Source organism: Capricornis sumatraensis, chromosome 5 (assembly GCF_032405125.1).
Source record: "Capricornis sumatraensis isolate serow.1 chromosome 5, serow.2, whole genome shotgun sequence".
NCBI classification, from domain to species: Eukaryota; Metazoa; Chordata; class Mammalia; order Artiodactyla; family Bovidae; genus Capricornis; species Capricornis sumatraensis.
The window spans coordinates 77,400,504-78,553,936 of NC_091073.1; the positions used below are offsets into that span (position 1 = coordinate 77,400,504).

A 1,153,433-nucleotide genomic window follows, 5' to 3' on the forward strand; every position below is an offset into this window, starting at 1 on the left:
TACTGTTGGTAGAATCAGTGTGGGAGAGAGATTTTATGTCTGTCCCTCATTTTAGCACCCCTTATTTCATACTGCAATCGTGACTTCTCTAACCCTGGGCCTGTTAGAGAATTTAGCTGTCATTTTGAAAGATGCTACTTGTATAGTTGGCTAGCAAGCATTATCAAGCATCTGCCATGTTCCAGACACAGTGCTGGGTGCCTTCACGAACTGTTTCAGACTTATTCATCTCATGAATGTTCTCACACAAAAAGCTGAAAAAGCTGTTTTATGAAGGTTTAAAATGGAAGTAAATGATCTTATCATGAATATAGTATGGATTATTATTCTGTTAAAGAAAGCATTTCAAGACTATATTATTAGAAATTTAAGACTCGAGCCTTATATCAACTTCTGAAACTCTGAAAAAGCTTATTAATATTCAGAGCTTTGACTTTACAAATTAATGGCCTGTTTACCAACTTAAGCAGCTAGTCATTCTTACCTGCTTTGGGAAGTCCCTACCATCTCTAGAAATGTCCTTATTTGTATATGATGGGTGTATGGGAGTGGGGATACTAATTTTGAGTGAGGAATCCGGTAAGGCACCCTTAGCATTTCATTTAAGACTTAACTGGTAGGAAGGTGCAAACTGGGAAAGTTGTGGAGCAGAGATTTCTAGGAACAGCCATTTCAAGAATCCTTAATGCAGAATGAGCTTCCTTTGTTAAAGGAAGGGAAGATAGTCAGAATCTAATGCAGGAGAACAGTGAGAGGTGAATTCTGGGGATGGTCAATGGTCAGATCTCGATATAAAGCATGTTAAACACACAGCACAGACCAAGGAAGGTGTTTCATATTAGCATGCAATAGACACAAGTGACATCACTGACTTTGAAGACTTAGGGCTGTTAATTTGTGACTGAGTTGAATGGGAAGGATCAGCCTTCATGAATGGACATGCATCCAATTGAAATAGAAAGTAGGCTTATAGAATCATGTTTCCAGTGTCATTTCACAGACTGAGTAATTCAGAATGAAATGTCTCCTATGGAATGCAGCGACTGACCTGGTTGTCAAGGAATCTCTATGCGTATGAATTGGAATGCTGGGAAATAGATGAACCCAGATGACCAAGAGAAGCTAGCATATCAACTCACAGAAGATGCAGAGCTAGGGTATCTGAACAATGCTCTAAACAGATAACAACAACAATGTGAGGAACTGTAAAGCAAAACAACAACAAACAAAAACAAATGAACAAATTGTCAGATCTCTGGAACCCCAAAGAAGCTGAATACGCTGTTTAGTCCGTAGTCTGCTTGCTGGAGGCTGGCACAGTAAACCAAAGATTTGGATCAGCATGTATAGAGGTGCCTCAGCAACAGTCTTACATTTCTATGAATGGGAGAAAAAACCAGGATTCCATGAAAGAGGTAATTTACTACTTTGATTGTTAATATTTGGAAATATACCTATGAACAGGGAATTTTCAAGGTAGTATTTTCCATGGAGGACATAGAAACCATTTTAAACACATTTATTTATGATGCTAAAGTGGGGATGACAATTATTAATGAAAATGCAGTCCCACTTGATATAGACAGAATGGAGCTCTACGGAACCTTCAAATCAGTCAACTCAGTCATCTAGGCTCTGCTTTGACATTTCTGCACAGTTTTTGATCATTGGCACAAAGATGGTATGATGTCATCATCAAATGTAATTTACTAAGCTCATTACGGGTATCAAAGTTATTAGAAATCACACAATACTATAGAGAGTATAGACTTGCTGTTATAAACATGTTTTTTGTTTATGAAGATGCAAAAATTTTATCACTATCAATGCGTGCTTGATCAGTTGCTCAATCATATCCAACTCTTTGCAACCACATGGATTATAGCCTGCCAGGCTCCTCTGTCCATGGGATTATCCCAGCAAGAATACTGGAGTGGGTTGTCATTTCCTCCTCCAGGGGATCTTCCTCACCCAAGGATCAAACCCCTATCTCTTGTGGCTAGTATATTATACAGAAAATTATTATAATTCCCAGAAAATTGTATCAAGATTAAAAAATTTTATATGGCTATTTGAGGATAGATAAGGCAACAAAAACATATTTGCTAAGAACTTTAAATATAGAACTTAAAAATTATTTAAAAGTTTTAAGCCGTTCAGAAGAACTGACTCACCAGGAAAGACCCTGATGCTGGGAAAGATTGATGGTGGGAGAAGGGGATGACAGAGGATGAGATGGTTGGATGACATCATTGACTCAATGGACATGAGTTTGAGTAAGCTCTGGGAATTTGTAATGGACAGGGAAGCCTGGAGTGCTGCAGTCCATGGGGTTGCAAAGAGTTGGATATGACTGAGCGACTGAACTGAACTGAAGTTGTTCATGAGGTCAGCTAGCTCTTTTGTATATCTGTTTCATCAAAACCATTTTGTTTCACTTGTAACCATTGAAGAAGCTTCTTGATGACTGGAGAAGAACACAAAAGTGGCGAATGAGGGTTTGCAAAGGCAGTGAATGTGGATGTATAGTGTGGGTATAGGGAGATGTGATCCATTTTCCAAACTGCATTATATCTTTTCATTCAAAGAGATCATTAGAAATAAAAAATAAGCCACTAAACTTACCTCAAGCACAAATGATGACTGTGGCTAAGGGATAAGATGTGATTTTATTGTATAAATATTATCATTCTCTTTCTAGCAAGGCTATTTTGCCTGCTTAGCTTTATAATTTCTTGTAAGTTTTAAAATAAACAAACAAATGCCTGTCAACAACCTAGTGCTTAATTCTCACCCACTTCAGTTCTTCTTCTTCTAATTAAATATCTTAAATTATATCTTTGCAGCTGACAAATCGCCAGCCTGTGCCTTCTTCCCTAGATGGTATAATTTAAGAGGACCAGTTCTCCTGGTGTTGAGGTATCGATCAGCCTTGATGTCTCCCATCAGATACACTTGCCCTTTTCAACCTAGAGAGGTAAGCACAGTTCTCATATATCTCTGAGTTTGAAAGGCAAGCCAGGAATGGAAAGTCATTTTTCTGCAGTATGGCAGTATGAAGCCTTACATGGAAATACCTACTCTTAACTTCTTTTAAAAGTGCTTATTTAACTATAAAATAACTTAGTTTTAGAAAATGATCTTTTCTTATTCATACAATTTTAGGCTCTGTCTTTTAGCAGCATGCACATAAAGTAGAAATAAAATAGAAGTAAAGTATGAAGGGTGAAGACACCACCTGCGAAATGAATTACGGCTAAAGTAACTGTTGAAGGAGAGCGAAGGTGATTTGAAGCCCACACAGTTCTAAATCTCTGCTTCCTGCTAAAGGAGAATTCTGCCAGGAGTACCATATGATATAATGGGGGAGAAGGGAGGCTTTCCACAGACCACTGAGCACTTATTTTCTGGTAACCAGTTCATGTCCTCTCCTATTCCTGTAATCTTTTTTGACAAACAAGAACAAATTTTCTTCACCTTTTGGTCATCAGAGGAATCTGATGCTCCTAATATTGACTTTTCAATGTAATTGCAATTTTATCTGATGGAATTTCAAACAGATGGGAGTAATAGTCCTGGGTGTTCAAATATATGCCATTAAAAGACTTAGTGATGGGAATACACATATACACCTACAAATACTGGTTTGGAATGGAATGAAGTGATTCTGATGGTTTTAGATTCTTCTTTAGAAAAATCATCAATTATTTAAGTTTGGAATGCAGCTCTCCAAGGGAGAATGTAACCTATAAGTGGCTGAGATTTTAAATTATATCTAATTTTTTGTCAAATGTCCACTTCACTTGGCATGAATGCTTATTGATAATTTTTATAATCTCTAGGTTACTATGTCTGACCTTTTTGATCACTTTTTCTTTTAATTTTATACCTTCAGATATAATTAGTGATTGCTCATCAATCTAAAAACTTACTTACTTACCTTTAAACGTGCATTTTCAAATGCCTTTGGCTGCTTTGAATGTCTTTGTGTGTGTGTTTGTGAAGTTTTTCCTAAATAGCCACAATACAAGAGTAAAGCATTAAAGACTGGCTTAAATATACAAACTGTTCAATTCAAACCTATGTAAATTATTTTGGGTTCAATTATGTTTATTCCATCTGTTTTTATCATCTGTTGTTACAATAATTTATCATTTCTACATGGTATTAAAATGTAAATGAATCAAGAGAGGAAACACATCTGTGGACAGTTAGTTAATAAAACTACATTTGGCAAGTGAGCTAAGTCATAATAATTAATTAAATTTCACTGCCCATATATGCTTGTAATTGTATATTTAGTGTGTATTTGCATAATCACATAATGGGATCTATATGATTCATGCTTTGTTGAGTGTAAACTAGATGCACAAATTACCAGTTCCAAACTAGAGTTGCTTATAAGCATATCACAAAGACATTTGGCTTTTTCCGGGAAATGATGTATAAGAAGTAAATAAAAAAAAATCTTGAAAATGAAAGTTATATATTCTTAAAGCAAAGTAGAAGTCTGAAAAGACAATTCAAGTCACAGACAAGTCCTGACTTTTTTCTCTGAAATCCTGCTTTTAAAATAGCTGGTATTTTATTGTATTTAGTGACTATTTTTGGGGGAAAGTTTTGCTCTTTTGAATAGGTGGTGTAGGCATGTTAGATTAGGTGTTATTCTGAGCCAGGTTGTATGTTTAAGGCCCCGCATATAATAACTTTTCATTTAGTAATATTCCAATTATCCAGATAACACAAATAATTGATTTAATTTTCAAAATAGAGCCTCAATTCAGTTCAGTCGCTCATGTCCGGCTCTTTGCCACCCCATGGACTGTGGCACACCATGCTTCCCTGTCCATTACCAACTCCTGGAGCTTGCTCAAACTCATGTCCATTGAATCAGTGATGCCATCCAACCATTTCATCCTGTCAGCCCCATCTCCTCCTGCCTTCAGTCTTTCCCAGCATCAGTGTCTTTTCCAATGAGTCAGCTCTTCACATCAGGCGGCCAAAGTACTGGAGCTTCAGCTTCAGCATCAGTCCTTCCAATGAATATTCAAGACTGATTTCCTTGAGGGTTGACTGGCTTGATCTCCTTGCAGTCCAAGGGACTCTCAAGAGTCTTCTCCAACACCACAGTTCAAAAGCATCAGTTCTTTGGCTGTCAGCTTTCTTTATGGCCTAACTCTCACATCCATACATGATTGCTGGAAAAACCATAGCTTTGACTAGATAGAGCCTACATAGTTCTTTTAGGGCCATATCCTGGGACAAAATTGTGCATACTAGCCTTACGCTTTTAAATGTATATAATTTACAGCATTCGCTGAAGGTGAGAGGGGACCCATTTCAGGAGTGACATAGTGAACACAGCAGACTCTAGACAAAATCTATTCTGAGCATGACCACCTCCACCTTCTCAAAACCCAGTCCTCTCTAGTTGCTCTGTGTTGAGCTGATCAAAATAACTCACAGCAAGCTCTGAGTGACAAAGGCTTAACTACTCAGGTTTATCTGCATATTGAAAATGAAGCTTGTAATCCAAATAGATTTCAAAGATGCTAATCTGTTCCTACCATTCCCATCCCTGCTACCATTTCCTGCCCCCCTTAATGGATCAAGTATAAGTTTAAACTTCTCCATTCATTTATTATAGCATTGCTTGTCAGGTCCTTCATCTTCTGATCATCCTGGTTTACCTCTTCTGCCTTCCTCATCTCTCACAATTATCTGTCTAAGACTTAATTCAATTACCAAGAAACCTCAGTTGAGCAAAGTTGACTATTATTATTATTTTTTAATATAACTTTATTTATTTTAATTGGAAATTAATTACTTTACAATATTGTATTGGTTTTGCCATACATCAACATGAATCTGCCACAGGTATACACTTGTTCGTCATCCTAAATCCCCCTCCCTCCTTCTTCCCCGTACCATCCCTCTGGGTCGTCCCAGTGCACCAGCCCCAAGCATCCAGTATCATGCATCGAACCTGGACTGGTGATTCATTTCACATATGATATTATACATGTTTCAATGCCATTCTCTCAAATCATCCCACCCTCTCCCTCTCCCACAGAGTCCAAAAGACTGTTCTATACATCTGTGTCTCTTTTGCTCTCTCGCATATGGGGTTATCGTTACCGTCTTTCTAAATTCCATACATATGCGTTAGTATACTGTATTGGTGTTTTTCTTTCTGGCTTACTTCACTCTGTATAATAGGCTCCAGTTTCATCCACCTCATTAGAACTGATTCAAATGTATTCTTTTTAATGGCTGAGTAATACTCCATTGTGTATATGTACCACAGATTTCTTATCCATTCATCTGCTGAAGGACATCTAGGTTGCTTCCATGTCCTAGCTATTATAAACAGTGCTGCGATGAACACTGGGGTACATGTGTCTCTTTCGGTTCTAGTTTCCTTGGTGTGTATGTCCAGCAGTGGGATTACAGGTTCATAAGGCAGTTCTATTTCCAGTTTTTTAAGGAATCTCCACACTGCAACTACTGCAGCTCAATTCCAGAAAAATAAATGACCCAGTCAAAAAATGGGCCAAAGAACTAAATAGACATTTCTCCAAAGAAGACATAAAGATGGCTAACAAACACATGAAAAGATGCTCAACATCACTCAATATCAGAGAAATGCAAATCAAAACCACAATGAAGTACCATTTCACGCCAGTCAGAATGGCTGTGATCCAAAAGTCTACAAGCAATAAATGCTGGAGAGGGTGTAGAGAAACGGGAACCCTCTTACACTGTTGGTGGGAATGCAAACTAGTACAGCCACTATGGAGAACAGTGTGGAGATTCCTTAAAAAACTGGAAATAGAACTATTATTTTTTTTAAAAATTGAGAAAATGGTTCAGACACTAGACTGTTTCAGTCTCACAACTATATTCTTCCCTCTGCTAAGGTCAGATTCAGGAGGTCAATTGGGTGGCTGTTCCAGGTACCAGTCATTTGAAGAGGCTAAAATGTGATTAGAAGAAATGAGAAATATGGAATCAGTTAACTCATGTATTTAAGTGCAATGCCTCTAATAACCAGACAAAAATTTTAAACTGTTCCTTTTTCTGCCAAAGGAGATAGTACCCTTGATTGAAAATAAAAACACAGCACATTGCAGGTACTCCACACAGGTTTAACTGGTTTATCCACTGAGCATTTTTATAATGCACAGAGCAGATTCAAGTTGAAGAGATGGGGCAGGCCACCAATCCAGCGAACAACCAGATACACAGCTGAAATTCCAAAGGAATTCAAACACTACTTAATCATTAAGATTGAACATATTTGCTTCAGTATTTAAAATTTAAAATCTTTTTGAAAGGCGGAAGGAGAAGGGGATGACAGAGGATGAGATGGTTGGATGGCATCACCAACTCAATGGACAGGGAGGCCTGGCGTGCTGCGGTCCATGGGATCACAAAGAGTCAGACATGGCTGAGAAACTGAACTGAACTGAACTTTTTGAAAAATATATGCTCCCTCCCTGCAAAAATATTCTCAAAAATTTAAGAAAAACGTGCATGTAGAACAAAATCTATTAAAAAGATGAAAATGCTTTGTTGCTCTGGAAATAAAAGACAAAAATAAAAACATTTTAAACCTATTTTGAACAGGCTTAATTGGGAAAAAAATGTAATTCATGACATTTCCAAATAAATTAAAATGCTATATCACATAAATACACTAATTACTTACTTTGAACATAAAGAAGAGATGTGATTTTGATTAAAACAACATTTCTGTCTCTGCTGAACATAATCCTTGCTAGGGTGATATGAGAAGGAAGGGCAAAGGGAACATGGAATGGGTGGTAGGAAAAGGATGTGTTAAAATATTAATAGTCACTCATGATCAGTTACTAGAAGAAAGGCCAGAAAAGATATGTATGTATGTTTTTATATATACAGGTATTCATATAGGTCACAAAAAAGAGTTCTGTGACTATTGAAAAGGAAGAAAAGAAGCCTCCAATATCTGGTAACTGGTCTGCTGCTCATCGCCAGGCCCTGTTTTCTCACGTTGGATATAAGCAGTTTCACAGAACATCAATATCAGACAAGGTCATCTGATACCAGAATGAAATGAGACAAAAGCAAAGCCATTGAGCCAGCCACAAGCAAACATTCCTATCATAGATAATAAGAATGACTGCTGCTCCCTTTTCATTTATAGATTTGTCCTCATTCTAGTTTAACACGTTATAGATAAGTTTTATTGAGTTACCAGATTATAGACTTGCCCCTGCTTTCTGACAGTACTCCGTCTAGGGGGAGCCCCCACTTCCTCAGAGCCTCCACTAATCAACCAACTAAAATCCAAACCCTATTCTGTAACAGGTTTTTTTTGTTGTTGTTGTTAAGCACCGTATTACCATGACACCTTTTAGTTCCCGTACTTTGTGTTCTGCGTGAATGCATCAGGTAATAAAACCCACCTTGTTCAATGGATCGTCTTTGGCTAAAAGACATTGACAGTATTAACCACTCATTTCTTTTTTCTGCCTTTTCCTTTCCTTGTCCTACCATTTCATAAAAGAAGCATACTCCTTAATTAACAAGTAGTTTTTAGGTTAGAGAATATCTTGGTAGAATTTTCACTGAGTTAGATGAGAAACTCACACTGATGGGACATTCTCTCCCTTTTTGAAGGAGAAGGTGAGCGTATATTAGTTTGTAACATGAAAGATATAGGCAAATGCAAGTAGTTCCTGGTGTATGAAGCTTTAATAGGCATAGAGGGTGAAGACAGACGTTGAGGAGCAGACAAGATAAACTGTGTAAACATCTGGTGGTTCGCTCACAAATAGAGTCCCCTTTTCTTCCACCACACTGATTTCAGGGAGCCTGATAACTATAACCTGCACTACCCAGGCTTCCTTTCCCATTGGCTTCTGATTGGGCTTGGCTGAAGGGGGAGAGTTGCCAGGACATTGGCCTGGAGGCATTAAGAAAAAGCTAATGGTGCTTCTAGTGATATTTAAGAGAGTAGCTACATCTCTGTGGTTCTAGATCCAGTTACACACACTACTATAGTTAAAATAAATAACTAACAAGACCTACTGTATAGCACAGGGAACTCTACTCAATATCTTATAATTATCTACAATGGAAGCGCATGTCATAAAAGAATAGATGTATAACTGAATCACTTTGCTGTATACTTGAAACTAACACAACATTGAAAATCAACTATATTTCAATAAGAATTCAGAAAAATGGTGTTAATGTCTAAGGACATTCACATCCTAAGAAAGCCACCAATGATATTGCTTAAAAAAAAGAAAAAACAGGCATTCCTTCCTAGTTGCTTCTGTCTAGTTCCAGCTCACACATGACACATGCAAGCCTTCTCAATTTGCCTCTGATAATACCATCTAATCTGTTTGCTCATTTGCCTTTAAATGGTAGCAATTTCCTGCTGTTGTTATTTTCTGGTTGCCTCAACTTTCTTTGTTTTCACCTCTTCAAACATCTCTGTACGTTGTTACCTGTACTCAATTTCCTCTACTGGGATACCTGGATTAAATTATGTTTTCCTTATCTTACACAAATTGATAGACTCCATAAGCCTAATTTGCAGATTCATTTTAAGCATGATCATAGAAAATAGATTATGAGTTTTGGAACAGGTCATTTGATAAACTTACATTTTCTAAAATGAGACAGCTTAATTCTAAGAAGCTCAAAGTGATTTCAGATAACCAAATCCTATGCAAACGCAAACCACAAAAACTAAATGCAAATTTATCTTTTTCTCCTCATTCTTCATTTTTCTTGGTTATATGCTGTTCCAGTTATACTTGTAAATATTTGAAACTACTAAGTAAAAACATTCTTAATAGTCACTTCCTGATTGTTTGAGTTTGTAAGAATAGACATAACATGACAGGGTTAGGGAGTTAAGATGAAACACGCATCTTAATGATTCTTCTGTCCCTGGAAACTGGTTGAAAGACATGATCTCTTCTTTTTGATGCAAATAAGCCTGGATTTAGTTAGAGTTAAACACAGATCTAACTGCAGAAGATTATCTTCATTTTTAAAATTTTCTCAATGGTTACTTGTCTGGATCTGCTTTCTCAAGACTAAACAATACTCCAGGGTGCTTTCAAGATCAGAATTGAGTAAGTCTCAATATCTATATAAGAGACTTCTGGGGTAGGTCATCATCTTTGCAAATTGCCTAATACCTCAGCAAGGTGAAAGAAAACCAAAGTGTAAAATAATAAAATTAACAGAACACTTGATATCTCTAAACTCTGGATACAGTTTATCATTAGAGTTAAGTTGATTCATCTTTTTTGTTGGCATGTTTGCTTGGCTGCTACAATTATAGTTATATCTGGAAGTATTTTTTTAATTAATGATTAAATTGTGAAGAAATAATTCATTTCAGAATAAGGGGGTCAGTGATTCGTGAATGTTCTTATCTTTAGTAAAAGAAAAATGCAAAGTTCTGCTTCCTCTGTGTTAATTAACACACTGTAGAGAGCTTGATGTTTCTCACTGGCTCAGGGGAGAGCCCTCACCCATCTTTGGGGCTCAGGGGATTTTTGTTTCTCTTTTGATTTGTCACCATATATCCAGTAAATGGGCCCCTTGTGGCCTGAAAGAATTAATGCACCTACTTAACTGCCCAAATTACCTCCAGAGAGTGACTTAGAAATGTGGAAAATTTGGCTCAATGTCTTTGAAGAGCTTTGAGCAAGTTGGATGAAAGCAATCTCCAAGAAGCAAGGAGAAGTATATGCTACTTATTGAAGTATTGAATATGCTTATTAGATGAGCCTATTAGCCACAAGGGATATTTTAAAATTTCAGCAAGTAAACATTCAAACCAGATTAGCTTTGTGCATCCCTCTTTCTACACATACTTGAATGCATAAGTCATTTTATAGACTTACTCTTATGTTGATTCAGGAAAGGTCCCTTCTATCCCTTTTCTGTTGTTAAATAGGCAGAAAAGTGGGTAGAATTGTAGAGTTCAGTAATGTCAAGGAATCAGCATGAAGGAATGGAGATTTCCACTGTGTATACTGTACACGCACAAGTCCAGGGCCTTGAGATATCAAACCACAAGTCATTTTAGAATTTAGACAAAATGAGATGTTATGGGGAGGGAGGGGAGGGGGGTTCATGTTTGGGAACACATGTAAGAATTAAAGATTTTAAAATTAAAAAAAAAAATAAAATTACTGATTCCATTTCAAAAAAATAAAAATAAAATATTACCTGGGAATGTATTTTGATTCATACCATTTTCCTATGTCTGAGTTATTTCTCTTTTTCTCTGCAAATCTAAATATCGTCTCTCCTCTTCCACTATCGGGAATTCTCCAACAACAGTTTAATCTATTAAGATCTCCTTCCTTTAAAATCTTCTTGTTCCTATTGCCTGTATCTCTCTGGGACAAAGTATTAGATATTCGGTCAAACTCAATCAACATTAGTGAAATGAATCAGTCAGAAATTTAATCTTTATTACTTTGCATTGTGTTGGAGAATCACATAACTTGCATGTTATTTGCATTTTCTCTGTTTTAGACTTATTTCCCTTTCTAGACTATAAACTCATTGAAGGCAAAGATTAGTTTTATATCTTTTGGGTATCATTCACAAGGCCTCCTGCAGTCCTCAGATTATATAAAAACCTATTTATTGGTTATTGATGACCCCGTGATGACTTTTTAAAACTTCGTATATCAATGAATGGTTGGCCTGGAGCGCTCTAAGATGATTTCAGTGTTCTTCTCCAGATGTGGTCCTCCATCAGATAGTAAGTGATTCAGCACCCAAAAGCCTGGGTGGTTACCTTGTTAATTTCCCATGAAAAAGGTTCACTGCTTAGCACCAATCTGATCTATATTTCTTCAGATATAATGTTGCTCCTTTGAGTTTAGTGGGTCAAAATTTGCCATTATGTTGTCACTTTGAAGGATTAGTATCTTAGACATTCCATTTTTGGTAAAAATATTTTGTTTTAATATAATTTTTTGCCTCTTAGAGCAGAGCTTCTATGTGATTTAAAGCAGGTTCACAACCTTTATCTGAGGAAGCATTTTTATTTCTCTCCTTACATCTGCCCTTAGAAATTATGAAAGTTCAGAAATGGAAATAGGTGGTATAATTTGTTCAAAGGGGCAGTAAGGCTTGCTACTGCAGGTTTTTGGAAATTTAAATAATTGAAGATAGGTCTAATTTTTCAGAAAGAGCTTCTTTGTTGAATGGCTTAGTGTTGATAAAGACTTTTTCATATAGAACAACAGAGCCTGCCGAGATCTCAGAGTTCTATTCTGACTTTGAAGGGAACAAAAGCAAGAAAACAGTATTTAAAGGTCCCCTTAATTCTAGCCAGTCAAGCACAAATAAGATTCAGTGCCTCCTGTGTGCTCCTTTGCTAGGTTCTGGAATAAATGCAAGTCAGACACAGGCTCTGTTATAAGAAGCTCATAATCTAATGCAGGAGACAGAATATACTTAATAGTATATGAACACTGCAAGAATGAATGCATGTAGAAGATATAGAGCAGGGGCTGATTATTTTTCCTCTGAAAAAAGGCAGATGACTATAAAGCCTTAAGCAAGCAGATTTTGAACTGGGTTTTGAAGTTTGAATTATACAGACAGGACATAAGAGTGTATATATGGGTTATTTGGGAGCAAGACATGAAAAGGTGGGCATTCCAGGAGAGGCCACATCCTTTATAAAGAACAGGAGTGCCAGATGACATGGAAGTATAAATGATATGGTGTGCTTGAGAGGTTGTAAACTGTTCTGAATTGCTGGAGCAAGTGTGAGAAAGTGGTAGTGGAAGATAAGTTTGGAGTGTTAGTCCACCCATCAACATCATGATTCGCTTGTGAAGCTGAGGAATTTGAAATCTGGTTTGCAAAGGATTGGAATCCATGTAAATACTAGAACAGGAAAGAGGAGACATGATCAGGTTATCATTTTAGAAATTTCTCCTGTGTGCTTAGGAAGTTTGTGAAGAGACACAAGTAAATGTAGGGAGATGGGAAAGGGACTTTACAGGTTTATGCAGGAAAGGAGCATATACCTCCATTTGTAGAAAATTTAAAATTGTTTATTGATTTTGTGACATTATTCTTCTCAGTGGGAATTCAAGCAGGGAACATTTCATGCAAAGATGGGCACAATAAAGGACAGAAATAGTATGGACCTAATAGAAGCAGACGATATTAAGATGTGGCAAGAATACACAGAAGAACTATACAAAAAAGATCTTCATGACCTAGATGACAATGGTGGTGTGATCACTCACCTAGAGCCAAACATCCTGAAATGCAAAGTCAAGTGGGCCTTGGGAAGCATCACTATGAACAAAGATAGTGGAAGTGATGGAATTCTAGTTGAGCTATTTCAAATCCTAAAAGACGATGCTGTGAAAATGCTGCACTCAATATGCCAGCAAATTTGGAAAACTCAACAGTGGCCACAGGGCTGGAAAAGGTCAGTTCTTATTCCAATCCCAAAGAAAGGCAATGCCAAAGAATGCTCAAACTACCGCATGATTACATTCATCTCATATGCTAGCAAGGCAATGCTCAAAATTCTCCAAGCCAGACTTAACAGTACGTGAGCTGTGAACTTTCAGATGTTCAAGCTGGATTTAGAAAAGGCAGAGGAACCAGAGAACAAATTGCCAACATCCACTGGATCATCAGAAAAGCAAGAGAGTTCCAGAAAAACATCTATTTCTGCTTTATTGATTATGCCAAAGCCTTTGACTGTGTGGATCACAATAAACTATGGAAAATTCTGAAAGAAATGGGCATACCAGACCACCTTATCTGCCTCCTGAGAAACATGTATGCAGCTCAGGAAGCAACAGTTAGAACTGAACATGGAACAACAGACTGGGTCCAAACTGGGAAAGGAGTACATCAAAGCTATATATTGTCACCCTGCTTATTTAACTTATATGCAAAATGCATCATGAGAAACACTTGGCTGGATGAAGCACAAGCTGGAATCAAGATTGCCGGGAGAAATATCAATCACCTCAGATATGTAGATGACACCACCCAATGGCAGAAAGTGAAGAAGAACTAAAGAGCCCTTGATGGAAGTGAAAGAGGAGAGTGAAAAAGTTGGCTTAAAGCTCAACATTCAGAAAATGAAGATCATGGCATTTGGTCTCATCACTTCATGGCAAATAGATGGAGAAACAATGGAAACAATGAGAGATCTTATTTTTTGGGGCTCCAAAATCACTGCAGATGGTGACTGAACCCAGGAAATTAAGAGACACTTGCTCCTTGGAAGAAAAGCTATGACCAACCTAGACAGCATATTAAAAAGCAGAGACATTACTTTTCCAACAAAGTTCTGTCTAATGAAGCTATGGTTTTTCCAGTAGTCATGTATGGATGTGAGAGTTGGACTCTAAAGAAAGCTGAATGCTTAAGAATTGATGTTTTTGAACTATGGTGTTGTAGAAGACCCTTGAGAGTCCCTTGGACTGCAAGGAGATGAAACCAGTCAATCCTAAAGGAAATCAGTCCTGAATATTCATTGGAAGGATTGATGCTGAAGCTGAAACTCCAATACTTTGGCCACCTGATGCAAAGAATTGGCTCACTGGAAAATACCCTGATGCTGGGAAAGATTGAAGGCAGGAGGAGAAGGGACTGACAGGGGATGAGGTGGTTGGATAGCATCACCCATTCTACGGATATGAGTCTGAGCAAGCCCCAGGAATCAGTGATGGACAGGGAAGCCTGGTGTGTTGCAGTCCATGGGGTCACAAAGAATCGGACCTGACTGAGTGACTGAACTGAACTGAACTGGACTCAGGTTTTCTGGGGAGGAAGATTAATTTTATGTTAGTGGGTATGTTTATTTATTCTCAAATATATCTTACCAGTTATTTCTTATGTATCATCCTTCAACCTGTGTGTGAAATTAAGTTTCAAGATCAGCTTTACAAATTCATATAAAGACAAGCTATGATAATTACAAAAATATTTTAGTTAATAAAGATTAACATACATTATTTTCTTGTGTTTCTGACTATGGGACTTTCTAATATCCCAGGACTATTTTATTTTCTTAGATTGAAATAGCATTTTAATATAACTATCCCTGGTTGCACAGTGATAAAGAATCCACCTGCCAGTTCTGGAGATGCAAGAGATGAGGGTTTGATCCCTGGGTCAGGAAGATCCCTGAAGTAGCAAATCGCAACCCACTCCAGTATTCTTGCTGAGAAAATCCCATGGACAGAGAAGCTGAGCGGGCTTCAGTCATGGGTTTGCAAAGTTTAGACACACCTGAGCACACACAAACACATATCAGACCTTATTTAAAAGTTTAGACTATCAAACATTCAGATCATGTTGCAAAGAAATTGTCCTCTGTCAATGGGAATATATTTAAAAATACTAAGTCTCTGTATGACATTCTAGGACTCCAGTAAATTATGAAAACTTTCATCTAGTACCCGAGATATTAAGCCCATTTAGGACATTCACAGGTGGTTCATATGTAGAGTAGTCCAGAGAAGACTTTTTTATTTCTGGTTTAAGTTATTTAAAATTTGGAAGAAACTAGACTTGTGCTCCTCTTAAACATTTTTAGCACATTTTAGAAGCATAAGTAGCCTAGGTAATGATTAAAAATCTTTTGTACTTATTTCAGTGCCCTTTATCAAATAATTTATGGAATGAAATTTTATTAAGTGGTACTGATGTATCAGAATATATATCACATTCAATTCCACTTACGACAGTGGTAAAAATATTCACCAGCATATGCAAAGTGGGACATAATTGATGGGTTTCTGTGACTTTCTATTTTAAAACACATCAAAGACTTAATTGAGCATTATAGGCAATTTTCTTCTAACCCATAATGCATGAAAATATGAATGTAGTAAATAATAGTAAACACTTTTATAGAACGTATTATGTGTCTGGCACATTTCAAGTCTTTACAGTAGTGACTAATTTCAATCAGCTGGCATATTATCCTATAAATTATGCCAACATGTATAGGATTCATGTCCCAGTAGTTGTCAAAGTCAGTAATTATTGTCAAGGAGAGTCAGTGTTATCCTGGGAGTAATACTGAAGACTCCTGATAGTTCAAATTATGTTTATGACCAATTTGGGCTCCTTCTCAAACTTAGAGAGTAAACATATAATCACCTCCTCTTATTGTCACAAATACTTTGCGGAGCCCCAAGCTTCATGGTGGCAGGTACCACACTCTGCTTTGCTGAATTATCCAAGGAAACTGGGAACCTGCTTATTCATGGTGTCACTGTTGATACTGAGTTTGTACATCCCATGGACAGTTGTCCACTACAGCCTAGGCTCATCCCTGCATGCAGCTGTTGTTCTTCTGGGGAGGAAGGTTAACCTTCACCCCTCCACCCCCACTCCCAAGTGATGAGCACTGCCAAAGGGTCTATATTCTAGGCTTCCTAGGACCCAAATTCTTTAGCTTACCCAGCAAAACTGATCCATTTTACCTCCTTGTTTCCAGTGTCCTCACCAGCCTGGCTGGACCTTTAGGTTTTCCAGCATTAGAAGTGTACTGTTCAGAAATAAGCGCTCCTCCTATACTCAGTAGGAATCCAGTGTCACCAACCTTGATGGTCATGTTACTTTAGGAGTTCCATAACCATACCCTGATACCAAACTGTTATCGGAGCTATCTAATAAATCCTGATAAAAAGTTCCCTAGTTTTAAATTTCAGAGAGCAGAAATTGGGCTTTGAAAGTGTGAAAGTCACTTAGTCGTGTTCAACTCTTTGTGACCCCATGGACTATACAGTCCATGGGATTCTCCAGGCCAGAATACTGGAGTGGGTAGCCTTAGTACTTAAGGAATTAGGCTTTAAGTACTATTTATTTATCATGTGATCTCTTTAAAAAATTGAATGGAAGTTTATCTAAATTGTATAATGCTCTACAATTTTCAAAAGGTTTCACATTCATGATTTCATATATTCTCATAATAACCCTTTTTTCTCTTCCCCTGTATTACCCCTCGCCCATTAGCTCTCCCTACTGGTAACCACTAGCTTGTTCTCTATGTCTGGAAGGCTGCTACCTTTTTGTTTTATTCACTAGTTTGTTGTATTTTTTTTAGATTCCACATATGAGGGAAACATACAGTTTTTGTATTTCTCTGGCCTATTTCACTTAGCATAGTGTCCTTCAAGTCCATCTAAGGTGCTACAAATGGCAAAAAGTGAAGTGAAAGTGAAAGTCGCTCAGTCGTGTCTGACTCTTTGCGACCCCATGGACTATACAGTCCATGGAATTCTCCAGGCCAGAATACTGGAGTGGGTAACCTTTCCCTTCTCCCGGGGATCTTCCCAACCAGGAATCGAACCCAGATCTCCCACATTGCAGGCGGATTCTTTACCAGCTGAGCCACAAGGGAAGCCCACAAACAGGAAAGTTTCATCCTTTTATATGACAGAACAGCATTCCATTGTGTATATATACCACATCTTCATATGCGGATGGACGGTTCAGTTACTTCCATACCTTGGCAATTGTAAATAATGCTGATATGAATATTGAAGGGGATGTATCTTTTCAAATTAGTGCTTTTTTTTTTTGATATATATTCAGAGTGGAATTTCTGAGTTATATGGCAGTTCTATTTTCAGTTTTTTTGAGAAACATACAAACTGTTTTCCATAGTGGTTGCATCAACTTATATTCTCATCAAAAATGTAGGAAGACTCCCTTTTTTTCTACATTCCTCCCAACATTTGTTATTTGTGTTCTTTTTGATGATAGCTATTCTGACAAGTATGAGGTAATATCTCACTATGGCTTTTGATTTGCATTTTCCTGATGCTTAAGACTTCCCTGGTGGCTCAGACGGTAAAGCGTCTGTCTACAATGTGGGAGACCCGGGTTCGAGCCCTGGGTTGGGAAGATCCCCTGGAGAAAGAAATGGCAACCCACTCCAGTACTATTGCCTGGAAAATCCCATAGACTGAGGAGCCTGGTAGGCTACAGTCCGTGGGATTGCAAAGAGTCAGACACAACTGAGCAACTTCACTAACAATACTAAACATCTTTTCATGTTCCTGTTGGCCACTGCATTTCCTCTTTGGAAATAAAGTTCTTTTGCTCATTTTAAAGTGGATTGTCTGTTTATTTAATGGTGAGATGTATCATCTGTTCAACAAATTGTCAGAAAGAGAAATTAATTCCATTTACCATTGGATCAAAAAGAATGAAATACCTACAAATAAACCTACCTAAGGAGATAAAAGACCTGGGAAAACAATGAGACACTGATAAAAGAAATTAAAGATGACACAAACAGATGGAAAGATGTATCATGTCCTTGGATTGAAATAATCAATGTTGTTAAAACTACCATACTACCCAAGGCAATCTACAGATTCAATGCAATCCCTGTCAAATTGCCAATGGTATATTTCACAGAACTAGAACAAATATTTTTAAGATTTGTATGAAAACACTCATTTGTATGAAAACACTATGACCCTGAATAGTGAAAACAAGAAGAAAAGAGCTAGAGGAACCATGCTATCTAGCTTAGACTTAGACTTAGACTATACTACAAAGCAATACTGTTCTGGCACCAAAACAGACAAAGAGATCAATGGAACAGAATATAAAGCTCAGAAATAAATCCATGCACTTATGATCAATTAGTCTATAACAAAAGAGGCAAAAATATACAGTGAAGGAAAGATAGTTTCTTCAAAAATGATGCTGGGAAAACTTCAGCTACTTATAAAAAAATGAAATTGGAACATTCTTTAACACCATATACAAAAATTAACTTAAAATGGATTAAAGCACAAAATGTAAGACTGGTTACTATAAAACTCCTAGAGGAGAACATAGACAGAACAGTCTTTGGCTTAAATCACAGCAATATATGTATATTTTTTGATCTGTCTCCTACAGCAAAGGAAATAAAAGGAAAAAATAAAAATAAACGGGACCTAATTAAGCTTAAAAGCTTTTGCACTGCAAAGAAAACCGTTGACAAAATGAAAAGACAACTTTCTGAATGGGAGAAAATTTGAAAATAATATGACCTATAAGGGACTTAAACACTTTTTAATTCTAAAATTTGGACTTCCCTCACAGTGCAGTCGATAAAGAATCTGCCTACAATGCAGGAGACCTGGATTTGACTCCTTGGTTGGGAAGATCCCCTGGAGAAGGAAATGGCAATCCACTCCAGTATCCTTGCCTGGAGGATCCCATGGACAGAGGAGCCTGGCAGGCTACAATCCATAGGGTCGCAAGAGTTGGACATGATTTAGCTGTTAAACCACCACCATCAATTCTAAAAGTTGCTTGGGTCCTACAGTTTGACTTTCTTTTGGTTTATGAATAATCTCAGAGTACAAGTGTTTCAAGTAGTGGTGTCCCTCAAAGTGAAACTGTTAGTTCCTCAGTTCTGTCCAACTCTCCATGACCCCATGAACTACAGCCTGCCAGGCTCCTAAGTCCGTGGAATTCTCTAGGCAAAAATACTGGAGTGGGTGATTCTTCCCTTCTCCAGGGAATCTTCCCAACCCAGGGATCAAACCCATATCCTGCATTGCAGGCAGATTCTATATTGTCTGAGCCAAACCACATCTAAATTCAGAAGAGTTCAGAAGAGTAGGTATATGTTTATTCTAAATTTCTAGAAATATATGAGCTCTTTAAATGATAAAAAATAAAACTTTTCTTATTAAATATAATGAAATCAAACCAAACTGTACAATGTCACACCAAATCAAACTAAAACACAGACAATAAAGAAAGCAAAATTTCCTAAACTATGTCAAACTACATACATATAAAAAGTTTAAATGTATTTCTTTGGTTCCTCATTATTTTTTTATTTAAATATATTCTCTGTCTTCATGAGCTGGACTTGAATTCAAAATCTGAATCCCAAATAGGGCATACAATATCCTTTGTAAGTGATAATTTGATTCTATACTAATTAGGAATGCAGATTAAGTGTTCATGAAAACATTTCATGCAATATCTCCACTTTCATTCCTCTTTGTATAGAGAAAGAGAATAAAAATAGAGAGAGGTAAAGGACAAGTGTGTGTGTGTATTTCTTAATTCTTAGCTCAAAGGATGCAGAAGCAACAAAATTATAGAAAAACTTTGAAGGTCAGGAGGTGATTTTCAAGGTACAAGTGTCTCACAAAGTGACCTCATTGAGTTGATTGGCAAGAGGTTTTTCTACACCTGGATATTATAATTTAAAATAAGAAATATTTACAAGATTCTGTTTTTATCCTGTTTCTGTCACAGAGCCCTTTAATCCCTTGGACTTTCTTAAGTGATAAGACTACAAAGGGCTTTTATTATGTTAATAAAGTAACTTTTCAGTTCAGTTCAGCTCAGTCACTAGTCCTGTCCAAATCTTTTTGACCCCATGAATTGCAGCACGCCAGGCTCCCTGTCCATCACCAACTCCCGGAGTTCACTCAAATTAACGTCCATCGAGTCGGTGATGCCATCCAGCCATCTAATCCTCTGTCGTCCCCTTCTCTTCCTTCCCCCAATCCCTCCCAGCATCAGAGTCTTTTCCAATGAGTCAACTCTTCGCATGAGGTGGCCAAAGTACTGGAGTTTCAGCTTCAGCATCATTCCTTCCAAAGAATACCCAGGGCTGATCTTCTTCAGAATGGACTAGTTGTATCTCCTTGCAGTCCAAGGGACTCTCAAGAGTCTTCTCCAACACACCAGTTCAAAAGCATCAATTCTTCGGCGCTCAGCCTTCTTTATAGTCCAACTCTCACATCCATACATGACCACTTGGAAAACCATAGCCTTGACTAGACGGACCTTAGTTGGCAAAGTAATGTCTCTGCTTTTTAATATGCTGTCTAGGTTGGTCATAACTTTTCTTCCAAGGTGCGGGGGACCGCCCGTGAAGGGTTAAGTCCTGGGAGCTGCTCCGCAGGTATGCAGAGCCTTAGGCGTTGTCCTAAGCTCCCTGTCCCGCCACCCTCAAGAATTCTTGTAGCCCTTAAGGCTCCAGGTCGTCTTGCTCCAGGATGTCTTGTTCCTGCAACATGTCCTAGAAGATAGATTATCTTATACACGTATCATAAAAGATAGATTATCTTATTGAATTCTGTACACAATGGTAGGGGTCTGGTGATTGTATTTGGAGATTAAAGAATAACCTTGTACATGTCTTAAGTCACGTACTTTACCCTATAAATACCGTGGCCTAATAAAGGAAGGCATCAGACATAGTGGGTCTGATCCTCTCAACCCCATCTTTTGTCTCTCTCTCTTATTTTTCCACGCGGGGACGCTCCGTTTCTCTCCCCTTGCAGGTGCGACTCTTGCTTGTGCTGGCCGTGGCAGGTGGCGCCCAACGTGGGGCCCGAGATCGACAGCTTCTCCTCGCCACTGCTCATATTAAGTCGAAAAGAGTGAGTATATAAGTATACTAGCGACTATCAAGGAAGGAGCAGTAAGGTATATCGTTGAGAGTATAAATATGGGACAGACGCATAGTCGTCAACTCTTTGTACATATGCTATCTGTAATGTTAAATCACCGGGGAATTACTATTTCTAAACCTAAATTAACCAATTTTCTTTCATTTATTGAAGAAGTTTGTCCTTGGTTCCCCAGAGAAGGCACGGTGAGCTTAGAGACGTGGAAAAAGGTAGGGGAACAAATTCGGGCTCATTATACTTTACATGGCCCTGAAAATGTTCCTGTAGAAACTTTATCTTTTTGGACACTAATTCGGGATTGCTTGGATTTTGATAATGATGAATTAAAACGTTTAGGAAATTTATTAAAACAGGAAGAAAATCCTCTTCATGTTCCTGATTCGGAGCCCACGTATGCTGTTCCCAAGGGAATTAAAGGTGACCCTCCCTTTTGTAACTTGTCGCGTCCGCCAGATAATGATGATTCACTTTCCTCCACAGATGAGGCAGAATTAGATGAAGAGGCTGCTAAATACCATCAAGAAGATTGGGGTTTTTTGGCACAAGAAAAGGGGGCGTCAACATCTAAAGATGATTTGGTTAAATGTATAAAAAATCTCACTGTTGCCTTGCAGAACTTAGGAATTAAGTTTCCTAGTAACAGTTTAAAATCCCCTTCTGCTCCCCTTCTCCCTCCTGCCTATGCTCCCTCCGTAGCTGCTGGTCTCGATCCCCCTCCGGGGCCTCCTCCTCCTCCTCCTCCATCTGAGATGGTGTCTCCGCTACAAAAGGCATTGAGACAAGCACAACGACTTGGTGAGGTTGTCTCCGATTTTTCTCTTGCTTTTCCTGTCTTTGAACATAATAACCAGCGTTTCTATAAAGCGCTGCCTTTCAAGCAATTGAAAGAGTTAAAGATTGCTTGCTCACAATACGGTCCTACCGCTCCATTCACTGTTGGTATGATAAAAAGTTTGGGTACTCAGAATCTACCCCCAAATGATTGGAAACAAATAGCTAGAGCTTGTCTTTCGGGGGGAGATTATTTATTATGAAAATCTAAATATGTTGAACAGTGTGCTCGTATAGCCGATGTTAATCGGCAGCAAGGTATACAAACCTCCTATAAAATGTTGATTGGTGAAGGCGCTTTCCAGGCTACTAATACTCAACTTGATTTCTTACCTGGTGCATATGCACAAATATCAAATGCAGCCCGACAGGCATAAAAAAAAAAAAAACTCCCTAGCTCCAGTACTAAGACAAAAGATCTTTCAAAGGTCCGACAGGGACCTGATGAGCCTTATCAGGACTTCGTGGCACGACTCTTAGATACTATAGGTAAGATAATGTCAGATGAAAAGGCTGGGATGGTATTAGCAAAACAATTGGCTTTTGAAAACGCTAACTCTGCCTGTCAAGCTGCTTTACGACCTTATAGAAAGAAGGCAGATCTGTCTGATTTTATTCGTATTTGTGCTGACATTGGACCCTCCTATATGCAAGGCATTGCTATGGCAGCGGCATTACAAGGAAAAAACATTAAAGAGGTACTTTTTCAGCAACAAGCCAATATCTCCTTTTATGGTCTTACTACGCAATATCCTATGTGCTTTTCTTATCAGTTACAGCGTCCTCACTGTATACAGGTGTCAGCTGATATATCATATCCTCGAGTGACTATTTCTGGCATCGATGAAAAAACCGGGAAAAGATCGCACCGTGACGGGGCGGGACCTCTCGACATTCCGTTTTGTGACAAACATCTAAGCATCCGCATGGGAATAGACACTCCTTGGACTTTATGTCGAGCCCGGGTTGCGTCGGTGTACAACATCAACAATGCCAATACCACTTTTTTATGGGACTGGGCACCTGGGGGAAAGCCTGATTTTCCTGAATATCGAGGACAGCATCCACCCATTCTCTCTGTAAACACTGCTCAGATATTTCAAACAGAATTGTGGAAACTTTTTGCTGCTTTTGGTCATGGTAATAGTCTATATTTACAACCCAATATCAGTGGGAGTAAATATGGTAATGTAGGAGTTACGGGATTTTTATATCCCCGAGCTTGTGTCCCTTACCCATTCATGCTGATACAAGGCCTTATGGAAATAACATTGTCATCAAATATTTATCATTTAAATTGTTCTAATTGCATACTTACCAATTGCATAAGAGGTGTTGCAAAAGGAGAACAAGTTTTAATAGTAAAACAACCTGCTTTTGTAATGTTACCTGTTGAAATAACTGAAGCTTGGTATGACGAGACTGCTTTAGAATTGCTACAACGCATTAACACGGCTCTTAGCCGCACTGAAAGAAGTGTGAGCCTGATTATTATTCTGGGTATAGTATCCTTAATCACCCTTATAGCAACTGCTGTTACTGCTTCTGTATCTTTAGCACAATCCATTCAAGCTGCTCATACTGTAGATTCCTTGTCATATAATGTTACTAAAGTAATGGGAACACAAGAAGATATAGATAGAAAAATAGAAGATAGATTATCAGCTTTATATGATGTGGTTAGAGTTCTAGGAGAACAAGTTCAGAGCATTAGCTTTCGCATGAAAATTCAATGTCATGCTAATTATAAATGGATCTGTGTTACTAAAAAGGCTTATAATGCATCTGACTTTCCTTGGGATAAGGTGAAAAAACATCTACAAGGAATTTGGTTTAATACTAATGTCTCTCTAGATCTATTGCAGTTACATAATGAAATTCTTGATATTGAAAATTCTCCTAAAGCTACTTTAAATATTGCTGATGCTGTTAACAATTTTGTGCAAAATTTATTTTCTAACTTCCCTAGCCTGCAATCACTATGGCGAAGCATAATTACAATGGGCGCGGTTTTGATTGTTGTGCTTATCGTGATTTGTCTGGCTCCTTGTCTTATTCGTAGTATTGTTAAAGAATTCTTACACATAAAAATTCTGATACATAAAAACATGTTGCAACACCGACACCTTATGGAGCTTTTAAAAAAATAATAATAATAAATAAATAAATAAATAAATAATAATAATAAAGAGAGGGGAGCTGCGGGGGACCGCCCGTGAAGGGTTAAGTTCTGGGAGCTGCTCCGCAGGTATGCAGAGCCTTAGGCGTTGTCCTAAGCTCCCTGTCCCGCCACCCTCAAGAATTCTTGTAGCCCTTAAGGCTCCAGGTCGTCTTGCTCCAGGATGTCTTGTTCCTGCAACATGTCCTAGAAGATAGATTATCTTATACACGTATCATAAAAGATAGATTATCTTATTGAATTCTGTACACAATGGTAGGGGTCTGGTGATTGTATTTGGAGATTAAAGAATAACCTTGTACATGTCTTAAGTCACGTACTTTACCCTATAAATACCGTGGCCTAATAAAGGAAGGCATCAGACATAGTGGGTCTGATCCTCTCAACCCCATCTTTTGTCTCTCTCTCTTATTTTTCCACGCGGGGACGCTCCGTTTCTCTCCCCTTGCAGGTGCGACTCTTGCTTGTGCTGGCCGCGGCACCAAGGAGTAAGCGTCTTTTAATTTCACGGCTGCAGTCACCATCTGCAGTGATTTTGGAGCCCAAAAAAATAAAGTCTGACTCTGTTTCCACTGTTTCCCCATCTATTTCCTATGAAGTGATGGGAACAGATGCCATGATCTTCGTTTTCTGAATGTTGAGCTTTAAGCCAACTTTTTCACTCTCCTCTTTCACTTTCATCAGGAGGCTTTTGAGTTCCTCTTCACTTTCTGCCATAAGAGTGGTGTCATCTGCATATCTGAAGTTATTGATATTTCTCCCGGCAATCTTGATTCCAGCTTGTGCTTCTTCTAGCCCAATGTTTCTCATGATGTACTCTGCATAAAATTTAAATAAGCAGGGTGGCAATATACAGCCTTGATGTACTCCTTTTCCTATTTGGAACCAGTCTGTTGTTCCACGTCCAGTTCTAACTTTTGCTTCCTGACCTGCATGTAGGTTTCTCAAGAGGCAGGTCAGGTGGTCTGGTATGCCCATCTCTTTCAGAATTTTCCACAGTTTATTGTGATCCACACAGTCAAAGGCTTTGGCATAGTCAATAAAGCAGAAATAGATGTTTTTCTGCAACTCTTTTGCTTTTTCGATGATCCAGCAGATGTTGACAATTTGATCTCTGGTTCTTCTGCCTTTTCTAAAACCAGCTTGAACATCTGGAAGTTCATGTTTCATGGATTGCTGAAGCCTGGCTTGGAGAATTTTGAGCATTACTTTACTAGCATGTGAGATGAGTGCAATTGTGTGGTAGTTTGAGCATTCCTTGGCATTGCCTTTCTTTGGGATTGGAATGAAAACTGATCTTTTCCAGTCCTGTGGCCACTGCTGAATTTTCCAAGTTTGATGGCATATTGAGTGCAGCACTTTCACAGCATCATCTTTCAGGATTTGAAATAGCTCCACTGGAATTCCATCACATCCACTAAGTTTGTTTGTAGTGATGCTTCCTAAAGCCCAATTGACTTCACATTCCAGGATGTCTGGCTCTAGGTGAGTGATCACACCATCGTGATTATCCGGGTCATGAAGGTCTTTTTTGTACAGTTCTTCTGTGTATTCTTGCCACCTCTTCTTAATATCTTCTCCTTCTGTTAGGTCCATACCATTTCTGTCCTTTATCGAGCCCATCTTTGCATGAAATGTTCCCTTGGTATCTCTAATTTTCTTGAAGAGATCTCTAGTCTTTCCCATTATGTTGTTTTCCTCTATTTCTTTGCATTGATCTCTGAGGAAGGCTTTCTTATCTCTTCTTGCTATTCTTTGGAACTCTGCATTCAGATGCTTATATCTTCCTTTTCTTCTTTGCTTTTCACTTCTCTTCTTTTCACAGCTATTTGTACGGCCTCCCCAGACAGCCAATTTGCTTTTTTGCATTTCTTTTCCACCGGGATGGTCTTGATCCCTGTCTCCTGTACAATGTCACGAACCTCAGTCCATAGTTCATCAGGCACTCTATCTATCAGATATATGCCCTTAAATCTATTTCTCACTTCCACTGTATAATCATAAGGGATTTGATTTATATCATATCTGAATGGTCAAGTGGTTTTCCCAACTTTCTTCAATTTTAGTCTGAATTTGGCAATCATGATTTGAGCCACAGTCAGCTCCCTATCTTGTTTTTGCTGACTGTATAGAACTTCTCCAATTTTGGCTGCAAAGAATATAATCAATCTGATTTTGGTGTTGACCATCTGGTGATGTCCATGTGTAGAGTCTTCTCTTGTGTTGTTGGAAGAGGGTGTTTGCTATGACCAGTGCGTTCTCTTGGTAAAACTACATTAGCCTTTGCCATGCTTCATTTCGTATTCCAAGGCCATATTTTCCTGTACTCCAGGTGTTTCTTGACTTCCTACTTTTGCATTCCAGTCCCCTATAATGAAAAGGACATCTTTTCTGGGTGTTAGTTCTAAAAGGTCTTGTAGATCTTCATAGAACTGTTCAACTTCAGCTTCTTCAGCATTACCGGTTGGGGCATAGACTAGGATTACTGTGATATTGAATGGTTTTCCTTGGAAATGAACAGAGATCAATCTGTCATTTTTGAGATTGCATCCAAGTACTGCATTTCAGACTCTTTTGTTGACCACAATGGCTGCTCCATTTCTTCTAAGGGATTCCTGCCAGCAGTAGTAGATATAATGGTTATCTGACCCATTCCAGTCCATTTTAGTTCACTGATTCCCAGAATGTCGACGTTCACTCTTGCCATCTCCTATTGGACCACTTCCAATTTGCCTCGATTCATGGACCTAACATCCAGGTTCCTATGCAATATTGCTCTTTACAGCATCGGACCTTGCTTCTGTCACCAGTTGCATCCACAACCGGATGTTGTTTTCACTGTGACTCCATCCCTTCAGTCTTTCTGGAGTTATTTCTCCACTGATCTCCAGTAGGATATTAGGCACCTACTGACCTGGGAAGTTCCTCTTTCAGTAACTTTTAGGAAGCACCTAAGAATGGGGGCTGGTTTCCAGGAGAACCAACCACATGACTGTGATTGCAGGGCTGGAACTTTCAGTCCCACTGTCCAGTTTCTGGGGAGGCAAGCGGTGCAACAGGTTGAGTTTAGTCACAAATGGCCAACTATTTAGTCAATCAAGCTCCATAAAACCCCAAAAGGACAAGGTTTAGAGAACATCTCGCTAGGCGAACATGTGGATATTTGGGGAGGGTGCTGTGTCTGAAGAGGTCTTGGAACCTCCAGACCTTTTCCCCTTACCTTGTGCTACACAATGCATTTCTTCCCACAGCCATTCCTGAGTTATATCTTTTTTATAATAAATTGATGATTAGTAAGTAAAGTGTTTCTCTGGGTTCTGTGAACCACTCTAGCAAATTAACCCAATTTGAGGGAAGGGGTCATGGAAACCTTTGATATATATTCAATTGCTCAGAAGCACAGATAATGACCTAGACTCATGATGATGTCTGCAGTGAGAGGGGTGGTAGTCTTGTAGGACCGAACTCTTAACCTTTGGGATCTGATGCTACCTCTGGGTAGATAGTGTCAGAATTGAGTTGAATTATAGCACACACTATGGGGTCCAGAGAATTGCTTATCAGTGTAGGGAACAACCCCCACCCCACCCCCTGCACTGGAAATTGTGTCTTAGAATACCCCAACATACCCTCAAAAGTCCATCATTTGACATATGAAATGGAAGCCAAGAGTCTAGATTTTGAGACTTAGCTGTTAGGTTTTATCCTAAATACAACAGAGTGCTAACAGAATCTTAAGGAGAGTGACATGAACAGATTTGCTTTTTATCTTATTCTGGAGAATGAATTAGGCAAAAGTAAATACCAGAATGATTGGTTAGGAAACCATTTCAATTGTGCAGATAATAGATGGTAATGGTTTTATGGTGGATAATGAAGTCTAACAGTCTGATGATATTTCTTAATTTCACCCATTCAGAAGATTAGCACATGGCACAAAATATGAAATAGCATGTGCCATTTTTAGTTCAGGGAGAAAGAACACATGGATTTTATTGCCATTCTTCAAAGGGTTGAGGAAAGACAAGTTGAGAAGAAACTTATTTGGGGAGAGGTTATACAGCTGTCACATCATTGCTGACAGGTCTCCAGACAAGTAAATGAATAAATATACTTATTTCTCTGATATGTTTCAAGTTTTAATTTACGTGATTTCTTGATGGAAGGAGTGTATGTGCTCAGTTGCTTCAGTCGTGTCTGACTCTTTGCGACCCCATGGACCATAGCCCGCCAAGCTTCTCTGTCCATGGGTTTATTCTGGCAAGAATACTGGAGTAGGTTGCCATGCCCTCCTCCAGAGGATCTTCCTGACCCAGGAGTGAACCCTCCAGTTAATTAGAAATAGATATCTATCAAAATAACATTTATGATATGGATATTATATTTTAGGCATTATCACATATTAATTATAAGCTTCCCAGGTGGCTGAATGGTGAAGAATCCACCTACCAATGCAGGGAATGTGGGTTTTATCCACAGATCAGAAAGATCCCCTGAAGGAGGCCATGGCAACCCACTCCAGTATTTTTGCAAGGATAAACCCATGGACAGAGGAGCTTGGTGGGCTATAATCCATGGGATCTCAAAGAGTCTGGCACAAAGGCCATGCACACACAACACAATGCATATATTAATTATATAGCTGGGACTCAAAAGATGACTGTTGACTAAAAGCAAATTATTATAATTTTACTGTCTCATGTATTAATGTATAGACATTAAGATCCTATAGCTCAGTCAATATGGCAAACTGGCTTGATCTATGAATTAGTAGAAATCTGGAGAGGAAATGGGCAGGTAATTTTGAAGCTCAATGCACTGATAAATGATTTTTTAATGCTTAGATTTATAGCTGAAACTTTAGAAAATCTTCTTTCCCAAAGAGCAGAGGAACATAGGTATGTTGCCATAATGAGGATGTTTTTAAAGTATCTGACTCTTGAGGGTAAGAAATTCTAAAAGTAGAATCCTGATTGGGCAATTTTCATTCATTCAAAATGAGGGGGGAAAAAAGCAAATATAGGGTATGAAACTATCAAACTAACGTGTTGTTTTTAATTTTTTAGCTTATAATGGTTATTTTCAAATACATAGAAATAGAGAAAATATATTTAGATATTTCCAGCTGACTAAATAAATATATTTTTAAAGAGTTAGCTTGTTTAAATAGCCAGACACTATATTTGGTTGTCATGTTTGTTAAGTCTCACTTAATTTCTAGCAAGCTTCTAGCCCCTGACTTCTTATATCATGTATTTGTCTCCTAGTGAGTTCCACATTGTTGACTTGACTTACTGATTCTTCATGATTTGTCTTACTTGTTCTTTTCACCCCTGTATTTCTTGTAAATACATAGTTATATCTGGAGACTTGTTGGAGTCAAACTCAATTCTTTTTGTCAAGAATATGTCATAGTTTGTGCTGTTTGCTCCTATTGCATTGCATCAAAGGCCCATACCATCTGGTTTCCCACATTTAGTGATGCTGAGGTAGATCAGGTGTCTCAGCCCACTTAGTACTCCCTTCACCCATATTTGCAATCATTTTAACATCCATTGATGAAGATGGATTAGCTCCATAACCTCATTAGGGTTTTGCAACATGTTAATTTTCAAATTCTACCTTCCCTTTTGTACTTAAGGTTCACAAAGAACCTTCCCTCATTAATAATTTGGTTACTTCAAAAGATTGTGCAAATGAAGTCTGATCCTTTCTCTTTTCTCTCTTTTCCTGATAAACAGTTGGTACCTCATATGCAAGGGTGACCAAAGAGGTGTTTTGCTTTTTAAATTTCATGATAAATGAATGCATTTTCATGCTACAGTTTTTATTCTCTTTGATAATCCAATTGCCCATCTTTTGTCAGTGGGAATACCTTTAACCTGGTTCTTGTGTCCCCTTGACATGACTTTGTTTATATTGGATGTTTCCCTTGCTTTCTGTCACAAAGAAAAATATTCCTAATTCTTGTGAATTTCTTGTCCTGGAACTGGGAGCAGCAATTTCTCTTTATTGTCCTAGTACCAGTTAGGGGAAAATCATACCAAACTTTAAAACTTTTATAAGTCATTATATTATGTTAAAACTTGTATAAATATTTCCAGTATTAAAATCTTTTGCAGACAGATTTCTTTCTTAACTTCTGACAATTTTGTAAGAATAGATTTTAAGAATCCCTCTGTCATAGAGCATCTTTATTTTATTGCTGTTGTTACATATTGCCAAACTGTCCCTGAAAAGATTATGCCAATTTGTGTTTATACCAGCAGTATTTATAAGTGAAGTTATCCTATACTCTTGCCAATTTGCTATTATCCTTAACAGAAAGCAATGGAAGGAAATTTTTTAAAATTTTTATTTGTCTTTAATTATTAGTGAGAATGAATTTTTAATTTTGGAATTCAGGGGCAATCTTTGATTTAACTGCACTCTGTGGATCATGTACATTCTTCCTATGCATGCATGCAAGACTATCTATCAATCCATGTACCACTCATCCATCTATCTCTTATCTATCTTTGAAAAGGAGTATGTCAAGGCTGTATATTGTCACTCTGCTTATTTAACTTCTATGCAGAGTACATCATGAGAAACGCTGGACTGGAAGAAACACAAGCTGGAACCAAGATTGCTGGGAGAAATATCAATAACCTCAGATATGCAGGTGACACCACCCTTATGGCAGAAAGTGAAGAGGAACTAAAAAGTCTCTCGATGAAAGTGAAAGAGCAGAGTGAAAAAGTTGGCTTAAAGCTCAGCATTCAGAAAATGAAGATCATGGCATCCGGTCCCATCACTTTATGGGAAATAGATGGGGAAACAGTGGAAATAGTGTCAGACTTTATTTTTTTGGGCTCCAAAATCACTGCAGATGGTGACTGCAGCCATGAAATTAAAAGATGCTTACTCCTTGGAAGAAAAGTTATGACCAACCTAGATAGTATATTCAAAAGCAGAGACATTACTTTGCCGACTAAGGTCTGTCTAGTCAAGGCTATGGCTTTTCCAGTAGTCATGTATGGATGTGAGAGTTGGACTGTGAAGAAGGCTGAGTGCCAAAGAAGTGATGCTTTTGAACTGTGGTGTCGGAGAAGACTCTTGAGAGTCCCTTGGACTGCAAGGAGATCCAACCAGTCCATTCTGAAGGAGATCAGCCCTGGGATTTCTTTGGAAGGAATGATGCTAAAGCTGAAACTCCAGCACTTTGGCCACCTCATGGGAAGAGTTGACTCATTGGAAAAGACTTTGATGCTGGGAGGGATTGAGGGCAGGAGGAGAAGAGGACGACAGAGGATGAGATGGCTGGATGGCATCACTGACTCGATGGACGTGGGTCTGAGTGAACTCTGGGAGTTGGTTTTGGACGGGGAGGCCTGGTGTGCTGCGATTCATGGGGTCGCGGAGAGTTGGACACGACTGAGCTACTGAACTGAACTGAACTATCAGTCTTTATCCACTTCACATCGTTTGTCTTTATCAACTTCTATATTGGTTCCTATGTTTCTGTACTTCATTCCCATTCTCCTGGTATTGCATGTAACTATTTTATTATATTTCATGTATAACTTTTGGGTCAAATATTTTCTTTCAATATGTGTATTGTTTTGGGTATAGGTATTTTAATTTATGAGGTTTCCCTGGTAACTCAGAAGGTAAAGAATCTGCCTGCAATGCAAGAGCCCTGGGTTCAATTATGTATATCATTCTTTTTCCTATTTTTTCCCATTGAATATTAATTCCTAGAATCTATCTTTGTTGCTATTTGTACAGCAAATAACCACTTTGCTCTAACCACTGCAAAATTCTTCATGGTGTGCCACATATTGCCCACTTCTTGTTCCCTGGTGGCTCAGACGGTAAAGTGTCTGTCTGCAATGCAGGAGACCTGGGTCAGGAAGATTCTCTGGAGCAGGAAATGGCAACCCACTCTAGTACTCTTGCCTAGAATATCCCATGGACCAAGAAGCTTGGTGCAGGCTATTGTCCATGGGGTCACAAATAGCTGGGCACGACTGAACAACTTCCCTTCCTTTATTTCCTATGACGGATTTCTAAGGATCCTTCAAATTTCCCACCATCATAAATATTCCAATGGATCTATGAAAATTTCCCTGGAATTTCTGAACATTGTGTATGCAGTTGTTAATCTGACTAAATAGGATCATAGGATTTATTTCTGTAAGCAGTACGATAATTTTTTCTATATATCCACATTTTCATCAACATTTAGTGTTCTAATTTTGCTGACTAAAATATGTATTATTTCATTGATTTAATTTGCATTTCTTCAAAATCAATGATTTTTGGCATCTTGTACTATGCTTGCTAAATTTATGTATGAATGTGTGCATTTTTAATTGCCTAATCATATCTATGGAGCTTTTAGGAAGATGATCATTATTTTCTCAATTATTCTCCAGCCCTATCACAATCAATGTTGGAGTGATTATTCATATATTCTCTTTTCCTGTTCTTTGATCTTTGCTTGAAAAACAGCAGTCACTTTATTAAGGTATTGCTAAGCCCTAATTTCCTAATTTCCACTTATTTTGCAACTCGCCTGGATTGTTTCTCCTTTATTTGAATATATATTTCAAAAATATTTTCACTGTTTGAAATAAAGTGAAATGGCTTTATTAAAATAAAATAAAAATAAATGGCTTTTTATTGTACATTTTTTGAGGGAATATATCTGGACTATTTTTTTTTTTTTACACTCAAATGATACTGTGCTGGATAGACAATGGTAAGTTTAAAGTTGTTATAGCATTTAAATATATTTCTCAATTGTGTTTTTGCATGCTGAAAAGTCTGATGTCAACTTTGTTGTTGTTTTATCTTTGTAAAAGATCTACTATTTCCATCTATGAACATTTAGAGTTGTATCATTGCCTTCATTAATTTTAAATTCACTGTATGTCTTTGCAGGATTTTTTTTCTTATCTCTCACTCTCTGAGCCTTTTCAGTCCACAGCCTTTTATTTAATTTTTTGTAACTCTTTGTTCAGCTTCTTAATGCATTTTAAAGCTTATTTTACATTTTGATCTAGTATTTTCAATAAATTCAGTTGACTTACTTTATCTAGTTTTTAAAAATTCCATTGAAATCCTGATGCTCCTTTTTTTGACCTGTGAACCCATTGTCACTTGGGAGATGAGCTACTCTGTTTAATAATGTGAGTTGAGAAAGGGTTGAAAACAGGCTTCCAAGTGTTCACTTGTCTCTGGAGCTTAGGAGGATGGTGGGGATGAACCCCAGCACAGAGAACCTCAGGTACAACGTAGACCAGTCTTGATCACTCCCATTTCCTCCTGTATATCATCTTTCTTCTGCCTCCTATAAAGCCTGCAGGAGAAACAGCATTAGGAAGATCCCTCCCTAGGCTGTAACTAACCAGTACTCGGGGATTGGACAGGGAGGGAAGTAGCAGCAAATGTTTGGGCACTGCTGCTTAATGAACACCTGCTTATACAGAACACACACCCCTGTGGGACTTTTGCTCCTTGGACCATCTGCACTGGCATCTAAAAGGCTGCCACTGATTTTTAAGGTGAAGACATAGGAAATGATGATCCCAAACACAGAGGAGAGGGCAAAGCAGTACTTACAAAATTATTCTAATGTATTCTCTCACTGGTCCTCCAACTGTCCTGTCGCAAGTTTTAGGCAACTACTACCGCTCAACACATCTTTAAAATCAGCTTTAGCATCTCTATGGAAAGGTTAGTTGCTGAAATACATTTTCCTTCTTACTTCTGTAGTTACTTCAGGGTTAATTTTATAGAGGGAGCCAGAAGTCCCATGTTAAGTTGCCATATGGACAGGAACCAGAAGTTCCTACTATGTTGAGTAAATATTTTTTTCACAAACTGATGTCCTATTTTACAAAGCATCTGTTCATTCTCTTGCCCACTTATTCTTTAGGGTCTTTGTTTTTTAAAATTGATTTTATGAGCTACTTATCTATTATGGATATCTTTATGTTCCCTGCAATTTTAATAGAAATGTTTTAAAGTAAATATTGAAATAAGGATATTTTCTTACTTTTTGGTTTCCTGTGTTGTTAATGAATAAAGCAAATTTTATACTTTCAGTGTAGATAGTTATATCTACCATGTCCATTGGAATGTCCCCCATTACTTTAAATCTTAGAAAGTTCTGGGGATCAGAGGAAATTAAGGGTAGGAAAAATTTACATCACTTAAATATATAGGATATATATATATGTAGTGAACATCCTGATAAACATTAAAAAAAATCATATCCATAAATGTAAAAGGCATATCCTAGTAATGGGAACTAATAATATGGGGGAAAATGCTCAGAGAAAATTGAAACATATAAATTGCTGAAAATTGCTAAAAATCTTTTAAGACATCCTTTGGAATAAGGAAAACCCAGGATCCAGGAACCAGGATTCAATAATCTTGAGTTTCAAAGGCGTTTGAAAATTTCTAAAGGATAAGCTTTTATACTATTTAGCCTTTAAAAATATGTTAAATGATGATGACAAAATTATTGAAAATGTACAGTTTTAACATTTTAAATCTAATGAAAGCTTTATATATTAACCAATGATAATAATGTTAATAATAAAAGTAACAATAAATGAAATGACCAACTGTAAGAAAGTAAGACAGAATTAGTTGTTTGTTAAATTACTTTCTGTTTACCTTTTAAGAAGGATTATATAATATCTAGAAAGAATATTTCCCACCCCCAATGATCTGACTTCACCAATGTAAAAACATGGTAGAATGATACCTAGGCGTTTTCTTTTTTTATTTTTAATTAAGTATAATTGATTTACAATGAAGTGTCAATTTCTGTTTTACAGTAAAGTTATTTAATTATACATTCTTTTTTAATATTTTTTTCCCATGATGATTTATCCTGGGATATTGAGTAGAGTTCCCTGTGCTATACAGTAGGAGCTGGTTGTTTATTCATTCTATGTATAATAATTTACATCTACCAACCCTAAACTCCCAGTTCACGCCTCCTTCTTCTCCCCCTTGGCAACCACAAGTCTGTTCTCTATGAATCTGTTTCTGTTTCATAGATAGGTTCATTTGTTATATTTTAGATTCCACATATAAGCCCTTTTTTTTATGGTGTTTCTCTTTCTCTTTCTGACTTACTTCACTTAGTTTGATAATCTCTAGTTGTATCCATGTTGCTGTAAATGGCATTATTTCATTCTTTTCTTATGGCTGAGTAGTATGCCATTGTATATATGTACCACACATTCTTAATCCATTCATCTGTCAGTGGGCATTTAGATTGTTTCCTCATCTTGGCTATTGTGAATAATGCTGCAATAAATATTGGAGTGTGGTTTTATTTTCAATATCCTGTTATCATTTATTCTTTCTATTTAAATGTCCTGCTAGAATGTTGCCATCATCTGTCCAATAGAGCTCGCCATCATGATTATGAGAGTGAGCCATATTGGATGCAAGTAAGCAAGGAAAAAGGACATGTCTCTCAATTTAAGAATACAATCTAGATATTTCACAATTTACTTTCTTTTATATCTCCGCGATGGACCTTAGTCAAAGGTCTACTTTTGCTGAAAATTATAAAGGGGAATTTGGTCTTTACTCTGAACAAATGTGGAGCTAAGCTTAATATTGTGAGTGAAGCAGAGGATGGATATCAAAAGGACTATTAGTAGCCTCTGCACATTAATTCTTTGGGCCTTGGACAGCTTTTCTATTCCAATCCAAATTTGTATTATTGTGTTGTCTTACATTCTTAACAATTACAGATTTGTAACCTGAATTTCTGGCAAGTTTCGAATAAACGTTTAGAAAAATTTAAAGTGATCAGACAGATTCTACTTCATGAACTCATCAAGAATGATCCACTGTCAATAAAACCTTTGAAATGTATGAATAGTAGGAAAAGAAGCATTGGATAGAAGGAGAAAAAGGCAATCTAATAAAATATACTAATTCCATCATGTATTTGACAAATGTATATTATTAAGTACATACTATATTTCAGTATTTATCTAGACACTGTCATTGAAATGGTAAGCCCAAGCCACTTTGGTCCCTGCCAGGAAGAAAGAGAGCAAGGAGTTACTCAGATCATCACACAATTAAGTGTGAAATTGGAGCTGAGGTAATTGTTGTGAAGAAAGTCAAACGGCATCAGGGGAACATATACTAGGGGTATTTACCCAGTGAAAGAAATCAAGGAAGTGATCATTTAATGTGAGCTGAAAGATTCGTTCTCTCTGGAAAGAGATCTAGTTCTCATAGAAGCAAGAGGTCTAAATGATCCCTTCTTTTCCCTTCTTCCTCTTCTTTCCTTTTCCTTTCCCCCCTCTCTCCTTTCTCCTCTTTTCTCCTTCTTATCCCCTTTTCTCCCTCCATTTTCTTCTTCTTCCATCTTACCATTTTGCTTCTTTCCCTTCCCTCCTTTCGTCCTTGTTTCTTCCTTCTTTCCTTTTTACAGAGGTTATACTCATCTCTGCTTATTTCACTAACTGGGTTATGCCACTGTTCTGAAGATAACTTGGTTCCAAGCCCAGGTTTTGTACACAGCCATGTACAAGTTAATGTTCCGTAGAGATTTTTAAGAAACTAAGACAGGGATACCAGTATCTGATAAGGTGAAATTTACACATGATGAATCGTTTGCCAAGTAAGTCTACTTTCTTTAATGTAGATGATTTTGACTTATGTTCTGGCTACTGTTACAGTAATAGAGAAAATGTTGATCTTGACCTTGCTGTTGGACAGCTCTGGGTCTCCTAAAATTTTAAACTTAGTCCTTCTTTGATAAATTCAATCCCTTTGGGTTAGTGATCAGTTTCCTAGCATCTCTGCACTCTTCCCTTTTTACATTTCTTCCTCTGCTTCTTGGCTGATATCTCCTCACTATCACTACCATCACCACCAAAGTCCTACCTCCTTCCAACATTCAAGACCAGGAGAAAGATTATACAATGTAATAGTGATGGGGAGTGTGGTTCACTGGCTCCTGTTGACTTCTGGTTGATGTGTAGCTCCTCTTGCCAGCTCTTTGGAAGTTGATTTATATCCTTGCTGCCTTTCCTTCTGACCTATCTTTGGCTGCTGTAACCTGTAGTCTCCTTTCTCAACATAGGCAGTCCATGTAATTTATCCTACTGTGACTCCACCAGTATTTTTAGCCCCTGCCCTCAACCTTTCACTGGTGCTGCAGATTCCCCATGATCATTCTTTTGTTTTCTGGTTTGGGAAGTTGATTCTGTATCATTCTGCTAGAAGATCACAATCTTGCATCTTTAGCTATCTTCTGAATTTACCAGGAAGACAAAAAGGAATTTCTGGATCCCCTAAATGTCAAACACAGACTGAACCAAAACAGAGAGCTATTTCAAGTCCATCCACCTGGACCCTCCCCTCAGTCATTTATATTCTTATCACTCAGACACAGTGTTCAACATGGCACCAAAAAAGCCTCAGGGCTCCTCTGAAAGGCATGTGGTCCTTGGAGGTTGTGATAAGGAATAACTCATTTATCTTGGAATTCTACCAAACTATTGGCATGTTTTACAGTCACACCTTCTCCCCAGTCTCCCTGTTTGACTCTGGGGCTGCCTTGGAGGGTTGTTTAAAAAAGCCTCCCATCTTCCCCTCAGAATTCTCTTTCCATTCTCTCTTTCTGTCAGGCAAGGATGGTCCTAAGTCATTTCTTTTTGCTTCTCAAGATGGTATTTACCCTCTACTTACTTGTAGAAATAAGTACCAAAGTCATATCTATACTAATAGGCAAAGAGCTGCAGAGAAAACTGCAAGTTACAGGCAGGGGAAAATACCAGCAGGGAATATTTCACAGTGTATCATCCCGCTGTAGAGCGGAGGGACAAATACTCCAGACAGAAGGAACAATGCATTGAGAGTCCCGGAGGTGAGAAGGAGCAAGGCCAGTATGGTTAGAATGGAGGAGGGAACAACCAGGGTCCCAGGAGATGAGGCTGAAGGAAGTGCTGACCAGTTAATGAAGAGCCTCCTAGACCATGTGAAAGGGGTCTGTTGAAAATGTTTCTATCCAGGTAAGGAACCTGGCTGTGGTTTCTTCTGAATCTTCAGAAAGCACAAACAAGAAGCAGCAAAAAAAAAAAAAAAAAAAAAAAAAAAAATCCTCCCTCTTCTGAATATCCTGTTTGCATTTTATTTTAGCCTAAGATCTGATAACTTTCATGCTTCCGTGAAGTAAGAATAGATGCTGAACCAGAAGCCCATAGATGATCATCCCAGGATGATCATGAGGTGCTTTATGGGGTGGGGGTTGTTGTGTTAAAGATGTGTTACTTTTTTTCTATTCTTATATGCTGTCATCATTACTAGTTGTGGCAAAGAGAAAGAGGAAGCAGATTCCAGGTCCAGATTGCACTAGGACGTTATAGGCGTGCTGGTCATCTTGATGACAGTTTTAGAACCTGATTTTGGTCTCTGCAGACAGCAGAAAGGAGAACAGTGAAACCATAGGGAAACATTTCAAAGCAGTATGTACAGCCTGAGTTGTGAGCCTTTCCTTCAAGTCAATGTGTGCAAAAACTACACTGCCTATTGTATTGTAGCTTACTGTTATTATCGAGCTAAGAGAGAGGACTGAGGCTTGGATAGACCTATTGTACAGGTAGGTTTGCATTACCTGTTGTTCATCTGTAAAAGATAAATATTGAAACTGTGAAGTATTTGCACTCTTTGGAATAACATACTAACTCAGCCTAAATTCAGCATTTGTTATTTTCAGTGTTAGAATCAGTTCAGTTCAGTTCAGTCACTCAGTCATGTCTAATTCTTTGTGACCCCATGGATGGCAGGACGCCAGGCTTCCCTGTCCATCACCAACTCACAGAGCTTACTCAAACTCATGTCCATTGAGTCAATGATGCCATCCAACCATCTTATCCACCGTCGTCCCCTTCTCCTCCTGCCTTCAATCTCTTCTAGCATCAGGGTCTTTTCAAATGTTCTTCACATCAGGTGGCCAAAGATTTGGAGTTTCAGCTTTAGCATCAGTCCTTCAAATGAATATTCAGGACTGATTTCTTTTAGGATGGACTGGTTGGATCTCGTTTCAGTCCAAGGGACTCTCAAGAGTCTTCTCCAACACCACAATTCAAGAGCATCGATTCTTCAGCACTCAGTTTTCTTCATGGTTCAACTTTTACATCCATCCGTGACTACTGGAAGAGCTTTGACTACACAGCTCTTTGTTGAAAAAGTAATGTCTCTGCTTTGTAATATGCTGGTCAATTTCATGGCTGCAATCACTATCTGCAGTGATTTTGGAGCCTCCAAAAATTAAGTCTGACACTGTTTCCACTGTTTCCCCATCTATTTCCCATGAAATGATGGGACCAGATTCATGATCTTAGTTTTCTGAATGTTGAGCTTTAAGTCAACTTTTTCACTCTCCCCTTTCACTTTCATCAAGAGGCTATTTAGTTCCTCTTCACTTTCTGCCATAAGGGTGGTGTCATCTGCATATGTGAGGTTATTGGTATTTCTCCCGGCAATCTTGATTACAACTTGTGCTTCATCTAGCCCAGTATTTAGCATGATGTACTCTGCATAGAAGTTAAATAAGCTGGGAGACAATATACAACCTTGACATACTCCTTTCCCAATTTGGAACCAGTTTGTTGTTCCATGTCCAGTTCTAACTGTTGCTTCTTGACTGGCATACATATTTCTCGGGAGACAGGTTAGGTGGTCTGTTATTCCCATTTCTTTCAGAATTTTCAACGGTTTGTTGTGATCCACACAGTCAAAGACTTTGGCATTGTCAATAACGCAGAAGTAGCTGCTTTTCTGGAACTTTCTCACTTTTTCAGTGATCCAGTGGATGTTGGCAATTTGATCTCTGGTTCCTCTGTCTTTTCTAAATCCAGGTTGAACATCTGGAGGTTCATGGTTCACCTACTGTTGAAGTCTGGCTTGGAAAATTTTGAATTACTTGGCTAGCATGGGAGAAGCGTGTAATTGTGCGGTAGTTTGAGCATTCTTTGGCATTGCCTTTCTTTGGGATTGGAATGAAAACTGACATTTTCAGTCCTGTGGCCACTGCTGAGTTTTCCAAATTTCCTGGCATATTGAATGCAGCACTTTCACAGAATCATCTTTTAGGATTTGAAATAGCTCAGTTGGAATTCCATCACTCCCACTAGCTCTGCTAGTAGTGATGCTTCCTAAGGCCCACTTGACTTCACATTCCAGGATATCTGGCTCTAGGTGAGTGATTACACCATTGTGTTTATCTGGGTCATGAAGATCTTTTTTGTACAGTTATTCTGTGTATTCTTGCCACCTCTTGTTAGTATCTTCTGCTTCTGTTAGGTCCATACCATTTCTGTCCTTTATTTTGCCCATCTTTGCATGAAAAATTCCTTGATATCTCAAATTTTCTTAAAGAGATCTTTAGTATTTCCCATTCTCTTGTTTTCCTTATTTCTTTGCATTGAGCACTGAAGAAGGCTTTCTTATCTTTCCTTGCTATTCTTTGGAACTCTGCATTCAAATGGGTATACCTTTCCTTTTCTCCTTTGCATTTTGCTTCTCTTTTTTTCACAGCTATTTGACCCATGCCTCTGCTGGAGACTCCTGGACATTTATGGGCAAGTCTGAGTCAGTCTCTTGTGGAGTCACTACTCCTTTCTCCTGGGTCCTCGTGAGCACAAGGTTTTGTTTGTGCCCTCAAAGTGTCTGTTTCCCCAGTCCTGCGTAAGCTCTGGGGTTAATTGTGACCTCCTCCAAGAGGGCTTATACCATACCCAGGTCTACTACCCCTCCAGAGCCCCTGCCCCTGCAAAGTCCACTGCTGACCCATATCTCCGCATGAGATGCTCAGACAGTTCTGTCACAGTCTCTGTGGGGTCTCTGTGTCCTGGTGCACACAAAGTTTGTTTGAGTCCTCTGAGCATCTCTGGCAGGTATGGCTTTTGATTCTAAATACAATTTCACCTCTCCTACTGTCTTGCTGTGGCTTCTCCTTTGCCCTTGGATGTGGAATATCTCCTCAAAGTCACTCCAGTGCCACGCAGCCACCGCTCCATTGTTAGAATACACTTTATCTTTTTTTAGTGAGAAGAGATTTTGGGGATAAGTCTAATGAGATTTCTCATCAACAGTTTTTATTTATTTTTTTCCTAAGTGTTAAAAGGTTGTCAGTGTGTGTTTGGAGAACAGATTAAAATTGTCTGAAATTGTGAGAAGAGAAAGTAGTCCTGCATTGAATGAAGACAAATCAAAACTGAAAGAGAGAGAGAGAGAGAGAGAGAGAGAGAAAAAGAAAAGGTAAAAGGCCACACTTTCAAGTTTCAAATTCACTTTTTTTGAAAAGTAGTAATTTCCACAATTATGAGATGAGCCATCTGTGATTTAATTTGAGCTTCAATACTAATGATCTTTACAACAAATGATTTGATATGCTGGTAGCTCAAATTTCAGAAATTAAGAAGAGATTTGAATAGATGAAATGCTCTCTTATTTTTCCTCCTGTATCTTACCATACTGTAATGGTTAATTTTATGTGCCAAGTTGATAGGGCCAATGAGTGACCAGCCAGGTGTCCTTTGTGTGTCTGTGAGGGTATTTTTAGACAAGATTAATATTTAGCATTAGACTGAGTAAAGCAGATTCCCCACTCTGATGGATGGTATTGTTGTTTAGTTGCTAAATTGTGTTAGACTCTTTGTAGACCTGGAGACTCTAAGCCACCAGGCTTCTCTGTCAATGCAATTGGACAAGAATACTGGAGTGAATTGCCATTTCCTTCTTCAGGGGTTCTCCCTAACCCAGGCATAAAACCAGCATCTACTGAATTGCTTCCCTGGGCTTCCCAGGTGGTGCTGTGGTAAAGAACCCACCTGCAAATTCAGGATACTCAGGGGACACAAGTGATGCAGATTTGATCCCTAGGTTGAGAAGATTCCCTGGAGGAGGAAATGGCAATCCACTCCAATATTCTTGCTTGGAAAATTCCACGGACAGTGGAGCCTGGCAGACTACATTCCGTGGAGTCTCAAAAAGTCAAACAGGACTGAGCCACTGAACACTTTACTACTGAGCCAGGTGGGAAGTCCAAGGCACTAATACTAATGTGGGTCGGTCTCATCTAATCACTTAATGGTCTGAAAAGAACAAAAAGACTGAATCTCAGGTGAATAGGAAGGAATTTCCCCCTGCCTGACTGTCTTGATTATTCCTGCCTTCTAACTCAGACTGAAATATTGGCTCTTTTTGGGTCTCAAGCCTGTAGACCTATAGATTTAGAAACTACACGATCATTTCTCCTGAGTCTCAAGACTCCTGATTGCAGATCTTGGGACTTGAAAGCCTCTGTAATTGCTTGAGCCAATTCCATATATATACATATATATCTATATCTATATCTATATCTATATCTATATCTATATCTATATATCTATATATATCTATATATATCTATATATATATATATCTAATATAACCGAACTCATAAGTCACTCAGTTGTGTCTGATTCTTTGCAACCCCATGGACTGAAACACGTCAGGCTTTCTTCCCTGTACATTACCAAGCTTGCTGAAGCTTGCTCAAATCATGTCCGTTGAGCTGGTGATGCCATCCAACCATCTCATCCTCTGTCGTCCTCTTCTCCTCCCACCTACAATATTTCCCAGCACTAGGGTCTGTTCTAATAAGTCAGTCCTTCACATCAGGTGGGCAAAGTATTGGAGTTTCAGCTTCACCATCAGTCCTTCCAGTGAATATTCAGGACTGATTTCCTTTAGGATGGACTGGTTGAATCTCCTTGCAGTCCAAGGCACTCTCAAAAGTCTTCTCCAATATTCACAGTTCAAAAGCGTCAATTATTTGGTGCTCAGTCCAGCTCTCACATCCATAGATGACTGCTGGAAAAAAACCATAGCTTTGACCATATGGACCTTTGACAGCAAAGTAATGACTCTGAAGCAACCATTTTTTAATTTCATGACTGCAGTCAGCATCTGCAGTGATTTTGGAGCCCAAGAAAAGCATGTCATGGTTTCCACTGTTCCCCATCTATCTGCCATGAAAAGATGGGACCACCATCATGAAGTGATGGGACTGTCATGACATATATCTATAGCTATATATATATCAAGATATATATATGTGTTGTGATACACACACACACATACACACACACACATACATGTTCTATTTCTCTGAATAACTCTGAATAGTACACATGCTGATGATTTTTTAGTGGCTATTTTGGAAAATGAAGGCAAACTCCTCACTGGCATCATGGGCCTGCTCTTAAAAAATCAGTTTTGGTTGCTTCTCAGAATGTTTACCTTTTCATTCTTTGAGGAAAGAATGTTAAAGAAATGTATTGCTTGCTCATTGAGTTTTCATCTCTAATTCCCTTAGACCAATTCTGAACATAAATGCAATAAACACAATCAAGGGACAAGATTTTTCATAATTAACAAGTCTTTGGTATAAAATTAGAGATCAAATATTTTGTCTTCCCTTAATCTTCCATCATTTTACTTATTTGCCATTCACTTTTACTGCCTTTAGGCTATTCCTGGTGGATACAGCCTCATCTCAGGAAGGAACCACTCATCTGGAATCTGGCCAGGTGCACAGCTTGGCTTCTAAAACCTCTTTCATCTTTCCAGGAAGCTGCCAACTCATGTCTTACTTTGCATTTCTGGAGAACATCAGTAGGAACGTGGGCCTGCTCATGTAGAAAATGTTGAGGAGCATATAATATACTTTGGTGCTAAAATTATAAGGAAACATATACCAGCACTTTATTTAGATTCAGTTTCTTATGGAAATCTTCCCAGATTTAAAATTCTGTACTGACAGCTTAACATCTAGATGATAATTGAACATTTTTCTACAAATAAATAGATGGCATTATAAAAATATAACAATAGAGAATAAACCTCTTGTTTAATTTGAAGACTTAGCTGATGTTTCCTTCCAAAATCCTAAAATTAAAGGTTTTCATGTCTACCTTTATGTCTTAAACATCTCAAAAGTAAGAGAAAATAATGAGAATTTTATCATTGACATTTCATGAAAATCATCTCTCTTAGAGATATGGGGCAGACCTATATTAGCAAATTAAAAAAATGATTTGAGGGAATTATCCAGATATTTTAAGCAAAATGTACATTTTTATTTATTACTTTAAGACTAATACTTATCCTAATTAGTATTAATACTAATACTAATTACTTCTAGTATTTATGTGCTACTCATTCCCTTGCTGTTTTTGAATTTTAGTAACTGATTTATATCTATGTGTTATTTTGTTAGTATAGACTTGAATAGAGAGGCAATTTCAGTACTAAATGAAGATATTTATAACATAATTGAAATATTGCTACAGCAGTCCCTATAACACACTGCTATTGCAAGTGAATTTGCACACTTATTTAGAAATCTACTTCACCAGGAAAATAGTATAGAAATCATTGTTAGCAAAAAACTAAAAAATAGAATTAGGATCATAATAATTAAAAGTCTGAAACTATTATAAAGGTGAAAAATTTCAAGGCTAACCTCTATTTTGCTGCAAAGATAGGTGAATTATAGACTTGTTCTTATAATTCAAATGTAAAAGCCTGAAGGTCTTTGGAAATGAACAACATCAGGAATTAACATGTTTAGAATTAGATTGTAATAAGAGAAATGGAAAGGAAATTATTGTCATCAGTATAAAAATTGTCTGTATAGAATACTGTCATTTTTCTTAATCCATATTTTAGCCATAATTATTCTTGTATAAGATCACTTTTTAACCCTTTAAAAAGTATCAAGTCTCTATGTAATATATATTTATTACATACACATATATGTCCTTTGTAAGGGGTTTAAAAGGTGATCTATATATCTATCTAGAGAAAAGTGGGGAGGAGGATGGGTGGAAGGGAGAAAGTTTGGAGAGACAGATGGAGAAAGTATCACAGAACCTGCAGTAAACATCCTCTTGTTGAGCTGAACTGTTTCCAAAAATCCTTCATGTAGACATGGGTTTCAGGTCAGAATAGGGCTATCATTCATTCTTTGTCAATTCAGTCATGATTATTTCTCCTCTTCGATGCCAATCAACTAAATTTCATTTCATTTTCAGATTATATCAGAAAATCAATACTGTTAGTAAATTAAGTCTGATAGAGTCTTAGATTAAGAATTAACTTTCACCAATGAACACATCATTGATTGTCAAATTTCTCCTGGCTGGTACATAGGGAAGACATGAACTGCACTATGAAACTGTTACTGTACTTTGCTGGTCTCATTCATTCAATCAGCTCTTTTGCTCATTACACAATTAACAATACACCACACTACTGCCAAGATTTTAATAATATTTTCCAACAATACAAAGCAAATCAGGAAGTTAACTCTTTTATTTTAATTTTTTTCACTGTATATCAGAAACAACTTAGCTTTAAGACACAGACCAAGGTGTCCTTTTCTGGGAAACCCCTTTTGTTGCCCTCAGCTGTTCCGTCATATCCTGCGTGCTTTCTTTTAACATAGCATGTATTTTATTATAATGATAATGTTATTTTTCTACTTCTCCAACTAGATTTTCAACAAGTCAACATTTATTAGTCCTTTTTCTGAATATTCAGTATCTTGTATATAAATAGGGACTCACATATTTGCTGAGTGAACAGATCACTGGGCAAATTTCTATACATTTTCATGTCTCTAAGTCCACTAGATTTCCTTCTAGGAATTCAGCAGGTAGAAAAAGGATGAGCTATTTTAGGTAAATTATACTGTATGGACAGACAGAGGATAGGTGAAGAGTATAATTGGCGGGGAGGCTTCCCTGGTGGCTCAGCAGTAAAGAATCCATCTGCAGTGCGGGAGACACAGGAGATGGGGTCCCTGGGTCAGGAAAATCCCCTGGAGAAGGGTATGGCAGCCCACTCCCGTATTTGGGCCTGAAGAATCCCATGGTCAGAGGAGCCTGGCAGGCTACAGTCCATAGGGTTGCAAGATTTGGGCACGACTGAAGAGACTGAACTCACACAAATGTGTATTTTGGGAACAGCAAAGGGTTTAATAGGAGCATAGTACTATCTGAACCAATAAAGACTAGAGAACCACTGTTTGTTAACTGGACACAGTGCTCATATATTCTCTCTTCGGAAAAGACTCATCAGAACTTTTTCCTTTTCTTTCACCCCAGTCAGAATTTACTGCTTCTTTTTGCCATTACTTTGTGCTTAATTGCTCAGTCGTGTTGCTTTGCGACCCCATGGACAGTAGTTCGCTGTCCATGGGATTCTACAGGAAAGAATATTGGAGTGGGTTGCCATTTCCTCCTCCTGCCATTACTTTACAATGTGTCTATTTCCGTCCTACTACTTTAAATATTTTATTGCAAGTGTTTACTTGCCCATCTTGCTTTAGCTCTTGACAGAATAGTGGAGAGAACTTGGAATTTGCAGTTTGACATATTTTGGTTGAAATATTGACTTTGCTACTTTACTGGGTAATTGATCATAAACAATCACTTAGTCTCCTTGAATCCTATCTAGTTTCTTGTAAGTAAAATATGGAAAATAGTACAAACTCCACAGCAGTGCCATGATCACATATATTAGGTGCATGACAGATATTGAATAAATTATATTTCCTTTTTTCTTTTACCTTCTCTGAAGACAAGAATCATGTTTTATTAACGTGTTCCTAGCAGCTACATTCATTGACACTCAGATGTTTAACAGATGCTGTCGAATGAATAAAGTATGTGTTTATTTAAATGTCTAATATCTGTGTGTATAATGTGTTTAAGGATTCCCTGGGATCTCAGCTGGTAAAGAATCCGCCTGCAATGCAGAAGATCCTGGTTGGATTCCTGGGTGGGGAAAATCAACTGAAGAAGGGAACGGATACCCAGTCCAGTATTCTTGGTCTTCCCTGGTGGCTTAGCTGGTAAAGAATCTGCCTGCAATGTGGGAGACCTGGGTTTGATCCCTGGATTGGGAAGATACCCTGGAGAAGGGAACGGCTACCCACTCCAGTATTCTGGCCTGGAGAATTCCATGGACTATAACTCCATGGGGTTGCAAAGAATTGGACATGACTGAGCGACTTTCACTTTCAATGTATTTAAGAATAGATATTCAGGAACATTTTTGGAACCTAAACTATTCCAAATTTAGTATTTCAGAATTTGTACTTCTACAGTAGTTCCCATATCTATTACTCTACTGTCTTGGCCACATTTCAAATCATCCTGAATTCATATGTGGAAGATGGGAAGAACATTCTAGGCATTCCACTTGCTCAGGCACTCCTATAGGGAAAGCTGGGGAAATAATCATACATGGCTTAACACAGCTACTACATAAATACAAATCATTTATCAGACTATCAAAGTTATAAGTTTTCCCTTCCCTGAGGAGGTGCACAGACGGTTAGATAAATTGAATTGGTGTTGTTTGTTACTGGACTATTATAAATCATCAAGTGAGTGTGTATTATTAGCTAGATTGCTTTAATGTGACATCTTTGGATTCTCAAGCATAATTGCTGATTAAAGATTGCTTCCATGGAGGCTCAGTTTTGCCTCTTGGCAGCATGTCCATATGAGCATCTTATATCATTTCTATAAATATTAGCCATCAGCAAGGTTGGATAAAGTACTAGGCAAGGTCTAAGGATGACTCAGTCTCTTTCAACTTTTCATTTTACTGTGAGTATTTGAAGTTGGTTGAGCTTGCTTTTTCTCTCCTCTTCCTTATGCTTCTCTCCTCCTACTCTTTTCCTGCCCTTCCTCTCTTCTTCTTACCTCCCACTCTCCTCCCTTTTTTAATTGGCCGGCTAGTGACAGACTGCAAGACCATGTGCCTATATCAAGGAGGTGTTGGAGGCAAATAAACTTTTCACCCTGGGAATCCCATTTTGGCTGATTTCTGCCTCTTGAGAAAGGTGGCTTCTCTTGCTACTCATTTGGAAAGCCCAATGACTTTGAAAAGTATCTGTGCTTTAGTGAAAGAAAGTGGAGAAATGAGATAATGTGATTATGAGGGGATGAATCTTCTACTAAGTGATGTATCTGTCTTGCTAATTGAGCTCTCAGTGTTCAGTTATTACGGGGGGTGGGGGGGTGGGGTGGGTGGGGGAGGGCAGTGCTTCCCTGGTGGCTCAGACAGTAAAGAATCGGCTGGCAATGCAGAAGACCAAGGTTCGATCCCTGTGTTGGGAATTTCCCCTGGAGAAGGAAATGGTGACCCACTTCAGTATTCTTGCCTGGATAATTCCATGGACAGAGGACCCTGCCAGCTACAGTCCATGGGGTCGCAAAGAGTCGAGCATGAATGAGCGACTAACACTATGCACTATACATAACATACATGAATTTTCTGTGTACACGTATATTAATAGGAGTAGGCTTTATTGCAGAAAAGTGTAAATTCCCAGCTGAGTTTTATCTTATGTCATTTGATGTTATTCTTAATTTTTTTCCAGATTAAACATAGAATTACTTTACTCACACAGGCAACTTTCTAACATTTACTTTCTCATGTTTGTTTTGTGTCAAACTCGATTTTGACATTAATAAGCAGAGATCACAGATCTCTCCTCATCCTTCAGGAAATCCCAGAATTTGTTTTTAGGTGCTCTTCAGTGTATGATACTCAAAAGAGTCAAGGTACATTTCAAAAAACTATGCATTAAAATCTTAATTTTCATTAAATAATGAGAGTCTAAAAGTTGCGTTGAAGAATTTTTTTTCCCAGTATGGGTTAAAAACATACTTCAGACTGACTTAATGCCTTGTATTTTACCAATGCCAGGCACATTTATAAGATTCATATAAGCATATTCAGATATTAAAATAATTTCTCTAGGTGTGCTGAAAAACTGATGTCTATTAAGGAAGAGTCAAGTGCTTAAAGTGTTCATGTGTTTCAGGGATGAGGTATTTTTCTGGGCTTCTTGCCCTTCCTGTTTTGGAAGGCAGGCTTTCCCTCTGCTGAGCTTGTCAAAGCCGATAGTCTGGCACTCTGCCTCTGGCACTGAACTCAGTTCAGCGTTTTAGAGAAAAATGAAAAACATCAACATTCTGTGTTTACACTTTGCCAATTGTTATACATAAAAAAGTTCTCCTTTTGATGTTTTATATTTAAGCAGTGTATTTATAATGCCTTTTTCTTTTCACTAATCAACAAGTGTAATTGAAATGCAACTGACTATGCTATGTACTTAGGAATTCATCCCAATATATTTAATATAGTTCTAAACGTGCTAATGTCATTATACCTTTTCCAAATAACACTAGGTTAAATTAAAGCATATTCTATAAAATGGATACTCCTTTACCGTAGGGAAATTATATTCAATTTCTTTATATGTTTTCTTGTATTAGAAATAATGACATTGACCAAGGGGAAACAAACGATCTACCTAACAATATTGTATACAAATTAGAAATAAAATGGTCTTATCATTAACCCTATTAGTCTTATTTCATATACAGGGAAACTAGAGTTTATCGAAAATAAATAATTGTGCCAAGGACACATATATAGGCAAGAGAGAGGTGGGATTTGAACCCAAGTCTTTCTGATACCATAGCTGATGCTCCTAAATGCAACACACTGTATTCTTTTTTATAAAATAAAAGCCCTCAGAACAGTGGAATTGTGCTTTTCACAGTTTCTATCTAAGCACCAAGCTGATGTTTTCAGATCTATAATATTTGGCACAATTCTCTTTAGTGAACATTCTTTAAGTATCTAAAGATACAAAGACACTTGCTCAAAGTAACAATTCAATAGTAGTAAAACTGATGGTGAGTGCAGTAATACAAGAATGTTGAAAGCAGAGAGGAAGAAATGACACCATTTCCTGGGTAGTTGTGGTGCTACTGATGATGACGGTAGAATGATTTGCCATTTTAGTTTCTTTTCTTTTAGTTTTATGTTCTATTTTTTAAAAATACATTGTGCCCTATCCTTGATATCATATTAATGTGCAGAAACAATACTAATTGATACAGAGTTAAAATTCCTTCAGAGGCTTTGTGCTTAAGCAGTGCATTAATATCACCATTATCTTCCTTAATTGGTTGTCTTTTTGAACAATTATTTTACTTCCTAAATATTGGGCCCTCTCTGAACTCATTCAGCAACTTGGCTATTTTAGAAATGATATTAATGTTTAGATTAAAAAATCACATGGCCAATATAGACATATATTGTCTACAGATATGATTGGCTGTCAGCGGTTTCAAAAACTTCACATGATTCTCTGCCACTGTCATTATCAGCCTATGCCTCTCTTTCCTTGAATCACCAGAGTATCATGGTCTCCTCATCTCCTTTCTAAATGGTTTCTAATCAAATTTCTGCAAAGATAATCAATGTTGGGCTTCCCATGTGGCTCAGGAGGAAAGAATCCAGCTGCCAATACAGGAATTCAGGTTTAATCCTTGAGTTGGGAAGATTCTCTGGAGAAGAGAATTCCAGTATTCTTGCCTGGGAAATCCCATCAACAGAGGAGCTATAGTGGACTATAGTCCATGGGTTCGCAAAAGAGTCAATGACTTAGCGACTAAACAACAACAATCAGATTTCTGCTCCCACAGCTGTTTTATACAGCCACATCAGAAGTCATCAGCGACTCCTATCTACCAATCACATCACATTTTCTCATCCTCCTCTTCTTTGATTGGTCTCTGCTCAACACAAGTCCTTTCTTAAAATGCTCTGTTCCTGGATTCCATAACCTGGCCTTTCTTGGTTTCCCCTGTTTGTTCACTGAAAGGCTCTCAGAATCTTTCATGAACTCCTCTTAACTTCTTTCCTTAATGACAAGACATTTTCACTTCTTCTTCCTTGAGAGTTTCATTCATGCCTGGGACTTGAGCTCTCATCTCTCTAAGGTTGACTTCCAATGTCATCTACTTTTCTAAGGTTTAAATCCCTTTATTAGACTTGACTCTTATATTTCATAATACCTCTCAACTGACCTCAAACACTTTTTGAGGACATGCCTATTTCCATTTTTTAAAAAGACACCCTTTTTCCAAATTCAAACTTTTTATCATGGCTTTAAATCTTTCTCTTTCAACAATACCGGTTTCTTGTTCTGTCTATAGACTCTATTCCATGAGACGCTATATCCATTAGATAGGAATTTAGACTTTAGAACCAGAATGCCAAGTTCGAATCCTTGATCTTTCAATGAAATTCTGTTATTTTGGCAGTAAGTATTTCTTGTGATTATATTCCTTCTTCTGTAAAATGGAGTTGCTTTCCTGGTGGTTCAAATGGTAAAGCATCTGCCTGCAATGCAGGGAACCTGGGCTCGATCCCTGGGTGAGGAAGGAAATGGCAACCCCCTCCAATATTCTTGCCTGGAGAATCCCATGGACAGAGGAGCCTGGTGGGCTAGTCCATGTGGTTGCAAATAGTCAGACATGACTGAGCAACTTCACCAGCTTTCTACTTTTCACTTTCTGTAAAATGGGATACTAATCAGGGAGTAGTGATAATGATTGAATGTTAGCATATGTAAAGTATTTCATGTAGTGCTTACTACAGACATCACTGTGTAACATGTTTGCTGTTCTTCTCATCATCACTATCATCACCATCACCATCATCTAATCTTCTGTTTTCATATCTATCCTGTTTCAGGTTCTCATAATATCTTGTTCAGTCCCAAGATAGATATCTCGAATTGTGTTTTTCCATCCTCAGTCTTTCCTTATTCTACTTCATTTCATAAGATATTTTAAAGTTACCATTCCAGAAGCAAAAGCAGATCGTTCTGGCCCCCAATTGAAAAATATTCAGTAGTTCTCCAGTTAATCATCTGTGTGATATCAGAAAATCACTAAACCTCTCTGGCTTTAGTTGTTTTTTCATCTCTACCATGAGAGTTAGGGCTGAATGCTCATAGCAAAAAGATTGATTCTGTAACTTTGATTCCCTATCGCCTGTTCTGTGCAACATGTATCCTGAATCATGACATTCAAAGAATTTTCCTGCTTTGGTTCCAAGCCGTAGCCCCAGCATTATCTCATTCTTCTCCTTTTTTTTTGTTTTTGCTACTAATCAGCAAGAATGAAATATAGTATTTGTTATTCTATGAAAACATCTGGTGCTGTCCTCCTTCCATGAATATAATTGTGACTTTCTCTTTGCCTGAAATGTCCTCTTTATTTACCTAACAAAATTCTGACCTTTTCCCCATGTTCAGTTCAATGTCCCTGCTTTCATAAATCTGCCCCACAAATAAATCCCCTCACATAATTACAGTTCCTTTCTACTTCATAATCTTATAATGAATAGATCATATTATACAATTGTTTATCTGTCTCTCCTCCCTTGATTGTGATTCCCTTGTAATTTAGGGATGCACATTTATTCATTATTGCCTTTCCTGTTTTCAAACTTGGCATATGCACTATGCTTGCCACATAGTCTCTCCATGGATATTTATAAAATGAACATGTTGGACACCTAGTGCCAGCAGCATTTTATGTGGCAGCAGAAACTTATGAAAATTCAGGGAACACAGTACTGTTGTATAAGAATCCTATGACGTAAGAAGTATTTTCACTGAAATATAGCTATAGAGAACCCCAAGTTGTTGTATCACCCCACTGAAGGCCCTAGGCCATAGAGAGACCTTTTTCTCAGTGTCAGTGATTTGTGAGTCTATTTTGCTCTTGTTGTTTCAGATGACTTCATATTCTTCTGTTGGATTAGTCTCTTCTTTCCACTTCTGAAGACAAGTACTGTGTCTTAAATAATATATAGGGAAGCAGTGAAATGGGAACTTCTTATTCACTATGGCATCCCTGTGCAAGTGTGCTAAGTTGCCTCAGCCATGTCTGACTTTTTGCAGTGCTATGGACTATAGCCCACCCACCTCCTCTGTCCATGGGATTCTCCAAGCAAGAATACTAGAATGGGTTGCCATGTTCTCCTCCAGGGGATCTTTCTGACCCAGGGATCCAGCCTGTGTCTTTTATGTCTCTTGCATCGGCAGATGGGTTCTTTAACACCAGCACCGCCCATGGCCCCCCACGGCCTGGCAAAAAGTGGGTTCTTTGTGTGTCTTTGCATGGGAAGCCATAAAATCATGCCTTTATGGGCAGTGCCTAACAGGCCCATCAGAAGCTTGCATTCCGTAGCTGAATTCATCTATGCCAAGACATGACACACAGAGACAGCAGAATCAGGGTCAACCATAAAGACAAACTGCATAGCCTCTCTCTGGATAAATAACATCAAACTGAGTGACGGTCATCTCTATTTTATTTAGAGGTTTCCTAAAATATATACATTTGAAACAAGTGTCTTTTTTTCTTTTTTTCTGGTACTTGATTTTCAGAGGCTTTTTTGAGTTATTGGGGTTAAAATAGTGCTGTCCTTTGCTCTATGCATTATTTAGAGAAGTCTGGTGTTATTTGTAATCCAATGCCATCTGTCCTTTAAAAGTTAATTGCTCTTCCCACTTCTAATGCAAAATCTCCATAAACAGAGAGAGGGTCACTGGATTATCTAGAATTAAAATTCTACTTATTAACCTAAATTCTCTCACTGACCACACAGAACTAGCTCACAGTGTAATTGCCAATTTTCTGTTTGGTGGAGAAAGAGTCACAGTAGAAGAAACCTAAGAACTTGGTTGAGTTGTACAGCAAATTCAGAATAAAGATGGGAACAGATGTTGAACAGTGATACAGTTCTTACAAACTTTTGTTTCCTTTGCTACCCTTGAACATCTCTTTAAGGCTATGAGTAACTTTACCCTTGCTATTACGTTTGCCAAAATTAGAATGATACATAAAGGTTTTGGCCTGTGAAATTATCATCTGTCACATTAAAATTTCTACTGGGTCTTATTTAGTCTCATACTATGTTGGATTACTACATTGAAATTATTAAAATGTAATGAAGTGACCCCACTATCATGTGTATGCATTTGGAAATATGGGTTTCCTAATGAAATTTAGAAACATAGTTGTTATATAAACATGAGTAATCCTCAAAGCCAAAAGCTTTGAGGGGAGTTCAAAGTTCAGCTGGCTTCAGAAGATCTTTGGTTCAATTCATTATGTAAGCAATACCTCTCACAATTTTGCCTGTGTTGTTTTTGAGTTATGCAACCAGCAAGTAAAAAAGAAAGAAAAAGCTATCAGTAGACAACCTTTTTACTGCAATACTTCAAATGCTAGTCTTCACAGAGTTGAGAACCTCTTTATGTAAAACATTTCAAATCTCTAAGACTATATGATTTGCAAATATTTATTAAAGGTGCTTTTTCATATTGCTTCTCTAAAGAAATAGTAGATATTACATAAGGTTGATTATAGAAAGTTAAATAACTCTATAGGAAAAGCTGAGTTTCAAACTGGAACCTGAAGAATTTTATGCTACAACACTGATCTTTTAACAAGTGTTAAAAGGAATCTGGAATTTTCCCAAAGACTCTGGGTTACATTTTTGCACCTAAAAAAGCCCCCATCCACAAAATTCACTTATCGTGTAAATATATAGATCAACAATCCTCTCAGGAATTTCCCAGGTAAACAACTCCCAAACCAGTAAATTTGTGAGAGAGTTCAGCAGAGAAATATATCTATTAATAGAACATACAGCAAAAGAAGGCTGGTAAAGTGCAGATGGCAGCACCCATAAATCACACAGTGTCATCAATGCCATGTTACTCAAGTAAAATGGATGGGTGTTTGTTCCAATTAGCCCAACATTCATTCAGTGTATTGATGCTACAGCTGGACGAGTCATGCGCATGCTAAGTATTATGTATTCAGGTGTCTGCTTAAGTTTGTACGCTCATGGCCACATCATCTTCCATGGTCCCTTGTTATTTTTCCTGTTAAATAATAGCCCAGTTTTCACCCTTTTAGATAGTGCTTCATTCCAGCAGTTTTTTACTTTTTCATGACTATGTTGTCTTTCTCGTTACTTATTTAAATGATTTTCTAATACTTCTCCCACATGGTTTGCTTTCAGCTTCCTCTTTGTATGTTCAAAATATCACTGAAAGATCATGTCCCTGATGGCTCAGAGGTTAAAGCATCTGCCTGCAATGCGGGAGACCCGGGTTTGATCCCTGAGTCGGGAAGATCCCCTGGAGAAGGAAATGGCAACCCACTCCAGTATTCTTGCCTGGAGAATCCCATGGACAGAGGAGCCTGGTGGGCTATAGTCCACAGGTCGCAAACAGTCGGACACGACTGAGCGACTTCACTTTCACTTTCACTTTCTTTCTAGGAAACAACCCCCAGCCCCTACCCCAAGTCACCTTGTAAAGTCAGAGCTCAGATCCAGTGAAAATCCCAAGAGATTTTCAGTATGTATAGATTATAGATTCAGCAGTATGGAGGCTTTGGAGAGATAAATTCATTCACCAGCTATGCACTGAACACATAAAATGTGCTGCAGCTTTGCTTATTTCTATGGGGAATTTAAATATTCAAAGGTCTTTGCGTTTTAAACATTGCCATAATAAGTTATGATAAATATTAGGAATGAAGAAATGTATGTTTAGCTAGAAGGATGAAAAGGGAGTGTATTAGTATAGTATTTTCTTCGGAATTTACTCTCAAAGGCCTAAATCTGGTTAGTGACAACTAGCATTACCTAGAGCAAGGCATACAATGGATTCCCTTTCCATTACATACCATTACATGAACACTGAATTTACAATTCACAAGGAATGGGGAATTCTTAAAAAAATTTTGTTGTATATTTCAAAATTTAATTATATAATAGATTTCACCCCATATGAACAAATGAAGGAAATGTGGGATGTAATTAGTGAAAACAACAAAATACGATAAATATTATAACCAAAAAAATGGAGTAGGCATAATCTTAAATTTTCAAAGATGCAAATGGTCACCAAAGCCAGAAGATAGTTGGTTCCAGCTTCTAAGATTGTAGAGAAATAAGAAATTCAAATCCGTGGAAGATGGAAAGAAACATTAGTGCATTTTTAAAAATCAAGTATTATTTTTAGAAAAGGGCAGTTGAGGTTATGTGGTCTTTAGATACATTCCTAATGTGTAAAAAATGCTTTTATTTCTTTCACTTTATTTCTACAAATTTGAGAAAGATATGGAAAATAAATTAGGCAATAATTTATATTTGCTTTCCTAAACTCATAACACTAAGAAATTTCAATGAAGAAGTTAAGCTTTCTCATTAGTATTTTAATTACATTTTTAGGGTTTATAGTAGAGTATGGGCAATAGCTTCCTTACAAGCACAATCTTCTTGCTGACAAGTACATTGAGATGAAACAACAGGAGCCAAAGAGCTTATTCAGTGTTGTTAAAATTTCAAAAGAATAAATTAATATAGTATTGTTACTTAATCTTCATGCCTGACTGCTTTAGCTGTAGAAAACCTAATAATCAGATCAGTGTCCTCGTCTGGTCAGGTGTTTGATGGGATTGTATTATAGTAGAGAAACTTCCTTTTCATTTTGTTCACATCTTGATTTTGCCAGTTTCCATTCAGAAACCTGAAGAATTTTCATGAATGTAACATTCTTTGTTTAAAGATACCACAGTGAATCCATGTTTAACCCTGAAATGATAGCCAAATACGATTTTTTCAGATAATAGTGAATTGAACCATAAGACATTGCTCATGCTTGGCCATTTTTTACTTTGAAATGGTGTGTTCCTGTGGCTCAGCCCATCAGTCAGCAGTATTTCTTGAATGCTTATTACTGCTAGGCTCTTTTCTAAGTTGTGTCACATGCATCTGTCATCTTCTTCGTAGCATCCTTTTAAGGTGGGTCCTATTACTGTTCTCCATTTCATAGATGAGAAAACTGAGGTGCAGAGAGGTTAAGCTGCTTGCCCAGTATCGCCAGTGGTTAGGAAGATAGCTATGAAATTCACCCATGTGGCATTAATATCTGTGAAGAAAAAGTGTGAACAGATTAGTGACTGTACGGATTGTTGGTAGGCTTTCAGAAAAGTCACTCTTGTTGCATGCCAGCATATGACAGTTGGACCTCTCCATACCTCAGTTTTCCTCTTTATAATGGGATTAATATTATTCCTACCTTATATATGTTAGTAGGGAACAAGTATTTTCCCACCTGGATGTTTCTTTGTGTGTCAACCCTGTTAACTGCGGCAGGCCATATTGTCGACAACACATCAAGCATTTAAGTAACAAAGGTAGTATTTTAATCTCCCATCTATCTTACCATCAGTTTGGTTTTCAGTTGATTCAAACTTAGGCATGGGAAAGGTTTTTGTTCCCCTTCAAGTCCCTGACAAATAAGGTTGATGCAAGGGCTAGATAAAAAATGCATATAGAAAGTTTACAAAATATAATCTGGTACTTATTAAGCCCTTATTATATTTACTGTTATGACTTAAATATAATCCCTATAGCAAATTCATACTATAAAATTCCTCTAAGAACTTTAAGGTGTGAATTAAGACTAGTTAAAATGAATAAAATGCATTTTTTTAAATAAAATGCATTTAAAAACCATACTCTATGATTCAAATCTTTTGCTTTTACTAATTGGAAATGTTATTTATTTTACTAAGATACAGTGAGATTTAATTATTTCATACTTCATCTAAGCCAAAATGACAGCAAAAGTAGTATATAGATTTATTTTATATGCCATTAAGAAAGACAAATGCTTCTAATTAATTGTATGATGCAATAGATTAAAGATACATCCCATGTATTACTCAGCCATTAAAAAGAATTCATTTGAATCAGTTCTGATGAGATGGATGAAACTGGAGCCGATTATACAGAGTGAAGTAAGCCAGAAAGAAAAACACCAATACAGTATACTAACACATATATATGGAATTTAAAAAGATGGCAATGACGACCCTGTATGCAAGACAGGAAAAAAGACACAGCTGTGTATAACGGACTTTTGGACTCAGAGGGAGAGGGAGAGGGTGGGATGATTTGGGAGAATGGCATTCTATCATGTATACTATCATGTAAGAATTGAATCGCCAGTCTATGTCTGACGCAGGATACAGCATGCTTGGGGCTGGTGCATGGGGATGACCCACAGAGATGTTATGGGGAGGGAGGTGGGAGGGGGGTTCATGTTTGGGAACACATGTAAGAATTAAAGATTTTAAAACTAAAATAAATAAATAAATAAATAAATAAAATAAAGATACATCCCAATCTGGGGGGGTTAAATATGCAGAAGCTATGGTTTTTCCAGTTAGAAATGTATGGATGTGAGAGTTGGACTATGAAGAAAGCTGAGCACTGAAGAATTGATGCTTTTGAACTGTGGTGTTAGAGAAGACTCTTGAGAGTCCCTTGGACAGCAAGGCGATCCAACCAGTCTATCCTAAAGAAAATCAGTCCTGAATATTCATTGGAAGGACTGGTGCTGAAGCTGAAACTCTAATACTTAGGCCACCTGATATGAAGAACTGACTCATTGGAAAAGACCCTGATGCTGGGAAAGATTGAAGGTGGGAGGAGAAGGGGACAACAGAGGATGAGATGGTTGAATGGCATCACTGACTCGATGGACACGAGTTTAAGGAAGCTCCGGGAGTTGGTGAAGACAGAGCAGCCTGGCGTGCTGTAGTCCATGGGGCTGCAAAGAGTTGGACATGACTGAGCAACTGAACTGAACTGCAGTAACAAAAATGTTTTGCTTATTGATGAAATATGGTAATAAAATCAATGAGTCAGGTTTTTCCCTTCACCCATGAGTTGTGATAGTTTGAGATTAAAACACAGAAGCAGCAGGCAAGACCATCCATACTTCTGAGCTACATTGATGATTTCCCAGATCCTCCTGGCAGTACCAATAGGCTTTTGCTTCAAATGGGCCAAATTTGGAAAAGTTGTATGTACTGTACATTCCACAAAAGTGTACCTTGATCATGGACATCAACTATGTCCTAAACTGAAAGCGGTTTTAAGTTGCTGAATTTCAATCCGTATTCAAATTATGCTGTTTTTCTACAGTACTAGCAAGTCAAAACTGAGATGTTATGGGGAGGGAGGTGGGAGGGGGTTTCATGTTTGGGAACACATGTAAGAATTAAAGATTTTAAAATTTAATAAAAAAAAAAAATAAAATACATTCAAAGCATATACTCATGGATGTGTATGCATGACAGTTTACTGAACTGGCTTAAAACAGAACATTGACAAAAACTAATTAATGCAAAGTTAAAACATTAAAATAAATTCTGCAAAACACCTCACTTATGTCAGTATTTCTTTTGATTTGAGTCAATGTTTCTAAGAATGAGAGATTTAAAGAAACCAAAATGAATGTATACACTTTATGCAAAAATATCATACAAGAATATTTACAGTTTTAGTAATGTATCATATCTTTCTGCTTTCAATTTTCAAAGCCGTTAAAAAAAGGAACAGTGAATACAAAATTCCCCCCAGGAGAGGTTTTTTCTTCAACTGCTGTTTATTTTTCTTTTAACAGTATTCTCTGCCACTTGGGCATGTTTATTCATGTGTCCCATTGATTCATATGCTTACTGTACTCATTTACATCTGGTGCACCGTTCGTAGTATAAATTATGGGTTTGTGGAGTGCGACTCTTGATCTGAAATAGCTAGCCCATAAAACTAAGCTATTAGATTAACAAGTCAGTGCATTAAAGGGAGGAATCAACACAAGGTTGATTTTCAGTCTGTTTATCTCTTTCACACCAGATGAGAGCGAAGAGTAACTTGGCATTTATGTAGTTCTTTGGTCTGTCTGGAAAGATTTCTGTGTGTTTTACTGATGTGCTGGCAACAGTTCTAACTTATAGTCTTCAGATCATTCATTCCATGTCCTTTCAGCATTTTTTTGGCTACTATATGATAAGGCTTACCCAGAACAGCAATAAGCAAATACATACTTTGTAGCAATTCACTAGTACTGTAGTTTCTTGATAATTTCCATCCTTCAAGGCCAGTGACCAAGGTACAAAATATTTTCTGTTTCTATGTGCAAAATTTATTCTGTCTGGGGGTCAGTTCAGTTCATAGGTTTTTGGAGCAATACAGGTGATGTAATATATCAGAATATTTAGGACACTACCATATTAAGGACCCATTCAAAAAACAGTGTGGCAGATTTTGAGGTTTAAAAAAATTGTTAGTGATTGAGTGCTAATAGGGAGAGCTTGGTCAGTATTATTCTACCCCATGGCTGGTGGCAGAAACCAAGTATAGATTTGGAACTTAACTCTTTTCCTTATTTCTTTTGATCTTTCAGAAGCCTTGATCCCTGAGGTACTATGCCTATTGATAGAATGGTAACAACGGTATTGATTTTTTTTTTTTTTTCCTGCTTTACCTTCTATGTCATAGACAGTGCACTGAGTATGAGCTGCAAGCGGGCTATTTGAAATGGGCTGAGACTCAAATTATACATGGGATTTGGAGGCTTAAACCCAGGTACTCATGGGTTCTGTTTGTAAGAAGCAGGACTTACAAACAACACTGATATTTCTAAAGCAAATTTCTCACCTACTCCATGTGCTATGGATTGCAGTGTTTAGGGGGAATTAAAGTGGATGGCAATCTTACTGGGCACCTGCTAAGGTTAGATTACACCACAGCTCATCCATTCTGATTCTGAAACCTCTGTTTTCATGTTCTCACTTACTACTTCATTACAGACAGGAGGCACAGGGATAGCACTAAGACAGGCCCTCTAAAGTTTACATGACGGAGTGACTGTCACTTCACTTCACTTCTCCACTTGTGCCGCTTGTTAGCTGTGTGAATTTGGGTAAATTCCTTCCTAACTCAGAGCTATGGGTTCCCCTTTTATCTGACTGACATGATAATATCACCTTACAGAGCTGTTGTGAGAGACAAGATCATATGAAATACTTACAGCTATTCCTGGAACATCCTAGATATTCTGGCGGTGCTCTTCTGCCTCGACTCCCTCAGGATGAATTCAAGATCCGGAGAATTTCTTTGCTAAGGGTGTGTTTACATGAGGCAGATATTTCTTAACTGTATTGTACAGTTAGATTCCCCAACTTTTCTCCCTATCCTCTGTCTTTCTGCTTTCGGGGGCTTCTCTTTTCTGGACAGCCTTATTCAGCTTCCTGTCCTTGCTGATCACTCTTGTGCAGAAGACCAGCAATGATCTACCTTCAGCCCTGATTTTTCTTGACAGCTCTTGGCCCATATTTCTAATAGCCTATGGATGTCTCACGTTTGATATCCTGTCAGCACTTCTAAATAGGAGCCCCAGACTGAACTGATAACTTTTCCTTTCAGACCTGTGCCATTTTTTCCTTGACTGTATGTCGATTTAACCAACCAGTCTGGGAAGTTTGGGATTATATTTGATTTCTCTGTCCTTGACAGTCCGTCAGTCACAAAGTCACAGCAAACCATTCTATCCTCTTAATTTTCCTCGATCCTCACCATGCCTCACACCTTGTCATATTCTGTCATAATCGTGGGAGTGGCCTTTTCACTGATTTCTCTGACCCTTTACTTCCCCTTTTCAATCCATTTTTCACTCAGCTATGAGAGTTGTCACAGTCTCAAGACTGTCATTTTCTTTATGGAAAACTTTGCTGACTATTTCTTTTAGATTACAGTCTAAAACATCAGTGTGGTAGGCATGTTTATGTCCCAATTTGGCCCAGAGCTACTTTTTATATTAAGTAAATATTAAAAAAATTAACATGAACTATTTCAACCATATAGGCTAAGTATAAAGATTATACAACAGAAATTAATACACCAGCTACTTATAATTAGCATTTGTTGATATTTTCCATATTTGTTTCATATTTTTATTTACATATTTTAAAGTAAAATCTAAAATGCTGTCTCCTCAACCCCTTTCCCTTTGTCCTTGGTATCTATCTACCTCATTTGCCCTTTCCTTTTTCATCCCATGTTCTTGGTGGCTGTGACATGAAAGAGGGCTGGGATTTGGGGATGGTAGAAGATCAGACATAGCTTCTCTCAGGATAAGACTTCCATGTTAACATCACTGACAGATGAGGAATAGGCAGTATGACAAAGTGATTTCTAATCATGGCTATGACACTTCTAAGCAAGGTGCTCAATTTCTATAAAACTCAGTTTTCTCATACGTAGACTGAATGTTACCATACCTACCTCAAGGATCATTGTGATGTTTACGTGAGATAATGTATGTGACATGCCCAGATCAGAGCCTGGCATCGATACATCAGTTCAGATTTGTAATTGACCGTGATGCACTAAATAACACAGGGCTCTTCTTTCCTTGCAGCTGGAATGTACAAGTGCTATAAATATGGCCCCAGGGATTTTTAGAGAGTTATCATGAAATATGGAATGTTTGAGTTTGATTTGAACTTGAAGCTGGCAAATACTAAAGTAACCAAATCCCTCTCCCTTTAGTCTACCCCTCTCCAGCAGCCTCTGTGTTAGCCCAGGTTAAAGTGCATAACCTTGTATTAAGGGGGCTTCCCTGGTGGCTCAGACAGTAAAGAATCTGCCTGCAATGCAGGAGACCCAGATTTGACCCCTGGGTCAGGAAGATCTGCTGGAGAAGGAAATGGCTACCCACTTCAGTAATCTTGCCTGTAGAATCCCATGGACAGAGGAGCCTGGCGGGCTATAGTAGGGGTCGCCCGCCAGGGGTAGCATAGAGTAGGACATGACTGAGTGACTAAGACTTTCATTTTTCACTTTGTATTAACATGGGTGTGTGCATGCTAAGTTGTTTCAGGCCTTTCTGACTCTTTGTGACCCTGAGACCTTTTGTGGTCATTGCTGATTGTCCCCAGGGAAACCACTGCTTCAGTAAAGGTATTGCCTCTTGCTGCAGGAACACTCCCCATCTCATTCCATTTATATATGTATTTAGGCCAGCAAATAGTTAAATGGGTTCCTAACATATCTTTGGTTTGAGTGATGTTTAAAGGACTTCCTGAAATAAGAAATCAATGTTATATCTGTCACAGAAGCAAAAAAGAAACCCTGTATATATGAATGATTACATTCCTTGCCCAAGGCATGAGTCCCTCAGTGCTCCAGAAAAGTCCATCAGTCCCTGCAGCATCCTTGACTACTGCATTTAACATCCAGGTCACAGAGTTACAGAAAGATATGTAGACTTGGGGACAGATAGGAGGTAGGTTGCCTGCACATCTGAGGAAGTTCTCGTGCCTTGCTTACTCTTGCTGTTCATTTTGTGCTCTTGAAGCCTGGCACTCTAACGCCCCTACCTACTGGCAGGAGTTGATTAACTTGTGTACAGATAAAACATATGTCCTGTTCAGAACCTCTCATCTTTGACGACTGGGTAAAGTCCTTCAGGGATAATATATCCCATTTAATACAGGAATTATGAACAACCCTTTCTTGTTCTGATATTGAAACTAAGTCTTATTTGAAGGGTGATAGAATTTTTAGTGCCGAGTATCAAAACACGGTTATATAAAAACCCCAACATTTTACATTTTAAAGAAAGAATGATGTAAATGTTTCTTTGTGATTTTGGAAATGTTGAAAAATATATTGACAAGGCCAATTCCCAAATAACATTGTACTAACTGAAAAGTCCAATGGCAGAGAGCTTAGGAAAGGGCAGAAATAGTGATTGGATGCTTCATATTTGCCTACCATTGAAAATAATTTAGGTTGAGGAAATACATTTTTAGGTTTACATTTTTAGGAATAATTTAGCTTGAGGAAATACATAATTCACATATATTAATGAATGAATGGATTAAATTTATATTGAATAATTTTCATCAAGGATTTGTACCCATGAAAAAGCTGGGTTGGAAAACATGGGTTGATGTTACCATTGCTTATAATGTAGGGAGGAAATATAGTTGAGTAGGTTGAATGCCAGGGGGTTGAAACAGTACTGAGTTTAAGAAGAATGAATCAACTATTAAAATTAGAAAGTGGCACAGAATTGTGGTTTAGCTGTACTTCAATAAAAAATAAATGTAAAAAATTAATAATTTATTAGTTGATTCTTTTATTAACTTCTACATCTAAATAATATGTATATAGTGCTATGTTATTACTTTAAAAATTTTAGGCTTTATCTTTTGATTTTTCCCTTAAGGATTTACCAAATTCTCCCATTTTGCCACTACTCACATACACACCTCCCTTTCCTCCAATGTCCCAGTATTATTTTTAATCATCATTTTGGTTATATTAATGTTCATATTTATCTTCCTAAATATGCAAATTAAGATGAGCCATGTAGTAAACTATAATTGCGCTATTTCTTGCTTAATTGAAGATTATATTGTTTTTGATTTATCTAAAAATATATTTATTACTAATATAATCTCACCTATTCAGTAGTATTAGTAATTCTATTGCTTTTGCTTGATTTTTGGATAAGGTATTTATCAATAATTTAATTCATCCTCTCTTCCAGATATCTAAATCTCTTTTCAAGGTGTTCATTCCTTTCAGGTATTATATCAGTAACATATGTTCTTCTCAGAGCATTCTGACCTGCTTCTACCTAGACTGCTTGCCCTCTATACATACAGTTAAACTTCTGAGACTTCATGTCTGAAAATGACATCACCTTATCCTCACATTGACTAATAATTTGGATGGACATACAGTTCTAGATTGGACAACATTTTCTCTCATGTTGTTGAAATCGTTTATTTTCAAGTATCTACAGTTGCTGTTAAGAAATCTTAGAATATAATTTTGGACATTTTATGGCCCTTTGCATCTCTTCCTGTAGGAGTGTAGTGTCTTTTCTTTATCCTTAGTGTTCTAAATGTTCTTTGCTTTCTCTTTGAGTTAATAATCTATTTACTTAGTTTGTTTCTTTTAGTATGAAAAACCACGTCTTTCAGTTATACAGAATTTTCTAAAATTATTTCTTTGATGATTTCTGCTTCCATATCTGTTCTGTTTTCTGTAACTATTACTATTTCAGATATTAGACTTCCTTGATTGCTCTTCTATTTTTTTGAATCTTTTTCCTTTTTCTATTTTTAATTACTTTGTGTTTTGTTATACTTTCAGGAAGAATTCGACAATTTCATCTTCCAACATTCTCCAATTGACTTTTCACTTTCTGCTATCATACTTTAAATTTGCAAATATTCTTCATTTTTTTCCCCAGAATGTTTCTTTTTTATAGTATTCTGTTCTTATTCATGAGTGCAAGGTCTTTTATTACCTTCTGGAAAATGTTAATATATTGCTGGTAAATTTTTGAAGTTTATCTCTATGCACAGTCTTTGCTATTTTCATGCTGCTTTTTTTGGAAAGTTGTTTTAATCCTTGTCTTTCATAGTAGAAATTCTGTACCTTTGGTACTTGGTGGTGCTTGATTACATGTTCATATAAAATTATAGAACATTTAAAAATATATTAATAGTTGCTCTAGTCTCATGGACTGAGTTAGACAATTGTGCATTTCTCCATGGGATGATTCTACGTTTCTATTTGCTTAAGAAGTTCCTGCTATCAATGTCTTTGGGTCTCTTCTCTGATCTTGTTGGATTCTCCAGGTATCTTTCTAAAATCTCATATGAAGTGTTTGGTGAGCCAAATTGGGGAAGAAAATGTGGAGCCTAATTAGGAGCCAGGGTATTAATTTTTCCTTAATTTCTTTGTTTACCCTTGTATACTATAAGTGATACAGCTTTTAAGTGAGGTTTTATGATTTATGCAAGCCCCTGATCTTCTCCCTGACCTGGAATGGGGCTGCCACCTGGTTGCATGGAATAAGCAGATGGGATCTTAAAATCCAAATGGTTCTTTAACAGATTTTTCAAACTTTAATCTTATTTTTGGTTATCACCACCTATACTATCAGATTCATTTCGTTCTGCTGTATACATCCATTTCTTCATAGTTTACCGCACTGTCAGTTTAGGATTCAGTTTTCTTTGATTTTCTAAGTCAATAAACATCTCTCCACCAGATTTTTAGTATATATATATATACTATATATATATGTGTGTGTGTGTTGTCTGTTTTTTTTGTGTGTGTGTTCTGTCATACAGTCCTTTCTGACTATTTGCGAATCTATGAACTATAGCCCACCAGGGTCCTCTATCCATGGGTTTTCCAGGCAAGAATACTGGAGTGGGTTACTATTCCCTCCTCCAGGAATTCTTCCTTAACCAGAGCCCCAACCCATGTCTCCCTACCTCCTGTGTTGGCAGGCAGATTCTTTACTGCTGAGCCACACATACATATATGTACATATATAATTAGATTACTTACAATATCAGTCCTGGTTCCATCAGAGATTAGAAGAGTTACTCAAATTAGAATATTTTGAACAGATTTAATAAAAGGTTCTCATATTCACAAATATACAAAGAATAGAGATATACCAAGAGAAATCAGGCAGCATGCTAGAGTTAGTAACAAGGAGATTTTACTAATCCTAGGCCTCACAGTGTGAAGAGAGGGCATGATTACTTGTACCTTGAGATAGAGACAGCTGCATATGGAGAGGGCTGCTCGACATAAATTGGATTCAGGTTGGATAGATGCAGCCAGACTCCAGGCAAGCCTGCAGGATAGAACTAGGGGAATAAGCACTGTGACCAATTCTATTTCCTCCTTCATCTCTTGATGGTGTTCACGTTTGGTTAAGTTCACAGAGACAATGTTAAGGCAGCTGATCCCAGTTAGGGAGTCCTCTCCCCCTCTCCCACACACACAGAACAAACTGAAAAAGAACAGACACGGATGTGTAGAGAAAAATGAACGTTAATCCTAATTGATTCTGTGATTCTGTTGTCAACATCATTTGTTTTAAGAAAAGGTAAAGTTGAAGGGATGTAAACTGGTAACAGTTGAGTGGTAAGGAATAACTAAAGAAAATTATTCAGGATATTTGGAAAAACATAGAATGAAATATTAGGTTTAATTATATACTTTACTTCTTTGTAACCTCACCATCTTGCCAACAAAGGTCCATCTAGTCAAGGCTATGGTTTTTCCAGTGGTCATGTATGATGTGAGAGTTGGACTATAAAGAAAGCTGAGCACCAAATAACTGATGCTTTTGTACTGTGGTACTGAAGACTCTTGAGAGTCCATTGGACTACAAGGAGATCCAACTAGTCCATCCTAAAGGAGATCATTCCTGACTGTTCATTGGACGGACTGATGGTGAAACTGAAACTCCAATACTTGGCCACCTGATGTGAAGAACTGACTCATTGGAAAAGACCCTGATGCTGGGAAAGATTGAAGGCAGGAGGAGAAGGGGATGACCAAGGATGAGATGGTTGGATAGCATCACCGACTCAATGGACATGAGTTTGGGTAAACTCTGGGAGTTGGTGATGGACAAAGAGGCCTGGCATGCTGCAGTCCATAGGGTTGCAAAGATCGAACATGACTGAGCAACTGAACTGAACTGAACCTTACAAAAATGATGAATTTGACTCATCAATTTATATACACATATTTAATGTGATTTGATTTTTGCAGCTTCTGCATAAAATTGCTCCTGATTGGATTTCACCTCAATATCTTTTATGCTTACATTTAACAAAGATGATTTGAAACTACTATTTCATGAATGACACCTAGAGAATAAATGCTATTCACATAATTTGCATTTCAAAATAATATGGTGGAACTTTTTCCAATCAAAAACTCCAGTGAATATAGCAGTTAATCTTGAATTTCTATTTCAAAACTAATCAGGATAGACTTTGCGATTTCAAATTCAAGTACAAAGGCAATGCAAGGATCTTTTCTAGTAATCTTGGTTTAATTGAAAGTATTTCAGAGGGATCTAATTATAAGTAGAATATTCTCAGCATTGTGTTTCTCCATTTTCTTCTAATCCTAGAAAAGGCCATACAAATGTTGAAGACAATGTTAATTATACACAAGGGAGTTCAAAAGTTTAAAAAATTGAAGGGAAAAATTCTTCTAGAGGTATTCAGTGCATTAACAAATAGACACTTTTTTTCTCGCAATATGATTGGTCATTGAAACTATTTCTAAGCATCTGGAAAAGCAGAGACACTACTTTACTGACAAAGGTCTGCCTAGTCAAAGCTGTGGTTTTTTCCAGTAGTCATGTATGAATGAGACAGTTGGACCACAAAGAAAGCTGAGAGCCAAGGGATGCTTTTGAGTTGTGGTGCTGAAGAAGACTCTCGAGAGTCTGTTGAACTGCAAGGAGATCAAACCAGTCCATCTGAAAGGAAATTAGTCCTGAATATTCATTGGAAGGACTAATGCTGAAGCTGAAACTGCAATACTTTGGCCACTTCATGTGAAAAACTGACTCGTTGGAAAAGACCCTGATGCTAGGAAATATTGAAGGCAGGAGGAGAAGGGGATGACAGAGGATGAGATGGCTGGATCGCATCACTGACTCAAGGGATATGAGCTTGAGCAAACTCTGGGAGATAGTGAAGGACAGGGAAGTCTGGCATGCTGCAGTCCATGGGATTGCAAAGAGTTGGATGGACTTGACAACTGAGCAACAACAACAAAATAGTTGATTCACAATGTTGTGTTAGTTTCATGTGTACAGCAAAGTGAATCAGTTATACAACACATACATCCACTCTTTTTCACACTCTTTCCCATATAGACCATTACAGATTATGAAGTAGACTTCCTTGTGCTATGAAATAGGTTCTTATTAGCCATCTATTTTGTATATAGTAATGTGTTTATGTCAATCTCAGACTTTCAATTTATCCCTCCCCACCCGTTTGCCTCTTGATAACCATAAGTTTATTTTCTTCATCTGTAACTCTATTTCCCCTGGAGGAGGGCATGGCAACCCACTCCAGTATTTTTGCCTAGAGAATCCCATGGATAGAGGAGCCTAATGGGCTATAGTACATGGGGTAGCAAAGAGTCAGACAGGATTGAAGCACTAACACTTTAACTTTCACTTTTCAGTTCAGTGCAGTTCAGTCACTCAGTTGTGTCTGACTCTTTGCGAACCCATGAACTGCAGCATGCCAGGCCTCCCTGTCCATCAACACCTCCTGAAGTTCACCCAAACTTGTGTCCATTGAGTCGGTGATGCCATCTAATCATCTAATCTTCCATTGTCACCTTCTCCTGCTTTCACTCTTTCCCAACAACAGGGTCTTTTCAAATGAGTTAGCTCTTCGCATGAGGTGGCCAAAATATTGGAGTTTCAGCTTCAATATCAGTCCTTAAAATGAACACCCAGGACTGATTTACTTTAGGAAGGACTGGTTGGATCTCCTTGCAGTCCAAGGGACTCTCAAGAGGCTTCTGCAACACCACAGTTCAAAACCATCAATTCTTTGGCCTCAGCTTTCTTTGCAGTCCAACTCTCACATCCATACAAGACTACTGGAAAAACCACAGCTTTGACTAGAGGGATCTTTGTTAACAAAGTGATATCTCTGCTGTCTAGGTTGGTCATAACTTTCCTCCAGGGAGTAAGCATCTTTTAATTTCATGGCTGCAGTCACCATCTGCAGTGATTTTGGAGCCCCCCAAAATAAAGTCTAGCACTGTTTCCACTGTTTCCCCATCTATTTCCCATGAAGTGATGGGACCGGATGCCATGATCTTCATTTTCTGAATGTTGAGCTTTAAGCCAACTATTTCACTCTGCTCTTTCACTTTCATCAAGAGACTTTTTAGTTCCTCTTCACTCTCTGCCATAATGGTGGTGTCATCTGCATATCTGAGGTTATTGATAGTTCTCCTGGCAATCTTAATTCCAGCTTGTGCTTCCTCCAGCCCAGTGTTTCTCATGATGTACTCTGCATAGAAGTTAAATAAGTAGGGTGACAATATACAGCCTTGACGTACTCCGTTTCCTATTTGGAACCAGTCTGTTGTTCCATGTCCAGTTCTAACTGTTGCTTCCTGACCAGCAAACATGTTTCTCAAAAGACAGGTCAGGTGGTCTGGTATTCCCATCTTTTTCAGAATTTTCCACAGTTTGTTGTGATCCACACAGTCAAAGGCTTTGGCATAGTCAATAAAGCAGAGATAGATATTTTTTCTGGAACTCTCTTCCTTTTTCCATGATCCAGCAGATGTTGGGAATTTGATCTCTGGTTCCTCTGCCTTTTCTGAAACCAGCTTGAACATCAGGAAGTTCACAGGTCACATATTGCTGAAGCCTGTCTTGGAGAATTTTGAGCTTTACTTTACTAACGTGTGAGATGAGTGCAATTGTGCAGTAGTTTGAGCATTCTTTGGCATTACCTTTTTTTGAGATTGAAATGAAAACTGACCTTTTCCAATCCTGTGGCCACTGCTGAGTTTTCCAAATTTGCTGGCATATTGAGTGCAGCACTTTCTCAACATCATCTTTTAGGATTTGAAATAGCTCCACTAGCTTTGTTCGTAGTGATACTTCCTAAGGCCCACTTAACATTACATTCCAGGATGTCTGGCTCTAGGTGAGTGATCACACCATCATGATTATCTGGGACATGAAGATCTTTTTTGTGGAGTTCTTCTGTGTATTCTTGCCACGTCTTGTTAATATCTTCTGCTTCTGTTAGGTGCATATCATTTCTGTCCTTTATTGCGTCCATCTTTGCATGAAATGTTCCCTTGGTATCTTGAAGAGATTTCTAGTCTTTTCTTTTCTATTGTTTTCCTCTATTTCTTTGCACTGATCACTGAGGAAGGCTTTCTTACCTCTCCTTACTATTGCTTGGAACTCTGCATTCAGATGGGTGTATCTTTCATTTTCTCCTTTGTCTTTCACTTCTCTTCTTTTCACAGCTATTTGTAAGTCCTCCTCAGCTAGCCATTTTTCTTTTTTCCCTTTCTTTTTGGGGGGGATGGTCTTGATCTCTCTCTCCTGTACAATGTCACAAACCTCCGTCCATAGTTCATCAGGCACTCTATAAGATCTAGTCCCTTAAATCTATTTCTCACTTCCACTGTATAATCATAAAGGATTTGATTTGGGTCATACCTGAATGATCTGTTGTTTTTCCCCACTTTCTTCAATTTAAGTCTGAATTTGACAATAAGGAGTTCATGATCTGAGCCATAGTCAGCCCCCGGTCTTTGTTTGCTAACTATATTTCTGTTTTGTAGATAAGTTTATTTGTACTTTCATTTTAGATTCCACACATAAGTGATATCATATGATATTTGTCTCTCTGATTGACTTAAGTCACTCAGTGTAACATCCTTTAGGATCATCCTTTATTTTTTGCCTGCATTTGTTTTTAAGCTAGGAAAGGCTCGAGTGTATTTGCAGGCCATGCACAAGGAGCAGGGAAAGAGGGGCATTTGAAAATATAGGAGAAATGGGATCCAGAGTGGAACAGAGTCTTTGTTCTAGAGAAAGGAGAGAGATGAGACTGAGGTCTCAGGTGCAGGGACTGGCCTGAAAGAAGACCAAAGGACATTTTCAGCTTCTGAGATTTGAAAGGAGTGAAACCAGATCCTGATATTTGTCACTCAAAAAGCAAGAAGCTGAAGGCTATTCTTGATAGCTTCAATTTCTCTCTGCAACAGAAACAAGGTCATCAGTAGGGGAAAGATGGAGAGGGGAGAGGGGTTGGGGTGCCCCTTGAGAATGAGAAGAACTCTGTGTATGGCTATTGTGAGGACAGGGGAGAGTCTGGCTAGAGAAGGACCGAAGGCTTTGCATGGGTTCCCCCTGAATGATTGTGCACTTTTCTGCAGCCCTGTTCAGCAGTCTTACATCTTCTGGTATAAATGGAAAATAGCACACTCAGATCTGTGTTCTGCCTTCTTCTGTACATTTTAACGACTGAACATGAGACATTTGAATCAGCTCATTTAAAAAGGATCATGTGTTTGCCATTTTAGCTGAAGGAGATGTAATTAGACCTTAGGTGGCTGATGTTATTTTTCTGACCTATCTGTTCTGAACATGTCTGGTGTTTAAAGTGAGTGGCCCCTTGTCTCTCCCATTATCTTATGAATGGCATAACTCCTGCTAGTCAACTGTATAGCAGAATTCTTCCTCTCATTTGTACTACTTCTCTGCTCTTTGTCTTGTTTGCCTGTCACAACTCATGTTCAAATGACTCCGCTTCCTGTGTATTATTTCACACACACACACGCACCAAATCCAGCACGTTTCAGTGACTCTCATTCAGTTTGAAATCAAATTCCTGTTCTTTTTCAAAATCTCACTATTTGTAAGGATACTACAAAAGAGGCTTAGACAGGGTACAGCAAACTATGGTCTGTGTCCCGGTTCTAAAGTGCTGCTTGAATTCTATATGTGGCCTTTGTGCTCTGCTAAATAGCTTCAGTTGTGTCTGACTCTTTGCAACCCCATGGACTGTAGCCCACCAGGCTCTACTGTCCATGGGATTCTTCAAGCAAGAATACTAGAGTGGGTTACCATTTCCTTCTTAAGGGGATCTTTCTGATCCAGGGATCAAACCCATGTCTCTTATGTCTCCTGTGCTGGCAGGAGGGTTCCTTACCATGGCACCATCTGGGAAGCCGTGAGTTGAGAATCAATTTTGAATTGTTGAATGGTTGGAAAAAATCAAAAGTAGGATAATATTTCATGATCTGTGAAAACTATGTGAAATTCAAATTTGAGTGTCCATGGATAAAGTTTTACTGTGACATACTACACTCATTAATTTATGTATATCTATGGCTGGCTTCAGAGAAGGCGATGGCACCCCTCTCCAGTACTCTTGCCTGGAAAATCCCGTGGATAGAGGAGCCTGGTAGGCTGCAGTCCATGGGGCTGCGAAGAGTCGGACACGACTGAGCGACTTCACTTTCACTTTTCATTTTCATGCATTGGAGAAGGAAATGGCAACCCACTCCAGTGTTCTTGCCTTGAGAATCCCAGGGACGGGGGAGCCTGGTGGCCTGCTGCCTATGGGGTCGCACAGAGTCGGACACAACTGAAGCGACTTAGCAGCAGCAGCAGCAGCATGGCTGGCTTCTCCTTACAGCGTCATTGAGAGGTTGCTGGAGAGAGAGCTATATTACCTGAAAAGCCTAAAATCCTCCCTGTTTAGCCTTTGGAAAAAAGTTTGTTCATCCCAGATCTAGAATTTGTCTCTGGATATATTATGTAACCACATGCTTAGCTTTTTCCCCTTGCTCTTTAATGCATTTAAATTATTTAAAGAAAAATGTTTTGATACTATACATTTTAATTTTTTTGATAGATTAACACATTTGATAAACTATTTTATTGTCCAGATTTTGCTTCTGTCACTAATACATTCAGTTGATCTTTGTCAAATCCTTATAAGACTTTTAGGTTCATGGATATTGAGAATATAGTGCTGGTAACATGAATAAGCATAGTATACTATTATATAGTATATTACTTGGCTCTGGAGTCAGACACCCTCAGTTCATATTTCGTCTCTGTTACTTCCTTACTGTGTAAACTTAGATAAGCTATTTTTGTTTCTTTGAGATATTATTCATACTCATCCCAGAACTCTCTTGTATTAAAAACTATGAAAGAAGACAAGTTAATGTAACTGAATCACTCCCTTGATTAACACAACACTGTAAATCAACTATAGTTCAATTTTTTTTTAACAAGGAAATAATTTACATGATACAAGCAAACATTACTCAACACTTCATGAAGTGAGCAATCTCTCTTCTCAGGGGTCCAGAGAACTGCAAAATGGGGCAGAAGTTGGGAAACTTTTATAGAAGAAAGTATAAGGAACAAGGAAGAGAAAGATGGGAAATGAATAAGAAGCAAGGAAATAAGTATAGAGCTCAGAACTGGCTCAGCATTTTGTGAACTGGCTGACTGGATATGCTCTGGAGCATTTGCAGGAACAGAGCATATTTGCAGGAAAGTTATCTCAGTTTCAGTTTGCTGATGTGGCATTTTGGGCGGGAGCCACTCTGCCTTGGGCCTAGAAATTTATTTCAACAGTTGTGACAGTATTTATGGTAAAACCTCAATGACAATCATATACTCATTTTTGTGGTTGGTGTAAATCCTTTAGAAGAAACATTTCTTTGCTGGTATAAATTATTACACTCACAAACCTACATTGTTAGTAAGAGCTATCCTTTTAATTTATGGTCCAACTTGTAGATGAGCTTTATAAAATGCCTTATTCTAGTAATCTGCATTCATAACCATATGATGAGGAAATAATTAGAGCTACATCAGATGTGCTCAAAAATTCCCATTCTGTTGCTATTGCAACTGACTCTGGTTTCACAGATATTAAAATTAGGAAGAAATAGGTGAGGAAAGTAGAAAGGAGGATACAACTGGAAAGTGGAAACAGTAGGCAATCCAGGTAGAATTCTGGAATCATATCCAGGATCTGAAAGCACCATGATGAGGACAGAAAGTGAAAGTCAGAATACTGGAGTGGGTAGCCTTTCCCTTCTGCAGGGGATCTTCCCAACCTAGGGATCAAACCCAGGACTCCTGCACTGCAGGCGAATTCTTTACTAACTGAGGGAAGCATCATGAGGACACTATCCTTACAAATGGAGAATCTCTGCCTTTGGGAAAATATCAAAGGAGCTGATATGAAATGGTGACCAAGTCCAAGGCTGATTTTGCTTGAACTGTGGCAGTCTCAATTATGTATAGACTTGGAAAATATTTCCATGAATTGGGAACTTTTGGTCCAAATATTTCTAGTAGCAGTATAGTCATACATTTTACGTTGAATATACAAGTCTATCCTTACCTCTTTTTGAATTGTTTGTTGTATTTTGACAACAGAATCAATACGGCAGCATGCTTAAGTGGAATTAGTTTTAGAAAGAAAACTTGTTGGAATCTTGGTATCACATAAATTGTGTAATCTTGACAGGTCTTTTTTTTCTTCATTATTGTTTTGTTTTTCTTATTATTATAAGATGGGAGAATCAGACATATCTCAAAGGATATTGTGTGGTGTATATAAGTAAATATATGTGAAGTTCCTGGCATATATTTAGCATTATGTAAATTTTGGTCATTATCATATTAGAAACAATTTCTCTTTGCCTCATACTCCAGGAAAAGATACAATCATTCTGTCAAACTCTTTTATTCAGAATCGTTTATCTTGGAATAATTTTTTCTAATATATCAATGCAATCTACCATTTAACTGTGTTTTAAAATGGATTTTCAGCAACAATATTCTTTTACAAAATTTGATTTTCACACAAAAAAGAAGCTTATATCCTCATTAAACAATCTGCAGAATGAGAAAATCCATTTAAATGAACACAAAACAGATCCTCTTGGTACTTAGCTTAAAGCTTGGTAGAAATTTAAACAGTTAATTTTTAAAGATTATAACTGGAAAAGTAACAGTGAGTTTTTAAGCAATGATTCAGTTACTTGGAGTACAACCACATCAGGTTGAAAAATGATGTTCCTGACAAGTAAAGAGCCCAAAAGGATCAATGGTGATTAATAATAAAGCATGAGGCTGTTATCATCTTTCTTCATGTACAAAAACATGTATTTCACAGGACAGGAATGGAAAGCTGGATGTAATTAAATATTTATATAGATTTATTTTTTTCCCTGACTCTGTGGATGGCCTTAGCAATATAATCTGTGGCAGAGGAAAATTGTATAGTATATCTGTGAGAATGAGAAGTTCATGGGGTCTAAGAGTACAGCTTCAGATGAAAGGCTTAATAAAAATTCATGAAGAATTCAAGGTAAAATATAAAATAGTTTATCCTCTAAATTCTAAAACACCCTTTCCCCTATAAGATTTATATAATTGAAATTCTTTGGGGGAATGGTAAAATATGTTTATCACAATTTTTTTCTGAAAATAATAATCACTAAAAATTCATATGGAAATCAGCAAGTATTAATACAGCACTTACTCTATGTCAAAAACTACTCTTGAGAACAAAATTGGTAATGAACAGAACAGGCAGGAATTTCTTCCCTTGAGAAGCTTTTGTGGTCAGAAGCAGATGGCTATTCTAATGTCTAAGTGTGTGTTTTGTAGAAGATGAAGTCAGGGTGGTCATAATTGGGAAAATTAGATCTTATAAGTTCTCATAGGTCTCTAATGACTTTCATTTTTACCCTTGGTGAGAGTGTGAATCACTGATCTCATGAGTGAAATAATCAATCATATTTTAAAAGGACGGCTCTGGTTGCTGGGTAATTCATGGACCGTAAGGAACAAGAAAGGAAGCAGTTGGGGCAGATTAAAGGGTTTTGTATATTTCAGATAAGATATGATGGTGGCTTGGACCTGGGTAGTAGTAGTGGTGGTACAGGAAAAGTTGAATTCTGGATATATTTTAAAAATAGAACCAACAGGATTTGTTAGTAGGTGGCGTATGAGATATACAGTCTTTCCTCCTGAGTATTTGAAGGGTGGAGTTGCCAATTTCTGAGGGGAAGATAATGGAAAACAAATTTTGGAGTGGGGTCAGAAGTTCAGTTTCACAGTACTAATTTGAAATAGTCCAATTGGCTATAGGAATCTAGATTTGAAGGGAGAAATACATGCTGGAGTTTTAGATATGTAGAAGTTTCAGGCACCTAGGTGTTATTGGAAGTCTGTGTTGAGATCGCTAAAGAGAAGGTCCAAGGGCCATTCCCTGGGGCAGCCCTAAAATTCAGTTAGTGTTTCTCAACTTTAGCTGCATATGGGAATTACCTGGTGACCTTTAACAATACCTAATGGGGGGGTCTCAACCTTAATGGTTTAGATTTACTTGTGCCTGTCATGGGGCAGCCCGAGTTCTGTGGCAGTTGCATCCCGTCGCCTTTGCTGTACTTATCCTGGTCATTAGAAGCAAGTCATGAGCTCCAGTCCACACTGCAGGGGAGGAGATCACACAGGTTCCAGTCCACACTGAAGGGGAGGGGATCACACAAGGGCATGAACATAGGGTGGAAAGGATCACTGGAATGATCTTTCAAAGCTGTCTACTATGGCACTTGTGTTTATCTTAGTGTATATTTGAAAAAAGACTCACTTTTTCCCAGTTAAACTATAGTGATAACATTTACTTTATAAATAAACATATTGAATAAGTATATTGAATCAAAGAAAATTCAGTAAATCATAATATAGGTAATAATAAGACAGTAGAAGAAAACACATACATTTAGGAAACGATGTATTAAAATAAATGACATTTTGCGTGTTAACATTATGAACTATTTTCTACTACTGTACTAATACTCCCTTGGCTGTTATAGAGATGAAAATCATAAGCCACTAGGCTCTGCCTTTTAGCAACTTCTAAAATGTATAATTCAAAAATATTCTCTGGGAACCATCAAAAATGACACTTGAAAACAGAGATAACAATCTCTGTATTGGATCTTCATTTTGCTGAAACTCAAAATGGTGAACCACTGTAGCAGCAATTACAGCAGTTGCAGAATTACACAGTGAAATCCTCCTTCCTTCCCAGACAGCTGCAAAGTTTGAATCTTAGTTATCATGTTACGTCTGGACAAAATAAAGGATGCAGTAATACAATGAAATTGAAGACAGACACTCATGGGATGTTTTATAGAGCAACTGAAATAGATACTCAAGGTTTTTGCCAATATTACATTATTATGAGATTTATCCTCTTAAAAGTGTCATGGAGAGCCAACCTCCTGCATATTCCTCAGTAGAACATTATCATATGAAAACAGATTTAAGATTATGAACTGAAATATGAAACATTTAGGCCAAGCTGTGTGGAAGAAAAGGAAAGCACTAGTAAGTGCCTCTCATTAGTAGAATTTTAATCTTGCTTCTTTCACTGCAGCCTGGAATGAGGCTCTTACAAATAGTGCTCTGCACCTGAGGGTGGCTGAGTCAGGCAGAGAGTGTATCTGAGAGCCAGAGTCATGTGTAATGTTCTAGTCCTGAGCCTTTGAATAGATATGACCATCCACGTAATCGAGTGTATGGGTTGAAAAGAAAGGACTGAGACACATTTTCTTTCTTATTTCATGGATTCCTCTAACCATTTACTTCAGCAGATTGTGGCACAAGTGTGTTTTCATGTGAGACTAGCTGTTTTTTTCACTGTGAAATACCAGCAACAAATGTCATATTGGATAACCTTTTTTAGCTTGAAAATGGAAAATTACCTCTGTATAAACACCCTTGCGCTTTAGCCAAATACTCTCGGCCAACTGTGAATCACACCACCTTCACCCTTTTATAAAAACTAGAAACTGAAGGGTCCTCCTCTTATTACTATTTCTCTCCTACTCTATATCCTGTATCCTAATAAGTAACTGAATTCTGCAGGCTTTATTCCCTAAATATCCTTAAAATCTCCTGAGTCCTCTCCATCTTCACTGTAACCAGTTTTGAGCTACCATCACGTATTTGCATTGATCATTGCAGTGAGGAAGTGAATGACATAATTTCTTAAGACTTTAAGGGCTTCAGAAAAGGACTTGAGATTAGACATGATAGACTTTCAGATGACTGCTGTGGAATAAGAAATATATTTTGGAAGCCATCTTGTGGAGTCTATCACTTAAAACTAAGAAAAGATTTGTCAAAGGTGTATAGTTATCTAGTGTCAAGGCCACAGACAGTGGTTTCTCAGAGTCCTAACCCCACATGCCCAGACTGGGCTTGGTGTGGGGTTAGGGCATCATATTGATTAGTATCATGGAGTTTGAAATGGGGAGTCTTGACATTGACCCTTGGTGCTGCCAGTTACTAACATATGGTCTTGAGCAATTTTTAAAATCTGTCTGGCCTATTTCTTCTTTAGTAGATCATCCTCAGGTATGCTATTTATTCTTTCCAGGATTATTTTAAGTATCCAGTGCTACACAATAGGGAAATTGCCTGGCAACGTGTTTGATGCACACTAAGCGTTTTGTATGCCAGGCAAAAAGTGAAGAGGAACTAAAGAGCCTCTTAATGAAAGTGAAAGAGGAGAGTGAAAAAGTTGGCTTAAAGCTCAACATTCAGAAAACGAAGATCATGGCATCTGGTCCCATCACTTCATGGGAAATAGATGGGGAAACAGTGGAAACAGTGTCAGACTTTATTTTTGGGGGCTCCAAAATCACTGTAGATGGTGACTGCAGCCATGAAATTAAAAGATGCTTACTCCTTGGAAGAAAAGTTATGAGCAACCTAGATAGCATATTAGAAAGCAGAGACATTACTTTGCTGACTAAGGTCCATCTAGTCAAGGCTATGGTTTTTCCAGTATTCATGTATGGATGTGAGAGTTGGACTGTGAAGAAGGCTGAGCCCGAAGAATTGATGCTTTTGAACTGTGATGTTGGAGAAGCCTCTTGAGAGTCCCTTGGACTGCAAGGAGATCCAACCAGTCCATTCTGATGGAGATCAGACCTAGGATTTCTTTGGAAGGAATGATGCTAAAGCTGAAACTCCAGTACTTTGGCCACCTCATGCGAAGAGTTGACTCATTGGAAAAGACTCTGATGCTAGGAGGGATTGGGGGCAGAAGGAGAAGGGGATGACAGAAGATGAGATGGCTGGCTGGCATCACTGACTCGATGGATGTGAATCTGAGTGAACTCCAGGAGTTGGTGATGGACAGGGAGGCCTGGCGTGCTGCGATTCATGGGGTTGCAAAGAGTCGGACATGACTGAGTAACTGAACTGAACTGAACTGAAAGTCATACTCTCCTGTTCCAAATTTTAAAGGCTTAAAATATTAAAACAAAAATATTTTTTCCAGGTGTGATCAAAATATCACATTGTTTTCTAAAGTTTCTCAACTGGAAAAAATTTTAAACCCAACATCTTAGTTCTTCAAATGAGGAAACTGAGGTATAGAGAAGTGAGGTGATGTGTCCAAGGTTACATAGTTAATTGATAATGTGATGTGAACAGGAGAGGCTTTAATTCTACTGAGATCCCTTAGGAGGATACACATCTACATTTACGTCTTCCCTGATCAGTCTTATCAATGACTTAGCATGCATAATCAGAATTTACTTTGAACTCTGCCAAGGAATCCTTTGCAGATAACATATATCTTTGTAGCAGTTTGACAAAGTTTAAATGGCTTCTAATAAACTGTTACTATGTACTATCTCAACAAACTTAGAAAGGTTATCTAGCTTTTGCAGGGTGTTAAAGGAGATTTTCTTCAGTCTATTTAATCTTTAAAGCATTGTGAGTATTTATTTCACTATCTATATAAAATAAGACATAAATACAAAGTAAACTGGGAACTAACACTTAAGAGTTGGCGGTTTCTCATTCTTTAGACAGATTTCATTTCATATTTGAAAGGACAAATGAAAATTCACACTGAACATGAAATAGATGTTTATATAATAATGTATGTGTGATAATTATGTAAAAATACCTGGGTATCTGAGCAATATGCCTAGACCAGAGATCACTTTCTGAAAGGAGAATAACAAACTTTCTATGACCTCAAAGCTTTTCCATAAACAGTCATTGTAGTTGGATTGATTCTCCAAGAAGTGGTTAGCCAGTAAGTGAATAGCAGGGCAAATAAAATGGTAGCTGCACAAAATACTTCTGGCTGCCATTTAATTACAATTACATTCAACTTAAAAAACGTTTTCTTCTCATAAGGTATACTTTTTTTCCTAATGAACATTTGTTAATATACATTATTTTTCCTTTCTAAATAGGATGACCATAAAATTTATAATCCACAGAGACAACAAACATAAACCAGGACCATCCTGGGCAAACCAGTGTGTACAATAATCCTACCTCTGTTACACATATAACCAATTAGAATAATGCATGGGGTTGACAGATTGGGAGATGGATGAAGTTTATTTTGGATGCCTTCCTCTTTTCCTTTCTTTGCACTGTTTACCTGTTGTAAACTCTTTCACTGTGCTCCAGGCTTTCTTGACACCCCCAGTCCTGCTATCTCTCAGTTCAGTTCAGTCGCTCAGTCATGTCCGACTCTTTGCAACCCCACGAATCACAGCACGCCGGGCCTCCCTGTCCATTACCAACTCCCGGAGTTCACTCAAACTCATGTCCATCTAGTTGGTGATGCCATCCAGCCATCTCATTCTCTGTCGTCCCCTTCTCTTCCTGCCCCTAATCCCTCCCAGCATCAGAGTCTTTTCCAATGAGTCAACTCTTCGCGTGAGGTGGCCAAAATACTGGAGTTTCAGCTTCAGCATCAGTCCTTCCACTGAACACCCAGTACTGATCTCCTTTAGGATGGACTGGTTGGATCTCCTTGCAGTCCAAGGGACTATCAAGAGTCTTCTCCAACACCACAGTTCAACAGCATCAACTCTTCGGCACTCAGCTTAGGTAGTACCAATGTCAGTGTTGTTCAGATGAAGCTGCCATGGTCCACCATTCTCAGTTGTTAGTTATGTGCTGGAATCTTATCCAACCAATTCACACTGTGTGTAAACCATAACTTGGTATGGAGAAAAAGCACATTAAACAAACAAACGAACAATTACAGGTTTGAACTGTGTCCCTACTCTGTCTGGCTTTGGGGCTCCTGACAAGTTCATAAGCTCTACAACTGTTCTCTAGAAATGTTTGGATGGTATCTGTTTATAGGATTAAAGCAGTTTGTTCAGTTAGAATGGAGTGGACTCTGCTATATGCCCAACTTGGAGAGCTACAAACTTCTGAATCTATTATCCACTCCAGTTTTATAAGCTTAAGCCAAGAACATGACATTAGATCTTCCCAAACAAACTGTTTTCTCAGAGAACAAGTCTCCTTTCCTATCTTTTATTTCTTTGCTTAGAGCCAGCTTCAGTTCTTCAGGATCTGAGATATAGACAGAGGATGCATGAGAGTTGGACTATAAAGAAAGATGAGCACCAAAGAATTGATGCCTTTGATTTGTGGTTTTGGAGAAGACTCTTGAGAGTCCCTTGGACTGCAAGGAGATCCAACCAGTCCATCCTAAAGGAGATCAGTCCTGGGTGTTCATTGGAAGGACTGATGCTGAAGCTGAAACTCCAATACTTTGGCCACCTGATGCGAAGAGCTGACTCATTTGAAAGGACCCTGATGCTGGGAAAGATTGAGGGCATTTGAAAGGACCCTGATGCTGGGAAAGATTGAGGGCAGGAAAAGGGGACGACAGAGGATGAGATGGTTGGATGGCATCACCGAGTCAATAGACATGGGTTTGGGTAGACTCCGGCAGTTGGTGATGGACAGGGAGGCCTGGAGTGCTGCAGTTCATGGGGTCACAAAGAGTCAGACACGGCTGAACGACTGAGCTGAACTGAATTGAACTGAGACTAACGAAAAGACAGAAAAGCATCTCCTAAGGAGCTCCCTTGCTAACGTACAGGGCTGGATTTTGATGGAAAGTAAGAAAGATCTTTTCTCCTTTTTAAAATGATTCTTCAGAATGTGTGTTCACAGTTTTTAAAACGTTTTTGATCTTGTTGCCCCAAAGATATCAAGATATTAATAAAATGTACAGTGTTGTGTGGAATACTGATTTCTAAGTTATCATAGAATTTAAGGGGCCACTGATACTAAAATCATGACCTTAGCACCTAAAATAATACCTAATTTAAAAAATTTCTCAAGAATTAAATTAGATAATGACAGTACCAAGTACATAACTAGTTGCTTAAACATAGATTTTCTTCTCTTGCAATGTGTCTGAGTTTGCATTTCAAAAGAAAGATACTGGAAAATAATCTAACAAGTCTTATGTGCATGTGTACTCAGTTGCTCAGTTGTGTCTTTGCAACCCCATGAACTGGGGTTCTCTAGGTTCCTCTGTCCATGGAATTTTCCAGGAATACTGGAGTAGGTTGCCATCTCCTACTTGAGGGAATCTTCCCAACCCAGGTCTCAAACCCACATCTCCTGTGTCTCCTGCATTGGCAGGTGAATTCTTTACCACTGTGTCACCTGGGAAGCCCTAACAAATCTTATATTATTTCATAAAGGGAATTTCTGAAGGCCTGACAGGTTTTGAGGAAGTGCTTTTGAGTATTTCGATTCAAAATAGTTGAAAATTTAAACACGGAAAACTGTCATTTTCCCACCAATACATCTATTATAAAAAAATAAATAAATTAATTAAGTATACAAAATAGTTAAAGATTGTATAGTCTTAACCTAGATTCTATAATTAATATTTTGCTATATTTTCTTAATCACATATCTATCCATCTATCCTTATCTTTATCTACCAATCAATCTTGGTTTTTGAATAAATTTCAAAGTTAGTTGCAGACATCTCTATACTTTACCCTAGACACATCAACATGCATATAATTAACAGGTTCTACACTTATGTTTCCATTATTAAGGTACGTTTTACCAACAGAGAAATGCATACATCTTAAGCGTAGCATTTGATGAGATTTAACAAATGTATAGAAATGCATAATCCAAACTCCTATCAAGATATTGAATGTTACCACGAATCCAGAAATTTTCTAATACCCACTTCTGTCCCTCATATTCAGTATATAACAATTATGATGATGTTTTTCACCACTATTTAGGTTTTTTAGTAGAACTCCATGTAAATGAATAGCATATTATATGTACTCTTTGGACTCTGAAATTTACACATGTGAATATCAGCAGTTCAGTCTTTATTGCTGTGCGTGCTTGTGTGAGTGCTCAGTAGCTTCAGTCATGTCCAACTCTTTGTGATCTGATGGACTGTAGCCTGCTAGGCTCCTCTAACTGTGGGATTCTCTAGAAAAGAATTCCTGACTGGGTTTCCCTGCTCTCCTCCAAGGCAACTTCCTGGCCCAGGGATTGAACCTATGTCTCCAGCATTGCAGATGGATTCTTTATCACTGAACCACTGGGCAAACCCAGTCTTTATTGCTAGTAGTAGATAATTGCCTTTTAGAAGCCCCTTTAATTCTTCCTCAGCAACAACATATTGCTCTGTTCAAGGATAAAGCCAGTCCATAGCATCTTTTAAACAAAATGGGAAAAAGAGTTTTAGGCAGATTCTTAATTGAGTTGCCCTATATTTGGCAGGTAAGATGGTCTGGTATTTCCATCTCTTTAAGAATTTTCCAATTTGTTGTGATCCACACAGTCAAAGGTTTTGGCATAGTCAATAGAGTAGAAGTAGATGATTTTCTGGAACTCTTTTGCTTTTTTGATGATCCAACAGATTGCTGGCAATTTGATCTCTGGTTCCTTCGATTTTTCTAAATCCAGCTTGAACACCTGAAAGTTCATGGTTCACATACAGTTGAAGCCTGGCTTGGAGAATTTTGAACATTACTTTAATAGCATGGTGCCATGAGTGCAATGTGTGGTAGTTTCCACATTCTTTGGCATTGCCTTTGTTTGGGATTGGAATGATATCTGACCTTTTTCAGTCGTGGTCAATGTTGAGTTTTCCAAATTTGCTGGTATATTGAGTGCAGCACTTTCATAGTATCATCTTTTCGGATTTAAAATAGCTCAACTGTAATTCCATCACTTCCACTAACTTTGTTTGTAGTGATGCGTTCTAAAGCCCACTTGACTTTGCATTCCAGGATGTCTGGCTCTAGGTGAGTAATCAGACCATCATGGTTATCTGGGTCATGAAGATCTTTTTCTGTATAAATCTTCTGTGTATTCTTGCCACTTCTTCTTAATATCTTCTGCTTCTGTTAGCTCCATACCATTTCTGCCCTTTATTGTGCCCATCTTTGCATGAAATGTTCCCTTTGTTTCTCTAATTTTCCTAAAGAGATCTCTAGTCTTTCCCATTTTCTTGTTTTCCTCTATTTCTTTGCACTGATCACTGGGGAAGTCTTTCTTATCTCTTCTTGTTGTTCTTTGGAACTCTGCATTCAAATGGGTAAATCTTTCCATTTGTCCTTTGCCTTTAGCTTCTCTTCTTTTCACAGCTATTTGTAAGGCCTCCTCAGACAACCATTTGCCTTTTTGCATTTCTTTTTCTTGGTGATAGTCTTGATCCCTAACTCATGTACAATGTCAGGAACCTCTGTCCATAGTTCTTCAGGCACTCTATCTATCAGATCTAATCCCTTGAATATATTTGTCACTTCCACTGTATAACTGCAAGGGATTTGATGTGGTTCATACCTGAATAGTCTAGTGGTATCCCCTACTTTCTTCAATTTAAGTCTGAATTTTGCAATGAAAAACAGACTTGTTCCAAATTGGGAAAGGAGTACGTCAAGGCTGCATATTGTCTGTCACCCTGATTATTTAACTTGTATGTAGAGTATATCATGATAAATGCCAGGCTGGATGAAGCACAAACTGGAATCAAGATTGCCGGGAGAAATAGAAAAAAACCTCGTACACAGATGACACCAACCTTATGGCAGAAAGTGAAGGAGAACTAAAGAGCCTCTTGATGAAAGTGAAAGAGGACAGTGAAAAAGTTGGCTTAAAGCTCAACATTCAGTAAACGAAGATCATGGCATTTGGTCCCATGACTTCATGGCGGATAGATGGGGAAACAATAGAAACAGTGACAGAGTTTATTTTGGGACACTTCAAAATCACTGCATATGGTGATTGCAGCCATGAAATTAAAAGACACTTGCTCCGTGGAAGAAAATCTATGACAAACCTAGGCAGCATATTAAAAAGCAGAGACATTACTTTGCTGACAAAAGTCAATGTAGGCAAAGCTATGGTTTTTTCAGTAGTCATGTATGGATGTGAGAGTTGGCCTATAAGAAAGCTGAGCACTGAAGAATTGATGCTTTTGAACTGTGATGTTGGAGAAGACTCCTGAGAGTCCATTGGACTGCAAGGAGATCCAATCAGTCTATCCTAAAGGAAATCAGTCCTGAATATTCACTGGAAGGACTAATGCTAAAGGTGAAACTTCAATACTTTGGCCACCTGATGTGAAGAACTGACTCATTGGAAAAGGCCCTAATGCTGGGAAAGATTGAAGGCAAGATGAGAAGGGGACGGCAGAGGATTAAATGGTTAGATGGCATCACCGACTGAATGGACATGAAATTGAGCAAACTTGGGGAGTTGGTGATGGACAGGGAAGCCTGGCATGCTGCAGTCCTTGGGGCTGCAAAGAGTCGGACACGACTGAGTGCATGAACTGAACTGAACTGCACTCCCCTATATCTACTGTTGTGCAGTCGCTAAGTAGAGGCTAACTCTTTGAGATCCCATGGTCTTCAGCCCACCAGGCTCCTCTGTCCATGTGTTTTCCTAGACAAGACTACTGGAGTGGATTGCCATTTCCTTCTCCAGGGAATCTTCTCCACCAAGGGACTAAACCCGTGTCTCCTGCTTGGCAGGTAGATTCTTTACCACTGAGCCATCTTGGAATCCCTCCCCTACTTTAGGATCTTCTGTTTCAGGTTGTTTTCTTAGTTGTTCCTTAGGAATCTAACTTCTACTTGTCCTTGTTTTGATAGAAATTTGTAAAGAGTTTATTATTTCCTGGGGTTATTTGTTTCTGTCATTAAGTTGCTTTGGTAGGGTTGGGAGTATAGTCTCTTGATTGCACAAATTTCCCCATTAGTTTCATCCTAAACCATAGAAAGCTTATGTAAAGAAACCTTGACAAAGACCATGTTTCAACTGACACTCATTGGGTATGGATAAATCTATGGCAGGAGTGGGAAAGGGAGATAAGCAACCAATTACCACTGTTATTCCAAAGATATGAAATTGATTCTAGTTAAGGCCTAAAGACATCATTAAAAATATGTGCATGTGTGAAAAATTAAATGAATTTATTTGAGATGATTAACAAATGAAACAAAGTGAAAAGATACTCTAAAACCTGTTTCACTAAAGCCCATGGAAGCAATATAATGTTTGACCCAGTAGCATCAAAGCTAGAGAAAATTGCCTACGTGTGTGAAAGCAAAACTGGGTTGGAAGAGAGAAATAAAATGGTTAAAAACAGAAATGCTGCAATAAATTGTTTTATGGCATAACTTTTTTCAAAACTTATCACATACAAATAAAAGAAAACAAATCACCATTTCCTTTCTTTTATGTTTTTTGTTAGGTTTTTTTTTGGGGGGCGAGGGGCATATGTTTTCTATCATTGGGTGATGTTATCTTTCTTTTTAACAATTTCACAATGTTTCAGAGAGATGCTTTTGTAAAATACAATAAAAATAAATTATGAGAAATATTAAACATAAAATTAAAAAATACAAGTCCATAGGGTTTTTTTTTAATTAAAAAATTATATCATGGTAATTTAAAAGAAAAAGTAGAAAATGAAAAACACAATAAATTGCCATGTACACATTATCCAGCTACAACAGTTATCAACATTTTGCAATGTTATTTCCTCTATCTTTCCACTTTTTTCTAAATTATTTTAAAAACAATAGCCAGGTACCATAAATTCTTCAGAACACTTTCCTTACAGGTAGTGACTTTTCATAAATACATTGCCATTTTCATTATTAGTAATACCAAACATGCTATCTAATGATCAGTCCATAGTCAATTTGCCAGTTGTCTAAAGCAGGTCTTTTTACAGTTTATTTAAATCAGAATCTAAACAAGTACCATGCATTGCATTTGCTTAATGTTTATATACATTTTTTTTCTCTCTAGTAATTTCTGCTTCCCCTTTTCCCCATTGCCATTTATTTGTTGAAAACCAAAGTAGATCTGGAAGAATTTTTCACAATCTGGATTTGGTTTTTATTAAATTAAACAGATATCAAAATCAGTATATCAAACAGCCCTAAAAGTTTACAAACACCTCCTTTCAGTTTCTCTGCTTAGCGTGTTGTGTACCAGTAGCTGACAGTCATGGGCATCAATGTGAGCAGTACTGAGTTAATAAAGGCAATCATTACTGTTTTGAAGGTTAATTTGCCAGAAGAAGGGTTTCCCTGGTTGACTCAGTGGTTAAGAATCTGTCTGCCAATACAGGAGATATGGTTCAATCCCTGGGTTGGGAAGATCCCCAGGAGAAGAATTGGCAACTCACTCCAGTATTCTTGCCTGGGAAATCCCAAGGATGGAGGAGCCAGGTGAGCTATATAGTCCACTGGGTCACAAAAGAGTAAGTCACAACTCAGTGACCAAACTACAACAAACGCCAGAATAAAGATATAGCAATAACATATCCATTTCTATTTTTTAATTCATTTGTATTGAGGTAACATTGGGTTATAACACTGTATTAGTTTCATGTGTGCAATATTATATTTGCTTTTCTGTGTAACCTACATTCTGCTAACCACCAAAACTGTAGGTTTCTCTCTTCCATTGTACAGTTGATCCCGTTATCCATATCACCCTACCCCCACAGTTCATTATTTTTTTTCCTGTTTTTTTTTTTTAATTGGAGTATAGTTGATTTACAGTGTTGTATTGGATTCAGATGCACAGCAAAGCAAACTAATCAGGACCCACAGTTCATTCTTTAGAATAATATTTACTCTTCCATTTACAATTCCTAGAGTGTTTACTGGTTTTTAGTGGCTTCTGTATCATAAGTTGATAAATTGTTTAATTTCATAGGATAAACTTCCACTTAACATTTTTAACAAGTCATTATTTTCAATAAAGCAGAGTTCTTAATACAGAGTTGTAATCTAAAGTGACTGCTGTTCATGATAGAACTTATAAAGTAACATAATCAATGCATTTGTTAATAGATATTCTCTTACAGATACGGGTAGTTTGATTTTCCTAAATATGTAGTCTATTAGGAAAAAGTTGAAGGGCATATGTTCAGGCTTTTCCTCCTTGCCCTGCCCTACTTCCCATGGCTTGATGCATTTTGTCCTGTTCCTCCTCTTTCCAGCTTCAATTGCCACAAAAATACCATGCCTTTGATGCAACACCAAAGCAGCAGTGGGCACTGATTGTATTTTCACTGTCGACTAAAATAAATTCCTTTGTTGATCAAAAGATGCTTATCAAAAGGATAAAGTGCAAATAGTTCCAAAGCAATGCTAACTTATCTCTGTTTCTGCAAAGACTCATTTTCACACCAGAAGTGTAAAACAGACAGAAACTGTTACTTCAAAAAGAGAAAATTAGAAATTTAGCTTTTGAGTTCAGAGTGCAGAGTACCCACACCCACCAAAATCATAGTGCCCAATAAAGTTTCATAACTTTCATTTTTAATAAAGTTGCTTCAAAACTACATGCTGCGTTTTTACATCTTGAATGCATGATTTATTGTACTTAGCTGGCTATATAATGAGATTTTGCATGAAGATTGATTAGTATATTGCTAGGTCAATCAGTATCATAAAAGGTTGAGAGTGAAAATTAAAACCTGCATTAGCAGTTAAAACAGTGGGGCAGTGAGATGGTGGAGGAAACAGCTGCTGTGTTTATTATATAGTTTTGTCAGCCCATGTTTATGACAGTATTGGATGACATCATAAACAGTTCATAAATAATGTACATTCCCAGCTTATTTCTTCTTGCAATATCGTAAACAATGGCTCTTTTCCAGTCATTGCACCTCTGTGTGTTTAATGGACCTTGCTGGGGGTAGTACTGTTTTTAGCAGAAACTCATTACATTGCAGACATTTCTGGAATTGGATGTGAAAGCAGAGAAAACCCTGCAGCAGAGATACCCAGCAAGAAGGAAAAGTAGCCAAGAAAATTACTGGAAACAAGATCCGAACTAGCTAGAAGTCAATGGACACCATAATCTTTGTGGCCTCAAGGGATGATGTGATTGAAATAGCCTGATACAGAGCCAAAGAGTGGCTTATCTATTTATTTTGCTTATGTCTGTCTCTCCCCACTGGAGTGTAAAAGTCCATGAGGACATGGATTTTTATCTTTTTTAATTTGTTGTCAGATCCCCAGTGTTTGGCACATAGTACTCATTCAGAATAGTAAATATTTGTTGAATGAATGAATGCCTTGTCCTTCTGAATGGGCGAGTTGGAGGGACATCCCTTCCACCTCAGAGACTACTAGAACACCATAAAGCACTGTAAAGGGACTGGGCTATGGTAAACCTTGGTCGCTTTTTACATTATATCATCTCTCCAAACAATAGCAGTTTAAACATTTTTAATTAATGTAAGAAATATTTTAGTCAAGAGGAATTACCAGTAAGTAGTTAAGTAACCAATGGATCCACTTGACCCTATTTATATCTGAGGGGGGAACTTTGAGGTTAGTAATAATGTAGTTTTGTTTCCTTGTTTTTATGAACAATTCACGCATTATTTCAAGATAAAATGGATAATGAGAGCATGCTAATGTGTTCTTCTTGAGAGAACATGAGGGCTGTGCACAACGGGGCACAGCACAGGGTTGTTTAGCTTCCCTGAATGGCTCTACATCAAACGCACAATGGATTTGGAGATTTAGCAAAAGCACTTGGGGATATTAGTGACATTGGATAGGACCTCAGGGTTTCATATTGTTACCAAAGCAAGTTCATGTGCTACATATACAGTGAGACCAAACAAACCAAAACATCAGAGTTTTGAGCAGAAAAAATTTTGTTGCAGGACCATGCAAGGAGAACGGGCGGCTCCTGCCCCCCACCCCCCACAAACCCCAAACTCCCCCAAAAGGTTTCAGCAAAGCATATTAAAAGGCATGATGATGGAGGCATGTGGTGGCTGTTGCAAATTTCTTTGTGTAGGAATCTTTTGTTCTTATAGCAAGTAGTCCATCTAGGTTAAATGTTTATGTAAACCTCCAGCAAGACAAATTTATTCTCTATTGTGCAACTTTTTATCTCTATATAAATGGAAAAGTGTTATACCCTTAGAGGTCAGAGCCTTCAGTAAGAGGTATCCATATATTTCACTCTGGAGGCAACATTCTTAACTCGAAGCAATAGTAATAGAATACAACTGCTACTGCTACTGCTAAGTCGCCTCAGTCGTGTCCGACTCGGTGCGACCCCATAGACAGCAGCCCACCAGGCTCCCCCGTCCCTGGGATTCTCCAGTCAAGAACACTGGAGTGGGTTGCCATTTCCTTCTCCAATGCATGAAAGTGAAAAGTGAAAGTGAAGTCGCTCAGTCGTGTCCGACTCCTAGCGACCCCATGGACTGCAGCCTACCAGGCTCCTCCGTCCATGGGATTTTCCAGGCAAGAGTATTGGAGTGGGGTGTCATTGCCTTCTCCAATAGAATTCAAAGGTTAAAGTTAAAAAAACATCTAATATGGAGTCAGATTTGTTCTTTCCTATTGAAATTTGGTTACACAGGGTTTTTGATATTCCAATAGTCTTTAATCATAGCATTTGCTAAAGGAGAGCTATTAAATGCAGAGAAATAATAAGCAAGTCTTGTTCTGAGCATTCACTGTATACCCCCAATTTGACTATAATTCCCTAATTATTCTAACTTTATTTTTGTTTTAATTCTCCATCCTCATTAATCTCCTTTAAAAATGAGATTTTTTTTTTCTTAAAGATAAACTGGTAACTAACATGTGAGTTTCTTCAAGTTGAGATTTAACAATCTTAGTTCCTATTTTGTCATCTACCCAAGCCTCTAATAGCAAAACAAAGCAGCAGAAAACAACTAAGAATAAATAGCTCTCTAATTTCTGAAAGGTATATGAAATCCAACCAGGATTAAGTGACTGTATTGACAGAATGGAAAATAAACTAAAAGTTAACATAGTGTCTTTATGGAATTTTAGGTTTAAAATATGAACCTAAATATGAACCTTTGGGTAGAAATATGGGTGCCATGACTCTGGCTTAAACTTAGATATTTTTTTCTGCTCAATTATTTCATATTTAATATCAACCCTGTTAGCCTATAATCTGTAATTCTATACATCTCAGTGTGTATAAATTAGTTTCAAATCATTGTCAGAATATACACATGGGTATACAGACACACACCAAATAAACACCACCTCTTGCTTTTAATAAAATAAAAAAGTTCAATCAAATAAACAAAATTTAACTCACACACTAAATTCATATTGTTCTGTATAAGTGTGGTTACATATAGTCCAAATTCATCCTGTATCAGGTAAAGTAAACAAGAGCTACCTTAAGAGTCTTTTCATTCAAAGAAATTGATGTTTTTATTTAAATTTTCTGTTACAAATCTGAATTAGTGTTTGTAGTTTTCTTTATAAGAGTCTTTATTTTGTATTGTTTGGTGATTGACATCTTTTTCATCATGTTTTCTCTTTAATTATTTTAGTATAAGGAAGACATTGATTTTTACATACAAATGTAGTTCTTAGTCACTTTTGTGGATATCTCACATGAATTCTAATTATTTTAAGATATTATAGTGGGATTTTTATATAAACAGTCATATTATGTGCCAAAAATAATAAATTTGATTAATTTCTAATGCTAAGTCATGTCCCCTGCATCACTGATGATATTTCTGATAATATTTCTATTAAAGGGACTGGGCTTTCTCCCTTCCTTAATTTATTTCCAAAGGATCCTGACTGGGGAAGTGAGGACAGGAATAGAGGATGAAGAAGCAATAAGGGCAGAATTTAGAAAATAATAATTAGATATGGAGCAGCAAATGATGTTTGAATTAGTTAAGTAGTAGGGAATGTGTTAGAATGACCAGTCAGAGAAGATTAGATAAGGCTTTAGATTGCAAATCTTAGGCTAAGAAAATAGCCTATGGGTTTTATGAGCATATGATGATTTTTCATAAGCGTGAGTTGAAAGTACTTTAAACAACCTGTAAAGATAAAACTTAGCAGTGACCAAGGCCATCACCAAGAAAAAGAAATGCAAAAATGCAAAATGGTTGTCCAAGGAGGCCTTACAAATAGTTGAGAAAAGAAAAGACACAAAAGGCAAAGGAGAAAAGAAAAGACGCAAAAGCTGGAGAAAAGGAAAAATATATCCATGAGAATGCAGAGTTCCAAAGAGCTATAAGAAAGACTTCCTTGGTTATCAATGCAAAGAAATAGAGGAAAACAAGAGAACAGGAAAGACTAGAGATCTCTTCAAGAAAATTAGAGACACCAAGGTAATAATTTCATGCAAAGATGGGTACAATAAAGGACAGAAATGGTATGGACCTAACAGAAGCAGAAGATATTAACAAGAGGTGGCAGGAATACACAGAACTGTACAATAACCACAATGATGTAATCACTCAACTAGAGTCAGACATTCTGGAATGTGAAGTCAAGTGGGCCTTAGGAAGCATCACTATGAACAAAGCTAGTGGAGCTGATGGAATTCTAGTTGAGCTATTTCAAATCCTAAAAGACGATGCTATAAAAGTGTTAGATTCAATATGCCAGCAAATTTGGAGAACTCAGCAGGGGCCACAGGACTGGAAAAGGTCAGTTTTCATTCAAATCCCAAAGAAAGGCAATGCCAAAGAATGATCAAACTACCACACACTTGCACTCATCTCAAACGCTGGTAAAGTAATGCTCAAAATTCTCCAAGCCAGGCTTCAACAGTGAGTGAGCTGTGAACTTCCAGATGTTCAAGCTGGTTTCAGAAAAGGCAGAGGAACCAGAGATCAAATTGCCAACATCCACTGGATCATCGAAAAAGCAAGAGAGTTCCAGAAAAACATCTATTTCTGCTTTATTGACTATGCCAAAGCCTTTGACTGTGTAGATCACAATAAACTGTGGAAAATTCTGAAAGAGATGGGAATACCAGACGACCTGACCTGCCTCTTGAGAAATCTGTATGCAGGTCAGGAAGCAACAGTTAGAACTGGACATGGAACAACAGACTAGTTCCAAATAGGAAAAGGAGTACTTCAAGGCTGTATATTGTCACCTTGCTTATTTAACTTATATGCAGAGTACATCATGAGAAATGCTGGGCTGGAAGAAGCACAAACTGGAATCAAGATTGCCAAGAGAAATATCAATAACCTCAGATATGCAGATGACACCACCATTATGGAAGAAAGTGAAGAAGAACTAAAAAGCCTCTTGATGAAAGTGAAAGAGGAGAGTGAAAAAGTTGGCTTAAAGCTCAACATTCAGAAAACGAAGATCATGGCACCTGGTCCCATCACTTCATGGCAAATAGATGGGGAAATAGTGGAAACTGTGGCTGACTTTATTTTTTGGGCTCCAAAATCACTGCAGATGGTGACTGCAGCCATGAAATTAAAAGATACTTGCTTCTTGGAAGGAAATTTATGACCAACCTAGATAGCATATTCAAAAGCAGAGACATTGCTTTGCCAACAAAGGTCCATCTAGTCAAGGCTATGGTTTTTCCAGCAGTCATGTATGGATGTGAGAGTTGGACTATAAAGAAAGCTGAGCACCGAAGAATTGATGCTTTTGAACTGTTGTGTTGGAGAAGACTCTTGAGAGTCCATTGGACTGCACGGAGATCCAATCGGTCCATTCTAAAGGAAACAATCCTGAATATTCATTGGAAGGACTGATGCTGAAGCTGAAACTCCAATACTTTGGCCACCTCATGAGAAGAACTGACTCATTTGAAAAGAACCTGATGCTGGGAAAGATTGAAGGCAGGAGGAGAAGGGGATGCCAGAGGATCAGATGGTTGGATGGCGGCACCAACTTGATGGACGTGAATTTGAATAAGCTTTGGGATATGGTGATGGACAGGGAAGCCTGGCATGCTGCCATCCATGGGGTCACAAAAAGTCAGACACAACTGAGAGACTGAACTTAACTGAATTGAGAATAACTGAACAGGGGTGAAATACCTACTTTGGATCCTGTAGGACTGTCTAATGCAGATCATGCTAACGTATTAGAAATATATTACTACCAGTGTTATGAGCATTCACTTCAATTTTTTAAATGTTTGGGAGTGAAGAGACTGGAGAGAAAGAGTTTCTCGGGATAGGGTTGCTGTCCATTATATTTCCACCTGTTCACTACAATGGAGAAGAGTTATGGACTGTGTTCTCAGAACTGCAGTCAGCAGGCATAGTAGTGGAACTTTGCATAACCTATGCAAGTGCCTCCCAAGTGAGAAATTAGTCAAAATGAAACAGTGCTTGCACATGCATTACATCCAGCAGGAGGAGCACCTCTAATAGCTATGTGATACTACACAGCTTATCTCTTAGTTTTCTTCTGGTCTTGGTACTTGAGGTATCAGAACAAAAGTGAATAGAGAAGTTGAAAGAGGAATAGAGAAGAAGCAAAACAGTCCCCATCCTCCCTTGCTTGCTTAAGTCTGATGCAGATTCTATCAGGGACAGGGAGATGAGGGGAGGAAGGAGAAGGCTCTTAAATTGAATTAAACCAGATTGAGACAGTCTGTGACTAAAAGAACTTTGAAATTTGAGGGGCTCTGCCTATTCCGAAAGACGCAGAGAAAGAATTAGTTCACAAACATGTTTGAAAGTGGAATGGAAGAAAGAATAAACCCGGTCTCTGCTTGTACCCTATTAAGTCAAACTGATTCAATGAAATATTTACACAATGTTAGAAGAGGAAATTTTACTATGAGGAGACATGAGAAATAAGAAAGTCAGCATATAACAAGGCTAGCCAGGAATGAGTTTTGTAAACCCTAATGCTGGAGATTGCAAAAGAAAGAACTGGACAGATATGAGAGAGATTTGAGGGACACTTTATTGTATTTGGGGGGGGGGAATGAGAGTAGGGGATGATGGCTAATTGAATTGAACAAGAAGATAGAGGATTAAAAGATTAATTTGAGATTTCAAGCTGGGAATAATGGTGGTACTATTTACTGAAAGAGAGTAACCAAAAGGGACTCATTGGGCAAATAAGGAATAAATGAGGAAAAAGAAATGTGTTTTGGAAAATGAGACTAAATAATAAAAAGGGAAATACTAAAAGGTCTTTGAAATCTGAACAATGTAGGAACAGGTCAGTCTTCCAAGAAGACTAGTGATTAAAGATAGTGATAAGGGGAAATCATTTACCGTAGAACTTGTATCATCTCTGACACTATCTACCAATACCAAATAACACCTATAATAATAATTTATATCATTGATCCTAGGGGGAATACCCGTAGAATTATCGTGGGCTTCCTATGTGCCAGGTACTATGGAAGGGCTTTAAATGCATCATCTTATTTAGTTCACATAACAGCATTATTAGGTTTGTAGCATTATTATATTAAGGAGAAGGAATGGAAGATGTATGAAGTTTAAGAAACTCACTAAAGTCTTTTATTTATCATTATTTAAATATCTTGTTGCTGCTGATATCCCAAAAAGATTATCAGCTATAGAAATGAATCATTTCCCAAATAAATCAACAGATAAGGAAATAACCTCTCATGTATAGATGTAAGTTGCAATGATGACTAGTAACTAATGGGAATTTTCTACCCTTATGCTCTGTTTGCTTTTATTGTTGGAAATTTGAACATTGCCTTTCTACTACGTGCTTTTTAAAAATAGTATATTGTGATTTTGGTCCTCATGTTCTGATTTATTATTTTTCATACCAGTGTTCTTTTCTTTAAACTTGCCCCCCATTTCCTTTTTCTCAAATATAATGTTTTTATTTTAGAAGTTTTAATTTATAGAGTTACTGTGAAGATAGTACAGAGAGCTCCAGTACTCTACTAGAGTACCTCATGCCTATTTTCCTCTACTGTTAATTTCATAGTTTGTATGTTACATTTGTTACAATTAAATAACAAATATTGATACATTATTGTCCTCAACTCATGTCCATAATTTATTCAGATTTCCTAAATTTTTCCCTAATGTCCTTTGTTTTTGTCTAAGACTGAGCCAGGATATTATTTATATTACATTTAGTTGTCATGTCTCCTTGGAGTCCTTTGACTTTGACAAATCCTCTGACTGTGACAACTTCTCATCTTGTTTTGTATGGATATGTATTTTTTTAGTGTTTCTAAATTTGCGTTTGTCTGACTAGACTGCTGTTATATTTTCTCGGGGATTAGCACACAGAACCAAAGTGCCACTCTCATATCAAGGGACTATCAGTATGACACCACTTTATGTTGTTTTTGACCCCCTGGCTGAGGTAGTGTTTTCAAATTTCTTCACTTTAAAGTTATTCTTCTATTTACTGGGATCCTTATTTATTCTTTGGAAGAATGTCTTAAGGTGCAGCCTCCATTAATATAATGGGAAGTTACACTCCTTCCTTGAGGACAGAGTATCTACATAAATTGCAATTCCTCTCCATGAAATATTTGTCCCTTCTCCCCCATTTTAAGTTAATTTGATTATTTATTTGTATCATTATGGACTGATGGATATTCATTTTTTATGATTGTAATCCAAAATCATTTTATTATTTTCTTGCTCAAATTATTCTAATTGTGGCCATTGGGAAATCTTCCAGTTGGTTCCAATAACCCTTAAATATACCTCTATCATTGTGGGTTTTTTTTTTTTTTTTTGAGCATGTTCTTACTTTTCAGACTTGAATATTATGTGTGTTCTCTGTCATAATCTTGTATTAGATATTTCTTTAAAGAGCATTTGTTCCTTTTATCGGATAAAGGTATCTGGAACCAAGATCTAGATACTAGATATATTTTTGCTCCTTGAGTATCATACTTCTATACTCTCTTAGCTACCAGAATAAGGAAAAACCTGTGTATTTACTAACCCATGTATACAGCCATTTGTTGTTGCTTCTCAGTTACTCAGTAGTGTCCGACTATTTGCAGTCCCATGGACTGCAGCAGTCAGGCTTCCCTGTCCTTCAGCATCTCCCAGAACTTGCTCAAATTCATGTCCATTGAGTCAGTGGTGCCAACCAGCCACCTTATCCTCTGTTGTCCCCTTCTCCTCCTGCCTTCAATCTTTCCCAGCATCAGAGTCCTTTCCAGTGAGTTGGCTGTTTGTATCAGATGGCCGAAATATTGGAGCTTCAGCTTCAGCATCAGTCCTTATAAAGAATATTAAGGTCTGGTTTCCTTTAGGATTGACTGGTTTGATTATCTTGCTGTCCAAGGGACTCTCAAGAGTCTTCTTCAACACTAGTTTGAAAGCATTAATTTTTCAGCATTTAGCCTTCTTTGTGGTTTCACTCTCACATCCATACATGACACTGGAAAAACCATAGATTTGACTATACAGAACTTGTTGGCAAAATAGCGTTTCTGCTTTTTAATATGCTGTCTAGGTTTGTCATATCGTTTCTGCCAAGAAGCAAGTGTCTTTTAATTTAATGGATGTAATCACCATGTACAGTGATTTTGAAGCCCAAGAAAATAAAGTCTGTCACTTTTCCATTGTTTCACCATCTATTTGCCATGAAATAATGGGACCAGATGCCATGATCTTAGTTGTTTTGAATGTTGAATTTTAAGCCAACATTCTCACTCCCCTCTTTCACCTTCATCAAGAGTCTCTTTAGTTCCTCTTTGCTTTCTGCTTAAGTGTGGTGTCATCTGTATATCTGAAGTTATTGATATTTCTCCCTGCAATCTTGATTCCAGTTTGTGTTTCATCCAGCCCAGCATTTCTAAGATGATGGACTGTGTATATAAGTTAAATAAGCAAGGTGACAATACACAACTTTGACATACCCTTTCCCAATTTTGAATTGTCTGTTGTTCCATGTCTGATTCTACCTGTTGCTTCTTGACCTGCATACAGGTTTCTCAGGAGGAATGTAAGGTGGTCTGGTATTCCCATCTCTTTTCAAATTTTCCACAAATTTTGTGATCCACAAAGTCAAAGGCTTTAACATAGTCAATGAAGGAGAAGTAGATGTTTTTTGGGAATTCTCTGGCTTTTTCTATGATCCAAAGAATGTTGGTGATTTGATCTCTGGTTTCTCTTGCTTTTCTAAATTCAGCTTGTACATCTGGAAGTTCTTGGTTCATGTACTATTGAACCTAGCTTAGAGGATTTTGAGCCTGACCTTGCTAGCATGTGAAATGAGTGCAATTGTGCAATAATTTGAACATTCTTTGGCATTGCCCTTTTTGGGGATTGGAATGAAAACTGACCTTTTCCAGTCCTGTGGCCACTGCTGAGTTTTCCAAATTTGCTGGCATATTTAGTGCACCAGAAAGTTGGCTTAAAGCTCAACATTCAGAAAACTAAGTTCATGGCATCCAGTCCCATCACTTCATGGGAAATAGATGGGGAAACAGTGGAAACAGTGTCAGACTATTTTTCTGGGCTCCAAAATCACTGCAGATGGTGATTGCAGCCATGAAACTGAAAGATGCTTACTCCTTGGAAGGAAAGTTATGACTAACCTAAACAGCATATTACAAAGCAGAGACATTACTTTGCCAACAAAGGTGCATCTAGTCAAGGCTATGGTTTTTCCAGTGGTCATATATGGATGTGAGAGTTGGACTATAAAGAAAGCTGAGCACCAAAGAATCGATGGTTTTGAACTGTGGTGTTGGAAAAGATTCTTGAGAGTCCCTTGGACTGCAAGGAGATACAACCAGTCCATCCTAATGGAGGTCAGTCCTGGGTGTTCATTGAAAGGACTGATGTTGAAGCTGAAACTCCAATACCTTGGCCACCTCATGCGAAGAGTTGACTCATTTGAAAAGACCCTGATGCTGGGAAAGATTGAGGGCAGAAGGAGAAAGGGATGACAGAGGATGAGATGGCTTGATGGCATCACCAACTCGATGGGCAGGAGTTTGGGTGGACTCCGGGAATTGGTGATAGACATGGAGGCCTGGCGTGTTGCGGTTCATGGGGCTGCAAAGAGTTGGAAACGACTGAGCAACTGAACTGAACTGGCCTGAACTTAGTGCAGCACTTTAACAGCATCATCTTTTAGGAGTTGAAATAGCTCAGTTGGAATTCCATCACCCCGACTAGCTCTGTTAGTAGTGATGCTTCCTAGGGCCCACTTGACTTCACATTCCAGGATGACTGGCTCTAGGTAAGTGATTACACCATTGTGGTTATCTAGGTCATTAAAATTTTTGGAGGGGGTGTATTTTTTCTGTATATTCTTGCCAACTCTTCTTAATATCTTCTGCTTCTGTGAGGTCTATAGCTATATATTTTTATATGCACAGCTTTCTATATCTATATTAAGCTAAGTATGAGCTCATGCTGCTGTCTCCAACTCTAATTCTCTACATAATGACCATTCTAACCTTCAAACCTTGCTTATCTATAATCTCCCACTCCCAACCATAAGAAACCAGACTCCTTCTCCTTGCCATCTGTATACTTAATTGTTTAATTCCAGTGTACACTTATACTTCCCTGTTGGCTTAGTGGTAAAGTACCTGCCTACCAATGCAGGAGCACAGGTTTGATACCTGGATCGGGAACATCCCTTGGAGAAGGAAATGGCAACTCCCTCTGATATTCTTGCCAGGGAATTCCCATGGATGAAATAATTCTGGCTGGCAGGCTAAAGTCCCTGGAGTTGCAAAAGAATCAGACAGGACCGAGTGACTAAAACAATAAACAACAAAAAATGTACATATGTGGTTATTTCAGTTAATTGTTAACCCATGCTCTAATGAGAAACAACATTGCCCAGTGCTCATGAATAGTTTACTTTACTTTCAGGACTGCAGAATTCACTCATTTCCAAAACTACTTGGGAGTTGGTGATGGACAGGGAGGCCTGGCGTGCTGTGATTCATGGGGTTGCACAGAGTCGGACATGACTGAGCAACTGAACTGAACTGATTCCATTCCCTTCAGTGAGATTTCATACACTGGTAACACAGGGTCTTTTGTAATAGTCTGCATTCCATATTGACATTTGCCAACCTCCTAAGTGATTTTTTTATAATGTACATACATTAAGGTTTCCTTTTTTTTCTGTAATGTTCTATGAGTTTTTTTAATGTCTTGTATTGACCATTATAGAATCATAAAGATACTGCTCTAAAGCATACTGCTTCACTGGCCTAAAAAATACTTCAACCTTTCAAGCATGATATTTTCTGTATCAATTATCTCTGTTTTTTGAAAAAAATCAGGATCTATAGTTTATCTTTAAATGAGTATGTGCATGTATTATACATAGACACATATGTGTGTCTATGTATACACAGTTAACATATTGGTTGAACCTTTTTATAATGTTGGAATTACTTTTACTTCACTCTGTGAACAGAAAGTGATATTCACACTTAGGAAGTTAATAAAGTGTCAAGAATATTGGTATCATTATCACATGATGAAATATATTTGTGAGCTTAACCACTGAAGGATATTGTATTACCTAACCTGTGTCACAAATCTGGTGAAAAAGTTTCTGATTAGAAAAGCGTAATGATTCTGTTCATTCTGTTCATTCCATGGGATTGATATTGAGTCATAGAAAACAAAGATCAAACACAAATGTTTTGTTCCATGTCCCCCCAAAGCCTTCATTGTCATGTCATTACTGTTTAGTAGATATTTATTAACAATTACCTGATTGTCTTCAGGTGTTATAAATGAGACCCTACTGCTAAAGATAGATAATGCAAGAACATGATCAATTTGAAACATGTAGAAAGAACTGAAGTGCAAATGGAAATAATTCAGGGCCTGCCAGTATGTAACTAAAATGATGCTCAATAATTTTGCGCAGCCAGTTTGCTAGAATTGGTCTCTGAACTTTCTACCCCGCTTCCCAGAAGACAAATTGGCTGAACTTGTTATTATTTTAAAGAGCTAAGGATAACCTTACTAATGTATTTAGTATCATTTTTCATTATCTTTAAGAAGAAACTGATGAAGCATGCTAAAGTTTCCTTGGGGAAAGTTCACAGGAGGTTTGTAAATGTACTCTGGGCTACAATTATTGGGTACCAATAAGAATACTTTGGTCATCTGATGCAAGGAACTAACTCACTGGAAAAGACCCTGATCTGGAAAAGATTGAAGGCAGGAGAAGAAGGGAATAGCAGAGGATGAATTGGTTGGATGGTATCACCGACTCGACGGATATGAGTTTGAGCAGGCTCCAAGAGCTCATGATGGACAGACAGGGAAGCCTGGTGTGCTGCAGTCCATGGGGTTGCAAAGAGTCAGACACAACTGAACAACTTAACTGAACTGAACTGAATAAGAAGCAAGTTTTTCATTGAACATTGAAATATTGTGCATTTAAATTTGGTTCTGCAACCTTCTAGCTATGTTACTTTGGGCAAGTCATTTGATGCTCCTGTTTTATCAGCAAAACTGAAATAATAATACCAAGATCATATAGCTATTTATCTGTTTATTCAGCGTCAATACATGTTTGTTGAATGCCTCTTGTGTGTCACAGGTGTTTTGATAAGTCTTGGAAATGCAGAAAGGGTTAAGAAAATCTTGAAAGATCAAGAAAATCTATCTTCATGGAGCTTTTATCCTAGTTAACAAAATAGACATTGTACAAATAATTGGTTTTGTGAAAAATGTAACATAGATATATAAAGTATTATGAGCTTTATGTCATGAGGAACACATAATTTAACATAAAAATATGTAATTTCTTGTACATGTTTGGTGCTTAAAAGGTATGAATACCATCTACCATTACCATTCAGGTGTTTATTTATTGAGTTTACAGTTATTAGCATCTTCTATTTGGCAATTGGACTTCTTTTCAGTGGTAAAGAATCCACCTGCCATGAAGGAGACGCAGGAGACCCGCGTTTAATCCCTGAGTTGGGAGGCTCCCCTGGAGGAGGAAATGGCAACCCCCTCCAGGATTGTTGCCTGGAGAATTCCATGGACTGAGGACCCTGGTGGGCTACAGTCCAAAAGGTCGCAAAGAGTGAACACAGCTGATCATGAGCACACACATACATTTGGCAGTGTAATGTGTATGAGCAGGCACCACGTGTATTTGTTACAATTGATATCCCAAACCCATAGCTTACCTTATAGTTTACTCCTGGTGTTGTAATACGATGTGAGCTTAAATAAAGGTATAATGACATGTATCCATCATTATAGTATCATGTAGCTTATTTTCACTGCTTTAAGAATCCTCCATGTTTCATTTATTCATCCTACCCTCCTACTCAACTCCTGGCAGTCTTTTTACTGTCTCCATGTTTCTGCATTTCCAGACTGTCATTTTGTTGAAATAAAACATTATATAGACTTTTCAGATTATACTTAGTAATGTGCACTTACAATTCCGCCATGACTTTTCATGGCAGGATAGTTCATTTATTTTTAGTGCTGAATGATATTTCATTTTCTGGATGTAGCACAGTTTATATTATAGTTTCCCCACAGATACTCTTGGGTTTTCTGTGCAACATTATATCTCCAGTGAAAAATGACAATTTTTGTTTATTTCTAATTTTTCTTAATTTTATTTTTATTACTTTATTGCATTGATTAAAACTTAAAAGATCACATATTATCAAATTTTGTAATCATGATGATACCAAATGTATCAAAAAGTTCAGTATAATTAGTCTAATATTACCTTAGGTTAATAGTTTTAGAGGGAGAAATATTTTTTTCAGTGCAGTTTTTAGTCTTTTTATTGTTTAATTTAATTATTCCTAAATCTGTTTCAGAATTTATATTTTTCCAATTTTTTAAATTTTATGTTTTTAATTCTTTTCTGTTTGTTTTTTGTTTTATTACTTTTATTTTTTAATATATTTTATGATTTATTTTTATTTATTCTTTTAAAATTTATTTCTTTATTTCTTTACTTCATTTTACTTTACAATACTGTATTGGTTTTGCCATACATTGACATGAATCCGCCATGGTTGTACATGAGTTCCCAATCCTGAAACCCCTCCCACCTCCCATCCCTATCATCTCTCTGGATCATCCCTGTGCACCAGCCCCAAGCATCCTGTATCCTGTATCAAACACAGACTGGCGATTCATTATTTACATGATAGTATACATGTTTCAATGCCATTCTCCCAAATCATCCCACCCTCTTCCTCTCCCTCTCCTTCTCCTTCAGAGTCCAAAAGTCCGTTCTATACATCTGTGTCTCTTTTGCTGTCTCGCATACAGGGTTATCATTACCATCTTTCTAAATTCCATATATACGTGTTAGTATACTGTATTGGTGTTTTTCTTTCTGGCTTACTTCACTCTGTATAATCGGCTCCAGTTTCATCCATCTCGTTAGAACTGATTCAAATGTATTCTTTTTAATGGCTGAGTAATACTCCATATTAGAAAGGAAAATGGGTACATAGAAATTAGAAGTAATTTCTTCAAAAATTATTATATTACTTCTAATTTCTATGTACCCATTTTCCTTTCTAATATTGTTTATTTAATGCCTTCTTTTCATGAACATTACTTTTAGAGATTTGTTACTCTTTAAAATTTTCTCCAAGAGACCTTCTTTGGTTTTGTTGATATTCTCTTTGCTTTGCTTTTCTATCATTAATAATAATCTTTTATATTTTGGTCACTTTCCTTCTATTGTATTTATGTATGCAATATCTTTTAGATTTTTTAAATTAGTTCTGTTTCCAAAATATATATCCCTGTGCTATTGCAGATCTGATGATCTTATTCACCGTTATCCCGAGGTAGAGTTCCAGCTCCTTATCCAGGTCACAAACCCAAATCTCTTCCCATCTCTAGTCTGATCCTTTGCCCTTCTAGATCGTCTTAGTCCTCCACATGTCTCATACCCTTCCTTCTACCTGCAATGCTGGTCACTTTTCCTTTCCTGACAAACCCTTCAGAACTGATCTCAGATATTCTCATTGAACCCTAGTTTGGACTAAGAGCTCCCCCTGTCCTGTGTACCTGCACCTGGAGAATCTTTCCATTAAACCATTTAGTGCTAGAATTGAGTTGGCCTCTTCATTATTGTATCTTCCCAAGTATGCTCCAATTACTGCAGGATAAGAGTCTTGTCTTATTCATTTTAAAACAGATGTTCTATTTCGAAATAATGTCAGACTTATAGAAAAATTGCAAAAATAGTGCAGAGACTCCCTGTAAAATCCCCATCTGATTTTACTTTCTCTAGTGCTATCATTTATGGCATATCTGTCAAATCTAAGAAACCAACATTGACACATTTTATTAACTAAACTGCAAACTTATTTGGATTTCACCAGTTTCTCCATTAATTTACTTCTGTTCCAGAATTCTGTCCAGGATGCTATATTGCATTCAGTTGTCATACCTCCTTAGCCTTTGGGGATCTATGACAATTTATCAGTCTTTCCTTGTTTTTCTTATTCAGTTTTATAACCCAGCAACTAAGTGATCTAAACTGATATTTTAGATATAGACAATGAATTATTCAGGCTTTGATAGTTTTGCTCTCTCATTTTGCTGTTTGCTCAGTTTTGATGTTTGTACCTGCTGCTAAAAATTTGCTGCCTTATGCAATACACAAATCTCTGGCTCTAGTGCCAGCTAGCTTTACCTTTGGGCTTTAGCTAGTTACTTCTGGCTCATAGGCCTTTCCTGATTTGAGGCCACAGGAATTTCTTGGCTGGCTAATATGTAAATTTCCATACATATGGTTAAAGTTTACAAAACTGATAAGCTCCAATATTTCATATCCACAGACTGCTCAAAATAACATCAAGGGATACGGTGAGATCTCACAATTCTTTAGAGCTCTAGCATTGTAAATTCAATAGTTCTTCCATGTTCACAAGACCAGAGGATATCAGACCCTCCTCAGTATTTGGTACCATTGGCTCCTCGCTGGCTACAGAAGGGGATGGTGTGCTAAAGAGCGTCCATTACATAAGACAAACCTCTCTTTGGAGGAAATCCCCCTGGTGTATGGACTCTGACCTTGATTGGATCCAGCAGCAGTGAGAATGTGCCCCCAGGGCTCTGTATATTGCACTGGGACCAATAATTCACTACTTGTAACAACATAAAGTGGGTAAGATGAAGAATTCTGGAAATATCTGCATACAGTGCTGTACCTTTAGGTTTAGATTATTCACTCATCTAAAAGCTCTCCTTGAGTCCTATGAATGATACCTTTGACCTAACAGATATGCTTTTAAACAAAGAATTTTTGTTTGGATACTTAACTTTTATTCCCTGGAAGTCTTCAATGATGCATAAGCTTGCTCTAAAAGCAACGAGTAAAAAAATTACTTGGTCTAACTGGATACAGAAAGTAATTTTATAAATTTACTAACAATATCCCAATAGACTTTTCACATTATCCCCTTTATAGCCCTTTGACAAAAATATAATTTAGACAAATCACAGCTTTGGAAATACCTGCAACTGAGAAATACAATAACGAAGATTATAGGGTTTTTCATGAACATCATCCCCAAAGAGTTACAGCCAAATTATTTAGAACCAGTGGTGGGAAATAAAACTCAAGGTTGCATTTATATGTAATTTTATTTGTCCTGAGGCCAGCCTGACTACCAGAGAAACAAAAGCTGATGTAGGGCACAAAGTTTTTGCTCAAGATAGATGTTGGACTTTTGTATAATACCTATCAACATAGTAACTGGTACATGTATAATTCCCTAACAATTATATAATTATGTAGGATAAAAATTTAAAGCCAAATCTGGAAACCTTAGCCATCAACATAAGACTGATGGCTCTGTTTGAAAGGCAATTGAAAAGGCAATTTAATTCTTTTGTTCATCTTGCTAAATGTATATGACAGTTGCTATCTGCTATCACCTGTTCAAGAACTTGTGAAATTTTGGTGATTAGTCTAGAGACTTGCACAAAGTAAGTAGGTGATCAAAAGATACTTCTTGATTGAATACATGATGATGCATTTAATTAATACAGTAAAGTTTATGGAGCATGCCAATGCCTTCTTTGACTCCAAGAATTATTTTAAACTTGAGACTAACTTTGAGGGAGAAAAGTGATTATGCTTCATAAAACTAGAGTGGACTTTTAGGGGCCAAATGAGTTTTCAGTTTTTGTGTAGGGGAAAGGGGAATATTCTCTTAGGTAAACCAACAGTACCGAGCTAGATAATTCCCACAGAGAATATACCAACCCAGTCTTTCATGAATTCTCACAGGACCCCTATTAAACGCATCTTCACTGAATTCCTATCCTCATATCTTTTCTTTACCTTAGAGAATACTGCCTCAGTAACTCCTCTTTAAGCATAACTCAGATCATTTCTGCCATAAGGGTGGTATCATCTGCATATCTGAGGTTATTGATATTTCTCCCAGCAGTCTTGATTCCAGCTTGTGCTTCTTCCAGCCCAGTGTTTCTCATGATGTACTCTGCATAGAAGTTAAATAAGCAGGGTGACAATATACAGCCTTGATGCACTCCTTTTCCTATTTGGAACCAGTCTGTTGATCCATGTCTAGTTCTAACTGTTGCTTCCTGACCTGCATACAGGTTTCTCAAGAGGCAGGTCAGGTGGTCTGGTATTCTCATCTCTTTCAGAATTTTCCACAGTTTATTGTGATCCACACAGTCAAAGGCTTTGGCATAGTCAGTAAAGCAGAAATAGATGGTTTTCTGGAACTCTCTTGCTTTTTTAATGATCCACTGGATGTTGGCAATTAGGGTTATTTCTTGCTGGGAGAAATATCAATAACCTCAGATATGCAGATGATACCACACTTATGGCAGAAAGTGAAGAACTAGACCCTCTTGAAAGTGAAAGAGGAGAGTGAAAAAGTTGGCTTAAAGCTCAACATTCAGAAAACGAAGATCATGGCATCTGGTCCCATCACTTCATGGGAAATAGATGGGGAAACAGTGGAAACAGTGGCTGACTATTTTTCTGGGCTCCAAAATCACTGCAGATGGTGATTGTGGCAATGAAATTAAAAGACACTCCTTGAAAGAAAGTTATGACAACCTAAACAGCATATTAAAAAGCAGAGACATTACTTTGCCAACAAAGGTCCGTCTAGTCAAGGCTTTGGTTTTTCCAGTGGTCATGTAGGGATGTGAGAGTTAGCCTATAAAGAAAGCTGAGTGCCAAAGAATTGATGCTTTTGAACTGTGGTGTTGTAGAAGACTCTTGAGAGTCCCTTGGACTGCGAGGAGATCCAACTCGTCCATCCTAAAGGAGATCAGTCCTGGCTGTTCATTGGAAGGACTGATGTTGAAGCTGAAACTCCAATACTTTGGCCACCTCATGCGAAGAGTTGACTCATTTGAAAAAAACCCTGATGCTGGGAAAGATTGAAGGTAGGAGAAGAAGGGGATGACAGGATGAGATGGTTGGATGGCATCACCAATTCAATGGACATGGGTTTGGGTGGAGTCCGGGAGTTGGTGATGGACAGGGAGGCCTGGCATGCTGTGGTGCATGGGGTTGCAGAGAGTCTGAGAGGACTGAGCGAGTGAACTCAACTCAACTCAAAAGATCATTTCAGAGATGCATGAGGAAAATGTTAACAGTTTTATTGAGGTATAATTGATACAAAGCATAATATACATATTTAAAGTATACAATTTGATGAGTTTTTATCTGTATACATCTGCAAATGCTTCACCATGGTGTGGATAATGAGCATAACCACTACCTCCATCAATTTCCTTGTCCCCTTATAATCTCTTCCTTCAACCATTCCTGCCCACCTCTTCCATATCACCTTCATTCTCAGGCAACCACTGATCTTCTTTCCAACATTGTAGATTAGTTTGCAATCCATAGAGCTGTATATAAATGGAATCATAAAGTATATACTTTTTTTTCTGATTACTTTCACTCACCATAATTACATCAAGGTGTCACAGAAAAGAACAAACATTACTTCATATTAGATCTATTTCTTCAGGGCTAACCCTTATGCTTTATTGCATGGGCTTTGTCATGCTGGCTCAGCACCTGTGTAAAGGAATGTTGCCTATACTCTGAAACATACATGATGACACATTCTCAAGGCTCTGACCTCTCAAGGTGTAACACTTCTTTGCAGAACAGAAAATAATGACTGTCTTGTTGGAAGTTTATAGGAACATTGCAACCAGAGCTACACTGACAGCTCCAAGTGCCAAGGATTCCTGCCCCAAGAGGTTTGCAACAACCAGCCACATCTCCTCACCTTTTAGCACAAAGGAAGTCTGCATTCTGACTTGAAAAAGATGGTTCTTTATCACCCTAGTCCACTGTCTTCTCAGTCTGCTGGCTTTCCAAATAAAGTCCCTATACCTTTCCCCATATGTATTGGTCTGTCCTGCAATAAGCAGTATGAGCTTGGACTCCCTAACAAAGGTTCATCCAGAAGCCTATTTCTTTTTATTGCTAATTACTATTCTGGCTTTCCTGGTAGCTCAGTTGGTAAAGAATCTGCCTGCAGTGCAGGCGCTTCAATTCCTGGGTTGGGAAAATCCACTGGAGAAGGGATAGGCTACCCACTCCAATATTCCTGGGCTTCTCTGGTGGCTCAGCTGGTAGAGAATCTGCCTGCAGTGCAAGAGACCTGCGTTTGATCCCTGGGTTGGGAAAATCCCCTGGAGAAGGGAACGGCTACCCACTTCAGTATTCTGGCCTGAAGAATTTCATGGACTATATAGTCCATGCGATCACGAAGAGTCTGACACAGCTTTCACTTCATTCTAGTCTATGAGTAAACCTCAGTCTGTTTATGGGCATACTTATTGATGGATATTTGGGATATTTTGAGTTTTGGCTTATATTAACACTATGCCAAAGCCTTTGACTGTGTGGATCACAATAAACTGTGGAAAATTCTGAAAGAGATGGGAATACCAGACCACCTGACCTGCCTCTTGAGAAACCTATATGCAGGTCAGCAAGCAACAGTTAGAACTAGACATGGAACCACATACTGGTTCCAAATAGGAAAAGAAGTATGTCAAGGCTGTATATTGTCACCCTGCTTATTTGACTTCTATGCAGAGTACATCATGAGAAATGCTTGGCTGGAAGAAGCACAAGCTGGAATCAAGACTGCTGGGAGAAATATCAATAACCTCAGATATGCAGATGACACCACCCTTATGGCAGAGAGTGAAGAGGAACTAAAAAGCCTTTTGATGAAAGTGAAAGAGGAAAGCGACAAAGTTGACTTAAAGCTTAACATTCAGAAAACTAAGATCATGGCATCTGGTCCCATCACTTCATGGGAAATAGATGGGGAAACAGTGGAAACAGTGTCAGGCTTCATTTTGCGGGGCTCCAAAATCACTGCAGATGGTGATTGCAGCCATGAAATTAAAAGACGCTTACTCCTTGGAAGGAAAGTTAAGACCAACCTAGACAGTATATTAAAAAGCAGAGACATTACTTTGCCAACAAAGATCTGTCTATTCAAGGCTATGGTTTTTCTAGTGGTCATGTATGGATGTGAGAGTTGGACTGTGAAGAATCCTGAGCGCCGAAGAATTGATGCTTCTGAACTGTGGTGTTGGAGAAGACTCTTGAGAGTCCCTTGGACTGCAAGGAGATCCAACCAGTTCATTCTGAAGGAGATCAGCCCTGGGATTTCTTTGGAAGGAATGATTATAAAGCTGAAACTCCAGTACTTTGGCCACCTGATGTGAAGACTTGACTCACTGGAAAAGACTCTGATGCTGGGAGGGATTGGGGTCAGGAGGAGAAGGGGACAACAGAGGATGAGATGGCTGGATGGCATCACTGACTCGATGGACGTGAGTCCGAGTGAACTCAGGGAGTTGGTGATGGACAGGGAGGCCTGGCATGCTGCGATTCATGGGGTCGCAAACAGTTGGACATGACTGAGCGACTGAACTGAACACATTGTTGACTGAGAGGTTTTTGCAGAAATTAATGCCTGTAGCCAGCAACTTGTTATGTAAGTGACTATTGAAACACACCAGTCTATAACAGTGAGGTAACAAAAGATGTATTAATATCTCTGTGGTAAATAAATTGTTAATAAAATTGTTCTGAATAAGATACCAGACTTTGTATGGGCACATTATTTCCTTTCTCTTAGGTAAATACAAGGACTGGGGTAACTAGGTCATGTGATATGTGTGTATTTAAATATTTTAGGAACTGCTCCTTGTTTTCAAAAGTACATGTGACATTTTATATTCTGATCAATGGCACTTGAGTGTTCTAGTTACTTCACAGTCTCATCATCACTTTGTATGATAACATTTTTTTAATTTAAGAAATTCTTGGAAAACTGGCATCTGGATCCCAGGGTAACAGTGGGAATCCCAGGCCTATAGCTTCCTTCCCATTTCCCAAGAAATGGTGTGCATTTCTTGGCCCAGGGCCAGGAGTGAAGGGATCTTAGAACCTGGGCAACTTTCTCCCTCAGGTTCCGGAGCCAGGGCTAACCACCAGGGAGGGAAAAGGTTCCTCCTCAATATGCTTCTTCACATATTATGGACCATCTGAGACACTGGAATTCACTTTGAAGTTTCACTGCCTGCTGACTTCAGCTGGCAAGCATCTTTAGAAATGTTGCCAAAAGAAAGACATCCTTCCTGTATCATTTTCTGTCAGTGGACACTGTTTGTGCATGGATGAATTTTACTTTTTTTATTTCTAGTGCCACAATAATGAAGAAACAGAGAATTATAGTAATAAAAATGCAGTAATATTGAAAAAAAGTTGATGTTTGGCAGAAACCAACACAATTCTATAAAGCAATTATCCTTCAATTAAAAGATAAATAAATTTAAAGCTAAAAGAAAAAAAAATAAAGCACTGTCTTAAATGTTTTAAAAAAGGAATTCTAATCAGTATGTTGTGGCATCTCATTGTCTTAATGACTAATGATAATGAATATATATTTATGTGCTTAAGTCATGTATTATCTGTTGTGTACTGTCCATTCAGACCTTATATTTTGTATGGTAGACTATTCAAATATTTTGTCCACTTTTCTTACCTTTTAAGAGTCATTTATACATTCAGGGTACAGATTTTATATATATATATGTATAATCTGCAAATATTTTCTCCCGGTTGGCAGCTTATCTTTTAAACACTTTAGTGATACCTTTCAAATAGCAGAAGTACAGAATTTTGCTGACATTCACAAAGATTTTCTCTTATGCTCTTCTCCAGAAATTTTATAGGTTTTTAATTTATTTATTGGAGGTAAAAATATGGCTATCATGAGATTTACTCTCTCAACAGATTTTTTTGGTTGTCAGCTACTGTCTTGGTAACTGTAGGCACAGTGTTGTACAGTAGAGCTCCCGAACTCTTCCTTCTCGCATGACTGAAACGCTATACTATTTAACAGTATTCTGTTTCCCCTTTCTGCAGACCCTATCAAGTGTTACCAAATGCCAGTTTCTATGCCCGATGCACAGTGAGGCCAATAAAGCAAAACATTGGAGTTTGGAACAGAAAAAGTTCTGTTGCGGGGTCATGGAATGAAAATGAGTGGCTCATGCTCAAAAAACATGGAACTCCCCTAACTCCTCCAAAGGGTTTCAGCAAAGCATTTTTTTCAAGGCAAGATGAGGGAGGGGCATGCCAGGGTATGTGATCACCTTGTGCACAATTCTGATTGGTTGATGTTGAGGTAACAAGGTAGTGTCACAGGTGCTAACATTATCAATCCTTAAGGGCCAGAAGATCTGGGGCTACATGCTCATGATCATCGAGTAGTTCATTTACTCCTTTGGGTGGTGGATTTTAGCATCTGAAAAACTGAGGAAATCTGCATGAAATACTATTATCCAGTACCTCAAAGAGGAGCTACAGCTGAGGATATAGGGGAAGGCAGACTATTCAAGGAAGGTCCCCTTGGGTCCTGCTGGGTCACACAACCACCATTCTGCTTTCTGCTTCTCTGAGTTGGATGAATTTAGTGATGTTTCATAGTTTTCAATGCGCAAGTCCTTTACCTTTTTGGTTAACTCTCTGAGCATTTCATTTTTTTTTTTTTTTCATGCTGTTGGAAACAGGAATGTTTTCTGTTTTTTCTCCTTCTATTTTCAGAATTAAAGCATAATTAATTTACAATGTTATGTTAGTTTCAAGTTACAGCAGATTCTTTTCCATGAAAGTTATTACAAGACACTGATTATAGTTCCCTGTGCTATATAGTAGGTCCTTGCTGTTTACCTATTTTATATATAGTAGTATGTGCATGTTAATCCCAACCTCCTAATTTTTCCTTCCCCTCGCCTTTCCCCTTTGGTTTGTTTTTTAAGTTTATTTTCTAAGTCTGGGTATGTTTCTGTTTTGTAAGTTAGTTCATTTGTGTGCTGGTTTAGGCTCCACATATAAATGATATCATATGATATTTGTCTTTCTCTGTTAAGGTTGAGAAACCTAATCAACCTACCACATACGTAGAAATACAAATAGCAATTTAGACAAAATGAGGTGACAAAGGAACATATTTCAAAGGAAAGAACGAGCCAAAAACCCAGAAGAAGAACTAAGTCACTTGGAGATAGGCAATTTACTCAGAAATGTTTTCTTAATTTCCATCTTGAGTTGTTCACTGTTGGTATATAGAAATTCAACTGATTTTTGTATATTGTTTTTGTACCCTGCAACTTTATTGAATTTATTAGTTTACAACTCTTTTTAAATTATGTAAAATGAAAGCGACCAAATAAAATCATCAAAAGGGGAAATCTCTTGCTTGTTTGGAAACTAAGGAAAAACATAAATTGGACAAATTTTATAGGATCATTGAACAATGTAATGGGGGGTGTCTTCAGCAGCAGTTTTATCCAAAGAGTTTCTTCACAGAGCCCTTTATTACATCAGCCCTCAATAAAAGCTGAGGACATAAGGCTAAACCATAGTGCTATGAAGACATTTCTATGATTGATTGATTTCCAATCATGACATGAACTGAAGGAAAACATGCAGTGTGACTTCCATGTGTCTAGGACTGATAGGCTTATTTCTGAAATGCACACCATAGCAATGGCGGTTGGGGGGGTGGGGAAGAACTTCATATTAAGTTGTGAAATTATGGTCAAATATTAAAAATGAGTATCTTTTCCATTTTCTATAGCATAAATATATTACTTCTGTATTAGACTAAAATAAGAAATGTTTTATTGGTTTTTACAAAGTTTTGAGGATCTTTGTGTAAAAGTCCATCTCAGTTAAAAGAAGCTCTTAATCTTAAAAATCTTAATTATAACCACAAAGTAGCAAAAATCTTTAAATACCTTTTGTAAACAGTTGCAACTTAAATTGTGAAACTCTCAATTTCCACTTTAAATCATTTTTAAAGGAGACCTAATTAGGAATCTTTATATAAAACACTTTAGACAAAACTGCTTAAATGAGATGTAAACAGAAAAGCAAACAGGAAGGTAAACTATCATTACAATAAGGAAAAAAAATGAAATGTGTGTAAAAGCATTAATAGGAGAGAGATGGGGCTTATATATAGTCTTTTCTTTTTAAATTAATGAACAGAGGAATAGAAGGTAGGATAATCAAGATGGCTGGAACATAGCTTCTTAGAAATAGGTTTTCAGTTTGCACAACTGAAGGAATAGTATTATTTTCTGTAAAGGCTCATGAAGAAACACAAGTAGCAAAGCGGCAGGCAAAACAAAATAGAAAATGTGAATGAAACAGAATGGTTTGCATTTGGGATACTGAAATTAACCAGCTTGACTTAATAAATTATTTTGGGGAAGCCAAACAGAAGTTAAAAACAACAGTATTATTTTTGAAAGCAATCCATTTTATAACCAAAAAAAAAAAAAAGCCAAGACTAGTGAATTCTACCTCAATTTTTATTACTGACTAAATCTGAGTGAGTAAAAGAAGAGGGAAGAGATGCTGATGCTTTGGGGGATGGAAATGAAAAATGCTAATGCTTAGTGGTGATACTTTGTCCCACTTTTCAATGACTAATGAGCATGATCATTGTGATCACATGCTCCTATGTAGCCTGCAAAATTTAGAATATTTACTACCTGGCCCTTTCTGGGAAAAGTTTTCTCACGTCTAGACTAAAAACTTTTGAATTATCTTCCACTTAGTTGTTACATCTGCAAGAGAAACAGAATAAAAACCATTAGTAGAAATGACTGTATGTACTTGACAATATTAGAATCTAATATACATTTATCATGACAATAAGCAACTTAGAAGTAGGAAAATGACTTTAAAAGGATTTGTTGCTGAAAGAGTATTAATTCCTCTTTTTTGATCATTTGATTACCAAAACTCAAAGAAGAGAAATGGTGTTTTATTGTCCTTTCTCAGTGATCTCAAAATGATTTTCAATCCTTAACTAAGCCTCCTGGCAAATATTATCCCTGTTTTACAAATATAGAATTCAGAGCAATGAGAACTTAAATTACTTCCTTAGAACCAGGTAGTAAAATGATAGAGGAATTGGGGACAAAATTATTCTCACAAGTTAGTGTTATTTTATATCTTGATTATTCTCCAGCTTCAGCATACAGTTTATTTTTTATTTTTTACTTTTATTTTTATTTTTTGCCTTACAATATTGTATTGGTTTTGCCATACTTCAACATGAATCCGCCACAGGTGTACACATGTTCCCAATCCTGAACCCCCCTCCCACCTCCCTCCCCATACCATCTCTCTGGGTCATTCCAGTGCACCAGCCCCAAGCATCCTGTATCCTGCATTGAACCCAGATTGACGATTCATTTCTTATATGATATTATATATGTTTGCTTTTAGAAATGTTTCCAATTCTTTGTTTTCTTTTTTGCCTCTTGGTTTAAAACTAGGACAAATACTTACTTGAGAAGTTGTGACTATTTTGGCCATTACAATCAAACAAACCTACAAAATAAAACTTGATCAACACTTCATTCATATTCTTAGTCATCCCTAGAATGTGAGAGTCAGGTGAGGGCCAAGCAAAACGAAATGTACCGTTTCAGAGGAAAATGAAATTATTCAAAATGGAAAAAATAATTTAATTAAAGGCTTAAAATGTGCTGAAACTGTTCTTTCATTCTTTTCTGGGTATCAGTACATTGGTTTAAGCCTAGAAAACAAAGTATACTGAGTTGTTGAACAAGGAGACATGGTTTCATATTCATTCTGCAAGAGTAGATTAACCAAATCACTAAAATGAGAAAGAAGAGCCTGAAGGATTATGCCTCTTCTTGAGACTGAAGCAATTATCTCTCAATATCTAAAATTCTGCTTCTTTGTCAAAATGCAGTTCAAAAGTTGAGTCCTCCATGAAGTATTACTTCTGCTTTGGAAGGCTTATCACATCTCCCTCTATACTCTCTTAGAATTGGGTTAAAGCATCTGCCTGGAATATGGGAAACCTGGATTCGATCCCTGGGTGAAGGAAATGGCAACCCACTCCAGTACTCTTGCCTGGAGAATCCCATGGAGGGAGGAGCCTGGTGGGCTACAACCCACGGGATCGCAAAGAGTTGGACACGACTGAGCGACTTCATTTCACTTCACTTCACTTCACTTCACTTCTGTCACAGTGGTGCTGAGCATGGCACCCAGACCAAGGACCAAGCAACATGAGTATCACCTGGAAACTTGTTAGAAATGCAAATTCTCAGAGTCTTCACAGAGGCAGAAACTCAGGGGGCGGGATCCAACAGTCTTTCGCTTCACAAGTCCTCCAGGTGTTTCCAGTCCCCACTAAAACTTGAGAACTATGGCTTTCGCAACTCCTACAACATTTCATTTCTGTTTTATTGTAGCTTGCAACGATTGCTCCACTGGCTCTCCAAGGCTGCAGGTATGTTTGTTTAGTCATTGTTTTTTTTTATCTTGAACTCCTCATATTGCTAAGACCATGGAGTTTGCAGCATTTTGCATTCAGTATTAATAGAATGAATATTTGCTGTTAAATTGATATTACGCTTGACTTTAGTATGTCAGTACATCACATTAGTTCTAAAATATATACTATTGGATATTTTTCCTAGAAAAATAGCATAGTACTTGAGAAAATAATTTTACATATTTTCTTATGATCCAGTGAGTCCTTAAAACAAAACAAAACAAAACAAAAAACTGGCACAGGTTTTCAAAGCCTGGTATTCCTTGTACCATCCTCAGAGAAGGTTCCTTAGTGATTCTGCTGTGTGCTTCTTATCATTTTGGTGAAATTGTAATGATTGACCACAAACTTTGATTCAGATCAATAGAAATTTTATCCCAGCTCTGCTACATTTTCTCTGTGCTTGTTCAATGTACTTAACCTTTATATGCTTAAGTTTCTATCTGAAAAACAGGGTATAATGCTCATTTTCCTAAGTTGTTATGAGGTTTAAAAATAAAAACTGTCACATGTAAAGTAATCAATAAACATATGCTGTTATTTAATTTTTGGTTTTATTATTATCAACTTGAGGAAAGAACAAATATACATTTTCTACTGTGAATAATTATAGTATGCTCAACTGATTATTCTAAAAGTACTGCATAATTGCTCTACTGTGAAAGAACATAGTATTTCTGCACTAGGGAAAAAAATACCTGGATAATGGTTTATTCTCTAAATTGCCCAATTGATTAAATTACTTTTTTCTAAAGTCTGAGTTGTTACAAAACCCTTAAAAAGAGACAACATGCTGTTTAGGAAAGAACTGTAGACTTGAAATCAGAAGGCCCGCATTAGAGTCCTAGTTCCCTTCTCTTCATGGTTAGGATTTGAGTATAGGTTACAAATCAAGGTGCAAGTTACTTAGCAATCTGAACTTCAGTTTTTCACCTTTGTAAAATAAAACCAACAATAATTTGTAAATTAGTTAATTTTATTGAGTTGCTAAAAGAAATAACAAAATCATAAATGTAAAAGTTGTAAAGTAGTACATAAATACAAGGTGCAAAAACACCTTGCTGTGGCTATTGTAATTATTATAAAATTGAGATTCTCCACTACTCATTATTTGCTGGATTCTTGTGTTATGTGAACATGGTTTGCTTTGGAGTCCAAGTGAGAACAAATTGAGTAATATTATTTTAAATAATTTATTTTTAATTTAATTTTTATTTTATATTTGAGTAGAGTTGATTTACAGTGTTGGGTTAGTTTCAGGTGTACAAGAAAGTGATTCACTATATATATATATATATATATATATATATATGTATACACACATATCAGAGAAGGCAATGGCAACCCACTCCAGTACTCTTGCCTGGAAAATCCCATGGATGGGGGAGCCTGGTGGGCTGCAGTCCATGGGGTCGTGACTGAGTGACTTCACCTTCACTTTTCACTTTCATGCACTGGAGAAAGAAATGGCAACCCACTCCAGTGTTCCTGCCTGGAGAATCCCAGGGATGGCAGAGCCTGGTGGGCTGCCATCTATGGGGTCGCACAGAGTCGGACACAACTGAAGTGACTTAGCAGCAGCAGCAGCATACACACATATATCCATTCTTTTCCAGATCCTTTTCCCATATAGGTTATTACAGAATTTTGTGTAGAGTTCTTTGTGCTGTAAATTAGGTACTTGTTGGTTATCTGTTTTATATATAGTAGTGTGTATATGTTAATCCCCATTCCATGTTCTTGTTGATGTACTCATACCTGCTAAGAATGGGGTTCAGAACTTTGAAACATTGTGCATGTGCTAATAAAATGCTGTTGGACACAAATGACTTCTGCTCTGACAACTGACCCTGCTTGGATTTAAATTGGTGTCCATGAGGCATGTGGCATTGCACTGTATCATGCAGGGCTATCAGATTCTCTGCCTTTGAAGGGAAAGCGTATTTTCTGGCTTACTGTCACTACAGTCCTAGTTAATCAGTTCCCTGGTGCTTCTCTTTATGACTTCAGGCTGTGCAGTAGTTCTGCAGTAAAACTACATTCTCACAGGGCTTTTGATTTTATTTGAAGTTCTCGTTCTTATGCTTGAGTTTTCTATTTCTTAATATTTATGAATGGCATACGAGCTTGATGGCAGTTTTAGAATCAGCCAAGAAGTCCCCCAGGATGTCTGATCTGGCTGTTTTTATAAAAGAACCACCACCACCAGCCCCTTTCCTTTGCTTACTCTGGAGGTTAAATCAACAAAACCATAAGATACATGCCTAAAGTTTGGAGCTTCTCTTGCTTTTTTGATTGAGGGTTAGAGATAGATTCTCTGTAACCATTAGATACTAAATATGATGCATACATCAAGGAAGGATTCTCTAGACAGGTAGACAGAAGGACAAGCTTGCCTCTCTACAGTATAAGACTTTGATAAGGAGTGATCTCAGTCATTGGGAAGTTAGCTCAGGATTGAAGTAATTTCCAAAACCCAACTGGGATGGACTATCCTGACCTGGGTACTAAGGAATGCAGAAACATAGGCTATGGTCACAGGAATAATACAGTAAGGAAATACAGAAAAGCATGAGAGGACACTGGGAGTAACATTAGTATAACTATGTAGTATATTATGTTTCTTCTGTATGCTTTTCTGTATCTTCCAAATTTCATGTAGTGAACATGTATTATTTTTCTCAACAGGACAAATGTGCAGTGAGACATCAGAGGAAATAGTGTAACTTCTTACAAGATTTCTTCCTTCTCCATTCTTGTATTTCCAGAGGTGAGTATAGTGCCTGGATCCTTGTCGACACTCAATAAATATTTGCTGAATGGAAAAATTAATTCATCTTGAAAAAAACTGCAGAGAAGTATGCCTCATATGGGGCTTCCCTGGTGGGTCAGTGGTCTTTACTACTGCCAATGCAGGAGACATGGGTTCATCCCCTGGGTCTGGAAGATCCTCTGGAGAAGGAAATGGCAACCCACTCCAGCATTCTTGCCTGGGGAATCCTGTGGACAGAGGAGCACGGTCCACGGTGTCGCAAAAGAGTCAGACATGACTTAGCGACTGAACAATAACAACAACAACAATGCCTCATAGGAGGATGAATATATTAAAAACATAACAACGTATAACATTACAGTATGTGTGAAGTCATTGGATGGTTTTAGTCATATGAGTGATATAACCTGAATATCACTTTGTATACCATGCAAAAGAAACCTTTGGGGGAAAAAACAGAAGTGCTTGACCATTAGAAAGCTATTCTAGACAAAAAAAAAAAAATGATAAGTTGAACTGATGCTGTTAGTAAGGAATGGTTGCTGTTAACTGTAATTTTGCATAACAATGCAATTATTGTTAGCAGATTGGACATAGGCTATGGGGAACAAAGAGCGGTAAAGAAATGACTGCAGGTTTTTTGAAGGGAGGTGCAGGAACAATGATGTATCATTTCCTGAGAAGAATTGTGATGGGGGAAGGAATAACTGGGGGAAAGTGGAGAGGATAAAATTCTCTTTTGGTCATAATACATGTGAACTTCTCATTGTGTATAAAAGATGCTCAGTTAATACTAATCTTATTATTTCTATAAGTCTATATAGTTCAGGAGGGAAATCAGCACTGAAGATACAATTTGTGTGTTATATTATCAATGAATATATTTACATTTAAATCAACATTTATACATTTAAACCAGGGGATTGGGTGATTCTGTGGCTAGATAGATAAATAGGTAGATTCACACACACACACATATTGAAAATGTTAGGTGAAGTCACTCAGCAAGATTGAGTGCTTTTTCTTAACAGTTCTCTGATGCTCAGGTTCAGGTGCGGATTAGGCAGACAGCTGGATTTAACCAAGGCTTACAGTGTGTAAAATGAGTATGACAGAGTGAGAATAAGAGAGTGGAGGGGATATGGAAAGGAGTGCTTTACAATTATGGCAAACACTCTATTGTATGATGTGAAAATTTCTCATGTCTATCAATATTCTAATAAGAATATATCCAAGTCAATTTATAACATATCCAAATGCATAACCATTTTTTTGATGTCTGTCAATATTGATGTTTTCATAGCAGAACCCTCTGCACCTGCTCACATGTAAAATATGGCATGAAAAAGTGGACATTGCTTTTTCCTGTGCTTATTTCAATAAAAGTTAATGAACTCTCTTCCTGGGTACCGGAAACCTTTTCTCTGCAATCAGTTTGAAAAATGGTTTCTAAAATTGCTTTGTTCTTGAGTCGGAAGGTACTACTTTCTCATCTTCCGTCCAGAACTGGCCCTGCAAAAAAAAAAAAAAAAAACAATCCAATGGCATGCACTGAGAGGAAACACATGGTGAACACCTGCTGTACCTGTCTAGGGAAGGAGGCCTCCATCCCCTCTCGCCCCACCATAGGACCCAACAGCATTCCGTTTGGGTTTGGCCCGGTGGCTAGCCCTGCCTCTCAGCCTTCCCTTTTCAGTTGCTGTGAATGCTCTTGTGAAGCCTCCAGAGGAAAACACATTTTACTAGAGAAAATCAAATCCCTGACAACAGACAAGAAGATTCACAACCCCAGCAACTGATGATAGGATAACGTGTAGCTGACTTCATAACATGGCTACAGTGAGACAAAATGTGCCAACTGTTAGGAAATGAAATGTAATAAACTTGCTATAAAAATAGATTTCGAACACCATAATGTAAGGAGAAACAGGAAGCTGCAAAGGGAAAGTGGCAGGGCCATTAGAGAACTGAGTATTCAAGCTTTCATTAGACTTGGCTGCACGTTAGTGGTATGAACTGTTTGAAGACTGCTGAAGTTGACTCAGTTTTATTTAGGGGCTTTTTTTCCTTCTTGTACCAATATGCCATTGTAAATTAGGATTCTAACATTTCAGAAGTGCCCTTTTCCCTTTATAGCCAAATTTAAAATCCTCTTCATGTCTGCCTGAAGCTTTGGGAGGTGTGCTGTTAGTCCATAAGCAAACATTTAATTAATTAGCATTGTTGAGATGGAGCCATAAATATGCGTTGACCGAAAAGGAGGGAGGGCTTAGGGTTTCGATTCACTCTTAAGTGAACAGGATGTGGACAGTTCCCATATTTATGTGACATTTGTCCTGGACAACAGAGATGGTGCTCTTGGGACAAGTCAGTCTTCTGTTTGCCTAATGCCACTGTGTGATATTTCATGACCTGAAGGTGGGAGTAAACCCTTCTGCATAAAGAAGGCAATAAACAAGCCAAGGAACTAGGGAGCTCTTCTTAATTTCCCTCTGGCAACCCAAGTAAAATGAATTGTAAAAGCCACACTGTTTGGAATGTAAAGACAAGGCCCAAATGTTCTTAATTTACTCCCAGGGAGCACTCAATCCAGCTGACTGTAACATAAGGAATTTAATAAAGTAAAAGCAAGTTATCTAGTCAAACCTCCTGCTGCTTTTTTATAATATCAAAATGAAAATAGGCTTAATTTGGTGTTATTGTAATCGAATTCATTATGATATCCAAACATGTTTTATGCTTTCCTCCCCTTGGATATGATGTTGCTGCTGATTGTATGGATGGGAAGGAGGTTAAATTGCTCACTTGTTGAATGCAGATTAACTAATTATTGATGCTGAGGAATTGCTCACCAAACTTTACAGATAATTTATAAACTGTTCATTTCTAATGGAAATATGCTGGATAAACTGAGTCATTTTATTTTATTCAATGAACAGCTTATCAGACAATTTTATATACAAGGTTGTTATTAACCCATCATGAATTGTTTTTCTGTAAACTCATTGTAAGTGTGAAAGATTAAAGTTGAAATTATCAGCAATGGCTATGCATCCTGGCCTGCTAGGTGCTCTGCAGGCTTCCTCAGATGATATGAGTGTGCTCTATGCCCATGAGGCTGTTCAACGAGACAAAGGAATCACATTAGAAACTGAGCCTTAAAGAATACAGAGGACAGCAGAAGTGTCAGTCATGAGTTCAGAGAGTGAATTCAAACTAATCCCTTGCCCACTGCAGTATGCTTGCCTGGAAAATCCCATGGACGGAGGAGCCTGGTAGGCTGCGGTCCATGGGGCTGCTAAGAGTAAGACATGACTGGGCAACTTCACTTTCACTTTCACCCCTTAAATAGAGAATTTAAGTTTTCCAACTTCCTACATGGTGGTGATTTCTCATACCTCTCATTTGCCTTTTAGAAGATTGTGACCAACTGGGTTTCATTAAGAATAGTAAAGAAACATCATTAATTCAGAATAATCAGGCTGGCTCATCAGAATGTGCCAAACGTAACAAGCTGATGCTAGTAGAAAACTAGAGTTTAACATACCGTATAGAATGGGAAGTGATATGTATATGCTGTATTCTAAACTTCCCAAATGATAGAATCGGGTGTGGGCTAAAAATGTTAAGCTTGGAAAGGATTATGATATATTGCCAGACAGAAAATTGCTTGTAATACATAATAAAATCATCAGTCAATACAGGGAAGATAGATATACCTATAGATAAATGGGTAAGGCACAGCATCTGTCTGCAGAATGACAGTGATGACTTGATTCCTGATTGGATTGGTACTTTATATATCAATCAATGACAAATTTATCTTTCCTGGTGGCTCAGACAGTAAAGAATTCACCTGTAATGCAGGAGACCTGGGTTCAATCCCTAGGTTGGGAAGATCCCCTAGAGAAGGGAATGGCTACCCACTCCAGTATTCTTGCCTAGAGAATTCCATGGACAGAGGAGCCTGGCAGCCTGCCGTGCATGGGGCTGCACAAGAGTCAGACACTACTGGAAGACTAAGCACACACACTCACAATGACCAGTTAAGGGAAGAGCAATTCCAGTGTGAAACAGAGACAGACCACAGCCAGTTCAGAATTCTTGGAGATAATTCTTAACTTTTCTGGTCACTTTCTAGGTGCCATGGGTGATGGTTGTTTGGACTTGCCATCATGTGTTTGTGTGTTGTGGGTTAGGATGAGACATTTCTCCTTTGAGTCAGTAATTAGAATAAAAAGATCACATGCCATCTTACTTTCCCTCCTCATAGCCCTCCATTTGTGATGAAGGGTTGCTATTCTCCCAGCTAATAGATTGTGATGCCTTCCTTCTAGAGGAGCCCAACTTTGCCTTTGTTCTTGGTTCTTAAGTAGGCATGGAAATAAAAGTATTAGTTATTTACTCTAGATAGGACTTTGAGAATTCAAACCCAACACAGTATTTTAGGATTTATGTTCAAGGAAAAAGAAGTGAACATAGAGTTGATCTGATGAAGAGAATAGGATATTGTCTGTCAGTCAAGATAAACTATGGCTAAGTTATCAGCAACCCTTAGGATATTTGAGTTGAAATAGGACTCTCTCCTTCTGATTCACCCTCAGTGCACTGCTCACCAACTGCAAGACCTCAGCCTACTGATGGAAGAGATTGCTAGTGGAGTAGTCTCAACAGCTAGATGGGAAAATTTTCTAAGTAAACAATAATCATTCCTTATATCTCAATGGGGGCTTCGCAGGTGGTGCTAGTGGTAAAGAACCCTCCTGCTGATGCAGGAGACGTGACAGACACAGGTTTAGTCCCTGGGTTGGGAAGATCCCCTGGAGGAAGGCGTGGCAACCCACTCCAGTATTCTTCCCTGGAGAATCCCATGGACAGAGGAGCCTGGCCAGTTTCAGTCCATAGGGTTGCAAAGAGTTGAAAATGACTGAAGCAACTTGGCACACACACACATATATCTCAATGGGACTCTAAAATTTAAAGTAAGCACCAACATATGCTATTTACTTGATTGTCAGTACAATCCCTAAACTATAAAATAAATGCAAATGGTAGAAAAAGTGCACTCATTATTTCCTGATTTACTAAAACAGCTCATGATCTGTATGAGACAACATAAGTCAATATTCTATTGTACATCAATAAATCATTCATGCCTTTCTAAATCAATACCAATATATATGACACTGTTTTATTAGGTTGGGAAGGACACATACATGCATACTATTCTAGAAACCCAGAACTGAAGATAGAAATTAAATCACACAAGATCACAAAGCAATTAGAGAATGAGCTGAAATTAGAACTCAGAATTCTTACTCTTATTCTAACACTGATAAAGAAGATGGTCTCTGCTAATTATTTAATGTAGAGGCAGTCTGAGCCTGTATACATAGGCTTAGACTATATATATGTATGTATATATGGTAGACACTAGCCACATCTTTCCAATTCAATATTTAACTACACGCTACATATGATATTAAATTTAAAACTGTCATTGACTTCCCAGGTAACATGTGGCATCCTTCTTTTCTAAATTTAAATTATTTCATTCTGAAAGTATAAAAAAGACCAGAGGCAACAGCAAGACTTAACTGGACACATTTTTAAATAAATGTTGGATTTGATTTCAACATTTTTATCTTGTAATCACAAGCCTGTACTAGCATTTTAAATGTAAGGATTATTAGATGAATAGCATAGAAAAGATAAATTGTCCTGAGGTGCCCTTGCTGGTGTTACAAAGAAGTTATTTTAGAAAGATTTTTTTTTTTTTTTTTTTTTTTTTACATCAAAGCCTTTTCAAAGAGCTGGTTCAGGGAAGAATTTGATATTTACAAAAACTAGTATTTCTAAAACTGCAAAGCCCACATTCTATTAAAAAGAATTCTCACTTCTCAAAAATTTAAAGAACCCCTGAAGTGCTAAATGCAAAGCTCTTTTAAGTAAATGAAATGGACCAGCTGTGAGAAAAAGCTGCACCATGATCCGTGAAGAGCAATGGTCATAAGCTCTGTCTCCATCACTCTCGAGGCTTGTTTCCTTGAGAAGGAAGTAACATGAGACCTCAGGTTCCTCATGGGAGACCAAATGGGGTTGGACTGTATAATATGCGAGCGTCATTTCAGTTTTAATAATCTATGGTTGTAAAGCCTATATTTTATAGCATTACATGTTTGGATTTGACTCCCTCACCAGCCTACCAAATAAGCTTGTTTTAGCATATCTACCCAGATTTCACTGAACATATTTCTTCTTTTTTGCCCATAGACCTCAGCTTTTTGAAAAATTCACCCATGTATTTCTGGAGATTCCTGTTAGCATGTGGTTGTGTATAAATCTCAGTCTTGCCAGTGGCCAGGGCTGTTCACTGAGTCTCTGTCACGGACACTCAGCTCCACCACATCTACCAAAGCATTGTTGTTGCTCTGCTGGTCAGTTGCCACGTTATCCAGACGCTGTCTCCTGGAACTCCCAAGCTGTAGACCTTTGAGATCCAAGCACTATGATGTATTTCCTACAATCTCTCTGCCTCAGAACCAGTTTAGAAATGCCTTTTCTTCTTAAGGCTTCAATCCCAGTCATGGGACTGGACTGAGGAAAAGGGTGGGAAGTATTTATATTTCTTAGTTATAGAACTCATGCAGAAATCTGCTTCTCACAGATTCCTTTTCCTCCTAAGCAAATTATCGGTGCCTAGATTCCTGAGAGGTTGTGGAGCCCACAAAAGCCATCTCAATTTCTGCCAAATCAAGGCTTCTCTTTTACTGAACATTCAAAAATATTTGCTGGTGGGAATTAATATTTTAGAATGGTACATAACACCTCCTGTAATAATTAGCTGCAGTCTTCTTAATAAAGGGACAGGCAATTAGCACAAGGACACATACCTTCAGATGAGAAGTATCTTGTTCTTGGATCACATTGATTTTTCTATTAGAGAGTCTTTCATCAAAGATTTACTCTTAGGGACTAAATTTTCTATCATTATCTGAGTGATATGGTTGCTACTATCAAGTAGATATTCATAAATGTGACTTCAGTTTTAGAAAAAGGAGGTAATACTAATATAGGCATTGATTTAGAAAGGCAATGAGTAGGTTACTAATATCAAGTATAATAGGGACTGACTGTCTCACATATATAGGCTGGTTTAGGTAAGCTGGGAATAGTATGTACAATTTTCCTACCATTTGTATTTATTTCACAGTTCAGAGGTTGTATTGAAAATCAAATAAAATAGCATATATGGGAGTTTACTTTAAATTTTAGAGTTCCACTTAGATATAAGCAGAAGATATTAAGAAGAGGTGGCAAGAATACACAGAAGAACTGTACAAAAAAGACCTTCATGACCAAGATAATCATGATGGTGTGATCACTCACCTAGAGCCAGACATTCTGGAATGCAAAGTCAAGTGGGCCTTAGGAAGCATCACTATGAACAAAGCTAGTGGAGGTGATGAAATTCCAGTGGAGCTATTTCAAATCCTAAAAGATGATGCTGTGGAAGTGCTGCACTCAATATGTCAGGAAATTTGGAGAACTCAGCAGTGGCCACAGGACTGGAAAATGTCAGTGTTCATTCCAATCCCAAAGAAAGGCAATGCCAAAGAATGCTCAAACTACTGCACAATTGCTCTCATCTCACACGCTAGTAAAGTGATGTTTAAAATTCTCTAAGCCAGGCTTCAGCAGTAGGTGAACTGGGAACTTTCAGATGTTCAAGCTTGTTTTAGAAACGACAGAGGAACCAGAGATCAAATTGCCAACATCCGCTGGATCATGGCAAAAGCAAGAGAGTTCCAGAGAAACATCTATTTCTGCTTTATTGACTATGCCAAAGCCTTTGACTGTGTGGATCACAAGAAACTGTGGAAAATTCTGAAAGAGATGGGAATACCAGACCACCTAACCTGCCTCTTGAGAAATCTGTATGCAGGTCAGAAAGCAACAGTTAGAACTGGACATAGAACAACCGACTGGTTCCAAATAGGAAAAAGTGAAGAGGAACTAAAAAGCCTCTTGATGAAAGTGAAAGAGGAGGGTGAACATTCAGAAAACTAAGATCATGGCATCTGGTCCCATCACTTCATGGGAAATAGATGGGGAAACAGTGGAAACAGTGTCAGACTTTATTTTGGGGGGCTCCAAAATCACTGTAGATGTTGACTGCAGCCATGAAATTAAAAGATGCTTACTCCTTGGAAGAAAAGTTATGACCAACCTAGATAGCATATTCAAAAGCTGAGACATTACTTTGCTGACTAAGGTCCATCTAGTCAAGGCTATGGTTTTTCCTGTGGTCATGTATGGATGTGAGAGTTGGACTGTGAAGAAGGCTGAGTGCTGAAGAATTGATGCTTTTGAACTGTGGTGTTGGAGAAGACTCTTGAGAGTCCCTTGGACTGCAAGGAGATCCAACCAGTCCATTCTGAAGGAGATCAGCCCTGGGATTTCCTTGGAGGGAATGATGCTGAAGCTGAAACTCCAGTACTTTGGCCACCTCATGTGAAGAGCTGACTCATTGGAAAAGACTCTGATGCTGGGAGCGATTGGGGGCAGAAGGAGAAGGGGACGACCCAGAATGAGATGGCTGGATGGCATCACTGACCTGATGGATGAGAGTCTGAGTGAACTCCGGGAGATGGTGATGGACAGGGAGGCCTAGCGTGCTACAATTGCTGGGGTTGCAAAGAGTTGGACATGACTGAGTGACTGAACTGAACTGAACTGAAGGCTGTATATTGTCACCCTGCTTATTTAACTTCTATGCAGTGTACATCATGAGAAACACTGGGCTGGATGAAGCACAAGCTAGAATCAAGATTGCCACAAGAAATATAAATAACCTCAGTTATGCAGATAATGCCATTCTTAAGGCAGACAGTGAAGAAGAACTAAAACGCCTCTTGATGAAAGTGAAAGAGGACAGTGAAAAAGTTGGCTTCAAGCTCAACATTCTTAAAACTAAGATCATGGCATCTGGTTCCATCACTTCATGGCAAATAGATAGGAAAACAGTGGATACAGTGGCTGACTTTATTTTTGGGGGCTCCAAAATCACTGCAGATGGTGACTGCAGGCATGAAATTAAAAGACGCTTGCTCCTTGGAAGGAAAGTTATGACCAACCTAGAGAACATATTACAAAAGAGAGACATTACTTTGCCAACAAAGATCCATTTAGTCAAGGCTATAATTTTCTAGTAGTCATGTATGGATGTGAGAGTTGGACTATAAAGAATGCTGAGTGCTGAAGAATTGATTCTTTTGAACTGTGGTGTTGGAGAAGACTCTTGAGAGTCCCTTGGACAGCAAGGAGATCCAACCAGTCCATTCTGAAGGATATCAGTCCTGGGTGTTCATTGGAAGGACTGATGTTGAAGCTGAAACTCCAATACTTTGGCCACCTCATGCGAAGAGTTGACTCATTGGAAAAGACCCTGATGCTGGGAAAGATTGAGGGCAGGAGGAGAAGGAACGACAGAGGTTGAGATAGATGGCATCACTGACTGAATGGACTTGGGTTTGGGTAAACTCCAAGAGTTGGTAATGGACTGGGATGCCTGGCATGATGCAGTCCGACTCTACAAAGATTTGAAAATGACTGAGTGACTAAACTGAACTGAACTGAGATATAAAAAATTATTATTAGTGATAGTAGTACCATTAGTATTAACCACTGATAAACTATTCCCATCTGGCTTCTGAGGCTACTCTGCTAGCAGTCCCTTTTATTTGTATGGCTTAGTGGAAAGAGTTTGAAATTTGCAGTCATACACTTGGGATCAAATTTGACTGTACCCCTCACTGTATGGCAGAGTAAGTTATTCACAGTTTGAACCAATTTTCTCATCTATTAAGTAGAGATAATAAGTCACAGCTTGTAGAGATTCTCTGAACATTAAATGAGCCCTAATATTAAAAGTTCTTGATACATTAAATCTTAACAAATGTCATATATCTGAAGGGGTTCTTTTCCCTAGGTTTCTTACAGATTATCATTACCTCTTAGGATATAGGAAGTGCAGAATGTCACTGTGTGACATTTATTGTGAAAGTAAATTTACCTCTCTGGTCTTTAGATAGCTTAATGGGAAAATATGAAGGTTGGCTTCAAATGATATCTAAAGTCCCTGGAGTTCTAAAATTAGTGATCCCAGAATTTTAAATGTTTAATTCATTAATAAAATAATGTTATTTTTTTCTCTTTGATACCTGTCAAATCACTTTAAAAACTATTATCGTACTCTATTTATTTTCTAATAAATTTTTGACAAATTAGACATTCAAGAAATCCACTGAATTTTGTTAAATTAAACCTATATAATACTGAGAGGGGTTTGAAAAAATAAACTCTTGTATTATGATTATCACATATTATTTAATGGGGGATCATACAGAGTTTCCAGATGCTACTTATTTTTAGTGAGAGATGATAATTAACTTTATTCTACCTATCAGGCAATGCACTATAGTTTGTTTCCTCATTTATCTTCATTGCTCTATGTATGCAAAAATTAACTGACTAAAATTAATCATTTTTTATTGAATATATTTGTATACATGTTATGTTAGATTCAAGTGTACAACATAATGATGTGACCTTTAATTACATCAAAAATTATCACCACAATGAGCCTAGTACCCATTTGTCCTCATACAAAATTATTACAGTGACCGTATTTCTTATGGTGTATATTACATCCCTATGACTTATTTATTTTATAGTTGGAAGATTATCTCTCAATCCCCTTTACCTATTTTGCCTGATTTCCTAACCCCGTGTGGACTTCCTCTCTGTGTGTTTTCATTTTGTCTGTTTTGCTTTTAAGATTGCACATATAAGTGAAATCATAGGTATTTGTCTTTGTCTGACATATTTCATTCAGCATGATACCCTCTAGATCCATCAGTATTGTCACAAATGACAAGATTTCATTCTTTAGGATGAAAAATATTCCATTGTGTGTGTGTTTATATCTATACATACCACTTCTATTCCCATTCATCTATCAGTGGACACCTAGGTTGCTTCCATATCTTACCTTTTATAAATAATGCTACAGTGAATAGAGGAGTGTAGATATCTTTTTGAATTAGTGCTTTTGTTTTCTTCAGAAACATAGCCAGTGGTCGAGTTGTTGGACCATATAGTAGTTCTATTTTTAATGTTTTGAGGAACATCCATACTGTTTTCTGTAGCGACTGTACCAATTTATATTCTGACCAATAGTGTATCAAGATTCCCTTTTCTCCACATCCCAACCAACCCTTGTTATTTGTCCTGTATTTGATGATAGCCATTCTGAAAGATATGAGGTTAAATTTCATGGTGGTGGCTCAGATGGTAAAGTGTCTTGCTTCCAATGCGGGAGACCTGGGTCTATTCCTGGGTCGAGGAAGATCCTCTGGAGAAGGAAATGGCCACCCACTCCAGTACTCTTGCCTGGAAAATCCCATGGCAGAGGAGCATGGTAGGCTACAGTCCACGGGGTCGCAAAGAGTCGGACATGACTGAGCAACTTCACTTTGATTTGCATTTTCCTGATAATTAATGATGTTGAGTATTTTTTCCCATATGTGTTGGCCATCTGTGTGTCTTCTTTGGAAAAATATCTTTTCAGGTCTTTTGCCCATTTTAAAATCAGATTTTCTTCTTTGGATACTGAATTGTATGAAATATTTGATATTTTGGATATTAACCTTTGAATATTTGCCTTATTAAATATATTGTTTATGAATATATTCTTCTACTCAGTTTGCTGTCTTTTTTGTTTTGCTATGCAAAATCATTTTAATTTGTTGCACTATCATTTATTTTTGCTTTTGTTTCCCTTACTTGAGGAGACATGTCCCCAAAATACTGCTAAGACTAATGTGAAAGAGCATATTGCTTATATTTGCTTCTAGAAGTTTTATGGTTTCAAGTCTTACATTTAATTCTTCAATCTATCTTGAGTTTATTTTATATATGATGGGAGGGAGTGGTCCAGATTCATTCTTTTCCATGTAGCTGTCCAGTTTCCCCATATGATTTATTAAAAGGTTGTCTTTTCCCCATTGTATATTCTTATCTCTTTTATCATAGGTTATTTCATCTTATAAATCATACGGGTTTATTTCTGGGCTCTTTGTTCTGTTGATCTATTTGTCTATATTTTTGGAGGGGAGGGTATTTAAAATCAGGAGTGTGATACATTCAGCTTTGTTCTTTTTCAAGTTTGCTTTGACTAATTAAGGTCGTTTTTGTTTTCATATAAATTTTAGAATTGTTTCTTTTAGTTCTTTAAAATTATCAATGAGATTTTGATAAGGATTGCATTAAATCTATAAATTGATTTAGTTAATATGGATATTTTAATAAAATTAATTCTTCTAGCTTATGAGCTGAGCATGATATAGCTTTCCAATTATTTGTATAATTTTAAATTATTTCATCAACATTGTATAGTTTTCAAAGTATAGGTGTTTCACCTCTTTAGTTATATTTACTCCTAGTTATTTTATTCTTTTTAATATAACTGCAAATGTCATTGTGTTTTAATTTTGGCTTCTGATAGTTTGTTATTAGTATATAGAATGGCAGCAGGTTTAATTGTGCTAATTTTTTATCTTGCTTGCTGAATTCATTGATTAGTTCTGATAGTTTTCTTTATGGAATCATTAGTGTTTTCCTATGTATAGTATTATGCAATCTTCAAAAAGTTACTTGTCAATTTGAATTCCTTTTATTTCTTTGTTTCATTGTTTAAAATATACTTTTACAAATTTTATTAAAGAATGAAATGTAATGATTTAATTGAAGAATAAGAATTATATAGTTTTCATTAAGAAAAAATTTAAAAAATCAGAAAACAAGTAAAAATAGAGGTCATTCGTCTGTTCCTTCCTATCTCTTATTTAGCCACTATTATTATTTATACTTGAGCAATGTGATTTTCTGGCTTTAAATTAGTCAGGTGTTTTCTTCTCACTTATTTTGATGATGAGTTGCTTAAATGCATTCTTTTGGCATTTGTGAATAACAGATTTTTACAGGCAGGAATTAACCTAAATTTCATGTGAATATCTGAGACTGAATACCACTCATTGAAATTTAAAATGATTGATAACAATATAACAGAATTTTATCATGTAGAATTCAAGTAAACATATTGTAGTATACAGAGCTTGAAGCAGATAAAAATGTTGTGACATTTGGAAGACATCGAAATCCCAGCTTTTATAACTCTTTCAAAGATACCTGCTGACCTATTCAGAAGAGTGAGTATCCTGATTCACAACCCAAATATCATATAAATTCCCTTTCCATGTCCTCAAGCACTAAAGAGAAGGAACACTCATGTTAATATAAATTTTCTTTGCCACTTTCCAAACTTTATGACCTTTCCCTCCTTGACCTAATTATACAAGACAAACAGTAATTATTTTGCCTGTAGGTTTGCTTATCTTCTAGAACTGCACGGAAAGAACAGGTAATCATAAATGTAAGAATAGAGAATAGAAGGCATGGGAAGGAAACAGAAAGTGGTTATTTGCTTCACAAAAGCATTCATTAAATATAATTTTTAAAAGTCTTACCTTATTTTCTTCTGAAAAGAATGGTTGGAATTAATCACAGAATTTTTTTAAACTAGTAAAATGAGGGATGTTGGATTTGGAATTATAGTGTATTTATAATCTATCTGGTGTGCTTATTCAAGAAATATTTATTGAGTTAAATTATTTCTTATTTGAGAAATATTTTTATTGCTTTATCTTTTATAAATACTTTTAAGCAAGTATGCTGTGCACTTAATTGCTCAGTCCTGTCTGACTCTTTGTAACCCCCATGGACTATAGCCTTCTAGGCTACTCTGTCCATGAGGATTCTTCAAGCAATAATACTGGATTGGGTTGTCATACCTTTCTCCAGGTGATCTTCCCAACCCAGGGATGAAACCAGGTCTCCCACATTGCATACCATCTGAGCCACCAGGGAAGCCCAAGAATACTGGAGTGGGTAGCCATCCCTTCTCCAGAGTATCTTCCTGACCCAGGAATTGAACCAGGGTCTCCTGCATTGTAGGTGGATTCTTTACCACCTGAACTATGCAAGCCCTTAAGCAAATCTAGTTACCCTATTTGTGGAGGTGTTGTTTAATACTAACCCTGGAGGCTCAGATGGTAAAGAATCTGCCTGCAGTATAGGAAACCTAAATACCATCACTGGGTCAGGAAGATCCCCTGAAGAAGGGAATGGCAACTCATTCCAGTATTCTTGCCTGGAGAATTCCATGGACAGAGGAGACAGGTGGGCTGCAGTCCATGGGGTCCCAGAGAGTTGGACATGACTAACACTTTCACTTTCACTTTTCATATCACCATTACTGACAACCAGTTGTAGTGAGTTTTGCAGTAAGACTTGTTTCAAAATTGTTCCCGATATTTTCCTTGGGGCATAGGATTAAGCACTGAGCCAAGGGATGCTGAATTGGTATTATTATTATTTTTTTAAATTATTATTCTATCCCACAGCCCAATAAATTATCTAGGAAAGTAACATTGTCTAATATATTCTGAGAAAATATTACTTTATATTTTATTTTTGAAAATTTTACTTTGGGGGGGGTTAGAAATAAAAAGTTGACAATGATCAGTTTGTGTAGGGATTTCTTATTCAAGTTTTCTCTCCTTTGGAAAATATAGAAAAGGCTGTATCAATATTTAAATAATAAACATATTTTAACTCAAAATATGTTCATGATCTGAAGGTAACTTTATGCTGGTTCAAAAGATACCAGTCAAGGAACATTCTCATTTATTAAATCTGTCTCTTGAAGTCACTGAAAAGGTTTTGAACCAACAAGTCTTAGAAGGAAATACATGAAAGAGTAATAAGCACTTTATCTGCTGCTTCTGAGGTAGTGACATTAAATTGAGAGGCTGGTCGAGAAGTTAATTTTGCTTTTATATAGAGTCTTGAGAAGTTGTAATAGAAGTCAGCTATCTATGAAAATTTTGTTGAAATTAGTTACTAAGTCATTTTATAACAGCCAGAAATTTTATAATGCAAAGTCAACTAAGACTTAGGGAAAGGTCAAATAAGAAATGTTTCTCCTTAAATAACCTAAATTCTGCAAAGTAAATAAAAAATGATGACCATGATGTCACACAGTACAAAATGTTATGACCTATCTATCCATCTATGTATTAGTTAATCATTTACCATCATCTATCTATCTATATCAACTTAGAACCGCAGATAGAATCCTACTGGGTTGATTCTTAAAAGGCTTTAGGAAGAAGGGTATACTGGTGAGGGGATAAAGATAATTAAGCTAAATAATTAAGTGAGGGGATAAAGATAATTAAGCTAAATAATTAAGTGAGGGGATAAACATAATTAAGCTAAATAAGTAAGAGGGAGAAGCATGAACTTTTCCAGAATGCCATGAGAACATGTATTTGGGATCATGAACCTTTGAAGCTACAAATATGTGACACAAGAGCTCTAAGTAAGTATGAGAGAGTGTTAGGCACTGAAACTGAGAGAGGTAGTCAGAAGACGAGATTCTGGAGGAGTGTTGGTTATAGATCCAAGAGATCCAATCCAGTGACAGACTTTATTTTTGGTGGGCTCCAAAATCACTGCAAATGGTGACTGCAGCCATGAAATTAAGATGCTTGCTCCTTGGAAGAAAAGTTATGACCAACCTAGACAACATATGAAAGCAGAGACATTACTTTGCCAACAAAGGTCCGTCTGGTCAAAGCTTTGGTTTTTCCAGTAGTCATATATGGATGTGAGAGTTGGACTATAAAGAAAGTTGAGCGCTGAAGAATTGATGCTTTTGAACTGTGGTGTTGGAAAAGACTCTTGAGAGTCCCTTGGACTGCAAGGAGATCAAATCAGTCTGTCCTAAAGGAAATCAGTCCTAAATATTCATTGGAAGGATGATGCTGAAGCTGAAACGCCAATATTTTGGCCACCTGATGTGAAGAACTGACCCCTTGGAAAAGACCGTGATGCTGGGAGAGATTGAAAGCAGGAAGAGAAGGGAATAATAGAGTATGAGATGGGTGCATGACATCACCAATTCAATGGACATGAGTTTGAGCAAGCTCTGGGGGTTGATGTTGGACAGGGAAGCCTGGTGTGCTGCAGTCCATGGGGTTGCAAAGAGGTGGACACAACTGAGAAACTGAACTGATTGGTTACAGATAAAGATTTCAAACTTTATCCTTACATCTCTAGGAGGGGCTTCCCTGGTGGCTCAGTGGTAAAGAATCTGCCTGCCATGCAGGAGATGCAAATTCAATCCCCAGTTCTGGAAGATCCTGTGGAGTAGGAAATGGCTAACCATTCCAATATTCTTGCCTGGATAATTCCATGGAAAGAGGAGTCTGGTGGGCTACAGTCCATGGAGTATTCATGAATATTTTCTGCATAGTTTTATCTGATTAAGCTGTGTCATTGACTTGCTTATTATTGATCTGCCTAGTTTATTTGGTTGAAAATAACAAAATAGCACTTCAGAAGCAAGTGCTATATATTATAATAAATTTAAATACACTCATGGCTGATTTGTGTCAACATATGGCAAAAACCACCACAATATTGTAAAATAATTAGCCTCCAATTATAATAAATAAATTAATTAAGAATAGCAAAATTTATAGACAATCTGTAACATGTATACAGATTACTGTGAATTTACACACACACACACACATATACACCCTATGAATATGTGGACATAATGTTGAATGTTTTCTTTTTTAAACACTTGTTAATTTTTTCCTAACATGTTTGTTTGAACTGTTAGTAATTTATTCAGTTGCATTTGATAAATGATTCATGAAATTATATTTTTTATCATTTAGATACAGCAATGCAGTACTGTCCTAGGTTAATTTACTATATCCAGTAATTTTTAGTAGAACAATGCCTCCTGGCTAACAAATATTTTAGGCTGATTTCCATTTCTGTATAATCTACTCTTCTTTTGAATAGTCATTATATAAGAAATATGCAATACATTAATCTCTGGAAATGGGGAACCAGCAATAAAAATATGATGTTTGCAGAGTTTTTTCAATTTGAAAAGTTGTTTTAGCCAGTATTTTATAGAGATTTTTAGTTCATCATTTTAAAATGTTTTAAATAAAAAATAGCTTCCATTTATTGAGTTCCTATGTTAAAATCCTTTTTGCACCATTTATTAGGTATATGAACTCGGAAAAATTTCATAATATCTGTATTTTTAAATTCCAGCATCTGTAAATCAAGGATGATCATACTAATGATGTCATAGGTTTTGTGAAGATTGTATAAACTAATGCATGTAAAACATTTAAAATAATCACTGACGAATAACATGCACTTAGTATTTATCATATTGTTATTTTACATGAGTAAGACTAGGTTTCTGTCTTGTAAGAGTTAGGGCAAGTTAGTTGCATCTGATTCCAACTTCATATGTGTAATAAATATTTATCTCTTTGGATTTTCTGCAAGCTGTAATGTTATAACCCTTCCCTTGCTTCACTGGTTTTAAATACCTTACTAAACTTCCAAGGATTCACATCTGTTAAGGTTAGTCTAAACATCTCCTCCTACGAAGCTCGTTCCTTGTAGGCATCTTATCTTTTTAACATATCTTCTTAACAAGAATATTTTCAAGTCAGAAAGATTTATAATTACTCCATCCCTTTCAGAGTATGTGGTTGGTTGATAATTCTATTTCTTCCTCTTCATCATCATTCCATAAATGAAACACTAGATTACCTGCATCATAGAAATACTGAGTGAATTATTATTCAAATTATCTTACTCTTTCCAATGTGTCAGCTTTGTTAGCCATAACTCACTCATTTATATTCAGTTTTAATTTTTTTTTAGGAACTTTATATACCTTAGCAGCTAAAGTTATATTGGAAGGATTACTGAAATGCATAATTTTAAAAAAGTGCTACAGATGATATGCATTAGTCTTTCCCTAAATTACCTACTTGTTCTAGAAAAATTCAAATTTGAGTGGCACAATTTTCATCTCTCAGAAAAAAAAACAGCTTTCAACTAGGAAAAGTGAAGCTTCATTCTACTGAGTATCATTACAGAACTCCTGACCAGAACTGAAGCTTCCTAAAATTCTAAGACAGCTTAATTGAATGTTCTGTCCTGCAATGATAATGAGAGAGTTGAGTCTTTCCTGATACTCAAAGTGACTTAGTTTTTTGCTTTAAACATTTTGATGAAGCAATATTTATGCATTCAGGAATTAATTTATACTTTGAGATATATATTTTGATTTAAAATCAAAATATGGAAACAAAATCCAACTTATTTCATTATAGCTATAATGTATGCTTAGTAAAATTTAAATATATCTTTTAACATTTCAAAGAGTAACCTTCCTGAATAGAATCAGTTCAGTTCAGTTCAGTCATTCAGTTATGTCTGACTCTTTGCGACTCCAAGGATTGCAGCACACCAGGCCTCCGTGTCAACTATCAACTCCTGAAGTTTACTCAAACTCGTCTCCATTGAATTGGTGATGCCATCCAACCATCTCATCCTCTGTCATCCCCTTCTCCTCCTGCCTTCAATGTTTCCCAGTATTAAGGTCTTTTCAAATGAGTCAGTTCTTCGCATCAGCTGGCCAAAGTATTGGAGTTTCAGTGTCAGAATCATCCTTCCAATGAATATTCAGGACTGATTTCCTTTAGGATGGGCTGGTTGGATCTCCTTGCCATCCAAGGGACTCTCAGGAGTCTTCTCCAAAACCACAGTTCAAAAGCATCAATTCTTCAGTGCTCAACGTTCTTAATAGATCCATACATGACTACTGGAAAGACTATAGCTTTGACTAGATGGACCTTTGTTGCCAAAGTAATGTCTCTGCTTTTTAATATGCTGTTTATGTTTGTAATAACTTTTCTTCCAAGGAGCAAGTGTCTTTTAATTTCATGGTTGCAGTCACCATCTCCAGTGATTTTGGAGCCCCCCAAAATAAAGTCTGACACTGTTTCCACTGTTTCCCATCTATTTGCCATGAAGTGATGGGATTCGATGCCATGATCTTAGTTTTCTGAATGTTGAGTTTTAAGCTAACATTTTCACTCTCCTCTATTTCACTTTTATCAAGAACCTCTTTAGTTCTTCACTTTCTGCCATAAGGGTGGTGTCATCTGCATATCTGAGGTTATTGATATTTTTCTTGGCAATCTTGATTCCAGCTTGTGCTACATCCAGCCCAGCATTTCTCATGATGTACTCTGCATAGAAGTTAAATAAGCAGGGTGACAATATACAGCATTGACGTACTCCTCTCCTGATTTGGAACCAGTCTGTTGTTCCATGTCCAGTTCTGTTGCTTCCTGACAGATGATTCTTTTATCTTTCCATTTTGGGAGTATAAAAATTTGTATTTTTCAGGATAAATGAAAGTGATAATTACAAAGCACTTTGCATTTCAGAGAATCTGCCTGCTTCTATAAATAGTTTGTGACCCTCCAAATAGTGTATACCAAAGTATCAAGAGTTTGGAGGGACCTCTCCACAAAATGTTTTGGAGGCCATGTAGAGGGAAGTTATTTTCGTTTTGACCAAAACAAACAAACAAATCAAAAAATGTCAGCTTCAGCACCTTTGCAGTCACTGGGATGGCCAGGAATCAGAAAGCTGAAAGCAAGAATCCAAGAGTTTTGGTGAATTTTACCTACTTTAATTAAAAAAAAAAAATGGTATGCCTTTTACAAAATTGTGGTGCATTAAAGATCTCTCTCTTTTTACTTCACTCTTCTCTGTACACCTTGGTATACCTTCATGGCATTTTTCCATTCTGTATCTTATTTTATAGTCTTTTCTTAAAATAAACTGCCTTTATAAAATTGAGATACCTGTGTTCTCTGACTTGTGTTCTGACTTGACACTTATACAGGGGCTATTCATGGACAATGCATCATGGATCATAGCCTTGTCATGGCAAAGGGCCTTACATAATTTGTTGAAGCTATGAGTCAGGCCATGCAGAGTCACCCAAGTTGGACAAGTCATAGTGAAGAGTTCTGACAAAACATGGTCCACTGGAGGACGAAATGATAACTCTGTATGCTTGCATGGAGAATCTAATGAGCAGTATGAAAAACAAAACATATGAAACTGGAAGATGAGCCCCCCCTATTTGGAAGGTGTCCAATATGCTACTGGGGAAGAGCAAAGGGCAATTACTAATGGTTCCAGAGAGAATGAAGTGGCTGGGCTGAAGCAGAAACATAACTGAGGTGTGGATGTGTCTGGTGGTGAAAGTGAAGTCTGATGCTGTAAAGAACAATATTGCATAGGTGGAATGTTAGGTCATGAATCAAGGCAATTGGATGTTGTCAAGCAGGAGATAGCAAGATTAAACAACATATTAGGAATCAGTGAACTAAAAAGTATGGGAGTGGGTGAATTTAATGCAGATGACTATTGATCTTCTACTGTGGACAAGAAAACTTTAGAAGAAATGGAGTAGCCCTCATAGTCAACAAAATAATTGGAAATGCAGTACTTGAGTGCAACCTCAAAAATGACAGAATGATCTCAGGTCATTTCCAAGGCAAACCATTCAACATTATGGTAATCCAAGTCTATGCCCCAACCACTAATGCCAAAGAAGCTTAAGTTGATCAGTTCTATGAAGACCTGCAACACCTTCTGGAGCTAACACCAAAAAAAAAAAAAAAAGATGTCCTTTCAGCATAGGGGATTGGAATGCAAAAATAGGAAGACAAGAGATACTCAGAATAACTGGCGGCCTTGGCCTTGGAGTACAAAATGAAGCAGAGCAAAGGCTAACAGAATTTCATCAACAGAAAATGCTAGTCACAGTATGAAAACTACAGGGAAAAACACGTGTCTTCAACAACCCAAGAGATGACTGTACACATGTACATCACCAGATGGTCAATACCAAAACCAGATTGATTATGTTTTTTGCAGCCAAAGATGGAGAAGCTCTATACAGTCAGCAAAAATATGACCTGGAGCTGACTATGTCTCAGATCATGAATTTCTTATTGAAGATTCAGACCTAAGTTGAATAAAGGAGGGAAAACTACTAGGCCATTAAGGTATGACCTAAATAAAATCCCTTATTTTTAAGCAGTGGAGGTGACAAATAGATTCAAAGCATTAATCTCATAGACAGAGTGTCTGGAGAACCATGGACAGAGCTTTGTAACACTGAACAGAGGGCAATGACCAAAATCATCCCAAAGAAAAAGAAATTCTAGAAGGCAAAATGGTTGTCTGAGGAGGCTTTACAAATAGCTGAAGAAGAAAGAGAAGAAGGAGAAAAATATACTGAATTGAAGGTACAGTTCCAGAGAATAGCAAGGAGAGAGAAGAAGGCATTCTTCAATGACCAATGCAAAGAAATAGAGGAAAACAATAGAAGGGGAAAGACTAGAGATCTTTTCAAGAAAATTGCAGATATTAAGGGAATATTCCATGAAAGCATAAACATAATAAAGGACAGAAACATTAGGAACCTAACAGAAGCAGAAAAGAATAAGAATAGGTGGCAAGAATACACAGAAGAACTAAACAGAAAAGGTCTTAATGACCTGGATAACCATGATGGTGTGGTCAATCATTTAGAGCTGGACATTCTGGAGTATAAAGTCAGGTGAGCCTTAGAAAGCAGTATTATGAGCAAAGCTAGAGCAGGTGACAAAACTCCAGCGAGGCTATTTCAAACACTAAATGATGATGCTGTTAAAGTGCTGTACCCAATATGCTGAGCAAATTTACAAAATTCAGCAGTGACCACGTGACTAGAAAAGATCAGTTTTCATTCCAATCCAAAGAAGAGCAATGCCAAGGAATGCTCAAAGTATTGTACAGTTGCACTCATTCCACATGCTGGCGAGGTACTGTTGAAAATCCTTCAAGCTGGACTTCAGCAGTATGTGAACCAGGCACTCCCATATGTTTAGGAAGGTAAGCTGGGTTTAGAAAAGGAAGAGCAACAAGAGATCAAATTGTCAACATTCGTTGGATCATAAAGAAAGCAAGCAAATGTGAGAAAAAAACATTTACTTCTGCTTCACTATGCTAAAGCCTTTGACTATGTGGATCACAACAAACTGTAGAAAATTTTTAAAGAGATAGGAAGACCAGACCACCTTGCCTGTCTCCTAAGTGCTGTAGGCAGGTCAAGAAGCAACAGTTAGAACTGGACATTGAATAACTGACCATTTCAAAATTGCAAAAGGAATACAAAAAGGCTGTATATTGTCACCCTGCTTCTTTCACTTCTATGCAGAGTACATCATGTGAAATGCTGGGCTGGATGAGACACAAGCTGGAATCAAGATTGTCTGGAGAAATATTAACAACCTCAGATATGTAGAAGATAACACTGTAATGGCAAAAGTGAAGAGGAACTAAAGAGTCTCTTGATGAGGGTGAAAGAGGAGACTGAAAAGCTGTTTCAAAATTCAACATTCAAAAAACTAAGATCATAGCACCAGGTCCCATCAATTTATGGCAAATAGAAGGGGAAAAGTGGAAACTGACAGATTTTATTTTCTTGGGCTCTAAAACCACTGTGGATGGTCATTGCAGCCATGAAAATAAAACAGGTTTACTCCTTGGAAGGAAAGCTATGACAAACCTAAACAGAGTATTAAAAAACAGAGTTATCACTTTGCTGACAAAAGTTTGCATAGCCAAAGCTATACTTTTTCTAATAGTCATGTATGGATGTGAGAGTTGGACTGTAAAGAAAGTTGAGCATTGAAAAGTTGATGCTTTTGAATTGTGGTGCTGGAGAAGACTCTTGAGAGTCCTTTGGACTGCCAGGAGATCAAACCAGTCAATCCTAAAGTAAATCAACCCTGAACATTTGTTGGAAGGACTGATGCTGAAGCTGAAGCTCTAGTGCTTTGGCTACCTGATAGGAAGAGTCGACTCATTGGAAAAGATGCTGATGCTGGGAAAGATTGAAGGCAAAAGGAAAGTTGGGCAGTAGAGGATGAAAGGTGATATAATGTCACCAACCGAATGGACATGAATTTAGTAAACTCTGGGAGTTAGTGAAGGACAGGGGAGCCTGACATACTGCAGTCCATGGGGTTGCAAAGTCAGACACAACTGAGCGACTGAATAACAACAAATTCATGGACAAGTATTTTGACCTGTTCCAGTATTCCGTTTCCTAATCTGTAGAGGAGGCTTCTGAATTAGATAGCATCAGGTGTCTTCAAACTTCCAGATTCTCTGACTTTAGCATGTTTGATCAATATTTCAACATTTCTCCTTCACTATTTCCCTTCCTTCCTTCCTTCTTTCCTTCATCTTGATGCCAGAAACTGTTCTTGGAGTAAAATATACAACACCTCTGCCTTTATAGAGTTTATAATAACCATAAGTTGAAAGAAAATAAGTCTATGGGTATATAATGGTGGTGGGAGGATAGTATCAGTGCAGTTTTCCAGAGAAGGTGCGTAGTATGGCAAAAGATATACCAATTATGGTCAATTAAATATGTGTTCTAAGGAAATAAAATTGACTGTTTCTACTTGATTTAATTAATTAAGACCTACTTAATTTGCAGGAAACTTGAAAATTTCAATCTGAAACAACCAAATGCGCATTTTATTACTGCATACTTGTTTTATTATCTAATTTTGTGAGCTGATCATCTCCTCTCTGGAACAAGAAGAAGCTTAATAAAATGATGCTATTACAACACTAAATATATGAGTTATAAATGTTTTAATCTTTGTTCCAGTTGATTGCTTAATTTAGTAAATATATAGAAAAAGATATTTAAAAAATTGGTGGAGATTATTGGATCCTGGCTCGGTGCTTACACTAATTCCTGATGTTACAGAGCACCACTGAAGTCTACTAATAAAGGGAGGCATTGAGGGTAAGATAATAAATGAAAGTTAGCTAAATATGCCTAGAGAGACAATCAATCAGGCATAAAACTCCTGAATTTCCCCAATTCCTGATTGTATAATTATGTAGGTGTGCTAAAGCCAATTTGCATTTACTTACAGAGTAGATTATATATATGTCTCTTTCCAACTCTGCAATTCAGTGACTTCACATTGGTAGCTCAAAGTTGACTATGGTAGAAATGCTTATGGAAATTAGCAAACATTGTAAATCAAGACATCTCTCCTACCAGAATACTGTTATTAACAATTTACTGTCCAAAGACAAACAGCAAATCCCTATTATGGTTCCCTTTAATTTTTAATATGAGTTATTAGGTTGGAAAGGCAGTGGGGAAATTTGGGGTATGGCTATAGGAGAGAAAATTCTGGTTAAGTTGCAGGATATAAACTAGAAATTGTGTGCTGGTGGGGAAGAGGATTTACTTGTGCATGGAAGAGTTTAGATCTTATTAGATGATGACATTTGGGGATTAAGGAAACAAAAGTGTGTGTGTGTGTGTGTGTGTGTGCGTGTGCGCACATGGGCATGCATGTGTTCCTGTCCTTATGCACATGTGTTGAGAATCAAATAAAAAATAACATAATGGATTAAAGTAGAGTGGTACTTCATGGGCTCAGTGATGCCCCAGTGATTGTTACCAAGCCTTGTTTCTGGCCATGATTGATTAATTTTAGGACAGATATCAGAGCCACATTTGAATAATCAAATTTACTATCACTGCATTTGAACGTGAACTGAGACATCTGGAAGATGGAGGTCATAAGGAAAAGTGAAAGTGAAGTCGCTCAGTCCTGTCCGACTCTTTGCGACCCCATGGACTGTAGCCTATCAGGCTTCTCTGTCCATGGGATTTTCCAGGCAAGGACACTGGAGTGGGTTGCTGTTTCCTTCTCCAGGGGAATCTTCCTGACCTAGGGATTGAACCCGGGTCTCCCGTGTTGCAGGAAGTTGCTTTACCCTCTGAGCCACCAGGGAAGCCCAAGAGATATATAATCTATGGCAAAATGACATTTTGTTTCTGGAGGGTAGTAACACAGTCTTGGCCTCACTAGGCTTGGCTTATTTCAACCCTAGTGAGATCAAGGATCACATTTTTATTCTTCCCTTATTCACTAGAATTATCAGTCTAGTAAAGCGTTTTTCCGGAGAAGGCAGTGGCACCCCACTCCAGTACTCTTGCCTGGGAAATCCCATGGACAGAGTAGCCTGGTGGGCTGCAGTCCATGGGGTCTCTAAGAGTCGAACACTACTGAGTGACTTCACTTTCACTTTTCACTTTCATGCTTTGGAGAAGGAAATGGCAACCCACTCCACTGTTCTTGCCTGGAGAATCCCAGGGATGGGGGATGCTGGTGGGCTGCCGTCTATGGGGTCACACAGAGTTGGACACGACTGAAGCTACTTAGCAGCAGCAGAACTTCCATCACCACTTTGTTCCTAATTAAAAAGTAGAGTGAATAATTGTCTGAACCCTGGCAATGAACACAGTGAGGGGATGTATGGGTGAAATGTACAAGATGTATCCAATCTAATATCACTTTTTCCTGCAGTCTTTGAATTCTTTCTTTGACATCAACTAAAGGCTTTCTGGCTTTTTAATATTACCTAGCATGAGTCACTCCAGTACTCTTGCCTGGAAAATCCCATGGACAGAAGAGCCTGGTAGGCTGCAGACCGTGGGTAGCGAAGAGTCGGACATGACTGAAGCAACTTAGCAGCAGCAGCAGCAGCAGCAGCAGCAGTAACATGGGTCACCTTTTCATACAGTTTTGCTTTCACTAAACCAGCAAATTCTTGGAATCACAGTTAGCTGCCTGTAAGCTGCTGAGTTCCAAATTGCTCTGTGTTCACCAATAGCAAAGAATTAAGCCTTATCCAAAATCACACTCTATTCTTCATGATTGAGAGCTACCAAAATACTTCTCTACAAATTTCCATTTTTAATGATATAAAATTTTAAATCCATGAAACTTTTTCTGGATTTAATTATTTTATTCTCTACTCTGATTTTGCATTTCAGTGACTGGTAAGTTGAGAGGCTATGAATGTTAGAATTAGATAAATTATTAGATCCATACAGCAAGAAAGATACAATGGGAACATTTTAGAGTGGCTTTATGGGTTGGGGTTCTCCAAATCCTAAGAATACTCCTGGATATGTTAATTTCAATGGATTCTCTAATTTTCTTATTTCAGAATTCCCTAATTTCCTATTTATATATCATATATTGCATAAAATTAGTGATGTTGTGAATTTAACTAATTTCTTAGTTAAGCATCCCCTGGAATCAGTTTCAATGACCTTTAGCAGCTTCTCTCTATGGCTTCAAGAGATAGATTTTTTTAGCATGGTAACGTATAGAAACTGAGTATCAGTCATCACCTTGAGGTAGGATTTTCAAGAATTGCTTTTTAGGGTTCTCTTATTTTAAGTTACACTTTGCTATTAGATGTAGCAAAGATCCTACCATAGCCCTGGGCTGTTTCATCCTTTGTTGTTTTTCCAGTAGCCAGAGTTACCAACTTGACTGACAAATTCACAACTCACTGCCTGGCTGGAGTATGGGCTGGCACTTTCCTAATGGGAAAGTATCCCAATGGTTTTGTTTCTTTGTTTTAAGTCAACCTGATGACAAATTCCCGAAAGATAAATTTATCTGAGGATCTGTGGCCCTTGTACTACTCCTAGTTGCCAGTTCTGTGTTTGTCCGGGTGTTTGTGGTTGTAAGCAGTGGACTCAGTTGCTTGCCGCAGACCTGCCAGCATTACATAGTATGATGCATAGAATATTAACACAAAAATATGTTTATATCTGCAGAGATGGCATTGGAGATATAATACAAAATTATATGTGAAACTTGGTTATTAGGATATACATGACCTGGCCTGCTAAATGATTTCCCAGTCACAAAATATCATCATCTTATAGTTTCAGGGCCATAAAATGGATAGCATAGGAGACCTGTAAGCCTGTAGTAAGCTCTCATATGGCTTCTCATGACTAGTTGGGATCTAGGGCCTGAGTAAAATACCATCCTTACCAACCTAAGTGTATTGTCCAAGACTACCTGGAGAGTCTTGAAAAACAACACTCACCCCAAAGCTTCTTTGCTCCTTCTTTGTACCTTCTGTGAGAAAAATATATCAGAATTCTTTCTTTCTTCTGAAAGATTAAGCCTCCAACCTAACCTTTTTAGACAATTGATACACAAACTTTGGTAAATATGAGAAAAAAAGAAATGCTTCATAGAAGGAGAATGGTATAGTTGACAGACAAAATAGCTGGATAGTTTTGAGTCTCAGGAAGGACAGAAAATTCAACTGAAACTGCCTTAAGGAATGAAAATAAATCTTTATCTATTAGGGCTACTATAAGGTCAGTTTGACCCAGCACCTCAAAACTTTCAAGAAATTAGCATCTTTATTTTCTCTTACCTGCTTTTTGTATCCTAAAGTTGACTGCTTTGTCAAGTCATGTGTGCATAGCACTCAGTCGTGTCTAACTCTTTGTGACCGCATGGACTGTAGTGCACCAGGCTCCTCTGACCATGGGGATACTCCAGGCAAGAATGCAGGAGTGGGTTACCATGCCTTCCTCCATGGGATCTTCCCAACTCAGGGACTGATCCCAGGTTTCCAGCATTGCAGGCAGATTCTTTACCATCTGAACCTCCAGGGAACCTCATTCGTAGTGTCATCCTACCACAATAATAGGCTCATAAGTCTTCATTCTTCCTTGTTTATGTCGAGAGTGAGTGAGTGATTGTGTATTTGTGTGTGTGGAAGAGAAAGAAAGAGCTTCAGAGTTTTAGAGAGATAGAAAGAAATGTCTGTTTCAGTCATTGAAAACAGAAAGTCCCAACCTTCTCTTGAACTAATTTGGCCCATATTCATTCATGGAAAATCATGTACTAACTAGCTGGTTTAGACATGGGTTTCTTGGTAAATGATGAAAAGCAGTTCTCTGAAAAAAAATGTAAGCATGTTCTATATGTACATAAGGTTATGATGAACTTTACTTGTGTAAAGGACGTTTACCCCACAATTAATAAATAATAAGGATACAATAGTTTCCAATATGAATTTCACATGATCAATTAATTTTCACATAGTACTTCTTTTTGCCAGACTCATGTCTGTAGCCCATGTATAGTTGCAATCTAGTCATGATTTGAAAATAGTCTAGCTGCTCGGAAGCCTTACTGATTCATTCATTGATTATGGTAATTATTTGTTCATTTGGACAATACTTTTCAAATACTGGAAGAATATATATTATTTGGCTATTAATGTGATGTCACTGACTACAGAGTCAGGAAAACGTATGCACTTATATGGGCTTTGCTGGTGGCTTAGTCAGTAAAGCATCTGCTGGCAATACAGGAGACACAGCTTCCGCCCCTGAGTTTGGAAGATACCCTGGAGAAGGAAATGGCAGCCCATTTCAGTATTCTTGCCTGGGAAATCCGATGGACGGAGGAGCCTGGCAGGCTATAGTCCATGGGGTTATAAGAGTTGGACACGACTTAGCAGCTAAACCACCACCACCACCATGCAGTTGCACATCATTTTATAGAATTTCCACCTTGTGCAGTAAACATGAATAATCTCAAGTACATGCATTCAAATAAAGTGTAGTAAAATCACACAAAACACTTAGAAATGGATCTGGTTTGAGTATTTATTATATTTTCATAGAATTTAAATTAGTTTATATAATTTATTTTTTAATAATGGTGGTGTTAGTTAAGGACTGCACATTTTCAAGAAATTTAGCAGCTGGCTCTTCAGAGCTGGTATGAAATAGCTCCTGTGCACCCCAGGCTGAGGTCTAGCCTACACATTCCTAATTCATAAACAGTGACATGGGGATGGATTATGCTATTGGCTTCAGCCAATTAGGATGGATCCTGAATGATGGATCAAATACCACTGAAACTACATGAATGAGGCCTTAGGGTACTGTTACCATTAGGAAAGGGAAAGTGAATGCTAGTATCGTGTGACCAGTGTGTGCATGCATGCTCAGTCATGTCCAACTCTAGGCTCCTCTGTCCATGGAATTTTCTAGGCAAGAATACTGGAGTGGGTTGCCATTTCCTTCTCTAGGGGAAATTCCCAACCCAGGGACTGAACTCACGTCTTCTGCATCTCCTGCATTGGCAGGTAGATTCTTTACCATTGTGCCACTTGGGAAGCCTTGAATGCTAGAAAGGTGACCAAAAATTTGTGCCACCAAGAGCCTGAGCTTCCTGGTATCAGCAGCAGCAGGAACATAGGGGCTTTTGCTACAGTGCTGCTCTAGTATGCTCACCTACTTCACTTTCCAGTTCTGTGTGCCTTACCCCAACCTTCTAATTCCTGGGGGGAAAAAATATGATTGTTCTCCTTAGATCATTAGGAGTCAACATTTCCTCTGAGTAAAATTGCTAGATGCAAAGGAAGTAGGCAAAATGCCTCTAATATATACTGCATAAAATGTAAAGTAATTGTCTCATTTTAATTCTCACAGTTGATAATGGATTCCAAATTTAAATAAATGAAATTTCAAATTATTATATCTTTGGAGGTTTTACAACTAAGTCATGGGTAAAAATTTCAGGGACCTTGTATAGTCCTTGCTATTAGATGTACAAAGTTCTTTAAAAAAAAATGAAAAAATAAATAATAATCTGATTGCTTATGATTATGTGATAATTGAATGTAGATTTGGTTACAGGTAACAGAAAATCCCACAGAACACTGGTTTTTATAAATGAGAAGTTTATTTCTTTCTTAAGAGTCTGAAAGTAGTCAGTTAAGAGATGCTGTGAGACTCTGGAGTCTGAAAACCTCATGACTTCCCTTTTTGCTCTGCAAAGACCTCAGTTTCCACGATAACCTCATGGAATGAGATGAATGCTTCCATTCTAACTTTTATCCTCATCCCATCCAGTAGCAAAAAGGACATGTTCTGAAAGTTTTATATTTGCCTCTCTTTATATTTCTTTATTGACAACTTGCAGGACTACTTTGTATTGCTGCAATGTATACTGAGAAATGTAACCTCTATTGTAGGACACCACGGTCCATCAAAATATTGAGGAAAGTTCAGTTCAGTTCAGTTCAGTCGCTCAGTTATGTCCGACTCTGCGACCCCATGAATCGCAGCACGCCAGGCCTCCCCGTCCATCACCATCTCCCGGAGTTCACTCAGACTCGTGTCCATCGAGTCTGTGATGCCGTCCAGCCATCTCATCCTGTGTCGTCCCCTTCTCCTCCTGCCCCCAATCCCTCCCAGCATCAGAGTCTTTTCCAATGAGTCAACTCTTCGCATGAGGTGGCCAAAGTACTGGAGCTTCAGCTTTGGCATCATTCCTTCCAAAGAAATCCCAGGGCTGATCTCCTTCAGAATGGACTGGTTGGATCTCCTTGCAGTCCAAGGGACTCTCAAGAGTCTTCTCCAACACCACAGTTCAAAAGCATCAATTCTTCGGCACTCAGCCTTCTTCACAGTCCAACTCTCACATCCATACATGACCACAGGAAAAACCATAGCCTTGACTAAACGGACCTTAGTCGGCAAAGCAATGTCTCTGCTTTTGAATATACTGTCTAGGTTGGTCACAACTTTTCTTCCAAGGAGTAAGCGTCTTTTAATTTCATGGCTTCAGTCACCATCTGCAGTGATTTTGGAGCCCAAAAAAATAAAGTCTGACACTGTTTCTACTGTTTCCCCATCTATTTCCCGTGAAGTGATGGGACCAGATGCCATGATCTTTGTTTTCTGAGAAAAACAGGTATCAAAGGCCAAGGAGATATTGAGAGAAAAATAGCCATTTTTGTTACAGAATTCTGCTAACCTCTTCTTTTTAGTAACCTGATATTTTTTTTTTTCTCCAGTGTTAACACTTCCAAGTTTATGGCTCCTAAATAATCCCTTTTGATACAATGTTTTTTTACCTAAAATATTTTTCATGTTATCTTAATTTGCTGAAATTACAGTGAGGCCCCCCAATACTATTATTTTAGAAAAATACATGTGGTTTTACATTTTTACATAAATATTATACAGACAAGAGGAAATTTTATGTTGACAGTCGTACATGGAAAATCCATCATCACTTTCCCTAACTAGAAAACAGCCACACACATACATAAAGTGTAAGTAATGTTACACTTATCCAGATGGCAGTACTCCGAAGCAGTCTAGGCAATTCCCTGTTTGTTATTTGTTTTGTTTTATGCAGCTTTAATTCCTTCAATTCTTCTATCTCCTATTCTTCATTTTCTTTCTTTTTTAATGTTACACAATGGTCTTAATTTTCTTTTAAGATATATTTAACATGTATTTAAATGTAAATTATAGATATGTGTATTAAAAGAACATGTAAAGACCTTCCTGAACCTACCATGCAATCCAAGTACTTATTGGCTAAGTACTGCAGCATCGCCAATAACTTTCACCCCCTTGCACTCTTCCCTTCCATCACTCTGCCACTTCCTTAGGGGAACCATTTACCAAACTTTGTGTTTATCCTCCCATGAATTCTTATGGTTCATCACATGTTTATGTTTCCCTGAACAGTTGCTTAATTTTTTGTTTTCAGTTTTATTAAATGTTGTACTTTTCACTCAAGTTATTGTTCATATTTATTGGCTCACCCATTGTTTTTCCGCTGTGAACTTTTAAAAAACAAATCAGTAATATACTTGTGTGTTTGTGTTGTGGAAAAAAATCATACAGAGGCTATAGTCAAAACAAAAGACAGATGTAAGAGCTGAATTTCTGTAGCAATATGCACTTTCTCAAAGATTTTTCAGAAATATCTGGCTGTGTCATATATAGATACTTAAACATAAATTTTCAATGTGAACTAGGTTTTGTGATTTTAAGCCATTATTTATATCAATGACAATAAAATGAATGAAACAAGTAGGCAATGGGTCTTAGTTTACCTTATGTCTTTTTTCATAGAATAATTTAAGAAATTAAAGCCATGTATCTTTTGACACATTAAGAGAATAATATTATCTTTATAGGTTTTATAAACTCAGCACACAATATTGAAAAGAAGGGGTATTTGGACCATCCTAAGGAAAATCCATCAATGGAAAGGACTGTTTATATTATATATAAGATGAAAAGGAAACCTGTATTTCAGTAGTAGATATGCATTCATTCATTCATTTATCCATCATGTAATTATGCATCAATGATATAAAGATACTCTAATCTGAATGTGCAAGGTAAATAAAACACACACATAGATATCTGAAATTTTAATGATAGGCCCTAAACAGATTAACCAACAAAGAAACATTTGCTTATAAATTATGACTAAGACTATGATGAAAGTAAGTAGATAGCCATATAAAGTGGAAACTTGTCAGTAAAGTCAATGGTAGAAATTAATTTCCTTAAGAAGCAAAATAAATAAATCTGGGAGAGCTTCCTAGAGAGGCTTTTGATGGGCTAATAGAATTTGTAAAGATTAATAAGCTGGCAATAAGCTTAGAAAGGGTATTTAAATATATGGATAATATAAGAAAAATGACAGATATCCGAAAATGTGGGATTTATTCAGAGTAATATAGAGTCCTGTTTGTTGAAGTTGCATGTGTGAGTAGTATTAGTTATAATCTAACACTTAAACAGCATGTTCTCTATTTTGAACAGTGTTCTGAGTTTATCTTAATTCATTTACTCTGCAAAGCCACCATTTCAGGTAGGTTTATTAGTTTTCCCATCTTCAGATGAGCAAATTGAGGCATGCAGAGGATAAGTAACTTGCTTACATTCACAGAGCTCTGATTTTAGAAGGTCTATCTCGAGACTCTACTCTTAGCCCTTGGACTATATTGCTTTAAAAAGGGATAGTTGTCTCTGTGAAGGAGGTCCCTGATGATTGTACTCAATAACTTAGACTTTATTCTGCAGACAGAGGAAGCCACTGAAGACTGAGTAGACATAAATGATATATTTGGACTTGTGTTTGGGAGATATGGGTCTTGTACTTGCGGATAGGGCAGATATTGCATAGTGCAAGAGTGAAGTATTATTTGAGGGGAGTGATAGAAATGACCTAAGAAAATCAATCTGAACTTTGACTGAATAATAATTAAAGCCTTGGAGAGGCTTTCTGAGGCTGTAGGTTTCTTATCTATTGTGCAAATTCAAAATAGAATAAAACAGAAGGAAGTGTTGACTATTTTTCAGCCATGAGGTTTACGTATTGATTATTAATCCTCTCTGCAATGGAAGGGTGAATTCAGAAGCAAGACAGAAATGTTTATTAAATATCTACATTGTGCCTGGAATCAACTTTGGTTCATATTGTTTTCAGTTCTCACAATGGAATCATATGAAATATGGCTTCTCACGGAGTTTTGCTCATCCTGCAGATGAGGATGGCAATACTAATTTTTGACTAGCTTTGTCAGCAAGTGGTAGAAATGGAATTTGGAGTCAAGTCCTTTCTGTCCCTTACACTTTATAGCATTGATGTCTGTGCTCAGCTCAGAAGGTAAGTTTGCCAGTCACACAACCTCCAAACACTTGGCTATGTGCTCATCTTGAGAAATGTTTTGAAATAGATGTTCCTTTGAAGTAGTCTTCTCTGAGATTGCCTTCATCTTATACCTAAAGAACAACAGATTGAGGCACGATTAAAGAAATCTTCATCTATTTCTGAGTTACTCACATGACTAACTTAAAGGTGAAAGTTCAAAGACCTCTTTGTTAAGAGGAAGATGTTAAATACTTCTTGAGATTCCCAAGCTTTTTTGTTTTGTTGAATCTTTAGTGTCTCAAATATGTCACCACCATGTCCTAAGGCCAAAAGAAAGACTTAAGAGTTCCACTTATTAAGCAGTGAAGTCCAAATAACTCAGTAAACATTTATGTTCTATGACTTAATAGATGTTTGAAGAAAATTACATGCACACATATATTTATTTTTAGATAAGCACAATTACTTACTAGTGGAATCTATGCATCAATTGAGGACTGCACAACTCTCAGATACTAGAACTAAACTACATATCACCAGGACCCTCATTTTACTCATTCCATATTGATTTTTGCTTGCTATTTGTTTTTCATCACAGCAGTCACTTAAAAACCAGTTACACAAATATATGCCATTAAGAAGAAGTTAGCACAATCTACTTCTGAAACTGAACTTCCTCAAGTTAGTAGTTTGCAGTGATCTGACAGATGTTGAATTTCACTGTTACCCTTAAAATTTAAAGTATCCCGTAGTGCCTGGTAAATTTGCGATGACATCGTTGGGCCCAGATGTCGTTTGGGAAACATTAGTATACATTATGTGACACGTATCGAGAATGTTAACCTGAACACATTACAATTTGCATTCAAGCATGATTAATCAAGATGTGGTTTTCACACTTGATGTTTCTATTCCAAATATAGATTATTTTACAGAAGCATCCAGTTGCTGGGGGTGGGGGGAAAGGCATGGATTTGAAGTCAATGTTTCTAATCCGTCTTTCATTATTAACAAGCAGTTTGCCTTTGATCAAGTTACCTAACAACTGTGAGTCTTTTTTTTTTAATCTTTACCATGGAAATAATAATAATAAGTACTTTTTATGGTGGTTTTCAGAATTTGAGTAAATACTGCATTTGAAATATCTGCCACAATCCTTGATGCCTCATAGGCTTCAGTGAATATGGTTTTCCTTCTACCTTCCTCTACACAGAGAGAATATCTCATAAAATTGACCATGTTTCTTTCCTACATAACACATACTTAAAATGAGAAATCCCTCTGTAAAGTCTGTGAAGGGTAATGGTTTTTTTAATTAGCATAAGGAATCTAATACAGATGAGATCAGATGTTTAATTCTGGAGAATTTTTGCTGCCAGAACCATTAACAATCTCCTTTCCAGGAACAATTATCTCAGCAGGAAAGTAAGCACTAAGTGAATAAGAAGGAAGAAGTAGTCAAGTGAAAGACAGATGAGACAAAGAAGGATGAACAGATAGGTGTTCTGTAACAAAATATGTATGTTTCATGAGCTCCTAAAACATAGTTTCTAGGGAATATTATTCTTTCTGAGTTTTTCCTTTATGTTGAGTGCCATTGATCAACATTTTCATTGGGATGAATAATTCCTAATACATATTTTTTTCTGTGTGTATGTCATGGTTGACTGTGGCTGAGAGAGACTGAACCACTCAATTTTCTTGTCCCCTCCACTAATCTTTCTTTTGGATCAGGTGGGAAAAATATTTCTACTGGAGAGAAATCTCTTACTCATTCAACATTCTTCAGAGCTACATCAGATCATTAACAAGGATTTTCTCAATTAACTACTAAATCAGCAATTAAGGCTTAAGAGATATCTACTTCAAATAAAAGGGTTATTGATTTTAATTCAGTCACAGCTTGTAATTATGGATATTAATCACAAAATATTTAACTGTAAAATATTACTCTTTCTAACAGTTAACATGATAAAGGGAGGAAAAGATAAATGATTCCAAGTGGAAACATAGCCATGATTTAGGAATGAGATTGTACAGTATGACACTAAATTAAAAATAAAAATGTGTAAGCTTTACAACATAATTTTTAAATGACTTAGAACTGATATTTAGGTTTAGTTAAAATTTATCAGGCGTATAATATATAAGCACATTCATTGAAGAACCATATGCAACTACAACATGATATATGAATAGTTAAAACTACACTCTGTGCTTGTACAGACCAGTGCATATACCGAATCATGTTTTCATTATATTACATGGAAATGTAATTTGTTAAGTACAGAGGCTTAATTAATTATTTTATGTTTGTGTTCAGTATTCAGTTGCTCAGTCGTGTCCGACTCTTTGCTACCCTATGAATCGCAGCACGCCGGGCCTCCCTGTCCATCACCATCTCCCGGAGTTCACTCAGACTCGTGTCCATCAAGTCAGTGATGCCATCCAGCCATCTCATCCTCGGTCATCCCCTTCTCCTCCTGCACCCAATTCCTCCCAGCATCAGAGTCTTTTCAATGAGTCAACACTTCGCATGAGATGGCCAAAGTCCTGGAGTTTCAGCTTTGGCATCATTCCCTCCAAAGAAATCCCAGGGCTGATCTCCTTCAGAATGGATTGTTTTGAATTTCCTTGCAGTCCAAGGGACTCTCAAGAGTCTTCTCCACAACCACAGTTCAAAAGCATCAATTCTTCAGCGCTCAGCCTTCTTCATAGTCCGACTCTCACATCAATACATGACCACAGGAAAAACCATAGCCTTGACTAGACAGACCTTAGTTGGCAAAGTAATGTCTCTGCATTTGAATATATTATCTAGGTTGGTCATAACTTTTCTGCCAAGGAGTAAGAGTCTTTTAATTTCATGGCTGCATTCACCATCTGCAGTGATTTTGGAGCCCCCAAAAATAAAGTTTGACACTGTTTCCCCTGTTTCCCCATCTATTTCCCGTGAAGTGATGGGACCAGATGCCATGATCTTCGTTTTCTGAATGTTGAGTTTTAAGCCCACTTTTTCACTCTCCTCTTTCACTTTCATCAAGAGGCTATTTAGTTCCTCTTCACTTTCTGCCATAAGGGTGGTGTCATCTGCATATCTGAGATTATTGATATTTCTCCCAGCAATCTTGATTTCAGCTTGTGTTTCTTCCAGTCCAGCGTTTCTCATGATGTACTCTGCATAGAAGTTAAATAAGCAGGGTGACAATATACAGCTTTGACGTACTCCTTTTCCTATTTGGAACCAGTCTATTGTTCCATGTCCAGTTCTAACTGTTGCTTCCTGGCCTGCATACAGATTTCTCAAGAGGCAGGTTAGGTGGTCTGGTATTCCCATCTCTTTCAGAATAATCAACAGTTTATTGTGATCCACACAGTCAAAGGATTTGGCATAGTTAATAAAGCAGAAATAGATGGTTTTCTGGAACTCTCTTGCTTTTTCCATGATCCAGCAGATGTTGGCAATTTGATCTCTGGTTCCTCTGCCTTTTCTAAAACCAGCTTGAACATCAGGAAGTTCACGGTTCACATATTGCTGAAGGGCTTGGAGAATTTTGAGCATTACTTTACTAGCAAGTGAGATGGGTGCAATTGTGTGGTAGTTTGAGCATTCTTTGGCATTGCTCTTCTTTGGAATTGGAATGAAAACTGACCTTTTCCAGTCCTGTGGCCACTGCTGAGTTTTCCAAATTTGCTGGCATATTGAGTGCAGCACTTTCACAGCATCATCTTTCAGGATTTGAAATAGCTCAACTGAAATTCCATCACCTCCACTAGCTTTGTTCATAGTGATGCTTTGTAAGGCCCACTTGATTTCACATTCCAAGATGTCTGGTTCTAGATGAGTGATCACACCATCGTGATTATCTGGGTCATGAAGATCCTTTTTGTACAGTTCTGTGTATTTTCACCATCTCTTCTTAATATCTTCTGCTTCTGTTAGGTCCATACCATTTCTGTCCTTTATCGAGCCCATTTTTGCATGAAATGTTCCCTTGATATCTCTAATTTCCTTGAAGAGATCTCTAGTCTTTACCATTCTGTTCTTTTCCTCTATTTCTTTGCATTGATCGCTGAAGAAGGCTTTCTTATCTCTTCTTGCTATTCTTTGGAACTCTGCATTCAGATGCTTATATCTTTCCTTTTCTCCTTTGCTTTTCGCTTCTCTTCTTTTCACAGCTATTTGTAAGGCCTCCTCAGACAGCCATTTTGCTTTTTTGCATTTCTTTTCCATGGGGATAGTCTTGATCCCTGTCTCCTGTACAATGTCAGGAACCTCATTCCATAGATCAGGCACTCTATCAGATCTAGGCCCTTAAATCTATTTCTCACTTCCACTGTATAATCATAAGGGATTTTCTTTAGGTCATACCTGAATGGTCTAGTGGTTTTCCCTGCTTTCTTCAATTTAAGTCTGAATTTGGTATTAAGGAGTTCATGATCTGAGCCACAGTCAGCTCCAGGTCTTGTTTTTGTTGACTGTACAGAGCTTCTCCATCTTTGGCTGCAAAGAATATAATCAATCTGATTTTGGTGTTGACCATCTGGTGATAACCATATGTAGAGTGTTCTCTTGTGTTGTTGGAAGAGGGTGTTTGCTATGACCAGTGCATTTTCTTGGCAAAACTCTATTAGTCTTTGCCCTGGTTCATTCTGTATCCCAAGGCCAAATTTGCCTGTTACTCCAGGTGTTTCTTGACTTCCTACTTTTGCATTCCAGTCCCCTATAATGAAAAGGACATCTCTTTTGGGTTTTAGTTCTAAAATGTCTTGTAGGTCTTCATAAAACCATTCAATTTCAGTTTCTTCAGGGTTACTTATTGGGGCATAGACTTGGATAACTGTGATATTGAATGGTTTGCCTTGGAAATGAACAGAGATCATTCTGTCGTTTTTGAGATTGCATCCAAGTACTGCATTTTGGACTCTTCTGTTGACCATGATGGCAACTCCATTTCTTCTGAGGGATTCCTGCCTGCAGTAGTAGATATAATGGTCATCTGAGTTAAATTCACCCATTCCAGTCCGTTTTAGTTTGCTGATTCCTAGAATGTCGACGTTCACTCTTGCCATCTCCTGTTTGACCACTTCCAATTTGCCTTGATTCATGGACCTGACATTCCAGGTTCCTATGTAATATTGCTCTTTACAGCATCAGACCTTGCTTCTATCACCAGTCACATCCACAGCTGGGTATTGTTTTTCCTTTGGCTCCTTCCCTTCATTCTTTCTGGATTTATTTCTCCATTGACCTCCAGTAGCAATTTGGGCGCCTACTGACCTCGGGAGTACCTCTTTCTGTATCCTATCATTTTGCCTTTTCATACTGTTCACGGGGTTCTCAAGGCAAGAATACTGAAGTGGTTTGCCTTCTCCAGTGGACCACATTTTATCAGACCTCTTCACCATGACCCGCCTGCCCTGGGTTGCCCCATGGGCATGGCTTAGTTTCATTGAGTTAGACAAGGCTGTGGTCCTAGTGTGACTAGATTAACTAGATTTCTGTGAGTATGGTATCAGTGTGTCTGCCCTCTGATGCCCTCTTGCAACACCTACCATTTTACTTGGGTTTCTCTTACTTTGGGCGTCGAGTATCTCTTCACGGCTGCTCCAGCAAAGCACAGTCGCTGCTCCTTACCTTGGATGAGGGATATCTCCTCCCGCCGCCCTTCCTGACCGTCAGCATGGGATGGCTCCTCTAGGCCCTCCTGCGCCTGGGCAGCCACCACTCCTTGGACAGGGGTGTGCCCTTCCCAGTCACCGCCCTGGTCTCGGGCGTGGGGTTGCTCCTTCTGGCCACCACCCCGGCCTTGGGCGCCACCCCTGGCCTCAGACATGGAGTGGCTCCTCTCGGCCGTCGCCCCTGACCTCGGACGCAGGGTGGTTCCTCCCAGCTGTCTTCCCTGGCCTTGGGTGCGGGATATCTCCTCCTGGCCATTGCCCAAATTTATTAAAATAACAGTGCAGTTTTTCTATATGGATATAATCATTTTAGTCTTTGAGAACATGTAAAGTTTCATAAAAAATAGAAAAGTCTGCAGCCCACCTCTCTTTCTCTTTTACCAGATGGCAAGAGTTTCTTTAGCATTCTTTCATATTTGTCAAAGCTCCAGCTATCAGCCATGTGTTAACTTTTGGCAACCTGGAAAACACTATTCTGATTCTAGTGGACGGTGTTACAATTATGCACAAAAATTTTCCTTGCCCAAGACCAATTCTATTTAGGCTTTGTTTAAATTAGTAATCCCAAACTTAATGCTAATTTATATAAGTGACAGCAGACTTTTCACAAAAAGATAGTTTCTGATTATATCTTGTATCAAATTCTTTTTCTTCTAATCTGCCTTTTCATGATTGCAAATTGGAAGTATATTTTTTCCTGTTCTAAAAAGTTTCACAAGTGTTAAACAGCTTCAGTGCAGTTCAGTTCAGTCGCTCAGTTGTGTCCGATTCTTTGCAACCCCATGAATCGCAGCACGCCAGGCATCCCTATTCATCACCAACTCCCAGAGTTCACTCAAAGTCATGTCCATTGAGTTGGTGATGCCATCCAGCCATCTCATCCTCTGTCATCCCCTTCTCCTCCTGCACCCAATCCCTCCCAGCATCAGAGTCTTTTCCAATGAGTCAACTCTTCCCATGAGGTGGCCAAAGTATTGGAGTTTCAGTTTCAGCATCAGTTCTTCCAACTAACACCCAGGACTGATCTCCTTTAGGATGGATGGGTTGGATCTCCTTGCAGTCCAAAGGACTCTCAAGAGTCTTCTCCAATACCACAGTTCAAAAGCATCAATTCTTCGGCACTCAGCCTTCTTCACAATCCAACTCTCACATCCATACATGACTACTGGAAAAACCATAGCCTTGACTAGACGGAACTTAGTTGGCAAAGTAATGTCTCTGCTTTTGAATACGCTATCTAGGTTGGTCATAACTTTTCTTCCAAGGAGTAAGTGTCTCCTAATTTCATGCCTGCAATCACCATCTGCAGTGATTTTGGAGCCCGAAAAAATAAAGTCAGCCTCTGTTTCCACTGTTTCCCCATGTATTTCCCATGAAGTGATGGGACCAGATGCCATGATCTTCGTTTTCTGAATGTTGAGTTTTAAGCCCACTTTTTCACTCTCCTCTTTCACTTTCATCAAGAGGCTTTTTAGTTCCTCTTCACTTTCTGCCATAAGGGTGGTGTCATCTGCATATCTGAGATTATTGATATTTCTGCCGGCAATCTTGATTTCAGCTTGTGTTTCTTCCAGTCCAGCGTTTCTCATGATGTACTCTGCATATAAGTTAAATAAGCAGGGTGACAATATACAGCTTTATTCAAGATTTTGTTTATTGCAATAGAATGGGCCAGACTAAAGTCTGAACTCAGTTCCACTGAACAAAGGGTGGGAAGACTTTTAAGCACTAAGGTGAGAGGGATAGTACAGGACATCTGCATTGACTAACTGATTTTACCTGAAAGAAAAGTAAACTTTCTTGTATCTTTGTAAAAGCAAAAAGTTTCATAAATTGGAGTAAGGCGTCCACTGCAGCTAAGCTCTTAACTTCCCACAGAGATTGGGGAATTGGACTACTGTGCCTCCCTTGATGTTGACATATCAAAGCAAGGGCTCCCAGGTCTGGAGAAAGACCTACCTGGGTTTTCAAACTGACAAGATTTTTAGAAATTTACATCACTAATGGGCAGAGCAGGAATTTACATTTTTTTTTTAAGTAAATGGTCCAAGAAAGGGATATCAAAGGCCTAGAGTCAAGAATAAGCTGTCTAAAGTTTAATCAAGTTGACAGGAACTTTAAGTCTGTCTTAATCACAGGTATTATTGGGAGTCAATTGTAAGAACTGATGTGGATGATGAAAACCTCAAAATAATGGCAAATGGTTAGATGAATTTCAAAATTTAGTAACTACTGTATTCCAGTGTTTATTCCTCGTAGAGTCAGTTATGGTTATGATGATGTACTCATTTAGCACACTTTTGAAATCACTATGAAACCCATTCAGAAGGTGATAATTTTGCTCCCATTTGTATAAGTCATACTCCTCATCCATTCTCACTCTCTTACAGAAATGTATATGATAGAAATCTAGAACCTGTCATTATTTCCCCTGAAGTCATGACCTTTCTATGTATTTAGCTGATTATGGCATTTGAAAAAGCAGGTTATAGTAAAATTCTGACATAGCCATGCATCAACCATGTGATGGGGCTTATAGTTTCAAAAGTACTTTCTTATTCTTTTTTCATTTGATACATACAAGAATGTCTTGAAGCCGAAGGGAACAGATATGATGACCGCCTTTTTAAAAGAGACAAAATAAAGATTCCCAGAAGCTAAGCAACTTATCCAAGGATATAGAAAGCAATTAGTAGAGTTACCTTTTACTTTTATATCCGGGTTAAGTCTTCCCAAATACTACTACTCTAATCCTCTACTTGTAACTCAGCCAAAGTGAGATTTTCTGAGGCACATATATTGTTTTTGTTTTGGGGGTTTTTGAACAAATCTGTCTTACTGTTAAAAAAGATAATGTCCAAATAATTGAGCAAACATTAGGCTGAATAATTTTGTCATTCCTTTGTCTTTTGAATGCTCCTCCGAATTGCTTTTTTCAAAACTTCATCAAATATTAGGATAACCAAAAACATTTAATTTCTTTATTGTAAATGGGTAGGCACCTTGTATTTCTTGTGCATCCATATGTATATATTTATGTTTATCAGCAAATCTTTAGTTTGATATGTGTCTCAAATTATTCCTTGACTTCTAATGTTTATAAAATGTTATTTCATCGTTAACACTTTCATAGTTTATGTTAGGGTTAGTTTCCTTATTTGGGGTCCAAACTGGCAATTCTCAAAGTATGTTCCATTATGTTTCCTCTTGGAATAAAGTACAGAATACAAGTATTATATGAGAATCTGTGAAAGTGGGTGCAAAGAATCTGTATTAGAGAAGGTTCCAGAGGACTCCGTGTACATTGTGGTTTAAGATACAGTGGCTCTTATTTTAATTCTTCTATCACATCTTGATCAATATATTTATTTATTTTTATGCAAATCCTCATGAAAAAGCTAGTCTATCAAGACTACTACCACTATAACTTACTATAACTTATGACATTATACCAATAATGTCAGCGATTTTATAGTAGCTTTTTCCAAAATATTTTTATCTTCTTAACACCTTATGACAACATTGTATTGCAGAAGAAAATAACTTCCTCAGAAACTTTCCAAATGAAAATAAAAGTCAAAACCAAAATTATAGACACAGAAGTGAGTTTTTGGAAAGTGGTTACTTAACCTGCACTGTGTCAATGCCCTGAAACGAGCTATATTTGTACCTCAAATCCTTCAGTTCAGTTCAGTCGCTCAGTCGTGTCTGACCCTTTGCGACCCTATGAATAGCAGAACGCCAGGCCTCCCTGTCCATCACCATCTCCCGGAGTTCACTCAGACTCATGTTCATCGATCAGTGATGCCATCCAGGCATCTCATCCTCTGTCGTCCCATTCTACTCATGCCCCCAATCCTTCCCAGCATCAGAGTCTTTTCCAAAGAGTCAACTCTTCGCATGAGGTGGCCAAAGTACTGGACTTTCAGCTTTAGCATCATTTCTTCCAAAGGTATCCCAGGGCTGATCTCCTTCAGAATGGACTGGTTGGATCTCCTTGCAGTCCAAGGGACTCTCAAGAGTCTTCTCCACAACCACAGTTCAAAAGCATCAATTCTTCAGCGCTCAGCCTTCTTCACAGTCCAACTCTCACATCCATACATGACCACGGGAAAAAACATAGACTTGACTAGACGGACCTTAGTTGGCAAAGTAATGTCTCTGCTTTTGAATATATTATCTAGGTTGGTCATAACTTTTCTGCCAAGGAGTAAGCGTCTTTTAATTTCATGGCTGTAATCACCATCTGCAGTGATTTTGGAGCCCCCAAAAATAAAGTTTGACACTGTTTCCCCTGATTCCCCATCTATTTCCCACGGAGTGATGGGACTGGGTGCCATAATCTTCGTTTTCTGAATGTTGAGCTTTAAGCCAACTTTTTTGCTTTCCTCTTTTACTTTCATCAAGAGGCTATTTAGTTCCTCTTCACTTTCTGCATATCTGAGGTTATTGCTATTTCTCCCGGCAATCTTGATTCCAGCTTGTGTTTCTTCCTGTCCAGCATTTCTCATGATGTACCCTGCATAGAAATTAAATAAGCAGGGTGATAATATACAGCCTTGACGTACACTTTTTCCTGTTTGGAACCAGTCTGTTGTTCCATGTCCAGTTCTAACTGTTGCTTCCTGGCCTGCATACAGACTTCTCAAGAGGCAGGTTAGGTGGTCTGGTATTCCCATCTCTTTCACAATTTTCCACAGTTTATTGTGATCCACACAGTCAGAGGCTTTGGCATAGTCAATAAAGCAGAAATAGATGTTTTTCTGGAACTCTCTTGCTTTTTCCATGATCCAGCGGATGTTGGCAATTTGATCTCTAGTTCCTCTGCCTTTTCTAAAACCAGCTTGAACATCAGGAAGTTCACGGTTCACATATTGCTGAAGCCTGACTTGGAGAATTTTGAGCATTACTTTACTAGCAAGTGAGATGAGTGCAATTGTGTGGTAGTTTGAGCATTCTTTGGCATTGCCCTTCTTTGGAATTGGAATGAAAACTGACCTTTTCCAGTCCTGTGGCCACTGCTGAGTTTTCCAAATTTGCTGGCATATTGAGTGCAGCATTTTGACAGCATCATTTTTCAGGATTTGAAATAGCTCCACTGGAATTCCATCACCTCCACTAGCTTTGTTCGTAGTGATGCTTTCTAAGGCCCACTTGACTTCACATTCCAGGATGTCTGGCTCTAGGTGAGTGATCACACCATCATGATTATCTGGGTCATGAAGATCTTTTTTGTACAGTTCTTCTGTGTATTCTTGCCACCTCTTCTTAATGTCTTCTGCGTCTGTTAGGTCCATACCATTTCTGTCCTTTATCGAGCCCATCTTTGCATGATATGTTCCCTTGATATCTCTCATTTTTTTGAAGAGATCTCTACTCTTTCCCATTCTGTTGTTTTCCTCTATTTCTTTGCATTGATCGCTGAAGAAGGCTTTCTTATCTCTTCTTGCTATTCTTTGGAACTCTGCATTCAGATGCTTATATCTTTCCTTTTCTCCTTTGCTTTTCACTTCTCTTCTTTTCACAGCTATTTGTAAGGCCTCCTCAGACAGCCATTTTGCTTTTTTGCATTTCTTTTCCATGGGGGTGGTCTTGATCCTTGTCTCCTGTACAATGTCACGAACCTCATTCCATATTCATGATGGACACATATGTCTTATAGTAGACTTGTAACACTCCATATTGGGCTTTGGGTTAATTATTTGAATTACTATTGATTCCTGATATAGCCAGAGTGAAAGTGAAAGGAAAGGATTAGTCTCTTAGTCGAGTAAGACTCTTTGCAAACCCATGGACTATAGCCCTCCAGGCTCCTCTGTCCATGGGATTCTCCAGGCAAAAATACTGGAGGGGGTTTCCATTCCCTTTTCCAGGGGATCTTCCCAACCCAGAGATCAAACCCAGGTCTCCTGCATTGCAGACAGATTCTTGACTCTCTGGGCCACCAGGGAAGCCCAATCCAGAATTTAAAGTAAGAAACAGAAGGAAGTAATTAGAAGTAGATTTATACCTTTTTCAAAAGACTTTTATAACATTTAGAATGTTTCAAAGATAGAATTGACTGGCATGGGAGATAGAGAAGTGAAGTGAAATGAAAGTCACTCAGTCCTGTCCGACTCTTTGTGACCCCATGGACTGTAGCCCAAAAAGCTCCTCCATCCATGGAGTTCTCCAGGCAAGAATACTGGAGTGGGTTGTCATGCCCTTCTCCAAGGGATCTTCACAATCCAGGGATCAAACCGAGGTCTCCCGCATTGCAGGCAGATCCTTTACTGTTTGAGCAACCAAATAGAGAACTCCCTGTTAACTAGTGGAAACTGAAAGGAATCACTGTACTGGATGAAAAAGCAGACTATTTGATTTATGAGGCCCTTTTAAATACTCTTCTTAATCTCAGAGTGTTTAGATTTGCCATCTGTCCAGCCAGAGCTATTATTACTATCCCATTTAATTATTATTCCTTAAATGCTAGTAGTTGTAACTGACTTCACTTTCTCATTTTTGTGGGGCTAAGTCTGTGAGATAATGTTAAATGAAGTATTATGCTGTGAACATCCTTGTCCTGAACATAGGCAAAACAAAAATTGAAATTCTTCTATTTGCCCAATTAAATATACAGTTCAATCAGGTCTCATAATTGGTAAGTCATGTAAAACCACAGTAACTTTGAAGGTCTATGGATTCTTCAAAGAAAACTTAAACCTGAAATTATCATTGGTATATTTCTATATACAAAGTTTTATTTGATAAATTTGCCAGTGATTAGTTTTTTCAATTTGTCAGGAAGTTTTAAGTTGAGTTTTTAATATTATTTTGTGAAATATTTTTTGGGTAATTTGGCTGAATTTTTTATTGATAGTAAAATACACTTCAGTTAAAAATGTCTGTTTACAGTCAATTGTCTGGTTACCTTGTCCTTGTTTTGAAAAGGACCCTGGAATTTCTAAATGTTTATGTAAGCACACCCTTTAATTTCCTATGCAACTGTATTGCATGAAAAACTCTCAAAAGACTGGAAAGGAACAGGTCTTCCTTCTTTCCTCCTTCTTGTCTTATTAAAATTGTACTTTTCTTTTACTAGCCACTTTTGACAGATAAAAAGCATTTGGTGTGTTTTTAAGATACTTTGTAGTGTTTACTCTCAGCATAGCCATTTCCCCATGGGAAGCTTTCTGAAGATGGCATTTGGCAGCTACTTAAAAATGATTGAATTATACTCTAAGTGTTTATCTGCTGCTCATCTTATATTTTTACCTAACAGAGAAGTGCATTGAAGATAGGCTAATTTACAGTTCAAAAGAAACTAATAGAAACAGTTGCTTTGGCACAAAAACTAAATTTAATTTCCTGAATTAATTGATTTTGGAATTAGCAAACTGGAACTGTAATTCTGACTTCTAAGAAATAATACAGAGGATCTTGTTCTGAACCTTGTGGCCAATGAAATAAAAAGAATGCAGTTTTGGAAAATGTGTTAAAGGTGGTATTGTTGCAAATCTTTTTTACCTTTGTGCTGAGGAGAATGTGCTTAATTTTGCAAGTGTGACTCTGATAGAACAAAATAGCCTTAGTATAGAGGTGATTGTTAAGGGCACGCAACTACTAAAGCACTGAAAAGTGAAAGCTAGTGACTCAGTCTTGTCTGACTCTTTGCATTCCCGTGAACTGTAGCCTGCCAATCTCCTCTGTGCATGGAAGTCTCCAGGCAAGAATGCTACAGTGGGTTGCCAATTCCTTCTCCAGGGAGTCTTCCCAACCCAGGGATTGAATCCGGGTTTCCCACAGTGCAAGCAGATTCGGCAGTTTGAGCCACGAGGAAGGCCCAGGGAAGCACTAACTAGTTCTAAATGCAGAGCATTTGTATCATCTATGAAGTTGTGGGATAATGTCCATAGCAGTCTAATAAATATTTTACATGACTCACCATACTTTAAAACTTATAAGTGATTTTTATTGCTAAACTATATACAGTTTATTCCTAATTTGTTGGAAAGTTTGTGGCAAGTTTTAAAGTCAGGTGTTTGGAGTTCATCCTAAAATTTTCTATAGAAATTACATTATACATGATGGTTAAATCTTTAGGCTAATTTATCATGTGTCAGAGAGATCTGTAGAATTCAACATGGTATCAAAGAAATCCAGCTATCATCTTAAGGGCAGTGATTTAGAGTTTTGACCTACAGTTCTGAGATATATTTTCTCCCTTCAGTAAGGCTCCGTATCGCCTTTGTGTTCACTTTTCCACTTAAAACTCAAGAGAATGAGATGGCAAGATGGCTGAAGAAGAATTCAAAGAAAATAATTGAGAGACAATAATAGAAGATACAAAATGGAAGAGGAAGAAAATATTTTTGGAGGTAGATTCCCAAATAACTAAATATTGTTTAGGTAATGGCAGCTTGTCTTCTATTCTGTACGTTGTTTAGGGCATGTAAAGTTTCAGACTATTGGGACAGGAAAAATTGTGGTAGCTACTAGACAAATACAGCTATTTAAATTAATTAAAATTAAATGCAATTAAAATCCATTTCCTCAGTTGTGCTGGCCATATTTCAAATACTCAATAGCTGCATGAGTTTATGACTGTCATTCTGGGACAGCAGAGATACAGAATATTTCCACCATCATAGACAGTTCCACTAGACAGAGCTGCTCTAAAGGAGGGATTGACAAACTTTTTCCAGAGGGCTGTAGAGTGAATATTCTAGGCTTAGTGGCCCTGCAAGGTCTATGTCTTATGTTTTTATAACCTTTTAAAAATATAAAAAACATTCTTTGCTCATGGATTGTGTAATAATTGGCTTCAGGCTGAACACAGCTGCTTTCTCCCACTCTAGAGCATCTCATTCCTTTCTTCTGATAAATGCAGGTTAGGAGATCAGAAATAGGTTCACAGTACAAGGTTTTGCTCTGTCTAAGATGGGCACTGATGCTTCAGGTTGAAGCTTAAGCAAGAAATTTTGCCTCTGCTAAGGAACATGATTTGGTCTGTAGTTTCTATGCTGTGCCCAGATAAGCCAGATCATATCCGTCATTTCAGTGATCCTGGATGATGGAACTTGAAAAAATGTATTACAATATCATAATCTGTTTACTCTGGAAGCATCTATCTTTGCATACTTGGCAACTTTATATCAATAAATTAATGAAAATATGTATTGATGAAATGTTTCTATGCTCTGATGCAATCTCATTATAATTAGTCTAAAACATTTTTCCTAAATGTGTAATGTAGTAAAGTAGAATCTCATAGAGTATTTAGTATCTTAAAAAAAAATCTTTATTTATACTTGTAGTAATGATTGAAGTTTGTGTAAATATTTGTATCATGAAAATGTGAACATCTATTATTTTTTATTATTAAATTTCAAAATATTTTATTTTATATTTCTTCTTTAGTCATCATCATTTGTATAAGTAACCGTAGGTTTTAAAGCTTTACTTGCTTTAAAAACAGAAAAGTAATTTTAAGAGTATTATTTAAAATATTTATGTCTGCAATTTAACAAGATTGTTGAATATCAACTATGTGCCAAGTATTATGCTAAGCACTGTGGGTAAAAATCAATTATGTAATTCCTGATCTCAAGGAACTGACATGTAGCAGGAAGGCAGGCACATAAATCTGTAAAGCAGTATATGGAGTGCAATATAAGTTATTTAAGGAAAAAATGTGGAAGACAGGAGCAAAGAACTGTACCAGAGTAATATCTATAAAATATTTAGAAGGGACGAGGCATCTCTTTTGGGCTTTTTGGATTTATGGATGAATAAGATATTTTGGAAATGAGAGAGAGAGCCAAGTCCTGCTGTATGAGACAAGTAACATGAATGCATATATGCATCACACACATATACACTTGGAATGAGTACTCAGAGAAAGGAGAGTATAATTTTGCTTGAGTAGCAATTGTGAATGTAGGCTGGTAAGATATGTGTCTAGATTTGTGGTTAATTTGTGTGACTTACTAAAATTACCGAATGCTATAATAAAATAGGAAGTGAGATGAATTTAAGCATAGCCTTTGCTTTATTCAGAAATTTGATTCTGGCGGCAGGGTATAAAAATGATTGGATAAAAAAATTAAGGTAGGATGATGCCATAGGAAGCTTTGTCTACAGATAAGGTAAATAGTATGCTGCTGCTGCTGCTAAGTTGCATCAGTCGTGTCTGACTCTGTGTGACCCCATAGACCACAGCCCACCAGGCTCCTCTGTCCCTGGGATTTTCCAGGCAAGAACACTGGAGTGGGTTGCCATTTCCTTCTCCAATGCATGAAAGTGAAAAGTGAAAAGTGAAAGTGAAGTCGCTCAGTCGTGTCCGACTCCTCGTGACCCCATGGTGTAGCTCATCAGACTCCCTCATCCATGGGATTTTCCAGGCAAGAGTACTGGAATGGGTTGCCATAAACATAAAATTAAACAAGTAATACAACACTATAACGGACCCTTAGAATTTTAAAGTATTGGGGAATAAATTTGGGCAGAATTGGATCATTTGATGTGGGGTAAGGAAGAAGTTAAAAAAATGAAACCACATTTTATAGCTTGCTATCCAAGCCAGCTTTGAAACTCTTAAAGGAGAAGGATAATCAAATCCATCAATGTGGAAAAGAATTATACAACATGACTGAGTAGATTTATCTGGGGTTGGCAAGGTTGGTTCAAAATTCCAAAATCAATGGCTATAACTTATTACGTGTCTGTGCGCTTAGTGGCTCAGTCACGCCTTGCTCTTTATGACCCCATGAACTGTAGCCTGGAGGATCCTCTATCCAGGGAATTTTCCAGGTAAGAATATTGGAGTGGGATGCCATTTGCTCCTCCAGGGGACCTTTCCAACTAAGAAATCGAACATGTGTCTGCTGCATTTCCTGCATTGGCAGGCGGATTCTTTACCACTGAGCAACCTGGGAAGCCCTTACATAGCTCATCACATTAATAGGTTAACAGAGAAAAAACATAATCAATAGATGTATAAACTGCATTCAAAAGAAGTCTAACACCTATTCATGACAAAAAAACAGCAAATGAGGAAGATAGGTTAACTTCTTCAACTTGATAGACAAAATCTGCAAAAAACCCTACACCTAACATTATATTTATGTGATGAGAAAGTAGAAACCTCCCTAACATCAGGAACATAGCAAGAATGTCCCTTCTCACTACTCCTTCAACATTGTAGTGAAAGTCCTAGTTAATACCATAAGACCAGAAAAGAAACTAAAAATTAGACAAAATGGAAGGAAACAGTAATGTTCTCTTTGTTTATAGATGACGTTTTTATATAGAAATACCAAAGAACCAAGAAAACGATTCCAGAAACTAATAAGAAAATATAGCAATGTTGCAGGATATAGCAATAATTATTTTAATATTAAAATATCAGTTGTTTTCTATATAACAGCAGTGAACAATTGTATTTTAAATTAAAAAGATAATGTTACTTGTATGGAAATAAAAACACGTCATTTGTGTTTCAAGAAATGAAATATTTAAGTATAACCTAACAAAATTCATGATAGATCTGCCTGAGAAAACCATGAAAACTCTGATAAAGGAAATGTAATAAGATATGAGTAATTGGGGAGAAGGCAATGGCACCCCACTCCAGTACTCTTGCCTGGAAAATCCCATGGAGGAGGAACCTGGTGGGCTGCAGTCCATGGGGTCGCACAGAGTTGGACATGACTGAAGTGACTTAGCAGCAGCAGCAGCAGCAGCAGCAGCATGAGTAAATGGAAAGATATTCTACGTTCATGCATAGGAAGATTTAAGTTGTTAAGACGTCAGTTCTTAACTTTATTTATAGATTCAGTGCAATGCCAATTAAAATCCCAGCAAATTATTCTGTGAATACTGTCAAACTGATTTGCAAAAGATCCAAATTAGCAAAACAGTATTGAAGAAGGGAAGCTGAAAGACTAGCACTATCTGACTTATTATATTTACTACAGAACTAAACAAGAGTGTATGGTAATGGTAAAACGGCAGACAAATAGATCAATGGAACAGAATTACAGCCTAGAAATAGACTCACAAAAATTAGTCAGCTGATATTTGACAAAGAAACTAAGACAATTAAAAAAAAAATCTACCACCAAGTCATGACAAAAACTCAATAGAGAAATGATAAACTTTTCAAGAAATGGCCCTGGAACTACTAGACATCCACATGAAAAACTTAGTAAGTTAAATAATCCTACACTTTTGGGACTTCCCTTGAAATCCAGTGGGTAAGACACCACACACCCAATGAAGGATGCTGGGTTCTATCCTTGGTCAGGGAACTAGTTCTCATATGCTGCAACTAAGAATTCTCTTGCTGCAATGGAGATTGAAGATCCTGCATGCCACACCTAAAACCCAGTGCTGTCAAATAAATAAATTAATAACATTTTAAAAATAATCTTACACTTTTGCAGAAGTTTACTAAAAGTAGCTCATAGACCTACATGTAAAACACAAAACTATAAGACTTTGAGAAGATAACAAAGGAGAAAATCTAGGTGACCTTGGATTTAGTGATGACTTCTTATATACAAACAAAAATCATAACCTAAGGAAGAAAAAATGATAAGTTCAACTCCATTAAAGTTACATGCTTTTGCTCTATGAAAGTCACTGTTAAGAGAATTAAAATACAAGGCATAGACTTGGAGAAAATCTTTGCAACACATGCATCATTTAATAATAGAGTGTTGTCTCCAAATATACAAAAAATACTTAAAACTCAATAATAAAAAATACCCAATTTAAAAATGGGCATAGGAACAGATAACTCCATGAAAAATTATGTAGATAACAAGTAAGCATATAAAATATGTTCAACATCCTATTTCATCAGTTCAGTTCAGTCACTCAGTCGTGTCCAACTCTTTGCAACCCCATGAATCACAGCACGCCAGGCCTCCCTGTCCATCACCAACTCCTGGAGTCCACCCAAACCCATGTCCATTGAGTTGATGATGCCATCCAATCATCTCATCCTCTATCATCCCCTTCTATTCCTGCACTCAATCTTTCCCAGCACCAGAGTCTTTCCAAATGAATCGGCTCTTCGCATGAGGTGGCCAACGTATTGGAATTTCAGCTTCAACATCAGTCCTTCCAATGAACACCCAGGACTGATCTCCTTCAGAATGGACTGGTTGGATCTCCTTGCAGTCCAAGGGACTCTCAAGAGTCTTCTCCACAACCACAGTTCAAAAGCATCAGTTCTTCAGCGCTCAGCTTTCTTCACAGTCCAACTCTCACATCCATACATGACCACTGGAAGAACCATAGCCTTGACTAGATGGAACTTTGTTGGCAAAGTAATGTCTCTGCTTTTCAATATGCTATCTAGGTTGGTCATAACTTTCCTTCCAAGGAGTAAGCGTCTTTTAATTTCATGGCTGCAATCACCATCTGCAGTGATTTTGGAGCCCCCCAAAATAAAGTCAGCCACTGTTTCCCCATGTATTTCCCATGAAGTGATGGGACCAGATGCCATGATCTTCGTTTTCTGAATGTTGAGCTTTAAACCAACTTTTTCACTCTTCTCTTTCAATTTCATCAAGAAGCTCTTTAGTTCTTCTTCACTTTCTGCCATAAGGGTGGTGTCATCTGCATATTTGAGGTTATTGATATTTCTTGTGGCAATCTTGTTTCCAGCTTGTGCTTCCTCCAGCCCAGTGTTTCTCATGATGTAATTTGCATGTAAGTTAAATAAGCAGGGTGACAATATACAGCCTTGATGTACTCCTTTTCCTATTTGGAACCAGTCTGTTGTTCCATGTCCAGTTCTAACTTTTGCTTCCTGACCTGCATATAGGTTTCTCAAGAGTCAGCTCAGGTGGTCTGGTATTCCCATCTCTTTCAGAATTTTCCACAGTTTATTGTGTCCCACACTGTCAAAGACTTTGGAATGGTCAATAAAGCAGAAATAGATGTTTTTCTGGAACTCGCTTGCTTCTTCGATGATCCATCGGATGTTGGCATTTTGATCTCTGGTTCCACTGCCTTTTCTAAACTGAACTGAACCACTGTACACCAATTCAAATTACTAAAATCCAGGACACTGCCAACACTAAATGCTCATGAGGATATGAAGCAACAGGAACTCTCATTTATTGCCAGTGGCAATGTAAAAATCATACAAACGTTATGCAAGACAGTTTGGTATTAAAAAAAAAAAAAAAGCCAAGCCTAGCCTTAAAATATGCTCCAGCAATTGCCCTTATTGTAGATTTATTTGCATTGCCCAAGAAAGATACATTGAAATCTTAACTCTTAGTACTTCAGGATGTGAATTTGTTTCAAAACAGAGTCTTTTAGAAAGGTTATTAAGTTAAAAATGAGCTCCTTGAATGAGCCCTAATCCAGCATGACTGGTGTCCTTATAAAATGGGGGAAAGTGAACACAGAGAGACGCATCACTGTAAACATGAAATGATGACACAGAGGAAAGCACCACATGCAGAAGGCAGAGATTGGAGTAAATCTTTCCAGGAACACCAAAGATTGCCAGCACCTCACTTAGGAGAGCAGAATGAAAGAGATTCTTCCTTACGGCTGTCAGAAGGAACCCATCCTGTTATCTTCATTTCAGACTTCTAACCTCTAGAACTGTGATAAATTTCTGTTGTTCATAGGGACCGTTTGTGGTACTTTGATTCAGCAGCCCTAGGAAACTAATACAGAACTTCTGGGTAATTGCTCAGATGATTTAAAAATTTATGTCCACACAAAAATCTGTATATGAATGTTTGAATTGAAAGTCGCTCAGTCGTGTCTGACTCCCTGCGACCCCATGGACATACAGTCCAAGGAATTCTCCAGGCCAGAATACTGGAGTTGGTAGCCTATCCCTTCTCCAGTTGATCTTCCCAACCCAGGAATCAAACCACGGGTCTCCTGCATTGTAGGCATATTTTTTCTACCAGCTGAGCTACCAGGGAAGCCCTCATATGAATGTTTATAGAAGCTTTATCCATGATCTTCAAAATTTGGGAGCATCCAAGATGTACTTCAGTAGGTGAATGAATAAATAAACTTTGATGCATCTAGGCAAAGGAGTATTTTTCAGTGATTAAAAAAATGAGCTATCAAACCATGAAGACACATGGAAGAACTTTAAATGCATAGTTGCTAAGTGAAAGAAAACAGTTTGAAAAGACTGCATTCTGTATGATTCCAATGATATGACATTCTGGGAAAGGCACAACTATAGATACAGTAAATGATCAGTGGTTGCTAGGGATCTGGCAAGAGGGAAAAAGGATGAAAATGTGGAGTACAGGTTATTTTTAGGGAAGTGAAACTATTGTCTGATACTGTTACAGAAAATATATGACTTTATCCATTTGCCCCCATGAAATGATATAACACAGTGAACCCTAATGTAAGCTATGATTTTATTAATGTAAATGTATCATTATGTAACAAATGTACCGTAATAGCAAGGTGTTAACAATAGGGAAAACTATGCAGGATGGTTGTGAGAGAGTAAGTGGGAGTTCTCTATACTTTCTGCTCAGTTTTCTGTAGACCTCAAACTACTCTAAAAATTGGTCTATTTATTAAGAAAAATGCACTTTAATCTTTAGTAGTGGTGACGTCTGTGTCTCAGTTTTCTCTTCTGCAAAAAAGGACTAATAATAGAACTACTTTATAGAGTTGTGAAAATTAAATGTGATAAGACTATTAGAAACAGTGCTGCAATGAACGCTGGGGTACAAGTGTCTCTTTCAATTCTGGTTTCCTTGGTGTGTATGCCCAGCAGTGGGATTGCTGGGTCATAAGGCAGTTCTATTTGCAATTTTTTAAGGAATCTCCATACTGTTCTCCATAGTGGCTGTACTAGTTTGCATTCCCACCAACAGTGTAAGAGGGTTCCCTTTTCTCCACACCCTCTCTAGCATTTATTGCTTGTAGACTTTTGGATCGCAGCCATTCTGACTGGTGTGAAATGGTACCTCATTGTGGTTTTGATTTGCCTTTCTCTGATAATGAGTGATGTTGAGCTTCTTTTCATGTGTTTGTTAGCCATCTGTATGCCTTTTTTGGAGAAATGTCTATTTAGTTCTTTGGCCTGTTTTTTGATTGGGTCGTTTATTTTTCTGGAATTGAGTTGCAGGAGTTGCAGTGTGGTGATTCCTTAAAAAACTGGAAATAGAACTGCCTTATGACCCAGCAATCCCACTGCTGGGCATACACACTGAGGAAACCAGAATTGAAAGAGACACATGTACCCCAATGTTCATCGCAGCACTATTTATAATAGCCAGGACATGGAAACAACCTAGATGCCCATCAGCAGATGAATGGATAAGAAAGTTGTGGTACATATACACAATGGAGTATTACTCAGCCATTAAAAAGAATACATTTGAATCAGTTCTAATGAGGTGGATGAAACTGGAGCCTATTATATAGAGTGAAGTAAGCCAGAAAGAAAAGCACCAATACAGTATACTAACACATATATATGGAATTTAGAAAGATGGTAATGATAACCCTGTATGTGAGACAGCAAAAGAGACACAGATGTTTAGAACGGACTTTTGGACTCTGTGGGAGAGGGAGAGGGTGGGATGATTTGGGAGAATGGCATTGAAACATGTATACTATCATGTAAGAAACAAATCGCCAGTCTATGTTTGATACAGGATACAGGATGCTTGGGGCTGGTGCACGGGGATGATCCAGAGAGATGGTATGGGGTAGGAGGTGGGAGGGGGGTTCAGGATTGGGAACTCATGTACACCCATGGTGGATTCATGTCAATACAGTATTGTAAAGCAAAATAAAAATTTAAAAAGAAAAGAAAAGAAAGGGCCCTGATACTGGGAGAGATTGAGGGCAGGAGGAGAAGGGAGTGACAGAGGATGGGCTGGTTGGATGGGGTCACCGACTCAATGGACATGAGTTGGAGCAGTCTCTGGGAGTTGGTGATGGACGGGTAAGCCTGACATGCTTCAGTCCATGGAGTCATAAACAGTTGGGCACGACTGAACGACTGAACTGACTGAACTGATCTGCACACACACTCATACTTTCCAATGACTATAGCTGTAATAAAGAAATGTTTTACACTAACTAAAGAGTTATTGATTAATGAATAAAATCTTGGCAGTGAAAAGTACAAAGGAAAGAGCTGATCTTTCTCAATCAGATTGGAGTATTGACTCAGATAGGCAGGTCTGACACAGGTACTCAGCCATCAGAGCTCATTTTTCATCTCTCAGGTGATTTCTCTGCATTGGTGTCTGGCTGAGCCAGGAGTCAGACTCAGTCCCAGGGAAAAGAAACAGCACCTTTTCTGGGTTGCAGCTTTATTCCTGAACTTCACTCTGATTGAATCAGTTCAGTTCAGTAGCTCGGTTGTGTCCGGCTCTTCGCAATCCCATGGACTGCAGCACACCAGGCTTTCCTGTGCATCGCTAACTCCTAGAGCTTGCTCAGACTCATGTCCATTGGGTCGGTGATGCTATCCAACCATCTCATCATCTGTCTTCCCCTTCTCCTCCTGCCCTCAATCTTTCCCAGCATCAGGGTCTTTTCCAATGAGTCAGTTCTTCACATCAGATGGCCAAAGTATTGGAGTTTCAGCTTCAGCATCAGTCCTTGCAATGAATATTTAGGACTGATTTCCTTTAGGATTGACTGGTTTGATCTCCTTGCAGTCCAAGGGACCCTCAGGAGTCTTCTTCAACACCACAGTTCAAAAGCATCAATTCTTCAGTGCTCAGCTTTCTTTATAGTCCAACTCTCACTCAGCTGGGTTTATTTGCCTACCTCCCAACCCATCACAAGTCAGGTGACTTTTTGGCTGTGACAGGTCAAACCCAGTCATGTGACCTGCCCGAGACCAGAAATGCCTGGCACAAAATCACTGGCAGAGGGAGGTCTGATGAACAAGCCTGTAGAAGGATGAAGGTTTCTGGGTGGCTGAATAATCCACTCCATCCCACTGGATTCCAGTGAAGATAAACTCATTAGCAAGAAGTGAAAAAGGAAGACATTGGGATCCTTCAGTTGCAGTGTGTAGAACACTAATTAAGGCATTGAATTGTGCTAACACAGTTCCCTGTGGAAGACACTTTGTTAAAATGAATACTTACTGATGTCAGGACAATTTTGATTAAATGTGTATATCCATGAAAAAATAAAAATAAAAAATTTAATAAGACATGTAAATCACTTAGCATAGTGCCTTGTATGTAGCAGGTAGTCAAGCATGTTCTATCTATTTAAAGAGATGTTGCAGTTTCATAAATATCACATATTTGCATTTGTTTTCAAAATGGAAAATTTTGACATAGCTGGACACTATCCTGTTAGAAATTTAATATATACATTGGCATAGAGCTTAATTTCATTTACATTTGTGATTTGTGACTGGTACATAGTGTTGAGACAATCATCTTAAATGAGAGAATCTTCTGGTATTATGTGTTTTCCAATGAGGGCTAAAGAACTTATGCAGCTTCTTGACTTTATGCAGCAGACGCAAACATTGCATGAAATTTACTAGATGGAGTTACTGTAACAGATAGCTGTAGACACATCTTAAATGCCTCATCCCTAGTGCTCTATTAAAACAATCCTTCAGACAAATAAAAAATTAGGACAATATTAGTGCACATATGAGATCCTTAGGGACATTTAATAATGGCTTATTCTTCTTATTTTATTAAAAAATTGCTTTCATTAGCAGGTGAGATTGAAAATCAGCTTTCTGTTGTCTAACTCAATTTTCAATCTCCAGCAACATAAAGCTTACAGGCTGGTAGCAGTATTTGTAAATTAAAGATTGTTTTAATCTTCAGTGGCAAAGATTTATGAAATATTGCTTTAAATTTGTGCTTCATGTAGTAAAGCAAATTGAATTTATTTTATAGACAAAAGCAACTTGAAGAAACCCATAGATTACTTTGGCCACTGAAGAGTATAAATTATGTCTAACTAAATTTTGTCAGTACTGTGTGTTGAGCTATTTAGATAAAACATGTTTTTGACATTTATTGCAAAATGATACCTTCTTCTAGACTCCTACATTCTCTGGAGTATGGAGTGAATCATTAAGGGAATTAGTTATCTTTCTGTTGACATGAATCACATTATACAAGATGTAAAAATTTAAATGTATTTTTTCTAAGTAAATTATTGTGAAAAGGTATCCAAACCTATTATGATGAATTAGAGGCATGCCAAAACATTATACAACCCACATGTGTAATTTCTAGGCAAATTCACTGCCATTATTTAGGATTTTTAATGTATATTTATTCCTACAGGGTATAATCCCACAAAGAGGTAAGGTAAGTAAATCATTGTGATGGTAGTACCTGCTTGTTTGAAGTAAAACCATTCTTACAGACTGTGAGGCTTTCTAGTGGACACCCCACCACCAATGTTGGTTAATGTTTTATTCTCTAGAAACAGCACAAAGACATCCTCTATGAACAAAGCTTTGCACTAGAAAGAAAAATATATATATATAATTTTAAGACTCCAAGGAACAAAATATTTACATAAAAGATATATGTATATGATTTATATATGTGTAAATATTAAAACATAGACTACCAACCATAGGGCTCAACAACTGAGGGGGAATGAAAACTAAAGCATGGGTAGATGGTTTGAAAAAAAAAAACAACCACTATAACTGGATCCAGAAAAACTACTATTTGGTAATATTTATAATCAAATTAGTGTTAATACTAAAATTTATCTGTATGGCAAATGCCACTGAACATCATTTCAATTCAATAATTTAATTATGAATTATATTGACTGTCATTAATTTGGAAGGCGATAACGAGTCTTTGGTTCACAGTTGTTCACCTTTTTCTTGCAAAAAATGTTTGTCTAGACAAACCTAACCCAAAACATTACAACCCATATTTGTTATTTATATCAAACTCTGGTGGCCCTGACATGCATAGCAGGTAGCCCTCTCTCCTCCCATTATGTACTGCTTCACACAAAGAAAGAACCACTTTGGTGATTCTTCAGTGGGCTTCTTTGTATATTAAAGTTGACACATTTCATATTTGGAGATGCTCTTTCAACCCTTTTACTGAGTAAACTTCAGATTTTGCAAGGAACTCTAAGACAAGGGTCTGTACCAGGTAGAGATTTCAGGATAACCTATTTTAAATCCAATAGATCCACTTGCACTTAAAGGATAGAAAGGTTGCTGCCTGGAGCCTCTGCTTCATCCCGAAGAGAAGATAAGGCAGACTCTTAGGGTTTTGGAGTAAGCTTCTCCTGTATGCTGTGTTCTGTAGCCTATTGTTGTTGTTTAGTCATTAAATTGTGTCTGATTCTTACGTGACCCCCATGGACTGTAGCTCACCAGTCTCCTCTGTCAATAGGATTTTCAAGGCAAGAATACTGGAATGGGTTGCCATTTCCTTCTCTAGTCTGTGGCCTATATGGAGCATGATAAAAAAAACTCCATACCAGAAATTGACTGTTGTATTTCTGACTCAGTCAAGAGGGTTTTATTTGGATGATAATCTGGGTATTACAGTGGAAAATAGAAAATATCCCTAAAATAGAACAATATCCCTAAAACTGGAACTATATTATGGTGTATCTACAATTGCACAGGCACTGCTTCTGCAAATCAGAGACCCCTGGCCACCCTTTTGAACTAATCATTTAATGACCTTAATCTCATAGGGAGAGGCTGTACTTTTTAAATCCCTTTTGTATTCATTTCTGGGAAGTTCTGAGCCCTCTCCTTGTAAGTATTAATTAGTTCAATTCCACATACCTTTTTGTCAATTGAAAGAAGCCCCCATCCCTACCTATCAGTACTTTATTTTGTTAATCAAATTTATTTTATTTTAAATTTAATATATTTCACATAAATTAGAATTGGGAACACCATCATCTTTTTTAGCTTTTTTAAAAAAAGTCTATAAGCTATTATACATAGCCTTATAAGAGGAAGATTCCTTAAAAGAATCTATCTAGTGACTCTGTTAGGTTACTTGGTACCCTTGGATGTTACCTGTTTTTCTGGGAGGAGGTGTAGTTACCCAAGCCATGCATTTTGGACATTTTCTATTTTCATTTCTTTTTACACAGAATAACTAGTGCCCTAGAAACACTATCCTGTCTTGGACTCATACACTTAGATTCAGAGGAAAGTGAAAGATGAAAGAATAAGAGCATCATTCCTACTGAATAGTTTAGCAAGTTATAACACTTTGCCTGCTCGTCTTCTTATTTCTGGCAAACTCTGTTAAAGACCATTAATGACAATGAAAGAATATTATCCTTGGTCTCTGGTTCATGATACAGTCAACACAGGAGATAAGTGGCAATTAGTGACCTGCAGTTTGGATCTTTGTCATTGTTGAATCTTACCACTCCCAGAAAAGTACTTTCTTTTTAATTATTTTTTTAAAAATTTAAACCTTTTATTTTGTATTGGGGTATAGCTGATTAACAATGTCGTGATAGTTTCAGTTAAACAGTAAAGAGATTCAGCCATACATGCGCATGTATCCATTTTCCCTCCAAACTCCCTTCCCATCCAGGCTGCCACGTAACATTGAGCAGAGTTCCATGTGTGATACAGTACGTCCCTGTTGGTTATCCAGTTTAAATAGAGCAATACACACATGTCTGTCCCAAACTTCCTACCTCTCCCTTCCCCCTAGCAACCATAAGTTTGTTCTCTACGTCTGTGAGCTTGTTTCTGTTTCCTAAGTAAGTCCATTTGTTTAGTTTCTTTTTAGATTTCACATATAAAGGTTATCATACATTTCTCCTTCTCTGTCTGACTTACTTCTCTCACTATGACAATCTATAGGTCCATCCATGTTGCTACAAATGACATTATTTCATTTTTTATGGCTGAGTAATATTCTTCTCTGTGTGTGTATGTGTGTGTGTGTGTGTGTACACCACATGTTCTTTATTCATCCTTCTGTTGATGCACATTTAGGTTGCTTCCATGGCTTGGTTATTGTAAATCGTGCTGCAGTGAACCAGTGGCACAGTGGTAAAGAATCTGCCTTTCAATGCAGGAGACACAAGAGACACAAGTTTGATCTCTGGGTTGGGAAAATCCCCTGGAGAAGGATATGGCTACCCACTGTAGTATTCTTGCCTGGAAAATTCCATGGACAGAGGAGCTTGGCGGGCATGGGATCACAAAGAATCAAACACAACTAAGCGATTAAGCACACACACATGCTACAATGAACATTGGGTCGCATATTTCCTTTCAGAGTATATTTTTCTCCAGATATACACAGAAGGAGTGGATTTCAGGGTCATATGGTAACTCTATTTTCAAGTTTTAAGGAACTTTCACACTGTTCTCCATAGTGGCTGTACCAATTTACATTCCCACCAATGGTACAGGAGGGTTCCCTTCTCTCCACATCCCCTCCAGCATTTTCTGTTTGTGTATTTCTTTTTATGATAGCCATTCAGGCCGGTGTAAGATGATATCTCAATGTAGTTTTGATTTGTGTTTCAGAGACACTACTTTGCCAACAAAGGTCTGTCTAGTCAAGGCTATGGTTTTTCCAGTGGTCATGTATGGATGTGAGAGTTGGACTGTGAAGAAAGCTGAGAGCCAAAGAATTGATGCTTTTAAACTGTGGTGTTGGAGAAGACTCTTGAGAGTCCCTTCGACTGCAAGGAGATCCAACCAGTCCATTCTGAAGGAGCTCAACCCTGGGATTTCTTTGGAAGGAATGATTATAAAGCTGAAACTCCAGTACTTTGGCTACCTCATGCGAAGAGTTGACTCACTGGAAAAAACTGATGCTGGGAGGGATTGGGGGCAGGAGGAGAAGGGGATGACAGAGGATGAGATGGCTGGATGGCATCACTGACTCGATGGATGTGAGTCTGAGTGAACTCCAGGAGCTGGTGATGGACAGGGAGGCCTGGTGTGCTGCGATTTGTGGGGTTGCAAAGAGTCGGACACAACTGTGACTGAACTGAACTGAACTGAATAATTAGTGATATTGAACATCTTTTCATGTGCCTCTTGGCCATCTGTATGTCTTCCTTGGAGAAATATCTGTTTAGGTATTCTACCCATTTATTGATTGGCCTTTTTTTTTTTTTTTTTTTTAATGCTGTTAAGCCTCATGTGCTGTTTGTAAATTTTGGATACTAATCCCTTGCCAGGCACATAATTTGAAAATATTTTCTCCCAATCTGTGGGTTTTTTTTTTTGTTTTGTTTTGTTTATTGTTTTCTTTGTTGTGGAAAAGCTTTTGAGTTTAAGTAGGTTCTATCGTTTATTTTTGGTTTTATTTCCATTACTCTACAGTCGTCAAAAATGTATGGTACTGGCACAAACATAGAAATATAGATCAGTGGAACAGGATAGAAGACCAAGAAACAAATCCATGCACATATGGTCAGTTAATCTGTGGCAAAGGAGGTAAGATTATACAGTGTTGGAAAGACAGTCTCTTCAACAAGTGATGATGGGAAAACTGGACAGCTCCATGTTAAAAAAAATAAAAATAAATCATTGCTTGACGCCATCCACAAAAATAAGCTGTAAGTGATTTAAAGACCTAAATGTGAGATCAGACATGGTAAAATTCCTAGAGGAAAATACAGGCAGAACACTCTCTGACATACATTGCAGCAATATTCTGTTTTCAATCCAGACTACTTTCTTAGCCTTTCATTGATATGTTTTTGATCTTTAATTACTAGGCTCCCTTTGAAGGTTATAATGGATTTGGCTCTCTGCACCAAATTGTCAAACAAGCGAGAACAATTAACCCAATAATACACACATCTGGCATGGAATGATATTTCTAAAGAGAAATTTCTAATATAGGAGAATTAATGGATTTGTAGTTTCCTCTGTATTGGTAATGGAGTAGCACATAGGAATATAAGGCATCGAGATACCATGATCTGGAGAAGGCCATGGCACCCCACTCCAGTACCCTTGCCGGGAAAACCCCATGGATGGAGGAGCCTGGTAGGCTGCAGTCCATGGGGTTGTGAAGAGTTGGACACGACTGAGCGACTTCACTTTCACTTTTCACTTTCATGCATTGAAGAAGGAAATGGCAACCCACTCCAGTGTTCTTGCCTGGAGAATCCCAGGGATGGGGGAGGCTGGTGGGCTGCCGTCTATAGGGTCACACAGAGTTGGACATAACTGAAGCGACTTAGCCGCAGCAGCAGCAGCAGATACCCTGATCAGAGATGGTCCCCTGGCTGAAGAACCATTGCATGACCTGGACCTTGGGCTGAGGATTGTAGTCACAGCTCTATTAAGTGATAGTTTTTCTCATTAGCCCTTCTCTGCCACAGTAATATTTTCCATTAGGAGGGCACAATAATCAGAGACCCCAAGATTAGAGACTGGGGCCCGTGCTTTGCAGTTGTAAATATATGCTATAACAAATCCCTAGCTTCCAACCCTAATCCACACCACCTCAGCTTTCTCACAGAATTAAATTCCTTACTGCTTGTCTGTACCTCTTTTCTATAGTGCATTTGAGTTTTCTATTAATCCTACTCTGCATTTACCCAACATGCTCAGGAAGACTAGGCTGCATGGAATCAGCCTTGGAAAAGTTAATTCTTCTTACGTCTCATTTAGAATCTCCGAAGGAAAATGCCGAGAAAAAATAAATGTGATTTGAAAGAAACAATAGAGTAAACTTTAGAGATGACGTATTCACATGTAGATGAATCCTTTGTAAAACAAAATAGCAGCATGTTGAAACACTGCAAAAGTTTGTAGTTAATGTTGCAGCAGCGATGTGGAAGGTTTACACATTACGTTCAATTTGCAAACTCTGAAACTGAAGTATTACATTTTTCTTTTCAGAGAATCTCTTATATATAAAGGTTTGCCTGGAGTTCTGAAATCCACATTAAATAATGTTGTCAAAATGATAAATCTGTTAAAATATAAGCTTCAATATTCCAATTCTATCTTCAGCTTTATTTAAAGAAATACGATCAGAACACCACACTCTACTGCTTCATATGAAATATGCTGATTATAAAAGGAAAGAAATTTGTCAAGAGTCTGTAAATTAAAAGAACTGGTATATGTATATTTGTGGGTGGTGAATGCATTGGTGTGATTATCATGGGATATGATTGAAAGAGAGTTATTGGCTTTCAGAAATGACTTACCTAATGAAAATTTTGTAACATTCAAATAAAATTACAGACAAATACAAAGATTATATATGTATACTGAAAAGTCTTGTGGATTCACAGCAAAATTCAGCTTTGGAATAATGAAGTTTGAAGTGCTTCCTAATAATATTTAATTTGGATTGGAATTTTTAAATTGTTAATCTAAAAACAATTTAGATTGTTGCTCCTGTGGAAGGAAAAAAAAGTAACATTATCAACTCTGGAATAGTGCTTGTGTACTGTCCATTTTGACTTTAGTCTTACTGCCTCTGCTCATTTGGAAAATTATTCAATACTTAGGTGAGCATACTTTTTCCTAATCCACTTCAGTGAGATTGTTTTGTACTTTTGTGATGTTGTGTGTGTGTGTTGAGTCACTTCAGTTGTGTCTGACTGTTTGTAACCCCATGGACTATAGCCCACCAGGTCTCTCTGTTCATGGAGTTCTCCAGGCAAGAATACTGGAGTGAGTTGCCATGCCCTCCTCCAGGGAATCTTCCCAATCCAGGAATTCTACCCATGTCCCTTATGTCTCCTGTATTAGCAGGCAGGTTCTTTACTACTAGCACCACTTGGGAAACCTCACACTTGTGACACACTTATATTATTTTGTCACTGTCTGTATTCTCTCTTGGGATTTTCCCAACCTCCTAAATGATTTTTTAAAGTATGTATCCATTAGGTTTCACTCTGTGCTCTATGCTGTGAAGTACTATGGGTTTTTCACAAATCCATGTGTGAAGCTACCATTACAGTACCACTCAGAAGAGTTTTACCACCTTAAAAATATCCTGTGTTCCACCTATTCATCCCTCCTCTCTTCCATTGAACCCCTGCAGTCACTGATTATTTACCATCCCAGGGATGTTTCCCCAAACATCATATAAATGGAGGCATACAGTACATAACCTTTTCAGACTGGCTGCTTTTACTAGAAATATGCAGCTAAGACTCATCCTTGTTATTTACATGGCTTGATAGCTTATTTATTTTAATTGCTGACTAATATTTTACATATTTCATTATATGTATGTACCATAATTTGCTTATTCATTCACCCATTGAAGAACATCTTGCCTGCTACTAATTTTTGACAACTATGAATAAAGCTACTATAAACATTCTAGTGCAGGATTTTGTGTGGAATTAAGAATTGAGAACAGTAGGGTAAGTAACTAGAAGCACAATTACTTGATCACATGGTAAGATTATGTTTGGTTTCGTAAAAAGCAGATAAATGATCTTTCAAAGTAGCTGCATAGCTACTTTGCATTTCAGCAGCAAGGAATGAGAGTTCTTGTTGCTCTACACCTTTGACAATTTAGCATTGTCAAATGTATTTTAGCAAGTGTTAACAGTTGTTTAGTGGTATCTTGATATTTTAGTTTTAACTTTTATGATGACAAATTATATTTTTAAATATCTTTTTTATCGAGATGTATTTTTAGATCATTTTGCTTGTTTTTTAATTTGGTTGTTTGCTTTCTTATTGTTGAGTTAAGTGTTCTTTTTATAATTTGTATATAAGTTTTTGAAATCAAATTGGTATTTTACAAATATTTACTCTCAGTCTGTGGCTTACCTTTTCATTTTCTAATCAGTATCTATTACACAACAGAAACTTTAGTTTTAACGAAGTCCAAATTACTACTGTTTTTCTTAATTGGATTGTGCTTTTGATATTTTACCTAAAAACTTATTATCAAACCCAAGGTAACAGATTCTTTCCCAAGTTTCTTCTAGAAGTTTTATAGTTTTGTTTGTTTTACATTTTGCTCTAAAATTCATTGTGAGTTAATTTTTGTGTAAGATGTAAGGGCTGTGTCAAGGGAATGTAAAAGTTTAAAAATTTTGTTTATTTATGGATGTCCAATTATTCTAGCATCATTTATTGAAAAAAAGACTATCCTTTCTCCATTGAATTACAGTTTTATTTCTGGGCTTTCTGTTCTGTTCCATTGATTTTCCTATTTGTTCTTTCTCCAATGACATGCTATCTCAATTCCTAGAACTTTATATTAAGTATTTAAATCAAGTAGCATAAGTTCCTCAACTGCATTTTTCTTCAGTAGTGTGTTGACAATTCTAGATCCTTTGCTTTTCCGTAGAAGTTTTAGAATTAGTTTATGAATATCTCAAAGTAACTAACTGGAATTCTGATTGGGATTCAATTAAATCAAGTTGGGAAAAACTCAGCTGTGTAAGTTATAGCTATGATGTGCTCCTTTAATTGATACTGAATCTGCCAATCCATGAATATAGAATATTTCTCCATCATTATAAATTTCCCTCAACTTCCTTCTTCAACATTTTTCTTTTAGTTTTCGTTACAGATGATGTGCTATTCTATCAGACTGATAACAAAGTACTTCAGTTTTTGAATGTTATGGTAAATGGTGAAAAAGTGGAAGTGTTAGATGCTCAGTCATGTCTGACTCTTTGCAACCCCATGGTAAATGGTATTGCTTATTAAACTTCAAATTCCAATTGTTACTGAAATATAGTAAAGGAATTGAATTTTGTTTGTTCACTCTGTATCATTAGGTTTTGCATTCTTGCTTATTAGTCCCAGGAATTTTTGGTAAATTCTTAGGGATTGTATACATAAACAATCATGCTGTCTATAAATAAAACTGATCTAATTTTTTAACTTTCTAAACTGTGTAACTTGTACTTCTTTTTGTTGTTTTAATGGACAAGCTAGGATTATTCAGCCTTTATCAAAATTATTAATATTTGGCTCTTCAGGCATCTGCTCTCAGTAAGCAGATCAAGTCTGTGTTTCTTGGTATGCATATCTCATCGGATATTAGGGTTTTAGTTTGTCTTATGATATGACATCATTTCTCTGATGATTCAAAACAAGTCATTGATTTTCAGTGTGCCTAGCTTTCTTGTTGTTAACAGTGGGAGTGACAACTTCCAATCACTTTGCATGTCAGAACTGATCTTGGGAGTCTCTTTATCATTATTTTAAATATTTAATATGAAAAACTTCTATTGCAATTTAAATCTACTTTGAATTATCTGAAGATTTTCTAATATTTCATGTTTCACTGAGAAAACAAGAACTATTAAAACTGAAGAATGATCACACTCGAAATACAATGATAGGAAATAAACTTATCAGAAATCATGTTACTGGAAAAAAATATTCATCAACAAAGCAGTAAAGCAATAATACACTCCTGCAATTTGCTATCATGTGTGCAAAAATTTCTCATCAGTGTTGACTGCAATAAATTTGAAGACATCATTATTAAAATACGTCAATCAGAAATTGTGTGTAGACATTCCAAGCATAAAAAAAATTATGAACATGAAAACAATCCTAAGTTTCTCCCTTAAATTTGAATTTCAGATTTTCTTTGACAGTTTTATATAAATTCAGTTTAACTTGTCTATTAATTATTTCTCATTATTTTTATTCTAATTATTTAATATAAAGAACACCTAATGAATTTTTGTACTAAGTTCCTCTTACCTATTCTACAATCCAGTAGAATTTGGTCCAGTGTGTAGTATAGGTATTATCATTTTCTCTGTGTGCCATGCAGTAAAATTGTGAAGGCTGTAAGATGAAGGCTGTAAAATGAAGAATCAGGAGCAGAAACCAATGGCCATTATTTATTGTAGTATGCATAGAATCAGAAGTTCATAATTTCTTGTCATTCTGAAAAATGTCTTTCTGTGAGACAAACTAGCATCAAGAAATAATTTTTCTGGGGTCAATAAAACAGGTCAGTTCATCAGTACTGAAACTGAACCTGAGAATGGTGTCTTTTTTTAATTGGGGTAAGAAAGTTATGGATTTTTGTGTTCCTGAGACCATCGTCTTCCTTTTCATCATTTTTATTTTGGTGGCTTGATGGAGGTGTTTATGAAGAGAAACAAAGCTTCTGTCTAATGTCAATAGGGGGGCCATTATAAGATCTTAAGTAACCTTGAGACTATTTCCTGGGTTAGAAATTTTGAGATCTCTTCATTACACAGAAAATTGGATGTCCCATCCCCTGTCCTTCAGTTCAGTTCAGTCACTCAGTTGTGTCCGACTCTTTGCGACCCCATGAACTGCAGCACGCCAGGCCTCCCTGTCCTTCACCAACTCCCAGAGCTTGCTCGAACTCATGTCCATCTAGTTATGATGCCATCCAACCATCTCATCCTCTGTCATCCCCTTGTCCTCCTGCCTTCAATCTTTCCCAGCATCAGGGTCTTTTCATGAGTCAGTTCTTCACATCAGGTGGTCAAAGTATCAGAGTTTCAGCTTCAATATCATCCTTCCAATAAATATTCAGGACTCATTTCCTTTAAGATTGACTGGTCTGATCTTTTTACAGTCCAAGGGACTCCTTGCAGTCCAAAGGATGCCCCTCTTTGGCTGTCCCATAAACATGGAAAGTAATATGGAGCTCTGTTCCCTTTCAGCAGGTCCAGCTCTGCAGCCCAAGCACACCTCTCTCTGTGGAGTAGCAGTGCAGGATCAGGGAATCCTTATGTTATGGTCTTGAGTTGTTGTTGGTGACTCTTACCAGACAGTCATGTGTGTTGTTAGTGGTGTGTATTACTGGGCATCCTCTACATTTTCTGAACCATAGGTGAGGTTAAGATTCCATTGAATGGTCTGATTTCCTATTTCTCTCTTTTCACTTGTGTTCCTGGTGTAGTAAAGTGAAAAAATAATGCTGTAATTTATTATCTGCTACATCCTTTATTTTTGTTACCTGATGGTTACCTTGATGGTTAGAACTGGACATGGAACAACAGACTGGTCCCAAATAGAAAAAGGAGTACATCAAGGCTGTATATTGTCACCCTGCTTATTTAACTTCTATGCAGAGTACATCATGAGAAACACTGGGCTGGAAGAAGCACAAGCTGGAATCAAGATTGCCCGGAGAAATATCAATAACCTCAAATATGCAGATGACACCACCCTTATGGCAGAAAGTGAAGATTTCTAAAGAGCCTCTTGATGAAAGTGAAAGAGGAGAGTGAAAAAGTTGGCTTAAAGCTCAACATTCAGAAAACGAAGATCATGGCATCCGGTCCCATCACTTCATGGCAAATAGATGGAGAAACAGTGGAAACAGTGTCAGACTTTATTTGGGGGGGGCTCCAAAATCACTGCAGATGGTGATTGCAGCCATGAAATTAAAAGACGCTTACTCCTTGGAAGGAAAGTTGTGACCAACCTAGATAGCATATTCAAAAGCAGAGACATTACTTTGCCAACAAATGTCCGTCTAGTCAAGGCTATATTTCTTCCAATGGTCATGTATGGATGTGAGAGTTGGACTGAAGGCTGAGCGCCGAAGAATTGATGCTTTTGAACTGTGGTTGTGGAGAAGACTCTTGAGAGTCCCTTGGACTGCAAGGAGATCCAACCCATCCATCCTAAAGGAGATCAGTCCTGGGTGTTCATTGGAAGGACTGATCTTGAAGCTGAAACTCCAATACGTTGGCCACCTGATGTGAAGAGCTGACTCATTTGAAAAGACCCTGATGCTGGGAGAGATTGGGGGCAGGAGGAGAAGGGGACGACAGAGGATGAGATGGCTGGATGGCATCACTGACTTGATGGACATGAGTCTGAGTGAACTCCGGGAGGTGGTGAAAGACAGGGAGGCCTGGCGTGCTGTGGTTCATGGGGTCGCAAAGAGTTGAACCTGCCTGAGCTACTGAACTGAAATAAACTGATGGTTAACACATCAGCAAAAGAACAATCATTTCAGAATCCTAGAAAGCCTTGATGAGAATACAAAAGATAACAGATATTACAATGTGAAGTATTTAAGTTTGGAATGTTCCTTGGTGAGAGATAATTTGGCATCTGCAGAAGCAGCCTTGATCATGAGTTCTTTATAGGTTGGGCATAATCAATAATTAAAATACATTTCTCCTGGGAACATAGAATTCTTGATTGCATATGGCCTGTGGACATGGTTCACATGTAAGAGCCCTATTTGAAGTTCACTCAGAGCTTTTACTATATTCTTATCTTTTAGCTGTGATGTGACTGTACTTGGAGAGAGCTATGATGTGACTATACTTGGAAAGAGCGCAGGATTAGGAGTCTCTACAAGCACAACTTTGAATGACTTTGATCTTTTTCTCCTAGCCATTGATGGCCATATCAGCAAATTCCCCAATTTTCTGTTATAGCTTGCTCTGGACCCTTTGAAAATAATGTGATACCTGGGTATCACTCTACTGTGAAAATATGTCATTATCTGATGATTAAATGTGGTAAAATGCCATGACAGTTTCTTTATTTGGTAAGGAGTTTTGAATGGCATATGTCTCTCTAAATTGATCTTTGCGACTGTATTCCTAATTAGCAAACTGGGTATTAGCATCATTTTATAAAATGCATACCTTTCTTTTAAAACCGCACATTCTCTGTGTTGCCCTAATTGGAGTCTATTTGTGTTATGAAATGATGTAGTATATACCTCAAGAAGATATAACAAATTAGTCCTTTATTGCTTCAACATTTGTTTGGACAAATCTATCACAAATCTAAATGCCACCCCCCACCAAAAAAAAAAAAAAAGTGAAACTCGGAAAAATTGCCCACTGACATACATAAATTTACCAGAAACACCGAAGACATCTTGCCACAAAAAGAAAATGAACATTAGAGTTGCTTGTTAGGTTGCATCAAAAATTGTGTAGGAGACAGGCTCTTCTTACCATAGCATATTTGACCGGGAACAATTGGCCAGAATGAACTAAAAAGATTATATGATGTGGATGCAAGAGTTGTTAACTTTATTTTTTTTTAATTTTTAAAAATTTATTTATTTATTTTAATTGGAGGCTAATTACTTTATTGCTTATGTCTCCTAGACCTAGTCTTAGCCCTGCCATGTCTTCTCCTGGCTGCCTAGAGGCATGCTGTGCCATCCTCCTGGAGGGGCCTTGAGCAGTTTACTTGCAGTCATCTTGTCTAAAACTATATGCAAGCAGTGGACAACCTATTGATTGATTCATTCATACATTCACTTATTCATTCATTTATCCATTTCTAACAACTGAAGCGCTAGAAATAAAATCTGTAATTTCATTTTGAAATGAGTTCAAGACACTGAATTTAAATTTCACTTAATTTTAAATATTCAGGTTCATTAAAGGTATAAGGGCAAGTGATCAGCAGCAGGCCTTCTACACGACTCTTTGAAAACCTCTCATCCTTTCAGCACTAATAAGAGTGTGGGCTTTAGAAACAGCAGCAGGAAAACAAGCCCAAATGGTTAGAAACAAAGATTAGAATCTCACAAATGCTTGGATTGACCCCATGACATTTCTAACTGTTCTATTTATTGTGCTATATGTTAGCCAGTTTATTTGAGCGGGCTTATTAGTAACAGACTCATGCACGATCACATTGAGTGTATGAAGCTATTAGCGTTGCCAGATAATTTACATGCAGCAAATGCAGCAGGAGGTTCTCATACACTGCTGTCTACTTTTAATTGGAATTTTGTATTGAAAGTTCCTCTACGAAGGAAATATTTAGCTTCAATTGGACAGACAAAAGAAAACCAGTCTAATGCCATTTTTATCCTTATGCTTGATTCAACTCATATTTATTTATTTACTCGACAAATATTGATATAAAACTTAAAATCTTCTGTGTGTATATATATATATATATAGTTCACATAAACTTAATATGTTTAAATTTATATGTATAAATATAAATTTAACTTTATATGTGTACATATATATACATACAAATAAACAATATGAAGGAAGGATTGTAAAAGAGTGTCTGTGGCTGCATATTTTTAAGTAAATGATATTGAGAAATTTTGTTCTAGAGAAATTCAAAATAAAATTTCACATCATACCGTACTTTAATTTCCAGATGGAGAACTAAAGAAAAATTTTAAATCATAGAATACTGCAGAAAATATAGAAGTGTAAAGTGAGTTTGACAACATACATTTTTAAAAAATTTGGTAAATTACAAATATAATACATGATAGTTATGAACAAATGATGTAACTAGAGAAATATTTTAATAAATATGTGAAGAGCTAATCTCAATATATATATCTCTTACAAATGAATAAGTAATGATGAAGGACTTAAATATATGAATTTAAAAGGAATGAAAATGGTCAGGAAATCAAGTTATTCAATATCATTTATAATCAAAGAAATATGTTGTGGGGTATTATCACTCTTCCCCCATATTTGTAAACATTTGAAATGTACACAAATAATATTGAATTTTGCTTTCTTCCCATTCTCAGCTAACATTTATACATACTAAATATTTGCTAGGCATTTTCCTAAGCACTTTGCATATATTCACTCAATGTAATTTTCATGATACACTTATGAGTTTGCTACCATTATTCTCTTCTTTTTATAACTAAAAAAGTCAAAGCATTAAGATATTATGTAAGTCTCCCAAAGTCACAAAGCTAAGTGGTGACCTGAGACTAGACTGTGGATGTTCTGGCTTTGACTTTGACCTGTCAGCCGCTCCAACTACTTTGCCTCTCAATTCCCAGTTAAGGTCAAGGTGAGATTGTGCCTGTCAAAGTGTATATTGATGGATCACTTCTAGAAACCAGTTAGTATGGAAGCACACATACATCCACGCACATATTAGTTTCCAAGAACCTTAAGTACATAACACGAAGGGAAACCTAATAATAGGCTATGAAATCAGGGCATACAATTTTCTGTATAGTATGACACACACATGGAGATGTTTTTAGCCATGGATAAATATGGCTGATTTTTTTAAAAAGCATTCTTATCTATTTTAAAAATTTCCTAAAATGATTTGCATAACCTTTTAGTTCTAAATATCAGTAAAACCCTATTCAAATGTTAAAATAAAAAATAGTAACACATAGGCTCCTTAAACCTTAGAGGGGTTACAAGTTACACTCACTGACTACAAAAAAAAAGGGTTATCTCATAAATATTTATCCTTTGTTTACTTGCCCACTGAAGTAGGCTAAAAAAAAAAAAAAAAACCTAAGCCAGTATCATTTGCATTTGACTCACTAATTCAACAAATGCTGACTGTGGGCATACTATATGCCAGGCATTCTTCTAGGGATATTGCAGCAAACAAAATATCACAAATTTCTGCACTTGTGGAATTTTTGTTCTGGCAAGGTGAGACAAAGAATAAACAACCATATACATGATAAACAAAGAAGAAAGCAATAATAAAACTAGAGATTTATGGGGGATGCTATTTTTAGAGGATAGTTAGAAAAAGACATCCACATTTAGTGACATTTATGCAAAGACAAAAAGATATACGAGAAGAAGTTATTTAAGGAAGAACAGTCCATGCAGAAAGAACAGCAAACATGAAACCCTAGGGTGGAAGTGTGCTTAGTTTGCTGGGGAATGGTAAGGAGGTGATACGGTCCACGTAAAGTTGGAATGGGGAATGGAGAGGAAGTTGGAGACAAATGTACTCTATGTAGGGCTTTATAGGGCATTGTTAGAACTTTGCATTATACTTCCAATGAGTGTAGGTTTTGACCAGTTGAGTTAAAAGTTCTGACTTAACTTCAGAAGGCTCGTTCTGAATGTTGGGTGGAAAATAGATGCTAGGACACCAAAGATGGAGGCAAGAGACCAGTGAGAAGATTGTTACCATAATCCACATGTGAGATTATTGAAACTCAAGCTAGGTTCCTATATAGCCATGGAGAATGTGAGAAAAAATCCAATTTGGTATAGGTTGAGAAGGTAGACCCATTAAGATTCTCTAATGGATTGGAAATTAGGTATAAAGAGAGAAGTTTAAAAAAATGAGTCTAGGGTGAGAGAGAAAGAACGACGTTAATGTCACTTAAATTATAACAACATTTTTTATTTTTCTACATCAGAGTCCTACACACTTTTTGTGTTGTCTAATTCTGAGGTGACATGGGAGAGTGCCTCCCCTTTGTGATTTCCTAGCACCCCAAGTTACCTTTTTGACCAATCCATGAGCCTCTTGGGGAAGGATATTGTTTAACTGTTATTTCTATCTTCAGTACCTAGTACAATATCTGGCATGCAGTAAATAGTACATGTAAGATTTGTTGAATGAATATGCTATTTGCTGAAGTAAGTAAGTAAAGTCACTCAGTCGTGTCTGACTCTTTGTGACCCTGTGGATGGTAGCCTACTAGGCTCCTTTGTCCATGGGATTTTCCAGGCAAGCGTACTGGAATGGGTTGCCATTTACTTCTCCAAGGGATCTTCCCAACCCAGGGATCGAACCCAGGTCTCCAGCACTGCAGGTAGACAGTTTACCGTCTGAGCCACTTGGTAAGTGCTTAAATGAGTGGTTAATTAGATGAATAAATGATACTTGGATTTTCCGTGTAATTCACTATGACATTTTATTCTGTTTTCCAGGGTAGGCTCAAATTAATAATTGTATTTATGTGTTTGATAAGATTTCTTTCATTCTAGGCAGTCTTGAGTTTAAGTTTGTTTACCTAAATTACAAGCCCCTTCCCTGGTGGCTTAGAGGGTAAAGTGTCTGCCTGCAATGCAGGAGACCCGGGTTCAATCCCTGGGTTGGGAAGATCCCCTGGAGAAGGAAATGGCAACCCACTCCAGTATGCTTGCCTGGAAAATCCCATGTAGCCCTTGTAGGCTACAGTCCATGGGGTCACAAATAGTCAGACACAACTGAGTGACGACACGTGACAACACAAGCAACATGTAATTATTAAACTGGTCTCCAGATCCTCTGGCAAAGATCCCAGCATCACCAGCTGAGTCCAGATCAAAATACTAATTCACTTTAGAGGGGCATGGAGCCTGTTCTGTGGGGATGACTAAGATGTTATATATCCTGGGACCTCCCTGGTGATCCAGTGGTTAAAACTCTGTGCCTCCACTGTAGGGGAAAGTGAAGTTGCTCAGTCATGTCCAACTCTTTGCCACCCCAAGGACTGTAGCCTACCAGGTTCCACCGTCCATGAGATTTTCTAGGCAAGAATACTGGAGTGGGTTGCAATTTCCTTCTCCAGGAGATCTTCTCCACCCAGGGATTGAACCCGGGTCTCCACATTGTAGGCAAACGCTTTACCGTCTGAGCCACCAGGGAAGTCCCTATAAAACCTCTCAATTCTTCCTTTATAGAAAATTTTCTATTTCTTCATTTTCATGTATTTAGGCAGTTATAACCTAAACTCACATTTCTATGTTTTATTCCTAACTGATGTTAGCTGTGATATCAGTCCTTCTTCCTAATTTTCCCTTCATATTACTTTATGATTATTTTTTCCCCCATAAACCTCAGGATTCATTACATCATTCCTCTTAGAAAGAACTTAAGATCTTCCGTCAAGGGATACTGCCCATGTTCCTCAGCCTGATTTCTAGGCGTCTTCAATTCTGGCCAGTATTTATAGCATGGTTCCCTATGCAAGACATTTCTCCATATTACCTTGCCTTTCTTCTCCAACTGTATTCCTCAAATTCTCCTGTTATAGGTAGAGTCCTCTTTGTTGTTTACCTTCTCTGCACTACAACTGTATTATATCATTTCTGTCTTTTATTTGACATCTTTTCCTGATGAGCAAACCTTTGAACTCCTTTTCATCAATCTGAAAGCTGCATAACCTTTCAGACTGTGCTCTACCAGCTATTTCAGCTTATTCCTGCCTCAGCTCTCCTAAACACATGATGTACTGCAGGCATTTCAAACCTTTAAAACTTTTATGATATTGTAAAGTTCCTACATTTTTCATATGAGTTTTTTATTTCCAATTAGATTGTAAGTGCCTTGAAGGCAGAGGATACATATCTTCTTTATTTTCTATTCACAAGTTTTTGTTGGGACCTCAGCAGCAGCACGTGGTTTAACATACTATGAACTGTTAATAAATGTATATTTCCTTGATTTAAGAAGTATAATAGTAGATGTTAAACAGCTTTTATATAAAATTCTTAGTGACACTCAGGAGCAAGTTTGTATATTATAGGGTTGGTGATTAGCAGCCATTACCCAAGCATCACCTTGTGACCACAAGATTTATTTTTATTGAGCTTCTTGTCAAAGAGTCAGTCTTAGTCTGTGACCTCCCATGTCATGAACCAAGCTTTATAAATTATATGAAAATCCAATAATGATACCCATTGTCCATTTATAAATTTTAGTATGATGATTTGCAGAGTCAGTATAGACTGGTAATGGCAGAACAGAGATTTTAGACTCAGACTGAAAGTAAAATCGAAGATACATGTTTATTTACTCTAAGAACAGGTGATATTGTTTCTCTAGTCCATTGTTATCTTCTCTGTACCATAGTACAGATGATAATACTTGCTACTTTATAGGATTGTAATGAGACATGCATTTAAGGCATGTGAAACAATGCTTGACATTTGGGAGTCATCAATAAATTTTAGGAATTATTATATATGTCACTGTTATCATCTTTAATTTTGTTATTAAGGTACAACAAGGCCTAATTTAGTCAGACTATATTATAATGATGCAAATCACATTAAAAATAATTGTCAACTCATAAGCTAAGAGAATAAGAATTGAGAATGGTGGACCTCCAAAAATGTAATTATGAAAAAGCTTTAATTTGTCCTATTCCTTTGTAGTTTAGTTCAGTTTAGTCGCTCAGTTGTGTCCGACTCTTTGTAACCCCATGAATCGCAGCACCAGGCCTCCCTGTCCATCACCAACTGCTGGAGTTCACTCAAGCTCACGTCCATGGAGTTGGTGTTGCCATCCAGCCATCTCATCCTCTGTCATCCCTTCTCCTCCTGCCCCCAATCCTTCCCAGCATCAGAGTCTTTTCCAACGAGTCAACTCTTCGAATGAGGTGGCCAAAGTATTGGAGTTTCAGCTTTAGCATCATTCCTTCAAAGAATACCCAGGGCTGATCTCCTTCAGAATGGACTGGTTGGATCTCCTTGAAGTCCAAGGGACTGTCAAGAGTCTTCTCCAACACCACAGTTCAAAAGCATCAATTTTTGGCACTCAGCTTTCTTCACAGTCACACTCTCACATCCATACATGACCACTGGAAAAACCATAGCCTTGACTAGATGGACTTTGTTGGCAAAGTAATATTTCTGCATTTGAATATGCTGTCTAGGTTGGTCATAACTTTCCTCCCAAGGAGTAAGAGTCTTTTAATTTCATGGCTGCAGTCACCATCTGCAGTGATTTTGGAGCCAACCTAATTTTTAAAGTTGTATGTAAAATAAGGTAGACTAGAAACCACAAGTTCATCCTGTTGGTAATAATATATTACAAAAATTGGTTAAAAATAAAGAATTAGAGAAGAGAAGTAAAAAACAAGAAAAATTAGAACAATTGAAGATCATTTAGTATAAGTAGCACTGCACATTATGAAATAAAATCTTGAGGACATCATTTCTTATATCAAAGCACTATAATTGATGTATTAAATTAGCATGAATTCTCAGAAAAGGTAAAATTATTTATGATAAACTCTGTTTAAGAAGATAAAGCAAATATAATAGATATTTCTGCCAAATAGAGTAAGAACATTTTATTGACTTGGAAAGCATTTAGCATATCCAGCTAAAACTGACATTGGGCACACAAATTTATATCACCTCCTCCTGAAATGCCACTAAAATAATAGTAATGGGATTTTAAAAATGGGTATAAAACAAGTGGAAAAAAGCTGGAAGAGGAGAGAAAAAAGTAACAGAATTTTATTAACTGGAAAGTACACAGACAAGTGGAAATGACCTAGCAGACCCAAGAAAGTTGACTTCTATTATCAGTTGTGGTAAAGACAACTGATTTGCAAATAAAATTTCTCTGAAGTGTCAGGTTTTCGTTATTTCTTAATATCAACTTGTTATCTCTAGTTGTAGAGGAAACCCTTTACTTATTTATTTTTATTGGAGTATAATTGCTGTACAATGTTCTGTTAGTTTCTGCTGTACAATGAAGTGAATTAGCTATATGTATACATAGGTTCTTTCCCTCTCGAACCTCCCTTCAACCCTTTCCTCTATCCTAACCCTCTAGGTCATCACAGAGCACCGAGATGAGTTCCCTGTGCTATTCAGCAGCTTCCCATTATCTATTAATATTTTACACACAGTAGTACAAAAAAGATCTTCATGACCAGATAATCATGATGGTGTGATCAGTCCCCTAGAATACAATGTGAAGTCAAGTGGGACTTAGGAAGCATCACTACGAACAAATCTAGTGGAAGTGATGGAATTCCAGTTGAGCTATTTCAAATCCAATAAGATGATGCTGTGAAAGTGCTACACTCAATATACTAGCAAATTTGGAAAACTCAGCAGTAGCCACAGGACTGGAAAAGGTCAGTTTTCATTCCAACCCCAAAGAAAGGCGATGCCAAAGAATGCTCAAACTACCCCACAGTTACACTCATCTCACACGTTAGTAAAGTAATGCTTAAAATTCACCAAGCCAGGCTTCAGCAATACATGAACCATGAACTTCCAGATGTTCAAGCTGGTTTTAGAAAAGGCAGAAGAACCAGAGATCAAATTGCCAACATCCACTAGATCATGGAAAAAGCAAGAGAGTTCCAGAAAAACATCTATTTCTGCTTTATTGAATATACCAAAGCCTTTGACTGTGTGGGTCACAACAAACTGTGGAAAATTCTGAACGAGATGGGAATATCAGACCACCTGAACTGCCTCTTGAGAAATCTGTATACAGGTCAGGAAAGAACAGTTAGAACTAGACTTGGAACCACAGACTGGTTACAAATAGGAAAAGGAGTACATTAAGGCTGTATATTGTCACCCTGCTTATTTAACTTCTATGCAGAGTACATCATGAGAAACACTGGGCTGGAAGAAGCACAAGCTGGAATCAAGATTGCTGGGAGAAATATCAATCACCTCAGAAATGCAGATGACACCACCCTTATGGCAGAAAGTGAAGAGAAACTAAAAAGCCTCTTGATGAAAGTGACAGAGGAGAGTGAAAAAGATGGCTTCAAGCTCAACATTCAGAAAACGAAGATCATGACATCCAGTCCCATTACTTCATGGCAAATATATGGGGAAACAGTGGAAACAGTGTCAGACTTTATTTTGGGGGGCTCCAAAATCACTGCAGATGATGACTGCAGCCATGAAATTAAAAGACGCTTACTCCTTGGAAGGAAAGTTATGACCAACCTAGATAGCATATTCAAAAGCAGAGACATTACTTTGCCAACAAAGTTCCATCTAGTCAAGGCTATGGTTCTTCCAGTGGTCATGTATGGATGTGAGAGTTGGACTGTGAAGAAAGCTTGGTGCTGAAGTATTGATGCTTTTGTACTGTGGTGCTGGAGAAGACTCTTGAGAGTCCCTTGGACTGCAAGGAGATCCAACCAGTCCATCCTAAAGGAGATCAGTCCTGGGTGTTCATTGGAAAGAATGATGTTTAGCTAAAACTCCAATTCTTTGGCCACCTCATGCGAAGAACTGACTCATTTGAAAAGACCCTGTTGTTGGCATAGATTGAAGGCAGAAGGGGATAACAGAGGATGAGATAGCACCACTGAGTCAATGGACTTGGGTTTGGGTGAACTCCGGGAGTTGGTGATGGAGAGGGAGGCCTGGTGTGCTCAGTTCATGGCATCGCAAAGATTTGGACACTACTGAGCAATTGAACTGCACCAAACACAGTAGTGCATATACGTCAGTCCTACTCTTCCAATTTATCTCATCCTCCCTTTCCCCCTCTGTGTCCATCTCCATATTTATGTCTCTTTTCCATTTGTTCAACGTTAGCCCTGGGAAGTTAACTCCTAAATTCTGGTCCACATTTGATTGTAGGCTAAGGTACCAAGTCAAAGGACAAAAAGACATGCAAAGAGAACATGAGATGGAATGATATCAGTGCAAGGTAAGTCAGATCAGAGGCCACATTTTATCCCACTTTAGCTGTAATCAGAGAAGTAGAGAGACTTTGAATTTAGACAGCAGTGGTGGCCGCCATAGATCCGTACGGTTCAGGGCTAGAAAGCTCTTACTTGAGACTGTCGCAAGTCATAATTCTTCAGAAGAGTTCTTCAGAAAGGCGAACTTGATAGATTATCTTGACTTTTTAACATAACTGAAGACACAACTGATGGGAGAGGGTAGGCTTAGAAAATGTACTTATAGATTAAATCTGTAAAAAAATAGAAAACAAAGGAAAAAATATTAACTCCAGAGAATACTATTACTGGGCATTAAATTGGAATTTTCCAAGCTAGAATACTGGAGTGGGTTGCCATTTCCTTCTTCAGGGGATCTTTCCGACTTAGGGATAGAACACATCTCTTGAATCTCTTGCATTGGCAGGAAGATTCTTTACCACTAGTACCATCTGGGAACCCAATGGATAACAGTCATAAGCATGCATGCACATGCATGCCTCAATAGTGAGTATTATATACATAGTAATAACAGTATAAATACTGAATACTGAACTAAAATTATGATATAACTACACTGAGAGTTGTAGGTAATGGGAATATTCATTTAGGGGGTCAAGAAAGAATGAGGTGCCAATAGTAGTAACTAAAATGTTAGAAGTTAGAAATAGCAATATAAATACAGCTTCCCTGGTGGCTCAGACAGTAAAGGATCTGCCTGCAATGCAGGAGACCCAGGTTCGATCCCTGGGTCAGGAAGATCCCCTGGAGAAGGAAATGGCAACTCATTCCAGTATTCTTGCCTGGAGAGTCCCACGGACAGAGGTTGCAAAGAGTCAGACATGACTTAATGACTAACACATTGGACATTGGACCCTTGAATATTTTAGTGGGGCAGTGGGGGGGGGGGCACTGAGGAGAGGTGTTAGAGGTACTTATCCTCCCCACAGTTAAAAGTCAATTATAACTCATAGTCAGTCCCCTGCAGCCTTGATTTCCCCACATCCATTCCAGATTTAACCAACTGTGGATCCTGTAAGCCCCCATTGTTTAAGGGTCAACTGTATATCATTTAGAAATATGGAATACATCAGGAAGTAATGTGAATATTTTCATTTGTCTGCATGGTCTGAACAGTGTAACAGAAGATAGAAAATTTTTTTTCCCAAACTGCTCTTCATACCCTTAAGGGTAGAAACCACTTGTCCTTCACCTTGGAACTCTCTGCTCCCGCCAAATGGCAATTAGGGCAATAAAACTTTTATCTCCCACAAAGAAAAGAATCTATATTTGAGGTAGATACCTTCCTCTCTTTCCTTAAGAAAGGTTCTTTGTCTTTGTTACTCTCTTTCCCTCTGTCTCTTGCTGGAGAGGAGGGGGAATATATGTGATATCTCCTATATAATCTCCCAATTTCATAATTTCTGGAATCAGATATACAGATACCTCCTGCCCCCAACACACACACGCACACACACACACACACGCAGCAAAGTGATATCTTCCATCATCTTGCCCTGTGGATGAAAATAGAATGTGGACAACTGAGCAAGGTATTCTGTAAGGAAATAATAGGTCTGCCTCTGGTACTAAAACCTAATGTTTACTGTTAGGATAAAATTAATTTGTATAAGTGAAAAATCTTATAAGAATCATCTAAAATAATTGAATTTGGTTATTTCAAAATTGGTTAATAGAATTGATATCAGTGATATCAAGGCTCTTTTTCTTATTACAAGCCTTTATATCTCTTTGACTCAAAACTGTGTGTGTAATTTTAATAGTGAACTTTGAGTTAAAATTTTAAATGATCACCTATAAACCTCATTATCACAAAAAAAGGGTAATTATTTGACATTGACCTTAAAATCAGCACTTGTACAATGTTTACATAGCAGTTTGGTTTTACTTTTACTGAATTGTTTTTTATATCTTACCAAGAATGAATTAACCTACTTTACACACTTGTGGTTCAACACATTAATTCAAGACATTTATGGTTAAAGGAGCTGAGCTCATACTGCAATTATTTAAGTATGGACACAAATAGCCTTCGAAGAGTGCCTTGGGATTTTTTCATTTTCACTGGGTCAAACCTTTCCTCTCCAGGACCTTTTGCTGCAGATGTAATTGTAGTTTATCAAGGCAGTTAGTTATACACAAAGGATTTCTGAGATGCCAGTTTGAGAAGGTCTGCACAGTATTTTTCTAGCTGCTATCAGCTATATAACTTGGTGACACAAAGATTTTATTCTTGCCCCACATTTTTTCTTCTTAACCTTGAATAGTACTTCTTTGTGAATTAGTTATCTCAACAGCTTTTGTTGAAAAATAGATGAAAATTGTCTAAGGAACTGTTAATACATTTTGATATTAACATGAAATCTGCTGCTTCAAAGATGGAGATTGTGAAGTAATGAGTAATGTGAATTTCCAAAATTTGCTGCCAATCTGAAGTTATTATATATACAGAACTTATTGCTCCTTGCATAAGTGCTATTTCTTTCTATAACTAAGATATTTGATAGATATTTGACTTTACTTGGGGGAGTCTTGAAGACTAAATTTTGGGGACGTTTCCTTCAGTGACATCCCATTTTCTCTGTAAAATTTAATATTGCTTTTTAAATTTATATTTCCATGTAGTAGTTGTGATTAAAAGTATTCAGAGAAAATTTTATTTTAAAATATTGTTTCATCGTTACCATGATTTATTTGTCAGGTGGAGAGTAGAGATAATAGCTAGAGGGGATAATAGAATAAAGCAATTGTTAATTTTTTTTTTTTCTTTTGGGGTAATTTTAGATTTACAGAAAAAAATTACATAGAGAGTAGAGACTTGTGTTGGCTGAAATAAAAATATACAACATAAGAACTATGAGTTTTAGTGTTATGCTGAGGACTACTCCATGAGTGACAGCCTCTCAGATAGCTCTGAGGAAATGCTCCAAAAAGGTAAAGGGAAAGGATTGAGATATATACATATATATATATATATATATATATATATTTGATTTTGGTGGAGTGCATGCAATCAAGCATATATCTCAGTAAAAGAATACTGTTAGTTACCAGCAACTCAGTTAATGATGTTAGTGCTTTTCTTATATGGGAAGATACAAGAATCCAGGTTCATAAAAAATTTTCTCCTGAAATAATTCTTATTAACTAAGGATTTGTTTTCCCATAGCACAGAATGCCTCATCCTAATCTTTCCCTGAATTCCTTTCAGGGTGTATTGTAGGTCAGTGACTGCTGCGGCTAATGACTTCATTCTTATGGAATCACATTCTTTGTTTTACAGTTGCTATAAACCCTGCATCCTGTTTCAGTTTCCCCTATTATTGGTAGCTTCCATTGCCATGTACCTTTTTCAAAACTAAGAAAATGGTACTGATACTTTGTCCTGTGCTTAGTCTCTCAGTCATGTCTGACTCTTGCAACCCCATGGACTGTAGCCAGCCAGGCTCCTCTGTCCACGGGGGGATTCTTCAGGGAAGAATACTGGAGGGGGTTGCCATGCGCTCCTCCAGGGTATCTTCTGAACCCAGGGATCAAACCCATGTTTCCCACATTGCAGGTGAATTCTTTACTATCTGAACCACCAGGGAAGCCCAAGAATACTGGAGTGGGTAACCTATCCCTTCTCCAGGGGATCTTCCTGACCCAGGAATCTAACAAGGGTCTCCTTCATTACAGGTGGATTATTTACCAGCTGAGCTACCAGGGAAGCCCACTAATATTTTACTATTAATGAAATACTTCATTTTATTAGGATTTTACCATTTTTTTCCATTATATGTTTTTTTCCCTCCCAGAAAGCAATCCAGTCTAACATATGCCATTTAGTAATCTTGTCTCCTTAGTTTCCTCTGGTGTTTAATGGTTTCTCAGTCTTTGCTGTATTTGGTGGCCTTGACAGTTTTAAAGAGCGCCAGTCAAGTATTTCGTAGAGTTTCCATCAGTTTGGTTTTGTCTGATATATCATTTCCCATGATTAGACGGAGTTATGTACTGTCAGAAAGAATGCTATAGAGATGATATGCATTTTTCATCCTTTTGTATTAGCGGTACATGATATCCACATGGCATCATTGGTCCTGTTTCTTAGGTAGATAGACTTTGCTAGGTTTTTGTGCTATACAGTTACTAGTCTTCCCTTTCCAGTTTCTATTATTTAGAAATGAGTCAGTAAGTGCAGCCCATACTCAATGGAAGTACAGGTATGAAAATTAAACTCCTCCTCTATTTATGACAACTTTGTCTCTTTTCTTTTTATTTATTTATTCAATAAATTTATTTATTTAATAAATACAGACTCATGTATGTTTATTTTACAATTTAGGTTATAATCCAATACTACATTTCCCCCTAACTTTGGCCATTAAGAGCTCTTTCAAGATTTGCTCAGTGTCTTCTTAATATGGCCAAATGGAGTTACTTTTTAAGCACTTTCTTACTTTGTGATACTTCTAGACATACTAGGCCCTTGTTATATTTTTACTGTTCAGCTCTACCCTCAGGCAAGAAGCCCTGGTTTCTTGAAATGGAGAATGGTACTAGAAACCAAAATCTGAGCATTGGATATAAAATGACTGTTTTAAAATAATATGGACAATAAGTACATTTAGTTAAGAGAGAAAAGTTGCAGTGGAGGAGACTAAAATAATAAAAGAAAATGGTACAACTGAAGATATAAACAATAGGTAATAGGAATTAATAGATAGCAAAAATAGTTGGGGAGACATTAAGTAAAAGGCATCCCTCATGTTTCTGATATTTAAGGGAAGAATGAGCGAGTCAGACATAGCTTGAAATGGAATTGATGGCAAGAAAGAAGACACATATGAAGTTTCCTTATATTTATTTTATTAATTCATTTCATTTCATTTTATTTTGGAAATTATGTTCTATCCAAAACCACTGATATTGAATATGGGATTGACTGCTTGACTTGATCAGAAAGGATTTTGAACAGTTGATGGAATGATTATGTTACGTAACAGGGGTTGTGTCCATTTGAAGTTAGAAAAGCTAGCAGTCAAATTAGTTTTTTGTTTCTCCAAGAATACTCTGTAGGATGCGAGAAAAAGAAGGAAAAAGGTGAATTTAATGGTGTGATTTTGGTAATGATAGATGATAAGTATTTGTAAACATAATGAAGTGTTTTTCAAAACAGAATTTTTAAACCCTCTCACTTTTACATTTTCAGGAAATTTGCATGCTGGTTTACAACCTCTTGGTAGCTTGAAATCCATCCACCCTTGTGGGAGTGTTTATATCATAGTCATTGGAAAAAAACAAATCAGGCCTTTATTCCCCCAGAGATGGTTGTTGAACACATACCACTGCTTTTTCTCCTCTCACCCTACTTTTGAAAAGGTTATCTGTATCTTTTGCTCAATTTTGCCAACCTGAAGAAACCACCAAGGAAGAGTAATGGTATTTCCATGAAACAAATAGGCAATTTGCAACTTAATATCACTCTGGGGAGAGGGGAGGTGGTAGATGGACTTGTTTATAAATCAGTTGTACTTAGAGGGTCAGATGAAATAAGCCTTTGCGGGAGAAGGGAAAACTCAAGGATCTGGGGAGATTGTACCACTTCTCTAGTCCCAGGTTCAATGATCACAGTCCTGAACTGATCTGAGGTGAAGATAAAAACTGAGGCTCAACATCCATGAAAAAGCAGAAGTTTTCCTTTAGGGTAAAATCATATCAGTAATCGACAATGAATTGAAGCGTGTTAATAATTAACTAAAAACAGGAGCTTTTGTGGTGATAGTTATGTCTTGACTGTATTGGTGGCAACATGATTTTATTGTCACTGTTCAGTCACTAAGTTGTGTCTGACTCTTTATGACCCCATGGACTGTAGCACACGAGACTTCCCTGTCCTTCCCTGTCTCTTGGTGTTTGCTCAAACACATATCCATTGAGTCCGTGATGCTAAATGACCACCTTATCCCCTGTTACCTCCTTCTCTTCCTGCCCTCAACCTTTCCCAGCATCAGGGTATTTTCCAGTGATTCAGTTTTTCACATCAGATGGCCCAAGTATTGGAACTTCAGCTTCAGCATCAGTCTTTCCAAAGAATATTCAGTGTTGATTTCCTTTAGGATTGACTGATTTGCTCTCCTTGCATTCCAGGGGACTCTTAAGAGTCTCCACCAGCACCACAATTTGAGAGCATCAATTTTTTAGTGTTCGGCCTTCTTAATGGTCCAACTCTCACATCTGTACAGGACCACTGGAAAAACCATAGCCTTGACTGTGAAGAAAGCTGAGCACCAAAGAATTGATGCTTTTGAACTGTAGTGTTGGAGAAGACACTTGAGAGTCCCTTGGACTGCACAGAGATCCAACCAGTCCATTCTAAAGGAGATCAGTCCTGACTGTTCATTGGAAGGACTGATGCTGAAGCTGAAACTCCAATACTTTGGCCACCTCATGCGAAGAGTTGACTCGTTGGAAAAGACTCTGATGCTGGGTGGGATTGAGGGCAGGAGGAGAAGGGGACGACAGAGGATGAGATGGCTGGATGGCATCATCGACTCGATGGACATGAGTTTCAGTGAACTCCAGAAGTTGGTGATGGACAGGGAGGCCTGGCGTGCTGCAATTCGTGGGGTCACAAAGAGTCGGACACGACTGAGCGAGTGAACTGAACTGAACTGAACTGAACTGACTATACAGACCTTTGTCGGCAAATTGATGTCTCTAGTTTTTAATATGCTGTCTAGGTTTGTCATAACTTTCCTTCCAAGGAGCAAGCCTCTTTTAATTTCATGGCTACAGTCACAATCCTCAGTGATTTTGGAGCTCAAGAAAATAAAATCTGTCACTGTTTCTAATTTTTTCCCATCTATTTGCTATGAAGTGATGGGACAGGATGCCATGATTTTAGTTTTTTGAATGTTGAGTTTTAAGCCAGCTTTTTCACTCTCTTCTTTCACCCTCACCAAGAGGCTCTTTACTTCCTCTTGACTTTCTGCCATCAGAGTGGTTATCATCTACATATCTGAGGCTGTTGATATTTCTCCTGGTAATCTTGACTTCAAATTGTGATTCATTCAGCCTGGCATTTTGCATGATATACTTTGCATATAAGTTATGATAAGCAAGATGATGATATACAGCCTTGTTCTATACCTTTCCCAATTTGAAGCCAGTCAATTGTTCCATGTCCAAGTCTAACTGTTGCTTCTTGACCTGCATAGAGGTTTCTCAGGAGGAAGGTAAAGTGATCCGATATTCCCATCTCCTTAAGAATTTTCCAGCTTGTTGTGATTCACAAGGTTATTCCATTATCTTGATTGTGTTTGTGGCAACATGACTACAGCTGTCCAAATTCATATAACTGTCCAGCTAACAAGGTGAATTTTACTATATGTGATTTTTATCTTGAACCTATTTGGAAATAATAAAACATGGGCAAAGGTATACTACTAGGTGATAGCAGATTGAAAGAAAGCAGAGCTCATAATCATACCTCTCAAGGCAGAAATCAGATTAAAAATCAAAGAGATAAATAAGCATATTTAACAATCTTAAAGGCTATATATCACAAACTGCTTAAGAGAGGAATACTTATGTGTAAACTAACACAGAAATAGTTCTCATAAAGCATAAAATCAAAAAATTCAAAGGAAAATACACAGGAATACAACTTACAAACAAAAGAATAATGACACCCCTCGCCCTGAAAATAAAACTCAAATAGAATATTTTACCAGAAAACAACAACAAAATGTTAAGAAATGGTTGGGTGAAAATTGAAGAGTAAAATTTTAAAATTCTTTCAAACTAATAATACAGTATGATACATAAAAAGTCTGTGGGGTAGCAGTGGAACAACCACCAAAAAAAAAAAAACAAAACTTTATATACTTATAAAAATATATAAGTAAAAGAATCTCCCTCAAGAGAATTAAACACAGTGCAATAAGCTAAGGAAAAAGTAAACCTAAAGAAAGTAGAAAGAATTAATAAAGATAAAAGTTAATGAGTTGGAAAACAAAAAAACAATAGAATCAATGAATAAACGTAAAAGCTGGTTTCTTTCAGAAAAGGTATACAAAACAGATAAACCCCTAGCTAGTTTATCAAAAGAAAAATTGCAACCAAAGTAAGGTAAGCATTAAAATTCATATTGTGGTAAAATCTTCAGGAAAAAATAACTATTTCTACAAACACACAAACAATTTCAAGGAGAAAAAACAAACAAGGGGTAGTTAGATGGTTAAGAAGAACCTTTTAACCATTTAAACCAAAGAACTTCATTTGATATCTACCTTAAGCAAGCAGCCAACCAACCAACCAACCAAACAACAAACAAAACCGGGAAAAAAATGAGAAAAGTGGGACATTTGTGCAAACACTAAATAAATAAATTATTTTTAGGTATGATGATAGCATTTAAAATTATATTTCAAGATGAGTCATTGTTTTCTGAGTTCAACACTGAAATATTTATAAGAGATGACGTGATGATCCCACATTGTGGAGAGAAGAGGGAGAGGCAAGCGAAATTGCAGATGAAACAGGAATTCCTGAGTTGATAAAATTGTTGACAGTAGGTGAGGGCTACATGTAGGTTCAATACATCAGTCTCTCTACTTTTGTATAATGTATGCTTACTGATTTCCATAATAAGTTGACAATTGTGTGGAATTTAAGACTTCACAAGTTTAAGCAAGCTACAAAGATGAGGCAGAATTAGCATGTCCACACATTTGGGAAGCAGAAAATACAGATTTGTCCATAACTAGTCTCACACTCTAAAAGGTGAGCTGACCATACTCAATAACATAGATAAATCTCATAAGCCTAATATTGAGCAAAATAAATTGTACTGTGACTCCAAATAAATTTTACTGTGACTCCATTTATATTTCAAAACAGGCAAAGTGAAGCTGTGGTTTAAAAGTTTGTTCCGTTCTGTTTAGTCACTAAGTCATGTCTGACACTACTGTGACCCCGTAGACTGTGGTCCGCCAGGCTCCTCAGTCCATGGGATTTCTCAGACAAGAATCCTGGAGTGGGTTGCCATTTCCTTTTCCAGGGGATCTTCCCCACCAGGAATTGGACCCTCATTTCCTGCATTGGCAGGTGAATTCTTTACCACTGAGCCACCCAGGAAATAGAGTGATTGTTCTTTTGGGAGCAGTGACCAGATCGTTAGTTCACAGGGGCTGCTGAGGCACTGGTGATTTTGCCTGTCTTGCTATTGTACAGGCAGGTTAAATCTGTGGCAATGCATTGAGTTATATTTTAGTGATTTGTATATGTCTCTGTATACATGTTACGCTTCAATAAAAAGAAGATGGGCAGAGGTGAGAACAGGTGTTCTAAATTTTCTCATAGCCTCCCTTGGCATTGATATTATCTAATCATAATTCTGGGGTTCCCTGGTAGCTCAGCTGGTAAAGAATCTGCCTGCAATGCAGGAGACCCTGGTTTGATTCCTGGGTTGGGAAGATCTCCTGGAGAAGGGATAGGCTACCCACTCCAATATTCTTGGGCTTCCCTGGTGGCTCAGACAGTAAAATCTGCCCACAATGCGGGAGACCTGGGTTTGATCCCTGGGTTGGGAAGATCCTGGGGAGGAGGGCATGACAACACACTCCAGTATTCTTGCCTGGAGAATCTCTATGGACAGAGGAGCCTGGCAGGCTACAATCCAAGAGGTTGCAAAAAGTCAGACACGACTGAGCAGCTAAGCACAAGCACAATCATAATTCCATTACTTCACATGAAACGGATTAAGCAGTCCCACTCTGCTCTTTAATAACACTATTTAAAAGCAACCAAGCACTGTTTTTGACAAATTGCTTCTAATTGTAATTTTGTGAACTTATTGAAATAGCTTAAATTTTATTTTTTTTCTGAGAAATGTATCCTGTCAAAATGGTACATATACTTGAGAGAATAAAAAACACAGTGAATTGGTTATTTCCATCTTCCAACTTACAGAAAAACAGTGAATGAATTTTTGGGTATAAAGGGGACTTAAAACCAAGAAAGGAAGCTGACTAATAATTGTGTTGCACCGGAGATACGATATAGAGGGGGGAAAAACAGTGTGGCACAAAATTCCTATCCTCAACAGAATATCAGTAATCAAGATATCTGTAATTAGATAATAAAGAGGAGCTTAAAATATTCTATTTAGACAGCAAAATCTTGATATCAAATAACTAAGGTCAATAGAGTTTTATAAGAGACTATTATAAAACAGAGCTTCCCTTGTGGCTCAGCTGGTAAAGAAGCCACCTACAACGTGGGAGACATGGGTTAGATCCCTGGGTTGGGAAGATACCCTGGAGAAAGGAAAGGCTACCCACTCCAGTGTTCTGGCCTAGAGAATTTCCAAACAGAAAGTCTTTTAAAAAAATAGTCCCTCTTGAAAAAACAAAAATAAAATATTCAGACCAAATTAGATTTGTACCTCCTCCAAACTCTAAGTCTTATAAAGAAAGCCCGATTTGCAACCAGGCAGATTTGCAACCACGCAGCACTATGAAAACCTACTGATTTATTATAATTAGAAACTTTCTCTCCATGAAATGATGATAGTGATTGCAAACTTGAGAAGTAAAAGATACAAGGAATATTATCAGTATTAACAGAAAAGGTCATTTACCCAGGTTCAGTCATTCAAGAAATCTGTGAGTGAATCAGACTTCCCAGAGTTTCCAGTATATTTTCAGATTCAGCACTGCTCAACTAAAATGTTATTTTCACTTGTTGATATCTAATTAATTTCTGTTATATAATGGAAAGGTTTTACAATTTATTAAAAATCAAAGCCAATTAGCTTATTAAAGCTTTCAAAAATAGATCTAAAAGACATAGATTTGTTATTATTTTTTGCCCTTTAACCTAGAAACTTGTTTGATCACCCTATGAGATGGTGATACTTTTCCTATAACTGAACACTTTCCTGTTTGTTTATATTTTTTTATAAACTCGATTTGATTCCTTTCTTTCTCCAGTAGTATGTCTGTCATTGCTATTACTTCTTCAATGAGGAGAAGCAATTTGATTGAACACTTGTTTTTCATCTTTTCCCTGATTTGGCAGCTTGCAATACCACAGGGAACTCTCTCTTAATATTTTTCCTATGTCTGTCATCTTCCGTATTTATGACTGAAGCTGAAAATCACAAGCGATTTTATGTTCTTCCATACTGCTGACTATCCACCTTTGTTCTAAACAATGACATCCCTGTTGTCCCACATTTCACTTCAAAGACTTTGCAGAACCAGGGAAGTATGAGAGAAGTGACTTCAGAAGGGTAAGGAACAATATTTGTTGAGTTTCTGTGAGTCTGAGGCTGTGATGAGCATCTTAAATCCCGTATCTCACTTCATCCTCATGGCCTCATTATTTCACAGAAGGCATCACTTTGTGTCAGAGAGATTAAGTAAGCCATCCAAGAGCAAACTCAAGCTTATCTCACTCCATAGCTCAGAGGTATAAGGATTTCGATGAGAAAATGCAAGAAAATTCTAGGCACTCTTCTAAATTATTTCTAAGCTTGGTCAACCCAGCCTTTCCTATCCTAGGGTCGTTGTCCTCTCTTGCTTTGGGGGAGGGTTGAGGGTGGCAGGCACTGTTTTTGTAGATTGATCAAATCTACTTGAGGAGTTATAAAATAATGAAGTTACTAATGACTAAGTAGTGAGGGAAGAGAGTCTTTGTGAATGCCCCTTCTTCAGAAATATGGTCTAGCCACACTGAGTTCCCCCTTCCTGACCATCTTTAGCAACTATTACCTGATCTAAAAATCTTAGCACTAGTCTAGTTTGGATGTATATTTTTGTCTTGTCCCACTGGGGGAAAAAGTCAGTTATTTAAAGGCAGTCTTCTTGATAATGTTTTTCTTTAGTATTCCCAAGTTCCCAAGAAAGAGGAATAACTGAATACAATTAAGCTTTTAAATCTAAATTGGCCCAAGTCTCAACCTCTGTCTTTTCTGATTTTCACTGGTTCCACATTCTGTGTTGTAGACTGCAGCAACATTTTATAGCGCTGTTCCTTTCTGTCTTGATGTTATTTTAGAAGCAATTGTAATGTTTGCAGGATAAGGCACCACTCTCCTGCAACTTTTGGAATAGACATACACAATTCCAAATGAAGCATTTTAAAATTAAAACGTTTGACTTGCCAGGGAAAGTGTGTGTATGTGTGTGTGTGTAATAGTGTATTTATGGACTCTGTGTATGTATACATGAAATACATATATATGACGCGAAAGTGAGGTGAAAGTGTTACTCAGTGGTATCTGACTCTTTGCCACCCCATGGACTGTAGCCTGCCAGGTTCTGTCCTTGGGATTTTCTAGGCAAGAATACTGGAGTGGGTTGCCATTCCCTTATCCAGGGAACCTTGCCAGTCCAGGATTTGGACCCACGTGTCCCACATTGCAGGCAGATTCTTTAATGTCTGAACCACCAAGGAAGCTCCTATACACACAGACACACACATAGAAATAGGAATAGGAAGTGTCTGGGTCAGGAAAAAAGAGTTCTGTATTGATGCTTACAACCAGATTCACCTTAACGTTGTGGCATTGGTTAACCAGAGCTAGTCTACCCGCTTCTAAATGAGCTCCTATGAAAACCTTCAAGGCTAATGTTGAGTTTCACTCTGTAGAGAAGAAATGGGGAACAAAGGATATATTCACCAGAAAGACAGCTGCCCCTCTCCCATTCTAAAGAGAGAGAGAAAAAAATGTGTTTTTTTGATCTTTTGCAATGGGATGGAAATGATCCTAGATTCTCACTCACTCTAACCTTTGGAATGTAAATACACCTTTTCAGGAACAATTTACCCTGGGGTCTACAGCATTTATGACCTGAAGATAAAACCAAAGTCTGGGTTTCATCCTTTTTGAATTGTAAAGTCCTAGGGAGAAGCTCTTTTTGGTAGTACCTTGATGACTTAACCTAGGGCCCTAATTCAGACTGTAACTGTTTGCTCTCTAGGAAAGATAAGAGAATTTTTATCATACTTTTGGATTAGAGCAATTAACTGTACAGATAAGTACAGATCTAATCCTTACGGGATGTGGAAATTAAAAATGTCATTAGGGAAAGCGAAAACAAGCATTTTTATATTTCCATGTCCAGGAGGGCAGGACTTTTTACAGCAGCACTGAGAAGTCTAAGGGAATTTTAATTTACTATGTGCTTTCACTATCCCCCTACTATTATTATCACTCAAGTTTCTTCTTCAAATATAGCATGTTTTGCCAATGGAACTATTCTCTGGACCTGGTATATGTCTCAGAAAATTTTCACTTCTGCAGCTTTGCTTGTGATATTCCCTTGATGGAGAATGTCCTCCTATGTGCAACTCATTTTTTTTTCCCCCACATGGAATATGGCAAATTTTCTAACTGGATAGCTTCTCTTTCTTCTTATATTCTAGTCCTCTTTCATGGCATTTAATCATGTTCTGTTTTTTTTATTATAAATCCCACTGCAGTACTCTTGCCTGGAAAATCCCATGGACGGAGGAGCCTGGTAGGCTGCAGTCCATGTGGTCGCGAAGAGTTGGGCACGACTGAGCAACTTCACTTTCACTTTTCACTTTCATGCATTGGAGAAGGAAATGGCAACCCACTCCAGTGTTCCTGCCTGAAGAATCCCAGGGACAGCGGAGCCTGGTGGGCTGCCATCTATGGGGCTGCACAGAGTCAGACATGACAAGCGACTTAGCAGCAGCAGCAGTAGATATCAGCGATTTTTTTCTAGACTGTGACTCGTTGAAGTAAAGCTTATGTTTCTGATTTAAGGTAATACTGAATGTTAACTTTTTTTTTCCAAGCTGAAGATATCTCATTTATTTATTCATTTTTCTCTGATGACCTCTTATGTTTGTCTTCAATAATATCATAGGAACCTAATATTTTTACTGAAATTTTTATTTACTTTTGATAATTTAGGTTACTAATTCCTACTCTATCACAGGCAGTCTAAGAAATAAACTTCATAGAAATAACCATTTGGAAACCACATTAGAGACTTTTCATATAATACTTACTATAATTATTTATTGTATTAATGTGCTTGTGCTTGTGCTTGTGCTAAATCACTTCAGTTGTGTCTGACTCTTTGTGACCCTATGGACTTGCTAGCCTCCTCTGTCCATAGGATTCTCTAGGTAAGAAGACTGGGGTAGATTGCCATTCCCTCCTCCAGGGAATATTCCGGACCCAGGAATTGAACCCGCATCCTTACGTCTCCTTCCTTGGCAGGCAGGTTCTTTACCTCTAGTGCTGCCTGGGAAGCCCTATTATATTATACTTAATTATGATTTTATTATATTATTATTTACTTATAGCAGGTTGTTGCAAACATAATTATGGTTTCAGACTGTGAGTTTTAAATGATTAAAGCTAGGCTCAAACAATTCTTTATTAATCAAAATAGGAACCACTGCAATCAACATGTTTTTGCCAATGAGAAATAAGTTTATTCATGTAGTATAAAAATCCGTGTTTGGGGATTTGATGAGTTCTTGGAAAGCGTTCTCTGTGTCCTCCTGGTTGTGGAAGCACTTTCCCTGCAAAAAGCTGTTGAGATGTTTGAAGAAATGGTAGTCAGTTGGCGAAAGGTCAGGTGAATATGGTAGATGAGGCAAAACTTTGTAACCCAATTCGTACAATTTTTGAAGCATTGGTTATGCATCGTGGGGTTGGGCATTGTCATAGAAAAGAATTGGGCCCTTTCTATTGACCAATGCCAGCTGCAGGCATTGCAGTTTTTGGTGCATCTATTGATTTGCTGAGCATGCCTCTCAGATGTAGTGATTTTGCTGGACTCAGAAAGCTGTAGTAGATCAGATGGGCAGCAGACAACCGAAGAGTGACCATGGTCTTTTTCTGGTGTCAGAGTGGCTTTGGGAAGTGCTTTGGAGCTTCTCGGTCCAACCACCATGCTGGCCATCACCAGTTGTTGTATATCTTTTTTTCACACTTTTTGTCGCACGTGACAGTTTGATGAAGAAATAGTTCATTACTGTTGCAAGTAGTAAGAGAAGACAGTGCTTCAAAATGATTTTTTGATTTTTGGTTAGCTCATGAGGCACCCACTTATCAAGCTTCTTCACTTTTCCAATTTGCTTCCAATGCAAAACAACTGTAGAATGATCAACATTGAGTTCTTCAGCAACTTCTCATGTAGTTATAAGAGGATCAGCTTCGATGATGACTCTTAGTTGTCATCAAATTCTGATGGCTGGTCACTATGTTTCTCATCTTCAGGGCTCTCGTCTCATTTGCAAAACTTCTTGAACCACCATTGTGCTCTATGTTTGTTAACAGTTCCTGGGCCAAGTGCATTGTTGATGCTGTGAGTTGTGTCTGCTGCTTTACGACCCATTTTGAACTCAAATAAGAAAATTTGCTTTTTGTCTAACACTATTTCCATAGCCTAAAATATATATAAAAGAAACAGCAAGTAATAAGTCATTAGCAAAAAACAAAAAGAGAGAAATGCATATTAAAATAATGTATAACATAACCACATTTATTTAAAATATATTCCATATCAAATGGCTAATTTCAACAATGCAAAAACCACAATTACTCTTTCAGTTCAGTTCAGGCTCAGTCATGTCAGACTCTTTGTGACCTCATGGACTGCAGCAGGCCAGGCTTTATTGTCCATCACTAACTCCCAGAGCTTGCTCAAATTCATGTCCATCAAGTCAATGATGCCATCCAACCACCTCATCCTTTGTCGTCCCTTTCTCCTGTCTTCAGTCTTTCCCAGCATCAGGGTCTTTTCCACTTACTTTTGCACCAACCTAATAATGCTTATTATATTATGCTTAATATATTTATATTGATTGGTGTTAGTTGGTACTTATTAATATGTGTGTGTGCTAAGTCACTTCAGTCGTGTGTGACTCTTTGTGACCTGACCACATAGACTCTAGGCCACCAGGCTCCTCTGTGCATGGAATTCTTGGGGCAAAAATACTGGAATGTGTTGTCATGCCCTCCTCCAAGGGATATTCCTGACATAGTGATAAGGTCTCTTTTTTTTGTCTCCAGGATTAGCATGCAGGTTATTTACCACTAGCACCACCTGGAAAGCCCTTGTATTAACATATTAATCTAATTCCTGGATTTGAATTATGATTTAATAAATATTAAACTAAGTACATTTTAATTTATTGCTAACATTACAACTTTTGAATTACTCTCAATCATTTTTGAAGGAATCATTTTACAGGATCAGTTCAGTTCGGTTCAGTAGCTCAGTCATGTCCGACCCTTTGTGACCCCATGAACTGCAGCACGCCAGGCCTCCCTGTCCATCATCAATTCCTGGAGTCCACCCAAACCCATGTCCATTGAGTCAATGATGCCATCCAATTATCTCATCGTCTTTCGTCCCCTTTTCCTCCTGCCCTCAATCTTTCCCTGCATCAGGGTCTTTTCCATTGAGCCAGCTTTTCACATCAGGTGGCCAAAGTATTGAAGTTTCAGCTTCAGCATCAGTCCTTCCAATGAACACCCAGGACTGATCTCCCTTAGGATGGACTGGTTGGATCTCCTTGCAATCCAAGGGACTCTCAAGAGTCTTTTCCAACACCGCAGTACAAAAGCATCAATTTTTCGGTGCTCAGCTTTCTTTATAGTCCAACTCTCACATCCATACATGACTGCTGGAAAAACTATAGGCTTGACTAGATGGACCTTTGTTGGCAAAGTAATGTCACTGCTTTTTAATGTGCTGTCTAGGCTGGTCATAGCTTTCCTTCCTGGGAGTAAGCGTCTTTTAATTTCATGGCTGTAATCACCATCTGCAGTGATTAAGGAGCCCAGAAATATAAAGTCAGCCACTGTTTCCACTGTTTCCCCATCTATTTGCCATGAAGTGATGGGACCAGATGCCATGATCTTCATTTTCTGAATGTTGAGCTTTAAGCCAACTTTTTCACTCTCCTCTTTCACTTTCATCAAGAGGCTTTTCAGTTCCTCTTCACTTTCTTCCATAAGAGTGGTGTCATCTGCATATCTGAGGTTACTGCTATTTCTCCTGGCAATCTTGATTCCAGCTTGTGCTTCTTCCAGCCCAGGGTTTCTCATGATGTTCTCTGCATAGAAGTTAAATAAGAAGGGTGACAATATACAGCCTTGATGTACTCCTTTTTCTATTTAGAACCATTCTGTTGTTCCATGTCTGGTTCTAACTGTTGCTTCCTGACCTGCATACCAGTTTTTCAAGAGGCAGGTCAGGTGCTCTGGTATGCCCGTCTCCTGAAGAATTTTCCACAGTTTATTGTGATCCACGCAGTCATAGGCTTTGGCATAGTCAATAAAGCAGAAAGAGATGTTTTTCTGGAACTCTCTTGCTTTTTTGATGATCCACCAGACGTTGGCAATTTGATATCTGGTTCCTCTGCCTTTTCTAAGACCAGCTTGAACATCTGGAAGTTCACAGTTCACATATTGCTGAAGCCTGGCTTGGTGAATTTTAAGCATTTCTTTACTAGCTTGTGAGATGAGTGCAGTTGTGTGGTAGTTTGAGCATTGTTTGGCATTGCCTTTCTTTGAGATTAGAATGAAAACTGACCTTTTCCAGTCCTGTGGCCACTGCTGAGTTTTCCAAAATTGCTGTCATATTCAGTGTAGCACTTTCACAGCATCATCTTTCAGGATTTGAAATAGCTCAAGTGGAGTTCCATCACCTCCACTATCTTTGTTCATAGTGATGCTTCCTAAGGCCCACTTGACTTCACCTTCCAGGATATCTGGCTCTAGGTGAGTGATTGTACCATCGTAATTATCTGGGTTGTGAAGATCTTTTTTGTACAGTTCTTCTGTGTATAATTTCCACCTCTTCTTTATATCTTCTGGTTAGGTCCTTACCATTTCTGTCCTTTATTGAGCCCATCTTTCCATGAAATGTTCCTTTGGTATCTCTAATTTTCTTGAGGAGATCTCTAGTCTTTCCTATTCTATTGTTTTCCTCTATTTCTTTGTGTTGATTGCTTAGTAAGGCTTTCTTATCTCTCCTTACTATTCTTTGGAACTCTGCATTCAAATGGGTATATCTTTCCTTTTCTCCTTTGCTTTTCACTTTCCATCTTTTCACAGCTATTTGTAATGTGTCCTCAGACATCCCTTTTTCTTTTTTGCATTTCTTTTCCATGGGGATGGTCTTGATTCCTGTCTCCTGTACAATGGCATGAACTTCCATCCATAGTTCATCAGGCACTCTGTCTATCAGATCTAGTCCCTCAAATCTATTTCTCACTTCCACTGTATAGTCATAAGTGCTTTGATTTAGGTCATACCTGAATGGTCTAGTGGTTTTCTCCACTTTCTTCAATTTCAGTCTGAATTTGGCAAAAGGAGTTCATGATCTGAGCCACAGTCAGCTCCCGGTCTTGTTTTTGCTGAGTGTATAGAGCTTCTCCATCTTTGGCTGCAAAGAATATAATCAATCTGATTTCGGTGTCGACCATCTGGTGAGGTCCATGTGCAGAGTCTTCTCTTGTGTTTACAGGATCAAATTAAGAGAAAAACAAGAATAAGGGTTTGGAAAAAAGAAAACTCTCTCTGAATTATTTTAATTTTTAGTTGTTTATTTTAAATATTGCTAAGAGTAGTTGACTAATACTAGTTGCAAATATTTAAACATAGACTACAGGCTGAATTTGAACTTTCCACTTCCACATCACTGTTAGTGAGTTATGATCTGGCCTAAATTTTGTGGGAGAGTTAGAAGTGTACACGATCTTGCTGATATCTACATTTTGTTGTCTGCTTTAATTGTAATCTACCTTTATTGCCATTATAACCCTTAAGTGCTGGATTGTAGAACATTCAAAAACTATGAAACTGAATTTTCAAAGTTTATATCCAAGATCATCATTCTTTGGCAAAACTGTCAGAGGGATGAAAGTGGGATTGTTTGAGTGAAGAAACTGATTATCTGGGGGATTGTAACATGATTATTTTTATATTGCTCACCTACATGTGCTGTATTAGACAACCTACTATCCTGTTAGGTCTTCCATAGAGAAAATTTCAAGATTCAACCCTAAACGGAGAGACTTTTGGGTAAAGTGTTTGTCTTCCTCTGAGTTGAAGGGAAAAAATTATGCTAGTGAAATCAATTAAAGTTTACAAATTTGAGCTAGCGTTAATTGCATCAGAAAAACATGAGTCCTTTTCTTTTGAAAAATGTGTGTTTGAAAATTATAAAATGTTTTTTTAAAAATTGATTTGCATTGTCAAACACATCAAATATTTCAAAACCATAAATCACTGTATTGTCTCCATGAATTCCAAAATACTCAAACATATCCATAATACTTATTTTTAATAAAATTAATAAAAATTATTCCTACTCTATATTTTTGATTGCTGTGAAATTTTTTTAAAATGTTGCACATAATTTCTGATCAATTTGCAAATTTTTTCTGTGCTTGTGAGAGACAAATTTCATTTATATAAGTAAAGCTTTTAACTTCATTTTCTTTCATTCTTTTTCTTTGTTGGCTTGTGCATTAGCAGTTGTGATGATAGAGCAACAATAAGAACTAAATATGTACCTGTTCAAAGAGAAATCTTTTGTGATTTGCCAATTTGAGTGGGTTGAATTGTATTATTCTCTTGTATTACGTTTAAGAGGAGTGAGTGTTTAGAAGTGTTCTGGTGTGTGTAGCAATCAGAATACTTGAAAAACAATGTTAGATAAAACTTATTTACATTGAGACTCTCAAATGCTTGCGTGTATATATCCTGTCTTACTTTTAGAATTTCCTTAGAGACAATATGACTTTTTTTGTATGAAGAATATTTTCTGTAGGTTACAATTAAACTTTCTTTTTTTCTACTTTAAAAATGTAAACAGCAACATTTTTGGTTGTTGTTATTGTTCCTATTATACTCTGCCCTTGAAATGGAATGCCTTGATGAATTCACAATAAAGTATTTTCCCCTTGGAAGTATTTTATAAAAACTCTGAGGCAACTGAACCATACCATATCTGAGGAGAATATCACAGCTGGATGGTGGTAATAAAGTTAGGCATAGTTCCCCTGTCCCATGACTTTTGTCTTGAAATACTTTTAGAATTTGTCTCATCTCAATGGCAAACCACTCCAGTACTCTTGTCTGGAAAATCCCATGGATGGAGGAGCCTGGTAGGCTACAGTCCATGGGGATGCTAAAAGTTGGGCACGACTGAGCAACCTCACTTTCACTTCTCACTTTCATGCACTGGAGAAGGAAATGACAACCCACTCCAGTATTCTTGACTGGAGAATCCCAGGGACAGAGGAGCCTGGTTGGCTGCCATCTGTAGGATAGCACAGCGTCAGACGCAACTGAAACGACTTAGCAGCAGCAGGATCCCTATTTCAACTCCATCTATTTCTAGATTGCTCCTTATTCCTTTCAGCTGGACTACAAGTCATTCTTGATTTATCTCTGAGTTCATGAACCCTTTCATTTGTTCCATATTTTCTAACTTACCACCTGAAATATTTTTCCATTTATTCTTTATTTGTTGTTTCATCATAAACGAATTTTTCAAAGATAAAAGTACTACTCAATACCTTATTCATGACACAAATTCTGTAAGAGAACTGAGATTATAATTCAGTGGCTACTTTCTTGGGGCTTAGTAATTCATTTTTCTATGTGCATGCTTCTTAGTTTTCCTAATGCACAAGATCAATCAAAATGCTTTCATTTTTCCCAAGTTATCTGCATTACAGCCCCCTTAAGTTTACCAAATCATTCAATTGTAATACATGTATTTACTAAACAACTGTGGCACTCAAAGAATTGTGCTCTCTGATATTCTTTCCTAATATGACTTAATATGTTTCCCTTTGGAAAGCCAGATAAAAAAATACAGGATGCCCCATTAGTCTTAATTTCAGATAAACAATACTTTTTTGGTATGAGTATTAATGCAATATTTGGGACATACTTATTCAAAAAGTATTCATTGTTTATATTATAAAATTTGACTGAGGAATCTATGTTTTTATTTGCTATATCTGGCAAGGGGAACTTTAGAAATTTCCTTCCCTTTGTGGAGACTGAGTGCTTCACTCTGGATTTCTTGATGATAATATAATATTCTTAGTGCTTTACACATCTTAAGTCAGGTAATCCTCAGAACTACCCAATGATGTAAGAACTAGATTATCCACCATTTAGATATGAAGGTGTTGAGAAGCAATAGTCAATAAACTTGCCCAAAGTCACCCAACTCAGCTAATAAATATAATTTTTGACTCTAAGCCAGCAACTCTGGAGCAAGAGCTTGAAATGTGTGTGTGTGTGTGTGTGTGTGTGTGTATTCTTTTTCATTATGGTGTATCACAGGATATTGAATATGGTTCCCTGTGCTATACCTATGAGGACTTTGTTTATCCATTCTATACTCTATCTTATATATACAACGGAGTCTTAATCACTACATATTACAGCTTCTGTGGAACAACAGCCTTTTATTGGTGCCTAAAGTTGCTCCAGGAAATATACTTGATAGTGACACCCGCTAAGACACCTTTATGATCATTCATTCTTAGAAGTGTTAAGTGTATTTTTCCAATGTCAGTCTATTTATTTTTCTGGGCATATCTAGATTCTGAGGGCATGGATACCACAAATATCAGTAGGCACCCTCTTCTCTGTTACCTGGTGACTCTGAAAAGAAAGTGATGCTATAAGGAGCCTAAAAGAAGGAGATTGGCTTGTTCCAATGATCATTTCTCCAGATGCTGAGGTATTAGGACATGCACTCTTTCTGAGTCATGTAGTTACACATTCTAAAACCTAATGATAAAAATTCCATTCCTCTTCAGTGATGGTCAGAGACTGTTCCCTATCTGCATCATTTTAGCTAAGAATCTTTCTGTTTCTTTTGCACTGGGTTCTTGGACTAGGCAATAATAAAACTTGTGGTACATAATCTGTCTCTGTGATTCTGTATATTTATGCAAAGGCAATATGGGCAGAATTGTGACATTCCCAGATTCATATGTTGAAGTCCTAACCCTGCATACTTCAGAATGTAACCATATATGAAGGTCTTTAAAGAGCTGATTAAATTAAGGCAAGGTCTCTAGGGTTGGCCACAATCCAATGTGACTGGAACCATTATGTGAAGAGGAAATTTGGATGTACAGATACTGGACACACGCATACACAGAAACAACCAATTAAACACATAAGGAGGCAATTATAATTAAATATGCTTACAACTTTATCTTTGAGCACTACCCTCCAGAACTGTGATAAAATACATTTCTGTATTTGATACCACTGTAGTACTTTGTTATGACAGCCCTAGAAAATAAATACAAAAGGCTGCTTCATTTAGGAGAAAAAAGAACTTGATTCTAGCTGTACTTCTGAAAATAGACATCAAACTAATATTGATTAACACTTCCATGAACATGCACTCCCATTTGACCCCATAAGGTTTAAACTACTAAAAATTTAGCTGTCCATACTACAGATGCTGCCATCATTAGCCACATTACTAGCTATTATTTATTGAGCTTGTCTGTGTGCTAGTATATGGGACTTCCCTATAGTTCAGTTGATAAAGAATCTGCCTGCATGCAGGAGACTTGGGTTCTATCCCTGGATCAGGAAGATCCCCTAGAGAAGGAAATGGAAATCCACTCCAGTATTCTTGCCTGGAGAATCCCATGGACAGAAGAGCCTGGTGGGGCTACAGTCCATGGGGTCACAAAAAGTTGGACATGACTAAGTGACTAACACAACAAAATGTGCTAGGCAATGCACTAGTGATTTTCATAAGATACCTCAACTAATCCTCACTGCTCTGGAGGTTACTATATATTCCTACAGATAAAGGACTTGAGTCCAAGGACCATTATTCATTTAAATAATGTTCATTGTTTCTTGGGCAGAATGTTGGCATTCAATTAAATTGCAAGCTCATTAAGATCAGGTTCAATATCTTGGATTACCCAGAGACCCAGTACATGATTGGTGCTTAAATACATATTGAGACTCTCCCCCTAACATGGTGGAGGAATAGGATGGGGAGACCACTTTCTCCCCACAAATTCATTGAAAGATCATTTGAATGCTAAGGAAATACCACAAAACAACTTCTGAATGCTGGCGGAGGACACGAGGCACCCAGAAAGACAGCCCATTGTTTTCAAAAGGGGATAGGACAAAATATAAAAGATAAAAAGAGAGACAAAAGAGTTAGGGATGGAGACTCATCCCAGGGAAGGAGTCGTAAAACAGGAGAAGTTTCCAAACACCAGGAAACCCTCTCACTGGCAGGTCTGTAGGGAGTTTTGGAATCTCAGAGGGCAACATAACCGGGAGGAAAAAAATAAATAAAACCCACAGATTATGCTCCTAACTGCAACTCCCTGCAGAGAAGTAGCCCAGATGCTTACATCAGGCACCAGTAAGTGGGGGCTGAACAAGGAGGCACAGGCTGCATGCTTAGGGTAAGGACCAGGCCTGAATGCCCTGATGGCAATCTGAGGGAGCTAATGTGAGATAGCAACTCAAACTGTGGGATAGCCAGAGAAAGAAAAATAAAAGAGGAAAGAGAGAGAACTTTCCCGCTAAAAACTCTAACCTAAGGCAATGCCAGGCCCGCTCACAGAACAAAGGACTGAGAGAATACCAGAGGAGAGCTAGCTGGCTGAGAACAGGCCCATCCCCCGCTGGAGGCAGGCAGGTGACAGCCAGAGCCGGAAGGCAAGGGGCAGACTCGGCCCCAGAGATGACATCCTCCATCAAACTGCAAGCAGGCTCCCAGTTGCTAACCAAGTCTTCCTGGGATCCTGGATGGTTGACATCTGCCAGGAGGGTTGCAGCCAGAGATCAGCTCCCCAGAGGCGACACACAGGACTCCTGAGACTGCATCCTGCTGCGCACCTTGGAAACCAAGCGGCTTGGGCAGGGGAGGTGATAAGACACACCGCCCCACCTGGGGAGTGTTTGCTCTCACCAAGCACCTGGTCGCCTAAGCTTCTCGGATCTGGGAAGGGTACAAAAAGCAGGCCCAACTGAGTCTGTGCCTTTGTGGAGTATCTGAGAGCCTGAACCTGAGTGGCTTAGACCTGGGAAGTGAATGCAAACCAGGGCCCACCTTAGTTCCCCTGCAGAGCAACCTGGAGCCTGAGCAGTGTAGACTGGGAAAGCACACATACTGGGAGCAGGGGCAAACCCAGTGTGGCCCAGACACTGCGAGCACTCCCCCCAGATGCCAGTGATATTTGTTTGCAATGTTCCTCCCTCCCTGCATCACAACTGAACAAGTGAGCCTAAACAAATGACCACCTTCACCCCCTTGTGTCAGGGCAAAAGTTAGATCCTGAAGAGACTTGCAAACAGAGGAAGCCAAAATAAAGAAGAGGGGACCCCTTTAGAAGTGACAGGTGCAACAGATTAAAACCCTATAGTTAGCATTGGCTACATTGGAAGGGACCTATATAGACCCTGAGATGAAGTATAAGCTGGAACAAGGAACTATCTGAAACTGAACGGACCCCACACTGCCCTCAAAAGCTCCAGAGAAATTCATAAATATATATCACTACTAACATTTTTAAATTTTTAAGTTCTTTATTACTCCTTTAATTTTCATTTTTAAAATCTACTATTACATTGCAAAAAAAAAAAAGACCCTATCTTTAAAGAAAATTTCATATATATATTTTTTATAACATTTGTGATTTTGTTTTTTTAATTTTGTAGTCTTGAAAGTCTAACCTCTACTCTAGATTTTTAATCTTTCCTTTTTGGTATTTGTTATCAACTCTGTACCTTAAAGAATCCAATCTGCAGTACCCATTTTTACTTAGGAGTGTGATTACTGGCTTGATTGCTTTCTCCCCTTTTGACTCTCCTTTTTCTCCCCTAGGTCACCTCTGTCTCCTCCCTCCCCCTTTTCTTCTCTACTTAACTCTGTGAATCTCTTTGTGTGTTCTGGGCTATGGAGAACACTTAGGGAACTGATCACAGGTTAGATTTATCTCTCTCCTTTTGACTCCCCCTCCTCTCCTCCTGGTCACCTCTATCTCCTTCCTCCCTCTTCTCTTCTCTGTGGAACTCTATGAACCTCTCTGAGTGTTCCAGATAGTGGAGAGCAAATAGGAAATTGATTACTGGCTAAATTGCTCTCTCCCTGTTTGATTCCCCCTCTTCTCCTCCTGGTCACCTCTATCCCCCTCCTCTCTCTTCTCTTCTCCATATAACTCTGTGAACCTCTCTGGGTGTCCCCCATTGTGGAGAACCTTTTCACCATTAACCTAGATGTTTTATCATTGGTTCTGTATGGATGGAGAAGTCTTGAGGCTACTGTAAGAATAAGACTGAAAGCCAGAGGCAGGAGGCTTAAATCCAAAACTTGAGAACACCAGAAAACTCCTGACTCCAGGGAACATTAATCGACAAGAGATCATCCAAAATCCTCCATACCTACACTGAAACCAAGCTCCACCCAAGAGCCAACAAGTTTCAGAGTAAGACATATCAAGCTAATTCTCCAACAACGCAGGAACATAATTCTGAGGACAAAAATACAGCTGGCCAAAAGTCACACCAAACCCACAGACACCTCAAAACTCACTACTGGACACTTCATTGCACTCCAGACAGAAGAGATACAGCTGTACCCTCCACAACACTGACACAAGCTTCCCTAACCAGGAAATCTTGACAACCCCACCCACAGGGAGGAACCTCCATAATAAAGAGGAACCACAAACTTCCAGCATACAGAAAGACCACCCCAAACACAGAAACCTAAACAAGATGAAAAGGCAGAGAAATATTCAGCAGGTAAAGGAACATGATAAAAGCCCACCAAACCAAACAAAAGAGGAGGAGATAGGGAGTCTACCTGAAAAAAAATTCAGAATAGTGATAGTAAACATAACCCAAAATCTTAAACAAAATGGAGTTACAGATAAATAGTCTGGAGACAAGGATTGAGAAGATGCAAGAAATGTTTAACAAGGACATAGAAGAAATTACAGTCAATCAATAATGAATAATGCAATAAATGAGATCAAAAATACTTTGGAGGGAACCAACAGTAGAATAACTGAGGCAGAAGACAGGATAAGTGAGGTAGAAGATATAATGGAGGAAATAAATGGGCAGAGAGGAAAAAAGAAAAAAAAGAATTAAAAGAAATGAGGAAAACCTCAGAGACCTCTGGGACAATGTCAAATGCCCCACCATTCGAATCATAGGAGTCGCAGAAGAAGATCTACAACCCCAGATTACTGTACCCAGCAAGGATCTCATTCAAATATGAAGGAGAAACCAAAAGCTTTACAGACAAACAAAAGCTGAGAGAATTCAGCACCACCAAACCAGCTCTTCAACGAATTCTAAAGGATCTTCTCTAGACAGGAAACATAGAAAAGGTTTATAAAATTGAACCCAAAACAACAGAGTAAATGGTATTGGGATCATCAGTTCAGTTCAGTCTGTTCAGTTCAGTCGCTCAGTCATGTCCGACGCTTTGCGACCCCATGAATCGCAGCATGCCAGGCCTCCCTGTCCATCACCAACTCCTGGAGTTCACTCAGACTCATGTCCATCGAGTTGGTGATGCCATCCAGCCATCTCGTCCTCTGTCATCCCCTTCTCCTCTTGCCCCCAATCCCTCAGCAGCAGAGTCTTTTCCAATGAGTCAACTCTTGGCATGAGGTGGCCACTGTACTGGAGTTTTAGCTTTAGCATCATTCCCTGAAAGAAATCCCAGGGCTGATCTCCTTCAGAATGGACTGGTTGGATCTCCTTGCAGTCCAAGGGACTCCCAAGAGTCTTCCCCAACACCACAGTTCAAAAGCATCAATTCTTCGGTGCTCAGCCTTCTTCACAGTCCAACGCTCACATCCATACATGACCACTGGAAAAACCATAGCCTTGACTAGATGGACCCTTGTTGGCAAAGTAATGTCTCTGCTTTTCAATATGCTATCTAGGTTGGTCATAACTTTCCTTCCAAGGAGCAAGCGTCTTTTAATTTCATGGCTGCAATCACCATCTGCAGTGATTTTGGAGCCCCCAAAATAAAGTCTGACACTGTTTCCACTGTTTCCCCATCTATATGCCATGAAGTGATGGGACCAGATGACATGATCTTCGTTTTCTGAATGTTGAGCTTGAAGCCAACTTTTTCACTCTTCATTTTCAGTTTCATCAAGAGGCTATTTAGTTCCTCTTCACTTTCTGCCATAAGGGTGGTGTCATCTGCATATCTGAGGTGATTGATATTTCTCCCAGCAATCTTGATTCCAGCTTGTGTTTCTTCTAGTCCAGCGTTTCTCATGATGTACTCTGCATAGAAGTTAGATAAGCAGGGTGACAATATACAGCCTTGACGTACTCCTTTTTCTATTTGGAACCAGTCTGTTCCATGTCCAATTCTAACTGTTGCTTCCTGACCTGCATATAGGTTTCTCAAGAGGCAGGTCAGGTGGTCTGGTATTTCCATCTCTTTCAGAATTTTCCACAGTTTCTTGTGATCCACACAGTCAAAGGCTTTGGCATAGTCAATAAAGCAGAAATAGATGTTTTTCTGGAACTCTCTTGCTTTTTCCATGATCCAGCAGATGTTGGCAATTTGATCTCTGGTTCCTCTGCCTTTTCTAAAACCAGCTTGAACATCTGGAAGTTCATGGTTCATGTAATGCTGAAGCCTTCTTATCAATAATTACCTTAAATGTAAATGGGTTGAATGCCATAACCAAAAGACAAAGACTGGCTGAATGGATATAAAAACAAACCCCTTATATATGCTGTCTTCAATAGACCCAGCTCAAACCTAGGGACACATACAGACTGAAAGTGAATGGCTGGAAAAAGATATTTCATGCAAACAGAGACCAAAAGAAAGCAGGAGCAATAATACTCATATCAGATAAAGTAGACTTTGAAATAAAGGCCATGAAAAGAGACAAAGAAGGACACTACATAATGATCAAAGGATCAATCCAAGAAGAAGATATAACAATTATAAATGTAAATACACCCAACATAGGAGCACTGCAATGTGTAAGACAAATGCTAACAAGCATGAAAGGGGAAATCAACAGTAACACAATAATAGTGGGAGACTTTAATACCCCACTCACACCTATGGCTAGATCAACTAAACAGAAAATTAGCAAGGAAACACAAACTTTAAATGATATAATGGACCAATTAGACCTAATTGATATCTACAGGACATTTCACCCTAAAACAATGAATTTCACCTTTTTCTCTAGTGTACACAGAACCTTCTCCAGGATAGATCACACCCTGGGCCATAAATCTAGCCTTGGTAAATTCAAAAAAATTGAAATCATCTCAAGCATTTTTTGTGATCACAATGTATTAAGATTAGATGTCAACTACAAAAAAAAAAAACTATTAAAAATACAAACGTATGGAGGCTAAAGAACACACTTCTGAATAACCATGAAATCACAGAAGAAATTAAAAAAAGAAATCAAAATATGCATGGCAACAAATGAAAATGAAAACACAACAACCCAAACCTATGGGATTTAGCAAAACCAGTGCTAAAGGGAAGGTTCATAGCAATACAAGCCTACCTCAAGAAACAGGAGAGAAATAAAATAAATAACGTAACTTTACATCTAAAGTAACTAGAAAAAGAAGAAATGAACCATCCCAGGGTTAGTATAAGGAAAGAAATAATAAAAATTAGAGCAAAAATAAATGCAAAAGAAACAAAGGAGACCATAGACAAAATCAACAAAGTTAAAAACTGGTTCTTTGAGAAGATAAATAAAATAAACCATTAGCCAGACTCATCAAGAAAAAAGGGAGAAGAATCAAATCAACAAAATTAGAAATGAAAATGGAGAAATCACAACAGACAATGCAGAAATACAAAGGATCATAAAAGACTACTATCAGCAACTATATGCCAATAAAATGGACAACTTGGAAGAAATGGAAAAATTCTTAGAAAAGTATGACTTTCCATAACTGAACCAGGAAGAAATAGAAAATCTTAACAGACCCATCACAAACACAGAAGTGAAAACTGTAATCAGAAATCTTCCAACAAACAAAAGCCCAGGACAACATGGCTTCACAGCTAAATTCTACCAAAAATTTAGAAAAGAGCTAACGCCTATCCTACTCAAACTCTTCCAGAAATTTGCAGAGGAAGGTAAACTTTCAAACTCATTCTATAAGGCCACCATCACCTTAATACCAAAACCAGACAAAGATACTACAAAAAAAGAAAACTACAGGCCAATATGATGAACACAGATGCAAAAATCCTTAACAAAATTCTAGCAAACACAATCCAACAACATAATAAAAGGATCATATATCATGACCAAGTGGGCTTTATCCCAGGGATGCAAGGATTCTTCAGTATTTACAAATCAATCAATGTGATACACCGCATTAACAAATTTAAAGATAAAAACCATATGATTATCTCAATAGATGCATAGAAAGCCTTTGACAAAATTCAGCATCCATTTATGATAAAAAACCCTCCAGAGAGCAGGCATAGAAAGAACATACCTCAACATAATAAAAGCCATATATGATAAACCCACAGCCAAAATTATCCTGCTGCTGCTGCTGCTGCTAAGTCGCATCAGTTGTGTCAGACTCTGTGTGGCCCCATAGACGGCAGCCCACCAGGCTCCCCCGTTCCTGGGATTCTCCAGGCAAGAACACTGGAGTGGGTTGCCATTTCCTTCTCCAATGCAAGAAAGTGAAGTCGCTCAGTTGTGTACGACTCTTTGCAACCCCATGGACTGCAGCCTACCAGGCTCCTCCATCCATGGGATTTTCCAGGCAAGAGTGCTGGAGTGGGTTGCCATTGCCTTCTCCTAACATTATCCTAAATGGTGAAAATTGAAACCATTTTTCCAAAAGTCAGGGACAAGACAAGGATGCCCACTCTTACCACTATTATTCAACATAGTTTTGGAAGTTTTAGCCACAGCAATCAGAGAAGAAAAAGAAATAAAAGGAATCCAGATTGTAAAAGAAGAAGTAAAACTCTCACTGTTTGCAGATGACATGATCCTCTACATAGAAAACCCTAAAGACTCCACCAGAAAATTACTAGAGCTAATCAATGAATATAGTAAATTTGCAGAATATTAAATTAACACACAGGAATCCCTTGCATTCCTATACAATAACAATGAGAAAACAGAAAGAGAAATTAAGGAAACAATTCCATTCACCATTGCAATGAAAAGAATAAAATACTTAGGAATAAATCTACCTAAAGAAACAAAAGACCTATATATAGAAAACTATAAAACACTGATAAAAGAAATCGAAGATGATGCAAATAGTTGGGGAAATATGCCATGTTCATGGATCAGAAGAATCAATATAGTGAAAATGAGTATACTACCAAAAGCCATCTATAGATTCAACGCAATCCCTATCAAGCTACCAACAGTATTTTTCAGAGAACTAGAACAAATAATTTCACAATTTGTATGGAAATACAAAAAACCTCAAATAGACAAAGCAGTCTTGAGAAAGAAGAATGGAACTGGAGGAATCAACCTGCCTGACTATAAAGCAACAGTCATCAAGACAGTATGGTACTAGCACAAAGACAGAACATAGATCAATGGAACAAAATAGAAAGCCCAGAGATAAATCCATACACCTATGGACACCTTATCTTTGACAAAGGAGGCAAGAATATACAATGGAGAAAAGACAATCTCTTCAACAAGTGGTGCTGGGAAAACTGGTCAACCACTTGTAAAAGAATGAAACTAGAACACTTTCTAGCACCATACACAAAAATAACCTCAAAATGGATTAAAGATCTAAATGTATGGCCAGAAACTATAAGACTCCTAGAGGAAAACCTAGGCAAAACACTCTCTGATGTAAATCATAGCAGGATCTTCTATGACCCACCTCCCAGAGTAATGGAAATAAAAGCAAAAATATACAAATGGGACCTAATTAAACTTAAAAGCTTTTGTACAACAAAGGAAACTATAAGCAAGGTGAAAATACAGCTTTCAGGATGGGAGAAAATAACAACAAAATAAGCAACTGACAAAGAATTAATCTCAAAAATATACAAGCAAGTCCTGCAGCTCAATTCCGGAAAAAATAAGTGACCCAATCAAAAAATGGGCCAAAGAACTAAATAGACATTTATCCAAAGAAGACATACAGATGGCTAACAAACACATGAAAAGAAGCTCAACATCACTCTTATCAGAGAAATGCAAATCAAAACCACAATGAGGTACCATCTCATGCCAGTCAAATGGTTGCTATCAAAAAATCTACAAATGATAAATGCTGGAGAGGGTGTAGAGAAAAGGGAACCCTCTTACACTGTTGGTGGGAATGCAAACTTATATAGCCACTATGGAGAACAGTGTGGCAATTCCTTAAAAAACTGGAAACAGAACTGTCATATGACCCAGCAATCAACACTGCTGGGTATACACTGAGGAAACCAGAACTGAAAGAGACACGTGTACCCCAATGTTCATCGCAGCCCTGTTTACAATAGCCATGACATGGAAGCAACCTAGATGTCCATCAGCAGACGAATGGATAAGAAAGTTGTGGTACATATACATAATGGAATATTACTCAGCCATTAAAAAGAATGCATTTGAATCAGTTTTAATGAGGTGGATGAAACTGGAGCCTATCATACAGAACAAAGTACGTCAGAAAGAAAAACACCAATACGTTATATTAACACACATATATGGAATTTAGAAAGATGGTAACAATGACCCTATATGTGAGACAGTAAAAGAGACACAGATGTAAAGAACAGACTTTTGGACTCTGTGGGAGAAGGTGAGGGTGGGATGATTTAAGAGAATAGCATTGAAACATATATATTATATCATATGTGAAATAGATCACCAGTCCAGGTTCGATGCATGAGACATGGTGCTCAGGCCTGATGCACTGGGATGACCCTGAGGGTTGGGATGGGGAGGGAGGTGGGAGGGAGGGTGAGGATGGGGAACACATGTACACCCATGGCTGATTCATGTGAATGTATGGCAAAAACCGCCACAATATTGTAAAGTAATTAGCCTCCAATTAAAATAAATTAAAATAAAATAAAAATCCCCCCTCCCCCCCAAAAAAAGAAAAGGCTGGAGGAGGTAGTAGTTCATTCTCTTTCTGGAAACACATCTTCCACATCATCCCTCTTGTGTTACTCTGTGCCATTTTGATGGGGAGACTGCCCATTGCCCTCACATCAATGATACTACATTAACCCCATAGATAATTTAACCTTGACTCAGGAATGGACTTTTTACAGCTTTGATGTAAACCCCTGTAAATATATGAGAACTTTTAATAGTAGAAAGAACATTTGACAAGAGGCTGTAGGGTTTTGTTTCTAGTACCAGTTCTGTTCCATAATGAAAGAAAACCATGAGAAGAATTTAATCTTTCCAAGTCTCAGTCTTCAGCATTCTAATGAGGACAATTATGGAAGATTTACTTGCCTCATAGGAGTGATGGAAGGACCAAATAAAGCAATATGAATATGCTTTGAAACACTTGCTTCTATCTTTCAGAACAATGTGGGTTATCTTCTTTCACGTTCATCCAAATTTTCTATCCTTCCTACTCTTTTCACATTCTTCACAGTTATTGCAGGGTAATGTGAACTAACTTGCTTATTAATGCTCTATTATATTGTACGTACAGATGATGTTTTATTTTTTGCAGATCTTTTTTTGTTTTGCTGAATTAAAATTTTTTCTTGTAAAAAATAGTGAGTAAAAGGGCTTTGCTAATATTCTAAAATCACTGTACTTTGATGGCAGGTGATATACCTTAGCATTTCTTGTCAAGATTTAACTATTTTTCTAACAGCAGGGCATAATAATATTGGCAATCATAGATGACACTTATTCAACAATTTTGAAACAGGAACTCACCTGAGATATGTTCATATAAAACCAACAACTGTATGTGTTAGATATCATTATCTTTCTTACTCCAAATATGAGAAAAATGAAGACTAGTTAAGGAAGACTTGCCCAAAGTCACATAGTAATTGTGGAGTCAAGATTTGAAAGTTGGTGGTCTGACTCTATGTTCTTAGCCACAGCTTTGGGTTTGAGGAGTAGCAGGTAAACAGAAAACCAAAATGATAAAGCATTCCAGGCAGAAGAGAGGAGGTGGACAACAAGATGTATTTCAAGGACTCATCCTTCTACTCATATACATATTCCATCCTCAGTACCTGGCATGCTGTCTGGCAAAGAGTGGGTATTTAATAAATATTAATGAATTTAATGCCTGAGACTTGGAGTTTCCAGGAACTGCAAGGAGATTGACATACTTGGAAATTAGAATATGATGGGGAAAATAGCAAAAAGTCAATATATGCAAATAAGTGAATAAAGATTTCTGGATAAAGTATTGTTTGAAGCAAGTCTAATCATTCATTCATTCATTCATTTGTTCCTTCTTTAAAAATTTATTAACCACTATTATATAAAATATTTAGAAATAAGATATATAAATAATGAAGCTAGAATCCCTGACTTGCAGAGATACACTTTATTTTTTTTATTTTTATTTTTTTTTAGAGATACACTTTAAATATTTCAAACAAGAGCTTTGAAGAAGACAGACACAGAAATTATCACTTTTATTGGCAGCATTTCTAGAAATAAAAGCTAGTAAACTGATACCTAGATAATACAATCAAGCAATTATCTCTATTATGTACAATTAGCATTCTAAATAACTTTTTTTATACCAGTCAAATCTCCAGTATTGATTATAATATTTACATGCCAGGAATCATTCTTTTAAAATAAGATAGGTAAAAGAATTTACTATCATTTGGTAATAAAGTAAAAGACATACATATGGTTAATAGATTTCATAACTGAAATGTGATTTTTGCCCAATCATTAATAACAACTTGTCATGATAAACTTACTGATGAGATTTAAGCATGTAATATAAAGGAAACACACAGCAATACAAACTAATAATATTTTCTGTATATCCAAAACACGTAATTTCAAATTTGAGGGTAAATAATAGGTAGAAAGCAGTTCATCCTTGACAAAAATGCAAAAAATAAAAGAAAAAATTAGAATAAAATGAAGAGAAAACTACACTAGTGAAAGTGAATTTTATAGACACATATATTCTCCGTTTTCCTGGCTAATTGTTCATTTGTTGTGTATAGCATTGAATAAAACATCAGTGGTACTTTTCTAGCCTTTAATCCTTGTATGTGTCAATGTAACACCTGTCCATACTAGTTGCCATAGGATGGGTTTCCTGGGAAACACACAACTTAGCATACAACTTGTTTAATACTGAGCTTTCTTGTGATTAAGCCTTGTGGAAAGGAATAAAAAGAAAGCCGAAGGAGAAGTCAAGATATGCTGGAGACCCAAGGACAGTATCAGCTGAATGTCCAGCTAGAATGGAACTAGAATGTCCTTTAAGAGTTATCTGTCCCAAGTTGGGTTGAGATGGCCCTTCCCAACTTCAGTCCATCATTAAATACAGGCTGACTGGGAAGCTACTTTGCTGCTGCTGCTGCCAAGTCACTTCAGTCATGTCCGACTCTGTGTGACCCCATAGACGGCAGCCCACCAGGCTCCCCAGTCCCTGGGATTCTCCAGGCAAGAACACTGGAGTGGGTTACCATTTTCTTCTCCAATGCATGAAAGTGAAAAGTGAAAGTGAGGTCGCTCAGTCGTGTCTGACTCCTAGCGACCCCATGGACTGCAGCCCACCAGGTCCCTCCATCCATGGGATTTCCCAGGCAAAAGTACTGGAGTGGGTTGCCATTGCCTTATCTGGGGAAGCTACTTTACTTTGGAAGAAATGGTTTTTGTCAGCTCAGACCATCTCAGAAAAGGCTGATAGTTGAAGGCAGACTGTCAGCAGCCCTGTTGGCAGCCAGTACTATCTCATTATAGATGGTTCAGAAAGTATTTCAGGAAAAGGACAGTCTCCTCCCCCACCCCCATCCTATAACCAGTATGACTCCTTCAGCCAATATTTTTTTTCTGTGATTCCTGTTTGGGTATTTTCTAGTGATTACTCTTGAGTTCTAGATTATATACTTTTATATATACTCTGTTTCTTCCCTCCCATGTATAATACTATGTCCTCAGCACCTGGCACAGTGCTTGGCAATGATTCATTTCAGTTCAGTTCAGTTCATTTCAGTCCAGTTCAGTTCATTTCAGTCGCTCAGTCATGTCTGACACTTTGCAACTCCATGAATCGCAGCACACCAGGCCTCCCTGTCCATCACTAACTAACTCCTGGAGTTCACTCAAACTCATGTCCATTGAGTCGGTGATGCCATACAGCCATCTCATCCTCTGTCATCCCCTTCTCCTCCTGCCCCCAATCCCTCCCAGCATCAGGGTCTTTTCCAATGAGTCAACTCTTCGCATCAGGTGGCCAAAGTACTGGAGTTTCAGCTTCAGAGTCAGTCCTTCCAATGAACACCCAGGACTGATCTCCTTTAGGATGGACTAGTTGAGCTCTTTGCAGTCCAAGGGACTCTAAAGAGTCTTCTTCAACACCACAGTTCAAAAGCATCAATTCCTCGGTGCTCAGCTTTCTTCACAGTCCAACTCCCACATCCATACATGACCACTGGAAAAACCATAGCCTTGACTAGATGGACCTTGTTGGCAAAATAATATCTCTGTTTTTCAATATGCTATCTAGGTTGGTCATAACTTTCCTTCCAAGGAGTAAGCGTCTTTTAATTTCATGGCTGCGATCACCATCTGCAGTGATTTTGGAGCCTACAAAAATTAAGACTGACACTGTTTCCACTGTTTCCTCATCTATTTCCCATGCAGTGATGGGACTAGATGCCATGATCTTCGTTTTCTAAATATTGAGCTTTAAGCCAACTTTTTCACTCTCGTTTTTACTTTCATCAAGAGGCTTTTTAGTTCCTCTTCACTTTCGGCCATAAGGGTGGTGTCATCTGCATATCTGAGGTTATTGAGATTTCTCCCAGCAATCTTGATTCCCAGCTTGATTCCTTGCTTTTTCCAGCCCGCGTTTCTCATGATGCATTTCTGGGTATAAGTTGAATAAGCAGGGTGACAATATACAGCCTTGATGTACTCCTTTTCCTATTTGGAACCAGTCTGTTGTTCCATGTCCAGTTCCAACCGTTGCTTCCTGACCTGTGTATAGGCTTCTTAAGACACAGTTCAGGTGGTCTGGTATTCCCATCTCTTTCAGAATTTTCCACATTATTGTGATCCACACAGTCAAAGGCTCTGGCATAGTCAATAAAGCAAAAATTGATGTTTTTCTGGAATTCTCTTGCTTTTTCCATGATCCATCAGATGTGGGCAATTTGATCTCTGGTTCCTCTGCCTTTTATAAAATCAGCTTGAACATCTGGAAGTTCACAGTTCACATACTGCTGAAGCCTGGCTTGGAGAATTTTGAGCATTACTTTACTAGCATGTGAGATGAGTGCAATTGTGCGGTAGTTTGAGCATTCTTTGGCATTGCCTTTCTTTGGGATTGGAACGAAAACTGACCTTTTCCAGTCCTGTGGCCACTGCTGAGTTTTCCAATTTTGCTGGCATATTGAGTGCAGCACTTTCACAGCATCATCTTTTGGTCAAACAGGAGATGGCAAGAGTGAACGTCAACATTCTAGGAATCAGCAAACTAAAATGGACTGGAATGGCAATGATTAGGTCTTTAGAAAACATTGTTTACTCCTTTGCTAAAAGGTGGGGGTTGGCTCACTTTTTCCTCCCCCTCCTCTCAAATGTTTAAAGTTTAATTATTTTAAGTTTTTCTGTTTATCTCCACTGAAATTCTAATGCAATGTTTAGTCTTCTTCTTCTTCTTCTTTTTTTTTAATGTACTCTCAACTATCAATACCTCTTAGCTCCCACTAATGAGAAAAGGACTCCAGTGTCCCTACCCTTTCCTTCACCTCTCCCACTTTTTGCTCCCTATTGTCAATCAACTATAGTTTACTTGTATATTGTTCAGTATGTTGACATTTTATATTCTTTTTCTGAACCACAGTCATGTTATCTAATGCTTTTTCTCCCTGGCCTGACTGCCAGAATCAAGTATAATAATAGCTACCAACTGCTCAAATAAATAAAACTTTTGAAAACCTTTGGCTGAAGACAATTTTGGAGGTTCTGTCAGCTGATGTTTTCCATATAATGGTTGTCAGCTGGTGCCTTTGGCCTGGACTTAGGCAGTGTGTGTGTTTTATTTGGTCTGTGGAGTATTTTATATATTTAGGCCAGTATTTGAAAAGTGGATGATTTTAGATTGACTCTAAAAGTGAAGAATCAGTGAACAGCATTTATATTGCATTCTGTATGAGTGTTCTCTGGGTTGGCTGCATTTAAGCACGACTCTTATTCAGAGGCTGTATCTCTTAGATTAGTCTTTTATTTTCCTCTTTTCATTCATATTTTGTATCCATATTTTATTCTCTGCACTTTAAGATATTTTATGCTGTTTAATTTGAGCAATTTTAATATAAATCTCTGAGTGCTTTAAAAAATTCTCTAGGTGACTCCTAGTTTGTCTAATTTCTCTGATCATGTCAGAGGTTTCTCTTCTAATTTCTGAGAGATTTAAAATGTTTTGTTATTTTCTTTCACAATGTTGATTCTCCTCTTATAACTAAGAATTATTGGTTGTTATTAATAGTCATCAGGTGAAGGGTTGAGTAGGTGGTATGGTGTTTCTTACTATTGTGTAAATAGGTGTGTTTTCCTTTCAGATCTTTGCTGCAGGTGGTATTCTGACTGTGAACTCTCCGGAGTGTAAGGCATAGAGCACCAATGTATGTGCAAGGCTCTTCTTTGAAGGTGAGTGGTGGGTGTGGTCTAATCACTTTCAGCACCACTTCCTTCTAATTGAGCCCCCCGCCCCTTTTTTTTCCCACTGTCTGGAAAGCTAGAGACTTTTTTTCCCTAGACTCCCCAGCAACCAGGATTCTGGGAGAGAAATAGTTCTACACATTAGAAAAAAGAGCTTCTTCCTGCTGTCTTTTGGCTGTTTTCTGCAAGTAATAAAGGCATTGGAAATGTACCCCTGCGGGAAGGTTTCAGTTTCTCATCTCCAGTTTTCTGGAGATTGTCAGGTTGTAGGCAGCAGCTCTTACCTAATCTCTGTTTTCTAATCTGTATGTTCACAACTTCAGTTGTTTCCAGAGTTCTGCTTTTTGCAGAAGTAACAACTGTTTTAGTGATCAGGATCAGTTCTATACTGTTCTGAGAGTTATGTTTAAAACCTGACTGTGTATACTACTGCTCCATAACTTCCACTGATTTTAGAATCACCTAATTCCCATTATTTGATCCTGTCTTGCTTCAAACAAACAAAAACAAAGAAGATCAGAGTGCTTTTATTCCTTTACTGACTCCAGACAGACAGAATAAATAAAGGGGGAGCTAGGGATCAGGCCATAGGTCCTGAAATGTCAGCTGAAAGATTATTCTAGGAACTTTATACTAGCTTTCTTGATAGTTTTTTTTTTTTTTTTTAAGAGAAGGACCTTTTAGGATTGAAATAAGGCTAGGGTAAATGCCATATATTTGTGCCCTGAGTTGATGTGGGGAGAAGAGCAAGAGGATATCTGCTCCTATTGTTATGTGGCTAGATACTTAGATCTTCAGGTAATTTCACCTTTTTCAGACCCTACCTCACACCATCCTCCATTACATCTGCTGCCTTTGGGATTTCAGTGGATAGACTGAGCAACTCTGGAGCTGTTATTCCCGTGTAATATACTCTCAACCTCTTGTTTTTATCAACAGCGATGTTCCAATATGTTTTCTCTCTTCCAGAAATGTTTTTGATTTCTTGACCTACTGCAGACACCCCACACCTATATTCCTAATGATTATTTCAATACTTTTTACTTCAATACAATATTTCATTAGAACCGCTGAGATAAATGAGAGATTTATGAGATAAATAAATTAGAGATGTATGAGATAAATGAGAACAAACAAACTTGTTCTCAGAGTGGATCTTTAGTTAGGTTCTCATCTGAAGTACCTGCTTCACCAGTTTCAGAAGCAGAGGTTGAAACAGAAATACTTTATATCATATAAGTGATCTATCTGGCCATTTTATATTGCTAGTGACTTTTCTACACTTTCATAACAGTTGTAAAGTTTTGTAAACCAATCTTTATTAAATGTATGATCTCTTTCCCATTAGAAGGAAAATATCTAAAACATTTGAATGTTGTATTAGTGGCAGCCAAGCAGACATCATCATATTCTATTTAAATCTACTCATCAAAAGTGAGAAAGCATAAGAATCTGAGTTAAAACTTGTATGTAAACTCTGATGTTGCCATTTATAACTTTGAAAAGTAGATCAAGTTACTTAATCTCTCTGAGCTTCAGTTTTTAAAATTTGTCAAAATGTTGGTAAGGAGATTTACTGTGAAGTATTCAAGCGGTAATTAAATAGTATGAGGTGAACCAATGAAGATGATATATATAGTGCCTATTGTATGGTATTTATTCAACTTAACAAACAAAAGAAAACTTCTTCTCTGGATAACTGGAAGAATTCCCCAATGTGAATTCCTTAACGTTACCTCATGAACATAAAGATATCAGTGAAGCATCAGGAAAATGTTATAGGAAATGTATATAGAAAATTCTGCACAAACCTGCAAAGAGAACAGGGTTCATTGTTTTGCCCCCAAAGTTATAATGACAATAGTAATACAGACAGAAGATAATATGGTTAATGTCTTTAAATTATGCTAGATAATAAAAAGAACACTGGTTATGACTTCTGAAGAATATTTTAAACCTCTAGTCTGAATTTTCCAAAAGAATACTGTTAATAAAGGAATATAATACACTGAATCTAAGATATGTCTTGTTTTTTCTTTTAACTCATTCAATTCAGTTTAGTAGCTTGTGTCTGACTTTTTGCGAACCCATGAATTGCAGCATGCCAGGCCTCTCTGTCCATCACCAACTCCCAGAGTTCACTCAAGCTCACATCCATCGATTTGGTGATGTCATCCAGCCATCTCATCCTCTGTCGTCCCCTTCTCCTCCTGCCCTCAACCCCTCCCAGCATCAGAGTCTTTTCCAATGAGTCAACTCTTCGCATGAGGTGGCCAAAGTTGGAGTTTCAGCTCCAAACTGGAGTTTCAGCTTCAGCATCATTCCTTCCAAAGAACACCCAGGACCGATCTCCTTTAGAATGGAGTGGTTGCATCTCCTTGCAGTTCAGGGGACCCTCAAGAGTCTTCTCCAACACCACAGTTCAAAAGCATCAATTCTTCGGTGCTCAGCTTTCTTCACAGTCCAACTCTCACATCCATACATGACTTCTGGAAAAACCATAGCCTTGACTAGACGGACCTTTGTTGGCAAAATAATGTCTCTGCTTTTCAATATGCTATCTAGGTTGGTCATAACTTTCCTTCCAAGGAGTAAGTATCTTTTAATTTCACGGCTGCAGTCACCATCTGCAGTGATTTTGGAGCCCCCCAAAATAAGTCTGACACTGTTTCCACTGTTTCCCCATCTATTTCCCATGCAGTGATGGGACCAGATGCCATAATCTTAATTTTCTGAATGTTGAGCATTAAGCCAGCTTTTTCACTCTCCTCTTTCACTTTCCTCAAGAGGCTTTTTAGTTTCTCTTCACTTTCGGCTATAAGGGTGGTGTCATCTGCATATCTGAGGTTATTGATATTTAGCTTATTAACTTGATCAATTCAAGTAGCTTTTGAAACCATGAATAAAATCCATAATTTTGGAGACAGAATTGAGAAAAGGATGATATGAACAAATATTCTGGGCCTTTATCTAGGTAATCATCTTTTTCATTCCTTTCTGTGTTTTCTTTTTAACTCTTTTTGAAATTTCTCATTGGGACAAAAGACACTGAAACTCATCATCAGCATATTGTGATTATAATGATTTTGCTATAGTTTTTTTATTGTTGAACATGACCTGGTCACTTAAATAAAATATCAGCTTCCAGTGTTACAAAGCTTTATATCTCCAGTCTTTTCCTCTGATTGGATTTTAAGATTAAATAAGCCAATGAAATGAAGTCCCTACTCCCACAATTACAGCCCTGTGGGAGGTCAGTCCCTGAAGAACAAGCCATGGTTTTGATGGGAGGAGAACTGGGGCACATTCTAAATGAAACCCCAGCCAGGATGTGTTGCTTTTGAGAACACTGCTTTTCTGGGGTTTATGAGTTGGGTTTTGTTGTTGTTGTCGTTATGAGATGTTTAAGACATGAATTAACTCCTTTGGTTTCTCTCTTTAAGTACACAAACATTTTGAGAAGGCTGAAAGATGTAAAGTCTTCAACTAGAGAGACACTTGATGTCCCATTTTGTTTTTGTTTCATCTGTCCAAGTGAGAACACCTGAGCCATGAGGAAGCTGTACAAATTTCCAGAGAAACTTACATTTCCCTCAAGAGATTAAGAATCAGAATAATACTGGACTTCTTAGCAGTGCTGGAAGCTCAAAGACTGTTTTAAAAATTTCCAGTGAAGATTACATCTAATCTAGAATTTTTATACTATCAATCAAATATAGGAATGAAAATAGAATATTTCAGACACACAAGATAATATATATGTTTTGATACTTCTCTGGCAATCCAGTGGTCAAGATTCCACACTCCCACTTTAGGGGGCATGGGTGCAGTCCCTGGTTGGGGAACTAAGATCCCACATATTGGATGGCAGGGCAAAAAAAAACTATTGAAGGGTATACTTTCCCTAAACCAGGGAGTAAATGAAAAAAAAAAAGAGAATATATGGAACCTAGGAAATGGGAGTCTAATACAAGTGAGAAGTGAAGGGAATCCCAGGATGATGACAAAAGAGTTTATAAAGAAAATATCTACAGAGTGATGTGACTAGACTGAGCAAGTCAGAGATGTCTAGGAAAAATTTATCTGTGAAGATAGATTGTTAGGATTTCTGATGTATTTAGATACATTGGAGCTTCCAAGGTAGCACTAGTGGTAAAGAATCCACCTGCCAATGAAGGATACTCAAGAGATGCAAGTTTGATCCCTGGGTTGGGAAGATCCCCTGGTGTAGGGAATGGCATCTCCCTCCAGTATTCTTGTTTGGAAAATTCCATGGACCAAGGAGAATGGTGGGCTACAGTCCCTGGGGTCGCAAACAGTTGGACACAACTGAGCAGACATAGATACACTGAGTGAAGATTTACATAGTTGAGGCATTGTTTGGGGATGAAAAATGATGAATATCTAGAATATTAGGCCAATAAAGATTGCCAGGAGATATATCAACAGCCTCAGATATGTGGATGATGCCACTCTAACAGTAGAAAGTGAAGAAGAACTAAAGAACCTCTTGATGAGGGTGAAGGAGGAGAGTAAAAAAGTCAGCTTAAAGCTAAATATTAAAAAAATGAAGATCATGGCATCTGGTCCCATCACGTCATGGCAAATAGAAGGGGGAAATGTGAAAGCAGTGAAAGATTTCCTCTTCTTGAGCTCTAAAATCACTGCAGATGGTGACTACAGCCTTAAAATTAGAAGATAATTGCTTCTTGGCAGGAAAGCTATGACAAACCTAAGACAGTATGTTAAAAAGCCAAGACATTACTTTGCTGACAGAGGTCCATATGGTCAAGGCTATGGTTTTTCCAGTATTCATGTATGATCATGGGAACTGGACCATAAAGAAGGCAGAGCACTGAAGAATTGATGCATTCAAATTGTGGTCCTGGAGAAGATTCATGAGAGTCCCTTGGACTCTTGATCTCAGATTGACTAAGATCAAATCAGTCAATCTTAAAGGAAATTAACCCTGAATATTCCTTGGAAGGACTAATGCTGAAACTGAACTCCAATATTTGGCCACCTGTTGTGAACAGCCAACTCAATGGAGAAGACCCTGATGCTGGGAAAGATTGAAGGCCAAAGGAGAAGAAGGCGACAGAGGATGAGATGTTTTGATGGCGTCAATGATGCAATGGACAAAAACTTGGGCAAACTCTGGGAGGTGGTGGAGGACAGGGAAGCCTAGTATGCTGCAATCCATGGGGTTGTGAAGAGTTGAATACGACTTGGCTACTGAACAACAGGACAACAAGAACAAAATTTTGTCCAAGAAGGAAAAGTAGATGCATACTTTACTACATAGATCTGTCACAAATAGGATTTATCTAATTGTTGTACATTTACTAACTAAATGACTCAAGAAATGATAACAGGCATCAATTTGTCATAATCTGGTTTCTTAATAGGTCAAACTTCACTACTAATGGTTTTCAAAATGCTGAACATATTTCCATTGTCTCTATATGTTAAATAATATTTGCATCAGTAATTGCTCATTATTTCTCAAGATATAAACATGATTTTTAGAGATATCAAATCAATGACAAATTTTTCAAGAATCTGGGTTACAAAGTGAACCTGGAAAGTTTCACTGCAAATTATAAAATATAATAAGTAATTACTAGTTATTAAAAATGTGTTTTAAATGTGTGTTTGTTCAGTCTTGTCCAACTCTTCACAGCCACATGGATTGTAGCCCGCCAGGCTTCCGTACCCATAGTATTTTCCAGGCAAGAATACTTGAGTGGGGTACCATTTCCCACTCCTGGGTCTCTTCCCTACCCAGGGGTCAGAGTCTCTTGCGTCTGCTGCATAGACAGGTGGATTCTTTACCCCTAGCGCCACCTGGAAAGCCATGTTTTAAGTGGATAGTCACAAAAATAATGCATGCTTGTATTATGCACCTTCATAAAAATGATCTCTTTTTGAAAATAGTCAGTGGGCTTCAGTTTTACACATAGATGAACATTGTCGTTTGCTACATCAGGTAGAATAAAAAATTGTAAATAATTTTCATTAAGGAACTAGTTTAAGGAGAAAGTACTATAATGTGATGTTCTACTGAATAGTGAATTAGAGAAGAGCAAGGATATACATGGCTGATGCATGGTATCAGCTAAAGGGGACAAAAATCTCATCTGTATGCCTAAAATTATCTAATCATTAAGCACAATACTGCTAACATAAAAAAGTTATTTTTTACTGCTATGTTTAACTAGGCTTCCCAGGTGGTTCAGTGGTAAAGAATCCACCTGCAATGCAGGAGACGCAGGTTTATTTCCCGGGTCAGGAAGATCCCCTAGAGAAGGAAATGGCAACTCACTCCAATATTCTTGTCTGGCAAATCCCATGGACAGAGGAGTCTGGAAGACTACAGTCCAAAATGTTGCAAAGAGTCAGATGTGACTTAGCAACTAACCAACAACATTTAACTTTATCTCCTTTGACTACCTATTTTTAAAATGTAGTAAATTAAAGCAGTATAAAAAAGTGGATTTAGAATGTCAAAGTATCATAATTAACTGGTAAATCTAACTAGTTTGACCATTTTCATTTTAAGCAAGACTGCATTGGTTGACTTCCTAAAAAAAGACACTTTCATTTTTATTTTTAATTTTTTCTTCTAGTTTTATTGAGTGAAAACTGAAATACAATGCTGTATATATTTAACATGTGTAGCATAATTATTTGCTTATGTATATCATGAAATGATTATTACAGTAAGTTTAATGAACATCCATTATTTCCTTAGATAGAAAATTATAGAAGTAGAAAATTTTTTTCCATATGTTGAAAACTCTTAGGCTATATGCTCATAACAGTTTTCATATATAATATATAGCAGTGTTAATTATATTTATCATATTGTACCTTACATCCAAGTACTTATTTATCTTATAACTGGAAGTTAGTACCTTTTTACTTCCTTCATCCAATCTTCCCCTCCCCCTGCCTAGGTAGTCACAAATCAAATATCTTTTTCTATGAATTTGTCTTTGAAGTGCAATTGACTTACAACACGATATTAGATCTTGGTATACAGCATAGTGATTTAATATTCCTATACATTTCACAATGATCAGCATAAGTCTAGTTACCATCTGTCCCCATACAAACATATTACATAATTATTGACTATATTCTCCACACTGTGCATTTCATACCTATCACTTATTTATTTCATAACTGAAAGTTTGTACCTCTTTATCTCTCTCATCTATTTCTCTTGTCATCTCACCCTCTCCCCTCTGGCAGCATCCTGATTGTTCTCTGTGTATATATATATGATTCCGTTTCTATTCACTATTTGTATTTCTCTGTCTGACTTATTTCACTTAGCATAGTGCCCTCTAGGTCCATCCAGATTAGTTGCAAATAGCAAAATTCCCTTCTTTTTATGGCTGAGTAATACTCATTTGTTCATATATACCACATCTGCATTTCTGTTAATTTACTGATAGTCATCTAGGTTATTTCCATCTTTTGGCTATTGCAAATAATGCTGCAATGAATGTAGGATTGCCCATATCCTTTGAAATAGTATTTTCATTGTCTTTGGATAAACACCCAGAAGAATTGCTGGATTTTATGGTAGTTCTATTTTTAATTTTTTAAGGGAACTGATACTGTTTTCCATAGAGGCTGCACCAATTTTCACTCCCACCAAGAGTATGACAATTCCCTCTTCTACACTTGTCAACACTTGTTCTTTGTTGTCCTTTTGATAATAGCCATTTTAACAGGTGTGAGATAATATCTCACTGTGGTTTTGATTTGTATTTCCCTAATGATCAGTGAGCAACATTGAACAACTTTTCTTGTGCCACTTAGCCATCTGTATGTCTTTTTTGAAGAAAATTGTCTATTCAGATATTCTGCCCATTTCTTAACTGAGTGTATATATATATATATATATATATATATATATATATAGAGAGAGAGAGAGAGAGAGAGAGAGAGAGAGCTGCATGAGTACTATGAATCTTGGATATTAATTCCTTATCAGATACATCATTTATAAATATCTTTACCAATTCAGTAGGGAGCCTTTTTATTTTGTTGATAGCTTATTTCAATGTGCAAATGCATTTTAGCTGATGACCTCTGATTTTTCATTTTTGCTTTTGTTTCTCTTGCCTGAGGAGACATATCAAAAAAAAAATGCTAAGACAAGTTTCAGCAAGTATACTGCCTATATTTTCATGAAAATTTTTATGGTTTTAAGTATTATTTTTACCTAATAAGTTTTTCACTCATTCTGATTGTATTTTTGTATATGGTGTGAGAAAGCAGGCCAGTTTGATTCTTTTGTATGTCACTGTCCAGTTTCCCCAACACCAATGGATATTCTTGCCCTTTTTGTCATAGATTAATTGCTCACATAAGTGTAGATTAATTTCTGGGTTCTCTATTTGTTACATTGTTCCATGTATCTGTTTTTGTATCTGTACTATACTGTTTTCATTACTGCAGTTTTGTAGTATAGTTTGAGATCGAGGAAACTGATACCTTTAGCTTTGTTTTTCTTCATCAAGATTGCTTTGGCTACTCAGGTTCTTTTTGCTTCCCATACAAATTTTAGAGTTATTTTTTCTAGTTTTGTGGAAAAGTCATTAAATTTTTGATAGGTATTTCATTGATTCTGTAGATTGCCTTGCATATTATGGTCATTTTAACAATATTCCTTATTCCAACCCGTGAACACAGTATTGTCTTTCTATCTGCATGTGTTGTCTTCAGTTACTCTCATCAGTGTCTTATACTTTTCAGAGTACAAATCTTTTACCTCATTACTTAGATTCATTCACAGGTATTTTATTCTTTCTGATGCTTTGGTAAATGGAACTGTTTTCTTAATTTCTCTTTCTGATAGTTCACTGTAAGTGTATAGAACTGCCACAGGTTTCTTTTAATATGGTATCTTGAAACTTTACCAAATTTATTGATGAGTTGTTTTTTAGTGGTGATGTTAGGATTTTCTATGTATAGTTCATGTCATCAGCAAACATTGATGGTTTTACTTCTTCCTTCCAAACTTGGATTACTTTTATTTATTTTTCTTGTCTGATTATTGTGGCTAGGACTTCCAATACTATGTTGAATAAAAGTGATGAGAGTGCATCTCCTTGTACTGTTCCTGATATTAGAGGAAATCAGGAAATTTTTTCATTATTGAATATGCTACTGGCTATGGTATATTTCTTTTTTGGTGTGATATCTTTGATTTTTGTATCAAGGTGATGTTGACCTCATACAATGAATTCAGAAGCATCCCTTCTGCAGCGTTTTTGGGAATCATTTGAGAAAGATAGGTGTTAACTTTTCTATAAATGTTTGGTAGACTTTATACCTGTGAAATTGTTTGGTTCTAGACTTTTGTATGTTGGAAGTTTTTCTTTTTGGTTATTATTATTACTGATTTATATCACTGGTAATTGATCAGTAATATTTTTTATTTTTTTCTGATTCAGTTTAAGGAGCTTATACATTTCTATGAATATGTCCATTTCTTCTAGATTGTTCATTTTATTGGTGTATGATTGTTCATAGTGATCTCTTAGGGGCCTTTATATTTTGGTGATATTGGTTGTAACTTCTCCTTTCTCGTTTCTGATTTTATTTATATGGGCCTTATCACTTTTGTTCTGGATGTGTCTGGCTAAATATTTATCAACTTTATTTGTCTTTTTAAAGATATCTTCCTTCTTTGGCCACCTCATGAGAAGAGTTGACTCATTGGAAAAGACTGATGCTGGGAGAGATTGGGGGCAGGAGGAGAAGGGGATGACCGAGGATGAGATGGCTGGATGGCATCACTGACTCGATGGACGTGAGTCTGAGTGAACTCCGGGAGTTGGTGATGGACAGGGAGGCCTGGCGTGCTGTGATTCACGGGGTCGCAAAGAGTCGGACATGACTGAGCAACTGAACTGAACTGAATCTTTGAAAAGAACTCCCAAATATTAAATACCAAAAATGCTGTATAGATTTTTAGGAAAATATTGAGAACATTTACTTGAGAATGTGCAATAACAAAGTATTTTGAGTGATTATATAACTAATACCTCTTGAAATATTATTGAAGGAAAATATGTGTATTTTCTTTCATTTAAGGATTCATCTATGGTAAGATGTATGGCTTTTTCAAAATAAAAGCAATAGGAACATGGAGAAAAGTGCAATGTTTATGCGGAAATGCACATTTTCTTAAGAAAATCCAATGACTCTAATGCTTTTAGTGGCATTCTGTTTCACAATTAAAAAAAAAAAAAGAGGCAACTCAGCATGAAGTAACTACTATACAACACTGCAGATTTATTTCAGCTATTTGAAAGCTATGTTTTCTATCTTCTGGGCTATGATTTCTGCTTCATAATTTACTTTCTGAGTGAAATTAGACAAGTCATTTAACCCTTCTTCACCTCATTCCTTTGTGCTGTAAATGGCAATTATGAAAACTCTATAGTATTTTCTCTATGAGTAAGCCATGATATCATGAGTAAGCCATAATAAAGTAGTGGAAGTAAAGTCAGACACTATAAAGAACAATACTGCATAGGAACCTGGAATGTTAAGTCCATGAATCAAGGCAAATTGGAAGTGGTCAAACAGGAGATGGCAAGAGTAAACATCAACATTTTAGGAATCAGTGAACTAAAATGGACAGAAATGGGTGAATTTAACTCAGATGACCATTATATCTACTACCGTGGGCAAGAATCCCTTAGAAGAAATGGAGTAGCCATCACAGTCAACAATAGTCTGAAATGCAGTACTTGGATGCAGTCTCAAAAATGATAGAATGATCTCTGTTTATTTCCAAAGCAAACTGTTCAATATCACCATAATCCAAATCTATGCCCCAGCCAGTAATGCTGAAGAAGCTGAAGTTGAATGGTTCTATAAAGACCTACAAGACCTTCTAGAACTAACACCCAAAAAAGATGTCCTTTTCATTAAAGGGGACTGGAATGCAAAGGTAGGAAGTCAAGAGATACCTGGAGTAACAGGAAAATTTTGCCTTGGAGTACAGAATGAAGCAGGGCAAAAGCTAATAGAATTTTGCCAAGAGAATGCACTGGTCATAGAAAACACCCTCTTCCAACAACACAAGAGAAGACTCTACACATGAACATCACCAGATGGTTAGTACTGAAATCAGATTGAGTATATTCTTTGCAGCCAAAGATGCAGAAGCCCCATATACTCAGCAAAAATAAGACCAGGAGATGACTGTGCCTCAGATCATGAACTCCTTTTGCCAAATTCAGACTGAAATCCAAGAAAGTAGGGAAAACCACCAGACCATTCAGGTATGACCTAAATCAAATCCCTTACAATTATACAGTGGAAGTAACAAATAGATTCAAGGGACTAGATCTGATAGACAGAGTGCTGGAAGAACTATAGATGGAGGTTTGTGACATTGTACAGGAGGCAGTGATCAAGACCATCCCCCCAAACAACAAATGCAAAAAGGCAAAATGGTTGTCTGATGAGGCCTTACAAATAGCTGAGAAAGGAAGAAAAGTGAAAGACAAAGAAGAAAAGAAAAGATGCACCCATTTGAATGCAGAGTTCCAAAGAATAGCAAGGAGAGATAATAAAGCCTTCCTCAGTAATCAATGCAAATAGAGGAAAACAATAGAATGGGAAAGACTAGAGATCTCTTCAAGAAAGTTAGAGATGCCAAGGAAACATTTCATGCAAAGATGGGCACAATAAAGGACAGAAATGGTATGGACCTAACAGAAGCAGAAGATATTAACAAGACGTGGCAAGAATACACAGAAGAACTATAATAAAATGATCTTCATGACGCAGATAATCATGATGGTGTGATCACTCACTTAGAGCCAGACATCCTGGGATGTGAAGTCAATTGGGCCTTAGGAAGCATCAGTATGAACAAAGTTAGTGGAAGTGATGGAATGTCAGTTGAGTTATTTCAAATCCTAAAAGATGATGCTGTGAAAGTGCTGCATTCAATATGCCAGCAAATTTGGAAAACTCAGCAGTCCCGCCACAAGACTGGAAAAGGTCAATTTTCATTCCAATCCCTAAGAAAGGCAATGCCTAAGAATGTTTAAACTAAGGCATAATAGCACTCATCTTGCATGCTAGCAAAGTAATGCTCAGAATTCTCCAAGCCAGGCTTCAACAGTATGTGATTCGTGAACTTCCAGACGTTCAATATGGATTTTAGAAAAGGCAGAGGAACCAGAGATCGAATTGCCAACATCTGTTGGATCATCGAAGAAGCAAGAGAGTTCCAGAAAAATATTTACTTCTGCTTTATTGATTATGCTAAAGCCTTTGACTGTGTGGATCATAATAAGCCATGGAAAATTCTTAAAGAGATGGGAATCCCAGACCACTTTACCTGCCTCCTGAGAAATCTGTGTGCAGGTCAAGAAGCAACAGTGAGAACCAGACATGGAACAACAGACTGGTTCCAAATCAGAAAAGGAGTACATCAAGGCTGTGTATTGTCACCCTGCTGATTTAATGTAAATGCAGAGTACATCATGAGAAATGTTGGAGTAGATGAAGCACAGGCTTAAATCAAGATTGCTGGGAGAAATATCAATAACCTCAGATATGCAGATGACACACTTATGGCAGAAAGTGAAGAAGAACTAAAGAGCCTCTTGATGAAAGTGAAAGAGGAGAGTGAACAAGTTGGCTTAAAGCTCAACATTCAGAAAACTGAGATCATGGCATGCAGTCCCATCATTTAATGGCAAATAGATGGGGAAACAGTGTAAACAGTGAGAGACTTTGGTTTTTGGGGTTTTTTTTGGACTTCGAAATCACTGCAGATGGTAACTGCAGCTGTGAAATTAAAAGACACTTACTCCTTGGAAGGAAAGTTATGACAAACTTAGACAGCATATTAAAAAGCAGAGACATTACTTTACCAACAAAGGTCTGTGTAGTAAAAGCTATGGTTTTTCCAATAGTCATGTATGGATGTGAGAGTTGGACTATAAAAGAAAGCTGAACACCAAAGAACTGATGGTTTTGAACTGTGGTGTTGGAAAAGACTCTTGAGAGTCCCTTGGACTGCAAGGAGATCCAACCTGTCCATGCTAAAGGAAATCAGTCCCAAATATTCTTTTAAAGGACTGATGCTGAAGCTGAAACCCCAATACTTTGGCCACCTGATGTGAAGAACTGACTCATTGTAAAAGACCCTGATGCTGGGAAAAATTGAAGGCAGGAGGAGAAGGGGACAATAGAGGATGAGATGGTTGGATGGCATCACCAACTCAATGAAAATGAGTTTGAGTAAACTCTGGGTGTTGGTGATCGACAGGGACACCTGGCGTGCTGTAGTCCATGGGGTCGTAGAGAGTCGGACATGACTGAGCAACTGAACTGAACTGAACTGAAGCCATGATATTGCATATGGTAATGTCCCTATTGTTGGTATTACCTGCAGTTGTCTGTGAAGTGCTCAGTGAATTACCTATAATCTAGCCCTTTGATCAGTGAATATCAGTCATACCTATGGAGTCCTTACTAACATGGTACTGATTCTGCCCCTTAGGTTGCCTGATGTTTATAATCAAACAGAGCCATTCAATTTATGGTTACTGCTTGTCAGTGTGGTCTATTCATGCCACTTTTAAGAAATTTAAAAAAAAACTTATTAATAAGATCAAGTGATTCTTTTGTAGACTTTTAAGCCCAGGCAAAAGTATAAATTTTTTTAATTGACCATATTTAGGATAATCCTATTTCATTCATCACTGAGCAGGGGAGTATCATCATATTATTGCCTGACATTAATATCACTAAGTGATTTTTTTTCCTATAGTTTTGGAACTAAATCTGAGGCAGATAATCACAATAGCTGGATTTTTTTTTATCACTGCACCACTGTATATATTAGATGGAAATCTATTAATTATTTTCAGAAATAGTTTTAAGTTACCAACATATAGGAGAAATAATAAAAGTTCTGATGACAGAGCTACATTATTTTTTGCTTATAATTACTCACTAAAGCATGTATTTTTTCACTGCATGTTAATAAACCATTAATAATAATATACTAAAATTATATATGATAGAATTATAGTTTTTACATTTAATAAATAATCCAGATTCATGAAGAATTTGGCCTAGGCTGGATTTTTACTTGGTCATAACTAGAGGCTGAGTTATTACTGAAGCTAGTATTATTTTACAATTTTGTAGCAGGTGATAGTATGCTCAGCACTTTCCCAAACATTGGAATGAAATTTGATTTATCAGAAAATCAGAATATGACAGATTGATGTATGTGTTTCTTTTTGGAGGTCTTTCAGAAGTTGCATATATGTCAGGTAATTATCTTTTCAATAGAAAATTAAAGATTGCCTTATAAAACTTAAGTTTCTAGAAACATCAGGAATATTTGGTTAACATGTAAGCCTTAGTTCTTTTCATTAATGCTGAATTTTTATTATTTTACTCAAAGAGAATATCAGAAATGACTGTGGAATGGGAATACACGTACTACCTTTTGTTGAAAGTGAAAGTGAAGTCACTCAGTTGTATCCAACTCTTTGCGACCCCATGGACTGTAGCCTACCAGACTCCTCTGTCTGGGATTCTCCAGGGGAGAGTACTGGAGTGGGTTGCCATTTCCTTCTCCAGGGGAGCTTCCTAACCCAGGGATCGAACCCAAGTCTCCTTCATTGGAGGCAGACGCTTTACCCTCTGAGCCACCAGGGAAGCTTTTTAGAAAATGTAGTTGTCATATGCACCATCCTTGAAAAGAAAGAAACATTATGAAGATGTGTTATGCTATTCTTGACTGCTATGAACATTAGACTCTACCTACTGTTTTCAGGTGGGGAGTCACCCAAGTCAGATATACAGATATATCAATAATAGGCTCAATTCTCTTTATTGGAAATTTCTTAAATGAACAAAAATAGTACTTGAGAACAAACATGTACATAGGAATTGAACCATGCATTTTTTAGTATATATTGATACATTTGAAAACACATGCAATGTTTATATAAATATTGTAAAGCACTTTCTAACATCAGTACTGAATCTTCTTAGCTTTCAAATGTAGTACTGCCAGAGCTATAGACTCTATTTTTTATAGACGGCATTTCTCCTTGAGTTAATCTGTCCTCATCCCACTTGTGTACGCCCCATGTCATTATTGTACCACAGTTTGATACTGTGATAGTCATTATTTTTGGTTAATTCCTAAAAATTCTCATTTTTGTGTTAATAAGTATTCAAAGTTGACTTCAGACATCATAGCTTAGGTAAATTCTACAGTGATTTTGCTCCCTGCCTTTATGTTCTACAGAATGTTGGCTGCATTTTGCAGGAGAGGCTTCTATCTGTCAGGTTATATAGCTTTCACTTTTTCTTAAATGTGTGTTCTTTTGTTGACTTCTGATAGACAACTGTGACCAAGAGTATCCTTTTCTTGGGAAATTTCCTTTTATCTTGAAATCTCAGTTGAGGAATAGATGCAAAGGGCCATGTAGCTTCTTAATAATACTGTGAAAGACTATGTGGATCCCTCTGCCCTAGCAATTGTTTCACCAGTGCTACTGGTGAAAAAACATTCTTTTTTTTTTTTTTTTTTTTTTTTGGCCCTGGCACAGTATCTTAGTTCTGAGATCTTAGTTCCCTAACCGGAATCAAATCCAAGCTCCTTGCCGTGAAAGCATGAAGTCCTAACCACTGGACCACCAGAGAATTCCCTAACATGTTGTTTACTATTTTAATAGCCTGAAATTCTCACCTTGATTTAGGCTCTGATTAGAATAGGGAAGAATTCTGACTTGAGAAACTTAGGTTCCACTGAGGTAACTAAAAGCCGTCCTAGGTCTTTTACTTTCATTACTGAAAGTGAATGTGTTAGATGCTCAGTTGTGTCTGACACTTTGCAATCCCATTAACTGTAGTCCACCAGGTTCCTCTATCCATGTAATTCTCCAAGGAAAAATACTGGAGTGCCATTCCCTTGTCCAGGGGATCTTGCCAACACAGGGACTGAACTCAGGTCTCCTGTATTACAAGCAGATTCTTTACCGTCTGAGCCACCAGGGAAGCCTTTCATTATTCTCACTCTTAAAATCTATTCTGATATCTGCCTTTTAATTGGCATGTTTAGCTCATTTGTTTCTCTTTGCCCTTATTTTTTTGACCCTCTGTTCTTTCCTTGACTTCTCTTGGATTATTTGAGTAATTTTTATATACTTGATTAACTCTTGATTTGTTTAAGCTATAACTTGTACATTATATTTTGTAGTTTCTCTAGAGATTCTCGCATGCATTTATGTATAAGTAATAACGTATCATTTAATATAAAATGTAGTAACTATAAAGGTCTCCTCTTTCCCTTTACCATCTACACTATGGCTGTTATGTTTTACATTTATATCAAACATATGTAATATTTATTTTAAACAACCCTATGGATTTTAATGTAGTGAAAGGGAAATACAGCCTTTTCTATTTGCTTCCTCCACATTAAAAAAAAAAGAAAAAGAAAATATTTTCTAGATTTTTCATTCCTTCCCAAAGAACTGAGTTTTCACATGGTATGATTTCCCTTCAGGCTGAGGACTCTATTTGACATTTCTTATAGTAATGAATTTCAGCTAGCAGTGAATTATCTTGTTTTTAACTAAATATTTTGTTTCATTAAATATTTTTATTAACATAAAATTTAAGGTTGGTAGCTTTTCTTTTACTACTTTAATGATGCCATTCCTCTGCTTTTTGGCCATAGTGATTTCTGATGAAGAGTTATTAGTAATTCAAACTGTTGTTTATCATTTTTCACTGGCTGCTTTCAAGATTTCTCTTTCAGAACTTTGGCTGTGATGTGCTTCAGCCTGTTTCTACATGAATATCTGTGTTGTTTGGGATTCACATAGCTGCTTGAATCTGTAAAATTTTCTTTTACTAAATTCTGAAAAATTTGAGCTATTATCTCTTTAAATTTTTTGTGCTTCATTTTTTTTAAATCATATCTTCTTATGGGACTGCAATTGCACATATATTAGATATTTTGGTTTCGTTCAAGAGTTCTCCAAGGCATGACCCATTTTTTTTTCAATCTATTTTGATTTATTTACATTAGGTAATTAGATCATATTGATCAATTTTTATATTCAATGACTTTTCTGTCTTTTCTATCCTGCTTTACAGTAAATCTAGTTTTTTTTAAAAAAAATCTCAAATATTATTCTCTTCAGTTCTAGAATCTCATTTCTTTCATCAAAGAAAAAAATTATTGTGGTAAAATGCACATAATAGAAATTTTACCATTTAAGTATTTTATTTTATTTTATTAATTTTTATTTTTACTTTATTTTGCTTTACAATACTGTATTGGTTTTGCCATACATTGACATGAATCCGCCATGTGTGTACACATGAGTTCCCAATCCTGAAGCCCCCCTCCCACCTCCTACCCCATATCATCTCTCTGGATCATCCCTGTGCACCAGCCCCAAGCATCCTGTATCCTGTATAGAACATAGACTGGTGATTCGTTTCTTACATGATAGTATACATGTTTCAATGCTATTCTCCCAAATCATCCCACCCTCTCCCTCTCCCACAGAGTCCAAAAGTCCATTCTATACATCTGTGTCTCTTTTGCTGTCTCACATACAGGGTTATCATTACCATCTTTCTAAATTCCATATATATGTGTTAGTATACTGTATTGGTGTTTTTCTTTCTGGCTTACTTCACTCTGTATAATTGGCTCCAGTTTCATCCATCTCATTAGAACTGATTCAAATGTATTCTTTTTAATGGCTGAGTAATACTCCATTGTGTATATGTACCACAGCTTTCTTATCCATTCACCTGCTGATGGACATCTAGGTTGTTTCCATATCCTGGCTATTATAAACAGTGCTGTAATGAACATTGGGGTACATGTGTCTCTTTCAATTCTGGTTTCCTCAGTGTGTATGCCCAGCAGTGGGATTGCTGGGTCATAAGGCAGTTCTCTTTGCAATTTTTTAAGGAATTTCCACACTGTTCTCCATAGTGGCTGTACTAGTTTGCATTCCTACCAACAGTGTAAGAGGGTTCCTTTTTCTCCACACCCTCTCCAGCATTTATTGCTTGTAGACTTTTGGATCACAGCCATTATGACTGGTGTGAAATGGTACCTCATTGTGGTCTTGATTTGCATTTCTCTGATGATGACTGATGTCGAGCATCTTTTCATGTGTTTGTTAGCCATCTGTATGTCTTCTTTGGAGAAATGTCTATTTAGTTCTTTGGCCCATTTTTTGATTGGGTCATTTATTTTTCTGGAATTGAGCTGCATAAGTTGCTTATATATTTTTGAGATTAGTTGTTTGTCAGTTGCTTCATTTGCTATTATTTTCTCCCATTCAGAAGGCTGTCTCTTCACCTTGCTTATAGTTTCCTTTGTTGTGCAGAAGCTTTTAATTTTAATTAGATGCCATTTGTTTATTTTTACTTTTATTTCCAGTATTCTGAAAGGTGGATCATAGAGGATCCTGCTATGATTTATGTCAGAGAGTGTTTTGTCTATGTTCTCCTCTAGGAGTTTTATAGTTTCTGGTCTTATGTTTAGATCTTTAATCCATTTTGAGTTTATTTTTGTGTGTGGTGTTGGAAAGTGATCTAGTTTCATTCTTTTACAAGTGGTTGACCAGTTTTCCCAGCACCGCTTTTTAAAGAGATTGTCTTTACTCTATTGTATATTCTTGCCTCCTTTGTAGAAGATAAGGTGTCCATTGGTGTGTGGATTTATCTCTGGGCTTTCTATTTTGTTCCATTTATCTATATTTCTGTCTTTGTGCCAGTACCATACTGTCTTGATGACTGTGGCTTTGTAGTAGAGCCTGAAGTCAGGCAAGTTGATTCCTCTATTTCCATTCTTCTTTCTCAAGATTGCTTTAGCTATTCGAGGTTTTTTTGTATTTCCATACGAATTATGAAATTATTTGTTCTAGTTCTCTGAAAAATACTGCTGGTAGTTTGATAGGGTTGCATTGAATCTGTAGATTGCTTTGGGTAGTATACTCATTTTCACTATATTGATTCTTTCGATCCATGAACGGGGTATATTTCTCCATCTATTATTGTCCTCTTTGATTTCTTTCACCAGTGTTTTATAGTTTTCTATATATAGGTCTTGAGTTTCTTTAGGTAGGTATATTCCTAAGTGTTTTATTATTTTCATTGCAATGGTGAATGGAATTGTTTCCTTAATTTCTTTTTCTATTTTCTCATTATTAGTGTATAAGAATGCAAGGGATTTCTATGTGTTGATTTTATATACTGCAACTTTACTATATTCATTGATTAGCTCTAGTAATTTTCTGGTGGAGTCTTTAGGGTTTTCTATGTAGAGGATCATGTCATCTGCAAACAGTGAGAGTTTTACTTCTTCTTGTCCAGTTTGGATTCCTTTTATTTCTTTTTCTTCTCTGATTGCTGTGGCCAAAACTTCCAGAAGTATGTTGAATAGTAGCGATGAAAGTGGGCACCCTTGTTTTATCCTGACTTTAGGGGAAATGTTTTCAATTTTTCACCATTGAGGATAATGTTTGCTGTGGGTTTGTCATATATAGCTTTTATTATGTTGAGGCATGTTCCTTCTATTCCTGCTTTCTGGAGAGTTTTTATCATAAATGGATGTTGAATTTTGTCAAAGGCCTTCTCTGCATCTATTGAGATAATCATATGGCTTTTATTTTTCAGTTTGTTAATGTGGTGAATTACATTGATTGATTTGCGGATATTGAAGAATCCTTGCATCCCTGGGGTAAAGCCCACGTGGTCATGGTGTATGATCTTTTTAATGTGTTGTTGGATTCTGATTGCTAGAATTTTGTTGAGGATTTTTGCATCTATGTTCTTCAGTGATATTGGCCTGTAGTTTTCTTTTTTTGTGGCATCTTTGTCAGGTTTTGGTATTAGGGTGATGGTGGCCATGTAAGTATTTTAAAGTGTACCCTTCAATCTAAACAATGATGCTGTTGCAGTGCTGCACTCAATATGCCAGCAAATTTGGAAAACTCAGCAGCGGCCACAGGGTGGGGAAAGGTCAGTTTTCATTCCAATCCCAAGGAAAGACAATGCCAAAGAATGTACAGACTACTGTATAATTGCACTCTTTTCACATGCTAGCAAGATTATGCTCAAAATCCTTCAAGCTAGGTTTTAGCAGTACATAAACCAAGAATGTCCAGATGTTCAATCTGGATTTAGAAAAGGCAGAGGAACCAGAGATCAAATTGCTAACATCCATTGGATCATAGAAAAAACAAGAGATTTCAAAAAAAAAAATCTATTTCATCTTCACTGACTATGCTAAAATATTTGACTGTGTGGATCACAACAAATTGCGGAAAATTCTTGAAGAGATGGGAATCCCAGACCACCTTACCTTCCTCCTGAGAAATCTGTATGCAGGTCTAGAAGCAACAGTTAGAACCGGACATGGAACATTAGACTGGTTCCAAATTGGGAAAGGAGAGCGATGTCGCTTAGTCATGTCCGACTCTTTGCGACCCCATGGACTGTAGCCTATCAGGCTCCTCGGTCCGTGGGATTTTCCAAGCAAGAATATTGGAGTGGGTTGCCATTTCCTTCTCCAGAGGATCTTTCTGACCCAGGGATTGAACCCGTGTCTCCTGCATTGTAGGCAGACGCTTTACCGTCTGAGCTACCAGGAAAGCCCAGGAAAGGAGAAAGTCAAGGCTATATGTTGTTATCTTGCTTATTTAACTTATATGCAGAATACTTCATGTGAAATGCCAGGCTGGATGAAGTACAAGCTGGGATCAAGATTGCCAGGAGAAATATCAATAACCTCAGGTATGCAGATGACACCATCCTTATGGCAGAAAGCAAAGAGAAACTAAAGAGCCTCTTGATGAAAGTGAAAGAGGAGAGTCAAAAAGCTTGCTTAAAACTCACCCTTCAAAAAATGAAGATCATGGCATCCGGGCCTATTACTTCATGGCAAATAGATTGGGAAACAGTGGAAACAGTGGGAGACTTTACTCTTTTGGGCTCCAAAATCACTGCAGATGGTGACTGCAGCCATGAAATTAAAACACTCTTGCTCCTTGGAAGAAAAGCAGTGACAAACCTAGACAGAATATTATTCCTTCTGTTATTGTCTAGCATCCTTTTACTTCCCCTTGCAGAACTCTCTCAAGCCATTTCCTGAAGGGCAGTTCTAGTGATAATGGATTCCTTCAGATTTTGTTTATCTGGAAATATCTTCATTTTACTCTCACTCTTAAATAGTTTTTCAATACATTGTATTCTTAGTTGAAAGTGTTTGTTTTTCCTTTTAGCACTTTGAATATATCAGACTTTGCTTTCTAGCCTCCAAAGTTTCTGATGAGAAATCTGTTGACAGTCTTATTGGGGATACCTAAAGCTTGCTCATCCTGTCTCCAGCAAAAAATGTGCTGGCTTATTTAGGAATATGTGCACAGCTACCTGACAGCAGGTGTAGAATGGATTTGAGTAGATGCAACTGTGCTAAGGGCTGAAATTACCTGCAACTTCCTATTCAGGCCTTTCCTTGAAGTTGCAAAACTTCTAGGCACTAGAGTTCCAAAACTGTTATATCAGATTCTTCAAGTGTAATGTCTAGTTGGAGAAACAGATTCCTAATGCTTCCTACTTTACCATCTTTCCAGGATCCTCTCTTATTTGGTTCTCTTTGGTAACTTTTTATTTCTTCTCCAATATTTGATTTTCTTTTTTCATTGTGATCATATTTTTATGGAACATAGTTATAACAGTTATTTTATATCATCTTCTTATAATTTCAGTAACTGATTCGTCTTGGGATGGATTTTAGTTGATTTTTTTCCCCAGAATCTGGGTTACACATTCCTAATACTTCATGAGTAAAGCAGTTTTTAATTGTTTCCTGTGCATCATGTATTTTATCTTATGGAGTCTCTGGACTTTGTTATATTTCTCAGAAGTGTGTTGGTGACTTGTTTTAGTTGGTCATTCCTTTGGTTGGAGTCAAATTACAAACTTTGTCTCTTGGCTGGCAACTTAGATATCAGTTCAGTTATTTTATCTTTAACTGTATATGCTTGAGTTTTCCCTGTACATGTGTAGTTCAGGGGTCAGCTAAATATATCAACAGAGTATAAAAGCATAAATTTGGATTCACAACTATGACTTTGTTATATCTTTGATTTCACCTTTACTTTTGAATATCTGTGAGTTTCCTGAACTTTTCTCTCATTTTCTAGTATAGAAAGGCTGTGGGTTTTGTATTGAAATCTCAGCCACTTTTATGGTGCTAACTCCAATCTGCCATCAGGATAAAAGCTGTAATAACCAAAAATTTATTCCAACCTAGCCCCTTCTAGTCCTGTAGAAACTTAGTTATTACAGAAGACTGGTTTTGGAGTATCTTCTAAAATTTTGTGGACATTAAAATTATTTTAATATCATAATTTAGAGTTTTATATTATCACTTCATTTTATATTCAAATGCTGAATATTTCATGGTGATTAAATTTTTCTGAACACTCCTTCAAACACTTTCCAAAACTGAATTCTCCCAAATTATATTCAGATACTGATAGAGTGATTTTACAACTATGAAAATTGAATGTTTTTCACTCTGGGCATTTAAATTAACCAACAGTATGATTAAACTCTATTGGGATGCTGAATATTGTGAAGCAAACTAAAAGTCTATGAAGCAAGTATTTCAGTATTCAGAAGGCTTCAGTGGGAATTTTGTCTCTGTAAAGTCCAAAGGTTTGTGATCTATGTTGGTAGTGACCTTAGGAAAAAAATCAAGGGAATAAATTATTGTGTCAAAATTACCTTTATAGGCAATGTTTTTGATGTCAGAGGGCAATCTCTGCTTCCTTTTCTTCTTATAATAGTATCAGTTTCTCATTGTTAAAGAATTCCTCATCCCAAGCTACTCTATTATTTCTGGAATTTATAGAAAGGTCAGTGAGTCTCAGGAGTTGTGATTACTTTTTCTAGCTGACATTTATTGATCTCATTACCTTCATGCTCATATTTCAAAAACTTTTTTTCATTCTGTTACCATTTCAAAGATGACAGAAATGCTGCAGTGCTCCCTGTATTAGAACTGTATGTAATTAAAATTGGTACTCTGTGTTTCATCACAATTTCACTGTCAGAACCACAGCATGCATTGTTTATGAATTATATTGTAATAATTAGAATATGCAATGTGCATAAAATCAAGGCTGAACACATATTATAACATATGTATTTTATTTCTTTTCATGGAAGTGAATGTTGTAAAGTCTTTGGGCATAAGCGTTTTGTTAATACTGAATAACAAATTCATGTGATTCTCACCTTTGCTTGCACTCAGTTTCAAATGACTACTTTAAAAAAATTTACACTTTTGCATAAGCAGTTATTTCCTATAAAATCCTAAAGACAATGGTAATAAAAAGATGAGAATAGAGATGACTAAATAAAATTAGGCATAAACATCTTTCAAATATCCTTACTAAGACTGAATCATAAATAGATACATTTATTAAATAAATGTATATCTATTTCTAAATAGTTAACAATTCAGCCCAATTCAATTTGTCTACATCAGAAATTATTTAAAGGGATGGTGAAAAAAATTTTTAATTTACATTTGGATAAGAAGTAATAAAAATATATATGTAAAAGTAGTCTTATCTTTTGTCTGTTCAAACCAGTTATACTTAGGGAGTCTGTCCTACCTATTTGCCAGGAGTCCATTCAACCAGAAAGATTTAAGGAGTTTCTCTATGAAAATCAAAAATAGACCCAGGGCATTCAGCTGTCATGATGAATCAGAAATCTAATATATGAATCATTTTCCACAGTTTACATTTTAGATTGATTCATTAACAAATGGCTCTGATTTACAGAAGTTAATAAATTGTACTTGATAGTTGGGACTAAAACCACTCTTGAGTAAGTATGCCATCGTTTACTATGTAATTTTAGTCTTGTGTAGACTTGATTTTTATTAAATCATTTCTGAGAATCACCAATTTCTTTATTCTTCCTCCTAACTTGAGGGATAAGTTTCAGAGAAGCGGGGTCTTCCTCTCACTGCCATGCATGATTTTGAGTGACCTATTAAGAATTTTAATTTAAAAATTTTATCCATGTTTCCTATAAACACACAGTCTCTTGCTTTACTCATATCTATATAATGATCACTGACACAGTGTATTTGTCAGGCAAATGTCGATCATAAAGTTTGCCGAAAACAAAGACATAGTAATTTTGACTTTCCCATTAGGCGCCCCCCCACCCCCCCACCACACCCCCTGACCCCCCCACCCCACCCGCCCACCCCCCGCCAACAGCAATAACAAAAGAAAATCTAGACTGAAGTCTGTACTAGCCATAATAGAATATGCTAATTTCAGGAAATAAATGTTTTGATGGACTGTTTTATAGACTAAGCTTGGCATTTTCTTGGAAAATCTGACTTTTTATTATTTTAATAACAAGTATGTTTTATAATACATGAATTATATATGTAGTGTTGAGATAGTCTCTATAATAATTGAATTCAGCTAGGTGGGCCATAAACCAGTTAAAAAACATAAATGATCTGTTTTAATTATGGGGCCTCGCTTGTGGCTCAGCTGGCAAAGAATCCGCCTGCGGTGCAGGAGACCTGGATTCGATCCCTGGGTGGGGAAGATCCCCTAGAGAAGGGAAAGGCTACCCACTCTAGTATTCTGGCCTAGAGAATTCCATGGACTGTATAGTCCACGGGGTTGCAAAGAGTCGAACACTACTGAGCCACTTTCATTTCATTTTTTTCTTCTTTTTTTTTAAATTTTACTTTACTTTACTTTACAATACTGTATTGGTTTTGCCATACATCAATAAGAATCTGCCACGGGTGTACGTGAGTTCCCAATCCTGAACCCCCCTCCCACCTCCTTCCCCATATCATCTCTCTGGGTCATCCCAGTGCACCAGCCCCAAGTATCCTGTATCCTGCATCGAACCTAGACTAGCAATTCATTTCTTACATGATATTATACATGTTTCAATGCCATTCTCCCAAATCATCCCACCCTCTCCCTCTCCCACAGAGTCCAAAAGTCTGTTCTATACATCTGTGTTCATTTTAATTATATCCATGTCTTCAAATGTTGCAGCCCACAGCTCTACTTGTCACCATTAAGAAGCTTTTTCTATGAAATTTGTTATGATTAAAGCTGATTATTTGAAATCAAATCAACATATTCATTGAATAGTACATTGGTTAGGAACCATGCTATCTTTAGTAGAAAATATGAGAAAGGTTCTGGTACCAAGTACTGAGTTAGCTAATTACAAACATTATTTTATTTATTCCCAGAAAGATAAAAAATTATATTTGCTTCATTTTATGGCTGATGAAATAGGTTCTTGGTTACTAAGTAGGATAGAAATTATTAGATTCCAGAAATACAAAAATACAAAGTTCCTTGCTCTATGGTAATGCCTTCAAACTTCTTTGCTCACATAGCCTTTGAATGAATTGTAGAAAATATGCTCCTCATGTAGGTTTAAGCTGATAGCTAAAAATCTTAGTTGAAATTTTTAATGGTCATAAAAGTACAATTTTACATATTATATTTTCACCTAAAAATTGATCTCCAGATGACTCTCTTAAAAGTGTGTCTAATTAAACCTAAGTACCACCATGATTTGGTGCTTTCAGTCTGTTTTTTAAAAGCACACAGACATTATGTTTGGTGGTGCTAGTGTTAAAGAACCACCTGCCACTCCAGGGGACATAAGAGATGCAGGTCCAATCCCTGAGTCAGGAAGAGCCTCTGGAGGAGGAAATGACAACCCACTCCAGTACTCTTGCCTGAAGAATTCCATGGACAGAAGACTTGGGTGGGCCATAGCCCATGTGGTTGCAAAGAGTCGGACATGACAGAGCATCCGAGTACTTCACATAATACCTTTTTCTCATCAATCTTTGAGTTTGAGTTTACAATCTTCAAAAAATTTTATCTTTAAGTAATAGTTTTATGCTTGATATCTTTTATTGATCATCCTATTATACTTCTTTATAATAAAAATAGGTATAATTAAAAATTAATTTTTAATTTCCTATAATCATAAGGCTCTAACAGTGTCAGACTTTAATATTTTTGGGCCCCCAAATCACTGCAGATGGTGACTGCAGCCATGAAATTAAAAGACACTTACTCCTTGGAAGAAAAGTTATGACCAACCTAGATAGCATATTCAAAAGCAGAGACATTACTTTGCCAACTAAGGTCTGTCTAGTCAAGGCTATGGTTTTTCCTGTGGTCATATATGGATGTGAGAGTTGGACTGTGAAGAAGGCTGAGTGCTGAAGAATTGATGCTTTTGAACTGTGGTGTTGGAGAAGACTCTTGAGAGTCCCTTGGACTGCAAGGAGATCCAACCAGTCCATTCTGAAGGAGATCAACCCTGGGATTTCTTTGGAAGGAATGATGCTAAAGCTGAAACTCCAGTACTTCAGCCACCTCATGCAAAGAGCTGACTCATTGGAAAAGACTTTGATGCTGGGAGGGATTGGAGGCAGGAGGAGAAGGGGACGACAGAAGATGAGATGGCTGGATGGCATCACTGACTCGATGGACATGAGTCTGAGTGAACTCCGGGAGCTGGTGATGGACAAGGAGGCCTGGCGTGCTGCGATTCATGAGGTCGCAAAGAGTTGGACACGACTGAACGACTGAAGGTACTACAAATACCTTCACAGATGATCTGTCAATACAATTTTTATTAGTTTTAATGTGATCAGAACAATATATATATTAAAAGATTGATAATTATTACATATGAAAATTAAATTTATTGGTCATATATTTCTAAATGAGAAAGATAAAACTTTTCAATTCCTCCAGCTATGGATGAATATTAAGAATCATTAGAATAAGCTGTAGTTCAATCAAGTTTGTTGGTCTTAATTTCTGCTTTTATTAATGTGATTGCTGAGAATCCATTTCACATAATTAAGTGGATGGGAGTAGAAGTATCAATGCTATTCAATTCTTTTGAAATTTTTATAGATATGCCAAAAGGCACAAAAATTGTTTTTAATAGTGTAGGTTATTGATTTGACAGGACATGCTGTCAATTTTGTTGACAGCAAACAATTTAAGTTCAACTGACTTGCAAAACAAGTTGTTAAAAACAGTCATTAGAGTCATTCACTTGGTCAACATCAACACCAATATATTAGTCAAACTGGCCTTGTTGCAGAGAGAAGTCTATTCTGACTCCATGTTGGAACTATTTCTTTGACTTGTTTTCCATTGTTTTTGCTATTATTAATTTAATCATACATAATGACCAGGCTCAGAGAATCCTACTCCTCAACCTGACAATTAAGCTAAAGTTCAGAACCCTGTCCACCTGTCAGTGCCACACTAGGAAGTATTTTCAAGATTGATGGCCTTTTTACTTTGTTTCCTTACTCCCCCCTTCCCCATCTCTGATCCACAAAAGAACCTGGCATCCAGACCCCACAAGATGTTTGTTTTGAGACATTTGTTTGTCATCTTGGTCAGTCAGCTTTCTGAATAGTTATATTCCTTGCCTCAACTTCTCTCTCAGATTCATTGGCCTGTCACGCAACAAGCAGAGTGAGCTTGGACTTGGTAACAGTCTTTCATTTAATGCCTGGGCTAGTTTTATTTGGCAGGGTGACACTTCATAGTAAGATTCTTGATGGTAAGAGAGAGTCATTTCTTGGGTAAAGTGGAAGAAAGGATTATGAAAGGGGAGTTGGGAATAAAGAATCAGCAAAACCTATATCTTCCTAAGATCATTATTGGAAGAATTCACATAGAAGCTAAGGATATGAAAAGGATCAATATTCTTTGAAAAATTTAACCCTTTGGAAAAGCTTTGCATGTCCTCTGATATATATGTATGTATATGTATATATATACATATATCCAACCTGTATGAAAACCAGTGCTCTACCCCACACTATGGAAATTGCAATCTAATTGAAAAGAATGAACAGGTATTTAATTTCAATGAAACTATTTATGCTAAGTCCCTTCCGTCATGTGTGATTGTTTGCAACCAGGACTGTAGCCCACCAGGCTCCTCTGTCTATGGGGATTCTCCAGGCAAAAATACTGGAGTGGGTTGCCATGCCCTCCTCCCAGGGATCTTCCCGACCCAAGGACTGAACCCACATCTTCTGTGGCTCATGCATTGCAGGCAGATTCTTTACCACTGAGCCACTGGGGAAGCTCCAATAAAACAATACAAATTTTAATAAAAGTAGTTGAAGTACACAATAAGCACATGTCACAAGATTTGTTTCTGATTAGTTGAAATCACACTGCATGTAATTTTTTTATCCCATATTTTGTCAATAATGGTCTTCCAAACACTGACATAACTATGCATAAGCCAAGATACAGTATAAAATTAAGTCAAAGTTATGTAGCAGATTTTTTCTTATTTGGTTAAAACACTCAACTTTTTGTTTAGCTTATCAAATAAGGGGAAAAGAGCAAGAAATTGTTATTCCTTCAGGCTGTCTCACCTCAAGGCTGCCCTAGAACTAAGGGCAGAACTGAAATGCTATTTCTCAATCTGTCCATATTGTTTCTTATCTGTTCTGGTTGCCATGGGCCCCCAAGCTTCCTTAAACATAGAAACTCTGTGAGTCCCATCTGAGCTTGACAAAGCTGTACTACCAACTCTCAGAAATCTTTCTATCAATTCTTCTTATACATCTCATGTTTGAATTTATATATTTCATGTAGCAGACACAAGTATGTGGCTGTTACAGCTATAGAGTAGATTATAGCTCTTTGGTCAATGTAAATAATCCTAGTTGCCTCTGCAGTTTTAAAATATCTACTCTGTTAATGTTGACACTTCTGCTTTTTTCTTTCTTACAGGGTCCAAGAGAACAGCATTCAGTAAATGTTAGCTATTTGTATTTCTCCTTCACAGTTACATTAAAGATATTTATCCTGTTTTAAAACCTACTAGATTTCTATTATACATTGAAACTGTATTTCTCTAATTACATATAATATCTATTTGTATGTAATATCTAATAAGTTGAGCACACATTTGTTATTATGTATGTTTTAGTTTTTATTAATATTCTATATGATGTCAGGTCTCTATGATAAACTACCAGAAAATTGGAGACAGTGAAGAAGGCTGCAGTTCTGATTTACCTAGAAAGGAGATTCATAGGCAAAGAGAATCCTGGAATGAGTGAGGGCCAGATGTATTCTAGAAAATAGAAAATATGCCACTGTGACTAGAGGTTAACAGGACGGAATGGTATGAGATGGAGTCAGAGAGAGATCTTGTTGGGCTAGATGGTGAGATGCTTACAAATCATGGCAAGGACTTAGGCTTTTTTCTAAGCATGTTGGAAAGCCATGGGAGGAGGAATATGAACTGACTTTTGTTTTAAAAAGATTGCTAAAAAAAAAAAAAGATGGCTAAAGATACTGTGTGGAGAAGAGACTGGAAGGAGATAAGATAAAGATAGTGACTTGGACCAGGGTGATAGCCATAGAGGTAATTAGTTAGTTTCCTCAGAATTGTTAAATTATAGACCAATTTCGAAGAAACATTGAGAGTATTTGGTGTCGGTTCTATGTAGTTATGAGGAAAGGAGAGAACTCAGTTATGCCTCTAATGTTTTGATCTGAACAACCTGAAAAAGTGGAATCAGCATTTTCTGAGAAGTGGAACCATGGGAGGAAATGCTATGAAGGAGGTCAATAGTGCACTTTTAAATATGTGAAGATGCCTCTTCTTTATAGAGCTGGAGAGTTTAAGTAAGCTATTTGAATACATTAATTTAGAGTTCAGGAGTGAGTTTTGGCTTTGAGATGCAAATAAGGAATTTTCAGTAGACTGTATTTAAAGACAAGAATTTGTATAAGATCATTTAGAAAGTGTACAGAAATCAAGATTAGAAAAGTACAAGGACAAAGCCCTTGGGCAGGCCCTAGAGTAAGAGCCTTACTACTGTCAAATAGTAGGAAGGCTGAGCACACAGATCTTGTTTAATAGGACTTTAACACTCAAAAGAAGAATACCTCAAGGCTTCCAAAGTCAAATGTCCAATGTGGTTTCAAGATCATCACGTACATGTCTGAAGTTGTCATCTCATACCAGGCGCCAAATGATATACTTATTAAATTAGATTAGAAATGTTTAATTTTATTAGTAAATATTGTAGATGATTATGGATAGGTCCACCCCACCCTCATTCCAAAATAAAAGAAGAGAAATAGAGTTTGTTGGAGAGGAGGTATGTGTTTGACAAATATCATACTCAAATTAGAGTGAAATTACTGACACTAAATACAAACAAATATTTATAACTGTTTCTTACTGACAAAAAAACCGAATAATTTATTGATGAGCTGTGGGAGTTTTAAAGTGTAACAAGACAGAAATATCCAAACACATTCCCCTACAGTAGCTAAATAATCAATCTTAACCAGGTGAATTTAACTGACCAAGCAGTACAATTTTGACACTCTATTGGAATATATTAAACTTTACTTGTGTGTTTTTAAGACTTCCTTTCTGGACATTCCCTCCACCTGACCTTAAATTACACATCATCATATGTCAAAGAGAATTTTCAGAGGAAAAAATAAAAAATAGTTGATAATTTATGAAATACAACTTGAAATAAAATGAGAGAATATTTGAGTTCACAAATTGGCAAAAGTTAAAAATATTGATCTTATCTCTCATGGAGAGAGCATGGAGAGAAGATACTATCATTTACTCTTGGCTGGAGTTTAAATTGTCTCAGCATTTTTGAAGCATAATGTGTTGCACGGTATGTTAAAACTGTAGTGTCATCAATTTAGTTTCTTGGAATTTATCCACACAGAACACTACCGCAAGTGTGCAAAGATGAATGTTCAAGTAAATTCAATAGAGCATTGTTTGTATCAGGGAACATTGGAAACAGCTTAAATATTTATCATGTAGGATTTATTAAATAAGTTACAACGTATCCTATAACCTCTAGACAACAGTTAAAGAATATTAGTTAGAAAGAGAAGTCCAACATATGCACTTATATTTTCCACTTAAGATACAGAAGAGGAGACTTCCCTAATGGTCCCGTGATGAAGACTTCACCATCTAATCAGGTAATGCAGGTTCAATCCTTGGTTGTGGAGCTAAGATTGTACCTGCCTCCTGGCCAAAAAAACAAAGCTTAAAACAGAAGCAATACTATAACAAATTCAGTAAAGACTGTAAAAATGGTCCACATTTTAAAAAAAAGAAAAAAAAAGATGCAGAAGATAGTGTTAAACTGGAAGGCAAGCACCGTGATAAAGGTCTGCTTGAGCGCAGGCAATATGGGCAATAAAAATGATAGAGAATTTCAGTTCAGTAATAAAACCAACTAAAAGTGGTCTGCCTTTAATTGTTACCATGAGCTGGAAATTTACACAGTATAAGTTAAAAAATAGTCTTTCCTCTGAGTTTTCTGTTTGCAGTTCAGTCGCTAAGTTGTATCTGACTCTTTGTGACCCCATGGACTTTTCAGCATGCCAGTCTCCTCTGTATCTCCCTTGGGGTCATCATTCCAATTGCACTTTTGGAACTCTGCCCTTGGTTGGCTACTGCAGAAGATGAGAAGTGTGAGTAAGAGATGGGGAGGGGGAAAAGAAAGTTAGCAAGTAGTTAATTGGGGCATGGATTCAAATGTGGAATCTTAATGTATTTGCTGTATTGTGAAGAGCTTTATATGACATGACAGGGGATTTAGCAAACATACTCTTTGTAAATAAGTTTTATTACAACACAAATACATTCTTTTATGCTTGTCTAGGTTGCTTTCCTCCTACAATGACAAGATTTAGCAATTGCAACAGAAACTGTTTAAGAACTGAAAAGCCTAAAATATTAACCATTTGATCCTTTACAGAAAAAATTTTATGGACCCTTGTTATAAGTAATGAAATATTTAAATTATATTGAAGAACAATTATTGCTTTTCAGGTTTGAATTACTTTACTCAACTATTGGCTTAGATGTTAATGGCTGTTTTGGCTACCAGCAATTTCTTTCACTTTTAATAAATGCTTCATGTCAATTCCTAGTTTATATATTTTAGCATTTTTGTGTGATTTGATGAGCAATTCATGGAAGAATTGTCAGCCTTTTAACTAAATAATTGAGACCTTTCTGTTCAGTAAGTAGTCCTTGTTTACAGAGCCTTGTTTAAATACTTGGGGTTTTATGTCTCCTGAATCTTTAGAAGTAATATAAAGATAAAATAAAAATTATATTTTCCCTGCCCCTTTCCATAAATATACGTAGAATGCATGTGACCAGGTTGCTACATAGTTTTGGTGAATATACCTTCGCTGTGCTCATTAAGTTCCAGGAACAGAACTACTGTGTTTATTCAAAACCACATGACATAATTTAAATTAGAAAATCATCCTCTGAAAAAGGTCCAAGTGATTTATACAGGCCTACATTTTTAATGTATATTCTCATTTGAAAGTCTATGTTTTTTATGAACCTCTTCCCTCAAAAATTTAAAAGTATTTTACATATCTTTCGTAACAGAATGTTTGCTGATATAGCTATTCTCTAAACCTCAGTCAATTGAATTGTGTCTTTTTCTCTGATCCCACACTGAAATGTTTATTGAATGGAGTGATAGGAAACCAAACCTCCCAGAATACAAGGCAAAAAGAGATTGTTGTTATTTGATAGCATGTTATCAGAGAAGACCAAGTTAGGGACTTGGTGGTGGTGATATATATTTTTTTCTTTTTTACCAAATCTGCCTTGAAGTTAGGCCTGTCCAATTTTGATCAACTTTATTTATTAGAGATTTATTTCATTATTTGAACTTATCAATGACACAGCATGAAGCTACTTATATATTTTATTTTAAAATTATTGCCTTTCTCTAATTTATTTACTTTATCACTAACTAGTGAGCCCTTAGCATGCATGAGGCTGTTTTCTAACCATGCAGGAATATTAGTATCTATTCTTTTCAAATTCTTTTCCTATATAGGTTATCACAGAATATTAAACAGAATTCTCTCTGATATAATTAGGTCCTTGTTGGTTATCTGTTTTAAATATAGCAGTGTGTACATGTCGATCCCAAGCTCCTAATCTTCCCCTCCCGCTAACCTTCCCCTCAGTAACCATAAATTTGTTCTCTAAGCCTATGCGTTCATTTCTGTTTTGTAAATAAGTTCATTTGTATCATTTTTTAAAGATTTCACCTATAAACAATACCATGTAATATTCATCTTTCTCTGTCTTACTTAATTTAGTATGATGATCTCCAGGTCCATCCATATTGCTGCAAATGGCATTATTTCATCCTTTTAATGGTCGAATAATATTTCATTGTGTATATGTACCATATCTTTGTTACCCATTCATCTGTCAATGGACATTTAGGTTGCTTCCATATCTTGGCTATTGTAAACAGTGCTGCAATGAACATTGGGGTGCATTATCATTTTGAATGACATTTTTCTCCAGATACATACCTAGTAGTATATTGCTATATTTTTAAGGAACTTCCATACTCTTCTCCATAGTGGCTGTACCAATTTACACTCCCATAACAGTGTAGGAGGGTTCCCATTTACCCATACCCTCTCCAGCATTTATTGTTTGTAGAATTTTTGATGACGGCCATTCTGATCGGTGTGAGGTGATATATCATTGTAGTTTTGATTTGCATTTCTCTAATCATTAGCAGTGTTGAGCATCTTTTCATGTGCCTCTCAGCCATCTGTATGTTCCTCTTTGGAGAAATATCTATTTCAGTCTTATGACCATTTTTTGATATTGAGTCCCATGAGTTGTTTTGGAGATTAGTCCCTTGTAGGTTGTATTATTTGCAAATATTTTCTGCTATTTTGTAATTTGCCTTTTCATTTTGTTTATGGTTTCCTTTGCTGTGCAAAGCTTTTGAAAATTAAATCTCTGTCCTCAAAGGAGTGTCTGTTCTACATTCAAATGTTGGTATTCTCATATATATTCTGTCTTTTCCACCCCTTCCCTTTCTTGTGTCTTCAAACTTTATTTTTACTAAACTAAACCTTTTGCGAAAGGGTTCTGAGGCGAATGGTAGCTTGAATCCTTACCAACACTCCACCTCTCAATTGTTTCTTTGTTGAAGGAGGCAGCAAAAATACTCTACCAGTCCCAAAGAGGTTCAATACTTGATGATCTGTGATATCCCTGGGGGAATGTAGTGCCCACCTGCACATAAAGAGTCCTGGGAGTGTAGCCTCTGTCCTGCTGACCCTCAGGACCTGCAGGAAAGTTAAAAGCTGAGAGAGGGCTGCCTCTTAAATGTAAGACACTAGAAAGATTCTCAGTAGCTGATATCTGGTCTGTAGTTTCATTTTGCCATCATTTTGTCTGTTGTTTCTGTTGACAAATAAGACTGCCAGATATATGTCCAACAAAGATGGGTTTATTGAGGACCAGCATAGAATTGCACTTGGGGATCTGCAAATATGGCAAGCTATGTGCAAATCCCCACATGGCAAGGGAAGAAAAAGCTTTTATAGAGAGAAAAATAAAGTTGGGAAAAGAACAAAAGGTCTGCAGCTTTTCACTGGTTGAGTCCTTGCCAGAAAGGAAGAGGAACTTTTCTCTCCCTGTTGGGCTCTGTTACTGTAGCAGGGTGTGAGAGCACCCTCTTCTGGTCTCCTGACTCTAGTTAACTGAGACCTGTTCATTCATTTTTGCATTTTAAAATTACATACCCCAGTAGATGATGTATGGAAAAAATGAGACAAGAATAGGAACATTGAGTGATAAAGTAGACGGTTTTATTAAGCAGCAAGCACATATATAAAAATATATAACTTCAAAGACTATGTGTAAAGAAGTAAACTCACAACTTCAGAGTGTTATTGGGAAAAGTTATATGTGGAATAATCAGGCAATGACTTGAGAAGACATACTGGAAAAATAATTGAATTTGAATGAGATTTGGAGATATCAGTTTAATGAGGGATTGTGTTTAGATGAATAGAAACTAAAAAGATAATTGGAGTGAAGCTAGACTAAATTTCATGAAAAATGTTCATGTGTTTTGTACATATTATTTGAACAAAATTGTGGTATTAGCATCTACCAAAATCTTTTCCACTTTAGACTGAAATTTAAAATAATTTCAACAAATTTTTTCATTCTACATATCTGATACAAATTATGCTTTTTAAAATACAAATCAACTAAAGCAGATTTTACTCATATAATTCACACATATACACATATGCATAAATATATATGTGTGTATATACACACACACACATATATATATGTAATGATGATTTTGCATACAGTCTAAAAAGTTACCTTTCCTTATATACTCACAAATTAAAGAGATTTGATGACTGTTTTGGAAATGTCGACAAAATAATAAAACCTTCTCTGGGGACATTATTAAAAGGCCAATCTGATGAAAATGAAAAGACACATTGATATGCAGAACATGTTCTTGAAAAGATTGATGTATTAAATATTTATGCAAACACATTAAATTGGCAAGTGTATGAAAACATTATTACATATTCATCACCTTCACATTTCATCTTTTTGTAAGAACTTCTTTCCTACAAAACTAAAAGGAATGACTGTAAGTTTTCCAAAGTCACATTTTTCACATTTTATAACATGGAATAGTTTGTTTTCAGAGTTTATATTAATTCACATAAATAACAAAGTGAATGTTGGAACTAGAAAAGACCAATAAATTTACTCAAAACAGGAGTCAAGCGCTATTTCATCCTGTTTTCTCCTGAATTGCTCCAACCCTGCACTGGAGCCTCCTCATATAAAAGCTGCTCCCCAAGAAGGAATATTCACTTTGAGGAAGAAATGAGCTCTTTGAGCCCATGAAGTCATTTAGCAAACACTGGTTCTGTGGCAAAAGCTAAACATCAAAAGGGAATTAATGTATTTCCAAAGTACCTAAATTCTCTTAGAGTACAGTAAGTCCAAAATTCTATGGTCTTTGGAAAGTGGTACTTAAATTAAAATTTAAATTGACTACACTTCTCCTTAAAAGCCAGAAAGTTGAAATGATTCTATATAGGCTCTAAAAATATTCAAGTTTAATATAAACTGCCATATTCTGTTGATGCAGTGTTCTGTATTCTAAACCTTCTTTCATCTCCATTTCTACCTCTTTTATTTTCCCCTGCTGAACTCTCTTTTCATCTCTTACAACTTTTCATGACTTTTCACTGTTTATTTGATTTTTACCCTACTTTTATTATTATTTCACTCCTATATCATCCTACTTTTTCATCCCTCAACCCATTTCCACAAGCTTCTCTCACTTTACTATTCCCTTCTGCTTGCAGTTTTTTCCTTTTCTACCTTTTCCCTGCTGTTTGATTTTTTTTAATTACTTATTTTAATTGGAGGCTAATTACTTTACAACATGTACACCCATGGCTGATTCATGTCAATGTATGGCAAAAACCTCTCTTTGATGTTTTAAAGATTTCCACTTTAATTCCCCCCATCCCCAGGTTGAGTCCTCATCATCTCTATTATTTGATAGTTTGTTGTTAGTAACAACCCTCGAGTTGGGTAATAAGTCATTGGTATTGGCTCTATTTAACTTGACTGTTCCTACCATACATCATAGTAAAAAATAGTCTATATTGTAACATGGAAAAGAAGGAGGAGGAAGAAAAAGAAAAAGGTCTGAGTGTGGCCTTAGTTCACTAATTTTAAAAGAAACTTGAAACAATTCTGGCTGCAATTGACTTCTTCTTGTATAAGCCAAACCTCCATTTGTCTGTGTGTGGCCATTCTGTGGCCAGTTTTTTCCTTTTTTCTCCAAATGTACTCACTGGAGCCCAATCCTATGTACTATATGAAAGGTCCCCTGCCTCCTCCAAATCCCTGAAGATTTCCAGATTTTTGTTTCTGCTGCTCACTGTTCCTGGACTATTCTCATGCTGCTGCTGAAGGCTGGATTCCTGCTCTGTTTCTCCCCTTCCTTGCACTGCTTTCTCTTCCCTGTCCTGTCTCCCCATATACATGAAGTGCACACCATGGTCACGCAGTCCCTGAAGCACCATTCTTTTAAGAAAAACAAAAAAACCATTTACTGAAGAATAAGGGGTAAAAGATAGTGATTAAGCTCAGAACATCATAGCAGCAGATCATAACGTCAAAGTAAAACAACGTTGTTTGGTTTGACAGCTGCTTGTTCATCCCTGCCTTGGTCTGGCTTGCCTTTTGTACCACATTATTTTCTGACTCAGACGGTAAAGCGTCTGCCTGCAATATGGGAGACCTGGGTTCGATTCCTGGGTTGGGAAGATACCCTGGAGAAGGAAATGGCAATCCACTCCAGCACTCTTGCCTGGAAAATCCCATGGACAGAGGAGCCTGAGGCTACAGTCCTTGGGGGTAGCAAAGAGTCAGATACGACTGAGCGACTTCACTTCACTTGTTCTCTCCCAAGAGCTTGGTTTCCCACATCCTTCCCTTCCTCCCATTCAGGGATCCCCAAACATGTTTTTCTGTGGTCAGGAAAATATTCTATATTCTTGCTATTTTATTATGCAGAGTGATTTATTTCATTTTGTATAACCACTCTGCACGTATTTCCCATGGATGCTGTATCAATTTACCCCAGACTGTGGCTTAAAACAATAGAAACTGTCTCACAGTTTTCGAGGTCAGAAGTCTGAAATCAAGGTGTCAGCAAGGCCATGCTCTCTCCCACGTTCTAGGGGAGAGTCCTTGCCTCGCCTCTTCCCAGTCTCTGGTGAGGCCAAGCATTCCTTGGTGTTCTTTGGTTTCTGGCTGCATCACTGATTTCTGCCTCTTTCTTCACATGACCTTCTCTGTCTCTTACAAGGATTCTTGTCACTGAATTTAGGGTTCACTTGAGTAATCCAAATGGTTTCATCTCAGGATCTTTAGGGCATATCTTTTGGCAAGCCATCACTCAGCCCATTACACAGTCTGTCTAAGCAGACTAATTTTCTCAACCTTCACAACAAAAGACAGATAAAATTTCTCAATTTAATTTAAAGAAGAAAAAATAATACTGTTTCTCAGAATAATTCTATAGTCCTTCTAGGGCTTTTAGAGTGAATTACTGTTAGATTTTAAGTGATGTTTGTCTTCTCATAAAAATACCCCAACCTTCAAAAAATGGTTAAAAGAACATAACATTTAAGAAGAAGGGAAAATTATTTATAATACCAGAAGCTTAAATAAAACTCTGTATATATATATTTATATAAATGCCTTTATAATTTATATTTGTATATGTGTTTGTATATACATGTATTTGTAAAAATATATACTGTAATCATGACATGTTTACAGATCTATACTGCTCTTAATCTTAACATATAATAAATCTCTTCAGTATTTTAGCATATTTAATTTACTATTTTTTATTTTTCATTTTAGTTAATGAGGAAATATTTAATAATTGTAGAAAATACAAATAGAAAAATTAAGCATTTAAAATTATACCCCCCAAAATAATCAATTTGGGGACACATACATCCTTATTTTTCTCATGCAGTTATGTCTCCATAAACCTATACCTGTAACAGGTGTATGAATCTATACCTATAATTAAATCTACATTTATTTATAGTTTTAATTCTAACAAAAATCATATCATTCTTTTCTAGACTTGATTTTTTTTTCATTTTTCCAGTTAATGTTAGGATATAATTTTATTTTAAATTGCTTTTTAATAGTATTATTATTCTATATACTATATATATGGTATATCATTTTGATGCTCTATAAATTATTTTCAAGATTATTTTCATTATTAAAATGAACACTTAATAAACATACTTTATTACAGTCTTTATAAATATGTGTAATTATTCTCTTAAAATTGTGTATAGTCTTTATAAATATATATAATTATTTCTTTAGGATTCTCATAGGTGAATTTGCTGAATCATAGAGTATGTATGTTGTGGCAGAGACTGGTAGTCAGTCATCCATCCAAATTTCTGTTCTCTGCTGTTCTCTGTTTGTTTCAGGAATTTTATTTCCCAGTTTCATGTACAGTTGCATGTGACTATGTGACTGAGTTCTAACCATGGATAGAAGAGTGTTATTTCACACCATCTGTGGGCTAGCTTCCTTACAAGCAGATGTACTTTCTCTGGGCTCTCTTTCCCCTACACTGCCTGTAAGCATCAGAGAAAGAGGTCTGAAGGACAAAAGAAAGCTGTGTCCCTTAGTCACCATGTGGAGGGAACAACCTGTTTACTGGACCAGGAATGTCTACCTCAGAGATTACTCAAAAATTAACTTCTATTGTGGTTGAGCCATTACATATTTCGCCTCTTTTAAAAATTATTGTTCCAGGCTAAGTAATACACTTGGTTTTAGAAGTTTTGATCCTTGATGTTAAGTTGCATTTCCCAAAATCTAAGCAGTGAGTCTATCCTTGCTGTTTTTCAACAAAGTTATACTCAAATGTTTATAATCAATTTTAATATTTAAAGAAAAGCCTGCCAATACTTTCTAGAGATTCTGTTACATTTATTCTTGGACATGACCATATAATCATGTTGGCAATTTTCCTAAAGAGTCTTAAGAGAGATTGTTAAGGCTGCAGCTGATGTAAGATTATTAATTCTAGGATTTTTTTTTCAGGGTTCAGTTCAGTTCAGTCGCTCAGTCGTGTCCGACTCTTTGTGACCCCCATGAATCGCAGCACGCCAGGCCTCCCTGTCCATCACCAACTCCCGGAGTTCACCCAGACTCACGTCTATTGAGTCAGTGATGCCATCCAGCCATCTCATCCTCTTTCGTCCCCTTCTCCTCCTGCCCCCAATCCCTCCCAGCATCAGAGTCTTTTCCAAGGAGTCAGCTCTTTTCAAGGTTAACCCTTATATATTCTTCTAATTATTCTTTGCCATGTTGCTATCACAGAATATTTTCTACATAGAAATTTCCAATGGTAAATTAAATGCTTGTATGAATTTCCCAGAAATGTGGAAATACAGAAAAATGGTAGGACTAAATCTGCAATTTTTTATATAGGTTGTAGTTTCAGGTACAAGTGATGATAAAAATAATCACAATAAGTCCAGTTAGCATTCATCACCACATATACTTACAACACTTTTTTTCTTGTGATGAAAACTTTCAAGATCCATTCTCTTAGCTACTTTCAAATATGCATCACAGTATTATTAACTGGCGTCACCATGGTGTGCATTATATCCTTATGAGTTATTCACTTTATAACTGGAAATTTGTACATTTTGAACCTTTTCCCACCACCCTACCTCAGGCAACCACTGATCAGTATTCTATATCCGTGAGCTTATTTTTGTTTTACTGTTTGAGAAACAGGTATTTTTGAGAACTAAAAGTATGTTATTTATTACTTAAAATGAAATTAAAATAAATAGCAGTATATGAAGGGTTCTCCTTTATTTTAAATTCAAATATATATGTACATTGCAGGGATTTTGTCTTAAAATATCACTATAACAGAAAAAAAGCTATGTCAGAAAAATTATGACATAAAAGCCCCATCAGGGCTTCTCTGGTGTCTCAATGGTAAAGAACCAGCCTGCAGGAGCTGCAGGAGACATGCGTTCAGTTCAATCCTTGGGTCGGGAAGATCCCCTGGAAGAGGGCATGGCAACCCATTCCAGTATTCTTGCCAGGGAAATTCCAGGGGCAGAGGAGCCTGGTGGGCTATAGTCCATGTGGTCTCAAAGATTTGGACACAAATGAGCTACTGAGTATGCATGCATGCATGCCCATCATCCATGATAACTGCATTGTTCTCACATTCTGCATTTCCTTTAATATGGAACTCTAGCAATCTATAAGAAGATTAGCTACAATGACTCGAACAGTAAACAATCTGCTGCAATGCAGGATACCTGGGTTCAGTCCCTGGGTTGGGAAGATTTCCTGGAGAAGGGAATGGCAACCGACTCTAGTATTATTGCCTGGAGTTTCCCATGGACAGAGGATCCGGGCGAGGTCGAAAGAGTGACACCACTGGGCAACCAACACTTTCACAGTTCAAGGGTTAAAATGAAATGTTCAATATTGAAGGAAATTAAGAAATAAAGCTCTTTGAGGGGAGAATGGAACTATATTTATATCTAGAAGCTAATTAGATTAATAGCTTATTATTATTATTAATTATATCTTATAACTAATGTAGTTTAATTCATAATGAAAGTATTTCATTTAAAAAATGTTTAAATTTTCATTAAGACTTTTGGTGTTGGCATTTTGCCTGTGTAGTTGATTTGCATGAAGTGTGATTAATGATAAGTAAAGAAACAGTCTTACAGGTAGAGGGAGATGAAAAATTACCCTAGTAAAAGAAAATTTTATAGGATAACCATTTCAACAAAAAAACCCTCAATTTATTAAAATTTTATGACAAAAAAAAACCATGTGAAATGTTAATGAGATAAACTTATTAGTCAGTATGAGTTTGATTTGTTTACCCCAGGAATGAGTTTTCTAGGAGAAAGGCTCACAGTCTCACTCTATTTTAGAAACTGCACAAAGTCACAAGGCAAATAACCAGTTCAGCACAACTTGACAGCACAAATGGAAACATTACAAAACAATTCATCTGTAAATAATTTAAAATATGAAAATAAACATAGTAAAAACTGAAGTCTTCTGGTATATTATTATTCTGTTGCTAGATTACATTCTCTGTTTCCTTTCGTTTGAAAGCAGGAATACCTTTAAGAAGACCAGATCCATTTTATAACTCATATGGGACTTTTTACATAGCTAATGGCATAACTGCTTTTATATACCTTTCATAAAATATAAGATATAAGAGCTCTGAGTCACATGATATGAATGATGAATATATAAAATTCTATTTTAAATATAATATGTGTGTGTGTATGTGTACGCTAAGTTGCTTCAGTTGTCGCCAACCTTTTGCAACCCCATGGACTATAGACTACCAGGCTCTTCTGTTCATGGGATTTTCCAGACAAGAATACTGGAGTGGCTTGCCATACCCTCCTCCATGGGATCTTCTTGATCAGGGATTGAACCCTTATTTATGTCTCCTGCATTGGCAGGTGGGTTCTTTACCACTAGTACCACGTGGCTTCCCCAAAGTCCTATATAGATTTTTATAAAACCTAGCCTCCAATGCAGAATTATGATTGGTTCTCATGCTTCTAATTTAGTAAAAACATCCACATTTGCTACTTTTCCTCCAGAGGATTTTCAGCTTGATGAAAGTAGAAGCCCATGGCTTATCCTTCTCTGATCATCCAAAGGCTGAATGATGCAGATAAAAAGACAGCATAGGTGTAAAGAGCCTAGGCTTTGAGTCAGACCCACATGAATTCTAGCTCTATCACTTAGCTCTGTGACCTTAGATAAAATCTTTAAATTCTCTGAGCTTCAGTTATGTTACCTGCATTAAAGCAATTGGTGCAGAGATGGAATGGCATGATGAATATAAAGTAACTGGCAAATGATGGCACTCCATAAATATTTCCTCAATTCCCTTTCCTTAATTTATGTTGATACTGAGATTCTGGTATTGTTTCTTTTTTTCAATATGCAGAGTTGGATTGAGAAGAAGAAAAAAGGGAAATGTTCTATATTCTTAAGGATTTATATGTGTTGTATCATCTCTAAAGTGATGAGAAGCAGTTTTATAACAGAACTGTGGTGTTGGAGAAGACTCTTGAGAGTCCCTTGGACAGCGAGGAGATCCAATCAGTCCATGCTAAGGAAATCAGTCCTGAATATTTATTGGAAGGACTGATGCTAAAGCTGAAACTCCAGTACTTTGGCCACTTGATGCAAAGAACTGACTCATTGGAAAAAACCCTGATGCTAGGAAAGAGTGACGGTAGGAAAGAGTGACGGCAGGAAGAGAAGGAGACAACAGAGGATGAGATGGTTGGATGGCATCACCGACTCAATGGACAAGAGTTTGAGTAAACTCCAGGAGTTGGAGATAGACAGGGAGGCCTGGTGTGCTGCAGTCCATGGGGTTACAAAGAGTTGGACATGACTGAGTGACTGAACTGAACTGAACTGGTACTAAAATTCATTTTAAGTTTGAAGAGTACATACAATGAGGTTGTATTTTAGAAATGTGGTCCTGGGAAATCAAGAACGGTCAAGTCTGGAAAAGGCTCTTTATGTTCAAATGAATCGTTCTTGTCTTTAAATATGAAAGGGCCATGTTCTAGGAAAAGCAGAGAGGGGTCAGAGTTATAATGAATTGCACTACCATCCATCTTTCTAGACCCTACCGGGATTCTGAGCACCAGCAGGCAGAACAGTAGCTGTTTTTCTTGGCATTTGTAGGCAGCAAGGCTCTCTTCTCCACAGTGTTGTCAGATTAGTGGCATAGTTTTGGGAAACTGTGAAATGAACAAAATGCTAGGTAAGCAGCAAGGACTCCTGTTTTGTTTGCTTGCTTGTGTGTGTGTGTGTGTGTGTGTGATTCTCTCATCTAAAGTTTTTTTCCACCTCCTGTATCCTTCAAAGACTCTTCCTTGAAGAGAGGAAAGAGTGTAGAATGAATTTGGTGCTCTGCACTTGGAGAGTTTTGGATAGGTCATATTTGATTGGTTGTGTATCTCTGAATTATTGTGGAGCTGTTGTGTCCTTCTCTTGATGACTCAGGGCAACATCAGTCAGTATCAATCATTTCTCTATGATGTAGTTTTAATTAATCCAAATGACTGAACTGATTCTTTACTTGAACGTTTGTCTCAGAAAATAATTTTAACAAATTCCATGAAATCAGTTTGCTTTCATATCCTTTGCGCTGTATTCTTATAGTTCACAGTATAGATTTAGCTGTATGACTTACTGTTGTCTTCTTGCCAAATTAAATGTTGAAGTCTGAAGGAATCTTATCCTGTTTTCTTGACTTTGATTAGTTCATCAGCACAGTCTTTATTATTTGATTTGTTAGGAGACAGTAGTCAAAATGCTATACCTTGTGTGTTAACAGAGAAAGGGCCCCTTAGTCTCTCTTAACCCAGTTTTGAACTCCTGTAGGTTCATTTCAGAGAGGAAATATCACTATCACTATCTTAAGGGTTTTAAAGTTGCTGCAGATAAAGAATGCTTTCTCGTCTTCTCTCCTCACCTTTCTTCCTTTCTTCTTTGCTCCCTCCTCTCCACCTTCCCTTTTTTTCTTTCTGACAGTCTCTCTTTCTTGGAATGGCTTAAGCATAAATGGGACTTTAGATCTGAAAATTTGTATTTAGTCATACAATCAGAATGATTAATTTTAATGAAAGAATCAAATGTATCTGTGGTCTCACATACATATACATCTGACAAAATTAAGAAATTCTTTGTTTTTTCCCCCTGGCTCTGTGGTGATTCAGGTTAGCATTGATGGGGCAGCAGGGTGCTAGACTTCTGTGCTGCTAATTCTTTTCCCCCCATGGAAGGGGGCAGCCTAATTCATTTCTGTTGAGTGAAGCCCACAGTGGAGCCCACAGAGCTAAATATCTTAGGAATCGGTGAACTAAAATGGATGGGAATGGGTGAATTTAATTCAGACTGCCATTATATCTACTACTACGGACAAGAATCCCTTAGAAGAAATGGAATAGCAGTCATAGTCAACAATAGAGTTGGAAATACAGTTCTTGGGTACAGTCTCAAAAATGACAGAATGATCTCCGTTCATTTCCAAGGCAAACCGTTCAACATTACAGGAATCCAAGTCTATGCTCCTACCACTGATGCCAAAGAAAATGAAGTTGACCAGTTCTGTGAAAACCTACAAGACCTTCTAGAAATAACACCAAAAATAGATGTCTTTTTCATCATAGGGGATTGGGATGCAAAAGTAGGAAGTCAAGAGATAACCTGATTAACAGGTGAGTTGGATCTTGGAGTACAAAATGAAGCAGAGCAAAGGCTAACAAAGTGTTTATCAAGAGAACATGCTGGTCATAGCAAACACCCCTTAGCAACAACATAAGAGATGACTCCATACCTGGACATCACCAGATGATCAATACTGAAATTAGATTGATTATGTTCTTTACAGCTGAAGATGGAGAAGCTCTGTTCCTTAGCAAAAACAAGACCTAGAGCTGACTGTGGCTCAGATCATGAACTCCTTATTTCAAAATTCAGGCTTAAATTGAAGAAAGTAGGGAAAACCACTAGGCTATTCAGATATGACCTACATCAAATCCCTTATCATTATATAGTGGAGGTGACAAATAGATTCAAGAGATTAGATCTGGTAGACAGATTGCCAAAATAACTACAGATGGAGATTTGTAACATTGTATAGGAGACAGTGACCAAAATCATCCCCAAAAAAAAGAAATGCAAGAAGGCAAAGTGGTTGTCTAAGGAGGCTTTACAAACAGCTGAGGAAAGAAGAGAAGTGAAAGGCAGTGGAGAAAGGGAAAGATATACCCAACAGAATGCAGAGTTCCAGAAAATAGCAAGAAGAGGTAAGAAGGCCTTCTTCAATGAAGAATGCAAAGAAATAGAGGAGAAAAAGAGAATGGGAAAGGCTAGAGATCTCTTCAAGAAAATTGGAGATATCAAAGGAACATTTAACGTAAGGATGGGCATGGTAAAGGGCATTAAATGGTAAGAACCTAACAAAAGCAGAAGAGGTTAAGAATACACAGAACTAATATACAGAAAGGGCATCATTAAGATGATCCAAATAACCAGGATGGTGTGGCCACTCACCTAGATTTGGGCATCCTGGAGTGTGAAGTAAAGTGGGCCTTAGGAACCATTACTATGAGCAAAGCTCCTGGAGGTGATAGAATTCCAGCTGAGCAGTTTAAAATCTTAAAAGTGATCCTGTTAAAGTGCTTCACTTTAACTTTAAATTTTCTACATGTCAACAAATTCAGAAAACTCAGCAGTGGCCACAGGACTGGAAAAGGTCAGTTTTCAATTCCACTCCAAAAGATGGGCAATGCCAAAGAGTGTTTAAAGTAGCATATAATTGCACTAATGTCACATGCTAACATGGTTATGCTCAAAATTCTTCAAGTGAGGCTTCAGCAGTATGTGAATTGAAAAATTCCAGATGTACAATCAAGTTGGGTTTAGAAAAGGCAGAGAAACCAGAGATCATTTGCCAACATCCATTGGATCATAAAGAAAGCAAGAGCATTCCAGAAAAACATCTGCTTCTGCTTCACTGACTACACTAAAGCCTTTGACTATGTGGATCACAACAAATTGTGGAAAATTCTTAGAGATTGGAGAACCAGAGATCAACTTGCCAACATCCATTGAATCATAAAGAAAGCAAGAGAATTCCAGAAAAACATCTACTTCTGCTTCACTGACTCCACTAAAGCTTTAGACTGTGTGGATCACAACAAATTGTGGAAAATTCTTAAAGAGATAGAAGTACCAGACCATCTTTGCTGTCTCCTGAGAAACCTTTATGTGGGTCAAGAAGCAACGGTTAGAACTGGAGATGGAACAACTGACTGATTCAAAATTGGGAAAGGAGTATGTCAAGGCTTTTATCGTCACCCTGTTTATTTAACTTATATGCGGAGACAGCATGCAAAAGGCCAGGTTGGATAAATCACAATTTGGAATCAAGATTGCTAGGAAAAATATCAACTACCTCAGATGTGCAGATGACAACACTTTAATGGCAGAAACTGAAGAAGAACTAAAGAGCCTCTTGATGAAGGTGAAAGAGGAGAGTGAAAAAGCTGGCCTGAAACTCAACATTCAAAAAACTAAAATCATGGCATCCTGTCCCATCACTTCATGGCAAATAGAAATGGAAAAAGTAGAAACAATGACATATTTTACTTTCTTGGACTCCAAAATCACTACTGATGCTGACTACAGCCATGAAATTAAAAGACACGTGCTCCTTGGAAGAAAAGCTGTAAAAACCTAGACAGTACATTAAAAAGCAAAGACATCACTTTGCTGACAAAGGTCCATCTAATCAAAGCTATGGTTTTTCCAGTCATGTATGGATGTAAGGGTTGGACCATAAAGAAGGCTGAGTGCAGAAGACGCGATGCTTTCAAACTGTGGTGCTGGTGAAGACTCTTGAAAGTCCTTTGGACTGCAAGGAGATCAAATCAGTCAGTCCTAAAGGAAATCAACCCTGAATATTCATTTGAAGGACTGATGCTGAAACTGAAGCTCCAATACTTGGGCCACCTGATGTGAAAAGCTGACTCACTGGAAAAGATTCTGATGCTGGAAAAGATTGAAGGCAAAGGAAAAGGGGATAGTAGAGGATGAGATGGTTAGATAGCATCACAGACTTAATGGACATGAATTTGAGCCAACTCCGAGAGATAGTGAAGGACAGGGGAGCCTGACTTGCTGAAGTCCATGGAATCACAGAGTCAGACACAACTTAGAAACTAAAGGACAACAAACCATACTGGATTAAGGCTCACCCTAATGACCTCATCTTAACTTTGTCATCTTCAACAAATTTATTTCCAAATAAGGTCACGTTTAAAAAGGAGTTAGGACTTCAACATTGGGGGGTGGGTTATGGGGGGCACAATTCCATGTAATGAAATACCATAAAACTCTTACAGCAATAAAAATGAATGTGGTATCAAGCCACTGAGACTCAGAATGGAAGTTTAAAATGCATATTGCTAAATGACAGAAGCCAATCTGAAAAAATATTATGCTATATAATTCCAAATATATGACATTCTTGAAATGACATAAAAAAGGACACAGTAAAAAGATTATTGTTTGATAGGGATTCAGAGGAATTGGAGGAGAGATGAATAGGTGGAACATAGATGATTTTTAGAACACTAAAACTATTCTGTGTGCAACTATAATGATAGATACATGTCATTATATATTTTTTCAAAACTCGTAGAGTATACAACACCGAGAAAGAATCCTAATGTAAACTATGGCCTTTAGTTAATAATATGTACTAATACTGACTCATCAATTGTAACAAATGTACCACACAAAAGCAAGACATTGATAAAGGGAAAACTGTGTGGGGAAGGGGGAGAAAAAATATGGGCCCTCAGAGGATGAGATGGCTGGATGGCATCACTGAGTCAATGGACGCGAGTCTGAGTGAACTCTGGGAGTTGGTGATGGACAGCAAGGCCTGACGTGCTGTTATTTATGGGGTCACAAAGAGTCAGACACGACTCAGTGACTGCACTGAACTGAACTGATACTTTCTGCTCAGTTTTTCTATAAACCTGATGATATGAAACAATCAGATGATTTAATAGGGATGGATTAAGATATTCTCTATGTTTTAAAAATATCACTCTGGCTGTGAGATATAAAGAATAAATTTTATATGGAGGCAACATTGAAAGCAGGAGATTAGCTAAGAAGATAATGCAATGATTCAAGCAAAAAGTAATGGTGGTTTGGGCTAAGGTGGGGGCTGTGGATATGGAGATAAGGGGATCAATTTGGGATGTGTTGATAAAGAGTGGGTTTCTTGTGATATCAATCATCTTGACACAGCCATGAACCTGGAATCATGTGAAATATCATTTGGTTATAGGCTGAAATCTATTTTGCCGTTCATATCCCCTTCCTTAGAATGAGAAGTCATCAGATCAGATATTGCTTTTTAATAAAAGGGCCTTGTAAAACTGTGCATGATGTTTGCTTTTCACACTTGTTGTGAGAGGATTTGACTTGTATCTGAAATTCATTTAATATAGCCTTGAAGTGTTTTCCTTTTTTTTTCACCTTTTCTGAAAAATTTTAATTACTGAAGTTGGAAGGAATCTCCTATGATAAGTCAACACAACTTCTCAACTTTGTATTTATAGCAACTCTGCAAATAAAAGCACACATTTCTGTTGTTTAGAATGGGCAAAACACATTTAAAATAGAGGCCAGGAGTGATAGAGTATTGTTGCAGATGATGACATCACATTAATAGATAATCAGTCACAATCTGGCAAGGAAAAGGGAACTGTTCTTTTGTTTGTTTTAAAGACTATTACTAAAATTGGCTGAGAATAACAATTGTGTCAGGTTTTTTTTGCCTAAATATTTTAAGATGGGTGGCAAAAAAAAAAAAAAAAGAAAGCCAAGAACAACCATGGTGGTGGTTGAGTCTACGCGTCTATGAGTCTATGGCCTGCAGCCCTCCAGGTTTCTTTGTCCATGAGATTTCCTAGGCAAATATACTGGAGTGTGTTGCCATTTCCTCCTCCAGGGGATCTTCATGGCTTTAGACCTGCATTGCAGGTGGATGCTTTACCACTGAGACACCAGGGAAGTCCACCCTAATTGATTTAAAAAACATGGCAAATTAACAGAATTGGTATCATTCATTTCTAACAAAGAAGGACCTCAAAAAGTAAATAATTTTTAAGAAATTAGGATTTTTAAAAGAATTTAGAAAAATGGCTCCAGTCTTTGAAACATTACTATAAACAGGGATTAGATTACTTTGTTTCCTATGGGAAAACTCAAATGCACATAATAATTAAATGAACAAGACTGTCAGGATAGCTAATGGATATTTTGAATAAAAAAATAATAATAGGATGATATATTTGAATTATATACTTTTTCATTACTTAAGTCAATCCTTTCATTTTAGAAAAGCATACCTAATTCTTCAAAATAATCAAGCTTTATTAGGAATCATATTTACTTAATGAAGAAGACAAACCATCCTTGGAATTGTTATTCACAGCATGTGACGTCATTCATTTTTCTATTCCATTCAAGAATGTTTACACTTAGGTCCTGACTGCTGTTTGCTACTTACATTTACGAAGAGTGAGACTGTAATTATAGACTGAGACACACGATCTCTTTTTAAAATCCCCTTTTTTTCTGGCAAAGATTTCACCTGATTTTGAAATTTCACTCTTTATGAACACGTTTTCTTTGAATAGAATATATCTGAAAGTATATGTATGAGCATTACTCACTTTCAGCTTTATGGAAACATTTTGCAACTCTACATCAAATTAATACATCATTATTAAGTAAACACATCTTAGTAGAAATGGAAAAGTGTTTATATTATATCTGTTGTTTCTGCAATTTTTTAAAAAATTTCAAAAGTTCTTCCCAAGAAGATAGTTACAAAATAATTAATTCCTGCAAGATTTACTTCACAATACCTCATTATCAGTAATTTTCAACTTGAAGTTTGAAAGAAATTGGTATTTTCACTTTATATGCTGTCACTTTCTAGTATGTAAACACTTTTAAAACGCTTGAAAGAATTTATTTGAAACCTTTAAAACGAGAAATACATTTGTGTGTTTCTTAATAAAACATTAAGGATATTGCAATAATGTAAACAGAAATCAAGCCTTTATTGGACAGTTACAGAGGTTATATTCATGGGATTATTTTTAAGAGTTTTATGAGTTACCAGAATAGAATTTTAATTTCCTGCTTTCTTTTTTTCTTTTTTACCGGTTTTTGTCATTTGTAAGAGGTCTTCAATGTTATCCATGATGCAGATGGGGATTATGTTAGAAGAGGAGAAAACGGGGGAGAGGCCTGGGTACATTCGCCTTAATCTTGCGATTAATTCCAGTGCTAAGGCAAAAGAGGGGAAAGGGATGACCTTTCCTTTTCGCCCAACACAGATCTGAAGAGGATGAGAGAGATCATCCAGGAAGATGAGCTAGCGAGTGGGGGGAGAGGGCGTACTGATACCTGACTCTGCAAGAGCCTCCTTCTTCCAGAGCTCATTTCGGCAGGAGTCTTTAATTCTCAGTGCAACTTCCTCCCTGGTGACTTTATTTGCCCTAAACGATACAACGTCCATTAAAAAACAAAAAACAAACAAACAAAAAAAACCTTAAGGGTGATTGTTCAAGCTTGTGAAGAAACAAACGTTCTATAAAGAGCAAAAATATCTGCCTCTTTAAGGAAACAAGAAAGACTTGTACGTGCATGTTTATAACTCTGAAGGCAAATAAATGGAGACACATGTATGTGCGTTTCGTTTCTATTCCTTATACAAGTTTTCTATCTCAAACTTACTTCCTCTTCCATCCACTACCTACTATAGCGGCTCTAATCTGTTCGCCCTATTGGGGGCTGCACAGCACATCCCTACAGCCGAGTGGGGAGCTGTTGCTTTGGCCAGCGCAGCTGTCAGCCGGAGCGCGGAAGAAATGCTGAAGGCGAGCAGGCAGGGAGAGTAAAGAAATGCTCTCCTGCCGCTCAACTCCTCCACCGTGCACAACCACCCCCCGCCCGGCAGGACCCCGCCCCCAATATAACACAAAGTTGGCCCAGAGACACAGGGCTGAGAGGGACAGGGGTTCAGGGCTGCTGATGGCGGGATGATGCAGCGGCGCCTCCCGCCCCCGGGAGAGCCTCCTGACGCCGCCGCAGCTGTCACCGCCACGCAGAACCACTGGCGAGCCCCTCGCCTCCCAGGCGGCTCCTAGCCGTCGCGTTGACAGCCCCCACTCACAAGTCTCCGCGTTCCCAACTCCCAGTTCTCAACCCGGCCCGCCCGTCCCTCCCTGCCCCCTTCTCGCCACTGCAGCGGGGGCAGCGATCTGGCGCTCCGAGGACTCCCCGCCACTCTCCGCGAAGGCTGCCGCTGCTGCTGATTCGCGGCACCGCAGACACAGCCCGGCCGCGGACGCCCGGGCCAGCCCGTGGGGACCCGCGCCTGAGCATCCCCTGAGCGCGCACAGAGTGCGAAGGTAGGGGCGGGAGGGAAAAGGAGGAGGAGTTGCTGGTCACCTAGCGGATCCAGGAAGTTGTCCTTAAAAAATATACATCGTCGATCGGCGGTTGAGCAGCCACCTGGCCAGAGCAGCATGTGGACTGGCTCGCCGGGTCCCCTAAGTGCTCTGTGGCTGCCGCTGCCGCCACCACCGCCGTCAGAGCAGCTGCTGCTGACAGCAGGAGCCCCGCGCGGGGCAAGGAGCCGGGACGCGCGGCCGCAGCGTCCCCTGCTTACTGCTGGCCGCTTCATCTCGGGAGGTGGCAATCACTGTTGCTGCTGAGAAACCAGCCCGCATTTCCGAGGCTGGTCGCCTGGTGAGGAGTTGAGACTCTACACCTCCCGCCCGGAACCCACATGGCTTGTTACCTGGTCATCAGTTCGAGACATCTCAGCAATGGGCACTACCGGGGCATTAAAGGAGTCTTCAGAGGGCCCCTCTGCAAGAATGGATCTCCCTCTCCGGTAACCTGCACACACGCGCGCGCAGACACACACGTACCACCATCAGAATTAATACAAATAGAAAGAAATGCTGTCCTGGCACAATGAGGGGGAGATGGGTATCTACCTTGCTCATAAGTGTATTGTGTCTGTTTATGCAATTTGTTGAGAGACTTGCACATGAGGCGTGTGGGTTTACATGTGTATTTTCAACACAATCATTGGTATCTATAGTGTTTAGGATGCAACTATTTACCGAATTCAGTAAAGTGCGGGCTTGTGAAAGTAGCTTTTGAGTGCTGTGTCAAGTTATGAATCTGCTGATTTGGGCAGTATAGAAAGTTTGAGTGGCACTTTATAGCCATGCTTTGTGAAGTCATCAGTTGGGATTAGTTTAATCATGCTGTACTTACTTTATAAGACAATAAACTCTTTAAAGATTTTTGCATCAGAGTTCTAGCCAAAGGAAAAGTGTTGGATGCCCATATGGTGAAATATAATGTTTCACTATGGCAGGTACTTTAAGAAAAGCCAGAGTTCTTTGTGAAAATATAAATTAGTTTTTTTGTACTATGTATAGATGGATTGATATGCAAATTTGAGTGACTGCTACTTAACTTAGTAAACTATTCAATTTAGTTTACTATTTGTTTTAGTATTTTTTGTTTTTAATCAGAATTATGGCTTTAATCTAAATCTATGGCTTTAGTTCATTCTTAGTACATACTATAGATGAATTTTTTAAGGATTCAAATGTTTTTCCAAAAAAGTCATGATTTACTTTTTAAAGTTTTGAATTATTAGTAAGAGATTAAGGGTCTAAACTTGAAGAACATTTTTTTCCAGTTTAATGTGAAAAACCAGTACCTTAATGTATAGTATAAAGAGGGAAAACTGAATTTGTCTCAATTTTATTTTTTGGTGCTTTCCATTGGTTTTTAATTCCTCATTAGCATGAATTATTCAAAAACTGCAATATATTATAAAAACCTGTGATTAAAGACTATGTGTGATTTGCATGAGAAATCTGAAATCAGAAAGTGCAGGTACCAGAGATATCACTAGGACTCCTGATTGTGACAAACTATTTCCTCACATGCTTTCATGCACTGTAAAAAGTAGGTCATTGCAATCCCCCTGCAACTGTTTAGCACTGAGTCAAAAGTGTAAGATGGAATATACTGTTCATATTGGCATTTACAATTAAGTCATAGAGTTAGAAGGGTCTTGGAGAGTTTTAGTTGAATAAAGCCCATATTCAGTGTTTCTGAGCAGTTGGTCTGAATCCTTCCTGTTTTGAAGGATTCTCAGGACTAGAGTTTCTGCAGTCTCAGCAAACCACCTTATTATTTAACAACCCATGGTATCAGAATCTTCCTTAGAGCAGACTTAAATCCTTCAAACTTTTCTTTAAGCTCATTTCATCTAGAAAACCTAGAATGTTCCATCTTCCTCACAGGTATTATTTTTTTCCACCCTTTGATAAGCTCTGTGGCTGTCTTCCCAAACTCTCTGATTGTAGGAATCCATAGTGCTTTAGGTGTATGTCCCTTAATCACTCAATGAATAAAGGGAGAATTACTTCATAGTTCTTACATTGTTTAGTTCTATTTAATTTGGTTAGAATATGGAAGTGTTAATCTTCCAAAATGTGAAAGGTTTGCAAAGAAAATTTCTGTTATATGGTCAAAAAGAGTCCTTCCTCTCCCCGTACTCCCCATCCCACTATGCTCATTCATTTCCTAGGAGCCTGAACATATGAATGTGGACATATGAATGTGGATGTAAGAAAATAGCCCATAATCCACATGGCCCTCCTGGCTGACCAGAGCTCATGTCTACAGGATGCTATTATTATTTATTACTGGGCTGGTTTTCACTAAAATACTGATTTGTTTACTTTTACCTAGGTGTCACATTTTGACTCACTGGACTGTTCTCTCCAATGTTTACAGTTTACATGTTTGACTATACTTAAATTACATTTGCGTCATTTAAAAATATCTGAATTAAACTGTGTATTTCCTAAACCTGATATATTTTGTCTTCTTTTGCATTTTACTATGGAATTTGAATGATTATTTCAAGGTTTGAAAAGTTTCTCACATGAGATGAGCAGTACGTGAAAAGTGATATTTATTCACTCTCTGTCACTGGCAGGTTGTTGAGACAAGTCAGATTTTCCTTCACTTTGCATAACATTTAGTCTTTATCCTTAAATTAAAATAGGTCACTATCTTCTGGACCCTAGACCCTTGAGAACTTAAGTAACAGTTTCCTGGTCCAGATGAGTTTATATATGCCTTCTTCATGAATGAGTTGTGAAGCATAAAGGTGAAAACTGGTTATTTATCATTACTTTTTTTTCCAGTTACTTTCAGGTTAGCAGAAGCATATTGATTTTTTTCATCAGCATAAGTATTGAGTATTTATAAGTATTTATCATCAGCAGACTCACAGATCTATGGTATATAATTATTTATTTTTCATAGCTACTCTGAAGGTATGTTTTTCAAATTTAATGCCCAGAATGGTCTCAAATTGACCTCTGAGTCAATAATTTAGTTATTTCTACTCACTGAAACTCAGCTCATCTGGGACTATGGATTGGGGTATTTAACTCATTTTCACTTAGTTCTACAGTAATTTAAATATTGGTTCTTATTTCTTAATCTGACTGTCTTTCTAATTGTAATCCATGTTTTTCTGTTTTAGTAGAGCTGTTTGAAAGTAGCACATAACAGAATCATTGAATAAGATTATTTTATAACTTTGTTTAGAGTGGAGAATACCCACAATTCCTTTTTGATGTAATGAGTTTCTTTCTTTGATAGTTCTGATATAAATATACCTGGGTAGTATGAATTTAACATTTCAATGTCTTATAATTATTCAGTTATATATTTAAAGTAGTTGTATAATTTGTCATGTTAAAATGACATGTCTGTAGAATCTGAACACATGATGTATTAAATTGATAGTAAACAGGGGATGCTTATATTTATATACATTTTTATTTGAAAGAATTTCATTTAGAAAACATTGAATCATTAAATGGAACTCTTGTAATAAATACTTAATGGGATACTTGAGAAATAAATAAAGCATTTTACCCCTAAACAGTTTTCACAGATCAGTAAACTAAAAATCCTAGAGTGAAATTCAGTTCCTATCATCAAAGTGAAAACATTAAAATGTCTTATCTGTTGCATCTCTCTTCTTTTTGGTGACTTGGCATGAAGAAATAGCTTATTGCTTTTTATCCTAATTAAGATGTGAATAATTGATTTGAGATAGTTTATGTTACTTTAAATACAGGAGATTAGAGAAAAAAATGACAGAGCATCACATAGTGCTTATTGGTAAAAGCCTCCAATTTTAGAAAATATTATAACTACCACATTTTAGTATATTTATCTCCCACCATATTCCAAATATATAATAAGATTGAATGATGACTTTAAAAATCACAGATGCACACACACACACACACGTGTCCGTGCATGCCTGCATATATTTATGCATAAATATACTGATATATGGGCTTCACAGTTGGCGCTAGCTCTAAAGAACCTGCCTGCCAATGTAGGAGACAAGAGACACAGTTTTACACCTGTGTCAGTACGATCCCTTGGAGGAGGGCGTGGCAACCCACTCCAGTATTCTTGCCTGGAGAATCCCCATCCCCATGGACAGAGGAGCCTGGAGGGCTACAGTCCATAGGGTCACACAGAGTCGGACATGAATGAAGCAACTTAGCACACGTGCATACAGATACACACTTGTTACCAGTGCTCAAGTACAGGAAGCTACCTATATATTATAACCTCTACTGTCAGAACTGTTAAAAGGTAAACTTTCTTACAACTCTGGAACTTGAAAGTTCTTCTACCACTATGTTTGAATTCAAATAAGTAATATCCTCTACGTGGTGTCAAAAATATTTGAATATATTCTTAGCTATCTTAAGTAATGTAAAATATGATATCAAATTTAAGAGTTGTGATAGTTTATTATAGTTTATTTAATCTGTGTGTGAACAATAGTATGACTGTCATTCAGTTTATCTAGTGATTAAATGTTAACAATAATCATAGTTTTATCTGTGGTACATGATCAGCTTATTATCATTCTTTGCAAGCTTAGATAAAATGATACTTCTTCAAAAGTACTTATTCCTGGGAACTGTATAGACACCCAGGATTATCTGTTGTCTTCCCCTGAAACATTTGATGTGAAGAAAATTCTTGGGATTTTCATCTCAGCAACATATCAGGATCCTTGGACGATGATATTGTTTAATTCTTATCTTGTTTTGTTTAGTGATCTTATTCTAAGTTATACGACTGACTGCATTACCTAATTGAAAGAGGTGATATATAAACAAATGAGCACTTTAAATGGACTAAAAATTTCTATAAAGTTCTCTTTAAAAAATTATCAATGCATATGTGTAAATGAATGAAGTTCTAGTACAGATTAATTACCTTGAGAATGCATTTATTCAGAGAAGCCCTTATGAGGAAATGAGTGCAATTACGACCTTGCTTTTTTTAATGACTATAATAATTGTATGTATTTCCATTATGTTTAATAAGTACATGGTTAAACATATCCAAAAATGTTCTCAAATTGTTGCATTTTTCATGTACGAAGAATAATTATGAAGATATGTTCTCCAATTGAGAAGTCACCTGCCTCTTCTTGAATTCATGAATACATATAGTACCTTTCATATTGAAACTTTCAGATTTTTTTTTAAGGAAGACACAGTTACATTTCTTACAGAGCATGTTTTCTTTGCTATGTCAAATATTGTACTAAGCAATCTCCTTTTCTCTCATAGCCTTTTCAATCCATTTCTTCTCTCCCCCAACTAAATGATTAGAGAAACTTGTAGTTGGCATTTGTGCTTTCCAGAATAACTCTCAACTTTCTAGGACTTAATTTATGTTTCTGTAACTTCAGAAAGTTTCTATGATAAGAAGCCAATGAGTATTTGAGTGCTATAACTTGTGGCTTTATTAGCTCATATTGCATTTATTTCACAATTATAATTTAATGGATCAGTTTCTTGATTTGTTTCTTTTAGATGAACAATTAATATAAACTATATTTTAGGTTTATTTCCCATATTTTGGAAACAGAATAAAACATATTTTCATTAGGTGGCGAAATGGGGATGTTATTTAACATAGAACTTAATCATTTGTACTTTTGTTAAAAAAAAGACTTAATCGTAACTATGAAATCTTTGTTGTGTAAGATTTCACTTAGAGATATAGTTTTCAGGTGTTAAATATTAATAGGGCTTGAGATGTCAATAAGATTAAAGCTGTACTGAGAGCAAAGATTGAGAAGAGTAATATGTATTTTGAATAACGTTATGAAGTGTGTTTCAGTATGAATTTGGTTTGTTAAACTACACAATGCTACAATAATTCTTTAGGATACACATACATATTGTGTAGAAAATAACTTGAATCAAAATTGAGATAAAAATGCTACTTTGCTTGAAAATATCTTTTGGTTTTAACAGAGTTTTCCAGGTAATTCTTATAAAATGACAAGCAGCAGTCTTGTAGATAGATCAGGCTTACTTAGTGAATAAGGTCTAGAGAGAGATATTAAATATTTGATATGCTCTCATAAAATGCAGAATTATGGTGATAATAGGAATATATCAGTCACCAAGTTCCAGAGTCTTTCTTGCATTGGAAATGCTTATTGGATATAAAAAGAAACTGTGGAAAGGTGAATTACATCATAAGTAGACAGCATTCTCATTTGTAACTAAGACATTATTAGCTTATTGAACCCAAGAATGCAAAGGAGTATTATATACTATTTAAAATGGAAAGGACTTTTAAAAGTATTCACTACTGATCTTGCTTTTTCTGAGATGTATCCCTAATAGCATACACTGAATTAAAAGTGAACACCGCTTTCATTTAAATTTGATACCAAAAATTTAAACATTACCTTCTAAAAAACAGATAATGTAATTTTTCTTGAGAGATTAAGAGAGCCGTATCATGATCTATATTCCCTTTCTTCTTGGACTGTTAGGAAACCTAAAGACCAATCTCTGGGTTCCCAGAGTGATGCTGACCTTCAAGGCAGCATGAGGTTCTCACTCCTACTTGCCTCCTATTCCTGGTCTAGCTTTTATTTTTCGTTTATTTTCTGTAACTCTCATTCTCTTACATTTATTGTTTTAATGTATAAAGTTTCTTTTAGATGACTTAAGTCTGTTGTGAAAGCAAGTCAGGCTATAAATAAATAATAAAATATAGACTATCCAACTATCAGGATGCTACTCAGGATTTTAGACTAGACAGCTTTGAATGTGATTCATGGATAGTACTCATTTTATTCATTGGTAGCAAGTATAATTAGAGCTGCCAATTTTTTGCTTTGACAATTGGCAAATTCCTTTTGGCAAGTTTGATTTCACTTTTCTGTGGGTGTAAGAAGCAGAATACAGTTTATTTTGAAAAGAGTACTGCCAATTAGCTTTTTTTCTAAACAGTCTTTTACCTCCCTGTTATTCTTCTTGCCATTGATCCTTATTCCTTTCATTAGCATGGTTACCAGTTTCTTCAACATCTTTTTTGGTTCATGACTAAATGTTGGCATATACTTCTTATTTCAGAGGCAGAGGTCTCTGCAAATTTTAAGAACCACCCCGTTCTGTCTGCTCCCCAACCCGAGCATGCATGTTCCTTCTCTATTCATCAATCACACATATTAATAATTTTCATCTCTAGCTGAAAATTTAGAGCCTCCCCCATATCTTCTTTCAGAACCCACATACCATTGCTATTCCCCTGCCCTTTTCCCCACAGTTATGTGCTATGCTGTGCTCAGTTACTCAGTTGTGTCCAACTCTTCGTGACCCCATGGACTGTAGCCTGCCAGCCTCCTCTGTCCAGGAGATTCTCCAGGCAGGAACACTGGCCGCTGCTGCTGCTGCTAAGTCGCTTCAGTTGTGTCTGACTCTGTGAGACCCCATAGACGGCAGTGCACCAGGCTCCCCTCTCCCTGGGATTCTCCAGGCAAGAACATTGGAGGGAATTGCCATTTCCTTCTCCAGTGCATGAAAGTGAAAAGTGAAAGTGAAGTCGCTCAGTCGTGTCCGACTCTTATTCCCTCCATGGACTGCAGCCTACCAGGCTCCTCTGTCCATGGGATTTTCCAGGCAAGAGCATTGGAGTGATTTGCCATTCCCTTCTCCAGAGGATCTTCCCAACCCAGGGATCGAACCCAAGTCTTCTGCATCTCCTGCATTGGCAGGCAGATTCTTTACCACTGAGCTATTTGGGAAGCCTTTCCCACTGTTACACAGCAGTTCATTTGTCTCATGTTACCTCCTCAATAGCAGAAGCATACTGTCAGTTTCCCCCTACATATGACATACTTTTCAGATCCCCATTTTGCTATGAATAATTTTATTCTGTAACATGTTCTTTGGCAAGCAAAGGTGATAGGCTTTTTCTCTTTGTGAATAATATGAATACCATTTTGTAAAGAGAAAGTAACTATTGAGTCCCTTATTGAATGATGGAGAGAATGGAGGTGGCTCCACTGAAATCTGACCCTTCTTGTTGATTTGCTTCACCTGAATATGAATTCAAGAGTCAAGAGGTGTCCATATTACTTACATTCATGTTATCCGAACATGTGCATAGTCCTTGGGTGGTATCTAAGAGTCTTCATGATCTAGCCCCTTTGGACATCTTCAGCTTTAACTCTCTTCTTCCGCCTAATCCTATGGTCCAGTCATACTGAACTACTCAAAATTCTTTACTATGACATGTGTTTATGGACCTTTTTGTCATTGCACATGCTATTCTGTTTGCTACAAATCCTCCTTTTTTTGCTACCATTTCTTGGGATATGTTTAAATTATTCTTTCAAACTGAAAGAGTTGTGTTCTCATGTGAATCTACACGAAGTCCCTTATCTCATGAATCAGGTGCTTCCCTTTCAGGCCACAGTCACATAATTGCTTGTAATCACTGTGTTTATTTGTCTCCATTTCTCCATGAGTTGTGAGATCCTTGAAGTCATGTTTGTCATTTTCTTTATATTGGTTTCAACAGAAAACAAAAGAATTCCAATTAAAATGTAATTGTTATATATATTCCCTTTGGTCCTTCTGGTAGCTCCAAGAAGAAAATATTTTCTTAGAGAATTGTTCTTCCCCAAGTTAGTTAGAATCTGTTAGAATGCAAACTGTTCTACTGGATTTTGTGGTCACTCTTTCCATAGTGATGCTTCTCACTTCAAATTCTACCAAGATGCTTTGGTCAATTGCCTCAAGTATAATATAGTACTTCCTATTATTCCAAATTGCAAAGTGCTTTATTCCATGTAACTGCTTCAGAACATCTTTTGTAAAGGCCACAAGAGGCTAAAGAATGGCTATATATAAATGGATGAAATTCATACCTGAATTAGTTGAGCCATATTTTTCATTGGCACATGTTTAATAGCTTCTGTGAAATGAATTAGGAAATTGACCGTTCCCTTCCCATTTAGAAGTGTGTAGTAAGAAGGAAAGATAGTTGTTTTCACACCATTTCTCTCTATCTTGTTCTCATTTTCTTTCTTTTGAAAAAGAGACAATCATTTCCTTGTCACTGGCCACTGTAGCCCTTGAGAAAGCACCATCCTGGAGCAGCTGCAAAACGGTTGTTGCATAATTGCCTGCCCTCTCCAATGGCTTAAACTTAGCAATCACACAGTTTCCAATAAGGTTTTGCTAGTACTGATAGTTTTTTTTTTTTTTTTTTTTTGTCTTGGGTAAGTCAGGATGTGGTCATTATCCTAAAAGAATCTTGGACTTTTTTCTAAATAATGAGTTTTAATTAAAATATCCAGCCATTTCAACTAGACATACAGAAAGATAGTAATACTCTCTGGAATGGAGAGAATCAGGCCTTTTGTATGGTCAGTTTTTTTTTTTTTTTTACAGTTGTTAACAAATATTTGACTTATTTGTCTTATTTAGAGGATATAAAAATTGGAATGAATTTTAACAAACTGGTTTAGCTTCCCACTATATACATTTTAAAATATCATTATGATAGCAGAATAATGACTCCTCAAAGATGCCCACATTATAATCCTTAAAACCTTTGGCTTTAACTTAACATAGCAAAAAAGACTGTACAGATGTGACTAAATTAAGGATGTTGAGAAAATTTTCCTGGATTATGCAGGTGAACTCAGTAGAATCACAAGGACCTTTATAAGAGGGAGGCAGAAGTGTCAGAGTCAGAGGGAGAGCTTTGAGTTGTTATGCTGTTGGCTTTGAAGATAGAGGAAAAGGCCACAAGTCAAGGAATGCATATGACTTCTTGAAGCAAGAAAGGTAAGGAGATAGATTCTCCTGTAAAGTCTCCAGAAAAAAAAATCACAGCCCTGCTAACACCTTGATTTTAGCCTAGTAAGACTTCTGACTTAATAGACTATAAGATAATAAATGTGTGATCTTTAAAGCCAGTAAGTTTGTGGTTATTTGTCAGAATAGCCATAGGAAATGAATACAACTACTCTTAACATGGGCACACATTTCCAGTGGTAGGGTGCCTCTGGTCACCAAAGTGACTGATCCTCTAGTGAGACTGTCTCCTTCTGCCCTCCCCCAATGTCTCTGCCTCCTATTTACTCAGTATTCCTCCTCAGTGTGCCCCTTGGAAACAAGAGGACAGATCTACTCTGTCTTCAGTATTATATCCTTTCAACTATTCAGAGACAGTTGGTGATTTTTCAGTACAGGACTGAAAAATTTGTGAGACCTAACCTTCTTCATGTATATTACTTGCATTATTTTCTTATTTATTAATTGAATTTTGTGCAACTCAAAATGTAATAGATGTTTTGAAGTATAATATGCTGATGTTTCTCTTTTAAATCATGTCTATTTTTTTAATAGTTCCCTTTCATACTGTATACATCCTTTATACAGAAGATAAACTTAAGGGCATGTTTTAGGGCCATTTTTCTTGGTTTGTTGAGTCTTTGATTTAGATATCTGCAAATTTCCTAGGTGATGAAACACACTGGCTTTAAATAAAAAGTAACGGGATGAGTCAAAATAACAATTATAATTTCATAAAATCTTCAACATTCCTATTCTAGCCATAGCAGTATCTAAATAGAAAGTTACTTTTTACATTTTGTATTAAATAATAACATAATATATAAATTGTCACAAATTGTAAATGTATAGCTTTTTAATACCCTAGATGTGGATCTATTACAATTTCCTGGAAGCACCAGGTGTGCCTCTTATCAAGCATCACCCAAACCAAAGGCGACTATTGTCCTAATTGCAGATCATAAACCACCTTATTTTAAAAAAAATGATATTAGAAAGAGTTATAGTAAGAAATTCATATCCTTGCAGTTCAGCTGACAACAAAGTCCTCTTTTTGGGTAGGTATAGGTAACTAGACAATGTTTCTGCTGCTTACTATCCTACTTCACTTTGACAGACACAGCTAACTTGTTAACTATTTGAAATGAACAAGAGAATACTGATCTGGTAAGAATGAATGGATTCGTGCTACAACACAGATCGTATCCAGGGTGACATCTGTGATATTTCATTATCTTTCCTTTAATGGTACATGTTGAAATTCAAAGATCTGACCATCATGCAGATTTCGATATCTTTGGTTAGGAACGGCTCTGTTGAATTCTCATTATTCGAGGACATGTGAATTATGTATTGAGTGGTGAGTTAGTAAATGATTAAAGGAAAGAAACCTCTATCTTGGACTTCTCATAAAAAAATGAAATTTATGTGCAAATGATATGTAAACTTTATTACAAAGTTGTTATAATCTCACACACATGCATAAGGATAAAATACAAGCCTGTGTTGCTATGGAAACAGGATTATTGCCAAGAATATTATAGATAAAACGCAAACAATGCTCATATTAATCAACCCTAAATTAAATGAATTTAAATATGTTTAAAGAACTGATCATGTATTTTCAATAAAATGCTCAGCTTCCAGTATCCATATGCTACATGCTGTGAGTTCAAGAGCTCTGCATGATATTGCTGGAGCAACCTTTAGTGGCGATCACTGATGATTTGTTTTCTTATCATTATAGAAGGAAGATTTGTGAAATTGTGTTATAAAGGAAAAGTAATAAACTGCAATAAATTTTCTTTCTGTGTTCCTACCAATAGTAAGTCACTTTGCTGTAAACTTTTTAATAATCATACTCAGTTACATCCTCTGTGATCATCAGGATAGACTCCACCCCTGAAAATTATAGAGAATCAGTTTTCTACAAGAAATAGAACAGGTGAGAAAGCATGCATGCATGTGTGCTCAATCGTTAAGTCGCGTTCAACTCTGCAACCTCATGGACTGTAGCCAACCAGGCTCCTCTGTCCATGGGCTTTTCCAAGCAAGAATGCTGGAATAGGTTGTCATTTCCTCCTTCAGGGGCTGTTCCTGACCCAGGGATCGAATCCATGTCTCCTGCATTAGCAGGGGGATTCTTTTACCACTGAGCCTCCTGGGAATCCCTGAGAAAGCATATCTGGAACAAAATTATAATTGGCATAAACATATTCATAGGGAGTATTATGTGAACTTATATAAGCATCACTGAATCTGAAGATCCTAGAATTAGATCCAATAGACAGTAACTGGAATACAACTTGGGATCTACTTGTGTGACACCAATTTGTGTACATAAAGTTTTAAATTCTTCATTAAGTTGTGAATATAAGGATAACTCTAAGGTTCAGTTTCTGGTTATGATGAGCACTGTGTTTGATGAAATATGGGAGGAACCTACAACCTCACAATTTCTTACCAGCCTGTTTGGAAACAACTCACTAATGTTTGATCAGTAGTTTTCATGTTGTAGTTGTTTTTATTTTTTCATATATTCTTAGTTCAGAGGAAATCTTTGGAGCCAGGCAAAATAGATGGATGCATGCATGTACACTCAGTCACTTCAGTTGTGTCCAACTCTGCAACCCTATGGACTGTAGCCTGCCAGACTCCTTTGTCCAGGGAATTCTCTAGGCAAGAAAACTGGAGCGGGTTGTCATGCTCTCCTCCAGGGGATCTTTCCCACCCAGAGATTGAACCCGCATCCCCTGTGTCTCCTCATTGCAGGCAGATTCTTTACTGCTGAATCACCTGGGAAGCCCCAAATAGATGGAACCTTTGGCTAAAGATGGGGGAAAGCTTTGAGTGGTGAAAACCTTCTCTTTTTCCTCTCAGCAGGGATGCTGGGCAGGGAAGATACATCTAGGCATGAGTCCTGGGACTTTATGATTTGAATACCACTTAGACGGACTATGGGAGAAGGAAATGGCAACCCACTCTGGTGTTCTTGCCTGGAGAATCCCAGGGATGGGGGAGCCTGGTGGGCTGCCGTCTATGGGGTCGCATAGAGTCGGACACGACTGAAGTGACTTAGCAGTAGCAGTAGCAGCAGTAGATGGACTATGAGGGGCAAGTATCTGCTGTTTCCAAAGCATAATTAAAATGCATATATCTTATCCAGAGTAACTTAATTAACTATTTGACACATTGCCAGTTAATTCCATTGCTAGACATTGATTATCTATTACATTCAGTCTAAATTTGAAGTTTTTATTAAAAAAAAACATTAAGGTGACTTTGGGATTTCAGGAACACCTTCATAAATAAGCTCAAGGAAGCTCAAGTTTTTTCCTAAACGGAGTCCCTGAGCAGACTTCAGAGTCAGTGGGAAATAGCCATTGTGTGGGACAGAAATCTGGATATAGGAACCTGGTCTGGGAGAAGCCTAAGGTTTCTAGAAGTGAAAACAGAAGAACATTTCAATTGGGAAGTCAATGTCATTAATTCATTTATTCATCCAGTCATGTTTAACAAGTATTGTAAGGGTCTGCTATGTGCCCAACCCTTATTAGCTATGTAGCAAAACTGAAAGATAAGTCATGCTATCAGAAACAAAGGTATATGTTCCATGCAGCAAATACACTTGAAAGTAATTCTATCTACACATTTTGGTAAGTGACCAAATTCATTTGGATAAAGCATAAGAAAGAAGTGAGGGGGGCATCTGAATTGTATGAAGAGAGATGATGGTTGGTTGGCCCATGGCACTGAACACTTAGGTCAGAGCTTAAAAGTAATTTTTACCTAGACAGTTCTAAACTTTTATCTGTAGATTTTGCCATTTTGTTCTTTTTGCTTTATTTTGGATCTTAGTAAATTGTTTTTGTTTTTTTTCTTTAGACTTTGACTGCTTATATGACATGACCAAGGGAATGACAGGAGTTGAAGGCAGAGTTTCTGTGATCCTGCTGATGTCATTGTGGGGTGAAGCCTACTAGGCCAGCCTTGAAATTATAATTGGCTGAGGGATGAAGGGATGTGGTAGAGAGAGTTCCTAGAGGAGAGGCTGCATCAGAGCACTAGTCAGGAGTTTGTGGAGGTGTGAGGATCTGAGTGCTTCCCTTTCCCTTGGGAGAAGGCATGGTTGGCCACCCCCCGCCCAGAGAAGATGCTGTTTCTATTCTATGGAGAATTTTCTGTTCTTAGTGGCTAATGCCAGACATTCCCATTTGTGTGTGTGTGTGTGTTCAGTTCAGTTCAGTCTCTCAGTCGTGTCCGACTGTTTGCGACCCCATGAATCGCAGCACGCCAGGCCTCCCTGTCCATCACCAACTCCCGGAATTCACTCAGACTCATGTCCGTTGAGTCAGTGATGCCATCCAGCCATCTCATCCTCTGTCGTTCCCTTCATGTCCAACTCTTTGTGACCCCATGGATTATATCCTGCCAGGCTCGTCTGACCATGGGATTCTCCAGGCAAGAATACTGTAATGGATTGCCATTTCTTTCTTCAGGGATCTTCCCAACACAGGGATTGAACCCAGGTCTCCTGCATTGCAGGAACCACCAGATGCAAATATATATAAGAAATATCCTTTATCCTGCTAATGATGTACTCTTTGATGTAAATGAAGGAGCTGGAAAAAATTCTTCTCTTAACCTAATAGCTCAGGTGTTAGGTGACCAAAATAAAATATAGAATAAAATGAGGAAATGAAAGCATAAGAAGGGAGCAGTAAAGATAAGTCTTAATTCAAAGTTCTGCTTTGAAAGGTCTCTAGGTGCCCCTTGAGAGTGGAGACCACTAAGAGGAAGGCCCCAAGAGAAATAAGAAGACTTAACAGGTCCTGGAAGAGCTCTTTGCTATCCTGCTTAGAAGATAAACTCACCTGTCACCCAGGTTCCCAATGAAAGATTCTTAGGGCAGTTATAACTGTCTTCAGAGCTGTAGCCATAGGGCTGGAAAAGGTCAGTTTTCATTTCAGTCCCAAAGAAATGCAATGCCAATGAATGTTCAACTACCATATGATTGTGCTTATTTCACATGCTAGTAAGGTTATGCTCCAAATCCTTTAAGCTATGCTTCAGCAGTATGTGACCTGAAAACTTCCAGATGTAGAAACAAGCTGAGTTTAGAAAAGACAGAGGAACCAGAAATCAAATTGCCAGCATACATTGGATTATGGAGAAAACAAGGGAATTCCAGAAACACACATACTTGTGCTTCATTGATTATGCTAAATTGGCTTTTAATTGTGTGGATCACAACAAACAGTGGAAAATTCTTAAAGAAATGGGGGTACCAAACCACTTTTCCTGTCTCCTGAGAAACCTGTATGCAGGTCAAGAAGCAACAGTTAGAACCAGACATGGTACAATGGACTGGTTCAAAACTGGAGAAGGTGTAGAAGAAGGCTATATATTGTGACCCTGCTTATTTCACTTATATGCAGAGTACATCACGCAAAATAACAGGTTGGATGAATCACAAGGTGGAATCAAGACTGTCAGGAGAAATATTCAGCAGCCTCAGATATTACGGATGATAACACTCAAATGGCAGAAACTAAAGAGGAACTAAAAAGTCTCGTGATGAGGATGAGAGAGGAGAGTGAAAAAGCTGGCTTAAAACTCAACAGTAAAAAAGATTTTAAAAAAATAAATAATAAATAAAATTTAAAAAATAGAATAATAAAAAAAAGATCATGGCACCTGGTACCATCACAAAGGTCTGTTTAGTCAAATCTATGGTTTTTCCAGCAGTCATGCATGGATGTGAGAGTTGTTGTTTTTGTACAGTTCCAAACAGAAGGCTGAGCACCAAAGAACTGATGCTTTCAAACTGTGGTGCTAGAGAAGACTCTTGAGAGGCCCTTGGACTGCAAGGAGATCAAACCAGTCAACCTAAAAGGAAATCAGCCCTGGATATTCATCAGAAGGACTGATGCTGAAGCTGAAACTCCAATGCATTGGCCACCTGATGCAAAGAGCTGACTCATAGGAAAAGACCCTGATGCAGGGAAAGATTGAAGGCAAAAGGAGAAAGGGGTGGCAGAGGATGAGATGGTTAAGTGGCATCACTGACTCAATGGAGATGAATTTGAGCAAACTCTCTGAGCTAGTGAAGATCAAGGAAGCCTAGCAGGTTGCAGGCCATCAAGTCACAAAGAATCAGACAAGACTGAGCAACTGAGCAACAACGACAACCTCAAAACTCATAAAGTTCAGATCCTGTTTTCACAAATCATTTGGGACCCTTGCCACATGCTGTGTGGACACTGTCCAAGATGCTGATGAGAGTGAGGTAAACACAATAGGCATGGTATCTAAGGGGCTTGGTGGTGGTTTAGTTGCTGTCATGTCCAATTCTTGTGAACCCATAGACTGTAGCCTGCCATGCTTGTCTGTTCATGGGATTCTCCAGGCAAGAATACTGGAGTGGGTTTTCATTTCTTTCTCCAGAGGATCTTCCCAACCCAGAAATTGAACCCGGGTCTCCTGTATTGCAGGCGGATTCTTTACTGACTGAGCTATGAGGGAAGCCTCATCTAAGGGGCTTAAGAGGTGCAAAATGAGGGAGGACTGGCAGGTAAGGGCCAACCACATAGGCTCCTGTAGGCCATCTGACAAGGAGATAAAGATACTAAGTTGGAAATATGGTTTTTAATCTTAGTACAAAACTAAACACTCTGTGGTCCTGACATAGGTACTCCTAATTACTTCTTGTGGGTTGTACCAAATGAGTTAGGAACCATGGCTTTTTACATTGTTACAAACAAGAATCAGAAATGATTTACAAATAAGAAAATAAGAGTATGGGAGTTGGATCATCATTAATCATTTGTGTAAATCCATTAAAAATAGGCATTATAAGGGAAGAAGAACTGAGGATTGACTTTATAGATCTATACAGAAAAATGATACTGTGATTTCAGCTTCACCCAAATATTCCTCTTTGCTGTTTTAGGGTAACCTGGGGTGATCTGGCCAAATGAATATTTTCTTGTTTTATGGATATATAGCATTTTTCTATCCAGAAAGCAAAGGAAAATAGAGGATTTTTAGAATGTTTTGAATTAATTATAGAAACTCATTTTGTCTTTTTTAGGAAAATTCAATCAGACAGTATTAGAAACAATTAAGACAATAACATTAAAGACCCAAAGTAATAATCACTGGCTTCCTTAGATGAGGTGCCTATGCATCTCTGAAATACATGTGTGGTCCCTGAAAGAGGAGTTCCTTCCAGTGTTGCTTGGTGACAAAGGTTGCATGTTTTTATATATATTTAAAAATTTAAAATAAAAACCATGATGTGTGTAGGGTTTTGTGGTGTTGTCTGTATACCTATTTTGCCTGTTTTCTCCATGTCTGTACTCTCCACCCCCTAGACTGTTAAGGTGACAGCACAGACATTTTCCCTTCCTGTATTTACTATAGAGAAGTCGTTAAACATATAGACGAGTTGGAGTGAACTAGTTTGACCGCCAACTCATGTTCTAACTTGCTGTATGACTGCTTCAGCACTAGGAGCTTCAGCTTGTTCTTTGGTGATGATAGTCACCTTGTGGGGCCACTGCAAGGTGTGAATGAGCTAATGAATGCTAAAGTCTTAGCAAAGTGTTGGGTGTATAGTTTAAGTGTGCAATGAAAGGCAGTTGATGGATACTCCTATAGCACTTGGCTTGTTCTGTTATAAACAGGTTTCCTTGACCCCTTAAACTGTTTTAAGCACAGAACTCAAACAACTTGTGGAAACTGTTGCTGTTTTGAATGGTCCTTTAAGATGGCTCTTTACTGTAGCTGTGTTTTCTTGGAAGACAAGTGCAGGCTAGTTAGCTTTCTGTTTAAAAGAACTATTGCAAGTAGAAGCCCTGTGTTTTTGCAACTTTATCATGATAATGCCCAGTATGCCCTGCTTTCCTGATACAGCTTTAATTCAAGACAATGATACATTTGAAGTGGTTTTCCATTTTTCTCGTTTTCATCAAAGTGAATTGCGTTAAACATGAATTGTTTTTATGATCTTGCTGCCATGTGTAACTTTCCTCTTCTTTTCTACAGAGATAGATATTTAATCTAAAACTACTAACTCTGTGATGATAAGCATTCATACTCTTACTGTTTCAATATCTTCGCTTCCTTTGAAAATTCTGATGGACCAACCATGTGATTTTCCCTTCCATTATTTTCTCTCCCCAGGAACAACCTGCTTTAATAGTAAACTATTTGAAGTGATGACATATTAGGTAAATAAAGGTTGTACATGTTATATCTATGTTCTATGTTGCTTTATTGGCAAATATTAAAGTCCTTGTGTAGGTATAAGCTTTTATGCACATATATTCTCCTCTTAGGGGGTAAAAAAAAACATTCTCAGCTTTTCAAACAGAGGGAATACAGTGCAAGGAATTGTTTATGAATGTGTTGAAAAGGCTGAGGGAGAGAAAAGGGAAGATGCTATTACCAAGAGGTTTGTAACTGCAGGAAATCACTGAAGCTCCTAGGGCTGGAGATACAAAGGGGAAAGTGGTGCCTAAACCCTACAAGCCTTTCTCTGGTTGTGATTCTGCTTCTGACACCATGTCACCACTGCTCTGCAGAGCTGACAGCCCCACTGGTGCTGGTGGATTTGCTGCCTGAGTGACTCGTATCTACAACTGCTGGGTGCTGGCACCACTGTGCTCCTGCCACAGAGGCTGGCAGTTGTCTGAGGCTGCTGCCACCACTACTGGAACCTTTGAGTGCTGAGTGCTAAGTGCTAAGGGAGACAGAGCCAAGGAAGAAAATCATGGCTTCCTTCCTTTTGCTAACTTCCACTCTCGTACTTCTCTGATTAGGCTTGCTCTTTCCATTGGCGGACTTAACCAGAAACCAACTGGCAAGGAGTTATGGGATACACAATTTATGTGTCCCAGTTCCTAGGGAGAGAGGAATGGTTAGGATAGAACTGACTGGCAACAGAGAAATACCCAGCATTACATCACTTACTTCAAGACTGCAGAAAGTAAGAGGGAGGGGCATTAAATAATAGAGGAAATTATGCTGAATTTTTATATAGAAATCTGAAGGATGTATATGTTCACCCCAGACTTTATGTGTATTAGTTTCCTATTGCTGCTGTAATAAATTACCACAAACTTAGTGGCTTCAAACAACACGAATTTATTATTCTTCAGTTCCATATGTCAGAATTCCCACAGAGGTCTCACTGGGATAAAATCGAGGTGCAGCTAGGGCTGCTTTTCTTTCAGGATTCTTTAAAGAAGAACCAATTTATTTGTCTCTTCCAGCTTCTAGAATTTGCCTATGTTCCCTGGATCATGGCTTCCCATCTCTATTTTCAAAGCCAGCAAGTTCTTCTCCAGCTGCCATCTCGCTGATTCTCTGCAGCTACAAAAAACTCTGTGCTTTAAAGGTTTTTTTGGGATTATATTGGGCCCACCTGGACAACCCAATCTCCTCTCCTCATCTGAAGGGTCTTAGTTTTAAAGTTTTAATCACATCTTTAAAGTCCCTTTTGACGTGAAGATAGTATTCACAGGTTAAATTAAATTATTAATTATTATTATTAAATTAAATTATGGGTATCTAAGGGACCATTATTCTTTTTACCACAACACGTAATTTTAGATTCATAGACATTTGTGGTTATTCACTAGTTATTATCTCCCATAGATATCTTAAACACATAATATCCCAAACTAAGTTAATCTTCTACCAAGTGCATGCTTTCTTGGCTGGGGACATCATTGAACAGTCTAGGCTTGAATTTTGAGAATATTTTTCTTTAATCCCTCAACAAATTAGTACATCTGCTCATTTTAGCTCCTAACTATTTCTCCACTCTATTCCTTCCATCTTTCCTACCACTCCCATTTCCTGGCATGGAAGTATTTTACATTTTCCTGAAAATAATTCTGGATTAACTGTGTCTGGCATCGTAATAGTGAAGCTATTGATATGAATGAGTCCCCATGTTATCTGCTATGGAATTTACAGTCTAGAATGGAAAGCACACATTAGACAAGTAAATTTGTAGGATATATGTTTTGGAAGTGAACTTTTCTCATCTTTGATTCATTTTTCAATAATCGGCATTAAAATATTGTGAGTATTCTAGAGAAAAACCATCAATTTGTCTGATTTAAATGCAATCAGTAATGAGAATCTTTGGTGTATGTATGTCACTTTGTCCTGATTCTGGAAGATCAAGAGGGAAAATAAATTGCATGTCATATATGGCAACTGAATTAATTGTAGTAAAAATCAAGCTTGTTGTTTTTGTTCAGTCACTAAGTCATGTCTGACTCTTTGCAACCCCATGAACTGCAGCATGCCAGGCTCCTCTGTCCTCCACTATTTCCTAGAGTTTGCTCAGATTCATGTCCATTGAGTCAGTGGTGCTATCTAACCATCTCATTCTCTGCCACACACTTCTCCTTTTGCCTTTAATCTTTCCCAGCACCAGTGCCTTTTCCAATGAGTCAGCTCTTTGCATCAGGTGGCCAAAATGTTGGAGCTTCAGCTTCAGTGACAGAATGGCCTAGCAAAATCAAGCTAGAATGGCCTTAAGAGCTCATTTTCATTGGTTATTGTCTAAAGGGGATTAAGCTGCAGATTTAAAGTATCAGTGTACCTTGGGTCAGGCCTGGATGTATAGTTTAAACAAACAGCCCATGAGTTTGTTGTATATATTAACATTTGGTAAAATTATTGAACCAATGTGAACTTGCAAATACTCCTGTGGTTTAGAACTTCAGAGGCCAGCACTGAGGACGGTTTTATGACTTGCTCATTCTCCTGTCCTCCACTGGTAACTCTTAGGGATCCTCTGTAGTGCTTGCCTGGAATTCAAAACACCTCTCTAATGCCCAGGACATAGTGATAGTAACAGATCAGGAGCACTCACTCTACATCAGACATACTTTTCCCAAATACACCTTTCACATATTGTCTTATTTAATTTTTAAAACAGTCTTAAGATGGTGTCACTATTCTATTTGCAAATGAGACGTGGCTCCATGTTTTACAGCTACTGAGGGGGAGAGAGTTGCATTAGGACCCTGTATCTTAGAATCTAATCTCAAGTGTGAAACCACTTGACTGTCATGCGACCATAACAGTTTTCACATTCCTTTATTAAAACAGAATTGTGTTTTAATTGTTGGCTCACATGCTTGTTCCTCTTTCTTTGAGTCTCCTGGCAGTAGGATATGTGTCTTCTTCATCCAGGTAAATGACAGCACTTGGATGCTGCAGGGTTTGGGGCTTAGTAGGCACTTAATAAACCTGTAACCCCTTGGTCATTTTTTTATGCATACATTCAATCTTAGTTGATTAGATTCGGTAAAAATGAAAATATTAACTTGAAGTAAATGTAAGATTTTGAGTATCTACACATACGGAAAAATTAAATTTTGACAAAACATTCATTTGAACAGCAATATATTCAGTTCTGGAGAAGGCAATGGCACCCCACTCCAGTACTCTTGCCTGGAAAATCCCATGGATGGAGGAGCCTGGAAGGCCACAGTCCATGGGGTTGCTGAGGGTCGGACACGACTGAGCGACTTCACTTTCACTTTTCACTTTCATGCATTGGAGAAGGAAATGGCAACCCACTCCGGTGTTCTTGCCTGGAGAATCCCAGGGACAGGGGAGCCTGGTGGGCTGCTGCCTATGGGGTCGCACAGAGTCAGACACGACTGAAGCGACTTAGCAGCAGCAGTAGGAGCAGTTCGGTTCAGTTCAGTCGCTCAGTCGTGTCCAACACTTTGTGACCCCATGGACTGCAGCACGCCAGACGTTCCTGTCTATCACCAACTCCTGGAGCTTACTTATGTCCACAGAGTCGGTGATGCCATCCAACCATTTCATCTTCTGTCATCCCCTTCTCCTGTCATCAATTTTTTGCAGCATCAGGGTCTTTTCAAATGAGTCAGTTCTTCACATCAGGTGGCCAAAATATTTGAGTTTCAGCGTCAGCATCAATCCTTCCAATGAATATTCAGGACTGATTTCTTTTAGGATAGACTGGTTGGATCTCCTTGCAGTCCAAGGCACTCTCAAGAGTCTTCTCCAACACCACAGTTCAAAAGTATCAATTTTTCAGTGCTCAGCTTTCTTTATAGTCTCACATCCATACATGACTACTGGAAAAACCATAGCTTTGACTAGACGAATCTTTGTTGGCAAAGTAATATCTCTGCTTTTTAATCTGCTGTCTAGATTGGTCACAACTTTTCTTCCATGGAGCAAACATCTTTTAATTTCATGGCTGCAGTCACCATCTGTGGTGATTTGGGAGCCCCCCAAAATAATGTATCTCACTGGCTCCATTTTTTCCCCTATCTATTTGCCATGAAGTGATTGAACTGGATGTCAAGGTCTTAGTTTTCTGAATGTTGAGCTTTAAGCCAACTTTTTCACTCTCCTCTTTCACTTTCATCAAGAGGCTCTCTAGTTCTTCGCTTTCTGCCATAAGTGTGTCATCTGCATATCCGAGGTGATTGATATTTGCTAGCGACAGAATGAAACACCAACACTGCAGAGTGGTTTAAATCTTTATATTTTAACACTCGCTTCTTACAGCTGCTTTATTTTATATCCCTTGCACAACAACCTACAGGGCAAGCTGCCAAGCACTATGATTCCGAGACTATACAGTGCGCAGGCGCAGGGCAAAATAACCTTTACCTTGACTGACTTACTGCAGCTAAGACTTTGTTTTGGGGAACTTCCTTATCAACTTAGAATCCGTTTTGTCCCAGGGTCTGTTCCTTTTGAGGAATCAGAGAAACATCCTTGTGTGCAAGAAATGTTCTTTTCCCACGGGAACAAACAGGATTCTTAGCTGAACATCTCGTTTGCAAGAATGTTCAGCCCTGGTTGAGAGTCTCGTTTGCAAGCACTTCTCAACCTTCCTTAAACCTAGTTCCCTACACTGGGCAGAACATCTCGTTTGCAAGAATGTTCAGCCCTGGTTGAGAGTCTCGTTTGCAAGCACTTCTCAACCTTCTTTATACCTTGTTCCCTACAGATATTTCTCTTGCCAATCTTGATTCCAGCTTGTGCTTCATCCAGCCCAACATTTCCATTATGTACTCTGCATATAAGTTAAATAGCAGGGTGACAATATACAACCTTGATGTACTCCTTTTCCTATTGGGAACCAGTCTGATGTTCCATGTCCAGTTCTAACTGTTGCTTCTTGACCTCCATACAAATTTCTTTGGAGGCAGGCCAATGTGTTAAGTGTAATTAATAAATGTTCTGACTTAAACTCTTGTTATTGTCAATTACACAAAACTATAAAGCACTTTCCAGGAACCCAAAGACACTAAGAATGCATGATAATTCAAAAGTGAAGGACTTTTCAAAAATTTTATCTCACATAAATAATTGAAAATAACATAATTTTTCAAGGTGAAACCCCCAAATTATCTGTCCATAGAAGGAAATTAAAATGTATGTATTGCTTCCACTCCTATTAGGTAGTTTTCTGATTTTGTCCTACACTAATTCTGCTCATGTAGTTGTTGTTGTTCAGTTGCCAAGTCCTGTCTGACCCCTTGCTAATAAATGGACTGCAGCACGCCAGGCCTCCCTGTCCCTCATCAGCTCTCGGAGTTTGCTCTGCCCAAGTTTACGTCCCTTGAATCAGTGCTGCCATCCTACTATCTCATCCTCTGTTGCTCTCTTCTCCTTCTGCCTTCAGTTCTGCTCATAAATGTGAATATTAACCATCAATTTTATATGTTAAGTAACAAGGCACAGTGGGGTTATTACCTTATTTCTATCAGGTACATATGATTAAATAACCAATTTCTTAGAAAGAAAATGGAAACAAACCCCCATAAAACCAACATAAGTTCATTTTCATCTTACTAGAATTTGAGCTTCTTGAAGTAATAAAAAAAATTCTTTGTACATATATTAAACCATTTAATTACAATGGTTTGTGATATTTTTAATGTTCTCATTATTAATAAAGAATATAAATTGGGTATTCAGAACACATATTAATAAAAGTTAATTAACTGATCGGGGTACACTTTTCTGAATTAGTGTTTGAGCATTTATCAAAGGGTAGCTCAGATTCTTCCCATGGATATTAAAAGCAGCAGCAAAAACTTGCTAGAGCACTTACCCTGTGGTTCACTCTGCTGGAAGGTTTTCTAACGTATGTGTAGACCACCTGATTCTTGGTATGAAAGCATTATGTAACAACAACTTGGCTAATTGGCCCAGCATTCCTGAAGTATCCCAAGGCTGTGGGTCAGAATTCAAACCATCTCATGCCCTTGTCACAAAGCTTATTGTCATAACTAGCAAATTTACTGTATGCAAATGGCAAATTTGCAGAGCACTCTCTAAAATAACATTTATTGAGCTGCTGGTTATTTTCATATGCATTTTTATCTCATTGAATATTTGGGTGTTCATTCAATTTATAGGTGACAATACAGAGGCCCAGAGAGGTTAACTAATTTTCTCAAGGTTGCAGTCAGCCAGCAGAAATTGGGAGATTTGAACATGAATCTTCTAATCTGAAACTGAGAACTCCTTGCCCTGTGTGTGAGTAGGTTGCTTTGACAAATATTTCTCAGGCTTCTAAGGAATTATTTGCTTCAAGAGGGAAACAGATATCCATTCCCCACCCCTAACCCCCAACCCACCAACACCACTTCAACTGACTTGAGCAAAAGAAAAGATTATTGGAAGGATTCAGGCATAGGAAAGGCCACCAGGTCTCAGCTAGGGCTGGAGAATGGAATCAGGAGCTGAAGTGCTTTTGTTTCTCTGCTATTCTTAGGCATCCCATCTCTGCTTCTGACTTCAGCTTCATCATTTGCTGCCATAAACATGGGGTTTCTCTGCTCCTGGTAGATAGTACTAGTCCAGCCTCTCTGCTGTGTCTACAGAAGGAGAGAGATTAGAAGAGGGGAGGATAACACAGTCCCACAGTTGTGACCCATACTCAGAATATCTGATGTGGGAGTCAGTAGAGGTGAGGAGGACATAACTGGTAGAGAAATGATCTGCATTTATACAAAACCTTTCTTGTACTATGGTATTAAACTTTGATAGTTAAATCTGATTCTCCAACTTGATTTGGAGCAATTTTATGAATATTAATTGGTTTCTGTTGTTTGGGTTTGTGTATGTGTTAAGTCGTTTCAGGTGAGTCTGAGAATCCCATGGACAGAGGAGCTTGCGAGCTACAGTCCATAGGGTTACAAAGAATTGGACAAGACTGAAGGGGCTTAATATGCATTCATGAATATATACAGTCATGTCTCTATGTCTGTGATTATTTTCTGAAAATGCACATAATCCTATTTATGCAAGCATTTTATTCCTACTAGTCAACTGAGAGTCATCTTCATTAAAGAGATAGTTTGATGTCTCTTAAAAATACAATGGGGAAAACATTGTCTTATTATCATTTGTAGACTAAGTACTTGTGCTTATACAACTATCATTTGGTTAATATTAGCAAGAACAAAGTAATGCCGAAGATGAGAAATGACACTTCTGTTAGTAGAACATGTCAACCTGAAACTGTGTGTTTCCAGCTCCCCTGATATAATAAAATACTCTGAGTAGACATCTTTAGCAACAGACATGGGTGAGTGGTCCTCCGAAGAATTATCCTCCAAAGAGGTTTTTATAGACAAGAGGACCCTTGAGGAAACCATCACAACTCTTTTCAAGTTAATGCTGTATGAAAGCCTTAAATTTTCAGTTTCTAAAAACTTGTATTTGTATTTGAAGGTCAAAAGTGAAAATGTCAATCCCATAATTACCCTCTTTTGTATGTGGTAAAAATAATACAGGAACTGCTGAAGTCATCCCTTTATAAAAATCATCTTATCTTTCTAATGAAAGTGAAAGAAAGTAAAAGTGAAAGTTGCTCAGTCATGTCCTACTCTTTGCAACCCCATAGACTTCAGTCCGTGGAATTCTTCAGGCCAGAATACTGGAGCAGGTAGCCTTTCCCTTCTCCAGGGATCTTCCCAACCCAGGGATCAAACCCAGGTCTCTCTTCTTGCTTTACCCACTGAGCCACAAGGGAAGCCCAAGAATACTGGAGTGAGTAGCCTATCCCTCTCCAGTGGATCTTCCTGACCCAGGAATCGAACCAGAGTCTCCTGCATTGCTGGCCGATTCTTTACCAACTGAGCTATTAGGGAAGCCCATCTTTCTAATAAACATAGATATTAAGTACATTCTTGGGTGACATCCTGGTTAAAAAACATCCAAAGTAAGAACCTTATTTCTTACAACTGATCACTGAGCTGTTCACGCCTCAAAATTCAACTCAATAATCATATGACTAATGTACCAAACTTTAAATACTTTACATTTTTGCATATTATTTGTGCTTTGTATGACTGTAGAAATTAATGCTTATTGTTATGTGGATTTGGAGAAATCTTGTGTTCCAAGAATAAGGCAGTAGAGCTGTAGTCTTGATTTCACCAGAGGGAGTAAGATAGGTGGGGACAATGCCTAGTTCTTGCTTTATTATCAGTCAGTTCTGGGCTTTATTAAGTCCCTACTTGTTCATTTTCCTTACTGAGAGACCTAGGCTGGGATGGACAGTATTTAATTAGCTCCTTATAACTCTAGTATTAATGTGCTTTCTTTTGAGAGGGGTTGCTTTCTTGATGTTTTTTAAAAATTGAAGTATAGTTGACGTACAATGTTGTATTAATTTCATGTGTATATCAAAATAACTCAATTATACATATATATATATTTCAGATTATTTTCCTTCATATGTAAGTACAATAATTCCCTGTGCTATACAGTAGGTTCTAATTGGTTATCTATTTTATATATAGTGGTCATGTGTTTTCTTAACCTATATTATCTTAGAGAGAGAATAGTCATGTTCTTGATAAGCAGTAGTTTTTTTTTTTTTTTCTTTTTTGCTACACTTACCTGACTTGTGGGATCTAAACTCTCAGACCAGAGATTGAATCCAGATCACAGGAGTGAAAGCCCGGAATCCTAACCACTTGACCACCAGGAAACTCCCAACAAACTATAGATTTTTAAGAGGTGTTGGTCTTTGTTTGGGCTTCCCTGGTGGCTCAGAGGTTAAAGCGTCTGCCTGGAATGCAGGAGACCTGGGTTCAATCCTTGGGTCGGGAAGATCCCCTGGAGAAGGAAATGGCAACAAGGTGGGTAATTGATATATGGGTTCATTTTACTATTTACTTTTTTGAATGATACTTTTTAGAGAGAGAAAGAGGGACATAGCTGAAAAATAGTGGCAATGATAAGGAAATGCTGCAAGGAGAAGATGAAACATCTTCATCCTAAAAATCATGGTATGTTCATTTTTATGGGGCAAAAGCATGAAAGGTAATAGAAGTGATAGGATGTACTAGAAAGCAGAAATAGAGAAACTGGAAAAGCTTGCAAGTCTCCTTGATCATTTCATTTGAAATGCTTTATCATTTTGTTGTGAATGCCATATGAGATGTACTTAGAGTCAAGTTTAATGAATATACATTACAGAGATAAATGGTTCATGAATTCACCATCATTTTGGATTATGCATTATTGCTCTTTAAAATCATTAGTTTGGAAAATTGAGATTTGATGGTAATTTGCAATTTCTTAGCATGCTCTGACTGGGCAAAAAAGGAAGCAATCTGGATAAGGGCCAGATTTCAGAGCAAAATTTACAGATGCAAAGTGCTTGATCCATAAAGTAGATAAAGTACATAATCTGCAATCAACTATAAAGTTTGACCACGGACATGGTTGGTGAACCCAAGCCCATGTGCCCAAAGCACAGTGAGGCCAAACCAATGGGAACATCAGAGTTTCGAGCAGAAAAAGGTTTATTAATCACAGAGGCACCAGCCTGGAAGATGGGAGACCCAGATTGATCTCAAATCCATCTTGCTGACTCACTAGGGTGTAAGATTGTTAAAGGCAAATGGGGAGGAGAAGGTCTCTATAATCCTGAGTTCAGATAAGATGTGGCAGACTTTCTGGCACCACTTTGTGACTTCCTTTGCCCCCAGTGATGGTGGTTAGTCTACTTGTTCCTAGTTTGGTCTAGTGATCCTTCAACTTTCCTCTAGAAGAGAGTAGAGACAGTAGTTGAGGCATTTTGTTATCTGTTTAGGGCCTATGTGATGGTTCAGGAGTTTCAGTTCTCAAGTGACCCTATTTTTAAGTCTGCTTGGGGCCAGCTGGTTGAAGCCACAGGGTGTTGCCTCATCAGTTTGGGGCCATAAATCAAGGCATTGGCTTAAGCTAATTATCACGGGAAAGATCATGTTGTACTTGCTTTCTCTTTAATTTTGAGTTCCCTCACTTCACAGTTTGGATCTGTTCTTTGGAACTGAGTGAAGTTCTAGGACTCTAAAGCCTTTTTCCTATAAACAGAAAGGCATATTTACTTGGGACTGTCTCTCAGGGTTCTGCTTGGTTTCAGTCCCCCCTTTTCTTGGAAACTCATCAATCTTGACAGGAACAGGAGTCGGACAAGAAAGGGAATAGAGATTAATCATAAACTTGGCAAGGGAACTTGATTTAAGGTGGACCTAGTTTCAGAAATACCAATAAAATAACCCAAACTTTGAGTTCTAACATCAGAGCTCATACATATTCTAAAGTCACTTTCTGTGCAGCTAGGTTTTTTCTAGAGATTAGTGCAATTCTTTGGCATCCATGACACTACTGCCCTCTTCTGCTCTTCTTTTTTCTGCTTCTGGGCAATTTAAATGATGACCTCTTAGGCTTCTTTGTGAGTCCATATTCTTCTGTCCTTTGCCTTCCTTGGGATTTTGAAGTAGGCTCCCTTCCCTTGCACTCTGTATACTTGTACCAGATGACAGTATTACTCTTGAAGCATCAGTCATTGTCTTTGTGATTTTCAAATCTCTATCTCCAAGTATGACCCATCTCCTGAGCTTCAGAACAATGTATCTACCTCTCATATTGAGAGTTTATATTGATGTTTCTCATACACCTCAAATTCAACATATTCCAAATGGAAAACTTCATCTTACTCCCTGTGAGACTACAACTTGCTTCTCTTCCAGTATTATTGTTTCAGAGCGTGGCACCACCACCTGTCAATTGCTTTTTGTCCTTGATGTTTTTCACACTTTCTTCTTTCAATCAAATATCACGATATGATTTCTTGATTTTTGCTTCCTCTTTCTATTCTTGTTGCCATTATCTTTGCATTTCCCATCATTATCTTAGATTTCCTACCATTTCTTTCCTTAAATACTGTAATGGTCTCCTAATTAGCATATCTATCCTGGCTAGTTCTCTAGTTCACTTCCAGGCTCTTCTCTCAATTCCAAGTGGTCCTTCTCTAATGCATTTCTAATCAGGGCACTTCCATGATTAAACCGTGTCTGTATCCGGTTTCACTTAAGAAGAAATCATGGTAATTATGTAACTTTGCTGCTGCTAAGTTGCTTCAGTCGTGTCTGACTCTGTGCAACCCCATAAACGGCCTCCTACCAGGCTCTTCTGTCCCTGGGATTCTCCAGGCAAGAACAGTGGAGTAGGTTGCCATTTCCTTCTCTAATGCCTGAAAGGGAAAAGTGAAAGTGAAGTCATTCAGTTGTGTCTGACTCTTGTGACCTCATGGATTGCAGCCTACCAGCCTCCTCTGTCCATGGGATTTTCCAGGCAAGAGTACTGGAGTCGGGTGACATTGCTTTATCTGTATGTAACTTTAAGAGTCTGTATAATTTGGTCCATTGCCTAAATACTAAGGGCTTCCCAGGTGGAGCTAAAAAACCCACCTGTCAATGCAGGAGACATAGGAGGCATGGGTTTGACTCCTGGGTTGGAAAGATCCCCTGGAGAAAGGCATGGCAACCCACTCCAGTGCTCTTGCCTGAAGAATCCCATGGATAGAGAAGCCTGGTGCACCATGGTCCATATATATGGTCGCAGGGTCAGACACTACTGAAGTGACTTAACATGCACACACGCATGCGTGACTAACTACTATCTAGTCTCATCTCTTGTGATTTCCCTTCATATTTCAGGTCTTCACTTATTGAAATTCTTTCCATTCTTCTAGCACACTATGACTCTTCTTGCCCATAAATATGAATGTATATCCTCTTCCAGGAACACTCCCCTCCTACTCCTTGCCTTTTATTTGGCTCACTTCTATTTAACTTTCAGAAATCCTTCTATTTTTTTCCCCCTCAGAAGCATTGCCTGATCCTTTTAACTAGGTGAAGTTAGGAAAGGAAACCATTGCAATTTGTATACCCACTATGATAACAATTATCATAGTTGTTTCATTTTCTTTTATGTGTTCGGGGTAGTGGGAAACAGAGACTGTGTACTCTCTAAGGTAGAAATGATATGTATTTGCTTGTGATTACATTGCACCCCTGAGCCCCCATGACTGACAAACTGTCTGACACAGTTTTTCAGTTCATACTTGCTGAATGACAAATGCAGAGAGAATAAAATTCATTGTATGCGAAAAGCAAGAGGCAAGTCATTTCGATATAATGGCAAAGGATACATTTTCACTTATATGTTTATTCCAAATGGAGTAAATGGTGTACCAATGAATCTGGAGGGGACTCTATGGAACGTTTTATGTTGGTGGCTTACATGGCTCCTGACACATGACTGCATCTATAGAAGGCAATCAATAATTATTGAATTAAATGTTTGCAATGACTTTTATTTGAATAAGGGAAGGAATTAAGCTCAATACGTGCTGTTTATTTTTGGATCCACTAAATATATATATATATATATATATATATGATTAAGGGGAGCTGTGGTGGTAAATATTAGAATGCAGGGTAATTTGGGGGATAATTTCTTCTTCAGCTTTTTTTTTTTAATTTACCACACTGCTTTCATTCACTTTTATTTTCTAGAAGTTACTTACTTATATCAGAAAACATACCTTACTATTTATCTATTTCAACAAAGTATCAGATTTAATATAATGCATATGTACCAAATTTAATATAATGCATATGTATCAGATTTAATATAATGCATATGTTCTAAAGTTCATCCAAAGATATTAATAATGGAACTATCAAACAAAGATTGTTCCAGTCTGATGTGGTTATATGTCATTAATAAAAAGGACAATATTTTCCTACAAACTCTATACTCCTTGTTTATTCCCTAACTCAGGAATAGTACTATCCTGTTGAAAAAACTATAAAAACTAATGTGTTTGACACTTTTCTCTCCCTCATGACCTATGTTCATTTACCTCTTGATTAGCTCTCAAATTGATCTCCTAGATCCATTTTCACTGTCGTTAATCTAGTCCAAGCTATTATCTTCTCCTGCCAGAAAATTTGTTACAACCTGCTAAGGAGTCTATCTACACCACCATGTCCCCTGTCAGCTTAGTCTCCACTCAGCAGCCAAACCAATCTGATTATGCTCTGCTTAAAATCTTCAGTGACTTCTCATCAACCTTAAATAAAAATGTCCCACTCTTCATGTATCTTCTGACTCCACAGTGCTACCACACTTAATATTTAGATGTCATAAGCTCATATATCAATTTCAGACTTTTCAAATTCCCATCCATCTTTTCACTTATGCAATAAGATAGATATTTTTTTAAATGAAGATGTTGGTATTTTACCACAAATATTCTCTGACAGGGTGAATTAGTCATTCATTCAGACATTAGATTTCAAATTTTGAATAATAACACTTAATCCTACCCTCTGACTGATTGTAAGTTAACATAGTCTTTCCTTTTGCCCACATTTTTGGATAAGTTCAAGGGCTCATGTGCTTTCTTTATGATGCTTGTAGATTCTACAGTGTAGATGAGCAGAGATCCCTGAAGGAATAAATCACTTGTTCAAGAGCACGTAATGAGAGTACATAGAAGAGATCAGTCATCTTGCTTTAATGTTCTTTTTTTTTTTTCATTTGGATTCTGATGAGAATAGGGTATGTGCTTAAGAACTGTCACTTTTTAGGACTGAAAGTGAAGAATCAAAGAATTAAAATGTTACAAGGTGTGCAGTTTTTGTCTATGGTAAAATGCACCATCTTGTTGAGTAGTCTATTATTTTTGATTTCAAAATGCAAAGTAGAATATAAACTGGGAAGAGAGGGAGAAGGAAGGTGAGACTTGAGTCAGAGAGATCCCTGAGAGGAGATCATTACATTAGTGTGGATTTTGGTAAAAATGTAAATATATTCAGTACTCAGACATTTATTTTTCCCTTCATAAATCAACACTTTACATTTAATGTCTTGTTTTAAAAAAAGTCCTTAAAAATAGCTGAGTATTATAAAAACAGATCAGAAATGCAAATTACATAGTTAAAATGGAATCAAATTTATACTTTTATAATAACCTAAGCAAATATGGATATAAATTTTAGTCTTATCAAGCATATGTCTCAAAGAACAGATAAGTATAGATACTGAAAAAAGGACTTAAAGAACATAAATAAATCACTCTTAAATATGGAATAAAGGTCATATACCTTACTAGTAGCTTATTCAGAAAGTATTTTTAATCAAGTGAATTGGGAATGAGCTCTTTTTTTCAATGGGTAGTATTATGTAAAAACAAAAATTTGACTGAATCACTCCCAGAATATATTCCTAGTATCCTTCCAAATTTGGGTGGAAGAAATTATTATGTGCTTAAAACTGAAGATTTCAGAGAAGGTATCATCATGTTTAGACTTGCTATTTTAGAGATCTTCATGAACAATGGCCAAACCCTGGTGGGTCAGATAGGAATATTTTAATTTATTGAAATTTCATAACCATTTTGATAAAAGTAGAATTAATCTTATGGAGAAATTCTTACAGATATTTTAATGACTCCTTTTAAAAATGAGGAGCTAAAGATACAAATATCTAAAAAATCTCATGATTATTATTTACAAGTTGTTGGGAAATGAATATAAAATTAAACAGCAGCAATAAGACAGAAGACTTGCCAAAATGTGGTTGAGGATCATGTATGATGAAGACAGAAAAGAGTATCTTGAATTTGCCAGACTTCACAGAAGAAATAAGATTTAATCAATAGCAGAATTTTGCTAAGAGAAGTGAGGAAGGAAGTTAAAGACAAAAAGCATGAAAATATTAGGAAATCATTAGAGAGCAAAGTGTGAGAAAGAGAATGGTGGTTACAGATGAGGGTGGGTCACTTGGTAAGCAAAGATCAGAGAATCAAGGCTTTGGAGATCATTTTGGAATTTTGTTTTTTATGTTCATGAAATGGAAGCCATTGAAGAATTTTGATCAGAGGAATAAAGTTTATTATTGCTTACTGTATGCTAGGATGTTTACACCATTATTTCATGCAGTATCCATAACCAATCTTATAATGTAGGTACTGTTTACCACACTCACTTTGTGTATGAGAAAACTGAGGTGCAAAAAGGTAAAGAAGCAAATTACGGCTCCACAAACTTCAGACCCAGCTTTCAATATATCAGTTCAATGCCATAGGTGGGTCCTCTACCTCTTCTGCCATACTGCCTTTAACTTTGATAGACATACTACACAGAGGAGAAAGACAGAGAGGAGGAAAAGATTGGAGTGAGGGCGATCCCTAAGGATGTCACAAAAACAAGGCCCGACACCGAAACACTGTGGGAAAAAATGGGTGGGGCTTGGATTGATTGCCTGTCAGTGAGATAAAAGGGAAGGGAGGAAATTAGGACAACGCTCAAGTTCTGATTTTTTTTTTTTTTTTTGGCTTCTCTGATAGCTCAGTTGGTAAATAATCCAATGAGACCCCATTTTGTTTCCTTGGTCTGGAAGATCCATTGGTGAAAGGAGAGGCTACACAAGCTGGTATTCTTGGATTTCCGTGTGGCTCAGTTGGTAAAGAATCTGCTAGCAATGCGGGAGACCTGGGTTCGATCCCTAGGTTGGGAAGATCCCGTGAAGAAGGGAAAGGCTACCCACCCTCTCTAGTATTCCGGCCTGGAGAATTCAATGGACTGGAGTCCTTGGGGTCATAAAGAGTCAGACACAACTGAGCGGCTTTCATTTTCAAGTTCTGATTTAGCAACTGTGTGGAGAGTGTCCATTTTACAGTAATGGGGAATGCAGGGAGCGGACTGAAGGAATAATAGAGACAAGGAATGATGAATTCTACCCAGAACACGTGGAGATGGAGATGTCAGTCGGATGTTTAGAAAAGGCATTATGTGAGGGCTGGAGCACAGAAGGGGTATGGCATTGTAGTGAAGAGAGCTGTGTTTGTGTTAAATCACTTCAGTGGTGTTTGACTCTTTGTGATCCTCTGGCCTGTAGCCTGCCAGACTCTTCTATCCTTGGAGTTCTCCAGGCAAGAATGCTGGAGTGGGTTGCTGTGCTCTCCTCCAGGGGATCTTCCTGATCCAGGGATAGAACACGCATCTCTTAAGCCCCTTGCATTGGCACCAGATTCTCTACCACTAGCGCCACTAGCACTTAGAGTCAAATCTAGACCACTAACCATGACTAAGTGTCTGACTACAGTTAATTATTTAAAGCAATGCAGTAGAGATAGGGGACTAGTGTTACCAACTATTGCTCTTACTGTGAACCAAACGCTTAATGTCTTTTTCTGTAAAACAGTTTAGGGTCGGAGGGGATGGGTAGAACAGACATTTGACAGATACCTTTGGGGTTTTATCTTTATATTTTCTTGAAAACTATGCACTGTGTTTATTGTATAAATCCTATCAGCAGGTAATCTGGAAATTTACATAACTGACCACAAGGGGGAGAACTCTAATTCTACATTAAGTCACTACAACTGTAAAATAGCCTTAAAGTACTTGCTATTTTCAGTTGGTGTTAAGCTGTCCCATTTCCATTTCCCCATGGAAGTTTGGGGAGTTCTCTGCTAGAGATAGGTTTCACTGAATTGAAATGTGTTGTGGTGTTAAAGTTATGATAAAGTCACTGAATGTAAGAATCTCTTTGTATTAAGCAATAATTCTCCGGGAAGGAATCCAGATGCTTCTTTAATTAAAATGAAGACAGTATGAATTTTAAAATTCACTCTGGGAGGGTTTTTCCTTCCAAATAACATTATTTCAGTTGTCCTTCAAGAAAGCTATAATCTTTCTGAAAGTCTTTGGTTGCACTGAAACAAGAAGAAAGCCAACCTGTCACTCTGTTGCAAAGTTATAGGTATCAAAGCAAATGGATTAGAATGGTGCTGGCCATATAAATGTCGTATGTTCCTTGACTATATATGAGTACATGTTACATGGTCATTGTTATATGGACAGTGAACATTGTATGTTCAGTATTTAAATGCTCACTTTCTTTTCAGTTTAACTTCTGTGCCTTGGTTTTATGTAAAGTGTAATTGTAAGGAAACTATAATTCTCATTGGGGTGAAAATTACCTTATGAGACTTTCTAATGTTTAATGAGCTACATTTTTGGACTTGATCAAATTAAATTACATTTGTAAGATATGAGTATAGTATTTCTGCATTTTATCATTATACCGAAACAGACACAGCTAAATGAGTTGTTGTCCCCTTTAAAGATATAATATTGCTGAGCTCTATAGGGCTCTCAATAATGCAGCTGTTATTGGAAACTTATTTGTGCTTCCCCTTGGAGGCAGTGTCACACCCTTTTAATATGTTCGGTGTCAGCAGATTTTCCTTTGAGAGGGAGTTCAATATTTAAAAACAAGTCTTTCTATGAATGAAGGTTGAATATTAAGTGAAAGTAGCTCAGTCGTGTCTGACTCTTTGTGACCCCATGGACTATAGCCTCCGTGGTATTCTCCAGGCCAGAATACTGGAGTAGGTAGCCATTCCCTTCTCCAGGGGATCTTCCCAATGCAGGGATTGAACCCAGGTCTCCCATGTTGCAGGCAGATTCTTCACCAGCTGAGCCACAAAGGAAGCCCACGAATACTTGAGTGGGTAGCCTATCCCTTCTCCGGCAGATCTTCCCGACCCAGGAATCAAACCGGGTTCTCCTGCATTGTAGGCAGATTCTTTTTCAATTGAACTATTAAGGAAGCAGATCACCAGTCAAATTGGAAGATACATTATTTGGGATCCAAAAAACTAGATATCACTAAGATATTTTAACTCTCTTTGATTTATAAACCTCCTTATCTGTCATAAAAGAGTCACAAAATGTTTTTAGTAATGATGCTGTCACTGAAATGAGTTTAAACTCTCCTAAAGGTAACTATTTTCATATGAATAAACTCATTCTAAAATGTTCACTTAACAAATAAGTAGTTTTATTTATACTCACTTCGCGCTTATTTTCCAGTTTTCACAAATGATGCTTCAAAAATCCTTTAAATGTAAAATAATAGTCTACTGTAAATCAGTGTTTCCATTTAGACATTTTCTATAACTTCTTTCAAAAATGACTCAGGTTTTTTATGTTTTTCTTTGACTAGATGAATTAAGTTTCTGTCAGTATGTTTCACACCAGAAAGTATTATAGATCAATAAAAGGTCTATGCTAGGAAGTCTCATGAAGTAATTTTCACCCCAATGAGGGTTATAATTTCCTTACAATTTCACACATCTTACTTCTGCTTCTATACCCAGTAACTAGCACAGTGCTTGGTCCCCTAGTAAATATTTACAAAATATTAGTCGCATACATGAATGAATAAATAAATATGTACATATATAAATAAATATATATATATATAAATACACATATATACATATATATAAAATATACATATAAAATTATTCCTGTTATATATTTGTGTTCCAGACTGCTATTATAAACATCCACTCAAAACTTGGTAGCTTGAGTCAACACAAGAATTTCTGCTGTTCCCAGATCTACAGTTTAGACAGGGCCCAGTGGGAACAGTCCATCTCTACTCCACTCCCCCACACGGTGTCAGCTGCTCTGGCTTGAAATCCAGGGTTGGCTGGGAGCCTAGAGTCTGGAATTACTTGAAGGTTCACTCAGTCACATGTCTAGTGGTGATACTGGCTGTTGGCTGGAACCTCAGCTGGGGATGTTATCAAGAAACCTGCTTGGATTGCTCACAGCATATTTTAGGTTCCATTCAAGTGGTCAAGGCAAAGTGCAAGGCATTTTTAAGACCTTGGAGGTCACATTGGATCACTTCTGTTGTAGTGTTTGTCTAGGCAGTCACAAAGGTCTACCTGATTTCAAGGAGAAGGGACTCAGAACCCACTATGAGATGAGAAGTGTTTAAGGTCATGTTGTAAGAGCATATGGGGTGAGATATATTGCAGTGGTCTTTTTATTTTTTTTTAAGGATATAATGTGCTGTACTTTTATATACTCAGATATGTAGTTTTACTTGTAAACTACTTCTGTTCACTTTAGAAAATATTGTTCCCAAACAAAATTTACCCTGTTAAATGGATTCATCTGCTCCAATGAACATTTATGGTTCATTTTCTCTTTCCTGCTTTTGCTTGTATCTCTTCTCTTAAATATGCTCATCTGCCCTTCAAAACCTCTTCCTCACATATATTCAAAGACTAAGACTGAAGCTTACTCGCTTTCTTTTTGTCCTCCCTACCTCTCTTCCTTTCTTTACTTCTATTTCTTTCTTCTTCTGTTTGTTGTGTGTGTGTGTGTGTGTGTGTGGGTGGGTGTATGTGGCCTGGAAAGCTTTTACTCTAAACTAATTTTGTCAAGTAAACAGTATCTAATAGGTGACTTCTCATAGTTCAAAGAGTAAAAAGCATGTTGTTGAATATTAGGTGTTTAATATTTACCAAACTGATAAAATGTTTGTAAATTATGTATTCTTTCTTAATTTGAAGAGTTTTTTTCTCTAAAATATAGTTTTTGTTCTTAAATTTAAATGAAAGGAACTTCAAGTTCAGCTTAAAGTGAAAAATGCCATTCTTTTTCTAAATCTATTTTACTAAATTAAAAAATAGGAATGGTCTTTCCTGAAATTTGATTCTGATATGGAACAAATTATCATATTTTCTGCATATGACAAATCTGAGGTGAGTACTGAAATGGCTTTTTTCCCAAAAGGTAACTGAAATAAAAAGTAAAAAAAGAAACTAAAATGATATAACAGTATTTCTTCTATTCAGTCCAAAGTCTGTTTCATAGGATATTGAAGCAATCTGGGGATAAATATCACTGAAGTAGTAAGACATTTATGTTGTTTAATTGCTTAAAGCAGAAAATTTTAAATAGTGCAAAAAAGCATTAACCTTAGTAAAGGAAGGGGGTGACCAACTTGAAATAAGTTGTATAGGAATTGCATATAGTTAGTTGCTATCCATGGAGAAGGAAATGGCAATCCACTCCAATATTCTTGCCTGGAAAATCCCATTGACAAAGGAGCTTGGTGGGCTACAGTACATGGGGTTGCAAAAGAGTTGGAAACAACTTAGCAACTAGAAACAAACAGAGAAAACAAACTTGAACCTGACAAAACCCCTTAACCCTTTGTTGTCTAATTTGTAGTTTGACTTGTGGTTTTGGTTCCAATTGCCAATACATATTTATTAACTTTCTGACTGTCCCATAGTTACACAAAATTTCTGTGCTGTTCATTCGAGCTATATTAAACAAGGATGTTGACCCTTCTCCAGCTACAATGAAGCTACAATCAGTGCTTTAAAACAATTGTTTTGAACTTAGTTAATGGGGACTTCCCCAGTGGCGCAGTGGTAAAGAATCTGCCTGCCAACGTAGGGGAAAAGGGTTTAATCCCTGGTCCTGGAAGATCCCACATGGCACAGGGCAACTAAGTCTGTGCACCACGACTACTGAGCGCACACTCCAGAGCCCAGGAGACACAGCTGCTGAAACTTCCGTGCCTAGAGCCTGTGCTCCGCACAAAGAGAGGCCACCACAATGAGAGGCCTGCATATTACAACTAGAGCAGCCTCCACTCAGCACAACTAGAGAAAAGCCCGAGCAGCAGTGAAGACCCAACACAGCCAGAAGGAAATAATTAATTTAAAAAGTAATTGCTATCTAGGAATGAAATGGAAAAATAACCAATTTGTTTATCTTACAAAAACTTTCCAAGGGAGGAATCATCCTAACATATCCCTGTCATAAATGTCTGTCCTGTGAATGGTGCTCAGTAAATGATTTGCATGAAAGAATTCAGTGCTTTCTGACAGTGTATTTTTTAGTCATTTCAAAAAACTATTGTGTTCTTTAGCTTTGTAATTGCCTCAGTGTTCTTGATTATGTCATCCAGAATATGAGAGTTTGAAACTATTTTGGAAGTTTAGGTTTTGCTTTCTGAGTTTAGGGATCATATATATAGAAATTACTCCCTCACTTGAGCTGTTACAGTCTTTCCTACATACTGCTACTGTAATAACAATCACATATATCATATGCCATATTTCATTTTATACATACTCACCTCCAACTTTAGGTTGCAACCAACTGAAGGGTTGTATTTTTTCCTGAAATAGTATACTCTTAGAACACATTACTATGTGGTGACAGCTTCTCACTGATGGTTGAGAGAATGAATGAGAATCTGAATCTAGTGTTTGCCCTCTTTCATCTCTATATTTCATTAAAAAATTAAGTTTTTCCATCAATATGATATAAGCCTTTGAGAAACTTATAACCTTAATAAAACCCTTCACCATTGAAAATAATGTGTTGAATTTAATATTAGACCAGATAAATGTTCAAGTTTAATTCAACATATTTTTTAAAGATTAATCTATTACCTTTGTGTAGATCTCCATGTTGTTTCTTTTTTTAAGGAGAGAACTTTAGGCATATTTTCCTTTTATTTAAGTGGCATACATTCCGTAAGAGATTTGACCACATTGACCACATCATCTCTCTTCATCCTAGAAACGGGAAGGAGCGGGCCATACCACCTCAGAATCTAGGGTGACATGTATGGGTTTATTGTACATGTTTATAAAACCTTCTGGGTCCATTAATTCTGCAGAGTTGCACAAGTACTTTATTATTTGTTCTGGGAGGAGTAATTCGGGTGCAGCTTGGTGCAAACTGTCTCCTGGGCCTTTCGGGCTCCCTTTCACAGTCTTGAACAGGTGAAGAGCTAGTTCGTGTGTCTGGATGAGGAATTCTGTCATGACCTCTTGCAGGGACTGTGTCTGTGTCACGTCATCTAGGTACATGACCAGTGCTTTTATTACTGAAACATGCCACTGCATAAAGAGCCTTGTTGGGATATTGTGGGACATGACTATAATCTTCATGCCTTGAATAAAAAATTCCATGTCATCCTTTTCATGGCTCAGGTAATCTAAAAGAATTTGGTACAAAGTACCACTGGAGGACTCCAGGATATGCAGAATGGAAGTAGGATATATGAGCAACAATCCTGTCACTGCTTCTCCTAGGTGTCGTTTCAAAATTGACTGAAACAGTTGTTCATAGTAGTCAGCAATATCTTTTTTTTCTATGTTTGCTGTTATCCTGGCCACTAGGAACATCCTATGAAGAAGGAATTTCTTTAGTTGTAGTCTTTGCTTTTCTTGCTGAAATTGCAAGTAATTGCTACGTGGAACTTGTGGCATTAGAGATTCCAGTGGCAAATTCTTTTTGTTGGTCTTTCGGGGATGGCTTCCAAAGGACATGGTGAGTCTTATTTATTCTGCCAGATGATTCCGTTTTTTAGTTACATTGCCAGGCTACTTCTTTGGTGATAAACTCATTTTTGTTTCTTGTGACCATTAAAAAAAAAAAAAAAAAAAACTTAGTTGTTCAAATGCTTCCAAGTGTTATCAATAAATAGTATCTTTGAAATAAAAGAGACTGTTGAAACAAGAATCAAATTACAGAATTTTGTTTTAAAATTTACAATGAGATAACTAGCACTCATATCACAGGAAGAAATTCTCCAACAAACTGGGTGGTAGGAAGAAGATAGAGCTTAATCTAGAATGAGTTCACTGTATCATTGTTTACATTACTATCATTTTTTTTATTTATAGAATTTTTTTCTCCCCATCTTGAACCATATATATACACACACACAAAGATGAAGGTATCCACTGATATTAACAGTGAAAGTGAAAGTGAAGTCTCTCAGTCGCGTCCGACTCTTTGCGACCCCATGGACTGTAGCCTATCACGTTGCTCCGTCCATGGGATTTTCCAGGCAAGAGTGCTGGAGTGGATTGCCATTTCCTTCTCCAGGGGATCTTCCAGACCCAGGAATTGAACCCGGGTCTCCCACCTTGCAGGCAGATGCTTTACCATCTGAGCCACCAGGGAATCCCAATACTGTAGCCTTGGCAATACATTAAAATGTCTTTTCATTTATATAATGGTAAATACAGATTCTTTTTGGTCAAATGTTTTAAAGGATAGCTTTTATGATAATTCCTCAATTTATACATTTAACTGACCAATAAATTTTTAAAAATCTGGGAATCTCGTAACTACTAATTGGCTTCTTTAACCTTTACTCAGTACAGTGAAAGTTAATAGTATTGCTTGGATAATTAGAGCGAACTTTTGAAGTAAGTAGTTTGGGTTCTTTTTTTAAACTCCTATCAATAGACCTCAGAAATGGCTTTTTTTCTTTTGTTGTTGTTGTAGGGGTGAGATAAACAATTCTGTTACTTTTGACTAGTGTTCTTACCAAACTTTCTCTCTTCCCTGCAAGTCCATTTCTTTCTTTCTTCAAGTGCCTCTCCCTTTTTCCTGTCCTTGAGGTCCCACTGGCTCCATCACTCTCGCAACTGCCAGTGTCTCGGGTGTTCTCAGGTGCCCTGTGTTCCATTCTGGTTTCCATGGTGCCCTGGGAAATCCGAATGTCAATGGTATTAAAGGGCCAAAGTACACTAGCAACTCAGCTAGATGGTGGACCTGGAAATCCCAGACATTTTCTCTTCTTTTTGTCCACAGTTTATAGAAGAGGGAACCAAAGCACAGATTAGCGCTGTACCTTGCATGCAATTAGCTGAACTTGATTTCTACATGGAATATCAGATTATAGAATTTTGCTTTAAAATTTCTTTCTAACCTTTCACTTTCAGTTCAATTCAGTTCAGTTCAGTCGTTCAGTCATATTCAACTCTTTGCGACCCCATGAATCGCAGCATGCCAGGCCTCCCTGTCCATCACCATCTCCCGGAGTTCACTCAGACTCACGTCCATCGAGTCGGTGATGCCATCCAGGCATTTCATCCTCTGTCGTCCCCTTCTCCTCCTGCCCCCAATCCCTCCCAGCATCAGAGTCTTTTCCAATGAGTCAACTCTTCTCATGAGGTGGCCAAAGTACTGGAGCTTCAGCTTTAGCATCATTCCTTCCAAAGAAATCCCAGGGCTGATCTCCCTACTTTAACACTCTAAATTACTTCTGCTATTTTTCTCAGTGCATACCTTTATGCTCTGGAGCCAAATGTTTCTGAAGAAACAATCTCCCAATGTCCTTTTGTCTTTGTAAGACAAGGAGAACAGATTAAATACCATTAATTGGTTATTACCCTGTGTCATGTAAGCATCTAGTCAAGAATATCTGTGCTGTGCTTTGTTGTTTCAGTCGTGTCTGACTCTGCAACCCCATGGACTATAGCCCCCCAGGCTCCTCTGTCTATGGGGATTCTCCAGGCAAGAATACTGGAGTGGGTTGCCATACCCCCCCTACGGATCTTCCCAATCCAGGGATCAAACTGAAGTTTCCCTCATTGCAGGTAGATTCTTTACTATCTGAGCTACTAGGGAATCCCCCCTAATAGCATACATTGAATTAAAAGTGAACACTTCTTTCATTTAAATTTGATACCTAAAATTTAAATGTTACCTTCTGAAAAACTGATAATGTAATTTCCTTGAGATATAAAGAGAGCTATATCATGAACTATATTCCCTTTCTTCTTTGACTGTTAGGAAACCTAGAGACCAATCTCTGGCTTCCCAGAGTGATAAAGATTGATGCTGACCTTCAAATCAGGATGATGTTCCCACCCCTACTTATCTGCTATTCCTGGTCTAGTTTTATTTTTATTTTATTTAACCCTCACTATTTTAAATTTATTGTTTTAATTTACAAAATTTCTTTTAGATGACTCGAGTCTGTTGTGAAAGCAAGTCAGGCTATAAAAAAATAATCAAATATAGACTATCCAACTATTGGGATGCTACTCAGGACTTTAGACAGCTTTGAATGTGATTCATGGAGAGTATTCATTTTGTTCATTGGTAGCAAGTATAATTAGAGCTGCCAATTTTTTGCTTTGACAATTGGCAAATTCCTTTTGGCAAGTTTGATTTCACTTTTGTATGGGTGTAAGAAGCAGAATATAGTTTATTTTGAAATGAGTACTGCCAATTAGCCTTTTTTTTTCCCTAAGAAATCTTTTACCTCCTCGTTATTCTTTTTGCCATTGATCTTTTATTTCTTTCATTAGCATGGTTATCATTTCTTCAACATCTCTTTTGGTTCATGACTAAAGGTTGGCATATACTTCTTATTTCAGAGGCATAGGTCTCTGCAAATTGTAAGAACCACCCCATTCTGTCTGCTCCCCAACCCAAGCATGCTTGTTCCTATTCTGTTCATCAATCACACATATTAATAATTTTCATCTCTAGCTGAAAATTTAGAGCTTTCCCCATATCTTCTTTCAGAATCCGCATACCATTGCTATTCCCCTGCCCTCTTTCCTACAGCTGTGTGACGTGCTCAGTCATTCAGTGTCCAACTTTTCGTGACCCCAGGGACGGTAGCCCGCCAGGCTCCTCTGTCTAAGAGACTCTCCAGGCAGGAATACTGGAGTTGCCATGTCCTCCTGAGGGGATCTTCTCAACCCAGGGATCCAACCCAGGTCTCCTACATTGCAGGTGGATTCTTTACCATCTGAGCCACCAGGGAAGGCCCCAAGAACATCTAATTTTGCCAGGAATTTATAGAAGAGGAAACTAAGGTATGGGGTATGCAAGTACCTTGCACACAATTTAAATATGCTCTCAATAGCCTCCGTGCTCTGTCTACCTGAGGTAAAGAGAAGATTATTCTGTCTTTTCATCATCACAGGGTCATTCTTTGCTCTTCTATGACATGAAAGTTCCACTACAAATGGAAGTTAGCATATGGTTTTAATAAAGTAAATTGAACGGAAAACTCCTACATTATACCTGTGATCCAAAAAATTGATGTACTGTCTTTAATTTCTCATTCATTTTGGATTTATCTACACCTTTGATGCACCAGATAATATGTTTCACTGTAAGAATCACAAATGTGGAAAATACCTGGTTGCTAATTTTACGGGTTTAGAGTCCATTGGGGTGGGAGATGTCTATGAAAAACATAATAAAACCAGACAAATGTTTGTGCTTTAGAACACTAAGGTAGAAAGGATGGCTGGGATTTCTTAGAAAGTTTAATGAGAGAGTTCGTATTTGGGCATGGCCTTCAGGGAAACAACTGGGGAGTGGCTTTGTGTAAGTGTTTTGAATTCACTACTTTACAATGTCAGGATTAGCTGAACTTGATTTCTATCTGGAATATCAGATCCCACTCTAACCTTTCATTTGTGCTCATGTACTTGGGAAACAGAACACTCTAAATACCTTCTACTGTTTCTCTCAATGTGTTGACCCAGCTATACATTTAGTGTAAGAGAATCAATGGTCTAAAAAAAAAAAATGGCTAACAACTTGGGTAGAACTTTTCACTAAGCATTTTGTTGTTGTTGTTTTTAATTGAAGTATAGTTAATTTGGGCTTTCCAGGTGGCACTGTGGTAAAGAATCTTCCTGCCAATGTGGGAGGCATGGGTTCAGTCCCTGGCTTGGGAAGATCCCCTAGAGTAAGAAATGGCAACCCACTCCAGTATTCTTGCCTGGAAAATTCTATGGACAGAGTAGCCTGGCAGGCTACAGTCCACTGGGGTTGCAAAGAGCTGAACAAGACTGAGCAAACACACATGTGGTACATAGTTGATTTATTTTTACAGTAGTTCAGGTATACATAAATTATTAAGTAGACAAAACATATTTGATTTAGCAGAGCAAACCAGAGTAAGCTTAGTTACCAAGAGAATACTTAGGTGTTTTAAGATTTATAAAAAATAAAAGGGAAACTAGTTTAATTCTTGAGTGTTTTTTCTCTTGGCAAAAACATTATGGAACAGTGTTTGGTAATTATTTATCAAGGAGATTCAGGCTAGAAATACTTTGTCATTTAGTATAAGCATTTAACAGATGTCTAGTCTTTGTAGAAAAATATGCCAGACAGTGTGGAGGTATTCTTGTGAGTCAGATATTGTACCCGCACATGAAAAACTCAATCCTCTTACTGGAGCTTAAAGTCTACACAATTACATTTAATACAGGGCTGGAGAGAAGAAATACTACAGTAAAGACAAACAATGAACACTGAAAACACAAATGCCAGAACAATTCAATGTTGCTGGAAGAATAAGCAAAGCCAGGCATGCAAAAAGATGTGATTTGTATGTCTGGGGGGTGGTGGAGTAGAGATGGGGGTCAGGGAGGGTTTGGAAAAGACTGTAAGCTTGAAGCATAGAGAACAGAAGACATACATTCACTTCATTAAGAAAATGAGAATAGTCTGGCTTGACTAGAGTAGTTCTCAGACCACAGAACCTGCAGGTTTGTTAAATTGTTGATTCCTGGTCCCTAGCCCTAAAAGGTGTGAGTTAGTCTGCTTAAAGTGAGGTCCACTTAAAGTGAGGTCTGCTTAAAGTAAAGTGACTTTCTGACAGGTTCTCCTAGTAGCTCTGTCTATTTCACTTTAAGGCAGAATGGTCTGGCTTGTGGTGATTTAAACCTTGGCTATTAGAGACATCTTGTGGAGAATTTTTTTTTTTTTTTTTTAAAGCTGACTCCTGTTCTTATTTAATTAGTGTAGAATGGAACTCTCTATATTTGCAAAAGGCTCTCCTGGAGGAGGTTTGCTGGCATAGACTTGAGGGTAAGCAGAAGAAGAGAGTGGAAAACAAGAAAGGAAGTTGCATCCAGTGTTTGGAGAACCCGGACACATGCTCAGAGGTAGGAGAGAATGATTAAGCACGTGTAATCCTAACTGTGTTTTAGAAAGTTGCCTGTGAAGAGCAGAGGAATTAGAGGTGTAGGATACTGGAGGCAGCCAGAGCCCTTTTCAGAATTCTGCAGTTGGCAAATTAGTGCCCTACTGTCTGCCAGTCGACAACTTTGGTTTAGCTTTTCTGGAAAGCAATTTGATGGTATAGCTCACAAGCTTAAAAACTCATAATCTTTGATTAATATGTCTTCCAGATACATGTCATAAAGAAATAAAGAAATAAAATTGACAAAGATTTTAATGTAAAGATGGTTATTATAGAATTAAAAGAAAACTTTGAAAATTGAATAGATGTATTAATTATGGATTACTATGGTGCCCTGAAACCATCTGAAGAATATTTTAAGTGGAGGGAAAAATGGCATTCTCTAAAATAAAGAATATAATATACAAAATTATATGTACTCTGTGACCCTAATTTTATTTTAAAAATATAGAAACCAGAGTAGAGAGAAATCTAGCCAAATGTTAAAATTAGTGGAATTTGGTGGTGATATTTGCATTATATATTCATAATATTCTAAGCTTGTCTACATTATTGTTCTGTTTAGAAAAAGAAATTAACACTAAAAAAAAAAAGGGCTGTGGTGATGGTTCGATGAAAGGTAATGCACGTTTTGTTCTGCTTGTGACTCTGGACTCACTTATCAGCCCACTGATGATTAGAATTCATAAAATGTTGGATCCTGAATCAGGCTCAACAAGGGTTGTTTGGGCCTAATGACTGAGTCAAGATAGGAAGACACAGAGATGAAAGACGGAGCAGTTATCAAGACACAGTGTAGGAGTCCAGAAAAGTCTTACATGAAGTGAAATGTTTGCATAACTAGCCTAAGGCATACTACTGAGAGAAAGATAGGTCTTTAAAAATTTTAGCTCATATGGACAGTTAGAATTTCAACTAAAGGAGTTGCTGAGATGGAGGAAATATGCATGTCATCACCAAGGTTTTCATGACTTAATTGGACGTGAGACTTGAGAGATGCAAGGATATAAAGATGCTCTGTGGGTTTGAATGTCAGTAATGACAAAGTCTATGCTATTTTTTTTTTTTTTTTTTTACTAGAGATGGAGGATAAAGGAGGAAACCTAGATTTTGGAAGAAAAATAGTTGGTATGTATTATGTTGAAATGGAGTTGCCATAGAAAGATGTAGGTATAAATGCAATTAGAATCTGGAGAACTGAAGTCTGGATTGTAATGCAAATTTGATAGTCTCCTACATTGAGGGAAGAGTTGAAACCATGAGAACCAAAATGATTGTGAGATAATGAAAGGAAATGAGACAGTGTAGGTGGAGAAGAGTACCATGTAAACCTAACTTTAAGAAGTGGGCAAATGGGACTCAATGAAAGAGGGGGCAGAGCATTACAGGTGCGGAACAAAGGAAATGCAGGGCCATGAAGTCACTATAAGAGAGACATATAGAAGTAGATGGTAGAGTAAAATTCTAAAGAGGTAAAAAAGCTTGAGGACTGAGATGACCTACTAATATCAGCAATTACAGGTTTCCTGGAGCCTTAAAAAAATAATAAAGTGGCTGAGAGAAACCAGTTTGCAATTGATCAGTTAGTCAATGTGGTCAAAGAGTACACCACTCTTCAAAACATTTGGTGGTAAAGAATGAAAGTATCTGATAGTAAATTATAGAGGAGGAAGATTATAGGATAATTATGCTTCAGTGATCCTAAGTTTTTTTCTAATAAAAACTAAAATGCTGTCTTTTACTAAATTGCTGTTGTGTCCAGCTGGTAAAGTGGAGTCTGAGAATAGAATCCATGTGTCATATGCTTTGAAAATATTTTAGGATCATCCCTTGTAACAGAGATGTTGGAGACTACTAATAAAACTAAACTCTGAGCTTTGTTACTTTTCCTCCCTTACAAGATTTTCTGGTTATTTGATGTTTGGAAGAACTCCAAAGATACATGGCTTGCTTAAACTTGCTGTGCGCTCTATGTCATGTGACATTAGCACAACAAACCACAATTTAGTTTTTAAAAAATCTCTGAGTAATGGATCTTTGAGTATCAAAAATATCTGAGTATCTTTATGTACACAAAGATAATTATGATTCACTTCAGTTTAGTTTCTCAGTCGTGTCCGACTCTTTGCAACCCCATTGACTTCAGCACACCAGGCTTCCCTGTCCATCACCAGCTCCTAGAGCCTACTCAAACTCATGTCCATCACGTCGGTGATGACATCCAACCATCTCTTCTGTTGTCCCCTTCTCTTGCCTTCTATCTTTCCCAGAATCAGGGTCTTCCAATGAGTTGGTTCTTTGCATCAGGTAGCCAAAATATTGGATATAATTATGATTGGAGTAATCTTTATAATTTCAATACAAATATTTACTCTGGTCTATATATTATATTTATTAGAACACAGCATCAATAAGCTAATATCTACTTTGGTTCTTGCTTTTGGTTTACCTCTGATCAATGTGCTGTGGGGAATGAACAAAATGAACTCTAAACAAAGTTCAGAGTTGAGAGGGAAGTTAGAATTGCTGGCATAACAAATTCCTCTTGCTGTTAAGGAAGACATAGGACAAAGAGGCGAACTAATAATATGACACTCCAGTTGCTTATCTTATAGGAAGGATGGCAAGAACACGTGTACATGAAATACTGAAAGAGGGAAATGATATTTCTTCCTAGAGTACTTTTGAGGAAATATGATAGATGTTTCAATGAGTAAAGTGGTGCTAGAGCTATTCAAGAAAGTTATAGGAATCTGAATTTAGTGATGCTCAGTAGAGAACCATCACATATTTTTACACAGGGAAATAATATGTGGGTGCCACATTTAATGGTATTAATAACTGTATTCAAGATGTTTGGAAAGGCACAATTTTAGAGTCAGAAATGCCTGCTAAATATTGTTGTATTCCATAAATGTAATGAAGAGTTAGGCTACAATGATACTTTTTAAAGCATTTCTTCCTTGGGAACGCATGTATACCCGTGGTGGATTCATGTCAATGTATGGCAAAACCAATACAGTATTGTAAAGTAAAATAAAGTAAAAATAATTTTTTTTTAAAAAAAGCATTTGTTTTTAAAGGGAGAGTATTATTATTCCAAGTCTAAGTAATCATATATATTTTAAGTAACCAGAGAAACAATGTAAATAGTAAAAGAAAGAATAGTGAAATATTTTTTAAAATTGGCTGTCCTAGACATGTAAATGGATTTTTGTTAATTTAGCAGCAAATCTTTGTTATTGTGCAACCTTTTCGGCCTATGCTGAATTCAAAGCTCTTTTGCTCATTCTAATTCAGGAAAATTTAATATTTCTTCAGAAACATACGAACAATAGCAGTTTTGGACATTTCAGAGCCTTGTGGGATACTAAATATCATTTGTTTTAATATATGTGATTATAAATGTCACTTTATGTGTGAACTGAGTTACAGAAAATGAAAGTTTACTAAGGTGACTACTTTGGAGGACAAATTCCCAGAGTCTTCAGTAACATGACAGTGGGGGCAGTGTAGGCACCTGGTCCTCCATCACCATTTTCCAGTGTTGGCATCTGCTGGAGACGCATAAAAGCCATTTTGGTCCATGCCTCATTTGTCATTATACTTCCCTGTTTCTACTACAGAGACCTCTCAGCTATATATATGCCACTGTTGACCTCATAGAAAAAACCATTTCAATATGGGTACTTATTCTTGGAGGGATCCTAGGCAAATCTATCCTGGACTTAGTGTGTTGTTGTATGCTGAAATATTGATCAGTAATTATATTGTGCCTCTTTCAGCCTTGAGAGGCTCTGAGGCTTACATTTTGTAAGATATTGGCTGAACTAACTAGAAGGTCTTAACTCCTAACCCAAAAGGATCTAGTTAGTAGAAATAATTAGGATTTTTGTGTGATTATTTTGTATTCTGACAAAACTTTTCAAGTGACTATGCCACTCTTGTTCAGTTGTGATATACTCAGAAAAATCCAGCTATTGTTATAAGATGCCTTAAAACATAACTATAAATAGAAAATTATCTGAATCATATTGCAAATTTTAGGATCAAATATAGAGGTCCTTTGGGTTACCTACTCCTTAGAATTATCAACTCTTTTGGCCAAACAACTTTTTGTTTGTGTTATAATTGCTGTGATTATACCTGTTTACAATGATAATTTTTATCAAATTTTATTTTAAAGTCTGCACTTTTTGGTTTTGACTCGATGAGAAGGGTAACTTTGTTTTCATCATAAACAGAGCTGAAGGTATAAGATTACTTTCATATCTGGCAGTTTTATGGAGTCTTTCACAAGGTAGAGAAATAGCCTGGCCTAGTCATTGCTTGATAAGTTAGATCTCTATTCCACAAAATATTATACCTAATTACCATGGAACCATATTCAATTACCATGGACCCATATCTCATTTGTGTGTGTGTATGTGTGATTTTCAGTAAGACAGCACTACAGTTGAAAGGAAAACATACTTTTAAGCTTCATCTCTTGACTTAAGGCTCACAGGATTGTGGGGAGTGATATTTAATGAGTTTCCAGATGTGAAGACAAGTAGTGTGATCATCCTGAGTTGTTAGACTTTGCTTTCAGTGATATATTTAAGGATCAGAATAGCCTTAGATTTTTTATAAGGTCATTCTCTAAGATCTATGTCTCATAAAAGGAGGAAAATTGTTCTAGGTCATGTTTTTATTGTATCCAAAAAAAAAAAAAATACTGGCTAGTACGTATCCCCTTTGCCTTTAACAAATTGAATTAAAGAAATTTAAAAATGTAATAGCCTTTTGGAAGGAAGACAACTTTATACTTATAAGGTAAACTTTTAAAAAGAGGATCTTTAGAATAAAAATCTTTTCAGGGATAACTAGAGCATACTCATGCTCTGCAAAATTTTAAAATTAAATGATCAGATTGTGATTGGTATTTTCTACTTGACTTATTTGTTTCGAGTGGCATACTTTCACTATCATCCTTTATAGTTAAGCCATTTTTCTATAATGAAATAGAAAGGGGGAAAAAAAAGAAGTTTATGCTATGAAAAGTTAAAGAGATTTGTATTGGTAGGGGTGATGGTAAAGTGGAAAAAAAATTCAACCACATCGTACAGGGAGCTAGATTAAATCTGGAATGCTTTGTGTTTTGTGAGCAGGAAAGAGCCATCCTCTGAATACTAGATAACATCTGAGTGGAGAGTGTTGCTACAGCAGTATCTGGGAAATACAATCAGGGTGTCTGAAGCCAGCATCTATTTATCTTAAATTAATCATTTTTCCGAGTAGGCAGATGATAATCCTGGTGCTGGGTGCCAATGTCTTTTTATTCATGACACAGATAAAATGGGAGCTCTTTTTAGATTGGTGAGAACTATATAAGGATTTGCAGCTGTAACTCTTCTGCAAGATCATGGACTGCTTTTATTTTACCTTCTGACATTCTCTTGGCATCGAGAATCAGTAAATAATTGTTTCTAGAATAACTTCTTGAGCACAACTAAGTCTACTGTACCTTTTTGCCTTTAGGAGAGTACAAACAAGGAGGAGGCAGCATTTTTTTCTCCTTCACTTTTAAATTCTGTAGTCGATGGTGTACCTATAGCTGAGATGAAAATAACTTCACTAAGGTGCTAGGTTCTGCAGGTGTTGGGACTCCGCTGTCAGCAGCAGCTATAGGGTGAGTGGTAGCGTGGTGACTCTGATGCAGCTGACCTCTTATGCCCATGTGACACCACATTGTGGGCCAAGCAACTGAGCTTGCACTTTAAATTCTTTTTTCCAAAAAAGTAGACTGGAGAAGTGTTCTGATTCTTTAGAAATAAACAATAAATTTTTAAGAAATAGAACTTCCTAAGCTTTGTCAGTTAAACATATATTATCAACTTGCGTGGGTTAGAAAATAAGATAGCAAAAAGACAGCAAAATTTCTTTGCCCCTAAGCTGACCAGTTTACCAGCAATTTGACCATCTTCTCACTCCTGCTTTCTCTACAAAATACATGTGCATACATACATGTTCATCAGGAGAAAGACTTTATGCATTATGACTGCTTGGTGTGAGAGATCTAACTTTTAATCAAATGTTATGGAATATATGCAAGTGTAGGAATTGTAGTCCTAATGGAAAGAATCTAAAAATAATTCAGAACTGAATGAAGCAGTGACTCACATTGTTGGATTCAATTAAATATCATAGTTAACAGGATGAAAGTTAATCTAACTTAAAAATTTGGGAAGGGTATAAGTAAACCTATAATATGTGCTATGCCACTTTCAAGGCTTTTGAACTCAACCCTCATTGAGGTGAGGTGAGGTGAAGTTGCTCAGTCGTGTCTGACTCTTTGTGACCCTGTGCACTGTAACTTACTAGGCTTCTCCGGATTGCCATTTCCTTCTCCAGGGGATCTTTTCGAACCAGGGATTGAACCTGGGTCTCCCGCATTGGAGGCAGACGCTTTAACCTCTGAGCCACCAGGGACAACCCTCATTAAATCCTTGTAATAGACCATGCTTCCCTTGATTGTGCCTCATTTGGTAAAGAATCCGCCTGCAATGCGGGAGACCCGGGTTCAATCCCTGGGTTGGGAAGATCCCCTGGAGAAGGGAAAGGCTACCAATCCAGTATTCTGGCCTGGAGAATTCCTGGGCTGTATAGTCCCTGGGGTCGCAAAGAGTCAGACATGACTGAGCGACTTTCACTTCACTTCACTTCAATAGACCATGAATGGGGCTCAAGGTGACCCTTAATGGCACTGACGAAAATCCAGTCAGCAGCTTGATTGAAATCTCCAACCAACATGCAGCTTCAATTGATTGAGAAGGTAACCTCAAAACTATTTTTAGCAATATCCATTCCTTCATGGATAAACAGTTTTTAACCTTGGAAGATTTATAATTTACAGTAGAAATATCTAAATAGTTAAATGTTTTAGCAGCAATATTTTTGTGTAAAGAAGAGATCTGTGTGTATGTGTTATTTTAAGAATTTCTAGTGTGTAAGAGAATTTGCCCTATCAAGTAACATCTTGAAATGGTTCTGTCTTAAAATGTGTAATAGAGTAAATGATTTAGATTTTTAGATTGATTCATTTTAAGTTGAACTCTTACCAAGTTACATGTAGTATTGGATCATTCAGGATTTTATCTTGTGTGCATGCTCATACTCAGTCACGTCCAACTCTTTGTGACCCCATGGGCTGTATCCTGCCAGGTTCCTCTGTCCATGGGATTTTTTGGCAAGAATACTGGAGTGGATTGCCATTTCATACTCCAGGGGTATCTTCCCAACCCAGGGATGGAACTCACGTCTCTTGTGTCTCCTGTATCAGCAAGCAGATTCTTTACCACTGTGCCGCCTGGGAATCCTTTAAGATTTCATATGTATCTATATCTATCCATCTGTTTATCTACCTATCTAACCTATTCAGTTTATCAGACAGACAATTTTTAAAGAGATTACTTTCAAAATAATTATTTTTAAAAATTGGACAAGTGATCAATCAAATCTTTTAAGTTACTATTAAAATATTTTACATTAATAATTTGTAAATTGATCTAAAAACTTAAAGGTGAGTTAGGCTTTTAGATTTGCACCTTGAATAGATTTAACTTTAAGCTTTAAAACAAAAGGAAACCTAGGAATGATCTTTTCTATGCATAAAGTCTCCTCTCAAGGACACAGAAACTCTCTTTATTGACAACATTGATTTGTCTTCTCCCTTATCAGATTGTGAAGAGAGAGCAATCAACACTTTCAGTTAGAGTGAATGCCTCCTGCCCAGGTGTTTTCAGCCTCTCAGCTGCACTGCTTTCTCTGCCAGCAGAAGGTTGCCATTTTCAATAATGGTGATTAGCCCAGAGTCTCAGAGACCAAGGCTAAGTAGGATGAACCAACTTGAGAAATGGCTCACATGTATTCTGGCAAGGCCTCCACTTCTTTATTCTTTTATATAACCAGGTTGTATACATTTCTTATAGAAAATGTGGAAAACAAAGAAAAGGAAAATGATATTTACCTGAACATCATCATTTAAGAAATTAGCAATTGTGTATATTCTGTGATTCTCTCTAATTGCAGTTGTGTGTAGGTATGTTTAGTTTCACATATTATGAGTTTACACAATAAAGATCCCTGATCTGACACCACACACACTTTTCATACCATGTTATTATTATATGGCTTTCTACTTTGTTTTCACCACTCAGCAATATATTATGAAGGACTTTTAGAGTTAATAAAACATAAATAAGTATAAAAGTACATAAAAATATATTTTAAAAACCTGTGTAAAAGTATATAAAAGCATACAATGTGTTAATAAAATATAAATCAATAACATTTGTTTTAATGGGTATATAGGCCCTTACTAACCAAACCTCGACTCTTGAGCATTTTGTCTATCTCTTTGTTAAAATAAGCAAAACTAAGTATACATCTTGGACTCATGCCAATGGACAGATTTCATTTTTGTTAATTCATTTCATAATTTCATTAAGATACTTACATATGTGAAATATCTGGAGAAATGATTATATATTCTTTAAGGATTTAGAATCATATTATCAAGTTCCCCTCCAAAAATAAGAACCAGTTACTACCCAGTTATTAGTCTAAAGGTCTCTAGTTTCTTTTAGTTAAGAATGATGTTTTGAAATTAATATCAGGGCATTAGGTCTACTAGTTGCTATTGAAGTGAAACTGAACCCAGGTCATTCTCAGTGAACAGGGCACATACACACACTTACATTGATATTTCTACGCATATATTGAAAACCATTGCTCATGCTGAAACCTCCAATTCTAATTCATTGCCACAGCATGGTGTTCTAATTTTCTTTCTTTCCACATTTGTAACTCTTTAACAGCAGGGCATCTGGTGCCTTCTCTCTGTGTGATTACTTAATCACCACACTTGAACTTCATCCCTCCTTAACAAGCTGCCCTCTATGTAGGCAGTTAGCACTTCTCCATCCAGTGGCTTTATGACTGAAATATCCATGAAGGGGAAGGAATGATAGGGAAAGGGTACAAAGAATATATTAGGGCCATATTTTTTCTGTTTAAAAACATTTATTCCTGATTCTATTTATAAAAATAAATATTTAGAATCGTTTTAGGCTTAGTGAAAAATTGCAAAGATAATACAGAGAGTTCTGGTTTACCCCACATCCTTCTTACCTGTTGTTAAGACCATACAGTAGTATATGTGTCACAACTAATGAACTGACATTGATATATTTTAATGAAATAAAGTCCATACATGATTAACATTTCCAGTAACATTTATAAAGGAAAAAAATGATTATATCCCTGTATCTCCAATATTCTATTTTCACTGCAATTCCCCCCCTGAACTTGACCGTTATTTAAATAGAGAACACTAAAATTGCTGGTGTGGTAGGAATTCCTAGGAGATCATCCTCCTTATTTATAGATTTTCTGGGGTTTTGCTGCAGCAACCTATTATCTGTAGCTCAGCGTGCCTTTTTTTTTTTTTTTTTTACTGGATAGATAATCTTATGAGGTAAGGTCTGCAAAGTGCCTGGCATAGTGCCCCAGGTCACTTTATTTATCAGGTACCAGACACATAGCATTAGGGGGCTACAGGTTTTTCAGTGGTCTGCAAAAAATAGGCTTGAAACCAAGAAAGAAAATTCTCTGGAGATTATGATAAAAAGGCAAAATCTAAATGAATACATGTTTTATTAAATGTCTATGAAGCATAACATTATTGTCAACTACATGAGTTGTTAAATTTAGTATTCATAAAAATGTCATATTTGAAAATAATCTATAGACTAGATTTTCTACAAAATGATTGCTGAGAAATCAGAGCTTATCCTAATTAAATGAGAGACTTGTAGCCAATAATTTCAAAAGCAAAATTATAATAGTAATTATATCATTTTTTCCCAGCTAAAATTATTTTAATGTGGGACAGGAATGAATTTTATTATGCTTGTTAGCTTGTTAGAATATCTGTGACAACCATAAAAATGTCCCACCTAGTAAATAGTGAGTCACCAGCGAATGTTATTTTTCTTTCCTGATTTTTCTCTCTTTGAATGAATAATTTATACCATAGGGAATAATGACTTGATAATGTATAAAATACATTCACTGGCAAATTTCAACAGATTTAGTGATTTTAATTCATTTTGAAGAATATAGTAAAAATAGGATACGGTGAGAAGAAACCCAGACTTGTAGGCTGAAGCTTTTGCTGAGTACTTGCTCTGTCACTTATTTGCTCTTAACTACCAATCTGGTTTCCATTGCATCATCTGAAAAGGAGGATATTAATTATACCTGTGTATCTACATGGAAGTAATGCTTGTGAAATTGCTTACTGTGAACAGTTAGGTAAGCAATTTACCTGACTTACCTGATGATCAAAATGTTAAATGAAATTACTGCTCATAATTCTTATTGTTGGCTCCTCTATGGTGGGGCTGTTAATTTAGATATGTGTTAGAGATGATAAAGTTGCCATAATCAGAGTATTTTAGGCTCTTCCCATAGTTTTAAATGACAGTTTTTACAAAGTACAGAGCTTGTAGGTAAACAGAAACAGAAAATATTAGAGTGCTTGGCTGTATTCTCTCCACTCACCATTGTAATTCCCTATGAAAGTTAATTCCTACCTTCTCTGTCTTCTTGATTTATTCTTGGCTCCAGTGAAGAGTGTGATGCCTGAGGCATTTTAGGACCATCACCCAGTGATAAGTTTCATCAACTGTATCAGATGATAAGTACTCATCTAGAATGCTTTCTCGCCCATCGACCCTGACCTCAGACGCAGGGTGGCTCCTCCCGGCCGCCACCCCTGACCTTGGACAAGGGGTATCTCCTCTAGGCCGTTCATGGCCATTGCAGCCTGGCACTCTCGGCTGCTGCCCCTGACCTCGGACGTGGGATAAATCCTTTTGGCCACTGCCCTTCTGGCATGGGGTCCTCCCGGCTTCTGCCCCTGACCTCAGACGTGGGGTAGCTCCTCTCGGCCGCACTTAGTGCGCCAGTCGCAGCCGCCTACGATTAGTGTGCCGGTTGCAAATCCCTTATGATTATACAGTGGAAGTGAGAAATAGATTTAAGGGCCTAGATCTGATAGATAGAGTGCCTGATAAACTATGGAATGAAGTTCGTGACATTGTACAGGAGACAGGGATCAAGACCATCCCCATGGAAAAGAAATGCAAGAAAGGAAAATGGCTGTCTGCGGAGGCATTACAAATAGCTGTGAAAAGAAGAGAGGCAAAAAGCAAAGGAGAAAAGGAAAGATATAAGCATCTGAATGCAGAGTTCCAAAGAATAGCAAGAAGAGATAAGAAAGCCTTCTTCAGCGATCAGTGCAAAGAAATAGAGGAAAACAACAGAATGGGAAAGACTAGAAATTACTTCAAGAAAATTAGAGATACCAAGGGAACATTTCATGCAAAGATGAGCTTGATAAAGGACAGAAATGGACCTAACAGAAGCAGAAGTTATTAAGAAGAGGTGGCAAGAATACAAAGAAGAACTGTACAAAAAAGATCGTCACGACCCAGATAATCACGATGGTGTGATCACACATCTAGAATCAGACATCCTGGAATGTGAAGTCAAGTGGGCCTTAGAAAGCATCACTATGAACAAAGCTAGTGGAGGTGATGGAATTCCAGTGGAGCTGTTTCAAATCCTGGAAGATGATGCTGTGAAAGTGCTGTACTCAATATGCCGGCAAATTTGGAAAACGCAGCAGTGGCCACAGGACTGGAAAATGTCAGTTTTCATTCCAATCCCAAAGAAAGGCAATGCCAAAGAATGCTCAAACTACCGCACAATTGCACTCATCTCACATGCTAGTAAAGTAATGCTCAAAATTCTCCAAGTCAGGCTTCAGCAATACGTGAACCATGAACTCCCTGATGTTCAAGCTGGTTTTAGAAAAGGCAGAGGAACCAGAGATCAAATTGCCAACATCTGCTGGATCATAGAAAAAGCAAGAGAGTTCCAGAAAAACATCTATTTCTGCTTTATTGACTATGCCAAAGCCTTTGACTGTGTGGATCACAATAAACTGTGGAAAATTCTGAAAGAGATGGGAATACCAGACCACCTGACCTGCCTCTTGAGAAATCTGTATGCTGGTCAGGAAGCAACAGTTAGAACTGGACATGGAACAACAGACTGGTTCCAAATATGAAAAGGAGTCTGTCAAGGCTGTATATTGTCACCCTGCTTATTTAACTTATATGCAGAGCACATCATGAGAAACGCTGGACTGGAAGAAACACAAGCTAGAATCAAGATTGCCGGGAGAAACATGAAATAACCTCAGATATGCAGATAACACCACCTTATGGCAGAAAGTGAAGAGGAACTAAAAAGCCTCTTGATGAAAGTGAAAATGAAGAGTGGAAAAGTTGGCTTAAAGCTCAACATTCAAGAAACGAAGATCATGGCCTCCGGTCCCATCACTTCATGGGAAATAGATGGGGAAACAGTGGAAACAGTGTCAGACTTTATTTATCTGGGCTCCAAAATCACTGCAGATGAAATTAAAAGACGCTTACTCCTTGGAAGAAAAGCTATGATCAACCTAGATAGCATATTGAAAAGCAGAGACATTAATTTGGCAACTAAGGTCCATCTAGTCAAGGCTATGGTTTTTCCAGTAGTCATGTATGGATGTGAGAGTTGGACTGTGAAGAAGGCTGAGCGCCGAAGAATTGATGCATTTGAACTGTGGTGTTGGAGAAGACTCTTGAGAGTCCTTTGGACTGCAAGGAGTTCCAACCAGTCCATTCTGAAGGAGATCAACCCTGGGATTTCTTTGGAAGGAATGATGCTAAAGCTGAAACTCCAGTACTTTGGCTACTTCATGCAAAGAGTTAACTCATTGGAAAAGACTCTGATGCTGGGAGGGATTGGGGGCAGGAGGAGAAGGGGATGACAGAGGATGAGATGGCTGGATGGCATCACCGACTCGATGGACGTGAGTCTGAGTGAACTCTGGGAGTTGGTGATGGACAGGGAGGCCTGGTGTGCTGCGATTCATGGGGTCGCAAAGAGTTGGACACGACTGAGCAACTGAACTGACTGAACTGAGAAGGCTTTAGCCTTTCTCATAGGTTTTAGAAATCTATAAAGATGGAAAAATATCTATTAAATTTTCCTCTATGAACAATTATAAGAAGAACCTGAATTTTTAGGTAATGAGTCATTATAAAAATCTATAAACTGAAAAAGGCCTATTCACCAATAATTTTAGCCAAAGAGTTCTAAAAGACAAAGATATAGTTCTCTTGTTTAATTGACTGGCATTTATTGAATATTTCATTCCTCAAAATGGTTGATTCTTATGTCTTGGCAAGCTCAATAAACTGATCCAAGTTTTGCTCAGAAAATATAGTTTGTCATTTTAAGCTTTTGAAAGGTAACTTTTGAAGATCCTCTAATAATTTTTCATCACTTTTCTGAACTTAGTATCATTTTAAGTCATAATGAAAGCTGTATCCCAAATGTTGTATGGAAGGACAAGCAATAACTCCTTTTTCCTATTTCCTTATATGGTACAACCATGACCTTTTCTTTTAGTTCCAAGCTAATATAAGAACTCTAAGGTGGGCATATAGATTCTTAATTGGTGATATCTTTTGTAGGATAGATACTTTATTATGGACTTGCCATCTAGGCTTATCAAGCTTTCTCCCAAGAAAAACTATGACAAACTTGCTCCTTGAAAGAAAAGCTATGAAAAACCTAGGCAGTGTTTTTAAAAGCAGAGACATCATTCTACTGACAAAGGTCCGTATAGTCAAAGCTATGGCTTTTCCCAGTAGTCATGTATGGATGTGAGAGTTGGGCCATAAAGAATGCTGAATGCTCTAAAGAAATGAGGCTTTTGAACTATGGCACTGGAAAAGACTCTTGAGAGTCCCTTGGACTGCAAGGAGATCAAACCAGTCCATTCTAAAACCTTGAATATTCATTGGAAGGACTTGACAAAAGTGAAAGAGGAGAGTGAAAAAGCTAGTTTAAAACTCAACATTCAAAAAACTAACATCACGGCATCTGATCCCATCACTTCTTCGCAGACAGTTGGGAAAACAGTGACAGACTTTATTTTCTTGGGCTCCAAAATCACTAAAGATGGTTACTGTAGCCATGAAATTAAAAGATGCTCCTTGGAAGGAAAGCTATGACCTACACAGTGTGTTAAAAAGCAGAGACTTCACTGAGCCCACAAAGGTCCATATAGTTCAAGTTATGGTTTTTCTAGTAGTCATATATGGATGTAAGAATTGGACCATAAAGAAGGCTGAGTGCCATAGAATTGATGCTTTTGAACGGTGGTGCTGAAGAAGACTTTTGAGAGTCCCTGGGACTGCATGGAGATCAAACCAGTCAATCCTAGAGGAACTCAATCCTGAGTGTTCATTGGAAGAACTGATGCTGAAGCTGAAACTCCCAATACTTTGACCACCCGATGCAAAGAGCTGACTCATTGGAAAAGACCGTAATGCTGGGAAAGATTGAGGGCAGGAGGAGAAGGGGGTGGCAGAGGATGAGATGGTTGGACAGCATCACCAACTCCATGGACAGGAGTTTGAGCAAACTCTGGGAAATAGTGAAGGACAGTGTAGCCTGGCGTGCTGCAGTCCATGGGGTTGCAAAGAGTTGGTCACGACTTAGTGACTGAACAACAACATAGTTTAGTATATAATACATGCATGACAAATATTTTTGAGAAATTGAAATCAGAGCAGAAAAAGAAATAAAAGGAATCCAAATTGGAAAAGAAGAAGTAAAACTCTCACTATTTGCAGATGACATGATCCTCTACATAGAAAACCCTAAAGACTCCACCAGAAAATTTCTAGAGCTAATCAATGAATATAGTAAAGTTGCAGGATATAAAATCAACACACAGAAATCCCTTGCATTCTTATACACTAATAATGAGAAAGTGGAAAAAGAAATTAAGGAAACAATTCCACTTACCATTGCAATGAAAAGAATAAAATACTTAGGAATATATCTACCTAAAGAAACTAAAGACCTATATATAGAAAACTATAAAACACTGGTGAAAGAAATCAAAGAGGATGCTAATAGATGGAGAAATATACCACGTTCATGGATTGGAAGAATCAAGATCGTGAAAATGAGTATACCACCCAAAGCAATATACAGATTCAATGCAATCCCTATCAAGCTACCAGTGGTATTTTTCACAGAACTAGAACAAATAATTTCATAATTTGTATGGAAATACAAAAAACCTCGAATAGCCAAAGCAATCTTGAGAAAGAATGGAACTGGAGGAATCAACCTGCCTGACTTCAGGCTCTACTACAAAGCCACAGTCATCAAGACAGTATGGTACTGGCACAAAGACAGAAATATAGATCAATGGAACAAAATAGAAAGCCCAGAGATAAATCCATACACCAATGGACACCTTATCTTCTACAAAGGAGGCAAGAATATACAATGGATTAAAGACAATCTCTTTAACAAGTGGGGCTGGGAAAATTGGTCAACCACTTGTAAAAGAATCAAACTAGAATACTTTCTAACGTGATACACAAAAATAAACTCAAAATGGATTAAAAATTTAAATGTAAGACCAGAAACTATAAAACTCCTAGAGGAGAACATAGGCAAAACACTCTCCAACATAAATCACAGAAGGATCCTCCATGACCCACCTTCCAGAATACTAGAAATAAAAGCAAAAATAAACAAATGGGATCTAATTAAAATTAAAAGCTTTTGCACAACAAAGGAAACTATAAGCAAGGTGAAGAGACAGCCTTCTGAACGGGAGAAAATAATAGCAAATGAAGTAACTGACAAACAGCTAATCTCAAAAATATACAAGCAACTTATGCAGCTCAATTCCAGAAAAATAAATGACCCAATCAAAAAATGGGCCAAAGAACTAAATAGACATTTCTCCAAAGAAGACATACGGAAGCTAACAAACACATGAAAAGATGCTCAACATCAGTCATTATCAGAGAAATGCAAATCAAAAGCACAATGAGGTACTATTTCACACCAGTCAGAATGGCTGTGATCCAAAAGTCTGCAAGCAATAAATGCTGGAGGGGGTGTGGAGAAAAGGTAACCCTCTTACACTGTTGATGGGAATGCAAACTGGTACAGCCACTATGGAGAACAGTGTGAAGATTCCTTAGAAAACTGCAAATAGAACTGCCTTATGAACCAGCAATCCCACTGCTGGGCATACACACTGAGGAAACCAGAATTGAAAGAGACACATGTATCCCAATGTTCATCGCAGCACTGTTTATAATAGCCAGGACATGGAAGCAACCTAGATGTCCATCAGCAGATGAATGGATAAGAAAGCTGTGGTACATATACACAATGGAGTATTACTCAGCCATTAAAAAGAATACATTTGAATCAGTTCTAATGAGGTGGATAAAACTGGAGCCAATTATACAGAGTGAAGTAAGCCAGAAAGAAAAACACCAATACAGTATACTAATACATATATATGGAATTTAGAAAGATGGTAACAATAACCCTGTATGCGAGACAGCAAAAGAGACACAGATGTATAGAACAGTCTTTTGGACTCTGAGGGAGAGGGAGAGTGTGGGATGATTTGGGAGAATGGCATTGAAACATGTATAATATCATGTAAGAAAAGGATTGCCAGTCTAGGTTCGATGCAGGATACAGGATGCTTGGGTCTGGTGCACTGGGATGACCCGGGGGGATGGTATGGGGTAGGAGGTGGGAGGGGGTTTCAGGATTGGGAACACATGTACACCTGTGGCAGATTCATGTTGATGTATGGCAAAACTAATACAGTATTGTAAAGTAAAATAAAGTTAAAGAAAAAAAGAAATGCAAAATCAATTTTCCATAACCTAAAACACAAGAACACTGTGGAATATGAAAAAAAAAGAAAAACAAAATAATACGTGATTTTTTTAGTGATGTGTGTGTGTAGTGTCCCATTTTTGGAAAACTAAAAATTAGCACTATTTTGTTAAGTACCATCCCTGCAGGCATTCCAGTGGGTGGGTATGAACCTTGGCAGAACAAGGGGAAGTGGCAGCAGAATGGAGTCCTGCCAGCTCCCTCCTAGAAATCAGAGACATCAATCTGTGAGTCTCCCTCACAGGTCTCCTGCCTCTGTCTGATCTCTTCCATAGAGCCTTGATCTGAATGTTGAGTGGCCTTCAGCCTTTAAATCCAGAGTGAATGTTCACAGTGTTCTGGAGCATGGCTAAGACAGAAGAAGTAGGGAGATAGCCCACACTTGTTCACAGACCCCGGGGTGAGGAGACTCTCCAGCTGCCTTCCACAGGTGCTTCTTCTTCTTATTGCCACTCTCATAGCCTAGAGTAGAATTAGGACTGAGGAAGCAGAAAGGGTTTGGAAGGAAAGGGGAGATTCAGTGAGGTAAGGGGTAATTTTAGTTGTGAATGATAAAATGAATTAACTGATAACTTAAGGTGTCCTCTAGTGCTAGGAATCTGCATAAGACCCCTCAGTATGGAAGAGGGGTGGGATAGAGAAGCCTGTACTGTCCTGTGGTGAACATGGTCAGAAAGCATTTGGATTGCTTGGTTTGGCTGGTGCTGCTACAAATAATAGTCTACAAATGCCACAGTCACATCATGAAGGCTGACCTACCTTCCCTTTCCAAATCTCCATGGGTTTCTCTAAATCACTCACAATCACTTCTAGTGGGAAATTCTGAATGTGGCCTATGAAAGGTGGTTTAGGGCATGGATTTATAATACACAAAAGTATCTATTGTGTAAATGTCAAGAACCACCTTTGTGATGTGAGTTTACAAAGAAACTACAATAAAACCATAATCCCCTGGTCATGATAAATGCCTAGCCAAGTCAAAATGTCCAGGTCCAGGGGGCAGGGCTACATGCTCATAGTGATCCCAAGACTGCAATTTGTATTTGTTGAAGTCTCGCTTCAAATGAAAGAATTATTTTTTAAAAGATGACCACATAAAAGGAATTTGTGATTTTACCCAATATTCTCAGTTGTTTTCTGTGTTTTCAACAACCATGAATGGTATTCATAACCCCTCAAAGTTTTCAACACAGATTTAGTTTAAATTTTGAAATATGTGTCTTGTATATGAACCTGGGAATGAGGAAAAGATAATAGTGACAAAGCAGTAATAGCAAGGATTGCAAAGGAGTAGCATTTTCAAATACAATGACAATTACTCAGTAGTGACTCATATCTTTATACGATATCCTTTAGTTGCATGAAAGGTTATCAGGTACTTGCAGAAATTAAAAATTACAGCCTCATAACCAGTGGAGGAAGATGAAGTTGTTATAACATGTGTAACATAATCCACCCTATTATATATACACAGCTTTTAGATCACAGGTCTATTCCTATTTTTATTCTGCCACAATTTATACTATTTGTGCTTTATTTGAGGCTCATGAGGAGGAATACTGGATCATAATTGCGTTTTGAAAACATTCTTTTATGATAATGCAATAGTTTGCTATAGATGGAAAATTTTCTCTGTGGTGTGATTATAATATGAACTGTCCAATATTTGGATATTGATAGATATCCAAAACCAGCTGCAGTGTTATTTGGAAAAATTACATGAGTATGACACCAACTAGTAATATTATATTTATTCATTTTGTTTTACCATAATGATGTTCTATTCAGAGTTCTCAAGACAATGGAACTGTGCAGAAAAATTGTTTTATTATTATTTTATTATTATGAGTTGAGACTTTTGGTTTTGTTGTTTTTATTTTTCTGATGCAGATTTTATGGATTTTTCATTTTTATATTGAAGTATATTTGATTAATGATGTGTTAGTTTCAGATATACAACAAAGTGATTTAATTATACATATGTATCTATCCTTTTTCAAATTATTTTCCCATTTAGGTTATAATAGAGTCTTGAGCAGAGTTCCCTGTGTTAAATTGTAGGTCCTTGTTGGTTATCTGTTTTAAATAGAGCAGTGTATACATGTCAGTTTTAAAATCACATTTGAGTTGAGACTTTTGAAATATCTCAAGTTTTATGAAATTTTTATACAAAAGTGAAATACCAAAACCAAGCTTTATTTTTATGGGAATAACAACAACAAAAGGACACTAAACACTGATCAGACAGCCTTGTGATTGTCTACCCACAAATTATCCTGATTTGTTTGGTCATTTTTTCTGCTTCAAGTTCATTAACATCATTGACACCCCTATTTATAGTTTTCACTAAATGCAGCCCACGGGCCAGCTGGTAATGAGGGGAAGCTGTTTTTTCCTAGAATGTTTAATTATCTCTTTCAGCCTGGGAAAGTATGGGCAAAAAGACAGTGAGCTTTAGTGTAAGAACAGTTGAACAAAGTTCTATTTAGTCTGATGCTTTTCCTCAATTGTGAAATTGATCCTCTTAATCAGTATTGTAGAGAGAAAAAGAGATAATCCCACAGAGAAGTAGGGTGGAAAATGATAAAAATTCAATGAGGCTTGTCGGTAGTACCACAATTTTGAAGTAATGTAACTTACAAGAATAACTCTGTTCATGACACTTTTAAGTACAAATAAAATAAGCAAACACAGTATAAATGATTTTCCATTTTGATTTAGCCTCATTCTTGGTTCCATTATCTTAAGTAATCTAGGACCCTCTAATCAAGCATTCGCTTGGTAGAAAGAAAAACTTATAAAAGTTCAGTAAAAACATAGTATATGTACACATAGGGCTGGCATCAGAGTACAAAGCACTCAGAATGAAAACCTCAAAGGCCGTCTCCATGATGGCTGTTACACAGTTACAGCCCACCTGGGCCAGTGGTACTCCTAGCAATGTAAGCATTCAAAGTCTATCCATATTAGAGGTTCATAGATATGCTGGTATGTTTGGCAAATTCAGTATCTCCTGACTAATGCCGCAATTATGGGACAAAGAAGTTTCTAAGAGTAAAAGGTAACCATGAGCATGTTAGGAGTTGGCAGGGGGCATCAGACTTAGGATCATGGAAGGCCGAAGTGGTGAGTGTACAAGTAGGGAGGAGAGTGATCAGGAATGTGATCAGTGTACTAGGATCAATTCCTAGTGCAGTGAGATGAATACACTTGGCCACAGCCTTTCTTAGTCCCCAGACAACATGTTGTTGTTCAGTGGCTAAGCTGTGTCTGGCTCTTTGTGACCCCATGGACTGCAGCACGCCAGGCTACCCTGTCCTTCACTATCTCCTAAAGTTTGCTCAAACTCATGTCCATTGAGTCGATGATGCCATCCAACCATATCATTCTCTGTTTGCCCACTTATCCTCCTGCCTTCAGTCTTTCCCAACATCAGGGTTTTTTTCCATTGAATCAGCTCTTTGCATCAGGTAGCCAAAGTATTGGAGCTTCAGTATCAGTCCCTCCAGTGAATATTCAAGGGCAACTTCTGGCAAACTGTAAAGTGCTAGATGGAAGGATAGCTTCTGCTATTTGGGCAGATACATTTGCTAATGGCTGGACACTAGAAGAGGAGGAGATAAACATGAGATGAAAAGATACTGATAAAGGCATTAAGTTCCCAGGGGCAGCAGAAGCCAAATGTTCCCATAGTGGTGACACCAGAAAGAATGGCCAGCAGCCTGAATGCCCAGAAGGGAAAGGGGAGTGAGACAGCTGCAGCCAAGAGACCTCTGCCCTGATTCTGACTCTGGGATTTGGTTTACATGTGATCACCTTCTCCCCAGTCCCCATGATTCTGAGAGAATTTGAACAAAGAAAGAAGCTTAAGTATCTGGTAAATGAAGACTTACAATTCAGTAGAAGACTATGGGTAGGGACCTAAATTTGTTGAGCCCTTTCAAACTAGTGTTGTTTAAACACCACTCCTTGATATATTCCTGGGCCCTTGCTAAGTCTTTTGCTGAATACTTTGCAATCTCCTATAAACCTGATGCTGAGTTTAGCTCCTTTTGCATTATCATTGGCTTTCTGGCTCTGTTCTTAATTTTTAAATTACATCTGACACATCCCAGAGCCTGCAACACTATCCCAGAATTCAAGTTAAATTTGTCCTGTCATTTCAGTGGGTGGGTTTGCCAAAATAATATGAGCCAGAGTTTTACAATCAGCAGTAATGATTAACTAGGTCTATGAAGGAAGCTTAGGGCAAATGGCTAGTAGATGATAATGCTTCTTAGTGAAGAAGGCAAGATTCATCAACTAAAGCTCTATAACTGAAGGAAAATTCAATAATCAATATTTTGACAATGGCCTTGATAAATCCCAGGCCTAAAAGGCAATGAATGAAAAATTAGAGTTTTCCTTGGTACCTTTTTGTCATCATCTAGTTCTGTGTTCAAAGGGTCACTGTTATAAAAAGACAGAAGGGTGGCTTTGGGAGAGTAGGATGAACTGAGTAGAATCCTGTGAGGAATGATCCTGGGCAGAAGCAAAGATATTGATTTCATTATTCAGAGTCACATTTCTCAGAATGTCAGGTACTTTGTGAGCAGAGTTACAAGCATTGTCATTGGTGATAGTTTTAATACCACTGTTTATGTGCTATGGAATCTCTCTCAATCATCAACAAAGGAAGAGAAGATTGCATGAGGAAGAAATGACTTATTTATGGGATCCAAAGACTACAAGGTGCTAGCCTCTGAGCATCTGGTGTGTGGAAGACTGGAGGTACCAACAAGATACTCTTGAGAACCCAGGGGCACTCTCAGATTATAGCCCAGCTTGTATCCCTGAATTCTCCACACATGTGATGATCTGCAGAAAACTGGTCTCCACAGAGTGGTAAAGTCAAGTGATATATTCTATTGTATCCCAGGAGACCTGGCCTCTCACCCTGACTTATTCCCTTGACTAGTACAAAACCCAAATAAGTGACTCTTTCCCCCTGGCGCTCAGTTTCCTCATCTTTTGAAAAAGAATATGCATCTTTCTTATTTCTCGTATTTCTTCCAGTATTGGATCTTTCACTTTATCTTTTGAGAAAATCTTGCTCAGTACCATTCTGCACCGATCTGATGATTCTTTGCACTCATCTCACACACTAGCAAAGTAATGCTCAAAATTCTCCAAGCCAGGCTTCAACAGAATGCAAACCATGAACTTCCAGATGTTCATGCTTGATTTGGAAAAGGCAGAGGGACCAGACAGCAAATTGCCAATATCTGTTGGATCTCTAAAAACCAAGAGGGTTCCAGGAAAACATCTACTTCTGCTTTATTGACTACACCAAAGCCTTTGATTATGCAGATCACAACGAGTTGTGGGAAATTCTTAAAGAGATGTGAATACCAGACCACCTGACCTGCCTCCCGAGAAATCTGTATGCAGGTCAGGAAGCAACAGTTAGAACTGGACATGGAACAACAGACTGGTTCTAAATCGGGAAAGGAGTAGGTCAAGGCTGTATATTGTCACCCTGCTTATTTAACTTCTCTGCAGAGTATATCAGTGAAATGCTGGACTGGATGAAGCACAAGCTGGAATAAAGATTGCCGGGAGAAATATCTATAACCTCAGATATGCAGATGACACCACACTTATGGCAGAAAGCAAAGAAGAACTAAAGAGCTTCTTGATGAAGGTGAAAGAGGAGAGTGAAAAAACTGGCTTAAAACTCATCATTCAGAAAACTAAGAGTATGGCATCTGGTCCTAACACTCCATGTCAAATAGATGTGGAAACAGTGAGAGACTATTTTTTTGGGCTCCAAAATCACTGCAGATGGTGACTGCATGAAGTTAAAAGATGCTGGCTCCTTGGAAGAAAAGTTATGACCAACCTAGACAGCATATTAAAATACAGAGACATTACTTTGCCAATAAAGTTCCATTTAGTCAAAGTTTTTCCAGTAGTCATGTATGGATATGAGAGTTGGACTATAAAGAAAACTGAGTGCTGAAGAATTGATGCTTTTGAACTGTGGTGTTGGAGAAAACTCTTGAGAGTTCCTTGGACTGCAAGGAGATCCAAGCTGTCCATCCTAAAGGAAATTAGTCCTGAATATTCACTGGAAGGACTGATGCTGAAGCTGAAACTCCAATACTTTGGCCACCTGATGCGAAGAACTGAGTCATTTGAAAAGACCCTGATGCTGGAAAAGATTGTTGGCAGGAGGAAAAGGGAACAACAGATGATGAGATGGTTGCATGGCATCACTGACTCCATGGACATGAGTTTATGTAACCTCTGGGAGTTGGTGATAGACAGAGAGGCCTGGCGTGCTGTAGTCCATGGGGTTACAAAAAGTCAGACATGACTGAGGGACTGAACTGAACTGAACTGATGATTCTTTTGTCTTAAGCCCTTCCTGTGTCTCAACCAAGGTCCATTAAGTTCTGTTTGACTCATCTTTCTCTTTGAATCAACAATGGTCTGGTCCATTCCTGCCTCATTTAAGACAGGGCAATATAAAGTAAGGAACACTTTCTTTATATGTGTATGTCCTTTTTGAGAATTTAATTTTGAACTACAAAGTCAGCAAATATTTTGTTGAGAATGATCAGCTAATTATTATTATTTTTAATAAATCAGGAAATGTTCTCATAACATAACTGAACATTCCTGCAAGCCTGTGTGTTAAGTCACTTTAGTCATGTCTGACTCTTGGGGACCAGTCTCTTCTTTCTATGGGATTCTCCAGGCAAGAATACTGGAGTAGGTTGCCAGTTCCTACTCTGGGGTATCTTCCTGACCCAGGGATTGAACTCACAGTTTAATGACTATTCACTTTGTTATCGTAAGTGAACTATGTGAAAAAATACTTAAAAATGAATGATACGATAGTGTCAGAAAACACTGTAATCTAGGTGTTTACACTTAAATCCAATGAGTTTAATACTCCTATTTCTTTTATTGTCTACAACTGATTTTATGTTTTTGATTAGAGGAGCTATTTTGCAACATTTCAAAACCTTTTAATTCATACAATACCCTTCAATACCGTTAACAAATTTTGATTTTGCACTTTGTTTCTAAGCAATTCACTTGACCTCACTGAACCTCCTCTTTCTCATCTGTAAATTGGAGAGGTTGAAATAGCTAATCTCAAAAGTGCCTTCCAGTTTGCAAATGTTATAATTTGATGTTGCTTCTCATTTATTGTACACAGTGAGAAAAACTATTTTAGCAGCCAGGCACAATAGGAAAACTAATGATTATGACTTCAACAGTGGTCTAATTAGGGCATTTAGATATAAATTCAACTTATGCTAAGGTCTTTCTCATGAGACTTGCTTGAATGGTGGTTTTAAGGGATATTACTAGGCTTAGGTGAATTCCAAAGTATCTTTATTTCATGGCTCCAATATTTTTGCCTTACAATAAAGTCATACTGTTGTTGTTCAGTCACTTAGTAGTGTCCTACTCATTGTGCCTCCATTGCCTGCAGCCTGCCAGGCTTCCCTGTCCTTCACCATCTTCTGGAGCTTGCTCAGACTCATGTCCATTGAGTAAGTGATGCCAGCCAACCATCTCATCCTCTGTCATCTCCTTGTTCTCCTGCCTTCAATTTCTCCCAGCATCAGGGTCTTTTCCAATGAGTCAGTTCTTCGCATCAGGTGGCCAAAGTATTGGAGCTTCAGCTTCAGCATCATTCCTTCCAGTGAATATTCAGGATTTATTTCCTTTAGGATGGACTGGTTGGATCTCTTTGCAGTCCAAAGGACTCTCAAGAATCTTCTCCAACACCACAGTTCAAAAGCATCAGTTCTTCAGTGCTCAGCTTTCTTTACAGTCCAACCCTCACATCCATACATGACTACTGGAAAAACCATGGCTTTGATTATATGACCTTTGTTGGCAAAAGTGATATCTCTGCTTTTTAAAATGCTGTCTAGGTTTGATCATAGCTCTTCTTCCAAGGAGAAAGTGTGTTTTAATTTCATGGCTGCAGTCACCATCTGCAGTGATTTTGGAGCCCAAGAAAATAAAGTCTGTCACTGTTTCCATTGTTTCCCCATCTATTTGCCATGAAGTGATGGGACCAGATGCCATGATCTTTGTTTTTTGAATGTTGAGTTTTAACCCAGGTTTTTCACTCTCCTCTTTCACCTTCATCAAGAGGATCTTTAGTTTCTCTTCGTTTTCTGCCTTAAGGGTGGTGTCATTACTATTAAAAGGTTATGGTGTAAAAAGATTCTGATAATGAGGAATTTTTTTTTTTTAAGAAGGATTCTGAGTATGTTTTGCATAGGATTATGTAATTTCCAAGACAGAAGGGATACTGGAAAATTTATGTAGACTTAACATGTGTAGGATTCCCTGGTGGCTCAGATGGTAAAGAATCTGCCTGAAACACAGGATACCTGGGTTTGGTCCCTGGGTCAAGTAGATCCCCTGGAGAACAGATTGGCAACCCACTCCAATATTCCTGTCTGGAGAATCCCATGGACAGAGGGCTACAGTCCATGAGGTCACAAAGAGTTGGACTAACACTTTCACTTTCAACTTGTATAGGAACAATGCTAAAAACAAGGCAGTAAATATATGGACCTCATTCATTGATTGGAAGATTTCCTTTAGATAATACACAGTTGTTTTAAATAACCTTTTGAATCAGGGAAACTTTAAGAATTTTGATATATATTAAAATATAGTTTAATAATTATAAAGAAAGATGTTGGTATAAAATTTAAAATTCTACTATGTGTTATGAAACATTCAGCTTAAAAATATTTGTGGTTTATGTTGCTTGTGCAAGTGTATGTGTGTGTTTATTTTTAAACTAACAATCATTTGAGCAAATATTTAAAAGAACATGCCTTTGTTCTGATCTGTCCCCCAGAGTTGCATTTTCAGGTTTTCCTCTCATCTAGCACTAGGTCTGCTTTTTAACTTCTTAATTAGTATCTGAACTTTACTATCTCACTTTGCCCATCTTCCCCTTCATGTTCCTTCTTGAAGAGGAAGATGCCTCATCTCAGTAAACACGATGCACCTTGTCTTGTATGTCAAAAATCTGGGGACCGTTCTTCCAATGAATTACTAACAAATAATTACATAATTACTAAGTCCTGTTAATTTGACCTTCTAAGAATCTCTTGAACACACCCCATTCTTTCTATCTCTGCTGCCAACAAATTTAAACTAAATTTGTTGATGCATGGGATCGCAGACTTGGAATCGACTGTGTGACTGAACAGCAATATATAACTTACTTTGATGTTCTGTGTCCAAAAAACTGCTTCAGAGAAAACCCATTATACTTCACTCAACTTGACAAGCTTTTAAAAAATGTAACTTTTCATCTCTGTTATGAATTACTGATCTCTTTCATATGTACAGGTATAATAGCCTCCTAATCATCTCCCCAGTATGCTTTTCCCAGTTCTTTTTTTTATTGTTGTATTGATAAACACTTGAAACTCAAATACCATAATACATCTCCTTCACACAATAATAAGTTAGTTTGAAGAATAGGATTTTTCTGTAATAAAATCATTGAAAAAAATGGATAACAGTTCTGCCAGCTTTTCAAAAAGACATACACACACAAAGTGAGATTGTTTTGAAGAGGATCCAGTATTCATTTTGGCAATTTCCTGAAATCAGAACTTATTTTTTCTCTAGCTTTGTTGTTATTGTTCAGTTGCTAAGACTCTTTGAGACCTCATGGACTGCAGCACGCCAGGCTTACCTGTCCATCACTATCTCCCAGAGTTTACTCAAACTCACGGCCATTGAGTTGGTGATGTAGTCAATGAGTTTCCTGAGATCATCAAAGACAGTGAAAGTGTTAGTTGCTCAGTTGCATCTGACTCTCTGCAGGCCTGTGACTGTGGCCCAATAGGCTCCTCTATCCATGGAATTCTCCAGGCAGGAATAATGAAGTGGATTGCCATTCCCTTCTCCAGGGGATCTTCCTGACCCAGGGATTGAACCTGCATCTCCTGCATTGCAGGCAGATTCTTTACCATCTGAGCTCCCAGGGAAGCACCGACCCCCACCCCCCTGCCCCAGATCAGATTTTCTAACATTAAGTACCCTGTGGTTGTAGGAGTGCCTGGTGTTCTCTTTACTGCTCCACCAAATAATTTTGTCTTCACTCCGTTACTGAACTGCTTGTTATGAGCATAGACAGAGGAGGAAGTAGATTGTTTTGCTGGGCTTTTTCATTATCCTTTATCTGTTATCACATATCTATTGTGGAGATTAGCTGTCTTTTTTTTTTTTTTAAATGATCTTTGAGGTCACTGTGAGAGCTCTGACCAGATCATAGTGCTGAATCCATTCTACCAAAGCAACTTGGACCCAAGGTCTGTTCTCTAATTAAATATCAATCATTGTTTCAGGAATGTGAGATGTGTCTTCTGGTGGTAATGAATCTTAAAGTTCAAAGAGGACAATTAAAGGAGTAACCAGTGACCCTTCATGGTCCTCTTAAAGGGAAAGTGGCTAACTCATTTTAGCCAGGATTTAAGGCTAAACATCATAATTGATAATTTAAATGATTTCCTATACTAAGAGAGCCAAGAAAATTTCATATAACAAAATGATGTAATGTCCCATAGTATGTTTTAACTAACAAAAAAGAGAAAGTTGGTAATATATTATTTTAATAGCTTATGTGACTTTTATTCATGAGTTTCCTGAACCTCTTGTAGCCTGGAAGGAAATCATGATTTGTTTGTTAAAATGTTGAGTTAAAGCATTGATTGTTTTATATAAAATTCTCTTTGAGATGAAAATAAGGTCATGTTACTTATTTAATTATAAGTTGTGCTATGTATTTTACTCTGAGTATATGCTGTTTCACTAATTTTAATAGTGTCATCAATTATGTTGTTGCTTATAATTATCTTGAATATCCTTGAATCTTTTGATTTTTGTTCACATATTAAAGGCATTTCTGAACCATATATTTTAGCGGTTTGGAGAATGTTAAGCTACTGTTCATCACTGATTTGTGATTCTGTAATCTCTCATTGGGCCCACTGACATTTTGGCACAGTGCTTCACTGGCATGATTTGCTTAATGAGTGTGCTCTAATGGGTCTAAGAGGAAAGTAAAAAATACTGCAGGTACTTCTGGAGAATTTCTTACAAACCAGCTCATGCTTGATTATTAAAAAGGAATTAGACTGAAGCTTGTATTGCCAAAGGGCATTAGGGAACAAAAATTATGTAATTAAAGTGTTTATGTTGATCAAATTAACCAGAGCACAGAGTAATCTGTAATAAGGATGAAGAGTTATATTTTTAAAAATCTTGTTACGTTGAATGATGTATGGCAGGTTTTCTCTGAAGAAGTGCTTTGGACATACAACATCAAAGTCAGTTATATGTTACTTTATATGTAAATGTAATTTCCTTCTGCAAATTCTAAAAGAAACTCTATGCTCTGATTTATCTGGAAATAATATGTGTCAGAAGTTTATTATAGATTGTAGAATATAGTCTAAAATATAGATTGTGTATTTGTAGAAAAATAAGGAAAAAAATTTGCAAAGGCCATTCCCAGCTTGTTCAGTTCTCTCAGGCAGGTAAAGATATAGCCACAGCATTTACTGGATTTTTTTTCCTATTATTAATTACAATTTCTCCACACTACAAACATGCTCAAATTAGAAATTTTAGAAAATATATAAGTACCCATCCATGTACATACACACACAAAAATATGTCACTTAAAACTCCAACTCTTAAAGATAAAATAATTTTTTATTCTATCTTTTTGGTTTGTTTGAAGTCTGTGTTGTACATGAAACAACAGACTGGTTCCAAATCGGGAAAGGAATACATCAAGGCTGTATATTGTTACCCTGCTTATTTAACTTATATGCAGAGTACACCATACGAAATACCAGGCTGGATGAAGCACCAGCTGGAATCAACACTGGCGGGAGAAATATCAGTAACCTCAGATATGCAGATATCATGCATACCCTAATGGCAGAAACCGAAGAAGAACTGAAGAGCCTCTTGATGAAAGTGAGCCAGAAGAGTGAGAAAGCTGGCTTAAAACTCAACATTGAGAACACTAATGTCATGGCATCCAGTCCCATCAGGCCAGTTCAGTCACTCAGTCATGTCTGACTCTTTGTGACCCCAGCACGCCAGGCCTTCCTGTCCATCACCAGCTCCCAGAGTTATTCAAACTTATGTCCATTGAGTTGGTGATGCCACCTAACCATCTCATCCTCTGTCATCCCATTCTACCACCCTCAATCATTCCCAGCATCAGGATCTTTTCAAATGAGTCAGTTCTTCACAGCAAATGGCCAAAAGTATGGGAGTTTCAGCTTCAACATCACTCTTTCCAATGAATATTCAGGACTGATTTCCTTTAGGATGGACTGGCTGCATCTCCTTGCAGTCCAAGAAACTCTCAAGTCTTCTCTAACACCACAGTTCAAAAGCATCAATTCTTTGGCACTCAGTTTTCTTTATAGTCCAACTCTCACATCCGTATATGACTACTGGGAAAAATATAGCTTTGACTAGATGGACCTTTGTTGGCAAAGTAATGTCTTTGCTTTTTAATATGCTGTCTAGGTTGGTCATAACTTTTCTTCCAAGCAGCAAGCGTCTTTTAATTTCATGGCTACAGTCAAAATCTTCAGTGATTTTGGAGCCTCAAAATATAAAGTCTGTCAATGTTTCCACTATTTCCCCATCTATTTGACATGCAGTGATGGGATCAGATGCCATGATCTTAGTTTCTGAATGATGAGTTTTAAGCCAACATTTTTACTCTCCTCTTTCACTTTCATCAATAGGCTCTTTAGTTCTCCTTTGCTTTCTGCCATAAATGTGGTGTTATCTGCATATCTGAGGTTATGGATATTTTTTCCAGCATTCTTGATTCCAGCTTGTGCTTCATCCAGCCCAGCATTTCTCATGATGTACTCTGCATAGAAGTTAAATAAGCATGGTGATAATATATAGCCTTGACATACATACTCCCATCCTGATTTGGAACCAGTCTGTTCCGTGTTCAGTTCTAACTGTTGCTTCTTGATCTGCATACAGATTTCTCAAAAGGCAGGTCAAGTGGTCTGGTATTCCTATCTCTTTAAGAATTTTCCACAGTTTTTTATGATCCACCTAGTCAAAGGCTTTGGCATAGTCAATAAAGCAGAAATAGATATTTTTCTGGAACTATCTTGCTTTTTTGATGATCCAGCAGATGTTGGCAATTTGATCTCTGGTTCCTCTGCCTTTTCTAAAACCATCTTGAACACCTGGAAGTTCTCGGTTCATGTATTGTTGAAGCCTGACTTGGAGAATTTTGAGCATTACTTTACTAGCATGTGAGATGAGTGCAATTGTGTGCTAGTTTGAACATTCTTCAGCATTGCCTTTCTTTAGAATTTGAATGAAAACTGGCCTTTTCCAGTCCTGTGGCCACTGCTGAGTTTTCCAAATTTGCCTGCATATTGAGTACAGCACTTTAATGGCATCAACTTTCAGGATTTGAAATAGCTCAACTGGAGTTCTATCACTCTACTAGCTTTTCTCAAAGTGATGCTTCCTAAGGCTCATTTGACTTCTCATTCCAGGATGTCTGGCTCTACTTGAGTGGTCATACCATTGTGATTATCTGTGTCAGCAAGATCTTTTTTGTATAGTCTTCTGTGTATTCTTGCCATGTTTTCTTAATATCTTCTGCTTCTGTTAGGTCTGTACCATTTTTAACCTTTCTTGTGCCCATCTTTGCATGAAATATTCTCTTGGTATCTCTAATTTTTGTGAAGAGATCTCTAGTCTTAACCATTCTAATGTTTTCTTCTATTTCTTTGCATTGATCACTAAGGAAGGCTTTCTTATCTCTCCTTGCTATTCTTTGGAACTCAGGATTCAAATGGGTGTATCTTTCCTTTTCTCCTTTGCCTTTTGCTTCTCTTCTTTTCACAGCTATTTGTAAGGCCTCCTCAGACAAGCATTTTGCCTTTACATTTCTTTTTCTTGGGGATGGTCTTGATCCCTGTCTCCGGTACAATGTCATGAACCTCTGTCCATAATTCATCAGGCACTCTGTCTATCAGATCTAGTCCCTTGAATCTATTTCTCACCTGCACTGTATAATCGTAAGGTATTTGATTTAAGTCATACCTAAATGGTCTAGCGGTTTTCCCTACCTTCTTCAATTTAAGTCTGAATTTGGCGATAAGGAGTTCATGATCTGAGCCACAGTCAGCTCCCAGTCTTGTTTTTGCTGACTGTATAGAGCTTCTCCATCTTTGGCTGTAAAGAATATAATCAATCTGATTTCAGTATTGACCATCTGGTGATGTCCATGTGTAGATTTATCTCTTGTGTTGTTGGAAGAGGGTGTTTGCTATGACCAGTTTTTTCTCTTGGCAAAACTCTATTAGCTTTTGCCCTGCTTCATTCTGTACTCAAAGGGCAAACTTACCTGTTACTCCATGTATCTCTTGACTTCCTACTTTTACATTTCAGGCCCCTATGATGAGATCTTCCCTGGTGGCTCAGAAGTTAAAACATCTGCCTGCAATGCGGGAGACCTGGGTTCAATCCCTGGGTCAGGAAGATCCCCTGGAGAAGGAAATGGCAAACCCCTTCAGTATTCTTGCCTGGAGAATCCCATGGACGGAAGAGCTTGGTGGGCTACAGTCCACGGGGTCACAAAGAGTTGGACATGACTGAAGCAACTTCACTTTCACTTCCTTTCCCCTATAATGAAAAGGATATCTCTTTGGGGTGTTAGTTCTAGAAGGTCTTGTAGGTCTTCACTGAACCATTCAACCTCAGCTTCTTCAGCATTACTGGTCAGGGCATAGACTTGGATTATTGTGATATTGAATGGTTTGCCTTGGAAATGAACAGAGATCATTCTGTTGTTTTTGAGACCATATCCAAGTACTCATTTCAGGATCTTTCATTGACTGTGATGGCTACTCCATTTCTTCTAAGGAATTCTTGGCCACAGTAGTAGATATAATGGTCATCTAAGTTAAATTCACCCATTCCAGTCCATTTTAGTTTGCTGATTCCTAAAATGTCGGTGTTCACTCTTGCCATCTCCTATTTGACCATTTCTGATTTGCCTTGATTCATAGACCTAACATTCCAGGTTCCTTTGCAATATTGCTCTTTACAGCATTGGACCTTGCTTCTATCACCAGTCACATCCACAACTGTGTGTTGTTTTTGCTTTGGCTCCGTCTTTTCATTCTTTCGGGAGTTATTTCTCCACTGATCTCCAGTAGCATATTGGGCACCAACCAACCTGGGGAGTTCATCTTTCAGTGTCCCATCTTTTTGACTTTTCATACTGTTCATGGGGTTCTCAAAGGCAAGAATACTGAAGTGGTTTGTCATTCCCTTCTCCAGTGGAAAACGTTTTGTCAGAACTCTCCCCTATGACCCATGCGTCTTGTGTGGCCCTGCAAGGCATGACTCATAGTTTCACTGAGTTAGACAAGGCTGTGGTCCATGTGATCAGATTGGTTAGTTTTATGTGACTGTGGTTTTCAGTCTGTCTACCCTCTGATGGAGAAGGATAAGAGGTTTATGGAAGCTTCTAAATGGGAGAGACTGACTGAAGAGGAAGCTGGGTCTTGTTCTGATGGACAGGGCCATGCTCAGTAAATCTTTGATGCAGTTTTCTTTGATGGGTGGAGCTGTGTTCCCTCCCTGCTATTTCAGTTCAGTGGCTCAGTCATGTCTGACTCTTTGCAACCCTATGGACTGCAGCATGGAGAAGGCAATGGCACCCCACTCCAGTACTCTTGCCTGGAAAATCCCATGGATGGAGGAACCTGGTAGGCTGCAGTCCATGGGGTCGCTAAGAGTCAGACACGACTCAGCGACTTCACTTTCACTTTTCACTTTCATGCATTGGAAAAGGACATGGCAACCCACTCCAGTGTTCTTGCCTGGAGAATCCCAGGGATGGGGGAGCCTGGTGGGCTGCCGTCTATGGGGTCGCACAGAGTCGGACATGACTGAAGTGACTTAGCAGCAGCAGCAGCAGCAGCAGGACTGCAGCACCCCATGACTCCCTGTCCATCACCAACTCAGAGTTACTCAGATTCACGTCCATTGAGTTGGTGATGCCATCCAACCATCTCATCCTCCATTGTCCCCTTCTCCTCCTGCTTCAGTCTTTCCCAGCAACAGGGTCTTTTCAAAGAAGTCAGTTCTTCACAGCAGGTGGCCAAAGTATTGGAGTTTCAGGTTAAGCATCAGTCCTTCCAATGAATATTCAGGACTGATTTCCTTTAGGACGGATTGGCTGGCTCTACTTGCTGTCCAGGGACACTCAAGAGTCTTCCCCAACACCACAGTTCAAAAGCATCAGTTCTTTGGCACTCAGCTTTCTTTGTAGTCCAACTCTCACATCCATACATGACTACTGGAAAAACAATAGCTTTGACTAATTGGACCTTTGTTGGCAAAGTAATGCCTCCATTTTTTAATATGCTGTCTAGGTTGGTCATAACTTTTTTCCCAAGCAGCAAGCATCTTTTAATTTCATGGCTGCAATCACCATCTGCAGTGATTTTGAAGCCCCCCAAAATAAAGTCTGTCACTATTTCCGCTGTTTCCCCATCTATTTGCCATGAAGTGATAGGACCAGATGACGTGATCTTAGTTTGCTGAATGTTGAGTTTTAGGCCAAATTTTCACTCTTCTCTTTCACTTTCATCAAGAGGCTCTTTAGTTCTTTGCTTTCTGCCATAAGTGTGGTGTCATCTGCATATCTTAGCTTGTTGATATTTTCCCCAGCATTCTTGTTTCCAGCTTGTGCTTCATCTAGCCCAGTGCTTCTTCTGATGTACTCTGCATATAAGTTAAATAAACAGAGTGACAATATACAGCCTTGATCTACTCCTTTTCCTATTTGGGACCTGTCTGTTATTCCATGTCCAGGTCTAACTATTGCTTCCTGACTTGCATATAGATTTCTCAGGAGGCAGGTCAGATGGTCTAGTATTCACATCTCTTTAAGAATTTTCCACAATTTGTTGTGATCCATACAAAGGCTTTGGCTTACTCAATAGAGCATAAGTTTTTCTGGAACTCTGTTGCTTTCTCAATGATCCAAGAGATGTTGGCAATTTGATCACTGGTTCCTCTACCTTTTCCAAATTGAGCTTGAAACATCTGGAAGTTCATGGTTCACATATTGTTGAAGCCTGGCTTGGAGAATTTTGAGCATCACTTTACTAACGTGTGAGATGAGTGTAACTGTGCAGTAGTTTGAGCATTCTTTCTCATTGCCTTTTGGGGTCAAACTATGGTGGAGGTAAATGGCGACCTCCTTCAAAAGGTCCCACACATACACTGCTACACTCAGTGCCCCAACTCTACAGCAGGCTACCGCAGACCCACACCTCCGCCGGAGACTCCTGGTCATACACGGACAAATCTGGGTCAGTCTCTTCTGCAGTCACTGCTCCTTTCTCCTGGGTCCTGATGTGCACAAGGTTCATTTTGTGCCCTCCAAGAGTCTATTTTCCCAGCCCTGTGTAAGTTCTGGCAGCACTATGGTGGGGTTAATGGTGACCTCCTCCAATAGGGCTTATGCCATACCCAAGTCTGCTGCACCCAGAGCCCCTGCCTCTGCGGCGGTCCACTGCTGACCCGGACCTCCCCAGGAGATGCTCAAACACAGTCTCTGTGGGGTCTCTGGGTCCTGGTGTGCACAAAGTTTGTTTGAGCCCTTTGAGTATCTCTGGTGGGTGTGGAGTTTGATTCTAAAAGTGACTTCACTCCTTCTACTGTCTTGCTGGGGCTTCTCCTTTGCCCTTGGACATGGGGTATCTCCTCACAGCCTCTCCAGTGCCGTGCAGCCAGTGCTTCAGCGCCATGCAGCCCATCACTTCATGGCAAATAGACGGGAAACAGTGGAAACAGTGGCAGACTTTATTTTCCTGGGTTCCTAAATCATTGCAGATGGTGACTGCAGCCATGAAATTAAAAGATGCTTGTTCCTTGGAAGAAAAGCTATAACCAACCTAGACAGCATATTAAAAAGCAGAGACATTACTTAGCCAACAAAAGTCCATCTAGTCAAACCTATGGTTTTACCTGTAGTCATGTACAGATGTGAGAGTTGGACCATAATGGAAACTGAGCACTGAAAAATTGATGCTTTTAAAGTGTGGTGTTGGAGAAGACTCTTGAGAGTCTCTTGGACAGCAAGGAGATCCAGCCAGTCCATCCTAAAAGAAATCAGTCCTGAATATTCATTTGAAGGACTGATGCTGAACCTGAAACTCCAATACTTTCGCCATTTGCTGTGAAGAACTGGCTCATTTGAAAAGACCCTGACACTGGGAAAGATTGAAGGTGGGAAGAAAAGGAGATGACAGAGAATGAGATGGTTGGATGGCATCACCAAGTCAATGGACATGAGTTTGAGTAAGCCCTAGGAGTTGGTGATGGACAGGGAATCCTGGTGTGCTGAAATCAATGGGGTTGCAGAAAGTTGAACACGACTGAGCAACTGAACTGAACTGACACATTCCTTTTTATCTTTCCTTTTAAATTTGATATGTTAATATTTCTTTACATCTTTACAAAAATGTTTTATTTTGTAATGGTTTTAGATTTACATTAAGTTAAAAAAATAGTAATTTTTCTCTGTGGTCTGTGCCCAGCTTCCTTTGATAACATTTTAAAAAACCACATTTATATGTTTATATAACATTTTATATAATCACAGAATACAGTGATCAAAAGCAGGAATTGACATTGGCACAATAATTTTGACTAAAGATCTCATTTAGATTTTGCTAGCTTTTATTTTTACACAAACTAACTGTGTGTATGTATATATGTTTTGTAAAATTTTATCTTCAGTGTGCTTATATTTGTGTTTCTTCTTTGGGGAATGAAATAAATATCTTTTCATAAGGTTAAACATCATTTTCACTTTTTTGTCTGTTCATGTATTTTACTCATTTTTCTGATTTTCAGATGTTGTTCATCATTAAGATGTTAAGTTTTGTCTGACTCTTTGTGACCTCATGAACTGCACCATGCCAGGATTCCCTGTTCTTCACTCTTTCCCAGAGTTTGCTCAGAGTCATGTCCACTGAGTTAGTGATGCTATCTAACCATCTCATTTTCTGCTGCCCCATTCTCCCCTTGCCCTCAGTCTTTCCCAGCATCAGGGTCTTTTCCAATGAGTTGGCTCTTTGCATGAGGTGGCCAAAGTATTGGAGCTACAGCTTCAGCATCAGTCCTTCCAATGAGTATTCAGACTTGATTTCCTTTAAGAGTTATGGGTTTGATCTCCTTGCAGTCTGAGGAACTCAGCTGTATTTATGGTCCCACTCTCATGTCTGTGCATGACTACACTGATGTGTCTGCTTTTTAATACACTGTCTAGGTCTATCATAGCTTTTCTTCCAAGGAGCAAGCATCTGTTAATTTTGTAGCTGTAGTCACCATCTGCAGCGATTTTGGAGCCCAAGAAAATACAATCTGCACTGTTTTCACTTCCCCCCCCATCTATTTGCCATGAAGTGATGGGACTGGGTGCCACGATCTTAGTTTTTTGAATGTTGAGTTTTAAGCCACCTTTTTCACATTCCTCCTGCACACTCATCCAAAAGCTCTTTAGTGCCTCTTTTCTGTTTGCCATTAGAATGGTATTATCTGCATATATGAGGTTGTTTATTTCTCCTGGCAATTTTGATTTCAGCTTGTGATTCATTCAGCCTGTTATTTTGCATGGTGTACTCTGCATAAAAGTTTTCATATGACTTACCACAAATTTCAAGGGTTATTTAAATCTTAGAGAGTAAACTCTTTATTTGGTAGCCATGCTTCAATATTTATTTAAGCCATCAATGATTATTAAATATTTAGATCATATCAAAATTTTATATTAAAAATGATACAATTAACATCCTAATGGATTCCTTGTCATGTTCTAAATATAAATATTAAAGAATCGGGTAGTTTGGTTAAAGTGTAGGCACATTTTTAAATGTTTTTGTCATGTTGTGTCCCTTAATTTTGAGAGATACTTCCAGTTTAAACTGTTTTCAACAGCATGCACCTTTACCAAAAACTAGAATCAGAGATTAAAAAAACAAAAAAAAAACTTACTTGAAAGGTGCATCTAATTCTTTGATTAACAGGGATTCTAAGCTTTTCTTCCTCAGATAATTAATTATTTGCATTTTTCTTATGTTTTTCTTTTTCTTCTTTTTCTATTAATGTTCTTTGCCCCTTTAAAATTGAAATGATTATTCCTTATTGACTTCCACAAGCTGTTCATATGTAAAATGACAAATTTTCTATCATACATGCTGCCAATTTTCTCTGCTCTAGTTGTGTCTTTTAATTTTGTTTTTGCTCTTTATGTTGTATAAATCTTAAAATATTTATAATTATTGTTATCAGTCTTTATACACCCAAAGAAATACTCTTTCTAATTAATTTATTTCTTTTACCCATCATTATATGTAGAAGTTATTGGCTTGCCATGAATATTAGGTAGAACTCTGTTTCTCCAATTAATTTATGAAGTTTGCCATGGGTTCTCTAGAAGGCAATGGTTTTGCATTTTAGCCCAAATTTACACTATTTCTACCCAGAAAACCCATCAGTAAAAATTGTTTTGTATTTTCCCATCCCATAAATACGGAAATTTATCTTACACATTCGCTATAAAGTTATTTAAATTATCAAATCACTAAAAATTCACTAATTTAGAATTTCATATGTTTTTCTTTTTCCCTTCACTCTCAGTCTGTCATTAGAACACAGACCATCTTGGTCTCACAAAAATTCAAGAGAAGTGTTCGTACTAAAAATAGTGTTGTAGTGTTGTTATTTTCTTTATCAGTCATTCTGTTTTAATTGGAGGATAATTGCTTTACAACATTGTGTAGATTTCTGCTGTGTAATAATGGAAGTCTGTCATATATGTGTGTATGTGTGTATATATATATATATATGACCAACCTAGATAGCATATTGAACAGCAGAGACATTACTTTGCCAACAAAAGTCCGTCTAGTCAAGGCTATGGTTTTTCCAGTGGTCATGTATGGATGTGAGAGTTGGACTGTGATGAAAGCTGAGTGAGCGCCGAAGAATTGATGCCTTTGAACTGTGATGTTAGAGAAAATTCTTGAGAGTCCCTTGGACTGCAAGGAGATCCAACCAGTCCATTCTGAAGGAGATCAGCCCTGGGATTTCTTTGGAAGGAATGATGCGAAAGCTGAAACTCCAATACTTTGGCCACCTCATGCGAAGAGTTGACTCATTGGAAAAGACTCTGATGCTGGGAGGGATTGGGGGCAGGAGGAGAAGGGGACGATAGAGGATGAGATGGCTACTCAATGGACGTGAGTCTGAGTGAACTCTGGGAGTTGGTGCTGGACAGGGAGGCCTGGCATGCTGCGATTTATGGGGTCGCAAAGAGTCGGACACGACTGAGCGACTGAACTGAACTGAACTGATACCCCTCCCTCTTGAGCTTTCCTTCCCCTTCCCATCCCACCCCTGTAGGCTTTCACAGAGTACCAGCCTGGACTCCCTGTGTTAAAAAGCAGCTTCATACTAGTTATCTGTCTTATACATGGTAGTGTGGGGCCTCCCAAGTGGCACTAGTGGTGAAGAACCCGCTTGCCAATGCAGGAGACATAAGAGACTAGGGTTTGACCCCGGGTCTGGAAGATCCCCTGGAGTAGGAAATGCAACCACTCTAGTATCTTGCCTGGAGAATCTCATAGATAGAGGAGTCTGTGGGCTACAGTCCATGGGGTTGCAAAGAGTTGCAACCCTTCATGACTTTATGACTTCGCTTCATGGCTGAAGTGACTTAGCACAAGGTAGTGCTACTTTCTCAATTTATCCTGTCATTTTAAGCATTATTGACTTCAGTCGTTGCTGAAATTTCTTCTAGGCTGAACTCAGCCTAACCTTCCACCTGCTTTTTCCTGTGGGGAAAGCAGAACAAAGCAATATGGACAAAAATATTAACTTTCTCCTACCATCTTGTCCCTAGGGACAGATCTCATAGTCAGATTGAAGAGGCAGAGCTGTTTTACATCTGGTCTAGCCATTTATCTTTTCCTTTAATTTTTTTTTAAATTTTATTGTAGCAAGAGCACTTAACATGAGATCTATACTCAGTGTATAGATATGAACTCTGAAGGGTTTCAGCTGGACTGTCAATTTGAAAGTATCTCAGTGTATCTTTTTAGTGCTAAACTCAATTTGTATTTGATGCTTTTATTTAACCTGTGAATTTAGACTCAAGTTATGCAAATTTTCAAATCTAAATTTCCTATCCTCCTTTCAGTCTTTCCTTTCTGCTTTCTTTGGATCAGCTGTCTTCCTCTTCTTAAGAAAACATTTTACTGATAGTGTAAAATTAAAACTTTTCAAGGATTTCAAGGAAAAAAGGATCACCTCTGTAATTAGAGTTATCCACCTTTTATTTTTTTTTTTAAACTTTAGACGATCTGACAGTGTAATCTTACTTTTGTCATGTACAGTCCTTGGGATTTCAAGGCAATTACTTAACCTTTCTGATCCTATTTTCTTAATCAATAAAATGGATTGAAAACAGCTTATCTTTTAAGGTGGCAGTGAGGATTAACTGAGGTACTTCAGTTAAATTAAAAAAAAAATTAGGTGATTACATGTGCAGGGTATGTGGCTAGGGTATTAAAATTAGGAATGTAAACATTCAGCCCCTAGGCGATTTTAGACAAATAAAGAATATGGAAAGAGTTTAAGGGTTTCAAAAAGACTGGTCTAGGAGGCCAATGTAGTTTCAATTTCATTATTTCTGCTAATAATATGAAAAAAGTATCTTGCCATTCTATTTAAATGTCTGTTTTATCATTAGTTTAATGGAGAGCTTTAATTCTATTCATCTAATGTAAGAAGGTCAAGTTTCTCAAATAGTCTCTGCTATTTGTAAAATAAGAGCCAAAAATATTTAAAAAAAGAAGTTTGAGAATAGCTGATTCTAAATTTGTGAGTTTATCTCGGTTGGGTAAGGAAACAGAACCAGAGATACTTAGAAAAGTGAGAGTGTTGGTCACTCTGTCTTAACTCTTTGTGACCCCATTGTAAGCTCCTCTGTCCATGGAATTCTGCAGGCAAGAATGCTAGAGTGGGTAGCCATTTCTTTCTCCAGGGATCTTCCCAACCCAAGGAGCAAACCCAGGCCTCCCACACTGCAGGCAGATTCTTTACCATCTGATACCAGGGAACCTCACAGTTTAGTGATTAGAGTAGGGCTAGGTCCAGGTTCCTAGTTGTTTTACATTTAAAACATTTCCACAGGTACATCAAAATTGCTGAATTTTTTTCTACCAGAAACACTATTAAGATAGTGAGGTCAGACTGTTTCAGGTAAGTAAAACAATTTTAAAAGATCAGGTCTTCTAATTTTTAAAAAAAGGTCTTCTCTATGAATGGGGCTAATTTTCAGCATCTACTTACTTTTTAACATATACCAGTGAGCTGTAGTCATTTGAAGTTTACCTTTAAATGGGAGGCTATAATCAGAAATAATTTGAGCTCCACATATTATAGATACTTATTGAAAGTGTCAGTTCTGTGCAAAAAGTCTTTAAATAAGAAAAATTATGCACAAAATTCTCTTTATAACTATCCTTTAACAAAATGCAATTCTAATAACATAAAAATTACAGAGGAATATAGCCTATATTGTGATCTAGTCTAAAGATTCATATTACCAAAGCAATATGCAAATTCAAGAATGAACATTCCTAAGTTTTATATAAAACCATGAAAGATCCTGGATAACAAGGCAATGTTTGGAAAGAAGAACAATGCTGGGTGCATCATGCTCTCTGATTTCAAACTATACTACAGAGCTATATAATTAAAACAATGTTATTGGCATAAAAACAGACACATGGATCAACAGACCACAGTAGAGAATCCAGAAGTAAATCTATGCATGTATGTTAATTAATTCACAACAAAGGAGCAAAGAATATACAGTGGGGAAATTATAGTCTCTTCAATAAATGGTATTGGGAAAACTAGACAGACACATGAAAGATAATGAAAGTAGATCACTATCTTATAACATACACAAAAATTATACCATGCACAAAAATTTAAAATAGAATTAAATACTAGAATGCAAAGCCTGAAACTATAAAACATAGAAGGAAACATAGTCTGTAAAGCCTGAAACCATAAAATATATTTTAAAAATGCATAGGCTGTAAGCACATTAACATTAGTCCTGGACATGAGTTTTTTCTTTTCTGATTTTGACACCAAAAGTAATGGCAACAAAAGCAAAAATAAAATGAATGAGACTACAACAAACCAAAATGATTCTGTATAACAAAGGAAACCATCAACAAAATGAAAAGGCAAACTATGAATGAGAAAAAATATTTGTGAATCATGTAACTGAGAAATATCTGGAATATATGAAGAACTCATAGGACTCAAAGAAGAAACCAGACAATTCAATTTAAAAATGATAAAAGATCTAACTATATATTTTTTTTGAAGAAGACTTTCACGTGGCCAACAGGCAAGTAAAAAGTTGCTCTACATCTTTACTCATCAAGGAAACACAAATTGAAACCACAATGAGATACCATCTCCTACCTATTAGAGTGGCTATTTTAAAAATTAAAGATAAAAAATACTCAAGAGAATATGGAGAAAGGGGACCCTCAAGTACTGTTGGTGGGATTCTAAATCTGTACAACCACCATGGAAAAAGTCTAGAGCTTTCTAAAAAAAAAATTACAGAACTACCATATGATACAGCAGTTCCTCTTTTGGGTATTTGCCTGAAGAAAACAAAACCACTAATTTGAAAAGCTATTTGCACCCCCATGATGTTCATTACATCATTACTTACCATAGCCAAGATATGAAAACAAAGTATCTATCATCAATGGACGAGTAGGTAAAGAAACTATAATACACATACATATATCATTATATAAATTTTAATATTATTCAGCCATAAAAATAATAAAATCTTGCCATTTGTGACAACATGAATGGACCTTGAGAGCTTTATACTAAGGGAAATAACTCAGAGAAAGACAAGTACCCTATCATCTCTCTTTTATATGGAATCTAAATAATAAAGAATAAACAAGCTTTTAGATACAGAGAATGGATTAGTGGTTGCCAGAGGCATGGTGTGAAAGGTGAGAGAAATAGGTGAGCTGTCTTCATTTTTTTCTTAGTTTGATTGAGTTTAATTAAAAATTATTAAATTGTACCACAATAAAGTAGATTTAACAAAACATTATATTGAAATTTGACCTCAGATGTTCTGTTTATCAGTTTGCTTTTCTTTATTTGGTTTCTTAGATCCTTGTACTTTGGGTTACCAGAAATGTAGCTTTGGGGAATAAATATTTTAAAAGTCTTGACAAAATATATGATGGAATGCTAACATGTAGAATGTCCTAGAACAATATATAATGAAATGTTGATATCTATGGAAGTCACCTACTTTCCATGAAGTTTCACAGCAATATTTTGTGCACAGAGCTACCTAGGTAGGGGTTCATGTAGCATTGTTCTGGGCTCCTGTCATGATTTAAGGGGAGCTTTCACAACGTCCAGTGCCCTTGGTGTCCAACGAATGAAGGAAGGGGATGTCCTCAAATTCCTTATAGTGGGACTCCTCTGAGCTGGCATGGATCTTGACTTCCATATGGAACACTACATCTACAAAAGGAAAGGTGATAATGTCTTACATCATAAATCTGCAGAAAATCTAAGGGAAGCTTCCGCTGAATGCTTATGCCATTGTTCCCATGAAAAACCTGGCTGATGTCAATGTCATTTCCTCCAGGAATACTGACCAGAGAGTGGGGCTGATGTTTGCTGCTGCCACTAGAGCTACTCATATTGCTGGCTGTTTCACTTCTGGAACCTTCACTCACCAGATCCAGACAGCCTTCTGGGAACTGCTAGCCTTCTGAGAACAGCCTTCAGGAGGTTACTGATCCCATTAGACCACCAGCCTCTCAGAGGGATGTCTTCTGCTAACCTGCCCACCTTGCTCTGTGTAACAGAGACTCTCTTCTGCACTTTGTGGACATTGCCACCCTAGGCAGCAACAAGGGAGCTCACTCAGTGGATCTGAGTGGTGGATGCTAGCCCAGGAGGTTCTGCACATGTGTGGTACCATTTCCGTGGTAGTAACATCATAGGAGGTCACACCTCATCTCTGGTTCTACAGAGAGCCTGAAGAGATTGAAAAGCAAGAATGAGCCACTGCTGAAAAGGCAGAGTGACCAAGTAAGAACTGTTTGGGGTTAATAGGCTGGTCCAACACCTGAGTTAACTGCTATTCAATCAAGATCACAGAGGTACCTAGAGGTTCAGATGTTCTGGGGCCAGTTCAGCAGTGCCTGTGGAGGGCGGGGGTGCTCAGCCCATCACTGAAGACTGGTCTGCATCCCATACTGCTCAGGTCACTGAATTGATAGGTACAAGCCTGAGTAGCCTGAAGTGATTTTAAAATATAAAATAAAATAGAAATAAGTTTGAGAGAAAGTGTTTCTTTAAAAAAAAAAAAAAAGGAATTCATGCACATAGAAAAAAACACCCCTGAACTTTCATTGTTCTGTCACTCCTGAACAAAACTACAGTGATCATTGTCTTAGTTAATTGATGTTTATTACTTTAAAATCAGATATGTTAACAGAAGCTGTTATATCTTCTCATGTGCACCTCTTTATGCCAAGATTATGATTTTTAATCTCAATCGCAAAAAAGTAAACTGGTGTCTCTTAGAGAAGATTTTATTATATTCTTGGACAGAGATAATTCATGGGCATAAAACCTTCTATCATTACCAAAAATAAGGGAAGTTTAAAAAATATATCAAGACAGTTACTAAATAGATGCATAATCTAGCTGAAGGAGTTGATCATCAGCTAAGAGAAAAAAAAAATGTAAGCTTGAAATCTTAAGTAATGGAAAAATTTCAAGCCTATTAAAGGCCATAAGTTAAAAATGAAACTCAAAAAGTGAAAATAAAATACACACTGGAGTAGTTGTAATGCCAAAAATGGAAAACCTTGATAGATGGTAGATGGTTGGTTTTTTGATTTTCAGTTCAATTCAGTTAAGTTCAGTTGCTCAGTCGTGTCTGACTCTTTGTGACCCCATGAATCGCACCTCGCCAGGCCTCCCTGTTCATCACCATCTCCCGGAGTTCACTCAGACTCATGTCCATCGAGTCCGTGATGCCATCCAGCCATCTCATCCTCTTTTGTCCCCTTCTCCTCCTGCCCCCAATCCCTCCCCAAATCAGAGTCTTTTCCAATTTGTCAACTCTTCTCATGAGTTGGCCAAAGTACTGGAGCTTCAGCCCAGCATCATTCCTTCCAAAGAAATCCCAGGGTTGATCTCCTTCAGAATGGACTGGTTGGATCTCCTTGCAGTCCAAGGGACTCTCAAGAGTCTTCTCCAACACCACAGTTCAAAAGCATCAATTCTTCGGCGCTCAGCCTTCTTCACAGTCCAACTCTCACATCCATACATGACCACAGGAAAAACCATAGCCTTGACTAGACGGACCTTTATTGGCAAAGTAATGTCTCTGCTTTTGAATATACTATCTAGGTTGCTCATAATTTTACTTCCAAGGAGTAAGCGTCTTTTAATTTCATGGCTGCAATCACCATCTGCAGTGATTTTGGAGCCCAAAAAAATAAAGTCAGCCACTGTTTCCACTGTTTCCCCATCTATTTCCCATGAAGTGATGGGACCGGATGCCATGATCTTCGTTTTCTGAATGTTGAGCTTTAAGCCAACTTTTTCGCTCTCCTCTTTCACTTTCATCAAGAGGCTTTTTAGCTCCTCTTCACTTTCTGCCATAAGGGTGGTGTCATCTGCATATCTGAGGTTATTGATATTTCTCCCAACAATCTTGATTCCAGCTTGTGCTTCTTCCAGCCCAGCGTTTCTCATGATGTACTCTGCATAGAAGTTAAATAAGCAGGGTGACAATATACAGCCTTGACGGACTCCTTTTCCTGTTTGGAACCAGTCTGTTGTTCCATGTCCAGTTCTAACTCTGGCTTCCTGACCTGCATATAGATTTGTCAAGAGGCAGGTTAGGTGGTCTGCTATTCCCATCTCTTTCAGAATTCTCCACAGTTTATTGTGATCCACACAGTCAAAGGGTTTGGCCTAGTCAATAAAGCAGAAATAGATGTTTTTCTGGAACTCTCTTACTTTTTCCACGATCCAGCGGATGTTGGCAATTTGATCTCTGGTTCCTCTGCCTTTTCTAAAACCAGCTTGAACATCAGGGAGTTCATGGTTCACGTATTGCTGAAGCCTGGCTTGGAGAATTTTGAGCATTACTTTACTAGCATGTGAGATGAGTGCAATTGTGCAGTAGTTTGAGCATTCTTTGGCTTTGCCTTTCTTTGGAATTGGAATGAAAACTGACCTTTTCCAGTCCTGTGGCCACTGCTGAGTTTTCCAAATTTGCTGGCATATTGAGTACAGCACTTTCACAGCATCATCTTTCAGGATTTGAAACAGCTCAATTGGAATTCCATCATCTCCACTAGCTTTGTTCGTAGTGATGCTTTCTAAGGCTCACTTGACTTCACATTCCAAGATGTCTGGCTCTAGATTAGTGATAACATCATCATGATTATCTGGGTCGTGAAGATCTTTTTGGTACTGTTCTTCCGTGTATTCTTGCCATCTCTTCTTAATATCTTCTGCTTCTGTTAGGTCCATCCCATTTCTGATTTTAATAATTTTAGTACATGTGTAAGTATATTTTACATACACATGTATCTTTGCAATGTTTAAGTATAATTATACATATATATGTATACATATATTGCAAAGACACACACACACGCACGCACACACACACACATATATATAATTATTGGAGAAGGAAATGGCAACCCATTCCAGGATTCTTGCCTGGAAAATCCTATGGATGGAGGATCCTGGTGGGCTACAGTCCATGGAGTTGCAAAGAGTCGGACACGACTGAGCGACCACTTCACTTTATATATAATTATTACTGATAAGCAAGATAGAAACATATGCCTAAAAGAGGAAGTCAATATAAATATTTTGAGTTTACTTTTTCCTGTGTGTACAAATTAAATATGTATATATGTGTGTGTTTGTGTATAATCAGAATCTAAAAGAAAGAATGAAGAGGGTTAATTTTTAGTAGCCACATATTCTCTAATGGTAAGGATTCTGCTGAGAAGTCTACAAAATAGGACATTGTAGCAGATGCCTATTTACCAAGTAATTTCAGCTCGTGATGGCTAGTTTGGTGAGAAGGTTATCCAGCAGTTGATCAAGTCTGGTGGTCATATGTGTTAATTATTATAACATCCTACTTCAGAATGCTAATTTAGCCAGATGTTCTAAATGGAAGAATTACTGTATCAGATTCAAACCTTCATTTTCTAGTGGATAAAATGACTGGATGAGCATTCAAGTGATCTTAAATTACAGATAAAGCCAACAGAAGCTTTTAAGCATAATAAAAAATTTGTATAGGTAATTATACTAGTATGATAACCTAGGTAACATTGACCATTTAGAAAGTAACTAACAAAAAAGTTAACAATATTTCCTGGAAATGAAGGGAAAGGATAGGATTTGCTCAGTGCAACAAATCAAGTCATTTGAGTTTTGCGAAGAATCACTTAGTCCTTAATCCAGAACCAGCAATGACATTTAACCTGTGGTAGAATTCTTGCTATTTTGAAGTGAGAAAAATATCTAGTTAAAATGCTAAGCCTCAGGAGAATATAAAAGTAGGAATAATAATAATAATAACAGGAATGAATAAATATTATAAACAGACATGTTAAAAATAAATGTATTGCTAACAGCACCCTAATGAACACTTGAGGGAGACCCTGAAAAGATTTCCAGGGCTCTCTCTTGGTGTTGTTCACTTTTCTTTCCTGTGAACACTTAGCCACTTGGGTTCTCAGTCTCCTCAACTTGGAGAGTCCATGAGCCCTTTTGCATCCTCTCTCTTTGTGCCATGACCTAGAAACTCTCTTGAAGGAATGAAATAGGGCACTTGTAGGGATGACTGCTTTTGTTTTCCCTCTGTCAAGAATCAGCGCTTTTTCGGTTGTTACCCAATATTTTTGAAAACATTTGATTCATATATTTTGTCTGTGTTTTTGCAGAGATGGGAGGAAGATCTAGTCTGTCCCTTTTAGTCCATCTTGTCCACAAGCAAGAGAGCACATGTCTGCTTAATATTTTCTTTGACAAATTGAGAAGTACACAAAAAAAGCATTTTTGACTATCATGGCTTTCTTTGGAAAGAGCACTTGTCCATTTGAGTTGAGAGTTGTAACAGTCTCCTTTTCATGGAATACAATTTTTACTTGAAAAATTAACTGACAGACAAAATATGGCTTTGAGTATTTGGCACACATTTACTTTAAAATAAAATAAGTCATCTTGTCACTTCAAAGAAGTGACAAGTGATAGTATTTGTTGGCAATGAAAAATTCATGCTTTTAAGAGAAAATTAGAATTCAAGAAAAATTGAGATAGCCACCATGAGTTTGAGAGATTCCCAATCCTTACAGAGTTTTCAGATAAAGGTGTTGGTGATATTAACAAATATATTTTTATAAAATATGTCAATATTTGAAAGAATGGCATAACTTAGTGAGCCAGTATTTTTCAAGTGATCAATGTAGAAAACTGATCCATTTTCTATAAGAAAAGACCAAAGTGCAAAATAGACCGTTCAATGTAACAGAGTATGATGTAAGAGAATGTGGCAATGTGCATAGATTCAGTTTCAGAAAGCACACTGCAATGAAGTTTTAGTAGACAATCACTCGTCAAATTTTGGGGTCAGTATCAAGAAGAATGGAATATCTGAAGTTTTCTGAAAAATATATTAAAATAGTCCTCTTATTTCCAACTACATGCCTGTGTGAGTCTGGATTTTCTTCAGCTACTTTAACCAAAAGGACATAGTATTACATATCACATTCAGAAGCAAATATGAAGTCTAATCTCTGACATCATAGACGTCAGGTGAAGACTTGTGCCAAGATGTAAAATACCACCACCACTCTTCTCATTATTTCTTGGGAGAAGATGTAGTTATTTTCTACTAAAATATACTGTTTATTTGAACATATTTTATTTTTTAAATGAATTATTTTCAATTTTAATTTCTTACATGATTATACATAACAACTTAAACAAAACATCTTGAGATTCTCAATATAGGAATTCAGAGACCAGAAATTTTTGAGAACTGCTTCTCTAATCATTGTGATATTTTCAGCTATAACTGACACTTTAACTGACTGTATGCGATGTTATCAAAGTTTTGCTGATATACTCACGACTCTCAAAAATTCTCACAATTGGATAATGAGATAAATATTGTAATCTCCTTTTTATAGATGTGAGCCATAGCCCATACTCCGACACATCATTTTATATTCCTATGCTATGTTCTGTCTAAATCTCACAGTGCTTTCAATATTATAAAGAGTTTATATTAGAAATATTTTCTTCTTATTGTTCAGTCATAAAGTATTGTCTGACTCTTTGTGATTCCATGAAGTATATCATGCCAGGCTTTCCTGTCCTTCACTATCTCCCAGAGTTTGCTCAGACTCATGTCCATTGAGTTGATGATGCTATCTAACCATGTTATCCTCTGCCACCTCCTTCTCCTCTTGCTCTCAATCTTCCTGAGCACCAGGGTCTTTTCCAGTGAGTGAGCTCTTTGCATCAGGTGGCCAAAGTATTGGAGATTCGGCTTCAACATCAGTCTTTCCAATGAATAGTCAGGGTTGTTTTCCTTTAGTTTGACTGGTTTTATCTCCTTGCTGATCAAGGAATTCTCAAGAGCCTTCTCCAGCACACCACAGTTCAAAAGCATCCGTTCTTCAGCATCCAGCCTTGTTTATGGTCCAAGTCTCAGATCCATGCATGATTACTGGAAAAATCATAACTTTGACTATATGGACCTTTGTTGACAAAGTGATTTCTCTGTTTTTTTTTTTTTTTTTTTTTAATACACTGTCTAGGTTTGTCACAGCTTTCCTTCCAAGGAGCAAATGTCTTAATTTCATGGCTGCAGTCACCATTCACAGCGATTTTAGAGGTCAGAAAAATAAAATCTGTCACCATTTCCACCTTTACCCCATCTATTTGCCATGAAGTAATGGAAGCACTCCTTGGAAGGAAAGTTATGACCAACCTAGAGAGCATATTCAAAAGCAGAGACATTACTTTGCCAACAAAGATCCGTCTAGTCAAGGCTATGGTTTTTCCAGTAGTCATGTATGGATGTGAGAGTTGGACTGTGAAGAAAGCTGAGTGCCGAAGAATTGATGCTTTTGAACTGTGGTGTTGGAGAAGACTCTTGAGAGTCCCATGGACTACAAGGAGATCCAACCAGTCCATTCTAAAGGAGATTAATCCTGGGTGTTCTTTGGAAGGAATGATGCTAAAGCTGAAGCTCCAGTACTTTGGCCACCTCATGCGAAGAGTTGACTCACTGGAAAAGACTCTCTTGCTGGGAGGGATTGGGGGCAGAAGGAGAAGAGGACGACAGAGGATGAGATGGCTGGATGGCATCATGGACTCGATGGACGTGAGTTTGAGTGAACTCCGGGAGTTGGGGATGGACAGGGAGGCCTGGCATGCTGCAATTCACATGGTCGGGAAGAGTCGGACACGACTGAGTGACTGAACTGAACTGAATGGGAGTAGATGCCATGATCTTAGATTTTTAATGCTGAGTTCCAAAGCAGCTTTTTCACTCTCTTCTTTCACCTTCATCAAGAAGCTCTTTAGTTCCTCTTTACTCTCTGCCATCAGAGTGAGATCATGTGCATATCTGAAGTTGTTGTTTCTCCTGGCAATCTTGATTCCAGCTTGTAATTTATCCCATCCAGCATTTTGCATGCTGCACTCTGCATAAACGTTAAATAAGCAAGGTGAGAATATACAGCCTTGTCATATTCTTTCCAAATTTTGAAGCAGTCTGTTGTTCCATGTCCAGTTCTAACTGTTGCTTCTTGACCTGCATACAGGTTTCTCAGGAGACTGGTAAGGTGGTCTGGTATTCCCAACTCTCTAAGAATTTTCCACAGTTTCTTTGATTCACACAATGGCTTTAGCATAGTCCATGAAGCAGAAGTAGATGTTTTTCTCAAATTCCAATATTTATAGTGTTTTATTAAGTTTACAATCAGTTTTAAATATGGGAGATAATTTACCAAATTCACAACTTTTTTATGTGTGACAGCATTGAGTTAGCATTGAGGAATATTCGTTGTTTAATGTCTAAAGAACATTCACTTTTTATTAGAGTTTTAAGACTTGTATGTTGAGTGTTAAAACAGGTAGAGCAAATAGTGAGGGCTCCTCTCCATATACAAAAGCTGAAGTTTTGGGGATGAGCACCATCTGGATCCCAGACATAATTTTAAAAATGATGACAAATCACATGAGCGCCTTGAGCTGTACATGAATTCAGCATGTAGCAACCCTGTGATTTATACATCTTTTTCATTTGAGGATGATGATAGTGCTTGACTGTGACAGGAGCATTTACTAAAGACTTACAGATACTTTCACTAGCAATTCCAGACAAAAGTCATTCATTCATATTCAGACTTTCTGAATCAGTTAAGATTTATAAGACTTGGGTATCTTTTGATTTAGTCTTACTTATAAAGCTGCATAAAGCTGAGACACAGAAAATCAAATTAAGAATATTCCCAATAAAGGACCAAATGAATACTTTGTTCTTGAGGGATTCATGAGGAAGTATTAAGAAGTGAAATACCAGGTATACAACTTAGTTTCAAAATACCAACCCACTGTGTGTGTGTGTGTGTGTGTGTGTGTGTGTGTGCGCGCGTGCGCGCGCATGTAGAGGAGCTTCCCAGATGGCACTAGTGGTAAAGAATTTACCTGCCAATTCAGGAAACACAAGAAATTCAGGTTTGACCCCTGGGTCAGGAAGATCCCCTGGAGGGAAGAATGACAGTGTACTCCAATGTTCTTGCCAGGAGAATCCCATGGACAGAGGAGCCTCTCAGGCTACAATCCATAGGTTTGCAAAGAGTCACACAGAACTGATGTGACTTAGCACACACACATGTGTTTATAAAGGAAAGACAAAGTATGTATAGCCAAATGGTACCGCTGATGGATGTAGATAGAATGTGTAGATGCTTATTGATTGTACTATCATTTCAATATACTTTTCTGTGTAAATGAAAGTTTTTACAGCAAAGTTTAGGAATGAGAGAAAGAACTCCATGTGAAAACTAGGATTGAAAACAGAATCAAATGTAGTTTTTGAAGTATGCTTCCTTGTATTGTGTTCAAGGCCACAGGGAGTCACATAGGAGCTCCTTGTTAGAGTTTTTAACGTTCCTTTTATATATCGCTTCTTGGCGTTTTGGCTAAGATCAAGTGGTGGCTCAGACGGAAAGTGTCTGTCTACAATGTGGGAGACCTGGGTTCGATCCCTGGGTCAGGAAGTCCCCTGGAGAAGGAAACGGCAACCCACTCCAGTACTCTTGCCTAGAAAATCCCATGGATAGAGGAGCCTGGTGTCCATGGGGTCGCAAAGAGTTGGACACAACTGAGCAACTTCACTTTTTTATATTTACTTGGAAGGGCATTGAAAGTAATTTTCTATAAACAAAGTGTATGCTTGTTTTTGAATCCTTAGATAGAAATCTTTTACCTATACTATCAAGTAGGTGTTAATACACTTAATGTCTCTTATTTCATAGATATCAGCCAGTTTTGACTTGGAGAGTCAACACATTGTAGTAGTAAGAAATGGGGCTCAATTCTTTGGTTCTGATCTTGTGAGTCTTTGGGCAAGTCATTTCAACTCTATGTGCCTGTTTACTAGTCTGTAGAACTGAGATAATAATAGAAGCTACCTCATAAGAAACTTGTGAGAATTCCTTGAATTAACATATGTGAACATCTTAGAACCTTTCTAGCAGCATGGTAACCCTTCAGTATATACTAACTGCTTCTGTTGTAATAAGCAGAGTGTTAGGCAGTCACTGATCAGTCACTAATATCACTTACTTAAAAAGAGCTAAAAGTCTTATACATAGAATCAGACCTTGAACTCCTTGAGTTCAGGAATTCAGTTAAATGTAACTAGAACTTGTATGATTTCAGTTCAGATGTTCAATTAACTATATCTTCCATCTTCATGTATGATCATTGGGCAGTTTTAGCTCTTGTAATTGCAACTCCCAACTTTGTTAGCCTTAAAAAAAAGATGAACAGATCAGTTACCTAGGCATGCCTTATCTTCACTCTTTATTAATAATTAATAATATATACACAGCACATGACATATAATAAGCATTCAATATATGTCATCTTGTTCTTTAGACTGGGGACTAGTTTTACTTTGATTAAAAGTAGTCATTTTCCACTAGAAAAGAGCTCTTAAAAAAAGACATTTATCCTCAAGATTTCTGTAAGTGCTGGTCATATGTTGGCCCCTTCATGGTGAATGCCAGATCATTGTAGATGATCCTTAGAGAAGTGTAATATGAATTAATATCCACATAGGAGACATCCTTTAGAGAAAAATATTCCTACAGACTAATACTAAGTTCTGGCACAGAAGCAGTATCCCTGAAGTCTTCCATGGACACAAGGGTGTTTTTCAGACCCATTCATGGCAAAGCTGTGTTCTCACTCCAACTCTGCAATCAGTTGTTCATCTAAAGTGTTTCCTTCTTCATGATCATGGCATTAGGGTAATTGATTGGCAGCGTTTTCTTTCCTATTGCTGGGTTCTCTGCTTATAGATAGTCTCTATCTGGATAAATAATATTCTAAATGGAAATTTTCATGAAAAAATTATACAATTTTATTTATACAACAAGTATTTATAAAATCAATATGCCTTATATTTAATTCAGGTCTATTTGATGGTCATTAGCTCATTTCCATCAAATTAAATTATCTTCCAAGGGATAGTTTTAAACTGAAATGAGACTGAGCTGAATAAATTAGCTGAGAAGTCCCTGAACTGGACAAAGTGTGAACCAAGAGTTAATATTGTTATAATTATGTTTAAGAAGGTAGGAGAAGGTGGCATGTGGTATGATGAAAAGCTTTCTTCCAAAAAATAACTAAGAGTAGACATGTATTTATAAAAATATTTGATGATTAAAATAAAATAATTTGAGATTAAAATGCTCTTGGCTGTCTCAATAGTGGAGAGGTTGGTTATGCATCCAACTATATAAACTAAATACTCATTGATTTCTAGGGAATAGAATATTTAAGAGCAGATGATTATATTGTCCTAGTTAAGAAAATTCATAGTGAAACCAGACATTCAGAATATACTTATCTATTGATATTACTTATTTTCTTTAACTTCACACCTAGGTGTGAAATAATCATTTAATATTCATTGTGTAGTAAAGAATTTGGCCTTGCTCAAAGAAATATCGTGCTTTTTCCCTTGGTTTCTGAGATATCTATTTAATACCTGATATGAGCATCTTCAGAGAAGGCAATGGCACCCCACTCCAGTACTCTTGCCTGGAATATCCCATGGATGGAGGAGCCTGGAAGGCTGCAGTCCATGGGGTCGCTGAGGGTCAGACGCAACTGAGCTACTTCACTTTCACTTTTCACTTTCATGCATTGGAGAAGGAAATGGCAACCCACTCCAATATTCTTACCTGGAGAATCCCAGGGACGGGGGAGCCTGGTGGGCTGCCGTCTATGGGGTCGCACAGAGTCGGACACGACTGAAGTAACTTAGCAGGAACATCTTTGTTTGAGGTGGGGGCTGGCTACATTGGATGTTGGGGTCAGGTCATCTATACCCAATGGCTTGAGGATGGGGGCTGTCCCCCCCATAAAGACCAATAGTGTGACCTAGAGTGGCAGCTTTGGCTCTTGTGCTATCAATTGACCTAGAGACTGGTTCAGCCATGTGAGCAATCAACCAACAATATCTGTGTATTAAAGCTACAGCGGAAACTATAGAGATGGAATCTTGGTTGTGCTTCCTTGTTTGGCAAAATTGCCATTGTTACATGTCCTTTCCAGTAAAGGAGAATGCAAGTTTCATGTTTGGAATCCTACTAGACTCTGCTTTATGTGTTTCTCCCTTTGACTGCTTGCAAAATTTGTATTTTGCACTTTAATAAACAATAGCCATAAATATAAGTTTTCAGGGAGTTCTATGAAAATTCTTGAACCTGAAAGTGGTTTTAGAATGCCCCTGAACTTGTTAGAAATTGGAACAGTGTTGGAAACTATGCTTTCATGCTTCACAATTTGACTATTTCTAGGCATTCTTAATAAACATTATAAGCATTGTTAAATCCTGAATTGCCTTCTGAATTTTCTCAGCCTAAATTATATTTAGTACAGTTTTATTGTTATTTTGGAAATGTTCTATTTCTTAAGAAGAGATAAACACTCACATAATAGAATATATTTGGCTACTTACTATATATTTCTGGCTGATGTATATAATTATCTTATTTTTCCAGGTATTTTACTATTAGGGATATATCATAGTTTTAGCCATGCTCTGCCTTCTGAATAGACTATTCAGTATAAATGATACATTTTCCATTTAGTGATACAACATACATATTTGGGTACAATAGTTACATTCTAGTCCACATCCATCTCAATTTTTGTGTTTTTACCATGGGTTACATCAAGCACTTTTTGATTGGCACTTTTTCCCCTGTCTAATTTTCCCTAAGGCTGTCTTAGTGACTTAAGAATAGTGACTAACTATTTTGTTGTGTCCTCATCAATTGTACAAATGAATTGAACCAGCCAAGAAAGTTGGTTTCATTTGATTAGTTCCCACTCATTCTGTTTCAGCTGTGATCAATTCTTGGGAAGTGAGCTTAGAGAGACCACCTCTCCTATGAAGTACAACACTGCCTTCTCTATTGGGGGAACATACATTCTATCACAGTTTTATCTTAAAGTGAAAGTGAAGTCGCTTAGTCGTGTCCAACTCTGCGACCCTGTGGACTGTAGCCCACCAGGCTCCTCCATCCATGGGATTCTCCAGGCAAGAATACTGGAGTGGGTTGCCGTGCCCTTCTCCAGAGGATCTTCCTGACCCAGGGATCGAACCCAGGTCTCCTGCATTGTGGGCAGATGCTTTAACCTCTGAGCCACTAGGGAAGCCTTAAATTTATTATTAACAAAACCTTTCACTGTGGGCTTCAGCGTACAGCAGACATTTATAAACAGGTAAGAAAATGAGGAATGGAAATTGAAACACAGAGCCTTTGAGGACAACTACATGAATGGTAGCACTATAGTTATCAAATTATTAAAATCCAGTTAAGGAAGGTGGTCACCTGATTTTCCTGTTCATGAACTATTTAATTATGGAGTCTGTTTCTGATATCAAATATTTCTAGACTCTGAAACCTTAACAGTGTGCTGTTTTATTTAGAAAGTATAATCCAGAGATTTCATGGGCACTGTTTCAAAGGAAGATATACATGAAATAATTTCAGAGCTCCGCACCAGTTATCCAATCTCTAATGCAAACTTACTGGGTAAATTCATCTGGTAGCTTTCAAAATGTAACAAAGTGTTTGCAAATTATTCCTGAAAACTTTTGAGTATTTTATAATTTTTATTTAAAATACTCACTGACAGAGATAATCTGAATGATTCCACAATACAGGAGAAAAATCTTTCTTTGAAACATTTCCATGCTTATGATTTTTATAATCCTTAAATCATAAGGAGAATTTAGGATTTTGGTTCTATTTTTTAAGAAATAGCTAATCTGGCATATGAAATAAAGTTTGCTGTAATTCTTCAATAGGAAAACTGCTTAAAAGGAGATGAGGAATGCTCTGAAGCAGGAAAAAAAAAAACTTTTGGAAAATAGTCTACCTTTATAATTATACTTTTAATGTCAGTGACACCACTATTTGTAAAAATGCCACCATTCACTTTGTTACCATTGAATTCTAACACCTTATACTAACTTACTTATTCCTCAAAAAATGTGTGTGTGTGTGTGTGTGTGTGTGTGTGTGTGTGTGTACTCAGTCATGTCTGATTCTTTGGGACCCCATGGGCTGTAGCCCGCCAGTCTCCTCTTTCCATGGTGTTTTCTAGGCAACAATACTGGAGCAGCTTGCAGGGGATCTTCCTGAACCAAGGGTTGGACCCACATCTTTTGTATCTCCTGTATTTGCAAGTAGATTATTCCTCATACATGATCTGCACTTCAGGCAGATTCTTTAAAACTGATCCATCAAGGAAGCCCTATATAATATGATGTATTTATTAATATCCTCATTTTATAGCTGATAAAATTTAAACTCAGATGGTTTTAGTAACTTGAGCAAGTAGGTCAATGATACATAAAAATTAAAAATTCAGTAATGTCTGGAGATTGATGAGACTATAAGTCATTTACTGAATGAGAAGAATAAATGAAGAATGAGTGAACAAGTGAAGTTAGTGTCAAACTCATTGTATCTTACATCTGAATCATAATAGCAATTATGAAAAATTTATTGGTTGTTTTAGGAATATTATATATAAAAGATTCCTACTGATGTCATTAATCCATTTAGACATAAAAAATAAAAAAAAATGTTAACACGTTAACATCAAACATATCAATTCTTAAAATCCAATTCTCAATAAAAATTTTCAATTATGTGGAAAAATGTAAAATATAAAATGACTCTCATATACTCCTATGACTCCCTTATTACATTGATTTAACAAATATCAACATTTTGCCACATTTGCTCATTCACTTTCTTGCTGCATAATTTTAAAGTAAATTACATATATATTAAGAACATCTCAAACCTAAATATTTTTGTACCAATCCTAAAATGGGACATTTTCTACCATTAAAATATCAGAAAATATCATGAAATCATTAATATGAATATTATCATTAACAAAAGTTCATCTATTACATTTTAAAACTTCACCAGTTAGTCAAAAATGTTTTATAAAGTTCATTTGTTTAAGATCCAGTTAAAGTAAAGCATTGTTTTGAGTTGCTATGTTCCCTAAATCTTGTTAGACTGTGCACCTTTCCTCTCCTACCCTCTCCCCATCTTTTTTTGACATTGACTTATTGATGAATGGGTCCCAGTTATTTATCCAGTTGCTTCTTTCCCCTCATAGTGTCATCTAACTTGTTTTTGCATTCCTCTTATTGGAGAAGGAAATGGCAACCCAATCCAGTGTTCTTGCCTAGAGAATTCCATGGACAAGAAGTTAGATTTAGCAGTCTGGTTATAATCATGTTATTGAATCTTAGGAAGAATTCCCTGTAAGTGGTGCTGTAAACTCATTCCATTCTATCTGAAGGCACACAAAGTCTACTTTTCCCAGGGTTCATTTTTTCTAAGAATGATCTACGGGTTCAGGTGGTAATATTTTGGATCTTCCGTGGTAGATTCTACTTTACCTTCCTCACCTGAATCTTGCTGTGTAAAATACAACTGGAGGCTATATGTTTTAAATTTTGAGTTTCACGCTAATTTCTCCCAGTTCTAACCATATTCATTCTATTTTACATTTTCCTTTACTTGACATATAATTCTGGGTTTTAGAGCAGGAGACAAGGGGAGTTCATCCTTGAATGTTTTTGGCCTTATTCTAATTGGATTAAACTTCAAAAAATATGGAACTTTTCTTGTGTGTGGTTTGCAAGCTGGAAATTCTCCCAGTAAAGCAGAACCATTATAGAAATCTTCTTCTATAGGTTTGTTTTTGAAGGGGCCTAGTTTCTTCCTTTTATGTAATTCCACAAGGCAAGCAAAAGCACTGTTTGCTTCTGGAAAATTTACAAGGCAAGTTGTTGATGCTGTAGTGAGGTGAGTGGCTGTTCAGTGGAAAATCATCCTAGCAAATGGTTCTTTCTTCACCTAGATCACGTCACCTCCCTCATCATCTGTTTTCTGTTGAGTTTCTGATTCTATGTAAAATTTTATTTAAGCTTTATGGTATAAAAGGAAAAATAAAAGCACTCACATATGCACATAACAAGCATTATACAAGAAAGTTCCAATTCTTATCCATGTGGATCTTAGTACATAGTGTAGAGGCCTGAGAATCACTCAGATGGCATCATCCCTGAGGAAGAAGCTGGCAACCCTGATTACTGCTACCTTCTCAAACTGAGGGGCATTAGACAGCCATGCAAAGTTTGCTAGTGGAACCCAGAGGTGTGGTCCATAAAATATTTTTATCAGTTTTCAAATGACACTGTCTATTTCAAGTCAGCTTTTGCTCAGGCTGCTTTTCTGATTTTTTTCCTCTCATGGGACTTTTCTTCCTCCTTTTTTCTGCCATGACAACTCTTAATTATCCTTTCAAAGCAGTGTACAAGTTGTCTCATCACTAAAGCCTTCCCTGAGCCTCTGTTCTAGTTTCTTAGTTGATCTGTTGGTGGAAATGTTTTCTTTCTAAACTGAGAGGGCTCAGAGTTAGGTACAATGTCCTTTTCATCTCTGCTAGTGCCTTAAATTATGTAAGAAATGAATATGTGTTTAATAAATGTATGGAAAAAATTATAAGCCTGTGTAACAACTGGAAAAGAGATAAAGAAGAGAAAGCTGTGGGGAGGGGTTGTGGGGAAGGAGGGTGGTAATCAGTATAGTGGTCTGAGGTCTGATTTAAGTCTCTGGCTTGGAATGCCAACAACTTCTAAAGCAGAAAGGCACCAATGGTCAAAGATATGCTGACTCTGGCATAACATTGTGCATTAAGCCAAACATTTAACTATAATGTTAGCTTAATGTCTATAACTCTTGATGTCCAACAACCCCCTTATTGTTTTAAATTCTCAAACAAGCGTCCTTTAGAGTATGATATACTGGAGCTGAGCCTAGTGCATTTTGTATTCATAAAATCTCCCAGGGATTGGAGCTCAGCTGTTCACAACACTTCTTTCCATAGGCACAAGGAGCAACAGGAAGGATGGAGGTTCATTTCCTCTTTAGTTTCATATTTGGTTCAATGGAATGATGAAAAAGAGCAAATAGTTTGTATGTGTGTGTGTGTATATATATATATGTATAATATATGTATGACATATAAACATATGTAGACCACACACACACATGATTATTTAAAGATATGCCACCACCAAATATTGGCCAAGAAGCTTAGAAGAAAATAGAAATTGATGGAAGAAAAAAAACTAGAAACAAGCTTTCAAATTTTGGTAAAGATTATATCAAAAGTAATGTTTTAAGTTTGAAGATGGATCTGAAATGCTTGAAGATGCATTTAGTCTAAAGTAGAGTTTATTAAATTTAGCAAAGTGACCTATATTTTAGGAAACATAATAAATGGTATATACATATGTATATGAAGTAAAAAAAGTAAAGCACAGAAAACTCGTCAACAAAATCATATGCATTGTAATATTACTCAGGCTAATTCTTGTAAGTTAATATTTTCCTCAATTATGTTACTATCCAATCAAAACATTTGTTCACATAAAAACTGTGTTTCTAATGCTGCTTTAAGAAAAAAAGTTTCTTTTCTTCAATAAAATATTTATTTTTATTAAAATGTTATATAAGTTTTGAAGTTTAATTTTTAAACTTTCTTTTTTTAGACACTGACTTTTTAAGCTTAATTTTTATTTATTTATTTTGGACATATCATTGTTGTACAATATTATTTAAATTACAGGTATGCAAAATGTGGTGGTGTGGTCACTAAGTCTTGTCTGACTCTTGCCACTCCATGGACTATATAGCCCACCAGGTTCCTCTGTCCATGGGATTTCTCAGGCAAGAATACTGGCATGGGTTGCCATTTCCTTCTCTGGGGAATCTTCCCACATCTCCTGCATTGCAGATGGTCTTCTGCATTGCAGGCAGATTCTTTAATGCTGTCCCAACAGAGATCCCTTTACAAATAGTGATTCAAAATGTTTAAATGTTATACTCCATGTATAATTATCATAAAACATTGGCTCTATTCTCTGTGTTGTATTAATGCAATATACCCTTGTACAACAAATAAAACAATTTTTAATCTACCACATTTATTAAAACCATAAAATAAATATTAAGAGCTTTTAATATAATTAGATATGTGTAGAGGTTGTTTAATCAAGATAATCATCAGAAAAATTATATTGAATGCTTTCTTGTACATTCATGCCTGGCCAGGGGCTACAGGGATTGTTTGGATTCACATTATTTTCACATTCCTTTAGTTGAGATAAATTTTAAGAAAATAAACACTGAGAAAGTATGATGAAGGCAGCAATGGGAAAATGCACACGATAGCAGCAGTAAGAAGAAAAAGATAAATTCTACCTATGGACCTGGTTATGCTTCATCAATGCAGAGATACCTAAATTATTGTGGTCATTGTGGTAGTTTTATGGTAGTTGCTTTATTTCTTTGTTGGTTTGTCTTCTAACTGTGAACACAATTCTTTAAGTTTTCACTTACAGGAATAGTATAAAGGGGAGAAAAAATCATGCTGATAGAGGCATAGACATAAATAGTGTACAGTGTTTGGGGAATTATTACTAAGCTGGTATGGGTGGAGTGGTGGTTCTTCATCAGGGATCATTTTTGCCTCTGCAAGAATGCTTGGCAATGACTGGAGATATTTTTGGCTCTGATGGGGTCAGGGGTAATGTAGCATCTAGTGCAAAGAGGACTGCAATTCTACTAAACATCTTGCAGTATGAATAGAACATGCCCCACAACAAAATTTCCTAGTCTTAAATGTTGATGATGCTAAGCTTGAGAAGACCTTGACTAAAACAGGAAAACTGAAGTGATAAGAAGAAGAAATAGAAGGAGATAAGGCAGATAGTATTTATGTTATGGGAATGGTGGGGATGACTTTGAATATCAACCTCAGGAGTAAAAGAATAGCATGAGTATTTTCATCAGTGATGACAAAATAAAAAGATAAGGAGAGATGTTGTCTAAACATAAAACTGTTCAGGTATGCATGAAACTCATATAGGAAGTGCATTATCTAGGCTATGGTGCATATAAATAAATAAAATAAAGTTAGTTTCTAAAAAATAAATAGATGGAGGGGCTAGTATGGGAAATACTAAGCCATGAGATAAAAACATATAACAATATTTTATGGAGGGCTTTTTGTTGGAAGTTTATATTTGATGCAGAGGGTTAGAGTCCTTGTTAAGTTACTGAATAGGAAGGAGTTGAATGAAAATGGCCATTGAGTGATACTGTTTTTCCAATCCTGTGTTAGACACATCATACCATGAAGAAAATGAGGCATATGACAGGGAGACTGTTGAAGTTCTGCCCTCAATTTACAAACAAAATAGCTGGCACCCATAAAATATCCTTTCATATACATGAACTGTGCTGGTAAGTTTGTTTTCAGTTTTCTTGGGTATGTACATGTACTTAATCTTTTAGCCTTTCCTCTTCAAGTACATTTCCCAACATTTCAGTGATTTATTTTCCTTTTTTCAATTGTGTTTTTTCTATAATATATCTGACTTCATTTACAATGATGATTCAGATTGAATAGTATATGCTAATATGGTTCAGATCAAAACTCATGAGAAGGAAAGTATATTCAAAAGCGATCATATATAGATAGATAGATCTGCCTATATATATATATTTAAGGAATTGAAGATATAAAAAGGGAAGGATAGATTCAATCTAATGTTTTATATTTTTTATAAATACTGAATAGGTAACAAGATGTAAATAACTGATTAACAAATGTGAGAATAAGGAAAAGTAATATGTTAAATGTTATTTCTTGCAAATATAATCTTGTCTTCAGTCTTTATTCAAAGCCATTGCATTAAAGTAACATAATTTTTTAAATAATTGCAGTTAAGGCAAGTTTATTTTAAACATATAGAGTTAAGTTCTCCTTATGCTCTTTTTTTCCTCTTTATATTCTTGATTACTGAAAAGAATCTGACATCCTCTTGTCTTCCATTATAAATAAAATAAAAATTCACCAGCGAAATAGTTGAATGTAAATCAATCTAGAAATTCTTTCCAAGCTCGACAGATTAAATGATGAAAAAGAAATTTCCACTGCAGACAATAGACTGAATTTAGCTATCTGAAACAAGTTTTTCTTTTTAAAGCAACACTGACACTAATGCCTCATAGAGTTTATAATGCATTCAGAAGTTAAGTGTTTAAAAACAAGAGTACATTTTGAAGGGGATAAATGGACAAATAGCATTTTATGGTTCTTATATGGTATGTGTAGTAGTATTAATAAAAGGTGTCTTGATGCTGTGTGTGTGTGTGTGTGTGTGCTCAGTCACTCAGTTGTGTGCAACTCTTAGAGACCCCACGGACTGTATGTAGCCCACCAGGATCCTCTGTCCATGGGTTTCTCCAGACAAGAATACTGGAACGGGTTGCCATTTCCTCCTCCAGGGGTTCTTCCTGAACCAGGGATTGATCAAACCCATGTCTCTTGTGTCTCCTGCACTGCAAATGGATTCTTTACCTACTGAGCATTAGTATAAGGTGTCTTGTTAGTAGATTGTGTTAAATTAAAAATGTATACTATAAGCTTCAAAAACCAGTAAAATATCACAACAAATAATTGTTGCTAAGGAGATAAAATAGAATTACAAAGAATTTTCAATCCAAAAGTTAGAAAATGAGGAAAAAAAGGAACAAAAAAGAGTTGGGACAAATAGAAAAAAAAAAAAAACAAGATGGTGTTTTAAAATCCAATCATATCAATGATACATTAAATACAAAGTTAAAAAATATAAGGAAGATATTGTTAGGTTGGGTAAAAAAGACTCAACTTTATGCTGCCTATAAAAAGTCCACTTTAAAAGTAATGACACACATAGGTTAGCATTTAAAGGATGGATAATAAAGGAAAAGGATGATAATAAATGGACCTTACTCACACTAATCAGTGTAAGACTCCATTTGATATGTGCTGTGGGCGGGCACTGAACTCCTATAGATTGGCTTTGTCTGCATCTCATAACTGGCTTGGATTTCTATCACAGTGCATTTTTCGACACTTTGCTAAGTACCGTAGAATAGAGAATCTGCTAGATTATGGTAAAAAGGCCAGTAGGTAATTTCTCCATACAGCTATGTCTCTGCCTACAAACTGGTTGCTGTTTAGCTGTTAAGTTGTGTCCAACTCTTGCAACCTCATGCACTGTAGGCCACCAGGCACCACTGTCCATGGGATTTCCCAGGCAAGAATACGGGAGTGGATTGCCATTTCCTTCTCCAGGGGGTCTTTCAGCCCAAGAATCAAACCCATGTCTTTTACACCCCCTGTATTGCAGGTGGATTCTTTACCACTGAGCCACCAGGGAAGACTTATAAACTGGTTTGCATTGAAAAAAAGAGCAGGGGTTAAAAAACTTGAAAAATAGCTAATTTTTCATAATTTTCAGAATATATTAGACTCTATGAAATGCAAAAGGAAGGAAGCGAGACCAATTAATATGTAAAAAATTGAGGTATTTTCCTTTTCACCTTCAAGTATTGGGGTAAGGAATGAGAAACTTTTTGTCCTTTTGACAGTACACATTTCTCTCACAGATATGCTAGGAAATGGATTATAGGAAAACATGGAAGATTGGAGAGTACAAGCAGGAAGCAGGGTCCCTAAGTGATCATGCAGTTCCTTAGAATGAGCACCATCTAATATAAAAGACCTCAGGGATGCAGATGGCTACTCTACATAAAGGAATATCTCTAGTTTTCCACTTATAGCCTCTCCAAAGTCTAATTACCCTGTGGTGATTACGGGAAGGCAGGAAATTCATTGTGCTAGATGTCATGTTTGAAATGAATCCCACAGTGAAAGAAGTTTGCAAAACTCTTTCTTAAAGAAGGGATGAAAAAGTAAAAAAAATGATTCCGCATCAGATTCTTCTTTCAGACAGGGCAAAACTGAGGCTTGGTACCCCAAGAATATGCATCATCAATGTAAAATTTGGAGATCAGTACTCGTCCAAGGTAAGGAAGAGTGGCTGTGCTTTGCTGGAGCAGCCGTGAAGAGATACCCCAGCCCAAGGTAAGAGAAACCCAAGTAAGACGGTAGGTGTTGCAAGAGGGCATCAGAGGGCAGACACACTGAAACCATACTCACAGAAAACTAGTCAATCTAATCACACTAGGACCACAGCCTTGTCTAAAACAGTGAAACCAAGCCATGCCTGTGGGGCAACCCAAAACGGGTGGGTCATGGTGGAGAGGTCTGACAGAATGTGGTCCACTGGAGAAGGGAATGGAAAGCCACTTCAGTATTCTTGCCTTGAGAACCCCATGAACAGTATGAAAAGGCAAAATGATAGGATACCAAAAGAGGAACTCCCCAGGTCATTAGGTGTCCAATATGCTACTGGAGATCAGTGGAGAAATAACTCCAGAAAGAATGAAGGGATGGAGCCAAAGAAAAAACAATACCCAGCAGTGGATGTGACTGGTGATAGAAGCAAGGTCCGATGCTGTAAAGAGCAATATTGCATAGGAACCTGGAATGTCAGGTCCATGAATCAAGGCAAATTGGAAGTGGTCAAACAAGAGATGGCAAGGGTGAACGTCGACATTCTAGGAATCAGCAAACTAAAATGGACTGGAATGGGTGAATTTAACTCAGATGGCCATCATATCTACTACTGTGGGCAGGAATCCCTCAGAAGAAATGGAGTAGCCATCATGGTCAATAAAAGAGTCCGAAATGCAGTACTTGGATGCAGTCTCAAAAATGACAGAATCATCTCTGTTTGTCTCCAAGGCAAACAATTTAATATCACAGTTATCCAAGTCTATGCCTCAACCAGTAACCCTGAAGAAACTGAAGTTGAACGGTGTTATGAAAACCTACAAGACCTTTTAGAACTAAAACCCGAAAAAGATGTCCTTTTCATTATAAGGGACTGGAATGCAAAAGTAGGATGTCAAGAAACACCTGGAGTAACAGGCAAATTTGGCCTTGGAATGTGGAATGAAGCAGGGCAAAGACTAATAGAGTTTTGCCAAGAAAATGCACTGGTCATAGCAAACACCCTCTTCCAACAACACAAGAGAAGACTCTACACATGGACATCACCAGATGGTCAACACTGAAATCAGATTGATTATATTCTTTGCAGCCAAAGATGGAGGAGCTCTATATAGTCAACAAAAACAAGACCAGGAGCTGACTGTGGCTCAGATCATGAACTCCTTATTGCCAAATTCAGACTCAAATTGAAGAAAGTAGGGAAAACCACTAGACCATACAGGTATGACCTAAATCAAATCCCTTATGATTATACAGTGGAAGTGAGAAATAGATTTAAGGGCCTAGATCCGATAGATAGAGTGCCTGATGAACTATGGAAAGAGGTTCCTGACATTGTACAGGAGACAGGGATCAAGACCATCCCCATGGAAAAGAAATGCAAAAAAGCAAAATGACTGTCTGGGGAGGCCTTACAAATAGCTGTGAAAAGAAGAGAGGTGAAAAGCAAAGGAGAAAAGGAAAGATATAAGCATCTGAATGCAGAGTTCCAAAGAATAGCAAGAAGAGATAAGAAAGCCTTCTTCAGCGATCAATGCAAAGAAATAGAGGAAAATAACAGAATGGGAAAGACTAGAGATCTCTTCAAGAAAATTACAGATACCAAGGGAACATTTCATGCAAAGATGGGCTCAATAAAGGACAGAAATGGTCTGGACCTAACAGAAGCAGAAGATATTAAGAAGAGGTGGCAAGAATACAAAGAAGAACTGTACAAAAAAGATCTTCATGACCCAGATAATCATGATGATGTTATCATTAATCTAGAGCCAGACATCCTGGAATGTGAAGTCAAATGGGCCTTAGAAAGCATCACTATGAACAAAGCTAGCGGAGGTGATGGAATTCCAGTTGAGCTGTTTCAAATCCTGAAAGATGATGCTGTGAAAGTGCTGCACTCAATACGCCAGCAAATTTGGAAAACTCAGCAGTGGCCACAGGACTGGAAAAGGTCAGTTTTCATTCCAATCCCAAAGAAAGGCAATGCCAAAGAATGCTCAAACTACCACACAATTGCACTCATCTCACTTGCTAGTAAAGTAATGCTCAAAATTCTCCAAGTCAGGCTTCAGCAATACGTGAACCGTGAACTCCCTGATGTTCAAGCTGGTTTTAGAAAAGGCAGAGGAACCAGAGATCAAATTGCCAACATCCACTGGATCATGGAAAATGTAAGAGAGTTCCAGAAAAACATCTATTTCTGCTTTATTGACTAGGCCAAAGCCTTTGACTGTGTAGATCACAATAAACTGTGGAGAATTCTGAAAGAGATGGGAATAGCAGACCACCTAACCTGCCTCTTGAGAAATCTGTATGCAGGTCAGGAAGCAACAGTTAGAAATGGACATGGAACAACAGACTGGTTCCAAACAGAAAAGGAGTACGTCAAGGCTATATATTGTCACCCTGCATATTTAACTTATATGCAGAGTACATCAAGAGAAACCCTGGACTGGAAGAAACACAAGCTGGAATCGAGATTGCCGGGAGAAATATCAATCACCTCAGATATGCAGATGACACCACCCTTATGGCAGAAAGTGAAGAGGAACTGAAAAGCCTCTTAATGAAAGTGAAAGAGGAGAATGAAAAAGCTGGCTTAGAGCTCAACATTCAGAAAACGAAGATCATGGCATCCGGTCCCATCACTTCATGGGAAATAGATAGGGAAACAGTGGAAACAGTGTCAGGCTTTATGTTTTTGGGCTCCAAAATCACTGCAGATGGTTATTGCAACCATGAAATTAAAAGATACTTACTCCTTGGAAGAAAAGTTATAAGCAACCTAGATAGTATATTCAAAAGCAGAGACATTTCTTTGGCGACTAAGGTCCATCTAGTCAAGGCTATGGTTTTTCCTGTGGTCATGTATGGATGTGAGAGTTGGACTGTGAAGAAGGCTGAGGGCCAAAGAATTGATGCTTTTGAACTGTGGTGTTGGAGAAGACTCTTGAGAGTCCCTTGGACTGCAAGGAGATCCAACCAGTCCATTCTGAAGGAGATCAACCCTGGGATTTCTATGGAAGGAATGATGCTGGGGCTGAAGCTCCAGTACTTTGGCCACCTCATGCGAAGAGTTGACTCATTGGAAAGACTCTAATGCTGGGAGGGATTGTGGGCAGGAGGAGAAGGGGATGACCGAGGATGAGATGGCTGGATAGCATCACTGACTCAATGGACGTGAGTCTGAGTGAACTCCGGGAGATGGTTATGGACAGGGAGGCCTGGCGTGCTGCGATTCATGGGGTCGCAAAGAGTCGGACATGACTGAGCGACTGAACTGAACTGAATTGAAAGTATTGTTTGGCATAATGAATGCAAAACCTTGATGGCATCCTCCTTTAGGGATTTGAACAGTTCTGCTGAAATTTCATTGCACTCACTACCTTTATTAGCAGCAGTGCTTCTTAAGACCAACTTGACATGACACTCCAGAATTGCTCTGGAAGACTAACCACACCGTCATAGTAATCTGGTTCATTAAGATCTTTTTTATATAGTTCTTCCATGTATTCTTTCCATCTCTTCTTGATCTTTTCAGCATCTACTGCTGCTGCTGCTGGGTCGCTTCTGTCGTCTCCGACTCTGTGCGACCACATGGAGTGCAGCCCACCAGCATCCTCCGTTCATGGGATTTTCCAGGCAAGAGTACTGGAGTGGGGTGCCATTGCCTTCTCTCCATAATCTACTAGGTCTCTACAACTTTTATACTTTACTGTGCTCATCTTTAGGTGGAAAGCTCCCTTGATGTTTCCAATTTTCCTGAGGAGATCTCTAGTATTTCCCAAATGATTAATTGGAAAAGTCCCTGATGCTCAGAAAGATTGGGGGCAGAAGGAGAAGAGGGTGCCAGAGGATGAGATGGCTGGATGGCATTGCCGATGCAATGAACATGAGCTTGAGCAAACTCCAGGAGATGGTGAGGGACAGGGAGGCCTGGCGTGCTGCAGTCCATGGGGTCACAAAGAGTCGGACACAGCTGAATAACTGAACAACAACAACAACAAAAACAACTAAGTATTATTTGATCTCTAACTTTCCAATTAACACATATAGCTTCAGTGCAATACAAAATTTATTGTGAATCAGGGCTAAAACAAGTTTGCAAGCGAATATTCTGAGAGGAGTTAAAGTCTTTGAACTTAGCTAAAAAGATCAGCTGGTGAAAGTTCATTGCAGTATAGCAATTTGAATTTAGGTAACTAAGCTATGTTTGAAAATACGTATGCAATTCACTTTGGGCTATATTTCAAAAATTTTAGTTACTTTATATTCTGGATAAGCATCAAATTCTCAAGCTCTAAAATTTCAAGTTTCCATGTGTGTACAATAAAAATATCCACTCTGACCTTTTTCTACTAGACTTTCACTTTCCCTTTCTAGAAGCAGCCAATAAGTAATGTTTTACGTGTTTCTTTTCAGATATATTCTACTCAGTAGCTATGAGTGTCAAAACAACTTGAGGATTTTTTTTTTTGCCTTGATTAATGAAGTCTCTGAAGAGTTGACTCCCTTGCTTTGGCTCAGGCGGCCTGACCTCTAGATACTCAATACTCACACTGAAATTTTGCTGCTCAACTCCAGTTGCCTCCCAGTAAGACTCAGATTAAATCTGGCTGACCCTATGAGAAAAAACGGGCCCACTGGCCAGTTCTTCAAGATATATATCTAACCATGCTATACTTTTTATTGAGATCCAGAGTAAGCTTCTGATAACAATGGCTGACATTCAGTGTTTACTCTGTTCCATCATGATACTGAGCAGTTTACACATACTACATCACTGATTCTCACACACACACTAAACAATCCCTATGAGGCCAGTGCTATCATTATTGTACAGATGAGGTGACTGAAGCATTTAAGTCACTGTACAGTCACACAGCTAGCAAATGATGGAGCTCAGATTCAAACCAGGCAATATCCAAGGTTATACTCTTTATTTCTGTGCTGTCCACACTATACTGCCTCTTACCTACACTGATAAAGCTGTTCTCTTTTCTTGCTAGAATAGAAGCATTGTAGCTTTTTAGAACACATGACTGCTATTAAGCAATGGTTTTCTTCTCCTCCAACCCCTTTCTGTGTCATAGGAGTAACCAAACCCTGCACTCCCCTTTAACCAAATCTCAGGAGGAATGAAAGACTACACTGCAAAACAGCTGTTTGTATGTGTGTACATGCATGCACACATGTGTTTTTAGACATATTGTATGAATTGGTATCAACTATCTGGAGAAAAGATAACCTGCTCTAGTATCTGCTAGAATTAGAAACGGCAACCCACTCCAGTTCTCTTGCCTGGAAAATCCCATGGATGGAGGAGCCTGGTAGGCTGTAGTCCATGGGGTCGTAAAGTCGGACACAACTGAGCGACTTCACTTTCACTTTTCACTTTCATGCATTGGAGAAGGAAATGGCAACCCACTCCAGTGTTCTTGCCTGGTGAATCCCAGGGACTGGGGAGCCTGGTGGGCTGCCGTCTATGGGGTCGCACAGAGTCGGACACAACTGAAGCGACTTAGCAGCAGCAGCAGCAGCAGCAGAATTAGAAAATTACTATTTCATCAGAGAGACAAACATATGCTGAAACAAGCTAAAATAGCGACTTCACTTTCACTTTGCACTTTCAGGCATTGGAGAAGGAAATGCAACCCACTCCAGTGTTCTTGCCTGGAGAATCCCAGGGACGGGGGAGCCTGGTAGGAGGCTGTCTATGGGGTTGCACAGAGTTGGACACGACTGAAGTGACTTAGCAGCAAGTCTGTTTTACACTTCCCGAGACAAGCAAATGGTGAAAAAGGAGAAACACAGTTGAAAGCAGAGCCAGCAGAGTTGGCACATGAAATGTGTGAAAGATTTATTTAGTTATATTCGGAGGGTTGTGTGATGTCAAGTCTTTGTCAAGTCATAAGTGAAAATCTGCATTGCTGTCTAAGAGTTCATGGTAAAGTGGATTTACTGTGGGGAATGCAGAGATTCCAATGTTAAAGAACTCATGACTAAGAGATATCTGGGTTATGCTATCATTAATTTTTCACATTGTTTCCAAACATTTACTGAGCTAAACAGAGTCCCTCCCTATCTATCACTAAAATGAATAATTCAAAATATAGGATAAGTGATATTATATTAAAATAAAATAACCCCCAGTATAGAGAAATTGATTCCTCTCAGTTATTTCATAAATGTGTGTGTATATATACTCACTAAACTAGCAATATGTTGTTTCTTCAAATTATAAGTTTAATTTTTGGCCAAGAATTTAACCAATGTATAGTAACCCTCAGAAAAGTGACTCGGCAAAGAATGATAGCTATTAAGATGATGTGGCCTCTTTGGATATAGACTGTTCTCATTTAATTCTAACTTTTAGAGCTTTAAACACATATGAGGACTTTGTAAATGTATGCTTAATGATAATAATAATGAAGATATTTGAATGTTTTGAAAGTTTTGTTGAAATTGTACATTTTTAAAAAATATGGAATCCCATGAAAAAATATTTAGGATATATAGTTGGTAATAATCAGTTGGGGGGTTATTCAACTGCCTTTGTTTTTAAACAAAAAGTAAGATTTAACTTTTGAATATCTTGATAAGCTTTGCAAATCCTCAGCCCCAGAACTCTACATCACCTACTATTATTTGCTCTTCTACACAGGCAGCTGAGGTTGCAAGAGGAAATTTTAAAATTGTGCAACAAATTTATGGTTTTGATAATTCATTCCAGCCTCAGAGTAATAACTTTTTTTTTTTTTTAACTTTTATTCTAAGCCAGGCAATGTGCTAGACTTTTAACAGGGGTTACCTTGTTTAAACCTCAGGTAGCTCTGATGAAGTAACTGTTTTGCCTCCATTTTATATATGCCAAACAAATGCTTAAGTGAAGTTTTCATTTATCCAAGTTCCACACATTTAGGAAATATTGGAACCCACCCTTAAAATCAGGAATTCTGATTCTAGGAGCTGTACTCCCAAGTAGTGTATGCCTTTACCTATAATTACCTATTCTTCCTGACCCACATTTTTTCTTATTCATAAATAGCAAAGGAGATTTAAATACCCCACCCCTCACATTAGAACAATTTCTGGCCTTTCCTAGATGAATATTACCCACATAAGTTCCTTTCTTCAGAGTTTTCTGTTGAGTATAAAACCTCTTGTGGCAGTAAGAGTTAAAATTGATAAATTTTTGATCCTTTCTCGCAAAAGATGGAAAGTAACTTTAGTAAAAACAAAACAAAAAAAGGAATAAAAATCAAAACTAAGAACTCACATAACTTGAAGTCAAGGAATAGAGATGGGGTTATAATTTCTTCCATGGAATAAGGCTGACCATTTTATATACAGTTGATAATAGTTAAGATGAGCTGGAGAGAATATGATATGTAACTGAATTTGATGAATATTTTATAGTAGATGAAAAATACAGAAAATATTCAATAAATGCTGCCAAATTTCATGGTCCCTGACAAGCTAGGGCACACTGAATATAAAGAAGGACTTTGAGGCAAGTACAGACCTGGTAGGAAAATCATGGACAGTAATATCATAATGAATTATATTTACATTAAAATCAGATTAACAATGTTACTATTAATGTTAATGTTTCATAAAGAGTTTTAGAAATGTTATAGAATAGAAAAATGCAGTGATATTCCAAAGAATAATGACTTTAAAAAAGAACTATTACATTATGAATTTAGGAAAACACAATCAGCAGCAACTGTAGACTTGATGATGCCAATGTTTTCCAGCTTTATCTTCTGTTTTTCTGGTCCTACAGCTTTAAGATAGAAATATTTTCAATAGTATTTTCAGGAAATAAAGAAGTTAGAGATAGATTATTAATGGAGATTCTTATAAACATTTCCTGAATGTAAAGGGATAGATATGAACAGTCTAATGAAAGCATTAAACATATAGTGCATTAAATGAAGTATATATTTTGTTTAACACTGGGCCTCTTTGTCCAGTGAGCAGGTAGATGTTGTTGGGTTGATTTTTCAGGCAACACTCTTCATCAATAAGATGAAGGAAAATGTAAGACTGTTATATCAAGAGCTTTGTGTTTTTTGGGAGATTATGTTTCTGTATAGGTTGTACAGGGGGATGTTTTACTAGTAAGTATTTACAAACCAACTCAATGGAATGACTTAACATCTATGAATTAAACACAAAAATTGGATTAGGCCATTTTTTCATGTGTTTTGCAACAGTTAATATAAGCCATATGTTAATAAAAGAGTGTAACTTTATTCTAACTGGTGATACTATCAAGCATTGCAGAATTATAGTTAATTAAGTTTGTTTTTATGAGTGGATTTGACCTAGCAAAATTTTATTTAGGTAATAAGAATAAATACACTCTTTGATGCTCTTTCCTACTAATTTGAAAACTCTCTAGGGATCACAATTTACAGAGGCATAAATAATGTATTTTGATTTAGATATTATAATTTAGATCTGATGATTTGAAAAATTGTTTGTTAATCATCAGACCCCTAAAGTAAAAATATTTTCCACAAGCTACTATGTGTAACTAAGATCCCAAGGGAATATTTGCATAAGCATCCATACACATATATATAAATAAAGTTTTCAGTTCAGTTCAGTTCAGTTCGGTTGCTCAGTAGTGTGCGACTCTTTGTGACCCCATGAACCGCAGAACACTAGGCCTCCCTGTCCATCACCAACTCCCAAAGTCCACCCAAACCCATGTCCATCAAGTCGGTGATGCCATCCAACCATCTCATCTTCTGTCGTCCCCTTCTCCTCCTGCCCTCAATCTTTCCCAGCATCAGGGTCTTTTCAAATGAGTCAGCTTTTCGCATCAGGTGGCCAAAGTATTGGTGTTTCAGCTTCAACTTTAGGATGGACTGGCTGGATCTCCATGCAGTCCAAGGGACTTGCAAGCCTCTTCTCCAACACCACAGTTCAAAAGCATCAATTCTTTGGCACTCAGCTTTCTTTATAGTCCAACTCTCACATCCATACATGACCAATGGAAAAACCGTAGCCTTGACTAGACGGACATTTGCTGGCAAAGTAATGTCTCTGCTTTTGAATATACTATCTAGGTTGGTCATAACTTTTCTTCCAAGGAGTAAGCGTCTTTTAATTTCATGCTGCAATCATCATCTGCAGTGATTTTGGAGCCCCCAAAAATAAAGTCAGCCACTGTTTCCACTGTTTTCCTATCTATTTGCCATGACATGATGGGCCTGGATGCCATGATCTTAGTTTTCTGAATGTTGAACTTTAAGCCAACTTTTTAACTCCCCTCTTTCACTTTCATCAAGAGGCTCTTTAGTTCTTCACTTTCTGCCAAAAGGGTGGTGTTATCTGCATATCTGAGTTTATTGATATTTCTCCCGGCAATCTTGATTCCAGCTGTGCTTCATCCAGCCCAGCGTTTCTCATGATGTATTCTGCATATAAGTTAAATAAGCAGGGTGACAATATACAGCTTTGACATACTCCTTTTCCTATTTGTATAGCATTAAGCTTATTATAGTTATACATTGCAATTAAACATGATATTTAAAATTTTGTTTGCTTAATGTTAGAATATATTTACTTCATACTTCCTCTGAAGTACTTCAGGTGATATATTTGTTGTTTATATTAAAAGCAAATTAAAGTATACTTTATTGAATATTTTTGTGCATACCTTGTTGGGTAGTTAAACTTTTTTTAGATAACTTTGGCTTCCATAAATTTTTAATTTTGCAAGTTCAGAACACCCGTGATGGATTCATGTCAATGTATGGCAAAACCAATACAGTATTGTAAAGTAAAATAAAGTAAAAATAAAAATTAAAAAAAAAAAGAAAGAAATAATCTTTTTAATTGGAACAAAGCAAGTTAACCCAAATTCATCTGAACTTAGTAGGATATTGAGTTATAAGAATTTAAGGTTCAAGTAAAAATAAAAATTAAAAAAGAAAAAAAGAATTTAAGGTTCATATTTATAGGCCTATGCCTGAAATAACTGGATTGCTTTTGCAAAGAATTATGTTAACGAAAGAAAAATGAAAAGGGAATGAGAAAAAAAAGAAGCTTGATTCATATAAAATTAATTCATTAACTAATATGAACTATAAAGAAATCAGAATATTTAATTTGTTTAAAACAATGGACCTGCAAGATTTTTTTCTTGTCTTTATATGGCATTTTCAAATACCAATTTAGCAGCAGAACTTTGATGATGTTATATTCTTTTGGGTAATACTTTATGTTTTTTATTTCATATTCAAAGTAAGCTATTTATTCCTGGCAAAAATAAAATTGAGCAAAGTCTATCACAGAATCAGACTAGTTTATCACAAGAAATTCCTGTCCAGGTTGCTGATTGCCTTGTTTTACAATGTGAGTCTAACTTATTTCTTTATTTTCAGTTTTATTCTTTTTTCAACAATTATATATTAATCTACCATAGAGTTGCAAACATTGTTTTAAGTGCCAGGGAACATAAAGATGAGTGAGACATAATCTGTCCTGATGGGGATCTCAGTCTACCACAGGAGAAACCCTGTCCCTTAGAAATATAGACTTTTAACATGAGTTTGCATGCATGCTCAGTTATTCAGTCGTGTCCCACTCTTTGGGATCCTATAGATGATAGCCTGCCAGGCTCCTTTGTCCATGGGATTCCCCGGGCAAGATATTGGGGTCTGTTGTCATGCCCGCCTCCAAGGGATCTTCTGACCCAGGGATCAAACCCATGTCTCCTGCATCTCCTACACTGCAGGTGGATTCTTTACCGCTGAGCCACCAGGGAAACCTTTAACATGAACAGTTATTTAAAGCACTAGTTAAATACCAGACTGCTACTAAAAGATCTGTATTAGTTCTCTTAACATTTCTATAGTGTGAGTGGATTAAGAATGCCATAGAATCAAATAAAAAATCTGGGACCAGGAGGCTTCAGAAAGGAGAGAGTAATACATTAGAGAGAGAATTTTTCTGCTAAGGAAAGATATTTAAGTCAGACGCTGCATATTAGTCGAAATCCAGAAGGCAGGAGCAGAAGCAGTGTTAAAGTTTCTGAAAGCAAAATCTGAAAAATAGTGTTATTACTTCTGATTTCTTTGTGTTAATGCCAGAACTAGGGGTATTGTGAAACACGTGTTAGTAAGTGTAACCTTGAAATGTCAGGCTGGAAGGAGTTGCTGTAGTCTGTACATAGTTCTAGGTATTAGAGAAAATGTCTGTAAATGACATTTAATTTAGTTTTCATAGCTGATGTTGGAGAAGGCAATGGCAACCCACTCCAGTACTCTGGCCTGGAAAATCCCATGGATGGAGGAGCATTGTAGGCTGCAGTCCATGGGGTCGCTAATAGTCGGACATGACTGAGTGACTTCACTTTCACTTTCACTTATGGAATAGCATAGGAGAAGGGAATGGCAAACCACTTCAGTATTCTTGCCTTGAGAACCCCATAACCAGTATGAAAAAGCAAAAAGATAGGACACTGAAAGATGAACTTCCCAGGTCGGTAGATGCCCAATATGCTACTGGAGATCAGTGGAGAAACAACTCTAGAAAGAATGAAGAGACAGAGCCAAAGCAAAAAACACCACCACCCAGTTGTGGATGTGACTGGTGATAGAAGCAAGGTCTGATACTGTAAAAAGCAATATTGCATAGGAACCTGAAGTGTTAGGTCCATGAATCAAGTCAAATTGGAAGTGATCAAACAGGAGACAACGAGTGAACATTGACAATTTAGGAATCAGCAAACTAAAATGGACTGGAATGGGTGAATTTAACTCAGATGACCATTATATCTACTACTGTGGGCAAGAATCCCTTCGAAGAAATGGAGTAGCCATCCTAGTCAACAAAGGAGTCCAAAATGCAGTACTTGGATGCAATCTCAAAAATGACAGAATCATCTCTGTTTATTTCCAAGACAAACCATTCAAAATCATGGCAATCCAAGTCTATGCCCCGACCAGTAATGCTGAAAAAGCTGAAGTGGAACGGTTCTTTGAAGACCTACAAGACCTAGAACTAACACCCAAAAGAGATGCCCTTTCCATTATAGGGGACTGGAATGCAAAAGTAGGAAGTCAAGAAACACTTGGAGTAACAGGCAAATTTGGCCTTGGAGTACAGAATGAAGCAGGGCAAAGGCTAATAAAGTTTTGCCAAGAGAACGCACTGGTCATCACAAACACCCTCTTCCAACAACATAAGAGAAGACTCTACACGTGGAGATCACCAGATGGCCAACAGTGAAATCAGATTGATTATATTCTTTGCTGCCAAAGATGGAGAAGCTATATGCAGTCAGCAAAAACAAGAACGGGAGCAGACTGTGGCTCAGATCATGAACTCCTTATTGCCAAACTCAGACTGAAACTGAAGAAAGTAGGGAAAACCACTAGACCATTCAGGTATGACCTAAATCAAATCCCTTATGATTATACAGTGGAAGTGAGAAATAGATTTAAGGGATTAGATCTGATAGACAGAGTGCCTGATGAACTACGGACAGAGGTTCGTGACATTGTACAGGAGACAGGGATCAAAACCAGTCCCAAGAAAAAGAAATGCAAAAAAGCAAAATGGCTGTCTGAGGAGGCCTTACAAATAGCTGTGAAAAGAAGAGAAGTGAAAAGCAAAGGAGAAAATGAGAGATATAAGCATCTGAATGCAGAATTCCAAAGAATAGCAAGGAGAGATAAGAAAGCCTTCCTCAGTGATCAGTGCAAAGAAATAGAGGAAAAAAATAGAATGGGAAAGACTAGAGATCTCTTCGTGAAAATTAGAGATACCAAGGGAATATTTCATGCAAAGATGGGCTCAATAAAGGACAGAAATGGTTTGGACCTAACAAAAGCAGAAGATACTGCTGATGATGAACTGATGGAAATGCATGAGGCTGGAAACTGAATGGCGCAAATCTAATTGCATGGCATTTAGTATATGATACTGAGGATTTTGGACTTTATGCTTAGCAGAAGTAGGAAGCTATTAATATTTTTCTTGGCTTGGGTATTACTGATCTCCTAGGTTTGCCTGTCAAGTTTTCTACCCTGGTCCCTAAAATCTTTGATACCCACAGTCTCTAGCCAAATGTTCACTGCATTAAGAATCCTTTTTATATTTTATATCTGTGTTCATTCTTTACATTTTCAGTATACTTTCAAATAAAAGATCTAATTTTATTCTCATCAAAATCTAGTGTATACTTTATATCCAGTTTGGAAAAGGAAGAACAACAGCAAAGTGCCCCAGTGACCACCATAATATCCTTTTGGGTATTTATCAATAGAAGATATCTAGAATCGTGTGAACAAGAAAGAGACTCAGCAGTGTGTTTTAGGGGAGAGTCATTGTGAGTAGGGAAGGAGAGAAGAGAGTAAGGGCAACTAGCAATCACTTCCTCATCTCACATAAGCCGACTTCACTCAGATACTGACAACATTGCTTCTATATCAAACTACTATCTGGCATTGTTTGGGTGTGGAATGTTTTAAAAAATCAAATATTCTATTTAATGTAACATTTAGACTGAATTATGTGCTTTCAAATAAGTGGATAAAAAGACATATATAAAATTATGCAGCCAATATTTTAAGCATTCTTTGATCATTCAAAATTTACTTTAGGGTTACCAAATCCTTTTAGATCTTAATAAATTTTTTAAAAAAGTTATTCAAAGATTTAAAGCACCATGTCTGGTATTGAGAATGCAAAGACTACAAAGATGAAAGGGCCTTAGGGAGCTCACCACTGAGTCAATAATGCAGTCTTTCCACTGATTAGAGAGCATCTAATTATTCATGACAAGGTGAACAACAGACATAAGAATAGTGGTGGAAAACACAAGAGGATAGATGGGAAAATTAAGCCCAAATACACAGAAAACAATGCTATGAATTGTAGCTATCACTATAAATATGCAGAAATGGAAAGTCATAGAATGTTCTGGGTGATAATTTGCACCATGGATCTTAAAATCATCCCTTCACAGATTATTTGTTGTATTATTTCTTATTATTCAAATTTGAAATTGAAAAATTCAGTCTATGAAATGTTGCAAAGCTCGTGTTACATTCATGAAATGCATAATCACCATGTTATGTTTGTGTGGCTTTGACTAGGATAAAAGAATAATTTCTCAATCAAAAAAATTTTTATTATGTTTATCATTTTATGATGTTTATCCTCTTATCCTGAGTTCATTTTTATAAACTGACCTCCCTCTTGTACTCAGTAAGTGCAAACTATAAAACTGGATTGTGTTGCTGTTGATTCTTGAGTATTTATATTGTGATTTCTTTTCATCCTGTCATCCCTGACTCTTACTTAGATCATTCACTCCTCTGCACCGCCTTTCCCTTTGCCCTCACCTTTGTCTCACACTGAGAATCCACCATCTCACGCCTGAATGAATGCAGTGGTCTTTCCTTTCACCCTACATTTCATTGTAGTCACAAGAAGCTTTTTGAATGACAAATCAGATTATCACTCCCCTTCATAACACCCATCATTGGCCTTTTGGGATCAAAGCCTCTAATATGCTACAAGGCCCTTCAGTGGTTTGATCCTTGCCTCTCCTTCCAGCCTCTTCTCATACTGAAGAGGAAAAATTAAAATTTTATGTAGTCTCCTTCTCCTTCTGCCTCTGTAACTCAGCTTGCCCCTTGCAAAGTCTAGGTCAAGTAGGTCATGTAGTCTCAGAAAGTGGGGACTTGCAATAGTAGGAACTGGAGTTTATCTCACTGACCCTTGTGCTGCTCTTTGCAATCACCCAGCCCCTGCAAATCTGCTTAATCATGCCTGTCCAGGCCAGGCATCCCCCTCCCCATCTTGACTGCTGTTCCTGATCACAAAACCCCTTAGTTTAAACCAGCCTATTAACAGCTATTGTTGCCCACCACAGGCTGTCCATAAAAACTCTGTAATCCCTTTGTTTGGGGCTCAGAGCTCGAGTGTTAACTCCTATGGGCCCACTGGTGAAATAAATCTGAGTTCTCCAACTCTCTGAGTGTGGTGCTTGGTTTCCCAAGTACTGGTTTCTGCAGCACTACAACCTTTTCCTTGTTCACAATGTCTCAGTGAAACTGACCAACTTTCAGGTATAGGAATACATTTTACTGCTTCCTGTCTCAGGGCTGTTCACATGTTATTCCCTCTCCCTGCAATGCTCTGTTACTCTGCCCTTCTGCTTCCCACCTTTCTTTTTTTTTTTCAATTGGAGGCTAATTACCTTATAATATTGTGGTGTTTGTTGCCATAAGTTCACCTGAATCAGCCATGGGTATATATGTGTTCCCCATCCTGAACTGCCCCCACCTCCCTCCCCATCGCATCCCTCACTCCCTTAATGCTTGCATATCCTGTTAGCAGCTCAAAAAACCCTGCCTTCAGTTCAGTTCAGTGCAGTCACTCAGTTGCCTTCGACTCTTTGCAACCCCATGAATCGCTGCACGCCAGGCCTCCCTGTCCATCACCAACTCCCGGAGTTCACTGAGACTCGTGTCCATCGAGTCAGTGATGCCATCCAGCCATCTCATCCTCTGTCATCACCTTCTTCTCCTGCCCCCAATCCCTCCCAGGATCAGAGTCTTTTCCAATGAGTCAGCTCTTCGCATAAGGTGGCCAAAGTACTGGAGCTTCAGCTTTAGCATCATTCATTCCAAAGAAATCCCAGGGCTGATCTCCTTCAGAATGGACTGGTTGGATCTCCTTGCAGTCCAAGGGACTCGCAAGAGTCTTCTCCAACACCACAGTTCAAAAGCATCAATTTTTCGGTGCTCAGCCTTCTTCACAGTCCAACTCTCACATCCATACATGACCACTGGAAAAACCATAGCCTTGACTAGAGTGACTTTAGTTGGCAAAGTAATGTCTCTGCTTTTGAATATACTATCTAGGTTGCTCCTAACTTTTCTTCCAAGGAGTAAGTATCTTTTAATTTCATGGCTGCAGTCACCGTCTGCAGTGATTTTGGAGCCCCAAAAAATAAAGTCTGACACTGTTTCCACTGTTTCCCCATCTATTTCCCATGAAGTGATGGGACCAGATGCCATGATCTTCGTTTTCTGAATGTTGAGCTTTAAGCCAACTTTTTCACTCTCGTCTTTTACTTTCATCAAGAGGCTTTTTAGCTCCTCTTCACTTTCTGCCATAAGGGTGGTGTCATCTGCATATCTGAGGTGATTGATATTTCTCCCAGCAGTCTCGATTCCAGCTTGTGTTTCTTCCAGTCCAGGGTTTCTCATGATGTACTCTGCATATAAGTTAAATAAGCAGGGTGACAATATACAGCCTTGACGGACTCCTTTTCTTATTTGGAACCAGTCTGTTGTTCCATGTCCAGTTCTAACTGTTGCTTCCTGGCCTGCATACAGGTTTCTCAAGAGGCAGGTTAGGTGGTCTGGTATTCCCATCTCTCTCAGAATTTTCCACAGTTTCTTGTGATCGACACAGTGAAAGGCTTTGGCATAGTCAATAAAGCAGAAATAGATGTTTTTATGCAACTCTCTTGCTTTAGGGAACCCTTTCCTTGTCTTTCAGAAAAGGCTGGATGTCTTTCTAGACTTTGCTGTGCCCATACATAGCTTTGATCTCAATTTGTAAATTTTTTATATTTTAAAAATAATTTGATTCATTCATTAGCAAGTATTTACAATATTTACTAAACACTGTGGAATTATATGAAGAGAAAGATGTTATATTGAAGAGAATTATATTGGAATTATGGAATTATATGGAATTATATATGGAATTATATTGAAGAGAAAAATGGATATGCTGTCTTTTACATTGGACTTATTTTAAAACAGGTTTACATAGTCCTAGTTGCTATAGATAAAATAATACCAGGTGATTTGGTAGAAAGTGATATGAGTTCAGTACAGTTCAGTTCAGTTGCTCAGTCGTGACCGACTCTTTGCAACCCCATGAACCACAGTACACCAGGCCTCCCTATCCATCACCGGCTCCTGGAGTACACCCAAACCCATATCCACTGAATGGGTGATGCCATCCAACCATCTCATCCTCTGTCGTCCCCTTCTCCTCCTGCCCTCAATCTTTTTCAGCATCAGGGTCTTTTCCAATGAGTCAGCTCTTCGTATCAGGTGGCCGTATTGTGTGTTTCAGCTTCAACATCAGTCCTTCCAGGGAACACCCAGGATTGATCTCCTTTAGAATGGACTGGTTCGATCTCCTTGCAGACTAAGGGACTCTCAAGAGTCTTCTCCAACACCACAGTTCAAAAGCATCAATTCTTTAGCGCTTAGCTTAGCTTTCTTTACTATAAAGAAGTCACATCCATACATGACTACTGGAAAAACCATAGCTTTGACTAGATGGGCTTTTGTTGGCAGAGTAATGTTTTTGCTTTTTAATATGCAGTCTAGGTTGGTCATAACTTTTCTTCCAAGGAGTAAGCCTCTTTTAATTTCATGGCTGCAATCACCATCTGCAGTGATTTTGGAGCCCAAAAAAATAAAGTCAGCCACTGTTTCCACTGTTTCCCCATCTATTTCCCATGAAGAGATGGGACCAGATGCCATGATCTTCGTTTTCTGAATGTTGAGCTTTAAGCCAACTTTTTCATTCTCCTCTTTCACTTTCATCAAGAGGCTCTTTAGTTCTTCTTCACTTTCTGCCATAAGGGTGGTGTCATCTGCATTTCTGAGGTTATTGATATTTCTCCCAGCAATCTTGATTCCAGCTTGTGCTTCTTCCAGCCCAGCGTTTCTCATGATGTACTCTACATGTAAGTCAAATAAGCAGGGTGACAATATACAGCCTTGACGTACTCCTTTTCCTATTTGGAACTAGTCTGTTGTTCCATGTCCAGTTCTAACTGTTGCTTTCTGACCTGCATATTGATTTCTCAAGAGGCAGGTCAGGTGGTCTGGTATTCCTATCTCTTTCAGAATTTTCCACAGTTTATTGTGATCCACACAGTGAAAGGCTTTGGCATAGTCAATAAAGCAGAAAGAGAAGTTTTTTCTGGAACTCTCTTGCTGTATCCATGATCCAGTGGATGTTGGCAATTTGATCTCTGGTTCCTCTGCCTTTTCTAAAACCAGCTTGAACATCTGGAAGTTCACAGTTCACATACTGTTGAAGCCTGGCTTGGAGAATTTTAAGCATCACTTTACTAGCATGTGAGATGAGTGCAATTGTGCTGTAGTTTTTGATATTAGTAGAGATATTGGGATTAGGCTACAGAATTTCCAAATAAAGGCAAAGACCAGTGGAAATGTTTGGAGGCAGAATCAGGTTTGGCAGGTGGAAAAAGAGGCAGAGTAGATTTAATTCAAATTGAACTGTCTCTTTCTCTAGACTGCAGCTGTCTGAAAGGTGGGTTCCATTTCATTTATCTCTGAGGCTTCCTGTACTGAATCACATTTTAAAACTTGGCTCAGCAGTTACCTCCTTTGTGGAAATTTTGTGTGCTTACCTCTTACCTCCTGGCCATCCCCACCAGATAGCGACACAACTACAATCACTGTAAATAGACCTGCTCACCCTTCATAACTTCCATCTACTCCATTCATATTTTGTCCTTAAATGGAAGGGTACTTTCTTGTACTCGTTTTTTTATACCTCTCTTTTTTTTCTCAGTGTCTTGAAGGTAAGGATTCTTTCTGATTCATTTAAATATTTTCAATGGCTTCAGTGCTTAGCATAATAAGTTAATTAACATTCAGTACATTTGTGTTTTGCAATGAATGAGACAATGAATGTATGCCTTATGTCTGCCATCCAATCTATTTTTACATTGGTTAAAATTTCCTGGAAAACAGAATCTGAGGTAAGACTTAAGTGGTAATGTACTTATTGAGATGAGCAATCTCAGAGCTTGGAAGTGGGCAGTGAGGCAGGCAGAATGAGAAATATGATGTTACAGTTGGATCCCAAAGAGACCAAGTAGATGTTTGGCTATGTGAGGTATCAGATGGGCTGTACAGAAAATCCACCCCTGAGGGAATATACAACGGAGGGAGCATGGGGGGGTGGGGAGGAACTTATCTGTTGGCATTGCCCTTCTTCTTGTTCCCCATTGGGCAATGTCCTGCTATTAACACCCCTGAACGACCTGGCCTCCGGTGGTCTCTGGGAAAGCTAGATCCCATGCTTGTGTTTCATCTGAGATGCAATGGGAAGAACAAGACTTCTGGCATTTGTCTCAGACAGTGGGTGCATTGTGGGTCCGTTGTTGCTGTGACAGCTGTGATGGAGCAAATGGCCAAGGGTCTGAGATACAAGTGAAGATGAGAGACTCTGAGAAGGTGCAAAAGCACTGATAATGAAATCGTCAAACCTTGCTTTCTCCTAGGCTCCGTCTTCTCAGCCCATAAGAACACGTAAGTCAGTCTAAAAAGCAACAACAAAAATGAAACAAACTGCTGGGACCCTAAATTCTTCTTCAGTTTTCTACCCTCTTTTTCTCTCTTTTTTGCCCAAACTTTTGTCTAGCTTCTCTGTGTCTTATACTTGACACACTGAAGGGCTGGGTCCCAGCGCTCTTCAAATCCCTGTGTCCCCTGTCGTCTCACATGGCTTCACGCTTTTGATCCTGTGGTCCCCTCTACCTTGAATGAACTTTTCTGCTTCTTTCTCTCTTTGTGACTCAGTCCAGATGGCATATTTGCCAGCTCAGTCTGAGTGTTGTGCCTCTCTTAGCAATTCTGGCATCCTGCCCTTACTCAAATCATATTTATTGCTTTGGTCTAATACGGTATGTTTTATGCAGACTCCTAAGATTGAATTATCTCACTTTTTTCATTCATGTTTATATATCAGTTGTTAGGTTCAATGTCTGGTCCATAATGAGCAGTTAATAAATGGTTAAAAATAGTTGTACTAGTTGGGCTACATGGTCCAAAAATCTTAGTGAACAATGTAGATCTTTTGTCCTATCTACTTTTAATCTGCGGGGACAAAGAACAGTAAATATATTTTCACCTGACCACTAATAAAGTATTTAATTCAGTCTTTAGTTGAAATGATTAAAAATAATATTCTAGAAATCTTAGAGTAATGATTATCTACCATAGTCTTTAAAATGGGCCTGATCAGTTATTTCCCTTCCTGCATTAATTGCTTTTCAAGAAGGTAGTGTTGACTTCACATTCCCTTAAATATAAGCTGAGTTGTTGACTTGTTTTGGTCAACAAAATGTGGAAGAAGTGACTTTAAGAAGATTAAAAGCTTTCATTTTCACTTTGTGGGCATTTGACTGTAATATATGTGATATATATACTGTGATACCACCATTGTCAGGACAATCAAATAGTCATGTGGAGGAAGAGAGGCCACATGAAGGAAAACAGGCCATGTGAAGGAAAACTGAGGCCCCAGATATATGAGTAAAGCCCTTCTGTACATTTTAACCCAGTCCTGCAGCTGAGTTAAACGCACCCAAGTGTGTAGTGCCAGGTACTTCCAGCTGGAACAGAATAACCACTCAACTGAATTAAACAAACCAACAAAAATAGCAAATCATTGCTTTAATTCATAAAAGTTGGGTGGCTTGTTGTACATCCATGGATTACTGAATTACCAGGTTTAACTTTGCATTCCCTTTAAAAATCTGTCTTGACATTATAAGTTTGTACTAAAAAGGTTGATTTCTAATTATGGCCCTAGCTATGAAGAAAGTCAAGCATGGTCACTCGGTTTATAAGAATCCATTGAGTGTTTCTGTGGGTGGACCATTATGGAGTGCACTATGGAATGAGCACAACCAGAAGTGTGCACCTTGCCCAGTGATGATAAACACACAGCAAACCATCATTAGTTGAATAACGAGTGCAATTGGTAAGGAGAAACTAAGGAAAGGAAAAGCATTGACATAATTAAGAGTAAACTTACTAACCTGAAATCATGCAATTCCCTAGTAATTTGTCCAATATAATGTAATAATGACAATAGCCATAAGAAAACTTTTATGGAGGTTTTCTATGTGTCCAGGGAATAGCATCTCATTTAATACTCAGAACAATCACATAAGACAGTTACTATTAGGAAATTCACTTTACAGGCAATGAAATTGAAATATAGAAAAGTTAAATAACTTATGCCAAGCCACACAGCAGGAGTTAGAGTCTGAAAAGTTCTCTGACGTGGCAGCCTTCAGGGTTAACTACTAGTTGTACTAATATGCAATTTTTGTTTGTATAATATCCTGTATTATAGATGTATACACATATAACACATACAATGTAACAATATTCATAAACCTACTATCTATGTATGTTTATATAAGTATATGTTATTTATTTATCTTAATAATGCATGCTGCTGTTCCAAGATGTGTTGGAACATTGAGGTAGTGATTTACCTTGATTAGTGGTTTATTGACAGTCTGACCACACTTGCCTCCTCCTCCTTCCTTTCCTTATCTGGACATTGTTGTAAAATTCTCCAGTCCCCTTCACTGCTCATTGGTCAGTGCATGAACCAACTTGCCATGTATATCCATTACTAAAGAGTGAGAATCTGATGGTCGAAGAGAATAAATACATTTTGAACATATCGAAATCTGTTATGTACTCATTAGTGTGCTGTGCTGTGTGTAGTCACTCAGTTATGTCTGATTCTTTGCAACCCCACAGACGGTAGGCCCCTCAGTCTATGGAGATTCTGCAGGCAATAGTACTGGAGTGGGTTGCCATGCCCTCCTCTGGGGAATTTTCCCAACCCAAGGATCAAATTCAGGTCTTCCACATTGCAGGTGGATTCTTTACTGTCTAAGCAACCAAGGAAACCCAAGAATACTGGAGTGGGTAGCCTATCCCTTCTGCAGGGGATCTTCCCAACCCAGGAATCCAACTGGGGTCTCCTGCATTGCAGTCAGATTGTTTACCAGCTGAGTTACAAGGGAAGGCCTTGCTCATTACTATTTCCCCAATTAATTATTATTCCTTAGTTTTACAAGTCAGAAAAATTCTTTTCACCTCCTCTGTGATAACTGTTATAAAATATGCAGTGACCAGAATAGGAGGGTTGGAGAAGTCGATTTTAACCATTCAGGCACATACACCCATATACACATTCTGAATGCTATTTCACCCGTCAGCTCTTTGCCACCAACAGTTTATTTGCTCACATCATGGCCAATCATTGCCAGCTGCAGTTGGCTGACAGCCTTTACTGATGTTGTCAGGACCTTTTATTCATATTTCCCATTAATCTCAGATGCTTTACAGCATATCTAAAGACAGGAAAACATATTGGGCCAAATTTAGAACTATTTTTTAACTTAGTGGTTGAATCTGCTAAGCCATATCTAGATTTCAACCAGCAAAGTAGCTTTGAAATGTTAGTTTGAAACAACTCAAAAGCTTTCTTAGATGTCAGTTCCTTGTGGGAGAAAAAAAGAAGGAAATCTCATTTTAATGATTTAAGTCTGGTTATATCACAAGTACAACATAATCATTTTTTAGTAGGGTGAGAAGAATTACCTACTGAAGATGTTTTGATATATATATATATGTATTTAGCCTGTTTTCCTTCTTTAAATACAACCCTCACACATATTAGAGAAGCAATACATTTGTAAAAATCACATATTTTCCTCTTAGAAGATATCTAGTAATAAAATAATTCTTAATCAGAATTATGAGGCAAAAGCAGATTAAGATACTCACACTAGCTTTTAAGTATTTGTAAAAACTTTTCATCATAATTTCTTGGAGAATAGTTCTGGCATCAGCCTCAGCTGTAAAATATGATTTTATTTTAAGCCACTTCCACCTCTCTCCCAGTTTCTTTTTTTCCCCATTAGGTAAAACTATCCTGGGACACACCTTTCAGTCTTTGCCCTCACAGCTATAACCCACTACTGTTAAAGTCAACAGTTTTTACTGTAGGCAAAACTAAAAATTAATTAATCATCCCTTTTTTGGTCTTTCTGACAGCTTTCAAGATTCCCCATCTCTCATCACCTCCTCTTCCTTCAGGTGTTAGAAAACCTCCTCTTTCCTTCAACAACCCATAAAGCAAGGAAAACTGATGTTGACAATCATTTTTTATTGTCTAATCATAAGCCAAAAACAAAAGTAGTATTTAAACCAAATATGTACTTTACCAAAATATGTTTTTTAAGTTCTTATTTTGGCAGTGTAAGGTTTTAGCCTCTCTTTGGCAACAAAGGTCCATCTAGACAAGGCTATTGTTTTTCCAGCAGTCATGTATGGATGTGAGAGTTGGACTGTGAAGAAAGCTGAATGCCAAAGAATTGATGCTTTTGAACTGTGGTATTGGAGAAGACTCTTGAGAGTCCCTTGGACTGCAAGGAGATCCAACCAGTCCATTATGAAGGAGATCAGTCCTGGGTGTTCTTTGGAGGGAATGATGCTGAAGCTGAAACTCCAGTACTTTGGCCACCTCATGTGAAGAGCTGACTCATTGGAAAAGACTCTGATGCTGGGAGGGATTGAGGGCAGGAGGAGAAGGGGACGACAGAGGATGAGATGGTTGGATGGCATTACCTACTCGATGGATGTGAGTCTGAGTGAACTCCGGGAGTTGGTGATGGACAGGGAGGCATGGCGTGCTGCAGTTCATGGGGTCGCAAAGAGTCAGACATGACTGAGTGACTGAACTGAACTGAAACATATTTTTTGGTATTAAAGAATGAGAGGTGAGATGTTTAAGGATAAAGGGCTTCTGAAGTGCATGTTTTATCCAAGGATAGGTCTGAAGGTATTATTGATATGGAGACTGGAGGGGTGTCATAGGGAAGGCAAACCCCCTATGACTTTCTTAGGAGAAGAGATAATTCACATGGTAACAAGTCTTTTCTTGCTAATTATTTGTCTCCAAGATTTAAGAATGCATCAAATAGAGTTTGCTCACATATAGATAATTGAAACCAATCCTAAGAGAAAATCATTTAAAAGTAGGGAAATGCACACTTATAAAGTATTTGGAAGAGCTGAATGACCAGACACTAGGTTGGGTACCATAATCTCAGTATAAAACAGTCTCTCCAATAATCCCGCTAATAGAAAGTTAGGCAGCTGGAAAACGGACACTTCATATTGGTCTTAAGATTTTTATATTGCCTTCTTTTACTGAGACTGAGATTCAGAGATAAGGAAACTGCCTTGTCATCTTTTTAGAACTATATCAGCTGAAAATGGATGCATCAGAGTCATTTCCTCCACCCCCAATCTTAATTGAAATTCAATTATGAGTGATTATGAGAACTTTCAGAGATCTAGCTGCAAGGTAGTCTTGAAAATGTATTGTTTAGTTTTCTATACACTGTAGCACTGAAAGATATTGGAAAAGAGGTCAAAAGGAGTCATTTTTTGTTGTTGTTCAGTATGTTAAAAATTTGTTCAAAACTCAAGTGGTTAAGAACCATTTTTATCTTTCCAATTTAAACAGTTACACCTAACAAAAGAAAGCATTACATATATAGGTGACACATTCCTGAATCATTTGCTGTAAAGTAGGATACTGTGAGGAGGGTTTTTACTTTGTTTATTTTTAGGACTTTTTTCTGTGTGTTTATTAATGATGTTAATTAGATATTAATATCTAACATGTTTTCTGTAAGGAAGGATATTAACTTTTAATAAGTTTCAGTAATAAGATTATAATTTAATAGTATTTGCTTCTCCTTATGTCTAATTCCATATTAATTTGAAAATATATCTTATGAAAGGACTGGTAATTCTCGATCAGTTCTACAAGGTCAGGGGAATGATATAAATGAATTTTTAAAATAAACCTGGAAATCATTGAGGGATAAACAACTTAATATGGAATTGGTTCCTGCAGTGAGGTAAAGGTACCTAGAAAATAAAACATACTATTTTTTCATTCTTACTTAGGTGATTGAAAAAGATCAAGTATGGTAATATGAACCATCTCTGTGAACTCTAATTAGCTATGCAAATACAAAGAAATCTTAACTGAAGCCTATGGCAGGTGGATGAGAAGGTGCCTTGGTCCAGTGCAACTAGAGGGAAAAGGGAATAACTTATTGTTCTTATGAAAGTGAAAGTGTTAGTCATTCAGTCATGTCCAACTCTTTGCAACCTCACGAACTGTAGTCCACCAGGCTCCTCTGCCCATGGGATTTCTCAGGCAAGAATACTACTAGAGAAGTAAAAGCACAATTTATCTTAGTAAAAGAAGGCAACATAAAAATCTTAAAGACAGTAAAGGAAACACAGTCTATCCATGGCTTTCATGTTCACAGATACAGAGGGAGGTCTGACTGTATTACACCATTATTTATAAAGGACTTGAGCATCTGTGAATTTGGGTATCCCTAGAGATTCCTGGGGGCTTCCTTGGTGGCTTAGATGATAAAGAATCTGCCTGCAATGGCAGGGACCTGGGTTCAAACCCTCAGTTGGGAAGATCCCCTGGAGAAGAGAATGGCAACCCATCAAGTATTCTTGCCTGGAGAATCCCATGGACAGAGGAGCCTGGTGGACTACAGTCCATGGGATTGTAGCTGATCCCCCACAGATCCCATGGGACAACTGTATGCTTTTTAAATTTTTTAATTCATCCATAGCAGTTAAAATGTAATATAAAATTCATGAATGATATATAAGAGAAAAATTATACCATATTGAACCTGAAGAAAATACAAATATATATTTAAACTTATTTAGACAATATGATGCTACTTGTAGGATTTTTTTTTTCAGTTACAAATTTCAAAATTACCATCTGAGAATACCCTGCCTAATTGAGAACTAAAAATGAAAGCTAAGTAAAATAAATAATAATATGTAGGAGATTTTTTTTTTGGTTTATAAAATGTACATAATAGGTTTCCATGGTGAACAATCTCCATAGTAAAATATAATTTTTTTTTAAACCAAAGCAGCATTTCTTAAGTGTTTTATGAAGACTCAACTAGGAATTTTGCATGCCATCTTTTTTTATTGAAACACTAGAAAATAGACCCCGTGGACTGTAGCCTACCAGGCTCCTCCATCCATGGGATTTTCCAGGCAAGAATACTGGAGTGGGTTGCCATTTCCTTCTCCAGGCGGTCTTCCTGACCCAGGGATCGAACCTGTGTCTCCTGCATTGGAGGCAGATGCTTTAACCTCTGAGCTACCAGGGAATAACGAGAAAATAGCTAAACACTGAATTAAGATTCGTAGAGTTTAAATAGGCAGAGTCAAATACTGGGTTATCTAGGTGACAAATAGTGGATCTAGGAGAAACTGAACTGATGTTTTAAAGTCTATGATCTCTCTACCATGCTATGTGATAATTCCTACTAGAAAGAACTGATTTGCACGTTGGCTGATGAAAATGATTTCCCTATTTTCCACAAGTCCATCTTTTTCTCTTCTTTTCCAGGTTTCCAGGACAGACAGGCTTAGCTTTGCTAACAACATCTTTAACTCAAGCCTTTCTCACTCTATCCAGTGTTTGCAGAACTTCCAGATCCCAGCTTTCTCTGAACAGGTCTCTTGACTGACTCTTTCCTGTCACATTAGATCTAAGCTTCTCTTTCCAAACCCTCTATAATATGGTTGCGTCTAATTTAGCTGAATCTTATTTCACTACTCATTCTCAATGCATTCCTGACTCCAAATGAGTCTAGGCTTCTTGAATTCAAATGAATCAGAGATTATTATTCCACTGTCTGTGCCTTTGTTAACAGTTATGATCCCCTAAGCCATCATAGGCATGTCTGTGTGTGTGGGGGTGGGAGACAATGGAGGACTTTGGGAAAATATAACATTGAAACAAAATCAAATCACTGATGAAATTCTGTGTGGATATTGACTGTTAAGAGCTAGAAAGTACTTAAAAGTGTCTAAGATTAGTGATGTAAATAATTCTCCAAATTAATCTTTTGTTTGTACATCTCCTAAATATACCACTTAATTTCCTTTCTCCATATCTTAATATATGCAACTATGCCAAAATACCTATCGTGTGTGTGTGTGTGTGTGTGTGTGTTGGTCACTTTCTTCATGTCCAACTCTTTGTGACTCCGTGGTCTGTAGTCTGCCAGACTCCTCTGTCAACGGAATTCTCCAGGCAAGCACACTGGAGTGGGTTGTCATTCCCTTTTCCAGGGGATCTTCTTGACCCAGGGATCGAATCTGTGTCTTCTGCATTGCAGGCAGAGTCTTTACCATCTGAGCCACTAGGAAAGCTACCAATCATATTCATGCTTCAAGTCATCGAGGCCAAAGGTTACCCTGTTGGCTCTATAAAGGCAAGAATCTATTAGGATGGTGGAAAGGGAGATGCAAAAACGTTGTCAAGTGACTGAGATATTCATGAAATGAATTAGAAAATACTGAGAGACGGCACGGGGGTTTAGCTCGGAGCAGGGGATTGCAAAGATGCCTTCTAAGTGCCTGGCTGTTATAGCTGATTACATGTTAGTTCCATTTACTTATATAAAAATCCTTGGTAGAATTGTGTTTGAGGTGAAACAATCACATTTGTTCTGGACATGTACCATTTAAAATTCCCATGGACTGTATTATCCATGTAGTCTCAATGAAGGTGATATCATCTCCAAAGGGGTGAAACTTATTTCTTGAATGGTGACAAATATCTCACATGTTTATGCACAAGCACTGAGAGGCACATAGTACAAATATACAGTATATAATAGTATTAATGGTAATGGCAATAATGGTATCATGGTATATAAAGTATATAATGATATTAAAATTTCATAGGTGATAAGTAGTTAAACAGTGTCTAAGACTCTTTGGGAAAGGACATATACACCCATGTAGATGAAAGGTTGTTGCTGAGCTGTCAAAGATGCTGAGATTCTTGGTCTCCAGAGGAGAGGAATTCAATCCAGGACCAATGATGAGGCTTTATCACTCAGAGCTTTTGTGTGATAAAATTTTATTAAAGTATAAAAGAGACAGAGAAAGCTTCTGACATAGACATCAGAAGGGGGCAGAAAGAATGTCCCACTGCTAGTCTTTAGCTGGATGGTATATAGCTACTCAGTTCAGTTCAGTTGCTAAGTTGTGTCCAACTCTGCGATCCCATGGACTCTAGCATGCCAGCACGCTGCTAGTTAGGGAAAGGAAATGTCTCAAAACTCAGAGACTGGCACCAGGCCCCTCACTCACAACATGCATTTTGAGATAATATTGGCACAAGGTGAGTTGTCCCAGAACAGAAAACAATTGACATGAATCTTGAAGAAAGGCTGATTTCCAAGCAAAGACATAGTCTCATTAACATAGCTTAAGAGAACAGTTGCATGAGTAAAACATACTGGTTTGTCAAGTTGGTTCTGAGTCTTAGGAGAACTGATGTGAAGACAGAGTCTAGGGTAAATACATAGTTCATTAACATAGCTTAAGAAAAACTTTGGAAATACTGAAAAATATTTCCATAAGAAAAAGCACTGGTTAGCTGGAGATTTGAGAGAAGTTTTAATTTCAGGTGGAACCAGGTGTCATCATGGCAACATAGAATTTGAAAAGAAACCTCCTTTTAAATTTGTATAGAGAAGGGGAAAAAAATTCTGACACTTGTAGTTTGTTTTCTCCTGCTGCTTAAGGGAGAGAGAGAAAATGTCTGACACTTGCAGCCTGTTTCGTCCATTTGGAGACCCCTAGCCTTCCTGCCTGTTACACTCTCATATGTATTGTCACTGTTATTTAGTCACTAAGTCAGGTCCACCTCTTTGCACCCTATGGACTGTAAGCCTCCCAGGCTCCTCTGTCCATGGGATTTCCCAGGCAATAATAATGGAGTGGGTTGCCATTTCCTTTTCCAGGGGAATCTTCCTTACCTAGTGATTGAATCTGAGTCTCCTGTGTCTCCTGCATTGGCAAGCAGGTTCTTTACCATTAAACCTCCAGGGAATCCTACACACACACACACACACACACACACACACACACACACACACATAGAGCAGAAGGAGAAGGGGGCAACAGAGGATGAGATGGTTGGATGACATTACTGACTCAATGGACATGAGTTTCAGCAAACTCCAGAAGATAGGAAAGGACTGGGAAGACTGGCATGCTGCAGTCCATGACGTTGCAGAGTCAGACATGATTTAACAACTGAACAACTATATATACAAAATTTTCTGGGCATAATACTGTGGAAATACCACTATTCATGTCTTCTGAGTTAAGCCTAAAACACAGCCAGGGTTAAACTCTACTGACTAATGAATAGGTGTATATAATGAATAAGAATTCTGTGACTAAGTCTTGTGGAGTTAGCTCCGAAAGAGGCCAATTCAGAATACCAACAAATATGATGTTTCCCTAGAAAAGGCATGAGAGACTGAATTTTATGTCTACTGATTATGCTGAGAATTTAAAGTTTTTCATAATAATGTTCATTGGATTTAATACAAGGGAGATCATTGGTTTTCTTAAAGTTGTTTTGAGGAAGCAAAGCAGAGTTGAAGACAAATTATAGTGAGTTGAGGAAATTGTTAGAAACTGGAGACAATGAATACAGGCAACTCTTGTGAATGGAGACACTCTTTGTAGCGCAATAAAATACAGGAATTTTCTAATAGAAGATTTAATATTTGCTTAGTTTGAGGCAATACCGTTAGTAAGGCTCTGTCTTTCCTCTTTTGCAGTTTCTGGTTCTACTTAAGAACATAACCTCAACCTTAAATGTACTGAGTGACACAGTTTTTTTGTGGAATAATGAAGAAAGATGCCTTTAGATAAATAAAAACCTCTTGAACATACCCATTTTGAGAAAGCTGCTTGAAAACATATCCAGAACAATAAGGAAAGAAAAAGAAAAACAAGCAAAAAAAAAAGGAAAAGGAAGACTAGAAACTAGTGAGATTCTTTTCCTTAAATGCAAAAGTATGTTGTAGACTGAAACTATATATTTGAAGATAGATTTAAACTTTTGATAGATGTTAATTGTCTCTCAAGATTATTGTACAAAGTTTCACTCCATCTGATAGTTTAAGATTACATCACATTTGCATATGCTAGACAGACCTAAATATTAGAGATATTTTAGTCTTTGAAAATATATTAGATAACTAGTTTGTTTTGTTTGAAAGTAATTTTGAGTGAGGTTAAGCATTTATTTCTTTTTTTTTTTTTTGGAAATAAGGATTTATTTCTATATTGGTTGTCTAGTTTGTATATTTTTCCTAAAAGGCCATATTTAATTATAATCCTTTGGGTTGTCATTTTTTTGTTGATATAGAAAAACCCTTGTAAATAAGGAAAACATCATTTGGTAACTGTATTTCAGAATTTTTAGAAGTTTGCTTTGTTTTTAATTGTATTTCTTATAAATTTAAAGTTTTGTTTTTGCCTTTTCAAAGTTAAAATATTATGCACCCTATTAGACCAAGTGTGGTAGAACAACCTGAGAGCAGACACTAGGTAGAAGCAGCTTTTATATGTATATAATGGGATTCCCTAATGGCTCACACAGTAAAGCATCTGCCCGCAATGTGAGAGACCTGAGTTCAATCCCTGGGTTGGGAAGATCCCCTGAGAAGGAAATGGCAACTCACTCCAATATTCTTGGCTGGAAAATCCCATGGATACAGGAGCCTAGTGGGTTACATTCCATAGGGTCTCAAAGAGTCAGATGCGACTAAGCAACAATGTGTCTGACTCTTTGCAACCCCATGGATGACACATTCCTTGGAATTCTCCAGGCCAGAATATTGCAGTGGGTAGCCTTTCCTTTCTCCAGGAGATATTCCCAACCCAGGGATGGAGCTAAGGTTTCCCACATTGCAGGTGGATTCTTAACCAGCTGATCCACAGGGAAGGCCAAGAAGACTGTAGTGGGTTGCTTATCCATTCTCCAGAGGATCTTCCCACCCCAGGAATCAAACCAGGGTCTCCTGCATTGCAGGTGGATTCTTTACCAGCTGAGCTATGAGGGATATATATATGGGGCAAATTAAAGAGTGTCTGTGGCTCAGATCATGAACTCCTTATTGCCAAAATCAGACTTAAATGGAAGAAAGTAGGGAAAACCACTAGACCATCCCATATGATTATACAGTAGAAGTGAGAAATTGATTTAAGGGACTAGATCTGATAGAGTGCCTGATAAACTCTGGATGGAGGTTCATGACATTGTACAGGAGACAGGGATCAAGACCATCCCCATGGAAAAGAAATACAAAAAAGCAAAATGGCTGTCTGAGAAGGCCTTACAAATAGCTGTGAAAAGAAGAGAAGTGAAAACAAAGGAGGAAAGGAAAGATATAAGCATCTGAATGCAGAGTTCCAAAGATAGCAAGGAGAGATAAGAAAGCCTTCCTCAGTGATCAATGCAAAGAAATAGAGGAAAAGAACAGAATGGGAAAGACTAGAGATCTCTTCAAGAAAATGAGAGATACCAAGGGAACATTTGTGCAGAACATATTATCCAATAAAGGACAGAAATGTTATGGACCTAACAGAACCAGAAGATATCAAGAAGAGATGGCAAGAATACATAGAAGAACTGTACAAAAAAGATCTTCATGATCCAGATAATCATGATGGTGTGACACTCACTTAGAGCCAGACATCCTGGAATGTGAAGTCAAGTGGGTCTCAGAAAGCATCACTATGAACAAAGATAGCGGAGGTGATGGAATTCCAGTTGAGCTACTTCAAATCCTTAAAGATGATGCTGTGAAAGTGTTGCACTGAATATGCCAGCAAATTTGGAAAATTCAGCAGTGGCCACAGGACTGGAAAAGGTCAGTGTTCATTCCAATTCCAAAGAAAGGGAATGCCAAAGAATGTTCAAACTACTACACAATTGCACTCATCTCACACGCTAGTAAAGTAATGCTCAAAATTCTCCAAGCCAGGCTTCAGCAGTACATGAACTGTGAACTCAAAATTCTCCAAGCCAGGCTTCAGCAGTACATGAACTGTGAACTTCCAGATGTTCAAGCTGGTTTTAGAAAAGGCAGAGGAACCAGAGATCAAATTGCCAACATCTGTTGGATCATTGAAAAAGCAAGAGTTCCAGAAAAACATCTGTTTTTGCTTCATTGACTGTGCCAAAGCCTTTGACTGTGTGGATTACAATAAACTGTGGAAAATTCTTCAAGAGGTGGGAATACCAGACTACCAGACCTGGCTCTTAAAAAACTAGTATGCAGGTCAGGAAGCAACAGTTAGAACTGGACATGGAACAACAAGATGGGTTCCAAATAGGAAAAGGAGTATGTCAAGGCTGTATATCACCCTGCTTATTTAACTTCTATGCAGATAACATCATGAGAAATGCTGGGCTGGAAGAAGCACAAGCTGGAATCAAGATTGCTGGGAGAAATATCAATCACCTCAGATATGCAGATGACACCACTCTTATGGCAGAAAGTGAAGAAGAACTAAAGAGCCTCTTGATGAAAGTAACTAAAGAGAGTGAAAAAATTGGCTTAAAGCTTAACATTCAGAAAACTAAGATCATGGGCTCCGGTCCCATCATTTCATGGGAAATAGATGGGGAAACAGTGGAAACAGTGAGATAATTTATATTTTTGGGCTCCAAAATCACTGCAGATGGTGATTGCAGCCATGAAATTAAAAGACGCATATTCCTTGGAAGGAAAGTTTTGACCAATCTAGACAGCATATTAAAAAGCAGGGGCATTACTTTGTCAACAAAGGCCCATCTAGTCAAGGCTGTAGTTTTCCCAGTAGTCATATATGGATGTGAGAGTTGGACTATAAAGAAAGCTGATCGCCAAAGAATTGATGCTTTTGAACTGTGGTTTTGGAGAAAAGGCTTGAGAGTCCCTTGGACTGCAAGGAGATCCAACCAGTCCATCCTAAATGGGATCAGTCCTGGATGTTCATTGGAAAGACTGATGTTGAAGCTGAAACTCCAATACTCTGGCCACCTGATGTGAAGAGCTGACTCATTGGAAAGGACCCTGATGCTGGGAAAGATTGAGGGCAGGAGGAGAAGCAGGTGACAGAGGATGAGATGGCTGGATGGCATCACCGACTCAATGGACATGAGTTTGGGTAGACTCTGGGAGTTGGTGATGCTCAGGGAGGCCTGGTGTGCTGTGGTTTGTGGGGTCACAGAATCAGACATGACTGAGAGACTGAACTGAACTGAACAAAGAGTGCCATAATTATATTTTGGTTAAATGTGATAAGGAATCTTGGATGGAAAGTTATTTATTTTTTATGATGAATAGAAATTTTGCTTCTTTTGTGATCCTTACATGTATTAATACTTGTGTTCTACTATTTCCACCATTAATTTAATGGTCAGTGAGGATTATTTTAATTGAAGTTTCCTTTAACATCAAAACATTTAGTTAAGGAGATTAGTAGAAACAGACTAACAATATTTCATTAAAGACTTGTATGACCATTATTTCACCATGGAACTAAGGGTATCTCATAAATATTTTCTTGTCGTAAAATGAGTATAAGGATCTTTCCATTTTTCAAATGGTGCTTTAAGCATAAAAGAATATCTTTATAATCACTAACGTATCATAGAATATTTTAAATTATAACAACAGTCATGGAATGATTCGTAATGGAGTATAGGCTGTTTGTAGAAAGGAATAAATGACATATAAAGAGAAATTAGAATGAGCTATTTTTCATCCAACAGCCTTTTGTCATACAAATAATATTTTTTGAACGGTGAAAAACCTATGTCTAAATGAAGATTTCATTCTGTAATTACAAATGCATCATGAGAATATATTGACTGTTTGGGCCTGTGGGAACCGCAGTTTCATATATTTTCTCTTCTAGATACCTGGCATAAGGCAGCTTCTCCATCAGTATTTGTTAGAATTTAGGTTTAGCCAATCTTCCAACTTTCATAAAGTCTAAAACATCTGAACATGTTTCAGAATACTTATTGGTTATTGACAGAACATATTAAAATGGTTTAGTTTATAAATACTTTCCTTTTTAACTCATCTTTTTGTTTGGAAAATGCAATTATAGGGCATTTCACAGCAGGAGAAAAATTTTTTTAAAAATAAGAAATCAGTAGACTTGTGCATTTCCTTTTCTAAAATTATCACAGACTTGCAGTTTCCCACTATATAATTATTCTGGTCATTTTTGAAGATATAAGTCTTGATAAGAGGTAATTGAAATTACCACATTACTGTGGGCATCTTGGGTTTCAGGGATCATGAGTGACTAGTATCTGCTTACCAAATATATCTCAAATAGCCTAGTAAACAAAAAACTATGGAGTACTTCAACCTAAAATGATTTAAAAAAATAATCCCTGAAAGAACATTAACATTTCTTTTTAAAAAAATTCTTCAATAGAAAAAAAAAAATAGCTGATGCAGAAGTTAAATTTTTATTTGTTTCAGTAAAAACCATAGCTCTTAATCCTTTCTTCCTTTAATATGGAGCAAGACTCTGTTGGAGGAAACAAGAAAAGCTTCAGTGATTAGTATCAGCTCATGAATATTTCTTTCTTCACTTGGCATAAGATTGTCTATAGGCAGATGGTCTTTGATTCAAAAATTAATACTGATACAATTCTTCATTAAAATATGTCCTCAAAATATTTTTTAAATGGCTGCTGCTTCTAGAAAATCAGGTGAAAACAATTTTTTAAATTACTCTTTAAGGAAAACATGGTAGAGAAAAAGGGAGAAAAAATATCTAGGAATCATTCTCACATTTCACTATGTCTAAGAATATCATGAGAAAGTTGTTTAAAATGATTATTTCTAGGCCACAATGCCAAGATTCTAATCTAGTCAGGGTGATGTCTAGGAAACTCCAGAGATTGCATCTACCCCACTTTGAGAAACAACGAAAAGGAATCTTTTTCCACTGCCTCCGTGGAGTTAGATTTAGTCAGAGACTTCCTGTTTCCTTTTCGTGTGCATACAACTGGATTAGATTTCCAGGACACCATTATGTAAGGTGTGGTCGTTTAACTGGATTGTAGCCAATGGAATGTGAATGCAAGGCAATTATCAGTCTTAGCTCATAAATCTTCAACACACTTGGTTAAAACTCTTTTCCCTTTCCAGGCCACCATGGTGACCTTGACAGTCAACTGAAAAATGTACAGAACTAAGCATTTTCTTCTAAATCAGTGGTTCTCCAATTCCAGTGAACTTATATATCATCTTGTGTGCTTATTACATCTGTAGATTCTCAAATCCCATCACCAAAGATTTTGATTCAGTAGGCCCTGGGAAGTACTCAGGAATTTGCATTTTAAACAATTACTGGGTTTGATATGTATGATTCTGAGTCTCAGCTTTGAGAAATACTGAATGTGTCTATGTGCGTATGTAAGGAATATTCAGTGTTCTTAATGTTTATTGTCGCTTCACCTATTGAACTATATCTGTATCTACATCAGTATATATTTACCTTAGAAAAAGTAGCATTATATATTACCAAAAAAGGAAAATGGCTTTCAGTAAGTCATCTAGTTCAATTCATATCCTAATGAAGATAGATGTCTAATCTTCCCCTTTGTTAGCCACTTTATCTCAAACTAAATAATACCAGCTATTTCAACCATTCCCTTAAGGTACTATTTTATATCCAAAATCATTTCTTTCTTTTTTTTTTTCTGAATGTTCTCCATACCCTTTACCTCTTTTGAAAAATAAAGCAAAATACAACATCCTGATGAATATTAACAATGCAGAATATTACAGAAATATAATTATTGGATTTTACATAAACATGCTTTATTTATATCATATATTTTAAATATGAAACATTATTCAGTTTCCTAAATATATGGAACGTTCAAATGTGAAGTACATGCACCTTATTTATTAACATACCTGACTGAGTTATTCTTGCACTTTAAAAAATAACCTTAAGGTTTTTTTCCTCTTTAAATTAAAAAAAAAACCTACAATACTATATACATCTTTATGGCCTTTGGCTTTGATTTCCCTCTAGTGGTTTCCTATCTGAGTGTTGAGGAATTATTATACATTCAAAACAAAGAGCTTGGCATGTTATAGAATTTTAATATTTGAAATAGCCATTTATGTTTCATTCCATATGGAAGATGAAGAAATAGGGCTTAGATGTGATAACCTACTTGCCCAATATCATTCACCTAGTAAATTGCATTGCAAATTAACATTCTTTCTTATTCTTTTGTCTACAAAATATTAAAACTTGTGAGAAAATCTTTTATAATTAACAGTTTTCTATAGATACTTCTTATTTTGTGAAATGAATTTTCATCATAACGCTTCTGCTATTGAGTGGAAGTTGCCGAACCGGCGGTCTACAATTATGCATATTAGTTTTATCCATTGAATCACGGTGCACACATTTCCTTCCGAGAAGGATACTAATAATAATTTTCTCTTAATGCTTTTCCACTTTGAGCTCCAAGTGGTCCTGAATACATTACCAAACTAAATCCTCTCATCAACCAATGGAAAAAAGAAAGCACTTTAATGCATATATAATTGTATCTCTTCTTCAAATGCAATGTTTGATTTTTAGTCACCCATATTTGATTATTCTAATTTTTTAGTGAAATCCAAAGTTTATGTATTCAGGATGCTACTGTCAAAGTGCAAATAGTTGGAGATCACATTACATTACCTGCCATCTTTCTCAGGGTGAGAATATTCTATTTTGGATAAAAATTGTCTTTTGTTTTTCTTCAGCAGGGTATTGCACTGTTCATAGTTTAGAATGCAGATCTCTAAATGAGATCACTAGCTTGTGTTCACTATGCTAATTCATCTTTTCTCTTAAAACAATGCAGGTTTTTCTCTGTGGCTGTTGCTGTTTCAGTTAGGTATTGATCTGATTTTGGCTGAACAATACAACATTGCTAAAGTCTGGTTAAAAAGACAGAGGAGCACATAAGATAATTTAGTACAACTTTATACCATTTTCTATTAGAGATTCTGATTTTCTCCTTTGAATAGTCTATCTTTCCTAAGTCAGACAATATTAAAAATGCAGAAGTGCGAGAAGCGACTATGGACAATTTTATAGCACACTAGATATAGGCAATCCATTGAAAAGAAAGTCTATTAGGAATTATATCTCTTGTGTGCCTCTTTCAGAAATTAGATTTGAAATTTTCATAACCTTCCTTTAGATTACTTACCAGAATATCTAAATTATTTTTTCACAGTTAAATCTGTAAGACATAAAGGCCTGTTTACACCTGATGAAACATTGCAATGAAATTGGAAACTAATCCCCATATGTTGTGTGCAATAAAATGATGCTTTATTCATTATATTAGCACTCAGGTCACTAAGAAAGTAAAATGTTCTTTATTGAATTTACAAGTTAACCTTTTGCTCTGAAAATTTATTACTGAAGAAAAGTTGTTCAATGGGAGTCTAAATGCAATGGTCTTGTAGCTGTATTTTTTTTTTAGGAAACTGAGGTACTTTGTTAATTGTCCATTAGCAACAAATACAGGCATATCTTAAATTTTACCACAAAGTATTTAAAAAATTTAGCGGATGAGTTAATCCAGAACAATAGAAAATCTATTATAAGCTGTTAATACAAATAAAGCAATTATAACATGCATTTATTCCAAAATGATAGCTAAAATCTGGGGGATTTTTTGGTGAAGGTAGAAGGGGTCAGGGATGGTATTTCTTTTGGTGTTTCTCTGTTAAGAGGGAAAGGAGATTTGTAAATGTAAGTAGGTGTGGGTATCAGAGGCCCTACTTGCTTACAGAGACTTGGTTCTCTGGGCTACTTGGTGAATTAACCCAGGTATTTGCTATCATCTTCCCTATGAAAAGCCAGTTATTAATGATAATTGCCCTCTCCATTGACTGCCCTGGTAGCTCAGATGGTAAAGCGTCTGCCTACAATGCAGGAGACCAGGGTTCGATCCCTGGGTTGGGAAGTTCCCCTGGAGAAGGAAATGGCAACCCACTCTAGTATTCTTGCCTGGAAAATCCCATGGACAGAGGAGCCTGGTTGGCTACTGTCCATGGGGTCGCAAAGAGTCGGACACGACTGAGCGACTTTGCTATTGATAGTTGAATGCATTTTGGCTTGAATTACACCCAATGGGGATCCCCCACTGCTTCTAATATCTCAGAGAGTTCTTAAGAATCATAAATTCCTCCCAATCTCCTCTGGCTAGAACTTAACGCCTTGTCTCTCCAAGACTCTTAATTTCTGCTTCAAGTAAATTCAGAAAAGGAACATGACTCCTTTATATGAACTGCCCCTAACCTTCTCACACAAGATGCGCATTTGCTTGGGCCTTTATTAAATAGTCTGGTTTTTACAGTTTGAGGCCACCATAGTCTTTCCATTGACATTGCTTTTAGTGTCAATTGCTCTTCTTTCCCCACTTTAATTTGTATTCTTCTTCCTCTTACCGTGCTATGCTTTCCTCACCTATCAATGTTTAGCTTTCTCTTTATGTTTCCTAAATTCTATCCGGCAAACCATAACTTTTAAACTCAGTGAAAGACAGTTTGCCCAACAAAAGTCAATTTTAGTAGAATAAGTCACTTATATTAATTGTGTTAACTGTCAGTAGTTGAGTATGGGTATGGCTTGGGTACGGCTCTGTGTTCTACTTTCATGAAATTTTAACTGATCTGTAAGATGGATATTATATCTGCTTACATAGGTTTGCAGCACAAGTCAAGAAAACATATATTCACTTGAAGCCTAGCACAGCTCTTACACAGAAGTATTGCTCAATAAGTGAGAGTTCCCTTCCCTCTCCCATATGTAGGTAATTCCTCTCCACCTTCTGCTTCTCAGTCTTCTAACTTCCCACTCCCCATTTTGCTGCTAAATCACTCTCCACATGATCTCTGACCCATGCAGGCACAGATTGTAATATATGACTATAATATGTTATACTATATGACTCTGTTTTACTTCTTTGCTTATAAATATCCATCATTTACCTGTAAATATGGAGTCCAAATTTCTTAATATAGACTTGAAAATCTCATATGCATAGATTCCACTTAGTTTACATCTTAATTTACCTTTTCTTTTCCCCGACACACAACTTAATCTGTAGCCACAGTGAAGTGTCAGTTGATTCTAGAATGTCTTATTTATTCACTGTTACATCTCTGGGCTGCTACTTCTGCCATTTCTGTCTGTTCTTGCTGTCACTGATTACCTACAAACAGCACGTCCCAACTTTAGCTTTCCTTAAGATCCAGAGCATATTAACTGCTACTTTATAGCACTTACTGTATTGGGTTTTATTTACTTAGTTGTCTCTTTCTACACAACCCTTCCTCTGCCATTTGTATTAAGCCTTGAAATATATATTTTAATCTTCCTTTTGGAGAAGGAAATGGCAACCCACTCCAATATTCTTGCCTGGAAAGTCCCATGGACTGAGAAGCCTGCTAGGCTACAGTCCATGGGGTCGCAAAGAGTCGGACACGACTGATGTGACTTAGCAGCAGTGGCAGTGTCTCTACCTCCTTTTGTTACTGCTTCCCCAAGTCAGGTAGCATTGGGAGCTCCTGCTTTTCTGAGCTCACTGAAGAATGAACTACTTTAATTATGTGTCACAAATTGGGAAGTATTGTCAAGTATAATGTAAGCCACATATCATATAATTAAGTGTACCCTATGGTTAATCAGCCTTTAAACCTATGTGTTTATCTCAAAATCATTTGTTTGTTTTATAAATGATTATTCTCACAATATATAAATATGATACCAGACAAATATTTGAACTCACCTTACAATTGCCATTTCATTACCTACTTAGACACTGAAACTAAAAAAAAAAAAAAAAAAAAAATCACATGTACCAGATTTTAAGTCTGTCTTATCCTAATATCTTCTTGTCCATAGAAGAGTGTAGTCTGTACCAGCTCCAGGTCCCACCTCTGGGTTTCTTGCAATATTATTCATTCCTTGGAATACCCTGATGTTCTCACCATTAGTAGATAGCACTATTATTATGTCACGCCTTAAGAAATTTGAGTGTTCCACAAATCTTAGCTGTGAATATTGACCATAATGTTATCACATCAAGTTTCTGTTTAAAACGTATTAAAGTAAGCTCTGTGTGTGCCTTTGCAAAAAGAAAAGCATGGATCCATATTCACCTCACTTACACCCTCTTCCCATTACATCTCACTATATAGTCTTGCCAGTGAATCATACTTTAATAATAATTTCATTCTTTGTGTTCTATATTCATATACACTGTGTCTGTAATTTAGCTCTGAAGGATGGTCAGTGCTAGAAACTAGAAGCAACTATCAGCTGAAACATTTCATTTTAGATAGAAATATTATTTAAAAATTGATTGCCAGTCATATATGTCATATGGAAAATTGACATATTTTTCTGTTGCTGATGATACTTGAACACTTTGTAATGAAAACGATTTTATTGTATTGGCCACACTGCACTATTTCTCCTTTGAATTGTAGTATCATAGAGAGATTGGCTATTGATCCTTGACCATGTCTTTAATTGAAGAGAGGAGGAGAATGCTACTTAAAATACAATGAAAATTATTCATTGGAAATTATTACTATAAACTTAAAAAAAAAACTTTACAGAGACAATAGGTTATTTTAATTAGGAGTAATTTTAGAAAATTCACAATAACACTTTCCCATGGGTGCAGAAGTACTGTTTACAAATAATTACTTTAATCTCAATTTTCCAGCATTATTTTCTTAATTTTAAATTAAAATGTTAAAATTATTGGTTTGTATGATAGTAAATAGTGTTTTCATTATCTTTATAATTGATTAAATTATGAATTTTGTAATTAATAAAATTTGCAGGTAAAATGTTAACCACATAACTGCCTTTCATTTTTTACATTATATTAACAATATAATTATATAATTATATATAATAATAATATATTAACAATAACTCTAATTAGTTGAGGAAATAAACTTTTGTATTTTGCAGGGATTCTTAATCAAGTAATAGACATTAACATAATAATATGGGAATGTGTTATATATTTCAGTTACTTAGTACAAAATTGGTGAAGTGAAGTGGAAATCGCTCAGTCGTGTCCAACTCTTTGCAACCCCATGGACTATACAGGCCAAGGAATTCTCCAGGCCAGGATACTGAAGTGAATAGCCGTCCATTCTCTAAAGGATCTTCCCAACCCAGAGTTCCAACTGAGGTTTCCCACATTGTGGGCAGATTCTTTACCAGCTGAGCCACAAGGGAAGCCCAAGAATACTGGACTGGGTAGCCTATCCCTTCTCCAGCAGGTCTTCTCACTCAACATTCAGAAAACGAAGATCATGGCATCCGGTCCCATCACTTCATGGGAAATAGATGGGGAAACAGTGGAAACAGTGTTAGACTTTATTTTTGGGGGCTCCAAAATCACTGCAGATGGTGACTGCAGCCATGAAATTAAAAGACGCTTACTCCTTGGAAGAAAAGTTATGACCAAGCTAGATAGCATATTCAAAAGCAGAGACATTACTTTGCCGACTAAGGTCTGTCTAGTCAAGGCTATGGTTTTTCCTGTGGTCATGTATGGATGTGAGAGTTGGACTGTGAAGAAGGCTAAGCGCCAAAGAATTGATGCTTTTGAACTATGGTGTTGGAGAAGACTCTTGAGAGTCCATTGGACTGCAAGGAGATCCAACCAGTCCATTCTGAAGGAGATCAGCCCTGGGATTTCTTTGAAAGGAATGATGCTAAAGCTGAAACTCCAGTACTTTGGCTACCTCATGCGAAGAGTTGACTCATTGGAAAAGACTCTGATGCTGGGAGGGATTGAGAGCAGGAGGAGAAGGGGACAAAAGAGGATGAGATGGCTGGATGGCATCACTGACTCGATGGACGTGAGTCTGAGTGAACTCCAGGAGTTGGTGATGGACAGGGAGGCCTGGCGTGCATGGGGTCACAAAGAGTAAGACACGACTGAGCGACTGAACTGAACTGAACTCCTGCATTACAAATGGATTCTTTACCAATTGAGCTATCAGGAAAGCTCAAAAAATTGGCAATTTACCATAGTTCTTTAGCTGAAATTTTCTTTGTGAGAACTACAAGTACAAAGACCCTATGGAGGTTTTTAAAGAGTCTCATTAAAACAAGTGTCTGATTTATTAAAGCCTTAAATTAGAAAGTGAAAGTAGAAGGGACCAAAAAAAAAAAAACCCTTTACACATAAAGTTACAAAAAAGTGTTATGTGATGTTTTCCCCATGCTTTTCCAGTTAAAATTGTGACATTCATGACATCAGTTTGCTAAAGGGTTTTACATATAAGTCATTTAGGTCTACAATTGAGAAATAATATTCAATCTGAAATTGTTTTTTAATATCTCTAAAAGGTCTGTTTGTAGAACAGGTGGGTTGGTAGACAGATAGTAGTTAAATAGATAAATAGATATAGATGCTTCTTATTTCAGGGACATGCTAATAGTACATTTATCCGCTTCTCTATGCTGTTTTGCTATTTTAAAGCAAAGCATGAGATTGTTCTATCCCTTGCCCACTTTAACTCCCTATAACAAAGCCTGTAATGCATGCTGATTTTGAAAATTATGATGGACACAGAGAATAAAAATTAGAAATAGCCATGTAATTACTGTTCCTGCCATTTTATAAGGCTGTTGGAAGCTATCATCTGTCAGGTTGTTGAAAGTATCTTATCACATAAAGATTCATGTGACACATGGCTTTTCAGGCTAAAGGCCAAGAAGCAGATGTGTCTGAGTATTTTTTCTTGTCATGTTTCTTTATGTCTATTATTCTTTGGTGGCCACACTTTTAAGTTGGGTTCTTTCATGTTGAACACTCTATTTTGATAGGTATTCTTTGTGTCAATTCCTAGTATGTTAATTTATATTCTACTGTATGGCTTTTGATATTTTGTATGTATTTTAATGATTGCATAGTTTATATACTGTTTTTTAAAAGCTAGAAATAGACACAAGTTGTATTTAGCAAATATATACATCTCATTTTAAAATTATTTAAAATATTATTATTTAATATTTATTATATTAAAGAGTTTCATGTAATAATGGGTTAATCATTTCAAAATTAATCCACTTCAGATAAGCATACCCCCAAGTGATAGATGACATATTTTAAATACCCTTTAAAATTCTTGGCTTAGATGGTGAGAAAGCAACTATATTCTACAGAGGACCGGAACTATAATAAAAAGTAATTCATATGGTAAGCAATCACTAGAATTGGCATTTATCCTGGAGGTATATTTCAGAACTTTTGACCTAGATTCTGAATGTAATGACCAAAGTTCTTGAGGCATATGAAGCAAAACTTGGAATGCAACAAATAGGCCAAATCTGAAACCAGCATTAAAACCCCATAGAAACTCCACAAGGGGCAACCTCCTCTGCAGATAAACTAGTTAAAAATTACTCTGAAAAGGAAAATAATCAGAGAAGTGTAAAAATGTTTTTCTAAAAATTTCTGATGAAAATTCTATATTTAAACAAGTTTAGGCCTAGAAGTGACAATACCTTTATAATAATAATAATAATAATAAAAAACTATTCTCTTTGATGTACCCCTACTAGTGTGTCTTGCCAGGGACAAAGAGACAAAGAGACAGAAGATATGAAGTTTAACAGACTTACAGGAGAAATAGATACTATTTTAGAGGGAGACTAAAGAAAAAAGTGAATACTGAAATAATTAATAACTCAGAATTTCCAGAATTAATGAATGATGATATTTTGCCTTTATGAGAAGCCCAGTGGATCCCAATGAGAATAATTTTATTTTAAGTCTGCAATAAAATAAATGGCAGTGAAACTTCAGTTCAGTTCAGTTCAGTCACTCAGTCGTGTCTGACTCTTTGCGACCCCATGAATTGCAGCATGCCAGGCCTCCCTGTCCATCACCAGCTCCTGGAGTTTAACCAAGCTCATGTCCATCCAGTCAGTGATGCCATCCAGCCATCTCATCCTCTGTCTTTCCCTTCTCCTCCTGCTCTCAATCCCTCCCAGAATCAGAGTCTTTTCCAATGAGTCAACTCTTCACATGAGGTTACCAAAATATTGGAGTTTCAGCCTCAACATCAGTCCTTCCAATGAACATCCAGGACTGATCTCCTTTAGGATGGACTGGTTGGATCTCCTTGCAGTCCGAGGGACTCTCAAGAGTCTTCTCCAACACCACAGTTCAAGAGCATCAGTTCTTTGGCACTCAGCCTTCTTCACAGTCCAACTTCCACATCCATACATGACTACTGGAAAAACCATAGCCTTGACTAGAAGGACCTTAGTCGGCAAAGTAATGTCTCTGCTTTTGAATATGCTATCTAGGTTGGTCATAACTTTTCAACCAAGGAGTAAGCATCTTTTAATTTCATGGCTGCAGTCACCATCTGCAGTGATTTTGGAGCCCCCCAAAAATAAAGTCTGACATTGTTTCCACTGTTTCCCCATCTATTTCCCATGAAGTGATGGGACCAGATGCCATGATCTTCATTTTCTGAATGTTGAGCTTTAAGCCAACTTTTTCACTCTCCTCTTTCACTTTCATCAAGAGGCTTTTTAGTTCCTCTTCACTTTCTGCCATAAGGGTAGTGTCATCTGCATATCTGAGGTGATTGATATTTCTCCCAGCAATCTTGATTCCAGCTTGTGTTTCTTCCAGCCCAGCATTTCTCATGATGTACTCTGCATAGAAGTTAAATAAGCAGGGTGACAATATACAGCCTTGACGGACTCCTTTTCCTATTTGGAACCAGTCTGTTGTTCCATGTCCAGTTCTAACTGTTGCTTCCTGACCTGCAAACAGATTTCTCAAGAGGCAGGTTAGGTGGTCTGGTATTCCCATCTCTTTCAGAATTTTCCACAGTTTCTTGTGATCCACACAGTGAAAGGCTTTGGCATAGTCAATAAAGCAGAAATAGATGTTTTTCTGGAACTCTCTTGCTTTTTTGATGATCCAGAGGATGTTGGCCATTTGATCTCTGGTTCCTCTGCCTTTTCTAAAACCAGCTTGAACATCAGGAAGTTCACGGTTCACATATTGCTGAAGCCTGGCTTGGAGAATTTTGAGCATTTCTTTACTAGCCTGTGAGATGAGCTCAGTTTGCGGTAGTTTGCAAAGCAAGTTCTTCATCAATGAAAGTGATATTAAGATCTTTGTATAGACAGAAACTGCTTATGAATATATCTTAAACTATCACTTCCTAAAGTACTTTAGGGATAATGAAAATTATCTGAGAAGGAAGGCTTAAGACACTACCAAAGGGAAAAAAAAGCTAGAAATCAAGGAAACTAGAAACAATATGTTAATCGAAATAAATACTAACTGTATCAAGCAATAATGAAATGAAAGCATTGAAGTTATTAGTAGGGTGGTTGGGTAGAACACAATATAAGGCCCTTTTGTTTTTAAGAAAGATGGTAAAAATAAAATTAACTTTACACTTAGGGCTTCCCTGGTGGCTCAGATGGTAAAGGATCTGCCTGCAATGCAGGAGACTCAAGTTTGATCCCTGAGTTGGGAAGATCACCTGGAGAAGGGAATGGCTACCTACTCCAGTATTCTTGCTTGGACAATTTCATGGACAGAGGAGCCTGGCCAGCTTCTGAGCAGCTAATAAAATACTACAATTGCATTAATTAAAGAGTATAACTAAAACATGAAAAATCAGTTCAGTTCAGTTCAGTCACTCAGTTGTGTCCAACTCTGCGACCCCATGAATTGCAGCATGCCACGCCTCCCTGTCCATCACCTACTCCCAGAGTTCACCCAAACTCATGTCCATTGGGTCGGTGATGCCATCCAGGCATCTCATCCTCTGTCGTCCCCTTCTCCTCCTGCCTCCAATCCCTCCCAGCATCAGAGTCTTTTCCAATGAGTCAACTCTTCGCATGAGGTAGCCAAAGTACTGGAGTTTCAGCTTTAGTATCACTCCTTCCAAAGAACAGCCAGGACTGATGTCCTTTAGAATGGACTGGTTGGATCTCCTTGCAGTCCAATGGACTCTCAAGAGTCTTCTCCAACACCACAGTTCAAGAGCATCAGTTCTTTGGTGCTCAGCCTTCTTCACAGTCCAACTTCCACATCCACACATGACTACTGGAAAAACCATAGCCTTGACAAGATGGACCTTTCTTGGCAAAGTAATGTCTCTGGTTTTGAATATGCTACCTAGGTTGGTCATAACTTTCCTACCAAGGAGTAAGCATCTTTTAATTTCATGGCTGCAATCACCATCTGCAGTGATTTTGGAGCCCCCCAAAATAAAGTCAGACACTGTTTCCCCTGTTTCCCCATCTATTTCCCATGAAGAGATGGGACCAGATGCCATGACCTTAGTTTTCTGAATATTGAGCTTTAAGCCCACTTTTTCACTCTCCTCTTTCACTTTCATCAAGAGGCTTTTTACTTCCTCTTCACTTTCTGCCATAAGGGTGGTGTCATCTGCATATCTGAGGTCATTGATATTTCTCCTGGAAATCTTGATTCCAGCTTGTGCTTCTTCCAGTCTAGCATTTCTCATGATGTACTCTACATAGAAGTTAAATAAGCAGGGTGACAATATACAGCCTTGACATACTCCTTTTCCTAGTTGGAAAAAGTCTGTTGTTCCATACCCAGTTCTAACTGTTGCTTCCTGACCTGCATATAGGTTTCTCAAAAGGCAGGTTAGGTGATCTGGTATTCCCACCTCTTGAAGAATTTTCCACAGTTTATTGTGATCCACACAGTCAAAGCCTTTGGCATAGTCAATAAAGCAGTAATAAATGGTTTTCTGGAAATCTCTTGCTTTCTCCATGATCCAGTGGATGTTGACAATTTGATCTCTGGTTCCTCTGCCTTTTCTAAAACCAGCTTGAACAGCTGGAAGTTCATGGTTCACGTATTGCTGAAGCCTGGCTTGGAGAATTTTGAGCATTACTTTACTAGCGTGTGAGATGAGTGCAATTGTGCGGTAGTTTGAGCATTTTTTGGCATTGCCTTTCTTTGGGATTGGAATGAAAACTGACCTTTTCCAGTCCTGTGGCCACTGCTGAGTTTTCCAAATTTGCTGGCATATTGAGTGCAGCACTTTCACAGCATCATCTTTCAGGATTTGAAACAGCTCAACTGGAATTCCATCACCTCCACTAGCTTTGTTCATAGTGATGCTTTCTAAGGCCCACTTGACTTCACATTCCAGGATGTCTGGCTCTAGGTGATTGATCACACCATCGTGATTATCTTGGTCATGAAGATCCTTTTTGTACAGTTCTTCTGTGTATTCTTGTCATCTCTTCTTAATATCTTCTGTTTCTATTAGGTCCATACCATTTCTGTCCTTTATCGAGCCCATCTTTGCATGAAATGTTCCCTTGGTATCTCTCATTTTCTCGAAGAGATTTCTAGTCTTTCCCATTCTGTTGTTTTCCTCTATTTCTTTGCATTGATCACTGAGGAAGTCTTTCTTATCTCTCCTTGCTATTCTTTGGAACTCTGCATTCAGATGCTTATATCTTTCCTTTTCTCCTTTGCTTTTCCCTTCTCTTTTCACAGCTGTTTCTAAGGCCTCCCCAGACAGTCATTTTGCTTTCTTGCATTTCTTTTCCATGGGGATGGTCTTGATCCCTGTCTCCTGTACAATGTCATGAATCTCCGTCCATAGTTCATCAGGCACTCTATCTGTCAGATCTAGTCCCTTAAATCTTCTTCTCACTTCGACTGTATAATCATAAGGAATTTAAGTCATTCTTGAATCGTCTAGTGGTTTTCCCCAGTTTCTTCAATTTGTGTCTGAATTTGGCAATAAGGAGTTCATGATCTGAGCCACCGTTAGCCCCTGGTCTTGTTTTTGCCGACTGTATAGAGCTTCTCCATCTTTGAGTGCAAATAATATAATCAATCTGATTTTTATTTCCATGTATAGAGTGTTCTCTATGAAAGTATATAACTGTATTAAAACGTGTGGAAAACAGTCTCATTGAAATGGGGGTTAAGGTTTGCTGAGCTTTGTTTTACTTTTAGTCGGTGTAATTTAGGAAACTATTGGATATTTAAGCCTTATGATAAAAGGAACTGTAGATAGATACTGTAATCTAGTTGATAAACTTGTTTCCAAAGAAGTTTAATTCTGAAGCCATTATATATAAAGATTGAACTTGTAAATGGAAGGCAGGTGGTTGGAGCCAGGTTTCTCACTGAAGTGGGAAGTTACAGATAAGAAAGAGGGAAGGCTAGAATTAACTTTGTGGTATGGATTAGAGTTGGAGGCATCCATATAACTTGGTGTTTAGCTTAATAAAGACACAGATATATACACAGACAAATATTTATAGATATGTGTTAATATATGCATGGGTTAGTGTACAGACCTAAGTTCCTAGCTCTGTCCTCTGGGAGGACTTAAAAGCTAAAGAGCATATCCAGCACCAAGATCTTGGTTTCTAATATCACTCTCTCGTAAAACCAGAGCTCCGTGAAGAAATGACTGATTCTAGGGCTGATGGGAAGTAATCAAGATGAGCCTAGAGCATCTGGTAGTGCTAGAAAATAAGGAAGTGCTTCATAAATAAAACGATGGAGTACATCAAAAGAATAAAGGAACCAGCTACAAAAGCTCCCAGTGATCAACACTGAAATGATTTGAGCAACAAAATAAACTATATTGGAGTATAATCTGAAGTATAGAATGACTGTTTAGAATCTGTGGTGATAGAAAAACAATGACTGAATAAGTAAATGGGGAGAATAGACAAATTGTAGAAGAATGCCAAATAATAAATGTAGAAATAATTCTATTAAAAGGTAGATCATAATTCCCCACTCCTTATATGTGGGCTGCACATTGTAATTTCATTCCAAAGAGTAGAATGCTTAAAGGGTAGAGGGTAGAGAGAGTTAAGTACAAGGGGGAAACTTGACAAGTACTGCCTCAGGGGATGAAGCTTAACATCATTAATGACACATCGTGTTGACAGAATGTACCCTTAACACGATGTGCTGAAATCATGCTTATCACTGTGGTCTTTCTCCTCTAACCCACTACCCTAATCTAACCATGAGAAAGACAGCTGAGGGAATCCAAATGAAGTCTGGGCTTTAGTTTATAATAATTATAAGATTGATTCATTAGTTTTGTCAAATAGATGATGCTAATCTAAGATGCTAATAATATGGAAATTTTGGTATGGGATATATGGGAACTCTATACTTTCATACACCTTTCCTGTACACTTAAATTTTTCTGAAATGAAAAGCTTATTAAAACACTACAGAAAATCCAAGAAGATTAAAAGCAAAATTCAATATAGTGTTTGTCTCAAGCAGGAAAAGTGATAGGAATGAGACACATGGGGGACTAATATTTTATTATGTAGGTGATATTTATATTTTTATTGTTCTTAATATTCATGTATACTTCACAAACTATTTTGTATGTATATTTTACAACTTTAAAAAAGTAATGATTACCTGATGATTAGTGGTACAGAGATGATGAAAGATATTCTAAGGGCTAGGCTACTCAGGTTTTTCTGGAAGGCAGTTTGTACTCAACTGGCCAATGAATTTAATTGGAATGCTGTAGCTATAATTGATTCTGATTTGAAGTTGGAGTATGAAACTGCAATTATGTGATATGCCCAGTACTTTTATAAGAGGAAAGTTAGAAAGGTCATCTTTCCAAAATGAGAAATTTATTTGGCTGGGCATTTAAAAGGCTATGCTCTGAGAATTATGCATATTAATTCTCTTTAAAAAAGTGAATAATAATGTCCAAAGTGATAATAATAGCTGCACTTTATTTATGCCTATTATGAGCTCAATCACAAGTTGAATGCTTTCCAATTTCTGTTGAAGGCTCTGCATAGAGAATTGATAATCAAGAGAGATGTTCAATAAACTTATTTTATTGCTATTTTAGTATTAATTTTATGATTACTCATGTTCTGCCAGCCACCGTACATACATTGTGGTAGGCTGTATAATGAAAGATATCTAGGTGCTAATTCTCAGAATCTTTGAATAAATGGTCTTATATGGCATAAGGAATTTTGAAGATGAAATCAAATGTAAAATCTTAAAACAAGGATATCATCTTGGATTCTGTGGGTGGTCCACTATAATCACCTGAGTCCTCATAAGAAGGGTGAAGGATGAGTCAAGAAAAAGAGATGTGGCAATGGGATCAGAGATTCCAGTGATTGTGGTTCAAAGATTGAGGAAATGTCCATAATGCAGATATGTAAGCAGCTTCTACACACTGGAAAAGACAAGATAATAGATTCTCTTCTCAAGCTTCCAGAAGGAGCACAGCCCTAATGACACTGCTGTGGGGCTTCTGCTGTCCAAAAATTTAAGGAACTTTATTTTTGCTGTTTTATAGCACTGACAATAGGGAACAAATACATTGTGTTATAAAATCCTACCAGAATTCTCTAAATTGGGACTCAGATTTTCAATTTATAGATGAAGATTTAATTTTAGCAAATTAAGGAATGTGTTCAGCTTCTCTTCACAAAGTTGAGATTTGAACGTGTGCTCTTCTTCCTCTGAACGTTATACTCTTTCAGCCCTTCCATCACCAGCGTAGTGCAGAGGCCCTGGAGCTAAGCTGCCTCAGTTGGAATTCCATTTTATTATTTCCAGGGCAGAGTTATTCAGCATCTCCAGAAAGAATCATAACTCCATTTTGCCTAGGATTCTTCATCAACAAAACAGCAGAATAACAGTACTTAATTGACAGTTTTGTCATAGGAAGTAAAGGAAGTAGTCTAGTATTTAGTATCACATCTTCATATTTATCTATATAGTCTGGAGTCCTTTATAACCAAATACATTCACCATTTAATTTATTATCCAAACTCTCAAACCTGCCCCACCTCCTATATAGTCTCTGGATTCTTATAGCTTCATCAGCTACCTTATATTTTTTACACCTGATTTTCTCTTCCAACCTCCAGCTAGAAAACTTGTCACCGATGACTTTCCCTTCTGTTGTACACACATTCTGAAAATCTAGTTGTTTACATGAAAAACGTATCACTTGGAACCCAGTTATGGGTATTGCATCTCATATATATGGTCAACTGTCTTCCCCTCTTCCCTCCCACACAGTCTAAAGCTTATTCTCCTGTGATTGTATTCTCTAAGTTCTCCCTCTTTAGGCTTTACCGTCCCTTAGAAATTGTTAAAGAATTCCAGAAACGGATTCCATTCAAAGAAAGTCACTTTTTCTTCCAAGAGCTGCTGCTGCTGCTGCTAAGTCACTTCAGTCATGTCTGACTCTGTGTGACCCCATAGACGGCAGCCCACCAGGTTCCCCCATCCCTGGGATTCTCCAGGCAAGAACACTGGAGTGGGTTGCCATTTCCTTCTCCAATGCATGAAAGTGAAAAGTGAAAGTGAAGTCTCAGTTGTATCCGACTCTTAGCGACCCCATGGACTGCAGCCCACAGGCGCCTCTGTCCATGGGATTTTCCAGGCAAGAGCACTGGAGTGGGGTGCCATTGCCCCTCTGCTTCCAAGGGCTAGATGAAGCTTTATACTGATTAAAGAGTTGCTGATAAAGAGAAGTCTGGGGGCTTTGTTTACTCTGCAGTGATGTCTCCCCCGGTTCAGGTCCCAGCACAGGGAGCAGGTACCCATGGGTTTCTGCTATATGGTTGTGACTCTCTTGGTTTATGTTATCATGTTCAGGTGCTGTTTCCTAGAAATGTACACCCAGGCCAGGTTGGTGAGTCCAGAATGCATGCATTCTTAACCATTGTCCTTTCCAGAACCAATCAAACACAACTCTTTAGTTCCAGTTCTGACACCAACTCAAGAACTCAGACACATGTCCTCACTCAACAACTCAGCAACTTATAGTAAGTTCCATTGTGGGGTCCTTTCTTTCCTTCAGACATCTTCTTGATTCATAGTGGCATATTTTCTGTTATCTGAGCAGTATGAGAAGAAAAGATTAATATTTTGTTCTTAAAGCATTAATTGTTTTAATCCAAAAAAGTCTGTGTTTTTCATGTGTGCTATTTAGGTTTTTTCCTACACTCTCAGTACACCTAGAGATATTGAAAAAGAACAGCTAAAATACGTCAAGGAAATGATCCTATCAACACTTTCTGACAATGAATACCTAGTCACCTTATGTAACCTCTCATAATAAGAAAAATCGGCTCCAACTTAAAATATGTCTCCATATTTAAACATTCAGATGACATAATTTCTTCAACTGTGTTTCACTGGTCATGGTATTTCTCTTTGTTACTGGATGGCATAGCTCTGACCTCTCTCAAAGCTGACCTCCCCTGTTCATATTCAATGCTCTAATCTTCATTCAAACCTATATCACCTTTCACCTGAGACTTCCTCAGCTTCTAATTAATCTTCTCACCGCAAGATTCTCCCCTTTCTAGTGTGCCCACTGCTTTCACTTTTCCCTTCAAACAAACATAATGGATTATTTGCTCTTTTGCATAATTAAAAAAAAAAACATTTCATTGCATATAGGATCGGCTTCAATATAATTCAACAAATTTTGATATGAAGTTAAGTAGAAATGGGCTACAACTTAACTTTCCAGGCTGAAATCCCAGCACTACTACCATCCACCCCAAATCTTCTATATACATAAAAACCATTGTTTCAAGATATGTGCATTCTATAGAAACCCATTTTTCAAAAGTAGAAAAAAACTAAGTCCTTTCTATATTGCTAGTGTACATATTTATGTGTTTTAATTGACATATAACATTCATATATAGATTTAAATGAATTTAGTTTGAAACATTGTGGTTTATATGACATAAAGTATTAAGAAACTGATGTTTTTCAAAATTTAAACTTTATAAATAAATAGTGCAATGAAATAATGAGCTTGTTTTCTAAAACTATGTTTAACATTATATGTTGAGGGTTTCAATTTCTTTTGAGATTTCAACAATATAATATTAATAAATTTTAAAAATTGGTTTTAGGGCAACAATATTAGCTGGCACACACACTCTATGTGTAATCATTTGAGTTTCTTTTGATTTATGCAATAGGGCAGCAAGATAGTCAGTGAGTAAACACAGATACACATTGAATAGATTTACTATACAATAGAAAGTAGTCTAGGAAATAACTCAAAATGCCTTCCCTGTGGAATTATTTATTCACCCAAGTAACAATATATGGATTTTAAAGAAATACTGTCTCATGATTGTCTTCAGTGAGAAGGAAATTACTCCAAATTAATACATTAAAAATAAGTTAAAATCAGATAGATTCTCAGAGTAAATGTGGCTCTAATTAATTGAGCTTTGTTCTCTTGTGAAACATTTATGTCTCACTATAAACTCTAAATATCTCAGAGAAAACTTTTCCTATAAAATATGTTACTTAAATATTACTTACTTATATAATAAAGATTTATAGTCACTCATGCTAAGATTAATGAATGTGTACTAAAAATTTTGAAAACAGTATGTTATTGTCATTCCATGTTGAGGTCTTAGTTGGGGCAATAAATGGCTAAATATAGGTATTCATATTTTCATTGTCCACAGGAATTAGACCAGAAATTGTTACTGTTAAAGTGAAAAATTCTGATAAGCCAAATTTATATTTTAAATATAAGCTTCCTGTAATTCCCTCTCCACCAGAATTTTTAAGTGAGGAACAAATAAAAGGAAAATTAAACAGCTACAAATTATAGTTTATATATCTCAGTGGCTTTCTCATCTTCAGATGATAGTATTCATCAACAGAAAAATGGCTGAATGGCTGGCTGCAGTAAGAACAAAAATTGGAAGTTGGAGAGCTAGCTGGATGTCACATGCTGAATATCAAACCTGAATTCAAATCATAATAGATAGACTAGAATGCCTAACAAAAATGCAAATAAAAATGTGAAGAATATGTAGTTTTGACACTTTTGTCTTATTTAAGGAATATATATGAAAAGCCAGGGCAGCAATGAAAAACATAATGGTATTCAGTTCGGTTCAGTGGCTCAGTCGTGTCCGACTCTTTGAAACCCCATGAATCGCAGCATGCCAGGCCTTCCTGTCCATCACCAACCCCCGGAGTTCACTCAAACTCACGTCCATTGAGTCAGTGATGCCATCCAGCCATCTCATCCTCTGTCGTCCCCTTCTCCTCCTGCCCTCAATCTTTCCCAGCATCAGGGTCTTTTCAAATGAGTCAGCTCTTCTCATGAGGTGGCCAAAGTACTGGAGTTTCAGCTTTAGCATCATTCCTTCCAAAGAACACCCAGGACTGATCTCCTTAAGAATGGACTGGTTGGACCTCCTTGCATTCCAAGGGACTCTCAAGAGTCTTCTCCAACACCACAATTCAAAAGCATCAATTCTTTGGCCCTCAGCTTTCTTCACAGTCCAACTCTCACATCCATACATGACTACTGGAAAAACTATAGCCTTGACTAGACAGACCTTTGTTGGCAAAGTAATGTCTGTGCTTTTGAATATGCTATCTAGGTTGGTCATAACTTTCCTTCCAAGGAGTAAGCATCTTTTAATTTCATGGCTGTAATCACCATCTGCAGTGATTTTGGAGCCCAGAAAAATAAAGTCTAACACTGTTTCCACTGTTTCCCCATCTATTTCCCATGAAGTGATGGGACCAGATGCCATGATCTTCGTTTTCTGAATGTTGAGCTTTAGGTCAGTTCAATAAATATGCCTGGAAAATAGGGCAAATAGTGTGGACATTGTGGAATTTTATTTTATTGGACCATTGTACACCTTTTGTGCCTCTGCCTCTCACTTTGTCTCATCACTTTGGCTTAATGTTGCTCACATATTATTAAAATAGTCGCCCTGCCTCCCACCTCACACACTCCAGTGAAGCCTTATTTGATTTTCCCTAGTGCAGTGTCTTAAGACCATGTCTTAACATATCACGTTGGCATTCTGAGCTCATGTTTATGTCCTTTTTACATAGACTGGACATTTTAGACCTTCAAGAAATGTGTTAGTATTTATTGAATGCAGACATGGATTAATATTTTTGGAGATGAACAGATAGAAAAAATCTGAGCGCTTAGTGGCACTCTGAAATGGACACGGTGAAGCTTATCAGGTATAGAAAAATTGTTTTCACTCATTGTATCATACCCTCTGGGCAGGTTGGCTACTCTCCAGGAGCGGCAGGAAGCAGGGTGAGTGACAGATTGTGGCCACAGTCACTAGCGGCACAAGCCAGCAGACAGAAAACACCTCAGGAGTAAGCCTTGCTGTCTTTAGCAGGGATTTCTTGACACGGGTGTCTGGACAAGGACAGTGCTGTCGATGTGGATCTATGAGCACCTGGTTTATTCGCTATAGTCACCACCACTTTGCAGGAAAAATGAATGCCAAGTCATGCAGAAACTCAAGGCTCAATACAGATTCTTCTCTGCAGAATCCTAATTACTGTCCTCTTCAGAAGTTCTTCCCTCTTTCTTGCAAACACCTCTGAAACGTGTCTAATTTTATTGGCTCAGTTCCGTATCTTTCTGCCAACAAAATACAAAAATAAAAGATGCTAGTAGTTAACATGGATGATCACTGATAACCTCTACCAGACACATCCTGATACATGTTAGATTAAGAATGTATTTCAGTCTTTTTATTTTTAATTTTTTAAGTCCTATAACTCTTTCTCATATGTTGGTTTAATCCACAAAATTTAAGAGTATCCATAATGTGGTGAAGGGGAAAAAGTGGAAGCAGTGACAGATTTTCTTTTCTTGGGCTCCAAAATCATTGCAGACAGTGACTGCAGGGTTGAAATTAAAGGATGCTTGCTCCTTGGAAGGAAAGCTATGACAAATCTAGCAGCAAATTAAAAAGCAGAGACATCACTTGCTGACAAAGGTCTGTATATTCAATACTATGGTTTTTCCAGTTGTCATGTATGGATGTGAGAGTTGGACAATAAATAAGTCTGAGTGCCAAAGAATTGATGCTTTCAAATTGTGGCGCTAGAGAAGACTCTTAAGAGGTTCTTTGGGCTACAAGGATCAAACCAGTCAATCCTAAAGGAAATTAGTCCTGAATATTCATTGGAAGTACCGATGCTGAAGCTGAAGCTTCAATACTTTGGCCACCCGTGAGCAGCTGACTCATTGGAAAAGACCTTGATGCTGGGAATGACTGAAGACAAAAGGAGAAGGGGGAGGCAGAGGATGAGATGGTTAGATAACATCACTTATTCAGTGGACTGAGTCAGTGGAATTTGAGCAAACTCCAGAAGATAGTGAAGGACAGAGGAGGCTGGAGTGCTGCAGTCCATGGGGTCACAAAGACTCGAACACAACTTAATGACTGAGCAATAATGTGGTGATATTTGGACAAACTACAAAAGAATCATTGAGTATAATTCCATAACAATTATATAAAATTTGCTACATATTTAGTGTACAAAATATAAAACTATCCAATTTTTTAAATCTGAGACTTCCAGTAATAAGATATTTTGTTCTTTTCTGTTATGGTTTATCACATGATATTGAATATGGTTCCTTGTGCTACACAGTAGGACTTTAATTTTTATCCATCCTATATGTACTAGTTTGCATCTGCGAATCCTAAGCTACCAATCCTTCCCTTCCCCACCCTCATCTTGGTAACAATAAGTCTGAGAAAAAGAATATATATATATATATATATATATATATATATATATATATATATATAAACAACTTTGACATACAGCAAAAATTAACATATTGCAAATCAACTGCACTTCAATAAAATTTTAAAAATACATTTTATATTTAAAATTATACATATACCTACCTACATACATATTATATATTATGTAATTAAAATTACTTCAGGTAGTGTTTAACCTAAATGTACAACAAAATAAAGTCAAATTAATATAAAACCATTTATAATAATTTAACTACAATTTGGAAAATATACCAGCTTAAATCATTAAAAATATTTCCTATGAGCCACTAAATGGATTTTGTGAACTTCTAGTACGTGATAGACTGCAATTTTAAAAAACACACAGAGTACATTATAATGCATTGTAGTAAAAATACTGCATATTGCCGTTTAGTTTTTAAAGAAACCAATTAGAAACCAGTTGATGCCTCCCTTTTAGAATATGTGTGTGTGTGTGTATGTGTTTGTGTGTATGTTTAAGAAAATTGGAAACAATCAAATGATATTTATTTTTTATTTTTATTTTTTTACTTTTTATTTTTTTTTAATTAAATTTTAAAATCTTTAATTCTTACATGTGTTCCCAAACATGAAACCCCCTCCCACCTCCCTCCCCATAACATCTCTGTGGGTGATCCCCATGCACCAGCCCCAAGCATGCTGTATCCTGCGTCAGACATAGACTGGCGATTCAATTCTTACATGATAGTATACATGATAGAATGCCATTCTCCCAAATCATCCCGCCCTCTCCCTCTCTCTCTGAGTCCAAAAGTCCGTTATACACAGCTGTGTCTTTTTTCCTGTCTTGCATACAGGGTCGTCATTGCCATCTTTCTAAATTCCATATATATGTGTTAGTATACTGTATTGGTGTTTTTCTTTCTGGCTTACTTCACTCTGTATAATCGGCTCCAGATATTTAAATTGGAAACAATCAAGTAATATTCTACCTGTTTACTATGTAAATTGGATTTTTGTCTTTCATTTACAAACAGGTTCAGTGAATACCTATATATTCAGTAAAAAAAAAAAATAGTATATGTGTTAATCGTTCTCAATTCCATTATGAAGCCATTCATTTCTGTTCAAATTGATTGATTTTGCACATTTTAATAGTTGCTATAACTTTTATATTCCCAAACTGATTTCAATTAGATTGACAGAAAGAAATTCTTTGTCATCAAGAAATCTGGTTTCGGTTGAAGAAAGTAGGGAAAACCACTAGACCATTCAGGTATGACCTAAATCAAATCCCTTACGATTTTACAGTAGAAGTTACAAATAGATTCAAGGGATTAGATCTGATAGACAGAGTGCCTGAAGAACTATGGACAGAGGTTCATGACATTGTACAGGAGGCAGGGGTCAAGACCAGTCCCAAGAAACAGAAATGCAAAAAGGCAAAATGGTTGTCTGATGAGGCCTTACAAATAGCTGAGAAAAGAAGAGAAACTAAAGGCAAGGGGAAAAGAAAGATATACCCATTTGAATGGAGAGTTCAAAAGAATAGCAAGGAGAGATATGAAAGCATTCCCCAGTGATCAATGCAAAGAAATAGAGGAAAACAATAGAATGGGAAAGACTAGATCTCTTCAAGAAAATTACAGATACCAAGGGAACATTTCATGCAAAGACTGGCACAATAAAGGGCAGAAATATTATGGACCTAACTGAAGCAGAAGATATTAAAAAGAGGTGGCAAGAACACACAGAAAAACTGTACAAAAAAGATCTTCATTATCCAGATAACCACGATGGTGTGATCACTCACCTAGAGCCAGATATCCTGGAATGCACAGTCAAGTAAGCCTTAGGAAACATCACTACGAAAAAAGCTAGTGGAGGTGATGGAATTCCAATTGAGCTGTTTCAAATCCTAAAAGATGATGGTGTGAAAGTGCTGCAATGAATATGCCAGCAAATCTGGAAAACTCAACAGTTGACACAGGACCGGAAAAGGTCAGTTTTCATTCCAATCCCAAACAAAGGCAATGCCAAAGAATGTTCAAACTACTGCACAGTTGCATTCATCTCACATGCTAGCAAAGTAATGCTCAACATTCTCCAAGCTCAGCTTCAACAGTATACGAACTGTGAATTTCCAGATGTTCAAGCTATATTTAGAAATGGCAGAGGAACCAGAGATCATATTGCCAACATCAACTAGATCATCAGAAAAGCAAGAGAGTTCCAGAAAAATATCTATTTCTGCTTTATTGACTATGCCAAAGCCTTTAACTGTGTGGATCACAACAAATTGTGGAAAATTCTGAAGGAGATGGGAATACCAGACCACATGACCTGCCTCCTGAGAAATCCATGCAGGTCAAGAATCTACAGTTAGAACTGGACATGGAACAACAGACTGGTTCCAAATAGGAACAGGAGTACGTCAAGGCTATATATTGTCACCCTGCTTATTTAACTTATATGCAGAGTATATCATGAGAAATGCTGGGCTGGATGAAGTACAAGCTGGAATCAAGATTGCCGGGAGAAATATCAATAACCTCAGATATGCAGATGACACCACCTTTGAGGCAGAAAGCAAAGAGGAACTGAAGAGCCTCTTGATGAAAGTGAAAGAGGAGAGTGAAAACTTGGCTTAAAGCTCAACATTCAGAAAACTAAGATCAGGGTATCTGGTCCCGTTATTTCATGGTAAATAGATGGGGAAACAGTGCATACAGTGACAGACTTTATTTGGGGGGACTCTAAAATCACTGCAGATGGTGACTGCAGTCATGAAATTAAAAGATGCTTGCTCCTGGGAAGAAAAGCTATGACCAATCTAGACAGCATATTAAAAAGCAGAGACATTAATTTGCTGACGAAGGTCCATCTTGTCAAAGCTATGTTTTTTCCAGTAGAAATGTATAGATGTGAGAGTTGAACTATAAAGAAAGCTGAGTGCTGAAGAATTGATGCTTTTGAACTAGGGTGTTGGAGAAGACTCTTGAGAGTCCCTTGGACAGCAGGGAGATCCAACCAGTCCATCCTAAAGGAAATCAGTCCTGAATATGCATTGAAAGGACTGATGCTGAAGCTGAAAATCCAATACTTCGGCCACTTGATGTGAAGAACCTACTCATTGGAAAAGACCCTGATGCTGGGAAAGATTGAAGGCGGGAGGAGAATGGGATGACAGATGAGGAGATGGTTGGATGGCATCACCAACATGATGGACAAGAGTTTGAGTAGACTCCGGGAGTTGGTTATGGACAAGGAAACCAGGAGTGCTGTAGTCCATTGGGTTGCAAAGAGTCAGATACTACTGAGTGAATGAACTGACTGATCAAGAAATCTGATAACTTTTCTCTTTATTTGTAGGTGCTTGCTAGCAATGATTTTTTTCCCCTCCTGTTTAGGAATTAGTATACTGTAACTGCTATGCACATCTATCTGAAAAATAAGAATTATCTTTGTTTATCAGTAAAGAATTGAAAATGTTTTTAAAAATAGCAGCAATCAAAGCAAGGCAATATACTGTCTGTGAGAATGCCAAGACATGCATGGATGTGTTCTAAGTCTCTTCAGTCTTGTCCAAATCTTTGAGACTGTATGGACTGTTGCCCACCAGGCTCCTCTGTCCATGGGATTCTCCAGGCAAGAATACTGTACAGGGTTTCCATTTCCTTCTCCAAGGGATCATCCCAACCCAGGGATTGTACCCTGCATCTCTTGTGTCTCCTGCATCAGCAAGCATGTTCTTTACCACTAGCACCACTGGGGGAAATAACAGATCAAAGGAGTGGAAAGAAAAGAAATCAGAAGAGGTCATCTGGGTTTCATGTACCTCGTAGAAATCCTTGCCTCCATTAGTAGAACCTGTTCATCTATTAAAAAGCATTTGGGTACTCTGCTTGCTGAAACCTAGACTGTCATATTCAAGTTCTTCCTTACCTGTAGAAAGAATGAGAAAGGGAAAAGAGAAATTTTGGATAAGGAAGAAAAAGGAGAGAATCATAGGAAGCTAGGAGCAGAATTCACCTCAATTCAGTCACTCAAACATGTCCAACTCTTTGCAACCCCATGGACTGCAGTATGCTAGGCTTCCCTGTCCATCACCAACTCCTGGAGCTTACTCAAACTCATGTCTGTTGAGTAGGTAATGCCATTCAACCATCTTATCCTCTGTCATCCCCTTTTCCTCCTGCCTTCAATTTTCCCAGCAACTGGGTCTTTTCCAATGAGTCAGTTCTTTGCATCAGGTGGCCAAAGTATTAGAGCTTCAGCTTCAACATCAGTCCTTCCAGTAAATATTCAGGACTGATTTCCTTTAAGGTTGACTTGTTTGATCTCCTTGCAGTCCAAGGGACTCAAGAGTCTTTTCCAGCACAACAGTTCAAAAGCTTCAGTTCTTTGGCACTAAGCTTTCTTTATGGTCCAATTCTCATATCCGTACATGACTATGGGAAAAACCATAGCTTTAACTAGACGAATCTTTGTTGGTAAGTAATGTCCTGGTTTTTAATATTCTAAATGGGTCATAGCTTTTCTTCCACAGAGCAAGCATCTGTGAATTTCATGGCTGAAGTCACCATCTGCAGTGATTTTTAGCCCAAGAAAGTAGTCTGTCACATTTTCCATCATTTCCCCAACCATTTTTCTATGAAGTGATGGGACCGGATGCTATGATCTTAGTTTTTTTAATGTTGAGTTTTAAGCCAGCTTTTTCACTCTCCTCTTTTACTTTCATCAAGAGGTTCTTTAGTTCCTCTTCTCTTTCTTCCATAGTTTAGTTCAGTTCAGTTGCTCAGTCATGTCTGACTCTTTGTGACCCCATGAACTGCAGCATGCCAGGCCTCCCTGTCCATCACCAACTCCCAGAGTTACTCAATCTCAGGTCCTTTAGTCAGTGGTAAGGGTGGTGTCATCTGCATATCGGAGGTTATTGATATTTCTCCATGCAATTTGTATTCCAGCTTGTGTTTCATCCACTCCAGCATTTTGCCTGATGTACTCTGTATATAAGTTAAATAAGCAAGGTAACAATATACAGCCTTGTACTATTCCTTTCCTCAATTTGGAACCAGGCTGTTTTTCCATTTCTGGTTCTAACTGTTTCTTCTTGACCTCCATACAGATTTTTCAGGAGGCAGTTATGGTGATAAGGTATTCCTATATCTTTACAAATTTTCCACGTTTTTTTGTGATCCACACAGTCAAATGTTTTAGCATAGTCAATGAAGCAGAAGTAGATGCTTTTCTGGAATTCTCTTTGCTTTTTCTATGATCCAGTGGATGTTGGCAATTTGATTTCTGCTTCCTCTGCCTTTTCCAAATCCAGTTGAACATCTGGAATTTCTTGATTTGTGTACTGTTGAAACCTAGGTTATAGAATTTTGGAGGATATAGATGAAAACAAAAAAGAGGCTGAAAGTTGAGACATAGAAGGACAGAAAACATAGGGCATTTGACTTAAAATTTAAAAGTTAAAAAAACTTAAAAGCAGTATCTATATAAAGTCTGTTCACAATGTGCATAGAATTCTAGAAGCTCTTGTGCAAATTGATTCCCATTGAGGTGCAGGGGAAAGTATCCAGATATTAGTGATAGACCTGGAACTAGTCTAGTTGTGTAGCCTTAAGTTAACCAGTTATGAACTACAGTGGTCTTTTATAAACAGAGATTAAAAATACTCAGCATGTACCTTTCATGCAGAGATTCTGTACAGACATAAATCACTTGGCATGTCATGGCCTCATAAATGTGAGACCCGCTTTCTTTTGAGGAGATTTTGTTTAATCTTTGTTGGCATGTTAAAATGGACTCAAATTACTGCTTTTATAATCTAAAAATGGAACTCATTCAGATATATGTGGGCATAGAGTGTTCTAGTTAAATGTTACTTAGACAACATGGCTGCCCAGAAGTTGTTTCAATAATGTACTCAACCTTGACTACTTATTTTAAGTCCAATCGAGTGTCTTTCTGAAAGTTGGTTAAAACTTCATTAAAATTTATAACTAAATGAAAGCAGACAGTACATTTTCTCTTAATTACTAATGGTTATCATTTTTAAAATTGGGAGTTAGTGAAGGACAGGGAAGCCTGGTGTGCTGCAGTCCATGGGGTTGCAAAGAGTTGGACATAGCGACTGAATAAAAACAACTGTTTTAACTCTTCCCCTCCTGAGCTGTAAAAATATATTGCTTCTATAAATGAAGTGAAAGCATCATTACAAACAAAGCTAGTGGAGGTGATGGAATTCCAGTTGAGCTATTTCAAATCCTGAAAGATGATGCTGTGAAAGTGCTGTATTCAATATGCAGGCAAATTTGGAAAACTCAGTAGTGGCCACAGGACTGGAAAAGGTCAGTTTTCATTTCCAATCCTAAAGAAAGGCAATGCCAAAGAATGCTCAAACTACCGCACAATTGCACTCATCTCACATGCTAGTAAAGTAATGCTCAAAATTCTCCACGCGAGGCTTCAGCAATACATGAACTGTGAACTTCCAGAAATTCAAGCTGGTTTTAGAAAAGGCAGAGGAACCAGAGATCAAATTGCCAACATCCGCTGGATCATGGAAAAAGCAAGAGAGTTCCAGAAAAACATCTATTTCTGCTTTATTGACTATGCCAAAGCCTTTGACTGTGTGGATCACAAGAAACTAGAAAATTCCGAAAGAGATGGGAATACCAGACCACCTGACCTGCCTCTTGAGAAACCTATATGCAGGTCAGGAAGCAACAGAACTGGACATGGAACAACAGATTGGTTCCAAATAGGAAAAGGAGTATGTCAAGGCTGTGTATTGTCACCCTGCTTATTTAACTTATATGCAGAGTACATCATGAGAAACGCTGGGCTGGAAGAAGCACAAGCTGGAACCAAGATTGCCAGGAGAAATATCAATCACCTCAGATGTGCAGATGACACCACCCTTATGGCAGAAAGTGAAGAGGAACTAAAAAGCCTCTTGATGAAAGTGAAAGAGGAGAGTGAAAAAGTTGGCTTAAAGCTCAACATTCAGAAAACGAAGATCATGGCATCTGGTCCCATCTCTTCATGGGAAATAGATGGGGAAACAGTGGAAACAGTGTCAGACTTTATTTTGGGGGGGCTTCAAAATCACTGCAGATGGTGACTGCAGCCATGAAATTAAAAGACGCTTACTCCTTGGAAGTATAGCATTATTGTATACCAATAATTAATTTTATCCTTCAATGAGTTACTGTTATTAACATCCATATTTTACATGGTCAAGTTGAGGCTCAAGCAGATTAAGAGGTCTGCAGTTACTGTGGTAATTATTTTTCTCTACTTCATTCATCTAGATATTTGTTGGTGTTCAAATGGTTATACCAATGTGTTAGAACGGAGACAGAGCAATTCTGGATTAGATTTCAGGGGATAAATTTGGAAGCTACATGCCTTAAATAAAATTGACCACTCAGCACACATTTATTGAGATGAGTTAAGCTGCAAAAATTCAGACTTTGAATTCATAAAGTTTTTCTAGTATTGATAATGTAATTATAATGAATAGTTAGAGATATTTTTTATTCTGGTAAGCTTGACTTGCCTATCTATCTAGAATAATCTTAGTTTAATATTTTACTAATGATGACAATATTGTTTTTAAGCCTATGTTCTCACTGCAATTCTAGAGAAGCTTCATAAAATGTGATCAGAACACAAAATCATTTAGTTAATGAGCCAACACATCCAAAGCAGGGGCTATTAACCAAAGGTATATGCATAGCTTATATATTTTAACACTAATCATAACTGGATGAGTATTTCTACATTCATCATTCTTTTTATTTAGATCTAAGATCTTTCTCTTGTGTTTGCAAGGTCCATACAGACTTTCATGACTAAGCCATATGCTCATACACTGTATAAAATATTCAATTTTGGTTTCTTTAAACTAGAGTAGGCTATAAAGTCTTTGAGAAGCAATCTTGAGATATAGCTGTAAGTTTTTATAATTTTCAAAGATATCATAATTAGCTAACCCACATATATTTTGACTAGTTTTGCTCAGCAATTTAACCTTTGTAGAGTCTTCTCAAAGTATTCAAATGAATACCACAGTGCTATAACTCCTTTTCTCAGTCTCCTATATGTTTTAATTTTTAAATTTAATTTTATAAATGCAATAAAAGAAGAAATGGTAAATAATTTGGAGAAAGGCTACTGATTATGGATGAAAATAATTTACATGGTTAGAGTAGAAATGAGTAGGCATTAATCAATAAAAATACCATTTGTCTTCCTTCCGTAAATTGCATTAAATAGAGGTATTTTGATTTTGGGTAGAAGTTAATGTGGTCAGTCCATTAAGGGAAATTCTATACATAATATACATAATAAAAATACATAAAAATTCTAAAGGAAAAAATGATTTCCTTTCTATTTCCTACTTTAAACATCATCAGTTCTGAAAGTAAATTTATTTAAATACTCTGTCTTGTGAATGAAAATATATTGAAGTGCATGAGAGTGTGGGTACATTCATTTTAAATACAGGTATGTATTTATTTTTGAGTTTCAGTCAAATCAACAAAAGAAAAAGCAGTAAATTCTAAAATGATGTTTACTGTCTTTTAAAAGAAATCAATGTGAATTTTCTGTTCCCAATGTGGAATACTAGTTTGTGATTGTAAGAATCATTTTTGCATATTAATAAACTAATGCTACTATAATAATAATAATAATAACAACAAAAGCTAGCACTACTACTAGCACTACTATTGGAGAAGGAAATGGCAAACCACTCCAGTGTTCTTCTCTAGAGAATCCCAGGGACAGGAGCCTGGTAGGCTACCGTCTGTGGGGTCGTACAGAGTCAGACATGACTGAAGTGACTTAGCAGCAGCAGCAGCACTAGTATAGCATTACTATATACCAAGAAATAATTTAATCCTTTAATGAGTTACTATTATTAATGTCCATATTATACGTGATGAAGTTGAGGCTCAAACAGATTAATTAATTAGCCCAGAGTTGTAAGGCCATTAACCTTGTACGTGGTGGAGACAGCATTTAAAACCAGGCACTATGGCTCCAGAGTCCATGCCTTAAATCAGTACCAGTACCACTTTCTTACAAAACCCAAAGCCAGATTCCATGTGCCTGAATTTTAGCTTTCAATTCCCCCCTGACAAAGACATGTATTCACTAAAAAGGTAAATTTTAATCACCTATCAAATCCATGTTAACTGACTTCATTCAAGAAAAATTAATCTGTTCAATTAAATAGCTAGCTTAAATTTATTTTTTTAAAAAACTGCATTGCCTATATGACTAAATTGGCTGGGAGAATATACAATAACTGTCTGACTCTGAATTAAAGTGACAGACTTTATTTTATTGGGCTCCAAAATCACTGTGGATGGTGACTTCAGCCATGAAATTAGAAGAACCTTCTCCTTGGTAGAAAAGCTATGACCAGCCTAGACAGTATATTAAAAAGCAGAGACATTACTTTGCCCACAAAGGTCCATCTAGTCAAAGCCATGGTTTTTCCAGTAGTCATGTATGGATGTGAGAGTTGAACCATAAAGAAAGCTGAGTGCCAAAGAATTGATGCTTTTGAACTGTGGTGTTTGAGAAGACTCTTGAGAATCCCTTGGACTGCAAGGAGTTCAAACCAGTCTATCCTAAAGGAAATCAGTCCTGAATATTCATTGGAAGGACTGATGCTGAAGCTCTAATACTTTGGGCACCTGATGCAAAGAACTGACTCTTTGGAAAAGATCCTGATGCTGGGAAAGATGAAGGTAGGAGGAGAAGGGATGAGAGGATGAGATGGTTTGGAGAGCATCACTGATTCAATGGACATGAGTTTGAGTAAGCTCCAGAAGTTGGTGATGGACAGGGAAACCTGGAGTGCTGCAGTCCATGAGGTCACAAAGAGTTGGATACTCCTGAGCCACTGAACTGAACTGATATGCAAAAACTGTCTGACTCTGAATTAGAAGCTTAGGAACAAACAATCTTGGTAAGATTCCTTGGTTAATAATATTTACTGAATGCACGCTTTGAGAGGGTAACAAAGATAGTGTTTGGGGTCTGGCTTTTCTTATGAATTATACTTATTTTAAGAAAAATAATTAATGCCTTTATGTTATAATTTGAAAAGGAATCACAGCTTTTCTGTCACAGATGGCTAAAAACAATCATATTAAACTTTGGCAAGCACATCTTTTATTATATAAATAAACATTGCTGAAAATGTGTTTGAAACGAATTAAAAACACTTCTACCAGTGTTCACGTAGTCATTTATCATTTTCAAAGAATATCTGTTCGAACTCAGGGCTTCCCAGGTGATGCTAGTGGTAAAGAACCCACCTGCGAATGCATGTTAGAGGTAACAGACACTGATTCAATGACTGGGTTGGGAAGAGCCCCTTGAGGAGGGCATGGTAACTCAGTCCAGTGTTCTCCAGTATGTCCTGGAGAATCCCATGGACAGAGGAGCCTGGAAGGCTGCAGTCCATAGGGTCACAGCAGTCAGACACGACTGAAGCAACTTAGCATGCATGTTAGAATTCAAGAGAATCTTTAAGGCATTTTTTAAAGAAAATCATTGGATTACAATAAATTTATAGTTTGTTAATTTCAGGTGTATAGCAAAGTAACTCAGTTTATATATATATATATGTAATTTCTCAGATTATCTTCTCTTATAGCTTATTACAGAATATTGAGTAGCGTTCCCTGTGCTAAGACTTCTTCTAATATACACGTTGAACAAATTTTTTTTTTTATGCTCACTTATATTTGCCAATCCTTCCCTCCCCCAGTTTACTTTATAGAAGATTTTTGAGAAGGGCAGCATTTCATTTACTATGACTGTCATGTGATTATTTATAAAGATGTGTTCACTGTCATTCAAGGTAGCATGATGTGATGAGCACAACACTGGTTTGGGAATGGGGAATCTGTCCCATTCTCCATCTGCCACTGTTACAGTTTGATAAACAGCATTTCTGCTTATCTCTGAACATTTAATTTTTTTATCTTAAAAATTATAAGGTTGGACCAGATAAAGCATAAAATTTTATCATTTTGAAGTATTTATTGATATATATACATATATATATACCCCTGCAGGAGAAATTCAAAGATTTAATATGACAAGTATCCTGACTGCAAAAAAATTACCTTTCAGTGAAAACAGATGAGAAAAAAGAGTTAATATTTATTGTTAAGAAGTTACAGATTTTTCATTGCGCAGGCTTGGAGTTTGCTTGATTGGCTTGCTCTTATTCCCTAGCAATCAATTTAGTTTGATTGATATTTGTTATGCAGCCTAGTAAGTTCCCTTCACTTGAATTTCATTTACAGAGCTTTTTTCCTACTTTCTAGCAATCAGTTTGACTTGATTGCTGTTTACTTCCTGACCTGTTGATATTGCAAGATTGCTTAAGTGCCCTAATTGCTGGCATGCCCACATGTGAATTTGGTTTTCTCCACATATTTTATGTTTCTATTATTAAATAACTTCATGTAAACAATTGCTACTGTCAATGTGGACAATTTTGGCATTTATAATGTGTATTTCTAACTTGGAATGTAAAATAACATATTACATTGTCATGAGATACATTATACCGATTATTTTTTTAAAGTCTCCAGTAGATTAAAAAACATAACCAGGGGAAAGACTGAGTTGGTGGATACAGATAGACTGTGGAGAATGCCTTAGGCTATCATAGAACACAGCAGGCATACCCTGCACATCAGGTCTATTTCTCACCATTGTGAATTTTTAAAAAATAAACTAGGTCACTAAAACTGGTCTCTTTCTGAAAGTAATTTCAGACAGCATTGATAAACTGAATAAATTCTTCATGTTTCAGAGAATTTGAAGCGAAGATCCCTCAATTTAAATTGCATCAAGGTGAAGTAGAAGCTTCTTTGGAATATCATATTTCTAATAGTTCACTGAGAAATTTGATTGCGTTTTCTGTATATTAAAGCAATGCTTTGCTTGGCCCCATGAACTGCCATACTCACTTTAATAAAGATTTAAACACTCAACCCTATAATCTCTTAAAAACCTTGAAAATTAATTATCCAAAGGACTTACTCAGTGGCTAGTAAATACTAGATTCTCATTCAAGGTGGAGAAACTGCTCTTGGATCTGCTTTATCATCTAAGAGATCAAGTTGTGAATCTTTATGTGTGTGTGTGTGTGTGTACTAGTCATTCAGACATGTCTGACTCTTTGCGACCCTATGGACTGTAGCACACCAGTCAGTCTCCTGTTTCCATCGAATTCTGCAGACAAGAAAACTGGCTGGGGTTGCCATTCCCTTCTCCAAGGAATCTTCCCAACCCATGGATCAAACCCAGGTCTCCTGAATTACAGGCAGATTCTTTATCATCTGAGCCCACCAAGGAAGCCCCTTATACTTGCCTTCTTTTTATTCAGCTGAGTGTATATCTCACCTGCTCTCTACCTTAAGCAAACTGTTTTATAATCCTCACATTAGCTCAATATTTGTGAAGACTAGGTCCAAAGCAAGTGTGATTGAAGAATCAAAAGGAAAGAAGTTCTGCAAACTGAGATTAGGCTCTCTCTACCTCTGGTAATCCTATCAAATCTGAAAACACACAATATCCCCTCAGAAGTTTTTTCTGCATTCTTGGGTCTTCCAGGTGTCATAAGAGTTAAGAAGTTTCAAATCTAGAAGAATAATAAATACTGTATCATAGAAATATGAATGTATGGGGAATCAGAGCAGGGGAGTTTTCAAAGAAAACCAGGTAAAAATGAGCTGTATATGTCATCCAGGATTAAGGAGAAGGAGGTTGGACTTTGAGACTTCCAAAGAAAGGAAGGCAATTCACAGGAAGATAAAAAAGAACAAATGCTTAGTAAACATTTTTTGTAGGGAAATGATGGGACACAGAAAGGAAATTTAAGAAACAGATTTTGCTACGTTCTCCGCTGTCTACCACATCCAGTTCATTTTATACTAGAGTTAACTGGCAATAGCGGCCCTTCCTGGCACAGGTCCTCTAAATTCTTTCAAGAGCTCAGGAAGGTAAAAGGTTCTTTCTGAGTCTTTGGGGTCTTGATTAATCTCAGCTTGAAATAATTTACCTGCCAAAGAAACACATATTTTGGGTGGCAGATTTTGCTGCTCTAAAACGCCTTTGACTTTTCTGACGTGGTAAGCTTTTCAGTATCTATTTCTTACCTCCTTTACCCTTTTGAAGAAGCCCTTCTGTCTATTTTATCATTCAAATTCTATTTCTTCTTTAAGGCACAATACAAATGTATCTGTGCGTGTGTGTTTGTATGTGTATGCTTAATAGTATATATACACATGCTTAATAAATACACACGTTTATAAGACTGCATCACCCAACAGTGTCTCTCTTCTGGTCCACTCACTTAACAATCTGTTAGTGCTTTGAGGTCAACTTTTGTTTTTGCTATTGTTTTTAATTGAGTACAATTTATGTACAAAAGAAAACAAAAACCTTTGTTTCATAGACTGTTCTTCTGTATTACTAAGTAATATTCTATTGTATGAATATACGAAAATTTACTAACCCATTTTTCTATTACACATTTGTGTTATTTCCAGTTAGAAAATTATTGGTCTATGTTAACAACTTTGTAAGAAACCACAAAAATAATTGTCCAGGGTGTTATACTAATTTGCCCTCCCACCAGAAATGTGTGAGACTTCCAGTTGCTCCACATACTTGTCAACATTTTGTGCTGCACGTCTTCTTGATTTTAGCCGTATTAATATTTATAAAAGAGCATTGTTTAATTGTACCTGCAATTTGTATCTCTCTAATGATTAATTATGTGTAATACTTTTACATGTGCTTTCTCTTGATTGGTATACCTTCATTGGGGAAGTGTGTGTTCAAGTCTTTAGTCTATTTTAATTGGGTTGCTTGTTTTTCCATTGTTAGTTTTTCAGAACTCTTCATACATTCTAGATATAATCTTATGTCAGACATATATATATATATTTGTATATATATATATACATATACATATATTTATATATATACCAAATATTTATTTCCCCAGCTTGTGGCATGCCTTTAAGTTTCTGAAGTTCTCAAGTTTCTTAATGCTGTTTCTTGGTGAGTGGATATTTTAAATTTTGATCAAGTACAGTGTATCAGTGTTTGTCTTTTTATGGTTGCTGCCTTGTGTGTACTGCTTAAGGGAACTTTGCTGACACAAAGGCCACACATATATTCTCTTGTGTATTCTTTTGGAGGCTTGATGGTTTTAAATTTCATGTTTTGTAATATAACCATCCCATGTTAATTTTTGTGTATGGAATGAGCTTAAAAACCAAAGTTCATTTATCTCCATTAAGCCTTGTGGGTTTTAAAACAAATTTAACAATAAATTCTTCATTCTTTGTATTAGTCAATTTCTTTTCACATGAAAGCCTAATCTTCATTTAGTTGTAAGTTTATTGAGAACCAAGAGTTTTTCAATACTTCTTTTTATCTTCATAGCATAGATTTAGGAGTTTTGCTTTTTTTAAGAATAAAAATTGTATTTGAATTGATTCTAAATGTTGTGCATGTTATTATTATAATTATTATTCTTAAAATGCTTAGTTTTTTTTAAACCTAGATTCATTTATTAAAATGAATCACAACTTGTGTAGTACTTGCAGATGGAACAGAAGAAAACTATTAAAAAGAAAAAAGAAAGATTGGTATTTTCAAGACATTTCTCTCAGAAGCTATTAGAATAAACTTTTGGAGTTAGATTGGTCTTGTTATTTTCAAAACATTAGATAAGACTGTTTGCCATAACAACAGCATAGGCAGTTTTTTTTGGTCAATGAAGGCAGCAATCCTCTTTTATTTAGACAAAATATGTGGCTTCACAGGCATGCAGCAGTATCTGATGGAGTTGCCTCAGTGCTTTAATTGAATGGATTCTTTCTTATTTAATACCATTGTGCTATATGATTCCTTGAGAAGTGAATCTAGAATGTGTTAATGAAATGTTGAAATAACAGTATACCTCTCTTTATGAAAAAGTTACAGATATAACATATTTAGGTTTCACTGGTGGCTCAGATGGTAAAGAATCTGCCTGCAATGCAGGAGACCAAGGTTTGATCTTGGGTTAGGAAGATGTGTTGGAGAAACGAATAGCTACCCACTCCACTATTCTTGCCTAGGAAATTCCATTGACAAAGGAGCTTAGCAGGCTCCACGGAGCCTCAAAGAGTCGGACAGGACTTTTCATAATGTATTTAGGAAAATGTATTAAATTGATTACTTCTGTGAGTTTCTATAAATGGCACGAGCAGTATTATTTCTAAAGAAGCTTAGAATCTAATGCATTTTCAAGTATCATCTACATTTTTAAGCACTCTCCTGTCTTTTTGTCTATATCCACACAGACTTGTTGATGAAATAATTTAGTTTACTGTCAAAATGGTAACAATTTCTAGCAAAAATAGTAAAAGAAAACCTGCTTTCCAAGAAGCCTGACTTTACTTTGTGAGTGCCTGAGGATTGCTAAGAGCCTATGGCTGCTAAAGTGGCAGGCTGTAAACAGAGCAAACTGAGCCAAGTTGCCAAGGGAAATTTGCAGGCTTTTCAAAAAGGGAAACTAAACCCAAAGCACTGATTATAGTTGAGATGTAAATTCTTGGAAAATGTCTTACTGATTCCCATTGAATATGCCTAAGGGGTTGCTAGATGCCAGGTGGGGTTGTGGACAGATGTTCTGCTTGTTTCTCTAGAACGTCACTTTTACCTCTTTAAATTTAGGACATCAACAACAAATTAAAGCTAGATTTGAAGCTGAAAATAGAGCTTCTCTTGTGCAAACTTTGGCTTCACTTTTATTCCACTAAAGGAAAAATCTAAAATCTTATAGAGGACTTCACAGGGCTTTTCGTCCTAGGAGGGTCATGTCTGGCATGTCCTCACAATTTTCCTTAGTTTTGTTTTCTCTTTCTCTTTTTAACTAATACCCCTGCTAACACTCTTCCTCTAGTTACATATGAAATAAGGGTGCCCTCAAAAGATTTTCTTTCCTGGTGCCAGATAACCAGTGCCAGACATGGAGCACCCATCTTTTGACCCTAGTTAGGACCCAATCTGTGTCTGAGATATATTAAAGAACTGCCTGCTGAATCACCAATATAGTCTTTAGAATTTTTTACACAAATAATGACCAATCAGTCAGTTCAGTTCAGTCGCTCAGTCATGTCCGACTCTCTGCGACCCCATGAATCACAGCACGCCAGGCCTCCCTGCTCATCACCATCTCCCGAAGTTCACTCAGACTCACGTCCATCGAGTCAGTGATGCCATCCAGCCATCTCATCCTCTTTTGTCCCCTTCTCCTCCTGCTCTCAATCCCTCCCAGCATCAGAGTCTTTTCCAATGAGTCAACTCTTCGCATGAGGTGGCCAAAGTAATGGAGTTTCAGCTTTAGCATCATTCCTTCCAAAGAAATCCCAGGGTTGATCTCCATAGTGACCTAAAAAAAAAAAAAAAAAAAAGCCAATTATTTTACTAGTAAAGTGAGTTTATTCAGGAATAACAGAGAATTGCAACTCAAGACAAGTCAATTATGGTGAACCACTGGCAAGTCCTAAAAATAGAGAAAAGATGGCGGCTTTTATAGAGGAAAGGGGGAAACTGTGAACGATTGTGGGGGCTCCTTATTGACTGCAGGTCGTGGGCAGATTGTTTATGAATCAGAAGGAAATCTTTTCTCCTGCTGGGGTCTGCAAGCTGCAGTTCTGTAATACTTGCTTGAGAACTCTCTCTTAAGTGCTTCATGATTCTATTTTAAGTGAGGTTTCTTTTATTCCTTTTCACAAGAGAAAGTGTTCAATTTTGTTTTCTTTGCACAGTTCAGTAATACATATTTTAATGGTTGCGTTTCATTACAAATTATATAGAAATATCTGAGAATTGTTAATAGATAAATAAAAATTATAACAGTGCACTTTGCAAATTGAATATATGGGTTTAATTTTTCAAAAGACATTGTTGACAAATGAATTATATTTTAACTTAAATATGATTTTTATTTTGGTATATATTTGTTTATTAAACAAATTAAACTGCAGAAGAAAATGTAAATCAAGAGATATATTAGCATATGCAATATTACATTCTTGTGATAAAAATGCTTTACTCTAAATTAGAATTTTAAATGTTTCCAATTGAGAACCTTCCTTCTGAATTGTATAGAGATTTAAATTTAACCCAATTCAGTTTTTAAAAACTGGACTGGCCTATAGCACATTATTTCTCTACCTTCTTTTAGCAATCTGTTATTATGTATTGATCTACTAAGACAAATTGGAGTACACATACTATATGTATATGTTCAGGTAGTTAGCACCATTTTGATAATTATAATCAAGAATTACAGGAAAATAAGTTGTTTATCTTTAATGGAAATTTCTACTACCACTGATTTTTATTTTAATAGTACAATTTCCTAACAATACAAACATTTTCCCAGATACACGTTCTTACACTAGACACTGCCAATAATTTTACCTGCTCTGACTAGCAATGTTAGTTCATGAGTCCTAAATTCCCAAAGTACACATTGTCACAAACAGAATCAATGATATATTTAAACTCTCTCTGGTTATGCATGAAATGCTATTGGACAAATATTCCCAATAGAGATTCTGTTCTACCTTATCCATAAAATTAAAAATGAGCTGAATTTAGTGACGAGATGGCCTATCCCTCATAAATAGAAGGAAGATTAGTGGAATAAAATTATATTTATGAATTATTTAATTTTTAGAAAGAGATTTTTTTGTTTCATATTTACCTTTTATGTTTTAGTCTTACATAAATTGAACCATAAAGAAGAGGTTAATGGACACTGAATTATTTTCAATAGCTAGAACTTAATATGATCCCTAAAAATCTAGAAAATACTTAAATACAGTGTTATATTGGAAACAGGAAAGAATTGTCAGGGTGTGAAAACAGTTATTAATGTTGGTAGTTGAGGTTCATTCTTCAAATTAAATAGACACTTGCTGAAACTGTAGGTTCGTCATAAAAGTAAGAGTATGTAATAACATCTATGTTGTAATATATTTAAAACTATATATGAAAAATGTTGTGAAAGAATTTGTGCCCTGTAGTACAAGAGGTTCACTTAGTTAGTGGTATCAGAAATACTTCAAATAGCTCCAATGAAAAATTTTTGGAATGTATACATTAAGATAAATAGCCATCTTATTTCCTAAAGAAAGCAAAATGTCCCTTTGGATTAAAAAAAAAATATTAGTCATTTAAAATTAAAGCTTATTTGGGAGAAGTTCTTGAGCTACACTGACTTCCAAGACCCTTTTGACTTTGGTTGGAAGAATATGTGTGGCTAAAGAGTTTATATATTTATTTATTTCCATTTATTTATTTAAAATTTGTATAACTGGATCCCACATTCTTTATGTCATAAAATTGTGTCACAACTGAGGTTAAGATATAGACAGCTCAGATTTGAACAGTTGAACTCATCTATTAAGTGTGAATGAATGACAATCACCAATTCTCATAAACACTTGAGGGTTTCTTAAATAAAATAATAAGGTATTTTATGAGTCTTGTATTTAATAATCTGTCATAATGATATTGTTAATGAGGCAATGCCAGTGGTTGCAGTTGACCATAATTGCTCCATCCACTGTATTGTGTTGCTACTGAACTACTTTGGAGATTCTATGCATCTTGGAAGCCTTAGTTTGACAAAGAAAGATTGAAGATTGGTGGCAGTTATATATTCGACTCAATAGAATAAGACATAAACATCATGTGCTGCTGACTTTTCCCCACTATTTACAAATCTAAAGGAATACCTACTTAATATATACAAGTTAGATTGTCATATCTCTCTGTGGCTTTTATTACTGTTACATTATAAAACAGAATACTCTACTTTCAGACAGATATAGTATTACAAATCACCGACATCCACTTGAAATTTAAGAAAATTATGCTCTGTGGTTTTAGAAGGAGCATAATATCACTTATACTAAGGCTATGTGTGTATTTATGAATTTCAATAATATAGTTTTTAGTGATTTTAGTGAAAGATTATTTGTTCATATAGGCAGGGCTAGGCCTTCCAACTGACAGAACTAGCTGATATGTAAAGTGCTTTAAAAATGAATATTTAAATAATCTGAATACATTGACTGAAATAGTGACATTGCTGTTATTAGAATCTGCTAAAATGTTGATATTTGTAAATGGCTGTGATTGTATGTGCTAAAACTAAAAAAGAATGTAAAGATTCTACAGGAAATACACCTAAACATTTCTGTTATCGACCTTCTACAGTTGTCTACAACATTTTGGTCTGGTATAGTGTTTGATTCAAGTGGTAATAAGAGAGACTCAACATCTTGCTCTTTTTAAGTGTATCTTGGAATCATGAGACCAAGATTCTGTTCTCAGAATAGGGTGACACCCATGTCCACAAAGGTCCGTCTAGTCAAGGCTATGGTTTTTCCGGTAGTCATGTATGGATGTGAGAGTTGGACTATAAAGAAAGCTGAGCACTGAAGAATTGATGCTTTTGAACTGTGGTGTTGGAGAAGACTCTTGAGAGTCCCTTGGATTGCAAGGAGATCCAGCCAGTCCATCCTAAAGCAGATCAGTCCCGGATGTTCATTGGAAGGACTAATGTTGAAGCTGAAACTCCAATACTTTGGCCACCTGATGCAAAGAGCAGACTCATTTGAAAAGACCCTGATGCTGGGAAAGACTGAGGGCAGGAGGAGAAGGGGATGACAGAGGGTGAGATGGTTAGATGGCATCACTGACTCAATGGACATGGGTTTGGGTGGACTCTGAGAGTTGGTGATGGACAGGGAGGCCTGGTGTGCTGCGGTTCATGGGGTTGCAAAGAGTCAGACATGACTGAGTGACTGAACTGAACTGAGCTAAATATTATACAACCGTCATATACACTCAGTCATTTATTTAGTAAAGCAATGATTGTAGGGTATTTTCTGCGAATCTTAAAAATGGCACCGAGATTCCAGGCTAAATGTGATGGCTAAGTACTAAATTTTGATGATGCAATACAAAAAGGTGTGAGGGGGTATTTTCTTGCCACATGATTTTGGAAGATTGCTCTGAAAACCTGATGCCATTTCTTTCATTTTAATTTATTTTTTAGTTAGGAGACAGTTGTGAACAAATTGAAGAAAATGCAAAGAAGCTTTGAATACTGAGCTGTTCAGAATACATAGATAAATCAGGAAATAAGAATTCAACATTAGTCAATAACTGAAAGAGACCAAAGTACCATTTAAAGAAAGAAATTATTATTTTGAGATTTATCTAGAAATAATAAAAATAAATTAAGGAATATGTATACATTATTATCAGCAAAAACCGCCGTAGTAATGAGAGTAGTAAAAGAGAATGATCTCTCATGGAAAGATAATAGAATTTCTTTTCACTTAGAGCATTTTGAAACTCAGCAAGATAAACCACCAGCAGCAGTGCTAATGTCATGCAAAAAAAAAAAAAAAGATAAGCAGCTAGTTTTAGTATCATAGATCAATAAATTCTTTTAAAGAAACATGAAAACTTATTGCCATGTGTTTTTAAGAAATTATGAAAAATATTCAAATTATTGGCAATATTTGAGTTACATAGGCTATTGAATTTGCTGGATTTGGGTTCAATTCAGTTATGATTAGGAGATTTTAGATTTCTTAGCATAAGTTAAAATTCAGGAGCATCATTGGCTGGTTCATTCAAGGGATGTCTGTTGCATTAAATTTCATAATGTTTCTTTGCATGAGTTATTAGCTTTATCTGCTAAGCAGATTTGAGATTTTTGTCTTATTTCTTTAGAATCTTACATTAACTGTAAGCATTTATAGAAAATGTATATATTATAATAAAATCATATATTAAGATTTAAAATTTCACAATGGAAAATGAATTGTAGAGTATCATTCATGCCTCTTCATGTGAAAAAAATGAATGTAATTAATTGTACCACTCGAACATTATGTAGTAGTTTCTCAAATGGGACTGGAATGGTTGTATACATTCATAAATCAAGATGAATTTTTATTTCAGTAAGATGCTCTATGGCTTCAATGCCTAAGGCCTTGTGACAAAATATAGATCCCTCTGTAGTAAAATGAGTGTTTCCCAGGGAGCTTGTATGTATGCACATCTATTTTTGTAGTGAATTCTCTGACTATATTTCTTACATACAGAGTGAAAAGCATTAGAAACACATCAAAATAATATATGAGATTCAACAAAAAGCAAACAGAAAGGATGAAAAGTTTAGTTAACTTGGTCTAGGAAAATGTTAGTTAAAGTAATGCTTTATTTGGGGAGGGAATTTATTTGCTTAGCTTTTAATCCTGAATGGTATTATTTATTATTTCTGAGTACATTTTATTTTACTTTAGAGCTTCATGTTTAAATATAACTGTGGAAGTATCATCATACACTGCATATCTCGATCCTTCTTTTTGTGCTTGGAGAGTCTTGGATAAAGCTTATTCTTATAAATTGTTGATGTTTTAAGGCAAATGAGCTCACCAGGAAGTGTAATGAAACTAATTTTTTTTAATAATTGGGATTTAGTTATTGGGTCATGTATGGATGTGAGAGTTGGACTGTGAAGAAAGCTGAGCACCGAAGAATTGATGCATTTGAACTGTGGTGTTGGAGAAGACTCTTGAGAGTCCCTTGGACTGCAAGGAGATCCAACCAGTCCATTCTGAAGGAGACCAGTCCTGGGATTTTTTTGGAGGGAATGATGCTGAAGCTGAAATTCCTGTACTTTGGCCACTTCATGGGAAGAGTTGACTCATTGGAAATCCCTCTGATGCTGGGAGGGATTGGGGGCAGGAGGAGAAGGGGATGACAGAGGATGAGATGGCTGGATGGCATCACCGATTAGAAGGACATGAATTTGAGTGAACTCCGGGAATTGGTGATGGACAGGGAGGCTTGGCGTGCTGCGATTCATGGGGTCGCAAAGAGTCAGACACGACTGAGTGACTGAACTGAACTGAGTTATTGGGTAATATGAAACGGATTCATTTACTGGACTAGAGAGGAAAAGGAACTTTAATGATGCAAGAGAAAATGGAAATCAGGCTCAATTGTTAACCAGAAAAAGGTGCTGCACTCTGGACCAACAGTACTGATAGCCTATATGTTGAGAAGGATAGTATTCTTTTTTTTTTTTTTTATCAGTTTTTTAGTTGAAGTATAGTTTATCTACAATGTTGTATTAATTTCTGCTATACAGCAAAGTGATTCTGTTTTACATATGTATGATTTTTTAATATTTTTTTTCTGTTAGAGTATATCATAGGATATTGAATATAGTTTTCTGTGCTGTACAGTAGGGCCTTATTGTTTATTCATTCTATGTATAAGAGCTTACATTAGCTAACCCTAATCTCCCAGTCCACCCTGCCCCCAAACCTTTCCCCTGGCAATTACCAGTTTGTTTTCTATATGATTCTGTGTGTTTCATAGATAGGTTCACTTGTCTCATATTTTAAATTCTACATGTAAGTGATATCATGTGGTACTTGTCTCTCTCTTTCTGACTTACTTCACTTAGTGAGATAATCTCTAGTTGCATCCATGTTGCTGCAATTGGCATTATTTCATTCTTTTAGATGGCTGAGCAGTATTCATTTACACACACACACACACCTACCCCATATTCTCTTTATGAGAAGAATAATATTATTAAAGCAAGAAATTATAAAATCCATTGGGTCCGTTTCAAAAGAACCACTCTCTAATAAAACATTTAAGATTTTGCTAAGGAAAATGAGTTCCTTTTTTTTTTTTTAAGCCTTGTTATAATTGGCTCATGAGTAGCTGTATTTTAGTAACTGTGATTCCAAAATTTTCAGATTGAATGAAAGTTTAGTCTATTTCCTGCGGTCACATAGATCTGATCCTTGAATGACTCAGAATCTATGATCCAGGTACACTTTATCATAGCTCTACTAAAACTGGAAAAATAATAGATATCCACAGTGTAATAATTCTGATTAACAGCCTGATTTCTGAAATAAGCCTGATTCTGAATGTCAGACATGATTTCCTATATCCTAATCATTACACAGATTAGTAGAGAAGAAAAATAGTTGAATTTGTATTTATGTGTTAAGTGAAGAACCCATCAGAGGAGAAGATCTATCTTTCAAAGGAGTTCAAAGAAGAAAATGGCTACAAACTCTGAGCCTACATATTATGAAGTAGGATCGACAGATGTCGAAAGAATTTTAGGTGAATACAATTCTAGTCTAGTTAAGGAAGGAATTATGTCTTATCACCGAAATATAACCAGATTAAGTACTGAAGTTAGTACAGAAGCTTTAAAATATATATATTTTTAAATTTGGAACTACTTTTAAATATCAGTGTAAGTCAGGACACCTCCTTACTAACTGTCTTATAATTTATAAAATATTGTCTATAAAAGTGTATAATCATTTAAAAGGAAACTAACCCTTGTGTTTTTATTTTTAATTGTAGATAGTTGGCATCATGGATGAGATTTTTTCTACTAATATAACATTGTTACTAACATTCATCTGGTAACTTTTAAGCTAGATATACCAAATCACTATTACCAGCTTAGAGAAGGCAATGGCATCCCACTCCAGTACTCTTGCCTGGAAAATCCCATGGATGGAGGAGCCTGGTGGGCTGCAGTCCATGGGGTCGCTAAGAGTCGGATACGACTGAGCAACTTCACTTTCACATTCCACTTTCACGCATTGGAGAAAGAAATGGCAACCCACTCCAGTGTTCTTGCCTGGAGAATCCCAGGGACGGGGGAGCCTGGTGGGCTGCCATCTATGGGGTCACACAGAGTCGGACACGACTGAAGCGACTTAGCAGCAGCAGCTTTTGGTCTGGTGAGGATGGGTAGTGTTTCATGGGGTTGGATGACAAATTTACAGGATTGCAGGTCATTGTGAAAACCGAACCAAAAGTTTATTTTCAGATATAGTATCCAATAGACTCTAGCAATAAACACATTTATGTATCTGGGATTTTATTTATCCTAGTGTGCTTGTGTGCTAAGTTGCTTCAGTCGTGTCTGATTCTTTGCAACCCTATGAACTATGGCCCACCAGGTTCCTCTGTCTATTGGATTCTCTAAGCAAGAATATTGGAGAGGGTTACCATGCCCTCCTCCAGGGGATCTTTCCAACTCAGGGATCAAACCAGCATCTCTTATGTCTCCTCATTGGCAGGCGGGTTCTTTACCACTAGCACCAACTGGGAAGCCCTTATTCATCCTTATACTGTTCTAAGTATTTAATGCAGTTTGCAAAACTGTGCCCTCTATATGAGAAAAGCAAATCCATGGAGAAATCTAGAGGAGATAGGAATGTGATTACAACATTTAAAATGAAGCTACAAGTTGTAGTTAACAAACCAAATGCATGTTGTGAAAGTGCTGTCTTGCTGGAGGTGAGACTTAAATTTGATTCCTGGGTCTCTAGGGAACAATGGGAATAAGAAACAGGATCAGTTGTCTACCTCTGCCCACAAGATAAAGAAAGAACAGTTGTCTAGAAATACTAAAATATAGGAGATATTTCACTTATGGGTCTAACAAAAAGGAAATTATAATTTTAACAATGTTTTAGTAACATTCTCTAGGAAATATGGTTTGTGTGTTCAGGTGTGCAAAAATCAAGTCACTCCTGATTTTACATATAAGAGGACACAGTAAAATAATGTAACTCCACATTTTTAGGAAAAATTGTAATCCTTTACCTCAATGAAACATAATAAAGATTTATATTGTTTCTTACCACAAATCTTAGAAAATTATATAAAGATGGTGTTTATAACATATTTTATATAGGATAGACTTATTCAAGAATTCAGTTGAAATCAACTTGGCTTATACCAATTTACCTGAAGATCTTCATTAGTAAAAAATATTTTATAAACACATCTTAGTAGAATAAACCCCATTATTAGTCAATTATTTTCCCCATAAATAGATTATATAGATCTCAAATATAGATGTAGAAGTAAGTTTATTGAATTATCTAATTCATTTGCTCTCTAACCTGGTTCATCATCAAATGATATCTGTATAATTCATATTTATAATATATATAAATAAAATAACATTTATGTACCAAATATTCCAAATCTTACAAAAATTAGTACTTAGAACTAAATGCTAATTTCAGACACATTAACTTTTTTATTTGCATCATGGATAAGTATATTGTATAGTTGATAAAGGATATACTATGTGATCTTTACAGCCATTGTTGTGACAGCATTTCATCTATTATGTAATTTTGATTTCCATGATAGTAATGGATTAGTTTAAAAGACTAAATGCTGCATTAATCTTTGGTTTTCAATTATAATTTGCTTTGGAGAAAAAATAAATTCAATTCATGGCCTTCTAATAAGTTAGACAGATACAAGTTATTCATCTTACATTTCTATAATTGGAAAGAAAAAAATTGAATATCAAAAAAGGCCATATAGCTATATGATTTTAAACTATATTCAATTCTGCTAATAGATTAAGAACTTACTGAGGACAAAATAACTCACAGGGGAGCATTTTATATCTCATATCTTTCCTGTCTGTCATCATTTTCTATTCTTAATTATAAGGCTCAGGAAATTAGAATCTCATTACCGATATCTGAAAACAAAGATCAGATAGATGCAGGCTTTCTGTTTTGGTATCATGGATGACAGGAGTTGGCTTTGATAATAAATATGTCTCAGAGTGTTCATTACTGAGTTTATCTGTACATAAGAGGCCGTATAGAATTCTATAATGCTATTTTGTAAGTCTATGCCATAGTACTGCCTCATAATAATTTCCCATCAGTGAATAGATACCACCAAGTTCCTATCCATATTACAATCTGCTTGTTGTTGAGTTTTATTTTAAAAATGAAGCTCACACTAGTCACTTCTGATCAATTGTCTCCTATCTTTTTGCTGTTGGAATAAACAAAAAATGTCTGCAATGCATACTTACCTCTTTTTAAAATTTATAAGACTAAGGTTGTATTTATCAAAGGCAAAGCAACTGATTCAACCTGTTCCACATGGTCAATTCATTGAAATGTTCAACCTAGTTAGGTGGTGCTGCAGAGACAAAAATATGGCTGAAAGCTTGACATATGTATGTATGACAAATATGTATGACAGCCTTGACATACTCAGCTATCTTGAAAGAGTATGATTTAGTGAAAATGTCACTTGAATACATGCCTTTCTCTCACTTGAAAAATAATAGTAAAAATAATAATAATTAATTCTAACATTTTCCTCATTTTCCTTCTGAAGCAATGAATATTATTAGATTCATATATATCTTTTCACAACTTACTCTGTCATATAAATGTACAGAAATAAAATGGAGATATTTTGTTTATTTTACAAAAAATAGGGCTATAGCAGTTAAGTTTGCTTTCTATGTTTAGCTATTTTTAATAGAAACAGTTTAAAAATCATTTAAAATAGGTATATAATATTTCCTAAGTATAACATATTTTGATTCATGCAACCATTCTCCTAGCTACACATATTTATATTGCTTCTAGTTGTGTTTTTTCATGGCTACTACAGATAATGTTTCAACATACCTTCCCAGATGGTACACTTTTCATTTTAGGGTAGATTTCTAAGAGCTGAATGACTGAGCCAGAAGATGTGTGTGAGTTTAAAGGTTATTGCTGGATTGTCTCCAACAATACAAATTACATCCTAAACAGTCGTTTCTGAGGTTGTCCTTATGTATATTCTTGGCATTCTAGACTGTCATTTCTAACCTTTTTTCTCATCCTCTTTAAAAAAAATCTAATCAGTGAAAGATTCATTTATTGTTTGAACTTGAAATTATCTCTCTACACAATATCTTGAACATGCTTTCATGCTTTCTTTGACCTTATTAGATTTCCATATCTGATTTTCATGTTCTTATGTCTTCATTTGTAACTTTCTCATCAATTATAGGTACTCTTAATATACATAGACATAAACATTTATTCATTGCATGTCCAGCACATATTTTTCCCTTGTAAGTTATATCAAAATAAGACACTCTTCCACATCTTGTCTTACCTCTCTACCTCTAACTCACCTGCAGCCAGCCTGATTTCCTGAGTTTTCGGCAAACAACTGAACATTTGAATCCTCTAAACCCTCCACCTGAAAAGCTCTTCCACAAGGCATCCACATGGTCCTCTCATTTTATACAGAAGTGAAATAACACTACTGTAACTCTGATTCCATGCTGCGCTTTATTTTTATTTGTAGAAGTAACATTTCTCCTTACTATGTATTACCTACCTTCCATTTTGTTCATGATCTCCTCTGTGATACAGCAGTCCCAGTGAGGATAGGAATGACTGGTTTGTTTACTCCTCTGCCCACAGCATCTAAAATGGCCCTTGTTGTTAAGTCAGTCAGTCATGTCCAGCTGTTTCTGACCCCATGGACTGTAGTAAGCCAGGCTTCCTAGTTGTTCACCATCCTCTGGAGCTTGCTCAAGCTCATGCCCGTTGAGGCAGTGATGCCATACAACATTCTAATCCTCTGTCATCCCCTTCTCCTCCTGCCTTCAGTCTTTCCCAGCATCAGGGTCTTTTCTAATGAGTCATTTCTTCACATCAGGTGGCCAAAGTATTGGAGCTTCAGCTTCAGCATCAATCCTTCCAAAGGATAGTCAGGATTGATTTCCTTTAGGATTGGCTGGTTTGATCTCCTTGCAGTCCAAGGGACTCTCAAGCGTCTTCTCCAACACCACAATTCAAAAGCATCAGTTCTTTGGTGCTCAGGCTTCTCTATGGTCCAACTCTCACATCCATGCATGACTACTGGAAAAATCATGGCTTTGACTAGACAGACCTTTGTTGGCAAAGTAATGTCTCTGCTTTTGAATATGCTGTCTAGGTTGGTCATAGCTTTTATTCCAAGAAGCAAGCATCTTTTAGCTTCATGACTGCAGTCACCATCTGCAGTCATTTTGCTGCTGCTAAGTTGCTTCAGCCGTGGCCATAGGTGGCAGCCCACCAGGCTCTGCTGTCCCTAGGATTCTCCAGGCAAGAACACTGGAATGGGTTGCCATTTCCTTCTCGGAGGCCAAGAAAATAAAGTCTGCCACTGTTTCCCCATCTATTTGCCTTGAAGTGATGGAACCAGATGCATGATCTTCATTTTTTAAAGTTGAGTTTTAAGCCAACTTTTTCAGTCTCTTTCTCTTTAATCAAAAAGCTCTTTAGTTCCTCTTCACTTTCTGCCATAAGCATGTTGTAACCTGCATATCTGAAGTTACTGATATTTCTCTTGGTAATCTTTATTCCAGCTTATACTTTATCCAGCCTGGCATTTTGCAAGCTGTACCCTGCATGTAAGTAAAATAAGCAGGGTGACAATATACAGCCTTGACATACTCCTTTCCCAATTTGGATCTAGTCCATTGTTCTGTGTCCAGTTTAGCTATTGCTTCTTGACCTGCATACTTTAGATTTTATATGTACATTTATTCATTTTAATTTTAATCTCAGTTAATGGTGACTATAATGGTAAAAAATGTTTAGAAGTCATTGAAATCTTTCAAGTAAATTGTAATAAAAAATTTTTGACCTAGGATTATGTTGTGGGTGTAAGTTTGGTTAAATGACTTCCTTTTCCAAAACTTGTGTATAGCAATATAGGCACCACTTAGTATTATTTCCTAATGATCTGCCAATGAATTATTCTTTATTTGCTGTTCCAAAGTCTCACATGAGTGAAGTTTTTGGCAATCATTATGTAGGTAAGCATATGTACCATTCTAGGGCCTATGCCACCACAAAGGAAATTGGTGCTTCCTACCTGTTATGGGCTGAGTCATGTCCTTCCTAAATCCATATGTTGAAGTTCTAACTTCCAGCATCTGAGAATGTGACCCTATTTGAAGATAAGGTTTTTGAAGAGGTGACTAAGTTAAAGTTAGGCTCTTATCCATCCTGACTTGTGTCCTTATAAGAAGAGGAAAATTTGTGTACATGGAGGGACAACAGGAATGTATGTTTCCAGAAGAAATGCCATTTGAGGACATAGTGAGAAGATGACCATCTGAAAGGCAAAGAAAAAGATCTCAGGGTGGACCAAGAGTGCTTGAACTTCTAGCCTCCAGAACAATAAGAGCATGAATTTCTATTGTTTAAATCACCTAGTCTCTGCCATTTTGTTATGGCTACTGTAACAGACTAATAAACTGCCACATCCTGCTCTTCCACTGCACACAAACCATACGCCTGGAGGTATATACAAGCCACGCTCTCAATGGCTCTGAGTTTCTTATGGTATCTATGTCCAAAGAGGTTTAGTCCTTCCTAATTATGTACTGCTGTGGGGGTAACAGTAGCCTCTGAGGACAGCATAGCCTCCACAGGGTCATGAATAAAAAGAAAAGTGAATGGTTTATTTAGACTCTAGTGATATAGTCAGGGATCTACACCTACCATCTAGTGTAATGTTTTGGTTAGTGCATGATAAACTGAAGATATCATATAATACCTAAAGTGTTATTTCTGAGGGAAAAATGACCATTGTGAAAATAACACATTTGAATACTGGATTGCCTCTATTTGATTACAATTGGTGATGGCTTCTATATGAAGAATACAAGGAATTGAAAACAACAAGGATAATAGAAAAGAGAAAAAAGTCATCTCTGGATGTCCTTCTCAAAGAAGCTGAGGAAACCAATCTGGCTGTGGCAGCTGGCCCCTGCAGGTGGAGCGTGGGCCATCAAATGCACAAAATAGAAAGGATGGGATTCATTCGTTAAGAGGAGTCCATTGTCAATGGCAAGAGTTCTGGTCCAGCAGACAAGGCAAAGCATAACAGAAGAGAGCCCTGGAAGTGAAAAAGACTGAAATCAGAGTGAGGGGACAGATTATGACTCTAGGTGAATTTTACAACTACGGCATGTTTTCTGTGAGGCACAGCCAAATTGGAGGCAAGAGATGGAAAATATGGGCTGGATGCTAAGGGACCCACCTGTAGACTGGTGTTGGGTCCCAGAAAGAAATGGATTTTCTGGGCCAAAATCTTAAAACGGAAACCTCATCCATTAGACCAGGTTACCACAGCAGGCAGAAAATAGGAAATGCTGAGACTATGTCAATATGTGACAATTTAGAAGTCATTACTTCATTCCAGACAGCAAGCTGCAGACCCGCTAAACCTAATGCAAAGATGGCTTGAGGAAAAAGTGGCGACCATCTGTGGTTTCAATGAGGAGGGTGTGGGGAAGCCGTGACACATGTATTTAATCCTGCTCTCTTTTATTTAACAGCAAAGGAATTGTCCACATCATATGATTTCTCTACAAAGCCCCAAATGGAGGTACAAGAGAGCGGAGTAATATCACTTCCCGCTGTTGTTATGTAATGTTTCCTAATCGATCTTTCCCCTCATCTGCATTGAAACATAGATAACATCAGCTACTGGGCATTTTTCTTAATTCCTACTACAGAATTACCTGTAACACTAATCTATAATAATACCAACTTGCATTCATATAGAATTTGTATATTTGCTGAATGTTTTGTGTCTCTGATCTAATTTTTTTAGCATGCTGCTTTATTCTGATGTCTTAGGTTCTGCTAAATTACAGTTCAGAGCTAGATGTTTTCCAGGAAAGAAGCAGCTGCTCTGCAGTTTGTTACACAAGTGTAGGTCTTCTCAAAGAATTAAAATGTGAGTGGCAGCTCATATATTCTGGGGATTTAGGGAAGAGGAACTAGGTCCTTCAAGATCTTGTTGGAAATGTTCCTATGTTCCCAAGAGTGCCATGATCATATAAACAGTGCAAAAATTGGCAGATTTTTTTTAAAGAATTTTTAGAACTTACAATTCAGATATGGCAAGGCAGAGGGAACTCTCAAAACTGCCCCACTGAAGAGTATCATTTGGAGCAACCGTGATTGAATATTCATTCTGTAGCATCAAAGGCAGTTAGTGACTTTGATTAAACTGGATATATTAGGAATAGAAATATAGAAGTAAAGATTTTTTAAAAAGCTTCAGAAAATGAGGTGATTTTCTGAGAAAAGCAGAGTCATCTTGGTAAAGAAACAAATGGTTAGTGTCTGTACTAGAAAACAATATTGTGATTTAAACTAAGGGTTTTATAGATGTGCGGAAGAGCATCACTTTGTGGAAGGCCAAAGACATCATGCCCACTTGGAGTCATGATTTAAACATTCAGAGAGAGATTAGTGAATTTATGATGCTATTTTCCATCTTATAGGCAGCAGAAAATTGGCCTTATCCCTTTCCTTTAAACAGGTCTTGTCTTAGGACACAAATTTGTTGATAGCAGAATTTCTCTGACTCCTTCTCTCCAGTTTCCTCTCTCTTCTCCTGGATATCTCTCTGATGTCACCAACGCAGTTTCCAGTAATTGGTTTCTAGCCTTTTCCCAAGTGACCACCACTTTACTTTCAAATATGTGTGTGTCCTGGCAACTTTTGCCCCTTTGTCAGTTTCACAACCGTATCCTCATTATCTCTTCATTTACCGTAATAGAAAGGGTACCTTGTCTGAAACTTGTCCTTGAATTAACATGCATTTAAATTTTTCTTCTACATGCTTAATTCTCATGACTGAATTATTTTGTAAATCTGTCTTCCACAAGCCTATAAGTTGTCTTCCTGAACCCCAGTTTATCCATGACTATATCCTTAATGTCACCTCCAAAGCCTCATTAGTGTGACCATTGACCATCCTTACATCTCCAAGCTGTTAGGTTCACTCTAGCTGTGATAGATCGCCCAGTCATTAGAATTCTCGTGGAAATGTAGCTGTAAGTCCATCTGCCTCCTTAATCTCATGGACTGCTCTTAAGTTTTGACAATCGTCTATCCCACACTCACACACCATTGACTTTACTCCTATGTATAGAGAATTTGAGCTTCTTGAACTAATCTTTCCATTCTGAGGCATCCTGCTTCCACCTGAGCTCTAATCATGAAAGCATATTGCAAATAGATGATACTTGGAAAAACAATCTTTGACTTATAATAAAGTAGCATTATACAGTGTATTTTTAGCTACCAGCTGTGCAAGCAATAAGTAAGAGGCTTTGAAGTTCTAAAAATATTTGGGATGTGTCAAGTGGGAGTTGGCAAATACCTTGGGGTGAGAAAAGCCCTAGATAAGATACATCTGGCATACATTTTTAGGATGTCCTATTTTTAGTCTGTTTTTTGATTTCTGCAGAGATCCAGGGGTGTTTCCCTAAAAAGGAAGCAAAATGACAGACTGTCTTTAGTAAACAAGATAATCTCTGAAGTTTTCTCTCTCCCTTCTTTTTGTCCTTCAAATTAAAATTGTTATGATGCCTGACCTTAGTCTTAAATCATTAATAATAAGAAAACTTTGGATAAAAATAATATTATGAGTGATAAAACACGTATTATAACATTAAACTATTTTGTTTTTTGGTTACAGCTATGAATGCTATCATCGCCATGATTGTTTTCCTAGTTATTTTTATTGAGTAATTATTGCAAACCTTTCAGCAAATACTTTTTGGGGGGGCTCACATCTAGCTCAGTATATTTAATTGAATTCTTATCATAAGTAGTTCAGTGGAAGTGAATGAAATCCAAGGAAAAATAAAATTTTGTGATAACGTTTATTTTATGTTCTAGCCCTAATATTACCAGTTCTCAGCATATATCCTGACTTCGATTCTCAACTTGAATATAGCATTGCTGCCATTGCTGCTGCTGCTGCTAAGTTGCTTCAGTCGTGTCCGACTCTGTGAGACCCCATAGACGGCAGCCCACCAGGCTCCCCCATCCCTGGGATTCTCCAGGCAAGAACACTGGAGTGGGTTGCCATTTCCTTCTCCAATGCATGAAAGTGAAAAGTAAAAGTGAAGTCACTCAGTCGTGTCCAACTCATAGCCACCCCATGGACTGCAGCCTACCAGGCTCCTCCATCCATGGGATTTTCCAGGCAAGAGTACTGGAGTGGAATATAGCATTGAGTCCCTAGATAATGTCCTTGTATCCTGCTCAGAAATCAGGCTCAAAATTTTCTGTGGCCATCGGTAAAAATTCAACACCCAAACCTCCTAATAGGTATGGAAATGGAGGAGGGCAAGAAGGAGGGTATGAGTATGTTCCTGTGTAGAGGTGGGATAACCATTCAAGTGCTCTTGGTGAATTCTGCTTTTTACTACATAATTAGGGTCCTGATGAGAGAGTATGGATGTGAGAGTTGGACTATAAAGAAAGCTGAGAATTGATGCTTTTGAACTGTGGTGTTGGAGAAGACTCTTGAGAGTCCCTTGGACTGCAAGGAGATCCAACCAGTCCATCCTAAAGGAGATCAGTCCTGAGTGTTCATTGGAAGAACTGATGTGGAAGCTGAAACTCCAATACTTTGGCCACCTGACACGAAGAGCTGACTCATTTGAAAAAATGACCAATACAATATTGTAAAGTAAAAAAAAAAAAAAAGACACTGACTGATCTGGGAAAGATTGAAGGTGGAAGATGGGGACAACAGAGGATGAGAAGGTTGTATGGCACCACCGACTCAATGGACATGAGTTTGTGTAAACTCCGGGAATTGGTGATGGACAGGGAGGCCTGGTGTGCTGCAGTCCATGGGGTCTCAAAGAGTTGGACACAACTGAATGACTGAACTGAACTGAACTAGAGTCCTGAAAAACAGAAAAAAATATGATTAATTTGTGGGTTAAGTGTCTCAAATTTGCACACTTACCCATAAAGTCTGCTAATTAAAGATTTTTAGCTAAAGGTGAGTGTTGGTCATCAACAGATCTTTATCCAGTTTTCACCTGTTTTCCTTTTATGCTATGGATTATGAAACCATTGCTTTCTTGTCATCTTCCTGTCAAATCTTCTACAGTTTGTAAAAAAGACATTTGATGAACAGGCTTTTCTTTAAAAATCTGCCACTTTTTCCATCTACATGAAACTTTCATTCTCTCTTTGTGATAGCTTTGGGTTGCTGTAAATATTTCCTGAGTCTATTTGTCAAGAGAGTGTATTATTTGACAAAATATAGCTCTGTTTTGGAAACGATATATTAGAAGACTTTTACTGCAATTCCCTTATAATGGTGATTTTTAAGTATTTTCAAGATACAATAATTTTTTGACTTGTCTTTTCTCAGTGACTTAAATTTACAAATTTCAATTCATAATTATCATAAATTTATCTTTAGTATATTTATGTCTCCAAAACCATTTCAACCTTCTGGTGATCCAAGATTTTATTTTTTTCCCAACTGAAGAAATGTATTTAATTTAGATTTCTCTTTATAGAAAGAAGGTTCAGAAAAATGTGTTTGGGATAATCAGTGTAGTTGTGGGGTACCTGTGTAAAAATTTATAGAAATCTTAAATTTGTCATATCTGTTAATTCTCTACAGAACTTAAAATTGTAATAAAACCAAAAGTTTAGGTTTCAGTATTCACTAGAAGTGAATACTAGAAGTGAATTCACTTATTTAGTATTCATTAGAAGATAACTTGTACACATTTAATATTACTGATATTTTTTAAAGTTTCTATTTTGCCACAGTGTCTCAAGTTTTAAATCACATTTTAAAATGCAGTGAGAAGAGAAATTAACTTGATTGTCTGCTGGGACACAGTTGTCAGCAGTATTGACATTTGGTAAGTTTCTATAACATCTTTGAGAAGAGATGGAAAGAGTTTCTGTGTCAGATTTCATCACAAATAGCCAACTAACCTTTTGACAATGTAAAAGGCAACCTGTTTGACCCTAAGACAGAGAGCTGGCAAGAAAATTATATCTTTAAAAAGTCATATTTTCTACTTGAGCAAATATCTGAATATAAATCTAAACTTATGTTCCAAAACAAGTCTCAGATTGCATTTGAAAAGTGCTTCAATTCATGTCTCTTGAATTATCTTTATGATTCATGTATTGAACTTTTATTACTATTGAAGGGAATTACTTGAGATATATATGTCTGAGTGAATTAAGACACTGTGTTTTGTGCTATTTGATTAGAAACTGAGGGAGTGTTAATGGCTTGGCATGCTGACCTTTTATGGATTGTTGAAGAGGGTATTTATTAGGAAAGGGAAAACTTTTGATGTTTCTGATATTAATAATTCATCAAATAAATTAAGGTTAAAAAATCTTCTTCTTACCACCACCCAAAATCAGAAAGATGGTCCTTTATCACTATACTTGTGAGATGATACTGCAAGTGCTGAAATAAAGTAGAGAGTTATCAAAGCCTTTTTCCTAGGAGAAAATGTCATTCCTGTCATCAGTAGAGAATACAGTCCAGCCATCACTTGGCCATTACATAGGCTTTCTTTCCTTGGTCAATAGCTTAGGAATTGAACCATAGCGTTTATAATTCAGTGGTTTCTACATACCTGTCTTACTTTATCACTGGCTCAGGGGAATTTGATGTATGAGTTTTGCCTCAGTGAGTCAGTTTTATTGATGCTCTTGTTGTAAAAGTTGCATAAATAGGACCAACTTTCCTGGGAAAGATGCTTCTTGCCATAGACTTTAAATTGTTCATAAAATTCTAATTTTACTCTAGGAGATCTAAATTTAGACATTAAGCCCATAAAATCAAATTCGTGGTTATTTCATGCATGATAATTCAGAGAAGTAAATACTTGAAAATATTATAAGAACAACATTTTTTTTTTTTATCCACAGAGGTGAATTTGACAGAATCAAATATTCCCCAAAGTCCAAAAATAAACAGAGAAATTAAATATAATTATATGCAAAAGCCCATTCTATAATGATTCACTAGAATTCTGTGATAGAAACCATAGAGACTATGGGCTAGAGGTCTAATGCCTATTTTTAGATAAATGCTTCATCTCAAACAATGGACTAGAACCTAGATCTGTGCATTTAAAAGAGTCTGAGATTGTTCTCTGCTCTTACTGAGTGAGAAAACTCTACTCACTTACCTGTTAAAACAGTAAGGAAACTGTTTAATCCAGTGGTTTGAACCACTATTGAGGAGTATCACTGGTAATCAGTCAAAACCCCAGTTTCCCTATGAATGTACATAGGGTGAAATTATATTAACTACAGAATGCAGGAATCTACAGGATAAGAAGTGCAAAAGTAGGGCCAGTATAATTGATACTGTTTAAGCACTAGACAAAGAGAAGTCTCAGACTTCCTCATAACGGCATTTTCATAATCTAGGGCACACTTCTATACATGAATAATCTAACATTTAGATTTAGATTACTATTTAGTTAGTAAGATGTCTAAAAGAAGAAAATAAAATGAATAAGAACCAAGTGTCAAAGAGAGAGTGGTCAATAATGTTTTCAGAAATGAAAAGTCAATATATATCTCCATATTGAAGAATCACAGTATTGAAGAACCAGGATGATCTAAAACCCCACCTAAATTTAACTCCAGGATGCTAAAATGAAACAATCCTAAATTTTTGAGGGAAAGAAAAAGAGAAAAAAAACACAACAAATCACACCTGGTTATCTAAAAAAGAATAATGGTTGGAGTAGAAGTCTCATCAGCAAAGCAGTGAAAAAATACAAAGTACTGAGAGAAAAAAAAAATCAACTTAGAGTTTATACTCAAGCACATTAAGAAGCAACTCAATTTTAAAATGGGCAAAAACCCTGGATACTTCAACAAAGAAAATATAGAGAGGGCAAGTAAGCATATGAAAAAGAGCTCAACATCATATATCAGTAGAAAGGTGCAAATTCAAACAGATGTCACTATACCTGTCACTATATCTTGATTCAGAGAAGGCAATGGCATCCCACTCCAGTACTCTTGCCTGGAAAATCCCATGGATGGAGGAGCCTGGTAGGCTGCAGTCCATGGGGTCGCACAGAGTCGGCCACAACTGAGCCACTTCACTTTCACTTTCACTTTTCACTTTCATGCATTGGAGGAGGAAACAGCAACCCATTCCAGTGTTCTTGCCTGGAGAATCCCAGGGACAGCAGAGACTGGTGGGCTGCTGTCTATGGGGTCGCACAGAGTTGGACACGATGGAAGCAACTTAGCAGCAGCAGCAGCAGCAGCAGCATACCTTGATTAGAATGGCCAAAATGCAGCACACTGACAAGACCAAATACTGGTGAGGAAGTGGAGCAGCAGGAACTCTGATTTATTGCTTTGGGAATGCAAAATGACTTAATGTATTCTTACCATACTAACCAGCAACCATTCTCCTTGGTATTTGTCAAAATGAATTGAAAACTTAGGTCCACATAAAAACCTGCATGCAGGCTTTTATATCCTTAGGTAGATGAATGGATAAATAAACTGGTACATCTGGACAATGAAATATTATTTAAAAGGAAATGAACTATCAAACCATAGAAACATGGAGAAATCGTCGACCTGTGTCACTAAGAAAAGCAATAGGAAAAGACCATACATGCTGTATGATTTTTAACTATATAATATTCTAGAAAAGGCAAAACTACGGAGACAGGTGAAAAAAGTCAACAGTTGCCAAGAATTGGGCAAGAGGTGAAGGGTGAATAGCTATAGCATAGAGAATATTTCAATCTGTAGAATTATTCTGGGTGATACCATAATGGTAGATACATGTCATTATACATTTGTCAAAACCCATAGACTATATTACACCAAGAAAGAGCCCTCATGTAGACATGAACTTTGAATGATAATGATATTTTAATGTAGATTCATCAGTTGTGACAAATGTACCCCTCTGGTACAGGATGTTGATAATGAGGGAGACTGTGAATGTGTGAGCGCTCAGTTCTGCTGTGAATCTGAAACAACTCTTAAAAAATCTGTTAAAAGATAGAGCATATCAACAGGCCAATAAAATAGAAAATTTGGAGGGTAAGACATGAACAAGGGCTTAAAATTTAAGTATAAAATAGGTGACATAATTATAAATTCAATAGTAGTTTTAAAACTATAGAAAGTTCTTTTGGATAAAGCAAAAATTAGATGAAATTTCTCATGAAGAAATAAAGAACTTTCTAGTTCCATAAGCATAATAAATTGCTACACAGATATAGAATACTTTTTATCACAAAAATACTATGAAAAGGAAAAGCAGATTAATAGCATTTTGAGAAAGAAGCAAAATACCATTTACAATAATAAATGTAGTTCAGTTCAGTTCAGTTGCTCAGTTGTGTTCGACTCTGCAACCGCATGCAGAAATCCTAAGTAAATATTAACTACCTATAATCAACAATTTATGTAACTATCAGTACATCTGTATGTAACAGCAAAACATTATGACCAAGCAGTTTGTTTTCTTTTTCTTCCCAAAAATGCCCTTGTAGGATGGCACTTTCAGATATTCTGCTCCCTCCCTCCCTGAAACTCTCAAGTTTGTCTCTCCTCTTATTAAATAATGCCATTGATTTCCCTTTATTTCTCAAAGACTTATTCCTGGTCTCCTATCATTCTCTCTAAAGATACTTTTTTCTGAATTCTTAGATACATGGACATGGAGATGATGTTTCCAATATCCTGGCTGTTCAGATACCCTTAATCTGCTCTCCTAAAGTGATCTTAACTTCTCTCCTGTTTCATCCATTCAATTCTAAGGTCCCATCCAGAGTTTTCATTGTCAGTAACTTAACTCCACCACGGTTTCATTTTACCTAACTCCCTTTCTGATTTGTTTTTTTTTTTCCCCCCCTTTTTTCAACATGCTTTCTCTCTTATCAGCTATGGATAGGCTGGCAACAAAATTCAGTTTTCCTTCATCTGAGAATGTATTTATTTCCCTTTCACCTTGAAGAACATTTTTGTGGAGTAAAGAACTCTGAATGACATTAGTATGTGAAAACCCTCATGACATTTCCATGGTTTCAGCTGAGAAATCCATTGCATTTGAACTGTTTTGTAAGTAATGGGCCATTTCTCTCTTGCTTCTCCTAGGACTTTTCTGGTTTTTAGTTTTCAAAGTTTGAATATGATGCATTTTGGTATTTGGCTTTTTTAGTTCATTCAGCTTATTGAGTCTTTGACTGTATTATGTCTTGGGCAAAACTGAAACGTTTTAATCCATTTTGTTCAACACTTTCTTATCCCCACCCTCATTCTCATCTCCTTCTAGAATTCTGACATAAATTTAGGTCTTTTGTTACATTCTCTTGTTTCTCATTTTTCCCCCTTTCTTCTCTCTCTCTCTTTTTTTAGGATGTTTTCTCTCTGTTGTTCAAACATGGTGATTTCTACTGTTCTGCTTTCCAGTTGAGTGGATTTTTCTTCTCTCTTCATTCTGCTGTTGAACCCCTATACTGTCTTTTAAAATTTTGGTTATTGTATTTTTTAGTTCTAAAATGTTTATTTAATTCTTTTTTTATATCTTCAGTTCCATTGCTGAAACTTTTAATTTTTTGTTTTACACATGCTCATAATTGCTTTTTGAAGTATGTTTTGGGCTTTTTTTTTTTTTTTGATGGCTGCTTTAAAATTTTGAAAATAATTCTAATATCTTGGTCATTTTAATGATGTCTTTTTAGATTACCCATTCTCATTCAGTTTGAGATCATCCTGGTTATAGTAAAACAATTGATTTTCAAATGAAACCTAGCCATTTGGAGTATTATGTTATGAGACTCTGGATTTTATTTAAACCTCATATTTTGGCTGGTTTTCCCTGCCACCACTCTGGCAGGAATGAAAGTGTCACTACCTTATTACTGCCTGGTGGGAATAGAAGCCCAGGTTCTTAAATTGGCCTCCAATGAATCCTGGGACTGGGGTTCCTCATCACTGCTGGGCAGGGATGAGAGTTCTGGCTCCACATTTGGCTTCCATTGACATCACTCCAGAGGAAGCATGAGAAATAAGGCACCTCTTTCCTCTTTATTGCTTTGTGAGGGATGAAAGTCCAGACTTCCCTCTGCATTGACACAGGTCGGGGATGGGGTGGGGTGGAGCCTGGATAAAAGTCCCAACTCTCTATATGACCATTTCTGACATTACCTTAGTGGAAAGGTTGGGGTGCCCTGTTATAGGCTGAAGAGGGTGGAAGTTTAGACTTTTCACTCTACTTTTACTAGTGTTGATATTAGTATGACCAAAGGTTTTTCCTTAGATTTGGCTGAAATAGAGCAGTTATTGTATAACATTTCTGTCTTGGTAATCTGCCCTGCCCCATTTTTCTTCTTTTGCTTGAACAAAGTTTGTGTTGTGGCTTTATATTTGTACCCATGGTCGTTTCTGAATCACCAGCTTCCTCAGCTCCAAGTCTAGAATATATAAGGCAAAATAAACAAACAAATAACCCAGGTTCTCTTCCTTATTTCATTCCTTGAGTCCTGAAGTCACTTCTCAGTGTGTTTCTTATCTCTGCTTTCAGAGTCTCCTTATGTTTATTTAATATAGAGTGTCTTAGGTGTCTACTTATAATTAACTGGAGGATGCGCTTCTGTTTTCTCAGAAGTGGAAGTCTTCATTTCCACTTCAAAAAGAAAATTGAAATAATCCAAAGAGAACCTCTAAAAACTCCCACAAAATATTTATTCATCTATAATATTTTCACTTGCACACACTTATTCCGTATCCTAATTATCTGTGCTTTTCTCTAAAAAATTCTCACCAACTCTGCATCAGATCCCTTCTAATTTTGCCTATACCAAATTACTGCTTCAACAAATCCTTATTTTTCTTTCATCATCAACATTTCACTTTCTACTTGATCTTTGATTTCCACTTCCGATTTTCTACTAGACCATTACTTTCAACATTTTCTTACCTCAAGTTCTGTTGTCAGATAAACCTTTTGCAGCAAGTGGATAGCTGAGAGTAGTAATCATAATAGACTGAAGGAGAGTAGGGTAGAGTGAAGAGAGATATTATTTGGGGATAGATATTTGCATTTTATTTTGTGTTGTTGTTGTTACTGAATTTTGCTGGGACTTTATCTTAGCCACTGGGGTATCTTTTCATCCTGGAAAAGAAGCCTAGCATAATCAAGGTACTCAGTTAAAATTTTGAATGAGTGTATGAATAAACAGAGAATTACAGGAGACAAAAGGCCAATGATATTGAGACTAAATGAAGTGCTAATATCCAGTAAAAGCATGAAGAGGTCTTTTCTAGTCTTGAGTTCTTATATGTAAATGTATATTGCTTCTTCTTGACATTTTTCTTAAACATTTCCATTTTCTTTTAAGTGTTTTTTTTCACTATCTTTTTATATTATATATGTATATCTTATTGCACTGACTATAATAGACCTCATTTTTAGGGGCAATATTGAGGTACACTGATTTGGAGTCACATAACAACATTTGGATGCAGTAAGGTTCATTCATTGATGGTATTTTTTCCCAAAGACCAGAATGATGATTGTATGCATGAGTGTGTGGATGTGACTTGTCATACATGCTGATGCATTTTACCATTGTATTTTCCAGCTGAAAACAATCATCATAGAAAATTCTCAGCAATTCTAATGGAGCAAATAATAAAGAGGAAAAAGCTTCTCTCTGCATGTTTTCACTTAGTTTTACTAAATACTGAATATCAAAGGTAATTCATCAGGATTCATAGATTTTTGTGGTTTCAGAAGGGATATTTCTCTATTTTATGTAAGTGAAGTTGGAGACAGTCTCTGCTAAAGCTCATTACCTGGCAGCCATCCCCTCCACTCTTCTCTGGGTCCAGAAAGTAAAGATGTATAAACTATGGGAGTGTAAATACCAGCATAGGTATTGAGAGAGAGAGAGAGAACATGACATTTTCTCCCCAAGACCATGCATCTTCATACTGAGTTAAGAGGATTCATGTCCATGATTTCAAAGTTAGAAAGGGTAGGGAAATGCAAAGTGTTTAACATATTTTAGGAAAGATACTAAGAATACTGTGTTCTAGAGCAGTGGTCCCCAACGTTGGCACCAAGAATTGATTTCGTAGAAAACTATTTTTCCACTGATCAGAGGTTGGGAAGGGGGTTTAGGGATGATTCAAGCACATTTACATTTATCGTGAACTTTATTTCTAATTTAAGGCCATAGTTAATCTGACAAGAGGTACCAATCCACAGCCTGGAGGTTGGGGACCCCTATTGTAGACCACGTAATCTTACACTACAACTTCATTTTTCATGGTTTAGTTTGTTTCCGTATTGATGGGACTTTTGCTGCTGCTAAGTCACTTCAGTCATGTCTGACTCTGTATGACCCCATAGACGGCAGCCCACCAGGCTCCCCCATCCCTGGGACTCTCCAGAAAAGAACACTGGAGTGGGTTGCCATTTCCTTCTCCAATGCATGAAAGTGAAAAGTGAAAGGGAAGTCGCTCAGTCGTGTCCAACTCTTCGCGACCCCATGGACCTCAGCCTACCAGGCTCCTCAGTCCATGGGATTTTTCCAGGCAAGAGTACTGGAGTGGGGTGCCATTGCCTTCTCCAGATGGGACTTTTACTCATACCCAAATCAGTCAATGTTTGATGTGCTTCACTGTATGATAAGGAACAGAAAAGAAACAGGAATATTGTCCCTGCCACTAGGAATGCTGCAAGTCCTTGCTATAAAGAATTTATATTACTGATGATTTTTTTATTTATAGGCTACTGTCTAAAATATTTTAAACAAACAAACAAAAAAAGGCTTAAAGAGTCTTGGCATTAGAAGAGAACCTTAAAGGACATTTAATTTAGCTATTATCTAGAACATGCTCTTTATGCTACATGATGTTCTTACAATTCCTTTTAGTTTTCCATGGCTCACACACTAAAGGCTCTAATAGAAGGAGGAAATATGTGTATTTGATATTGTTTAAACCAGGATTTCCCAATATTTTTGACCAGTATACTTTTTTTTTATTTTCTACAGCTATTAAAATGTAGTTTAAGAAACATACCACAATGTCCTCTGTAGGTAATGTACTATATTTGGACTGTGAACAAGTACTTTCTTATGTTGAAATATTTTTCTTTGTAATTTCTGACTACACAAAGCCATAAAACAGTGAACTGAATAAACTGAAAAGTTTTGAGCTTTAATTTCTCCTTTATAGAAAAACTAAAGCCTAGGTTTTCATTTGCTTTCTTGGTCTGGTTTATTGTCATGATACAATTTACCCTTTCTGGGGTATGTCTATGGTTTTAGCAAATGTAAACAGTGTCACCACTGCTACAATCAAGATACAGAATATCCCCATGACTCTAAAGAGTTTCCTTGGGCTCTTGGGTTGTCAGTCTCCTCCCTATACCCAGCCCTTGAGAAACAGGTCTAATTTCTGCCACTACGAATTTGCATTTTTTAGAATTTCATAGAGATTGAATCATATGATTATGTACCCCTCTGAATCTGACTTCTTTCACTTAAATGCTTTTGAGATTTATCACAATTACTCTTTGTAGCAGTGGCTTATGTCTTTTTGTGACTGACCATTACTCTTGCCTGGAAAATCCCATGGATGGAGGAGCCTGGCAGGCTACAGTTCATGGGGTCGCTACGAGTTGGATACCACTGAGCGACTTCACTTTCACTTTTCACTTTCATGCACTGGGGAAGGAAATGGCAACCCACTCCAGTGTTCTTGCCTGGAGAATCCCAGGGACGGGGGAGGCTGGTGGGCTGCCGTCTCTGGGGTCACACAGTCGGACACGACTGAAGTGACCTAGCAGCAGCAGCAGTAGTCTGATATGTGATGTATCAAATATTATCCATTCACCATTTGTTGGATATGTTGATTATTTCCAGTTTGGGGCCATTCCATATGAAGCAACTATCAATATTTACCAATAAATATATGTTGAAAATGTTTCATTTTACTTGAGTAAAAATCTAGAAGAGATATTGCTGGATCTTGATAAGTAAGTATTTACCTTTATACAAAATACCCCAAGTGTTTCCAAAATGGGCTGTATTATATCACAGTCTCTTATAAAAATAGACTGTATTATGCTACAGTCTCACTAACAACATATGAGAGCTCAAGATTGCTCTACTTTCTTGCCTCACCAGAACTTGGAACTGTCACTGAAAAAAAAAAAGAAAGAAAACAATGTTAGCCATTCTAGTAGGTGTTTAGAAGTCACAGTGCAATTTTTGTTTGAGTTTTCCTAGTATATAATGATGATGACTATCTTTTTACATGTTTTTTGGCATTTGTATCATTTTCATGAAGTGTTCAAATATTCTGCCTATTTTTATGATATTTTTTATCTTGCAACGTTGAGTCACAGATTAATTTATTCTGGACACAAGTCTTTATCACATAGATGTTTACACATACTTTGTTCTTGTCTGTAGCTGTCTTTTAGCTTTTTATGTGTCTTCAAAGGGCCAAGTTTGTGTTTTGTTTTGGTTTTAATTTTGATGAAGTCCTATTTACCAATTTTTATTTTATGTGGCATTTTTTAAATCCTGTTTAACAAATCTTTAACTGAAGATCAGAGGTGTTTTGTTATGTTTTCCCTTGAATTACATCGATTTATAGTTTACATTTTGATATATGATGTATTACTTTAAAAACTGATTTTATATATTATGTGAAACATAAATCAAGAAGGCCTAGTTCATTTTTAAAAAGATTAATTTGTCATAAATATATGCTTTTACGATTAGATTTTACATTCTATTCTACAACATGTATACAGGTATCACACTGGTATTAGGTAATGTGAGCCATCCAAAGTTGTTCTTTTTCAAAAGCGTTTGGTTGTTCTAGTCCATGTTGTCTCAGCTGTGGAATTATTGGCATTTTATACCAGATAATTCTTGGTTGTACAGGATGTCATGGTCATCGTAGGATGTTTAGCAGCATTTCTGGCTCCTGCCTTAGAGCGTACAGCTAAATATCACCTGTTCTTTTTCAGTCACTCAGTCATGTCCAACACTTTGTGACCGCATGTATTGCAGCATGCCAGACTTCCCTGTCCTTCACGTCTCCTGGAGTTTGCTCAAATTCACATCCATTGAATTGGTGATGCCATCCAACCATCTCATCCTTTGTTGTCCCCTTCTCCTCCTGCTCTCAATCTTTCCCAGCATCAGGGTCTTTTCCATGAGTTGGTTCTTTGCATTGAGTGGCCAAATATTGGAGCTTCAGCTTTAGCATCAGTCCTTCCAATGAATATTCAAGGTTGATTTCCTTTAGGATTGAAGACTTCTTCAGCACCACAGTTTGAAAGCACCAATTTTTAGACTCTCAGCCTTCTTTATGGTCCAACTCTCATATGACTCTCTTTGTGGTCCAACTCTCACATGACTCCTGGAGAAAGTACAGCTTTGACTACATGGACTATGTCAGAAAAATTATGTCTCTGTTTTTTAATATGCTGTCTATGTTTGTCATAGCTTTTCTTCCTAAGAGCATTTCATTTCATGGCTGTAGTCACTGTCCACAGTGATTTTGTCTGCTTAATCCTTATCTATAATCTGTTTCTTCCATCAAATGATTTTTGAAGAGACATTTTGAAAAATAAGCCATTCAATAAAATAATCAGAGTTTCCTTTAAATTACAAAACTTAAAATGTTTTCTATCCAACAATTTATTATTTTAATTTGTATCAGGAGTCTAAATAGCAATCACGTAACTTTGAGTCTATGGAAACACAGGCAGAATTCTTTATCTCCTCCCGGTGGCTGACACGTAGACTAAAGCTTTACTCTATAGAACATTTAGCACTCAGTGCCCTCTCCTTCCATTTGTAAATCTCTGTGCTATTGATAAGTTGTATACCAACAGAAGTTTAGTCAAAGTAGCAAGAGAATTATGTTACATGTGATTAAAAAACACATTTTTTCTCTTTATGTTTTTGCAGGTTTCAAGAAATTGCTAGTTATATTTGAAACCTTATATTAGTTATAATGGTCAAATTAGATTATGTGTATGAAATCATATTTTGAGCTATACGATGAGAGATAAATGTTAGTAATGTAATTTATAGATCCAATATGCTCCATAAATACTTTTTGGATTGGCAGTGCATTTAGGGATGCAGAAAATTTCTGTAGAACCTTAAAAGCCTTGAGAGAAAAGGAAAACAAGCTATGTTTTACTGCTTTGATTTTATCCTAGTTATTATTACATAAAATATGTATTTATTATTACATAAAATACCTTGGAAAAAAATAGCAAGCAATTAGGAAAATGTTGCTCTTGTGAGAGTCAGTGTAATCTTTTAAATGTCATCCAACCAATGTACATAGTGCCTAAGGAATGTTTGCACTTTGAAGGAATTTTTGCAGGTTATTTTCAATAAGAAATATGTGAAGAACTCCAAAATGACAAAAAGATTTCAGTGGGTCTGAAGTGCCTAACACCACCTATAGGAAGGATGATGTTTCTTTCCTGTGTTAGTGTTCAGTCTTTGCTTCCTTCCTCTGTCTTCTTGCAAATATTTTTGAATAGAAATCTGCAGAGACAACTTAGTTATACACTCATCATATTTCTTTATTTAGTATTACGTTGGAGCCTTTGGTCAATGATCATGATAATTTTGATTTGAACAGGAAAATTACTTTGAATCCTACCCGTTACAAACTGATTCAAAGGGCAATAGATTTTGTAAGCACACACATAGATACACCATCTAGATGTGAATATTAATACATATTATATATAGTGTCTACTATTATCTTTTGTCATCAATTCTGTCATGATATATTTAATGCCTTTTATGATAGTCTCTTTGAGAATGATTGAAAATTTTAAAATACACTTACTTCTGTGACAAATTACTTTTGTATTCAAAGAATTCAGGATACCTTTTATATTACAAAAGTTTTCTTAAGAAATATAGAACTATATATACCTGGGCACAAGAGATTGGCATTTGAAGATAGGCTAAATGACCATCAAGCACTCACCAAACGAACTAGCGCAAAATTTTTTTAAAAATACCAATTAATGCAAATGTAGGCAAGTCCTTCACATTTTAACATATTTCTGAATATCTTCTAAAAGGACAAGTTAAAAGAAAAAAAATAAAAACAAGCGAATCTTCAAGTTTGAACTATATAAACACTAAAAACAAAAAAAAATGTGGATTCGTTAGCCAAGGGTAAATTTCTCTTTATTTATATCTGTACCCAGCTGGCTGTGGGTGGTATCTCATTCCTGGAAATTCTATCTTGAAAAGTAAATGCTTCGGGGAATATTCATTTAGCTATGAACAGTGGTGTCTCCAGCTCTGAAATGTCATTTTGAGAAGTCCCTGACGCAACAGAGAGAAATGCGGCTGTGCTTTGGCAGACTCTGTAATGCTCAGTTCTCAAATTAATGGGTTTTGTCAGGTACTGATGGCTTTGTTGACCATGCTGTACACTGTGATGTGCCTGATGTGACTGGGCTTATGCCATATCCGTACTGATGGGATTACTGTCATTAGTATCATTAATATGCACACATTCTCCTTGATCTCTGGATCTGTTTGGAATTTTCAGAGGAGCTGATTGTTTGTAAGGCTTCAAACTGATGAACATGCTTGTTTTAATTTTTAAAGCAAGAGCAATGTATTATTAACAGGTTTGGGAGTGAGTTGGACATTAAAATGATGTGGTTTAGAACGAAATGCATTTGTTTTTGTATGCGCACTTTTGGTTTGTGATATTATCTCATTTGTTACTATCTCTGCTTATGTTTTAGTACTTTGATGTCACCGATTATATTATAATGGAATGTCCAGGCTTTTATGAATCAATTAATAAACCAGGTTAAAGAAGGAAAAAGCCTTCCTCTATTGATTGATTTTTGAATATCTTTTATTCTTATTTACTAAAAGTAAAATATTGTCATATTAGGCAACTTGAAAAACTGGAGTAAGAAAGCCCAAACAAAACGATGTACAACCCTTATTCCCACAGATGTTTTTTTATATTCTGTATCTGCTTGTCTTTCCCAGCTTAGGGAAGTCTGTGAAAACAAAGTTGGGTCTCTAAGAATGAGGCCTTGAACTCTCTCCTAGGTTGGTGTTGAACCATGTCCTCACACACTGATTCAATAAAAGATTGGAGATGATATCTCTAAGCACAGGCAATGAGAGGTATCCTGTTAAACTATGAAATAAGTTATGTTGGTACATTGTGCCTGGATCTCAGTTCTTGGAGCTGTCCTCTTGCTTGTGCATGCTTCTGATACCCCTGGCAACAGATGTCTCCTGGTCCCTTGGCCCCCTATTCCAAGCCCTCCCACTACCACATGTGAACTCTATTGGTGTCAGGATTGAGTCACATGTCCAATCTCCCAGGCTTACAACTTCTTCCCTGATTGTCCCTCATTCTTCTCTTGGACCTTAGATGACTTATAAAGCGCTACTTGGTTTGGCTCTGGGCTTCCACTCCAAACTGATCTGCTATCATCTTCCCTTTTTTTCAGTGAGAACCAGTTTCATGTTATTCTGTTTTTGTTTGTTTCCCCTTATAACACATCAAGATCATTTCCTACTCAGGGCTCTGTACTGTGTTAACACATCTGGAGTGTTCATACCCTTGATCTTTACTGGTTGCTAGCCTGGATGTAACCTCTCAGGTCTTCCTTGACTGCCTTGTTCAAGTAACTCTTTAGTAAGAAAACCTTTCCTTTTCTTGATTCCATTTTTATTTTTTTAATTGAAGAATAGTTGATTTACAATGTTGTGTTTCAGGTATTCAGTGAATCATATATATATATATGTATATATATATATTCTTTTTCAGATTCTTTTCTATTATAGGTAATTACAAGATACTGAATATAGTTACCAGTGCTATACAGTAGGTCCTTATTGTTCATTTATTTTCTGTATAGTAGTGCGTATCTGTTAATTTCAAACTCCTAATTTATTCCTCCCTATCCCATCTCCTCTAAAAGTAGAGTTACTATATGAACCAGCATATCCACTGCTAGGCATATATCCAGAAAATGTGAAATCCTAATTCTAAAGGATATATGCACCCCAATGTCCGTGCATGTGTGCGTGTGTATGTGTATGTGTTAGCCAGTTAGTTGTGTCTGACTCTTTGCAACCCCATGAACTGTAGCCTGCCAGGCTCCTCTGTCCATGGGATTCTCCAGGCAAGAATACTAGAGCGGGTTGCCATTTCCTTCTCCACCAGTGTTCATAGAGCACTATTTTCAATAGCCAGGAAATAGAAGAAACCTAAATGTTCCTCAACAGATGAGTGGGTAAAGAATATATAGTACACATATACAGTGGAATATTACTCATGGAAAAAAATGAAATAATTCCATTTGCAATAACATGGATGGACCTTAGAGATTATCATATTAAGTGAAGACAGAGAAATACAAATAGTATATGATATCACTTACATGTGGAATCTAAAAAATGATACAAATAAACTTATTTACAAAAGAGAAATTGACTCACAGACATGGAAAACAAACTTATGGATCTCATTTTTTAATAGCATACTTTGTCTAAAATTGCTTGTGTGTTAATAAATTTATTGTCTATCTTGATTCTTGCCCACTGCCCTCTGCTTATTCTTACACTATAATTTACGTTCCATGTAAATAGGAGTTTGTTTCATTCACCTCTATGTTTCCCTTGTTTGTATTAGTCTTGCAATTCATGGGGTTGCAAAGAGTTGGACATGACTGAGGGACTGAACTGAACTGAACTGAGCACAGAGAAAGTATCTGAATGATACTTTCAGAAAGTATCTGAATGATACTTTCAGAAAGTATCAGAAATGCTAAATGGATGCTGGTTATTAGAGCTTGGTTATCCCATAGGATGAGTGTGATTATTGAATAAGTTCCAGATCATGGAATCTTGAGAGTCTTTTTACACTCTTTTGGGACAATGGAGGGTTCATCTCCAAAAACAAAAAGGCTCTCCACTTTCCCCAGAGAAAATGAGAAATAATTTTCATTCCTTCCTAATATAAATATGTGAATACTACAGTATAACTTTAATGACTTATTATATTTTATCATATGGATATAACACATTTTAAATCACCAATCCCTTAGTTTTGGTCACCTGGTTTTATTCCTTCTATCTTTTCTGTATTGTCAGTGTCATCTCCATGGATATCTTTGTACATATGTCTTCTGTACACTTTTTATAATTTCCTCCAGCTACATTGCTTGAAATCAAATTGCTGTATTAAAATGGATTCCCCTCTTTGAATACTTCCCATACTATTATATGATAATCTATCTCTTAACATACTAATATTTGAGACACATAAAAAAATAGATCTTTTCAGAAAAGTTTAGAAGTCTTGAATCCACTTGTGAACTTTCTAGTTTTAATTTCAATTTAACTGCATTATTAAAGTGAATAAAGATTGATTTTTTTTCCCAGAAGAGCCAGAGAAAGTAATTTGTCTGTCTCACTCTATAGCCAGTGCAACCAAAGTAGGAATGTGACTGGCATCAATTTGTCACTATTCTTTTGCTCTTATTTACTACATTACTCTTTAAATAAATGAAGTTCAGAAGAAACTAGGCTCAAGATATACCAAAAAAGAAATAGTATCCATATTGCTCACAGTGTTAATAAATAGAATCCTTTAAGCCTACTTACAGAGATGTGACTCTTTTCCCAAAAGTTAAACTTTATGTTTTCTCTCGAAAGGATGGCAATTCCTTGATATAAGACTGTAAGAATGCTTTCCAATGCAAGAGGGTTTTTCTCCCCCAACATGGCATGAGCAAAGGAATGCATTGCACTTGCTGCCCTGTGAAAAACACCAATTATATTATGTTCCAAAAATGTCTCAATTAAAAAGAAAGGAAGGCATAATATTTGTCATTTGTGGTCATATTCTTAACATAAAACTTCCCTGGTGCCTCAGACGGTAAAGCATCTGCCTACAATGCGGGAGACCCGGGTTTGATCCCTGGGTTGGGAAGATCCCCCAGAGAAGGAAATGGCAACCCACTCCAGTACTCTTCCCTGGAAAAATCCCATGGACTGGTAGGCTACAGTTTGTGGGGTCGCAAAGAGTCAGACACGACTGAGTGACTTCACTTTCACTTTTTCACTTTATCTTAACATACAGTCCAGCAATCACACTCAGATATTTACACAATTGACTTGAAAACTCCTGTCTACACAGAAACCTACACAAATATTAATAGCAGTTTTATTTATAATTGTCAAAACATGGAAACAAAACAAGACATCCTTAAACAGATGAATGGATAAACGAATTGTGTTCCGTGCATACAACGAAATACTATTTAGTGATATAAAGAAATGCTCTATCAAGACACAAAAAGGCCTGGAGGAACTATAAGTGCATATTACTCTAGTAAAAGAAGCCTATGTGAAAAGGCTGTATACTGTATAATACAAACTATATGACATTCTGAGGCAAACCTATAGAGACAGTAGGAACATGGGGTTCCACAACCACAGACAGTGGTTGCCAGGGACATAGAGGGAGAGAGATAAGAATGAATAGAGATTTTTAGTTCTTTTTAGTTCAGTGAAACTATATTATAGATACTATAATATATGACATTATATATTTGGGAAAATGCACAGAACTGTACAACATAAAGATCAAGCCTTAATATGAACTGTGAACTTCAGTTATAATAAGTGATTGACACTGACTTGTTAATTGTCACAAATGTACCACTAAAGCAATATGTTCATAAAAGGGGAAACTGTATGCTGGGAAATAGTGATATATGGAAACATTTAGTGCTACCTTCTCTATTTTTCTGTAAATCTAAACTGTTCTAAAAATGATGTCATAAATTTTAAGAAAGAATGAAGAGTGGCTTTTTCCTCCTATGTTTATCTCCATTATGGTCTAGTGACTGGTTATACCTAATCTTTTTTTTTTTTTTTGATAGAACCATTTAATCTATTTGATACTACAAACCCTCTGACATAGGCTTTTTAAATTAGGTGATTGTACCAGACCACCTGACCTGCCTCTTGAGAAACCTATATGCAGGTCAGAAAGCAACAGTTAGAACAGGACATGGGACAACAGACTGATTTCAAATAGGAAAAAGAGTATGTCAAGGCTGTATATAGTCACCCTGCTTATTTAACTTATATGCAGAGTACATCATGAGAAACACTGGGCTGGAGGAAGCACAAGCTGGAATCAAGATTGCCAGGAGAAATATCAATACTTCAGATATGCAGATGGCACCACCCTTATGGCAGAAAGTGAAGAAGAACTAAAGAGCCTCCTGATGAAAGTGAAAGAGGAGAGTGAAAAAGTTGGCTTAAAGCTCAACATTCAGAAAACTAAGATCATGGCATCCAGTCCCATCACTCCATGGCAAATAGATGGGGAAACAGTGGAAACAGTGGCTGCCTTTATTTTTGGGTTCCAAAATCACTGCAGATGGTGATTGGAGCCATGAAATTAAAAGACACTGCTTGGAAGGAAAGTTATGACCAACCTAGACAGCATATTCAAAGGGAGAGACATTACTTTGCCAACAAAGATCTGTCTAGTCAAAGCTATGGTTTTTCCAGCAGTCATGTATGGATGTGAGAGTTGGATCATAAAGAAAGCTGAGCGCCGAAGAATTGATGCTTTTGAATTGTGTTGTTGGAGAAGACTCTTGAGAGTCCCTTGGACAGCAAGGAGATCCAACCAGTCCATCCTAAAGCAGATCAGTCCTGGGTGTTCATTGGAAGAACTGATGTTGAAGCTTAAACTCCAGTACTTTGGCCACCTGATGTGGGAAGAGCTGACTCATTGGGGAAGACCTTGATGCTGGGAAAGATTGAGGGCAGGAGGAGAAGGGGATGACAGAGGATGAGATGGTTGGATGGCATCACCAACTCAATGCACATGGGTTTAGATACACTCTGGGAGTTGTGATGGATAGGGAGGCCTGGCGTGCTGCAGCTCATGGGGTCAGAAAGAGTTGGACATGACTGAGCCATTGAACTGAAATGAACTATATCAACCAATCATTTTCCTCATTGTCAGGCTCTCTCCTGGTCTTCTGGAGCCCTGTTAAAGCTTCAGACTGATTTTCTGAATCATTATCTTTTTCTTGCTTGTTTGGACTTATATTTCTGTGCCACAGGTGTATTAGATATAGTTTCATCTGAAAAATGGCAGAGAAAATGTTGAGCATGTAAAACTTTTCATTTTAGGTTGCTAAGTAGTCAGTATTATATATCTGATGTTAAAGGGAAAAAAATAATAACAATGTCTGTAAGTCTTCTAGATCTCTTTCAAACCACTTAAAAAATGTCACTGATCTTGATGTTATCCTGCCTGAGAAGTTAAGTAAGTAATATAACAATAACAGTTTTCTTGACACTCTAATTCCATATTACGAAAAAATTAGCTCCCTATCTTAAAGCAAATGAAGTGATAATATGTTGATTTTTAGAGAAATGCTTGCCATCTAAACATTTAATTTTCTAAACTAAATTAATTTGACAGCAGGATAACTGGCTCTCAACTGGGCTCTCTTTTACTTGGATTTAGGTTTGTAATGTGATGGACACAAGAAGAGAAGGAAAACCATTAAATATAGTAATTGCACTTTCCTCTGTAATTCATTACAAACACATTCATAAAAAATTGATGCTACCCTATAATTATCATCATAATAATTCCAGTATGTCATTCTATCATGTTATTCCATTCTATGGAAATCATATTTGTCGGACTCCACGCCGTTCAGTGTTTCTTTAGTATTATCTGTTGCACCTGCTTTTCTCGTATCATGAAAGTTTAGATACAGTAAACTATGTACCCTGTCTTATTCATGCTGCATTAATTAGAGCAGTATTTTTCTTCCTTAGAGGATGAATAATGCCTAAAGATGATAGTTCTGTGACTACATGTTGATAACTAAATTCCTGTAGAACACCTTGAATTGCAAGTGCATGAAAGCTCAATAGTAGGGCTTTGAACCTGTCACCTTGTCTTTTCTCAGCTCTGACTCAGCACCAATGTTGTATATTTATGGAAGGAAGTCCATTTGAAGTAGCAAGCTTTTGGTCCATTTGATGTTTTATGTTTCCTCTCCTTTCAGTTAGATTTGTATTTGTCCAGAAGACCTATTTTTGTGATATAATGAGTACACATTCAAAGCATTTGCTTTGAGTTATCCTAAACCTTGTTTCTTCCAATTTAATAATTAAGAAACGTTTGACTAACAACCATGATATCATAATTTGCTAATAGAACAATAGATTTTGAGGGAAAAAAGACCCTATTATTTTGAACTAAAGTTTTTTTCTAACAACATTGATAGAGAAATTCAACTCTAAGCTACAATTTCATTGAGTTATTTAATTGTTTTCTTCTTGTCCAGATCTCTAAATTTTTGAAATTCTTTTAAAGGAATTTCTCTAAGCAAAGAACTATACCTGAAATGAAATTATAATTGATAATTTACTTTTAAAGTATTGAGATAGTCTCTTCATTCATAGAAATATATATGAGTGTGTGCATATATGTACACATATATGTGTGTATATAAATATATATATGTATATCTATATGTATATATATATATATATATATAGAGAGAGAGAGAGAGACAGACAGACAGACAGACAGACAGACAGAGCTTACATTTTTTAGTTATAGATTTGTTTAATTTATTCCATCTTCCCTGGTGGCTCAGACGGTAAAAGCATCTGCCTACAATGCAGGAGACCCAGGTTCAATCCCTGGGTTGGGAAGATCTCCTGGAGAAGGAAATGGCAACCCACTCCAGTCCTCTTGCCTGGAAAATCCCATGGATGGAGAAGCGTGGTAGGCTACAACCCATTGGGTTGCAAAGAGTCAGACATGACTGAGCGACTTCACTTTCTTTTCTTTCTTTCTTTAATTTGGAGTGGAACAACAGCTGACAATATTTTCTTAAAGGCAGATTATGTTCCAAAACAGTGAACAATGACATCAGATCATAGCAGCCTAGATTTCTTAGCCACGAAAGGAAGACATCAATTCAAAGGCAAGAACTCTGAATATTTATCATGGACAACACTTGCTAAACATTTGAAACCTGCTGGATCCAGAATTTCACTTAGAAATTCAATTGATGGTGACAGTTGGTAATTTGCTTTCATATATTGTTATTTCTCTTGTATGATTATTTTATTTTGTAAATTTAATGGACCTAAGCACATAAAATATAACCAAAAGTTTTGTCACCCTTAAAATTATTCATAAAATGAATATCCCCTTATACATATGACAAAACATACATTTAAGTGATAATTCCAATACTCATATGTTTTATTCAAAGACCAAAACCTTTTCACATATCTTATTTATGTAACTGTTTTTTTGTTGTTATTGTTGCATGCAAGAGAAAATAATTCAGTATGAGATACACAGAGCCACCCACAGATGTCACTATGAAATATTACTGGCTTCGTAGCATTTGCTCTGTTCTATTCACTCTAGTCATTGTAAGGTATATGTAACTTAAAATGACTGGCCACCATGTGGCTTACCATATCTCTCACCATAATGTTGTTGACTTTGAAGTTATAGACGTACAGTATGGCTTTCAATTCACCTCTTAAGATTTTCAGATTTAATGCCAAGTCCAACAGTCACATTTTGTGTTTCAGATGCAGGTTCTCATGATGTAGGGTGGTTGTGTTATTCATGATCTTTCCTTGTTCAAGACAAGTGCAGATTAATGATGGTTTTGGGAAGAATTCTGCCCCCATTCCATTCTGTATTAATCTAAAAAATGAAGGCGCATACATGTTTTCTCTTTCACATTATCTTTCCATAGAGGAATAATGATTTTAAACCTTATCCCCAAAAGTAGACTCGTGATTCCTAGAGACACAGTATCCTCTCAGGGCTTACTTCATCTATGCCTACAAAATAAAGCAAAAAATTGTCATTCTCTTTTGTACTGAGAATTACTCATCTGCTTGATGTGTTGAGCTTTGTTCACTGTTTCACACATTCCATCACTCTCCTCGAGGTTGGCTGCTTCCTGATTTCTCATTTTCATACCAGGATCGTTCTCTGTGAAGTGTTTGTCTTCAATTCCAGTAGGATTCTTAGGTTTTTCTCGTCACCTAGTACACAATGTTTCACGTATCATCACTGTTTATGGCAAGTTTACCCTTTCAAGTATGATTTGAGATGAAGACAACTCAACTTTGTTACATTACCTTATTAATACATTTTATGCATCAGATGAGCTCTTGCTTTAACAAATATGTGGGTTTAGATTGTTTGCAGCAATGTTTTGTTAATGATAAAAAGTAGGAGCTTTCTGAAAATATATTGAGTTGAAAAGCTACCCTCACAAGTTATTGTGTATGCCTGAGTCAATGTCATCATCTTTAGATAAAGTGTAGTTGATTTTCAACAATAAAAAGCTATTAAAACAAGAAAAAAAAAAAACTCCAGCATTTAATAGGCTGTTAGTTTTCTATTTGGATAAAGCAAAGAAAAATTTTATACTTCTTTTCCTTCTGAATTCACCAGTGATTTTGTCATTTAAAAGTAGACTTAGATGATTAGGATATATTCAGTATAGTAACTCTGAATAGATAATACCTGTGGAGAGTGTTAGTTTATGAAATATTTTAGACATTTAAGAACTGAGTGCAAGTCCACCCCCATGCCCATCCTATCACATGTGTGCTAAGGCACAAATAATGAGAAAAGGCTCAATTCTGCTCCAAAGAACCTTGACTTGAAATTTCACTTGTCCTTTAGAGTGCAAAGGAAAGTTTCCTAAATGGAGAATCATTATGTTTCAATATTTATAAATGTATTAAAATGCTGTTAGGATGGTTAGTGTCTTATAATTTAAAATGGACAATGTATGCCTTCTTTGGTTGCGTGGGACCATCCTTTACTGATTTTTAAGGTGGTTGGTTGCTGACCTTCTACAATTATGTCTCGTAAGTAGAGTGATTTGTGAAGGTTCACATGCTAGATGAAAGTTGACTTTTGTTCTGACTGCATCTTTGGTGCAGTCTCCTTTTCTACATGACTATTCTGTTTTGAAGTTTTCAACAGCATGGAGCCCTGAGTGCAGCATTGACCTCTTTATAGCTTTTAAAATGAAAAATAAAAAGGAAGAAAAAATCAAGCACTGGCTTATAAAGTAGACCCTGAAATGAAAATCTTCAAGAGCTCTAGTGTTTAGTTTATTCCATATCTTCTCACAGAATTTGCCTTCATGAGCATGAAGTAAAAAACAATGTAAGATCTCAGTGGTTCATAATTAATGTCAGGGAACTATGATTTGGTATGATACAAACTGTGTCACCAAAAGAGGAAGGTAAATAAAAATGATAATTGCTCAGCAATTTACACCAGAGGATGCAAGGGAAAGGCATCTTAAATTAATGGTCCTAAAGCCCTTGATGCTGCCCTGGCACATTTCATCAATCTTTTCTAAGCTGTATCTCCTGTGAAAAGGGGACCTCACAGGCACTTAGGGAATATCAAACAGTAAATTTTTCAAAAGAAGGCAGCTTTTACATTTTACTTTTGAATTTTCTCTATAGTCTATAAGCTTTTAGTGTGGAATTTGATTAAAACACACTCTGCTGCCTGGAAAAGCTTTTCCTTGTAAAAACTGTCTAGTTTTATGGTCAAAATGGTATCCAACTGCAATATCTTTAATTGCATTGAAGAAACTTGTCGTTACAATTCATTGTCCTGAGATTTTTATAGACCTGAAATGCAATGTCTCTGTACCCACTTTCACAAGGACCAGAAAGTTGCTTTTGTAGAATTTGTATGGAACGTTTTTTATACTGACAAATTGTGGTCTTTTCTTTAATAGCACCTGTAAGTGCTCTTCTGTCCACTCAGTATACTATCTAATACTTCAATTTATGTAGCAAGCAGATGGCTAGAAGAGGATATGGAGCTGTATCAAAATAACTAGAAAATCACTAGTCAGGTACCTGGAAAGGAAGAGTAATGCATGCTGCGATCTGATTTGAACTCTCTCCTCACTGAACTCAATATTGCTACTTTTTAGGTCACTTTTTGTAAAGACTCAGAAGGAATAGTGTATAGGAGAATGGCCGGGCATCTACACTTAAGAGGAAGCATAGTTCATGACTGCTCTATTTTACAAGTTATGTCTATATCTTGAGCTATTTATGAAAAATATATATAATATTTTTAAAATTATTTCATTTATGTGCAATTAATCAAAATGGCTCTATGACATTATTTTCAGAGAAGAGTGTTGTGAATTATATATACAACACATGTATAATAACATATATAATATATATAATTTCATATATATTTACACATACATTAATACATACTACAGTTCAGTTCAGTTTAGTTGCTCAGTCGTGTCTGACTCTTTGCGACCCCATGAGTTGCAGCACACCAGGCCTCCCTGTCCATCACCACTCCTGGAGTTCACTCAAACTCATGTCCATTGAGTCGGTGATGCCATGCAGGCATCTCATCCTCTGTTGTCCCCTTCTCCTCCTGCCCCCAGTCCCTCCTAGCATCAGGGTCTTTTCCAATGTGTCAACTCTTCTCACAAGGTGGCCAAAGTATTGGAGTTTCAGCTTTAGCATCAGTCCTTCCAAAGAATACCCAGGACTGGTATGGATGGACTGGTTGGATCGCCTTGCAGTCCAAGGGATTCTCAAGAGTCTTCTCCAACACCACAGTTCAAAAGCATCAATTCTTTGGCGCTCAGCTTTCTTCACAGTCCAACTCTCGCATCCATACATGACCACTGGAAAAACCATAGCCTTGACTGCTGCTGCTACTGCTAAGTGGCTTCAGTCATGTCTGACTCTGTGCAACCCCATAGATGGCAGCCCACCAGGCTCCCCAGTCCCTGGGATTCTCCAGGCAAGAACACTGGAGTGGGTTGCCATTTCCTTCTCCAACGTGTGAAAGTGAAAAGTGAAAGTGAAGTCGCCCATTTGTGTCCGACTCTTAGACCCCATGGACTGCAGCCCACCAGGCTCCTCTGTCCATTGGATTTTCCAGGCAAAAGTACTGGAGTGGGTTTGCCTTCTAGATGGACCTTTGTTGGCAAAGTAATGTCTCTGCTTTTGAATATACTATCTAGGTTGGTCATAACTTTCCTTCCAAGGAGTAAGTGTAATTTAATTTCATGGCTGCAGTCACCATCTACAGTGATTTTGGAGCCCCCCAAAATAGTTTGACACTGTTTCCACTGTTTCGCCATCTATTTCCCATTAAGTGATGGGACCAGATGCCATAATCTTTGTTTTCTGAATGTTGAGCTTTAAGCCAACTTTTCCACTCTCCTCTTTCACTTTCATCAAGAAGCTTTTAAGTTCCTCTTCACTTTCTGCCATAAGGGTGGTGTTATCTGCATATCTGAGTTTATTGATATTTCTCCCGGATATGTGGATAATTCACACATAGTTAGACCATGGATTCCCTAAATATCCATTACAGTTCAGAGAGAACTCTTGGGTGAGAGCTTTCTGTTTGAGATACTGATTTCATAGGATATGAAGATTTGTGACATGCAGGGTGTCAATAGTTGAATAGAATCTTGCTTTACAGTCCAGGAAGGAATGTAAACACTTGAACTCTTAAATGATAATGGGGAGAAACACTATAACAGATAGAGGTATTTTTCTTGACAAGGCTACCTAGTCATTCTACCTTTATCTCATCATGGTATAATCAGAAATTCCATCTTGTTTTCTTACAGGAATTTTTTTTCTTATATCATGGGTTGAAATGATGTGTTCAGAAGATGTGGAGACATTATTGATCAAGGAGATTCTCTACTTCTTTTGTATCTGCTTTAGAAGCTAAATCAGTGGATTTTCCTAACACCATTAACCAGAATTAGTTCTGTATACATCTGTGTTAGTCCATACATAAAGTGGATGTATGAATAGAAACTATTTTCTGCTCTTAGAATGTTGGATGTTCTTCTACAAAAGTTTAACCTTGAAAAGGAGAAATGAGAAATGGCAAACCACATATGAGGAAGGCCATTTCCCCCTTAATGTTTGGCTCTCACAAATATGTCTGAGCTATAAAAAGATGAGAAACTTGAAAACAGATGGCCCATCTATTTCTGTCTATATGAATTGTACAGCATTTGAAAGAAATGTCAATCATATAAATTGAAATCTGAGTACTCTACCATTTCATAAGTTTTTCCTTATAAGCCATTTGTTGATTGCTGCATTATCTTTCCCTTGTTCCACTGAATTGAGAGTATTTCCTGCTTATTAGGATAATTTTGGTATCTAATGACATGTCATTTATCTTTAAGTAATACAAAGCAAACAGGGGTAGGTATGGCAATCAATTAGAATCACTTGACTTTTTCAAATGTTTATTATAAATGTGTAATCCCAAATGAAGCACAATTATGAAGTTTATGGGTAGAAGATCACAAACTTAGGAGGCAAAAATTCTGAGTTTAAATTATCTTGTTATTTTAATATATGTTCTGTTAAGTGGGAATTGAGGAATTCATGTATGTGTGTATATATATATATATATATATATATATATATATATATATATATATATATATATATATATATATATATATATATAACCTCTTCAGGGGAGAAAGTCTTTCACAAATTCTTGTGTATAGATTGAACCTTAAAGACAAACAGGCAACATTCCAAATCTCTCCACCAAATTCTTTAGACCTTTCTTTTTAATATCATATATAACAGTAGCTAGTACTATATGTGTTTGTTTATATTTTGCATTGCATACTTATATATAATATAGTGTTATGTGTAATTTTATTGGATATGCATTTTTATAATTTTATATATGTTACATAAAACTCCCAGATATTTTTTTTGGGGGGGGATGAGAACAGGCATAGGGGATAACTAAATTGATTCCAACATTCTTCTATAACTGCAATAAACTATCAGAACTGTGCATCAAAACTACAAGAGGAACTAGCTGAAAGACCAAGTGACCTAGACCTCACTTTTTAAACTGTTTCAGTGGGTTTGGGATAAAACTAAGACTCATTTGTATTAAAAAAAAAAAAACTGATTCTGGAAATTCTCACTTGTTTTCTCTTTATATTTATATATAGGAGTGAAACCTTACCATATCTGTGTTAGCTAATTGCCCCCTAAAATATGTGTTATAATTGTAACCCATAGGTAGAATAAATGAGACAGGATGGATTTATTTATATCCCTTCCTGTCCTCATGGCAAATAGTTATATTTTCTTAACTGTGTGTGAATTTGGGGTAGTTGGACTTTTAGAGTCATTTTCAAATAATAAAATTCATCTGGTTATACACAAACATGAATACAGAGTATTCTCACTGCAGTCATTAGTATTTCTTGACAGGTGTAATATTGTAAACATCTCTGTGAGCTTCTATCAAAGTTAAAACCTCCCCCTACTCCAGCACAGCTTTAGTGATTAAACTGGACTTTGTTGCATAACAGATAAGCCTGCCACCCATGGAATGCAGCATTCTATATTTTTCAGGTATAAGTCAGCCTTAGTCCATGGTGTCCTCCAAAGTCTAGGTAGAACACACCTACCAAGCTTCCAAATGGTCCACTTGAAATGTCTTTCATCTAATTTTCATTTAATTTACATATAATTTACAGAATAACGGGCTCTCCAGGTAGCCCTAGTGGTAAAGAACCCACCTGCCAATGTGGGAGACATAAGAGACGCAGGTTCCATCTTTGGATTGGGAAGATCCCTGGAGGAGGGCATGGAACCCCATTCCAGTATTCTGGCCTGGAGAATCCCATGAACAGAGGAGCCAGGCAGGCTACAGCCATAGGGGTCATAAAGAGTTGGATGCGACTGAAACGACTTAGCATGCACCTAGAGAATAACATGTACATTTTTCAGCTTCAGTAGTATAAAAGGAAAGATATAGTTAATAGATTTGGAGGGGATTCAGGAGACGATGAATAAGGGAAAGTCATCTTTATGTAAAGATCTAAGGTTGATGATACAAGAGGCAGAGATTTATGAATACAATTTAAATTGAAAAAGTAACCAATAATATTACTAATAAAAGAATAATAAACAATTTTGAAGAAGCAAGAAAGAGAAAAGTTGATGAGCAATATAAATGGGCATGTTCTTTAGGAATGTGGAGTTCATAAATGACAACAAGAATTGGTAAATTTAAAAACTAGTATAAAGATGTTTATATATAGAAAAATTACCAACAGAAATTTTAAAATACTCTACAACCACCCTTACCCTAAAGTGTCTGTGAAACTGGAGAAGACAGTGATTCAACATTGTAGCCCTTCCCTAAAACTAACTTCCTTAGAGTTATTAAAAGCATTCAAAAATAATAGGAATTTACTATTCAGACATATCTAAAATATGTTAATTGAGTTTGTCTTTTCTAGATATACTAGAAATTTAATAATAAAAATTGTCAGCCTTAACTTTTTACTGGTAGTAATTATCCAAAAGTGATCTTAGATACTTACATGTAATGATATTTAGTAAGACAATAATTAAATTGCTCGGGACCTTACATTATGTTGAAACTTACTAATATTATTACACTTTTTAAACAATGTTATGTTAAAATAACATTGAGGCTCTCTATGGTCAAAAATCAGTGCACAAATTATATCTTCAATGATGCAAAAAGAACAAAAACAAACCCAAAAAAACCCTGACTCCTTATTTCCTTGTCTAAGTGAATCTTCTTTGCTCTTGCCACTAATTTGTGTCCTTTTTTTCTTTTCTATAAATGTGAGTGCTCTCTAATATTCTCAGTATTGTGCTCTCCTATTATCTGGCTAGTTCTCTCCACTTTCACAGTTTTATACAGTTTGATGTGGTGTTGGTTCATATCTTCCCTTATCTACAAGATTATTTAGTTTCAACCAATTTGCTGAGTGTAGGGATCACACAGTGTCTGGAACATGGTGCCTACTGTGAATGAGGTGCCTAAAATGAGCTAGGTTATGAATGAATAAGTTCGTAGGGAGAAAAGACTTATAAATTGCTTTTAAAATATAAGCAGATTCTTCAAACAGGAAATGTTGCTCCACAATGGCCCCCCACTCCAGCACTCTTGCCTGGAAAGTCCCATGGACGGAGGAGCCTGGTGGGCTGCAGCCCATGGGGTCGCTAAGAGTCTGGCACGACTGAGCGACTTCACTTTTGCTTTTCACTTTCATGCATCGGAGAAGGAAATGGCAACCCACTCCAGTGTTCTTGCCTTGAGAATTCCAGAGACAGAGGGTTCCCGTCTATGGGGTCGCACAGAGTTGGACATGACTGAAGCAACTTAGCAGCAGCAGCAGCAACATTTAATTACTGAAGTAATTAATTCATAGTATTAAATTATTGATAAAAGCTCAGCTGTTTTCTAGTCCAGAGTGGTGACCAGAAGTACTGTGCTGCCTTAGATAGGTGACTATATCCTGTTTACATCCTCAATCCATATGGCATTATTAGGTTTGACTTCTGAATATACACAATTTTATTAGATATATATATATATTTATTATTTTTACATATGTACTTATTAAATATACATTTTAGAATTTTATTGTTTTATATACACAATGTTTATATTAACCCTTTATCACATTATTTCCTTTTTCATTGTCAAGTAGAAATTGGATTGTCATTAAAGGGCTGATCTTTCTCTAACTTCCTTCAGTTAGGTTAAAAAGTGCCTATCTCTTGGTTTTATGGATCAAAGAACCTATAACCCTATCAAAATAAAGCCTATTTGCTACTAATTACATTTGGTATACAGTGACATGAAATTCATTTTCCATGAGGACTCTATTACTGAGAATTCATTTAGTTACTGGTAATGAGGATTCTATATTAAATTCAGTTTTATAAAACATCAAGGTGCATTTGCTTTGCCCTGTATAAGAAACTGATGAGTATGTAAGATGAGGTTAATGCAATGGGTAAAGTAAATCAATTCCATGTCTTAACTAATACCCTTAATAGTTTAGCAAGCCACATTAAAGTTTGCTTTTAAATGGACACTTAGGCTAATTTGACAGCATGTTTGCCATTAGGCAACAATTACTGTCATTAGAGTGACTTTTTTTTTTTTCCTTTTATCTCTAGTCAAATCTAGGAAAAAATAAGAGGGAGGAAGAAAGGAGGACAAATTGTTTACTTCTAACATTAAGTTCTGGTGCCTGCAAGTCAAACTCATTATGCAGCTGAAGAAACCAATAAATTTTTGCACACTTTGCTGTTATTAGTTAAAATTATATGCCATATACATGATTGCTTAGAGAGAAGGGAGATTTTTTTTTTTTTAAAGCTGTGTTTTTGTATCATAGCATTCATCACTTTTTTCCAATTTTGGAAACAAGATAGAAACTTTCTGTATAAATTGCATAAATATTAGGGTTGTAAAATTGTTTAGCTTTAGTATTGCAGTAGAACATGGAACAGAGTTATTTCTGAAAATGTGAATCTTGCCAGACAAATACATTTTCGTATGGATATAAAACCTGAAGCAATAACATACAACTGGTCTCTTCCTTCTCATTTTTTCTTCCTTCCCTTCCTCTCCTCCTCCCCCTTATTTTCCTTCCTCATTTCTGCCCTCTTCTCATCTTTCTTCCACAAAACAATAATAGTCCAAAGCCTTTGCTGCTTTCAATGAAAATAGATCTTTAAGCAATATAATTCAGTAGTACATCGCATACTTTTCTTATAGACTCCTCTAGATCAAAGGAGATTAAAAACTTTATATCCCTAATACCTTATAAGAAACCAACAAGTTCTGAAATTTCTTTTTGTAATTTTATAGATCTAACATTGTTTTTCTTTAATATCTAACTTTTAATGGTATAAAAATTAAGTATTTAAAGTTTTATTTCTTATCCATATCTTTAACAAAAGTGTACAAGGTAAGTGGGGCTTGGGTATCCTTCTCATAGCCTGTTCTTATAAATAAAGTTTTATTGGAACAAGCCATGTCTATTTCCTTACCTATTGCTCCTGGCTGTCACCCTCTCGCTGGTGGCTCAGACAGTAAGGAATTTGTCTACAGGAGACCAGGGTTTGATCCCTGGGTCAGGAAGATCCCCTGGAGAAGGGAATGGCAACCCTCTCCAACATTCTTGCCTGGAGAATCCCATGGACAGAGGAGCCTGGTGGGCTACAGTCTATGGGGTCTCAAAGAGTCAGATGACTGAGTGACTAACACTGGCTGTTTGCACACTACAATGAAGGAGTTGAAAGGTTGCAACAGCTACTCTCTGGCCCTAAAAACCTGAAATATTTCCTGTTTATCCCTTTACAGCCAGAGTTTACCAACTACTGCACTAGAGCATACATTTTATTTGATATTTTGACCTTGTAGTCAAAGACTGAATAGTCACATATCATTAGTTTGGAAGGCTGCTGCTTCATAATGTATAATTCACCGTTTAGACACTTGTTTCTTTATTCAGCCATTCTTAAACATTTCCTGTGGGCTAGGCATTTTTCCATGTGATGAGAAGACAAAACATGATAAAATAGCCCTTGATGATATGGAAATATACAGTTATAAATTTTAATATAATGTGCCAACTCTAGTAGAGACATTCATTCTGCCACTTTTACTCACTTTGCGGACATACTGTGAAAGTTATATGTGTCCCTCCACCTTTCTAGTTCTAATTAGTAATTCTCTGAAGAGGGAAGCAGTGCCTTTAACTTCTGAAATCACTCTTCTGCAAACCCTTTATGATATGCAGAGAATTTTCATAAATTATAGGCCACATAGCTATAATTGGTTTTTCTATCTTTTGGATTTGCCTCCTTACCGATTATTCCTTTCATGCATATTTTTAGAATTAAACTCAAGATGCATGCCCTTTTTCCTTTTTTGAACATTACCTCTTTTATTTTTCTTTAAACAGAAACTGTTGTGTTGCTCCAGAATTTTCTTCTAGCAGTATGTACTTTTCAAGGACATACTTGCTCGGCATTTATTAAAGGGATACTCTGGGGGCCTAGACTGGAAGACATGAAGCAGAACTTTTTCTCTCTAACCTGTTGTAGCTCTTACCTCTTTCCTAGTTTATCAGAGCTATGGATGGAGAGATGCAGGGTTTTTTTTGTTTGTTTGTTTTGTTGTTTGTTTTTTTTAAGAAGGTCAAACGTGCTGAACAGATACAAGTATAGGATGAGGCATCAATATTTCCTTATTCTGCATCTGCTGGAATCATTCAATCATCACATGTTTACTGAAAAGCTATTACATGTCCACTAAGGTACTAAGTGATGACACAAAGCCTGAAACTTCAGTAAAAATGGATTCCGAATTGTCATTTTCCTCCATCTTTCAATCATTCATATGCCACAAATATGTCCCAGTCTCCCTTTTCCCCCTTTCTCCCCTTCTTGAAATGTCTTCTCTTTTGAAATTGTTCCCAGTTTATCCAGACAGAGTTAATTGTTCCAATCTCTGTTAAAATAGCCCATTATTCATCTCTTGTAGCAATACCTAATATTTTTTGTGAATTGTGTATGTGCTTGTTAGACTCTATTCCTAATTGTGGCTTTCAGAGATCAGGAGATGTGTTTCACTCATTTTTTCCCCTAGATTCCAACATAGTTCCTGCTTGGCATAGCATCAGTGTTTAATAGATACTGGTAATAGAGTATGATTTTTAAAATCCCCCCTTCATTATCAGTTTTTCATAAACACACATTCAACCAGAAAATATAACATTCCTTTGAGAAATAGAAGAGGGTTCTGATCTAAAAGATTACTTTTAGATCAACATTTAATCATCTTTAGAATTTATTGTCACTTCAACAAATATTTTGTTAGAATTGATAATGTCAACAATATTTGGAGACTGCTAAGTCTGAAAAAATTCAGAATTCTAATACTTCTATAATTCTTCTTCCCAGTAGTATGCTGCTGCTGCTGCTAAGTCGCTTCATTTGTGTCCGACTCTGTGCGACCCCATAGACGGCAGCCCACCAGGCTCCCCCATCCCCAGGATTCTCCAGGCAAGAACACTGGAGTGGGTTGCCATTTCCTTCTCCAATGCATGAAAGTGAAAAGTGAAAGTGAAGTCGCTCAGTTGTGTTCCACTCTTTCAACCCCATGGACTGCAGCCCACCAGGCTCCTCCGTCCATGGGATTTTACAGACAAGAATACTGGAGTGGGTTGCCATTGCCTTCTCCTTCCTAGTATACCTAACTTTAAATCGAAAAGGGAAGCTGTGTTGGGAAAAGGTGACATATTTGAGTCAATATAGTGTTATGAGTGATAATTAGACTTGCAGATTGAATTTCAACAACTTCTAGGCTAACAAAGCCTTATTATGGGCTATGAAACTATGTCACTACACTTATTTCATATTTTTAAAGAGGCAAATTTTCATATCTTCCAAAGCCAAAGCTTGGCATATAGATGTCCCCCAGAGATTAATGCAATTATTGATTGAGTGTTGAACTAACTATTGGTATTTTAATACTTTTCTCCAGAAGAAAATTCAGCCACTCTTTACTCCCACAATAATTGCTTCTCACATATGCCACTTTTAAGCATTCATTGAAATAATGTGGAGGGGTTTTTTCTGTACATGCTATAATCCATCATGTCTTCTAAGCAGTGTAAGGAGACCTTTAGGGAGGAAACCTGTGTCTTTGTGGATAAAGTTTCGTGCATGATACATGATGCCAGATTGGTTCAATTCAGAGCTTGTAAGCTCTGAATTAATAGGAAAAATTTTGTTTTGAAGTAATAGAAATTAAAACCCATAAGAAAGCAGGTCAATTATGATAAATTTCCTTGTATATCTTTCTCTTTTCAAACTTGAAAGTTGATATGTTTTGATCAAAAACCAACATACATCAGTAAAACCTACAAACCCATTTAATTGTGATTTTTAATTTCTTAGCAGTCAGTGTTCTCTTCTAGAGCACTTTGAAATGGATTTTTTTTCTTTTGTAAGAAAAAATGTTATTGAGTCAAAGCTATAGCACGCAGATATGCTGTTAACAGGAAGCTTCAAAGTAAATAATTTTAACAGACTTTCATTCTATAGTGACATACTCTCTTGATCTTGGTAGAAAATGTGTATTTTATTGACTATTTATGATGCCATGATAAAATTCAGTGTTAATTCTAGGATCTAGCTTTTCTTTGTAATTGATTTAATGATCAGTGGTTTCCCTTTTCCTCTAGCCTTTGATAATTTGAAGAAAAACAAAAACTACAGATAGTGCATATAGGACTTTATAAAACACCTAGTCTTTGTATTGAATAAACAGGACTCATAAGATGCCATTATGACATTGACATAACTTCATTTTTGCTCTTCCCAAGTGGCGCTAATGGTAAAGAACCCTCCTGCCAATGCAGACGACTTAAGAGACATGGGTTTGATCATTGAGAAGATCCCCTGGAGAAGGAAATGGCAACCTGTTCCACTATTCTTGCCTGGAGAATCCCAAGGGCAGAGAGGCTGGTGGGCTACAGTCCATAGTGTGGCACAGAGTTGGACACAATTGAAGTGACAGCATAGCACAGCCCAGCACATTCCTCTAATCTCCACAACCCTTCTCTCTTTTCTTTTCTTTTTTTTTTTTTTTTTAGTGAAGCAAGTAAAGTATTTATTAAGAGGAAAAAGCATGCAGTATATGTGGATAGACATATGGGCAGACTCTAAAGGAAAGAAGTCCCTGAGTTGTACCCTTATGGCAGTTTGAGTTACTTTTGTGGGGCATTTCTTCCAGGTTTCCTTTGGCCAGTCATTTTAATTTGCCTGGTTCAGGTGCATATTTGCTATTTCTCAGGAACCTCTGATGTGCATGCACACATCTCTTAGCCAAGATGGATTCTACCAAAAAGGTGTATGGGTAGAACATCCCTTGGCATCACTCCCCTTTTGACCTCCAAGGAGCTTTTCTGTACATGTGTGGTCAGGGAGGTCTCCGGACTTCAAAGATGAGAAATATGTGTTCCGGGCAAGGCCCACCATCCTCTCTTAATTGTCCTGCTATTCCTGTCTTAGAGTTTCAGTCCACAGGGGATGACTCTCCAATTGATTTATGCTGGGGGGCAGAGAGTATGGTGGCATCTACCTTCAGCCTCAAATCCTCCCTGAGAAACATAACACCCCAAAAAACTTTATTGGGAAGATGAAAGGCAGAGATCTATCTTCCGTAATTTCTTCAGCCTGACAAGGGGCTATCTAGTTGGGGTCATTGAGCTCTGGACCTGTCTCATTAAATGGGCCCCGTCTCATTAAAGGTACCCCCGGGTGACTTCTGTTGTTATTGCAACAGGATCTGTTGTGGGGAGTGACTGGAGTCCCTGCATAACCTTTGCCCTGTGATGTTCTAGAGAAAACACTAATTAGATTAGAGAAGAAGGAGCTAAAGATCAGTAAAAGGCTATTATCCTTGTGTTGCTAAGGGGAGGGTTAGGCAAGAGGCATTAGAATTTTCTTCAGTAGGAAAATGAATGCTAATGTTCTCTACATTAATGTTCTGAGCCTTGGGTCTCTGGTAGAGGAGCCTTTTCCACCAGAAACTTGGCTAAAATTCCTTACGGGATGGACAAAGGTGATCATCAGAAGATCCTTAGAGACCATTAGAGATTCTTCCTGGTTTAGAATGCAGAGTTTCAGGACTGTTTCTTAGTTGACCTCTTCTGGGTATGTAAAAATATTAAAGATAATAAGTATAAGCATATAATAGTACTTATTTTGTACATATATAAATATGTATAATATATAAATAAAATGTTACAATATTTAAAATACTCTTTCCCTCATGTGTGCCCTCATAGATACAAAACAGTGTTCCATGCAGAGCCCCTTTAGCTGTGATTCCCAGAATAGCACTGAGGCTCTCTCTCTCTCTTTTATTTCATGTGTTTGTCCTTGAGTATATTTCCATGTGCTATACAGTAGGTCACTGTTGGTTATCTATTTTATATAGGGTGGTGGTGGTGGTGTTCATTCGCCAAGTCATGGACTCTTTGTAACCTCTTGGACTGCAGCACGCTAGGCCTCCCTGTACTTCACCATCTCCCAGAGTTTGCCCTAGTATGTGTCCATTGAATCAGCGGTGTCTCCAACCATCTCTTTATATAAGGTAGTGTGTACCTGTTAATCCCAAACTCCTAGTTTATCCCTCCTCCACCTTTCCACTTTGGAGACTATAAGTTTGTTTTCTATGTCTATGGGTCTATCTCTGTTTTGTAAATACGTTTATTCACATATGTATGTGTGTGTGTCTATATATATATATATATATATTTAAGATTCAACATATAAGTGATATCATATGATATTTGTTTTTCTCTTTCTGGCTGGGGCTCTTTGTTGACCAGCCATCTTCCACCATTTTTCTCTACTCCATTGAATCCAGGATCTGGCTGTGAAATCCTGTTATAGCTTTCATGTAATCCTCTTGGTCAGGACTAAAGGTGTTTTGAGGTAAGTTTTCATTTATTCAGGGTTCACATTTGGACCACAGAAAATCACAAACATCCATTTATCCACCTTAAAAGGGAATTTATTCCCAGGCACAGTGCCACTCACGTTGGCTTCCCTGCCAGAGTAAACTCACTGCCATCATTCCTACTACTACAGGTATCATGGGCAGGAACTTGAAGATGAAACACCAAGTCCTCCCAACTCTAGGAGAACTATTGCAAATTCTTCAAGAAGCCTCCTTAAAAATAGCCTTACTAAGCTTTAGGTGAAAGAAGTACTAATGACATTATAGTCTGCCAAGGGAGGATGGGACTTGAAGTTCTTTCTCCAATAATCTGCCTTATAAAACTCTCCCTAGCCTCTTTCAGTGGAGAAGGAGATGGCACCCCACTACAGTATTCTCGCCTGGAAAATCCCATGGACAGAGGAGCCTGGTAGGCTGCAGTCCATGGTGCCGCAAAGAGTTGGACACGACTGAACGACTTCACTTTCACTTTTCACTTTCATGCATTGGAGAAGGAAATGGCAACCCACTCCAGTGTTCTTGCCTGGAGAATCCCAGGGACAGGGAAGCCTGGTGGGCTGCCATCTATGGGGTCGCACAGAGTCGGACACGACTGAAGCGACTTAGCAGCAGCAACCTCTTTCAGATTATAGAGCTGTGTTCTCAACCCTGGAGATTACACTGGGGTTGAGCACTACTGCTCAGTATCTGATTAACTCAAGTATCATCTGGATCAAAAGCATCAACATTACGGGAAGCTTCAGTTCAGTCGCTCAGTCATCTCTGACTCTTTGTGACCCCATGGACTGCAGCACACAAGGCTTCCCTGTCCACCACCAACTCCTAGAGCCTCCTTAAATTCATGTCCATCACATCAGTGATGCCATCTAATCATATCATCTTCTGTCATCCCCTTCTCCTCCTGCCTTTAATCTTTCCCAGCATCAAGGTCTTTTCCAATGAGTCATTTCTTCACATCAGGTGCCCCAAATGTTGGAGTTTCAACTTTAGCATCAGCCTCTCCAATGAATATACAGGACTGATATCCTTTAGGATGAACTGATTGGATCTCCTTGCAGTCCAAGGGACTCTCAAGAGTCTTCCCAACACCACAATTCAAAAACATCAGTTCTTGGGTACTCAGCTTTCTAGTTCAACTCTCACATCCATACATGGCTACTGGAAAAATCATAGCTTTGACTAGACAGATGTTTGTCAGCAAAGTAATGTCTCTTCTTTCTATTATGCTGTCTATGTTGGCCATAGGTTTTCTTCCAAGGAGTAAACATCTTTAATTTCATGGCTGCAATCACCATCTGCAGTGATTTTGAAGCCCCTCAAAATGAAGTCTTTCAGTTCCCCTTGTTTCCCCATCTATTTGCCATGAAGTGATGGGACCAGATGCCATGATCTTAATTTTTTGAATGTTGAGTTTTAAGCCAGTTTTTTTTTTTACTTTCTTCTTTCACTTTCATCAAGAGGCTCTACAGTTTCTCTTAAATTTCTGCCAGTGTGGTGGCATCTTCATATCTGAGGTTATTAATATTTCTCTCAGCCATCTTAACTCCAGCTTGATTCCACCTTAATTACAATCTTCATCCAACCCAGTATTTCACCTGATGCACTCTGCATATAAGTTACATAAGCAGGGTGACAATATACAGCCTTGATGTACTCCTTTCCCGATTTGGAACCAGTCTGTTGTTCCATGTCTGGTTATAACTGTTGCTTCTTGACCTGCATACAGATTTCTCAGGAGGCAGGTCATGTGATCTGGTATTTACTTAAGAGTTTTCCACAGTTTGTTCTGATCTACATAGTCAAAGGCTTTGGCATAATCAATAAAGCAGAAGTAGATGTTTTTCTGGAATTGCTTTTTCTATGATCCAACAGTTGTTGGAAATTTGGTCTCTGGTTCCTCTGCCTTTTCTAAATCCAGATTGAACATCTGGAAGTGCATGGTTCATATACTGTTGAAGCCTGGCTTAGAGAATTTTGAGCATTACTTTGCTAATGTGTGAGATGAGTACAATTGTGTGGTAGTTTGAACATTCTTTGGCATTACCTTTCTTTTGGATTGGAATGAAAACTGACCTTTTCCAGTCCTGTGACCACTGCCAAGTTTTCCATATGTGCTGGCATATTGAGTGTAGCACTTTCACAGCATCATCTTTTAGAATTTGAAATAGCTCCACTGGAATTCCACCACCTCCAATAGCTTTGTTCATAGTGATGCTTCCTAAGGCCCACTTGACTTCATATTCCAGGATGTCTGGCTCTAAGTGAGTGATCACACCATCATGGTCATATGGGTCATGATCTTTTTTGTATCTGGTAGCTTTTTTGTAACTGGAAGCTTATTAGAAATGAAATAGCTCAGGCTCCACATGGGACCTATGAACCAAATTCCACACTTAGCGAGCTCCCTAAGTGATGTGCATCCATATCAGTATTTGAAAATCATGCTGTTTTAAACTAATGGTGCTCAAACTTTAGTGGATATCCTAACTAAATGAAGAGCTTGTTAAAATACAGAATGCTTTCCCTCACCTCCAGAATTTCTTATTCAGTATATCTGGAATGAGTCTGAGAATCTGTACTTCTAGCCAAGTTCCCAGGTAATATAGGCCAGGAATTACACTTTGAGAAGCACTGTGTTAGTCCTTACACTGATACTGCAGCTATGGTCATGTGGTATTATCAAGCACATGAATTGTGCTTTGCATTGATATGTGCATAAGCGTATAGAATGCACACCTAACTTCAGATTTAGTATTGAAAATGCAATACATCACGTAATTTTTATGTTGATTACATGTTGAAATGCTATTAAATCTATTGAGTCAAATAAAATGTATTATTATATTCTTTTCACCTTTGTTGTTTTTATTCTTTTTAATGTGACTACTGGAAACTTTCAAATTGCATGTATGGCTTACCTTATATTCCTATTGACCAGCATTTTTTATTTTGATCTCTATCTGACTAAGGGATTCCTGAGGGGTTTCTGAAACTGATTCTTGGTCACTTCCATTACAAACTTATTAGTTGGCAATATATCTTTGGTATGTGATAACAAATCTTGGCAACTTAGGGAAAGTTATAATTTTAACATTTTGGGTTATATGTATAATAGCCTGTTTATTCTTATTAAAAGCCTATGAGTGTTCTGTTGTGTCCGACTCGTTGAGACCCTATGGGCTGTAGCCTGCCAGACTCCTCTGTCCATGGGATTCTCCAGGCAAGAAAACTAGAGTGGGTTGCTATTTCCTCCTCCAGGGGATCTTTCTAACCCAGGAACTGATCCCATATCACCTATGTCTTCTATATTGTCAAGTGGATTCTTTACCACTGCACCACCTGGGAAGCCCAAAAAACATAGGGTGATGGTGGTTTATTCACTAAGTCATGTTCAAGTCATCGTAATGACTGTAACCCCAGGGACTGCTAGGTTCCTCTGTGATTTCCCAGGTAAGATTACTGGAGTATTTTGCCATTTCCTTCTCGAGGGGATCTTCCCGACCCAGAGATCAAATGCAGGTCTCCTGCATTGCATGTGGATTCTATACTGAATGGGCCTCCTGAGAAGCCCAAAGGCTATTATTGTCTGCTTTTTTCAAAGGAGAAATCTAAGAAATAACATACTGAATTTCCTCTTCCAGCAAGTGGAATCCAAGGATAGGTTTTCTGACTTTCAAGTCTATCCTTTTCTACCTCATTGTGCAGCCTCTATGCTGGAACAGCAATGTGAGAAAATTTGTTCTTTTGAGTTAGTTAGAGACTGTCTGCTCAACTTCTACAAATTGAAATCTGTAAGAATTTTACATAGGAGTAAATACTGTCTGTTGGCAGCTTATTTTTGAATAAGCCATCATTCCTTCTTAATGGAGCAGTATAATCTTCATGCTGCAAATCTTAGTACTTTTAAATGTATTGCTTCTCTAATTGCTTTTTGTTGATTGGCCAGTTCAGTGCTGTTCTTAGGCTCAAATACCATTAGATATGTTGTATCATTTTTTAGCTATTAATTATAGTACATTCTATGAAACTGGACACTATTTGGCTGTTTCTTCTATATATGTGACAGACTTCTGAGTAGTCCTTTCTCCTCTTAGACTTCTTGAGTGGTCCAGACACAAGTAATGATGGAAAGCATTGGTTGGGTCAATGGAAAGTATCCTTGACTATTATATTCCAAGTCAGCCATGTGGAAATAAATGACTCAAGCTATTTGATGTACCTCTGTGTGGTGCTAATGACGATGGTGTGGTCACTTACCTAGAGCCAGACATCCTGGAATGTGAAGTCAAGTGGGCCTTAGGAAGCATCACTACAAACAAAGGTAGTGGAAGTGATGGAATTCCAGTTGTTCTATTTCAAATCCTAAAAGATGATGCTGTGAAAGTGCTACACTCAATATGCCAGCAAATTTGGAAAACTCAGCAGTGGCCATAGGACTGGAAAAGGTCAATTTTCATTCCAATCCAAAACAAAGGCAAAGCCAAAGAATGTTCAAACTAATGCCCAATTTCACTCACATCATACACGACCAAAAAATTCTCAAAGTTCCCCAAGCCAGGCTTCAACAGTACATGAACCATGCACTTCCAGATGTTCAAGCTGAAAAGTCAGAGGAACCAGAGATCAAATTTCCAACATCCACTGGATCATTGAAAAAGCAAGAGAGCTCAGGAAAAAACATCTGCTTCTGCTTTATTGACTATAACAAAGCCTCTGACTGTGTGGATCACAACAAACTGTGAAAAACTCTTCAAGAGATGGGAATACCAGACCACATGACCTGCCTCCTGAAAAAGTTGTATGCAGGTCAAGAAGTAACAGTTAGAACTGGACATGGAACAACAGACTCATTCCAAATTGGGAAAGGAGTACATCAAGGCTGTATATTGTCACCTTGCTTATTTAACTTATATGAAGAGTACATCATGAGAAATGCTGGACTGGATGAAGCAAAAGCTGGAATCAAGATTGCTGGGAGAAATATAATATCCTCAGATATGCAGATGACACCATACTTATGGCAGAAAGCAAAAAAAAAAAAAAAAAAAAAACTAAAGAGCCTCTTGATGAAAGTGAAAGAAGAGAGTGAAAACTAAGATCATGGCATCTGGTCCCATCACTTCATGGCAAATAGATCAGGAAACAGTGACAGAATTTTTTAAAATAGAAATTTATTTATTTTAATTGGAGGCTAATTACTTTACAATATTGTATTGGTTTTGCCATACATCAACATGAATCTGCCACGGGTATACACGTGTTCCCCATCCTGAACCCCCCTCCCACCTCACTCCCCGTTTTGGGGGGCTCCAAAATCACTCCAGATGGTGACTGCAGCCATAAAATTAAAAGGTGCTTGCTCCTTGGAAGAAAAGTTATGACCAACCTAGACAGCATATTAAAAATGAGAAACATTACTTTGCCAACAAAGGCCCATAGCTTTAGTCAAAGCTATGGTTTTTCCAGTAGGCATGTATGGATGTGAGAGTTGAACTATAACAAAAGCTGAGTATTGAAGAATTGATGCTTTTGAACTGTGGTGTTGTAGAAGACTCTCGAGAGTCCCTTGTGCTGCAAGGAGATCCAACCAGTCCATCTGGAAGGAAATCAGTCTGGAATATTCATTGGAAGGACTGTTGCTGAGGCTGAAACTCCAATACTTTGGCCACCTGATGCAAAGAACTGACTCATTAGAAAAGACCCTCATGCTGGGAAAGATTGCAGGCTGGAGGAGAAAGGGATGACAGAGGATAAAATAGTTGGATGCCATCACCGATGTGATGGACATGAGTTTGAGTAAACCCAGGGAAGCCTGGCGAGCTGCGGTCCATGGGGTCACAACGAGTCAGGTAAGACTAAGTGACTGAACTGAACTGAAATGTATGTTGTTTTCTTTAATAAGTAGACAGTATCTTTCTCTTCTAAATTCCTATAAACTTTTTAATAATTATAAGTATAGCACCTACAACTTTATTGAAGTTGTCTCCTGCATGATCATCCCTCTGATTAGAAGATGACTTTCTTAAGGACATGGGTGAAATATATGTGTGTGTGTGTGTGTGTGTATGTATATACACATATTTTATATATATGTGTGTTTATATAAATACATATTTTATAAATACATACATATAAACACATATGCATGCAGTGACTGGTTTGCCTTGAAATTAACCCAATGTTGAAATGGTTTTTAAATATATCAGAGAAATCCTTTTCCTTCATTCATAGTTTTCACTTGACCATCAAAATGAGTACCAGTTCAGTTCAGTTCAGTCGCTCAGTCATGTCTGACTCTTTGCGACCCTATGAATCGCAGCACGCCAGGCCTCCCTGTCCATCACCATCTCCCGGAGTTCACTCAGACTCACGTTCATTGAGTCCATGATGCCATCCAGCCATCTTATCCTCGGTTGTCCCCTTCTCCTCCTGCCCCCAATCTCTCCCAGCATCAGAGTCTTTTCCAATGAGTCAACTCTTCGCATGAGGTGGCCAAAGTACTGGAGCTTCAGCTTTAGCATCATTCCTTCCAAAGAAATCCCAGGGTTGATCTCCTTCAGAATGGACTGGTTGGATCTCCTTGCAGTCCAAGGGACTCGCAAGAGTCTTCTCCAACACCACAGTTCAAAAGCATTAATTCTTCGGCGCTCAGGCTTCTTCACAGTCCAACTCTCACATCCATATATGACCACAGGAAAAACCATAGCCTTGACTAGACGGACCTTAGTTGGTAAAGTAATGTCTCTGCTTTTGAATATACTATCTAGGTTGGTCATAACTTTTCTTCCAAGGAGTAAGCGTCTTTTAATTTCGTGGCTGCAATCACCATCTGCAGTGATTTTGGAGCCCAAAAAAATTAAGTCTGACACTGTTTCTACTGTTTCCCCATCTATTTCCCATGAAGTGATGGGACCAGATGCCATGATCTTCGTTTTCTGAATGTTGAGCTTTAAGCCAACTTTTTCACTCTTCTCTTTCACTTTCATCAAGAGGCTTTTTAGTTCCTCTTCACTTTCTGCCATAAGGGTGGTGTCATCTGCATATCTGAGGTTATTGAGATTTCTCCCAGCAATCTTGATTCCGGCTTCTGTTTCTCCCAGTCCAGCGTTTCTCATGATGTACTCTGCATATAAGTTAAATAAGGAGGGTGACAATATACAGCCTTGACGTACTCCTTTTCCTATTTGGAACCAGTCTGTTGTTCCATGTCCAGTTCTAACTGTTGCTTCCTGACCTGCATACCGATTTCTCAAGAGGCAGGTCAGGTGGTCTGGTATTCCCATCTCTTTCAGAATTTTCTACAGTTTCTTGTGATCCACACAGTGAAAGGCTTTGGCATAGTCAATAAAGCAGAAATAGATGTTTTTCTGGAACTTTCTTGCTTTTTTGATGATCCAGAGGATGTTGGCAATTTGATCTCTGGTTCCTCTGCCTTTTCTAAAACCAGCTTGAACATCAGGGAGTTCACAGTTCATGTATTGCTCAAGTCTGGCTTGGAGAATTTTGAGCATTACTTTACTAGCAAGTGAGATGAGTGCAATTGTGCGGTAGTTTGAGCATTCTTTCGCATTGCCTTTCTTTGGAATTGGAATGAAAACTGACCTTTTCCAGTCCTGTGCCAAGAGTTACAGGTTTATCACGTTAAACTTTCCATTTTGCAGACATCAGAATATCTCTGTCCTAAACATTCTATAGTCTGTAGTAGAGGTTTAAAGGTATATGGATGAATAACTAACATTTTTCCAAAGATATTGGGAATCAGAGTTTTAGTGTTGTTGTTCTTCAGTTGCCCAGTTGTGTCTGACACTTTGCGACCCAATGGTCTGCATCACACTAGGCCTCCTTGTGATCCTCTTCTCCTTCTGCCCTCTTCTTTTCCCATCATCACGGACTTTTCCAATGAGTCATCTGTTTGCATCAGATGGCCAAAATACTGGAGTTTCAGCTTCAACATCAGTCCTTCCAGTGAATATTCAGGGTTGATATCCCTTATGATTGACTGGTTTGATCTCCTTGCTTGCTGTCCAAAGAACTTTCAGGAGTCTTCTCCAGCACCAGTGTTTGAAGGCATGAATTCTTCAGTGCTCTGCTTGCTTTATAGTCCAGCTCTCGTAACTGTACATAACCACTGGGAAGACCATAGCCTTGACTTACATGGATATCTGTTGGCAGAGTAATGTCTCTGCTTTTCAACAGACTGTCTAGATTTGTCATTGCTTTCCTGCCAAGAAGCAGTTGTCTTCTGATTTCATGTCTGCATCCACAGTGGTTTTGGAGCCCAAGAGAGGAAATCTGTCACTATTTCCAGCTTTCCCCTTCTATTTGCCATGTAGTAATGGGGCCCCATGATATTAGTTTTTTTTAATATTTAGTCCTAAGCTGGCTCTTTTACTCTCCTCCTTCACCCTCATCAAGAGGCTCTTTAGTTCCTCTTTGCTTTCTGCCATTTGAGTGGCATTATCTGCATAAAGAAAGCTGAGCACCAAAGATTTGATGCTTTTGAACTGTGGTGTTGGAGAAGACTCTTGAGATTCCCTAGAATTGCAAGGAGATAAACCAGTCAGTCCTAAAGGAAATCAGTCCTGAATATTCACTGGAAGGACTGATGCTGAAGCTGAAGCTCCAATAATTTGGCCACCTGATGCACAGAACTGACTCATTAGAAAAGACCCTGATGCTGGGAAAGATTGAAGGTGGGAGGAGAAGGGGATGACAGAGGATGAGATGGTTGGATGGTATTAATGACTTGATAGACATGAGTTTGAGCAAGCTCTAGGTGTTGATGATGGGCAGGGAAGCCTGAAATATTGCAGTCCATGGGGTTTCGAAGAGTCAGACATGCCTGAGCAACTGAACTGACTGATCCACATGTCTGACATTGTTGATGTTTCTCCTTCCTATCTTGATTCCAGCTTGTAACTCATCCAGCCTGGCATTTCTCATGATGTGCTTAGTGTATAAGTTAAGCAAACAGGGTGACAGCAGACATACCTGTAATACTCCTTTCTCCAACTTGAGCCAATCAGTTGTTCCATATAGAGTTCTAGCTGTTGTTTCTTGACCTGCATATGGGTTTTCAGGAGATGGATAAGATTGTCTGGTATTAACATCTCTCTAATAGCTTTCCACTCTAAAGGAGATCAGTCCTGGGTGTTCTTTGGAATAAATGATGCTAAAGCTGAAACTCTAGTACTTTGGTCACCTCATGTGAAGAGTTTAGTCATTGGAAAAGAGTCTGATGCTGGGAGGGATTGGGGGCAGGAGGAAAAGGGGACGACAGAGGATGAGATGGCTGGATGGCATCACTGACTCAATGGACGTGAGTCTGAGTGAACTCTGGGAGTTGGTGATGGACAGGGAGGCCTAGGGTGCTGCAGTTCATGGGGTCGCAAAAAGTTGGATATGACTGAGTGACTGAACTGAACTGAATAGCTTTCCACAGTTTGTCAGGATACACACAGTCAAAGGTTTTATAGCATAGTCGATGAAACAGAGATAGATTTTTTTTTTTAATTCCCTTGCTTTTCTATAATCCAGAGAACATTGGCAAATTGATTTCTCATTCCTCTTCCTTTTTAAAATCCAGCTTGGACATCTGGAAGTTCTTGGTTCATATAATGCTGAAGCCTAGCATGCAAGATTTTAAGCATGACTTTACTAGCATGGGAGATGAGTGTAACTGATGGTTAGCACATTCTTTGGTACCACCCTTCTTGGGAATTGGGTATGAGGACTGATCTTTTCCAGTCCTTTGGCCATTGCTGGGTTTTCCAGATTTGCTGACATAATGAATGCAAAATCTTGATGGCATCATACATTAGCAATTTGAATAGTTCTGCTGGAATTTCACCACATCTGCTAACTTTATATTGGTATGCAAAACCATTAAACATTTGTGTTTCTTTAAAGAAAAAAATCCACCATCTCACTCATTATATAAAGAAGTTAATTTTTAAAGGATATAATCCTTTAAAAACTAAATTAAAAAACATTTTTTGAAAATATAAATTTATTTTTATTTAAAAATTTAATTTACTAAAATCTTGCTCTTTCGTGCATGTACTCTACATGGCAGTGGTCCATGAACTAGGAGAGGGCAGCTTCTGTGAGATGCAGGCCATCGTGTAGATGTATGAAGGGTAGTGAGGGAAATCTGGTGACTCTTCCTTATTTGTAGGGATTTCTGTACACAGCACACAGCAGAAACTCCTCTGTGACCAGTTCAAGTGTCTGAGTTCCTTAACCTTGCATCTTTGGCCTAGTAGGACTACCATTACAGACAAAGGAAAAAGCGCAAAAAGTCATGCTCTAAAATAGTTGAAAAAGGGAAGTCACTCAGTCTTGTCTGACTCTTTACAACCCCATGAACTGTAATCTGCCAGGCTCCTCTGTCCATGGGATTTTCCAGGCAAGAATACTGGAGTGGGTTGCCATTTCCTTCTCCAGAGGATCTTCCTGACCCAGGGATCAAACCTGGGTCTGTTGCTTTGCAGGCATGCCCTTTACCATCTGAACCACCAGGAAAGGTCATATGTCCTGTTTTAACAGGAAGATGTGAATCAACATACCTTATATAAAGGGCAAGGATCAGAAATACTAGAAGATTGTAACACGTACAGGAATCCCAGACCCTTTAGCATTATAAAGTAGTTCTATACCCACCATGGATGATTTATTGATTCTTTCTTGTTGACTAACTGATTGCATACATGCCAAAATGAATAGATTGGAAGCAGAAGTAAATTTAGATGTTAAAAAAAAAAAAAACCCGTTATGGATAATACATTTTTCTTCTAATAGGAGCCAATAAACCTAAGTATTCCTTCAATATAATGTACCCTGTGCCTCAAATATTCCCATGTAAATGGAAATATAATTTCCAGTATTTTTTTTCTTTGGATGGATCCCCAATTCATAAAAAGGTAACAGGGTATATCCAAGTTCTGGCAAACAAAGATTCTGATAGTCATAAAATACCTTAATGTAATATTAAAGCAATATAGCCAGGTTAGAAGGCCTAATTGTTTAAATTCCTTCTCCCTTTTTCTAGTCCCTATTCCAATAATAAATATTTTCCAACATCCTCATTCAATTTATTTCCTTCTCATACCTCCAATTCTCTTTTTTTTTTAGTTTTTTTAAAAAAATTTATTTTTACTTTATTTTGCTTTACAATACTGTATTGGTTTTGCCATACATTGACATGAATCTGCCATGCATGTACATGAGTTCCAATCCTGAACCCCCCTCCCACCTCCCACCCCATATCATCTCTCTAGATTATCCCCATGCACCAGCCCCAAGCATCCTGTATCCTGTATCATAGACTGGCGATTTGTTTCTTACATGATAGTATACATGTTTCAATGCCATTCTCCCAAATCATCCCATTTTCTCCCTCTCCCACAGAGTCCAAGAGTCCGTTTTATACATCTGTGTCTTTTGCTGTCTCCCATACAGGGTTATCATCATCTTTCTAAATTCCATATATATGTGTTAGTATACTGTATTGGTGTTTTTCTTTCTGGCTTACTTCACTCTGTATAATAGGCTCCAGTTTCATCCACCTCATTAGAACTGAATTCTCTAATGGCACTACTGACTACTAATGATTTGTGATTCACCATATTTTTATTAATTGTGGAATTTCCTTTCTGCCCCACAGTACACATAATCTATTTTTAGAAAATAATACCAGTCTATTTTCTAGCTTTTGCTATGTTTAGCTTCTTAAGGAGTGAAACCAAATTCCTTTCCAAAGTGATGCTTACTGCCTACACAAATGATGAGCATTTCAGAGGTTTAATGCCAAAGCCTTTGACTGTGTGGATCACAATAAACTGTGGAAAATTCTGAAAGAGATGGGAATACAAGACCACCTAACCTGCCTCTTGAGAAATCGGTATGCAGGCCAGGAAGCAACAGTTAGAACTGGACATGGAACAACAGACTGGTTCCAAATAGGAAAAGGAGTACGTCAAGGCTGTATATTGTCACCCTGCTTATTTAACTTCTATGCAGAGTACATCATGAGAAATGCTGGGCTGGAAGAAGCACAAGCTGGAATCAAGATTGCCAGGTGAAATCTCAATAACCTCAGATATGCAGATGACACCACCCTTATGGCAGAAAGTGAAGAGGAGCTAAAAAACCTCTTGATGAAAGTGAAAGAGGAGAGCAAAAAAGTTGGCTTCAAGCTCAACATTCAGGAAACAAAGATCATGGCATCTGGTCCCATCACTTCATGGGAAATAGATGGGGAAACAGTGGAAACAGTGTCAGACTTAATTTTTTTGGGCTCCAAAATCACTGCAGATGGTGCTTGCAGCCATGAAATTAAAAGACGCTTACTCCTTGGAAGAAAAGTTATGACCAACCTAGATAGTATATTCAAAAGCAGAGACATTACTTTACCAACTAAGGTCCATCTAATCAAAGCTATGGTTTCTTCTGTGGTCATGCATGGATGTGAGAGTTGGACTGTGAAGAAGGCTGAGCACCGAAGAATTGATGCTTTTGAACTGTGGTGTTGGAGAAGACTCTTGAGGGTCCCTTGGACTGCAAGGAGATCCAACCAGTCCATTCTGAAGGAGATCAACCCTGGGATTTCTTTGGAAGGAATGATGCTAAAGCTGAAGCTCCAGTACTTTGGCCACCTCATGCGAAGAGTTGACTCATTGGAAAAGACTTTGATGCTGGGAGAGATTGGGGGCAGGAGGAGAAGGGGACGACCAAAGATGAGATGGCTGGATGGCATCACGGACTCGATGGACGTGAGTCTGAGTGAACTCCGGGAGATAGTGATGGACAGGGAGGCCTGGTGTGCTGCGATTCATGGGGTCACAAATAGTCGGACATGACTGAGTGACTGAACTGAACTGAACTGAGTGGTAAAGAGTCTTCTTGCCAATGCAGGAGACCCGAGAGACATGGGTTCAGTCCCTGGGTTGGGAAGATCCCCTGGAGGAGGAAATGGCAACCCACTTCAGGATCCTTGCTGGGAAATCTCATGGACAGAGGGGCCTAGCAGGCTACAGTCCATAGGGTTGCAAAGAGTTGGATACAACTGAGTGTACACACACACACACACACACACACACTCACACACACAATATATTTAAGAACCATGTATCCAGTAAAATGAAACAGCAAGGATCCCAGTACATGAACAAATTCCAGCTCTTGTTTGCCTTGCTCTGCTTTATTCCCTGCAGCTTGCTTTATTCCCTGTTGCTAACATCTTACTATATTTTTCTATGTTTCCTCTCTACACAGTATATCACTTTTACTTGATGTAACTCTTTTGGCATTTACCTCTGACTCACCTTAAATACCAGGCTGCATTTGCCCTCATCACAGTGTACTTCCAGAGCTTGATACTTATCTTTTCTTCTCCCCCTAAATCTAGTTCTAGCCCTTAAGACCCTATGTTAGGGCTATTTCATTATACAAAAGAAAAGTGGACTTAAAGTTGAATGAAGTTGAACAAAGCCAAACCTACTTACTGAATAAACTTAAGCAGTGCTGCATTTCCAAGCAAATCATTTCTTAAATAATGGTGAAACTTTCTTAACTTGAAATGACTGAAGTCATTTCTTCTCTTTGAGTCTATTATTCAAAGTCCTCCATCAAATAGCTCTGTGTAGTACGGCTTGGGTTTTTCCTATGCTTTTCCCAGAATATAGTTATTTACATAATCCTCAAATGCTTGATTCTTACATTTGTATGTCATTGTCTTCTGTACAATAAACATTTGTAACTATTTCAAAACATCCTTCAGCTCAAGCTCTTTCAATAAGCAATCGAGCATACCCTTATGATATCAGCCATGTGGCCTCACCTATTTCAGAGTGCACATACAGGAGTTTGATTTGTATAGAATTTATATTTTTATAAATAATTTATATTGTTATAAGGGGAAGTTTCAAGTGTAAGGCTTATCTCCCCAACTGGACTCTAAGTACTAGAAAGAAATCACATATCTTGTCTATATATCTTTGAATTGCTTGAAAACCTAACATATTACTGATAGAAACATAATAAACATCAACAGTCTTGACTTTGTAAGGAATTGTTATTGTTGTTTAATTGCTAAGTCATGTCCGACTCTTTTGCAATCCTATAGATTGTAGCCTGCCAGTCTCCTCTGTCCCTGAGATTTCCCAAGCAAGAATACTGCAGTGGGTTGCCATTTCCTTCTCCAGGGGATCTTTCTGACCCAGGAATGGAAACTGCAAGTCCTACATTGCAGGTGGATTCTTTACTGCTGAACCAATTGGCCTCCTTTTTCATACTTTAATTTTATTTTAAGAACACATTTCTTATTGGTGTATTAAACAAAACTTCTCTGTAGCTAAAGGAGTAAGAACACACTAAAAACTGTTTTACCACCACAAAAAGAAAAATAAAACCTCTCTACATTATGAGAGTATGAATTCAAATGACAAAGAAATGAGATGTGGAATGAAAATACAATATCACCAGAGAGAGATCAAAGCTTTATTTGTTCTTTTGAAAACATGGAGATGTGGATATTCAAAGTTACTGTCTGAATTGTTGGTCAACATGAGAGAGATTTATTCTTTTCTTTCACATAGAGTGATACTTGACATGGGAGCATATATTTTAAACACCATTTTCAAATGGGCAAAGAATATATGTGTTCACTAATGTGTGTACAGCATAAATGCTTAATTATAACACTAGTTATTGGAAAGCTTTATTTAATAAGAAAAGGAGCAAAGATCAAACCACAAGTTTCTTTTTTGTATCTGTGAGTCTGTTTCTGTTTTGTATATAAATTAATTTGTATTATTTTTTATATTCCACATATAAGTTATATCATATAATATTTGTCTTTGACTTATTTCACTAAATATAGTATTCTCTAGGGCCATCCATTTTGCTGCTAACAGCAATATCTCATTCTTTTTTATGTCTGAGTAATATTCTGTTTTATATGTATACCGCATCTTGATCCAGTTACCTATTGATAAAAATATGGAGTGCTTCACAAATTTGCATGTCATCTTTGCACAGGGGCCAGGCTAACCTTTTCTGTCTATAGTTTTCCAACTTTAATATATGTCCTTTCAAAGCAGGCACTAATTAGTGTTTGTTTTTAAATTTTTAGACGGTGTCAATGCTATTTGTGTCAATGCTGCTTTATTTCCTACGAAATAGGAAAAATATAGGTTATTGCTAGATATAACTAGAGATACTACTTGCACTGTAGAAATGGCAGAACTGCTGTTCTCTTCCAACTTTCTTATACTGAGCTTTACATCTAACTCCACCCCAAAAGTGGCAACAAAGCAATGAGAAATAAGCATCTGCTCATTTCAATCATGCACAAGCTCATTTACATGCTAGGACATCTGTGTAATGTATCAAGTATAGGGTCTTGCTGCTGGGCTTTGAGAAAAGCAATGCCATTATTGGAGTTAAGCTTCATTTCATTCATTTTAAGAAAGTTTACTTGATTTTATTCTTATAAAGCTAATTAGTCTTTGTTCTGAGCATTGGAGTAAAATGTAAAGTAACAAGAGATTATCCAGGTCTCCCAAAAGCTTTCACTATCAATATAGTATTAGATGTTTATTCCAGATTTTCTTTCTAAGCAGATTTTTCTTAGTTTTGATCATATATGTGTAATGATTTATTCAATTAATATTGCAACTTGTTTATAAAATCAGTTTTATCTCCTTGATTCTTCATCTTACATAAATTTCATCATAAACAATATTATCATACATAATTTTCACTGTATTTGAGTTACTGTTGTTAAATCTGAGTGATTTAATTCTTTCATCATAGGCTAACTCTTCCCTATTTGTTTCTTTTATTCAACTGAGTTTTGTCTAATGTACCCAGTTGTATAAAATTTCAAAATATAATATGATGCAGTATTTATATAAAATTCAGCAGCAGTATTATTATAAGAAATTATGTTTCTTATTTCTTCAGCATCTCTTTAATATTTATTAAATGTACAAAGATGATGACAATGCATTTATGTAATTTTGACCTATTATAACATGCCAGTGAAATTGCTTTTTAAGATATTTCATGACATTTATAGCTAATTTTACTCAAATTTAGATATTGATTTTGCTAAAGAACATTGTATTTTACTTTATACGTGCTCCTGTCTCTCTCTTAAGTGAGATTGCTCGTATGTTCTTCCTTGACTGATGTATATCTTAGTTCCCATAACAGATTAGAACTAACTAAAGTTTTAGTAAATTAATTAATTAATGCATTTTTGTAACTTTTATTATGTTTGTTTGAATGTATCTACAAAGCCTCTAAAACATATGAAAAATATGTTTGGCTTAAAAAGTAGACAATATTTGTTGGCAAGGCAGTTTTCAAATGATAAGCTAAATGTTGAAGTTTTTTCTTGGATACTTTTTAATTTTGCTAGTGTAGTTTTCAGCTACTTGTCAGCTAAAACCTTCAACTAAGATAATATTTTATTTATTCAGATTGTTTGACTCAAGTGTACACTTCAGAAATCTTCCATAGAAATGTTCCTATTTTTAACACCACCCTTCAAGAAAAATGGTTCTGTTTAGAGATCTTCCCCTACTTTATTGGTTCTTCACATATTTATTTGTTGCAACACTTTCTTAAAAATACTCAAATCATTTTTTGCTTTGTTTTAGTCACATTCATTTATTTCTATCACATACATTAGTATAATAAGGCTTACATAGGAGATGGTTATAAAAACTTATCCTCTTCATCAGTTTCCTGTGGATCCATTTCCCATAGAGAAGAAGCAAATTAGAAAAATTAATTCCAGGCTATATGCCAGCTTTCAGATTGAAATCAATTAATGCACACAAAGAAACAGCTGATGGTCTGGACTAGATTGTTTGATTTTGTTGTTGATAATGTCATTCATTTTGTTTTGTTTTCTGGAAGAAAACTAAATGCTAAGTAATGACTAGTCCTTCAAGAACTTCAAATTTCCAAAGATACCAGCATATTGCCTGCTTTTTTATTGCTACAGTTCTATTCTCCCTGAACCCGCAGGCATGTAAATGACATGAAAAATAATGAGAAGGAAGATTAGGTGTCAGAGAAGGAAGATCTTTGATTTGCACATGGGAAAACAGATGGGCGAAGATGAAATTAAGTGGTTAGAAAATTGAACCTGTTACCAAATATTATAAGGAGTTATAAATTTTAAGTCACATGAAATATACTATAGGTATAGCACACATAATAGACGTACCATCTAGCTAGCAAGGACGACCTTAATTTTATCAAGTCATATCTCAAAGAGGAAAACTATAAGAGTGGAAATCACAACTAAAATAGTCCATGGCACTATTCCAATACCATAAAAACATGCATCTGACTAAACAAGCCATTGCACATTTCCTCTTAAATTATTTGCCTTAATCCCAAACAAGCCCCACGTCCAGTTGGACTGATGGTACCCATTCCAAACTTCCTGGTTTGGTGACTCCTTGGCTCTTTGTCATATTTTCTTTCTTCCCTCTCGAGAGATCTAATGTAAGTTGTCATCATCTAATTTTTTCTGCTGGCATTTCTTATAGTCATAAAGGTACACCTTTGATAATCCTTTTCTGTAAGTACACATAAATTCTTTGTAACACCTCTGTACCCTTTCTGTTCTCCCTTTTCTGGCAGGTGATCTTAGGAAACCATTCCCACTATAAATTATTATAAAATACCTGGATTATGATTGAAAGATAAGACTACTTTTCATGCAAATCATGTTACTAAATACTCATTACATTTTCTTCCAGACTTCTCTTCCTACCACACCCTGTTTCTTGATTAATGACACCAAGAGATGCCCAATTAATTTCTCCATCTCTCAAACCAGTGAAGGGGAAATCATAAAGGTTCATTCCTCCCCCACCCCAATGATAATAACTAGTAATTGAAATCAAATGTCTATCTCTTTATCACCTCTCATATCTGACCACTTTTCCCCTTCCTCTGAAAGCTGGATTATTAACTTAAGTCATGCTTTCATCTCTTGTTTCCACCATTTCAATATTTTTTACTTGATCCTGCCTCTTTTGTCACCCCTTTCTTATCTATCCTTAAAGACTGTCGTCAGGGTAAGATTTTAAGTTGCTAATCAGATCACGCCATACTTTTACATACAATTCATCATTAACTTCCCATTCCACTAAACTTAAACCCCATCTTCTTGGCATGGCACATGAAGGCTACAATAATTGAGTTTCTGCTTGCCTGTCCAGGCTTATTAGAAACTACATCACACTCTGTGTGTTGTAGCTATCTCAGAATTCATCATGTCAGTTTGCCCCTTCACAGATGTTTTCTCTGCATTGAATAGACTTCTTACTCTCAAGTCTTGCTTTCTTTGCCTAAGCAATTATTTCTAAGATTAATATAACACTACTTGTTGTTTTAATGTTTCTTTCTACATATTAATGTTATATTCTATCATTTTTGATTGCAATTATATACCCTTACAATTATATTCTGGGTTAAATAGGCCGTTGTGAGCTAGCCTAGAAATCTTACCATTATTTGTAAAGTGTTTCAATTAAAACAAAAGCCACAAGTTCCAAATGACTGACTGGAAAGCAAATATTTGGAACATAATCTATTTGTAATTTCATTCCCACTGGTTATAATACCAAATGAAGAAACAAGATCAAATCTCAGAGGAAGACTTGCTTGGTTGTTAAAACATATGTTTCTAGTGATGTAGGCATGAGAGAATAAAGAAAGGTATATTTCTATCTAACATTAAATTAAATGCCAGATGCTATTTATTTATGTATTTTTAAAAATTTTTATTTTTACTTTATTTTACTTTACAATACTGTATTGGTTTTGCCATACATTGACATGAATCTACCACGGGTGTACATGAGTTCCCAAACATGAACCCCCCTCCCACCTTCCACTCCATATCATCTCTCTGGATCATTCCCGTGCGCCAGCCCCAAGCATCCTGTATCCTGCATAGAACATAGACTGGCGATTCATTTCTTACATGATAGTATACATATTTCAATGCTATTCTCCCAAATCATCCCACCCTCTCCCTCTCCCTCAGAGTCCAAAAGTCCTCTCTACACATCTGTGTCTCTTTTGCTATCTCGCATACAGGGTCATCATTACCATCTTTCTAAATTCCATATATATGTGTTAGTATACTGTATTGGTGTTTTCCTTTCTGGCTTACTTCACTCTGTATGATCGGCTCGAGTTTCTAGAAACAACAGGGCTTGGCTCTAAGTTTAAAAATGAACTACTAGGGAATTAAGCACTTAACTGAATGCTGCTGCTGCTGCTGCTGCTGCTGCTGCTGCTGCTGCTGCTAAGTCTCTTTAGTCGTGTCCGACTCTGTGCGACCCCATAGACGGCAGCCCAACAGGCTCCCCCGTCCCTGGGATTCTCCAGGCAAGAACACTGGAGTGGGTTGCCATTTCCTTCTCCCTTAACTGAATAACGGATGGCAAATAGTAGAGTTGAGTTTCTTACTGTCTGAGTGGGAGATTATAGATAAGTAAGGGGAGAAGTATGTTTAGGGGAGCAGTAAACACACACATATACATACATATGGGTTATAGCCAGCTGGTCTCCTCTGATCATGGAATTCTCCAGGGAAGAATACTGGAGTGGGTTGCCATTCCTTTCTCCAGGGGAATCTTCCTAACCCAGGGATTGAAACTGGGTCTCCTGCACTGCAGGCAGATTCTTTACTGTGTTTATTTAGAGTGGTCACTTTTTATGATTATCATCATATCCAGTTAATAAGGGATGTGATTGAAATTCTGTACATGTCTTGGTACCAATACCCTTTTTAGTCTCTCACTCCTGGAGAGGACTATCTTTCCCTTTATCACTCTTAGTCTTACCAGGCAGAGGCACTACGCCTTCCAGGTAAGGTCACTAGCCAAAACCTTATGTTTCCACTCTGTTTTTTAAATTTTGCTCCTCCTACTCACATCCATACTCTGCCCCAGGTATGCCATGTCTAGTCCTCCTGTTCTGAGCATCTATTATTTCTAGTATCCTCCTGTCCATTTAATCCTAGCTAGCCCTCTGGTTGTGGTAGTGGTTTAGTTGAGAAGTCATGTCCAACTCTTGCATCCCATGGACTGTAGCCTGACAGAGTCCTCTGTCCTTGGGACTTCCCAGGCAAGAATATTGGTTCTCCAAGGGATCTTCCTGACCCAGGGTTCAAACCCAGGTCTCCTGCATTGCAGTCAGATTCTTTCCTGACTGAGCCACCAGGGAATCCCTAGTCCTCTACTCATTTCTGCTCATAAACCTCAGAGCTTTGGGGGAAGATACTCTAATCCCACAGGATATTGAAGAAGAAAGTGGGAAAGTGGGATTTGCCCTTGAAAATGAAAGCATGCGAGTGTCAACTCCAAGTATGCAAGAAATGGAAGAAAGAAGACACACTGGATGAAGAAATGCAGAGAAAAGACTATTCCATGGACTGGCACCACAATGCATGAGAGAAGTCATCCCCAGGATATAAGAAGAGCAGAGAAGTAGATGTTATTTCCAAATTTACTTAATCTTAAAAGGTACCTTGCCCCTTTGTTAAAATGTAGATTCAGACACCCTACCCTAAGTTCAGCAAATCACAATCCTGTGAGGAAGGGGTCTAGAAATCTGATTTTTAAAGTTCCAGAGTGCTACTTAAGATTGGTTAATTTTGAAAAACCCTGGATAAATTGATGGTAAGCTCACAGAGACATAAAATGTCAAGAGAACTAGTAAGCAGGAACAATGATCTTCCTCATCCCGCAATACGGGATAATTGGGCTAAAAGCAGGGGTAAGTGCAGTGTCCTAATGCACAGAGTGCTGTGGCTTCCTTAATGAGCCTGCATTAACTCTGCTGGCTGCAAATACTTCTCAGTAAAATAGAAGTAAAATGGCTTTTACAATAAGACTACCAAGATTTTGTTAAATATGTTTAACCATTAAGGAAAACATGTGGGATGTTTACTTCATCTGAAGCAATCATTTGCTATTAGTATTTAGCCATAACTTTATTCTCTTTTTTGTTCAAAGTTTCTCAACCTGTGGTAGGGGACAGGACAATATTGTTTGAATGGCATATAGAGCAATCACAAGATTTCCATCAATTTTAGAACAAAGCTAATAAATTATGCTTTAGAGATTATCAATATATTTTCAGAGAATCATCCTAGACTCCTGTTCATTACTGATAAAATTAAAACAAGTACAATTTATCTTGAAGTTTTAATAAAAATAATACATATTTCATAATATTAGCACTAAAATGTCTCATACCAATGGTATGTAAAGTTGCGGTCCCTATTTTAACCTAAAGACTAGCACTCGAGGAAAATAATTTGCTTATTCATCATGTTTTATTGATTTTTTTTCAACTAGATTTATAATTTGAATGATTGAAAGAGAAAAGTGTGGACAAGGGCAATTCATAATTAAAGGACTTTTTATAACTTGTTTTGTAGTATCTACTGATTTGATTACTACTTCTGCAATAAAGCTTCTGTTTCTCATTCAGTATTCACAAAGATTAATTGTAATCAAAGCGTTTTTATCATCTTATTCTTTAAAATGTTGATACTTTTCTTAGTAAAAAAATGAATAGCTGTTTGAAATTTAAAAATAGCATTTTATGGAGAATAGGGGACAAATGAATCAGTATATCAAAATGTTTTTCCTTTTTATGAAAAGATGATTTAATTTTTAACATTCAGTTCAGAAAATTCACAAAGGGATAAGCAGAAGGGAGGTTTATGTATGTTCTACTGGTTACTAAAAAAAATTTACTTCCACATATTTTCTTTAGGCACCTAATTAACATGTTATTTAGTCTAATCCCTTTGAAAATTTGTTAACAACTATATTCTTTGTTTCATCCCTCAGTGATACTTTAAAATATCTTTCTTAACTCAATGCATAAATGAGAAATCCCTTGATTATTCAGTATTTTCATCATGTCCTTGAGTAGGACTGAGAAATGTTATTTGCTAAGAAAGAATTCAAGGTTCTAGAAGACTCTTGGAATGGGACTGTCTTTTAACACAAACCTGCTGTCCCAAGAAGACTCAAAAAGGTATCAGCATCTGCAACAATTGTTATTAAATATTCCTTCACTGATTCTCTCCTAATATTTTTTATTTTATATTAGAGTATAATTTGAGCGAATTCACCTTCACTTTTCACTTTCATGCATTGGAGAAGGAAATGGCAACCCACTCCAGTGTTCTTGCCTGGAGAATCCCAGGGACGGAGGAGCCTGATGGGCTGCCGTCTCTGGGGTCGCACAGAGTCGGACACGGCTGAAGTGACTTAGCAGCAGCAGCAGCAGCAGCAGCAGCAGCAGCAGCAGAGTATAATTAACAATGTGTTAGTTTCAGGTATACAATAAAATGATTCAGTTATACATACACATGTATTTATTTATTTTTCAAATTCTTTTCCCATTTAGCTTATTACAGAATATTGAGCAGAGTTCTCTGTGCATAGGTCCTTGTTGGTTTTCTATTTTAAATATGGCAGTGCATACATGTTGGGCTTCCCTAGTGACTCAGACTATAAAGGATCTGCCTGTGATACAGGAGAGTGGGATTCAATCCCTGGGTTAGGAAGATCCCCTGGAGAAGGGAATGACAACCCACTCCAATATTCTTGCCTGGAAAATTCCATGGCCAGAGAAGCCTGATCAGGTATGGTCCACGGGGTTATGAAGAGTTGGACAGGACTGAGCAACTAACAGACACACATACATGTCAGTCCCAAATTCCCAATCTCACCCTCTCCTTGACTTTTCCCTCATGGTAGCCATAAGTTCATTTCCTAAGTCTTTGAGTCTGTTTCTGTTTTGTAAATAAATTCATTTTTATCCTTTTTTTTTGTTGTTGTTAGGTGCTGCATTTAAGTGATATATTTGTCTTTCTCTTTCTGACTTACTTCACTTACCTCTGACTTACTATACTACTTCACTTGGTATAATAATCTCCAGGTCCATCCATATTGCTGCCGATGACACTATTTCAAAATGTTTGTAATGGTCAAATAATATTCCATTGTATATATGTACGACATCTTTATCCATTCATCTGTCGATGGGCATCTAGGTTGCTTCCATGTCTTGGCTACTCTAAACAGCATTACAGTGAATATTTTGGGTGCATGCATCCTTTTGAACCATGTTTTGTTGTTGTTGTTGTTGTTTTTCCTGTATGTATGTCCAGGAGTGTGATTGCTGGATAATATGGTAGCTCTATTTTTAGATTTTTAAGGAAACCCCATACTGTTTTCCATAGTGGCTATACCAATTTACATTCCTACCAATAGTGTTGGAGGAAACCCTTTCCTCTATATCATCTCCAGCATTTAGTTTTTGTAGATTTTTTGGTGGTGGACATTCTAACTGGTATGAAGTGATATCTCATTGTAGTTTTGATTTGTATTTCTCTAATAATTAGTGATATTGAACAATTTTTTCATGTGCCTCTTGGCCATCAGTATGTCTTCTTTGAAGTAATATACATGACACAAACAAAATGATAGATACATTTTCCAGATGGTGGTGAAGGTTATCATAACCCAAAATACACTTGTCTTAAATTACAATTTTATATGTAATTTTATAACTATACATACTATGATGCATTTAAATGTCTAAGTAGAGGAAGGATGCATTATTAACAATAAATTTTATGTTTAGGCGAGTTAATCATTTGTGATTTTGATTGATTCATATTTTATGTACACCAACAATACATCATTAAACAATGGACTGTAGAAGAATAATGTGAAGATAATTTGATTATTTCAGTAGGTAAGTGCTTTGCTCATATGTCTGTAGGGTGATTCCAAGATAAATACCCAGTTTCTTGATGAAATTCTAAATGAATCTTTAAAGTCTGAAAAGAAAAATAGCATCAAAAGGTATCCAATCCAATAATTTTACTGGTTTCCCATTTATGTTGTGAACTGACTTTTGGGGAAAGAATTTCATACTTCCTGCCGTCTCTTGCTCAGGTCTTCTTCATACCTCAAGCTACTAGTGTGCTAAAACAGGTTTGGTGGTAACAAAGTTAGCTCCTAATTTGCAAAATCCAGTGGGTTCTCTGTAGTCTCATCTCTGTTGTCCTCTGTAGCATTGCTGCTGCTGACTCAGGTCTTCTTGAAATGTTCTCTTCTTTTGTGTACTTAGTATTAATATTTCCCTCAATCTGATTTCATCTCCTCAGTACTCTCCAGGGTTTTAGTCAAGGTTCTCTTTTCTCCTTATTTTATAATCCTCTTTTTTAAAAAAATGTAGTATAGTTGATTTGCAATATTGTGTTAGTTTCAGGTGTACAGCAAACATATAGTCCTCTTATACAATCACACACATGATCATGGTCCATATGCTAGAGACCCCTAAAACTCCACCAGGCTCCAAGCTCTTCCTTGCTTTCCTGGCATTTCATTTCCTTCCCATTCCTGCATAGAACATTCAGATATTTCAAGTACCAGATGACCCAAATAAATGTGTTCCGTTACCCTCCATACTCTGCACAGCCACACTGTTTCGACTCCTGAACAATTTATGTCTATTTAATGGCGTCAACATCCATCCATGTCTTCAAGAATTCCTATAATGTTCTTTTAGATTTCCGCCTCCCTTATACTACATTAGATTTGTCATAAATTCAAGTTAATTCCCACTCCAGAATATCTCAAGATATGAAGACTAAGAGTCAGGGTAAAATAAAAGTCAGTTAGAATGTGTAATAGTGGTAGAAAAGGAAAAGGAGGAGACAGATTAGACACAATTCTCTTTCTATTCCACCATCCCTCCTTGGTTAAAATTCAAGTATGTCTCCATATTTCTTACTAGATAATATTGAAAACTGCTAATGAGGCATGATCTTATCCAACTATTTTCCTAAATGCCTACATTTTCCCCCTGTTGAATGTCATTTTATTCATGCATTTAAGTGATATATTTGTCTTTCTCTTTCTGACTTACTTCACTTACCTCTGACTTACTACATCTTACTACATCTTCTACTTCTATACTACGGTGCCTTTGTTTATTCCACTTTCCTTCTCTGCAATATCTTTCTATTTTATTTCCTTCTGGAAACTCCACCTGTCTCCACTAATTCTTTCCCTGGAACCTCCTGTGACAGCCCACAAGTACCATTACGTCTTCTGTGCTTCCAGGACTTTTGCTGTTCTCTTGCAGTCCCTTCTTCACTAGGCAAAGCTCCCTTCCTCATCTGTCTGCAAGCTTTGACCTCTTCAAGGGTGCAGACTGTTAGACACTTAGCACATATTCATCCAGAAAACTGATACTCAATGATAAGTAAGTGACTGCTTTCCTTAAAGAATATTCACATTATGTAATTGTAGGGGATATTAATTGGTTCTTCAAATTATTTTATATCAATAATGGCCACACCAAATTTGCTCATGTTTAGTCCCAATTACCTATTTTCCTACTTCTTGTAGCATAATCTGATTATGACATTTGGTGCTCATTAAGTCACACAGGGTCTTCCCCAGTAGCTCAGCAGGTAACGAATCCACCTGCAATGCAGGAGACACAGAAGAGGCGGGTTCGATTCCTGGGCCTGGAAGATCCTCTGGAGAAGAAAATGGCAGCCTATTCCAGTATCCTTTGCTGAAAAATCCCATGGACATGGGAGCCTGGCAGGCTTCAGTTAAAGGGTCTCAAAGAGTCAGCCATGACTGAATGACTAAGCACGCATAGTCACATAGATCATAACAAATAGAAAAGGCTCAATAAAGAAAACTTCACTGGGAATGTGGTCATCATAAGGGGGACTCCGTGTTTCTATTCAGTGCAGGCTATTAGAGCTGTAACGCTAACAGTGTAAGAGTATTTGCTCGTTCAGTCCACAAATGCTTACTGAGAACCGGAAACAGGTATAATATGCACAATATAAATTAGAATGATTTATCTTGTAAAAAGTCTTTCCTAGTATTTAGTTAATGACTTCTAAACAGGGAACAATCTTCTATTGCTAACACAGGAACTGAGTGAGTGCAGAGCAGGTGAATGGAGAGCCGGACTCCATTGTTGCATGCTCCTGGAGCACGTTATAGGACTCTATGGGCAATTCTGGTATCTTTTTGTCCTTTGAAGATCCTCTCTGTGAATCCAGTCATTTAAATCCAACCTTATAACACTCCTGGGAAGGGAGGGCAAATAGGAGAGAAATACCCTTCAAACAGAAGCTCACACCCTCTAGAGACACCTGAGATAGAAAAGAAAGGAGATAATTGCCTGTTTCTCTGTTCTACCTAAGCCCATTTGAATGAAATGGGAAGAAAGAATCATTTTTATATGACTATACAAAGACGAATCATTTCCTACTTTCCTTTGTAACTGTGATGGAAGCAGCAAGGAACTGAGTCTAATGAGAAAGATGGCTGGTCCACATCCCAGAAGATCTCAGTTCCAATACTGTGGCTTTAGGCAAGTCTAAGTCTCTTCTGAAGGTTCTCACAGTTTCTTTGTATGATGATGCAATGCATACGGTATCCCAGAAAGCACATCCCTACTCTTATGAGTTTCCTTTGCCAACTAATTACAAGAAAGATTACCAAGGGTACCATGAAACATCATGGGACAATTTCTACACTGACTCAAAGATGTGGTAGTTTGAAAGGCGGTCATTTCATTTGTAGACAAAGGGAAGATAGAGGTTTTTTACTCAAAAACAGTTACTAACTATTGTGCTTTAGATAAAGGATTTGCTGTATCATCAGGAAACAATGTGTAACTTCTTTGGATAAAAAAATTAGGATTTTTAAATGTAAAAATTTTATAATATATATAAATTTAAAGCACTTCTAAGCAACCATGATATAAATGATTTTTGAGTGTAATGTATAGATAGGGCCACACTTTTTAAGTGCTTAACTTAATTAAGTTAGAAAGTAAATATAGGAAGATATAATAAGCTTCACAATGAACAACAGTTTACAAATCTTATTTTAGCAATTCATCTTTAGTGATGATACAAAAGATGAAGTCCCTTGTTATAAATACTCGAGAAGGGACTGGAATCCACAGTTATTTCCCTTCAAGTGCTATGTTGTTAAAGTTTTATTGACCCTGCCTTTCATGGACTTAAAAGCTCTTGTGTCATATTCAGGGAAGCAAATTAGCTGCTGCCTTTTCATCTCATATTGGAGGATATCTTCAAGCGAGATCTATGAACAATAAACAATTGGCTGAGAAAAAAAGGAAAGTGAACCAAATGTGTTGCTGGGAACAATATATTCATAAAAATGGTAGAGGAAGATAAAGCCAACAATTGTTAAAAATCAGCTGATCACACTGCTTTCTATATGGGCACAGCTGGAGTCCATGCTAATATAGAAGTCAACTCAATTCTTAAATGTGAATCAGTCTAATTCCGAAGAAGTCTTCAGTAGTGATTTGAGACATAGTTATTACACAAGATTACCAATTACAATTGCTTTCACACTGCTATCCTGTACTTTTTTTTTTTTTTCCAAAATCCTTACCAATTTCCAGAAGCCAAGGTTGGGATAAGTGGATGTACAACCAGTTGCATTTCAATTTCACTTGCAGAGAAATAGCTAACTATTTCCTATCTGAGAAGTTTCCTCTAGACTATAAAAGCACAGAAATGGTATATATAGTGTATTCCAAGATTCATTTACTACTTTAGGATGCAGCAATGTAACAGAATTCTCCAAAAGAAAAAGACCCAAAGTGGAATATAGGGATAAGTCACCGCAGAGTTAGCTGAGATGGTTGATTTTGAAAAGCCCATAATGCCTTTAGTTGTTTTGCTGGATATTGTGCAGATATTTCAGAATAGTACACTTCACTTTGCCATGTTCAAAATGCTCACTGGCATAATTTGTGATCTGGGGTTTGCTGAATGCATGTAAGAGCTGAGACAAATTGGCAGAGAGAAGATACTGGCAAAACTTTGACATGCAATTCCTAGAAACTGAAGAGCTGTGTGACTAGTGTACAGAATGATTTTTGATCATAATGTTTTAGTACCAGACTGAGTCATTTAGCATCTACTCATTCCCTCAATTTATCCGTAAAGAAATTAAGGCTCAAAGAAGTTAAGTGACTTGTCTGAAGTCAAATGGGTTCAGAATCAGAATGTAATATAAAATTTCAGATTCAAAACCAAGTACTATAAATATATTGAGCATCTTACCTACTGCACTTCAGTCATGTCTGACTATTTGCAGTCCTATAGACCGGAGCCTACCAGGCTCCTATCTACATGGGATTCTCCAGGCAAGAGTACTGGAGTGACTTACTATGACCTCCTCCAAGGGATCTTCCCAAACCAGGGATCAAACCCAAGTCTCTTATGTCCCTCCTTCATTGGCAGGTGGGTTCTTTACCACTAGCGCCACCTGGGAAGCCCTATCTTACCTCCTGCATCTCATATTAATCTACCTCTGCTCCATAAGCTTACTGCAGTTAGTCGATTTATAAATAGTGTTCTGTTCTCATAGCCAGGATATAATTAATGTGAATGAAAACCCATTCCTTACTCGTGCCAATTCAATTATATCAGTCGTGTTTCAACATGTGGTAGAGTCCACTCTGAATACCATAGTCTCAGGAGGAATACATTTGTGTAGCTATTCTGAAATTGGAGTTTCAGGCATAAATTTGTATGTTCAGTTTATCAAGTAACAAGATGAGAAGGATTTTAGAATATAATATGAGGATCGGATATTGAATATTTTTTTTAAAAAAGACATTCCAACAATTCAAAATTTATTTCCATATTAGGCAAGTATTAATGAATTTGTTGCTGGTAATATCTGTTTGGAGATCTTTAAACATATTAATAAAAATAAGTCAATGAAAGTTAAATGATTTTTAAATTACATTTAACTGTTATTTTTAAAAACAGTTGATATAAAACTGACCTATTTAAGAAAGGGTGATTTTTGTTTTTCTTCTGAATTTGGTTATATATTTTCAAAATAATACTTTTTAAACTTTGAACTCCCATGAATAATTTAGTCATTTTACTATGAAGCTTTTTTGTCAATGGACATGAACTTGAGTAAACTCTAGGCGATAGTAAGGGACAGGGAGACCTGGTGTGCTGCAGTCCATGGGGTTCCAAAGAGCCAGACACAACTTAATGACTTAACAGTAACAATATGAAGGTTTTTTAGGAAGTCTTTGGCTGTGTGAATCATAACAAACTAGAAAAATTTTAAAGAGATGGGAATGCTGGATCACCTTACCTGTCTCCTGATAAACCTGTATACAGGTAAAGAAGCAACAGTTAGAACTGGACATGGAATAACTGACTGGTCCCAAATTGGGAAAGCAGTATATCAAGGCTGTATATTGTCATCCTGCTTATTTAACTTATATACAGAGTACATCATGTGAAATGTCAGGCAGGATGAATCACAAGCTGAAATCAAGATTGCCTGAAAAATATCAACAACTTAAGGCAGAAAGTGAAGAGGAACTAAACAGCCTCTTGATAAAGATAAAAGAGGAGAGTGGAAACGCTGCCTTGACACTCAACATTCAAAAAACTAAGATCATAGCATCCAGTCCCATCCCTTCATGGAATGTAAAAGGGGAATAAGAGGAAGTGGTGACAAAAATCAATGCAGATGGTGACTGCAGCCATGAAATTAAAAGATGCTTGCTTTTTGGAAGGAAAGCTATGACAGACCTAGACAGCATATTAAAAAGCAGAGACATTACTTTGCCCTCAAAGGTCTGTACCCTCAAAGTGATGGTTTTTCTAGTGGTTGTGTATGAATGTGAGATTTGGACCAAAAGCAGGCTGATTGCCGAAAAAGTGATGCTTTCAAATTGTAGTGTTGGAGAAGACTCTTGAGAGTCCCTTGGATTGCAAAGAGATCAAACCAGTCAATCCTAAAGGAAGCCAACCCTTAATATTCATTGGAAGGACTAATGCTGAAGCTGAAGCTTCAATCCTTTGCCTATATGACACAAAGAGTTGACTCATTGATAAGAGATGACTCACTGATACTGGGAAAGATTGAAGGCAAAAGGAGAAAGGGCTGGCAGAGAATGTGATGGATAGATAGCATCATGGACTCAATGAACATGAATTTGAGCAAACTCTGGTATAGTGAAGAACAGGGAATTCTGGCATGTTGCAGTCCATGGCATCGCAAAGTCAGACATGACTTAATGATTTAACAAGAACAATATGAAGTGTGATTATAAAATTAAGGAAATACATATAAAACAGTTGAATTACTCACACAAGAAATGCAAATTTATATTTTGAAGCTGTGAGCCTGGTTGATTTAAACAGTTTCTGGTTTGGGTTTTTTTGTATCACTGTTGCAAGATTATTTTGTATTATGTTAGGCTATGATTGTGTTATTCATAGGAATGAATTGTATAATAATAGTGTGCTGATGCCATGCAGGTAACCATGACTACTACTATTGTTCCATCAGTTTTTGCTCTATGCAGCAGTGGATATTTTTAGTGGTTCTATTATTTTCTCTTTTAAAATTTGGAACCTAAATTATAAGTCACTTCTATTTTCTAAAAATCTTGCATAATTTTATGCAGTGTTTCCTCCTTTTAGATATTTAGGTATGGAATACCAGAAAGGAAGCTTGGGCAAGAGTCTTCTAATTTAAACAATAAACGTCGGTCAATGAGGCCACTGTCTTCCTTGTTTCCCAGGGTATAATATTTATATTTCTTAAAATTTCTTTCGAGCTTTTCTCTCTCTATAATCATTAGTTACCTACTATCCTTTATTATGGGCTTCTCTGGTGACTCAGTGGTAAAGAATCTGCCTGCCAACGCGGGAGATGTGGGTTCAATCCCTGAGTCAGGAAGATCCATCCGCTGGAGAAGGAAATGACAACCCATGCCAGTATTTTTGCATAGGAAATCCCATGGACAGAGGAGCCTGGCAGGCTACAGCAACAACAACAACACCATTCTTTATTATGAGAGTTCTAAAATCCTCCACTTTTAGCCCATTCACACAAACATCAAGCCTTCACCATTTATACTGATCATTGAAATACCCTTTTGACTGGGCTTTACACCATTCCTCACGTTATTTGTGGATTCATCTTGTCTCACTAACCCTTCTCACTCATTTCTTTCTACCTTATTCTGTTCCACTGCAGCATATTTTCTATTACACAAAGTTTTCCAAAACTGGGCATTTCTAATGTTGGATTGTGGGACTTGATGTGAATGTACAGTGAATTATCCATTAAGTGGGGAGCACTATGGGTTTTACGGGGTCTTCCACTGGCTGGGTACAAAGCACTGAATGGCATCGTATTTGGAAGCTTTGTAGTATACATCACATTTTTTTGGTGGTTGTTGTCATTCTTTTGATAGTTATGAATTTTACTGTAAGCAAAATTACAAGGTGAAGGTCAAGGAGGATTTTATAGCTGAAATACTTCTAAGTATGTAGATTGAAGCACAAATAAACTATTGCTGTTGATTTAGGTAAGCCCATTTATTTTTCTCAGGTAAAAACAAAATACTCAAGTTAATAAAACCCTTCATTAGTGAGATTTTCTACTGAGGAAAAGTTAGTTATTGCAGACATAAAATATGATACCGCTTATATGAAAGTTACTCATAAATTCTAGAGCCACTGATTCAATCTGAAAGCAGTGTTATGATCAAAGAGATGGAGTCCAGTAATCAAAAGTTATATCAAATAGTTCAAAGTCTTTACTTGGATGTCTTAAAAAGTGTGAAGTGTTTCAAAACATAACACTAATAAATTTCTCCTTTTTTCCCCTGAAACTGCCTTCATTGCAGACCTGCAACACTCCTCAGAAACTCACCCCTCCAACGAGCTTTGAGTCTTTTTTTTTTCTTTTCTGCCCCAGATTTTTTATTATGTAAACACACCTGGCAGTTCTCTACAAGGCATAATTATTCTTCTGTAATTTAGGGAACAAAGGGAAAATTGGACCAGGTATTCTCTTTGGTTCAGATAGTTTTCAGTCACAAAAGTAACTGTTTTTGTAACTAGATTTTTAATAGACAATTTTATAGCAACATATACATCATGCTATAGTAGAACAGACTGTACTGGAATTGGCCACAAATCCTTTGGATTTAAAGGGGGTTCAAGAGAAGAGAATTCAGTGCTAGATAAATAATGTTTTTTATTATTGTTACCACACAATCTTAATCTCCCAGATTACAATCCAAAGAGATCTTGTTTTTTTAATTATTTTAACCTAAAAAACCAACATTTCTTTTCTGTTTAATTCCCTGTATTCAGATGATTTTCATTATGGATACATTTCATTTTTAAGACACTTTATATTTTATGTGGTCACACATAGGAAAATATCCAGCAGAATGTACAACAAATTTATATAAATCAGGTGTAATCTACTCATTTTCATCATTGTGAAGGACCAGTATTTTGCTTATCTGATTTTCAATCTTATATGGAATAATACTTTGAAAAATATAACAAAAATACATTAAAGCAATTAGTGATTATTTTATTTATAATAATTATATAACAAAAATTACATGTGGTTGGATGTCATGGCCGTATCAAAATTTCCTGTTACATTCGATGTCTGTACTTACCTCACATAAGATAAGAAGGAACAAAAAGTTCTGAAAACAGTTCTCTACCAGCAAGCTCTGCTGATAGACTCCAGAAGAGGCATCTTTTTCACAAGAGGCTTCTCAGCTGTTTGACTCAACTGACCTCCTCCATAAATGTAGATATTTTAACTATTTTTTTGATGATGTATATTATTTTCTTATGCACTAACAATGTCACCGTACACCATTAAACACTTCTCTGCTAGTGACAAAAGGTATGCTTCTTAATAACTTGGATGGCCAGACTTGGCCCCCAGTGGAAACTGGTGTCTGCCTCCCTTGTTTTCTGGCTGAGCCCTCTGGACCATACACAATTTTCACCCTTAGATGCAATAGCTCTCATTTGGTTAAACTCATTTTGATTTCATTCCAAGCCCCAAGTTGGTTTCTCAGTCTTCAAAAGAGGGAGAGGGTAACTAGGCAGTCTTTGGAGGATAAAGTGGCTTACTGTGGATAGAGCATGATTTTTTTACAGCAGGATTGTATACCTGAGTTGGAAGAAGCAAACCTTAATCGATCATTTATGCTAAATGAGCCTCCATTTCTCACTTATACTTTCCAAAATGTATAAGGCATTTTACTAAAGGTCTTTTGCTATTAACCTAATTTATGTTTACATTTACTTAAGTCTACAAGGTTGGGGTGCTTATTTGGTTGGGTTTTCCAGGTCCAGGAAACTCTTAAGAGGAATTCAGTCTTTGACTGTGTTATATAAAGCTATCCATGGTGCAATTTATATATATATATATATAATAAAATAAAATATTATAATGCTTTTAAAAATTGCAGGGACATAGACAAACACTTAAAAGCATTAAAAATTTAGGAAAAAATAGTCGTATAGAAGCAAATAAAAAGAGGCCCCGATATTAAGACCAGTTAAAAAGAGAAATTTAAAGAATATAGGTGGTCAGGATGTTGAAGTAAGTTTGCTAACGCATATAAAACTAGTTAATTACATGTAGAGCAATAAAATGTCATGTTTTCTAGAGACAGGAAATCAATTTTATCTCAAATGAAATTCATTTGCATTGTTATGGACAGTAATCATTTGCTTGACAGTTCTGTGCAAGGTAACTTCAACTTCTATTGTGGTCTAGTTAATAGAAAATTAATTAAAAGTACATACCCCTATTGAATGAGAATTTCTCATTAGCTTTCATCTCTCCTATTCTCCAGTCTCACCTGTACTAGATGACCTTAGCCTCTACTTAAGAAATATTGAGACCAACTGGCATACTTTCCCTCCTGCATTACAGGGCTTGCAGAATTCCACTCAGCCGGAGGTTTTCTTTCTCTTGCAAGTAAATCTTTCTACTCTTTTCATTCCCATTTCTTTGAGTCCCTCCCAGCTTTAACCTCTCATTCTTAAGTGTTTTCAACTTTCCTATTTCAATGACTATTTCCTTTTCACCTGTGTTTAAGTTTCTTTCACATTAGATGTTTCACCGCTCTCAGCTCCCTTTCTTTCTGTGAAGACTTGTTTCCTTCATATGCCAGCTGAACTCCTGGATAAGGAGTCCTCGTCCTTGCTGCTTCCACAAGGTAATTGTTTATTTCATCACCAAACTTCGGGAGTTTGAGGTTCACCTTTGCTGCCATGTTGCCTTTCTCAAATGTTATCCTCTAGTGTCCCATTTTCATAAATCCTGCAGTATCAGCGTCTTGATTTTCAGTTTCCTTCCTTACATCTGTGATTCAGCATTCTCCGGAGGCTTCTCCTTGCCACTCTCTTTGCCTGGTTATTATAGCATTTATTGTCAGGACTCTACTCTTGATTCTCGATCAATCTCTGAATATGAGCCATACTCATAATTTCATTGTTTTAATACTTGATCCAAAAATATACCTCCAGGTTGAACCTCTCAAATTCTAGTCATATAATTCCAGTTGCTCCTAAAAGAAGATAAATATTTCTCATGGAAAATTTAATACATCTCAAAAACACTGTATCTCTTCACAAATGGTGTTCCTTTTAGGCCAAACTAGTTTCAAAAATATTAACACATTTTTCCAAGTCTCATGGGAAGAAAGACTTTCATTTACTTCCATAAACACAATGTTATTATTAAATCTTATCAGTGTTATCTAATGTTATCTCCCAAATTTGTCCTCAGCTTCAAATCCATCACCAAATCCTTATATTAGTGTTATATTTATTATTTTTGTGTATGTGCTTATTTTACTTCCCAGCTAAGCTATAAGCCACCTAAACAAAAGACTTTTATCTTTTTCTTAAACAGTTCAAGTAGCTAATTAGTAATTAAAATACTAATACATTGCAAAACTTTATAATTTTCAAAGCATATTATTTTCTAATGTAATCTAGTGACTGAATCTCAGTGAGGTCAAAGGGTGTTGCTAAGTTTCATAGCCTGTAAAGGACAAACAGAAAAGAAAATTGTGTTGCCTGAACTTGCGTGCAATGCTTCTTCATAACTATTCATCAACTTCTTAGTCATCTAGAATGATATAACTTAGAAAAAAATTAAGCCCATATTTAACTGTTAATCTAAAGCAGTTGCTACTACTTCTTTCTTAGTAGAGATTATCTTTTTTCCTTTTTTAGCATTTAGGTAGCAGGAGAATTCTTGGAGTGGGTGGTAGGGTTTGTAGAGTAAAAAAAGATATGGAAAATTGAAAAGCTTCTCTACAAAATGGGCAACATTCACTTATTGAAAATAAAGTGTCCACAGAGCATTTAATAGCATTAATAGCATTTTTCACCTTACTCTGGGAAAGCAAAAGTTTTGTTAAGTGTTATTTGCTTCGTTTCCCACCCAAAACTTTGAGAGCAGATAGCCTTGCTGTAAAGGGTTATCTTTACATCTTATAAAACTCTCTCATTCAAGGGCTGCTTTTCTCACCCACCATTAGGGAGCTAAAGTTACTGTGTGTTTCAAACCAGAGTCTAAGGCTACTGAAAGGTCATATAAAATTAACAGTTTTTAATCCCACTTTGGAACACAATTCTTCTATAAAATATTAGATTTTGATTGCTAAGCTTCTTCACAGGAAAAGTCCAGGATGTTCTGTTGTACAGAGATAATTTATTATTGTGTAAAAGGTTTTGTCAGTAAAAATGGAGTTATTTCAGTATTTTATCCTGAGAGATACGATTTTATCACAGAACGGTAATTTTAAATTAGTCATGCTCCTCAGAGCAATTAGGACAGAAGAAACAGGTGGGGATTAGAAAAGCTAGTACTCACTATGAGAAAAGTTCTAGCGCAGGAGCATCTGCTTAAAAGTGAAGCATTGGCTCCACCTCATGTTTCATGATGGTGGACAGCTGGCATCTGCACTCTGAGGGCTCCATTAATGCGGAACTTACCTTCCTTTCTTCACTTAAACCTGAGACTCGTGTCAGACTGTATCTTAGGCTTCTCTTGTGGTTTTGCTTTAAATTACTTTGTTTTCTTAACATTCCAAGTTTTGGTGAAAATCTAATTTAAATTTTTTTGCTTGTTTGTGCTGCGGGTGATTACTGAAGGGCATACAGGTATGGGGGACAGGGTTTCTATAATTTCCCAAAGGGAAGATTTCTTGATCAGCAGTGCCGCCTTTGAAAATAAGCTTGAGAGTTGCTTCCCTAATTCTTAGATAAGGGCATGGTATCACAGAGATACTTAGCTATTCTTAACATCCACTTTTTGCTCATCAGTGAAAGAGAACATGGGATACCACATGTGAGTAGAGCAAGGCAAAATTAAATAGAAGAAAACAGTGGCTGGATAGAGAAAGAAAATAGAAGGGGAATCAAGTGTTTTAAATAATAACTCATTGTAATCCACATTCATCCCTGAGGCAAGTTTCACACAGTCTAAGAAAAAAATTAACCTGGTGGGTAAATAAACATACATACCACAGGCACTGACTTCCACAGATTTTTATCATCAAGGACAATGAGAGAAGTTGGCCATATCCACACATCAGACTTCCAAATCCAGAAACATCAAATGTCAATCACAGAAAGAATCATGCTATTTGATCCTTTGTTACTGGTATTCCTTTGCCAATTCTACCACTTTCCTTAATAGCTGAATAGGTAGGTGGTGGCTGCCTTAGGTGTTTTTTCAAATGCAGCTTCTAACAGTGAACTGCATAATATGAAGTTCCCCAGTGGGTCTGTCTCACTAGTGAACTTGATTGGCTCAGTTTGTTCAAACACCCAACTGAGGAATCCAAAGACTTGTGTTTAAGTCCCTAGTGGGAAAATGTGTTAAGATGATAGAGGTCTTTCCTCACTGAACACAGTGGTCAGTATGTCTTGAAAGAAATAGATTATCATTCCTCTGCTTTAAGGAAAAAACACTCCAAGAATTCTGTTTTATTGACACAGGAATGAAGTAAGATTATACATGAAGTTCAGCTAAACTAATACTTTAAAAGATGGAATTTTACATTGATTAGTTCTTCTCTACTAATCATTTCAAGGAGCTTCCCTGGTGGCTCAGATGGTAAAGAATATGCCCGCCATGCAGCTGACCCAGGCTTGACCCTTAGGTTGGGAAGGTCCCCTGGAGAAGGAAATGGCTACCCACTCCAGTATTCTGGCCTGGAGGGCTATAGGCCATGGCATCACAAAGAATTGGATGACTGAGCGACTAACACTTTCACTTTTCAATCATGTCAATGTTCTTGGACATTTCATCACATTTAATAATTTTCCATTAAGAATGTAGTCTTGGGCAAGCCTCAGTGTCTCATATCACTAAAGAAAAATACATTTGTTCACACCAGCCACATTCAGGATTCACATACATTTGCATGAGGAACACATAGAAAATCAATCCATGGGGGGTAATGTTCTGTACAATACTTTTTTCATTAATTCTCTTGTATGATCAGTCTTGACGCCCCCACTTTAGCTGCTCCTTCCTTTCAGGCCTCAGCTCTTATACCTAGACTTTTCTTGACTGCAGCATGGGATTGCTCTTGTGTTATTGTTCATCCCACATTTTCCCATGGAGCAAAGAAGTTTGAAATGGAGAATAAAGTATAATGAAACTAAGCTGGCATAGGATTCTTAACTTTGTCAAATTGGCAACCCACTCCAGTACTCTTGCCTGGAAAATCCCATGGACAGAGGAGTTTGGTAGGCTGCAGTCTATGGGGTCGCTAAGAGTCGGGCATGACTGAGTGACTTCACTTTCATGCATTGGAGAAGGAAATGGCAACTCAGTCCAGTGTTCTTGCCTGGAGAATCTCGGGGATGGTGGTGGTGGGCTGCCATCTATGGATCTCACAGAGTCAGACATGACTGAAGCAACTTAGCAGCAGCAGCAACAAGCAAGACCCTGCCAAGTGGACGGTGTTTGGAGCTGCACTTCTTTAGATGCTTCATATTTTAGATTAAAATATGAAGCCTTCTTTGCCAAGCAGCTGTGATTTTTGCAGAACTCTCATGTCTAATAATATCTCAATTGAGTAGATGAGATATAGCTTAGCCCTCGTGAAACTAGACTATGAATAACCATTTATTTGTAGTTGAGAGAAAGCGGGCATGATTTCTTCTCCTGATAGAGCCTACCCCATAATTTCCTTTACAGTATTTGATAGTCATTTATTTTCGGTGACAATATTGAGTGTGGGAGTTATGTTTCACTGCTTAGCTTTTGATAGTTTTTTATTATGGAGTTTTAGCCTCTCTCTCCCGAATTAACTAATAATTTAGTTCACTAACTTATAGTTACCTTTCCTTTTACCTATCATGACACCTATAGATGATAATATTTATTTTACATATGGGGTAAAAATGTGACTGTCACTAAAGATCTGTCTACTCCAAAATCTGGACAATCACTGCCTTCACATATGGTTAGCTGTTCATTTATAAGCAGTGGCATAGTCAGTAGGAGGCTCTGTAACTGCCTCTTCTGGGACTTGTTGAAAAAGCTATTGCTTTCTCTATAAACAATTTCCGGAGTCCTCTCATAGAAGGGTTTCCTCTTTTTTTTTCTGATGAGTATCTAGGAGAGTGTTCACTCCCTTGGGTGGTCCTGATTAATACCATTTCCCATGTGCCTGCATTTATGGCACATAATGTCTCTTGGGCTCAGAGACAAACACAGTAAGATATACCTGAAGTTGTTGCTATTTCCTGCAATGTAAATTAAAAAAAAAAGAAACACACAAGTAAATGTCTGAGAGAACTGAAATTTCCTTGAAAGCACTAATAACCAGAAGCATTGCCTTAGCCAGGATTTGAAAAAAAAAAAAACCTACATTTGTTTTAGCTTGAATCTCAAAATACCCACTAATCTCAGGTATCTTCGGCCTCTGCATTGCAGGATCCATTTAGAGTTGTCTTTAAAAGGAACCCCTAAAGACTTGATGGCAAGAGAAGTTAGGGCATATTCTGAGCCTTGAGTTTGTCTCTTGGGGGAAAAAATGTTTCTTTCAATTCTCTGCACCATAGCCATGCATGGCTATATAGCACCAAAATGCACTGGCGATTAATGCTATCGGGCCTTAAAGTACATGTCTATATGAACCCTACAAATATAGAAATGTATCTTAACAGAAGCATATGGTGCCCATTTCAGGCCTGTAGGGACTAGGAAGGGATGAAATTTTTCAAATAGCTAATTACATCTTCTTATGGAGACAGTCACACAAGTTGCTCATATGGTACATGATTTGCCCACTTTTACTACTTCTCAACTCTTTTTACTTTTCTTAGTGCTTACTATACAATTTAAAGTAGTGATTTAACAATTAGTCTTAAACATTTTCTTGATTTTCAAGTACTTATAACTGAGTTTGAACTGATTGAACTCAGAGGTATTTTAAACCTGCAGAGGCAACTCAGTCATGGCAGTAGAGACCCTTTAAAATGAAATTGAAGTGGGCGGATGTTGTACTTGATGAGTGATATAGGTCTTGTTATTTATAATTAGTTAACCTAGATATAAAATTAAGCATGCTACAGTTTGAGTCCTTGACTTGTCATTTGTTATAAAATCAATGAGTTACAAAGTAATTAAGATAACCTGTCTGTTAATTAAAGTCTGTATTACAAGTGAATGTGTTAGTATTTGGATAACCGAGATGCCATGTCTGGATACCATTCCAGAATTAAATATGATTTTATTTAATGCATTATAGGAAATCAAGCTGCTTTGAGGTTATTCACATGTTTAATAAGACAAATTCTTTCTTGAAGCAGTTTCAAACCACTGCTATAAGATGGGAATCACATTCATTGCTATTTCCTCATAGTTTGTCAAGATGAAATTTCATTAATTTTTTTTTTAATTTTCAAAAGCAATTGCACATATGTGGTACATATATGTACCACATTTCTTTACCCATTCATATGTTGATGGACATTTAGGTTGTTTCTGTATATTGGCTATTGTAAATAGTTCTGCTATGAACATGGAGGGGAAGATATCTCTCTGAGTTCATGATTTCAATACTTTTCGACATATAAGTATGATATATATGAATAGATATATCTACAAATAGGATTGCTCATATGATAATTCTATTTTTAATTTTTTGAAGAAACTGTTTCTCATAGAAGCTGTACAATTTAGTAATCCCACCAACAGCGTATGAGAGTTCTGGTTTCTCCATATCCTAACTGACACTTGTTATTTTACTTTTTCCCTTAGTAATGGCTATCCAAACATGTATAAAATGATATCTCATTGTGGTTTTGATTTGCATTTCCTGGGTAGTGATGTTGAGCATCTTCTCATATATGTCTTGGTCATTTGTTTATCTTCTTTTGGAGAAATGTCTGAGTCCTTTTCTGATTTTAAAATCAGATTGTTTGTATTTTGTTTTGTTAGTGAGTTGTAGGAGTTCCTTGACATTTTGGATATTAATGATTATCAGATACATGGTGTATAAGTATTTCTCATATTCTTTATACTGCCTTTTCATTTGGTTGATTGATTCCTTTGCTGTGAAGAAGCTTCTTGTTTTGACGTTTTCCCACTTGTCTGATTTTGCTCCTATAGATTGTTTTTTTGGTGTTGTAGCCAAGAAATCACTGCCATGCCCAGTGTTATGAGGATTGTCACCTATATTTTCTTCTAGGAGTTTTATAATTACAGGTTTTGCATATAAATCTTCAGTACATTTTGAGTTTATTTTTGTGTATAGTTTAAGACGTTTAACTTTGTAGTATCTTTCAAAATTAGGGAGCATGATAGCTCCAGATTTGTCTCATTATTTTAAATTACTTTGGCTATCCAGAGTCTTCTGTGGTTCCATGTGAATTTTACAACTGTTTAATCAATTTTTGTAAAAATGCCATTGAACTTTTTATAGGGATTTTATTGTGTCTGTAGATCACATTGGGTAATGTGACCATTTTAACAATATTAAGTATTCCAGTCCATGAACAAGAAATGTCTTCCCATTTGTTTGTGAGTTCTCTAATTTTGTTCATGAGTAATTTTCAGTTTTCAGTGTACTAATCTTTTACCTTTTTGATTAAGTTTATTCCTGAGTATTTTAGTATTTTCAATGAGATTGTGTTCTTAATTTCCTTTTCAGGTAGTTCATCATTAGTATATATAAATGCAACTGATTTTTGTATGTTAATTTGTATCCTGAAACTTTACTAATTTCATGTAATAGTTCTAATAATTGTGTGTGTGTATAGAGTCCTTTGGATGTTCTACATCTAAGATTGTGTCACTTAAAATATCAATATTTGAAATCTCAATAAGGAGGAAAGAGTTCACAAATGAAATAAAACATGACTAGAAAAGCAGGAAGAAAATGATGATAATTAAGAAAATTCTTGAGATACAGAGTTTCAAAGAGTGATAGATCAAATAAAGTAAAGCATTGACTGAGAAGTCTCCACTGGTTTGTGTAAAAAGCAAATCATTGTTGGCTTATGCAATAGTGATAGAGCTTAACATGTTTAAATGCCAGAGAAAAGGAGACAGAAGAGTGAAATATTTGAAGATACAGGGAACAGAAAGAATATACAGAAAGAAGAATCTTTAAGTGCTAGCTCTCTGAGGATATTGGGGGAGACAACATTCTGCACAAAATTGATCTTAATATGGGAGAGGAATTTCAATGACGTAAAATATAAGCAAAAACGTAGTTAGAATTGCAATTTTAGAGCCTATGGATGAGAAAAGAAACCAAACATAGATTTCTCAGCACTTCTTCCTGCCATGCAGGAGGCTAATTAAAACTTTGTAATTTTGACATCCAGTCTCTAAAACTACAAACTAACTTATGAGGGTGTAGTGGTCAAAACACAGAATACTATATGTTTGCTCTCTTTTTTCCTTTTCTGCCTTTTTTTCTTTTTGGTTATATATAGGAAGAGAGGACCTCTTCTAGATGATTCTACATTGGTACAAGCAAAATTTAAATGTAGAAACAGAGAATGTTGTGGAAGAATCTGTCCTTAGAGCATGCCTTTTTTTGCGTGGCAAGACCCTAAGGGTTGGTTTAGGGCAGATGCAAATCTTAATCTCATCTCTGAGATAGACACATGACTCTCTGGCCTAATGACCCTACCTGTCTCACTTGACATCCTCAGTGTTCTGCTTCTTGTTACAGGAAAGATTCTGAGTTGATCAGCTCCTTATTTGGCTTGTCTGCAAATATGGAAGGCTTATCAGACTGGTCAGTTGGATAATCCTTTGACTTTTTACCTCTGGATTTTGTTTATTATCATTTGTCCAGCAAGGATTTACTTTATATATTTACTGAACCCAAGATACCTGGGCTCATCACATTTATTCAGCCTGAGACCTCTGGAATATTTAGGTGACAGATAATTATATAATGATTTGTTACATGTTCAGTTCAATTCAGTCACTCAGTCGTGTCCGACTTTTTGCGACCCCATGAATCGCAGCACGCCAGGCCTCCAATTTGAGGTGGTTGCAAACATTAACTTGATTAGCTCCTGTGAAATAGAAAGCAAAGCCATGTACTAGGAGTGAGCAGGAAGTAGGGTATTTGTAGGTTTCAGTATGATGAAGAAGCATGAAATGGCACTGGAGAGAACACTCTAGCAAGAAAAATAGGATTACTGGGCAACATCACAAGCCATTTGAGGTTGGAAACCACAGAGATATAGTGTCCTGATTGCATGCAACTGTCAAATGTGTGATGGCGATAGTGCATTTACGGAGCGGTTTCTGTGGCTTTGAATGCCCTTTTCTACTTCTATTAATTTATTAAGAGAAACCTGATCCTATAAGTATCAGCTCACATGCTTCATTCTCTGTGAGGCATTTTAAAGCAAGAGATGCTATACAATAAATTTTTGTTAGATTAAAAATTATGCTTCCTTTATGCTTACCCTTCTATAGTCATTTTCTTAAGTTCTTAGTGCTTCAGTTTCTTTACCTGTCAAACATGGATATTAACAGTGCCTATTTATTGGGGCTATTTTGTGGGTTAAACAAGTTCACACATATGAGTTAACACATAAGAATGTGAAGCAGTGTTTGGCACAGTTTAAATGCTCAATTAAAATTACTCATATATATTATTTATCAATGATAGTCTTATTATTGAGCTTAGTACAGGCTTAACAAGTGTAGCAGTTCTATGTCAAGTGCTTGCTGAACAAATGAATGACAGTGGATGAGATAATAAATACATTTTTTTGGAAAAACTGATAGTAACAGTGGAAGGATATTCTGAGATGTAATATGAAGTAAAAGAAAGCAACATACAGACTTTGGAATCATACTGAGTTTGTAGCTGGTTGATCTTGATTGAGCAGATTGCTAAATTTCCCTGAGTTTAAAGTTGTTCATTTGCAAAATGAATATAATGGTATTCAACTCATGGAGTTGTAGTGATGACTATACATAGTTTCACTCAAGAAGTGAATGGTGGTGTGGTGGTGGTGTTTTAGTCGCTAAGTTGTGTCTGACTCTTTGTGACCACATGGACTATAGATCACCAGACTCTTCTGTCTATGGGATTTCCCAGGCAAGAATTCTGGAGTGGGCTGCCATTTCCTTCTCCAGGGGATCTTCCCAACCCAGGGATCGAACCTGAGTCTCATGCACCGCAGGCAGATTCTTTACTGACTGAGCCAGCAGGGAAGCCGAAGAGGTGACCACCAGCTTCATCACGGAGGTCACTGTTGCCTTTCTCCTGTCACTTTTTACCTTTCAATTGTTAGACTTAAAATATTATGACAAAGCACCTCAGTATAGTAATTTTTCTTCTTCCTAAAATGTAATTTTCATCTTCATTTTAATTAACTTCTCCATCCAGTAAGGTAATTATCCTGAGTGGTGAAAGTTGGAGTGATGGGTGCTGTTTACAAATTTCAGGTGGTAGGATGTTAGTAATATTCTGATGTTTGCCTAAATAGACGAACAGCAATGTTGCACAAAAGACAGGACTCAGTTTTGATACAAAATCTGAAACACAAAGAGACTTATTTTGGGAACAAAACAACTAAAAATACTGGGGTTGTGTTTAAGTTAACAGCTGCAGACATTAGTCATGAGTGTGTTACAAAAGAGTTAATTCAGTTCCTTGGGTGAAAGAGATGCAGAAGGAAGTCTAACACAGTCTGCTGATGAGATGAGTCACTGTGATTATAACAGAAAATAACATAGTGGTTGAAAAAAGCTCTGATTCCTAATTGGTTGCTACATTGCAAGATCAGCCTCTCTTAAAAAGTCACAGACCAATAGTACACTCAGAGGAAAAGAGTTTATGAGGTCCACTAGGACCTCATTGATTCATAAACAATTTGAGTTTTCCCATTACATTTTTTTTTTTAACTGTATTTTCAAGGATCAAGGGAAAGTGAACCAGTTCTTTGATTCTTGACTTTGGGGGAGTGAGAGAGGGTTGAGTTAAGGCAGTCATTTTCCCCACCTTGAATCCAAGTGTTAGAGAGTATATTTATTTCTTAATTAATGTGAACAGCTGTTTATGACAAAGAAAAGAGGAAAGATAAATAAATCCACTAATACTTATTTCAGCCTCATGTTTTACTACCTTGTTCTCATTTTTCTCTTTCTCTCTCACTCACCAGTCTTATATTTTAAGGTTCTACCCTTAAATGCAGTGTGTCCATCCCTATTAATCCAGCTTCATTTATCAATAAATTTTTTTAACAAAATAGTCTCTATTTCCCTGTGTTTTCCCTGAGTTATTTTTTCAAAATAGATGAAAAGTATCATTCTCAAAACCAAGTCATTCACATCACTTCTCTTTAGATGCTCCCCTGGGTTTCCACATTTGCTTAACATTAATGGTCCTTTGTAAAGACATGTAACCTTGACCTCCTCTCCAGTCTTACTGACTTGTGGATTTCTTCTTCTGACATTACACTGTTGCATCTATTAAATGCATGTTTCTCTTGTATATATTCTTGCTGATGTCCGTTTTTTTTTTTTAATATATTTTTTTTAATTTTAAAATCTTTAATTCTTACATGTGTTCCCAAACATGAAACCCCCTCCCACCTCCCTCCCCATAACATCTCTGTGGGTCATCCCCATGCACCAGCCCCAAGCATGCTGTATCCTGCGTCAGACATAGACTGGCGATTCAATTCTTACATCATAGTATACATGATAGAATGCCATTCTCCCAAATCATCCCACCCTCTCCCTCTCTCTCTGAGTCCAAAAGTCCGTTATACACCGCTGTGTCTTTTTTCCTGTCTTGCATACAGGGTCGTCTTTGCCATCTTTCTAAATTCCATATATATGTGTTAGTATACTGTATTGGTGTTTTTCTTTCTGGCTTACTTCACTCTGTATAATCGGCTCCAGTTTCATCCATCTCATCAGAACTGATTCAAATGAATTCTTTTTAACGGCTGAGTAATACTCCATTGTGTACATGTACCAAAGCTTTCTTATCCATTCATCTGCTGATGGACATCTAGGTTGTTTCCATGTCCTGGCTATTATAAACAGTGCTGCGATGAACATTGGGGTACATGTGTCTCTTTCAATTCTGGTTTCCTCGGTGTGTATACCCAGCAGTGGGATTGCTGGGTCATAAGGTAGTTCTATTTGCAATTTTTTAAGGAATCTCCACACTGTTCTCCATAGTGGCTGTACTAGTTTGCATTCCCACCAACAGTGTAGGAGGGTTCCCTTTTCTCCACACCCTCTCCAGCATTTATTGCTTGCAGATTTTTGGATCGCAGCCATTCTGACTGGTGTGAAGTGGTACCTCATTGTGGTTTTGATTTGCATTTCTCTGATAATGAGTGATGTTGAGCATCTTTTCATGTGTTTGTTAGCCATCCGTATGTCTTCTTTGGAGAAATGTCTATTTAGTTCTTTGGCCCATTTTTTGATTGGGTCGTTTATTTTTCTGGACTTGAGCTGCATAAGTTGCTTGTATATTTTTGAGATTAGTTGTTTGTCAGTTGCTTCATTTGCTATTATTTTCTCCCATTCAGAAGGCTGTCTTTTCACCTTGCTTATAGTTTCCTTTGTTGTGCAGAAGCTTTTAATTTTAATTAGATCCCATTTGTTTATTTTTGCTTTTATTTCCAGAATTCTGGGAGGTGGATCATAGAGGATCCTGCTGTGATTTATGTCTGAGAGTGTTTTGCCTATAGTCTCCTCTAGGAGTTTTATAGTTTCTGGTCTTACATTTAGATCTTTAATCCATTTTGAGTTTATTTTTGTGTGCGGTGTTAGAAAGTGATCTAGTTTCATTCTTTTACAAGTGGTTGACCAGTTTTCCCAGCACCACTTGTTAAAGAGATTGTCTTTACTCCATTGTATATTCTTGCCTCCTTTGTCAAAGATAAGGTGTCCATATGTGTGTGGATTTATCTCTGGGCTTTCTATCTTGTTCCATTGATCTATATGTCTGTCTTTGTGCCAGTACCATACTGTTTTGATGACTGTGGCTTTGTAGTAGAGCCTGAAGTCAGGCAAGTTGATTCCTCCAGTTCCATTCTTCTTTCTCAAGATTGCTTTGGCTATTCGAGGTTTTTTGTATTTCCATACAAATCTTGAAATTATTTGTTCTAGTTCTGTGAAAAATATGGCTGGTAGCTTGATAGGGATTGCGTTGAATTTGTAAATTGCTTTGGGTAGTATATTCATTTTCACTATATTGATTCTTCCGACCCATGAACATGGTATATTTCTCCATCTATTAGTGTCCTCTTTGATTTCTTTCATCAGTGTTTTATAGTTTTCTATATATAGGTCTTTAGTTTCTTTGGGTAGATATATTCCTAAGTATTTTATTCTTTTTGTTGCAATGGTGAATGGAATTGTTTCCTTAATTTCTTTTTCTACTTTCTCATTATTAGTGTATAGGAATGCAAGGGATTTCTGTGTGTTGATTTTATATCCTGCAACTTTACTATATTCATTGATGAGCTCTAGTAATTTTCTGGTGGAGTCTTTAGGGTTTTCCATGTAGAGGATCATGTCATCTGCAAACAGTGAGAGTTTTACTTCTTCTTTTCCAATTTGGATTCCTTTTATTTCTTTTTCTACTCTGATTGCTGTGGCCAAAACTTCCAGAACTATGTTGAATAGTAGCGGTGAAAGTGGACACCCTTGTCTTGTTCCTGACTTTAGGGGAAATGCTTTCAATTTTTCACCATTAAGGATAATGTTTGCTGTGGGTTTGTCATATATAGCTTTTATTATGTTGAGGTATGTTCCTTCTATTCCTGCTTTCTGGAGAGTTTTTATCATAAATGGATGTTGAATTTTGTCAAAGGCCTTCTCTGCATCTATTGAGATAATCATATGGTTTTTATTTTTCAATTTGTTAATGTAGTGAATTACATTGATTGATTTGCGGATATTGAAGAATCCTTGCATCCCTGGGATAAAGCCCACTTGGTCATGGTGTATGATCTTCTTAATATGTTGTTGGATTCTGATTGCTAAAATTTTGTTGAGGATTTTTTAATTAAATTAACTAAGGTCAAACACAAAGAACAAATATTAAAAGCAGCAAGGGAAAAACAACAAATAACACACAAGGGGATTCCCATAAGGATAACAGCTGATCTTTCAATAGAAACTCTTCAGGCCAGGAGGGAATGGCAAGACATACTTAAAGTGATGAAAGAAAATAACTTACAGCCCAGATTACTGTACCCAGCAAGGATCTCATTCAAATACGAAGGAGAAATCAAAAGCTTTACAGATAAGCAAAAGCTGAGAGAATTCAGCACCACCAAACCAGCTCTCCAACAAATTCTAAAGGATATTCTCTAGACAGGAAACACAAAAAGGGTGTATAAACCCAAACCCAAAACAATAAAGTAAATGGTAACGGGATCATACTTATCAATAATTACCTTAAACGTAAATGGGTTGAATGCCCCAACCAAAAGGCAAAGACTGGCTGAATGGATACAAAAACAAGACCCCTCTATATGCTGCTTACAAGAGACCCACCTCAAAACAAGGGACACATATAGACTGAAAGTGAAGGGCTGGAATAAGATATACCACGCAAATAGAGACCAAAAGAAAGCAGGAGTGGCAATACTCATATCTGATAAAATAGACTTTAAAACAAAGGCTGTGAAAAGAGACAAAGAAGGCCACTATATAATGATCAAAGGATCAATCCAAGAAGAAGATATAACAATTATAAATATATATGCACCCAATATAGGAGCACCGCAATATGTAAGACAAATGCTAACAAGTATGAAAGGGGAAATCAACAATAACACAATAATAGTGGGAGACTTTAATACCCCACTCACACCTATGGACAGATCAACTAAACAGAAAATTAACAAAGAAACGCAAACTTTAAATGATACATTAGATCAATTAGACCTGATTGATATCTATAGGACATTTCACCCCAAAACAATGAATTTCACCTTTTTTTCAAGTGCTCATGGAACCTTCTCCAGGATAGATCACATCCTGGGCCATAAATCTAAACTTGATAAATTCAAAAAAATCGAAATCATTCCAAGCATCTTTTCTGACCATAATGCATTAAGATTAGATCTCAATTACAGGAGAAAAACTACTAAAAATTCCAACATATGGAGGTTGAACAACACACTTCTGAATAACCAACAAATCACAGAAGAAATCAAAAAAGAAATCAAAATATGCATAGAAACTAATGAAAATGAAAACATAACAACCCAAAACCTGTGGGACACTATAAAAGCAGTGCTAAGAGGAAAGTTCATAGCAATACAGGCATACCTCAAGAAACAAGAAAAAAGTCAAATAAATAACCTAACTCTACAACTAAAGCAACTAGAAAAGGAAGAATTGGAGAACCCCAGAGTTAGTAGAAGGAAAGAAATCTTAAAAATTAGGGCAGAAATAAATGCTAAAGAAACAAAAGAGACCATAGCAAAAATCAACAAAGCCAAAAGCTGGTTCTTTGAAAGGATAAATAAAATTGACAAACCACTAGCCAGACTCATCAAGAAGCAAAGAGAGAAAAATCAAATCAATAAAATTAGAAATGAAAATGGAGAGATCACAACAGACAACACAGAAATACAAAAGATCATAAGAGACTACTATCAGCAGTTGTATGCCAATAAAATGGACAATGTGGAAGAAATGGACAAATTCTTAGAAAAGTACAATTTTCCAAAACTGAACCAGGAAGAAATAGAAAATCTTAACAGACCCATCACCAGCACGGAAATTGAAACTGTAATCAGAAATCTTCCAGCAAACAAAAGCCCAGGTCCAGACGGCTTCACAGCTGAATTCTACCAAAAATTTCGAGAAGAGCTAACACCTATCCTACTCAAACTCTTCCAGAAAATTGCAGAGGAAGGTAAACTTCCAAACTCATTCTATGAGGCCACCATCACCCTAATACCAAAACCTGACAAAGATGTCACAAAAAAAGAAAACTACAGGCCAATATCACTGATGAACATAGATGTCCGTTTGTTTATACTGTGAGCCTTTCCTGGGCTGTCCTTCCTTTGGCCTTCATCACTTGTCAAATGTTAGTTCTTTCTTCAAAACCCCACTCAGTTATTTCTTCTACTGTTAAACTTTCCCTGTGGCTCATGTAGAATCAGATACTCACTCTTGTCTCTGTGCCACCATGTACAGTATTCTTCTATGGCTGCCTGTCTCTCTCTTCCCATCATGATTTCTATAACTACCTTCACTGCCAGATACTGAGCTACTTACAGGCACAGCACATTCAGCTTCTTCTCTTTAATTTCTAAAAGACTTGATACAGGGTAGAGGATAAAAAGAAAATTTGGTTGAACTTAATTCACAAATTATAGATAATGATAAACTTCATCAACAACAGAGTATAAACAAAAGCATAAACAATTAATTCTAGTTTTCCTTACTTTCCATTAAAACTTACAGGATGTAGAAAAGATAGATATTCTCTGTAGACTTTGGCTTTCTGCATAGTTACAGAAGGAGTTGAATAGATAATAGTCAATTCCCTTTTCAGCAAAAATATATTTTAAGCCTATATTGAGACCACTGGAATAAGCTAAACAAACTCTTTCTGTGTCTCTTATCATGGCTGCATGATCTTATTTTTCAAACAATTTATATCATATTGTTAGGTAGTTACAATAGGAAAAAGGAGTCCAAAATGGTGGTGGCCAAAAGACTGCTGTTGCTACTACTGCTGCTAAGTTGCTTCAGTCGTGTCCGACTCTGTGCGACCCCATAGACGGCAGCCCACCAGGCTCCCCCGTCCCTGGGATTCTCCAGGCAAGAACACTGGAGTGGGTTGCCATTTCCTTCTCCAATGGATGAAAGTGAAAAGTGAAAGTGAATTTGCTCAGTCGTGTCCGACTCTTAGCAACCCCATGGACTGCAGCCTGCCAGGCTCCTCCATCCATGGGATTTTCCAGGCAAGAGTACTGGAGTGGGGTGACATTGAAAAGAAAGAGAAAAGCCTGTGAAAATGGAACAAAAGAAGACACGTGGACCGGAGTGATAACTTCAGGTGAAACAAACACATCCCTTTCTTGGCTAGCCCAATTTGCATAGGGCAGGCTCTGCAGGGAGAAGACAAATGTATAAAAGGAGGAAGCCAAGACAGATTGAGGCCTCTTCTTTGGGCCACCCTTGACCCACCCTCATGCCTCAAGGATGTACTATCCTTTGCTTGAGAATAAAACTCTGAGCTGTAACCGAGCTGTAATACTGGTCCGCTGTTTCAGATCTTTGCTGCAGCAAGACAGAACCAAGGAAATTACACACTCCTCTGGCAATATCATGCAAATACCATATTCCAGAGACTAGTACGTTACTTCCTGGGAAGGACTGTTAAAGGTGAATTTACATCTTTAGGTGAAAGGCAGCCTTTTCAATAATCATGTGGTTCCACAGTTGAGGTACATAAAGGGAGCAGCTTAGTTTGGCATAGCTAGAATTCATTTTGTATTGGCTAGTACTTTAATATTTCCACACTACTATTTTTTTTTTTTTATCCTGATACAACCTATTCAATGACTTAGAGGCAAATATTCTGTGTTCTCATTTGTTTTCAAGCTTTCAGTTTTGGAGTATGAGTAATATATTATCTAAGTTTCAGGCCAAGGTCACACAAACTATTTTACTTTGAGCTGAAATAAACATCAAGCTACTCAATATGATAGAATTAGCTAATCTTGCAGCATTTTCAGGAGGCTGAATTTTTCCCTCAATTTTTATGTCACAGTGATGTATTTCAAAGAAAGTCAGAAATGATTTCAAACTTTGGTGACTTCAAATGTGGAAAATATATGCCCTGATAGATTTTTGTACATTCCAGGTACCTGGAGAATATGTGTGTGGTGGTGGGGTGATAGGGAGAAGGAAGGGAATAGAGAGAATGTATATGGGGGAAAGTAACAGTGTTAGTCACTCATTTCCATCTCTTTGCAACCTCATGTCTAGTCAAAGCTATAGTTTTTCCAGTAGTCATGTATGGATGTGAGAGTTGGACTGTGAAGAAGGCTGAGCACCAAAGAATTGATGCTTTGGAACTGTGGTGTTAGAGAAGACTCTTGAGAGTCCCTTGGACTGCAAGGACACCCAACCAGTCCATTCTGAAGGAGACCAGCCCTGGGATTTCTTTGGAAGGAATGATGCTAAAGCTGAAACTCCAGTACTTTGGCCACCTCATGCGAAGAGTTGACTCATTGGAAAAGACTCTGATGCTGGGAGGGATTGGGGGCAGGAGGAGAAGGGGACAACAGAGGATGAGATGGCTACTCGATGGACGTGAGTCTGAGTGAACTCTGGGAGTTGATGATGGACAGGGAGCCCTGGCGTGCTGCGGTTCATGGAGTCACAGAGAGTCAGACACGACTGAGGGACTGAACTGAGCTGAACTGAACCGTAGCTCATCAGGCTCCTCTGTCCATGGTATTCTCCAGGCAAGAATTCTGGAGTTAATGGGCATTCCCTTTTCCAGGGGATCTTCCCAACCCAGGGATCAAATCTTGATTTCTCACATTACAGGCAGATTCTTTACCTTCTGAGCCAATAGGGAAGACTATTTAGGGGAAAAACTAAGAGTCAATAAATACCTAAATATTTCTGGAGATAATCTGGCTAAGTTTTAAAGTAAGTGTTAAATGTTAGGAAATAATATAAGGGAAACAAGAGTAATAAGTTTTTCATTTTATATGAGACAGACAATATAGATTTACTTGCTTACCTTTCTTTAACTTGACTTCAGAATACTATTATTTTTTCCAGAATACTTTTAAAATCATGAGATCAGCAATACTTTAATAAGGCTTTTTACATATAAGGAGATTTCAGATTCAGAAACATAATAATATGTATATAACTCGGTATAAGAAGCCCTGCATGTGAATATATGGTCAGGAAGAAGGCTTAGGACTTTACAAGTTGAGCAGTCTTGAGTATGAATGTCAGTTTGAAAACAGAAGGGACATAAATGAGTAGAGAAGGGAAAGGCCACCCACTCCAGTATTCTGGCCTCGAGAATTCTATGGACTGTATAGTCCATGGGGGTCACAAAAATACATGAGTGAACAACTTTCATTTCACTTTCAAATGAGCAGAAATTAGATGTGAAATTGTTACAATTTCCAAACAAGATCTACCTAAGACTGCAAAAACCTTTACCTTTGGAAGACAAATATGCTAAGTCACTTCAGTTGTGTCCAACTATGTGTGACCCCATAGACGGCAGCCCATCAGGCTCCCCCGTCCCTGGGATTCTCCAGGCAAGAGTACTGGAGTAGGCTGCCATTGCCTTTAGAAGACAAATATATTTCCTTTTAAATTTAAGGTGAAATTTGAAACATGAATTTATAAAATTTCTATGTGAATGCCTTTATCCATAAAGAGAAAATGCCATCTTAGATAAATAATTAAAGATACTGGAAAAGAAATATCAAGTCAAAGACTGGGTATGACTAGCCATTATGATATAACTAAGAAATAATGATAAGTTTATTCATAGGCAGATGAGAAGTACTTTCTTTTTACTTTCAGATTTCCCAATCACAGCGTTCATGAAATTAACCAGTAGCTAGTTAAGGAATTATGAACATCATTCACTATATCATTTAAAGTTTTATTTATCACTAGTATAGTATCAACATTTACAAGTATATGTTTCATTATTCTATTTTAAGGACAAAACACATTAAAATATAATTTTTTATATTTATCTGCTTTATTAAGGTATGATTTACATGAAATACAATTCAACATTTAATTGTATAGGTTAATGAATCTTAACAAATGGTTACATTTGTGCAGAAACTGCAACAGTCATGATGTAGAATATTTCCAGGACCCCCCAAATTCTCTAGTAACTTTTTGCAGTCAGTTTCCTCATCTAAGTTGTTGAGTGCATTGGCCTAAGTTGTTTTTACTTTATTATCCTTTTAATGTCTGAAATTTCTCAAGTGATACGCCTTACATCATTCTTAATATTGGAGATATATATCTTCTCTTTTTTCTTTTTGAAAAAAGTTATTTATTTTTATTTATTTATTAAATTTTTTTTCTTTTTCTTAATTTTTTATTATTATTTTTTACTTTACAATATTGTATTGGTTTCGCCACACATCACCATGAATCCGCCACAGGTGTACATGTGTTCCCAATCCTGCAACCCCCTCCCACCTCCCTCCCCATACCATTCTTCCTTGTCATCCCAGTACTCCAGCCCCAAGCATCCTGCACCCTGCATCGAACCTAGACTGGCAATTTGTTTCTTATATGATATTATACATGTTTCAATGCCATTCTCCCAAATCATCCCACCCTTTCCCTCTCCCACAGAGTCCAAAAGACTGTTCTATACATCTGTCTCTTTTGCTGTCTCTCATACAGGGTTATCGTTACCATCTTTCTAAATTCCATATATATGCGTTAGTATACTATATTGGTGTTTTTCTTTCTGGCTAACTTCACTCTGTATAATCGGCTCCAGTTTCATCCACCTCATTAGAAGTGATTCAAATGTATTATTTTTAATGGCTGAGTAATTGAAGGATAATTGCTTTAAGAATTTCATTGTTTTCTGTCAAACATAAACATGAATCAGCCATAGGTGTATAGATGTCCCCTCCCTCTTGGACCCCTCTCCGATTTCCCTCCCCTTCCCACCCATCTAAGTTGACACAGAGCCCCTGTTTGAGTTCCCTGAGACATACACAAAATTCACATTGGCTATCTATTTTATATAGTAACAAGTTTCACAGAGAAGGCGATGGTACCCCACTCCGGTACTCTTGCCTGGAAAATCCCATGGACGGAGGAGCCTCGTGGGCTGCAGTCCATGGGGTCGCTAAGTGTCAGACACGACTGAGCGTCTTCACTTTCACTTTTCACTTTTCACTTTCATCCATTGGAGAAGGAAATGACAACCCACTCCCAGTGTTCTTGCCTGGAGAATCCCAGGGACTGGGAAGCCTTGGGGGCTGCCGTCTATGGGGTCGCACAGAGTTGGACACGACTGAAGCGACTTGGCAGCAGCAGCAGTAATAATATAAGTTTCCATGATACTCTCTCCATACATCTCAACTTCTCCTCTCTCTCCCTGTGTGCATAAGTCTGTTCTCTATGTCTGTTTCTCCATTGCTGCCTTGCAAATAAATTCATCAGCACCATTATCTTTCTCTTTTTTTGACTTACTTCACTCTGCACAATAGGCTCTAGTTTCAGCCACCTAATTAGAACTGACTCAAATGTGTTCCTTTTTATGGCTGAGTAATATTCCATTGTGTATCTGTACTGCAGCATCTTTAGCCATTCATATGTTGATGGACATATAGGTTGCTTCCATGTCCTAGGTATTTTAAATAGTGCTTCAGTGAACATTGGGGTACATGTATCTTTTTCAATTTTGGTTTCCTCTGTATATGCCTAGGAGTGGGATTGTTGGATCATATGTTGATTTTATTACTAGTTTCTTACGGAATCTCCATACTGTCTTCCATAGTGGCTATATCGATTTGCATTCCCACCAACAGTACAAGTTCAGTCCAATTTGGTCACTCAGTCATGTCTGATTCTTTGCAACCCCATGGACTGCAGCACGCCAGGCCTCCCTATCCATCACCAACTCCCAGAGTTTACTTAAACTCATGTCCATTGAGTCAGTGATGCCATCCAACCATCTCATCCTCTATCATCCCCTTCTCCTCCCACCTTCAATCTTTCCCAGCATCAGGGTCTTTTCTAATGAGTCAGCTCTTCACATCAGGTGGCCAAAGTATTAGAGTTTCAGCTTCAGCATCAGTCCTTCCAGTGATCATCCAGGACTGATTTCCTTTAGGATGGACTGGTTTGTTCTCCTTGTAGTCCAAGGGTCTCTCAAGAGTCTTCTCCAACAGCACAGTTCAAAAGCATTAATTTTTTGGTGCTCAGCTTTCTTTATAGTACAACTCTCACATCCTACATGACTACTAGAAAAACCATAGCCTTGACTAGATGGGCATTTATTGGCAAAGTAAAGTCTCTGCTTTTTAATATGCTGTCTAGGTTGGTAATCTTTGCATTAAATGTTCCCTTGGTATCTCTAATTTTCTTGAAGAGATCTCTAGTCCTTCCCATTCTGTTGTTTTCCTCTATTTCTTTGTATTGATCGCTGAGGAAGGCTTTCTTATCTCTTCTTGCTATTCTTTGGTACTCTGCATTCAGATGCTTATATCTTTCCTTTTCTCCTTTGCTTTTTGCCTCTCTTCTTTTCACAGCTATTTTTAAGTCCTCCTCAGACAGCCATTTTGCCTTTTTGCATTTCTTTTTCATGGGGATGGTCTTGATCCCTGTCTCCTGTACAATGTCATGAACCTCCATCCATAGTTCATCAGGCACTCTATCTATCAGATCTAGGCCCTTAAATCTATTTCTCACTTCCACTGTATAATAATAAAGGATTTGATTTAGGTCAACCTGAATGGTCTAGTGCTTTTCCCTACTTTCTTCAATGTAAGTCTGAATTTGGCAATAAGGAGTTCATGACCTGAGCCACAGTCAGCTCCTGGTCTTGTTTTTGTTGACTGTATAGAGCTTCTCCATCCTTGGCTGCAAAGAATATAATCAATCTGATTTCAGTGTTGACCATCTGGTGATGTCCATGTGTAGAGTCCTCTTGTGTTGTTGGAAGAGGGTATTTGCTATGACCAGTGCATTCTCTTGGCAAAACTCTATTAGTCTTTGCCCTGGTTCATTCTGCATTCCAAGGCCAAATTTGCCTGTTACTCCAGATGTTTCTTGACTTCCCACTTTTGCATTCCAGTCCCCTATAATGAAAAGGACATCTTTTTTGGGTGTTAGTTCTTAAAGATCTTGTAGGTCTTCATAGGCCTGTTCAACTTCAGCTTCTTCAGTGTTACTGGCTGGGGCATAGACTTGGATTACTGTGATATTGAATGGTTTGCCTTGGAAACAAACAGAGATCATTCTGTCGTTTTTGAGATTGCATCCAAGTACTGCATTTCAGACTCTTTTGTTAACCATCATGGCTCCTCCATTTCTTCTAAGGGATTCTTGCCCGCAGTAGTAGATATAATGGTCATCTGAGTTAAATTCACCCATTCCAGTCCATTTTAGTTTGCTGATTCCTAGAATGTCGACGTTCACTCTTGCCATCTCCTGTTTGACCAACTTGCCTTGATTCATGGACTTGACATTCCAGGTTCCTATGCAATATTGCTCTGTACAGCATCAGACCTTGTTTCTATCACCAGTTACATCTACTACTGGGTGTTGTTTTTGCTTTGGCTCCATCCCTTCATTCTTTCTGGAGTTATTTCTCCACTGATCTCCAGTAGCATATTGGGCACTTACTGACCTGCGGAGTTCCTCTTTCAGTATCCTATCATTTTGCCTTTTAATACTGTTCATGGGGTTCTCAAGGCAAGAATACTGAAGTGGTTTGCCATTCCCTTCTCCTGTGGACCACAAAGATGGGCTCAATAAAGGACAGAAATGGTATGGACCTAACAGAAGCAGAAGATATTAAGAAGAGGGGGCAAGAATACACAGAAGAACTGTACAAAAAAAATCTTCTCAACCAAGATAATCACAATGGTATGATCACTCCCTAGAGCCCGACATCCTGGAATGTGAAGTCAAGTGGGCCTTAGAAAATATCACTACGAACAAAGCTAGTGGAGGTGATGGAATTCCAGTGGAGCTATTTCAAATCCTGAAAGATGATGCTGCGAAAGTGCTGCACTCAATATGCCAGCAAATTTGGAAAATTCAGCAGTGGCAACAGGACTGGAAAAGGTCAGTTTTCATTCCAACCCCAAAGAAAGGCAATGCCAAAGAATGCTCAAACCACTGCACAAGTGCACTCATCTCACATGCTAGTAAAGTAATGCTCAAAATTTTCCAAGCCAGGCTTCAGCAATATGTGAACCATGAACTTACAGATGTTCAAGCTGGTTTTAGAAAAGGCAGAGGAACCAGAGATCAAATTGCCAACATCATCTGGATCATGGAAAAAGCAAGAGAGTTCCAGAAAAACATCTATTTCTGCTTTATTGACTATGCCAAAGCCTTTGACTGTGTGGATCACAATAAACTGGAAACTTCTGAAAGAGAAGGGAATACCAGACCACCTGACTGGCCTCTTGAGAAACCTATATGCAGGTCAGAAAGCAACAGTTAGAACTGGACATGGAACAACAGACTGGTTCCAAATAGGAAAAGGAGTACATCAAGGCTGTATATTGTCACCCTGCTTATTTGACTTATATGCAGAGTACATCATGAGAAATGCTGGACTGGAAGAAGCACAAGCTGGAATCAAGATTGCTGGGAGAAATATCAGTCCCCTCAGATATGCAGATGACACCACCCTTATGGCAGAAAGTGAAGAGGAATTAAAAAGCCTCTAGATGAAAGTGAAAGAGGAGAATGAAAAAATTGGCTTAAAGCTCACCATTCAGAAAACGAAGCTCATGGCATCTGGTCCCATCACTTCATGGGAAATAGATGGGGAAACAGTGGAAACAGTGGCTGACTTTATTTTTGGGGGCTCTAAATTCAATTCAGATGGTGATTGCAGCCATGAAATTAAAGGACACTTACTCTTTAGAAGGAAAGTTATGACCAACGTCGATAGCATATTCCAAAGCAGAATGATTACCTTGCCAACAAAGGTCTGTCTAGTCAAGGCTATGGTTTTTCCAGTGGTCATGTATGTATGTGAGAGTTGGACTGTGAAGAAAGCTGAGCACTGAAGAATTGATGCTTTTGAACTGTGATGTTGGAGAAGACTCTTGAGAGTCCCTTGGACTGCAAGGACACCCAACCAGTCCATTCTGAAGGAGATCAGCTCTGGGATTTCTTTGGAAGGAAAGATGCTGAAGCTGAAACTCTAGTACTTTGGCCACCTCATGTGAAGAGTTGACTCATTGGAAAAGACTCTGATGCTGGGAGTGATTGGGGATAGGAGGAGAAGGGGACGACAGAGGATGAGATGGCTGGATGGCATCACTGATTCGATGGACTTGAGTCTGAGTGAACTCCAGGAGTTGGTGATTGACAGGGAGGCCTGGTGTGCTGCAGTTCATGGGGTTGCAAAGAGTCGGACACGACTGAGCAACTGAACTGACTGGTTGGTCATAACCTTTCTTCTAAGGATCAAGTGTCTCTTAATTTCCTGGCTGCAGTCACCATCTTCAGTGATTTTGGAGCCTAAAAAAATAAAGTCAGCCAGTTTCTACTGTTTCTCCATTTATTTGCCATAAAGTGATGGGACTGAATGACATGATCTTTGTTTTCTGAAATTTGAGCTTTTAGCCACCTTTTTTCACTCTCCTCTTTCATTTACATCAAGAGGCTCTTTAGTAATTCTTCACTTTCTGCCTTAAGTGTGGTTTCATCTGCATATCTGAGGTTATTAATATTTCTTCTGGCAATCTTGATTCCAGCTTGTGCTTCCCCTAGCCCAGCATTTCTCATGATGTACTCTGCATATAAGTTAAATAAGCAGGATGACAATATACAGCCTTGACATACTACTTTTCCTATTTGGAACCAGTCTGTTGTTCCTCCAGTTCTAACTGTTGCTTCCTGACGTGCATATAGGTTTCTCAAGAGGCAGGTCAGGTGGTCTGGTATTCCCATCTCTTTAAGAATTTTCCACAGTTTATTGTGATCCACACAGTCGAATGCTTTGGCATCATCAATAAAGCAGAAATAGATATTTTTCTGGAACTCTCTTGATTTTTTGATGACCCTGCAGATGTTAGCAATGGATCTCTAGTTCCTCTGCATTTTCTAAAACCAGCTTAAACCTCTTGAAGTTCATAGTTCATGTATTGTTGAAGCCTGGCTTGGAGAATTTTGAGCATTACTTTACTAGCGTGTGAGATGAGTGCAATTGTACGGTAGTTTGAGCATTTTTTGGCATTGCCTTTAAATGAAAACTGACCTTTTCCAGTCCTGTGGCCACTGCTGAGTTTTCCAAATTTGCTAGCATATTGAGTGCAGCACTTTCACAGCATCCTCCACATCCTCTCCAACATTTATTGTTTGTAGACATTGTGATGATGGCCATTCTTACTGGTGTGAGGTGATATCTCATTGTAGTTTTGATTTGCATTTCTCTAATAATGAGCGATTTTGAGCATATTTTCATCTGTTTGTTACTCATCTGTATGCCTTCTTTAGACAAATTCTGTTTAGGTCTTTCCCTACTTTTTGATTAGGTTGTTTGTTTTTCTGGCATTGAGTTCTATGAGCTGCTGTATATTTTGGAAATTAATTCTTCGTCAGTTGTTTCATTTGGTACTATTTTCTCCCATTCCTTTTCACCTTGTTTATAGTTTCTTTTGCTATGCAAAACTTTTAAGTTTAACTAGGCCCAATTTGTTTACTTTTGTTTTCATTTCCATTACTCCAAGGGGAGGGTCATGGAGGATCTTGTTTTGATTTATGTCGCTAATTGTTCTGCCTATGCTTTCCTCTAAGAGTTTTATAGTTTCTGATCTTACATTTTGATCTTTAATCCATTTTGAGTTTATCTTTGTGTGTGGTGTTAGAAGGTGTTCTAATTTCGTTCTTTTACATTTAGCTGGCCAGTTTTCTCAGCACCATTTATTGAAGAGGCTATCTTTGCCCTGTTGTACATTCTTGCCTCCTTTGTCAAAAATAAGGTGCGCATAGGTGTGTGGGTTTATCTCTGGGCTTTCTATCTTGTTCCGTTGATCTATATTTCTGTTTTTGTGCCAGTACCATACTGTCTTGATGACTGTAGCTTTGTAGTACAAATGCATGAATGAATTTTGAAGTATATTCAATCTCTTCCTATGTATTCATATTTATGGTATTATTTGCCATTGAATACCAGTAAATAATTTCAAAGTCATTTTATGTCTAATCCACTCGGTAAGAATCTAGTGAAGATCACATGCATTAATTCTTCTGGAGGTTGGAGATAATAGATAAATAAAATGAAGTTTCTGCCCTATAATCAAGTAGAATAGATTTTTGGAAAAATATTGTTAACTGTCAAATCACATCCACTAAACCCAGAGTGCCCATGCTTGAATATAAGTTTTCCTGTCTGATTCAATATATTTTATTAGAAAAATGAAGTTTAAAAGTTGGTGCATAATTTACTGATTACTTGCTACTCTCATCATATATGAAATTTTGAGCTGATATTTTATCACTCAATTTTCTGTTGAGGGAACAGTAGAGACTAAATTTCTATAGTTGTACACTGTGCATTCACATATGAGCACAGACAGTTGCATTCAGAAATGATATTAATAATCATTCTGGAGAAATATAATGGTGAAAGCAGGATAGCTTACAGTGAAAGATGTCAGATTCCTGATCTCTGAAGAGTTAGCTTCAGCACCAGGGACCAGATTCGACCACTCAGTGCTCTTGTGTGGTAGGAGTTTTATTACAGTGAAGAGGGACAGAGAAAGGTTCTGACATCGACAGCAGAAGGGGGTGGAGAGTGTCCCCGTCACTAGTCTAAGCAAGGGAGTTATATATTTTTAGTTAGTCATTACAATAACTCAAAAGATGTCTCAAGGTTGTAAAATTTTACCAGACCCACTCCCACAATTTACATTTTAAGGTAACAGGATTAGAACTTAACAATAGAAAGATCTTCCCAAACCCACTCCCATAATGTACATTTTAACAGGATTAGTCAGAAGGTTTTCAGGAAGGACAAACTGTCCTCAAACTGGGCACTGTTATTATATAATCTTTAGTATAATCTTTAAACTTAGTCATTTGTTGTTTGTTGCAGTTCCAGGCTTAAAGATAAAAAACCATTTATGTGACTAAGACTAAGGAATGTAGAATTTAAAAAGACATTTGTCCTTTCCTCCTCTTTGAGAATTCCCAGATCCCCATCTCCTCAAGAGCCCCAGACTCCTTTCTCCTCCTTGAGGATCCCGGACTTCTTATCAACCTGCTGAGCAATTAACTCTCTCAAGAGTATTTTAAAAGAGAATTTTTAAAAGTGTTTTACACCAGGTATCACTTAAAAAAATCTCATCTTTTAAAATATTCTGAAAGAGTCAATGAAACTAAAAGATGCTTGCTCCTTGGAAGAACAGCTAGGACCAACTTAAATAGCATATTAAAAAGCAGAGACATTACTTTGCCAACAAAGGTCTATCTAGTCAAAGCTATGGTTTTTCCAGTAGTCATGTATGGATGTGAGAGTTGGACTATAAAGAAAGCTGAGCACCAAAGAATTGACACTTTTGAATGGTGGCGTTGGAAAAGACTCTTGAGAGTCCCTTGGACTACAAGGAGATCCAACCAGTCCATCCTAGAGGAAATCAGTCCTGGATGATCACTGGAAAGACTGATGCTGAAACTGAAACTCTAATACTTTGGCCCCCTGATGTGAAGAACTGACTCATTAGGAAAGACCCTGATATTGGGAAAGACTGAAGGCAGGAGGACAAGGGGATGACAGGTTGAGATGGTTGGATGGCATCACTGACTCAATGGATATGAGTTTGAGTAAACTCTGGGAGTTGGTGATGGACAGGGAAGCCTGGAGCAGAAGCCTGGTGTGTTTAAGTCAATGGGATTGCAAAGAATTGGCCATGACTGAGCAACTGAACTGAATTGAGCACCAGGTATCATTTATTTTTTGTTACACAGCCTATTTGGAAAAGACTTACATGCTCAAAAGAAAGAACAACATGATTACTGTTGTAATTTTTTATTCTGAGGGGATGCTATGGGAGCAGGAATATCACAGGCAATTCATTTAAAAATGGTTCTATCACTAGCAATGAATTGGGTTTAATTTCATTATGGTTCAAAAGTCTCCCAAAGGTGTTATTCTGATTTCTTGTTCTGGGAGCCAATTGTGTTATTAGAATAACAAGATGGTATATTTTCGTAATCACCTCCATTGGCTTTTTATTTTGAAGAGAGTGTATGTTTCACTTGTGATGGAAGAGATAAGTTGAGTTAGATATTGATCTTTAGAATAAAGCCTGGGAATGAAGTGGATATTCTAGGCAAAGCTCTAAGTGACAAGTTTTGATTAGTCTTTCTTAACCTCAGGCAATTTCTTGATTGGTTAATAATGAATTAGGCTTTCAGACATTACTTAGCTAACATGATCCTATTTCAGAAATGTGAGGAGCAAAGGAAAAAGTTGGCAGATTCCAAAATTTATGAAGATACTGATTCAAGCATACTGGATTCATTCAAATGTGGTATTTCTGGTAGGACGTTGAAGGGAAAACAGTACACTGAGAAATTTGTGATCATTCATATATATATGATTTATTTATGATTCAAAACTCTTTTCTCTACATTTATTTGATTTGGATTATAAAACTAAACACAGGATTCTAGTTAAAAGGAATAGAGCAAAACATAATATGAAGCGCCTACAATGCTCACAATAGTTGAGCACTCAGTTTTAACTCTGAATTTCCTTTAAACCAAAGCAGAAGAAACCTATATTGGGATATATAGTTCTTAGACTTGTTGGGTTGCTGGTTTGACTCATCAACTTAATAGCTGTAAGTAAATTATTTATTTTCTCTCTTCCCCTCTAATCCTCAAGGCTTCCTTGGTGGCTCAGACAGTAAAGAATCTGCCTGCAATTCAGGAGACCTGGGTTCAATCCCAGGATTGGAAACATCTGCTGGAGGAGGGCATGGCAACCCACTCCAGTATTATTGCCTAGAGAATCCCCATGGATAGAGGGCTCCAGTCCATAGGGTCACAATGTTGGACATGACTGAGCAACTAAGCACCCTCTAATCCTCAAGCATAAGAGGAGATAATAGTACCTACATCTTAGGGCTGTTTTGGGAACCACTGCTGTCGCTACATGTAAGACACGTAAAAGAGCACTGTACACATTGCAAATGCTCAGTATAGTTCCATAAGTATTAGCAATGAATATTAATAGTGTTATAATTGTCTGCTAAATGAGAGTATGATTATTTATATAGGTAGTTTCTTCCTCCCTTCAGTTCAGTTCAGTCACTCAGTCGTGTCCAACTCTTTGTGACCCCATGAATCACAGCATGCCAGGCCTCCCTGTCCATCACCAACTCTCGGAGTTCACTCAGACTCTCGTCCATCAAGTCGGTGATGCCATCCAGCCATCTCATCCTCTGTTGTCCCCTTCTCCTCCTGCTCCCAGTCCTTCCCAGCATCAGAGTCTTTTCCAATGAATCAACTCTTTGCATGAGGTGGCAAAAGTACTGGAGTTTCAGCTTTAGCATCATTCCTTCCAAAGAAATCCCAGGGCTGATCTCCTTCAGAATGGACTGGTTGGATCTCCTTGCAGTCCAAGGGACTCTCAAGAGTCTTCTCCAACACCACAGTTCAAAAGCATCAATTCTTCGACACTCAGCCTTCTTCACAGTCCAACTCTCACATCCGTACACGATCACTGGAAAAACCATAGCCTTGACTAGACGGGCCTTAGTCGACAAAGTAATATCTCTGCTTTTGAATATGCTGAAAAAGCACATAGGGCCAGGATAACTTGAAGGGAAATTGCTTAGTAGAATACACTCCTTATTTAAGTGTGACATTCAAAAAGGCACAGGAATATATTCTACCAAAGTATGTTTCTTTTTATCAACTCTACCCAGAAACCGAGACCTGAACATTAATGCATAATGCAGAAAAGGCATTGTTGCAGCAAAGCGATGAAGCAGTATAGTATGGACACTGGATTTCCTGTTAATCTATTACAGGAGTAAAGGTCTGAGAACTTGGGGTATTGTACACATGAGGCCACCTCTTCAATTACTAAGAGTCTGCAGTGGCTTTTGCTTGGCTTGAGTCACTTGCAAGCTGAATTCTGTTAAGTGAAGAGGTGCTCTTCTGTGTGGTGACTAATGTGAGGACTACATGCTTGAGTTATCAGACTTTAAAGAGCCAGACTTGGCTTTTGTGAAGATGTGGAAACCAAAATCGTTTTCTTGCTACAAGGTTTAACTTACTCTCTCACATCAGTTAGTCTCCAGAATGTCTGTAGGTAAAATGGATATTTTTTCTGCAAAATGAGCTTAAATCTATTGAATTACTTGCTACATTACATGGATGAGAAAATTTTAACCTAAAGAAAATTTAAGGAGAAATGTTATTATTATATCATTCTAACCCCTCAAAACAAAAAAAGAAACATTTGTGTGAGTCTTATGAACAAGGTCCACATTTCAATAGGACTCTTTTCTAGCTGGTCTGCCAGAATCAACTGGTTCCTAAAAACACCAGTAGGAAGTCAAATTGACAAGTTAAGATTACTACTACAGACAGTTCTCTAAATAGTATAATTCTAGTGTTGACATTGTTCTATGATTCCAGATTTTTCCTTGGAGGTGTATTTTACAAGCGTATGATAAATGCCATCTCACTAGAAACAAACATTGATTGTGCTATTTTTTGTAATTGAACCAAATCAGTTCAACACATGTATCAAAATATTTAAATATAAATTTTAAAATTGTGTGTGCATCTAGGACATAGAAGTAATGAAAGATAGTAAAAGTGAAAGTTGAGAAGTCATGTCTGACTCTTTGTGGCCCCCTGGACTACACAGTCCATGGAATTCTCCAAGCCAGAATGCTGAGTAGGTTGCCTTTCCCTTCTCCAGGAGATCTTCCCAACCCAGGGATCAAACTCTGGTCTCCCACATTGCAGGCGGATTCTTTGCCAACTGAGCTATCAGGGAATAGTACAACTTAAACTTAAGATTCAGAGTTATTTTTTAATAAGCTATTCCTTCTAGTAGAGTAGAAGTATGATAAAAGATAAAAGAAGACTGGGAAATGAGTTACACTTTTTCTAGTTCAGCTCAACTACAGATAGTCTTCTGGTAAAGAACACCAATTCTGGCTATGGATTTAGAGAAGGAATTGGACTTTAGTCTAAGTTTCAATGTTTACTTGCTGTGTACTTACTGTGTATAGATAGAATATTTCTGAAAGTTCTGTGTGAAGTTCTCTGACTTTGGAAGATGAAAAACCTATTTGAGGAATTTCATGAGGATTTTTTAAAATAGAAACTATAGTTAAAATTGTCTCACTTTGAATTAGATATAGGACATGCCTACTTGGTGTTGATTGAGATAGTGATAATTATTGCCTTGATTCCTGTCTCGTGTACAATATCATGAACCTCCATCTGTAGTTCATCAAGCACTCTGTCTGTCAGATCTAGTCTCTTAAATCTATTTCTCACTTCCACTGTATAGTCTTAAGGGATTTGATTTTAGGTCATACCTGAATGGTCTAGTGGTTTTCCCTACTGTCTTCAATTTCAGTCTGAATTTGGCAATAAGGAGTTCATGATCCAAGCCACAGCCAGCTCCTGGTTTTGTTTTTGCTGACTGTATAGAGCTTCTTCATCTTTGGCTGCAAAGAATATAATCAATCTGATTTTGGTGTCGACTATCTGGTGATGTCCATGTGTAGAGTCTTCTCTTGTGTTGTTGGAAGAGGGTGTTTGCTATGACCAGTGCATTCTCTTGGCAGAACTCTATTAGCCTTTGGCATGCTTCATTCTGGACTCCAAGGCCAAATTTGCCTGTTACTCCAGGTGTTTCTTGACTTCCTACTTTTGCATTCCAGTCTCCTATAATGAAAAGGACATCTTTTTTGGGTGTTAGTTCTAGAAGGTCTTGTAAGTCTTCATAGAACTGTTCAACTTCCACTTCGGCATTACTGGTCAGGGCATAGACTTGAATTACCGTGATATCGAAGGGTTTGCCTTGGAAACGAACAGAGATCATTCTATCGTTTTTGAGATTGCACCCAAGTAATGCATTTCAGACTCTCTTGTTGACTATGATGGCTCCTCCATTTCTTCTAAGGGATTCCTGCCCACAGTAGTAGATATAACGGTCATCTGAATTAAATTCACCGATTTCAGTCCATCTTAGTTCACTGATTCCTAGAATGTCGATAATCACTCTTGTCATCTGTTTGACCACTTCCAATTTGCCTTGATTCATGGACCTAACATTCCAGGTTCCTATGAAATATTACTCTTTAGAGCATCGAATCTTGCTTCTATCACCAGTCCCATTCACAACTGGATGTTGTTTTTGCTTTGGCTCCATCCTTATATTCTTCCTGAAGTTATTTCTCCACTGATCTCTAGTAGCATATTGGGCACCTACTGACCTGGGGAGTTCATCTTTCAGTGTCCTATCATTTTGCCTTTTCATACTGTTCATGGGGTTCTCAAGGCAAGAATACTGAAGTGCTTTGCCATTCCCTTCTCCAGTGGACTACATTCTGTCAGGAAGCAACAGTTGGAACCAGACATCGAACAACAGACTGGTTCCAAATAGGAAAAGGAGTACATCAAGGCTGTATATTGTCACCCTCCTTATTTAACTTATAGGCAGAGTGCATCATGAGAATTGCTGGGCTGGAAGAAGCACAAGCTGAATCAAGATTTCTGGGAGAAATATCAATAACCTCAGATATGCAGATGACACCACCCTTATAGTAGAAAGTAAAGAAGAACTAAAGAGCCTCTTGATGAAAGTGAAAGAGGAGAGTGAAAAAGTTGGCTTAAAGCTCAACATTCAGAAAAGTAAGATCATGGCATCTGTTTCCATCACTTCATGGCAGGTAGATGGGGAAACAGTGGTTGACTTTATTTTTCTGGGCTCCCAAATCACTGCAGATGATGATTGCAGCCATGAAATTAAAAGATGTTTACTCCTTTGAAGGAAAGTTATGACCAACCTAGACAGCATATTAAAAAGCAGAGACATTACTTTGCCAATAAAGGTCTGTCTATTCAAGGCTATGGTTTTTCCAGTGGTCATGTATGGATGTGACAGTTGGACTATAAAGAAAGCTGAGCGCTGAAGAATTGATGCTATTGAACTGTGGTGTTGGAGAAGACTCTTGAGAGTCCCTTGGACTGCAAGGAGATCCAACCAGTCCATTCTAAAGGAGATCAGTCCTGGGTGTTCATTGGAAGGACTGATGTTGAAGCTGAAACTCCAGTACTTTGGCCACCTGACACGAAGAGCTGACTCATTTGAAAAGACCATGTTGCTGGGAAAGATTGAGGGCAGGAGGAGAAGGGGACGACAGAGGATGAGATGGTTGGATGGCATCATTGACTCGATGGACATGGGTTTGGGTGGCCTCCAGGAGTTTGTGATGGACAGGGAGGCCTGGTGTGCTGCAGTTCCTGGTGTCGCAAAGAGTCGAACGTGACTGAGCAACTGAACTGAACTAAATGATTGCCTTAAAATGTTTGCTAAATGAGATTTTTCACTACTGACCTTCATATTAAAGGATTTGGATTCCTAATGATTTTTTAACTTTGCTTTCCTATATCATTAGCAGAAAGTCCCTCTATATTTTAGGAGAGAAAAGATCCCAATGTGAAATGAGCTCTAATTTCAGCTATAATATTTTTCTATCAGTGCAGAACTGGTGCTACTCTGAAAGATGGAAAGAAATGTGTTCTACTTAATGAGTTCTCCATCCCCTCTAAGATAACTGAAAGAATCAGTGATGACATTGAAATCTAGAGTTTATGAACGAGTTTTATCCTTTTAGGCTTCTGAGGCAAAATTAGCTGAAAACACTTTTTTTCGTAGAATAAAATGACACAGAATATATGATACTAGTATTATAGAGATAGATGAAAGCAGGTTTTTAAAATCTGGATGAGAGATAACAAAATACAGTATATAATGTTCACAAGACATATAATTAGCAATTCAATTTTTGCTAATAAAATATGAGAGTATATTCATTCATTTCTATGCTTTCTTACATGTTTTATTGACTTCTTATACAGGGATTGTATGTGTAAATCTAATGTGGAAATCAAAGATAGCTGTGAAGTAAATCAATGTCAAAATGCTGAAAGAAGAAATTTGAGATACTCCTTTTAAAAATATAAAATGATTACTAAATCAACTCATGGATGTCTGACATTCCTCCAGATTAATACCAGGGTGCTCTGAGGCTTACTAATAGCATACAGAAGGAAAATTTTAATTTTTTGATGAAAGATGAGGGCCATTTTAAAGATACACATTCCCCAGATTTATTATTTAATCACAAATATTTGCAGCCCAAGGTAGAAATTGCTTTGATGTAAATATTTACAGTTACACACAAAAATAAACACAAAATAAACACAATGGTATTTAAATCATCTTACATCATCAACCTTCATTATTTCAAATATGACACAATAAAACTAATTCCTACTTTAAATTACAAACATCTAATTATTTTTTGTTTAATTAAATGGAATATTTTGAGTGGGTTATAGAGTACATTGAGCCATGGACGTGTCTGAAACGATGTCATTGAGAAAACATAATATAGCATCAGCCATAAAATGTCATGGTTGATGAGAAACTCACTGAAAGCCATTCAAAGGATTTCTCTATTAACTTTTGCAAATGCATGCTTTAATCTATAAATCTTTATGGGAAAACATTTTAACAAATGTACTGTGGTTTACATTTAAAAGCACTATGTGGTTTATAGTTAAAAGCAATTATGATTCACTCTTTCTGCTGATCTGGCTCAGGGCAAAGTGCTCACAGAACACAAAACCCCCTTTTAAGGACAGTAAGGATAATTGTTTAAATTGAGAGCATCAGCAACCCTCCAAAAGGGGTCAGTGACATCCCTGTAATAAGACCAGCTTCACTGAATATATGTTAAGAGATATTAGAGGCCAAATAAGTTTATAGAGGGGGGAAAAAAAATAGGAAAAGATTGTGGTAGAACTGTCTGTTGCCTATATGTACCAGGATACTCTTCCAGGTGCCTCAGGCTTAGAAAAACTTATGACCTGACCCTCTCCTCCTTCCTCCATAGGTTATTTCTTCTTTTCCTTATGCTGAGTTAGTGGTGTCATCTTGTATCCAAGGGTTCAGTTAGAAACCTCAGAGTAATCCTGAATTTACTTATTTTCTAGCTTCTTCCATATTAAACCAAATCCAGATCTTAACATTCTCTTTTTATTTGTTGTCATTATTTCTTCTTTTGTTGTTTTCCTGCCTCCATCTCTGTTAACTCTCTTCATTATATCCTCCACTCTGTGGTCAAAGAGAACTTAAGAACCACAACTTCGAATATAGCTGCTTGAACATTTCCTTGTTTTGTCCTTTCACAGAATTAAGTCCAACTGCTCTAGCATGGTGCTTTCAGTTCAGTTCAGGAGCTCAGTCGTGTCCAACTTTTTGGGCCCCCATGAACTTCAGCACACCAGGCCTCCCTGTCCATCACCAACTGCCAGAGTCTACCCAAACCTGTGTCTATTGAGTCGGTGAAGCCATCCAACTATCTCATCCTCTGTTGTCCCCCTGTTCCTGCTTGAAAAGCATTCTGAAATGTGTATTCTAGCCCTATTTCTTGTCTCATTCAGCTCTTTTCTGACTTTCCTGCTATATTTCAGCTACTTGTTGCTTTCCTGGCTTCCAGATCTTGGTATATCCTGAGTATCTCTTGCTATGTGTTAATACATCCACAATTTAAATTACTTCTTATTAGGCTTCTTGTCTATTAGTTCTTGTTGTTCAGTTACTTAGTTGTGTATGAATCTTTGTGACCCTATGGACTGCAGCACAGCAGACTTTCCTGTCCTTCACCATCTCCTGGAGCTTGCTCAAATTCATGTCCACTGAGTTGACGATGCCATCCAACCATCTCATCCTCTGTCAACCCCTTCTCCTCCTGCCTTCAGTCATTTCCAACAAACTTTTCCAATGAGTTGGCTCTTTGCATCAGGTGGCTGAAATATTGGGCTTCAGTTTCAGCATCAGTCCTAATGAATATTCAGTGTTGATTTCCCTTAGGATTGCCTGGTGTGATCTCCTTGCAATCTAAGGGGCTCTCAAGATCTTCTCCAACACAACAGTTTATAAGCATCAGTTCTTCAGTGCTCAGCCTTCTTTATGGTCCGACTATCACATCCATACATGACTACTGGAAAAACCATAGCTTTGACTAGATGGACCTTTGTCAGAAAAGTGATGTCTCTGCTCTTTAATACACTGTCTAGGTTTGTCATAGCTTTTCTTCCAAGAACAAGCATCTTTTAATGTTATGGCTGCAGTCACCATCCACAGTGATTTTATAGCCCAAGAAAATAAAGTCTTTCACTATTTCTGTTGTTTCCCAATCTATTTGCCATGAAGTGATGTGACAGATGCCATAATCTTAGTTTTTTTTAATGTTGAGTTTTAAGCCAGCTTTTTCACTCTCCTCTTTCACCTTCATCAAGAGGCTCTTTGGTTCCTCTTTGCTTTCTGCCATAAGAGTGGTGTCACCTGTGTATCTGAGGTTATTGGTATTTCTCCCAGCAATCTTGATTCCAGCTTGTGCTTCATCCAGTCCAGCATTTTGCATGATGTACTCTGCATATAAGTAAAATAAACAAGGTGACAATATAGAGCCCTGATGCACTCCTTTCCCAATTTGGAACCAGGCTGTTGTTACATGTTCAGTTCTAAGTGTTGCTTTTCTGAAGCTTTTTAAAAACCTCACTTGATCTCTTCCTTGTGTATTTTGTGACTCCCTTTTCACAAGATTTTGGATTAATTTCTCCACTGAATTATGGCTTATTTATTTGCCTTTCTGACTCCCCTATACTCAAAATAAGTATCTTATTTAACTTTGTATTTCATAGACTAACTTAGATGTTTCCCTATTTAATACTATTTACTTATTGAGAAACTGATAATTAGAAGGCCTAGATTGTAATTGTGAGTTTATGCTAATTTACTACTGTGATCTGGGCAGGGCACTAAATTTGGCTAAGCATTTATGGAATGAATGGTGGAACAAGACAAGTGGTTCTGAAATGTTACTAGGTCTTTAACGTATTCTAAATTCTAAATCAGTGCACATAGAGAACATACACCATATTGTATTGGCTCTCATTGAACGAAGTGGCAAACAATTTTTCTGCAAAGTTTTCATGTCTTATTGTTTAATCTCATTTCATTTCATTTCAAGGGACCGGAAATGATTAAAATCAAGGACTGACTGGGATGCCAATATATAGCCCACAGCTAACATTGTGATGTGCATATTCAGTTGCTCAGTCATGTCCAACTCTTTGTAACTCCATGGACCATAGCCCACCAGGCTCCTCTTTCCATGGGATTTTTCAGGCAAGTGTCCTGGAGTAGGTTGTCATTTCCTCCTCCAGGGGATCATCCCAACCCAGGGATTGAACCCATATCTCTTGTGTCTTCTGCATTACAGGCAAATTCTTTACCACTGAGTCACCTGGGAAGCCCTCACATTACTCACCTCACTTCTTTGTGCACACAAGTATCAGCAGCCACAGATAATTCCCTAACACCAATAACACGTAGGCTTTCATGCCTTGGAGTTTATTGAAAGTAATGTTGACTGCTGGGAACATTTTATTAGAACTGTTGGGAAGTATTTATTGGAAGTAATATTGACAATCAAACACCATTAAGCAAAGGCAATTCTCAGTAATGCAAATGCCAGTTCTCTTATTAAAAAATATGGAAAATATAGTATAGACTATCAAAATGGAACTGAATTCAAACCTTGGCACTGATATTTACTGTTTGTGTTGTTTGTGTGATTTTAAATGTTAGTTCTCCCAAACTAATTTCCTTCACTTGCTCATAGAAAAAAAAAAAATTTGTTTGACCTTTTTACTGAAAATATTAGATATAGCGTATATTAAAAGATCAAGAATAGTGATTGGCAGTTTTTACATATTGCTGTGCTGTGCTGTGGTAGGTCGCTTCAGTTGTGTCCAATTCTTTGTGACCCTATGGACTGTAGCCTACTAGGCTCCTCTGTCCATGAGATTCTCTAGGCAAGAATACTGGAGTGGGTTGCCACGCCCTCCTCTAAGGGATCTGCCTGACCCAGAGATTGAACTTGCATCTCTTATATGTCTCCTGCATTGGCAGGTGAGTTCTTTACCATAGCACCACCTGGGAAGCCCTTTTACATATTACTCTGATGGTAATCATTTTAACTATTGATAATACATTATAATTAAAAGTGTCTTAATTATGTTAAGAAGGTAAGTTAATTAGAATATAAACCTGCTAACTCTGGTACTATTTCTCTTTGTCAGGAAGATCCCCTCAAAGAGGAAAGGTCAACCCACTCCAGTATCCTTGCCTAGAGAATCCCATGGAAAGAGGAGACTGGTGGGCTACAGTCCATAGGGTCACAGAGAGTTGGAGATGACTGAAGTAACTTAGCATGCATGCCAGGTTGAAAGATGGTCTTGAAATAAGAGAAGAAATTATGTAATGCAAAGATGTTAAAGAGAGAAAATTCTAAGTTTTTATTACAAAAATTTCCTTTACAAAATTTACTTAACTGATTATTGTACATGTCTTACCATTCCCTAAGCACTGCTCTTAATTATTTCCTTTCTTTGGATTAGCTAATGGTTTTGCTTAACCTCTTCTTGTGTATTTTATTAGATAAGTCAAAGCTGAGTTCAATGTAGACTAAGGATTTCTTTTAGCAAAAATCTTAGATATGAAATTTATATGACAAATTGTCTAGCCTTTTGCTTCAGTTTCACAATTATATTTCAGTATAAAACACTTGCTGACAAAGTAAAAATATATTTTTATTTTCTCATTAAATAGCCAAACACATTTATAGTCAGATTTCACAAGTGTCTCCTTTTTGGATTGTTAAAACTAGTTATTGTTCATCATTATCATATCATTAATAATCCAGTATTGTGAACATTTAATAATGCTGGCGTGTTCTGGGACTTTGTGAGGTACCTTGTATATAATAAGAATGGGAAATCACCTTGATTAGCACAAGGTCAATGAGCATGTTATGTGGGAGATGATAGGAAGAAGCACGTTTTCTCACCAAACCCAATATTCCACCAAATGGAGGCTGTCATTTTGCTCCATATCAGCTTGACCATCACTCTTGGAAGATCAGAATAACCTGTGATTCTCTTGGAAGATCATAATAACCTGTGGTTCACTTGGATGGTGTATTGGAGTTGACTTGTACTGGTTTGTAAGAGCTGACTATTAAAATTTTAGGACATTTGCCACCTAGTTTTTAAATATTTAATAGCTTGAGATTGGCCATAGTGTAAATATTTATAGCACATACATTGCAAAATGCTTCTGCCCTTTTAACCCCTAAAGATCCTGCTGTTCAACATTCGTTAACATATCTGGTTCACTTCCACAACTTCAGGATTCAAAGTGAATGTCACATAACCCTAAATTTAATCACTATGCAGCAGAGATACAGACATCAGGAGTTGACTGAGGAAACCTGATTTCTGTTTAATTTAGCTATTACCAAAAGCAACAGGATCCTGATGCATATATTCATTCTCTGTTATCAAGTTTCAAGTGAAAAAGATTTAAAATATACATCTGAATCTATACTACTCTGGATATAACTCCTTTCAAAAATTTCCATCTAAGTCCAGAAATAAGTACACATAGAAATAAATATAATTTTCCATTAATAAACAGAGTACCACAGTTTGGCTGTTTTAGGTTCAAAGTGCTGATGCTTTCAACTTAAAAGCGTATTTTAGAAGATAGATTAAAATTTTATAACATTTTTAAATGGAGATGACAAAAAAAGATTATTACCAGGTGACTTACATATGGAATTTTATCCACCAATGCAACATCATAAACTTTCTGTAGGACTTCCTTTCTAGTCCCAGATGAAAGGGGGTTATAGTTTATTGCCAAATAAAGCATCATGGAAGAGAATCTTAAATTAATATTCAAGTGGTTTTAAATAATTGTTTCTCTAAAACAAAGTCACACCATTTTCAATCTATATTATAATTTAAATGGAAAATTGGCAAAATTCCAATGCTTGCTCTCTATGTAGTTAACGGTTCTACAACTCATTCCTTATAAGTACACGAGCCTTGAAGTTATGTCCTGAGTGATCAGAGTCACTTTATTAATTCACTGTCCATCAGGACTCATTCATAATACACTTTTTCTTCTCAGAGATGGTTTAATGTTCAATAAAAAATACAATGCTGATCTTTTAAAGGTGCATTAAATATCTTCATCTGCTAAAGTATTTCTTATTAAAAGACCTTTCAGTAAAATAATTAGGAAATTGTCTTCCTTTTCTAAACAGGGTTTATTTTCATTTAACAAAACTTGCTTGTTAAATAAGTGAAATAATAGGGACAAATAGAGAAAAAAAATTAATCATAACTCTAGTTCTTCTTCTTAGCTTCTATAGCAATAATTTTTGACAGTGTGTATGTCATTTCATATTGCTCTCAAATATATACAAATACATACACACATAAATATATTTCATTATTATTTCGTTTGAGATTTTACTAAGATGAAAGAATAGCGTGAACTTTATCCTCCAACTAGGTTTTTACTCAAAAGTTTATTATAGGTATCGTTTTTTCAATCATACACTCACTCACAAACCTTGTGTGCATCCCTGGGTGTATTCATTACCTACTTTTACTGCAATTAAAAAAAATAAATACAAGAAAGGTGCTTATATTGCTCTCTGAATTTTAATTTTAATAAATACTATCAACTTTGTCTTCAAATATTACTTAAACCTAACTGTACTTAACAAAATAATTCATTTCTTCCATAGAATTAAAACATTTTAAACACTACCAGAAATTCTGTTGATATAAATATAATAGCTTCATAATATTTTGTAAAATTGAATAGAATCTGTTTCTTATGGGAGAATTTTGCAAAAGACATTTTGGTTGCGATTTTTATAATACTAGTTGTCAGAAGGATATTCTATCAAATGAATGAATAAGTTACAGTACTTTAGTCAAAGCCATGCCCTTATTCCATTTACCTTCTCATTGTCTTTATGGCAAAAAGTAATAAATTCTAATCTGACAGATGCTTGGAATCTTGTTGCTGAACTCAGCGATGTTTCTTGTCGCTTTTACTTTACCTCAGGCGCTTTCATTTCTGTGTTAACTCCAGTACCCAGAAAACAATAAAAATATATTGGCAGCTTAAGCTGAATAGTAAAGTTGATTTGGATGAATTCTCTCTTCAGCTACTAATATTGAATATCTACTGTAGTAATATTAATATTAAAAATAAACTAATTTGTATTTGAGCTTTCCTGTGGGGATCAAAGAAGAATTTTGCATAAATGTTATTGTTTTTGACAGAGGCTTATGCCTTTTGTTGTTGTTGTTGTTTGCCATAGTAATTGTTTTTTGTTTTAGGATAACAACCATTCTTTGTAACTTCCTTCTTCCCTTCCTTTCTTCCTCAGTGATTTTCTTCTCTCCTTCTCTCTCTTTTTCTTTCTGTCTTTTGTTAAATAAAATAGATCAGATGTTCTTACTGATTTTTGAAAAAATCCCCAAATCTGTATAGACACCCTTTTGTATTGAAGGTAATAATAATATGAGAGTAATAAGGGAATTGAAGGTAGAAACTGAAGTTCCAACATAATGCTGGTTACTGGTCTTCTATTGATATAGTAGTGTTATAGAAGGGAGAACACTGGGAATAGGTTCTGTGCTGAAGTGTTATCGCCACTACTTCCCAATGTCAGCACTCTCATGTGACTTTAACCTCTTCCTACCCTGTAAAATCACATGTTCACAACTGTAGCCATCCTGCCACTTAATATGTAGTGTGAATCCTTAAAACTCTTCTTTATATACATATATAAAATATTACATATAATATCTAATAGTATATGTTAATCCCAATCTCCCAGTTTGCCCCTCGCCTACTCCGTTGGTCACTGGTAACCACAGTTTATTTTCTACATTGGCGACTCTATTTCTGTTTTGTAAATAAGCCCATTTGTGCCCCTCTTTTTTAGATTCTGCATATAAGTGATATCATATGATATTTGTCTTTCTCTGTCTGATTTATTTCACTCAGTACGACACATACACACTGCTATATATAAAATAGGCAACGAATAAGGACCTGCTGTATAGTGCAGGGAAATCTACTCAGTACGCTACAATAGCCTATATGCGAAAAGAATCTAAAAAGAGTGGATACAGGTACATGTATAACTAGTTCACTTTGCTGTACACTTGAAACTAATACAACATTGTAAATCAACTATACTCTAATAAAAATGAAAAACAACAACAAAAACTCTTCTTTACCCACCAAGTTTCATGCAGAGTTCAGAGCCCTAACTGTCTCCTAGGTATGTGACTTACCTGGCAGGCAGAGGCTTTCATAGGAGTAATTGTCCTTAATTAGCCTGGTCCTTTCCTTCAGTGTTCTCTTTCCTGGCATTCGTGCTGTCTTTCAGAAAATTAATTCTTACCTTTTATATGGTCGCTATGTAATAATAAAACCATTCAGACCTTCTGGGGTGGGGAAAAAATCAGACACCAGTGCAGTGCCTGACACATGATTTTTCCCTAAAGACTAGTGTTTTGAAGAAATTCCGGAGCATATCACCACTTACAAATGGTTGTGGCATAGAAATGAAGAAAACTGAGAAATGAGACCCAAGAAGGGACAACCAAGCACTGAGTAAATCTGTTTTCATTTTATTTCTCAGTGGACACAAGGTACCAGGAAAAGGCACATCTTCTTCCCAAATGTCTCCGTGTTCCAACAGGAAAATGCCTTGCCTATTTCAATAGACAAGTCTGAATCATTCTTTCTTTCATTTTTACAGTGTAGAACGAAGAAGCTGTCAGCTTCTGGGAAGCTGATCTCTACCCCTCTCTGATTATAGACTCTCCCTACTGGCATCTTTTTCCTCTCCCTACCTTATATCTTTTTTCTTCCTTGTTTTCCTCCTTCCTTCAACAAATATTTCTTGAATATCCACCATGCTGTAGACTCTATTCATGACATGGCGATAGATCTGTAAACACAATGGGCAAGACTTTTGCTACTGTGAAGCCTTACATTTTAAAGCTGGGAGGCAAATAATTAAAATAAATACTTAGGTACAAACTTTTAAGATCATTGTGCTTGCTATGAAATGTAGTGTGATGAGCAATGAGTGTTAGATTGGGTGAACATGGAAGACCTACCTGAGAAGCTGTATGAACGAAAGAGAAAAACCATTCGTCTGGAGTTCTAGGACAGAGGCAGAAACACTTCTGAGGAAGGACTGAACTGGTGGAGGAGGCCCTTGTGGATGGATAGTGGATGAGATCCTGGAGGCCACTGCAAGTTCAATGGGAGGAAAATGAATTGTTATAAGCAGCAAAATGCTAAGATCTGATCTGGAGTTGGTTGCTGTGTTGAGAAAGTATTGTTGGGGATCAGCAGAGAGATCATTTTGGGGACAGGATAAATGAATTAGCATCATAATTAGGGTGACGAGGTCCATCTCTAAGATTTGTGTGTTGTGTGCTTTAGTCATTTATTCATACCCACCTCTTTGCAAGCCCATGGACTGTAGCTCACCAGGCTCTTCTGTCCATGGAATTCTCCAGGCAAGAAACTAGTCCAAGAACAAGTGAAGAATCCTGACCAAACAATCTATCACCCTGCCCCTCTCAGGAAGCCTGGCATGCTTCAGTCCATGGGCTTGCAAAGAGTCAGACACAACTGAGCACTGAACTGAACTGAAGACACTCTTTCCCTCTGCGCATAGCTTCATTCATACGAGTGAACACTACAGTCACTTGAGCAGGAAATTCCATGAACCCTTTTATTTGGAAATAGGTGTGGAAATGGGATTGTGGAGTGTTGAGAGGTATGAATGCCTTGACTCAATGATTCCTTGTCCTTAGGGAAGGTTGAAGCTGGAGGTGGGCAAGAGTAGGCCTAGTAAAGGTGGGAGCCCAGGGACAGGCGTGCTGGTTGTTTAGCTATAAGGGAAGTGCTGATGCCAATTTAAATGAGTAAAGTAGAGATAGTGGCACAATTTGGAAGTAAAGTCAAAAGAGTGATCATAGGGTCTTGAGGAAAATAGACAGTGTGTATCTTCTTTGTCACGGGGAAAGTAGGCATAAGATTAGGAGGAGACTATGACAAAACAGCAGTGTTGGAGAGTCCCTTGGACTGCAAGGAGATCCAACTAGTCCATTCTAAAGAAGATCAGTCCTGGGTGTTCTTTGGAAGGAATGGTGCTAACACTGAAACTCCAATACTTTGGCCACCTCATGCAAAGAGTTGACTCATTGGAAAAGACTCTGATGCTGGGAGGGATTGGGGCCAGGAGGAGAAGGGGACAACAGAGCATGAGATGGCTGGATGGCATCACCGACTCGATGGACGTGAGTCTGAGTGAACTCCAGGAGTTGGTGATGGACAGGGAGGCCTGGCGTGCTGCAATTCATGGGGTCACGAAGAGTCAGACACAACTGAGTGACTGAACTGAACTGATGACAAGACTAGAAGCCCACTAATACAGCAAATAAAACACCTCCCATTTGTAAGCCTGATGTGTCCTTTGTGTAGAGCAGTCTTGTTGTTATAACACTCAAATAGACAGGAAGGAACCACTGCAGGAAAAGCATAGCAGCATTCAAGTTTCAGAGGAGCAATCAGTGAGTTACTTTCCTTTAAATGGGATGAGGTAGAAGGTTAATTATTTCTCAGAGTGGGCTTGAATTTGACCAGATAGACCTAATTTCCTGAAACCAACTAGACATCTAAGCAGAGGGCAGTAAGGGGAAAGATTAAAGAGAAAAGGAGGCCATAAGGCAGGTTGTACAGTCCTGCCTGGTGGCAGGGGTTCAGAGTGAGGACCACAGCTCCTTCAAGGACTTAGGATGCAAAACAGACTCTCTTCACTTAGCTTTTAAAAATTATTAATTAATGAAAAAATATTTATTTCTGAATACAGAGTTGTAGAAATAAAATTTACATTATCCTTGGCTTCATGAATGTCCAGGTTAATAGTAGGACATTGAGGGGCTGTGAGAGATGGAGAGAGATGGGTCTTGTTAGAGGAGGGAGGAGTCAGATGATAAACAGCCATTGAGAGGAGCAGTGGTGGGAGTGTGTCTTTGGAGTGGACTTGAAGTAGGAGCAAGTGGGGATTATTTTATTTTCAAGTGAGTGAATGAAATACTGATTCTATACTTTAATCCTGTGCTATTACATTACCAACCGAAAGCTTCTCAGTTCCCTCCCCAGGTTGAAGAGTTTAGTGCCTGACTTAAGAGAAAATTCTGCTTAGAGATTAGGCTAAGGCATCCTGACGTCCAACATAAAGAAATGCACAGATGAGCAGTAAAGTACACCATTATGAAAATCCATCTAGATGGTGACCTAACCTAAACGTAGAGGTGGAGGAGGAAACTGAGGCATACTCGGTCCCTGGAAAGGAGAGAAGCGTTGCAGACTTTCTGGGGAGAGGTCAATTTTCAGGCTTGGTAACATCAAAACAACATTAACATAACATCCCATTTCATTGATTACATTTTTCAAGATGCTTGCTTGCCCTTATAACTGGTAGTAAGATGATTTCCTTATATTTATTAGAAAAACAACTTTTATATTGAAGATCTGCAAGTAAAATGTGTTGAAATATGGGGACATTTTGAAACTGCTTAGGTATGATAGAGGTTAATGCTTTCAGTTATATCTTAATAATTACTGTCATCAGGTTTCTACCTTTATAGCTTTTTAATTGTTTAAAGATCATAAACCAGAAAATTTAGTACAAGCTTAGGAAAGGTCCTTTATGGTATAACATAATTTTATACTGATATTATCACTATAAAATGATTCACCAGAAAAGTATCTTAATGGATTTTACTTTCCACACTTCTGATTAGTATTTTTACTATAATACTCTATGTAATCTGCAGTGTGCTACAACATTGCTGCTAAATAAATATTTTTCTTTTATTTAAAGCAAACGTTTTAAAGTTTTAAAATCAGACTTATCATGAGGATGCAGAACGAGGAATAGGTAAGTCTGACAAAAATCAAAGAACAAAAGGAAGACTGTAGTCCACTGAGAAAAGCCAAAATTACCCCTCAGAATTTACAGGTTCTTTTCAGGTCAAATAATCCTCTTTTGACCAAATTCATTTGCCCTATCCAAATATGCCGAGACTATACTTATGAACCTCCGTGTGTGTATTGATATCAGGAGAAAGGACACATCAGAGAGCATGAATTTCACGTTGTCTGTGTTCAAAGATTTAACTGCCACCTGTGTATTTAATTCTGAGATGTACATATCCAAAACTGCTCATGCTCTCTTCCTAGACCCACAGTTATTTCTGCAAGGCAGTACAACTGTGGATAATGCGGCGATTTTTTTTTTTTTAATAAAGCAAGAGGAAAGGAAATCAGAAATGGGAGATACCAAGATGTATTACGTGTAGACTTTGTGCTACGGTCTGTGTTTGGCTCCATATTAAATTCTGTTTGCTCCATTGTGCCAAGTGGCACAACACCGATCACAAATAATCCCTGCCAGTTAGTAGCTGTGTTAACTTTTTAGTTGAATAAATGATTCTGCTTCTCCCAGTATTGCCCAGCTAGCAATAGTCTTCCTTAAAAGCCATCTAAATATAACACCTCATACATAAAAGGTTCAATAATCTCCAAAAGTCTTTGAGTAAAATGTAAGCTTTGGAACAAGATGGTCTTCATTTTGCCTTGTACCAGCTGTGTGAGCGTCTGGGAGTTAATTACTTCTACAATTCACTTCCTTCTTCTTAGATTACATAATGATCAAAAGGGTTAATATGTGTGAAATGCTGAGGACAATGCCACGTTAATGATGATATTTATCATTAATATTTTTCCTTCCGCCTCTAGTTCATCTCTATGGGGATGTCTCGCAAACACCCAAGCTAAACACCTAAGTATATGTCATCTCTCTCCCTTATGCTTAATCTCCTCTTCCTGTCTATTCCAAATGTTGACTATTACCCAGGTCAGGAATCTTGGTTTCCTCAGAATTCCACTGCATCTAGTTAGTTGCTCAATCCAGCAGTTCTGCCTCTTATACCTATCAAAAGTGCCATCACCTTCATCCCAGCTTCCTTCACCTGACTCAACTTAACACCAAGTCCAGACTTGACCTCCATAATAGCCTTCTGATGAACTTATCTTCCAACCTGTGGGCTCTTCTAGTCCACCCTTAACACTGTTGCCAGAGGAGTATTTCTGAACTACTGATCCAGAAAATACAATCCTGTCCACCTTCTGCTTGACAATCCTTCCATGGGTCTTCATTCTACACAGAAGAGCATTTGAACTTCTTGACAAGAAGTGGTTGGCACTCATGGTTACTTTCTTAGCAGCTTCTTGCCTTTTGTCCCCTACCTCCTATTGGAATGCATCACTTCCCCATTTCTATCCCTCCAAAATACTCTTGCTATAGGCAATATTGAAATGAATGCTCACATTGTTATATATACTGTATCATAATAGGCTTCCATGCCTTTGTCTCTGTTGACTGCCTGCCAGAATGTATTCTCTAGGTACTACTTTATCCACCTATTTCCTATTTGCCCCTCAGACAGTTGAAGGGAGTCTTATTTGTGACAACTTTCCTGACTTCAACTCACCTTCCACCCTGCAAAAGTTAGTCATTTCTCTCTGTGCTCCAGTCAGATAGGAACAATCAGTCCATCAGATCTGGCATTTGTTATATTATCTTATGATTTCTTACTTATACATTAGCTTTCGTCTTTACATGCTCATAAGCCTCTTGAGGGCAAGTTTATAGCTTGTAATTTTTGCTTCCTTGTACCTAGAGAAGATCCCAGAATATGTTAGGCATTCAGATAAATATCTGTTGAATTGGTGAATAAAATAATTTGAGATAATTGTTCACCTATTATTTCCTATTGAGTGGACATAAATCAACTCAATTTCTCAGGTTAACTGAGGTAAGTAGTGAAGTGAAGTGAAGTCGCTCAGTCGTGTCCGACTCTTTGCGACCCCATGGACTGTAACCTATCAGGCTCCTCTGTCCATGGGATTTTCCAGGCAATAGCACTGAGTGGATTGCCATTTCCTCCTCCAGCGGATCTTCCCGACCCAGGGACTGAACCCAGGTCTCCCGCATTGTAGACAGACGCTTTACCGTCTGAGCCATAAGTAGAATTAATAATAATTTAAATATATGCATGCAGTTATATATATATATTCAAATGTTTATGTTCTTTTTCTACTTGCTGATATTCTAAGGATTCAGTTATGAAATAGTGCATTTATGGCATCTGAAGAAACTTGCTATAATTAGAACTTAAAATAGACTAATGACATACTTCTTTTGAATGTTTACTTTGCTCTTACTCATTTCTGATCTTAGGTAATATACTTTAACTTCCTCAGATACATCCTCACATTTAATATAATAATAAAATTTTATTTCACATGGATTTTGTGAGGAGACAATCTATTTACACAATACTTGGTACACTGTTGGACATGAAAGTAAATGCTTTGTAATTGCTAGCAATAAATATCACTTATACTCAAAAGACACACTCCTCCCCACTGGAAACAAATATTCAGAAGTGCTAGTCAGACTAAGCAACTTTCTCTACTCTTTATCATCATGTCGTTGCGGATACTTAGTCATTTCTGACTCTTTGTAACACAGTGAATTGTAGCCTGTCACGCTATTCTGTCCATGGAATTTTTCAGGAAAGAATACTGGAGTGGGTTGCCATTTCCTACTCCAGGGCATCTTCCCGACACAGGATCAGACCTGCATCTCTTGGGTCTCCTGCATTGGGAGGCGGATTCTTCACCACTGCACCACCTGGGAAGCCCTCTTTTATCATGATAGTAGTAGTGTAAGTTGCTCAGCTGTGTCTGATTTGTGACCCCATGGGGTTCTCCCAGCAAGAATACTGGAGTCGGTTCCATTCCCTTCTCCAGGGAATCTTCCCAATCCAGCAATTGAACCTGGGTCTCCTTATTACAAGATTTTTTTTTATCATCTGAACCACTAGGGAAGCCCCTTTACCATCATAAGACAGGTCAAATTTGGGGCATTTTGGAGACATATATATATGTATAAATCAGATGCTGTGCTAGTCTCAGAGAGCATAAAGCTGTGTAAGACTGAATCCTCAGTCTAGGATCTCATGTCTATGTTTTATCCTCTTCAAAATGTTCATCCAGGAATGCAGCATGGAAGCAGAAGAAAAGTAGAGACCTATCTTAAATGTAAATTGAACTGAAATGTCAGCAGCACAAATGATCAATCAACAAATACCTATTACATTTCATCCCAGTGGGACTCACAGAAGAAGTTTCATACTCTTCATACGATTATTGTTAAGTAAAGTTGGCAGTGAATAAGGTGGAACAGTGAATAAGTGATAAGGAAAGTATATGTAGACCACCCTATACATTATGATTTATAGGAAGTGAAAAAAATGGAGAATTGTTCATTTTGAGAAGGAGGAAGACCATGAAAAACTTAAAATACTGCCCTTGCATTCAAATGATTTAACTAAGTTGCTGCTGCTGCTGCTGCTGCTAAGTCGCTTCAGTCATGTCTGACTCTTTGCAACCCCGTGGACTGCAGCCTACCAGGCTCCTCTGTTCATGGGATTTTCCAGGTGAGAGTACTGGCGTGGTTTGCCATTGCCTTCTCCAATTTAGGACTACTAATACTAATACTGTGTATTTCTCTCAATAGACTATCCACTAATACTTATTGGACAGCTGAGAAAGTCATCATTCTAATCTTTAGCTTTCATCTTACATTGTATTCTGTTTTTCTAATTTTTCATTCTCTTTATGAAAACACTTATGACTTCATTGTCCCCATCTCCTGATAATCCAGGATCATCTCCCCTGGAGATGTTTACTTTAACACATCTGCAAAGTCTCCTTTGTGTTAAGTTGACTTACACATGCCTGAGGATCAGGAGGTAGCCATCCTGGGAAGCTATTATTCAGTTTACCACAGTGTGATCACATGGTTGCATACAATCTGTAGAACTAAGATAATTCTTACACAGTCAGATAAGGTGGCTATTTCTTTTAACTTCTTTTAACTCAAGTCTGGTCATTCTTGTCAGCATTTGGGGTTTTAATAGTAATTTGGGTTGAGGATACACTTAGTTTGGTTTTAATAGGAGTCCTACTGCCTTTTGTGCCAACTCACTAAGCATTGTGCCTTAAAGACTGTGCTGAAGGTCATATTGCAATATGAATACATCCTATAGTACCCAGCAGTTTAAGTATATGGGTATTGAGGGAGAATAGGACTCAAAATACATGGAGCCTTAAGCCAATCTGTGAAAATGTGTTGCAACCATCAAACATGTCAAAATTATAAGCAAAGAAATGATTCTTCTTCTGACATCTGGTCAAAATTATTACTCAGTTCAGTTAAGTCACTCAGTCGTGTTTGACTCTTTGACTCATGGACTCATGGACTCATGGCTCATAGACTGCAGCATGCCAGGCTTCCCTCTCCATCACCAACTCCCGGGACCTTACTCAAACTCATGTCCATCGTGTCGATGATGCCGTCCAATTATCTCATCCTCTGTCGTCCCCTTCTCCTCATGCCTTCAATCTTTCCCAGCATCAGGATATCTCCCAATGAGCTGGTTCTTTGCATCAGATGGCCAAAGTATTGGCGCTTCAGCTTCAGCATCAGTCTTTCCAATGAATATTCAGAACTGATTTCCTTTAGGATTGACTGATTGGATCTCTTTGCAGTGATTCTCAAGAGTCTTGTCCAACACCACCATTCAAAAGAATCAATTCTTCAGCACTCAGCTTTCTTTATAGATACAAACCCTGCACTGCAGAACAAACTACATTTTTTATTCTCTTTATAGAAAATGGTATTACCAAATTTTTGTTATATGAAGAGACAATGAATTAAAAAATTTTAGAGAAAGTATTTTAAACCTGTACCAAACCATTCATGATAAAAATATTAGCAAAAATATTAGAAAATAATTTTTTTCTGGGTTATGTGATCTTGTGATCCTTGTCTGATTTAAAAGTTTTATTTTTTTGAGTCTTTTCTTATCTTGCATACTTACTTTGATACCTAAATGTCTTATTTTTTGTCTTAAAGAGGATTCCATAGTTCTACATACACCTCCATCTATGTAATATGCAGGCCTCACAGAATCAGAACCTGTCATTGATAACACTTGTATCAGCCAGGGTTTAAACAGAAAAGCAGATTATCTATCTCTGTGTGTTTATCTGCTTACCTATGTTTCATCTGTCTATCTATCCACACACCAATCACATACCTGTCTAGGGAAATGTGTAGTGCAAGAAACTGGTTTATGTGATTATGTTTGAAGTCTGGTTAAGCAAGTCTGAGATCTATAGGGAAGGCAGTGAAACAGGGGAAATCCAGGAAAGGGGTAGCAGTTGTAGACCAAACTATTGCTGGGGTTCTCTTTTACCAGGAAGAGTTAAGCTCCTTTTAAGGGCTCACCTGGCTAGAGTGGGTCCATTTAAGATAATCTCTCTTCTTTAAAGTCAGCTACTTATACAGTTGCCCCTTAAACAAGATGATTTAAAGTGTGGGTCCACTTATACGTGGATTTTTTTTTTTTTTACACTAAGTATCATAATACTATTCAGTTTTTGGTTGGGTCCACAGACAATGAGGGCTTACTATAAGTTACATATGGATTTTCAACTATTTGGAAGGTTGGTGCCCTAACCACTGTGTTGTTCAATGGTTAATTATATCTGCAGAAATACCTTTACAGCAGAACTGAGATTAGCGTTTGTTTGAATAACTGAAAAAAGGTATGTGTCTGGAGCAAATTGACTGCTCCTCTCCCTTCCTTTCCCATAGCAAAGTCTAGTAAAACTGACACATCAAAACTCCATGACAGTGCTCTTAGTGTGATTAGCGAAAATAATGATGAGAGTTAGAAGACTGCACTCCTCTTATTACACTTTGTGTTTATTGTCTTCTTCGATTCACAGGTATCCCAGCCGGTAAATTCTTAGGAAGTGAAGCAGGCTAATTCCAGGTGATACCGTGGTAAAGAATCTGTCTGCCAATGCAGGAGACACAACTTAGATCCCAGGGTCAAGAATATCCCCTCAGGGAGGAAATGGCAACCCACTCCAATATTATTGCCTGGAAAATTCCATGGACAGAGGACCCTGGCAGGCTACGGTCCACAGTGTCACAAAGAGCTGGTCACAACTGAGTAACTGAGCATGTATGCAGGCAATAACAGTAATTAACCATAGGAGCTCTGAAGTCACAGGATCTAAGTTTAAGTCCAGTATTCATCACATTCAACCTGTATGACTTTAAGTAAATAACTGAACCATGGTAACTTCTTAGAGAGCTAATGTTTAAAAAATAGAAAGTTTAAATGAGATAATCCTTGGAAAATGCTGAACGCAGTGGGGTGAAAAAGCACTTGAATATTGGTATTCAAGAGGATCTTAAATATCAGCTATTTTTTACCAGATAACATAATTAATTCTTTTGTGTATACCTTTTCATTTAACCTTCATAGTTATTGTTGGATAGTTATAATGACTGGGCTGGGTGATTAGGAAGATACTATGAGCTTTATCTTTTTAAAGTCACAGCAACATATGCCATCCTGTGACTTTTGATATATTATATAAGTATGACATGTATGTAAGTAGTCATGTATGGATGTGAGAGTTGGGCCATAAAGAAGGCTGAGCACCGAAGAATTGATGCTTTTGACGTGTGGTGTTGGAGAAGATTCTTGAGACTGAAAGGAGATCCAACCAGTTCACCCTAAAGGAAATCAGTTCTGAATATTCTTTGGAAGGACTGATGCTGAAGCTGAAGCTCCAATACTTTGGCCACCTGATGCGAAGAACTGACTCTGGAAAAGACTCTGATGCTGGGAAAGATTGAAGGCAGGAAGAGAAGGGGACGATAGAGGATGAGATGGTTGGATGGCATCACCGACACAATTGACAGGAGTTTGAGTAGGCTCCAGAAATTGATGATGGACAGGGAAGCCTGGCGTGCTGCAGTCCGTGGGGTTTCAAAGAGTCGGACACAACTGAGAGACTGAACTAACCAACTATGACATTTGGAATAATGACTGTAGCTTGATACTATTTTTATTATATTCTACCCAACTATGTACACTGTTGTGTTGTATGAATATTTTATGATGTAGAAACAATGTCCCTAAAACCCAAATGTTTGCCTAAGGTCATTATCAATTTATAAATAACTTCTATTCATTGATCTCTTTGCAAGGAGAGTGAATGCAATCAGAAGTGTTAGTATATTACTAAAAAGAAACATTTCATTTGAAAGAAAGTTATCCTTATATTTTTCTAAATGAACTGTTATGCTAGATTTAGTTGCCCTGAATTGAGAAGACAGGGCAAATTACTAGACAAGAAATAAACCTACAGACTAAATATATTATAGTCCTGAAGAGGTCTATCTGTGATCTTCTAAAATTTGTGATTTGCCATTTAAAAATCCACATTGTGACTGAGAATCTCACCGTCATGTGAATGAGATTAATCGCCAAGTCATCCAAGAATGTGTAATTGAGAAAAGAGCAAATTGTGCCTAACTAGTCTAGAAAAATTTCCATTGTGAGGAAGAAAACTCTTAGAGACACTTAGAAGGCTGCAGACAGTTGTCAAAGCAGAGTTGAGTTTGTGCGCAGGAGAAAAGACCTCTGAGATAACTGAATCAAGTCCCGTGCTCCAAGCTGATAACTGGGTTTCACTGAGAATGATTGGACAGTCAGGCACTTTGCTACATCAGCAAAACCAGCATTGACTTACCAGTATCCAGTAGACAGAAGACAAAAGAAGGGGAATTTCCAGGGTTGGCCTATTTATCATGTGTCTGCTCTAATGAAAGAAGGAAACACATAAGTTCCAGGCTCTCCTGCCATAATGACCCTGAACAAGGTAACAAGAAAAGTTCTTTAAGCCTCTTTATCCAGAAGAATTCAATTGAGTAGACAGACTATGAAGGGGTACAGAGTGTTTAAAGGGCAATTCTTTCCCCCAGGAGGACTCACATACAGTTAGAGTCTAAATGTCTCTTATGAGACTGTGTATATGAAATGAAAAGTCACTGCTATTGCAGAAGTGTATTTGAAGCTCATTAAGGAGAAGGAAATGGCAACCCACTCCAGTGTTCTTGCCTGGAGAATCCCAGGGACAGGGGAGCCTGATGGGCTGCCGTCTATGGGGTTGCAGAGTCGGACACGACTGAAGAGATGCAACAGCAGCAGCAGCAGCAAGGATAGGTAGAACATTTTTTTAAGTAGAAAAAAGATATTATGCACAGTCTAGTCATCGAAAGACAATCACTTATTCCTTCCCTTCAATATTTTTAATGCACAATTAATTATTTTCATTTATGTAATTGATCACATGATTTTATACTTTTTGAACTTTAACATTCAATAAGCATTTTGAGTGTTTTTCTATGATGTTTATGTAATAATTTTCATGACTACACAATATTCTATTTTGTGATTGTGTCATATTTGGATCTGTATGCTAAGATCTTCACACTATTGAAAATAATCACTATACATCTGTTTTATAGTATTTTTTTTTCCAGTATTTAACATTGTGCTTGAAAGCATAGATGCTCAAATTGGATAAACTCAATTTTAACCACTTTTTATTTGAATGACCTTGGAAAGTATTTCTACTCACAAAGTTTCAATATCATCATCTGAAGATTAAGATAATATGCCTACTAGTGGCACAGAGTTAAATGAGATAATAGACATAAAACAAGAAGAAATATGCTACCACATACTTATTGTTTGATAAATGTTAACTTTTATTGAGTTTATTTTCCTAAAAACAAGCAAATTATTGTTTGTTTGATACCTCTTGCCTAAATATGTTTTCAAACACAGATAATTAAGAACTAAACACATCAGTCAATAAGATATTATAGATTGTGTTTTGTGCTATGAAGGAAGTGAAACTGTAAGGTGTCCTGGAGTTTAACATCACTTGTGGTGATGGGTTGGAGGCAGTTAGAAGTTACTTTTGTTGTGGTCTTAGAATCCTAGTGAAAAAATTTTGAGGAAACAGTGATAACACAAAATCCTGGTTTGTGAGAGTTTAGCAAGTTTGAGAAACAGAAAGTTGATGAGTGGCTGAGGTACACTAAGAATGAGGATAGAAGGGAGGGCTCAGCCATACCTCACGGTCATGATAGAAATCCCAATGTGGTGTAGAGTGAGTGTACTGTGACATCATTGGAGGGTTTAATCCCCATGGTGAATTAAACATTAGCCTTTGGCTACTAATTTCATTTTAGCTGAGATAGTTAAATTCCTTAGTTGGGTGGGCTGGGAGCAAGTTAACTAGCCTCTCTTAAACCATGGTTTCTGCATGTATAGATTGATGGCAATAACAGGATCTGCCTCCTTGGTTTGTTTTGAGGACTGAACGAGTTACAGCACATAACAATTTTTAACATTCTGCCTAGCATATAGTAAAAATTTAATAAAGTTAGGCCTCTCTGGCTAATTGTAGGTGCAACTTTGGTAAAGCCAAATAGCCTATTAATAGTACCCTTGCCTTGAACTAAAAAGTATGCTGTTCCTAAATGGGTATTCAAGATTCCACTTGTAGAGAAAGAGAAAAAATTCCTCTCATATTATAACATTATCCAAATTCCTAGTTATCAAGATTTCAAAATACTATAAAGACTAGCTTAGTCAGGAAGTTTCAGTGCATAAATAAATCTTTGATAGGAATGCTAAATTTTAAATTGCCATCTCTGACTTAAGTATTTTTAAAGTTAAGAATGTCTCTGTAGGGTCATTTCATGTGATGAAGGGATCAAAGGACTCAGACAAAGGCAGGATTATCTAAGAAATATAGAAATGAAACTGTAGTATCAGAGGAGAGTCCTTCCCATAAAACATTATTCCCAGCAATAATCAGTAAATGGCAAATTCAGGCACTAGCTTGTATCTTGATTTCTATCTCATTAGATCACAGCTTTCTTATTCTCAATTTCAGGTCCGTTTTGCTCAATTTCCAATTTAAAATACACGACAGGACCACATTTTAACAAAGGAAATGTGCTTATCTAATAGTATAAATATTTGCAATTTATTTAAATAAAAATTTTCAAGTATGCAGAAGAGATGATGTGTATGTACACACACACACACACACACACACATATATATACAATAACAGTCACACACATATATTTACCTTCCAAGTGCATCCTTCTGATAAATGCTTCTTTTCCCCTCCTAATCATGAAATCCTGTTTGTTATTCCTGCAATTTGCTAACAAACTCCATTTGCTCTCTGTCTAATTTATCAGAGCTGGGACATGTCCCATGCTGGGTCAATCAAAGACCAATACATCCTGGCAGAAGGTGATTAGAATGGGGAAGAGAGGTTGAGCTAACCTAGGGAGGGCAGAGATTTTCCAGAGAGTTAAACTTGGAAATGGAAGGGTTAAGTCTTAGCTTCTCTGCAGGTGGAAATATGAGGCTTTAGAGAAGTGCTTTTCATGACATAGCCCTAAAAAAATTTCACCCACCCTTCTCTGCAGAGAGAAATATGAAGCTTTAGAGGCATGCTTTCCATGACTGATCCAGCTTGGCTGGATCCATCCACCTTGGACTGGATGAAGCACAAGCTGGAATCAAGATTGCCAGCAGAAATATCAATAACCTCAGATATGCAGATGACACCACCTTTATGGCAGAAAGCGAAGAAGAACTAAAGAGCCTCTTGATGAAAGTGAAAGAGGAGAGTGAAAAAGTTGGTTTAAAACTCAAGATTCAGCAAACTAAGATCATGGCATCTAGTCCCACCACATCATGGCAAATAGATGGTGAAACAGTGGAAACAGTGGCTGAGTTTATTTTGGGGGGCTCTGAAATCACTGCAGATTGTGACTGCAGCCATGAAATTAAATGACGCTTACTCCTTGCTCCTTGGAAGAAAAGTTATGACCAAACTAGACAGCATATTAAAAAGCAGAGACATTACTTTGCCAACAAAGGTCCATCTAGTCAAGGGTATGGTTTTTCCAATGGTCATGTATGGATGTGAGAGTTGAACTGTGAAGAAAGCTGAGCACTGAAGAATTGATGCTTTTGAACTGTGGTGTTGGAGAAGACTCTTGAGAATCCCTTGGACTGCAAGGAGATCCAACCAGTCCATCCTAAAGAAGATCAGTCCTGAATATTCACTGGAAGCTGAGCTGAAGTTTTCAGCTGAAGCTGAAACTCCAATATTTTGGCCACCTGATGTGAAGAACTGACTCATTTGAAAAGACCCTAATGCTGGGAAAGATTGAAGGCACAAGGAAGAAGGGGATGACAGAGGATGAGATGGTTGGATGGCATCACTGACTGAATAAACATGAGCTTGAGTAAACTCTGGGAGTTGATGATGGACAGGGAGGCCTGGCATGCTGCAGTCCATGGGGTCCCAAGGAGTCAGACACGACTGAGTGACTGAACTGAACTTCCATGACCCAGACTTTCTATTTAGTCTGAAATAGAAAGAAATGAGATCAGTCTGCAAAAGACAGAAAGCTGCATTAATGATAGAAAAACACACTTGTCTCCCATGTTCTGGAGTCTGGTTTTCTCTGAGGCTTTAGGCACATTTCCTTCCCCATGGTTAGAATAACTTGGGCAGCCACCTCTTGAAACTCTAGGGATCCAGACTTATAGAAAATACTTCTGTGCTTTCCTTTCCTTTTTTAGTACCTACTGCCCAGCAAATTATATAACTACACAGTCAATGCTTTTCAATAAAAGAATGAGCACTGGAACTGGACTATACTTGAAATATTCTTTCAATAATTCTTAAATGTGTGGGTATCTGATAGAGTATGAACTTTCTTTAATCCATCTAAACTGACCTTCTCTTCAAAATTATTACCTGAAATCTGGGACACTGCAGCAGAGGGGGCCGAGTATTGTACTCTCCCTTTAGGTATCTGGATAAGTGACTTAATATATCTGTGTGAATAAAAACTCCATACAAAATGAATAAGGATACTTCCAATAAAAGTGATTTCGAAAGAGTGGCATGAGGATATATAAATATAATCAGAAAGGCAACACAGAATAACCCGTTGATTAAAGAAGAACTCTAGGGACTCTTTTTGTTATATTTTTCTTATTTCAACTGTATTCAGAAAATGAAAATATGTAAAGAGGAAATAAGGCTCTTGCTTGGGAATCACAGACGAGCTCTTTTATTTTGATCTTCTACTATATATCATAAAGAGGAAACACAAGACTCAGAGATACACTTGGGTAATAAATAATTAGATTTTTGAAATGCATTCAGGTCAGGGTCTTCAAATAGTTTGTTCAAGAAATTAGAAAGTAGTTAAAAGTCTTCAACCTGAGCTTATAGAAAACCAAAGCTTGAAATGATGACCCATTAAAAAACTGATAAAATAATAAATTCCACAAACATCTTTAAAATTAATTAATTTTTTATTGAAGGATAATTGCTTTTCAGAATTTTGCTGTTAAATTTGTCAAAACATTTAAAGTGAATTTTAAAAAGATTGGGGTTTAGTGACTAAAATAAGATAGTCGCCACTGTAGAACACATGCACACAAAGCAACCCATGAACACTTCTAATTAAGTCCCTTATTGCTTTGTAGAAATTATGTATATATTTTGCAAAATAGTACTTTGTAAGTACAGCTTAGAAAGTATTCAGCTTGTACCTTGAGGAAGTATGAATTAATAAGATGAGGCATTCTCTACATTGGGGAAGGGTGTTCAAATGTATGAGTGAAGAAGGTGCTTACTAAAATAGATTTTTAGTAGAAAAAATAATTTCTTATATTGCTCTTATGCTTTAAGTTTTATTATAAAGCACTACTTATGTGTACTTAATTGGTTTTCTGAGTATACTGACATAATGATATGATCATTTTCTTTATTTTGATAGATTTCTTATATCAGACCAGTCTTGCATTTTTGTATTTGTAATGCTGGACCTAGGCTATATTCATAAGTAAAGTTAGTCTATTATTTTGTTTTAATCCATTTTGTTGTATTGGTTTTGTTGGATTCATGATAAAATTTAGTATTTGAATAATATCAGAATTATATATTTTTCAAAGTTATATGAAAGTCACCTGTAAAATAACTGTTGCCTGAAGATCTTTAAATAATTTTGATCTATCAATTATTATTAACCACTGGTCATTGAATTATTATGATAAAATTATTATTTGCTTCTAAATTTTAATTTTCTTGACAGAGTTTAACAAAATATTAAAGATGGTGCCAATCTTAAATTCCCTCTGTCAGGTTACAGAGATAGATTCTGATATGATCTCATAATCCCAGTCAGGAATTTAGCATCCACATAGGTCTTTTGCTGGCATGAATAGGATTATTCCCCTGTGATGCCAGGGGACACCACAAGGAAAATATCTGTAGGAATAGCATAACACAAAACAAAACACCAGGGGAAGTAAAGAAGGAAAATGGAGAAAGGTAGAGTATTGATGATATTATTTAAGTTCTGAATACAACCATGCCTGAAACAAAAGCTATCTCCCTGAGTGTTCATTTCTGTGAGTCAATAAATTCCAATTATTTGATGCCAATTGAAGTTGGGCATTTTGTAGAGTCAGAAGAATTTAGTTAAAATGATCTATACTCCCTTTCTAGGAAAAAAAATGTAGATACATATATTCAGAGCAATGAAAAATCAGTTATTAAGAATCTTTTTCTCCTTATAAGAAAAAACATTGCTGAACAATTACTTAAGTCCAAATAACTTTTTGATAATATGATTGTGATATGTAGTAATTATTACTGAAAGATTCTTAGAGGAAGTTTGTGTATAAAATGAACTGTAGTAGCTAAGCTGCATGATGGTAATGAGAATTATTAAAAATGGTAGAGGCTGAAGCATGTTTACAAATTTATAGGAAGGATGCAATTGTGAATGTTTGAGAAAAAGAGTTGATGCTAAGATGGTTTTCTGAGGACAGAAGGGGTAGGGAATGTCAACTAAAAAAAACATACTCACAACATAAAAGTTGAGAGTTATGTTTTATTTGGCAGGAATTTTTAGGACTTTAAACCCAGGAGGCAGCATCCCAAGTAACTCTGAGAGAGTGAGGTGGGAGGAGGCGGAGCTAATTGATATGTAGGAGCTTTGCACCAAAGGGCAGGTAATGTGAGCAAAAGATTACTTTTAATTAAAGAGAACCATTAATAGAAATCTCAAGCTAAGGAATTTAGTGCTTTTCTATTTATGGGATGATGCAAGAGTCTGGACTCACAGAAATGATTCTTTTTAGCATGCACCTCAGCTATCTGGGAACAGTATCCTGCGTTTGCACATCCTGAGTTTCCTCAGGGATCTCTGGAGCGAGTGGCTGCAGTCTGATGGCTGCTAGAAGGCAGGTATTCTTTTCCTTCCTGAGTTCCTTCAGGGGTCACTAGTTTACCATAGACTGTGACCGCAATCACTGATGACTGTGACATCCTGTGTTTACTGATATGGAAGGCAATATTCCATTTATTAGGAATTAAAGTCAGAGAAAGCGATGGCACCCCACTCCAGTACTCCTGCCTGGAAAATCCCATAGACGGAGGAGCCTGGTGGGCTGCAGTCCATGGGGTCGCTAAGAGTCGGACACAACTGAGCAACTTCACTTTCACTTTTCACTTTCATGCCTTGGAAAAGGAAATGGCAGCCCACTCCAGTGTTCTTGCCTGGAGAATCCCAGGGACGGGGGAGCCTGGTGGGCTGCCGTCTATGGGGTCGCACAGAGTCAGACACGACTGAAGTGACTCAGCAGCAGCAGGAATTAAAGTACTGCTGGAAGAAGGAAGTGAAAGCAATAGGAAGAAGAGCCCTTCTGGGGCAGCCCAAAAGGGGCAGTGTATACTGTGTTAGGTCAATGAGAATGGCTAATGGCTCCTGTCTAATGGCTTCAATTTGCTACAAAATATTAGGTGAGATAATCTATAGTCTGAGCCACCAGGGAAGCCCAGTCTATAGTCAGAGGATATGTTCAGGGGCTATAGTTAGGAGAACAATGGAGGATATTTGACACAGTGACAGTAAGAGCTGTCTACACAGGCAGTTTAGAAGGCTGCTCTGATGTTGCTTTCTCTGTAAATTCAGACTCAATAATCAGTTCTATTGTGTCACTTTTTTCACAAGACTTGACCAGGGAACTGGTTTCATGGGATCCTTAAGAACTGCAGAAGTTTAAACGGGGCGTGAGGGTAGGAGTAAAAGCAGAAAGGTAGGAGGCTGCAGACTTTCGACGGGAGAGTTACTGATTAAAATAATGGACCACAGAATCATAGCAAATCAGTGAAGAAGGAAGTTTGACAATGTTCTTTAGTTTCATTAATGTATAATTGACAAATGAAATTGTAATATGTTTAAAGGGTACAATGTGGGATTTGATACATATATGTATTGTGAATGGATACCCACAATTGAATTAACACATCAATCACCTTATATATTTACCTTTTTAAAATTGTGACTGCTTAAGATCTTAACAAATTTCAATGATGTTAATACAGTATTATCAACTATAATCACCACATTATGCATTAGATACTAGAACTTTTTCATCTTATAACTGAAAGTTTGTACCATTTTACCAACTTCTCAACATTTCTCCTATCCTCAAGCCATTCTGCTGCTCTTCTATGAGTTCAATTTTCTTTTTTTGAGGGGAGGAGAGGTTTCCACATGTAAGTAATGCCAAACAGTATTTGTCTTTCTCTGACTTATTTCACTTAATGCTCTCCTTCTTCATCCATGCTATAACAGATGACAGGATTTCCTTCTTTTTCAAGGCTGAATAATATGCCACATTTTCTTTATTTATTCATCTGTCAATGAAAACTTAGGCTGTTATTAAGGATATTTTGAATAATGTTGCAATGAACAAGGGAGTGCAGTTATTTCTTTGAGATAATGACTTCATTTCCTTTAGATATGTACCCAGAAATGATTTTCTAAATCATGATAGTTTTATCTTTAACTTCTTGAGGTGCCTCTGTAGTGTTTTCTATAGCAGTTATATCAGTTTACATTCCTACCAACACATCCTTGCTACAACTTATCACTTGTCTCTTTTGATAATAGCCACGCTAACTGGCATGAAATGTTATTTCACTGTGGTTTTGATGTGTGATTCCTGACAGTTTTTAATGTAGAAGTTTCTAACTTCTAGAAGGTATAAAATTGCTCACAAAAATTAAACATTTAAAAATTGGAATTGTTTTAGTTGGGTGTTTTTTGAGGGAGGTGAGTTAATGAAGTTGATTATTCTTCAGTAAAATTTTGAAATAAGAGAGAAAAGGAGAAAACCTAATGGCTCTTGGTGCTATAGCAACTTATGTCCTGCTCAAGTTCAAAAAATAACTTTTTAGAAGTCTTGAATTTGAAGATATGATTGATCTTTTGATTAGAAACACTGCTCCTTCCTAATCATTTTTTTCTTTTAATGAAAAATATTATATTAGATTCTCCCAACGTTCTGCCTTTCTTAAGCTAATCAAGGGAATTCAACAGAAGCTAGGTGAATTAACAATGAAAAATATTTAACTATATCAGTATAAATAAAAGCACCTAGAGTGTTATCCAACTTAAAAATATTTCCAGGAAGACCACCAGGGAAACTTTATACATGACATCTGGTTGAACTATTATTTTCACATTTATTCATGTTAATTAATTGCACATTCTGTTAAAGCCTCTTTCATATTTAAATAGTTTTTGTAATAAATAAGACTAATAAGAACCATACTCAGAAGGCATTACTCTTTAATAGAAGCTTTCTATGACTATTGAAAGTCAAGAGGACAAGATTTTATTTACATTAAACGTTTACCAACTTACTAGTGGGATAATGTTAGAATGTTGCAAGTGTATAAATTGTTTTCCATTAGTATGGTAGATTGTACCATGAAGACAAACTAACTTTTTCAGACTTCTACAATATCTCAAAGTATATTATTGCTTCGGTGACTTGAGGGCAATAAAGTGTAATCAGTATATTCTGTGCTAGGAGAAACAAATCTCTCCCTTTAGTGTAGCATGAAGTCATTGGAAATACTCAATTAAGAATTTTAGAAATGGTTGGTCTTGCTTCTAATTTGTGATAGCCTCTAAAGACTAGTATGCAACAGTCTTTGGAATTAATAGATTATTGTGAAGATAGAATATTTTTCTTATTTTAGCTAGAAAATATTTGTTTTCTTACTGTTCTCTACCAGTACAGGAGAGTTCATGGCATTTTATTCCCAACAATGAGGGATATTTACTATGATAGGAAAGCCTGCCATAGTAAGGGTTTTCTTCATCCTAAAATATTATCTAAATATTTTATAATCTGATGAATAAAATAAGAAGTTAGGGCAATATAAATATGGTTAAAATTATATATTTTACATTATGTAATTTTTACCACACACACACAAACATTTAAAAACAACAATAACAACAAAAGTATTGTGATTTAAAAGTTTGTTACCCATCAAACCTGTTAAATAATTTTTTTCTGCCTAGAACCTTTTCAGTTGTTTCCAAAAGCATCTACAGTTTTGCCTGTTCCTGTATAAGGAAGTAAAATGACTATTGAAGAAGAAGAAATTCAGGAGTCTAAGAAATAGAATTTTTCAGTTCTTTCTTAATTTCCTTTTCTTTCAATCATTACATATTTGAAAAAGTATTTTAAGTTTTCAAAAAAACAGTTTAATTGGATTTAAATCATAATTTTGTTAATATAAGATAGAACAAGTTTAACTTTACTTCTTCAGGAGACAGAAAGAGATGGAGTATGGGGCTATATAATATGACAATTAAGAAGTAGCATTTATGGCTCTTGTTCTTTTTCTCCATTTAACTTTTTTAAAATTTCTCTTTTATCCATAACTCTTTCAGCTTTGAAAGGCTCAATGTAGAACTGCCTCATCTCACATTCAAGTGTATCAAATCTCTCTTAATTTTCCAAAATATACATATCCATTTAACAAAGAATACATTTTGGCAAAGGCCAAGAACTAATGGGCTTCCCTGGTGGCTCAGACTGTAAAGCATCTGCCTACAATGTGGGAGACCTGGGTTCTATCCCTGGGTCGGGAAGTTCCCCTGGAGAAGGAAATGGCAACCCACTCTAGTACTCTTGCCTGGAAAATCCCATGGACAGGGGAGCCTGGTAAGCTACAGTCCGTGAGGTCACGAAGAGTTGGACATGACTGAGCAACTTCACAATCTTCTTCAAGAACTACAGAGATGCCATTTTGGAATGAAAAATAAGGGTATGGAAGTGCAGCCTTGGCTGTGATTCTTGAATATAGATATAGATATTCTAGCTCAAGTTGAAAAATTAAATGTCATTTGGTCATTTTTCTACCCAGAGTCAGGTTGTGGGGCACACACAGCCTTTATATCTGGACATTCTCTTTGCAGTTCTATGTTTAGAAGCAAATGCAGCTTAAGAAAGTTAGGCAGGTGTCACGAATTAGTAAAACGCTATGAAATAAGAAAGACCCAGTTTGACTACAGAGTCCTTTACTCTTAGCCATATGGCCTTCAATCAATTATTCAACATGTGGGAGCTTCACTTATTTAGAGTCAAATAGCAATTAAACACTTTTCTCTCTTCAAGTACCCTTATGCAAATACTACAGTAAATAAAGCTCTCCTTACAAGACTTACATTCTAGCTGGGGCAGACAGATAACTTAAAAAGATGAAAAAGTAAAATCTATATAATTTAGATATTAAGAGAAGGGGAGATACACACATAGAATGGGGACAATGACTGACACATGAGTACTGATATTTTAGATATGGCCCAGAAGTGACTTCTGAGTAAACTAACCATGCAGATATCTAGGGTAAAAGCTTTCTAAAATGAGGAAATACTTTGTCTATAACTTTGAGATAAGATTCATACTGGCATGTTAAAGGAGCAGCAAGAGGCCTGTATGGCTGTTACACAGTGCACAAGCTTGAGGATGGTGGCAGGAGAGGAGAAGATGAAAACGATGAGAACAGAGTCACCTGGGGTGTGAGATTCTGAAGCACTCTACACGTGATTTGACATATGCTTTTACAGGATCACTCTCGCTACTGTGTTGAGAATAGACTGAAGACAGGGAAGTCCCTGACACAGGGAAGGCAATTAAGAGATATTGTAGTCATTTAGGAGAAATAAGGTGGCTTGGATCAGGGTGGTGATGGTGGTGGTGAGAAGTAATCAAAGTCTAGATACATTTTGAAGATATTTTAGTCAAATCCCATAGAAATTAATTGAATTTGAAAAAAAAAAAGACATTGTGAGAGAAAATGAGAAGAATATTGCATCTTTGGTCTATTCACATAGAAAAGAAAACTGAGCGTCTTATTTGTACTTTTGCTTATGGAATTATTGTGAAATACATGTTGTAAGAATTAAATAAGTGCCAGTTGCTATTTGGGGCATTTGCAGTATCTAAAATCAGACTTTTCCAGATCCTGAATATGCAGGATTATATCATTTTCAGGAGGTGCTATACTTTCTTTTTGAATATAGGAAACCATATAATAAGCTCTTTATGTCCAGTTAAGTTCAGTTAGTCACTCAGTCATGTCTGATTCTTTGCAACCCCATGGACTGCAGTACACCAGGCTTCCCTGTCCATCACCAATTCCTGGAGGTTACTAAAACTCATGTCCATCGAGTCGATGATGCCATCCAGCCATCTCATCCTCTGTCGTCCCCTTCTCCTCTTGCCTTCAATCTTTCCCAGCATTAGGGTCTTTTCCAATGAGTCAACTCTTCGCATCAGGTGGCCAAAGTATTGGAGTTTCAGCTTCAGCATCAGTCCTTCCAATGAATATTCAGGACTGATCTCCTTTAGGATGGACTAGTTGGATTTCCTTGCAGTTCAAGGGATGCTCAAGAGTCTTCTCCAACATCACAGTTCAAAAGCATCAATTCTTAGGTGCTCAGCTTTCTTTATAGTTCAACTCTTACATCCATACATGACCACTGGTAAAACCATAGTTTTGACTAGATGGACCTTTGTTGGCAAAATAATGTCTTTGCTTTTTAATATGCTGTCTAGGTTGGTCATAACTTTTCTTCCAAGCATCTTTTAATTTCATGGCTACAGTCACCAACTGCAGTGATTTTGGAGCCCCCCAAAATAAAGTCTCTCACTGTTTCCACTCTTTCCCCATCTATTTGCCATGAAGTGATGGGCCCAGATGCCATGATCTTAGTTTTCTGAATGTTGAGTTTTAAGCCAACTTTTTCCCTCTCCTCTTCCACTTTCATTCAAGAGGATCTTTAGTTTTTCTTCGCTTTATGCAATAAGGGTGGTGGTTATCTGCATATCTGAGGTTATTGATATTTCTCCTAGCAATCTTGATTCCAGCTTGTGCTTCACCCAGCCCAGCATTTCTTCAAGATGTACTCTACATATAAGTTAAATAAGCAGGGTGACAATATACAGCCTTGACGTACTCCTTTCCTGATTTGGAACTAGTCTGTTGTTCCATGTCCAGTTCTAACTATTGCTTCTTGACCTGCATACAGATTTCTTAGTAGGCAGGTCAGGTGGTCTGGTATTCCCATCTCTTTAAGCATTTTCCACTGTTTGTTGTGATCCACACAATCAAAGGCTTTGGCATAGTCAATAAAGCAGAAATAGATGTTTTTCTGGAACTCTCTTGCTTTTTTGAAGATCCAATGGATGTTAGCAATTTGATCTCTTTATGTCCAAAGAAAGCTTATTGAATTTTCATTTGTCAGGATTTTGATTAATAAGGATACCGATCTGCAGAGATCAAAGCAACTCTTCGTAGTCCATCTCTGGCAGCCATGTCATCTGGCCTCAGTCTGTGTTCTGAGGAATATTCCATTTAATAAGTGGATCAGTTCAGTTCTACTCCAGCATGCTCCATCTGGAAATCTCCAGAAATGTGAGAGGAGATCTGTGATAAAGAGTGGTCCTCCTGTAAATTTAAAAGTGCATTTTGTAGCAAGTCTAAAGGATGATATAGTGTTTTCATTTTTGTTTTGTTTTGTTGTTTTTTTTTTTTATAATAAAGAATCCACATAGACACTTTAAACTTATTGGGAAAAAATAACTAAATCTTAACTACATATTCAAATCCATCCACAGTTATCTATCAAAAAGCAATAACTAAATTTTCTTTACACTGAAATATGAAAAGTGTGATGTGTCCTGAGTGTTTTGATTTGATACATAAAGGTTGATGTAGGGCTCTATAAATGCTATAACAGAGTTGGACTTTCAGAGACAAGGGGCAGATAGCCAAAGGGATGTTGGAACAATAGAGATAACCTGGCTTTTGTTATTTTGCATATAGTAAATCTAACATTGCTTTCGTAGAAAAAGAACTCACCCTTCATCAGAGACACTGGTCAATTTCAGGGCCAGAAATTTGAAATTTAGTGTTGGGAAAAGAAAATGAGAAATAAAATTGAAGGTAGGATTGAATCAAATTATCAACTAGTCAGGGAAGGAACTGAGCTGGACCCCCTGTTCTTTGAAAAACACCTTCCTAATCTTTCCAACTTGATATACTTGCCTCATTAGATATTCTCATAACTTGTTGAATGCTTCCTTATCATAGTTATAAATTTACATTTTTATATTTGATCAGTATTGATCACTGCCAATCCACTATATGCTTGTAAATTCCTCCAGGGCTGGTTTTGTTCACCACTGGGAACATTATGCATAAGCTCAGCATATGGTAAGTAAATGAACTCAGTCAGTTGTTGAAGGAAATGAGGGAGAGATGAAGGAAAATAGGTCATCAGAGGATCAAGATTTGAGCAAATTAATTTTAAATTACATGAAGATCATTCTAAGGTATAACTACAAATTTAAATGATCTCTAAAATGAACATTTTGGGAAAATGGATCTTCTTATATTCCTTCACTATTTAAAAAAATCTGTGTTCATTATTCTCACTTTCCCATTTCTACTGAGCAAATTGTTCATATTTCTCTACTTTAGTCTTATGGATTATTCTGTTGATAACCTGTGAAAAGCAAATTACTTTATACTCAGTTTTCTATAGTTTTCTTCTTTGAAACATCCCTTATATTTGAAACAATTTAGCCCTTTTTTTTCAAATCTAAAGAGCCATCTTTTCTTCCTTTAAATTCCATAAATTCAATGAAATGATTTCTAAGCTTCAGGAAACTAACATTATCCAGTTCTAATCATATTTCTTTATAGAATATGGAGGGAACATTTCAACCTTTCAGCTTGTATATTTTGAAATATGTATATTATGTCAGTTGTTCAAGATCTATGTGGTATTCATTTTTCCATGAGCAACCAAATAACCAAACTACATATTGTAAGAAACGCTGCGGGAAGACGGAGCCACACCTATGGACCATTGATCAGGGCCTTTATTGGGCGGTCACTCTCGGGCAGAACTCCTGGGGGTGGGTAAGCAAGGAAGCGAAGGGGGTCTGTGAAGCAAAGGGAGTCTGCGAGGTATGAGGGGTGGGGAAGGGTTTTATAGCCTGGGCCAGGCTCCCATATAAGGAAGAAAGCACGGGCTCAGCGGTGATTGGTGTCCAAGGGCTCCGTGTAGGCACCGGATTGGACGGCTTGGTTGTCGGCCCGCCTCCGGGGCTTGTCTGCAGCACTCTGCCGGGACATGTCCCGACATGCCCAGGCATGCCCAGGCATGCCTCAACACGTCAGACCTTGCCCGACCTTTCATCCCGGCCTTTTTGATATAGGACAAGGGGTGCCGATTCTCTCTGGCTACTTCCTGCTGAATGGGGGCGGCGAGGGATAGGGTGAGGCCGGGATGACAGGGGGCGTCTGCCATTAATCTTGTCACAGAGTGCTTGTTGGAAGCCCTTGGTACTGCTGTCACAGCACCATCAGCTGGACCGTGTTGAGCCGTTGTTTGATAAAGGCCAGAAGCTTATTTAGGATACAGGGCCCGAAAGTCAGGAGCAGCAGGAGAATGATGATCGGTCCCATTAGGGAGGATAGCAAAGTTGTCAGCCAAGGGGAGCTCTGGAACCAGGACTCAAACCAGCCCTGCTGAGCCTCCCTCTCTCTCTTCCTGCGCTCTAATCCCTCTCTTACTTTAGCCATGGACTCTCGAACCACCCCAGTATGATCAGCGTAGAAACAGCATTCTTCTTTGAGGGCTGCACAGAGGCCCCCCTGCTGCAAAAAGACCAGGTCTAGTCCTCTGCGGTTTTGTAATACCACTTCGGAAAGGGAAGTCAAGGACTTTTCTAGGGCCATCATGGACTTCTCTATGCGGGCGATGTCTTCGTCAATTGCAGCCCTCAGGGTGATCAGGCCCTGATGTTGTGTGGTCAGGGAAGCAATGCCCGTGCCCGTCCCAGCTGCCCCCAGGGTGAACAGCATTGCCAGAGTAATAGCTGTAACGGGCTCCCTTTTATATCTAGGAGCTGGGGTGTCTCGGTCCCCAAAGTTGTAGAGGACCTCTTCTGGATGGTATGTAATCTTGGGCACTACCGCTACCATGACACAGAATTCCCTGCTCTGGTTGAAGACAGCCAAGTGGAGACAGGGCGTTAGCCCAGTCTGTGAGCACACCCACCACCCCCCGGTTTCGGGTACAACATAGGTCTTATTGGTGAAATTGGTATCATCGCCAGTCTGGGCGCACAAGGTTTGTTTATCTGTAGGGACCGTGCCAAAGCAGGTCCCCGAACCCCATACTTCTTTCATAGTAAGGCCCACCTTGTGGTCTCCCCAAGGGCACTGCGGTGGGTTGGAGAGAATGGATAAGTTGTAGGTAGCATTTAAGCCCACAGCCTCTTAGTAAGGTGGATGTAGGGTGTAACAAAGCCAGCAGTATTGGGTCGCGTTAGGATTGGAGTGGTTAAGGGCCTTGTAAGTTTCTTTGACCAAGGCCCACAGGGGTTCCTGGGTCTCTAGCGGGTCAGTCCGGGTCAGCTGAAGGGAGGGGGTGAGGGTAGGCGAGGTCACAACATTTGTGGCGCATTTCCCCCTTGGTGAGGGACTGGGAGGTGCAATAACCTGGTTGGGCCCCACAGCATGGGCCTGAACAGGTTGCAGGACTTGCTGGACATATAGCGTTGCACTTGGGGCCCCCCAGCCATCATAGACCTGTATTTCCCAGGCTAGCCCGGAGATCCATCTGTTTTCAGTCCGTCCTTGCTGTGTGAATGATAGTCTGACTAAGTCACAGTCAGGGCAGTACTTTGTGAATCTGTGGTTCCACATGTCCTGGGTGATGGGATTTACGAAGGACATATTGATCAGGTCTGGCTTGGTCACCGACCATTTCCAGTACCCATCGTTGGAAGTGACACAGTCCCAGGACTTACAGTAGCAGCTCACTATTCCCCCACAGGTCTTTATGTTTTCCCGCTGATGTCCTGGGCAGGCATAAAACCCGACCTTTCTGAGACATGCCCAGGCCCAGGAGGTCTCGGTTAGCTGTTGGAGGTGAAAGTATAGGTCAGGCCACCACTTATCTTTTGGTTGGGTGGCGGTGGTCTGGTTTAGTTCTTCGTAGGTCTCTCCATTTTTTAAGATCCAGGTGACCTGAAAGGGCTGGTGGGGGTTTTGGTTGGTGTGCCCCCCTTTTTCCAGGACCCCCAGTAACCCCAGAGTAACCCAGAGTAGAGAGCCCCACATTGTTCCGAGGTTGGGGTGAAAAGGGGTGCGGCGGACAACCAGCCTCGGGGGTCCTGTAAGGATGGAGCTGGTAACCAGGTCAGAGTGTCCCAAGGGAATAGCACCCCAGGAGTAGGAAGTAGATGGTTAGGTATGTGAGGGCCAGGGACAGTCGAAGAGTGGGGGACCAATCGCAGGGCGCCGCGGCCGCTAATCCAATGGCAAAAAGTATGGCCAGAGCTGCAATTGTCAGCAGCCACAGCGGGTGATACCAGGCCAGCATCGGATCGATTTGGACTGTGGTCTCTCAGTCATTCAGGAATCGGCAACAGAAGAGTTCGGGTAATGGTCAGTTTGGTCGGCCCCGTGAGGGTGGAGCGGTAGGAGTGATCGGGAGAAGTGGTCGGGGCCAGGGCCACCTCTGTCTCTGGGAGACCCGGGGGAGTTCGTTTGAGTCGGGTCAGGTGGTACCACGGCTTGTGTCCCAGGAGTTTGGCAGCTGTAGGAGTGGTGAGGATTACAGTATGGGGTCCCGTCCAGCGAGCCTGTAATGGGCGGGGACTCAGGGTTTTTAGCAGTACCTGATCTCCCGGGGCAAGAGGCCGGGTGGGCCCCTCGTCGTCTGTCGGTTGTGGCAGGACCAGGTCTGCGTGTTCCCTCAGCAAGGATCGTAGGAGGGAGAAGAGGGGGAGGTACCCCGCGAGTGGGGGAGCCTCTCCCTCTGGGAGGTGAGTCAGGAGATAGGGCCTGCCGTAGAGCAATTCAAAAGGGGTCAAACCTGTTTTGGAGTGTGGTGTGGCGCGAATGCGAGTGAGCGCCAGAGGAAGGAGGTCGACCCAAGACAGCCGCAGTTCTGAGGCAAGCTTGGTCAGATGTGTCTTGATGATGCCATTCACCCACTCTACCTTGCCTGACGATTGGGGCCGATAGGGGATGTGGAGATGCCAGCCGATACCCAGGGCCACAGCCACCTACTGAGAGATCTGCGAGATAAATGCAGGCCCATTGTCAGATTGGAGAGAGTTTGGCAACCCAAATCTGGGAATAAGATGGGCCGTCAAGTGGCCGTCCGCCACTGCCGCTGCCATCTCCCGGGCGGTGGGGAAGGCCTCGACCCATCCTGAAAAGGTGTCCACCAAGACCAGCAGATAGCGGTAGGTTAGATGTCTGGGCATGTGGGTGAAGTCTATCTGCCAATCCTGCCCGGGCATATGTCCAGGTCCCGGGACAGAGCTTGCCTGAAGTAGTGGGGACTGTCTCTTAACCCCTGAGGGAGTACGGTCCATGTGAGTTGTATGGTCAGCTGGGTGTCGGGGTCAGTCCAGGTGAAAGCAAAGAGGAATTGGCAGTCTGGGTGGAGTGGGATGGTAAAAAAGGCATCCTTGAGGTCAATAACGGTGAAATGCGAGGTCTGAGGAGGTATGGAAGAAAGGAGGGTGTAGGGGTTAGGGACTAGTGGATGGGCAGGGATCACCGCCGTGTTGATCAGGTGGAGATCCTGCACCAGCCAGTAGTCTCCTGAAGCCTTTTGAACAGGGAGGATAGGCGTGTTACAGGGGGAGGTCGTGGGGATCAGGAGACCCTGTCCCATGAGACGGTCGATGATGGGCTTTAGCCCCCTGAGGTTGCGAGTAGACAAAGGAAACTGGGACCGGGCTGCGAAACAGGTGGGGTCCCTTAGCCGGATGAGGACTGGAGGGTGGTGCTGAGCCACCACCGGGACTCGGGTGTCCCAGACCTCAGGATTAACAGAAAAGGTTGGAGGGTCAACAAGTAGCATTAGGAAGGCCCCTGACGTGGGAGCTGATCCTGGAGCTAGCTGAAGAGTGGCCTTCAGCTTAGCAAGTATATCTCTTCCCAAGAGAGGAGTAGGGCAGGAGGGGATGACCAGAAAGGAGTGGGTAAATAGACAGGAATCTAATTGACAGGATAGTGGTTGGGTTTGGAGCGGACACGAGGGTTGGCTGTCAATGCCCATAACCGAGACCTGGGAAGGACATAGAGTGCCCCCAAAAGAGGGAAGGACCAAATAGGTAGCCCCCGTATCAACCAAAAAATTGATGGACTTACCCGCTACCTGGAGCGTTACCCTGGGCTTGGCTTGGGTTATTGGGGTCCCCGAGTCTGGGCGGCATCAGTCACCGTAGAAGTTCAGCAGCTCCAAAGCCGAAGGAGGGCAGGAGGTCTCCCTGGGGTGCTCTGGTCCCTGGCCCCTAGAGGTCGAGGCCCGAGAGGCCTGGGGACAGTCACTAGCCCAGTGTCCTCGTCGTTTGCACAACGGGCACGGCTTAGAAGGAGGCCGCGGATTGGGGCACATTTTGGCCTAGTGCCCTTCTTGGCCGCACTTGAAGCAGGCCCCCGGAGGGGGGTTTTGGGGCCCCGAGCCCGCCGCCGGCCGCAGGGGCGCTACCAAGGCCTGGGTTTGCTGGTTTAGGAGGCTTGCCTGAAATTCGGCCTGTTGCTTGAGCCTTGCCTTTCAGCTGGCCTCAGCAATTTCCTCGTGGGCATGGTAGACCTTAAAAGCCATTTTTACCAGGTCTCGGATAGGGGTCTGAGGGCCATCCTCAGCCTTGGCCAACTTTTTTCGGATATCGAGGGCAGACTGGGAGATAAAACGATTGGCCAAGGTAGCCGCCCCGATGGGGGACTCAGGGGACAGCCTGGTGTATTGGACGAGGGCCTTGGTCAGCCGATTAAGGAACATGGCTGGGTTTTCGTCGGGCCCCTGGGTCACCTCATCTAGTTTGAGGAGGTTTACAACCTTATGAGAGGACGTTTCCATCCCATCAAGGATACACTCTATCATATAGCGTACTCGCAGCTGGCCGCCACCCCTTTCCTGGTAGTTTCAATCAGGGTCAGTGTCAGGAACCGCCTGAGCCCCCAGGGGGCGCTCGGGGGAGGGGTTGGCATAGTGCCGCTGGTTGGCCTGAGCCTTGGCTGCCGTCCAGATAGCCTGCCTCTCTTCGGGGGTGGTGGTAGACCCCAGGATGACATATATGTCCTGCCATGTCAAGGCGTAGGCGCGGGTCAGACCAGTAAACTGCTTAATGTACTGAGTAGGGTTGGAGGAGAAGGAACCCAGTTTGGCCTCAATCTGTGCTAAGTCTTGGAGAGAGAAGGGGACATGGACTTGGGCTAGACCCTCAGCTCCGGCTACTTGTCGGAGAGGGAATAGTGGGGCTGGGGGAGGGGGAGGGGAGGCTCCCGGAGGGTTGCTGTGGGAGCCAGTGTGGGAGCTAACCGGAGAAGGGGAGGGAGTGATGGGGGGAAGAGGAGGATACAAGATAGGGTTAAGGGCCGGAGGATCCAGGGCCGGTGGTGGAGTCTTGGGGGCTGGAGCAGAGGTAGGAGGGGCCGGAGTGGAAGGGGGAGGGGGCAGGAACCAGAGTGGAAGGGGTGGGGGCCGTGGGAGAGGTATAGGGAGGAGGGGCCACCAGATCTTCCGGGGGAACAGAGAAAACAGAGGACTCAGAGACGGGAGGAGCTGGTTTGGCCCGGGAGGATGGAATCGGGGGAGCCATGGTAAGCAGGATTTGGCGGGGAGTGCACGTGGTGCACAGGGTGGGGCGAGAGCGCAACGCCCAAAAGGCCTGAACATAGGGGGCCTCAGACCATTTTCCCATTCTCTGGCAGTAATTATCTAAATCACTGAGGATGTCAAAGTCAAATGTCCCTGTGGCTGGCCACTGTGAGCCATTATCTAGGGGATACTGAGGCCAGGCTTGTGAACACAGAAAAGTGAGCTGCTTGGGGCGGATATATCCCTTTAGTCTTAGGGTCCGCAGGTTAGCCAACAGGCACTCTAAGGGGGTGGAGTATTGGGGATCGGGTTTGGAGGCCGTCAATCCCATGGCGACCACAGAGCGTGGAGGCAACCCCTGCTGCCCGAACGTCTTCGGATGTGCCAAGGGAGGTCCGTGCAGCCGTTCGGAACATCTTCCTCACGAGCTGGGGACCGGGAAGGCAGAAGCTGGAGGCCGAAGTCGGAGGTCTACACAGCCGTTCGGGATGTCTCCCTCACGAGCTGGTGACCGGGGAAGGCCGAAGCCGGAGGTCTACTCAGCCGCTTGGGACGTCTCCCTCACGAGCTGGTGACCGGGAGGGCCCAGTAAGTGCGCACTTGTAACCGGGCCCTAGGAGGTGGTCGCCAGGGAGGGCGGGCTCTAAAGCCGAAGGGACTTACCCCGTATCCTGCCGTCCGGGGGGTTGGTCAGCCACCTGGGTCCGGGGCTACCGCGGCGGTGGAGCTCGAGGGGGCCTCTACAACGAGTGCCGGAGGCCCTCACCTCGAGCCCCACGTTGGGCGCCAGATGTAAGAAACGCTGCGGGAAGAAGGAGCCACATCTATGGACCGTTGATCAGGGCCTTTATTGGGTGGTCACTCTCGGGCAGAACTCCCGGGGGCGGGTAAGCAAGGAAGCGAAGGGAGTCTGCGAGGTATGAGGGGTGGGGAAGGGTTTTATAGCCCGGGCCGGGCTCCCATATAAGGAAGAAAGCACGGGCTCAGCAGTGATTGGTGTCCAAGGGCTCCGTGTCAGCACCGGATTGGACGGCTTGGTTGTCGGCCCGCCTCCGGGGCTTGTCTGCAGCACTCTGCCGGGACATGTCCCAGGCATGCCTCAACACGTCCAACCTTGCCCGACCTTTCACATATGAAGGGATCTTGGTAAATGCACCTGCATGTTAATAAATGCCACTAATAATAATAATATTAAGCTCATGAAATATAATAAATGAAAGAGACAACTAGAGAGTCATCCTAAATAATTTTGAGACATATATGTGTCTGTTCAACTGCAAAATAGATCACTGAAATAATAGAAAATAAGATCCAGATAATTTCTTTGTTTTGTCTGCATATGTTTCCCAGTTCTCAAACTCAAAATTGTATATTAGGACAAATGGATTTAAGTATTCCTTATCATTTCTTTTTCTCACAAATACCTACTAGACTAATACTCACTTTATATTTTTCCATTCAAATCCAAAACAAAATAAAAATCTTTAAATCTTTCTCACTTGAAGGAGTAGAAGACTGTACTATACAGTTTGTTGTATGACCCACATGAAGTTTAAAAAAAAAAAAGAAAAAAATTATCTTTGAGTAAAAGGCCATTCATAATCAAGTTTGTGCTTGGAGTGGGAGTGGGTTCAAGGTTCATAAACCTGAAATTGTGCTCTTACTTTCCTTCTAACTAAGCTAACCTGTAGACTAACTGAAGTAGTTAAAAACAAAATAAATCACCAACTTAGATGAAACCCTTATTTTAAATAAATATGATGCTTTATGGATCTCACAGTAGTCAATGGAAAATATTCCTAATGATTTAAATAAGTGTAAAAATCTTATGGTGTGTAAAATTAATTTGCTGAAGATAATTTCATTTCTTCAGCTAAATTGGTGACAGTTGACAATTCCCTAGATACTCAATTTTTAGGTGACCACATTTATTGGGAACATGAGGGTTGATATCTCCTATTAACATAAAAAGTATTTTAATAACAACCTGTTTTTTTTTTGATGTTCTTTTTTTAAAATTATTGAAGTATAGTTGATTTACAATATTGTGCCAATCTCTGCTGTATAGTGAAGTGACTCACTTATACACACGTGTACACTCTTTTTTTTGTGTTCTTTTCCATTATGGTTAACCACAAAACATCCAATACAGTTCCCTGTGCTATACAGTAGGACCTCGTTGTTCATCTATTCTAAATGTAATAGTTTGTAATATGCTCTTATGTTCAGTGCTATTTGGAGTTAAGAAGTTTCAAAGGAATTTTATTTTTTGTGAATTCTTGACAAAAATAGATCCTCTTTGCAAAATATTTTAGTATTCCATTTAGTTGAAATTCTGCAAATTAGCCTAGCAAGGGTAAATATACTATGTTTACTAGTATATAGTATGAAGCATATTTTACACACACAACACACACACATGCAGATTGTTGCTGTTCAGTTGCTCAGTCGTGTCCACCTCTTTGCGACCCCATGGACTGCAGCATGCCAGGCATTCCTGTCCATCTCCCAGAGCTTGCTCAAACTCTGCATATGTGAGATTATTGATATTTCTCCCAGCAATACAGATAAAACCGTTAATATTACAAAAGTATTGTGAATAAATATGTGGAATTATTTGAACTTTCTGAAATATTGTGAAATAAGAAACAGTAGGTGCTTATAAACAAATTTGTTAGTAATTTCAGCTCATTGCCTCCTTTCCAAATCAACTCTCCTAATTCTGAATCTCTAATCATCTGGGAGAAAATCAGAGCAAGTTTACAAAAAATAAATATAAAACCAAACCAAGAAGGAATGATCATGATTGTTACTATATACTTCAGTTCAATCAGGTTAGTTCAGTCGCTCAGTCGTGTCTGACTCTTTGCGACCCCATGAATCGTAGCACGCCAGGCCTCCCTGTCCATCACCGACTCCCGGAGTTCACTCAGACTCACGTCCATCAAGTCCGTGATGCCATCCAGCCATCTCATCCTCTGTTGTCCCCTTCTCCTCCTGCCCACAATCCCTCCCAGCATCAGAGTCTTTTCCAATGAGTCAACTCTTCGCATGAGGTGGTCAAAGTACTGGAGTTTCAGCTTCAGCATCATTCCTTCCAAAGAAATCCCAGGGCTGATCTCCTTCAGAATGGACTGGCTGGATCTCCTTGCAGTCCAAGGGACTCTCAACAGTCAGACACTTATTTCCCATTTCTTCCCAAATTGTTTATTATGATATCATATTCAGAAATCCATGTATTTAAGGATATGTGAATAACTTTTTATGGTTAGATAAGACATGTTCATACATTCCAAGCTTCAGTTCAGTTCAGTCGCTTAGTCATGTCCAACTCTTTGCTCCCTCATGGACTGCAACATGCCAGGCTTCACTATCTATCACCAACTCCCAGAGCTTGCTCAAATTCATTGCATATACTTTGAAAAGAATTGCAACCATTATAAATACTGTTTCCTCTAACTTAGTCAAGCATTGTAAGATATTTTACCTCTGGAGGTATTTTTGTTTCCAAAAAGTAACAGCTGCAACCTATAGGGCAGGTTCATACTGGAGAAAAACTTATTTCTCCTGTTTGTCTTTGAATTGAATCCTAGAGGATGGGAAGATATGGTGATTAAATGTCTCCAAGGGTATTTCAGATGTGGTGTAGGGGCCATTTGATCATGCCTGAGGACCAGCTCCAGTACAGGACCGTGATTTCAGCCATGTTGTTGTATCTCCTGTGGTTTGGTTATAAAGCCTCATGAGAACAGTTGGGGAAACAGAAGAAGCTGGGCATAGATGAAATAGGACAGAGATTATGAAACAGCTTGTAGGCCAAACGCTCCTGGGGAGTGGTCTAGATATTCAGGTCCCTGATCAAAATGCAAAGAAACTTGATCTATAGGTAGAGCCCAGAAGATGAAGAAACTCAACTGTCAAAATCCCACGTTACGTGAGAAATACTATTTCAGGGGAGTTTCACAGCCAGTGAGTACTTTTGCCAGTCTCACAGAGTGAGGGTGAGTGGGTAGAAGAGGGTTGGAAAGTGGGAGAAAGAATGATAGAAACCTAGCAGGCTGATTGGATTTCAAGAGAAAGCGCAAATCGCAAGAGGACCAACTATTGTCAAATGGAAATACTAAAAGAGAGGTTGGATGATACAGAATAAACTATGCTGTGCTGTTAGCAGAGTCTGTAGATCACAGACCTTTATCTCAGGCATGGTGGAGCCAGCCTTACTGGGCAATGGCTGCTAATATTTCCCACCATGGCAAGGGCTTAGCATTGCTATGCATGACAGGCCAGTCTTAGTGACACCAGAAATAGGCTTCTTCATATTAGTATTGAAACTCTAACCATTTATTTTGGTGCTGCTGGAGCTGACATAGAATGTTGTATCAAAAAGTTCAAGTAAGAGGCATACATTACTGAGACTGATTTTGGAATCTCTCTACGTGTGTGTGCGCACTCAGTCACTCAGTCAGGTCTGACTCTTTGTGACTCTATGGACTCTAGTCTGCCAGACTCCTCTGTCCATGGAATTTTTCAGGCAGGAAACTAGAGTGGGTTGCCATATCTGTAAATGCCTTGAAATGTTTAGATTATAGCAAGTAGTTTTATTTAACAAAATAGTTTCCCTGAATTAGATGAGTTCTCTAAAATAACTGCTAATTATTTATCTGATTCATTTTTACATATTTTTCAAGCCAGATTTTTAGTGCTTATTTCTTAATATTTTTTATTAATGTTTTCTAATGAATAAAATTATCATAGTGAAATCTGAAATATAGTAATTTCTTTAAATAATCATTTAAGCTATCAGTTTATTGTATAAAAATAAAAAAGATGAATATAGTCTTTGAAAAACATGCACGGTAGCTTTTTTCATTTCAAGGGGATGAATTGATTCTGTATACAATTTCATTTTCCTTGACCCCTTCTTAGATTAATGTTTCTAAAAGTAGTAACCCTGTTCAGCATGCATTCTATAAGCTTAGAATATGCTTGTTCAAATCAAAGTTCTCTTGAAAAATCAATGCTGCCTTTGTTGGTGAGCATTTATGAATGGAGATGTTTTCTGTGTTTGGAAGGTTCTACTCTCATCCCTTTTTTCTGCATATTTTAAGGTTGACAGTAGTTTGCCAGAAGAAATGATTGGATTTTTAGTGTTTATAGAATACCAAGTAGGGAATCATCTATTGTTGTTATTGGTCACCTACAGTTTCTGAGGGCTTCCCTGCTGGCTCAGATGGTAAAGAATCTGCCTGCAATGTGGCAGACCAGGGTTCGATCCCTGGGTCGGGAAGATCCCCTGGAGAAGGACATGGCACCCCACTCTAGTACACTTGCCTGGAGAATCCCATGGATAGAGTAGCCTGGTAGGCTGCAGTCCATGGAGTCGCGAAGAGTCAGACACGACTGAGCGACTTCACTTTCAAGAGTTTTGAACAGGAACTCTTATTTGACCACCTAAGGATAGCTTTTCTAGTTGTTGAGAAACATTCTTGCAGTTGATGAATTGAACTGTAATTATTTTCTGGCTTTTAATTGCTTCCTAAATCTGCTCTGTTCATTTTGCAAGACTGAGTGTTAACCCATTGAAGCATAGTTAATTGTGGGCTTGTAGATTCAATGATGTTTGGATGTTTCACTTGGAAGCATGAATACTCTGTATACCACTCAAATGACCACATTCTGTTTGCCTTACAAGTGTCTCTGTGACACTTTGTAGGATGTTTTGTTTATGTGCAAAGGAGGCACGCAGCTATAAACTGACAAGGTAAGTAATCTTCTGATTCCAGTAGTTAAATGCTGTTCTCTAATGGATTTTACTTGTCACTTTTAATTCTTTTTAGTGTTTGTCTGCATTTCATTAGAATGGCTTTATCATTCAGATTGCCCCCATGTTGGTTAATTTTAAAGATTTAATGGTTTATCTTCAAACTATGGCAATCCCTCAAAAATATAATAGAAAGATATTTAGATTCTTCAGGGACTTTTTAAACTTGATTTATTTTCAACCCATTTTTCTTCTTTACACTTTACGTTTTTGCAAATAAAGTATTTTACATTTTCTACATGTCCTGAGCAAGCTTCTACCTTAGTCTTCCATGACTTAATCTACTGACTAAATATGAGATAGTTGGTGAGGCAGTGAGGGGAGAGTCTGTTATTATTTCCTGTTCTGCTTGCCTGATATGATTTGATTTTTTTTTTAACTTACAAGCAATAAGCTTTCACTGTGCAGATTCAGGTACTGACAAAAATATCTGTAAGCCTTTTCAGGGTCTATCAATAGCACTGAAGTGAATTTGTAAAAAATGGCTTATTATGTGTTTCATGATGCAAAAATGTGATATTCAGCTGTTATTTATTCTATTAGAGAGCATTTTTTATCATGCATATGATCTGTATATGAAAATGACAATTCACATCCAAATATGTATATTGAGATCGTGTCTCAGTCTTCTGTAGCTAGTGTATTTACCACATAGCCATTTTATAAGGTTTACTCTAATTAGTAATTTATGGTGTTTGGTTGGTGGGAACAGTTAATTGATATAAGACTAATATGAAAGATAAGAAAATGCAAAAAGTTTTGGTATTAGAGATAAGATAGACTCTCTAGATCTTTTCATAATTAATAAATTGGGGTAAAATTGCCCTATCTTAGCTGCAAGTACAATGGAATTATTTAACAATCCTATCTGGCAAAGGTTATATGATGTTGAACCATGAGGCAGATGGTGGAAGTATAGAGTGCAACATTTCATGGGTGCTTTTGCAAAGTTTGCTGAAGTGAGATCTAGTACATGACTTCTATTACAAGTTAGTTCTGCCTGGAAGCTTGTGTATAAGTAATTTGTCAATATAGTTATAATGGAAATCTGTCTTTGTATAAAATGGAATCCATGCCAAATTATACTCTTTAGTGTTCAGAGCATAGATTCTTGAAAATGAAAGGAAGCATAATTTTCAAAGAACTCAGTGTATTTATTGATTTTTTAGAATGCATCAGTGAAGTGACAAGACAAAATTGATGTATGCTCAAAGGTTTAAATAGATTTCATTTTTTTTTTGGTAATGTAACCAAGAGGTTTAATGCATAAGTGTGAGAATGGATAAGACAGTCATTATTTTCAATTTTTGATTTCCCCTCATTTAAGTTTGCAGTTGTGCCAAAATGATATTCATCTCAATTATTGTATGTTTTCTGATAAAAAAAAAAGGTTCATATTTTCAGCAGTTAATATGACCGTTAAGCTTGAAAATCCCGGAAGTCATTTCAAATCCTCTAAGTGACTAGGTAGATAAGAAACAAATAATGATCAACATTAATTTTAAAAATACAGTATCAGTGTAAAAGGAGTAAATATTAAAATTAATTGAATGTACAAGCACAGTGGCTCACTTAAATAGTGTAAGTATATATTAAAGTTTTTATTCACATATTTCAATACAAATCATATATTTAATTCTAGCTTTTAGTATCTGTTGATTTCTAAGTCTTAAAATATACTTAACTAAAAGTTTTTGACTGTGGAACCCATTGGCCATGAGCATTTACCCTAAAGTGTTCCACTTATGTTTGTCTTATATGTAATACAAATAATTGGGTGATTGATTCTATTTCCCATTTTTTCCTTTTCTGAAATCTTTTATTGTATTATTCTCATTACCTACTACAAGAATATATATTGTGTGCTGGGCAGAGTGCTTTCTTCTTGGCCACAACCAAAAAGAGATTGTAGAGGCGATGGCCATGTTCAGTTAGACAATTTTTCACAGTAAAAATCTCTCAACAATCATATGGCTGTGATCTATACAGCACTTACATTGTGGCAGGCTCTTTTCTACTATCTATGATTTCCTAGTGTTTTTTTGTATTAACATTTAATTTTCACCACTACTGTACAAGATAGGCATGTTCGATACTATAGACAAGAGAGTAGGTTTTCCCTGGATTCATGCAGTTTCTCAGAATTAGAGACAGCATGACAGTTCAGTCAGGATGACTTGAGAATCTGCTTTTCTATCAGTGTTCTGTGGCTTATGTGTTTTATGTTTTGGTAATTATTAATATTAAAGCATAATAAATAAGGTCAAACAAACAGGGGTAGATATCTGAAAACTAGATCAATCAGATACTAAAAGGGAAATATGAAAAGGGAAATAACGAAATGCTAAAAGGGAAATAACAAGTAAAACACAAATTCTAAGAGGGAAATAACAGGTAAATATTTTCCATTCATCAAGCTGGTTTTAGAAAAGGCAGAGGAACCAGAGATCAAATTGCCAACATCCGCTGGATCATGGAAAAAGCAAGAGAGTTCCAGAAAAATATCTATTTCTGCTTTATTGACTATGCCAAAGCCTTTGACTGTGTGGATCACGAAAACTGCAAAAATTCTGAAAGAAATGGGAATACCAGACCACCTAACCTGCCTCTTGAGAAATCTGTATGCAGGTCAGGAAGCAACAGTTAGAACTGGATATGGAACAACAGACTGGTTCCAAATAGGAAAAGGAGTACGTCAAGGCTGTATATTGTCACCCTGCTTATTTAACTTATATGCAGAGTACATCATGAGAAACGCTGGACTGGAAGAAACACAAGCTGGAATCAAGATTGCCGGGAGAAATATCAATAACCTCAGATATGCAGATGACACCACCCTTATGGCAGAAAGTGAAGGGGAGCTAAAAAGCCTCTTGATGAAAGTGAAAGAGGAGAGTGCAAAAGTTGGTTTAAAGCTCAACATTCAGAAAACAAAGATCATGGCATCTGGTCCCATCACTTCATGGGAAATAGATGGGGAAACAGTAGAAACAGTGTAAGACTTAATTTTTTTGGGCTCCGAAATCACTGCAGATGGTGATTGCAGCCATGAAATTAAAACACGCTTACTCCTTGGAAGAAAAGTTATGACCAATCTAGATAGTATATTCAAAAGCAGAGACATTAGTTTACCGACTAAGGTCCGTCTAGTCAAGGCTATGGTTTTTCCTGTGGTCATGTATGGATGTGAGAGTTGGACTGTGAAGAAGGCTGAGCACCAAAGAATTGATGCTTTTGAACTGTGGTGTTGGAGAAGACTCTTGAGAGTCCTTTGGACTGCAAGGAGATCCAACCAGTCCATTCTGAAGGAGATCAACCTGGGATTTCTTTGGAAGGACTGATGTTAAAGCTGAAGCTCCAGTACTTTGGCCACATCATGCGAAGAGTTGACTCACTGGAAAAGACTCTGATGCTGGGAGGGAATGGGGGCACAGGAGAAGGGGATGACTGAGGATGCGATGGCTGGATGGCATCACGGACTCGATGGACGTGAGTCTGAGTGAACTCCAGGAGATGGTGATGGACAGGGAGGCCTGGTGTGCTGTGATTCATGGGGTCGCAAAGAGTCGGACACGACTGAGTGACTGAACTGAACTGAACCGAAGACATAAAAAATGCAGAATGGCAATAGGAGACCATAATGGGTCCTAAACTATTAAAAAGTTTAGGCTATATGGTAGTCCCTTACAATTCATTACAAGCTATTGTTTACCTATGACGTGTTCTTGCTGGCTTTTAGTAGAACAAAGAGATACAATCTGAGTGAGACCCATGAGTAAAGTTCTCAGGCAATGTGGATTCAACTAACACTTTACCTCGGGTCCTCCACTTGCCTTTACTTTTTCTTCAGAACGGCCTAGGTAATACTTGCACCACTTTTGCATCCTGGAGACAGGTTAGCTCCTGCCTCAAATGTTGCTTTTGATGTTGGGAAGCAAAACCCTACTGTGGCCTATGCCTCCAATTTCTGGGTTTCCTTGTTGCCTTGAACCAGCTCCACTCAATCTGAACGTACTGGGATAGAGCACCTTGTGGAAGTAAAGCTGAAAAATGGAAGATGGTAGCTAGCAGTCATTTTCTCTCTTCTTCTCCTAAGCTACTTTTCAAAGATGCAGCTATTATTACAATGCCTCTCTGAAGAGGTCTGGTGGAACTGAGCCGTCAGCCTCCTCTGGAGCAATACCCGTGTGATGCTTCATGCAGAGGCCTTCAATAATTTTCCTTAATGATGTTTATTGTTATTTTATATAGTAAGATGTATTTTTCAGCTCAGTGCTAACTCTTGAACAAGGAATTCTACAATGTTAAAATTACTATCCTTTTGCTATAACAAGATATAATGTTTTACTGTGATTGTTAGTTGTGATTATTAGCTGCTTAAAAATGCACTGTGCTTAGATACATATCACTGTATCTTGGGGCACATTTTCTCATTTCTCTGGATAGGTATCTATGGAATCATACACTTAAGTATGTAGTGTTTTTATTTGTATTCTGCTATGACAGCAAATAATGTCTGAAAGATTTCCTAAAAGTAAAAGTGAGTGGTACTGTAAATCAAGTATTTTTATTTTAAAATGCTTTATAAGAGGTAGAGGAAAAACTTATTTATTGCACATACACAAAATGCATGTACACACATATCAATGCACACACACACACCCAGTACACTTGCCTATTACAAAGGAAGAAACACCTTCAAATAAAACATCTAAATATGTTGCAATATAAATATTCAAATAGAACTAAATTCAATTCATTCTCAGGTTACTGTAATTTTAACTTGATACTATGTACTTGCAAATGTGCAGGTGGCAAGTGCATATTCAAAATACAGCTGTTTTATTTTCTGCTAATTTTACTTTCTAAAGACATTTCATGTACTGATTCTTAAGGAAAATTACACTGAATAATCCTCAGTGAGACAGTATTTACCTAGAATGGATTCTAGGCTGAGCTATCTGGAATCTATGAGGAAGAACTTTCCAGAGATCTATATATTTGGATTGGTTAGAAAAAAATTACGAGGCCTGAGTTTTCTCTCAGATTTTTAAAGTAGTTGTTAAATTTAGAGAAAGTAAGACAAATATAGTTAGTCATTACAACTGTGAAACTCAAAAATAAATTGAAAGCATATTCTGAACTTTAAATATCTAGTGGGCAACTGGGCTTTCTTTTATCATTAATTAGTGGTGGATAATTGATTGCATTCATGCCTTATATATTAACTTTTTCTCATCAAAATTTCAATATCCAAGCCAGAAGAGAATGAAATGTCCACATGATAAAATTTCTGTTTTGTTCATTTCTATATCTCTAGCTTATAGAAGGCTTCCTGGCGTATAGTAAGTGTTCAATAAATATTTGTGGCCTGAATAAATATGAAAATAAAAATGTTAGAAAGATATAAGAAGAGATTAAATGTATCAGGGGATAGTGACTGATACTCAGGGTTTTCAAAATGTGATTGTTTTCTTTCTCTTTATATCCTAAATGAATAGTAAAAATGTTTAGCATATAGGAAAGAAGGGTTATCAAAAAAGGTTGACAAAGTAAATTTAAACCAAATCATTGTATATAAGTGTAGTTATAGTTTCTTGACTACTTGTGTATAATCAGCTCCCTCATGGTGATTATTAGAGTACAAAGGTAGGAAAATGGAACATTCAGCATTACTGACTACTTCATCAAGAAAACCTATCTGGTAATTTGGGAATGTTGGACTGCTCTGTTACTGCTAAGTCACTTCAGTCGTTTCTGACTCTGTATGACCTCATAGATATCAGCCCCCCAGGCTCCCAAGTCCCTGGGATTCTCCAGGCAAGAACACTGGAGTGGGTTGCCATTTCCTTCTCCAATGCATGAAAGTGAAAAGTGAAAGGGAAGTCGTTCAGTCGTGTCTGACTCTTAGAGACCCCATGGACCGCAACCTAACAGGCTTCTCCATCCATGGGATTTTCCAGGCAAGAATACTGGAGTGGGGTGCCATTGCCTTCTCAGTTCCCCATAATACAAAGGACCTCCATAATATGACCTCTTATAAAGTAAAGGCTTTTCTATACTGAGTCAAATGCAAAAATGCTGAGGGAACACAAGTGTCATTCAGAATAAAAGGCAGCAAGTAACACTTTTGAGGAAAGTTTGGACATCCATTGAGCAGCAAAGAGCAGATTTACTTATTACTTTTGTCTAATTTTCATTACATCCTTCATTTTATCTTTTTATAAATTCTCCTTCATTTTTATCAAAACAATTTGGAGCAAGGCTAAAATTATATGGGTTTAGGATTGTCAGTCACCTTGGGTAATGTCAGTAAGCGAAAGTAAAGCAATTAAAGTCTTTCAAATGAGCTAACTTAGATGTAAATTAGATGCAAATCACATCATTTTAAAGAAAAACCAACAATTTTCTTTCAAACATAAGTAGGGTAGTTTGTTAGTCACTCAGTTGTGTCTGACTCTTTGCAACCCATGGACTATAGCCCACCAGGCTCCTCTGTCCATGGAATTCTCAAGGCAAGAACACTAGAGTGGGTTGCCATGCTCTCCTCCAGGGGATCTTCCCAACCAGGGATCAAATCCAGGTCTCCTGCATTGCAGGCTGCTTCTCTACCGACTGAGCCACAGGAAAGCCAAACATGGTAAGACCTAACTAAAATGGTAACAGTAGTAATAACAGATGTCACCTTTACTGTAAGGCAAATGGTTTATTATTTTATAAAAACCTTCTACCAGATTTGCCTTATTTGGGAAAATGAATAATTTCACAGCTATGAGTAAGTATATCTGAATAAAAATAGAGTACAGATAAGTAAGTAGCCTCAGTCAAACTAAAAGTATGTACAAAAAATAAAACATGACACGGTCTTATTCACTGAAAGAGAATAAACACTTGGTTCCTAGGATTCTGAACATATTTTGCTGGGAGCAATAGTACATAGTAGTAAGGGGCTGGCTTTTGTCTTCACTTCCCCTTCGTGGTCTCTTCTTTTCACTGAAATCACCCATCAAGATTCTGTGCCTTCCTATGCCACACTGTCTGCTCAGGGCTTCCCACACAGGGGTTCAGTAAATGAGTGAAACTATGAGTTCCAGGCATTTTGTTTTTATTTCCTTTTCCTTCATCAACATGTGCCTGTTCAGAATCTTATGTTCTGCCTGCTTGGCTGGTCAGTCTCTACATAAAGTATGTGGAATTGTTAGAGGCAGGAAAATTCTCTGTTCTCCCTATTTATTCTTGTTATATGGACTTTAAATATTTATGCTGTACTTTGGGTTGTATTCCAATATTTATTTTGTTGCTCAGACTTTTCCAGTGTTGACCATTGGGAGCTCTTTCCATTGTTTCTTTGGCCCCTTTACATACTTCCATTCTTGTCATTATTTTCCCTGCTGTTTCAGTTGAAAGGGCCTAGAAGCGATGGCACATCAGTAGCAATGAGTATACCTAACATTTACATCTTGGTTTTTAATATGTGTATACTAACCCATGCAAGGGCTTACCTGGTGGCTCAGAGAGTGAAAAATCTTCCTGCAATGCAGGAGACCCAGGTTTAATCCCTGGGTCAGGAACTTCCCCTGGAGAAGGGAATGGCTATACACTCCACTGTTCTTACCTATAAAATTCCATGGGTAGAGAAGCCTTGTGGGCTACAGTTCATGGGGTCACAAAGAGGCTAGATCTACAAATTTTCTATGTGTAACCACAGATACCTCTACTAGGCTAAAAAGGAGTTCATTCTGTTCTCTCCAACTTCGACCTATTACCACATGAATCCTTCTAGCTTTCTCTTATTTATCTATGATCTCTCACTTTGACTGTAAGAAAACTGACTCTAACCCATTAACTTAATTTTCATGGAAAGTAGTTTCAGAACTATTACCTCTATCACTGTGGGGAATAAGGTCTTCAACTAAAGTACAGTGCTAGGTAAAAGTCCCCTTGCCTCTAGTCTTGAGGACCCCTCTCATTTCTATAGTTAGTTAGGGCAGCACACTTCCCCTCTATTCTTGAAGTGAGATTGTTTCATAATTTGAGATATAGTGAAATTATTTTATCACACTCCATTCTAGAAATCCCTCATACTTCTGAATGATTTTTTAAGTCTTAAACTTTAAAGTTTGCTTGTTGTGACTTAAAGGTCTATGAGTATTGACAAATACATAGCTTCATTATTGACGCCTACAGTGTCAGACAGAACAGTTGCAAACACCCTAAGATTTCCCAATATTCTATTATATACTTGAAATCGCTAAGAGAGGAGATCTTTAATGTTCTCAGCAAACACACACACACACACACACACAATATGAAGTGTTGAATGTGTTAAGTAAACTTTTGTAGTAATGCAAATTCAACTTATACAGCCAGGGAAGCCCAAGAATACTGGAGTGGGTAACCTATACATTCTCCAGCAGATTTTCCTGACCCAGAAGTTGAACCAGGGTGTCCTACATTGCAGGCAGATTTTTTACCAGCTGAGCTACCAGGTATACACATACACACACACACACACACACACACACACACATATATATGTACCAGCTATAAAAGCCCAACTTATACAACATTATGTGTTGATTACATCTCAGTAAAGCTGGGGGGAAAAAAACCAAAACATGTCTGACCTCATTTAAAATATCTCATACTTTAATATCTTATAATAACCTATAATGGAGAAGAATCTGAAAATGGATGGTGTGGGTATGTTCAGGTAATTTTTATAAGAAGGAAAACACTGGAATTTTGATGCATTTGCACCTGAGGTACAGTTATTTATAGACTCTGACAATGGGCACATTCCTCCATTCCTACAATGTAGTTCTTATTAATAGCAAAAGCTTGTTTATACATTTTGAGTCTGTGCCTGTTTTCCAAAACATAAATGATGATTGCACCTTTATATCAATTTCAGTATGGCTTGAATTCTTTATTTTGCTTATACAAGATTGGTGCTTTTAAAATTCACATTAAAAAGTCAGTGCCTATGACAACAGACCTAAAAAAATAGTTTGACTTGTAGTCTCAGGATATGATTCAATTTAATCTGATTGAAAACATTTAAAGGGGAGCAGCAGTACTATTTGTTTCAAAGTTAAGTCTCTAGAAATATGTATCATGGACTACATTTTTCATAAATGGAAAAGCTAAAAGGTAAGCATTCCAAAAAATATAAACATGAAAATTCTCATAAAGTTCTATTGTCACAATACAATATGTTCTATTATATATGGTTGTACAAGAGACAGTTGTGCCAAAATAAAAGTATATATTGAAAGGTATATGTGGGTCTTGCCTGATGTTAGACCAATGATTATACAGACATGCACAAGTATGAAACAAAGATCAGTGTAAATCATCATTTTTCTTCATCAGTGATAAGCTTACAAAAGTTTAAGTATATGCTATGGGAAAGCAAGTAAACTGTTTCAAGATCTGTACAAAATTAAATTATACTACAGAAGTTAGCAAATGGGATTTCCAACATGTTAAAATTTGATACACAATACATTTGCATTTTTTCTTTCAGGTTTTTTAACTCTTTTAAAATATATACGAAAGTGTTTTTGGTTGAACCTCTGCAGCTCTCCTAGAGCTTCCAGTAGGGCTTATTAAAAATCCATCCCTGCAGAGCCCAGTTTGAAAAATCAATATCCCAGCAAATAAGAAATGTATTAATCTAATCCTTGACCAGACAAATAAGTATCAAAACTGAATACAGGTCTGGTGATACAGGCAAGGATGAGATGAGTCTGATAGGCAGAAAGGAACCATGGAGATGACAGCTGTCCAAGGAGCATTCAGTGGGAGCACTGATCCTGTGGCAGGTGTTGATCAATAGTTTTTATCAAATGCTCCTTTTCCTTGGAGTTGCCTAGAACGTTCTTTGGTTGTCTTTTGTGGTCTTTTTTGACCCAAAGTGACCCATACATTGTAGTATGAGAAGTAATATGTTTGCTGCTATTACTACCAAATTGTTTCTTGGGTGAGTGTCTTTTTTTTTTCAGTTCCTGATTTTAAGATAATTTAGTCTGAAAGATAAGTACGGAATTTCAGAAAGATGTCTTAATTTTTTCTGTACCCCTTAAAAATGAGATCTATTTCATTTGTATTTTTGAATGCAGGTTTCCTCTTGCACTCCTCTTCAAAGTAATTTTTATCATACATGTACGTTTTCTGAGTTGATTAGCTACTTTTAATCTAGATGGCTGACAAATAGATCCATTTATAGGGTACTACATGTATATAAAAGGAAATCAAGTTGACATTATGCCATGAAACTGGGTATTTCCTGTCATCCTCATGCGTGCAGTGTTGAATTATTCCCACCTTACATTTCATCCCTGGCATCGTTGATCCTTAATCTTTGCTTATCATGAAAGTCGTTTCGGTTGCAAAGACCAACATCCTCAAAGCCTCACAGATTGCTTCCAGCTAAATCCTATATTCAAGTTCATGCTGAGTCCCCAGCTGAAATTAATGGGAAACGTGCAGCTGCATCGCCAGGTGGACCTCATCTTCCCTTGCTCCCTTTAGTCCTCCTCACTTGCCTTTTAACCATTTGAAGGGTTGTTGTGACTGCTTCAGAGCAAAGCACACACTCTGTTGCAGTGACTTTCTTGCTGGCTCATTTCACTTGAAGGCTGAATTTTCTTGTACTTGGGCCACAGATCAATTTCAGCAGTGTAGATGTTTGTAATACACATAAATGAGTTGGATGAAAGCAGTGAAACAAAATTTCGGAGTCTGCAAATGAAGCTGGAATTGGAAGCAGAGGAAATAATGAAGGGCAATGAAACCTGATTCAAGGAGAAGAAAGTTTGAGTGTGAGTACTAAGAGGCATTCAGTCAACTTAAATGATGACAAATATTAAATAATTTCAGGTGCAAAGAACCAAGCTGGAGACTATCAGTTAAATAGAAGAATGAATCAGCATCAACCAATAAGTATATGGTTTGAAAGTTATTATAGAAAATCACAAAAGCTTTCAACTCAAAACCTAACAAGAAATCAATAGAAACACAATAACAGTTTATATTTTGGAAGCAATAGGATGCCTATCACTTTGCAGAAACCAGTGATCAAGAAACCAAACACCACACTCAGAGAGTTGGTGAACTCAGGTTTATTACAGTGGCGGGCCCAGAGGAGTTAACACTCCAAGCTCTGAGCCAGGAACAAAGGGGTAACAAAGTTTTTATAGACAGACTATAATGGGCAACACTAGCTGCTAATACACTGGTTTAAACAAAGGGTTTTTGGGCAGGGGAACAGCAGTCAAGATGGGGAGGGGTACGCCTGACCTTTACAGGGACAGGCATGATTAAGCAGGTTTGCAGGGGCTGGGCAATTGCAAAGAACAGGATGAGGGTGAGTGAGATAAGCTCCAGTTCCTACTATTGTAAGTCCCCACTTTCTGAGACTACAGTGACCTACATGACCCAGACTTTGCAAGGACCAAGCTGAGTTACAGAGGCAGAACAAGCAGGAGGTTATGTAAAATTGTAAATTTCCTTTTCATCATGACAATGAAAAAATTACAATTCAGAACCTTGATTATATCACTGTAGAAATAACTCTCATTTACTTAAATTTGTGAAGGACTTTATTGAGTTGGACGTCTCACAAATTTGCAAACTCTGATTTATCTTATGATGAAGTTTCTTGAAGGAAATTTTGTTTTATTGCAAATGAACCACCCCCTTTTTGCATAAACTGTTTATAAAACTTTTCAGTAAAATTATCTGCTTTGATAAAGTTGTCATTGCCTCATCATATCATTGAGCTGTTATATACTTAGCATTTTAAAAAAATTCCACAGTTCTATATTAATGTAATAATTATATTTAATGCTGATAGTGTACTAGCTTGGACAATGACTCAAACACTTCACATTTTACATATATTATCAAGTATAATCTTTTACAAAAAATCCTTTGAAGTAGGATCAATGAACAATTTATGTCTCAATTTTAAATCTGGGATGGGGGGGTCAAGGGAGGCTGAGAAGTAAGTTGTCTAAGATCATACATAGTAAGAAAGGGAGCCTAGGTTCAAGCCCTGGATTACCTTCAAAATGCATGTTCTTCATCACCATGCTATCCTTACAAATTCTGTGCCAAGCAGAAAGCATTGCAGTAAGTTTTGCTAATGAAGAAACTGAGGTACAGAGTAGTTATCTTAATGCGCCCTTTAATGCAGCCATCTTATGTGGCCATTCAGTGGCTCTGCACTCAAATCCCAGTTGTCTAACTTTGAATTCCATGCTCTTCCTATACCACATATATTTTCTATACTCCCCAAACTCTTACTTTTCCACCTTTGGGTACAAAACAGAATGATGGAGAAAAGCCCATGATTCTAGACTGAAAACTCCCAGGGTGTTATAATTTCAATAAATAATTGTTTACTTGCTCAGATACCTGTTCTAAGTCCATTGAAATTTGCATTTTTACCCATGGCCATAATAAGCATTGATAAACCAATCCTTCTGAAAGCTTTAATCATAAATACCTTAATCAACTTTTCCTTATAGTAAAATTTGAATTTAGCTGAAATGTTTTCTTAAGTGAAATGCCTAGATTCTATCAGTGCATTCAGGAACATGTGAGGAAATATAGTAACTGAGACAGTTATTAATAAACACCTTGTGTTATAGCAGTTTTTTCTAAACTGAGTGCTTTGTTCAGAAATATTCTAAGAAGAAAACAATAGACTGGCTAGATACTGTGATGAACTTCATATTGGAAATCCTTGAGGACAGTCCCAGAAATTGAGATCATAGAGCTAAGACCTGTGAAGTGCCTGCTCTTAAGCTACATCATAACTTTACATTCTTTCTTCGAAGTGATGATCTAATGATTGCTGTGCAAGAAAAAAAGGTAAAAGGGAGAATAGAATGCACATTATTACCCTCAAAATGTTAAATTACATGCCCTAATGTCTTATATATATGGAGATGTGTTTTGAAATCTCCCTGTTCCCTGGGAAAGGAACAGCCTCGAAGAAATAGACTCAGTCCTAGGAACTGGGATAAGGCACAGTGAAAGAAAAATGGTATTCAGATGTGACAGACACAGGGAGCTGGAGGTTTAGGCAGAGATGGGCATCATGGGTATCAAACCTATACAATGGAAGTGCTGTAGGTGGTGGATTGGAGTAGTGATCACAAGTTCAGGGCCAAATCATGTCCATGATTTTCTTGTGGAGAGATCTCTGCCTGGGGGAAAATGCTCAGTAGGGTTTGGACTGGGATTTTGAGGTAAGACATCATCTCAACTGCCAAGAATAAGGCACACCTCTAGTTTTAGAAGTGTTAGTCAAGTTATAAAGACAAGGGTCAGATTCAGAGATGCAAAGTTGAAGCAGGTTGGGTATAGTAACTGGGTGGTGTGATATCTGAACACCAAGTTTGTGGTGCAAACTATCTGCAGAGATGACCCCATGGCAATCCCGAGACACTTGCACAAAAGCATTGTTATCTTTTTTTTTTTTTTTTTTCAATCTGGGAGAGGCTTCAACCTTTGGATGTTGACTCATATAGCACAGTTTAAAGAACGTAAATTTTGAAACCTGGAATCCAGGTAGAGAGTAAAAGTATGCATTTAAATCTCCTCAGAATAATTTAACTAGTATATGAAGTACATGTATTTTACCAACATTTTTTTCTCAGGAAAATGACAACAATAAACCATATTGTCAAGGTAGTTTCAAGGTTATATACCGTGTGTATGGTATGTGTCTATCAGGCTTATACTGATATTAGATACATATTTTGCCTCTGTTTCATCAGAAACTTTCAAATGTAATTCATATCAAGCTACTGCCAGAAATAAAGGAACCCGTTCTTTTTATTTTAATCATTTTTCTTCAAACCAGAATTCATTAATGGAATACAAAAAGCAATGCAATTTCAGAATGAAACCCTTTAAAGTAGCAGTTTTAGTGCATACAAACACTCCAAAGCATCTTATTTCCTCACAGTCGCTACAGCAAAACTCAATAATCTGTATTCATTATATACACTAGTTTCTCCAGCAGGCAAGCTTAGCTTTGAGCTATTTACATGGTGTGCAGATTGCCAATTTGCCACGGTTGGCATTCACACAAACAGGTCAGAAGTGAGTATTTTGCATTATCAGATATATTTCATTCATGACAATATTGCTATCCTTCTCAAATCTCTTCACAGTAATCTGCATTCATTAAACTTAGTGTGATGTTAGAGGTGAACATAAATAGCTACCCCTCTTAAAATATACAATCATATCTATTTATAATGATCAAATATCTCAATTATTTTTCACTTTTAAAACTATAAAGCAAGTTAGCTCACATTTATAAAAGGAGTAAAAATTTCAATTTCCTGTAAGAGGAAAGTTGACTATACAAAAAGTTGACTAATTTTGTATGTAGAATCAGAAGTAATTCATTTTAAATAACTAGTATGTACACAACACAAAAATTATATTGCTTTTCACATTTAATTTGTGGATAATGCTATCAATTTATTTAAAAGAACTTCTAAATGAAATATAAGTTGCAAGAGGGCAGAGGTGGGGTCAGTCTTAGTGCCTACTTTATATGTAGGACCGAGCATGGAGTTCAGCATGTGAAGGCCCTCAGGACACACTTGCTAAAGCATGAATTCAAAGTAAATTTAATAGATTTATGAAATATAATTTAACATTATATTTTTGTTTTCTCGATGGACAGCTGTTAAAAACATACCCATTTATCATGAGGTTTCTGAGACACTTTATGTAATTATTTAAACTCTTGGGAACTAGTGTTTATACTATAGCAGCTCTAAGGATGTTTAGTATTACGTGCTAGTTTTTCAGTGTTTTAAATCAAATGATACAGCAAGATGCTCACAGTCTATGGCTCCCTACCACTCAATTTAGCATTCAGAAGTTAGAGAAGTAAAATTTAGTCTTTTAGAACACATATGAATAGAACAAGAAAATACAAAATGCTTTTAAGGCAAGATATATGATATAAGCTAAAAGGAGGGATGGGCAAGTGACCATGAATGAATGCCTTTGGAGGCTAGCTGGAGGCAGGGAGTTCATGTAGAGAGAAACAGGAGAGTTAGATGAGAAAAGTGGAGACTCTTAACTGAGAGGTTTGACTATCAGCCTTCTGAATGAATAGTTGGTAATACAATTCAAGCTGTTTTGAATCCCAGTGAAGAGAAATAAAATTAGACAGAAAAGTATATTTTATAAAAGTTCTTTACTTCTACCAAGATGTGCTGGAAAGTGGGAAGACCAGGTAGAATGTTACTGTGGCAATGCAGACATGAGGTTTAAAAAAGTCTGGACTGAGATGTGGTAGGAAAAATTTATGAGTGTAAAGGCAATTCAGTGCTATGTTTTATAAAATGGAAAGAGGACCAGTTAAATATGGAGGAAGGACTAGAGTAGAGGGACTAAAAGATAGATGAGGTCTCTAAGCAGGAGATTGCAACATCATTGCAGGCAGGTGATGTCATTGAATATACTTTGGACACCAGAATTTTTATTTTGGAGGTGAATACTTTGGTTTGGAGCTAAAGGCATTTGATGACTGTGATTCCTACTGGAAGTGTTCAACAGGAATTGTAAATATCATTCTGGAACTCAGATAAAGAACATATTCTGAGATGGAGCTATAGTTGTTAAAAGCTTAGTTATTAAAAGTAAAATGAAGAAAATGGGTGAGTTTTCAAGAATGCAGTCCAAATGAAAAATTAACCTGCTAGTTTTAAATATTAGCTAACATATAAACAGTTTTTATTTATCATTAGTGTCATAAGTTTATGGATTTCATTAGTGCAGTAATTTCTAATTCTTTTAATACTGAGGATCACTTTTTATCATCATGCATGATGAAAGTTATTTTCTTAATATGTGAAAATTTATTGATGAACTATAAATTCAGTGATTTTTTACATGAAAATTTATATTAATCACTACCGCTAAGTATATCTACCTTAGTAACTATATTTATATATATATTTAGATATATATTTATATAAAAATCTATATATTTATATAAAAATACATTTATATAAAATTTATATATTTATATATTTATATTTTATATAATACTATATATTTATATAAAAATAAAATATATATATTAGATATATATATCTAAAATATGTTAGATATATTTTTAGATAGTAGATATATAGTAGAATATTTTTGCATATTATGAGATATCTATGGTAGAGTGGCATTGTGAAATATAAGTTGATAAGCTTTTCCCAGACTTTCTGTTATAGTCACTGAGACTCCCTTGTTAATAGGGGAAGACTCCTAGTGCCTTAGGAAGAATGCATAGCTGAAAACATTTTACATTTTTAAGATTCTAAGTTTTAAAGATAGAATTTTCAATTGATTAAGGGATGTGCATGAATAGATAAGGGCTTCTCTTGTGGGTCAGATGGTAAAGAATCTGCCTGCAGTGCAGGAAACCTGGGTTTGAACCCTGGGTCAGGAAGATCCCTTGGAAAAGTGGATGGCAACCAACTCCAGTATTCTTGACTGGAGATTTCCGTGGACAGAGGAGCCTGGAGGGCTAGAATCCATGGGGTTGCAATGAGTTACACATGACTGAGTAACTAACCTTTTGTGTTTGTCTGTGTGTGTGTGTACATAGATAAATCCAGAAGTTTTCATGCTGTTAGACAAGATATTTGGCTCTGGCAAAATAGATGGGGAAACAATGGAAACAATAGCAGACTTTATTTTCTCGGTGGCTAAGACAGTAGAGAATTTGCCTGCAATGCAGGAGACCCAGGTTTGATCCCTGAATCAGGACGATCCTCTGGAGTAGGGAATGGCAATCCACTCAAGTGTTCTTTCCTGGAGAATCCCATGGACAGAGGAGCCTGGCAGGCCACAGTCCATGGGGCTGCAAAGAGTCGGACACGACTGAGCGACTAACACTACCACTACACTAAAACCATTGCAGGTGGTGACTACAGCCATGAAATTAAAAGATGCTTACTCCTTGGAAGAAAAGCCTTGACCAACCTAGACATCATATTAAAAAGCAGAAACATTACTTTATTGACAAAGGTCTGTCTAGTAAAACTATGGTTTCTCCCATAGCCATGTATGGATGTGGGAGCTGGCCCAGAAGGAAGGCTGAGTGCCTAAGAATTGATGGTTTTGAACTGTGATGTTGGAGAAGACTCTTGAGAGTCTGTTGGACTGCAAGGAGATCAAACCAATCAATCCTAAAGGAAATCAGTTGTAAATATTCATTGGAAAGACTGATGCTGAAGCTGAAACTCCAATACTTTGGGCATCTGATGCAAAGAACTGACTCATTGGAAAAGACCCTGATGCTGGGGCAGAAGGAGAAGGGGACGAGATGAGATGAGATGAAATGGTTGGATGGCATCACTGACATGATGGACATGAGTTTGAGCAGGCTTCAGGAGTTGGTGATGGACAGGGAAGCCTGGCATGCTGTAGTCCTTGGAGTTGCAAAGAGTCAGATATGACTGAGCAACTAAACTGAAGCTTCCAGTAATGTGGATGTTGTTGATCCAGATGATACTTGAGTTAACAAGGGACTGAGCAGTGGTGCTCAACCCCAGTGTAACCCTCAGGGTTGAGAACACAGGTCTATAATCCAAAGAGTTGGACATGCCTGCATGGCTGAACTGAACTGAGGCTAGAGAGAACTGGGGTAGAATGGTTAATTTGGGGAAGAAGAAAGGTGCAATGTGTGCATGTGTTCACATGCCCTCTGTTCCCTCTCCCATGAACCTGGGGTGAGGGATTCCCTTGCAAGTGTGAGAACATGGCAGAATTGTGTCCTTCATCTCAGACTTAGTCTAAGCAAAACGAACAAGTGGAGCGGGCCATTGACAACTTCCAAAAGCTCTCAACAATTTCTAAGTGGCATAGGAGGTAACCTGTACTCAGGAGGTAACCAGAACACATCTCCTGTGAGTTCTGTGTAGGGTGCTGAATTGAAATGGGAGCAAGAGTGGGATGCTCCCCGGAAGTCTCCTGATTTGGGTGAAAAACAAGACTTCAACAAGTTGTGGCGTGGGTCACCTGTCTGGGACTAGAGAAGGAAACATTTCAATCTTCTAGGACTGTCACAACCAGGAAGTCAGAGTTATCAGAAGGAAATAAAGCAAACATGAATCATCTGAACAATATAAATAATTAATAATATAATGAATATTTTTTTCTTTTCAACAGTCTCTTAGGAAAGCCACATGTTTATTTCTCTATGATCAACTTCCATCCTACATCCATATGGGTGCACAAGTCTTTACATGGCTGTAGCAATGATGCATCTATTCTATGCTTTCTGTTTCTGGTCATATTATAAGCAATTTCAATACAAAAACAAAACCTTTATCATTATGATTTGGTATGACTGCATGGAACAAATCACAAGCGTCCCAAATAAACAATGAGAGGCGACAGTGTAACCATAACAACTTGATGTTTCTTGTTTGCTTGTCTCAACAACTAAAGCAATGTAGAATGTAATTTTTCTATATGAAAAAGAGGAATATAGGCTTAAACAATTTGTGATTAAAATAGATTAATCATTTCTTCCCATTCACCTATTAGTGAACATAAGTTATGATATAACAAAAGTAGTTACTTATTTTATTTTCTTCTTTTTCCACCCATAGAGAGCTGGGATGGATGGCTTGTATCTCAGATAGAAAGTGCAGAGAAAAGAGCACGGACTTGACCATTGATCTTTCAAGGGATTCTCAGGGAGAGAAAAAATAAAAGTTGTCACTAGGTCAGTGGTTTCTAAAGAAAGATGAGGCATGAGATAAGAGAAAGATGGCTGATCATCTCCACAAACAATAAGCAAGTAAAACATTTCAAGAAAGAAATATCTTTGATACCTTTTATGTTACAGAATACAGAACTTACCTCAAAACGGGCTCACATTTAAAAACTTTTCCCTATTCTAGAATGATTTCACTCCCTTTAAGTAATCTTACAGGTCCTCTCTGGAATGATGGTCATGCTTACTTGGAAATGCAGGGACAGTGCAGCAGACAGGTCACAGAAGGTCAAGGAGGATGATTCTATCAGATGTGGGAAGATCTAGGTCAATAGTGACCTTTTAGAAAACCATGTCTGTAGAAAGGCTGGCAGAAGACAAATTGCAGAGGTTAAGTAAGAAATTCTTGATGAAGGGAGGAGAGAAATGGCTGAAAATCAAGATATGTGCCCACTATAAAGTGGTTGGTAAAAGGGTAAATGTTAGGATAACTTATGTAAAATGTATGCTGGAAAGGAAGACTCTAATAGAGAGATAGTGCTTTAAAATCCTGGGGGGAGAGAAGAAAAAGAGCTCCTAATTTGCTGTTACATTTAAACTGTAGATCTATTTAATAAATAAATGCTTTCCTGCAGAGTTGTGTCATTAGTGTAGGAGAAAAAAATGTCCAGCTAATAGTTATCATCTATTCATAAGCATGAAGTAAATCATGTTGGGGTATAATTAGTAAGAGAGCATCAATAAAGGAAAAAAAAATATTTTTAATCACTAATCGTCCTGGAATAAATCATGCATTAGGTATAATTACTGGAAGAATACTTAGATCTTTGCAAGTAATTTGACAGCATGATTCTATTTAATTTACCGACCTATTTTAAATGAAAACATGATGCTTGTGATGTATTTGATTGTCTATTTGTTATAACAGCACATTGAAGTGAGAATAAAACTATTTTGAGATAGCAAAGGACTGCCTGTACTCCAAAAGAGTTGTGATAGTAGTCAAAATGTTCTAACTTTATGAAATTTTCTATCATTTTAATTTATTTTAAATTAAATCTCTCTTTCTTTAATGGGAAAGGCCATTTCTGCAAGTCATTTTATAGTCTGTCAGCTGTCCCAGTGCTGGTTGCTGATCGGGTAGAATCTGACCCATGACCCAGTCCCTTGGACCCAGCACCAGGAACCATTGAATTTTGTCATCCTTTTACCTTCTGATTTTATTTTCATTGCCACTTCCCTTCCATGGACTCATTGCCACATCTTTCCATCATTGTTGGAGTCAGGGGTCAATCTCATGACACATCTTTTTTTTTATTCTCTTTTTAAATCTAATACCTAGTTGGTCTTAAGCACATCTGTAATCACTTTTACTCTCTTTTTCAAAAAACCAGTAGCACCCCTGAACTTCTCCTTTGTTATCAGTTAGTTCATTTTTTTCTCGTCTAGCAAATGAAAAATTATATTTTGCCACTCTGCCCCTAGAGAGAATTATATGTTCACCATTGCATAAGTCATTTGTCTCATGTGGTATGCTTAATTTACATGTGGAAATTAAATGTATGCTTATTTGAACAAAATTCTGTTCTGGATCCTAATAATTATAGAGATGGCTCTGCAACGGGGAAAAGACAAACATCTAAGGGATTTGCCTTTGAGGAGCATACCTGTATGGTGTAGCCAGCAGGTGACAAAACCAATGCCCTCAACATTAGAATTCAGAAGAAGAGCACAGAAATGCAAAGACAAGTTAACGTTTCAGAAGAATAAGCTAATGGCTGAGTTGCTGGGTACAGGTGGGTAGTTGAGTCAGGGGTGTCCCAGGCAAATAAAACAGCACAACAGAAATGTCATACCATTTAGTACATTCACAAAGTTGTAATTAGTTCTCTATTGCCAGATGATAAAAGACAATATGGGTTAAATAGTGAGCAAGTGGGCAGGACCTAAGTGACTTGAAACAGTGAAGTACCATAATACATTTTTCAATGTTGAAGCAAACAGTTGGAAGCAGTGTGGAGGATGTATTCAAATTGAATGAACTGAAGGCAAGTTGACTAGAGAGAGGGCTATGACAGCAAGATAGCTAAACTATAATGTGGCTCTGGATGTAGGGGGTACCAGCATGGATGGACAAGTTTAAGTAAAAATTCAGTGCTTTTCCTTTAAGTTGATTGACTTTATATTTTAGAGTAGTTTTAGGTTTGCAGAAGAATTTAACAGAAAGTGCTGAGATTTCCATATACTTGCTCCACTGACACTTCAATTTTCCCTGTTATAAATATCTTGTATTACTGTGGTACATTTGTCACTACCGATGAATAATGCATTGATGCATTATTAACTCTAGACCATAGTTTACATTAGTGTTCACTCTTTGTGTTATACACTTTTATGGGATCAACTGTGAATCGATGTGAATCAACAAGAATTCACAATACCATGTATACCAATACACTATGATAATAGAATAATTTCTCTTCCTTAAATATATCCTGTGTTTACAGATTCATCCCCCATTTCACTAAATCCAAGGAAACCACTGATCTTTTTACTTTTTTACCTTTTGTCATACAGTTGAATCATACGGTAAGTAAACTTTTTAGACTGCCTTATCTATGTTAGCAATATGCTTTAAGGTTTCTCTATGTTATTTGTGGCTTGATAGCTCATTTCTTTTTATTGTATATAATATTCTATTGTATGAGTGTGCCTTAGTTTTCTATCTATTCACATACAGAAAGACATCTTGGTTGCTTCTAAATTTTGGCAATTATGGATAAAAATGTTGTAAACACCAAAGTATAGTTTTTTTTAATGTGTGCACATAAGTTTTAAACTCATTTTAATAAATACCAAGAAGTGTGATTGCCAGATCATTCAGTAGGGTATACCCAACTTGCAAGAAACTACCAACTGCCTTCTGAAGTAGCTGTACCATATTTGATTCCTGAGTCAAATGGGCCTTAGAAAGTATCACTATGAACAAAGCTAGTGGAGCTGATGGAATTCCAGTTGAGCTATTTCAAACCCTAAAAGCTGATGCTGTGAAAGTACTGCACTCAATATGCCAGCAAATTTGGAAAACTCAGCAGTGGCCACAAGACTGGAAAAGGTCAGTTTTCATTCCACTCGCAAAGAAAGGCAATGCCAAAGAATGCTCAAACTGCTGCATAATTGTACTCATCTCACACGTTAGTAAAGTAATGTTCAAAATTCTCCAAGCCAGGCTTCAGCAATACGCAAACCGTGAACTTTCAGATGTTCAAGCTGGTGTTAGAAAAGGCAGAGGAACCAGAGATCAAGTTGCCAACATCACTGGATTATTGAAAAAGCAAGAGAGTTCCAGAAAAACATCAATTTCTGCTTTGTTGACTATGCCAAAGCCTTTGACTGTCTGGTTCACAATAAACTGTGGAAAATTCTGAAAGAGATGGGAATACCAGACCACCTGACCTGCCTCTTGAGAAACCTATATGCAGGTCAGGAAACAACAGTTAGAACTGGACATGGAACAACAGACTGGTTCCAAATAGGAAAAGGAGTATGTCAAGGCTGTATATTGTCACCCTGCTTATTTAACTTATATGCAGAGTACATCATGAGAAACACTGGACTGGAAGAAGCACAAGCTGGAATCAAGATTGCCGGGAGAAATATCAATCACCTCAGATATGCAGATGACACCACCCTTATGACAGAAAGTGAAGAGGAGCTAAAAAGCCTCTTGATGAAAATGAAAGAGGAGAGTGAAAAAGTTGGGTTAAACTCAACATTCAGAAAACGAAGATCATGGCATCTGGTCCTATCACTTCATGGGAAATAGATGAGGAAACAGTAGAAACAGTGTCACACTTTATTTTTGGGGGGACTCCAAAATCACTGCAGATGATAATTGCAGCCATGAAATTAAAAGATGCTTACTCCTTGGGAGGAAAGTTAAGACCAACCTAGATAGCATATTAAAAAGCAGAGATATTACTTTGTCAACAAAGGTCCGTCTAGTCAAGGCTTTGGTTTTTCCAGTAGTCATGTATGGATGTGAAAGTTGGACGGTGAAGAAAGCTGAGCACCGAAGAACTGATGCTTTTGAGCTGTGGTGTTGGAGAAGACACTTGATAGTCCCCTGGACTGCAAGGAGGTCCAGCCAGTCCATTCTAAAGGAGATCAGTCCTGGGTGGTTTTTGGAAGGACTGATGCTGAAGCTGAAACTCTAATACTTTGGCCACCTGATGCGAAGAGTTGAATCATTGGAAAGACTTTGATGCTGGGAGGGATTGGGGGCAGGAGAAGAAGGGGACAACAGAGGATGAGATGGCTGGATGGCATCACTGACTCGATGGACATGAGTCTGAGTGAACTCTGGGAGTTGGTGATGGAGGGTGGCCTGGTGTGTTGCTATTCATGGGGTCGCAAAGAGTAGGACATGACTGAGCGACTGAACTGAATTGAATTGAACTGAGCAGTAAATAAAAGTTACTGTTGCTCCATAACTTTGACAGAATTCCATGTGTGTTTTGTGTTTTTACCATCTAACAGGTGTATAGTAATATCTCATTTTCATTTGTAGTTCCCTAATGACATATAATATTGAACATATCTTCATATGCTTATTTTCCATCTATATATCTTTTTAACAAGCTATCTGTTCAGATGTTTTCATCACTTTTGAATTGGGTTGTTTCTTCCATATTGTTGAGTTTTAATAGTTATTCATATATTTTGAATGGGTGTGTTCAGTAGATGTGTTTGAAAATATTTTCTCCCAGTTTATATCTTATGTATTCATTTTTTGGCACTGTCTTTGCAGAACAGAGATTTTTAATTTTAATAAAATCCTACTTTTCAAGTTTTTCTTTCAAGGATCATCCTTTTAGTATTGTATGTAAAAACTATTTGCCAATACAACTATGTGAAACCACTGAATTGTACACTTAAAAGTGGTTAAAATATTAAGCTTTATGTCATGCACATTTTCACACACACACACACACACACACACACACACACACACACACACACAAGGGCATATATACACAAATTCATTTCCATACCCAAGATCACCAAGATTTTCACCTACGTTATCTTCGACAAGTTTGACAGTGTTACCTTTTACACTTAGGTCTATGATCTATTTGAGCTAATGTTTGTGAAAGGTATAAAGTCAATGTGCAGATTCATTTTGTTGTCTGTGGATGTCTTGTTTTTCCAGCACCATTTGTTGAGAAGACTCTCATTTCTCTATGAAATTGCCTTTGCCCTTTCATCAAATATTTGTTGGTTCTATTCCTGTAGGTCTATTTCAAGACTCTCTATTCTGTTCCATTGACATATTTGTTTATCCTTCATTCAGTACCATGCTTTCTTGATCACTCTATCCTTGTGCTTAGTCTTAAGGCTGAGTAATGTTAGTCCTCCTTTTCACAAAAGTCCTTCTTTTTCTTTAATAATCGATGGTTAGTCCAGGTGTTCTGCTTTTTCATCAAATCCTTAGAATCAGTTTATAGATAAACACAAAGTAACCACTAGAATTTTGATTGTAATCATGTTGAAAATATAGGTCAAACTGGAAATAACTGACATCTTAATCGTATTAACAGTTTTGTGAATTGCTATGAACATTGCAATTTTAAGTTGTTCAGTGCTTATTTTAGAGAGTAAAAACACAGGAATTTAGGGATCACTTTTAGATCTTTGATTGGGTCTTGTCAGTGAGTTGGGCATAAGATTTTGTTGTGATAATGATGAATTGGATATTGACTATTTATAATTTGAATTTCCACATGAAAAATCATGTAGATTTTTCTACATGATACAACCAAGATGCAGTTGAGCAAAGTGATCTGGAATACTGGGGCTGGTTGGGATATAAACATTTGGAAATCCTCAGCATACCTATAATTAAACCCATGGATACGCATGATATTGCCTAGGGAGAACAGATGATGTGAAAAGATATAAAAACATGTTAGAATATATAAAAATTTAAGGGTAGATAAAAGAAAAGTTGCCCAGAAAGTAACCACTGTGAAAATGCCAGAGGTGAAATGAAATAAAACAATAAACAGTAGAAAACATTGCTTTGGAAGCCACAAGAGAAAAGAATTTAAAGAAAGCAACATCCCAGTAGTGCCAAATGTAATAAGATAGCATGAAGAGTGAAAGTGAGGAGGTTATAATTCACGAATATGAATTAATGGAGCCGTGAATGCAGATGACGCATTAAAACATGCTTATCCTGAGAGAGAGAACACTGTGATTAAGGATGGAGGAGCCTGGGGAGAGTTATAGTAATCACCATTACTATGTCACCATTAGCATCACTGTCGTCATCGTCATCATCACCATCATCTAGCTGGTATAAATTGAAGTGCTTTTATATATTGAGGGCAAGAAACTAGTAGAAGCCTGGGGGGTGAGAGAGAAGGATGTTTTCCCAAAGTGATGAATAGGAATGTGATTCCAATCACAAATGCAGAAATTAACCTGGACAAGGAATTTTCTCTCAAGTAATTAAGAAATGAATAGAGAAATGATCAAATGATGGAAAACTTGATGTTAGGGCCCTAGGAAAAAAAATATAAATTCTAAATATTTAATAATCATTTTCAAAAGTTAATACAGAATTTTTTCCTCTGATCCTGAATAAATATTCAAGAAAATATTCAACTAACTTACCTCCAATGTCTTACATTAAAACTTAGCATTGATTTGTTGGAAGCAGAAAATTTTGACTCCTTCTCCCTGAATTTGTGCAAAATATGCAGGTGAAATTGAGACACGAGTCAAGAAGGCAGCTCCTCATGCTCTCTCTCATTCCTGAGAGTAAGGACAAGGCAGCAATATCAGACATTGTTGCAAATTTGTATTTCCCAGCATACTTTATACACACTTTGAACAGTACAGTTCTCAGACAGATGGATAGATAAGGCATAGATTCTGGTTATAAGTTTGTTCCTTGAATGAAATCTGGTGCCACTGATTTTTATATTTCTTACTGATGTTCTTTTTTTTTTTCTTTGCTCTCTGCCTTTCATAATCCAGTTATAGAGAATTTAATGCAGAGAATTGATTACATAGACATTGAAAGGCTTGGAAGAGCAGGACAGAGAAACATCTTAGATTTTAACTTCAGAGTTAAATGATCATAGCTGGGGGAAGAGTAATAAGATATGAGGTTACCAGTGCTCATAATCCTGAAGTATTTCCTGGATCTAGTTCAGAGAGATGAAGGAAACCCATGAAGGTGCTGGGAACTCTGAGAGGATTTGAGTACTGAGGCTTGGGCTAAGTATGGTGTTCTCCCCTATAGGCATCAGAACTGCACTTAGCTTTACTGTGTCTGCAGAGACTGGCAGCAAGAGAATCTTTTCCCTGTCTTACTGCCTCCCTTTTTCCTATGAGTTTCTCAAGTGGAAAAAAAAAATTTGGCCAAGGAATCTGGAAAATGTAGTTTATAGGAAGGGCCTTGGCTTCCTTAAAATGCACAGCAGAACAAAAAGAAGTAGGCAAGGGAACCAAGGGCAAAACAAAAATATGACTGGCAAAATGAACTTTTCATTAGAAGCATTTTTTGACAAGACTGTGGGGTAAAAGAGGGTTTTCAGCAAAAATTGCCATGTTTTCTACTAGCCACTCAACAATGTATCTGAATTCAGGACATTCCAAACATGGAGAAAAAGACTCAGTATCTAATGCCAAACTTTACTCAATGGAGAAATAAGACATCTGCAACAAACTTATTATCTGAGGAGAATTGGCAGAGACTGATGATTGAAGCTGATGCATCATTGTCTGGTGTCCTGGAGATTTTCCCGCCCCAGGGAGCAACCTGATATTAAAATACTAGGCGAGATTACACCCATAACTGTTCAGGGGGAGACAGGATAACAGGGTAGAAATGAAGAGCAAGACATCTTGGCCCCAGAGGCATCTTCAAGTAGATACATTCTAAATCACTACGGAAGTTGAGGGTCTGAAAATAGATTCCTGTAAAAATATCATAACTCTATATTTCTTGGGAATTTTTGTGAATGTCTACATGGACTTTACCTTGAAGACTGCTGAAATAGTTAACTTTGAAAAATGTGGTAGGGAGTCAAAATTTAAACTCAAAACATGCAAAAGAGAAAAGAAACATTATTTTCTTTAATACTTTCAACTTGCTCTGAATTCTTCTGTTAATTATTAATAGGACTTGGGTAATATGGAACTTAAATGCTCTATTTAAAAGTCCGTTTAAAATTTGAAGTGATCACTTTGATTCAATTTAATATTTAATTTATCCATCAAGAATGATTTTACTTTTGCAAAGCGTTTCCTATCATACTCCTCTTCCCCAAGGGTGCTGTTTGGAGGTTGAGGTGGGTATGTATATTCAATGGTTGTTTTCCACTGCCTTCACTTAAAATGTCCATCTTCCCCTCTGAGGGGCTCCTGCAGGTTGCTTCATGACCAGTCCAATCTTTTAGACAGGTTTCTAGCTGCTAAAGTTGGGAGTTTTGTCTCTTTTTAGCAGATTTCGTATCTGAGGCCTCCTCCTCTCAACTTCTGGCCACTTTTGAAGTTTCACATTTTCTCATTTTCTTTTATCCATCTAGGGTCCTCTGGCAAATTGCTATATTATTGGCATAGGCCAAGAGCAAGTGGAAACACTATCCTAGACCTCCTCAACCTGACACACTGCCTCAAGTATGTAATGGCCCCATCATGAGAGTGTACAGCTAAATATTCCATTGATAAAAGTAGAAGATGAATCCCCTACCCCATCCCTGTTTAAATCACACATCTTCACTCCAGCTTTGAAGTTGCTCAGTCGTGTCCGACTCTCTGCGACCACATGGACTGTAGCCTACCAGGCTTCTCTGTCCATGGGATTTTCCAGGCAAGGATACTTGAGTGGGTTGCCATTTCCTTCTCCAGGGCAATCTTCCTGACATAGGGACTGAACCCAGGTCTCCCGCGTTGCAGGCAAACGCTCTACCCTCTGAGCAACCAGGGAGCCATCATTCCAGCTTTAGATCCATAAATAAGAGGCAGTTTGGTCCTAATCTCTCTCTTTAATAATCCTAATTTCTATCTCTAATAATCTCATTTAATAATAAAGTACTGCTAAGAATATAACTAATTTGAGACTCAAAACAAGCATTGATCCTTTTGTTCCAGGGTTAATCTGCTCTATTCCTAAATTTTTTTAAATGGAAGGAAATTGCTTTGCATTGTTGTATTGGTTTCTGCCATACAATAATGAGAATCAGCTGTAACTATATATATATCCCCTCCCTCTTGAGCCTCTCTCCCCTCCCTCCCCATCCCAGCCCTCTAGGTCATCACAGAGTGCCAGCCTTGGCTCCCTATGTAACATACAACTTCTCAGCAGCTATATATTTTACACATGACTGTGTATATATGTCGATGCTATTTTCTTCATTTGTTCCACTCTCTCCTTCCCTCACTGTGCCCACAAGTCTGTTCCCTACATCTCCATTCCTTTCCTGGATTCATCGATACCATTTTTAGATTCATCCATACCATTTTTCTAGATTCCATGTATATGTATTAATATAAGCATATTTTTCTCTTTCTAACTTCATTCTGTATAACAGGCTCTAGGTTCATCCACCTCATTAGGACTCAAATCCATTCTCTTTTACGGCTGAGTAATATTCCATTGTATATATACGCATGTATATCTACCACAGCTTCTCCATGCATTCATCTGTAGATGTACATCTAGGTTGATCCCATGCCCTGCTATTGTAAATAGTACTGCAATGAACATTGGGGAAATTGCGATTTTTTTAGACTTGTGGTTTTCTCAGGGTATACGCTACTACCTCATTATAGTTTTAATTTGTATTTCTCTAGCAACCAATGATGATGTTGAACATCTTTTGTGTGTTTATTGGCCATCTGTATGGAGATATGTCTGGTTAGGTCTTCTCCCTATTTTTTTGTTTGTTTGTTTTGATTGAGCCATTTGTTTTTCTGATTCTGAGCTGTATGACAGTTGTTACATTTGCAATTATTTTCTCCCTTTCTGAGGGCTGTCTTTTAATCTTGTTTATTGTTTCCTTTGCTGTGGAAAAGCTTTTAAGTTTAATTAGGTCCCATTTGTTTGTTTTTATTTCCATTACTTTAGGAATGGACATTACTTTAGAAATGGCTTCTTTAAGACAAAGAAGATCTTGCTGTGATTTATGTTGAAGAGTGTAGTGCCTATATTTTCCTCTAAGAGCTTTATAGTTTCTAGTCCAGGTGGCACTAGTGGTAAAGAACCTGCCTGCCAATGAGGAGATGTAAGAGACGTGGGTTCAATCCCTGGGTCAGGAAGATCCCTTAGAGGAGGGTATGGAAACCCGCTCCTGTATTCTTGCCTGAAGAATCCTGTGGACAGAGTAGCCAAGTAGGCTACATTCCATAGGGTCACACAGAATCAGACATGACTGAACCAACCTAGGATGCACGCATGGCCTTGCATTTGAGTCTTTAAACCAGTTTGAGTTTATTTTTGTGTGTGGTGTTAGGAAGTGTTCTAGTTTCATTCTTTTACATGTAGCTGTCAAGTTTACCCAGCACTATTTATTGATGAAGCTCTTTGTTTCATTGTATATTCTTGCCTCTTTTGTCAAAGATAAAGTGCCCAAAGGTGTGGGCATTTATCGCTGTGCTTTCTATCATGTTCCATTGGTCTATATTTATATTTTGAGGCCAAACAATACACTTCTCAGTAACCTAGAGGTCACTGAAGAAATCAAAGAGGAAATTAAAAAAAAATACCTAGAAATAAATGACAATGAAAACATGACAACTCAAAATCTATGGGAGCAGTAAAAGTAATGCTAAGAGGGAAATTTATGGCAATACAAGATGATCTCAATAAACAAGAGAAACATCAAATAAGCAACCTAATCTTACACCTAAAACAACTAGAAAAAAAAGTCCCAACTTTAGGGGAAGGAAAGAAATCATAGAGAATAGAGCAGAAATAAATGAAAAAGAAATGAAAAAGACTGTAGCAAATATCAGTAAAACTAAAAGTTATTTCTTTGAGAAGATAAACAAAATTGGCAAACCATTAGCCAGACTCATCAAGAAAAAAAGGGAACATACTCAAATCAATAAAATTAGAAATGAAAAAGAGTTAAAACAGGCAATTTAGCAAAAAGATCTTAAAGATCCTTTAAGAGGCTACACTGATCAACTATATTTTAATAAAATGGACAACCTGGAAGAAAGGAATAAATTATTAGAAAAGTATAACCTTCCAAGACTGAACCAGGAAGAAATAAAAAGTATGAACAGACCAATCACAAGCATGGAAATTGAAACTATAATAAAAAATCTCCTGACAAACAAAAGCCAAAGGCCAGATGGCCTCACAGGCAAATTCTACCAAAAGTTTAAAGAACTAATACATATCCTGCTCAAATTCTTCCAGAAAATTTACAGAAGGAAAACTCCCAAACTTATTCTACAAGTCCACCATCACCTTGATACCAAAGCCAGACAAAGATCACACACACACACACAAAATAAAATTACAGGCCAATATCGCTGATGAACCAAGATGCAAAAATCCTCAACAGAATTCTAGCTAACAGCATCAGACAACACATTGAAAGGATCATACCTCATGATCAAGTGGGCTTTATCCTAGAGATACAATGACTTTGATATATAAGCAAATCAATATGATATGCCATATTCACAAACTGAAAGATAAAAACATTATGATTGTCTCAATAGACAAAGAGAAAATATTTGACAAATTTCAACACCCATTTATGATAAAAACTCTCCAGAAACATTGAAGTAAACTACCTCAACATAATAAAGCATATAAGACAAATCCACAGCAAACATTATTTTCAATGGTGAAAAACTGAAAGCATTTCCTCTAACATTAGGGACAAGACAAGGGTACCCACTCTCACCACTGTTATTCAACATAATTTTGGAAGTCCCAACCACAGCAATCAGAAGAGAAAAATACATAAAAGGAATCAAGATTGGGAAAGAAGTAAAACTCTCACTGACTGCAGATGACAGGATTCTCTACATGGAAAACCCTAGAGATGCCACCAGAAAATTACTAGAACTAGCCAATGAATATAGTAAAGTTGCAAGATATAAAATTGATACACAGAAGTCCCTTGAATTCCTACACACCGACAATGAAAAATCAGAAAGAGAGATTAAGGAAACAATCCCATTCACCGCTGCAACAAAAAGAATAGAATACCTAGGAATAAACCTACCTATAGAAACAAAAATCTGTATGCAGAAAGCTATATTCCTGAAAATTAATGCTTCACATTGAATGGATGAAACAGCCAACCAATCAGTGAACATGCTACCTCAAAAAAATGTTTCTGTCTTTATGTGTATTTTATGGGTGTGGGGTTTAGTTGCTAAATCATGTCTGACCCTTGCAAACTCATGGACTGTAGCCTGCCAGGCTTCTCTGTCCATGATATTTTCCAGGCAAGAAGACTGGAGTGGGTTGCAATTTCCTTCTCCAGCATTTTATGAGTAGAACTAAAAAATGTTAATTTTTTACATAATCTGGCTTTCCAAATAGCTCATTCTGCCTTATATAAGGTCAAACATCCATAAAATATGTTGTTTGAGAAAATAAATTATATTGCAGGTATAATATTGCTTTAAACTCCAATTATAACTTTGTTAAGTACTTAACATATCCATATGTCCCTTGGATGTAGTGACAAAATGAAGTTAAATGATCTGAAGGGACTATAAGTATTTTTTGGCTAGAGGTTTTTTCAATACGCTTATTTATTTAAGTATAACATGCATACAGATATATTCATAAATCATAAGTCTATAGAACTCCTTACTAATGATATAGATACTTTGTTTAAATTCTCAGGAAAAATAATTGAAACCATAATTCTATTGAAACTGAAACTATTCCCATTTGATCTCTGCTCATGCTGTACAGAACTACAAATGTGTGGCTAATGAAGTTGCTCAGTCGTGTCCAACTCTTTGCGACCCCATGAACTACACAGTCTATGGAATTCTCCAGGCCAAAATACTGGAGTGGGTAGCCTTTCCCTTCTCCAGAGGATCTTCCCAACCCAGAGATCGAACCCAGGTCTCCCGCATTGCAGTTGGATTCTTTACCAGCTGAGCCACCAGGGACAGAACTACAAGTGAATGGTTATGGTGGAGTTAAAAAAAAAAAAAAATCCATTTTTTTAGTATGTCACCAGTTTCCACTTTATTTAGTCTCTTCAAGCTATCAACAGTGATGCATTCTCATTACAGCCACATTTTCTCTATTTAAAGTTTTTTTTCCAATGGTTTTAATATGCTCTTTGTTCTAAGAAACAATAGGTACAGAATTTCCGAAACATGTTTATTTTTCTAAGCTGCTAGTGTTCTGATTGTCTGAACTCTAATAGACTTGAGAATCTCAATAGAGGGTAGACTACTTGAGTTCTATCTCCCTTGGCTTTTTCATAGTTCTCTGATTAGACATGCTTTTGATTATGTGTATTTTAGAAATTATGTGTATTTTAATAATTATAAAGTTCTAAGGAAATTGTACTGTGGCCTTAAATGCAAAATAAAAATTTTTAGCAAGGTTTTACCTATTGTGAACATGTCTAATTTCTAAACAGAAGATTGAGATTTGGCTAATTACAGTCATCATTATTACTGAATATTAATTAGTCAGTTATTTTTTAAAAATCAATGAAAAAGATTTATCGTTTAATTGAGGACAGAAAGAAAAGACCATCAATCCTGAATAAGGTATTTGCATTATCTGCTCATGCTCAGTTTCTTCAGTCTTGTCCGACTCTTTGGAACCCTATGGACTGTAGCCTCCAGGCTCCTTGGTCTATGAGAATTTCCCAGCAAGAATACTGGAGTGGATTTCCATGCCCTTCTCCAGGGGATTTTACCAACCCAAGGATAGAACCTCCACCTCCTGTGTCTCCTGCATTGCAGGTGGATTCTTTACTGCTGAGCCACAGGGTAAGACTGGTTCAGTAGGTGTATAATTTATGACAGGTATGGTTATTAAAACACTTTATGTTGCTGTCTTAATTACAAAACTTGGAAAACAAGGTAGCTTCATTATAAGTGAGGATTCTGCATCTCCAGATCCATGTGAAAAGCCCTCAAAAGAATGAGTCTCCATTTCTATATTTGGCCCTTAAATCCCCAAATGGGTTATTTTGAGTCTTCATAATCTCTATAATTAAAAAAGTTATAAAAACTTATGTCTTATATAAAGAATATTAAATAAATTATTCCTAAAATTTATTTTAAAGAGTCAAAGATTAAGCTTCAGTTCCAGAGGTAATAAAGGCTTCTTACCAATTATGCTAATTAATAGTGCATAGACTTCATTTTCATGAAAGTGACTTACAACCCTCACCTTCATTGTTTATTGATGCACCAGCATAGTTCCAATGCACCAGCATAGTTCCTTATATCTTCTTCTTCTAATGACAAAATTTGGAGGTAATAATTGGAAAAAAAATATTTTTTTCCATGAGTAGACTCTTCAGTGGGCTTCTCTGGTTGCTCAGCTGGTAAAGAATCTGCCTGCAATGCAGGAGACCTGGGTTCAATCCCTGGGTTGGAAAGATCCCCTGGAGAAGGGAACAGCTACCCACTCCAGTGTTCTGGCCTAGAGAATTCCATGGACTGTAGAGTCCATGGGGCCATGAAAAGACAGACATGACTGAGTCACTTTCACAGACTCTTCAATGGAATGGATTCCATTAGAGCACTGCTGTAGATTGAATAATGGTCCCCAAAATAGTGGGTCCTGATACCTAGCACCTGTAAATGCTACCTTATATGGCAAAGACTTTTCAGATGTGATTAAGAAAACTGAGCTAGACATATCCTTGATTGCCATAAGTGAGTGAAAGGTGCTCAGTCGTGTCCAACTCTTTGCAACCCCATGGACTATAGAGTCCATGGAATTCCCCAGGCCAGAATACTAGCATGGGTAGCCTTTCCATTCTCCAGGGGATCTTCCCAACTCAGGGATCAAGCCCAGGTCTCTCACATTGCAGTTGGATTCTTTACCAGCTGGGCCACAAGGGAAGCCCATGATTATCATGGACCCTAAATGCAATCATGTATGTCTTTATTAAAAGGAGGCAGAGGGCGATGAACTGCACAGAAAGGAGAAAGAAATGTGAAGATGGAGCTGAGAGAGGCTTGAAGATGCTGGCCTTGAAGACTGGAGTAATATGCCATAAACCAAAAACTTCTGTTAGTCATCAGAAGCTGAAAGAAGCAAGAGGTAGATTCTCCTCTACAGCCTTCAGAAGGAGTGTGCCCCAGGTGACTACCTGATTTTGGCCTAGTGTTATTGACTTCAGACTTCAGGCTTCCCTGATGGGTCAGACAGTAAAGAATCCACCAGGGACAGGGGAGCCTGGCAGGCTACAGTCCATGGGGTTGCAAAGAGTAGAACATGACTGAGCAGCTAAGCACAGCACAGCTTGCTAAAGTATGACAGCATAAGTTTCTATTGCTTTAAGACAATTTGGTAGGTATATGTTATATTAGCCATAGAAATTAAATTGGGCACCATGCATTATCTACAGATAATCATATTTTATGACAACAGCTAGGTTATACTAGGTCAATATGACTCTCATATGTTTCTCTCAAATTGAATATTACTCAGATAAAAGAATTCTCCAAACATCATTAAAAAAAAACAAACTACATTTTACGTTATAGCTTATTCACTGTAATCAATTAACTCCCTGGTTACCTTTTAAAATAACTTAAATTATACTTTGTGAAGACTTTCTCCAATCATGAATCAAAAGATCCATTACCCAGTATAATACCTGGCTGGATAAGTTCAAGTAATTTGCTCAGTGGAGTGAAGTCTGAAAAGGTTCAGATTGTGATACTTGTCAGCCATAATGTTGATGCTGTCTAGACTGAATTGTAGGTATATTAAACTTATGATATTTTTGGCATTGAGAAAATTTGTCATTCATATTCTCATATTCATAAACCACATGACTGTTGAAAAACAAGCTTTAAAAGCCTGTAATCATGATGCTTTCTTTTAGAGTTTGTACATAAATATAAAATCTTACATTGAAGTTTTAAAAATATTCCAGTAAAGTTTTTAGAGTTTGAGTTCTGTGACATTTTCTCAAGGCTGATCATGAATACATTTTCTGCATTTCAAACTACCTTTTTAAAAAGTGATGGAAAGCATACCATTTGTCAGCAGACTTTTAATTGTATTGTACACTTGATGTACAATAGGAAAAATTCTTTTGTGCTTAGAAGGTTTTTGTGTTTGAACAAAGAAAATTCAATCAAGGAGCAATTAATCTTAACCTAGATCAGAAGGAAAATGGATATACCTTATTTCACAAATGGAATGAAAAAAATTATTTTGAAAATTGACATACACATTTGAATGCTACCACATGCTGTGCTCTTAATCTTATAATTATTTTATGAAATATTTATTTTTGTTCTCATTTTACAGCTAAAATAGCTAAGGCTTAGAACAATTAAGTATCTTCTCTTTGGAGTACTGAGTCAGGCCTGCGAGCCAGGTCCAACTGGCTCTTTCCTGCCTCCATTTAGCATTATCTTAATATTACAATCATTTAATTAATTATTATAACAACCCCATGGTTTTTAGACCATTTAACTTTATTTGCATATAGAAAATGGGATTTTGACTCTCCATACACTTTATAAAATCCATATTCTCTCAGAAATTACAGAAAAATGTCACTCAACAAATAATGAAATAGGGCTTAGTTTGATTAAATAAAAACAAAATGTTACCTCTTGAGTTTTATAGTGCAGTGTAATGAATTTTTCAGAAGAAGGGCGGGGTTGGGGGGGGGGGACACTGTAACATAAAGTGCCCCTGGACCTCATACTTTTAATGTCATGAAATTAAATTCTATCCCTAAATGCACTAACAAGCTAGTTATTACTTTTGGATTATTTCAGTTGTTAACTAAAACGTAAGGAGGCTCAAATCTGTTTCAGCAGGAAGTTATAAAACTCTAAGTCCTCATTAAAAATTGCAAGATTTGTCCTTATCATACTTCTGTCCAACATTCATTTTTTATTACTCTAGAGTTCTCTCTAGGAAGGCATGTATAGAAATTAGATGAGGTCAGTGATAATGGCAGCTTCCCTTGTGGCTCAGTTGGTAAAGAATCCACCTGCAATGCAGGAGACCTGGGTTCATTTCCTGGGTAGGGAAGAGCCAATGGAAAAGGGTAAGCCTACCCACTCCAGTATTTTGGCCTGAAGAGTTCCATGGACTGTATAGTCCATGTGGTCGCAAAGAGTCGGACAAGACTGAGTGACTTTCACTTTATAAAACTATAACACTTTCATGTAGGGTGTCACCCTGTTTATTTAACTTATATGCAGAGTACATCATGAGAATCACTGGGCTGGATGAAGCACAAGCTAGAATCAGATTGCCAGGAGAAATATCAGTAACTTCAGATACACAGATAACACCACCCTTATGTCAGAAAATGAAGAAGAACTAAAAAGCCTCTTGATGAAAGTGAAAGAGAAGAGTGAAAAAGTGGGTTTAAAGCTCAACATTCAGAAAACTAAAATCATGGCATCTGGTCCCATCACTTCATGGCAAATAGATGGGGAAACAATGGAAACAGTGGCAGACTTTATTTTTTGGGCTCCAAAATCACTGCAAATTGTGACTGCAGCCATGAAATTAAGATACTTACTCCTTGGAAGGAAAGTTATGACCAACCTAGACAGCATATTACAAAGTAGAGACATTACTTTGCCAACAAAGGTCCATCGAGTCAAGGCTATGGTGTTTCCAGTAGTCATGTATGGATGTGAGAGTTGGACTATAAAGAAAACTGAGAGTGAAAGAATTGATGCTTTTGAACTGTGGTGTTGGAGAAGACTCTTGAGAGTCCCTTGGACTATAAGGAGATCCAACCAGTCCATTCTAAAGGAGATCAGTCCTGAGTGTTCATTGGAAGGACTATTGCTGAAGCTGAAACTCCAATACTTTGGCCAGCTAATGCGAAGAGCTGACTCATTGGAAAAGATCCTGATGCTGGGAAAGATTGATGGTGGGAGGAGAAGGGGATGACAGAGGATGAGATGGTTGGATGGCACCTCCTCGGTGGACATGAGTTTGAGTAGACTCTGGGAGTTGGTGATGGACAGGGAAGTGTGGCATGCTGCAGTCCATGTTGTCCAAAGTGTAGGACACGACTGAGGAACTACATTGAACTGGAACTGAACTGAATTGATGATAATGGTAATGATGATAGATGATTTCATATCTGACAAGAAAGTTCCACCATGAACAATTCTGTGATACATTCCCAGTCATGACCAGGTCAACATTAGATATTTTTCAACATATGCACCCTTTTTAAATTTTATAAGCCAATTGCATCTATAAATGCATCATCCTTGGTTCAATGAAAGAGTAAAGGAATATGACATTTGACTACTTACTGATAAGTAAGTACTTACTGATATTCCAGGTACGAGACTGAACTCTTGTCATACATGACCTCACATGGCCACTGTGGTCTTTGAATCTCTAACAGTGTTTTCCTACCCTGGCTGCATGTCAGCAATATCTAGAGACATTGAAAATTATTGAAGCCTGGCCTAGAAAGCATTCTAGAAAAATCACATCAGACTCAAAAGGTCTGAGACAAGTATCAGTTTTTGTTTTTTATTTTTTTCTAAGTCTCCCATCTGAATTAAAATATGAAACCTGGGGTATGGAAGGATCATAAGCTTTAAGGTAAAAATGTTATACCATTTACCTCTATTTGGTCAGCTTATAAAATTTGAGAGGCCTTTCTTCATTGAACAGTCTTTCTGGCAAAAAACAACCTCTATTATGCATGAGATATTGAAATGTTAATTCAGTTTGCTGTCCCTCATTCTTCCTCATAATCAAAATAAATCAATAATAAAATAATTTGCCCAAAGGATTCTCACCTCTAGCTCTGATACAGTTCAGTTTATCTTCTTTTACTGAATTTACTGATTCCTTCTATAAGTCAAAAACATGTATCTTTTCTGGGGAATTCCAGTGAAGAGAATTAGAAAAGGGAGCATGAAACACTGCACCTGGCTGTGTCCAGTTACTTCAGTATACCAAACTAATCACTCAGGCAGAACCAACCTTGTTTGATAATTCTAACATGGGAGACTACTAAGGCATAAAAATCATATAAAAGTGCATAATTTTTTAAAATATGAGCTTTTATTGATTTTCTCTCTTCATTTTTGTTTGTTTACCCAACATGTTCTATATCTCTGCTGCTGCTGCTGCTAAGTCACTTCAGTTGTGTTCAATTCTGTGCGACCCCATAGATGGCAGCCTGCCAGGCTCCCCCGTCCCTGGGATTCTCCAGGCAAGAATACTGGAGTGGGTTGCCATTTCCTTCTCCAATGCATGAAAGTGGAAAGTGAAAATTGAAGGTGAAGTCGCTCAGTCGTGTCCGACTAGCAAAGTTTATTTTTCCAAGTGGGTTGCGTTCCTTTGACCTGTGTAGCATCTTTTTTCATCTCACTGGTTGAAAAAGAGGTGGAATAAGGTATAGAGTTATTAGTAAAATTCAACTAATAACCGTCATAAGTCACAGAAGAGTTAACACAAACAGAAAATTGTTTCTTAAAATAACACTATTTCAGGTGCGGCTTTTCTGATCCTTTAAAAAACAAAGATTAGATGTATGGAAAGAGTAACATGGAAACTTACATTACCATATGTAAAATAGATAGCCAACAGGAATTTGCTGTATGGCTCAGGAAACTCAAACAGGACTCTATATCAATCTAGAGAGGTGGGATGGGGCAGGAGATGGGAGGGAGGCTCAAAAGGGAGGGGATATATGCATACCTATGGCTGACTCATGTTGAGGTTTGACAGAAAACAACAAAATTCTGTAAAGCAATTATCCTTCAATAAAAAAGTAAATTAAAGTAGAAAAATACACCACTATTCCCCAAGTTATTTGCTTGTTTGTTTTTAACTTCCTTTTTTTTTTTTTTTTTTGATGTGGCAGAAGACAAAATTTTTTGTCAACTCTTTAAATATTTTGCAAGCGGAAAACAACAATAATTGTAGTGATTGCTTAAGAGTAGGACTGTGTTAATGCCTAATGTGTTGAGTTGAAATACTTAGGGAAACTGGATTGCTTTTTCTAATAAAAGTAGAGCTACCATTGATATGGCTTGTACTGTACAAGATTCTTATTTCCTCATCTTGTAAGGATAGCTGCTGAGAACCAGGGAGATTAATGAACTTGACTAAGAGGTGGCAAAGCCAAAATGTGAATTCGCAGTCCTTGCTGAACTTGATACCACCAAGCCCTCTGCTCATCAAGACTTTATGGACTGTCTGTAGAGAGCTAACTGCTTTGTGGTTAGAGTAACAACTTGCTATTTGGCTTGGAATTCACAAAAACCTCTTGATTTCCTCTAAGAGTTGGATTGATTTATAAGACCCATATGAGTTCTACTTATAATTTTACCTGGGAACATAACTTCTATGAAGTCTCTGTGTAAAGTGTTAAGGTATCTTCAGTTTGGAGGTATACCTACCATACTTGACAGCCCATTTTTAACATATCCTCTCTAGTACAGAAGTAGTAATAATCATGGAATGAAATAAATGGCAAAAATAACTAGAGAAGTAATGCAATTTAAAAAGTTTATTGAAATTTTACATAAACACACTTAATTCAAGAAAACAAATGCTATAGTACAAAAAAGTGACATGTAATATTTTTAAATTACATAAATTTGTTTCAAAAAAACACAAAATACCTACATATGGGTTGTTCACAGTAATTGATCATAAAATTACAAGTTATTTTCTAGTCTTTTGTCAATTAAAAAATTGTCATACATAGATTCCTATAAGTTATACAGAAAGATAGGATAACTTTTTTCCATTTTTATAATCATTATGTTATTAACATCGTAATGGAGATCTAGTTAGTGCCACCAGCCAATGTAGGAAACACAAGAGATGCAGGTTCAATCCCTGGGTTGGGAAGATCCCCTGGAGGAGGAAATGACAACTCACTCCAGTACTTTTTCCTGAAAAATCCCATGGAAGGAGGAGCCTGGAGAGCTACAGGCCATGGGCTTGCAAAGTCAGGCAGGGCTGAGTGGCTGAGCGTGCAACAACCCAGGTAGTGCCACAGAGACATAACCTGTACAGAAACGAGCTTTAATGATTCCAAACTGCTTTGAACTTATTCTCAAAACAAATTGTGTGTGATTGGGTCTATGTGTGTAGAAGGGCAACTGCATAACTAAAAAATATCTGAATCAATATTCATATAAAATATAGGGTTTATTAAAGGGTAACCAAATGTGCTAATTTCTTTTCACATTCTGATTTCCTGAAGTGATATCCCGTGGTTGTCTCCCATTCATCCTTTGTTCCACTGTAATGTATATTCTGCAAAACCTTCTCTGGTCATAGCCACTCCAAGGTCCATAGGAAGTCATCCTTGGCCCACTTTTGGGCTTCAATTGCATCAGTGCATACTGTTTTCATACTGCTTTTACAGTGCATTTGACAGGGGGATTTGGTTGTCTCTTATGCTTGAGAAAATATGAAATCCTAGAATATATTAGAAATGACACATTCAATTCTGAGCCTTCAGGACTCAGTTCAGGGCTTGTTTGTAAGGGTCACTAAGTAAACATTTGTGGAAGAAAGGAAGAAGGAAAGAAGGGAGGGAGTTTTACCATTATTTTGAATAACTTAGTTGTAAGTTCAGAGTAGGGGCAAGAGGACCAGAGTTAAAATGAAGTTCATGTATGTCAGCTACATTGTCAGGAGCACATAAGATTTGTTAATATGGCAAGCAAATTATTTTTGCATATATCAAAATTCCCCATAATGCTCAAATTATTACAGGTGTAATCAATATTCTGAAATTCTTCGTGTTAAGCACTCTGGTAGATACTGAGAATACTAAGAGGACTAATATATTTTATCTGAACTTAATATGTAAGTTTACTTGTTAGGAATAAAACACAAAAAAATTAAAGTTAATTATGATGATGGTGATAGCTAATGTCCATGTACCACTCACCATTCTCCATTCTGCAGGGTTTCTTCTGCATTTCCTCATTCATTTTTTCTAACAGCCTATGAAGTAGGTGGTAACATTATTACCATGTTACAGATGAGGAAACAAGACACAAAGAGAGAACAAGTAATTTGCCAAAGGGCGCACAGAGAGTAATTGGTGGAATTGGTATTGTATCTAGGAATAGCATGACAATCTTAGATATTTTTAAGACCTTGCAGTCTTAGCATAGAGCATAATTACCTATGACCTTCATTTTAACCCAAAAGCTGTGATATGGTAAGAGAGAATACAGGCAATCATTTGGGTTCTAAGACACAGCTAGGTGCAAACTCCACTCAGGTCCTTATTCACACACAGATGGGCTTTGCCCCCACATTGTGCCACCAAGAGCTTGGTAATACATTTGGCTTTGGGAAAGTTTAATGTAGAAGTTGCTGGCAGGGTATGTTATACCCTTTAGCTACTGGTCTTACTAGGACTTCTCTGGTGGCTCAGGTGGTAAAGCGTCCTGGAGAATGGCAACCCACTCCAGTATTCTTGCCTGGAAAATCCCATGGACAGAGGAGCCTAATAGGCTATAGTCCATGGGGTCACAAAGAGTCGGACATGACTGATCCACTTCACTTCACTCTAGTTACTAGTCAAACCTGGCTGTCAAACAGATTATGAGCTGTGAAAAGCAAACTGATTCTAGAGGTAGCTTGGGGAATCCTGACTTAAACAGCACACCATAAATCCTACTTTTTTAAACTGGTGGTGGTGGTGGCGGTGGTGTAGTCTCTAAGTCATGTCCTTCTCTTGTGGCCCCATGGGCTGTAGCTCGCCAGGCTCCTGTCGGTGGGGATTCTCCAGGCAAGAATACTGGAGTGGATTGCCATTTTCCTTCTCCATTTTAAATTGGAGTATAGTTGTTTTATACTGCTGTGTTAGTTTCTATCATACAGGAAAGTGAATCAGCCATATATATCCCTTCTAGTAAAACTCTATCAGCCTGTTTCAAAAGTCAGTGATTATAATTTTACAATGTGGTCTGTAGGTGAAAGCCAGTAGAGATTTGTAGTTTTATTCAGGGGCCAGATACACAAAGGGATCTGGTTGGTAATTCCAGTGTACAGCTTTCTTGTCCTAGATAACTTCAAGGTCCTTAGAAAAAGTGTTAAAAGTAGTCTCAGCCCAGAAAAACTTGCTCTCATTTAGGCATCCTCTTTTGTCCCACATTTGTAGGACAGTCTAGGATTGGCTGAGTAGGGTTATGTTCTTTATTGTTCTCAGGACCAATGCTTGGCATCACCATTGACCTTTCCTCTTCTCAAGAGGAAAATTCTAGAGGCAATGTTTCCTAATATTTCACAGATGTACTACTATTGGTGTGTAAACATAACAGATGTCAGGGAAACGTCTTGGCTTTCTTCTTAATCTCATAAGCTTACATGGGTGTCTAACAGCAGGCCTGATTCTGGTGATGAGCTGGCTGTCCCTTCTGTAAGTAGCACCAAGGAGAAGACCTAAATAGACTTTGAGAGCTTAATGGTATACTTGTAAAATGACTGTAAACAGTAGTCCATTTCCAAAGTGGTCTTATTAATACTCTATGTTGCCATGAAAATATATCAATGATATATTTACATAAGCTAATTAACCACAGATAATGTACATTGCACATATGATTCATGGGTGAAGAATACATACATAATGCATATAATATGTGTGATTAATTATCTTGTCAGAAATATGAGTTATCAAGTTATTTTTATACTGACTTCTAAAGTGCTTGCTTTTTTTTTGCTTGTTTATTTTTAAAATTAATTTATTATTATTATTTTTTTTTACTTTACAATATTGTATCAGTTTTGCCACACATCAACATGAATCCGCCACGGGTGTACACATGTTCCCCATCCCGAACCCCTCCTCCCACCTCCTCACTGATACCATCCCTCTGGGTCATCCCAGTGCACCAGCCCCAAGCATCCTGTATCCTACATCGAACCTAGACTGGCAGTTCTTTTCTTACATGATATTATACATGTTTCAATGCCATTCTCCCAAATCATCCCACCCTCTCCCTCTCCCTCAGAGTCCAAAAGACTGTTCTATACATCTGTGTCTCTTTTGCTGTCTTGCATACAGGGTTATTGTTACCATCTTTCCAGATTCCATATATATACGTTAGTATACTGTATTGGTGTTTTTCTTTCTGGCTTACTTCACTCTGTATAATCGGCTCCAGTTTCATCCACCTCATTAGAACTGATCAAATGTATTCTTTTTAATGGCTGAGTGATATTTCATTGTGTATATGTACCACAGCTTTCTTCTCCATTCATCTGCTGATGGACATCTAGGTTGCTTCCATGTCCTGGTAAAGCCCTTGCTTTTGTTATTCTTCTTAATTCTTTAGTTCAAGGAAACTAATTTCTACCAAGATAAATTTAAAAGTCCTAATAATCTTAGTAATCAGCATAGGTTACTGTCAAGCATTCACAAGTATTCTGTTAAGGAGAAAAGGAATATGGGTATGGATTTTAGCTTAATTTTTTAAATAAAATTTTTAAAATTGAGAATCCTATTTTTTAATGGGGGTATAAATGCTTTACAATATGGTTTTAGCTTTTGCTACATAAAGTGAATCAGCTATATGTATACATATGTCTCCATTCTCTTGAAGCTTCTCACCCCATCCTTATTTCACCCCTCCAGGTCATCACAGAGCACCCAGCTGAGCTCCTTGTGTTATACACCTATACTCAGTTGTAGTGGTGTGGACGCACCTAGAGTCTGTCATACAGAATGAAGTCAGGAAGAGTAAAACACGTTTATTACAGCATACATGTGGAATCTAGAAAAGTGGTACTGATGAACCTTTTGCGGGGCAGGAATGGAGATGCAGACATAGAGAAGGGACAGCAGGGGAAGGGGCGCAGGAGCGGTGGGGGAAGGGGGGTGAAATGAATTGGGATAGTCGCACTGACATACGTACACCACGGTGTATGAAAAGATAGCTCGCGAGGAACATACTCTTTTTACATGCTCAAAGACTAAATTTTTATTAATTCCAGTGTAATGGATATACCTTATACATATTTTTCCTTTAATTCACACCTCTAGGTCTTTATGTTTTTTTATAGAACAGAGTGAGTACATTATAGCCATCATAGTTTGTGCATGCATCCTTTGCTCTCAAGTGCCTTCAAACTACTAATTTCAGAGCACTATGCTAGACTCCAATAATCTAAGATAATTTAAAGTATAACATAATGTTTGTGATAAAATTACATATTTTTATACCAGATATTTTCTTCAATTATTTCAAAAGTGGTTTGAGTTTCTGAACCAAAAAAAAAAAAAAAAAAATGACTCCAGTGACTTATTGATATTTTGGTTTCTTGAAATTTTAATTTGTTGTTCAGTCACTCAGTCAGGTCCAACTCTTTGTGATCCATGGACTGCAGCACACCAAATTTCCCTGTCTTTTGCCATCTCCCTGAGTTTGCTCAAACTGACGTCCATAGAGTCAGTGATGCCATTCAACCATCTCATCCTCTGTCATCCGCTTCTCCTCCTTGCCCTCAATCTTTCCCACATTAGTGTCTTTTCCAATGAGTCAGATCTTTTCCAATGAGTCAGCTCTTTGCATTAGGTGGTCAAAGTATTGGGGCTTCAGCTTCAGCATCTGTCCTACCATTGAATATTCAGGGTTGATTTCCTTTAGGACTGAATGGTTTGATCTCGTTGCTTTCCAAGGGACTCTCAAGTGTTTTCCACTACAGTTCAAAAGCATCAGTTCTTTGGTGCTCAGCCTTCTTTATGGCCCAACTCTCACATCTGTATATAACTACTGGAAAAACCATAGATTTGACTATACACATCTTTGTTGCCAAAGTGATATCTCTGCTTTTTAATATGCTGTCAAGGTTTGTCATAGCTTTTCTTCCAAGGAGTGAGCATCTTTTAATATCATGGCTGCATTCACCATCTGCAGTGATTTTGGAGCCCAAGAAAATAAAGTCTGTCACTGTTTCCATTGTTTCTCCATCTATTTGCCATGAAGAGATGGGACCAGATGCCATGAACTTAGTTTTTTGAATGTTGAGTTTTAAGCCAGCTATAAAGTGGATTTTGATGGAAAAAAAATTGAAAAATTCTGGGAAACCCATATTGCATAAAGTTCTTTTATATTAATCTGTACTATGCTAATTTTCTTATATAATATCTAAAAGAGTAGTGCAATATACTGGATTTTCCAAAAATACTTACCTCCGAATCTTTTTTAAAGAGGAACTTCTTGATGATTCCACGGTCATGGATTGTTCTTTGGGAAATACTGGATTAGAACATCTTAAATCTTCTGGAAAATGGAACTGAAGCCAGTTTTGAATTAACACCAATCTTTAGTCAAAACATGAAATAATCCCCACATAGACTACTGAGTTTATTTTATTCACGATGCCTACTTATCTTACAAATAATAAGTTTTAGAGCTTATGCATGTCAAAAATCAGAATACAAGGACAATATTGTTATTTAAAAAATGGAGTATCAGAATTTTATATCAAATTGCTAGAATTTAAGGACTCCTTCTGCTTTCTTAAAATTTTAATATTAAGATTTTTTTGTTTTTTTGTTTTGTTTTGATGACCCAATGGTTTTTGAAATATATGAAAGACTCAAATGTTCATATTTTTCTACATGTTCAGGGATCAGGGATTCTTTAGTTTGCAGGATCTTTTGAGATTAAGATCTTCCATTTCTTCTGTAAATTTTACTATGATATGATCCCATATGAAGGCCAGTAACCTGTTAAAGCACCATTAGAATACTGAAATAGTGGCATGATAAATAGATCTTACACAAATAGCTTTACCTTTTATAATGTAGATTTTTCCAAGGAAAATGATACTTGTACTACCTACTTAATAGGGTTTTCAGAAAATCAAAACGAAAATAATACACTGTGTGTGAAAGTCTTTTATAAATTGCAAAGCAGTCTACAAAGACCAGAGAATTCAATAATGATAATGACCATGAGTCCTAATTGTGCCTGATGATTTCTGAAAGATATAACAGCTCATAAGCTAACAAAAGCAAAACATTCATTCAAATACAGATTTGTCAAGGTAAATGTTTACTTCAAAACATAATTCATTTTGAAAATATACTAAATAAATGTTGATATTTATCTTAAGCACTTTCTAAATATTTAGAGATCAGCTCTTTAAAAAACTATGAAAGTGAAAATAAGTGTGGTAATTTTTGTTTTGAAGTGGTTTGTTTTTGACTTTTTTCTTCTTACAACATTGAAAGAGCACACATACCTATAAATACATTTTTTTTTTAAGTTACTGTGTTGTTCAAGAGAGAGTTATTTTAAGTGAAAGTCTCTGAGGCAATGAAGAAAATATACTGAAAGTGCCTCAATGATCAGAATATTTTCTTCTTGGAAAAGTTATATAGCAATTTTTAAAGATACAGGTCAGAATGTGTCTTTGCTCTCAATTTTGATTTTTATATACTCCCAGATGTTTCAGCAATATTTGGGTCTCTATGGAAATAGTTAAGGAAAGAAAATGTAAACCCAGCAAACATGTAGTTCTTTTTGGTCCCATAGGAAGGCCACACTGTTATTACATTACTGAATAATATATTTTTAGGTTAACACAAATCACATAGAAATCTGGTTTAAACACAACTAATACATCTTTTAATTTTAAAAAAGTAAAATGCAATTGTACTTTCTGGTGATAAATTCAAGCAAAAATAAGGGAAAGGCAAAGAAAATTCATCTAATATCTGATTTTACTTTATCTAAAATATTTATAATTACCATTTTGATATAAAATCCTGAGCCTGTTGCTCTACCAGGTCAGAAGAGATTTTCTTTAGAAAATGGGATCATGTCATGTATAAAATTTCATAAGCTTTTGGCACTTAATTTTTTTTGTGGACATTATAATTGCAGACCATAATATTTCATACTTTCATAGTACTCCATTGAAATTAATATCATAATTTTTAGCCTGTTGAAATTATTGGACTTTTTTTCTAGTTTATTTTCTTTCCTAGTATAAAACCTATGATGGCAAAATATTTTAAATTAACATTTAAATATTAACATTAGACAATTATTTATTAATATTCAAGTAGATATGTAATTGCTATGCTTAGTTTAAATTTAGCACTCCTAAAATTTTATACATATGGCTAGATCTCCTTTGGAAAAATGGCCATTTTCTCTTCAACAAAATTATATGAAAATGCCCTTTCCCTATATTCGTATTGTGATCAAGGTGTTAACAATGTGTTTTCCCCTTAACCCACTCTGATGGATAAAATGTGACATCACATTATTTCCATCTGCATTTATGTGTTAGTAATGAGGTTAAGGCTTCCCTAATAGCTCAGTTGGTGAATAATCTGCATACAATGCAGGAGACCTTGGTTATCTTCCTGGGTTGGGAAGATCCACTGGAGAAGGGATAGGCTACCCACTCCACTATTCTTGGTCTTCCCTTGTGGCTCAGCTGGTAAGGAATCTGCCCGGAATGTGGGAGACCTGGGTTGGGTCCCTGGGTTGGGACTCTCGGTTGGGAAGATCCCCTGGAGAAGGGAATGGCTAACAAATCCAGTATTCTGGCCTGGATAATGCACCTGTAGAGTCCACGGGGTTGCAAAGAATCCAACATGACTGAGTGACTTTCACAAAGAGGTCAAACATTTTTCCATATCTATATTGGCCTTTCATTTTCCCTTTGTGCAATTTACTGATTTTTCTTTCTCCCTTTTGCATATAATTTGCTCATAACTTATAAACTATTATTAACATTTTATTTTAAAGATACTTTCTCATTTTTCTGTATTTCTCTATTGTAGATAATTGTCTTTGTGTTTGATGCATCATTACAAGTAAATGCCTGTCTTTTTCCCAATGTATTTTATTGAAGTATATGGCATCCGGTCCTATCACTTCATGGGAAATAGATGGGGAAACAGTAGAAACAGTGTCAGACTTTATTTTTGGGGGCTCCAAAATCACTGCAGATGGTGATTGCAGCCATGAAATTAAAAGACGCTTACTCCTTGAAAGAAAGTTATGACCAACCTAGATAGCATATTCAAAAGCACAGACATTACTTTGCCAACAAAGGTCCATCTAGTCAAGGCTATGGTTTTTCCTGTGGTCATGTATGGATGTGAGAGTTGGACTGTGAAGAAGGCTGAGTGCCAAGGATTGATGTGTTTGAACTGTGGTGTTGAAGAAGACTCTTGAGAGTCCCTTGGACTCCAAGGAGATCCAACCAATCTATTCTGAAGGAGATCAGCCCTGGGATTTCTTTGGAAGGAATGATGCTGAAGCTGAAACTCCAGTACTTTGGCCACCTCATGCGAAGAGTTGACTCATTGGAAAACACTCTGATGCTGGGAGGGATTGGGAGCAGGAGGAGAAGGGAACGACAGAGGATGAGATGGCTGGATGGCATCACGGACTCGATGGACATGAGTCTGAGTGAACTCTGGGAGATGGTGATGGACAGGGAGGCCTGATGCGCTGCGATTCACGGGGTCACAAAGAGTCGGACACGACTGAACGACTGAACTGACTGATGTTGAAGTACTGATTTACAATATTGTGTTAATTTCTACTTTATAGCAAAGTGATTCGGTTATACATATATACACACTCGGTTCCATACTCTTTTCCATTATTATTCGCCACAGAATATTGAGTTTAGTTCCCGTACTGTGCAGCATGACATTGTTGTTTATCCATTCTCTGTCTAATGGTTTGCATCTGCTAATCCCAAGCTCCCAATCCATCCTTCCTCTAACCCCTACCCTTTTGGCAATCACCAGTCTGTTCTCTGTGAGTCAGTTTCTCTTTCATTGGTGTTTATTTTGTCATAGTTTAGATTCTATGTATAAGCGATATCATATGACATTTGTCTTTCTCTCTTTGACTTACTTAGTATAATAATATCTAGGACCAACCATGTTGTTGAAAATGGCATTATTTCATTCTTTTTATGGCTGAGTAATATTCCAGTGTATATATATACCTCATCTTCTTTACCCATTCATCTGTTGAGGGACACTTAGGTGTTTCCATGTCTTGGCTATTATAAATATCTCTTTTACTCTGAAAATGAGAGGGGAGCTTACGGGCATGAGATCTGGGCTTTCCAAAAACAGCCTGACCCACTGATATGAGATCTTCATAACCGTGCCTTATCTGTGGCTCTTTATTTTTTTTTTTATAATTAATTTTTTTTATTTAATTTAAAAATCTTTAATTCTTACATGTGTTCCCAAACATGAAACCCCCTCCCACCTCCCTCCCCATAACATCTCTGTGGGTCATCCCCATGCACCAGCCCCAAGCATGCTGTATCCTGCATCAGACATAGACTGGCGATTCAATTCTTACATGATAGTATACATGATAGAATGCCATTCTCCCAAATCATCCCACCCTCTCCCTCTCCCTCTGAGTCCAAAAGTCCGTTATACACAGCTGTGTCTTTTTTCCTGTCTTGCATACAGGGTCGTCATTGCCATCTTTCTAAATTCCATATATATGTGTTAGTATACTGTATTGGTGTTTTTCTTTCTGGCTTACTTCACTCTGTATAATCGGCTCCAGTTTCATCCATCTCATCAGAACTGATTCAAATGAATTCTTTTGAATGGCTGAGTAATACTCCATTGTGTACATGTGCCAAAGCTTTCTTATCCATTCATCTGCTGATGGACATCTAGGTTGTTTCCATGTCCTGGCTATTATAAACAGTGCTGCGATGAACATTGGGGTACATGTGTCTCTTTCAGTTCTGGTTTCCTCGGTGTGTATGCCCAGCAGTGGGATTGCTGGGTCATAAGGTAGTTCTATTTGCAATTTTTTAAGGAATCTCCACACTGTTCTCCATAGTGGCTGTACTAGTTTGCATTCCCACCAACAGTGTAGGAGGGTTCCCTTTTCTCCACACCCTCTCCAGCATGTATTGCTTGCAGATTTTTGGATTGCAGCCATTCTGACTGGTGTGAAGTGGTACCTCATTGTGGTTTTGATTTGCATTTCTCTGATAATGAGTGATGTTGAGCATCTTTTCATGTGTTTGGTAGCCATCCGTATGTCTTCTTTGGAGAAATGTCTATTTAGTTCTTTGGCCCATTTTTTGATTGGGTCGTTTATTTTTCTGGAATTGAGCTGCATAAGTTGCTTGTATATTTTTGAGATTAGTTGTTTGTCAGTTGCTTCATTTGCTATTATTTTCTCCCATTCAGAAGGCTGTCTTTTCACCTTGCATATATTTTCCTTTGTTGTGCAGAAGCTTTTAATTTTAATTAGATCCCATTTGTTTATTTTTGCTTTTATTTCCAGAATTCTGGGAGGTGGATCATAGAGGATCCTGCTGTGATTTATGTCGGAGAGTGTTTTGCCTATGTTCTCCTCTAGGAGTTTTATAGTTTCTGGTCTTACATTTAGATCTTTAATCCATTTTGAGTTTATTTTCGTGTGTGGTGTTAGAAAGTGATCTAGTTTCATTCTTTTACAAGTGGTTGACCAGTTTTCCCAGCACCACTTGTTAAAGAGATTGTCTTTACTCCATTGTATATTCTTGCCTCCTTTGTCAAAGATAAGGTGTCCATATGTGTGTGGATTTATCTCTGGGCTTTCTGTTTTGTTCCATTGATCTATATGTCTGTCTTTGTGCCAGTACCATACTGTTTTGATGACTGTGGCTTTGTAGTAGAGCCTGAAGTCAGGCAAGTTGACTCCTCCAGTTCCATTCTTCTTTCTCAAGATTGCTTTGGCAATTCGAGGTTTTTTGTATTTCCATACAAATCTTGAAATTATTTGTTCTAGTTCTGTGAAAAATATGGCTGGTAGCTTGATAGGGATTGCATTGAATTTGTAAATTGCTTTGGGTAGTATACTCATCTTCACTATATTGATTCTTCTGACCCATGAACATGGTATATTTCTCCATCTATTAGTGTCCTCTTTGATTTCTTTCATCAGTGTTTTATAGTTTTCTATATATAGGTCTTTAGTTTCTTTGGGTAGATATATTCCTAAGTATTTTATTCTTTTTGTTGCAATGGTGAATGGAATTGTTTCCTTAATTTCTTTTTCTACTTTCTCATTATTAATGTATAGGAATGCAAGGGATTTCTGTGTGTTGATTTTATATCCTGCAACTTTACTATATTCATTGATGAGCTCTAGTAATTTTCTGGTGGAGTCTTTAGGGTTTTCCATGTAGAGGATCATGTCGTCTGCAAACAGTGAGAGTTTTACTTCTTCTTTTCCAATTTGGATTCCTTTTATTTCTTTTTCTGCTCTGATTGCTGTGGCCAAAACTTCCAGAACTATGTTGAATAGTAGCGGTGAAAGTGGACACCCTTGTCTTGTTCCTGACTTTAGGGGAAATGCATTCAATTTTTCACCATTGAGGATAATGTTTTCTGTGGGTTTGTCATATATAGCTTTTATTATGCTGAGGTATGTTCCTTCTATTCATGCTTTCTGGAGAGTTTTTATCAAAAATGGATGTTGAATTTTGTCAAAGGCCTTCTCTGCATCTATTGAGATAATCATATGGTTTTTATTTTTCAATTTGTTAATGTGGTGAATTACATTGATTGATTTGCGGATATTGAAAAATCCTTGCATCCCTGGGATAAAGCCCACTTGGTCATGGTGTATGATCTTTTTAATATGTTGTTGGATTCTGATTGCTAGAATTTTGTTGAGGATTTTTGCATCTATGTTCATCAGTGATATTGGCCTGTAGTTTTCTTTTTTTGTGACATCTTTGTCAGGTTTTGGTATTAGGGTGATGGTGGCCTCATAGAATGAGTTTGGAAATTTACCTTCCTCTGCAATTTTCTGGAAGAGTTTGAGTAGGATAGGTGTTAGCTCTTCTCGAAATTTTTGGTAGAATTCAGCTGTGAAGCCGTCTGGACCTGGACTTTTGTTTGCTGGAAGATTTCTGATTACAGGTTCAATTTCCGTGCTGGTGATGGGTCTGTTAAGATTTTCTATTTCTTCCTGGTTCAGTTTTGGAAAATTGTACTTTTCTAAGAATTTGTCCATTTCTTCCACATTGTCCATTTTATTGGCATACAACTGCTGATAGTAGTCTCTTATGATCCTTTGTATTTCTGTGTTGTCTGTTGTGATCTCTCCATTTTCATTTCTAATTTTATTGATTTGATTTTTCTCTCTTTGCTTCTTGATGAGTCTGGCTAGTGGTTTGTCAATTTTATTTATCCTTTCAAAGAACCAGCTTTTGGCCTTGTTGATTTTTGCTATGGTCTCTTTTGTTTCTTTAGCATTTATTTCTGCCCTAATTTTTAAGATTTCTTTCCTTCTGCTAACTCTGGGGTTCTCCAGTCCTTCCTTTTCTAGTTGCTTTAGTTGTAGAGTTAGGTTATTTATTTGACTTTTTTCTTGTTTCTTGAGGTATGCCTGTATTGCTATGAACTTTCCTCTTAGCACTGCTTTTATAGTGTCCCACAGGTTTTGGGTTGTTGTGTTTTCATTTTCATTAGTTTCTATGCATATTTTGATTTCTTTTTTGATTTCTTCTGTGATTTGTTGGTTATTCAGAAGTGTGTTGTTCAACCTCTATATGTTGGAATTTTTAGTAGTTTTTCTCCTGTAATTGAGATCTAATCTTAATGCATTATGGTCAGAAAAGATGCTTGGAATGATTTCGATTTTTTTGAATTTATCAAGTTTAGATTTATGGCCCAGGATGTGATCTATCCTGGAGAAGGTTCCATGAGCACTTGAAAAAAAGGTGAAATTCATTGTTTTGGGGTGAAATGTCCTATAGATATCAATCAGGTCTAATTGATCTAATGTATCATTTAAAGTTTGCGTTTCTTTGTTAATTTTCTGTTTAGTTGATCTGTCCATAGGTGTGAGTGGGGTATTAAAGTCTCCCACTATTATTGTGTTATTGTTGATGCTCCTATATTGGGTGCATATATATTTATGATTGTTATATCTTCTTCTTGGATTGATCCTTTGATCATTATGTAGTGGCCTTCTTTGTCTCTTTTCACAGCCTTTGTTTTAAAGTCTATTTTATCAGATATGAGTATTGCCACTCCTGCTTTCTTTGGGTCTCTATTTGCGTGGTATATCTTTTTCCAGCCCTTCACTTTCAGTCTGTATGTGTCCCTTGTTTTGAGGTGGGTCTCTTGTAAGCAGCATATAGAGGGGTCTTGTTTTTGTATCCATTCGGCCAGTCTTTGCCTTTTGGTTGGGGCGTTCAACCCATTTACGTTTAAGGTAATTATTGATAAGTAATGGTTGGTCTCAGATAAGAGCAGTCATGCCCATGTTTGTATGGGGGTTTTCTCCTGCCCTCCTCACATCAGAGTTCATTGTGATGCTTGCTCCAAAGCCACTTTTTGCTCCCTCTGCAATCATGTTATTTCCAGGTGGGACCTAGAAACCTGCATTTAATTGCTAGGTGTTTCTTATATATGGTCAATTTTGAGACCCCTGATTCCATTAATACTTGACATTAATCCCTATGAATATTCAGGACATCATTATCGAAAAAGATATTGATGTTATTTTTTATTATTATTTTTTGCCTTTTATCTTACATTTTTAATACTCTAAGAAGCTTAGTAACTCAGTAAGTGATATCATTTTGTTAGATGAGAACTGCATATAACCTTTTTTCCCTTTGGTCACGATGGCTTCCACCTAGTCCAAAGTTAAAATTAATGCTCAGTTTTAGAAAATTCCATTGATTTACATTTATGGTATAATTATCTATCTTAATAGGTTACATGACATTATAGCCTTTAACCTTATCCTAATTCTTCTATAGCATTTCTATCATTTATTATAAACTACCACACATCATTTGGAGAGGGAGGTGGGAGGGGGGTTCAGGATTGGGAACACGTGTACACCCGTGGCAGATTCACGCTGATGTATGGCAGAACCGATGCAATATTGTAAAGTAAAAAATAAATAAATAAATAATAAAAATTTTTTTAAAAAGTAAATAGAAATAAAAAAGAAAGGAAAAAATCATTTGGAAACAAGGAAGGAAAAATAATAAACATGTATTCAAGTAAGCTAATGTAACAACAGTAGAATGTTATCTTCTCTTGCTAGCTGGACTTAAGGCCTCCAAGGCTGAGTAAAATATAGTAAATGCCAGGTTATTCTGTAAATAATGACTAAACATTTTGGTCCTTATTGCATTTGAGGAACTGTACTAACACCTTTGTGTTTATTGATCCTCTACACTATTGGGTTATGTGTGTGTGTGTTAGTTGCCCAGTCATGCCTGACTCTTTGCGGCCCCATGGACTATAGGTCCGCCAGGCTTCTCTGTCCATGGAATTCTCCAGACGAGAATACTGGAGTGAGTTGCCATTTCCTTCTCTCGGGTTAGGTAAAATGCTACTACCTATTAGTATCTCCATTCACAGATTAGGATATCAGGCAGGAGGAGTTTAAGTAACTTCATTAAGTTTATTTAGCAGATTGGTGGCAGAGTCAGGGTTTGTACCCAGGTTGCCTGGCTCTAGAACAATGCTCTTAGCTACCAAACCAGACTCAGTTCAGTTCAGTCACTCAGTCGTGTCCGACTCTTTGCGACCCCATGAATCACAGCACGCCAGGACTCCCTGTCCATCACCATCTCCCGGAGTTCACTCAGACTCACGTCCATCGAGTCCGTGATGCCATCCAGCCATCTCATCCTCTGTCGTCCCCTTCTCCTCCTGCTCCCAATCCCTCCCAGCATCAGAGTCTTTTCCAATAAACCAGACTAGCTACCTTCTAACCTGAGAGAGAATGAAGTCAGTTGCATCAGCCTGCAAAGAAAAAAGATGAATTTGGCAAGATATAGAGGTTCCTACCACTAACAGTGAGAATGTATTTGAAGAAAAACCATCATTCCCTTCAGCCCCTCCTGGAAAAACTGTGTATTCTTCCCCTCTCCCCTTAAATAAGAAAGAGGTTTCAAGGGAACCTTTTGGAGACTTTATTATAGTGATTAGTGTTGATCCTTAACAAGAGAACTTACCAACTGAAATGGTTTGTCTGGCCATAGAGTAGAGGGAGAGGAGTTGCACTCCAAATAAAAAGTAGATGCGGGGCCTTCATACCTGGGGCAACACGAGGGATTAACCTTGGGAAGATGTAGGTGGTCCATCTGCCACTGTGAAGGGACATATCCCAGGAGGTTGACCAAAGCAGAAAGACCTAGGAGAGCAGTGAACAGCCGAAGTAGAGCAAAGCAGATTTCTGGGGAAGGCATTGACCACATAAAGGAAATTTCAGTACAGACAACCATGAAAAATGTACAGCCCACTGCTTGGCACGAAGTAGAATTCAAACATGGTTGTATTTTCCCTGTAGAAATAGGCCATTTTCTTACTGAAGAAACACATTTGAGAAAAGTTATATCAAGTTTCCAGTATTTTAGAAACTCTAGGACTTAAGTTTTATGAAATGTGTTTATTTGCCCAAACTGTTAAAAACTCCGGTATAGCCTATAGTATTGAAGAACTGTTTCATCAAGTACTCTTAAGCTGAGTCATTTCTATTTTCCATTTTGTTTTTATTGGCGAAAGGGCTTGTTTGGGTTTTTCTGTACCACCTTAGGGAAAAACAAATTTCTTGGCCATCCCAGTATATGCAAACACATCTGACAAGCTTCTCCTTCCTTACATTGTGATGATCCTGGTACCAAAGCCAGACGTGGTATGGCTTTGGATTTCTGTCTACTGTTCTTACAAAGGTTAGAGGTAAGTTCATATATTTGCAAAGAGCCTTGATTTCAGAGAACATATAACTAAAATTTAATTTATGCAACACTTTTTAGAGAATTAGGTGAAAGAAACTTAATATCTAAATCTGCTTTGTTCTAATTTAAGAGATAATCACAGTATCTTCACTGTGGGAGGTCTCTCAGTAAACAGGGATTTAAATTTAGCATAATTTATTTGAAAAATAGAAAGCCTGCCAAAATGATCCACACATTAAGTTATTTCAGTTTTACAGGACACATATTAATTAGTGAGAGTAATAAAATATTGCCAGCCTCCATAGGCAGCCGTCATCACTACTGAGACCCAGACAAGATGAAAAGATCCATTATACATAACATGGACAAATGTTGATTAAAGGGTAGACTTCAGAACCGCCCTAGCTGTGTCTGAAGGTTGTAATCACAGAGGACTTGGGGAGAAAATGCTCAGAGAACAGCAAAAGCTGCAAGGAAGAGTCATCTGATGAAAGGGAAAAGATGGGAAAATTTAAAGGAAAATGCCAAAGGAAATTGCTTGGTAAGAGCTCTACTTACATATGACTCTTAAGAAAATTGTCTTCTTAGGAAATTGTAAGTTCTCAAAATGTCTTAAATAAGAAATGGACATAACTAAGCATCTTATAGATCAAGCTTAGTATTTTCAGACTGTAGAGAAATTGTTTCTACATGTCATAGCTCCCCATTCTTCAGAGAAAGATTCAGGATTTGCTGGAATTTGGGCTGTAAAGTAGTTTCAGAGAGATATTTGATTTCCATTCAAGTTGGGTAACACAAAAATTGAGATAAGACCTCATCAACACTTATTTGAGTAATATCATGTATGAATAATTACACCATTTTGAATGAGATAACCTAGTACAGTACTATGTAGGTAAGGTGATATTGTGTATATGTATTGCTGCTACTGCTGCTAAGTCACTTCAGTCGTGTCCGACTCTGTGCGACCCCATAGACAGAAATCAGCCAGGCTCCCCTGTCCTTGGGATTCTCCAGGCAAGAATACTGGAGTGGGTTGCCATTTCCTTCTCCAATGCATGAAAGTGAAAAGTCAAAGTGAAGTCGCTCAGTCGTGTCTGACTCCTAGCGACCTCATGGACTGCAGCCTATCAGGCTCCTCCATCCATGGGATTTTCCAGGCAAGAGTAATGGAGTGGGGTGCCATTGCCTTCTCCAGTATATGTATTGAGTATTTGTTAAAATGAACTCAATACTGTACTCTGGATGGGGAGGATAAAGAAACCCTAAAGTGAAAGTTGCACAGTTGTGTCTGACTCTGCGATCCCAAGGACTATACAGTCCATGGAATTCTCCAAGCCAGAATACTGGAGTGGGTAGCCTTTCCCTTTTCTAGGGGATCTTCCCAACCCAGGGATCAAACCCAGGTCTCCCACATTGCAGGCAGATTCTTTAGCAGCTGAGCCGCCAGGGAAGCCCAAGAATACTGGAATGGGTAGCCTATCCCTTCTCCAGGGGATCTTCCTGACCCAGGATCTAAACCAGGCTCTCCTGCATCAAAGGCAGATTCTTTACAGCTGAGCTACCAAAGAAGCCCTAAGAACTCCTAGAAAAAAAGCAACACACATTAGAAAAAATTTCAAAAACAATATAATGTATTGTGCAATTAAGTACTGTGTTATGGAACATAGGATTATGACACTTCAGAAAAAAAATTAATGCAAAGATACTGAAAGGATGTTCTGGAAAAGGAAGAACTTGAACTGGAGCTTGGAAAATATATAAGTGACAAAAATTCAGAGATTGAAAGGAAGAATATTTCAAGAAAGAAATATAGCAGCCAAAAATTTTAAGAAAAGGAGAGGCAAGGAGATTGAACTAGGGAACCAGTGTAGCATAGTAACTAAGAGCAATCTCTGGAGGCAGGTTTATCTGGATTTGAGTCCCAGCAGGTGTAACCTTAGACATTATGTGGTCATTCTGTGTCATACTTTCCTTGTCAGTAAAATAGCACTTCCATTTTAAGGGATTATTTTGAACACTAATGGGTTTATATATGTAAAACACTTATATTAGGACTGAGTACCAACAAAACAATCAACAAATATTAGTTATTATTACTTTTGTTATTGTTGTTGCACACTGTTATAATATGCGATTTTTGTGGCTAGAGCGAAACTGAATAATATAACAACAGGAAATACCCCTGTGCTCAATAGTTTACCTGCGTTTTCTCTTGTATTCCCAGCTACCACCCCTGGATAATGAAGCATAGTTCTTCTCACTTTACAGATAAAGGGTCTAATAATTAGAGAAGCATTTTTTTTTTTCCTCAAGAATTCTGTAGCTAATAAAGAACAGCCAAGAGTTTGAACTCAGGTCTTTTGGTCTTCACCCTGATGTTTTAAATTAATGCATTACCTTGCTTTAACTTAAAGCTTAGCACTGAGATTTTGGCAGGGGATCAGACAGAAGTGTGCTAGATGAATTCAATGCAGAAAAGTGTCCAAACTCAAGAACACCAGCCAGGTAGCCATTGGTGTCAGTGGCAGTACTCTAGGTAAGGTGAGGTGAATGAACTAAGATGGTGCCACTGAGGGAGATTTCCCTGGTGGCTCAGACAGTAAAGCGTCTGTCTACAATGCAGGAGACCTGGGTTCAATCCCTGGGTCGGGAAGTTCCCTGGAGAAGGAAAAGACAACCCACTCCAGTACTCTTGCCTAGAAAATCTCCTGGACAGAGGAGCCTGGTGTCACTGAGACTGAGAAAGCAGAACCAGGTCACTAGGTTCCTTCAGCAGGAAAAAAAGTGGATAGGTGCTGGAGTCCAGCTCCAGCAGCCAGGGATTCAACCTGAAGAGATGAACTGTGTCAGCGATGAGGCAGCCTCTCAGTTTTCTTGGACTGCCTATTTATTTCAAGTTTAAGATTTTCTTTTATACTTTTACAAAAGCATTAGGTCAGAGGTTTGACATTTTCAGTTTCCCCTCACCCAGATTTACTATGTCCATAAATCATTGTTGCTCTTCAAACAGAGTTCCTGCTTCAGTGATTCTCTGGGGATCAGCCCTACCATCTATTATCTACTTCCTCTAATGTGTCCTTTAGTTAACTTGTGATTACATTGTAACTCATGCTACATTCCTCAGTTTACTACTTATCTTCCTAAATCCTGTTTGCCCCTAACATCCTGAGCTCACTATCTCTTAAAAAGGCTTCTAGCTATAGTGTCTCTAAAAATTCCTAACTTCTATAAGCTATAGTAAAATATGCTAACTTTACAACATTCCTTAAATCTTTAACTTCTATTTTAATTATTTCTAAGCCCTAAATTCAGTAAACTCCTTTGCCATAAACATTTTCCTCACAAATAGGTTTCAGAGAGCAATCCCTCCCATGGCCTCAAGCTGCGGCCTATGTGCTCATCCTGGAACGCTCTTTTGTAAAAGTCCTTAAACAAATGTCAGTGATTAACTTTATGAATTATTCTCTGAGCATAGCTGCAGAAGGCTTTGTGCCTTCTCATGTTCCTCTCAAGAACAATAAGCACCTTAATATTCCTTTTTAGTCAACTCAGCCAAGGAGAGGAAAAAACAAGTCAGAATTACAAGGTCTAACTCCCTCATCCAGGGTCCATCGCTGCGGAATGAGGAGAGGGCTATGGGGCCGTGCCTCCATTTTGTCAGTAATGCCTAATGCAGCTCCCGACAGATAGGATGTTTTTCTGGGACTCGAACATAAGAGTTAGTGACTCTTGGTTATGGAGTCCAAAAGACCAGGAGAATGGTGGCTTCTGAAGGGCTGGCATGGAGAGTGGTGCCACACCTTTCACATAAGCCCAGAGCTATGGAGCCTGTCATTCATCTCCTTATTTTTTATGATGCTAGCTGGACCCATCCTCCTTGTCTTCATGAGATTTCAAATTAACTCTCTTGTTAACCTGTGTTGCATTTCACTTACCCCTCAGGGGCTCTTGTTGACATGACATTCTCTGAGCTGCTTGCTATACAAAAGTCACTTACAGAAGGACAAAGTATTGTCTGGAAGAGACAGACAATATTAACTCCTCCTAATGCAGCTGAGTTCTCTGTTTTGTAGCCTTAGACCCTTTATGAGCAAGGAGTAGAAATATACATCAGGGCTAACGCACTTCAGCAATATAAAAGGTTTCTACAAGAAAAATGCTGCTAACAGTAAATGGTTTGTATAAAGATAAATCATAATGGAGTGGTAATTTGAGTTAATACTGTACCTCTCCTTGGGGAACTCCAGGTGCTCAAAAGACACCATCTCATTACTATTTTGAGTACCTCTGAGAAATATGTAAAAAGCATCATTTTCTCCAATTTTTGTATAAGGACCTAAGTCACAGGGAATTTAAGTGACTTGTTAGTACGTAGAAGTGGATTATTTATTTCATGGAAAGGATTGTTTCAATGAATTGGTTTAGTGTCTCATGAAATTAGTCACTCAATTTAAGGGGGAAAAAAACACAATAAAGTTCTCTGTAGAAACCATTAAGCCAGGAAAAAAAAAAACCTCTTTACCTATTTCAATATGTATTTTGGCAACACTTTGTGGACTTGTTTGAATTTAATAAATAAAACCAAGTACAGAATAAGTCTGTGTCTATTAGAGTAACTAACCATGTAGTTATTTGAAAGTTCTTGGTGAGAAAGATGAAAGTTTTAAGAGGAAAATGTACGAAATCTGAGGCTTCTGGGCAAATGTGTGACAGCAAGAATGGAGATGCCATTTTCTGGGCTTCATCGTCTCAGGCCAACTCTGCTCAGTGACAAATTGACATCCCCACCAGAGCATGCTCTTTGCACCCAGAAATAACAATAAAGACTGACAGGTCACTTCCTTGGAGTTTCTAAGGAAATTGCAGTGACATCCGCTGACTCATTTCGGTGTGCTGTTCAATGGAATACCTACCACTCACTGGTCAGTAGGAGCATCTGCTCTACTGCTTCTCTGCACATTGTTCCCACGACTGCCCTCATCACTCCAGCTCACTTCGGGTGTGTTGATTCAAGAATCACTCAAGTCAGTTTTGAAAGATTCTAATGCTTATCATCTTTGGTGGTCTTTGGGGGGTAATTTCTGTATAAAGCAGTTACAGTCATTATGCTTGATCTTTATTCCTAGAGATAATATTTCCTATTTCCTTTGCTGTTAATTGTATGTATTGCTAAATATCCTGTTCTCCTGTTAACCCACTTTAACTGCTAATTATAGCCTTCTTTGTGGATGCAGATCTCTGGCTAATGAAAATTTGTTATTTTTAAACAGTTCTATCCCCTTAGCCTTTTTCCTTTAGATAGGTAGGTTTAGTTGCTCAGTCATATTCAACTCTTTGTGATCTCATGGACTGTAGCTGGCCACGCTCCTCTCTCCATGGGATTCTCAGCCAAGAATACTGGAGTGGGTTGCCATTCCCTTCTCCAGGGGATCTGCCCAACCCAGGGACTGAACCTGGATCTTCTGCATTGCAGGCAGACTCTTTACCAACTGTGCCGCCAGGGAAGCTACAAGAAGATTAAAAAGAAAGTGTTTATTTCTTGATGGTGATAAAACCATTCAGATTTACTATTTCTTCTGGAGTCAGTTTGAATGGATTCTTATAAGCATTTGTTCATTGCTTTAAGTTTCCATATGTATAACATTTTTTCCTTTATGTGTATATATTTCAATAGTAGGGAAGCAGTATTTGTATTACAAAACCTACATTGATGGTCTGTTAAATCACTCAATATGAACCCTTGTTCACAGCTACAAAATTCTTTGTATAATTAATACAATTATACAAATACAATAATAATAATTTATAAAATTGTATTTGGTTATTAATTACTGATTAGAAAACAATAATTTTATTTGGCAATTATAAAGCGAATGAGGACTGAATTGAAATGCTTATGACCGTTTTTTTTTCATGTATGACCTCCAGTAGAAATCTACAAGTGTTAAACCCTAAGTTATTTTTTTCTGATTCGAAAAACCTGAGAAAGTTGGGCATTCTCTGGTACATATTTACATGAGGTATGAAGCGATATGTAAGCCAAGAAAGTAGCTTACATATTCACTGCTCTTGGATATTTTCCAAATGTTGCAAAAACTTCCTGAGCAACTGTCTTTTCCCTGAGCCAGTGGTGCCTCTGTCCCTCCTCTACTCCACCTAAGCAGCTCTTTATGGTCACATTTTCTTCTGCTCCTATCAGAGTTTCATTTGATTCGCCACATTTTGACTTTGAAAAGGTATAACTGAATAACATTTGCTTTATCTCATGTAGCTATTTCCCATCAGGATTCCTATCATAAAGGTCTTGGTTGGCTGTAAATTCTTTACCTGTACAAGCCATTAGATATGTTGATATTCTTATATCTTCCTTGTACTTTCATATATGCCATGTGATGCACAGAGGGAGTATTCAGATGAAGGCTTTTTCTGAGCTCATTGTTATCTTATTCCTACTATCAGACTTGATTTTAATATTTTTAATATATTTTTGTTCTGAAAAATGGTATTACAAATCTATATACTTTTGACATCTTTCTACATATTCTTGTCTGACAGGTAACATGAACGTGCCTCTCACCACCTTACATATGTTTACCCCTAGAGACAAGACAAGACTGATGACTTAGATGTTCTAAAATACATTTGAAACTGGCATAAATTAACAGAATGTGAAGCTATCATTTAGCTTAATATTCGGTAGTGATAGATTATATCACAATAAAGAGAAAACTGAGAAATATCAACTGCATTTTTGTATTGGAATTATTTTTTAACTTTGGAAAGTAGTTTGAAATTTATGAGCTTGGCACTTACTTGTGGCATGCTGATGTCATGTCCTAAAATGATAACAATATAAGCAGCAGATTTTATGTAGAACAAGGTGATTTTTTAACATAACTGCTAGGATTCCAAATACTCTTCATTTGTTTTTCTACTGAAGAAGAAATAAGCTCAGGCATTTTAATATTTCCTTTAGGTAAGGGTAGTTTGACCCTTTTTGTATTTTGTGTGGCCTGGTTAATATTTTGCTAAAAAAGTACTTAACTACATTTGTTTCACCAGGTAGGAATGTTATTTCCTTCTGTTTGTCTTTGTACTATTTTTCATTATGATAAAAAAAAACACACACACAGAATAATGTTTAACTTTTTAATACCTTTAAATTTTTTGTATAAATTTTAGTCTCTCTGTACCCCAGAGAGATTATGTACTCTAATCTATTATACATTCTTAACCTATTCTTTTTTACTTTATTGTGAATATAACATGAGAACTAGCCTCTTAATTTTTAAGTGTACATTAGTGTTGTTGATTATCAGCACAATGGTTATACAGCAGATCTCTAGAATTTACTTATCATACATAACTGAAATTTTATGCCCACTGATTAGTAACTCCCTATTTCCACCTTCCCCTAGCGTCTTTTAATATATGTGTGTGTGTGTGTGTATAAATATATATATATATTTATTTATTTTACTTATTTGTCTGCACTGGGACTTAGTTGCAGCACACAGAATCTTTGATATTTGCAGCAACTAAAGCTCCTCTAGCCTCTTGAAATCAGCATTTCATTCTGATTCTATGAATTTGACTATTTTAGATACCCCATATAATGGGAGGACTTCTCTGGTGGCTCAGATGGTAAAGAATCTGTAGGCAGTGCAAGATACCTGGGTTTGATCCCTGGGTTGGGAAGATCCCCTGGAGAAGGGAAGGGCAACCCCAGTATTCTTGCCTGGAGAATTCCCATGGACAGAGGAGCCTGGTGGACTAAAGTCCATGGGGTCACAAAGAGTTGGACATGACTAAGTAACTAACAGTTCAACTTTTATTTCTTCATATGAGGGGATTCAAAGACTTAAATAAAAGTGTTTTTCTTTCTGTGGGCTTATTTCACTTAACATAATATCCTTAAGATTCATTCATGTTGTTGCATTTTGCAGAATTCTCTTTTTTTTCTAAGACCCATGAAAAATATCCAGCTGTATATATATACCAAATTTTCTTTATCCATGTATCTGTTGATATACATTTATGTTGTTTCTGTATCTTAGCTAAAATGAATAATGCTAAAATGAGCATGTCAATGCATGTATTTATTCAAGATCCTGATTTCAATTATTCTGGATAAATACCCAGAAGTAGAATTGCTGGATCATATAATAATTCCATTTTTAGTGTTTTGAAGAACTTTCATGCTGCTTTCCAGAATAAATGTGCATTTTGCATTTCCAGCAACATTGTTCGTGTTTCAGTTTCTCCACATCCTCACCATTACTAGTTGTCTTTTTTTTTTTTTTTGATACTTGCATGTAATATTTTTTAGGGTACAATTAAGTAACACTAAGTTCATTCACATTGTTGTACAGTCATTACTACTAACTTCCAAAACTTTATCATCATCATCCCAAACTGAAATAAAAAGTGAAAGTGTTAGTCACTCAGTCATGTACGACCCTTTGAAACCCATGGACTGTAGCCCGCCAGGCTTCTCTGTCCATGGGAATTCTCCAGGAAAGAATACTGGAGTGGGCTGCCATTCTCTTCTCCAGGGCATCTTCCCAATCCAGGGATTGAACCTAGGTCTCTTGCATTGCAGGCAGATTCTTTAATGTCTGAGCCACCAGGAAATCTCGAATCTCAAACTGAAATGATACACCCACAAATAATAATTTCTCATCCACCCTACCTCCAGATTCTGGTAATTACTATTCTATCTTATGTCTGTATCAATTGGACAATGCAGATAGCTAATTTCAGTGAAATCCTGCAGTATTTGCCATTTTGTCTGCTTCTTTCACTTGTCATGCTTTCAAGGATCATGTGTGTCGTAGCATGTATCAGAATTTAATTCCTTGTTAAGACCGAATAATATTACTTGTATGTATATATTCATTTTGTTTATTCATTCATTCATAAGTAAACATTTGGGTTGCATACACCTTTTGGGCTATTGTGAAAAATGCAGCTATGAATATGGTTATACAAATATCTGTTCAAGCATCAGCCTTTAAAGCCATCAGATTTTTATTTAAAGAGTGCTTTATGCCTTATAAAACAATTATAATCCTAAACAAAATAATAAATTATGATCACTTTGGTATATTAATTGATTCATTCCATAAAAATGTACTTATTTCCCACTGTGGGCCAGATCCTCTGTTCCATGTTAGTGAGCAAGGGTGACAAGTGCAGTGTACTTCCTTGCCTAGGTTACTTGGAGTCATTTGTTAGAATGGATTCTGGTTCAGTGTACTAACTCAGAGGATAAATCCTCTCTCTCTCTCTTTTTTAAATTTTCAGTTAGTTCTGTAAAGCTTAGTTTAGGAAATTAAAAAAAAAAAACTGTTCCTTAATCTTCTAAATTTAAAGTCACAAAAATTAGACATATTTTCTATTTACTTCCTGAATTCTGTGCTGCATTGGCCACTCTCTAAAAGTTCTTGGCATGAATGAACTGGGATCTTCAGCATGCTCTGAGTCAGTGTCCAAATAAAGAGAACACTGAGGTTCCAAATGACATATAAACTCATTATCTTCCAACAGGGAAGCATTAAGCTATCATCCCCTAGACACATATTACCATAGAATAACTGTAAACATCAGGACCTGGTCAAAGATACTGATGGGATCCACTTTTTTTGTAAATTTAAACATGACTCAAAAGAAGATAGAAAAAAATCAATGAACATTTATCAGTAATGAGACAAAAAAATGACCTTATAACATTAGCCCATTTTGTAGGATGCAATAATGTACCCATGAAACTACAGAATTACTTATATATATATTAGAATGTGACATTTATCTAAATGTGGGGATAATGAACATGGCAATAGAAACTGCCAATCAAGAATTTCTAAGAGTGCTTGTATTGAAATTATGGGCCTATAAATTGTGTTAAATTTAAAATCCAACAGTGGGCTTAATTGACAATCCGGAGGTAGTTTTCCCATAGATGTCTTATAGACATATGGAAAGAAAGTCATTCAGATATTAACAGACAATAATTTTTTCTTCCTAATATCTTCCATATAAGTAGACAGTTCTCAAAATGGTACACCTTGAAATATTTCAGAAGTAATTCCTGCACATGTTTTAAACTAAGGAAATCAGAATAGCAAAGATAACTGTAATTGGGAAAAACATGTGTTCTGTGGCTCAGATGAATAAACTGTGTGGATAAAATAAACTGTGTGTAAACTGAAAGTGTTAAAGATAAGTCATATCCTGAAAGTGTTTATATATGAACATGTAAAATGTAAAGAAATCCATGACTAAAATGTGATTCTACAAGTAGTCCTAAAAGAAATTTTATCATGTTATAGGCAGACCATGTATATGCTTCCATCCTCTGACCAATCACCAGCTGAATCTCTAACCCAGATATTGGAGAGCAAAGACCATTTCCATTGGTTTCATTATCAATTATAGAATGATAATGGTTCCATTTCTCATTTTGCACCTGTGTTTGTTTTCCCATTAGCAAATATTAGCAGATGATATAAAAAATGATCTAATATTCATGAGGGAAAAGGTCAAAATAATTGTCATGTTGAATTAAACAGCTTTTTTTTTTGGTTCTTGAACGTAGTAACTAACACATTACATGATTTGCATACATATAATGAGAGGAAATATACCACAGAGAGGAGGTGTTCAGGAGTGTGGCTGACATGAGTTCATACTGCAGCTCTGCTACTTTCAATATCTGTCAGTCCAGTTGCTCAGTCATGTCCGACTCTTTGTGACCCCATGAATCGCAGCACTCCAGGCCTCCCTGTCCATCACCAACTCCCAGAGTTCACTCAGATTCACGTCCATCGAGTCAGTGATGCCATCCAGACATCTCATCCTCTGTCATCCCCTTCTCCTCCTGCCCCCAATCCCTCCCAGCATCAGAGTCTTTCCCAATGAGTCAACTCTTCGCATGAGGTGGCCAAAGTGCTGGAGTTTCAGCTTCAGCATCATTCCCTGCAAAGAATACCCAGGGCTGATCTCCTTCAGAACAGACTGGTTGGATCTCCTTGCAGTCCAAGGGACTCGCAAGAATCTTCTCCAACACCACAGTTCAAAAGCATCAATTCTTTGGCGCTCAGCTTTCTTCACAGTCCAACTCTTACATCCATACATGACTTCTGGAAAAACCGTAGCCTTGACTAGACAGACCTTAGTTGGCAAAGTAATGTCTCTGCTTTTCAATATGCTATCTAGGTTGGTCATAACTTTCCTTCCAAGGAGTAAGTGTCTTTTAATTTCATGGCTGCAGTCACCATCTGCAGTGATTTTGGAGCCCCAAAAAATAAAGTCTGACACTGTTTCCACTGTTTCCCCATCTATTTCCCATGAAGTAATGGAACCAGATGCCATGATCTTCGTTTTCTGAATGTTGAGCTTTAAGCCCACTTTTTCACTCTCCTCTTTCAGTTTCATCAAGAGGCTTTTTAGTTCTTCACTTTCTGCCATAAGGGTGATGTCATCTGCATATCTGAGGTTATTGATATTTCTTCTGGCAATCTTGATTCCAGCTTGTGCTTCTTCCTGCCCAGCATTTCTCATGATGCACTCTGCATAGAAGTTAAATAAGCAGAGTGACAATATACAGCCTTGACATACTCCTTTTCCTATTCAGTACCTATAACCTTGAACAAATCACTTAACCTCTGAAAATTTGCATTTTCCAAGTTTCCCAATAGGATGTAATGTCTATATCAGAGGATTTTATAAATGGTTAAACTACTTCTTGTAAAATACATAGCAGGGCACCTCACAGATAGTACTTTTTCAACAAACTGTTAGTTATATTACTGATTGATTATAATTCTGTTGTATTAATTGCTAGTAAAAGTTTAACCAGCATTCATTGCATAAGTAAACGGCTTCCAGATACTTCTAGCATACAAAGAGCCAATATGAGTATAGGAGCAAGAAAGAGAAAAGAAATAGGCAAGATGCTCATTTTCTTGTAAAATTCAATCTTACTTTTACTTCTAACTCTGTCTACTATAAACAAAGAAAAATGAGGATTATATTACTGAAGCAATTCCAAAATAATGTTATCTATTTTAAAATTTAGTATCAAGATCTTGCTGAGTAAAATAAAAACTAATTTGGAAATTAAATCAGTATTTTCTCTAAAGAAATCAAAAGAACTTGATTTACCTACTCACCCACCTTCCCAACGTCTGCTGTTGAAATGCAGAAACTCAAGAGGTTTGTGAATAGAACTTTTGATAATCACCTAACACAGGCCATTTTGTCAGATAGAAAATACTTAGCAGAATCTAATAAATTATGTGGCATTGACTGCCTCTGCTCAATATTCCCTTATGTGAACTCACTTCAGTTTTTTTCTATTCTCTGAAGAATATATATATATATATCTTTTAATTTCAGTTTCACTCCCTTTCTCTCTGTTGCTGCCTTTAAAAAAAAGGAAAAGCTAGCCATAAACAATCAAGTCAGTGGATGCCTATGAGAATTATGTTGCTCTTTCTGAGTCACTCCCAGGGCTTCTTTAGAAACTCTGAGTTTCTGCCCTGGAGACAGGCTGATTTTCTGCTTCTGACTCCTTATCCTGTCACTTAATAGAAGAAGGCACAAGAAGGTTACCACTGAGCTGAAATTGAAGTCAGAGCCACTGACCCTACTGCATGAACCTTTCATTTTGTTCCCCGAGATGGGTCATATCTTATTTGTCCATTGTAAAATTTTAGTGTCTTTTCACTGAATTCCCATTCAGTATTTTAAATCAATTTCCCAAGGGCTTCCTAGGAAAACATGTCCAGAAGAACAGAATTTGAACTGCCAGTCATGAACTTACCTGTCTTATCTTTGCTTGTGATCCTTTCTAAGTAAAGTTGCAAAAGCTTGATCAAGAATTTCAATCATATATATATATATATAATTATACAAATTGTATACAATTATACAATATATACAAAGTTGTCATTCCATTCAAGGTAATTATAGTTACCTGGTGTTAGCTAGTACTGTTAATAAATTAACAAGGGAATTATTATTTTGCTTCTTTGTAAATAATATGTGGTGAGTGAATACACAGAGGTGGTAATTTATGTCTTCTCAGCTATTGTAAAAATGGTAAGGCACTTTTCAAATCTTAATGTCAAAATAGTCATTATCTAAAACCTGAGATAAGAGTTTTATCACTTAACATGTAGTGAGAAAAATCCTGAATTCTATTTTCATTGTAAGTGCTTAATCTTAGAGATTCCATCCTTCTAAAAATTCATGCAATCCCAGCCCAAGTAAGCAAATAGTAGACCCCTTTTGAAACACATCCTGGCAGGAGCCAAGGGTTTATTCAGGAGTTTTCAACATCATATGCAGTCAGCACCCATGTTTATCTGCTAAATACCACTTCAAAACATCCATTGTTGACAACTGGACTATATTTGGCTCCATTCTGAGTGGTCCATATCTGTGCCAGAATAGGTCACTGTCTGTCTGGAAAACCTGATTCGATGATTATGTGGTAGGGCCCAGGGAGCTACAAATATATATGCAAATGCATTCTTATTGAGAAGATCTAGGGAACACAGAAAAACAAGAGAAGCACACAGCTAGGAATCTGTTGCCCTGACCTCCAATCCCACTTTTTGCAAAAGTTAAATCTCTGCTACTAGGTAGATCACTTAATGTCTCTGTATCTCACTTTACCTGAAAAGTGTGAGGATTTTAAGATTGTTTAAAATATAGAAGAGCTATAGAGGTCATAGATCCTTCTAATAGCTCTTTCATTTCTAAAGTTGTATTTCTATGTCGAGTCATTGCTAAGTAACTGTCAAGAGATGGAGTTGAGAAGTTAAGTGCTTATCCCCACGGACAAATGGGAAAGCTCAAAGAGTCAAAAAAAAGTGTAAGCAGTATTCTGGAAAAGGTGGGAGGAAGGAGAACTAGCTCAGGCTTTCTGAGGGGCTAATCTTTCCTGGAGTACATGGTAGGCTCTTTGGATGTTGTCTCAATATTGTGGTGTTCTTAAATATTATTCTGTGAGTTTCTATTCTACTTATGAAGCTGGTACACACTTTAAGCAGGTGAGAAATTGGGACCTTAAGGAGTGTTAGACTAAAGAGAGAAGGATAAGTTATTAAAGATTAAACTAAAATTAGTATATTAGAACTAGAATAACTGTTTCAGAGTATACTAGAGTGGACATTTCAGAAAGAAAAGAATAAGATAAAAGAGATATGGACATAAAATTATTAGATTGTGAAAAAATAATGTTTATTTTGATCCATTTTTCAAAATGCTTAAATTAAACACAGAAGACTCAATTGAATGTCTCCCTTCCCAGCCACCACCACATCTGAAATTTGGAAAACTACATTTGATGTTTATGTGAGAAGTGGGGGAAAGCAAAAGATGGTATTTTTTTGACCCTTGAAACTTCTTCATTCCTAGTAAAGATTACATTGAGATTTTGCTGTATTTATTTTATTAATAATTCCTTGATCCAATGTATTATTTTATTAATAATAGGTATTCCCTGGTAAATCAGCTGGTAAAGAATCTGTCTGTAATGCAGGAGACCCAGGTTCTACTCTTGGGTCAGGAAGATCCCCTGAAGAAGGAAATGGCAACCCATTCAGTATTCTTGCCTGAAGAATCCCATGGACAGAGGAGCCTGGCAGGCTACTATCCGTGAGGGCTCAAAGAGTTGGACATGACTTAGTGACTAAACCACCACCAGTCTTATCACTGACATACTTGATCTATCTATTTCCTATATGACAGTAAGACACATACTTTGATTTAGAAATTGTTTTAACTATTAAAAACACCTGTGATCTCTTCTCAAGAAACAAATTAATGCCAAAGTGGAACTGAACTCACAGAAAATAACTTATTGCATTGAGTAGGGAGACCACAGGTGTTTCTCATGATTACTGTCATTAAGCTTCATCATTCAGAATGTGTTTTTGGCTGCAAGATGGTAAATGAATTTGCTACAAAATGTGCAACTCTTTTAAGTATTCTAGAACATAGACCAAGTTGTAATAGAGAATGGGCATCTAAACAAACCTATCACCTCCTGAAAAGAAGCAATTTCCCTCAAAATAAGTGGCACAGTCCCAAGAGACCTGTCTCAAGACTCTTTGATTAGCGCTATAATCCAGAGCACTGTTAGGCAGGGTAGGTGGAGGTACAGGAGAATCCACATTCATGGGCCATATTTGCTGTTGAAGGCCTACCCCCAGGGAGGAACACTGTGTAAGGGTTATAGCGCAGGATGCAGATATGGTTGTTTTGTTGGTTTGTCTGCCTGTTTTTCAGGTACAGGTGTTAGATATTATTGAAAAATTTGGGGCATTAATTTTAATAATTCTTTTAATTTTCTTTCTTTTTTAAAATATAAATTTATTTATTTTAATTGTAGGCTAATTACTTTATGATATTGTATTGGTTTTGCCATACATCAACATGAATCTGCCACGGGTGTACACGTGTTCCCCATCCTGAACCCCCCTCCCACCTCCCTCCCCATACCATCCCTCTGGGTCATCCCAATGCACCAGCCCCGAGTATCCTGTATCCTGCATCAAACTTGGACTGGCGATTCGTTTCACATATGATGTTATACATGTTTCAATGCCATTCTCCCAAATCATCCCATCCTCGCCCTTTCCCGGAGTCCAAAAGACCGTTCTATACATCTGTGTCTCTTTTGCTGTCTCGCATACAAGAGACGTGTAATTTTCTCTTTTTTAAATGTTAACGTATGAATTACACTAATAGAAATATCAATGTTAAAGCATCCTGGTGTCCCTGGAATTAACCCAACTTGGACAATATGCATATGTGTGTATCTGTGTGAATGCTGTCACTTCAGTCATATCCAACTCTTTACCACCCTATGGACTGTAGCCCACCAGGCTCCATTGCCCATGAGCTTCTCCAGGCAAGAATGCTGGAGTGGATTGCCATGTCCTCTTTCAGGGATCTTCCTGACCCAGGGATCAAACCATATCTTAATTCTCCTGAGTTGGCATGTGGGTTCTTTACCACTAACCCCACCTGGGAAGCTGCTGGACAAGGTACACTATTATTTATATTGATTTATAAATAGTTTACATTATTTTCACTGATTTATTATATATATTTATATAGATTTGGATATTTTGTTTAGAGTTTTCCCATATTTATTCCAGATAAGTGAACTAATTTTCTTTCATAGCAAGGAGTCAAATAATACTGTTTCAAAGTACAGTACACTTTGAAATTTGGTTTTCCAATTGCCCTTACTTTAGGGAAATATTTTAGGGATTCATAGGTCTTATTAAGAGAACATTTGTGTACAGTTCAGCAGTTTCTTCAGTTTCAATGGACTTCCTTTCCTTCTGCTAAATTTAAACAAAATTAAAGCATTTTTATTTAAAAATTAAGCTTTTTTTTGAGTCTTTTGAACACTCCAGACACATGAAAAAGGAGGTGTCAAAAATAATGGTCATACATTATTAAATGACCATTATTATTGTCACCCTGCTTATTTAACTTATGTGCAGCGTGAAATGCCATGTGAATGAAATGCCATGTGAAATCATGTGAAATGCCAGGCTGGAAGAAGCACAGGCTGGAATAAAAATTGCCGGGAGAAATATCAATAATCTTAGATACACAGACGACACCACCCTTATGGTAGAAAGCAAAGAAGAACTAAAGAGCCTCTTGATGAAAGTGAAAGAGAAGAGTGAAAAAGTTGGTTTACAACTCAACATTCATAAAACTGAGAACATGACATCTAGTCTTCATGGCAAAAAGATGGGGAAACAATGGAAAATGTGAGCGACTTTATTTTCTTGGGCTCCAAAATCACTGCAGATGGTGAACTGTTACGAAATTAAAAGATGCTTGCTCCTTGGAAGAAAAGCTATGACCAACCTGCTGTTGCTAAGTCGCTTCAGTCGTGTCCGACTCTATGCGACCCCATAGACAGCAGCCCACCAGGCTCCCCCGTCCCTGGGATTCTCCAGGCAAGAACACTGGAGTGGGTTGCCATTTCCTTCTCCAATGATCGACCTAGATAGCATATTGAAAAGCAGAGACATTACTTTGCCGACAAAGGTCCGTCTAGTCAGAGCTGTGGTTTTTCCAGTAGTCATGTGTGGATGTGACAGTCGGACTATAAGGAAAGTGAGCACCGAGGAATTGATGCTTTTGCACTGCGGTGTTGGAGAAGACTCTTGAGAGTCCCTCGGACTGCAAGGTGTTCCAACCAGTCAATCTTAAAGGAAATCAGTCCTGAATATTCATTGAAAGGACTGACGCTGAAGCTGCAACTCCAATACTTTGGGCACCTGATGCAAAGAACTGACTTATTGGAAAAGACCCTGATGCTGGGAAAGATTGGAGGCAGGAGGAGAAGGGGATGACAGAGGATGAGATGGCTCTATGGTATCACTGACTCGGATATGAGTTTGAGCAAGCTCCGGGACTTGGTGATGGACAGGGAAGCCTGGCGTGCTACAGTCCACAGGGTTGCAAAGAGTCAGACAGGACTGAACGACTGAACTGAACTGATTTCTCAGTTTTATTTCATTAAAATTTTTATTCTCTGTCTTTTCTGTTTGATTTTTTTTTCATAAGCATGCCTTAATTCTTCAAGAAAATAAAAACAGAATTCTTTATTTAAAAATACAAGATAGTTACTTATTTTCTTGCTGTTAATATTCACTAAACTAAATTCACCTTGATATTTTCTTATTCCAAAATTTAACCTAAATTACTACAGTGTTGCTGATGACATATTTGTATATATACTGAGCTTATGCCAGCTGATGTTCAGATGACAAGGACCTGTAGGGAGTGAAGACGGGGGCATGTTCTAGGTCATTGACCATCTGTTCTGATTGTCCTTTCCCATGTCCCTTTGTCCTTAAGCACTTTTAGTATCATCCATGGGTATATACAAAGATATTAACAACAAAAACTAAAATGTCGTATTGAGATGGGAGGAAGATCAAAGCCCTCAATTAAAGTAACAACCTCTTGCTTTCCCTGCTGTTATCTTGTTTTAAACAGCTGGTGCTTATCAATCACTGCTTTCCTTTCTGTGATCTTGCTTGCTGGTTACATCCGTGGGAGCTACGGCTACCTGGCGAGGGGAGGGACCTGAGATGTTTGAGCAGGAAGTTTATCGTTTATAAAAGATACCCAGAACAAAGTCGGGGTGCTCAGCCTTTGGAGGTGACTCCACTGGACCCTCACCAGTGCGGAATAAACCCTGCTGTTCTGCATCTTTGAGTGCCACCTGTCTCTTTATGATGCCATGGTTTCCATAACAAGATCTTTTTAAAATGAATATCATTAACTATTTTAATATCTTTAGATATCTACCAGGCTTCCCTCATAGCTCAGTTAGTAAAGAATTTGCCTGCAATGCAGGAGACCCCAATATCTACCAGCTTACTCTTTTATTATGAGCCTGACTATAACTCTATCTAACATATAAATCGTATCTATCTCACGTATAAATGTGATCACACAATATTTGTCTTTCTATAACTGGCCTATTTAATTTAGCATAATGCCCTTTAGGCTTAATGGTGGTTACCAGTGCCTGTGGCATGGAGGGAAAGGGGAAATGAAGGAAGGAAGGGAGGGAAGAAGGAAGTGAAGGAAGAAAGATAAAGGGAAGAAGGGAGGAAAGAGGGAAGGAGGGAGGAAGAAAGAAAAAAACAGAGAGAGAGAGCAAAAAGAACAAGTAAAGGATGGGGGAAGGGAGGAAGGAAAAATGAAGTGGTTGCCAGGGCTAGCTAGGAGAGAGGCGTCGTGAGGACTGTTTAGGGGATAGTCTTAGTTTTGCAAAATGAATGAAATGAGTTCCAGAGATGGATGGTTGTAACAGTTGCACAAAAATATGAATATACTTAATACTACTGATTATTGTTGTTGTTTAGTCATTTTGTCATGTCCGACTCTTTTGTGACCCCATGGACTGTAACCCACCAGGCTCTTCTGTCCATGGGATTTCTCAAGCAAGAATACTAGAGTCAGTTGCCATTTCCTTCTCCAGGGAATCTTTCCAACTCAAGGATCGAAACTGTGTCTCCTGCTTTGGTGGGCAGATTCTTTCCCACTGAGTCACCTGGGAAGCCCTAATACCACTGAACTGTACACTTAAAAATGATTGATAGTCAGTTTCATGTTACGAATATTTTACCACAATAAAAAAGTCATGAAGGCAAAAAAAAAAAAAAAACCCAAAAGACCAACCTTGATGCTACAACTTAAAAAGTATACTATTTTGAAAGTATCTTCTTATTTTTTTTATCACCAGCATGAAACTTACATGTGCTCTGTAAATCCTTGTATCATATTATTGTTTGAATCTTGGGCAGGACTCCAATCAGCTGCCCAGACAACAGCCTGAGTAGAATGAGGGATGGAGACTGAATTTCCAGAAGTATTTAAACCAACAGGGGTCCCCAAAAGGACACAGGGTGGACTTGTTCGGCCTTTATTTTGGTGTCTCTAACTGGCTGCTCTGTAGTGTTTCACGCAGGATGCATCTGACACATCCATGTGATCAGCCAGCCATAAAGACAAAAGTCAGCCCAGAGCTCTCCCGTCGCCAAATGCCCCATATTTCTGTCGTCTGTGACTCTCTCACCGTCTCTCACTCGGATTACAGCAGACTCTTTCCTGCTTGGCCTTCCATCCTCCAGCCTCACACCCTCTGATCTGCCTTCCAATTTTCTGTCACCAGGTTTCTAAAATACACACCTGTTTTGTTCTCTGCCCCTTCTCTGCTCCATTTTCTGTAAAATCCCTGTATCATGGCATCATGCCTTGGCATAGGGGGTTTCTTTACGTGGCTCTTTTTGGTCTCACCAGCCTTCCTCTGCTGTGCTCCCTCCACCTCTCAGTCTTGTTATTGCTACTCCAACCATCCTGAATGCCTTGCACATAGCTAAACATAAGTCTTTCTTGTGTCTTTATATAATTTTTCATTCTATAGTTTTTCCTAGAATGCCTTCTTTGATTATGAACACTTGCTTTCTTCCCCCACCCCGCCCCCCAATATTTTCTATAGACATTGCACTATCTAAGAAGTTTCCTGACCCCTTCTTTCACAAGAAGAATTTATTTCCCTGGCATGTGTTCCCTTGCTGTGCTTTAGTGTTACTTCATTTATAGCACTGACTATGATATCACTTTTCTCTTATCCCCTCTTCTAGATTATATCTCCTTTCAGATAGGAATTATGTCTTCATTTTTATAAATTTCTATTTGCCTATAGATTAGAGGTAATTAATATAAAATTTGCAATGAATGAATACAAATGAAAAATGACATTTATTTGAAAAGATGCAGTATTCCATCTATAGGAGAACCAGATTTTAATATCTTGGCAGACCTTTTCTGGGTGAGTAAATGTGTCATATTACAGTCCTCTCTGATTATCCACTTCACAGCTATAAAAAGGAAATAATAACTTACCCTTCTGAACATGGCTGTGAGAGTAAAATGAGATAAGGTACTTAAAAAATGCCAGGAATGCAGAGTAAATATTCAAAGTGTTGACTCTTTTTTCTTTATCTCTGTGTTGTTGTAGAAACTTGCCTCCTCTGTAGCTTTATTGTTATTATATTGTTAATATATTATATGTTACATATATATTGTATTATTATTATTAATTCAATTAAATGATTACTTTTTTACCACTTCCATTAGACAATGTTAATATAAATTTCCTTTGGACATTATCTCTAAGTTTGGAAAATATGAAAGGTGTAAGTGATGGTATCTACCTTCATCAAGACTGAAGGTCTCCACCTGCCAAGGGTAAAATCAGTTCAGTTCAGTTCAGTTCAGTCACTCAGTCATGTCCGATTCTTTGCGACCCCATGAATTGCAGCACTCCAGGCCTCTCTGTCCATCACCAACTCCCGGAGTTCACTCAGATTCACATCCATCGAGTCAGTGATGCCATATAGCCATCTCATCCTCTGTCGTCCCCGTCTCCTCCTGCCCCCAATCCCTCCCAGCATCAGAGTCTTTTCCAATGAGTCAACTCTTCACATGAGGTGGCCAAAGTACTGGAGTTTCAGCTTCAGCATCATTCCCTCCATAGAAATCCCAGGGCTAATCTCCTTTAGAATGGACTGGTTGGATCTCCTTGCAGTCCAAGGGACTCTCAAGAGTCTTCTCCAACACCACAGTTCAAACGCATCAATTCTTCAGCGCTCAGCTATCTTCACAGTCCAACTCTCACATCCATACATGACCACTGGAAGAACCATAGCCTTGACTAGACGGACCTTAGTTGGCAAAGTAATCATTCTGCTTTTGAATATGGTATCTAGTTTGGTCATAACTTTTCTTCCAAGGAGTAAGCGTCTTTTAATTTCATGGCTGCAGTCACCATCTGCAGTGATTTTGGAGCCCCAAAAAATAAAGTCTTACACTGTTTCTACTGTTTCCCCATCTATTTCCCATGAAGTGATGGGACCAGATGCCATGATCTTAGTTTCCTGAATGTTGATCTTTAAGCCTGCTTTTTCACTCTCCTCCTTCACTTTCATCAAGAGGGTTTTTAGTTCCTCTTCACTTTCTGCCATAAGGGTGGTGTCATCTGCATATCTGAGGTTATTGATATTTCTCCCAGCAATCTTGATTCCAGCTTGTGCTTCTTCCAGTCCAGCGTTTCTCATGATGTACTCTGCATAGAAGTTAAATAAGCAGGGTGACAATATACAGCCTTGACGTACTCCTTTTCCTATTTGGAACCAGTCTGTTGTTCCATGTCCAGTTCTAACTGTTGCTTCCTGACCTGCATCCAGGTTTCTCAAGAGGCAGGTCAGGTGGTCTGGTATTCTCATCTCTTTCAGAATTTTCCAGTTTCTTGTGATCCACACAGTCAAAGGATTTGTCATAGTCAATAACACAGAAATAGATGTTTTTCTGGAACTCTCTTGCTTTTTCAATGATCCAGCGGATGTTGGCAATTTGATGGAACTTTGAACTGGAAGTTCACAGTTCACGTATTGCTGAAGCCTGGCTTGTAGAATTTTGAGCATTACTTTACTAGCGTGTGAGATGAGTGCAATTACTCAAGTAATTTAGCCTTGCCTTCTTTTTCCCCCAAAGATGGCAGTTACTGGGCTTTTTATTGTTGTGTGATGCATGTTCATTGTCACTTCAGTCAAGTCCAACTCTTTGAGACCCCAGGGACTATAGCCAGCCAGGCTCCCATGTCCGTGGGATTCTCCAGGCATGAATACTGGAGTGGGTTGCCATTCCCTCTTCCAAAAGATCTTTCCAACCCAGGGATGGAACCTGTGCCTCTTCTGTCTCCTTGCATTGACAGGAGGCTTCTTTACCTCTCGTGCCACCTGGGAAAACCTTATTGTTGTAGTAAGAGTAATTCAGAGCCTGATAAACACTGAAGGAGGAGAGAGGAGGAAAAGACCGTTGTGGAGTTTACCCCTCTTTCTGTTCCCTTTTCCTCTCACACACCAGGCATTGTAATCACCCTCATGTACTTGAGAACAGCACAGATGTAGGAGGAGAAGCAAAACAAAACCAATGTGTGACAGGCCATCTGCTAGGGGTGCTCTTCATATTTAGAACAAGGACACACAAACAGGAAAGATGACTTGGAGGACCTGGAGTAGCTACCTCTATATATGGGATACAATTAGGTTGAACATAGTTAAGTGCAAAATTCCCCATATTCTTTCAAATCATTTAAAACCAAAATAGTGTTATCTGAAATACAAATTAATTCACACATTCTATGTAATAAAAAGGAAATGTAAAGATCTCCTAATTAGTGGTCTATCTTTCTCAACTATCGCTTTTCCTCCACAATTAGTGAGAAAGCTCTTGATTGTTGTAGCTGTCATTTTCTCTTTTTATAAGCTGTAAAACATGTACTCAAACATTTCTTTGATGAACATATTGTCACCTAGTAAAATGTAATGGGACGTCATTTTTTTTCCAACAAAATGACAAAGAATAAAGTCTTTGATAATAGTATTCTTTGATGTTATAAAAGTTATCAGATTTCCAATCTGGTGCCTGCAATTTTGAAGAGGATTCATTAATCACAGTGGAGTAATTATCTTTGGCAGTGATCTTTCTCTGAGTCATGAAAAGCCCTGAAGGTGAATGTTATTATACAGTGGAGAGGAATAGAATATTCATGGTGTTTGGTGAACAAAGATTTCCAAGTACAACAAGCTATATTTGAAAGAGAGTATGTAGTGTAAAAAGCATAGCTCTATAATCATGTAATGACCTCCAGGGCTTACTCCTGTGTTTACTACAGAACTGGCATTGACCTTTCAACAGGAACAAGTGACAGGGTATCACACAGCAGATTGTGTGTACATGAACATCAAAATTTCCTAGACTTAACCATACTGTGCTTCCCTCAACTCCGCAGGTGTGCCTCACTTTACAAATAAGCTCATAAACTAAATCGATGGGAGGCACATGAGGCCAGATTTTTCTCTAGTGTCTGGTTCAAACATTTTCTGTCTTCTCCTTTGTTTGTGCACAGTTATATAGAGGATGTAAAACACAGGTCAGGTGTGAACTTGACTCTGAGCCAGGAAAGTAGATGTAATTTGAAAAATTGCTTTCATAAGAGGCTGAGAATAACTAAATGAAACAAATGTAGAAAATACACTGAAATTTGATACTGTAAATTAGAAGAACTTGCCAAATATACTTAGCTTAATGACTAACAGCACAAAGTAAAATTGGTGGAAATTAGCCTATTATTTTAATATTTTGGAATACATGTATTAATTTCTGAAAATGTCATAAGGATGTTCTTATGACAACAGGCCTCATTAAATCCTAACCCCAACTTAAGCCTTCAAAAAAGAATACATCTCAACAAACTTACATGATGAATATATTTTGAATTATTTTCTTTGATCTAGCCTCAAACTCCTTTATAAGATCCAGACTCTGGTTCAAACATCTGCTAAGTGCTCCAGAGTTGCTCAATTCAAAAAATGTTTGTCACTAGATTTCTTATCTCCTTAAAGTAAATAATCATATTGTTGTTCCATTTCTAAGTCACATTTGACTCTTTGTGACCACATGAACTGCAACGTGCCAAGCTCCCCTGTCCTTTATTATCTCCTGCAGTTTGTTCAAATTCATTTCCATTGAGTCAGTGATACTATCTAACCATCTCATCCTATGCTGTCCCCTTCTTTTGCCTTTAATTTTTCCCAGCATCGGGGTCTTTACCAATGAGTTGACTCTTTTCATCAAGTGACCAAAACATTGGACAGCTTTAGCATTAGTCCTTCCAATGAATATTCTGCATTGATTTCACTTAGGATTGACTAGTTTGATCACCTTGAGTCCAAGGGACTCAAGAGTCTTCTCCAGCACCACAATTTGAAAGCATCAATTCTTCATATAGTATTATGTTTAAGTTAAAGATAGTGCCTTCCATAAAATATCCTAAGCTGAAAATCTGTTGTTAAGTCACCCAGTTGTGTCCAACTCTTTGTGACTCCATGGACTGCCAGGCTCCTCTGTCCATGGGATTCTCCAGGCAAGAATACCGGCATGGGTTGCCATTTCCTTCTCCAGGGGATCTTCTGGACCCAGGGAGTGAACCCAGGTCTCCTGTGCTGCAGGCAGTCTCCTGCATTGCACATGGATTTTTACCAACTGAGCCACCAGGGAAGCCCCAGTCACCTTTTCCTATCCTCTCTTCAACCCTTCATCCTCTTCTGTTGCCAAGTTCTATCAGCTTCATTTCTGAAACACCTCTAGGATTATTTTCTCTTTCCTTTGCTCAGGACCAATGCATCAGTTCCTGCTCTCACCTTTCCTATATTTGATTATTACTCTGACTTTCTAACTGCTGTCTTGGTCCTATTCTCATATACTCTAATTCTCCTTCTAACTTCCATCAAAATAATAGTATAAATATAAATCTTCTCTCCTTGCTTAAAATGCCTGTTTTTAAATGAATTGCTGTTTATATTTATGTTATCTTCTAACATGACCCTAAACAATTGTCTTAAATTATTCTCTTATACTTTGTTTCTTTTCTTCTTCAATCCACCTTTTCATCCTCCATATCTTTGAAGAAGATTTTCCTCTACTAAATTTCCTGTTCACAACCTTACATATGTCTTTCTCCACCTGGCAAATAAATAGTGATTCTCTAAGTGTCTGTTCAAATGTCCCTTCTCTGTGACACATTTACCTAAAACCCCAACAAAGGTCAACCTCTTCTTGCGATGAACTTCATGAGTACTTTTAGAAAATCCTTATTTATCATATAATCCAAAGCTTGTTCCTACACTTGCTGATTACCAGAATCTCTTGAGGAACTTTTAAACAAGAGAACTACACAATTTATGGAACTCCACTGTGCATTTCTTTAGAGTTATTTCTGGAAATGGAGTCCCAGAAGCTTCCAGGACTTGACTACAATGGATTTGCTCATCTCTTTATTCCCAACTGTGAGGGTGTTGCCTTGTACACGAAAAGACATTAGTAAGTGCTAGCCAGAGAAAAGGTGAAGTCCATTAGCCAGTCTGTCCTCCACTCAGATCTGCAAGTTCACTCCACCCTCATCTTTGACATTAATCTGGTGATAGCTTGGGCTAGTACCTACTAAAGCTCAGAGTAAATAAGCAACTGGAAATCTATAGAACTTTATAGATCAAAGAGCTCATGTAACAGAACAAATTGAGCAAGGGCTTTGAAGGTGGACAGATTCTGGCTTTACCATTTTCTAGTTCTGTAATCTTGGATATGTTACCTAATTAATCTGAGCCCCAGATTCTTCACATGTAAAACTGGTATAAGACTGCATTGCTGTAGAGAGTTGGGAGAATTAAAAGAACTGGTGAAGGTAAAGCAACAGAACAGAATAGGCATATATTAAACGGTGGCCCCTATTATTACAAACCTTTAGTGATCTTCACCAACTTCCTGAGTCAACATCTGATAATATTTCAGAAATGAGTACTTTCTTCTAACATTTATCTTTGAAATCTTTAACTATCTGTATAGAATTGTGCTCACTGACATGAAATAAAATATTTACATAGTTTCTGCTCAATAATCCTTTAACAGGAAAATATTCAGGGTAAAATAAGAAGCCTTTATCCATGGTTTAAAATCCTGCATCAGTTTAGGGAAGGTTTAAGAACCAACTCTAAGTTGGTTAAGAATATAAATTATCTGTAATGTTCCTCAAACAGTCATCCTTTCTAAAGAATCATGGGAACACTCACGAGCACTCAAAGTCAAGTCTAAATCAAGCTAATATCTCCTATAAAGATAGCTACCCAGCTGAGTGGTGACGTAAGAGTATTTGGGTGGCCAAATGATGCTGTGATGTTCGTATCTACTCATTTTCTCTTCGTCTTGATAGTTTTAAATAACGGTAATTCCAGGGCAGATACTATCCTTTAGAATATCCCATTGTTCAGCATATTTCCAAAGGAATTTTTGCTTCATAATGAATTATTCTGGTTTAATTTGGCTTAGACGATCTATAATTTTGGCAGCTGCACTTTGAGACAGCACTTCCTGTGATATCTTTGTTTACACTTTGTATGTGTGCATGTGTGCAATAAATCAGGCTCAATAGTGTCTCCCCTGTCATATTCCATCATATAACGCTAATAAAATTTGACATGCTCTGGGATCTTGTGATGAATAACCATATGTGGTGACAACTTGGAGAATGCTTAAAAAATATGCTCTGAAGTGGTTTCAAAACCTTAAATGTACTTCCAAGTTGTTGAAGTAACCTCTTTAAAATAAAATTCTCCAGCCACAAAAAGATCAATTTAGGACTTTAGTAGAAAACGCATGGAGAGATATTCACGTTAGGCTTATCAATAACCATTATATAACACAGGGTTATAAAATGTAACATACCTAATATTACAAAAAAGATATTCCATATTTTATATGAATACCAGAGCTATAAGACAATAACATGAAAGAATAAAGACATCACAGATTACAAATTTAATCTGTATGTTTTTTTTTCTTTTGGTTGACTTTTGGATGAGTCTGTCTCCTGAAATAGTCATTTATATACTGTTGAGCTAGATTCTGAACTGAATGCTTTGCCCATGGTAAGCACTTTGCAGTACTTAGTTTTGCTGCCTTCCTGTATCAATATTGCCATTTGCTAGTTGAAGAGACTGAGGCTAAGCCAGTGAAATTAACAAAAGTCACATAGCTAATAAGTAGTGGAGAGATGACTAGAATCCAAATATTTTGTTCTGTTTACAAACACTGCAGTCTCCAGGTTCTGCTGCTCACTTGTCCTCTTAGACGAAACTGAATGTTCTGCCCGGACACCATATCCTTGTGGCATTCAAGTCACCTTTCCTGTAGAGCTCGCCTCATGGCTAGCGTTGTATTCACCAGGAAGGGAAGAGGTGATTTCTGCCTGAGAGCCGAGGACTGACTCCCACAGCTGTGCAGAGAGACCTTTGCCGCCTGTGAAAGCATACTGTGCAATTCTGCTCTGATTAGCAGCACAGCATGACTTCTGAAATCAAGCAATTTCTAAAACCCAGCAGGATTCATCTAGAGAAAGCCCTGTCAACACTCTTCTTAAACCTATACGTACTAAATTTGGTGCTAAGCTTTCACACTGAAGCCCACAGAATATTTCCTGGGTGTCGTGAACTTAACATTCTATGATTTTATATTAAAAACAATTCTTCTACTGGAACAAACTGATGTACATGAAACAATGACTAAGGTAATATTAGAATTTTCATAATTTTATTAGTATTAAACTTGAAGATAGTAAAATTGGAATTAAAATGATTAAAAAACAAAAGTTTTTCTCTTGCTTTAATTTAAACACTTTTCTTTTTGCTGAATAGGAAATTCTTCTTTTTTAATTTATTTTTTTATTGAAGGATAATTGGTTTACAGAATTTTATTGTTTTCTGTCAAACCTCAACATGAGTCAGCCATAGGTAAACATATATCCCCTCCCTTCTGAACCGCTCTACCATCTCCCTCCCCATCCTACTCCTCTAGGTTGATACAGAGCCCCTGTTTGAGTTTCCTGAGCCAGATAGCAAATTCCTGTTGGCTATCAATTTCATATATGGTAATGTAAGTTTCCATTTATACTTTCCATACATCTCACCCTCTCTTCTCTTCTCCCCATGTCCATAAGTCTATTCTCCATGTCTGTTTCTCCACTGTTGCCCTGTAAATCAGTTCTTCAATTCAGTCGCTCAGTCATGTCTGACTCTTTGTGACCCCATGAACTGCAGCACACCAGGCCTCCCTGTCCGTCACCAACTCCTGGAGTCCACCCAAACCCATGCCTATTGAGTCAGTGATTCCATCCAACCATCTCATCTTCTGTCATCCCCTTCTCCTCCTGCCCTCAATCTTTCCCAGCATCAGGGTCTTTTCAAATGAGTCAGCTCTTCACATCAGGTGGACAAAGTATTGGAGTTTCAGCTTCAACATCAGTCCTTCGAATGAACATCCAGGACTGATCTCCTTTAGGATGGACTGGTTAGATCTCCTTGCAGTCCAATGGACTCTCAAGAGTCTTCTCCAACACCACAGTTCAAAAGCATCAATTCTGGGGCGCTCAGCTTTCTTTATAGTCCAGCTCTCACATCCATACATGACTACTAGAAACACCATAGCCTTAAATAGATGGAACTTTGTTGGCAAAGTAATGTTTCTGCTTTTTAATATGCTGTCTAGATTGGTTATAACTTTCCTTCCAAGGAGTACGCGTCTTTTAATTTCATGGCTGAAATCACCATCTGCCGTGATTTGGGAGCCCAGAAAAATAAAGTCAGCCACTGTTTCCCCATCTATTTGCCATGAAGTGATGGGACCAGATGCCATGATCTTCATTTTCTGAATGTTGAGCTTTAAGCCAACTTTTTCATTCTCCTCTTTCAACTTTCATCAAGAGGCTCTTTAGTTCTTCTTCACTTTCTGCCATAAGGGTGATGTCATTTGCATATCTGAGGTTATTGATATTTCTCCCGGCATCTTGATTCCAGCTTGTGCTTCTTCCAGCCCAGCGTTTCTCATGATATACTCTGCAAATAAGTTAAATAAGTACGGTGACAATATATAGCCTTGATGTACTCCTTTTCCTATTTGGAACCAGTCTGTTTTTTCATGTCCAGTTCTAACTGTTGCTTCCTGAGCTGCATATAGATTTCTCAAGAGGCAGGTCAGGTGGTCTGGTCTTCCCATCTCTTTCAGAATTTTCCACAGTTTCTTGTGATCCACACAATCAAAGGCTTTGGCATAGTCAATAAAGCAGAAATAGATGTTTTTCTGGAACTCTCTTGCTTTTTTGATGTACCATTCTAGATTCTGTATATATGTGTTAGAATATGATATTTATCTTTCTCTTTCTGACTCACTACATTCTGTATAATAGATTCTAGGTTCATCTACCTCATTAGAACTGACTCAAATGTGTTCCTTCTTATGGCTGGATAATATTCCATTATGTATATATCTACCGCAGTTTCCTTACCCATTCATCTGCTGATGGACTCTAGGTTGCTTCTGTGTTCTAGCTATTGTAAATAGTGCTGCAATGAACAATGGGAAACATCCGTCTTTTTCTGTTTTGGTTTCCTCAAAATTCTTGATAAAGAATGTTTTGCCTACTTATGGAGAATTGGCATAATGTCCCTAAACTTGGGCAAAAGTGAATGAACATTATTAATTCCACTTTGAAGCCTTATTAAATTATGAAATCATTCCCTCATTTTATGACCTAGGAAATGTACTATCATAGTGATTTATAAATTATTAACTTCTATGTCAATACAAGACAAGGAATTTTATCCCAACATTTATTATATATATTTCTCATAAGTACCATATTGTAATACCTTATACAGATAATGATAATGGATAATGTGATGGCAAAGAAGAACTTTTTTAGCATTCAACATATGATGTATTGTTTTCACATTCTAATAATATCAGTTCTTATGGAATCAGCTTAACATCCATGTACTTTAATCTGTAGCATGTGGACAACATCGCTACTGGGGGGAAAGAGAAAAGTATTATTAAATGTGAATATACTTCCTACAATTGATAACTTTTGAAAAAGAAATATATATGTGTGTGTGTGTGTGTGTGTGTGTGTGTGTGTTTGTATATATATCTCTTCCTAGTCCTCTTCCTTCTCTTTTGGTTTTCTTCTTAAACATTCAGTTTGAAGCTTTATTAGAAATTCAACTTATGATCATATGCAGGACTTTAAAGCTGGGATTGGAGATGACTGTTGAGATACCATCTAACCCTATTGTTTTTCAACTGCACTTTAGGTATAATAAAGTGAAAGTCGCTCAGTCATGTCCTATTCTTTGCGACTCTGTGGACTGAGTCCCTGGAATTCTCCAGGCCAGAATATTGGAGTGGGTAGCCTTTCCTTTCTCCAGGGCATCTTCCCAACCCTGGATTGAACCAAGGTCTCCAGCATTGCAGGCAGATTCTTTACCATCTAGCCACCAGGGAAGCCTTAGGTATAGAATGAAAATCAAATCCCTAAGTGACTTTTGAACCAAAAATAAAATCCAGGAAAATACAGTGTAATTCTTGATTCAATGCACTATAATATAGATATCAAATAAATTTTCCTTGCAGTTTGGAAAAAAAAAAAAGCTCCTTAATTCTTTTAATTTACAAACATCTTTTATTTTTTCCAACAGTGAAGCCACAGCTGCCCACAGAGGCCATTAGCAGCTTTAATGATTTTAACACTTGAAGCCTAAGTTAGGAGTTCAGTATTTCTTAACTTAAAAACTTTATTTAGTTTGTGTTACCTTTTAAATTGAGAAACTCTTTTTCTTTTTTTTGGAAGGAGGAAGCAGCCCAGAATAGGGCTTTAACGTATCAATTCATTGTCTCTATGGCAGAGAAAATGTTACAAAATCAGCCCAATGCAATGATATTGTACATTTTTGTGAAAGACGGGAAAAGTGAGTTAAGTCTAATGCTCTCTTGTCATTTAGTATTGTCTTTCTTTCATTTGCTTGTCTTATTTCCATCATTCCTGGGTAATCAGTATAAACTCTAGCCAACAAAAGGCAGTTATAACTGAAATTTTTATCTAATAGTGATAGTGTCGTTACTAAGTTGTATCTGACTCTCACAGCCCCATGAACTGTGGCTGGCCAGGCCCCTCTGTCTATGGAAATTCCCAGGCAAGAATACTGGAGTGGATTGCTATTTCCTTCTCCAAAAGTGCTATCTGCTTCTAAGGTTAAAGATATCTTTATGAATCATTTATGTATTTTCAAAGTATTATCTATAGTTTGAGTAGACAGTAGACAAGCGGGTTAAATCTATTATTCTTCATAACTCTTTTCCACACAGAGCTTCAAGTTAAAAATAAAAAAGATTATCCTAATTGCAGATATTGTCTTTTTAATCAGTTAGAACTATTTTCTTCTTTCCTTTTTCCTTTATTGTTTCATTGCCCTTTTCTTCCTTCTTCCCTTCTCACATTCCTTTTCTCCCTTCCTTATTCTATTCCTTCCATTACTCTTTTCTTCCTTCATTTCTTCCCCCTAGATATCTTGGCAAATATCACCTCATATTTTAACACAAATGAATAACCATTTTGTATCTCCTTAGTCTGAAAGGATTTCTTTTAACAACAAAACCAGTATCTCTCAAACAATGCTTCCCCAAGGATTCTTTAAGAGCATTAATGTTATTCAGCATTAACAATGTTGTATCAAATATTTAAAAGTTTCTAAGAGAGTAAATCAAGTTTTCATCAAAACAAACAAAAACAGAATTTGTAACTATATGAGGTGCTGGATATTAATTAAATTTACTGTAATCACTTCACTATACATATATATCAAATCTTTATGTAATATACTTAAAACAAATATAATGTTAAACGCAAATTATACCTAAATATCCTGAAAAAAATTAGTAAAATGTGCTATCCAAAATACTCCTTTTGTAATCAAATGAGTTTTTATAACTTTGCTATTCCATGAAGTGTAGCATGCCTGGCTCCCCTATCCTTCACTATTTCCTGGAGTTTTTCAAACTCATGTCCATTGAGTCAGTGATACCATCCAACCTTCTCATCCTTTATCACCCTCTTCTCCTACCCTCAGTCTTTCCCAGCATCAGGGTCTTTCCCAGTGAGTTGGCTCTTTGCATCAAGTGACCAGATTATTGGAGCTTCAGTTTCAGCATCAATCCTTCAAATGAATATTCATGGTTTATTTCCTTTAGGACTAACTGGTTTGATCTCCATGCTGTCTAAAAGAGTCTTATTGACATTAGTATATAAAGGGATAAGTGTGAATAGCTGCAAAAATTTCTGTGTCTCACCCATAAACATTATGTGGCACTGTTTTCCCAGGGACAGCAATTTAAGAAACATTGAACTGAGCTAATTATAGCTGTATAAAACCATTCATGTGATCTCACAAGTGTCCTAGTTTTTTACACCTCTGAGGAAGGTATCATTGGGAAAAATTATGAGTAAATTAACTTTAATAGATTGTATATTTTGTAAAGCAAGCATTATGATAAACAGTCTTGCTTCTGTTGTCATAGTCTAAGGAAAGCTCCCAGGGAGAAGGTTTCAGGCACTTATGTGACTCCCTTGTTGTGGGTTTTGTTCTTGACATTGATGTTCTCAGTAACTCTCCATCATGCCTTTAAACAACACAGAAAAAATGTCCTCTTTGTGTGTTTATTTCAATACCAGACTTATCTTTACTATTTTGATGGCAAACTTTCTAAAATTTATTACAGGCTTCTATATTTTCTTAAAGATTCATACAAGTTTGATGGTTTAGATATATTGCAAACCCAATTTTACTGTTGGTGTTCAGTCACTAAATCATGTCTGGCTCTTTGAGACCCCACGGATTGTAGCATACCAGGCTCCTCTGTCCTCCACTATATCCCAGAGTTTGCTCAGATTACTGTCCATTGAGTCAGTGATGCTACTTAACATTAACACTAATGTCTATTAACTATATTCAAGACTGTTTTTATGATAAATAATGAGAATAATAATTTAATAGTGACAATTTACAAAGTGTTTTCCATGTGAGTGTACCACATATTTCCCATGTTATGTCGTTTAATCCTGATGGTATCTATAAATGACATGTATTTCTATCTTATTTTCAAATATGTGTAAATAGTGTTTTCTTAATATTAAATAGTTTACCCTGCCGGGGTCCAGCCCCGGTGGATCCAGGGTGATTCAAAGGTGGGGACGGAATCGGTGTTCTAGGAAAAAATCTTAATTACAGATATATAGAGAGATTAGAAACGGATAGTGTAGTAGGAAAATTAGTGGAGAAAAAGAGGCTGAATAACTTGGTTTACGTGGAATAACACCCATGCTCCAGATAGGAATTCAGCCAGAAAAACGGGGAGCAAGAAAGAAATGACATGGGGGAATCAGTCTTTCCAGAAACTGATCCAATTTCTTTATTTTTCAGGTTTGTTTATATACCTTTTTGTTATACATAGGGATGAATACAGAGTCATGCGGGGGTCAGCAGACCTGACTCTTGTCACAATCAGGTGCTTCATATAAAATTATACAAAGGTCTTATGGGTTTAACATGATTAATCTTAAAGGTTAATACTTATTTTTCCTATATGCTAGTTATATTCATTATAAGGGCAAGGAATATGGAGATTTAGCAGCAAATATTGGCTCAATAAATGTAAACCCTTCACCAATGTTCCCCTTAAGACCTATTTTGTCTTAAGATAGTGATAAAGTTACATTTTTACATAGCAAGGACACAGTGATTTATAAAAAAGTACAGTGATCTATAACAAAAGATAAAATTCATTAACTCAAAAAGTCTAGTATTGCTAACATCAAAAACTACTATATTTCCTTTTCTATATTCCAAATACATTGATTAATATATTCCCAGGTGCCTAAGGATATGGAGGCCTGGCGGCAATCATTGACTCAACAATGAGAAAAGCCCTATGCTAATACTCCAAACTCTCTGTGCTATTTATGGTTGAGAGGTTGTCACACAAGCTAGTCTGTCAGCAGAGAGGTTTGACCTGGGACACCCTTGTCACACCCAGGGCAGGGAATTAGCAGTAATTATTGGCACAATAAATGAAAAACCTTTCACCAATATAATTCCTAATCAACCCACTATACTATACTAATAATTTTCTAACTTTTCAAAAGAGTCTGTATATAGAAAGTTTAAAGCATCTTGTGCCTCTCACGGTTGGGAGGCTGTAAACGATAACATGTGGCCGGACGAACCTGATCAGGGAGGCTAGAGGACCTCCAGAGGAATTTCTACGTTGAAACACTATTGTCATACCCAGGAATTTTTATTAACTGGAGCTGCAAGTTAACTCCTTCTCTGAGAAAAATGGTTATGGGGGAGACCCCCCCCCCCCCCCCCCCCCCCCCGTAAAGTCAGAGGTGTAGGTGAGAGCATGAAACAGACTCTGGTTTGAGGGTTGGATGCTCGGGAACAGGGGGTTTCCTGAGGCTTGATCACGCCTTTGCGTATGCCAAGCCTCCTTCCTCATGACCTTTGCCATGGGCGGAGTTCCTCACGCTGGCCCCTGGCATTACCCAATATTATAGAGCTAACAGGTAAAATATTCAGGATCCAAACCCACATCTGCCAGATTCAGAGCTTGTATTCTAAACTGATTATTCTACCTCATACTACAACTAGAAAGCTACAGATGGAATTAGTTTATTTTTATAGTTTTCTCTGTCTTTCCACCAGTGTGGAGATGTATGTATAACTGAGGAAGTCCATCCACCACTAAGCTCTCTCTGAATCTTAGATATTCTGCTAACGAGATATGGACTCTGCAGATAGTGAAGTGCCTGGGGTCTCTACAAGGTATAGAAGATACAGTAAGGAATTTCAGAAGATGATAAATACAAGAGAGTTAGATTGGATTGATGAATATAATGAAAACATTTTATTTCACAAAAACATAAAAAATGGCAAAGTAGAATGAGGAAAACAATTAAAAGAAATAAGAAATTTTGGGGCAAGCGCATTTGTCCAATGATGCAGATTTTAAAATTTTTTGAAAGTTAGAAACATCCCTGACTTATAGCTCAGGAGTAATCCAAGACAGGGGTTTTAGCATGGAAACTGCAGGAAGATTTTTTTTTTTAGGTTTCTTAAAGAACCCAAAGAAAAGGTAATCAAACAAGAACTGAATAAAAGCACCAGAATGCAACATCTGAAATCACCTGTAGAGACATGTTTAAATGCCTGTATTGTGGGTTAGCCTATATCTAGCTGAAATTAATACAATTTTGTGTGTGTAATTAGTTTTCTCTTTATACAGTCTGTAAAGAAAATTTACACTGCACTCCAAGCAGCAGATTCTGTTTAGAACATGTGATTGTGAAGTACTGTGCCAGCCTTAGATTATAGAAACCCAGACTAAAAAAAAAATACATCAATTTGACTCACCTTCTCTAAGGAACTATGAAATTAAACAACCCAAGTATACAATAATGTTATTAGATGATTTTGGAGGAGAAATAAGAGAGTTACTAAATAGAATCATTGCATATAGGTGTGAACATCCTGCATGGTTTCCCATGCATTTGTTATCAGAATGTGTTTTAGGTAGCTTTATAATTCATTTCACTTTATGCCTTGAAAATTACATTGTGTTTCCTTATAAAATGACTTTTATGTTACTAGTGACCCTTTTTGGCATAGAAGTGATTTCAGAATGCCATCATAATTTGCATAATTTTAAAAAGAGTTTCTGGACTGGCATTCCACCCTCCGGTCCCCATACATGCAGTGCTTGCAGGTTATACCGCTTAGTAGGCCATTATTTTCTTTAACATGCATTTGTGTACATTGGGATTCCAACATGAAATGAATTTCTATGCATCAGAAAAGCATGGGACTTAATTACCATGTTGGATTTTAAACAAAGCAATTCATTCCCGACAAAGGAAGTTAGAACATATGCAGAGTGTACTTGCTTCTACAATGCTTTTAAAAGATTGTGAACAGTTGGTGTGAGAGTTGCCAAAATTAAAGAATAACTTTTATGAGGAGAATGAAAGAGAAGTCCTGCTATAAAAATTCTTTAGAGTTCATTGAATGCTGCATATTCCAGCTCAGGTAGAACTGCAAATTATGACATTTATTATGAAACTGGGCTTGAATCTCCAACAGAAAAATGAGGGGCCCAAGTGGTGACCATTAAATTATACAACTTGTTATAAACTATCTTATTAGTCTACTATTCTATGTAGCCTCACCTTTTATTACATCTTAAATGCAAACTAAAGAAACCACCAAGAAAAGACCTTTTCTAGCAAGCACAGTAAAGTAAAACAGGCATTAAAGCACAGACACGTAGACATACAGTACCTAGTCAAACAAAATCAGTACATTGTTCTTAACGCTGAGTACCAATAATCTAAGTTTAAACATGGCATTCAATAAAATGATTAGGGAAATTAACTATTAACAGATAGACTTATCAACTAAAACATTTAACTATCCCATTCAGTTCAGTTCAGGCGCTCAGTCGTGTCTGACTCTGCAACCCCATGAACCACAGCATACCAGGCCTCCCTGTCTATCACCAACTCCCAGAGTTTACCCAAACTCATGTCTATCTCATTACTCCCTCTTAAAAATGTTTTTTTTTTCTTTTATTTCTTCCTTCTGTAGTTTTTTGTAGTATATACCAATTATCATAAGATTTTTCAGTAGTAAATCCTGTTAGGAAAACACAAACCTATGGTGTGAAAATAAGTGTTTACAGACCTTCTGAAGCTAAATGAAATCCCTATAGTGTTTTTTTTAGGTACATGGGCAAGCTGTTCTACTACATTATTTTAACACATCTCAAAGCTAAATTGAGGGAGAGAAAAATTTAGTAAAAGATTTAACTGCAGTTGTGTCGCTGCTGCTGCTGCTGCTGCTGCTGCTAAGTCACTTTAGTTGTGTCCAACTCTGTGTGACCCCATAGATGGCAGCCCACCAGGTTCTCCAGTCCCTAGGATTCTCCAGGCGAGAACACTGGAGTGGGTTGCTGTTTCCTTCTCCAATGCATGAAAGTGAAAAGTGAAAGTGAAGTTGCTCAGTCATGTCCAATTCTTAGTGACACCATGGACTGTAGACTACCAGGCTCCTCTGTCCATGGGATTTTCCAGGCAAGAATACTGGAGTGGGGTGCCGTTGCTTTCTCCAGCAGTTGTGCTAATACCTCATAATTTTTTTATACATTTAAAACAGAATTTGATATTCTTCACTTTGGGCTTCAGAAGTCCTAATGAGCAGTTGAAGCCTTAGTTAATATTATTGGGACTTGTTGGTTCATAAAAAGTGAACCGTCAAACCCAGAGATTATAAGACATAATACATAGAGAGCTTATAGATTTTAATTTAGAATATTTCTTAATCTTTTTTAGTTCAGTTAAATACTTTTATTTGAGCATGAAAATACTTATTGAAATGGGGCTGCATTTTGTGTCTTTTTGCTTGAAACATAGTATAATTCATCATCCACAATTTATTTGGGTTATTCAAAGTAGAATGAGATCTTAATTGATAACTGTGAAGCAATATGAATGCCAGATCTTTCTAGATGTGTGCTATTTCTCCTATTTTAATGCCATTTTTCTCATATGTAATTCAATAACATCAATTCTTGAGTCTTTCCAAAGCACTGAAACTGTTTTTCAAATAAACAGCTTTTACATTTAAAATATTTATTTTAACAATATATAAAATATTCAATTAAATATAATTATACAAGAACATAGTGCCATGAATAGATTGGGGAAGAAATATGAATAATTTATGAAAGCATACAACTTGAGTGTTGGGAAGTCAAGCGCTCAAATTCAGAAGCATGGCATACAGGACAAGCTTTCACCGCACCCTAGGATTCAGAGAGTATGGTTAAGAAAGAACAAGAAGTTACAGGTAAGCCTTTAAGTCAGTTATTTAGAGATCAGTTCAGAGCGCTTTTACTGAAAACTTTCAAAGATCTCCAGATAAAATGAAAAACCAACTTATAGTACACTTCAAATCTACTTCAATTTTCTGTTTGTACACTTAGAACCCAGACAGAAAAGATCAATGAAATAGTTATTTGGAAGGTTTTGTAGCCACTGACTTTAAATGAAGTCACTAAACATGGCTGGATGGCATCACTGACTCGATGAACGTGAGTCTGAATGAACTTCGGGAGTTGGTGATGGACAGGGAGGCCCGGCGGCGATTCATGGGGTCGCAAAGAGTCGGACACGACTGAGCGACTGAACTGAACTGAACTGAAACATGTTTTTGGGAAGTTTTGTGTGAAAATAAATAGAGTTGAGTTTGATATGACCAAAATTATAAAATTTTACTCTTTATATCAAAATGGGGGCTTCCCTGGCTGAGACTGTAAAGAATCCGCCTGCAATGCAGGAGACCGCGGTTCAGTTCCTAGGTTGGGAAGATCCCTTGGAGGAAGGCATGGCAACCCATTCTAGTATTCTTGCCTGGAGAATCCCCAAGGACAGAGGAGCCTGTTGGGCTACAGTCCATGGGGTTGCAAACAGACACAGCTGATATCAAAATGCGGAAATATAGATATTTTTTTCTTTTTCATAATGCGCTAAGATAGATGCTTACTCCTTGGAGGGAAAGTTAGGACCAACCTAGACAACACATTAAAAAGCAGAGACATTGCTTTGTCAACAAAGGTCTGTCTAGTCAAGGCTATGGTTTTTCCAGTAGTCATGTATGAATGCGAGAGTTGGACTATAAAGAAAGCTGAGCGCAAAAGAATTAATTCTTGTGAACTGTGGTGTTGGAGAAGACTGTTGAAAGAGACCCTTGGACTGCAAGGAGATCCAACCAGTCCATCCTAAAGGAAATCAGCCCTGGGTATTCATTGGAATGACTGATGTTGAAGCTGAAACTCCAATACTTTGGCCACCTGATGGGAAGAGCTGACTCATTGGAAAAGACTCTGATGTTGGGAAAGATTGAAGGCAGGAGGAGAAGGGAACAACAGAGGATGAGATGGTTAGATGGCATCACCGACTCAATGGACATGAGTTTGGGTAAACTCCAGGAGTTGGTGATGGACCGGGAGGCCTGGCGTGCGGCCGTTCATGGGGTCACAAAGAGCTGGACATGACTGAGCAACTGAACCAAACTGAACTGAATACCTGAAGTTTGATGTCATAACCCTGAATCTTTTGGCAAATTACTAAATGTGTCCATCTTTTTTTTAATTTAGTAATTAACGTATGCATGTAGAAACTGTAGCTACGCTAATGACTTTGCCCTTGTTCTTTACAGCAGTGAAATGAGAGATTACTTCACTGCTAGGCCTCTCTAAGCATGGGACGATCACTTTGATGCAGAGCAGAAAATAATACAACATTATAAAGCAACTATACTCCATCGTGGAGTATAGTATAGAGTTAGTATCATCTGTCTTTCCAAATATTTAAATAGATACCCCAGTAAAACTCTTCAGTTAAACAGAAGTCATGTCTAGAGAGCCTGTGTCAATGGCTGTCAACTATCTATAAATAGAAGGTCACCTAGCAACAGTGGTTGCTTTTGTTCCCTCCAATGTATTTTTTTTTTCCCCCACTGACTGGAGAGTTACTTCTTTCCCCACCTGTTAGAATAAACTTGAGATATCTTACCAGGTAGGTTTTATAGCAATGTAATAAATTTAATGTGCTTAATTTACATATCTAGAACTTGGCATTTGAAATATGCTGCTGCTAAGTCACTTCAGTCGTGTCCAACTCTGTGCGACCCCATAGACGGCAGCCCACCAGGCTCCCCCGTCCCCGGGATTCTCCAGGCAAGAACACTGGAGTGGGTTGCCATCTCCTTCTCCAATGCATGAAAGTGAAAAGTGAAAGTGAAGTCACTCAGTCGTGTCTGACTCCCAGTGACCCCATGGACTGTGGCCCTCCAGGCTCCTTCGTCCATGGGACTTCCCAGGCAAGAGTGCTGGAGTGGGGTGCCATCTACTCACAAACATAACAGCTATGGAAAGTCACTAATTAAAAATTAGGTAAAGAGCTGCAGCAAGGTGTTTATAAATAACCAGAATTTATTGTGGTTAAGCAAAACAAAGAGAATTGAATCTCATTCATAGTTTAAAATTTGAAGTAGGCTTATCCTCTCCCACTCCTCCACTCTGGTTTGAAGTAATAAAACATGATCTTTGATTCAGAATTGCCCTTTTAATGGAATAAAAGTTTAAGAAAGTATTTTGATGCACCAATAGCATATATTTCATTTTCATTTTCCCTCAAAATGAACAAGCTTTGAAAACTAGAGCTAATTTCATCACAATATTTGGTTAGAATGCTTAAAACAGAAGGTAATGAGTGATTCTAGTGGTGCCATAGAGACTCATGGCTTCTAGAAACAAGTCAAGGCACTGATTGCAATTTGAAAGCTGCTGCATGAGCCCACCTGAGGCATCAATTAATCCCTTGAACTCTTGCTATTACACATTATTTAATCAAGGTCCTAATATTAATAGCACTACTTCTTTGACTCAAAAAGTTAATCCTTGACTGTGTGAAACGTGTGTCTGCTTTCCTTGTAAACTGTGATTCAAAGTTATAGAATTTTACATTAAATCCCACCCTTACCCAGTCAACAGTAATCTCCTCTCTTCCCTGTATTTTTTATTATTATAGTGGTACCCAAATTCTCCTTATCTAGTCAAATTTTAACATTTGAGTAATTTGACATAAAGGTATTATAGATCACTGAATATCATGTAAGTATGAAAATGGTTACATTAAGTCTTTATATAAAATATTGAACAAAGCTGAACATTTGTGTGTGTTATGACCCAGCAATTTTACTTTAGAAGATATGTTCAAATATTTATAGCAGTTCCATTCAACATAGTCAGTCCCAAACTAAAATATTTAGATGTGCTTCAAGAATGGAACGGATAAGTAAATGACAATATATCCCTACAAGGGGATGCCACATAGCAATGAAAATGAACATAATATCACAAGTAATTACATAAATCTGATTGCTATACTTTAAATCAAAAGAAGAAAGACACAAAAGCACATATGCTAATGAGTCTAATTATCTTCCCACCTACCTACCTACCTCCCTTTCTGTTATGAACTGAACATTTACACCCCAGCCTAATTCATATCTGAAGATCTTAATCTACAGTGTGATATTATTTGAAGGCAGAGTCAGTGGGAAGTGATTAGGTTATGAGGGTACAGGCCTCATGAATGGGATTAGTGCCCTTACTAAAGAGACCTCAAAGAGCTCCTTGCTTGTCTTCCCATGTTAAGACAAAGCAAGCACTATCCATAGAATTGTTATAAATAGCACATTTTGTGAAATGGAATTGCCCTTTTTGAACTGGAAGTGAGCTCTCACCAAACATTGAATCTGCTGGTTTTTTGATTACTGGACTTTCTCGCCTTGAGAACTGTGAGAAGTTAATGTTTACTCCACACAGTTTATGGTATTTTTGTTATAGCATTATGAATGGACTAAGACAGTCTATCACAGGCAAAACTGATCTGTACTAGAGTTAAAAGTTGGGATAATAATTATCTCTGGTGCGGGGGGGGGGGGTGGGGGAGGTCAAAGTATGATGATTTTATACAGCACTGATGATTTGCTGTTTCTTGACCTGGGTGCTGGTTGAAAGAAGATGTTCACTTTATAAACATTCATTGAGCTTACTGTATGTAAATTATGTTTTAACAAAAGTTGTACTTTAAAAAGCATATTTGCTGAGAGAAGCTTCCTAAGAGGTCTGTTATGTGCCAGTTTATTCCCTACTAGCAAACAAAGCAATAGGATGCAGCCTTAATATTTCAACCTATAAGCTTTCTGAATTCTGAATTAATTGAAATGGAAACTACAACAAATTAACTTTGAGCAGATGACATTTAATTCTAGTAAGATCAAATAGGAAATTGCCCTTTCCTAAAGATGCTATTACAGTTGTGTACTATCTAATTGCAGATACTAAATCATTTGCTTTTGTTCACTCTATTTTTAGAAGCATGGTATGGTGGGTAACATTCATGAATCAAAAATTTAAATAACGTGAGAAGACACCTAGGGGTATTGTTAAAGAACATTCTCCAAAGTCAGATGAAGCTAATTTGAGCTTAACCTTATCAGCAATCGAAATTCAGAAAATGCAACATCCTGAGATGTTCATAAGAATTATATGTGGCGGTAGAAGACTTTAGATGTCAAGATGTGGTAAGAGAGGGCTAGTATAGTTGTAGCTACTGTCCGTAATAAGCATGTACTAGGTAAAAACCCGAGGAATAATTTCTTACTATTGTTGACCAAAAAATTTGGAGAAATATACCTTATCATTAGTTATCAGAAACACAGTTTTGAAGTGACATAAAAGAAGGAATGTTAAATTAAGCTTTTCTTGACTACTTTGTAAAAGACAAGCTTGCCTCTCCCTCCAGAAAAATAAGGGAGACAATGTGAATGCATCTCTGCTTTTGTTTCCATAATGATGGGTAGTAAAGAAAATATGCCATGATTATGGAAAGTTATTGTTTAGTGGAAATTATCAAAATTGAACTGAATATTTTCATTGCTGACCTATAGTCTCTGATTTGATCTAACAATTATCTGATTCTACTCATGATGGTATTTTGGCTACAACTAGAGCTTCTCTGCCCACATTTGAGGGCATTTCCATTTATTTGTTCAAAAACATATGCTTTGAATGTCTATTCCCTACCAGGAAGTGTGTTAAATTCTAGGAAAATATGGAAATGAGTACATGATCTTTTTAATGAAATAAACACTAAAGACAATATAAGTAGGAAGGACAAAATTGTTACAGTTCATATAAAAAGAGTAGAGGGCAATGGGAGCTCATGGCAAAATATTACCTTTGGCCATCATGGTAGATAAGACTTCTTGATATCAACTTTAAAAAAATGTACAGCCTGAGAGCTGTGAGTTAAGTTTTATTTGGAGCAAAATGAGGACTACAGTCTGAGATATAGCATCTCAGCTGGTCTGAAAATCTGCTCCAAAGAGACAAGGGGGAAGGAGAGTATATATGTGATTTTGGTAAAGGGGGAATACATGCAATCAAGTGTGTATATACTTGATGTATATCTGTATATATATATACATATATATATATATATATTGTGTGTGTGTGTGTCTGGAAATTTTCTTCTGGTCTCATGAAGCTCCTGCTAGTCATGAGAAAGAGTCATCACCCTGAAGGATTTTAGTACTTTTCTAGATTTGAGGAGATAAATGAATTGGGCTCATAAAATCAGCTCCTAAGAATGTCTGTCTGAAGACCTTTGCTGCCAGTTTTCCCAGAGCAGAGTGCCTCATTTCTGCTCTTCACCCCAAACTCCTTCAGGGGGTGCTGGAGATCAGCAGCAGCAGCATGTGATTTAATTTTTGTAGAGGTAGATTGCTAGGACCCATGGCAAGTGCCAATTTGTATCTGAAAGTGGCATAGGCGTGGCAAACGCGTAGAGCTGGCTGAAGCATAAATGTGAGGAGACGTGAGAATGGCACTCCGGGAGGAAGAAGGGTTCGAGCAAAGGTACAGAGGAGGAAAAACAAGGGTCACTCATAGTAGTAGTGAATCATTTACTGTGACAGGAACATGAGACATGTACAGGAACACCGTGAGAAATAGACTGAACTATGTATTGGAGCCAGATCACAGAGGAATTAAGAATTGGTATTTTTTCATTAGGCAAGTGACCCAAATGACATTATTTATTGGGGAACTGCGTGTGTGTGTGTGTGTGTGTGTGTATCCTAAGTTGCTTCAGTTGTGTCCAACTCTTTGCAACCCTATGGACAACCCGCCAGGCTTCTCTGTCAAAGGAATTCTCCAAGGATGCCATGTCTTCCTCCAGAGGATCTTCCCTCCCCATCAATCAAACCCACATCTCTTTAAGCCCCCTACACTGGCAGGCACATTTTTTTACCTCTAGTGCCGCCATCTGGGAAGCCCATTGGGCAACTGTATGTAAGATGTATTGCTGCATAGAAAGAACCCCTGAAGGAATACTGTAACTTGGTCTACTCATCTATGCAAGAGAAAAGTCAGGATAAGCAATGGCAAAAAAAAAAAAAAAAAAAAATTGACAAAACTCATATGCTTTTAAATTTTGTTTTTCTTTTATTCTTTAAGGAAGAAATATTATTTTTTTGTTGTTGTTTTTTGTTCCTTTACCTTTAAACCCTGTAATCCTAAGTACATTTGCAAGCTCAGGTAGAACAAATCTCAATTGTGAATAGAACATGGAAGAGGAAATGGTGACCCACTTCATTATTTTTGCCTAGAGAATCCCTTGGACAGAGAAGCCTGGCAGGTTACAGTCCATGGAGTCACAAAAAGTCCGACACGGCTGAGTGACTAATACTTCCTTACTGGCAAAATGGCTGTGACAAGACTGACCAGGATCATAACACCCATTTTATGAAGAAAAATAAGAAGTCAGTGATAGTCATTTATTTATGCAGCCATCTGCACATTCATATCTAAATCCTTCTGGGATTTAAATATGCAGCTTCCAAATACAGGATCTTGTGAGGAGGCCTGAGTCACTCAGAAGCCAGCAGGAATGACAGGCACCAGTGAATCTTTTTTGCAGGCCCTTAATTCCAATCTTTTATACAGTTAGCCTTTCTATGAGTGGTTGTCACTGTGGAATCAAGCAAATTCCAGTACATAGGTACACAGTTTCTTGGCTCTCCGTCATGCAAAGGCTAGTCTGCTTGAAAAGATGTATGGAAGGTGGTTCAAAATAAGATCAGACTTGGATGATGGAATCGTCTGAGCTGAGCTTTACAGTGTGCAGAGATGCTGTAAAGAACTCTGGACAAGCCTTTGAGTTTCAAGGACTGCAACCTACATACACAAACACACGAGCACACAGGCACACACACGCACATGCACACACACTTCCATCAAAACAGCACCTCTTTGGTCTGCTTTAAATACAGTACTGAATTTTTCTCTGATAAAATAGCAGTGGAAACTGCATGCCTAGTACAAGAGCTCATGGAATACAGTTTAAGGATTCATTTCATAGATGCTATAAACAGTTTAGAAAAGGATAAATGATTTGTCTTTTGCTTCTTCTTCCCCTAGCCTTCTGTTAGAGAATGAAAGGTTAATAATATAGTCTTTATAAGGTATTTAACATAGATTATGTTAACTTTAAATGCAATTTATTTCTCTTTTATATTCTTTTAGTGTTCTTTGTAAATGATATTTCATGATTTCAATATTTAGAGACAATGCTTCTTTTGTGCTTATTTCCCCTAGTAGTTAAAGAATACTCCTAACTCTCTTCCTTTTCTACAGACAGATTTCATCATTGAGTTCTATAATTTCTATGACTTTGTGTTATCCTACTTATATAAGCTACTATCCCACCTTTAGAGGCTAAAGCCCAAGTTGTTCTAGAGATTCTAGAGAACTATATATGAGACAGCCCACAACTTCTAACCTAGATGCCTATTTGATATCAATATTACAATCAACCTATTTTCCAAACCTAAAATTGGTTGTCCTAGCGACAACCAAACAGGATATTTGGTGTTAGGACTCTCCCAGAAAGTCTGGGAACATTTTTAAGTTTTGAGTTTTCTTTAAAACACTATTGCATTAAAAAATATGGAAGGCCTGTGAAAAGATTCTATCATTGCATTAAAATTTATTGTGCCTACACACAAACACTGATATATTAAACTGACTATTTGAGCCTTGTACTTTTACAGTCAAAGGTTAGCCATTAAAAGGAAAGTATGAAAATGAAGCAATCAATAAAAATATATAGATGTTGACATGGTATTAACAAAATAATTTTATAAATAAAAGGTATAATATACCTTTTTGCACATATATAATTAAAGTAAAAGTATTTATGAAATAAATTACCACTGTCACAAGTGAGAATATCTTAAAAATATTATTATACACAGTATAATGCTAATTCCTGTTTTTAAAAAAATGATGAACTTTTTAAAAGCAAGTTTATTTTGTACCACCTAAAAGTTAGTCTTTGAATGAGTAAGAAGATATCTCACTATAAATAACAACATTTTTATTCTTATATAGAAAAAGTCTTCAATCATTGGATATAGTAATATTTCTATATTATTTTATAAGAGCTACCCCCAAAAATAGGGGCAAAAAAGTGAAAATTAAGAGAAAGAAAGCTATTCTTGTCATGAAGTCAAATGCATAGAAACAAACATTTAAACATAAATACTTTCAAAGTTCATTTTCCCCAACATGTATATTACTTTTAAAGATTATATCTCTTGCCCCAACTCTTCATTTGTTCAGAATAAGGCAAAGGACTTTGTCCCTATCTGAAGGATTATTCCTGATATGCCTTATACCAACCATCTGATTTTTAAAAAAGTAATTCTCTCTCCCTGCCAGAGTAATCTTTTCTTGATTAAAACTGACATTTAGAAAAAGGAAACAATATATTTGTTCACCTACATGAGCCAGGAGTGATATGGCTTAGTAGTTGTGTTGCATTTATAAATACATCTTTGGCAACTGAGAAAATCACTTTTCTTATGCTCACTTAGAAAATGATAAGAGCCCTTCGCAATATAATCTCCAAGGAAACAATCATTCTGAGGACCTAGAGAGACAAGCCTCTGCCTTTCTAATCTAAATCTTTCTGCCACGATATCTGATAGATTCTGTCAACCCTGATAACTCTCTTAGGATGCAATTCCAAAGTTACTCTCAGCATTTTGTTTCCAAAAGCACAGATATCAGAGTCCTTTGATTTTTTTTTTTTTTTTTTTGGAAATTCACTTAATCCTTAGCTCTGCACTTGGAATGTTGCCTTGGGGGGCTCCACATTTGAAGTACAAGGGCGTATCTCCTCTAATCATTGCATTTACCACCATGGGCAGAAAAATAAACTTGGTTCTTAGTGGTTGGGCTTGATCCTCTCAATTTTCCATCTTTTCCTTTTGTTTCCTGACATGGAAACTCATTTAACTGAAAGAGAATATTTTCTACCTGAAACTTTCAATCCATCATATTCTTTCTTATTGGTGAATTGGAAATATGGCAGTTCAGCAGTAAAAAATTATGTTAATGTTTTTGAGTCATTTATCTTGGGTATCTAAGGGAACACCAAAAAAGCAGCTGAAAACAAATAAAAACAAAATGAAAATCAGGCTAAATAAGTGGTGTCACACATCTAGATTATAATTGTATAATCAGATGTCTTTTTTAAAAAAAAATCAATTTTATATCAAGGCATAATTGATTAACAATGTTGTGTTAGTTTCAGGTGCACAGCCAAGTGATTCAGTCGTAAGCATACATGTATCTATTCTTTTTCAAATTATTTTTCCATTGAAGTTTTACAGAATTTTGAGAGAAATTCCTGTGCTGTGCAGTAGGTCCTTATTGGTTATCTGTTTTGAATGTGGTAGTATGTACATGGCAGTCCCAAACACCTAATCTATCCCTCCACTCCCATCCTTCTCCCTAGTAACTGTAAGTTCAGTCTCTAAGTCTGTGAATATCTGTTTTGTAAATAAGTTTATTTGCTTCATTTTTTTAGATTCTGCATATAAACAATAGCGTATGATATTTGTTTTTCTCTGTCTGACCTACGCACTTAGTATGTACATCTCCAAGTCCATTTGTGTTGCTGAAAATGGCAATATTCCATTCTTTTTTGATGGCTGAGTAGTATTCCATTTATGTATGTGTTCTGTATCTTCTTTATCTCGGTATTTATTGGTGGACGTTAAGGTTGCTTCCATGTCTTGGCTATTGTAAGCAGCACTGCAATGGACATTCTGGTGCACGTATCCTTTTGAATCATGTGTTTCTATGGATACATGCCCAGAAGCAGGATTTCTGGATCATATGGTAGCTCTATTTCTAGTATTTTAAGAAACCTCCATACGTTGTCCTTAGTGGCTGTACCAGTTTACATTCCCACCAACAGTGTAGAAGGGTTCCCTTTTCTCTACACCCTCTCTGGCATTTATTGTTTGTAGATTTTTTAAATGATGGCCATTCTAACTGGTGTGAGGTGATATTCCTTGTAGTTTTGACTTGTATTTCTCTAATAATTAATCATGTTGAGCATCTTTTCATGTCTTAGCCATAGGTATGCCTTCTTTGGAGAAATGTTCATTTAGGTCTTCTGTCCATTTTTTTATTGGGTTGTTTGTTTTGATAATTGAGCCACTCAAACTGTTTGTAAATTTTTGAGACTAATCTCTTGTTGGTTACATCTTTTACAGATATTTTCTGCCTTTTTGAGAGTAGTCTTACTGTTTGGTGTGGTTTCTTTTGCTGTGCATAAGTGTTTGAATTTAATTAGGTTCCTTTTGTTTATCTGTGTCTTTATTTCTATTAGTTTTTCATTTTAGCATAAATAAATTGAATCAAGATATTTGGAAGATTTTGATATGCTGTTAAATCATTCTGTTCAGTTAACTTGCTCAGTCTTTTCTGACTCTTTGTGACCCCATGCATCGCAGCACGCCAAGCCTCCCTGTCCATCACCAACTCCCAGAGTTCACCCAGATTCACATCCATTGAGTCAGTGATGCCATCCAGCCATCTCATCCTCTGTCGTCCCCTTCTCTTCCTGTCCCCAATCCCTCCCAGCATCAGAGTCTTTTCCAATGAGTCAACTCTTCGCGTGAGGTGGCCAAAGTACTGGAGTTTCAGCTTTAGCATCATTCCTTCCAAAGAACACCCAGGGCTGATCTCCTTTAGAATGGACTGGTTGGATCTCCTTGTAGTCCAAGGGACTCTCTCAATAGTCTTTTCCGACACCACACTTCAAAAGCATCAATTCTTTGGCATTCAGCTTTTTTATAGTCCAACTCTTAAATCCACACATGACCTCTGGAAAAACCATAGCCTTGACTAGATGGACCTTTGTTGGCAAAGTAATTCTCTGCTTTTCAATATGCCGTCTAGGTATAACAGATGCCATTTAGTATAGTGTCTTTTGTGTCCTGGGCTTTGTCTACAGTAGAAAAGGTCTGGAGAATAAATGAGTATCCATCTATTCTAAATGAATGAATCCCTGTGGAAACTAGGGAGGCTAAAAAATTCAGCTTCCTCTTCCCAAATTCTTTCCTCACTTTCATATTTTATTGTCAGAAAAATTCTATTAACTAACTTTTTTCTCTTCAAAAACACACATTCATATTTAAGAAGACTGTCTCTAAAAGACAAAAATTAATGGCATAGTCTTGGAATTCAAAAGAAACTTGTCAATTAACCAAACCCCTATTTTAGAAATCTGAAAGCTAGAGACAAGACACTAGAGATAGGTAGTCATGCAAATCAATCTGGAAGTAAAGCTAGATATTAACTTACCTAGTTTCCCTGTCTCCTACCTCAAAAGAAGAGTCTCACATCATTTATTGCATTTTCTTTATATGAATGACTTTTAAAAACTGCATGTCCAATTTAGGTAAGATAAATGCTTGCTAAACACAGAATTAAAAAAAAAAAAGAACAACGTAAATAGAATCAAGTTTTTAAGAATAACATAAATTAAAATTTGCATAAAATTTTAAAATATTCTTTTCAATATCAAATTTTCCTATATATTCCACAAAAGTAAGTTTTAGCTATTTACATATATGTTTGTATCAATGTTTTAATTTTCAATATTTATTGTGAATTTATAAAATGTTCAAGTGAGCCATTAATTGCAATATATAATTCAATATTGATTAGCCATGATGTTCAGCAACACTGTCAAGTAGTCATAAGGTACACAACATTATCTTTTATGACATAAAATTGTCACCTAAATGTTGTTAATGCCTCATGAACACTGATGGAATGCAAAGAATAGCTCACCAAATTATTGAATTTGCTTTCAACTAGATGCTGAATAACTTATCAGCTGTTATGTTGATGCCTACAGAGTATGAGTTAACTATCTTACCAACTGAATTACTTGTTATTGCTTCAGGAATATTTTGATCTCTGTCTAATGAAACCTATATTAAAAAATTTGAATGATATTCGTTGTATTCTCATTTTACACTCAAGCATTCTTACTCCTTCATAAGATAAAGGTAAAATATACCACCAGACCAAACACATGAAAAAGGGAAAAATACTTACCTGAGGATACTGCATAAGGAGCAGAATGAAAAACAATGTAAAGCAATTTTATTCTAATAAAAAAAATAGGTATATACTGAAAAAAAAAATTATTGATGCTGTTCTGTTTGGGATAGTATCTGCCCAGAGCTTTTCTCAACAGTGCAAGAATAAAGAATTCCTATCAAGAGTACAGGAAATAAATTAGAAAGACTAATCATTAACTTTTTCATGTACATATTTAAAGTGTGCAGTTTAATGAGTTATGACATACATTACACAAAGTCACAACTATAATCAAGACGGTTTCACATGTCACCACCAAACATTTCTTAGTACCCACTTATGCTTCCTTCCTTCTACCCCTCCTTCTTGTCCCCCAGTTGAGAATACCACTGAAAAGTAACCAAGCACCTATTAACAAGGGGATGGATAATTTTGACAAATCCATATCAGAGAATGCCATCCTACAATTAAAATCATCAAGTAATATGCACAACATGGATTATCAAAACAACTATGCTGAGTGAAAAGTCAGACAAAAAAGAGTGCATTTTTATAAAATCTTATGAAATACAAACCCATTGGATTCTATATTCTGTAGACAAAAAATAAAACATTAATATTTAATTTTGTTTTTGATAAGGTGTGTATGTTATTTAGTTAAGGATTCAGTTTTATATCCTTCAGTTCCTAAGGCCCAAACAAAACAATACAAAACAAAAAGTCCTCAGTGCCTGACTGTAGCAAGTTTAAGAATTCCTTTAATACTAATACAGGTTTCTACAAAAGTGTGACAGGAAGAGGATGAAAAGCAGATGCAAAATAGGTAAAAAGTTGTCAAAAAACCAACTCTCCATTTGTTGATGGCTTGTTTTTACAAATTTGTCTTTTACTAAACAGCATATCTATATGATACTTCTTCCATTTTTTCCTTTTTTTCCCTTGCATTGGCTGTATGACTATAATTGTTTTTATATATGTTATGTTTTCATATGTTATTTCTATCTTGTGATTTCTGCATTAATATAAAAAGGGGAGAAATATTTTTGAAATTTTACGTATGAGGAAATGGGAATCTTAGCTATTAATTTATTAATAATATCTTTGTCACTTGGTTACTCACTATAACCCATATTAAGTTCATAAGAACCACTTAGGGTCATGATTTTCCCACTTATTATAATAGACAGTTTACACATAGGTTGGTGAAGTTTAATTTAGTTAAATGGAGACACAAGAAAGTAGATATTTTTCTGCATTTTAAATTTTTAATATTGAGGAAACATGACTTCATTTTTATTTGAATAAATTATTCTTCAATTGATTAGAAATTGAATGTTTAAATGTTACTAAATATCTTTTAAAGTAATAACTTTTTATGAGTTTATTTTGACATACAGATATGGACATTAAAGATTGATGAATGGAACATTGACCTTAGGCCATCCAATTTTTCATGAAAATGTTAAATGGAAAAACAAAAGGACTGGCAAACATCAGCAGATAATTGTTGTTGTTTGGTCTCTTAGTCGTGTCCAACTATGCAACCCCATCGACTGCGGCATGCCAGGCCTCTCTGTCCTTCACTGTCTCTGGAGCTTGCTCAAACTCTTATCCATTGAATCAATGATGCCATCCAACCATCTCATCCTCTGTCATCCTCTTCTCCTCCTGCCCTCAATCTTTCCCAGAAGCAATTCTTTTCCAGTGAGTCAGCTCTTTGCATCAGGTGGCCAAATTATTGGATCTTCAGCTTTAGCCTCAGTCCTTCCAATGAATATTCAGGGTTGATTTCCTTTGATCCTGCTGTTTAAGGGACTTTCAAGAGTATTCTCTAGCACCACAGTTCAAAAGCATCAATTCTTTGACACTCTGCCTTCTTTATGGTCCAACTCTCACAATCCATTCATGACCACTGGGAAAAACAAAACAAAGCAAAGCATAGTTTTGACTCTATGGGCTTTGGTCGGCAAAGTGGTGTTTCTATTTTTGAATATGCTTTCTAGGTTTGTCATAGTTTTTCTTCCAAGGAGCAAGTGTCTTTAAATTTCTTGACTGCAGTCACTGTCCACAGTGATTTTGGAGGCCAAGAAAATAAAGTCTGTCACTGTTTCCATTTGTTCCCCATGTATTTGCCATGAAGTGATGTGACTGGATGCCATGATCTTAGTTTTTGAATGCTGAACTCTAAGCCAGCTCTTTTACTCTCCTCTTTAACTTTCATCAGAAGGCTCTTCAGATCCTCTTCACTTTCTGCCCTTATAATGGTATCATCTCCATATATGAGGTTATTGATATTTCTCCTGGCAATCTTGATTCCAGCTTGTAATTCAACCAGTCTGGGATTTCACATAATGTACTCTGTATATAAGTTAAATAAGCAGAGTGACAATATACAGCCTTGACGGACTCCTTTCCCAATTTTGAACCAGTCCATTGTTCCATGTCCAGTTGCAATGTTGCTTCTTGACTTGTATTCAGGTATCTCAGGAAGCAGATAAGGTGGTCTGGTATTCCCATTACTTTAAGAATTTTCCACAGCTTATTGTGATCCATACAATCAAAGGGGTTAGTATAGTCAATGAAGCAGAAGTAGATGTTTTTTGAAATCCCTTGCTTTTTCTATGATCCAACAGATGTCGGTCATTTGATCTCTGGTTTCTCTACCTTTTCTAAATCCAGCTTGTACGTCTGGAAGTTCTTGGTTCACATACTGCTGAAGCCTAACTTGAAGGATTTGAGAATTACTTTGCTAACATGTGGAATGAGTGAAATTGTGTGGTAATTTGAACATTCTTTGGCATTGCCTTTTTTTGCAAATAGAGTGAAAACTGACCTTTTCCAGCCCTGTGGCCACTGCTGAGTTTTCCAAATTTGTTGGCATATTGAGTGCAACACTTAAGCATCATTTTCGAGGATTTGAAAAGCTCAGCTGGAGTTCCATCACCTCCACGAGTTTTTAGCTGAGTGACCATCTTGGTTATCCAGGTCATTAAGAACTTTTTTGTACAGTTCTTCTGTGTACTATTGTCACTCTTCTTAATCTCTTCTGTGTCTGTTAAGTCCTTACCATTTCTGTCCTTATAATTAAACTTTACAAACTAATGTTTGATTGTGATACTATCTTGACAAACTTATGAGTTGATTTAAGGCACATACGTTAAATGGGAAATTTTTTTGGAAATACTACCACACAAATGCATATACACACACAAGTTATTTTTAAAGTTTTTACTTGCTAAACAGAATAATCGGTGTGGGTCTAGACAGGCTTTTTAGTTAAAGTCCATAAAATTTTATCTTTGTCATTTTGTTATTAATAATAAAATGCTTAACATTTAAATCACCTTCTAAATTTGTGGTCACCCTGGGTGAGTGTTTATTTCTGTACAATAACAGTAGTATTTGTAAGAATACATTTTTTTCCTCTTTTAATGAAAAGATTATAGAATCAATTAGATCATAAGGCTGTTAGTGAAAAACACTAAGTTGGTACATGTTTTATACTAAATAAAAAATTAACCTTGAGGCCCTGAAATTATTTGTCATGTCACATCGGGAATATGGTCACATAAATGCAATGAAAGTTAATACACATCCTTGTAGAATAAGTATATGTTATTTATTGCTAATATTTGAGGTATATTTCTGTATGTTATAAACTGATAAACTTTCAAATCATGATTTTTGTACAGGGTAGTAAAAATTTAACAAAAAATATCCAAAACTTTTAAAAAATCAAAAGCAAAGTCCTTAAAACATTTGTCCCTCCTGTACTTCTGCCAAAGGCAGAAATCCAAAAGACACAGTAGCAAAAGGACAGGTCAGGACACCAGCTCAGTTCACCATCTATAGTAGAAAGCAGAGCCTGTTTATAGAAAGAAAAAAATGTTTGTTTAATGCAAGAAACATTATTTCTAACAAGTAACTTATCCAGTATATGGCACCGTGGAGAGTTTCAAAATAAAAGAGTCAGCAATAAAGGGCACTTGTGTCCTCATAGGAACACGAGGTTCCTGGCTGAGGTTTCTGCTTGTTTTTGCATTGGATTTCGCCACCTTTAGTTTGCAACACAAAGACAGATCTCATGGGAAGAAAAACTTGTCATCCACATAGTACATCACTCAGCTGGGAAGATAACTTCATCTCTTCCCTGTGGGGGTGGGGGGAATGCTTTTTATTGAACTTTGTGGGCCCATTCTTTATTGTTTAGGTGTCAGTTATGGGAAGCTAGGCTCCCCTTCCCCAACAGAGCAGGCATTTTTTAGTTCAGTCCTCATGGACCACCCTCCACCCAACACCCGTCAAATCTCCATTCCCAATCCAGACACTTCTTGTTCTCACGAGCCAGATGTCTGTCTTCAGCTGTCACTGTGTGTTGCATTCAAATCTAATGCCATGTTTTTGTCTTTCCTGTTAAACTCTGTAAAAACAAAATGGAACAAAACAAAATCGAGAAAGTATAAACAAATAGCATTATACTGCCGGTAATATGCAAAGTATTTCATTTGATTTGTTTTCACAATCAGTGTCACAGTCCTTTGAGTTAGTTACTGTTATCAAGCACTCCTGATGTGGGTGAAGACACAGATAAAGATGAAATTTCTGGGTGCCCCGCATGCAGAATAGACCTTTGATTTAAACTCAGTCCATCTGATTCAGAACTATATTCCTAACCATGAGAACATATCACCTCATCTATTTTTAATGGACTTCCCTGGTGGTTCAGATGGCAAAGAATCCGCCTGTGAAGTGGGAGACCTGGGTTCAATCCCTGGGTTGGGAAGATCCCCTGGAGAAGGGAACAGCTACCCACTCAACTATTCTGGCCTGGAAAATCCCATGGACAGAGAAGCCTGGTAGACTGCAGTCCATGGAATCGCAGAGTCAGACACGACTGAGCGACTTTTCTTTCCTTTCACTTTTCAGCATTTAACACTATAGGTTTTTTTTTTCCTTTTTTTTCATCTATAGCTATAGATGATAGGTATATAGGTAGGTAGGTCAATAGACAGATAATGTGACTGCTGAGTGATACCTAGAAGTGACAGTGTTAATGACTCCATTGTTTCTGGCTCTGCCACCTCATGGACTGTCACCTGCCAGGCTCTTCTGTACATGGAATTTTCCGGGCAAGAATACTGGAGTGGGTTGCCATTCCCTTCTCCAGGGCATCTTCCTGACCCAGGGATCAAACTCGAGTCTTTGCATTACAGACAAATTCTTCAATGTCTGCTCCACTAAGAATGATATTAGGTGCTTTTTATGTTTGAACTTATTTAATCATTATATTTGGAGAAGGAAATGGCAGCCCACTCCAGTATTCTTGCCTGGAAAACCCCATGGATGGTGGAGCCTAGGAGGCTAAAGTCCATGGAGTCACAGAGAATCAGACACGACTGAGTGACTTCACTTCACTTCACTTCAATCATTATACTCATTATGGGAAGGTGACATTATTATCCTTGCTCTACAGAGTTTCCCTGATAGCTCAGCTGGTAAAGAATCCAACTTCAATGCAGAACCTTGGTTTGATTCCTGGGTCTGGAAGATCCGTTGGAGAAAGGATAGGCTATCCACTCCAGTATTCTTGGGTTTCCCTTGTGGTTCATCTGGTAAAGAATCCACCTGCAATACAGGAGACCTGGGTTCGATCCTTGTTTCGGGAACATTCCATGGAATGGATAAAGGCTCCCCACTCCAGTATTCTTGCTTGGAAAATTCCATGAACTAGTCTGCCGGGTCACAAGAGTCAGACACGACTGAATGACTTTCACTTTTTCACTATTGAATACCATGGAGTTTGCAAGCAGTTGAGCAAGGATTCAGAGTCTTAACCCTGATCCTGTTCCTCCCTAGATAGACATCCAAAGTGCCAGCTTATGGTTTTTGGGCACACAAAGACCAAGAGGACTGCTCCTTTGTGAGTGTTTGTTGCTACTCCTATGGAGTGCCGTAAGGGTGTTTAGAAGTTTAAGGGCATTGTCATTTCTTATCAGTGAAATTTGTATTTTTTTAATACTATGATGACTTTTTTCCTACTAAAAGGTTTATATGCATCCCTGCCATCACTGTAGCTAGCACAGAAGAGAGATTTGCTGAAAAATGGCCTCTAGTGAGAACACAGATTCCAGCCGAGAGATGTAACAGAATATTCAGATAGCAGTCAGTCAAGAATTTCCAGGGCATAATGAGTGGAGAGGGAAAAAAAAAAATATCTTTATATATATATATATATATATATATATATATATATATATATATATATATATATATATATATATCAGAGAAGGCAATGGCACCCCACTGCAGTACTCTTGCCTGGAAAATCCCATGGATGGAGGAGCCTGATAGGCTGCAGTCCATGGGGTCGCTAGAGTCAGACACTTTCACTTTTCACTTTCATGCATTGGAGAAGGAAATGGCAACCCACTCCAGTGTTCTTGCCTGGAGAATCCCAGGGACGGGGGAGCCTGGTGGGCTGCCGTCTATGGGTTGCACAGAGTCGGACACGACTGAAGCGACTTAGCAGCATACATACATATATATATATATATATATATATATATATATAGAATAACTTAATTATGCTTTAGTATTCAAAGTGAATTCAGACTTTGTGTAAACACTCTGAAACACAAGCAGACATTCCAAGAGAGACGTCCAGGGAAAATAATCACAAGGAGAACACTGAGGAACAATATGAGCAGAATCATAATTCCTGTGTTAACTATTGCTCAGAAATGACACCAGCTGTAATAGGAGTCAGAGAAGAGGAATTCACCCTCTCTCTAAAGTGTGTATGACTTCCTGTTTATCAATACGTAGAGTAAAATCTATATTACTCTCATTGCAAAATGTGAGTTTATGCATTCTTAGCAATATTTTATGTCACCTTCTTAAACTCCAGAATTAGATCATCAACTGCCAATTATTTTTTGTATGTAAGAGTCAAATGCAAGACAACTAATTTAGTCTTTTTGTAAAATTCTCTAAATAGGCTTATTCTGCTTTGGTATGTAGGCACCTTATAAAGTATCGGGTTATTTCCCTTCTTTGAAAATATATAGCACTTACCATCCCCACCATGTGACTGTATATTCCTTTCTATTGTCACTTTCAATTTGTGAGTTAATTCTATCACTTCGGGTGGTCTGAGAGCCTCTTGGAAATAGGAGTTATGTGTTATTGTTATCTTGCACAGTAGAATAACACAGCAAATAATCCAAACCTTTATAATATAACTAAATCCCCACCATACACTAAATTGCTTCAAGGGCAACAGAGGAGTTAAAAAAAAAATCATTTCAGGAATAAATTCTTTTTTCTTCTGCTTTTCCTTCCTTTTTATCTAAGCTATCCCTCCAACATCAGAAAAGAAGGTAGCTTCTCCCTTTCTAAAGCCAGTTTTAGTACTGGCTCAGTTCAGTGTTCAATCCACTGAAACTATCTATAACTAACAATCTAGCAAAGCTCTTAATATTTTTTTAAACCTTAGGAAAACGAAAGGAGGAAGCCTTCTACTGAGAGTGATTCTGTCCCCTTCTGTAAGAGATAGTTTGAAACAAAGTATTTTATTTCTGACATTTCAGGAGTAAGAACATACTCTCTAAATAAGTTCTTAGATTTTGATTGTGTTAAGAAGATAAGGAGTATATATCAGTATCTAATATATCAGCTTGAATACTATAAACTCATTTATATAGGTTAAGTTTCAGAGATGCAAAAGCTCATCCTTTAGATCAATCTCCTCTTCCAAGAAAGAAAATAGACTGCTCTGCTGGTTTTCTCAGAAGTTGAAGGCAAGGACTGGAATTAGTCCAGATCTGCTACTTATCATTCTACATCAATCTGGGCAAAACCAAAGAACTTCTGGATTACATATCTTTTAATTAGAAAAGAATTTCTGAAGTCCCATGCATGCCTACAGGATGATTCTAACTTTCTTATTCCACTTCTTTTACAATAGACCCACAATTTCTGTCCTGTGTAGCTGACTTTCTTTTCAGTCTAGCTCTATGCAGTACGAACACACACAATAGTTTATGACACAGCTATATGGCTTATTGAGTTGGTGCTAATGCTAACAATAAGTACAGACGCTCCAACTGCTCAAGCAACTGTGAAAATCTGTTTCCACTCTTCACCAAAGTCTAGATAGGCTGTACTATGGGTTCTGCTATTGTGACACATAGTAACTTTTACTCCAGTTTTCAGCTCATCAGACTTTGACTTTAATGGACAATTGTATTTGTCTTCAATAAAGCAAAAGTGTGTCTATAAAACTGGTATGCACAATTTCTTTTGAGGATTTGTCAAGTCAGTGACCCAAGTTTTACAAAGTTCTATGAGAATAACAATTAATAGATAAAATATGTGACGAATATTTCTTCCAAAATATATGAAAGCAGAGCCAAGCTTTTGTACATCAGTTCATGATCTTAAAATGAATATAATGTAGTTTAGAGCATTTCCTTTAGTCCATGTGAATGACTTCCTCTCAAAGAAAACTAGCATTCTAATAGAATTTCCTCAATTTTGAGACATTTTTCCCAGCTTGAAGTTAATATTTCAAGATTTGAGACACAGAGCTTTTGTATAGCATACTTCTTTCGCAATTGCTAGTTTTCTCTAAGTTTGAAAGTAAATTACCTATTAGAATTTCAATAGATAGAAACCTGCAGCAGCCAGTTTGAAACAATGAAGTGCCTTTGTGAGCACAATCACTTTTTAAACATTTCTGGTTATAGAACAAGTAAACCAAATGTAGCTGACTTTTTATCAAACAAGATAGCAAACATTCAGAAAAACAGAGAGAAAGTCCTTGGAGTTTTGGCATTTATCTGGCTCATATGTCCTTTTTTAAAAGCAAAGACTTTGGCTTTATATTATTTTAGCCCATCATTTTAGGAGTTGCTAAGCCTATTTTAGTGAAAGGGGATGGGAAACAGGGCTTTTTAGAAATGTACAGATTGATTCCAGAACCACCTGAGAAGGCCTTAGAACAGGAATTTATTTGGCAATCACATGGATCTTCTTAAAGGGAACATGTTTGCAGTTAATTCTCAAGCAAAAGTGAAACAATGTCTAGGTCAGCATCACTTAATGACCATTTCTTTCCTAGACAGCTGTTGCAAATGTTGAATTTTTTAAAAATGATTTGTAATTGGGCAGGTGTCACTAGCAACTTTCCAGAAAACTTAGTTACCTGACAGTTTTCATTGATTTCTTCTATATTAGAAAATGAAATGTCAGACACTATTAATTGCATTTTTACAATAAGTAGTTAGAGCAGGAGTAATGGCTAAATGAAAGTATTTCCTGTCTAATGCACAATAGGTTATTAATTTCAATGTATTCAATTTAGATGAATGCAATATGTCTATATTCATTACAGTTATACATATCTGTGGGCTGAATTGATGTGGTAGTAATTACTACATTTATAAATGGGACACTATTGTCACTCTGGAGGAAGAAAATACATTTTATTACCATATTTTACACACCTACATAATAGACACATTTCAAAATCTTTCTTTTGAATATAGAAATTTCACCCTTTGAATTTCCAGTGTATCTAATGATTGTAAATATGATCTGTCAGTAGTTCCGCTTTGCTCAAGGGTTGCTGAGGGTCTCTCTCTCTCATGAAAAATAGCAGAACAGAACTGGTGATTTCAAGATATCTCCATAAAGAGGAGCTCTCTTTGTCATCTGGTCCACCTGGAACTCAGCCATGTACATTACATAACAAGGATTATTTTTATACCATCCATTGTTCTTCCTGAGTTCAATGAAGGTAGGACTATCAAAATGTGATTTCATTGTACATTTTCATTTTTTTAACCAATAGGCAATTTTTAATAATTTTCTTTATTTTGGGCTTTGTTAGGTCTTCACTGTTGCACAGACTTTTCTCCAGCTGTGATGAACATGGGCTACTCTGGAGCTGCAGTGCGTAGGCTTCTCATTGTGGTGGCTTCTCTAATTGAGTAGCATGGGCTCTAAGGCATGCAGGCTTCAGTGCTTGCGGCATGCAGGCTTCAGTGCTTGCGGCCTGTGGGCTCAGTAGTTGCGGCTCCCAGGCTCTAGAGCAATGGACTAGGCTGAATGGCTGTGGCACACAGGCTTAGCTGCTCCGCAGCATGTGGGATCTTGCCAGATCAGGCATCCCATCCATGTCTCCTGCACTGGCAGGTGGATTCTTTATCATGAACCACCAAGATTTTAGGCACCCTTATTATTAACATTTTACATTAATGTGTTAGATGAACATGTTACAGTTGATGAACTGATACCTATGTGTTATTATTAGCCAAAGTCTATAGGTGACATTAGGGTTCACTCTTTAAAGCATACGATTATATGGGTTTTGACATCACTATACTCATTTCAGACTTTCTGGTTCTCTTCCTTTTGACGCAATAAATAAATAGGCAAAAAGTCAGAAAGACATTAAATGTATTTATTCCTTCATTCACTACATATATTCATTAATGAATTCAATAATGGATTTTGATAGGCATGAACTCCAGGCCAAGGACTGCTATTTAATAGATTCAGCCTTGTTTCTGACCTTGGGCAAATTTACATATATTTTCATGTGTCCTCTTTTTCAACCCCACCTTAGAATATTGCCTACTTTTACTGGTGAGGGCAAGGATGTTCTCTGTAAGAGACTGGTAGTCCTTGCATCTTCATGGGCTCATATTACATGGTGTCCAGTTAAATCTCATTGGTTTGCTTGTGTTTTACTATTTCACTGATTGCTAAAAACACTCTGAAAACCAGTTCATAACCCTTATGAACTTGTGCAATGCAGTATCTGTAAGCGATATGGAAATTATACCTGCCCTCTTTTTCCTATATGGCGGACATTCACAGGTAATAAAGCAATAGCTACTCTTATGATTATTTCAGGGTACAACTGGAACTGCATTATATGCTTATCTGTTTTTCTAATAGAAGAACTGTATATTAATTTATGCTGAGAAAGATGAAGTTGGTGGTATAGAATACTGATGAACAAAATATGTGCTTTTCAAAAATAATCTCTGTTCAGATGCAGCCATTAGGAATCTTCTCCAAAATAAGCAGTTATATAAGCAAGTTTTAAATATTTAATTGTTGTTTCATGAACATAAAGGCAGTCATCACTCTGGCACCTTGCCAGTGAGTCAGAAATGTGTCATTCTTTCCAAATTAGAAATGATATGAAGATGTACCCAAGGCATGCTACCTAGTGACAAGTTCACGTATTTAATATGTTGTCTTCTGAGCAGCTTGAATGAATCACTAATAAGACGGCAAAGCTCTTTTTTTTTTTTAATACAGGATGTGGCTGATGTTATATTTACCTGGCCACTGATGGAAAGGTCAAATTTAATTATGTCCAGTTTCAGTCTGGGAAACTAATACTTGATTCTTAACAAATTGTAAGGAGAACTATTGGTTATGGTAAAATGAGAAGAGCATTGGAAATCAGTAATCTATAGTTCTGATTGTGAATCTATATGCAGTTGCAGCCCACTATTACTTTAGGATAATTCTTCAGTAGGCTCCTTAGGATCTATAGTTTTTAAAAGGATTGTTCCAAAAGTTCCATATGTTTAGAATCATACTCATCTATTTATTCTGCCATAGTTTCAACAGTTTAATTCCCTATGATATGATTTAACATTGCCAAGGTAAGCCAAGCTATCTGATACATAGTAGGAAGTTATACTTTTTATCATTAATTTAATTTATTCAACAAATACTGAGTTTTTTCCTAAGTAACAAGTAACAAACTAGGTATTATACAAGACCATTTTTAAATAAAATAAGCCAGTCACATATTTAGGGAAATAAATATTAGTAATATTAATGTTAATGGCATCCAATGCTGTTTTGCCTCTTTGTGGAATTTCTAAACAGTCCAAATGTTAAAAAGAAATTGTGAGATAAAAACATCTTGAAAATTCTATTCAAATAAACCGGATTTGAATTTATTATCAGGGACTGTGCTTTCATATGAGATGGTGGGTTGAAGAGGATAAGGACTCCTATCACTTGCTCTTATTTTCATCAGAAAATGAAAGTTATTTTGTAGACTCATAGGAGAATGGTATGATATTTTTAAAAAATTAATGTCACATGAATACAATGATACACATGAAAGAAAGACACATACACACACAGAATGTCCAAAAACATTAAGTACCCACTTTTAGCATACACTCTACTAAGTACTTCCATGAAATTGATCTCATTTTATACTCTCAATAATCCTGCAAGCTACTTATTATTCTCCTTTATTTCTAATACTGATAAAACTAAAAACTTAAGAATTTAAACTTTTAAGAATGAGGCTGAGATCCAAGTTAGTCAGTCTTCAAGGATTAGTTTTCCGTGTCACAAACTTAAAATAAATATACAAATAAAACTGTCTAAAGCAAGTTTTTCGTTACACAAACTGTTACAGAGATGCAGGAAGGCAGTGGGGACCAAGAGAGGTTTTTGAATTAGTGTTAGTCACTTGGTCAGAGGAGGAAGAAAATTCACTGTCTTTGAAACATTTTACTTGTGCCCAGTGTAACAGAAAAAATTAGAGAATATTAAAATTCTTAAAGCAATCTCTTACACATAACAGTGAAAGGTCAAATATGAAACTTTCATGGAAAGAATATGAATTCAATCCTCAAAGCTCCAGTACCATCAAGGAGATACTAAGAACAGCAGTTGATTCCTTCTGTTCCTTTTCAATAATCAGGGCACATATGCACATCCAGTAGAAACAGGACTACCCCTTTGTATTTTCCTAGTGCCTGTCTCTCAGCTTCAAGAGCTTTATAGATTTTAAAAATTATAATGAGTCCTCTGACTCTTTCTGGGACCTAGGGGTTCTGTATCATTTCAAATCTACTAAAACAGGTAGCAGAGGTACGTCAGAATTACACAGCATCTGGATACAGGCTAAGTAATTAGGGCAGCCATGAGCCTGGTGATTAATAGCTCTGAAGTCAGATGGATCTGAGTCTGAATCCTGTCCCTGCTCATCAACATTGAGTGAATTTCTAGATGTGTTTTTGCCTTGCCTTCTTTATATGGGATAAGAAGAGATGATATTTTATAAAGTTGCTGTGAAGACTAAACGAGTCAACACGTGTGAAGTGCTTGACAGTTTTCTGTTTATTAAAGAGAGAGCAGTGGGTTTTAGTGTAAGCATCATTACAATAATAAGAATAATTTGGGAGAGAGCATTCATATTTCTAACTAAATGCTTTATGCTAGTCAGAACACTTGCTACCTTACAGGCATACCTGTTATATGCATGAATATGAAATTCTTGGTGTGAAAAAGTGTATTTTCTCTCTTTGCACTCAGAATATGACTTATGCAAAGTAATTAATTACTACAAAATTCTTACTGAATTGTAACATAAATGCCTACTGGCAGTGCCTACTGTTTTCAAATGACTTATTCAGATAAATGTCATATTAAATTTATAATACTTTTTCAACATTTAAAGAATCATTGAGAATGCTTAACAAGAAGTTTTCTTATATTTAATAAATGTTATTTTTTTATTAAATAAGTTTTTAGTCTCCTCTTCTAGGCAGTCTTTAGGAAGGGAACTTTTTATAACTAGCAAATCAATGATGGAATTTTATATCATATGATATATATCTAATGTATTATTATGAATTTTATTCATTTTTAATTTTAAAAATTTACTGATACTGATAATAGGTGGGTATTTTTGCTCCTTTCATATTTAATCCATACCTGCAATTGCACTCATCTCACATGCTAGTAAAGTAATGCTCAAAATCTCCAAGCTAGGCTTCAGCAATACATGAACTATGAACTTCCAAGTGTTCAAGCTGGTATTAGAAAAGGCAGAGGAACCAGAGATCAAATTGCCAACATTCGCTTGATCATGAAAAAAGCAAGAGAGTTCCAGAAAAACATCAATTTCTACTTTATTGACTGTGTGGATCACAAGAAACTGTGGAAAATTCTGAAAGAGATGGGAATACCAGACCACCTAACCTGCCTCTTGAGAAACCTGGATGCAGGTCAGGAAGCAACAGTTAGAACTGGACATGGAACAACAGACTGGTTCCAAATAGGAAAAGGAGTACGTCAAGGCTGTATATTGTCACCCTGCTCATTTAACTTCTATGCAGAGTACATCATGAGAAACGCTGGACTGGAAGAAGCACAAGCTGGAATCAAGATTGCCGGGAGAAACATCAATCACCTCAGATATGCAGATGACACCACCCTTATGGCAGAAAGTGAAGAGGAACTAAAAAGCCTCTTGATAAAAGTGAAAGAGGACAGCGAAAAAGTTGGTTTAAAGCTCAACATTCAGAAAACAAAGATCATGGCATCTGGTCCCATCACTTCATGGGAAATAGATGGGGAAACAGTAGAAACAGTGTCAGACTTTATTTTTTGGGGCTCCAAAATCACTGCAGATGGTGACTGCAGGCATGAAATTAAAAGACACTTACTCCTTGGAAGAAAAGTTATGATCAACCTAGATAGTATATTCAAAAGCAGAGACATTACTTTGCCGACTAAGGTCTGTCTAGTCAAGGCTATGGTTTTTCCTCTGGTCGTGTATGGATGTGAGTTGGACTGTGAAGAAGGCTGAGCGCCAAAGAATTGATGCGTTTGAACTGTGGTGTTGGAGAAGACTCGTGAGAGTCCCTTGGAGTGCAAGGAGATCCAACTAGTCCATTCTGAAGGAGATCAACCCTGGGATTTCTTTGGAAGAAATGATGATAAAGGTGAAGCTCCAGTACTTTGGCCACCTCATGGGAAGAGTTGACTCATTGGAAAAGACTCTGATGCTGAGAGGGATTGGGGACAGGAAAAGAAGGGGACGACCGAGGATGAGTGGCTGAATGGCATCATGGACTCGATGGACCTGAGTCTGAGTGAACTCTGGGAGATGGTGATGGACAGGAAGGCCTGGCATGCTGTGATTCATTGGGTTGCAAAAAGTTGGACACGACTGAGCGACTGAACTGAACTGAACTGATGATTATTACTGTATTGCAATTTACAGCGTTCATCTCTTCACATGTAATTCTTCCACTTTGCTCCTTCTTTGTTTAGGTGCTAAGGTATGTCTGAATCTTTTGTGACCCCGTGAACTGTAGCCTGCCAGGCTTCTTTTCCATGGGATCTCCCAGGCAAGAATACTGGGGTTGGTTGCCACTTCCTTCTCCAGGGGATCTTTCCAAACCAGGGATCGAATTAAAATCTCCTGCACTGCAGGTGGATCCTTTACCACTGAGATACCGGTTGTTGTTCAGTCGCTCAGTCATGTCCGACTCTTTGATACCCCACGGTCTGTAGCACACCAAGCTTCCCTGTCCTTCATGATCACCTGGAGTTTGCTCAAACTCATGTTTATTGAGTTGATGATGCCACTAGGGAAGCCTGTAATTCTCCCATGCTACACTGTTAAAGTCTGAAGAAAGACTTATTAAGAAATTAACTGTTAAAGTTGCCTATTAAGAGATTCTTGCCTGTACAAGTGCTTGATAATAACAGGATGAAAGTATAGTTAGATGAGTGGAAAAGTGAGTGGATGACAGCATGATACAATGGAAAGTGCACCCCTGCCTTAATGTTACGTGATTTCATGCAAATCATTGAATTACTAAGTATTGGTTGCCTGTTCTGCTATTAATAAATTGCAAGATTAAATTACATGATGGCTTCTCTACTAGTCTGAGACCTTACCCTCCAGCCTGCTGGAACATACAGGACTGGACCAACTCAGCTTCATCTCCATAGAGAGTCTACTTTTACACGTCAGAACTGGTCTACTTCATTCCAAGCAATGCCATGAGTGACTAGGTTGTGGTTCTTTTACTGAAAGTAGCTCTCGCCCTAATCTCAGTTTCAAGTTTTGCCAAAAATCCTTAAGAAATCTCTTTTTTTCTCTTTTTTTCCTCTATGATTCTGCTATGCCTACCCAACTCTTGGATTGTATCTCCTCTGCCTGAGACTCTCAGGTTTTTTTCCCATTTCTATTCCCTAGTCTCTACTGTTGGGCTTATGCATTTACTTCTGGCTTTGAAGGACAAACTATTGTGAACCCTGTATGGCTTGCTAATTTATCCACTTATGTATCCTTCCTCTTTTAATCAGGGGACTAGGATATGCCATGGTAGAATATCAATAGTCCCTTAGAGGAAAGAGAAATGGGTGTATCAGTACCATATCCTGACAAGAAAAATTAAGCAAGAAACAGGGTATGTAATTTAGTCAGATGGCTTTGTAAAATGTGAACGTTTATAGGGAATGATATAGACTAAAATGTTGTGAGATTAGAACTCATAACTTTTTTCATTGAGAGCCATGTAATATCATAATTAAAGGGTGTTTTAGAAATAAAAGATATTTAGATATAGATGCTGAGACTAACTGGAAAAGCTCTACTCTGGCCATGAAGCTATTGTCATAAAATCCTTTGTGTAATCATAATCTGGAATAATGTGAAAATACATTTTTACTGACAAATTCACCCTGAATTCTCAGTTGTTGTCACCTGTTATGCAACTCCAGTTAATGAAGCTGAGGCAGAGTTGCTCAATGTCCAAGCACATGGTCAATTTTCTGAGGCTGTGCCACTGTAAAGTAAGAACTGTGGGTAAACCAATGTAGACACTCGTTCCAATCCAATTGCTAAAATTATACTGAGAAAGACCGTAATTTCTAGTGAGAAAGACTGGACGAAAAAATAATTATTTCCCCTGATTTTAAATCTACTAGTCAATAGTAGCCTACTACTACTGCTCCCACAGTTATTAAGTAACTGTATAATGTCAATTCCTTCAGCAACTGGTTTATTGGTCTTGAAATTGGTGTCCACCTTCTTGTTTCTGAATATATCCTATCAAGTAGCTTTGATATGCCCCATTAACCTAGAATGTAACCAGATTTCTACTTCAACTCTCTTAGCTAGGCACTCTGGATATTTAGTCTAATTTGCTCTTTATTAATGTACTAAGGTCCTTCCTGCTTCTTGCTATGTGTGTTAGACTCATATTGGTGCTTGAATCACTATGTTCCCATATCTAGATTAATTGCCTCATCAGTTCATCCAACCCTGTGAGAATCTTCCCAGATTGCTTTCTAGTCTGGGCAATGATACCCCTATGATTTAGACTTATGGCCCAGTTTCTTTTCATAGAAGGTTAGTCATTTTGGAGAAACAAAGCTAAAATCCATTCTTTATTTTGTTCACCCATTCTTTATGCATATTTATTTGGCATCCTTTACATGCCAGCTGTTCTTTCATCTAGGCACTAGGATAATAGAGCAGAACTTGCAGAATGGTAAGAGGCATGAATATGTAAGCCATCATTATCCATTAATTTATATCATGCATATTAAATAAGGACCTATTCTGGGCTAGATAATATGTTTGATACTGTTGACACAGAAATGAATAAAACAATTCTTGCCTTTAAAATATTTATGGGAACCATAGACATGAAAACAATTTTTAAAATATCATATGGCATGTCTGATGATAAAATTTAAGAGGGTAATATGGGAACATATGCATTTGTCACTATTATTCTATAGGCAATGAGAAAATTCAAGAGGATTTTAAGTGGGGAAATTATGTGGCCAAAATTCTGTTTGAGATGGAGTGTAGTTAAAATTGTAAACAGTTAACTAATGAGAATTTACTATATAGCTCAGGGAGCTCTCTATTCAGTGCTCTCTGTTGACCTAAATAGGAAGGAAATACAAAAAAAGAGGGGATATACGTATAAATATAGATGATTCACTTTGCTGTACAAGAGAAACTAACACAATATTTTAGACCAATTATACCCCAATGAAAATTAATTAAAAATAATTTTGAAAATTGTAACACACTCATTAGCAATGCCTAGCAGGAGCTAATGTTTGTGGAAGAAGCTTAGGCCAAAGTTAGAGATTTTGGATAAATAAGGTTCTAACTATGGTATAACGTGTTTGAGTGAACTCCGGGAGTTGGTGATAGACAGGGAGGCCTGGTGTGCTGTGATTCATGGGGTCGCAAAGAGTCGGACATGACTGAGTGACTGAACTGAACTGAACTATGGTATGAAAGTGATTACCCTGGGAGAGTGTATGAATTGGATAAATCAGTTGGCTGAAGACAGAATTGTGTGGAATACAAAAATATAAGGGGTAATATCAAAGAAAGAAATGTCTGTGAAAAAAACAAAGTAGGAATGATCATAGATGTGTTTGGTAATAAGCAACATAATGGAGGCTTTCTCCTCCTTGAAATACCATGGAAAAGGATTCTGAGAGGGTCCAAGAACTGGATGTTGAGAAAAGGCTCACCAGTTATCAAGGTGGGAAAGGCATAATGTAAAGAGAGAATAGTAAGTCCCAACACTTAAGATCTCAGGTATGCTAAAGTACATGAAGCAGTAGGTGAATATTACAAAAGAATGCAATCAATGCCCGATAAAATTTTATAGTAGAGAGGTCTTACAGTTTGGGGATGGGTCACTGGTTAGGTAGAGGTCATGGTGGTGATATTATAGTTAGATGGGTCAGCAGTATCACACCTGGAGACAGATGGCAAGAAAACAAACAGTAATGACCACACTGAAGCTAAGGGCTCAGCTCCTTTAGGATAAGTCATTGTATGTTCATTGATAACTTAGGATTAGGCCAAGCTGAAAGTTGCTTCCATTGTGCCATAGACTTCTTAAATGTAATGAGGCTAACCATCTCCTTTGAGTTACAGTAAAATTAAATTACCAACTTGATTAATATGAGATCTGGTTATGCTATTAGAAATATAACCAACATTTTTGCCTTTTTTTTTTTCCAAAGGATTTTCCAGAAAAGGAGAAGTCCACAGCAAAGGCCCTGGAAGATGTAAAGGCAAACTTTTACTGTGAGTTATGTGACAAGCAGTACCACAAACACCAGGAGTTTGACAATCATATTAATTCTTATGACCATGCTCATAAGCAGGTAAGCTGAAGTGGGAAATAACCTTCATATTCCTGGATTTCTACTTTCAAAATACAACATCTGCAACTGGCCTTATTTATCCTCATCTAAGTTGCTGAGATGTTACACCAGGTTTTTCTCCTCGAAAGTTGTGTTTTTTGTTTTAATAGTAAGTAAAATACGTTTTCCTAGAAAGAATAGAGGATCCAATAGACTGACATTTATTTTAGGATTACATGTGTGAGGAAACCAGGACTCAGTAAAAATAGGGCCAGATTCAAAACCACCTAGCTACTTAGTGGCAGATCTAGAATACTGGACGAGTATTAGGATAAGATGTAGCATAGAATTTTTTTGAGTTCCAAGGTATAGGGAATACTAAGTTTGGGGGGAAATTTTTTTCAATAGAATGTTATATTTTTCATAAGAATATCCTCTTAGGAAAATCAAAGTGATTACTTAATAAATGAACCATTGCAGACAAGCTAACAAAGACAGTCTCAGACAAAGGCAAAGCTGAGGGGTAATGGAAGATATAAATATATAAATAAAATCAGTGTTGATATTCTACACAAGATGCTAAGATTCTCTCTTTTCCATTTGTCTGTGAAAGAGCAGGTTATTATTCTCATCTGTTAAATTTTATCATTGCTGCATGATGTATGAGGACATTAGCACTTTAGGAATTATAGGTGTCAAACACCACTAAGAAAGAAATCCCATATGGCCATAGGATTATTGCTAAGAGCTGAGAAGTTGCACAATCCTAATATCATGGAATATATGGGTAAATCTTGTATAATCTAGATCTACAATATTTATTCAGAGTGAAAAGCAATAAATATTTTGAATAACATCACTAATATGTATTGAGTACATATAAAATATATGGCGTTTACAGTTTCTATTAATATCCTTCAAACTAGAGCATGAATATGTAATTGACTGAATGTCTCTGACAAGAACAAGAACGACAGGAATCATTGTTCAGGATTGAGATTTCCAAATCTTAGTCTGTGTAATCATCACTTTGGAACCTGTTAACAATGCAGATTTCTGGATTCTCCTTTAGCTATTCTAACTCAGTAGTTCTAAGATAGGGCTCAGGAACTTGTATTTTAAAATGATACAAAATATAATTTTTCAAATATATATTTATAAATGAAGTATGTGACTACCATCCAACTCCAACAATGATCTGTCTTGTTGCATTCACAATACCACAATTTACTCCTCACACCTGCCACCACCTTGGATTATTTTGAAGCAAACTCCAGATATCGTATCATTTCATGTGAAAATATTTCAAGATGTTTAATGATGCTTAAACAACATAGCCATCATCATGCCTAAAAGTTAACAGTGTTCATAGGTCATTTGTCTCATAAATGATTTGTGAATTTGGGTTCGTTGAAATCCAAATGTATCACAATTTTAGCTGATACATCTTAAAGTTTCTTTTAATATTTATTTAAACTATGGGTTTTCCACTCCCCCTTTAAATTGTGCTCCTTGCAATTTGTTTGTTGAAAAATAGGATTGTTTCACACATTTGAGATTTTGCTGAATACAACTCAGTGTTGTCTTTTCACATTTTTTCTGTCTTCTGTATTTCCTTTAAATTGATTGTTACAGATAAAACCTGGTCAAACTGCTGGTTTCTTGGCAAAAACATAGTAGAGAGTGTGTTGTACCTTTCCATAAGGAAGTATATGAGATCAAGTTTTCTTTCTTTCTATGACTTGCAGTTTGATCAGTGGGTTTAGGTACAATTGCCATGATCTTACCCCACCTACATTTTGCTTAAATCTACTACTTCATTTGGAACTGTAAAATGATTATATTATCTTTGTGTCCTTTATTAGATAAAATATATCTATAAAGACAAATTTCCCAAAAGCATCACCCAAAGTGAATTTTATGTAGGAGTGCCTCAGGTTGCATTTTAAGAAAAAATTTATTCTGGAGATGTGGAGAAATAAGTGACCATGGAAGGTCTCATGGGACAGTGATATTTGATCAGTGTTTTAGATATATACAAGTAAATATGGAAAAAGAGATTCAAGATGGGGTGGCATTCTTGAGAGTGGAAACACAAGGAGCTAAGGTGAGGAAATGGAGGAGTACACGGCCTCCTTTGTAGAAAGTATTGGACTACAGGAGGGTGAATTGTCCACACTTGATCTGCCTTCTACAGCCTGCATTTCACTCTGGAATTCTGCCTCATCAGTTCCTTTTTTTATCACTTTCCTTAATTCTATTTCTATTGTCTTTCTCACATTTTGATAAAACAACCCTTCCTCAGTGCTTATATTCCATCTATTTCCCCATTTCTTCTTTTTTTAAGATTCCTAGCTTTCTAACAGTCCTAGGCATGCTCCTTGTTCAAGCAGTGATTGAGTGTCCATTATTTGCTTTTGTGCTGATTATAGCCAGTGGAAAATTTTGACCCCTAATTTCAGGAGGCCTAATATCTTACCTGGAAAAATCCATGGACAGAGTAGTTTAGTAGGCTACAGTCCATGCGGTTGCAAAGATTCAATATTAGAGAAATTATTATCTAGGATACTAAGAGAACATATAAAAATTGTTTAGGAATGACGAGTTGACAAATGAAATAGAAATCCTAAAAATGAATTAGAAGTTAGCTATGTTAACCAACTAAGAATGGAAAGTTACCTTTATGGTAGAGAGGCATGGGGGCAGTTATAAAGCATGACCCACACATAAAGAAGCTGCAAAAGGAAACATTGTGATCACTAAAGTCATCCTCAGTGTCTTGGGGACTTTAAACATCTTTGACACTCTCCTTCATTTCTCCCATTCTTCTCTTGCAATAGACCTCATTCTCCATCTTCCCTTTGCATTCTCTTTCCACCATCTATGTTAATCTCACTCCTGATTCTTTGCTAGCGGCTTCTAACTGGACTCCCTGCTTCTAGTATTTTCCATGTTCTACACTGACCTATCCATTAACAGCTAGATTGATCTTTCCAAGCTCTCACATTTATTCAATCACTCCCCTTGGAAATCTTCAATGACTGCTGGCTGACATTTTGTAAAAGTCTGAATTACTTAGTTTGTCATTCAAGATACCCACAGTTTGGCTTGGCATCTATTTCCAGATTTATCTCCTCCAAACCCAGAATTTTCCTATTTCTTAAAAGATTCATTATGCTTTTCCACCTGCTCATATTGGCTCATAATCTTCCCTCTGTCTGGGATCCCCGCCTGTCTTATGGCTGTATTTCAACATATGCTTCAGTAGATTTAATACACAGATTGATAACTTACATCTTGATATGAAAAAAGCTGAGATCTCATGGTAAGCTGACTTAACAGCACTTTCTAAATTCCTTTTGATCAAAGGATCATTAATATTGTGCAGAATTTTGTACTTGCTGCCCACTTTGGGTAACACTGAAATAATTTACCACAGACCTCATAAGACTACTTTCTTAGATCAATATTGAAATACTCCCATCTAAAGATTTATTTTGGTCCAAAATATTTTGAAAATTACCTGAACTCTAAATGAAGCTGAGTTTACAATTTGCCTTTTAAATGAAACAATTTTAGATACAGAAAATAGGAAGTATGCACAAAGTAAAATATGCAAAAACCTTTTTTTTTTTTTTCAAATTCCAAAGCTAAATATGTCTATTTGGTTCTTGCTTCAGTAGGAGCTCTTCTTGATTGTGATGCTGATTATAACAACGGTAGTAGGGTTTTGGATGGAAGTATTTTCTAGCCTAACTAACAGGAAGAGTTGCCTTAATTTTATTTTCATGGGGATTCAGAGTAAATATCTGGCCTCTACTGTTGGCAGGGTAACCCTCTCTACTTTCCTTCTCTCATTTATAATTACTCAGGATCTTGCAGTTTAATAAGTGATTTCTAAAGCATTTATGTCACCTTGTATCTAAATAGCAGTTCTATGTGTTTAATTCACTTTATTGCAAAGATCATATTATTCACAGATTTATTGTAATTATAGAGAAGTAAGTTAACACTTATGATTATACAGTGGAAGGGACAAATAGATTTAAAGGACCCAGAATTGAAAGAGACACATGTACCCCAATGTTCATGGCAGCACTGTTTATAATAGCCAGGACATGGAAACAACCTAGATGTCCATCAGCAGATGAACGGATAAGAAAGCTGTGGTACATATACACAATGGAGTATTACTCAGCCGTTAAAAAGAATTCATTTGAATCAGTTCTGATGAGATGGATGAAACTGGAGCCGATTATACAGAGTGAAGTAAGCCAGTAAGAAAAACACCAATACAGTATACTAACACATATATATGGAATCTAGAAAGATGGCAATAACGACCCTGTATGCAAGACAGGAAAAAAGACACAGCTGTGTATAACGGACTTTTGGACTCAGAGGGAGAGGGAGAGGGTGGGATGATTTTGGAGAATGGCATTCTATCATGTATACTATCATGTAAGAATTGAATCGCCAGTCCATGTCTGACGCAGGATACAGCATGTTTGGGGTTGGTGCATGGGGATGACCCACTGAGATGTTATGGGGAGGGAGGTGGGAGGGGGGTTCATGTTTGGGAACACATGTAAGAATTAAAGATTTTAAAATTTAAAAAAAAATAATAATAAATAAATAAATACATTTATTTAAAAAAAAAAGGACTAGATCTGATAGACAGTGTGCCTGATGAACTATGGACAGAGGTTCATGACATTGTACAGGAGATAGGGATCAAGACTAACCCCAGGAAAAAGAAATGCAAAAAAGCAAAATGGCTGTCTGAGGAGGTCTTAAAAAGTAGCTGAGAAAAGAAGAGAAGCAAAGGAGAAAAGGACAGATATACGCATTTGAATGCAGAGTTCCAAAGAAAAGCAAGGAGACATAAGAAAGCCTTCCTCAGTGATCAATGCAAAGAAATAGAGGAAAACAATAGAATGGGAAAGACTAGAGATTTCTTCAAGAAAATTAGAGATACCAAGGGAACATTTCATGCAAAGATGGGCTCAATAAAGGAGAGGAATTGTATGGACCTGACAGACGCAGAAGATATTAAGAAGAAGTGGCAAGAATACATAGAAAAACTGTACAAAAAGATCTTCATACCCCAGTTAATGACAATGGTATGATCACACACCTAGAGCCAGACATTCTGGAGTGTGAAGTCAAGTGGGCCTTAGGAAGTACCACTACAAAGCGAGTGGAGGTGATGGAATCCCAGATGAGCTATTTCAAATCCTAAAAGATGATGCTGTGAAAGTGCTGCACTCAATATGCTAGCAAATTTGGAAACCCAGCAGTGGCCACAGGACTGGAAAAGGTCAGTTTTCATTCCAATCCTAAAGAAAGGCAATGCCAAAGAATGCTCAAACTACTGCACAAATGCACTCATCTCACACGCTAGTAAAGTAATTCTCAAATTCTCCAAGTCAGGCTTCAGCAATATGTGACCCGTGAACTTCCAAATGTTCAAGCTCGTTTTAAAAAAGGCAGAGGAACCAGAGATCAAATTGCCAACATCTGCTGGATCATGGAAAAAGCAAGAGAGTTCCAGAAAAACATCTATTTCTGCTTTATTGACTATGCCAAAGCCTTTGACTATGTGGGTCACAGTAAACTGTGGAAAATTCTAAAAGAGATGGAATTACCAGACCAACTGACCTGCCTCTTGAGAAACCTGTGTGCAAGTCAGGAAACAATAGTTAGAAATGGACATGGAACACCAGACTGGTTCTAAATCGGGAAAGGAGTATGTCAAGGCTGTATAATGTCACCCTGCTTATTTAATTTATATATAGAGTGCATCATGAAAAATGCTGGGCTAGATGAAGCACAAGCTGGAATAAAGACTGTTGTGAGAAATATCAATAACCTCTGATATGCAGATGACACCACCCTTATGGCAGAAAGTGAAGAAGAACTAAAGAGCCTCTTGATGAAAGTGAAAGAGGAGAATGAAAAATTTGGCTTAAACCTTAACATTCAGAAAACTAAGATCATAGCATTTGGTCCCATCACTTCATGGGAAATAGATAGGGAAACAGTGGAAACAATGAGATAATTTATTTTGGGGGGCTCCAAAATCACTGCAGATGGTGACTGCAGCCATGAAATTAAAAGACGCTTATTCCTTGGAAGAAAAGTTGTGACCAGCCTAGCCACCATATTAAAAAAGCAGAGACATTACTTTGCCAACAAAGGTCCATCTAGTTAAGGCTATGGTTTTTTCAGTAGTCATGTATGGATGTGAGAGTTGTACTATGAAAAAGCTGAGCACCGAAGAATTGATCCTTTTGAACTGTGGTGTTGGAGAAGACTCTTGAGAGTCCCTTGGACTGCAAGGAGATCCAACCAATCAATCCTCAAGGAGATCAGTCCTGGGTGTTCATTGGAAGGACTGATGTTGAAGCTGAATCTCCAACACTTTGGCCACCTGATGCGAAGAGCTGACTCATTTGAAAAGACCCTGATGCTGGGAAAGATTGAGGGCAGGAGTAAAAGGGGATGATGGAGAATGAGATGATTGGATGGCATCACGGATTCAATGGACATGAGTTTGGGTAGGCTCCAGGAGTTGGTGATGGAGAGGGGAGGCCTGGCGTGCTGCAGCTCATGGGGTCGCAAAGAGCTGGACATGACTGAGTGAACTGAACTGAACTGAAGTTAACACATAACTTTTAAGAATGAAGTAAAATAATCTGGGACTCATAGCTTTGAACTAATTCCATTGGACATTTAGTAATGTTTTTTGCCCCCGTTGCTGTTGCTACTAAGTCTCCAGTCATGTCTGACTCTGCGACCCCATAGAAGGCAGCCCACCAGGCTCCTCCATCCCTGGGATTCTCAAGGCAAGAACACTGGAGTGGGTTGCCATTTCCTTCCCCAGTGAATAAAAGTGAAGAGTGAAAGTGAAGTTGCTCAGTCGTGTCTAACTCTTAGCGCCCCCATGGACTGCAGCCTACGAGCCTCCTCTGTCCATGGGATTTTCCAGGCAAGAGTACTGGCATGGGTTGCCATTACCTTCTCCAAATAATGTTTTCTATAATTTAATAAAAATTGAGATATGCTTCTCTTAGAAAAAGCTTATCAATAATTACAAAGCTATTTTTTTCTATTTCTTCAACAATAAAAAATGAATTTCTAGATTTGACAATCATGTTCTATACGTAACTCAAGTTTTTGAAAATAATGATTTTTTTAGCTATTGCCTTGAACTTATTAAAATTTTCTGTGAAATACTGGGCATTAATGCTAAAGCAATTTGAATGTGTATACAAATTATAATTGCTTGGATAAAGAAAGTATTGTAACTATTAATATAACTACCATGTCAGTAACAAGTGGGGACTGTTAGCTGCAAATGCATAATACTGAAACAAATAATACACATTCTCAGAAGCAATACAAGTTTCTTCTGCCCCAGAGACATTCTGACTCATCTCAGTTTAGAGAAAACAAATGAGCCGGATCTCCATACAATTAACCCATAAATATATCTTCAGTAATAAAAAAAAAGAATCCACTTTTAGATCCTCCACATGTGACATTTAATCCTACTAATCTTCATTTTCTTCACAATAGGATTTATTTTCACTCAGGAGTAGTTGTTCACGTCTCAAGCTTGGATTTGAACTCCAACTGATTCATTCTTAAATTACTGTTTCAGATTTTCCTCCATCTTTACTTGCTGCAGATAAAATAAGCAAAACAAAATTATCTCTTTTCATCTTGACTCCAAGTGGAAAAGATTCTCAAAGATGCTAAATGAATTTGATTTAATTACCCTTGCATTGTTCCTATAATTTGATTTATGTTTTATCCAAATACTGCTCAGTGATGCATTTCATTATATCATATTTAAACTACTACTCATCTTAACATGGCAACAGCATTTAAAAGTATATTTGATTTGTATGGTTTGTAAGATTAAAGAAGAAATACAAATTATAGTGTCTAGAATGAACACTCTCAGAACCATAAATGTTGGTAAAACAGAATCACACTTATTTCCTGCCGTATTTTGCATTCTATAACCTCAGGTTTCTGGTAGATTTTAAATTCCTATACCTGACCCACAGCCCTCTCACCCAAGAATTACCCACCAGTAAGTAGAAACTCTATTAGCAAAGAAGTATAAAAGAACCAAGACTGGTCTTATAATTGCTTCTGGATCATAATTCAACTTTTCCAAAATACTGGTTTCACCCTATAGAGGCTTTTTAATCTTAAGGTTACCTCCTAACTGAAAAATCAATTTATTATTAATTATTAATTTTTATTAATTTTTATTTTTTTCCTTTACAGTACTATATTGGTTTTGCCATACATTGACAGGAAAAATCTATGTTCTGGCTTTGTTTTTCAGATGTGCTAAGTGGTTCCTGCCTTAGTGCACTTGTCATATCACTTTCTTCCAGAAATTTTCTTTCAGATGATTTTCAAATTTCTGATTCCTGTCTTCATTTGTACCTTAGCTCAGTGACATCTGTTATGCAGGGTTTTTCTTTGGTAGTCAGTTGCCAGTTCTCCAAATTGTAATACCCTATTGGTATTGTCAATGGGATGGAATCAACTTATACTGGCTCTCCAGAGCCAACTGTCTAATATTTAAGAATCTTGTGAACTGGTTCTTAAACCATTGGTAGCTTGAAATTATCCATTTTAGGAGATCCACAAACATACAAATAGGGCTTTATATAGTTCATTTGATTTTTCCATAGACTTGATATACCAGCACACCATTGTTTAATACTCTTTAAAAAAAAAAATTACCTTTTGAAATTTCTGCCCCTTACCCTGTTCCCTGCTGTTAACTTCACAAAGAGAAGAACGAGGCATTGTTGTCTCTGTTGGCTATGTATCCCTGTACTTCTGGAATTAGAGCAGGTCTAGCACACAGGAAAGCCTTAATACAAATTTTTTAGTGACTGAGTAGTTGAATAAGTGAGTTTCTAGAATTTATCATGCTACTCGGTCCTACATCAATATATTCACACATCATTGATTAATCACAGCTTTTTTTTCTGCTAATTGTATTGAAATATAATTGTTATACATCAATGGGTATAAGTTTTAGGTTACAGCATGATGATTTGATTTACATATATTGTGAAATGATAGCCACAGCAGATGTTATTGAGCTTTTTACTAAGTTATATGAGTTCTTCATATATTTTAGACATTAATCCCTTATCAGATAGATAACTTGAAAATGTTTTTCCCATTTCATCGGTTATCTTTTCACTTTGTTGCTGGTTGGGATTTCTACTTGGGCACTGTAGGTATGAACTCAGTCTGCCAAGTCCAAGTGCTGGCTATTTTAAGACCCTCCACCTCACTTCTCTGTCATAAGATTCCCAGTGGTCGAGCCCTACAGATTCCCTTGCAGTCTGGGGCAAGATCAAGGAAAGGGCTCCCACAAAGTGACACACAGTTTTGGGGGTAGGGGTTGGCTATCCACCCGGGATTCCCCTTGCTCACTGGAGAACCTGAAGACTGAGGGGAGACCCATCCACATGGATTCACTGGCCTCCTGGGGAAGGGACAGTAATATCCATGTGTAACTGCTTCTCTCACCTTGCAATTCAGCGTCATGGTCTCCATGATGCAAGGGGTGCTTTAGCCTCACCTCTTTATTCTAGGATTTTCTCAGTGATGTCTTGTTCTTGGATGGTTATTAGCTGTTCTCATCAGAGGGAACAAAGTCAAGAATGACCTGTGTCACCATCTTTGTGATATTACCCTTAATCACTCCTTAGGTAAGTAATGTGAATGTAGTGAGCAACATCACAAGTTCTTTATAATTGTTAAGAAAAGGCTGTCATGAAAATACATTTTTACAACTTAAGAAAATACCTGGACCCATATTAATGCTGATGTAGTGTTCTGCTCTAAGACTTTCAGACTTTAGTCTGTGGGAAATTACTAGTCTCCATGGGCTTTTAAGTAAGCAAATGATAGTATCAGATTTGTGATTTAGAAGAAAAAATCTAAAATTGGGATTGGAAGGTAAGCGAGCTCAGTTCTGCAGTCAGAAGGGAGCCTGAGAGATGACTGAAGTATTTACAGCAGTGACAAGGAAAGAAAGGGAGAAGGGTACCTCTAGAAGATTGTCCATGGCTTGCAACATGTGAACACATGATCTTATATCACTTGTGATCAGATAAATACAAATTTGGAGAGTTTTCAAAAAAATATGTCAAATATGAAAGTAGAATTTTACTACCCACTGTTGACATGATGTAAGACACTAGAAACTATAAAACATTGCTGGGGGGATATAAATTGTTTCAATCTTTGATGTTCAGCTTTGGATTATTTATCAAAAGACTTAAAATGTGAATTTTTCCTATTAACATTTCCATCTGGCATATATTCTAGAAAAATAATCACATTAATGTCAAAGATTTATACACAAGGATATATAAAATAGAAAAATACCAAAAGCAATCTGAACATAGAGTGAAAAGAGAGTAACTGAATTATGATACACATAAACCAAAGTTCTGTGTACAATTTAAAATCACATTTGGATCTATATTTTATATGAAATGAATTCTTAAAAGGAATGCTTGGATACTTGTTCATTTTAAAAATTAAGGAATACATAAATATGGAACATTGAGTAACAGTACTTAATTGCAATTTGGTCCATAAGTTTCTAAATGCTTATTATCAAATCATAAACTCATATAAAAGATAGACATAATTATGATTATATTACACATATTAATCTGCCTCCTATGTTTTTGTTTATATCTTATCAATCCATAGGACTTATATTTTATTGTGTTAATACAGTGCTCAGTATTTATATCATTATGACTTGTAAATATTTTTTATTTGATCTTCATAAGGTACTTTACTTACTTTATGATCATATTTTCTTTCTTTTACACTTATTTTATTGCTGGCGTTAGAAACTGCCTTATTCTTAAATGTGCTTCATTATTTAAAGTCTCTGCCTATTTCTAATTCATCTCTTACCTATCTACCGTAAATAGGAAAAAAGTATCATTACAAAATATCAGATAAATGAAATAATAGGTCAATCAGTCCTAGCCCAGCCCCTCCCCTTTTGGACAAAGTCCTCTGTCCTTCTGCTCCAGTGTTACCAGTTTGCTCTCCAGATCTGCACAGATCTTCTTTCAGGACTTCTCTTTGTCACCATCCTATGAATGCTTTTGTTTCTCTCCTAGATTATACTCCTTGTTTCCTTGATCTCATGACTTTCTATATCATATTTCCTCCTTTTGGTGGAACCTACTTTGCAGAAGCTTCCTGAGCGCGTACTCACAAGGTAAAATTTTACGGCCCTTGTCTATCAGCAAATATAAATGTGTTTATTCTACACTTACATTTTACTTACATTTCAACTGGCTTTTAGCCTTTAGTGTTGCTCCTGAAAAGTTATGTGTCAATTGGATCCTAATTCTTCCTTTCAGAACCTTATAGACTTTACTCTTCCTCATTTTATTTTATACCAAACATTTTCATAGTGGCTGCTAGGAGGTACCAGTTCAGTTCAGTTCAGGCACTCAGTAGTGTCCAACTCTGTGACTCCATGGACTGCAGCATGCTAGGACGCCCTGTCCATCACCAACTCCTGGGGTTTACTCAAGCTCATATCCATTGAGTCAGTGATGCCATTCGACCATGTCATCCTCTGTCATCCCCTTTTCCTCCTGCCTTCAAACTTTCCCAGCATCAAGGTCTCTAAAATGAGTCAGTTCTTCACATCAGGTGGCCAAAGTATTGGAGTTTCAGCTTCAGCATCAGTCTTTCCAGTGAATATTCAGGACTAATTTCCTTTAGGATGGATGGTTTGATCTCCTTGCAGTCCAAGGGACACTCAAGAGTCTTCTCCAACACCACAGTTCAAAAGCATCAATTCTTTGGTGCTCAGCTCTTTATAGTCCACCTCTCACATCCATATGTGACTACTGGAAAAACCATAGCTTTGACTAGATGGGCCTTTGTTGGCAAAGTAATGTCTCTGCTTTTTAAAATGCTGTCTATGTTGGTCATAACTTTTCTTCCAAGTAGCAAGCACCTTTTAATTTCATGGCTACAGTCACAATCTTCAGTGATTTTGGAGCCCCCAAAACACAAAGTCTGACACTGTTTCCACTGTTTCCCCATCTACTTGCCATGAAGTGATGGGACCAGATGCCATGATCTTTGTTTTCTGAATGTTGAGCTTTAAGGCAACTTTTTCACTCTCCTCTTTCACTTTCATCAAGAGGTTCTTTAGTTCTTCTTCACTTTCTGCCATAAGGATGGTGTCATCTGCATATCTGAGGTGACTGATATTTCTCCTGGTAATCTTGATTCCAGCCTGTGCTTCATCCAGCCCAGTATTTCTCATGATGTACTCTATATATAAGTTAAATAAGCAGAGTGACAATATATAGCCTTGACGTACTCCTTTCCCAATTTAGAACCAGTCTGTTGTTCTATGTCCGGTTCTAACTGTTGCTTCCTAACCTGTATCCAGATTTCTCAAGAGGCAGGTCAGTTGGTCTGGTAAGTCCAACTCTTTCAGAATTCTCCACAGTTTATTGTGATCCACACAGTCAAAGGCTTTGGCATAGTCAATAAAGCAGAAATAGATGTTTTTCTGGAACTATCTTGCCTTTTTGATGATCCAGCAGATGCTGGCAATTTGATCTGTGGTTTCTCTGCCTTTCTAAAACCAGCTTGAACATCTGGAAGTTCATGGTTCATGTATTGCTGAAGCCTGGCTTGGAGAATTTTGAGCATTACTTTACTAGCATGTGAGATGAGTGCAATTGTGCAGTAGTTTGAGCATTCTTTTGCATTGCCTTTCTTTGGGATTGAAATGAAACCTGCCCTTTTCCAGTCCTGTGGCCACTGCTGAGTTTTCCAAATTTGCTGGCATATTGAGTGCAGCACTTTCACAGCATCATCTTTCAGGATTTGAAATAGCTCAACTGGAATTTCATCCTTCCACTAGCTTTGTTTATAATGAAGCTTTCTAAGGCCTACTTGACTTTACAGTCCAGGATGTCTGGCTCCAAGTGAATGATCACACCATCATCATGTAGATCTTTTTTATATAGTTCTTCTGTGTTTTCTTGACACCTTTTCTTAATATCTTCTGTGTCTATTAGATCCATACCATTTCTGTCCTTTATTTTGTGCATCTTTGCATGAAGTGTTCCCTTGGTATCTCTAATTTTCTTGAAGAGATCTCTAGTCTTTCCCATTCTATTGTTTTCCTCTATTTCTTTGCATTGATCACTGAGGAAGGCTTTTTTATGTCTCCTTGCTATTGTTTGGAACTTTGCATTCAAATGGGTATATCTTTCCTTGTCTCCCTTGCCTTTCAGAGCTATTTGTAAGGCCTCCTCAGACATTTTGCCATTTTACATTTCTTTTTCATGAGGATGGTCTTGATCACTGCTTCCTATACAATGTCATGAACCTTCATCCATAGTTCTTTAGGCACTCCCACTCTATATTCATAATTTAGGTCATACCTGAATGGTCTAGTGGTTTTCCCTACTTTCTTCAATTTCAGTATGCATTTGGCAATAAGGAGTTCATGATCTGAGCCACGGTCAGCTCCTGGTCTTGTTTTTGCTGACACTATAGAGCTTCTCCATTTTGGCTGCAAAGTATATAATCAATCTGATTGTGGTATTGACCACCTGGTGATATCCATGTGTAAAGTCTTCTCTTGTGTTGTTGGAAGAGGGTGTTTGCTGTGACCAGTGCATTGTCTTGTAAAACTCAGTAGTCTTTGGCCTGCTTCATTCTTACTCTAAGGCAAAATTTGCCTGTACTCCAGGTGTTTCTTGATTTCCTACTTTTGCATTCCAGTCCCCTATAATGAAAAGTACATATTTTGGGGGTGTTAGTTCTAGATGGTCATGTAGGTCTTCATCAGTTCAGTTCAGTTCACTCGCTCAGTCATGTCCAACTCTTTGCGACCCCATGAATCGCAGCATACCAGGCCTCCTGTCTATCACCAACTCCCGGAGTTCACTCTGACTCATGTCCATCGGGTCAGTGATACCATTCAGCCATCTCATCCTCTGTCGTCCCCTTTTCCTCCTGCCCCCCATCCCTCCCAGCATCAGAGTCTTTTCCAATGAGTCAATTCTTTGCATGATGTAGCCAAAGTATTGGAGCTTGAGCCTCAGCATCAGTCCTTCCAGTGAACACCCAGGACTGATTTCCTTGAGGATTGACTGGTTGGATCTCCTTGCAGACCAAGGGACTCTCAAGAGTCTTCTCCAACACCACAGTTCAAAAGCATCAATTCTTCAGCGCTCAGCTTTCTTCACATTCCAAATCTCACATCCATACATGACCATTGGAAAAACCATAGCCTTGACTAGATGGACCTTTGTTGGCAAAGTAATGTCTCTGCTTTTCAGTATGCTATCTAGGTTAGTCATAACTTTCCTTCCAAGGAGTAAGCGTCTTTTAATTTCATGGCTGCAGTCACCATCTGCAGTGATTTTGGAGCCCCGAAAAATAAAGTCTGACAATGTTTCCACTGTTTCCCCATCTATTTCCCATGAAGTGATGGGACCAGATGTCATGATCTTGGTTTTCAGAATGTTGAACTTTAAGCCAATTTTTTTCACTCTCCTCTTTCACTTTCATCAAGAGGCTTTTTAGTTCCTCTTCACTTTCTGCCATAAGGGTGGTGTCATCTGCATATCTGAGGTTATTGATATTTCTCCAAGCAATCTTGATTCCAGCTTATGCTTCTTCCAGCCCAGCATTTCTCATGATGTGCTCTGCATATAAGTTAAATAAGCAAGGTGACAATACACAGCCTTGATGTACTTCTTTTTCTATTTGGAACCAGTCTGTTGTTCCATGTTCAGTTCTAACTGTTGCTTCCTGACCTGCATATAGGTTTCTCAAGAGGCAGGTCAGGTGGTCTGGTATTCCCATCTCTTTCAGAATTTTCCATAGTTTATTGCGATCCACACAGTTAAAGGCTTTGACATAGTCAATAAAGCAGAAATAGATGTTTTCCTGGAACTCTGTTGCTTTTTCCATAATCCAGCAGATGTTAGCAATTATATCTCTGGTCCCTCTGCCTTTTCTAAAACCAGCTTGAACCTCTGGAAGTTCATGGTTCACATATTGCTGAAGCCAGGCTTGGAGAATTCAGAGCATTCCTTTACTAGTGTGATGTGAGTGCAATTGTGCAGTAGTTTAAGCATTCTTTGGCATTGCCTTTCTTTGGGATTGGAGTGAAAACTGACGTTTTCCAGTCCTGTGGCCACTCTTGAGTTTTCCAAATTTGCTGGCATATTGAGTGTAGCACTTTTACAGCATTATCTTTCAGGATATGAAATAGGTCTTCATGCTGCTGCTGCTAAGTTGCTTCAGTCGTGTCCGACTCTGTGTGATCCCAGAGATGGCAGTCCATCAGGCTCCCCCATCCCTCGAATTCTCAGGCAAGAACACTGGAGTAGGTTACCATTTCCTTCTCCAATGCATGAAAGTGAAAAGTGAAAGTGAAGTCGCTCAGTCATGTCCAACTCTTAGCGACCCCATAGACTGCAGCCTACCATGCTCCTCCATCCATGGGATTTTCCAGGCAAGAGTACTGGAGTGGGTTGCCATTGCCTTCTCCATAGGTCTTCACAGAACCATTCAATTTCAGCTTCTTCACCATTATTGGTCAGGGCAGAGACTTGGATTACTGTGATATTGAATGGTTTGCCTTGGAAATGAACAGAGATCATTCCGTCACTTTTGAGACTGCATCCGAGTACTGCATTTCAGACTCTTGTTGACTGTGATGGCTACTCCATTTCTTCTAAGGGATTCTTGCCCACAGTAGTAGATATAATGGTCATCTGAGTTAAATTCACCCATTCCAGTCCATTTTAGTTCACTGATTCCTAAAATGTCCATGTTCACTCTTGTTTCCTGTCTGACCACTTCCAATTTGTCCTTGATTCATGTACCTAATGTTCCAGGTTCCTATGCAATATTACTCTTTACAGTATCAGACTTTACTTCCATCACCAGTCACAGAATCAGATATTCCTAAACCTAGATTTCTACCTGGTTCACTTTCTCAAGAGAGCAGGCCTGCTCAGAACAGGATATCTGTCAGAACAGGATAGGAGCCTGGTGGCTCATTTATTCTTGTGTACTTTAGCCAGTTCTCTTGTTTTTTGTCCCAGTCTCTGCTTTTCCACTTCTACTTTCATAGCAGGGGTTTGCTAGATTAATGTCAACTTATCCTCATCTCAGCAGTCTAGTCTGCCTCGTTGCACATCTTCTTTCCCCTCCCTGCCTGCCTCTGTCCCTTCCACCCTCTTCTCTCCCTCCCTCCTACTCTCCTTCCATTCCTCCCTCTCTCCTTCCTTCCTCCCTCCCTTCCTTTCTCTCAATCTTTCTTTCCATGTACCCCACTATCTCCTTTATTTCTTAGTAAAACTGAACCAATGCTACATTTCTCAGAGAGGTACTGTGACAATTAAATTTAAAAATGCACAACAACCCCTAACCCATGTCTAGCATAAGTACACAATAGAGCTGATGGAGGCATATTTTATCAGGTATGCTTTCCCAGGGAGATTCCTACTGTCTTCATGTCTGAGTCTTTGTGACCCCATGGACTGTAGCCCACCAGGCTCCTCTGTTCATTGGATTTTCCAGGCAAGAAGACTGGAGTAGGTTGCCATTTTCTTCACCAGGGATCTTCTCAGCCCAATGATTGAACTCATGTCCCCTGCAACTACTGCATTGGCAGGAAGATTCTTTACCACTGTGATTTTTTAAGAATAATGTATGAGAAATTCTTTCATCAAATGGAAAGTAAATTGGAAAAAACCTTGAATGTATCTTTTATCTCTGAAGTGATTATTGTATAACTTTGTGGTTAAATACAATCTCTCTCATTTAATTTAATCTTGGGCCTGGACTAGACAGTGAGGAAAAAAAATAGTAATTTGCTACTGCTCTTCAGTCCCTAGAGCCATAACGTCTACTGGCCTTTTACTTCATGAACATAATTTAGCAACTTCACTTTGATGTAGGTCAGATTTCAGACAGCATGAAAAACTGGCAGAGTCTTGGTTCTAAAACATGCATATGCTTTTTGTGTTGGCAGATCCATAGGTTCCATTTTCCTCGCTTATTTTTTAGTTTTTTCAACTTCCATTATAGCTTCCTAACACAATATTCTAGCGTATTATGACAGCTCCATACTAAGTGAGTATTGCATGAAATTAATTCTGCAGTGTTTAATGATAGCACCTTTTATCTCATTGTTCAAAATTTACAAGTGACAATATTATTCTTTTTACCTGTTGAGTAGTATTGTATTTGAAATATCTGGTTCTAGATGAGATTCTCCATATAACAATATAAATTAACTACTGGCAATTTAGGTAATAAAATAATACTCAGTATAATAAAATAGCTAAAATATTCCAGAGGTGTAGGTCAGGCCTGAGCTCACTGCAAACATATGTTAATGATAAATCCAGAGGATAGAAAGGGGATCAATGTTTTATATATAAATCATTTTTAATTCATTGTTTTTATCCTATAGTCATGGCAATCATTCAGTAATTCACTATTTTAGGCATTTGTTCAAAAATCATTTGTGCTATATATATAGAACTGGGTATTCTATAAATATAAAAATAAATAAGCACCTCTAATTTCTAGTTCATTATATATGGAACTTGGAACTTGTCACTCCAATCCATATAACCAGGAAAAAAATTGAACAACCTGAAAATCAGCAACTTTTCTTTGATCCATCACAGAACTAAGATTCCAGGGAAAACTGCTCCACTCAAAACTGGAGAGATAGATGAGTGGATATAGGAATCACAACTTACTGAAGTATAGGGATTCAAAAGGAATACCGGAATGAGTAGCCATTCCCTTCTCCGGGGCGGGAGGGGGTGTGTGTCTTTCTGATCCACAGATCAAACCCGAGTCTCCTGCATTGCAGGGGGATTTATTTTACTGTCTGAGCCACCAGGGAAACCCAAGAAATCGGTAGCAGGGTAGAAAAAAATAAACTATAGTTGAGGAAATGCCAGAAGCTCAAAGTAGATGAGTTTGAATTAAAACTCTGGTGGGGAGGCTGCAACCTTAGGTAGACCATCATGAGTTTATGAATTTTACCTTTGGAAGCTCTATTTTATAGTGAAGATGGGGCGAGGGGATTTCCTTGTGCTTTTGGCAGAAGTAGAGGAAAGGTAGCCATTTAAAAATATATCAGAGAATTCTGGTGTTCTTAACAGGATTTGTCCTCAAGAAAAGCTGTTTTACCAGAGCCTAACCAACATCGGAGGAGAAGGCACTGGCAGCCCACTCCATTACTCCTGTCTGGGAAATCCCATGGACGGAGGAGCCTGGAAGGCTGCAGCCCATGGGGTCGCGAAGAGTCGGACACGACTGAGTGACTTCACTTTCACTTTTCACTTTCCTGCATTGGAGAAGGAAATGGCAACCCACTCCAGTGTTCTTGCCTGGAGAATCCCAGGGACGGGAGCCTGGTGGGCTGCTGTCAATGGGGTCACACAGAGTCGGACATGACTGACGTGATAGCAGCAGCAGCAGCAACCAACATTGGAAATAGATATACCCATCTCTGTCTCTGACCTTCCTCTCTCAACCAGTGGTGGTGTGGAAGGGGATAGCTGGCCCTGAGAAGCATTTATGAAGGTTATAGCCCAGGGGATCACTAGAGACTGAGACTTAATCAGAGGACTACAGAACTCCCTGTCTTTTCCCACCAAGCTCTTATCACATCAGTAGGGCTCCTACAAAATAATAGAAGAATACATCAGAAAGAATATATTTCTAACCTTACTTAAGAAGTCTCCAAGAAAACCTGAAGTGTGACAGAGGAAATAAAAACATGTATACCAGATGAAATTTAGCTCCTTACAGCTGCAGTTGTACCAAACAGTAAAGACAACCAAACCACTTGCCAAATAACTGCAAAACCTTAGTCTAAAGATCTGTTTGTTTCCATTCCATTTACCCAATACAGTATGTCTGGCTTTCAAGAAAATAATTGCAAGACATACTAAAAAACAAAAAGCACAATTTGAAGAAACAGATCCAAAATCAATATAAGACTCAAATATGCAAAGTTGTTGGAGTCCTAAGATTAGGAATTTAAAACAACTATGATTATTTTACTAATGATTCTAATGGGAACAGTGGAGACATAAAGACAGGTGAGTAATGAAAGCAGATATGGCTAAGAAAATAATCAGTGAGCTTGGAAAAAAAATGCTAATAGAAGCTCCCAAAACTGAATGGGAAAAAGAAAAAAATGAAAAGGAGAAGACAGAGTATCCAAGACTCAATGGACAATTACAGAAGGAATAATTACAGAAGAAAAAAAAAAAAGATGTTTGAAGTAATCATGACTGAGAATTTCCCAAAATTAATTACAGACAATAAAGATTCAGGTAGCTCAGAGACATAAATACTCAACAGATACATATATATTTCTGTCTCAGTAGTAAAGATTCCACCCAGTGCAGGAAGTGGGGTTCAATCCCTGGGTTGGGAAGATCCTCTGGGCAAGGAAATGACAACCTACTCCAGTATTCTTGCCTGGGAAATCCCATGGACAGAAGAGCCTTGTAGTATGTAGTCCATGGGGTCACAAAAGAGTTGGACATGACTTAGGACTAAACAACAACAACAACAACACACATCCAGGCATATCATATTGAAACTGCATAAATTAAAGAACAAAGAAAGAACCTTGAAAGAAGCTATTGGTCAGTGGAAAACACCTTAGCTATAGAGAAGCAAAGATAAGAATTACACTAAACCTCTCCTTAGAAACCATGCAATCAGGAAGAACAGAGTGAAATATTAAAGTTGAAAGAAAAAAAATACCGATTTAGAATCCTGTGAATAGTAAAACTGTCCTTCAAAAGTGGTAGCTAAGTAAACACTTTCTCAGGCAAAGAAAAATTGAGGGAATTTGTTGCCAGTAGACTTACCTTATAAGAAGTATTAAATGTGTAGGAAAGAAGGAAAATATATCTTAGAAATTCCATTTATTTAATGAATGGAATAGCATTCAAGAAGAGATCATGGAAAAAAAGAGATAATGAAGGTAAAATAAATCATATTTTCTTATTCTTGTTTTAACAAATAACTATTCAAAATAATAATAGTATCAACCATGTATTCAGTAATTATAGCTTATGGATAAGAGCCATGAATGACAGCAGGAAAGAACTGGAAATAAGTGACAGGAGGGAGGAGTTGGAAATATTGTGCTATAAGATAATTGCACTACCCAGGAAGTAGCTAGTGTATTATCTGAAAGACTTGGATTTCTTGTAATTTTTTTTAATAGACTCAAGGGAAACTGCTAAAAGAATTTAAAGAAGTATAATTGATATGCTAAGAAAGGAAAAAAAAATAGAATCCCAATTAAAACTAGAAAAGGCAGAGTTAAAAGCAAAAAATAAGAACAATAAGAGCAGTAAATAGAAAAGAATCACAAGTATGATAAACATTAATCCAACTATATCAATAATCACTTTAAATGTTAATGTTCTGAATTTATCAATTAAAAGAGAGAGACTGTCAGTGTTCATTAAAAAAAAAAAAGACCCAAATATATTTTGTTTGAAAGAAACCCACTTTAAATAGAAAGACACAAATTAAAAGTGATGGAGAAGTATATGCCTTGATAACACTAATCAAAAGAAAGTTGGAGTAACTATATTAATTTTAGGCAAAGCTGCCATTAAAGAAAGGAAAATTATCAGATATAAAGACAGGCATTACATCACAATAAAGAGGTCAAAACATCAAGTGAAAGTGAAAGTCACTCAGTTGTGTCTGACTCTCTATGATCTCATGGACTGTATAGTCCATGAAATTCTCCAGGCCAGAATACTGGAGAGGGTAGTCTTTCCCTTCTCCAGGGGATCTTCCCAATCCAGGGATTGAATGCAGGTGTCCCACATTGCAGGCAGATTCTTTGATTCTCTACCACCTGAGACACCAGGGAACCCCAAGAATACTGGAGAAAATAACCTATTCCTTCTCCAGCGGATCTTTCTGACTTAGGAATTGAACCAGGGTCGCCTGCATTGCAGGCAGATTCTTTACCAGCTGGGCCACAAGGGAAGCCCCAAAACATCAAAGACATAATAATACTTCATGTGTATGTGCCTAACAACAAAGCATCAAAATACATGAGACAGAATCTGACAGAACTACAAAGAGAAACTGATAACCCACTACTAACACTTTTAGTGTTTCTATTGGTAATTGATATATCGAACAGGGAGAAAATCCATAAACACATGGCTGAACTGAATACTGACAGGTCCAACTGTCATCTATACACTACTTTGTCCAACAGCATGAAAATATATACTCCTCACAAGCTCACATGGAACATTCACCAAGATATTCTAGTCATAAAACACAACTTAAATTTAAAAAATAGAAATCACACAAAATATGCTCTCAGATAAAAATGAAATTAAGCTAGAAATCAATAATGGAAAGATACTGGAACCTCCCCCCAAAATAATTGGAGGCTAAAGCTCTTTCTAAATAAATTGAATCAAAGAAGAAAGTCTCAATGAAAAAATTTTAAATATTTTGACATGTTCAAATAAAAGGTAATTTATCAAAATTTGCGGGCTGCAATCAAAACAGAGCCTAGAAAAAATTATAGAATTGAATATTATTTTAGAAGAAAGATCTAAAATCAACAATTTAAGCTTTTACCTTAGGAAACTACAGAAAAGAGCAAATTAATTTCAAAGTAAATGATAATTAGAGCAAACCAATGAAATTAAAAACAGGAAAGCAATAAATTTAATAAAACCTAAAGCTTGTTCTTGAAAAAAAGATCAATCAAATTGGTGCACCTCCAGCCAGGCTAACTGAAAAAAAGAGATAGCCTAGACATAAATTACTAATATTAAAAATGAAATATTAAAATAACATTAAAAATGAAACAGGAAACATCTCTACTGATCTCATGGACATTGAAAGGATAATAAAGGAGTATTATGAACAACTATATGCCTACAAAATTGGTAACTTTTTTTTTCTTAAAATATTTTTCACCAATTCTGTCTCTTTAGAGAAATAGTAGCAATGGCTTTCATAAAGTTAATTCAGTAGGAGAACCAACGAAATTATGCCAGGGTATAAATATATATGGGCTTCCCTGGTCGTTCACCTGGTAAAGAATCAGCCTGCAATGCAGGAGACCCCAGTTTGATTCCTGGGCTGGGAAGATCCCCTGAAGGAGGGCATGGCAACGCACTCCAGTATTCTTGTCCAGAGAATCCCCAAGGACAGAGGTACCTGGAGGGCGACAATCCGTGGGGTCGCAAACAGTCGGGCATGACTTAGTCGGAGTGACTAAGCACAGCACGCATAAGTATATGTGATTGCATGAGTTGCTCAGAAATTAATTCTGAGCAGAACAATAAGTGCATAGTGAAGTTTTCTTCCGATAGTCATAAATTTGAGGCATTTTTGTTAAGTATGAATATAGTCATTTCATTTGCTGACTAAAGACATACCTCTATGCTTTGGTTCTGTGAGAGAAACAAACTTAAGTTCATGCTTTGGTTCTGTGAGAGAAACAAACTTAAGTTTATCTCAGTGTGGAAATGGGCTTCTGTTTGAGGACTAGGTTGGAGGAACACTGAAAAAGATAGCCAAGATTTTTCTTAAGAAGCAGTTTTATATCTATTACGGGGCAGAGAGTAAAATTCTCAATATTTTATAAGTGAGTTTGACTCAATTTTAGACAGAAAACTTTTAGAAATGAAGTCTGAACAACTTGTAAAAAAGTGAACTATATTTTCAATGTAGTAAAAAAGTCATCTCAGTCAATGCCCATTAAAATTTTTAGCTCAATGATATAGCTTTCTGACTTATACCCCAAGATGAACTATGAAACCTAGTTAATATAATGAGCTTGTTCTCAAAGTGGAGTTATTAAATACAAGCTGATTAATGGTTAAAGCATATAAACTTGCATTTACTCCTTTTGATTGAAATTATGATTCTGTAGTAGATTTTTCCCCTTTTCTTTCTTTTTTTAAATTTTTTCGTTGTGGTAAAATCTCTTTTGTTTTGTAGTAATCAACTAAATGGGAAGAATTATATTGAATTGACTTTGAGTAAAATAGCTTTTCATACTGTTCATGGGGTTCTCAAGGCAGGAACACTGAAGTGGTTTGCCATTCCCTTCTTCAGGGGACCATGCTTTGTCAGAACTCTCTATCTTGGGTGGCCCTACATGGTATGGCTCATAGTTTCATTGAGTCAGACAAGGCTGCATCCCTGTGATCAGCTCATTTAGTTTTCAGTGATTGTGGTTTCCATTCTGTTTGCCCTCTGATGAAAGAGGAGAGTGAAAAAGTTGGCTTAAAATTTAATATTGAAAAACCTAAGATCATAGCATCCAGTCCCAACAGTTCACGGCAGATAGATGGGAAACAATGGAAACAGTGACAGGCTTTATTTTCTTGGGCTTCAAAATCACTGCAGATGGTGACTTCAGCCATGAAATTTAAAAAATACTTGCTCCTTGGAAGAAAAGCTCTGACCACCTAGACAACATATTAAAAAGCAGAGACATTACCTGCTGACAAAGGCCCATCTAGTCAAAGCTATGATTTTTCCAGTAGTCATGCATGGATGTGAGAGTTGGACCATAAAGAAAGCTGAGCACTGAAGAACTGATGCTTTTGAACTGTGGTATTAGATAACATTCTTTAGAGTCCCTTGGACTGCGAGGAGATCAAACCAGTCAATCCTACAGGGCATCAGTCCTGAATATTCATTGGAAGGACTGATGCTGCGACTCCAATACGTTGGCCACCTGATGTGAAGAACTGCCTCATTAGAAAAGACCCTGATGCTGGGAAAGATTGCAGGCAGGAGGGGAAGGGGATGACAGCAGATGAGATTGCTGGATGGCATAACTGCCCTGATGGACATGAGTCTGAGCAAGTTCCAGGAGCTGGTGATGGACAGCGAGATCTGGCACGCTGCAGTTCATGGGGTCGCAAAGAGTCGGACACTTCTGAGTGACTAAAATGAACTGAACCAAACTGAAAAGAACTCTTGCAATCAGACTAGGTTCTAACCCAAGATATAATAATCCACTCAGCCTCTTTGAGCTGTAAATGATACCCACTTCATAGAATTTCCAAAAAAAATAACATCACAATAAAATTGCTCAATGCAGTTCTTGATCCAAATAAATGCTACTTGTATAAAGACACACTTTTTTTTTTTAATTTTAAAATCTTTAATTCTTACATGTATTCCCAAACATGAACCCCCCTCCCACCTGCCTCCCCATAACATCTCTCTGGGTCATCCCCATGCACCAGCCCCAAGCATGCTGTATCCTGTGTCAGACATAGACTGGCGATTCGATTCTTACATGATAGTATACATGTTAGAAAGCCATTCTCCCAAATCATCCCACCCTCTCCCTCTCCCTCTGAGTCCAAAAGTCCGTTATACACATCTGTGTCTTTTTTTGCTGTAAAGACACTCTTAAAATTATGTGTATAGTAGAATTTTTATCTTGCTCTTTTCTATTGAGAGTTTCAGTTTTCAATCTCGTAGAATATCATCAAATGACAAACCTAAAATTTAAAAATATAATCAAATTCTTATTTCAGAAGAATATCAAAGAATCTGAATCTTAAAGACTTTTGAGGTATAAAAGCTGCTTGAACATTAGCAGATAGTAGTGTATTGAGCATTCATTTCTTATACCATATCCAAATTCTCTTCATAAATTCAAAAGCTAAAGGGAAATAACCAAAATGAGATGTTTTTCCCACAAAGTAATGGTGATAAATATGTCCTTGATCTATAATAAAGTCTGAATGATCTTCAGACTTTATGGAAGTCCATATGTTCAATGCATCACTAAAGAAACTGAAATCAAATTGAGATTCAATTTTGAATAAGCTAATGTGCATAAAATTTGAAGTGTAAAAGTTGCCCTTTTCAAGAAAGTATTCTGAATCCAGACATATGACTGAAAAAAATAATTTAATTGATCATAATACTAAGAGTCATGGTCACCTATTCTTCAAAACAGTTTTTTTTTTTTTTTAATGATTGTGGATGACAAAGTTATTCTTCTTATATAGGAAAAGCTTGATGACCATCTTAATTTGGGCCAACATTATTATTTTGAAGAACTGAACAATTGGAAAAACTGAAATAAATTTGCTTTCTTTTAAAATTTTTTTCTGAAGTAATTACAAAATATTAACTTTATTGACTATATATAATATTGGCCGTATAAAATGGTCTTCTTATCACTTTCCATAATGTGTACTCAGAACAAATGTTTCATAATAGGTACTCAATGAATATTTGCTTAAAACCTAAAATTTTAAAATATTTTGAATCAAAGCTACCTTTGAAAGTCACTTTCATTCTGAGTAATTATTTGAGAACCACATATGTATTCTTAAAGTTCATTGCCAAGTTTATGTAGCTCCTTAAACACAAGTAAAATTGTAATATATGTGAGGCTAACTGCCTTTGCTAATGACTTTAATGGGTAAATTCTTCCTACTCTTATAATCAACCTTCAAATTCAATTCAACAAACATTTGTTTAGCCCCTGCTATTTGCCAGTACCTGCCCAAATTGATTGATGAGGAAAATCTGAGTAAGACATGTTGCCCATCTTCAGGAAGTAGATATATGTGTGGTAAACAACTATCCAGATTTTATTTTTGAAACTGGTGAACAGAAACTGTGAGGTGCCTAAAAAAGTGAGATGAGGAGAGTAAGACAGATATCCACATATTCTAATATGCTAAGTCAAGTATTCTGTCAGATGCAAAATTTTCCATGGAGATTAAAAGAAGGGAGAAGAAGTCAATATGGAGTCCACTGTGCACGTGTGCTCAGTCATGTCTGACTCTGTGACCCCACGGACTGTAACCCACCAGACTCCTCTGTCCATGGAGTTTTCCAGACAAGAATACTGGAGTGGGTTGCCATTTCCTACTGCAGGGTATCTTCCCAACCCAGGAATCAAACCTGTGTCTCCTGCGTCTGCAGATGATTTCTTTACCACTGCGCCCCCTGGCAAGCCCAACAATGTATAGCAAAGGTCCATTCACATAGGGAGAATTGATTCCCTCTCAAGATGATTAAAAGTGGAACATTCCAGTTTATCTGAAGTACATGTGGCATTCAACTGTTCACTTAGTATTATTAGAAATTGTTATTTTATTGTATTCATTTTTCATAAGCTATAAGGTTTTTAAGATCCTAGACTGCCATGAGATTTGAATTTATACTTATTTTATATATTTATTATATATAATTCATTAATTATAAGTGAATTATATATATGTGTGTATATATATATTTATCTATAAAAGCATGTATAATTTTAAATTTCAGAGGTGGTGCTATTATACAAGGAAATAAGCATGGCTTATGTTAGTAAATCATATCTCACAATATAATTTTCAGATTTCTATTGAAGTGTTCTGATGAGTAAGTTTAGAATCCTGCAATCTTATTTTTAGAGTTAGGATATTGTTTTCCAATTAATTAAAATTGGATTTGAATTTTAAAATTCAAATCTGTTTTTCAGACTTTATATACTAAACCTCAGGAAGGATTTTAACATTGTGAAGGATATAAAGGTAATGTGGAAAGTGGGCAAACTGCCTGGCTAGAGTCTAAAATTATGACTCCACCACTAATGAGCCATGAGAATTTGGGAAAGTCACATAGTTTCTCTTAGTTACAGTTCTTCATCTGAAAAATATGATAATAATACCTGTCTCCCCTATCCCACAGGGAGAGTAATTGTGAAAAAGCTTCAGTTCAGTTCAGTCTCTCAGTCGTGTCCAACTCTTTGTGACCCCATGAATCGCATCATGCCAGGCCTCCCTGTCCATCACCAACTCCCGGAGTTCACTCAGACTCACGTCCATGGAGTCAATGATGCCATCCAGCCTTCTCATCCTCTGTCATCCCCTTCTCCTCCTGCCCCCAATCCCTCCCAGAATCAGAGTCTTTTCCAATGAGTCAACTCTTCGCATGAGGTGGCCAAAGTATTGTAATTTCAGCTTTAGCATCATTCCTTCCAAAGAAATCCCAGGGCTGATCTCCTTCAGAATGGACTGGTTGGATCTCCTTGCAGTCCAAGGGACTCTAAGGGTTCTAAAAATATAAGGTATTATGTAAACCTGAAAAACAATAAAATTTATAACTCAATATTTGTGTAGAACTAGTAATTTTCAAAATATATTCTTTAAATCCTAGTTGGCTAGTAGAAAACATGCTTATAGATAACTCAGGAGTATAGAAAAGCCTGACTCAGTGAAAAGGCCTTGCTTTCACAGTCAGAAGACAGGGTGGCTCCCTGGCTCATTCACTTTTTAGCTTCATTATTTCAGCCAAGTCTTTTAAGCTTAATGAATCCCTTCAGTTTTCTCTGATGTGAAGCTGGGCTTGAAGACTGGGCCCATCCATCTGAGAAAGTTGATGTGATGATGACAATGAATTAAGATGATGTGTGTTAAAGTACTCCATTAACTCTGAAACAAAAACAGACTTTATTTTTCTCATCTTAACTTTCAAAACAAATCTAGCTGCATAGTATCTTAACTCGAGGCAGGAACTACAGAGATGAGAGCAGTCCAGAAAAGCTGGGTTGAGGTAGTTAGTAGATCCCAGGCCCAACTCAAATCTGCCAAATTTTAGGCTCAAAGCTGGGGATGCTCCAGAGAAGCTGGACCACAGGCACTGCCTGTCATGAAGTTGTCCAACTATTCCAGTTATTCAATGCATGCTGACTGCTGCCCACACTAAGCTATGAGATTCAGAAAGAAGTATGCACCAAAGAGTAATGACAGGCAATTGCTACTCTCAAAGCACTTACAAGTCCTGGCAGAGAAATAATAAATAAACATAAAACTGTGATAAAAGATAAATTCTTTAAATCACTTATCAGGAGTCACAAAGAATATAAATTAATTGGCAAATGATATTAATAAGGCTGACTCAAAACGAGGCTTTTTTTCCCCCCAAATTATGAGCAAACTGACCTGAGTATATCTGTCTATAAAGCTGGAGATCCAAGTTGGGGAAGGTGGGGTTTAAAATGCAGGGATGGCTGAGGATGAGGGTAGTAGTGATAATCAAACAAAAACTTTTCAGTAGTCAAAACGGGATTGTATCAAAGCATGAACAAAGCAGATTTGGAAAAGAGGAGAGAAGCAGAACACTGAGAACCAAGGCATTAGTAGAAGACTGTTTATAGCAATGCATATTTGACATGTAGAAGAGAAGGATGAAATCTTACCATCTTGACTTTCACTGCCTTTTACTGAGCATACATGCCTAAATCATAAAACTAGAAGTTTTCTACACATGAGGTTACGATCGATTTCTGGGTCGTAACTCATTTTCAGATCATAAAATCATTTCAGTGGGCTGCAACTGAAATATTCAAGATAAAATTGTATATTCAAAAATAGAATTAAATAAAACAAAAAATATCAGAATACATTTTGTAAGGGTAACTCAAGCAATTTTATTGCTGTTAAATATATATGTATGGGTATCTGGGGTCATGATATAAAATAGATTGTTTTTCTGTGGAGTGTAACAAAAAAATTCAAAAGCCACTGAACTGTAGGTTCTCTATGAATGGAATAAAAATGTTGCCAAAAGGCAAATAGAGCTGGGATATAGTTTGCCGATATAGGTCACTGGCCTAGAGAGCATGATGCCCTGCCTTTCTGTAGTGATTGCCAGGAAGCCAGAGCACAAATTCAGAAAGAAACTAATGATGCTGATCTAAGGTTAGAAGTTAGGCCCAGTGGAAGCAAAACCGTTAGTGATGGTATCCTGCTGGTTGTTGAGGCCTGGTCTAAGGTGGCAGAACTGAGCTTCTAGACTAGTATAGGGTAGTCATCTACTTTAAACAACTCTGTTAGAAAATATCTTTTCCTTTGAACCCCAAGTTTACCTTCTTTTAAAGTCTACCTGTACTGTCTATAGTTCTCTCTTCTGGTGCCACACTATAAATCTAATCACTTCTGTACAAAAAGGATTTTTATGTATTTGAAAACAGAGCCTGTCATTCAGATCAATTTGTGTCTAAATGTAGGGGCTCAATCTGAAAGCCTCGGAGGCTCAGATATTCATAATGGCAGGTACAAGAAGCTGGCTGAAGTCCTAAGCATGGTAGGGGGCTGGTCTATATAGGACAGAGTCTGGTGGATTTGAAGATTCCCAAAGTGAATGGAATATGTACACGGATCAGTAGAGGCCAGAATGTAAAATTAAATGCAGATCATGAAATGAAACTGAAGCCACAGCCTCATATCTGAACCCTTCCCTCTCTTTGAAGAGGTCCCAGACGGAGAGATGACCTGGTGCTCCAGAGGACAGAAGTGTGACTCTTTTATATCCTAAGTCCTCCTAGTTCTTCAGCTTTTTCTCAAATCATAGCTTTTCAGCCCTTCCCACATTCTCAGAACAACGTAGCACTTTAACTTTTCTAAATCCTATTCTCAATCTTATTCTTTCTACAGCACGTCAGGTGTCTGTTACTGGCTGATTTATTATGTGTGTGAACATGTAAAGTATTTATCAGTTGAATTTCAAATTAAGCTCTTGAAAAGTATTGAGCTATGTAAGCTTTTGTTTTTTTAATGACTTATTCTGTGTTCGGCATTATTTGTAGCCCATCTAGCCATAGGGGCTTCTTTACACAGATCAGTTTATTTATACCTAGAGACACAGTGACATGAAGAGATGTTTTGCTAATACTTTTATTAAGCTTTTAACACTATGGAATTTCTTGATATATGTGGAATTTAACTGACTTTTTATTCCAGTGGTTTCAGAACTATTATTAAAAATATTCAAAGTTTTATGGAGATCACTTTCAATATATATGATTTCTTTTTATTCATGTGTATTTAATATTGGGCAAGCACATTCTCACACTGGTAAATCAGATCTAAATTCTAAATTAAAATAAATACTTCTCCACCCTTACAACTACAAATTACTCATTAAATGAGGATGAAAGAACAGTTCATTAATTATTATAAATATGTTGAATAAGCTATTCTTGTTTCCAATTACTAATATGTTTAAAAGGGTTCCCTTTTATCTTATATATCATCATATTCATACTATCATTTTACAAGTAGAAACAGTTCTTTAGAAACTGAATTCTTTTAATAATTTTCTAAAATCATTTTGTTTGTGAATACTGACAGAACCTGGCCTTTATTTCTAGTTTGAAAATAATTTTTATCTTCCTCCAGATTTTATGGGGTATTTCTGAAATATTTTTAGAAAGAATATGTCTATATATCCTCTCATGATTATGTGAGCTTTGCCTGTGCTTTTTTATACAAAGCCTATGACGTGGTGAAAAGCCTTTCCCCTCTCTTCTTTTTCTATAAAAAGTGTGTTTTGTGCCACTGGCATTGTCTTGTGGTTACTTTTTTAACTGAAAACTCAGTATGTAGTTGACCATGTATCTCATCCCTCCCTAAATAACCTCTGCTATTTATAATTTAGAAATGAATTTTCTCTTCACTGATCTCTTGCTTGATTTATAACTGACATGGTTCTTATATTTTCTGCTTATACCCTTATTTCATATTAGGTACATCTCTATTTTATTTTGATACATCTCAGCTTTATTTTATTTTGGTACATCTCAGGTTTATTTTTTACTTTACCTTAGATTTTTTTCTCATTCATATTCATCTTCAGTGCTCTCCTCCAAGTATTATTAAAACATAGTCTCAAACCTTGGGGGCAGAGCATAATTTCTTACTCAGCACTTAAATTTTTCCTATTAAATTTTAATCTACAATTACTTTATCCACTGGTTAGTAAGAAGATAAGACTTCAGTATTTCAAAATGGGCTTAGTACATTGATTTAAAGACATGATAGACTCAACTTACCTTAGCTCATTTGTAGTTGTAATTTAGTCTTTATTTAGATTTAATTACTCTTCCAAACTGTACAGTTTCTGTTACAGACCCCCACAGTGCCCCATCCTCATCATTAAGAATTTCCAATATTCCCTGAATTTCTCTCAACTGTCAGTACCTACCTCTCAACCTGAATTACTTCTGTTTCTCTACCTGAAACAACAGAAGCCCAATCGTACATATAAAAGAGACTGTGTTAACACTGACCCATCCCCAGGAATCCAAAACAAATGACTCTCCTGAGTATAAATATCCCAGTCCTTTTCTCTACATACAGGAGAATTTCCAGGCATGGGTTTCATCTCTTTCTCAGTACAGGTGTCCCCTGCCTTTTGAAAGTTTACATTGCATCACTTTGCTTTTCTGAATCACTTATATTGATATCTGTTTTGTGATAACTGAAAGAAATCCAAAGATGTATTTGTTTTTGTTTAAAAAAATATGCAAAGGGAAAATAATGTTTCAGATCAGATCAGATCAGTTGCTAAGTCATGTCTCTTTGTGACCCCATGAATCGCAGCATGCCAGGCCTCCCTGTCCATCACCATCTCCAAGACTTCAATCAAACTCATGTCCATCGGGTCGGTGATGCCATCCAGACATCTCATCCTCTGTCTTCCCCTACTCCTCCTGCCCCCGATCCCTCCCAGCATCAGAGTCTTTTCCAATTAGTCAGCTCTTTGCATGAGGTGGCCAAAGTATTGGAGTTTCAGCTTTAACATCATTCCTTCCAAAGAAATCCCAGGGCTGACCTCCTTCAGAATGGACTGGTTGGATCTCCTTGCGGTCCAAGGGACTCTTGAGTCTTCTCCAACACCACAGTTCAAAAGCATCAATTTTTCAGCACTCATCTTTCTTCACCGTCCAACTCTCGCATCCATACATGACCAGAGGAAAAACCATAGTCTTGACTAGATGGACCTTTGTTGGCAAAGTAATGTCTCTGCTTTTCAATATGCTGTCTAGGTTGCTCATAACTTTTCTTACAAGGAGTAAGCATCTTTTAATTTCATGGCTGCAGTCACCATCTGCAGTGTTTTTGGAGCCCCCAAAAATAAAGTCTGACACTGTTTCCACTGTTTCCCCATCTATTTCCCATGAAGTGATGGGATCAGATGCCGTGATTTTCATTTTCTGAATCTTGAGCTTTAAGCCCACTTTTTCACTTTCTTCTTTCACTCTCATCAAGAGGGATTTTAGTTCCTCTTCACTTTCTGTCATAAGGGTGGTGTCATCTGCATATCTGAGGTGACTGATATTTCTCCCGGCAATCTTGATTCCAGCTTGTGTTTCTTCCAGCCCAGGGTTTCTCATGATGTACTGTGCATAGAAGCTAAATAAACAGGGTGACAATATACAACCTTGACATACTCCTTTTCCTATTTGGAACCAGTCTGTTGTTCTATGCCCACTTCTAACTGTTGCTTCCTGACCTGCATATAGGTTTCTCAAGCGGCAGGTCAGGTTCTGATATTCCCATCTCTTTCAGAATTTTCCACAGTTTATTGTAATCCACACAGTCAAAGGCTTTGGCATAGTCAATAAAGCAGAAATAGATGTTTTTCTGGAACTATCTTGCTTCACTACGAACAAAGCTAGTGGAGGTGATGGAATTCCAGTTGAGCTGTTTCAAATCCTGAAAGATGATGCTGTGAAAGTGCTGCACTCAATATGCCAGCAAATTTGGAAAACTCAGCAGTGGCCACAGGACTGGAAAAGGTCAGTTTTCATTCCAATTCCAAAGAAAGGCAATGCAAAAGAATGCTCAAACTACCGTACAATTGCACTCATCTCACATGCTAGTAAAGTAATGCTCAAAATTCTCCAAGCCATACTTCAGCAATACGTGAACTGTGAACTACCTGATGTTCAAGCTGGTTTTAGAAAAGGCAGAGGAACCAAAGATCAAATTGCCAACATCTGCTGGATCATGGGAAAAGCAAGATAGTTCCAGATAAAAATCTATTTCTGCTTTATTGACTAGGCCAAAGCCTTTGACTGTGTGGATCACAACAAACTGTGGAAAATTCTGAAAGAGATGGGAATACCAGACTACCTAACCTGCCTCTTGAGAAATCTGTATGCAGATCAGGAAGCAACAGTTAGAACTGGGCATGGAACAACAGACTGGTTCCAAATAAGAAAAGGAGTACGTCAAGGCTGTATATTGTCAACCTGCTTATTTAACTTCTATGCAGAGTACATCATGAGAAACGCTGGACTGGGAGAAACACAAGCTGGAATCAAGATTGCCAGGAGAAATATCAATCACCTCAGATATGCAGATGACACCACCCTTATGGCAGAAAGTGAAGAGGAGCTAAAAAGCCTCTTGATGAAAGTGAAAGAGGAGAGTGAAAAAGTGGGCTTAAAGCTCAAGATTCAGAAAATGAAGATCATGGCATCTGGTCCCATTACTTCATGGGAAATAGATGGGGAAACAGTAGAAACAGTGTCAGACTTTATTTTTTGGGGCTCCAAAATCACTGCAGATGGTGACTGCAGCCATGAAATTAAAAGACACTTAGTCCTTGGAAGAAAAGTTATGACCAACCTAGATAGTATATTCAAAAGCAGAGACATTACTTTGCTGACTAAGGTCCGTCTAGTCAAGGCTATGGTTTTTCCTGTGGTCATGTATGGATTTGAGAGTTGGACTGTGAAGAAGGCTGAGCACCGAAGAATTGATGCTTTTGAACTGTGGTGTTGGAGAAGACTCTTGAGAGTCCTTTGGACTGCAAGGAGGTCCAACTAGTCCATTCTGAAGGAGATCAACCCTGGGATTTCTTTGGAAGGAATGATGCTAAAGCTGAAGCTCCAGTACTTTGGCCACCTCATGCGAAGAGATGACTCATTGGAAAAGACTCTGAAGCTGGGAGGGATTGGGGGCAGGAGGAGAAGGGGACGAGCCAGGATGAGATGGCTGGATGGCATCATGGACTCAATGGAGGTGAGTTTGAGTGAACTCCGGGAGTTGGTGATGGACAGGGAGGCCTGGCGTGCTGTGATTCATGGGGTCGCAAAGAGTCAGACATGACTGAGCGACTGAACTGATCTTGCTTTTCCCATGATCCAGCGGATGTTGGCAATTTGATCTCTGGTTCCTCTGCCTCTTCTAAAACCAGCTTGAACATCTGGAAGTTCACGGTTCACGTATTGCTGAAGCCAATGTTTAGCATTGTTTGATTCACTGTGAGCACTTATAGAGACCCTGTGCACCCCAAGCATCAGAATGGCGCCACCAGGCTTCTTCCTTGGAACTGCACTCAGCATTAAGCCTGCACGCCTTTGAACTCTGCCTGTGGGCGTCTATGCTTTATCTTATTCTTATATCCATTGGGCTTCTCTGATGGCTCAGTTGGTAAAGAATCTGCCTATAAACTACCTTGGGTCAGGAAGATTCCCTGGAGAAGGGAATGGATAATCACTCCAGTATTCTATGCTGAAGAATTCCGTGGACAAAGATGCCTGGCGAGCTACATACAGTCCATGGCATCGCAAAGAGTCAGACTCGACTGAATGACTAACACTTTCACTTTTTCCATTAGCAAGTTGTGTCCTAAGGTCACGCTTTAAACCATTTTAATGTACAAGAGTTTTCATAGGAACGGTCTAGTTTCAGATACAGGGGAAACCTGTACTTTCTCTGTAATGAAGCTTCAGCTGCTCACTAGATCAACAGTTAAATAGCGTCAGTCAGTCAGTCAGTTCAGTTGCTCAGTTGTGTCCGACTCTTTGCCACCCCATGAACTGCAGCACGCCAGGCCTCCCTGTCCATTACCAACTCCCGCTGTTTACCCAAACTCACGTCCATTGGGTCGGTGATGCCATCCAACCATCTCATCCTCCGTCCTTCCCTTCTCCTCCTGCCCTCAATCTTTCCCAGCATCAGGGTCTTTTCAAATGAGTCAGTTCTTCACATCAGGTAGCCAAAGTATTGGAGCTTCAGCTTCAGCATCAGTCCTTCCAATGAATATTCAGGACTGATTTCCTTAGGCTGGTTTGATCTTGCAGTCCAAGGAACTCTCAAGAGTCTTCTCCAACACCACCGTTCAAAAGCATCAGTTCTTCGGCACTCAGCTTTCTTTATAGTCCAACTCTCACATCCATACGTGACACCTGGAAAACCATAGCCTTGACTAGATGGACATACCCTTTACTTATTGGTTTTCTTCTCTCTCTACCACTATACTTATTCCCTGCCAGTTTTCCTGGCTCTCCTAAATGCACTGCTTGCCCTCTAATCCTTGTCTCGGCATCTCCTTCAGCATTTTCTTGCAGTCATGGTTCCCTCATCTGTAAAGGAGTAAATTAGGGAAGAAGTATTGTACAGAGCCTAACTTAATAGTACATGCTCTAAAATCATTGCATCTAGTTAAAATAAGTTTTATAATCTCTTGCTGCTAAGTATTCTCTCCTAGATATGACTCTGGTTCTTCTGTGTCTCAATAGGATGATTGATTTCACATTGGGTGGATAGGACCATCCCACTGGTCACCAGTGTGACAAAACTCGTGGTTGCCTATCAGAAGCTTGCACACTGTCATCAACGTCTTTGATTACATCAACAGTAATACAATGTCATGTGGTGAGAATAGTCTTTTTCTTGCTGTTCTGTTCGAATCACTACAAACACTAAAGAGAAAGAAATTCCAATGAAAGGCTATGGAAGAGCCTATCTCTTTAATTTTCTTTTTTAATCCCCATAGAAGAACAATATTCTGTGATCTTTTACACTTTTCACCAACTTGTCTTCACCAGACTATTTCCTACACATAGTGTAAAACTCAGTTTACAGGTCTTATACAAATCTTGTCCTACTCTTTCAAATCTTTTGAGTTACTTTTGTTTATAAACTGCCATAGCTTCCAATATTTATTCCTTTCATGGCATATTATCTACTGAATTACAAACTTCCTGGTAATCCCATTAGCAATGTCCTAAATTGGTTGGACTAGATTATTTATTATTGCAAATCCAGCACCTAGAACAGTATTTAGCATGCCCAGACACTAAAAAAGTTAGATGATAAATTATGCTTATCAATAGTGTTAAAAAGAAGTGTTATTGCTAGATTTTGAAATGGTTCTAATGAAATCTGTACAGTTACAGAATATTTTCTATTCTACTGCCTCAAATGAGCACAGTTAATACTGGCCTTCTCATTTATTGACCTTACTTTTATAGTATCATGAAATTAACCATATCCCTTCATTTCCAATTTGTAACCAACATTAAACTTGCTGGCAGATAATCTCTGAATATTTTTGGTTTTAGATACAAAGAAGGCATTAAATCATCTCTTACACCATTAAAAAAGGTAAAAACAACTTAAAACATTAGAATTTTATTTAATTTCTGCATAAGTGAAAGCAGAGAAAACTAGATGTCAAAATATGTACTATTTCCAAAGCCTACATGACATGAAAATTACATTTAATTATTTCATTTCCTATATTTATATTACCAGCTCAATTGACATGAATTTGAGCAAACTCTGGGAGATAGTTAAGGACAGGGAAGCCTGGCATGCTGCAGTCCATGGGGTTGCAAAGAGACATGACTTAGCAAACTGAAAAACTATTATTTATCACTTAAATTTTTATTTACTGATCTTCTAAATGCTGAAACATAGAATTTATCAGTTTGATAAAGGGTTAAATGATGTGCTTTACTTGCTTATTAAATAACTATGTATCAGAGCAGTGCTGTAGGAGAAAAACTTAAATAATCAAATGCCACTGAGCACAGGGCAGTGATTGCTTTTGCCTTAAGGCAACAAATTTCAGTTTTAAATGTCAGCTTGCACAATTTTTTTTTAATTTTAAATATATGCATTTGTGAAGACAGCTGGGTTTTATTAAGAAATGCTGTACCTGCCACACTGGGAACATTTTCTTTTATGGCAAAGAAAACAAATAAATATTGGTAAATAAATAAATAAAACAAACAAGTAAATATTGTTTAAAAACAAATATTGGCAGTTTTAATATTTGGAAACAGTATGTTTGGAATAAGAAGTTTATTTTAATCATTACTAAGAAATATCTAGCAAACAGAACAGCGATCCCTTTACATTTAATGGCTAGATAAGCTAAGTTTGTCATAAAATGTTGGCTACAGAGGAATTAAATTTGCCACATTTTAAAGTGAATACTAATCAACATGCAAATAAGCAATTTAACCCTCTTTAAATTGGAAAAAAAAAAACCCTTGGGACAGTTAATTTCATAGTTATTAGCAACAGCCAAATCACTGTCAGATGATTCTTCATATTTCATTATATAAAAAATTACAGAAGCACATTATCAGACTTCTGTATTTAGAACAGAATGAATGACAGTCCTGCCTGGCAGAAAATGTTTTATTGTTTGTGTACTGATGTTTAATTCTTCTGGAAGAGTGGAAACAAAAACATCCAGATGGAAACTGTGGATGTGTTAAGTGGAGATGGGACAAGAGAAAGAGTTGTTGCAATAACGTTCTGCATCATTTGGTGAACTGCTTAAGATCTGAGTAGGTTCAGGTAACATTACCTAAAGCACTGAAATTTTACCCAAATACTGTTCTATCCCAGATCTGAAAAGCAGGCCTATTCTGTGCCTTTCTGCTTCTTAGTTAAGATCTCGGGGTTCTTGCAGAGAGGATCAACAGAGCCCAAAGGGAAATATTTGAATAAACAATATAACTCCCTGATGGCTAATAAAAAAGTCACCCCAAACACACTAATTTGAAACACAAAATAGTTATGTCTGGAGATGCTATTGGTATTATATAGCTAATAAAAGAATACTATGAAAACTTAGAAGCAATGAATAAATTCTTATAAGAATCCATTCAAACTGATTCCAGAAGAAATGGTAAATCTGAGTTGTTTTATTGCCATCAAGAAATAAACAAGTCCATCACCAGATGAATGGATAAGAAAGCTGTGGTGAAAATGAAAGTGAAAAGTGAAAGTGAAAAGTGAAAGTAAAGTTGCTCAATTGTGTCCAATTCTTTGCATATACACAATGGAGTATTACTCAGCCATTAAAAATAATGCATTTGAATCAGTTCTAATGAGGTTGATGAAACTGGAGCCTATTATACAGAGTGAAGTAAGCCAGAAAGAAAAACACCAATACAGTATACTAACGCATATATATGGAATTTAGAAAGATGGTAATGATAACCCTGTATGGGAGACAGCAAAAGACACAGATGTATAGAACAGTCTTTTGGACTCTGTGGGAGAGGGCAAGGGTGGGATGATTTGGGAGAATGGCATTGAAACATGTATAATATCATATAAGAAATGAATTGCCAGTCCAGGTTCAATGCATGATACAGGATGCTTGGGGCTGGTGCACTGGGATGACCCAGAGGGATGGTACGGGGAAGGAGGAGAGAGGGGGTTTCAGGATGGGGAACATATGTATACCCGTGGTGGATTCATGTTGATGTGTGGCAAAATAAATACAATATTGTAAAATAATTAGCCTCCAATTAAAATAAATAAATTTTAAATTAAAAAAAAGAAAAACATCATTTAGCATAAAAAATAAATAAACAATTTCTTTTTAATATTCTCATCATGATAATGCTAGCCTAGGTAGTTAAAAAAGCAAGCTTTTTTATTCAGATAATTTCAATTTACACCATTTCTTCTAGACCATATAAAAAAAGAAAGACTGACAACAAAGAGTAAAGAATATAAAAAGTTTAAAAAGAAATTGCAGGCCAAAATGACTCATAAGCAGAAACAAAAATATATTATTTGCACCTAAATCCACTTATGAAATAAAAATATATGATCTAGACTAGATTTTTCCCAAGAATGTAAAATCCATTTACTACTAGAAAATGAATTAAATAATTCATCTCATTATTCCTATAGTAGATGTAGGGGGAAATTTTAACATTCAATATTACTTCAGGATAAAAATTCTTAGGCCACTAAAAATAGAAGGAAACATTGTTAGAATGGTAAATGACTCTTATTAAATATATATGGATAATATGTATTGTCATGTTAATGGTACATGTTGAAAGCTCCCAGTTCAAATAGGAATAAGAAACAAATAAATTATCCTAGTATCACAGTTTCTATTAAAAATTGTATTAACCCAAGTTAATGCAGACAGATAAAACAAAATACAGAGAGATGAATTAGAAAGGAAGATACAAACCTATCATTATATCTAATATATAACTGAACAAACTGAAAATAGAATTTAGTCAGGCTATTGCTTAAACATCAATATTCAAGAGGAAACTACATGGTCTACAACAGTAAAAATCAATTGTTGTTCAGTTGCTCAGACATGTCTGACTCTTTGTAACCCCCATGGACTGCAGCATGCCAGGCTTCCTTGTCATTTACCATCTCTTGGAGCTTGCTCAAATTCATGTCCATTGAGTTGGTGATGCCGTCCAACTATCTCATCCTCTGTTGTCCCCTTCTCCTGCCTTCAATCTTTCCCAGCATCAGGGTCTTTTTCAATGATTTGGCTCTTCACAAGTGGCCAAAGTATTGGAGTTTCAGCTACAGCATCAGTCCTTCCGATGAATATTCAGGGTTGATTTCCTTTAGGATTGTCTGGCTTGATTTCCTTGCAGTCCAAGGGATTCTCAAGAGTCTTCTCCAAGACTTCTCTTCAATCTTTCTTTCAAGAATTGAAAGCATCAATTCTTCTGCATTCAGACTTCTTTGTGATCCAACCCTCACATCCACACATGACTACTGGAAAAACCATAGTTTTGGCTAGATGGACCTTTGTCGGCAAAGTACTGTCTCTGCTTTTTTATACGCTGTCTTGGTTTGCCAAAACTTTTCTTCCAAGGAGCAAGCATCTTTTAATTTCATGGATGTAGTCACCATCTGCAGTGATTTTGGAGCCCAAGAAAAGAAAGTCTCTCACTGTTTTCATTGTTTCCCCATCTATTTGCCATGAAGTAATGGGACCAGATGACATGATCTTCATTTTTTGAATGTTGAGTTTTATGCCAGCTTTTTAAGTTTCCTCTTTCACTTTCAACAAGACACTTTTTAGTTCCTCTTCACTTTCTACCATAAGGGTGGTGTCATCTGCATATCTAAGGTTATTGATATTTCTCCCAGCAAACTTGATTCCAGCTTGTACTTCATCCAGTCTGGCATTTCACATGATGTATTCTGAATATAATATAAGCAAGGTGACAATATACAGCCATGATATACTCCTTTCCTAATTTGGAACCAGTCTGTTGTTCCATGTCCAGTTCTAACTGATGCTTCTTGAGCTGCATACAGATTTCTCAGGAGGCACATAAGGTGGTCTGGTATTCCTATCTCTTTAACAGTTTTCCAGTTTGTTGTGATCCACACAGTCAAAGGCTTTGGTATCATCAATAAATCAGAAGTAGGGTTCTCACAGAGTCGGAAACAACTGAAGCGACTTAGCAGCAGCAGCAGATGTTTTTCTCAGGAGACAGGTAAGTTAGTCTGGTATTCCCATCAATTGGAAAATATAATTATATTAAAAGATACACAAGCATGCATGCTCAGTTGTGTCCTACTCTTTGGGAACTTGCCAGGCTCCTCTGTCCAAGGGATTTTCCAGTTAAGAATACTGGAGTGAGTTGCCATGTCCTCCTCCAGGGGATCTTCCTGACCCAAGGATCAAACTCATGTCTCCTGCATCTCCTACACTGGTGGATGTAGAGAGGTAGATTCTTTACTATCAAGCCACCTGGGAGAAATCTGTATAAAAATATAGTCATTGCAATTATATCAAAAATATAAAATACCTAAAGTGGAAATTGTGACAGATTTTATTTTCTTAAGCTCCAATATCACTGCAGGTGGTGACTACAGCCATGCAATTAAAAGACACTTACCCGTTGGAAGAAAAATCTAGACAGTATATTAAAAAATAGAGACATCACATTGCTGACAAAGGTCTATATAGTCAAAGCTATGGTTTTTCCATTAGTCATGTATGGATATGAGAGCTGGGCAATAAAGAAGGTTGAGTGCCAAAGAATTGATGCTATCAAATTGTAGTGCTAGAGTAGGCTCTTGAAATCAACCCTGAATATTCACTGGCAGGACTCATACTGAAGTTCTAATATCTGTCCATTTGACGGGAAAAACTGACTCACTGGAAAAGACTCTGATGCTGCAAAGAATTGAAGGCGAGAGAAGAAGCAGGCCACAGAGGATAAAATGGTTGGATGGCATCACAGACTCAATGGACATGAATTTGAGCAAACTCAGGGAGATAGTGAAAGACAGGGAAGCCTGGCATGCTGCAGTTCATGGGGTCACAAAGAGTCAGACACAAGTAAGCTACTGAACAACAATATTAACTAAACTACCAAGAAATAAGCAAGTTCGTTGGGAGGAAAAATACATATGATTTTATTGAAAGATATTAGAAAAACACCTGAATAAAGGAAACAACACGACCTTAAATATAAATTTTGGTGTTGTATATGTGAATACTCTGTCAACTTATGATACTCAAAAACAACAATAGCAACAACAACAACAGTATTTTCTACAGAATGTGGTAAAGTGATTCTATATAAAACAGTGAATGATTGAAAATACCCAGGGAACCATTTAAGATGAAAAGTAAGGTTTTATTAAGTACTGCAGTTACTAAGACAGAAAAAAGCTGATGAAGAGAGAGGCAAGTAAACAAATGGAATAAAATAACAGGCCCAGAAACCATCTTTTTCATGAATGCAAATTTGTTTTATATCAGAGTGAGTACTGCAAACCCATGGGCAAAAAAAGAGACTATTAAATAAATAATATTGGGAAACTTGTCATCCATTTTAATAATAAAATGAAATTAGATTTCTGTATAGTATTCTATACAAAAAAATATTCGATGTATTAAAGATTTATATGTATACACAATTATATGAAAATATTTTATAATTGTAATGGAGGGAATTTTGAAATCAAATTATGGGAAGTATAAAGTCTAAAGGAAAAAATTGATAATTTTAGCAGTATAAGACAGTTTAAAACTTGCGTTTATCAAAAGACACTTTATAGATATGCAAAATACAAGTAATAATTTAAAAGATATTTCTGGTATTTACAACTGGCAGAAAATCAATATTCAGAATACTAGCAGTAATAATAGGTGGTTAATAAAAAATGGATGAAAAACTTGGATAGGCATTTTGTACAACAAGAAATATAGATGGTCCATAAACTTACTTTACAAATACTTAAACTTTAGTAGTCATCAGAAAACTTGACATTAAAACCTCACCCATTTCCAAAACATAGACAACAGATTGCAATAATTTTTCAATATTTATGCTGAAATGAGTATAGATGATAGAAACCACTTTGGTGAATTTAACTAAAAATAGTTAAGCATGAATATACTTTGTGAACAAGCAAATCTTTTCCCATGCATATAGACTAATTCACATTTGCTTCAAGAGATATTTTTCTACTATAAAAGGTATATTCTTAACAAGATTACTTGTTATGGCATGAAATTGCAAACAACTCAAACTATCAAAAATAATTGACAAAAAGTACTGAGGAAGAGTTATACCTTGAAATGCTATAAAGTATAGCAAATAAACATTTTATCACTAGTATATCCAGATGGATAAACTTCAAATACATAATATTGATCAAACAAAGTCAATTCATAGGATAAGGCACACAATATACTTTGATTCACATAAATCGGCAAACCATATGAAGCAATAGCATATTGTCTAGGCTTACATGCCTTGGTGGTAAAATTATAATGCAAGTTAGGTGAATGATTTATACTCTTCAGAAGAATGGCTACCTCTGGGACAGGGGGTGGGGGACAGGTTAGAGGCACAGTGTTGGTACAACAGAGACATTTATAGTGCTGGAAGCTGATGATACCTTCTTAAGTTGGGTAGTGATTGCATTTAAACTTATTCTCTAAGCTGCATGTCTTTAGTTTACTTTTGAAAGTGAAAGTCACTCAGTAGTGTCCAACTTTTTGTAACCCCATATAGAGTCCATGGAATTCTCCAGGTCAGAATACTGGAGTAGGTAGCCTCTTCCTTCTCCAGGGGATCTTCCCAACCCAGGGATCGAACCAATGACTTCCACATGGCAGGCGGATTCTTCACCACTGAGCCATCTACTTTTAATTTATGACAAATACTAGAATTACTATTTTTTAGTATAGTATATGCTTATGAATATAAAATGCCATTGTGGGCCAGACGTTTGAGTTAGACAAGTTGCTACTTTTCCTAGTGTGTTAGTACTCTACAAAATGGCTTATTAAAGAACAAATTTTAGAATATTTTCTTCTCATCAGTTGTGCTGAGTTTAATTAAATTGCACATAATTACCAGAACTAAGAGGCTGGATTCTCTCCTGTAGCAGAAGAAATTTCCCTCAATTACACAACAACATTATATCCTGAAATTAATTCCGAAAAGAAATTATCAAACATCCTTCTATGAATCCTTTTAAAATTTGCTTTGAAATCAGCATATGATATATATAAAGTTCTATATGGTTGGTCCTAAACAAAATGCCATATATCATGGTGTGGCGGAAAGAACACTGAAAGAAGAATTTCAGTTCATCTTGGTTTTGTGTATTATAAACCTAATCTCTGAACCCTAATTTCATCATATAATGTCCATACTTTTGTTATGTAAATAGTCATATGGAATTAAGCTAACAATAATGTCCTTTACTTATGAAGCAGATTACTACTCTTTAGCTGTAATCACTATTTTTTTTTTTTTTTCCAATGAGAAACTCTAACTGTCTTTCAGGTACAATATATAGACCTTGGTATGTCATAATCACCCCACCCAAATGTGCCAACCTTGAATAATCCCTCATCAAAAGACAATTTTATTCCCCTTAGCTGTTCAGTGTCCTGTTCTCCCGGTCTAATAAGTAATTAACATTTAGCCATGTCAGAGAGGTATGAGTAATAATGTCATGGTATGCTTATTGATTTGATTGTATAGTTGTAACAAAATAATTTAGAAAAAATCATATAGGATGACTCTTTGTGACCCTATGAACTATAGATTGCCAGGCTTCTCTGTCCATGGGATTCTCCATGCAAGAATACTGGAATGGGTTGCCACATCCTCCTCTAGGGGAACTTCTCCACCTAGGGCCCAGGTATCGAACTGGCATCTCTTACATCTCCTATATTGGCAGTTGGGTTCTTTACCTCTAGTGCCACCTTGGAAGCCCAAATAAACAGTCAAGACAACACTTTTGTAATTGGAGAATAAAGTACAGGTGTAAATAGTAAGAAAATTTATAGGTATAATGAGCTAGGGCTTCTCTGGTGGCTCAGACAGTAAAGAATCCACTAGCAATGCAGGAGACCTTGGTTCGATCCCTGGATCAGGAAGATCCCCTGGAGGAGGGCATGGCAACCCACTCTAGTATTCTTGCCTGGAGAATTCCCATGGACAGAGGAGCTTGGCAGGCTGCAGTCCATGGGCTGCAAAGAGTCAGACAGGACTAAGCAACTAAGCACATCACATAATGAGATAGTATCCCATAGCCTAGTCATTTGAATCTTCTTTCCATGTGAATCACTCTCTCTGGGTGTATTTATGTTTTAATGTTGATTATCTAGAAATAATATTTTTGGAAAATGCAACTCCAGGATTTAAGAATCTTTCCCTAATTAATCTTAATTTGAAAGAAGAAAGAGGTTTTTAGTAAATCTTTTAAGGGAATAAAAACGCCTTGTGAATTACAGAAGCACACATTCTTCCATTGTCAGCTTTGTTGATTCTCCTGGACCCTACAAAAGAAGATAAAAACAGAGTAGAGATAGGGCATTTGTCATTTTGGGTTTTTAAACTTTTTAATCAGTTCTGCTCTCAGAGAAGTTCTATGTCCTTCTTCAGTTAAGAGAGTTTCTCTACCATCATTTATTCAATTAGACCTCCCGTCCAAGCTTGTTATTTTCATGCTCTAACAGTTAAGCATGATGATTAAGACTGCTATGAGGATGATATCATCCTCTAGCTCTCTGTTACTCTTAATACATATTTTAAAAACTCTATTTGAATTACTCTTAATGCTCTGGACACAGGTAAGTTATCCATTGATTAGATTTCCTGTCTTTCTTTCAGGATTGTTTAATATTTGTGACACATCTGTGCACTTATTCTGTAGCTGATGTGTCCTATAATGACTGTCTCCTCTTTTTTGTTTAGAGAGATGCATACAGGCTGATTTGTGGCTGTCCTCTTTTTAAGTGACTGAGAGAGTGGCATCCCTTGGCAGTTGGTTTTCTGAGGCTGGGTACTGAAAAATATTGTTAGCCATTTGTGATTCGTCTGTGCCTCCCTTTCTCTAATCTCCTTCATTTACCATTTCTACCTGGAAAACTTTTCTTCACTGTTGCCAAGGGTAATCTAGCTGGCTGCTTCTATGATACCATAGCTAATAACTCAGCAGCTTCTTTCTCAGGCCCCTCCTGTTCGTGAGCTTCACACCCTCCCAGCAGACTATCATGATGTTGTTTCTATATTTTACCACTATGGTTTGCTCTGTGGAATTTTCCCTTTTTGCTTTCTATTTCTCAGGGATTCTCTAGTTTCTGGTTTATGCAAAGTGGCTTTTTTGAGTGCTGCTATGTATTTCTTTATTTTGGTATATGATAAAAATCATATCCTGTCCTCCTATGTCTTACCATTGTATCTGATTTAAGCAATTATTTTTCTATGGTGTAGGGGATGTTCAAATTGGATCTAGAATGATAAATCATTTTTATCTCAAGCACTATATCCTATTGACTTGTAGAGGCTGCCTAAAGTGAGGGTTGATAAGGAGAGAGAGGTCACCTCCAGAGTCAGAAGAAAGACTGCTACGATTGATGACAGACAGACAAAATGGCAAGGCAGCATCTGGCCCTGAATTTATTTTCCAGGATTATAGATTATAAAAGTCATAGGACAAGTGTGTATTTGTATGTTTGTGATTTATGCTAAATTATTACAGCCAATAAATGGATGAGCCCCAAAAGGATGTGTTAGGTGGTGGGAACAAAACCAGAAAGGATTGGAGGCGGGGAAAGGAGACACTAAGGAGAAATTCAGAACTTAATTTGTGTGGAGCCAAAGCTTCTGTTCAAATATAAGTGATGGGAGAAAGTCAGGTTGGGCCCTAACTGGTTAAGGCCATCCATGCTAAGTTAAAGAGTTGGTATTTAAAATAATATGAAAAGACAGACTGCTGTCCTTTCTTATATTCCTGAAATTTACTGTTTTATTCCACTTGAACTTTACATTTTTAAAAACAATTTTATAGAATCATTTGAAAGAATGAAATGATACATTAATAATATTCTAAGAAAATAGAAGTATTTTGTGAAAATGCAGATGATTTTTCCACATTAATTAAGAACCAAGAGCAACAGGAATAAGGCATTTTCTGTCTGCAGTGTGACCTGCCATCTGTTTGTCCCTTGGTCCCTGGCAATAGTTCCAGGCAGAGATGAAAACCAGCCCCTGGAGTGGATACAGCCACATTAATTTGCATTAAGGGCTCAGAGTAAGTTCCCATGTTGCAGTCCTTTCAGGGCACGACTTCTGGTCACTCTACTTTCTGACAGACATCTTGACTAGTGGAAGAAGTAAGAATTTTAAGGATTCTTTGTAGCAATGAGCACAAGTAATTGATGCAAGAATTCTACTATTACCTGTACTTAGATTTTTTCCTCCCACTACTTGTCAGAGGATTTGAGGCTTACAAATCTGTTCTTGAAGATGTCATTCAGGGCTTTCACTGATCTCACTGATCTCAGAAGCAGGGTCATTTCTATTCCTCTTCTGAACCACTTGTCTATTTGTCTTTAACAACCCACCAGAATAGCTGCCCTCACAGCCCTGCTGTTGCTATTTCTGATGTTACCAGTCTAGCACCCAGGTTGACTTCTTTCCTCTTTACATAATCATTTAGGACAAAAGAAGTGTTCTTCACGACAAAGGCAATATTTACGTTTCAGAATTTTGGGTGACCGCATTGCCACATATTAATGCATATAGTAGATAAGATGGACTCTCACATTTCTGAGTAGCATTGACCATAAATAATTATACCACAACAAGAATTACAGGAGGGCTACATACCACTGATTCTATCTAGTTACAAAAATGTAGATTTAACCTAGAACATTCTTTTATTTAATATGTAATACAATTCGATATATGCAGCCAAAATGAGAAGTGCAGTCCAAATAACCCCAAAGTTCTTCTTGCACGAATCACCTTCCTACAGATGTTATCCTAATATTGATCTCTCTTTTAACTTCAAGGTGAGCTAAATTGTCACTCTGAGAAATCAGACTTTGTACTTCTTTTGCCACTTTAGCCACACACCCTTTTTCTTTATGTTTCCTTATTTGATTCCAGAATTATTGTAATTGTGACAAGTATAGTTTCCATCAGGTGTTATAAAAAAATTTATTTCTCCTTTTCCAGAAATAAAAATGTGGAAAAATGGTTCCAAAAACTTATGAGCAATGCAGAGAATTTTACTAAAGTTGCATATAATAAGCTGTGTCAGTATCTTGTAAATCAACTGGAATGGGTATGTGCTACCTAGATAAATTGGAAAAATTACTTACTTGAAAGTTTTGTTTTTTTTTTTTTTTCCCCATAATTAAGAAGTTGATTAGTTGGAGTGATCTACATTTGTGCTTGGTCAGTCACTCAGTCGTATCCAACTCTTTTTGACCCCACGGACTGTAGTCCACCAAGCTTCTCTGTCCATGGAATTTTCCAGGGAAGAATACTGGCGTGTCTTACCATGTCCTCCTCCAGGGGATCCTCTCAACCTAGGGATCAAATCCATGTCTTCTGCATTTCAGGCATTGGCAGGCGGATTCTTTACCACTGCACCACCTGGGAAGTTGGCCAACTGGTTATTTTATCCTTCTTCTGATCTTGATTTAAGCCCTATTTTATATCCTTGCATTCCCTGCCTTGACTTTTTTAATATAGATACTTTGTTTCCTCTTATTGGTACCTCTAGACTATGGAATACCCCTACTTCTTTTCAAAGATATACTTCCCACTGCTGGAAACTAGATCCCCCTTCTCCTCTGTGAACTTAATTCTATCCATTAGTAATATTTCAGTTCTGTATATTTGACATTGGCCGATATTGTCAGGATTCTGGTGGTTGCAAATTACAAATCAAAATAGTGTGATTATCTATGAAATTTATTGGTTTAAAATTTTGAGAAGCCAAAGAAAAACCTAATTTTAGACATGACTGCATTCAGGGACTCAAATGATAATATCTTTCTTTCATCTACTCACTCTAATTCTCTCTGTATTTTGGTTAAACTTGCTTCCACCAAATATGGTCTAGTTCCACATGCGTCGCTTGTAGGTACCTAGGTACTTTGTTTCTCCAAGCCAGTAGCTTAAGAAAAGAGAGAATTTCCAGATGTCTGATGTATTCTTTAGGTTGGGGCTTCCCTGGTGGCTCAAATGGTAAAGCATCTGCCTGCAATGCAGGAGATCCAGTTTCGATCCCTGGGGCGGGAAGATTGGAGAAAGGAATGGCAACCTATTCTAGTATTCTTGCCTGGAGAATTCCATGGACAGAGGAGCCTGCAGAGCGACCGTCCATGGGGTCACAAAGAGTCAGACACGATTGAGTGATTAACACACATTCTTAGGTTAGAACTACTGCCAGAATCAAAAAGAATGAATAGTGGGGAAGAAGTTGTTTTCTAATAGAAGGATTTTTCTTATTGGGAGAAGAGAGGAAGGAATAGGCAAGCAACAGAAATCCTTTAAATATGTTTGTTTCTCAACGCTCCTTCATTTTAACTTCATTATTCCTTTTTCTGCAATAACTCTCTCTTGTCATGTAAGTGGTGGCACATTTCACCTTACTTTTCTATTCATCTTGCTGAGATGGACACTTTGACCCAAAATCTACTGAAAGTTTTTCCCCTAGATTTTATTAAGGACATCATCCTTCCTAAAATTACTGCCTGTTTTTCTTTTTTACATAATACCTGATCACATCATCTTTGTTCGAGACTGAATCTTAGCCTTTATAATACATCTCTATCCTACAGGATACTTTCTAACTTGTATCTCCTTTTGAATTTCTTTCTTTACCTCCTCTATCTATTATTTAAATAAATCTTCCCCTGAGTTCTGTTTTTATTCCAACATCAATGTCCTTTCATATTTGATATAATTTTAATAGCTTTTATTTAAAAGCAGAGACATTACTTTGCCAACAAAGGTCCATCTAGTCAAGGCTATGGTTTTTCCATTGGTCATGCATGGATGTGAGAGTTGGACTGTGAAGAAAGCTGAGCACCGAAGAATTGATGCTTTTGAACTGTGCTGTTGGAGAAGACTCTTGAGAGTCCCTTGGACTGCAAGGAGATCCAACAAGTCTGTCCTAAAAGAGATCAGTCCTGGGTGTTCATTGGAAGGACTGATGCTAAAGCTGAAACTCTAATACTTTGGCCACCTCATGCAAAGAGTTGACTCATTGAAAAAGACCCTGATGCTGGGAGGGATTGGGGGCAGGAGGAGTAGGGGATGACAGAGGATGAGATGGCTGAATGGCATCACCAACTCAATGGACATGAGTTTGAGTAGACTCCGGGAGTTGGTGATGGACAGGGAGGCCTGGCATGCTGTGATTCATGGGGTTACAAAGAGTCGGACATGACTGAGCGACTGAACTGAATGGATTATCCCTAAATGACAATAAGCACAAATTCATTATCTGTTTCCCAGGACATTATCCAAAAGTGCAAGCCAGTTTTTCCAACTGCATATCTGTGAGTACAAACAAAAAACAATCTATAAAAAAGAAAAAATCAGACGTTTTGTAATAACCTCTCTCTTTCCCTCTTCTTTTTCTACATGATTGAATGACTACCAAATTCCTAATTAAAGCACCTAAGAATATAAGAATCAATATTGGCTTCTTACTTTTTGATCTGCACATGAAAAATGTCAGCAAATCTTATCTGGAAACTATTTCCTGCTTCCCATAAACATTGAAGCAATCTCATCAATAGAACTTCCTTAAACGATTTAAATAGCTTCCTATTGTGTCAACAGTTTCCAATCTTCCCTCATTCTAGGTAGCAGGCATAATGTACCTAAACCAGATGGCTGTCTTTAAGGAAACTGAGGATTATTAAAACATTTCAATCTTTGTGTCTCTTTGGCTTATAGGGTAAGGTTCAAACTCCTTACCACTAAAATTTTCTTTTATTGTTTCACTTTCTCAGTCCCACAATTGCCCATTCCATATTTCATCCACCTTAAAATATTTGCCATTTTCCCAACATGTCATTTTCCTGAATAACTTCATTTCATTGCTCATACTGTTCCTTCTGCCAGGAAACCCTTCCCCACTGAACTCATACTCAAATGACATAGAAAGGTCCTTAGCACATAGTAGATGCTCAAAAAAATATGTATTGGTATATGAATAAATGAATTATATAGTACTTACTTATCTTCATTTTCATATTTTCTAAGTTGGGATAAAAAAGTATAAGGTTTTTTTTTTCAAAATTGGTTACAATTTATTAACTAATACATATTTTAATCAGGTGATGTTGTAATACCTAATGTGATAAACTTGTCCCTTAAACAAGTAAAACAGGAGCCCCCCCAAAAAAAATCTGTGCACATATTTGCAGCTTAATTAATTGGAGAAATGTTCTTAATAATTTTAAATCAAATTAATGAAAGTCAAAGACATGGTTCAAAATAAAGATGCCTTCTCAGAGTATTATCCTTTAATATATTCCATAAAATGACTACTGAGATTTTGTTACTGAACTCGAGTTTAGTTGCTTACTGTTCAGAAGCCAATAATTGATTGGCAAGAGTCCATAGAAAGGAAAAATGATTTAATCAGAAAAACCAGTAATCTTAGCAGTAAATGCACTCATATCCCAAGAAGACTACCTCCAAAGATTTTGCTCGGTTTTTAAAGAGAACAGAGTGTGTAAGAATCGCTGTAAATCACTGAGGCAGGAGTTTGGATCCTGGATCATTCTCCATTACATGCAGAATGCCTGACTCTCTCTTTAGATGTCCTCTTGCTGCATGATCTATGGCATGCAGAATTGCTAAGGGGGCTGTTGGCACCAGAGAACTCAGGTCAGCCTCTCAGTTGTGTCCAACTGTTTGCAACCCCATGGACCGCAGCATGCCAGGCCTCCCTGTCCATCACTAACTCCCGGAGCTTATTCAAACTCATATCTATCGAGTCAGTGATGCTATCCACCCACTTTATCCTCTGTCATCCTCTTCTCCTCCTGCATTCAATCTTTCTCTGCATCAGGGTCTTTTCTAGTGAGTCACTTCGCATCAGGTAGCCAAAGTATTGGAGTTTCAGCGTCAGCATCAGTCCTTCCAATGAATATTCAGGACTGATTTCCTTCAGGATGGACTGGTTGGATCTCTTTGCAGTCCAAGGAACTCTCAAGAGTCTTCTCCAACATCACAGTTCAGAAGCATCAATTCCTTAGCACTCAGCTTTCTTTATAGTCCAACTCTCACATCCATACATGAGTACTCAAAAAAAACATAGCCTTGACTAGATGGACATTTGTTGGCCAAGTAATGTCTCTGCTTTCAATATGCTGTCTAGGTTGGTCATAGATTTTCTTCCAAGGATCAAGCGTCTTTTAATTTCATGGCTGCAGTCACCATCTGCAGTGATTTTGGAGCCCCCCAAAAAATAAACTCTGTCACTGTTTCCATTGTTTCCCCATCTATTTGCCATGAAGTGTTTGGACCGGATGCCATGATCTTCGTTTTCTGAATGTTGAGTTTTAAGCCAACTTTTCCACTCTCCTCTTTTACTTTCATCAAGAGGCTCTTTAGTTCTTCTTCACTTTCTGCCATAAATGTGGTGTCATCTGCATATCTGAGGTCATTGCTATTTGCCTCAGCAATCTTGATTCCAGCTTGTGCTTCATTCACCCTGGCATTTGCCATGATGTACTCTGTATATAAGTTAAACAACCTGGGTGACAATATGCATTTTTGATGTATTCCTTTCCCAATTTGGAAATAGTCTGTCATTCCACTTCCAGTTCTAACTGTTGCTTCTTGACCTGCACATAGATTTCTCAGGAGGCAGGTCAGGTGATCTGGTATTCCCATCTCTTTAAGAAATTTCCACAGTTTGTTGTGATCCATACAAATGCTTTGGCGTAGTCAATAAAGCAGAAGTAGGTGTTTCTCTGGAACTCTCTTGCTTTTTCAATGATCAAATGTATGTTGGCAATTTTATCTCTGGTTTCTCTGCATTTTCTAAATCCAGCTTCATTCTTTACTTAATTCTTTATTCTTTTAACCCAGGAAAAGAATCAATAGGTTAGGCAAGTCATGATGTGCATTCAGGAGAGTATAAGCCAGGAGTCAGGTTAAATTCCCTACTGATCTCATTCATATAATTAGGTGTTTTAAGGTTAGAGGGGAGCAAAAGTGGGCAACAGGAAAAGAGCAAAAAAAGTTGCTTTCATTTTGTGGCTATCCCATTATTTTCCTGTCGCTTCTTAAAATGATCATTTGAACTTTATTTGTAGCACATCAACTCTCTGAGAGTCATAGAAGAAAAGAATTATTTCATCCTCTCTGTTTCTCTCTCTCAGATTTATAGGTGAAATGTTCTTTTTTTTTTTTTTTTAAGAAACAATATATACACCACCCACCATAAGATCAAGAAAACTAAACAAGCATTTAATTAACTCTCTCAGGCAGAACATTGGAAAAGCCAGCTCCAATTTTGTTTATCTACTCCTTGGTTTTTGGACAAACATTGCATTTATACTGCCTTCATGTCTTCTGACAGTGTTTGTGAAGCAGAGAAAAACAAATACTATTAAATCGATTTTCAGATGCTTGCATCGCTTCAGGTTTAAAAACTAAAACAGCTCTTTCTTTTGATTCTAGAAAATGTTTTAACTGATTAAAAGACTGTTTCTCAATTTTTATAACAACCTAAGCACTGTTTCCCTATATGTGGAAATTCCAGCCTTTTAGTCACTCAAGCTGAAAACTTTGACTTCTCTTTTTCTCTCTTATTGAATATAAAATCAGGAAAACATGTTGTCACTATAAAAGGTAGCAACTACTTACCACCTTCTTGGCTATTAACCTTGGCCTAACTGTAATAGCGTTTCAACCAGTCCCCCTGCTTTTGCTCTTGCCCATTCCTCACTTATTGTACTCTCAGAAAAATAGTCCAATCATTCTTATCATTGAATCAAAACCTTCACCTCTTGCATCTGCCTCAAAGTAGAAGCCAAAGCTGACAAGGATGCACCCCCTCTTACTCATTTATTCTATTTCACTGCTTTCTAAGCACTAGCTATTCTGTCCTCAGGACTCCGGCACTTCTAGCTTTATCTGGCTAGGATGTTTGTTCCCCACAAGTGAATTCAGCAGTTCACTTCAGAGCTTTGATTTAATTCCATCTTTTGCAAAAGGGCCTTTTGCGATTGTCTATTGCATTTGCAACCCATCCATTTGCTATTTCAAATCCCTCATTTCCTACTGTGTTATTTTTAGAGTTTTCATCATCTGTTATTCTGTACATTTTCCTTAGGAATTTATTGTTTTGTCTTCCTCCTACAAGAAAGTGAGTGCCACAAGGACAAAGATTATTTCCTATTATGATACTGTTTTCCCAGCATCTAGAAAGTTTACCTATCCTATTAGACTTTCTAAAAGTGACCTATTGTCTTTGTATAAATTGCCCAAAGCGTAGTTACATAGGTAACCAGGTTCAAAAAGTGTTTTTAGATATTTGCATCTCTAGTTTATATCAGCTGCATGTTATTCCCAAAAGCTCTATTGTGTTTTTATGGGGAAGATTTACAAAAATAAATACTTAATTTTAAACTTACAAAAAAAATATTTTTTTGAGAGTACATAGATTGAAAATTCTGAGATAAACTAAAGATATATTTAAAAAGCTATTTTATGCATGTTTAAGGGTAAAATTTTATATATATTGTGTTGGTCAAACTAAAATCATAAAAATTCAATTCAGTACTTAAGAGTGTGAGGCTCTTTGAAATGATTTTTATTATAATCATAAGACCTCTTTAACTAGACACTTGACCATATTTAGATAAATTTTGAACTTAGCTCGTATTAACATATTTGGAGAATTGACCATTTTAAAACTTTCTTTTGTATTTTTACTTAATATGAATCTATGGGTGTTGCAATACCCCTCAGGGTCTTTTTAGCACATCAACCTGTTGAGCAATAGAGATAGAATTCTCTAAATCATAGAAGCTGTGTTAAAAAGTTTTTTCCCTTTTCCTGAAAATTATTGAATTATTGTGTGAGTTTTAGTGTATATTTTGTTTGAGGGTTGTGTGTATATCATGAATTTGCTTGCATGAGCAATAGAAATGTACAGTCAAATAATTTAAGGTAATTTGCTTGACTTTCAAATTTAGTTGAATTTTTCAGTTTAGTACTAGTTGTTTGTGTGCTATAATTCATATTTTATGCTAAAGATCCACCATCAACAACATGTAAAAGAATTTTTTAAGATGCTGGTATTTTAATATCTGTGATATAATAGCTTATCTGAATTCAATCATTAGGCTTTATATGAAATTTCAAAAATATCATGACCATCTGCACCTTTAACTTCATGACTGATGCTGAGATTTTAGCAGCATAATTGTTTCTGGTGGATCTACTCATATATCCTGGTGCTCATGGGTTTGTAATATAGAATATTTTTTCTTTAAAGGATACTTCTTTAAGGTCTGCATACTATTATAATTGCTATAGATGATAGGCTGGCAGGGTATTAAATTTGTTTTCTAAGTTGGACTGCAAACATTAATTAGTAAGTAGGTCAGGAAGCAACAGTTAGAACTGGACATGGAACAACAGACTGGTTCCAAATAGGAAAAGGAGTACGTCAAGGCTGTATATTGTCACCCTGCTTATTTAACTTCTATGCAGAGTACATCATGAGAAACGCTGGACTGGAAGAAACACAAGCTTGAATCAAGATTGCCGGGAGAAATATCAATCACCTCAGATATGCAGATGACACCATCCTTGTGGCAGAAAGTGAAGAGGAACTAAAAAGCTTCTTGATGAAAGTGAAAGAGGAGAGTGAAAAAGTTGGCTTAAAGCTCAACATTCAGAGAATGAAGATCATGGCATCTGGTTCCATTATTTCATGGGAAATAGATGGGGAAACAGTAGAAACAGTGTCAGACTTTATTTTTGGGGGCCTCCAAAATCACTGCAGATGGTGACTGCAGCCATGAAATTAAAAGACGCTTACTCCTTGGAAGAAAAGTTATGACCAACCTAGATAGAATATTCAAAAGCAGAGACATTACTTTGCCGACTAAGGTCCATCTAGTCAAGGCTATGGTTTTTCCAGTGGTCATGTATGGATGTGAGAATTGGACTGTGAAGAAGTCTGAGCGCCGAAGAATTGATGAGTTTGAACTGTGGTGTTGGAGAAGACTCTTGAGAGTCCCTTGGAGTGCAAGGAGATCCAACCAGTCCATTCTGAAGGAGATCAGCCCTGGGATTTCTTTGGAAGGAATGATGCTAAAGCTGAAATTCCAGTACTTTGGCCACCTCATGTGAAGAGTTGACTCTTTGGAAAAGACTCTGATGCTGGGAGGGATTGAGGGCAGGAGAAGAAGGGGACGACAGAGGATGAGATGGCTGGATGGCATCACGGACTCGATGGACATGAGTCTGAGTGAACTCTGGGAGATGGTGATGGACAGGGAGGCCTGGCATGCTGCGATTCATGGGGTCACAAAGAGTCGGACACGACTGAGCGACTGAACTGAACTGAATCTTTATTTGGCTCCCAGGGGAGAAAAAAACAAGAGCTCTACATTATCTTATGCGGGAGTCTTAGAAACTTCTGGAGGACTGGATTTCTACCAGAATTCTCTCAAATATTAAGATAACATTTTAAGAGCCTATAACTAATGCTAAATTCCAGTGGATCATCTAAGGAAATAGATCTTGCACTAGCATGAATGTATTTCAAGCAGGATAATTTGTTATAATTCATTACATTAGTTTTTTTTTTTTTTAAGTTAATACTGGTGAAGAGCACAAGTTAATAGAAAGAGCTAGAATTTCTGGTCCAGATGATGTGACAAGTCTAGGTTATGACGCAGTTCTCTGCTTCAAACACACCGCAGAGCCAAGTACAGTATGAACACAGACAACAACAACAAATGATGTAACTGGGCTCCAAATGAAATAAATATCTCAACAGATTACACATAGGTCAGAAACACAAAGCATAACAGAGTCCTGGTAGATTCTGGATCCTAAAGCAAAAAAACATATCCCCAAAATTGCAAAGTAAAGAGAAATAAATATAAAGTGCTCAGACAGAGTCTAAAACTCTGCTGGAAATGTGGCCTTAAATTAGACTTCCCCATGCTGGAAAGAAAGGAGATACAACATATAACTTCAACAGTGGCAAACCACCAACCGTGTACTGCTTTTAACAAGTTGCCAATCAGGGAAAGTAGGAACCATAGAGTCCCAGGGATATTAGACATAACATAAAGGGGCGCAAAGTCCAGTTACAACAAGGAAACCTGATTAATGTGAGAACCCTGGGATAGGTAACTTAAAAAATGATAAAAGAAAGAGTAGAAAAAAATTAAGGAACCAACAGAAATAAAAATAAAGACTTTCCACTCAGAGTGCTCCTCAGAGTAAAATGCCAAAACAATGAAGAAATCAAATGACAAGTGTAGTCAGCTGAATAATTGTCCCCCAGAATATCAGATTCTAATCCCTGCAGTCTATGTTTGGTATCTTTTATGCTTTAAGGACCATTGCAGTTGTGATTAAATTAAGTGTCTTGACATGGGGACTTTGTCCTCTGTGTGTGTGTGTATGTGTGTGTTTCTGTGCATGCTTAGTCATGTACAACTCTTTGCAACTCCGTGGACTTTAACCCACAGGCTCCTCTGTCCATGGAATTTTCTAGGAAAGAGTGCTAGAGCAGGTTGCCATTTCATACCCCAGAGGATCTTCCCAACCCAGGGATCGAACTTGCATCTCATATCTCCTGCATTGGTAGGCAGATTCTTTACTGCTGCAGCACGTAAAGGGCAAATGCAATCATCACTTCAGTTCAGTTGCTAAGTCGTGTCCAGTTCTTTGTGACCCCATGGACTGCAGCATGCTAAGCTTCCCTGTCCATCACAAACACCCGGAGCCTACTCAAACTCATGTCCATTGAGTCAGTGATGCCATCCAACCATCTCATCCTCTGTCCTCCCCTTCTCCTCCCACCGTCAATCTTTACCAGCATCAGGGTCTTTTCCAATGAGTTGGTTCTTCGCATCAGGTGGCCAAAGTATTGGAGTTTCAGTTTCAACATCAGTCCTTCCAATTATTCAGGACTGATTTCCTTTGGGATTGAATGGTTGGATCTCCTTGCAGTCCATGGGACTCTCAAGAATCTTCTCCAGCACCACAGTTCAAAAGCATCAATTCTTTGGCACCGAAAATGCAATCATATGGATCCTTATAAGGAGAGATAGAGGGAAATTTGACCTCACAGAGAAAAGCTTCCTCTTCTGTGTCATCACTCTCATTATGGAGGCAGAGGCTGAAGTGATGCAGCCACAATCCAGGAAGATTGGTGGCTACCAGAAGCTGGACATAAAAAGGAACACATTCTTCCCAAGGCCCAGTGGAGAATGCTTGGGCCTCTCAGCACACTGATTTCAGCCCAGTGAAACTGATTACAGACTTCTGGCTGCTAGAAAGGGAGATAGTACATTTCTCTTGTTTTCAAGCCACCAAGTTTGTGGAAGTTTATTACAGCAGCCATAGGAGACTAATATAATAACCAATACAGCTAACAAAACGAATCGGAGCATGAAATTAAAGGGAACTTATTTCACTGAAATTTTCTATCCCTTTTCCCCTGGTTGTTGGGAATAATGACATTGTCAGATTTCTACATTTTAAGCAGAAGCAAGTCTATTTTATATTTTAATTCCAATATCTTCAAAAATATTTGTATTTTGCACTCAAATATGAATGCTGATTTAATAAAGTATAAAATTTAAGATTCAAAATCATTTTCCCTCAGACCATTAATGATATTGCTCCATTGTTGCCTAGTAATGAATATTGATAATGATAATCGCAGTTTTTCAAGTTCAGTGCAAAGATTTTCATGGCACTCTTCTCAGTTATGATGATTCTTGGCAGGGAGTAATTTTTGTGTTTGCAAGTTCCTGCTGCCTGGTCTTTGGATGGTAGTTCAACGGATCTGATTCTATCTCTGTTAGTAATGTAGGAGATCAGGCTGTGTCATTATGTGAGGTTTCTGATAGGTTTTATTTTGAAGGTGAGGGCTTCTTGCTTCTCCTAAAAGCCAGCAACTATCTGGGCTCGTTTTTGTAGCTCTCTGCTCTCAATGTCTGTATCCCATCCTAAAGTAGGAGTAAATACCACTGTTGTCCACTGTTTAATACAAGATGCTGGGTAGCATAGCTACTCAAAATGCAATTCTTCAGTGATTCACTTTTTGGATTGCTGTGAAGCTCTCTTATTGACTCTGACTTTGCATGTTACCTGGAAACTTTCTCACCTTGAAGACTGTATTTTTCTGCAAATGTTTTGTGTTCCAATTGCCTACTGAATGATTTCCCTTAATTTATTATCTTTCTGAAATGGTCAAAATAATCAGTCTCATTTTTGTTTTATTGTTTTCCGCTGTTTAATTTTGTATCATAAAGTTGTGTTGTCTCATTTCACTGGATTTGGGTCAGGATGGAAAATACAGATTATGTTAAATATGCAAATTTGAATCATCTCAGGTTCAAATATATTATTTGATTATAATGATGTCTATTCATTTCCAAGGCAAACCATTCAATATCACAGTAAACCGAGTCTATGCCTGACCAGTAATGCTGGAGAAGCTGAAATTGAATGGTTCTATGAAGACCTACAAGACCTTCTAGAACTAACACCAAAAACAGATGTACTTTTCATTATAGTGGACTGGAATGCAAAAGTAGGGAGTCAAGAAATACCTGGAGTAACAAGCAAATTTGGCCTTGGAGTACGGAATGAAGCAGGGCAAAGGCTAACAGAGTTTTGCCAAGAAAATGCACTGGTCATAGCAAACACCCTCTACCAACAACACAAGAGAAGACTCTACACATGGACATCACCAGATGGTCAACACCGAAATCAGATTGATTATATTCTTTGCAGCCAAAGATGGAGAAGCTCTATCCAGTTACCAAAAACAAGACCTGGAGCTGACTGTGGCTCAGATCATGAACTCCTTATCGCCAAATTCAGATTTAAATTGAAGAAAGTAGGGAAAATCACTAGACCATTCAGGTATAACCTAAATCAAACCCCTTACGATTATATAGTGAAAGTGACAAATAGATTTAAGGGATTAGATCTGATAGAGTGCCTGAAGAACTATGGACAGAGGTTCATGACATTGTACAGGAGACAGGAATCAAGACCATCCCCAAGAAAAGGAAATGCAAAAATGTAAAACGGTTTACTGAGGAGCCCTTACAAATAGCTGTGAATAACAGAGAAGTGAAAGGCAAAGAAGAAAAGGAAAGATATACACATTTGAATGCAGGTTTCCAAAGAATAGCAAGGCAAGATAAGAAAGCCTTCCTCAGTGATCAGTGCAAAGAAATAGAGGAAAACAATAGAATGGGAAAGTCTAGAGGTCTCTTCAAGAAAATTAGAGATACCAAGGGAACATTTCATGCAAAAAAGGGCACAATAAAGGATAGAAATGGTATGGACCTAAAAGAAACAGGAGTCATTAAGAAGAGGTGGCAAAAATACACAGAACTGTACAAAAAAGAACTTTATGACCCAAGTAATCTAGATGGTGTAATCACCATCCTAGAGCCAGATATTCTGGAATGCAAAGTCAAGTGGGCCTTAGGAAGCATCACTATGAGCAAAGCTAATGGAGGTGATGGAATTCCAGTTGAGCTGTTTCAAATCCTAAAAGATGATACTCTGAAAGTGCTGCACTCAATGTGCCAGCAGATTTGGAAATCTCAGCAGTAGCCACAGGGCTAGAAAAGGTCAGCTTTCATGACAATCCCAAAGAAAGGCAATGCCAATGAATGCTCAAACTACCGCACAATTGCACTCATCTCACATGCTAGTAATGTTCAAAATTCTCCAAGCCAGGCTTCAACAGTACATGAAATATGAAATTCCATGGTTCAAGCTGGATTAACAAAAGGCAGAGGAATCAGAGATCAAATTGCCAACATCTGTTGCATCACCGAAAAAAGCAAGGAATTTCCAGAAAAACATCTACTTCTGCTTTATTGACTATGCCAAAGTCTTTGATTGTGTGGACCACAATGAACTCTGGAAGATTGTGAAAGAGATGGGAATACCAGACCACCTGACTTGACTCTTGAGAAATCTGTATGCATGTCAGGAAGCAACTGGACATGGTTAGACCTGGACATGGAACAACAGACTGGTTCCAAATAGGAAAAGGAGTACGTCAGGCTGTATATTATCACCCTACTTATTTAACTTATATGCGGTGTACATCATGAGAAAAGCTGGGCTGTATGAAGCACAAGCTGGAATCAAGACTGCTGGGAGAAATATCAATAACCTCAGATATGCAGATGACACCACCCTATGGCAGGAGATGAAGAAGAACTAAAGAGCTTCTTGATGAAAGTGAAAGAGGAGAGTGAAAAAGTTGGCTTAAAGTGCAACATTCAGGAAACTAAGCTCATGGCATCTGGTCCCATCAAATAGATGGGGAAACAGTAATAGACTTTATTTTGGGGGGTTCCAAAACCACTGCAGATGGTGACTGCAGCCATGAAATTAAAAGACGCTTGCTCCTTGGAAGAAAAGCCATGACTAACCTAGACAGCATTTTAAAAAGCAGAGACATTACTTTGCCAACAAAGGTCCGTCTAGTCAAGGCTATGGTTTTCCCAGTAGTCATGTATGGATACGAGAATTGGTCTATAAAGAAAGCTGAGCACTAAAGAATTGATGCTTTTGAACTGTAGTGTTGGAGAAGACTCTTCAGAGCCCCTTGGACTGCAAAGAGAAATAACCAGTCCATGGTAAAGGAGATCAGTCCTGAATATTCATTGGAAGGACTGATGCTGAAGCTTACACTCCAAGACTTTGGCCACCTGATGCAAAGAACTGACTCATTTGAAAAGACCCTGGTGCTGGGAAAGATTGAAGGTGGGAGGAGAGGGGAAGGACAGAGGATCAGATGGTTGGATGGCATCACCAGCTCAGTGGACATGAGTTTGAGCAAACTCCAGGAGCTGGCACTGGATAGGGAGGCGTGGCGTGCTGCAGTCTATGGGGTCACTAAGAGTTGGATAAGACTGAACAGAACTGAACTGATAATAAAAAATTGGCTTTTTTAGAGTATGGCAGACTCCATGAAATTATGAATTGTTTAAAATTGGACTATTTGAGATAAGATAAAACTCTGGATCTATTATTATCATCCTCATTTAACTAGATTTGCATCATTTTCCCCTGACCTTATTTTCATCAAATTTTGAGTATTATGAAGTTTTATGATGGGTGATAATCAAGGGCTAAAAAAAAGGTATATTTTAAGATATACTCACTTAGGGTGTCTTTAGCTAGGGAATATTTAGGTGCACAAAACTCTTTTCAACTTTTTAGACCCATACAACTTTCTCCCTAATGAGCTGCTGGCCCATCTATCCTATCTCCTGCCTTAAATGCAGGAGCCTGAGATTCCAATGAAAGTATTTTAATACTGACTTGTTATGTACTCATTTTGTTGGAAAATCACTTGAGTCAGTATGACTACTTGTAGTTTTTATTGCTCTATATTAGCTAAATAACTGTGAGCATGTAATTGGACTGTTTCAAGTGGTATACAGTTAACATAGTAAGTTGTTAACATTCTCATGAAATCTAAATCTTTCAATAACATCTTAACTGGTATAGGTAAAAAGTGTTGTGGCTGACACAGTCACTATTTCAAATAATGTATGCTCGGACTATGTTTTAATTCCCTTTCTCTATATTTCCTTTTTAATGACCTTATACTAAGTTCAACTAATTGCACACATGCTAACCTGAAGTAATAAAACTAGAAATAGATGCATTTCTTTGTATTGATGAAATGCTTTCTCTTTAGGGATGGCTGGCCATCCCTGGAGGCAACTGGTCTTGCTATTTAAATAGAAAAGAATCACTTACTCTTAAACTACTAAGTTATAATCATCACCTTTGAAAGCTATTTTCCAAAAATAAATTGTCCATTTTAGTACATACCACTTCCAGAAAAATAACCATAAGTTTAAGCACAGTTCAGAGAAGCTTGTCTGATATTCTGTTCTGTCTGTGATATATAAATTGTGAAATAGTGTCTGAAAGGAGTTGTGCCCAAATTAACTCTGGCGTATAATATATATCCCTTAGAACATTAAATTTCAATTTCACATTTGTCACTTTTCTTTGGTGTTGTGTGTGGGTACTTTTTATTTTAATATAATTTTAAATTTCTATTTTAAAGATATATATATGTTTATATATGTATATATAAGAATTATATATATTTATAAGAATAGTACAAAAAACTATGATATATCCAATTCACCAATTGTTTGTATTTCTATTATTTTGTTTGTTTGTTTTCTTTCTCTAAAAATGCAGTTGTATTTTTTCCTCTAACCATTTAAGAGTAAGTTGGAGACCTCATGTCCCTATAAATCGAGTGTGAATTATTGAAGAGTAGGAACATTGTCTTTAGTTCAGTTCAGTTCAGTCGCTCAGTCATGTCTGACTCTGTGACCCAGTGGACTGAAGTACACTGGGCCTCCCTGTCCATCACCAACTCCCAGAGTTTACCCAAACTCAAGTCCATTGAGTCAGTAATGCCATGCAACCATCTCATCCTCTGTCCTCCCCTTCTCCTCCTGCCCCCATCCCTCCCAGCATCAGGGTCTTTTCAAATGAGTCAGTTCTTCCCATCAGGTGACCAAAGCACTGGAGTTTCAGCTTCAACATCAGCCATTCCAATGAACATTCAGGACTGATTTCCTTTAGGATAGACTGGTTTTATCTCCTTGCAGTCCAAGGGACTCTCAAGAGTTTTCTCCAACACCACAGTTCTAAAGCATCAGTTATTTGGTGCTGAGCATTCTTTATAGTCCAACTCTTATATCCATACATGACTACTGGAAAAACCATAACCTCAACTAGACAGACATTTGTTGGTAAAGTAATGTCTATGTTTTTTAATATGCTGTCTAAGCTGATCATAACTTTCCTTCCAAGGAGCAAGTATCTTTTAATTTCATGGCTGCAATCACCATCTGCAGTGATTTTGGAGCCCCCCAAAAATAGTCTGTCACTGTTTCCATTGTTTCCCCATCTGTTTGTCATGAAGTGATGGGACCGGATGCCATGATCTTCATTTTCTGAATGTTGAGCTTTAAGCCAACTTTTTCACTCTCCTCTTCACTTTCATCAAGAGGCTTTTTACTTCTTCTTCACTTTCTACCACAAGGGTGGTGTTATCTGCATATCTGAGGTTATTGATAACTTTCCCAGGAAACTTGATTTCAGCCTGTGCTTCTTCCAGCCCAGTGTTTCTCATGATGTACTCTGCATATAAGTTAAATTAGCTGGATTACAGTATACAGCCTTGATGTACTCCTTTTCCTATTTGGAAACAGTGTGTTGTTCCATGTCCAGTTCTAACTGTTGCTTCCTGACCTGCATACAGATTTCTCAAGAGGCAGGTCAGGTGATCTGGTATTCCCATCTCTTTCAGGATTTTCCAGAGTTTGTTGTGGTCCACACAGTCAAAAGCTTTGACGTAGTCAATAGAAAATAAGTAGATATTTTTCTGGAACTCTCTTGCTTTTTCGATGATCCAGCAGATGTTGGCAATTTGATCTCTGGTTCCTCTGCTTTTTCTAAAACCAGCTTGAACATCTGGAAGTTCACGGTTCACATGTTGTTAAAGCCTGGTTTGGAGAATTTTGAGCATCTGACATAAACATAAAAGAGTTACCAATACAGAAAATTAAAGATTGAGATAGCACTGTTTTCTAATGCCCATATTCAAATTTCCTCATTTGTATTAATAATATCATTTAGAACTGTTTTTTCCTGGGACTAGAATCCAAACAGGGATCAGAGATCACAGTTACCTGCATCTTTTCTGGTCCCCTCTAATTTGAAATACTGCTAATCTATGCTCCTTTTGTGTATAGTTCTTTTCTTGGATGGGGAGGTAAAATTTTTGTATAGTAGACTGCATATCTTTAATTTTGATGAATGCCTGTGATCAGCCCTACTATCAATACGTAGGATATCCCCATCATCTCAGTTCTCCTTATAGGTGCAAACGTGGTTTTTTATATCTTGTGTTTGGCTTCTTGAGCTCAGCATAATGACTTTGTAATGTGCTCATATCTTTGCAGAGAGCAATTGTTCATACTGTGTGTTACTATTTTATTATTTGTATATATTTTATGCTTATTTAGTAGTTTAAATTGGTGGGAAATTGTTATTTATTTGGATGTTATGATAAACTGACTTTAAATATTTTATGAAAGTTCCTTTTAATTTAATTTTGTGTATGACCTGCCTCTTGAGAAATCTGTATGCAGGTCAGGAAGCAACAGTTAGAACTGGACATGGAACAACAGACTGGTTCCAAATAGGAAAACCAGTACGTCAAGGCTGTATATTGTCACCCTGCTTATTTAACTTCTATGCAGAGTACATCATGAGCAATGCTGGACTGGGAGAAACACAAGCTGGAATCAAGATTGCCAGGAGAAATATCAATAACCTCAGATATGCAGATGACACCACCCTTATGGTAGAGAGTGAAGAGAAACTAAAGAGCCTCTTGATGAAAGTGAAAGAGGAGAGTGAAAAAGTTAACTTAAAGCTCAACATTCAGAAAATGAAGATCATGGCATCCAGTCCCATCACTTTATGGGAAATAGATGGGGAAATAGCGGAAACAGCGTCAGAATTTTTTTTTTGGGGGGGGGGCTCCAAAATCACTGCAGATGGTGACCACAGCCATGAAATTAAAAGACGCTTACTCCTTGGAAGAAAAGTTATGACCAAACTAGATAGCATATTCAAAAGCAGAGACATTACTTTGCCGACTAAAGTCCGTCTAGTCAAGGCTATGGTTTTTCCAGTGGTCATGTATGGATGTGAGAGCTGGACTGTGAAGAAGACTGAGTGCCAAAGAATTGATGCTTTTGAACTGTGATGTTGGAAAAGACTCTTGAGAGTCCTTTGGACTGCAAGGAGATCCAACCAGTCCATTCTGAAGGAGATCAGCCCTGGGATTTCTTTGGAAGGAATGATGCTACAGCTGAAACTCAAGTACTTTGGCCACCTCATGCAAAAAGTTGACTCATTGGAAAAGACTCTGATGCTGGGAGGGATTGGGGGCAGGAGGAGAAGGGGACGACAGAGGATGAGATGGCTGGATGGCATCACGGACTCGGTGGATGTGAGTCTGAGTGAACTCCGGGAGTTGGTGATGGACAGGGAGGCCTGGTGTGCTGCGATTCATGGGGTCACAAAGAGTCGGATTCGACTGAGCGACTGAACCGAACTGAACTGAACTGATGTCTATTTCAAATTATTTTGAGTAAATACTTAGGAATGAGTTGCTATATCATAGGATAAATACTGTTTTACTTTTATAAAACCTTGCCTAAACTGTTTCTGAAGTGGTTGTTTCATACTGTATTCCTACCAAACATGTATGAGAGTGCCAGTTCTAGAATAGATAAAACTAATCAATGATTAAAAAAAAACAAAACATTTTTTTTAGAGTTGGAATACTTCCATAAGTTACTTTCGTAGCCAGTGCCCATTTTCACAGATAACACCCCTGTACCTTGATGAGGTTACTAGTCAGATTTCTAGAACTCCTTAACAAACATTCAGCCACCTTAATAAACATTCTTTCCACCTCTGTTTTCTGAAGCTTGAGTGAGTGAGTGAAGTCAGTCGCTCAGTTGTGTCCGACTCTTTGCGGCCCCCCCCCCCCCCCCGCGGCCCCCCCCCCCACTCCCCCATGGACTGTAGCCTATCAGACTCCTCCGTCCATGGGATTTTCCAGGCAAGAGTGCTGGAGTGGATTGCCATTTCCTTCTCCAGGGGATCTTCCCAACCCAGGAATCGAACCTGGGTTCCCGCCGTCTGAGCCACCAGGGAAGCCCTTCTGAAGCTTATGATCTGTCAGTTATACAATTATACAGATCGCCAAGCTCTTCTCTAAGATCTTAAGAGTTGTCTGCTTTTCAACTTTTTCACAAGTTTAACCGAGGGACTTAGTATTCAGGGAAGATAGCCTATTCAACCAACTGTTCATGCATTATTGTAGGAATTCTATGTTATTCTATGTTTGATTATCAAGTTAGACAGCCTATATACAGTTATCTGGAATATGTTATTTTGCCACTCACAAATTTCCTTTGCAATTTAAAATAATTTTTTTCTTAATGTTGTTATTTTGAAGTTGGAACTTCATTGATGTTTTTTCCAGCTTTATTGACATAACTGGCATATAACATGAAATAATCTTAAGGTGAACAATGTGAACTCAACATCCATATATGTTGCACAGTGTTTACCACAATAAGGTTAGTTACATCCTTCACTTCATGTATTTATAATTTTTTGTTGTTATGGTGGGAACATGAAAGCTCTACTCATAGCAGCTTTCAAGTGTATAATATAATAATGCTACTGTAATCACCACACCATATATTATATCCCTGGAACTTATTCAACTTATAGCTGAAAGTTTTTATGCTTTGACCAACATCTCCTCATTTCTCATTTCTCATTTCTCATCCCAACTCTCAGTCCTCAGCAGTTACCTTTCTACTCTCTGTTTCTATGAGTTTGATGTTTTTAGATTCCATGTATAAGTAGGATCACACAGTATTTGTCTTTCTTTGTCTGACTTGTTTCACTTAACATAGTGCCCTTAAGATCCATTCATGTTGTCACAAATGAGTGGATTTCCTGTTGCATTGTATATACCACGATTTTTTCCCATTCATTCCTTTGTTGGACACAAGTTGTTTCCATATCATGACTATTGTGGACAATGCTGCAAAGAATATGGAAGTGCAGATAAGTCTTTGAGATAATAATTTCATGTTCTTTGGATAATTACTAAGAAATAATACTGCTGAATCAAATTGCACTTCTATTTTTAATTTTCTGAAAAATCACCATACTGTTTTCCACAAAGGTTGTGTCAGTTTACATTCCCACCAACAGAGCATCAGGATTCCCTTCTGTCTACATCTTCAACAGCATTTCTTTCTTTCCTTTTTGATAATACCTATTCTAACAGGTTAGAAGTGATATCTCATTGCATTTTTTGCTTTTAATGATTATTAGTAATTCTAAGTATATTTTCATACTTGTTGAACATTTGTCTGCTTTCTTTGGGAGAATGTCTATTCAAGTCTGCTACCCATTTTAAGAATCAGGTTGTTCAGTTTTTATTATTGATGTTTATGGATTTCTTATGTATTTTGCATATTAACCCTTTGTCATATATATGTGTGTGCTAAGTCACTTCAGTAGTGTCTGACTCTTGTCGACCCTATGGACTGTAGCCCACCTGTCCATTGAATTCTCCAGGTATTAATACTTGAGTGAGTTGCCATGCCCTTCTTCAGAGAATCTTCCCAACCCGGGGACTGAACCTGCATCTCTTGTATTTCCTGCATTGGTAGGTGGGTTCTTTACCACTAGTGTCTCCTGGGAAGCCCAGTTTGTCAATAGTTTCTTTCATTTCATACATTGCCTTTTAATGTTGTTGACTGCTTCTTTTGTTGTGGAGAAGATTTTTAGTTTAATGGTTTAATGTTTGTTGATTTTTGCATTGTGGCTTATGTTTTAGATGGCATAGCCATAAAGTTATTGCCAAGACTCTTATCAAGGTTATTCTCTCTGCTTTCTTTTGGGAGTTGTGGTTTCAGGTCTCACATTAAATCTTCAACCCATTTTGAGTTAATTTTTATATGTAGTGTAGAATAGGAATCCAACTTCACTATTTTGCTTGTGAATATCTACTTTCTCTAATACCATTTATCAGAGAATCTTATTTCCCAGTAGGGAATTATTGGCTTCCTTATCTCATATTAGTTGGCCACATGTGTGTGAATTTGTTTCTGAGGTCTTGAATATGTTCCATGGATCGTAATGTCTATTTTTTTGTCAGTGTCCATTGGTCTATGTGTCTGTTTTAATGCCATGTTTTGATTACTATAATTTTGTAATATAGTTTGAAATCAGGAAGTTTGCTACCTCTAACTTTGTTCTAGCTGATGAATACTTTGTCTATTTTGAGACTGTTATAGTTATACATATGTATTTCATTGCTTTTCTGTTACTGTGAAAAATGTCATTGGAATTTTTATAGGAGTTGCAATTGAATCTATAGATGACTTTGGGTAGTATGGACATTTTAATGATATTAATTCTCTGAATGTGAATGTAAGGTATCTTTCCACTGATTTGTATATTCATTTCTTTCTTCAATATCCTGTATTTTTTGTATATAAATCTTTTGTTTCCTTGTTTAAATTTATTCATAAGAACTTTTTTATTTCTGATGATATTATAAGCTAGATTGCCTTCTTTATTTCTCCTTTAAATAGCTCATTATTAGTGTTCTGTTCAGTTCAGTTCAGTCGCTCAGTCGTGTCCGACTCTATGTGACCCCATGAGTCACAGCACACCAGGCCTCCCTGTCCATCACCAACTCCCAGAGTTCACTCAGACTCACGTCCATAGAGTCCATACTGCCATCCAGCCGTCTCATCCTCTGTCGTCCCCTTCTCCTCCTGCCCCCAATCCCTCCCAGCATCAGAGTCTTTTCCAATGAGTCAACTCTTTGCATGAGGTGGCCAAAGTACTGGAGTTTCAGCTTTAGCATCATTCCTTCCAAAGAAATCCCAGGGCTGATCTCCTTCAGAATGGACTGGTTGGATCTTCTTATAGTCCAAGGGACACTCAAGAGTCTTCTCCAACACCACAGTTCAAACGCATCAATTCTTCGGCGGTGTATAGCAGTGCAATTGATTTTTGCACATTAATGTAGTATCTTGAAACTTCACTGAATTCATTTATTATGTCTGATAGGTTTTTGGGAGTCTTTGGGATTTCCTATGTACAGGAATATGTCATCAGCAAAGACAGAACCTATACTTCAACCTCTATACACTCTTCCTAGATAGGGAGTTCAGTTTTCATGCCAAGCAGTGCCAACTTAGGGAATAGGGTGCTGCAGGCAAAACAAACCCAACTTATTCCCTTGTTTGTGCTGTTATTCTCAAGTCTTTAGTTCTGTTATGTTGCTGAAATTTCTTATGTGGATGGTAGAGCTCTCCCAGAGCTGTTTTTGTTCATGGATAGCTGTCCAGTTGTTAAACTTTGTAAGGGAGAAAGAGAAATAGAGACTGAAGTCTCCCATGTCTCCATCTTGGTGATGTCACTCTTGAAATTGAACTTTATAAATGGGAGTAGTTGTTTCTTTCTTCTTTCTGGGATTATGATATTTGACTCTGCCTTAAGTTTTATCATGTATGACAACTAAATGCATTTTTAAAGAAGAGAGATATCATGTTTTTAAACCTTCAAAAACAAATGCAAGCAAAAATTCCAAGAACAGTAACAACAAAACTCAGCTGCTTCATTCTGAAGTCTTCAGCAACATTGTCATTTGGGGAGTGTCTAGTTTTCATTGTGGACTAAACACCTTTAACCTGACTTACTGCTCTAAAATCTCCAGTGCCTGATAACAAGCTTAGTTTTATTTTCCCTAAGGGTCTGAGGTTTAACTGCTTCCTCTCAGTTTAGCTCTTAAAAATAAAATACATGTGTCTATTTACAACATCTCTTTCTCATGATCAGAGCAAAGTTTCTTGTTTAATTAGACCACTAATGGCCTTAGCCAAAGGAAAATATCTTACTGAAACAAATTATTTGTTTTGAAAATAGTAGTGTCAAGAGTACAAATAGATCTTTAATTGATGAGTAATATCCCAACAATTAGTTCTGCTGTCTAAGTATTCCCCTTCTGCTAACCCCTCATCACACTGCTTCTCATCTTAGGTCAGGACCCATCATCTCCTGCTTGGTTAGTTTTTTTGGCTCCCATTTTATGCCCCATTCCCCACCCCACCCCCCACCCCCCCAGCAGCCAAACTCATCTTTCTAAAATGCCATTATATCTATATCCCACTTCTCTGCTTAGAGCATTCATTACCTTCCTTCCCAAGTACCTCTCTATAGTTCAAAATAATGCTTAACCTGCTTATGTTGACCTAAAAAACTCTGCAGATCCCATCTTACGTCTCCTGTCTCCTCACTTACCTTTGCCTACTTTTTACCCCTAATCTGCTTGCAACTGTATTCTGTAGCCTTATAGGTGCACTTCTGTGTATGGAACTTTGTACATGTTCTTTCTTTGATCTGGAAAACTCCAGAGTGTTTTTGCCCTTTACTAGTTAATTATTCTTCCTTGATGTACTAGTGACTAGGGGAAGGAGGTGATGATTATTTGTAATTGGTCATGTATACATCTCTGACTGTGGGATCTTGTATTCTGAAGATGAGAATATATTAGCATCTCTGGAGAAAGAAATGGCAACCCACTCCAGTATTCTTGCCTGGAGAATCCCATGGACGGAGGAGCCTGGTGGGCTACAGTCCACGGGGTCACAAAGAGTCAGACATGACTGAGCGACTTCACTTCACTTCACTTCAAGGAAAAAAAAGAAGATATTCCAGAAAGGGCATGATTCCTGAGTTCAAAAAGATTATGGAGCACTAAAGCAATAGAAAGAAGCCAGCCGAGCTGAAGAGCAATAGAATGGAATAACCAGGATAGGGAAAATGATAAAATATAAAGCTGGAGAGGGATAAAGTGTTTAAATCATGTATAGAGTCACAGACTATTCAAAGGATTTGAATTTTAGTCGATGATCATTTCTAAATCACTGATAAGTTTTAATCAGAAAAGAGGCTTAGTCTAAAGATATTTTAAATGATTTCTCTGTTTGCTTTATGAATAGTGGGTAAATGTGAGGGAGAATGAAATTGGCAGGTGAGAGCCCAGCTAGAAAGTTTCTATGATGTTTGAAAGGATATGATGTTAGCTTGGGTTAGAGTAGAAGTATTGGATCAAAAAAGCTATTAATATAAGCTATAATTTAGAAGTAGAATCAAACAGACGTGCTAATGGATAGGGAGTTGAAGAAAATTGTCTTACATTTAGGTAGAGAATTTAAAGACTAGTATTTTTCAAGTTTTTCCTTTTTTTTTTTTCCCGAAATAACAGCTGATAGACAAGAAACTGTAATAGATGCCTGAAGCTTACACGCTCACTTATTCTGACAACTTTCCACCTTGTTAGACTTTAGCTGATCTCTTGGCAATCCAAGTGCATTCATGTATGACTACAAGATGCTCATTATTTATATTATCTAATAAAGCGGGCTGCAGTAGATGGTCTTGTCAGGACAATGCCAAATCGATATGACATGTTATTCTACCTTCCAACCCAAACTGTAAACCTAACTCACTATCATCACATTAATTTCCCTCAGTAACAAATTCTATTAATGTTCTCTCCTGCTAAACATGGTTTTCATGACCCACAATGTTTAGGACAAAATTTATCTTTTAGGCTTGGTATCACTTACACATTCCATGTTTCAGCAAAAAAATAACTGCTTGGTGTTCCAAGTACTCCAGAATTTTGCTATCCTCTCACTTTGTTCTGTAGTCTTCAGTAAGACATGTTAGGATCCTATCTCTCTACTAAAATTCTACCATCATCAGGGATTGGAATGATGATAATGCATAGTGAGTAAGAGAATTAGTGAAGAAACGACACAGCTGTGTATAACGGACTTTTGGACTCAGAGGGAGAGGGAGAGGGTGGGATGATTTGGGAGAATGGCATTCTATCATGTATACTATCATGTAAGAATTGAATCGCCAGTCTATGTCTGATGCAGGATACAGCATGCTTGGGGTTGGTGCATGGGGATGACCCACTGAGATGTTATGGGGAGGGAGGTGGGAGGAGGGTTCATGTTTGGGAACACATGTAAGAATTAAAGATTTTAAAATTAAAAAAAAAATGAAAAAAAAATAAAAAAGAAAGAAACATGGGTTAGAATCTGCCCCTCAAACTTATTAGATATGTGGCCTCCAACTAATCCTTGTGCTCAGTTGTGTCTGACTCTCTACAACCACCATGGCCTAGTCCACCAGGCTCTTCTGTCCGTGGGGTTTTTCAGGGAAGAACGCTGGCGTGGGTTGCCATTTATTCCTCCAAGAAATCTTCCCAACTCAGGTACTGAACCCGCATCTCCTACGTCTCCTGTGTTGCGGGCAGATCGAACCTGCTGAGCCACATTCTTACCTTCTCCTAAGGGCCAATTTCCCTTTCTCTAAGATGGGAAAAATAACATTATCTATCTTATAATCTTGCTTTAAAAATTAAGTGGCATATTGTAATAACAGGTTTCATGAGAGTGACATAAAAATAAGCGTTTAATGATTGGTATTGATAGCTGTATTAAGACTCACTTTAAATGCTATGAAAGTGTTAGTTGCTCAGTTGTGTCCAACTCTTTGCAATACCATGGACTGTAACCCACCAGGCTCCTCTGTCCATGGGACTCTCCAGGCAAAAATACTGGAGTGGATTGCCTTGCCCTTCTCCAGAGAATCTTTGTGACCCAGGGATCGAACCAGCATCTCCTACATCTCCTGCATTGCAGGTGGATTCTTTACCACTGAGCCACCAGAGAAGCCTTAAATGTTATATTACAGAAATCTCATGATATTGGTTTGAACTATCAACTTAAATGGAATGTTATATATTACAATTCTTTATACACATCCACACAAATACACACACACACACTCATATACATGTGACCAAAAATAACCTCCTACATTTTCACTATTATAACAATTTTATCCTCATCTCTTGCATATTTATCTTACTCTGATGAACATTAAGTTTTGCATATACCACTGAATAATTTCATGTGCTAAACATTTTTTCCTCTGATCTACAGCCAGTTTTTAGAAGACTTGTTTCCTTTTTCCAAATTGTTTGTACTCGCAGCTTCTGCTAAACAAGAGTAAGCCACAGCTCTCACTCCTCTGTTACAGATAACTGGGACTTGGCTAGAACCCTGGCCCTTGTTTTGTATGGTATATTCTTTCCCTTCTTGAGATAGAAATTAAAGTTAGAGAATCTGTCACTTTGAGCCCAGTAAAGCCAGAGCCTGGAGTGGACATGTTGGAGTCTAATACATTCCAAAAGAGAAAAAGGCATGATGGAAAGATATACTAGAATGGCATTTGAGTGCCCAAAGAAGGAGAAATGGAAATCATCTAATCTATTGACAGATAAAATCATCTAAATTCAAAACTTTCTTTTTTCTACTGTCAGTACTTTCTGAAGCCTAACCACACTTCCTGCCAGGTCTTTAAATTGCAGTAACCTATGCCCTTCCATGAAATCACCTCTACTTTGAGCAAGTTTCTGTTACTAACAAGAAAGTCATCCTTGTTGGCAACTACATCCATATCTTCTTTCCTTTCGTGTGCTAGTAGCCAGTTGAGCATCTTTGTCGACTTCTCTTATGCACAACTCCTAGCTCAGTGCCTCACATAGAACAGTATTAACAATCTGGATAACCCTTAATTGTTTTGAAAGTGAAAGTGCTAGTTGCTCAGTCATGTCAGATTCTACAATCCCATAGACTGTGGCCCACCAGGCTCCTCTGTCCATGGAATTCTCCAGGCAAGAATACTGGAGTGGGTAGCCATTCCCTTCCTCAAGGGACCTTCCCAACCAAGGTATCAAACCTGGGTCTCCTGCATTGCAGGCATATTCTTAACTGTCTCAGCCACCAGGGAAGTCGATTGTTTTTTACCATTTATAATCTTGAATTTAATACTGTGCTGCTCAGAGTACTGAATCAGACATTTAACAAGAGAATTTAAATTGATTTTCTTTCAGAACTTTGGTAACATTTTATAAAAATCCTTTAGATTTTCTCTAAGCCCCTGGATTTGGATAAACCTGTGCTGGGAATTACTAAATTTGACTGAAGTATAATAAGGAACATAATTGGCTTTTCATATTAGTAATTCACATGCATTTGGAAAAGGCAAAGCTATTTCCTGAATGGGAACCTTAGTAAATAATAATTTTTGTGAAGTAGAATTGTATTCCAAAGGTTTCACTTGTTAACCAAGGAGAAGGCAGATGTTCTTAGGTTGTTGGCCCAGAGACATTCTAAGTTTCAGATGTTAAATCCCAAGTGAACATTTCAAAGCTTTCACAAATGCATGTTTTTAAAACTACAGTTTAAGTGAAATGGAAAATATAACATGAAATGTAGTTTAAAAATCTTGGCCCTGTGAGGATGGCAATGGCATGATGCTAAGGGAAAGTGATGCTGGGTAACAAAGTACTTAAAGAATCTATAAGAGAAAATAGAGTGTAGAGGTTACCAGCCAGATGGAGTCAAGCAGCATGGACTTCAAGTAAATTCTGTAAAACTGATTTTTAGTTGTATACTTCTGGGCAAGTTACTCAGCATCTCTCAGCCTCAATTTTCTCATCAGAAAAAAGTAAGTTGTGGGTACAAATAGTAGCTACAGGGCTTCACGGGAAATTAAATCATATTATTTAAGTAAAGGGCTTAGTGTAATGCCTGACATGTGAAAATCTCATAATTTATGTGGGCGGATGCTGTTCTTGTTTTGCTGTAGTCATTATAGGCAGATTTTCATCTTATTTTCCTTGTTTTATGACTCTTATAAATTGGTTGGAAAGGACTATAGAACTTCATCATTTATTTTTGAATAAATGGTGATTGAAACTTGAAAGGGCAAACATCAAAATGTTAACAAGGATCTTTGCTAATAAGTTAGCTGAATGAATATTTTTAATTCTTTCTATTTTGTGCAATCAAAATGGCCATAATGCTCTCCTCAGTTTTTACTGAAGTTTAGACAAGTTTCTTCCTTGCTATAGACCCCCGACCTTCCTTTCCTTAGAGCATTTATTTTGGAAAACATGCAATTCTAAATGTTTTCTCTGTCAGTTTAAGATGTAAATGTTCCATATTCCAGAAATGTCCTCTTAAGCCCTGAGAGTCAGTCCTTTGAAATACAATCATGGAATGAGAAAGAGTCTCTATCACCCAGTCTTTGGGGGAGGATGGAAGCCTAATTTCAAGAAGGGCCAATTGATAAACACAGATGGCCTATTTCCATTGATGGGCCTCCCTGGAGTATCCTTTAGTACTATTTCATTAGCACATCCTAGCCTTTGAAAATCCTCCTGCTTTTTGTTTCACTTGAGTTACCTTCAGTGTCTCTCACGTTGCAACTGCCCCCCTCCTTTATTGAATACATTCTTCCTTTCTTGTTCAGCTTGTCCGGTGCAGTCTCTTCTTTTATATCACAAGCATATTTATGGTAAAAATGAAAACACAAGGGGGACATGTTTGTCTCTGTGTACATAAGAGAATGTTTGCTAACTAAAATATCTAAAGAAGAACTGAAGTTTGGTCTCTTAAAGCATTTGCCTTCAGACAGACTTGTTTCTTAGCAGATTATAGTAGCTGTATTTCTGCACAACCTGCCAGCTTCCAACCCTTAGCGCTAGGGATGAGGGGAGTGTCAGCCCCAAAGACCTAGTAACTGGTTTTCAATATTTCATCAAAATAAGTATGATAAACATAAATATTATATATCCCCAAGAAAAAAAAAAAAAGCTTTGCTAATAAGGTTTCAAGCTCCACCAGATTATTTCATATATTCATATTTTCCTTTTTCTGGTATTATTTTTTAAAAAGATTTTTTTTCAGCCCACTTATATTTGAACTTCATATGAAATTGATTCACTTATGGTTTCATACCTGTTATCCTTGAATATTGATGTATGCTTTTTTATGATCATATTTATTCTAATAAATTTGTAAAGCAGCTAATGGTCACAAAGAGTTGGACATGACTGAGCACACGCACACACACACAATGGTTGGATGATTTGTTTAGGAAAAATGATATATGTGGCCTTCTGAACTTATCGTTTCTAATATATTTAATAATTTTTGCCCAAGTTTTGAATCACCATAGTAATTAAGGTTTGGGAAATTAGATTAAAAATAGACTAAATGAAGTAATGGATAAGTAGAGAACACCATGAAATAGCTGTTGATAGCTGAATTATCTAAACAGATTTCATTTTGTGTTGTGAGGCATAATTTATCTCCAAATTTCAGTTCATTGCATAATCAAATTATAGTTGTGTCTTCATGATATTTTTTGATTTGAATGTGAAAGCAGGTCAAATACTTAATAAGGAAGGAATTAGAAAAAAAAAGATAATCTTTGCCAAGGTCAAGAATCTCACTTTTCCTGTCTCTCTTATTCCGTCAAGTCCTGAAATCTTATTTCCAGTGTACTTTGACTCACAACTGTAAATTGTATTTATTTATTTTGCTTAAAACATCCTCATATCAACTGGTGTTCTTTTTTTTTATATATTATAAGAGTATTAAATGCTGTAATATTATGTGACTCTTACATTGAAAAGATGAAATTTTGAGGCACTGAATTTGATGAATTAATTAGTTTCAAATGTTTCTTAAGACAACAAAAACAGCAGAAATAATGTGGTAGACTTTCTCTTTTTTAAGTCAGCTAATTTCAGAACTGATGGTAAAGATACTAACATATGAAGGAATTAAAGCAAGACATCTTGTGACATGATTATAACTTGCATATCATTCCCAGAAAGAAGCTATCATAGGCAATTTTAGTAGTTTTTAAGAACAAAGACTCAAGAATTAGACTTTTTTTCCAAAACTTATTAATAATCCTGGCAATGTTATTACAAGCAACAGTTTTGTTCATTTGTACAGTTTTATCTATGGATGAATTTCTAGATAAAGAATAGCAGAGCCAATGGGATAGTACATATAGAAATGTAATTGCTGTTGCCAAATTCCCTTCTGAAGGGATTGCACCCCTTTTGACTCACACCAAAAGTGAATGGATGTGCCATTTCCTCATACATCCAGTACTACTGGGGAAACACCACGGACAGAGGAGCCTGATGGGTTACAGTTCATGGGATTGCAAAGTCACAACTTAGTGACTAGCCAGCAACAGTAATTATAAAACACAGTGACAAGTCTGTTCTCTACGTTGAAAGTCTGCATCTACATTACTGCCCTGCAAATAGGCTCATCAGTACCATCTTTCTAGATTCCATGTCAAGGGAAGGAGAGGGTGGGATAAATTGAGAGAATAGCATGGAAACACGTATATTACCATATGTAAAATAGATAGCAAGTGGGAATTTGCTATGTGAAACAAGCAGCTCAACCCAGTGGTCTGTGACAATCTAGAGGTGTGGGATGGGGTGAGAGATGGGAGCAGGGCTCAGGAGGGAGGGGACATAGGTATACTGGTGGCTGATTCTTATTCGTGTATGGCAGAGGCCAATGCAATATTGTAAAGCAATTATCCTCCAATTAAAAAAAAAGTTAAAAAACAAAATGTTTGAAAAGTGAGAAAAATGGGGTCTCTCTGATGGATATATTTCTTTATGAATATGATTATTTTATTTTTAAAAGTAAAAATGAATCTAAGTCACCTTTCTTAGTGCTTCTACATTTCAACCTAAAAGTTTTAGCAATAAACATATTTGGAGATATTAATACAAAACATACAATGAATAATGCAGTTTTAGAAAAAATTATGAATATAACCCTTTGTTTTAATATTTTTAAAACAGTAAATAGCATTTCTCAAAATTTCAAGTCATTTAAACCCTGGACAAATTGTATACAAACGTTATACATTTGCCTAAAGGCACACTAATGTTAATATTCTACTTACATATCAAAATTTACTGAAAAACTTGAAACTAATTTTGAAAAAACTTCTTTCAATGTTTTAAAAGTTTAAGATTTGTAGAGTATCTTGCTATTTCAAAATAAAGTATAAGTTTGATCTCGGTGGTAATTCATCCACTTGGAATACTCTTCCAAGAAGATTTTGTAATCACTAAGAAAAAAAGAAAGAACATATGTGCTATTTTTGATTAGCAATGGCTATGGATGTTGATAAAATTTTGTTCAAATAATTTCAACTTTTCAAGGAATACATTGCCAATCAAATTATTGGCTTGTCAAAAAAGCACCAATTATTGAGAAAATAGCTAATGTGAACCTGTTTCTATTATCTAGGAAATAAAATTTTTGAAAATAAATTCTTCTCTAAAAAATAAATAGAATCCAGTTTATTTTAGGAGATAAATCAAGAGTTAATATTAAAAGAGAAGACATTTGCCCAACCTTGCCTAAAATACACTTTTAATCAAGTTATATACTCAGTTACAACTGTGGTTTCCCAGACTCTTAAAATTAGCAACAAGGCATGTGATATAGTTTCTCACAATCCATCTCATAAGTGGAGCTATACTTTTCAGAAACAAAAACAGAATACCAGTATTTTAAAAGACCACTTATCATTTTCACTTGCAAAAAACAAAGACCTCTGACTTTTTTTTTAGTGTTATGCAAAAACAATGCTTCTTTTTTATTTTTGGCTAGGTTGGAGGGGGGCGGGATATCCAAGCACTTAACTATATTTCTTTTCTCTGCAGTACTTCCAGGCAAAGATAGGCAAAGTATAAAAAAGGCCATGAATCTCATATCTGCCTAATGTTGTTTTGTGTGAACAATGCTAGAGAAACACTTGAAATAAGAGATGATTCTATCTGCTGAGTTCTGAAATTAGTTGTGCATTAAGTTGCTCTGGGGGATTCTATTCAACAAGAATATTCAGGGCCTGATCTGTTAACAAAGTCAGGCTTTATTCAGTTATACTTGCTGTAGGAAACTTGGGAATGTTAAAGGTAAGTCAACATCTTAATAGAAATACAAATATATCTCATTTTATTATGCTTTACAGATTTTATACTTTTTAGAAATTGAAGGTTTGTAGGATCCCCTGAGCTATCAGATAATGTTTAACCTGTTTTGCAACAAAGTATTTTTAACTAAGGTATATGTATTTTTAAAGACATAACATTCAGTTCAGTTCAGTCACTCAGTTGTGTCCGACTCTTTGCGACCCCATGAATTGCAGCACGCCAGGCCTCCCTGTCCATCACCAACTCCCGGAGTTCACTCAGACTCACGTCCATCGAGTCAGTGATGCCATCCAACCATCTCATCCTCTGTCGTCCCCTTCTCCTCCTGCCCCCAATCCCTCCCAGCATCAGAGTCTTTTCCAATGAGTCAACTCTTCACATGAGGTGGCCAAAGTACTGGAGTTTCAGCTTCAGCATCATTCCTTCCAAAGAAATCCCAGGGCTGATCTCCTTCAGAATGGACTGGTTGGATCTCCTTGTAGTCCAAGGGACTCTCAAGAGTCTTCTCCAACACCACAGTTCAAACGCATCAATTCTTTGGCACTCAGCCTTCTTCACAGTCCAACTCTCACATCCATACGTGTGATCAAGTGGGTGTGGCTATATTCAAGTAATACTTCATCGACAAAGATGGGCTGAAGGCCAAATTTGACCCAGGGACCTAACTCTAACACTGTATACCTAAGTAGAAAATCAATTCCAAACCTTCTTGAAAGAATTAGTAATTTTACATTAAGGCCTTTATAATGTTGTGGAGTAAAAGGATTTGGAAATTTCTCACTATCCTGCATTGCCGTCCAATGCCTTAGATCCTGTAGAAGATAATTTTATATTTGAAGGAAGCTGTGCTCTTAATTGAACACTAACTGTACTCATCTCTTTTGACAACATTTGGCAACTTCATTTGGGCAGACACTGCTAGTTAGCTACTCACTGACCATTCCACCCTCTTTCCTTATGACAAAATCCAGATTTGTATAAGGTATGGCCACACACCTCACTAAAATCTTGAATTTCTCATACCTCTTGCTTAAATGTCAATAGCATGTGACATCCTGTAGCAAGTGATATTGCAATGAAGTCTACTTGGTCCAGTTTCCAAAACACTGCTGTCTTTACGATAAAAATAGAATTAAAGATTTTAAAATTTAATAAAAATAAATAAATAAATAAATAAATGATAAAAAAAATTAAAAAAAAAATAATAAAGTCAGCCATGAAAATGAAAAAAAAAAAAATAGTAGAGTCAGCTTTTATCCTTGACTCTTCCAAAGACTTTGTGTGGATCACAATAAACTGTGGAAAATTCTGAAAGAGATGGGGATACCAGGACACCTGACCTGCCTTTTGAGAAACCTATATGCAGGGCAGGAAGCAACAGTTAGAACTGGATATGGAACAACAGACTGGGTCCAAATAGGAAAACCAGTACGTCAAGGCTGTATATTATCACCCTGCTTATTTAACTTATATGCGGAGTACATCATGAGAAACGCTGGACTGGAAGAAGCACAAGCTGGACTCAAGATTGCCGGGAGAAATATCAATAACCTCAGATATGCAGATGACACCACCCTTATGGCAGAAAGTGAAGAGGAACTAAAAAGCCTCTTGAAAGTGAAAGAGGAGAGTGAAAAAGTTGGCTTAAAGCTCAACATTCAGAAAACGAAGATCATGGCATCTGGTCCCATCACTTCATGGGAAATAGATGGGGAAACAGTGGAAACAGTGTCAGACTTTATTTTTGGGGGCTCCAAAATCACTGCAGATGGTGACTGCAGCCATGAAATTAAAAGACACTTACTCCTTGGAAGGAAAGTTATGACCAACCTAGACAGCATATTCAAAAGCAAAGACAACTTTGCCAACAAAGGTCCATCTAGTCAAGGCTATGGTTTTTCCAGTGGTCATGTATGGATGTGAGAGTTGGACTGTGAAGAAAGCTGAGTGCCAAAGAATTGATGCTTTTGAACTGTGGTGTTGGAGAAGACTCTTGAGAGTCCCTTGGACTGCAAGGAGATCCAATCATTCCATTCTGAAGGAGATCAGTCCTGGGATTTCTCTGGAAGGAATGATGCTAAAGCTGAAACTCCAGTACTCTGGCCATCTCATGCGAAGAGTTGACTCACTGGAAAAGACTCTGATGCTGGGACGGATTGGGAGCAGGAGGAGAAGGGGACGACAGAGGATGAGATGGCTGGATGGCATCACTGACTCGATGGACGTGAGTCTGAGTGAACTCCGGGAGTTGGTGATGGACAGGGAGGCCTGGCATGCTGCGATTCATGGGGTTGCAAAGAGTCGGACACGACTGAGCAACTGAACTGAACTGAACTTCTTTCTTCTTTCTTAGAGAGCAATTCTGATAACTGATATTTCTCAAGTTTATTGCAAGCAGGAGGATAAAGTTGCTAAAAACTGATAGCTGAAAGAAGATTGGGCTGTGGACTTCTTTAAGAAGGCATAAGTACCATGGTTTGCTTGAATATATATTCTTGGTTAAGAGTGAAATAAAGTTCATTTGATTATGTCACTATAGCCAAGTTTCTGATACATATAGCTCAACTCATTATTAATTGGTATCTGGTATCATGAGCTTTAAAACATCAACTCTATTTGTATGAGTGACATGATGCAAAATTCAATTTTATACCAGAGTCTAATTTCATTGATTTCTCATGTCTGTGTCTATCTTTATTTTAATAGTTTCTTCTTAAAGACAGTTCTATTTCAGAAAAGCATTTAGACAGGGAATTGAAAAAAATCTCAGAAACACTTTCTCTGTGCTAAGACAATCTTAGTTTGCAGGTTTGTTCAGGTTAAATAGTTTTGCCTACAATATTCTCAGCAGGCATTGCTGACCCTAAACTAGGGTATGAAAGAGTGGGAGGATGAAGTGGAAACTGAAAGAGCTTTTAAAAATCAATATAATGCTAGGTTGTATAAGATGGTGAAATACAAGAAATTGCTCTTAAAGAAACAGCTGGAGAGCTGGGTCAGAGTGCATTAGGTCAAGTTTTCTTTATGAACTGAACTAGGAGGAGTTGACCGTGGAGGCGTCACACAGCTGGGAAAGAAAGCTACAGAGCAGATAATAACTTGCTAAATAAAGATTGTGTCATGATGGAAACTGAGCAGTCTTCCAGGTGGACAGAGGTTGTCCGTGGAATTTCTTAAGATTTTCTTTTGAGACTCCTAGAACCTAGTGCAGAAACATTTATTTCCTAAAATGTCCCCAATAGGAATGCGATTAATTCTCTTTATACTTAAAAATAGTTTCTTGGTCTTCTACACATGTAACTGGGAGTGTTAGAAATAAAAATTAGCCTCAGAGAAAAATCTCCATAATGATTTTTAATGATTTTTCTCTCAATACCCATTCTAACTCTCCTGATAACCAAAATCTCCTGATACCCGTTCTAACTCTGTATTTTGATATTTGGAAGTATTTATAAAAGAAAGAGCTTTATAAAATATTTGAGCAATTTTTGGCATGAATAAAATTTTTAAGAGAAATTATATGTATTTTCCAAAATAGACTATAATGTGTGAAACATTCTGACACTTTCCAATATTTTTCTATGGAAACAATTTTGAAACTTTGTTGCATGAAGAAAAATGTGTGGATTTTCCTGTTCTAGAATTGTTCTTCTGTTTCTCATATTGAGTTTATTTTCCATGGTCTAGGCTGCTATAGAATGCAAAATGATTTTTTCTGAGCTCTTATTAACTAAGTATTAGTCTAATCCATGTTTACTCAAGACTTAATCTTTAATTAATGAATTTTCATTTGCTCATTTCAGAAATTATAGATTTCTCCAAATCTGAACATACTATCTATAGATAGTTCATGGGAATTAATAGTATTCTAATGTGGCAGGTATGTTCTTATCACACTATGAACATCAGGAAGAGCAGAGATTGAAAGCCCTTTAACTTCTACAAAACCAGTATAAAAAGCAATTCCAGCGCCCACTCACCAAAGTACTTCCTTTGTATTTCTGTCAATTATTTCACAACAGCAATCACTAGGGATATTTATATAGTATTGGCTATATTCCTACCTGTTTTAATGTGGCTTACAAAGGCATTACAAACCTTAGCTTTGGTTATGCCATGGTGCAGAAAATAAACCTTGCAGTTAAACCAAATGAAAGTCTGTGCCTGTATCACTGCTGACTTGGATCCTGACCATACTATCTAGAGGATGGACAGATCTGGGTAACTTCTCAGAAATAATGAGAACGCTGCAGCTGTCCATTTGCTATTTGAAGACAGGGAATCGTCGGTCTTGGAAGGGGATGGTTGGCTGCCTTGCTTGGGGCATATACTTTAATTACCTAGTTATATGCTCCTCTGTAAGCTGTGGAAGTGTCCCAGGCCACTTTGAGTTAGAAAGAATATTATTTTCTGCATGAACCACATTTTCAGGTTGTCCTAAAATCTAGAAACATCCTATCCTAGCATTTGGACAGTGGTGTCTTTGGGCTTGGCTCTGCCTCTTCGGAACATCAGGTTCAGCCCATCAAAGAATCCAAATATGAGCATCTCCAGGTCCTAATTGTTGAAGCACAGTTGACTGAGTATCAGCAATTAAATCTAGAGACTAGAAATTCATGTCCCAGCATGTGTAAGAAGAAACTTCCAGATCCTGTTAAGTATTTAACTTAGTGCTGGAATGTGAAGAAGTTTGAGACAGCGTATCTGCCCCAGGTTCATTTCTTCTCAGCTATTTTTAGCTTGCTTGTGGCATGACTGGTCCTTGGAGCAGGGAATCACATTGAGAGATTATGCTTAAACGTGTTCATTCCAGGGACCTCCTTCTGGTCAGTAGACTGAACTGTAGCTTCAAAAATGGGAGGATAGTGAATTACCCAGGGCTTCCTAGGTGGCCTAATGGTGAAGAATCTGCCTGCCAATGCAAGAGTTGCAGGAGATACAGGTTCCATCCCTTGGTCTGGAAGATTCCCTGGAGAAGGAAATGGCAACCCACTTCATATTCTTGCCTGGGAAATCCCATGGACAGAGGAGCCTGGTGGGCTACAGTCCTTAGGGCCTCAAAAAGTTGGACACGAATGAGCAACTGAGCACAGTGAATTCCCAGGTGCTCCAGACGGAGGAGGCTGGTATGCTGCAGTCCATGGGGTCGCTGAGAGTTGGACACGACTCAGTGACTGCACTTTCACTTTTCACTTTCATGCATGGAGAAGGAAATGGCAACCCACTCCAGTGTTTTTGCCTGGAGAATCCCAGGGACGGCAGAGCCTGGTGGGCTGCCGTTTATGGGGTTGCACGGAGTCGGACATGACTGATGCAACTTAGCAGCAGCAGCAGCAGCAGCCAGTGCTTAGGACTCTACACTTGCACTGTAGAGAGCACAGGTTCAATCCCTCCTTGGGAAACTAAGATCCTCCATGCTGCATGGGGTGGCCAAAAAAATTTTTTTAAATAAGGGCTTTTTAAAACAGAGGGACCTATATATATATCCCTATATATAGCACAGGGATCTATGTTCACTATCCTGTGATAAACCATAATGGAAAAGAACTTGAAAAATAATTGTACATATATGTACAACTGAATCACTTTGCTGTACAACAGAAATTAATATTGCAAATCAACTATATGTCAAGAAAAATGTTTTAAAAATAAAATGGGAGATTTAAAAATAATGTTTTATTTTATTTCACTATCTGTATTTCTACAGCTTCTAGACTGCAGTAAAAATGATGGCATGCCAAAAACAGGAAATAAGGAAAGTCCCATTTCAACATGGAGAATTTTTTTGACACATACTACTTTTTACATAATTTAATTCTTATACCATGATCATATTGCTGTTCAAATTATATCCACTCCTGTTCTCAATTATTGTTTAATGATCTATAAATGTCTTCCAAATCATTTTGGTACAAAACATTTCAAGGCAATTAATTAAACATTTCAATACTTTTAATTTCACAAAGTGGAACTGTTTTCAGTGTCTAGACTTTAAACTCTTCTCATTTTTCTTTACTCTAATGAAGATTAGACATCCTGTTTTCAAGTCACAGTTCTTTTCTTGGCCTCTTCTTTGATGTGGATCAAGTCATTTAACCTTCTATGTATTTGATTCTTCATATCTAATATGAGGTTAACAATTTTGACCTTTTGCATTGGGGTTTTGTTCTGCTGTGAAGAAAAGCATTAATGTCTGCAAAGTGCCCTGGGATCTATGGATGAGAGTCTAGAGATGGAAGGAATTATTCTATATCAGAGAGGAAAACGTAAATATGCTTGAGTAAATTCATCTCACATGTGTGTTCTGCTTCAGTGAAGGTGAACGGAGAGTGTTCACTGCAGTGGGATGCTGTTTGCAGGCATATTCTGACTCAGAAGCAATAATATTGGGAGTATTGCTATTCAAAACACATGGAAACTCACTGCCCTGATCAATTTGCCTCTTTATTTATTCATAGCTGAATTCCACTTTTGCAATGCATGTGCCAAGAACTCTTGTTGGCAGGTAGGGAAGTAAAGACTGTTTAATTTGTGCTGTTAAAATGAACCTGAGAAAAAAATTAAATCGCACATATTTCATAAAGGTATTTAAACAAGTTTACCTCCATAAACCTTATTTTGTTTATCGCTGAGAGAGACAAACTGCACCGTGAAAGTTGGAGAAGATACCTAAGAACTGTTGATACATTTCCTTCTTTACCTTGACCTCTGCATTAGTCTTTTACTGCATTGCTTTTAACCTGACCAAAGACCAAGTTAGGTGGCTGCCATTCAGGACCATGAAGGATATCTCTCTACCATTTCTCTTAAATTCCTTTCACAAATACAAGGATATGAACTGATGTCCCTGTTTTCCTTGAGAAAATATTAGACATCTGGTCTTTTACCCTCTTCCTTGATTGAGTTCTATTTTGGATAATAGCAGTGGCCACAGGACTGGAAAAGGACAGTTTTCATTCCAATCCCAAAGAAAGGCAATACCAAAGAATGCTCAAACCACCGCACAATTGCACTCATCTCATGCTAGTAAGGTAATACTCAAAATTCTCCAAGCCAGGCTTCAGCAATATGTGAACCATGAATTTTCTGATGTTCAAGCTGGTTTTAGAAAAGGTAGAGGAACCAGAGGGTCAAATTGCCAACATCCGCTGGACCATCAAAAAAGCAAGAGAGTTCCAGAAAAACATCTATTTCTGTTTTATTGACTATGCCAAAGCCTTTGACTGTGTGGATCACAAGAAACTGTGGAAAATTCTGAAAGAGATGGGAATACCAGACCACTGGACTGGCCTCTTGAGAAACCTATATGCAGATCAGGAAGCAACAGTTAGAACTGGACATGAAACAACAGACTGGTTCCTAATAGAAAAGGAGTATGTCAAGGCTGTATATTGTCACCCTGCTTATATAACTTATATGCAAAGTACAATGTGAGAAACTCAGGGCTGGAAGAAGCACAAGCTGGAATCAAGATTGCCGGGAGAAATATCAATCACCTCAGATATGCAGATAACACCACCCTTATGGCAGAAAGTGAAGAGAAACTAAAAAGCCTCTTGATGAAAGTGAAAGAGGAGAGTAAAAAAGTTAACTTAAAGCTCAACATTCAGAAAACAAAGATCATGGCATCTGGTCCCATCACTTCCTGGGAAAAAGATGGGGAAACAGTGGAAACAGTGTCAGACTTTATTTTGGGGGGCTCCAAAATCACTGTAGTTGGTGACCACAGCCATGAAATTAAAAGACGCTTACTCCTTGGAAGAAAAGTTATGACCAACCTAGAGCATATTGAAAAGCAGAGACATTACTTTGCGGACTAAGGTCCGTCTAGTCAAGGCTATAGTTTTTCCTGTGGTCATGTATGGATGTGAGAGTTGGACGGTGAAGAAGGATGAGCACCAAAGAATGCTCTTGAGAGTCCCTTGGACTGCAAGGAGATCCAACCAGTCCATTCTGAAGGAGATCAGTCCTGGGATTTCTTTGGAAGGAATGATGCTAAAGCTGAAACTCCAGTACTTTGGCCACCTCATGCAAAGAGGTGACTCATTGGAAAAGACTTTGATGCTGGGAGGGATTGGGGGCAGGAGGAGAAGGGGATGATAGAGGATGAGATGGCTGGATGGCATCACGGACTCGATGGACGTGAGTCTGAGTGAACTCCGGGAGTTGGTGATGGACAGGGAGGCCTGGCGTGCTGCGATTCGTGGGGTCGCAAAGAGTCAGACAGGACTGAGCGACTGAACTGAACTGAACTGAAAAATTTAGACAAAATGATTATGTTTACAGTGCTTTATTTAAAATGTGTCTGGGACAGAGAAGCTTATCAAGATTAGGAGACCGCCTGAGATGAGATTAAGGGAGTGCAAGCTGTGCACACACCCTAGTCTTGCCAGAGATCCCACCCTTGAACCATTGTTATAAACCCCCTCATCAATTCTTTAAGCTTGAGGCACTTAGTTTTTCAGGCAGGAGCCAGCTATGTCCCCCTTTACCTGGCAAAGCAATAAAGCTATCCTTTTCTACTTAAAAATATGGGAGGAGCATTAACATTTTAGCTAATTGGGCAGTGATAAAAGGTGAAGCATATTTGGGGGTGTGTTTTTTTTTTTTTTTCAAGAAAAATTGTTGTTTAGTTGCCAAGTCATGTCCAACTCTTTGTGACCCCATGGTCTGCAGCATGCCAGGCTTCCCTGCCTTTCACTGCCCCCGGAGTTTGCTCAAACTTCTGTCCATTGAGTCAGTGATGCTATCCAGGCATCTTTTTCCCAATCATAGGACATGTCTATTCAGTGACAGCTTCTGAAAGGGAAATTTCAGTAGTGATTTTAAACCTGAACAATCTGTTGGGCAGAGATGTGATTTTGTGTTTACCCACAGACAAAACCATTTTATCTCTTACTTTGGCAAGTGTGGCCATGTCTCTTTAAACTCTTGGGCAATAGGAGGAAATTAAAGGCCAAATTGAAATGTAATATGTACCAATTGTATCTACTGAACAGTTCAGTGAGTTTTGTTGGCAAGAAAATTCAGCTTCCTACCAGCCTTCAGGTTAGTTCAGTTGCTCAGTCATGTTCGACTCTTTGCGACCCCATGGATTGTAGCATGCCAGGCCACCCTGTCCATCAACTCCCAGAGTTACTCAAACTCATGTCCATTGAGTCGGTGATGCCATCCAACCATCTCATCCTCTGCTGTCCCCTTCTCCTCCCACCTTCAATCTTTCCCTACATCAGGGTTTTTTCAAATGAGTCAGCTCTTCACATCAAGTGGCCAAAGTATTGGAGTTTGAACTTCACCATCAGTCCTTCCAATGAACATTCAGGACTGATTTCCTTTAGGATGGACTGGTTGGATCTCCTTGCAGTCCAAGGCATTCACAAGAGTCTTCTCCAACACCACAGTTCAAAAGTATCAATTCTTCGGTGCTCAGCTTTCTTTATAGTCCAACTCTCACATCCATACATGACTACCGGAAAAACCATAGCTTTGACTCAATGGATCTTTGTTGGTAAAATAATGTCTCTTTTTTTTAAATATGTCTACCAGCCTTAGAAAGATCTCAATTATTATTATTTTTTTTTTTTCTTCTCTAGGGTTATCCAGCTGTGAACCAAAGAACAGGCAGGACTTATCACCTAGCTATAATAGAGGAAGTTCTGTGTTCTTTGCCCAAAGGGATCTAACTTAATCCCTAGTAGCTGCTATCAGCATAAGGACATTTTCCATGATGTTTTACTTATCTCTAAAAACAGGCACATAAATGATCTCCTTGATGTTTGCAACAGCCTAGTGAACTTGTTCGGAGAAGGCAATGGCAACCCACTCCAGTACTCTTGCCTGGAAAATCCCATGGACGGAGGAGCCTGGTAGGCTGCAGTCCATGGGATCACGAAGAGTCGGACATGACTGAAATGATTTAGCAGCAGCGGCAGCAGCAGTGAAATTGCTAGGGACCTGCATCATCTCCACTGGGCAAATAAGGAAATTGTAGTACAAAGAAACATATCCGATATTATTACTGTTCTATGACACACACATATGTATGATACATTCTGTTTTACAGAGAAATTTTGAGGAACACAAATTTTTAATTTTCATCACAAACAGACAGCTATGTGAAGGTTTAAAAGGAAAGTGTTTTGTTGTGGTAGTGCAAATATGATACCCTCTCTATTGGGAGGCAGTAGGATATCACAGGGCCTACTTGGTGGCTCAGATGATAAAGTGTCTGCCTGCAATGCAGGAGACCTGAGTTCAGTCTCTGGGATGGGAAGATCCCCTGGAGAAGGAAATGGCAACCCCCTCCAGTACACTTGACTGGAAAATCCCATGGACAGAGGAGCCTGGTAGGTTACACAGTCCATGGGGTCACAAAGAGTTGGACATGACTGAGCGATAGGTTCGAAAGGTTCTAATAACCAAGGGCAAAACTGAAATAAATGAAAGTTGCTCAGTCATGTCCAACTCTTTGTGACCCCATGGACTGTAGCCTTCCTGGCTCCTTTGTCCATGGAATTCTTCAGGCAAAAATGCTGGAGTGGGTAGTCATTCCTTTCTCCAGGGGATCTTCCCAACCCAGGGATCAAACTCAGGTCTCATTGCAGACAGATACTTTACCATCTGAGCCACCAGGGAAGCCCAAGAATACTAGGGTGGGTAGCCTATCCCTTCTCCAGGGGAGCTTCCTGACCCAGGGATAGAACCAAGGTCTCTTGCATTGCAGGTGGATTCTTTACCAGCTGAGCTCCCAGAGAAGCCCAAGGGCAAGTTTCAAATAAAATTTATCAAGGAAAAGTTTGACAACAAATCAGTGCTTTAATCATAAATTCATTATTTTCTTCAGTAGTTACATATGATCTTGGATTCACAGAAAATAAAAATATTTCGATGAAACATAAATTATTCAACACAAGATGAGTAATGTACTCAACATGCTTCCCTTTTCTATCCTCTCCTTTAGAAAAGGCTCCACCCACTGACCTTGTAAAACTGTCCAGATGTCTTAGTCATCATTATGGTTACTATTTCTGATGTCATTGTTTTTTGTGTATATATATATATATATATATATATATCCATCCATTGTTTTCTGAAGATATATATATATATATCTCCATCTACCTGTTAGTATTTTCCTTTTGTCCAATGATACTCTTTAACATTTCTTATCATGTGGTTTTCTGCTGTTGAATTCTTTCAGATTTTAGTGTTTGATATCATCTCTATTTCACCCTTTTTTAAGGATATGTTCACTGGGTCTGGAATTTTATTTTTCAAAGTTTTAAATTATCTTTCAGAAATTTGAAACTGTTGCTCCACTATATCCTCAACTGCTTGTTTTTAATGAGAATTCTGCCACCCTCATATTCGTTCTTCTGGACAGAAATATGTCTTTTCTCTCTGGATACTTTTTTAAATTTTTCACTTTTTTCCTGGCTTTGAAAATTTTCATTATGCTGAGCCTTGGTGTAGTTGTCTTCACATCACTTGTGCTTGAAGCTTTTTAGGGGAGAGGGGAGAGAATCTGTGTATTTATAGTTTTCAGAAAATGTGAAATATTATCACCCACTGTATTTTCAAATATCTCCTCCTCTTTCTTCAGAGACTCCAACCATACATTTGTCCACTGTCTCTTTTCTACTTTTTTGAATATATACAGTTATAACTATCTTAATATACTTTTCTACCAATTCTAGCATCTGTGTCAGTTCTGTATTGGTTTTGATTGGTTGACTTCCTCATTTTTGGATGTGTTTTCTCACTTCTTTGCATGCCTAAAAATCTTTGATTAGGTATCATTTATTTTTCCTTGTTTGTGCAAGTTTATATTTTTATAAATATTCTTGAGTTTGGTTCTGAAATGCAGTTTAGTTGCTTAGAATCAGATTTATACTTTTAGCTTTGATAAAATGATAAAAATCATTTCTTAGGCAAATGTAAAGCAGTGTTCAATATGTGGCTAATTATTCTCTGCTGAAGCAAGACTCCCTGAATTCTCTACTCAGTGTCCCAAGAGCTTTTCCAATTTTGTTGGCAACAACAGGCACTATTTCTGGTTCTATATGAATGCTAGGCATGGTTTCCTTTAGTTATTTAAGGTGGTTATTTTCTTGGCCTGGCATAGTTGTCTTACAACACATGTAGTACTGATGAGTATGCCAAAATTTGAAGGGCCCCCTCTGCAGAACTCTGCAGGGATTTCTTTGTGTAGTCTTGAGCACTCAGCTTTGGCCAAGACAAGACTGTGACTTCAGGTCATTTTCTAGTTTTCTGTGTTCATTAAAAATATTTTAGCTTTGCTGATTTCCTCAACACAGCAATTCTCCATCCCCACCTCTCAGTCTATCTTAACATTTCCTGTATGCTTCTAAAGCAACTTGTCCACTCTTTCTTTTTTTAAAATAAATTTATTTATTTTAATTGGAGGTTAATTACTTTGCAATATTGTATTGGTTTTGCCATACATCAACATGAATCCACTAGAGTTATACATGTGTTCCCCATCCTGAACGCCCCTCCCTCCTCCCTCCTTGTACCATCCCTCTGGGTCATCTCAGTGCACCAGCCCCAAGCATCTCAAACCATATTATAAAAATATCTGTTCACTTGTTTCTCCCTTGAGGGAAAGGTAGTTGATTTGTGCATTTCTATATCTGCAGTATATAGTAGAAATTAACAGTATTTGTTGTAGGATGAATGAGACAAAATTCTCAATCATCTCTGTAACTCAGAAATAGGAGTACAATATTGGAATCTGAAAGGCTATTGAAAGAATCAGGTATACCTGGAAACTTTAAACAAGATTTGAATAATGAGATTCATCAGATGTTGTGAGTGAATGAGAACAGGTTTCCTTTCATAGGCTATTCAGGTTTTATATCCTAGTAATATCAAATATTGTTCGGTAGTTTGAGCATTATTTGTCATTGCCTTTCTTAGTGATTAGAATGAAAACCGATCTTTTCCAGTCCTGTGGCCACTGCTGAGTTTTCCAAATTTGCTGGCATATTGAGTGCAGGACTTTCACAGCATCATCTTTCAGGATTTGAAATAGCTCAACTGGAATTCCATCACCTCCTCTAGCTTTGTTCGTACTGATGCTAGAAAGGCCCAATTGACTTCGCATTCCAGGATGTCTGGCTCTAGGTGAGTGATCACATCATCATTATTATCTGGGTCATGAAGCTCTTTTTTGTACAATCTCCTGTATATTCTTGCCACCTGTTCTTAATATCTTCTGCTTCTGTTAGGTCCATACCACTTGTGTCCTTTATAGAGCCCATATTTGCATGAAATGTTCCCTTGGTATCTCTAATTTTCTTGAAGAGATCTCTAGTCTTTCCCATTCTGTTGTTTTCCTCTATTTCTTAGCACTGATCACTGAGGAAGGTTTTCTTATCTCTACTTGCTATACTTTGGAACTCTGCATTCAAATGTTTATCTTTCCTTTTCTCCTTTGCTTTTCACTTCTCTTCTTTTTACAGCTATTTGTAAGGCCTCCTCAGAGAGCCATTTTGCTTTAGTGCATTTTTTTTCCATGGGGATGGTCTTGATCCCTGTCTCCTGTACAATGTCACGAACCTCTGTCCATAGTTGCCTAAGAAAGGCAATGCCAAAGAATGCTCAAACTACCGCACAATTGCACTCATCTCACATGCTAGTAAAGTAATGCTCAAAATTCTCCAAGCCAGGCTTCAACAATACATGAACCATGAAATTCCAGAGGTTCAAGCTGATTTTAGAAAAGGCAGAGGAACCAGAGATCAAATTACCAATATCCACTGGATCATCGAAAAAGCAAGATAGTTCCAGAAAAACATCTATTTCTGTTTTATTGACTATGCCAAAGCCTTTGACTGTGTGGATCACAAGAAACTGTGGAAAATCCTGAAAGGGATGGGAATACCAGACCACCTGACCTGCCTCTTGAGAAATCTGTATGCAGGTCAGGGAGCAGCAGTTAGAACTGGACATGGAAAAACAGACTGGTTCCAAATAGGAAAAGGAGTATGTCAAGGCTGTATATTGTCACCCTGCTTATTTAACTTCTATGCAGAGTGCATCATGAGAAACTCTGGGCTAGAAGAAGCACAAGCTGGAATCAAGATTGCTGGGAGAAATATCAATAACCTCAGATATGCAGATGACACCACCCTTATGGCAGAAAGTGAAGAGGAACTAAAAAGCCTCTTGATGAAAGTGAAAGAGGGGAGTGAAAAAGTTGGCTTAAAGCTCAACATTCAGAAAACGAAGATCATGGCATCCGGTCCCATCACCTCATGGGAAATAGATGGGCAAACAGTAGAAACAGTGTCAGACTTTATTTTTCTGGGCTCCAAAATCACTGCAGATGGTGATTGCAGCCATGAAATTAAAAGATGCTTACTCCTTGAAAGGAACGTTATGACCAACCTAGACAGCATATTCAAAAGCAGACACATTACTTTTCCAACAAAGGTCCGTCTAGTCAAGGCTATGGTTTTTTCAGTGGTCATGTATGGATGTGAGATTTGGACTGCGAAAAGAGCTGAGCACCAAAGAATTGATGCTTTTGAACTGTGGTGTTGGAGAAGACTCTTGAGAGTCCCGTGGACTGCAAGGAGATCCAACCAGTTCATCCTAAAGGAGATCAGTCCTGGGTATTCTTTGGAAGGACTGATGCTGAACCTGAAACTCCAATACTTTGGCCACCTCATACGAAGTGTTGACTCATTGGAAAAGACTCTGATACTGGGAGGGATTGGGAGTAGGAGGAGAAGGGGACGACAGAGGATGAGATGGCTGGATGGCATCACCAACTCGATAGACATGAGTCTGAGTGAACTCCGGGAGTTGGTGATGGACAGGGAGGCCTGGTGTGCTGTGATTCATGGGGTCGCAAAGAGTTGGACACGACTGAGCGAGTGAACTGAACTGAACTGAATATCAAATATTAAATAAACATATCATAGAGTATTTTATGTTCAGTAGTAATTGAGAGTAAAGAATAAAATAAATCCTCTCCTCTTATTAAAGTAGCCACGGTCTCTCTTTCACTCAGTTGAACTGCATTCCCTGTGAACTGCATCCATTATATTATGCTGGGCAATTTCCAAAATGTCTTTGCTCATAAGATAACTAAACCCAGTAACTAGCTAATTATGCATATGCGGGCTGAGGAGGTGAGAGTAGGAGGGTAAGTAGAAATGGGGATTTTTATAAGCCTCTCACGTCTTCTGACCAAGGCTTTAAGGTTTAGGTCTTACAGCTCTAGAGTGTTATCAGCTCTAGAGAGTTGTTGAACCTTTTTTCTTTTTCCCCTTGATAACACATGGGCCATAATTTTATTTTTTGAAGTCTCCTGTTTTTTAAAAGGCCCTGAAGCATTTGTCAAAAACCAAATTTAGGTTGACTCTGCTTTTTTCTCTGTGGTTGTTTCTAGTTCTGTGAAACTCTTGCTCTTTCTGCTCAGAATATTTTCTTTGAGAGAGTATTCTGTTTCCCTCCTTAAACGCTTAGCCTGGAAACAGTGATTTGACTACAATCTCTTCTGAACATGTTCCCTTTCAAAAAGGAAACTAATGATCATTAAAGGTCTTGGTCCTTATTCTGTAGGTGAGAAATAGTCTACCATAATATAATTGCCTATTTTGCCTTTCCTGGAAAATGTCTTTTTATACTTTACTTGGGAAATAAACACAGATTAAATGACACGGATTTCAGGCAGTTTAAAATCATTTTATATGGGTTAAGAAGGCTACTCTTTAAATATACTCTTAAATCAGGATTAAGCCCCAAACTTCAAGATGCTCATTTGATTGTGGCTGTATCTCAATTTGTTCATTATCATTAGGCTTCCCTGGTGGCTCACGTGGTAAAAGAATCTGCCTGCAATGTGGGAGATCTGGATTCAATCCCTGGGTTGGGAAGATCCCCTGGAGGAGGGCATGTCAACCCACTGCAGTATTCTTGCCTGGAGAATCCCAATTGACAGAGGAGCCTAGCGGGATATACTCCATGGGGTTGCAAACATTTGGACACAACTGAGCAACTAAGCACAATGCCATATTCTGAAGTAGTGATCCAAACAGGTAATGAGTAGCATTCAGTCTTCACATAAGGCAATTCTTTTAGAGACAAGATTAATTAAAAGAAGTTGTAGGCCAAATCTCTATCCTGAATTTAAATCCCTGACCCATTCTTGTCCTCCTGGATACAATATAGAAATCAGAGTTGGATAAATATCTCCATGAGAGGAAAAAATGAATTAAGAATTGCATTTAGAGCAAATCTTACACAATAACAGATTTCTTTACTGAAATAAACTCATTTTACCCAGTGTATTTCATCACAGCAATTTTCAGGAATAAGAGTAGTTATGTTTTATAAGTGAGAGAGCTGGTGACATTGCATGGAAGAAAGTGCATTGCATAACTTTCTCTCCCTTTATACCCATTCATATATTGCACAATATCCTCCACTTATGTTTTCACAGGCACAGAGATGATTGCAATAACATACCCAGGGTGGTCCTGGTAAGGACTGGGGTCCAGCTTTGCAGTACAATTCTTTAGTGATTGTGACAAGCTTTGATAAACATCCCAGTTGACAACTAAGTTGATCTTGAAGCAGAGAAGAGAATTGATGGAGAAGGTGCTTCCCTGTCCAGAAAGTAACCTCTGTACCCTGGACCGAGTTTAATAATGAAGCTTTTGGATGGAAAAGAGATATATTACTTATTCATAGCATCCTTTCTGTTTTACTTCTTTGTCCACAGAGACTGAAAGAATTAAAGCAACGTGAATTTGCTCGAAATGTAGCTTCCAAGTCATGGAAAGATGAAAAGAAACAAGAAAAAGCACTTAAGCGACTTCATCAGCTGGCTGAGTTAAGGCAACAGTCTGAATGGTAAGAATTCAAGGTGCCTCAGATGGTTCAAAACTCTCTTCAGCTTCTCAGGAAATTTCAATGATATATTTGTTTGGTTCTCTAAACAATGTAAACAAATTATAATCAATCAACAGATATATCTGAAGGTACATATTCCTAATAGCTAAAGGTTATAAATTAATGAGTTTGACATCTGGGTTTTTTCTTGCCTAATATTGTTAATGTGTTCTTTAATGAAATGATCCAAGAATGATTCTAATATACAGGCATTTATTGTATCCAGGTGATTTATATGTATCTTATGTATCTCTATAGTGCTTCACAGTTATTTTGTCTTGTAATGTTAATTTTTAAAAAGTCATAAGTAACAATGCATCTTCTGGGAGAGGAAATAAATCTGTGCATTCCACTGTACACACCTGAAACTGGAATAAATGGCACTATCATTGTCTGTATGACAAACAAGACATAATTAATGCAGTTAAATTTACCACATGGTGCCATTTAAACTGATAATTGTAACAAGCATTACACTGATACATTCTTGTAGCTGAAAAATAGCAGTTTTACATGAGCTTGAAACTCCTGAATGTTTTGTAGTAAGGAGATTATTACCTGGAGCTCAATTACACTTGCAGATTGTGATTTGTGTTCATATGAATCATACTGAAAGAGCACTAATGTAGCTAATTAATGTAGCTGACAGCAAGCTGGTGAATTGTGACATTTGTAGTTCTATGCCAAAATTTAAAATCCTATTGCTTAAATGAGAAACAATATACAGTAAACTTGGGAGTGAATGACTCAATTATAATAGCATAAAATATTAGATCTCATATTTACTTTTAAGAAAATATTTTTTAGGATCAATTTTGAATTAAGTTTCAGTTAGCATTCACCTTGCAACTACTCAAGTATTTTTGTCACTATTTAGAATATTTTAATTTGCTTATAAAGATGTAAAAAAGATAATATTAGAAAATAAGTGAGAAACTTGATATAAAGAAAAAAATAATAAAGGTTAGAAGACCATGTGTCCAGAGGTGAGGTTAATACAAAAATGCATATTTTTAGGGCACATGCAATCACAGAAACAGGACACATAACTGGTACTGAACTTATTACTTGTCAACACAATAAAGATCAAACATATTGTCAATAAGATATCAGACAGTATATCTTGTCAAAGGAGGGCTTAGAAGGAGGAGATAATTGAGAGAATGTGTTAATTCCTGGATGATTAATTATGAAGTACAAAAAGTCAAATTATAAAAGCAGGGCAAGTCTCACTGTAGAGAGACCCTTTAGATAGGTTCTTTAAAGTCACACAACAATAAAAATAGGAGTAGTCTTAATGTACAGAATTTTGATTCTTTTGTTATTATGAAAGTTGTCACACTTCTACATTTCTCCTCACTCATTCCTTATTTTCTTTTGGAAGTAGACAAAGGATCAGAGGAGACTTGATGGTGATGACAATGATGACGATGATGCTTTTATTTAAAAGTTCTAAGTATACAGAGTTATCTAGGAAGTGTCCTGAAAATTAAAATAAATGATAAACTCTATTGGGGTTGAGCTGCCTTTGGAAATCTTAATAACTAAATGAAAACAAAACTAGGCATTTTCTTCCGTAGAGTAGTTAGGCGCTCTGGGTCCCAATCTGATCATATTGTTAGGAAATAATAGGTGTTCAGCTTCCCAGATACAGAACTTGGAACTAGAAAAATTACTTCATTTTTTTTTCTATTACCCACCATCTGCCCTACAGACAATTGTTCTCTCAGATTAGTAGCCCACTTGCCCTAAGGGAGGTCTGTTCATAGCATTATTAAGTATTTTCATTTTGGCAACTGAATTGACAAGTGAAAAAAGTCATCTGTGTTACTTCTCGAATAACCCTTCTTTGTCCCTTGTTCTCATAATGAGGGCTTCTGAGTAAGATGACATAGATAACAGAATTCTTCCATGACCCTATGGAGAGGAGAGATGAATTTACAGGTAGTAAGAATATTTGAATAAGATTAATTTAAAAAAAATGATAGCAGAACGATGTTAATGAATCTTATAAAGGGCAGTCAACCTTAGCGACCTCTTAGGTAGATCAACACATGATTCTTCAGTAAAACTAATTCTCTTATTGGGAGAGGAAAGGGATTCACTCTGTTCATAAATTTCTACTATGTATAAGTCTAATGCATCTTGATATGGACATTTTTTTTCAACATTTAAAAGTTGTGACCGTTGCTTCTGAGAGTATGACATTCTTTATATAAGAGCTGGATAATGTGGAACATTAGGAAATTATATCGCTTAAAAAATCATGTTATTTTGATATGCTTTGCTTCCTATTTGAAAAGTGTACTTTTTGCCCAGGAGAGAATTAAATTATGCATATGTTGAGTTATCAAGCATTGGATTTGGGAGAACTATTGAAGTGGACAAATCCATTAATAAGAACTAAAGGGTAACTAATGTCATTTCAAAATTATAAATAAAAATAATTAGATAAAAATACAGAAATAAACTAAAAATTATTCTAGAGGAGAGAGTAAAATTGTAAATGGGAGTATGACAGCAAAGATTAAACCTTTGATCATGTTACAAGGCATAAACTTGAATTTAAATAATAAAATTTAAAATATCACAAAGATAAAAAACTAGAATCTTCAAAAGTAATAAAAATAAATTAGATTTAAGGTATAGGAAATTAAATTTTATAAAGCAATGAGATAAAAAGTTTAAATCATAAATATAAGAAATAGATATGAATAACAAGGATGAAATGTTACTATTGTGAAAATATAATCATAAATGTATATTGAATTGTAAAGTGAGAACAGAATAAGGACAAGAAGAGCAGAATGTAACACATAAGAGCAAAGAAGCTTAAACACATTTGGAATACTACAAAAGGACGAAGCTTTTACACATATTAGAAAGATAAATGGTGAAGTGAAACAGCAATATAGAAAAGAATATTTAGACTAACATAAAGTAAAGAAAGAAAATGCATGAAACAATGCCAGAATAATAAGCAAAACCATTATTAAGGAAAAAGAGAATCTAAAAAATCATCCAGTATCTACATCATAATGGAATAATTCAAGAAAGGAGATCAATGTGATGAACAAGAGAAAAGTTTTCATTATGAAATAGTTACTGTAAGGAGCAGACCCTTTAAAATATTTTCCAAATTTAGTTTTCCACAATATTCAAGAATACAACTCTAAAGTTACAGGCATTATTAGTTCATGGAAAAAGCTGTCTGAAATTATTAAAGACTGGTAACTAAAATTATTGTTTGTAAAACAAAATCCATATGGATATAATAAACAACAGATTGGATGTTGAAGAATATTGAATCCATAAAACAGAAATTAAAAACAAATTCTTTTTCTGAACTAGAACAAGAGACTAAAAGAAGTAGAGTATTAATATAAGTAATAGGACCAAAGCATATAGTCATGAGAGCAAATAAATTTAATGTATAAATTCTAGGATAATATACTAGGATAGGGAAGGGCAATAATCAGATAAATCAGAGAAGAAAATGTATCTGAGCTGAAGAAGTTGAATTATAAGTGCCCAGAAATGCTGGAAAAAATTAACCAAAAGAAATCAATTTGTAACTATAGCTTGGTAAAGTGAGATATACACATAATTATTTGTATGTATTAAGTGTAACAAAATACATATACATATATGTACATGTGAGTGTGTAAGTGAAATTTGCTCAATCGTGTCCAACAGTTTGTGATCCCGTGGACTGTAGCCCATGGAATTCTCCAGATCAGAATGCTGGAGTGGATAAGCTTTCCCTTCTCCAGGGGATCTTCCCAGCCCAGGGATCAAACCCAAGTCTCCTGTATTGCAGGCAGATTCTTTACCAGCTGAGCCACCGAGAAGCCCAAGAATACTGGAGTGGGTAGCCTATCCCTTCTCCAGCAGATCTTCCCTACCCAGGAATCAAACTGGGGTCTCCTGTATTGCAGGTAGATTCTTTACCATCTGAGCTATCAGGGAAGCCCCACAAATGTATATGTATATGTATATATAAAATAAAATATATACATGTAAATTATGTATATATACATAGTTCATTGTTTGAAATAAGCATAACAAAATATGTATACATAAAAAGGAAAATTAATAAAATCATGGAAATACACAAGTGGATTTGTTTCAATATGAATAAAAGTAGGCTAATTAAATATGTCTCTATAATATTAAACATATAACGACAGTGAAGGAAAGCAATAAAATTTGGTGAACACAAGGAATGTCATGACACCAGAGTTCTATGGCAGTTGATCAAGTAGTTAAGTGAAAGCAATAAGAAAGAATTTGTCAGAACAAAGGCTAGGAAAGGACTCCTCCCCATTAGAATTTATGCTACATGTGAAAAAGATATCTGTTATTTTAGTACTATTTGCTCAAGCAATAAATGACTGCATAAAAATGAAGTAAAAATCTAAAATAGGAAAAGGCCAACAAAGCATGTCCAAAATTGTGGAGGGAAAATAAAAAAGAAAAAGAAAGCCAGCTCAAAACCAACAAGCAAAGCTGAAAGCAAGTCAGCTCAAAGCAAGAAAAAGGAAAACAAAGCCAGCTCACAATGATGCAATTTGTATTGCTTTCCCCTGCAATAAAATTTGTTTTGTAGTAGGTGTTTCACAGAACATTAGAGAAAATTTTAATCTAAAGAGTTTTGTCTATTTTATGTATCACCCTTTCTAGTTTCTGATTGAATTGGTAGTCAAGCTCAAAACAATAATCTTTAAAAATCTGTCAAAAGATAAAATATATATATGCAAAAAAAGATAAAAGGAAAATATTTTGACGAGTAAGAAGCTAAAAAGGTTTCAGACTAATTGAAGACACTGAGGTGGCATGTAAAAATGTGTGTTACTTTCTTAGAATTGATCAAATTAGTGACAAGTCATAAAGATAGAACTAATTACCCTGTTTCATAACAAAACAAACATGAAGGGATTTTAAGACTGAGGAAACAAAAATTATATAGTGCTTGACCTTGGCATCACCAACGCAATGAACATGAGTTTGAGAAGCCCCGGGAGATGGTGATGGACAGGGAAGCCTGGCCTGCTGCTGTCCTTGGGGTCTCAAAGAGTCGAACATGACTGAGCGACTGAATTGAACTGAACTTTAAACTAAAAAAGTGAATAAAAGAGATAGTTTTATGCTTTTGAAGTGACTTTCATTTCCGTTTTTTTTCTCCTATGTAAGTGAAGGCACTAATTGGAAAACTCTTTGCAAAATAAGGTTAAATCTATATTCCAAAGAATTAGTAGTCTCTGGGGGACATATTGTGATATAAATACCATGCTTTATTTTCTTTAGCAGCACTAGCATAAGATATTCGCTTGCTATTGCTTTTTGCTAATTTCAAAAAAACTGACTTAAGCAAAGCATTTTAGAAATAGCTACTATAAAACATAGAGATACTGTTACATAAATGCAATGAAATTGTTATATTGCAATAGACATACTTCAAAAATAGTATCAGAACCCATCCTCATACACTATGAAATGTTCATATATAGATAAGATTTCAAATTTGATGTCTTAATTTTTAAATATTTGTTTTATTTACAGTGTTTCTGGAAATGGACCAGCATACAAAGCCCCCAAAGTAGCTATAGAAAAACAACTTCAGCAAGGAATTTTCCCAGTTAAGAATGGTAGAAAGATAACATGCATGAAGAATGCTCTTCTCCTTAAAGGAAAGAATCTCTCCAGAAGCATTGCCGATAAGCAGCGGTCCACCACAGCAAATCGACACCAGTTGCAAACAGACCGACATCGTTTGTTTGGAAATAGGGTACCACAAACATCCTCAGATCTCAGCAATGCAAATCATAGGACGGGAGTGTCATTTTCTTTTTCCAAAAAAGTGCATCTAAAATTAGAATCTTCAGCATCAGTTTTCAGTGAGAACATGGAAGAAACCCACGATTGTAATAAGTCACCCATCTACAAAACAAAATCAACCGCAGAGAAATGCATGTGCTGCAGGTTTGCAAATGAAGATACACATCTCACTAAGGAAAAAGATATAAACATCTCATCAAACCATCTGGAAAGTATTTTACACAATACTCTCTCCATAAACTCTCAAATTTTGCAAGACAAGAATGACTTTGTTGATGAAATGCTGGAAAGTTCAATTGGCATTCATGCTTCATTCAGTAAATCTAACATTCATCTTTCAGATGTAGATTTTACTCCTTCCAGCAGAGCAAAGGAAACTAAAAACACATTGAAGAACACTGCAGAAAACCACATTAATCACTCATGCCAAGCCAGTGTTTCCTCTAGCCCAACAAACATTTACAAGCATAGTGATGCCAGGATATTTGAATGTCTGGATGAGTTTCCACCAATAGAGCCGAGCGAACAAAGCAGTTCAGTTTATCTGAATCCCAAGTCCAGAAAGGAGAAGAGAGAAAAATCGTTAGATAAAACAGAAAGAGTTAGCAGAAATGCACAAAGTTTTATAAGAGAAGCATATCCCCATGATGTGAAGTCCAAAGCATTGCCTTTTCTCCACGTAAAAAGCAAGGATGGCCATACCACTCTCCAATGGCCAACAGAACTTCTTCTCTTTACAAAAACAGAGCCCTGTATCTCTTATGGCTGCAACCCATTATATTTTGATTTTAAGCTTTCTCGAAACACAAAGGATTGCCGTGATCCAGAGGATTTAAAAACAGAATTGCAGAAAGAGCCCTCAGAAATGAAGACTACAATGGAGAATCAAGTCTCAGGTTTAATTAAAGACCAACAAAAGTTAATCCAAGAAGATAATCGGTCTCTGAAACCAAAGATGAGGATAGCTGATCCAGATTGGGAAAATTTCCAGAGGAAATATAATTTGGGCTGCAACAATTCTGAGCCCAGTATGAGTGAATGTAATTTTAGTGCAAGTGATTTGGAAATGAAAAATCCTGAAGTGCCTGCTTACCTTGATATCTCTCTAAAGAATTGTGTAGGAAACAATAAAAATGGTGGTAATGAACTTCAAGAACCTTCAAGGGCCCATTGGCAAAGCTGCCAAAGGGTAATTCTAAATGATGCAAATGAGGGCCTATCTTTTTCTCCTTGCATCTCTAGGACGAAAAAGCATAAACTGATTTCTTGTGATCCTCATCTGGATGTTGAAGAAGGGAATCAGTTCACCTGGAAGTCTAGTCCTTACACAGTAAGGGATCACAGTGACCATGGGAAGGATTTCAGTGTGATTTTGAATAGTAACTACATCAGTATGACCAGCGGGGTTTCTGGATGTGGAAGAGCAAATTACAAGATAAGTTCTCCGAAGGTGTCTCTGAATAGATGTTCTAGCCCTTCAGACACATCCCATGTCAGTACATCCAGCTTGAGAAGTTCTTATTCCAATCATGGGTCCAGTGGACATGATAGAGGTAATTTGCTCTACTTTTGCAAACGAGAACATAACTCAGTTGAAAGGCACAAACGGAAACGCCGAAAGCACAGTTGTCTCTGCTTGTCTGATGAGCTAGCAAAGAGTGACTGCCCACAGTCTGAAATCGAAAGAGGAAGGAGCTGCAAATTGTGGGAATCAATTAAAAATGAAAAATATTCAAAACATGCTTATGGTCATTGCAGAGAAAAACATAAACTGGGCAAAAATCAACAATTTTCATGGCAAAAATCCAGAAGAATCACCCAGTGTGACTTTAGCTCACAGGTTTCTTGTGCTGGAAACGGTGAAAATCCACCTAATTGCCAGGGACCTCAGCACAGCAGATTGGGCTCTCACTCAAGAGAGAAAATGTATTACTTAAACAAAAGTAAAAGGAGTCAACAGTCTTTGGACAGCCCTCATATTTGTGATCTGGGAAAAGTAAAACCCATGCAATGTAACTCTGGGAATATCAGCTACCTTCTAAGGAACTATTCAAGAAGCCCTTCAGATACCACAGAGTTGAACCCTACAGAAGGAGAGAGGACCTCCCTGACAGCCAAAAGCCTTTTAGAAAGAGTACAAGCCAAGAAATGTCAGGAACAATCAATTCAGTTTGAGATCTCATCAAACAGCTATAAAAATGAATCCGAGACTCTTTCACAAATCCAATGTGTAATTCCATTTACACCACCAGGCTGTAACAGACCTTCATTGCCTTTGCCTGAAAAAACACCAAACAAAAGCAGAAGAAGAAAGGATAAAGGCAGTGCAATGCAAGAAACTATTGATAAAAACAAAGTCAAAATTTCCCCGACAAATGATTTTACTGTTTTAGTGGGCACTGATTGTGATAATCATCTTTCTAAAGGTATAATTCATGTAGTAGCAGAATCTCACTCACCAAACATGAAAAAGAACCCAACAACAAAAGAACAACCAAAATCATTAATCAGTGAAGTCCAACCTTCTGTTCAAAGCTGTGACCCAGTGCCAAATGGTTTCCCTGGTGCTTTTCCATCTAATAGATATAGTGGTATTACTGATTCAATGGAGACCAAAGAGAACGACATGAATCTAGACCTACAGGATGGAAGCATGCAAATGAATCAGACAGAGGGGAATATAAACTCTTACTATGACAGAACTATGCAGAAGCCTGACAAAGCAGCAGATGACTTAGAAGTGTGTCATAAATCTCTCTCTCCTCCATTAATTCAACAGCCCATAACATTTTCTCCTGATGAAATAGATAAATATAAGCTCCTACAGCTACAAGCCCAGCAGCATATGCAGAAACAGCTCCTATCAAAGCATCTTCGAGTTTTGCCTGCTGCAGGGCCCGCTGCTTTTTCTTCAGCCTCCACTGTACAGACAGTTCCAGGTCACCAGCAGGCTTCTATAACCACCATCCACCACACATTCCTGCAGCATATTGTTTCTGCTTCCATAAATGCTCATAATGGTCATCTCCCTATAGCTCATCTACATCCTCTTTCCCAGCCGCGTTTTAATCCATTCACATTTTCACCTTTGACCCCAACCATCATCCCTGCACACCCCACTTTCTTAGCAGGTCATCCCCTGCATTTAGTCACCACTGCTCCCTTCCACCCGTCTCACATAACATTTCAGCCCTTGCCCCCTGCAGCATTTATCCCCACCTTGTTTGGCCCTCACTTCAACCCAGCTACAACTTCTATCATCCACTTGAATCCTCTAATTCAACCAGTGTTTCAAGGTCAAGATCTTTACCATCATTCTTGCTCCAGTCAGATGCAACCATTAAATGGAGTGAAAGAGGCCTTAAATGTGTCAGCTCGCTTGAACTAAAAGCCCTTCTTCTGGATAAATAAAACAAACTGTCAGTACCTACAAAATGATGTATTTAAAGTGGTTTGATTATTATTATATTTAAAAGGGTGGTGCAATGCAAAAAATGTGACCAATATAGAAATGTAAACTGAATTGCCAATATTGTAATAGAAGCATTTTAAGAATCTCTTAATTTGCTAAAATTAATTATACAAATTTAAAATAATTTGATAGAAAGGCAGAGGGGTATTTTTGGATGAGTTCTCATGTAATGTGAAACAACAAAAAATTTAGGCATATTAATATTAAAAAATTAAATGGAACATAATACTCTATCTTCTAGGTGTTCGTTGAACGAGTGAGTAAATGAATGAATGAATGCACATTTGTTTTTATTCATCAGGTAATAATAAAAGATCAGTGAAACAAACTAATTATGTGGTAAAAATAGTTCCTATGGTTCACTATTTACTAAGCTTTCAATCAATGTAATCTGTTTCAACCAATATAAACTATATTTTCATAGGAAATGAGAGATAGCAAGAAATTTTCTAACTAATTCAGATTAAAAATTACTCTTCAATGCAAAACAATCTTATCCACATTGTATGGCTGAGTTTGTGTGGAAAATTTAGTTATCTTCATTTCACACACTTCTATGTTAAGAGAATTTTGTATTTGCAAGAATCACCAATATCTAAAGTTAAGAATATTTAATTTTGGTATAAGAAAACACATATTTGCAATTGTTAGTATTTGATCATGCAAAATAAAGCTAAAATATACTATGAATAATATTTTAATACATTGGTCAAACTTTCAAATATTATTGGGATTAAAATACTAAGTTTTCTTTATTCTCAGAAATCTGTGTTCAGCCAACATATGTATATCAATTACATATGAGGTGAAGGTATTGAAAATGTCAAAAGTCTTATCTGATATTTATTGAGAAAAACTTTAAAGAGTTTGGTGTGTGTTTGTTCAATTTTGTTAGAAACTAATAAAATGCAGCGAATTATGATTAATAAAATCACCATTCCCATAATTTTGCAAACAATTTTAAACATTCATTCAAAATACTTTCTGACCCACAGAATTTGCATTTCTACATCTATGTTTCTGAGTAGCCCTTCAGTTCAGTTTATTACTTTATATTCTTAAAAGCATAGAAAACTTGTGTGACTACATAGCCCCCATAAGCACAGGTTTCAGAGAAATTCAAATTAAACAAAACTGGAGGTAATCGGCCATCACCGCTGTGTGTATGATGATGCAAACTTCCCTATCACTAAAACCTGAGAATGATGGCTTATTCAGCCTTGGCTTCACAGGTAAGAGAGCTGTCCTTACAGAAACTCTCCTCTGTATCGAGAGAGTCAGGCCGAGCACTAGACCCTCATTATCTCCTTTAATCTTCGTAAATGTATTTTGAGATCAATATTGTCATTTCTCTGTACAGATGAGAAAAAATGAAGGATTCGGTCCTTAACACTTGCAAACAATAACTGATGTTGGTAAGGGATAGAGAATAAATTGAATCAAAAATTTTAGCATAAAGAAGTCCCATAGTTTCCTAGATACCACCAGAAACTTGTGGGATGGAAGTTTTGACTGGAGTATGGCAGTGAAAAATCCTATTTTATCTAAAAGAAATAGAAAAAAATGGAAAAAATCATCAAATAGCAAAAAATTCTATACTTGTGTGGAACTCCATAAAAGTTATTATGAAAGACCTTTGATAAACATGAATGATTTCAAAAAAAATAGATGACAAATGACCCAGCACATAAAAAGGAAACTAAAGTGAATGACTGTTTCCTAAAACAGATTACAAAGTTGACATAGATCCAAGACAGAATAATTACAGGACCTCACCAGGAGACTTATCATGAAAAAGACAGCACCTGATTAATATTTATAATTGTCTTGGTGACAATTTAATATCTCAGAAGGTTAGAACAGGGAACCTCTACTTGGGCACTTAATTTTGACTAGCCAGGGTAGCCTGATAAGAATTGATGGCATGGAAATGACTATCTTATATTATCAATGATGAAAATGTTCATTGGATATACTTACTCTCTTGCACTGTGAGAAGACAGACTTTGCAATCTAAATAAAAGATAACTTGTACTCCAAGTAGGAAATTATAAAAGTTATAGCATAACATGAGGAAATCTACCATTACAAAAGATTTCAATGAGAAGAAAAATGTAGTCCTTTAAACATCCCAATATAAACAGAATAAGAAAAACATTCAGAGTAACTGAAAAATTCTTGTACATTCATAAACAGTAAGACAATAGCCATAAATCAAAAATGAACAGAGACCAAGTTAAAACCACTTAGGTAACCCAAATATTGGGAAATCAAAACAAATTGCTTTTTTAATTTTGATGAATGAAGAGATGATCTAATAATAATAATGTCACTTCAATCTGATTTTGTTTTGCTTTCCTTATTAAGGAGAAACATTCTTTCAAGTGGAAATTGTAGAAACAACATGGAGAGGAAATTTGGGACATACAGAGAAAATTATTTCCTGGTCACTTTCAATGAGTTTGAATCTTCACATTTAGGAGAATTTTACAGAAAATATTAAAATTACCTAAAGAAAGTCTCATAATTACAATTGTTCTTGAGGAAACAGGCAGACTGGAAGAGAAATTAGAACAAGCATGTCTAATAAAAGAAAGAATATTTAATGTAGATATTAGTGATTTAGTTCAGTCAGTTCAGTTGCTAAGTCACGTCTGACTCTTTGCGACCTCATTGACTGCAGCACGCCAGGCTACCCGATCCATCACCAACTCCCAGAGTTTACTTAACCTCATGTCCATTGAGTCGGTGATGTCATCCAACCATCTCATCTTCTGTCATCCCCTTCTCCTCCCACCTTCAATCTTTCCCAGCATCAGGGTCTTTTCAAATGAGTCAATTCGCATCAGGTGGCCAAAGTGTTGGAGATTCAGCATCAGTCCTTCCAATGAATATTCAGTACTGAGTTCCTTTAGGATGGATTGGTTGGATCTCCTTGCAGTCCAAGGGGCTCTCAAGAGTCTTCTCCAACACAACAGTTCAAAAGCATCCATTCTTTAGTGCTCAGCTTTCTTTATACTCCAAATCTCACATCCATACATATCTACTGGAAAAACCATAGGTTTGACTCAATGGACTTTTGTTGGCAAAATAATGTCTCTAATATGCTATCTAGATTGGTCATAACTTTTCTTCCAAGGAGCAAGTGTCTTTTAATTTCGTGGCTGCAGTCACCATCTGCAGTGATTTTGTATCCCCTCCAAATAAAGTCTGTCACTATTTCCACTGTTTCCCCATCTATTTGCCATGAAGTGATGGGATCAGATGCCATGATCTTAGTTTTCTGAATGTTGAGTTTTAAGCCAACTTTTTTACTTTTCTCTTTCACTTTCATCAAGAGGATCTTTAGTTCTTCTTCGCTTTCTGCCATAAGGGTGTATTGCCATTTCCTTCTCCAGGGGATCCCTACCCAGGGCTCGAACCCTGGTCTCCCACATTGTAGACAGACGCTTTACCATCTGAGCCACCAGGGAAGTCCTCAATGATCCAATAGTTGTTGCCAATTTGATCTCTGGTTCCTCTGCCTTTTCAAAATTCCAGTTTGAATCTCTGGAATTTCATGGTCCTGTACTGTTGAAGCCTGGCTTGGAGAATTTTGAGCATTACTCTACTAGCATGTGCTACTGCTAAGTCACTTCAGTCGTGTCCGACTCTGTGCGACCCCATAGACGGCAGCCCACCAGGCTCCCCCGTCCCTGGGATTCTCCAGGCAAGAACGCTGGAGTGGGTTGCCATTTCCTTCTCCATTGTGTGAAAGTGGAAAGTGAAAGTGAAGTCACTCAGTCGCGTCCGACTCGTAGCGACTCCATGGACTGCAGCCTACCAGGCTCCTCCATCCATGGGATTTTTTAGGCAAGAGTACTGGAGTGGGGTGCCATTGCCTTCTCCGTACTAGCATGTGAGACGAGTGCAATTGTGCAGTGGTTTGAGCATTCTTTGGCATTGCCTTTCTTTGTGATTGGAATGAAGACTGACCTTTTCCAGTCCTGTGGCCACTGCTGAGTTTTCCAAATTTGCTGGCATATTGATTGCAACACTTTCATAGCATCATCTTTTAGGATTTGAAATAGCTCAACTGGGATTCCATCACCTCCACTAGCTTTGTTCATAATGATGCTTCCTAAGGCCCATTTGACTTCACATTCCAGTATGTCTGGCTCTGAGTGAGTGATCACACCATCATGATTATCTTGGTCGTGAAGATCTTTTTTGTATAGTTCTTCTGTGTATTCTTGCCACCTCATCTTAATATCTTCTGCTTCTGTTAGGTCCATACCATTTCTGTCCTTTATTGAGCCCATCTTTGCATGAAATAGTCCCTTTGTATCTCTAATTTTCTTGAAGAGGTCTTTAGTCTTTCCATTCTACTGTTTTCCTCTATTTCTTTGCATTGATCACTGAGCAAGGCTTTCTTGAAACTCTGCATTCAAATGGGTATGTCTTTCCTTTTCTCCTTTGCCTTTTGCTGCTCTTCCTTTCTCAGCTATTTGTAAGGCCTTCTCAAACAACCATTTTTCTTTTTGTATTTCTTTTTCTTGGGGATGGTCTTGATCCCTATCTCCTGTACAATGTTACAAACCTCCTTCCATAGTTCTTCAGGCACCATGTCTACCAAATCTAATCCCTTAAAACTATTTGTCACTTCCACTGTATCATCTTAAGAGATTTGATTTTGGTCATACCTGAATGATCTAGTGGTTTTCCCTACTTTCTTCAATTTAAGTCTGAATTTGGCAATAAGGACTTCTTGATCTGAGCCACAGGCAGCTCCCAGTCTTTTTTTTTTTTGCTGACTGTGTAGAGCTTCTCCATCTTTGGCTGCAAAGAATATAATCAATCTGATTTTGGTATTGACCATCTGGTGATGTCCAGATGTCTGGTGATGTGTAAAGTCTTCTCTTGTGTTGTTGGAAGAGGGTGTTTGCTATGACCAGTGTGCTCCCTCGGCAAAACTCTTAGCCTTTGCTCATTCTGTACTACAATACCAAATTTGCCTGTTACTCCAGGTATTTAAAGATAGCATATTTATAGATAAAATTTTAAGCAGAATATTTAATGATGGTCTTTAATTAAAAGACAGTCACTAGTAACTCTAACAGGTGCACTAAGACCAAATAATATGAAAGCAAGATTATTTTTTCTCATGTATTCACTTTATTTCTTATTTAACAAATATGTACTAAGGACCATGTGCTAGGCAATAACCTGACTGTTGTGGATATAATAATAATAAAAACTAAAATAATACCATAATGTAATTTAATTCTAACTGAGTTATAGAAATAAAAACCAGAATGCTGTCGCTGCTGCTAAGTCGTTTCAGTCCTGTCCGCCTCTGTGTGACCCCATAGACAACAGCCCACCAGGCTCTCCTGTCCCTGGGATTCTCCAGGCAAGAACACTGGAGTGGGTTGCCATTTCCTTCTCCAATGCATGAAAATGAAAAGGGAAAGTGAGGTCGCTCAGTTGTGTCCGACTCTTCGCGACCCTAGGGACTGTAGCCTACCAGGCTTTTCCGTCCACGGGACTTTCCAGGCAAGAGTGGGATGGCATCGCCTTCTCCGAAAAACCAGAATAGACAACTAAAATAATATAATACTATGCTAGATGATGATAAATGCTACTGAGGAACATAAATAGGGAAAGTAGATAAAGATGCTTGGTCAGGAGTAGTAGCTAAAATACAATTTTAGGTAGGTTAGTTAGAGGAAGCTGTACTGTGACAGTGATATTTCACCAATAACCTGAAGGAAGTGAGCATTCTAGGCTGAGATCAGATTTCAACAACTCTCTGCATGTGCTTATCAAACTTAAACTATGAGAACACTGTGACTAGAAAAGAGGGTTTCAGAGAATTATGAGAGATAAGGTTACAGAAGTAATTTTGGAGCAAAATCATGTGGGAATCACACCAACCATTATAATGGCTGGCTTTTACTGTGAGATGAGAATCTATTGGATAATTTTAGCAGATGAGCAACATGATTCTTACTAGATTTTACCAGGCTCATTCAGCTATTGCATTGTGAATAGTTGCTGGGGAAGTGAATTTGGAGAACAGAGATGAATAAGTAGATTGCTGGTCAGGAAGATCTCCTGGAGAAAGAAATGGCAACCCATTCCAGTATTCTTGCCTGGAAAATTCCATGGACAGAGGAGCCTGGAGGTCTACAGTCCTTGGGGTCACAAAGAGTTGAACATGACTGAGTGCCTAGTGCTTTCATTTTTTGAGTGTTTCTGGCAAGAGAATGCAATGACTTGCTCAGTGTTAATCTAGTGGAAATATTGAGAAAAGGTAAGATTCTGGATATTTTGATTGTAGGGCTGAGAAAATGTGCTTCCTATTGGGTGTAAAGTATAAGACAAAGAAAGAAATCAGAGGTAACATCATACGTTTCGTGCAAACGACTAGAAGAATGATTTCCTGGTAACTGAAATGCAGAACACTGCAGGAGGATGATTAGTTTAGCTATCCCGAGATCCCTTTAAATCTTGAAGTAAAAGCATTGCATTGGTAGTTGGTAAGAAGAATCCAAAGTTTGAGTAGAGGTGTGAAAGGACAGATAATTTCAGAAATCATTAATTTATAGAAAGGTGTGAAGCCATTACCCTGAATAATATCAACAGGGATAGGTAGGATGGATAAGAGGTTCAGAGACTGAACCCTAGGTCACTCTGACTGTTAGAGTGGAAGTAGAAGGAACCATATATCCATTCTTTTGCAGAATTTTTTTTCCATAAAAACAAGACCATGATGAACTTCCAGGTTTCATAGGAAGAAATCAGAAAAATGTGTGCGCCTATCAGGCAAGTAAGGAAAGTGACTCAAAGAAGTGAGAGTAATCAACTCTGTCACATGTTGCTGAGTCAGGTAAGAAGACAGAAAATTAAGTATCTCGTTAGTCACGTAGTGTTTCTTTGTTACCTTCACCAGAGATGTGTTGAAGTGACTGGGAGCGAAATACATTAAAATGTATGGGTATTTTATAGAGAGACATTTTATAAATATTCTTAGGAACTGTAGTCAGCACTGTATGACAAATGTGCTCGTTAAACGAGGTGTATTGAGACCTGGACTAACTCCAAATTTGAGAGAGGGTTATAGAGACTGCTTATAAGTCTTTGTGTAGAACTCTGTTACAGTCAACCTTTTATAAACAGGGACAAAATCATGGAAGACGTGTCTATCAAACAGGAAAACACAAACCTAGGACTAGGAGTGTAGTGAATGCACAATGCAATTGAGATAAATTCCAAAGGATAAAAATGGGGCAAAATTTGAAAGGAGAAGTTTAACATGAATAAATGTCAAATTCTATATTTATCTTTAATTAACAGAGCTTTGTACATATAGATTATTGGGGAGACAGAGCCTCATTCTAGTTCATCAATAAAATGAAGGGTTTAGTAGGTTCAAGCTGCATATGATTCAATGATTTTTAAGAAGTTGCAAAAAGTTATGAAATATTAGGTTATATCATAGGAATTATATAAAATTAGTAAAAAGGGATTCATGTTTTTAAGATTATTTTTATTAATATATAACTACATAACATTCAGTTCAGTTCAGTTGCTCAGTCCCATCATTACAAATTTTTTCTCATGAGTACTTTCAATATCTACTCTCCTAGCTACTTTCACATATGCAATGCAGTATTATTAACTATAGTCACCATTCTGTACATTATACACCCTTGATTTATTCACTTTATAACTGGAAATTTGTATTTTTAAACCCCTTTCATTTTGACAACCTCTGAGCCCTACCTCCCTGCCTCCGGCAACCATCAATCTGTTCTCTATATCCATGAGTTTGAGGTTTTTGTGTGTTGATTGTTGCTTTGTTTTGATTTTTAGATTTCACTTGTAAGTGCGATCACATGGTATTTACTTTCTCTGAATTATTTTGCTTTGTATAATGCCCTCTAGTTTCACCCCATTGTTGCAGATGTCAAGATTTCATTTTTTATTGATAAATAATATTCCATTGTATACATATACATATATACATTTATATATATATATATCACATTTCCTTATCCATTCATCCATCAGTGGACATTTAGAGTGTTTCCATGTCTTGGCTATTGTAAATAATACTGCTATGAACATGGAAGTGCATGCATCTTTTCAAATTATTGTTTTTAATGTTGCTTTTTCAAATATCTAGAGGTAGAATTACTAGATCATATGGTAGCTCTATCTTTAATTTTCTGAAGAGCTTCCAGACTCTTTTCCATAATGGCTACATCAATTTATATTCCCACTACAAGTGTATGAAGGTTCTCTTTCCTACACCTCTTTGATCTCTTGTCTTTTAAATAGCAGCCATTCTAACAAAATTTTATTTTGCTGTTGAGTTTTATGAATTCTTTATATATTTCGAATGTTAACACCTTATCAGATATATGACTTACAAATATTTTCTCCAATTCAATAGATTAGACTTTTCATTTTTTCAGTGGTTTCCTTTACTGTGCATAACATTTTTAGTTTGATGAACTGTTTATTTTTCCTTTTATTTGTCTTAGGTTTTGGTGTCATATCCAAAAAATCATTGTTAAGACCTATGTCAAGAAATTTACATACTGTGTTTTCTTCAAGGTGTTGCACATTTTCCAATCTTACATTCAAGTCTCTAATCCTTTTTGAATTAATATTTTTGTGTAGTATAAGATAGCAGTTTTTATTCTATAAGGATTTTTTTTTTTTTTTTTGAGCTTGGATAGAATAGACCATTTGTCGAAAACTCTGTGCTGTTCCAGGACACAATTTAAGAGAATTGTTGGCAAACTGAATTGGATGCATAAGTGGCAGATGTGACCAGTTAAGAGATCAGATTAATTTTATGCTTTCACACTGATGAATAACATCAGCTCTGTGAATTAACAAAAATTATTAACTAAATAAAAACTAAATTTTTAAATATTCTAGAGAAATATTGGGTTAAGTAGTTTTACTTTACTTTGGTATATCTCAGAATATTTGACAAGCAGCACGTACTAGACATTTCCAGGAGAAGGATAGAATATGTTGAATTTCCAAAAGTAATGAAAACATTTTTTTTTTTTTTTTGCCCATGCACTCTCTCATGGAATTAATGCTTTGTAGAACAGACTCTGGTAATTGCCATATGAAAAATAAAGAAATCATTATGTGCACTGCAAAGAGAAGAGCACTTGCTGTGAAAAGAAATATATGAGAATAACTTTCTAACTTTAAATATCTAAAAGGTAGCACAGAAATGTATACAGTGGAAGATCATATTTATTATCTTTAAGGCAGAAAGGGTAAATACTACAAAAATGTAGATGTTGACTCAACATGAAGAATAACTCAACAATTTAAGTTATTTGTATAAAGTTGTAAAATCTCCATCCTGAAATATTCAAGAACTTTTGCATATTTGGATGAGCAAAAAAAATTAGAGCTTTTCAGAATACTTTTCCTAGAATTTTGCCTGTGATCAATGACATATCCAGTTATTCTCCAATATAATTTCCAAGTTGTTGATTCATAGGGCTTCTTTTTAAATTAAAAAGAAATTTTTAATTTTTTCATCTGATTTTTTTTATCTGATTATACTCAAAATATTTCTGCTATAAAGAACATTCTGAGCCATTCTCTTACTTCCCCCAAATTAGTCTGTGGGCTCAAATTTTTTTTTTTTTCACTTGAAGCACACCTTGGAAGAAAATTAAATAAAAATTCTAATTATATATTGAATTATAAAAAAGATTATTTTTAAATAATTTTCACTGTGACAGATTTTATTTTCAACTTTGTTTCTTTCACTTGCACAATTATTTAACAGTTGACTTTCCTTTCATGCTATTACTTGGTTTTTATGGAATTATTCTCTTTAAGGGATTACTCTTTCACACTTGGATCACAGAGACACATTTTTTGTGTGTCTTAAGCTATAAATGCTTAATTAAAAATGAAAATGTTTTAAGAAAGACTATAAAATCTTTACACACACAAATAAATGCACACACTTATCAATATATTTTTCCTGGAGATTGAGAAGGAATCCAGCCTCACTGGATTCAAGGGATCATTAAATAAAATAAGTGCTTAGTATAAAGAACTATAAATTTGGAAAACTTCATCTACATTTTCATTCCCTGTCATATTCAGCAAGAAAAATTAGAGTGGGTTATAAAAAACTATATTACAGTATTTCCTTTGAGTTCACTTTTATGTATGTTATAAAATAAAGGAAGAAATTAGAACTCAGGGAGTAGATTGGAAAATTCCCAGCTCCCAGGAATTTTTCACTCAGGCAGACATTTCATAGAATGATCCCCTGAAATTTCTATTTCACTTATAGAAAATGGATTTTGACAGTGACTCCTTTTCTTCAGTTTCTGCCAGGACTTAATGGAATCTCCCTGTTATTTCTGAATAGAAATATATTCAAAGAAATTAATCCTATACAGCCTTCCCATTAAACAGAATACTTAATAAGCAAAATTACTCAGGATTATATTTCCAGCTCTGGCTATCTCCCTCGTGCATGAAATTTTTGGTTACTTATAAAGTTCCCAATAATGGCAGCAACACAGCTTCTGAATTTTACCATAGTACTTTCAAGCTGATCTAAAAACTTGTATTTCAAGCATTTGTATCAATAACTAGAGATAGTGAAGATGGCTCTCCCTCATGGAGTACCACTCCCAATGTTCTAGATGTCTATAAATGAAACACCTAGTGCCCTCCCCAGGCTGTATGGAGAATTCACTGCTATTTAAATAGTGAAATGACATTGCCAAACATTTCAAATCAGTAGCATATTTTTCTATCTTCCCTAAAAACTTTTCCATGACTTTTCAGAAACAGGTTTTCTGAAACATTCTGAAGAAATGTATGTGAGTACCAGATCCAAAGAATACAAATCTCACACATCAGTGTATGTAGCTAATGTACTTAGGAGCAAAACTGACCTAGTGCTTATCTCTGGCCCAGCAGGGGTCAAGAAGAATTTTAATTTTGATTCCTTAAATGAATGAACGCCTGAAAAGAAATGTCCTCTAATTGGAAACTAAAGTATTAGCAAGTATGTGACCACATGCACACAGTAGTTAGGCAAACAGTTGACTGCCCTTGTGTCTCAGACTGAAACTAAATTTCCTCCTAACTTATGGTTTCCTGGGTCTAGAGGATTTTCAAAGGTTATCATTTCATTCCAGCAAAAACATTATCCACTTCTTCTACTATGTAGACATTTGAAGGTGATTACTGTGTTGCTTTGGATTAAGCTGTATTAAAATGGAAACAGTGGCTGAATCAGTTAGGCTTAGAATAAGCCAATATTAGAAAGATAAGCCAAAGGGTCTTTTTTTTTTTTCATTTTATGCAGTCTTGAGTCAGAGGGAGACCTCCCAATCCTTTTCTTAAATCCTTTCCCAAAATCAATGCCTCCTTTTGCACCCCACCCCCTTTTCTTAAATAGCGAGAATAGAAAAGAAAGATAAATCAGGCAAATTGGAATCTGTAAAATGTGTGTGTGTGTGTGTGTGTGTGTGTGTACAAACGATTGTGCATATGAGTGTGAGTTCTTAAAAATATACTCTTTAGTCTTTAAAGATCTTGACATTTGTTCAGAATAATGTTTTTCAAAACACATCCACATTTTAAAACAGTCAACTTCTAGAAATATTTATTTTCCTCCAACTGAAATTGTCACTTGCTTCCATTTGTGAGAAATTATAAAATAGCCAATAATGTAAACTGGTTATGTAGCTGTTTAAAACAAATTCTCACTTTAATTCTATTTAAAGTATTTACTTTGTAACTAAACTGGACAATAATCCAGCAATATCATACACAATCCAATAATTTTATTTTGTATCCTCTGTACAGAACATTTTTTATTATACTGTGGTGAAGTAACTTGCACTATTGTACATGCAAAGCAGTTTTTTTAGTTATTCAGTATTACCTGGACTGTAGTTCAATGCAATAATATTTTTTTCAATAAAAAGCATAATGGTATAAGAGTGTTAGTCATGTATTTCTAACAAAAAACATACCAAAATAAAAGAACAAAAATCAGAAGCAAAATGATATGGAAATATGATGTATTTTACATTGCTGAATTTAAAATGCATTTAACATTTTATTTATTATTGTATATATTTATATTATATATTTAAAGACTGGAATTTCTTAGAGTATTTCTTAAAATTTTAGTGTTACAAGATAAAGCTGTTTCCTCAAACTGAAAATAAATATGACTTTAAAAGTTACCTAGATGTATTCTTTGTTTAAACCTAATATACTATGTGAAGCCCTGTTTCTGTCTGCTTACTTAAACAAACAAACTGTGATCTAATAGTTTTTAATGGTCTGACAAAGCTTTATAAACACTCTCTGGAATATATTATCTAGCTGATAATACAATATAGACACACTGGCATTCTGTCTGTTACAATAATTTTAATGTAAACTTGGAAAAATGATAAATGATCCCAATCAATGTTATCCTCAGAAGGACTCAACTCAGTAGGAAACCTCTTTAATCAAGCATGACCAATGATGTGGGATTACGACTTTACACTTCACTTAACTGTCACTCCTCACTTTATTTTCTTTGCCTTTGCCTTTCCCAAGACAACAATCAGTTCAGTTCAGTCTCTCAGTGGTGTCCGACTCTTAGCGACCCCATGAATTGCAGCACACCAGGCCTCCCTGTCCATCATCAACTCCCGGAGTCAACTCAAACTCAAGTCCATCGAGTCGGTGATGTCATCCAGCCATCTCATCCTCTGTCATCCCCTTCCCCTCCTGCCCCCAATCCCACCCAGCACCAGGGTCTTTTCCAATGAGTCAACTCTTCGTATGAGGTGGCCAAAGTACTGGAGTTTCAGCTTCAGCATCATTCCTTCCAAAGAATACCCAGGACCGATCTCCTTTATTATTATTATTATTTTTAGTATTAGTTTCCTTCTTGGTTTTATTTTATTATTATTATTATTTTTAGAATGTACTGGTTGGATCTCCTTGCAGTCCAAGGGACTCTCAAGAATCTTCTCCAACACCACAGTTCAAATGCATCAATTCTTTGGCACTCAGCTTTCTTCACAGTCCAATTCTCACATCCATACATGACCACTGGAAAAACCATAGCCTTGACTAGATGGACTTTTGTTGGCAAAGTAATGTCTCTGCTTTTGAATATGCTATTTAGGTTGGCCATAAATTTCCTTCCTTCTTTTAATTTCATGGCTTGCAATCACCATCTGCAGTGATTTTGGAGCCCCCCAAAATAAAGTCTGACATTGTTTCCACTGTTTCCCCATCTATTTCCCATGAAGTGATGGGACCAGATGCCAGGATCTTTGTTTTCTGAATGTTGAGCTTTAAGCCAACTTTTTCACTCTCTTCTTTCCCTTTCATCAAGAGGCTTTTTAGTTCCTCTTCACTTTCTGCCATAAGGGTGGTGTCATCTGCATATCTGAGGTGATTGATATTTCTCCCGGGAATCTTGATTCCAGCTTGTGTTTCTTCCAGCCCAGCATTTCTCATGACGTACTTTGCATATAAGTTTAATAAGCAGGATGACAATATACTCCCTTGACGTACTGCTTTTCCTATTTGGAACCAGTCTGTTGTTCCATGTCCAGTTCTAACTGTTGCTTCCTGGCCTGCATACAGGTTTCTCAAAAGGCAGGTCAGGTGGTCTGGTATTTCCATCTCTTTCAGAATTTTCCACAGTTTATTGTGACCCACACAATCAAAGGCTTTGGCATAGTCAATAAAGCAGAAAGAGATGTTTTTCTGGAACTCTCTTGCTTTTTCCATGATCCAGCAGATGTTGGCAATTTGATCTCTGCTTCCTCTGCCTTTTCTAAAACCAGCTTGAACATATGGAATTTCACGGTTCATGTATTGCTGAAGCCTGGCTTGGAGAATTTTAAGCATTACTTTACTAGCATGTGAGATGAGTGCAATTGTGCGGTAGTTTGAGCATTCTTTGGCGTTACCTTTCTTTGGGATTGGAATGAAAATTGTCCTCTTCCAGTCCTGTGGCCACTGCTGAATTTTCCAAATTTGCTAGCATATTGAGTGCAGCACTTTCACAGCATCATCTTTCAGGATATGAAACAGCTCAACTAGAATTCCATCACCTCCACTAGCTTTGTTCGTAGTGATGCTAAGGCCCACTTGACTTCACATTCCAGGATGTCTGGCTCTAGGTGTGTGATCACACCATCGTGATTATCAGGGTCATGAAGATCTTTTTTGTACAGTTCTCCTGTGTATTCTTGCCACCTTTTCTAGCTCTTATCTGCTAGATTCTAGTATGATTTATTCTGTGCAAAAACTCAGACTAGGTGTTCCTAGAAATGAACACTAGTTGCTCTCTTGTTCTTAAATCTTATTGATCCTTATTCTTTCTACTACCCTCTACCAAGCTTTATCCAAGTCCAAAAGCTTCTTGCTTCTGCACTTTAATTGGATGCCATGTTGCTGCCTGTAAATTAATGGAAAAGAACTCTGCTTTGCGAGTGCAAACCTGGTCTCAAACCCAAGCTTTCAATGGAGCAATTCTACAGCTGCCAATCATCTGTCTCCCCAGACTTCACCCTACTTTCTCTATTTCTATGTTGGATGCTTTTTCAGAAATCTCCTAAGGATTAAGAAGTACCTTTCACACAACACACACACACAGACACATACATTGGCTATTGACAAGAGTCATGATAGGAACTCTCATTTCTTAGTCAATTTGTCACCATTTATTGATCACCTGTGAGGATCATGTCTTGTTCAGCTATCCTCCCCATTAACTAATATCCTGAATTTCCCTTGAGTGGGAAAGCCAATTTTGCTTGAAGATAGAAGATGATGTTCCTAATTGCACAGAGATGTAGAAGCAAATGGTGATGCATGATCTGTATACTCAGTGTCTTCTCCTTCCTCGTGTGTGAAGCTTTCTCTGTCTTTGTTCACCATCTGTGTAATTTTCTGTTCATCATGGAAATATTTGACTCTGACATAAAATGGGTATTACATACTCTTGAGGTTGTGTTCTCTTATTACATCCAGTAGAATTGAGTCAACTCCCAAATGGCATTTTTTAATGGATTGAATCATAGAGATAAAATTATCTGAACTTGTGAATTTGCTCAGCCATAAATAAATGAGAGGTACTTCACAGCCTGGCACACTCATAAGAGTGCTATGTTACTTTAAAAAGTCTTAGGGGAAACAATTTATAAATTAAATATTTTCCTTACTTCCATTTTATCAGAGAGATAGTTCAAAGACATCATATTTCAATTATTTGGCATGGGTATAGCATATAACATCTTCAGAAAAGTCTCTTCATGAGACTGTTCATGAGTCTGTTCATGAGACTGTTTCATTCTTTAAGAAAATATTTTAATAGGCTCTCATCCTTTGTCATTAGTTATTCATAGTTATTCATCCTTTGTCAATAGTTAATCAAGAAGATTACTTACATATTTCCAAGACTTTGAGAAATTAAAGATAATTTGTTATAGAAATAGTTCATTAGGAAACAACTAATATAGTCTTCAAATTGCTCATTTCTTATATATTTGTTAGGATTATTCAACATTGACTAAAACAAAGGCAAAATTAATGTTGAGTGGAAAAAATCATGTGATGAGTCAGTCATTGTGGATTATTTTTTTATCTGGATGTGCATCCTTATCTGTATACACTGATGTTGACTACCAAACTCTCAATTTAGTATGATATTACATTATCCAGTTAGAGCTAACATTTACCTTTAACTTGACAATTTTAATTTTAAAACAAGTATTTAATCTTAATATTTATCATAAGTAATAAAATACTTAATTTTAATCTTAATGCAAGAAATTTCAGTAGGCTTCATGGAGTTTGTAGAGCCCTAAAATTTATCTGTATACAATACATGAAGTATGTAATATTGGAAACACTGCTATAATTGAATTTCAGAAATGAGTTCAAATACATTGTATTTAAAGTACTCAGGACATGAGATGAACTCAAATAATACATCTTATTCAGCCAGAACATTCCTGAGAAATGTCCCATTCAAACCTCATAATAATCTATTCTCAACAGCATTTATTGATCTTATTTGGAACAATTTCTTCATTTTTGACTCTTGATCAGGATGTATTTATATTTTGTCCTTAAGCCTGCTTGGTTTCTTATTTGTAGCTCTTTTCTCTTCCAGAGCTTCTTTATATCCCCAGTCTTTAAATGTTGGCGTAACCCAGGGCTTAGTCTTCAGATATCATCTTGTCTCTATTACACAAACTATGTTATCTTATTCAGTATCTGGGCTTAAAGAATCCTTTATACACTGCTGGTATTTAACTTTGTTTCTTCGGGTGTGGCTTTCCCTTTGTATTCAACAGCGAAGTCAAAACCACCTTTGAATGTCTCCTAGTAACCAGGAACTTAAGGTCCAAAATGAATTCTCGGTTTGCCTTCACAAATCCATTCCTTTCCCAGTGCTCCACATCTCAGAAAAGAGCTCGATCAGCCCCTCAAGTTCTCGTTTTAAACTCTCGAGCATCCTCTTGGAACTGCCTCTTACGAATCACACATCCTTATCACCAGCTTATCATCATGTTCCTCTAATCCTACCTTCACAATACATCCCAAGCTGATCTATCTCTTTTCCTCATCTCCATTGCTACCATCATAGTATAGTTCATCATCTTTTCCCACTTGCTATTGTTAAGCTAGAAATAACCTCCTACCTTGTTGCCTTGCATCTCATGGTCCTAGAGCTTAAATTACAGTGAGAAGACAGACTACCATCATAAAGATAGAAATCTGTTAAATTGCTCCACACTGTTTTGGAATAAAATCCAGTGTTCTCACAACACCCTTTAAGATTCAGTTTCATCTGACATCTCTACAACTTCCTCTTCTTCAACTGTCTTTTGGTCACAGGGACCTTGCAGTTTCTCAAACAGACCAAGAGTTTCCCATGAATGTACTGTTTTCTCTGACTAGAAGGTTCTTTTCTTAAGTACTCTTATGATTTCTTTCTCTTTTCAATCAAGTATTTTTACAAATATCTCCTCACCTGAGAGGATTTTTTTAACCACCAGTCTAACAGAATATTTACTTTATTATTCATGCATTTAGCCTTGAATTATTTCTTCCAGCAATTTGTAATCTACTATTTTACTATATGGGTTCCCTCATAGTTCATTTGGTAAAGAATCCGCCCGTAATGCAGGAGACCCTGGTTCAATTCCTGGGTCAGGAAGATCCCTTGGATAAAGGATTGCTTACCCACTCCAGTATTCTTGGGCTTCCTTTGTGGCTCAGCTGGTAATACATTTACTTTTGTATTTGTGTTTATATATATTTTTTAATTGTCTCATCCTAGAAATACATTTTTGAGAGGAGACATTTTATAAGAGCAGGAATTTTTCCTCTCTTGTTCAAAGTTATTTTTTAATTTCTTAGACTCATATGAGGAACATGAGGAGAGACCTTATAAATATTTGTTGAGTAATAGAATGAGATGAAAAACATTCTTAGCTTGTCAGTTGATTTGGGGTAATACAAATTTACAGAGTACCAGTGTGCAAAGATTCATGCAATTTATTAAATAAATTATATAATTTATATATTAAAGCCTAGATTTTCAATCGAAGAGTAGATGTGAAAAAAACTTTCTTGATTAATTGATAAAATATTTAATGGATGTGAGGTGTTGTTTAGTTATTTTAATTTTCAGATTATCCACAGGTAATGATATATTTTCTTGAAGATATAAAATTCACAGGCCTACATAAAGCTTTGACACATACTTGAGAGTTTACATTGATTTATAAAGATATTTATCATATAATCTCTATAAATTCCAGGATTTTCTTTGATCCTGTTGGTCAGAGACAGTATCACTATTATCATCTGTGTGCATATTTCTACTACTCCATACATAGTGCTCCTACTGCTCTCTGCAAGTGGTGAGACAAGCTGGAATTTCTCCTGGATATTGATTTCCTCAATTATTCAATAAAAATAAAGTTATAAGCTACTATATGCAAGACAGATATAGTGATATATAAACATTCAAAAGCCTTGTTCTTATGGAGCTTACATTTTACTGGAGGAGGAGAAAAACTAAACTATGTGTTAAGAAAATGATAGCAAATGCTGAAAAGTTATTGGCAGTCTGTGCACAATGGAAGAGGCTGTATTTGTACCTACATATCTGTTTGGTTCCCAAATCCATGTTTCTTCTATTACCTGACATGGTGTAAGATAGACATCCATGCCTGGTTAATAAACAATGCTTCTTTGTTTGGTTGCTTCCTTCAAAGAAGGATGATGAGTAGAAGAAAATCCACTTCTTTTGAATGGCTTCGGAGAATCTTTAGAGAATTTACCTGAATGTCATCTACATATTGACTTTGAGACTGTAATTATACTAGTTCAAAATCTGTTGGCACTGAATAATTAAAAATGTGATGGCTATGCATGGGAGAGGTAATAATGAAATATGGACTCATGACATATTTACATAGATAGGGGAATGTGCTATGGTTAGATTCTTCTTCTGTCATTGGCAACTAATGCATGGCCAGGAAGGGGAAATCCAATTTTAGAAAAGGACTGGTGACGCTGTCTTTTGAGATCTCTGTTTTAGGAAAGTAGCTTTGTATGAGGCAAACTTAAAGCTTTTGGAGCTTTCCAGAGAAATCTCATTTTATTAAGAGGCTAGGCACTCTAGGATTTGTTGCTACTCAATTCAAATAGTTGCTGTATTTATTCAAGTGTGACCCTTTCTTATGTCTCTTATATACAGCTATTATAGCCAGCAGCCTTTTACTAAGTGTTTTTATTGTCTATTATCCCAATCATTTTATTTTTTCTCACCAACTTGAATAATAGCTGGATTCCTTTTTATCCTAACTTGAGCAGAAGGAAAATAGAAAAAAAAAAAGCCATATGAAAACCTGAACTCTTTAGGAAAAGTCTCTTCCAGATTTCCTAACTTCTGATTGGTTGTCTTTGCCAATGAGAAAGAAATGTGCTGTCGATAAAGTCTGAGTGATAAATGAGGCTCTTTTGGCAATACTGCTTTAAAGGGAATGGTGTCTTTTGGTCCATATCCAGTAAGTCTCCTTGGAAGATCGTACTTTAAATTGTAGCACCAGCCTTGACTTCCTTGTTTCCAGTTGAGCTATTTCACCTGTTTGGCAGCATGCAGTTGGTTCTTTTGCTACTTATAGAGATGTTTCAATGCTTCCAGCTGATTTCTGGCACAAGCTTGAAGCATTACACTGCCCGTCCTGGAGGCCTGTTCTGTTTCCTAGATATTCTGCTGCCCTCATCAATTTTCTTCACATGCCAGTCCTGCCAGAGTTGAGTGTTCACAATCACGTTGTCAATTTGAAGAAGCAAATGCATCCTGAGCCCTGACCAGTGGGGATTTTATTCTGCCTGCTGACATTGTGTGGGTGGTATTTGCCTTAGAATTCAGAAACTGGCTGTGACATGTAGAAAAATTCTCATAAATTGTCTGGGACCACATAGTCACTTTGTATCCTTGGTTCTTGATATAGGACACAGTGCCATGGATAGTATTCCTTAAGAGACAATGGGTTCAGATGTAAATTTGAGGGGACTATCGCTAACAAAGATATCAGAGATATAAAGGTATTTAAATATTTTTATAGAAGAATTAGCTAATCCAGAAGTTGCCAGTGTTATATCTCCTCAGTCAAGATCTGAAGCTCTACAGTAGGAAAGAGCAGAGCAACCCGAGTTGATGGTTAAAACATAGATAGCACAGTCTACTTGTCTCATCTTGACTCAGAGGAATGATAGAAACATTACTGCACTATGCCACAATTCTCAAGTTCTAGAGCAGTGGTGTACTGGTGATATTGTACCCTATTTTTTTAATTACTATTATAACTTTCATAATACATTATTTCTTAGCTAGCATTTTAAATTACACAGAAAATTTCATGGAGTGAGAATACCACAACTGACACAATCATTTCTCATTTTATTGTTATTTAGACTCTCCCTCCAGCTTTTTGCATCAGTGTCATGTAGTTTTCAGTAAAGAAATCTTTCACTTCTTTGGTTAAATTTAATCTTCAGCATTATATTGTTTTTATTCTATTGTAAATAGGGCTATTTTATTTATTACCTTATCAGAAAATTTGTTGTTAGTAACACTACTGATTTTTGCATGTTAACTTCTATCTGCAACTTTACTGCATTTGTTTACTAGATCTAGCAGTATTCTGGTGAAGTCAGGACTGTAAGGCCTGGTCCAAACAACCTTCAGGTGTTCCTACTTAGGCTTTTTGGCTGCTGAGGACCTGGAGCTACACTCAACAGTGGGAGGGGCTATGAATTAGCTCTTCTGCTTGGTGAAGTAAGGGAAACCTCCAAGCTTGGCAAGGCTTTTAATCTTTACTCTTGACTCAAGCTGACCTGCTCTGCAAGTTCACTGGTCGAGTAGCGTCACTGACTCTGCTCTGTAGACTGCAGGTTCTGCTTGTTGTACCTTTGGCTCAAGCATTGTTGGGCTATGCAGTATCCAGGTGTTGCTGATCATGCTTTCAATTTGGGAAGAAGCCAGGGAGCTTCCTTTAGCAGGGAGCCAGGCTATGACTCAGCAACTTTGCCTGATGTCCCCTGCATCCCACCACGTTTTCTCCTGAGACTTCCACCATTTTGGCTCTGCAAACAGCAGAGGTACTGGCTGAGACTACAACTTGGATGCTGCAGGTAGGAACCCCCATTTATCAAGATTCTAGTGCTGGTTGTTGCAAACCCCTTCCCTCATCTCTCCCCACAGATTTCCCTTCAATCCTTGTAAGGGTAAGACCAGAATGGACACTCCCCCAAAGTGATGCTAGTCTCTTTTCCCACTGGAGGAAACGTAGGCTTGGGTAGACGTCTGACCATACTGCTGTGCAGGCCTGGGGGAGAGAGAGTGCTGTCAGCCTTTAACTGCTTTTCTTACCCTTCTAAAGTTGTAGGTCTTGGTCTTTGTGTTACAACCCCTGTGTTCTAGAATTTTCTCAGTGGTGCCCGGTCCGTAAATAGTTCTTGTAAAAGGATGTTAAGTGAGGAACGGCCTCTGTGGCCCTCTCCACATGTTCACTCCTGTTCCTATAAATGTAAAAAATTTTCCTAGCTGTGGGTCCTACTTAGTGTATAGATGTATGTATATGTATATGAGTTATATATTTTGGGTAGCTCAGACAGTAAAGTGTCTGCCTACAATGCAGGAGACCTGGGATCGATCCCTGGGTTCGATCCCTGGGTCAGGAAGCTCCCCTGGAGAAGGAAATGGCAACGTACTCCAGTACTCTTGCCTGGAAAATTCCATAGATAGAGGAGCCTGGTAGACTACTGTCCTTGGGATCACAAAGAGTTGGAAATGACTATGAGCAACTTCACCGGTTCACTGGTTTGGAATTTACATAAAATGAGAATGCTTGTGAGAGCGTGTGGTTTCTGTTTTTTAATGGACTACAAATAATGCCATGCCTTAATCATCATGCTGTGTGTTTTTATTCCTTGACTTGCATGCAGGTACTTTATACACCATCCAAATATGTAATTGCCTGGCTAGGAATCAAATATTCTCCTCTAGGGTCTTGTTTCTTGGCATTGTATTTTTCATATTTCCTTTAAGAAGAGAAAATTGCACTAAAAATAAGTGTCGACTAGCCGTTTCAGAGCTATTTATAATGGAAAACTGCACCCGTATAGTGGAGTATCATGTGTTCTTACAGTTAAGAGACTTCAGAGCTCATTTAGACCCAGAACAGTGGCTACTACCTTGTAGACACTAAGTAAAATTTTCTTGACTTAATGGATATAGTACCAGGTTTAACTTTATACACACTGTTTTTAAAAGTTTGTCCCAGAAGTACAAATGACTTTGCCCAGGTGAACTGGTATTTTATAAAAAATAAACTAGTTCTTCATTGCAATACTCTGCCATCTAATTATTAATAGATTTGAATGAATGGTTTTATTTGAGTATTAGTAATAAAAGCTCAAAGTGTGGACTTCAGTATCAAATTGTGCAATTTCAAAACTCGGCTCTTTTGCTTTCCAGCTGTGTGACCTGAGGTAAGTCCCTTAACCACTTTGAGCTTCAATTTCTTCATTTAAAAGTGTAGCTAATGATAGCACACATCTGTGTAATAGGAAATTTGGCTCAGAGATAGACCCCTAACCCTTAGGAAAAAGAATTTGGTTGGTCTTTGACCTGTGTTCCTAGGAAATCCCACAGATACTACTTCCTAAGTAATAAAAATGTCTTTGCTATTCATTGTAACTCCCGATAATTTATCCTAAAAAGGTCACCCAGATCTGTCCCTAGAAAGTTTAAGCTCTTGACTCAGGATAGAAGTTAGCTGTGCCAAGAAGACCAATCATGTCATTAGAAGGTTGGGGCTTTGAGCCACATGATATGGGGTCAACCTCTAGGGAGAAGAAGTAGACTGGAGATTGATTGAAATCTTAGCCATGTAACTCAGTCATGCTTATATGAAGAAGTCTCATTGTAACTGTGGACAAATAAGCTATGTTCCCTGTTTGGTAACAGTCTATGTCCTGACTCCACAGAAGGCACAGAAGGATAGTGGAAGCTTCATTTTGGGACCCTTCTTGACCTTGCTCTATATGCCTCTGTTTTTGGATGGTTCTGATGTGCTTGTTTTTTGACTGTAATAAAGCTATGCTCACATATATAATATTTTCTTAAGTTCTCTAAGTCATTAAACCTGAGGGGGTAGTTAAAATATCTGAATTTGTCGCCAGTTGGTCAGGAGTAAGGATGGCCTGTAGACCCTTGAACTTGAAGCTGGTGTCTGAAGTGAGGGGCAGTATCATGGAGGACTGCGCACTCCATCTATGGTGTCTGTTGTTAACTGTGGGTAGTTGATGTCAAAAGTTACCACTACATCTCAGAGTTATTGTGAGACTTAAATGGTTCAGAGTATGTGAAATACTAAGAATAGGAACTGGATGCAATGATTGTTACAAGTGTTCTCTATTGTAATTAAAGGTTCAGGTTCTTCATGATTGATAAATATTATGACAATAAGGGCTAGTCACTTTTTAATATGTTTTATTTAACCTTTAGGAACACTCTAAGATGTTATTATAAAGCTACTTTTCAAATTGTTTAAGCAACTATATTTAGTAAGTAATAAATGGGCATTTAAAAAGTCTGTGGTTTTTATTACAATGTAATATAGCATTTCCCACTTACTCTCACCTAAGCCTGGAATCTCCTTTTCCAGGAGAAAATATTGTGGGTATAATCACTTTAAATTTTGGCCTTATTTTTTTGTTGGTAAAAGAAGAGGAATGGAAAATGTATCTCTATATTTCCTTATAATTGAACCACTCATTATTGTACTGTATAGAATGCTTCATTATCTATCATAACAATTAGACTGCAAAAATTAGGATAATGCAAGCTCAATATGCTTATTTTAATAAACTTTATTAAAGTTACTTTTAGTAAGTACTGGGTATATACATCCATGTGGCTGCTGTCTTATGGTATACAAAAAACTCAAACAATGGAGAATCTTGTGTCTTCTGTCTTCACCTTATGGTGCCCAAATCTTCCTTGGGTGTCATCTCCAATTCATCTGAACAGAAGTCAGGGGAAAAATGAGAAAACAGGAAATGTCCATATAGTTTAAGCCTAGAAATAATTTTAACTTACCTTCTATTGACTAGATCTTAGTCATATAGACACATCTAACTGCAAGGGAGTCTGGGAAATGTAGCATAACTGTGGAAGAAGAGGAGAAAATGCAATACTAGCAGTTTAGTATATCATTGTTAATTTTTCATATACTTTCTACGCATCCCCATTAAGTCCTGGAAGAAAGTAGTCAATAACAAGTAAGTGGCCATTGATTATTTTGTTAAGGTCCTCCCCTTCTATGAAATACTCTCTTGCCTACCACAACTGAAAAAAATGTTGTTTTTCACTGGTTGTTCCCTTTTGCCTAAAATTTCCCCGTTTACATTTCAAGCTTTTGGTATTCATTGTAGAAACTTACTAGAGGCATTTCTGGTGTAATTCCCTATTAAAATACAAATTAAATCATCAGGGATAAATGTTATCAGCCATTTATACCTTGGAAAGAATGAGTTTATCACATGCTTTCCTACTGGCTCTAATTCATTGTAAGTCTTTTCATTGATGGGGGAGTACGGAGAAACACAGGCAGGTAGCTGACAAAGTGAAATTGGCAAATGCAAAATCTCCACCACATCTATTCTCACAACTCTGTCTAGAGACAGCTCGATTCTTTTATACATGCGCCATCATGCGTCATGGGTGTCTTTACTTTTTCAAGGAGCGTGAAAAAATAGGTCTGATTCTGGCAGTCTTAAATATCCATTTCTTCTCTTGAGTGAAAGAAAAGCGAAATGTTTAAGATTCTTCCTTTTGTTCTTACCTTTTCTACTTTTTAATCATAAAGCTGAATGTTGCTCCTCTTCCTCCTTCTCTTGTCCCAAATCCTGTGGCAGGAATAAAAGAGTGGAGAGATGGTGTTTGCTAGTCTCAAGGACATGAAAATACACAGTTGCAGAACTCTGGGGTTTAGGAATGGACATTGTGCTGTTCTGATAGTCTGATATGATCTAGGTCAGTTATGCAACCTCTGACTCATACCACCCTTTTTCCTGACATTTGCTGTCTTTTAGTTCCAAAATATTAGATTTTTTAAAAACTGAAAAGAACTAGTATTTCTCCATCGCAAATATAGTTTCTTAAACATTGCATCTATTACTAAATTTCCCATACCCCACCTTCCAGTTGGTTAAGTAACAGAATATTTCACTGCATAATTCTTAATATTGCACATCTACTGCAAAAGTCTATGCAATAGACAATCGAGGTTTTATTAAAGTTCTTGCCTGTTTGGAAAACTCAGCAGTGGCCACAGCACTGGAAAAGGTCAGTTTTCATTCCAACCCCAAAGAAAGGCAATGTCAAAGAATGCTCAAACTACCACACAGTTGCACTCATCTCACACACTAGCAAAGTAATGCTCAAAATTCTCCAAGCTAGACTTCAACAGTGCTTGAACTGTGAACTTCCAGATGTTCAAGCTGGATGTCGAAAAGGCAGAGCAACCAGAAGTCAAATTGCCAGCATCTTTTGGATCATCAAAAAAAACAAGAGAGTTCCAGAAAAACATCTATTTCTGCTTTATTGACTATGCCAAAGCCTTTGACTATGTGGATCACAACAAACTGAAAATTCTTAAAGAGATGGGAATACCAGACCACTTGATCTGCTTCCTGAGAAACCTTTACACAGGCCAAGAAGCAGCAGTTAGAACTGGACATGGATCAACAGACTGGTTCCAAGTAAGAAAAGGGGTACGTCAAGGTTGTATATTGTCACCCTGCTTATTTAACTTCTATGCAGAGTACATCATGAGAAATGCTGGACTGGATGAAGCACAAGCTGGAATTAAGATTTCTGGGAGAGATATCAATAATCTCAAATATGTGAATGACACCACCCTTATGACTGAAAGCGAAGAAGAACTAAAGAGCCTCTTGATGAAAGTGAAAGAGGAGAGTAAAAAAGTTGGCTTAAAGCTCAACTTTCAGAAAACTAAGATCACAGCATCTGGTCCCATCGTTTCATGGCAATTATATGGGGAGACAGTGGAAACAGTGACAGTCTTTATTTTGGGGGGCTCCAAAATCACTGCAGACAGTGACTGCAGCCATGAAATTAAAAGATGCTTGCTCCTTGGAAGAAAAGCTATGACAAACCTAGACAGCATATTGAAAAGCAGAGATATTACTTTGCCAACAAAGGTCTGTCTAGTCAAAGCTATGGTTTTTCCAGTGGTTATGTATGGATGTGAGAGTTGGACTATAAAGAAAGCTGAGTGCTAAAGAATTGATGCGTTTGAACTGCGGTGTTGGAGAAGACTCTTGAGAGTCCCTTGGACAGGACTCTAGGAGATCCAACCAGTCTATCCTAAAGGAAATCAGTCCTGAATATTCATTGGAAGGACTGATGCTGAAGCTAAAAACTCCTATCCTTTGGCCACCTGATGTGAAAAACTGACTCATTTGAAAAGACCCTGATGCTGGGAAAGAGTGAAGGCAGGAGGAGAAGGGGATGACAGAGGGTGAGATGGTTGGATGGCATCACTGACTCAATGGACATGAGTTTGAGTAAATTCCAGGAGTTGGTGATAGACAAGGAGGCCTGGTGTGCTTCAGTCCCTGGGGTCACAAAGAGTCAGACATGACTGAGTAAGTGAACTGAACTTGCCTATTAGTGCTTGGTGATATCCAACTGATCTATGGAATTATATATTTATTACTAATAAACATTGCTTATGTTTATAATACTTCTTACTTGGCCAAGTCCCTGGCAAGTGTGTAGATATAGTCAGGCTAAATTCCCTTTCAACAATAACTTCATCTCTCTTGGATTGGAGTATGAAAACATTACCAAAATGAGCACTGAGGATGTCACAGCTACACTAATCCCTCATGGTCTATGACTTGGGGATAAGTAGGTAGATGTTACTCTGAGTCATCATTTCAGATCTCTTATACCTGGAACCAATACTTCAGATGTAAAGGGGAGACCAAGAAAGGAGAGAGGGAGGAGGAGGGAGAAGTACTTCTCATCTGTGGTTTCCAGGAAGGTGGTGTATACTTAGATGATGAAATTAGACATCACTACCATTTTGTCAGGGTAGACTTTAACTGGTTGCTCAAAGTTATCAAATCAATTAATAGAGAGCAGATATATTAAAAAATTAGATAGGGATTTAGGTCTGACACTTCATATTGTTTTTTTTTTTTTCTCAAAGAAAAAGTATGCATTTGAAATATTTCAGATAATCCCTCAATATTGCTTCCATTCTTTATATATTTATTTTGCTTGTTTAGGATTCTGTTTCTTCATAGATATTTATAGATACACACAGATATACTACAAAGTGTATTTTCTTTCATAGCAGGTTTGTTTTCAATCAGAAATAAAGATGGAAGGAAAGTTAAGAACCAATAGGAGAAAAACTGAGACATTTTCAAAAAATATTTTGAACTGAACAAATTCATGTTGGTTCAGAGAATATTTTGATGGTATGTCTGGTTTTAAACCCAGCACTTTTAAATAACCCAGCTTTATTTCCTCTTTATCCTGGTTCATTTTTGAGTATTAGTAAAAAAATACAAAGCAAAAAAAAAAAATTGTGCCACATATCAGGAAAAAAAAACTATTCAAAACCATGCATATTAGCATAATATGCTGATAGCATATGAGCAACTTACATATATTCAGGTTAAGACATGGCTGATTTCAAGGCTGAATGACCTGTACTGGGTAGGTACTTGTCAGGACCTACACTTCCAGGAGAGTGTCTCTGCAATATTTCTAGGGACCAGTGTTACTCCAGGTATTACAGGAAGCTCCAGATAACAACGAATTGTTCTGTATATTTTACATACAATATGACTAAAATAAACTGGTATGTGATACTTAAATTTTAATTTTTTGCCCAATAATCTGTATCTTAAAAAGCATAGCCTCTGAAAAGCATGCTACAGAGTATTGAGAACAAGACCTATGGGCTCCTACTGCCTAAGTTCAGATTCCAGCTCCATCTTTTGACAGCTATGGAAATGGGAAACTCCTTACCCTTCTGAACCTCAAGTTTCTCCTCTATCAGAATAATAGTGATACTTTCTACCTCATGAGTTTGTGGTTTAAAGCGTTTAGAGTCTGGCACAAATAAAGGTTTAGTTACTATCAACTACTGGTAGGATTGTTTACCTTCCATTTAAAAGCAAAGTAGTACAGCCACTATGGAGAACAGTGTGGAGATTCCTTAAAAAATTGCAAATAAAACTACCTTATGACCCAGCAATCCCACTGCTGGGTATACACACCGAGGAAACCAGAAGTGAAAGAGACACATGTACCCCAATGTTCATCGCAGCACTGTTTATAATAGCCAGGACATGGAAACAACCTAGATGTCCATCAGCAGATGAATGGATAAGGAAGCTTTGGTACATATACACGATGGAGTATTACTCAGCCGTTAAAAAGAATTCATTTGAATCAGTTCTGATGAGATGGATGAAACTGGAGCCGATTATACAGAGTGAAGTAAGCCAGAAAGAAAAACAGCAATACAGTATACTAACACATATATATGGAATTTAGAAAGATGGCAATGACGACCCTGTATGCAAGACAGGAAAAAAGACACAGCTGTGTATAACGGACTTTTGGACTCAGAGAGAGAGGGAGAGGGCGGGATGATTGGGGAGAATGGCATTCTATCATGTATACTATCATGTAAGAATTGAATCGCCAGTCTATGTCTGACGCAGGATACAGCATGATTGGGGCTGGTGCATGGGGATCACCCACAGAGATGTTATGGGGAGGGAGGTGGGAGGGGGTTTCATGTTTGGGAACACATGTAAGAACTAAAGATTTTAAAATTTAATAAAAAAAAAAAAAAAAGGAAAAAAAAAAATAAAAAAAATAAAAGCAAAGTATTTTACCATGGTAAGGAGAATGGGGCGGGGAGAGGGGGACTCAGTTTGAGTTCAGCATAAATTAAAAAGACCGTAAGCCTCACTACCCCTGAGATGGACCCAGTCACTCATGCTCATTTTTTTCCAGTTTCTTTGCTTATCTGTGGACTTCAGAGTAGAGAGGAATGGAGCCCCTGCTTTCCTCAGTTGCCTTGATTGACTGAGCCCTAAGCACACCTCCTGATCTTTGAACCATGTATCACATTGGTATTAATCTATAAAACAGGATCCTGACACATTCTGAAGATTCAACTTCGATCATCTTAGAGAAAATTCCTAAATAGGCAAACTTACTATCTAAATTATTGATATCAGCAAGAAACTCATAACATGATTATGAACAATTTTATTGACCTCCAGCTTTTCACCTGAGTAAGTTAGGGTCTTCTGAGAAGTGGATGCCAAATTGGGATTATCTGTGCAAGAAAATTAGTGGAGAAAATGCCTTTGAGGAAAACTCAGGAAGTTGTCAGCAAAGACTGGCAGAACTCTCAGACCAAGATGCAGGTCTAATTCCTCTGAAGAAGAGAAGGAAGCAAGAAAGGTTGAGTAGGAAAAGTTTTTGTAATGCAGTTGAAAGAAAGTTTTAGCAAAGTTAATGAGGATAACTCAAGCTACCAGTCATAGGAGTCTCATCTCCCAGGAAGTGGCCTGGCTTTATACCTTTGTTTTATTCAGTCACTGGCTTCGAGTAACCTGGTGGGAAGTGTAACCCATGAGCAGACACATTGGTAAGTTTCAGTATTCACCACTTGGTTCCATTGGTTAGTTATTCTCCCTGCCGTGAGATACATGAGAGGATACTTCATGGTCACCAAACCACCTGATTCTCGAACCTCTTCCTCAACAATATCTCCACTCTGCAATGATGCGATTTCACCACCTCTTTTATTCAGACATTGGTTTGTGTCCCCACCCCACGCCCTCAGCCTTTAACTCAGCTGATTTCCAGAACACCCCTTATGCCTTTGATTGTGCATATCAGTAAACGCCAAAGACAACAGTGATGTTCAAATTTTTTGTTTAGGTTTAACTATTACCCAGCTCTAGAGATAGAAATAATTCCCTGAGCAAGCATGATCTCTAGTTGTTATTAATATATACCAAGATAAATTATGATAGAGAACCAATTACATGAAACTTACATACTCAGGCAGATCACTATGTTAAAACAGAATCTAAGCAACAATCTTCATTAATATTGTGCTTTGTTAATCGATGCTCCTAGTTCCCTGGTGCCTACATGCGGGAGACCTGGGTTCAATCCCTGGATTGGGAAGATCTTCTGGAGAAGGAAATGGCAACCCACTCCAGTATTCTTGCCTGGAAAATCCCATGGATGGAGGAGCCTGGTAGGCTACTACAGTCCATGGGGTCACAAAGAGTTGGACACGACTGAGCGAATTCACTCACATGATTGGAGAAGGAAATAGCAGCCCACTCCAGTATTCTTGCCTGGAAAATCCCATGGATGGAGGAGCCTTGTAGGCTACTACAGTCCATGGGGTCACAAAGAGTTGGACACGACTGAGCGAATTCACTCACATGATTGGAGAAGGAAATAGCAGCCCACTCCAGTATTCTTGCCTGGAAAATCCCATGGATGGAGGAGCCTTGTAGGCTACAGTCCATGGGGTCTCAAAGAGTCGGACATGACTGAGCAACTTCACTTTCACTTTTTATGATTGTACAGACAAATGAATATTCAAATATCCTGATATATTTCCAAATCTATAAACAGTAACCTTTCCCTTCAGTTTTGTTTTCCTTTCATCAGTGTTTACTAGTTTAAACGATATGGAAAATGATAACCAATAATAATAACATAACCAATTACAAACCTGGCTTTACAGAAAGGAGCATTAAACTTCAAACCAGTGACAATAACCAATTTACCAAGCTTCCAAATATACATGGGTCAGACTTCTAATTAACATTTCAAAACATTCAGATGCGGTGGAATTTTGTAGCAAATTATAAATGATTTATGAAAAGAAAAATTTGTAGTCTATCTTGGGCTATAGAAGCAGAGAAAGAAAGAAAGTCAGAACTAATTTTACTGTGCTTTGCAAATAGAATCCCATATGACCAAAAAAGATTTTTTAAAAATTACTATTTTCTGCTAGTATCTTAGCTCAGGTTTTCACAACAAAATACCACAGATAAGGTGATTTAAACAACAGGAATTTATTTATCATAGTTCTAGAAGCTGGGAGGTCTACCACTAAAATGCCAGCAAGGTAGATTTCATGTTGAGGCTTTTTCTCATAAGCTTGTAGGTGGCTGCCATTTGCTGAGTGCTCACATAACCTCTTTTGTATGCACGTGGTGAGACAGAGCAAGCTCGTTGGTATCTCTTCTTATAAGGACATTCATCGCATCCTGAGGACCACCCTACACTCAATTAAATTCAACCCTAATTGCATCCCAAAAGCCCCATCTGGAAATAGTATTGCATTGGGGGTTGCTGCTGCTGCTGCTGCTGCTGCTAAGTTGCTTCCGTCATGTCCGACTCTGCACGACCCCATAGACGGCAGCCCACCAGGCTCCCCATCCCCGGGATTCTCCAGGCAAGGACACTGGAGTGGGCTGCCATTTCCTTCTCCAATGCATGAAAGTGAAAAGTGAAAGTGAAGTCGCTCAGTCGTGTCCTACTCTTCACAACCCCATGGACTGCAGCCCACCAGGCTCCTCTGTCCATGGGATTTTTCAGGCAAGAGTACGGGAATGGGTTGCCATTGCCTTCTCCAGCATTGGGGGTTAGGGCTACACTATGTGAATGTAGGGAATGGGGGCTCAAACATTCAGTCTATAATATAAAGTGGTTGTTCTAGCTTCAGATCTGACACCTGTAGCCCAGCATGGATTCACAGCATGGTCAAATGACAGTACCTCCCAGGTTAGCTGGAGGTCCATTCTTTTCCATCTGTAGTCTCTTTGCCAATTCTCTCATGGATCCCCAGGGTTCTTTACTCAGATCTTTGTGTCATTCCTCCTTTGTCTGAAAGTTATCTACTGTGAAACTGGTTTCAGGGGTGTTCCTCCAAGCCCGCTGCCACAATAGTGACCTCCTGGTCTGCTGTTCTTGGTTCCTTCCAGGGTCACACTAACCACATTGAGATCTTAGAGTTACTGATTAAGCCATTGCTACATGAAGAAATGCCTCACATGTAGTACACCATCACTGCTGTCGCAGTGCCATGTCACTGCCTCTGTGGTGCTGAAGTAAGTATCTGCTGTTTCTCCCAGGACTATGTATATGGCTCAAGTATCCCATAGTGAAACCCACTTGAGCACCAAGTATTAGAACTCATTGGCACCCAGATTGTCAGGCACATGCAATGTGCATGCTCATATACAAACACAGAGTTGTGTCCCTAACAAGGTGCTTAGAGTGGTATCAGTGGGTACTCAGGAAGCAGAGACCAATCTACTTCTGTCCCAATACTCAGATAATATAGAATATTAGACACAAATTCAGACTCTTCTCTGCTTATGGTTAGGTTTGTCTCAGAGGTCTCATTGGCCTTTTACTTCATATTGCTGTCAGTCTTCTTCTGTTTCATTCTGTAGGCTTCAGTACACATAAAATTTCAGAGAGAAAGGTAATCTTTTGACAAAGCTGGTCTGTTGTCATGTTTGGCCAGAAGTTTCTGCTTTTAACTTCTTCATGATAAGTTGGGTATACGCTTTATATAGGGGCTTCCCAAATGGTGCTAGTAGCAAAGAACCCACCTGCCAAAGCAGAAGACATGAGAGATGCGAGTTCAATCCCTGGGTCGCAAAGACAGAGGAAGGCATGGCCGCCCACTCCCGTATTCTTGCCTGAAGAATTTCATGGACAGAGGAGCCTGCCGGGCTACAGTCCATAGGATAAAAAAGAATCAGACATGCCTGAAGCGATTTAGCACACACATACTTATATCATGATAGATAGACAATGGGTTTTTACTCTGAAAATTTCACCTGATAATAAAAACATTGTAACCTATTCTATAGCACTGGGAACTATAGTCAATATCCTGTAATAACCTATAATAGAAAAGAACATGAAAAAGAATATATGTGTATAAGAATATGTTTATAAATATATATATTCTTATACAATGCTAATATATTAACTGAATCACTTTGCTGTACATCTGAAACATTATAATCAACTATACTTCAAGGGGGAAAAAAGCATTATATCTTATGAGCCAAAACAAAAATGACAGGGCCCAATTATGAACCTCAGTGCCCTAGGGAAATAACCATGACATTCTGGACTGCTTTTCCTCTGACTCCAAATTTCATACTCTTTTATGAGGTTAAAGAATAATGAAACAAAGATCATGTCAGTTCTAACATGTGCTTCCTCAGTTTGCTTTGAATACCTCATTCTTGGGGTGAAATGCTACAACTCTCTAAGTGGTCTTAATCAGTAGGTCTGACTTTTACAGGAAGCTCTACAGGTAAAAGATACCTGTGCAGGTATCTGTGCCCCAGAGAAATGTAGTCGTCTGGTTCAATCTTGCCTGATGGTGTTCTCCCAGGGTCTGAGGTCATGCCACATCCCTGCTCAGTATAGACTCTGAAGTTCTTTCATGACCCAGAGCCCAACAAGGAGCTGGGAGATGGGAGCTGAAAATAAGTCAAGGTCTGGTGATGAGAGGGAGACAGTACTCCCTGGAGGCCACTAAATTTTGGCTGCTGACCTGGGAAGCAGGGTGGTCACAAAGATGAGTGTAGCTGGAGAACCGCTCTTCAGTACTGATCACTTAAAATGTGGCTGGTTTCCCCAAGCTCTTGTTATAAAGCTGAGCATTGCAGTTTCCATCTTCAGCTCTATTTCTACCTCCTGAACTGTTGGCATTTCTTTAACATCAATCATGAGGTTGCTGTGAACCTTCCCTGTTTGAACTCAGTTGATGCTGAATTTATTTTTTCGGTATCTAATTTTATCATGAAGTCTCAGCTCTGAAATTAAACCTGGGTTGTATCAAGTCTCTTGGGATTCTGAAGTTTGTGTCATACTGGCTTTCTCAAGTTTTATTTCCTAACATGAAAAAAAAAAAAAAACCTTCAAGTCTTAGGAAAGAGAATACAGACTTTGGGAATTGAACAGCCTCTAATCACAGCAGCAATACCCACAGTAATAGATCTGTAGTCACAACAGCGTGGTAGTTTAACTGCCTGTTGCTCTCACAAATCTTCACTCTGTCGCTTGCACTGTCCCTGTGTCTCTGTTACGCCATGCTAGGGACTGATTTCTTCTTCTTCTTTTAATTGGAGGATAATTGCTTAACAATGTTGTATTGATTTCTGCCATATAAAAAGGTGAATCAGTTAAGAAAATATTATCAGAATAAAGTATATAATTATTGCTGTCTTATCTATAATAAATTAATTCATGGTAAGGCACTGGAATCTTCTATCAGATACTCTAGCAAAGTATGGTCACAGTGTAAATTAGGCAAGAATTGAACAATTTTGTATTAAGTTCTGAAATGAATGCACTTTGCATTGGGTTATGTATTGAGATATAGGTACAGGAGGTAGCCCCAACAAATGAAGCAGCCGGTGAGATCAGTCTCCAAACTATTTCATTCCAATTAAGAATATCAATGACTTAAATGAATAATCCTACCATCTAAACTGGAATAACTTATGCAGGATGACATGGCTTATAAGATCATAACAATGATAGTTATGTTTTGCCTTTACATGTACTGAGAACAAGAGTTGCAGTAGGGACAGCTCTGGGAATCATACCCCTTGGAAGGATCGGAAGCCTCAAATAATCACGAATGCCCTAAGACCTAAAGAAGGGGGTGTGTCCTGATATGAAAGAGGCAGCAGCCCCTGTAACAGCCCCAGATGGGCTGATGCCTAGGGCAATCCTCTACTCATCCAGGGCCAGGCTTGGGGCAACTGCTGCTGCTCTTTTTACTACAGTGGAAGTTTCTGGAGGCTCTCTCCCACATCCCTTTACTGCAAGCCTTCAGTAACAGTGTTCAACCTGCTCCCTGTTCAAGTGCATTTTTTTTTTTATGAAAAAAACCTATACTTTGAGATGGGGGGAAGGTGGTTTACTCTGCAGCAAAGCCTTGTCTGCATTTTTAAGTTGGAGTTAGTAGAAAATAGTATTAACATATACATGCCATGCAGAATATTTCAGTTGTGTTGACAAAGAAGGATGCCATGAATTCTTTAGTCTTGTGCGTTAGTCATTCAGTCATGTCCAACTCTGTGACCCCATGGACTGGAGCCCATCAGGCTCCTCTGTCCATAGGATTCTCCAGGCAAGAATGCTGGAGTGGGTTGCCATTGACTTCTCTGGGGGATCTTCCCGACTCAGGGATTGAATCCAGGTCTCCTGTGTTGCAGGCAGACTCTTTACCAACTGAGCCATCAGGGAAGACTAATGAGTGTCAGCTTTCTAATTTAAGAGCTGTATAATCTTTTTTTTTTTTGGGGGGGGGTGGTATTTTTGTACTTAAAATGATGGTAGAATTATGTTAATACCCCAGGACTAGAAACCTAAAAGGTTCCATAAATTTGCTGAAAGGCATCTTTTTGTAATTTAAACAAATTGCCCAAATGCCTCTTTCTTGGATTGTGAAATCATTCTTCATGTTAAATTCCCACTAGGAGTCAAAATGTACATCCAGCAAGAGTTTCAATAAAGCATCTAGGAATCTAGGCTTTTGATATGGGGTTAGTTTTCCATCCTAACGTGTCCTCCCTATGGGTCAAGTTTAGAGATTTTTCCTTGTGCCTGTCCCCAAGTCCCATCACATTTGTCAAGGGACAGTCCAGCCTTTCCCTCAACAAGTTCCAGAGCTGCAGCTTTCCCTGGACATTTTATCGCTTTGAATTTGGGTTCAAGCAAATGTTCATTCATGTTCCTTTTTTTTTTTTTAATTCAAGCATTCTCAAAGTATTTGCTAGAATCTTGCTGAGTGAATGTGTGAACCACATTCACATATAGAAGATAATAATGAGGTATACAATTGTATTCTTAAGACCTTTGTCATTCAGAAATAAAGACTGGAGGCAACTGCATTTTAGTCACCATGTTATCTCCAGAAAATACAGATTTTTGGCACATAGTGAACCCTCAGTGTTTATCAAATGAATGAATTAATAAATGAATGAATCCTGATGCTAGAAAAGGTCATGTGAATTATCTTAAGAGAAAAATAAACATTTTGCCTTTTGGGATCTTTGACTATCCTATCATGGGACCAGAGATAACACTTTGGATGAACTCTCTTCAGTTAATAATCCCAAACACTGCTGGGAAAATTTACAGCCCTACAATTGTAACTCTTTGATTTGGTTTTCTTTCGGTGTGAGTTGATCACTGCAGGTCTAGTTAACATCCGTCACTGCACGGATACAATTTTTTTCTTGTGATAAGAACTTTTAAGATCTACTCTCTTAGAAACTTTAAAATATGCAATACAGTACTATTAACTATGGGCTTCCCTGGTGGATCAGATAGTGAAGAATCCACCTGCAGTGCAGGAGACCTGGGTTCGATCCCTGGGTGGGGAAGATCCCTTAGAGGAGGGCATGGCAACCCACTCCAGTATTCTTGCCTGGAGAATCTCCACTGATGGAGGAGCCTGGCGGGCTACCATCCAAGGGGTCGAAAAGAGTCAGATAGGACTCAGAGACTAAGCACAGCACACTATTAACTATATTCACCAGGCTTTACTTTACATCCCATGACTTGTTTATTTCATAAATGGAATAAACTTTTGGACTCTCTTTATCCATTTCATCCATCCCGTACCTCCCTCTCTCTGGTCTGTTCTCTGTATCTATGAGTTCACAGGTTTTTGTTTTTTTTTTTATTCCACATATTAGTGAGATCATATGATATTAATCTTTCCCTGTCTGGCTTATTTCACTTAGTATAATGCCCACAAGGTCCCTTACCTTACTGGACTCTCTAGTGGGCAGGGCACAACTTTAGCACTGGAAAAGCCTGGAAGAGTTCACCTCCCTTTTATTTCTCCACTGCTACCTTTTTTGGGGGGAGGACGGGGTCTTTTAGCTAAGCTCTGTATTTGCTATCCAGATACCATATTAAGTACAAATGTTCCCTAAAGGCATGTGGAATAACTCTTATTGATGCCAGGTCCCAGTGGCTTCTGAAGACAGAGCTTTCTCATGCAGAGATAGGATACATTGTACCTTATGGAAAGATGCTCACAAGTAAATTCCCAAGGGGAACAAATACACGGTACACAGAAAAAAGAGAAACATATTTCAGTTCAATGTTTAGGTTTTCAGTGAAAGAAAAGCTGAGGTCTGGAAGGATAGGTTTGGGCAAAGTAGTCTTCTTTCTGTCCCTTAACTATGGTGAGGTTGTCCCACGTCAAGGTTTCTGTTTCTTCCTTTGGGAGGGTCATTTACCTATATCATTTCATGAATTTTTTATTCACCACATTCAGACACAGGTCAAATTTCCTCTCTGCAGAGATCCTTCCTTGACTACTTAACTAAAGCACTTCCCTGTTGGTGCTAACCAACAGGCTAAATAACATTAGCCTATTAACAGAGCACTGAACAATATTTTACATTTTTTTTCATGTTTTCTAGGTATATGACACTCTTACACTATTTTCAGTCATTCTTTTCCACTGCTATGTCCAGGTGCCTGGCCAAGGGTGTTAAGTAACTAGGTGGGGACTTACTGAGGGGTGGTAAAGGGCTTTGAATCCTAGACTTTTTTGAGTGTACAAAAGGGAAATTCACTGGAATTTCTTTAGCTGTGAGAGGGCACATGTCCAGAATTGTGCCTCAGAGAAATTATACTGGTGACAATATGCAGTCTGGATTAAAGAAGAGAGACCCTGGCACAGGAGTCCAGGAAAAATAAGGGTGTCATATTGCTCTTTCCCTAGTTGATGTGGAAAATATTGCTCCAAGTTATATTTCTTTGCACAGGATAGTAGCTATTTAGATTAGAAACAAGTTTTAAACTGAAGGAAATCTATTATTTAAACCTGTTAAATATCATACATTATACATATTTCCCAAAGCAGCTGTTAGTTGCCTGTCTGTGTGTTTAACAAAGTCTCATTTGGCTGTTTAAAGTTATCAACATGTCTCTATAAAGATAAAGACAACTATTAACCAAAGAACCTAAGCATTTTAACCCAGGTGATGCAAACAGTCTTGGAATTCAGAATTTGCTGCAATTATTGCAGTTAAAAAATAGTGAAAGCTTGAGATGGTATGTCCTTGTATTCCAGGCACTTGATGAGGGATAATAATAATGATTAAGATAATCTCATCAAAATCATGCAAGTATGTTTAAAAAGCCTAAAATGAGTTTCCTGCTGAGATGATAAAAAGGATTTTTTTCAGGCCAAGGAGAGAATTTAATTTCTACATAAACCAATTAACTTCACACAGAGGAAACAAAAAAACACACACAGCTATTACATGACTCCATGATATTTACTCTCAACCACGTGTTCAGTTCAGCTCAGTCATGTCCGACTCTTTGTGACCACATGGACTGCAGCACGCCAGGCTTCCCTGTCCATCACCAACTCCCAGAGGTTACTCAAACTTATGTCCATTGAGTCGGTGATGCCATCCAACCATCTTATCCTCTGTCATCCCCTTCTTCTCCTGCCTTCAGTCTTTCCCAGCATCAGGGTCTTTTCAAATGAGTCAGTTCTTTGCATCAGGTGGCCAAAGTCTTAGAGTTTCAGCTTCAGCATCATCCTTCCAATGAATATTCAGGACTGATTTCCTTTAAGATGGACAGGTTGGATCTCCTTGCAGTCCAAGGGACTCTCAAGAGTCTTCTCCAACACCACAGTTCAAAAGCATCAGTTCTTCAGCACTCAGCTTTCTTTATGGTCCAACTCTCACATCCATACATTACTACTGGAAAAACCATAACTTTGACTAGATGGACCTTTGTTGGCAACTGTGTGTAGCAACAACAACAAATCAACAGTTAAGTTATTGAGTACTAATGATTGAAAACTATTTACAAATATATGTCACTGGCCAAATAAGAAACTGAAAGAAGTATGGATAAGTCAGTGCAAAGGTCACAGCTATTGGCCAATGTTAGGAAAATAAGTCATTCAAAGGAAAATCATCTTTTGAGGCATTCAAGAGCTGGCTGTTGTGTATATCTATTGATCCCCTATGATTTTTCCATTTTAGCTTATTGCAATTTTTCAGGAAAAAATTTATTCCCATATTCTGTTTTTATCACATTGGTTTCAAGCCTCTACTTCAATCCTGCTGCTGCTGCTGCTAAGTCACTTCAGTTGTGTCCAACTCTGTGTGACCCCATAGATAGCCGCCCACCAGGCTCCTCTCTCCACAGGATTCTCCAGGCAAAAATACTGGAGTAGGTTGCCATTTCTTTCTCCAGTACATGCATGCATGCTAAGTTGCTTCAGTTGTGTCTGACTCTGTGTGACCCTATGGACAGCAGCCCACCAGGCTCCTCTACCCACGGGATTCTCTAGGCAAGAATACTGGAGTGGATTGCCATTTCCTTCTCCTAGGTGTCTGTTTAAAAGATATAATGTATATGAGTCAAGCCATTATGCTGTACACCTTAAACTTTTACAAAGAGGTAGGAAAAATATAAATAGGTAAATTTTATAAGTTAATTAACCAATTCATTAATGACAGATCTGATTATGACTCATTTCTGTTTATAACCTGTAAATGGATACCCAGAATCAATTTAAAAACAAACAAACAAACAAAAAAACAGCCCTCTAGACAGGGAGCATAAAAAAGTTCTTCTTTTGTTGGTGCCTTGCCTGATTCTTCAGCCATGTTTCCTAAACCCCTCCACTTTACACTTAGTGGATTAATACCAAGCTGATTTTTGTATCTATACAGTTTCATAACTGCTTGATTCTATTTGTGTTGCCTGGAATGCCCACTTTTCCTACCTCACCTTCTTTCTTCCTCTTCTAAGTCTTAACTGAAGCTTCAATACCAAATTTAAACAGCATTTCCTCAATGATGCTCTCCCTATATCTTCACTTATGGCTTAGTTAGACTTAGGCTTTAACCTAGACTTCCATTGCATTCTGGATATTTCTATCATATACTTATCATTAAACTTATTGGTAACCATTTACATCATTACCTAATTTTTCAATAACATCTGTACTCATTTAACTCCAAGAATTCATCATCCTCACTACTTCTTTCAAAAGCTTATGACAGCATCACCAAGGCCATTCTTTATATGAAATATAAATCACCATTTAATTCTTACTGTGTTGCTTAACCAGTTGCAATGTTTGATATAGTTGAACATTCCAAATTTTAATATTTAATGAAGTATAGTATATATAAATCCCATAAATTATACAGATATAGGTAAAAATTCTTTTTTACAAATCGAACATACCGATGTACTTACCACATGTGAAGATATCAAGCTATAGAATATCTCCAGCACCACAGAAGCCCCATCTAGGACCTCCTTGTCATTATCACTAATTTCTATTGAAAGTTAATTACAAAAGATTAATTTTGCCTGTTCCTGAACTTCAGCTGAGCCACCAGGGAAGCCGTTATATTAAATACAATGACATCATTTGTACCCTTTTGTGTTTTGGACATTTCCCTCAAGACTGGGTTTGTGAAATTCACCATGACGTCTCATGCAGAACCTCATTCCATAGTTCATCAGGCACTCTATCTATCAGAACTTGGCCCTTAAATCTATTTCTCATTTCCACTGTATAATCATAAGGGATTTGATTTAGGTCATACCTGAATGGTCTAGTGGTTTTCCCTGCTTTCTTCAATTTCAGTCTGAATTTGGTAATAAGGATTTCATGATCTGAGCCACAGTCAGCTCCTGGTCTTGTTTTTATTAACTGTATAGAGCTTCTCCACCTTTGGCTGAAAAGAATATAATCAGTCTGATTTCGGTGTTGACCATCTGGTGATGTCCATGTGCAGAGTCTTCTGTTGTGTTGTTGGAAGAGGTTGTTTGCTATGACCAGTGCATTTTCTTGGCAAAACTCTATTAGTCTTTGCCCTGCTTCATTCCGTATTCCAAGGCCAAATTTGCCTGTTACTCCAGGTGTTTCTTGACTTCCTGCTTCTGCATTCCAGTCCCCTATAATGAAAAGGACATCTTTTTTGGGTATTAGTTCTAGAAGGTCTTGTAGGTCTTCATAGAACCATTCAACTTCAGCTTCTTCAACATTACTGGTGGGGCATAGACTTGGATTACTGTGATATTGAATGGTTTGCCTTGGAAATGAACAGAGATCATTCTGTTGTTTTTGAGATTGCATCCAAGTACTGCATTTCGGACTCTTTTGTTGACCAGGATGGCTACTCCATTTCTTCTGAGGGATTCCTGCCCGCAGTAGTAGATATAATGGTCATCTGAGTTAAATTCACCCATTCCAGTTCATTTTAGGTCACCGATTCCTAGAATGTCGACGATCATTCTTGCCATCTCCTGTTTGACCACTTCCAATTTGCCTTGACTCATGGACCTGACATTCCAGGTTCCTATGCAATATTGCTCTTTACAGCATTGGACCTTGCTTCTATCACCAGTCACATCCACAGCTGGGTATCATTTTTGCTTTGGCTCCATCCCTTCATTCTTTCTGGAGTTATTTCTCCACTGACGTCCAGCAGCATATTGGGCACCTACTGACCTAGGGAGTCCCTCTTTCAGTGCCTTATTTTTTTGCCTTTTCATACTGTTCATGGGGTTCTCAAGGCAAGAATACTGAAGTGGTTTGCCATCCCCTTCTCCAGTGGACCACATTCTGTCAGACCTCTCCACCATGACCCGCCAGTCTTGGGTTGCCCCGTGGGCATGGCTTAGTTTCATTGAGTTAGACAAGGCTGTGGTCCTAGTGTGATTAGATTGACTAGATTTCTGTGAGTATGGTTTCAGTGCGCCTGCCCTCTGATGGGCAACACCTACCATCTTACTTGGGTTTCTCTTACCTTGGGCATGGAGTATCTCTTCACAGCTGCTCCAGCAAAGCACAGCCACTGCTTCCTACCTTGGATGACGGGTATCTCCTTCCACCATCCTTCCTGACCTTCAACATGGGATGGCTCCTCTAGGCCCTCCTGCACCCGCACAGCCACCATTCCTTGGACGTGGGGTTGCTCTTCCCGGTCGCCGCCCTGGCCTCAGATGTGGGGTGGCTCCTCTTGGCCCATCGCCCCAACCTTGGACGCGGGGTGGCTCCTCCCAGCCGCCACCCCTGACCTTGGATGCCCCTGACCTGATGAACTATGGAATGAGGTCTGTGACATTGTACAGGAGACAGGAATCAAGACCATCCCCATGGAAATGAAATGCAAAAAAGCAAAACGGCTCTCTGGGGAGGCCTTACAAATAGCTGTGAAAAGAAGAGAAGTGAAAGCAAAGGAGAAAAGGAAAGATATAAGCATCTGAATGCAGAGTTCCAAGAATAGCAAGAAGAAATAAGAAAGCCTTCTTCAGCGATTAGTGCAAAGAAATAGAGGAAAAGAACAGACTGGGAAAGACTAGAGATCTCTTCAAGAAAATTAGAGATACCAAGGGAATATTTCATGCAAAGATGGGTTTGATAAAGGACAGAAATGGTATGGACCTAACAGAAGCAGAAGATATTAAGAAGAGATGGCAAGAATACACAGAAGAACTGTACAAAAAGGATCTTCACGACCCGGATAATCATGATGGTGTGATCACTCATCTAGAGTCAGACATCCTGGAATGGGAAATCAAGTGAGCCTTAGAAAGCATCACTATGAACAAAGCTAGCGGAGGTGATGGAATTCCAGTTGACCTGTTTCAAATCCTGAAAGATGATGCTGTGAACGTGCTGCACTCAATATGCCAGCAAATTTGGAAAACTCAGCAGTGGCCACAGGACTGGAAAAGGTCAGTTTTCATTCCAATCCCAAAGAAAGGCAATGCCAAAGAATGCTCAAACTACCGCACAATTGCACACATCTCACATGCTAGTAAAGTAATGCTCAAAATTCTCAAAGTCAGGCTTCAGCAATACATGAACCATGAACTTCGTGATGTTCAAGCTGGTTTTAAAAAAGGCAGAGGAACCAGAGAACAAATTGCCAACATCCACTGGATTGTGGAAAAAGCAAGAGAGTTCCAGAAAAACATCTATTTCTGCTTTATTGACTATGCCAAAGCCTTTGACTGTGTGGGTCACAATAAATTGTGGAAAATTCTTAAAGAGATGGGAATACCAGACCACCTGACCTGCCTTTTGAGAAACCTGTATGCAGGTCAGGAAGCAACAGTTAGAACTGGACATGGAACAACAGACTGGTTCAAAATAGGAAAAGGAGTACGTCAAGGCTGTATATTGTCATCCTGCTTACTTAACTTATATGCAGAGTACATCATGAGAAACGCTGGGCTGGAAGAAGCACAGGCTGGAATCAAGATTGCCAGGAGAAATATCAATCACCTCAGATATGCAGATGACACCACCCTTATGGCAGAAAGTGAAGAGGAACTAAAAAGCCTCTTGATGAAAGTAAAAGAGGGGAGTGAAAAAGTTGGCTTAAAGCTCAACATTCAGAAAACAAAGATCATGGCATCCGGTCCCATCACTCCATGGGAAATAGATGGAGAAACAGTGGAAACAGTGTCAGACTTTATTTTTTGGGTTCCAAAATCACTCCAGGTGGTGATTGCAGCCATTAAATTAAAAGATGCTTACTCCTTGGAAGAAAAGTTATGACCAACCTAGATAGCATATTGAAAAGCAGAGACATTACTTTGCCAACAAAGGTCCGTCTAGTCAAGGCTATGGTTTTTCCAGTTCATGTATGGATGTGAGAGTTGGACTACGAAGAAGGCTGAGTGCCGAAGAATTAATGCTTTTGAAGTGTGGTGTTGGAGAAGACTCTTGAGAGTCCCTTGGACTACAAGGAGATCCAACCAGTCCATTCTGAAGGAGATCAACCCTGGGATTTCTTTGGAAGGAATGATGCTCAAGCTGAAACTCCAGTACTTTGGCCACCTCATGCAAAGAGCTGACTCATTGGAAAAGACTTTGATGCTGGGAGGGTTTGGGGGCAGGAGGAGAAAGGGATGACCAAGGATGAGATGGCTGGATGGCATCAAGGACTCAATGGACGCGAGTCTGAGTGAACTCCGGGAGTTGGTGATGGACAGGGAGGCCTGGCGTGCTGTGAGTCATGGGGTCGCAAAGAGTCGGACATGACTGAACAACTGAACTGAACTGAACTGAACTGAACTCTCATGCAGAAATAATTCTTTATAAAGCCAGGCAGATGGGTGAGTTCCCTTGTATGAATATACTATGATTTGCTTACATATTCTTCGCTTGATGCTTATTTGTTTTTTTTTTCATATTTGTAGCCATTGAGAATAATTCTGCTGTGAACATTGTGTACTTACATTTTGGTGAAAATATGTATGTGTTTTGATTGATTATATACCAAGTAGTAGAAAGTCAAATCTGGATTTCCCAGGTGGCTCAGCAGTAAAGAATCTACCTGCAATGCAGGAGACATGGATTCAATCCCTGGGTAGAGAACATCCAAGGAAGATCCCCTGGAGAAGCAAATGACAACTCATTCCAGTGCTGGGACATCCTATGGACAGAGGAGCCTGTTGGGGCTGCAGTCTGTGGGGTTACAAAAGAGTCGACATGATTTAGCAACTAAACAATAGCAACAAGAAAGTCAAGTCACATGATATGCATGTGTTAATCTTTAGTGAATACTGACAGTTTTTCAGACTGGTTATATCAAACTCCCATAAATAGTATATATTTCCTCTTGTTCTGTATCATCTCCAATGGTTCTAACTTCCGCTATTTATGTTCTTGTGCTCAGTCATGTCCAACTCTGTGACCCTATGGACTGTAGCCCACAATGCTCCTCGGTCCATGGAATTTTCCAGGCAAGAATACTGGAGTGGGTTGCCATTTCTTTCTCCAATGGATCTTCCCAACCCAGGGATCAAACCTGTCTCCTGCATTTCCTGCATTGGCAGGTGGATTCTTTAATACTACGCCACCTAGGAAATCCCTATTTATTTATATATGCAGTTAAATTACTTGTGGTTTTAATTTGCAATTCCCTATTAAAAACAATGAGTTTTGTTTCTCCTTACCTGTACCCAGTCCAGTATTTTTGCTTGGAAAATGCCATGGACAGAAGATCCTGGCAGTCTATAGTCCAGGGGGACAAAAAGAGTCAGACACAATTGGGCACACACACATTAATATATAACTGGTATAAAATAGATTGTATCAGTTTAAGATGTACAATGTGATGATTTGATACATAATCCAAAACGATTAACAAGCTAAAGTTAGCTAAACATATCCATCCCCTCACATGTTCACAATTTTATTTTTTTATGGTGAGAACATTTAAGATTTATTCTTAACAACTTTCAACAATATAATACATTTTTGTTAAATGTATTTAACAATCTAATATTTGTCATGAAGTCACCATGCCAAATATTAGATCCCCAGAACATATTCATTTTGTAACTGGAAGTGTATATCCTCTTTTCCCTCACATTCCAGGCCCTGGCAGCCACCATTCTACTGTTTCTATGAGCTGAGTTTCTTTTTAGATATCACATTCAAGTGAGATTATACAGTATTTGTCTTTCTCTGATTTAGTTAGCTTAGCATGATGCCCTCAAGGACTTCCCTGGTGGCTCAGTGGTAAAGAATCACCTGCCAGTACAAAAGATGCAAGTTCCATTCCTGGGTTGGAAGACTCCCCTGAAGAAGCAAATAGCAACCCACTCCAGTATTCTGTTTTAATTAATTGGAGGATAATTACAGTATTGTGATGGTTTCTGCCATACATCGGTATGAATGAGCCACAGATATACACGTGTCCCCATCATTCTGAAACCCCCTCCCATCTCCCTCCTCACCATATCCATCTAGGGTTAGGGTTTGACAGAAGAGCCTAGTGGGCTACAGTCCATGGGATTGCAAAAGAGCTGGACACAACTTAGTGACTAACCAACAACAGTGCCCTCAAGGTCCATCCATGTTATTCCAAATAGCAGGATTTCCTTTTGTCCCGTGACGGAATAATATTAAATTGTATGTATACAACCACACCATCTTAGTTTATTCTTTCACCCACTGACAAATAGATTGTTCCCATAGCTTGCTGACTGTAAGCAATGCTTCAACAAACATGAGAGTACAGTATCTTTTCAGCATCCTGTTTTCATTTCCTTTGATTATATACCGAGAAGTGAAATTACTGGATCTTATGATAATTCTATTTTTAATTTTCCCCCCAAACTTTAAACTTTTTATTGTTTATTGGAATATAACCAGTTAACAATGTTGTGGTAGTTTCAAGGGAACAGTGAAGAGATTCATCCATATATATACGTGTACCCATTCTGCCTCAAACTCCCCTCGCATCCAGGCTGCCACATTAACGTTGAGCAAAGTCCATGTTGTTTTTTGATGATAGGCCATTCTAAAAAGTGTGAGGTGATATCTCATTGAGATTTTGATTTACATTTCTCTGATGATTAGTGATGCCTATTGACCATTTGTATGTCTTCTTTGGAAAAAAGTCTATTTCAGTCCCCTGCCTAACTTTTAATCGGTCTGAATTTTTCTGCTATGAGATACATGAATTCCTTATAGGTTTTAAATAGTAACTCCATGTCTGATGCATGGTTTGCAAATATTTTCTTACATTGTGTAGTTTGCCTCTTTCTGCTGACTGTAACTTTTGCTGTGCAAAAGCTTTTTAGTCTGATGTAGTCCTACTTGATTATTTTTTGCTAGTGCTTGAAAGTTGTATCAAAAAGCTCATTGCCAAAACCAATGCCAAGATTTATTTTCCCTGTATTTTCTCTGTGTGTTTTTAATTGATTTTGAGTTAAATTTTATGAGTGGTATATGTTCAATTTCATTCCTTATATGACTATCATGCATATTCTGGTGTGTTGGATGGAATGTTTTGTATATGTTTGTAAGGTCCATTGGTCTACAGTATTACTCAGGTTCGCTCTTTCCTTATTAATTTTTCATCTGAATGAGCTATCCAATATTGAAATGGGATACTGAAGTTGTATACTATTATTTTGTTGCTCTCTATTTTCCCTTAAGTACTATTAATGTTTACTTTATATATTTACTTGCTCCAATTTTGGATGCATGGATGGAGATGTGTGTGTGTGTGTGTGTGTGTGTGTGTCTGTGTCTGTGTCTGTGTGTGTGTGTGTGAATGTTACAGCTTCTGCATGGCTTAGTGACTGATTTTTCTGAAAGTCTGTTTTTTTCTCTCCTTATATATGTTCTCTCTCTCTCCTTTTAACAATTTGTATAGAGTATATTTTTCTATCTCTTCATTTAGTATATTTTTAGTATATTTTTCTGTCTCTTCACATGTCTCTAAAGCTGAAGCGAATCTCTTGTAGGCAGCATATTGTTGGATCTTATTTTTTATCCATTCAGTCATTTTGTATCTTTTGCTTGGAGAATTTGTTAAGTGTGCTTTAATTCCTTTGTCTTTATGTTTGTGTAATTAGTGTAGATTTTTCCTTTATGATTACTGCTAGTCTTCCTTGAAACATCTTATAGACCTCCCAGTCCATTTTAAGCTCTAACAACTTATCTTTAATTGAACACAAAAATTCTGTACTTTTACTTCTTTCCCCACATTTTAGGCTACTGAGGCCATGCTTCGTATCTTTTAAGTTTGTTACATCCATTAACAAATTTTGGAGTGGCTAGAGCTGAGTTTTGTTGTTCTTGTAGTCTCTAAGTTGTGCCTGACTGTGACCCCATGGACTGCAGCACACCAGGCTTCCCTACCCTTCACTATCTCCCGGAGTTTACTCAAACTCATTTCCATTGAGTTGGTGATGCCATCTAACCATCTCATTCTCTGTTGCTCCATTCTCCTCCTGCCTTCAGTCTTTCCAGTATCAGGGTCTTTCCCAATGAGTTGACGCTTCATATCAGAACCGAGTTTAGGGATCTTTTAAGAAATTTCTTAGCTACATACATGACTGTCTTGCATCTTGTCTCTGTCACCAGAACTGCTCATGAACTGTGGCTGGAAGAGATTGGAATTAACTGTAGGATGCTTTCAGGTTCTCCTGGAATGCAAACGTAAGTATCCCCCACTGCTTCCTTGGCTAGCATTATTACTCAAAATGAGTAGTGATAATCAAATTTTGGAAATAGACTCTGATGAAGTAGGCTCTGACCAAAAAATTTTATATATATATATAAATGCAAGCAGTGTAATAATTACCAGAAATATTCTGAAGTTACAAGTGAAGGAAAATGAGTGAAATATCAGTTTCAGGACAGTGATTGCCTAATGGTAACAAATGGAAATGTGGAAGACTTTGAGCTGCAAAGTTGATCTGGCTCATATGGCCTAGAGCACAGCCAAGTCAGGTGACAGACTCCACCAGAGTTTGCCACAACTCTCTGCAGCACAGCTTGCTCCATATACAATGTGTAGAGCCCTTCTTTCTCTTTCACTCTAAAAACACAAGTCCCAAATATTATAATCTATACCTTCACACAGGAAGAACAAGGTTTTTGGCTTTCTGCCCACACTTCAATTAAATACCAAAAGTTGTCAGAACACTCTTTAGTACAATGGTTTCTACTGCTGTATTCAGAGTCCCTGAAATGGAAACAAACTTTTTTCTTGAAAAAGAAAATAAGATAAAATTTGAGTTTAAAGTGGACTTAAAATTGAGACATCTTTAGAGATGATTTTGTTATTTCAACTCTATGAAATACAAATGCTGAAGAAACATCAATAAAATTTAAAGGAACTATGAAATTGATTTGACTTGATACAATCCTAAGTGGCAGCTTTAAGTAAGCCTTCTTCTTTCTTGTAAATTACCTTGAACAACTGCTCTTTTTGAAATAACTTACCATTTACCAAAATCCTCTCTCGGTATTTTACTGTTAGTGAATATTTTCCATTAAGGTTGGGCCAATTACAGAGCAGAAATGTTACTTAAAATGCTTTTCTTCTTGCTGCCACAAAGGTCAAATGTCTGAGAAAGCTTTGTTTGAGTGGACTGAGTTTTCTCTTTGTAATGATCCTAATTCTTAGAGAAGGCTTATGAAGCTCCTGATATTCATTCTTACATCTCTATTCAGGCTACAGCTAAGCAAATGATGAATTATCTGCTAAGATTTTTTTCCATAATGTAGTAATTTCTCTATCTAGTTGCACAGTGAGTAGTAAAAAAGGGATTTCCCAGCACAAATTGTTGGTTTGCTTCAATTTGAAAATTAATTTAGGAGAAACAGGAACTAGTTAAGGTCAATTTCTTAAATTACTACAGGGCTGACAACTTAATTGTTATTAGTAGATTTTCATGCAGTTTAGCACTAAATTGCATAAGATTCTGTTGCTTTTGACATCTCTTTGGCTGACCAGAATATTTTATAATACTCTGATCATATATTTAAATTCACTCAAGTGAATCCAGATTTCCTATCTGTTAATAACTTCAACATTTAAAAATGATCAGTCTGTTAGAAATCCTATCTGAGAGGAGACAAAGGAAATGATGAATAAAGAGTCAATATACTTTTTATCCTTCATTAGAGATTAATATTTCTCTTGGAATATGATCCCAAATAGATTAACATTTCCGTCTCCAGAAATATGAACCAGAATAGGCACCACAGGAGCCCAAACTCCTGAAGCTAGTGATTTCCCATGATTGTTTTTTTTTTTTTTAATTTATTTTAAACTGAAGAATAATTACAATATTGTGTTGGGTTTTGCCATACATCAACATGTATCATTCAATTTTCTTACTCATTTGTACATGCTCTGTTTCTGTCAGCAATGGATAGTTAGATTCTTAGTTATATACTTTAACATTTCAGTATAAATGAATGTGCCTGTCAATTTCTAAAGACAACTTAGTGAAGGTTCTTGAGAAATATGATTTTAAATGTTACCTGTGGTGAAAATGTGACTTCAGGACTCTCTCCCACACTGTTGCTAATGGAATACAGTGATAGCAGAGATTGGCCAGAAGACCAGGGATAATCCTATGTCATATAGATTCAACTTGAGATTATTGAATTTTTAAAGCACATTTACCTATCTGGTTTAGTTTAGTTGAGATGAACTGTCAAATGTGTCGGTTTCTCCTTGGAGAATGAAACCTGAATATTGTTGAATGCCAGAATAAATGAGAATAAATGCCAGAATAAATGTCATTGCTGTATATGTCGATTACCATCCACAGCATTGATGGACTGTATTTATTCTTAAATGAGACTAATTATATAGTATGGTTATTCCAGATATATTGTTGTTGTTTTGCAGTCGCTAAGTCATATCCAACTCTGCAACGCCTTGGACTGCCACATGGCAGGCTTCCCTGTCCTTCACTATCTCCTTGAGTTTGCTCAAACTCATATCCATTGAGTCAGTGATGCCATCCAACCATCTCATCCTCTGTCATCCACTTCTCCTTTTGCCCTTAATCTTTCCCAGCATCAGGATACTTTCAAATGAGTCAACTCTTGTATCAGGCAGCCAAAGTATTGGAGTTTCAGCTTCAGCATCAGTTCTTCCAATGAATATTCAGGGTTGATTTCTTATAGGATTGACTGGTTTGATCTCCTTGCTGTCTAAGGGACTCTCAAGAGTCTTCTCCAACACCACAGTTCAAAAGCATCAGTTCTTTGTTGCTCAGCCTTTTTACAATCCAACTGTCACATCCATACATGACTACCGGAAAAGCCATAACTTTGGTATACAGACCTTTGTCGGCAAAGTGATGTCTCTGATTTTTAACACACTGTCTAGGTTTTTCAAAGCTATTCTTCCAAGGAGCAAGTGTCTTTTGATTTCATGGATGCAGTTACTGACTGCAATTATTTTGGAGCCAAGAAGATGAAATCTGACACTATTTTCACATATTCCCCATCTATTTGCCATGAAGTGGTAGGACCTGATGCCATGATATTTGTTTTTTGAATGTTGAGTTTTAAGCCAGTTTTTTTTTCACTCTTCTCTTTCACTTTCATCAAGAGGCTCTTCAGTTCCTCTTCGCTTTCTGCCATTAAAGTGGTATCATCTGCATATCTGAGTTTGTGATATTTCTCCCAGCAATCTTGATTTCAGATTATGATTCATCCAGCCTGGCATTTCATATGATGTATTCAGCATGTAAGTTAAATAAGTGGGGTGACAATATATAGCCTTGGGTTACTCATTTTCCAATTTGGAACCAGTCCATTGTTCCCTGTCCAGTTCTAAATGTTGCTTCTTGCCCTGTACACACGTTTCTCAGGAGGCCAGTAATGTGGTCTCGTATTCCCATCTCATTAAGAATATTCCACAGTTTGTTATGATCCATCCAGTCAAAGGACTTAGCATAGTCAATGAAGCAGAATTATATTTTTTTGAGGGGAATTTCCTTGTTTTTTCAATGATCTAGCATATGTTGGTGATTTGATCTCTGGTTCTTCTGCCTTTTCTAAATTCAGCTTGTACATCTGGAAGTTCTTGGTTCACATACTGCTGAAACGTAGCTCAAAAGATTTTGAGCATAATTTTGCTGGCATGTGAAATGGATGTAATTATATGGTAATTTGAACATTCTTTGGCATTAGAATGAAAACTGACCTTTTCCAGTCCTGTGGCCAATGCTGAGTTTTCCAATTTTACCGGCCTAATGAGTGCTACTCTTTAACAGCATCATCTTTTAGGATTTGAAATAGCTCAGCTAGAATTCCATCACCTCCACTAGCTTTGTTTGTTGTAACACTTTCAAAGGCTCACTTGACTTCACACTCCAGAATATTTGGCTCTAAGTGAGTGACCACACCATAGTGGTTATCCAGGTCAATAAGAGCTTTTTTGTACAGTTCTTCTGTGTATTCTTGCCACCTTTTCTTAATCTCTTTTGCTTCTTTCAGGTTCTTGCCTTTTTTTTTTTCTTTTATTGTGCATGAAATATTCACTTGGTAGCTCCAGTTTTCTTAAAGAGATCTCTAGTCTTTCCCATTGCATTGCTTTCATCTATTTATTTGCACTGTTCACCTAAGAAGTCTTTCTTTTCTCTCCTGTCTTTTGGAACTCTGTATTCAATTGGGTATATCTTTCCCTTTCTCCTTTGCCTTTTGTTTCTCTTCTTTTCTCAACTATTTGTAAGGCCTCCTTAGACAACCATTTTGCCTTGTTGCATTTCTTTTTCTTGAGGATGATTTTGGTCACCAACTCCTGTACAATATTATGAACCTCAGTCTTCAGTTCTTCAGGCACTCTGTCTACCAGATCTAACCCCTTGAATCTATTCATTAGCTCTACTGTATAATCATAAGGGATTTGATTTAGGTCATACCTGAATGACCTAGTGATTTTCCATACTTTCTTCAATTTGAGCCTGAATTTTGCAATAAGAGCAGATGATCTGAGCCACAATTGGCTCCAGGTCTTCTTTTCCATGACTGTATAAAACTTCTCCATCTTTGGCTGCAAAGAATATAATCAATTGGCTTTGGTTACTGACCATCTGGTGATCTCCATGTGTAGAGTCATGTCTTATGTTGTTGGAAGAAAGTGTTTTCTGTGTTTCTAACAGTGTGTTCTCTTGCCAAACTCTGTTAGCCTTTGCCCCGCTTCATTTTGTACTCCAAGGACAAATTTGCCTGTCATTCCAGGTATCTCTTGACTTCCTATTTTTGTATTCCAGACTCCTATGATGTTAGTTCTAGAAGACCTTTTAGGCCTTCATAGAATCACTCAACTTCAGCTTCTTTGGCATTAGTGGTTGGGCATAGACTTGAATTACTGTGATATTGAATGCTTTGACTTGAAATGAACTGAGATCATTCTGTCATTTTTAGATTTCAACCAAGTACTCTATTTGGGACTCTCTTATTGATTATAGGGGCTATTCTATTCCTTCTATGGGATTCTTGCCCACAGTAGTAGATATAATGGTCTTCTGAATCTAAATCACCCATCCCCATCCATTTTAGTTCACAGATTCCTAAAATGCTGATGTTCATTCAACTATATTAGATGGTAATAATTTTGTAGCCTCATTGTTCTTAAGATATTTGAAAGCACTTTCAAAATGATTTCAATATTCAATACATTTGTGAGGCCTTAAGCTTGTCATTAAAAAAGAAAGAATTTGAAAGAAAATTTACCGTAGATTCAGTTCAGTTCAGTTCAGTCGCTCAGTCGTGTCCGACTCTTTGCGACCCCATGAATCGCCAGGCCTACTGTAGATTAGTGACCATAAAAATACCACCTTTTTGTGTGTAATAGTGTCTCTTTTTTTCCTCTAAAGTGTTATTCTTGGAATGATGCTAGTAATGATCACCGAATTACATAGCTTTTGACATTTCATGCATTCTGCGAGTTTGTCATCTTTATGTATAACTTTCTTTCAATCTTTTGTTAGGTGTAAACATTATTTTTAAATAAGGAAATATAATATAATTTACATGTGGTCCACCTATTTATGAGCCTATAATCTTCAGTTCCTTGACTTGAGAAATGATGATGATTTTTCTCAAGGCCCACATTAATACTTAGAAGCCAAAAAATGAAAAAAAGTCAAGGTGTTAAATATATACTATTTTAGACACAGTCGGTAGGATGATAAATACAACTTTCTGCAAAGGAAACATTAATACTCTCCTTCTTAAAATTTGTATGTCCTTTGTTTCCCAAGTTCCACTCTTGCATTTCTCTCATTAATTTCCTAGTGTTAGGTGGAAAGTTTATGGACAGAATAACTCACTGAAAAATTAAAATAAAAATAATTTAATGTAAAGTTGCATCCTTGAGTGGAATATTATATTGTCATCAAAAAAATAAAATCGTGGGTACAGACAAAAGAGTACTGAAATATATTTTTACAGAAGTGAAATAAGGCAAATTTTCATAGTATGTAATAGATACAGATACACATATAAATTGCAAATATGCCCACTTGTGATTGTTTGTGAATTATGCATATACTATGTACTCCATATTAATAGTAGTACTAATTTCAGCAGGGTTTCCATTATTCTACTCCGACTCTAACACTATTGTTTAATTATTTTAGCTTCATATCTTGTTTTTCATATTCAGTGATCTTTGTGTGAACTCAACCTTGTACTTTTTAAAAAAAACCACAATTATCATTTTAATAACTTTTTAACTCAACTGTGAGAGTATGTAAAACTCTGGTAGGATTTTGAAAGGTATTAATTTGGATTTATAAAGTGTTATAAAAGGAATCTGTATTTACATAAAACTGCCATTGTCACCCTCAAAATAGCATGACTCTAGAATTTTAGACTTTTGTCTTTCTATAATTTGTCTTTCTTTGGACTGTATCCATAAAATTCTTGCATCACTTTTTATAAATTACAAAATTTTCAATTTACATTTTGTAAATGTAAGATAACATTAGTATTGTTGCAGCAATGCATCATTTTTCTATTATAGATTTTAATTGGTTGTTGCTTGTGCAGAGAACACAAAATGATAAGAAATAATTGAACTCTTATGTTAATCCTGTATAAAGCAAGCTTGTTGAGTTATATCACTTCTATGCATTTTAAATTTGTTGATTCACTTTGTTTATAGGAAAAAACCCTATGTTTTCTTCTATCCTTAGGTAATGCCTTGTTAGATTAATTGGTCTATAACTCATCTGGTTCTTTGATCTAAAATAATTGGTATAAAATGATAATTACTTTTTCCTTGAGTAGTATATGAGCTTGGGTAATTTTGTGTATGTCTGTGTATGTTTTAATTATATCTTAAATTTATTTTTAATAATATTTGTATCACTAGAAACTCATTTTATCTAGCTTTTTCAATCTTACTGGTATAAATTTGCCAACATTACTCACTAATTTTTAGTTCTTTTTTCTACTGGCACTTAATTATTATTTGTTTTTCTTCATTAATTTCTCCCACTGTCTTTTCTCTCCCTCATTGATTAAGTTTTTTTTTTTTAGTGTTCTTTTTTTTTTTAATGACTGCTCTTTAGTAAGCAACAATCTTTAATTTTCCCTATAATTTTCTGCTCTTTTGGTTTTTATGTTTAGATTATTAATTTGTTTTGGAGTGGTATGGTTGGGGTTTTTTGTTGTTGTTTGTTTTGCTTGATTCTGAAAGGATTTCTAAATTTGATCTTTCAGTTCACTGTGTTGTTGTTCAGTTGTTAAGCCATGTCTGACTCTTTGTGACCACATGAAATGCAGCACACCAGATTTTGCTCAGACTCATGTCCACTGAGTCAGTGATGCCATACAACCATCTCATCCTCTGTCATCCCCAAACTCAGACTCATGTCCACTGAGTCAGTGATGCCATACAACCATCTCATCCTCTGTCATCCCCTTCTTCTCTTGCCCTCAATCTTTCTCAGCACCAGGGTTTTTTTTTTTTTTTTTTTTTTCAGTGAGTCAACTCTTTGCATCAGGTGGCCAAAGTATTGGAGCTTCAGCTTTAGTATAAATCCTTCTAATATATATTTAGGGTTGATTTCTTTTAGGATTGACGGGTTTGATCTTGCTGTCCAAGGCACTCTCAGGAGTCTTCTGAAAAGTTCATTGCACAGTTACCAACTATGTATAATTTGCTCTTTATCCATATATTTTGTCTCATATCAATAACTTAAATATCTAACTTGTTTTCTTGTCTTCTTTTTTTGTTTTATACTATCCTGTTTTAATTTTAGCAATGATTCCTTTCATTGTCTGATAGACTCATTTTTAAAGCTCTTTTCTGATTTTTTAGTAACTAATTTCTTTTAACATGAGATCTCTATTGTATATCTTTCAAAATATTAGCCTTTTTTGGATTTTTCCCCTTACTCTCTGAATCCTCACCAGCCTGGTAGCTGTAGCTGTTTCCTCTATGGATCCAGTGAAGTGAACACCTACTAAAATGATGGACTAAGTGTTTTTAGCTGGAACTGTGCCATCTTTTGGGATGCCCTTGCCTATGGCAAGCACTAGATTTACTCTGAGACATCACTTGTCAGGCATGCCGTTAAAGCTCCTCTCTACTGTGAATTACTTTTCCTCTTTAGGAGTTTGCATTTGTAATATTATACTAAGTTTAATTTTCATATATTTTCTCTTATATTTCAGGTTATGTGTTGATGAGGGGAATTTAAACATGATTTCATTATCTAGATGTATAAAATACTATGTTACTCTTATAATGGAAACTTTAAAGTGTCTACAGAGTCCTTGGAAGGTATTACTATCCTTGCTTATATTGAATTTTATAGTTTTATGTAGTTAAAATGTAATAAGCATAAATCTTGATATTTTAAAAATCTTTCTCAAAATCAAACAATCCTTTATTTCTATTCATTTTCAGATAATACACACACTTATAATAATACAAAGCCATTTATTTACTGAATCACAGAATATGCCACAGTACAACTCCTCAGCACAGAATCCAGATCTATTACATGACGGCTCTTTATATGAAAATTCTAACTAATCGTCCTTCATTATCACTTCCTTACGTCATCTATCCTTTACACTGAAAAATGTATAATGTTATAGGATGTCTTCATTAGCTTACTAAAAAAATCATAATTAGATCATGTAAATTAAAAACTGTCATTCACTTGACACAGGGGGCAGGATTTTCTTTTCTAATATTTATGGTAACCTGAAATGTTACAGATGCTGGCGACTTTTTCCGATAATTTTACATTATTTGCCTCTTACTCCCTAATTCTATAACAGATTTTGCCCAAAAGTAATAGAATTTGACCTAAAGATAAACAAAAGTTTGCTTTAGAGATGATCTCTCAAGTTAACCTTATTTAAAAATAACTATTTCTTAAAATATCTGAGCAATTTAGTATTATTATATAAGTATTAGGCTTTTTCAGAAAAAGGCAGATATTAATATATCTATCATGCATAGAAAGGTCTTTCCTCTAATTTTGAACCACACAGAGAGTTCATGTGATGAGAAAATGTTAATGTAGAATGATAACCTTGAAATAATGCTTTACAAACCTGCTTAATTACTTCTTCCAGTGTTTCAGCTAGTTGCATTCTTAAATTTTAGGCCTTCTTCCCTGGCGGCTCAGACAGTAAAGCATCTGCTCCAATGCGGGAGACCTGGGCTTGATCCCTGAGTCAGGAAGATCCCCTTGAGAAGGAAATGGCAACCCACTCCAGTATTCTAGCCTGGAAAATCCCATGGATGGAGGAACATGGTAGGCTACAGTCCATGGGGTCGGAAAGAGTAGGACATGACTAAGCTGCTTCACTCTTTCTCTAAATACTATGTATTTTCTAAAATACTGGCAGGAGGCTCATGGCCATTATGCCCATAGAATGATTTTAGATAATATGATAGCTTCTGAAAAGTATGTCTTACTTCAATAAGTGTTAAGTGTCAAATAGTGTGACATTTTATTTCCATTTTATACTAGATAAACCACATCACAGTGATATTGGTGCAATTTTAGATTTACATCTCTTTTCCTTTCTTCCACTTCTATGATTCCTGTGGAGAATTTATTGATTATGGAAGACTTTACTACTGAGAAGATTTATTTATTTAGTTTTTGGTTGGTTTTATTTCAGAATAACTAGGAGCATTTTATTGGAATGAAAATTGATGAGCCTTGTATTACCATACTGATAAAGTCTCCACTGTTCATTATGGGGGAGTGGGTATTTGCTCCTTTTAATCCCCACAGTCGGTGAGGGAGGTGATTTGGGAGCCAAGAGAGATTCTTTTGCAGTAACAGTGGGTCTCTTATTGAAAGCATGCTCATTTCTTAGTTTTGGTCAGCTTTGTGAAAAACTTTTCACAAGGGCTCATCTTGTGCTAGTTTGTGATCTAGTTATACAACATTAAACACTTTTGAGATCCACCTGAGGAAAGTAGAGCCTTTTTCCTGCCCTGATGTCATGTTCAAGGTCAGTTTTGCTTTCATGTGATGAGTATCCAGTAGGGAGGAAACCATCCACATGACTTTCTCCAAAGGTAAGATCTGAAGGCCAGGATCCAAAAGACTGGGATTGCCAGGGTGATGGAGTTGAACTCATACTTTCACCTTTCACTAGGATACAGTTTATTGCAATTGATCAGATATTTAAATGTAGAAAATTAAACCATAAAATTATTGAAGAAAGCATTAATATTTTAAAGAATCTTGGAAAAGTCTGAGTGTTAAAAATTGATTTCTGTTAAAATGCTGAATTTTTGTATAAATGTTAAAAAGTCACATTAGAAATGTGACATATTTAGATGATGCACAGAAAATCAAAAGGTAATTGACAAACAGGAAAAAACAGTTGTAACTCAAACAGTGTCTTATATATATATATATTTCTAATAGAAAGAGGAACAAAGACTATCAGACTACCCATGGAAAGTGCATTAAAAGATGCAAATGGTCTTTGTTAAAAAATAAAATGAATTCAACTTCATTTAACTAGAAATTCATTCTGAAACTTCAAAAACAAAATTAAAAAGACAGTGTAATACATTCAACTGTCAGGGGAGTTTGTAATTTCCTTGGTTCTGTCTCGTTGCAACAAAAAATTGAAGCAACGGATGGCCCAGTGTTACAGCTCCATGTTACAGCTCAGTTTTTTTTAGAAAGCAAAGGAAAATACATCCTTGAGATATGAGGGCAGGACGACCCAAAAGAGGAGAAGAGAAGCCCCCAGCTCAATTTTGTCTCCTCTTTTTATAAGTTTTTTTTTCTCCTCCCCCTGAGCCTGCCCTATGTAAACTGGGCTAGCCAGGAGGGCTGTTTGTTTTATGTGAGATCCTCACTTCCATCCTCTGACCTTCCTTTGTTCTATTTTTGCAGACTTTTCCCTTCTTTGTCTTTTAGACACCACCATTTTGGACTCCTTTTTCCTGTTTAAAGTATCTAACACAACTAATAGAATTCTATATATAACATGAAAAAGTGACTTACTAATATTTGAAGGAACATCTTGTTGCATAAGAAAATAAAAAACAAAAATATCCGTAAAAGGACAGGGAAGCCTAGTGTGTGGCTGAACAAAAACAACATAATTTAATTTATACTCATGAATAAGCATGCCTTCTATTGTGATAAAATTCTGAATGGTGTTTGTCTCTTGGTAGGTTGAATATTGACTTGAAAAAGATCAAGAGATTCTTGGATACTGATTATAAACCTTAATTTTTGAGTAGAGGTTGCACAGGCATATAAACATACAAAATTTCACTGAGTTGAACACTTTCATTACATACAAAATGTCGACAAAAAACAAAATATTCAATAAGATATAATGTTTTATCTCTTAGATTAGCAAATATAAAACAATCTAATATTTATATATATATATATATATCTAATAGTTATATAATCAAATAATATGCCTAGTAATATATACAATGATTGGTTGATACACAGCTACATTGATACAAAGATAAAGTGGATAGTAAATTGGCGTAGCCTCTGTAGAGTACAACTTAGTAATATCTATTAATATTACAAGTAGACATAGGTATAAAATGAATATATGAAGCACTATTTGTAATTCTCGAAGAAGAAAAGAAAACTGTCAGTCAGTAAGTTGTGCAAGTAATCCACAGGTGGGAAGACCTAAACCCTGCCATAAAAATGAATAAGAAAGTCTTTTATGTACCATTATGGAATAACTTCTAAGATATATTAATTAGAAAAAGCAAAGTGCAGGGCAAATACAGCACTATTTCATGATAACAGTGAATTGAACTGAGTCATTTGCTTGCATATGCATAAAATATTTCCAAAAGGGTACATTAAAAAAATGATAAGATTTATTTTTCCAGGAAAAGGAACTTATGTGACTGAGGCTGAAGGTGGGAGCAAATTTTTGTGCTTTTTTTGGGTAAATTTACATTATTGAACCATGTGAGTACAATATATACTCAAAATATTAAAAGTATAAACGATTATAAACGCTAAAGACATTGTTAATTTGTGAATAAACAAGAGTCTGACAGTAGTAATTGCCTCTTGAGTAAATACATAATAGTAGTCATAAAATAGGGGTGGGAAGGGTTCTATTTATATTACAGTTCTTCCTTGGCATCCACAGTGGATTAGTTTGAAGACCCCACCCTTATTCCCCACCTACGGACAGGATACCAAAATCTACAGAAGCTCAAGTGCCTTATATACAATTAACTAGTATTTGCCTGCAGGCTAAGCACATTCTCTTGTACGTTTTAGATCATCTCTAGATTATACTAATAATACCTAATGAATGTTAAAGTTATGTAAATAGTTGTAAATACATGTGAGTACTCTTTAAATAGTTGCCCAGTGTGTGACAAATTCAAGTTTTGCTTTTCTGAACTTCCTAAACTCTTTTTCCCAATACTTTCAATCTGAGGTATATTGAATTCACTGTTGCAGAACTCACAAATATAGAGGGTCATTGTATGCATGTTGATATACTTTGATATTTGTCTATATATCATACTGCTATATTTCCTGTTAATAATCAATGACATACATTTTACAGAACACTGGAGGAAGTAAATGATTTTGAAAAGACAAATAATTAGGATGATGGCTACATGTGTTTAAAGCAAGTTCCTATGGAGACATAGGTAAAGACTGATTTAAGAATGTTAACTTCTCAAGAGACACAAGGATGAGATAAGTCATGTATAGAAGAAAGAAAGTGAAGTCGCTCAGTCGTGTTCGACTCTTTGTGATCCCATGGACTATAGTCTACCAGGCTTGTCGGTCCGTGGGGTTCTCCAGGCAAGAGTACTGGAGTGGGTTGCCATTTCCTTCTCCAGGGGATCTTCCTGACCCAAGGATCGAATCCAGGTCTCCTGCAATGCAGGCAGATGCTTTACCCTCTGAGCCACCAGGGAAGCTCAATGTGTAATGTCTCTCATACCACAAAAATGTTTTAATTTGGTCCTGTCCTAGGGGAATGTGACATGCAGTCAGTGTACACATGTAGCTTTGCGAACAGAGAATACAGGTTTGTAAGAACTCTTCCTAACACTGTACCACTTAAAATACAGTAGACTGAAAACTATACAAATTAAATCTATCAGTTCTTTTAGCAGTTTATATCAGTTCATATTAACTAATATTAAATAATAATGTGAGTGAGATTTATCAGCTTGTTTTTATTCAGATGGTCCAGTTATAAATGTCTTTCTACATGACTGTGAGTACTAGGTGAGGGTTAACACAGTGAGTGATATTTCAAAGATCAATGAAGATTTTACTTTTCTTAGGTCTTTTGTGTTACAGAGGCTTCCCTGGTGGCTTAGACAGTAAAGAATTCAACTGCAATGTGGGAGACCTGGGTTCAATCCCTGGGTTGGGAAGATCCCTTGGAAAAGGTAATGGCTACCCATTCCAGCCTGGAGAATTCCATGAACAGAGGAGCCTAGCAGGCTATAGTCCATTGGGTCACAAAGAGTTGGACATGACTGAGTGATTTTCGTGTTTGTGTTACTGAGGATCATGTTGATGATAAACTCAGTTTATGAAAGGCTCAGATTATAATAACCACACATATGTGTGGCAGTGCAGTGAACATTTAGTCAATATCCAGTATAGGACATAAAAAGTGGGCATGATGACTAAAAAGTATTGTAGTAATGCCCCTCAACTTTTCTTGCTTCAGGAATGTTATCAAAAAGTGTCTGGTCCTGGGCAATGGACCATCTGCAAAAAGTCAGAATACATACCAAAAATGGCTCTTCTGCCAAAGAATTGGTTAACAAGAAAACCAGATAAATATTTGATGTATATTACTGGAAGTAGCATGCTGCTGCTGCTAAATCACTTCAGTCCACCAAGAGTCAGACATGACTGACTGATCATTATGTGTATATACACACACACATATATATATAATGGAATATTGTTCAGCATAAAAGAGAAGGTGATCCATGCCATTTGCAGCAACATGGATGGACCTAGAGATTGCAAGTAAAGTAGGTCAGACAAGAGAAAGACAAATATCATATGATACCACTTATATGTAGACTCCAAAATGATGATACAAATGACCTTATTTACAAAACAGAAAGAGACTCACAGACAAAAGGCCAACTTAGGGCTACCAAAGGTGAAAAACGGAAGGATGGAATAAATTAGGAGTTTGGGACTAACAGATGCAAACTACTATATGTAAAATAGATAAACAACAGGGACCTACTATATAGCTCAGGGGACTACATTCAGTATCTTGTAATAACCTACAATGGAAATGAATCTAAATATATGTATCAAAGGGCTTCTCTGGTGGATCAGATAGTAAAGAATCCACCTGCAGTGCAGGAGACCTGAGTTCAATCCCTGGGTTGGGAAGATCCCCTGGAAGAGGGCATGGCAACTCACTCCAGTATTCTTGCCTGGACAGTCCCCATGGTCAGAAGAGCCTGGTGGGCAACAGTCCATGGGATCACAAAGAGTTGGAAATGACTGTGCAACTAAGCACAGCAGAGCACTTATATATCAAAAGAAGGACCAGATTCTGTCAAACAGAACTCTGACTACTTGACTCCCAGTCTTGTTATCTTTCCTGATAGCATGCAGTTGAGCAGATGATGATCTTCAGATGTCCCCAGTGTCATAGCTTCAACCAAGAGGCAAAATACAATATCCATTTTAGTTATGGTTAGTTTTCTCTGGGTTCAAGATCTCATTCCTACTGTTGAAAAGTGGGGTCTGGAGCACTAAAGGCAGTTACTGCTAATGTAGTAACAAATATTATGTGGGCATGAATATCATTTCCTCAGGGCAATTAGGTAAATCATCCCAGTGGTCATTCATCAGTAGGGGTTTAAGGACAGGCAGTGGAATGCAAATCAAGAAAAGTATAAGACAGTTTGAAATCAGGAATAGGAGACAGAGACTGGTAAATGTTCTAAGATAATCTTATAATAATTATTTAATGAATGCTTTTTAACTCGTTTATCTGAAAACACATTATGTGAAAATGAAAGTCGCTCAGCTGTGTCCGACTCTTTGCGACCCCATGGCTATATAGTCCATGGAATTCTCCAGGCCAGAATACTGGTGTGGGTAGCCTTTCCCTTCTCCAGGGGATCTTCCCAACCCAGGGAGTGAACCCAGGTCTCCCACATTGCAGGGTGATTCTTTCCCAGCTGAGCCACCAGGGAAGCCCAAGAATATTGGAGTGGGTAGCTTATCCCTTCTCCAGGGGATCTTCCCAAACCAGAAACTGAACTGGGGTCTCTGGTATTGCAGGTAGATTCTTTATCAACTAAGCCATCAGAGAAGCCCTTCATATCATACCAGGAAAACCTTATACTTGACATATAATGTGGATCATTTTGGAGTATTTCCTAGAGTCCATATTTTCAATTGTCCAACATGCATGTGTAGAAGAAAGCCAGGTAAAAAATGTGAGATTCTGGAAAGCCTATGCTCCAGTGATGAAAGAAATGGAGATATTTATCCTGGAAAAGGAAAAATATCTTGGTGGAGTCTGGTGTTAGACTAAAAGTTAGCCTGTCTAGTTACAATAAGCAGAACTGGGACCATTAAGAAAAAAGGAATGATCAAAGAATAAACTTGATTTTGATGTTTTAAAAAAACAAGGTTCTATTTATAGTTCTAACGGCTAAATTATATCTAAAGTGGGTTGCCTTGAAAGGTGGTGAGTTCCTTGTCACAAGATGATATCAAAGATACTTTTGAAGTCTAAGATTCTGTGAAATGCCATTAAACTAAAATATCAAATTTAACAACATTTCTGGCCTCTCTATAGTTTCTTGTCTTACAGAGAGAGATTTGCCCAGACAGTTCAACTGGTTGAAAGTGAGTTCCCAAAAGTTTTCAGAAAAATAATTTTTTAAAATGCTTTCTTCTAAATTGCTTTTTTATGAATTCAAAATAAACTTTAAAACTCAACAGGATGTTGCCAAAATTTATAGAGCCTTTATTGTTCTATTTTCATTAATTAGGTCTTTACAGTATACATCAACTCTTTATCAGGAATCAAAAGAGAATGAGAATTTGAATGTATAACTCCCGTTAGTATTCTACCATTAGTGAGTTAAAGCAAATTAAGTGTCGGCTGGTACAATGTCCTCTTCCTAAGACAAGGTAATCTTTTGCATTAAAGAAATTCTTCAAAGTACAGGATATCATATCACTAACTCATCACCATCTTGTGACTAGACTCTTCATATTAGAATGTAATGAGAGAATCAACAATTATGTGAGGTTGAAGCAGACAACATAGGAGAATCTTGCCAGTGGATGGTAAGATTCTGAAAATCAACAGATCTTATGTGTTTTTAATAGGGGTTACATTGAATCTGTAGACTGCATTTGGTGGTATAGTAATTTTCACTATATTGACTCTTCCTACCCAGGATCAAGGAATATCTCTCTGTCTACGTCGTCTTCGATTTCTTTCATCAGTGTCTTATAATTTTCCGTGCACATTTCTTTTGTCTCCTTAAGTAAGTTTATTCCTAGATATTTAATTTTTTGTTGCAATGGCAAATGGGATTGATTCCTTAATTTCTCTTTCTGATTTTTCATTGATAGTATATAGAAATCCAAGTGATTTCTGTGTATTGATTCTGTATGCTACAACTTTGCTAAATTCACTGATTAGCTCTAGTAATTTTCTGATACTATCTTTAGGGTTTTCTATGTACAGTGTCATGTCATCTGCAAACAGTGAGAGTTTTACTTCTTATTTCCCAATCTGGATTCCTTTTATTTCTTTTTCTTCTCTGATTGCTCTAGCTAGGACTTCCAGAATTATGTTAAATAATAGTGGTGAAAGTAGACACATTTGACTTGTTACTGATGTTAGGGGGAATGATTTCAGTTTTTACCATTGAGAATAATATTTGCTGTTGGCTTACCATATATGACCTTTACTATGTTGAGGTCAGTTCCTTCTATGCCCATTTTTTGAAGAAAAATTTTGTCAAAGGCTTTTTTTTGCATCTATTGAGATCATCACATGGTTTTTATCTTTCAGTTTGTTAATATGGTGTATCACATTGATTTGCATATATGCAAAGAATCCTTGCATTCTTGAAATAAACCCAATTTAATCATGGTGTATGAGCTTTTTTATGTGTTGCTGAATTCTGTTTGCTAAAATTTTGTTGAGGATTTTTGCATCAAAGTTCATCAGTGATATTGGCCTGTAGTTTTCTTTTTTTGTATTGTCTTTGTCTGGTTTGGTATCAAGGTGATGGTGGCCTCATAGAACGAGTTTGGAAATGTTCCTTCCTCTGCAGTTTTTTGAAAGAGTTAAATAAGAACAGTTAGAACTGGACATGGAACAACAGACTGGTTCCAAATAGGAAAAGGAGTACATCAAGGCCGTATATTGTCACCCTGCTTATTTAACTTCTATGCAGAGTACATCAGGAGAAATGCTGGGCTGGAAGAAACACAAGCTGGAATCAAGATTGCTGGGAGAAATATCCATAACCTCAGATATGCAGGTGACACCACCCTTATGGCAGAAAGTGAAGAGGAACTAAAAAGCCTCTTGATGAAAGTAAAAGAGGAGAGTGAAAAAGTTGGCTTCAAGTTCAATATTCAGAAAACGAAGATCGTGGCATCTGGTCCCATCACTCCATGGGAAGTAGATGGGGAAACAGTAGAAACAGTGTCAGACTTTATTTTTTGGGGCTCGAAAATCACTGCAGATGGTGACTGCAGCCATGAAATCAAAAGACGCTTACTCCTTGGAAGAAAAGTTATGACTAACATAGATAGCATATTCAAAAGCAGAGACATTACTTTGCCAACTAAGGTCCGTCTAGTCAAGGCTATGGTTTTTCCTGTGGTCATGTATGGATGTGAGAGTTGGACTGTGAAGAAGGCTGAGCGCTGAAGAATTGATGCTGGTGAACTGTGGTGTTGGAGAAGACTCTTCAGAGTCCCTTGGACTGCAAGGATATCCAACAATCCATTCTGAGGGAGATCAGCCCTGGGATTTCTTTGGAAGCAATGATGCTAAAGCTGAAACTCCAGTACTTTGGCCACCTGATGCGAAGTGTTGACTCATTGGAAAAGACTCTGATTCTGAGAGGGATTGGAGGGAGGAGGAGAAGGGGATGGCAGAGGATGAGATGGCTGGATGGCATCACCGACTCTATGGACGTGAGTCTGAGTGAACTCCGGGTATTGGTGACGGACAGGGAGGCCTGGCGTGCTGCGATTCATGGGGTCGCAAAGAGTCGGACACGACTGAGCAACTGAACTGAACTGATAGGTTTTGAGTTGTCATGTTTTCATTGTCATTTGTCTTTATAAAGTTTTTTTATTTCCCTTTTGATTTCTTCAGTAACCGGTTTGTTATTTAGAAACATGTTGTTGAATCTCCGTATGTTTGTTTTTCTTACTGTTTTTTCCTTGTAATTGATATCTAGTCTCATAGCATTATGGTCAGAGAAGATGCTTGATATGATTTCAATTTTCTTAAATTACTGAGGTTTGATTTGTGACCCAAGATGTGGTCTATTCTGGAGAATATTCCATGTGTACTTGAGAAGAAGGTGTATTCTTCTGCGTTTGGTTGGGATGTCCTGAAGATATCAACAAGATCCACCTCATCTAATGTACCATTTAAGACCTATGTTTTTATTAGTTTTCTATTTTGATAATTCACCCATTAGTGTGAGTGGAGTGTTAGTCTCCTACTATTATTGTGTTACTGTCAATTTCTCCTTTTATGTCTGTTAGTGTTTGTCTTACGTATTGAGGTTCTTCTATGTTGGTTCTTCTATGTTCTTCTATGTTGGGTGCCTAGATATTTACAATTGTTATGTCTTCATCTTGGATTGATCTCTTGATCATTATGTAGTGTCCTCCTTATCTCCTGTAATCTTCTTTATTTTAAGTCTAATTTGTCTGATATGAGGATTGCTACTCCAGCTTTCTTTTGCTTTCTATTTGCATGGAATATATTTTTTCCATCCTCTCACCAGTCTATATGTGTCTTGAGGTCTGAAATGGGTTTCTTGTAGGCAGCATGTATACAGGTCTTGTTTTTGTGTCCATTCAGCCAGTCTGTGTCTTTTGGTTGGAGCATTTAATCAATGCAAATTTAAAGTAATTATTGATATATATGTTCCTATTGCCATTTTCTTAATTGTTTGCAGTTGATTTTGTGGATTTTTTTTCCTTCTCTTGTATTTCTTGACTATATAAGTCCCTTTAACTTTTGTTGTAAGACTGATTTAGTGGTACTGAATTCTCTTAACTTTTGCTTGTCTGTAAAGGTTTTTATTTCTCCATCAATTTTGAATGAGATCCTTGCCAGGTGCAGTAATCTTCGTTGTAGATTTTCCCTTTCAGTACTTTAAATATAGCCTGCCATTCCCTTCTGGCCTGTAGAGTTTCTACTGAAAGGTCAGCTGTTAAGCGTATGGGGTTTCCCTTGTATGATGCTGTTGCTTCTCCCTTGCTGCTTTTAATATTCTTTCTTTGTGTTTATTCTTTGTTAGATTAGTATGTGTCTTGGTGTGTTTCTCCTTACATTTATCCTGTATGGGACTCTTTCCTGCCTCTTGGACTTAATTGACTATTTCCTTTCCTATGTTGGGGAAAATTTCAACTATAATCTCTTCAAAAATTTTCTCATATCCTTTTTCTCTTCTTCTTCTGGGATCCCTATAATTCAAATGTTGCTGTGTTTGATATTGTCCCAGAAGTCTCTGAGATAATCCTCAGTTCTCTTTTCATTCTTTCTACTTTATTCTGCTCTTCAGAAGTTATTTCCACCATTTTATCTTCCAGTTCACTGATTTGTTCTTCTGCTTCAGATATTCTGCTATTGATTCCTTCTAGAGTATTTTTAATTTCAGTAACTGTCTTCCTTGTCTCTATATGTTTATTCTTTAATTCTTCTAGGTCTTTGCTAATTGATTCTTGCATATTCTCCATTTTGTTTTCAAGGTTTTTGATCATTTTACTATCATTATTCTGAATTCTTTTTCAAGGTTTTTTTAATCATCTTTACTATCATTATTCTGAATAATTTTTCAAGTAGTTTGCCTATTTCCTCTTCATTTATTTGGACTTCTGTGTTTCTAGTTTGTTCCTTCATTTATGTAGTATGTCTCTGCCTTTTTTATTATTCTTTTTTAACTTATTGTGTTTGAGGTCTCCTTTTCCTAGGCTTCAAGATTGAATTCTTTCTTATTTTGGTTTCTGCCTTCCTAAAGTTGGTCAGGACTTCCCTGGTGGCTCAGATGGTAAAGCGTCTGCCTATAATGCTGGGTCAGGGAAGATCTCCTGGAGGAGGAAATGGCAACCCACTCCGGTAGTATTCTTGCCTGGAAACTCCCATGGATGGAGGAGCTGGTAGGCTACCATCCATGGGCTTCCAAAGAGTTGGAAATGATTGAGTGATTTCACTTTCACTTAAGGTTTGTTTGTTTGTTTTTCCTCTGATGGGCAAGGCTGAGTGAGGTGATAATCCTGTCTGCTGCTGATTGGGTTTGTATTTTTGTTTTGTTTCTTATTTAGATGAGGTGTTCTGCAGAGGGTCAGACACAACTGAGTGACTTCACTTTCACTTTTCACTTTCACGCTTTGGAGAAAGAGATGGCAACCCACTCCAGTGTTCTTGCCTGGAGAATCCCGGGGATGGGGGAGCCTGGTGGGCTCCTGTCTATGGGGTTGCACAGAGTCGGACATGACTGAAGTGACTTAGCAGCAGCAGCTGCAGCAGAGGGTGCTACTGGTGGTTGGGTGATGATGGGTCTTGTATTCAAGCAGTTACCTTTGTGTGAGTTCTCACTGTTTGATACTCCCTAGAGTTAGTTCTCTGGTAGTCTAGGGTCTTGGAGTCAATGCTCCCACTCTAAAAGCTCAGAGCTTGATCTCGAGTTTTGCACATCTATAAATTCTTTTCTGCTGGTCAGGTACTCCTATCTGCTCTCAGCTGGTGTTTGGCATGCACTTCTGTGTCTCATGTATCCATTAAGAGAGATATACTCCAAATCTACCTACTCCTCCATCATCTTGTTCTCCAGGATTAGTTTTTAAAGAGAGAAACTGAATGACTGGTTACACATAGGACACCTAAAATAGAAAGGCGTGCTCTCTCTCTCTCACACACATAGACACAAACACACACTCACATGCACGTATTATAAATATAATTACAATGAATAGATCCTTAACCTACAGTAGAAAATGGATGGAGCAGCACTGAGGAAATCAAGGAAGTTCAGGCAGCAGTCAAGGAATTTCAGGGAAGTAAAGGCTCCACCAGGTACAGAAGCTTGAAAAGTTAAAATTCTTTTAATAAGCCACACAACAGCACTAATCAGCCGCAATGACTTGGTAAAATGTCACTGGCAAAATACCAATTGGTTGTATCCTTAGTATGATTCTGTGCCTAAATATTAATCTCACATTTATTCAAAAGCTTTTATTTTAAAAAAGAAAATATTACAGTATTTGACTCAGATGCAGTTGGCTCATCATACATGGATCAGGGGAAAATAGTGCTTATAGTAAAAACAGTAAAATACTTAGCCTCTAACAGTTCATTTACATTGTCTCTTTTCTCCTTGATTCTAATCCTTTCCTCCCCTGAAGCATACACATTGGAGATAAAATAGACTGTCCTAAATGCAAATTGCCCTCTTCACTGTGGGTTCATGCCCTACATTGATCTTAATGTTTTGGCATAAACATGATAGCATGATACCCATTGGGGTTGAGGGATTTTCTAGAGTACATGCAATTTCTCTTCTAATTATAATAGCTGCCATGCTGAGTCTTGTCTGCAGCCTCCAGATCTTTTTGAAAAGAATGAAATCACTCTTGCCTGTCAGCTAAAGCCAGCAATTCCCAAAGATTGGTCCTACCGTTAAAATAAGAGAACTCTCTTTTAAACGGAGATCTCAAAGCAAAGCCTAACAAGACAATTTTTTCTTCTTACTCCCTAACTCTGCTTGTTATACCCTCAAAATTAAGACAGCTTATCAGCAAATTTACCAGTGGGCATCTATAATTTCACATATTCTCATATATCTAGAGAAAATTTTAAATCTAATTATCGGTGTTATTAAAGTGAATGTTAAAATGATCTCCTGATATCTGATTCCTGAGTAAACAGAGAATGATGGGTTTCACCAACCTAGGGAACAGTGTGGGAGAAAATGCTAAAGGAAAATACATGGCTAGTGTTATGTAGCCAGTTTTCACTTTATTATCTGCCACCTGCCCAAGCTAAAAATCTTGGAGTCACTCTTACTTCCTTTTTCTCTTATATACCAGATCTATTTTTCAGAATTGGGTCACTTATCCATGGCTTTCATTGGCTACAACATTAGTGTCAGCATCTCCTGACTGGTGGCATTACTTCTGCCCTGACTTCATCCTAGAGTTCATGCTCAGAGGAGCAACCAGCCAGCTTGTTCTTAGAAAGCATATGTCAGACTATACCATGCCTCTGTTTATATTTTTTAGTGGGTGAAGCCTAAGTGTTCTCAATGCCCAGTAGCACCCTATTATATCTTAGCTTCTGTGGTCCCAATTCATTCTGATCATTTCACTCTTCCTGGGAAGAATAGACCCACCATAGCTTCTATGACTTTGCCTTGGCTATTTGTTTGATCTTCCCCAAAACTTCTTTCATGTCTTGACTCAAATGCCATGTACCTGGAGAGACCTTACTGAGACATTCTGTCTACTGAACTCTCAAACTCCATGCTATGGAGATTTCTTTCCAACTTAATTTTGCCAGCTCATAGTTTGTCTTATATTTAAAATGGAGGCAACTGATAGCACTGAGTTGTTGTTGCCAAAAAAAAAAAGAAGCTAATATGTGAACACATATGGCTTATTGTACAGACCAGTGAGTGATTATCTTTTATTATGAAAAATATATATCTAACAGAGTACATGTATCATGTAGGTCTCTGAAGAGATTATACCTGTAGTCACTTCCACCATTAGTAAATTGAGTTCTCAGTATTCCATATCCTGACCACAACTTTGTATAGATAGTTTTATGTTTTCCAATTTAGTAATATAAAAGGATAGTTCATTATAAAATTAAATTCCCTGATTACTAATGAGTTTGTAAATCTTTTAATATTTTGATTAATCTTTTATACTTCCACTCATCAAATACCTCTTCATGGTTTTTATTTTGTTTCCTCCTTTGTCTTCATTGAGTAGTCTCAGTCAGTTCATTTCAGTTGCTCAGTTGTGTCTGACTCTTTGTGACCCCATGGGCTGTAGCACGCCAGGCATCCCTGTCCATCACCGACTCCCAGAGTTTACTGAAGCTTGTGTCCATCGAGTCAGTGATGGCCATCCAACCACCTTATCCTCTGTTGTCCCCTTCTCCTCCTGCCTTCAATCTTGTCCAGCATCAGAGTCTTTTCAATGTTTTGGTTTTTTTGCATCAGGTGGTCAAAGTATTGAAGTTTCAGCTTCAGCATCAGTCCTTCCATTTCCTCTGTGATGGACTGGTTGGATCTCCTTTGCAGTCCAAGAGACTCTAAAGAGCCTTCTCCAACACTACAGTTCAAAGCATCAATTCTTCAGCTCTCAGCTTTCTTTATAGTCAAATTCTCACATCCATACATGACCCCTGGAAAAACCACAGCTTTGACTAGACAGACCTTTGTTGGCAAAGTAATGTCTCTGCTTTTTAATATGCTGTCTAGGTTGGTCATAACTTTTCTTCCAAGGAGCAAGCATCTTTTCATTTGATGGCTGCAGTCACAATCTGCAGTGATTTTGAAGCCCTCAAAAATAAAGTCTGTCACTGTTTCTGCTGTTTCCCCATCTATTTCCCATGAAGTGATGGGACCAGATGCCATGATCTTCGTTTTCTAAATGTTGAGTTTTAAGCCAACTTTTTCATTCTCCTTTCACTTTTATCAAGAGTCTCTTTAATTCTTCTTGGTTTTCTGCCATAAGTGTGGTGTCATCTGCATATCTGAGGTTATTGATATTTCTCCTGGCAATCTTGATTCTACCCTGTGCTTCATCCAGCCCAGGGTTTCTCATGATACACTCTGCATATAAGTTAAATAAGCAGGGTGACAATATACAGCCTTGATGTACTCCTTTCCCAATTAGGAACCAGTCTGTTGTTCCATGTCCAGTTCTAACTTTGCTTCCTGACCTGTATACAGATTTCTCAAGAGGCAGGTCAGGTGGTCTGATATTCCCATCTCTTTCAGAATTTTCCACAGTTTATTGTGATCCACACAGTCAAAGGCTTTGGCATAGTCAATAAAGCAGAAGTAGACGTTTGTCTAGAACTCTCTTGCTTTTTCGATGATCCAGCGGGTGTTTGCAATTTTATCTCTTGTGTATTCTAATTATATTCTAATTGAATATTTTTTATTTAATGCTGATGTTTTATTAATTTGTAAAATTTTTAACACATTGGATATGAATTCTGTATTATAAGTGTTTTAAAGTATCTTTTCCAAGTTTGCAGCTTATAATATAGTCATTTTAATGTAGTCAAATATGTATTTTCCATTATGATTTGATCTTCTTGGGATCTTATTTTTAAAACCCTCACTATTCCAATGTCCAAATTCATATTTTAACATTTTCTAAATATTTTTGAGATTTGGTCACTCATACTTGTCTACTTTTTTTTAAAAGTATATTTGACTTACAGTGTTCTATTTGTTCCAGGTGTACAACATAATAGTTCAGTATTTTATGGTTTATACTCCATATAAGGTTATTATAAAATAATGACTATGTACCATATATCTTGATAACTCTTATTCCTAGTAGTTTGTACCTCTTAATCCTCTTCATCTATTTTTCCCTCTTCCCTCTCATCTCCCTTCTGGCAACCACTGATTTGTTCTTTGTATCTGTGATTCTCTTTTTATTTTGTTATATTTTATTTATTTTTTAGATTTTACATGTAAATGAAAACACAGTATTTGTCTTTCTCTGTATGACTTGTTTCACTAAGCATAAGTCCAGGTCCATTCATGTTGTGGCAAATAACAAAATTTCATTGTAATAATCCATCATATATATGTGTATGTGTGTGTGTATCTGTCTGTCTGTCTTCTCTGGTGGCTCTTCCCTGGGAGCTTCCCAGGTGGCTCAGATAGTAAAGAATCCACCTGCAATGTGGGAGACCTGGGTTCGATCCCTGGGTTGGGAAGATTCCCTGGAGAAGGAAATGGCATCGCTCCAGTATTCTTGCCTGAAGAATCCTCATAGGCAGAGGAGCCTTGGGGAGTACAGTCCATGGGGTTGCAAAGAGTTGGACATGACTGAGCAACCATTGGAGAAGGAAATGGCAGCCCACTCCAGTGTTCTTGCCTGGAAAATCCCAGGGACAGGGGAGCCTGGTGCACTGCCATCTGTGGGGTCACACAGAGTTGGACACGACTGAAGTGACTTAGCAGCAGCAGCAACAGAGCAACTAAGCACATTTGTGTGTCTACCATATATTTAAGTTAATTTTCAAAAATATCAATATTTTAAGATTATTGACATTTTACTTTTCATTTGAATTAACTAATTGTCTCAGAATCATTTGCTAAATAATAATTTCTCTATTGATGTCCATTCTAATACATCTGAGTTTTTTGTGTCATTTATCATTTTTTATTTATTTTTGACCCCTGTGTAACCTTCCCAATGAGGATTTCTTGGATTTCCTTATTTAAATTTAGCCTCATCTGCACAACCACACACATTTTACACACTTTGTACTTTCTACTGCCTTCTTTGCTTAATATTTCTTCATAGCATCTATCACTGTCTGAGATATTATATTTTACTTATTCATCTCATGTATTGCTTTCCTCTCAATTATAGAAATTCCACAGAATTCTAGTTTTATTTGCTCTATCATTACTATATCATCAAACTTAACAAATCAGTATATATAACAGACATTGAAAAAATAGTTAAATTATATTGATTAGTCAGTCTACATGTTTATTGCCATTCTGATGCAAACTGTATAAGAAACTGATATTTTGCATCTTGATCCTTTCACCTGGTCTTCATTAAGGGTATCTTGTACCTGATTTTTTGATCTTCCATGAATATTGGAGAGTTAGTTTTCAAAACTATAAAGAGAAAATCCTTTTGAGAAGGTTTGTATTAAATCTGCATGTTAACTTAGAAGGAACTGATTTTTTTTTTTTTTTTACGCAGAGCTTTCCTCTCCACAAATATCATTTATCTCTATGTAAAATTTAGATCTTATTTAATTGCCTTCAAAAACATTTTATAATTTTTTACATAGAGTTCTTACATACATTTTGCTAGTTTAATTTCATTATATATTTGTTGCTACAATGAATAATAATTTTTAAAATTAGAAGTTGGCATGATGGGTAATTAAAAGGAAACAGGTACTCACTTTATTTTATTATTATTTTTTAAATATATATATTATATTGAAGTATAATTGAGTTACAATGTTACAGGTGCATAGCATGATGTTTCAGTTATAAAAATACACATATATTATTTTTGAAATTGTTTTCCATCATAGGTTAATACATGATATTGACTATAGTTCCCTATATTCTTTTTTTTTAATTTTTATTTTTTTAATTAAATTTTAAAATCTTTAATTCTTACATGTGTTCCCAAACATGAAACCCCCTCCCACCTCCCTCCCCATAACATCTCTGTGGGTGATCCCCATGCACCAGCCCCAAGCATGCTGTATCCTGCGTCAGACATAGACTGGCGATTCAATTCTTACATGATAGTATACATGACAGAATGCCATTCTCCCAAATCATCCCGCCCTCTCCCTCTCTCTCTGAGTCCAAAAGTCCGTTATACACAGCTGTGTCTTTTTTCCTGTCTTGCATACAGGGTCGTCATTGCCATCTTTCTAAATTCCATATATATGTGTTAGTATACTGTATTGGTGTTTTTCTTTCTGGCTTACTTCACTCTGTATAATCGGCTCCAGTTTCATCCATCTCATCAGAACTGATTCAAATGAATTCTTTTTAATGGCTGAGTAATACTCCATTGTGTACATGTACCACAGCTTTCTTATCCATTCATCTGCTGATGGACATCTAGGTTGTTTCCATGTCCTGGCTATTATAAACAGTGCTGCGATGAACATTGGGGTACATGTGTCTCTTTCAATTCTGGTTTCCTCGGTGTGTATACCCAGCAGTGGGATTGCTGGGTCATAAGGTAGTTCTATTTGCAATTTTTTAAGGAATCTCCACACTGTTCTCCATAGTGGCTGTACTAGTTTGCATTCCCACCAACAGTGTAGGAGGGTTCCCTTTTCTCCACACCCTCTCCAGCATTTATTGCTTGCAGATTTTTGGATCGCAGCCATTCTGACTGGTGTGAAGTGGTACCTCATTGTGGTTTTGATTTGCATTTCTCTGATAATGAGTGATGTTGAGCATCTTTTCATGTGTTTGGTAGCCATCCGTATGTCTTCTTTGGAGAAATGTCTATTTAGTTCTTTGGCCCATTTTTTGATTGGGTCGTTTATTTTTCTGGAATTGAGCTGCATAAGTTGCTTGTATATTTTTGAGATTAGTTGTTTGTCAGTTGCTTCATTTGCTATTATTTTCTCCCATTCAGAAGGCTGTCTTTTCACCTTGCTTATAGTTTCCTTTGTTGTGCAGAAGCTTTTAATTTTAATTAGATCCCATTTGTTTATTTTTGCTTTTATTTCCAGAATTCTGGGAGGTGGATCATAGAGGATCCTGCTGTGATTTATGTCTGAGAGTGTCTTCCCTATATTCTCCTCTAGGAGTTTTATAGTTTCTGGTCTTACATTTAGATCTTTAATCCATTTTGAGTTTATTAGTTCCCTATATTCTACAGTAAACCTTTGTTGCTTGTTGCATATCTTTTTTTTTATTAGAAACCTATCATTCTATTCATACTAAGTCAAACAAGTGAGATCAAAATGTTATAACTTTTTTAGTTAAGCAAAATTCATAATTTTCTAAAATATATATGTTATATATATTTATATGTATACAAAAGTTTTTCAACTACACTTGGTAAAGGCTTGAGAAAGAACAACAACAGCAAAAAAATGGTGATGGAGAAATGTGAGAACACAAACAAAATGAAATGGAAGCACTAAATATGAAATAGAAAATTTGAAACAAACTAGATGAAAGTAAAAAATTATCATATTCCAGTTGTTTTAAAACATGACTGCTCATCAGAAATATATCTGGAGCTCTGAGGAAAAAAAGGAATACCTGAGAATTTGTGTTTTTCAAAAAATTTCAAGATAGTTCTGATAAGCATCTGGATTTTAAAAAGTGATTACAGTTTTTTCTATTTGATCCTGGTTTTGTTGATATGGAGTTCTGTTATATTTATGTTGACCAACAATGATATAATGATCTTGAATAATAATTGCATAATCACAATTGTTTGCACTATCAATAACCAGACAATAAAAGACAATTGCAATTACAAGCCATAATGGGACATGATTATCTTAACAATATAAAATAATTACAATTTGTGGAGGTGATGGAGCTAGTGAAAGTGATGGAATTTCAGTTGAGCTATTTCAAATCCTAAAAGATGATGCTGTTAAAATGCTGCACTCAGTATGCCAGCAAATTTGGAAAACTCAGCAGTGGCCACAGGATGGGAAAAGGTCAGTTTTCATTCCAATCCCAAAGAAAGGCAATGCCAAAGAATGTTCAAACTACTTCACAATTGCACGTAACTCACATACTAGCAAATTAATGCTCAAAATACTCCAAACTAGGCTTCAACTATATGTGAACTGACTTCCAATTGTTCAAGCTGGATTTTGAAAAGGCAGAGGAACCAGAGAGCAAATTGCCAACATCCATTGGATCATGGAAAAAGAAAGAGTTCCAGAAAAACATCTACTTCTGCTTTATTGACTACACCAAACCTTTGATTGTGTGGATCACAACAAACTATGGAAAATTCTTCAAAAGATGGGAATACCAGCTTACCTGCCTCCGGAGAAATCTGTACGCGGGCCAGCAAGCATCAGTTAGAACTGGACGTGGAACAAAAGACTGGTTCCAAATTGGGAAAGGAGTACGTCAAGACTGTATATTGTTCACCCTGCTTGTTTAATTTATACACAGAGTACATCATGTGAAATGCCAGGCTGGATGAATCATAAGCTGGAATCAAGATTCCAGGGAGAAATTGACAATAAGAAATATTCTCAATTTTGGGAGAAATATCAATAACCTCATATGCAGATGACACCACCCTATGGCAGAAAGCGAAGAGGAACTGAAGAGCCTCTTGATGAAAGTGAAAGAGGAGTGAAAAAGCTGGCTTAAAGCTCATCATTCAGAAAACTAAGATCATGGCATCCAGTCCCATCACTTCATGGCAAATAATTGGAGAAACAGTGGAAACAGTGAGAGACTTTATTTTGTGGGGCTCCAAAATCACTGCAGATGTCAACTTCAGTCATGAAATTAAAAGATGCTTACTCCTTGGAAGAAATGCTATGACCAACCTAGACAGCATATTAAAAAGCAGAGCCATTACTTTTCTAACAAAGGTCCATCTAGTCAAAGCTATGGTTTTTTCAGTAGTCATGTATTGATGTGAGAGTTGAACTGTGAAGAAAGCTGAGTGCCAAAGAATTGATGCTTTTGAACTGTGGTGTTGGAGAAGACTCTTGAGAGTCCCTTGGACTGCAAGGAGATCCAACCAGTCCATCCTAAAGGAAATCAGTCCTGAATATTCATTGGAGGGACTGATGCTGAAGTTCCAACACTTTTGTCACCTAATGCAAAGAACTGACTCATTCAGGAAAGATTCTGATGCTGGGAAAGATTAAAAGCAGGAGGAGAAGAGGAGACCAGTGGATGAGATGGTTGTATGGCATCATCAACTTGATTGACATGAATTTGAGCAAGCTCTGGGAGTTGGTGATAGACAGGGAAGCCTTGTGTGCTGCTGTCCATGGGATCACAAAGAGTCAGACATGGCTGAGTGACTGAACTGACTGACTGACAATTTGTGGATATCAAGCAGAGAGATGTGGTAAATGGAAGTGCATACAGGCACATGTCTTCATCGACCTAGCCAGGCTATGTCTTTCGGTTGGTGCTTTTAATCTATTTACATTTAAGGCAGTTATTGATATGTATGGTCCTATTACTGTTTTCCTAATTATTTTGGATTTACATTCTTTAAGTCTTTTCCTTCTCTTGTGTTTCCTACCTAGCAGAGGTCCTATAGCATTTGTTGTAAAGCTGGTTTGGTGTTGCTGAATTCTCTTAACTTTTCATTTTCTGGGAAACTTTCTATTTCTCCATCAAATCTGAAGGAATGTTGCTGGGCAGAGTATTCTTGGTTGTAGGTTCTTCCCTTCATCCCTTTAAATATGTCATGCCATTCCCTTCTAGCTTGTAGAGTTCTGTTGAGAAATCAGCTAATAGCCTGATGGGAGTTACCTTGTATATTATTTTTTGTTTTTCTTTTGTTGCTTTTAATATCTTATCTTTCTTTAATTTTTGTCATTTTAATTATTGTGTGTCTTGGTGTGTTCCTCCTCCAGGTTATCCTCCCTGGGACTCTTTGTGCTTCCTGGACTTGGTTGACTGTTTCCTTCCTATGTGTTGGAAGTTTTCAGCTTTTTTTCAACTATTTTCTCCGGTCCTTTCTCTCTCTCTCTCTCTTCCTTCTGGGACCCCTACAATGTGAATGTTGGTGCATTTAACGTTGTCCCAGAGGTCTCTTAGGTGCCTTCATTTCTTTTTGTTCTTTTTTCTGTATTCTGTTCTGTAGCAGTAATTTCCACCATTCTGTCCTCCAGGTCAGTTATCCGTTCTTCTGCCTCATTTATTCTGCTATTGATTCCTTCTAGTGTATTATTAATCTCTGCTGTTTGCCCTTTCTAGGTCTTTGGTAAACATTTCTTGCATCTTTTCAATCTTTGCCTCCATTCTTTTCCTGAGATCCTGAGCATCTTCACTATCATTATTCTGAATTGTTTTTCTGGAAGGTTGCCCATCTCCACTTCATTTAGTTGTTTTTCTGGGATATCTTTTCTCTTCATCTGAGATATAACTGTCTGCTTTTTCTGTAATATACTTTTTGTTTTAGCTGCTATGAGATTTTGCTGCTTCTTGATTCTTCTCTCTGCCCTCTGATAGATGAGGCTAAGCTTCTTGATGGGAAAGATTGGCAATGGAGAAAACTGGGTCTTGCTCTGGTTAGCAGGGCCTTGCTCAGTAAAGCTTTAATCCAATTATCTGCTAACAGGTGGGGTTGCACTCCTTCCCTAGTAGTTGTTTGGCCTGAGGGTTAATGGCAGTCTCTAACAGGATTTATGCCAAAAGCCCCCATCCCTGTTGTGAGCCCCTGTTGACCCACATTTCTACAGAAGGCCCTCTACAGCAGGTAGTTTTGGTTCAGTCTCCCATGTTGACATGTGCCAAATTTTGTGTGTGCCCTCCAGGACTGGAGTCTCTGTTACCCTCAGTCCTCTGGAAATTCTGTAATCAAATAGCACTGGCCCTCAAGGCCAGATTCCCTGAGGATTCCCAGTCCCTTTGTCAGATCCCCAGGCTGGAGGCCTGACATGGGATTCAGAACCTTCATGATAGTGTGAGAACTTGTTTGGTATTATTGTTCTCCATTCTGTGGGTCACCCAACTGGTGATTCCAGTAACAGCCAGTGTTGAAATACACTGTTTTTGGAGAGTACATTCCAAGAAGTCAAACTGTAAAGATACAATACTATTAATATTATTAGATAACACGAATAGATAATAATATATTGAATGCCCGAGTTTTAATTTTTATATCTTCGACTTAGACTCTCCATGTCCCATGGCTAATTAAAAGATCAAACATTGTATTTCAATGTTAATGTCTCATAACAGGTCCTTAAATGTATATAAAGTAACAAAATATTTTAGTTTTCAATGTTTAAAAGTGGAAAAAGTATTTTGAGATCAAAGGATGTATAGTCAGGATCACTAGATAGTATACAAGCAAAGAAAACTAAATGTAACAAACATGTCAGTATTGATAAATGGAAACTTTTTTTTCATGGATTTAATAATATAAAAAATATCAAAATTCTTAGAAAATTTATTAAAATAATCCACATAAAACAAAGTTTATATTATTCTAAAGACAGCAATATGGGAATATTCTCTGAATAATAGGATCTGTTGCATTTCTGTTACAGAACAAAGACATGAAGAGTCCTGAGCAGGAAAAGGAAGAAAATAGGGAGACTGATACTGAGTGTAATATTCTAAGAGAATATGCTTGTGTAGGAATTCCTCTTAGAAAGGCAATTCTTTTTATTTAGGAAAATTGGTGGAAGATATTTTTTGAGGGTTAAATGTTTTATGGGTCCTTCTCCATAATCAGAATGGGGATAAATAAATAATTAGTATGATTAAAGTTGAGAATTTTTTTCAGTTTCCTGATAAAACCTGAGTGAATCAGGGAGGGAAAACACTTAGCAACATAACGGAATGCCAGAAATCTGGGGGAGGAGACTGACAAAGTTTGCTTTGCCTGAAAGAGAAATCATGGCCGCAGAGAGTGGAGAAAAGATACCATACTAGGAAGGAATCTACACTTTGGAGTCCTTATCTACTTCATTTCATTCTAAATTTTAAGAAGAATGTGACTTTATGTGACCAGAGACTTGAAACTTTCTAGGCACAGAACACCTGAGTTATGCACACATGACAAGCCCTACTAGGTATCCTGGACATAAAGTTCAGTGATCATGGAAAAAGCAAGAGAGTCCCAGAAAAACATCTATTTCTGCTTTATTGACTATGTCAAAGCCTTTGACTGTGTGGATCACAATAAACTGTGGAAAATTCTGAAAGAGATGGGAATACCAGACAACCTGACCTGCCTCTTGAGAAATCTGTATGCAGGTCAGGAAGCAACAGTTAGAACTGGACATGGAACAACAGACTGGTTCCAAATAGGAAAAGGAGTACGTCAAGGCTGTATATTGTCACCCTGCTTATTTAACTTCTATGCAGAGTACATCATGAGAAACGCTGGACTGGAAGAAACACAAGCTGGAATCAAGATTGCTTGGAGAAATATCAATAACCTGAGATATGTAGATGACACCACCCTTATGGCAGAAAGTGAAGAGGAACTAAAAAGCCTCTTGATGAAAGTGAAAGTGAAAGTGGAGAGTGAAAAATTTGGCCTAAAGCTCAACATTCAGAAAACAAAGATCATGGCATCCGGTCCCATCACTCCATGGGAAATAGATGGGGAAACAATGGAAACAGTGTCAGACTTTATTTTTTTGGGCTCCAAAATCACTGCAGATGGTAACTGCAGCCATGAAATTAAAAGACGCTTACTCCTTGGAAGAAAAGTTATGACTAACCTAGATAGCATATTCAAAAGCAGAGACATTATTTTGCTAACTAATGTCCGTCTAGTCAAGGCTATGGTTTTTCCAGTGGTCACGTATGGATGTGAGAGTTGGAATGTAAAGAAGGCTGAGCGCCGAAGAATTGATGCTTTTGAACTGTGGTGTTGGAGACGACTCTTGAGAGTCCCTTGAACTGCAAGGAGATCCAACCAGTCCATTCTGAAGGAGACCAACCCTGGGATTTCTTTGGAAGGAATGATGCTAAAGGTGAAGCTCCAGTACTTTGGCCATCTGATGCGAAGTTGTTGACTCATTGGAAAAGACTCTGATGCTGGGAGGGATTAGGGGTAGGAGGAGAAGGGGACGACAGAGGATGAGATGGCTGGATGGCATCACTGACTCGATAGACATGAGTCTGAGTGAACTCCGGGAGTTGGTGATGGACAGGGAGGCCTGGTGTGCTGCGATTCATGGGGTTGCAAAGAGTCGGACACGACTGAGCAACTGAACTGAACAGAACTGATATCAAAAATCTAAATCTTGGACTGTCAAATCAGGGCACTTCAGAGTTGGCTTTTGTGTGGGAAAGGAGAGATTACAATGTAGGATGGTCATCCTAGAGTTTGGTCCTTAAATTAGGATATACATACTGGGGCTTACATAACAACTTACAAGGGGGCAGCATAGGCATAAATATTAAGATTGTTAATATTCAAATTTTAAGTTTCCATATTTACTCCTTAAAAATACAACTGCAGTTTAGGTCTCTTGCTGGGTCTCTATTCCCATTTATCCTTTCAAAATGTCTCCTCTCAGTCTACAAAAAAAGGAGCACTTTTCCCAAGCTTGGCAGAATCTCTCCATGCTGTATTTTGATGGAGTAAACATACTTCTAAGGGAAAAGTGGCAATTTTAATTATGAGTGTTGAGAGGCTTCCTTTAATCAAGACATCTCTCTCCATATTTTTTTCATATTGGTGTCCATGACATAGGCTATTAGAAATGGGATATGTTGTACTGTGTTGAGATATTCTGAATTTAAGTATATCATAGAGCATGGTGGTGGGATTGATGACAATTTTCCCTTAACTACTTTTCTTTTCCCTTCCAATGACCATTGTCAAAGAATTCATTATTCTTGAGGAAGAATTCTTTGAGATGTTTGGCAAAAGTTTACATATATGAAAGGTTTTGATTCATTTGTCTTCTAAAAATATAACTTACAAGATTTCTGGAACCTATTAACAAACTATTAAAAACTATTAATTTTTAATTAGAAAAGATAAATATTAGTGAAATGCAAATAAAACTAAAAGTATCTTGCAGTTAATATTATTGTGAAAGCCTTCTCCAAAATAACATTGGTCCATGTGAAAGCTAGAAATTATTCATGATTGCAGAATACATTGTAATATCTGTGGCACTTTTTTGTAGTTTAAAAATTTTAGATACCAAACCAATTGTTGCAATTAAATTGGTTTCTCCTATTCAAATAACACTATATTATGTAAAGATCAGATAGGATCATCTGAAATCAGATAGAAACAACAGGGAATATTGTTCAATATTTTGACAGAAATTGTTGTAATTAAACTTGTATTCCTTGAGTATTGAAGATCTACGGATAGCTCTAGTTATTGTCAGTAAATAATGTATGTTCATATGTATAGGGAAGAAAATCAGTGTTGGTAATTATGGTGTGGTATATAATTCTTGCCAAATAATCACTTAGTAGAGAGATTTTCTGAACATTACACAGTGATATTTGAGTTAATTCTGGCTGAATGGACAATGATCAGGTACAAGAATGGTTTATTGCTTATTTCTGCATCTTGAAACCTTAATTTATTTTGAGAAGGCTATTTTTTTAACAGCCTCTTTAAATTGTGTGTCAGCTGGGACTTTAGTAAGTACTGAAAAAAATAAATTCAAATACAATTGTAAAATCACAAACAGAGTGAGGTAATATGAGATTCTAAGTATACAGATCAGAAAAAATCAACTTGTTAATGATGTCAATGAGACACTCACCAGGGCTTAGGAAGTAGACTGAACTACTCAGTCTGAAATGGTAGAATGTAGAGGCTCTAGTAAAGCATGAGTTTTATGTTTATGGAGAAGAAGGTAGTCTAGGAAATATAAATTTACCCATTTTCTTCTAAGCTGAATATTCTTAATCAAAAGGCAAAAAAAGTGAATGTCTTTAGTTTCCATGTCCAGATCGGAACACTAAAAATAAATTGAACAGTTAAATGAATGTTGACCACAGAAACAGTAAATATGCTAATATGTTCATTTATACTTGATTCGTTTACAGGTCTATAATCTCTTATCCTCAATTTCAAAATCTAGTTATATAGCTAGTTATAAGGTAATTATATAGCTTATTTGGGAACAAAAAACTCGTGAGGCTATTTTTAGTCTTTATGTTACTTTAACTTACTAAGTATGTGTTATTATATGTACAGAAATAGTAATCGACTTGATTATAGGGTGCTATCCTCACATCAACTGAGAATGTTATGTAGTATATGATGTATATACTTAAAAACATTACACCAAAACACTGAAAAAGAGCTGTTGATGCATGTTAATGCTAATTTGTACAAATAGAGCTTTCAAAATATTCTAACCCCTCATTGCTTGTTCAGTCGCCCAGTTGTCCTTACTCTTTTGAGACCCCACGGACTACAGCACTCTAGGCCTCCCTGTCCCTCACCATCTCCCAGAGTTTGCCCAGTTCATGTCCACTGCATATGTGATGCCATTCAGCCATCTCATCCTCTTCTCCTTCTGCCCTCAATCTTTCCCAGCATCAGGGACTTCTCCAGTGAGTCAGCTGTTGGCATCTGGTGACCAAAATACTGGAGTTTCAGCATCAGTCTTTCCAATGAGTATTCAGGGTTTGTTTCCCTTAAGGTTGATTGGCTTGATCACCTGAAAATGAACATAATATGTCACTCATCTACTTAGCAACTTTTACAGAATGCTCCAAGTGTGACTGACACTGTTCTAGATGCTGGGAATACAAGGTCATGTACATTTGGTTTTTTTTTTCTTTGGCCATGTAGCACATTTTGAGCAATTTTCTTCTATATAGGGGATTTTCTATGTTGTGAACCACACTTCTCAAATGAGAAAGCTGAAACTAACTTTTACTGCCACTGTCCTTGATTGAGAGCTCAGCTTTGTGACCTAGAATTCGCTAATCACATGCACATACTCCAGACTTTGGTCCTGAAAGGAAGAACTATAGAAAGCAGATACCAAAGAGGGTACTTTTCTAAATGCTTTTCCTGACAGGTTAGAGCCCCCATAGCTGAAAAATTGGGCTTCCAAGATAGGATATTGTCAGCATGTGGACAGTGGTTTCTGGCTCTGGTGGCAATTGTGATGAAGTGTGTTGAACCATCCCCACTGTGAGCCTTCCACACTTTTTCTGGTGGCTTAACCTCCCAGTTTGCGTAATCTTGCCTCCTGGAGAGTCCATGAGCAACTACTAACTTTTAATAAATTTATTGCTGTTTATGATAACTATGGGTTAGGTATTTTTGCAATTAACAACCATGATTCATATAGACAATGAAAAAAGTCCCTGACCACATAGGACTAGAAGGGGAAACAGATAAGTTAATGTGCTGATCAGCACAGAATAGAATATAAGGCTGTTTTTTTTTAAGCACATAAACAGAGGAAGAGGATTATTTTAGAGGCATGGCAAGGGCAGAACTCTCAGAGAATAAGGCACTGAAGTAAAACCTAACCAAAGAAAGGAAGTGAACCATGTAAATATCAGGTGGAGAAACCATAAATATATGCTGCTATAGAAGCTTGATTTAGATATTTGACAAACAGCAAGAAGGTTTGTAACTGAACTGAGTCAAGAGAAATGTAGAGGAAATAAGGTCTGAGGATAGCCAGGGGCAAACATGTTTAAGTCTTTGTAGACTACCGTTAGTGTGCTTAGAACTAGGAAGAATGTCTATCTGTCTATCTGAAATGGAGAAATACTGAGTCTTTAATTTACAAAATCCTTAGAATAAATCTTATTATATAATGTCCACTAGTCAATGTGACAAGTTAGAAAAGTTAATTTTTGTGGGTTTTTATGAGTTAACAGAATTTAAAATAGTTTTTATGTTAAAATTACATGGTAGGATGCAAATTTTGCATGAGTTTTAAGATTGTAACAAGAGGGCCCTAAAATAGTTTAAATTTGTGAACAATTTATGGTAAATTTCTCAACCTCTTTTTGGTATGGGTTTCATATTAATGTCTTATAAAACAAGGTATTCTTAGTAGCAGAAGTTTGAGAACTACATTGATAAGCAGTGTACAATGAGAAGAGTGAAATATGAATTAAACGGAGAGTAACAAAATTTTGCTCATTTATATAACATAATGTGATTTAGTGAAAGAGCATGGAATTTCAAGTCACTCAATATTAGATTCAAAGTTTGTTCTCTTCAGCCATTTACCCCTCAGATGACCACGGGAAAGATACTTTAATGCTCAGGACTTGAATTTCCTTATCTGTAAAATTGAGGAACACAAAACATATCATGCAAATTGTTAATAATATTAAGTAAGGCAGCATCTCTAAGGAACAAACTAAGATGCTTCCCATAAATGACAAGATTATGTTTTTTTTTTTTTTTAAGTTTATTCTTTAGTTTGTTTCACAGCACAGCTCAAGGGCTGAAAGGGAAGCAGAAGGAAAAAAGGATGCTTGGAATAATATTTTATCCTCACAACAGCAATAAAAATAAAAGAGTTGTCTAACAAGAAACCTTTTTGTGGGTTTTCACAATAGAGCTTGGGAGCTCCATGCCTATTGATAAAATCCATAGGTTTTAAGTGTGTTGAACTTACCATCATCATCTTTATTGCTCCCTATCTCTCCAAAGCACCTGGAGATATAAAAGCTGATAATAAATCAGGACGCTTCCCACACCTGAAAGTAGAATGGGAATAAACTCAAGATACTGACTTTTAAAACATCTGTTAGGGAAGTTTAGCAAACATTGTAGATCTTACCAGTGAGGGAAAAGCTCAAAAGCTAACACTGAAGACATGTCCTAGAACATACTAGGACATATATATATGGCTATTTGTTGGCTATCCAGAACTAGAGCCAACTCAAAACCAGTACAAAGATACAATCATTAATAGTCTAAGACATTCTGAAAGATGTGTTCTAAGAGGAGGTTACAGTCAGAAAAGTAAAAAATTAAAATTTAATAATATAATAAAGCAATTAATGGATATGTAAAATAGCCCAACACCATTTATGAAACTGTGAGGGACTATGAATAAAGGGATGTGTGGTAAAACAGTGTGATAAGTAGATTTTTCACAGTTAAATGTGCATCAAATGGAGAATATTACTAGCACAAGAAAGACTAGAGAAAAGACACGGAATTTGTTACGGGACCAAAAGGGCTCAGATTGCAAATAGCAGTTTCATATTACACGACAACACTAGGAAGTTACTGGTGGTGGGCTTGGGGGCATGCATATATGAGCATCCAGCTGGCACGGAAAACTTGTGTTGCAACAGTTGTTGTCGTTCAGCCGCTAAGTTGTGTCCTACTTTTTGTGACCTGATGGACTGCAGCACCTCTGTCCTTCTCTATCTCCTGGAGTTTGCTCAAACTCATGTCCATTGAGTTGGTGAATTGATCCAACCATCTCATCTGTCATTAATAAAGTTCAATTAATAAAGTTCAAATAATGACCTTGAATTACAATGTAGGATTTATGGTTTATTGGCATTCCATGTATGGCTCCAAATCTTCCTCTTCATGTAACTGTGAGTGTAGCCCTGGGCAAAGACTCCCATCTGTAAAGCAGGCATACTGTCTTCTATCTCAATAGCATATATGAAACAACTGATACATATTTTGGTACCTAGCAAGTTCAGTTCAGTTCAGTTGCTCAGTTGTGTCTGACTCTTTGTGACCCCATTGACTGCAGCACACCAGGCCTCCCTGTCCATCACCAACTCCTGGAGTTTACCCAAAGTCATGTCCATCGAGTCAGTGATGCCATCCAACCATCTCATTCTCTGTTGTCCCCTTCTCCTCCCGCCTTCAATCTTTCCCAGCATCAGGGTCTTTTCAAATGAGTCAGTTCTTCAAGTCAGGTGGCCAAAGTACTGGAGTTTCAGCTTCAGCATCAGTCCTTCCAATGAATATTCAGGACTGATTTCCTTTAAGATGGACTGGTTGGATCTCCTTGCAGTCCAAGGGACTCTTCTCAAGAGTCTTCTCCAACACCGCAGTTCAAAAGCATCAATTCTTCTGCGCTCAGCTTTCTTTATAGTCCAACTCTCACATCCATACATGACTACTCAAAAAAACATAGCCTTGACTAGATGGACCTTTGTTGGCAAAGTAATGTCTCAGTTTTTTAATATGCTGTCTAGGTTGGTCATAACTTTTCTTCCAAGGAGCAAGCGTCTTTTAATTTCATGGCTGCAGTCACCATCTGAAGTGATTTTGGAGCCCCCCAAAATAAAGTCTGTCACTGTTTCCACTGTTTCCCTATCTATTTGCCATGAGGTGATGGGACCAGATGCCATGATCTTAGTTTTCTGAAGATCATGTACCTAGCAGGTTCTTGAAGTGTATATTGTTAGTATTAATAATTTGTTATTGATATTATTATTAAAAGTTGTTATGAATGTCCCTTTTCATAATTCTTTTTACAGTCACTTGCAGCTATCTCTGCATCTTTTTCTAAAACTTAAAAATAATATATACTATGCTGCTGCTGCTAAGTCGCTTCAGTCATGTCCGACTCTCACAGACTCCCAGGCTGCAGGGAGCTCACCAGGCTCCCCCGTCCCTGGGATTCTCCAGGCAAGAACACTTGAGTGGGTTGCCATTTCCTTCTCCAATGCATGAAAGTGAAAAGTGAAAGTGAAGTCATTCAGTCGTGTCCAACTCTTCATTACCCCATGGACTGCAGCCCACCAGGCTGTTCCGTCCATGGAATTTTCCAGGTAAGAGTACTGGACTGGGGTGCCATTGCCTTCTCCAAATATATACCATAGATGATACTATATTTTTATACTCACTTTTCAAGAATAAGCAAGATGGTCAAGATCAAGATGTCATATTAACACATTATTAGCTCTTGTTATTTCTAACTAAAACATAAGCATCAAGAACATGAAACTAAAAGGCCTAAGGGAAGAATATAATCTTTTTAGTCAAAGGGAAAAAAAGACTGCTAATGCTTCTGCATCATATGACTGAGACCTTAGTATATTGTTTCAAATTCTTTCCATTTAAGTTTGAAGATAAATATTTGTGTTTTTTTTTTCTTTTCCATAAGCAGATATAAGCTATCTGGTGCCCTAATTCCCTACCAGGATCCAGAAATTCTAGAAGCTATTGTGGACTCAAGATTCTATGAGAGGTTTAACTGTTCTCAGTTAAAAGAATTATTTCAAAAATACCAAGTTCAGGGGAGACTTTCCCTCTGGAGAAATTAAAAGATGGTGCTAAATATGCAGCATCTAGAAGTTTTCATCCCCACACATTTTTCATCAGCTTTTTCTGAGCCCAGTAGGATTTTATCATTTCATATCTCTTGCTCAACCTGGCTCTGTAATAAGTATTGTGGGCCGTATTTTTAATCAGTCAACCTCTTTATCAGTTTGTGCCCATATACTGAGGACAGTCACTAGACTGACAAATCTTGGGGTTTAAGTTAGGTAAATAATTCCTCTCAAATAGAACACAGGAGCTAGAACCGGCTCCCATTTCCAACTTTTTATTAAAATGCTAGGAAATACTTTTTAGCTTCTGAATTTATACGATGAATTAAATATTTTCCCACTAACTTGACTGATAATCTAGGGAAATGCATGTTTGGGGTTTGATTTTTGACTAACCTGTGAGCCCAGATATAAAATTGGAGCCATCCTCCACATCAGTTTATTGAATATGCTACAGGTTTGGTGGCCCGTGTGGAAGTTGATGAACAAGCAGTGCAGTTGGTCAGCTTAATACCTCTGCTCATGACTATGTAAATCAGTGAAGGAATTGAAATTAATTTTGCCAAGATTGCAATGACAATAATAACTGGCTTAGGTTCCCCTCTGTGGAATTAAAGGCAGTATTTTTGCTTTTGAAAACTTACTGGCATTTATATATTTATTGAAAACCATTTCACTTTTTCATCAACTGAAATTTCTTTGTAGAACTACAAATGGCCCAAGATTAGACAAAGTCTTTTGTCCTAAAGAGTTATTACCCCCAAGTGGAGAAATAACTCTCATTTCAAGGACTGGTGCCAGAGGAGTAGTTTTCTTGCTGGGAAGAAATTGAATACAGCTTCAAGTGAAGAAAAACCCTCAAGACAGCGCTATTTGGCTTTGTCGACACAGCCGGCACAAAGCAATTGTTTTAAAGGTGTTTTCTAAACATATTCAGATAATCATCTCAATTTGTCCATTTTGCAGAATGGATAGATTTCATAACAAATTGTTGTTTGGATAGCATGGCTCATGGGAAGAATAGAGTCTAGATGCCAAGGAATGGGTGGAAAGCCAGTTGTCAAAATTATTTCTTCACCTGCCTTTCTCAGGGTGTGTGTTATGATGTCCTCTGCATTCTGAAAGCTGCATGTTGGGCAAAAGTCCCAGTGCATACTGCATGGATTTTAAATTAAGATAAAATGTTAGAAGCTCCCTCAGCTTCATGGTCAGGGGAGAATGAACTTGCCAATGCAGACTGAGATGACATCTTTTGAATAAGCAGCTTCAAAAATGTAGGCAAAGTATCCAAAATTCACAAATCACTCTACTCAAGGGAATTTCATAGCAGTGCTCATGAAAAGAAAAGAATCTAATGTGAAACATTTTGCAGAGCTTTTCACCATGCTTTGACATTATCATTCACACTCTAATCTACTTCAGAAAACAAGTGGGGAAAAATGAGAGAGGGTACTTAAACATATTGTCAATAACTGCCTAAAGAGTCTACACACTTTGAAAAATCTAAAGATTCTTGGTTTTAGAGTTGGGCAATACTCTTATCTGATGAACAGACAAATATTGATATCTAATGGCTGAAAACTGTTACTCAATTACCAAACAATTGTTAGAGCACAGTAAATGCAAGGACTATTTTTGTGTTAGTCAGAAGCACTGTTTATCTCTCCATGTGTTTCTAAGAATCCTCTTATTAAATTGTCCCTTTGAATTAGTATTTATTCAGAATATTTAAATAAAAGACAACCGCATAAGAAAAGCTGTTTATTTCAGTTTTACCCTAAAGGTGACTGTTCTACCAAAGCCAGATCAGAGCAATTTCTCAGTCTCAGACATCTATGAAAAACCCTCTTGATTCTCCCCATCTCATTTTTAAATAAAGAATAGAAATGAGAATGTATGAGTGTAAACTGGACTAAGGCAATAAGTGGAAAAAGTGAACTAGCTAGTAGTGCTGAACTCTACTTCTGACTCCTCTTCATATTTCTGAGTCTCCTTATTCTTTTACATAAAATAATCTGGATTAAAGAGGCATCTGCTATAAATGTCATTTGTAAATTTTCTTGGCTATAAAATATCATGAATCTTTTACTGTAGATCTATGACATGTATATACATAAGAGACAATAGTGCCTTGCACTTAGTAAGGTCTATAATTTTCAAAATTTTAACAATCATGATCCAATCCATCTTTATCTTTCAAAATCCATTTTTTCAGTATATTTCATTTTTATAGAATTTTTAAATGTTACTTTCCATTTACAGTTATTACAAAATGTTGGTTATATTCCCTGTGTTGTACAATACATTACTGAACCTATCCTACATGCTCTACTTTGTACCTCCCACCTCCCCTACCCCTATGTTGCTTATCCCCCGCTATACTCCCACTGGCAACCGTTAATTTCTTCTCTACGTAGGTGAGCCTGCTTCTTTTCTGTAATATTCACCAGTTTGTTATATTTATTAGATTCCTTGTATAAGTGATTTCATATAGTATTTGTCTCTAACTCATTTCACAAAGCACTGTACCCTCCAAGTCCATTGATGTTGCTGCAAATGGCAAAATTTTATTATTTTTTATGGCTGAGTAATATTCCATTACTCATGTGTGTGTGCATACACACACACACCATATTCATCTGTTGATAAACATGTTGCTGCCATTCTTGACCATTGTCAAGAATCATGCTGTGAACACTGGAGTGCTTGCATCTTTTCAAATTAATATTTTTGGCTCTTTCAAATATAAATCCAAGAGTAGAAATTCTGGGTTATATGATAGTTCTATTTTTAGTTTGTTGAGAAATTTCCATACACTGTTTAACAGTGGCTGCACCTGTTAACATTCCCATGAACAGTGTACAAGGGTTCCATTTTTTCCACATGCTCTCCAACATTTGCTATACCTGTTCTTTTTGACAATAGCCATTCTGACAGATGTATGCTGATACATCATTTTGGTTTTGATTTGTATTTCTTTGATTATTAGTGATGTTGAACATCTTTTTATGTGCCTAAAAAGCAGCCGGGTAATTGAGGAGTTTGTCATTTGTGGCTCTCCTGCACTTAGGCTCCAGAAGTTTCCAAAAATTATCACTGAAATGTTCCTACAAGTTTATGTTTTGGGGGAGTTTTATCTCAGGTAAACATTTCTCTCCTGTGACTCTAAATTTGGCTGTTTTTCCATATTTTGTGGTGACAGTTGGCCCTATAGGTTCAATTCTCTGAGTCCAAGAAAAATTTATCATTTTAAGAGTTTTAACCATTTCTTTCAGTAAAAACAGGAGTGACAGATTTCAACTCTTTACCTTTTAGTTTAAATTTACAAATAGAGTTCATATTCTGTTTATATTCTATTCACTGTTGAAAATATAATTTTCCCTTGATCCTCTTACAAAATAGAAGCAATAGTCAGTGGTGTGTCACTCATTTCTTGATGCTTGGGTCAAACTGAGAAAAGTAGTATCAAAGCTTCCGTTTGCTTTTTCCCTTTTTGCTCTACTTGGTAGAGCAAGGAGATTAGCCATGACACACCAGGGCGTGCCTGGAGTTAGGACTTCAGATGACTCAGAGCTTGGCTTCTACACACTCCCAGCATAGATTATTCTCCTCTATAAGAAGCAATATTAATTTCTACAAATAAAGCAAATATGGCCCCAGAGTCAGCACCTTTTCAGTTATTCTCAGGCCTAAAATATGGAAAACTACACTACTATTAAATGAGATAATTATAACTGTTTCCTTTCCTTTTTCTTATCATTTTTGTTGCTCTCTTCATTTCCCCACCCCTTTTTATTTATAGAAAGCATTGTTTTTATATAATCTAGGATAATTAGAAAGTTAGTAGTAATTATCCGGAGAAGGCGATGGCACCCCACTCCAGTACTCTTGCCTGGAAAATCCCATGGATGGAGGAGCCTGGTGGGCTGCAGTCCATGGGGTCGCAAAGAGTTGGACACGACTGAATGACTTCCCTTTCACTTTTCACTTTCATGCATTGGAGAAGGAAATGGCAACCCACTCCAGCGTTCTTGCCTGGAGAATCCCAGGGATGGGGGAGCATGGCGGGCTGCCATCTATGGGGTCGCATAGAGTCGGACACGCCTGAAGTGACTTAGCAGTAGTAATTATCAAGAGTATAGTTCCTTCTTTAAAGTATAAAGCTGGTCGAACAAAATGTGTAACATTAATCTCAGTTAAATTGGTTATTTTAATAAAAACAGAGGGAAAAAGGAATCATTTTTCATCACTTTAGTAAGTTTGACCCACAAACTGTTACAGCCAGGAAAGGATAGTCTCTAGAGAGAAACTTTCTCATTCCTTCAAAAGCCCAGAGTTCTTCATTTGTAATGCTTTGGTGTCCTCATTTTCCCCCTGTCTGGGTTATACAGTATCAATATATATCGATATTTAAGCATAATAAAAGAAAACAGTAAAATTTGAACACGAATGTTAAAGCACAAGGATTCCTGTGAATGGCTAGAGAGTTTCTGGAGAAGATTTACTTGTCAGTCCTAAGCCCAACATATTGACGGAGTGAAAATAACAATGCCTACCTTATTGGTATAATAATTTCCAGTAGATGAAGAATAACCTTGTCTTCTATTTACTGAGGAAAAGTAGTTAAAATTCTAAAACATAAAAAGTGTAGTTTTTTGACAAAAAATACCTGAATTTTAATCCTGCTCTAGCATCAATGAGTCTCACAATCTTTTTAATTTGTTCTTTTACTCTTAAAATGGATGTTCAAATACTTAATTGGCAGGGTTTTTGAAATATTTAATCTTAATTATTAATTAAAATATATCTTTAATTTTATTTCAGCAATATAAAATGTAGAATGGTAGATAGTCAAGAAGCTATAATTATGATTTTTTTAGTATTTTTAAATACTAAAATTCTCACAGGCATATATTTCTTTAAAAATAATCATCACAACTTGCAATTTGAAATGGAGAAAGATCTGTTACTCTGTTTATAATTTTATGAATCTGACTAACATGATCTTTCTGCCTGTAAGAAAAGTAAGAAAAGGAAAAAAATCATGAAGAGGAGAAGAAAGAAAGAATAAGACGAAGATGGCTCCACTCCAGAATATTTGTATGTGATGTGGTATTTAGGCACCTCATCCAAGACCTTTGAAAGACAGAAGGAAGCCTCAACTACTTTTATTCATGCCGAGGGAAGTTTGTCTCAACCAAATTTGATAGTAATTAAAGTTTGTTTTCAAACTTTAGTGTTTGAAATAGTGTTTCCAACACTATTTTAGTGCTATCTCCAAGTCCAGGTTAGACCCTGCCACCTGCTCTCAGAAGCTGTAGGTCGTCTTCACTCAGTTCCGTTCTCTCAGAAAGACTGATAACCTTAATATATATTACTTTTCATATATATGTTGATATTTGAGGTCTTATTTTTAATTAGGGAATTATAGTTAGGGATATTGTAAGGAATAGGATAAGGATATTGCTGCAGGGATAGCATAAAGCATTCCTAGGGAAGGGGTCTCAGGCATCCGTCAGAAGGAAAGAATAACATGCTTGTGTGTGTATGTGTCCCAACTTATGACTTTGTGGACTTTTGTACAGAACGTGAAGGATAGCAATGCCTAGCAGCCTGAGAATATAGATATTATTACACTTGGCCTTGCAAAAGTGTCTTTTTTTTTTTTTTTGGAATACTTGTTTTCAGAAATCCTTATAAAATTAAAGAAACTTCAATAGAGAAAGAAATATCACTTTTTCAGTTTGTTTATTTCATAAATTTGAAACAATTTGTGAATGTTTGGAAGGGATATTAAAATGTGTTACTTATTCCAAAGAAAATCATAAAACATTGAGACCATGAAAAAATGTTCTATGTGTAAAATATCCTCATAAAAACAAACCACAAATATTGAATAAGCAAATTCATTTCAATAAACCTGAGATTTTGGTTGTTGTTTGTGATGGTGCTGGTGGTGATAAAGTATGTGTTTGTGTGTACATGTGTGTGTGTGTTATAAATAACTCTGAAACCCGTGCATCTTTAATGCTGGAACAACAGTTTTCATGTGGAGTTTCACCAACCTATGTGTGAAAGACTGCTGAGAGGGTAAGATACTTCACATGTTCCTAGAAAAGAAATCATGAAGTAAATCCACTATCTGAGTGTTATTGCAGCCTCATTAAAATAACAAGGAAATTATAACTTTTTCAAATAATAAAAAATCTAAAGTGGTTTAAAATAGCCTTAAGTGAGCACATGGCAACCAAAAATAGAGGTGAAGAATAGAAATTCAGTTGCTACCTTAAGTCTGAGGAAACTTGGCCATGAAATTAAAAGACACTTACTCCTTGGAAGGAAAGTTATGACCAACCTAGATAGCGTGTTCAAAAGCAGAGACATTACTTTGCCAACAAAAGTCCGTCTAGTCAAGGCTATGGTTTTTCCAGTGGTCATGTATGGATGTGAGAGTTAGACTGTGAAGAAAGCTGAGCGCCGAAGAATTGATGCTTTTGAACTGTGGCATTGAAGACTCTTGAGAGTCCGTTGGACTGCAAGGAGATCCAACTAGTTCATTCTGAAGGAGATCAGCCCTGGGATTTCTTTGGAAGGACTGATGCTGAAGCTGAAACTCCAGTACTTTGGCCACCTCATGTGAAGAGTTGACTCATTGGAAAAGACTCTGATGCTGAGAGTGATTGGGGGCAGGAGGAGAAGGGGACAACAGAGGATGAGATGGCTGGATGGCATCACTGACGCGATGGACGTGAGTCTGAGTGAACTCCAGGAGTTGGTGATGGACAGGGAGGCCTGGCGTGCTGTGATTCATGGGGTCGCAAAGAGTCAGACACGACTGAGCGACTGAACTGAACTGATCATCAGAATTCACATATTAATATTTTGTTTCTATAGTGGTACCATGGAATTTAATGCTATTTCCAAAGTACCTGCAGTTCTCACTTACAATGAAGTCTCCATCTAAAAAAAAAACAGTCATTCTCCTTTCTTAGCAAAATTGTAAGACCACTTATAAACATAAGCAATCATTTGAGGAGAAAAAGATGGTTTTCACTTTGTAATGGATGAATTGAGGTAGAAGTTGCTGGAACTCCAAGTCCATTAAACTAATGTCTATAGAACAAATGGCAGGCTGAAAACCAAACAAATGAAACCCTACCCATAAACAAACAATTTTTTTAAATTAGATTGAATTAAAAAGTGCCAATTGAGAGAAATTTTCAAGGGAAATAGTATCTTTTTCTTGGTACTGCAGGAGAAGCAGAGAACGAAAACAACATTTGAAAAGAATATTCCCTATCAGAGACCAGGGAAAACTGTAGAACATCCAGTTAGTAGTACAATTTGGGGTAAAGGAAAAAGCAAAAAGATAGTTTCCAGTCTCCTCTCCACAAACCCATATCTACATTGTTTGTGTTTCTCTCCTTTTCTTTGTCTTTAATGTTATTGCTTTGGAATTCACCAAGTGATATTTAAAGGCATAATTACCTTCCCCATTGTATTTGTTAGTCATGTGAGCTTCAGAATATACTGGATCTGGGAGCCTACTATGAGATAAAGGGCATCTATCCTAAGAGATTGCTTTAAATGGTAATTCTTTCTTAATTTTATTGCCAATGTGATACTACTTTAGATTTGTTTTTATTATAAAGACCATTCTATTTATCAATATATTCTAAAAGTCTACATGAAAATATTTTTATAAAGCCAAATTTAATTTCTAGTTAATCGACATTACAGTTTTTGAGGTGCTATAACTTCATTCTTTAAATCTTTATTTGAATCAGCTTTATTGTGATACAGTTTATATGTAAATAAATGCACCCATTTTAAGCATAAGGTTCAATAAATCTTGACAAATTTAATGTACACATGTAGCCACTACCATAATCAAGATAGAGAACTCTTCCATGATCACAGAAATTTCTCTGATGTTTCATTCTAGTAACTCCTAGTAGCTCCACTGAAGTCCCAGAGAATATCTGATCTACTAACATAATATATTAGCTTTGCCTATATATAGGTGGAATCATAAAGTATGTACGCTCTTGAATCTGGCTAATTTGATTCAGCAAAATGATTTTGGGATTCATCCATGTTGTTAAATGTATGAAGACTTGATTTCTCCTCATTGCTGAGTAATATTTCCATTGCACTGCTTATATAATTGTCGGGACATTGTTTATTCTCAAATTTTGCTACATAAATAAAGCTGCAAGGAATCTATGAAAATATAAGTACACATCTTTGAGAAGACATATTTTCACTTATTTTGGGTAAATAATTTCCTGATAACTTACATTGTAACCTTGACAAATATTTTAAGATTTCCCAGGTATTGTTTCTGAGTTATAGTTGAATGTATTTGTATTAATAACACATACAGTTGCAATTTTTAACACTTTTGAGGCTTATTTTATAGCAGTATGTATTTTGAAAGCTCTAAGTGTACTTGAAAAGAGTATATATTCTGCTTTTGGAAAATAGATTTCTATAAATCTCGACTTGAGTAATTTGTTTTTTTTTTTTTTAATTTTAAAATCTTTAATTCTTACATGCTTTCCCAAACATGAATCCCCCTCCCACCTCCCTCCCCATAACATCTCAGTGGGTCATCCCATGCACCAACCCCAAGCATGCTGTATCCTGCGTCAGACATGGACTGGCGATTCAATTCTTACATGATAGTATACATGATAGAATGCCATTCTCCAAAATCATCCCACCCTCTCCCTCTCCTTCTGAGTCCAAAAGTCCGTTATACACAGCTGTGTCTTTTTTCCTGTCTTGCATACAGGGTCGTCATTGCCATCTTTCTAGATTCCATATATATGTGTTAGTATACTGTATTGGTGTTTTTCTTTCTGGCTTACTTCACTCTGTATAATCGGCTCCAGTTTCATCCATCTCATCAGAACTGATTCAAATGAATTCTTTTTAATGGCTGAGTAATATATTGTTTTAAATCTTCATACTCTTAGAAATTTTGTGTTTACTTTTCCTGTCCTATCAATTATAGTAAAAGGATGTTGAATTCTTCATATACAGCTATAAATTTATCAGATTCTTTTTCTAGAAAATTTTAATGTTCTTTGAAGCTCTATTAGTTTCATACATCTTAGATATTTATTTCTATTTCTATATACTCTGCAATTGTTATCACCACCATAAATTTAGTATTTGATATTTTATATATTCTTCAAATAGACTTCTTCTTCTTATAAAATCTCTTTATCCTTTACAATATTCTATTTTGAAGTATGCTTTTTCTGATACTGATATAGTCCTCTAGCTCCCTTTATTTAGTCTATGCCAGATACATCATTTTCTATTATTTTATTTTTAACCTTTCTAAACCATTAATACCTTTAGAAACCTTTCTAAAGCAAGCATTTCTTATACACAGTGTATTTTTAGTCTTCTTTAAATTCAGTATAACCATCTCTACCATGTAATGGAATACTTAGACTACATAAAATTAAGGTAAAATGATAATGTGTATGGTAGGAAAAACAATGATCCCCTAAAGATGTCTATATCCTAACCCAGAAGACCTGTGATGTTAGGTTATATGGTAAAGGAGATTAAGGTTGCAGGTGAAATTGAGGTTACTAATCAACTGATCTTAAAATAAGGAGAATAATGTAATTTATGTGAATGAGTTCTATATTATCCTAGTGCTTAAAAGGAAGCACTGGGAGAAGGAGGCAGAAGAAAGAGATGGTGGCATGAGTACTTGCCGCAATGTTGAAGGAAATGGACCGTAAGCCAGGAAATGTGGGTGGCCTCTGCATGCTAAGAAAGTGAAAGTAAAAGTCCCTCAGTCATATCTGACTTTTTGTGACCCCACGGAGTATGCAGTCCATGGAATTCTCCAGGCCAGAATACTGGAATGGGTAAGCCTTTCCCTTCTCCGGGGAATCTTTCCAACCCAGGGATCAAACCCAGGTCTCCCCTATTGCAGGCAGATTCTTTACCAGCTGAGCCACCAGGGAAGCCCAAGAATACTGGAGTGGATAGCCTATCCCTTCTCCAGTGGATCTTCCTGACCCAGGAATCCAACCAGTGTCTCCTGCATTGCTGGCAGATTCTTTACCAGCTGAGCTATGAATTCTCTTCCTGGGTATCTAGAAGGAATATAGCCCTATTGACCCCATTATTTTAGCTCACTGAAACTCATTTCAGAGTTTCATTGTCTGGAATTTTAAGATAAATTTATATTGTTTAAACCACTAAGTTTATGATGATGTATTACAGAGGTCATAAGAAAATAATGCAGATGTCATAATAATAATAATAATGCTAGTTGTTCAGTCGTGTCTGACTCTTTGTGACCTCATGGATTGTAGGTTCTCATGGACTCCTTTGTCCATGGAGTTCTCCAGGCAAGAACACTGGAGTTGGTAGCCATTCCCCTCTCTAGGGCATCTTCCTGTTTGATGGTGTCACAGAGCTTACCAAACAAAACTTGTCATAACCAAAGGTATTTGGGAAAAAGTAAGTAAGCCACTTCCAAGTCTAGCCATCTAAAACATCTCATGACATGTTCTACTCTTTCTCTGTGACCTTTATGGCCCCGTATTCCAGGTAAAATAACTATATGGGAGAGGCTTGACTTCACGAACCACTTGTAGAACTATTTACATTATGAGAGCTGCTGGATCCACATTAAATGAAATAAGAGCTAGAAATAAACCTTTATTTAGTAAGTTATTGACATTTTAGAGTTTCATTATTGCTGTATCATATCTCACCCTGTTTATAGATATTGAAATAGATTCTTAATAGTACCTTATTTATGGAAATTCTGATAATGTGTTGTGTACTAATAAATTACCCTTAGATTGCCAACCAGAGAAATTAAACTCTTCACTATTGACACATTTTGATCCCTTACAAATAAATCCCTACTTCCTCTACTGAAGATCTGATGGAACAAATAGGATGTCTTTATTTGATATAATCTAGAAGAAATGCTACCTATGATAAGGTATAAATATCAGTTTGTTATAGTCTTAAAGAAGAAATGTCACTCAGGGTATCATGATTTTCATTGGCTTTAGTCCTTTGTCAAATTATCAAATCCAACATTAAGTCATTAGACCTTTATGTTATTAAGTCCCTAGTGGTTCAGACAATAAAGAGTCTGCCTACAGTGTGGGAGACCCAGGTTTGATCCCTGGGTCAGGAAGATCACCTGGAGAAGGGAACGACTTTCCACACCAGGATTCTTGCCTAGAGAATACCATGGACAGAGGAGCCTGATGGGCTACAGTCTGTGAGGTCTCACGGAGTTGGACACAACTGAGCAACTAACACTTTATGCAATTATTTTCTAAATTAAGCATGAACATTTATGATTGATAAATGGATCTAATTCTGGGACATATGTCCCAGAAAATGAAAATTGGATGAAAATTTTCATTGTATTGGCTGCAATACACAATTCAATAGTATTTTAGTGCCTTCATTATATAATTTGCTAGTTTCAGAAATATCTTTCCCTAAATAGGTTGTATATAGTGGACATGGCATGTAATAATTGAAGAGGTTATAATGCCAAGTGTTCTGTGGTATTTAACAAAAGTCAAGCACAAATTAAATAAAAATGCTAAGAGATAAAATTGCTAATCTATTATAACAAATGAAGGCTGCAAAAGTCTTTATGGAAACCTTTCCACTAATATACAATTAAGAGATGAATATAAGTAGACAAACTACTGTATTTGATCTTTGAAAACCTTCACAACCAGGACTTTGTTGACTTGAACTTAAGATTTTAAAATTAACAAGCATGAGAACTTAGAAAATGCTTGATTTCTCACTCCATGGACTTGTAACAATAGATTCTTATTTATGCAAAAGCATGAAATTATTCTTTAATGTCTATCCATTTGTGATGTCTCACTTAGAAATTATGCCCCAGCTTAAGGAAAAAGAATATTCACAGACATATATGTATTTTTTAAAGACTATACTCATTATCACAACATAATTCTACTTTATAAAGCAATTAAACATTTCCTATTTAATGTATTCTATAGACAGAGCCTAGCTTCTAAACAATGACATAGAGCTTATCATTTTTCGTTTTCCCTCCTAATGCATTAATGTAATGTAATAAAATAATTTGTTTGAAGAACACTGTTACTTATAGGTATAATATAAAGAATTAAGTCGGTAGCTTAGCAATACTTGGCACCAAACTTCTTAGAGATACGTCTACCTAACTTATAGAATTTTTGGTCCTTATAGATGAATGGCAAAGAGATCTTCATAAAGGATGATTCCATTAGGGTTAGGACAATGTTAATGGGGCAGAGGATATAATACTGGTTTCATAAGCTCTTCTTTCATGGATTTTTGCCATTGCCTCGCAAACTGCCACCTATTGAATTAAAAGTCTTTATTACTTCAGAAGTGCATATTTGCCCCAGGGAAAGGAAGATATAAAATAATCAAATAAAAATAAGAAAGTTAGCTGAGAATCTAAACGGATTTCTTATAACTCATAGCAAGATACAATGCTTAAAATCTTTTTTGATTTTTTCAATCATATATGATTTTTAGGGGGATAAAAAGAATTTTCTGAGTTCAAAGAGCTTGGCTTACAATATTAAAAGATGTGAGCCAGTAAGTAATGCTTAGATGACAAAATAAAGATGTTTAATGATAGAAAATCTGGCTTTCCTCCCCCAAAAGCAATACTGTAGACTGGTTGGCAGAATAAGGGACAGCTGAGAGCTGAAGAGTAAGAGTGAAAGATTATATTTTAGAATTTGAGATATGGCCTCATCACTACTTCCTCCCACCACTTGAATCTGTGGCCAACTGTTTAGAACATCTTGTTCCAGGAACATGTAGGAAAGAGTTACCTATATTGCATACTATGAAAGATAATAAATTCTGAAAAATTCATTTCTAATAACACATAGAAATAAGATTTTTAAATGTAGATATGTTTATACTTTTATGTCAACAGACATCTCCAAAATTTATTAATCAATTTATTATCAAATTTTAAGAATAAGAAAATGACTTACAGCTGATGATTTCATTGGCAGGACTCCCAAGTTTGGGAGAAAACAGAAAATAACTTCTCAACTATTTCTGTAACTTATATCAACAGTAAACCACAAAGTTATCAACCCCCAACCTTCCAAAGGGGAGACTAAACAAAGCGATACATGGTGCACATTTGGGAGACTGACAAGGAAACTAACAAAAAGCAGTTACAGGGCAAAGTTGATATTTCTTCCTTCCTATTGAAATTTGAAGAAGGCAATGGCACCCCACTCCAAGACTCTTGCCTGAAAAATCCCATGGACTGCAGCTGGAGGAGCCTGGTAGGCTGCAGTCCATGGGGTGGCTAAGAGTCGGACACGACTGAGCGACTTCACTTTCACTTTTCACTTTCATGCATTGGAGAAGGAAATGGCAACCCACTCCAGTGTTCTTGCCTGGAGAATCCCAGGGACAGGGGAGCCTGGTGGGCTGCTGTCTAGGGGGTCATAGAGTCGGACAAGACTGAAGTGACTTAGCAGCTTAGCAGCGTTGAAATTTACTCCTGAATATTGTTGCCAAATGTGGGATTTTGGCTGTAGAAAGACAATAAACAGTTTTAGAACAAATATATAGCTGTAAAATCACTACCAACAATGATACAGAACTTCAAGTCAGGGTGGAAAATAAAGCAGTAATTATTGTCCCTGCTTTCCCCACAGTCTCTGAATAACACATGCAATTTTGTGTTTGAGGAGTAAAAAATGGGGAATAAGTTAATTGTGTAAAAAGGAGAACTAAAAGGGAAAATGGGAAAAGAAATGTGTACAAAAATCAGGAAATGCGAGTGTGAGGCCACATTTTGCGGCTGCCTCTGCTTCTCTGGTTGCACACACCCATCTCTTTCCTGTTCTCAAGAGTTCTAAAGATGCTGTGAACAAGCAGCAATCAGTGGTGCCAGAAGATAATTTCTGTAATGTATTAGGTCTATAACAATTCTCATTATCATCATATTACCTTTTACATTCCTTGTTCCCAACTCAGAGTGCAAAATGCAGATGGCAAGTTCCTTAGAGAAGGCACATTGTTTTGCTGCTTAATGTTTCCAAATGAAGATGTATAATGAATTGTGCATAGCATATAATTACAGCTTATTTACTGTATTTAGCATTGAACAGTTCAGAACCAGATGCAAGTGTCTGAAGAAAACCAGAAAAGTCTCTTACTAGGCACAGGACACAACATGTATAGACCTAAATTTATAAATCAAAAGCATAGTGCTTTTGAACAGATATTTGACTATAGTGACAAATCATAGCTCTAGTGATGATTTTCAAAAGTCCCATCAGGTTGAAGGCTGAAGTTAGGACACGGAATTTTGCAGCCTCTTCTGTTTTGTGTGTTTAATTCTATAATTATTTATTTGTCATTAGGAAAAGAAGGTGAAAATGTAGTATCTAGCCTCAGGGAACACATTTCTGGAAGCTGTTCTTAAAGGATATATCAGCAAGAGCACTAACATTCTAGTTACATTGTAAAACATCAGAGATTTATATTTTATTCAACTATTGAGTATAAAACACTGTACATAGTCAAAAGAAAAGTCATCCTTAAGCTTTTTATCAGAATTTCTCATAATGTTATTTAGACACACTGCCAGCATGCCTTTTTAAGATTTCCTTACAAAGCAGATGTAAAATTCTAGGCTGTCTTTGAAATAGGGTTAAAAGTGATTTAGATTTTATTCCAATAATATATACCTCATGGAAATGAACTCCTGAGTTTTGCCTGTATGTTTGAAAATAAGTGAACATGAGAATAATCTCATCACTTTCATCCCTGTCATATTCATAAGAAAAAGAACAGATATTTCTAATTATCTGATGTTTGGTCAGAGTGCAGAGTGGACTCTCTTGTTTTGTGGATATGAAATTTGAGGCATAGATAAAAACATTTGAGCAAGTTTTCTCTATGTAAAGAAATTATTTATATAAGATTCACAGTGTTTGCATTGCCATACATCTACTTTTTATTAAGATATTAATGCTTAATATTATTTTTTATTTAAGTATAATTGACAAAGGTAGTGGAGTTGATAGAATTCTAGCTGAGCTATTTCAAATCCTAAAAGATGGTGCTGTTAGAGTGCTGCACTCAATATGTCAGCAAATTTCAAAACCTCTGCATTGGCATGGGACTTTAAAAGGTCAGTTTTCATTCTAATCCCAAAGAAGGCAATGCCAAAGAATGTTCAAACTACCATACAACTGAACTCATTTTCCATACTAGCAAGGTTGTACTCAAAAACCATCAAGCTAGGCTTCAGCAGTATGTGAACTGAGAACTTCAGATGTACAGCCTGAGTTTGGGAAAGTCAGAGGAACCAGAGATCAAATGGCCAACATGTGTTGGATCATGGCAAAGCAAGGGATTTCTAGGAAAAAAATAAAACATCTACTTCTACTTCATTGACTATGCTATGACATAGCATACTCATAGGTGAATGACAACAAATGTTGCAAAATCCTTAATGAGATGGAAATACCAGACCACCTTACCTGTTTCTTAAGAAACCTGAATGCCGGTCAAGAAGCAACGGTTAGAACCTTACACAGAACTGACTGGTTCAAAACTGGGAGAAGAGAATGACAAGGCTGCATATCAGCACCTGTTATTTAACTTCTGTGCTGAGTTCAGTTCAGTTGCTCAGTCATGTCTGACTCTGAGACCCCATAGACTGCATCATACCAGGCTTCCCAGTCCATCATGAATACCCAGAGCTTGCTCAAATTCATGTCCATTGATTCAGTGATGCCATCCAACCATCTCATCCTCTGTTGTCCCCTTCTCCTCAGGCTTTCAGTCTTTTCTAGCATCAGGGTCTTTTCCAATGAGTCAGTTTTTCACATCAGGTGGCCAAAGTATTGGAGCTTCAGCATCAATATCAGTCCTTCAATGAATGAATAGTCAGGACTGATTTCCTTTAGGATTGACTGGTGAGTTCTCCTTGCAGTCCAAGGGACTCTCAAAGTCTTCTCCAGCACCACAGTTCAAAAGCATCAAATATTTGGTGCTCAGCTTTCTTTATGGTCCAATTCCCACATCCATACTTGACTACTGGAATAACCATAGCTTTGACTAGACAGACATTTGTTGCCAAAGTAATGTGTCTGCTTTTTAATATGCTGTATAAGTTGGTCATAGATCAATGCAGACGTAGGACTCTGCATACATCTATGCAGAGTACATCATACAAAATGCAGGGCTAGATGAATCACAAGCTAGACTCAAGATTGGCAGCAGAAATATCAACAAACTAGAATGTGCAGATAATACCACTCTAATGGCAGAAAGTGTGGATCACAATAAACTGTGGAAAATTCTGAAAGAGATGGGAATACCAGACCACATGAACTGCCTCTTGAGAAAACTGTATGCAGGTCAGGAAGCAGCGGTTAGAACTGGACGTGGAACTACAGTCTGGTTCCAAATAGGAAAAGGAATACTTCAAGGCTGTATATTGTCACCTTGCTTATTTAACTTATATGCAGAGTACATCATGAGAAATGCTGGGCTGGATGTAGCATGAGCTGGAATCAAGATTGCTGGGAGAAATATCAATAACCTAAGGTATGCAGATGACACCATCCTTATGGAAGAAAGTGAAGAACTAAAGAAACTCTTGATGAGAGTGAAAGAGAAGAGTGAAAAAGTTGGCTTAAAGCTCAACATTCAGAAAACTAAGATCATGGCATCTGGTCCTATCACTTCATGGCAAATAGATGGGGAAAGAGTGGAAACAGTGGCTGACTTTATTTTTTTGGACTCCAAAATCACTGCAGATGGTGACTTCAACTATGAAATTAAAAGACACTTACTCCTTGGAAGGAAAGTTACGACCAACGTAGACAGCATATTAAAAAAACAGAGACATTACTTTGCCAACAAAGGTCTGTCTAGTCAAGGCTATGGTTTTTCCAGTGGTCATGTACGGATGTGAGAGTTGGACTGTCAAGAAAGCTGAGCTCCGAAGAATTAATGCTTTTGAACTGTGGTGTTGGAGAAGACTCTTGAGAGTCCCTTGGACTGCAAGGAGATCCAACCAGTCCATCATAAAGGAGATCAGTCTTAGGTGTTCATTGGAAGGACTGATGTTGAAGCTAAAACTCCAATACTCTGGCCACCTGATGTGAAGAACTGACTCATTTGAAAAGACCCTAATGCTGGGAAAGATTGAGAGCAGGAGGAGAAGGGGATTACAGAGGATGAGATGGTTGGATGGCACCATCGACTCAATGGACATGAGTTTGGGTAAACTCTGGGAGTTGGTGATGGTCTCATTTGAAAAGACCCTGATGCTGGGAAAGATTGAGGGCAGGAGGAGAAGAGGATGACAGAGGATGAGATGGTTGGATGGCACCATCGACTCAATGGACATGAGTTTGGGTAAACTCTGGGAGTTGGTGATGGACAGGGAGGTCTGGAGTGTTGTGGTTCATGGGTCGGACACGACTGAGTGACTGAACTGAACTGAATGACAGAAAGTGAAGAGGAACTAAAGAGCCTCTTAATGAGAGGAAAAAAAGAGTAAAAATGCTGGCTTAAAACTCAACATTAAAAAAGCTAAGGTCTTATCACTTTATGGCAAATAGAAGGGGAAAAGGTGGATGCAGTAACAAATATTCTTTTCTTGGGCTCCAAAATCACTGCAAATGGTGACTGCAGCCATGAAATTAAAGACACTTGCTCCTTAGAAGGAAAGCTATAACAAACCCAGACAGTGTATTCAAAAGCAGAGACATGGCTTTGCCAACAAAGGTCCATCTAGTCAAAGCTATGGTTTTTCCAGTAGTCATGTACAGATGTGAGCATTGGACCATGGAGAGAAGGCTGAGTGCAGAAGAACGGATGCTTTCAAATTGAGGTAATGGACAAGACTCTCGAGAGTTCCTTGGACTGCAAGGACATTGAACCAGTCTATCCTAAATGAAATCAACCTTGAATATTCTTTAGAAGGACTGATGCTGAAGCTGAAGCTCCAGTCCTTTGGCCACATGATGTGAAGAGCTGACTTATTGGAAAAGACTCTGATGCTTAAAAGATTGAAGCCAAAAGGAATGGAGGGTGGCAGAGGATGATATGGTTAGATAGGCATTCTAGACAGAAAATTCAGTCAACATGAATTTGCAGCAAATTTTGGGAGATAGTGAAGGACGAGGAAGCCTGGTGTGCTGTGATCTAGGGGGTCACAAAGAGTTGGACATGAATTATCAACTGAACATCAACAAAAAACAATTGACTTGCAATATTATATTAGTGATTCTATATTTCTATATATTATGAAATGATCACATACCCTTTGTCACCATACAGAGTAATTGCAGTATTATTGACTATATTCCCTATGCTGTACATTACAACTCTGTGACTTTTTTAAAATAATTGCTAATTAGTGCTTCTTATAGGCCTTTCCAAATTTCTCCACCTCCTTGCTATCTTCCCCTTTGCCAGTCATAATTTGTTCTCTGTATCTATGAGTCTGTTTCCGTTTTGTACTATTGGCTCATTTGTTTTGATTTTTAGATGTGATGTATAATTGGAAACATACAATATTTATCATTCTCTTATTGATTTCACTTAGATTCCTCTAGTTCCACCTTTTTGTTGCAAGTGATAAAATTTCATTTTGTTTTTTAGTGGCTGAGTAATATTCTGTTGTATAGTATCTATGTGTGTCTGTGTGTGTGTGTTCAGTTCAGTTGTTCAGTCATGTCTGACTCTTTGAAACCCCATTGACTACAGCACGCCAGGCCTCCCTGTTCATCACCAACTCCTGGAGCTTACTCAAACTCATGTCCATCAAGTCGGTGATGTCATCCAACCATCTCATCTTCTGTCATCCCCTTCCCCTGCTTTCAGTCTTTACAGCCTCAGGATCTTTTCCAGTGAGTCAGATCTTCACATCAGGTGGCAAAAGTATTGGAGTTTCAGTTTCAGCATCAGTCCTTCCAATGAATATTCAGGAGTGATTTCCTTTAGGATGGACTGGTTGGATCTCCTTGCAGTCCGAGGGGCTCTCAAGAGTCTTCCCACCACCACAGTTCAAAGGCATCAATTCTTCTGTGCTCAGCTTTCTTTATAGAGCAAATCTCACATCCATACATGACTACCGGAAAAACCACAGCTTTGACTAGATGGACCTTTGGTGGCAAGGTAATGTCTCTGCTTTTGAATATGCTGTCTAGGTTGGTCATAACTTTTCTTTCAAGGAATAAGTGTCTTTTAGTTTCATGGCTGCAGTCACCATCTGCAGTGATTTTGGAGCTCCCCCACAAAATAAAGTCTCTCACTTTCTGTTGTTTCCCCATCTATTTGCGGTGAAGTGATGGGACTGGATGCCGTGATCTTAGTTTTCTGAATGTTGAGTTTTAAGCTAACTTTTTTACTTTTCTCTTTCACTTTCATCAAGAGGATCTTTAGTTCTTTTTTACTTTCTGCCATAGGGTGGTGTCATCTGCATATCTGAGGTTATTGATATTTCTCCCTGTAAACTTGCTTCTTATATATTTACATCTTCTTTATACATATATGTGTATGTATGTATATATAAAGAATATGTAAATATATAAGATATGTATATATATGTATAAATATATATAATAACTTTTTCCTTATAAAATCATCTATCAGTGAACCCTTAGATAAGTTTCATATCTTAGCTACTGTAAATAATGCTGTAGTGAACATGGGGATATATGTATCTTCTCTGTCATTAAATAGAATATATGTCATTATATTTTCTAATGCTAAATGCTCAGAAGTTTAATTGCTGGATTGTATGGTGGTAGTAGTTTTATTTTTTAAGGGATCTACATAATGTTTTTTATATTGGTGTACCAATTTGCATTCCCACCAATGATGAGTTCTCTTTCCTCCACATCTTTGCCAATTTTTGTGTTTTTTTATAGCCATTCTGACTGATGTGAGGTGATATTTCACTGTGATTTTTATTTATATTCCCTGATGGTTAGAGAAGTTGATTTATTCATTTATTTATTTGATTGTGCTAGGTCTTAGTTTTGGCACATGGAATCTGCAATCTTCATTGCAGTGTGCAGTATCTTTAGTTGCGGCATCTGGGACCTGAGCATCTTTTCAAGTGCTTATTGGCCATCTGTATATCTTCTTATGAAAAATGTTTATGTCCTATACTAATCTTTTAATCATATTGGTTTGCTATTGAATTTTATTCTTTATATGTTTTAGATATGAACCCCTTATCAGATATATCATTTGCAAATATCTTCTCCCATTTAATAGGTTATCATTTTGTTTCATAGATCGCTTCCTTCACTATGAAGTCTTTTACTTTGATGTTGTCACATTTGTTTATTTTTATTTTTTTTGTCCTTGCTTGTGGAGACAGATTAAGAAAAAATAGTGCTTAGACCAGTGTTAAAGAGCATACCACCTACATTGTTTTCTAAAAGTTTTATTCTTTTAGGTATTACATTTAAGTCTGTAGTCCACCTTGAGGTTATTTTTGTATATTGTATAAGAAAGGGGAAAGTTTCCCTCTTGCACATGTATCTGTCCAGTTTTCCCAACACCATTAATTGATGAGACTTTATTTTCCCCATTTTATATTACTACCTCACTTGACATAGATTCTTTGACCATGTAAATGTGAGTATATTTCTGAACTCTTCATTCTGTTCCATTGATCAATGTGTCTGTTTTTTTTGTGCCAGCACCATACTGTTTTGATAACTGTAGTTTTGTAGTATAGTTTGAAATCAAGACACATGATACCTCCAGCTTTGTTCTTTTTTCTCAATATTCCTTTGGCTATTTGGAGTTTGTGATTCTATACAAATTTTAGAATTATTGGTCCTACTTCCGTGAAAAAATCATGGATATTTGCAGTATTTAAATTTAAAAAACATATTTTTTATCCTCATTAAAAGCTTTGTTTCCATTCCCCAGACTTGTGTGTTAGTAGGTATATCAAACATTAACATGAAAGTGAAATTTGCTCAGTTGTGTCCAACTTTTTGTGACCCCATGGATTGTAGCCTGCTAGGCTCCTCTGTCCATGGAGTTCCCCAGGCAAGAATACTGGAGAGGATAGCTTTCCCTTCTCCAGGGGATCTTCCCAACCCAGGAGTCAAACACAGGTCTCCCATATTGTAGGTGGATTCTTTGCCATCTGAGCCACCAGGAAAGCCCAAGAATATGGGAGGGGTTAGCCTGTCCCATCTCAGGGAATCTTCCTGACCCAGGAGTTGAACAAGGATTTGCTGCATGGCATGAAGATTCTTTACCAGCTGATTTATCCTAACAGAGGGAGGGATTGGGGGCAGGTCCCCAAGGGGGACGAAAGAGGATGAGATGGCTGGATGGCATCACTGACTCAATGGACGTGAGTCTGAGTGAGTTGGTGATGGACAAGGAGGCCTGGCGTGCTGCGATTCATGGGATCGCAAAGAGTCAGACACGATTGAGCGACTGAACTGAACTGAATCAAGACAGAAATCCCTTTTACCTTCTTCCTCCCCAGATTTGCTTATTTTGAATTCCCTCCTCTTTTTCAGTTCATGGTTCCTCTTTCTCTTTCTTTTTCTCTGTTTCTTTCATGACTTTCTTTCATGATTTTCTTCCTCCCTCCCTCCATTCTTCTGTCTCTTGCTCTCTCTTTTATTTATTTTTTTGTGTGTAATTACAACCAGAGATACAATATAAAATTTTACATGTCTATATCTACCAATACACACATATTAGAGTTTCTTTAGGGTTTAAATCAGGGCTGTCCAATAGAAGCTTCCTGTGATAATAGAATTATTCCATAATCTGTACTGTCAAATAATGTATTCACTAGCAGTTGAAATATATCTAGTGAGACTGAGGAATTATACTTTCAATTTTATTGATGTTATATAAGTTTAAATTATTTAAATAGTTACATGTGGCTAGTATTGGAGAGTTCCAGTCTATCCCAAGAAATGCAGTTGCTTGGGAATCATTTATGCACATTTAAACATGAGCTAAAGTCAACTTGCTCTCTAAAACAGAGTTTAGTTTCTGTACTCAATTACATATGCAGTTTCTTATGGATGCAACTATTCCTTTAGTTCCTTGATTATATTTAGTATTAATAGGTTTTTACACATTTTGTGTACTGCAGTGGGTGACATTAGTATCTCATTAATCATTTAACCTTTATTTGCCTTCATCGTCTTATATTGCCCATACCTTTATTTGCCAGTCATATTTTTTTCTATTACCTTCTTATTTTTCTGTTGAAGTATTTATTTACCAGCTTCTGATTAAAAGGTATGCTCAGATTATGTTCTTCCAGAAAGGAAGTAGGTCTCTGTTAGTTTAAGTAGTCTTTAATGATATTTGAACTTGAGCAATAAAAAATTGATGTGCTTGACTTGTCTTTAATTTTAATGAATTTGAAATTTAATTCTAAATGAATCTGAAAATATTTTTTTCATGTCCATGAAAAACTGAAGGATGCTCTTAGTTTCATAAAAATATAAATTATTTGACACAGAGCCATCTTATATAGAAAAATGACATATGTCTCAGATGATTGATTTTTCATGTTTGTAAATAGCTTTTGTACATTTCTCCAGGTTTATTTCCCAGTTAATAAATATATTTGCTAATGTAGATCATACCTTTTTCACTTACTTATATTTTTAATTAAGTATTATTGGTGGATAGAATGATGTTCACTTTTAAAATATAGATCTTCAGATCAGTAAACACAGTGAGTTGCAAAATTATGAGCTAATACAGGATTATTGTTGTAAGCCACTGAGTTAAGGACAATTTGTTATGTAGCAATAGAAAACTAATATGATTGAGATGTGTTTAATTTTAATGTAAATATTTCTAAAGCTCTACAGGTATATAAACTGTTTTCTTTATGCTCTTATCAAATGTATTTCATCAAATTAAAGAATTTCTTTTCTTCTCATTTATAATTGTTTAAAAATGAATGTAGAAATATATTTAATAATTTTTCTGTGATGAATATAATCATATGGTGTTTCTCTACTATAGTAAAATTACTTTAACTTTGGATGTTAATATTGTTGTATTATCTAATACTGAATCTCCCTTGCATTTCTGAATTATGACTACTTGTTTTATCATTATTTTATACTAAGACAATTTGTACTTGTAACTAATCTGTGATATCTATGGTGTCTGTTTTCTCTCATTTTCATATTCTACTGGATATGCTTTGAGTCATTTTAAGGTGATGGGCAGAGGTGCTTACAGGAATATGCATATGTTGATTTCCTATCTGGAAGCTGTAACAAAACGTTTTTGAAAGTACATCATTGCCCAAGGATCTTGAGATAAATTAAAAATGGGGAGGTGTAGTCATGAGCAGTTCTCCCCAGGAAGCAGATTTGGAGAGAATTGAGCATGTAGCTAAGGATTCACTAACATCCATGGAAGGAAAAGGAAGAAGGCAGGAGTGGGCTGTGGGCAATGTGAAGCTACATTGTACTGACGTACAATGTCAGTCTGGGGAGTTCTGGACTTGGAATGTTTTTTTGGAGCTATCCTGTGTTGGCCTGAGATGACCCCACTTTTATGTATCCATGTTGTGTAGTCCTAGCTCATGGGTTACCCAGGACAAGAGTATGAGATTGAATAAGGCAGCTCTCTGCAGCCAAGACTGTCCCTGAAGGAGCTGACCATATAAAACTCTACTGTCAGCACTCCGAGAAGCTGGAGCAGTGTGCTCATTCTTAAAGTGAGAGTTGGTTACACCCCTCAGTCTTTGCCATGGATATGTATGGATAATGAGAAAACTGTTAGGCCTGAATGACCTGTTTAGATAGGGTCAGCACTGATTTTAGCTGACTTATATGGGATAGTTAGGTACTCCAGAATAATCCCAGGTACACTAAAAGGGACCTTGTATATATTGCAGATGTAAAAATAGTATGTGTTGCTTTGTAGCTCATGCCTCTAAGTTAATTAGTGGAGGTACTTGAAGAATGACTGTTCAACATTTTCAGTGTTTGTAGTTTCTCACTTCTCTAAAGCCTATGAGTCACAGTGATGGTCAAAATAACCTTCTAGGTAGTGAGAATTGGAAGATTGGCAGATATCCTGAGCCACAGTTTCTCAAACTGCAAATTTGTGAAAACAAAATAAGCATTTGGTGTCCAAGGTTTTACCTGCAACAGTGCCTGCCCTCCTCCAACTTTGTGCCACATGGGTGGTATAGACAGGACAATGTCAAGTTTAGTTCCCTTACTTCTCTCCTAAACTTCACTTTCTCTTTGTTCCAGCCTCCCTCAAATGCCTAGTTGATAAAGAGATTGTTTTATTCTGCTCAGCCTAAGAATTTAATTTGAAGAGAAGATCAGAAACCAGGGAATATTTGATTTATGCTAGTGCTACATCCAAGGACTCTATAGAAGAATAATATGCTTTTTTATGAGACAGTAGTGATATCAGTTGGGGTACAAAATGGGAATGGTTTATGGTTTGGCTATAGGCTTGTAGTCCAGAGACCAAAGACTTAAGTCTCTGCTCATTTGTTAGCAGACTTCACACCAACTCGTCTCACTTGTATTGGATTTATTTTTCCAGTCTCCCCAAATGGAAATGATAAACTATATTATGGAGATTTATGTCACAGTTTCACACTGTTTCTTCCATTTATTTAATTCAAAGAACTTCCCATATACTATTTCATTCATTTGTATCTCTGTAAAAGCAGCATGTCTTGCATTAAAACCCTTCTGCAGAGTAGGAGGTAGATGAATGACCTATGGTCAGTATTTTAATGGATGATACAGTGTATATTGAAAACCCAGTATTTTGAAGTAAGATACAAAAATGCTTGCCATACTGCAAACATTTATGTTATGTTGTGGCTGGCAATGATATCCTTAATAGGTGGTTGGTCCAATTCTAAGATAAAATCTGGCTTATTTCATCTCTTTTGTTTTTACAGTTTTCTTATCAGTATCAAATATTTTTGATTTGGTAACAGATAATTTATCCCTTCAAGGAAGCTTTAATCCTTGTTTAGTTCTCAGATTTCAATATTAAGCACCCTGAGTGCGAATTTTACCTAAAGTTTATCTTGTTGAAAAGACATTCTCTTTACTCATATATAGTCACTCCTGTAAACATCTGAAACTATCAAGAGCCCCATAAATGGTATATCTCAAATAGACTTTATGTGAATTAGATTTACTAAATGTGTAAAAAAGCAGTAGTAAGTTAAAACAGGCTAAGTTGTTACTGATATGCATAGCTTCATATAAATATGAAAACAAATGATTTCTCTTGTATTTCCTTTTTAAAGAGAAATAAGATATACAGGAGACTCAATACTTACAGCAATCAGAACAGCCTTGGGTAAGATTTTTTAAAAGATAAAAATAAAATTCTAAGAAGACCACTGATCTGAGAGTCTGAAGACTCACAATAAGCAGGACTTTAAGTAATTATATTTGCCTTTAGGTAAGTACACTGATGTACTGTGTATTGAGGGGGTGTTGTGATCTTATGTGAATTAGAGTTAAAAAACTCTCAGTCCCAGGTATTTGGAATAGATTAGATTCTTAGTTTCCACTTAACTAAATCATAATAAATCATATCACTCTCTCTGGATTTTATTTGGCTTTAACTTTAAGGTATATACACCTCTTTCTAGTGTCACGTCTTTAAATAGCAGCCTCAACCTTTAGACTCAAATGAGAGAAGGTATATGAAAAAATTCTATGTATAATCCACCAATTATTTTTATTGTCTTCACATATAATGCAACCCTGATAACTCCCTTTAGAGGGGAACATTCATTAATAAAACATAATTCTAGAGATAAAGATATAAGTTTTATTCCTGTCTTACAGAATTTCTTTGATGGTCAGCTGCTCACCTAGTTTTGCCTTCCTAGAAGTTACAATTCTGAATTTTAGAGAGAAAAACAGTGCTGTTATTTCTTAATGAGTACTCACTGGGCATTAAATTAAGGGCAGTAATTACAACAACAACAAAAATCTAAGTAAATATGACAATCCCTGCTTGAATTCTAAGACAATATGTCATCTTCTCTTTATTTTGATTGTTACCTCTATGTCAGTTAACTGTTTCCCCCTTGGCACTTGATATTTCCCCTTACTTCACTGTAGGATATATTTTGATTTGTGGAATTTTCTAAATGATATGGAGGAAGTCTTTCTGCAGCTTTGTCAGAATCCTTCCCTAACCTATTAAAATTGATTAAAATTGGAGTTTGAAATATCTACTGGTGGGAACTGGCTGTCCATTTTTCTTAGGGTGACTTAATATTAATGAAATTAATTACTAGGTTGGAGTACCCACCAGCATACATGAAAAGCCTCCAGCCTACCATTCCAAGCATAAACTATTTCAGCTTGGTTTTCCAATCGGTAGTATCAAAATATGAACCAAGTCCTATGCCCATTTCTTTCTCCAGTAATAACTGATTTCTAGTAACAGTTACCGTTTTGGTTAGTTTTATTTGATTTTTATTTTTCTATGTTTATTCTTCATACCTCTCACCTCTGATCCCATTTTTTCATAATTTACAATTCAGTTTCAAATATTTAATGCTAAAATATTTCATATTTATATATTTAAAAGAAATTAAATCACACTTTTTATTCCAAATAGATAAACATACACTTAAGCTGAAAATATGGCCTGGCTCCCAGTTCAAATCATCTGACTTTGGGGACATAATTACAGGCAGAAACTGTGACTTAGGTCCAATTATGTACTGGGCCCATGTTGGGTGCCTCCTGTTTTTCAAAGATGAGTAGCCAAAATTAGAATTTAAATTGTAAGTTCAAGGAAATTCAGGGTATATCTGGTTTCTGCTAGTTAAAGTATCATATGGGAATCCAGAGGGGAGGACTCCTATGTCATTCACATCCTTCCCTGACTTGACCCAAGCCTAGGTGTCTCAGAAGCTGGTAATTAAACACAGTTCTTCTCAATTACTTATCTTTGTTCTTCATGAAAACACTTTATTGCTGTAATGTATTGATGTTCAGTTTAAATGAACATAACTCTATTCTCCCACCCTGCATATATGGATGGGAGCGGAAGGGGAAGGGAAATGGAGGGGAAATGAAAACCCCTTGAAATCATATAATAATTAGTTTCTCTATTTGAAAGCTCTAAATTTAATTAAACAGCAGTGATAGCCAGCAGTAAACTGCTACCCCTGGGAGAGGGGAAAATGTCAAATTTCATTCTGGAAAGACTTTTACAAAAACACAGACACAATGTTGATTCAGTTTTATTTTGAAGATTTATTTCATACCAGTTCAAGCTACTCAAGACTAATTCAAACCTGTCTCCCAGATGCAATAAGTGTGAAGAACTAAAACTTGCTGTCAGATGATTTTTGTAACATCTCACCTTATCTAAATATTGTATACTGATGTAAGAAAAGATACTACCCAAAATCTTTGTTAAGAAATTTTTAGCTCAAGAAAATACATATGCTATTATGACATCGTATGGGTATATTGTGTGTGTGTGAGTGTGTGTGTGAGTGACAGAGAGAGGTTTTTCTTTAGAATGATCCATTTGTGTATACAAGCTTCTCAGATTGCTCAGTGGTCAATGTGGCCTGCCAATGTAGGAGACATGGGTCAGGAAGATCCCTTGGAGGAGTAAATGTCAACTCCCTCCATTATTTTTGCCTGAGAAATCCTATGGACGGAGGAGCCTGGAGGGCTACATGACCATGGAGTTACAAAGAGCTGGACACAACTTAGTGCCTGGATGCAAGCAATGACTCCTTACTGCTCAGTACATATTTGTGAATACATAAATCTCCTTTTCTTATCACATAAATGCAACACAATGGGAAAAGTTATTTTAGCTTTCTTAAAGGAAAGTCTTACTGCTAAATGCTATGTTAAATGTTTTTACTCACTACAAGAGGAGAAGCAACATGTTTGAAAAACTATACAGCAGTTCCTCTGAAACTATACTAAGGAGTCCCAGAATTAATTCAGGGGATAAAGAACTGATTATAAGGCCAAACTACAACCTACATGTTGCAACTAAAAAGTAAACAATCACTTCATTCACTATCTAATTTTTCCTTGTGAACTGACAAAGATCCATCATAGAATGTAGTACCAGGGAACCTCTTACATACATACCTAAAAAATATTTATAGAACCTTTGATTCCTTTCAAGGCGGATTTGAATCAAAAAATTTTAAACTAAAAGGCAGTTAGAACTGGACATGGAACAACAGACTGGTTCCAAATAGGAAAAGGAGTATGTCAAGGCTGTATATTGTCACCCTGCTTATATAACTTATATGCAGAGTATATCATGAGAAACGCTGGACTGGAAGAAACACAAGCTGGAATCAAGATTGCCAGGAGAAATATCAATCACCTCAGATATGCAGATGACACCACCCTTATGGCAGAAAGTGAAGAAGAACTAAAAAGCCTCGTGATGGAAGTGAAAGAGGAGAGTGAAAAAGTTGGCTTAAAGCTCAGCATTCAGAAAATGAAGATCATGGCATCTGGTCCCATCACTTCATGGGAAGTAGATGGGGAAACAGTGGAAACAGTGTCAGACTTTATTTTTGGGGGCTCCAAAATCACTGCAGATGGTGACTGCAGCCATGAAATTAAAAGACACTTACTCCTTGAAAGAAAGGTTATGTCCAACCTAGACAGTATATTCAAAAGCAGAGACATTACTTTGCTGACTAAGGTCCGTCTAGTCAAGGCTATGGTTTTTCCTGTGGTCATGTATGGATGTGAGATTTGGACTGTGAAGAAGGCTGAGTGCCGAAGAATTGATGCTTTGGAACTGTGGTGTTGGAGAAGACTCTTGAGAGTCCCTTGGACTGCAAGGAGATCCAACCAGTCCATTCTGAAGGAGATCAACCCTGGGATTTCTTTGGAAGGAATGATGCTGAAGCTGAAGCTCCAGTAGTTTGGACACCTCATGCAAAGAGTTGACTCATTGGAAAAGACTTTGATTCTGGGAGAGATTGGGGGCAGGAGGAGAAGGGGATGACCGAGGATGAGATAGCTGGATGGCATCACGGACTTGATGAATGTGAGTCTGAGTAAACTCCGGGAGATGGTGATGGACAGGGAGGCCTGGCGTGCTGCGATTCATGGGGCTCAGATAGTCGGACACGACTGAGCGACTGAACTGAACTGAACTGAACTGAAAGGCAGTATATCTCAAAGAAAATATATGAATGACAAATATATAAAAGATGGCCCACATCATATGTCATTAGGGAATTACATGTTAAAACAACTGTGAGGTATCACTATACATCTGTTTGGTCAAAATTCAGAAGACTGACACCACTAGATACTCAGAAATGTGGAGCAACAGGAACTCTGATTCAGTGCTGCTGGGAATGCAAAACAGTCCAGCCATTTTGGAAGATAGTTTAGTGTTTTCTTACAAAGCTAAACATTCTCTTACAAAACTAAACATGATCCAGCAAACACTCTCATTGGTATTTGCTCAAAGAAATTGAAAACTATCATCCACACACAAACCTGTACGCAGATTTTAATACAAGATTTATTTTGGCTTCCAAAGCTTATAAGCAACCAGGATGTCCTTCAATAGCTGAATGGATAATCGAACTGTGATACAGTCTAGACTGTAGAGTATTGTTCAGCAGTAAATATGAATGTATTACCAAGGCATGAAAAGACATGGAGAAACATTAAATGCATATTACTAGGTGAAAAAGGTCAATCAGAGAGAATTACTTATTGGAGGATTCCATCTATATGACATTCAGGAAAAGGCAAAATTATGAAGACTGTTAAAAAAAAGCCTGTGGAATTGAGCTGCATAAGTTGCTTGTATATTTTTGAGATTAGTTGTTTGTCAGTCAAAAAATGGGCCAAAGAACTAAACAGACGTTTCTCCAAAGAAGACATATGGATGACTAACAAACACATGAAAAGATCCTCACTTCAAAACCACAATGAGGTACCATTTCACACCAGTCAGAATGGCTGTGATCCAAATGTCTACAAGCAATAAATGCTGGAGAGAGTGTGGAGAAAAAGGAACCCCCTTACACTGTTGGTGGGAATGCAAACTTGTACAGCCACTATGGAGAACAGTATGGAGATTCCTTAAAAAACTGCAAATAGAACTGCCTTATGACCCAGCAATGCCACTGCTGGGCATACACACCAAGGAAACCAGAATTGAAAGAGACGTGTACCCCAATGTTCATCGCAGCACTGTTTATAATAGCCAGGACATGGAAACAACCTAGATGTCCATCAGCAGATGAATAGATAAGAAAGCTGAGGTACATATACACAATGGAGTATTACTCAGCCATGAAAAAGAATACATTTGAATCAGTTCTAATGAGGTGGATGAAACTGGAGCCTATTATACAGAGTGAAGTAAGCCAGAAAGAAAAACACCAATACAGTATACTAACACATATATATGGAATTTAGAAAGATGGTAACGATAACCCTGTATGCGAGACAGCAAAAGAGACACAGATGTATAGAATGGACTTTTGGACTCTGTGGGAGAGGGATAGGGTGGGATGATTTGGGAGAATGGCATTGAAACATATATACTATCATGTAAGAAACAAATCACCAGTCTATGTTCAATGCAGGATACAGGATGCTTGGGGCTGGTGCACGGGGATGATCCAGAGAGATGATATGGGGTGGGAGGGGGGGTTCAGGATTGGGAACCACAGCGGATTCATGTCAATGTATGGCAAAACCAATACAGTATTGTAAAGCAAAATAAAGTAAAAATAAAAATTTAAAAAAAAAAAAGCTTGTGGCTGCCAGAGGTTTTACGTAGGGAGAGAGGTTGGAGGGGAGAGGGTAGTAAGAAGAGAGGGTAGTGAGGGATGACTAGGCAGAGCATAGTGGATTTTTAGGGCATGAAAACGCTCCATGTGATACTATAATGATGGATATAGATAATCATACATTTATCCTTACCCACAAAATGGATAACACCAAGAGTGAATCATAATGTAAACTGTGAACTTTGGGTGATTATCATGTTTATGTGTAGGTTCATCCTTACTAATCTGTTAAGTGATTTTGTTAATGGAAGAAGTTATATATGTGTAAAGGCCTAGAGTATATGGGACATTTCTGTACTTCCCCCTCAATTTTGCTGTGAATCTAAAACTGCTCTAAAAAATTAAAGTGTTTTAGCAAAAATTCAGCATTTTGCCTTTGGTAAGGCAGGTACCTCTAACTGTGCTACCTAAAGTTGATATAATATAAAATAGGAGCAAACACCAAAATCATGAAATGATATGATTCACATATTATAATGAACAATGATGTTAATGACATCAAAAGCATATGCCTGCTAATCATATGAATTGATTCCTTCTTTTGCTTGGCACTAACACAATAGCAGCAACCAAAATCAAATTTAGCAAAATCAAAAAATCAAAATAACAGCAACCAAATTTTTATAGTGTTATGCATTATACTAAAGGAGTATCTGGTGAATACACAGATGTTCTTTCAAGTGAGTGTGAATTACCCTTGTTTGAGGCCCCAAAATATCCAGTCTGACAAGTTGGCAACATTTGACCTTTAAGAATTTATACTAAGATGTTAATTTCTTTTTACCCATTATATGGCAGTCACTTCTTTCTACCTTCCTCTGCCAAAGTTGCCACACAGTACATGTCCTGTCTCTCCTTGGGAAGTCTTATGCATCTTTGGAATCAGTAAACACAAGTTTACTATCCCCAGTTCTCTCATGAGTTCAATGAAGTCATGATTCAACAGAGTATCTGGATTTTTCTTGGTACAAGTAAAGAAGACAGTCTTTTCAGTTTCCTATAAATTATGCAGCAGAAGTAGTGACTTCAAATACATTTGTTCATGGTTTTAATAGGTGTGTACTATTCATTGCAAATATTTTATCATAATTTACTAACAATACTGTTGAACATTTTGTCTTTTTCCAAAAAGTTTTTTTTTTACCATTAAGAAATAATATTATAATAATCACACTTATGTACACAGCTTAATTTTTTTTATTTAGAATTGTTTCCTGAATAAAATTACTTGGTTAAAAGAGAATAGGGTCAAACTGCAGGCTGCTGGGTTTGAATTATGTTCTGCCATTGATTGCATTATTTTCAGGTAGTTATTAAGCTCACAAAGCATTTTTTGCAAAATGTTTTCATATTTTTTGGAAAACAGGGATAATAATATCTATGTTATAAAATTTTGTGATATGTAAATGAGATAATCCACATGTAGCGCCTGAGAGTAGATCATCATAAGCTAAACATGCAGTTATGGTTAGTTATTATAAACCAGTGATGAATCTTTTTGCAGACTCTGCAAATGTCTTTCCAAAATGACTGTGGCAAATCACATTGTACTAACAATGCATAACAACAAAGTCCTGCACATTTAAGTGGCTGATTTTTTATTTTATCTAGGAAACACAGTTTTCATATATGTATTGTGTGGTATGACATGAGAGAATCATCAGAGTTTGTATGAAGACAGATATGAAATACCTGGGTTCAGATCCTGATCCTATATTTGTTACCAATGCGGACTTGGAAATTTTTCTTAATTTCACCGATTTTCACTTTTCTCAGTCTTAAGAATGAGAATAATAATAATTACTTTTAGTCAAAGCTGGCATTAGAAATAATATAGGCAAATTACTTAGCAGATTGCATACTCAAAATGAGACTCTCACCTTTAAGCATACATTAGAATTACTGGGAGATCTGAGGATGTGCAGTTGTATCCCAAACTAGTCTCATCAGGATTTCTGGAGGTGGGTTTCAAGTATAGGTATTTTTCCACAGCTCCCCACTGGGTGTTATGTCCTTACCCATGTTATAGCAACTAATATGTATAAATGATTTCACAATTTATAAATAATTTCATTATCATTATTTGATTTGACTACTATAAAAGCTTTGTTTGTATTGAGAATTCCTACATATTTAAAAAAGTAAGTAGATTCTGAGCTATGATAGCTAGCAAATTCGACACAAAGTCCTTTGCCTTGCTCTTAGACTTAGTGTATTGCATATATCAGCTTATATGATGCTCCTGAATCTGTATATATCTCTTGCTACCTTTATATTGTGTACGGCAGAATCTGTAGCACAAATTCTCCATACCAGAGCCAGTCAAATTCTTTTACAAAATCTTTGAAGGTAATGCTCAGGTTTTTATTTCCTTCCTAGTTGGTGCCATGATCTTATATACACAGAATATCATCACATTGCTCATAACCCTGCTTTGTCTGTAAAAGCATCCCATTCTTTGTTTATGAACACCAGGAACCTAAGTCCATAGACACTCAAAAAAGCTGAGTCCATAGGGTCACAAAAAGCTGGACATGACTGAAGCAACTTGGCATGCATGCAAGAGGAGAATAATTGGATGGGGTTTTGGAACGGGAGACCTTTACACAGAATCCAAGAGAATAAGCTTGTTGATGAGTAAGGAGGTAGTTTTCTGGATTCTGCCTTAATGCAGGGATCAGACTAACAGGCACTTGGACATAATTCCAAAACCAAAGAAATATTTTTTCTGCATAGGTGAATAAGCTAAATCTCTCTTTTTCTCTGTGTGCTAGTCTGTGCACCATTAAGGTAGCCTAAAGGAAGGATTTTTGTAAAGTGGTGTCATATGCCACTCGCCAACACTACCTAAAAAGCTATATGCGTTTCCTGGCCCCTCTATATATTCTTGATTGAAACTTGCTCATGTGGTCCAATAAGTTTTTGCAGCTCAGTTCTGAAATTGATTTTGTATCATAATCTCTCTTAAATTTAAAAAAAAAAAAAGGTCTTTTTTTGGACTGCTGAAAAATTATGTTTGGGACTCTTTCAAAGATATATGGGGTTCCAATATACTGGTTAAAATAAGAATATTGGTGATATAATGAAATAGCTTGAAAGGAAAATAATATACACTTAAATAATATATCTTTGATAGAAAATAATACATCAACACCACTAACCAAGATTTAGCTTATGTAATGTAAAAGCTCTAACTGAATTTATGACCAACCTAGACAGCATATTAAAAAGCAGAGACATTACTTTGCCAACAAAGGTCCATCTTGTTAAGGCTATGTTTTTTCCAGTGGTCATGTATGGATGTGAGAGTTGGAATATAAACAAAACTGAGCACCAAAAAATTGATGCTTTTAAACTGTGGTGTTGGAGAAGACTCTTGAGAGTCCCTTGGACTGCAAGGAGATCCAATCAGTCCATCCTAAAGGAGATCAGTCCTGGGTGTTCTTTGGAAGGATTGATGTTGAAGCTGAAACTCCAATACTTTGGCCACCTGATGCAAAGAACTGACTCATTTGAAAAGACCCTGATGCTGGGAAAGATTGAAGGCAGGAGGACAAGGGGACAACAGAGGATGAGATGGTTGGATGGCATCACTGACTCAATGGACGAGTTTGAGTAAATGCCGGGAGCTGGTGATGGACAGGGGGTCCTGGCGTGCTGCAGTCCATGGGGACACAAAGAGTCAGACACGACTGAGTGACTGAACTGAACTGATAACTATTTTGATAGCTACCCATAGGTGTCCTTATATCCTTTTTGGAGATGTGATAATATTATGAAACACCAAGGACACAGGCAAAAAAAAAATTCTGCTGCTGATTCAGTTTCTTTTACATTTTAACAGTGGTACATTGAAAATGAAGACTCTGTATGCTATAGTAAATATTTTAATTACACTTTTATAAACCTGAGTGAAATATAATTAAAATGCACTGATTATAGAACTATAATATGAAAAGTCTATTATATTCAGGCACATATTATAGAAAATGTAATTGATTTCTTAACCAAATGAGGAACTCTTCTACAAAATCAAGAAAATAATTTGTTTATTGTGTAGATTTATTAGTAGTTATTCTTGTCCTAGGTTAAACAGTTGAAAAAAATAAGTTTTATAAGATAGCAGTTGTATAAGATAGCAGTATTAATAAACATACAGCGATTCTGCTTCCTACCTCAAGAATTGTTTTTACCCAGGAAAAGCAGGTTGACTCTACTGTTTATTTTAATAGTTCTCACTCAATATATATCTTGTTTTAATATAAATTTATTTATTTTAATTGGAGGCTAATTACTTTACAATATTGTATTGGTTTTGCCATACAATGACATCAATATATATCTTAAATGTACTTTGTGGGTATTGGCTCTGATATTTCATGCTGGTACGCTGTAGTACGATCATCCCGTCAGACCAAAAAAACAAACACAAGACAGAATTCAAGATGGTGCATTTGATATAAAAATCTGATTAACTACTCTCATTTGAGAATAAAGTAAGATGAAACTAATTCCATGCTCAAAATAGATTAAATGATGAGGTTAGGTTTCTCAGGAGAGATATTTATTTATCAGTATTATAACTTCTAAATCTATAATCTTTGCATAAATATGTTAATCAAATAGGTAGGCTGCCTGTATTTTTCAGCATAGATGTGATATTTTACACTTGAAAATTTCCAGTTAGCATCAAGCAAAATATTGCTGGTCTGAAGTCTCTAGGAATAATCTGAGTTCAAGTTTTTACTTTCCTTTCTAATACCTGACAATTTATGATATGGACTTTACCCTGGAAATTTCCTCATTATGTCTAGAATGTCTGCCTCAGGGAGCATGGAGTGGCTAACTTAGTCTACTGTCAGTAAATTTCCAGGACTTGGTTGTTTTCAGAATAATGTTTTGTGTGTGATTTAGTCAGTGATGATAAGCATGCTAATTCAACATCTCCAACTTTTTTGGCACCAGGGACCAATTTTGTGGAAGACAATTTTTTCATGGAGCGAGGGTCTAAGAGATAGTTTCAGGACGATAAAAGCACATTACATTTAAAATACACATTATTTCTAATCTAATACTGTCACTGACCTGACAGTACAGACATACCAATCTGCAGCATGGAGGTCAGGGACCTCCACACTAATTGGTGACTTTGAGGTCAGAATACTACAAATGTAGTCAAGTTCCAAAATTGATATTACAATCTCAGAGAAAACTTGCTATATTTATAGAATCTGGTAATCTCTGAAGAGATGATGGCATCTTTGAAGTCAGTGAGGGGATGGCTAAGATCTCAGAAGTGAGTTGATAATTCCCAGGGATTCCACAGGACATTTTCTCTTCCCTCCAGAGACTCACAGGCAGAGGAAGAATGTTATTTGTAAAAACTATCAGTTTGTCCTCAGCCAAGGTCATGAGCATTTCAGCAATAAAGCACCAAACAAATGTACTGTATTCTGCACATTTTCATGTGCTAGAGACACAGACATAATTTACTTGGCAATAATAGCAAATATCACAGACAAGGCAGAAGTGCTTTCAAGGAGATTGAATCCATGCTCTGCACAATTAAGCAGTGCTACCCACCCAGTGAGGATGCTTTATAGTGTCTCATATTTTCATAACAGCCAGACTGTTGGCAAATTTAAATAAAAAGTTTAGTCCATAGAACAGTGATTGACCCAGCTAATGAGATGTTAAATCAAAAAAAAAAAGCGAAAGAGAGAAAGAAAGGACGGAAGGAGAAAAGGAAGAGAGAAAGGAAGGGGAAAGGAAAGGAAGAGAAGAAAAAAGATAAACACAAATCACAATTACAGTAAGACATAGAGCTAGATACATAATGATTTAGACTAATCCAAATCTCTGCTTTGATTTACAAAAAAGAACAAAATCTATAAGATAAGCAGCAATAAATGTGTCCTGTGGCTCTTAGGATGTAATTTTACAGTAACTTTACTATAGGGCTTTCCAGGTGGCTCAGTGGTAAAGAATCCACCTGTCAATTCAGGAAATGTGAGTTCAATTCCTGGGTCAGGAAGATCCCCTGGAGAAGGAAATGGCAACCCACTCCAGTATTCTTGCCTAGAGAATTCCATGGGCCAAGGAGCCTGGCAGGGCTACAGTCCATGTGGTTGCAAAGAGTTGAACACAACTTAACAAACAGTAGCAGCAACAGCTTTGCTACTGTTTCAGAAAATACACAATATTTTTTACTATATTATTCCCATAAAACTTTAGCCAAAAACAAGTTGAAACTATTCAGTAGCAATGGCTAGCAGAGAAGGCAATGGCACCCTACTCCAGTACTCTTGCCTGGAAAATCCTATGGACAGGGGGGCCTGGTAGGCTGCAGTCCATAGGGTCGTGAAGAGTCGGACATGACTGAGAGACTTCACTTTCACTTTTCACTTTCGTGCATTGGAGAAGGAAATGGCAACCCACTCCAGTGTTCTTGCCTGGAGAATCCCAGGGACAGGGGAGCTTGGTGGGCTGCCGTCTATGGGGTCACACAGAGTTGGACACGCCTGAAGTTACTTAGCAGCAGCAGCAGCAGCAGCAGCAGCAATGGCTAGAATTGCCATGATGAACCCAAGTTTGAAAACCATGGTGTAATGTTAAAAACCTAGAATTTAATATTATGATTAAAGGCTTTTGCCCAAAATATTGGTACTTTTGCTTGTAGTTGTATTTTTCAGGTTAGAAGATAGAAGGAAGGGAGTAAAGGCAATAATATTTTTTGGGTGCCTAGTGTGTGTCTTGGTGCATTCTGTTTTTATGTACACTAAACATCACCTAGACAGCATATTTTAAAAACAGAGACATTACTTTGTCAACAAAGGTCCATCTAGTCAAAGCTATGGTTTTCCCAGTAGTCATGTATGGATGTGAGAGTTGGACTATAAAGAAAGCTGAGCACTGAAGAATTGATGCTTTTGAACTGTGGTGTTGGAGAAGACTCTTGAGAGTCCCTTGGACAGCAAGGAGATCAACCAGTCCCTCCCAAAGGAAATCAGTCCTGAATATTCATTGGAAGGACTGATGCTGAAGCTGAAACTCCAGTACTTTGGCCACCTGATGTGAAGAACTGACTCATTTGGAAAGATCCTGATGCTGGGAAAGATTGAAGGTGGGAGGAGAAGGGGACAACAGAGATGAGATGGTTGGATGGATCACCTATTCAGTGGACATGAGTTTGAGTAAACTCCAGGAGTTGGTGATGGACAGGGAGGCCTGGTGTGCTGTAGTCCATGGGGTTACAAAGAGCTGGACATGACTGAGCAACTGAACTGAACTTACTGAACATCATAGTGATTTTGCTAGATAGGCCAGTTGATAAAAACTGAGATTCAAATAAGTTGTCTAACTTTTTGCTACTAGATGAGATAAGTGGGATTTGCCTTTAATTTACTTTTTCCCAGATAGGTTGAATTATTATTAATGGAACTGCCATCTGGTCACCAAACCAAGATTAACCAAAAATATTTTGTTCATGCAAAGTGTTTAGTGCAATAGCTAACACAAAGGAAGTTCTCTATAATGTTTAATGGTGATAATGATCATATCAGAATTTTCCTTTGTATCCAGGTAGTCCTACACATTTCTCCATATTATCTGCCTAATAGTCTCTCTTAGTTCCTTTCTTCAGCTCTCTATTCTAAAGCCTTGATTCAAGCTCATGTCATCTCTTCATTTGATCATAAATATTGTCAAATGATTTCTTATTTACAGTTTTGCCACCTCTTCCCAAAGCTATGTCCATTCTTCATATTGTTACCATGGTTTTTCCAAAATGAAATTTATATTATTGCCTATTGCTTAATATTCCTCAGTCATTCTCAGTAGAAGGTATGAATCTTTCTTTTCAGGGTATATAAATTGTCCTATCATATATCTAAAATATAAAAGCTACTGTTTACTTACTTAACACATTATGTATTATCTCGCAACATTTCTATTTCCCAATAGCCAAGTTAAAATTCTTAAATGGTATAAATAATTCTGTGCTATCTGAAAACCTGCCCTATTTTTAATTATTAAACATTAGCTCTCACCACTCCCATTTAGCTCATATTCTAGGACCCTAAAATTCAACTATCAGTTTCTTAGGTCTCCCGGAATATATCATGGCTTCATGCTTTACACTGATACCTTTGACAATTAATTTATTGAAGGAAATGTATACTTACATATAAATATTATTGTTGTTCTGTTGCTAAGTCATGTCTGACTCTTGGACTGAGCCCCATGTCTGAACCCCATGGACTGTAGCACCCTGGATCCTCTGTCCTCCACTATCTCTTGGAGAGTGCTCAGATTCAGGTCCATTGAGTCAGTAATGCTTTCTAACCATCTCATTCTCTGCTGGCCCCTTCTCCTTTTACCTTTAATCACTGCCAGCATCAGGTTCTTTTACAAAGAGTCAGCTCTTTGCCTCAGGTGGCCAAGGTATTGGAGCTTCATCATAATTCCATCCAATGAATATTTAGTGTTGATTTCCTCTAGGACTGACTGGGTTGATCTCCTTACAGTCCAAGGGACTCAAGAGTCTTCTCCAACACCATAGTTCAAAAGCATCAATTCTTCAGCACTCAGCCTTCTTTAAGGTCCAGCTTTCAAATCAGTACATGACTACTATAATTTTGACTATATGGACTGTGGTCAGCAAAATGATGTCTCTGCTTTTTAATATGCTCTCTAGGTTTGTCACAGCTTTTCTTCCAAGGAGCAAGCATCTTTTTTCATGGCTGCAGTCAGCAACCACAGTGATTTTAGAGCCCAAGAAAATAAAATCTGTCCCTGCTTCCAGTTTTTTCATTTCTATTTGCCATGAAGTGATGTGACCGGATGCCATGATCTTAGTTTTTTGAATGTTGAGTTTCAAGCCAGCTTTTTCACTTTCCTCTTTCACCCTCATCAAGAAGCTCTTTAGTTCCTCTTTAGATCCAGCCCAGCATTTCACATGATGTACTCTGCATAGAAGTTAAATAAACAAGGTGACAATATACAGGCTTGTCATACTCCTTTCCCAATTTTGAACTAGTCAGTTGTTCCATGTATGGTTCTAACTGTTGCTTCTTGACCTGCTTAAAGGTTTTTCAGGAGACAGGTAAGGTGGTCTGGTACTCCTTTCTCTTTAAGAATTTTGCACAGTTTGTTGTGATCCACACAGTAAAAGGCTTCCACGTAGTTAATAAAGCAGAAGTAGATTTTTTTTTTTCTGGAACTCCCTTGCTTTCTCCATGATTCAACGTATGTTGGCCATTTGATCTCTGGTTCCTCTGCCTTTTCTAAACCCAGCTTGTACATCTGGAAGTTCTTGTTTCATGTATTGCTGAAGCCTTGTTTGAAGAATTTTGAGCATAATCTTGCTAGAATGTGAAATGAGCTCAATTGTATCGTAGTATGAGCTCTTCCAAAGAGTTATAAAGAGGTAGAAGAGAACAAAGACCACGAGGGTGAAGTTCATGACACTTCAGTATCTGAGTTGTTGTGTCACATTCTTTGATGATAGAAATAGGTTCTATGCCAAATTTCAGGATTTACCCTATGCAGGCTGCTAAAGTTAAGTAGTGTCTGGAGAGGAAATAAATGAAATAGCACTCAGGATTCTCCAATAAACACAAAGCCAATTTCTGAAGAAGCAGACAAACTGATTCTGGTATAGTCCATCTCTTGTGGCTTTCAGATCATCTTGCAGATTCTAATGATATCTGGCTCTCATGTGAGAATAGGATATCTTTGTACCTTTTCTAACAGGGACTACACAGGTTCTATCTCTAAAGATAATAACAAATTTTAGCAAGATGAAACTATAGTTTACAAAGCTGCAGGGAGCCCCAGAACCAAGACTGATTTTTATCATCTCCCTCTTCTGCAACCCATTCAAGATTGCTCTCTTCCTTGGGCATTGCTTCCTCTCATCTGGTTTGCTTGTTTGCTGAAATGACCTAGATATTAAATTCAAACTGAGCGTCTAGTTTCTCAGTTGGGCAAATATCATAGTGGTCATAGAAATATCAAATGATGTCCTATTGAATCACCTGGGTTCCTGATCTACTTTTCCTTCCTCCAGTGCACAGTTTTAACTATAGGTCTCTCTGGTAATCAAAGTAAGTTTCCATTTCTAGTAAAGTAACTCCATTTTTGTCTACTAGTATCTCTGCATGAGAAGCCAGAAGTAATCAAGTGATAGTTTCAGCTATCAGCAGAGTAAAACCTTCATTGCATTATCTGGTGGAAGTACTTCCCCTGTGCCTTACAGAGAATCAAGGCCTTTATCCAAGGTGAAATTGAAGATTTGGGAATAGAAAGTTTAAAATCCATGAGTAAGGTTGTTAACTATGATAGAGAGGTCAGTCATTCATCTTGTACTCATAGGTTTTATTATTATTATTATTATTTTATTTTTACTTTACTTTGCTTTACAATACTGTATTGGTTTTGCCATACATTGACATGAATCCACTATGGGTGTACATGAGTTCCCAATCCTAAACCCCTATCCCACCTCCCACCCCATATCATCTCTCTGGATCATCCCTGTGCACCAGCCCCAAGCCTCCTGTATCCTGTATTGTACATAGACTGGCGATTTGTTCCTTACATGATATTATACATGTTTCAATGCCATTCTCCCAAATCATCCCACCCTCTCCCTCTCCCACAGAATCCAAAAGTCCATTCTATACATCTGTGTCTCTTTTGCTGTCTCACATGCAGGGTTATAATTACCATCTTTCTAAATTCCATATATATGTGTTAGTATACTGTATTGGTGTTTTTCTTTCTGGCTTATTTCACTCTGTATAATAGGCTCCAGTTTCATCCACCTCATTAGAACTGATTCAAATGTATTCTTTTTCATGGCTGAGTAATACTCCATTGTGTATATGTACCACAGCTTTCTTATCCATTTGTCTGCTGATGGACATCTAGGTTGTTTCCACGTCCTGGCTATTATAAACAGTGCTGCGATGAACATTGGGGTACACGTGTCTCTTTCAATTCTGGTTTCCTCAGTGTGTATGCCCAGCAGCGGGATTGCTGGGTCATAAGGCAGTTCTATTTGCAATTTTTTAAGGAATCTCCACCCATAGGTTTTGGACTCATCCATTCTAGCTGTCCAAGACACAGATTCATATATAGGTCACTGATTTAGATCATATACCACATCCTAGAAGATAATATTCAAGATCTCATTTTCAAGCTAAGCTGATACAACAGTTGTATCTTCAAAGAACAGCTCAAAGCATCTGTCTATCTGGTTGCTTCTCCGGTAGATCTTTTGGTCATGTATCTGTTAATATTATATCTTTCTTATTTAATGTTCCTTGAACTGAATCAGGATTATAGAATATTATGACTTAAAAAATCTGATATTTTGTATAATCTTAGGTTTAGGTGTGGGTGCTGGCACTGAACATAGAAAAGACAAAGGTTTATATGGAGAGTATGTATCTGGTGTAGTAAAGAAATGGTGTTCTCTCCACCATGGTGGAAATGGTCCAGTGTAATCAGCCTGCCATCCGTTAATATGGCTTTATGGAGGAATTGTACCAAATCAAGGGTTCAACATCAATCTCTGCTGCTAGAGGTTTGGGTATTCATCAGTGGCAGTGGCTACATCACAGTAGGTAGGGGAGCTCATGTTGCTAGATTCATACATGGTTTTCAAGTATGCCACTATCATCAGTCTGTTCACAGATCCAATCACAGTAAAGAGCCAGGGAGTAACTTCCAGAGTTTCTGTCCATCTGATTGTTGAGAGTTTACTCTATGGTGGCTGCTTTCTGGTAGTCATTTACTCAGGATACAAAGATCTGAAGTCTTTCTGCATATTTATATAGGTTTATCCACATACTTTCCCTTCTTTAATACTTTCCCCTTCTTTAATACTTCAGTAATTTTTTTCATACTTCTGACCAACTAGACAAGGTATTGATTTTTATCCAGAAGTTAATGCATTATATATATCTATTAATTTTCTTCAGTTTGAAGTGGATGTTCAAGCATCCAGCTCACAGATCTAGCCACTGGAAAAATATTTCTTTGCCTGTGGTTTACAAAATCACACTTTAATGGGATTATAATCTAGCAACAGATTAATTCCAGCTAGTATCATCATATTATGTGAAATTACTCAGTGTCCCATTCTCATAGTCTCTACTAGAGCACAGGATCTGCAGCTTAATACATTTCATTTAATGAACATTTTTAGTTAAACAAAACACTACTAAATAATCTCCAATTAAGAGACAACGTCCCAGACAAAATATTAAAGATACATCACGTAAAGGAAAATACAACATATCAAAATTTATGGGCTGCATCACAGTCAGTGACAAGGAAACTTACACTCCCAAATATAAACATTGTAAATTAGAAAATAATCTAAACTCCTACCTCATGGACATAGAGAAGAAGAGCAAAACAAAAGTAAACCTAGCAGAAAGATAAAAATGATAAAGATAAGGGCAAAAGTCAATTAATTTAAAAACAAAAAATAGAGAAAACCAATACAACAAAGATCTGTTTTCTTTAATCAATAAAAGTGACAAATGTCTAGCAAGACTGAACAAAAAAAGAGAAGGAGAAACACAGTGTGCCAGTATTAACACTGAAACAGAGGATATCACTACGGAACTGCAAGACATCAAAAGATGAAGACTTCCCTGGTGGTTCAGTGTTTAAGTATCCACCTGTGAGTTCAGGGAATATGGGTTCCATCCTTGATCTGAGAAAAGTCCACTCGCTCCAGAGCAGCTAAGCCCGTGTGCTCTGGAACCTGTGAGCCGCACCTATTGAGCCCGTGTGCAGCAACTACTGAAGCCTGTGCACCTAGAACCTAAGCTCCTCAACAGAGAAACCAACACAATGAGAACTCATGCACCACAATGAAGAGCAGCTCCTGCTCATCACTACTAGAGAAAGCCTGCATGCAACGCTGAAGACCTCACACAGCCAAAAATAAATAATTTTTTAAAAGATATGGAAACTTCTATACATGTAAATTTGACAACTTAGATTGAATAAGCCTTTCATTGAATTACACAAATTACTATAACTCACAATATGATTGAGTAAATTTAATTTAATCCATATAGCTATCATTTATTCCCCCAGAAAAAAATCTCTAGACTCTAGATAGTTTCACTGGAGAATTTCTCAAACTTTGGTGAGATTTTTTAATAGTTCAGTTCAGGCACTCAGTCGTGTCTGACGTTTTGTGACCCCAGGAATCTCAGCACGCCAGGCCTCCCTGTCCATCACCAACTCCTGGAGTTTACTCAAACTCATGTCCATTGAGTCAGTGACGCCATCCAGCCATCTCATCCTCTGTTGTCCCTTCTTCTCCTGCCCACAGTCACTCCCAGCATCAGTCTTTTCCAATGAGTCAACTCTTCGCATGAGGTGACCAATGTACTGGAGTTTCAGCTTTAGCATCAGTCCTTCCAATGAATACCCAGGACTGATTTCCTTTAGAATGGACTGGTTGGATCTCCTTGCAGTCCAAGGGACTCTCAAGAGTCTTCTCCAACACCACAGTTCAAAAGCATCAATTCTTGAGTGCTCAGCTTTCTCCATAGTCCAAATCTCACATCCATATATGACCACTGGAAAAACCATAGCCTGAACTCTCTTGCTCTTTCCATGATCCAGTGGATGTTGGCAATTTGATCTCTGATTCCTCTGCCTTTTGTAAAACTAGCTTGAACATCTGAAAGTTCATGGTTCATGTATTGCTGAAGCCTGGCTTGGAGAATTTTGAGAATTACCTTACTAGCGTGTGAGATGAGTGCAATTGTGTGGTAGTTTGAGCATTCTTTGGCATTGCCTTTCTTTGGGATTGGAATGAAAACTGACATTTTCCAGTCCTGTGGCCACTGCTGAGTTTTCCAAATTTGCTGGCATATTGAGTGCAGCACTTTCACAGCATCATCTTTCAGGATTTGAAATAGCTCAACTGGAATTCCATCACCTCCTCTAGCTTTGTTCATAGTGCTGCTTTCCACGGCCCACTTGACTTCACATTCCAGGATGTCTGGCTCTAGTGCTACACATAGAAATGTTCTAAACCCCATAGATTCTCTACAATTTAGAAAAGTTCCCAAAGGGAAAAAAAAATCCCTTTTTGATATCGACTCACAGATTATGATCAAATTCAGGTCTAGGTACAGGATCATAAGGTTATCAAACCTTAATGGATATTAAATTAGCAACCTCTAAAGGTTTTTGATGTTAATCCTAGCATCATGATAGAAACATTGATTAGATTTGGAAAATGCAAGTGGGTAAACCTGAGATTCTTCAAATTCTTCTTACCCCTCTTGCCTAGTACAGACAGTCCCTTGCCACTTACCATAGCTTCCCCTTTGCATGGAGATCCTGCAAAGACCTCACCTAAGCACATGTCCAGTAAAATACTGTTCTCCTGAAATCCATCACCACCTATTGCCTCCAGTCCAATAACCAGAATCAGCTTTCAGCACATTCCAAATGGACTGGAAAGCAATCCTATAGTAAACCAGGACACCTCAAAATATGAACCACCAGCCACTGAGCACATATGTGTGGTCATGGATCATAAAGAGCAGCAGATGAAAAGATAAAGCTAAGCAGAAGAGAATTTACTCAGGAAGGTATTTAGCCGTGACTCAGGATATGAAATATTGGCAAAAATAGCTGTAAATTTACCTAATAATTTTATGGAATGGCTCCTTGAAGCCTGAGCATGACAAGAGTTGACAGTAAATGAGATTGAGATATTGCACATTTGACAGAGTGTTGAAGAAGGACTCAGAAGCCTTAGGAGTTGGAAAGTTAGAATAAATTGATTCTGTAATACCTAGGAAAAAATAATCTTTCTATTTTTATGAAATAAGCCCAGAAGACATTTTAAAATTATTATTGATATGGTAAAGAATGCCTTAATAAGTGAAACATCTGAACTTTGAAGAAAGAAGTGATGGCTAGTGACTTCAGTCCAGAGACAGTAAGAAGTGTTGCTATGTAATTAGGTGCCCACTCTCAATGGGAAGGATGGGAATCCAAAAATGGCATAGCTTGGGGAGCAGAACTTAGCTATGAGAAGTAAGGGAGGCATAATTACTGTACTAGGCAACAGTGTTTCTTCCAATTGGAGACTAAGGTAATAGCTAATAAATCATGACATTCTTAGGGATTTGGCTGATGTGTACCTGACGAGGCTATTCCTCTATTTATATCACAAAACAATTAAATGCTGGCAAACAGAGTGGAAATTAGAATAATCTCAGAGTACATGAAATTTTAAAAAGCACTATGCATTTTAATAATCATTAGTAGAATCCTCCTTTGGATGACTCTTAGGGGAAAAGTGTGTCATTTTATACAGAAAGGTGATTTTTATGGTCATTAATAAATAATAAAAACTTCTCAAATTGTTTTTTTTTAATGGTCAAGTTTAAGGTCTCACCAATTTATTGAGTCAACTAAAATCATTTTGAAAGTGTTCAGTATATTAAGAACAATGGGATTAATAAAAATTATTATTGTTTAATATATTTAGGACAGCCAGACTGTACAGTTAGCTCTCATTTGAAAACAAATACAGCCCATCAGTGCTGTGAACAGTGACCCACAGAAACAGCAATAAAAGGGTCATTTATCCTGGCATCCAACAAAGTTCAGGTTTCAGTCTCCAAGGGGAAACCAACACATTTGACTGTTCACCTCAAGTAAACTGAACCAGAAAAGTAAATCTGCTTTGAAAATACAGTGTTCTCAAGTTGAGTCCATGTGGCATAGGTTATTCTTGCTCTTCTGGAGAATCTCTGCAGTCACTGTACTCCATTAGCAAGGGGAAGGGATAGTGGCCTGAAATCACATCTTATTCATAGACAGACTTTTAAATCATATTTGTCAAGGGCTTCACTAAGCTACCTTTAGAAATTGTCAGGCATATTAATTTATACTCACATATGAGGCTGAATTGAATAACAATCTAACTATCCATTGCTGACAGGAACACTATGTTTGTACACAAATGAGACCAATGTACACAAAATAGACCAATTGTGGGAAATCCCTAGGTGCGGGAGTTTGTGTCCCTACTCTCACTGTTCTAGTTCACATTTATGGAAATGGAATGTTAATCTACTTGGGATTATGTCTCAGAAATGTTCATCTCTAATCAAGAGTATAAAGTGTATTGATACTTTTCTTCATTATTTTCTTTGTCTCCTCTCAGATAGAATTTATAACTGGTTGATCATTCCAAAATGTTGAAGTTAGTATCCAGAGAGAAAATAGAAATATGATATACACTAGAACACATGAAATCAACATGTGAAAATATGATCAGAATACTATAAAATATTCTGGCCAGAAAGACTCTAGCCAAAGAAATGTCAAACCAACATAATCCTATGCAATTAAATGTAAACTACATGAAAATCTATTAGTAAAAATTAAATTGTTAGCTCTGTAGTAAGTTGAGAGATTGACTTAAGTTACTGTTTATCTTATATTAAGTTTGCAAATTGAAGCAAAATGAACAATTTGTGCTGCAAAATTCCTTTGTTACTATGCACTGTGCCACTAGATAGAGAAATACTACACCATGTGAAAAATCCTTGAAGTTAATTTATTACTTGCTCAGCTGTAGCCTGAAGAGGGGTGTAAGGATGAGCATCAGGGGCTTCAAAAGTCTTCGCCAAGACTTCAAGTATCTCAAGACAAAACCTCGGTCAACCCAAAGTTCTCTCATACATTTGAACTTTGTGGTAGCAAGAAGCAAAACATTTTAAACAACATCTGTGCTCTGTAATTGGCTCAACCTTAATGGAAGATATTCACTAACAGAGTAAAACACCAAGGCAGGATTTCAGCAAATGGCAAGTTATTTCATAAAGAGCTCTGCTCAAGATAATTTATAAGAAAGAGAAAGGCTTACTTAAGGCTTCCACTTAGAATTGAATGAAGTCAAATCAATTTCATAGTTCCTTTAAATTTTATTGATCTTTCTTCAACTTTTGTATTTCACAGAGTTGAAATAACAAAACATCTCTAAAGGTACCTCAATTTTAAATCCACTTTAAACTCAATTTTTATCTTCTTAATTTCTTTGTTAACAGAAAAGATTTGTTTCCATTTCAAGGACTCTGAATACAGCAGTAGAAACCATTGTACTAAAGAGTGTTCTGACAGCTTTTGGTATTTAACTGAAGTGTGGGCAGAAAGCCAAAGAACCTGTTCTTCCTCTGTGAAGGTATAGATTATAATATTTGGCACTTGGGTTTAGGGGTGAAGAAGAAAGGAGGGCTCTACATATTATGTATAAAGCAAGCTGTGCTGGAGAGTATTGCAGCAATTTGTATGGTGGAGTGTGTCACCTGACTTGGCTCTGCTCTAGGCCCTGTGGACCAGATCAGCTTTGCAGCCCAAAGTTTTCCACATTTCCATTTGTCACCATTAGGCAATCATTATCCTGCAACTGATAAATTCTACTCATTTTCCTTTACTTGTAGCTTCAGAATATTTTCTAGCAATAATTGTATTTATGCAACTGTAAAATAGCATTTTGCTTTTTAAAAAACTTTTAATTGGAGAATAGTTGCTTTACAGTATTGTGTTGGTTTCTGCTGTGCAACAATGTGAATCAGCCATAATATCCCCTCCCTCTGGGAATCTCCCTCCCACCAATCCCCCACCACCCTACACTTCTATATAAGCACAGAGCACTGGGCTGAGCTCCCTGTGTTTTACAGTAACTTCCCACTATCTAGCTGTTTTACACATGGTCGTGTATATATTTCAGTGTTTTGTCAGAGTCCCCCTCATCAAAAAACACCTTTGAGAGACTTGTTGCTCTCCTGGTAGAATTAAAACTTCACACCAGTCAGAATGGCTGCGATCCAAAAATCTGCAAGCAATAAATGCTGGAGAGGGTGTGGAGAAAAGGGAACCCTCCTACACTGTTGGTGGGAATGCAAACTAGTACAGCCACTATGGAGAACAGTGTGGAGATTCCTTTAAAAATTGCAAATAGAACTACCTTATGACCCAGCAATCCCACTGCTGGGCATACACACCGAGGAAACCAGAACTGAAAGAGACACATGTACCCCAATGTTCATCGCAGCACTGTTTATAATAGCCAGGACATGGAAACAACCTAGATGTCCATCAGCAGATGAATGGATAAGAAAGCTTTGGTACATGTACACAATGGAGTATTACTCAGCCATTAAAAAGAATTCATTTGAATCAGTTCTGATGAGATGGATGAAACTGGAGCCAATTATACAAAGTGAAGTAAGCCAGAAAGAAAAACACCAATACAGTATACTAACACATATATATGGAATTTAGAAAGATAGCAATGACGACCCTGTATGCAAGACAGGAAAAAAGACACAGCGGTGTATAACAGACTTTTGGACTCAGAGGGAGAGGGAGAGGGTGGGATGATTTTGGAGAATGGCATTCTATCATGTATACTATCATGTAAGAATTGAATCGCCAGTCTATGTCTGACGCAGGATACAGCATGCTTGGGGCTGGTGCATGGGGATGACCCACAGAGATGTTATGGGGAGGGAGGTGGGAGGGGGTTTCATGTTTGGGAACACATGTAAGAATTAAAGATTTTAAAATTAAATAAAAAAATTAATTAAAAAAAAAGAAAAATAAATAAATAAAACTCAGAGAAGCAATGTAACAAAGTCTATTTCCAAAATTTGATCTTCACTACTCAGACAACTCCATATTATTACATTGTAATATTGATATTTTAATGTGTGTCTACATTTTAATTTCCCCCCTCCCTTGGGTTCAGTTCAGTCACTCAATTGTGTCCAACTCTTTGTGACCCCATGGACTGCAGCACACCAGGCCTCCTTGTCCATCATCAAATCCTGGAGTTTATTCAAACTCATATCCATTGAATCAGTGAGTCATCCAATCATCTCATCTCTGTCTTGTCCCCCTTCTCCTCCGGCACTCAATCTTTCCCAGCATCAGGATTTTTTCAAATGAGTCAGTTCTTCACATCAGGTGGCCAAAGTACTGGAGTTTCAGCTTCAACATCAGTCCTTCCAATGAATATTCAGGACTGATTTCCTTTAGGATGGACTGGTTGGATCTGCTTGCAGTCCAAGGGACTCTCAAGAGTCTTCTCCAACACCACAGTTCAAATGTATCACTTCTTCGGTGCTCAGCTTTCTTTATAGTCCAACTCTCACATCCGTACATGACTGCTGGAAAAATCATGGCTTTGACTAGAGGAAACTTTCTTGGCAAACTATTGTCTCTGCTTTTTAATATGCTGTCTAGGTTGGTCATAACTTTTCTTCCAAGGAGCAAGCGTCTTTTAATTTCATGGCTGAAGTCACCATCTGCAGTGATTTTGGCGCCCCCCAAAATAAAGTCTCTCCCTATTTCCCCAGCTATTTGCCATGAAGTGATGGGACTAGATGCCATGATCTAGTTCTCTGAGTGTTGAGTTTTAAGCCAGATTTTTCACTCTCCTCTTTCATTTTCATCAGGAGGATCTTTAGTTCTTTGCTTTCTGCCATAATGGTGGTGTCATCTGCATATCTGAGGTTATTGATATTTCTAGCGGCAATATTGATTCCAGCTTGTGCTTCATCCAATCCAGCATTTCTCATGATAAACAGTACATGTAAGTTAAATAAGCAGGGTGACAATATACAGCCTTGACGTACTCTTTCCCTAATTTGAAACGAGTCTGTTCTTCCATGTCAAGTTCTAACTGTTGCATTTGACCTGCATGCAGATTTCTCAGGAGACAGGTCAGGTAGTCTGGTAGTCCCATCTCTTAAAGAATTTTCCACAGTTTGTTGTGATCCACACAATCAAAGGCTTTGGCATAGTCAATGAAAGCATAACAAGATGTTTCTCTGGAGTTCTCTTGCTTTTTTGATGATCCAGCAGATGTTGGCAATTTGATCTCTGGTTCCTCTGCCTTTTAGAAATCCAGCTCAAGCATCTGGAAGTTCAGGGTTCAGGTATTGTTGAAGCCTGGCTTCGAGAATTTTGAGCATTATTTTGCTAGTGTATGAGATAAGTGCAATTGTGCGGTAGTTTGAGCATTCTTTGGCATTGTCTTTCTTTGGGATTGCAATGAAACCTGACCTTTTCCAGTCCTGTGGCCACTGCTGAGTTTTCCAAATTTGCTGGCATAGTGAGTGCAGCACTTTCACACCATCATCTTTCAGGATTAGAAATAGCTCAACTGGAACTCCATCACCTGCACTATCTTTGTTCGTAGTTATGCTTCCTAAGGCCTACTTCACTTCACATTCCAGGATATCTGGATCTAGGTGAGTGATGACACCATTGTGATTATCTGAGTCATGAAGACCTTGTATTTGTAAGGCCTCCTCAGACAACCATTTTGTCTTTTTGCATTTCTTTTTCTTGGGTATGGTCTTGATCCCTGTCTCCTGTACAATGTCATGAACCTCCGTGCATAGATTTTCAGGCACTCTGTCTATCAGATCTAATCCCTTGAATCTGTTTGTCACTTCCACTGTATAATTGTAAGGGATTTGATTTTGGTCATACCTGAATGGTCTAGTGTTTTTCCCTACTTTCCTCAATTTAAGTCTGAATTTGGCAATATAGATTTCATGATCTGAGCCACAGTTAGCTCCAGGTCTTTTTTTGCTGACTGTATAGTGCTTCTCCACCTTTGGCTGCAAAGAATATAATCAATCTGATTTTGGTATTGACCATCTGGTGATGTCCACGTGTAGAGTCTTCTCTTGTGTTGTTGGAAGAGGGTGTTTGCTTTGAGCAATGCATTCTCTTGGCAAAATCTATTAGCCTTTGCCCTGCTTCGTTCTCTACTCCAAGGGAAATTTGCCTGTTACTCCAGGTATCTTGTGACTTCCTACTTTTGCCTTCCAGTCCCTTATAATGAAAAAGGGCATCTCTTTTTGGTGTTAGTTCTTGATGGTCTTAAGTGAAGTCACTCAGTCGTGTCCGACTCTTTGCGACCCTATGGACTGTAGCCCACCAGGCTCCTCCATCCATGGGATTCTCGAGGCAAGAATGCTGGAGTGGGTTGCCATTTCCTTCTCCAGGAGATCTTCCCGACCCAGGGATCGAACCCAGGTCTCCTGCAATGCAGGCAGACGCTTTAAGCTCTGAGCCACCAGGGAAGCCCAAAAGAAAAAATAAAGCCTACAGCACCCGGTATTCCCAAGCAGTCTCCCATCCAAGTACTAACCAAGCCCAACTCTGCTTAGCTCCGAGATCAGAGGAGATCGGGTGCATTAAGGGTGATAAGGCCGGAGACTAGGTCTTCAAAGAACCATTCAACTTCAGCTTTTTCAGCATTACTGGTTGGGTCATAGACTTGGATTACTGTGATATTGAATGGTTTCCCTGGAATGTTAGTGTTCAAATTATTTCTGTGTATTGTTTCCTGATTAAACTACAGTTGTTTTACTTTTTTTCTGCATGGATTTAGTTTCATATAATTACAATAATATATTTTTTTTAGTTTAATGAGATTATATGTTGTGTTTTCCAATGTTTTTACATCATTTTAATAAAACATAGTGCCCAGTGGAATTTTTCCCTTCCTACTGTTTTTTTTTTTTTCTTGTTGTAGCCTTTTCTTTTTCACTCAAGGAGAGGTTTTAATGCTTCTTATAATATTAGCTTAGAATTAATATTGATGAATTATTTCACTTTTTGTTTGTCTTAGGAGCTCTTTATTTCTCCAAGTCTGAATAATAACCTTGTTGGGTAGAATATTTAAACTGTAGGTTTTTCCCTTTCAGGACTTTAAATATATCATGTCACTCTGCCGGCCTGCAAAGTTTCTGCAGAAAAATCAGCAGTCTTTCATTTAGAGGTTCCCTTGTGTGTGTCTCTGTTTTTCTCTTGTTTTTAGAATTCTCTGTGCTTTGATGTTTGCCATTTAATTATGATACGTCTTCATTTTGTCTCTGGGTTAATCTTGTTTTGGACTCGCTGTGCTTCATTTTTCCGGCCATCTGTTTCCTTCTTCAGGTTGGGGTAAGCTTTCAGCCATGATTTCATCAGATATATTTTCTAACCCTTTTTATGTTTCTTCTCTTTCTGGGACACTTATAATGCAAATGTTAGTATGCTTGATGTCTCAAAGGTCCCTTATTTTTATTTTTAAAAACTTGCTTCTTTTTGATATTCTGATTGAGTGATTTGATTTCAGGGGTTCTATCTTCCAGACCACTTATAAATTCTTCTATATCACCTAATCTTGCTATTCATTTCACTAGATAGAGAAGAAAAAGGAGTCCAAAGTGGCACTTAGAGGAAGTGCAACTAGAAAAAGCCCGCAAAGGGGACAAAGTAAGAAAGCCTGTGAAAAACCAAAGCTCAGAATGAGAGCCTCTGATGTGAAAACACATCCAAACACACCCCCTTCCCGATTGGCCTTGAACATGCACCCTATTTGCATTCCCTCCCCGGATTGGTGATGGATACAAGCCCCAATTTGCATGGGGAATAGCCAGTCAAGACTCAGGAATGTCCAAAAGGAAGAGACAAAAAGTACAGAGGGAAGTCAAATGAGTTGAGACCCCTCCTATAGGGTTTAGTCTGCTTTTGCGTCTTGAGAGTGTACTGCATGCTGTCTGCTTAATAAATCCTGCCTGCTGGGGCTGTACCTAGTCTGTTGTTCCAGTTTTTTGCTATGATGAGACAAGAAAAACTGATCTGACAATTCTCTCTAGTGTTTTTATTACAATTACTGTATTCTTTTTTCATATATTCTAGTTTTTGTTAAAATTATCACTAGGTTCATCTATTCTTTCCTATGTTTAGTTAGCATTCTTACTACTATTACTTTGAACTTTCTGTCAGTTGAATTATTTATCTCTATTTCATTAGGGCTTTTCCCCAAGTTTTTCCCTATTCTTTCATATGAAATATATTCCTCTGACTTCTCAGTTTAATTTTTTCTATCTCTGTGGAATTATGTGAAACAATTATCTATCCTGGTCTTGAAGGTATGTACTTGTGTGGAAGTGTCCCTATGCAATCTGAGTAAGCCCAGTGGCTTTGGTGGGAAAGCTGGATCTGAAGTAGGTGCAGGCTGTGTCTTCCCTGGAGGTGTGCTGGCAGCTGCAGCCTTGGTGTGAGGTAGGGCTGAAGTTGGAGAGGATAGATCTAGAAGCAGGTGTCTAGAACCATAGGCTTCCTTTACGCTCAATGGCCTTATCAAGGACAGAGGTGAGTCCAAGGGCATGAAGTAGAAATCTTGAGAGAATTGGGTTTCTCCCTATTTTCATGAAAGTCTCTGCCTTGATTCGGAGCATGGCTGGGTTACGAGGGCTTGGGGCTGCACTTCTGTGCTGGTCTCACTTTTTCCCCTAGTGTGCATGTCTTGGTTAGAGGCTGTGGTGTGGCAAGAAGAGTTGGTATCACACTACTGAATTGGTTTTGCATCCATCCAAGTGTGTGCAAGGGCTGATGCTCCTGCTGTGGTGTTTATTCTTTTCTCATATAAGCATTTAAGATCAAAGGGTTTGATGAAACTACAGCTTTACCTATATTTAGCAAGTATGGACATATTGTATTTTCATTATTAATTTAGTTCTTAATATATTTCAATCTCTATTATAGCTTATTTGGGATCATGAGTTATCTGCAAGATTCTGCACGATTATTTTTTAGCTAGATATTTTTGGATGTGGATATTCGTTTCCTACTGTTCATTTCCAGCTTTTAAATTTAGCTGACTTTTGCTCAGTTCTGTGTAATTCAGTTCATGTAATTCCTCAGCTCTGTGTAATTCCTCATGGTATGCTGTGTAACCTATTAATTGATAACTTTTTATAATGTTTCTTTTATATGCAGTAGTCAGTAGTGCTATTTAACAAAATACTTCCAATTCTTTCAAGTTGTTATGAAGCTTGTATTGTACTGCTAAGTGTCTAATAATCACTGTGGCTCAATGCTTAATTGCACTGTTATGTGGCACCAGCATGAAATACATTTTTGTTGTGTTAACCCACTGAGATTTGATTCTTTTTGTTACTGCGGGATTATAAACCAACCCTGATTTGTGGACAGATGATGTTAGAAGCCTGGCAGTGAAAAAAGGAGGTAATCCATGTTGTACATGTTATACATCAAAATACTTAATAAAACTACCACCTGTTATAACTTGGATGCCCAATCATGCATCTAATAATTGTGTAGCACTAGGAGAAGTATTTGAAAATCCAAATAATATTGGCATGTATCAGTTGGCAGTAGCTGTTTTTATGAAGCTATTATGAAAGAGACTTAAAGAATGTATGCTTATAAAACATACTTTATCTCATCATTTGGCACAGGGTTTCTTTCTAGTCTATCAGATCAACTTGCTAATTGTTGTTGAAATCTACTATATTAAATTCTGTCTAGCTATTACTTTCCAAGATTATTTTAAAATCCTTTACCATGCTAAAGGTAAACATTTCTTGAACAGAGGCTAAAATATATTAAATAAAACATTCTTCTCAAATTAGTTGTTAATAGAATTACAAGTTTCTGTTGCTCAAAAGACACAAGTAAAATTAATGAAAAGGCAAACCAGGAAATAGAAAAGGTATTTTGAGTAAAAAGAGCAAATAGCTTAAGTCTACAGTAGACTTAAGAAGTGTAGAACTTCCTGCAAATCAGTTTGAATAAGAAAAAGATCAAACCAAAATTTAAATATATATATACACACACATACACACACACACACACACACACACACACACACACAAAAGAAGTATGGACAAGTCATCAAAAAGCTAATAAACCTTTGAAAAGATTCTTAAGGAAATGCACATCAAAATCTCAATAAGAAACTGATATATACCAAAAACTGTTCAAGTGAAAAAATAAAAAATACTCTCATATACTGCTGCTGGGAGTGTAAATTTGTATAACCCCTTTGCAAAAGTGTTTTGCAGTATCAATTAAAGCTCAAATTGATAGCTATGTCCTAGCTATCCCAGTCACACAATAAAGATATTTGAGGATCCCAGCTTTATGTTAAGGAAACCCACTGATCTCAGTAAGCTAGGCTAGCCATAGGACACATCTCATTTTTTGCCTTCTCTCAGAAAGAACTGTTCTGTGCTGCCTATTGCCCAATATCTTAAAATGATTGTTTCAACTACTTAAATGGTTTTTAGTATTTCAAGGCAGGAAGTTAAACTGTTTCATACTGCTCATCCATCTTGGTTGAAAGCTGATGTTGTGTGACTTTTTGTTGACTTTCTGCTCTGGCCATTTCGTCCCCCTGCTGGCACAGAACATGCAGCGGCAGTTGCCCTAGTGGCATACCTGTGCTGTGATGTCTGGTCAATTCCAAAAATTTTTGTCAATAATCTGAAACACTTTAAACTCATGCATAGTTAGTTTGTGATTTTTTTTTAACTTTTCTACCCTTTTTTCCAGGAATTTAACAGGAAATTAAAAGTTTTTCTTTCCACATACTTTGATTTTTTTTTAAATCTCTTTATTACAACCATATGTTCACATTTTCCCAAAAAGGAAATGTAAATCCTAGCTGATAATTGTATTTCAGTTTGGGGATTTGCAATGAGATCACCTATCTGAACTTGCTTTTCTGTGTTTTCATATGTTGATGACAGCAGAAAATGCTATTCTTATGTATTATTACATTTTATGATAAAACTCTCTAAAATGCTTGGAATTGCTTATTAAGATGCTATAAAACTAAAACTATTCTTGAACTTAAAATTTCTATGAATATGGATAAGCTACTAAAATGTGTGACAGCCCAAGTGTAAAACAACGGTAGTTAAATTTCTCTTTAAGTTCCTTTTTTTGTATCTTATTTTATTCAACAGAGAATGAAAAGGTGTATTTTTTTTTGATATTTTGTTATTTCTCTTGATGTGGAAGAAGTATGCGTGTAATCAGGGTACCACTAAATAGCCATAGTAATTAACAGCGACTCAAATTTACTAAAGAACCTGTATTTAATTTTTAAAGTTTTTGTATAATTTTAAAGTTTACTTTCCATTTACAGTTATTGCAAAATATTGGCTCTATTCCCTGCTTTGTATAATATACATTTGAGCCTAACTTACAGCCAGTAATCTATGCCTTCTACTCCCCCACTTTTTGACTTTGCTGCTTTCTTTAGCAAGGCACTGATTGGCAAAATAATTAATGGCTAAAGTTGATTTTTTTTGGTGTGAAAAGTGAAAGTCACTTAGTCATGTCCGACTCTTTGTGACCCCATGAACTATGCAGTCCATGGAATTTTCCAGGCCAGAACACTGGAGCAGATAGTCTTTCCCTTCTCCAGGTGATCTTCCCAACCCAGGGATGGAACCCAGGTCTCCCTCATTGCAGATGGAATCTTTACCAGCAGAGCCACAAAGGAAGTCCAAGCATGCTGGAGTGGGTAGCCTATCCTTTCTCCCGACCCAGGGATCTAATGGGGTCTCCTGCATTGCAAGCGAATTCTTCACCAACTGAGTTATCAGGGAATTCCCCTCCTCCCCAGGTTTTTTTTTTTTTTTTTTGGTTACTCCCATTGAATTCACCTCTACTTCCTCATTTTACTCTGGGGTAGCCTATAACTTGGATGGAAGTCATATGCCTTTCCAGGATGTTAGTACCTACAGCCATGGATGTCGATATTGTCCTTTTAGGTTCTCTTTTGTCTGCTTCTCTGCAAAGTAGTATATATTGAATCTCATAATCATAGTCGAAATTATTTGTTGAAGGAAATGGCAACCCACTCCAGTATTCTTGCCTGGAGAATCCCAGGGACGGGAGAGCCTGTTGGGCTGCCGTCTATGGGGTCGCACAGAGTTGGACACGACTGAAGTGACTTAGCAGCAGCAGCAGCAGCAATGCTTTAATACAGAGTCAGCAACTTTCTCTCAGTAAGGGGCCAGATAGATAGTAAATATTTTTCAATTTTAGGCCCTTCAGACTCTGTTGCACCTACTCAACTCTGTCACTGTGACACCAAAACAGCTCTAAGCACGATGTAAATGAATAGGTTAGGCTGTTTCCCATTAAAACTTCAGGTACAAAAAGGCAGTGGGCTAGATTTGGCCTGTGGCCATAATTTGCTGAATTCTAATTGAATATCTTCCCAAAGCAATATGTTAGAATTTTGACAGAAACCTCTGGGAAACCCTGTAACTGAAGTTTTAAAAGTGGGCTTTCATATGGCAATAGAGCTGTAAGTCATACGTTTTAAAGCCATTCAGCATCCAGAGCAAATCGTGTTACTAAACAGATATATATGCATATGAAGAGTACCTCATGAAAAAATTTTTGACAGTTTTTCATATTTACAATACTATAGGTAGTATATGAGAGTTTAATGTCCACTGCAATTAAAGCAATACCAAAAAAAAAAAAAAAAACCAAGGCTGATTTTTATTAACTTTCAAAAGCATTGTCAACTGATGATTATAGTACTTGAGAAACATTTTAAAATAACAGAAATTATGCAGTGGTCAGATATGGAGTTTGGTAAATTACTTCGTATCTCATTTAAAAGAAGCCTCATTTTTTTCAAAATTATTTTCTAATATGGATATATACTCATTGTTTTTCAAAATTATTTTCTAATGTGGGTATACACTCATTTTCTAATATGGATATTTTAAGAGTGGAGGTCTACCTTTAAAAATATCCAAATGAAGATCCATACATAAGCTATAAGCCTCAGTGGGATGAAGGAACATAAGCATGATTCTGTTAACTAACTGAAAGATATCATCATGTAATTTCTCCCTAACAAAGGAGCAGTTCTCTACTGGTTAATATTTCTCTACTGCTATATGTAGACTGTGGAGAAGGCAATGGCACCCCACTCCAGTACTCTTGCCTGGAGAATCCCATGGATGGAGGAGCCTGGAAGGCTGTAGTCCATGGGGTCGCCAAGAGTCGGACACGACTGAGCGACTTCACTTTCACTTTTCACTTTCATGCATTGGAGAAGGAAATGGCATTCACTCCAGTACTCTTGCCTGGAGAGTCTCAGGGATGGGGGAGCCTGATGGGCTGCCGTCTATGGGGTCACACAGAGTCAGACACGCTTGAAGTGACTTAGCAGCACCAGCATATGTAGACTGTAGAGTTGCATTTCTTTCCTTTAAAAAAAAAATCTAGTTTGAATAAATTTTTCTTTGGAACTTGTCAGAAATACCATGGGTTTTCAAATAAAACTTAAATGATTTTACTAAAAAGTTGTGTGATGGCTTTGAAGACTACACCCATGGTTTCAGGTGATTTTGGGGAAAAAATTAGTCAACCAGTGTTTTCTGCCATGCTATCATTTCTAGCTCTTTAGCTGTCTTTTGTGTTGGTAGCTTTGCTGTAAAATATTCCAGCTGAGATATATTTTGCCATTGTAATGACATTCTTTTCTTGGCTAAATCCAGGTGACTTAATAAGTTTCTTGAAACTACATACAAGAATAGAAAGCATTATTAAACCATTTAGAACATTTTAAAAAAGCATATTCAAAGATTACAGTGGTCACTAGGCAGGAACATTCCATTTCTTATGCCAGTAAGAATTTGATGAGCTTTTATAATAACAGATAGGTCAGGATCTCAAGTAATTTTTCAAGTCATTTCACAGTAATTCCAAAGTTATACATTTATTCTTGAAATTAATAGTGTGCCATAAATCTTGACTTTCATTTTTACTTAAAAACCCATACCTTCATTTATTCAACAGATGCATCTTGAACCTACTACCTGCTAAGATTTAGGAAGTGAAAGATGAACAAATTAGGTATAATTTCTGCCCTGATAAAATTAACAGTCAAGCTGGCCAAATCAGACACTAAACAAGTAGAAGTCTATGTATAATAATTTCATTATATACTAAACTGATACATATGCATATAAGTGCTTTGGGAAAGAAACTGTCTTTTCACATAATTACTATGAATACTGTATGCGGATTCAATGAAGGAAACAATCCTGTGACAATGAAGAGTGACAGGTTATTGTACCCTGTACCAACCAACAAATGAGGATCCCAGCAATTCCTCTGCCAAGGAAGAGTGCAAAAGAAGCAGTAGGTCACTGTTACTCTGTTTTCTAAGGAGTTTTCTAAAGGAACAGAAATGTTCTAATAAATCAGGGCTACTTTATAATAGTAGTAATCTGTAGAATGGAAAAATTATTTCAAGTTTGCTAGTGCACATTAAAATGATTTACGTTTTCCTTTAACTTTAGTTTCTTAAACTTCTCAGCTCTCTAATCCCATGGACATACCCATGATAACCCTTTATTCTTATCATTTCAATTTTGAGAAGCCCTTAGGTCCCTCACTCCAGTGCTGTTCTAAGTGGAACGCTGCAAGTCAGGGGAGAGAAGCCACATGACATCTTCTTCCGCTAACACCCTGGTTTGATTCTGATTGACAGGTGGTAAATTCTTGGTCAATCTGACATCACAAGATGGAGCCTAAGCTCCCACAGAATTGTTTCTTTTGAAATGTCAGGCTTCTGTGCAACCAGGGCACTCTTCTGAAATGGAGTCATGATTCAGGACCTTCATCTCACTTCTGATATAACTATTCTCCACATTCGTCTGTATTTGGAAAGCTGTGGTCACACTAAAGAGTTTATTCTTACTGTTCTCCTGAATATCTAAACATCTGCATGGCACTCTCAAATCTAACTTAATGCCTTAACAACTAAAAGAGAAAAGCACTGTGAAAAAGTCACACCTGTGCAAGAATCTGAAACACAGAATGGCAAATATATTAAATAGGATTACATTTTTCTACAAGTAACAGACAAGCTGAAAAGCAATGGCTTAAATTACTAACCATCTATCTTCTTCTTGTAAATAAGAAGTAAGCAATCCACTGTTGATCTCATGGAGTCATCAAAATCCAGTTTCCTTCAAGCTTTCAGCTCAGCCTGTCTTAGCATGTGGTTTTCATCCTCAATTTTCCTTTTCAGTTATTCTCAAAATTTCAGAATTTTACAAACATTAAAGAAATGTAACCAATATTTGCTTCCTCGTGACAGTAAAATGGCATTGGATGCCATATAGTCACAAACCTTTATAAAATCCGGGTAACTACAGGGAGCATAGAGAAGGTACTTGTTTACACTTGATATCAGTGTTGTCTGAAAGCTGGCAAAGCATAGCACCAGCTTCTGAGGAACCAAAGGGCAAAGCCTTGAAAGCTTGCAGGACTAGAGATGAAGGAGAGGGAGGCAATGTGAGAGGAATGCTGCCCTTAAAAGCGTGTGATGACAAACCAGGAAGGGCAAATGGCCGTAACTCTTTAGGATCCTTGTATGACTGACGCACTGTATATGGTGGGGGAGCCTCATCTTATGGAAGGAAGGAAAATCTTTTGTCTCTACTTAATCTTCCCTAACACCTAGTCAGAGGCTTGAGAGGCACATTTTACCACTCCATGTGTGTGGAGATTAGGCTCACTACTTAGTCTTTGCTGGGGTGAGTAGAGGTGGGAGTCCACAGATTTCTTCTGCGGTGTTTGGTCAGAGTAAAGTGGCTATTGTCTTAAAGTTTTCTTTGGCTTGACTGTCCTGGACTGTTCCTTTGGCTACATGGAGCAGACTTCTCTGGTACTTTTGTAGTGTGCACTGTTAACATTCTAGATTGTGGCTTCTTCAGCTCCCAGTCTGGGATTATTGTTATTCCATTGCCCAGACATGTTCGACTCTTTGTAACCCCATGGACTGTAGCATGCCAAGCTTCCCTGTCCTTCACCATCTCTCAGAGCTTCCTCAAACTCATGTCCATTGAGGCAGTGATACCATCCAACAGTCTTGTCCTCTGTTGTCCCCTTTTTCTCCCACCTTCGCTTTTTCCCAGCATCAGTGTCTTTTCTAATGAGTCAGTTCTTCGCATCAGGTGGCCAGAGTATTGGAGTTTCAGCTTCAGCATATGTCCTTCGAATGAATATTCAGGACTGATATCCTTTAGGATAGACTGGTTTGATTTTCTTGCAGTGCCAGTGACTATCAAGAGTCTTCTCCAACACCACAGTTCAAAAGTATCAATTATTTGGCACTGAGCCTTCTTTATGGTCCAACTCTCACAGCCATACATGACGACTGGAAAAATCATAGCTGTGACTGTTAGTACCTTTGTTGGCAAAGTGATGTCTCTGCTTTTTAGTATACTGTCTAGAAATGTCTATCTAGGTCTTCAGCTCTCTTTTTTTTTTTTTTACTGTTTTTTTTTTTTCCTTAATATATTGAGATGCATGAGCTGCTTGTATATTTTGGAGATTATTTGTCAGTTGCTTCCTTTGCAAATGTCTTGTCTCCTAATCTGAGGCCTGTCTTTTCATCTTGTTTATGGTTTCCTTTGCTGTGAAGAAGCCTTGAAGTTTGATTAGGTCCCATTTGTTTATTTTTTTTTTATATATTCATTATTTTAGGAGGTTCGTCAGAAAAAGATCATGCTGTGATTTATATCACAGTGTGTCCTGCCTGTGTTTTACTCTAAGAGTTTTTATAGTGTCTTGCCATACATTTAGATCTTTAATCCATTTGCAATTTATTTTTGTGTGTGGTGTTAGATAGTGTTATAATTTCATTCTTTTACATATAGCTATCTAGTTTTCCCAGCACCACTTATTGAAGAGGCTGTCTTTACTGCCTTCTGTACATTCTGGCCTCTTTTGTCATAAGTGCATGAGTTTATCTCTAGGCTTTCTATCTTGTTCCATTGGTCTGTACTTCTGTTTTTGTACCAGCACCATCCTGTCTTGATCACTGTAGCCCTATAGTATAGTCTGAAGTTAGGGAAATATATATATATTATGTGTATATATTTATATATATAAACACTAAAATATATATTATATATAGAAAGCAATATATGTGCAATTTATTATATGGGCTTCCCTTGTGGGTCTGCTGGTAAAGAATCCACCTGCAATGTGAAAGACCTGGGTCCAATCCCTGGGTCAGGAAGATCCTCTGGAGAAGGGAAAGGCTACCCACTCCAGTATTCTGGCCTGGAGAATTATAGTCTATATATACATAGGACTGTGTAGTCCATAGGGTTGCAAAGAGTCATAATATTATATATTATATAGTGCAAGCATATGCACTTTAGATACCAGTAGTTACAAATATTAAATATTAATCTGAAGCCATTCTCAAAGGCTTTACTATGTGAATGCATATGTTGACTTTTTAAAATAATGCTATAGTATTCAGATTTTTCACTCATTTAGTCATAGGATATTTTTTTCTCATATATCCTTTTACTCAGACACCTGGGAATATGGTTTGGATAGCATCTGTCCAGCTTCTTTTATGTCACAGGGCTCCAGTGTATATTCTAATTTTCTACACAATAGCGTAAAATACACTATTTTACATAGTAAGGTCATATTACTTAACAGCTGCTACAAATGTACTGTTACTTTTATGTTAGAAGTATTTTTTAAACATATTAACTTATAAGACTTAGTGTGCCTAGATACTTAATAATTGTTCAATAAACGCCCATGAAATAGAATCACACACAATAGTTTCATTTCCACAGTTCTTAAAAGAGGAACCTATGAAAGGAAGGTTCGTGGGGGGAGCGTCATTGCTGGGACTGTTACGCATATCATATTATATATATATATCACCCTTCTATATTTATCACTTCATTAAGTCTGCGAAAAATCAATCCTCTATCTACAATAATTAGTAAAATAAAAAATCAAATCTAGGCCCTTGGAGTGCATATTTGAATCAACTGTCTACTCTTTCATCTACGCACACAGGCAAAAATCCATTTTCTTTCCAAATTATATTGATTATCATTATTTTAATCTAGCACTTTTTTCCATGTTGCTAAAGTATTCTGAATCATGTATATTTATTTTCTTCTGGCATTTCTTAGTCATTCTGTAGGTGAGTGTTTTTTTTTAGTCACATATGTATTTTCTTTGGACCCAAATTCCCAGACAGTGGAATCTGTGGTTTATTATTGCAGCACATACCAAATACTCACTGCATGCATACTCAACATACTACATGCAAGTTGAATGGCAAAATGAAAATATGACATATTTATAAAAGAAACATGAGAAGAGCAGTTAAAAAGAAAAATTTTGTTTGCATAAGATAGATGTCAGATGCTCTCCAGCCTCATGATTAAATTTTTCATGTCCAAAGAAGATTGAAAGGGACTAAACAAGAAATATTTTGTACAAGGAAGTAGTCACCTCTTTGAAGCATTTTTAAATGAAAATTCTTTTCAAAACATCTTTTAAAACATTTCATAAAAAATACAAAATTGTAAGTGATTGACTTTTTGTTGTTATCCTCATCGTGCTGAGATGTTCAATCGTATATGACTCTTTGCTACCCCATGGACTGTAACCCGGCAGCCTCCTCTGTCCTTGGGTTTCTCCAGGTAAGAACACTGGAGTGGGTAGCCATTTCCTTCTCTAGGGGATCTTCCTGACCTAGGATTATACCTATGTCTCATGTCTCTTGAATTGGCAGGTGGATTCTTTACTATTAGTACTACCTGGGGAGCCCTTTTGTTGTTATAAAGGGTACATTTTGGTCAACAGTAAAAGTATTGAGATTCTTTCCCCTCAAATGATAAATTCATCATGTAAAGTATTTTATTTATTCACAGTGGCTCATTATGGGACTCAAGTTATCCAGCTATTTTTCCAGAAAAAGTGACCAATCATTTATTTAAAACATGGGGTTGAGTAGATTAAGCATGAAAAAGAAGGAAATTACAGGCAGCGAAGCCCTCAACTTTTAAAGCACTGGATTTTTTCTTTCATTTCCCTCTTTCTCTGTCTCCTTGTCCCCTCCGCTTTGGTATTTCTGCTCTCTACCATACATTCTGAGGAGTGCTCATTATTCTTTTTTAAATGACAAGGGCCATTCCAATCTTATTAAGTGGAAACTTGACCGATAGCAATGAAAAGGTCACTTGTGATTCAGGCTACAAGTGATAAAAATTTAGGAGTTAAGATCAACAGAGACTGGGAGGAAAATTGAAAAAAAAGAAATAAAGATTTATAGACATGAGGCTATTCAAAGAAGACCAAGCCCTTCCAGTTGCTGAGAAATCAAATTGATGTCCAGAAAATAATATCAGATTAAGAAATATGAGGTTGGTAGGGCCTCCTGAAGCACAGACAGGGGACACAGATATATTTTTAGCCGATTATGAAGGATCCGGGAATGGATAACTCTGAAATCCTTTTACACTACATCACAATGTGTCACATATTCCTTGAGAAACTCAATTACGAAGCATCTCAGACAACATGAGTGGCTCTTGTTGAAGTGAGAAAAACTTTGAAAGTGACATGAAATGCTAAATTGGCTTTCAAGGTTCAAGAAAGTATTTTGTAAGTAGCCTAAACCCTGATTTTATTCAGCACAAGAATCTCATATCTATAGGTAACTACTCATGACCTGTGAAAGGTAGTTAAGTTGATTTTTAGAAAATTTAGGATTTTTCTGAGCCCTTAAAATGAGCACAGACACGCTTTTTCATTTATAATTATTTAAGGTCTCCTCCTTTTTAGTTTACCCTTCCTCAGCTTCAGTTCACCCAGGAGAAGTTACTCAAAAGTAAACAAATACAGGAAGTTTTTATATATATAGAAGGATTGCTGATGAAGGAAAGTGGGGAAGAGGTGGATTTTTTGTTGTTGTTTTTTAGTTTTGTTTTTGTTTTCAGGGATGAAACAAAATAGAATTTTTGAAATAAATACTACAGAAAAGAAATTAACTCACTCTAAGAGCAATAATGTACTTAAATAAATTAACACATTAACAAATGCTTCTCCCCCAAACCAAATTAATTAATGGGGTAATAATGGTAGGTAGTATTTAAATTCAATTCTTGGTATGGCTAACTTTTGATGTAGGGTCTTTCATTACTATAACCACTTTACATATGAGATAACAGGGCTGAGAGAGAATAACCCCTAGATCTGAGTTGACCCAGGCTTTGAGTTCAGGCTATGTGGGCCTTGAACAGCAATGTTGCACTGCCTTATAAGTTCCTTCTTTTAATAAAAATAGACTGGAAACTACTAACTGTAGTAAAAAGAGCTGCTGAAATGGGCCCTTGTCATTTTCTAAGCTTTACCTTTGTCACAGTAACTCCCCAAATGACTATAAAAGGTACTTACAGTCATTTCTGTTTGACAGAGGATGGACCTGAGTTTCTATATGAAGTTAAATAATTTAACCTAGGACAGTAGTTTTCAATGTTAAATGTACATAATCATCACCTCCAAAGTTTATTAAAACACAGTTTCCTGGACCCCAGCTCTGGAGTTTCTGATACATTAGGCCCAGGGTATGGCCAAGATTTAGTGATGCTCCTGGTCCGAGGACCACATGTTGAGAACTACCACTCTACATAATAATGTTAGCAGTTGAATTCGAACAGTTTATGTTCTAAACCCTTACTTTTATCAACACATGAGTCTAGAAGTTTTGTGGTGTTTATCAAGCACATAGTGGCTAATACATACCTTTTGGATGAGAGCATCTGCCAACTGACCCCTAGATTATACTCCAGATACCACTAGGGCCTCCCTGATAGCTCAGTTGATAGAGAAACTGCATGCGACCCCAGTTTGATTCCTGGGTTGGGAAGATCTGCTGGAGAAGGGACAGTCAACTCACTCCATTATTCTTGGATTTCCCTTATGGCTCAGCTGGTAAATTATCAGAAAGTAATGAAAGAGACCCAGGTTCAATCCCTGCATTGGGAAGATCCCCTGGAGAAGGGAAAGGCTACCCACTCCAATTTTCTGGCCTAGAGAATTCTGTGGGCTGTATAGTCCATGGTGTTGCAAAGAGTCAGGCACAACGGAGTGACTTTCACTGCCACTACTACCATTGGGGCTAGGCTTCAATAGTACATTTAAATTATGCTTCAATAGTAAGTGAACCAAAAACTTCCAGATAATAAAAGCTGGATTTAGAAAAGGCACAGGAACCAGAGATCAAATTGCCAACTTCTGTTGGATCATAGAAAAAGCAAGAGAATTCCAAAAAAAGAAACAATAAACAAACAAACAAAAAAAACCCATCTACTTCATTGACTATACTAAAGCCTTTGACTGGGTGGATCACAACAAACTGTGGAAAATTCTTAAAGAGATGGGAGTGCCAGACCACCTTACTTGTCTCCTGAGAAACCCATATGAAGGTCAAGAAGTAATAGTTAGAACTAGACACAAAACAACAGACTGGTTCAAAACTGGGAAAGGAATACATCAAGGCCGTATATCGTCATCCTGCTTTTATAACATATATGCAGAATACATCATGAGAAATGCCAGGCTGGATGCAGCACAAGCTGGAATCACAATTATCAGGAGAAATAACGATAACCTCAAATATGCAGATGACACCACCCTAATGGCAGAAAGCGAAGGGGAACTAAAGAGCTTCTTGATGAAAGTGAAAGAGGAGAGTGAAAAAACTGGCTTAAAACTCAACATTAAAAAAAAAAAAAAAAAAAAGCCCTAACATCATGACATCTAGTCCCATCACTTCATGGCAAATAGATGTGGAAAAAAAATGGAAGCAGTGACAGACTATTTTCCTGGGCTCCAAAATCATGCTGACTGCAGTCATGAAATTAAAAGACACTTGCTTCTTGGAAGAAAAACTTTGACAAACCTAGACAACTTATTGCAGAGGCATTACTTTGCTGACAAAGGTCCATATAGTCCAAGCTATGGTTTTTCCAGTAGCCATGCATGGATGTGAGTTGGACCATAAAGAAGGCCAATCGCTGAAGAATTGATGCTTTTAAACTGTGGTGCTGGAGAAGACTCTTGAGGGTTCCTTAGACTACAAGGAGATCCAACCAGTCAATCCTAAAGGAAATCAGTCCTGAATATTCATTGGAAGAACTGTTGTTGAACCTGAAACTTCAATACTTTAGCCACCTGATTCCAAGAGCCAACTCACTGGGAAAGACCCTAATGCTGGGAAAGATTGAAGGAAGGAGGAAAAGGAGTGACAGAAAATGAGATGGTTGGATGGCATCACCGACTCAGTGGACATGAGTTTGAGCAACCACCAGGAGATGGTAAAGGACACAGAAGCCTGGTGTGCTGCAGTCCATGGAGTCACAAAGTCAGACACGACTGAGCAACTGAACAACAGCAACCACTGGGACTCTAGCTCCTTCCTAGCTTCATAACATACCTTCCTTTATAGTCCATTTGGCTCTGGAAATGGCACATCTTACCATCTCGGGTTAATTGCACATGTTGATACAGATTCTTTGTTATTGCTTTGCATCAACATATCTTAGTTTGAGCCATCCTGATGCTGAATCTGGCCTTTGTACCTTGACATCAAATTAAGTCTCAGAGACAGAGTTTTGGATGAAGCAGAAAAGAGAAGTTTTACATCTTTGCTTGGTAGAAGAGACCAGAGTAGGCTAGTGCCCTAAAAAGTCTGTGTCCTGACCTGGAGGGTTTTGTGAGGAGTTTTATAGTAATGGGTCAAAGAGGAGGGCATGATCTTTTCATGAACATTCTTCTCATTGGTTTGTGGTGAAGAGATTGGGAGTCAGCATTGTCAACTTTCTGATTCCAGCTGGTCTGGGGTCTAAGTGCTTGCAGGCAGTGTACAACTAACTTCTCCCACTTGGTGGGGGTTTCAGTATCAACAAAACTGCTCAAAGATATTGTTATTTATATCCCTGGAAGGACAATCAGGACCCTGCCCAAAGGCTGCACTCTTGTTTCTTAACTGCTCCTTCCTTGTCTTCACTTAGCCTCCCTTCCCTGATTAGCAGCTCTTTGAACCTGCCCTGTGAAACTCAGGGAAGGTTATGGAGGCTGGGTGAAGTCAATTTCCTATAATCAAGAAATGAGAGACACAAACACTTTTGTGCCCAGGAGTCCCACAGAGTCCTGCTTGGTTTCAATCCTTTTCCTACAGAGACCTTAATAGACAAAAATAATCCCTGCTTCATAAGTTTGTTATAAAGTTTAACTGAGTTGATAAATATAAAGTGTGTAGTATATAGTGCCTAGTTTGTAATCAACTTTCAATAAATCATAGTAATTTCTCCATCCAAAACGTGTAAATAGTAAGGCATTATTCATAAGAATCTTCTGTGGACTAAAGAAGCAATGAGTGAGTGACGGAAGTTGCTCGGTTGTGTCTGCCTCTTTGCAACTCCATGGACTGTAGGAGCCTACCATGCTCCTCTGTCCATGGGATTTTCCAGGCAAGAGTACTGGAGTAGGTTGCCATTTCCTTCTCCAGAGGATCTTCCCAACCCAGGGATCAAACCCAGGTCTCCTGCATTGTAGGCTGATGCTTTACTGTCGGAACCACTAGGGATGTCTCTAAAGAAGCAATAGTTGTAAAATATTTTGCAGAGTTCCTGGCATACAGTTGATACTCTATGCTTCAACTTATAACTTTTACCAAAGGATTAAATTGAATATATGTACAGGGGGTTTGGAGAAGGAAATGCCAACCCACTCCAGTATTCTTGCCTGGAGAATTCCTTGGACAGAGATGGGCCACAGTCCATATGGTCGCAAAGAGTCAGACATGACTGAAGCAACTTAGCACACCTGCACATGGGGTTACTTTGTGTGAGCTTTTTAGCAAGATAAATTCAAAGCACAAGAGTGAGGCATGTTTCACCAGGCAAATAGATGTTGTTTCCTGAAACTGGCATGTGAGTGAACTTGGTTTGGCTCCCAGTGGATGCCTGAGAACTTTCTGCTGTGGCAGTAAGAGGACTAACACTGCTCAGAAAACGGCAGACTTGTTCACATCGGGGCAGGAATGAGGGACGCTGCGCAAGGAAGAGCATACAGCAACCCTGACCAAAGTGCAGAGAACAGAGAAACTGTCAAACCAGCCCTCCTTACCAGAGGTAACCGGAAGAGAGGGGAATGAGAGCTTGAAATAGTGCCTCCTTGGCAGGTGGGATTGATTTCCTAGCATGTTCATTTTAACGTGATTCAAGGGCAGTTACTGGGCTCCAAAGCCGAGTAGCTGCCTCAGGAAGACCCGCTGCCTGAGGTTCACTGAAGAATGAGATCCAAAGCTAATGAAGGTTAACATGCTGCCTGGAACTGATGAGGTCAGGAGAACCCAGTTTCAGCAGCAAGAAGCAAATGAGTAAGAGGACCCAGTCTGGTGATGAGACACAGGGAAGGCAAAATAAAGGCCAAGGAGAGAATTCTTGGAATAACAGGGTCAGTTATTCTCAAATGTGAGTCAGAATTGGTAATTCAGAATTTTGTCTTACATCTAGGTTTTGAAAGGCTCTGATGCTGGGAGGGATTGGGGGCAGGAGGAGAAGGGGACGACAGAGGATGAGATGGCTGGATGGCATCACTGACTCGATGGACGTGAGTCTGAGTGAACTCTGGGAGTTGGTGATGGACCCTGGTGTGCTGTGATTCATGCAGTCGCAAAGAGTCGGACACAACTGAGCAACTGAACTGAACTGAACTGACTGAAATTTCCCTTCTTTGACGATTAGAAGTATTAAAGCCCACAGATTGGTTGAACCTTAAATCAGAATATACTATGGGTTGAATCATGCCTTCTGTGAAATCCTAAGCTCCACGATCTCAGAATGTGACAAGAATGTGATCGGGTCTTTTATAGAGGAAATCAAGTTAATGAGAAGCTATTAGAATGATCTTTTCAATCCCAAATGATTTCATTTAGTAATTTCTTTCTGAATAAAAGAACATGTGATTAAATATTTCCTACTTTTTAAAAGTATAATTGATTTACATTGTTGTGTTAGTTTCAGGTGTGCAGAAAAATTATTTCTCAATGGAAAAATCATTTAATATTTTTTCTATTCATTTTACTCATCTGTTAGAATAGCCTTGTGATCTGATCTTAATAAATTATGATTTCTGTGATTTATATAGTAAAGGACCCCATGGATCTAACACAGTCATAATTTTTGGTCATGTGTAGGTTAGCTTTCTTTTTCAATAACTTACTTATTTAAATTTTAAGTTAAAAATTATTCATTTAAAAATATATTGATCATAAAAGTCTTGTATACTCATAGTTAAGCATTTTTATGCAGAAATTATGGAGAGGAAAGGTAAAATTGTTGACATAACTATGATTCATAGATAACTATTGTCAATATTTCTATGTGTTTTATTCAGTCTATTTTTTTAGAACATATGTAATTTAATAAGAAGATACAATCTTGGTTTATTGTTTAACCCTTGTTTAATACCTCTCTTATTGTGTCTTTTGCAACATATTTGTAAGAATGCAGAGATTTAATAATGCATAAGGAGAATTAATTTGGAAAATGTCTTTTGCAACTACTTTATCAGATTCAATTAAACGCACAAGTCACCTTCCTTTAAATTAGAGAGTTGCTTATCTAATGTATTCCCATAAGAAAGTCATTCATGCAAATTAAATTATTTCTTTCTAAAGGTCTTAAGGGTTAAAAAAATGTAACATATCTTATCAGTCACGCAAAGATGTTGGGAAACAAAGAAAAATTGTATACTTCAAACAAAAGTGACCACCAGAGAAGCATGACTGGGCATAAGCATTTTGCACAAAGACAAGCAGATAGTTTGATAAACATTCCAGACACCTGAAAAAATAAATGGTTGATGACATGACATAGTAGCTTCTCCCTGTAGACACTGCTTGCTCTCTTAGGTGAACAACACTCTAGCTCTTTGAACATGGCATATGTATCTATTTATGAAAAGATATAATTCTAATATAAATTGCATTTATATTGAAAATATCATTGTTTTCTTGAAAAGTGAAAGTGAAGTTTTCTCAGTATTGTCCAACTCTTTGTGACCCCATGGACTGTAGAGCCTGAATTCTCCAGGACAGAATACTGGAGTGAGTAACCTATCCCTTCTCCAGCAGATCTTCTCAACCCAGGGATCAAACCCAGGTCTCCCATGTTGCAGGTGGATTCTTTACCAGCTGAGCTTTGATTCTTTACCATCTGTATATGAAAGCAGTGGCTAAATGATACTTCTTTCAAAGAGCACATACAGACACATACATCCACAAACACACTCTTCCAGAATGCTGAAACACATGAAGCAACTGAAATTTAATATAAGTTAACTGGTAAAATTCTGTAGCACAATCATAGACTCCCATTGAAGATCATTTATATGCAAGAGTATTCATACATGTGGATAATCCTTAATGGCTAAACCCTATTCTGATTGCTTTTCAATGTATAAGAGTTTGTATATGCTATTCAGCCTACCCCTGGAGCCTGTATTGAACTTGTATAGGAGACATCCAAAGGAAAAGTGCTCTGTGGCCACTCACCAGTCCTGTAATGAAATTAAGTTCTGATGACAAAGTGAGATATCACTGGAAATTTTCTAGGCAAACATAATCTATCTAAAACTCACCAACTCATAATTAAAAAGCAGTTGGCTTGGCCATAGGGATGTGGATTGAAACACATTAGAATAAGAATAGAAAATTATGGGAAAATAGCAGCTTTCTGGATACTACTTACAGGAAATGGATTAAAAGCTTCAGTGAAAGCAATACAAGCAAGCTTGAGCCTTTAGAGAAGAGAAACCATAAAAAGAGAAATTGACCATCAGGCTTGAGTAAAAGCAGGTTGACCTTTCTTTGTATAAAAGAACTAGGATATTTCAAGATTTTAAAATCAGGAAAAGCATTTCACTGTTTACTAAACAATGTTACCTACATCACTTCTAGCATCCATCTGGGTTATGTTTCATAGAGAAGGAGAGCCCTCTTAGGCATTTCCCCAGTAGCCAAGAAGATACTCTACTTTCACTTATCCACTGTACCAAATCCAACTCAAAAAGATTGAGAACATGGGCACAATAATAAAATAACAGTAGTCTTTGTTCATTTCAGCTTAATCTTTTAGGTAAAAGATGAATTTTTCTAATTTAAAACATGAATCAATAACAGCGCTTCAGAAACTTGGCCTTCTCTCCTAATTCCCATAGCTCTCAGTCCATCATAATGATAGCAGAAGACCTGCCACCTAAAGATTGAAATTTCCAAAGAAATTCTACATCCAAGAGTGTTTATGAAATAAAATGGTGATATTGGCTTGAGAGGCTTGTTCTTGAGTGAGAAGTTGTAAGCGATACAGATGGAAGACTTATCTATAAGTTATGTTTAACAGTTACTAAAGCATTTTCAGTGAATTACTTCATAACATCCTGAAAACTGTGCTGAGCTAGTGAAATAGGTGTTATCAGCATTTCAAAGGCAAGGGAACTAAGACAGTGAGGTTAATGAAATAACCAAGGGCAAAGTTTTTTGTTGTTGTTTTTTCTTAATACTGTGACATCAACTAAGATTCAGTACTCGAGTATTTCTATTGTGTATTTTACATCTAACTATACAAAATAGCCATGAATCCTCTTCTCCTTCTTTTGTCAAATGAAATCATCAAGACTACATTGTATTGGTATATAATCCTTTTCTATTAAAACTCAGAAGATAGCACTCCTTTATTTTTGAACTTGTCACAGTGCCCATTGATCACTTATATGTTTACTGGAGTCATACTTCTCTGGAAACATTTTACAGTCTTCTGTTTTTTCTTACCTTTGTGCTCTGAAAGTTCAGAAGCTTTTATCAATAGGTAGGATTGACTCTTCTACAGATGATTGGAGAACCACCTAATCTAAAGAGATTCGTGTTCTTTTTCTATGATTTGTTTGTTTATTTTTATTTTTTGGCTGTGGTGGGTCCTTGTTGCTGTACACAGGCCTTGTCTAGGTGCTGCTAGCAGGGACTGCTCTCTAGTTGTGGTGCTCAGGCTTTTTATCGCTGTGGCTTCTCTTGTTGCGGAACACGGGTTCTAGGCACGCTGGTCTCAGTGGTTGTAGCTTGCGGACTCAGTAGTTATGGCTCACGGGCTCTAGGTTGTGGGCTCAGTAGTTGCGGTGCATGGGCTTAGTTGCGCTGCAGCATGTGGGATCTTCCCACACCAGGGATTGAACCTGTGTCTCCTGCATTGCAAGACAGATTCTTAACCTCTGGACCATCAGGGAAGCCCCTAGTGTTTCTTAAACTATGGGAAATTTATTCAATTATTTCTTATAAAATATTCCTCTCAATTTTTTTCTGATATGTTATCTTCTATAACAATTATTTTTCCCCTTTCTATTCAGTCTTTGCATTCTGCCAAGTCTCTCTGTTTCTCCCTTCCCCTCCTTCCCTTTTCTCCCTCTTTGCCTTTCTACCTCTCTCTGTGTGTGGTTTAATTTCAAAGGATTCTTCCCTGGTTTGTGAATGTTACCTTTACAGGGCATTTGCTTCTGATTTCATGCATTTGTCTGTGTATAACATGCAGAATTCTAAAAATCTTTTACTTCCCGAATTACCTCTATAATCTTTGGTCTTTGGATCAGTAGTTCTGTTATTCATTCTTTATAATGTTGAAATCAACATTTCATGTGTCTAATTATCATTGACTATTTATTTATATCTAAAGAATTAAAAATTGGCTTAATCTAAACAGCAGGCATGCATTTCCTCCATTGTGTGCTTTGGTCTCTTTCCCTCATCAGCTACACACCAAAATGGAAAGATTGGCCTGACATGCTCTAAAAAAGTAGTTTGTAGTAGGTGTAGGTTGCAAGTTACTATGTTCTGCTTCAGGTCTAAGTGGTGAGAATATTAGTTGGAAAGCCACAGATGCCAGAATATGAAGGATTTTATTTAAGAATAGTTACAGCCACAGGCCTATTTCTCCTTTAAATAAGCATCAGTACCTCAGTTAACACTCCAAAACAGAGAAATAAATACCTACAGCTATAATATTTAGACTTCCCATGGCTATAATTCTATATCTTCAAATATTGGCTGGTAAAATATCTTAGAAATCCATTCAGTTACTCTGTTTTTGTGTATAATAATTTGTGGTTGGGAGTATTGGGATGGGAGGGGTACAGGAAATGCAATAGGGTTTTATTAAAAATATATATCTATTAGCCACATGATACTATTTGCTTTGTGGTGGTGAATCAAAGAAATTTCCAAATAAAACAAATGTGCGGATCCATCACTGATGAAAGAATTTTCTCAAAACAATATTCTAAAAACTGGGGATGTGTGGTTCACTACTCATGAGACTTACAAGCCACAAGTGGGCAAAAAGCCGGACTTTTAGTTTTATCCTCATAGTGTGAAAAAGTTGTTAGTCAATTCATAGCACAGAGCAAATGCATGCTGAAGTCAACGTGGGACAGTAAATAAATAAAAAAGGACAGCTTGAAAGAATCTCATTCAGAAGTGAAATTGCAGGATAGGCTTTCATCCTGAATCAACACAACAGTCTTCACAGTCCAAATTGCCAGGTAATAGCCTGAGCAGATATCACCAGAAATTAAGCATGAAGTCCCAGCCACCCTTCCTGAATGGCAATCACAGGACCCAGATGCTAACCTTTGAAAGACCTCTCACTAGCAGCAGGATTTGACATGTTGGCAGGCTTTTCAAATAGTTTCCCTGGCATCATTGAAGTTGCCTCTAAATCAGTTATGTGATTAGATTCTTCAGGAAGCCTGGATTTGCTTATCTTCCTCTGTGCTGTATCTTTGGACAATGCAGCTTCTCATAAAGACAGGTAACTGTGCAGTTCCCATCAGTTTGGGCTGCTGGTTTTCCAAAAGTGAATATTTTGTTAAACTAAGTAAATAATCAAGCCAATTTTCCAGAAAATACTTGCCTAAGCAAGAATTCCTGAGTGGCCAGAAAGAAAATATGTTTATGATGTTTTCAATCTGGGTGCTGGTTTTTCTTTCTTCCTGGTCCCCATTCCTATTTGAGTTTCCAAAGATTCTCTTCATCTTCTCTTACTATAATAACCAACTACTTCCTCTTGGATCACTCTAAACTTTTATTTTAGGACAGAATTAGAGAAAAAGGAAGATTAAGAATGGTCATTGGAAATGTCTTCCTGGTTTATATCATTATTATGTGTTTTTCCAATGCATGCAACCTGAAGACAGATAAATTTATTTAATTAAATCACATAAAATTAAGGAAATAACATAAACTTTCTCAGTAAGCATGTCAACCAGCGAAATGAGGTCCCTAGGGCACTCGTACCTATACACATGGGAATTAAAGGCATCTTCTTCAAAAAGTGAAGTGCATCACATAAGAATTTGATCTCCTTTGTATTTTGTTAGGACTGAAAATGGCAATGTTTGAATTATGCTCTAGTAACTTTCAAGGTGGAATCAAGACTGCCAGGATAATTATCAACAGCCTCAGACATGTAGATGATAACACTCTAATGGCAGGAAGTGAAGAGAAACTAAAGAGCCTCTTGATGAGAGTGAATGAGAAGAGTGAAAAAGCTGCTATGAAACTCAACATTCAAAAAACTGATCATGGTGTCCAGTCCCAGCCCTCCATGGCAAATAGATGGGAAAAAAGTATAAACAGTGACAGATTTTATTTTCTTGGGCTCCAAAACCACTGCAGTTTTAATGAAATTAAAAGACACTTGCTCCTTGGGAGGAAAGTCAAGACACACCTAGACAGTGCATTGAAAAGCAGAGATATCACTTTTCTGGCAAAGATCCATATAGTCAAAGCTATGGTTTTTCCAATAGTTATATATGGATTTGAGAGTTGGACCATAAAGAAAGCTGAGCACCAAAGAATTGATGCTTTTGAACTGTGGTGTTGGAGAAGATTCTTGAAAGTCCCTTGGACACAAGGAGATCAAATCAGTCAATCCTAAAGGAAATCAGCCCTGAATATTCACTGGAAGGACTGATGCTGAAAAAGATTCAAGGCAGGAGGAAAAGGAGGTGACAGAGGAAGAGATACTTGGATGGCATTGCTGACTCAATGGACAGTTTGAGCAAGCTTCAAGAGTTGGTGAAGGACCGGGAAGCCTGGCGTGCTGCAGTCCATGGGGTCACAAAGAGTCAGACACAACTGAACGACTGAACAACAGGGCCCTGAGATGACCAAACTTATACATGTATTATTCTAATGATGTTCAGTGGAACTGTGATGCACCTTATTTTCAGGAACATAAAAGCAATGCTAAATAATATATTTAGGATAAAAGTAGTATTCCTTTATTTTTTCCATTGTGCCAAATTCTAAAGAATATACTAAGGCTGCATATGATAAAACACCTCCTTAAAGTTTCACTTTGATAACATAATTAATTTATCATTTCTTTTACTAGTAAAAGTGATCTTCCCTGCCTCCATAGAATCTTTCTACATTTTAATGACTGTGCATATTTGATTTATTAAAGTATGGGTCACTGTGAAGTTAGAAATGAAATAATAATAGCATGTCATCTCTCTTCAGCTGTCTCTACTGCAGCACTCAGTGACTTTCATTTTTTCTATATATTTTACTCTCTATTCCCATCTGTCAAAGAAGGTCTGACTAGTTAGAGCAGAGGTTATTCTCACTGGGTCTGAGGGTGGAGGCCTTCTTCCTTAGCCACGGGTACCAAAAAAATTACAAATGAGACAGGCTTGATCTTCAGCCAGGGGAGACGGTGCTAATCAATCTTAACCATCAGACCATCCCCTGCTTGAGTTCACAGGCAGCTTTAAAGAAGGTTAAACAGAGTTTTTTCCCATTTTCTTCTTTTCCCTCTTTTAATTATTTTTGCTGGTATTATAAGATGAAGGAGGGAGGAGATTTAAATAGATCTTTTATTCAACAAATCTATTTTATGACTCCCAAAGTAAAGCTTTCAGCACTGTAATTGGCTGGGGAAATTAACAGAGTAATACTTAATGTGTGAACTACGAGTTTAACTTGTTTCTAGAAAACCTTGTTTTATCCTCTGGCTGAAAAGGATATTTGGAAGCTATCCTCTTTAAAGAGTACAGAATACAGATACTGACCCAACATTTCAAATAGTATATTCTGGATTGACATTCAAAGATCTAAATATTTAAAGATAACGTAGTAAAATAATGCAGCAATATTATATTATGGAAATGTGGAGAAGTAATTTTCTTTCATTTTTAAAAGCAAAATTTCATCTCATTTTGGTGGTGGCAATGTTAATGGCAAATGTATGAATAAAATGATGTTCATTTTCTTCCATTTCCATTCTGTTCAATCTGCTTTTACCACTTTCCATTTTAGAACTTCTTTATTTTTTATTAAAGTTAGGACTGCAAGTTGCTCAGTCACATCCAAATTTTAATATGTAAAAACTCAAATTACTTTGGTATTAATATCAAAAATTTATGTAGTGCTTTACATTTTCATATATTACATACACCATGTGTCATTTGAACCTCATGTAGTGTACCAAGGGGAAAGATTGTTATCTGAGTCTTACAGATGTGGCAACACTGATTCAGAGAAGTTAGGTGACATTACCAAACTAGTAAGTGATGCAGTCAGAATGTGTTTTTTTTAGATCTAAAGCCAGAGATCTCTAAGCTGTGGATTCCACTATTTTTATCTCCTTAGCCTTTCCTCACCCAAGCAGAGTTTTCAGTTCAGTCCAGTTGCTCAGTCATGTCTGACTCTTTGCGACCCCATGAATTGCAGCATGCCAGGCCTCCCTGTCTATCACCAACTCCCAGATTTACTGAAACTCATGTCCATTGAGTCAGTGATGCCATCCAGCCATCTCATCCTCTGCTGTCCCCTTCTCCTCCTGCTGCCAATCCCTCCCAGCATCAGGGTCTTTTCCAATGAGTCAACACTTCGCATGAAGTGGCCAAAGTATTGGAGTTTCAGCTTCAGTATCATTCCTTCCAATGAACACCCAGGACTGATCTCCTTTAGAATGGCTTGGTTGGATCTCCTTGCAGTCCAAGGGACTCTCAAGAGTCTTCTCAAACACCGCAGTTTAGAAGCATCAATTCTTCAGCATTCAGCTTTCTTCACAATCCAACTCTCACATCCATACATGACCACTGGAAAAACCATAGCCTTGACTAGACGGACCTTTGTTGGCAGATTAGTGTCTCTGCATTTTAATACACCATCTAGGTTGGTCATAACTTTCCTTCTAAGGAGTAAGTGTCTTTTAATTTCATGGCTGCAATCACCATCTACAGTGATTTTGGAGCCCAAAAAATAAAGTCTGACACTGTTTCCACTCTTTCCCCATCTATTTCCCATGAAGTGATGGGGCCAGATGCCATGATCTTTGTTTTCTGAATGTTGAGCTTTAAGTCAACTTTTTGACTCTCTTCTTTCACTTTCATCAAGAGGCTTTTAGTTCCTCTTCACTTTCTGCCATAAGGGTGGTGTCATCTGCATATCTGAGGTGTTTGATATTTCTCCCAGCAATCTTGATTCCAGCTTGTGTTTCTTCCAGCCCAGCGTTTCTCATGATGTACTCTGCATAGAAGTTAAATAAGCAGGGTGACAATATACAGCCTTGATGTACCCCTTTTCCTATTTGGAACCAGTCTGTTGTTCCATGTCCAGTTGTAACTGTTGCTTCCTGACCTGCATATAGGTTTCTCAAGAGGCAGGTCAGGTGGTCTGGTATTCCCATCTCTTTCAGAATTTTCCACAGTTTATTGTGATTCACACAGTCAAAGGCTTTGGCATAGTCAATAAAGCAGAAATGGATGTTTTTCTAGAACTCTCTTGCTTTTTTGATGATCCAGTGGATGTTGGCAATTTGATCTCTGGTTCCTCTGCCTTTTCTAAAACCAGCTTGAACATCTGAAAGTTCATGGTTCATATACTGCTGAAGCCTGGCTTGGAGAATTTTGAGAATTACCTTACTAGCATGTGAGATGAGTGCAACTGTGCAGTAGTTTGTTCATTCTTTGGCATTGCCTTTCTTTGGGATTGGAATGAAAACTGACCTTTTCCAGTCCTGTGGCCACTGCTGAGTTTTCCAAATTTGCTGGCATATTGAGTGCAGCACTTTCACAGCATCATCTTTCAGGATTTGAAATAGCTCAACTGGAATTCCATATCCTCCACTAGCTTTGTTCGTAGTGATGCTTTCTAAGGTCCACTTGACTTCACATTCCAGGATATCTGGCTCTAGGTGAGTGATCACACCTTCATGATTATCTCAGTCATGAAGATCTTTTTTGTACAGTTCTTCTGTGTATTCTTGCCACCTCTTTTTAATATCTTCTGCTTCTCTTAGGTCCATACCATGTCTGTCCTTTATTGAGCCCATCTTTGCATGAAATGTTCCCTTGATATCTCTAATTTTCTTGAAGAGATCTCTAGTCTTTCCCATTCTGTTGTTTTCCTCTATTTCTTTGCACTGTTGCTGAGGAAGGCTTTCTTATCTCTCCTTGCTATTCTTTGGAACTCTGCATTCAGAAGGGTATGTCTTTCCTTTTCTCCATTTCTTTTCACTTCTCTTCTTTTCACAGCTATTTGTAAGGCCTTCTCGGACAGCCATTTTGCTTTTTTGCGTTTCTTTTCCATGGGGATGGGCTTGATCCCTGTCTCCTGTACAACATCATGAACTTCCATCCATAGTTCATCAGGCATAATATTCCCTTAAGGAATAATGGATTTACACTGCTGTGTTAGTTTTTGTTGTAAAGCAAAGTGATTCAGTTATATATATATATACACACACACACACATTATATATATATTCTTTTTAGATCCTTTTCCTTTTTAGATGATTACAAAATGTTTTCTAGTGTTCCCTGTGCTATACAGTAGGTCCTTGATGGTTATCTATTTTATATATATCAGTGTTTACATGTTCATCTCAAACTCCTGATATATCTCCCCTCTTCTTATCATGTGGGTTCATGAAAATTTCTTTCTTCACACTACATACCAATCCCTGACCAGCAAATATCTTACTATTTTTCAAGAGGAGAACAAAAGAATATATGTATGTAAACATGAGGGGGAGGGAGAGAATGAGAGAGAGAGGGAGATAGATAGTCAGGTACACTGGCATACCTCATTTTATTGTGCTTTTTTGCATTCTGCAGATATTGTGAGTTGTTTATATTTTATTTTACAAATTGAAGGCTTCTGGTAACCCTACATCAAATAAGTCTATTGGTACCATTTTTCCAGCAGCATTTTCTTACTTCATATTTCTTTGTCACATTTTGTTTATTATTATAGAAATTTGAATGTTTTCATTAGTAATATATTTGTTATGGTGATCTGTGATCAATGATCTTCAATATTACTAGGACACAAATGATTATGACTTTCTGAAAGCTCAAATTGAGGTTAGCACTTTTTAGCAAGAAAGTATTTTTTAATTAAGGTTCATATACTATTTTGTAGATATAATGTTATATCACACTTTATACCTTACCATATAGTGTAGGCCTACATTTTTTATACACTGGAAAACAAAATTTTGTGTTGACTCACTTTATTGTAATATTTGTTTTATTTTAGTGGCCTGTAACTGAACCCACTGTATCTCTGAAGTATGCCTATAAATATAAACTGTATTTGTTGCCCTAAATCTGATTAATTCATCATTTTCTTCTCAAGGTGAAGTCCCACTTATCTCTGGAAGCCATAACAATAATGGAAGCTCATCCCCATTCAGTAAAAGTAACCAAAAAGTACTTTAGAATGTTGATTTGCTATTCACAATTTACCAGGTGCTTTTATGTATGTTTTCTGTTTTGATTTCTCAAAACAGGTATGTGAATCAGCTATTATTATCCTTGAGTTTCAAGTCAAAGTGTTTGTGAGACATACTTTCTCCTCCAATTGCTTTAATCTGATGTTTCAGTCTAGCACTTCCTAGGAGTTCTGAGTAGTGAGCCTGATGCTTCCGCTAATGTTTATCACTCGGTACCCCTTGTAATAACCCATGAAATTCTTGAAGTATTGCTTGTTTCCTCTTTCTTTGCCTGAAGTACCCTGGGTCTGAACAAGCTGACCAGTTCTCCCTAGCAAGGTCATTAATCCTAGCCATCTCCTCACACCTTCAGGATCCTCATATCCATCTAAGATAAATGGTTTAAAGTGAACTACAAATTTCAATGTAAAGGTAACTTAATATCACTGAACCATTAAGAGACATAATTTCCACCAAGGGAAGAAGATGGCCATTTCATCACAGAAAGTCTTCATAATTGGCATCTCCTGACTTACAGCACATTTGCCAGTGGTTGCCCTTAATATTAGAGGATAATCAACTCACAGCAGTGGAGGAGGAGCACAGAGCATCAAGTGGGAGCTATGAAGCCAGAAAATCACACGACCAACACAGATTCAGAATCCCGATGTCTTTATCTACTGCCAGAACATTCTGACTCTCAGCAAAAATAGTACCATCATTTGCTCCACAGCCCCAAAGTCACACTCAGTCTCCATCCTCACATAAATATTTCATATTATAAAACCCCTTCAGAGCCCCGTAACTCACGCAAGCTTCTTTCAAAATGACAAATGATCCTCTGCCCTAGAGAGACAGATTTCACTGACTTCCTCAATGTATGTTTCAGACAGAGTGTTCTGTGATGAATTTAAGTAACAACATTATTCTGCTGCTCACAAGCCTAATAGCCAGACAGCAGTGAGGAGTCTTGACACCAAATTCCTAGCCTTAGGTTCAACAGTCTGGACAGCAGTCTACTTGGCTGTCTGGTAGGCAGTGTCTGCCCCCTTGGTGTTTGATATGTGGCAGATCATTAACTTCAAAATGCTCAGACTGACAGACTAGGGAAACTGCTATCTGAAGAGAGCCTGAGATTTGGAGTACCTTGTTTTTTAATATTAGCTAAGGACTCAAGAATATATATTCTAATTGACCATTATATAAAGATGCTAGTAACAGTGACCTAAAAACAACAGTCTCAAGAAAGTTCTTTAGATAAAATGCCTCTATTATTGGACAAAAGCCAAATGATTTTCATCTTCATCAGCCTGTAAGCTTCTTTTCAGTGTTCTCAGACTCAGTGTCAGACACACTTTCACTCTGAACTCCACCAGACCAAACATGATAAGAAATTAGTGACAAGACAAGGATTCAGTGTTGACAAAGCATTTTCCTGCTTTATGCATCATTTCCATTCATTCATTTATTCATTCAGTTATCTACTATGTTAACACAGTATCTACTATATTCTGGTTAGTGTTCCAGACACTGTTTATAGAGTGGCAAGTAAGAAAAAAAGCAAGTTCCTGTAATTCCAGTGGAGTCATAGGGTGTATGTGGGTGTATGTGTGTGTGCATGCATTAAAAAGTGCTAGGGAGTAATACTAATAGGAACCCATGGGCCAAATAATATAGGACTTTGTAGGCCACAGAAGAGAAAGTTTTGTACCTTTCTAAGTTTAATTAGAAGCAAATAAAGGGATTTGAATAGGAGAAGGACATAATAAGATTTACTTTGTAAGAATATCCTTTTGGCTACATGGTGGAGAATTTGAGAAACTACAGAAGTAGAAAGATCAGTTAAGGATATAAGACATCAGTGCTTGATAAAGCTGAGGGTGTTTGGGTGAAACTAGCAAGGAGGAGAAAATATTGACCGATTGTGAACCAGTTTTAAAGTTTGACCTAATAGGAGTGAATAGAAGTGTCTGAGAAAACACCCGTGAGAGGCTCTTAATTGTTCCTATAAGCTCCTGGATTTTAATCATAGGAGACTGGAATGAAAAAGTAGGAAGTCAAGAGATACCTGGAGTAACAGGCAAGTTTGGTCTAGGAGTACAAAATGAAGGAGGGCAAAAGCTAACAGTTTTGCCAAGAGAACACACTGGTCACAGCATACACCCTCTTCCAACAATGCAAGAGACAACTCTACACATGGACATCACCAGATGGTCAATACCAAATTAGATTGATTATATTATTTGCACCTGAAGATGGAGAAGCTCTATACAGTCAGCAAAAACAAGACTGTATTTGCTTGTTACACAAAGCCAGGATCTGACTGTGGCTCAGATCATGAACTCCTTATTGCCAAATTCAGATTTAAATTGAAGAAAGTAGGGAAAACGTTAGACCATTCAAATATGACCTAAATCAAATCCCTTACAATAATACAGTGGAAGTGACAAATAGATTCATGGGATTAGATCTGATAGAGTGCCTGAAGAAATATGGACAGAGGTTTGTAGCATTGTACAGGAGGTGGTGATCAAAACCATCCCCAAGAAGAAGAAATGCAAAAAGGCAAGATGGTTGTCTGAGGAGGCCTTACAAATAGCTGAGGAAAAAAAACAGAAGCTAAAGGCAAAGGAGAAAAGGAAAGATATAGCCATCTGAATGCAGAGTTCCAAAGAATAGCAAGAAGTGATAAGAAAGCTTCCTCAGTGATCAATGCAAAGAAATAGAGGAAAACAATAGAATAGGAAAGACTAGAGACCTCCTCAAGAAACATAGAGATAACTGAGGGAACATTTCATGCAAAATGGGTATGATAAGGGACAGAAATGGAATAGACTTAATAGAAGCAGAAGATATTAAGAAGAGATGGCAAGAATACACAGAAGATCTATACAAAAAAAGAGCTTAATGACCTAGATAACCACGATGGTGTGATCACTCACCTAGAGCCAGACACCCTGGAGTGAGAAGTCAAGTGGGCCTTTGTTCATCACTATGAACAAAGCTAGTGGAGGTGATGGAATTCCAGTTGAGCTATTTCAAATCCTGAAAGATGATGTTGTGAAAATGCTGCACTCAATATGCCAGCAAATTTGGAAAACTCAGCAGTGGCCACAGGACTGGAAAAAGCCAGGTTTCATTCCAATCCCAAAGAAAGGCAATGCCAAAGAATGTTTAAACTACTGTACAGTTGCACTCATTTCACATGCTAGCAAAGTAATGCTCACAATTCTCCAAACTAGGCTTCAGTAGTACATGAACTGAGAAGTTCCAGATGTTCAAGCTGGATTTCAAAAAGGCAGAGGAACCAGAGATCAAATTACCAACATACATTGGATCGTCGAAAAAGCAAGAGAGTTCCAGTAAAACTTCTGCTTTATTGACTACGCCAAAGCCTTTGACTGTGTAGATCACAGCAAACCATGGGAAATTCTTAAAGAGAGGGGACTACCAGACCACTTGACCTGCCTCCTGAGAAACCTGTATGCATGTCAAGAAACAACAGTTAGAACCAGACATGGGATAATGTACTGGTTCCAGATTGGGAAAGGAGTATGTCAAGGCTGTATATTGTCACTCTGCTTATTTAACTTATATGCAGAGTACATCATGCGAAATGCCAGGCTGGATAAAGCACAAGTTGGTATCAAGATTGCTGGGAGAAATTTCAATAACCTCAGATAAGAAGATGAAACCAGCCCTATGGCAGAAAGTGAAGAGGAACTAAAGAGCCTCTTGATGAAAGTGAAAGAAGACAGTGAAAAAAATGGCTTAAAATTCAACATTTAAAAAATGAATATCATGGCATCTGATCCATCACTTCATGGCAAACAGATGGCGAAAATAGGTAACAGTGACAGACTTTATTTTGGGGGGCTCGAAAATCACTGCAGAGGTGACTGCAGCCATGAAACTAAAAGATGCTTGCTCTGTTATGCTCAGTGTCCGAGTCCCCAAAACTGAGAGAATAAGACATCCACAGCAATGCAAAAGCATAAAGGGGTTTATTGCTAGCTTGAGCCAGGGCTCTTGTCACATCCAACACAGTGGAGTAGAACAAGAGCCCTGAGCCCAGATTTACAGCAGCATTTATAAGTTTAGAACAAAGACAGGGAGTTGGCAAGGGTTGATTGGCTGCAGGGGTTTCCTGGTATTTACTGATTGGCCAGACATCATCCCTCTGATTGGCCAGAGTTATCATCTCTCTGATTGGCCAGAGTTATCATCCCTGGAAGCCCCGGAAGCATGACTCAGGGATTATTTTTGACCTAGTGCACCTCTCTGAGCCTGTCATGGCTCTGGTGAGGTTGTAACAGCTCCTTGGAAGAAAAGCTATAACCAACCTAGACAGCATATTAAAAAGCAGATATACTGCTTTACCAACAAAGTCCATAAAATCAAAGCTATGGGTTTTCCAGTAGTCATGCATGGATGTGAGAGTTGGACCATAAAGAAAGGGTAGTGCTGAAGAATTGATGCTTTTGAACTGTGTTGTTGGAAAAGACTCTTGAGAGTCCCTTGGACTGCAAGGAGATCCAACCAGTCCATCTTAAAGGAAATCAGTCCTGAATATTCATTGAAAGGACTGATGCTGAAACTCCAATACTTTGGCCAACTGATGCGAAGAACTGATTCAATGGAAAATACTCTGATGCTGGGAAAGACTGAAGGCAGGAGGAGAAAGAGAGGACAGAGGAAGAGATGGTTAGATGGCTTCACTAACTTGATGGATATGAGTTGTGCAAGCTCTGGGAGTTGGTGATGGACAGGGAAGCATGGCGTGCTGCACTTCATGGGGTTGCAAAGAGTTGGATACAACTGAGCTACAATGGCACCCCACTCCAGTACTCTTGCCTGGAAAATCCCATGGGTGGAGGAGCCTGGTAGGCTGTAGTCCATGGGGTCGCGAAGAGTTGGACACGACTGAGTGACTTCACTTTCTCTTTTCACTTTCATGCATTAGAGAAGGAAATGGCAACCCCCTCCAGTGTTCTTGCCTGGAGAATCCCAGGGATGGGGGAGCCTTGAGGGCCGCCGTCTGTGGGGTCGCACAGAGTCGGACACGACTGAAGAGACTTAGCAGTAGCAGTAGTAAAGCTACCTAACTGAACTGAAACTGCTGGATATCCAGTGCCATTTACTGAGGATAGCAAGACTTCTGTAGTAGATTTAGAATTCAATTTGCATTTCTCTGATAATGAATGATGTTGAGCCCCTTTTCATGTGTGTGTTAGCCATCTTTATGTCTTCTTTGGAGAAATGTCTGTTTAGTTCTTTGGCCCATTTTTTGATTGGGTAGTTTATTTTTCTGGAATTGAGCTTCAGGAATTGCTTGTATATTTTTGAGATTAGTTGTTTGTCACCATTTCATGCCAGTCAGAATGGCTGCTATCCAAAAGTCTACAAGCAATAAATGCTGGAGAGGGTGTAGAGAAAAGGGAACCCTCTTACACTGTTGTTGGGAATGCAAACTAGTACAGCCACTATGGAAAACAGTGTGGAGAGTCCTTAAAAAACTGGAAATAGAACTGCCTTATCACTCAGCAATCCCACTACTGGGCATATACACTGAGGAAACCAGAATTGAAAGAGACACATGTACCCCAGTGTTCATCACAGCACTGTTTATAATAGCCAGGACATGGAAACAACCTAGATGTCCATCAGCAGATGAATGGATAAGAAAGCTGTGGTACATATACACAATGGAGTATTACTCAGCCATTAAAAAGAATACATTTGAATCAGTTCTAATGAGGTGGATGAAACTGGAGCCTATTATATAGAGTGAAGTAAGGCAGAAAGAAAAACACCAATAGAGTATACTAACACATATATATGGAATTTAGAAAGATGGTAACGATAACCTTGTATGCGAGACAGTAAAAGAGACACAGATGTATAGAACAGTCTTTTGGACTCTGTGGGAGAGGGAGAGGGTGGGATGATTGGGGATAATGGTGCTGAAATATGTATAATATCATATATGAAATGAATCACCAGTCCAGGTTTGATGCAGGATACAGGATGCTTGGGGCTGGTGCACTGGGATGACCCAGAGGGATGGTATGGGGATGGAGGAGGGAGGAGGGTTCAGGATGGGGAACACGTGTACACCCGTGGCGGATTCATGTTGATGTATGGTAAAACCAATAAAATATTGTAAAATAATTAGCCTCCAATTAAAATACATAAATTTATATTAAAAAAAGAATTCAAGATGTCTTTTAGATAACCACTGGAATTACTACATTGGCAGTTGGAACACAGGTCAGGGAGAGGTTGGCAATGAAGTTAAAATTGAAGATTGATCCGTCCACCACATAGGTGATCTTTAAAGAGAAAGGATTAGAGAAGAGTGGTCTGAGGACTGAACTTTGGCAGACTTTATCATTCAGAAGTAATGGAGGAAATGATGCACCATGGGAGACTGAGCCGTGGATGAAGTAAGAGGAAAGGAAAGCCAAGGTAGCGTGTTACTTGTTTGTATTATTACTAGCCACAGGAATCACTGTGGGAAGAGCATGATCTTGTTACTAGGAAGAAGTTATCACTGTTCACCCAGTGTTTCTTTTTCACATTGGGCAACTCTGAAATAAGTGCATCTTGTTATTGATGGTATCTTAGGACTGTGTAACAGTTAAAATGGCAGACTTTTTCTTTAATATTGGCGCATAAAATAATACTGTATCTTAAAATATTAATGTTGTTTTAATAATGAAATTTAGTGTCATGACTATATAACATAGCACATACACAGGCAAGTTAGTTGACATTCATATTCTCTGTTTCTCTCACATCATTAAGTACTTGAACATTCTTTTTTGAGGAGGTTTGAGGATGACATAAAGGAAATTTCATTTTCTCCTTATAAAATAGCAGAAAACAAATTAATAAGTTCCTATGTATGATATTCAAGAAGGGTATTCTAAAGTCACATGCTATATTATTTATGTTTCTTGTTGTATATAAGCGTTTTTATTTTGTGGTGAATATATTACTCTCATACTATAAACCCTTCCAATTACAATTCACTCCTCTACCAAGCTAATAATTTTACAACTAAGATATACTTGATATTGAATCACTCTAAATTTTCTAGAAATGAAGGAAAATCATGGCCATAAAAGAAAACTAACAAAATTTTTTATGCTAATTTTGAAACTGAATTTCACCTTCAAACATATAAAAATCGCTTTTTATAATAAAGTTGACACTGAAAGTGATTTTCAACTATACAGCTATCAAAGGCCTTATGTAACTTGAAGTAGCAAACAACTTCACTGTTTTACCAAAGAGTAGTGCTTCCCTGGTGGCTCAGACAGTAAAGAATCTGTCTGCAATGCAGGAGACCTGGGTTTGATCCCTGGATCTGGAAGATCGCCTGGAGAAAGGAATGGTTACCCATTTCAGTATTCTTGCCTGGAGAATTCCACGGTCGGAGTGGACTGAGGAGCCGGGTGGGCTATAATCCATGGGATGGGAAAGAGTCGGACATGACTGAATGACTAACACACACACACAGTGAGTTAAACAGTACATATAGTCACTGTACATTGGTCATGCTCAGTAATTGGTTCTGCATCATAGCAAACTGATATTAAATATTGAAAATAATGTTGAGATTAAATAGTAAAAATATCAGCAAATATGCTATATGTATGGATATAAGACATACCAATTTATGGAGCTTATTACTGCTATCAGTGATTTTTAAATAACAATTGAATGGATACTGCTTGATTGAGGGTGTTTTAAAATTTCCATGGTTATTCTGTTTCAAAGCTGGAGATGTGCAACTATCTTGGCTTACCATTTTGTAACCAACTATTCATGTCCATCTACATCCCTAAGTTGTTCAGCTGCAGTAATGAGTCAAGATCAATTAACCACAAGCCCCATAATGGATCAAGTCACAATTTTTTTTTTTTTTCCAATTCATTTGAATTTAGAAAGAGACAGCCTGGTTTAATCTGTCTTCTGAAATGCAAGGTTAGCAGACGAGGATATCGGTTGTCACTCTTTTTGACACTTCCAATTAGTCAACCTTGATTGGTCATGCAGTTGGACTTTTGGAGCTAAGAAAATGATGTTTCTTGCCTCCTCTACTAATGCTTGATATGAAAGTAAAACGCATCTTGATTTCAAATTTTAAACAAGTGGTGAATTTTAGTTTTTCTGTATTCAAGTCTGGTCTGTAAGACATAAAAACTTACGAAGCTAAAGTATGTTTCAATGAAGAGCCAGGTTGCTGTATTTTCATTTGAAAACAGAACTAAATTGAAAAATAACCATAATGTAAAATAACCATAAAGCAAAAATCACTTCCAAATATATATCTTATAGAATCCTTTATTTTTTACTCACACATCATATTTCTATCTAAAAGGAAGAGAAACTCTTCTTAATGAGATGAAATAGAAAAAGAACTTGTAGTTTCCATTTTCCTAAGGATCATGAAAATGATTTGCATTTCAGAGACTGGAACGAACATGTTTATTAGAAGAACTATAGATTCAAATGGTACCCAGATAATCTGTCTACAAAGCTAAGTAGAACAGTGGAAGCAGTATGATCCAGAAGATTTAGGGTCATGCTCATATAATATCCAAAATTAGAAATCTGTTACTTTATTTGTTGGGGGAATTAAAAAGGATTATTTATTTATTTATTTTGGTGATGCTTTCCTCGTATGACTTAATTTATTCTATGAAATGGTTGTATAAAAATCTCTCTCCCCACCCTCATTGTTCTTTCCATGAGAATGGCCATGATCTTGCCCTTGGCATAGCTTTGGGTAAATCGACTATTGGTGACCCTTACTTAGCCTTCCAGGCTCCTCTGGCCATGGAATCCTCCAGGCAAAAATACTGGAGTGGGTAGCCTTCCCTTCTCCAGAGAACCCGTACAACCCAGGGACTGAACCCAGGTCTCTCACACGGCAGGTGGATTCTTTACATCTGAGCCACCAGGGAAGCCCAAGAATGCTAGAGTGGGTAGCCCATCTGTTCTCCAGGGGATCCTCCCGATCCAGGAACTGAACCAGGGTCTCCTGCATTGCAGGTAGATTCTTTACCAGCTGAGCTACCAGGGAGGTGCCATGTTATCATTACCCAGCAACATATTCTCTTTGAGCAGATGAATTTGCTTTTGCTGAAACATCTGGTTGAAGGAACTGTTTACTTAACCTTGTGAAAATCTGTTTTTAGCATATTCTCTAGCAGTGTGATACATTGTCTCTTGCAGTCCATGTGTGAGAGTCACAGTGGAAATATACCACTGAAGTGGAATATAGAACTAAATAGACAATGGAGAGGAATAGACAGAGACACAGAATGTATATCATAAGTCTAAGAGCTTATGATACAGTGTTGGAGACAGCTGTTATGGTTGTTCTATTTAGTTATTCTATTTCATGTGATAATTTCAACTGGGACATATGCAAAAGGCACCTACTGTCAGTAGAATGAAACATTGCACTTAATTACATTGAAGAAATAATCTTTGCAATAATAATGGCAAAGTGGGCTCAATGATATGAGCAACATATCCTTGGACATTCATAGGAAGAATAAAAGTTTCTTCATTAGAGAATCTGGGAAGCTAGTTTGTAACTGATAGTCCTAAAAGTATGAGGTGTAAAGAGATACAAGGACTAAATAATGCAGAATTTGTTTACAGATCATCATAGTTGGTCTGGAGCACTGAATGTGTTGATAAAATGAAGGAGATATGAATAAAATTAAAAATAAGAGAAATTAATTTTATGACCCTGTGATATTTTGGCCATGGTGTATTGAAAATTATATACAGTATTCATTACATCCACAACGACATCATCAAAGTGAGTGCTATCATCAATTGAGTGATAAAGATGTCTGTCTGTGTGTGTTGGTTGCTTAGTCATGTCCAGCTTTTTGTGACCCCATGGACTATAGCCCGCCAGGCTCTTCTGTCCATGGAATTCTCCAGGCAAGAATACTGGAGTGGGTTGCCTTTCAACCTAGGGATCAAACCTGGGTCTCCTGCATTGCAGGCGAATTCCTTACCATCTGAGCCACCTGGGAACCCAAAGACGTCTAGACCCAGATAATTATAACGTGTTAGATAAAACAGAAAAAAAATGGGAAAATGCGAATTTGAATCAATTATATTGGATTCTTTCCATTATACATGTAGCATTTAAAAAAAAAAGTTCAGATGAGATCAAAACTATCACTTAAACCAAAGCCTGGGATCCTCCTGGGTTGGTACATGAACTGCCTGAATTCACTGCATGAATTATCCTTAACAGTAACTTAAGAAGCATTTTCTCAAAATTTTTAACACTATTCCATCTCATTCATCTTATGGCTTTTGATAAGAAAGTACCCAAAACACTGTCCTTTTTTCTTCCAGTGTGAGAATTAAATGTAATTAATTATGTTTAAACATTTGGAATAGGATGAGAAAGAGGTAGTCCCACATTCTGCAGTGTTTTGCCGAAATCAATTGTAGGCATGACATTCAGTCTTCTTCAACCATATATTAATTCATTAAAATCACTTAATATTATATTACTGACAAAATAGCAATACTACGTGGGTTTGTGCTCTTTACTAAGAATATTTACTCACCAGTCTATGTTCGATGCAGGATACAGGATGCTTGGGGCGGGTGCACAGGGATGATCCAGAGAGATGATATGGAGTGGGAGGTGGGAGGGGGCGTTCAGGATTGGGAACTCATGTACACCCGTAGCGGATTCATGTCAATGTATGGCAAAACCAATACAGTATTGTAAAGTAGAATAAAGTAAAAATAAAAAATTAAAAAAAAATAAAAACACAAAGATATTTTTTCTAAAAACTCACTTGGAGTCCTTAATCATAAGGATTAAATATATTGAATGAATAATATTTCAGAAAGTGGCTAGCCAGGTATCTGACATATTTAGATTATTAAGTGTGTATTAATTCACTTATTCATTCATGGATATAGTTTAATTACATTTCATTAATTGAAGCTTCCCCAGTGGCTCGGCAGTAAAGAATCTGCCTGCAGTGCAGGAAATGGTTTGATCCCTGGGTCAGGAAGATCCCTGGAAAAGGAAATGGCAACCCATTCCAGTTTTCTTGCCTGGGAAATTCCATAGATAGTAGACTGGCGAGCTATAGTCCATGGGGTAACAAAAAGAGACAGACATGACTTAGCAACTAAACAAAGCAATGCCAATGCATTAATTGAAATAAATCAGCTGTGGTGAGTTAGTTTAGGGATCAAAATGTTGGCCATGATACTCATTTGCATGAATTCATCTCTTCCCCAAAATGTAACTTTGTATTTAGACAGTACCTTGTAGTGTAAAGTATCAGAAGGCGGTATCATGTCTTTATTTTGCCTTGTGAGAGCAATGTAAGCAGGAGGTAAACTGGATGCTCTTAACAAGGATAACTAACTAATCTCCTCTCTGTCTTCTATTCTCCAAATAATTACCATTATTTTCCCCCTATTTATGCTTCCTACCCTTCTGAGCATTTTGATTACTACTGACCACTCTCAAATTCATTGCTATGTTTGAGAATCAACAGGAATATTAAGGGTAAATAAAACTTTAAAATGTCAAAAAGAATTCTTGGATGTAGATTTGGTAATAAGAAGATACTTTTGGCCCAAACATATTATTTTCTTAGGTTGAGTTTCCTAACAACAAAAACTGAGTGGTGTGGATTATGCAAGTGTTTTCCTAGGCAGAAATCTGTAGGAAGTGAGGGAGGCAGCGCTGGGTAGAGGAAGAACCTTGGTGAAAAGAGAATGTCAGCCAAAGCCTCAGCATGGCCTTCTCCCCTGTGGATCTCAGGAGAATGGGTGATACCACACAACTGTCATGATTTTCAGCAAGAGGGCTGGACTTTCACACCCCTCTTTCAGTCAGTCAGTGACTCTGGAGGGTGAAACCTCCCAGGACCCCCTGGGGCAGGTGATGCTTGTCAGTCTAGAAGTTGTTCTCAATGTATGGTCCCCAGATCAGCATCACCCGAGGAACTTGTTAGCAGTGATAGATTCTTAGACCTTAGCCCAGACCTGCTGAATCAGAACTTCTGGGGTTGGGGCCCAGCAGTCTCTGGTTTAACAAGCTCTCCAGGTGATTCTGATGCACTGAAGTTTGAGAACTATTGGTTGAGGGCAGTTCTCCAGAGAAGAAAGCTATGAGCCCTTAGCTGCTGATCCTCAATGAATTGTTGGTTTAATTGCCCTACAGGACTCACATACATGCTAAATGCTTCATAAATCATCCTTGTATTAATCACCACTGTAGTCTTTGTAAGCATCATAGTTTAATATCTGCCCTACACGAATATGCTGATTATATCCCAGTCTGAAGAACATGACAGTCTACCTAAATCACTTTTCCTTGGCACCCTGCTGTCCTCATCACCCCACTCTCCTACTTGGGAAGAGCTTACTCTCTGGGACTATTTATCAAATATAACCTCCCCAATCCAGAGCCCACTTCCCCAATCCACTGGACTGTGTCCCTCCTGGCTATGATATGCCTGCCCTGACGACACCCCCAGAGCCAAGTATAAGATAGCCCCTTTGCCCCAGAGCCCACTGAACTTATTCAAACTAGCCAGTCCTGAGCCTGTATATTTGTCTTGCCTGTTTCTTCCAGAATCAAGACCCTCGCTACTGCCCCCAGACCAGCCTGGCGCTTGGTGCTTTCCTGTGTGTCTTCCCGTGGTGTGCCGTGCCTCCTCTTCCTGGGAAGGGTGAGCCACATTTTATTATTATTTTGCATGGCTATCACTTTCCTGACCTGTTCAGTTCAGTTCAGTTCAGTTCAGTCGCTCAGTCGTGTCCGACCCTTTGCGACCCCATGAATCGATAACTCGCATTTCCACTAATGTACTCTACTTGAAATCATGTCTCCATCACAGTCTACTCATAAAAGGTGCACAGGAGATTCAAAGGTGGATTGAAGAGTCATACCACAGTTTGTGTGAAATCAACTGGTAAGTCACTCCCATGGATTTGAATTAAAATTTCAAGTTTGGTGGTTAAAGGGAAAAAAGATTCCAAACAGATGCCATATAAAATTCTGTCTCACATAATTCTCACAATGTGAAAGCGAACAGACTCAAAGTTCACTACAAAGCTCGGGCAAATATTTGAGTCTCCCACATAGACTTTGCCTGGAAAAGAAATTCAACGTGCCCCCTGTGCAAAGATGTAAATAATCTTTTCCTTGGAACATCACACTTAGATTGCAAGCATCCCTTTCATGCTCACATGCAAAACACAGTAAAGATTTTTATTATAAAAACTCTGGTATGTATATTTTTGGTCAAAACAAAATAACAAAAAATTCACTGTTTGCTTTCACAGTGAGTATATATGTGCCAAGGCTGAAACTCAAGGTGACAAACAAACATTAAAACTACTGAATGTAAAACAAATGTAATTCTATTACAAAGCAATTTTCCTGCAATAAGTAATGTGACATGTATTTTCTGTCATTGATTTGCATTGATTATTTTTATGAATTGATCAGTCAGAAGCAGTGATTGATGATGTGTTGATTCTTGTTCCTGAATGTATGTTCCGCTTTGAGTGAAGGTATTTTATTTATCAAGGACTGAAATTCTAAAGTGTAAACACAGTCCTAGTGCTGGTGACCTTGTCTTTCAGGTATTCTCTGGTGTGCCACACTGTGAAAATTGCAGGAGATACATTTATCTTCATCATGTGTGTTTGATAGCAGTTATTGAATTTTTAAAATTAAATAGTTTTCAGGCTACTTTAGAGTCCAAAATTTGCTGCAAAATTTTCTATCTTATGAGTGATTTATTTGTGGGTCCAAAGCACTAGAGGCTATAAAGCTATGGGCCAAAATATTCTTGCCCTGTATATAGGTTAAAAGGTTTATCTCATTGGAGGAGCAGCTAACTCTTTGCACAGATGCCAAAACACAATGATGTTTGACATGGACAAGTTGTATCATCTCCAGTGGTCAAAGCTGGACTGGACATTGGTATCTTTCTCCCTTGTGAAATGTTCTATGGTTAACAGAATTTTCAGTTACTTGACGATTACGAATCATTCCTGGCATAATTCAAGACTTAATTCTGCTTCTGACGTTAGCAGAACAATGGAAGGAATAATGTCAGATTGTTTAAAGGATGGTTATCTTAACTTTTAAAATGGCGAAATGTTATACAGCTTATCATTCTCGGGCAAGATAAAACACACTGTGATTATACAACAGAAGGCTGTATTCCAAGACACAGAGATTTGTTTATACGATTTAGTTTATACTTGGGGGGAAAAAAGATTAAGAATTACTATTTGAAATGCACAGCATTTGAAATGCATTATTTTCTCCAGCTGGTAAACTTTTTAAGCACAGAAAATTGCTTTACTGTATTAGCACCTTCTGGTTGACTGTTTCAGCACTGCTAACAAATTCAATTAAGCATGATGATTGTGGCAAATAAAGATAATGGTAATGACAATATTAGTAATACTGGCTATACTTTCACAAATGTTTGTAGTTGTCTAGGTGCTTTGGATGTCTATTTACTTACTTAATCATCAGAACAACCCCATTAGGTCCATTTCCCAGATGAGCAGGAGTTGCACTCATAACCTATATATGGGTAACTGGAATTGGGCAGACTGGGTTCAAATCCAGGCTCTTCCACTGGCAAGGTGGGTGACCATGGGCAAATTACTTGACCTCTGACACACATTATTTGACCTTTAATTTGTTGACTACTTAAAGGATCCTTAATGAGAATACTGTTTTTAATGTGAATAATACCTCTGATATAGATTGATAGCTTTCCTTCTATATTGTCACATGATTGAATTCCCTCCTATCCACACCCACGGTGACTTTATTAGTGCATATCCTCATTTATTTCATCTAGGCAAATCCCATTCTTTGCCCTCGCCTCCAGTGATATTCTGGAGCAAACTGTACTGACTCATGAGAACACACAGTTACTTCTGTGCTTTCCAGGACTTCTGAAATCCTGTTATTAAACCATTGGCAGCTTGAAATCAGCCACAGTCAGGAGTGTTAACACCAGGCAAATCTGTAAGGTCTACAAATCAGGGCTTTCTCCATCAACGTCCTGCCAGAGATTCAGTTTGCCAGCACATCAGCCTTTTTACTGTCAGTAGAGGACTATCCAAAAACATGCACTGAATCACTTTTTGATGCACTTCTATTCACTTCCCAATTCCTAGAGTCCAGACTACTTAGGCATTGCTTATAATTATTTTTAAACTTGAATGCAATCCAGTCTTTCCAGCCACTCCACCTCTCACCTTTTCATACATGTTTATACTATGTTAGAGCAACTCTTGACCTCTTATTCCTTAAACATATTATGAAACTCCCTACCTCTATATTGTCCTTCATGCTTGGTTTTTGTTTTTTTGGTCTACCTAGAATCCCCTTGATATTATATATACTTAACAAACTTATTTTTTTGAATTTTCCTTTTTTAATTTTGTCTTCCAATCTGTGTAACCTCTTAAAGCCCCTCAGACTCCTGGGGAGGATAAGAAGGAGGACAAAATCTCCCTTACCTGTTCTTTATAGCAGATGTGTAAATATGAACATTGTGCTTATCACACTCATTTATATTTGTTTAGTTACCTAGCTGAGTATATCTAAGGTTCAAGCTGATAGTTTGCTACCTAGAGTACAATCGGCATTAGTCAAGGAGAAATTGTACAAAGGTAGGCAAGGAAGATTTTGGTCAATACTACTACAATAGGGGAGAGGTATTGAACTCAACTGAAACAAAAGTTAAAAGAGTTCTTAAGCGCTGGGGCGAGTGAGTGGCAACGTAGTGGATAATGTTGGAGAAGCAAGTTGGTCAATGTAATTACTGCCTTCTGTGTAATTAGAATGAACACACTTGGGCTTCTACACTCCCCAGAGACTGGAATATAAGAGCTCTGCTTTTGTGATGTTTGCATTTCAAAGAGAGAGTTTTCAGGTCTTTTGTTCTTCATTTTTCCCCCTAGTTTTATTGAGATTATTGACACAAAACATTGTTTAATGTATATAAATAGTCTTGATAAATGCATATATTGTAAAGTGATTACCATATAAGTTTAGTTAATATACATTAGCACATATAATGTTACAGTTTTTTCCCAGTGACACCTTTTAAGATAACTTTCAAGTATCCAATACAATATTATTTATTCTAGTCACCATGATGTAAATTATATCCCCAAACTGTTTTACCCTAAATCTGTAAGAAACTTTCCACATTCTTAACCCATTTCACCCACTCTCCCATCCCTACTGTATCCCCCATCTCGGCACCATCAATCTATTCTCTGTAACTAAATGCTATGAGGTTTTCTTTGTTTGTTTGTTTTTTGCTTTTAAGATTCCATATATAGGAAGTGGTATCACACAGTATTTGTCTTGCACTTTCTGACTTAATTTTACTTAGCATAATGCTTTCAAGGTTCATTCATGTTGTTGCAAATGGGAGGATTTTCTTTTTATTGCTGAACAGTATTCCTGTGTGTGTGTCTGTAGTGTATACATATTTACATTTTCCATGTTCATTCATCTATTGATGGAAACTTAGTTTGTTTTCATGTCTTGACTTTTATAAGTAATTCTGCAATAAACATAGGAATGCAATTATCTTTAGAAGATAGTGATTTGGGATTTTGTTTTTTTGGATGTATACCCAGAAGTAGAATTGCTGAATTGTATCTCCACCCTATTTTCCACAGTGGTTATATGAATTTAAATTTATACCAACAGTGTACATGGGTTCCCTTTTCTCCACATCCTCATCAGCATTTGCTATTTTTTATATTTTTAAGGATAGCCATTCTCATAGGCATGAGACACTTCATATTATGATTTTGGTTTGCATTTCCCTGATGGTTAGTAATATTGAGTCCCTTTTCATGTACCTGGTGCCTGTTTTAATATCTTGGGGAAACTTTCTACTCAATGCTTTGCCAATTTTTAATTAGACTTGTTTTTGTTATTCAGTTGTATGACTTCCTTATAAAATTTGGGTGCTCACCTATTGCCAGATGTGCAGTTCACAAGTATTCTCTTCCATTCTGTAGGTTACTTTTCAATTTTGTCGATCCTTTCTTTCACCGTGCAGAAGACTTTTAGCATGATGTAACCCTGTTTGCTTAGTTTTGCTTTTGTTGATTGTGCTTTAACTATCATATCCAAAAAAGTCATTCGTAAGACATAAGATTTTTCCCTCTGTTTTCTTCTATAAGGTATATGAATTCAGATCTTATATTTAAAGTTTTAATCCATTTTGAGTAAATTTTTCTGCATGTTCTAACATAGAAGGTCTATGTTTATTCTTGTGCCTGTGAATATTCAATTTTCCCAGCATTACTTATTAAAGAGAGTGTCTTTTCCTGATGAGGTTTCTTGTTCCCATGGTCAAATATTAGTTGACCTTATATGCATGGCGTGAGTTTATGGATTTAGTTCTGCAATCAAGAATACACCTGTCTAAAGTCTAGTGAAGCTGAAGGAAACATCAAGGTCATCTTTTTTTGAATTTTTACTTTTAAAATTGGAATATATTTAACATATAGCACTGTAAATTTAAGGTATACAAGTAATATATACCTTAAAGTACTGTTAATTTGATACATTACTATTTTAATATGGTTTATATATATATGTGTGTGTGTGTGCATATATATATATATATATATATATATATATATATATATATATATATATAGTTTCCCCTGGGTTTCCCAGGTGGCTCAGTGGGTAAAGAATCCACCTGCAATGTAGGAGACAGAGGAGACGTGGGTTTGATCCCTGGGTTGGGAAGATCCCCTGGAGAAGGTCAGGGCAACCAAGTATTCTTGTCTGGAGAATCCCATGGACAGAGGAGCCTGTAGGGCTATAGACCATAGCATCGCAGAGTCAGACACAACTGAAGTGACTGAGCAAACACTGTGCGTGCACGCACACACACACACACATGTTTATGTCACACGATTACTATCACCATTGTACCTCCAAGTCACATGATTATAATTTCTTCTTAGTGCCTGGAATAATTAAGATCTCGTCTCTTAGCAAGTTTGATGTTTATAATGCAATGTTGTCTGTTTTCAGTATACTGTGCATTTGATTTTTAGGTCTTATTTACTACTTGCAAACAGTATGCCCATGAACATCTCTTCCCTCTACCCCCTACCTAGCATCTGGGAACCACTGTTTGATACCCTGTTTTTATGAGTTTGGGTTTTTTACATTCCACATATAAGTGATTTGCACTATTTGTCTTTCTCTATTTAATTTATCTCACTTAGCATAATGTCTTCAAGGTCCAACCATGTTGGGTTTTTTTTCCCTTACCTTTTATTATAAATTTTTAAATAAAAAATAGGATATATTGAACCCCCAAATATTTACCACCCAGCTTCAAAAATTAATTCATGACCAATCTTATTTTATCTCTATTCCTACCTACCTATTTTGTCTCCAGGCTTTATTTTTCCTTCAGAAATTTATGTTTTTGAATTTTTATTTTGTATTGGAATAGATTTGATTAGGGGCTTCCCTGGCGGCTTACTGGGAAAGATTCTGCCTGCCAGTGCAGGAGATGCAAGAGACACATTTGATTCCTGGGTCAGAAAGTCCTCTGGAGAAGGAAATGGCAACCCCTTCTAGTATTCTTGCGTTGTAAATCTCATGGACAGAGGAGCCCGGTGGGCTACCGTCCATGGAGTCACAGAAGAGTCGGACACCACTTAGCAACTAAACAACAAAAGATTTGATTAACAATATATGAGGTGTCAGTTTCAGGTGTATAACAAAGTGATTCACTTATACATGTACCTGTTCTTTTTACATTCTTTTCCCATTTGGCTTATTACAGAGTACTGAGCAGCATTCCCTGTGCTATACAGCAGTTCCTTTCTGGTTATCTATTTTAAACCTAGCAGTGTATACATAGCCATCCCAAACTCCCAATCTGTCCCTTCCCCCTCCCACAACCTTCCCCCCATAACCATATGTTGTTTTCTAAGTCTGTTGGTCTGTCTCTGTTTTGTAAATAAGTTTGTTTGTATGTTTTTTTTTTTTTAGATTCTACAGTTAAGTGATATCATATGATATTAGTCTTTCTCTGTCTGACCTACTTTACTCAATATGATATCTCTAGGTCCATCCATGTTGTGCAAATTGCATCTTTTCTTGTGCCTCTTGGCCATTTGTATATCCTCTTCAGAGAAATGTCTTTTTAGGCCTTCTGCCCATGTTTTGATTAGTGTGTTTGTTTTTATGATATAGAGCTGCATGAGCTGTTTGTAAATTTTGGAGATTAATCCTTCATCAGTGGCATTGTTTGCAGATATTTTCTCCAAATCTGTGGGTTGTCTTCTTGTTTATGGTTCCCTTTGCTGTGCAGAAGTTTCTGAGTTTGATTTGGTCCCATTTTTTATTTTTCTTTTTATTTCCTTTATGAGATGGATTGAAAATAATATTGCTGCAGTTTAGACCAAAGAGTGTTCTGCTTATATTTTCCTGTAGAAGTATTATAGTATCTGGCCTTACATTTAGGTCTTTAATCCATTTTGAATTTATTTTTATTGATTATGCATAATAATGTTTTACGACTTGTTTTAACTGATAATGTGCATCCCATTAGTCAATGCATTCTAACCACATTTTTGACTAAGAGCAAATAATATGTTAACTTTTTATATAGACTTTTAGTAATTTTCTAAATGGTGACTACCAATTGATGTTATTTGGGGTTATTTTCCTATCAGTCTATTTAAATAAATGTTCCTAAAGAGCTGTGCAAAAATTTTTTCTTTAACAAATAGCATCATATTTTGAATATAGTAAAATAGTTGACTATTCAAAGGACCCTTCAAGGAAAGGTTATTTATATTGGTGATAATTACCACAGAATTAAATGTTTTATAAAAATATATCTCTTATACTGATCACCCTTGAAAAGAACTGAGGTAATTTTGGTGTTCTGTTTCTTGATTGCAATGCAGGTTATACAGGTGTTCATGAAAATCCCTTAAACTTTACCTTTGTATGTACTTTTCTGAAGATAATATTTTATATGCACATTTTCCTGATTATTATGCTTCAATATAAAAGATATAGAACTATGACAGGAAATTTGAAATTCAGGCATTGGCTTAACATACTTGAGACAAGAGTCTTAACTTACGTATGTGTCAGTTTCTGAATGTGTAATATAATATCACTTACCTGATATACTCATTGTTTAAATCAAAAGGAATCACGTATATAAAGTACAGTGTATTAACTATAAGTTATGTAAAAATAGGAGTTATTATGACTATATTAATATTCCATCTTATTTAGAGTCTTACTTGTAACCCTGTAGTGGAAAATGATTGACATGCTCTGCAATTAATTTATGCTAAATTTCTTTATAAAATTTTCCTTTATTTTTTAATTGAAGTCTATTTTATTTACAATGACATGTTAGTTTCAGGTGTATAGCACAGTGATTCAGTTATACATACTTATCTATTTTTTTTCATATTCTTTTCCCTTATAGGTTATTACAAAATATTGAGCCTAGTTCCCTGGTCTATACAGTAGGTCTTGCTGAGTATCTGTTTATATATATATGTGTGTATATGTTAATGCCAAACTCCTAATTTATTCTTCCCCATTGGTAACCATAGCTTTGCTTTTTACATCTGTGACTCTGTTTCTGTTTTGAAGATAAGATCATTTATACCTTTTTTAAAGATTCCACATATAAGTAATATAATACATGTCTTTCTTTGACTTTATTTAGTATGATAACCTCTAGATCCATCCATATTGCTGCAAATGACATTATTTCATTTTCAATAGCTGATTAATAATCCATCACATCTTTAACCATTCATCTGTTGATGAACATTTAGGTTGTTTCCATATCCTGGTAATTGTAAATAGTGCTACTGTGGACATTAGGGTGCATGTATCTTTTCAAATTATGGTTTTTTCTGGCTATATGCCCAGGAATAGGATTGAATAATCATCTGGGAGGCCTATATTTAGTTTTTTAAGGTACCTCCATATTGAACTTCTTCTGCTTTATTAACTATATCAAAGCCTTTGACTGTGTGGATCACAATAAACTGTGGAAAGTTCTGAAAGGGATGGGAATACCAGACCACCTGACATGCCTCCTGAGAAATCTGTATGCAGCTCAAGAAGCAACAGTTGGAACTGGACATGGAAAAACAGACTGTTCCAAGTCGGGAAAGGAGGACATCAAGGCTGTATATTGTCACCCTGTTTATTTAACTTATATGCAAAGTACATCATGAGAAATGCTGAGCTGGATGAACCACAAGCTGGAATCAAGATTGCCGGGAGAAATATCAATAACACCACACTATGGCAGAAAAAAAAGAACTTAAAAGCCTCTTGATGAAAGTGAAAGAATGAAAAAGTTGGCTTAAAACTCAACATTGAGAAAACTAAGATCATGGCATCTGGTCCCATCACTTCATAGCAAATAGATGGGAAAACAGTGGAAACAGTGACAGACTTTCTTTTAAGGGGCTCCCAAATCACTGCAGATGGTGACTGCAGCCATGAAATTAAAAAAATCATGCTCCTTGGAAGAAAAGCTAAGACCAACCTAGAGAGCATATTAAAAAGTAGAGACATTACTTTGCCACCAAAGGTCCATCTAGTCAAAACTATGGTTTTTCCAGTAGTCGTGTGTGGATGTGAGAATTGGACTATAAAGAAAGCTGAGTGCAGAAGAATTGATGCTTTTGAACTGTAGTATGGAGAAGACTCTTGAGAGTCCCTTGGACTGCAAGGAGATCCAAACAATCCATCCTAAAGGAAATCAGTCCTGGGTATTCATTGGAAGGACTGATGCTGAAGCTGAAGCTCCAGCACTTTGGCCACTTGATGCAAAGAACTGACTCATTTGAAAAGACCCTGATGCTTGAAAAGATTGAAGACAGGAGGAGAAGGGCATGACAGGATGAGATTATTGGATGGCATCACCGACTTGATGGACATGAGGTTGAGCACACTCCAGGAGTTGGTGAAGGGCAGAGAAGCCTGGCATGCTGCAGTCCATGGGGTAACAAAGAGTTGGACACAACTGAGCAACTGAACTGATACTGTCCTCCATAGTGGCTGTACCAATTTACCTTCCAAATGACTGAGTAGAAGGGTTCCTTTATCTCTACACCTTCTCCATAATTTATTCTTTGTAGACATTTTGTAGACATTTTAATGATGATCGTTCTCACAGGGTGTGAGGTGATTTACCATTTTAGTTTTGATTTGTGTACCTTTATTTTTGCTTTTAATAGCAACTTTTTATCTCGATCTTATTATAAGGATTTAATTTGGGCAGGGATATCTTGCTTCCAATTTTTTAACATTTTATAGAAAAACTTCATAACAGAGCAAAGTTTTTAACAAATATGGTAAAACTTGTACACCTACCACCTAGGTTTTCCTACTTCCTCTTTTTTTATACATAATTTTTTACTTCAAGTAAAATTAACCTATATTTTATTGTTTTCTGTCACTAAGTTGTGTCCCACTCTTTGTGACCCCATGGACTGTAGCACGCCAGGCTCCTTTCTCCTTCACTATCTCCCAGAATTTGCTCAGATTCATGTCCATTTAGTCAGTGATGCTGTCTAACCAACTTATCTTCTGCCGCCCCCTTCTCCTTTTGCCTTCAGTCTTTCCCAGCATCATGGTCTTTTCAAATGAGTTGGCTCTTCACGTTAGGCAGCCAAAGTATTGCAGCTTCAGGAACAGTTTTTTTCAGTGAATATTCAGGGTTGATTTCCTTTAAGATTGACTGATTTGATCTCTGAGGGACTCTAAAGAGTTTTCTCCAGTGCCACAATTTGAAAGCATCAATTCTTCAGTGCTCAGCCTTCTTTATGGTCCAACACAGAGGTCTGTTCATGACTACTGGAAAAACCATAGCTTTGATTATATGGACATTTGTGGGCAAAGTTTTGTCTGTTTTTTAATATGCTATCTGTCTTTGTCATAGCTTTTCCTCCAAAGAGCAAGCATCTTTCAATTTCATGGTTGAAATCACCCTACAGTAAGTAATTTTGGAGCCCAAGAAAATAAAATCTGTCACTGCTTCCACTTTTTCCCCTTCTGTTTGCCATAAAGTGATGGGGACAGATATAATGATCTTAGAAGTGAAATGAAGTCGCTCAGTCGTGTCCAACTCTTGGCGACCCCATGGACTGTAGCCCACCAGGCTCCTCTGTCCATGGGATTCTCCAGGCAAGAATACTTGACTGGGTTGCCATTACCTTCTCCAGGGGATCTTCCTGACCCAGGGATCGAACCTAGGTCTCCCATATTGCAGGCAGATGCTTTAACCTCTGAGCCATGATCTTAGTTTCCCTAATAACATATTAGACACTTTCTGACTTAGCCACCTCATGCGAAGAGTTGACTCATTGGAAAAGACCCTGATGCTGGGAGGGATTGGGGGCAGGAGGAGAAGGGGACAACAGAGGATGAGATGGCTGGATGATATCACCGACTTGATGGACATGAGTTTGGTTGAACTCCGGGAGTTGGTGATGGACGGGGAGGCCTGGCGTGCTGCAGTTCATGGGGTCGCAAAGAGTGAGACACGACTGAGCGACTGAACTGAACTGACCTGACCTGACCTAGGGAGCTCATCTTCTGGTTTCATACCTTTGCCTTTTCATGGAGTCCATAGTGTTGTCTTGGCAAAATTACTGGTGTCTGTTGCCATTTCCTCCTTCAGTGGACTATTTTGTCAGAACTCTTCACTATAACCTGTCCACCTTGGGTGGCCCTGCCTGGCAGGGCTCATGACTTCATTAAGTTACACAAGCCTCTTTGCCACAACAAGGTTGTGATCCAAGAAGGGGTAACCTATATAAGTGTACAATATTGTGAGTTTAGACAAATTTGTGTAACCACCACCATAAGAGGATATATAATATTTCCATTATCCCAAAGTTTCCTGAGTGTCAGTCTATGGTTATTTTCTGCACTCTCTTCCACTCCCTCCCACCAATATCTAGAAACAACAGATACAATTTCTGTCCCTAATAGTTTCACATTTTACGGAATGTTATATAAATGGATTCTTATCGTATGTAGCCTTTTGAACTGGATTTTGTTTTCATTTAAAATAATGCCATTGAGCTTCATCAATGTTACTTTTCTTAGTAGTTATTTATTTTTACTTGCTGAAATTTATACCATTATTTATTGTAGCATAATTTATCTAATCACTAGGTGGTTAACATTTTAATTACCTCCCACTTTTGTCAATTATGAATAAAGTTGCTAAAACGGTTTACCAGTATTTTTTTTTGTATGGAAGAAACATTATAGTCCTAAGGAGTGAAATTTCTGAATCATGTGATAATCTGTGTATAAATTCAAATGTCATTGCAAAAGTATTTTCCAAGGTGTCTGTATCACTTTGCATTCTCATGACAGTGTATATGAGGACCCTGATTAACTCCTCATCTTTGCCAAAACCTGGAATTTTCAGGGGTTTGGCAGTCTTTTTTTTTTTTTTTTTTTTTTGGTGATAGGTATATATATCTCGTTATGATTTTTGTTTTCATTTCCATAATGATTAATGATATTGGGTAACTTCATGCTCACGTGTTTGTTATCCATGTCTTGCCAAGCATGTCTGTGCAAAGTTCCTCTTTTAAGAAAAATAATAATAATAAAAACTGAATGTTTCTGTTCTACTGGGAAAATTGTGAGTTCTTTATATTTTCTGTTTGTGTTTTTTTAATCAATATTCCTTAAAAATATTTCTGTATTTTCATATTTGCATTCATATTCATTTTCAGTTCCAACTTATTTTTCCTTCTTTCTTCCTTTGGGTTTAGTTTTTTCCTCTCTAAGACGCAGGATTAGATCCACTTTGAGATTTTTATTTTATTTTCCAATGTTAATATATGATGTATAAACTCTTATTTAGGCGCTTACAGCTGCATCTCATGCATTTTTGTATGTGTTTTTTATTCAATTCAGAATATTTCATTCCCTTTGTGACTTTTTACTTGACACAATGTTATTATCAAGTAAGTTTCTAATATTCAAGTGTTTGTGGAGATTTTCCAGGTATGTTTTTGATATTTAGTCTATTTAGTGTGTTTCGAACTTTGTTGAAGTTTATTTTAAGGTCCAAAATATGGTCATGTGGTGAATCTTTAATGAGAGCTTGAAAGTATGTATTTTGTTGTTTTTTTGTTGCAGGATTCAATTAAACCAAGTTGACTGATGGTATTGTTAAAGTCTTATATATCTTTAGTGTTCTCTTGTCTCTGGGAAAGAAGTGAAGTCTCTATCTGTAATTGAAATCTTGTCTATTTTCCTTTCAGTTCTGTTGGCTTCTTCATAAATTGAAAGAAAATATGTGTGTACCTATATAATTGTTATATCTTAATGAACTGGTGTTATCATCTTTATGAACTTTTCTTCATAAAGATAATATTTTTTATTCAAAAAGCTATACCCTCTGATTTTGGTATACCTAATCCATTTCTCTTCTAAGTACTGTTAAACATCTTTCTGTTTTAATTTTAGCACATCAATTTTCATATATTTAAAGCAGCTTTCTCTTAGATTTTTTAAAACCCTAGAAATTATATGCTGTCTACCAATCTGTTTTTTAATTGGGTATTTAGCTCAATTGTTATAACCCAATTGATGATGGAATTTAAATCTGCCATCCTGATAGTTTGTTTTGTGTGTCCCATCTCTTCTTTCCTCCTTTTTATTCCTTGTTCTGAAAAACAGAACAGTCATTTTTTTTTAACGACTCCATATTGTTTCCACTATTGTATTCTTAGTTGTTGTTTGTTTTTTTTTAAAATTTTAGCGGTTTCATTAACAGTTAAACTAAACACTAATATATCAGAGTCTACTTTTAAATAATATTATATCACTTTATATTATATTTAAATCTTGCAGCAATATAGTCTCATTCTTCTATGCCATCCTTTATTCTATGTTTGTCTTACATTTGAATTTTGCATAAAATATCAAAAGACTATTACTTTGTTTTAGGTGGTCTTATCTTTTCAAGTGAGTAAAATTAGAAAAAAATAAAGATAACCTATATTTACTGTCATTTTACTGTTATTAAGCACTCTTCTCTTTGTGTGGATTCAAGTTTTTATCTGGGATCCTACTCTTTCTGTGAAGAACCACTTTTAACATTTCTTGTAGAACAGTCATTCTGACAATAAACCATCTTAGCTTTTGTCTGTCTTGTAGCAAAATCTTCACTTTGTCCTTATTTTTAAATATTTTTTTTTCTGGGATAGAAGTTTAGGTCAAAAATTTGTTTTTCTTCAAGTGCATTCTGTGTGGCTTATGTAACTCCTGATAAGTCTGGGGTTAAATTTCGTTTCCCTGTCTTCTCCTTTTACCATCTGACCCACCAGCCTCATTCTGGGTCAGGAAGATCCCCTGGAGAAGAGCATGGTAACCCACTCCAGTATTTTGCCTGGAAAATTTCATGAACACAGGAAATGGCAGGTTACAGTCCATTGGGTCACAGAGAGTTGACCACAACTGAACAACTAAAAACATTTCTCCTTCTGGGTGCCTGATTTGTACATGTTAGACTTAAGTGGCCTGACAGTATATCATGACCCTTGGATACTCTCGCATTTTATTTTCACTAGTTTTCTCTTTGTTTCATTTTGGATAATTTTTATTGATGTGCATTCAAGTTCACCGATTCTTAACATTTTTTAGTCTTCTGTTAATCCTATTGAAGAAGAAGGAATTTCCTACTGAAAAAGAAGGAATTGTTTGTCAATGATAGTTTTCTTTTATTTCTAGCATTTTAATTTAACATTTTTTATGGCTTTAATCTCTGTGCAGAAATTGACTATATTTGTGTATGGTGGCCATCTTTTCCTTTGAGTCCTTTAACATATAAATCATAGTTATTCAAAAATCATTGAGGTACTTTTATTAAGAAATTAAATTTCAATATAAACTTTTTAATTATAAGGCATCCTGGCATAATAAACAACTCACAAAAGAGAAAATTCAGGGGATCTCAGACTTATCAACATCAGCATACAATGTCCTAAAACAATTTGGTACTGTTCAATAAAATTTTATATAGTCAAACGTACTTAAACATCAACACAAATAGGCATTCACAAGCATGAAGGAACTCAAGGAATTTACTAGCATTTATTAACTAAATTTTGAGGAAAATCAGTGTTAATTATTCACTGAGCATTTAATTGATTAAAATATAAAATTATACTGTCCTATAAGGAAAGCTGCAATCTATGGTCAATTTTATTTATCTTTAATTTTTTTTAAATAAATGTACAGAAAAATGTGTGCAGTCATCTAAAAATGCCAAGTATAACTGTTATGATATAAATGGGATAAACTCAGTAATAAATATGTACTTTTGAGTAGTTCTATAAAGTAAAAAATGATCACATATTAACTTTAAAAATTGTTTTTCTTTCAAAGGAATTTTATCAAATTAATCATGCAATTCCAGTTTTAAAACATTCTGCCTGTAGATTTCTCTTCAGCTAATTCTGTGGCTGATGATTTCTTTGAGGTTTTTTTTTTTTTTAATCATTCTTGATAGGAAATGTTTCTTGATTTATATCTGGCAGGAATGTTGCTAGGTCTTAAAGGATCTGTTTTAAAAACAAGTAACTATACTTTTCCTAGAAAAAAGGATATTATGGATATTTTTCTCTTTGGATTATCTTAAATTGAGTCACTTTATTTTCAGTATTCTGAGTCTGTGTTTTTCATTTTAGATGAGAAAGTTTATCTAGAAACCATATCGATTCTGATTTTATTCTTCTGTCTTGTCTTACTCACCCTCATACATTTCTATCTACCTACACTCCTATCAATTTTGTATATACTTTACTCTGAGAACTAGATACTAGTCAGTTGCTAGTACTACTTGGGAAACTTTGTAGTAGCTTAAGTTATCCTGGATAAGTTGCTCTTCTTATGCCTACTGCTTTGCTCTTTCTTACCCCACGGTAGTTTTGTTTTTTTCAAAGTACCCGTATTAGGTTTGTTGTTGTTGCTTAGTTGCTATCATGTCCAACAGTTTTGTGACCCCAAGGACTATAGCCCATCAGGCTCCTCTGTCCATGAGATTTCCTAGGCAAAAATATTGTCATGGGCTGCCATTTCCTTTTCCAGGGGATCTTTCCAACCCAGAGATTGAGCCCGTATTTGCTACATTGACAGGAGGATTCTTTACCACTGAGCCACCTGGGAAGCCTGCCCTCATTAGTATATCTGTCTGAAAACAGAAATGTTCTTATGATTTAGCAACCCAGAAGTATGTTGAAATACATGAGTATACATTTGTAGAATTAGTTTTTAAAACATTCACTATTTTAAAGAACTGTTTTTATAACTTCCACCATCTATTTTCAGGTAAGCACTTTTACAAGATGAAATTGACCCCATAATAATATAAAAATAGTAACTATTTTCAGGCACTATGCTAATATTTTGTATATATTAACTCATTTAAAATAATCCCATGAATCAGGTAGTATTATCTCCACTTTGAATATAATGAAACTGAAGCAGAGAAAGCTTAGAACACTTAAGTAGCTAGCCTGAAGTCCTAGAGTATGATGTGGTACCACTAGGAAGACAGATTTTGGTTAAAAATTTTACATTATAGTCATATTATCTTAACTTCATGAATAGTTTTTATTTAGCTTTGGTTTTATAAATATTGTCATGGAAACTTTGCATATAATATATTGAAAGAAATGGCAACCCACACCAGTATCCTTGCCTGAAAAATTCCATGGGTAGAGCAGCCTGATGGGACCCAATTAAGGGGTTGCAAAGAGTTGGACATGACTGAGCAACTAGCACACATGTTTAAAAATATAAAATGTTTACTGCTTAATTACTAAATTCTTAAAACTGTCTTACTATCAAATAAGACAAAATTTATTTTTAAAAATTTGGATTTTAGAATAACATGTTGTTTAGTCGCTCAGTGATGTCCAACTATTTGCAACCCCAAGGACTGCAGCATGCCAGGCTCCCCTGTCCTTCACCATCTCCAGGAGCTTGCTCAAACTCATTTCCATTGAGTCAGTGATGTCATCCAACCGTCTCATCCTCTGTCATCCTCTTCTCCTCCTGCCTTTGCTCTTCCCAGGCATCAGGGTCTTTTCTAACGAGTTGACTCTCTGCATCAGGTGGCCAAAGTACTGGAACTTCAGCTTCAGCATCAGTCTTTCTAATGAATAGTCAGGATTATTTTCCTTTAAGATTGACTGGTTTGATCTCCTTGCAGTCCAAGGGACTCCCAATAGTCTTCTCCAACACCAGAGTTCAAAAGCCTCAATTCTTTGGTGTTCAGCATTCTTTAAGGTCCGACTCTCGCATCCATACATGACTACTGGAAAAACCATAGTTTTGACTAGACAGACTTTGTCGGCTTTCTAATATTCTGTCTAGGTTTGTCATAGCTTGTCTTCCAAGGAGCAAGCGTCTTATAATTTCGTGGCTGCAGTCACCATCTGCAGTGATTTTGGAGCCCTAGAAAATAAAGTCTGTCACTGTTTCCATTATTCCCCATCTATTTGCCATGAGCAGATCACAAAACCAGATTACTTTTTTGAATGTTGAATCTGAGCCAGCTTTTTCACCCTCCTTTTTCACTTTCATCAAGAGGCTCTTTAGTTCCTCTTCACTTTCTGCCATAAAGCTGGTGTCACCTGCATATCTGAGATTATTGATATTTCTCCCAATAGTTTTGATTCCAGCTTGTGCTTCTTCCAGCCTGGCATTTGGCATAATGTACTCTGCATATAAGTTAAATAAGCAGGGTAACAATATACAGCCTTGAAGTACTTCTTTCCCAATTTTGAACCAGTCTATTGTTTCCTGTATGGTTCTAACTGTTGCTTCTTGACCTGCATACAGGTTTCTCAGGAGGCTGGTTAGGTGGTCTGGTATTCCTGTCTCTCTAAGAAATTTCCACAGTTTGTTATGATCCACATAGTCAAAGATATTAGCATAGTCAATGAAACAGAAGTAGATATTTTTCTGGAATTCTCTTGCTTTTTCTATGATCCAATGGATGTTGGCAATTTGATCTCTGATTCCTCTGCCTTTTCGAAATCCAGCTTGAACATCTGGAATTTTCTGTTTCACATACTGTTGAAGCCTGGCTTGGAGAATTTAGAGCATTACTTTGCTAGCATGTGAAACAAGTGAGAATAACATGAGAATTGTTTAAAAAGAATCTATGTTCTCCACTTTTGAAAAATCAGTGAAAGCTACTGGTAAATGCTTCCCTGAGAGCTCAGTTAGTAAAGAATCTGCCTACAATGCAGGAGAAAAGTGAAAATGAAGTCGCTCAGTCATGCCCAACTCTTTGCAATCCCATGGACTATATTCTACCAGGCTTCTCTGTCCATGGGATTTTCCAGGCAAGAGTACTGGAGTGGGTTGCCATTTTCTTCTCCAGGGGATCTTCCTGACCCAGGGATCAAACCCAGGTCTCCTGCATTGCAGGCAGACACTTTACCCTCTGAGCCAATGCAGGAGACCCCAGTTCAATTCCTAGGTCAGGAAGATCCCCTGGATAAGGGATAGGCTACCCACTCCAGTATTCTTGGGGTTCTCTTATGGTTCAGCTGATAAAGAATCCACCTGCAATGTGGGAGACCTAGGTTCAATCTATGTGTGAAGTCGTTCAGTCGTGTCTGACTCTTTGCAACCCTGTGGACTGTAGCCTGCCAGGCTCCTCTGTCCATGGGATTCTCCAGGCAAGAATACTGGAGTGGGTTGCCATTTCCTTCTCAGGGGATCTTCCCAACCCAGGGATCGAACCCGGGTCTCCTGCTTTGCAGGCAGACGCTTTATCCTCTGAGCCACGAGGGAAGCCTTGGGGTGGGAAGATCCCCTGGAGAAGGGAATGGCTACCCACTTCAGTTTTCTAGCTTGGAGAATTCTGTGGACTGTATAGTCCATGGGGTCACAAAGAGTAAGACAGGACTAAGTGACTTTCAGTTTCACTGGTAAATGCTGTTGCTTTAAGAATTTAAAAGTATGCATGGATAGCATATTTAATAGAAATAATAACAGTGTTGTGATTGTTGTGAGCTAATTTTCTCATTATTTTATTCAATGTCTCTAAATGATTATAGCTCAACAACAAAAAAGGTTTAATTTCCTGGATATTCTTTAACTGTTAGTATTAATGAGAGCAGTGCTTGTATTAAAAGCTTGTCTTATATAGAAACAGAAAGAATGCTTTTTAAAATGCTTAACTCTAGGATACAAGAGTGCTGTTATAAGAATAATGTTATCATGTAATCAAAGGCATAATCATGACTAATTTAATTTATCATCTTGTCATAATTTTATAAGACAATAGAACCTATGGTATGAGTTTTTTTTCCCTTTAAAACAAATGAATATGAGAGATCAAACAAGCAAGCATGTGTGAAAATGACACATTAAATCCTTGTATTCAAATGGTGTCTACCATATATTAATGGTTACAATTGCAAAATGCCATGCCATTTACTGATCATGTGTTTCTTTTTATTTCAGTTCAATATAAATCTGGAATGCAGACTACTTTAGATGTGATTTTCAAAGATTTAATCAGACTTAGAGTAATGAAGTCCTAGGGGGAAATATCAACCTATTCTTAGAGGACATGAAAGATGGAATTTTTAATAATTCTGAAAACTGGGTGAAGTCAAGTATTATCTTCAATTCTTGATAGAAATTTTGTCAATCATTTGACTTTTTTATTCTTATGCCATCAAGAATGTCAGGACAAGTCAAGACCGTTTCATTAGTCAGTCATTGTGTCCTATTGATTCCTATCAGCATTTCTCTCATCAGCAATGACACTGCCTAAGGTCAAAACTGTCTTTTTGATATAAGTAATCTCTTCACTGGGATCTGACTTCATTCTTCCCTTCCACATCACAACCTCTCTCCCCTAAAACTGGTCCAATTTCAGTGCTGTCCTAAGGCCTTTTTCTAAAACTCATGTCTGATGTAGTCACTCTAAATTCTTGAACAGGAAGCCAGGTTGCCTGGATTGAATCTTGCATCTTTTATCTAGTAGATTTGAAACTCTGAGAAAGTCATTTAATTTCTTAGTGCCTCGGGCTTTTTGTTTCCATCTATAAAATGAAGATAATAATGGTAGGTAGCACAGTATGGTGGTTATAGAAATTGAATCAGTGTGTATAAATTAAGAGTAGGACCAAATACAGAGTAAGCAATATAGGCACTACTTATGGAAGAATAAAAGAAGAAAAGCAGTCCACACTATCACTGAGAGTAGGCAGCCATCACATTAGTTATCTATATGTAACTGTATAGGGCTTCCCAGGTGGCTCAGTGGTGAAGAATCCATCTGCCTGCCAATGCAGGAGATATGGGTTTGATCCTTGTGTTGGGAAGATTCCCTGGAGGAGGAAATGGCAACCCGATCCAGTATTCTTGCTTGAGAAACCCCGTGGACAGAAGAGTCTGGAGGGCTATAGTCCATGGTGTTGCAAAGAGTCGGGCACTACTTATCAAATAAACAACAAAAACAACAAACAATTATATGCAACTAAATGTGTGTTTAGTTATATATGTATACAACTAAACGTAATGACTTCCTATGTTTGTTTAAAGATGTGTGCCTATGTATACATGTAATATGGAAGCTCCTATTTTAAAAAGTATATATTATAGACGCATGTATTCATATAAAAGTAAATAACTAAGCAGCCGGTTTAGTGGCAGGCCCATCCTTATTTGACATCAGAAAATTTTATTCACTTCCAAAATCCAGGATTAGAAGAAATGTAAAATTGTCAGAGGAGTAGTTCAAAGAAACTTGAATAGCTTGTTCTAGATAACAGGATGAGAAAGCAAGCAAAGTAGACATGGACCCAAGTTATGTTGGTGGCAGGAATCCCGCTTCTCTGGGATATAGAGAATGGAGGTGATCGATCCCTGGAAGTAATAAATCAATAGCAGCATGCAGGTTAGTTTCAGATTCTGAGAACCACATAGACAATAATATAGCCAAATGAGATAGAACAGGTCTACATCTGAGGTAGCTGGGCAGGACATAGAGAGTACGGGATTCTAACAGGGATTTATAGGGATCTAACCATGAGCAGGAACCTACACAGCATCTTTGGAGCTTGGTGTCTGCCTGTGATTTCAAATTTTACTCCTATAAAACGGTTAGAGAAAACTTTTGCCAAAAAGTTTGATTCTTTCTGCATAGTTACTCTTCAGTAGTTTTGAAGCAATCAGAAGCAACCCTGAACACATTGCTTCAGACCTAGTTCTCAGATGGGTGAAAAAATAGAAGGTAGATGGAATCAAGCAGCAAATTGCCAACCAATTTGGTGATTCCTTTTGGCTACTGGGACTATGTCCTAGACCGCTGACCTCAGACCATTTTATCTGCAGTACTTAATCTTGCTCTAGTTTTTCAATTATTATGTAATATTATGTAATTGCCACCCATCAGTAGAACAGCAGACATCTCAACATGTTTTGAGCTCTAGTTTTTGTAGTTCAGTTCCTTAGTTTTCCTGCATGTTCTTGCTACCTAGTCTTTGCATTAAATGATCTCCAATCCTTTCAAATAAGCCTGCACTGGAGCAGACAGGACTCATTTTCAGGGATGGTTGGCTCTAAGTATGAGCAGATTCTGGGACTCTCTCCTGAATACTTCAGGCAGACTAGAACATACTGTATATGTACATTCCCATTGTAGCAATAATGATGTCATTGTGCAGTGTTTAGTCTATCTGTGAATCTCTCCACTAGATTTTAAAGTACTTTTTGGCTAGAACAAATTTTTTAACTTGGGTATTTATCCCCTGTGCCTGTGTCAGTGCCTAATTTATAATGAATAATATAAAAATAATTAGTTAATAGATCAAGGAATTGGATGACAAAGGTATGAACTAACCTTTTACAGAAGAAGAGCTGAATCCATTGCTAGACAAATATTGATAGGGAAGCTGTCCAAGTATCTTTTACAAAATGAGGCCTTTTCTTAAAATAGTCTAACTTTCCAAAACTTATTTATTTGTTATACTTATTCAAGTCTTCCCTAGGTATGGCAAGAGTATGTGTATCTCTATTGTTTGGAGGGCTAGAAATCAAAGAAGTTATGGAGAATATATTTTCACTTTATAACAGAGCCTCATCTTATATACCTATTTTAAATAAACTTAGAATTAAAGGATTCATACCTCAAATGTGTGCTAACTCATTTGTAGAGGAAAGTTCTCAGATTGAAATTATGATTATATCATCCTGGTGCTTTATAGTCCCTGTTAGAAACAGAGCTATTTAAATTCCTGGAAAGGGATGATAAGACATTTAGAAGCTTAAGTGGAATACATCCATGAATGAACATAATGTGTGCTATAGAGGAATCAAAGTAGGGACATTTAAAAAATAGCTTGAAGATAATACACACTCTATCTCCAGTCTTTAAGTGACATAATTTAATAATGTCAAAATTTGCCATTAGAGGATTTTCTGAAATCCTTATATAGTTGTATTTCATGATTGGCAGCTCTTTTTACTCCTTTCCCTAAGCTTGACTTTCTTTCAGCAAGGATATCAGTAAATTTCTAGATCAGCAAGGCAAAATTTCCCTTTTTTTTTCCCTAGATTGTTCCTCCAATTAGCTTGAGCTACAGTAGAAATAGAACATATTAATAGTATGTTTGCACTAATTGGAGAAGTCTTTTTTTAAGCCTTTTCACTTTTTCATTGGTGGTAGCAGAGGAGATTAGTTCCAATATTATAAAAAAGAAAGGGAAAATACCTGTAATTTATTAAATTCAGAATTTTGGGGATTTTTCTATAAGTAATAGTTATAAAAATATAACTGTATGTACCTATATGTATGAAATTTCTCAAAGATTATGTATTCTTAATTAAGTACCATAACTCCTAGTAATAATGACAGTATTAGGAGTAAGTGTAACATGAAAATTACAGAATTTCCCACTTAAAATTGCTACCTTTGCCAACACAAAACTAGAATTCGCAAGTTTCAAAATTATTACTTTGTTATTGAAATAAAGATCATGATAAGAATATCTTCTTTCATTAATTGTGCATATGTCATACTCATTCCTACCATTCATTCAACTAATTTTTATTAAGGTATATAGTGGATGGAGGAGCCTGGTAGGCTGCAGTCCATGGGGTCGCGAAGGGTCGGACACGACTGAGCGACTTCCCTTTCACTTTTCACTTTCATGCATTGGAGAAGGAAATGGCAACCGGCTCCAGTGTTCTTGCCTGGAGAATCCCAGGGACGGGGGAGCCTGGTGGGCTGCCGTCTATGGGTTCACACAGAGTCGGACACTACTGAAGTAATTTAGCAGCAGAAGCAGCAGCAGCAGCAGCAGCAGCAGCTTCTGATATTGTCAGTGCTCAAGATAGGATTAAGAAACAGACAAGGTCCTTGTTCATCTGACATTCATATACTGGGGTAGGAGGGGAAGAGTAGAAAAATGCCAAATGAACAAATACATTAAAAGATCATTATAGGTTTTGCAAAGTAACATAAACAAAATCTGGGCAATAAAGCAGGACATGGGGAGGCAACAGAGTTATGCTTGTCAGTTAGGCTGTGACATGAATGATAAGAAGGAGTAGGCCAAGGGAAAGCCTTGGGGGAGGGATATTGCAGGCAGCTGTTGTTGTTCAGTTACTAAGCTATGTCTGACTCTTTGTGACCTCCTGGATTGCAGCATGCCAGTCTTTTCTGTCCTTCACTATTTCCTGGAGTTTGCTCAAAGTCATACCCATTGAGTCGGTGATGCCATCCAACCACATCCTCTGTTATGCCTTTCTCCTCCTGCCCTCAATCTTTCCCAGCATTAGGCTCTTTTCCAATGGGTTGGCTTTTCATATCAGGCAGCCCAGCAAAATGCAAGGGTGGGTATGAGTCTGGGATAAAGGGGCTGGTTTGGAGGGAACAATAAGACACTCAGTGGTTAACAATCAAGTGGCAGAGTTTGGCAGGGATCAAGTCATAAAACAAAATGATGTGTAGAGCATGAGATCTGAATTTTCCAAGTGCTCTGAAAAACGATAGAAAGATTTTCAACAAGGCTGAAAACATCTAATTTTCATCTACATTTTAAAAGATGCATTGGCTGCCATGAGTGAATGAATTTTACCTGACCAAATTTACTTACGTGGAAAACTCAGTGTAGATGTCAGTGCCATAGCCTAATGAGTGATGACAGTGTCTTAGACTAGGGGAACAGCAATGAAGAAGTAAGCATGATCAAATTTGGTGTGTATATTAGAGGCAAACCTAACATGATTTAATACTGAAGTATATGTTTGTGTGTGTGTGTGTGTCAAAACAAGTGGTGATGAGGGAAAAAAAAAAAAAAGGCATTATGACTGACCTTAAGGATTTTTGTTTCGAGCAACTGAGTGAGTGATTGTGTTCTTTATTGAGATAGGAAAGATTGATGGAAAATCTTGTTGTAGGGAGGGAGACACAAATCAAAAAGTTCTATTTTAGACATGTTTAATTTGAGATGTCTATTAGTCATTCCAGTGACAGTTGGGTTTATGGATTTGGAGCTCAGAGGAAAAATTAGATGTAAGGACATATGTTTGGAACTTATTGCCCAGTTCACATTATTTCAAGCAGCACAACTAGGTAAGATTATATTGGAAGACTTTTTAGAGAAAGAATGAAGCTTAAAATCAAATTCTGGAGTCCTTCAATATCCAAAGTTTGGGTAGATACTAAATTAGATAGTTGTCAACTGTGTTAAATTCTGCTGGGAAGCAAGAGAATGTTAATAGAAATTAATGAGAACAGTTTTAGCAAAGTGGAGGATGAAAACCTGATGAAATATGCCTTGAAAGAAAATGGGAGAATGGGAGATGAAGACAAGGAGAAAACCAGTATAACTTAAATTTAAGTATTCTGTGAAAGGGTCAGTTAGTTCAGTCACTCAGTTATGTCCAACTGTTTGTGACCCCATGGACTGCAGCATGCCAGTCCTCCCTGTCCTGTACCAACTCCCGGAGTTTATACAAACTCACGTCCATTGGGTTGATGATACATTCCAACCATCTCATCCTCTGTTGACCTCTTCTTCTCACACTTTCAATCTTTCCCAGCATCAGGGTCTTTTCCAATGAGTCAATCCTTCGCATCAGGTGGCCAAAGTATTAGAGTTTCAGGTTCATCATCACTTCTTCCAATGAATATTCAGGACTGATTTCCTTCGGGATGGACTGGTTGGATCTCCTTGCTCTCCAAGGGTCTCTCATGAGCCTTCTCCAACAACACAGTTCAAAAGCATGAATTCTTTGGTGCTCAGCTTTCTTTATAGTCCAAATCACACATCCATACATGACTACTGGAAAAACCATAGCCTTGACTAGATGGACCTTGGTGGGCAAAGTAATGTATCTACTTTTTAATAAGCTGCCTAAGTTGATCATAGTTAGCTTTTATTCCAAGGAGTAAGTGTCTTTTAACTTCATGGCTTGCAGTCAACATCTGCAGTGATTTTGGAGCCCCCCAAAATAAAGTCTGTCACTGTTTCCTCTGTTTCCCCATCTATTTCCCATGAAGTGAAGGGACCAGATGCCACAATCTTAGTTTTCTGAATGTTGAGCTTTAAGTCCACTTTTTCACTCTCCTCTTTCATTTTCATCAAGAGGCACTTTAGTTCCTCACTTTCTGCCATAAGGGTGGTATCATCTGCATCTCTGAGGTTATTGATATTTCTCCCGGCAATCTTGATTCCATCTTGTGCTTCTTCCAGCCTAGCATTTTGCATGATGTCCTCTGTGTAGAAGTTAAATAAGCAGAGTGACAATATACTACAGCCTTGATGTACTCCTTTCCCAATTTTGAACCAGTCCATTGTTCCATGTCCAGTTCTAAATGTTGCTTCTTGTCCTGCATACATATTTCTCAGGCACTTAACATGGTCTGGTATTCCCATGTCTTTAAGAATTTTCCACAGTTTGTTGTGATTCACACAGTCAAAGGCTTTTGCATAGTCGTTAAAGCAGAAATAGATGCTTTTCTGGAACTCTCTTGCTTTTTCGATGATCCGACAGATGTTGGCAATTTGATCTCTGGTTCCTCTGCCTTTTCTAAATCCAGCTTGAACATCTGGAATTTCACGGTTCACGTACTGTTGAAGCGTGGCTTGGAGAATTGTGAGCATTACTTTGTTAGCATGCGAGATGAGTGCAATTGTGAGGTAGTTTGAGCATTCTTTGGCATTGCCATTCTTTGGGATTGGAAAGAAAACTGACCTTTTCCAGTTCTGCAGCCACTGCTGAGTGTTCCAGATTTGCTGGCATATTGAGTGCAGCACTTTCACAGAATCATCTTTTAGGATTTGAAATAGATCAACTGGAATTCCGTCACCTCCACTAGCTTTCTTCATAGTGATGCTTCCTAAAGCCCACTTGAGTTCGCATTCCAGGATGTCTCGCTCTTAGGTGAGTGATCACACCATTGTGATTATCTGGATCATGAAGATCTTTTTTGTACAGTTCTTCTGTGTATTCTCGCCACCTCTTCTTAATATCTTCTGCTTCTGTTAGGTCCATACCATTTCTGTCCTTTATTGAGCCCATCTTTGCATGAAATGTTCCCCTGGTATCTCTCATTTTCTTGAAGAGATCTCTAGTCTTTCCTGTTCTACTGTTTTCCTCTATTTCTTTGCATTGATCACTTAGGAAGGCTTTCTTATCTCTCCTTGCTATTCCTTGGAACTCTGCATTCAGATGCTTATATCTTTCCTTTTCTCCTTTGCCTTTAGCTTCTCTCATTTTCTCAGCTATTTGTAAGGCCTCCTCAGACAACAATTTCTCCTTTTTGCATTTCTTTTTTTTTGGGGGGGGGGATCGTCTCAATCACTGCCTCCTGTACCATGTCACAAACTTCGGTTCATAGTTCTTCAGACACTCTGTTTATTGGATCTAATCCCTTGAATCTATTTGTCACTTCCATTGTATAATTATAAGGGATTTGATTTAGGTCATACATGAGTGGTCTAGTGGTTTTCCCTACATTCTTCAATTTAAGTCTGAATTTGGAAATAAGGAATTCATGATCTGAGACACAGTCAGCTCTCAGTCTTGTCTTTGCTGACTAGATAGAGCTTCTCCCTCTTTGGCTGCAAAGAATATAATCAGTCTGATTTCGGTATTGACCATCTGGTGATGTCCATGTGTAGAGTCTTCTCTTGTGATGTTGGAAGAGGGTGTTTGCTATGACCAGTTTGTTCTCTTGGCAAAACTCTGTTAGCCTTTGCCCTGCTTCATTCTGTACTCCAAGACCAAATCTGCCTGTTACTCCAGGCATTTCTTGACTTCCTACTGTTGTACTCCAGTCCCCTATAATGAAAAGGACATTATCTTTTTTGGCTGTTAATTCTAGAAGGTCTTGTAGATCTTCATAGACCCAGTCAACTTCAGCTTCTTCAACAGTATTGGTAGGGGCATAGACTTGGATTACTGTGATATTGAATGGTTTGCCTTGAAAACGAACAGAGATCATTCTGTCATTTTGAGATTGTGTCCAAGTATGGCATTTTGGACTCCTTTGCTGACTATGATGGCTACTCCATTTCTTCTAAGGGATTCTTGCCGACAGTAGTGTATACAATTATCATCTGAGTTAAATTCACCCATTCCAGTCATTTGAGTTCTCTGATTCCTAAAATGGTGATGTTCACTCTTGTCCTCTCCTGTTTGACCACTTCCAATTTGACTTGATTCATGGATCTAACATTCCAAGTTCCTATGCAGTATTGCTCTTATAGCATTGGACTTTGCTTCCATTATCAGTTACAGTGAATGGTATGAAAAAGAATCAAATGCTGTTATATAATGGAAGTGCAGAATGTAATTTAAAATGTGAGACTTTAAGTAATATTTTTCTTGTAAGATTAGAAATACCAGAGCACTTTAGTGTAAATTATTCAGTAGAACAGAAAAAAAGTGTTGGTATTAGATGACAAGAGAGGGTAACAAAAGAGTGAAATGTTTAGAAGGAAAAGAAGGGGTGCAGTACAAGTCAGAAGCACAGAACTGGCCCTTAGTGAGACCACAGGCACATCTTCATAGTGTCAGGAGGAAACAGATTAGAGAAAGCTAGAAGGGTATAGTTTGTTTACAGGAAGGTTAAATCATCCCTTTCTATTTTTGTAATAAACATTATCGTGTTCTACATATAATTCTGTTTTATGACTTGATCCCTGCCAAACTCTGCCACTTGACTGTTATCACTTAGTGTCTTATTGTTCCCTCTAAGCCAACACCTTTGTCCCAGACTCATACCCTTGCATTTGCTGGGCCACTTGATAATAAAAGCCCACTCATTGGAAAAGAGCCTAATGCTGGGAAAGATTGAGGGGAGGAGGAGAAGAGGGTAACAGAGGATGAGATGGCTGGATGGCATCACTGACTCAATGGATATGACTTTGAGCAAACTCCAGGAGATAGTGAAGGACAGAGAAGACTGGTGTGCTGCAGTCCATGACGTCACAAAGAGTCAGTCGTAACTTAGTGACTGAACAACAGCAGCTGCCTGCAATACTCCTCCCCCATGACTCTACCTTGGCCTACTTCGTTATTCATGTCACAGGTATCCCACATTGTAGGTGGATTCTTTACTGTCTGAGCCACCAGGGAAGCCCAAAGCAATATAAGATGAGGTCATAATCTGAAATTGGAATGTTGGAGGTATCCTGTTACTGATCTTGTCAACACAAAGGGTGCAAGCAAAGTGGGGGATGGTTGTAAATTACAGTGCATTTGCATTAGTGATGACAAGGTCAAATAGCTCAGAGTAAAATCTTTGTATTGGAATGAATCTGAGTATCTCTGTAGTTTCACAACTTCTTTTCCACATTCATAACTCTGATAAGGAAACCAGCAGGTAAACTATGTATTGAATTAGCCAGAAAGTTCACTGGTCTTTTTCCATAAAATTTCAATGGAAAAACACAAACTTTTTGGCCAATCCAGTGTTTTACTTACTATGTTTTGCATTCTTTTTGTCAAATCAGAATTGTACAAAAGGAACTCAATGTATTTCCTTAGAATAAATATACTTTTCAGTAAATTGAGGTAATCCATTTTGTGTAAATGTTGAAAGAGTCCTTCAGGCTGTGATTATTTAAATTACATATCTTTTTTTTTTAATGATAATACAATAAAAGATACCTTTGACTTATACTGTACTGATAAAATTCTATAAGCATTTTGGTCTAACAGAAAGATTGCAGATTCTTTTGTAAGACAGTGGTATTTAAAGCTGGGTTTTTTAGATTTTTTAAATACAATCACCAATTGCACTGAAAACCTAAAATTCAGAACTTTGAATAAGTCATTAGAAGGGTGATAACTAACAAATTCCAAGGCCAATTTTTTTTTTTTTTTTTTTTTTTTCACTTTGGAAGGAATGATGCTAAAGCTGAAACTCCAATACTTTGGCCACCTCATGTGAAGAGTTGACTCATTGGAAAAGACTCTGATGCTGGGAGGGATTGGGGGCAGAAAGAAAAGGGGACGACAGAGGATGAGATGGCTGGATGGCATCACCAACTTGATGGATGTGAGTCGGAGTGAACTCCAGAGTTGGTAATGGACAGGGAGGCCTGGCGTGCTGCGATTCATGGGGTCGCAAAGAGTCAGACACGACTGAGCGACTGAACTGAACTAACAAAAGATTTTGCATTCTTTGCCTCCCTTGTTCAACAAAGTAAAAATTTTAGCCCTTTCCTCCTAGGCTCTCATTTGACCACAATCGCTCTGCACTTGGCCTAAGTACCACTGAGGGGATACCATTAAGGAGAATAACTATGTGTTGGGACCAAGAGTCTATTTTTTTCATGTAACTACTGGAATGGGAAGCACCAGACCCATTATGTCCTGCCATTTTTATTTTGTCTTTTTTTTTTTTTTTTTCTGTTTATCATCTTTCACAAACCTTGTGGAATATGTTTGCCATGACTACATTCCTTTATGTATCTTGCCATTCTTATTCCCTAAACTCCTGGAATGAAACTCCTTAACTATTAAAATAGACAAAAACGCGTAATTTTGACCATATGGAGTTAAAGGATGCAACGGATCTAAATTCCCTAAGCTTTTAATTGTCAAACATGTAGACTTTTTTTAATGTCTTTTTTATTGTGATACAAGTCACATATAAAGCATACTATGTTAACCATATTCAACTATACAGTTCAGTGCATTAAGTACATTTACATTGTTGTGCAGCTCTCACTATCATCTATCTCCTGAATTGTTTACCTTTCTAAACTGAAACTCTGTCCCCATTAAACACTAACTCCTCATTCCCCTCTCTCCACCCCAGCTCCAGCCTCTGGTATCTACCAATGTACTTTCTGACTATGAATTAGACCTAGATACCTCATATAAGTGAACTCAAACAATATCTGTCTGTACCTAATATATATTGGATACATTTTAGAATTAACTTAATGGATGTCCTACAAAAAGATTGTAGCTTCTTTCATTTTCCCCTGTGCTATATATTAATTTCTTATTAGTTATCTATCCCATACATAGTAATATATATATATGTCAATCCTAACCTCCCAATCCATTTCCCATTCCCTTTCTCTCCCCTTGGTGTCCATATATTTCTTTCTACCTCTGTGTCTCTATGCTTTGCAGATAGGTTTATCTACTGTACTATTTTTCTATATTCCACATATATGGATAAATATATATATATTTTTCCTTCTAACTTAACTTTGATGACAATCTCTTAAGTTCATCCATATCTATGCAGATGGCACAATTTTGTTCCTTTTTATGGCTGCGATATTCCATTGTATATCTGTAACCATATCTTCTTTATCAATTCCTCTGTTGATGAACATTTAGGTTGCTTCCATATCCTGGCTATTGTAAATAGTGCCGCTGTGAACATTGTGGTGCATGTATCTTTTGAATTATGGTTTTCCCTGTGTATATGCCCAGTAGTGGGATTGCTGGGTTATAGTTCTATTTTTAGCTTAAGGAACTTTCATACTGTTCTCCATAGTGGCTGTATCAGTTTATATTCCCACCTGCAGTATAAGAGGGCTCCCTTTCCTCCACACCTTCTGCAGCATTTATTGTTTGTAGATTTTCTTTTTATGATGGTCATTCTCACTGGTGTAAGGTGGTACCTCATTGTACTTTTGATTTGCATTTGTTTAAAAATGAGTGATGTTGAACATCATTTCATGTGCCTCTTGGTCATCTGTATGTCTTTGGAAAATGTCTATGTAGGTCTTCTATCCATTTTTTGATTGGGTTGTTTGGTTTTTTAAGTATTGAGCTGCATGAGTTGTTTCTAAATTTTGGAGATTATCCTCATCAGTTGTTTCATTTGCAAATATTTTCTCCCATTCTGAGGGCTGTTTGTCTTGTTTATGGTTTCCTTTTCTGTGCAAAAGCTTTTAACTATGTCCCATTTGTTAAATTTTGCTTTTATATTCATTAGGAGGTGGGTCAGGAAAAATCCTGCCAGGATTTATGTCAAAGAGTGTTCTGCCTATGTTTTTCTTCCAGAATTTTATAGTGCCTGGCCTTACATTCAGTTCTTTAATCCATTTCGAGTTTATTTTTGTGTAGAGTGTTAGAAGCTTGTGGTGGTGGTGATGGTTTAGTAAGTAAGTTGTGTCTGCTCTTGTGGCCTCATGGACTGTATCCCTCCAGGCTTCTCTGTCCATGGGGTTTTCCAGGCAAGAATACTGGAGTGGGTTGCCATATCCTTCCCCAGGGGATCTTCCTGACCCAGGGATCAAACATGGGTTCCTGCATTGCAGGTAGATTCTTTACCAACTGAGCTACCAGGGAAGCCCCAGAGACTGTTGTAGTTTCATTTAGTTTCATTCTTTAACATGGAGCTTTCCAGTTTTCTCAGCCCTACTTATTGAAGAGGCTTTTCTCCATTGTACATTCTGTCCTCCTCTGTCTTAGTTTAAGTAACCATAAGTGTCTCGTTTTATCTCTGGGTTCCCATCCTGTTCCACTGGTCTCTATTTCTGTTTTTGTGCCAGCACCATGCTGTCTTGATTATTGTAGATTTGTAGTTTAGTCTGAAGTTAGGAAGCCTGATTGTTCTGCTCTGTTTTTCTTTCTCAAGATTGCTTCGGCTCTTCAGGGCCTTTTGTGTTTCCATACAAATTGTAAAAAATTTTGGTCTAATTCCATGAAAAATGCCATTGGTAATTTGATAGGGATTTCACTGAATTGCTTTTGGTAGTATAGTTATTTCCGTGATATTGATTCTTCCAGCCCAAGAACATAGCACATCTTTTCATGTGTTTATGTCATCTTTCATTTCTTTCTTTAATATCTTATGCTTTTCTGAGTGCAGGTCTTTTGCCTCCTTAGGTCAGTTTATTCCTAGGTATTTTATTCTTTTTGTTGCAATGGTAAATGGGATTGTTTCCTTAATTTCTTTCTAATTTTTTGTTGCTATCTGTATAGGAATCCAAGAGATTTCTGTGTATTAATTTGTATCCTGGAACCTTACCAAATCCATTGATTAACACTAGTAGTTTTCTGGTGGCATCTTTAGGATTTTCTATGTATAATGTTATGTCATCTGAAAACAGTGATAATTTTACTATTTCTTTTCAAATTTGGATTTCTTTCATTTCTTTTTCTTTGATTGCTGCAGCTAGGACTTTCAAAATGATGTTGAATAATTGTGGTGAGAGTGGGCCTCCTTGTCTTGTCTCTTATCTTAGAAGAAATGCTTTCAGCTTTTCATAATTGAGACTAATGTTAACTGTGGGTTTTTCATATATGATTGTTATTATGTTAAGGTATGTTCCCTCTATGCCCACTTTCTGGAGCATTTTTACCCAAGCTTCTAGACTTTTAAAACAATTTGGGATAACTAATATCTTTTTATCAGTTTAAATATCAAGATGTCTACTGTGTGCTGGACATTGTGTTAGATGCTCAAGATGCATGCACTGAAAACAGACTGGCACAACCCCTGCCTTCGTGGGTCTTGTTCTTTATTGAAAATGATATTTTTTTTAAATCTGCAGATGGTACAATAATTCTTGATGATTATTTGGGTTGGGGCATGAAAAAAGGGGGCTTTAAATAAGTTGGTGGATTCAGGATACATGAAAATAGGAACAGATTTAAGGTTGTATAGATGATGAGTTCAGTCTTGGGCATGTTTCATTCAAAACTTCCCTGGTGGATCAGATGGTAAAGAATCTGCCTGCAATGCAGGAGACCCAGGTTCGATCACTGGATTAGGAAAATCCCCTGAAGAAGGAAAGGCAACTCACTCCAGTATTCTCGTCTGGGAAGTCCCATGGACAAAGCAGCCTGTCAAGCTCCAGTACATGGGGCCTCGAAGAGTCAACTGTGACTAAATGCTTAAGATGTCTAACAAGCAAGAGGCTTAATGAGTCTAGACCTGTAAGAGACCTAAGAGGGGCCACCAAATACTAGATAGTCACAGAAGTCTTTGGAGACAGATGAGCTCACACAAGAAAGATGTGTAGATGAGAGAACAAAGGGGGCCTAAGATAGCTCTGTGCAAAACATAACATGCAAAGAATAAATGTGGGAGGTTGTCTACAAAGGAGAAGGGAAAAAAAGATCATGCAATTTAGGGTCAAAGCTCCAGCTATGTGTCCAGGAAAGCCAGTATTCCAAGGTGATGACTGAGTGGTAAAGATACACGAAACCTCTTCACCTCTCCCATTATCAACAACAAGACAGATGAAAGTAAGAAAGCACTAGTGGAAAGAGTCTGAAAGGATTCTTTTAATCTCTTTGGCTGAACTCTTACTTGAGGATGATTGGAAGCTCTTGTTTTTCCCCAAGCATACGAATCTTCAGTATTTTATTAAAAATGCAATGCTGTCTGTTTTATTCAGCAAGATTTCAAGGGTATGGAAAATGTTTCAATCATACAACTTGAGAGAGACTACAGTTGACATCTCTCTCCCCATTTATTTTTTCCTTTTTACAATATTTTCCTATAAATAACTAAAACTTTATTGAGATAAATTAAGCATAAAAATAATTTATTGGCAAGGTATCAGCTAGCTCACAGAATTTTTTAAAAAGCAGTGGGTGGGGGAAATTGATATAGAACCAGGCTCAGGAAACAGTAGGAACCAGGCTCGAAAAGCAACAGGAAGCTTCAGGGTTCTAGTTATAGAAACTCATTTGCAGTTTTGTTTTATTTTGTTTTAAGTCTTTACAGCCAAGATTAATAAACTCCAACTGCTTTAGTCCCCTTAAATCTCTTCACTTAAAAATCAATGCCTGGGGAGATACAAAGTCCACTAATTCTATTTTGGTTATATGTCTCCTCCTTAATGAAGAGGGTCAGGGAAATTTATTGAGGGTCTCTTTGGGACTGCACACAATGAGGAAGAGTCAATTACCCACATAGGAATAAGTATGCCATTATCAAAACAGGAAAGGATGACCACTGGGTGGCTACAAAACTGTGCTTTATTCTTAAACATTCTTATACTAAATTCTTAAAGTAAGCAAACTATAAGCATTTTAAACTTCAAATTGCATAAACTCCAATTTTCCAGATTTATTCTGCTGTGTTCTCTGATTTTTAAAAAGCAGCTTTATTGAAACATATGGCACTGTTCAGCTGGTAAAGAATCTGCCTGCCAATGCAGGTGACACAAAAGTCGTGAGTTTGATCCCTCGGTTGGGAAGAGTCCCTGGAGAAGGAAATGGCAATTCACTCCAGTATTCTTGCTTGGAAAATTCCATAGAGGGAGGATCCTGGCTGATTACAATCCATGTGGTTGCAAAGAGTCAGACACAACTGTGCACACATGCCTCATGGCACTGTAACAAACTGAACATATAAATTTCTCAGGTTAAGATATGCATTTGTATATAACATGAAACCATCTGCATTATCAAGAAAAGGAAAACATACCCAACATTCAAAATGTCTTTATGCCTATTTGCAGTCCCTACCACCTGCACCTCTCTGCTCCATCTCCTGCCAGCCCAAGGCCAGATCAACTGCTGATCTGTTGTCTGCTAATACGCATTTCCATTCCCTAGAAGTTTATGTAAGAGGAATCATGCAGTATGTACTCTGTTTTGCTGGTATTTCACTCAGCATCATTATTTTGACCTTCATCCATATGATTACCAACAAACAGTTCATTTTCTTCCCACTGTTTAGTTTTTTTATTGTATGGCTTTAGCATAGTTTCTTTATCAATTGCCTATTAAGATTCAGTTTTTGTTGCAAATAAAGTTGCCATGAACATTCATGTACAATTCTTTGTATGGACATGTGCTTTTAATTTCTCTTAATACCTATAACTAGCATGACAAAGTACTAAAATAGGTGTGCATTTCACTTTAAGCATGGCAAAATTATTTTCCAAAGGATTGTTTCATTTTACATTCTTACCAGCAGTGCATATGGCTTTCAAGTACACTGCTGCTGCTGCTACTGCGTCGCTTCAGTCATGCCTGACTCTGTGTGACCCCATAGACAGCAGCCCACGAGGCTCCCCCATCCTTGGGATTCTCCAGGCAAGAACACTGGAGTCGGTTGCCATTTCCTTCTCCAATGCATGAAAGTGAATAGTGAAAGTGAAGTCACTCAGTCATGTCTGACTCTTCGCGATCCCATGGACTGCAGCCCACCAGGCTCCCCCCGTCCATACACTAAATCCTGCCAAATAGTTCTGGGATAGTCCTTTTTAAAAATACTAGAGAACCTACTAGATATATAGTAAATCTCATAGTGGTTTAGATTTTCTCTAATGACTGATGTTAGACATCATTTTCTTTTTATATTTGCCATTTATGTAGATTCTTAGAGTATTCAAAACATTGCCCTTTTTTTCTTGAATTGTTACTTTATTGAATTTTGAGACACTGCAGTCTAGATGCAAGTCTTTATCAGATATGTGATTTGCAAACTTTTTCTCTCAGTCAATGGCTTGGAGTTTTATTCCCAATGATAAAGTGTTATTTATCATCTTTCAAAAAGCAAAATTTTCTGGATAAGTCAAATTTATTGTTAATGCCTTTAAGTTTACCATACTTTTAGTGTTGTAGTTAAGAAATATTTGCTTAAACCAAAGTCAAAAGATTTTATCCCATCAAGTTTTCTTTTAGAAATTTTACAGTTTGAGGTTTTATATTTGAAATTCACTGGTATATTTTCCCTTTAAAGTTCCTCTTTTCAGTTTTTAAAGTTTTACAGGCTTCCTTGATAGCTCAGTTGGTAAAGAATTCACCTGCAGTGCAGGAGACCCTGGTTCAATTCCTGGGTCAGTAAGATCCCCTGCAGAAGGAACTGACTACCCACACCAGTATGCTTGGGCTTCCCTTGTGGCTCAGCTGGTAAAGAATCTGCCTTCAATGCAGGAGACCTAGGTTCATTCCCTGGGTTGGGAAGATCCCCGGGAGAAGGGAACGGTGACCCACTCCAGTAATCTAGCCTGGAGAATTCCATGGATTGTATAGTCCATGGAGTCACAGGGACGAACACAACTGAGACTTTCACTTACTCCCTCATTTTGGAGAATATTAAACATATTTGAGAATGGACAAGTTAGTATAACGAACCCCTATTACTTAGTCCTAAGAATTATTAACTTGCTGCCAATTAGGCTTTATTCATACCCTAATCACTTTCCTTTCTTAGTATTACTTTAAAGGAAAATTGACATCATATAATTCTATCTATAAAAATTTCAGTGTATATCTCTAAAAAAGTTCTTATTTTAAATCACAATACCATTATCATATCATAAATATTTGAATATAATTTCTTCATAGTATCAAATATCCTGTTAGTATTCAAATTTCCACATGTCTCAAAAATCTCCTTTCAATCGATGCAGTGTATGGAGCTATAGCTTCATTTTATAACTATTATTATTGTTTTTTACTATTTTAATTTTATGTATTTATTAACTTGAAAGTATAGTTGACATATAATATTATGTTGTAGGTACAAAATACAGTCATTTAGAATTTTTAAAGGCTGTATTCCGTTTATACTTATTATAAAATAATAACTACATTTCCTGTTTTGTATCATATATGCTCATAGCTTAGTTCATGCCTATAATTCCCTACCGATATTGCTCCTCCCCACCTTCCCTCTCCCCACTGGTCACCACTAGTTTGCTTCTTTTTTGTTATACTCACTAGTTGGTTGTATTTTTTAGATTCCACATGTATGTGATATCATATAGCATTTGCTTTTCTGTGTCTGACATACTTCACTCTACAACAGTTTTGTTTTCTCCAACTTTTCGCCTGTGAATTCTCTAACCTGAAGGATAGTGAGCTTCCCATTAGTTTTAGATACTGCGACTACAACAACTGGAGCTGCCCTCACAGCAAAATCACACAAACGTAAAACATTACTTTGTTTCTTCTAAAAATCTGTGTTCATACAGTATGCGAAGATTCCCACCATGTAGCTAATTGATATCTTCACATCCATCATCTCACATTTTGCTTTTGTTTTGGTGAGAACATTTACTTCTACTCATAGCAAATTTCAAATCCAGTGGATCATTGAACAATGCCAGAGTTAAGAATACCAACCCTCTGCACAGTCAAAAATCCCAGTATAATTTATAATCTGCCCTCCAGACCTCAGTTGCTCTGGATCCTAAAATTCAGCCAACCACAGATCATGAAGTACTGCAGTGTTTACTACTGAAAAAAATCTGTATGTAGGGGGACCCAGACATTTCAAACCTATGTTGTGCAAGGGTCAGTTTTGTATATATACGGTACCATCAAGTATAGTCACCATATTTCAGATCCTCAGGCTGCTAATATTTTTGCATATTTAAAAGTTATTTTTCTACACCTGAAAGTTTGTATCCTTTTACCAACCTCCCCCTTCTTTCCCCACCTCCAGCTGCCAACAACCACTTTTATATTCTATGATTTTTTTTTTTTAACTTTCCTCATGTAAGTGATTCTGTGCAGTATTTGTCTTTCTCTGATTGGTTTATTTTCCTTAAAATGGATGCCCTCAAGGTCTATCCATGTTGTCCCAAATAATAGGATATTCTTCTTTTTTATGACTAATGTGTGAGTGTATCCTATTTTCTTTATCCATTTATTCATTGATGAATACTTAGGGATTTTTCATGTCTTATCTCTTGTAAATAATGCTGTGATGAATATAGGGGTGCAAATATTTTTTTCTTTCCCTCCAGATAAATACCCAGAATTAGAATTGCTGGATTACATGGTAGTTCCTTTTATTTTTTGAGGAAACTCCATATAGTTTTCTACAGCGATTGTACCAATTTATATTCCCTCTGATAATACACAGGGGTTTCTTTTTCTCTAAGTCCTCATCAGCATTTGTTATTTCTTGTCTTCTTGATGAGTCCATTCTAACTAATAAAAGATGATATCTCATTATGGCATTGATGTTCATTTATGTTTTTATTTTATTTTTTAATTTTTATTTTTACTTTATTTTACTTTACAATACTGTATTGGTTTTGCCATACATTGACATGAATCCACCACGGGTGTACAGGCGATCCCAAACATGAACCCCCACCCACCTCCCTCCCCACAACAGAGACACTGAACACATTGTACATATATACATGTTGGCCATTTGTATGCCATCTTTGGAAAAAATGTCTATTCAGTTCCTTTGCCTAATTATAAAAACATAAAACATTCCATTATTTCCTCTAAACTGATTGTTATTTATAGTAGAATCACTTGGATTTTTTTTTTTTTGTCTTTTTGTTTGTTTTTGCATTACATCTTTGTACCAGAATCTGGATTGTTAGAAGCGTACAACAAAGGAAAATATAAGCAAGGTGAAAAGACAGCCTTCCGAATGGGAGAAAATAATAGCAAATGAAGCAACTGACAAACAACTAATCTCAAAAATATACAAGCAACTTATGCAGCTCAATTCCAGAAAAATAAACGACCCAATCAAAAAATGGGCCAAAGAACTAAATAGACATTTCTCCAAAGAAGACATACGGATGGCTACCAAACACATGAAAAGATGCTCAACATCACTCATTATCAGAGAAATGCAAATCAAAACCACAATGAGGTACCACTTCACACCAGTCAGAATGGCTGCGATCCAAAAATCTGCAAGCAATACATGCTGGAGAGGGTGTGGAGAAAAGGGAACCCTCCTACACTGTTGGTGGGAATGCAAACTAGTACAGCCACTATGGAGAACAGTGTGGAGATTCCTTAAAAAATTGCAAATAGAACTACCTTATGACCCAGCAATCCCACTGCTGGGCATACACACCGAGGAAACCAGAATTGAAAGAGACACATGTACCCCAATGTTCATTGCAGCACTGTTTATAATAGCCAGGACATGGAAACAACCTAGATGTCCATCAGCAGATGAATGGATAAGAAAGCAGTGGTACATATACACAATGGAGTATTACTCAGCCGTTAAAAAGAATTCATTTGAATCAGTTCTGATGAGATGGATGAAACTGGAGCCGATTATACAGAGTGAAGTAAGCCAGAAAGAAAAACACCAATACAGTATACTAACACATATATATGGAATTTAGAAAGATGGCAATGACGACCCTGTATGCAGGACAGGAAAAAAGACACAGCTGTGTATAATGGACTTTTGGACTCAGAGGGAGAGGGAGAGGGTGGGATGATTTGGGAGAATGGCATTCTATCATGTATACTATCATGTAAGAATCGAATCGCCAGTCTATGTCCGACGCAGGATACAGCATGCTTGGGGCTGGTGCATGGGGATGACCCAGAGAGATGTTATGGGGAGGGAGGTGGGAGGGGGGTTCATGTTTGGGAACGCATGTACACCCGTGGTGGATTCATGTCAATGTGAGGCAAAACCAATACAGTATTGTAAAGTAAAATAAAGTAAAAATAATTTTTTTTAAAAAATAAAATAAATAAAATAACAACAAAAAAAAAGAATATTGACAGCAGAATTCATCATATTCATTTACTGTCATGTATTTGATTTATATATCCTGCTTGATACTTAACACAAATAAATCCTTAACTTTTGTTAAAAAAAAAAAAAAAGAAGAAGAAGAAGTGTAAATACACTTATCCCCAGGTATTCACTGGGGATTGGTTTCGGGACTCCCACAGATAATAAAATCCATGGATTCTCAAGACTTTTTAAAATGGCATAGTATTTGCATATAACCTGCTGCATATAATCCCACGTACTATAAATTTATCTCTATATTATTATAATACCTAATAGAATGTAAATGCCATGTAAATAGTTGCCAGGTATATGGCAAATTCAAGTTTTGTCCTTTGGAACTTTATGGAATTTTTTCCCAATATTTTCCATCTGAGTTTAGTTGAATCTGCATAGTGCAACCTACTGATGATAGGCCAACTGTATGTAATATATATATCTGTTATGATGGTTTTAGCTATTTTTATCAAAACTCAGAAACAGGTAATTTCCAGAGTCAAGGCTATGGTATTTCTAGTGGTCGTGTAAGGATGTGAGTTGGACTATAAAGAAAGCTGAGCGCTGAAGAATTGATGCTTTTGAACTGTGGTGTTGGAGAAGACTCTTGAGAGTCCCTTGGACTGCAAGGAGATCCAACCAGTCTATCCTAAGGGAGATCAGTCCTGTGTGTTCATTGGAACAACTGATGTTGAAGTTGAAACTCCAATACTTTGGCCACCTGATGTGAAGAGCTGACTCATTTGAAAGACCCTGATGATGGGAAAGATTGAGGGCAGGAGGAGAAGGGGATGACAGAGGATGAGATGGTTGGACAGCATAACCGACTTGATGGACATGGGTTTGGGTGGACCCGGGAGTTGGTGATGGACAGGGAGACCTGGCGTGCTGTGATTCATGGGGTCACAAAGAGTCAGACATGACTGAGCAACTGAACTGAACTGAATATAATGTATTGGGCATCTCCCATTAGGTTCATCAATTTTCCTGTCAAGTTAGGGGTGGGGATTACTGGCTTTACACAGGTGCGGCCTGCTATCCCCTTGCTTTGAACCCATGCAATGAACCCTTCATGTCCCACTCTGAGACTTCAGTTATGCTGTGAAATGGCTATGAAGATGGATCAATACTCATCTATGACTAATATAGTTTTTTTTTGTTTTTGTTTTTGTTTTGTTTTTTAATTTTTTTTAATTTTAAAATCTTTAATTCTTACATGTGTTCCCAAACATGAACCCCCCTCCCACCTCCCTCCCCATAACATCTCTCTGGGTCATCCCCATGCACCAGCCCCAAGCATGCTGTATCCTGCGTCGGACATAGACTGGCGATTCGATTCTTACATGATAGTATACATGATAGAATGCCATTCTCCCAAATCATCCCACCCTCTCCCTCTCCCTCTGAGTCCAAAAGTCCATTATACACAGCTGTGTCTTTTTTCCTGTCCTGCATACAGGGTCGTCATTGCCATCTTTCTAAATTCCATATATATGTGTTAGTATACTGTATTGGTGTTTTTCTTTCTGGCTTACTTCACTCTGTATAATCGGCTCCAGTTTCATCCATCTCATCAGAACTGATTCAAATGAATTCTTTTTAACGGCTGAGTAATACTCCATTGTGTATATGTACCACTGCTTTCTTATCCATTCATCTGCTGATGGACATCTAGGTTGTTTCCATGTCCTGGCTATTATAAACAGTGCTGCAATGAACATTGGGGTACATGTGTCTCTTTCAATTCTGGTTTCCTCGGTGTGTATGCCCAGCAGTGGGATTGCTGGGTCATAAGGTAGTTCTATTTGCAATTTTTTAAGGAATCTCCACACTGTTCTCCATAGTGGCTGTACTAGTTTGCATTCCCACCAACAGTGTAGGAGGGTTCCCTTTTCTCCACACCCTCTCCAGCATGTATTGCTTGCAGATTTTTGGATCGCAGCCATTCTGACTGGTGTGAAGTGGTACCTCATTGTGGTTTTGATTTGCATTTCTCTGATAATGAGTGATGTTGAGCATCTTTTCATGTGTTTGGTAGCCATCCGTATGTCTTCTTTGGAGAAATGTCTATTTAGTTCTTTGGCCCATTTTTTGATTGGGTCGTTTATTTTTCTGGAATTGAGCTGCATAAGTTGCTTGTATATTTTTGAGATTAGTTGTTTGTCAGTTGCTTCATTTGCTATTATTTTCTCCCATTCGGAAGGCTGTCTTTTCACCTTGCTTATATTTTCCTTTGTTGTGCAGAAGCTTTTAATTTTAATTAGATCCCATTTGTTTATTTTTGCTTTTATTTCCAGAATTCTGGGAGGTGGATCATAGAGGATCCTGCTGTGATTTATGTCGGAGAGTGTTTTGCCTATGTTCTCCTCTAGGAGTTTTATAGTTTCTGGTCTTACATTTAGATCTTTAATCCATTTTGAGTTTATTTTTGTGAATGGTGTTAGAAAGTGATCTAGTTTCATTCTTTTACAAGTGGTTGACCAGTTTTCCCAGCACCACTTGTTTTAAAATGTAATGCCCCAGTTCAGTTCAGTCACTCAGTTGTGTCCAACTCTTTGCGACTCCATGGATTGCAGCATGCCAGGCCTCCCTGTCTATCACCATCTCCCAGAGTTTACTCAAACTCATGTCCTTTGAGTCGGTGATGTCATCCAATCATGCCATTCTCTGTCGTCCCCTTCTCTTACCTTCAATCTTTGCCAGCATCAGGGTCTTTTCAAGTGAGTCAGCTCTTTGTATCTGGTGGCCTAAATATTGGAGTTTCAGCTTCAGCATCAGTCCTTCCAATGAACATTCAGGGCTGATTTCTTTTAGGATGGACAGGTTGGATCTCCTTGCAGTCCAAGGGACTCTCAAGAGTCTTCTCCAACACCACAGTTCAAAAGCATCACTTCTTCAGTGCTCAGCTTTCTTTATAGTCCAACTCTCACATCCATACATGACTACTGGAAAAACCACAGCTTTGACTAGATGGACTTTTGTTGGAAAAGTAATGTCTCTGTTTTTTAATATACTGTCTGGGTTGGTCATTACTTTTCTTCCAAGGAGTAAGTGTCTTTTAATTTCATGACTGCAATCACCATCTGCAGTGATTTTGGAGCCCCTCAAAATAAAGTCTGACACTGTTTCCACTGTTTCTCCATCTATTTGCCATGAAGTGATGGGACCAGATGCCATGATCTTATTTTTCTGAATGTTGAGCTTTAAGCCAACATTTCACTCTCTTCTCTCACTTTCATCAAGAGGCTCTGTAGCCAAAGAATGCTCAAGCTACCACACAATTGCACTCATCTCACATGCTAGTAAACTAATGCTCAAATGCCCCAAACACAGTTCAAAAATATCCTCAGAAAGTTCCATGGGACTGTATATCTAAGTACCATTATCTTGTAGCAATGGTCAGCTCAATAATGCCTATTTTGTATTAATTCTTACCCACTTTTGTGCTTCAGGACACATTTGCCACTCCTGCTCCTTGGGGTCATATTTTGAAGATAATGATCTATATGTGAGTCTTTGTCTCCAGCTCTGCTTTCAGAGAACCCAGGCTTAGACTAATTTGATTTATGCCTCAAGCGACCCTAGTTGGCAGACCTTTAGAATGGGATTATAAAGCTGGATAAACCACAGATCAGACAGCAAAGTGGACATACTTCTTGATGGTAAGTGGGATGGTGAAACCACTTTTACTGGATAGCATCACAATTACCATGATTCTCATCCATGGATTGTGAAGTGATGCGAAATAGTGGTATAGTGACTGTGGCCCTTGAACAATATGGGCAAGGTGTTACTACATGTATATTGAGTTGGCTGGTGTTTATTAACTCATAAGAAAACATTGAATAAAGGAGTATCAGGATCAAGTCAGTCATCTACCGATTCAATAAACTCAGATTCAGGTAGCGTCTAGGTCACCTTTTAAAGAGACCCTCATTTATTACATCTGCATATAAGATTATACAGTTGATTCTTAAACAACCTGGGAGTTAGGAGAGTTGGCACTCCTCTCAGTGGAAAACCTATCTATAAGTTTACAGGCCTTTTGCATTCAGCCTTCTGCTTCACTGATCCAAACAACCACAGATTGTGTAGTATTACAGTACATATTTATTGAAAAAAATCCATGTGTAACTAGACCCCCACAATTCAAATTTGTGGTATTCAGAGTCAACTATATTTAATATCAGTTAAACCAGTTAAAAGGATTCAATGTGCTATGCTTAGTCACTTAGTTATGTCCAACTCTTTGCAACTATAGCCCTCCAGGCTTCTGTATCCATGGGGATTCTCCAGGCAAGAATACTGGAGTGGATTGCTACACGCTCCTGCAGGGGATCTTCCCAACCTAGGGATCAAACCTCTGTCTCTCGTATTGCAGGCAGATTCTTTACCATCTGAGCCACGAGGGAAGCCTGAAAAGGACTTAATAGAATTACTGTAATATGGCACCTTCTGCATTGAGAAAAGTTGCACATTGCAACAGCTACTTTTCATAATAAGCCACATCACTTGATGTTTTGTTCTGTTTTCCAGTTTTGGACACATACTACACCTATGAAAATTTCCTTCTCTCCCATTTATTATTCTAGAAGTTAACACATTTTTCTCTGAAAATAAGATTAGTAAATATTTAAGCTTTGCAAACCAAATGCCTTCTGTTGCCACTACTCAACTCTGCTATTGATAGCACAAAAGGAGCAATAGATGGTACATAAACAAACAGGTGTGCTGCTGTTCCAATAGTATTTTTTTTTTTTAAGTAGCAGATTGTATTTGGCCCACAAGCCAGGTTTGACAGACTTTTATATTAATGGGTGACCTGTGAACTCTACTAATATAAAGTGGGGTCCAGAGAAAGAAGCTGCTTTGTAATTCCAGGTCCAAGTTACAGGTCCAGACTATGGAGAAGATTCTCAATTATGCAGGCCATACGACCCAGCAGATCCAACGGTACTAACCTTATTTATTATGTAACAGATGCTAACTGGAGCCTCTGGCAAACTGCTAGAAGGCTTGTATTACACAGACAAATACAGATCCTTACCTCAAAACACACTGAATACTTCTTGATTTCTGCTATGGTACTTCTCTGACACCACTGTATATGAAACCCTGTCACATCCTAATCAGGATTCATGCATGTGTACCCAGGAAGTCCAGGGTGATTAATAGTTCCTGAGCCTACGTTAATAAGTGGTACAGGAACTGAAGGTCAAAGGCTCTTGCCTTTCATCACCTGGCTAGGTAGTTCCAAGATGTATTTTATGAGACTTCCCAGAGGCAACTGTGGGAGAATACTAGTTATCCTTAGAGATGGTCAACTCACTTATGCAGCCTTCTGTTTGCTTTCCCTTTGCATTTTACTTTTCTCAGCTATCAGTTTTGCTTCCTGGGATCACCTTCCCCAAAACAACACCTGTATCCAAATATTTGTCTCAGACTCATTTTAGCAAAGCCCAATGTTAGATATTCTGTTAAAACTCATTTTAAATGCACAAGACAAAATTGCATTATTCTACTGTTCCCCGATAAGAACAAGGGGGTTTTTATGCATTCATTTATTTATGAGAAAACAAAATATCCCCCCAAAACTAATTTAAAACACAACAACAACAACAAAATAAAGGCGTCTGAATCTTCTTCCTCATAGGAAGGAATGATATGTTTGAATATAGATTTAGAAATCAGACGTAACTAAACAATTGGTAAGTGTTTGATATAATTTCAGGTTTCATACATGATGCTTCTGTAGTTCTGCATAAAGAAGTTAAATTCAGAGGCACTTTGTTTTTTTACAGATGGAAATATAAATCTGAGAATTTTTCTACTTCCTCTAATTTTTGTATGGCTTCTTCTGCTTAGCTTTTGGCAGGGAAAGTTAGGCAACATTAAGGTAGAATATTCAGGAAAGAGACAACAGGAATAAACACAGGAACTTCTAACCCAGTTCATTTATTTTGAATCATAAGTGGTGTCATAGCATGTAGGTTTACTTTTAACTTAGATGTAGAGGGAAAAAAAATCAAGATAAATGGTAGTTCTCCCGCCTCTGTTTGCATATTTTTTTGTTCTTTAATTCCCTAAACTAGAGATGCGCTGAGTCTAACACAATGTGTCAATCTTAAATGGGTTGCTACTTCTAGCTGTCACTTTTGATCAGAAGGCACACAGGTCTGGGGCATGAAACTTGCAAACAAAAATCAGGGAAATAAAAACAATTTCCATTTCCACTTAAAAATTCACAAATTGCAGGGCTCTGAACAGCATGGGGTATTTAAAAACATGTCTTTCATTTGTCTTGCTTCTACAGAAAATGCAATTTGGAGAAGGAACAAATGTCGAAAATATATTTTTCGCCTCCTTGAATATTTGGGAATGCTGTGAAGAAATCGCTTAATTTAAAAAGGACTATGAAATCTTGTTTCTCTCCTGTCTTGGATCTAATGTGACCAAAAAGACAATTATGTGAAATTTTAACACAATAGTTGATAGAAACATTTTGCATTATCTGCCCAAATAGGCAGAATTTTCAAAACGAAACACAGCTTTTGAGTTCCCCATTGGTTCTTGACTCTATAAATTAAGTGCTTTCTTACAAAAGCTGTGACAGTGCTTGAGCTAATAAAAGCTGAAACAATACCTAGAATAAACAAATAATCAACATCTAATTTCATGGCTAGTTAAATCTCAGTTTGCTTTCTCTGTCTTCAGAATCTTGTCTGCCACAATGACTTCTGTTAGAAATCATCAAATTATTAATTTTCAGTTTTTCTCTCTGGATCATGGCTTTTCACCCCTCTTTTGCTCTGGGAAACAATTTTTTTCATATTTGATGACTAAAAAGCCCCATGAGATAAAAATATATTTTATTATATATGAATAATCATGGGCCTACTGATTCTACTTGTTTTAGATAAAATTTTTTTTTAATGTAATTCTCTGCATGCTTTAATATCACTCTGATCAGTTTTGGGTGACTTGTGTGTCAAATCTGGTCACCTGAACCCAACTAAAAGTTTAAAATGATTTCCTAAAAAGTGGTTGTGTAACTATCATAATGGTCAAAACCTAGAACACTGACTGGTGACAACACCAAATGCTGGTGATAATGTGGAGCAACAGAAACTCACACCCACTGCTGGTAAAACTGCAAAATGGTGCAGTCACTTTGGAAGACTCTGGTGATTTCTTACAAAATTAAATGTTCTCCTGTCTTATCTGACAGTAGTGCTCCTTGATATTTACTCAAAGGAGTTGAAAACTTAGGTCTATTCTAAAACCTTCACAGAGATGTTTATAGAAACTTTGTTCATAATTGACAAAGCCTAGAAGCAACCGATGCACCCCTTTAGTAGGTGAATGGATAATAAACTGTGAAACATCCAGACAGTGAACTATTAATCAGTGCTGAAAAGGAAGGAACTATCAAGTTATAAAAAGAGAAAGAGAAACTTACACGCATATTCCTAAGAAGCCAGTCTGAGAAGGCTATACTGTATGAGTCCAGCTATATGATGTTCTGGAAAAGACCAACTATGAAGATGATGAGATCAAACCTATTGAATGTATATCATGTATGCATGCTCAATCACTTCAGTCATGTCCAACTCTGCGACCCTCGTGGACTGTAGCCCACCAGGCTCCTCTGTCCATGGGGTTATCCCAGCGAGAAGACTGGAGTGGATTGTCACTTCCTCCTCCAGGAGATCTTCCTGACCCAGGGATCTAACCCGTGTTTCCTGTGGCTTCTGCATTGGCATGCAGATTCTTTACTACTGAGCCATCTTGGAAGGATAAAGGTACAGCACTGAGTGAATTCTAAGGTAAACCATGAACTATGGGTGATTGTGATGTGTCAATGAAGGTTCATCCTTGTTTTTAAAAAAGTGAACCATGCCAGTGAAGGTATATTCATAATGGAGGAGGCTATGCTTATATGGTGGCAGAAAGTTTATAGGAATGGCTGTATTTTCCTCTTAATTTTGTTGTAAACCAAAAAAACCGCTCTAGAAAAGTCTTTAAAAAATTTTTGACTGGGCAAAAAGTAAAGGTTGGGGAGATGGTATGTAGAGGCGATTATAAGAGAAGTAAGAATTTGTAATTAGAAGACACTGCATTACCAGTTAGCAGCTTGGTGATCGTGGCAGATCTCTTAAACTTTCTGGATTCCACTTCTACATCTGTCATATGAGACTAATAATACTTGTCTCACTAGGTTTCTCAAGGAGAATGTGAGACAATATATATATGACTACATATGTTATCTATTATTACTCATATTGTATACTCTTTATTATAAAGTATATCTAATTATAGGATGGTTGGTGGTTTTAGTCGCTGTAATGTCTGAGTCTTGTGATGCCATAGACTGCAACCTGTCCATGAAATTCTCTGGGCAAGATACTGGAGTGGGTTGCCATTTCCTTCTCCAGGGGATCTTCCTGACCCAGGGATCAAACCCGGGTCTCCTGTGTTACAGGCATATTCTTTACCAACTGGGCTACAGGGAAGCCCCAATTATAGGATAGCTTATAAAATAATAGTGATGTATTACAGATTGATTATGCATTGGAATCAACTGAGATTTTTCTTCTGTTTTTGGAAAGCTATTCAGTGACTAGTAGTTTACTTATAATTCAGACTGTGATACTTTTTAGAACTGAAAAATTTTATTCAATATCATCTACTGATTTTGCTATAAGTGAGAAGAAAGGAAAATCTACTTTCCAAGCTGGGCCTGAGGTCATATTTAAGCACATAAATAGGAAGCCAGTTTCTTTTGTTTGGATGAACGGAGAGCACAGAGACTCAATATATCTGTATTCCATCCTCTCATGTTTAGGGACCTTACTGTAGTTTTCTTTTAGCCCAACAGTTTCCCCTGAGATCTAGAGATCTGTAATAGCAATGACTATAGGTCAAGAGTTCTCAGAAACAAAACGTCTTGGTAATATTAAAGGAGAAGAAAAATAAAACTTTTTCAAAAGGGGATTCTGAGAAGGACTTTGGAATAAATGTAAAATGCACTGTATTCAATCTTCTTTAGACTTGTCCTTGAAAGACTATACTTGGATTATGATTTCAGTTTCAACTTCCACCCAGAATTTGTTTCCACAAATTTTTCAGGGGAAAAAAAAAAATCTATGTCTTTTGCCTAAAACGAAGAAGTGTATCTGGTGTGACTTCTCTATGGAAAGGAGCATGGCTGTAACAGGAGAAAAAAGAAGAGGAACCCAGAATATCTTGGGCTATAAAGTAAAGAAAAAGTGATAAAGACATGTCAAAAGGATATAAGAGCCAGCTTGAAGTATCTACCACAGGCCAAATGTAGGACAATTTAAAATCAAACTAAATATCATTAATGGGTTATAAGTCATGGAATAAAACAAGAATAAACAATACAACCAGAATCCATGTGTCTATGCTCTCATAAATAAGGGGAAAATTGGCAGTTTAATGAAATAGGGATATTTGCACAGTTTCAAAGTACCTCTGAGATGGTGATGGACAGGGAGGCCTGGCGTGCTGTGATTCATGGGGTCGCAAAGAGTTGGGCACGACGGAGCGACTGAACTGAACTGAAAGTACCTCCTCACAGAATGCATATTAGTCCCAAGTAAATAATGAGTAAATTTATAGTGATGGTGGACACAGTCTTAATCAGTTGACCAAAGTGACCATCATCAATAACTAGGTAAGTTAAAATATTTTTCAATGCTGTAGCCTGTAATCAAAAAAACAGTATCCTATGTAAATCCTTTCTGAGGGATATGAGCCTATTCTAAGTAGAAGGATATGCTACAAAATAACTAGTCCGTAACATTCAAAGGTGTCAAGATCATAAAAACCAAGACCAAGAAATTGTTGGACTTTTGGACTCAGAGAGGGAGAGGGTGGGATAATTTGGGAGAATGGCATTCTATCATGTATACTATCATGTAAGAATTGAATCGCCAGTCTATGTCTGACGCAGGATACAGCATGCTTGGGGCTGGTGCATGGGGATGACCCACAGAGATGTTATGGGGAGGGAGGTGGGAGGGGGGTTCATGTTTGGGAACACATATAAGAATTAAAGATCTTAAAATTAAAAAAAAATTAATTAAAAAAATAAAGAAAAAAAAAGATTGAATGAAACTAAAGAGGCACAATATTTAAATGTATTGTGGTTCTCTGTGTGAGCCTTTTGCTATAAAGACATTGGGGTGACAAAGCCCAAATGACTACTCAGATATCAGTAATGTACCAATGGTCATATTTTAGTTTTGATGGTGATATTCTGGTAACTTAGGAGAATGTGTTGTTTGTAGGGAAGACACACTAAAATATTCAAGGGTTGTAGAGCCATAGAATCTCAAATATCATCAGGGAAAAATGTCTTTGCACTGTCCTTGTGACTTGTATGTAAATTTGAGATTGTCATTTATCTATGACTCTATTAAAAACCAGTCCTTAAAGTCAGTAGTAATTATACCACAGAAAGGACTTTGCTAATTTTAATGACTCATTTTTGAGCTACATAAATGAAAATACTGAAGAATTATAGAAGGAAAAGTAAAGTTTTTCTCATATCTTTTTCCTCCCTCCTAATTCACTCTCCAGGAATGAACACTATTGGTGCCCTGGAATGTATCCTTCCTGATCTTTTTCTTTACATTTACTGGTAAGAAAATGGGCAAATATTAATAGTTAAGACCATACCATGCAGCAAACCAGACTGACTGAGTTCAAATTCCTTTGCTTATTAGCATTTCTGCAACTATGAGCACATTTTTAAACTTCTCCTTGCAGAAATGTATTTCTGCAGCAGGCTGATAATGGTTTCTACCTAACTCATTGGGTATAAAAACTAAGTCATATAATACATGTGAAGACTCTAAAACTATGCTTGGCTATAACAATCTTGCTTGGTTTTTACCTTAGGCAAATGTGTCTAGTTTTTTATATATATATACACACAAAAAAAATGAATTTTATTTTTTTCATAGTCAACTTTCACATTGTTTTTTATTTCAGTACAAATTATGATAATTTCCTAATTAAAAGTGTAATCATATCTTTTCATTATGATTCCAGAGGAGAGCTGATTAGATTATCACACGCAGTTCAAAAGTATGCAACTTTAGTGATTATCCATTTTTTTCCACCAGGGACTCAAGGTTTTTCAAACTCAATAGCAGCTTCATTCATATTCATCTTTGGGGTAGTCCAGACAGCATCAAGATGTTCAACAATTTGATTACTCTGTTGGTGCCAGGCCATGGGCAACAGCTTATGTGCTCAGATGTCAAGAGGTGTAACAGGGGAGCTGGCATTAGGAGAAGGGAGCAAAAAGATGCGGAAAGGCTCCCCTTGAGTATGGAAGTTGGAGATAGTGTTTGAGTTGAGGATCAAGTACCCATAGAATTGGAATAAGAGTATATACTTATGATATCAGAAGTCACTGATGCTTAAGGCAGCCTACAAAGCTAACAGGAACCAGAGAACCTCACAGGCTTAAGAAGGAAGGCAGCAGGCCTCAGAATCTTAGCCAAGAAGGAGCAGAATCCAGCCTGGAAAAGTAGGCAGTGAACACAAGTAGACACAAGCAGCAGCTAGAAAATGTATCCTTGGAATACTGCACCAAAACTCTCCTTTACTTCAGGACATTTTCTTTGAAGGTGAGAACCAAATCCCCAGCTTGTGTGAATCACCTGGAGCGAGAGAAAATGGACACATTTAGTTGGACTTGAGGTACAAGGAGCAAGCAGGTTCTGAGAGCAGGAAGTCTAGAACCTATCATTAAATAAAGCCAGTTATAACCACAATGAAACTCAATGATTTCCAAATATACTTGATTTTTTAAATAATATATAGCTTGCAAGACAGAAATAACTTTATTGAAACATCATTCAGTCAGGGATTTTTATTTATTTTTATTATTATTATTATTCTTTTGACCACAAAATCTTTGGTGGTCAAAATCTCTGGAGCACCAAAATCTTTGCCATAAGAATAACAAAGTACTCCCTCTTCTAGGAAATAAATGTTGACAATACAGTGCTGCTGCTGCTGTTAAGTCGCTTCAGTCGTGTCCGACTCTGTGTGACCCCATAGACGGCAGCCCACCAGGCTCCCCCGTCCCTGGGATTCTCCAGGCAAGAACACTGGAGTGGGTTGCCATTTCCTTCTCCAATGCATGAAAGTGAAAATTGAAAGAGAAGTCGCTCAGGTGTGTCCGACTCCTCGCAACCTCATAGACTGTAGCCTACCAGGCTCCTCCGTCCATGGGATTTTCCAGGCAAGAGTAGTGGAGTGGGGTGCCACTGCCTTCTCTGTGACAATACAATAGGCAGTATTTAACTTGAAATTTGGTTTAAAAAAAATCGAAAAATAACTTTGGTATATTGACAGTAAGCACATAGAGAAAAGAGGGAACTTCATTTTAAATTTTTATTGCAGTGTAGTTGATTTACCATGTTGCGTTAGTTTCAGGTATACATCAAAGTGAATCATTTATACATATACAAATATCTAGTCTTTTTTTTAGATTGTTTTCCCATATAGGTCATTGCAGAGTATTGAGTAGAGCTCCTTGTTGTATACACTAGGTCCTTATTAGTTATATATTTTATATACAGTAGTATGTATACGTCAATTCCAGTTTCCCAACTTATCCCTTCCACTCTTAGTAACTATTTTGTTTTGTTTTGGAGACAGTGAAGCAAGTAGGAAGGAAATATAACTGGGAGGCATGGTTATTAAGGATAGCTTTAACTAAGGTTTTTTCCTCCCTTGCGTCAGCTTCATGGCAAAAAAAGTCAATAGTTGGCTATCATATTCCCCCCCCCCCATAGAAACCCTCTATTACTCTCCCTTCCCCATAGAGCAGGCACTTCACTTTTGATGTTTCCAGTCCCTTCACATTAGTAAATTTAGTCACCTCCAAGCTCCAAGCATACTTTTGCACTAGCAGAGGAATGATCATTGCAACAGAAATAAAAATGTACATGATTCCGGTTACATCTGAACGGGTACTGCCCTGTGAGATTGCTGTCTATAAATGCGATTTTGCAGTTTCATGACCTGTGTCTATAATCAGCAGCTCTGATAAGCTTTGCCTTCCTTATTGCTCTCCATTTCAATGTTCACATCTTTGTCATTCTTCTTAGGTATAACTTTTAACAGAGCACATTTTACACCTCATTTCACCCACATTTGCCCAAGTACAGGTAACTATTTCATTGTCTCGAACAGCAACACTCTGAACCTAGTCAGGTGCTACCTTAATATTAGCAAAATCACGTCCATCCTCTGCCTGCGTCATGTGTCAGTATTTTACTGAAGACACAATTTTCAACATGTACTGCTTGATCTTGAACCTTCTTGATGAAGGAAATTACATGCTGAAGTTCAGTCTTATAGGTTAACAAAGTATTCTAATTATCAAAATAAGCTATAAGTGACTAATTATTAAACCTATGCTCTCTAACACTCAACTTGTTTTCTTAGCAAACTTGGATAACCTTAGAACAGAGAGGTGAGTTATATTAACTGTAATGCATCAATTGATGTTTCATGCCAGTTGCCCTCCCCCAGTGCCCCCTAACAAAGGAACCAAGGAAGCAGGGATATTCAACAATTTTCATACAGCATTTTTCCTCCACAATTTTTGTTCTGAGCTGGAGGTAAAACTTAACAGTCAGGTCTCACAAAACTGGGCAGTTTGGGACAAATTTATTCTGTGAACAGAATCCTTTTTTTTAAAAAAGATTCTGAGAATAGTTTATTTATAAAAGAATGCCAGCAAAAAACTGGAATTTTAATTGGAATTGGAATTCCACCCAAATTATAGGTCAGTGAAATTAAAATGTATATCTGTGTATAGATATATTTACAGATGCATGTTTGTTCTATATATATATATATATATATAAAGCCATAAATGTAGATATATAAAACTCTATAAGCCTCTCTGTAAAACTATATATGCATATAAATAAATATATAGAACTTCATTGACTCTTTCCCTCTAAATATATCACATATCATTCCATTTAGCTGTTTTAAAATCTTTCAATAATTTTTTTTGAATTAAAATAATAGTGCCCAGAATCAGATATAGGTAGAAGCATGAGAAGACCCAAGAGCTGGCAGACATTTCAAGCAAAGTTCCCATGAGATTTTTGTGGGGAATCTAATGCTTGTGCCTATCCATGCATCTTACTGGACTGCTGTGGAAACATCATTTTGTTCCTCACATACTCAATGAAGCATGAATCATAGGCTCATCGTTTTAGGTTATAGTAACTGAGGACAGCCCTGAAAGATTAAGACCTTTAATTAGAGACAAAGTTAGAGAGCAGAACTCCTGTGATTTCAATAAGCAACTCCAACAACCAAGTCACTTATACTTAATAAACACATAGATATGTATTGGATTAGTGAATCTAAATTTGTTACACAACTCAATTCATTTTTAGCATGGGTTTTAAGATGCATATCCTCGCTATGTTAAAATTCCTTTGGTCAAAGTCAAGCCCCAAAATGACATAGATCCAGTGACTTAAAAATAAGTCTAGTCCATACTAGTGACATTTAGGTAACTTTGCTTAGATGCAAGGCCCTTAAACCTATCAACTATTTTAAGTTTTTTGGTCAGTAGGGAAAGAGCACTTTTTCTCCTAAGGGTTTTAATAACTTTAATCAAACACAATCTATTCTGTTATTCTTATCCAAGTAGAATTATCCTAACTATTCTTAAAAACACTAAGCAGGGAAATAGATTTCAGGATTAGGACAGCCAGAACATGCTATTATACCTTTGCAATGTACTTTTATATTTCTTTAAGGAAGTAAAGAAAATACAAAGGATAAAATCTTGATTCCCAGATATGTCAAGAGAAACACAGTTACATTTGTGTTCTTAACCTTTATTCACATTATTGAAATTTGTACTTTGCCACACCCCTCTGCTCTGTAGCTCTAGAACAGGTCAGTTTGATTATGTGATAGTAAATAATGATTTAAGGAAGTCAGCAGTTTGAAGGAGGACAGAAAACCAGAAACTGTAGCTGTTTTAAGGGTCATGGAAATAATACAGAATTTGGAGTTGGAAAAATTTTGGTTCAAATCACATCTCTTTTACTTATTTGCTACTTAATCTTTTTAGGATGCAAAGTGTCCAGTGTAATGGAGACACATTCTGTGAGGACTAAATTAGCACTTTCAGTATATTTTAGTACTATCTGAGTGTTCAATATAGCAGCCAACAGCTACTTGCACTTATTGAGCACTTGAAATGTGACTAGTCTGAATTACCATATGCTATAAATATCAAAAACACCCTGTATATTGGGAGTGAAGTGAAGTGAAAGTCATTCAGTCATGTCCGACTCTTTGCAATCCTATGGACTAAAGAGTCCATGAAATTCTCTAGGTCAGAATACTGGAATCGGTAGACTTTTCTTTCTCCAGGGGATATTCCCAACCTAGGGATCAAGCCCAGCTCTCCCAAGTTGCAGGTGGATTCTTTAGCAGCTGAGTATATTGGGAGACTTAGTACTAAAAAAATATAAATGTCTCATTCCTAATGTTATATTGATTGCATTTTGAAATGACATTCTAATAAGATTTGACATATATCTAAACTTAATTTTACTTTTATTTGCTTTATTAATGTAGCCACTAAAAAAATAAAAATAAAAATATTTCTACTGTAAAGAATTGCCCTATATGAATATTTTGCCTTTCTTCTCCCCTCTGGACTAAAATAGGAGAAGGCAATGGCAACCCAGAGGAGCCTGGTAGGCTGCAGTCCGTGGGGTCTCGAAGAGTCGGACATGATTGAGTGACTTCACTTTCACTTTTCACTTTCATGCATTGGAGAAGGAAATGGCAACCCACTCCAGTCTTCTTGCCTGGAGAATCCCAGGGATGGTGGACAGTTTTCTAAAAAAAGCATTGTTGTATTTTTTAATAGGCAAATTCAAACCAATCTTTCTTGATTTTCTATCTCATTTATTACCTGTAGTTCCATATAACATTTGTTTTTGCCTCACTGTATCATATAACCCATGGGTTGAAGGAGAAATTACAAGAAAAATTAGAAGTTATATTGAACTAAATGAAAGTTTGAGAAAAGCACATATTCACATCTGAAGAATGTATTTTATTTAGTTCCTATAAAAATATTTATAGCATTATATGGAATAGAAATTCTGAAATAATCTAAATCTGTACCTCAAAAATCACAAACAGGCAATTAAAGTCAAAGGAAGCAGAAGAAAGGGGATAGAAAATTTTAAGTGAATAGATATCAGTTAAGTAAAGGAGAAAAATAAAGGAAAATAAACGTACCTAAAATCTTATTTTTTGAAAGATAAAAACATATAAACCCATAGACAGCTCAGAAAAAAGATCCTATGTTAAATCACGATAGGAAATGATTATAACTTATTGCCAACAAATTCAACATATATGGAATAGACAATTTTCAAACTAGCAAAACACACACACACACACACAAAAAGAAAATGCATACCCTGAATCATTTACACCTATTATGTTAGTTGGGTTTGTAGTTTAAAACTCCACAAAGAAAATTCCAGACTCATGTGACTCCAGTGGCTAAGTTCATCAAAGAAGAAGTATCAATTTTATGCATACTTTTACAAAAACTAGAAGAGGAAATATGTGAAATGATGGATATGTTAGCTAACTCAGTGGGGGAAATTCTTTCACAATGTATACACATCAAGTTATCATGTTGTACACTTTAAATAGCTTACAACTTTATGTTAATTATACCTCAGTAAAGCTAGAAAAAAAAGCACAAACCAATATCCTTTATGAACATAGAAATAATATTTGCTAGCTAACTGGGTCCAGCAATATTAAAGGAGTAACTTATGACCAAATATACAGTTCAAAGATTTTTGACCAATTTCCCAGAATTCAAGGTTAACTTAACATTATAAGTGATTATTATAATTCACAATATTAATAGAAAAAGAAAGTAAACCCATTAAATTGTAACAACAGAGCCAGAAAATACTTTGTCAAAATGTAACTCCCACTGATGATCAAGCACAACACAATAATTTGTGGCAAACTAGCTAACATTGTATTTAATGTTGAAAGACTAAATGTATTCACCCAGGATAGAGGAAAAGTCAAGTATATTCCACTCTCAGCATGTGTATTCCACTCTCAGCATTGTATTCAATGTTGTATTGAGGCCCTAATCAGTGCAATGATATAAGAAGATAAAAAAGTGTGTAGGTAGAAAAGAAGCAGAAAATTTATCTTTATTCATAAACAACATAATTCTAAAGAATCCTTAAAAAGAAACAAAGTAATTTATATATGACTTGAACAGAGACTTCACTAAATATGGCATATTAATTGCTTAAAAAATTAATTACAGATGTCATGGACTGTAGCCTGCCAGTCTCCTCTGTCCATTGACTCCTGCAGGCCAGAATACTGGAGTGGGTAGCTGTTCCCTTCTCCAGGGGATCTTCCCAACCCAGGGATCAAACTCAGGTGTCCTGCATGGCAGGCAGATTCTTTACCATCTGAGCCACCAGTGAAGCCCAAATATGACATATTAATTGCTTAAAAAAACACATGAAAAGATGCTCAGCATTATTAGGCTCAGATGGTAAAGAGTCTGCCTGCAATGAAGGAGAGGAGACTTGGGTTTGATTACTGAGTTGGGAAGATCCCCTGGAGGAGGGCATGGCAATCCACTCCAGTATTCTTGCTGGAGAATCCCATGGACAGAGAGAAGCCTGGTGGGCTACAGTCCATGGGGTTGAACAGAGTTGGAGAAAACTGAGCACCTAACACATAGATGATCCACGTAAAATCTACTATGCCATACCCACATACCACATAAGCATCCTTTAGAATGGTTAAAATAAGAAAGAGTGACTATACCAAATATTGGTGAATATGTATAGTAATTGAGAAACTTAAACATTTCTGATAGAAGTGTAAGTGATAAAACCAGATGGGGAAATATTTTTGCAAATTCTTAATAACTTAAATACTGTTACTCATCAATCCTGGGACTTCCCTGATAGTTCAGTTGGTAAGAATCCACCTGCAATGCAGGAGACCCCAGTTCAATCCCTGGGTTGGAAAGATCCACTGGAGAAGGGATAGGCTACCCACTCCAGTATTCCTGGGCTTCCCTTGTGGCTCAGCTGGGAAAGAATCTGCCTGCAGTGCAGGAGAACTGGGTTCAGTCCCTGGGTTGGGAAGATCAAGCTCATCAATCCTAATCCTAGGCATTTATCAAAGAGAAATAGGCATATAGGCACACAGAAACTTGCACATGTATATTCATAAGTTTGACTCATAATATTCAAAAGCTGGAAATAACCAAATGTTCAACAGTAGATGGAGAAACAAATTTTGGTAATGTTTGTACAATAGTTTATTACTTGGCAATAATCACATAGATGAATCTTAAAAAATAAAAGTATGCTGAGTGATAGAAATCAGTAAAAAGGGTAAGTACTATATCAATCCCTGTATATGGAGTTCTAGAAAAGCAAAACTGTAGTGTTAGAAGACAGATAAGTCTTTGCCTCATTTTAGGGTATATGTGAAGGGGTATAGAGGTGACAGCAAATTTGATGGTAAAGATTCATAAATAAAATCATGTGGATACATTCTGTATTTTGACTGTAGTGATAATTTGTCAAAATTCACTGAAACATTTAAAATATGTGCTTCTACTTGCTTGTAAGAACTTCCCAGGTGGCACTAATGATAAAGAATCTGTCTGCCAATGCAGGAGACATAAGAGACACAGGCTCCATCCCTGTGTCAGAAGAAGATCCCCAGAGGAGGTCACAGCAACCCAGCCCAGTATTTTTCCTGTAGAATCCCATGGACAGAGAAGCCTGGCCAGCTACATACAGTCCATAGTGTTGCAGAGTCGGACACGATTGAAGCAGCTTAGTATGCACATATACTTGCTTGTAAATCACACTTCGATGCTATAAATTTAAATAGTGAAAATGAACTGGTTACTAGGGAGAGGGAATCGATTTGAATAAGGTAAATGAGAAAGGCACCTAGAGAGGAAAACATATGGCATGTGTGGGGAGCAGTAATGAGTTCCATTTGAGTGGAACAAAAGAGAAATGTATAGGAATTGTTGCAACACAAACTGGAAAGTTAGAGTTAGAACATGCAAGATCATAGATACCAGAATAAACATTTCAAACATTAATTTGTGAAACAATGAATGATGGGGCATCAATTTGTTTGTCTTTCCCTTCCCTTCCCTTTCTTAACGTTTGGAGTGACATCGCTCAGACATGTGGATAGACAAGGCTTGAGCAAGCTATGGGAGAAAGAATGCCATGTTTCCTCCTTAAATGGTAGGATCTCTGGGTTGTCCGATTTGCATAAGCTCCCTGTCCATCAGTGGCAATGTTCATTTGTTTCTCTCATGTCAGCCTTTCTCAGTTACCATGTCAGTTACCATCAGCAGAGCTCTTAAACACATATGTTCACACAACCAAAATTGAACCACAATGGTGGGCTCTCAGCCCTTCTTGAAATTCTTTAAAAAGCACTGGGTAAAAATCAAGTATTTTCAAATATATATATATATATATGTATATATATGTATATATGTATATATGTATATAAAGCACTATTATTTAAGTCTTTCTTTCCAAAATAAGTGCCTTGAGATTTGGATGGAAATATGAAGGCTATGTCCACTATTTATTCCCAACTCTCAAGCTTAATTTCCATGTGAAGAATCATAAGGATTGATCACATATACTGGAATACTGCAAAGGCTAAAAGATTCTTTATAAATCTATAAATCTGTTAAGCTCAATATTAAGTAAAACAATATTTTTCAATCCAGATGGCTAATTTGCATGGCATCATTTAACACCTGACTTTTCCACACACATTTGCTTATTATAAAGACTGTTATAAAAAATGTTACTTAAAATTTTGACAGAAAAAAAAAATAACCTGCAAAAAAACTGCCTGCCGGATTTGAGTCATGCTATTCATGTTTCTAAAATGGAGAAAAGAAGTTTAAAGGATTTGGGGCTTTGAAAAGGCAGTAGCCTCTTCTGCACCCTCCAATGAATTAGTCTTCTCTTGGATTAACAAGCTATTAAAGTTTCAGATAGGAACATTTTAATACAAATTCTTACCAGAGAAGTATAGAGTTAAAATACAAGTAGAATTCTCTGTACTACTGTTGTTTAATAGTTAAAACTATAATACAACATTTTTCAAAGGTTTTACAAGAAATAATAAAACATTTATAATAAAATGTTTATATTGCTATGATATAGAATTTTGACATCACTCATTTCTTTTCATGTATCACCAAGTGGACATTCATAATCCTTGCCTTCAAGACTAAACCCTACCAATGTTATTTCCTATTTGTATGTGACACTCCTGAAATTTATTTATTAATGATTGTTTTAGCACATTTTTATAATCCCATATATTGCATCCAGCACTGAGTACTGGACTTTAACAGTAAAGTACCTTAGAAGCACTTTCTGAAGTAGTTCAGTTCAGTTGCTCAGTTATGTCTGACTCTTTGTGACCCCATGGACTGTAGCACTCTAGTTTTCCCTGTCCATCACCAATTCGTGGAGTTTGCTCAAACTCATGTCCATCTTGTCAGTGATGCCATCCAACCATCTCATCCTCTGTCATCTCATTTTCCTCCTGCCTTCAATCTTTCCTGGCATCAGAGTCTTGTCCAATGAGTCAGTTCTTCACATTAGGTGGCCAAAATATTGGAGTTTCGGCTTCAGTCCTTCTGAAGTTGAGGTGATGAGATATTAGGACTGGTCATTTCCATTCCTTCTATCTGAAATTTTCATTCTGCACTGCAGTGAATTTGTACAGTCATTTCATAGTTATTACAATTGCTTTCTCCTGGGCAACTCAAGGTAGAAAAAAGCCAGGCATTATCAAATAAAGGATGACATTTGAAATTATAGAGATTTGCAAAGGACATTTGGGAAGAAATAGATCTTCAACTTTGATTTTGTCTTTATTCAGAATGAAGCCAGAGAGATAGAGGCTGAGATTTGAATTCTACTTCTCCAACTGAGTGTTGCTTAGGAGAACTGCAAAGTCTCTTGACCTCAGTCTTGTCACCTATAAAATGATAAAAGCCTACTATACATAATAGGGCCTTGTACAATAAATAAAGATAAGTTGTAAAATTTTCAAGCAAATTAAACATCATGTGTATCCAGTTCAGTTCAATCTCTCAGTAATGTCTGACTCTTTGAGACCCCATGGACTGCAGCATACCAGGCTTCCCGGTCCATCACCAACTCCCAGAGTTACTCAAACTCATGTCCATTGAGTTGGTGAAGCCATCCAACCATCTCATCCTGTCATCTCCTTCTCCTCCTGCCTTCAATCTTTCCCAGCATCAGGGTCTTTTCAAATGAGTCAGTTCTTTGCATCAGGTGGTCAAAATATTGGAATTTCAGCTTCAACATCAGTTCTTCCAATGAACATTCAGGACTGATTTCCTTTATGATGGACTGGTTGGATCTCCTTGCAGTCTAAGGGACTCTCAAGAGTCTTCTCCAACACTGCAGTTCAAAAGCATCAATTCTTTAGCACTCAGCTTTCTTTATAGTCCAGTTCTCACATCCATACATGACTACTAGAAAAACCATAGCCTTGAATAGATGGACCTTAGTTGGTAAAGTAATGTCTCTGCTTTTTAATATGCTGTCTAGGTTGGTCATAACTTTTCTTCCAAGGAGTAAGCGTCTTTTAATTTCATGGCTGCAGTCACCATCTGCAGTGATTTTTGAGCCAAAAAAATAAAGTCTGCCACTGTTTATCCATCTATTTGCCATGAAGTGACAGATAACTATATGGTATCAGCAACAACAAGAAGTTGAAATAGTGAAGATGAATTGAGCCTTGGCTCCAGAATTGTTAATTATATGAGCTTGAAACATTTTCTAAATTTCTATGAGCCCTATTATTTTTGATAATAATAATTTCTTTTTATAGAATTTATGCTACATGCTGTTGCTATCATTGTGTCTAGCTCTTTGAGATGCTATGGACTCTAGCCTGCCAGGCTTCTCTGTTCATGGGGTTTTCCAGGCAAGATACGAGAGTAGGTTGCCATTTCCATCTCCAGGTAGTCTTTCTGACTCTGGGATCAAACCTGTTTCTCTTAACATCTCCTGCATTGGCATTGGAGAATAGCTGAGGGATTTAAGTGTTACTCTGCTTATAGAAACATAAAAAATGGCTATTTTTTTCTATAATAGCAATTTTAAATTTTAAACAACAGCCCAACAAATGAAGTGGTTCTCTCATCTCTTGGTTCAAAAGAAAGGCAAACTCTTCAAACATACCTAAGGGAGAAAATATAGTCAAAGTTCTTTATACTACTCTAATAATTACTACTTCTAGTTTTTTGTGTTTTTTTTTTTTTCTCTCTCTCTCTTTAGGATAAGAACGAATGCTTTATCAATGGTCAGGTTGGTGTATTTTCTTATAATGCTGCTAAGTCGCTTCAGTCGTGTCTGACTCTGTGCGACCCCATAGACGGCAGCCCACCAGGCTCCCCCATCCCTGGGATTCTCTAGGCAAGAATACTGGAGTGGGTTGCCATTTCCTTCTCCAATGTATGAAAGTGAAAAGTCAAAGTGAAGTCGTTCAGTCGTGTCCGACTCTTAGTGACCCCATGGACTGCAGCCCACAGGCTCCTCCATCCATGGGGTTTTCCTGGCAAGAGTACTGGAGTGGGGTGCCATTGCCTTCTCCATTTCTTTATAATAACCCATAATAAATGCTATCCAAGTATGCTGAAGTATCACTACACAAATTTAACCCTATATTCTGTCTTTCCCTAACTGCTTTTTGAAAACTAATTTCCATAATACATCTATGTCCCTTAATTGATCATCTCTTTCCCCCATTTTCTCTGTTTCTTCTGTTTTGTATACTTAGCAACCTAAACTGATTTCTTCAATAGGTTAAAAATTATCATTTTCTACACAAATTAAAGAACAACTAAAAGATCAGCAGAATGCAGTTTTTAAAACTCTATTTCAATTAACCAATTTTTCAATAGTCAGTTAGTTCTAGAAGATGATGTGCTAAGCTTCCAAGGTAAATTTTTAAAGTATAGACCTCAATATATCTAATTGTAGATTTGAAAAAAAAATGTACCTATATCCTGGATGTTAGATACATTATATTTTGCTTATTTAGTTCTCACAATAATCCTCTAAAGTGTGCATTATCATCATCACCAATGTTTCGAGAGATTCCACAGCTTGCCCAAGGTCACACGACTAGGAAGTATATAATACCATTTGAATAGAACCCAATTTGGCTTCATATCCTTTATTCTTTTAATTGTGCCTCCTAATACATGGTTATCAATGCTATTGATGCATTTTATTTGCTAAATATTTTTCAGAGACCTTTCATAAAGGATATTGGTCTCTAGCTTTCTGATGGTTTTGGTCTGCTTTTGGTATCAAATTTAATGCTGGCCTCATAAAATGAGTTGAAACATGTTTTGCTTCTTTTCTTATCTTGAAAATATGTGTATAATGTCTATTATTTATTCATCTGTTTGGTAGAACTCGTAAATAAAGCTACCTGGACCTGGAGTTTTCTTTGTGGGAAGTTTTTTAACTGTGACTTAAACTCCTGAACAGATAAAGGGACATTTTGGTCCTATATATCTTTTACCTTAAATGAATTTTGTTATTTTATGCCTTTCAGGACATTGGTCCACCATAAATTGTCACATTTATTGAAAAAAAGGTAATTCCTGATATTTTCTTATTTCACTTCCTATGTCTATAGAATCCAGTATGCCCTTCTTTCTGATACTGGCAATTATTTTTTCTCCTCTCTTTCACTGTCAGTCATTTATTTTGGTTACTATATACTAATATTTTCTGGGGCCTTCCCAGGAGCCTTGGTGGTAAAGAATCTGCCTGCTGATGCAGAGCATGCAGGTTTAATCCCTGGGTCAGGAAGATTCCCTGGAGGACGAAATGGCAACCCCCTCCAGAATTCTTGCCTGGAAAATCCCATGGACAGAGGAGCCTGGTGGACTTCAGCCCATAGCATCGCACAGAGTCAACTGAAGTGACTAAGCAGCAGCAGAAGCGGGACTGTAGCCCACCAGGCTCCTCTTGTCCATGGGGATTCTCCAGGCAAGAATACTGGAGTCCCCTTCTCCAGCAGATCTTCCCAACCCAGGGGTCAAACCCAGGTCCCACACATTGCAGACAGATTCTTTACCGTCTGAGCCACCAGGGAAGCCCAAGAATTCTGTAGTGGGTAGCCTATCCCTTCTCCAGCACAGATCTTCCCAACCCAGGAGTGGAACTGGTGTCTTCTGCATTGCAGGAGGATTCTTTACTAGCTGAGCTACTAGGGAAGGAAATGGCAACCCACTTCAGTACTCTTGCCTGAAAAATCCCATGGACAGAGAAGCCTAGTAGGCTACAGTCCATGGGGTCGCAAAGAGTCGAACACGACTGAGCGACTTCACTCTCTCTACACTACTAGAGCAGCCCCTATCAACTAGTTATGAGATTTTAAAAATTGTTCAGGTCATCAATATCCTGATAGATTTCTACCTACTTGTTAACTTCAATTATTGAAAGCAAAGTGTTAAATTCTTCAATTACAACTGTAGTTGTATGTATTTCTAGTTTTAATTATACTAATTTTTGCTTCATAGGTTGAGATCCTTTTGTTAGGTGCAGATAAACCTAGGACATTTCTTTTCTTCATTAATTGTTTTCTTTTGTCATTGTGTAATGTCCCTCTCATCCCCGATTATCATATTTCTTGTTCTGTAGCTTAACATTATCTGATATTAACATAGCCACTTCAGCTTGCTTTTGATTAGTGTTTGAACAGTACACATATTTTTCCATCATTTTACATTTAAACTTTTTTTACTATTTAATTTCTTATAGACAGCGTCTTTTTTAGGTATTATATTTTATGGAGTATAGTAATTCTGCTTTGAATTAGAGTTTTTAGCTGGTTTACATTTAATTAAAAAATTGTATGGTTAAAATGTATCTTGCTATTTGCTATTTGTCCCATATTCTCTTCTTTATCTTCTTCATTCTCTATCCTGATTTTCTACTAATTTGTCTCGCTGTGAAAGTGAAAGTCACTCAGTTGTGTCCAACTCTGTGACTCCATAGACTGTAGCCTATCAGGCTCCTCTGTCCATTGAATTCTCCAGGACAGAATACTGGAGTTGGTAACCGTTTCCTTCTCCAGGGGATCTTCCCAACCCAGGGACTGAACCCGAGTCTCCTGCATCGCAGGCGGATTCTTTACCATCTGAGCCACCAGGGAAGCCATCAGGGAAGCTGGTTGCTATAGATTTTCTAAAATTCACTTTTAGTTTATCACAGTGCAATTTCAAATACGGTTATTACAACTCACTTACAGTAGAAGAACCTGACAGCTCCATGTTTTTTACATCTTCCACTTAATCTTGTATTATCATGCATCTTAGCTCTCTATATGCTACAAATCTGATAATACATTGTTACTATCTTAAACAATTATCTTTTATACTATTTAATTACAAGAAGTAGTACATATTAGGTAATGCATTTAAGGCTTCCCTGTAGTTAAAATGGTAAAGAATCTACCTACAAGGTAGGAGACCAGGGTTTGATACTTGTGTTGGGAAGTTCCTCTGGAGAAGAGAATAGCAGTCCACTTCAGTATTCTTCCCTGGAGAATTCGATGGACAGAGAAGCCTGGTGGGCTACAGTCCCTGGAGTCACAAACAGTCAGACATAACTGAGCAATTAACACACAGTGCATTTTAAATATACCCATTTTCCATTTCTCTCTTATATGTTGTGTGGATTCACATTTCTGTCTGATATGGCTTCCACTTGATGAATTTAACATTTCTAGTTTTTCCTTATCTTTATTTTCTATTGAAGTAAAATTGATTTATAATGTTGTGTTAGTTTTTCAGATATATAGAAAACTGATTCACAGCCGTGGGCTTCCCCGGTGGCACAGTGGTAAAGAATCCACCTTCCAGTTCAGGAGATGCTAGAGATGTACGTTCAATCCTGGGTCGGGAAGATTCCCTGGAGTAGGAAATGGCAAGCTGCTCTGGTGGTCTTGTCTGAAAAACTCCATGGACAGAGGAGCCTGGTGGGCTACAGTCCACGGGGTCACAGAGTCGAACACAACTGAGTAAAAAGAATACATATATGTATTTTTCATGTTCTTTTCCATCATAGGTTATTATAAGATATTGAATAAAGTATCTGATGCCATATGGTAGGACTCTGTTATTTATCTATTTTACTTACAGTACTGTGTATCTGTTAATCCCAAACTTCTAAATTATCTCTATCTCCTCCATTCCCCTTTGGTAACCATAAGTTTGTTTTCTATGTTTGTGAGTCTATTTCTGTCTTGTAAATAAGTTAATTTATATTGTTTTGTTTTTTTTAGATTACTCATAAACGTATCATATGTCACTTATTTCTCTGATTTACTTCATTTAGTATGATAATCTCTGGGTCTATGCATGTTGCTGCAGATGGCATTATTTCATTCTTTTTTCACAAGTAATATTCCATTTCATTATATATATGTATATATGTGTACATATATACATATATATACACACACACACACATCACATCTTCATTATCCATTCATCTCTTGATGGGCATTTAGGTTGGCTCCGTGTCTTGGCTATTGTAAATAGTGCAGCTATGAACACTGGGCTGCTTGTATTTTTTTTTTCAAATTATGGTTTTCTTTAGATATATGTCCAGGAGTGGGATTATGGGATCATATGGTAACTATTGTTTGTTTGTTTTATTTAAGGAACCTTCATATTGTTCTGCATAGTGGCTGCACAAATTTGCATGCCCATCAAGAGTGTAGGAGGGTTCCCTTATCTCCACACCCTTTTTAGTGTTTATCCGTGGTAGACTTTTTGATGATAGCCATTCTGACCAGTATGAGATAATACTTCATTGTAGTTTTGGTTTTCCCTTATCTAATAATCAGTGATGTTGAGCATCTTTTCACATGCCCATTGGCCATCTGTGTGTCTTTGGAGAAATGTCTATTTAGGTGTCTTAACATAGTTAGGAATTGGGGGCAGGAGGAGAAGGGGATGACAGAGGATGAGATGGCTGGATGGCATCACTGACTCAGTGGATGAGTCTGAGTGAACTCCGGGAGTTGGTGATGGGCAGGGAGGCCTGGCATGCTGCGATTCATGGGGTCGCAAAGAGTCAGACACGACTGAGTGACTGAACTGAACTGAACATAGTTAGATTTTTATGTGTGTGAGATATTGAGCTATGTGAGCTGTTTATATATTTTGGAAATTAATACTTTGTTGGTCACATTGTTTGCAAATATTTTCTCCCATTCCATAAGGTTGTTTTTTCATTTTGTTTATGATTTCCTTTGCTGTACTAAAGCATTTAACTTTATTTGGGTCCCCTTCATTTATTTTCATTTCCAGTACTCTGGAAGACAGATGTAAATAACTATTACAGCAATTTTATGTCCTAGAGTGTTTTGCCTGTGTATTCCTCTCATTTTATACTATTCAGACTTAGATTTAGGTCTTTAATCCATTTTGAGTTTACTTTTATATATATGGTTTACTTTTAAAGTATGAGTATACTTTTATATATGGTGTTCAGTTCAGTTCAGTTGCTCAGTCGTGTCCGACCCTTTGGTGTTAGTGAATGTTTAAATTTAATTGTTTTATAAAACAATTTATAAAAATTGTCCAATTTTCCCAGTTCCATTTACAGAAGAGAATATCTTTTCTCCATTGTATATTCTTACCTCCTTTGTCACAGAATAATTTACTGTAGGTATGTGGGTTTATTTCTTGACTCTCTTTTCTGTTCCATTGATCCATGTGTATATTTTTATGCCAATACTAAGCTGTTTTGATTATGGTAGCTTTGTAGTATTTTCTGAAGTTGGGAGGGTTATGCCTTCAGCTTTGTTCTTTTTCCTCAATTTGCTTTGGCAATTGTGGGTCTTTTGTGGTTTCAAAAAAATTTTAGGATTTGTTCCAGTACTGTGAAAAATATCATGTAATTTGATAAGGACTGCATTAAAACTGTCAATTGCTTTATGCAGTATGGCCATTTTAACAATATTAATTCTTTCCATTTAAGAGCACAGGGTATCTTTCCATTTCTTTGAATCATCTTCAATTTCAATGTTTTATATTTCCCAGCATATAAGTCTTTCACTTCCTTGATCAGGTTTATTCCTAGATTTTTATTTTTTCTTTGGACACAAATTTGAAAGGGATTGATTTTTTTTTTAACTTTCTTTTTTTAACTTTCTTTTCTAATTTTTCCTTTTAGGGTTAAAAAAAATGCAGCCAATTTCTATATGTTGATCTGGTATCCTGCTACCTTGCTGAATTTTTTCATCAGCTCTAATAGTGTTTGTGAGGAGTCTTTAGGGTTTCATGTAGGTATCATGTAATCTGCATAAAATAATTTTACCCTCTTATCGTTTTCATACTTTTATTTCTTTTTATTGTCTGATTGCTGTGACTAAGACTTACACCAGTATGTTGAATAGAAGTGGTGAAAGTGGATATCCTTTTCTAGCTTAAGATTTTAGTGGATAGACTTTCAGTTTTTAACCTTTGAGTATTATGTAGGTTTGTCATAAATAGTTTTTATTGTGTTAAGATATGTCCCCTCTCACACTGGTGAGAGTTTTTATCATGAATAGATGTTGAATTTTATCAAGTGCTTCTTGTGCATCTATTGAAATGATTCTTATAATTCAGGTCTCTGCAGTCATTCATCTGAAAATACATTTATTTCTCCTACACTTTTGAAAGATATTTTCTCGTTGTATATAACCTTGGATTGACAGGGTTTTGTTTTGTTTTAATGTGTCTATGGCCATGCTACACAACTTGTGGGATCTTAGTTTCTCAATCAGGGATCAAACCTGGTCCCTGGAAGTAAAAACATGGAGTACTAACCACTGGAATACCAAGAAACTCCTCTTTTTTTCCCCATTTTTAAGGATGCCATACCTTTGTCTTAAAAATTGGGGGGGAAAAAAAGAGAGGAATTCCTTGATAGGTCAGTGGTTAACACTCCATGTTTTTACTTCTTTTGTCTTCTGGTTCAAACTGTCTCATAGTGCTTGTGTTGAAATTGTTACATTTGTTTTTTATTTACAATATACCCTCAAGATTTCTCTTTATCATTCTGTTTTCCACAATTTGACTATGATATGCCTAAGTAGAATTTTTCTTTATATTTGGGAAAGGATGTTTAACTTTTCGTTTGTTGAAATTCATTAATTTGAAAACTTCTGTTATCTCAACACATTATTGCCCGGGGGATTTTTGAAGACACTAATGCATATGGCTATAATGTCTCCAGTCAATAATGTATTAAAATAGTTCCGTCTTGTTCTCTTGTTACTAAGATACCAATTCTACACATGGTAGATGGTTTGACAGTATCCCAATGTTTTGGATGTTCTATTAAATTATGTTTTTCATCGCGTCTTTCAGTTTGGATAATTTATATTAAACTATCTTAAAGATCACTAATTCTTCCTGGAACATGTTCATTTTGTTGCTAAAAGCCTACTAGTAGGACACCTCTTCTCTGATAACCTTTTGATCTCTTGAGTTTCTTGTAGTTTTATATAGTTTTCATTTCTCTGATAAAATTCCTCATCTCTTCATACATGTTCTCTATATTTTCATTTTACTATAACTTTTTATATATGAATCATGTGGTGATGGCGATTTAGTCACTTAGTCCTGTCTGACTCTTGTGACTCCTTGGACCCTGCCAGGCTCCTTTGTCCATGGGATTTTCCAAGCTAGAATAGTGGAGTGGGTTGCCATTTGCTTCTCTAATGGATCTTCCTGACCCAAGGATCAAACCTGGCTCTCCTGCATTGCAGGCAGATTCTTTACCACTGAGCCAAGGTACATTGTTTTAGTGTCTGATATTTCAAGTATCAGGATAATCTCTGGGCCTGGTTTTGTGGATTGAGTGTCTCTTGACAATGGATCTTTCTTTTTCCCCATGCATTTTTATATCTCAAATTTTGGAATAAATTCTGGACACTGTGTTTAAAAGAAAAGTGGAAACTGAGTTATATAATATTTACACACAGAAATAGATTCACCCCTTCTTTTATAGACCATCACTGTAGTTGTTATTCAGTGGCTAAGTCATGTCAGACTCTTTGGGATCCCATGGACTGCAATGTGCCAGGCTTCCCTGTCCTTCACTATCTCCCTGAGTTTACTCAAACTCATGTCCATCAAGTCATTGATGCCACCTAACCATCTTATCCTCTGTCACCATCTTCTCCTGCCCTCAGTCTTTCACAGGATCAGGGTCTTTACCAGTGAGTCAGCTCTTCACATCAGGTGGCCAAAGTATTGGAGTTTTAGCTTCAACATCAGTCCTTCCAATGAATATTCAGGGTTGATTTCCTTTAGGATTAACTGATTTGATCTCCTTGAAATCCAAGGGACTCTCAAGAGTCTTCTCCAACACTATAGTTCAAAAGCATCAATTCTTCAGTGCTCAGCCTTCTTTATGGTCCACCTCTCACATCCACACAAGACTACTAGAACAACCATAGTTTTGAATATATGGACATTCATCCAAATACTGTTTCTGATTTTTAATAAACTGTTTAGATTTGTCATCACTTTCCTTCCAAGTAGTAAGTGTCTTTTAATTTCATGGCTGCAGACACCATCCACAGTGAGTTTCGAGCTCAAGGAAATAAATAAAAGTCATCACTGTTTCTACTTTTCCCCCATCTATTTGCCATGAAGGAATGGGAGTGGATGCCATGATTTTAGTTCTGTGACTGTGGAATTTTAAGCCATCTTCTTCACTGTCTTCTTTCACCTTCATCAAGAGGCTCTTTACTTCCTCTTAGCTTTCTGTCATTAGAGTGGTATCATCCACACATCTGAGGTTGCTGGTTTTTCTTCCAGAAATCTTGATTCCAGCTTGTGATTCATTCAGCCCAATATTTTGCATGATGTACTCTACATATAAGTTAAACAAAGACAACAATATACAGCCTTGTCATACTCCTTTCCCAGTTTTGATCCAGTCCCTGTTCCATGCCTGGTTCTAACTGGCACTCCTAGACCTGCATACACATTTCTCAGGAGGCAGTTTAGGTAGTTTGTAATTCCTATCTCCTTAAGAAATTTCCACAGTTTGTTGTGATCCACACAGTCAAAGGCTTTGGCATAGTCAATAAAGCAGAAGTAGATGTTTTTCTGGAATTCTCCTGCTTTTCTTATGATTCAGTGGATGCTGGCAATTTGATCTCTGGTCCCTCTGTCTTTTCTAAATCCAGCTTGTACAGCTGGAAGTTCTTGGTTCATGTGCTGCTGTAGCCCAGCTTGAAGGATTTTGAGAATTATGTTGCTAGCTTATGAAATGAGTGCATTTGTACGGTAGTTTGAACATTTTTTTGGCATTGCCCTTCTTTGGAATTGGAATGAAAACTGATCTTTTCCAGTACTGTGGCAATTGCTGTGTTTTCCAAATTTGCTTGCATATTAAGTACAGAATTTTAACATAATCATCATTTTTAGGATTTTAAATAGCTCAGCTGGAATTCTATCACCTCCACTAGCTTTGTTCTTAACAGTGCTTCTGAAGGCCCACCTGACTTCAAACTCCAGGAAGTCTGGCTCTAGGAGGGTCACCACACCATCATGGTTATCTGGACCATTAATATTTTTTTTTAACAGTTCTGTGTTTTCTTGACATCTCTTCTGTATCTCTTCTGTGTCTGTTAGGTCCTTACCATTTCTGTCCTTTATTATGCCCATCCTTGCATGAAATATTCCCTTGATATCTCCAATTTTCTTGAAGAGATATCTAAGTCTTTCCCATTCTATTGTTTTCCTTTATTTTTTTCATTGTTCATTGAAGAAGGCCTTCTTATCTCTTCTTCATATTCTGTGTAACTCTGCACTTGGTTGACTATATCAGCCCCTTTCTCCTTTGCCTTTCTCTTCTATTCTTCCCTCAGCTATTTGTGAAGCCTCATCAGATAATCACTTTGCCTTCTTGAATTACTTTTTCTTTGGAATTATTTTGGTCATTGCCTCCTGTACAGTGTTATGAAATTCTGTCCATTGATCTTCAGGGAACCCGGTTCTACCAGATCTAATCCCTTGAATCTATTCATCACCTCCACTGTATAATCTTAGGGATTTGATATAGGTCATATTTGAATGCCTTAGTGTTCTTCCCTGCTTTCTTCAATTTAAGTCTGAATTTTGCAATAAGGAGTGCAGCCACAGTTAGCTCTGGGTCTTAATTTTGTTCGTCGTATAGAGCTTGTCCATCTTCACTGCAAATAATCAATCTGATTTCAGTATTGACCATCAGGTGATGTCCATGAATAGAGTTGTCCCTTGTGTTGTTGGAATGGGGTGTCTGCTATGACCAGTGTGTTCTCTTGACCAAACTCTGTTAGCCTTTGCCTTGCTTCACTTTGTACTTCAAGGCCTAACTTACCTTCTACTTTTGCATTCCAATCTCCTATGATAAAAAGGACATCTCTTTTTTGGTGTTAGTACTAGTTGTTGTAGGTCTTCATAGAACCAGTCAACTTCAGCTTCTTTGGCATCTGTGGTTGGGACATAGACTTGGATTACTGTGATGCTGAATGATTTGTTTTGGAAACAAATTGGTGTTATTCTGTCATTTTTTAAGTTGCCCCCAAGAACTGCATTTTGGACTCTTTTGTTTACCATAAGGGCTACTCCTATACATGTCCTTAAAGCTGACATGAGTTTACTAGGCAGCATATATTTGGGTATTATATGATTGCTTTATCTCCAGACAGTCTATACCTTTTGACTGTAGAATTCAGTTCAATTTAAATTTAGAGTATAAATGTTATTTAAGGACTTACAAATGACACCTTATTCTGTTTTCTGGCTATTTGTACTTCGTTTTTTCTTCTTTTTTCTTGCTGCCTGTCTTTATAAAGTACTAATTTTCATCAGTCATGTGCTTTGATCCACTTCTATTTACCTTTTGCTTATCTATTGTAGATTTTGCTTTGTGGTTTTCATGAGGCTTAGATAAAAACTATACACATATACACATACATACACAAAAAAGGTGTATTTTACACTCATAAAATTTTAATTTTAATCACATATATGAGTATTCTTTTACTCCACCTTTTATGTCTTTGCTGTCACCATTTATATCTTTATTTTATTTTGTGTTCATTAGCATATTGTTTATACTAAGGATACTTTTAATACTTTTGTCCTTTATTCTTTATTCTAGAGTTAAGTTAGCATCTCAGTTTGTGTTAACATACAATAAAGTTCAGCTATTATTGTATATTTTCACCAATTAACCAGAGATCTGTTGCTTCAGCTTGAAAACTCCTTTCAAACTTTTTTTTTTTTTTTGGTAAGTCATATTTAGTAGTGATGAGTTTCCTCAGCTTTTTTTAAATTAGGAGAAGTCTTTATTCCTCCTTTATTTCTGAAGGACAGCTTTCATGGTTAAAGTATTTTTGGCTGGTAATTTCTTTTCCTATCATTTTGAATATATCACCCCATTCTCTCCAGGCCTGTAGTGTCTGAGAAATCTGCTGACAGCATTATTGCAGTGCCCTTATATGAGAAAAATCATTTGTTTCTCTTGAAGATTTTAAAATTCTTTCTTTGTCTTTAGACAGTTTTATTATATGTCTTGGAGAAGAACCTTTTGGATTGAAATTTTAAGGTGACCTCTCAGTTCATAAAATTAGATGTCCAAATCTCTCCCCAGGTTTGAGAAGTTCTCAGCCATTATTTCTTTAAAAAGCTTTCTTCATTTTTCCCCCCTCTCCTTTCCTTTGAGATTCCAGTAGTTCATACACAATCAATTTGATGTCCTATCCTTAACTCTCATAGGTTTCTTCATTTTTTCTCAGGTTGGATCATTTCAGACTCTTCTTGCTCGCTGATTTCTCTCTTCTGCCTGTTCAAGACTGCTGTTGAAGCTTTCTATTGACTTCAGTTCAGTCATTGTATTCTTCATCTCCAAAGTTTCTATTGGGTTCTTGTTAGGAGCCAGCGTAAGGAACTCCGCCCATGACAAAGGTCATGAGGAAGGAAGCTTGGCATACGCAAAGGCGTGATCAAGCCTCAGGAAACCCCCTGTTCCTGAGCATCTACCCCCAAAACCAGAGTACTTTACGGGGAGCTCTCCCCCATAACCCTTTCTCTCAGAGAAGGAGTTAACTTGCAGCTCCAGTTAATAAAAATTCCTGGGCGTGATAAGAGTGTTTCAGCTTATGAACTCTGAAGCTTCTCTGGCCTGCCTGATCAGGCTCGTCCGGCTGCATGTGATTGTTTACAGCCTCCCAACTGTGAGAGGCACGGGATGTTTTAAAACTTTCTAAATACAGACTCTTTTGAGAAGTTAGAAGATCATTAGTATAGTATTAGTAGGTTGATTAGGAATTATATTGGTGAAGGGTTTTTTCATTTGTCCTGCCAATAATTACTGCTAATTCCCTGCCCTGGGTGTGACAAGGATGTCTCAGGTCAAACCTCTCTGCTGACAGACTAGCTTGTGTGACAACCTCTCAACCATAAACAGCACAGAGAGTTAGGAGTATTAGCGTAGGGCCTTTTTCATTGATGAGTCAATGATTGCCATCAGGCCTCCATATCCTTAGGCACCTGGGAATATATTAATCAATGTATTTGGAATATAGAAAAGGAAATATAGTAGTTTTTTAATGTTAGCAATACTAGACTTTTTGAGTTAATGAATCTTCTCTTTTGTTATAGATCACTGTACTTTGTTATAAATCATTATAAATCACTATGCTACGTAAAAATGTAACTTTATCACTATCTTAAGACAAAATAGATCTTAAGGGGAACATTGGTGAAGGGTGTACATTTGTTGAGCCAATATTCGCTGCTAAATCTCCATATTCCTGCCCTTATACTCCAGTACTCTTGCCTGGAAAATCCCATGGACGGAGGAGCCTGGTGGGCTTCTGTCTATGGGGTCGTACAGAGTCGGACTTGGCAGCAGCAGCAGCAGCAGCAGCATAATGAATATAACTAGCATATAAATAAGTATTAATCTTTAAGATTAATCATGTTAAACCTTAGGTTAAGTAAATTCCTTTCTTGATTGTAACTCACTACACCCTCACCCTATAGGAATGCAACTTTATTTGGAGGGTGGCGCCTGATTTAAGAAAAAATCACCCCTGGAAAAATAAGTTTTCTGGTTAACTGACCAGTATCAGAAAGGGCCATAAAATGTCAGCAGACCTCATGGCTAAAAGATGATGAAACTCATAAGACCTTTGTATAGTTTTATATGAAGCACCTGATTGTGACAAGGGTCAGGTCTGCTGACCCCTGCGTGACTCTGTATTCATCCCTATGTATAACAAAAAGGTATATAAACAAACCTGAAAGATAAAGAAATCGGATCAGTTTCTGGAAAGACTGATTCCCCCGTGTCGTTTCTTTCTTGCTCCCATTTCTCTGGCTGAATTCCCATCTGGATTCAGTCTCCTTTTCTCCACTACACTATCTCCTACGACACTATCCGTTTCTAATCTCCCTCTATATCTGTATTTAAATAAGTTTTTTCCAGGACGCCGACTCTATCCCCACCTTCGAATTACCCTGGATCCACCGGGGCTGGACCCCAGCAGGTTCTTTTATGTTTTCTCTATGAACTGCTGTTTTATTCCTGTATTGTATTCTGATGCCAAGTTGTTTATCTGTGTTCTCTTGCAGCTCTTCAAGCATATGAACAGTTGATTTCTTTGATCTCCATTTCTTTGTGGTCAGTTACTAGAGGTTTGCTATATTTCTTTTGTAGATATACTTCCCTGATGCTTTGTGATCCCTGTAGCCTTGTGTAGATGTCTGCACATTTGAAGAAGCAGCCACCTCTTCGAGAGTTAAAGTTTTACCTGTGAATAGGAGATCACTACATCATGCTGTGACCTTGGGTCTGTTAGTATAGGGTGTCAAGCTCAGAAGCACATGGAAGCATCCAGTCTGGGCAGAGTATTATGTCTCTGAGTTCACTAGTGTCCACAGTGTCAACAACTGTGTTGTCCTTGGTGAGCACTGTGGTGGGTCCACAGGGTCTTTAAGTGGCTCTTCTCATTTCAGTAGCTAAGAACCAGGAAGCGGTGTTGGCTAAAGACAGTGGTTTTCACACACTTGGCTCTGTGGGTCAACTGCAGGTGCCTAAATAGTGGCAGAAGCAGGGGCAGACACACTGATAGTGATTGGGGTCGAGGAAGGTAGCAAGGCCAGAACCAACTATAGGCTTACTTGCAGCTGCCAGGGCTTTGGCTGTCAGAGTGCTCTCCTGTGGCTGCATATTCTATGTCTATGTGTGCACAGTGCAGTGGAGACTGGTGTCAGGGATCAGGTGGGTGGGCATGCAGGTACACATATGGAAGGGCTAGTTACAAGTTGGAACAGTGGTGTCAGCTGTGACAGAAGGCTGGGCCTGCAAGTGATTGTATGGACCCAGGGATCAGTGCAGTCACATGTAGCCCCACAGTCTCCCCCTGAGCCTATACACTGCACTTGAGGTCAGTGATAGGGGTTTAGCTGGGAACACACAGGTGCACTGCTGGAGAGGCTGTCACACTGTAGACATGGTGGTGGCTGGCAAGCACTGAGTGTGATCTGGACCCATGAGAAGGGGCCCTGATGTTGGTGTGTTCTTCTGTGGTGTGCGCACTGCTTATGGAGGCTGGTTATAGTATACAGCTGGCAGGGCAGAGAGGGAGTGAGGTGGTTAGCATTAGTGAATGCAAACATTTCTGTGGTGATAACCTGCAGGGGGTTTGCAGTGGTTGTGCTATCGTACAGAAGCTGCTGGGTTTGGCTAGAACGTCTCTCTGAACCACAATCATGCCCCATGTGTGACTGCTAATAGTAGTCTCTGCTTGTTTTCCTCATTCCTGCCAACTCTATATTTCTCAGCTTTGACAGTCTGGGTAAAGTAAAACCCTAGTAGGACCTTTGCACAGTGCTTGGAGAGGCTGGTTTCTCACACTATGCTTCTTTTCCTGGTGAGAGAAAATTTATAGCTAGGAAATTCCTTCTTGCCACAAAACAATGCTGATTTGCCAGATGTGATGATACAGGTGAAATGAAGCTTCTGCTCTTGTGTGATTATTCTGACTTTTTCTCCATGGTATTGCTAAAATTTCCTAAGTGATCTACCAGAGCCTTTTCTGTGAATAGCTGTCCAGTCATTGATCTTTGTGGGAGGATGGGGAAGCTGGGTTCTTGTATATTGCTATTTGTGTGTGTGTGTGTGTGTGTGCAACCAATTTCTTTGGTATCTTGATGAAACTATTATATATTACCCTGTAATAGAAAGAACCATGACTTGAACACTTACGCATTCATTCATGTTTCATGGAAATTTTGCATATTTGTTACAATGTCCACCCTACAAATTATCTTCCTGTTTTTACAGTGAAAATAATTCTTGTAGATAAAAAGAAACATCTGATCTCATACACGCTTTATGTGTCTTTCCTAGTTTGATGTAGAAGTTTCCTTGTACAATTAATACATGATGTAGGTTTAATTCAGTCATGAAGAATCAAACACCTGTGTTTCCATATGTTCTCACTTGTTTCACTAAGATGAAAGTTCATGGATAAATTTCTGTATAATTAGAGAAACATGATAACTTCCCAGAAAGACAGGATTGCCTGGATACACTATTATCCAAGTACATGTGAATCTGGAGAGGAGTAAGGGTGGATGTCTACAGAGTCACGTGTGTACACTAACCAGTCAGTAAACTTGAAACAACCAATCATTTCAGAGATATCAAGAAAATAATGAAAAAATGTGGGAAAATGTGATCTGCTATGTTTTGCAAAAATACTTTTTGTATAACAATAGATCACAATAAATAGGTGAGGTTATGCAGTACAGGCTGAATAAATCTGTGTCTCTCTGGATTGGGTCAGTATTTAGGTTCTTTAGAGAAATGATATGCCACGGTGACAAGATGTAACATGATGACCATTTTGAAATGCATAGAAATATTGAAGTGCCATGTAGTGTACTAGTAACTGACATAGTGCTGCAGGTCAATTATACTTTAAGAATAAAGTCATAGAAAGAGAGATCAGATTTATGACTACCAGAAGCAGGGGTTTGGGAATTGGGTGAAGGTAGTCAAAAGGTAATAACTCCCGGTTATAAGTAAGTACTAGGGATGTAATGTACAATATGATAAATATAATTAACTCTGCTATGAGTTATATGTGAAAGTTATTGAGAGTAAATCATGAGTTCTCACAAGTGAAAATATTTTTTCTATTTCTTGAATTTTGAATATATATGAGATGATGGATATTTGCTGAACGTATTGTGGTAAATATGATATAGTAAGTCAAATAATTACACTGTATATCTTAAACTTATACAGTACTGTATGTCAATTATCTTTCAATAAAACTGGAAGGAACAAGAAAAGTGTATGCAGCTCCTCAGAAACAATACCTGTTTTAAGAAAATCATTCTCAGTCTTTTAAAAAATTGAAAAGACATAGACATGCATATAGTTTGATTTTTTTAACCAAAAGTCAGAGTAAAATTTTTATATTTCTGATGAACTCACAGAAAACTCAGTTGGTGAACTTGATATTAAAAAGAATTATATGTATGGCAAATCTGAACAGACACTTCATTATAACTGCCAATATTATTTTCATCTAATTAGATTTCACTCTTAATTAGTTATTTTCAGAATAATTAGAACTATACAGACTTGTGAAATAAAAATGAACTCTCACATTCTGAACCATGAGATATGAAAAGTTTATAAATTATTATTGAAAAGTCAAAAGAACATATTCCTTTGAAAAATAAAAGAAGCCTAAAGAAAAATGATTTAATGGAAAAATAAATGAATTAGAGAAGTGTCATAAACCAAATATGTATTATAGATCTAACATTTTCAAGTCTGTTGATACAATCTAAATATCAACACAATGTTTTTGTGAGAAATCAAATGGAATTTTCAATGACAAGTGTAAGCGTTCTGTTCTACAATGTCCACAGAGACTTGAAGTACTTTGTTAACTCCCAGTTTTGACAAATTTAAGAAAATCCTTCTGTTAGAAACTGCTTTATAAACTGTTGATGCACTAAATAAATAAAGTCTTTGGAGATACAAAACTCTTTCACTACATTAACATGATTGTTACTGTCAGTCACCTCAGTCATGTCCAACCCTTTGCGAGTCCATGGACTGTAGCCCACCAGGCTCCTCTGTCCGTGAAATTCTCCAGACAAGAAAACTGGCGTGGGTAGCCATTCTCTTGTTCAGGGGATCTTCCCAACCCAGGGAACGAACCCAGGTCTCCTGCATTTCAGGCAGATTCTTTACCGTCTGAGCCACCAGGGAAGCCCATTAATATAATTAAGAATTGTTTTTATTAATTCTTATTGTGATTAAGAATGTGATAAAACAATTATGTATTAACAGATCATTCTAAGAATATAACTCAAAGAGCAGCTTAAATTCCTACAGATTAGCAGAATATAGATACCAAATTATGTAAGTGAAGAGCTTATTAAGTAGTTCTAAAATTCACAATAGGAAGTAGTAGAGGAGGAAACAAGAAAGAAATTGGTTTAAGGCTGGCTGGTGGAAACATAAATAATTCAGGTTTTATAGCCAGGATAGAATTTGTAATTATTAATAGTGAAGCTCATGGATAAAGTTAATTTTTAAAAATCTTGTGAAAACAAACACCATACACATATCAATGAAATGTATACCGATGCCTGGGGTAAAAAAAAATAGTGGCTATTCAGAATATCATTTTTCCTTAGATCATTGATTAATTATTGTAACTGCATGATAATACAAAATTCTTGGGTCTTTGGATATCAAAAATGTTAGCATTTGTGACAAAAATGAAAGCAAAATATAAATTAACCTGTCTCTTACCATATGTATTGATCCCATTCTAAAACTGCAAAAGTTACTCATGTTATGTTTTCTCCTTCAGAAACCATGCTGTTTTCATCCAAATTTTATATTAAGAGATTCTATGTATTTTTATATCTGTCAGCTACCTAAATTGTGGAAATGAGAGGAATTAACTATTTGTTGCTCTCTACTTCTCTTTACTAAATACATAAAATCTAAAATTAAAATATTATCCTTAGTTTCATTAGCCAAAATTCACTAGTAAATTCACTTTTTATGTTGAAGTATACATTTTATGTGTTTCAGATGTACAACATAGTGATTTGATACTTTTATAGATTATACTCAATTCAAAATTATAGGTGTTTCCCTCTGATGTATGTTTTTATAGTTTATTTTATACATAGTAGTTTGCATCTCTTCATCCTCTGTCCCCCATCTTGACCTTCCCCTTTGCCCCCTCCCTACTGGTAACCCCTAGTTTGTTCGCTATAACTGTGAGTCCATTTTGCTTTATTCCTTTGTTTTATTGTTTAGATTCCACATGTAAGCGATAATATACACTTTTTAGGACTTCTCTGGTGGCTCAGACAGTAAAGAATCCACCTGCAATGTGGGAGACCTGGGTTTGATCTCTGGGTTGGGAAGATCTCTTGGAGGAGGGCATGGCAACCACTCCAGTATTCTTGCCTGGAGAATCCCCATAGGCAGAAGTGCCTAGCAGGTTACAGTCCATGGGGGTACAGAGTCGGACACGACTGAACAACTAAGTACATACACTTTTTATGACTGTCTGACATATTTTATTAAGCATAATAATCTCCAGGTCCATCCATGTTGTTGCAAATGGTAGAATTTGATTGCCTTTTTATGGCTAAAATTTCATTATATATGCACATAACTTCTTCTTTATCCATTCAAGTATTGATGAACACTTAGATTGCTTCCATACCTTGGCTATTGTAAATAGTGCTGCTATGAGTATTGGGGTGTACTTCTTGGCTACCATTGCAGGTCTTACAGATAAGAGCTTTTCTGTCCACATAGAAATTTATGTTAAGCAGGCTGGTCTAGAATACACAGTGTTTGTATCATTTATTACTTTTTTAATGTTTTTTTTGTAATTGAGACAAAACTGAAATACTACAGCCTGTAAGTTTAAGGTATACAGTGTGTTTATTGATACATTTATATATTGCAAGATGATTAACACCTCTATCAGATCACATAATTATCATTTTTTGTGTGTATTGGGAATAATTAAGATTTAGTCTCTTAGCAACAGGAAGACAGTATTATTTCTATAATCACTATGTTGTGCATTAGATATCCAGGACTTTATCTATTGGTGGCAAATTTTTTACCTTAAACAGTATCTCCCCAATTCTTCCACCCCCCAGCACCTAGAAGTCACATTTCTACTGTTTTTATGAGTTTGGCTTTTTCAGATTCCACACATAATTGAGATCACACAGTGTTTGATTTTCTGTGTCTGACTTATCTCACTTAGCATAATGTGCTCAAGGTCCATTCCTGCTGCAAATGGCAGGCTGTTCTTTCTCAAGGCTGAATAATATCTGTATGTTTGTATTCCACATTTTCTTTATCCTTTCATGTATTGATGAACACTCACATTGTTCCATATCTTAGCTATTGAGAATAATGCTGCAATAAACAGAGTGCATATATCTCTTCAATATCTATTTTCACTTCCTTTCAGTATATACTCTGAAATACAATTGCTGGATCATATAGTAATTCTATTTTCAATTTTTTGAGGAACTTCCACATTTTCCATAGTGTTTGAACCAATTTACATTCCCACCGAGAGTGTAGAAGGATTCCTTTTTCTCCACGTCCTCACCAATATTAGTTATCTCTTGTCTCCTTGATAGCCATTCTAAGAGGTGTTTGCTTACAGCTCACTGTGGGTTTGATTTCTATTTCCCTGATTATTTGTAATGTTGAGCATCTCTTCATGTACCTGTTAATCACTTGGATGTTGTTACTGAAAAAAATGTTTAATTCCCCTGCCCTTTTTATTGTATTGGTTTTTTTCCCCCATCCAACTGTATAGGGTCCTTGTATATTTTTGATATTAGCCCCCATCATATATATATATATATATATATGTATATGTATGTATATATATATATACATATACACACACACACATATATATGTATATATATATAGCAAATATTTTCTTCCATCACATAATTTGCCCTTTTTGGCTGTTTATTTTGCTTTTTAGTTTGATGTATTCCTACTTGTTGATTCTTGATTTGCTGCTTATACTTTTAGTGTCATATCTAAAAAATCATTGTGTGATTAATATCAAGGACATTTTTGCCTACGAATTTTTCTAATACATATATGATAACAGGTCTTATGTAAAAACCTTGCATATATTTTAGTTCATTTTTGTGAGTGGGTAAGATCCAGTCTAATTTCATTTTTCAGCATGAAGCTGTTCACTTTTTCCAGCACCATTTGTTGAAGAGATTATTATTTTTCCAATTGAGTGATCTTGGCTTTCTTGTCAAATATTAGTTGACTGGAGGGCATTTCTGGACTCTCATTTTTGTGTCCCATGTTTGTGTATGTATTTTTCCATCAGCACATTACTGTTTTGATTGCTATATCTCCATAGTATGTTTTGAAATCAGGAAGTGTAATACTTCCTGCTGCATTCTTCTTTCTAACGATTTCTGTGTTTTCTTAAGTAGCTAGGATTGTTAAAAATTATATGATTCATCCAGTACTGTTGGAATTTTGATAGGGATTACACTTGATTCATAGATGGCTTTGGATAGTAAATACATTTTTTAAAATAACCCTTCTAACCCAAGAACAAAGGATATCTTTTTGTGTGTTCTTTAATTTCTTCACAAAAGTCTCATAGTTTTGAGAGTATAGATCTTTGATTTCCTTGGTTACATTTATTCCTAGTTATTGATGCTAATGAGATAGTTTTCTCTAATTCTTTTTCAGATATTTTGTTTTAGGATATATAAATGCAGCTAATTTTTGTATGTTGACTTTGTATCTTGCAACTTTGCTGAATTAATTGACTAGTTTCAGCAGTTATTTGGTTGTGTCTTTAGGAGTTCAAATCATATTATCTGAAAATGACAATGTTACTTCTTTCATTTTAGTTTGAATGCCTTTTATTGTCTTTTCTAGCTTAATCTCTATAGCTAGGACTATCAGTATTGTGATGAATAAGAGTGTGAGAGTGGGCACCCTGTCTTATTTCTCATCTTAAATAAAAAGCTTTCAGTTTTTCACCATTGAGTACTATTTTAAGCTGTGGGTTTGCCTTCTGTGGGTTTGCCATACATGTCCTTTTATATTATATTCTCCTTATACTCAGTTTTATCAGGAAAAGATATTGTATATTATCAAACTTTTTTTCTGCATCAGTTGAGATGATCATGATTTTTATCTTGAGTTCTATTATTGTGGTGTGTCACATTTGTTGATTTGTTTTTGATGAATCCTCCTTGAGATGGTTTTGGGATCAATCCCACTTGACCCTTTTTACTGTGCTGTTGAATTTGCTTCACTAACAGTTTGTTGAGAATTTTACATCTGTGTTCATCAGGGATAATTTCTAGTTTTCTTTTTTTTGTAGTGTCCTTTCTTGGATTTGGTAAAAGAGTAACTCTAGCCTTAAGTTTGCAAGTATAGAGGACTTTGAGAAGGATAAGAAAAAATTCTTCTTTAAAAGTTTGATAGAATTTGCCAGTGAAACCTCTGATCTAGGGCTCCTCTGTGTGGGTAGCTTTTTTATTATTGATTCAATCCTTTTACTCATTACATGTGTACTCACATTTTCTGTTTCTTCCCAATTCAGATGAGTGGGTTGTGTGTTTCTGGGATCCTATTTAAGTTATTCAATTTATTGACATAATACTGTTTACAGTAGTCTCATTATATTTTGTATTTCTGTGGTGTCAGTCATGATGTCTCCTCTTTCCTTTGTGATATTTGGGCCTTCTCTTTTTCCTTAGTTTATCTGAATATATTTTCTACTGGAACTTGGTCTCATTACTACACCAGGAGCTGACTGCAGAGTGGTAGGAGGTGTGCAGAGTGCTCAGGGTACCCAGGGTGACTGCTGACCCCAGTAGGGAGTACTCCTCCTGTGTGACAAGTGTGGTACTCCCCATGCTCATGAGTGGACTTACTGCTGAGCACAGGCATCAGGGTCTGTTTCCCTTTAATGTTATTTAAACTTTTCTCTTTCCTGATCTCCTCCATCTTCCAGTCATAGACTGGACTCCCCAGAACTCTGAGTGCTGCTAGAGAGAAACAGGGTAGCTGGGCAATCATTCACTGCTCTCCTTTTCTCCTATGAGAGACGTCACCACCCCCTGATAGGTCATCATTGTATAGTCTTTCTTTGGGAGGGGCAGCACTGTTGAAGTTGTTCTTACCCTCTCCATAGCACCAATTGCATGCTGGAATCTCCCTTCAGGAAGGCTGGACTTCAAAAATCTCTCTCTCATCTGTGGGAATCTGCCCAGGTCAGCAGTTCAGGTTTTTGTCCAACTGTAAAAAAAAGAGGTTGTTAGTTTGCTTCTCTTTTGGTTCCATAGTTCCACAATAAGATCAGTCTACTTATTGCTAATGCCCAGATGGGCAAGACTCCTCATATGACTCCTTATAGGTCCCTTGGCATATGGCGCTGGATCCCACAACTTCCACACAAGTGCTTTTGTTCATGAATAAATGTCTAATTTTTTTGTTGAAAAGGAGGAACTAAAAAGAGGAACCATGTAAATATCACCATTCTGTAATTATTACCTTCAATTTGCCAACTTGACAACATATTATACTACTGAAACTTTCTTCTATACATGTTTTTTTAGTTATGTTTCTGATGTCTTTCTTTCTAACAGAAACAAATAATACAATTTTTTTTCCTGATAACTCAGTTTTCCAGTATCATTACATCAAAATATCCTCCCGGATTCTATGTGCACAGGTAGTGTTAGTTTGTATTCCATAAGCAATAATTTCCCTTTGTTTTTCTACTCTAGTGATCTCTTATTTGGTCTAATTTACTTAAGAAACATTTTAGATGTTTACCATAATCATAGCTAACATCCACTAAGCCTTTAATATGCTATTATAACAAGTCCTTTACATTGAGTCCAATTCTAAATTCTCAGAATAAAACATATAATTATTCCACTTTACAGATAAGGGAGATGACTGCAGTGAAAGGGTAGATGATTTGCCCAAAGAAACACAGCTAGTTTTTTCAAAATCCAGTGTTAAAATATCATAATCTGCCCTCTGACCTACTGTGCTATTTCCTTTGTGCCAGCTGCCTTAATACCCTTACCCTGACTGTGTGGAGAAGGGAGGAGGAGAAAAGAAAGTAGCTACAAGTTTAATAGGCATTAAATGTGTCAGAATCGCAGACAAACTCATATCTGCTACAGAAACAGGAAGGAAAGCTACTAAATATGTCTACGTATGCTGTGTAGAGACTTGCAACATGCAGTGTGATTATGCACAAAAACACATGTGATTATGGCATAGGTCATATGGCTTGGGTCACTAGCATAAGAGGAATCAAGGGACAAATTATGTTCATTGGCAGATAAAAGAGTGGCTGCTGCAAACAAAAATTGGAACGTTTTGAAGTAACCATTTATGTAGGTCAAAACTGGATCAAAAAACTTAAACTAAGATCTCTTCCACGTGGGCAGAAACAGGCAAATAAGAGCAAACTGGGAAAATGGACCCAATTTGTAGGATTAGCTCTTTCGAAAACAAGATGGGAAGCAAGAGTCCTGCTATTCAATGCTTAGTCACTTAAGAGACTAAGCCTTCCCTAATTTGATCAAGTCAGAAGTTAAAGTCCAAACCAAAACCTATATCATAGGCACAGAGCCCAGAAAGTAGGTTATAGGAGAAAACAGGTTTGAGGTTGAAAGCTTATCACTGTAAGCTTTTAGTTAGTACTGAAGATGCAGAAAAGGATTCATCACCCAGAGGACAGGGCTTCACACAGTGTTAAAGTATCCGAGCTGCAAACAATAGAGCCGAAGTTCTAGGTAAGACTTCAGCTACAGCAGACAACTGTAGTGCCAGGCAGAGTCACAGAGGAAGAACCTCAGGCCAAGGCAGTGGGTGGTACAAGTTTGATTCTCAGGGGACAAGGGGCTATTCACAGCTCACACTGTTATGTAACAGACAATATATAATACATCTTTGGCAGGAAGATGTATTTTATACTCACCATCTGGTAGACCTGGAGCTCTTTGTAAAATACTCTTTGATTAAAGCAGAGATTATTCTATATAGGAGATGAAAGGGTCTGGAAAAAGGCAAAAGTTGGCATTCTCCATTGAACAAAGGTTGTTCTGACCTCTAATTCTGGAGTCAAAAAACCAGTCTTCTGATTTGCAAAGTACTTGTCAGTCACTGATAAACTACCTTAGCTGTCTTTCTTGCATAAGCCCGTCAAAGGCAAATTTGTATTCATCCATATATTTTCTAGTAAGTTCTTTCACCATCCTTCATAACCATAGAAAATATATTCTTGGTATATAGATCACTCACATCCTGAAGTATATCTACATAGAATTTTAAAATACTCATTGCATATTCTTAGTGGAGCCCATGTGGCTTAGGTTATATGGTTTTATAGCAGTATATAAGCAATATCCATTTACAACCCTTGATTAATGCTATTCTAAAAGATTCATTTAGGTTGTTAACATTAACACATATTTTCCCTTTTCACACGTGGATTTTTATATTTGTTTACAAAATGTTCTCAAACTTCCTAAAAACTATTTCTAAGGTCTCTCTGTAAGAATGAAAGAAAAACACAAAAGAGATTTTTAGGTTTTTGCTTTTTCTTAAAACATTAATAAAACAAGTACCCAGATTGTTAGAATTCAATCCCACAACTATTTTATTTGTATACATACACTGGAGACAAAAAGGTGGATAAGATGTTCTAACTGCTATCAAGAATTTCAATATATCCTGAATGAAGGGAAAGAGATACAGTCACAGGTAACTACAATGCAAGTCTGCAGTGATAAATGCTATAAAACAAATGTAAACATTTCCTGTGGGAGCAAAAAGGAAATGGTGATTGATTGAGTTTATGGGTATTAAGAAAGGGAAGCCTTGCAAAATGTATAACATTTGAGTTATACCTTTAAGAACAGCTATATCAAAAAGGCAGAGAAGGAAAATGAGAGAAGGGGTAAGGGAAAAGGCTATTTTTGGGGAGAGAAAGGAAAGAATGATACTGAAAATTGCTTGTTTTATTCAAGGGCAGGGAACAGTGTCCTGTGTCTGAAGTACAGAGGAGAGGGGTAAAGAGAAGAGGGAAAGCTGTTGGAGATAGCAATCCCGATTATGAAAGGCATTGAACACCATATTGGGATTTCATTTTCAACCCCTAGGAAATGGGAGCCTCTAAAAAAAGACTCATATTGGCGACTCAATTAAGAGAATATCAATAGCATATTTATAAATTTTGAAAACTCATTGCTTAGATTTTGGAAAGTGTTTTAATAAAGAAGCATAATGTGGTGGTGTGACTTTCAAAATCAATTATGTAAAAGATACTATTATCTAGAGGAGGGCAATGATTTAAAAACAATGCAGTTGAGTGGAGAAAGGTCAGTTTGCATATTGCTGAGCTAGTACCCTCAAAGAGCTGAATGATCTTCCTTTGACTCCATAATCAAATGAGTAAAATGAAGGTTCTACATGTTACAGATTCAGAGAATGAATGAAATGAAATATACTGATACACATTAGGACTATAATGAAATATAATTAAGCACATTTTGAATTATTCATTGTCATTGGGCTTCCCTGGTGGCTCAGAGGTTAAATGTCTGCCTCCAATGCTGGAGACCCGGGTTCGATCCCTGGGTTGGGAAGATCCCCTGGAGAAGGAAATGGTAACCCACTCCAGTATTCTTGCCTGGAGAATCCCATGGACGGAGAAGCCTAGTAGGCTACATTCCATGGGGTTGCAAAGAGTCGGACACGACTGAGCAACTTCACACACACACACATCAGAAAACAATTTGTTTGAACTTTATGTTAGAGGCTTTTAATATGCCTTGGTATGGCATAAGCCTCTTGGAGGAGATCACCATTAACCCCACTGTAGAGCCACCAGAACTTACACAGAACTGGGGAAACACACTCTTGGAGGTCACAAACAAAACTTTGTGTACACCGGGACCCAGGAGAAAGGAGCAGTGACCCCATAAGACACTAACCCAGACTTGCTCATGAGTGTCCAGGAGTCTCTAGCAGAGGTGTGGGTCAGCAGTGGCCTGCTGCAGGGTCAGAGGCACTGAGTGAGGCCTCCAGGCTAAACAACAGGGAGAAAACACAGCCCTGCCCATCAACAGAAAATTGGATTAAAGATTTCCTGAGCATGGCCACCCATCAGAACAAGACCCAGTTTCCCTCTCAGTCAGTCTCTCCCTTCAGGAAGTTTCCATAAGCCTCTTATCCTTCTCAATCAGAGGGCAGACAGAATGAAAACCACAATCAGAGAACACTAACCAATCTGAATACATGGACCGTAGCCTTATCTAATTCAATGAAATTATAAGCCATGCCATGTAGGGCTACCTAAGAAGGATGGGTCATGGTGGAGAATTCTGACAAAATGTGGTCCACTGGAGAAAGGAAGGGCAAACCATTTCAGTATTCTTGCCTTGAGAATCCCATGAACAGTATGCAAAGGCAAAAAGATAGGACATGAAAGATGAACTCACCATGTCGGTAAGTGCCCAAAATGCTACTGGACAAGAGTGGAGAAATAACTTCAGAAAGAAGGAAGAGATGGAGCCAAAGCAAATGTCCAGTTGTGGATGGGACTGGTGATGGAAGCAGTGTGCAATGCTATGAAGAACAATATTGCATAGGAACCTGAAATGTTAGGTCCATGGATCGAGGTAGATTGCCCGTATTCAAACAACAGAAGATGGCAAGCATGAACATCAACATTTTAGGAACCAGTGAACTAATATGGACTGGAATGGGTGAATTTAACTCATATGACCATTATATCTACTACTGTGGGCAAGAATCCCTAAGAAGAAATGGACTAGCCCTCATAGTCAAAAAAGAGTCCAAAAGTCAATACTTGGTTGCAGTCTCAAAAATGACAGAAAGATCTGTTTCTTTCCAAGGCAAACCATTCAGTAAACAGTAATCTGAGTCTATGCCCCAACCAATAATGCTGAAGAAGCTAAAGATGAATGGTTCTATGAAGACCTACAAGACCTTCTGTAACTAACACCCAATAAAGAGGTCCTTTTCATTATAGGGGACTAGAGTGCAAAAGTAGGAAGTCAAGAGATACCTGGAGTAGCAGGTAAATTTGGCCTTGGAGTACAAAATGAAGCAGGGCAAAGGCTAACAGAGTTTTGCCACGAGAGCACACTGGTCATAAAAACACCCTCATACAACAATACAAGAGAAGACTCTACACATGAACATCACCAGACAGTCAATACTGAAATCAGATTGACTATATTCTCTGAAGCCAAAGATGGAGAAGCTCTATACAATCAGCAAAAACAAGACCAGGAGCTGACTGTGGCTCACATCATGAACTCCTTATTGGCAAATTCAGACTGAAGTTGAAGAAAGTAGGGAAAACCTCTAGGACATTCAGGTATGACCTAAATCAAATCCCTTATGACTAGATTATACAATGGAAGTGACAAATAGAGTCAAGGGATAGATCTGATAGACAGAGTGCCTGAAGAATTATGAATGCAGGTTTGTGACATTGTACAGGAGGCAATGATCAAGACCATCCCCAAGGAAAAGAAATGACAAAAGGCAAAATGATTGTCTGAGGAGGCCTAATAAATAGCTGAGAAAAGAAGAGAAGCAAAAGGCAAAGGAGAAAAGGAAAGATATACTCATTGAATGCAGAGTTCCAAAGAATAGCAAGAAGAAATAAGAAAGCCATCCTCAGTGATCAATGCAAAGAAATAGAGGAAGACAGCAGAATGGGAAAAACTAGAGATCTATTCAAGAAAATTAGAGATACCAAGGGAACATTTCAAACAAAGATGGGAATAATAAAGGACAGAAATGGTACGGACCTAACAGAAGCAGAAAATATTAAGAAGAGATGGCAAGAATACACAGAAGAACTATACAAAAAAGATTTTCATGAACCAGATATCCACAATGGTGTGATCACTCATCTAGAGCCAGATATCCTGGAATGCAAAATCAAGTGGGCCTTAGGAAACATCACGATGAACAAAGCTAGTGGAGGTGATGCTGGCAAATTTGGAAAACCCAGCAGTAGCCACAAGATTTGAAATGGTCAGTTTTCACTCTAATCCCAAAGAAAGGCAATGCCAAAGAATGCTTAATCTATCACACAATTGCACTAATCCCAAACGCTAGCAAAGTAATGCTCAAAATTCTCTAAGCCAGGCTTTAACAGTACGTGAATTGTGAACTTCCAGATGCACAAGCTGGTTTTAGAAAAGGCAGAGGAACCAGAGATCAAATTGCCAATGTCCATTGGATCATCGAGAAAGCAAGAGAGTTCCAGAAAAATATCTACTTCTGTTTTATTGACTATGCCAAAGCTTTTGTGTGGATCACAACAAACTATGGAAAATTCTTAAAGACATGGGAATACCAGACCACCCGACCTGCCTCCTGAGAAAGCTGTATACAGGTCAAGAAGTAACAGAACTGGACAGGGAACAACAGCCTGGTTCCAAATCGGAAAAGGAGTATGTCAAGGCTGTATATTCTCACCCTGTTTATTTAACTTATATGCGAGTACTTCAAGCTGGAATCAAGATTTCCAGGGGAAATATCAATAACCTCAGATATGCAGATGACACCACTTTACGGCAGAAGGCAAAGAAGAACTAAAGAACCTCTTGATGAAAGTGAAAGAGGAGAATGAAAAAGTTGGCTTAAAACTCAACCTTCACAAAACTAAGATCATGGCAAATAGATTGGGAAGGAATGGAAACAGTTAGAAAATTTATTTTGGGGGTCTCCAAATCACTGCAGATAGTAACTGCAGCCATGGAATTAAAAGACGTTTGTTCCTTGAAAGAAAAGCTATGACCAACCTAGACAGCATATTAAAAAGCAGAGACATTACTTTGCCAAAAAAGGTCCATCTTAGTCAAAGCTATGGTTTCTTCCATTAGTCATGTATGGATGTGAATTTGGACTATAAAGAAAGCTGAGCTCAGAAGAATTGATGCTTTTGAACTTTGGTGTTGGAGAACACTCTTGAGAGTCCCTTGGACTGCACTGAGATCCAAGCAGTCCATCCTAAAGGAAATCAGTCCTGAATATTCACTGGAAGGACTGATGTTGAAGCTGAAACTCTAATACTTTGGCTATCTGATGTGAAGAACTGACTCAATGAAAAGACTCTGATTTGGGGACAGATTTTAGATAGTAGGAGACTGGGACTGCAGAGGATGAGATGGTTGGATGGCATCATTGACTCAATGGACATGAGTTTGAGCAAGCTCTGTGAGTTGGTGATGTACAGGGAAGCCTAGCATTGTGTAGTCCATGGAGTTGCAAAGAGTTGGACATGACTGAGTGACGAACTGAACACTTTGCTGTAACCCAAAGACATTGCCAAAGTAGTCTCAAATAGAAGCATTTTTCTCTCAAGACATGTGACACAGTGGGGGAATGCCAGGATAGGACAAGCTGAGAAAGTAGTGTGTGTATATAGTCTATCATGTGTAAAATAGATAACTAGTGGGAAGCTGCTATAATATAATACAGGGAGCCCAGCCTAGTGTTTTGTGACATCCTGGAGGGGTGGGGTGGGATGTAACGGTGGAGGGAGACACAAGAATGATGGGATTATATATATAATGACTCATTTGCTTTGTTATGTGGCTGAAACCAGCACAACATTGTAAAGAAATTATTCTCCAATTTATTTCTTTTTTAAAAAAAGCATTCTTCTCTATTCTTGATGGATATTGAAGCCTGGAGTGCTGCAGTCCATGGGGTCACAGAAAGTCAGAACGACTGAGTGACTGGACTGAACTGAACATAAACCACATGGCTAGCTGCATAACCAATCTATATTTCCCAGATACACTGTAGTTAAATGAACCACTTAACTGAGCTCTGCACAAAGGAATATAGCCAGAGTGATATGTAGCACTTCCACACCTAGACAAGAAATTCCTCTGTGCATATTTCTTGTTTTATTGCCTCCTGCCACTGAATGTAAGTGACTGTCCTGTCCTAGAAAAAGTAGATGATGCCTCAGTTCATGGATGAGATACCTAAGAACTAGACACACTTTCCTTGAACTGTTAACTTGAGTGATCAGTAAACCGCTGTTGTTTTTGAGACATTGTGTTGGTTTTGAGACACTGGGGTCTGTTTTATTCTGAAACTTAGCTGAACTGAATACAAATGTATTGCATTTGAAATTTCTGTAACACAACATTTACACTACAATGATCCATGAGAGATAAATAGGCAGCATCCCTGGATTACACAGAGGAGAAGCACCTGATTTAGAATGAGAAGGCTGAGAGAGCTTTGCAGAAATTTATCTTGAGACCAGGAGTTTGATGAGATAGGAAATTATTGGGAAAGGCATACTGAGAGTAAGAAAGAGTCGTATATGAATAGAAGATTAAAGTCCAGACTTTGTAAATTTTGTTTATTGCCATTTGGATTCTTGGAAGCAGAGATATCAATTAGTTAGTCTTACTGAGATGTATTGATATTAGTTCTAGTAAAGGTTATTTTGTTAAAAGTATAACTCTAAGAAGGTTCTTTTGTCTACTGGATTAAAAGAAGGTCTTTATTTAATACATGCAGGCTTTAATGATGTGAGAAAACATTAAGCAAGCTTTAATTCAGCTACCCATGCCTTCTACACTACATTCTGAAGCAACTAATAAAAGTCCCTAGGCCAAGAAAAGAAAGGTTTCTTAGCATTACAGTAAGGGGACTGCAGAGACTGTCAACAGAGAAGGGAAGGTAAAGGTATTTTGACAAATTGTGATGACAAAGAAAATTGGATTTTCCCTCATTTTGTCAGAGGAGGGAAAGCACTTCCTTGGGAGTGTGAGAATAACAGCAAAGACCAAATTCATCTTCTGTTACCTAAGTGATTCTCCTTTGGATTTCATATAAATTTTAAAACCAACTAGTTCATATCCAAAAAGGCAAAATAGGTAGACATTTTATTGGGATGACTGTAAAGCTACATATCAATTTATATAGGACTGACATCTTTATAGTACTGAACGTTGTAATCAGTAAACATCATAAATCCCTATATTTAGGCCCACTTTAATTTTTCTTCTTGATGGTATGCCACTTCTTTTAGTATAGAGTAGTAGCACTTGCAGTTCTGTAATGCTGCTGTTGAAAAATTATGATGTGGAGATATCGTATACATTTTATTAGATTTATTCCTAGAAATTTGCTGGCTTTTATCTATTATAAAGTGGTAATATTTTCCCTACTTAGTTGATAACTTTTAGAAATGTCATTTCTAGTTGTTTATTGCTGATGTCGGTGGACAGTTGATTTTATATACTGATCTTATAGTCAGTGACCATGCTAAATTTAATTAAATCATTTGTTCATTCTTTGGATTTTCTCTAATCACAGTCATGTCATCTAAATAATGGCAGATCTGTCTCTCATTCCTTTCCATGACTTACAACACTGTTAAGATCTTTAATACAATGTTTAATAGAAATGTCATAAACTCACATCATCCTCTTATTCCTAATCTCAAACAGAAAGTTTTCAGTATTTCATTAATAATAATGTCTACCAAATATTTTCTTATATACCATCTATTAGGTAAAGGAAATTACCTATATTCCTAGTTGAGTTTCTTCTACTACAGAGTGCTGGACTTTATCAAATATTATTTACACATGTAGCAATGTTATCATATGATTTCCCCCCTTTAGTATCTTAATTTGCTTAGTGAACGCATATATACCTTTGCTTACATAAATAAGTTTTTTTCAAACAATTGGATGTTACAGATATTTTAATTAGGTTCAAAACCCACTAAACCTCTTTGTATGGAAGATTTTAATGTTTGCTGGAAAATTCTATTTCTATGTATCTATATTTATAACTTTATAGAAGATAAAATTTTTTATAATACATATTTATATTTGCTTCAGAATCACATAGAATATTTTAAACAACAGTTTACACAATGCTTTCTCCAAGGTATGAATTTCTTTCACAAACATGAATATTTTTGCTCATTTTCAAAATGTTTGCTTTCCAGATTCACCATCTTAAATGTACTACCAAAACTTTCCTGTCAAGTGTTAATAAATAAGCATCTCATAAATGCCTAGTAAACAAAAAGTGATAATTCCACTTCTGAGAATTTAAACTTCAGGTCCCTTGACACATTTTCGGAATGATGTATGTTAAGTCATTGTAGTTTTATTTGTTAGAGCAAAAGGCTGGAGAAAGCTTACATATCAGAGTAGGCAACATTAGGCTGAAGTAACAGACAACACCAAGGTTTTAATAGTTTAAAGCAGTAAAGTTTTACGTGGATTCCGCTTAAAGAATTTTTATGGAACAGGAACTGTCTGGAAATGGTGAGGGCTGCAGTGATGGAAAAGAAAATGACAAAATATACCCCATGCTATAAAAACTCTGACCACATAAGTTCTAGGTTTGTTTCTTTTTTTGGTGGGGGGGGTGGGAAGCAAGACACTTGGCCAATTTTGGCCAATGTGAGAAGGAATGTGATTACAATTCTCTTCCATGGTAGGAAATTAAATATTGATGAACTATAATTAAACTGACCAGTCTTCTTTTCAGATCACAAACCTTTGGTTTCCTTTCTCAGATACTCACTGCTCCCCCTCCAGTGGCAACTACTAGAACACATCATCATCAATTTACTTCTTTGCTATTAAAGCCCTAGGTCTCAGTCATTCCAATTTACCACATGCAGATGGACACTCTCTACCAGAAGCACAGTAGTGAAATAAGGACAGCAACTCTGCTATGAACACCTCCATTTAGATGGAGAAATATCGAGAAACATACAACAATTATTCATATTTAGCAAGGCCAATTCACACTGGTCATATACAGAAAAGAGCATTTGTCCTGAAACTGGGGAATAAGCCTTTGATTTGTCTTCCTAAGAGCAGTCCCCATGCCACAGTTATCCATGATCCTTAAGTACACCCTCTGGGAGGCAATTCTTTTTCCATTATCTTCCTGGGCTACAACTGAAGAAGATATGTGACAACTTTTTAAGTGGTGAAAAGCTTTCTCAGCCCATTTTCTGCCTACAGAGTGTTAGAAACACAACAGTCTACTTCAGTTCAGGTTAGCATTTGTCTTGATAGGATAACTCTCTGAAATAATTTGTTGACCTCTTATTTGATTTGATTTCAACCAGCATTATGTAAATACAAATAGCCAAACTCACAACTCTTCCTAAGACATGCCCCTCTATGTATACATAACTGTGCATACCTTGAGCTATCAGAGTTTTAAACAAAAGTACACTTAGTCTTTTTCTTTTCTTTCTTTCTTTTTTTAAAAAATAAACTGTCTTTCTAACATGCTGAATCTACTGCTAGCCACTTAATCTATTCCCAGCTCTTATTTTATGGTCCATAGGTTTTATATGATCTTTGCTACAAGGTTGATTTCACAGGCTTTTTGTCTTAATTTTGCCTTTTATTGTTAGAAATCAAGACACAATTTCCACTTACAAACCACACGTCCTAACTTTCAGGACTATCTTCCTTTCCATTTTCCCTTTCAAACTGGCAATTTCTGCTCTGATCTTTTTTCTTTTTCTTCTAGTTAACAGACAACCCACACTACTCGTATTCTGATTCCCAACCTTTTCACCAAACTATGAAGGATGTTAGTGACTTGTCAAGTTATTGCAGACTACCATTTTATCACTGTTTCTCCAAAACTTAATGTAGACCTCTATCCTTCCAACTTAAAAAAATTCTTGCAATTTATTTCCTAACCAGGATGATGCTGACACATAGGTCTATATTATGGTAGTGCACAAATTCTGGTATCATTTTTCATATCAATTATGATCATCTAGGTAATGCTATGGCAACAAATGAAAAAATATATGCTTTGTGCATTTTAGCAATTGTGATTCTCATTCATACATAGCATTTAGCACAGGTCCTAATTATTATGCTCATATGGAAGGAGTACCTTTTTTCAGTTTGAAAGGGAATTGTGCTGGTTCTCTTGTCTGGTTGAGGGAGAAGGGGAAGAAGACAGAATACTACAAAAAATATTCACTGTCCCTTAAAGTTTTTACCGTAAGTGATACATCATTGTCACTCATATTTCACTGCTCAAAACAAGACATGTGGCTGGAAAGGAATAGAGAAATGTGATCTCAGAAGTCAGGAAATGGATATTGGAGTGAACAATGACACAGCCTACCACAAATATTCACCAGTGGGGGGGTTGTAAATTAACTGTGTGAAATCCAAATAAAGAATCACAAGCTGTTGTTTTAAAAATAAGAATGATGACTTATTATATGTATCAATATGGAAAGATCTCCCAGACCAGTGTTTTTAAAAGAAATTTAAATTTTGAATAGCTTGTATAATATGCTAAATTCTGTGTGAAAAGAGAGAGGCATAAAGTCTGCAATAATATCTAAGAGAGTGGCCAGAGAGAGTAGACTATTCACTATATAGTACTTTTTATTCTCACATTTTGAACTACATTTATGTATTTCCTCTTCAGAAGTTCTGTTAGACAGATACATTTTAAGGGACAAATTGTTTTGTTTTTAAGTTTAGAACAATATGATAGATAGCACATAACTGACAACTATATTGCAGAAAGTGTCAAGTACTAGAAAAATGCTGGCTTGGTGAAAATAAAATGTTCAATTTATGTCTAACTCTGTTGGTTATTTTTGTTCTTTACCCTAATATCCAAGTAACCTTTTTAATATAGAAATATAAAAGCCATACCCATGTCATTACTTAATACTCAGGGATTTTGCTATTCAAGGTCCTATTTTTATAAAAATAACCACACTGATGATACCCCACAGTATTTTGTTCACATTGGATTTCCATGTCTTTGTTTCTGAACTGTTTCTCTGAATGATGTAAGAAATGCATTACAGGTATGTAGTTACAGCTGGAAACCTGCATTCAATTCTTTTTAAAATCTCAGATAAACTAGTTCCAACACTGATAATGACATTTGCAATTTTTTACCTTAAAATATTTTTGTTATGAAAGAAAACCTGTATTGTCAATAACTTACTGTTTTCTCATAGGATGCTAATGTACCAGAAATTATAAGTTTCATTACTAGAAAGTCTGTGTCAAGCGATCTGAGACTGGTTTTCGAAATCTATTTTTAACCTACCATATAGCAAAACTTCTAAACTCAATACATTGTTCTCAAATACATTCAATACACTTTGTTTTTTTTAAATTTCAGGAGTTGTTTTCCAACACGAGATCCTGACCAAGGTACATGACTAGTAAATATTATACTGTTCTTTCTACAATGGTATTTGATGTTTTAACTTTTACTACTAAGTAGAAACTTCAAAATCACCTGCTGGACATTTATCAAGTTTAGTGAAAACATTTTAAAACACACATTTTTGTACTGAATTTCAGATATTCCAACTGAAATAAATAAAAGTTTTTACTTATAATTTTGGTGCTACGATTGTGAAAATTTCCCTAATCACGAGGGCTTCGTGTCATTAGCTCAATACTGTATATACGTAGACAAGTTTCATCATTAATTTTGTTTTTAGTCACTAAGTCATGGCTGACTCTTTATGACCCCATGGACTGTAGCCTGCCAGGCTCCTCTGTCTATGAGATTTCCTGGGCGAGAATATTGGGGTAAGTTGCTACTTCCTTTCCCAGGAGATCTCCCCAATCCAGGCATTGAACCCACATCTCCTGCTTGGCACCAGATTCTTTACCACTGAGCCACCTGGGAGTAGACTGCTAAAGAATCTTCTTGTTAATTTAAAATTTAAACAGATTTCTTGTTACATGTACTATTTTAACCTCATCATATACCCAAGAAAGAGACTATTCTACTTGTAGAATAGTCTGTTCTGTAAACATGTAAACTATACAGTTCACATGTAGAAATGAATCGACATTTCAGTCAAGGTTTGGTACATCACTGATGTTTACATTATTCATATCACATGTAATATGAGGCTGAATTTAGTTGTTAATGAAATCATGGATGAGATGACAGAAACTACAAAGCATTGTAGTGAAAGCTGTTCTTCTGTATAATGAGAAACCCAGTTTTTCCTTACATCAGCTCAGAGCTACATTAGGCATAGGAAAATCTCATCTGTGGAATAAAGGAGGATACCCTTGTTAATCTATATAAAATATTTTAATTTTTAACTTTGTTTTTAAAATAAATACAAATAATATTCATCTCCCTTTCTAATAACTCTTGGTGTCTACTAATTGCACTGGTCCATGCACCCCTATGGGCTTCCCAGGTGGCACAGCAGTAATGCAGGAGATGTAAGACATGTGATTTGATCCCTGGGTTGGGAAGATCCCATCGGGAAGGAAATGGCAACCAATTCCAATATTCTTGCCTGGGAAATCCCATGGACAGAGGAGCCTGGTGAACTACAGTCTTTGGGGTTGCAAAGAGTCAAATACAAGTTAGCGACCGAACATGCACTCAGTAGAACAGAGACGCTCTCATCACTAAAGATGGTGGAGTGAAACAATGTTTTCATATAAAAATAAAAACTCACCTGCAAACCATATCTGAGATTTCATCTGGAACACAGAAATTAGGTCTCTTCTCACAGAGTATGTTTCAACTATAGTTGACCCTTGAACAACACAGGTGTTAGGGATGACCACCCTTTGTAACCGTGGCTCCGTATTTGCTAATTATATAGTACTGTACTACTTACTATTGAAAAAAGCTGCATGTAAGTGAACCCATATGGTTCAAAGCCACGTCACATCGTTCAAGGGAGAAGTGGCTGTATCTTGCCACAACATAACCCCATCATATTATTTAGTTCGGCTTGCAGTGAACTTTATAAAAATGAAATCAGATTGCAATTAATCTTCTATAAGCTTATTTTTCTGTTCAATATTATTTAAGATACATATATTTTTTATATATGACTTATTTATTTTCAGTGCTTTAAAGTATACAATTGAGTGATTGTACTATAATTTATTAATAATCAACCTTATTTTTGATGACTATTTTTTTCCTCCACTTTTTTTTCTTTTCAATTACAGCAATGCTGCTAAGAACAGTCTTTTCCATATGCACTAATACATGAGTGATTTTTCTCTATGGGTGGTTTCAGTTTACTAGCTTGTTCTTGTTTTTCAGGACTCCCATTAGCATGTCATGAAGCACTTAGTATTTTCAGACTTTAATTTTTGCTAACCTGGAGGATTTGAAATCTCCAGGTTAGCAGGATCTCCTTGAGTGATAATATCTATCTAAATTAATCAAGCTTCTTATATGCTAAAAAAAATTAAAAGGCATTATCTAATACTGGGAAAAATGGTTGGCGCTGTCAGAGAATACTGTATTTAAAAGTGAATTTACCAAAATAAATAGATTAACCTTTTTTTGTTTAAAACAAAGTTTTTACTATTATCCACTTACCTATTAGCTCAGATGGTAAAGAATTTGCCTGTGATGCAAGAGACCTAGGTTTGATCCCTGGGTCGGGAAGATCCTCTGAAGGTAATGGCAATCCACTCCAGTATTCATGCCTGGAGAATTCCAACAGAGAAGCCTGGTGGGCCCCAGTCCGTGGGGTCGCAGAGTTGGACATGACTGAGCAACTAACACCTTCACTTTCCTATTACTGTGACACAATTCAGTGATGTTCTCAGGGGTGCCTGGGACTATTACTGGGCTCACCAGAAAGTTTGTTGAGGCTTTTCCATAGGATGTGATGGGAAAACCCCATAGAACTTTTGAGCCCATCCATAGATTGTTTCAGGGAAGGCAATGGCATCCCACTCCAGTACTCTTGCCTGGTAAATCCCATGGATGGAAAAGCCTGGTAGGCTGCAGTCCATGGGGTCACGAAGAGTCGGACACAACTGAGCGACCTCACTTTTTTCACTTTAATGCATTGGAGAAGGAAATGGCAACCCACTCCAGTGTTCTTGCCTGGAGAATCCCAGGGACAGCGGAGCCTGGTGGGCTGCCATCTATGGGGTCGCACAGAGTTGGACACGAATGAAGTGACTTAGCAGCAGCAGCAGAATAGATTGTTTATCTTTATACTACACAGTCTGCAGCTACCTGAAACACTTTTTCATCCTCTCCTGATAGCATCTACTCAGGTTTTTCCCTCTCTTTGTATCATATCACTTGCCCCTAGTGGTGCCAGCACCCTCTTAGTGGTGGTTTTTAATAGGCAATCAACTGGGGAACAAAAAACCAATCTCACTTTAAAATATGGATAGATGTATGTAGATATTTGCCTTGTAGTTATTATGCTTCCTCCTAATTATTAAGTTCCTGGATTTCTGTTTATGGGTGAGTATCAGTTCTCTTACACTCTAAGATAACATTTTAGTTGCCTGGAGATGTTTCTCTCATCTTATTTCAGACTTTAAAATATCTCCTATAGATCTTAGTTATTAGTGACTCAACTCTGGGAGAATTGCTTAAAAAAATAAATGCAATAAAAAAACACCTTTTTTCATGACTAATTAAAAAATACTATTTTGATTATATCTTATGTGCTCCTTTTTCTTCAAAAAGCCAAAAACTATTTACTTTTACATTCTTGCTAAGGTATCAGTGAGCTTTCTT

At 37.3% G+C, this 1,153,433-nt stretch overlaps 3 protein-coding genes, 2 non-coding genes and 2 pseudogenes across 5 annotated transcripts; 4 read left to right on the top strand and 3 right to left on the bottom strand.

Moving 5' to 3' along the window:
- Nucleotides 1–22,969: 22,969 nt before the first annotated feature.
- LOC138079713 (endogenous retrovirus group K member 13-1 Env polyprotein-like) lies at nucleotides 22,970–24,445 on the top strand (the record flags this gene model as incomplete). The annotated part of the gene is made up of 1 exon (XM_068972409.1): nucleotides 22,970–24,445. A coding segment is annotated over exon 1 (1,476 nt), but the record flags the coding sequence as incomplete, so codon positions are not given.
- Nucleotides 24,446–289,678: 265,233 nt separating this feature from the next.
- Nucleotides 289,679–870,451, top strand: ZNF804B (zinc finger protein 804B). The gene is made up of 4 exons (XM_068972343.1): nucleotides 289,679–289,786; nucleotides 765,080–765,223; nucleotides 861,056–861,186; nucleotides 866,788–870,451. Exons 1-4 carry the CDS (start codon nucleotides 289,679–289,681, stop codon nucleotides 870,449–870,451), a joined length of 4,047 nt encoding a protein of 1,348 aa, XP_068828444.1.
- On the bottom strand, nucleotides 328,945–329,703 carry TEX47 (testis expressed 47). The gene has a single exon (XM_068972302.1). It carries the CDS (start codon nucleotides 329,701–329,703, stop codon nucleotides 328,945–328,947), a length of 759 nt encoding a protein of 252 aa, XP_068828403.1.
- On the top strand, nucleotides 369,334–378,552 carry LOC138080162 (small ribosomal subunit protein uS2B-like; annotated as a pseudogene).
- Nucleotides 510,179–510,251, top strand: TRNAC-ACA (transfer RNA cysteine (anticodon ACA)). Its single transcript has one exon. It is a non-coding gene; the product is annotated as a tRNA-Cys (tRNA).
- LOC138080523 (U6 spliceosomal RNA) lies at nucleotides 540,973–541,081 on the bottom strand. The gene has a single exon (XR_011144982.1). It is a non-coding gene; the product is annotated as a U6 spliceosomal RNA (small nuclear RNA).
- Nucleotides 870,452–1,011,056: 140,605 nt separating the features above from the next.
- Nucleotides 1,011,057–1,011,174, bottom strand: LOC138080499 (5S ribosomal RNA; annotated as a pseudogene).
- Nucleotides 1,011,175–1,153,433: the final 142,259 nt, after the last annotated feature.

Bases quoted from the DNA above. Each gene is read 5' to 3' on its own strand.
- ZNF804B (XM_068972343.1), top strand. From the start codon at position 289,679: ATGGCTTGTTACCTGGTCATCAGTTCGAGACATCTCAGCAATGGGCAC. The intron at 289,787-765,079 runs GTAACCTGCACA...TTTTTTCCAAAG, and splicing joins AGAATGGATCTCCCTCTCCG to GATTTTCCAGAAAAGGAGAA. The intron at 765,224-861,055 runs GTAAGCTGAAGT...CTTTGTCCACAG, and splicing joins ATGACCATGCTCATAAGCAG to AGACTGAAAGAATTAAAGCA.
- TEX47 (XM_068972302.1), bottom strand. From the start codon at position 329,703: ATGTCCTTTGGAAGCCATCCCCGAAAGACCAACAAAAAGAATTTGCCA.